General features: G+C 35.7%; 2 protein-coding genes, 1 long non-coding RNA gene and 1 pseudogene across 6 annotated transcripts; 3 read left to right on the top strand and 1 right to left on the bottom strand.

Moving 5' to 3' along the window:
* Window positions 1–39,974: 39,974 nt before the first annotated feature.
* On the top strand, window positions 39,975–69,266 carry PCDH9 (protocadherin 9). 2 transcript variants are annotated; one of them, XM_077158399.1, is made up of 3 exons: window positions 39,975–40,523; window positions 41,737–44,907; window positions 64,086–69,266. In XM_077158399.1, the coding sequence occupies exons 2-3, from the start codon at window positions 41,872–41,874 to the stop codon at window positions 64,182–64,184; spliced, it is 3,135 nt and encodes a 1,044-aa protein (XP_077014514.1). In that variant the 5' UTR covers window positions 39,975–40,523; window positions 41,737–41,871; the 3' UTR covers window positions 64,185–69,266. The 2 variants fall into 2 exon arrangements, with proteins under 2 accessions (XP_077014514.1, XP_077014515.1); XM_077158400.1 differs by lacking the exon at window positions 64,086–69,266 and having other exon boundaries at window positions 41,737–60,026.
* A 311,314-nt stretch (window positions 69,267–380,580) lies between these two features.
* Window positions 380,581–381,660, top strand: LOC143681401 (small ribosomal subunit protein uS2 pseudogene; annotated as a pseudogene).
* Window positions 381,661–408,272: 26,612 nt separating this feature from the next.
* Window positions 408,273–1,024,663, top strand: LOC143681402 (protocadherin-9-like). 3 transcript variants are annotated; one of them, XM_077158401.1, is made up of 4 exons: window positions 408,273–408,493; window positions 606,436–606,515; window positions 661,656–661,857; window positions 1,022,526–1,024,663. In XM_077158401.1, the coding sequence occupies exons 2-4, from the start codon at window positions 606,465–606,467 to the stop codon at window positions 1,022,897–1,022,899; spliced, it is 627 nt and encodes a 208-aa protein (XP_077014516.1). In that variant the 5' UTR covers window positions 408,273–408,493; window positions 606,436–606,464; the 3' UTR covers window positions 1,022,900–1,024,663. The 3 variants fall into 3 exon arrangements, with proteins under 3 accessions (XP_077014516.1, XP_077014518.1, XP_077014517.1); XM_077158403.1 differs by lacking the exons at window positions 408,273–408,493; window positions 606,436–606,515 and adding an exon at window positions 628,833–629,206 and having other exon boundaries at window positions 661,782–661,857; XM_077158402.1 differs by lacking the exons at window positions 408,273–408,493; window positions 606,436–606,515 and adding an exon at window positions 628,833–629,206.
* Window positions 729,708–730,492, bottom strand: LOC143679360 (uncharacterized). Its single transcript, XR_013173685.1, has 3 exons — window positions 730,370–730,492; window positions 730,146–730,185; window positions 729,708–730,050 (listed from the first exon to the last, which is right to left on the bottom strand). It is a non-coding gene; the product is annotated as an uncharacterized LOC143679360 (long non-coding RNA).
* Window positions 1,024,664–1,153,433: the final 128,770 nt, after the last annotated feature.

The following is a 1,153,433-nucleotide window of genomic DNA, read 5'->3' as shown; positions in this document are numbered from 1 at the left end:
ATATCTCTCATCTCTGCAATTCCTGACCCTTGTATACCCTCTACTTACCATGTCTCCCATTCTCTTATTCATATATGGCTTTCTATTCTCCTACCTCATTGTATAATCCAGCTTCATTCCATTTAAAAAGCAACTTCCCTTGCTCTCAGCCCCTCTATAGAACTTTCTATGCTCTAACTGAAACCTGTATTACTCCGAGAAATGACTGCTTTTGCTGCAGTCTCTATGGGTGGAAACTGGTCATTCTCTCTCACCTCACACCACTGACCATGAAGCCAGCAGGTAGTCAGCATTCTTCTAACTATGCTTTCCAAAGCCTGTTGATCACTCTCTCACCCTCACAGATGCCTCCCCTCCTTTCAAATTCACATCTTGTCGCTGCCTTTATCATTAATAAATTGATGGGGCAAAACCCATATTCATGGACTGTTAACCTGAACTCCAGCCTCTTTCACCATCCCCAGTTCTGCCCTAAAACTGACCATTTTGCACATATTTTTGCATAATCCATCAAATGACCGAGTCTGAGCTTTTTTTTATTTTCTTCGTTCAGTGACCTCTATCAGCACTCAATTTCAGCAGCTCACTCCCATGAGTACACCTTAAATTTTATCACTCAAAACTGCTGCAGTTAAAACACCCTGCACATCGTTATCCTAATTTCTTACCACAAACTGTCTATCCTTTCACGACCTTATTTTTTTTGTAGCATGCCTGCTACATACTAGATCGTTTAAAATATTTTATTTTACAATGAGAAAAAGGAGATAAGAAAATTATCTAAAACTTTCAGGAGAATATAAATGCAGCGTAATATTCTTGAAGTTAGAGAGAGAGGGACCTAAGATATAAACAATTAAATTTTCAAAAAGACTTAATAGAGAAGAATAAAATGCCAAAAATATAATTACTTATAATGTCTAATAAAATAAAAATATCACTGCTAGGATTAATCAAGTAAAGCACTGAGAAAGCACGGTTGAAAGAAGATATAGTGCGTAGCGATAGTGGCTCAGTGGCAGAGTTCTCACCTGCCATGCCTAAGACCCAGGTTCGATTCCCAGTGCCTGTCCATGCAAAAAAAAAGACATAATCACACCAAAAAAAGAGTTTTAAAATTAAAATAAGAGAATGCCATAAAACATATACCAATAAATCAAAACTTCAGGCAAAACGGGCAATTGCTTAAAGAATAGAGTTCACCAAAACTGACTCAGGAAGTCAAAGAGAACACAACTAACTCAATAAGTATTATTGAAATTGAATCAATAACTAGAAATATATACCCTAGTCACAAATAAAACTCACTAGGGCGAGATAGTATTTGTTCCTCTATCACGTTGCTGATTTTCAAAATTTAAAATAATATTTCCAAAATAAAATTTGAGGGTTCTATGTTTAGAATATGGTTTTACTTTTCAGTGGGAAATGCCTCAGGGAAAATTAAATCCCCATGGGCCGCAAATGAAGGGCAAAATTAGGTTGGTGAATTGCATGCTCATGAGATGCCAGTCTCTATAACTGTTCCAGTTACTGTGACTGCAAAACAAACTACCCCAGAACTCAGTGGCTTAAAACAACAGCAACATATATTTTGCCCATATATCTGCTACCTGGGAGGAATGTCAAAGAAGTTGCAGGCATTTTTCAAAAGCATCACAGTGACAAATGAGCTGAGTTTTTAAAGGACATAAAGGGATGGAATAAGATGGAGAGTTAGAACTGAGAATTCCCCCAAAGAGACTGAGAAACTAAAAGCATTTAATCCTCAATGAAAGAGTATCTTAAGGAAAGCCAACACATCGGCAGAGAAAGAACACAAGAAACATGTCTGCCTTAGCCAGTATTCTACATTCAAAAACAAGTCACTTTTCTGCCTTCATGACTTCATAACCATTGATCCAACTCTAATAAGTGTTTGGAGTTTGAATCTTGGTGACCTGATTTCACAGTCTAAAATTGCCAAACATACCAAAAAGTTTACCTTGATGGAAATAAGCAGTTATCCCCAAATTTTCCAAAGAAAGAAATAAGTCATTTTTTGTGACTAATATTACACTGATATCAGTGGCAAAGTTTTCTACATGATTTTCTTTCTTCCCTTCCTTCTTATGAACAGAAACTCAAATATGTTGTAGGAAAAAAAGTGCCAAGACATTCTCCAGGCCCCCTTGTAGGTGGCAGTGGACATGTGACTATTTTGGTTTAAGCAGAGGTTATTGAATCAGGATTCTGAGAAGTCTGGAAAGACTTCTTAAAATAGGGCAGACTCAGCTGCACATGCTCTTTTCCCCTTTTCCCTTTTTCTTCTCCCTGTCTGGTCTCCAGATTTCATGACTAGGACTCTCAAAATCATTTTGGGGGCTGAAGGTAAAGTTTGTAATCCATCTACATTATAATATTTCATTTCCTTTTTCTAAGCAATAAGGATTTAGTGTCTTCTCTCCTCTTCTAACTGTTTTCTTTCTTTTCTCTTGTGTTTAGCACCATATAAGAGAAAAGCAGACAAAAAGCCTTGCAGAAGGGATTTCAGCATGCTCTAAGATGTCATCGATGCTTAGGCACCACCTACTTACCAGGCATGCAGACTTTGAAAGGTGGCTTTTATTCAATTACAACATGGCATTTACACTCCCAGCCATCACAATCACATTCCACAAGATAAAAAGGGGAAGGAGGAAGTGTAAAAAATGAGATGGCAGCTAAATCTTTCTCTTTTAATCCAAGGATAAACAGCTTCCCTGATAACCCTACTCAGTATAGCTCCATTTCCAATTCATTGACCTGAAACGTGTCACTCAGGTCACATCAAGATTGGCAGCACAATGTGAAATCGAGTGTCTAGCTGGGCACTTCACTCTCTCAAACAGAATTGGGTTTCTGTTAATAAGAAAAGGATAAAACAAATATTGAACAGGCAACTAGTGCTTTATAGCGTATGTCCCCTCTTTCCCTAATATTCTGTTCTTCTATATGTTTGTTTATTGACAGGTAGAAATCAAAGTCACTGGATTAATGTTTATTTAGCCCAAATTAGTCAAATGGATGTCATTTTAAAGGTAAGAAAATAATTTAAAAACGGACTTTTGATAATCATTTTAATTATTGTCATCTACAGACTATCAGGCCAGTCTTTGAAAAGGATCTCATCAGTGTGAATAGCAGAATTCAACTTATTATACTTACTTAGCATTAAATAACTCTTCTGCCACAATTCAGTAAAAGAAAACTCAGACATCTGTGTCTAACTTTTCAGTAAAAACTTTTGAATACGCTCATATTCATAACACAAATGTCCTTATTATATTTTCTTCAGGCATTTAGCCATTTTGTTATATCTTACAACAGCAATAATTCTTTATTCTATTTTTAAAAAAATGGAATTTTACAAGCAGGACAAACAGTTCCATAAATTAAGAGAAATACCTGCCTATGCTGAAACAACACATTTCTTTCTTATTCACACTTTACTAATGTATTTGTCTTGGAATCACACTCTCATTTTTCTTAAATTTACAGCTTCTTTTTATGAGTTGAAAATCCAGTAAAAAATTGGTTAGCACCTAGAATATCAAGAAGCAAGGCATTTATAAGTAAAGCACATATTTCAGATATAAATGTTTTCACAAAATATATATCTCATTCTAAAATATCTCTGAACGTATTTAATAGTTAGCCATATTTTTCTCCCAACACAAATTCCAGGCTCTTGTGTGTATGTGTGCATGAGTGTACACACATATGAGCCACATGTGCAATTTTGAGTTTTTTTGTTTTCCACATACAAAATTATTTCATTGCCACATTATACTCTTTTCCCTTAAGAGAAAATCTACAAGTATGAATCAAAATCTATGCATGGCTTAAATGTTGAAGGAAACTAATTTGCAGAAACAATTGTATAATACCTATAACTTACACGTATTATAGTTTACATTTTGTGCTGGTCTGAAAGTATCATATACCCCCAGAAAATTCTGATCCAATCTTGTGGAACAGCCATTTCTTTTAATCCTGATTCAATACTGTAGGTTGGAATCTTTGATTAGATCATCTCCATAGAGATGTGGCCCACCCAATTGTGGGTATAACTTTTTGATAAGAGGGAGATGTGACACCCCTTCAAGGTGGGTCTTGATTAGTTTAATAGAGACCTTTAAAAGAGGAAACATTTTGGAAAGAGTTCAGAAATGAGAAAAGCATCAGACCCAATAGAAATTTCAGAGCAGAGCTGACACAGACGCCAAACTTGGAGAATGGAAACACAGATATTTTGGAGAGGTTTCGAACCCAGCAGATGTTGCTGTGAGATGTTAAGCAAGCCAGAACCTGGAAAGAGCCAAGGGAAGCCAAGAGATGAAATCCATCCCCAGAGAAGCAACCCCAGAGAACCACTGGAACAGAGGTTGAAAGCAAAGGAGCCCAGGAGCAAAGGACCAGCAGATGTCAGTCACATGACTGCCCAGCCGGCAGAGGTGTTCCTGACCCATCGGCCTTCCTTGACCTAAGGTATTTTACCCTGGATGCCTTACTTTGGACATTTTTATAGGCTTAGAACTGTAAACTTGTAACTTATTAAATTCCCCTTTTTAAAATCCACCCCAGTTCAGTATATCACATTCTGGCAGTTTGCAAACTAAAATACATTTCAAAGAACGGGCACATTTTACCTGATTTTTTTTCTCCCATGTTTCAAGTGAGGCAGCTGATTTCCCATTTGAATTATTAGTTATTGACAGAATCAGGAATGGAATCCAGGTGCTTTATTCAAACCAGGCACGTCAAGAAGCTGAGCAAATACTATAGAAGTCCATGAAAATATCATTTGCAGAAGTACGGCTTTCTAGCATTTCTCTCCCCACTTATGTCCTTGCCTAATAAATGCCAAGAAAATGTATAAAAATTAAAAAATACTACATTTAAAAAAAGTATTTGAAAACTTTTCAAAAATTAAAAAATGCAAACCAACAATAATTACATATTATATATACTATAATGTACTTTAGAAATGCATGATTTGACTAGAGACTTTTCTTTTTTTTTCTTTTCTGGCATGGGCAGGCTCTGGGAATCAAACCCAGGTCTCCAGCTTGCCAGGCAAGAATTCTTGCCACTAAACCATGACTAGATAATTTTAACTTCAAGATTCTGAAATAGCACTCTTCTAATATTCTGAGAAAATCTCTTTTTTCACAAAAGCCAATGCAAATTTATATATTTAGAGTTCTACGGTTCATATCTCTAACTTTGAATAGTGTCTCTGCAAATGGATCAGACTCAATTCAAAATATACGTATTAACAACTACATGCTTGGCACAGCGTTTATTGAAAAAAAAAAGATTGTCAGTTTAACTAAACTTAGTTAAAAATTTAAAAACTCTAGGTTTGCAGGTAGAAAAAGTTAAAGCTAAAGATCATTGTGCATTTATACCTCCTATGATTTTTTTACATAAATGCTTAATGGTTTATTTCTATTTCATATTAAATACAGATGACTTGAGAGAATGCATAGAAATTCATTCTCGTATTAGAGAATCATGGGTTCTTTCTAGTAGACAAATGTTTTTAAATGTCTACTGGAAAATGTGTGAGGTGCTTAGGCAAAAAATGAAAAAGAACTCTTGTCCTGGCCTCAAGTACTTAGAATCTAGTGGGAACAAATAGTAATTTTACTCCAAGGGTGAACTGCTTGGTGAAATTTTTTGTTATAAATATTCAGAAGAAAGAAAGTACGTGTGCGTTCAGAAGAGGGAGAATGGATTTTCTTTTTGGGACATCAGAAAAGCACTTATGGCAGTGCATTGGTGGCTCAGAGGAAGAGTTCCCGCCTGCCATCTGGAGGCCCGGGTTCGATTTCCGGTGCCTGCCCTTGCAGAAAAAAAATAGAAAAGAAAAAAGAAAAGTACCTTACCTATTTCATCCTCACAATGGACTTTCAAAGGTAAACATCCTTATTCCCATTTGATAGATGAGGAAACACTGAGATATTAAATAGCTTGTAAAGGCTCAATCAACCAGGATCTCTGAGAGACATTGTGGAGCAAAGTACTCTCTCCACTTCCCTGCCATCTTCAACAACCTGCGTTAAACATAAAGTGTTAGCAAGATATATATTTCTGTTGGGTTATGGCACTTAGATTTGAGGGTAATTTGCTACTACAGAACAACCTAGAATATCCTCATCAAAGGCATTCTTCATAGAAGAAACAGTGAAAGTAAATGTTTAAATGAGCACATTAAGTAGGTCTATAAAATGGTGAGGAATTTGGCTAGAGTACACCACTCTTAGGGGTACTAACTGCAATCAGATTGTAAAGGCCAGTTGGATCTATGGTATGGAAGTCCACGAAAGCAAATTGGAAGCATCTATCCTCACTTCTATAGGTAGTCGTATTTAGGTGGCAGGTCAACCCGATCATGGAATCATAATCATCAGCAACACATAGAATAAAAATGTTTGATAAACTAATGAGTCTGTTTTCCTATGTTTTGAAGCTGTTCTCTCTATTCTTAGGATTAGATTTCCTAAGCGGATATAGACAATTCTTCTCTGAAATGGTTTTCGTAAAAGGTGTGCAGTGAAATAAGTCATGAATAATCATTTTAGGATAATGCCATTATTGATGAATATCATAAATATATACATTTGAGATGTATATGTAATAAATATATTTCATGTGTGAGTTATATAATAGATATCCAAATATTATAAATGCCAGCCATTTTTATTAAACTACTAGTTCGCAGTAAGAAATATTAGAAATGTTTATATTATTATATTAAGTTAGTATCTATGTAGTTAACAAATACTTAAAGAAATGCCAAAGGCTACTTTGATTGTTTACCCTTAAATCACTGCTAAGGTTATTGATATACTTTAAATGATGCCTTGCCATAGCTAAGATTCAGTCAGCAGTCCCTGGTTACTATCCGCAGTGTAACAGGTATCTAAAGGCTGGGCTATTACTTAAATTGGAGCCACACATGGGGGTGAATACTGGGCTGTCAGAAACTGACATGACTGCAAATGAAAACTGAAGATGTGGAACCTGGCAGTAAAAGTAGAGAGAGATGGCAGCCTGAGCTTTACGGCAATTGAAAATATCAGTGCAGACTGATGTTCAACCAACAGCAGGAATTCGGAATGAGGGCAATAGGCAGCCAAAGCAGAAAGACATAGGAAGTCCGTAGAGAAGTAACACTGCCCTGCACCCACACCACAACCCCACACCCCTACACATGTGATTATAAACAGAACTCTATGTGGGATAGCTATTAAAAGCAGAAAATAAAGCTCCATCCAGGTCCATGAGGTGATTGGAGAGACTATAAAAGGGACCAGGATAATTTTAAAAGGGACAAGAATAAGGCTTTGGAAAAAAGATAATAGCAGAATTGATTTAAAAATAAATATATGAAGGGTACATTTGAAAGAGTAGTCCGTTGTGATATTGCCTATAAATGCATATTTTTAGGACATGTAATTGGATTTGAAATTAGGCTGAAGGACCGTGAAATTGATATGATAATTTACTAATCTGTTCGTTTTGCTAAACTTGATCCTAAGAAACCCTAGGATCAAAAGATTATTACTCCGGGTGCATGGGTATCTCAGTGGTAGAATGCTCACCTTTCATGTGGGAGACCTGGGTTCGATTCCTGGTCCAGGCACCAAAAAAAAAAAAAGTGTATTAATGCATTTTCTAAGAGCAGAACTTCATTCAAATGTACTTTAGAATTGGTTCATATTCAACTCCTCTCCTGTAGCATCATTACATAATTATGATTTTAAAATTACCAAGGTGCCCCACCATAAAGAAAGGATCATCTTCAACTTGATTTCAGTTAAATAAACATATTTCCCCAGGGGAAGTTTTTGTTTAGTTCTTCTTCAGAAGCAAACCTAGTAACATCCCCCTAAAACCAATTTGGGAAATGTTATTCTAGAATGCTTAAATTAGAGTTTCTCAGCTCTGGCACTGTTGACATTATGGGCCTGCATTTGCTCCCAATGGCTGCATAATACATCACCACAGATTTGGTGACTTTAAACCCAACCATTTATTAGTTCATGGTTCTGCAGGCCAGAAGTCTGATATGGTATGACTGTGTATGAATTATAGAGCCTCATGAATTATATGAGGTTCTCTGCTCAGGCAAAATTGGGATGTTATCTGCTCAGGCTAGCTGCATTCTCATCTAGATTCCCCACGTCTTTTTACAAGTCCACTTGTTTGTTATTGGCAGAATTCAGTTCTTTGCGGCTGTGGAATTGAAGTCCCATGTTCTTGCTGGATGTCAGCTGCGAAGGCTCTTGTCTCCTAAAGGCTGCTCTCAGGTCCTTGCCTTGTGGCCCCCTCCAGCTCAGCAACAAAGAACCTCCCTCACATTGAATCCTTCTCTCTCTGAACCTCTCTGATTTACTCTTCTGGGACCACCAAGAAAAAAAAAAAAACTCTTTATACTTATAAAGGGCACATGATTAGGTCAGGCCTGCCTAAAATAATCTCCCTTATCGTAGGGTCAGTTATACCCCTAAAACAACATAATCGTGGGAGTAAAATCTTATCGTATTCACATTCCAAGGATCGTAAATGAGGTGTAGACAAGGGACGTGGTATAAGGGACAACTTAGAGTCCTACTTATGGGAGAGTGGGGGAATTATTCGTTAGGAAGGCTGCCCCATATACTGTAGTATGCTTAGTATCATCCTTACCTGGCCTCTACCCACTCTATGCCAATAACATCCCCGGATACACAGTGGAGAAGCTAAAATGCCTCCAGACGTTGCCAAAAGTCTTCTGGGGGCAGCATTGCCCCAGGTTGAGAATAGCCAGTTAAAACCCTATTCTATGGTCATTGAAACTCAGTGCCAAATAAAAATATGCATAGCCCTGATATTTTTAAAACCCTAGTCAAATATGTATTGTAGTCAAGTACGATTGTATTGAAAACTTGGTGCTGATTTTTAAGTATATAACTTATTCAATAGCTTAAATCAATGCAATATACATTTCCATTTATATGGACAGCAACTGATTTAGTTTGGCTAGTGGTACAGCAACCATGATTAGAACCTAGTTATAAAAAAGAAGGCATATAGGAATCAGAGTAGGGGAAGTTCAGAAGCTTCAAAGAAATTGGACTCTACTTAAATTATTGAGACACCTTATTAATAAAAGTCATAGCTTACAGCCATATCTGCCTTCAAGTCCTAGTTTCCCTTCAATTTGTTATGGATTTTCCAACTATGAAATTTTCCCTATCCTCTTCGGGTTTATTTATATCTTCAACATCAAGTATTTTCAGGGTTTTAAGTTCTACAGCTTTACAACTAGCTCTGTAAAATAGAAGTGTCTTTTATTAGTTCTAAAAAGTGTCTTTTGTGAGTTTCTGGGGACAGCATCTTCAAATGTTCCGGGACTTGCTGAAAATTTTCATGTCCATCCTCTCATAATATTTTTGAATTTATGGACTTTATAACATTCCTTCTTGACTTTTATCTCTCCAGGTTAAAGAATTCAATTTAAAAAAAAAAATCTCCACTTCATAGAACCTTTTTTGCTCTATAATTCATGAGGCTTTAGCATCTGTGGCAGGGTATAGTTTGTTCTTTTGAAGTCTTACATTGGTAGTGTGGGGCATGTGGGCTGACCCTGCCCATATACACACTAACAAGCTCTGGGACTTTGGACAACTTAAACTTCAATCCTCATGGGCCTTCCTCTAACCAAGGGATTATGTTAACTGCGTTTCAGGATTGTTGAAAATTAACAGCTCACAGAAGGGACTAATGAATTTATTCATTCATTGAAGAATTATGTGTTGAAAACTGGACGGTGATGATGCTGAGCATTTAGGAGTTGAAAACACCCACACACAGGCTGGCCCTGTTCCTCACTGACCTAGTATTTTCCTGCTCATGTGAAGGTAAAGGGGGGGGGGGCAAAAATGCTGATTCTGATGCTCTCACCCCCTGGTGGAACAATTGTTGAGACTTAGGAAGCCACCGCACACCACTTGGCACAAATGACAGTGCCCATTGTTCTGCTTTTCAAACCTCGGTAAGAACTACTACTAAGTAAGAAACTTAGAAGTTTATATTCTAATTATGTTCATTATCTTCTGTGGGGGATTTTACAGAATGCAGATATGCATACCATATCCCAGAGTTATCTGATTCATGAAGTTTCTAGTGTGGAATAAAGACTTGAATTTTCAAATAGGCCCAGGTGAATTTGGTGCATAATTGAAGTCCAGAAATTATGGCCATGAGGGCAACGATGTACAGCTGTGTACAGCAATGCCTCTTAAACAACTGGGGAATACTGCTTTAATCATTTTTGTGAGTTATTAGGGACTTCTTCTCATTGAGATAATTTCTTGCCTGGAGTGCAGTTTCCAGAAATTCATAAGTATTTCAAGTCTGGATTGTAGGATAGTATTTTCTGTTTTATGTTCAACATTCCCCATGAAGAAGTCTCAACCTCCTGGCATATCATGCTGCTATCTTAATGGAAAATATGACAGTAATACTTTCTCCCAGAATATGTCTGATTTATAGAGAATCAAATGAAAAATGAAACAAATTCCCTCTATAGGTATCTATATTTACATGGAAGTTCATGTGTGTGTACTCCTTCAACTCCTATAATCTTTCCTGGTTGTCTTCAGTTTTTGCTACCCATTTGCCACTTCATTCTCCAGAAGATTTAGTGACATCTATACATGTCCTAGAGTAACTAATCACCTTAGGAATATTATAAAAATGGGAGGTGACAGTGATCTCATACACAATTTTTAGAAACCCTTCTCTCCATAGTTTTCCATCATATATTTATGTCTAATCTTTGTTCATTTATTTTAATTTAATTGTTTATCCATAATTAAGGCTTGCTTGCTTCCCCTATTCATTCAGTTCAGCTTTTTAAAATTGTTTGAATGCTGTTAGCCTATGTCAGTTTAATCATTCCCTCTTTGTTCCTAAAAGTAAGCAAACGAGTAATAACAAAGCAAGCAAACAAAATAGAAAAACTCCAATGATTAATCAAGCATGATTTCTGCTTACAAAAGTTTTGTTAGTCTTTCCTTAACATACAGAACTCCATAAATGTCTCCTAATCCTACTTCATATTCTATCCTACTAAATGAAAGATGCATGAAAATGACACTAAATTATCCCAGGAGCCCTTCTCAGGAATAAAATCCAATGGTATTTGTTGGGATTGATTCACGTCCCCCATAAAGACATGTTCACCTCTTAGTCCTATTTCCTGTGGTATGAACCCATTTGTAACTAGGCCCTTTGAAGGTGGTTTATTGTTAAGGTATGATCTCATTTGTGAACAGGATGTACAAAGAACTGATCAGAAGTTCTTCTCATTCTTTGGATGAGAAGAAATTTAATTAGGTTGGACCTTAATCTATATGCTGGGAGGCCTTAATAAGAGAGGAAATTAGGATGTTTCAAAGCAAGCCACAGAAAGAAACCAGACGTCAGCAGAAAGGGAAGAGCAGACATGAGGAAGAGCAGATATAAGGAATGAGGGATTGCCATTTGAGGGGACACAGAGACACAAGCCAAGGAATCCCAAGGATTATAGCAAGCTGGCACCAGAATGCCACAGACTTCAGGGAGAAAGTATGGCCTTGCCAACCCCTTGATTTTGGATGTCTCATCTATGAAACCACAAGACAATAAATTCTTGTTTTTAAGCCAACCAATGTGTGGTATTTGTTATAGCAGGCTTAGCAAACTAAAACAGTATTTTTAGAGGATCTATTTGTTAATAGCATGGCAGCAAATTTTTACAATTTTACCCTTACATTTTTTCACCAAATTTTTGGTAATTGACTATTTAGTTGTCTTTAGTGTTTCCTTACAATGATTAAACTCTTTTTTCTCATGGCTATAAACAATATATATATAATATAATAAAGAATGTCCAGAACAATGGATAATTGGAAACACTACCCCACCCTTACCTCCAAACTTCCCCCAAATATCCTTCGATAATAGTAGCCGCAGCTTGTGGTGTAACCCAATGAAGAAGCTGCAGGAATGAGTGTCACTGAGCTTCTCACTGACCTTGCCAAGTGGACATCCAGAAGTAGATTTGGTTTACTTTGAAAAATAAAGAAATGTCATATTTCTTCCACTTCTGTTCCTGGAGCAATTAATAACCTTTCCAAGTAAAATTAATATTGCTTATGTATACTCTTCTTCATTATTTTCTTATACTGATCCTGAAATATAACAAAATTTTTCTAGAAACAATAGAATAAGCTCTATCACTGAATGGTAAGTGGAGTCATTTAAGCTTTTGGAGTCGTCTAGAACAAATGCATATATGATGCTCATATTACACTGACGATGGAGTCCTCGAAAGTCAAGAATTCTAAGCATAGTGAATTTTTTTTTTAAATGAGAAGAAAAGTAAGGCTGTCTAGCTGTGACTATTTGTCAAAAGCACTAGAAATCATTTATTTTTACAAAGGTTACACAAGGCAAGAATAATTTCGGATTTTCTCTTTTAAATATAAAAAGTATTTCCTGCATTTTCTAGGAGGATGATAAATTGCTTCTAAAAATATGTACTTTAGAAATGAAATGGCTCAGACTTGAGGAAAGCCTAAAGGCAAATGAAGTTTAGATATTTGAATTTACTAAGTTTTATATGCTAACTTACATCATCAACTAATATAAATGTTATGTTAAAAAATGTAAATACTCGTAAAAGATTTTTACTTTCTCACATAGAGGTTTAATCTCTACTCCTAGAAATATTATACTTACTTTCATGCTTAAAAATTAGTACTCATAAAATTAAGTTGACCAGCACAGAAGATAAGACTGGTAAAATTAAAATAGTTTATAGGAATGGGAATCACAAAAATGAGAAGGAAATGCCACTGTGCAAAGATTAAACATTTGCTGAATTATGTCATTAAGCAAAATACAGTAATGACTTCAAGATCTTTTTTAATCTATGTTTTTCTGTGATCTTGCACAGGATACCCTATTTGAACAGCAGACTTAATGAAAACATTGGGAAAGAATAAAAGAGTCATTAAAACTCAGGTAAAAATGGGAACTAGGCCACAAAAATTCATTTAAATATCTGCATTCAGTACTGTGAGTTTCTTTTTTCTGTGGTATTTTTGGTTTATGCAGCTGTTTTCACCTAACACACTTTATCAAATAATAAATATATTTCTTAGGCATAGTTGTAAGAGCTTCAAATATTTTTTTAAATGGACTAATTCAGGAATTTAGCGAAGAACTGACATGTGAACTAAGTATAATATATTGAGTTAATTGCTAAATGTGGAAAGCATTCTTGTCTTAGAGAAGGCATTTGGGCTTTGAAGTGAGTATGAAATGATTTTGAATCCCTGCTATGCCACTAACAAGCTGCATTAATTCATCATGTCACTTAACCTTTCTAAATATGGTTGTTCATCTGCAAAATGAAAATACATTCCTAGAGGCATGGAGATGCTTACCGGAGATGAAATTTGTAAAGAATTTAGTTGAGCACCTAAAACAGTATAGCCATTATTTTCAACAGTGGATAACTTAGCCCAGGAATGAAGGTTGTATGAGAGCATGTTAGGAAGGCTTCGATGAGAAGACATTTTTGGAGCTTAACCCAGGAGGATGGCTTTTATATGCACTCTGTCATTGATAACATTAATTTGCTTTACACTTATACTTGACCTGACCATCTAAACCCATGTAGATATGGGTACAACATAATGAAAATAAAAATCTACCATAAGATTCATTTAGAACTTTAAGTTGTTTAATGGAGATCAAAATATGATAAGAACAGCTTGTCCAAAATACAGAATAGTATTGAATTAACTAATCTCAACATATCAGAGTCCTAGCACCTTTGAACCATACATTATGTCAAATAAACTAACATTGACTTGATGAATTTTGCCAGATTAAAGTGGCCGGAATCAGGAGAACTTCAACCATGTTTTAATAGCTTTCCTGAACATATCCCTTGATATGTCCAATGAGTCGCCAGAAATAAATTACTAAGGTTGAAAAGAGGGAACTGAAATTAATTTCCATGTTGAAATTGGAAAATTAAATTACTTCAATTCTGCCACTTCGAGTACCTATTGGTCTATCAATCTCCAAACCATGCTGAGACTTTGTTATTTTACCCTTTTATATAATGGCATGGGAAGAAACAAAATAAGGAGGAGGTTATTATAGTGATTTTAGAGAGATTGGAAATGGGTGTGAAACTATTAAGAGAAGCTAAAATTAAAAAAAAAAATGTAAAAGAATGATTAATTCCTGATCCTTATCTTTATTTTTCTCTGTAAGTGTTTGATTTTCTTATAAAATATTTTGGGGTGTTTGTATTATTAAAAAAAAAAAAACATTCATCAAACCCATAATTATTAAGTGTCTATTAGGTGCCCAGGACTAAGTCAGGAGCTACAGAGCATCCACAAAGAAAAGGGGAAATGCAGCACACTCTCCTTACCCTTTAGAAACAAGATTCTTGGGTAAAAGCAAATGCATATTACACAATGATAACTATGTGTAGAAGACAATCAATGAGATAGAAAGAGAAACAGAATTACACGAGAGAAAACAGTATATGACCCAAGAAACTGGTGGAGGCTAGTGGTACAAGGGAAAAGGGAATATTAGTGGGAAGCCTGAAAGCTTTCTGGATGGAGTGACGCCTCAGTGAGGTTCTTGCTGTGAAGGAGGTAAGGAAATAAGAAGGGGAAACGGCATTTCATTGAACACTGAACAGACTTAAGTAAATACCTAAGATGTACATTCTTAAACAAGAAAAGACTGATATACTTTTAATTGGAAAATTTTAGTCCTTTCTTCCCTTCAACCCTGTCACTATACATCACTATTCAGTACAGTACAATGGGGGTCAGAAGATCAAATATGGAAAGGAAGACGCCTTTATTTCCTGCTCAACTGATAGTAGTGTGTGAATTTGTGTGGCCATCTCATGGAGTGCAAAGGTTTGGCTCTGTTCCCTTCATAGCCACTCCATCCCTGTAGGTCAACAGTAGTTTACAAGTTGTGATGGTTAGGTTCTGGTGTCAGCTTAGCCAGCAGATGATGACCAGTTGTCTGGCCAGGCAAGCACTGGCCTAAATGTTGCTTCAAGGATATTTCATGGCTGGTTGATAAACTGGAAGCCTGGTTTATTAAGTCACCAGTCAGTTGATTATTGATGTGGCTGATAACCTCTATGAACAACTAAGGGCATGTCTGCACAAAGAGATAATCCAATCAGCTGGAGACTTTTGAGGGTGAAGAGACTTTTCACTGCTTCTTCTGCCAGCAAGCACTCTCCTGTGGAGTTCAAGACCCTTCATCACAGCTGCTAATTTCCCAGTCTGCACTATGGATTTTGGACTCATGCCTTTCCTTGGTTGCATGAGACACCTTTATAAATCTAGTATTTACAGATCTCTCCTTTGGTCCTGTTTCTCTAAGAGAACTCTAACTAATACTTGAGTATTCTGCATTGTTGAAAAGAGAATGTTGTCCACATGGGATATTTCAAATGGGCTGAGCAAAGATTCAGATACAAAACACATCAACACCAATGAACTTTCAGGAATAGATAGGCAGCACTACTGTCAGAGAGGTCCTTACAGGACAGAATTAGATGGACAAATAGATTAGCTCCTTCTCTGTGTGGTTGGAGGTAGTATAGGCAGAACTTAAATATTGCTGCTTCAGTTCCAAACCACCAAATAAAGCTAGCAGGGGAATAAAGCAAGTCATATGAATGTTTTGATTCCCCAGTGCATATAAAATTTATGTTTATACTCTACTGCCATCAATTAAATGTGCAATAGTATTATATCTAAAAAAAAAAAAAAAAAACACTGTACATACCTTAATTAAAAATAATACTTTATTGCTAAAAAATGCTATCCATCATCTAAACCAGCAGCAAATTGTAATCTTTTGCTGGGGGAGGGTGTTGCCTTAATGTGGATGGCTGCTGACTAACAGTGGTAGTTGCTTAAGGTTGGGGTGGCTGTGCCAAATTCTTAAGATAAGACAACAAGGATGTTTGTCACATTGATTGACTCTTCTTTTCATAAAAGATTTCTCTGTAGCATGCAATGCTGTTTGATAGGATTTTACCTATGTTATAACTTTCAAAATTGGAGCATCCTCTCAAACAGTGATGCTGCTTTATCAACTGCATTGATGTAATATTCCAAATCCTTTGTTGTCGGTTCACAGCATCTTCCCCAGGAATAAATTCCATCTCAAGAAATCACTTTCTCTGCCCAGCCATAAGAAGCAACTCCCATCCCATCCCTTCAAATTTTATCAGGAGATTGCAGCAATTCAGACATCATTACAGTCAACTTCTAATTGTAGTGCTCTTGATATTTTTACCACATCCACATTTACTTTCTCCACTGAAGTCTTGAACCACCCCCCAAAATCATCTGTGGGAGTTGGAATCAACTTCCAAACTCCTGTTAATGTAGCTATTTTGACCTCCTCCCATGAGTTACACATATTCTTAATAGTATCTAGAATAGTGAATCCTTTCCAGAAATTTTCAATGTTCTTTGCCCAGATCCAACAGAAGAATTACAATCTATGGCAAATATAGCCTTATGAAATGTGTTTTTTAAATAATGAGACTTGAAGGTCAAAATCACTCCTAGATACATGGGTTGCAGAATGGATGTTTGTGAGCAGGCATGAAAAAAAACATTAATCTTGTATATCTCCATCAGAGTTAATGGATGCACTGTCAAAGCAGTAATATTTTGAAAGAAATCTTTTTTTTTTTTTTTTGAGTAGTAATTCTCAATAGTGGGCTTAAAATAGTCAGTGAACCATGTTGTAAACAGTTGTGCTTAATCTGGCCTTTGTTGTTCCATTTATAGGCACAGGCAGAGTAGACAGCATAATTTTTATGGGCCGTAGGATTTTTGGAATAGTGAGTATTGACTTTAATTTAATGTCATCAGCTGCATTAACCCTTAACAAGAGGGTCAGCCGGTCCTTTAAAGCACTGAAGCCAGGCACTCATATCCCCTCTTCCTGGTAGGGAAAACAGTCAAAACACACACAGCATTTATTAACTGAGTTTGCTGTCTTATATGGGTGTGTTTCACGGCACCCCCCAAACAATTACAACAGTAAGAACAAAGACCACAAATCACAGACTGCCATAACAGATATGATAATGAAAAAGTTTGAAATATTGTGAGAATTAAAAAAATGTGACACCAAGACACAAAGTGAACTCATGCTCTTGGAAAAATCACACCGAAAGATCTGCTTGATGCAGAGTTGCTTCAAACCTTCAATTTGTAAAAGACACATTATCTGCAAAGTAGAATAATATGAAGCACAGTAAACGAGGTATGCCTGTACTCACTCACATAGCAGAAGGATGAGTACTTGCTTGGCTTCTATGCCATCTGGAACCAAGGAGAGGTGGAGCTTGATCACTGAAACTACCAAAGACTTTTCATAAGAGATGGGAAATTTTCAATGGTTATTTTCTCTTTGTCTTTTTCCTTTTCCCTTCTCTTTTCCTTCTGGGACACCTACAACACGTATATTTCTGTGCTTCATGTTGTCATTCAATTCCCTGAGACACTGCTCATATTTTTCCATTCTTCTCCCTATCTTCTCTTTTGTGTGTCAGATTTCAGATGCCCAGTCCTCTAGTTCACTAATCCTTTCTTCTGCCTCTTCAAATCTATTGTTGTCAGTTTTCATTGTTTTTTTTTTCGTCCCTTCTATTGTGCTTTTCATTGTCGTAAGTTCTATAATTAGTTTTTTTCAAATTTTCAAGTTCTTCTTTTACTCACCCAATGTCTTCTTTATATCCTCCCTCAGCTCGTTGATTTGATTTTTGATGAGATGTTCCATGTCTGTTTAAGCAACCTGAATTAGCTGTTTCAACTCCTGCATCTCATTTGAAGTATTGGTTTATTCCCTTGACTGGGAGTATTTCTAGTATGACTTTTTTTTTTTTTTCCTGGAGTCTAAGCATTTGATTTCCTTAATTAGTTTATTCTAGATGTTCTTTTCAATCTTTTACCTAGGATTTTCTTGTTGAGTGGCTTTGCCTGTTATCTATTCTTTGACATTCAGTTCAACTTATTCTAGACTCTAGCATATGTCCTGTTTAACTGATAAGAATTTTTTACTTCTTGTCTTGCCTATATGGAGCTTTTTTTTTTTTTTTTTTTGAGGAGAAGGGTCTCTTCAGATATTACAGACCATAGTCAGATTTTCCCAGCCCAGACAGGTCCATGTATCAGGAGGAAAGAGTAGTCAGCACCAGTTTTCCCTAAGGGTGAGACCCCACATGAGGTGTTTGTCTGCCTGCAGATTCCCAACAGCTTAAAGTGATGTGGTGCCTTTAATTTCAGCAGACACCCCCTTTCAGGAGCATGGTTGAGACAGAGATGAGCCTGTAGGATGGCTTTAATTGCTTCAGTTTTCCAGTCCCTGGGGCCTGAATTCTTTGAAGAAGGGATTCCACTTGAGCTGAGGCCCACTTTTCTCTTGGGGAAGATACACCCTTTAGGGAATTAGCTCCTTTCATCTGACTAGTTACTTTGTCTTTCAGACAGGCTTAATTTCATCCTTGCCTGGGGCAGTGCTGGAGCCTGAGAGTGCTTCCAATTCTATCTAATGAGCTGTTAAGGAGTAAAATAAAAGCAAAAAAAAGTCTTTTCAGAGCCGGACCTCTGCTCCTTGGGTTTGTCAATCAAGAGCTTAAGTTTGTACATGGCTGTATGTCCCCCTTTCCTTGGGTCTAGCTCTTTTCTAATATTTTGTGCTGTCCAACTCAAAAAGCCTCTGTTTGCTCTATTTTCCTCTCAGCCCCACCCCCTTCCTGCTAAGGCAAAAACTCCTAGTAACTTCAGTGCTTATTCCAGATTCATCTGTGCTGGCAGCCTATTTTCATTAGTCAGAACTTGTTAATTAACTCTGCAATTGGAGCTTTGTTTGAGCTAAGCCCTTGCTACTAATAACATCTGCTTCCTTTCCCCTTGGAAAACCAGCCTGCTATGCCTGTGAGGGAGGGTCACTGGCCACCAAGGTTTGGGGACCTAACAGGTCTGTGGGGTGTCAGCTGTTCCACCTGACCCAGGCTGGTGTAAGCTGTGTGTCTGGTCACTGATGTTCCCCCAGCAGTTGTTCTGTACCATTCCTGGTTATTTACTAGATGCTCTGGAAGATGAGCTAAATTCCATACATCACTGTGCCACCATCTTGCCCTACCACCATATACTTTTAAAGGGTGACTCCACTGGAGCTCACATCTAAGACCCAGCAGACTTAGGACTTAACTCTTAAATTCAAGCTCTGGGAACTCAATTTTTGTTTCTCTCAAAACAATGCTTTTGAGATGAAATTTAAAAGTATATTTTGAAATCAAAAGGAAAGCACTTTCTATTTATCTGCAATTTCCCATTATAACTTCCTTTCCCCAGGACAGACAAGGTAGAGGATCAGAATTTCCCAGACAAGAGAATAATCATGTAAATGAATTCACACACATACATATATACATATATAATAAATATATGTTCTTATATAATACACAGCAAATATATGCATTATTTTCTTATCAAACACCATTTCTAATTGCTGCCCCTTGGTAAAAGTGTTCTATCAATAAACAAATTTGGGAAACATTTTGTTTTCTTTTGAGTAAGTCATAATAGATATTAACATATGAAATGTACCTGTAGCTTCTTAATTAGTACATTTTTAAATGATTTGGGAATGAGTAAGTCTCTTGTAGATATGATGTGCAACTTAGAATTTGAAAAGAAAACACATAACAGGTGCATTTGATTTGATTACATTCAAATTTAAAATGTCTCTACTTGAAAATATATCATAAGTAAAGTTGAAAGACAAACAACATACAAAAATAGTTACACTAGAAAACAGTCTCACTATCCAAAATGCATTATTAGTTTCTACATATCAATAAAATATATATATATATATAAGTAATTCATTAGAAAGCAAATGGCAGGAACAGGCAACTACCAAAGAAATACAAAAAAAAAAAAAAGAAATGCATCTTTTTTAAATTAACTAATAATAAAAGAAATGTATTGTTTTTGCCTGGCAGATTGATAAAAGTTTTTTAAAGATTTATTATGCTATGTTAGAGAATATTGGGTATATACCGTTAGTACATCTTTAAGTTGATATCTATTTGGAAGGCAATTTGGAAATATATATCAATATATCTCTGCATTCTCTTTGATCCAACAATCTCTCTTAGATATTCATCATAATGGGAGACAAAGGAAACAAAGACATATGTTTTATGATGGTTAACACAGTATTGATTTTTAGAAAAAAGAAACAAAACTTATGAGAATGGTTAGATTTCTACACTGTTCCCACCACAGCTGGTAAAGTTGATCTCTATGTATTTCTAGATGACAGTATCATTATTTGAAGTAAGCATGGTGGGGATGTGAGAAAGAGCCCTAGAGATTCTGAAATTATTATACACCAATCTATTGATAGTAGAAATGGGATTATCTGGAAAAGATATTATGAGAGGAGACATTTACTCTCTATGTTACACATTTTTTAAGGCTTCCTTTTTCCCTATGGAGCACATATAGCATTTAAAATTTAAGATGGTATTAAATTTGAAAAACATTTCACCATATATGAATACTTCATTTCGGTGGAGTGAAAGAATGTTAAAATATAAAATTAACTTTAAAATAGAATTGAATCACTAATGTGAATAAGTGACAGTTCTTCTGTATCAAACTAAATAAAGTGATCATGTTACCAATCCAGAAATACTAAAATGCTTCTAAAACACTTGCTTGATTCAGTTATATGGAGAAAAAATTCATTTTCAGTCATTGAAAACATTTCTTAGGAGTCTGAATTTAAATACGCAGAGGTCAAATCAAGTAGATTATATAAATTTAACTGAAAAGCAGTAGTTGTAGACATGCAGTCATGTACAGTATCAGAATTGCAAGTAGCAAGCATAATTCATAATGATAGAATATTTTAAAATACAAAAGGACAAGTGAAAATACTAATGAAATAAAAATCAATGAAAATTGATTTTTCATTGTATATATATTGGATATATATTCATTGTATATATTTGATATATATATATGCTCCAATATATAGGAGCATATATAAAGGAGCATAATTTTTCTTTTTTTTTAATTTTTGTTTGTTTGTTTAATTTTTTTTTCATAATTTATTTCTTGAATGCTGTATGGTAGGGTCACATTTCATTATTTTTCTATGTGAGCATCCCGTTATTGCAGAACATTTCTTGAATTTTTGTTTGTTTTTGGTTTGTTTATTTGTTTTGCTTGTCTGTGTTTTTTTTTTTTTTTTGGAGGGAGGAGGTAAGTGCGTGGACCAGGAATCGAACCCGGGTCTCCCACATGGCAGGCAAGAATTCTACCACTGAACTGCCCTTGCACCCCCAGGATCATAATTTTTTAAGAATAAATTATTTGAGATGACAATTTTGTTATGAATCTCATAAACTGCAAATTAATAATAAAGATATGTTAAGGAAAAACATATTCTTTCAAATACACATTATTTTTTAAAAGATTTTCAGAGAAATAGAAAGTATTTTTACAATGGTTGATTTAGAGCTCATTAAAGGTTAACAGAATTCTAAAAATCTAATCACCGAATGTGTTTGTTTCACTGTAGGTTGCTGAGTTTTATTAAGTTTATAATATATCGGTTGCAAGAGAGATGCAGAGAGCACTGAGGCTCCCTGGCTACTGTATGGCAATGTCACATTTCCCTTCGATTGCTGTCCAGCCAGGAACCCTCAGAAAATACTAATAACAGACAGCACAATAGGCATGTACCAATGCTTCCATTGTGAGGAATCTGTCTTCAATCCATCGTGGCCTTTTAGGTTTGTGTTTTAGTTTGCTAAAGCTGCTGGAATGTACTATACCAGAAATGGATCGGCTTTTATAAAGGATATTTATTAAGTTACACGTTTACGGTTCTAAGGCCTTAAAAATGTCCAAATTAAGACATCTGAAGAAAGATACCTCAACTTCAAAGAAAGGGCGATATCTGCCACATGGGAAAGCACATGGCTGGCGTCTGCTGGTCCTTGTCCCTGGTTCCATTGCCTTTAGCTTCCAATTCCAGTGGTTTTCTTTTTAGGCATCTAGGGTCCTGACTTGGGAGCTCCGAGGCAAAACTATGGGTTTTGTCTCTTAGCTTAGCATCTCATGGAAAGGTGTATGGCGACGTCTGCTGGGCTCAGGTTCCTGTGTAGCTTCTGTAAGCTCTCTCAGCTCCTGATTTCCTAGGGCTTCTGTTTTTCCAAATGTCTGCATCTAAACTTTCGCCAAAATGCTCCCCCTTTTAAAGGACTGCAGTAACTAGAGCACTTTGAATGGGTAGAGTCACATTTCCATCTAACTTCAAGGTCTAATTGTAGGTGTATCACATACCCACAGAAATTATCTAATCAGAGTTTCCACCCTAAACACTAGGTCTGCTCCCACAAGATTGGGTTAGGAAAAGCAACAGGGCTTTCCTCTTTTACTAACTTCTTATTTTTTTTTATTTTGAAATAATTTCACACCTACAGGACAGCTGCAAAAACAATAAAAACTCCATACAGAGAACCCCAACATACTCCCATATCCCCCCCAACCTAGACACCTAGATCTACCAAATTGAACATTTTGCCACCTTTGTATTATCATTCTATGTATATATATCTATCTATCGATTGATTGATTGAGATCGATCTGAACATTTGAGAGCAGGTTGTACATATCATGATACTTGAACACAAAATACTTCCATGTACACTTCCTACAAATGAAAATATTCACTCACATAATCACATAATCACCTAAAGTGCAGTTAAGTTCGAGAAATTTAACATTGATATAAAGTTTATATTATGTATTCTCATTTTTCCTTATGTGTCAATGATATTCTTTTTGAGCCTTTTCTCCTCTATTTTTGCATCCCACCTAGTATTATGTATTGCATTTTATTGTCAGTTATCCTGTTTATCTTTCTTTCTTTCTATTTTTAATTGTGGAAATAGATAGCATACATTTTCCTACTGAGCGCCTTCCTATCATACTATTCAGGGGAAGTCATCTCACTCACAATGCTGTGGTACCTCACCACCACCCATTACTAGAACTTTCCGTTCACCCCAAACAGAAACCCTATGCTCACTTTGCATCCATTCCCCATTGCCCTTTCCTCCTGCTCTTGGCAGCCTATATTCTAATTATTGTCTCTATGAGTTTGCATATTCTCTGATGCTTTCTTTATAGTTACCATGGAGCTTAAATTTAACATCCTAAATCTATAACGATCATGTTTGCTTTGATTCCAACTTAACTTCAATAGCATACACAAATTGGGTTCCTACACCCCTGTACCCCATCTCTATGTAGTTCTTGACACAAATTACATGTTTATGCATTATGAATCCAAACCACAGATATGCCATTACATTTCACATATTTGCCTTTTATATCCTGTAGTAAATAAAAAGGGGAGTCACAATTCAAAAATACAATAGTACTGGCATTTACATTTCCCCAAGTCATTGTACTTACCCGAGATCTTCATTTCCTCATGTGGCTTCAGTGAGTTTTCTAGTGCCCTTTCCTTTCAACCTGCAGCACTCCCATTAGCATTTCTTATAGGGCCAGGCTAAAGGTGATGAAGTCCCTCGGTTTTTGTTTGTCTTGGAATGTCTTAATCCATCCCTCATTTCTGAAAGGCAGTTTTGCCAGGCACAGAATTTTTATTGGCATTTTTTTACTTCCAGTACTTAAATATGTCTTCCCATTGCCTTCTCTCCTCCCTGGTTTCCAATGAAAAACAGGCACTTAATCTTATTGATGCTCCCTTGTTTGTGCCTCATTCTTTTCCTTTGCAGCTGTCAGAATTCTCTCTCTTTGGCCTTCAACAGATTGATTTAGAGCATGTCACAGTGGGGGGTTAATAGGGTTTATGCTGTTTGGAGTTTTTTGAATATCTTGGGTGTATATATCCTTGGCTGTTGTTAAATTTGGGAATTTTTTGGCCATTATTTTTCAAATATTTCCTCTTGCTCTTTCTCTGTTTCTTCTCTTCTTAGACTCCTACAGTGTGTTTATTGGTATGCTAGATGGTGTCCTCCCACGTTCTTCAGACTCTGTTCACTTTTCCTCATTTTTTCTTCACAGACTGGATGATTTCAATTGTCCTATCTTCAAATTTACTGATTCTTTCTTCAGCTTGCGCCAATTTTTTTTAGGTTTTGTTATTGTGGTCTTCAGCTCTATTTCATCCCTTTATAGAACTTTCACCTCTCTATTGATTTTCTCATTGTGCTCAGCTATTGTTTTTCTTATCTTCCTTATTTGCCTTATTTTCTTGGGCCATTGCTTCCTATTTCTTGGTATGCTTTATAATCTTTCATGAAACCTGGACATTTTGATATTTTTAGATGTTATTGCTGGAATTTAGACTCTGGAACATCTGTTCCTTCATCTTACATCCAGCTAGTGTTATGGCAGAACTTTCCTTGAGACAACAAAATAATAATAATAATAATAATAATAATAATAATAATAATAATGATGATGATGGAAAAAAACACCCTTCCCAATCTTTGCAGATTGACATTTGAGTGCTGTTCTTCACAGTTTATCGTACAAATAAATTTAAAAAATAGCTCCAGGCCAAAGTGCAGGAGCCTCCCTGATGCCTTCTGTGTACACATCTTATCTTATCTTGGCCAGGCATGTACAGCTCTAGTGATTCCCCTATCCGCAAAGTTCTGAATGTCCCCTCTTCCCTAAGAAACAGTTTCCTCACAATTCTGGACACTGTACTACGTGTTCTACAGCCAGCAATCCTTTGCCCCAAGCAGCACAGCTTGATTCCTCCCCCACAGCATTCTGTAGGAGAGCTCTGCTAACTTGCAGGGCAAGTTCTGGAATTGCAAGTATGTACCCAAGTATGTGCACAAGATTACTCTGCTCCCTCCAGAATCAGGTCCAGGGATTCACAGACTGGAAGTGTATCCCAGGTCTGCCCAGGCCAAAATGGATGTGGGGAGAGGCCAGCCAGAGTGCCATGAGATCCTACTGCTTTTAAGCAGCCTTCTTCTTGAGCCAGTACTCTCCCTGTCACTGTGGTCTTTGCTTTCTGGGGCTTTGAAAACGATGTTTCCAGCACTGGTGGTTCAAAGCTTCTGTGGGGTGACAGCACCCTGAGGATTTCTGCACCACCAATTTGACCAGGGCTCTTTTTGTTTACTTCTTGTAAATTATAGAAAACTGGGTGGGCCAGGGTGGCTCAGCAGGCAGAGTTCATGCCCTCCATGCCAGAGACCCGGGTTCAATTCTCAGTGCCTGCCCATACCTCCCCCCCCCCCCAAAAAGATGCTAAAGTACAGAAAATTGCTGCATTTTTAAAAACTATTATTTCTTGAGTGATTTCATTGTTTTAAAGAAAAAATATGAAAAACAAGCAATCTGAGAAATAAATATGCGATAAATTTAAAAGCGAAATGATAAGACCCTCGAATTAATTTGAAAAGCACGACAGCCCCAATAGAAGCAGGGCCAGCAGTCAACAGGCAGGCAGAAAGCTAGATCTTTTCCATACCTGAGATTTCATCTCAGTTACAGGAAAGTTCCCCAGGAAAAGCAGAGGTGAGTGTAGGGAGGAGTGTGAACAGGGGCAAGACTTACAAATGTCAATATACGAGGAAAATTGACAAATTCAATTCCAATCCAAAGTATCCATAATCTGCCAGGTGAATAATTGGCAGGAATAGCTCTTGACCCTGGAGATGCTTAGAATCAGGCCAATGTCAGTGGAGCTCCCCGGTTGCTCCATGACTTAAAGGTAGCTACGAACAAGGAAATGGTAGTGAGAGGAAGAGATTCCAATACAGCCCTGTCAATCTGCACAGGCTTAGACAAGTGGGGACCAAAAGGACACCCAGAGAGCAGACATAGGACTGAGCAGAAAGAGATGGAAACATAGTGGGAGTCTGGGGCTCCATAGTTATTAACAATTCTCAGGCCCTACCCTGTCACTAATGATACCCATTTAATTCTCAGGTTGGTTGCATACAAGGTAAGGTTTTTCCTGAAAGACTGGGCAGGCAACTCAAAAGCAGAAGGAAGGGATACCGCACCAGCCCATTAGGGGAAATCCAGAGCACTCACCACCATTTAAATCTTTGGGGAAGTTCTTCTGTTTGCTTAGTTTGACTTTTGTTTGTCTTCTTTTTGTTGTTGTGTTTTATTTATATTTGTTTTACACATATGAGCAGTGATTATAGCATTTTTAACAAAAGTGTGGAAGCCTAGCAAATAAGATGGCAGAACAGTGATTTACTTCCTAAGGCTGTTTCTCAAACGGCCGTGCAAAAATAGACACTTTCTCAGCAACGATTTCATTTGTTCAATGACAAAGTGATTTTCTTTCTTACAGCATCTCATTTCTGCTTAAAAGTAAAGCTAGTAAAACTCTTTATTCTTCGATCTTGTGACAGAGAACTTTTTTACCCCTACAAAACAACAAGCTGCACAACACTCTATCCTGGAAAATGGGTTGAAAAGTAGCTGAGGAAAGCAAGCAAGGAGGCATTAAGAGAAATGACATTTTTAAAGTGTTTTCTCTGAACCACATGTTTTACATGCAATAAAAATGACCAAGAAAATGAGATGTTTGTTGAATGTACTGTGTCCTCTCAAGACAGAAAGAATCAGATGGCTGGAAGCTCTAAAGCAACCTTGGGCCTCAGCTATCTTCATAATGCGGATTCCAAATGAAGCCGAATCAAGAAATCTAGGGCACTCAGAAAAGATTTGAGAACATTTTACTTTCATGAAACGAGAACAAGATACTAGGCAAAAGGAACCCAGATAGAACGTTCATTCAAAAGGAACATTTGAAATTTAAAAATAGGATTGCTTTGGGAGTTAGGAAAAAGGCAAAGAGAAGGCAAAAGGAACACTCTTACTGAAGAGTGATGCCTCATAAAAGTAGAAGGGGTGTGAAATGCAGTATAAATTCAGGAACTCAAGAAAGGGTCATCAAAGGATATTAGAATCATTCTGTGACTGAAGTAAGAGAATATTCACAAAGAGCCACACACATCATACACTAATTGAAGAGGGGGGACATTTTAACCAGATTGTGGTTATTTCCTTAATAAAATAGCCATAATTAGCATTAGGAGTAGTGAAGCAATCTGACAAACTATGGGTCTCCTGGTGAAAATGGATATGAAGAAAACATACTTGCCTATGAAAAATTATTGTTCAATAGGTTTGCTTCAATCTAATAAAACTTAAGACCTGTGCTGTCCAATGTGGCAGCCACTAGACACACATAGCTTCTGAGAACTTGAATTGTGACTAGTCCAAGTTAAGATGTGTGGTAAGTATAAAATGCACACTGGATTTCACAGATATGGTACTAAGAAAGAAAAAAAAGAGTAAAATATATTAACAATTTTTTGTGTTGGTTACATGACGGAATGATGTAGTTTTTTTTTTTGTTTGTTTTGTTTTGTATTGTTTTGTTTTTCATCACTCTGGGATTTATCAGGGCATCCAAAATCGCATGTCCTACTCAAGGTTCCATGTACTTATGGTGTTCAATTAAGCTGTCTACATAGGTCATATTAGGAAATGCACTAGTCAAAATATAAATTTTGTACCAAATAAACATTGTTTGCTTTAGTCTCACATTTAAGTTAAAATGTAAAATATGAATTACCATCTATTTTCAGCACCCTGCAGTAATGACATTCCTTTGTTCTTCCTTATGCAAAAACATTTTTTAAATTTTTCCATTTAGTCACTATCATTATACACTCTAGGCATTCCTAAATTATACCATCTCAGTCTTTATCGTCTATCTTCCTTTCTGATTTCATTGATGTAGTTTTGAAATATTGGGTTGAATCATCTATTGTTAAAATTAATTTCACCTTGTTATTTTTTTCTGATTAATTTGAACGTGGCTACTAGAATATTTTAAATTATATAAGTGGTTCAAATTATATCTTTATTGGGCAGAGCTACTTTAGTTTAAACTTCTAGTGCATAAAAATACAGGTCACAGAGAATGAAGTTAATGACTCTCTGATATAGTAATTAAGCAAACCCAGATTGTGACACATTCTATTGCTACCTGTCCTCAACTCATCAAAATTCAAAGTCATAGAAAAATAAATAACTAAAATAAGGAGACTGTTTTAGTCTAAAAGACTAAAGAGATATAATAACAAAGTCATCGTGGACACAGATTGAATTAGGATTTAGAAGGAGAACAAAGTGGCTTAAACTTCATTCTGGGTATAGCTGGAAAATTTTTAATGTATACTAGATTTTAGATGATGTTAGGGAATTATTATTACTTTCTTAATTGTGATGATGATATTGTGGTTATATGGGTGATTGCCCTTATTCTTAGGAGATGCATCTTGAATGATTTTTGTGGTCACATGATATAGCTTATTTTCAAATGTTTGAGTAAAATTATGAGTAAGTTTGACAAAGGAATTTGGGCAAAAACTTAAAAATTGCTTACTTTGGTGGTAGAGGATTGTACTATTCTATCTACATGTCTCTGTGTATAAAATTTTTCCTGTTAAAAAGGCAAGAAGCCAATGTAAGAAGTGGGCAGCAATGCCAGAAATTTTATATTTTCTTTTACTCTGTGGTATTCTATTTGTTTCCGTATGTATTTATGACCTTGATAAAAAGATAATTATAGAATATCAAATAATATAAAAAATCAGTAGTTTCCCCTGGCAAAGGAGCAATTACTCTTATGTATATTGATATTGCTTTAATTTCTTCCTTTCCCATCAGTAATCATTTACAATTGAAACACCAGATGCAATATGATAATAATTATACCAGTTGACATTGCATCACTATCATTAACCCATAATTTTTACTCACATAAATGCAAAACTATCACTGAATAAAAATGGTATTGGACTTTATCATGGACATGCAGTGTAATTAGAAAATCAAATTATGAAAAGAAAAATTACTTTTACACGAACTTGTCTTAGATTTCAATTTTAACTAGGCAACTTGACAATTTTATAACGACTTTGCACAACTACATTTTTTTTAAATTAGAGGTGTTGAGGTTTGCAGAACAATCACACATAAAATACAGGATTCCCATACAGCACTCTGCTATTAACGCTTTGCGTTGGCCTGGCACATTTGTGACAATTGATGAAAGCACAATTTTGTAACTATGCTCTTACTATAGCCCATGGTTTAATTGAGGATTCACTGTTTGGGTAGTGCAGTTCCATGGATTTTTTAAAAAACATTTTGTCCTAGTAACATATATATGACCTAAATTTTTACCTTTTAGCCACATTCAAATGTATGATTCAGTGCTGTTACTTATACTCACATATTTTGTCCTGCCATCACCATCATCTTTTACCAAAACTTTTCAATCCTCTCAAACGCTACATTTTCATGCCATGGGTTTGTCTTACTTGAAAGTCGCCCACTCCCTTTTCTTTCTAATCACAGATTTAAATTCACGATATCTGGAAGGATAAGTGCAGTTCTACTATAAAGAAGATACTAAAATAAATAGACGATAATAAAATAGAATAGAATCCAGTCATCCCCGCAAAACTGCAGGTACACATAACATTGCGTACAAGTGATGCAAAGTAAACCAGGTCTCACTTATTTCATTGTAACCAATTTGGAATTCAGGGGTATATAAAAATAAATTTCATTAAAGCAACATTTCTGTGATTTTACCTATACATGTGTATGTTTAATAGTCTTAGAACTACAAAACTGATGCTATTGATACTTGGAAATCCTATCATATAAAAGATATTCGTATATATTTTTTTATTTACTAATTTATTTGACAATGGAGACTTCCTAAGTGTCAAGGAGCTAGGATTTCTATTTCAATAGGTAACACAGCAAGGTGCCTCTCTTTTTTTATACCTTTTTAGGTCCTGAATATTCCGCGGAGGTATTTCAGCCCCCGTTGATTAATGAGTAACTCTCCAAGACGCAGACCTTGGAAATCAGCACATTGTGTAAGTTAATGAAACAGGACTGAAAAATGTTCACATTGAAACTAACACAAAAGAGGAAAAAAATAAGAACACACAGGCAATTTAGTTGTTTTTTTTAATATAAAAGAAACACTTGTTGCAAAATGTATAAATTATATATTCAGATCATTGTATTTCTGGTTTTTCTAATTATTAATTCTAATTTATCTTTCTCAGGAATCAGATGATAATTATGCCTTATAATTAATATATTAAAATATAAGACAAATTAATCTCTGGCAAAATGAGTAAATAGCTTTAAAATATCCTGGTTAAAAATTGTTACATTCAAATAAGTTATTTGACAATACTAATAAGTATTAGTATTGATACTTGAAATCATAGCAAAAAAAGTACTTAATAGCTTATTGTTGTCATTAAGTTCATTTCATGAAGATATAAAATTTTATTTGTTAGATTTAACAAATAGATTTATAATCTAAAAGTAGAACAAAAATGCATGTTTCACACTTGGAGGCGTTTTAGTTTTGAGATGCATTACACAGAAAGTCCTCTAGATGACAGTGTTTACCACCGTTAGAAATATTTTGCCGCTTAATGTGACAATGAACTGAGCCAAGGTGAAGTTAAAAATCTTTGTCTGATTCGCAAATATTTCTTCAATATTTTTGCTTTGTTCTGAATGAATTTATAACCTAATTCAGCAAGTTTTTGCTCACTTATTGACTTATTGTTGCAATTTAATTTGCAAGTTTCCAGGAACAAGTAAGTTGACCCAAAAACTTTGCATGTAAGCATAAATATAATACGTGAAGTGTATCCTTTGGAGAAATTAAAATAAGTTATTGAGAGTATGGTAACAAAGATAAAAGAAATCTTAGCAACTGACAACATGAATTACTTTCTGTTTTTCAAGCATATATATAATCATAGATTTAATTGGAGCTATGTATGTTTATAGTCTTATAGCCAAGTCTTATAAATAATTTCCTCATCTCCTTTTCAAGGTAATTGTAGTTGTAATCTCTGACCTGATGGCCACCATAAGTGAATCACATATATCTATAGATATATAACAGAATCACAGGCAGTCAAATTTTGAAAGGGAACTTGTGAGAAGGTTAGGTTTTAGTCCATTTTTAACTAGTAAAAATAACAAAAGTATTTTATAAAAATAACTTTTATACTGAATATATTATACACTAGTATAAAACTAATTACAAAGCCTCATATATAATTGAAAACACATTTTCTGAAAGAAACAGAAATGGCCAAGATTAGGCCAGAATGGTTGTTTACAGATTTCCTGTGCCTCCTATAAAGCTAGAAAATTGATCAATAAAGGTTGGCAGAGAGATTTCTTTCTTAAAGTGTCAACTAGTATTTCAGAGGCACACTTTGTAACTTATTTTGTTTGTTTGTCTATACGTCATCAAATAAACTCCAGTGATATTTTACTTTTTCCTTTAGTTATTTGGACTTAATTAGATATAAATTTCTTTAAATCATAATATTTGGCATTTCAAATGCTATTCATCTAAACCAGATTTTTTTCCATTGCCAATTTGAGCCAGACGATCCCTTGCAGGTGGAAGGGGAAGGAGGCTGTCCTGTTCACTGTGGGATATTTAGCATTATCTCTGGCCTCTACCCACTAGGTGCCGGTAGAAACCCCATCCCTGCCCCATGTCCCAGTTGCAACAATCGAAAATGTCTCCAGACATTGTCAGATATCCCTTAAGGGGCAAAACTGTCCACAGTTGAAAACCATTGACCTAAACAGTTCATTTATTTTTCACTTTTCTTATACTCCCTTATAATTATAAAATGTCAGTCAAGTTATTACAGTTCACATTTTAGCTCCTCAGTAGATAAACTAATCAGGAATAGGGTGAAGCAACATTACCAAATTGCTGTGCTTCGTTCCTCTGTTAGGTAGAACTCTTTGCTGCAAGTGTTAGTTATTAAAGAGGGCACAAGTGCAGCTTTTAAGGAAGAGTGGCATGGGTATGAGTAGACATTGATAATAAACTGGAATCAGAGATAGCCATGATCAGGGTTCCTCACCGCTGATTCTTTCTGTGTATCATCTTCACATATCTTATTCTCTCCCCCTCTTTCTCTCTCTCAGCCTTCCTTTGATCTTCTGGTCTTTACAACGAAAACATTGCTTCTAATCCCTCCTGAGTATGGATCACTGCTTGTTCACAGAGCGCTTAGACTGATCTTGGAGTATTTCTGCTACAGTCCCATGGTTGTTTGATGATGAAGGGGATTGTTTGTCCATCTTGCCTCCTCGAGAATACAAGCAAGTGTGTGTTGGCCCCAATCAATTCAAATGTGGTGGGATGAGTCTGCAATGTGTGAAAATAACTGCTTTTCTCAGTACCATGTGGATGGAATAAGAGGAGAGGCATTTCCAAAGGAAGGACTCTTTATGAACCTTGGAGATGATCTGTAGTTACCTACACATGCCTTCGATGACTTCCTTATTAACTGGCGTCATCTACACACATCAGTGGCCTGCTGCCCTAACATCGTTCAGCAAACATCCTATGCTCTCCCGTCCTGGACCGCACAGTCTGCCGTCCCCAGAAAGTGCTAGGCTCCAAGCAGACTTCTTCCTCACTCCCAGCCACAAGTAAAGCTACAATTTAGCTCTTGGTTTCTAACCTCTCAAAAATCTAATCTCTTGAAGAGAAGAAACAATGAAATTAATCTGTGAATACTGTGTAAATCCTTTGAGCAGCACAGGAATATTAGGATCCTCCATGAAATTGGTAGAATATTAGGATCCTCTGGAAAATTGGTAGAATTGCAGAATTATTAGCCCCAATCCAAAACTAATATAGCAGAATCTGTATTTTAATTTAGCAAGTTCTCTTGGTGATTTTTATTCATATTAAAGTTTGAGAAATTGAATCAGGTTAAGTTTATGGTCCTAATAAGTTCTTTAAATCATGAAGAAGTCAACTTTATTATAGAAGTAGACTTACATTCAGTAAACTTAATAAATAGTCTGGATCAATATGAAGATTAAAATTATACTGCTACCATATTTATTTTTATATATTATCAAGCTCTTGCTACCCTGTATTAAACTATTCAGGTTAATGTAACAAGCAAAATTGTTAAAATTCAAAACATAAAGGAGAGATGTGGGAAGTATTAGCAAAGTAAAAAGGACTCTGTGTGTTTGTGAAAAAAGAGAATATGATCAAGAGGTCTCAACTGAATTTCTGAATTGTACTTGAGATCTGTCCACAGGAGCAAGAGAGCACGCGGCCGGGGGCTATCGGAGGTGGGGAGATTGGAAGGGGGGGCGGGGCGGCTGGCGGAGGTGGGGGCGGGGGCAGAGCACATGCCCAGTTTGTCATCCAAACTGATGAATACTGTTGGATAGATTCACAACACTGAAATTGTCCTTTACATGTTCTGTAATTATTTCATGCAATATTCATTTGCCCCTTTTTTCTACTAAATTCTGATATTTACCTCATGCATCACCTGGTCTTTAGGATCTGCTTAGCTTATTTTGCTCTGCCACAAAGCCAGTCTATTTCCGTGGTGAAGAGCAAATATTACCGGAAAGTAATCCTATTATTTCTTTTTGACATAGTCATTAAAGACACTTCCGTTGGTATTAGTTGCTACTAGAAATTAATTAAATAAAACAAGTTTGCAATTAGATCACAGATAGAGTGATGTTGCACTTAAAACATGGGCACTTATTTATCCTCCAAAATTGATACATTGTGTGACTGTTTTTATGACATAAGCAATTTACAATCTTTCCTAAATTATTTAAGTGGAACTGTTTTTTTAAATATTTTACAAGTGAGTGACATTTTTCCAAGGGAAATTTTTGTATCTAGGTTTTCATATACACGCCAGATATCTTGTTTATTGTACTCTTTTAAAATAACCGATCTCTCTTATGGCACATTCTGGCTTACTAAGCACTTTAAAGCACTTTCCCCATTTCATACAGTCAACAAGTTTCTTGGAGGCTTCTTAATCCTTCCTGAAAATATCACAAAACTCACAGGCGCGGGACTGAAGAGCTGCTGTGCATTTTAGGCCCTTTATACGGCCTAAAATAAGAAAAAGTTATTTTAAATAATATATGTGTGCATATACACACACGTGTGTGCACACACACAATTTGTAAGCATTCATAGCATTTAGTATTAACTTAAATCTCCAGATAAGGCATAGCAGCATCTTTTAAACCCCTCTCTATTACTTGGGTGTTATCAGTGATATGGAGTTAAGCCAGGGATGCAGGAGACAACAGAACATACAAGGTCTCCCTGAGTCATTCTAATTCAATTAGAGGAGGGCTGTGGGTCGAATTTGGTTCTTGAGAGGAGACTATTAAGAGAAAAATGAGACTTATCCATCCTGCCCTATATTTGTAAGTCTATTTATGTGCACATAATGTAACAAATTGAGCTCCTAGAAGAATATCATGTAAGGTTTTGTTTTTGGTTTTGTTTAGAAAGAAACCAATGAAAGCTTACAGACTTTAGGAATGGGGGAAATAGAGGATGACAATTCCCCAAAGGGTGTTCTTTCAAGAAATATGAAGTTCTTCTATTTTCTTTAACATACTCTTATTAATGAGAATGCACTGAAAGAGAATAAAGAGAAACTTACTGCATTTTTTATTTGAAAAAAAAGTCCTTATAATTAAGAAAATCATTTTCCCAATTATCTTTGGGCAAATGAGGTTGTGTTCTTGTTTCAAAATTTTTCTCTCTCTATTTGTAAGTGCGAGTAGAAGTGTTTCCAGACAATGTGCACGCTACTTGTGTCTTTGGATTTTTTTCATTTATATTAATGGAAATTGAGTTGGTAATAAATGACATTCTAGTTTAGCAGTTTTCCCTACAAAAAAGAAATATCATACAATCCCAAGAAATAAAAGTATGTTTTATCTCATTTGAAATTACATGACTTTACATTATTAAAGTATAGATTTACCTCTATCCTCTTTTAACTATTTTAAAACCATGTTCTCCAGGTTTTCCTAAATGACTGCTTAAACCTGCTTTAGATGGGGAAAATATTTTTCCTAAAAGCTAAATCTAGTCTATATAATCTGAAATTTAAATTTGATTATTTGGTAATTTATATAGTAATTGTTAGGCAGAACCTCTTCCCCCATAATGGGACCAACTCCTAGCAAATATTCCAAGAAACTTCCCCCACCCCAGGTTATGATTGTCCCCACATCTGCCTTCTGGCAACTGCATTCCCTCAATAACCCTTTTCCCAACATATGCCCTCTTGCAGTTACAATTTTGCTGGATTACAGCAAAATTTAAAATCAGCCAATGAAGAGTTGCCAACTCTCAATTTAGCCCCCTGCTTCCAAAACCAACCAATGGAAACTTCCTACTCCCAAACTAGACAGAGAAAACCTACCACCTCCCTTCTTCCTCTTTCCCATCCTGTAGAACCAGTTCCCCTTCCCTTGTTCAGGGCTGCCTCCAGTTTAGGCATCAGCCTGCCTGTGCATAGCCTCCTAATAAAGCTCCTTGGATCGAGTTTTGGTCTCCGCTCCTCCCTCCCGGTCGACAAACCTATCAGTAACCGTGATAAAACACTGCAAACTGTCAGCTCACATTGTGATAACTGTTAGAACTACAAGCCTGACATCTATAGTGGCCAGTTTTTAAAATATAGCAAATTAAGATAAATTTATTCCATCATTCAGATGGAATGTCGGTCATAATCTGTCCACCTTTGTGACGATACGTTGGACTAGGTTTTCCTTTAAAAAAAAGAAGAAAGAAAGGTTTTAAAAAGCAAAGAGAAAATAGTTAAGCAAAACAATTACTCAAGGAGTTTACTATTCTTTGCCAGTTTGCCCAGCCTTAAAGGGTGTTAATTTTCTTTTTGTGGTGTTAAAATTCTGCATTGTCATTTTCTAAACAGGGATAATACAAATAACCCTTGGTATTTTTAGCAGGATGGTTTTTTTCCCCCTGGAAGTATAGTAGAATAGTTGAGCCTTTTTTGTGAAATGGGGACTATAATACCTGCTGTGACATAAGAGCCCCCGTGATTGATCGATTAATATCTGTTGGACAGAATAAGGCATCTAGATTAAAGGAAATTTAGAAGTACAGGCTACAAAAGTATTATATTTATTTTATTTTAACTTGATTGGAATACTGAACTAGCATATCAGAGTTGAAAACATTAGGGGAGGAAATCCTTGAGGAGGTCATTTTATCATTCTAAATACCACAGTCTCTATCTTTCATATAAAATGTAACATGGAAAAAAAAATTTACAATCTCCCTAAGAAGTGTAATCTTAAAATGCTGAGTCGTAACTAGAAAAATCACAAAGTAAAATCCAATCAACAAACAACTACTTAATAGGTTAGTTTATTAAATGCTATTACAGGGAAATTATTGTTTAAATGCATAAATAGAACAATGTTAAATTTGTGGAATAGAAAATAATTTCATTGGTACCATCTGTTGTGTTTTGTTATAAATCTATAATAGCATTTTTAGACTTTGGTTACCTGGCCGAAGCTGACAAATCACAAATCAAGAATCACATGACTTATATAATCAGCAGAGAACACTACGGCAATTTTACTATAGCCCAGATGGCGTAATTCCTAAAGTACTTATCAGATTTAATATAGGTGAGAACATCATAATTCCTTACTGTAGAAAACAATCATTAGCAGAGATGGATGAGTTAATTAAATAGAGATCTAATTGGATACATATATATATGTTTTATATATATATAAAAATACACACACACTAGAAGGTCTGCATTGGACAATTTATAATTGGAAGTCTAATATTTTAATAAATATACTAAAGAGAAGAAGTTATTAAAGCACAGCATTAAAAACAATAGATGTCCCCATACAAAAACTAAAACTAATGAGTAATATCATTTCCCTAATTCATAATTATGCAGATTTAACTTGTAAAAAATAGTATGAGAGGTGGATTGTGAGCAGCTCTCATTATGCAAATAGTTATATAGTATATTGGGGGCAGTAGCCTCAAGTTATGATAGCGGAGGGTTTAGAATATGACCCTTTATATTTAATTTTCTTTCAGGAATATTAATGAGATCTCTAACACTTTCACTCTTTGAGTTTAGCAGCTGGAATTTAATAGGGAAAATAATAAGCCTCAATTTTAGCTTTAAGAAGTAAAACTGGTATGACTAGTTAAGAATCTCAATAATTTAATTTGTCAGATAAACATCCACATGGCAGAATGTGCTGAGCCAGTAGCTCTATTTCTATATTATGTACATTGTCCTTTGAAGAGTCTTGGCAACTTCATTCTGGGATTCTGACCTGTGGTTTTCCTTAATTGAAGTTTCATGGCCATAGATTTAATCATGTGATGATTATTTTTCTTCCTTAACCTTCATCCTTTGCTCACACTAAGATTTCATTTATGAGCACCGGGTAACAATTGAGTTCTGACCACAAGTAAAAGCTATCCCTTAAACAAATAGAAACAATTCTGCTTAATAATAATGTTAAATACTTATTGCTCAACTTGTGTGTTGCGACTACCTGATTTTGAAATGATTATGGTATGAATGAAATAAGAATGTGATATAACCGTGATGATTATGAAATGAACTGGAAAGTGGCAGTGCTGCTAAGTTTACTGTAAATGTATCACAACTATGGTTCTTTCATTATATTAAAATAGCTCAGGGCATAAAATAGGTGACTGCTGGAACAATGCACTAGCTTTAATTGTAGATTTTGTGAATGGTAAAATGATCATTCACTGGCAAAAGAATCTTCCTTTAACTCACTTTCATTATTGTATGAGACAGTATTTTTCTTTTAATTTTTACTTGGATACTTAAACAGTCCTTCTTAAATTCTGCATATTCTAATCATACACAATTATTATCGTAAGAGTTCTCTGAATACTTAAAAACACAATCCACTTATTGCCTGCAAGAAAACTTTTATATTTCAGGTATTAGTGATTCATGGTTTTCACAATGGGCTTTAATTAGACACCAGGGTTTTACTCTATGTACCTGAGGAAAAGTTTTTATAAAAGAAGAGCTTACATTTTCATAGATGCGGGGATATTCTGATGGCAAATAAATTGATTAATGAAATTATTTGTATAATATATGGGAGATTTGCTTAGTGATTCTTTTTACTTTTAACTTAAATATATAAAACTAATGTTCTCTTTTGAAAGAAAACGATAGTTCAAAAATCCAGAAGTAACCCTGAGCATTCCATCACCCTGCATGAGAATATGAACGGCCGTTATGCAGGCCCAGTATAGAGGAGGGAACACATAGGTTTAGGAATAAATGTCTTTCCTCTTCCTGTTAATTTGAACAAGCTAGTCAGCCATGCAGTAAGACCTTCTCAGACGACCTTTATATGGTATTCAGAGAAAGAACATTTTTGTTCCAAGTGAACTGTTATGATAATGCCTCAAACTTTACTCCCGTATCTGGCATGGTGACTACATCACAATATTCAAACCCTCCTGGCTTACTGATTGTAAAAGATCAATCTTGTGTAAATAGTGCTTTCGGGGGCCAGTGTTTAAGCTATACGGCTAATTCTTTGGGGAGTCAAATCAACCTGGCCTTGCCTGAAAATGAGAAAGGTGTGAGGATGCGCTATGCAGCTGGAATTGAAAAATGAATTGCACGGGAACAGACAAGTATGTCATGTAAAGTTGCAATCAGCAGAAAGTGCAGGGGGAAAAGAGGTGTTCCACAAGCTGGACGGGTCTCCTTCCAGCTTCTCGGATGAAAAGTTTGCAGGTAGATGAAATAGAGGCGAGCTTCCCTGCAATCTCATACCCGGAGAGCTGCTGCGCCCAGATTTCCGCGCAGCGCGGGAGGAAAAGAGCAGGGACAGGCACCATCGCGGCCGCGGCTCGCCCGGCTCCCCGAGACCAGACTTCGCGCCGTACGCCAGGCTGTGGCCAGGGCTGACCAAAGGGGAGTCCAGAGTCTGCCACTTCCTCTTTCTCCCGCAGTTTCCGTGAGCAGAGACGGAGGAAGTGCTCAAATTAATTTTCTTTCCTGGCTCGATTGAGAATCAAAAATCCTCTGCCCGACCTTTTTGCTACAGCCTCCCTCGCCGCCCTTCTTTCCAGGGCTTCAGCCGGCAAAAGCCTCTCCGCAGCGACCGGCGCGTGGTCCGTTCTACCCGCTCCGCGAACATGCTCGCCCGGGCTCCCCTCCGAGAGGCCGCAAGGGGGTCTTACGCCCCGGAGCCCCGAATGACTCTTTCCCATCTTTGCACTCTGTCTGGCCCCTCCATTTAGCAAAGAGAAGTCGAAATGGGCGCCCAGAGTCGCGCCACCTCCGCGTCCCCCGTCTGCCCGCTGCGGCTCCCCGGGCTCCCCGGATCCGCGCCGGCGCGCTCCGCCGACTTCCGCGCCGCCCCCGCGCTCGTGTGAACGCCGGGTCTCGGCCATTCGCCGCCCGCTGCAGCGTGGACCAGCCGCCGGGCCCACTCTAGCCTGTGGCACCCACGTCCGAGCCGGCCTAGGGAGCGTGTCGCTTCCCTCTGGGGACAGAACCTGCTGGGCATGCTCAGTGCGCCTCCTGGAACCCGGTTCTCTCGGGGCTGCAATCCGCTCTCCTGGTTTTCGCGGCTGCCGGGCGAGCGCGGGGGAGGGAAGGCTGGGAGACAGTCAGCGCCTTGTTCTGCGCCCCCTCCCTCGCGCCCGGCTGCGGCCGCCCGCACTGCAAGATGCTGGCCAATCAGGGGGCGGGGGCGTGGCCTGGGCCGTCACGCCCTCCCTCTGGGCTTATTGAGAGTTATATCAAGAAATTCAGTTCAGAGAGAGGAGAGGAGAGGGAGAAGGAGAGAGGGGCAGAGGAGAAGGGAGAGAGGGAGAGCATGCCAGACAGGAAAGAGCACCTTAGAGCTCTGAAGCACGAAAGCGATAACCGATCAGGAATTTTTCGGGCCACAGTCACACTGGAGAGCAGCCAGAGACTCACCATCACCCCAACTCTGACGTCTCCTACAAGAAGTTAGAGACTTAAACAGTATTGATATCGGATAGAGATGGTTTGCTGGATGCTGTGGAAAATACCCCTCAGCTGAAGAAGTGTAACGATGTTTTTCTGTGTGTGTTAAATACCAGAAGAGCCCAGAGCCGATGGGTAATAGAGATGAAATGTGGAGAGAATGACTAACGACAAATCTGTGAATTTGTTCTCCGGAGTTGCTAATTTGCCAGCCCGAAGCAACACATTTTACAAGGAGGAAACGTTTTGCTGCTTCTGATTTCTTCCCAAACTGGTGCTACCAGATGCGCGGCTATCTATGTGTTGGAACAGATCATCCCTAACTGCAGCATACCGGGAAAGAGGAAAGGTTGAGACAACTAAGGTAAGTGTAAAGTTTCACATGCACAATTGTAAATTCTGTGTTTAGATATGTCCTCAGCGTAGGAGAGGAATGTTTGTAATTGGGTAGACGGTTGGGGCAGAGCTCACCTACTCGGCTCCATCTGCATCCCTACCTGCATCACTCTGCCGGAACTAATCGCGGGCATCAGCTACCGTGCAGCCTAATGCAGATAAGATTAGTGACTGGGAACTGACCAGTTCTACTCAAGTAGGTGGCCGCCTGGAGCCTTGCACCCATTTAAATTGCAGTTAGGGGAGCATCTAAGCAGTAGCCTTTTTACCTGCGTTATTAGGGTGCAGTATTTATATGTGGTAGATGTTACTAATATTATAACCAGAGATCCGGATTAAGAAACTGCATTTTTTCCCCCTCTCTTATGCTCAGTAGAAAAATATTGTGCTGTTACATGGGAATAGTAGCTACGTTTCACTTACATCTCAACACTCTATTCCACCTCTAGAATAAGGAATCCTATATGATTGCACATTTTAAAAAGTTTTAATGTATTTATTGATTCTAATGGGGATAATTTGGCAAATATGGAGAAAGGAGAGCAAGGTCTGGGTAAGAAATTGGAAGTCTTGGTATTATGCTTTTAGGCAGTGAGGCTATGAAGTGGCCGGTGACTACTGCTTCTGATGCTGCCGCAGCATGTCCGGATGCTTGTTTCCCAGTAAGACTGTATTGGAGGCAGTTGAGGAACTGGTAGGAAAGAAAAAGAGTCTTTTTAGGAGAAAGAGATGACTCAGTGTGATACAGAAGAAAACACATCGCCTTTGACATGTGACAAAGCAATTAGCAAGAACCATAGCTAAATACTTAGGGTTTTCACTTGCACCTAAAAACACTGAGTGAGGTTGATTAGAAACGGGGAAGCGGGCAAGAAAGGGGGAGGGGAAAGGAGAAGGAGAACGCCTGTTGTGAATTAAATAGTATCCTACAAACAGTGTGGGGGAATACAGGTAAAAATCGCAGCTGTCCTTAATCCAAAAGTAGCCGGTTTCATCTCCTGTGGTCAAATGCAACAAGCAGGGGTTGTTGAATATTTTTAAGCGTAGAGTTAACTTGCAAACAGTAGCAGAGCAAACTGCCATGTTTACTAATAGTGTGGTGGGAAATGTGTTGTGATAGTTCATGACTGTGTGTTTTTATTTATTGGAGAATAATATTGTCTATACGATTGTGTTGACAGTGGCTGTCTCCAAATAAGCGATGAGATGTAATGCATCCTCCAGTCCATGCACGCTTCCTCTTGCAATTTGTGCATCATTCCTCAGTGGAAACCTTTAAACCCTAAAATCCAGGAAAAGAAAATAAATACATTATCATGGACCTGAGGGATTTTTACCTGTTTGCTGCTCTGATTGCCTGTTTAAGGCTGGATTCCGCAATAGCTCAAGAACTTATTTACACTATTAGAGAGGAATTGCCTGAAAATGTGCCCATAGGAAACATACCAAAGGATCTGAACATTTCTCACATCAATGCTGCCACAGGGACCAGCGCAAGCCTTGTCTACAGACTGGTTTCTAAAGCTGGGGATGCCCCTTTGGTGAAAGTATCCAGTAGCACTGGGGAAATCTTCACAACCTCCAATAGAATAGACAGAGAAAAACTCTGTGCTGGAGCCTCATATGCTGAGGAGAATGAGTGTTTCTTTGAACTTGAGGTGGTGATCCTCCCCAATGATTTTTTCAGGCTGATCAAAATAAAAATAATTGTCAAGGATACCAATGACAATGCCCCCATGTTTCCGTCTCCTGTCATCAATATTTCCATTCCAGAAAACACTTTGATCAACAGCCGCTTTCCAATTCCATCAGCCACAGATCCTGACACAGGCTTCAATGGTGTGCAGCATTATGAATTGTTAAATGGGCAGAGTGTTTTTGGACTGGATATCGTGGAAACTCCAGAGGGAGAGAAGTGGCCGCAATTGATTGTTCAGCAAAACTTGGATAGAGAGCAGAAAGATACCTATGTGATGAAAATCAAAGTAGAGGATGGAGGCACGCCACAGAAATCCAGCACAGCCATACTGCAGGTCACAGTAAGTGATGTAAATGACAACAGGCCAGTGTTTAAAGAGGGTCAAGTGGAGGTACACGTTCCAGAGAATGCTCCCGTAGGCACCTCTGTAATTCAGCTCCATGCCACTGATGCAGACATAGGCAGCAATGCAGAAATTCGGTACATTTTTGGTGCCCAGGTCGCCCCTGCAACCAAAAGGCTCTTTGCTTTAAATAATACTACTGGGCTGATTACAGTTCAGAGGTCCTTAGATCGAGAGGAGACAGCCATTCACAAAGTGACAGTGCTGGCTAGTGACGGCAGCTCCACTCCTGCTCGAGCAACGGTTACCATCAATGTCACTGATGTAAATGATAACCCCCCTAACATAGACCTCAGGTACATTATAAGTCCCATCAATGGCACGGTGTACTTATCTGAGAAAGATCCTGTCAATACAAAGATTGCCCTCATTACAGTTTCAGATAAGGACACAGATGTGAATGGCAAGGTGATCTGTTTCATTGAAAGAGAGGTCCCATTTCATTTGAAGGCTGTTTATGACAACCAATATTTGTTAGAGACCTCCTCTTTGTTGGACTATGAGGGCACCAAAGAATTCAGCTTTAAAATTGTTGCCTCTGATTCTGGGAAGCCCAGTTTAAATCAGACTGCCCTGGTAAGGGTTAAGCTTGAGGATGAAAATGACAACCCACCAATTTTCAACCAGCCTGTAATTGAGCTGTCAGTTTCAGAAAACAACCGACGTGGGTTATACTTAACAACTATTAGTGCCACAGATGAAGACAGTGGGAAAAATGCAGACATTGTTTATCAGCTTGGACCGAATGCCTCCTTCTTTGATCTGGACCGAAAGACAGGAGTTTTGACTGCCTCCAGAGTCTTTGACAGAGAAGAGCAAGAGCGGTTCATTTTTACAGTAACTGCCAGGGACAATGGGACCCCTCCCCTCCAAAGCCAAGCGGCCGTGATCGTTACTGTTCTGGATGAGAATGACAACAGCCCCAAGTTTACTCATAATCATTTCCAATTTTTTGTATCTGAGAATCTGCCAAAGTATAGTACTGTGGGGGTGATCACAGTGACAGATGCAGATGCTGGAGAGAATAAAGCTGTGACTCTTTCCATTCTAAATGACAATGAGAATTTTGTTTTGGATCCCTATTCTGGAGTCATAAAGTCAAATGTTTCATTCGACAGAGAGCAGCAGAGCTCCTACACTTTCGATGTCAAGGCCACCGATGGAGGTCAACCGTCTCGCTCCTCTACCGCAAAAGTAACTATCAATGTCATGGATGTCAATGACAATAGCCCAGTTGTCATTTCCCCACCGTCTAACACTTCCTTTAAGTTGGTGCCCCTCTCGGCCATTCCTGGCTCCGTGGTCGCAGAGGTTTTTGCGGTGGATATTGACACTGGAATGAACGCTGAACTTAAGTATACAATTGTGAGTGGGAACAACAAAGGCCTATTTCGGATTGATCCAGTAACAGGTAACATCACTCTGGAGGAAAAACCCACACCTCCAGATGTGGGCTTGCACCGTTTGGTGGTCAACATAAGTGACCTGGGGTACCCTAAGTCTCTGCACACACTCGTGCTTGTTTTCCTGTATGTTAACGACACGGCTGGCAACGCCTCCTACATCTATGACTTGATACGCAGGACTATGGAGACCCCCTTGGACAGGAACATAGGGGACAGCAGCCAGCCCTACCAGAACGAGGACTATCTCACCATCATGATCGCCGTCGTCGCGGGCGCCATGGTGGTCATCGTCGTGATCTTTGTCACGGTGCTGGTGCGCTGCCGCCACGCGTCGCGGTTCAAAGCGGCCCAGAGGAGCAAGCAAGGTGCTGAGTGGATGTCCCCGAACCAGGAGAACAAGCAAAACAAGAAAAAGAAAAGGAAGAAAAGAAAGTCTCCCAAGAGCTCCCTTTTGAACTTTGTGACCATCGAAGAGTCCAAACCCGACGACGCAGTTCACGAACCTATCAATGGGACCATCAGCCTGCCGGCTGAGCTGGAGGAGCAAAGTATAGGAAGGTTTGACTGGGGCCCCGCTCCTCCCACCACCTTCAAGCCGAACAGTCCCGACCTGGCCAAGCACTACAAATCTGCCTCTCCGCAGCCCGCTTTCCATCTCAAGCCAGACACTCCGGTGTCCGTGAAAAAACATCACGTGATTCAGGAGCTCCCTTTGGACAACACCTTTGTCGGGGGCTGTGACACCCTTTCCAAACGCTCTTCCACTAGTTCAGATCACTTCAGTGCCTCAGAGTGCAGTTCCCAAGGAGGCTTCAAGACAAAGGGCCCCTTACACACCAGACAGGTAAACGAGCACTTTTACTGGTCTATAAGTACTGCATACAAGTGCCCGGTCAACCAGTATTAACGTGCCAGTGTGGCTGTGGTTTTGGTCTAATTTTAGCTTAGTTATATTATAAAGAGGGAAAACAAACTAATAAAGGGAAAAAAAAAGAAAAAAGAAAAAAAACTTGACCCCTTTTCTATTCCTCTGGGGCCCAGTCAAGAATTTGTAGAACAGCTTTGAAATTTCTAAGTTCTGAGAATTATTTCACCTCCCAGTTTCCTTCAAATGGCAAAAGATGAAAAGAGGAAATCATTCTAAAATGTCCCAAGATAATGTTTGCTGAAGAAGAAAACGTGTTCTGATATGCCAAATTTGACCCCTGGGGTCTCCAAATTCACTGCTTTGAGGTTAGCACACTACCTTTTTGATCTAAAAAGTCACCTTCAAATCTCAAGTTTTAAGTGACATTTGAAGGTCTGAATGTAATTGTGCTGGAGCTGTGGTTGCTAAAGGGGTTAATTTTTTTTTTTAGTCTCTAACCAAGGTAGTAGTGTATTAAATGTATATCAGCTGTGAAGCACATGATTGTTGATAGATTACAGCTAAGCCATAAGGAAAGTCTTCTCTTTGATTTCAAATTATTTTATTGTAATATAGTACATTGGGTATTTAATGGAAAAGTTTTCAGATTGTCCACAGTGGCCAAAGTACTCTTTTAAAAAAAAAAAAAGGAATGCTTTCTCCCTGATATAGCTGATTTATACAGAAAAGAATGAATCCATTGTAAATATTCTCTCATTTTAGTAATGCATAAGTGATCTGTCATAACTCATTCGAAACTGTGAAATATGCCATATGAAGAGGGATTAAGAGGCTGAGAAACTCATATTTCAACCAAATCCAGAGTGAGTTTTTCTTAGGTCTAATAATTTCTTGTTAATAAAGATTTAAATGCAGCGCTGTCTAATTTATTTCACTGGTGCTTGTCTGTTGCCACAAATTTGAATGTCAATAATAGCCTGTAGATGGCACTACAGTATCATGTCCTTTGTGCTGGCCAGATGCCAATCCCACAGTAGCAGAGGAGGTGGGGAGGAAAGGATCAAGCTGGTAACTACAGCCAAAGACACCTTTTATTTAATGATAGTTGCTCTGGAGCAACTAGTATTTACGTTCCTTTGCTTGCTCTTTTGTGATTAGCTGTCACCACACCAACTTCCTAGGATTTTGTAATCCAATTTCTATCTCTATTCGTACTGAATCTACCTTATGGTGGGGTCCCATCTGAATTTGTGAAAAATAAGGAATACAAAAATTTCAGGAAATCAGGAAAAAGAATTAATTTGCAAGATTGTTTTGACAGCCTTTGATTGCCTTTGAACAATTAGGTGTTTCATTATTTTTTAAAATTTAATTGGCAGGGTGGGGTGCAGTGTAGGGTGCCTCTACTGAAACTCTGTTCCCTTTTCCATCTATCTTTTTATTGCTCCTGGAATGACTTTAAGGTTTGGATTAATATGATATTTACTATTAAAAGTAACTCTGACAGTGAATTACATGGATATTCTTAGAACCTTACAGATAATTCCTGTGACTGTGCATATTAACTCTCCATTTTTTAAAAAGTAAATCTTTAAATTTCTAGAGTGTCTTGAAAGTACAGATTCTTAGAACTAAAAGGCACAGTATGAAAGGACTTAGGATAAATCATTATGGAAGATCTAGAGAAGAATATAAGGTTATTAAGTATAAGTTGCATTGGGTCAGATTATTTTCATGTTAACTTCATCAGTTTCTCCAAAGAGGTTGATGTCTTAGAACTTATAAATAGTTCTAGTGTAGTCAAGATTTTAAGAGGTTGTTAAATAGTTAATTATGGGAAGAAAAACAATTTATGAATCTAAATGTGTTTAAGTTGCTATTTTAATGAACAGAAAGAAAATAGTATAATATACTCATGGTATTATGATTTGCATAGTATCTTGAACGTAGTTAATATGATTTAAAATTTACTACCTAAATCAAAAATTATTTTTCAAAGAAACATGATATTGTACCCACATGACCTTTCCTTTCACATAAGTGTGGAGTTAGCATTGCTGTACACACCAACTTTTCCCTGAAAATTAGAACTATATTAAACTATATGTAGTTTAGCGATGTAAATGCTAAGTGCATTTCAGCAAAATAAGGAAATGACCTTTGGTGGAGGCTTAGTGAGTCGTAAGAATGGTTTTTTTATGATGCACTCTTTCAGATAGGATGCTGAGTAATTCACTAACTGGAATTAAGGTGCATTTTAAACATTCCTTGAGACCATTGCATAACTTTGCTGTTCTCCTTGTAGGCATTTGGATGTTCCAAAGTAGCTATAATTCACTGTTATGGTAAAGAGCTATTAAAATGGCTTTGCTTATAGATTTTAGAAGTTTTCATGCTGAGAAAGAAAAATTGCGACATTGGAGAAAAGGACAAGTGGAAATACGGAGAAGGATGATGTTGGTAGCAATATGCACAATTTTAGCTTAAAAGAGGTACATTTCTATGAAAGAAGGACGTACATCACATACTACCATTGCAATTTTTTTTCCATGGAACTTTATAATTGTTACCTGAACATGTACTAGTTAAGCTGACAAGTAAAAAGTCTTTGAATTTTAGCTCTTTCACTTCAACGGTGCTGTCTATACTAAATGAATTTTTGCAGCTACACAAATTTTGAAACAGCAACTTTTATAGCTACAAAAGCTTCAAAGTAATTTTTAGGCTAACATAATCTAAGAAGTTTTTAAGTTAGGAGGCATGGACTGCTGTTAACAAGAACACCTTTTCAGTTTAGAGTGCTAATTGGCATGGAGATATACTCCGAAATTTTTGTGTAAAAGGTTACCAAATGTAAATGTTGTTCATTTATATTGTCCATTTAGGAAAGGACAATGTCTGACTTTTACTCCAGAGGTTTGTTTGTGACTGTATTTGTTCCTACTCTGCCTGACTTCTTTTTCCTTCTGCTGTTTTCCCTTGTGTCATCCTGCAAAAAAATGTATCAAAGAATTGTAAATCATATTCCTCATTCCCTCTATTTTACTAAGCATTCATTTTTCTTAAATATAACGATCTGTCACTGAATTTTCCTCAAATTATTTTTTATGAATTTTTAGACGTAGCCTTAGCATTCACAGATTGAGTGACATTTCCATTTTTTAGCAAAAGACCATGCATGTCTTGATATATTTCCATAAAAGCAAAGCTTACTGTTAAAGAGTGAAGGATGACAGCATAGTCATTTCCAGTAGGGCTTTAAATGATAAAGTTCATTGGTATATTTTCTCTAAAAGGAAAAAACAGATTCTTAACGGACATGGTTTTAAATATATGGTATTAGTTTAAAAATTGTAGCATGCCTAAGAATCACCTGGAGGGCTTGTTAAAACACAGATTGTTGGGTCCCACCCCCAGAGATTCCCATTTTGTACCGCTAGAGGTAGGGCCTGCAAATTTGGAGTGTTAACAAGCTCCCAGGTGATACTAATGCTGCTAGACCAGGGACTACAGTTTGAGAACCACCATCTTAGCATATTGGAACGAGAAAAGTCAGCCTCTTTCCCTTTCAGGTTATCATTTCCAGAGGACCTGTTTTTGCACAACCCAACGCTCAGCGCGCTTACTGACAGCTGTTTTATTGTAGCGGGAAGCTTTACAGTAAGCTATTTATTGCTTTTTCCCAACCTGGTTGACAGCATTTGGGGAATTAATTTTCTTGGCCCTGGTGTGCGTTTTTGGTATCAATGGAAACATTCAAGAAAAAGATAGTGACCTATTTACATTTGACAACTTCTTTGAGTAATAAAAACAATCTGTGATAGTTGTACTAGTTTTAGTTCTGGGTAAGCAGTCATGTTTAATTTTCTAAATGAAATTACTCAATTTAGAGCTTAAACATCCTGATTTTAACTGTTTGCATCTGACATAGTATTTGTTCATATAAAATTTGTGTATACATTGAAATTACACATTGAATGTGTGTATACATGTTAAATCCAAAATGTAGACATGTATTTTGCAGTGTCAAGGGAGTTGCTTCTATTTGAAACAACGTAGAGACACTGTATTTCATTTATGATTATTTTCCAGTTTTGAATAATCCCACCAAAAACATGAGTGAAATTCTGTTTTGACCTCTAAAATGCACAAGACAGTCATAGAATTGGTATTTGGAACAGTGAGAAGCAAATGGAATTAAAAGCAAAGGAAGCTAATATCATCTAATGTTAAGACTAACAAAAACTTTTAGACATCTTAAACTACTAAATTTTGGAATATATAGATTGTAGTGGTTGAACTGGGATGGCATGTAGAGAAAAACTGCTCGCCAAAATGCAAATTATTTTTAAAGTGTTATTATGGTTTTTATTTCTACTTCTTCCCTTTGGCTTAAGTTCTGTATAGTCATGAGCTCTATTTTCAAACTTAAGAGGTTGAATATATTCAGAAACCTTTGGCTACTGATTCAGAAATCTGAAATGAGGATGGGTCATACATTCAAACTGGCTCCTTATCCTCTCAGATTTATGCAGTAAATATTTGACGATCTGTTTTTTTGTTTGTTTTCAGCGTGAAACTCCTAGGTTATAAAATTTAGGGTACAGAATTCACTGCTCATAACCTTAAGGAGAAGAAAAATGAAAAGTTGCCAATGTATTAAATGCAAAAGATGTCTGCTGATTCTTGAACACATGTTGGCATAGAGAAAATAATTTCTATAATTAAAATATTCTACCCTCTTATTTTTAAAATGTTCCAATTAATTCTAGGTATAGAAACAAGGTAAACTGATATCCTCTTTAGTTTCAGATAAGTCATCCACGTGGTGTTACAATACAAACTTTGGCATCATTAAAACCTTGCAAATTCGCACTTGTAATAATGTGGTGTATATATGCATATTCTTATAAGTTAAAATTAGTGTAAGCTTTGATTTATCTTCTCATAAAAGCAAATTAAATTAGAATATAATATTTGAAATAGTAAAGTAGGGAAAGTTTAGGTTTAATCCAGGACCTCAAATCTAAAATCAGATTTCCTCATAATTAGCTGAGAATTATTTTGACTTTTGAAGTTTCTCTTTCTTATTGCCTTGCCTGAAATGTCTATAAATTACACTCAAGATATTAGAAATGGCATCCTAATGAAATATTTTTTCTTATTATAATGAGGTATGAAAATGACATCTCTAAATTTCATTTTCTCATAAACTCTGTTTCCACAATTATTTTTATCTTTTTATTTAGATTTCTTGCTTTGAAGTTTTTGGAGGGAAATGCAAAAATCCAACAAATGCTGAAAGCTACAACAGTTATATTGACCTGGCCAGTGTGGGTGGTTACAGGATTACGGGATTTCAAGGCCCTGTTGATGCTGTTTTCTGTTCTGTTTGACTTTGTCAGATTTGAACTCTTGGCTTTTGTATATTCAAAAAAAGCAAAAAATAGTGAAATGAGTGGATTGTTTTAACACTTTCACTTAAAATCTTGGGGTAAGCTTTCTTTGAATTTAGGCTGATGTTTTAGAGAGGATCATGGATCAAAACTACAAATTTATCAATTCTTACTAGTATTAATAAAGCAACTAATATCAATTTAACTTAGTTGAAAGCTAAGAAGTATTTAATGTGATTGTTTTTGTTTTCCTTTTCTTATTTTACACCTTACTTTACATTTAACATTCTTTTTCCAGAATGTATGACATATCAGGACTCTAAAATTTATATCGGACTTGTAAAAATCTTACTCTCATCACAGGCCAGGTAATAGTGAGAATTTGGGAACCAAACTGAGGCAGAGGCTTATATTAGAGTTTTCAAAACCTGGAGGCATGGGAGTCTGTCCTTCAATCAGTAATAATGCCAATATCTTATCGCCTTTTTAATAGTCAGCACACCCCCAAATCTGCTTCAGAGTACAGAATTAAATCTGAATGTAGAGGCACAATCTATCATGTAAATAGGAGATATACTCCACTGTTTACGATTTCCTCAGTTGTTATTTCAAAAAGATGTTGAATCTGTCAAACATTTCATTTGAAAAGGAACTCATGTTTTTTGCCTCTGTTTAGTACACACCTATTGGGTTGTCAGTCATCAGAAACATAGGACAAAAAAGATACATTACCATGATTGCTATTTTGGTTTTGATTTATGCTCTTTTTTTTCCCTGAGCCAAGATTCATTAAAATTTGAAATTCATAAATAAGTTAAACTGTCCTGCCTTAACAGTAAAAAGTAATGACAAGAATCAACTAGGAAAACAACCCATGTTTAATTTCTATAGTAATTTCCTATAGACATTAGGTTTATCTCCTATAGACATGAGTTCAAATGAAGTAGCCAAATCAGTAGAATTTTCTGAGCTGAAACAGAACTTTAAAGCATTTGGAACTTGAAGTCATTTCTTATGACTCTGTTTTTTCATAAGTTATCCATTATTTAAATGACATGTGAAAATATTTTCCCTCAATCTTTAACATTTTGATAGATTGCAGCACCATAAGCACATATCATATTGTAAATGATGAACCTGGGACCACCTGTCCAGCTAGAAGCAGTAGAGATATAAGCACAGGGAAGAGCTTTGTGGTATATTTGATTGATTCTTTCTAGTCATTTTACACTAATTATTCCGGAATTCTTTGAGAAAATATATCAAATTAACTTATCTCCTCTTGAAAGGAGTCCACTACAACTTCACCACGCATTAATTTATATGGATTTTTAATTATTGAAACTGCAAGAAAGAGTTGAAGTGGCTCTATTTTGTCATATTTGTATAATATCTTCTATTTTAACATTCCTCCACAGTATGTCTTTTTATCTGACCATCTCTACATCTTAGTATTACACTGCTTTGTTAATATCCAGTCTCTGGCCTTTTTTCTGACTGTTAGCAGTTGATTAAGAAATACTCTAATCCTTTTCAGGATATTGAGAAACTAATGGATTGCAGAGTATTTGGGTCTTTAAGCTTCAATTGTAAATGGTACGAAGAATTGTCATTCAGCTGATATTTGCATATATCTCTTCCAGTGCTAGTTACTTGGCTTCCTTTTTTGTCCTTCTAATCTTCAGCTTTCATTCTGAGAATATTTATTTTAGTCGGAAATAAGTGTGCCAGTGATAGAAATTTGAGATTCACCTCCAAGTGAATGCCATCACAGACAGGGAAGTTTTGGCACATTTTGCATAGATTTGTATGAACACAGTGAACCCTTCATAAGCTCTTAGATTGCAGGGACTCAGTGCTGAAAATTAAGTGGGGTTTTAAGATTTGAAATGTAGAGAGCTTTGTATAAAGCTGGTATTGCAGGTGCCTATTAAATATGAAGTAAAGGCTTTGTAATACGACTAGTGAACACGTTTCCCGCCACATTAGAATGATTTATAACCTAGGGAGTTAGCCTTTCTGTTTTTTTTTTTTTTTCTGATGCAAAAACGTTGTGTGTGTATGAAAGGATAAAATGTTCAAATATGTGTGTGAGAATGGACAGATTGGCTGTTTGATGGGTCTAGTGATGCAGGATAAACAACCTAGCTCTGCTCATGCTGACCTGTGATCCTTCTCATTCCATGATCTGACCTTCACCTCTCCTGAGAAGAAACCTCCTTGTATGTGCAGAGTCTCCTCTGAACATAAATCAGGTGGAAACCCTAGGCATTTACCTAGAATACTCTAGCATTATCATAATGGAAAGGATTGGGTATTGAGTGCCTGGATTCCTCATAGGGATTGCTATTGAGTCATTTCTCAAGCTCTATTTTAGAACTCATCTTTGCTCCATTTGTAAATAGCATGTATAAGTATCGCAGCAGTTCATTCCAAACATACGTGGGTTTCTGGGTTTCAGTGTATTTATTTTCACGACAGTGTTCAGCAAAATGCCTCACCCTTCTTTAATAATTATCTTTCACTGCCCCTGCTAGCTATGAATCTGAAAAGAGCCATGCATATTTTTTAATGATTTCACAAATACTCTATTTTTGCCTATGAGAAAAAGTATATAATCCATTTGCAGTCCACAGTAGGTACAGTGGCTTGCTGAGAATCACGAGAGATGATTGATTTTGAGAACAAAGCATTTTTTTTTTTTGCACAAGACAGTAGCAACCACAATTTAGTAACTGAGGCTTTTTCTCATTAAACAAAGTTCAATAAGGAGAAGAATGAAGCCATGTATTTTATAGGAAGGAAATGTCTTCTGCTCTACTGTACAACTAGAGTAGATCTTTTCTTGAGAAAAAAACTGCTGGTGGTTTTTGGATTCAGAGGATGCAACCAATCTGTGCCTCTGTGTGATAGCAGCTGCATGCTGAGGACTTTCAAATACATGGCAGCGTAGGATTCTGCAGGAACCTTTTTGTAGAAAGCACAAGTGACAAATGTAGACAAAATGGAGTGAGCTCTGAGTTGCGAGTTGATGCCCTCCTGTGTCATATATTAATGTCATTGAACTGATTTTCACATTAGAAGCTGAGAATCACAATAGTCTTCGCTCTGGGTCAGCTGTGAACACACCTGGTTTGGCAACTTTCTTTTTGTTCCATTACCTGTCATGCACTAGGTGGACTATATTCATTTACGCCATGTAATAAGCATCTGCTTTCTTAGTTTCTAGAAAGATTTTTAAATAGCCTAACATTATTTCCAAAAAAGAAAAAAGAATCCAACAAAATATTTCGATAGAGAAACTTAGAATGTATGAAACGAAACATCCATATATGTACCCTTTCTTCCTAAAAATAGCAAAGCCCAATTAATCTGACTTAGGTTACATATGATGCATTTTTCCTTTGCAATTTTTAAATTTGAGTTTTTCTGATGTGTCTTCCATATTAAGAATAAGATTAGGTTTATACAACATAATTTAACAATGTTTCAATGCATTTCCTAGTCATTCAAATTTCCAACAAAAAGAGATGTTAGTGTTCATGAAAATGAATTGTCCTTATTTTTCAAAATTGTTATTAGTGTCAAAATTGCATTAAACACTAGTAAAGTCAAACCATCTCTAGGATATTTTCATTTGGCATGAACTCATTTTCATTCCTGGTCTCGACTGCGAGATCTTCTGCCAAGCAGTGGTGGCAAAATATGTTGAATTCACTGATTGATTTTTAAACATCGTAAAAATTAAGCAGAATAATTTTGACACCTCAAGTCTCTGTTTTAGACAATAAAATTCTGCTTTAGCAAGGGTTATTGATGTCTGGATAATCCTTGGAGCAACATTCCTCAGGGTTTAAACTATTCCTACAGGACCATCTTTTATGGCAGGGCTTGTTCATCCTCTCCAGCTGATGCATTTTCAACCGCAGGCGGATGTTTAGAGTTGTTCAAAACATGGTCCTGTTTCCTGGTGTCCTTTCAGTCTCAAATGGCAGCTCAGTCAGACTAAATGTTGGTATGTCATCAGTTAAAGTATTAAAACTAAGAAAGTTATAAGAAAGCTCCTCAAAGTCAGAGACCACGTCCTATGCACTTTCCATTTCCAAGAGTGAACCTCCAGTGCCTAGAAGAATGAACTGTAGCAGGCATTCCATAAATGTTCAATTAACTTGAAAGACCAAATGATGCAGAAACCATGCTTTGTATAGCTACAGTATTTCTCATTGTAGTTATTGTATTATAACAATATAAAGAAGATAGTATTCTTATTTAATATATGTAGAAACTGAGGGTCAAAAATTTTAAGTGCTTTTCTTCAAGTCACATAGCTAAACTCCTCTGGAAACCTGGCTCTACACTGGGATTTCTTCCTTATAAGTGGCCCAGTTTCATTTTAAAACACCATTTTTAAGCCAGACATGTTTCAAATTCTTTTTTCATTAGTGACATTTTCGTTGATGAGGATTGCTTTCTATTTCTTAAAAAAACATAAGGCAACTCAGTGCACCCAAATTGTTCTTTATGAGTTACCTCCCAGTGAATTATCAGTAGACCATGGGATGACATTAAAATGTGGTCAGCATATGGCACACAAAACTCATTGCAACCCCTTGCTGTGATCGAGGCCAAAGTGAAGAAAATGCATGTAGAGAGAGTTCTGAATGTCTAATTCCAGCTGCTATCTGTATTTTCTTCTGTAACAGCTGGGGCCTGATAGCAAAGTCCTAATTGGGTCTAAGAATTTTTTATGCCTGAGGAGTCCCCCTGCTCTCCAACCTAAGGAAACATGATCTTTCTAGCATCCCTCCATTATTTTATTGATCCTTATCTCTGGAGGTCCAGCACAGAACCATGCTAACCCAACCCAGTCCTGTGAAGAGCAAGTGCAGACAGTATTACTTCCTGACTCAGCATTTCACCATTCTTTCCCCTAAATGATGAAATACAATTAATCCCTCTATATCATTTATCAGTGCCATGACTTACTAATTATTTCTGCATGTAGATCAGGGAGAGAAGAAGAGATTTTGCAAACTGCTGATTCTGATGTACATACATATACTCTTCCATTATGTATACTCAGAGGTATGCATGGTTTCCATTTCTGCCTCATTTCTTAGCCACTATGCCTGTCTATGAGAACCTTAATTTTTTCATACTAGTATATAATGGAAAATGAAGAATTGGGCTAAGAAATGCTAGATACGCAGGATCAGATAGGAACCTTGTCTTCCAAACATCCTCATCTAACTTTTTTCTAATCTTTGAATATTTAGGTTATTGAATGGTCACCTCTAAACATAACAATCAAGAGATTTGCTTTCATATCTGCTTTATAGAGGAAAATATTTTAGAAAAAAAAAGCATCACATTAAACTTCCCTTAATAGACTTTGAACCATCCAGACAATACCCTAGAATCAAATTCTTAAAAAAGAAGCAAAATAATAATTGAATAGTGATTAAGGCAGTGTCTAGCTACTATATTAATTTTAGAAAGATAAATTTGGTGTCTAATAGCACTCATAAAATAGTTTCACATTCTCAAGACTCGAATGGACCTTTGAGATTATTTGGCCTATTTAATTATTTTTCCAGCCAAGAAAACTAAGACTAGGAGAAGGAATTCGGTATTTGGAGTGAGAAAGATGACTTGATGGCCTGCGTCTTAAGGCTATGTGACTTGGTTATACCATTTAAGTGTACCGGTCCTTGTTTCCCCTGTCTATAAAGCTGCTGTAACCACACCTAATGCATACATGAGCAGTGCATGTATCTAGCCTATGGTAAGCAGGCAGTCACGTTCTACTCCTCCAGGATACACAACTTGCCACTGATAGAAGCATCCTACTGCATTTAGTGCATGCTCCCTTTAGTTTTGTTTTTCAGTGGTTTTTGTGAATCTTGAGTTTTATTATATATTTTTAATAGGTAAATCATCCCTGTTCATCTGCCTTTTTTTAAATCCCTTTTTTTCTTAATAGTTATTTCAGAGTTCTAAAAAGCTGGCCTTTGTAATAGCATCAGAATCACAGATATGATGCTATAAATTGTTTTGATCCCTATTCTTTCTTGATTGTGTGATTGCTTCATGTTTCGTTTGGAGTACTTTACAACTTTCATTTGCATGCCATGTTTTAAAATTAGTTTGTTATTAATTTACTACCCCTTCGATTACCCATAGAAACTACACCCATCTGGGGGTTTTCACCTTACACATCACTCCTATAACAAAACAGCATATAAGTGAGTGGATCTGTTTCACAGTCAGCACTTAACACAGCTGGAGTCATTTGAAACCTGCTGGTTCTTGCTTCCAATTATTCCATACTCAGAAAGCATATGTGTTGAAATAATGATATTGCGATGTAACCCAACTGGTTAAAATGCTTTGGAGTATATTGATCGTATTTCTGAGATTCATCACATTTCTGCCAGAAACAAAGTAGCCAATAGTCTTTACTGTGTTTCTCATTTTAAGGTAATATATGCTCATTTATAACATCGTAACATACAGGTTTATAGTTTTTGTATGGGTAAGGTAATAACATGAAGGAACCCCAACTATTAAACATGTAAACAATATGATGGTAACAGAAATAGTTTTTCTTAATATCATGGGGTCAAAATTATCATCTTATGTTAAAACTGCTGATATCAACATGAAGGTACTGATTTGGATCTGGAGCAGAATATAGCAGGGATTTTTTCTAATTCAATCAACTTTGTCAACTAAATAAAAAGTAGGATACAGCCAATTTCCAATTGGCCTCATTGTCACTTAGATGGTAGAAATTACGTTTTGACTTCTTATTGACTTTTTCCATCCTCTCAGTGCAATTAGACTTTTAATTTTGAGGGTGGGGTGGGGGTTGACCTTTTGGCTTAGTGAGTAGGAAGTATTTTAAAGTAAAACCAAACAAAAATTATTGACCAAAACCTTATTCTTTGTGCTTGAGAAAGTTTAAGCAAGCAGATAAAACATGGCAGTGTGGCATAATTTCCTTTAGGCTCTTGCTTATTTTACCCCAAAATGTGACCTCCATCAACAGCACTGGGCTACTGAGCAGGCAGGAACATAACATGAATACGACCTTGGGAATCTGACTTTATGGACTAGTCATAAGAATTAAAGCATGGCATCTCAGATATATTCCATAAACGCTAGTCTTTTTCCTAGTCAAAGGGACAAACTTAAAGACAAGCTGGCAAAATGAGGGTGTTAAATGTTTAATGCCAAGAATCAAGACTTAAGGATTTGTATTCATTGTTTTATATCAAGTATTTAATATTCTCATGGCATCAAATACACATATACTATAGAGCTAAATGTAAATGAAGACATTCATCAATTTAGGTTGTCCATATCAATGATATCTTTGATTAACCCTTATAATGGAAAGCTAATAGTGCATCCAAGGAAATCTATGTGAATTCCAGTTCAAATAATTATCAGATCCTTATTCCATAAAGAGAATTTTATTCCTGAACTGCACTCCTAATATCTTTCCTTGTGTGGATAGATTTCCCTTCATTCTCTCATTTAGAAATGTGAAGGACTTTTTCTGCCTGCTGAACACTTACCTCCTTTAAATGTAAGCCTGACTCCTAGACAATATCCATCAAAACACTAGGCTACTGAACATAAAATGTATATGCATTTATATATCTCTAATGAATGCTAAAGCTTATTCAAGAAGTAAATCCTATAGTTTTTTTTTGTTGTTGTTGTTTTGCATGGGCAGGCACCGGGAATTGAACTCGGGTCTCTGGCATGGCAGGTGAGAACTCTGTCTCTGAGCCACCGTTGCCCGCCCCCTAAAGTTTTACATTTTCATTCTTCTTAAAATTTTCTGATATATAATCAGGAAATCCTTCTCCTGCCGAAGCCCTGTGATATGACCCACTAGTATATGTACAAATTAGATTTATTTTTACTTTTCATTCATTCTGCTATACAGCAGACATTTATTGAGTAAGTGCTGGGGCCAGGGACAGTGTTAGACAATGGGAATGTTTAAAAGAAATTAGTGAGACCTCGTCTTTGCTTTAAAAAATTCTGTGGACTTGAAGCACAATACTTTTTTTTCTTAGAATTCCCTTATTTTTAAAAATATGAAAATTCTCCTGGTTTTAAACTGATGTCATCATTTCCCTGAAATATTTATTTAAAAAATCTTTTTTTTTTAACTGGCGTTGGAAGCTTGATCTTTCAGAAGGGTAATAAAATTCTAAGATCTACTACTCTAATTATAAGAATGCCAGGTTTTAAATTTATCCTTTGGTTAATTTAGAGGGATATGCAATTCTTCATTCTTAAATTCACACTCCTTCTACAGGCAGAGGTGTCAATAAAATAGAGTTGCAAGTAAAACTTCTTTTTGTAACGATGAGATTAGCATAATTGCCATATTAAAATGACTTTAAAAACATGACATAGTTTGATAATGTTGACTTATAACCCAAGTTATAACAGACAGTGTTCTCTAAAAATTGAGTTCCACTTCTATAAGGATCCATTTTGAAAGAGGTATTTTGAGTCATGGTATTCTGCAAAAAAAATTGTTTCAGACTTCAAAAGACATAAGCTTAACATAGACATGGAGCCTATAGACATTAAACCCTGGCTGGAACAAATGTTTGGTTTAATTGGTTTTTACCTCCAGATGGTTGTGATTTTGGCAAGTCCATTTTCTTATGAATATTTATCACAATATTTCAAGGAATCAATGCAATGACACAATAGTTTAAAATAGAGACCTCTATTCACGTAATTTTCTCTTAAACTGAGGAGCATTCATATGCCTAAATTTGGTTTTCTGTAATCATTGAAGAAAATGGCATAATTGGGTTTTATATTTCAGGCAAGACAGACTTTGCCATTTTTAACTTACATAACTATTTCCCAAATGTTAAAGTACATATGGATGATTGTTTACGTGAGCAGGTCATTTCAAAACTTCAACATCATATGCACATAAAAAAAATGCTTTCTTGAAAAATATTGCATATAATGCTTCACCTGCACATTCTTGTGCAAACATATTTTTAAAGATCTTTTCTGCCAGAAAATGTACTATTTTAATTGCAATTAGGCTTCTGTGATAAACCATCAAGCTGGATCCTAACACGAGAAGTATCTCTCCAACTGTGGAAAGCATCTGTGGATGCTTGGGCAACTATCACCAAGTAATTGCTATAACTTAAATGAACTACGTAATTGAAACCTGCTAAAATATGTAGTCCTCAGGAATAAAATGAGTAATTGCCCTTGTTAATTAAGTATATTGATTAAAATATAAATATCACTTTTGGGGATATGACCAATCAAGTAACACTATGCAATTCACTTTTTAATAATGTGAAAGCATGGACAGTTTGATAAATTAATTTAGAACCAAGCAACAGAATAGATTAAGGTTAGCAAGAGGTTATATTTAAATAAAGGTTTATAGAAATTACATGTGTGTTATCCTGTCTGTATTAAGCAATTTCTACTTGAAATTGGAGATGTGCAATCTCACCATTATCACAGTGACAGTTAACCTGATGCTTTTACATAGTGTTAATTCCTTGTTTATTATGAATTTTACAGATGATTGTGATTGCTTTAACAAAGAAAGCAAACAAGTAGTGGTTATTAAAATAAATAAATAAAATATTCCATTCTCAAAATTTCTATACTCTTTCATTTCTTATTTTTGGCTATTGTAATGACCTTTTAAAACCATTTATACTTTGCTAAAATTTCACTTACTGTCTTGAGAATTGTTTTCTCCTCTGAAACTTAGATGATGGGACTCAACTACTTTTTCTTTTCTTTTATTAAAATTTCAGCTATCACTTTTGTTAATTACCTGGGGTAATATCTATCCTTGGCAAACTCTTTCTTGCCACCCAACATCTGTCAGGCCTATTCCTTCCTATCATCAGTTGATGCATGTTCAAACAGTGAAAATCAATGTTAATATTGGCTCAAGGAAAACAGTTACAAAATAAATCACATACTTCAGTCCCTCCCTACAGTGAACTATTTGCAATATTCCCATTGTTTGTATGATCTATGTTATCACTCTCCTGCCTTCATGTTGATAACAGAGCTTGCTTTCATCTTCTTTGAGGCCTCTGTCTGATTAATTTTCCCCTTTTGAACTAGAAAATTAACTTTTTCTTCCTACATCAAAAACCATAAAATGGGAGAAAAGTAAAATCTCTAAGCAGATTAATGATGTTCATAGTCTGATTGGAACACTCTCAGTTTAAAATAGGTGCACAGTTACCACAGTTTTGTAACATTAATATTATTCTAATTGGGTTTGTGTAATTCCTCTTTTTCTGTAGTTATGCATTCAGATGAATTTGGTATTTCAACTTTTGTGACTATTAGAGAACTGCACAAAGTTTTGGCATAGTGTGTATAAATATAATAAAAAAGTCAAACAGTTGTAATTTTGACTGATGGTACCATTTATTATCAGCAAAAGTCTTACAAAGGCTAATGAAATCAGATGATGCTCATCGATTTACAGGAAGCCTATTCATTTAAAGTCAAAATAGAGTTAAGTTGAAGAAATAATCTGAATAATCAGTACTGTCAATCTATTGCTGAGGGAAAAATGTTTGGGATTAAAATGACTGAACTGCAAATTTGGAAATCATTTGCTTTATTTCATTTATTTGGATGTTGTCCATAGATAAACTAATCAAGCAGAAAAAAATTAATTCACTTAAATAGCCTTTAAATATACCCCCTGATTGTCAAATAACAAGTGCTGTTTAGTCATGTAGAAATAAATAAAACCAGGTTATGCAATAGCAGAATTTACCACATTCTCTCCAGAACACTGCATAAACCTGTTTCTGATGGTTCTTACACCTGGACATTGCTGCCTAGGGATTTTACTCTTGTAATATCTCACTGTTTTCTGAATCCCTCAATTTGCTTGCATCTGCCACTACTTACTGCATTGTGCTCTTTCGTATTTTAAAAACTTTAAGGAGACCCAATTCTATTGGTGTTTTTAGTGGAGCTATTGTAAAGGGAATATTCTACACCATATGTTGATAGGTTTTAGGAGCCATTTCCAAGTTTGTGAAGGTGACATATATGGAGAGAAATATCACAGCGTACTTCCACAAATATCATATTTTTGGCCACAAGACCCATTATTTTTTCATATTAAGCAGCCTCTTCTAATGCTCATATCCTGAATGTACACAACAAAGAATATTCCTTAAAACGTTCTCAACACTTCCAATGTGGAGAGATGCTAAAATACAGATGTGGTGAACAGCTCACAAAAAAGGTAAATTCAGACGCAGTTGTTCTTCCTATGTTGTGTTCCTCCAGGCATGCCAGTGATCTATCTTAAGTGGTGCAGAAGTGGGCTACTTAGAACAGTGGCTTAACTTTGAATCTCCAGTACTGGGAATTCCTTCAGTTCAGCTCTTAATAGTGCAATTGGCTTTCTCTACCAAATACTGAGCACACCAGTGTTTTTCAGGGGAAGGCGAGTGTTCACCTAATACAGGGTCTAATGTTAGAGCTCAAAATGAATTGTCTGGAAAGAGAGGAGAGATACTTCAAACCCACAAAATCTTAAGTTTCATTTAAAGTAACATTTAAATAATGTTGGTTTCAAAATCATCTAAGTATTTTGTCTGGCACGACTGTCTTCTACATAAAATCAAAGATGAGGCAGTCTCATCATCACAAACAGTGATAGTTGATAGGGTACTGTTACAAATACATATTTTGTATCCTTTTCCCTTTGCTTATTTCTAAGCCTATTCCTCCGACCACAATTATAAGAAGTCGTAAGTTCTGATAAAGCCTTGAATATTAACAGATCTTGTAAGCTTTTATTGTGATACTCAAGCAGGACCAGCAACAAATGTATCTAAATTTATTTTCAGCCAATTCTTTTTACTTTCTGGTGACTAACAGTAGTAAAGGAAATATGGTAGAAGCTTCTTTGTAGTGCCAAATGATTTAATCAATGTGTGCATCAACCTAATTATTTTACTAACCAGGTGCTTGCATGTATTTTTTGGTCAAAACTTCCTATTATGCATATATTCCTCATATATGGAAAATGGCATAAATATAAACACTAGATTACACAAATATATCATTGGAGGGATAATCATATGGCTCTGTGGACATTACATGCTTTGTAAATATTCGTATTCTGTCCTCAAAGTATTTTTAATATCCATGGGTCATTTGGAGGCTCTTAAATTTAAAACCTTAAAATTATGTAATAATTCTAATAGAGGTGACATCAAAGTATAAAGAATCTAAAAATGTTAAAAATTTTAGGTTAGTGTCAAATGAATAACCAAGGATTTTGCATCAGAGGTACTTTAACTATTTGGGGCAGTAATGTACAGAATGAGATGTAAACAATGCGTGGCAAGGTAAGAAGCTGGACAGGCCAAGAGTTAAAATTTTGAGTTCATGGAGCCTTGTCAGAGTGAGCAATTTTGGGGACAATGCAGTAAATCACAGCTATTTGATTAATCAAATCAGTTCTATATTGTAAAAGTACAAAGAAATGTATGCTGGCATCTGATTTGGAATTGGAGGTTTGTATCTTAATGAACTTGTACAGTCACTGCCTTCCAATGTTTTGCCTGGAAAAGAAATAAATTCATTAGAAATTTGGACAAAAGCAACGTTGGGTAACCATAATAGAATCAGAATAGCCTATGTAGGGAAAAAAAATAAACATTAAGAAGAAAAAAATCATTCATTCTTGAGAGTATACTGAGTTTGAGACTAATTAATTGTTGGGTACATTAACATCAGCAATTATTACTAAAAACATAAACATGCATTTAAACCTATATGAATATTACTAACCAAAATAATTTTCGCAGAAGCGACAGATATTTTGGCCTCTGTAAAGAGAAAATAGCAATATTCACTTTGATACCATCATCTCTTCTCTATTTCTAGAAACCAATTTGCAATGGTTAGAAACTGGATTTCCAACACCAGATAATGGTGTTGATAATGATAATGGCCACCATTAGTTGGGCACTTACTATGTGCCTGTCATTCTTCTCAGCCCTCTACATGTATTAGCACATTAAATATGAAAAACAGCCCTGGCATGCTTATGTTACACTTCTATTAAGGGAAGCATTCGGGACTTCAATCCAAGCAGTTTGGCACCCAAAGCTTTGCTCTGGGCTGCTAAACAATACTGCCTCTATTATTTAACTGCTATTTTTTTTTAAAGTTTTAGTACATTATCAAGAATGAACTGTACCAATAGTAAATTTTTGTGTAAAGGTAAAAAAAAAAAAAAGATAGCTGAAGTCTAAGTTGTTTTGTTGTTAGTTTGGTGTACAGATTTGGTACTGAGCACGTAGTGTGATGATATAACCATACCTAAGGCATATATGGTTCTTTACAGTTTACAATGAACAGCCCCAGACTGTACATAGTAACGGTGGTAATTAATATGTCTATCTTTTAGGCAGTAGGATGCAGGATAATTTGCACAGACCATGCATTTTTGCAATGAATTAAAAGCTTTTTGCTCATTTTAAAATAGAATGCAGTTATGTGATTTTAACATTATATTACTCTTCATATATTAGTATTACTCCTCATAAGAAGGGATTTAGAAAGGGAGGGGGTAACAAATTTTAAAGGCAAAAAAATGGATCTCACTTCTCCGCTAGACTAGAATGATGCTTTCCTTTTTTTTTTTTTTTTTTTTTTTTTTTTTTTTAATTTTTATTCCAGCCCCTGTTCCTGAACGGGTCAGACGTACCAACCACCATCCACCTCTGCAAAAACTTGCCAGCTAAGATCAGCCTGGGCCTTCCCCCAACCTATCTGTAATGCACTGGGAGAACACAGCTTCATGTCTATTTATAAACATGTATATAATAAGTTATTTTATCATTGTTTATACAAGTTTAGCCTTTTTCCTATGGTGGGTTTTCCAGTTTTATGATGCACAATTTAAAAAAATGATCCAGTTATTTTACACATTTTACGAAAAATATATCATATTTATTACTTTCTTCCTAATTACTTCCTTGGTTAAACCTTTAACAATTTTTGGTAAAATTGTCAACCACAGGTTGGACTTTCAAGATCCCCTTAAAACTGAGAACTGGAGAAAATCACTTCAGTTGTACAGTCAGTAAAATTTATTTATCGCGGACTATTATAATGGATGTATTTTGATAAAATTTCTAGATGAAAATCTTACAGTTTTAATTTGATATACATTTGGAGGATAAAATGAGAGTTAACAGGTGCAAAGTTTTTCCTATTCTGTTTGGAAATTGACTCTGGGAATAACATGCTAAGCTCTTAGTCCATCGTGTATAGTGTTTATAGATCCTCGTGTTGCTTTCATGACTACTGTTCTTATTTAGAATGTAAATTCTGTCCCACACCTAGAGATTAGAAAAGGATCTTTTCTTTTAAAAAAGAGTTTCTTGATATAAGAAAAGAGATCAACTAATAATTCCCAAGGCCTAAAGTTTTGTTGCTGGTGTTCCTTACATTTTGATTGTGAGAATTCTGTTTGAGAGCTCGGTGGAAGAACCATTGTAGGGTGACAGCTTTTTCTCGATGGTTTTTACTAATAAGCTTTAATAGGCAGAAAGAATCAAATTATTCTAATTAAAAAGCAGTATTGAACAAGTTGACTGCATGTAGATTTTATGGTGTTAATTAGACAACAAGACGACTGGTAAGGGCACACTTTTAGATTAACCACAGATTTGCAGAAACTAAATTCACCTGTTAATTTGTCGATGAACTAGAACAGCAGAATTTCCTTCATTTAAATCATTAAGATAGGATATTGGAAGAGCATGATTTTTGACATACAGTCATGTTTACTTTGAATCTGATGATACATGCCAAGATAGAAATCAGTTTGTGTTTGAGATGTTGGGGAAGTATTTTTGTCTGTGCATTTGTTTTAAGGAAGTAATTTTTGATGGCGCTCATGTTTTATTAGAGCAAACATAAAAACAAACACTTTCAGTAAATTTTTTTCTCAGATTCAGTTGGGGGAATGTCAGACTGTTTTGATTTCACAATAGGTTACAGTTTTGTGATAGTGATCCCAGTTGGGGTTTGGAAACCAAAATTCTGGCATGCAGACATGAATGCAGTGACGTAGCATAATGTATTGACTTAGCTTTTTGGATTACCTAAAATATAGCCAGAGTTTTCCCTTATCTGGGGATTAAATGGACAAGGCTTAGTAAAAAAACTATTCTGGATGTTGGTGATAATTTGGAGTGACATTATGCCTATTGGTTCTGATTGTGACAGGTGGGCTTGATCCAAATGGACATTACAAGAGCCCAATTTAATAGTCTTTGCATTGGATGAATCTGTCTGGAGGAAAGCAGATGTGTTCGCCATGTACTTTGTTTTCCCCTCCACAATTAAGGATTAATAAACATCAATCCTAGGCAGTTGAGGAATGACATGAGAGGATTGATGAAACTGGGCAAAATTGCACTAGTAGAGTGAAAATTCTATGGTGATTTCTCTGCTGTGATGTGGTACACAAGGCAAAGGGACACCAGCTCCTACCTTTTGCTCTTTCAGGATTTTTATGAAATAGGAAGTGGAAGACAACCATGTGACTGAAGTTTTCACAATGATTTTTTTTCATCAAATACTTAAATCATTTTTCACCAATATCGTAAATTCGTTCAACTGAGTGGCCATTATTATGTGATTTTGTCCATTTAATTACAATTGCTTTTCCTCTTAAAAATATTTGCAGGAAAGGTATGCTTACTGCATAGCTATAGTAGGAAAATTATAATAGATGCAATAAACAGACGCAACAGATCTAATATACAAACTACGCATTTTGCTTTATGAAAGTCTCTAAGGAGAAATGATTTTTCCATACCTTATCAAAAGTCTTAATAAAAAATATTTCAATTCCATTACTTTGAAGACTCCCCAACTCCCAATTGTTTAATTTTCTATGCTACAAAGCTCATAAATTCATATTTAGAAATATGGCAATATTTTCTGTTACTAAGGTTGTGTATTTTTTTCGTTACCTGAGATTTTGAAATAGTCTTTATTGCAAATTGATTGTTTCTACAACAGTGCTTCACTGAAATTACTATTCTTGGACTTATTTTGGGAAGCTCCTGCACATATTTTTACATGGATTTTTTTTTTTTTTTCACGGGCAGGCACTAGGAATTTAACCCGGGTCTCTGGCATGGCAGGCGAGAATTCTGCCACTGAGCCACCATCGCACCACCCTTTTACATATATTTCTGAGAGTGGTGATAAGTTTTAGATTTTTAGTAATGTGATTCCTTGATATTTCCATTCAATGGAAAATGACAACTTCTTTTCATTAATTGCATGCATTCTTGTTTTCTTTTTTACTTTCAACCACAAAATGCATTTGGATGCTATACACAGAATAGCAAGAGTGTATTACAGTAATATTGAAATATCATATGCACTGTCACTTTTATATATCCAAATCAATGAGACAGTGGTAGTCTAGTAATTCATGTTATTTTTAAGAGCTTGGTTTTTAATTACCTCTTAGAATAGTAATATTAAAGCCAAAAGCATCAGGAATATTTCAAATTTAAGGTGTTAATTTGAAAAAGAGAGAAATCACAAATGTGTTACTATATTTGAGGTGATTATAGATGAATCTTGTTATGCAGCATAAGGCCATTAAACAGAATTATGAAGTCTATTAAACATAATGATAAAGGTCAAATACAGGTAAAATGAAGTAATTGTCTTTTAACTTTCAGTAAATTTGTTACATGATTTAGGGATATTTGTAGCTTATGAAACATTAAGATCCATTTAACTTCAAATAAGAAAGAATAAATTAAAGAATATTTGGGTACTGTAGTTTCTAACATCATGTGAGAGTGGCCAAAAGACTGGAAATGTTTTAATTTTTGTGAACATATACATGCTTTGTAGTTAAATGACTATTTGCTTTGCCACTGTTAAAGCGCAGAATGTTAAGAAGACATGAGGATTTGCTTAATTAACTCCTGTTCGTTTTACATGACAAGAAATAAGATTACTCCTTGCCGATCACATATTACTTGAATTATGTTTAATCTTTTTTTATGACCCCAAAACATACCAACACACACAAGCATACACACAAAACCCTAATGCAAATATGGAAAAAAAAAAAAAAAAGATACCTCCCCCATCATCACAAATCAGGGTATTTCTTTCCACTAGCTCTGATGGCATTCCTACCTGAGTGAAAATGAAGCTGCCGTGGTTAGTAAGGCAATGCTCATGTTTTCCAGGGGTATGGCCCATACTAAAATTCCGTATTTGTATGTGTCTTCTACATAGCCTCCCTAATATCAACTGACTCCTTGCAGAAAATATATATGTTTTTCATTCTGACCAATAAAAAGCAACTTGGTGAGTTATAGAGATTGACTGGGTGCTTGACATGTGGTGCTGTTCCCTTAAAACTATGGGAGATTGGTATTGGGGGACATTTAGGATAATTTAATTTGTCTTGCTTGTCTTTAGGTATATTTTTAGATAGGTTTATAGCCTACTATTATAAAAATAGAAAAATGCAACCTCCAGATCCCATACATTAGATTTTCTAATGCTGCTTATTTGGTCTAGATGTTAAAAAAAAAAAAGTGTTCCTAGTCACTCTATAATGTGTTCTGATATTACCCAGCAGATTGTGTAGAAGTAGCCAGATAACCACATTGTTCTATGTTTAAGGGCAAAGTGTATCTTTTCAATCATTATTGCCCAAGTAAATTTTTAGGGAATAATCACTGATTATTTTAGGGAATAATCAGTGGTGTCTCTGCCCACTTCACCAGTGAAAATAGAGTGATGGGTTTGCTTAGTCTCCTTTCTTTCCTGGATTTTCTAAATGAACCATATAAAAGGTAAAACATTTGTTTTCAATTAGAAAAAAAGGAGCTCTTGGTAATTTATATTTAGTTTTATTTCTCCAAAGTAGCCACATTTTTAGATACTCAAAATAAATTGCCATGTGTAATTAATTATATGCTAAAAATGAAATGTGGCTGAAAGGTATCTTCCTTTGCTATAATATATGAATAATTATGAATGTAAAACACTTGATGTCACATTTTCCTATAATACTATTATTCAGTAGTTAGCATATATACTATTGCAATAAATGAAATGAATTCTTGAGATTCATAGTAAGATTCTCCATGAAGCATTACAGGGAAAATTTCCCCTGATTGAAACCTGATAATTAAAGGTATTATTTAAAATAAGTATATTGCAGAGTAGGTATTATTTAACAAGCTCAGTACAGCAATATCTCTCTATTTTGATTTAAATTTTTATATTTATGGGAGGAAATTGGCTCCAGAATAGGCGATATATTTTAGGAATTTCAGAATAGTCAAAATAATGTTACAATGTGTTACATGGATAATTAGCAATTCAATAATTACTGTTAATAATTGGTAGAATTCTTTCTTCCCCGTGCTAGTGATTTAATTTGAATGGGAATTTAGAAACATGTATAGAGATGCATCTTAATATCTATATTTGCTGAACAGTGTTAAACACACAATTAAAATATGTCCTCAGCAAAATGGACCTTTGTATACACTAATTTGAATTGATAATGAATTATTAAAGTATTTTAAAAGTTGTATATCAAAATGTATAACATTCCATTTCTGGCTTTATTTTGTAAAACATTTTTGGTGTGATTCTCACATATGTCAAATCAAGTATTCTATTTATTTAAACAAATATATGCCTAATGTATTTGGAAGCTTATTGCACTCATATAATTGTATATATTGTAGCTTCAAAAGTCTGTACTTATCCTTGCTTTTAAAAAAGTAGTATGTGCATTTCTTTCCAATTTATTTTTAATTAATTATATTAAGGATAACATCCTTTACTAAATGTACCCTAAAATTCACAATAAAGTTTCAGAAATTGTTTTGTACAATGTTGAGGCTTTGTGTTGAATTTGTTTGTGAACATTGTTTTGAAATGATGCTCTTGGTCTTCTAATCAGAATTCCTTAAACTAAACTTATTGATAAAATGATAAATTTGGAGCATGTGGCATGGTAAATAACTGGCCCCTATTTAATTGGGAGGTTGTTCCCCTAAGTGATGAATTGCTCACACCTGTGGAATGTTGGCTAAAAGTGAGCAATTGGACTTTTCCCTCAAATCCCTAGTTCCTCATTATGTACACATTTCAGCATTGCAATGTCAAGCAATTTGCCCTTTAACTGAGTGTTCTAGATTGCGGGGAAGCAATTTTATGGAGGTAATGTGGAGAAAATATATGCAGGTCTGTTAATCAAACCTTTTTATGTTCTATTTACAGAAGCTAAGTAGATAGTTAAAGAGTAAAAGTTTGACATACATTACTTTTTTACATGCCATTGAAAAAACAAGACTAGTCTCTCAAAAACAGTAAATAGAAATATCCATATTTGGTTCAGGTTAACTCCTGAGGGACAGGCCTACTTACTTTGAGAAGGAAATACAGATTTCTGGGTTTAGGATTAGGTTTGTACCATGGTGAATTCAACACGGTATTTAATGTCACCCTATGAAGCCTACTGAGGTACAACCACTTGGCTATTTCCAGAGAGAAGTACATGTACTCTGTAGAAATATATATGCATTTGTTATGTGTTTGGTGTGTTTATTTCCTACAATAAGAAGTAAGAAATTGAATTAAATTTAGATAACGAATAACAATCCAAGTTGCAAATTGATTATTTTATATATATGCTAATGAAAAACAAACAAAAATCATCAATGCCATTTAAAAAAAAACCACATTTCTCGTGAGGAAAGGGTTCTATTTTGCAAAGATATTCATCTGAAATAGCAGAGATGAAAAATTGCAAACCATAATGTGAAATGCGTGTTACAAAATTGCTGTCGGCCTTAAAGTTCTTTTTATCTTAGCCCACAGATATTTAGCCCATTCTGCTCCATTTGCAGTTTCTTTTCTTCATGAAAAACAATAAGTTAGGCAAGTTCATTCAACAAATCTAATTGAATGAAAATATTTTTCAACTTGCATTGAAATTCTTATGCTACGCACAAAGCAGAACACTTTTTTTACTTGCCATGTAATGAAAAATAATTTGAATATTGAAGTAATCAAATGTGAGGACCAGCAGGAGTTGGGCAAGTAGCTTGTTGGTATTTTAAACATTAAATAGATGAGAATAAGAATTAACTTTTTTATAGGTGTAAGAGCGATGATTCCAAATATGTATTTTCCCCTTTCATTCATTCTTTGAAATTGCTTCCAATCTTAATGGTTTCAAGTAGTTCTAGCCAAATTCACTTCTTCCTTGCAAAGATGTTGCCCCATTTTATTTATAAACAGTCGTAGTTTGTCAATATATTGGGCATATTAAGGAATGTATTATCCAAATTATTTTTACCACTTAATATCACTTAAAAGATACATTCTGATATTAACTTGGAGGGTTAAGCAAGTCTTCTTAGTCACATTTTAGAAGAATCATATGATTTTTTTAACTGAGAAAAATTAGGAAAAAAAAGGATCAATTGAATTTTATGCCTACCTGACAGTATGTTCTGATGTATAGTATCCACAAATTTAGTCTACACACTTAATTATTGGATCACTAGAAACAAAGTATATAACCTTAGAAATGTATATGGAGTATTTTCAAATTTATGTATTCATATTACATATATACATATGTTTAGATAGATTGAGAAAGATTGGAATGCTAATTCTTCTTCACCTAAACACCCTGAATTTTTATGTTATTCCTTATATATGGTCAGCTATATATTATACAATCAATTATATAATCAGATTTTAAAACATATTTTTAGGCCAATACTTACTTTTGATATTATTTGAATAATATATCAATTTTCTGGTTTAGGTTTTTGAACGGATATAATCTTTTGAATTATCATCATGATTAATATTTTTATTAGTCTAAGTATTATAGGCTAAGGCCATTAATTTTAACTAAGGCTGCTTTTTTAAAATATATTTCTTTAGTACAGCACAGCATCCATTTAGTATTTGAAAATGTGCTAGTAGCAATTTACTTGTCTGAATAAACAAATTCTGAATTTCAAATTAGTTTGAATGAATATTTATTTTAACTTTAGTCACATTAAATTACTATGACTGTCATAAAAATAAAGGGTGATTCCACACTTTATATCTTTAATAACTATTTGTTGATCACTTGTATCGTGGCATGTGTTTTTGCCAAGTGGATCTTTAAGATAGTTTGATGTGTTTCACGTATTGCACTTACCACCTTCTGAATAGAATATTTGTGAGGTGACAATGATTATTTTGGGGGAGGGAGTGTGTGTGAAACTGGAAGTTGTGTTTACCAGAAGGGATTTAATAAAATTTTGCAAATTCAAAAGAAATTGGTACATATTAGGCAATCAATCAATAAACTGGAAGGTAAATGAATGATGGGTGACTACTGATGATATAGTGTTTAAATATATATATATATATATATGAGCCAGAAAAATTTCTTTTCTTTAAATGAAATTTCAGATAATCTTGTTAGGTGGTAAGATGAGTGCTAGGGTTAATTCCATTATTTTATTTCATTTGTTTTTCCTGGACATAATTTGAAGATGGTATAAAATGTTTTCACTATATAAAAGGGATGATAACACCCCAAATATTTAGTTTTTATTTTGTGTTATAGGCCACATGCTTGATATTTGAGATGTATATTTCTTACAGAAGAATAACCATCAAACCCTTAAACTTTGCCATTTTGAGTATAAATATATATTTAATAAAATATTATTTTTAATACATTGAAAATATTAATACTAACAAACTTTTTGTTTGATTACTATTTTCTTCAGAAAGTTCATGATATAACTTTCCAATATAAAAAACTAAGGTTGTTAGAATTAAGTCATTTATACATCATCACTATTAATTGGTATATTTCAGAGACTATTCTTAAATATATGCATTAAGTGTCTGTTCGTAGAATATTGTGTCTTTTGGCAATTTAATCATTTTGGAAATAGCGCAAAAGCCTTCACCATATAAATAGTTATTAATATCACAGAAATATATTTGTTACTTTAAATATTTTATTTTAAAATGTTCTTAAATATTTTGTGTTTTTGGACTCCTTTGAATATTATTCAAAAGCCATAGGCCTACTCTCCTGAAAATTCATGTACCCGCATATTTTCTTTAATTGCAAATCATTCAAGATTTCAACAGACCCCACAAAACTCATTTAAAACATCTTTCAGGGGCCTATGACCCTGGGTAATAACCAATTCTATTTATAGGTAGGATTCTCAATGAAATTCCTACTAAATATTCTTTGAAAATAAAAGGAATTCAATTTTCTGTTCTATAAAACATGATTTTTTCAGAGAATGGATTTTCTTTGGAACTGGTTTCTCCCATATAATGGCTAAAACCCAGAAACATTCTTGCTTCCTTATCTTGTACAGTAGTAAAATGAGGTATCACATTAAAGACATACATTTTGCCATAGGAATTGATAACATTAATGAAATGTTCTTTACTGTATTTATAATTGATTCTGTTAGAAGGCATGCAAATAAGCAACCAGATATAGCTAACCAAACACCTTTAAATTTAAACTCCCTTTCATATCTGCAACCCTCATTATTAGATTTGATTGTTTGAAATATTTTGTCCGTTCTTTTGCTTCTGTAAGGTACGCAGATAATCCCCATGAAATGACATAACAGAGCTATTATTTCCTGTTAATCATAACATTTCCTACTCAGACACTGTATATTTTCTTTCTTCTTAGAAAGCAAAAGGAATAATTAAGATGATACTTTTTATTTTCTTAGCTGTATATTTTATATTATTTTCACATAAAGTAGTATGTATAAGCCTCACAAAAATGTGTAAATTTAGCTTCCATCCCCATATCTGAGAAAATTAGAGATCAGAATTTAAGCCTTTTCAAGGTCACAAAGCCCCTATGTTACTCAGCTAGGAATTTTTTTTTTTTAATCTTCTAACACTCATCCAGGAATTTGAAAAAAAGAGACAGATTTATGCATTTTAAGACAACCAAATGAAACACTTACAAGCATAATCAAAATGTACCTACCAAGAATTCATTTTCTAAATTAATATTTGAAACTTTGGAAGTTATTTTTAAATAATATTTTAATAGTGTTTGTCATGTATACAGAGATAATTTTCTCAATACATTTTCATTACCTGTAGCTTTCTCTAACTTATAATCAAAGACATTTTAAACCTGGTGAATCAATCAAATGATCTTTTTTGGTGGCTCTTCTGCCAAAATTGAGAGATAAGAGTAGTGTTTCTCAGGGGAAGGCATCTTAGCTGAGAATTTTCACCTATACAAAGTTATCTCTGGGTCCTGAGCTCCATTCTCCATCAGTCCATTTCTTAGAGACATGAGACATGTTTCTTTGTTCTTCCTCTTTAGTTTTGGGTCATCCATATCAGTACGAGTGCATTTTTTATAAAGAAAAATCTGTATTGGTTAAATGCAATCTGAGAAATTAGGCCTCTCTCCTTCTCCAATAAAGGAAATTTACCTTAATCTGTAGTTACAGATAATTGTGTTCTGATTCAGTTTTTCTTCATCTACTTACCTTTTCTTATTCAGTCAAAATAAAAGAAACTAAGCTGGTCCATTTTGAGCTACTTCATCATCAGATTGCAATAGTGTTAATTCCTTTATCTGCAGAATAATACAGTAAATGTGGAAGATAAGGGTGAGCTATTTGTTCCTTATTCTATTCATGGTACCTAATCTTTTATTACTTTTCTTATAACGGGGATGATAAAACTAAATATGTAAGTAGTGAGCCTTGATAGCTTTTAAACTAATATGAATTCAATCATATATAGATTTAATATAGAAATTATACAAACCAATGTCAATAATATGAAAATAGTTTGAATTCCATGTATTTTTGTTTTTATATTTTGCCTAAATATTTCAAGTATCTTCCCTTAACAGATATTCCAGTGTTAGTTTTTGTATGCCTTCCCTCTTCCTAAGTGGCATATTTGGCATATACTGAGCCTCAATAAATAAAATAGCTAATAATTATGCAATAAAAAATATGACAAACACTCTTTTATTCACTAAATATTTTTCTTAGCATTCAAAACTGTTCTGTGAGGTAAATGTTATTCTTATCCTCATTTCAATGTTGTGAAAATAAAATTCCAGAGATAATAAATAATGTATCCAAAGAATTTATTTGAACCTCACAACAGACTATTACAGATTAAGTGGCAAACTATTTCAATTCTGTTCCTCCTTTCAAAGTTAATTATCTTTCTAAGTGTTTTACACCTTCGTGAGGTATAGTTTCCATATCTCATGACTCACCCATTTCATGTATACAATTCAATGTTTAGTAAAGTCACCAAATTGTGCAACCATCACTGTAATTCAGTTTTAGAACATTCTTATCATCCCAATGAGATCCCTTGTGCCCATTTACCATTAATCCCCTTTCCTTCCCTCTGCCCAGCAACCACTAATCTATTTATCTCTATAGATTTGCCTTTTCTGGACATTTCATTTACATAGACTCATACAATAGGTGATCTCTTATACCTTGCTATTTTTAGTGATCATTTTTGACATTGGTTTTAATAAATATGTCTTCAAAAACCATTACAATTATTAATACAGCAAAATGCAATAATGCCCAACTATGTCCCCATTTGCATGAATCATTTTCCCAGCAGCATCTCGAGTTCAACAACAAGCCTTATTTTTCCCAAAAGGGTCAGGTCTGGAAAAATCATGTAACTTGTCACAGGAATAACAAATTATTGTTACTATACCCAAATCTAGTATATCCAACCTTTGTTGCCTATTAAATAATAGATAGGTAGGTTAAGGGATCTTTAACATAAATTGTTTGAAATCTAACAGTATTTAAATATTATTAATTTATCCAGTGAGATGTGTTTTCATAAGCATTTTTGGCAGTGGTCTGGAAGTGGCTCTGATACCCCCCTATTATGGTGATTTCTTGGTTGACATAACTGATCCAGGTATCCATCTCAATCAAACTGGCAATTCTTCCTTGACACATAATGCAACAATTGTTGTAATTCCTCCTGACTGTCTTGGTAGTAATCTTTTATTGAGATCATTAAAAACCAAAACCTGCAAATTTAAAAGGAAAGCTATTCTAATAAGATCAGAAATATGGATATTATAGAAAATAGGAAGCGATATTTATTTTGCAAAATAACCCATCATCTAACTCTGATTTGCCTTTCTCTTAAGACACCAGTCTTGGATTTTGGGTAGCAAAGTGAATTCCCCAGTTGTAATTTTTAGATAATTATTAAAATGATTTTATCTGTGAACAAATAAATATTAAATGTTATGTGAGGAAATGACCAGAATTGGTCAATAACAGACATATATTTCACATAATTCATCATCCTTCTGAAGGGATGGAGTCCCTAAAGATAATGGAGTAGAAAGAGGAGTTACAGTGCTAGTTTTGGTCTTTGGTAGTCATGAGTGGACTTTTTTGTCTATGCCTCTTATGTTTTAATTTGGAGTCAGTGATTTTGTCTCTGAAATTTTTGAAACAGAAATAGTGTTAACATTTCTAAAGTACTTATATGAGTGCAATAATCAATAACTTAATATTTGAAGGAACTTAAAATAGTGCACATAGAAAGCATCATAAAGTGTTTGATGAATAATGTTGATAAAATACCCAAACACAATTCTCTTTTCAATTTAACTTTAAAAATGTTTGTGCATTCACAGTCTTCTGTCCAATCATCTTTTAAAAGGAAAATTCATCTTGAATTCATACAGTAGAAAAAAACAGAAATAATCTCTATGTATAAAATTTGGAAGTTACATTGTTTTTTCTTGTTATGTTTGCATATATAACGTAAATATTAATGACACTGAGGTTAAATGTTAACCCTGTTTGTATAATAAAATCTGATTTAACAGAAATATTTAAAAGTGCTTTCACTTCCACAGAAATATGGATAGAATTAGTAAAAGGTCATTTCCATGGGTATTACAGATTATTATAAAATTGAAAAATTAAGAGAGCCTTTCTTTGAAGCCTCCATAAATTTGCAACTGTAGTCTTTCTCTTTAGTCATTACTTGTAATTAAAGTGTTTTTTTTGCCCTGAAAAGAAAGTGAATTAAGAATATATATATCAATATATATTATGCAGATAATATACAGTAACATATGTATTATACAAAGATTTTTTAAATGGTTTATTTAATTTGAAAAAGCTCCTCTTTAAGAGATTTAAGATATTGTGCTGACTTCTCTCCATTTATTTTATTTTAAATACAATGAAGCCTAAAGAAAGAAAAAGTAGATTAAAAGAACTTGTATAGAAGGATTGTGTGGCTGGAATGAATGAAGTTATAGGGGAAGAGTACCAGAGTTTCCTTCTTCCTTTTCTGCTCCTTCCTTCCTCCCTCTCTCCTTTTCTTTCTTCCTTCCTTCTCCTATAGCACAGCATGAGCCCTAATAAGTAGTTGAACAAGAAGTTAGCCTTAAGGAAAGGGAAGAGTTTATGAAACTAACTTCTTTTGTATGGGATTAACTTGATTTATCAGATATCTTTGATTCACTAGGCTGAAGAAATGTAGTCATGATCTGGCATGCAATTAGGTATATTTGGTTAAAAACAATTGTGATTTTTAGACCAGCACATCAGGGAATAGTAATAATGCCTTGAAGGCTATAATTTGGTTTTCCTGTGCATGTTCCCAGTTTATCTCCAGTTTTTACATAAGCGTTGAGTGATGAGGGATAGAAAAGGGAGCAACTGAAGGAGCTGGCCAGCCACAAGGCAGAGGCACTTCTAGCTAACCACTTTTCCCTTCTGGTTTACGTGAATCTTACACGAACCTTCTTTACAAACCCAAAGAAGTTATGTATAATTCTGTCAATAATTCAAAGGACAGGGTATTTAACCATGATTTTACAAAGGACAATTTTGCACACACAAGTAAAGACAGGACTAGTCCTTCATATATTATCTGTCGTATTTTAATAACATCTCTTGAGGAATCTGGCCCACTCAAAATGAATTCTACTTTCCTGCGTTTCACCACCAGTACATAAAATCATATCACATGGCGTCCTCATTCCCTGAACACAGAACCTAGATCTGAGGGAAGAGAATCTGACTTTCAGCTAAACCAATGAGATCCTCTCCCCTCGGACTTTGACATTTTGTATTAGAGAGAAAAAGAGCCTAGTTTTTTGAGAGAAGGTTAAAGAACTCTCACTGTTGAGTCCTCGGAGGTAATCCAGTGCCTTTTTCTTGGCTCGTCTTTTCTTCCTTCTCATAAGATAGCCTAGTACCCTTCCCATACATTTCTAACACCTCACCCCCTTTAAGAGGACCAGAAAGAATTACAGCCAACAGGAAGCTATTTAAGATTGTAAGCAGCTGAGAGACATGGACAAAGTAGTGCTACACAAAGAAAAGGTCTTTACATTCATTCAAAGACGTATCAAATGGTTATTGAGTGTACTGTACACTAGAATTTTGAGATCACAAAGTGAACAAAGCATCGCTCCTGTTTCTCAAGGAATTTTTATTTTTCCAGGAATTTACAGTCCAGAAAGCAAAACATACTAAACACAAAAAGTAGTCCTAATGTGGCAAGTATATATTCATATTACTTACAGAATTAGGATTTCGCTTGTAGTAAAGTTTAAAAGCTCAGAGAATGAATTATTTTCCTGAAAGAGGACATTTTCATGGCATTCACTTAACAGAGTATTAGTGAATATTCAGGCATCAAAAAATGAATTTCATTGCTTTGAGAGAGTCAGTCTTAAGAGATCACATTATGAGTAGAGCAGAGGTAAAGAACTTCCTGTACGATCGCTTTTTAGTTTTTTTTCAGTAGGGTAGAAATTAGAAATTACCAATTTGACTTTTTTTTCCCCATTGTCTACTTATCTATAAGAAGGTCAAATGAAAGGTTAGCTTTCATTTGACATTTTTAAATATTACTGGGAAGGATCAAGAACTTAAGGAAACTTAAGAGACATGAAATACTAAAAAAGCAATGTGTACTCTATCTGTAAGAGAAAAAAGATTTTGCTATGTTTTTAGAATATAGCATTTAAAGTTAGAGGAAAATATGTTTTAAAAAGCAAAGATATTCATGTTAAGGAAAAGTCCTTGTTGATGAATCTACATTATTTAATATATTTGAGCAATTCTCTTTATCTATACTTTTATTACGAATTTTACATTGACAGATTTTTACAGGATTATGATCACCCAGCATTTTCAAAGTAGAAATCCAAAGTTCTATTTTGCGAAGCACATTGTTGAATTTGCTAGGTCATTTTTCTCAAAATGATCCAATAATTGCTGTTTCCTCTTGATATTGAATTAAATATTGACAAAGTGAAATAAACATTCCCTCTTAATTTAGAGTATCAAAGTTACACTGGCATGTAAGCTCTGAATTGATAAATTTCAGTGTCAAGAATGGTATCGGTATCTCATGTGACTTTGTGACAGTGCTTAAAGTTGTATTACTTTTGATAATTTTAAGAATATTTCTTCATTTTGTTTAAAAGCTATATCTACTACTTATATTTATATAAGTAAGTTAAAATATCACATTTTTCTCTTGAAGCCAAGTTGTGTTTTTCTTGAAGCATTATCTTAGAAAGTCCTTTCTCTCTTGCTAAGTTCCTTCTTTTTGCCTGGAACATTCCTCTTGCAAATTGTCAATTGGCTTCCTTCCCTCACTTATTGTACATTTATTTCTTAATTTTTAACTGTACTCTTTTTTTTTTTTTGCTCGATGCATTTTCTGCCTAATTAGAATTAAGCCTTATGAGGCTGGTTTCTTTATTTACTATAAAGCTGTTTTCCTGCTGTCTAAATTAGTGCTGTCTAATAAAGTAGTCATGAGCCACAAGTGATGATTTAAATTTAGATTATTTAAAAGTAAGTTTAAAATTTAAAATTATTTAAATTTAAGTTAAAAAATGTCCTCAGTCACTCTAGCTATGTTTCAGCTACTCCAGTCACATGTGACTAGGGCTACCTTTTTGAACGTTGTATATGCAGAGCATTTCCATCAGCCCAGGAGTCATATAGGGCAGTACCACAGTGATTGACATACAGTAGGTGCTCCATAAGTAATATTTAATAAGTAAGTAATCAAGTCCAAAACTTTAAAACAAAGCTAATGTATACCTTTTGGTTTAAGATTTATCGTTTTTACTTTCTTAGTTGGTTTCTTCCTATTCAGTGACAGAAACTGTAAAAAGTGCGAAAAAGGTGATGCCTACTAAACGGACTGTTGTTCACAAGTAAAGTCAAAGATTTCCAGGGCAAACCACTAGCATTTTCAACTCTTTTCAAATGTGATTCCAAGCATTTCATTAAAAGAAAAGCTACAATTCTTTATAGCTTAGTATCTATTGAAATTAGCAGAAAATTATCTTCTGTTGGGAAAATAAAATTAGCAATACCATACATAATAACATGAAAAATTGTACCCCCTTGCCAGTTAAAAGAACACTTTAAAATGCTATCTTGATTTCACAAATAACAGCATTCTCAAAATCATAGCTAAGTCCAAAAAAGACTATTTGCCTCACATTTTCAGGCTCAATAAGGGGTTATATAGAGCTTAGATGCTAGGAATTGGGAGGGTTAAGCATTTATGACAGAAAATGGTGTCTCTTTTATAATATTATTATTATTATAGCATTGCTGACACAGAATAAATGACTTACCAATCTCACTAATGTCAGAAATCTCCATAGATGCATAGAAATTTATATGATAAACTTAAGGCACTGGATTTTTTCCTATGTCTGCTTAAAATTCAACTTTATTAGTGAACTATAGCTTACAAACTGCTTTGCTAGTTTTAATGCTGAATATTTCTTATGACATTTTTATACTTAGTTTATACTTTTGGAATTGACTTGCTCATCTGAAAAACATGGGCTTTGAAATCTCTGTGTTGTAGATTTAACTGCATTTTGTCTCAGTCTGCATCAGAAAAATAAAAACAGATGCGATTTCTAAATTTCATTGCAATCAATAGGCATTATACATGTATGAGTATGCTTAAACACACTTATATATACGGTGGTATCAAATCTATGATGAGTGGTACGAAATCAATATGATAATTATTTGATTGAATAGGCTTTAGAAAAATAGAATTTTATAGATGTACCATTACAAAGATGTCAGAGAGTCTTCTGCTGGAAATAGAAACTATATCTAAGAAAACCTATTATTTAATCATCACAGGCTAGAGCAAGCCATACTGTGTAAATCAAATCCATCCACAGACACTTTGGTGCACATTTTTTATACTCTGTTTTCCCTCTATCCCCAGAGGTTCAACCAGACATGAGGAAAGACAGTTATGATTGTTTTTAGCTACTGAAGAAAGCAGCTTTTATATTTACTGGGAGGATCAGAGAGACGTGGGGCATCCTGGAGTGCTCCCTTGGCTCCAGGTTTTAAGTCGTTGGGGTGTGTTTGTTCTTTTGTTTGTCTTTCAGGGCTGCATGGAGCAGCATGGTCATCATGTTCAGCTTGGACGCCCAAGGGGATAGGCTGGATATAAAACACAAAAGAAAGAAAAGCCAGTGCTTGCTGTTTTTGGATTGAAAAGTATAGCGGAAATAAGTCAAAAGTGTTTGGGTCTACCTAAATTAAAACCAACAATATTAGTTGTAGATTGCAGGTCAAATTTCTATAGTTCTCTCTCTATCAATGACATTTTCCATGGGAAATGGCCTTAATCTTTCAATTTTTTCTTTAAGCACCAGTCTCGCATGGAGATTTTAACAGCTGAGCCTTGTAAAGCCCAAGAACTGTCCACCTGTGAAGTTGAATAGGGAGTTAGTGTGTATATTTGTTTTAGGAGTATAGCAAACCAATATAGTAAAAATAAACTAACACATTTGTTAGATTTATTATCTGGTTGATCTTTCACTAATGGGGAATAACTTTTCTTTCACTTTTTATTTCTTTTATCCTAATACTTTCCTCTTGTGATAGATCATTAAATCTTAACTACTTTTATGTAAGGTCTTGCTGCTCAACATACAGGTCATGGGCCAGAGGCATCTGCAGCAATTAAAGAATAATTATTATTCTTTCTAGCATCAGATTTTTTCATATTTGTTGGTACAATATGCTTTACATGAGAACAAGTTTTAGCCTTTGAAAAACTCTTAAATGTTTCTGACAACTATTTCCAGTTAGTTGAAGAGCATCGGTGGTGGAGATTGCCCTGGATACTGAAAGATGCTTTTGAGATTTGGTTCCTTTGGCCCTGGTATCATGTCTTTGAAAAACCCTTAAAAGATAGCAAATATAAAACCTGAGCAATTTAAATATTGCAGATGTCTGATTTTGTTTTATGGATTCCAGGTTATGTTTGGTTTCTGAGTAAAGATTTCTTGTCTATAATGAAGAACATTATTTTAATGAATATTTATTTTATATATTGTGAACACTTATGCCATATATTATAATTTATATATTAGCATGTATTCATACAGGGGACTGGAATCTTAATTTGTGACATCACATCTGTACGTACCATACTTAAGATAGTATCTTTTAATGTATACACATCCTCTTTTCCTAGTTCTAATTTTGGCTATTTTATATGATTTCTGTGAGAAATACTTCCTCCTGTCACTCATAGCTAAAATTTTCTAGTTTGTAGTCATCTATAAAATCATCTCTTTTAAGTCCCAGAGAATAATCTCAAAGAAATACCACTTCAACTCATTTATGAAAAAACCTTATCATTTATTATAAAGCCTAATGCATTTATTAGATATCTTTTTATCTTAACAAATTAGGTTCTTTTTTGGGTCATATACTTATCTACAGCTATACATCTTTATCTACATCTCATGTATCTATACATCTATGTATCTATACATCTTATCTACAGCCATGCGTCTGTAACCATATATCAGAGTTGCATCAGAGATCCAGAGTATAACATAGAATTGCACAAGGATTTTCAGAGCACAAAAAATTCTTATAAATCTATCATGTATATTACACAAAGTTACTCATAAGCCCTGTATTTTCATAAGTTTAATTATGTCTCTACTCATTTAAATTCTAGCTCAATATTAAAAAATTTTATTTTCACATTAAGAAAAGTTACTCATTTTTAAGTATATTAAATCTAATTTTAGTGAAATATAGTCACATACCATACAGTCCATCCAAAGTATACAATCAGAGGTTCATAGAAACATCACATAGTTGTGCATTCATCACTAGGATCATTTTTGAACATTTGCATTACTCCAGAAAAAGAAGTAAGTAGAGAAAAGAAAAACCCCCAAACGTCCAATACCCCTTTCCCCAACCTCTTATTGACCATTAGTATTGAACTCAACCCAATTTTAAGACTTATAATAGATGTAGGTTAACTAAGACTGTGTAGTGTTGTCAAAAATAGGTTGTGCATGTGTGTCATCATCTCACGTCAGTGGAACAAAACAAAACATTCAGAAGTAGACCCACACGAACATGGCAGCCAACTTTGTTTTGGCCAGATAGTTTCACACTCATTATCAAAGACCAGGGCTACTGGATTACAGTTCGACAACGTTGGTTATTTCCTCCTTGCTATTCTGAAACACTAGACCCTAAAAAGAAGTATCTCTATAATAAGTCAGTAGTCAGTTATTTGTTACATCCTAACTTCTCAGTTGCACCTCCCCCTCTCATTTGATCTTCCTCTCAGTCTTCAGGGAAAAACAAACTTACAAAGAAAAAAAAATTATAGAGACTGGAATTTTCAGGAAGGGCCTAAAGCACCCCCTAGGATTTTCAAGAATACTGTTGGTTGGGCCATGACATGCTGTAGTAGTTTGCAATCTCTGGTTGAAGCTCACGTAAAAGTAACCTCCAGAATGACCTCTTGACTCTATTTGAAATCTCTTAGCCACTGTAACCTTTTTTTTGCCTATTTCTTTTCCCTATTTGGTCAGGAAGGCTTTCTCAATCCCACGATGCCAGGGCCAGGGTCCTCTCTGGGAGTCATGCCCACGTTGCCAGTGAGGCTTGTACTTCTGGGAGTCATGTCCCATGTAGAGGGATAAGCAGTAGTGTATTTACAGAATTGGTTTAAGTTGTTTCTTCAATACTGTATTTAGACGTACATATATGATATATTTTCACTATTTCCCACTAAGCAAGTAAAATAGGAAATATCCGAAATTAAGCAATGAGAGGAGAAATCTGTATTGCAGATGCTTTCAAATATTTTTAAAGAAAATATAAAATCTGTTGTCCTTGTTGGTAATTTTTTAATTAAAAATTTTTTTTCTTCTTCCTTTTTTTCTTTCTAAATGAGCTAAAAACCATATACTTAATTGCTAAGCTCTCTGGGGTGTCAAGAATTTAGTACAACAGTCAGTCACTACCCTCAAGGATATTGTTAGATACCAGAGGCAGATGAGTAGACAAGTAATTATCATAGAAGGTAGGATGTGACAGTGCATATATAAGGAAAGTCTTGACTATGTGATGTGGACCTTCTGTGAAATGACTTACTAGAGTCAACTGTGTAGCCCAAAATAGGGTACATTAAAATGAGGTTTGACCAGCTCTGCTGGTAAAATCATTAACCACCCCCCATGCAGGACATGGCATTCAAAGGTGAAAGTCTCCCTCACAACGTAGGACATGACTACCAGGGATAAATCTGGCCCTGGTACAGTGGGATCGCAAGGCCTTCCTGACCAAAAGGGGGGAAAATGTGTAGTAACATAAGGCATCAGTAGCTAAGAGAAATCAAATAGAGTCTAGAGGCTATTCCGGATACTACTCTTCCACAAGCTTCAGTTAGGTAGTGCTAATTGGCATGGTTTGCTAAACCCCAACTAACATCACTCCTGTTAACTCTTTTTTTTTAGAAGATTCATATTTATTTGAGATATCTATTTCATGGAAATTAAAGTCAGAATTAAATGCCATGTTGTGAATTTCTTTATGTATATATATACAAATGAAGAATTGTATACTTTAAAGCTTCATCAAAAGTGTATAGTTCTACAAATCTAGCATTCTAAAATTAGCAGTCATTAGCAAAATATTGGAAAATAAAAAAAGAAGATAAACATAATTCTGTTAACACAATCACCATTAACTCTTTGTTCTTTCCTCACATATTTTTCAAAGTAGATTTTTATATAGTTATAATGAAACTTTGTCTACAATTTTTGGAGGGAGGAGGCAACCGTATTTTTCTGTTAAATTATATTACCAGATACTTACTTACTGTCTTAGCTTAGGGCTGAAGGTGAAGATGGGAAAAGAATGTTCAGTGTGATCTCCAGAATCGACATTAAAGTAGCACAGTAGTTATGTTTACTTTTGAGTAGGTATGTTATATGGTATTCAAATTTGCATAATAACTTAGAGTAGATTTCTTTTTTGGGAGATTCATGGAGACAAACTTGTGTGGGCTGGAAACACATAGATACTCATGGATTTGTCTTTTGCTATAGGAAGCAATTATATAGAAATACAAACTTGATAAATTAAACAATTAAGAAACTCATGAATCCTGCTATTTAGAAGAAGTTGCTTGAGTCCATTGTTCTCTGCGTACTCCTTGCTCAGAGCAGACATTTAGTAAATATTTGCGGAATTAATGTGCAGGGACTGGGTAGGGAGTGAGACAGACAAGTTGAGTGAGGCTCCAATGACAGCTATAAGTTCAATGACAATGGAAGCCAACAGAAAGAGTAATTTACTAAAATATACTTTTCGGTAAAAAAGGGCATATAATATATATGTGTATAATTTTACTCCTATTAACTCTTAAGAATACCAGGGCTCGAACTGAGACTCTGTATAAGTTTCATGCACAAAGTTCGCTGTCTTGGAACCTATAATTTCCAGAGTGGTCCTAGGCCAGATAAATTCTGAAACCAGAGACACAAGCCTCTCCAAGATAATCAACTAATTATATCCCCTTATCCTTTAGTGTCACACCCTTTCTCAACATGAAAAAGTCAGAACAGGCATTGCCTGATGTTCCCTATAGATTGGGAGAGGGTCAAAGAAGGAGGAGGAGTTATAACAGAGAAAATAGAATTTAACGAATGACCATGACTGCTGAATCACTATATTGATATTTTTTCTAGCCTCCAGTGCTTTGAGGCAGCCAAAAGGAAAAATCTGAAATAGTGGAATGGTAACCCATGACAAACTCTGAAACCTATTCTGTAACTACTTGTTGAAATGTATTTTGAAAATTATCACTCTTTCTTTCCTTTTTGTATGTGTTGAATTTTCACAATAAAAAATGTTTTAAAAAATGAGATTGGAAGGATAAATAACCTTTTGATAGGTCAGAAAAGTCATTCAAAAGGAATGAAAAATAGTGAAAACCTGTAGCATGTCTAGTATTTACATAGGGTATAGCTATCATAAGCAATTTATCCGCAGCCTTGTCATGCACATGAATTTGTTATTAAAACCTTGTACTGCTACAAATTCACAGAGATCTGAATGACAATCAAATAAGTATCACATGAACAAAAGGCATATGTTGTTCACAGCCCAGAACCATGGCCTGAAAAGGACTGTGACCCTTCTTTCCTGTACCGTTAGGAGGGATTTGGACACGAACATCCCCAAGGAAGCTTTTATACATTTTCACTGATCAGTTGGTTGTAAAGTAATGACTAAGAAAAGAGGGACTGTTCTCTTCATTGAGCATGAAATAGAAAATTTAGTTACACACACAAGGTATTAGATATTTCAGAAAAAAGGCAAATGAAGCATTAAGGCACTAGTTCTCTGACCATGTATTTAACGAAGAAGAGAATTATCAATTCATCATATAATGATTTGCAAATATGTGTAAAAGGTACTGCAAATCTTTATATTAAATATTAATTTCTAACTACATAAACAATGTTGTTTTTGTATATATACTTAAACAAATGATTGTTTTAAAATGTAACAGTGACATTTCATAAGGGAAGTTAAAATGGGCCAAACTGCTTAAGTTCCACTTCTCCTTTACACTCAGTCTTCCATTATGATATCTTATTCCCATTATGGTATCTTAAAGCCTTTGTTTTAGGATTTTGAAAAACAGGGAAAATGCTGTATAGGAAGTCTTGCCATTAAAACTGCCTGCATCCAGGCCCTTTTGAGGCGCTCCTCTTCAATTATATCCCAGGATTCTAGAGACACCTGGTAAAAATAGCAGTTGAGATATTTGGGGTGAGATTTGGATTCAGAAAAAAAGGAAGGAAATAGACTGTTGGAGAAGGAACTTGTAAGGGAGTGAGTTCGTAGGCAGGTGTTTCCAAAAATATATTACCAACGCTTCCCACAATTCCACTTGATACATTTAACTTTGTATTTTCTCTTAATGCTTGGGAGACCAGGCTTGGTGTCTGGTGGAATTCAAATTAATTCCTGCCACTTTCTTGCTCTCCCTTTTTGGGCAACATTTTAGCCCGTCTGCTCTTTATTTTCGACAATGGACTTCAATGAGGTCTAAATGTACACAAAAGGGATAGGCTTTCAATACATGGTCATTATTATTTTATTATCATCATTGATTGTGACTCTGGTAGGAGTAGTAGTGGTCACAGCAATCATTCAATCAGTAGACAAATTATTTGAAATGGATTAATCTGTCCTAATAACTAGATAACAAAGCTGCATTGAAGAATCGGGAACATTCTTTTTGTTCATTTCCTTTTTCAGAAGATTAAAAGGAGAGTAATTTTAGAATATAAATCCTTCCTATAATGCCACCTTCCAAACATTTCACAAAAGTTAATGAGGAGCTTATAGCATTAGGAGAACACTTAGAGGCTCCCAAATTAAGTGGGGGCTACTTGAATAAATTTCTTCTATCTCCTGATGTTTCCAGGAAAAAGTAGGCAATTTTTTCCTTCAACTGGTGGTTCCTTAGTCTGGAAAATGAAAATCTACTGAGTATATTGAGGGATACTGATGAGTTGAGAGTTAGTGGATGTCAGTTCCTCTAAGGCCCAATTGGTAAGGATTTGAATTTGTATTCTTAGTGGGAAGAGCAGTGACTAAAAGTTTTTAGCAGAGGCATAGCTTGACCTGATGTGTGATTAAAACAAGTAATAATAAAAAATAAAACCATTCCAATTCCTTTGTGGAGTACTGACTTTGGTGGAGAAAGAGTGAAAACAAGAATAGAGATAATAGCAATTTAGACTAGAGTATATCCAAGATGTGGCAAACAATGGTGGCCTGTGGGATATATATTACATGTTTATTAGAAATGATATGTGTTGATGGATTAGATGTGGGAGTATCAAAGAAGGAGAAGTTTTAGGTTTAACCTTTTGACTCCCTGGTTTTTGTCCTGAACAACAGGCTAAATCATGGGGCCCTTTACCAAGACAGGGAATGCTGGAGCTGGAGTAGATTTAGGTGAAAAAATGAGAATCCTGTTCTAGGCAAGCAACGTTTAAGATGCCAATTAGATATTTCATTATAAATTTTAGGGCAGTATTTTAATTTCTAAATTTCAGGAGTGGGGGGAGGTTATGTCTGGGTAAATATATATATTTGGGATCCATTTGCAAGTAAATTTAATACCCCGAAATCAATTTACACTAGGTAGCAAGTGAGAAAAGAGATCCAAGGACAGAACCTACAGACAATCTCATATTCTGAGGCAGGAAAAACAGAACCACCAAAACACATAAAGGAGTAGCCAATAAGTTGAGGAGCAAACTGACAACCGTGGTGTCCTAGAAACCAAGTGAAGAAAGTATTTCTGGAAGGAATGGTGATTAGCTGGTAAAATGCTGCCGAGGGTTCATGACTGTTGAAATACAGAGAGAGAACTGACCCTTGGAAGATAGAGTTAGTTGTAGGCCTTGACAAGCGTGGCTCTAGAATTCCTTTTGTTGTAATTTCTTCATGCCCTGATTTTTCGGTTACTATCATGTCCCCTTAGTGACTTTGGAAGTGACAGCTCCTTTAAAATATCCCTCCTCTTTTCCAAGAGTCACCCCCATAACTGTGATTTCATACCCACACATGGGGCTGACACCACTTTTCGTCTCACCCTTTTGGATATTTATACTGAATGAATAACCATTCAGAATAAATTCAGAATGGTTATTCTCACCCTTTTTAGGATATTTATACTAAATGTTCACTTATACATTGCTCCTGCTATACTGTTGGCTACAGATATTCAAATCGCCATCCCATTTTAAAAACAAGTTTATAAAAAGCATTTCCTTTTAACTTCCTATGCTTCCTTGTTGTCTTCAAAGTTTTCCACAACTGTAATTTGAAGACGAATGATCTATATCCCTTTTACTACCAGTTCCTTTTTATTCTCTCTGTCCCAAATGTCTTGCGGTGTGGATTTGCTTATCGTGTTCACTGACATTGTTCTGCTTAATGACACCCAAGCTTGCCTAAGCTTGGAAACTGGAGGTTTTTTAACGTTTATTCTCTCTATGCAGCTCTTTTAAATAGGAAGTTGAAAGAAAAATTTGCAATATTTGCAAATTTGATTTACCGTGACTTAAATTTCCATATGAAATCCCCAGGAACTCCTCTTTTGACTTAAGCATTTCATACACCCTGCTTTGAAAGCCACTGATCTAGAAAACCAGCATTACGTTAATGGCTTTCATAAAGGACAGCACCTAAGGTAAAGGCCAAGCTGATTGTCCCTGGGTTCCTACACATCTCCCACTGTTAAATTTCACATTAATTTGAAATTGATTTTTAGTAATTAAAATCACAGTTATATTAGCCTCTTGACACAAATTTAAAATGAAGAGCTTTAACTTTATAAACGGTAATGCTTATTGTGGTTGATGGTGCTAAAAGGTAACAGTGCAACTCTGTAAACACATTTGGAGTTGCTATCCCTGAACATGAGCCAGCATCATAATCTGCTTATCAGTGAAAAATGTTCAGGGAGTGTGAAATTCAACAAGACAAGCCAAAGAAAATTAATCCAAACCTGCTTAAGAAATGCCAATTGACCTAATCTTCCTAATCTATTAATTCTGAAGGTAGAAGGAGCAATAGATAGAAAAGCCTAGGGGGTGATTATAATAACACAAGTCTTAGGAGCGACTCACGGAGTCAGCTTCACTCCAGAAGACCAATCAGGGGATTCTGAACAGTTATTTTAAATGGGCATAGGCCATGCAGAGTCGTATAGGTCAAAAGCAAAATCCAAAAATCAATAACAAAAAGTGAATTAGGGAACTTGAAGATATAAATAATATGATGTGCTGACTTAATACAAATGACTCCTGGGGTTAGAGGCATCTTGTAATAATAGCAGAACCATGTCTCCCAGTGAGCCAAATGGGCACCCAGCAGTGAGTTCCCCAAGCAGATATGGAGATAATAAAACTTAGAATCATAATACTGATAAAATGGCTTAACTATACAAAATATTCCTAAAAACAGCTACAAGTTACAGAGCACACAAACTGTGGTTGTGAGTTAAAGTTTTTAGACCTCAAGCCCCATAACTTGTCCTGTCTTTCATTCCCCATTAGAACTAGTGAAGTAGAAAGCCTCTGTATTTAAGGCAATGAAACCATGGTCTCGTAGAAAATTGTATAGATTGTTAAAAAGCATCTCAATTGAGTCACAATCAAATCAAATATTCAGCAGTAATATGTTAGCTATGTATCATTATTACCTGCCCAGGCAATGGAATTTTAAAGAAAAGCTTTTTAAGAAATAATATCAACTGTAGTCTGAGTATTTGAAAGATGTAATTGTTCTTAAATACCATGCCCTGATACATGAATTCTAGTCTGGCGTTTTCTTGGTGTCTGAAATATTTACTATATAAATGACAACCCCAGAAAGACTACTGGGTCTGTTAGCTTTAACTCTGATAGAATATGACAGGCATGATAACTGAATTTTATACCACTAATTATTATAAATTAAATAGAGAGTGGTTAACACTAGAAATCTGTTCTTGCTTAAACTGGTTTGTTAAGATATAGTCCCTGTGGTCATGCTTTGACCTACAGTCTAGTCACTTTAACAACCCACTTCCTACATATTTAGCAGTTACATACTTGACAGACTGCTTGGTCGATAGATTGCTATGGATCAATCACAATCATTGACTCTGTGGCAAACACCTTTACCTACCTAAGCCTCAATGTTTCTATTATAAGAACTAGTTATGCAGATATTTAAATCCAGCAAAACAAATGTCTACGTGGACTTCTCTGCCGGCCAATTGTGGAAGTGAGCATTGACTCTGACAATTATTTCTGGCATGGGACAAAAACTAGATGACCTCTCTAAACCTTAGTTGCTCATCTGTAAAATCATGGCTAACACATGCGAACCCAGGACAGTGCCTGGAACATTGTAATACATTCACTTATGTGCCCATACATTCAACAAATGTTTATTGAACAATTACTAGGTTACACAAACTCTGTTTAATTACGAATACAGGCATAAATGTACATCCTTATATTTAAAGTCTCTGTGGCCATGGACTAAACAGTAGAATTGGGGAGGCGGAAAATTAATCTAATCTTTGTATTGTGCTATCATTGGTATGCATAGGGTGCCGGAGAGTTTTATTGCCAGGGTATCTATCTGTCACTCTATTGGAGCTCAGGAGAATGTCTTCTCCATCATGGGGTTGTTTTGAGGAATTTAAATAAGATGATTTATGTAAATCTTTACTCAGTGTCTGGCACAAAATAAGCATACAATGGATGTTAGGTGTTAGGTATAATTAATATTTTTAAGAGGAGATCTAAAAGGTCTACACTCAGTAGGACTTAACTTCTACTGGCAAAGTGGGAAGGTACATTCAGAAGTATGCAGCTATACATGAAAAAACCTGAAGTGAATGAGAGGGGCACTTAGATGAGCTCAAAGAAATTAGATATAGCTTCTGCATACAGTACAAAGTCTGTCCAAAGGGACAGTTTATTCAGGGATCAGGTTATGAAAGGAATGATTATAAATTAAATTAGGAGCTGTAGACATTATTTTAAGTTGCAGTGGAAAATCACCAAAAATTTATAGTCTGAAGAGTTGGCATACATTTAGAAATAAAAATAATAAGAAACACTTAGAGAGTATTAGAATGCACAGATCTTGTGTGCTCAATCCTTCACATGCAATATCTCACTTAATCCTCCCAACATAAGGCATATATTATTTGCCTCATTTTACAGATGAAAAACTTGAGACATGAAGAAGTTGAGACTTGAAGTCTCAAAATCATACAACTACAATGGTGAAAACAGAATTCTTATCTATCTTTAGTCTAACTTTTAACTTCAATTGTACGTTTTCCCATCTTAGTGATTTTAACAAGCTCTCTCTGAGTGCACAGTGGAGAAAGACTGAAAACAGAGAGGTAAGATAGGAGATGGTGGCAGTAGGAATTCAAGAAATAATAACAACTCGAATAAGGTAATGGCAAATAAAGAGGAAAAAGGATGAGCTTGAGAAATATTTGGAGTGCATAACATTTGGTACCTGACTGTACATTGTGCTTGAGAGAAAGGGATGATTTGAACATGACCTCTAAGTTTCTGGTTTGGGCAGCTGTGCAGATGTTGCTTTCCTTTGTTGAGCTCTGTAACTTATTAATGGGGATTGATTTTAGGGGTGGAGGTTAGAAATCATGAATTCAATTCTGGACTTGTTGAGTTTTACTCACGTGTCCCATATAGTAAAAGATGTCTTCCTGTCTGAAAGCTGAGATTGTGGATCATCAGTGGTAACTGGTAACAAATGGTGCCAAAAGCCTTGCCCTGTGAGAGGTTATAGGAGAGAAAACACAAGAACAAAGGAGAGAAACACTAGCATAAGAGCATAAACATCAAGAATCAAGGGTTATGCACAGAAGCAAGACTGTAGGGTTGTGTATTCAGAGATGGACAAAGGAACGGATTGGGGGGAGGGGAGAACTGAGAATTACAGAGGTCAGTAAACAAAGGACCTGTTAACAGTGTCAAATGCTGCTGTGATACGAAGTTAGTTAAGGACTTGAAAATCCACTGGATTTTGTGAAAGCAGTCACATGAGAGAAATTTCAGCATAGTGATACAATCCAGATGACAGCTGGTAGACTGAACAAGTGGTAGAGAAGAAGCAGAGTGAGTGGAGACAATTTCTTCAAGGGAGTCTGAAAGAGAGGAGAGATATGGAATATTGGAGGGGTGTCAGATATCAGGGGAGTTTATTTAAAGAGAGAAAGTGCTCATTATCTAGTCACTAAAAAAAAGACAGTTATTCTCATTTTTTCATTTTTATAAAAGCAAATTTAAGTCCTGATTGTAGTAGCTGGATTTAGAAACTTTGCGTGAATTATGATTAGACAGAGCAGTAATAAACTCACTTTATTGAATGCTAACTATGGGCTGGGTACATTATTCCTTATTAATAATACGTTCTTTAATTCCTGTAACAACCTCTGAAGAAAGTGTGACTGATCTACATCGTTTACAGATGAATAAATTATGACTTAAGTTAACTCAGTAACTGCACTGTTGGTCTCGTCTGACGGCAAATCCCTGTAGCATATTTTTCCTTAATTTTTTGTTTTGAATTTATGATCACAGGAATAATATATCGTGAAAACAGATAAACATATACTTACATGCTCTTTAAAAAGGGAATGCCTATGTCAGTGCAGGGAAAAGACAACCCCCTACCCACCCCCACTTTTTTCTCTTGACCTAAAAGTACTAGCACTGCAGGAATAAGTAAAGCTAGATAGTGCTGTCAATTATTATGTTTCTTCAATCCTAAAAGAGACTCCTATTTTGGTTTTGTTTATTGTTTTTATTTCTGGAAAGCATTTACAAGATGCTTTAATAATAATGCTTTGGTAGAATGAATTTGGTAAAAAAAAAAAAAAAAAAAAAACTTTAACACCGAACTGAAAGTACCTTTTGGTTGGAGAGCAAATAAATGAAGGGAGTAGGGAAAGATGCATGTGCAAAGACCCAGACAGATCATCTAGTTAAGCATGGGGGATTGAACCTGAAAAGATTTATGGAGCACTGAGCAATTTGCTTTATGCTGGTAATAATTGCAACACCACTTATTCCCTACTTCCCTTATTAACTTTCTCTGCATCGCCGCTCTTTTTGAGTTCATCTATCTTAATGAAATATCCATCTTCTGTCTTTCTTTGCTGCTTTACATTTTAGACCTTATAAAGAATTGAAACTAGTTTTCTCAGCTGAGACACAGTCAGTAGCCAGAGGCTAACTTGGCTTCCAAGTAAGACTCTATGCAATTTCCCCCATTAGGCGTTTACTTCATTGTCTACATGAGAGCAATAAAACTTATCAGCTAGCTCAATCAAACACATCAGCTGGAAGCACGTTCTTGCTGTGAATGAAAAGAAAAAAACAGTTTAAAAAAAGATTTCACTGGATTTTGCTTTTAAAACTGTCTGGATCTGTTGTCTGAACATTAGATTTGGTTTATCTACGTATTCGTGTTTCTAAAATCTACTGCTGGCATTTTATAGAAGTATTATCCTAATTCTATTTACAATTAGTTAAGGCTTGGTTTTGGAGGTATGAGTATTAAGTGAGTTTTGGAAGTTATAGAAATAAGTAATTTATTCAGTCAGTTACCAATTCAAACAACTCCCTCCAACAAGGATTGTTTCCGTTCTGGTTTCCATACTTTTAAAAAAGTGCATTTCTGATGCCTTTTTCAGTACTGATAAAGCTATTTTTTTCTTTTTTTTTTTTTCACATGGGCAGGCACTGGGAAACGAACCCGGGTCTTCAGGCTTGGCAGGCAAGCGTTCTTACCTGCTGAGCCATCGTGGCCCACCTGTCTGATAAAGCTATTTGAACCTCAAATGGGGGTTGACTTGTTGGTGTGGGTCGCTTTGGTGAGCAAATGAGAGATGAGCACTTAGACAGAAATGGAAAGTAGAAATCCAGGTCTCAGCCGAAGCAAACGTCACGATTTACATACGTACACCTGGTGCTCACTAGGGCTTTGTAAGAGCCCCTGTTCCAGCTTCTGCCAAGCTCAATGGTCAGGATGGGTTACGGGCAAGGACTGGTGGGGGAAGTTCAGATCACTTACCACGTCAGGATGACTTACTTATGATAAAGCTTGCAGTGTTGTGGGCAGAAACCAATTAAGACCCCTTTATTTCTAGAGTTATGAAAATTACTTTTCTACCCTACTAGTGATTACTTTTAGTAATTAAAAAGCTAGTTTCTCTGAAGAATATCATAAATCTCTCAGGCATAAACACTGTGTTAATGAAACAGTTCCACTAGTTCAGTCCAAGCTAAGGATTATTGAAACCATGTTGAGTCAAATAACAAAGGGTGTTTGATTCTACCCATATCTGAATAGGTCATGGGAAAAAAGGTTCAGAAGCAAACTTGTCTGCATTATTTCCATTTGTGGATGTGCCGCATTATAAAAGCATTTAGCTTTGATGAGAGCAACATCAATGAATAAGTATACTTATGACACAAAAGATGCTTTAACTTATTTTTCTATTATTAAGAAATTTAGGGTGACTCACAAAACATTAATTTGACATTAAACCAAAATAAATAAATAAAAAATTAATTTAAGATGGAAATATGAAATCTAGGATGGGCACATCAGCCTAGAGTTTAATGCTATAGGATTTCCCCCAATATCCCCACTCCATCCCATCCCAGGCTGACCTTAACGGTAAAGTAACTTAGTTATTGGTGCAATGAATCAATAAATCTACTACCATGAATGTTTATAATCTATACTAAAAATAATACAGCTGTATTAGCTGGGTTTTCCATAGACAGGACCACTGTAATAAACAATAGATTCCCTCCCTTTCGTTCCCTTCCTTCCTTCTTTCCTTCCATCCATGTATCTATCTATTCTATCATCTAAATATCTCTCTATATCATATGGCTACCTGCTATCACTAGTATATTTCAAAATTAATATTTTATACACAAGCACATGGGGACAATTTGCCTGTATCTTTGGCATGTAAGTGTGTACGTGTGTGCGTGTGTGAAAGAGAGTCTTGTTAATTTAATAAAGTCTTGTTAATTTAATCAGTCTTTTAGTCATACAGACAACACATTCTGTGGAAAGCAGGGAGCTCTTAATTTTTCTTCCATCTAAAAATAAAATTCTAATATGAAAATATTAATTGCAAAAGTTAATGTTTATGAATTGTATGAATTGGTACTCTTTGTCCCCTTTAAATGGATGATTTTATTTCAAAGCATGTCATCCAAGTTGTTGAAAAGAGTTAATTTTTGGCTTTGTATAAAGTGATTTTTTTTAAAGCACGAATAAATCATGCATGCGACCCTACAGATCAAGCCTCTTAGAGGAAGTATACAGTTTTATAAGATGGTAGAGGGGTTCTGTTTTATTTTTGTCTTATAGCTAGAGGCATAAAACAGCATTTTCTGCCTCCAAAGAGTACTTAGAATTGGAAATTCAAAACATATTCAGGCACGCTTCTTGCTACCTTACTAACCTATTTTCCAGGGCCATTTTCTTTCAAGTGCAGTTAAAATTTTTCGCTGTCGTATTGAAGTATGTACCAGAGGCTCCTGGGATTTGTGTTCACCATTCTAGACTTTTATCTAGAGCAGGTAGCCTAACTGAATTTTCCATCTTGTGAAACTCCTGTGGTGAGAAAATGGAGCTAAGGACAGACAGATGCTCCATAAGTCCCTCATTGTGCATCAGGGCTGTGGTTGGAAAAAATACATATAATTTGCTGATCATAAAGGGTATATATTTCAAGGGGTAAGCTATTCACCCTACCTTTTCTGCATGAATGGTTTCACAGGAAAATAATCTTCAAAAGCATACTTCTCAGGTGCTGGAGTTTCTAATCCTCCACCCCTGATCCCAATTCCTTTTAAAAGCAAATTGCAAATTCTCTTTACTCAAGGTTAATCATGTAGGAAAACCAAATCTAATCTTCCCTTCCTCTGTTCCAATCTAATTGTCTACTGGCATAAAGCAACCTCAGTGGTCTAAATTTCCCTTCTCTTTAATTTATTCTTTAACAAAAATTCTAAATATTTTTATTTCCTGATGTATAAAGAACAGCATTTCAGAAAGTTGAGTGACTCCTTGTTTTTCAGAGTTTAACTGCTTGTAGCACAAAGGTGTAAATTTCTGTCTGAGGTCAGAATGCAACCCACAGACTTATTCTATTTGGTCTTACAGTGTTTAAATTTGCATTAGCTGCTAAGACTCAAGAAGCATTAGCTTCCCTTGAATGTTTGGATGAACTGGCAACACCACTCCATTTTTGGAAGGTCATAAAATGCCTCTGGAGTTTCATCTCTACTATTCCTACAAAAAGTGTAGGCTCCCTCATATTTGAAGAATCCCTGCCACTGCCTATTGTCTCCATAGTTTGGGACCCAGGTTTCCATTGTCATATTATATCTTGCATTCACCTTCACTGTTTTACTTTAGTTGCGTGTTCACTGAAGTCATTTGAGTTATTGTTCCATTCTGTGGAAAGAGTAGATAGGTTGTAAATTTCCTACCAATTCCCATCAGTTAGTTTGTGCTACCTGGAGTGATGTGTTAAAAATCATGCTGGAGTTCTGTTTGGACTCAGCAGAAGAAAATGCCTTCAAGAATCCCACCATCTGTATATTATGCAGCTGTAAGACAGAATACAGTTGTAAAGTATGTAACAACACGGATGGACCTTAAGGACTTTATGCTGAGTGAGATTAGCCAGGAACAACAGGACAAATACTGTATAATCTCACTGATATGAACTAACATTAATGAATGAACTTGGATAATTTCAGTTAAGAACAGAGGTCATCAGGAGATAGAAATAGGGTAGATATTGGCTAATTAGAACTGAAGGGATACAGATTGTGCAATGAGACTGATTGTAAAAATTCAGAAATGGATGGCACAATACTATCTAACTGTGATACAATAATGTTAGAACCCTGAATGAAGCTGAGTGTGAGAATGATAGAGGGAGGAGGTTTGGGGGGCACAAATGAAATCAGAAGGAAAGAGACATGATAAAGCCTGAGATAGTATAATCTAGGAATGCCTAGAATATATAATGGTAGTGACTAAATGTACAAATTTAAAAATGTTTTGCATGAGGAAGAACAAAAGAATGTCAATAATGCAGGGTATTGAAAATAGATGCTAATTCATATTTTAAAACTTTATGTGTGAGACTAAAGCAAAAAATGTTTATTTGGTACAAAATTTATATTTCAACTAGTGCATTTCCTAATATAACATATGTGGAGAGCGTAATTGAACATAATAAGTACATGGAACCTTGAGTAGGGCATGAGATTTTGTAGGTGTGTCCAGAGTGATGCCTCAATAAATCCCAGAAGGATTTGAACAGTGAATAAAAAAGTATTTGCAAAGTCTCCTTGGGGAACAGTGAGAAAGGGGGAAAATTCAACTTCCCAAAGTAGAGAATTCTTTTTTATTCTCACAACCAGTGGGGACAACCAAAGCAATAGGCTGAGCCCACAATCTTGGGGGTTGTTCATATGAACTTAACCCTGCAAAGGGTAGGCTGAGCCTACTTAAATGTAGGCCTAAGAGTCACCCCCAAGAGAACCTCTTTTGTTGCTCAGATGTGGCCTCTCTCTCTCAGCCAACATGACAAGCAAACTCATGACCCTCCTCCTCTCTATGTGGGACATGATTCCCAGGGGTGTGGAGCTTCCTGGCAACGTAGGACAGAAATCCTAGAATGAGCTGGGACTCAGCACCAAGGGATTGAGAAAACCTTCTTGACCAAAAGGGGGAAGAATGAAATGAGACAAAATAAAGTGTCGATGGCTGAGAGATTCCAAACCGAGTCGAGAGGTTATCCTGGAGGTTATTCTTACACATTAAATAGATAGCACCTTTTTAGGTAAGGCATAATAGATAGCCCGGAAGGAACTACCTGGAAACGTAGAGCTGTGTTCCAGTAGCCATGTTTCTTGAAGATGATTGTATAATGATACAGCTTTCGCAGTGTAACTGTGTTATTGTGAAAACCTTGTGCCTGATGCTTCTTTTATCTATTTTAGGGACAGATGAGTAAAACATATAGATTAAAAATAAATAAATAATAGGGGAAACAGATGTTAAAATAAATTTAGTAGATTGAAATGCTAGTGATGAATGAAAGGGAGGGGTAAGGGGTATGGTATGTATAATTTTTTTTCTATTTTCTTTTTATTTCTTTTTCTGAATTGAAGCAAATGTTCTAAGAAATGATCATGATGATGAATCTACAACTATGTGATATAAAAAAAAGAATGTTCATATTGCATGTTGATTGGTTTTATTAATAAAAATTAAAAAATAAAGAATTCCACCATCTACCAGGGGAAGTTGTGAGAGCAGTCACACTAGACGTAGTTGGCATACATTTGAGATCTGAAGGATGGCAAGGAGGCCTGAAATTGTCCCATGAGAGCAATTGGAAGAGAAGCTAATGCTCACTGAATAGTTTTTGTCAGGTAGATTAACACCTGTTCTTGGATTTATTCTGTAATCATCCTGTTAGCCCCCATTTAGAGATGAAAAGAGACTCAAAGTCTCATCTGATGTGATTAAACTAGTAAGTGGTGGTCTTGAGTTTTGAATGTGGATCTCTGTCTAGTAAATGAGCTGCCTTAGTGTTTTGAAAACATGCACTTTTTCTAGAACAGTAAATGAAATGCAGATATCTTTAGCAGAGACTTCGATGCTAAGAACAAGGCCCTTTAAGGAAATAGATTCTGTTGCTGTCATTCACTGGAGTTTATGTTGTGCCAATTACTGCTAGGGATTTTGCACAGGTTATCTCCTTTACCCCTACAACTTCTCAGTTCCTAGGAGAATATTATAATCGCCACTATATTAAAGAGGAAACTCAGGCTTAATGGTGTCAAGCAATCTATCCAAGAGTCTATGATTATCCAAGATAATTTCTCTAGTTCCTAGCTTCTATGCATTACACCATTAAAGGTTTGGGTTGATGTGCATAATGCAAGTGGAGGTATTACTTTTACCAAGGATACATCACCAGCATCATAATTTTGCCATGATCTGGTTCCCAAGGGTTAGGATGAGATCATAGCTCAATGGCTTGGCTCAAGGTCCTCAGTTTCAGTTCTGACAAGCTATGGAAGATGTATGTCAACCTGAGACAATATTGAATGGAAGTGACCTTCTCAGAGATGGTAAGGAATGGGGGCAATCTATATTCCTAAAGATATCTGCTGTTATAGCAATAAACCTCCAATACTCAGTGTGAACTGGACAAGTCAACTTAATTTTTAAATTTTACCCCAACTTGCAAATATTTATGTTTGCCTTTACTTAACATAGATACCCTATCATCAACCTTATCTTTGAACTATTGTTTCAGTTGAAACTGTTTCAGAAAAATTGTATTGTTTTTTCTTAACACAATTAAGAAAATTATTCCCTATAAAATCTAAATGGAAAGATAAAGTAAAAATGGCCAAAATCTCTTAGAATATCCACCCAGTTCATGTTATTTGATTTTGGTGTGCTGTATCCAATACAAGAGTGTCAAGTTGTTTGGGCCAGGAATTGTCACACCTTATGACATCACTTTCTTTGACAACCCAAGGGATACAATGACCCTAGACCACTCTGAGTCACTTTGCATATGGCATTTTAATTATTCCTATGGTTTTCACTTTTTACTTTTGATAAGTATTTTCTAATATGTATCCCTTTTAAGTTTATTATAAAACTCTAATGTTATACTGTACTTCCAAGGTTTGGTTATTAAGGGAGAGTCTCCTTGCTCTCTCAAATCAAATGTTGTTTCTCACTTTAGATCTCTTTTCTTGTTATGTTTTCTAGAAAAATCACTCTCCATATATGGCATAGAAATAAGTCTTTTGCCATAGAGTTTATCCAATTTTTGAGTAGTTTTTTTTTTAACAAATATGGTTTAACATCTTCTTACATAACATGAAGACTTTTATAATGGAAAATTATTTTTGTCTCTATTCACAAACAGTTATCAATTGTCTACAATAATGTTATATGATTTAGCATTTCTTTGTGATTAGACATTTCTTTATAATTTGAACACATGACTATGTAAGTTCTAAATTGTTAATAAAGTATTAAATTGAAATAAAAATACCAAAATAAGGTTTACAAATACACAAATCAAAGTAAACTGATTATTGTAGAATGCTATAGCATTGATATCTGTAAGTAACATAATTTTTGTCCAAAACCCATATCATCTAGAATTGGAGACCACTGTATAAGTAGGCAGACACCCTATTATATAATGAATACAAATAAGAGGAACAGGATTATAACAGGGTGCTCATGAGCATTTAGGGGTGCACCAAAACTATTCTTGAGATTTTGGGAGGTAGGTTATTGCCAACATTGCAATTCAACATGGAAAGTCAGTGAGAAAAAGTGCCAGAGACTCATGTGAGACTTTCAGCAATAAGCTAATTGGGCAAAAAAGATACAAGGGAAAATAAGGTCTGAAAAGTTTAATTCACTTGCTCAGGATATTATAAGTGGTTAGCAGAAAAAGCTTTTCTTAATCTAATAATAATATGTGTAGCTTTTAAATAATTTGTTAGGAAAATACATACCTACTTTGTTGGATTTTTTTTTCCACCAACCTAGGATTACTAAAATTCCATGTGAGTTAACATTGACAGGACAGTTTCAATAGCACAGAGTAGGTGAAAGTGGTGCTTAACTTACAAAATACCATTTTAGTTAATTGTGGAGCTTTTCAATGGCAGTAATTAAAAAATAAACACTTCAGAAAAGATTCTATTTAAAAGAGGCCAAAGAAGTGTAAACAAGTAATAATTTTAGGAGTTAAATTTATATCAGTGCTTTCCTTTATGATAAAATTGTAAAGACTTTTCTATGGTCGAACATCGGAAATCGTTAATGTCTAAATTCTTAATTTTCTCAATGAAGCATTTAATTTAAAGACAAATACCACAAAGATTTCAAAACCTATATAAATAAATTTGAACTAATGACTTCAGTATGCTGCAGCTTTGATTTCCCGAAAACATGGCTTTTCACTGGTCTTACAGTTCTTGCATTCTTGTTTGCACGTCAAATGCAATCCTCTGTGTTAGGAATGTGACTGTGGTCTCCTTTCATAAACAAACAGTTATTTTCTCCAGCCATGCTGAGGATTGCCAGTATCACCAAAGTGAGATCTTGTGTCTACACTTAAAGAGTTTACAATCTCTTGTGAATGTGTGGAGGGTAGGAAAGAGAGAATAAAACATGTATTAATAACTGCATTTTCACCACACTGTTATTAAGCATTGATAGGAACAGTTGCTTATTCTTAGGAATGCTAAAATGATCCAGACCCACACATAAAATATGCCATGAAAGACATTCAAAAATGCATTACAGGGATTCATAGGAAGTTGAATTCATTCAAGTTAGAAATATCCAAAGCCTAAGATTGAGGTAGCATAGGAAATGAACCTGGAATGATGGTTAACAATTGATAGTCTTTTCGCGTATTATGTTATGTATTTTTAATACACCTCTTTAAAGTCACTGAAGTCCTTTTTAGTGTTCTTTGTATATTTCTTTTTCCATATTTCCTCTTGTTTCTTTTTTATATCCTCATGGTTATGAACATTCTGTATTAGCCTTTTAGAATCAGAGTTCCTGAACTATAGCAATATAAGATGGTGATATGGTACTGAGCTTAACAGATCGTTTATATATTGAAATAATTTCCAAATCATATATTTTACATTAGAAGAAGGCTGCAAGAATAAATGTTTTGTCACAACTTGTCATAGATGTGAATATGGATTGCCCCATGTTTTTGGATAACAAGTGATTTTCTAGAGAAGTTGTCTAAAACATGGTTTCTTTTATCCGACTGCTTTTTTCTCTCTTGGGGTTGTATTTGTCATTTTTAATATGAGCGTTTGTTATCTACTGCTGTAAAGTGAACAGTCTGTTTCTGCATGACATAGTGGGGATGTGACCTCAAGCTCCTGAAGACAGATCTGTTTCTGTTTATCTTTTTCTTCCCTTGGATTTATTATTATTATGTGAAGCATGGTTTCTATATTAGGTAAATATAAGTTCTTCTCTACACTAATCTAAACTAATGCTATTGCTAATATATTGCATTATTAATGTAATTCAAGTCAGGTAATCTCTTTAAGTTTGATCATAGTGCAATAATTACTGACATGAGAAAAAAACAAAGAAACCTAACATTAGGTGGGATGAGGCTTTTCACTTCAGCATAGTTAAAAGGCGATTGGAAACAAAGTAGAAAAAGACAGCCGCTCAAACTGGGCCTTAGTTCTGTTATTTGAAGCAAATGACTCAAAATGTTGATTTTCCTGCCACAAGGGAATGGCAACATTTGCAAAGAAAAAGATATTGACTTAAAGCAAATGAGTTGGAAGACTACATCAAAAGCTTTTCTATGGTTAGGTGAAAACTTGATGAAGAGTGTCTTTATTTTTTATGAAACAGTAAATTTGACTTTATGTATCAGAGTTTTAGTGACAAAGTCAGGTAACATTCTTACTGTTTGTTTACATTAACATCCTGAATCCTCACGATCACACTGTGAATTAAATATAATTGCAATCATCCTCATTTATCATAAAGGGAAACAGAGCCCCCAAGAGTTTAAGTAATTTGCTGAGAGCTGTGCAGTTAAGTATTAGAAGCAGATTAAAATCCAGATAGTCCAGTCCTCGATTCCCTCTGCTCTGAACCGTCTCATTAAGCTGACTGAAGACACACAAAGTCCTCATGAAAGTCAAATTATTTAGCCCAAATATTTCAAACCTGGATCAGACCAAAGATTAAAAGAGACATAATGAATTTTGATGAATTTATTAATGTAAGACAGAATAAGGAAGGGTATTTTTCCAGGCCAAGAAACCAGAAATAATTTGTTTAATTATTAAGGACAGTGCTGTATGCACCTTGATTTTCAGTATTCATTTTTCTAAACTTTTGTGACTATTAATGTCATGCAAGGACCTTCATCCGTGTTAGTTTACTAAAGGAAAGATGTTCTTCAGATAATAAAAATAATGAAAAGGTTGTAGACGTGAAGGCAGACAAATGCAAACATGCATACACAGGGACTTTGACTATTCACTGTAAGGTCATTTTATTCTAACATTATACATTTTTGATTCTGATAAAGGGGAAGGAAATTTATTTCTCCTACTGTCACTATAATAATATACCATAGAATTAGAAAAGGCACAACAAAGCAATCACACGAAAAATCAAAAACACTTAGAAATTCTTATTGACATGCTTCATATGTACATGAGTCTAATAAAATAACTAGGCCATTTCTTTTGACAGAAAATCTCAATGATGTGTCACCATATTCAAACTATGTACTAACTTAATTTATATAAGCTCCTGAAATTGTCATGGTTTAGGTTCACACTCAAATACCCGCATTCTGTTCAAGATGAAACTGAGTTTTCAAAGGGTTTAAGTTCAAGGTTCCACAACGTGGTGAAGCCCAGTTTCCAGGCAAAGGGGTGCCATGCAAGCAGGCCATTCATAGCCATCTATGGTCATCTGCTCTAGGTTACACATCAAGGCTGGGAGACCACACTAACCTAAGCCAGGCCTCCTCCCCATGGCATTACATGTACCTATCAAAAGAAAGAGACAAATAAAATATATGTCAGATGACCATGAAGGTCTTGAAGGAGAATGAAACAGGGTAAAGGACAGAGAATAATGGTAGGTGTGAAAATTATTTTCTATGGTGTGGTCAGCAGAAACTACCCTGAGAAGAAAATCTATCTTGCTAAGAAAAAAGCCAATGCCGAGATCACGTTCTTAAGCATTCATGCAAACTAACTCCCACCCCAGCTTTCCAACTCAAGAAGAAACAGCATCAGAAAGCCCAATGAATCATATTACTTTAAATATGGTTAAACCATTGCCTGCAATAAATATATTAAGTCTGCAAAATGGGTAGAGTTATGTTAGCTTCCAATTCCCAGTGTGTGATAGGTTAAGCTGTCAAGAAGCGCTAATAAAATCAGACAGTCATTCTAATAAAATTTATTACCTAATGAAAAAATACAAATCCTAGTCATTTTGAAAAATTATTCAAACTCACTAGAAACAAAATTACATTAAAAAGATAAAATACTAATTTATGCCTATCCAGCAGTCAAAAATAAAAATTAAAAAGTTCCCAAAATGAACTTAGATTCCAAAAAAGAGACATTTTCATAAAGGGGATGATGGCAATATAAATTGGAAAAATATATATATATATAAAAATTGAAAAAATATATGTAAATATAAACATACACACACACACATACACACACATACATACACACAGATACATATATGAAAGGGAAAAGAGAGAGAGAGAGAGGATGAAAATGTTCTCTTTGTCCTGGCTTCAGTCTTTGTCCTTGCCATTTAATCCCAGGACACTCTCGCCCATTCATAAAGTGGGAGCAATATCAGAGGACTTAAATGACTAAGCAACATAAAATGTTCCATTCAAAGCCTAGTATAGTAAGTTCTCACAAAATATTGGTCATTGCTCTGAAACAAGGTAGATACTGCAGCCATGGAAATTCAACTTTCGAATTTAATAGTGTAGTGAAACTTCTATGTAGGTATATTGAAAATGCAGGTTGCAAAACAATATTCACAGCATACTCGCGCTTCATAAAAAGTAATCATATGTATTTTGTAACATATAAGCATGTTTATATACTACCTACATACCTAGCTCAAAAACTCTTTTTCTTCATTGCTCCAATTAACTTAATGAAAAAAAGTGAAGTTAAAGAAATAAATAACACCTTAAAAATTAACAGTGTTTATGAGTGGTCGGATTATAGGTGATTTTTAATGTTTATTCATTTTTCTTTCATCAATTGTTTATTTGATATGCATTAAGCCATTTTAGATTTTGGGGATACTCAAGTCAATAAGAAGGTCAAGGTCCCTTCCCTGCTGTGGCTTTCATAGAAGCATGTACCCAACGAGTAAATAAATTAATTCATAAGATAATTTCCACAGGGATAAGTGTTATGAGGAAAACTAAGCCAACAAGTAATGGAATACAAAGTAATTGGCTAGGGAGAGAGAGACAGACCCTCCTGCATATACAGGGTAGCCAGGGAAGGTCTAAGGAGTTTAAATAAATAAATAAGCTGAGACCAGGATGACAAGATGAAGCCAGACACGTGAGGAGTGGTTCAGCAGTGCCTGAGATGAGAACAAGCCTGGCCCATCCAATGGATGGGATCTGACCAGAGCAGAGCGTGGGCGGTCTGGAAGGGCTGGGGGTCTGCGAGAACAGACTGAGATGGGAGTCGGAATGTCTGTTCTTCTTAAAACTTGTTCATGTTTGAATTTTCCTAGGCTACTCACATTATGTAATTTCAAATATTTTCCTTAAGATATAGATCTGTGTTATTTAAGAAGGGCAGAGATACCAAATGTTAATAGAGAGCTGAGAAAATAAGCTTGGAGATGCGTTATAATTGCATTATGTGCCTATAAACAAGCATTTGGTAATGAAGATACTAAAAACAGTGAATATGTTAGTCAATTAATTGACTTTTTAAAAATGAAACACTTTGTACTATTTGGTAATTAATATTTACAATAAAATAAAGGAAAATATATTTTACTTTGAAGTATCTTTTCCTTTTCAATATGCCTGGATGTTATCATTATACTTCTTTTTACTGATAAACAAATCTGGATATGTTTATTGAAATTCAATTTTCCTGACCACATTTTTAGAATAAAATGTGTAACTCATTGACAATTACTTTAAAAATTGTACATTTTGGACAACTCAATATTAACTTATACATGATGATATGTATTTGCAAAACATTATGCGGGTTAATTCTGTTTCTTGATCCAGCAAGTCTTAGAATTAAAAGTAAACTTTTCTGTTGGTCTACTTTGGCAGATGAATGACTAGAACCAGAAATTGCAATTACTCCCTGAATGCCTTAATACAAAATAAAATGAAATGGTAAAGTGATTTAAAGTGAGGGATTTTACTGTTTTGATGTGAACCTATTACAGAAAACCTGCACTGGAATTTTAAATGGTTGGAATATAACAACAGCAAAGCAAATTTAAGGTGGAAAAGTTAAAGAACATGCAGATAATTTTAATAACTGTGTTTGGCAAATGAGATTCAAGTGCCTGATTTATCTTCTGAAAACACTGTTCAAGATCCTGAATATTCTTTTCTTTTCAAATATGTATTTATAGATAATTTCTTTAATTTTATATTAGAGATGAGAGTGGGCTGGTTCCTATCTGCTGAGCATTGATTAATTTATGAAAAGTTGGTGCAATTTTAATTGAAATTGACAGGCTTTACTTCTGCATTTTATTTAGTTGGGCTAGGTAAGATCTGTGAGTGCTTCTTTATATTAGATGCCTTTTGATTATCACTCACGCCTATGGGGTTGCTGCAGGGACCAAACATGGTAGTGAAGAGTGGTTACTACTCTGATATTATAAGCCAGACTTGAAAGAGTTAATGATTTATATGGGGAAGCTAATTAATTGTACAGGCTGAAGCAATGGGCCTGATCTGAACGTGGGAGGACATGAGCGAATAGAGGACTGTGATATTACATACATGATTTTGTCCATATTTTCTCTTTATGTTTTCTAAATTTCATGACGAAATTTAGTGAAACAATCCACAAAGATTTTCTCTTTTAGTTGCTTCAACCAAAATGCCGTTTTTTTTTTTTCTTCAGTTCAGAATAGTGGAGGTAGTTGTGTATTCAACAGACGTTATCCTTGTTTCCGAATACATTATCACTTAAATAGTACAGTCTAGGAGGTGTTCCATCAGTTTTCCTTTCTGACTGATGTGGAGAATGGTGTTAAATGCTCTGAGAACCCTTTATCTACTCCACTCACTTGGAGTTTTAGAAGAGGGCATTGAAGTATGGCCAATTTTTATTTTCTGATGCTGACTCCTGCAAGCCAAGAACTAGGTCAAAAACTGCTGACCTTCTACTGTGAACAATTTCTTCTGGTGATCAGATATGAGAGGTTTTTGATGTTTGTTCTGAGTGAGGAATCCAGCAAGTGGAAGTCAACACTGCTTGTGGTATTTGGCATGTGGTATGAGAGATGAACTTTAATAAAATATTTCTTCCCAAAATTTGGCAAGAGAATATATCTAGCCTACTTTAATCAGATGAAATATTTTGAAAATAAATCTCTGCAGTGAATCTTTAGAGGGCCAGATACTCTGAAAGTAAACATGGATTTTTGTAATGCTCGTCATTTAGGAGAAATTTGAAGTGGAATTCGATTCAGGAAAGAGACTAGCATATCTTTCCCACATTTCATTCAAGTAGGCTAATTTGACCTGTTATAATTTAAGGATGTTCATTTTATGCATGCGTACATTATTTAGGATAGCTATCTAGGTCAATAAGCAATAATAAATGGAAGGGATAAAGCCAAGGAAAATTTAGCCTGAATATGAAAAATTAATGACACTAAAATTATTGGCTTTATAATTGCTTCCCAGAAGATGTGGCAAAAAATCCACTCCAAGGGTTTCGACAAAATGCTTAGACCACGGACTGGACAAGCTAATAAGTTTTGTCCCTCTCTAATTCCCAAGCGCTTTTGATTGCGCATAGAATATCATGCAATTATAGCTTCAGTAAGTCCAGAGAAAGGCTATACCCTTTATAATCCTTGGAGGAATTACTCTATTGCCATTATTACCACATGCTCTCTGGTTGTGAGATGAATGAGCAGAGGCGCAAATTACAGACATTTAACAATAGGAAACAGTCTCTTTTCTATTATTCTCTCATATTAACTACAAATTTTCCCCTCTCTCTTCATATAAACTCTGCCTGACAGTGCCTAGAAATTAAAGTGTTGATTAGGTCCCAGCGTTGTACACACAGCCATCGTAAAGAATAACCCTGCATGTGGAATGGTATCCTGCAGAAGGTAACTTACTCCTCTTGGAGTTCCGAGGCCCTTTTGAAGCTTACCCTCAGATAAGCTGCAAGAGCCTGGGGCTGTACGGATAAATTACATTAAGAACAAGAAGGAAGAAAAGAGATTTAGCTGTTCAGAAGAAGCTGGAGTCAGCAGGTACTAAGTCAGGTGTTTCTGTCATTGAAGAGCTGTAAGCATGGAAGTAGCAGTGCAACAGCAAAGCAGACCTACTGAATAATTCATCAGTGCCCTCCACTCTTCTGAGGCCGTAGTCTTATTTATGAACATAGATTATACTGTTATTGATTGCAATCCTCATGGAGGCATTTCATTAACTGGGTGGTTTGTCTGTTTGCATATGCTTTGTTTCCCTGAGAGTTTCCTTACATTTGAACAGAAATTTATAGCCAAAATAAAATTAAAGAGAACTGCCTAATAATCCAGGTTCATTCTGTATATCAGGAAGGGGATTGGAAATGGTTTTTCCAGATACCCAGATTGTTAAATCATTTTATTCCATTAATTATCCCGTGATCTCAAAGTGTGATGAAAAGCACCCTAGAAAAGTATTTTTCCAAAGATCTCTAACTCCCTCATTTACTACCCTTGTTTCAAAATTAATTTTCCCATGATACTTGCATTTCAAGAGATGCTTAAAATATCTAAGTGACTAGGAAAATCATTTGCTCCCCAAACTAGCTACTATTCACATTAATTCAAAGGTGTGAGAAATCAGTGATACTCAGTGCTGTGTGAGTGCTCAGAAAGGAATCCAATATCTGACTCAGTGGAATGAATGGGTCTCTGGTGTCTAACAGCAGAAGTAGCCTCTCTTAAGGGAGATGCTCAATGTTGTTCTTGGCTCATAGTTCTGTAGGAGCTAATTCAAATGAAATGCTTGTTTATATCTGATAAAGACACAGTGGTGTGTAGGGTACCACAGCCTGCATGTTGACTTGAATCATGGAATTTCAAACATAAAGCCCAAAATAACATTAGTGTTGGCTGCATAAGAATTGATTTTTGATCAAAGCTGAAATAGGAAGATAATTTTCTTCTGCAGGAAAGGTAAATCATGAAAACTTTTTGGGTATTTGTTGTTATAGCATTTTGTCATTTTACATCTCCAAGGATGAAGATAAATGAATCACAAAAGTTCAGCAGAGTCACAATTTCCTGGATGGCACTGATGCTTATCTGAGGAAGTGCTTCAGAATGACTCTGAGCTGGGGGTTTTTGAAAGTTCATATCAGGAGTTAATTCAGAAGGATGCCTGAGCCTCCTAAAGTCTGAGCAACTGTAAAAAAATAATAATAATAATATAAAGAAAAAGGGAAACATAAAGAAAGCAGCCAAAGTCACTTTTCTTACAAAAAGAAAATATTTTAGTTGAGTAGTTAATTTGCTTCTTTCTTACAGTGTTGCTTTTTCTTAGCACTCATGGCTAAATTTGTTCAATGTCAGTTTTATCTTCACTGAACTTGCTTCTAAGAGTCAACTACTAAATGCATCAGTTCTCTAAGAAGATATGTTGTCCTTTCTTAGGCAAGAACCTATTTACCACCTGTCCCTTTAGTCATCTTAATGAAACTCTTTAATCAATTGAAAATAAAAAATAATTGCTATTTTTAAAATATCTTAGTTTTTCAAACTTCCGGGGTCAGTCTGGTGTCTCTGACCTCTGTTATTTCCTATCCACAATCTACGATCTCCCCCTATTGCTTTTCCTTTTGTTAATTCCATTTCATTCCAAGAAGCATTTGTGCAGGGCCAAGCAGCCAGTTGTGTGCCAGATGTGACACAGCAAAATGACTTCAAGTCATTTCTATCTTAAAGTACTTTGATGGTTGGCCATTTAGCCTAAAATAAATTCCAAACTTCTCGGAATAGCTTATATGTCTCTAAATTGCCCCACCATCCTGGCTTGCTTGGGACTATTCCAGTTTTAGCACTGAGAGTCCTCCATCTCAGGAAAAATCCTTATTACCAGGAAATTCATAAGAGTGTGTGGCACTGTGTGGCAACAACCTTCTTTACTCACTGCCTCCCATTCAAGGCTCTCACGTCCCCTTACTTGTCTTCAGCTACTCTGGCTTCCTCTCTGGTCCTGGGCTCACAAAGTTCTCACCTGGGACAGGACCTTGCTTTTATTGTTCCTTCTACCTCTAGCTCATTCTTATCATTTAGATGTTAGTTCAAATATTACCTTTTCACACACACCTTCCCTGAAATATAACACATCTCCATTACATTAACCTTCTTGTCATGATTCCTAATACCTGATCCTTACTCATACTGTTAATTTAAATTTCTCTCTCTCTGACTGGTATTTAAGCTTACTGATGAAAATATGTTTCGTACTGCTGCTGCTCTATTGCTATAGGGTCTTAACTTAGTAGGTACTTGTTGAAAGAATGAATGCATGGACAGAAAAAAAGAACGCTAATCTCACCTCTAAAAGTCTCCCTCCCTCCATATCGAGTATAGTTGACATTGAGTCCCTTTAAGACCTTCTCCTTCTCCCCATGAAGACAAGCATAAGCTCAATCACTAGTGTGTAAACAGTGAAGAGAGAGCCATGTGGGCACCTGGTTCATGTCCTGGCTTCAGCAATTTCCAGTTGTATGATGGTGGGAAATCATCTAATTTTGCTGGTTTTCAATTTCTGCATTTGTAATATAGGAATAATAACAATACCTCTTTTCATGATTCTCATGAGGATTAAAAGAAAGTATCACTTTATGGTGTCTGGCTTATTTTGCACTAACAGAATGATTCTGTTTTCTCATTTGGAGTTTGCTATTGCTTTGGAGTGTAGGTGAGTGTCATTTCCTCTTTGATGATAGGGAATAACCTCAAGTAGTGTAATTTCAAAATGGTAGCCTTAACATGCATTGCCCAACTTATTCATTCAGTGTCTGCAGAATTGGGGGGGGGGACAGTAAAAGCACCATGGAAGGCAACTTCTCACTTGATCATATCTCATAGACAGTGATATTATGACAAAAGGCATTTATTTTGTATCCTTGCACCCAATGCCTTTCAGCCATTGGGACAAGAAACACAGAGGGTAAAAGTCAAAACTTCTACTTTCTGCCCTCAATTTGCAAGCTATGTAAAAGATATATGGATTCAAACATTTTTTGTTCTATTAGCTTGTTGTGTAATATAAAATGAGGAAGAAGATATATTTAATTCATTTGGGTTTAAAATAGGCATCAATAGCTATAACCTTACATATCAACACTCAGGTATATTAAGAGGACTAGTGATATCAATTATGTAAAGTATTTAAAATAACTTATAAATGATATACTAAGGAAAGATATTTTAATTATTATCTTGGAAAACAATGCAATATGCTGACATTCACTTACCTTTGTAAGAAGTTTACTTTTAAAATCGCTCCATCTCATTTGGCATCTCAACTCACCACAGATGCTTTATGATTTTCTGTTTTTAATTAATGTCAACCCCCAGGTTGCAGTGAGAATTGTCTTATTTTCCTGCCAAAGGCCAGACTGAGAGAATTATGCAGGCAATGAAGAAATGATGATGCCCATTAAGAATTCAAACTCAAGTTTCAAACTTCCCAAAACCCTACATCTGGCTCGTGTTCAATGTAATGTTGCCTTCTGTTTAAGGCCCTTCTGATCTGCAGAAAAATATCTTCAATAAAAAATTTTGCTAAAAATTGACCACATTCAAAATTATATTGCTAGTTTATTAACTCACAAGTCAATTTACATTTCCTCTCCACTTCCTATTTGTTATGGTTTGCTAAAGCTGCTGAAATGCAACGTATCAGAAATGGGTTTGCTCTTACAATGGGGCTTTATTAGTTTACAAATTACAATTCTAAGGCCATGAGATGTCCAAATTAAGGCATCAATAGGATGATACCTTCTCTGAAGACACGTTGCTGGCATCTGGGTTTCCTCTGTCAGATAGTAAGGCGCATGGCTAACGACTTCCAGACCTTCACTCCTCGGTTTCATTGCTTTCAGCTTTGGGTTCCAAAGTCCTTTTTCTGAGCTTCTGTGGGTCCTCTCTTAGCTTCTTAGGGGCTTTTCTCTTTTTTCAGGCTTTTTCTGTTCTTTATCCTCTCAGAAAGGACTCCGGTAAAAGGATTAAGACCCATCTTGAATGGGGTGGGTCACATCTTAATTGAGATAACCTAACCCTAAGGTCTCACCCACATGCGTCTGCCCCCACTGAATGAACTTAAAGAACATGGCTTTTTCTGGGGTAATAACATTTCAAACCAGAACACTATCTAAGAAAGTCAATTATTTGGAGTTACAGGCATTTACTTTTGCATGATCCAACATAGGTTTAAGAGTTGGCAGCATTCAACCACAGTGGGGTCTGTGCTATGAATATGGCATCTGAGAGTATTTTAGAACACAGAACCTTTTTTAAGTTGCTGGGTAAAAGGTATTTGCTCTTAAACCCTCCATTAATAGCATTTGCATCCATTCATCTAATATTATTCACTTAGCATTTGAATGCATGGGTGATTCAAAAATGAATAAAAGAACACCCCATCTCTCAAGACATTTGTAGTTTAATAGAGGAGATTTCTAAATTATATTAAACCTGGTTGTACTAATTGCCCTAGGTGAGATATACACAAAGTATTGGGGAAGCAAATGTAAAAAAAGGTAAGAGATATGATTCAATTAATATATGTTAATATTAGGATTGTGTCTGTTAATTCCAATTAATATTTATTCAGTACACATCAGGCACTGATTAAGGAACCAAGGATATAGAGAACAACAAGAAAGTGAAGCAACTTATTTACAGGGGATTTAAAGACACTAAGAAGAAAATAGGCAGAGAGAAAATAATGTCAGATAATGTTAAATGTTCTGATGAAATGTGTGAAAGCGCGACAGGCAAGGGGGATATATTAAATAAGCTAGTCTCCTAAAGATTTATTTGAGCTGAGACCTGAAGGATGAAAATTGGCCAGCCATGTGCAAATCAGGGAGGCAAATGTTTTAGGCAGAAAGAAAAGCAGGACAAAAAATCTTGAAGCAGGAATAGGTGTTCTAGCTGTGTCAGTATTTGGGAGGGGTTTTAAGTTATGGATAAGATTTAGACACCTATGCAAAAGGCAGATGAGATTGATATTAATTTTTTTTTATTCTCTCAAAATGATTTCCTTTTGTTGGTTATTTTAGAGAAGGTCAAATGTTCAACTCTTCTTTGTACAGTTCTTGGTGTTCGGGATATTTCCTTTAGGATATCTAGCTTCTGTCAATAGTGAGTAATTCCTCAGTAAATACAGAGGGAAAAGGGATCTTGCCCTTGGGACTTAAAGAAAGGATGACTTAAAATAATAAAATAAAATAAAAAAAGCACTTACTGAAAGATAGCACATACGTAGCATGTGCCCCATTGTTATTAAAAAAAAAAAAAAAAAACACAAGATATTTGTTTCCCAAATGTCTGGCAATTGCTGTTTAAAATTATGATCAAGTTTCAACATAAATTTTGTTTTCAACACTTCTCTTTCCCATTTGAAAATTTTACCATGCTTGTGTATTGGTCTATATCTGATACAGTAATACCGAGTAATTACTAAAACCAAAGTCTCATAACAGATGTAAAAATATCAGAAAAGCCAGAAGCATTTAACTATCTCTGAGCCATTTAGAAATGATTCTGGAATTACTTGAACCTGCTGCTAGCCTATCACATTCTGAACCAGACAGAGATTTAGTGTGATTCTGAAAAATCTCTGACATTAGTTTTAAAGGTAAGTTAGTTGAGAGACTAGTAAATATCTGATAAATTAGAATGGGAACCAAAATACAAAATATAAAATAAAGTCTACAGAAAGTAGAACCCCATTGACCAAAGGCACGCATGATGAAATTTAGGTTAAAAGAAATAATTATAGAACAAAATTTCGTAACACAACAACATTACCAAAGCATGATACTATCTCTTTCTTTTCCATCCTTAACTGGTGGTTGATTATGTTTTACATTTACATTTATGTCTTATATGAGGAAGACTTTTTGGATTTTAAATTTCTGTTTATTTTATCCTCTTCTTCCTTGTTTGTTTTCAATTCAGTGCACCAGTTCTTTTAAAATTAGTTGCATAAAGCATATATGCCTTGAGCAAGGTGCCAAAGTATATGTGTGTATGCATTGCCTGTCTTTTTAATTCTAAGTTCAAAACAAGGCCAAATGAGACTGATATTGCTTTTGTCATTCATACGAAATGACTTCCTTTGGCGATTCCGTTATTTCAGGTTGAACTAAATTTTTCATCAGTGCCTATTATTACTGTAAATGCATTATTTCAACAAAGTCTCCAGTAACTGCGGTTAAAAGCACCATAGAGAAAGAAATCTAGGGGTAAGCAAAAGCTAAGGTTTTTATATATACGTACTTTTTTTTCAAGAAACATACTTAATTGTATGACTTCCATCAGCACATATGGAATGCCTTTAATATTTAAGGCATTTCAAAGGCTACAGAGATGAAAATGACAGTTTTTATAGGTGAGAAGCTCACACTCTTAACAAACAGAAAATATATTTACACAAGTGCCGTAAAAATATTATATATATATATATATATATATATATATATATACACACACACATATATATGTATATTTGTGGCATCTAAATTAGAAGACATTCTGTCAAAGAAGGAAGGTTAAAAAGGGGAGCTTAGACTGGGGTCCTCAGGGCCTCTCAGGGTGACAGGAACAGGGAGAGGGAAGCATGTTTGCGTGGCCCTGAGATGAGAAAGAGCAGAGTAATGTAAGTCCCAGAGGGCCTGAGGGACAGAGTGGGAACTAGGGAAATGGGGGTCTAAGGAAGAGTCATAACTCATTCTCTTAAATAAGAAGAGACAAAAACATACATGCATTTTAGAAAGAAGACATTGTTTCCTTGCGATCTAAGCCTCTTTTGTGGAAATTCCCCTAATTAGCATCTTAGATTTATTCTTCCTAGGTACTTAAAATGTAAAATTTTCTCATCGTCCTCATCCTCATTTCTTGAGTGCAATTTTGAAAAGAAGTTCCTCAAAATAAAACGGGTCTTAACATGGCATCGACAATTGTCTCTTCACATTGACTGATGGAAGCCTATTCTTTTTCTCTTGTTTGAAAAAAAAAATGGTGCTGTATTTGTTTTAAGAATACAAGGACAGACAACATGGTTTTGAACAGAGCTGAATTCCTTTCCTTCCGCAAGGACAGCAATCATTTTGAAGCTGCAGACATTTCTTAGGTCTGCCATGTCTGAAGGATTTTATTTAATCAGAGATTTAGAAATATTCTGTTATCTACCAACAAGATGCTGATTTCAACTGATTTATTGTTGTTGCAAAACTGAAGAATTGTTCAAGATTTGGGTTAAGAAAAAATAAGTTGCTCATATTTTTTTCCTTCATCAATAAGGTAAAATCAGAAGTCCAGCAGTATCAGGCTTTTCACTCTGCAAAGTACCGAGAGGCCCTAGGCACAGGCAGATTTCTGGAAGCAGTAGATTTCATAAATTTGAACTAAATTATATCAGGCATGGAGTGCTGCCAAATTCTAATTCATTAGTTCACTGCTTGGCAGCGTTCCGTTTCCCATCAACAGTAAAACACACAAGTTTCGTTTGGAGGTATAGAATATTTTCACTTGCAAAAGGCAGTTTTTGCTTTTATTTAATGTAAAACTTACAATTCTTAGAACAAATAGAACACAAAAAAGATCTTGTAAAAATTCTTTAGTTAGAAGATGAAATTCGGGGGAATATTTGAAAGGTCATTCCAATTTCTCTCATGTAATTTGGAATGAAGGTTTGAATAGATGGAAAGATGTTACCTAGTAGTGTCTTTTAGTTCACTGACCCGGTGTTGGGACAAAAGAACCATCCCTCTGTAGGTGCGATGATGATACAGGAGTTCTGGTTTGCAAGCTGGCCAGGGCACCTTAGAAATTATTGAAGTACAGAATGGAGTTCTGGGATGTTCCTTGCATCACTGTGATTGTTACTTTCCAAGGCCTTTACAGAGCCTTAAAACTAGGCTTGATGACATTTTTGTCCTTCTGATTATTATTTGCCTCAGGTTTGATTGGTTTAAAGGTCATTTGTTTCATCCTCTTAGTCTTGAGAAAAATGCTCGATTTTGTAAGAGAGAAGTATTCCCCATTGTTACCTGTTGTATGCAGTGAGGTCCTCGGACCAGATGAGATCTTCCAGCAATGGCATATGGCGCTTCTGCTTAGAGTTCCTACCCAGGCAGGGTCATTCCCATTTCTTTCAAGCAAGTAATCCAAGTACTTGTGCCTATCAGTCTCCAGTAGCACCCAACTCTGCTTCGCTTTCATCTCTCAGACACTTATACCCACACCCAGACACACATCGAGTGAAACAGTCAGAGAGGTAGGAAATCAGGTCATGTTCCTTCACTGCACTAAATATTGATCTCTCTTAAGAAGGTGAAATATTATTTTTCCACAAGTACTTTTTGGCCACCGACTGTATACAAGGGGTCCAAGTGCAGTGGAGAGGGTGGGGGGGGGGACATGAAAATAAATAAAGATTCTATATTTATTTACCAGGTGTTTGACTCTAGAAGCAGAAAAAATGCTAAGTAAATGACCTGATTTCAAGACAGTTTGGAGATAAAAGTCACAAATCTGGTAAAAACAGGGAGTAGTACCTATTCATGGACGAATTAGTTTCACTTGGAATGTCCAAGATGACTCTGAAGAAGAGAATGTTATACTGGACTTTGAAAAAGGTGGAGGACTTTCCTAGGTTAGAGAAAAAAGCTGTGTAAAGGGGCAGTCAAATGTAGTGAACGTTGAATTCAGTTTTACCACAGATTCAGTTTTAGTTAGTAGACAAGGGGGTGCCTTTGAAAGTTCTTGGGCCAAGGAGAGATGCAAATACAGTCGTGAGATAAAAAGATTAAACTGGTTGTAGGATACAGGTTGGATTAAAGCAGATTAATTACTAACTCTGCTTGCAAGTAATTTATGTAAATTTGCAGCTAAAAGTAGATTTTTTTTAAAAACTCAAACACTATATGAATTTTTTTTATTATGACTCATACCTAGTTTTAAAGTTAATAATCTTAGAATTTATAGGAAGTATGATCTTTTAAAGTAAGTTTTCTTCGTGGATGAAGAAATTGTAATGTTTCAGTGATCTTAGAGTAACAAACATGAAAAATCAAATGAAAATGTATGGCCTTCAGTACTTATACTTTGATTTTCCCCTTAATGTTACTTTGTTCTGTATGTAACACAGATGTTTGTTCGGGTTTATTTCCTTCCTTTCCTATAAAAATAATGGCAGTAATAACAATAATGAATATTTATCAGTGCTAACAATGTACTGGACACTGTGCTTAAAATGAGATATCCCATTGAATTCTCACCACACCTATAAAGTAGTTACTATTATTATACAAGATTCATAATTAAGAAAAATGAGACATAGAAACATTAAAAATAACATATCCAGCATAGTACAACTAGGGAGTGAAGCAGAATTCCAACTCAGGACTTCAACCTCAGGAGCCCAATCCTTGCTATAATTATGTATGTTGTCTTCATACTAACAGGTAGGTCTTCAAGGATTACAAACTCTAGAAGGACAGATTTCTGTCTTAGCATATTTTCCTGCATAATTATTCATCCCAATATTCCTTCAAAAGACCTAGTAGCATCATTGGCATGTAGACGGTCAATAGATGTTGTTGGAAGTTTATTGATGCTATATGGGAGATCACAGTGGGGACTTAGATGCTCAGGGTTGAAAATGAGACTGAGAGTGAAAACCTCCCCAAATTTTGCCCCATATGTGCCTCACCTGCCCCATCCTAATTGCAGCCTTGTAGTAGGTGCTCAATAAAAGTTTGTTTCATTGGATGCATTCCATACTTCATCAGGGCTGATAAGCTCATACATTGATTTTATAGCATAGGAATGAAGAAAAGAATATAATACATTGTTTAAAAATCAAAGCAACTGGTCTATTTATTATATTCAATCTGAGAATATCTTCAATGGCTTTATTTTTGTAAAAACAAATTATAAACAGCTTAGCATGCAGACTCAAACCTTTAAGAACATAAAACTGGAAGGCCTGGTTCAGTTTTTTCTCCAACTTTTAATGGTTAAGATACATGTCTTTAAAACAAATATAAAGAATGTAGAAAGAAGGATTTCAAAGGACACAGAAGAGAAACATGACGGAAGTAAGAGATGCTAAGTTTTAAATGCAAACGAATATGTTGATCAATTCAGGAAAGCAGTAATGTTAAAGAAAATATTGACTTCTTTTGCCTTAATCTTTTCCCTTAAAATTAAAACTCTCACAGGCATTCTAACTGAATGCTGGTTCTTGCATGTAGCAAGGAGCAACATAATTACTTTTTCTTTTCTCTTTTCTTTCCTGAGCTTTACAGCGCATGTGCAAGCTACTGTTACCTAGGAGAGTAACAAGTGTACATCAGCTGTAAAAATCCAAAGAATATAAGAAATTCCTATAATTGGTCCCTAACTGTCTGGGGAGAGCTGCTTTACACAAAGAAATGGTCTTGAACAAGTCTGATTCAGTCATATGTTTCCTTCAAATCACAAAGGAGAAGAAAAATACAAATTCCTATTAATGTAATTTTGCAGGGAAAGAAAAAGACATGGGAAGTATCCTTAATATCCTAGAAATGCTTATAAATTCTCAGAGCCACTGAGATTTCGTGACTTCTGAGGACTGAAAGTATGTTAAAAAGATAGACTCACATTTAAATGCTGATCTCAACTTTCCACTGGGGACCACTAAAAAGCCTTTCAGGAGAAAAGACTAGGATCAGCAAAACATGAAATCATTATAGCAGCAGACTTTCTAGATCTGCTTTATATTATACTTTTGAAAAGGACATTTGTTTAAGGATATGATAGTTTTACCCTGCATGTAATGCACACCCATTCATTGGGGGAAGTGGGATGGAGATGAGTCTTTTGGCCGTGAGCTCACAGTCCCCAAAGAAGAAGGCGACTGGCACAGACCTCAGCTATGTCTTTGGCAATTCATCTGCGAAAGCATTCTTCTAATACTAATTAGGAGAAGAAAGGAACGGTGGACAGTTTCTTCTTATAAATGTGTCCAGGGAATATAAGGAACTTGTTTTTGGTCACTGGAAAGGTGACAATTGTGGGATAGTCCCCAAATTCCCTCGCCGCCTTTCAGAATCACTCTATCTCACTTATTATTCTTTTTGGTGCAAAAGGACTGGATACGGCACCCTCCTCAAGCCTATTTACGCTGCTGTGCCCATTAGCCAAAGAGGTCACTTTAAAGTAAGGCGAGTGTGCCGTCCCCCCAGGGTCAGGGCAGGCTGCTTGGACAGGAGAGCCAAGGACTTGGGCTTCAAACAGTTGAATGTGACCGCAGCTGGATGTGACCAAATGATATGCAATTGCTCTTCTAGTAGATACACAGTCACAGTTTTATATTTGTGGTGGGGACTTCTCGTTCTTTCCTCTTGCTCCACTCCCATCACTGCCATTAAATATATATAAACCATAGGTAGGCCTAGAAAATTACAAAGATAAAGCCATTTTATTTTTCTAAAAATTATCATTTCTATTCCCCAAATGAAGACCTGATACAAAGTTTATGACTCTCTTTTTGGCTGTTGAAAATAAGATGTCGAATATAACCGAATTAATCTAAAAATAATGGTATAAGAAGCCTTTCTAGATGAACTGTAATTCTTACGGAATAGATAAAATGCTGTGGGCTAGAAGAGGGGAGCAGAAAAACGATCCATTAGAGCATCTTTCCTACATTGTTTATCTACTTTGTATGTATAAAAATGCTCCCACTTGCCTCTGGGCACCTACATAACAAAATTCAAAACCATGAATGACTAACTAAACGTGAAAAAAAAGCCAGAATCCCAGTTGTTCTTTGCCAAACTGGAATCTCTCTTCCTATCAGAAAAGAGAGAAGGAAAAAAAGAAAAGCATCACTGTTTACTTTATGACAAATGGTTATAAAAAACCTGCTCTTATGTGTAAATTTGTTTTGACTGAAGAAGGCTTTTCTGGCAGAGTACTTTTAATAAAAGAGAAAGGAGTTGCCAGCTATCCACAAGCACTGAAAGCATTTCAGAATTGGAACTCCTTCATAAACCTTAATGTAACCACTGCCGCTTCTAAAAGTGAAGAGTCTCAAAGATTCCTGGAAGGATCTATTTTGGATAGGGTCATTTGCTGGCTTCCGATGTTCCATGCACATTTCTGTACACTTTACAAAATGTACTGGGCAGATCATTCTTCAAGATTTCCATTGACACAAATCATGGTAGAAAGCCAAGATGCCCCTCAGAGCACCCCAAGGACAATCATTCTCCTTGGATTGTTTTTTTAGGAATTTAGCTTCAATATTATACCAGTAAATTTCAGTGAGAGGAAAGAATACACAATGTTTGATGCTCTCCACTGTACAATTATAGGTATATGCTAATTTTGCCTTCATTTTATACCTGTTTTATATATATATATATAATCTTAATTTGTAAAGTAAGTGATACTGAGCTTGCAGTGTCATCACATAGAATCTTAGCAAGGGTTTTATTAAATACAGGGCTTTCTGCTTTTTTTTTTTTTCGATATCAAGTATGAAAGAAAGACTGTTTAGCATTAATTTCCTGGAAACATTTGAAGACATTTCAATGTCATTTTATGTTGACTGAAATGGAACGTGGACTATTTCCTCAATTACCTGCCTAAAACATTCAGCAAAAAGAGACCTATTAAATCTGAAGATTAAAGGCAAGCCAGCTTTATAGCAGACAAAATTAATTCTTTAACTTATAGCCTTGCAAGTTAAGAGCAAAAGGCTTTCTGATTATAGATATTAAGACCCTATAATGTCATCCTTCAAAAGCACATGTTAATATAAAATCCTTATAAAATATGATTTTGGTATCATTTTATTGACAGATATATCTTCTCTTCTGAAGTTTGAGGAATGTCATTGAAGTGACTTTCTAAACACTTTGGGAAGACTTTTCATTTATTATACTAGTATTTTTTATATCCTATAAAAGAGTATAGTAACTGTCAAAGAATAATTTGCCTTTGAGCTTGGCTGGCTTGCATTAATTCCCTTTCTAGTTTTTATCCACAAAAGACTCATGTTAATTGTTCCTGGATTCGAAAAATCATGAGCTATATATCTGAGTATAGAGCTGAAGCTAATTATTTTGATATAGTCCACCATTTTTATCTATAGAATTTATAGTGTAAACTACAGTGTGGATAACAATTTACTAGGGTAAGATATTCATACTCAAGGCATGAAAGTTCTCCTTTTTGCTCTTGAGAAATAATGAATTGTCTTAATTAAGACTCTTGAGCTTGAGGGCACTAAATGAGGTGTCTAGAATCCCTCAACATTCCTATCAAGTATATGAAATGAAAAACAAAAAACTTTGACAAGGTAAAAGTAATTATTTCAGAAGACTTGGAAGAAACTTAAAAAGGTTAATAGAGAGATATGTCATTTACAATTATCTTGTTCAGCCCAAATCATGATTTCCTTTTTTTTTTTTTTTTTTAGTAGTATTTAGTAATGTTTAGCATCCTGCTTTGGACAAGTCATCATGTAATACATTCTGAGGTGGATATTGTTAACCTTCTATCAATGCATTGTACTGCAACGTGGAAGAGATGTTCACTTCAAAATCAGCTAGAGGACTAATGAATGTCTCATCTCACAGAAATTTCATTTCCCTGGGGTTTTTGGTTAACCACCAAAGAGGATGGAGAATTTGAAAAATCCATGCAACTCTCCACACACACCACCACCACCCCACCACCAGCCACAGCCCCCCAGTAGTTACACAGATGTAGCTATAAAATAGAACACTTTATGTGACTTAGTGTCCAGAGGAAGTTTTTCTAGGTATTATGGGCATCAACGTGATAGGTAGAATTTGTCATTTATTTATTTATTTTTGCATGGGCAGGCAGGGAATCGAACCCGGGTCTCTGGCATGGCAGGCAAGAACTCAGCCACTGAGCCACCATGACCCTTCCAATAGGTGGAATTTAAATCACTGACAAACACAAGAGGTATTTAATTCAAGAATGTAACTGCTGAGATAGCATTTCGCATTGCATCCTTTTTTTTTTTTTTGTATAAAGGAAAGTTCATGGTGAATTGCAGAACATTTATATGTCCTCTTTGCATGTTTTCCTCCCTAATGGATACCATTCTTATTTTCTATCCACAGCTTTAAGAAATCAAATGGAATGAATCATAAGGAACATTGGATTTGGTATACAAAAGTGTTCTCTGGACACCCTATTAGCATTCTTTAGCAGTGAATGATAGTCACTGTTCACACAGGGATTTAGGATCCTGGACAGTCTTACTCATTCAATGTCAGTTTGGCATCTAGCAAGTGCTTAATGTTTTACACATTTAATACTGTACTTGATCCAAGAACTATAGCTATTTTCTTCTCTGAATATTTCATAAAACGTAGAAATGTTTCACTAATTGACTGAAGTTGTTCAAGATTAATAGACACTGGTTCTTTATTTGGGTTACATTTTCTTTAGATCAGTAATAACATCACTGATAATAAGATATTATATACAGCAAGGCTCTCCTTTTCACAAGAACACTATTAATTAGGATGAAAAACAAGGGTGCAAAACAAAATTATTGTTCCTGAGAGATAATTACCGGCAACCCTTATAAAGTTTTAGCACCCTCTTCCTCTTCATTATAAAACCTTTTCTTCCTCGGATTGTTCCCTGGCAAATAAGATCTCTTAGCCCTATTTGAGCTAATTAAAAATCTGCTTGGGAAATAGTGTGGCAAAACCAGGTGTGGGGATTGTTGCCCTAAAGAGTTCTCTTTGTGCTTCCTCTTTAGACATTTTTACATTAGAAAGCTCTTAAAATGTACCCTTTTATTTTTTCTTAGTCTAAAGGGAATTCCTCTGTGATAGTTAGTGCTCTCCCCAGAGATACATGATCTGTTTCCTCAAGGGGGGAAATGGCAGTGTTTTCCCTGACAGTGATGGTCTCTCAAAATGCGCAGGTGCATCGTGTTTGTGAATCGCCTGATTATCTGAAGGATGTGTTTCTTCTTCAGTTTCCCTTTCATAGTTACTTATCTTTCAGTGGCTTTGACTTTAACCTAGGACTCTAGCTGGACCTCTATTTGAGCAAGGAGGCTACGTATATACATATATGCTCTCTCTCACCCCTGTCATCGGTATGAGAGGGTCTGCTGTGTTGTTCTTTCTGTCCAGCCATGTCCCCTTCCTTTCTAGTAGATCATTTGTGACTTTCCTAAGCCAGAAGCCCAGCAGAGAGGAATACCTTCTCAGAAAGCTATCTTACTACTTTTTTCAATCCCCAAACTACAGATGTATTTTCTCACTAGACCATTTAAGAGGAGATTGTCTGGAGGCCTGAATGTTACTATTCAGTTTATGGATAAAAGTAAAGGAGGGAAGGGGTAGTAACTTCGTACTTGGTCCATGTAACCTCAGACACACCTGCATTTTGGGGCCAGTGTGACTGGAACCATTTTACCTATCACTAGTGGAAAGAACACTAAATAAAATCCAAAAACCTGTGTTCTAGGAGCAGACTGAACATAACCACCAGTTTCTTAATTCTGAGTCCTTCATTTTAAATCTTCTGGCTACCTCATAGGGTTGTTGGCTACCTCAGAGCTTTGTGACAGAAACTGATAGGAAAGTGCTTTATAAGTAGTACTTTATAAATAGAAATTGTATACAGATGAGGTATCAGAACAACTATAACCTAGTACTTTTACTGTCCAAGGTGCTAATGATGTATTTGATAAAAGCATCTTATTTCAATGCATTTAATATATATTTGCAGGAAAATGATTCTTCAATGTCTGTGTTCTCACTTGCTTGTCATAGCCCTAACCAATTATCACTAAATTTTTCAGGGGGTTCAATATGAGAAACACAGCTGTAATAGATCTAGTACTGTTTTTACTTATATCTTCTTTTAATATCTTTTAAAACCATCGTGGGTGGTGCGATGGCAGTTCAGTGACAGAGTCCTCGCCTGCCATGCCGGGGACTGGGTTCCAATCCCAGTGCCTGCCCATGCTAAAAAAAGAAAAAAGATAAACCATTGTACGTTCTTAAACTTTTTATCTTTGTTCACCCTGTAAAATTTTCTTGAGCATGTTAAATAGGCCAAATACTTTTAATTCCTAGGAGGAGAGCCTTGAACCAAGCTGTCACCCTTATTTCATTTAAAATTCCAACACAGGCACTGTTGCAAATTTAAAATCAAGAAATCAAAATAAAATGTCATAATTATTAAAATACCAGATTTTGATATAGAATTAGCTTCAGGGCTTTTCCTAGGTCTTTGAAGCAAAACACCATTACTTCCATATTGAATCAATTTAAAAGATCTTCATGGAGCCATTATTGCTGATGAATAGAATCAGGTAAAAGTTTTTTTAAAACTTACAAAAATATTAGACCATGTGAAAGTTTAATTTTGTTAGATTTTAATAATGGGATTCTATATCCATATTCTGGATCCAAATGAGCATATTATCATGTTTACATGGATCTCCCCAGGCTTTCATATCGGGGAAATTTTTCGTTCTACTTATAGCAACAAGAAATAGCGGTCCCTGACATCACCACCACCTTTTGTTACTGAAAGTGCATTCAGATAGTCTTCTAAAGTGGTTTCATGGATGATTCCAATGGTATAAACCAGGTCTTACAGCCACTGGAAGTACTGGCACTTTGAAAATAAAGAATTGTAGATGCAAAGTGGTCTCCGCATAAAATTAGCGGAAATAAGGACTGATAAGGGCTGTGCACTCTGTTTGTTAGTTGCGGGATCCTGTTGACCCCAGGTCAGCCAATCACAATCAACCATTCTTCGGCCGCGCTTTTCTTTTTCTTCCATGCCCATCTGCTTTACAACTCTTTCTCTTTTTCCCCTCAGATCACTTAGCCCACCATTCCTCTTGCATATCTCGTCCTTTGTCCATCTCAAAGGATTTATGGGACACCAAACAAAATCAATAGAGCCATTCTAATCTTCTTTCTGTAGTGCTCTCTTTGTTATTAATCACATAATTTTCTTCTCTTTTTCTCCATCGTTAGGGATCCAGCTCCTCACCTTTTTTAATGGTGCAACTTGTTCTGCAAAGATAGTTTCCAATAATATATTATCCAGCAAAATCACAAATGTTACACACAGATGAGGAAAAAAATGCAAAATTAAAAAATAAAAAAAGGTAGGGTCATAAAACTGAACTAAAAGAAAAAAAAAATGTTGTCAAGGAGGATGATGCAGGCACCGCCCTTGGTGCTGCTTTTAGGCTTTCCAGTCACCGAGATAGTGGGAGAATGTGTTACAGGTGATCCGCCATGTCCAGCAAATACAGTTTCCTAAATAAGAGCAAACAGCTCCTTATCATAAGAGAAGAGAACATTCCTCCTAATGGTACCAAAAAAAGAGATCAGCATTGAGGGCACATTGTGCTTAACTGGGGAGCTTCCAGGAATAACTGGTGAGAGACTCCTCCCAAATAAGTTAAATCAAAATCTTATGGGTGGAAGACAAAAATTACAATTTTTAAAAAGCACCACAGGTAACATAACATGCGCTTAGGGCTTGAGAACGTCTGACCTAGGGTAGGGGAGGCTGGTTTCTAGTCTTGAAGCAGCTAAAATACCAGAAGAATGTGTTTGTGGATTTCATTTCCTGGGTTTTTCATATTTCTAAATCAAATGGGTTGAATTGGACACCTTAAAGGGAACTTTGAAATGTGAAACGTTTTTTTCCTTATTCTTCCACCAGTGGACTCACTTTTACCTTAGCTCTGATAGTTCTCGGTCTGCATGTTTTCCAGCAAAAGCTGAGATATACGTGGATGGCCACCTGTGGGCAGGATAATTAATGGTCAATTGTGGCAATGCAAGCCAGACACATTGTATGACTAATTTCTCTACCCTGGGAGGTCATTTTAGTCTTTTAGACAATAATTGATGAAAAGTACTCTTGTCAAAAATCAGTAACCATTGATGCCAGCAAGCATTTTATTTTATGATTTAATACTTCCTTAAACCCCGAGAATTTTTTGTAGTTTTGGAAAATAAGGCAATGGGCAGGGATTTGAAGACTGCATTTTTTTGTAGCAGAAGAGAAAGACCATGAAGTTACCTTAAGAAGGGTATACTTTAAAAAAAAAAAATTTCAATACTGCTGTCAAAAATAAATCCAAATAACCAAAAACAATAAAATAAAAAGACTACTTGAAAATCATTCAGATAACTTATGTATTAGCTGTTTATCATTTTTGACCAAATGTCAGCTCCTGGGAACTGCTCTGTAATTAATGAAAGGATAATTACTCAATTCCCCGGGTTCTTATCCAGAGTCAGATTGGGTACTGTGGATCAGATGTGCTATGGTGCATCCTGGACCTATTAAGATTGCCCCTCTACTGGCTGTACAACTCCTAAACTTTGAAAAGGAAAATGGCTGATTGTCGGGATGCTTTTGATTTCAAAGTAATAATAGAAAATCTGGGATATGGTCAAATCCTTGGTGATACTGTGTATCAATAACCACTGTAATTTCAAGAAAGAACAGTTTACAAGTAAGTGATTATGTGATTCATTTTATTCAGAGAGAATTGGGGAAAAAGGAGGTGAAGTCAACGAACTTTGCATTATCACTGTGAGGTTCTCTGGTAACTTCTGTGCTGAAATCAAAAGGGGAAATTTTCTCTGATTGCAATATCCAACTGTGTCATCGACTGAGCATTTAAGACTTGTTAATAGCGGTGAGAGTCAATAGGCTGCTCGCAGACTCCCATGGAAACGTTGAGCAGTCAGAACAAAACCAAATTATTTTAATGGGGCAAATTTGATTCACACATAGTATGACAGCCAATGTCAGAAGAAACTCTTTCCGTTAGTGTTTCAGATGCTTATGCTATTACTTGGATAATTTGACAGAATCCACCGTGGCTTATGCAAAATAGGATATGGCAGATGTCAGGACAGAAGAAGATATATGTGTGATAACATTGACTAGAGTTTTACCCTTGAGAATTTGGGTGGATGGCATTTCCTTCCTGATACAGGTACCATCTTAACACTTTGTATTCTCACTAGGGAAAATTGTTTCCTCATTCACACTGCTACACATACTGTTAATATTGTTCCATATTATTTTACTTTAAACTATAACTGTTTCAGTTTATCTCCTAGGAGAAGTTTGTGTGACTTCACCAAAGCATTTAGTTATACTATTTGCACAGGCTGTTTTCAATAAAATATTAACATATTTACATTAGGATCAGTAGTTTAGATCAACAGGTAGCACAGTTACATAAATAAGACATGGGCAGAGAAAAACCATCATAAGTATATTTTAAATATTTCATGTAATTTACATAACTCTCATAAATAATGAACACCATGTATTGAGTACCTATGATGTGCCAGACATTGTGCTAAACAGCCTAAATATTTCAGTTAATTTGATCTTAACAACTCAATGAAATGGATATGCTATTGCATCATTCTTTAAAGGAGGTTACTGAGGATCAATGATACAGAGTCTCTAGCTCAGAAGCCCTCAGATAAATGGTAAAGGTGGGAAACAAAGACATTTCATATGATAAAGAAGTGCATACATTTTCCTTTGTGCCACACTGGACTTCTTCCCAGCCTGCTAAAAATTCTTACAACTATCAATTTACTAAGAAATGGGCTCCTTTCTCTTTCCCTTACTCATTCACACATTTTCTCCCACACACCTCTCTCTCTCTCTCTCTCTCTCTCTCTCTCTCTCTCTCTCTTTCTCTCTCTCTCTGTCTTTCTCCAATAGAAGGCATTTTCTTTTCTCTATTACATGTTCTGTGCATGGCCTCTGGAACTAAGGCTGGGTTCCTTTCAGCTTCAGATTTTTTAAAGACATTTTATGATATGGAATTGAACACTTTTCCTCTATTTTTTAGACATGTTTTTTTAGTTGTGGTTTTTAGTAAAAGCCAAGTAATCGATAAGGACAAAACAAATCAAATAACCCTTGTGGTTGATGACATTTTTAGGCCAAGCAGCTTCTTGAGTAGCTAGAAGAGACCACCAGTGAAGAAAGAATTCCCTTTTATTCCTGTATATAAATAGCTATAGCAGAATTTGTAACAATAGCAGTACCTCTGACTATTGCAGAGAGAGCTGAAAAAATGTGGATAGGTTAAATGTTCTAAAATGTATTATAAAATTACATGTCACAGCAGCTGAAAGCCAATTTCCATTATAACGTAGCTCCACTGTGCAGAAGTTGAATCATCTCTATTTTGGTAACTGTTCTTTATCACCAAAGATAATGCACAGTATAGTTTCATCCTCATGATGGAAGCAAGAGGATCACCCCAAAGTTTTGACCTGCAAAATTGCACTTGATGAGGCAAGCTGAGGAAATAGTGATAGATATTCCAGTGCTTTCATTAAGCTTACGATTAGAGTTCTCAATAGACAAGATTTAATTTAAATAGATTACCAACCAGTTGTTGTCTTTACATATTTGGATAAAAGCCTGAATATGAGTTGGTTTACATGAATCAATGCCTGGCTCTTCTTAGGAAATGATAAAATACATGCTGAATTAAGTGAGCAAATGAGAAACCCTTCCTTCTCACATTGCTACATAACATTGCAGGTTAAATAAATATAACCATTTTCCATAAGTCATTGTATAAAGCCTTCTCTTCATAAATTCACTGTTTACCAGTTGGGGCTAAAGAACATGGAGTTACGGATATTTTCATGTTGCTCTCTGTTATTACTACCGAAGATTTTTAAAATGTCAGATTAAGGTCCACCTGATTGATTTAGACTGTATTTTAGTCTCCATTTCAAATTGCTAACCACCTAAAACTACAGCATTTATGTAGATAGTTTCATGAGCCTTTGTTTCCAGTGGGTACAGTTAAATATAGTAGGCCAAATTTCAAAGTGTAACTCAAGGCCCCTCCCCTTCCTATTTTTACAACCTTTCTTGCTTTCGTATTCTATGAGGCAGTGATTTCTAAGGACCAACCAGAGGCCTCGGCCAAGATGTCATCTGGAACACTCCCTCTGAGAAACAGGTGCCACAGCAAAGAGCTGATTCAGTCCCCACCCCACCACCCACGCCTTATTGCTTATTCTCAAGAGTGTAAGAAAATTCAGCATGGGTGGAGAGGAAGTTATAACAGTTGAGTAGGCACCCTGGCAGATGTTTCGGGAAGGCCCTTTCTTGCTTTCCAGGAGCAGGAAATATTATGTAAATGAGGGCTTCTGGGAAAGCCTGGAGCCTTGGTTGACTGCAGTCCACACTATCAGTCCTCAATTCTCCCACTGCCCCAAAACAAAGTGTATGACAGAAACCATATGATGGGGAAACATATGCCAACACCTCACTCTGCTTTGCAGATGTGCTATAATTTCTCCCACTTGTTTTTTTCTCCAAATGTTTTGGAAAAAAAAAAAAAAACCTTGACACTTGATAAATTTACTTCTTGCACTTTCAAATTCTTCTTGTCAATTCTCATGCCCCTCAAAATACTGCTGTTTATAAACCACTAATTTGTCGGCTCTTATTAACCCTGCCCACCCGTGTCCTTGTTGTGAAATTACCCTATCTTGTGCAGTACTGACACTTGGTTTGTTGTTCCACCTCAAAGCGTTAAAAAAGGCCTTAAGTTTTACATGAGTCAAAGTAAGCTAGAATGAATTAGGAAAAAAAAAAAAAAAAAGAAAGGGAATGTTTCTTAATATATGACATCTGTGGGAAGAAAATGGAGGGAGACGTAGAGAATATAAGTTGTATACACACAACTCAGGTTTAGATTTTGTTTTTCCCAGTTGTGCTCTGGAGCCAAATGCCCAGCTGAGATGACAATGATAAACCCCCTACCCTGTTCCAAGTCACAGCATTATTAAACAGCAAACAAAATAAGTAGAAAATATTATTGATATATTTTATCAATTCCACGGCACACATTTTGATATTTCTGAAATTATGTTGCGTCTTACAATTGGTAACATCTTAAAATTAATTGACAGCATTTTGAGTGTCACATGAAATAATGGTGCACTGTACAATTGATGGCATCTTAGAAGCAATGAAATTCAAGAAAATTAATAATAATAGTTCATAGTTATCTTCCTGCCCAGGAATAATGTTAATAGGCCTATGAATACCATAGAGGGGACTGGAAAATTCTTATCCCTCACATTTCATTGCTACCTCATAACTATGGTTTCCACTTTCTATGGCAGAAAAATCGAAAAACGCAAGGTTTCCTATGTCATCAGTTACTTGAAAGAGTTTTAAACATAAATTTGGATGGAGCGGAGTTTAAACTGCCTCCATACCCATGCCAGATGCCACTTGTACATTGTTTTAGAAGCTCCTGGAGTGTATTTATAGATGACTTGTTTGCTCTCATGCGTGCTGCTGTGTTTATATTTGTCGCTGTTTGGCAGTATTTTCAGATATACTGTGGCAGGAAGCCACCTTGCAGCTCAGCCTTATATTCCTTAAGAATGTGGTTTTGGGGAGGAAAAAAAAGCACGCTTTTAAATAAAGAGGCATGCATATGTTAGGAGAAAATGCTGCAAAAGAGAATAGGCTGTGGGACCCAAATGCTCAGTGAGTCTGATTCTCCAGGGTCATCTCAAAGCTGCCTGAGCAGCAGGGCTAGTGATTCCAGGTCCCCTTGGGTGGTCATGTATATGAACCATGGTGAATTAGCATGCCAAAGAGAACGGCTTATTCTGGATTATTAAAACAGCTAATTCTGTGATAAAGGGTGATTTATATCACTTATTTTCAGTTTGTGTTTTAATCTAAATGAAATGACCTATATCTAAGAACCTCAGGGAGTGCTTTGAATTTTAAATTTTCCTGAATCCTGATCTATGCTATATTGGAAATGGAAAAAGAAGAGGATACAACCATTAGGGCTTTTTTAATTGGATATTTTTGTCAACATTGGCTTTTGTATTTATATTGAAGCCACTTGGAGGCAAATGCAAAGGATTTTATGAGAATAGTCACTGAAGATGTTAAATTGCTCAACATGGAAACTTAATTATAAGACATAAATAATTTAAAATCATCAAAAAATGCTATCGATGCAAATTCTCAGGAGTGAGAGTCTCCCCAACCTGCTTTTAATACATTATCATTTCTATGCCTTTTAAGAGGCCTGACTATGAATATTCACAGGTATCTTTAATTAGTAGGCTTTCCCATATCATCTTCACTGTGGATATTTAAAAAAAATGCATGAGACTTTCATGTCTTCCTAAATGAAATTAGTCCTTGAAATAGTCATTCTTTGTAGCATTGCTTGTGATTAATTTATTGCTTGAAGAGTTAAACCTTGACTATTAAGATATTTTCTTAGCGGATATCTTTTTATAACCTTTCATTTCTAGATGAGTAACACAAGAAGAGGTAATGCAGTCATTAAGATAAAACACAAACTGTCTGCCAGGGAGCCTGGGTTTGTTCCAAGTCTCCTCTTAGGCCAATCTTTTATCTCCCTTTGATACAGACCAGGGTTTTCTTAGAGCACTAAACTAATGAAAAGGGGTTGTCTTTTTCTCTAATGCTAACATAGAATTTAGAGTTGGAATTATAGAATTCTAGAGTTGAAAGAGGACTTGAAGTTATGTTGTCTATAAGTTTTTAAGCAATGTAAGAATTCTGATTCAAAATTCCTGTGGTCTCTTTCAGCATCTTTGCAAATGTGTCCAAATTTATGAAATGCATCATTTGTGGAGATAGCCTATCTTGCTGTGGGGCTTTAGGCATAAGTAAAAGTAAAATCTACTTCTCTGTTATTTTTATCTATTGTTCCTCTTTTTACTCTCTGAAATAAAAGTGAACAGATAAACTTCACCAATTTAAGACCCTTCAAAAGCTTTAGTCTTATTATGCCTTTTTATTGAAGATGTCACTTTCCAAATTTATTTTTTATTTTATTTTCTCAGTTGTGCATTTCTTGTTTGAAAATCTGATTCTCAGATCTTATATGGACACAGATGGTCCATCTATGGTCTGATGAAAGCAGAGTATAGTTGAAGTCCTATTTCTCATGATTTGAACTATCAATAATCAAGAATAACTTAACGCTATGGAGGAACATCAATGAAATAACTTAAAAGAAGATGACATCTTAAATTCTGTGCATAAAATGAATATTGTGCAACCTCAGAAAATACAACAAGTTGTGAGGGCAGGCTTTCTGGATAGAATCAAATCCAACCAGGTCCTTAAAGAATGCATTGAATTTAACCAGAAGAAAGGTCCAGGATTGTTTTCCTTCTCTGTAGCACAATGTCTTGTATTGAATCCTTGAATTTTATTGACCTTATGATGCATAAAGGTCTAATTCTTTTTGACATATACTTTGTCAAACATATCTGTAGTCATATCTCTAAAGTTATTTTTAAAACATTTTATTTGGAAATACTTTCAAACATACAGGGCGATTAAAAAATAATGCAAATCCCATACAAAGAATTCCAACTCCTACCCTTCAGATACTCATTTCTATCACTTTTAATATTTGCCACATTAACTGCTTCATTCTATATATCATCTGTCTATCTGTCTATTCTATTCTATCTATCTATATCTATCTATCTATTCTATTCTGTTCTATTCTATCTGTCTGTCTAGCTGACTGTCAGTCTATTTTCTGAACATTTGAGTTTGTTGGTTACAAACATCATGCTCTTTGAACATGTAACACAGCCTTGTATATTTCCTAAGAACAAGGGTATTTACTTATGTAACCACCTTAAGTGTAGTTATCAAGTTCAAGAAATTTAACATTGATGCCACTCTTACAGTCTATATTCTAATTTTTCATATGTGTCCCAAATGTCCCTTTGAGCCTTTTCTCCTCACTTTCTAGATCCCATCCATGATCATGTATTGCATTTATTTGTCATCTCTTTAATGCTCATTCTTTCTTTTTTAATTGGAGAGCATATGTTTGACTAAACCGTGCCACCTCAGCCACTCCCAACCATGCTATTCCACAGGCTTAATCACACTCACAACATAGCTGTATCCCTACCACCTTCCATTATTAAATCTTTTCCATCTCCACAAGCAGAAATCCTACACCGTCATGCATGAAATCCCCATTACCCCTGCCCCCGCCCCACAACCTGTACGCTAATATATGTCTCCATGAGCTTGCATATTCTCTGATATTTTCTTTGTTCTTGCCACAGGGCTTAAATTTAACATCCTGATTTGATAACAATCTCATTTGCTCTTCAATTTAACTTCAATAGTATATACAAACTATGTTCCTATATCCCTTTGCTCCCCACTTTATGTAGTTCTTGTCAAAAATTACATGTTTATACATTATGAGTCCCAAGGTACTGATTTATCATTACATTTTAGGCATTTACCTTTTAGCTCCTGTAGGAAGTAAAAAGTGGAGTTATAAATCAAATATACAACAGTGCAGGCATTTATATTTACCCATGTCCTTGTTCTCACCGCAGATCATTATTTCTTCATGGGGCTTTTATCTAGTTTATTGTCCTTTCAACCTGCACATTCTTTTTAGCTTTTCTTGTTGTATTAGTCTAATAGTGGGAACACCCTCACCATTTGTTTATCTGGAAAGATCTTTCTGGCGCCCTCATTTTTGAAAGGTCGTTTCGCAGGATACAGAATTCTTGATTGGCAGTTCTTGGTTTCAGCCCTTAAGATATGCCATCCCACAGCCTTCTTTGCTCCATGGATTCCAATTTAGAATTTGGCACTTAATCTTATTGAGGCTCCTTTGTACCTCAATAAGTACAATGTTACTTATTGTCTCCTCCTGCGGCTTTCAGAATTCTGTCTATCTTTGGCATTTGACAGTTTGAGTATAACGTGATGTGGTATGGGTCTATTTGGATTTATCCCATTTCGTGTTTGTTGAGCATCTTGAAAACATACATTCATATCTTTCATGACATTTTGAAAAGTTTCCAGCCATTATTTCATTGAATATTCCCTCTGCCCCTTTCTCTCTTTCATCTCTTTCTGGGACTCCCACAGTGCATAAATTGGTATGCTTGACCGTATTCCACCCGTCCCTACACATGTGTTCATTTTCAGTCATGCTTTCTTCTGTCTGCTCCTCTGATTGAGTGATTTTAAGTATCTTATCTTCAAGTGCTCTGATTCTTCTGCCAGTTCCAATCTGCTGTTGAACCCGTTTTGCTACTGCGGTCTTCCGTTCTATTTGGTTCCTTTTCATAATTTCCATCTCCCTACTGATATTCTCTTTGTGTTCATCTGTTATTTTCCTGATTTCCTTTAGTTCTATGGCCATGTTTTCCTTTAGCTTTTTGAGCATATTTTGGACCCATTTATTAAAAGATTTTTTTCCTGGCCTGTCCCAGGTCTGAGCCTCCTTATTGATGGTTTATAATGGCATAATCGTCTTCCTTTCCTGGGCCAACACTTCTTGTTTCTTTGTATATTTTTTAACCTTTTGTTGAAACCTTGACACTTTGATATTTCAAGGTGTTATCACTGGAATTTAGACTCTGAGACATCTGTGCCTCAAGCTTATCTCCAGCTAGTGTTATGACAGAGATTTCCTTGCATGACAGAAACTAAGAAAACATAAAAGAAGGAGAAAAAGAAAACACCTTTCCCTGTCTTTGAGATTGACCTGCACAAGTATTCTCCTTCAGGCTTATCCATACAATGAGTTTAGAGAATATCTCCTGGCCAAAATACAGGGGCCACCTTAACACTTTCTACCTTTCATCTTGTCTTGGACATGCATATACAGGCCTGGGAATTCCCCCGTTTACACAGTTTTGTTTTGTTTTGTTTTGTTTTTTAACATGGGCAGACACTAGGAACTGAACCCGGGTCTCGTCTCCGGCGTGGCAGGCAAGAACTCTGCCATTGGCCACCGTGGCCCACCCGACATAGCTCTTAATGATTGCTCTTTCCTAGAAAACAGCTTCCTCATAATCCTGGGCATGGCCCTGTGTGTCCTACAGCCAGCAATCCCTTACCCCAGACAGTGACATGACTGCTCTCCCACAGCATTTTATCAGAGAACTCTGTGAACCACCTTCTATAAGCAGGACAATTCTGGGATAGCGAATTCTTCAGGCCACCACCAGACAAATTGGGCCAAACATACATGCTTGCAGTCTGTGCACGAGGGTTACTCTGCTACCTTTGGAAAAAGGATTTTTTCCAAAGCAGGACAGAGGATTTGCACACTGGGAGTGTGAGCAACTCCACAGAGTTGGCAAAAGTTGGGGGAGGAGGCAGCCAGGGTGTCTTTTTCTAGATTTGGCGCCCACCCTGTTACTGCAGTCTTTTGACCATTTTCTGGAGCTTTGAGAAAGATGTTTCTGCCAGTTCTTGCTAGCTGTTCAAAGCTTCATGGAGAGACAGAGCCCTGAATTGTCTCACTCCACCATCTTGATCAGGCTAAAAGCATCTATTTTTTAAAAGCTATGTTCTATACTTGGCAAGACTTACTATCACCTTTCATCTTGTTGATTTTGATCAACTATAATAGCCTGTCAAAATAATTTTGAAGTTTTTTATCGTCCACCATTGTTGCTATGAGCTTTCTGATACCATCAATTTGACATGCATGCTTTCTACATCTTCATTTAAGCTATCGGTTTAAACATGGTAAAAATGGAAGTTCTTCGAACTCCATGACTCTGCATTTTCTGGTTTGTATGAAAACTCAAAAACAGATTCTGTTGTGAACATGCCTAAGATATTTCTTGCTGGAAAAATCAAGAAAAATTTACTGAATAATAGAAGCTTTTAATTGGGGATTAGAAGATAATAGAGATGGAATCTGGGGAGGATATTTAAAGTGAGTCAATCAAATGCCTAGAGGTGGGAAAATGCAGGAACAAGGATAAATGGAGCATTGGTTACAAATAGAGAGTATTGAAAATTGAAACTGCAATAATATCTATTCCTCCTTGTTTCTACTGATCAGGAAGTCATTTTTCATTTTCTAACTCGCTGTATTTTCATCAACCTTACTAACAGAAACTTCAGTCCCATTTTTGGCCCATAAGGCAACTTAGTAGGTAATTAATCTGGACTAGACACCTGAGTTGCCATCACTTGTGAAAAGAGACCTCCTTCTTGATAATCATTGCAGAAGTTCTAGGTATGAGTCTCACTGATGTGGGTCCCATATCCAAACCTGCACGTGAGTGATGGATGAGTGGGCAGGGAGTGGGTTCTCCATGGGTGGGGATTTTATTCTGTTATTGATATTAGGGATGTGGGTATCCAGGCCATTCAAAGCCTATTGGGACTAGATTCATATTTTATCATATCCATAATTGCTGTCTAGAAGCACTTGTCCCAGTGTCCTGCCAACAGCCCCACGCTGCCCTGCCTGTTGTCTTTGAAAATGTTCATTGAGGTAGACGCCAAGAATAAGATAAGACATGTGCTTTAATTTCCTTGGTTTTTATATATTTCTCAAAATTTTATGAACTTTCTCAAAATTTTTCTACTATATTACCCCTAATTTTTTTTTTTTTTTTTTTTTTTTTTTTTTTTTAAAGGAAAGACAGAGAGAAGGAAGGAAGGATAGAAGGAAGGAAGAGAGGAAGAAAGGGAAACATCTTTTAAACATTTTCTTGTTTTATTGTATTTTGTTTCTCCGTTTTCGTTACATGGGCTGGGGCCGGGAATCGAACCGAGGTCCTCCGGCATAGCAGGCAAGCACTTTGCCCGCTGAGCCACCGCGGCCCGCCCACCCCTAATTTTTATTAATGCTTTCTAATAAGTGATACCAAACAAAACTGTACCCCTGAGATTTCATGAATATAATCTTTTTTTTTTAATCTGACAGTCTAGAAACAGTATACTGTTGAGACCAGCAATCAAGACTTCAAAAAGTTCAGAAATGCTCATATAAAAAATTAATAAGATTTTCTATGCTAAAGCACCTATGTTAGCCCTTTAAGTTTAGGAAAAATGTTTACAAGTGTAACTTTTTTTTCTTTCAAATCAATTCTATTTTCTTTGTGTGATAAACCAGTCATAGAGAAGAAAATATTTCCAGCAACTGGTGGAGATAAATTTATTTTTTACATCCACTGGGAAAGAGGTGGGATGACTGTGATATGGCCATTTTTTTTTACCCTTTCAACAATCCCTTCTTTGTGATAAACAATAACACCTTGGAGACCAAATTATCCAGTTGATAAATTAAAATGTAAGTCTAAATCATATATTTGATTAGAAAATGTATCATGTGGCTCAAACAGTAAAGTAAATAGGCACGAATTTGAATTAAGCATCTAATATCTGATCTTTCTTTTCTTTGTTCTTGTTATTTTTGTATTTGAATCTAGCAGTATTTTATTATTTTTATTAATACCTTACTTTACTCATCATAGAGGGCATCAAAGAATATGAAAACTATTGTAATATCCTTTATACAATATACCATTTTGCATTATTAAATCTATGAAATTTAGATAACTCATACGTTAAAAAAAAGAAGTGCTGTTTACTGCATTTAGAATAAAGAATATATTTGTACTTTATATAGCACGTCTTATAATTTGCACTTTTTTGTTTTGCATTTTCATTTGAAATATTTATTCATATTTGATACGTTTTTTGTTTCGAATAGCGAGATGGTATCAGAGGTACATTGAAATAATCCTTTACTGCAGGGCTAAGTGACTACATCTATCTCCTGTTTCTTTCTTTGTGTATGCAGAAAGTGAAAATGCTCATTCATAATAAGAAAATGTAAGTCTGGTAGGCACCAAGGTTTTAATATTTAATTTTCTACATTATAAAGCAGACTCTTCTCTGCCTTCCCATAAATGCAGAAATGGATAGGATTAATTAAACATTAAACCATTATTCTTCATAAAAGAAAGGTCCATTGCTAGTCACGTCTGATATACTTTATTTCCAAGGTGATCTTTTCCAAGTCTAACTCTCATCCCTTTATAAAATTTTTCAAATAATTATTAACAAAGAATGCAGTCATTTTACTGTCATTTTTCTCCTTTTTTTTTTCTAGCATTATTCTTGAAGTCATTAATATGAATTGCGGATTGATTCCAGAATAGATAATTTATCCGAAATATCAGACCCACCACTTATTTTGTAATAGAACTGACTGGTAGGATACTTTCTTTTTCTAGTTCTTCTAGTTAAAGAGAAAAGTAAATATATATATTTTGGTTCTGGGAAAGAGCAGATGTTTGAGCACTTAGCAGCCAATGGGGTTGCAGTTCATGATTGCACTATTTTAACCAGTAACTCATTCCTATAAACTAATAGCTTCACAAGGTAAAAAAAAAAAAAAAAAAAAGAGTCAAGAGATGTTGGCTGCAAATGTGGAGATGAAATAAGGCCAGAATATTGGTTTGAAACACACACACACACACATATTCTTCAAGCATATAATGGCATTGTTACCTTCTAAAATGTATAAACATAACTCATAATTGCATGCACTTTTTAAAGTATGGGCATAATTACCATGAACATAATTACAGCATTTGTCAGATTCTGCTCATCACAGAGAGGTTTTCTTTTCCTCTCTCCCCTCTTTTGTTAGGAAGGGTTATTAGCTATTCTCACTGTCAGATGATGATATAACTTCTGTACTTTACAACTACATTGAAGCAAAACCATAGAAACATTCAGCATAAAATATAAATATAACAGAATTGCTGATAACTGTTATTAACGGTTATGTTACAACAACTTGTTTTCAGAGGGTTGACAATCTAATACAGAAGCATCAAGTAAAAGAAAATGAGTTGCCATTAGTCAAGTGGTTAGCACAAGGCAGGAGACTAAGCCTGCCTTTGGGGAAAGACGAAATAGTTAAATAGAACAAACTCAAACTTACCTGTGCTTTCCCCATCCCGACCCTTAGTGAGAGAGGGTCAGCTTTTCTCTACATCGTTAAACTCATGGACTGCTGCAAATTCTTTGAACAGGATTGAAGCCCTACCTGCCCCATCCTCCCCTCCAAGGGTACCTTATATTGGAACATAGGTAGGAAACTCAAGATCTCCAAAGGGAATTCAAACAATGGAAATAGAAGTAGCACCCTAGTTTTTCCACAGAAGGCTCACTAGTAAAAGAGACGCCATAGTTTCCTGTCTAAACAGTAGCTGAGGCAAAAGTAGGCAACAAATAATGCAAACTGGGTGTGGGGCGGGGTGGGGGGGCAGTTGTAAAAGGCCAGTGAGAGAGAATAGAAGGGTGGTAATAAACCCACTGAGTGATATGAATTAAAATAAATAAATAAATAGACCTAGGGAAGGCCTTTGTGGTACCCAACTGTCATAATTTTGATTAACCCTGCTGTGTTTCAGCACCAGGTCATGCAACCTCTCAGACACCCTTTCTTTGAGATGTCAGTCACATTTCAATAACTTTTCAGCATGGGCTTGTAAGTCCTGTCTCTTCATTGACTTTGAATGAGGCAGGTTGCTTATGAATGCAGCTTGAAGTGTCACTCAGAGATTCTTGCATTGTGTTACCTCTGATTGGCATGTCTGGAGGTTGTGGGAAAATTCCAACATATCCAGAGATGCTTCTCTAAGCACTGAATATCCTTATATGTGTTTTTTTTTTTTCTGGAGAATTGACTCACACACTGATTATCCTTATATGTGTGTTTTCTTCTGGAGAATCGGCTCACGCACCCTTATGATGATAGTCTATTATTGCAGTGCTCTCTCACTATATATGAGGCATATCCTAAGGGGGACTTGGGAACTTAAACTGGGCTTGCAATTCTGACTCCCACAAGCCTTTGGGGCTACACGTTAACTAACGTATCACATTGACTGCCATATGCAGAGCCTATCTAACAACCTAATTGCTTTGATGAGAATACCTGTGCAATATCCTCCTACTTGGCAAAAGCAAGCAGCAATGAAAAATATCCAAAAATATCTGGTTCATCTGAGGAAAAAAGTCATAAAAGTATTCCCTTCATTCACACATTGCCAGACCTATAAAAAAAAATGGATTCACCAATGATCTTTATGCAGAGATACGCTCCTGTCCCCAGTATTGACTCAAGGCAGTTGGCATGAGCTCTTGGTGTGCACACTAGTGCTATTAAAAAAAGTATGGCTTGATATGAAGAAAGGGGGGCAGTATATATTAAAGACAAAAACAAACGAACTTGAACTGCAGAGGAGAGCTAACTCCTGAGATGCTAAAGCAACTTGACTTCCCCAAAATGTCCTTCCCCACTGCATGACCTTTGTTTAGGTGTAGTGCAAAGAAGATACAAACACACACACTTGCTCCATCCAGTGTATGGTCTTATCAGGAAAGCTCGCAATGTAGGTCCCCCAAACTCTCCTACAAAGCAGTATGTTAGGCGGCATGGCTAGACAAGTCACAACAGCAAAAGCACACCCAGAGGGAGTTCCTCACCCTGAGTGATGCTTGACATATTAGGGACAAAGGGATGGAAAGATCTGGAAACCTGTATAACAGATAGATGTCACATTGATAAGGGGACTTGGAAGGGGAACCTCAGAGTGCAGCTGTGTGTCAGCCCACTCTTATGTTGAACTCAAGGGACTGGCTGAGCCAGTTTTTTGTGGAGTGACCGAAATTGGGGAGAAAATCCCCTCCTGGACCATCTGGATTTGTCTCCTTCATTTAGAGACCAAATTCAATTAATTTACTGTGAATCTTGGGGAAAAAAACATTTTATAACCATTTTATAATACAAATATCTCTGAGCTCATTGGGGGCTGCTGTCATTTATGCATTGTTTTTGTGTTTAATTCCATTTTTTCCCTACCTAACAAATAGTGAAAATGAGTGTACAATGAAATATTCTCGTCTAAGATAACTTGAAGCTACTCAGGGTATTGGGGAAGTATAAAAAGTCCAATTTCAACTATTTAAAAATTTACCTGGATTCGGTCTTATTCCTTCTCAAAACATGAAAAGAAATCTCTATTCTCTTCTCTTCTGACAGGATCCAGGAACGTTAATGCCTTAACTAATGATGAGTTAATTAGTTAATGGATTAAACAGGCCTTTGTGAATTATCCTTGGCATCTAACACCATTTAGAGCACGGTTTCCATGGTTAAATAACTGATCTACAAAAATAATCTTATGAAGATCTTGCTTTTATAAATTGATAGCTGAGCCACACTGATCTGGTTGAGTGATTATTTAAGACAGGTAAAGTTTCACCCTACTTATGAGTATATTTAGCCTTTAGCAGAGAACAAAGCTATTGGTTAATACAGCTAAATTAAAAGTGAAATAGCTGCAGTGCGGTGATCAACCCAGTACAGCATAATGGCCCTGGACTGGCCTAAAGTCAAATTCTGACCCCTACTTATTAAATACGTGTTGCAGATGAGGTTTTCTTTTAGTCATCTGGAGTATGGGGCTATGAGTAGATCTTTAGGAAAATTAAATGATTTGGTATAAGTAACACAGAAACAGTGACTGGCAGATGAAAAGCATGCAATATATGTTAGCTATATTTATTGATAATACTAAGTTAATGATATCTTGATACCATGTATATTTAATACAAACAAACGTTTATTTCATGTTTATTTTATTATGTAAATCCTTTAGTTATTCTTTTTCTGAAAACTCTCCACATTCAAAATACATGAAGGAAAGTGTTTGTTAAAGGGGTTGCTCTGAAATCTTAACTCAAACTACTGACAATGTCGCAGCAATCGGAATTTAGGATACTTAACATGCTACATAGTAATCCCATTGTTCTTGTCAGATTAGTATTATATAAAATTACATATCTGTATTTTTTAAGAACTATATTTTTTAAAGGATCATGTAGAAAACCAATTAAAGGATCAGAAAAACAAGCACCTATTGACAATATCTGCTTATTCTAAGACAAACTAATCTAGGATGGGTGAGAATATACGAGAGACAAGCCAACTAGAATATATGAGAGGGGATAATGGAGCACATATTCTGCATTTTATTGAGTTTGAAACTGAGAAGAAATAAATTCCAACTGCAGCATAGGCTAGATGACAGTGATATTTATTGATAATGAAAGAAATAACTGAAATGGTTTCAGGAATTCCCAGTCCTAATTCACCTCTACTGCTGCATGTATGGCATGTCCACAATTGTGATCTGATTTGTCCATAGCATCATATTTCTCTAGTAAAGGGGAAAGAACAGATTTTTCCTCCCCTCCCATATTTTTTTCCCTCCTGTCCCTTGCCAAGTAAAGCGACAGAGCTTCTGGTTTAAGCTGTGTCTTCTACCTCCATTCAAGGAGGAAAAAGATAAAGGAAAGCAGTTCATTGGTCCTTAATTTTTTTTTTATTTATCCTTCTGTCTTCAAGACTAATGCGCATGTGCTGTGCTCAAGCTCTAGAATCACATGGAGCTTCGCAATATTACACCACAGGTTCAAAATTGTGTCTGCACAAGATCTAGTGGTAAACTGTGGAGGGTGCCAAACTAGGAGCTACGAAGGAAAGGTGGTGAACGCTCCATGAGTGCCTACCACGTGTCAGACACAGACACCTCACAGCCATTGTTCCACTAAGTCCTCATAGACCTCTGAGCATTCCCAACTTTCTCAGATAAGGAACATGGGATACGAAGACTTGGCCAAGGTGAGAATTTTTGTGATCTGCCATAAACAGGATTTGTGCTTGGCACTGACTCCAAACCAGAATCTTTCTACTCCTCCCACGCAACCTGGGTTCTTGGTCCAGGCTTCTCACTCACTCTGTTGACCTAAAGAAGCCACTCTCCCAATGTGTGAATTTAGAGAGCTGTACCAGGACACGTATGGATCTTGGGAATCTCTAAATTAGTAAAACACAATGAGGTGAAGCTAAACACATTCATGTCGTTGGCATAGAAGCACCACTCAGAGGATCACAGAAATCTCTTCCTCGGAACCAGTGAAATGATTCTTGTCCCACAGGGTTAAGGCTAACTGTACAATTTATTCCTCTGCCCGGCCAGCTGAAGTGTACTCTAGAAAGAACACAAGGGGGAAAACAACGTAAAAGCAAGAGAATCAGAAACCTGTCTCCTGTTTGCACTCCTTTAAATTTACAGTGTATTTCTAAAGAAGACTCCCATGTCTCCCGTTTCGCTTCCTCCCGCTTCTTCCTCCTCCCACAATTTAATCAAGGCAAGAGAGAATTACTGCCTTGTCAGGCCAATCATCCACACCACCAGATAAGACCACAGAGAAGGTAGGGGTGATATGCTAGGAGATGTTAGGTTATTGCATTTAATAAAGAATAACATTGCTTGAAAACTGCTTTGGGTTTATCATAAATTAATACTGGGCACTCAACAATGTGTTTATTGTTTTACAGCAAAGAACTCATTAAGAAGCCCCACAGGACCTTATACCTTGTTACAGAATTAATTTTTAACCTGTTTTTCTATTCCACAAGATTGTAAACTGCTTGAGGAGAAATGTGCAGTTATTTCTTTATTCTTCTTCGACCTTCCACCTTTTATATTCTCATGCATATGTTCGGTATTGAGTAAGTGTATAGTAAATTCTGAAAGGTAAATATCTATAGCCACTACTTCTGACAAAGCTTTGCTAGTCATTTAGCAGGTTGTGTTTAGAGTTTTCTTTTGTTTTAATTATTTGTTGTGAATAGCAAAGACCCAAGAGTACTTACAACTCAGTTTGATCTTCTCCGTCCTGAGTGGGTAGCAGAATGGTGTAGTAGAAGTGACACAGCTTAGACAACGTTTAATAGAGTCCATACTCTTTTGAGACTGTGAATTACTTACTAGCCTATAAACATAGCTGTGACTCAGAATAATTGTGTAAATTGCAATGAAAGTCAAGATTCCTTTTTTGTCATGGCTGGGCATAATAGCAAGCATTTTGTCAAATGATCACTTTATTCTTCAGATAAAGCATATTTTGAGAAATAAGATACTTTTTAAGGAAGATTCTTTATTATTGCATGTTTTAGTTATTCATCTGAAATAATGTTGAGCAACGGTACATAAGATACATATAAATAAAAAAACATTTCATACTTTAACATGACAAAATATTTTATGAGGGAAAAGTGCATGAATCCACTTATTTGCAGATCATTTTGTAATCTTTCTTGCAAACTTTTAATTTATTCTTAATATTCTTAAAAAGTTCCTTCTTTGGTACTTTACATTTTCTTTAAGTAAAATAAATAAGAGATGACTGATACTAAGTAAGGTAAGCACCAACTTTCCCCTAATCTTACTTTCATAATTTAATAATCACCCTAACTGTTGTTAATGTCATTAAATTACTTTTAAAGACACATATATGATTAAAAGAAAAATCACAGTAAGACTTAAGCTAATGGTTACAATGAAAGAGATAAAAACATAGGCAATTGGAGCTTTTCTCTCCAAAAAGAGTGTGTTTATAAAGGATGGAGAGCATACCTCTCTGCCTTCAACATGTGAATAGCAGTTATAATGTCAGAGAAAAGTAAAGTCTTGATTTGCTCTAACTGGGTCAGATTAGAACAGGGACGAGAGGAGCTCTGCATAAGTATACATCTCAGCATTCTTGGCAGGAAATATGGTGCCATATATTACATTTGAAAGTAGCAAACTATGGTAGCCTTCATTTATTTGCTTCCTCCTACTGGAAATTCATCTTTCATGAGTCAGTTAAGGCTACAAAATGGAAAGAGAAAAAGGTTCTTCGGTTCAATATATCTGAGAAGGTGATTAGATTTTGTTTTATATTAGAGGGAGGAATAAAGCTAAATTAACAGTAATGTTGTTATTAAGTGAATGAAGGAATGAATACATGGGAAAACCTAAGAGCAAACTTTGGAAATTTGCATATGAATTTTGATTAGTCCTGTGGAGCAACTATTTTTAATGTTTATGTCACTAAGAAAGAAGCAATAATATTGTTACTTTAAAAGAATAAAATTAATTTCATGAATGAAGTAACCTACACATTAATAGCAATCATTTCTCCATGTTCTTGGAAGACTGATATTATGAAGCTATATCAAGTTGAGTAGGATTTCTTGCTTCCTAAGGATTAGTTTTACACTAAGCCTCAGTTTCTTCATCTGTCAAATAGAGATAATAATGCATCCTTTGTAGGATTATTACTAGGAATAAGTGAGAAAATATGTGCAACATGCCAAAGAGGTGAGGGCATACAAGAGATATTTGTCCCCTTTCATAGGCATCTCTACCGTGGAAGGAAAATATCTGCTCCTTACAGTTAGATGCAATATTATATTTATGTAAACTTTCTTTTCCTTTATTGAAGTTCTAATCATCATATCTGTAATTCTTTGTTCATAAATAAGTAAAACAAAAGAAAGCCACAACCAGGAATTCAAACCAAATAATGGGGGTTGTGAGTAGTCACAGTCAATAAATTCAACCTGACCATCTTAACAGAGATGCATGTTCTTTTTAAAGACAACCTTCTGGGTGGGCCACGGTGACTCAGCAGGCAGAATTCTCGCCTACTATGCTGGAGACCTGGGTTCGATTCCCGTTGCCTGCCCATGTAAAAATAAATAAATAAATAAAATAAAGACAATCTTCTTAAAGCTTATTCAGGTATTCCATTAGGTATAGAACAAAACAAGCAAAAAATCCTAGAGCTATTTGAGGAAATGGAGTCCTGGGCAATTATGTGAGTTCTATAGGATCACATTTAGTTATTTAATGCACAGCCCAAATAATGCCAAAGCTCTCACGCCCTCAAGTGCCAACCACTTTCTGCTTTATGACAGAATATTTTTTACAGACATCAGTAACCATTTGATATTGCATCAAGGTAATTCCATTAATTATTGTTATACAAATACTTTTTCTAACAAAAATAATGTGGGGCCAAAAGGAGTATGGGATGTTTGGGGTTTTCTTTTATTTTTGGAATAATGGAAATTTCGAAGATTGATTGTGATGATGAATGCACAATTTTGTGATGATACCTTGAGCCATTGATTGTATTCTTTTGATGGTATGTGTATATATCTTAATAAAATTGCATAAAAATTCTGAAAGACGGATACAGTTGATCTCTTGAGATTGCTGGTAATATGCATAAAAGAAAATATAATAAAGCAACATGGAAAAGGGCAGAGAAAAAAGTCACTCGGTATGGTAGGTAAAATAAAGCTTAAGATACCACAACAAAGACATTGAAAGTTAACATTGCTCCAGGCAGCAATAGTTTGCCATTTTCTGGCAGAACACAGAGCAAAACTTTCCTCAGCCCCAATACAGTAACTTTTGGGACCTGCAAATTCAACACGTTTTTAAGTGACAGCTCCTGTGCAGTGCCTGCTTATGGGATAATTATTCCAATCTTCTAAGAAAAACAAAAAGTAGGATCCTGTATGTCCAAGACTGCACTTAAGGCAAAAATAAATTATATTTACAAATGCTATAATGTATAGAAATCCATATTTTATAATGATTCCTAAATTTTAAAAGATTATTAAGTATGGCTATAAAGGATCACATGAAACAGATGAAAACCATGGTACTATCGCTGGTGTGTGTATCTGTCCCACTACTTGTCCCTGAGTTATTTGAGGGACCAACATTGTCATTTTAATTTGTCTCCAGAATCTTGCAGAGTATATGGTAGGAAATCAATAGTTAAATAGATTAATAAGTAGATAGATTCTGTTAACAATGGAATGTTTTTCTTCTCAATGGAATAGTGCCTCAAGTTCAATTTCCTCTGCAGTGCTTCAAGTAATTTCCTCAAAAGGAGGTGTTTGTTTGTTTTTTTCCTTTGACTACTGGAATACATAGGCTGGCTTTTTATTGCAAAGATCTACATTTTTTCATACTATGTGAAAAATTTGAAAACTGTAAAATATGATATAAATGGGAAAATTATTTTCAAATTATTTTACTAAGTATTTAAAGAGGGCTGAATATGTGACACCAAGGATTTAGTACTGAGTCTTTATCTTTGTCCTATTGAGAGAAGCATTTCTATAACTACATAACTGATACAATGTGCTTGAACTGTGTGTAAAGTACTGTGGAAGCAATCAGAACTATTGAGTTTGCTGTGCAGGAGAATGAGAGTTAGAGATAGAAAGTGATATGTTAACTGGATGTTTCAGACTGAATGGTACAAACACTAAATCAGAAAAACATGCTGTGAGATGGGAGAAGGGCGGGGCAGGTAAAGCCAAGTCGATTCATTTCTAACTTCTAATTCCAGGAGTTAGCGTTGAGGGCTATTGTAGGTTCACACCCATAATGAACTGCACTTACAGGGAAGCCCTCTGTACAAGAAAAATCTATATAAATGTCCGTTTCTGGAAGCATCATCAGCCTTCTTTGGGGCATTTACACAGACCCTTATTATAATCTCTTAATGCATGGGTATGGTCTGCAGTAGCGTTTAGAAGACTTACTCTTAATTCACATACTACATACATCTATATATAGGCTTGGGAAACAATAGAAAGTTTTCTTAACTTCCTCATATATTTTAGACATGTTTTTCTACTGTTCTTTTAGGGATAGTGAGAGATTATTAAAGAAGTGACATATGAAGTTGTAAAATTAGAGTAAGATAAATATATAATTGATATTGTTTCCTGCATGTATTTAAATACTTTCAGAATTAGCATACACATCCAATATTAACATTCAATGGAAGATCTGAGAAGGCAAAACAAAAGCCACTAAGGTGCTTAAAATCCAGTCCCCAACCCCAACCTGCCTGGACTAAGTGGCCAACCATCTCCCTAACCAACCTGTACCTGGCTCTGAGGTCTTGAAGATGTTTACCCAGCTCCATTCTCTATTCCCTGTCTCAGGAATTTAAGAGCCATAGCAAATCACTGCCTAAGCTCTTCTACATCTCCAGGGTTGATGTGTCCATTTGATGCCTGGGCCAAGTGCTCCTCCTGAATCCTGAGGAAACGAATGAGTGTTTCATTTCCCTCTGAAAGCCATCCTATTTCCACATTGCACAACCTGCCCTTGTCTGTTTCATCTTTTCAGTTGTTCATTATTAAGATCTGCCTTCGTCTGTCGTACATGTGTACGATACCTGTGTATTACAGCATAGACAAATCTAAGAATCTGCTTGAAAGATTCTGCAGTTTTAAAAAGGAAGTAAGATTGGTAGAGAAGTGAATCCCTTTTCCTGTTTTAACTAATGTTGAAGGTGGTTTTATGGCAATTAAAATGATGATGTATTGATCCTAATAATTTTAAGCATTCACAGATGATTGCTTATGGAAAATATATATATACATTATCTGACCTTTTATTCCAGGTTAAGGTCTAAGAGATTGAAGTCCAGTTGAAATAATAATAATAATTAATAATAATTAAATAATGATAATGAAATGAGTAAAAAGACAAACTCAAAATTATAAAAGGAAAACACAAAATGAAAAACTTTGAAATCTTGTAAGACTTTAGGCCCATAGTGGATTTTAGGATGTAAGCCTTTCATTTTTCTATCCACTACAGCCTTGCTGAAAGGACATCCTGTTTCTTACTTGATATATTCTAAACATGATCTTACACGGTTTCTGCTTTAATTCACTATTATAAACCACCTGCTACTGCAAAGAAGATGCTTTAAATCCCAAGCACAACTAAATTAATAATCATATGGTACATGCCAGGTCATATAGCTTTTTTCTGATCAAACAAACTAATTTAAATAAGTTGCTTGTTCTATATTTGTATGCTGACCCTTGTAAATTGTGGTGACATTCAAAAAATTACTTGTTAGGGAAAGGTATTTAGGATAAACAGGCTATAGTGTAAAGGTGCAGCAGTGCCATAGATATAAATATTTAGGAACTTGATTAAATTTTGATCCTAATTTCAGGCCAATCTTCAATTGAATATTATCATAATCTCTGGCCCCTTGCTTTGCAAAAAGCTATGGCCCTTTGGATAGTTAATTTAAAGGTATATGTGCATGTTTCACTTTGCTTGGCTTGCAATAAGTCATGTTTGTAATAATAGATCTTTCACAGACAAAGAAGAAATACTGGGAGCTCCCTTAAACGAAACACAGATAAACAAAATCTATTGTGCCATATGGCAATTATGCCATAAGATTGAATTTATTTTTAAATAAAACTGTTAGTTTATGCATTTCCCAGTTTCTACTGTAATATCCAGTGTTTTGTAGAGGTTTTCTGTGGGGTTATTGTACAGAATTCTGAAAAAAACTATTTTTCCTTGTTACAGGAGATGTAAGAAAATGAAATTCAACTACAATAGGGAATAAAATTACAGGATAGCTCTGTCCCAGTCCTGTTACAAGTGCCAAGAGCTGCAATGCTAAGAAGACATTCAATCTAATGAATATAACATTATAATTATTTGGTTATGAATCCACAACAAACTTTTCTGTAGCATGCAATCTTTTTTTTATTCCTAAAGAGAAAAGATATTTTCATACCTTAGTTTACATTGCCCTTATGCACTCTTAATTTCCAGTTAGGCTGCTAAATTCTATTGAGTTCATACAATCTCAGGATTGAACAATGAAAGTCATTTTTCATTTATGGAGTGATGTTATACTTCTCTTAAAATTTCATATACTCTGACCCTGATCATCCAGTCAACTTATTTACTTTCCCCATGCAAATTTTTCTAGTGTACTTGTCTTGGGAGTCACTGAATAGTTCTGGCATTTCATGCTATCTTCAAACGTTCAGATAAGTTATACTTGAGACCTGACATTTTTATGACTCAAAATCCTTTTTAATTTACACCCTTAATTAGGTAACATTAAAGAAAGTGCTTTAAAAAAATCTGATGTATTTATTCATCTATGAAAGTGGGCATTTATATTATTACTTCAGATACTTCTGCAGTTCAGAACCCCTGATGCATTTAACAAGTGTAATTTCATAGCTTGCATACATAGACATTATAAATAACATTTAGTGTAACTTATATTCCTTTGATACATTTATACCATCTTCTTTTTCTTCTCTTACCTTCGCTTCCATGTTTCTCCCCATATTTCTCTTTTTTTATTAGCTGCTTTCCAAATAAACTTAAAATGTGATACTCAGTGAGCCTTATGCTTAGAACCCATCACATTCCCCTCCCCCCTACCACGAACAAAGCTGGATGTGAACCCCCCTCACTTCCAGTTGGATATGCAGTTTGATTTTTTCAATGAAGTTGGCAGAGATCCTTAAGACTGAAAGGGAATCCTTCAAGGAGGACAATAGTGCTTTTCTTTGGCAGTAGGAAAAGATGCAAGAGAACACAATTAATCCCCTACTCGCGCCTTCAATGGCTCAATTCACTTGGGCCCCTTCAACTACATTTTCAGTGATTGGCATGGAAAGGAATACAGAAAAATGGATCTACAGAATTGCTTCTCAACAAAGACAACTCACTTATCTATAACCTGTCAAATTTGCCACCAATTAGTGTCAGTATCATAAATTCGCTACAAATTTGTCAAGACACTTCTTTTTTAAAATTGGTTCTGTTATCAGAACATATTCTTAAAGCTCATCTCCCTCCATTATATAAATTTCTTTTTTTTATTTTATTGGATAATGTAAAAGTATGATAATATAAAGTTGTGAATACTATTTGGCCCAACTCATGTGGAAATGGAAATTCCCTGGGAGGCAACATTAATAATAGGTTGGCACAATAAGTTTGCTAGAACGGGTTTGAAGCCTTGATTGCATTTCCAAGGTGCATTTGTTGTTGCTTTGGGGGAAAGTATATATATTGGGTTCAACAGAGCATAGAATCTTGAGTTAACCTCTTACTTTCCTCATCATAAAACACAATAACTTTAATAGCATCTTCTCTTTTGTTCCCCACATAAAGCTATTTTAAATTTTTATTAAAGAAGTTATAGGTTTACAGAAAAATTGTGCATAGAATACAGAGCTCTCATATACCACCCTGTTATTAACAGCTTGTGTTAGTGTGATCCATTTATTATAGTTGATGAACATTTTTTGAATTTTTTATTAACCATGGTAATAGTATCTTTTTGCTAATTTCCAATAGGTTAAAAAAAAAGTGTTTAAGTTGATCAATATTGCCTGCCTTATTTCAATCAGTTGAGCACAGAGTAAGAAAGTATCAGTGCCCATTCACCTATTAGTTCTGTAGGTAGCTTGACTAAACCTCATTCTCAAGAAGATTTTAAATCAAGTTGAATTCAACAATAATTCCTCCTATTTAGGTCCTACAAGTGTAAAATGAGAATGACTAGCACTTCGTTTAGGGAATATTTCAACTGACCCTGCATTCTTTTTTCTCTGCCTTCTCCTATCTCTATTGGATACATTTTTGAAAACCTGGAGAAATTACCAGTTGTTTTTCAGAAGCTATATCAAACTGTTTCAGGAGCTCCTTGCTATGTAAATATCTCTTTTTTTTTTTTCTTAATGGAGAGATGCAATGAAAGAGTAATTTATAAGAATGAAGATAATTTAATGCTTTCCTATAATTCTGTCTGGCTGTTTCCGGCATTTTCTGGATGATATAGTGATTTATATAAAAGTATCTAGTTTAGGTGTTTTCCATGGGTTTCACATACCAAAAGAAAGAAGAAAATTTTAGATATCTAGTAACTAAGAGAAAAAGAGTGAATAAAAGTATTTATGTTGTTTAATACATACTGGAATCATACATAGTTGTATAATTATTGTTATTTGTATACACAGATACATAATTATATAATTATATCATCATAAATATTATATGAATACATAATTGTATCACTCTTCCCTGCAATTCAGCCTTTTAAAGCATTCTAGAAGAAGGTAAGAAAGAATAAAACCAATATTATGGTGGTCAAAATTAAAGGAAAAAAAGAAATAATAACACAGATACCACCTTAACTCCTGTTGCTACTCCAAGTAGTGCCTAATATTTAGCTCCATATGTTTTTCCAGTCTGAATTCAAGATGTTTATTTTCTCTTTTACTCATCTCCAAATCACATGAGAAAGGAGCTGTTAGTCTTCCCATTTTGCCTTAATAGAAACAAAGACATGTTGATACAAAATTATAATTGTACTTCAGAATGCCTCTCTCAGTTGTGAAGTGGATATTTGGAGAAATTATGTAAGTTAGCCAAGGTCAAAACATGATAACATCTGAATTCTAACCCAGAAAGTCTCATTAGTGCCTTTGGCTCGAACATCTACACTGTACTGCAATCCTTATTTAAGTTTATAAAGGGTACATTTAAAAAGAGGATTTAGTTAGGACTCTCACTGAGATATAAAGTGAAAATATGTCAAAGATTTTACTTCATTCATTAATTAATGAGGGAAGAACTGGAAGAAGTGACACAAACAGACATTTGCACACCAAGCTCATAGCGGCACTATTCACAGTTGCTAAAAGATGGAAGCAATCCAAGTGTCCGTCAACAGACCAGGGGATAAACAAAACTGTGGTAAATATATACAATGGAATATTATACAACAATAAGACAAAATGAGGTCCCGAAGCATATGACAACATGAATGAAACTTGAGGACATGATCTTTAGTGAAATGAGTGGACACAAAAGAATGGATACTGTATAATCTCATTGTTATGACTCTGGTGAAGCTGACAATGTCAAGGCTCAAGTGAGCTGAAGGAGTTGCTCTGAAAAATAGGCCAAGAAGTGATCAGCTCCCGACGGAAAGACAATGCACCTTCCTCTGATATTTTGCTCTAACATGATCTGGATGAAGATTGGGAAATATGGTGCCCTCCTGTCCCTTCTTCTTCCTTTCTCCCTTCTCCTTTTGTCTCTTTCTCTTTTTCTTCCCTCTTTCCTTCTTGAGAAATAAAAAAAAAATTTAAAAAAGAAGCTCAACTTGGCTACAACTTCAAACTGGTTCCTCAACTTTATAAGGTTCCTCACTAAATATATATACGAGGTTGACTGTACCTCAGTGCCTACCTAATCTGGGCAATCAAATCACTTGCCTTCTTTGTGGTTATATTTCAAATAGTCCAACTCCTGTTTTAGGCTTCCAGTGATCATCACCAAACTATTTTGCCTGATTCCCTTGTCTATATTTCTTATGCTGAGACAGTATTTTTAGTTCATGGATAAGCTAGGTATATGATGATGGTAGATGCAAAGACAGACAGACAGACAGACAGATAGGCCGATGGAGTGATTATGGAATTAAAGAAAAAATATGTGAAAGTCATGATCATCAATTCTGTAACTGGTTAGAAGGCCAAAGTTGGTATTTTTTAAATTATTTTCTCCACTATTTCTCCATGTTCTTCTATTCTTAATTTCAGTCCAGTATACTAAAATAATTGAGAGGACCAGTAGGTTATTACAAATGGTCTAAAGAAGAACCCCAAATTCAACATATTTTAATTAGACAAGGAATGCCGAAATCTATTTACAAATAGATGCAAAATTAGCAAAACAAATCCAGATCCAGTAGAAGACAACCAATTGCATTCTGCTGGACACAATTTGCATTTTTACGGACTGGAAATTTTTGCACTGCTTTCTGTGTTAACTAGCATTAGTCACCCTAAGTCTTCCATTGCCAGAAGGATCTAATTGTACAGTTTATCCTCATAAGGCATCTTTATGACAGCAAAGATAAACAACAGCATCAGAAGAAGAAAAAGCACTGCAAAGGGTCCAGAGATATCAGAGCTAGGCTTTTTGTCTTTCCACTGCTGGGTGGCCTCACAGGTCTTTCATTCTCTCCAGGACATTGATGGGGTGCATGCAAAGACCTCTGGGCCAGGAGCCCAGGAAGCTCACTGTCTGTTCAGGTGGGAGGTGAGCAGGTCACACAGGCACGCACATTCTAGCTATGTGACCAGCATTGACAACTGAGACCTTGTCCCAGGTTTCACCAAAACCAAGTGCAGAACATAAATCCAGTTATCACTAAACAGTCTGACCCATTCTATGCCGAAACAATCACAGACTCATGGTTTCAGAGCATCATTTATCCTGAGTTAATCAATTCTACAACATTGGATTAATGGTTAACATGCAGTTTATGTGAACCAGTTTAAATGAGCCCATGCTATACATGATCATTTTTCACAATTTAATTTCTATCTGCACGACATTGTAAATTAACTTAAATGAAGACTATTTGAAAGGTGACGATAACCCAAATGGGTATCAGCACACCAACTCAATTTCAAAGAAGTACACAATTTTTCTGTATGAAGTATACTTAGAAGGAAGGCAATTTCTGGATAATACCAGTCTAATAAGATGAAAGGTAAAAAATCCAGGCAAATGTATCCTTGGTTTTTATCTAGTGACTAAAGATTCTGATAAATGGGCACATTTATTCCTTCCTTCCTTCCTTTCTTTTGTTTTTCCAGAAAGACTATAGTTTACAAAGTTAGAATGCAGAGAAAGGAAATGCTAAGTGGTTCTGCAGTTAATTTAAAGCCCTTCATTTGTAAACATGGTTTAGTTTTCCCATTCTCGTGGAGTAATTATGCAATATTTTGCTTTAAAGATAGTAACGAAAATGTTTCTCTGTTTTTTATTCATTTCATTACATTCACTTAAAATTCTTTCCACGCAAAAACTGTGAAAGCAGGTTAAAATATATAAACTAGTCAATGCTTCACTGAAATTAAATGAAAACATATTTTCTACACAATGAAACATTGAATTTTGTCTACTTTGTGCATTTCCAATAGAGCAACATCACCTCCAAGGAGGCTGAAATCGGTTTTGGAGGCAGGATGATAAAAAATTCTTATTCTTTTTATGTACTATTTTTATGTAGCTATGCATACAGTGTATAAACCAATAGATACTTTATCTGTGGTATTAAATTTTCATGGGGTTGATGATAAAAAATATCTTAAAATGTCTTAAAAGGCTCCTTAGAGGGAAAATGAAAAAAAAGGTTGACAAATAAGTCAACCTGGAGTCTACTGTACTCCAGGGAATAATAAATGACAATAGATGATCAGACGATTTTGTCTACCTTTTGTTTTTACATTTAACCGACCAGTTGTTTCCATTTTAAACAGTCTGAACTAGCCACTCAGACTCTCCCACTGAGGAATAATGATGCTATGTTTTTCCCCCTAATTTAATTAAAAATAAATAAATAAAAATAGCTCACACTGTATGAAGCACATGCCTCTCAGATGTACCGGACTGAACACTTGACTCTTAATTAGCTCTATCTAGCAAAACAGGAACATTTTATTGCCCATCTCAGTGATTGCACTTCTCAATGTGAGCCAGTCATTTGATGGGCAAAGTTTTGGCAGTTACTGCAGCAAAAGAAACGCATACACTAATGTAAGGTGTTCTTGTTACCATATGGAATAAAAGTAATTATTAATTATGGAAGGCAGAGCAGTTTTGTCACGTGCAGTTTGTTGAGGACTAAACCTCATAGCTGGCGGCTTTGTGTTTAAATGTATAAATGTTAAATGTATAAACATGAAACATGGGAATGTATAAAAACCCTACATTAGGATATATAAAATCACCTTTGCCTTCTTCTGGGGACAAATGTGGAAAAAAGTTAGTCCCAAATATTTTGTATATTTTTTGTTTGGACAAAGTTATATTTTTATAGTTACAATTCCATGCTCATTGGACCTCCTTAACTATATCTGGGTATATAATTTAATTCAGATAATGCTGTGAATTCAAAATTAATTTTAATAAAGTTTCAACCTGAAGGCAAAATATTAATAAGGAGATAGAGTCTGAGAGAAAATAAGAGGACACCAATTTCTGTAATATAATTCTAATCTGAAAATTAAATAATATGATGAGATTGGGCTAAAATCACTAGGCAAGAGAGGCCCAAATAGATTCATGACATTATCTTGCAGAGTCCTTACACATTTTTGCATTGTAGTCAAAAGATAAGAAAATGTTATTCAGGTTAATTTTTAAAATTGGCAAATTTGGTATTTTACTTATTCTTTTATTTCTTTGAAAGATACTTTGTTCATATACTCTATTAGGTACTGGAGATCTAGGGCAATTAAGAGAGAAACCTTTCTCTGGAAGAGTCATGATGCTCAAGGGGAAAGAATGCAATGTATATGGAAAGTCAGAATAAAATATGCCTGACGTGGCTAATAGTTTTGCCTCCAAATGCAGCCACACAGGTTTAAAAATGGATCTTCTACTCAATACCTGTTGGACCTTGGACAAACGTGTGTTTGTCCTATTATATGGTAGCCACAATAATTGTGAAATGAAGCCCCTTTGAAGACAAATATATCTTTTGAACATGCTGCATAGGGCAGAGTAAGTGCTCAGTTAATACTAGAAATAATGTATTATTATTATTAATAATAATATTTAATGTATTATAATTAATGTAAGTTATTATGGGGGAATGGTATTATTAATAATAATTGGAAACGTAATGTTGTAAGAAATACTGAGTAGACACACATAGGAGAGTTGGAGCCAAGCTCTACTCCAAGTTCATTATAACCTAAATGCAGAAAATAATACTGGTATCAGATTTCTGGTGTTAAATTGTACAATTAATAGCATGTGCAAAAATAATCTGTTGATGTGGCAAAGAGGACAGTGGCAAATCATATCTAATGGTTGTATATACTAAAATCATGTGTAGATATTATGAAATTTAATTGCAGTATAGGACCATAACACAAAGTTATATAAAAATGAGCATCTTGGGCGGGCCGCGGTGGCTCAGCGGGCAAGGTGCTTGCCTGCTATGCCGGAGGACCTCGGTTCGATTCCCGGCCCCAGCCCATGTAACAAAAACGGAGAAACAGAATACAATAAAACAAGAAAATGTTTAAAAATGTTTCCCTTTCTTCCTTCCTTCCTTCCTTCTATCCTTCCTTCCTTCTCTCTGTCTTTCCTTAAAAAAAAAAAAAAAAAAAAAAAAATGAGCATCTTTGCTATAAATGAATGAATGAATGAATGAGTGAATGTAAAAAACTGTCCTGGGAGATGTGGTAGTTAGAGTCAGTTGTCAACTTGGCCAGGTGAAGGTGTTTAGATCTATTGCTGTGGACATGAGTCAATGGTGTGTGTGTGTGAACCTCGTATGTTGCTCATTACATCTGCATGGCTAAGAGGCATGCCTGCTGCAACAAATGATGTTTGATTTGATTGGCTGGTGCTTAAATGAGAGAGCTCAAGATAGCACAGCCCAAGCAGCTCGGCATTCCTCATCTCAGCACTCGCAGCTCAGCCCAGGCCTTTGGAGATGCAGAAAGGAATCTCCCTGGGGAAAGTTGTTGGAACCCAGAGGCCTGGAGAGAAGGCCAGCAAAGACGATCCTGTGCCTTCCCATGTAAGAAAGAACCTCAGTTGGAAGTTAGCTGCCTTTCCTCTAAAGAACTAATGAAATAAATCCCCTTTTATCAAAAGCCAATCTGTCTCTGGTGTGTTGCATTCCAGCAGCTAGCAAAACAGGAGACTAGCATAAAAAAGTGGCAGTTCTATATAATCCCACATTCTTATTGGGACTATTAATTTAGGTTTCTGTTCCACTGGTCTTATGAAATCCACTTGAAAATAGAAATGGCATGTTAATTTCCAGTGATATTTACCATCTAATGAAACAACTGTGAAAATATGTACGCTCTAAAGAACAAGTGACAAAAAATATACCCTGTTAATTTCATGATAAATAATATTTTAAAGTAATGAAGAAATGAATTTTAAATTTCTCCAGCCTTACCTTTTTTCATCCCTAACTCTTCGGTAGTGGTATTAGGGATTCAATAACTATGTTCATGATGGAGCACTGCCTGCGAGTTGTTATTCTTTTCTTCACAAAAGATTATACATAGCTCAGCCTAAGAGTTGACATTTTGGCCTAGTGCTCACCTTTCCTGAAACCAAGTACAGTTGGTCACTTATATAATACTTTGTATAGCCTGAGGCATTAATTATCTAAAATAATATTGACAAAATTATGAAGTGCTCTCTGAAGTAAAACTGTTATCTCAAATTGATGGTGATGATATCTAAATCCCAAGTATTGCTAGACTCATTACTTCTCTTATTTCATGACCCGGGTCTATGTATTTGATTTAACCTGTTCACAAAAGGGACTTAAAAGATAATATACAGAATCAAAAATTAACTCACTTTGATTAAAAACTTATGCAGAGAAATATTTTTCCAAGAAACCACCTGAAAGAATTGCATACCATACAATGAAAGGGGACATGGGATTCAATTAGTTCAAGCCGTTTATTTAATCAGGTAGTCAGTCAACTAAAATGTATTGAGTGGTCGGTGTTTTCTGAGGATACAGATGAGACGAACTTTTTGGCGTCATGGAATTTACATTCAAACGAGTAAGATTACATGTTAGGGATTGAATCATGTCCCCCACAGAAGGCATGTTCAGATTCCAAACCCTCGTCTTGTGGGAGCAAACCAGTTTGTAAATAGGACCTTTGGAGGTGTTATTTGTTAAGATGTCCCCAAACTGAATGAGGATGACCCTTTGTTCAATATAGTAGAAATCCTTATAAGCAAAGGAAATTGGACACACAGAGAGACACCTTGGTAGAAGCAAGAAACTGGAAGTCAACAGAACCCAGGAGAAAAAGGAGTAGAATCTGTCATGTGTTTTGCCATATGACCCAAATGCAAGAAATCCCAAAATTTGCTGGCTAGCCAGAAGATACCAAATCTGGGAGAAAACAAGCCTTCTGGCCTCTGAAACTATGAGTTAACCAATTCTATGTTGTTAGGCCAATGCATTGTATGGTATTTGTTTTAGCAGCTAGGAAAGTAAAGCACTAAAACTGTGAACAAATACATTGTATAAATTTCAGTTATTATTGCTATAAAGAAAATAAGGCAGGATAATAGGATAAAAGTGAAATGGATGGGAGTGCTTCCTGGTGGATAACAGAAAAACAAGTTCTAGAGCCAAAGAGTTAAAACAGACATGGATATAAATCAAATATTAGCCATTTTCTGAATTTGTAATGTATGCTATTCAGGTTCAATGAAATTCTGTTTCCTTATCTACAAAACAGAGATCACACCAACCTTGCAGAATTGTTGTGAGAATTAAAAATGTTATGTGTGAAATGCCTGGTAGAAACAAATGTACAGTGCATATGAGGGCCTTGATAATTAATTGTCAGTCTAATTAAGAACCATACAATAAAAATCACACAATCCTTCATGTGGTTGTGTCTTGTCTGTAATATCCTTTTTCCTTAGTCACCAAAAACTAAACTCATAGTCATGCATTTGTATTTAACTTTTAATTCGCACTAAAATGGAATAGTTTTTCCATGGCAATTGGTGTTGGCACTGTTGAACATGCGAAGAGAAAGTGGTCATATGCTCATTAGGTATTTTTGGAAATTATTTATATCAGCGAACCTGGTTCAAATGCATCACTACCGGCTTGCACTTCAAGGACCACCTGGCTTATCATCTGCACGGCAACATGCTGTGTGACTTTAAAAGAATCATTTCCATACTTTAATTTTCTATAAATGAACATTTTTTCATAGCAGTTTTCCATATAAGGAGTTTAAACCTAGATTACAAGGACTCTTATAATTTGTACTTCCTTAGATGTTGCTTTGTCAGTCTATTTACTGTTAAATTCTTTCGTGTATGTGTGTGTGTGTGTATGTGTGTGTGTGTGTATGTGTGTGTGTGTGTGTATATGTGTGTCTAAAGCCTCCTCAGGTAAAATAGGCAAGTGCTGGGGATTAAGGACCCATCTATTTCTTTAAAATGCTTTGGAATAAAGTACAAAAATAATGTTATGAACATAGAAGGTGATTACTTCTTAAGGTTAAATATAATTATCTTATATAAAGCTTTTCAAGAGGCTTATTGTTATTTTGCTAGGGATTCATCATGAAAGGTCTGATTTTTTCATTTAATAAATAAGAAAGCAAATCTTCAGAATGCAAAATAGCTTGCCCCAAAACCAGATAGCAAAATACAGTAAATACTTGAACCGGTGTCTTTATTAATCCAAAGAACTATTTTGATCTAAAATAACATATTTCACAATTTCTAAAATAGCATAAATTTAGCCTTAATAGAGATATGAAATAATTCTTGTGTCATTATGATGCTAAGTATTAGAATTTTTAGAGGCTTTTAACCAAATGGTTAGTATAAAAATTGATAACAGGTTATAAAGCATTATACAAATTTTAGAGAAATCTTTTTAAAAAATCAGTAGGGAAGGTTTATGTGTGCTTATGAATAGGGAAGCTGTCCAGAATGGGGTTACTCTTTAAGCACATCAACTGAAGACAGATGCATTTGAAAAATGAAATGTACCAAATTATATGATTAAACTACATTATTGGCTTACTTAGGAAAATCAATCTGATTTACCTAAATCCCACTGGCCAAACAGAACTTCAAAATAAATCAAGACCAGAGCGGGTAAAATAAAGGAGTAAAAATCAGAATACATCCTAACGTTAGGTTTTGAACCTGGATTGGGAAAGGGCTGAGAAAGGGGAGATGAAGGAAAAAAAAAGTTGAACATTAAAGAACCTAATTTCAACAATAGTAAAGATCACTTTAAAATTTTTCTTGTGAGATGTGATTAATCCACAACTCTTAAAATTTCAGTTATATAAGGGGTTGCAGTGGGTTACATGTTATGGAAAGGAAATTTGCAAGATGTATATCTTGTTATAACTTGTACTGTCATTCTCTGGAAACTGGACTGAAACCACTTATCTCATTTCATGTAGACCACATGGTTTCAACTTAGGTTGACCGAATATGACATGGCTTTCAGGGTATTAAACCAAACTCTCACAATTATGCTAATATATTTTGGTGTCTTGATTAATCATTTTGCTTAATAGATCTATATTCCAATATTATTCTTTACAACATTATTAAAATGGAAAATGGTGCATATTTTCTCAAATATGTAATCAGTGGAGTAAACTTAATATATATTTACCCACATTTATTCAAATGTTCACCTCGTCCCCCTCCCCAGCTACTTGATGTAATACCTAGTTTAATTGAAATTGTGAATTTATTTGATAGATGGTGGCTTTCATTTTTATATGTGTGAATTTAATCAGTCCTGTTATATACTTGTTTCTATTTCTTTATTCCCATAATTTAATGTTTGGATGAGGCTATCTGCTATACAATAGTAATAGTACAAGTGTAGATTAGTTTCCCCTAAAAATAGATTTTATTATTGCCCTTAGGCAAGATTGTACTACCTTGAACTTGACAAAATAATTTGTTTATCACTCACTTTGGCCTAGGAGCCTTTTTGTAAGCATCTGCCTCATTCACTTACCTATCATGTTTTAAAACATTATGTAAAAAAAAAAAAATTATGTATTGCTTATTAGGAAATGCTCTTCAGTTCCACCTAACTATGCTATTAGAGCACCAGTAAGAGAACTGTGTGTACTGTTTAATTATTTCTAAAGATTAGGCCCTGAATCAGAATAGCATTACTCTTAATATACCATGTTAAAATTAGAACTGTGCTATGGCCAAATTATCTTTCACCATAAAATGTAAAATCATCACAACTGATGATTAACCTGTTGTTTTTCACTTAACGATGATATAATACCTTGTTAACAGACATTCAGTTAACATAACCATAAATATCTTATATTAATCTTCTATTCTATATAGAACACTTACTCTTTCAACATAGAACACTTGCCATCGACACATGGTAGGAACTCATATATTAGATGAATGAATACATTGATAAACGGCAAACACATATACAACAGGGCCCTAAGAGTTTTTCATAGATTAATCAACTTAATTCTCAAAATTATTCTGAAACAGTCAAGGGTACTTTTAATGACTGCTTTCCATACGCAAAGCATTTTATGTACTTAATCTCTCAATTCTAGCTGCGTTCTCTTCATTTTAATACTGAAGAATGAGAGGTTGGAAATTTTGGTGACTGGGTTAATGAAAGCATTGTCTTATTTGGCTGGGTGAGTGCTGATCAAAAATTTTTTTTCTCAACACCACACATTATTTCAGATTTTTTCTGCATGTATATATATATATATATATATATATATATATATATGTAATTTATTACCTTTAATGATTATGATATATCTGATGCATTAATAGACATATTTGGGGGCTAGTAGTATGTTGTGCACACTTGAGGAACATTTAAGCACTTGTTGAAAAATCGAGCTTTATTACTTAATGAATATTACTCTTAAGAAATGTTTAAATTTGATGACCTAGAAGAAAAGAGAAAACTTCTTTCTATAAATAGAGAATAAACAAGAAAGAAAGAAGGGAGAAAGGAAAGAAAGAGAGAGAGAGAGAAAGGAAGGTAGGAAGGAAGGAAGGAAGGCCAAAGGTAAAAATTGTGCTTCCTGAGTTTTGAGAGATAATGCATCATTCCTCCTCTTAGAGGTACCTTCCAGGGGCTGATCTAAGTTTTTAACCTGAAAAATTAGACCCTTTCTGAAAGAAGGTCATCAAATTTGAATGAAGAAAAATAGCACATTTATTTCACGAATAGGCAAGTTTTATAATGGTTGATTTATGTGCTCCCTTCATCTCTGTATATATTGTATGGCAGAGAATTTGCAGCTATAGCTATTTAAGACTTTCCTGTTAAAATCCATACTTTCCTGATAATCTAGAATGTAATTCCCAAAACCTGAGGGCAAAGAATATGGTGTTTTATAAGTTGAAATAAAGTATTTTGTTTTTTGAATGTGTTTTTATTTCCAAAGTTTAGAATCACTTTGCCCAATAGTCTCATGTTACTTTGCTAAATCAATGGCAGCTAAAATGAGAAAAACTTTTCATTTTAACTAAATTTTTTTCCTTTAGAACATTTTTTTTGTTAAAATATGTAGGCAATTTCACGTAATCTTCTTTCCAAGAAAGAAGGTAGATGTATGTATATTTGTATGTGTGTATATATGTTTGTATGTATGCATAGAAAAGAGATATAGAAGTATTATGAATATATGAAACTCCAAAGTTAAGAGATTTCCATTTTTTTTTGTATGCTGTATAGCAGGGTCATATTTCATTACTCTTCCATCTGAGTATCCCATTATTGCAGCACCATTTGTGGAATTATTGTTCGTTTGTTTTCTTGTTTGTTTTTTGGACCGGGAGCAGAACCCAGGCCTTCCACATGAAGAGGTTTCAACTTTGAAAGAGGAATGAGTGGCAAGATACATGCCTGTAGATAAGCAATGCGAGTAAAGACAGGTTTGAGTTCAAGGTTAAGATCTTGCAAAAGAAAATGTCAAAAGGACATTTTAAGGAAGAAGAAATGGTTTTTATTTCAGAGAAGTTGGAATGATTTAAAAGCGAAATTAAAGATTCTCTTTATGAATCGGTTCCTAAAGTTTAAAATAACCAGATATGGTTTATATGTTTAGTAATCCAAAGGGAGCATTTGTAAAGTGTCATGGTAAGCAAATTTAAAATCTGCTTACAGCCACACATCAAAACCTACATTGTAAATGGGAAAGGAGATAGCTCTGTAGGGGAGGATATCCTAAAGGTCTCTAGTCAGTTAATGCTCTAAATATCTAAGGGATATTAAAATTAAAAATTCCACATGAATTCATTCTTTATCCATTGACTTATGAAACGTTCAAGTTTCTAACAGCTCAATGCATAGACACGGCTAGTTACAAGGAACTGAAGTGATGGAGCTATCCCTCTCTCGTTATCCTCACAGGTAAATCCAGCATAAAGCCAACATGTTCATTTTAAATCTCCAGGGCCTAGACTGTGGCTGTGGTGCTGTCTGATGACTCTTTATTTGGATCCCCTTGGCTTCATGCTCATTCCTTTTAGGAGGCAGCAGAGAGGGAACCACAAAGCTTAAACTATGGCTGCTTCTTATGGAGGCTGATAGCAAGTCCTTACTTTGAAATTCTAATATCAGAACTGTGTACCAGTTAAGTGTACTTGATTGCTTTATAACTTCTGAGGTTACATTCTTATGACCACTGAACTCCACCCACACCACAACTACTGTAATGTGATCACAATTGGCCTCTTTGCAGGAAAGATTCAAAGTCGTTCGCTTAGCCCTGCACAGAACCATCAAGTTGGCTGTGTGAATTCCCTGCTCAAAGAATATCAATGGCTCCCCACTGCCTACTCAATGACACAGAAACTCCTTAGCCAGGCATTAAAGTCCCTGTGCGGCCCAGATCTTAACATACCAGTCCCCAAACAATTCCTCCCCTCTCCTCTGTGTTCTAGGAGTGCAAGCTAAATCATTCTGTTTCTTGTTCATCATACATCATTTCTGTTTAAAAATGATTTTCCTGACTGTGTAAGCCATTTAGGTTTAATGTGAGAGATTAGGAAAACATAGGGAAAAATGAAAATGAAAGCACTTGTTCTTCTACCACTTGAGTAAAATCAATATTCATTGCTAATGTTGTAAGCAAGTTTGAAATCATATCGAGTTTAGATGTTTCTAATCTCCTACTACTGCAAATTGAAGTTGCTGCCTTTGTGTGATGCCATACAACATAAAAATGTTTGTGGGCATCGGATAATTATTTATAAATAAATTCCTTAAGGTGGAACTACTGACTTATTAAGGAATTAGGAAAATTTTAAAGCTTTTAAATGTATGTCAATGCATTCACCTGCACAGGCACATTCATGCTGATTTAGCAACTCACTAGGCAAGTAGCAGGTGCCCGTTTTCCCAACCTTTTTCATTTGGCTTTCTTAATTTATGGCTATTTAGTCATGGCTTTTATTATTTATTTTCTACTTCTATTTTTGAATTTTTATTAATTTTGAAGATTCCAATATGTTCTATGCATGACACTTTTTCATATGTTGTGAAATTTTCTTCAGCTTCTACTTAAAATTTGTTATATTTCATAAACATTAAAAATATTTGTGTAGTGGCATTACCACTTTTCCTTTAGGGTTGTTTCCTTTGCTATAAGTCTTAGAAAAATATTTTAGATAAATATTTACCTACATTTTCAAGTGTATTTAATAACTATTAAGGTGTTATAATAAAGGAACTTTATTTTTGTTTTTGATGGAAGGTAGAAATATAATATTATTGTCCTTAAACAAATTATGAGGTGCCAGGTACTTCGCATCTAATGGTTTGTGTTGTCACTTGAATCATGAACTAAATTCCTGCATATACTAATCTCTTTTTCTATTATTTCCAATCTATTACTTTCATTTGTCAATTATTCTTTCAGCAGCACAGTGATTTATAATATTTTAATAACTAAGAATTCAAGTCTAATCACTATCTATCTCTTCCAGATTGTTTTGCTCATTCTTGCTAATTTAATATTTTTTATGAAATTTAAAATCTCTTTGTCATGTCTCCTCTTCACCTGTAGAGCAAAAAAAGAGTTTGGGTGTTGTTTTATTTACCGACAGATAAATAAAGGTGATAATTTAAATGACCAATATATTTTTTCCTTTTTGTAAGCGTTTTTACTCATCATTATAGAACTCCTTTGGATTCTTGTTATTTTAGATGTCCAAAAACAGATCTTAGAGTACTGTGTCAGTACTGCTAATGTATTTTTAATGTCAGTGTTTTGTACCTCATTCCATTTGGATTATGCTGTGTGTCATAGTATAGTTGGCCTATTTTACAGAAGAGACCACTGAGGTTCAGAAAGATGGCAAGATCACAAAAATACTAATGCAGAAGCTTTGGTTCTGCTGGAGTACAAAGCCTGTAATTATTCCAGTTCATAAAGTGCTAAGCTTCCAGGGATTCTAGCAGTTTCATCATTGCCTGTGCAAGGTCCCTACATCCTTACATTTGATGCATTTGAACAGGAGCACTTGCAATTTCCTGATCTTTTGAGAAGGGACCTCCTTGAGCTTTTATGGTGGAAAGACTTGTTAAACTCACATAAGTATGATAACTATTACAGAAAGAAAATTCTTTACAGAGACTTATTCCTGGGGCTGACATATTAAGGATATTTGGAAATCAATTACTTTGCAGCATTGGCATTCCATTGAGGCATGGGCTCCAGATATGGGGTTATCCATTGTTGTATGTTTTTGCTCTTTTTGTCACTCTTCCCCCTCTTTTTGCCTTTAATGTCACTTGAAATTTACCCTAAAAGAAAATTTGTGTCATAATTGAAGATACTATAATATACACCTATAGTTAAAAATCAATAGACTATTCACCCTGGGATTAAAAGGCTTATTGAGTGACACTCTACAGAAATACTAGTTGGGAAGTGCATAGCAACATTAAAAAAAAACAGCCAAAAATCCTTACCATATTTTTGAGCAACATTCCATTGATCTACAGTTTCAGTTCTGTGGATATACATACTATATATATATACGTACGAATTCACACACACATAAAAATGCACACACACATAAAAATACGGTAGCCTATGACAAACTCTCTGGGATCTGCCCTGTAACCACTTGTTGAAGAGTGCTTTGAAAACTATTGCTTCTTTATTTCTTTGCTTTGTATATATGTTATACTATACAATTTAAAAAGTTAAAAAAAAAAACACATGTATTTAGAGGGTGATAAGTGAATAAGGCATATTCATATCCTACTTCACCAGCAGCTATGCAACATCCTTTTAAAGTTTTTTTAAAGAAATTCTGTTAAATACCCTATTACATTGGATCTCAGAAGAAAAGCTGAAATGGAAAATCCCTGTGTTTTCCTATCACGCATAAAGGTTGGTGCCTTAACTCTTTATTTCCAGCTGTATAGAAGCTGAGTTAGCGAATAAGGACTAAGCGGCAGTACTTCTCAAAAACGTAGTTTTCAGATAACATGTTCTTGCATATAAGCAGATTCCACCTATAGTCTTTTCTGTCTCTCAACATGAATGAAAATGTAAGATTCGGTGTTTGTCTTAAATGGAAACCTCTCTTGCTGGGTGGTAGCGGTAGGGAAAAGGGTGAGGGACATATTGCCTGGGAAACTGACAGGACACTCTGTCTGTCCTTCTGACAGACGGTGCTTTTCCAGTCTGATGGGCATGGTTAGGCACCCACTGACCCTTTCAGGGGTAAATGAGGGATTCCATTTGTGAGGCACTTTGCACTCTAGAGAAAGATACCCATTTTTTGAGTGATTGCATTTCTTTCCCAGCAGTTTTTCTCTCTTAGCTCGCTCTGTATTTTTCACTGCTGTTACTTCTTTAGAGACCTTTTTTTTTGGTAGATTTCCTGTGAACAGCCTGAAGTACAGATGTTCAACCCCAACTAAATAGGTTGAGGAGGAATGAATAGCTTAGAGCAATTTGTAAGCAACCAAGCAAAGAATGAAATTCTCAGAGTGTTTGCTGATATTAGAAGACGGTAGGTGTAAGTGGTAGAAAGGAAAAGACTGTGGAAAATACCTCTGAGGAAGAAAGGAGCAATTAAAGTCATTCTGGAAGAATTTTTGGTAAAGGTGAAGTAAGACAGAAACCACAATGATTACCTTTTTGATATCTATTTCAGCCATTTCTGAGTATTAATTCTTTTGTAAAGTTAATATTGTTCCTTAAAGAAATTCATATGATGCAAGGCGTAAATACTTCCAGCATTTCAGAGGCTTTGCTTTAAAACCATTGAATGGGGAGTGCAAGGGTAGTTAGTTGGTAGAATTCTCGCCTGCCATGCAGGAGACCTGGGTTCAATCCCTGGTCCGTGCACTTCCCAAAAAACAAACAAACCAAAAATTCAACAAATAGTACTGCACTAACAAGGTACTCACATAGAAAATCAATGAAATGTGACCCTTCTATACAGCAGCCAAAAAAAAAAAAATCATTTCCTAGTGCCTGGTACGTGGGAAGGACTTAGTAAGTGAACTTATTATTATATTATTATCACTATGACTATTAGTTCTCAGTCAATAATATGGTAGGGATTAAGAAAAGTCATGTGATTTATTTTCTAATTAATTAATATATTAAAGGTCATCTGGCCCAAGACACATTACTGACAAGGTAGTTTGGATTGTGAAGATGGTGTCAACCGCTTTAGAGACAAGGGCAGAGAGCCATAGACTTAGTGACATGTCTACTCTAATGTTTTCTTTTCTTTTATTTTAAATATAGTTCAGTGATTTAAAATCACTAGTAGGAATGTGTTTGATCTTCTACAGATGTGTAATAGATGTTATACTGTGTCATGGAGCACAGGGACCCATTATTATATTTCATTGTCTCTTTTATTACCTGAGGCTAAGTGCAGGCAATAGAACAAGGTGTCAAATTTACTTTTAACCTTTACTAGAGGAAGAAGCTAGATGAAAGGTTGAAAGGTATTTCTAAGTTATTATCCTTAGAGACTACTCACTCGCTGTCCCTTTGCAGCTACCAAGCATGAATGTTTCCCAGTCTATAATGTCAACCCTTCATACCACGATCTATTTAGTCCTGTTGTGTTCTCCACGGGACCCTTCACCCCGGTGCCTCTGCTTTATGGAATGCATTGTAGATGAGGTTAGCTTTCCCCGCTGTGCATTCTAGTCAGATGAATTGTGCTTAAAAACACAATAAACTCCATTTCTGAATATTCAGAAACTGTTATTTCTCCTCTCTATTTTCTTTAGCCTAGTCCAGATCAGATGTCAAATTTACCGATTGTGGTATACTCTCCTAAGTTAGATATACATGGTGAGATAATGAAAAAATTGATACTGGAAGTCATTGAAGTTTACTTCATTTATTTGAATTTTCACAAATTCAGTGGCACAATGGCACATTGACATTTGACTTACATTAATGGTTTTGTGGGGGCCATATTAGCTGTTTGACATATAGTATATATAAAAGTGGGTAGAGGAAATAGCCATTTAGAAATGTCAAGTGAGAACTATTCAGTGAGTGATCCACTCATCTGTCCTGTGGCAGGAAAGGGAAACCTGAACACCAACCTACAGTCCTAAACACTGACAGATGTCAATCACTGTACTCACAGCATTTCCAGATCGATATAAATTGATTGTACCCTTTAATGTCTTTGGTGTGTTCCATAATTAAATAAAACGGTTGGAATGAGAGAATCATGGAAATAAGAATCCACAGATTTTACTGTAAAAGTCTAGATTCATAAGGTCCAACTTCAGAGAGTTCTTTAGAAAGCATTACCTGATATGAAATTTATTTACTGCAAATGCTTTGTAATTTTTTAAATATCTGTCTCACTTCTCAAAAAACTTGAACAATGATTCCACCCACCTCCAATCAGGAATCGATTCTTTCTATTGTCGCTGTTTTCTTCTTGGCTGTTTAGTCCATAACTTCTTTTTGTTTGTTTGTTTTTCTGAAATATTCATGACCCTTTCCTAACAAATTATTTGAACCATCCATCCCTATAACCCAATAATAATAAATGTACTTCATCTAGTAAGAGCAGATTGTGTAAATACAAATCATTACCATCTCACCTTGCTTTTTTTTTAACACTTTTTTATTGTATAGTGTAACATATATGCAAAGCAAAGAAATAAAAAAGCAATAATTTTCAAAGTACTCTTCAAGAAGTGGTTACAGGACAGATCCCAGAGTTTGTCATGGGCTACCATGCGATCCTCTCCTATTTTCCCTTCTAGCTGTTCCAGAATATAGGAGGCTAGAGGGCTTAAAAACTTTTTTATCATCACAACCGAATTTTTTTCCTTCTGTTTTTGTGAATAATAACATACATACCAAAAAGCTATAAATTTCCAAGCACAGCACCACAATTAGTTGTAGAACATATTTCAGGCTTTGACAAGGGTTACAATTTCCCAATTTTAGGTTTTTACTTCTAGCTGCTCTAAAATACTGGAGACTAAAAGAGATATCGATTTAATGATTCAGCATTCACATTCATTTGTTAAGTCTTATTCATGCATAATTCCCCCATCACCTCTAATCTTTCTATACCTCTCTTTGGGGTTCTTTGGACTATGGCAATTCTAAATTTTTTATATTGGAAAGGTCAGTCAATAATATGGGGTAGGGAGATGGAATTATTTGATGTTCTGTATAGTCTGGGCTAGGTTTCAGGATTTATCTGGACCAGGGATCCATCTGGAGGTTGTAGGTTTCTGGAAAGTTAATCTAATGTCTGGAACCCTTGTGGAATCTTATATATTGCCCTGGGTGTTCTTTAGATTGGCTGGAATGGTCCTGGTTGGGGTTTGGCAGGTTATGATAGTTAGTAAAGTCTACCTGAAGCTTTTGTAAGAAAAACCTCCAGAATAGCCTCTCGAATTTATTTGAACTCTCTCTGCCACTGATATTTTATTATTATTACATTTCTTTTCCCCCTTTTGGTCAGGATGCAATTGTTGATCCCACGGTGCCAGGTCTGGATTCATCCCTGGGAGTCATCTACCGTGTCGCCAGGGAGACTTTCATCCCTGGATGCCATGTCTCACATAAGGGGGAGGGCAATGATTTCACTTGCAGACTTGGGCTTAGAGAGACTGAGGCCACATCTGAGCAACAACAGAGGTCCTCCAGAAGTAACTCTTAGGCATGCCTATAGGTAGTCTAAGTATCTCCACTACCTACAGAAGCTTCACAAGAGTAAGCCTCATGATCGAGGGCATGGCCTATTGATTTGGCTATCCCTAAAGTTTGACACAGCATCAGGGGATTCTCTGATGGTAAGGTTTAATAGTTCCATAGTCTATTAGAAAGACCCCCCTCAGGGGTCTTTGCCAATCCTTTTTGATTATCTGCTTAATATACTCTAGGATGTTTCCAGGCATTACAATAATCTGTACAGGATTAAAGGACCTCTCTCATATTCTGTGCTTCCTGTGTTTCAGTTGTTCAAATGAGCTATACAGATAGATTATGCACTACAGAAAATTTCAGTTCCAAATCAAATAAACCTTTCTTCCATTGGTCTCAAAGAGTATGTGTGGTTCTAAAGAACACTGTCTTCCTTACCCCTATGTTCTGAATTATTTTAACCTCAACCTGTTCAGCTTCATTCTTATCTCTAAATATCAGGTTACATATATATAACAGCCTCTGAAATCACTCTTACTTTTTAAACTATTTCCTTTAAAGGCCACAGTGGCTCAGCAGGCAGAGTTCTCTCCTGCCATGCCGTAGACCCAAGTTCGCTTCCTAGTGCCAGCCCATGTAAAACAAACAAAAAAAAAATCTAAAAATTATTCCCTTTAAATTCATTCATTCTGGCATCTTTTGACATTCTGGCATTTTTAACTCTTGCATACTATGAAAATTCCCATTCTAAAGAAATTTAGTTAGAAACAGAATTTAGTTAAAGAATTTTTAAAATAATGGTGGAAAATAAAATAGACTATGTTTAGGATACTGAAAAAGAACATTAAAAAATAATCAGATTTTTCTTTTAGCAGACTGATTTTTAAGGAAGCATTTCCCTAAGCATTTAAATATTCTTTAATATCATATTCAATAATAGATATAGAATAACAGAGCTGGCAATGCTTTACAGATCACTTAATCTGATCTCTTAAAGATAAAAATGCTTAAGAAATATCAGGGGTTCAGAGAGGATGGAAGTATTTTCATATTCTGCAAATTAATATTTACTTCATATTATTCTATAGTACTCTTCAATTAGTTTTTAGGAGTCATTTGTTTCCCCTGTATTTTTGTTTTTGTTGTTACTAGTTTATTTTTAATCTTTCCAGTGAAACCATTTTTAGTGTTCCAGTGATGAGCTTTGTGCCAGTTTGAAAGGATTATGTGCCCTAGAAAAGCCATTTTTCATCTTAATCCATCTTGTGGAGGCAGCTGTTTCTTTCAATCCCTATTCAATACTGTACGTTGGAAACCTGATTAGGTTATCTCCATGGAGATGTGACACACCTAATTGTGGGTATTAACCTTTGATTAGAGGGAGATGTGATTCCACCCATTGCAGGTGGGTCTTGATTAGCATACTGGAATCCTTTAAAAGAGGAGACATTTTTGGAAAAAGCTTGACAGAGCCTGGAGAACCATGAGAGCCCTGCAGCCAGAGCCCTTTGAAGAAGGAAAGTACCCCTGGGGGAGCTTCGGGAAACAAGAAGCCTAGAAAGAAAGCTAGCTCCCGTTGCCATGTTCACCAGGTGCCTTTCTAGTTGAGGGAGAGAGACCCTGAAATTCATCTTGAGTGAAGGTAACCTCTTATTGGTGCCTTAATTTGGACATTTTTATAGACTTACTGCAATTGGGACATTTTCACAGCCTTAGAACTGTAAACTTGAAACATAAAAGATTCCCCTTTTTAAGAAGCTGTTCTATTTCTGCTGTATTGCATTCTGGCAGCTTGCAAACTAGAACAAGCTTCAAGGTCAGAAATGAATTGTTTGCATAGTGTTTTTGTGTGTGTGATTGTGTGCATTTGTATATGTGTGTACTTAAATCTGTAAGATTGGCCTTTGAAGAACTGCTTTAGACTTTGTAATAGCATAAATAAGAATAACACATCCACATCACGAGGATTTCGTTTGAGATTAAATAATTAAAATGACTTAGCACATCTATATAGTGCTCTGAAAATCTAATCATATAATGTGTCCCAGGACAGTAAATGGTTTAGCTTTTCAGTGATTGTGTTTCTTAGTTCTTTCAGTTATATGTGTTTAGTTTTCCTCCCTATCAAAACTTTACAAATGCTTTTCTTCTCTCATAAATTTGCTCTAGTATGATTCCAGAATGTTAAGGTTAAAATAATATTAAAATCACTTTTTGTTCTTAATGGAAAAAGAGTAACAGTAGATAAAATGGTTATGAAAGCAGAAAGTTCACTTAATTGTACGTTGTAAAAATTTTTCACATGACTTTTGTTCTAAAAGGCCCAGTTACTCTTATAGCCGTAATGAGTCCACTATTTCTAATGGTAAACAGGTAAACAATTAAAGTGGTATTTTTCATTTCTAAATATAACCTATACTTTCCATTATAATTGATGGTTTATTTTCAAATTGTTTGGTGTCTGGAAATATAGTTCATTTATTGTGCAATGCAGATATGATTCCTGAGGCCATAATTTTCACCAAGGTTAAATGAGAAAAAAGCTTAACAGGATAATTTCTAATTAAATCTGCATTTGTATTTGGAAAATATTTCAATTTTAAAATATCTTGAAATATATATTTAAGATGCACCTGACAAACATTTGTAAATGAAAGCAAAATTCAGGGAAAAGATGTAATTTTGACTTTACATAGTTTTTACATTAACTATTAAAAGAGATAGAAACCATATGTTGTGAAATAATCCAGTAACACACAATCTGTAGCATTGCATGTGAACTATGTTTGCTCTGTGCATACTATGATTATCCTAAGCCAGTGATATGAAAGAGAACCTCTGATAAGAGCAGTTGAAGAGATGCAGACAGCACCTAAAATTCTTTTTTTAGCCAACCTGATATAATTCACCTGGATCCCATTGCTTGTGCTACTGAGGATGCTTGTTGCGTTGCTGAGTACTATGGCTACCTAGGGAGACATTATCTAGAGAAAAATAAACTCGTTTTTTCCATCCCTTAAGTAGTGCAATGAGACTATATCCTAGGATGTAGGATACTATATCCTAGGATGTAAGTAAAATGACTATTTTTAGTAAATCTTGAAATAAACCCTTTAGGTCTAGGAAGTAGATTGTTTTTCAAATGATGGGGTTGAATTTTTTGAGTTGTGGCTGTATCATGCTGCTACATGACAATTAAGTTAAAACAGTGACAATACTAGAAACTGATAAAAAGAATTAAAAAGTGCAATGCTGGAAACATCCCTCTTGTATTGCTTTTTATTAATGGCCACTCTATGTAGAAATTAAACAAATGTTTTTCACAAAATAGACAAAATCTTTATTCTGGTTTCTTAAAGTTCTTTCCTGTAGGTTATTGACTATGATTTGGCAAAATAAAACAATGAGTATTATGTGTTTGCTTATTTTTTTACCATTTTAACACGTATACTAAGAAAAATGAGCATTCAGTCCCTCCTTGGCCTTAAGTAAACAGAGTTAAATGCCTCAGCTTTGGCCTGGGGAATCAGATTTGCCTCTTAGTACAAAAGTCGAGTCTCGTTTAACTGTGGCTTTCTTGAGAGTATAAAGATTCGAACGGCCATTATTTTGACTATGAGTTGTTACTAACACATCCAACAGTTCATGACAAATAAGATAGTCTCTGAAATCTTACTTTAGGTTCGTTTAGCCTGTTAAGGGAACTAATCATTTATTTGAGCCTTCCAGGTAGCAAGAACTGTGAAAGGCACTCTGTGTACATTATTTCATTTAATCCTTGCTACAAGGAGCCCATTAGAGGGAACTGAAGAGCAGAACACTAATAGGGTGTCGAGGTTCACACAACTATGAATGGCTTAGGCAGAATTTAGTAAGGTGTATTGCCCTGATGATTAATTTGATAATGTCTCATCTTGACCAAACACATTTCCTCTCTTTACAGAGAGGCTGCCATCGTGAGATATTTTTTTCTGATATTATTTTGCTTTAGTCTAATTTACCCCACATGGACACACTGACCAACTCTAAGTATCTTAAACATATTACCTCTTGTGTTTTGGAAAACAACTTAAAATCTTTTCTGAATTTGGTAATGTGTTTAGATCATCCATGACGTTAGAGTGAATAATCTAGAAACATCATGAGTTCAGATCTAGATTGAAATAGTTAACATGGAATCCAAGTGAATCTTATTGTGGAATAGAGTTTGTTAAGAAAGTTGGAAAAACTACTGCGCACAGCTGTATCCCATGCTGTCTAAGTAATTGGAATGCAAGTAACCCTGTACTGAATCACACAAGCCGAAGACTAATGCCTTCTTCTGTGCTATTCATGCTTCAGTGAAAGTGGCAAAAATGAACCAAATAACTTGGAAGAATATTTGTCTCTGGATTAAAAAAAAAAAAGGAACTGCTCAAGTTTTTAAATCAAAATATATATGTCATAAGGAGCCCCAAATGTTACACTGTTTTCTCATCAGCTGAGGGAGACAACTTGATTTTCAACTATGGGTTGGTTTTCAGCTCTTCAATTATTATTGTTTCTTGATTCTAAGCTGAGATTTTGAACAGATTCTCGGCTAAGAAGACAAATTGATAAATCCACTGAAGAAAATAAACCAATTTTAATTAGAAAGGCAGTGATAGTAACATGATTAGTTTTCCCCAAGAATGGGATTCAGAAAATTCACAAGATTTGGAAATGGGAAGAATCATGATTCAAAAAATTGGCTTGGCATTGTTACCTTTTTGTGTGAAAAAAAAAAATCTTGCCTTTGTGCTGGTTTGAAAATGTTGTGTGCCCCAGAAAAGGCATACTCTTTGATCCTGATTCAATATTGTTTATGCTGGGACCTTCTGATTAGGTTGTTTCCATGGAGATGTGAACCACCCATTGTGGGTGGGACCTTTGATTAGGTGGTTTTCATGGAGATGAGTCTCCAGCCATTCAAGGTGGGTCTTAATCTGCCAACTGGAGTCCTTTAAGAGGGAACAATTTGGGCAATAGAAGATAGAAATGACAGAACCCACCAGAGACCTTTGGAGATGCAGAAAGAAAACGCTCCCGGAGTTGTTGTTTGAAGAAGCTGGGAGAGAAAACTGGCAGACTTTACCATGTGCCTTCCCAGCTGAGAAAGAAAACCCAAACATCAACAGCCCTTTCTTTAATTGAGATATCTTTCCCTGGATGCCTTAGTTTGGTTTTTTCATAGCCTTAGAATTGTAAACTTGCAACTTAATAAATTCCCTCTTTAAAAAGCCAGTCCATTTCTGGTACATTGCATTTTACAGCTTAGTAAACAAAAGACAATTCAGAGAGTATTAAGATGCTTCTGGCCTGGGGGTGGAAATGATGACCTCAGAAAGAAGGGTTTTGTGTTAGAAAATGTCCCAAGTTTTAAGAATGGGAAATTGGAGATGAGAAGTAGGAAGCAGAATAGATATTCTCACTAGTAGATGAGTTGAGTTTATGACCATGATATCTATCAACACCAGTTGGGAAAATCCGATCTCTCCCTGGATACTCAGGAGATGTTTCCCAATTCCCTATGAGTTTATATCCCAGCCATAGATTAAAGGAATATAAGGATTTTTAATTATTTATGCAAAATGTGTTACTTACAGTCACTAGGAATCCATTAAGAAGAAGAGTAGAAAATTATGTCTCTCTTCCTTTTTTTCTTGAGAAATCTACCCATTCCATTTTAGATTCCTTTTCTAGTACCTCATCTTCCAAATTCCCTGAAGTGAAAAAGTTACTTTACCAAGATAAATTATAAAAATAATACTGGAACCAGATAGTGACGCCATCCTACCCTAACTGGATTTAGCCCCAAGCTATACCACCATTCTTTAAAACGTCACTTCCTCCAATTACTTCCCAACCAGTCTAACAGCCATCAGTCCTGTCGGAAGGTCCTGCTATCTCTGTAACCACATGGTACTTTGCAGGCTGGGGTTGAGTGCAGTGGCTAAAATCCCTTCCAATCTGCCATACTTAAATTGGTCTCCTAATGAGGATGGAAATAATTCTCAGGGAAATGATTACAATACTTTTATTTGAAGTAATTCCTCTGCGGTGTGTTTGCTTAGTTCAGAGCCTTGAGTTTATATTTGACCATCTTAATTCGACTCTTGGAAAGACAACTTTGATTGATAGAATTGTATTTTTTATCAAAATTCCTTTATAGCTACTTATTTGGAGTTTCAAATTGTAACACGTAACATTTATTTTTTTGGCGGGTGTGTGCTCATGAACCATTCTTAGCTCAGATCCTATCAGTGTGGCTGATATGAACTATTTATTTTAGAAGTTATTTTGATTTATTTTCCTTTACCTAGTTACCTAGTAGACTAGATCACTAAACAGCTGAAACATCAACCAATAAGTGAATCTCATGACAAGTGGGCCTCAGAAATGCTTAAGCTGGTATGAGAAACTGATTCGCATCGCCCACATTATTATTTTTCTGTAAGAACCCTAATGATGTTATAAAACTGAGTATTGCAGTTGAAAAGTAAAAGCTGCAGCTCCTAGGATATTTCTCATTGTGCTTTTTATGGGAAATAAAATGAAATAACATGGGGCAGAAATCATGTGGTTTAGTGCTGTTGGAATGACAACTTTAGCAAACAAGGTATGCCACCAAAAGGAAGGCCTGAGAGCATTAGGCATTGAAACTGTCTCCTCACTCAGAAGGAATAAACGACAGGGGGAGAGTTATGATAGTGGCAATAGTTCAAATCTCTATGGGCCCTTAAAAGTAAGATTTTTTGCTTTTTTCTCTCAGGTTTTTGCCTGCATTATAATAGCTATACATACATCAGGTACATTGTTATTGAGCCATTTTCTTTACAATTCGGTATGGGTTTAATGGAGGAATTAATAATAAACCATGCTATTGAAGTTTTGACTTTGTTACAGATTGAGTGTTATCAATTCACAGGGTAAGAGGCAAAATACCAACAATAAAAAATCTGCCATAGACAGCTGTTTAGGATTGCTTCACATGTATTATAAGCCAAATAAATAGTAGCTTCTTGATGTGGATATTGAGAAATTTTAAATGCCATAAAATAAATTAAAAATAGCCCAAGTAGATGGATATAGGGCTTTTTGTTACTTTAAATGTTCTTTTGGCATGAAAATAACTTTATATAAAATTCTGATAATTTCAGTGTAGGTGAACAAGTCAGATCACTGGAGAAACTATGCCACTGGGCTTATATGTTCCTTAATCTTAAATTTTGTTTCTGTATTTTAGAAATAAATATAACAATTCCCTTCAAATGATAACCTTGGACACCCACCACAGTACACAACAATTTGAAAACACATGCATTTCAATAAATAATAAAAAATTCTTAATATCATTTCATCTGGAGATGAAAAAGCACTTGATTATACTTATTTCTCAAGAGTTAACTTGTCGGTTGACAATACAAATAATATCAGAAAAAAAGAGAGGCAGTGTCTAGGATCGTAAGCAGTATCAGAACATGAATCATGCCAAAGCATTAGATATTCTATTGGTTTTTATATGTGCATGTTTAATTTCATGTGAGTCTGAATATTTTACTTTTGCAGGTGGGGCAAACGATAAGTTGGGGAGCAGGTTCCAATATGTGTAATGTCGGCATGAATGACCTCATGGTAGCAGTTCAGCGTGTCCTTACAGGAAATGTGAAAATCACAATTGTGTTGGTTTAAAAAGCAGGAATACATGTTCTCCTCTGATATAATGTTGAGAATAATATGCAGAAAAGATAACCATGATGTAGTCACAATTTGCAACTCCTGAGTTCGGGCTACTTCCCTTCAGACATGTGAGCTTTAAGTTTTCTGCCTGTAAAAGGAAATGCTCAAATCGCCTTCTGGTTGATATATGATAGATATATAAGATATGCGTGTTTGTCAATTACCAAATGCATATAGATGTTGATTTTTTAATTGTTTTTATAGCTATTAATTACCTTAGGGAGGCAGAAGTCAGGAGGGGATTCAAAAAAGCAAAGCAATCCAGATGTTTATATCCTATCCTATAGTTTTTCTACTTCCCAAATTATGTCTAAGGACTAGCGAAATGTAGACATTTATCCCTTGAACTGTAGACATTTATCCGTAGTAATCTCATTGATGTTACAAGATTAAAATACAACAGGTCAAAGTGAATACAAACCACTTCAAAGTTTCTGGCTGCTATCACAGGGCCTTGGGTATGTGTGCTATAATCTGTGTGTAACAGGGAGAGGACAACATTGGCAGCGCGTCCTACAACTCATAGCCGTCCACATTCAGTGAAATGTGATGCTATTCATAATTGGAATTTTATAACCTTTAGCTTTTGTAATCTGTGACAATGTGGATTTAAATTTACAAAGTCTACACCATGGACTTTGTATTTTGCATTTTTCATAAAGGTTTCCGCATAAGCTATCGATTTTATTTAGAATTTGTTTTATGTTCATTTATAATATTTAAGCCATTTAAATAAAGAACATATGTGATTAAAAAATGTATTGCACCAAAGGGATACAGAATTCATTTAAATTTATACTTGAGTTCAAACATGTTATGAATTTACAAAGACATTGGAAGAGGAAAAAAGTGAAACATTTTAGGAAGGGTTGAAAGGAGAAAAGAAGAAATTGAAATGGAATCATTTCATGAACACTTCCATTTAATAAATCAAGGAAAAGTACAATGAAATTCTAAAAATGTTAGCAAACTTTGAGGTCTACAGTCCTGCTAATGCTAAATATAGTTTGTGAACATTCTGGAATTGGACTAAATTTGAATACTGGTCTACCAGTTCCCAGCTGTGTGATCAATCTAGATCTACTTGTGATGCCTTCTGTTTGTTTATAAAATTCTCACGGACTTTTAATTTATTTTAATTAACACATGTGAGCATCTCAAATGTGGTTGATTCAAGCCTTTTCTAATGGTAATATGCCCTCAACTAAATAAGCAATCTTCTTTTTCCCATATTTTCTGTCAAGTTTAAATAATTTTCATCATTTTTATACTTTAGCATTTCAGAACTTTGTTGTAATTTTATGTAATCCTTAAAGCTAGTAGTGGTTAATTCAGTAACAATTAATTTTTCCTCTTGATTATTTATAGTGTCCCTTATTCACACTCCAGTGAATTTATAAATTCCTAACATAACCCTGCCTACCATGTGGTAAGCACAAAGAAGCACTCAATAAAAGAAACAAATATCATAATTATTAAGTTCAGTACAATTTTATGCCTGTTTAATCATTTTTTAGTCCAAGTATTGATGACCAGAAAACATGTATTCAATAATGAAATTTTACAGTAGAATATTCTACTATTCAGCGTTATCTGGGGATCAGCGACATTAGTATCACCTGGAAGCTTGTTAAAAATGCAGCCTAGCAGGTCCCAGCCCAGTCGTAATGAACCAGAATCTGTACTCTCACAAATTCCCCAGATGATCCATATGCATATTAAAGTTGGAGAAGGGCTGCCTTTCTCCAGTTGTAGTCTCCATTAGTATCATTTAATCCATTCATTCAATAGTCCTTTATTGTGCCCTGTTTTGGTTTTCTGAGATTCTTCCATTACTAATAGTTCCAGGTTATGGTCAATGCACAGGAACAAAGGTAGATTTGAGGGCAACCCTATGGACTCGGGGTGGTGGGTTGCAGAAACTACTGGAAAAAATGAGGAAAGGCACGGATATCTGAGATGACCATTTCCGGTCACAGTTGCACTGGAAAGCCTGGGCCCAGGATCATGTAGGGTGATAAAGTGACACCAAATGCAAACTTCATACTTTTTGACCAGGGATATCTGGGTAAACACTGGAAGATGGATATTAAAATAATGTTGAAATGCACATAGACCTAGGGGAGAATATTCATGTTCTAGAGGATTCATGATTTGGCCAAAGAGCTCATTTAAAAAAAAATGTATTTATAACATGCAACTAAATCATCATATTTCAGGAGCTGGCTATTCATCACAGTATGATAACTCTTTAGAAAAAAAAATACAAAAATTTCACTGGACTCTATATTGCTTGAAGGCAGAGACCAAGTTTGTTTATCCTTCACATATCCATGCCTAATACAATGTATGGCATTCAGCAAAGGTTCAACAAAAATGAACTGAAGTGAATATGACTGAAACCTTTGGATTCATTCACAAAGAGGCATTTTGCTTCTTCAGATGACTCACTGCTTTTCCACAACAAAGGAAAGACCAGGGAGGTTATAGTCGTAGGTTTCATTAATAAAGTAACAAACTTATTAAAAAGTCAACTAAAATACAATTTTATTTAAACAGGAAATTATATTCCTGTCTTTGTATATAAGGAAAGTAAAAAGAAAAAAAAAAAGAATACAAGTGATACGTGATTCTCTAATAACACCCCACCTCCCACACACACAGTTAATTTCTTCTTTCAACAAAATTTCTGCCTCTGCATGGAGAATTAGGTTTTATAAAATAATGGAGATATTATTAATGATCTTTATCATTCCTTCTTTTGGCCCCTGTAGTCTGAAACAAACCTAAAACTTGACTAGCTGAACAAATTTTGAATGAAGTCTGTGAATATAAAGGCGAAATATAAAAGAAGCTAGAGTGTATTTATTTATATGCTTTTATAGAGTAAATTCTGTCATCTCTTTAGTTATGCTTTCTAATCTTACAGCTACTCTTCTCAGCCTTCTTCATGCCACAAATTAAATATGGTTCTATTAATTTAAGTGTCAAGTACTTGCACTGCAATCATTAGCTTCCTTGTAGCTTTCTTCTCATCAAAATAAAAATAGAATTGTTTTTGAGCTGCTTAGTAAAATTTTTAAAAGCATATCTTTGGTAATGCAATAAATCTCACAGAGATTAGGGAGTCTAGCTCTCAATGCAAAAACTCTGAACTCTGTTATTGTGTTTAATCTATAAGTACATTTTTTTTCTGGTAGACGAAGGGACAATTACACCCTTTGCCTAAGTCTTCCTAAGACTGAATTAAGAATTAGTGATAACTCTTCCTCCTTAAGGAGACAACCAGTTGAGTAGTCTGTCAGAGGTTTAAACTTTGTAGTTGAGATATTTAACCAATTATGAAGGTTTCCTTAGGGACAACCTTCTCCAAAAATCTAAATTATTTTATGTCAACCATGTAAGGAAAAATCTGAGGATTTAAGAGGTAAAAGCCTATTTTGTCACTACTGACTTTGCCAAGCATGATATATCACTGGCACATAATAGATGCTTGATAAAATTTGGGGAATGAATGGATGGCCTGCAGACTCGTCTTGATTTACAGCATCATCTGAAATTGTTTGCATACATCCTCATAGAAGCTGGGTAAAAGTGAACTGCATTTTAAAACGACTTGAGAGCCAGCAGACATGGATTAAGATAATGTATCAAACCACACTCTGACCTCATCCGTAAAGCTAGAGATACATGTCATCCCAAGCCATTCAAGCAGAAATTCTTGTTCTTTAAGCAGCAGCTATGAGAAGAATAAAAATCTATGAAATAGACCCAATTCCCTATCTTACACATTGCAGAGTAACTGCAATTCCTAATAGTGAGGCTCAGCAGCTTTTTGGGCTGATCAGGCTATTTTGGTGCTATATCAAGAGAAAAATTTGACAGTCTTGGCTCACAATTTAACCTCCTTCAGAACTGCTACAATCTGGTGGGGGAATATCCACAGAATACTAAACATTTATCTTGTTTTAAAACCAGCCATTCTCTCATAAATAATAGCTGTATTTCACGCATGATCCTCTTTTTGTTCTGTTTCTACAGTAGCAGCCAACTAGGCAACAGAGGAAGCAAAAGTAAACGAGCATATTCCCAGTTCTCTTGGCATTGCTGATGAAAATGTCTACTATGCTTATGATGATCCAAAAGAAATCAGAAGTAAAAACATGTAGGCTGGTGTTGTATAAGTAAAATGTATCGGGAGGATAGGGCATGGACAGCCCATGTTTACCAATTGAGAAAAACAAAGCTTAGAAGTAACGTTTTATAGCTCCTAAGCATGCCACAGTTCCTGGAGAGTAAGAGATGAACACTTAGAATATTTTTAACCCTCAGAACTTACATGTACCATTTATCTGCTAGTAATGGTTCAATTATTTACTGTATTAAAATTTGTTTCTTAAGTAAGATTAGAAAGTATAAACCTTCCTCTCTGTAGATTAGAATAAAATAAGGTTTGCAACATGTTTGTAAAATTGGTACTAAGAAGATTTATTCTGAATAATCTTTAATCTTTTCTCTCGTGGAGCATTTCAAATACGTTCTAAGGCCTAAATCTCAGGAGTCTCGTGGAGGGGCTTAGCATACCTGACTACTTGAGGGAACAGCAAAATCCTCTCTTTTGAAATACAGGTAGTCCTCGTGTTGCATAGCTTTGCAGTACCATAAAAATAACTCTGCAAGCTGAAACTGTGCAAAGATATCTTAGTAATTAATGGGAAAAATGATCATTGTTCTGTGACCTTTAAAGGTTTTTCCAAAACATTAAAAACTTTCTTATTGACAGCTGTAAAATATAGAGATAGGAGCAAATAATAAAACTGATATTTTCAGTGCCCTCTAATTTAAAACCTTACAAATAGTGAGGATTATAGTGTTTCATTTCTTTGTGAAAAAATTACCACAAGGTATGAACAGTGTTTGCCTTCTCGTTGTATAATTTACAGTACAGAGCACACATCATTTCTGTGGTCCTACTCCTTTAAGTTTAACTCAGCTTCTAACATTTTGTCCTTTGCAGTTTCAATGTTTGAAAGTTTCTCCAAGGGTTCTTTTTTGTGAAATTTCTTGCTGGCCTCACTTCGGCTGGGATATCATCATCCTTTTTTGTCACAAGCGCTCTCCACGTTTATACATTGATAACTGCCTTACTACATCCATCTGATTGCAAATCTAGTCTCTTGAGCTGTGGCAGAGTCGCCATTTCCACCACCAATTATTTCTTCCATAACTCCGTATGTGTTCCACCCAAATTTCGCTGCCAGTGGTATCACTTTTATTTCTTAGATCCACTTTCATCTTTGTTGACCCTCCTTTGATTATCCATTTTTTAAATGTATCATCTGGGTTCATCAGTGGCATAAAAGGAGGCAATACCACTAGATGCTTTACTGTTTGTGCATGAATCACTGGAAGACTTTGAAAGAAATGCTGAGCTTAGCCACTGACCGTGGTGCACAGCTCTCATTTCCATAGAGATTTGTGGGCTGAACAATTAGCAGCAAAGTCTGTGCTGTGTAGCTATACAAACTCTATATTACCAAGAGTTAATATACCATGGAAACTGACTATTGATCTGTATTTTCAGGAGACTGGTGTTATTTAACTGAACTGTAGTAAACCAAATTCCTATATTTGGAGCCATGCAAATAAAGCCTACCTATATTGGTAATGTGTTTACAAAGTACAATATATAAGGTGCTTTCAACCTAAAGAAAAAAATCCTTTTGGATTCTTTATTGAAAGATAAGATATCAAGCAGCCTATGGGGGATATGCAGGTTGTTTTTACTAATAGTTATGTCCGTGTAGCATTTGCCTGAATAGAATGTTGATATTTTTCTTAGTTAAAAAGATGATTATAGAGAAAACTGAAGGCTCTATAAAGCTTGATCTCACAGGCCTGTCTACATAATAGTGGAGTAAATTTTGATATAAGACTTGTTTTTTCACCTTCCAGATTCTGAATTATCAAATCACCCATGTAAGTGATGAGGTTGTGGAGCATTTATTCTTACTAATTAAGCTACCAAAGATATTAATTTATCAAGATTGTATTCACCCACCCCACAAATGTCATTTGCATCTGGTGGTTAGCTTTGGACAAGTTCCTTCAGCCACGAAGATGAAATCATTTAGTGCAATGTTGCTTGTTAGCTTCAAAAATAGAACATATTGAGAGTTTGGTCTCAAAGTAGTTATTCTTCAATTAAATAAGCAGAATCAATAAATTACCTCTCCCTATTTGAGAAATATTTCTCTTTAGATGATGGATGTCTGTTGTTGGAATCAGAGCACTTTATCATCTAGTTTGTGTGAAATATATCTTAACAAACTTTAAGTTTCCAGTATTTATTTGTCCACATTGCTTATGTTACTGAAATTATTTTATAATACTTCCCCTGCAAATATTTGAGGGTTATATTTTATATGACAATACTTTTCTTATATTTGAAAATGCCTAACACAAAGCCAGTGCATACTAAATAGTGCTTCTTCTGTCCTTTTCCTCCCATTAGTTATTTGTTGTTGCTGATATCTTTTTTCCATTGTTGGCATCTAATATTGCTCCTTATAGAGATTTGAAACCTTCTAAGTCTTCTTAGGGCAATATTCTCGGTACAGAGTTCATCAGGAATTAAGCCATTTTAAATTGTGGTTGTAAAGCTTCTTTCATAGAATGAATTATTCCCCTAATTTAAAAAGAAACCTCAGAAAATGAAATTTTCTAAGTTTTCCTCCCTATCAGTGAGGGCATGTATTAACAACACCTGTCGCTTCTAATAACTAGATATATTTCCAAATTTGAGATTAAATGACAACATACACTAGCAACTGTTGGGGCAAATGGTGCAGCCATGGACTTTTAACCCATGTGATATTTTTATAGGAACTTCGTGTGGGCTGGAAAATTGAAACAGACTGAAAATCTCTTTTAAACTGAATTGTTAACCCATTTCAAAATGAATGTTCTCAGACATGCTAATACATTGAGTTATGTCATATTTATATTTGGAATCTCATAAAGGCAGGTTCCAGAACAGTCATCTCTGGTATTTAATGGATGCAGCTCCCAGGTACCTTGGGCCAGCATGCTGTATATTCTGATAAATTCCATTTGAGGAGCCCTCTGTGCCTTGGGCTCATTTTTCTGTTGACCATTCTTTATGAATTTGCTTTCTTATTATTAGGTGAACAAAACTCTTGATAAAAAATACATATATTGAGCTTGTAAGGTCTCATCAGATTACTTAGTATTGAAAAGCTAATTATTTTTCAGAGCTGATTGTTTTCCTATAATTCGGTGTTTTATTCATTGTTATAAACGTTTATATTTCCTTTCCACTGTCAATATTTTAAATTACTATGTAGACCCTCTCCTCTTAATAATGCTGGTGGCACACTTTTATTTTTGTTGCTCTGTCTAATTACTTATTTAAGGCTGAGATGATAATGCTTCCCACTAGACATCACCAAATGCACCTAACCCAGTTATGTTTCCAGACTGACTTTTGTTATTGTAACATGATTAAAATGCCACATTAATTATGCAAAACTCTATAAAATGGAATTCAACAAAGGTAATAAATGCATATTAATAATACATAAGTTATTAATCTGTATATTCCACTGAATAAGATGCAGAATGTATCTTCAATTCATAGAGATTCGCTGTACCTTGTACACAGTTATTTTTCTTTACTCTTATCCAACTATAAAAGCAAAACTTTAGGCTTAAACCAGAACTCAAGATCTTTCTTGAGTCACTCTCAGTCCTTGGAGGGAAGCCACCCAGGGGAAGCAAATCCTCACTAATAAGAGGGGGCCACAGGGGGCTGTGATCAGCTGTGCTCCTGGGGCAGGTGAAGGAGGTCTGAGTGACAAATGTCCATGGACATCACAGCCACCAGGAGTCTTGCTTGGTTAATCATTATAGAATATAATTCATGGAAGAAACTGGGACAACATCATTAGAGATCTGTAAAGTCATTGTGGTAGATTGAATTATATTCTTCAGTCTAGACATCCTCTTAATCTTAATCAGCATCCCTGTGGGTGTGAACCCTTTTGTCAATGGGATCTCTTGAAGATGTTCTTTTAGTTTCAGGTGTGGCCTGACAGAGTGAGGTTGGTCTTAGCTCGAATTCTAGAGGTCTTACAAAGAGAAAGAGACTAGAAACTAGAGTTAAGAGGAAAGTAAAAGGAAGGAGCCATTTTAAGTCAATGACAAGGAAGCGAAGGGAGAGGATGGAAAGGATGTGCCACTGGACCCAAGGCAAGGATATGAGCAGCCAGGAAACCCCAAAGGCTGCCAGGAGCTAACAAAAGAGTGCTATAGACTTTGGGGAGAAAGCATTGCTTTTCAGGTGTCTTGGTTTTGGACTTCCCCTAACCTCAAAACTGTGAGTTGATAAATGCTTGCTGTTTAAGGCAAACCAGCTTGCAGTATTTGTTGTAGCAGCTTTGGAAAACAAATACTTGGAAATTTCTATTTTATCTAATGGAAAGACATTTAAAAATTTAGACTCTTACCTAGAAATTTCATTTAGAAAGAATTATCATTTAGAACTCTTTCTAAGTCCATACACATATGATGAAATTCTTAAAAGTTGGCAAATTGGCCGCACAAACCCACTCAGTATCTATTTTAATAATCCAACTGAAAAATAATGACAACCTCAATTTTAAATAGCAGTAGCTGGACTGGAAAGTCAGAGAAGCATGTTGACATTAGAATCTAAAGAGTTGGTGAGAGATCATAAGTAGATGAAATAATGGGAGAGAAGAGAAGTGATTCCAAGTTTAAATCTAGATTTGTTACAGAGTATCAGAGTACAAATTTTTATTGAGCACTTACCATGTGCCAAATACTATTCTGGACGTTGGGGATATGTCAGAGAACAAAAATCCCTTTCCTCATGGAGTTTACATTTGAGTGGAATAAGACTGAATAAAACAAAAGCAAAATAATATCAAGATAGAGTAAGTTGCATCTGAGCTATAGTTTTTTTGTTTGTTTGTTTGTTTTTGTTTTTTATATATTTTTTGTATTTTTATTTTTTTCTCTATATTATCATTTTATTTCTTTTTCTGTTGTCTTGCTATTTCTTTTTCTAAATCGATGAAAATGTACTAAGAAATGATGATCATACATCTATGTGATGATATTAAGAATCACTGATTGCATATGTAGAATGGAATGATTTCTAAAAAAAATAAAAGTAAGTTTTTGTTTTTTTTTTTAATGCCAATAATTTGAATGGAGGCATGTATAGAAGCAAACCTTACTGTGGACACTAAGAGGTGGGGAGCTCCCCCTACCACTCACCCTCCACCCAGCACCCTCCAGGGGGGAGAGAGTGGGGAGAACTTACAGTCAAAGGACAGAAGAAGACACAACTGTAGGAGGAGAGGGCTATGTTGGTTGGAGTGAATGGACAATTACTTTGAGAAAAAAAGTCTATGTGGGGGTCAAGAGAAGGTAGAGGAAGCAGGGGATGGTGTGGTTCTCTACACAGAGGACAGGAAAGGGGGCCCAGGGGGTGAGAGGTCCCCATGCCTCCAACCTGTCCTTCCCTCCTCTTCTCTCCCCTCATCACAACCAGGTAAAATCCTCTTAAACCACCACGGAGGTGAGGCTGATGAGAGAGGCACTAGAGGTGGGGACATGGACTCTTCACTTCTGCCCCCTGGTCTAGGCCCCTTCCCAGCCCTCCTGGTGGTGTTTTGAGAAAAATAAAGCAGGGGTGGGGGGCAGAGGGAGTAGTTACTCTGAGACCACTTCATTGAGTAGATGACAACTGAAAAAAAACCTGACGTTGGTAAGGAAGCAAAGACCCTGAGATAGGAGCATTCCTGTGTGTTCAACAGACTGAAGCGGGGCCAAGAAGATGGGAGACTTGAGGGTGACAGGGAAAGTAGCAGGAAACAAGGCATAGAATTAATGCGTGGCAGTGAATAGCCAGAAGGTGGGTTGAGGGGAGATAAGGTATCCTTTAAGTCTCCATACAAAATTAAAGGTCTCTGCAGGAGACCCAAGTTTGATTCCTGGACTGTGCACAAAAAAAAAAAAAGTTTAAGGGTCTCCGAGGAGTGAAATGACCAGACTTAACAACTTCATTCTGCTTACTCTCTTGAGAACTGAGGAGAGCAGGTTCAGAAACAGGACAAACAGGGGTGAGGATCTTGTAGTATCAGATGAGAGATGATAGCAGTGAATGTGGTAAGAAGAGGTCAGATTTTGGATAGATTAATCAGACATTACAAACTTCTATCCTGTCATTATTGTGCATATTGACTTCTCAAAGTTTGAAGCAATGGAAATAAACACGTCTTATATTTCTTTGAGTAGGAAAATTAAACTCTATGCTGTGCATATACGGAAAGTAGCTGTCTCTCTCTTGAATAAATAAGATTCACTATCCTTCCTCTTTTGTGGTCTTTGGATAAACAACTTTGTTTCACGAAATTTTATGGTCACTTCCATTAATAGTTTTTATAGAAACTAAAGAGGACTTTGCAGATGCTGCTTTATCTGTTGAAAACTCTATTTTCCCCTATTCATTGTTTAGCTCCCAGGTGGAATATCACTTCGGCTGGGCGCCTCACCTGACCGTAGCTCCACGTTGCAGCCTTGTGCTGCTGCCATGTGATCACATGGCCCACTCCATTTTGCTGTGAGACCATCTATGCTTTGTAGTTCTTGCTGTTTAAACATCTGTCTCCCCCTTACTTGAGTTGCCCTTTCCATTGAATGGGATTTCCTCCTCCTCTTCATTATACATTTACCAATTACTGATACATGCTTATAATTATCTACAGTAGAAAAAGCATAGCTTCTCACAAATTTACTGAACTGCATCCATTTCCACAAATTCAAATGCCCCCCATTATGCTAAATATCCATATATGAACTCTCTCCCAAGACACACATTTGTATTCTAACTCATAGAGGAGATCTGTGACTGAAATCATACATGTAGATTAGACATATGTCTGGCACATAGGCAGTGTCTGGCATATAGGAAGAGTTCAGCATATGCATTGTATTTTCCATACCATTGCTTTGCAGCCATTCACTCTCATTTTTTTTTTTTAAATGGGGGGAAGAATCGGTGGTGTAGGTGGAGTGCTTTAGATGTTAAAATAGCACATATCTGCATATTGTAATTTTTCTTTCTTCTTTAAGCTTTTAATTTTGATTAAAGCTTTTGTACCTGAAAATTAATTTCATGTAATACATTCACAACACTGCCTTGCCAATATTTTGGTCAATGTTCTCCAAATTTTGCCAATTACATGATGGGACTGGCCAATGTTCCAGAGTATGAGATTTTCTTAAAGTTTTGTTGTATTATGGTATGTTATTATTATTTTTGTTCTAGTAAGTACTGTCCTTATTTTATTATTATTTTCCTAGTAAATAAAAAAAAGCTCATTTGAAAATCTAATTACAGTAACTAGATGAAATGCTTTTTCTAGCTAAAAAGGAAAATGCCTATTTCTAAAAAGTTGTTTGCTTTTCAATCTAAAACACTAGAGAATGTATCAGGTTAAGAGAAAAAGTTCAGAACAAAAGGCACAGACATAAATGTATGAAGATTATGTGTTGGAGTAAACTAAGATACGGATTTTTAACTAGATAAGAGAAGAGATGGAAAGATTTTAGCAAACTTTCTGCAATTGCCCATAATAATTAAGGAAGAGACTATTAACAATTCTTACTTTCCTCCAGGATGAATGAATTGTTGTAAGAGAACTGTTAGGACTGGGGACAGCCACAAACAAGTTTGAAAAAGCTTCCACTCCCTTCCTTTGTCAGATCCAGATTTTTAAAAATCAGTTTTCTTTAAAACAATTGGCTGCATTAACTCAAATATACTATATAAGAAAATAATTTAAAAATGGGAAAAGAATATAGAAGAGGATGCTATTGAATTCTTTTGTAACCTATCGAACATTCATAAAAGCTACCTCTGCCGGTATCTTTCATTTTGGGTTGACGTAAAAGCAAAATATTCCCAGATCTTTTCCTCTACTTTTCTGCCTTCTTTCATGTGACCTCAGTATTCTTCCTCTTTATGCACCCACCAGAAGAACAATAATCTTGTTCCCCAAAGAAAATCCTGAAATTACCAAATTTAGGATGACCAAGAAGTTATCAGCAAAACAAACTATTTCAAAAGAAAGAAGTATGTGTTGAAAATGAACCGTAGGTGGATTATATGTCTTGATTTCCGAAAAACTTTACTCATTTGGCTCTCTGCTTCTAAGCATTTTATTTTAAACTGTAAATTGCATTGTTTTTTCTTGTCTATACCACACTAACATGCCAAGGGATTACAGATAGAAATAACCTTGACAAGTGATCCATCTTTCATTGGGACCATGCACAGCACCTAAAATATGTCTACATTTCAGAAGAGTAAATCCTATCTCCATATCTGGTTGACAGCCCAGAGTGTCTGATCAGGTAGCAGGGGATTTTCTTGCTCTCAAGTGTAAGAAAAACCTAATACATTTTGAGAACCACAGTCCCCATTAAAGCATTTTCTTTCAAAGTGCAAAATAAGATATTCATACTAATATTAATAATTTTATACTCATACCTAATTCCTATTTACTCAGAATTTACAAATCATACATTAAAGAGTCATTAGGCTACAATACGTCCTTCAAAACTTTGCTCATTTTACTTGACTTATTTTTTATTTTTGCAGTTGAGTAGAAACATTCTATAGTGCTTTTCTTGAGTTTCTTTCCCCTGGATGATCTTATAAATTTACTGCCTCTAGGTACTTCAAGAAATAAATATCCCCTTGGATGTGTTCCAAGATAAAACTATCTTAGTATCTCGTATTGAATTCTGCTCCATAACGTTGTTATTATAGGGATATACACATTCCAATGGCATAAAATAAATGGTGTGAACCAAAGTTAGTACCAGAAAGGCTGCTGTGAAAAGCTGTATAGGATCTAGAATCTCAAAGTCTCCAATTTTGCCACTAGCAATGAAAAGCTCTTAAAACAACTGAAGTAGTGCAATTTTAATAGACATACTTTAATTTACTGACAATGAAAGATATTTTTATTTTGAAATCCATTGTTTGGGATGCATGCATTATATATAATATATACTATAATATATGTGCTAATACTAATAACTAATGCAATTGAAATGTGTGTATAAATCTAAAAATGGGTTAAGAGACACTGCGCTAGCATAGGAAAAAACTATTTATCTTTTGAAAATCAAAATTAGATAAATCTAGAAAAGATGTTTTATTACAATAAAATAGAGTTGCATACCAGCTTGCTTAAAACTATTGAAATTATAAAGGTTTAGAGTCTGAACAATGCTTGACTGTTTTTTTGCCAACCAAGTTTATCTTTTCAGGATCTTCTGGAATTTGTGTGTCTTAGCTTCACCCAATAGCCATGTTGTTTGTATTCCACTTTCCATCTGAGATATTCCTAATTGTGTCTAATAGCTTTCACCTTTCCCTCCTGTTGCTCATGAAATGCAATGTTTTTCTTGTTTTTCTTTCTGACCTGAGACCCTCTTGAAGGTCTTGAGGAGTATTATAATCAACCACATCATGTCCTTGGTATAAAGCAGGACTATGATTTATTTCTTTGGGGCAACTTCTGCATTAATAGTCTAATGATGCATTAAAATTAATTGGATACGTGCTTTCCTCTAGAAGCAAATATGTAGCTAGTGGCAGTTTTAAACAAAGTAAGCTTTTAGCAATGTGGGGCTTGATATTTACTTTCAGATTATGTAACTCAACATTCACCTGGTGAAAAACTGTTGTCTTTGGCAGATATTTGCCAAAAACTCAACTGATCAATTTTCAACAGCCTCATGTAGGAAATTAACTACTTGGATTACTGTGGGGTATGCCCCATAATCATTACTTTCTAGTGAATCCTATTTGAAAGGAAAAGTTTTGTTATAATATCGTTGGAGATTTACTATATTTGAAAGAGCAACCAGAGCAACTTTAGCAATTTCCTTCTGTTATTATTTGGTGGCTAAAGCCTGAGAACAGCTGCAAAATGATATAGATTTAGGGGTTCAACTTGCCATCTTTAGTGTAAAACCAAACTGTTTTTTTCGAGAAAATTTACAGTTCATTTTTTCATGAATGTAATCAGTATTTCACAAGTTTTCTTTCATTGCAAACACAAAGTTCTCAGCTCCTGACCATCTTTTGTACACATTGTTTTAATGTAAGTATTTACTTGTCAATTATTAAATTATTATGTAATCAAATGCATGCTTCTTACAGAAACTCTATAATGACATCGCCACTAGTATTTGGAATTATATTTTGTACAAAAGCCTCTCTTTGCTTCTTGGCTTCCAGCATGCAGAAACTCACTCTCCAATGGGAAGATTTGGGATTGATATCGCCATCTGTATACAATGCAAAGAAAGAGGTCAGCATTCATTCTTAATGTGCTCAGATGGATATCTCTCAATATCCTAGCATAAACTCTAGGGAAAACAGTACAGCTTTCACTAGGAACTTAATAGCATCAACCATACCATAACTTTTGTAGTATTACTAAGGTTTAGGGGATATCAAGTTATTGAGCCATATGTTTTTTAATATAGTCTCTTACTATTGTATAGTTTGTCTTACTCTTTTTTTGTTGATACAGTTTTAATAAATTTATGTTTTTTTTCTGTAGGAAACATTATTAAAGGTAAGGTTACTGGACAAAAGAGTATGATAATTTTAACTTTGGTATAAATTAGCAAACTACTCTTTTACCACATGTGTGCATTTATAGGCCAACCAAAGTTTTCCCAAGGATAAACATTATTTATCAGTTTAATTTTTAAAAAAATTTTGTCAAACTAAAAGTTGAGCATTACATGACATCATGATTTCCATTGGTTTTTAATAATATTTAGTGAGTTCAGTTATTTATATATTTTTTGTGAATTGGAGGGGTGGTGGCTGTGTATTTGGTTTGTTAAATTTTCTCTCCAAGTGGTTAGGCATGAAACAGGGATTAAATCTATTCAATCCGATTAGTCCATTGTCATTTAATAACTTGGTCCTTCCCATTTTCTCTATTACGCTGTGGGCAGGAAGGATTGATTTTCTTCCTGCGGAAAAATCTCTGGAGAGAAGGTGCTTCTTGTTTGAGGAGTTAGCAGGAATGAATGAGTAAATCTCAGTGTTCAGATTATTGCTTCAATTTGTCAAAATATATGCCAGACTACACAGAGTTTAGTAGAAACACAAATACTGCACACTTACAGAATCAGAAACTCTGGGAGTTGGGGGCTAGGTATTTGCATTTTAGTATGGTCCATATGCAAACTATAATTTGAGTGCCAATGCTTTGGGGAAAAAAGAGAGAACCAATTTATATGTAATTATTAAATTTTGTATTCAAGAGCTAAATTGAACAAATAATTAGAAATACCAAGAGAGAACACAATGATTTTGAAAAAAACAAAAGGGAGAGCGATTATGATGCATAATTTAAAGAGGAAATATCCATGAAAATAGAATATAATGATTCTAAGAAAATAAAATGATGTCCTCGAATAATCTAGTCATTGACAATTTCAGTGTCCAGAGAAGATAGGAAAGGCTCAACATAAAACCACTGGTTTGCATCTCCTAGTAATTACTATAAACAAGCAGAGCAGGTAGAGTCCTGAAACAATTTTGAGTCTGCAAAGGGAGAGTTTAAAAATAGTAAGAGGGCGGGCCATGGTGGCTCAGTGGCAGAGTTCTTGCCTGCCATGCCAGAGACCCTGGTTTGATTCCTGGTGCCTGCACACGTAAAAAAATAGGTATACATAATAATAAAGAGGGGCACTTTAATGAAAAATGTAAGGTGTTAATACTCACCATTGCAAGGCTGCCCATTTCTCTCTACATTCAGTGCTGCTGATTTCAGAAGCTTCATAAAAACCTGTTGACAGATTTAAATGAACTTCTGCTTTTAACCTGTGAAGATGAAATGAGCCCTTTTTCCTCACAGGCATCATGCTTAGCACGTTTAGCATCACACGGAGGCTAAGTCTTACGATTGGAGTCTTTTAACTTTTCTTTATGGGGGTCCAGAATCAAGGGGCAAAGACTTCTTAATTTAGTCCATAATAAAGCAAAGGCTATTTTGTAACCATTAAAAATCTCTACATGGAAAATAACTCTATTTTATTTTAAAATACATACTTTTATATTAATACCTTTGTCCCATCTTATTTAATCTTCATATATGAGATGTTGATAGAAATAAACGTGCTGTTCAGGCTCCCAGATCACAGAATGTCAAAGACAGAGAGCTTAGTGGTCGCCGTCAGAAAGTGATTCTCAGCTTTTTCCTGAATGTGACACCACAGGCAATGGATGGTATTCACACGCACAACATATTCTTATGAATTCCCACTTTTGACAATCCTAGACGTTTTCTGAGAAGCAGAGCAATTAGCACTACAGATTCCTTATCCATTAATCTGGTTAAATCTGTTCCCATGAGTACTATTTATTCTTAGACTCCATAAGGGTAAAAAGACAACAGTTAAATGACGACGACTTCCTCGAAAAAAATAAATATAATGATTACTTTGCCATAAAGAAGTATTGTGGTCTGCAAAAAAAAAAGTGAATTCAGGTAGAAAGGAGATGGCCTGTTTTAGGTTGTGAAAAGCACAAGCCTGAGATCAAATGGCTCATTCTCAGCCGGGACTGGACAATTAACAGGGGGTTAAGAAGGCTTGAAAGTTGCCTGATCTTTCTTAGGCAGGACATAATCCTATTACCCCAGGATTTTTATTGATTTTTTTTTAATTGGTTGGTCATTAATTATAAAATATTTAAGCACAATTTAAAAAAAAAAACAATGAAAAAGCTGGATAATATTTTGTATTTATTTCCTCTTAGGTGTTATTTTTTCCATCATTGAACTCCAATGCATAAAATAGGAGTTGACTTAACAGTCAACACACTTCAGTTTCCTCGGGACATCTGAGGAGTTTGGAGAATGGAAAAAGATAATGCTATCATATATGATACTTTCTTCATAAAAAAAAAATTACCTTCTTTAAGAGAGAGAAAGCAAAAGTATATGTGCAATTGTCCTAGAAACTCATGAGAAAATTATTCCTAATATAATTTAAAGTTTAATGAAAACATAAGCTAAAGGTATTTTATTATATGGCCAAATGTGGAGCAAGTCATTTTATTTAGTGTACAATTTTATATAAACATTTTAAAAACATCCCCAAGTTAAAAATATTAAGAAAGTTTTAAAATGTAAAATAGGAAAATTTCACATGCAACTGAATTTTTTTGCAAACTTCCTAAAGAGATATAATGAACTTTTTAAATTCAAAGACTATTTTGAGTTTAATAATTTGACAAGATTACAAGAAAGTGAAACATGAACACATTCTAATAGGATTAATCCCATCTATCACATTTCACATTTAGGGATAATGTCAGAATCTAAAGTTGTATGTGCTGATTTTACATATACAGGTGATAAGTGAAATGTTTCACTTCAGAAAATGTTTTGAAGAGGGTCATCTCTCCTTTTTTTTTTTTTTCCTGCTTTCAATTTTTTGTTGCATCATTCTAAACTGCAGGAAACACACTATTTGTAAGAATTTGAGCTTTGAGATCAAACACCTTTCTAATGCTGATTTTGCCACTTACTGGTAGAAGCAGGGACACGTTATTTAATTTTCTGAGTTTCAGTTTCCACATGTGTAAAATAGAGATAGTAACATCCAGCTCACAAAGGTATTTTGATTATGTAATAAATATGCAGCATCTACTTTTATACACAGTAAATATTATTTCCCTTTCTCAAATTCCTTTTCCTAAAAGATAGAGACCACATTTCAGGCATCTTTGTACATCTAGCTTTTAGCATGATGCGTTTACCATGTGACATGCAAAGCTAATTTTTGTTGATAACTGTGTTTGAAAAAATAAACTTTCGATAAATAAATTTTACATGAAATCTATTTCAGAAAAGCCTCTTACCTAACGCCTGAAAGATTTTTTTTAATAAAATCTAAATGAGCAGTATGTTATATATTGATTTTAGTAATACTTTTCTTTGTGACAGTGCCACCGTGTATAAGTAGAAAGCATTTAACATTGCTTTGGATGTTTAGATTTGTTTTATGGTGCTTTCTCAGATTATGCAACTGTAAAATTAAAATGTACTACTTAAAGAAGTATTTGGCTAGGAAGCATGAAAACAATGCTATTCCATCACAAATGGTTCTAACCAACTAAAACAGGCAAATAATCATGATTTTTGAATTACATTTTTTGGACTTACCTGAAGACTTTTCTGACGAAGATTTTTATGATCGTTAGACTGAAATCTTGTACAAACCTATATGCTCATCCCTTCCTATCCATAGTGCTAGTTTTCAATTATTAATTAATGTAACTTAAAACTGGCATGAGAGATATTCCCCACTCTTCTCCAGCATTTAAGCTGCTTCTTCTGAGAGCTAAACAGGCCAATTGTTCATTGGCATGCTTCCCTTGCCTAGGTAGTTACTACACTTAGGTTTCTGTTTCATTGCTGTGCTGTTTTGTTTTGTTTTGAGCTTATCTTTGTTTTATTCCTTAAAGTCATTTTCCACACACAAAAAAAAAGCTTTAAAAAATCATATGATTACCTTTCCAGAAACCTACAACCTCTAGATGGGTCCCTGGTCCAGATAGGTCCTGAGATTCTAGCCCAGCCTCTCCAGAACATCAGATGATTCCATCTCCCTACCCTATATTAGTGACAGACACTTCCAATATCAAAAATTTATAATTGCCATAGCCCAAACAGAGAGCCCAAAGAGAGGTATGGAAAGATCAAAGATGATAGGGGAATTATACATAGAAGATAGGACTTAACAAATGAATATGAATGCTGAATCATTAAATTAATATCTCTTTTAGTCTCTAGTACTTTAGAGCAGTTAGAAGTAAAAACCTGAAATTGTGAGATTGTAACCCATGTCAAAGTCTGCAATATTTTCCACAACTAATTGTGGTACTGTGCTTTGAAATTTATAGCTTATTGTTCACAAAAAAAGAAGAAAAAGAAAAGCCAACTGTGATGATAAAAAAAGTATTTAAGCCCTCTAGCCTCATATTCTGGAGCAGCTAGAAGGAAAACCCTGAGAGGATGATATGGTAGTCCATGACAAACTCTGGGATCTGTCCTGTAACCACTTCTTGAAGACTGCTTTGAAAACTATTGCTTTTTTATTTCTTTCCTTTGTATATATGTTACACTATACAATAAAAAAGTTAAAAAAATGAATTCTAGATAAATAAATAAATAAAACATAAATGATGAAAAAAAAAGCAATTGGCCCTAGATGTATCTATTTCTGAACTCATAAAAAAAAAAAAAAAATCTGGCAAAAAAAATTCCTATTAAAATTGTTATCATATGCTGGAAGCTGGTGAAAAGATTTTCTTAATTTTAAAATTTGAAAAACATGTTTGTAAAACAATATAACTAGAATAAATAGAAAGATATGAAAAATCTTGTCAACGATATTTAAAAAAATGTTTGTTTCTACAAAAAAATCATGTGATTACAGAGTGGCTACTTTGGGAAGAAAGATGATTCTTTCACATCTGCTAGGGTAGCAATGAGCCACATTTGGTTACTGAGCACTTGGAATGGGACTTGTCCAGACTGAGATGTGCTGTAAGAGTAAACTACACAATGATTTGAATGAATAATATTGTAAAACATCTCAATAGTGATTTTGTATTGATTACATGTTGAGGTGGTGATATTTTGGACATATTGAGTTAAACAAACTATGTTATTAAAATTAATTTCACCAGTTTATTTTACCTTTTAAACATGGCTGTTAAAATATTTTTTTAATTATGTGCGTGACTCATATACTTCTATTGTGAAGTCCCACTTTAGAGCTTCATTTGCCAATTGTGTTTCTCTACTCAGTAAGGACATTTTCCCCCATCATTAAACTGAAGGAAAATATAAACTAGGATGATTAGAAATATGAATGGAAAGATTACACTGAATCCTTGGTTAAAAAAAAAGAAAGAAAAAATAGCAAGTAAACTTGGTAGGCAAGCCTAGTAGGTTTGAAAGAAGGTTATTTTCTTAAGCCTCAGCTCTTTGTCCCTCTTGAAAACAAGAGTTCAGTACTGCTAGTAGGAAATCATGCTATTGAACATGTAAACTCTTGCATTTAACATTAATAGGTCATGTCTACTCCGAACATTGAAGGTACAGTATAAGTGATGTCCTTAGAATCTGATTGGGGAAATGTTGTAACATTTAACAGTTAAACAAACTGCAGCAAAATTGGGTATATTTAAATTGGGTTCATAGGGAAAATATTACTAGGTGTATACTAATGTAGACAGTTAAGAGGTGGTTTACTTTATTTCATCTTAGTAATATGTTATTTATTCAGCAGGAAACACACTGATAACCAAATCACCAGATTTTCAAAATTGTTTAACACAAAAAGAATAATTTTCTGTAGGAAAGTCTTCACGTAAGATTTTTAAGTTTTTATTCTAGTCATTTCAGATATCCTAAAATGAGGGAGAAAAGAAAAAGAAGGCTTCTGTGTATGTGGTTTCAAATTGAAGCATACATTCTCTTTGAGTTTTAAAAGTGATTGACCTAAATTATATATATATATGTATAATAAAATATTCTATATATAATACGATACATTTCTTAAATAATTTTTCCATAACGAAATGTGATCCTTAGAGCCATATTCTCCTTCAGAAAGTTTGAGTCAGTTGTACTTTTACTAGGAACGTAGGAGACGGCCCCTTTTGTCAAGCCGTGACATCTCTACATTTCAGTCTTTCATAAATGTATACTGATTTTTATTTCACAGGTAACTGCCTAAATATTCCAATTAACACATGCCTTGTATGTTACTTACTTAAAATAAAATAAAAGGACCACCAAAAGAGTGATGAGAGCAAAATTCTAACTTTTATCATTTCCTAGAGGAGGAGTATCAGACTTATGCAGAAGAACCAGCTGCGTCCCTGACAACCACGCAGCTTTACCTCCTTCACGTCAATCATGAGTCAGGTTCCTCACCGCCGCGGTCGAAGCCGCGGTGCTGGCGGTGGTGGTGGGAGGTCATATTTGCCAGACGAATTTCTGAAGATCGATATTTTAAATTTGGGCAAAGGATGTGCAACTATCAACTAAACCATATGATTTGGGGTATTTAGTGGAATTTTTAACTTTCACAGATTCATAGCAAGTATGTGGATATGATTTTAAGCCCCTTCTAAACTGATTTTCTCTCACTCTGTTTTATTGGAGTTGGAGTTCAATTAATATCTTAAGAATAAAATTTTAGGCAATTGAATAGAATTTATGAAAGAATAATTACACCTTTACGTGAAAGAGAACTGCATATTTTCAGGTATTATTTTAAAATTAGACTAATAATTTCTTCGCAATTTAAAATAGCTCAACTTTAATAGTCTTCTTTTGAAAAGTTCTGTTCCATTGAGAAGGTGGAATGGGAAGGGAAAGCACTTGTTTATCTTTTCATTTTGATCTTCTCCCATTTAGAGGGCTTGCAGAAAAGTATGAATGCATGGTAACATCATGTAAGCATGCTTCAACCCATTTCCTGATAAGACACCTAATCCTCTGAGTTTTATATGGGAAGTAATCTCAGGATCCAATGTCAGCATAATTCCCCCAAGAGAGTTTAAATATTTATAATCCCTTTTTTCAAAACATTTTTATTGTGAAATATAACATATATACAAAAAAGCTATACTTTCCTTTTTAAATCAAGTAATCCCTTACGTTGTTTTGAATTCCATTTCTACAGTACACACATTTCTTTATTTCTCTTCCTCCCTTCCTTTTTATTTATCTACCTATCTACCATCTCTCATCTGTTTCTTTACTCAGGTGACACACACGTATACAGACATACCAAAAGACTCTGAAGGAGTTTTGAAATTGGTGACATTTGCTTCTTTTCATAGTACTCTAATGACATACATAAAAAATTTTTGCAAGGTCAACAAATGATATCTTTGAGGAAAGTCTATAAATGAAAAAAAATGTGAGGGCATTTTTTTATCGTAATTTCTATGCTGGAGACTCAGTAGGCTAGGATTATTGTAAGTAAAATTGATTTTTTCCATGATTTGATTTTAATCTAGTTTAGCAGAATCATATTCTACAAGGAACAGATATTTAATTTAATACATTATGATTAAAAGACTTCAGTTCAGAGAAGTTTAATGCATTTGATGCAATAAAAGCACTGATTATTAGGTTTTTAAAATAGTTTTTCCTTGTTATTTTATTAATATTTGAATAGTTTCCTCTGCTCATAATATTTATATTAAATCTAGAAAATATTTTAGGCTCTTGTGCTGGAATTCAGACTGATTGTCTTTGTAAAATGCAGCAATTAGGAAGGAATAAGTAGGATTTAAATTTGCTGCAAAGGTTATTTTTTTCTGAGCTAGAGGTTTTCAGAGAAACCACTTGACACAGAATGAGTTGAAGCTGTCTAGTTACAAGCTACAGTTCTAAACAAGGGTCTATGGAAACCAATCTCCTGTAATTTTCCAGTCTACTGTTTTCCAATATCAGGGAGATAGAACACTTGGCAATTTTGAAGATGCTGCTCAACAGAGGTCTCTAGCACTTAAACAGTTGGGACCAGATGGGATTATTTTCTGAGGTTAACACCGAGGCTGGGAGAACTATCCAAGGAAAGAAAAGAGATGAAGGGGAAAATTCAGAGGGTGGGATATTGTATTTCTTTTTTTCTATTGAATAATTTATGTCAAAATGCTCTTGTTCTCTCACCATTTTTCCTACAGGCTGGCCTCTTGATTCCGTATAAAAATCATGCTAATTCATCATATTCCCGGTAGCTCTGCAGCCTATATGTGTACATTTTTGAGTTGCAATAAATGCAAATAACATCCTCTCTTTTTAAGTTAAGGCTGCTCTTTCCTTTTCTGAGAATATGTGATTAAATCCATTTTTAGCTCTATGCAGTTACATGCTTTACAGACAGTTTACTATATATAAAATTATGAAGTTGAATCTGAATGGCAGTATGCATGCATTTCTTTATTGTTTTTAAGGTGAATAATTAAAAAGTTTGAGGGACCTAACCAGAAAATCAACTATGTGTTCCACAATAAAGGAAGGTAACCAGAGTCAGTTGGAATACAGTAGTAGCAATTTTGCTTTGGAAATCTTCTTTAATTCCCTAAGTCTCAGGTTCCTTACCAAATGGATTCTTAATATTTACCTGCTAGAGTTACTGTGTACATTAAAATGATACGAAGTAGCTAAAGCACCTTCCCAAACTTAGCAAATAGCTGGCCCTTTATGAATGGTAAGCCTCCTTCTGATATCTCTGCTTCCCCGCACCTTTGTGGTTGGGTGGCCCCTTGTGAATGGTACACAATGAATTGTAGGTGGAAGTGAGGTTTATCCCTGCTGGGTTGGAGCATGTAATTGCTTGTGTGAGATTGTCCAGAACTCTATTTTTCCCTCTACCATGGCAACCAGCAATGTTACAGGTTGTAGGTGCTCCATCAACTAAGTCCCCTGAGTAAGAGCCGAACAGAGCCTCCAGCTGACCTGTGATGAACTTGCAACACAAGCAAGGAATAAACGTTTTTTTTTTTTCTGTATTAAACTACTGAAATTTGGGAGCTTTTTACTGCAGTATAATCTAGCCTATCCTGATTTATATAACCATTCGATAGGTATAGTGTATTAGGACACATACAAATTTAATTCCAGTTCTTTGACTATGCTTACCACTTTTTTTTTTAACTTTTTTTATTGTATAGTATAACATAGGTGCAAAGCAAAGAAATAAAAAAGCAATAGCTTTCAAAGCACTCTTCAGTAAGTGGTCACAGGATAGATCCCAGAGTTTGTCATGGGCTACCGTACGATCCTCTCATATTTTTCCTTTTAGCTGCTCCAGAATAAAGGAGGCTAGAGAGCTTAAATATGTTTTGTCATCACAATTGATTTTTTGTCCTTCTTTTTTTGTGAACAATAACAAATATACAAAAAAGCAAAAGTTTCCAAGCACAGCACCACAATTAGTTGTAGAACATAGTTCAGACTTTGACATGGGTTGCAATTTCACAATTTTAGGTTTTTACTTCTAGCTGCTCTAAAATGCTGGAGACTAAAAGAGGTATCAATTTAATGATTCAGCATTCACATTCATTTATTAAATCCTATCTTCTATTATAACTCCACCATCACCTTTGATCTTTCCATACCTCTCTATGGGGTTGTTTGTGCTATGGTAATTCTAAATTTTTGATATTGGAAGGGTCTGTCACTAATATGGGGTAGGTAGATGGAACTATCTGATGTTCTGGAGAAGCTGGACTATGTTTCAGGACTTAACTGGACCAGGGACCCATCTGGAGGTTGTAGGTTTCTGGCAAGTTACTCTAGTGTCTGTAACCCTTGTGGAATTTTATAAATTGCCCTAGGTGTTCTTTAGGATTGGCTGGAATGGTCCTGGTTGGGGGTTGGCAGGTTATGATAGGTAGCAAGGTCTACGTGAAGCTTGCATAAGAGCAACCTCCAGAGTAGCCTCTCGACTCTATTTGAACTCTCTCTGCCACTGATACTCTATTAATTACACTTCTTTCCCCCCATTTGATCAGGATGGAATTGTTGATCCCATGGTGCCAGGTCTGTACTCATCCCTGGGAGTTATCTCCCACGTCTCCAGGGAGACTTTCACCCCTGCATGTCATGTCCCATGTAGGGGGGAGGTCAATGATTTCACTTGCAGAGTTAGGTATGCTTACTACCTTTCGATAGCAGATGCTGACCTTGAGAACTTTAATGCATGCCTCCTAGATTTTTCCTCTTCTCTTTTTTTAGAAAAAGACAATGAATATATCCTGTTGTTCTCAGATACATTTGAAAAGACCAGTCTAATCATCCATTTAATTAAGGTGAAGCATGTTTTTCTAATTCTGCCACAGTTGTTTTAGGACACTGATTCACTCACGATATTTCTGATTTCAGAATGTTTTTATGCTTCTCTAGATGTCTGTATGAGATAAATTTGTATACGATTTTGCAAGTTTTTTTAAGTAGAGCAGTTCTTTAACACCAGTGCTCCAGATGTTATACAGAATGCACAATTGTTCATAGTTCCTGATAATTATCTTCTTCTTCCTTTACAAAACACATCCGTCTACAAATGTGAGCTAACAATATACAATATGCAATATGCAGGCATACAGTGAAATGGCAGGAGATGTGTTTGCCTTCTATATTATCTGAGATGGTTAGCATTGCAAAAGAAATCTTGCTTCCTCTGCAAATTTCTCCCTTACCCATTCTTGGAAACTGCAAAGAAGCCTTTTCGTTTGTCAAATGACTGGCTGGGAACATGCTTGTGCCCAGTCTGAAAAACACTGGTACATTTTCTGCAATATGTTGAGGGATTTGGGATACAGGCCACAAGCTTAAGTGTATTGTGTTTTTCTGTTTTTTAATCCATCTACCTAATCTCTCCAATTTCTTGTCCCTGTTTCACTATCTCTTTGGGACAAATAAGATTGATAGAGGTCCCTTGGTTTCCTGTCACTGGGGACCAGGTGAAGCAGTGTAAGACACATCACCAAAGCTGAAGCAAAGGAACACTCTTTTGGCCCATGCCTTATCAGTAATCTTCAGCTTCCACCAGCTGCAACTGCAAGAGTGCTTCACTTCATCTCCTTCTCCCTCCTCAAGATTCCAGGAGTAATGAGAATTCCCCCGCCTTCCCGCCTGCAAGTCATGAAGTGAGATTACATCAGTTCATTTAGCTGGAGCTTTTCAGGCACTCGTTGGCAGGAATTGATTTCCTTATTTTGGTCTCTTTGCCTTTGGATTCTGCCCAAAAGACTGATTCAGAGGAGCAGATTCTGCCCTTACAAGGTCTGTTTCAAATAATTACCTTAAAATGTTAGAGAATCTAAGGCAGTAGAGAGCTTGTTTTTCTTTATCTGCAAGCCCACTAAAAACATGTCTATGATGTACTTTTTAAAAAGTACATTTATTCTTGGGAGTTTATTAAGGGGAAAGAGATCCAGGGAAATGGGAAGTTAATTGATTTGCCTTTCAAATTGTTTTATTAGACAGTTTCGAAAAAATAGAAGGTTCTGAAATGACAAACAAAATGTAAATATTTAAGAAATTATAATTTATGTATTTTTAAACCAATCCTTTCTTCATTGGTCACGATGTCATTGGATTTCATGCCAGTTTTAAGCCACAACTCTTTGCATTTGAAAATTGCAATTATTTTATAATGTTGTGCTAGGTATATATACAGAGAAATGAGTAAAATGTTGTTCTGCTCTGAAAGACTTGCACTTTATTGCAAGTTAATTTAACAGTCAAATGAGTAGAAACATATAACACCTGTTGATAACTGCTGTGATTGAAGGAAGCCTGGAAAGCTCTGGGGAAGTATCTCTCAATTGCTTGACCCAGGGGAAAGCAAAGCTACTGGAAGAGCTAGAAAAAAAGTTACTTCTTTGAAAGGGAAGGTTTAATGTTTTGTATTGTTTTTTTTGTTTTCTGCTACTGAGCAACACATAACATCTTCATTTTTCATCTGACATAATCTGCCTTCATGTGAGTAAAAAGTCTAATTAAATTATAAAACTGATTTAACTTGCCAGCTATGCAAAATGTAGCTTTATATGGCTCTTTAATTTAAAAAAACCAACAAACTTGAGGACGTATCTGATTTTGCCAAACAAGGTGCTCTTATGTCCTTCCCCACTTTTTTTTTTTTTTTTTTTTTTTGGCTGGGTTCCTCGTTTAAATGATCTTAGAAAAGCCTTTAAAGAGTAGCTGTCAAAAAAGCATTGGATTCTCTGATCCATGAGGAATTGTGGAGGGAAAATGGAATCCTCATCATCTGGGTAATGATTCAGGGATGGATGGAAAAGGATGATATTATTTTTGATGTTCTATTTGGTTTTGAGTCAGTGAATATTGTTCTGAAAGTGATTTAGAGAAGCTAATTTGTGGAGGGAGGTTGAGAATGATTCAGAAAGGCTGATTTGAATGCCATCATATTTCTACTATATGGAGATAATTGTCAGAATTGTGGTGCTGGCAGTGAGAATGAAAGTGAAAGGATTGATAAGAGGCCTTTTAAAGCAAAACAAAAATAATACCAGGTCTTAGAGAGTGATTATATATGACAGGCAGGTGAGAAAAAAAAGAATTGAAAGCATGTATTATTTGTGAAGTGACATGACGGAACAAAAACCAATAACACAAAGAAACAAAAACAAAATGGGAGTGTTTTGGTTGAAGTGGCCCTAGATTGGAAACTTGACTTTCCACTTCTAAGATGTGAAAGCTTGGAGGAAATTATCTAAGTTCTCAGAGCTTCCATTTCCTCATAAATAAAATGGGAGTTAATGATACATGGCGCATAGTGTTGTGAAAATTATAAGGAACAAAGCATGGGAAATGCATAACATGCATGGACTCCTCTGGAGCGCCAAGCAGGCTCAGGCATTTCGTGTACCTACGCTCATGGAATCATCCCAGGAAAACTTGAGGAAGATGTTAGCCTCCCATTAGGATTTATAGTAGTGACGGTTCAGTGAGGTGAGCTACTCCCCGGAGTCCCCAAGGTAAGGAGTATAGCTCACCTGGGATTCATATCCAATTCTCCCTGAATTCAACCATGCTCCCTCCTACCCAGCTGGCCCTCAATACATGGCATTTCTCCTCCTTCCCAACACCCTTCTTCTAGAAAAGTTGTTCTCATGTCTTCTGAGACACATAATGAAAGCAAAGGAACCCTCCTGCCAGGAAAAAACAGAAGCAACACGCTGATGCAGACACACATGTTGGAGTTCTAGATGTTCTAAAGAATCTGCTCTGAGAAGCTGATAGTCACCTTCAAAAGTTCATTTTTATACAAGTTTAAAATGTCGATTAGTAGATAAATGCAGTGCCAAAAGTAAATTTATCCCTTCATTCAAAGTGGCTTCCTCCATTAAGCTTCCTGTGTTATCCTTTTTGATTAGATTAAGGTGTAGTAGCTTTATTAGTGGCTGTAAAGGACATTCCGAATTGCACATTCCCAAAGTAGTCACAGGACTTGCTCCTTTCTGTGATTCAGGTCTCTGGAGCAGTATTTGGGCCCCTCACACTTGGTCAGCAGTCGCTCAGCGCAGGACCCAGCGTCCCCATCCAGCTGCGTTGTCCATCATGATGTCATTTTATTTGTGAATTTGCTTTTCCTGATCTCCCCACTAGAACGGAAGCTTCATGATCCCAAGGGCTCTATCTGTTTTGCCCTTTCTTTGTCCTTGGCACCTAAAGCAATACCGTTAGCCAGTAAGTGGTTAACATTTGCGGCATAACTGAGTGAAAGCGCTGTGGGTAACAGGCAGTTAGCACACACGTGGACAGAAGTGCTTATTGTTGGAGATAAAAGGAGAGGAAAGAACAGGGAATGGAGGGCAGAGCTGTTCCTGAACTTTAGGTACCTGGTGCTTGAGTGACGCGGTGAGAGCGCAGACTCCCTCGGGGAGTAGCTGGTGAGGAGAGGAGAAGAGCAGCAGGAAGTTATGAACAGATAGAATGTCCTCATTTGTGCTGTGGCCATCTACTGCAAGCATCTGTACTCAGTAAATATTGAAAGGGCCTCCCTTAAAAAAAAAATGCAGCTACAAAGTGACTAGAGGATATGTATTTACAATTGTTAGAAAGCCTTCAGATAGCTACTGGCTGGCCTAATCAGATCAGTTCTAGGATATGGGCTTGCTTGCCAGATGATGCCCTGACCTCTAGCTAAAAGCCCTTTCCAAAGGTGTGCTAATGTATAGGAAACTATGAATGCAATAGTCTGCCACCATGGGAGGGTCAGAGGTGAGCCAGTGACAGTGTGTTTCTATTTTATATTGATTATAGGCATGCTGTTATTGGTATTTAAGATTACCCATGGTCTTCAAAGCTTTGAAGTCTGTTCGCTCTCCTTTTAGAGTAATACTTCTGTGGTGGAAGGAAAAGTACGTGGAGCTATAAGTTCAGTGATATCTCCTGTTTATCTGTGACAATATCCTAGGACACTAGGACAGGCCCTGATGAGGGCACTGCAGTGAATAATGAGGATCATGTCACCTATAATGGAAACTGAAAATGAGATGGGATTTAAATTCACAGCTAGGACATGCTCACATGGCACAGGGAGATTTACCATCACTTTAGAGTGATGAGCATTCAGTCATATCCGGTAGCGAAGCTACAACACTGGTTCTGTGCCTCTTGTTTAAATGCCTAGAAGTTTTTATTGGTTGATGCATATGCTTGTATGTGAGTGTTTATGCTTGTATACATATAGGCACATGCAAACACGCAGATATCTGCATAGATGGAACAAATAAGCTTTATTTAAAGACTGAGAAATGAAAGTTTGGTCTTAAAAAATTCCTTTTCCAATAGCATAGCAAAATGTCCTGTTACAATGAATGTTTTGACAAAAGGAGAAAATGCCAGGTCAGGCAAAATATAAAGATTTAGGAATAATGTTTCCTTATGAACTTGGAAGTTATTGTTTAGGCATGCTGCTGTTAGAATTGGTTATATATCATAACTATGTAAATAAAATTCAGTACTTAGGATTTTATTTATGCATTCACAATTACATAGTTTCAGAGAATAATATCACATACCAGAAAAAAGCAGATAATTTAGGCAAGAAAGAGGAAAGTAAAGGAAGAATACCAAAGTTTGTTGGTGAGCTTATATGCCAGTGTAACAATTGGCCGTTTTTTTTGTGTGTGTGTGGTTATACTGTTTACCTTGAGAACTAATATAAAAGCTGAGTATGACCTGTTTTTAGAGGAAAGGAAATACAATTTCTGAGAAGTCAAATTATTTGGTCATAGACAAATTGGTAGTTGTTAGTAGAAGTCACAGTCCATCTTTATTAATTATGGACTTATCCCATTTCCCCCCCTTATTCCGAAGTAATGTCTCCTTCTGTTTTTTTTTTCTTAATATATGAATTATGAAAGGACCTCAAAGAATGAGCCTAATTTAATGCTGGGAATCCATATTAAATAGAAGTCTTTGAAAATCCTTGAGACACGTGGAATACATGGTTAATCAGTCTGGATGCACTGATGCTTTACGACCTGTAAGATAAACATTTTGAATATTTCCAAGAATTCTCATGCTGAGAATTTTGCGTCCTCTCAGTCATTTCCCTATATCGGTAGAGTATGGATAAAATGATGGTTTGCATCAAAGAAAGAGATATTAGAAATGACCGTGCTTCCCCTTGGATTTCTGAAATTATTCATTCATTCACCAGATTCACAGTTAGCCCTAATTGTGAAGACACTGTGCCAGGCATTTTCCTAATCTACATGGAGCTATGGGCTTCTACAAGTACTATGAACCCAAATTTCTAGCAAATTAAGAGACATGCTTGTATAGGATCTGTCTATAATTGCCTAAGAGGCACATGTTACATCTTAAAGGGCATAGCTACTACTCAACAACTGCCAACTATTGCCATGTCATGATACGGAACATCATGCTTGAAATGTTTTTCAAGAGAAGAAAAAAAGATTATAGCTTTAAATACGAAATCACCTGTTGGTTGTTTTAGTTGTTTGTCATGTGACGAACAAACCCATTCAGCCTGTAGCCCAATAATTTGCAATGTGTTTTCTATAGGAATTACGGATTATGTTTTCCACTATACTAAATTGTGAGTTTCTATGGTCTGGGAGCATCTTTGCATATGCATAGTGTAGGACACAGTATACATAAGTAATTGTTGAGTAAATAAGGTAGAGACACCTATTCAGTTGGGAAGCAGTTGGTGGTACCGAAGTAAGCCTCTGATCAAGAGAGAAGACATGCTGAGCACCTACTAGGAGAGCCTGGAAATGATCATGTCATAAAATGATTCAATTCAATGTTGTAGCTAGTATTATCCATTTTGTAAGTTAAGAAGAAAAATGTAATTAAGTTTCAGGAAGTTGCACTCTACAATAAATCATGTTCAAAGTAACTGGAATCTTGAGTCAAATATATCTGACCTCAAATCCAAGTTGTTTCAGACTATGGTCCTGTAAAGACATTGTGCAAGGCATTTAGCAATACTGAGCCTCAATTTTCTCATACAGACGATGGAACATGATAATAGCCACCATAAAGAACTTCTGCAATCTTTAACTGAGATAATATATGATCTTTAAAACCTATGTGACAAATAGTTGGCTTTCAATAAATAGTAGGTAATTTATAGTTGTTAATTTTTTTTTGCGTAAAGACTGTACTCTGTTTAATATACTCCCTCAGGGAAAATGGTTGCCATATTGAATAGCAATGATATTGAATTCCAGAAAGGCAGGCATGTGGATTGTTAACCTTCTGAGCATTTGTTTACTTCTAAGCAACCATGCTAGAGGTTACTGAGCCTAAAGGCCACGTGTCTCTGTGCATGGAGAGTCAACCTTAGCACCTCCCAATAGATCCAAGCTACCCAGTTAATTTCATTCAGCAATGAAGCAGTCACTATTTTAAGGAAAATATATATTGAATCATGGATTTCACCCTGGAGAAGATGTATTCGAATTTCCAGGGTAACTTTCTAACTACATGTATTCCTAATCCCAAGGAGGCATGTCAGAATAGCTATGTCCTTAGTTGAGAACCACTGGCCTTCAAACAGCAATATTACAAAGGGAGTGAGACTCATTTTATGATGATCCTGTGTCTTTTAAACAAAGTACCTACATGGTCATAAGCCTGAGAGTATATGACAAGTAGGATAGTGATAATTACAGAATAAAGAGTTGTTTATCTTGGTATCCCAAATTCCTAGCATAATATATACAAAATAGTGCATTCTTCATTGGTGTTTGCTTAAAAGCTTGAGTGGAATCTGTCCTTTCAATCTTTGTGATAGTGTGGTGGTGATTGTTGATGATGATGATGATAATAAAATAGCCAGTGACATTCATCAAATATCAGGCCCCATAATAAGTTCTGTACCTATCTTATCCTATATAATTCTCACCGTACCTCATGGCAAATGTAGCTATGTTTATCCTTATTTGACAGTGGGGGAAGCAAATATATGGTGAGATTAATTAATCAGGGTTACATGCCAGTTTAGAGTCATGATTTCAACCCAGACAGTCTGACTCCAGCACTTGGGCTCCTAGTTTTGCACTTGGCTGTCCTCTATGAAGAGAAAAGAACTCCAAGGAAAGCTGGGGTTCTTCTTAAGATTTCCCTGAAGCACATTTTTCCTTAGAGACCTACTTTATCATCTGTATTATTGAACCACAGCCCCCTCCTTTAGTGAATATAATTAATAATTGCCAGTGTATCTTGTTGGGAGCAGGAAACAAATCCATAAATAGATATCGAGATACATAGATAGATTATATCTGGTCAGCTAGCAAAATAGAATAGATGCAGCAACCAGACCCAGAAATAATCACATTTTTGTTAATTAGGCCCTTAGTGCTTTTTTTTCCTTTAAGTGCCATCCTTTCCTCTAAACAAATAAGTACTTGTCTGTTCAAATAAGTAAATTGCAGTCCTGGCCTCATTTAGTATATTAACCACCTTAGGAGAATTGATAAGATCTTGTAAAAATACCCAAATATAGTCCCACAGCTTCTCCTTCTTAAGTAACAGCAAACAGATTCCAAACAGTTTCACAAATCTGGGCATTTTTTGCATGTGGTTTCCTAAAATAATTTCTTTGTTCTGCATTGTTTGCACTGTTTGAATTTAAACATATTATTTTTCTTACAATATACCCCTTGCCCCCAGGGATAGGAAGCAGAATTCCATTTGAATCTCACCAAAAATCCAAAAGGGAGTAGTGTGCATTTAACGACACTTAGTAAACACAGATTGGATGGCTACCAATTCTGTCACATGACTTATCCACATATACACATATTTGGTTTAAGATCTTAACAAATGTCCCAGAACTAACAAAAAAAAAAAAGCTGTTTGGTATTTATAAACTTTTTGGAACTTCTCAGTCTTCATTTTCTAAATACTTTTTATTGTGAAATAAAATGTATATACAAAAAATGCAATAAATTTCAAAGTTCATTATAACAAGTGGTTATAGAACAGATTTCAGAATTTGATATTGGGTTTCAGTTCCACAATTTTAGGTTTTTCCTTCTATCTGCTTTAAGACACTGGAGATTAAAAAGAAAAATCAATATAATGATTCATCAGTCATACTCATTTGTTAAATCCTATCTTCTTTGTTATAACTCCTCTTTCTTCTTTGATCTTTCTCCAAACCTTTAGGGGTATTTGGCCTATGTCCCTTTTAACCTTTTTATGTAGAAAAGGAGTGTCGATAATATGGGACATGGGGATAGAACTAGATGATGTTCTTGGAGAGGCTGGTCCCTCTGGATTTCAGGTCTTATCTAGCCTAGGAATTCATCTGGAGGTTGTAGGTTTCTGAAAAGTAATCATAGCACGTGGAACCTTTGTAGAATTTCAGATAGAGCCATAGGTGTTCTTTAGGGTTGACAGGAATGGTTTTGGTTGTGGTTTGGCAAATCATGGTAAATAGCGGTATCTAGTTTAAGCTTGCCTAAAAGTAGCCTCCAGAATAGCCTCTCGATTCTACTTGAACTCTCTCAGCCACTGATACCTAATTTTGTTACATTTCTTTTCCCCCTTTTGGTCAGGAAGGCATTGTTGATCCCAGGGTGCCAGGGCCAGACTTATCCCTGGGAGTTATGCCCCATGTTGCCAAGGCAACTTTCACCCTTGGATGCCATGTCCCTTGTAAGAGGCAGGGTAATAATCTTACTTGCAGAGTTGGGAAAGAGAGATAGAGAGTCCATATCTGAGAACAAAAGAGCTTTTCTGAAAGTAACCCTTAGGCATAACTATAGGTAGGCTTAGCTTCTCCACTATAGAAATAAGTTTCACATGAACAACCCTCAAGATCAAGGGCTTGGCCTATTGACTTGGGAGTCCCTAATGTTAGAGATAGTATCAGGGATTTCCCCAGTGGTCAAGCTTAATATTTCCGTATCTTTTCTCCCGTCCCTCGGGGGACTTGGTCAATACTTTTTAATTATCTGTTCAACATACTCTGGAATATATCTGGGTATTAACATTAAGCTATATAGAATTACAAGCCCTCATTTCCATTCTGGACTCCATGTGTTTGGGTTGTTTAAATGAGCTATCCAGACGGGTTGAGTTAAGATTATGTGCTACAAGAAAATTTAGGTTTTGGACAAAATAAACCTTTCTGTTCTCTTATAGTAGGTGAAGTTCTAAAATGCAGACAATGTCCTCCTTACCCCTATACTCTGATTTGCCTTAGTCCCAACCCGATCGGCCCCATTCTTATCTCTAATTGAAGCCTGATCTCTTTTTCAGTTTCTTTAACAATTGTTGTATGTGGCTCAGAGCTCATTTATACCAGTGCTTCCTATAGCAACTATTAATCTTATATATTTAATATTTTGACAAAGGTAGAGTAGTAACATCAAAAACCTAGCAAATAAGAATAATTTTTAGTAAGTGTGATATTTTCCTCAAAGGAAAAAGAAAACTGGATCAAAATAGTTCAATGGTTTATAAGTGGAAATACTAAAAGGGAAATTGAGTTTCATAATAAGATCAACATAACGGTGAGAACTTAAGTACAACTTCCAGCACGAATTAAACGCCTGAGGAGACATTTAGAATCCCATTGTACTGTGATGGTCTCAGCAAGTAGAAATGTATTTATCCTATAGTTGCCCAAGAAAACAATTCACTTGTATTCACACAAGAATACATACTTTTGAGCTGAATATAATTCCTAGTGCTGTATAGTGTGAGGGATGTGGGGATGGAGAAGTTTCAGACATTAAGATTGTGATTTATTTCTGGATGAATTTCGATGCATTATTTCTACTTTCAATTCTTCAAGTTGTGTTGAATATAACAAGTCTCTTAACATGAAAACATTGCAATGTTTTAATTATTTCCTTCCTGAGGTGTTGAATGTTAACATAACAATGCTGTCAAAAACTTGCATGTATGTACTATCTGTGCATTATAAAGGATAGCTAGGAAAACTCTGAAGAGTTCACTATTTTTAATATTTTAGTTAATTTCTAAGGCTGGTAGTCAGGTTTTTTAGGACTTTCAGATGAATTATTTTGAGACAAAAGCAGGACATACAGCAGAATGGACTGTAACAAATTCAACATCTCTTGAACCACTGTGTGCAAAAGCTTATGTATTCCAAGATGAAATATACAGGGCTCTTTGTCCACTTGTCTGAGCATGTGTAGAAGCATCCATGTAAAGATATTCTACATTTATATGTTCACATTTTCGAATTAAAACGTATGAAAATTAAAACTGAGTCTTTTTTCCTTAATTACGATACAACTTTTAAAAAGTCAATTTTTCTTAATATATTACTCTATAGTGTGCTCAATTAAAATGAACTGTTACTGAATTTCTAAATACATGGTTAGAAATACATATATTTTAATTGTAAATGTTTTGACCCTCGACCTCATTTTTTTCCCTCTACTTGACCTGCCTGTCTTTTAGAAATGGGTTTCTCCCCCACCAGTAGCGTATATCTTCCATTGATGACTATTCAGATGTTTCACAATTTTAGAGCATTTCAGAATAGTTTCCTTCCACTGAAAAGATACTACAGGCAAACCTCAGAGATATTGAAGGTTTGGTTCCAGCACACCGCAATGGAGCAAATATCACAGTAAAGCTAGTCATAGGATTTTTTTTAGTTTTCCAGTACTTGTAAAACTTATGTTTACACTAGATAGCAGTCTATTAAGTGTGCGATAGCATTATGTCTTTAAAAACAATGTATGTACATTAATTAAAATATAACAGGCACAAAGTGAGCAAATGCTGTTGGAAAATGGTGCCAATAGGCTTGCTCGATAAAGGGTTGTTACAAACTTCAATTTGTTAAAAAATAAAATTAAAAAAGCAATATCTGCAAAGCAAGGCATAATAAAACAAAGTCTGCCTTGTAATGAGACCTACCTATAGGTTTACATGAGAATTAAATGAGTTATTGGTTATAAATGACCTAGATCAATACGTGACACATAGTAAGTGTTCATTAAGTGTTGTTTTTGTTGTTTTGTTGCTGTTATTCTAGTAATCATAGAACTTGTTTCAAACATGAGCTTTGATAAGTATTGGAATTCTCCTTACATTGTATGGTCTGTGTGGTTAAATACCTAGCGAAGTGACAATTGATTTAAAAGGTCAATTAGAAATTGAATACATTATTCTATCATTGACTCACAAAGGTATTTCTTGTTTATTTGCTTTGGTTCTCAAATATAGATAAAGATAAGAGATGAATTCAGCATTAGGTCACATTTTGAGATAGCTTATGGTTTGAAGAATATATATATGTGAAAATATATATATATATATATAATCCTAACACCTTTCATGTGTATTTTAGTATCTACCCTGTTCCAATATCTTTCTCTTGTTTTATGCTGTTAACTGAAATTTCCCACCCCAGAGTGCCATACTTTAATGCCTTTATTCTATGACTGGTTTGGTGTTTCTTTTCCTATGTCCTATTTCTTTGTGCTATTTGCAGCTTCCTTGTCCTTATGCCTCTCTACTTCACTCTGGGCTTCCTGGGGGATAGAGCACAAGTGAAGTTCGAAACATATATGCATGGCACTTATTTTTAGACAAATCTTTGCCATGATTGCTCTCTTGATTTTTCCCCATATTTTGCAAAATGAGTTGGAGAACCTCGATGGGACCTTGAAATTCCCATTTTATTCTTCTCACTTGTAAAATGTGTCTAAAGTAAGTTGTACTAAAATGATCTTTATTTCCTCTACCTTGGGATATTTCAAACTCAACATTCTATGCCCTTTGATCCTTCCACCATCTCTCAGGATGTGGGCTTCACACAGCCCTGAAAGAACTATTTATTATCATTGCCATTTGGGCAACAACATATGGATATTTACAGAACCTCAAACTCATCCTATCTAAAATGGGTTAAAATCTATTCTTGCCAGAGTAGGCTTTCTTAGTAGATTGCAAAACTTCTTCCTCAAACCAGAAACCTTGAATTATCCTTGACCTCTCTCCACCTCCTCCATCAGATAAATCACAAGGTGTTCTTATTTCTGCCTAATAAATATCGCATGTGTTTATCCACTTTCTCCTATGCCACATTCACCGTGCCATTTCTACCAGCAGGCTGGCTGAATCTCCCCCAGTGCTGGTTTGAAAGGATGTATATGCCCTAGAAAAGCCATGTTTTAATCCTAATTCCATTTTGTAAAGGCAGCCATTTCTTCTAATCCCTATTCAGTACTGTATGTTTGAATTTGTAATTAGATCATCTCTTTGGAGATGCAACTCAATCAAGAATGGTTGTTAAAATGGATTAGGGGAAATGTGTCTCCACCCATTTGGGTGGGTCTTGATTGGTTTACTGGAGTCCTATAAAAGAGGAAACATTTTGAAGAATGAGAGATTCAGAAAGAGCAGAGAAGAACGACATAGCCATGAGAAGGAGAAAGAACCAGCCAGCGACCTTTGGAGATGAAGAAGGAAAATGCCTTCCAGGGAGCTTCATGAAACAGGAAGCCAGGAGAGAAAGCTAGCAGATGACACCGTGCTCACCACGTGCCCTTCCAGCCAACAGAGAAGCCCTGACTGTGTTCGCCATTTGCCTTCTCACTTGAGAGAGAAACCGTGAACTTCATCAGTCTTCTTGAATCAGGGTAGCTTTCCCTCCATGCCTTTGATGGGACATTTCTATAGACTTGCTTTAATTGAGACATTTTCTCGGCCTTAGAACTGTAAACTAGCAACATGTTAAATTCCTCTTTTAAAAGCCATTCCGTTTCTGGTATAGTGCATTCCAGCAGCTAGCAAACTTGGACATCCTCCCACCGGGGCTTCTTGTGTCCACACTTAACCCATAATCATTTTTGCCCCTTTAAACTGCTGCTTCAGTGATCTTTTATAATGGAAAAATATTTTGTCAAGCAAAATTCCAGTGATTTTTAAAATGTATCCCTCAAGCTTTATCCTTAACAGAGTTTACAAATTAATCGGTGTGCTCTAATCCCTGAAGATCCTGCCCACCTCCTCTGAAGAGCTCCTTTAAATTCTGGAAGCCCACCCACCTCTCATTTGCCTCTTAGCCTGAGAGCAGACATTTTCCCTTGTCCTAAATCATCTTCCCTTTCTTTTCTATAGTCTCTTTTTTACAAGGCTAATTTCTACTTTCACTTCAATGTCATTTTCTCAGGATGTCCCTTTTGACTACCTCCTACTGGATGCCTTGCTATATAAAGATAGTCCCCATTTGTTTACCCTCATCATATATATAGCTATTCATTTTATGTCTCTCTCTTCTGTACTAGATATTTCCTCCTTGAAGTCAAGGATTATGTCTTTGGTGCCCCTTGATATATTCAAGGATATAACAGCACCAAATAACTATATGGGAAATTGAATTTGGAGTCAGAAATATGAGAGTTTAAATCCCCCCAAATCATTAGCTGTGTGACTTTGCATATGCCACTTGTGTTAGTTTGTAAGCTGCCAGAATTAAATGGAATGGCCTTTTAAAAAAAGAAATTCATTAAGTTGCAGGTTTACAGTTCTAAGCTTATAGAAGTGTCCAAATTAAGACATCCAGGAGACACCTTAATTCAAGGAAGGCCCATGGGTCAGGAAGACCTATGTTGGCAGGGAAGTCTGCTGTTCCCGTGCTCCTGGGCTCCGTTACTTTCAGCTTCTGTTCCTGGGGGGGTTCCTTGATTTGCTTCTCCAGGGCTGGCTTTCATCTTTTGGCCTCCCTTGGTTCTCTCCAGGTTCTGGTTTGCTTAACATCTCATGGTGACGTCTGTCAGGCTCCAAGCATCTCCTAACGTCCGTGTCTCTGCTCTTCAAGTGTTGACATCTGTGTAAACTTTAGTCTGAAGTTTCCATGGGCTCAATCCTTTCTGAGGTTTCTCCAAAATGTCTCCCCTTTGAAAGACTCTATTAAACTAATAGAGACCCACCCAGAATGGGTGGTGTTACAGCTCCATCTAATCAAAAGGTCACACCCACAGATGGACATGTTGCATCTCTGTGGAGATAATCTAACAAAAAAGTTTCCACGTATAATGCTGAATAGGACTAAAAGAAATGGCTGCCACCGGAAGATTGCATAAGGATTAAAGCATGACTTCTCTGGGGTACATAATACTTTCAAACCAGCACACAATTTAACTTCTCTGAGTTTATTTTTACATCTATAAAATGTGAATTGTAAGTCTTACGTGGCTGCAATAAGCTTTTGATTTTATTTTTTTGTTAGAGAAGTTGTAGATTGATTGAACTGTCATGCATAAAATATAGGATTCCCATATACCACACTATTATTAACACCTTGCATTGGTATGGAACAATTGTTACAACTGAAGATAGCACATTTTTATAATGGTACTATTAACACTAGGCCATCGTTCAACTTCGGGTACACTGTGTAATGCAATTCCATGGATTTTTTAAAAATTTTATTTTTATACATGCTTACAATCTAACATTTTCCCATTTAATCACATTGATATATATTTTAATGTTGTTAATTGCAGTATTCACAATACTGTGCTACCATCACTACTATCCATTACCGAAACATTTCTATTATTCTAAATAGGAACCCTGTATATTTTAAGCATTAACTTTCCATACCCTATTCCCACCCTCTCCCCTGTAACCTATTTTATGGATTCTGACCTTATGTATTTTCTTATTCTAATTTTTTCAAAGCAGTGAGATCATACAATATTCGTCCTTTTGTGTCTGACTTATTTCATTTGCCATGATGTCTTCAGGGTTCATCCACATTATCAGATGTATCAGGACTTCATTCTTTGTACAGTCAAATAATATTCCATGTATGTATATACCACATTTTATTTATCCTTTCATCAGTTGATGGATACTTCGTTGCTTCCATCTTTTGGCTGTTGTGAATAATGCCTCTATGAAAATCAGTGTGCAAGTATCTGTTTGAGTTTCTACTTTCAATTCTTTTAGCTATATACCTCATAATGGGATTGCCAGGTCTTATAGTAGTTCTGTACTTAGCTTTCTGAGAAATGACCAGACTTCCACAGTGGTTTCACCATTGTACATTGCCACCAGCAATGAGAGTGTTCCTTTTTCTCTGCATCCTCTCCAGCACTTGTAATTTACTGTTTGTTTGTTTCCCCTAATAGCAGTCATTCCTAATGAGTATGAAATGGTATCTCCCCATGGTTTTGATTTACATTTCCCTGGTGGCTAATGACACTGAACATCTTTTCATGTGGTTTCTGGCCATTTGTGTATCTTCTTTGGGGAGATGTCTAGGCAGGCATTACTACCAACCCTGCTGAAATAAAAAGGACCATAAGAGGATACTATGAACGATACTACAAATATGTCAATAAATTAGATAAACTAGATGATATGGACAAATTCTTAGAAACACACAAACTACTTTCATTGTTTCAAGAAGGTCTCAACAAACCAGTCACAAGTAAAGAGATTAGAGTAGTAATCAAAAACCTCCAAATAAAGAAAAGTACAGTAAGTTTTAATACCATATCTAACACAGAGCCTAGAACACTTAAAACATAGCATGAATGATAACTGTTATAATCTGAATATTTTTCAACCTAAAAGTTGCTCACCCTCCAATTAGTTTAGTAGTAAAATATTTTAATCCTACTATCTACCAAAGATGGTACTTAGCAAACAATGTAAAGAGAAAGAGAGGAAAAGTGAAGGCCATATGGCTTCCACCTTCCAAAGTCATAAAAACAAAATGACCAGCTTCCTTTAAGACTTTACTTATTGGTCCTTCTTCACTTTTTGTGGCTGGATCCTGTATTGCTTTTATCTTTTTTATTATACATCAGGCTTTTAAACCTTAATGTAGGAACACCTAATCCTTAATCCATGTTATAAGGTCCCATTTTGTGGGACATTGCAGGTATGAGGAGAGTTAGTAAACCAATGCTAATTTCAACCAGCTTAATGTTTTCTTCCACTTTATTAATTTGTTTCCATTTCATATGTACTTTGGGGGGAAAAGATAGCTTGGCCCAAAGGCTGTAGTAGTACATATTTTCATTGTCAAGGTCAGTCTGGTGGGTAAATATTTGGAACAGGTTGTACTTAAGGAACGTCAAGATGCTCTCTGTTTCTTCATCTGTGCCCTGAGCAGAGTCTGATTCCTAGTGCTGCTGCGTCTTCATTTGTGGCCATTAATACAATTCAAAAAGCAAGTGAAGGAATAAGTTTTCGAATCCCCCAAAGAGCTATAGCTATTGCTTGTTGAGCTTTTAGTTTGTATTTTTTATTACTAACTCTTGACATGTTTGTTTATGCTGAAGATTTCAATTAAAATAGACAGCGGGGTGATATTGAATCAATACTGTTGTTTTTTGTCTAGGGAGAAAAGAAGCAATATGAAATATGGAAATCTGGAAGAATATAAATGCTCCAGGATCTGCTGTGAGACAGACTCTCGAGCTTGTCAGGCAGACATGATTTTTAGAGCAGAGAATTTGCTGGCTTAAAGAAGACAACTTGCCAGTTTCATTAGTTTTGTATCCTATGCTAGACAGAGTCACTGTTCCAATCATTAAAGTTCCCATCCTAAGCTTCCATCCAGTTTGAGCCAAATGGCAGCATATTTTAGAAGTGCTTTGTACAAGAACAATATGTGGCTGCATACTGCTTATAGATGAGTAAGTTTGTGATAACTTTACTATAAACCAGTTTCTGTTCTTTTTCATTCTTGCTTAGGTTTAGTTTCCATGAATTTGCCCAGGACATAATTATTAGTGCTTCTTATAAATGCCGGGTGGAAATCATGTTAAAAGAGAGTCATTCTTTCGAGGAGTGGAAAATTTGCAAATATAAAGTAAAAGTACTTCTGTGGTAGAGACCCAGTGGGCAAGACCATGGCTTTTCATTGTGGTAAAGTCAGGCTTTTTTTCCCCTCTCACCTCAGGGGCATGTGCTGAGTTCAAACAGATTAGATTCCAAAGAGCATTGGATCGCTTAAACACAGTGAAGGAACACTTCAAAATAAATGCTGCCAAAATTAGGATGGGAAATCCACCTGCAAAGAGCAAATCTCATGGAGAAAATCATATGTTTTCATTTGTAAAGCCCAAGCATTTCATCATTTTGGGCCATACTGTGCACCCCACACGGTATCAGCCTGGGATTCAGAAGAACCTGCGGGAAATCTTGTAACAAACATTTAAGGTCAACTAGATAAAGTTTTCATTCTGTATGAATCCCTCTACATTTGTATTGTTCATTCTGAATTCATTGTTCTCTGAAGGCAAGAAGCAGAACAAACACTAACTGTTGGATATCTTGTCTTCCCGTGTATGACTATCTGCGCAATTTATATTTGGCTGCACACAGTTCTAAAGAATAGGATAGAAAAAATATTTATACATCTTGTGCTTTTTCTGAACATGTTATTTTCCTACAGACTCACGAAATTTCTTAAACTACCAATGTACAAGTATTTCCCAAATTGGCAGTTAATTCTTAGGCACGGTAAATATCTCCTTTGTTTGCAACGTTAATTCTGAAGAGAAGATGGGAATGTTTGGCCAGCCACGAGTAAGACCATGGTGTTCCATGAAAAAGCACACTGCTCTTTTCTAGTCATGTGCAGGCAGAGAGTCCTACAAAAGGTGTTAATAAGTTCTTGTTATATGTACATATGCCTCCTGGGCTTTTGTTCTACCAACAGTGAGGAGAGAACGATAATAATCTGTCCCTGGAGAAACCGTTGTTCATTGCTGGGAAGGAGAATCTGATTGTTCTCACATAATGCTTGGAGTATGTTTTATTTCTATTGTTATAGATGTCCAAGTGGGAAACATAGTATAGGAGATAATTTGTTAATTTTCAGCAATTTACAAATCCCGGTGGCTGGCAGCATCCTTTAATGCATCCCTATACACAGTTAATTGGGACTGTGTCAATGATAGGTTCATGATTCTTTTTAATTCAATGCACTGGACCCAGAGAATAGAGTTCTGTCTTGTTCGCTTTTCTTTTTTCTTTTTTAGAGTTATACCCACCTTATATATAGAGTATTGCGTTAAGGAAAACTACTTTCTGTTAAAATAGGAGGTACTAATCAGGAAAGACAACCAGTTTAAGAGAGCAGGTCATTTTGGATTTGAAACCATTATTGGACTCCCATCCAAAAAGTAATTTACCTTTCAAGAGTGACTTAAAGGAGTGACTCAGGCTTTCGGGACGTGTCACCACGGCTAACCCGTAGGTATTTCGGGATTGTAATATCTTCCGATGGTTTTGATTTTCATTCAGTCTATAATGGGTCCCCACATTTGCCTGTCAGTATTACGGACCTATCACAGCAGCAGACTCAAATCTATAGCCATGTTATGAGCACTTGCTGGGTGGAAAAACTGTTGTGAGCCATTGAGCAGGGAACACCTGTAAGGCGGAGGTGCTGGCAGTACACATCCCACAATCAAGCGTGAAAGGTACAGGCTTTATTGAGCTTTTAATGGGAGTCAAATAGCTTCAGAATTGCAAACTCAAAGAAACTGCACTCAGTACACTGCATTTGTTTTACACCAACCCCCTCGCCCACACCTATTTACTCTCATCGCTCCTTTTCCTATGCAGTCTGGCTTCTTTCTTTTGGCCTCCTTCCTCCGAAGCTGAGAATATACATCTGTGTGGGAAGAAATGCCCTGAGTCATTGCACAAACCCATGAAAAACAACCAGAAGGGACAAGCAGCGAGCTGCGCCTTCAGAAGCAGCTGCAGATTCCTCTTCATTCCTGACAGTGTCACTTGAGGCCCCGAGCACACGGGCAAGGCTTGTCTTCACAGCCACTTGTGACACATATATAAAATTTACTGGACCGTTGTAGCAAAATGTGGTGTTTGTGAACCACTTGGGAGTGGGATGGACTTATGGATGGGGGGAAATACACCCAGTAAAGCTATTAAACACTGGTTTCCATGCCATTTTCAGCTGCTAGGTTATGAATGAGGAGCTCCCACACTGGACTATAAAAAGAGCAAGTGTTGAGATCTTTTTGGAAATGAGTGAGTCATCAAGATCTCTTGTAGGGATCAATCCATTCCGTTATCTGTATCTTTTGGGATCGTAGGTTTTTGAAGTCATTGGTCAGGGATAAGGGAGTGAAGAATACGAGTAGTGTAAGAAGTAGCCTTACACTAATTTTCTGTTACTGCAAAGAAACGCAGTATAGGAGATAACTGTTTCTCAAGTAATTAGTCCTTCTGAATTGGTTTCTCAGAGAATCTGGTTCCTTTCTTAATGCTGTGCTTTTGTTGATAGAGAAGCTGGTAATGTGTTCTACAGTGCTTTGGGATGAAAAAACTTAAGTCGCCTAGGTCTTAAAATCAACCTCCCAAGATGGCACTAGCATACCTATCTCACTATGCATGAATGCATGATCATTTTAAAGTCAAAAGAGTTGACTTTAGGCATACGTAGGCAGACATTACAACACAAGAGCTTGGCAGCATGCGATGAAACACTGTTTTACTTGAAATGGTACTGTATATTTTCACCGATATGTTTAATTTTACTAAAAAGCATTGTACTCGTTCCTGTTTCATAGCTCTATCAAGAATGTCTCATGGTGAGACTGTGTACCCAAATTGATAGGACACAGGCTTAAGAAAGACATAGAGCACTCATAGAGATCTTCCATTTATGTCAATTTCCAATGAACAGAAGGAGGGAGAGTCCTTTATATGTAACTGGATATTTTGCATAACTTAACCTTTAAAGTGTTGTGTGATTTATTTATATGTATGAAATCAAAAAGAAAATGCCACTCTTTTCTGTTCCAGATACCATTTTGGGTAGAGTTATAACTGGAAATAAATAGCTTGAGTACTTAGAACATGTTTTCTTTTTACTTGGGTGGAGTTGGGGGAAGGATGAGAATGGAAAATGTACTTCAGCAGGTGCTGTTTACTATGCAAAGTGAAAATTTCATCCCACTGGAGCCTGTGAGCACCACGGCCTTTTGGAAAAGGCATTAGTGTAGGAGTTGCGAAACCTGGAGTTGAACTGGCTTTAGCACTAGTTGTGTAACGAGGATACCACCACCCCACTATGTGGCTTTCCTCTCTTCCTGCTAGCTCTTTGTATGTTGCACACATATTAAGAGTCTACACTCATTGAGTGCTCATTATGCAGGCAGGTGATAGATCTTTCACTTGCATTATGCTATTTGCAGTGTCCTTAGAACATTTACTAGATTATATTGAAGTAACCTTGAGTCTCACTCTCCTGTGTGACAAAACTGTGTCCTATTTGACCTTTTAGATGCTTATCAGTAACATTTGTTAAACAAAATTGAGCCTCTGTTTCTCTCCTTTCTCAGTTGTTTGAACTTATGTTCTGTCAAATGAAAGTGAGAACATTTTTTCTCCTCTTGAGGGTAATGGGGATTGCTTCAGTGTTTTCTCTATTGTTGTTCTGTTGTGGTATAGCATTGTTTTGGTGTACATTTCCTCTGTTTTCATAGATCATTGTTATTTTAATTTTATGTTTATAGTGCAAATGATTCATCAAACACAGCGAACCAAGTACTTTCCCTCAATACATTGTTCTTAGTGATGAAAGAAGTGAAAGCATCGTCTATTCTGTTTCATAAAACCCTGAAAATGTATACTGAAGCCACAGTGTTTGCCAACATGATCTTCACTTTGATCCGTGTGTGTATATCTAAATTGACCTTTGTTCTTTTTTAAAAGTTATGCCTTTGTTTCTTCATTTTTTTTATAAAACTATCAATGTTACTAGCTTTATCACTTTTGTAAATAGAAAAGGTTGATTGATTAACCAGGATTTGTGAGTCTGTCCTATCTTTTCATCAGAAAACATCTTTTAAGAGTTATTTTTTAATAGGGTCTATCTCTTAAAAACTGAGTGAAAATCCATTAGCAGCCCACACTGAGGGCTAATTGCCAGAATGTAATCCTGGCAACGTTTTTTATAACTGCTAGTGAAGCCTGCAGAGTTAAGGGATTACGTTATTTCATAATAATTATATTCTCAAGGGATTTTATTCTTAACATATTATAATAGCATGAATAATACTATAGGCCACTTGCCTAAAATGAAATTATAATCTATTGGGATGAAAATGTTCTATTAGTATAAGCTATGCCTAAAGTATGTTGAGTTTATATTTGGGTAAGTTGTGATGAAATATCTTGAGTTTAAAATTCTTTAATTTTCTCTAACTACCAAATCAATTCAGTGCCATTCAGGAGGAGAAGGGAATAAAGAACAGAGAAAAAGAAAACAACCTCAAAAACAAAAACTGAACAAAATAAACAGCAAAAATAGCCAACAGATAAAATAATAATCAAGGGACAAAAGTACTAAAATTTGATGCAGCTTCCTTCTAGGATGTCCTGGACCACCAAAACAAACTAAGGATTTATTCCTGTTTAAAAAGTAACACCAAAGCATTTGATCATTATCAATTAAACTTTGGTAGTAGGTTTTTTTTTTTTTTGGAGGTACATAGTCCAGGAATCGAACCCAGGTGTCCCACATGAAAGGTGGCCATTCTAACCACTGAACTACCCGTGCACCCTGGTAGTAGGTTTTTAATGCGAACGTTAAAAAAAATTTAATCATTGATACCAAACTGTGATGGGTTTTCAGGGTCATGGCTAAAGAACATAATGACAAAATCCAGATTTCAGCGGCCTTTATGACCATTTGAAATGTTTTTATTTTTGGTCACAGCATGGCCTTTTCTGTTCATTTTCTTGCTGGTCAATTCCACTGCATTATCAAACAAGAAAGGAAGTGATGTAAGGCAGGGATGTGGAGGTGGAGAGAGAGACAAAATTGTTGAATGCCGCCGAGGGACCAGTTATAGTCAGCCAAACACATTAAGACGGGAAGAGTTAGGTAATACAAGTATCATAGACTACGGGGAGAAAAGAACAAACTTGGAAGGAAATCACACGATGTACTCTCTACCTTGGCCTGAACATAGCATTTATGTAAGGAGTGCTGGGGAATAAAATAGGAAAGGAAAGTATGAGTCATGCTGTAGGACACCTCAAATACGGCAAAGAACATTTAGCAGCTCAGTCAGGCTGCGTCTCCCACAATGAAATGATAGGATGCTGGGGAATGGACTGTTTTTTCTAAATGTCATTTTGTCCAGATCTCCACTGAGGCCTCTAAACTCCTTGAAAGTCTGAATAAACTTGCCCTGACTCCCTAATTCTCTATATGCTGTGAATGCCTCAGTCTCTCCCCAGAGTGTCATCTCCATTTCTGCCATCTATGTGTATACACTCTTTATTTCACCCTCTTTCTGGCAGGCCATCATATTCAGCTTCTTTATTTTTCTGTAATATCATCCATCCACAACAAGTGTTTCATTTCTTAAGTAATTTTGCTAAAGATTTGACAGTCCATGCGCCAATGTTTCTTCTTCTCCACTCCCTTCTTCCCTCCCTCCATTTCATTCAGAGTGATGCTCCCCCTTCTCTGAAGCCCTGATACAAAAGGACATCCATAGCCTTAGGGGTCTCTCCCACCACCTCCAAGAATTTGCTCATTTCTTGAATTATTAATGTTCTGTAAGACTCAGTCACAGCATTTTCCTGTCTCTGAAACTGTAGTGTAAAGACAGCTAAAGTCAGCAGCCTTTGGAAGATCCGAGGATATACTTTAACATCTGCCATTCCATTTATGATACTCCATTGAAAGAATTAGAATTGGTTTAAAAAGGATGGCCTGGAGCAAGCTTAGGGCATAATTCTCTTGGGGCTAAAGGAAGGAGTGAATTATTGCGCTCTGTACGTGTGTGTGCATATATTGTGCACAAACACGCTTCTTCATATGTGTAGGAAACGCAATGGGTACTTTTGAGAAGCACTGAGAATTCCATGTGGAGCCTTTTCGGTAGCATTTTGATAATCATATGAAATGTGATGTGACTTTTGATCTCTTATTTCTAGACACTCTAGTAATAAAAGGCTGTTAGGATTCTTTTTCTTACTGTTTTCTGAAACAAAGAATATTTTAAACCTTTCTTTTCGAAATGTTCTTACTGTCTTCCATTTCTTATTTCCCACTGAGCATAGTAGGGCAAAGGAGTTTCAGAAATCAGCCCAGCTTCTCTCCCAAGCTATGTCAACATTTTTGGTTGGCTGCCTAGTGTTTGTGGTCCCACTGCATTTGCCTAAAACATCCTGATTATGTCTGTGTATCTCCCTTGGTTCCAACCCCTGCTCCAGGCTGGAACTTTCTAAAATAAACCAACCTTGCTGATTTAATTCCTTTTGCTCTGGATTAGATTTGGGTTGGATTAAGGAGGTTTGCGCTGATGGGATGAGAGGTTTGGAGTGGTCTACTTGAAGTTTCCATGCATTTAAAGCAGATTATAGAAAGTCAGCAGCACTCTTCTACAGAACATGAACAAGATTCCATAGAATAACTGTGACTTGTTATAATGGAAGCTGTCCTCTCACTGTAGGGGGAACCAAAATTAATGATGGAGGAACAAGAGAGCACAGAAGTATAAAGAAACTGATCATTGAAGGTCATTTTAAACCAGTGGCTCAACCAACCCTGGCACCTATCCTAATTTTGGATTCCTGTCAAGTGAACCAATATTTTTCCGCACTTGTTAAACTATCTCTTCCTTCTTATCAAACTAGCCTAGTGCTTTCTTAATACTTGAACCTATAATTCCAGCTACTGTGCACTTTCACATCAATGTCCCTTTGCTCCTGTAATTTTATCATCCAACTTCCAGTGTTCTATTTCTCCTGTAGTCCTGTATTTAGCATCACAATCCACTTCATCACAGAATCAGAAACCTTAGTTTTTCCTTTCTCTTCCCCTTTACTTCCCTCATTGAACCAGAAGCTAGGTCTTAATGATTCTAACTTCCGTACAACTTTTAAATTCATACTGTCCTTCTAAATGTACTCCAACTGTCTTGCTTCGAGCTTCTATCATCCTTTACATAGATTGTTGTAGATGTTGCCAACCAATCTCTCAGACTTTTGACTCTTCCCCCAATAATCCAATCTACGAATTGCTTCCAGGAATAGCTTTCTGAAATAAAATTTGTAACCAATTTCCTATCCCTTTAGGCTAAAGTCCCAAGATTTTTTTTTTTTGCATGACATTTAAGACATTTTTTTCCTTTTCTATTTTGTACATTCCCTGGTTTATTGCTCTGTGAATCCCATGTTTCAATTATACAGATGTACTTTAAATTCCCTAACTATGACTTAGTTTTTCATACCTTGAGGATTTTTCAAATTCACCTCCATCCTTGTTCCTCCTCTAATTTATACTAATTTAATATGGCAAACTCTTTTTAAATCCCCCCAAACTGTTAGGGATTACCTTTTCTGTACTTTAACACTTCCTACCAAGTATTAGGTCTTTCTTCTCAGGGCTTGCACACAGTGCTCCTACACCTATATAAGAGCGCTTACCAAGGCAAATTCTAATGTTTATTTTCCTGTCTGTTTTCCAACTAAACCCTGAACTCTTGGAGCTAAGCACCATTGGTCATTGTATTACTGGTATTCTCTTTGTGCCTGGTACATAATAGACAACAATTGTTTGTTTTCGAATGAATGCTAAGTGAGAAAGAGAATTGCTAATGTGAAGTCTACAGGCTGTCTGTTTATGACGTCAACCGAACTTATTAAAAAGAAGAATTTCAGTGAGCTAATTGTTTTCGTTTGCAATTATCCTTGTGATAACACATGACCAGTTTTATGCTTCTTCTGGTGTATTATTTTGTTTTCCACTTAGATACTTGAGAATGCTTTGTGGTTTTGTCTTGTGTTTCTGTTCTGGAATGTATTCAATAACAAGAGATAAGGTGGATTTGTCTTAAATAAGAATTGAATCAGTAATCAGGAAAACAGTTTAAATCACAATATAAACCAAAATTATGTAATAATTATTTCATATTGAATGGTTGCATATTTTGTTCGAATTAAGGGAAGATGGTATAGATGGGTGTAGCTCTTCAGAAGGCAAAACAAAAGACAAAAGAAAATATGCCAATACATGTCTACGTGTTCCTTTGGAGTCACCTGTATGCATATATCAGGTGAACTGATGAATTCTCATTTTCCCTTAGCACATAATAAGCCTCAATGTTTTTATACATTTTTCAGAAGTATCAGTTGTAAGGGAAAGAACTACTCCATAATGAATATAGAGTACTTAAATTTTAAAATTTGATGGGAATATAAGTTTTCCTCTGAAATAAGAATAAACCAATACTAAAGTTATACAAATATTTTATTTCATCAATCTTTTTTTCATTTGTATAGATAAATTGTTGTTGTTTCTCTGAAATTTCTAAATATTTTACCTGCAAAATTGAATATTTCTTGCCTCCAACTACCACCCCCATGTATTATATTGTATTTTGCCACCTGAGAAAAGCAATTTTTTATAGAAAAGTGCATTTCTGAGTTTTTAATATGATCTTTATATATATTTTTAAGTATGTCATATATTTGTGAATACTGTTGCTTAAAATGCTTTAATATTATAAAGAATTTTGGATTATTTTACTTGCTTTTTAAAAATATTAGATCTAGGGCCAGCAGTGGTGGCTCAGTGGCAGACTTGTTGCCTGCTATGCTGGAGACTCGGGTTCGTTTCCTGGAGCCTGCCCATGTCTGTATATATATATATATATGTATTAGATTTATAATTTTCATCAGGAAACTGGATGCAGTTTGGTTCAAATCTGGTTACATCCATTTGGGAGCATTTTCCCCACAGTTATATGTATATTTTTTACACAACCCATCACAATATTACTACTATTTGAACAACTATAAAGACACATATTCATACTTTGAGCATTTTGCCAGATTGCCTTTTCCTAAAATCCTAAATTTATATATATATATATATATATATATATATATGCTCATTTAAATTAGTATACCTATTTACAGTAATTATAATCACTTTAATTTTATTCTTTAAGCTTCATATATTATTAAAATCTATTTAAAAAGAGATATAAGCTTTGTGTACTATAAAATATCTCTTTAAAAATGTGAACCAAGTGGCCTTTCAAAATGCAATCAATTTTATAGTATTTTTGACTCCAATAACTCTCAACTTAAATTAAAATTTAATTCAGTTTTTAATAAAAATCCCAAAACAGTTTCTCATAGTGGCAGCCAATATCAGAGGCTTTTTGAATTTTAGATACGTTCTTAATTCCAAGTGGAATTTTGTACAAACTTATTTTAAAGCATTTGTGATTCTTATTTCTGATCTAGCAGCTGTTTTCATCTTTTCCATATGAACTGTTATTTATATTTTTAATGTTAAATTTCTAGGAATTCTTTTCTGTACTGGACTATCTCACTACCATTTCTAATATGTTCAGTTTTCCTTTCACAGCCCACCCTATGATCTCTCCATTTCCATGTCAATGCTCGTTTCACCATTTTTTAATTAAAAAAGGGGGGGGGGTCTCTGTAAGCCAGAATTCTGATATTTTTATTGCTCGGAAAGACTTTTTCTCTTCGCCAAGAATTCAGATTCTTAAAGTGGTAAATAAACTGCTCCATATTCTCAGTCAGGTCTTCTTTAGCAAAAAGCCTAGTTAATTTCGTCTAGCTGAGATACTAAAGCACAGCAGTGATATATTTTCATTTATAAAATGGAAAAGAACCCCGAACCGTGACCCATCCAAGAGTTTCCATCTCTTCTCCCTGTGTTCTAAGAAAGTGTGCCTGGTGCCAGAGTAAAACTTTCAAAATATTTCTGACTCATATGAAAGCCATAGTATAGTTTTCACAGAAATAACTCTCCTTGTATTAGATCAAAACAACATAAGATAGCTTTGTGTACACAATACAAACCTGAAATTTTCCCTAAGATGGTACATCTAGATAAACAATCAAACTCTCAGATTTTGTGTTTATTCATTGTGTTATTTGGAATTGTAACAGTTCATGATGATGGCCACAATCATGAGCAAAGACTTGAAAAATTACATTTTTAGAGTTGATGAATTATCGTGGATTTTTCTATTTGTTTCATAGAATACCTACAGTAAAGCCACAGATGGTTTTAATGTCTCTGGGCTCAGGAACAAAATGCCAGTCAAGAATAAGTCCATTAACCTTTTTTCTGCCAGCCAAGCATGTAATCATAATTTCATGGTTTAATATTGATAGAGTGAGCTTTTTTTTTTTTAAACCTAGTTCCAACACTGCTTAACCTGGAATTGAAAAGGAGTTAAACAAAAATCCAAAACCTCTCCTGAATAGTTTTGAGCTTTTTTCTTTTTCTCCCTGTGAAACTGCAACCAGAAACTAGTGTAGGATTTTGTGGAAAGTTGAAAGGGATGTAATCAGGGATTGAGGGGTACTCCGAAGCTGCTTTGAACTAAATCTGTGGGGTGATCTGAAAACCAGATCCTCCAGTCTAGTGCCAGGGATGTGTTAACCCCCAGCTTTAATTTACAACCTGAAATATAGTCTCCTTGGCAGTGATTCATAAATCTCCATTTCATCTGGACGACTGCTGCATGATAATAGCGCTTTCTCCAGAGCAGCTTCTAACTCACCTAAACCTGCTTCTCAGACTACTAAGGCTTCCACTTAGAGAATGCCACCCAATGCCAACCCGAACAAATGCATGGTCTTACTGAATACGTGCTGGGGCCGCACGTTGTTATGCAAGTCCACGGTCATTAAAATTTTATCATATAAACCCTGCTGGCTGCACAGAAGAGGAATTGGAAATGCTGGCAAGGGATGATCACATATTTTATCAGAATCTTCTAAAAGGGGAAACCAACATGTTTAGAGCAGGAAGGAATCAAACTAATATTCTCTTTAATTTAAATCTTACACAGGGTGGGCCATGGTGGCTCCGTGGCAGAGTTCTCGCCTGCCATGCTGAAGACCTGGGTTCGATCCCAATGCCTGTCTATGCAAAAAAAAAAAAAAAAAAAAAAAAGATTTACCCAATGTCAAAAATTGACATTTATCGGTGACAGTTCATTTTCACATTTCCCTTGAATATCTGTTTCCCAAAGTTGCATGAATTTGAGCCTGTTGTACAAGATATGATTTTCTTATGTTTCTCCTACAAAACTGATATTAATCAAAGGATGCCACTGACACCTGAAGCAAAAGACAGTATGCTATTGATTGCAGTGGTGAATTATCAGAGGGCTGAGAGATTAATGGGTTCAGAGCTTGGTGGAGGAGCAGAGATTTGAATAGCTAGAAAACCTGATTGGGGAATGTACTTTAGCTTATGAAGGCAGATAAAATATAAAACAGTGGGGGTAAAAACAAACCCACAGTATCTGAAATGTTTTGGTTCAGTGCCCATTCATTCCCCCAACAAAATATGCCTCCTAATGGCTGTGGCTAAATGCTTTCAGTTTATTTTGAGATGTGGCATTCTATGTTTTTTCCTTTTTTAGGTTTAGAATAGACTGTGACTTTTCTAGAATACTCCTGTGCTGGTCTACCCATGGTCAAAGGCATAAGTATTCATTGTAAAAAGAGTTTTCAAAATCTCTAGAGTATTTCTTTCTTGCCATATTTTTAACATTTTATTACTTGGCGAATTTTTAGTAATTTATGACCATGTTTTCAAGGTTAAACTCAGAGTATAGGTAAATAACCTGTTAAATGGTGAGAAAATCAAATAGGGATGAATGTTTACATGCCAATATTTTAAGTATTTGTATTATTCTTTGTGTAGCTAAAACAAGAGTCCTCATCACTGGCAAAAATGCTCTGAGTGGCATTCTAGAGGTGGTGAGAGATTTACTCTGATTCATCTCCTGCCCTTCTACCTTCTGAGATTTTTGTAGAACTTCATGGGGAGATTTCCTGGTCCCAAAGCAAAGTTAATTAATTTATGTTCAAATTCGCTGTAGGTGCCTTATCATTATCAGCTTTCCTTTTTTTTTCTATGTGAAAATTTAGTACACATTCATATACACATTTGATTTTTCTTGAAGTCAAATCTCTGAGTTTAATTTTAAAAGGTTTAACTGGTGGGAGAATAATTGGATTTTGATAAGCATTTGCAAAAGTTCACTTAAGAAATTGAAAAATACATGTCAATTCCATAAGCATCATTCAGTCATCACGGAAACTGTGAGTAAAATAAGGTGGAAAAAATTAAAGTGGCAATTGTATCTATTGATATCTTATGTATATGCATATGAATGTTATATATAACCCATCCACCAAAAAAATGAACCTTGTTAAGACATTTTGAAATAAGAGATGTATGCGCTGTACTTGGTTTGCACACCTGGGCCTGTGTTTACTCGCCCGCATACCACTGCAGCTGTGTGCTATGGTGACCCCTGGGCTGAAATCTATTTATTAAACAACTGAGAAAATTTCTTAGCTTGGAATTTCATAAGTGACACAAAGAATTGACACTTACTTGATAATGACTGATTCTACATTCTTTAAGAATTTCATAATACACACAAGTGTACATATATGCATACATGTCTGTGCATGCGTGTATATAACAACCAACAAACTGCCGAATTTCTGGGTCATTATAGTCATGAAGGGATAACAGATTTCTTTCCTGTAGGATGAAATAGTCTAGGATTGACTTGAATATTTAAGCAGGTTCATTCAACTTTCAGCAATGAGACATTCTTGAACTTATGTGCATTAAAATATAAGTGGTTAAAATTTTGAATTGGCAAAATTTTAAGAAATGGAAAAACACTCTTATGTGAAATTTTAGATGCAAACAATGTCATGGTGTGTTTGTAAAAAAAAGTTGCATTTATTACTTCCAAATAGCTAATATCATGTAGTCCCTGCCACCGCATCAAGCAGGTGGCATATAGATCAGTATAACCAGTGTACGTTGGTTTGTGTTTTCATTTCACTCTTCTTCACCTGGGTGTGCTAGAATCTTATTGGTATAATCCCACTTCAACTATAATGGGGTCTTTGATATGAATGTCAAAGGCAGGGTCAGTATAATGAAAAGTTAAAGTATTGGTCTTAGATTTTTACATATATATATATACACACATGTTGTTACTTACATGTCAAATAATATATTTTTACGATATCATTCCCCACTTCATTTATAGAACTTAACAAGTGCCATTATTTGTAGTTTGTAAGTTGTAATGGTGATTTTCTTATAAAATAATTTGAAGGCCTGTATTTCTTCCAACATCAATCATAAGATTGTTTTATATGATTCCCAGTATACAGACTACTCAACCGACAGTTCCTAAGCAGGAAAGACATTAATCATTTTATATCACAGAAACTGGAGAGGTAGGTTCCGGGGTTCAGTGTCTCAGTGATGTCAGTGTATTGGGATGGCGTTTTGGTGATTCTCTTGGTCTCCCCTCAGAGTCCTCAGATGCCTGTCACAGTACCAATTATCACACCCCCATTCCATTATTCCTGGAGAAAGAGGCTTCTTACAGCAATATACCCTTTTGAATAAACCTTTATGTATGACTCCAACAACTATCTTCCCACAGATTAAATAACTAAATTTTCTCCTATCAATATTCGTTTTTGTTTTTTAATCCCTTTTGCCATTCAAGGGAAAAAAAAATCATCACCCATGATACATGAACTCAGTCACTCTCTATCTTTGCAAAAACAGTCCCTTGCCAATGGGTTATTTATTTTACCCCTTCATTTTCACTTTTTTCCTTGCATATTCGGTGCCATGTATCTTCTATGTGAACACCAACTTCCAAAACTACAGTGAACCCACAGCTCTAACTATGGAAACTTTATCATTATCTTGCTTCAATATTTAGCAGAAATATGAAATGCACAATGTTTAGTAGCATAGAGTCACCACAAAAAGAGAGGGAGAGCCTACTTTTCATTGGTACAGGGTTGACTTCTTTGGCCTCCTAGCCTATGCACCTACATAAAAAGAATAGCAGGGAAGGTTGGCAGAAGGTCAGATTGGTGAGTCCAGTTTATATTCTAAAGATTTCCTCAGTCCTCCCAGTCTTTTATTATTTCATTTTTAATTACTCATCCCAATAGTCTATAATCAGCAACTGAAAAAATAAGTCAACAAGCAGACTAAAACCATAGGCCAACATGAGAAGTCAGACTCAGATTTTGCAAACTGTAAAAGCCACACTATTATATCCACAAGTAACAAATATCTGATTGCTTCACACAATAATTGCTGTGCTTAGGAGGCAAGTTCTTCAAATTATGTAACTCAGCTTGCAAAGAACAGTATGAGTCCTGGTACATTTTCAGAACTATCTTCTTCCATTTTATGCCATTTATATACTATGGTGGTGATACTCATGCTTTGCAGCTTCACTTCAAAATTAAAAATAGCCTGGGCATTTGTCAGCACAGTCTCACAATAAGCCTCATTCTGCATTATACCATTGACTTAGAGAGACTTTTTGTCTTTACACTGAAACCTTATGTCAGAGGTTGTTTTTTTTTATTAGAGAAGTTGTGGGTTTATGAAACAATCATGCTTAAAATACAGGATTTAAATATATTAACCTTCCACCAAAGCCTTGGAAAATTTGTTTCAATTAACAATAGCACATTTTTATAATTGCACTATTAATTAAAGTCCATGATTTAATTTAGGGTTCACTTTTTGTGTAATGCTATTCCATGGATTTTTTTTAACATTTTTTATTGTTGCTATATATATATATATATATATATATAGTTGCTATATATGTGTGTGTGTGTATACAACCTAACACTTCCTCCTTTAATCATATTCAGATTTCAGTACTGTTAATTGTGCTCTCAATGTTGTGCTACTGTCACCACAAATCATTACCAAAACATCCCCATCATTCCAAATAGGACCTCTGTACATTTTAAAGCTTAACTTCCCTTTCCTTTTTCCTACATGTCCCTTTGTAACCTATATTCTAGACTCTGACCCTATGTATTTGCTTATTCTTATTATTTCAAAGCAGTGAGTTCATAATTATTTGTCCTTTTGTCTGGCTGATTTCCTTTGATGTGAAGTTTTCAAGGTTCAGCCATGTTGTCTCATGTATCAGAAAATCATTCCTTTTGATGGCTGAATAATATTCCACTGTATGTAATGTATATATCCACATTTTATTTATCCATTCATCAGTTGATGGACACCCAGGTTGCTTCCATCTCTTGGTAATTGTGAAAAATGCTGCTATTAACATAGGTGTGCAAATATCTGTTCAAGTCCATGCTTTCAATTATTTTGGGTGTATACCTAGCAGTGAAGTTGCTGGTCATGTGGTAGCTCCAAACATAGCTTTCTGAGAAACTGGCAAACTGTCTTCCACAGCAGCTGTACCATTTCAGATTTACACCAGCAGTGAAGGAGGGTTCCAATTTCTCTGCATCCTTTCCAACACCTATTTTCTGTTTTTGTTTGTTTGTATTAAAAGCAAACACCCATTCTAGTGGGTATTGAGCATCTCCTATGCTTTCTGGACATTTTTATTTCTTCTTTGGAGAAATGGCTATTTAAGTTGTGCCGTTTTTTTAAATTGGGTTATCTTTTTGTTAAGTTGAAGGATTTCTTTATATATATTAGATACTAATCCTTTTTTGGATATGTGGTTTCCAAATATTTTCTCCTATTATATAGATTTTTTTTTTTTTTTTTTTTTTTTTTACTTTCATGATAAAGACCTCTGAGGAGCAACTTTTTAAAAATTTTTGGTGAGGTCCTATTTATCTATTTTGTTCTTTCATTGCTTGTTCTTTGGGTATAAAGTCCAAAAAAACTTTTGCCAAGCACATGGTCCTGAAGATGCTTCTCTCTGTTTTTTCTAGGAGTTTCTAGTAGTATAAGGTAGGGGGCCCTCCTTCTCACTTTTACAAACAGAGGTTGAGTTTCCCCAGCACCATTTGTTAAGGAGGCTATTCTTTCCCAATTCGGTGGTCTTTACCACCTTGTCATCAAAAAATTGGTTGGCCATAAATGTGAGGACGGATTTCTAATTTCTCAATTCTGTTCCTCTGGTCTAAATATATCTGTCTTTGTGCCAGTATCATGCTGTTTTGATTACTGTAGCTTTAAAATAAATTTTGAACCCTTTTATGCACATACCATATGATCCATCCAAAGTGTGCAATCAATGATTCTTGGTATAATCACATAGTTATGCATTCATCGCCACGATCAATTTGAGAACATTCTCATTGCCCTGGGGGGGGGGAAATTCCTATTGCTGATGCTTAGCTTTGGTATTGTACCTTTGTTGGAACTGATGAAAGAATACTGCAATGTAACTGTTAGCCATAACCCTCAGGTTGTATTAATTGTATTTTTCTCATGTATCACCCTAGTGTTGACACCTTGTAATACTGACATACTTTGTTCTAGTTCATGTAAGAATTTTCTAATATTTTTACAATTAGCCACAGTTATCATCCGCAACATATTCTGGTATGTTTTACAGTTTCATGTTTTATCCTATAGCTTTCCTTCTAGTGACATGCATGACACTAGACTTTTCCTTTCAAACATACTCTCACTTAACACTACTAATTACACTATAATAAGTTTTAAGGTTGGGAAATGTCAGTCCTCCAACTTCGTTCTTCCCTTGTACTTCCATATACATTTGATGATTGGCTTTTCCATTTATGCAAAAAATGTTGGAATTTTGGTTAGGATTCTTTGGGTAGTATTCATATCTGAATGATATTTAGTCTTGCAATCCGTGAATATAAAATAGTCTTCCATTTATTAAGATCTTCTTTAATTTCTTTTAGCACTATTTAGTATTTTCTGTGTACAAGTCCTTTATGTCCTTGGTAAGATTTATTCCTATATATTTGATTATTCTAGTTACCATTGTAAATTAATTTTTTTTTTTTGATTTCTTGATCCAATTGTTCATTGTTTCTGTATAGAAACACTACTGATTTTGTGGAATGTTGGTCTTGTAGCCAGCCAGATTGCTGAAGATATGTATTAGCCCTGGGAGCATTTTTGCAGTATTTTTGGTATATAGGATTATATCATCTTTAAATAGAAAAAGTTCTACTTCTTCCTTTCCAATTTGGATGCCTTTTATTTCTTTTACTCGTCTAATTTCTCTGGCAAGAACTTCCAGTACCATGTTGAATAACAATGGTGTTAGGGGGCATCCTGGTCTTTTTCCTGATTTTAGGGAGAAAACTTTCCATCTTTCAACATTAGGAGGGATGTTAGCATGGGTTTTTCATATATCCCTTTATCATGGTTGAGGAAGTTTCCTTCTATTTCTATTCCTAGTATTCTAGGTATTTTTATCAAGAAAAGGTGCTGTATTTTGTCAAATGCCTTTTCTGTATTGATTGAGGTGATCATTTTTTATCCTTCATTCTGTTAATTTGGGATATTACATTAATTGATATGCTGAAGCACCCTTGCATCCCAGGGTTAAATCCCACTTGGTCATTGTGTACAATTCTTTTAATGTACAGGTAGATTCAATTTCCTAGTACTTTGGTGATAATTTTTGCATCTATACTCATAAGAGATATTGGTTTGTAGTTTTCTTTTCTTGCGGTATATGTACCAGGTTTTGGTGTAAGGTGGGTATTGGCACCAAGGAATGATTTAGGGAGTGTTTCCTCTTCAATTTTGGGGGGAGAGTTTGAGCAGAATTGGAGTGAAGTCCTCATGGAATGTTTGATGAAATTTCCCTCTGGAACTATCTGGTCCTGGGCCTTTTTGATTACGGATTCAATTTCTTTACTAGTAAGTGGTTTGTTGAGATCTTCTGTTCCTCCTTGAGTCAATGTAGGTAGTTTGTGTGTTTCTATGAATTTGCCCATTTCATCTAGATTATCTAATTTACTGACATACTGTTGTTCATAGTATCCATCTACAGTCCTATTTATTTCAGTGGGATTGGTAGCCGTGTCTTCCTTTACATTTCTGATTTCATTACTTGTAACCTCTCTCTTTTTTTCCTTTTTCTCATCAGTCTATTGTGATAAGGTTTGTCTATTGTGTTGATCATGTCAGAGAAACACCTTTTGGTTTTGATTCTTTCTAGCGTTCTGTTTTCAATTTCATTTATATCTGCTGTAATCTTTATTTCCTTTGTTCTGATTACTCTGACTTCTGTCTGCTCTTCTTTTTTTTTAGTTCCTCCTGTTTTGAGGTTAGGTTTGATTTAGAGTCATCTTTCTTTTATTAATATAAGCATTTGGAGCTATAAATTTCCCTTTTGGCACTGCTTTCACTGAAACCCATAAGTTTTGGTATGTTGTATTTTCATTCACCTCAAAATATTTCTTAATTTTGCTTCTAATTTACTCTCTCACCTACTGGTTGTTTAAGGGTATGTTGTTAAATTTCCAACTTGTGAATTTTCTCTTTTTCTCTCTGTTATTAATTTCTAGTTTCCTTCTGTTGTGGTCAGAGAATACACATGATTCGTGTGCACTAAAGAAGCAAATATATTCTGTTTTCTTTGGGTGTAATGTTTTATATATATCTGTTAGGTCTACTTGGTTTAGTGTATCATACAAGTGCTGTACTTCCTTATTCATCTTCTGACTAGATGATCTATCCATTATTGAGAGTGGTGTGTTAAAGATACCTAATATTCATGTAGAACCTTCAGTTTCTCCCTTCATCTCTGTCAGTATTTGCTTCATATAGTTTGGAGCTCTGCTTGTTAGGTGCATATATATTTATAATTATTACATCTTCCTGTTGAATTGTCCTCCTTATTGGTATTTAGTGACCATCTTTGTCCCTCACAACTAGTTTTAATTTAAATTCTGTTTTATCTGATAATCGTATAGCCACCCCAACTCTTTTACTTACTACTTGTGTAGCATATATTTTTTTCAGTCTTTTCACTCTCAACTTACTTGGATCTTAGGATGATCTCGTACAGAAAGCATATAGTTGGGTCGTGCTTTTTTATCCATTCTGCCAATCTCTGTCTTTTGACTGGAGCATTTAACCCATTTACATTTAAAGTCACTTCTGCCATTTTGCTATTTAGCCTTTGTAAGTCTTATACCTTTTAAGTTGCTCCCTTGTGCTAAAGTCTACTATTATATTTAATTGTTTTCTTGTTTTGTGCCATATTGAGTGCCTTTTCACTTCTATCTGGATATATTTTTCATTTGTTTTCCTCGTGACTATCGTAGGGTTAAAATTAACACCCTAAATGTATAACAATCATATTTGGTTTGATAGAAACTGTTTTAGTTTTCTAAAGCTTAAAAAATGTAATATACAAGAAATGGGTGGCTTTTACAGTGGGGATTTATCAGCTTTCAAGTTTACAATTCTGAAGCCATGAAAATATCCAAATCAAGTCATAAACAGGTGATATTTTCTCCCCAAAGACTAGCTACCCGGGATACTCAGCCTCTCTGTCACAAGGCCAGGTATATGGTGATGTCTGCTTGTCCCTTCCTTCTCTCCCAGACTTTGCTCCTTCCAGCTTCTGGCTTCAATGGCATCCTCTCTGTTTTTGTGGTTTCTCTCTGTTTTCTGTATGTCCTTTCTCAGCTTGTCTGGCTTTTCTCTCTTAGCTTTTCTGGAGCTTTTTCCTATCTTCTTTCTGTCTTTTATCTTTTTATAAAGGACTATAGTAAGAGAATTAAGACCCATCCTGAATGAGGTGGGTCACATCTCAAATTCAGATTCTACTCACCAAAAGATGCTACTTACAGTGCATCCACACCCACAAGAATGGATTAGCTTTAAGAACATATTTTCTGGGGTACATACAGCTTCAAACCATCACACCACCTTAATTTCAATAGCATACTCGTATACTTTTCCTTTACCTCTCTGTTCCCCCACCAATATATCTCTGTATATTGTATGTCCAGAAACCTAGATTTATCCTTGTATTTTATGCATTTGCATTTTAGCACCTACAGGAAGAAGCACAGTTATATACCAAACAGTATAATACAATAATCCTGGCATTTATAATTACCCAAATGATTACTTTTACTGAAAGTCTTTATTTCTCCATGCTGTTTTGAACTGAAAGCATCCTTTCATTTCAGTCTGAAGATCTCTTGAGCACTGCTTATTGGGTAGGTACAGTAGTGATGTACTCCCTCAGCTTTTGTTTATCTGAGAATGTCTTAATCTCTCTAATTTTTGAAAGAGTCTCAAAGGATATAAATTACTGACTGGCAGTTGATTTCTTTCAGTACTTTAAGTATTTCAGCCTACTGCCTTCTGGCCCCCATGATTTCTGATGAGAAATCAGCACTAAATCTTATTGGAATTCCCTTGTAAGTAACATGTGTCTTTTCTCTTGCAGCTTTATGAACTCTCACTTTATCTTTCACATTTGATAGTGTGATTAATGTATTTTCTTGATTTTTATCCTGTTTGATTTTTCTTCATGTTAATCCTGGTTGGTGTTGTATGAAATACTTGGATATACATAATCATGTCTTTGTTAAATTTGAGAAGTTCATTGTCGTTATTTCTTTGTCTATTCCTTTTGCCCCTTTCTATTCTGGGACTCCCATAATGTGTACATTTGTGTGCTTGATGTTTGTTCCATAGCTGCCTTAGGCTGTTTACACTTTTAATGTTTCTTTTTTTTTCTTTCCAATTTTCAGCCTTACTCAGTTCATGTGTCTATTCTTCAAGTTCACTGATTCTTTCTTCAGCCAGATCCACTCTGCTCTTCAAACCTGCCTGGGCATTTTTCATTTCAGTTATTGTGGTCTTCAACTCCAGTAGTTCTGTTCCTTTTCAGAAGTTCTATTTCTCTACTTAGACTCTCATATTCTTCATTCATTCTTTCCCTGATATCCTGTAGTTCTTTCTCTGTACTTTCCTTCACCTCCTTAAGCATTTTTAAGAGCATTTTTTAAGGCTTTGTTTGATATGTCCACATTCTTGTTGTCTTCACTGATGTTTTCTGTATTTTCATCCTCTTCCTTTGAATGGGGCCATCATTTCCTATTTCTTTGTTTATCTTGTACTCTTGCCCACTGTATATTTTAATATTTTAAAATGTAAACTTTGCTGTTTGTTTACAGGATGTCTGTTTCCTGATTTTTGTAACTAGCGGGTGATAAGACAGAGATTTTCTTGAGCTTCAGCCCTCTTATCATAATGGTCAGCCCAAGACGATGCACTATGCATGGTTTTCCCTGTCTTACTGGCCCTATGATTTGTCCTGGGTCTTGCTTATTAGTTGTTTTGGAGTCTCCCTATTTACAGCAGTTTGGTTGTCCCCTCCATTTCCCAGGGGAAAAACCTCACTCTCTTGTGTGTCTGAAGCTGACAAGGCTTTGTCCCAGATTGTCTACCTCTATAGATTTTTACTCAGCTTTTGTTGTCTCATCCTGCTTTGTCTGAAGGGTAAATTCTTGGATGTGGGCCTTACACATGGAGGATTTTCCCCATTCACTCTTTTCCAGCAAAACAGGGGCAGAGTCACATGAAGGAAGTACAGACTGGCTCCAAAGTTCTCTGTGGAGGGGGTCAGGAAGGGTGCCAAAAACTTCTCCAATGTTTCCCCAAAACTGATCTTTCCTGGCCTGCCCATCAAGTATACCCATTAGCTAACTGTCCCTTGCAGGCTTGAGGAAGCCCTGAATCTTTCTGTCTCTACTGCCTCCATCCTTGACCCAGGAGGGTTGAAAAACAATGGCTGCTGCCACCTTTTTCAGGGTAAGTTGAAACAATGGCTACACTCAGAGCCAGAACCCAGTGATCCAAATTCAGTAATCAAAAACCATGATCAGTGATTGGCCATACCTGACCCTGTTCTTGGGAAAGAGGATCTTTATGTCCCTTTCTATCAGCAGCAGCTTACCAGAGACTGGACTCTGTGGTGGCCTGCTGCAAGAGTGGGGCATGGAACAAAAGGACAAATGCTGTATGGTCTCACTGATATGAACTGACATTAGCAAATGAACTCAGAGAATTTCAGTTGGTAACAGAGACCATCAGGAGATAGAAATATGGTAGATATTGAGTAATTGGTGCTGAAGGGATACAGATTATGTAACAGGACTGATTGTAAAAATTCAGAAATGGATAGCACAATGTTACCTAACTGTAATACAATAATGTTACAACACTAAATGAAGCTGAATGTGAGAATGATAGAGGGAGGACGCCTGGGGCCACAAAGGAAATCAGAAAGAAAGATAGACAATAAAGACTGAGATGGTAAAAAAAACAAACAAACAAAAAAAAAAAACTGGGGCATGGATGCTGGGAGCCACAGTATAGCAATTTATCATTCTTAATCATTAATATATCAATTTATCAGTATTTTCCTTGGATGCTGTACAGTGTTCTTCTGGCCTTAGGAGTTTCAAAATAGCTGTTTCAGGCAGTTCCTGCCTGTTTATTTGTTGTTTTCATTGAAGGAGTGAGTCCTGGAGCGCCCATTCTGCCATCTTCCCTGGAAATCTCTCTGAGGAACATAATTTTTTTAATATTCAATGGAAGTTTTACATAAGTTCAAACAATCTACACTGCTGTAATTTGAAAATATTGGCTTATTAAATTTTTCTTTTTAGGGCTAGAATTTTAATCCCAAATGCCACTTACCAATTTTTCACATGCCTATAATTTATGAGTGCGAGTTTTTCTAACAAACTCCTCAAGAAGCTCAATGGCTAACTGCAAGATTCTTGTTGGGGCGAGTGTACCTGTCTCCTCTTTGGAATTGTTCCTCTTATTAAAACTCTTTGTGCTTTTTAAAATTATTTTTTTCTCTATCATTGGTGCATGCTTCTAAAGCATCAAATGAAGTTTTGGTAACAGACCAGAAAAGTACTTTCTCTTGTCTCTAACACTGTAACATAAGATCAGAAACAAGATAAACATTTTTAATTCTCTAAAAATGTCACTGCCCAAGCAAATGATTCAGATATAAATGATGAAAAAAATTCAGAATATGCAGGTAATGTAAAATAACATATTTAATAGAATTATATTATAAACATTAATAGACATGATGAAAGAAACAAGATGTTACTTGAATTGTATTTTATAGTTAAGAAAGGGGCTAAAAGTTCTAGAAGAAATTATTACTATAAATTGCAGAAAACATGGATAATTTTAAACTTTATTATATTTACATGTATTTTAATTTTCTGAAGTAAGTTGGATCTTTGTGTGTTTGCTCATTACAAAAATTATAGATGTTCCAAACTTCAGATTACACTGTAGTTTTATTTTTTATTCATTCTTAACACCTGCTTTCAAAGTATTTTATGATTGGAAATAAATGGCAACAACATTATAGCTATCTCAAATCTTTTTATAAATGCTTCCATTTTTTTTTCCATTCATTTATGCTTTGAATGCAACCTTAGTTGTGAGCTGTAATTCTCTTTCTTTATTTTAGCCTCAAAATGTTACTTTTGAAGCCATAATATGTAATTATAGGGCTAGTTATTCTAAGTTTCCTGCATCAATGTTGCTTAGAGTTTGAATAGATTCTTATGAACCACTTGTTAAAAATGCTGGATAAATAAACTAACTGGCTTTAGGAGTTGATGATTATTTTTGATCTTCTTATCGCTACTACTTTTTATTTTATTGTCAAAAAAAATCTAAAATTTATCTTTCAAAGTTGCAAGGTAATAATACCCCATCAGTCAGTGAAGGGGAAAGACAAGCCTTGAATACATGGAATGGGAGACCCTCAACTATCCCCTACTGTCAGGAAAAGTCTCTGAAGAGAAAAGGAGAGTAAATTGTTTTTTAAGTGAAAAATATGTTGGGCAGAGGGCATCAGGATTCTGGCATTGGTGTCCTCTTAGCCTCAGTTAAAGCCCGAGAGGCTGAAGTGTATTATCTGCCACCTGTACTTCTGTTGTTGGTTACCCCGGATAACAAAGAGGCCTGGATCTTGGAGACTTTTGCAAGCATTCTAAATTACTGGAACAAAAAATCGTGTTCTACTATGCCCATCTGTGCCAATCCAAAATGCTTAACTATTAGTTTTAAGCTAGAGGTCTAGAGCAGGCAATGCCTAGGGCATTTCTTCGTCTACTCAAACAAGAAAAATGTAGCTTCTTTTTGATAATGGAAACACGAAAGTCAGAAAGAAAAATGGCTGGCTCAGATATTGCAATGTTGCGGGTGTCTCAAGGCCTCTACTAATTTTTACGTTGGTTTTGACAAGATAAAAGGATCTGACATGTTTCCAAATATTTATCAGACTGAAAGACTTACCTGGAAATAATGAAAAAAAATAATAATAGGGAAACAAATTCAGCCACTTTGATTTGGGGAGCGGAGAGAAGGCGAGCAATGAGCAGTTGCATGACGTGAGTATTATTATTTATGTTGGAACGTTCTTGCCAGAATATTGATGCATTTTCCTGGTTGGGGAAAAAAATGATGAATAAGCATAGTTCCATAATGTATATTGATCATTCAAAGCACACTGCACACTAAAAGGCAAAACAACTTTGTCCATGCTCTTAAAACAAATGCAGGGAATCATGCCAGTAAAGGAAGCTACTTTCTAGGGAACAGAGGGAAATGTCAGCTCATGAACGAAGAGGTTTACCACCAAATAGCTTCTTTAAAAGGGATGAAAAAGCAGAAGCTATTGAAAAGATAGATAGCTCTCCATGATTAGGAAAAGAACCTTATAATAATCTCAAGAACAAAATAATTAGGACAAAAACTTGCAGAAGACTGCGTGACTGTTCCATTTTAGGAAGCTGTTATATTTTTTTCATGCTTCTTACTCCCATATAAATCTTGTCTAAGGACAAATTGGAGGAAGGTGTCATCATCTCCTATTTCTGATTGTTCTTTCTGATAAGAAATGAATTGCAAGAGCTTTTTAAGTATTTTATCAAAATTATTTTTACATCTGTCTTGCCTTGATATTATAAGTTCCTTGACAGCTGATCATTTTTCCCCATTCATTTTCACAAAGCCAGTATTGAAGTCAAAATATTTATTGAATAAATTAAGAAATATATTAAGAGATATATTTAAAATTGCAATTTTTGCATTCTCTTTTAAGAAACTAATTTGATTTCAGGGCAACATGATTTTGCCAGAATTATCTTTCTGTTATAATTCAACTTTGGTAGTCTACTTTACACAAGTTAAGAAAGTGTAAAGCACTTTGAGGATGCCAAATTTTTTTCTAGTTCTTCTATTTAAATTTGTAGTTGAGCCATCAAAATTTGGGTGTCATAGATTCTAGTATCAGTGTGTATATATTATCAATAAATCTATAAGTAACAGTGCTGAGAAGTAATTAATATAGAGGTAAAATGTCTAGAAAAATTATATTCAGAATGAAGTATAAGAAAGAACTTTTAAATTGAAGTCTTGAAGATGATTGGTTAATTTTAATAAATGTCCTTCTGTTTTTCCAAAGGTACACACTTAAAAATGAATTAATTCCATCTAATAGCTTTATCTGCCTTAAAATGTAGAATTACTGTTTATCATGAAAGAAAATATATTATTTTAAAAAGAATATAAGGCCAACAAGGAGAAATTAGAGGAAAAGTAGCTCCAAAATCAGCTACAGAATGATAACCCTAATCCCTTATCGTATATCTTATTATATATCTATTAAATAGAATAGAATTTACTTACCTGTGAACTATCACCACACTCAATATAATAGACATATCCATAATCCCAAAAAGTTTCTTCCGGACGCCTTTTTAACCCTTCCTCCAACCCTTCGCAGTAATTGAATTTACTATTTCAAAAACAGGATTGCATTTAACCAAGCACACAACAGACATTCAACAAATGAAAAGTGAGTAAATCAGGATAAGTTTATGCTCCAAAGCTATTCTGTTTAGAGAGGAAAATTTAGTTAATTTTTGTTGTCAGTTATTTGATACTAATAGATTATATACATTTGAATGTGCCTCTGCAGTCTGATGAGAAAAGAAAGATGAAACAAAGGGGTTTCCCTCAAAAACAATGGGGATTTTGAACATTTAATGAATAGTAAGAAAATACATTCATACTAATTTGTCTTTGGGCAACTCCTGAATTAAACTGGACATGACTTTGTGTTTGATGTTTTATTACATTTGGCCAATATTCTAATAAGGACCTGTAAAGATCACCTGGTTATCACAAGAAAGTGAAGATGAAACATATGAACCATTTTTATTTCTAGAAGAAAAAATTTTTTCAGTGCAGTAAATAAACAACAGCAACTTTCTCTTCCTTGGAAGCATGTATACACACACATATACTAGCATTTCTTATGCATTTTACTGATATAAAGGAAATGTAGTTCACAATTTACAAATGATAAAATGCAGTTTTTTGAATATTGCATATAACCAATTCATTGTTACAGAAACTTTAATTAACTTTAGCCAAACTGTATTTGCAAATTACAAATGACTATTATTTCTGACATGCCTGTTGGTTGATAGATTCATTTATATTACTGAGAAAGACAAAAGAAAAACAGTGAACACTTTTTGGGTGAGAGTGAGAACACCTCACTCATTGATGTGAGCAAGTTCTTTGTTTAATCAGATAATAGCTTTCAAAAACTGGAAGAATATTTCCTCTTTTTTTCCTGCTATTTGTAATTTAACAGCTACAAATGTCATATATCCTAAAGCTTAATCTGCATTATTAATATTTTCTCCACTACTTTGAGTCTGGATAATTTAGAAAACAATAGCTCAAGCCTTGATGGGTACTGTTTGTCAATTTCTATGGTGTAAATTCTTCCATAATGACCAATTTCAAGCTACCAATGTGATGTCACTGAATGTGGAGTTTGGAAGAGATGTGCACAGCGCACCATTATATATACTAATTTAACCATACAGATACAATAGATGGAAATAACCTCAGGAGCACAGATAATAGTTACATTAGTAAAATTTACTTTAATTTATTAAATTGTATGTATAGACACGTTCATTTTTAATAATGGCTGTGTTTAGTAAATTGCTCACAATATTCCTGGAAATTTATCAGGTGCTACCAGCTCAGGCACAGCATTCCCCATAGAGTGCTGCACAATTCAGCAAAGAAACTATGATCTATGGCCATTGAGTATTATGGTAGCCAGTGTGTTCTAATACAACTTTTGCTCCTTAGTAATCATCTACTCTTGTTCTGTCTTTGCAAATGTCAACTTAATTTTTCACCAGATTGTAGAATTACACATCTCTTGATTTAAAGATAAATGATCACATGTTCTCTCGTAGTCCCTTTACATTAGCATATTATTGATCTAAAGGTAAAATACCAAAATCACATTCTTCTAGCTCACTGATAAAGAATTTACGCTAATACATGGGATAATAGTTGCATGCAGATTTCATGGGCAGTCTCTTTTCTGAAGTGCCAAGGCCTGGGAAACAATTATGTCCACTCCTTATTTTTTTCTTCTCCTTCTCTTTCTCCTTGTCTTTGCCCTCCTCCTCCTCCTCCTTTCTTCTTCTCTAGATAGAACACCTTATAACATGGTACATCCATAAATGCAGTCTAATTACATGGTTTAATCCATTTTCCTTGTTTATAGTCCTTCTGAGAAAACTCTTTTTATTAAAATAATGAATTTAAATATGGATGCTTTCTGATCTAAAATTCTTTTACTTTGTTTTTAAATTGTTTAACTGCCTTTCAAAATTAGTTCTAATGCGACTCTACCCTGGTGGCTACTTGTAACTTGGTAAGCTACAGCCTGTGGTTAGCAGCATGAGCCTCTCTCTCCAAGAGCTTGGAAAGGCTGGTCAAATGCCAGAGGTAGGTACTGATTCATACCTTCAAGGATGTCCAGTTAGTTGCCCAGCCTTTGATACAAATTGAGAGCTCTTTGCTCTGTGAGCTTCCCCTCAGGCAAAACAGTCTTCATTTATTTGCTCCAGAGTCTTGCTAGACTATTAGATGCCACTTCAAGGAACTGTTAACATGAAAAGATACATTTCAAAAATGTCTTTATTATGTGCTTTCCTATATCCTGGAAGTTGATATGTTGGCATATATAAGAGGCAGTTTTACTATAGAATTTCTGGTATGTCTTTGAAGTTCTGAAATTGCTTAACAAAGCATGCTAACATGATTGCATTTTTTATGGGTAAAGGAAGGCAAATGGCAGTTGGTGAAGAAGAAAAAAGGGAGTGTGGGTTTTGGAGTGCTAATTTGAAACAGGTGTTGATCATTTTTGCCTAGAATAAGTAGTGTAACAATAAACAAATGGTCTTCTAAAAGAAAGACTCAAAGCTAAAGGCTTTCTGTGACTTTTTCCCAAAAAAGCTTCCCCAAACCCCTCGTTGAAACAAAAATGTTACTGTAAAACAGAAGTTTCCAAGTGGTTAAGTGTGTTTGGTTGGAAATAGGGACTGAAAGAGAAAACTGCATTGCAGTCATTGGTTTGATTTGGTGAATAAATGCTATTTTCAGATTCAATTTGTATCAATAAGCAAAGCTCTGTACACCTGCAGAACCTGTCATGCTCAGTATCGAGGGCTCAGAGGCAGGCATCTTAAACAATCGTTTGCCTCTTGACAATAATTGTTCCCCTATTCCTGATGCCTCAAACTAGAAGGGGAGGCTTCGATATCTATCATCAAGCAACACTGTTTTCTATCTCTAATAGAATGAACACCACAGTTTATAAATTTAGAGAGTATTAGAAAATTCTGCTGCCTCCTTGATTTTAAAATAGCTGAAGATGTACTGCTAGAAAGGTTCATCTTTATTAGATGTGACTGAACGCTGGAAGTGTAAGATACTGTTTTTGTAAAAAAATTACATTTTGGTTATTTACTGTGCTCTGTGTAGCTGGTTGAGTTGAACAGGTATTCATGAAATATACAGCTCGTTCCAGGCTAGGAAGAAAAAGTAGCAAAGTAATTTCACACATTTTTACCCTTGAACAGTGGGGTTTGGGTACAATAATCTATTCTTCCTAGATCCGGATTCAATATTCTGTTCCCTAATTAAAGACCATCTCCTTGTCTGCCCTAATACCTAGGGACTAGAGCATTTTGATGGAATGCAGAACGCTTCCATTTTAAGGCCCTGATACAAACATACTTATTACTTCATAAGTATTTTTCTCCATACTCCACTGGGTAAGTTTTTTTTTTTTTTTTTTTTTTCAAAAAAGCCCAAATGACGTTAAATACGTAACAAAGAACAAAGCATTTACATTTTTTAAAAAATGGCCCCATAGTTAGTATAAACAAAGTGTCACCTCCATCTTCCTTCAGTGCATTCATGGGGTCATATAAACTTTTAAATCCAGAAGTATAAGAGGAAAAACGTGTAATTTATTTCAATGATACTTTTCTAGTATCAAAAACTTTTATGGGTGCTTGAATAAAATAAAGCCATAATACTTATCCTGTAAGTATGCATTCAAGTATTGAATGATTCCTCTTTTTTCTGTTACATTCATTTAATTAAATATTTATCGAGTGTTAGTCTATGGCATGCATTGTGTTAGGTGAGAGAGATGCAATTTATGAATGGTTCTTGTGAATTCCACTTATTCTTCTAAAGAGAGCTTGTAGGTAATATAAGGTATTCCTCCTTGTCTGCTAGTACTTCTATGGTATACCAACACACATCGTGGTGCTTCTTGAGTTTGAAGTTTTGACTAGGTCATATTGAGTGATTTCAGAATGAGCTGTACACAAAATGGCAAGAAATGTAAAAGGAGACAAACTTTGAGAAAGGTATTTGTTTCCTCTGTTTTATATAGAGAAAGGAAAAAAATGATAAAAAAATGCCTAGGTACAGATATTTATATATTAAGAAGTCTACTTTTTATCGCACACTTTGCAATCTCATATTCCAAATTTGAATATAAGAAATCTCATATTCAGATTTGTGGGTTCAAAGTCTTTTCTGCACTAAATAAACATATACCATATTTCCATGGGTTTCAGGCTGACAAATGATGGATACACCATCCAATTAAAAACAGACATATTGTTACTGATAGTATTGTGATTCTCTTCCCATAATGCTACATATGATATATTCTATAATGAGCCAGATTGATTTATTTGACCTCTTGTCAGATATTTATTTAGTGACTGAAATCTACATGGCATTTTTCCCTGTGGGAATTTGGCTAGGATGTAATAGGAACATGCCAACCACATATTTCTCTGTTTTGATTTTTCCAGCTGCTTTCTTGATGGATGGTCTATTCCTGATATTTCTTTTTGGTTTTCAAAGAGTTTGGGGAAATCTGCATTTACTGCATGCTCTCTACCGTGGGGATAATTTCGTAGGGTTCATTCCTCCCTGACTACTACTTGGTCTGCTAAGGAAGGCAGATGGATGCTAATATCACCTGAGTCGCTACGGACCCAATAAAGCCTTGCTTGAGCAGTGAATTCCAAGATAATTTTGACTATCAGTACACTTTGGCTTCCATTTAACTGAAGCTGGTGAGCGGCTGGTGGAAAAAAGGCAGGTGGTTGGAAGCAGTGGCATTAGTCACACATAACACAGTCAAACTTGAACGAGTGAGTATTACAAAGCTAAATAAAAGCCCTTTTTTGTTTATTTTCCCACAAATGGAATCGGCAGTACGTGACTTTTAGAATACAAGAAACATACACTATACACAGAATGAAAAGAAAAAAATAAAAAAGCTTGATACACGTTCATTCTGAAATATAAAATATAACAGAAGATCAAAGGCTTATTGGTTGAAAATTAGCAAAAAGCATTAAATCACGCAAACATAGAAAATGTGTTTGTAGCTAGACAAATCTTTAATTTGTGGATGATTGACAACTGCATGCCAATAAAGCAAATTTTGAGATAAAAGCTACCTTGCCCAATTACCATATACTTCCAGGTACTCTTCTCTCAAAATGTACTGCCGTATTGCCAAAACTATTTGTTCATTTTCCCTGCAGTGTGCCTGGTGCAGCCCTCCTGACCCCTGAAGTTTTTTTTTTCTGCCCACTCCTGGAGTTTTTTGCAGCTTCCTCTCTGCCTTCCTGATAATCCCCTGCCCTATCTTCTATATTCTTTACCTTCTTGGGTATGCCTCAAGAAAATGATGTTCCAGAAACCCACCCCTAGTCAGAGGGGTCAAGTGAGGTTGTGCATATTTGCTATTATTGAGCTAAGCTGGCTCCTAGTTTTTGTTGTCTCTTTTGGGGGACCTGGTGGGGAGAATTTGTTCATTTTAGTCAGTGGCTCATTGTATGATCACCCCTTCTATCAATATATAAAGTCATATTTTTATTTGTTTATATTTCTTTTGAAACGCAATGTCTCTCATTTTAATTAGTTTTACCAATTCATGAGTATTTCTCACTGACATAGAAGTTCATTTAGAGACCATCCACGATGTTGTTTACAAATATAACTTTTGTTATTTCAAGCATAATTTACATATAATTAGCAGTTAGTCATCATGGGCTAGATGGCTTTGTAAGCCGTTTCAGCTCTCACAAGGCAGTGTCCAAGCAAGGATGATAATGCAGGAGAACATATTGTATGTCCGCAATTGGTGAGTCCTGTCAAATCAAATAAAAAATTCTGTAAAGCCAACAAATAAATAGCAACAGCAAATAGTTAACTTCTGCTAAACAAAGGAAAGTCTACAAACGCCTGTGTGCAGATGTTTGTTCAGAAGTCCAGCTGATTGTCTACCTGTGAGTCTTTAAAGTTATTTGCCCCACCTCCACCATTATTTCCAAGCTAATGAGTGTTTTCTGGAGTATCTGTGACATTATCAGGTTTGCAATTTTTCTCTACTTATAGTAAAAATGGAATATTTTAATCTCTACTTACCAATACTGACAATTTCGTGTGCACCATATTATACTCACAAGCTGTTCAAAGCAATTATTTCCTTAAATGCCTGAAGATTTTGTAATTCTTTTTTTATAAGAAGTTGTTAAAAACAGACATTATTTTACATTTCATTATTTTACATTTGGGGTATCTTCAAGCACGAAAACTACTTGAGTACAAGAGTTTTCAATATGCTTTACCCTATGTCCCCTTCATGACTGAAACAGATTTGTAAAAATAGAACTGTCTTCTCGGTAAAGCAGGGATCATGGGCACATCCCCAGCACCGGGGGCACCTCTCCATATGCCCTCCCATGCCCATCTGCCAGACCCCATCTACCTTATTCTTGCAAGCCGAGGTTTTTTTGTGTGTGTGTTTTTTTAACTAAAAGGAATATCGATATCTGTAAATTGCTTAGAGAACAAGATTTATTTAGATCCCCAAAAGTGAGGGCATAATTCACTTGAAGTGAAACTTCATTTATGGTGAAATCGAATGAACATTCAGATGTCTAAAATATATTGTGTTCAAATTGCATTCTTTGGTTTATACGGAGCCACTTTCTTTGGAGCAGAGTTTACTTATGAAACCAAATTGAATTCTACGCCATTTCTGTTCAACACATCACAGCTCTACTTAAATGCAATCATTCTGTTTTTCTAAACAGTGGAAGACAGGGCATGGGCAGCTTTGTCTGGTCTCTGTGTATGACTCACGTTTGCTCATGTATCAGCAGCTGCCTCTTCACAGACTATGGCTATTTCAGCAGCATCCTCATTGAGAGATTCAGAACTATTGGAGGTTGCATTGATTGTATTGCCCTTCTGAGAGTGCTAGAAATGCTCTCAGGAGACCAAAAGCATGTGTGGTAGAAAATATCATTGAGCACTTAATAGGTGCCCTTGGGTCCTATGTAGAGGTGCTATTATTGAAAAAATCCACATTGCAAGAAGTATACTCTTGAAGGCTTATATGGTGAATTCTCATGTAGAACCTGTGCATAAGTATAATATGAAGAGCAAATGCTTTTATAGCAAATCAATATTGTTATATGAGACTATTGCTAAAATGGTAGCCATGAAACAAGTCTGATGGTCTTGTATTCTGATTTTGATGAGTAGTAGCTTCAGTGATGTAATGGGTCCGTGAACTACTGGAGAGCATATGGGGAAAATACAAATACAATTTACTGAATTAAGATCAAGACTCATTTTCAAGAAGTTCTTTTGCTGAGCTCTGTAGGGGACTTGTAAGATTGTAAGACTTGAGGTAAATTGGTAAGATGATTGGAGAAATGACACAATAACTTTCTCTATGCAGGAGGCTTTGAGCCAATCCATTTATTTGTGAATCCGATTTATCAAATTCATCTCTTAAATTGTATAGCCTGGGCGAGCCATAGTGGCTCAGTGGCAGAGCTCTTGCCTGCCATGTTGGAGACCCTAGGTTCAATTTCCGATGCCTGCCCATGCAAAAAGATAAATAGATAAATAGTGTAGCCTGTGTTTACCCAGAAACTCAAATGGTTTTCAGACATTATCTCATTTGTCCTCATAAAGAGATGGGAAGTTACTATTGAATGAATGTTTCATGGAATGAATATGTTAATGAATGGAAATTCAGTATAAGTGTATTTAATTCCTACTATACCACCCACTGGCTTTGTGGCTGTGATAAGTAACTTAACCTCTGTTAGTCTCATTTCTTCACGCATGCCATCGAGTAATATTCACACTTTTCACTTATGAGAATTATTTTAAGAAGTCATGCTGATCTTCTGGAAAATTCTTATAATTTTTCTGAAGAAAAGGCTTGCTTTAAATTTTAATAAAACTAAAGCTACATCAAGGCATGTTTCGCTATAGAATTAAACTCATCAAAAAGCGGGTTATTCTTGTGGTATATTGGGATGATTTTAATTTCTAAAATTGGTTATTCAAATATTTATTGAGTTTTTTCCTATTTCACCTATTTCCCAGAAACTGTGCTGTGGTGGGGCTTCCAACTTATAGAAGTGAACAATATGCTGTCTATCTTAAAGGAACTTCTAACCTGGCAGAAAGAACCCACATTAAGCACTAAATTAAACATACAAAGTTGAACAGTAACTGCTGGCACAGATGGTGACCCAGGAGAGCAGCGATGTAGGAGCAATCATCTGGCCTGGGGGTTAGGGAACAATTGAGCAGGAACAACTCAGAGAAGGAGTTAGGGCCCAAATGTAAGGAATTTGAATAGTAGATGCAGAGCAAATCCTGCTAACAGACCTCTCAAAGTTTTTAAGCAGTTTTAATCCGATCAGTGTATTTAGTCTGCTCTATGTAAGGTAATTGCGGTGGTGGTGGGGAATTAGATTAGAGATGTGTTTGTGGAGGAAAGCAGCACAATGAAGTCAATCTAAAATGTGACTTAATGATTTTAAATTGACTGAGTGGATGCTGATACCATTATCAAAATATCAGAAACATGAAAGGAGAAGCAAGGCTAAGTGGAGGGAAGAGATAACAAAGTATCATTTTATGAATTGAGTTCGATATTCTTCTGAATTCCTACATCTATTCCTATATTTCCATCATCTACCCAAACACCTGCAGATCTTATAATCACTTCCATTTAGATAACAATAGAGCTGTGGGGCCCATGTGCCTTGTTCAAAGAGATCAGGCAAAAAGACCATATAAGAGTGTCAGAACCAAATCTAAAATCCATGTGTGCCAGTTTGAAGCTATGACATACTCTAGAAAAGCCATGCCATTCAATATTGCTCATCAGTATTGCTTGGTGAGATCTTTCTCCTCATTTCCATGGAGATGTGACCCACACAATTGTGGGTAGTAACTTTTGATTATATGGTTTCCATGGAGATGTGTCTCTACCCATTCGAAGTGGGGTTGCTTACTGGAGCCCTTTTAGGAGGGAACCACTTTGGAAAGAGCCACCAGAGCCAACACAGCCCAGCCAGAGATCTTTGGAGCAGAGGGAAAATATCCCCGGGGAAGCCTTATGAAATGAGGAAAGAAAGTTAGGGAACTGTAGCTATGTACCCTCCCAGCTGAGAGAGGAACCCCCAACTTCATTGGCCCTTTCTTTGGAGTTAAGGTATCTTTCCCTCAATGCCTTAATTTGGACATTTTCATAGCCTTAGAAATGTAAGCTTGCAACTTAATATGTTCCCCTTTTTATAAGTCATTCCATTTCAGGTATATTGATTATAGTAGCTTTTAGCAAACTAAAACACCATTTAAAAGGTCATTCCAAGAAGAGATGCCGTTGTAGCTAATAAAAAAATGTTGTAGAGGAAGAACCAGGCATGAGTAACATCAGGTAAGCTCTAGAAGAGAATCTAAACAAATAAATATTCAGTTGATACATGCTTTAGTGAAGCCAAGTAAACATCATTGGGACCAAAACTCATTTTCCCAGACCAAGAATAAACTTTTGGTTTGAGAAATTATAAATTCATTGGTAGAGTGGGAATGAATATTTTTAGTGGATTGATAGAGGGCAATGACTATAGTATGGAAAAAGAAGATAATGGTACATGATTCCAGAAGTTTGGACATTAAGAAAGGGAGAATGAGAGAGGGTTTTCCCATGTAGTCAAAGAAGAGGCGGATAGAGGCAGTGGAAAGTCAGGAGAGAGACTATATCATTCTTAAAGGAAGACCACTGGAGGTTGGGAGAGGTGTGGATCAAGAAAGAGTTCATAACTGATTGGCTCACTTCCTCTGAGGAAACTGTAAAGAAGTAGGTCAGTACTTACCTGACAGAAATCTGTCCCCTGCTGAAGGGTTGGTTGGGGGAAGGGGCAGGTGATTTTTAGCAGGGTGATGAAGGCTCAGAACTTGGTTAACAAAAATGGGGAAGGAAGCTCACTCAATTAAGTGATGAGGTGTTCCCATAGCACTGAAATCACTGAGGTGATATTATCAAAAGAAATCCAGACTTGAGGTAAGTAAAGCAACAGAGGGAATGTTCTGGGTGAAAAAATGAGATCACTTTTTTTCTTAGCAATTGAATAAAAGTTCTAGAGGACAGAGTCAACCTAGAAAGGACATTTTGCAGGGAAAGGGATATTAAAGTACCCAACCTAGGGCTGGGATGGGCTGCCTGTGCAGTTTATAGAGGTAGGAACATCTGTATAAGACAATCTCACCTAGAGGCCAGGCAGAACAGCTGTCTGAGGGCATCATTCTAGCATGGTGGATATGTCGAAAATTAGTCTCACTTTATTGAAAATGATGCTTCTTTTAGTGGGGGTGAATATACTGCCTAGATTCAATGAAGCTAAAGTTGGAGCCAGATTTTTGAATGAGTTGTGGCCTCAACTTGTCTAGTATGACTGGTTTCAAGTTTGGACAAGAAAGTACAATTTGTGATCTGGGATTTAAGGCCTGAAGCATGATGGAAACCAGAATGTTTCTGAGGATCGAGTTAAACAGAGGTCAAATTAGGCTGATGGCCAGATCCCTGTGTCACACACTAAGAGGGAGAATGAGCCACGTGGGATACGGAGAATGTTCCCCTCGTCATGGCGACAGCTTCTGCAGCAGTGTCTGTTGTCCACCGTCCTGGCCTTTCCTCTCTTGGCCTCCTTTCCTTTTTCATAGCTAAAGCTGGTATTCTTATGCTAAACCTGTGTTTCTCCAACTAAGAAACTGCCCTTATGCTGAATCCTTTACTTCCCCAGCTTAAACTCCAATTTTTCCCTTATGTATCAATGAGGGATAGAACTCATCCAAGGGCAGTCAATGGGAGCTAACAGAGTCTAACAACTGAGGAATGATAAATAACCAGGCTCAGAATATGCACGAATCATAAATTGTGTGATTAGCATTTAGGTTTCAAAGATATGTTTAAATGAAACAGTTTGCTATAATTATACCACATAAAATCAAAACCTTGTAGAAGTTATGTCAATGAAAAAAAAATCAGAGATGTGGAGAAAGAATGATGCATACAGTAGTTTACACAGATAGGTGTGTTGTTAATTATATGATATATCCACAGGATGAAATCATAAGTTTTTATTTATCATTTCATGATATGGGAAAATACTCATGAAGTTAACCAAACAAAAAATAGGAGGCAAAGGGATCTACATATTTTTGAGGGAGTAATATAATGTGATGCTTGCATGTGTGTGCATATTGCATGAAAAAGCAAGCGTATGTTTAGAAAAAAAAAATCCTAGGAAAAACAACAATAGGAGTGTAGCACTGGTTATTTCTGCGTGGTATTTTCATGTGTGATTTTACTTTCTCAATACAGCTACCTGCATACACTAAGTTTTATAGTAACCTTGTGTCATTATTCTAATCAAAGAGAAGTTATTAATAAAAATATTTATATGATCACAGCTATAATTTTGTGATGCCACAATTTTTTTATGGCATGCACACACACACACACACACACACTTTGACACACTGGGTCTTAAATGAACACAGCAATTTCACCTAGTAATTGGGCCTAATTATCTCCTGCAGGTCTGGGAAATGTGTTCTTTTTGCTGTGATGTCTAATGCCAGCCAATTTATACTTAGGTTCCCTACAATTGATCTTCTGTGCCTTTTATGATATAACAATGCTTTAGAATGTTTTCTGTTTTATGATTCTTTAATCTTTACATAAAAAAGGAAATCATTGTCTACTATTGATTATTTTGAAGTCAATTTCATTTAGTTGAGGAAGGGGTGTATAGAAAGCTTCACAATTATGGGGGCAGGGTCTGGATGACTCAGAGGCTGTCTCTGCTGTTCAGGAGATGGAAAACAATGTGATTCACTAACCGTTCAATTTACTTGGGCTCTTCTGTTCATTAGTCTATGAATAGTATAATCTGGGTGAAACAATGATTCAGAATCTTATCAGTGTTCATTCAGCAGGAGAAATCTTGAGATCTCATGGTTTGTTTTGCTTTTTCTCTTTCCCTCCTGCATCAATAGTAACTTACAAAAAATAATCAAACACTTGGTAATAACTTGCTACTTGTACCTTGAATGTAACTCATTACAGAAGACTTGATAGCCAGGTTTATTCTCACTTTCTCTTTCATGCACGCAAACACACATTCTGCCAGATATTTAAGCTTTGTTTGGCTGATGTGTCTACAGACATCCTCGCCAAACTCATAGTTGAATATACACAACTATTATTGAAAATAGAGGGAGAAGAATTACTGAGCTCTTAGTATAGGCCATGTGCTGTATTGGCCTATAATAATACTGCGTTATTTGTTATTGATGACATTCAGTGTTCATTTGCTAATACTTACAATGTATAGTTATTTTTTATAATTTCCTAAGTGTTAAATTTACATAATTTCTCATAGCTTAATTATTTCCTTCAACAATTAAAATGGAATCACCATTCTAAAATGTTTTTTAATTATTTTGAGAATGTATTTTGTTTTGTTTGTTTTTTAACTATTTAAGCAGTTGGATGATTTCAGGATTGCAAAAAAAAAAAACAAACAAAAACGATCGTATGCTTTGGATACTCTACCCAAAACCAGGTCTTGAATTTATTCTTAGTTTCAGTTGTTTAGCTGATGATTAAACTGAAATATGTACCTTTTTATAAAACTATAAAGGAAAGTTGTCATGCTGAAAAGAAAGATGAATATCAAAATAGGTACTTTGGTATTCGGGAGTGTAAAGTTGCTCATATCATAGCCACATAGCCATATTTGCAAAGAACAGGAGATCTAAATATGAATATAGCTATCAAATCAGAACATTTTTGCAGGGTAATTTCATGAAGAGCAGCCAACATTATTCAACTCTCCAACCATCATGTGTGGCTCTAAATTATTCAATCTGTTAGTACTGCTAATTTTCAATGTGCATGTTTCATTTTATTTTTTTCATTTCACTAAATGAAAATTAAATGTCTCAGATCTTATTACAATGGATTAGGGATGATTTATATGGGGGACAGTCTCTCACAAGACTGTGATGAGTTGACACTGTACACAAAGATATTTTAATTATTGGCATACCAAAAATAGTTTGTAGTTGTAGAGTCACCACTAAGGTATTTCTCTAACAGATATTTGATGAAAAGTAATTTAGCAAAACCTTCATCTACAAAGGTGGGAATAAAATGCTTTTATTTTTTAACACTAGTAAATTTTTTTTAGTTCATCTCTATTTTGTGAAGTATATAAAAAATAATGATAAACTTTTAGATTAAATATTTTACTAATATTCTGGTTCTGTTGAACTTTAGAATATAAATGCAGATTATGGGTGTAGGATGTAGAAAGCTCTGATTTTTCCATTTCGTCATGACCACATTTACTCTAGTGCTTGCCTAATAAATGTAGTGGATATTATTTAGGTAAGCCTCTATTATCTTATCAAAAGTTGTAAGTTTCTGCCTATGCTTTGACACATGATGTGCACAATGCCTTAACTTCTCTTTACCTTTGTTTGATATAAGAAATTGTTAATTTACCGTCTCTCTAGGTCATATCAACATTATGATGAATGTCACAATGTCTGTGAAATTCTTTTGAATCCATAGGCAAGGGTGACTGCAGGTAGTAAGAACTAAGTATCTGATCTTTTTTGTTCAGGGAAATAGAAGTCAAATAATCCTACATTTGACTTTACACACTAGTTTTTACCTCCTAGCAAAGGTGACTGAGTTTGAATGCTTCCCTTGAAACTGAAAAAGTCCAGTAGAAATGTTAATATGCCCCGAGATGTATCTCTGCCATTTGGGATAAGAAATAGTTGCCTGAGTGAAGAGTTGTCACCTATTGGGCAATGCATACACAACTAAGTAAAAGAATATTGCAAACAGACAGCACAATCTATTAACATGGAATTGAAAGTCTTATAGAACACACTTCAAAATAGGGCCATAATCACAATCAAACTAGTATTTTATTCTGAAAGCTATAAAAGAGACATTTCATATGTTCTTCAGTGCCATTTGCCTGACCTCCAGGTGTACTTTTTCTGTTTGTAAGAGGGGTGGGCTGTTATCAACTGTGCCGTTGTGCTGTGGCTACGTGATGGCAGCTTCCTGACTTGCAGACTTCTGCAAGGAATGGACAAAGAATGATTGAAAGAACCTCCCTTGGCCTAGTAGGCCCCAACAAATTGATTGCAGCCTTTAACATAGCAGATTGAGGGAAGGCTTTAGAATCCTGACCTTTGAGGTTTGAATCCATACTCTATTAGCTGAGGGATGTTACAGTAGTTATTTCATCTCCATGGGCCTCAATTTAACTTAAAAGACCAGCAATAACCATCACTGCAATAACAGTGCAGTATTTAAGGGAAATTTTGAGGTTAAATGAAATAATGTGTGTAAACTTGGCACAGCACCTGTCAGTTAGTAAGGCTTCAATAAGTATCAGTTGCTATTTTCATAGTTGTTGTAAGTAACCTGAGTATTGTGCCCCTCACATTTCCCTAACACAGGCTAGTTAGTGGATAGATAAGTGGCTTGGTGTGCTGGTTTGAAAGGAAGTATGCCCCCTAAGAAAAGCCATGTTTTAATATAAATCCCATTTCATAAAGGTAGAATAATCTCTATTCAATACTGTATGTTTGAAACTGCAATGAGATTATCTCCCTGAATGATAGGATTTAGTCAAGAGTGGTTGTTAAACTGGATTAAGGGACAACATGTCTCCACCCATTTGGGTGGGTCTTCAATGGTTTATTGGAGTCCTATAAAAGAAGAAATATTTTGGAGAATGAGAGATTTGGAGAGAGCAGAGAATGTTGCAGCATCATGAAGCAGAGAGTCCACCAGCCAGTTACCTTTGGAGATGAAGAAGGAAGACACCTCCCGGGGAGCTTCATGAAACTGGAAGCCAGGAGAGAAAGCTAGAAGATGATGCTGTATTCGCCATGTACACTTCCAGCCAAGTGAGAAGCCGTGACTGTGTTCGCCATGTGCCTTTCCAGATGAGAGAGAAACCCTGAACTTCATCGGCCTTCTTGAACGAAGGTATCTTTCCCTGGATGTCTTTGATTGGACATTTTTATAGACTTGTTTTAATTGGGACATTTTCTCGGCCTTAGAACTGTAAACTAGCAACTCATTAAATTCCCCTTGTTTAAAGCCATTCCATCTCTGGTATATTGCATTCCAGCAGCTAGCAAACTAGAACACTTGGCTAAAGTGATAGAATCTTTTCCAAAAGGATTCTGCATTCATTCTCTTTTGGTAGAAGCACAAAAAGAACTAATAGCAGCACAAGATAATTGACAGCCAATAAAATGGAGCTAGATTAAATTCACAAATATAGAAATAATCTTGGTAGTGAGGAATGAGGGGAATTTGCAGTGGGAGAGAAACAAGTGCAGGGTGAGGGGCAGAAGACTTATTAAGTGAAGCTAACGAGATCAGATGTGGTGTGGAAATGAAGTTTCACATACTCATATGTCAATGAAGAAACCTGAGATATCCTGTAACAATGGTGGGTCCAAGCTGTGTGGGGCTTGAAGTGTATACATTTTGAAGGTTCACTTTAAGAAGAATAATGCAAAATTGATCATAACACCTTGGAAGAGTCCTGTGCAAATGAGGGGTCTTGAGCCTTAAGCGTTAATTTCACTATAAATCTATATCTATCTGGCCAGATGGTATTACTAAAAGTAATGAAGTGAATAAGGTGGCCGCTAATTATGGGCAGCTCTGAAGTCCTGGAAGAGGAGTTTAGCACTGTGTATTTCAACAGTGGTTCTCAAAATATGGTCCCATATATCAGCAGCATCAGCCTCATAAAGGAACTTGTTATTAATAGGGTAAATTCTAGGACCCAACTGTGCTGGTTTGAAAGGATGCATGTACCTTAGAAAAGCCATGTTTTAATCCCAATCCCATTTTGTAAAGATAGTCGTCTCTTCTAGTCCCTATTCAGTATCGTATGTTTGAAACTGTAATTAGATCATCTCCCTGGAGATGTGACTTAGGAAGATCTTGATGTTATCTTGATGTGATTTAATCAAGAGTGGTTGTTAAACCGGATTAGGTGGTGACATCTCCACCCATTTGGGTGGGTCTTGATAAATTTCTGGAGTCCTATAAAAGAGGAAACATTTTGGAGAATAAGAGATTCAGAGAGAGAGCAGAATGACATAGCAACACATTTTAGAGAATAAGAGATTCAGAGAGAGAGCAGAACGACATAGCCACAAGAAGTGGAGTCTACCAGCCAGCGACCTTTGGAGATGAAGAAGGAAAATGCCTCCCAGGGAACTTCATGAAGCAGGAAGCCAGGAGAGGAGGCTAGCAGATGACGCTGTGTTCTCCATGTGCCCTTCCAGCTGAGAGAGAAACCCTGACTGTGCTTGCCATGTGCCTTTCCACTTGAGAGAGAAACCCTGAACTTCATCAGCCTTCTTTAACCAAGGTATCTTTCTCTGGATACCTTTGATTGGACATTTCTGTAGACTTGCTGTGATTGGGACATTTTCTCAGCCTCCAACATGAAAAAGTTAGAATGGGCATAGCCCAAATACCCCTAAAGAGTGAGATAGAAAGATCAAAGGTGATGGTGGAGTTATATAGAGAAGGTAGGGTGTAACAAACAAATATGATCTGTGAATCATTAAATTGATATTTCTTTTAGTCTCCACTATCTTAGAGCAGTTAGAAGTAAAAACCTAAATTTGAGGAATTGTAACCTATAACAAACTCTGAAATCTGTTCTACAGCTAATTGTTGTGCTATGCTTTGAAATTTCTTGCTTTTTTGTGTGTTATTTTTCACAAAAGAGGGAAAAAAAAGTCTATTGTGATGGTAAAAATATATTTATTCTTGCCTCTAATGTTCTAGAGCAGCTAGAAGGAAAAATCTGAGTTGATGAAATAGTAGCCCATGGCAAATGCTGGGATATGTTCTATAATTACTTGTTGAACAGTGCTCTGAAAATTATTGCTTTTATCTTTCTTTGTTTTGTTTTTGTGTTATGTTATACAATTTAAAAAGTTAAAAAAAAAAAAAAAGACTATGGGAATTGACTAGATGTGACTTCCTGCATTTCAGATACGTAGGAGAGGATTCTGTCAGGTACTAATGTGGGTTTCCAGGTTCTCCTACACAGCAGCAGCAAAATTCAGGAGCACTGGTTTGGTGGAGGGAGGAAATTGGATTCTTGGGTTGGCAGAAGGGATGGAAAATTCTGTTTTGAACAGCTACTCTGAGATATCAATGAGCTATCTAAGCAAAAGTATCTAGTAGCCAGAGGGGTAGAGAGCACTGGGGTTGCTGGTTGCAAGGACTGGAATAGTAGAGTTAGCAGGTTTCCTGGATACCGATATAATACAAAACAATATGTAATTACACACACCCTTCTTACCCCACAAAAAATAAACCAACAATTTTTTAGATTGCACACTAGCTGATTTCTCCTTGTTCAAATTGTTTATATAGAAAAGAAATGTGATACAGTTCTTTTCCCAGTGGGTGGCCAGTACTTAAAAAGAAAATCTGATGGTTACAGTGCTTTTTGCTTTCCAGTAACTTTGAATAGGGGCTAGCAATTTTAACTGCTATGAGAAATATAAACAGAAACAAAGGATTGCTGCGAGCTTTTCATTATTTTGTTCTGTGTTATTATGGGTTGTTTGATTCTCTTATTCCAAAATCTATATTATGACATCCAATGCTGATTGGGAATTATTCTAACTTTAATAAAACCAGTCTTTTTTATTTGTACTTTTGCAGAACATACATAATAAGAACATTTCCGTTTCATGATGATGCTAATATAAATGTCGAAATAAGTTCCAATTAGAAATCTGCTCTTTGGGTACAATCACGGAGGGCCAGAAGCCTTTCCCACACATCACTTGTTCTCAGGGCAGTGATGTAATTGTATCTCATGCCTTCAATGGTGTAAAAGTGAACGTGCTCATGACTACCTCTACTGTCCCAAACTGACTAATATACCTGCTACGAATGACACCGCAACAAAATGTCAGCCATAGACCCAAGGACACAGAAATATGTAGATCCTGGGATTTGGTCATTCAAATAGCTGATCAGTACTAGCCAAAATAGAGGACCTAGAAACAAAAGGAGTCATCATGCATGTGCTTACATGAAGACTCCTATTCAAATTCCACTGCATGGCCCGAACATGGTACTAGTAGATAGAATTTTGTGCTGAATTAATGAATGGGTTATTTATTCTTCTTCCTCTGTACCCTGTGCTCCCAACTGCATGGAAAATTCAAGGTGAAAATAGTGTTTTAATCATACCACAAATGATGATACTCAAAAAAGGTTTCTAAGTCAAATTAATATGATGTTTCACTCTGTACAGAGAATTTTATTTTTAAAAATTATTTTATTAATGTACTTTCTATGTTGATGATATTAAATTTTTTTAATCCCTCGTAATCCCACTATTTTATCATATTTAATGCTTTACGTCTTTCTTTCTCCCTCCAGGATTTGACAGTCATATTTAAATGTATTTATAGATTTAAAATCTTGATTTATAGAACCCATTCCTTATTCTTATTCAAAAATTGTATTTTTAAGTATTTCCAAGTGTTGCTATATTTTTTACTATTGTTTTGATGGCTGTACAATATTCAGTGTAATAACACTGAATTTATATTCTAAAATATATTTAGCTGTTTCAACTTGTATTAGATATTGCTACTTTAAAAAAAAAAAGAAAAGAATATCTATTTCTGTTGTTTCATACTTAGGAAAATTTCCTAGAAATGAGATTTAAGATTAAATGTTGATGTTCTTTTGTAATGTTTCAATGTAATACATTCACACATTGATCATGATGATCAAAGCATAAATATTTGTAAATATTGTGAGCTTTGACATTGGGGGGCAAATTAGGGGCTTAGATGGATTTTCTCTCTTGAAAAAGTATTTTCCCTCTGAGATTATATAAGGTGAATAGATAGTACTTACAACTTGTTATACTATGTAGTATAACATAGTTATTTATATGGTATTGTATATATACTGTATATATAGTATGTAGTCATAATTTGCACAGAATAGGAGTTGAATAAACAAAAATTGCATCCAAATAAGTGCCCTCAAATAGATGCTATCTAGAATACATTAGTGTAAATTAACTAACAAAGCTAAGCAAACTCTGCTTTTAAATATATCACATCACCAATTTCTTTCTTCTTTTTCTAAGCTTTTGAGTTTCAAATGATGGACCAAAGACCAGCATGGAAGGGGCTGTGCAAGATCCCACTAGGGAGAATGCTAAGAATAATTATTTCCAGATCTCATCAGCCCATTTTTTTAGAGGTTGAGACATGGGAATCAGTGTTTTTAATAAGCTCCCCGGGTAATTCTGACGATTTCAGAAAGGATTTAGAACCAATGACCTAGGTTACCAGAGAGGCTCACACCATTTCTATTCTGGTTTTGAATTCTTGTATCACACCATACATACTTCATCTTCTATGATTCAAATAAGCCCCATTCTCTCAGAGTTTGGACTTCAGGTATAATTTTTATATTTTCCCTTATAGGGTCTTATTTTAATTCTATTATTTAATGATGCCTACCACAGGTTTTTAGTTTTAGCATCCAAACCCAATCTAAAGCTATTCTGGATATAGAATAGGAATACACAAATACCTATGAAATCAGCAAAGTACAGTCTTTCAAGGCATTGAAATACCTTATACAATGTTGCTCTCTCTGACAATGGTCTGTGTGAGAAAGGTGGAAAGAGGGATGAGGAAGGGGGAGTTGATTTAATGAAGTATGAGGACTTCCTTTAGCTTGATAGTTGTGATTAAGCAATCACCTACAATCCTTTCCTGTAGTTTGAAAACTAGAAATGGGTGTATTATCTGTGGAAGCTGTTTTGCAATGCTTGTATTGACAGCATCATGGTTTAATTTAATACAGGTTTCATTTTAGGAGGAATAGTGCACCTGATGAGGTGTTTTGTGGCAGGGAAACAGAATCCCACATTGGGTCTGGAATGCCAACCACAGGGAACGCACACAGAAAGTCGGAGGGAAATGAGAGATATACTCAAAGTATTACGTATGTGTACGGGTGGGGAGCAGTTCTGAAGATTAAGTGATACATGCTACTGAAAAGTTTGCACAGAAAAGAAGGCTTAGCTCCATTTTTGCCTGGTAGCCTAAAAATTTTGTCAAATTCTTAAGACAGGAAACTATTTAAAGTAAACTAAGATAATAAAAGAAAGTTGCCTCACTTCACCAAACCGACTTCCCTCGCTCCTCTTCCTATGTTTTCCTCATAGAGCTCTTTGCTTGGGCGGGTGGGGGGTGGTTGACTCTGCTTCCTAATCAGTGGGGACAGAAAATGGATGTTCCCAAAGCAGGAAAGTCTGTGCAATGCTTTCTTGAGGTTGTCACATCTTCTCTTTTCCCCAATGAGGTCTTTAAAGGGAAGCATTTGCCTCACGATCTCTTCTTCCAACATCAACTTTTCTCCAAAGGTACCACCTTTTTGATGTCAGCCTTATTAGAGAGGATAAAGATCTCACAGATAACTTGGGAAGGAACATTTAATGTTAGGTGAATCACTTCAAAACAGAAGCTTAAAAAAAATTCTTAGCTGTTGACATTTATAGTTAGAGACTTGAAGATTGTTTGGACAATGCTAATTCTTCATCACCATCATAGCTAAGACATCTATTTTTGTCAGGAATGATAAGAGTTTAAATAGAATATCTCATTTAACCACCCCCTAAATCCCATGAATTTATTACTATTACTCTCCCCACTTTATGGTAAGGAAATAGAAGCATCAATATTTCAAGAAACATCTCCAAAGTCACACATTTACCAGGTGAGAAAAGCTGGATTTCAACCTGGCATGTATACAAGCCTACACTATGCTATTTACTGCCAATTAAGTGTTAAACATATTTATATTAAAATATTTCTAAGTAATGATCAAAACAAAATGAAAGGCATAATTTTTTGTAATTTAATAAGCTGCTCAATTATGAAAATATTTTAAAATAATCAAATACATGGTATTGTGGGAAATATTTCAATGCATGATGTGGTTTTTAACAATATGTTTTCCACTAGCAAATATATATATAGATAGATAGATAGAAACAAAAGTTAATTTTTCCCTCTGTGACCTACTCACTTCTACAGAATAAATCAGGGCTCTGATAATACCACACTACAGAAAAAGGACATTTTTCACAGGCATTTTTCTCTTCTCAGTTTCTCAAAGAACTTCATCAAAACTAATGGGACCATAGAGAAGATTTATCAGAGGCTCGGTCAGGTCTGTAAGACCTCCTCTGCACACAGGAAAGGGGCACATCCATCCTCTTTCCCTAGAGACCAGAAGGATAGAGAACTGGTGACAGATATTATGCACTTTAAAGAGACTATTTTTTTTTTTAAATAAGGCTCTTCCTTCCTATGTTATTCTCTAATAATGAGTAGCAATCATTAAAATAGTTCCTGTAAAATGTTATTTAATTTTGTAGATATAACAGATAGACTAGAGAGTGAAATATCTTCAAGAGTGTACCATGACTAATTTTACACTTGGGACAGACTCTTTGGCAGTACATGAAGTAATGTAAGTTCCTGCCTCATATTACATTGGTTCTCTTTTATTTATTTTAATCTTCATTTAAATAATAGGATGCAATGTTTGAAGCATATTCTGAGTCCAGTAATGTTAAGTCTATCTTACGTGCATCCATCCTAGGCTGGTTACGATTAACAAAAACATCTAAGTACCACCACATGGAATAATTTTCAAATATGAAAGTGAACTTCAATTAACAGAGTGCCTTAAAATAATATATTGGTAATGAATGTTAATACTAAACATAATAAAGAATGAGGAGGTAAATACATTGGGTCTGTTTTTTTTTTAACCCATTTCATAAATCCAAAATGCTGTTCAGAGCCCAGTATAAGGGTTTAGAATGTTATTTTTTTTTAATAAAATGTTTTTTTAGAAGTCAGATAAGATCTTGATTGACAAGCGTTTGTTAAGTTGCTTTTGAAATGTAGCTTCATACATCCAGGAGTATATTTGTTCTATATGATGGATTTCTAAATCACATGTATTTACCTAGATTTGTATTGTGTTTACACTTATAATTGTGAGAAAGCTCTATAAATGAACCAAATCAATCAGTTTGATTAGGAGATCATGGAAAATCAGAATATTAAAGTCTAATATCAGGCAGCAAGTGGTTTTAAAAGCAGATGCGTGTCTCTATTTTAAAAAAATTTTTAATGTGGTTTTACATTTAAAGGAAAAAAAAACTAATATCAGGCAGCAAGTGGTTTTAAAAGCAGATGCATGTCTCTATTTAAAAAAATATTTTAATGTGGTTTTACATTTAAAGGAAAAAAAAAGCCACAGGCTCAATCTACACAGAGAAACTACAGAAGGATCCAGAGGTAGATGGCTGACAGTAAAAGAACTAGAGAGACTGATTATGGAGTGATCAATATATTACTTTTCAGTACCATTCATAATCTTGGTAATTGGAGACAAACGAGAACATAATAAACCTGACGGTTAAAAGTTACTGAGATAGCAAATGTATAGGTGAAGGAAGTTCATAAAAAATTAAATTATCTCTAAGGATGGGTAACCATTTCTCAGTGAAAGAGTAAATTTACAAGTAGTTAGATTTAGCACATCACTAGTCCTATTTGGAAACAAAACAGGTATGATCATTTTTCTCTAAATGATGGCATGTTATGATATGATGGTCTAATAGATTTTGAGTGCTTGATTGTCTCTATTTTTTATTGAAGTCAAATTAGGAAGATCAACTGTTTATGAATGTATTATAAGAAGCTTACATTCTTTAGTAAAAACCATTTCTTTTTATAGTGTTTATTGACCTAGTTTATTACTTAAAAACAAATTAGCTGTTTAATAATGAAAATTTTTTTGTGCTTGATATACTGTCCATCTTTTAGCATTTGATAGTGTGATTCTACCTAAAACCAAGTGCCTTAAAGTTTTTACCAATTATTCCCCCTAGGAATTCTGAAGATAGAGATACTCTGTCGGAGAATCTAACTTGTTTACTTTTTGTGTTGAACTGGTTCCATCGTAGCTCTTTCTGGGAACAGGGAGCACCATTTCTTAGCATTATTTCCCATAATAGTTATTCATTTTTCAAATTATATAATCCAGTAGAAACTAGCATTTATTTTGCTAGTTTGAACTTTGAAGCATAAGAAAACTCTTCCTTACAATGACTAATAACAATAGAAATTAAAACTAGGAGAGAAGTAAAAGCATAGCAGGCATAATTGTTTAGACTTATCTGAGTTTTTGGCAGGACTAAGAGTTGTCTCCAGAAGCTTCTTTTCCTTAAGCAGAATGCCTGGAGGTTACTAGACCATGGGGAACACTCTCGTCCCCCTGCCCCACTAGGAGAACCAGGTCCCTATCTGTTCCTCAGACTTGTTAGATCCCCTGTTGTCATCTCTTGCTGTCTTTCAGTCACAGCCAAACAACACTGGTCCTAATTAAACCAAGGGGATTGTCATTCTCTCCAGGGTACTTAGAATGCTGTACCAAGAGCATTCTCAGAACATGCCAGCCAGGGAACAAGCCACTGCTTTTCCCATTTTGGGATTTCTCTATCCTTGTTTTGTTAGCAGCGAGAGACGAACAAAATCTTGCAGTTTTTGCAGCACAGCCTGGCTCCCCATTCCTGCCTTTATATCTGGTGACATAATTACCAACCACATAATTCTTAAATTTACATGCTATAATTTTTAAATGCTGTATACAGTTTTTGGAAATATTTTGCTGTTTTACATTGACCCAAATGGTCAATAAAGACTCAATAGGTAGGCATTTGAATCTTAGTTCAAACATCAAATCCCCAGTTATAGAATGAGTAAAGTGATTATTTTCAAAACTATCTCTATTAGCTGTACAGTTGGAAAATAAGTATTTGAATTAGACAGTGCTATTTCTGCTTATTAGCTTTCTGACTGTGGCAAGATGGTTTGCCTTTCTAAGTCTTAGTTTAATCTTTTATAAAATGTAGGTAACTTTAGTTGCTGCTCTGTACATCATTTTGTATATGAAAAATATTATTTAGAAAAATTATAAGTCTTCAATAAAGGTAAGTCAACGATACTATTAAAATATTTTGTAGAAATGCTTTTAACACTTTGAAAGCATCAGGAAATTATTCTTCTTTAGCTTAAAATTATTTAAAAACATCATGAAAAAAATAAATTGCCTCTAAGTTAAGTCTGAAATCCACTTACTACACTGATAAAGGTAAAAAAATTTTACTTTTCTTCCGTACAAAGAGAGTTTGATTCTATTCTTTGTGAATTTTATTTTCCCAGAAATATGATTGAGGAAAGAAATGGTATCAAGTTATGTATTCTTTAGCAGTTCAGTTTATTTAGTTAAAAAATTCAAAGAATGTGAAAGAAACCTGCAGGTTTGTTCTACATTCTTTGTAGAATGTACATGTAGAGTGTACATTCTACATTCAGGTATAGTATGTACCTAGGAATCTCAAAGGGTTGTTCCTCTCTCTTAACTTCTTTTTCATACACTCTTCTTTTGCTACTCTCATCCATTATCACATTTCATCCATTTCTGCTGGTTCTGAAACCTGTATCTCAGCTCTGCTTGACATTTCAGGCTGAATTAATTGAATTTAAAGATTAAATGACATAAAAATTGGACCTTGAAAGATAGTAGGAATTTGCCAGACTGAGTTCAAAAGAATCAAAGCCGTGGCAGGAGCAAAGGCAGAGAGATAGGAAAGGATCTGATTGTTTGGGCAGCCAGGTGTTCTCAAGGTTGGTTCCTAGAGGAACAGCTACAGTAAAGGACAGAAAGGAGACAGGGTTTGGATTGTGAAGGACTGTTTGAGTCTTTCTGAGGTTATGATTTATATTAGAAGCAATAATGTTTGAAGTTTTTGTTTGCTTTCTTGTTTTTATGTTTAATGGCGACTTGAAAAGATGACTTTCTTTGGCTCTTTAGTTGTATAGAAGCCACACTGACAGTAATGGGGAGACTGGGCTGGAGAGTAACATGGCATAAAGTGAAGAACAACAATTAGGATTTAATTAGAATTTTTGACTGTTTAGAAGTGGACCCCATTAGCTATGAAAGAGAGGGAGGACTCAAGAATAATGAATTGTGTTGCTCTGTTTTACTATGACAATTTTTGGGTAGATGATTGATTTATTTTACCAAATAAATAAAAGAAGTCTAAGTTTAATTTGGGGCTAGTTGATCAAAGTTTCTGTAGTTGAAATCATGGGAGGAAGTAAGAGTATAGGAATTCAGAACTCAGAAGAGTGCACAGAATTGGTGATTAATATTCTAGAGCTGCTAGCTATTGGGGTGTGGGGTAGTAGAAGTTAAAACCCATGCATGTGGTCTCCCAAAGAACAATTCTATTGGTTGGCAAAAGACAATTGGTTAATATTGCTATTAATTTTGTATAATTGCAATGGCTCCTTAAATTAACAATCTCCAAGTCTTCTCCTCCTCCTCTCTCTTTCCATACTTGTCTAAACCCTTTGATTCTCCCCTCAGGCACATTCTCTCCTTGTCTGTAAACACTATTGCTTAACTCTGAATTAGTGCTCAGTCATCCTTAATGCCTTCTCTGGCTATTGGGTAGCCAGTTGATATTACTGCTCATATCACAATTTGTCATGGCACCTTGCACTCTTTGTTTATAGTACCACTAGTCACGATTTGTAGGTATCTCCATAATCTCTCTGTGAGTGCTACGAGAATAAAAACTGTTGTGATATTAACCCTTAGCATAGACTGTAAGCTGACCCAGAATTTTTACTTTTTTCTGTTGTTTTGTCTTCTTCTCCTCCCTTTCCCTTTCTCCTACTCACCCCTCCTTTCCCTCCCCTTCTCCCCTTCCATCTCCCTTTCTCCCTCCCTATCCCTTCCCCTCCTTATTCTTCCTTCCTTCATTCCTTCCTCCCTTTCTTTTTTAATAAAAAGACTCAATGAATGGAAAAGCTTCTTTGGGATATGGCTCAATATTTCAAATCTCAATGTCATAATCCTAAATTAAATCTTTGTTATCTCATATGAGGAATATTTTACAGCCTCTTAATCACCTCCTGTTTTGGTTTCCTTGGTTGCTCAGATAAATACCATGCTATGGGCTTAAACAATGGAAATTCAATGGCTCAGCCTTGAAGTTAGAAAAAGCCCAAATGCAGCCATCCTCAAGGAGCTGCTTTCTCTCAAAGACTGTGGTGTCCTGGAGCTGGCTGCCAGCAATCCTTGGTCCTTAGCTTTTCTTTTACATGGAATGCACGTAGAGGCCTCTTCTGTCTTTTCCCTTCTCTTGATTTCTGCTTCGACTGTTCCCTCCTATGACTTTCTCTCTGAATTCCATTCTGCTTATGAAGGATCCCAGAAATAGGATTAAGGATGATCCTGGTTAAGTTGAACCTCACCTTAAAAAACTGAACAGGGTCAAAGGTTCTACTTACAATGGGTTTACAATCACCCGAATGGATGAAGTTAAAGAACTTGTTTTTCTATGGTACATAGCTCAAAACTTTTGTTTCTTCCCACACCTCCAGTCTCTTTCATACCTAATCTAACTCATCTACTGCTTTAAAGCATAACTTTCATCATACCACCACTCTTCCATTCTCCTTTCCTTTCCACCTTGACAATGATTAAAAATGTAAATAGATACTGAATTTCCTATAAACTCCTTTTCCTTTTAATTCAGAATAAAATCTTGACCTAACTTTTGAGCTTTTTTTTCTACCACGATTCTGCTACAAACATACCACTCTCTGCCTAAAGGACACTACTCACATTTGGATAAGCGGAGTCAATACTTTCATGGCACAATAAGTTTGCTCATTCATTTATTCAGTAAATGTACTTACCATTTGTCAGTGTGGTATTAGACTCTGAGGATAAACATAAAGATACCTTATAATTTTAGTGCTATTTCCTTCCTTAAAATATTATCCCTCACAGACATTGCTTATTAAAACTTTTCAAACCTTTGTTTGGATGTCACTTTCTCAATGAGGCCTAATGTTCTAACATTCCATATAATTTGTTACTTTTACGTCTATTGTATATTGCCTCCATGCTCTAGAATGTAAGCTCCACAGGGGCAGGCACCTTTTCCTGTTCACCAGTGTATCTCTTGAGTGCCTGTATCTGTGAACATTCAGAAAAATGTCCAGCTTAAAGACTTTCTTCATGTAATCTCTGAGGATACAAGCTTCAGTTTACATAGCTGTTTTTTTTTTGGCTTGCCTCTTGGGTGAAACAACATTCTTTTTTGCTTTATCTTCTGAGTACACAGAATCTCTAGGCACCTAGGTGATGTTCACATAGTGTGTAAGCAAATATTTCTTTACTGAAGAGATTGAGTGATTGCAAAAAGTGAATGAGGGATTGTGTAATATACTGCAAATATGTTTGATATGTTTTTTTTCCAAATATTGTCCATTTGAGTCTAAGTAAATCATTTGGCCTCTTTTATTTTGGATTAGGTATATCAAGTGATTTTTTTTTTTTTTAGATAAAAGTAATGCAGAAAATTTGTCCTCTCTGATCTGGTTGGAAATATTTGATATAAACTATTTTCCAATCATTTTATGGAATGAGATTGAGCTCTGCTTGGAAAGAGAAGAGTTCAAGAAGCTGCAGAGTTTGCTGCAGGAACACATAATATAACAGATGTTCTTTTCTTCTATATTGTCAGAAAGAACCTTCTTCATGTTGCAAAATTAAAGGGTAGGATTGATACAAATGTTGAACAAGTCTTCTGACTTGTTTAACCATATAGCCCAACCCCCAGATTTAGAATTAGTTAATTGGTTACAGCTGTTCCTTCCTCTTTCTTAGGTTTTTAATTTTTTACTTTTTCCCCCCTGAGTGGTGGACATTTTATACACCAGCGCTCAAGCAGAGCCTCTGATTGCAGGTGCATTTGCCATTTGGGGAATGTGCTGCCCTTGTTTTGTTAGCCTCAGCATTTCCAAAAACCTCACTCTGCCTGTGGTACTTGTGAATATATCACTGTCCACCTCTTCTGCCTTTTGTATTTACCATTGTCTTATGCTTCAGCATTTCCTATGCCCTTGAGAAGCCATAACCATGCTTTACATTTGAAAGAGTGCCAGCTCATTTAATCAGGCTGAGTTTGAGAGGCATGGATGAATTTATTCTATCTAACATTTAATAAAAAATAAATTAAAAATGTGACTTGTGCTACGACATGCTTAGCATTACACTTCCAGGTTTAAATTGGAGAGTTGTCAGTGCCCTCCCTGGCCTGGAAACTGACATGTTATCAATCTAGTGTGTGGGAGACAAGGCCGCTGAAGTCTTCCCAAGGCTCTCATTTAATAATTAATTTTTCATCGCAGGCATGTTCAATAAATGGATTACAAAACTTAAGCCCATATAAATGGTTTTAGGAATTCATTATTAGTTTTTAGAGATGAACACACAGATTAACTACCCCATGATAGATGAGGCATACTAAATATAGCAAAGTTTTATGTGGTTTTTAGCTTATCCTTATATATGGTATAAAGTTGTATCTAAAGTCAGTGTAGTTTTGAAGACAATGTCAGTGGATTCCAAGTATATGATTCTTTTCAAAGACTAGATGAACAAAATCGTGCTTTTGTACCTTTTGATCTTTTCTCTTGCTCTCAGAATTCCGCCCCCCCCCCCCCCCCCCCCCACCACCACCACTCTTCCCTAGCCCAAGCTTTTCCACAGAATAAGATTATGGTTTAAAATGAAGGAATCTTGTCAGTAATCACATCTTGATTTCCTTGATTTACATTTCAGTACCAGTTGTTAGGCTCTTGACTTTCAGCTCCAAACCCTTAGAGCTGTGTTAGGTTCTGTGATTAGGGAAGGTAGAGGGAGAAGGGAGGGGTCAGCCAGGAGAGAGGGGAAATGTTATTTCCTCCTTTGAGAGCTATCCCTTTCAGAGTCAGCCCATCAATGGCTCTTCACCCAGGCAGCAGCCATTACCACACTGTAGTTCTAGATTCTTTTCATACTCCTAGAACAATCTCATCATATCCCCTCGGAGTGCCAGAAGTAGCTAGGCAGTGTCTCTTTGGAAATCTGTGTCCCAATTCAGAGCACTCCTCTGCCAGCCTTCTAGTTTCTGATCATCCTAAACTCTTAACATTTGTTCTCTCAGCTGTACGAGTGTCAACTCCTTCCTGCAGTTATTCATAACCATTAATTTAGTACCATTTATTTCTTTTCTTCTCTCTTCTCTTCTGTAAACTTGTGGGTTTACAGAAAAATCCTGCCTAAAATACAAGGTTCCCATCTATCGCTCTATCAAACCCTTGCATTGGTGTGGTGTATTTGTTCAACTGATGAAAGCATTTAAAAGAAATTTATTAATAAAATTGATCAACGTACAATGTGAACATTCTTAACGTATGAATATTCCATACTTGGTGTGCAATCATTGGCTCACAATATCATCACATAGTTGTGCATTCATCACCATGATCATTTCTCAGAACATTTACATCACTCCAGAAAAAGAAATAAAAAGAAAAAAGAAAAACTCATACATACCATACCCCTTTCCTCTCCCTCTCATTGACCACTAGTACTTCCCTCTACTCAATTTATTTTAACCTTGGTTCCCCCTATTATTTGTTTATATTTAATCCATGTTTTGCACTCATCTGTCCATACCGTAGATAAAAGGATGAAAGCACATTTTTATAATTGTACTATTAACTATAGTCAGTGGTTTCAAATAGGGTTCCCTGTCCATATCATGTAATCCTTGTTTTATTTTTTTTAATATTTATTCTAGTAACTGATGTACAACCTAAAATTTTCCTTCTTAACCACATTCAAATATACAATTCAGTGCTGTTAATTACATTTACGATGTAATCATTACCTTTAATTATCAAAACTTTTCCATTGTCCTAAATAGGAACTGAATATTCTAATCCTTAACTACCTATTCACTTGCCCCTCACTGTCCCCTGATCAACTATATTCTAGATTCCGATGCTAAGAATTTGCTTATTTTAATTATTTCATTTTGGTTAGCTCATACAATTAGATCATACAATATTTTCCCTTTTGTGTCTGGCTTATTTCACTCAAAATTATGTTTTCAGGGGTTCATCCGTGTTGTCACATATATCAAAATGTCATTCCTTTTTAGAGGTGAATAATAGTCTACTGTGTGTGTGTGTGTGTGTGTATGTGTGTATGTGCCCCAAAAGAGGCAAGAGAGAAATGAGACAAAATAAAGTTTCAGTGGCTAAGAGGTTTCACGTAGAGTTGGGAGGTCATTCTGAAGGTTATCTTGTGTATTATATAGATGGGCTTCTTAGTTTTTAGTGTATTAGAATAGCTAGAAGGAAATACTTGAAACCCCATCAACTGTAATTCAGTAGCCTTGATTCTTGAAGATGAGTGTATAACTATATAGCTTTTATGGTATGGCCATGTGATTGTGAACACCTTGTGACTGATACCCCCTTTATCCAGTGTATGGACAGGTGAGTAAGAAAATAGGACAAAAATAAGTAATAGTGGGAGGTAAGGGGGTATGGGATGTTCTGGGTGTACTTTTTGCTTTTCATTCTTATTCGTAATTTTTTTTTTTTTTTGAGTAATGAAAAGGTTCAAAAATTGAGGTGATGAATGCAAAACTATATGATGATATTGTAAAACCATCAACTGTACACTTTGATTATATGGTTTGTGAATATATGATATATCTCAATAAAATTGCATTAAAAAAAAAGAAGTAACTCTAAGAAAACAAAACATGACCAAAGAATCAGGAAAACAGGACATGATAACACCAAAAGCTGAGATCAAATAATAAGTGACTATGTCTTAGTTTAATTTCAGCCAGAGACTCCCTTCCCCTACCTATAAAAACTCTAACTCACACTCTTACTTTGAACTGGTTTTGGGACAATCCCTCCAGTTCCTTGCCTGTGCATTTGAGATAAAATCACCATCATACTGTGGGGAAAAAAGCAACAACCCTTATTGGATATGCAGTTTCCAATATTTTATCCCATAATATAGATTGTATTTTACTTTCGTGATAAAGTTCTTTGTACAAAAATTTTTAATTTTGATGGGGAAACATTTTTCTATTTTTACTTTTGTTACTCGTGCTTTGGGTGTAAAGTCTAAGAAACCATTGTCCAACACAAAGTCCTGAGGATGCTTTCCTAGTTTTTTTCCTAGGAATTTGATAGTTCTGGATCTTATATTTAGTTCCATTTTGAGTTGAAATTTTGATACAGCGTAAGGTCAGGGTCCATGTTTATTTTCTTGCAAATGGAGAGTCAGGTTTCCTAGTACCAATTGTTGTTGAAGATGCTTTTCTTTTCCAATTGCATAGTTTTCACCCCCTTGTCAAAAATCAGTAGCCCGTAAATCTGATGGATGATTTCTGAGCTCCAAATTGATTAGACTGGTCTATATATCAGTCCTTTACTCATTACTGTGCTGTTTGGATTACTGTGGTGTTCTAATAAGTTTTAACATCAGGAAGTGTAAGTCATCCAACTTCTTCTTTTTCTCAAGATGGTTTTGGTCATTCAGGGTCCCTAACCATCCCATAGAAAGGTGATGGGTGTCTTTTCCATTTCTGAAAAGGAGGTTGTCAAAATTTTGATTGGAATTGCATTGAATCTGTAAATTGCTTTAGGTACAATTGACATCTTATCAATTTTTGGTCTTCCAATCTATGAATACGGAAAATCCTTCCACTTATTTAGCTCTTCTTTGATTTCTTTTAGCAACATTTTGTAGTTTTCTGTGTACAAGTCCCTTATATCATTGGTTTGATTTATGCCTAGATAATTGATTCCTTTGGTTGCTCTTGGAAATGGACATTTCTTTCTTTCTTTCTTCTTTCAATTGTACATTACCAGTGTATAGAAACACTACTGATATTTGGATATTGATCTTGTACCCCACCTCCTTGCTGAATTCATTTATTAACTCAAGGAGCTTTGTTGGGGATTTTTCAAGGCTTTCTGACATAGGATCATGTCATCTCCAAATAGGGAATGTTTTACTTCTTCCTTTCCATCTTGGATGCCTTTTATTTCTTTTTCTTGCTTAGTTGCTCTAGCTAGAACTTTAAGTAAAATGTTGAATAACAGTGGAGACAGGAGCTATCCTTGTCTTTTTCCAGATCTTAGAGTGAAAACTTTCAGTCTTTCACCATTAAGTATGATGTTATATGGACTTATTCATATATGCCCCTTATCATATTGAGAAAGTTTCCTTCTGTTCCTAGTGTTCTTAGCAATGAGGGGTGCTGGATTCTGTCAAATGCCTTTTTTTTTCTGTGTGAATTGAGATGATCAGGTGTTTCTTTCCTTTATTTTGTTAATAATATGTTGTATTATATTAATTTATTTTTATATGTTGAACCACCCTTGCACACGTGGGATAAATTCCACCTGATCACGATATATAAATTGTTTAATGTGCTGTGGTATTCAGTTTGCTAGTATTTTTTGGAGGCTTTTTGCATCTATACTCATGAGATATTGATCTGTAATTTTCTTTTCTTATTTTTATCTGGCTTTGGTATGAGAATGATGTTTGCCTCATAAAATGAATTAGAGAGTGTTCACTTCAATTTTTTGGAAGAGTTTGAGGAGGAGTGATGTTAATTCTCCTTGGCATGTTTGTTAAAATCCCCCTTTGAAGCCATCTGGTTTGGGCTTTTCTTTGATGGGAGATTTTTGATTACCGAGTCAATCTCCTTACTTGTTATGTGTTTCTTGAAGTCTTTTATTTCTTCTTGAGTCAGTGTAGATAGGTTATATGTTTCTAGGAATTTGTTCATTTCATCTTGGTAACTTAATCTGGCATACAATTCATAATGCCCTTTTATAGTCCCTTCTGTTTCAATGGGGGTTGATAGTAATAGTCCCATTTTCATTTCTGACTTCAATTGTTTGTGTCCTCGCTCTTTTCTGCTTTGTCAGTATAGCTAAAGTGTTGTCAGTGTTACCGATATTTTCAAAGAATCAACTTTTGTTGATTCTCCCTATTGTTATTGATTTCTAGCTTCATTCTCTCATGGTTGGAGAAGATATGGTGCATGATTTCAATATTCTGAATTTATTGACACTTGTTCTGGCCTGAGATATGATATATTCTAGAGAATGATCCATGTGTACTCAAGAACAGTCTGTATGAAGTTGTTGAGTGAAGTGTTTTATATATGTGTGTGTGTGTGTGTGTGTGTGTGTGTGTGTGTGTGTGTGTTATATATGTTAGGTCTGGTTGGTTTAGAGTATCATTAAAGTCTTGTATTTCCTTAATAATCTTCTATCTAGATGTTCTATCTATTATTGAAAGTGGTGTATTAAAGTACCCTACTTTTAATGTAGAACCTATTCTCTAATATTCTCTAATATCTATTTCTCTCTTCAGATCTTTCAGTATTTGCTTTATATATTTTGGGCTCTGCTGTTAGATACATGCATATTTATAACTGTTATATCTTTTTTAGAATTGACCCCATTATCAGTTTATAATGACTATCTTAGTTTCTCATAATAGTGTGTGACTTAAAGTTTATGTTTTCTGATTTGTGTATAGTTAAGTTACTACAGCACTTTTGTTGCTATTTGCATGGGGTATTTTTTCCATTCATTCACTTTTTTTACAGGTGAGTCTTCTGTAAATAGCATATAGAAGTCTTCTGTAAATAGCATATATTTGGGTAACACTGTTTTATCCGTTCTTCCAGTCTTTCCTTTTGACTGGAGAGTTTAAGCCATTTATTTTCTTTCTTTTTTTAGTTTGTATATTGACTCCATTAAAAAAAATAATGTTATTGACAAATTTTCACACATATACAGGCCATACATGGTGTACAATCAGTGGCTCACAATATCATCACAGAATTGTGTTTCATCATCATGATCATTTTTTAGAACATTTGCATCACTCTAGAAAAAGAAATAAAAAGAGAAAAGAAAAAACTCATACATCCCATACTCCTTACCTCTTCCTCTCATTGACCACTAGTATTTCCATCTACCCAATTTATTTAACCCTTTATCCCCCCTTGGTTTTTTTCTTAGCCATATACATTTAAAGTCAATACTAATGACGCAGGACTTCCGTCATTTGTAGTTTAGTCTTTGTAAGTCTTATACCTTTATTGTCCTTTCAATTCTTCCATTATTGCCTACTTCATATTTATTTGACTTTTTTGTTTTATACCATATTGCATGACTTTTCATTTCCATCTGGATCTATTTTTCCTATATTTTCCTTGTGGTTACCATGTGGTTAAAATTTAATATCCTAAATATTTAACAATTCTATTTGATTTGATACCAACTTGACTTTAATAGCATATGTATATGCTGTTCCCATACCTCTCTGTCCATCCATCATTTTGTATTTGTTGCAGATTATATCTTTATACATTGTATGACTAGAACCATAGATTTATTATTACGTTTTATGCATTTGCATTTTAGCACCAGCAGGAAGTAAAAAGTGGGGTTACATAACAAAAATACAATAGTGTTGGCATCCATGCTTACCTGAATGGTCACCTTTGCCAGAGGCCTCTGTTTCTTTCTATTCCTTCGAACCAATGTTTAGTGTCCTTTTCTTTCAGCTTGAAGAAAGCTACTAGCAAGGCTCCCTCAGTTTTTGTATTAACCCCCCATTCATTTTTGAAGAAAAGTTTTGCTAGACATAAATTTCTTAGCATTTGTTTTCTTTCTGCACTTAAAGTAATTCAACTCACTGCGTTCTTACTTTCATGGTTTCTAATGAGAAATTAACACTCAATCTAATTGGGACTTCCTTGTACATAACATGTTGCTTTTGTTTTGCAACTCTTGGTATGTGAGTTTGTTAATCCTGTTTGTTTTTCTCTGGGCCTCTTAGATGTGTAAATTCAGGTCTTTTGCTAAGTTTGGGAAGTTTTCTGTCATTATTTCTTTCAATATTCCTTCTGCCCATTTTTTTCTTTCTTCTCTTTCTGGAACTCCTGTAATGTACATATTGGTAAGCTTGATGGTGTCTCAGAGGTCTCTTAGGTTATTTTTGCTTTTTATACTTATTTTTTCTTTCTGTTCCTCAGCCGGACTCATTTCAACTGTCTTTGAGTTTGCTGATTTTTCCTTCTGCCAGCTCCAATCTGTTGTCGAAACCCTCCCGGAAATTCTTCCTTTCAATTATTGTGGTCTACAACTCCAGTAGTTATTTCATTCCTTCTGAACATTTCTGTATTTTTGTGATTCTCATATTGTTCATCCATTATTTTCCTGATATTCTTTAGTTTTTATTTTTCTCTTTATTTTCCTTTGAAGATACTTTTTAAAAGTCTTTACTTGCTATGTCCACAATCTGTTCTTCACTCATGTTTCTAGATATTTTTTCATTTTCCTTTGGATGGACCATTCATGTCCTGTTTCTTTGTCTTGTGATCTTTTGTTGCACACTGTACACTTTAATATTTTAAAATATTAATTCTGGGATTTATTCCCTGAGACATCTATTTGTGAAGTCTGTAACCAGCTGGTGATTTAACAGAAATCTTCTTGAGTGTTAGAAGCTAACAAAACCAAGCATACCCAAGTTAAAAAAAAAACACCTTTCTTGGCATATTGGCTTTGCCTTAGCTCGGGCTGTTGGTCAGGGTTCAGTCCTCCTGTCAGGAAGTCAAGCATAAGGCAAAAGCAAAGTGTAGGGCCCTCCTTGTCTTTTATGAACCAGTCTAGTGCCGGGCTGGTGCTTGCTAGAGGCCTTCTGGGTTCCCTTCTTTGCAGGAGTTGGAATGGCCCTTCTCTTTTCCAGGAAACAGACCTCCTCCCTCTCCAGGGTGTTCCACTGCAGAACTTAAGGCAGATAAGCCTTTGCTCCAGGCAATCTGCCTTCAATGTTTCTTACACTAATTTCCTTGTTTTAGGCTGCTTTTGCCTGAAGGGCAAATTCTAGGAGGGGGTCAGGCTGGTGAGGAGCCCAAAGTCAGACTTTCCCAGCAGGAAGGACTCCAGGACCCACAAAGGGAGCAGCTGCCTGGCTCCAAACTGCACTGGAGAGCTGATGGAGGGGCCGGGAAGGGTGCTAGAAGCATCTTCCATGCTTCCAAAAAATGTGCCTTCTACAGTCAGCACTTGCCCAGAAAGGCAGTCCTTCCACTGTCTTCTGCAGCTTTGGGTGAGGGTACCATCTTTAAATCTTCTGTGCCTTCTTTGTCCAGGGTGGTTGGAACAGTGGCCACCCTCAGCTTGAGGTCCCAGGGATCCCGATGTAGTTAATCGATAGCAATGATCAGCAATGGGCCTGTACCAATACCTCTTCAAGAGGCCCAGAGAAAAACAAACAGGATTAACAAACTCACATACCAAGAGTTGCAAAACAAAAGCAACATGTTATGTACAAGGAAGTCCCAATTAGATTGAGTGTTAATTTCTCATTAGAAACCATGAAAGTAAGAAGGCAGTGAGTTGAATTACTTTAAGTGCAGAAAGAAAACAAATGCTATGAAATTTATGTCTGGCAAAATTTTTCTTCAAAAATGAATGGGGGGTTAATACAAAAACTGAGGGAGCCTTGCTAGTAGCTTTCTTCAGGCTGAAAGAAAAGGACACTAAACATTGGTTCGAAGGAATAGAAAGAAACAGAGGCCTCTGGCAAAGGTGACCATTCAGGTAAGCATGGATGCCAACACTATTGTATTTTTGTTATGTAACCCCACTTTTTACTTCCTGCTGGTGCTAAAATGCAAATGTATTTTACTTATGCATGCCATGAGAATGGGGCAGGGCGATGGTAACTGCTATGAAGAGACAGCACTTGACTGTCATTTACCTTAATTTACCAGCCTCTCTCTCCTCTTTTCTCCTGGGTGCCTGGATGTTGTATAGTGCTGTTCTAGACACTAGAGTTTCAAAATAGTTGATTCAGACAATTTCTTCCTGTTTAATAGCTGTTCTAATAGAGGGACTGATTACCAGAGCTTCCTTCTCTGCCACCTTCTCATAATCCTCTAACTCAGTCCTTCTCATATTTTCTTTTTGTTTGTTTGTTTTCCTTTTTGGTCCTTCATCACCCAATTAACAGTTCCCTATTTTAATTGCCTCTGTTAAATGATGTGCTTTCTGTTTTCCCAACTGAATCTTGAACTGGTACAAATTCCATCATTTCACGTTCTTAACTCCGTACCTTCTCCATTCAGAGTAAATGAGAAATTTTGGGTAAAAATCAGGAAAGCTACCCATTTTCCGTGAATTACTTTCATCATTGTTCTAAAAATTTTCTTTTCTTAAATTAGCCCCTCTTACTCCATAGTGATGCCTCACATTATACCAAACCAAGACTATGTCAGGAATTACTCTAATTTAAATATTTCTCCAAACAGAATTAAACCAGAAAAGGCAGCATTGAGTGTCATGTATAGAAAGTTCGAGTTATTGATGTTGGCATATTTTCTCATACTGAATAAACTTAAAGTAAATATCAGGTAAATTCAGGAAAGTAAGCAAAAACAATTTCCTTGGCTAATCAATTTTCCATTTATTAAATACTCAACGTTTATTTTTTCAATAAATATTCAACAGATGACTGTGTTATATTATGTACTAAACACCGATTCAACATTTTTGAACAGGAAATCCTTTGTGGAATCACTATTACATGAAAACAGAAAATTATTTTATGAAGATTGCAAAGTATTTATTCTCCCCTCTAGGGTTCGTTCAGTAGGAAAACCAAATTTCAATGTTAAAGTTTATATCAATTATTGCCTTTGTGTGGTTTAGACAGATGTGTTTTCTCCTTGGCTGCTATTTTACATTTTAGCTGTAGACCTTTTTAAATATTTTAGGAATCACAGGTTTAAGTGATCAGAAATTTTTATGGCTCTTATTCACATGCTCATAAAGAACTTTGCTAGTTAAGAATAATGCCCCAGAAGATCTTTAAAATGATTCTCATTGGCCAATTTCCTCTTCTGCTCTTTGTTTTGGAGGAGGGGCACGTGTTTCTGTGTGTCCATTCATTTTGTTGGTGTGACTAGGCTGAACTCAACTTTGGCTTCTGGTCCACAATAAGCACTTAATTAGCCAATGTTTTTGTACTACATACTGGGTGTGACTAAGAATGTCTGGAGACTGTCATGGGAAAACTGCTACTGGCTCTGAAATTAAGAGATTCTTTTCCAACGAGTGTGTTGACATCTACATATATGACTATTCAAGAATAAGTGAAATAATATCACAAAGGCAGTACAGTAGTTAAAGAAAGCCCCTATTGCTCAGATGGAGTCAACCTGATGAGTTGCCAAGAAAAACAAACCATGTCTTGACAACTTGGTGTGAATTTCAAGTAGCCTCTCTCCACTTTGGTAGTTGTCTCAATATTTATTATCCCTTTCCTTTTCTTGGAGGCTGGGACAGTAGTTTTCCTTCATTGAACCCTGGCTTATCTCATAGGATGTCAAACACAGGAGGTGTTCAAAAAATGTTTGGTGAGTGAATGTATCTATAGAGGTGATCAAAGCATTTGTTTAGTATGGGAGTGTTTGCCTCTTTTCTCTGAATTCTCACCTTATATCTGCTCACTGCTAGCCAGAAATCATTTAATATTTATTGTAAAGGTTGCTGGTAATCATCCTAATGTACTTCTCTAAAAATTTGAAGGTTTGATCTGGAGCATATTGGAACATTGGGTGAAAACAAAGTTTATATTCTCAAATGCAGATTGAACACTTTCATCAAATTGGAGGGACATTAAGTTTAAAAATACTTAAAAATAATTATCTATAATTTCCTGCCTTCTAAAATATTAAGGCCTCAGACTTCTCTTACTAATCAAGGAGCAGAGCCCAATGATTTTTATGTTATCTACTTTTGCTTGTTTCCATTTATATTTATACTAGTGAAACGTATTCCCACCCTCCATGAAAACTCTTTTTTTTTCACCTCCAGAAAGTATTTCCTTCATGAAAGTACACTTTATTTATGGAATATGGATTTTGGTTTATCTTTTGTTTTGCTTGTTTTCACACCAAACTCATTTTTAATGTTCACCCAAAATTATGTCTCACCACTGAGTTCAGGTAAAAATGTTAATGGGACTAAAAAGCAGTTAGTCAAGTGAGATTACAATGGCTAAATTAAATGTGGGTAAAAGTTAAATAATAAAGATTGGTAAATTTAATAAAGAAAAATAAATAAAAAACATACTTTTTAGAAAAGCAGTGTGAATAGAGAAAGTTATTCTGAAGTCTCTCATGATTTTGATATGCATTGTTTTCTTTCAAAGTTGTACATCCTCTTTCTGCAACATATACAGGAGGCAATTAATTTTTGAAAAGACAATATTAGCCATGAGTTATTGGTCTTGATATTTATGATAAAATATTTCACAAGAGCCACTAGCCTTGTCCATGTTCCCTGTGAAAAGGAAAAGCAGTGTGCCTTGTCCTTTCTTCTCTATGAATAGTTCTTATACACTAATGAATTGGTCTTTCAAAATTGAGCCTGAATCTGTCAATGCCTTGAAGCTCCACCTTGATTCCATCCTATATAGAGATAATTTATGAACAATAGACAGATTCAGGGCACTGTCTCACACCCAAAACAAGAATAAGAAAATATAAACTGTGGTCCAGATGAGATTTATAACTGGCAAACTAGAATCAGGGACATACTAAAATGGAATACTAATGTTAGAAAACTACTCGGATGGGTCTTTTCAAAAGGAAAATTAGCATTAAACAATAATGAGAAAGTCTAACTTGGAGAGATGAGTCCAGGCCCTGTTTTCTTGGATATTATCTGATGCGAACTTTTGTTGACTAGAAAAAGTACTTAGAGAAGAAAATGCATGGAAAAATTTTTATCAAAAATTGGAGGAGTTAGAATTGCAAGATGGAAGTCATATCTGTTATCCAATGAATGATGAAAATATCAAGTATAAATAAGCACAAATCTGAAGTATTTTATTAGAAATCAGTTTAAAGACATTTACCCTCTCCAGAAATGTGAATTCCCTTTGAACACATGTGAAAAATTGCTGTCAATCTTGTTTGCTACTGAATTTATTTTTGGTATTGATTTCTGTTGGTCCTCACACTTGCTTAGCAGTGTTACAAAATACTATATTCTTCTGCAAGAAAGGAGGAGAGATGATGGATTGTGCGACCAAGAACTGTCACTTCACAGTTTTCACCAATCTGGTCACAACTAGTGCTTGGGTTTTATTGGTTGCAATTATTTAGAATACTCTGGGTTGTAAAACGCTATTATATTTTACCCTTATGATACAGGGACATGTATGTCCATTATTTTAAAGGTCATCCAAGTTAGCACTTAAATTAACAGGCCCATTTACTGACCTATTATCAAAGTTTTTTTTTAGGAATTAGAACAGTTGGCAAATAAGTGCAGGAAGACAAAAGAAAACAAACTAATAAGCCCACCATGTCTTCTTCCATCTAAAATAACCAAAATCTTTTTCTAGCTAAAAAAGTGACCGCTACATTTATTATATATTTATGGCTTGAAAACTTACTATTTTTTATCAGTCATTGAAATATGCTCTTACAGAATACTTTGTTTCTTCGAAGAAAATAGTTTAGGCATCTAGCAGAATAGTCCTTCTGGATTGTTCTACGATGCAGGTGGAAATGTTGTCAGTCTGAAAAAGTATTCCTCCTTGTTCAGTCTTTTATTTCCCCATTGTGCTAATGTCTCACCCTGTTCTTTAATATTCTGTGAGAGTCTGAGGAAATGGCTGCTATACCAAGTGCATAGTCAATTAGGCACTCTGTCACATGAAGTGAGAATGTAAATTTTAACAATAATTTAGATATCTAAAATAATTCACAAGTACACAGGATTGTTAGTTCATTATTCATGAATAAAGTGATTTAGAGCTGAAGCTGAGATGAAAGTCTTTCTGGTAAAGAGATGGAGCAAAAAAAAAAGTCTTAGGAGCATGAAGTAATTTCATAAAGTGCTATTTCTACAATCAGGAAGTGACATTCATTACTTGATAAAATTAGTTGAGGAATAGATTTTAGGCTTTCTCTCAAATAATTGTATTTGTAAGATCATAGGAAGTAAACTACTAGGAAGATAAAATTAAATTGTGGTCTGTTAGATGACTGCAGTCACTGTATTAAGGAAGTTGTTTGTGCCAAATAGTTGTTTGACTCTGTCTGACTTCATGGGGTCATCTGAGATTTTAGTGGACCAAATCTGGAAAACATTTCTAGCTAACATAACAAGGGACCTGAAAATCAAGAAGAATGTGACTTTAAAATATCCATATACTAGTTACTCCAAGTATTTTTTACTTCAGTTGGAATCCCTATCACTTCATGATTTGCAATACATGTATAGAATATTTTACAATCAGTGTTTATCCTCCAGGGCTCTGGAGTTGGTGTGAATCTTTAGGAAGGCTCACTGGTACCCCAACCATGTTTGCTGCACAGGCGAATCTGTTTCCTATGTCAGCACCTTTGCACACCACTTATTTGTTCTGAATGCCTCCCCATTGTCTTCTTTGCAATCACACTGGTAATATAGCCCTGGGTAAGGAGTTAAAAGACCTCTTAGGTTCAGATCACCTTCGCACTACATACCTATTATCCTGGGCATCAATTTCCTCATCTGTAAAAAGAAGTGGGAGTAGGTGATTATTCTGTTCTTGCCTAGTTCTTTCATTCACATGGCACATGGGAAGTAGGTAATGTGTTCTTACTTCCCAAGCCATGTTTTAAGTGCTCAGAGCAATGTATACATATCATAACATTGTTTTGTAAGTTATCACATTTTATTTTCATCTTCCATTATAAACAAATTGCCCTGGTCTCAATGAACTTATGAGCATATCTCAATCACCTCTCACTTCTTGGGAAGTACGTTACTTTACTAAGATTTTAGAAATAAAAATTCCATTTAAAAAGTATTTATGAACATATATTTATAGGATGTTATGGAGCACAATCTTAGTGCACTTGGTGCTTTTAAATAAAACATTAAGTTTTAAGTTTTAGAGCCACTTCCCTTGCCTCAAACCATGAGTGTAATGCACAGCCTCTTTATCTGATAATTATTATTTTAAAGATATATATATACACACACACACATACACACATAAGCATGCATACATACCTTGGAGTACCTTTTGTAATCATGAAGCTGTAGCTTCCCAGTTTTGCAATTGTGCATTCTTTGCAATATGAATGCTGCCTAACCATGATTTAGTTGATTAAAAAAATAGAGGTGCATATCATCTGACTTTTCATTTTGTAAATTTATTAGTATAATACACATTATGTAGGTTGTTGAATATAGCGATTCACTGGAAAGGTGCAAAACAAGGTCAAATTGGAATACAGATGAGGTCATAAACTTTTAAAATAGTCAATAAAGCAATTAATGTTTCAACGGTATGTGCTATTAACTAGCAATATAATGACACCTGATCACACCATGGTCCTCTGAGTGTTTATAAACAAGAGGGGAAGCTGGGCTCTGAATACATTTCACGTGGACTCTGCAGAAAAAGACCAATATTAAGCAGTGGAATCATTAAAAGAACTCTATTTTAAATATTTCAAAGAAGCTAAAAATATGCATTTTAAAAGGACACTGTTGAATAAATAAAATGGAAGCATCCAAAATATAAATCAAATTTTTTTTAAGTTAACTTTTTTTTTCCAAATTACAAAAGCAATGCACAGTGTGTGGTAATAAATGTAAGTAAAACTGAAGGTGGAAATTAAAAATCAAAATCTCTGGCCTTTCCAATGGCAGTTATGGAGATAGCCTCTGTTAACGGTTTAACTTGAATCATTCCTTCAGTTTTCTCTGCCTGCTGTATATACAAATATACATGCCTACCACAGAGAGAGGGATTATAATAATGGGATTATGCTATATCTGTTTTTCTGCATGTTTACTTTTTTCTCCACTTTATTCTTTGTTTTTATGTTTACTTTGAACATTTAGACATTAATGAAAATGAAGCAAATCTTCTTGTGGAATAGTATATAGCTTAATAATCTGTGTAATTGTAAACATCTTAATATATATTTTTAGGCTCCCCAAATTATCATAGTTTAATCCCCCTAAAAGTTATTAGAAAATCATCATTGAAGACTACTATAGAAAACATGATAAAATTTTAATAAGATTTTTAGTTTGAACCAGAGTAAAACAAGTAAGCTAAGGGGTTATTTCTCTTCCTTGTCAATTATGTAAATGGACTACCTAGTATTTAGACTTTATTTCCAATACCATATCTTAAATGTAGTCTCAGTTCATTCTGAATTCTATGCCCCAAATGAAAACCAGATTATTCAGTTTGACTTGTTTTTTCATCATCATTCATTCATAAAGATGCAAAAGGACAACCAGGAAATGCTTGTATTTCTGTTTTTGTCTGATGTGATGAAGCGAGACCTAATCAATGAAAAATAGACAGTATGTGAATTTATGAACTTTTAGGCCATATTCATGGCTAAGGGAATAGATGTGGTGGTTATTGATCAAATGAGGATTTATGACTAGGGTTGGCTACCGTTTTCTGCCCAGTATTTGTTTTCTCCCAGAGTGTACAGCATTGCATTTCAATTGAAGAGCATAATACACCCCAACTCCAGCATACAAAAACCCACACAGATACACAGCTGAACATCTATTTTACTAATGTACACACTTTTGCATTAGAGGGTGATATGACATTGCTATTCAGTCACTATTACAGAGCTTGAACAATACAGCAGTTGAGCATCATTCAATAAGTAAATTTTATATCTAGCATGCATATAAACTATGTTGATGCCTGGTTGACATCAGAAAAGAACTATGGCCTGCGAACTTTGATACAGTCCATGATTAAAGAAGAAAACAACTCTGGGCTATAATGCTTTGTGAATATCTGAAATTTCAAATAAACGTTGAGAGAAAAATAAATATGTAAGTGTAACTATAAATATAATGCACTGTCCTAATACAGCTGTTGTTCATAGTTCAAATCATGAAAACGTATAACAAAATCATAAGTTTTAATTTTGGATAGATTTATATTAATAGTTTAATTTTTAGTTAGCTTTTTAAGTCTTATAAATGCCAAAGTGATCACATTTGTATTAATTCAGCTGAATAGGTTGAATCCCTATTGGTCTCCAGGGACTGATTTTGGCACTGTAGTAAAGAAGAAAGAATACGTATTGTTGTCAAGGAAGAGAAAAAGCCAACAAGTAAGAAAATACACAAACAGGATGATTTCATCTTGGAATAAGTAACATGAAAAATATAAACATGAGAAATAATAGCAGAGAATATAATAGATAATAGCTAGAACAATCAGGATCACTTTTGGGAGAATATGAGTGTTGAATTGATACCTGGATGATCCAGGTAAAGAATAATTTGGGGAAATGCTTCAGGCAGAAATGACAAGTGCAGGTAACCTGACTCAAGGACTCTCTTAGCAGGTTGGAAGAATGGAAAGACAGCAATGTGGTTGGATAAGGGGGTGTTAGGTGGAGAATGCCTGTATATAAAGGGTCTTTTTAAAGTCAAACTTTGAGAAAAGTAGAGGACACGATTAAAACATCATTAAAAACTACTATTATTATAGCAATATTGTGTTTTTAAAAGCATTTAGAAGTTGTTTTATCAAAGGAACAAAAGCTATTCAAATTTATATGGAAGAAAATAAATTTTGATGATTCATGTCCATTATAGTTAAATTATTCCTTTGGTGGTTCATTATATGTAGGTGAATTTTCTTTCTATTAATTACTTTGAGTCCAGTCCATGTGTAGTTCCATTTTAGAATGACAATGTTGGAAAAATCTTAGCATTCATCAGATCCAAATGTTTTCTTTCTCTCTTCCCTTTTACAAATAAGGAAAGAGAAGACCAGGTGGTATCAGTGGTTTTTCCTAGGTCAGATAAACAGTGTTAGGAAAGGCTCTAGAAGTAACATCTCACAAGCCCTCAAGCCAATGCTTGTTTTCCTGCTATACCACGTTGCTATGGAAACACTTAAGAGGTGTTGGTTTGAAATGCAGGTTATTGATATCTTAAAAGCATGTGACAGTTTTCATGAGTCCTCGAATGTCTGATTTACATAATTCTGAAAACAACCCTAGAAGATAGCAAATGCTGTTCCAACCTGTTTTAAAGAATAAATGGTAAATGATTTTCTTGTTCTCAGTGTCAGAATAAGTAGTCTGAGGTAACAAGCAGGCTTCCTCAGTCCTAGTCTAATATTTGATAAAAGTACATTTTATGTACATCTGTCTTAATGAAATTTTCGATTTTATTACTTAGTTTGCATATTTATTTATGTAATGTAAATGTACAAGAAGGTAAATTAATAATAATAGCAGGAGATGCAATGTCTATGAGCATTTGTTTCTTGCTTACTATGCCAGTTTGAATCCGTTGTGTACTCCAGAAAAGCCAAGTTCTTTAATCCTCATTCAGTATTTCTGGGTTGGATCTCCTTGTTTCCATGGAGATGTGACCCACTCAATTGTGGGTGGTATGTGTTGATGAGGTAGTTTCCATGGAGATGCATCTCCACTCATTCAAGGTGGGGTTGCTTACTGGAGGCCTTTAAGAGGGAACCATTTTGGAAAAAACTTTAGAGCCAACAGAGCCCACACAGCCAGAGACCTTTGGAGATGCCAAAGAAGGTGCAACCAGGGAAGCCTTATGAAAGGAGGAGAGAAAGCTAGCAGACATCGCCATGTGCATTTCCAGCCGACAGAGAAACCTCCAATGTCATTGACATTCTTGATTCAAGGTATCTTTCCCTGGATGCCTTGGTTTGGACATTTTTATAGCCTTGCCTTAATTTGAACATATCCATGGCCTTAGAATTCTAAACTTGCAACTTAATAAATTTCCCTTTTTAAAAGCCATTGCATTTCTGGTATTTTGCATTCCAGTAGCTTACACACTGCTGGATATTTTAAGATTATAATATTTAGGGTGAGAACTTTTACAAAAGGTAGCTTGTCAATATAATGAAATTCTATATTTCCATTGAATGATATCAGTGAAAGCATAAGTGAGTAAATAAGAGTGAAATTTTATTTCTGTTGCCAGAGTACACAGTAAATTCAAGTTTTAATTTGGGAATATTTTAAAAACCATCTGTTTTGTCTCTAGTAATTCTTTGAATATAATCAGTTGTCAATTACCTTCTCAAAAGAATGATAAAATAAACAGTGAATAATCTAAAGGTTATTTATATTTGACTAATTACCTATCTCCCCTTTCTCTTTATTTTGTTTCTTATAAATTCTCTCATATTTAAACCTAACCTCTCAAACTGTAATGTTTTTCATGTCTTAAAAATGGATCATATTTTCGGTGACTTACCTGTACTGGATAGTGAAAAGGAACAAGTATTCTGTCATTGTGAATGACCTGCAAACTCTATTCTACAACATGATTTATTTTCAAATTTGGTAGTTTTTTTTAACTTTCTTTTTTGTTGTAAAGTATAATATATAATCACAGTAAAGAAATAAAAAAGCAATAGTTTTCAAAGCACTCTTTAAAAAGTGGTTACAGGGGCCACGATGGCTCAGCAGGCAGAGTTCTTGCCTGCCATGCCAGAGACCTGGGTTCGTTTCCCAGTGCCTGCCCATGTAAAATAAAATAAAATAAAAATATATGGAAAAAAAAAGCGGTTACAGGGCAGATCCCAGAATTTATCATGGACTATCATATGATCCTCTCATATTTTTTCTTCTAGCTGTTCCAGAATACAGGAGGCTAGAGGGCTTAAATACTTTTTTACCATCACAATGGTTTTTCCATCACAAATGGCGTTTTTCCTTCTTTTTTTTGTGAACAATAACATATATACAAAAAAGCTACAAATTTCAAAGCACAGCACCACAATTAGTTGTAGAGCATATTTCAGACTTTGCCTTGGGTTATAATTTCACAATTTTAGGTTTTTACTTCTATCTGCTCTAAAATACTGGAGACAAAAAGAGATACTGATTTAATGATTCAGCATTCATATTCAGTTGTTAAGTCCTATCTGCTATTGTAATTTCCTCATCACCTTTGATCTTTCCATACCTCTCTTTAGGGTTGTTTGGGCTGTGGTAATTCTAAATTTTTGTTATTGGAAGGGTCTGTCACTAATATAGGGTAGGGAGATGGAACTATCTGGTTTTCTAGAGAGGCTGGGCTAGATTTCAGGACTCATCTGGACCAGGGACCCATCTGGAGGTTGTAGGTTTCTGGAAAGTTACTCTAGTGCCTGGAACTCTTGTGAATTTTACATATTGTCCATTGGCTGGAATGGTCCTGGTTGGGGTTTGGCAGGTTATGATAGGTAGCAAAGTCTACCTGAAGCTTGCATGAAAGCAACCTCCAGAGTAGCCTCTAGACCTTATTTGAAGTCTCTCTGCCACTGATACCTTATTAATTACACTTCTTTTCCCCCTTTTGGTCAGGATGGAATTGTGATCCCATGGTGCCAGGTCTGTATTCATCCCTGGGAGTCATCTCCCATGTCACCAGGGCAACTTTCACCCCTGGATGTCATGTCCCATGTAGGGGGGAGGGGAATGATTTCACTTGGAGAGTTAGGCTTAGAGAGAGTGAGGCCACATCTGAGCAACACCAGTGGTCCTCCAGAAGTAACTCTTAGGCATGCCTATAGGTAGTCTAAGCATCTCTGCTACCTACATAAGCTTCACAAGAGTAAGCCTCATGATTGAGGGCATGGCCTATTGATTTGGATATCTAAAATTTGATACAGTATCAGGGGATTTCTTGATAGTAAGTTTTAATAGTTCCACAGTCTTTCTCCCCCTCCCTCAGGGGACTTTGCCAATACTTTTTGATTATGTGTTTAATATACTCTAGGATATTTCCAGGCATTACAATAATCTATACAGGATTAAAGGACCTCTTTCTTATTCTGCGCCTCCTGCATCTCAGTTGTTCAAATGAGCTATACAGATAGGTTGAATCAGCTATGCACTACAGAAAATTTCAGTTCCAGATCAAATAAACCTTTCTTCTATTGGTCTCAAAGACCAGAGTAGCCTCTAGACCCTATTTGAACCTAAATAGGGTTCTAAAATATAGACACTGTCTTCCTTACTGTTGGGCTTCGTTCTTATCTCTAAATATCAGGTTACAGATATAAAACAGTTTCTCAAAATCCAGAAATAATAATCGCCACTCCAGACTTAATGTGTCTGCTCTAAAAGCTTACAATCTAGGCCCCTCTTTTCTTATAGTCATTTTCTAAAAATGACCATACCATTGTTGTTGTTGTTTTTTTTTTCTGGCTTATTTTGTCTCACCAAATGTCCCACATGTTCATTCACATTGTTGCATGCCTCACTAATTTTGTAGGTTTTTACTCTAAAGTGGTAACAGCTCTGAGCCGAATGTTTAGTACCTAAGGAAAAGAATAATTTTATGGGAATCAGAAAAAAAATTCTATTTAGAATAAATAGGGTATCTTTTTTTCTCTCCTTTTTAAATACATAACTCACATACCTGAAAGACATTGATCAGGGCTCCTGATCCATTTCTCTGCTATTTTCTGGGTCTTTCTTTCCGTTGTCTTAAGATGTGATTTGTGGCTGGTTTCCCCCATGGTAGCAAAGTTTTACAAAAGTTCTTGACAGCACATATTGCGTACTATCCAGAACTGCCAAGCTGAAGTTCTAGACCTTCATCTGATTGGACCAGCGTGGCTCATTGGCTCACCCTGAAAAGTCACTAGTATCCAGAGAATATCATGTGTGGATTTGTGTGAAAAGTTTAGGAGGTGAAAGGGTGAGAAAGAAAAAAGGTAGACCAGGAAATTTAAAGTGGGCGAGTTTATTTCTGCGCTCCCGGGCAGAGCTCACGGAACCCAAGATGGAGAGAGGTGAGTCCGTGCGTGGGCTTTAGCGCGGGCAGCTTTTAAGGACGGAGGTCAGGTGACATTCGAAAGGGGCAGTTCATTAGTTCCAGAAGTCAGGTTGGGAGGGGTGGCACAGCCTCTGCAGCTCCAGTTGCAGTGCCCTTCCCCGTTCCCCCGACCTAACATTGTGTAGGCTTGGAATTATGTCCTTGTCCCTAAAATAACCACTGTGCAAAATCCTTATGTAAAGGATATGCTTATTTGTAAAGAAGTCAGTGTGTATCCTTAGGCTAGGCATGGGATCAGCCCTGCAGGTCCCCAGCAATGACAAAGAGTAGAAATGTGAACAAACACATGTGAATACGTTCACTGGGTCCTGAATGGTCATCAACATGTATTCTGCTTTCTATAGCATTGCTTTTGCAAAAATACTTAGTTAATGGCAATTTAATAAGTATCCCGCCCCCAAAAAAAAGTCGGCCAGCGTAGCTGGCTATCTCCTTATCTGAAACCCTTCATCCTTTTCCTTATGCTGATAAGCTCCATATTGTAACCTAATGTTTCCTACCTTCAATCTATTCATATCAGTTTTTCCTATTCTAAAATATGCAAGTCTGAGGTTTATTTTGTGAAGTTGTAATCATTTAATATCTGGTTATTATTAGCTGATATAGGTCCTTCAGTATGCTGGTAATAAAAATTATTCAGTATTTTTAAGCAATAATATGGCATATTTTGTGTTGCGAATCTTTTATTTTATTATTATATTCTTCTATGAAGGCACAAGCATATGCCATCAGTTATGGAGCCCTTGATATATTATCAACCAACTGACCTAACATATAAATTTAATTTGTGGCTTCTTTTGAAAGCTAGACCAGTTTGTCTTCCTAAAATTTGCAAATAGATATATTATTGACTCTCTCTTCATCATACATTGCTGTTTTTTTTTTATACTAGCATATGTCTTTACGTTGCTACTTGCCTCACATTCCAAAATACCTTTTTTAAAAGAATGAATAGTTTATATCCATTTAGAATGACAGAAACAGTGCCACAGTGATAACATTTGGAGGGAAAGCCTTAGGAACAAATGAAATACATAATAATGTGTGAAGGAATTTTTCAGAAGTTCAAAACTGAAAGAAAACTTGACATCAGTATAAATGAGAGAAAACATACTAAATGGCCTGATTCCAATTTAAAAAGAGGAAATTAGCCTTTGAAGTCTGATAATATGTGGAGCACAGCAGTACCAAATGCTATAATATATCTCATTACAACAATGAAAAATAAACAGAAATACTTTTATCATGAGAACTAATGTAGGGAATTATTTTTGTTTAGATGAAAATGTCATATAGCTTGCTTCAGAGCATGTATATATATATGTGTGTGTGTGTGTTTGTGTATTTTTATGAAGTGCTTCAATTACCATCAATCCTGTGCTATGTTAATCTTATTGTGAAATTAAAAAAATAAGCTATACTTTCCTTTTTCCTTTGCATTATTTTCACAAAGTAAATGGTTAATGATTATAAATTTTCATTTCTATGTGAATTCATATAATATGAATTAATTAATACTTAATATTATGGTGTATAATAAACATTAATTCTATGGCATATTTGATATTCAGTATTTGTACTGTAGACTATTTAATACTAGACTACAAGAACGTGTGACTTTTCATGGAAGTTTTACAAATTAACAAAGACACCAATAATTATAGTTTACTGAAGGCAGATATATGACATCTCTAAAATTCTGGCTTTGGGTTTATATATTTGGTGGTATTAAGATTTTGGAACTCTTAATGCCACCAGATTTATTAATTCATCAAACAAAAATATATTACCCTTGTCCTATATGCCATATATAGTTCAATAACATTGTGAACAAAGAGGAAAAAGAACCATTTCCTCTTTGACAATAAATAAATAAATGAGCAAATAAATGGCATGTCAAATGTTTTTAAGTTCCCTAAAGAGTAATGAAGTAAGGTAATTGGATGGAGGTGGGGATGTGTCAGGGAGAGCAAATGTAGATGAAGTGGATGAGGAAGGACTTTCTACTACAATGAAATCTGAGCAGATACAAAGATGGGGAGGAAGTAGGCCAAGAAGATACTGGAGTCATGGAAGGATGTCATTCCACTGGAGGGACAGTTTGAGGTTTAGAAGGAAGAGAGCAGTGCAAAGGCCCGAGGCAGGAGGTTGCTTTGTTTATAATTAAGAGAACGGAGAGAGAGAATTAGGGAAATAATTTCAGAGATGAGATCAGAGACAGGAGGGACCAGACTGTGGAGGATCTTGTAGGAGGTAAGTATTCAGACTGTAGAGTTTATTCTGAGTGGAAGACAGTTGCAGAGCTTTAAGCTTAAAAGGGACATGATCTGACCTAGTTTTAAACAATAGGCTATAGGGAAAGTGCTATATCCTTCCTACTCAAACAGGTTTGGCTTTCAATATATCAGTGAGAGTTTTAGCGGTTACATGAATTATCTTATTTATTTCTCACAACAACCCTATGGAATAAATACTGTTTCCCCTCCAATTTACATATTAGCCAGTGAGGCTGGGGGAGGTTGAGAGAACCTGGGCGAAACTTCCGCCTGCGTACCAGCCTGCCCTTGAACACAGTGGGGGCTTTGATCATGTGCCCTTCAGCCCCCACCACACACTGAACCAGGGTTTGGTCAAAAGCCAAGGTTGGTGCAGATTGAATTAAGGAATAGTTTTATTTTGGTAAAGCTTTATGCTTGGGAAAAAGCATTTAAAATAATCAGATCAAGGAAAAGTTATCAATACTAATTATTCTTATTAGTTTAGGATTTTTTTTTTTTGGAACATAGTAGGGAAACTAGAAACTCTTTGTGAGTTAAACTATGCTTCCCTGTAGTTAAAAATCAAAGATAAACATATATTACCCTACAACCATAACCAACATAAAACAATATGTAACACACACACACACACACACACACACACACATATATATGAAGATGGAGTCATGGAAAGGTGGGTGTATGTATATATATATATACCCACATATATAAAATACTTCAAAGTAAGAAATAAGAGAATTATTCAGAGAAAGACAATAAAATATTTTTCATCTCTGTTGCCCTAAATAAATACTCAAATACAATTTTTGGACTGTTATTTAAAGCAACTGTCATAGGCTTTGGTTTTGGTTCCTCTAGAGTGGTTTACTCTTTGTATCACAGGCATGGGAAGAAAAAATACCAGGATGTTCACGCCTGCCCAGCCCTGTTTTCCGTGGAACCATGGATACCTTTTGTGCCAAATCAGGGTTGGTGTTGCAAACTCCTAGTTAATGGTTCTGGTTGAGGGAGTTGGGAAATAGATACATAGAAAGTATCTCCAAACATTTTGTAAATAAACACACACACACACGTATTACAAAATGATGAAGATGTGTGTATAATAGAATAATGGAACAGGTTAAATGACTAGTTTCACTCTAAAAATTTCTTACTAAACATAAAATAGTTTTTTTTTTAATTAGGAAAGTGCTTCATATGAAATTCTTTTAAGTAAAGTTGAAGGGCATATATTATTGCTTTGGAAAAACTGTTTTCATATTTTTAAACGTGTGTTACATACCCTAAAAATTTATTTGGTAATTGAAATGCCACGTGTGACTAAGGTGTTCTAGTCTTTCTGAGTGGACTTGCTGGGTCAGCATTTTCTTCGCCTCTATGGGATGCTGCCAGTAGTAGTTTGTGGTTGGATTTATTTATAGGGAAATTGCTTATATTTAGTATATAGCACCTCTCTCATTCTCTTCTCCCCCCTCCTCTCCATCCCCCTCCCTCTCCTCTCCCTTCTCCTCCCCCTTTCCCTCTCCCTCCTCCTCCCTCCCTCTGCTCCCCAGTCTCTCCTCCCCAAGTCTTCCCTCCCTTCCCCCTTCCCCCTTCCCGCTTCCCCCTCGGCTGTCTATATTGTATGATTTGTCATGTCCTGTAAGGCCACAAGTACCCACTAGATATAAATCCATCTAAAAAGAGGCTTTTCAAAAATCGCCATTTTAATACCAATTAAAAGGTCGAGATGTACGAGATGTGGTAAATGGATTTATATTCTTCTACCAGGCTTCTGGACTAAGTATCAATGGAATATACTGACAGCAAATAAGAGATAGTATACTGACAGCTACAGAGTTAGCACTACATAAGAGAAATAGCAGCTTATGCATGTGTCTAAGATTCTTTCAAACCTCTGTGAGATAGTTATAGGGTAAGCCAGTTTTGATAGATGTTGCAGAAATTATCTCATATTTCTGACGAGGGAGACGTGGCGGGTGGGAGGAGACCGTGAGGTGGTTCTCATTCCAGGAAAGTCTGGGCTCAGGAGCGCAACTTGCACACAACTAACAACTTGAACGAAAGCAGGGAGGAATGCCACTGCCCGTCCTATCCTTAAAACCAAATATTGGATTACAGTGTGGCTTTTATATTCTCATAGGCACCCCATTTCTGTGTATACATGTTTTCTGTAATTCTGGTTTTCGGTATATCTTGGGAGCACGTTCTATAGGAAAATGGGTATCTTATAGGGGCTGGTTAAGGGCTTTGTAATTTTATTTACTTTGTTGTTACAGGTAAATAAGTTAGTAATGAACTAATTTTGTTATAAAATTATTTGTGCTATAAATTTCAGACCAATGTTTTGTTAATTTTCAATTTTTACTGTTTCGGCTTATACTTTTTTGCAGTTAGCACTATGGTAAAGCAGAAAAGTGGCAGACACATGTTCAATAAGTGAACTTACTTATTATTACTTTATAGAATAGCAAAGATTTCATTAATAAGTTAAATAGGACTTTTTCCCCCTTTTTGCAAGTATTGTTAACAATGTCTTTAAAATAATGCAATAAGGCTAATTTGGATGGGAGTTTCAGATAAGTATGGTAATAATAAAGCAAAAATTAAATTTGTTCAAGTATATATATTTTAATTTTTTATTGTATAATAAACATAGATACAAAGCAAGGAAATAAAAAAAGCAATAGTTTTCAGAGCATTCATTCCTCAACAAGTAGTTACAGGAAGATATGAGTTCGTCATGGACTACCGTACCATCATTTCAGATTTTTCCTTCTAGTTGCTCCAGAATATTGGAGGCTAGAAGGAATAAATACTTTTTAATCATCACAATCAATTTTTTTTCTTTTTTTGTGAAAAATAACATATATGCAAAAAAGCAATAAATTTCAAAGCACAGCACAACAGTTTGTTGTAGAACAGATTTCAGAGTTTGGTATGGGTTATAGTTCCACAATTTTAGGTTTTTACTCCTAGCTGCTCTGAGATACTGGAGACTAAGAGAATTATCATTATAATAACTCAGTAGTCACACTCATTTGTTAAACCCTACCCTCTCTGTATAACTCCACCATCGCCTTTGATGTTTCTATTCCACTCTTTAGGGTTATTTGGGCTATGGCCATTCTCACTTTTTTCTGGTTGGAAGGGGCTGTCAGTAACATGTGGTAGGGGGATATTATCTGATGTTCTGGAGAGGCTGAGCTCTCTGGTTTTCAGGACTTATCTGGTCCAGGGACCCATCTGGAGGTTGTAGGTTTCTGGAAAGTTACCCTAGTGCATGGAACCTTTGTAGAATCTTATATATTGCCTTAGGTGTTCTTTAGGATTGGCTGGAAAGGATTTGGTTGGGGTTTGGCAGGTTATGACAGGTAGCAAGTTCTAACTGAAGCTTGCATCAAAGTGACCTCCAGAGTAGCCTCTTGACTTTATTTGAATTCTCTCAGCCACTGATACCTTATTTTTTACACTTCTTTTCCCACTTTTGGTCAAAATGGCATTGTTGATCCCATGCTACCAGGGAGACTTTCACCCCTGGGTGTCATGTCCCACGTAGGAGGGAGGGCAATGATTTCACTTGCAGAGTTGGGCTCAGAGAGAGTGAGGCCACATCTGAGCTCAAAAGGGGTCCTCCAGAAGTAACTCTTAGGCATGCCTATAGGTAGGCTAAGCTTCCCTTCAAGATCAAGGGCTTGGCCTATTGATTGGCCATTGATTGGCCAATGTTTGAAGCTTCCCAAACATTGCCCCTAATGTTTGACACAGTATCAGGGGTTTCTCCAAAGGTAAAGTCTAATAGTTTCTTATTTTTTCTTCCATCCCTCAAGGGACTTTGCCAATACTTTTTGATTATCTGCATAATGTATTCTAGGATGTATCCAGCATTATATTAAGCTATATAGGATTAAAGGCCCTAATTCTTATTCTGGGTTTTTTTTTTTTTTTTTTTTTTTTACATGGGCAGGCACCGGGAATCAAACCCGGGTCCTTGGGCATGGCAGGCAAGCACTCTTAGCTGCTGAGCCACCGTGGCCCACCCTGCTAGGCTGTGCTTTGATTGTTTAAATGAGTGAGCTATCCAGACAGGTTGAGTTAGATTATGTGTTACAGACAATTTAGGTTCCCAACAAAATAAACCTTTCTTCCTTTAATCTCAAAGAGTAGATAAGGTTCTAAAATACAAACAATGTCTTCCTTACCCAGTGTTCTTATCGAATGTATTTTTATAAGTACTTAACTGCTTTTATATTTTTACATCTCAGTCTATTTCATCCTATTCTAGAAATCTCTTTAAGGACAGTACTTTATATATTCTGTTAATAGCTATAACACCTAGAACATAGCACATGTTTAAAATAGACTGTTTATAGCAAACCACATGGAGCTTACTTTAATAAGCATTGTACAAAGGCTAAGTATGTTGGAACAAATATAGCTTTTAAAACAGCTTGGGACCAACATGTGTGTTTTTATGAATTTTTTGTTTATTTTGTTTTATATTTATAATGAAGTTCACCCTTTCTTCATTACTGCAAGGGTGTTGCTAAAAGGTTTGCTCATTTGACAAATACTTAGTAAGTACCTACTGAGTGCTGTTTATTAAGCAAGGAGTTGGATACAAAGTAATGAAAAAAGTAGATATTATATAGAACTTATTTTGTTATTCTTAAAATTATTGACTGAGATGGTTTTAAATAAGTGGGCATGTAGAAGAATATATGATTACACATTTTCATAAAGGAATGGAAAAAGGGAATCTATGAGAAAGCTTAAAAAAGGGGACCTATTTTAGATCAAATTAGGAAAGATGTCTGAATAGGAAATGACATTCACACTGAAATCTGAGGGATGAATGGAAGTTTCCAGAAGACAAGTCAGAGCTTGAAGTGGTTAGAAACCAAAGAAGGGTATGTTAGCCAAGCTAATAAATATTTTATTCTAAATGAGAAAACATTTTAGGGAGAGGAGTATGGGATCCCATTATGTATTTATAAAGTTGCATGGCTGTCTTGTGAGAAATGGACTTGGACTTGACTTGGATTTGGGTAACAGAGTTGGAATGTGTGTGTGTGTGTGCACACGTGTGCATGTGCTGGTATGATCAAGATCGCCCGTTGACATATTGGATGTGCTGGTGAGGGGACAAGGTGGACAGAAGTTTAAAGAATGCCTCTTGATTTGAGAACTTGGGCAACTGAGTAATCAGTATTGTCATTTATTAAGATGGATAAAATGATGTGAGAAACAAGTTGATGGAAAGATAATTGGTTAAGTTTCGTGTGTGTGTGTGTGTGTAAGAGACTTATGTTAGACATACTAATATGGGTATCATTGCTACCTAATGGAATTTAAAGCAGTGGGAATGAAGATATCAGTTTGGGAGAAAATATTACCCAGAGCTGAGCTGAAGTTTTTCAGCATTTAGTAGTTAATAGAGGAGAATTAGATATGAAAGAAAATTGAGGAGAAACAGGCAGAAGGATATGAGGAAAAAAACAGCCGATGGTGGTGTGAGTAGATATAGAGAAACAGGCAGAGACAGAGAGAGAATAAAGTATAATGTGGTCAGTTGTGCAACATGAAGACTGAAATGGGTCTGTGTGATTTGGCAGCCATGGAGGTCATTAGTTGCTTTAGAAATAGAGTTTGTTGAAGTCATAAGGAAGGGAGTTTGATTGAAGGAATTGAGGGGATGAGTTGAAGGTTACAAAATGAAAACAGCATATGTTGACAACTCTTCCAAACATTTTGAATTTGGAGGGAAGAAAAATTAGATGATATTTTCAGAGAGATGTGGGGTAAAAAAAAAAGAAGAATTGATTGGTTTAAAATGTGTGTCACTAGGTTCTCATATGACCCATATTTATGTGTTGTGGAAATTACTTACCACAGAGCAAAGTTGAAGATCTGGGAGGAGTGATGTCTTTGCCAGGCCTGCAGGGACAGGAGAGAGAGGGGACAGGCTTCAGAGCACAAATGACAAGATCAGTCTGCAATGGGAAGTGCGCTGGTTTTGTCACTATTAATATACAAGGTAAAGGGTAAGATACATTCAGGAACATGTAGAATGACATACTTTTTTTTTTTTTAAATTATGAGGTAGTTTCTGTATGATGGCTTTTTATTTTCTCATTAAAATATGATGTAGGATTTTGCCTTTTCATTGGAATCCATACAAGGGACTTCATTTACAAAAGTAAGGAGGTACCTAATTATAAGAGAGTTTGCCTGAGGTCTATCTTTGCATGAATTTCAAGTCCATAACACTCAAGGACAGTGAAAATGCCAAGGTTTGTCCTTTTATTTTTGTGTAGGCTTCAAACCTCTTTGCTCTTGCAAGGACATTTTATGTTGATTCAACAGTTACATCTTCAATACAAAAAAAATTAAATCAAGTCATTCTTTGTTTTGAAAATCCTTTAGGAATTGATTGCCTACTGCCTCTCAAATATAGATATGGACAATAAAAGATGTTTTTGCAAGATTTTTATAAATGAAATGTATGTTTTTGGGGCCCTGGTCATTTAAATAGCCCTCTGTATATTGTCATGGAAGATAATTAATAGTGCTAAATAAAAAAAATATCTGAGTGAATAAGTAAAAGGAAATACAATCAAAGTGTGGGTCTGTGTTCTATAATTCACCTATTTCTGTATGGAATACTAGATGAATGTTTCCTAGATAATGTGGAAAAATAAATTAGGAGCACATGTTAATGTCTCATTATAAAATCTTAATTTTATAAACACATATCCACACAACAGGCACCCCAATACAGCCTATGTCACATCTATTTTGTTGTTGTTGTAGAAATCATACAGACATTAAAATAGCTTTTATTTTGCATGTGGATAATCTTGAAAAAGAAAAAATGTCAGTTTTTAATTTTTTTTTCATATTTGGTTTGTAGAGCAATTTTATCCTAAATACCTTATAAATTCTACTGGAAATTATCATTTAAGTGAACTTCTTCTTTTTTATTTTTATTTTTTTTGCATGGGCTGTAATCAGGAATCGAACCTAGGTCTCCAGCATGGCAGGCAACAACTCTGCCTGCTGAGCCACCATGACTGACTCCATTTAAGGGGACTCTTAAATCTCAGTATCTAAAAGTAACTCCCTGTCCTCTCCTGACCAAAAACAGTAAAAAATGACAACAGAAGTCAAAAGTCCAAGACAAAACCAAAATTTTCAATAACCTAAATTTATACATCTAAAGCACAGTTCCTATACTTGGTAAATTAACCTTTAGTGTGCTTGCTTCATAAAAACATGGATGGCTTTAGGGTTTCTTTCCATCATCTTGAATGGGTGAAACAAGTATAAATAAAGATCTTACTTTAGCGTATTTTCCCTTCATGTTATTTTATATATATTTGGGTTAAGAGCTTCCTTCAGATATCATAATTTTGCTTTTAAAAGTCAGGGTTCTTTTAATTGCATCATAGCCATTTTCTGGTGGAAATCTGGTGGCCTGAAGGATTTCCAGGAGGAGATCCGATTTCCCCAGAAGCACTATTTCCCAGCACTCCTTTTTGGTAGAAGCCGAGTTCCTAGTGAAAGTGATGCTGCTATTAGGATGATCTGAAGTACTCTGGAGAGAGACCTTCTGCTCACTTACCATTCGAGCTGGAACCTGCTATGACAGTTGTCAACGGTGCCCTTTCTGATGTCTCCCAGTTGTGCTCCATTTAGAATAAGTACTTAAAGAGACTCCTGCTAGCAAAGCCAGACTAGAGAAACTGCATGATTCTGGCAAACATATGTAGACAATAATATCCCTTCCCTACCTTGGGCAATGGCTTAATAAAGCCTTTAAGACAACAGAATCTTACATAGTTGTCCTCTTTGTTGTTGATGAGAAGGAGGGTTATGGATACCAGCATTGAAACTTTCTTTCGGCACCCACAGCTGTGATCTGGGCACTGCCATGTTATCCTGCTGCTCTGACTTCCCAGCCATATGCTGCCGTTTAAAGTACAGCCTATGATTCAGGCTGTAACACTCATGAAATTGGCATAAAGGCTTTCCTATCTGTACTCTAAACACCCTGCAAACCAGATTTTTCTTCCTACGAAAATTCAACAAGATTCTCCAAGTTTCAAGCATTTAAGATGGTATATATTCTAAAGATATAGAAGGAGGTATACTGTGGAAAATCATGAAAAGTTATTTATTAAGTATTACTTGGGGTGGTGGTAGTGGAGTGCCAGCATCCCAGAAATTTATTAATAGAATGAGTTATAAAATGTCACAACCCAAAAGGGTTTCCAGTGAATTAGAGAAACTTGATACTCCCCACAAGTCATTTAAATGACTTAGCACTAGATGTTTAGATCCCTGCTGAGAACTGGTCTGCTTCTCAAAAGAAGGAAGTAGTGTATAGATCTTCCTTTCAAGTCCTTATCTCTGCTGTTCAAGTTTGTAATTTGAGAGTTAGGAGAGTTCATGACAATTAAGGAAACAAAAACAACCCAGACATAGCGCATGGTAAATGAAGAGAGATGCACCTGCTGGCTGTTCATATCAAGTTTTGGACTCAGAAGGACTTAAATGTGTAAACTGGATCTCTTCCACTGAATCTCCCTGAGCCTCAGTTTCTCCATCTGTAAGTGCTGTTAATAATGATGACAGAGTGCTTATCTCAGTGTGTGGCACATGATAAGAGCTGATTAACGATGATGGATGTTTGCTTTGTGAGCCGAGGTGGTCTTGGTCTGGGTAGTAGTTTATTTTCCTCTCTATAGATTTCTATTTTTTGAAATATTGTACAATGATTAGGTATTACTCCAATAAAGAAAAATTTAAAAAAAAAAACAACAAACCATCTAAGCATTTAGAAACCAAAAAGCAAAATGAGATTTAAATTTCCAAATTCATGTTTGGTCTTCATGCTCAGGGATTATATAATAAGAGCACGATGTTGCAGATGGTTCTATAATAAAAACAAAGTTAAAAAAAAAATCTCAACTTCCCCCACACATAAGATTTGTCCTTTTTTCTGTTATTTGGTTAAAGACAAAATATATTGAGGGCGTGCAGGTAGTTCAGTGGTTAGAATGCCCGCCTTCCATGCATGGTTCAATTCCCGGACCATGCACCCACAAAAACATATGTATGTATTTAATGTACAGGCTGGATTCAGGTCATAGGATTAAGAAGATGGTTTATAGTTGGTTTTCCCACCTGCAGGACTTTCAACTTAAAAAACTTGGCCACCGGCTGAATTTTTACTTCTGTGTCCTCTATTGGTCTCCAGCTTTGTTGTATTTACTCAATTGCTACTTTCAATAGATTATCATGTGTATGTCTAGATGTGTTTCTCTCCTAGGGGGCATTTAGAGTATGTTCATGAAACCAAAAATAACATTTGACACTCAAGGAATAATTTCATAGCAAATTTCAGGTGTTGAGGATATTCCATGCGGGAGACATTTTTCAACCACTGGCCCTGTATACTCCTCTTCAAATAATACCATATAAGAGTTTCCTAGAGTAACTTTAAATACATTTTTAGTATATGTTGTTTAGATTGACTACTTTAATTGTCCATCAGCAGGTACTATATCTTATATACATTTCTTTCTATTTATTCTTTAAGATAAATTATTTTTGAAATGAATCAGGATTACAGAATTGCTTGTTACTGAAAAGCAAGTTGCAAGTGAGAGAATTTTAGGATGGAAGGCTGTCCGTTGGATTGATAGATTACAGAGGAAGCCGTGGTCTCTTTGCATATTGTTCCTCAAAGGACAGCGGAAACATCTCCACTCTCCCTTTGTACAGGCCTTCCCTTTCTGAAGAGTTATTCTCAATGCCTCTTTACTCTCTTCCAATTTCAGTTCCTCACACTTAAAAAAAAAAAGTAGCAAAAACACATCTCTTAAAGACTGCTTTGTATGATTAACTACATCACCTTGATTGCTGAATTGCTCTTCTGCACAGTTTTACTTGGAAATATATTATTTTCATTCATTGCTTTTGGGGAGGGATGGTATCACGACTCTTGGTGTATAAATATATTGCCTCTTACCACATCTTATTGCAATTATTTCTATTTCCTCTTCTATACTGAGAAGGCTCCAAGGTCAAGTACATTATTTTTGTATTCCTGGCACCTGGTTACCTAGTTCCTGGCACATGTTGTGCATTAGATAAAGAATTGTTGAATGAGAACATTAAAAAATATCGAAAGGACTGTTGAATGATTTTTCAATATCTTTGTCCTCTCTTCCATCTACCTCTCTTTATCACTGCTCTAATTAAAATGTTCAGCATCCAATAGATTCTTTGAACTTCTGAGAAAGTTCATGGCAAGCACGTGTCCTCTTAAGAGTGCCTCATTTCACTGTGTGCACATGGGCAAGTTACTTAATCTCTCTGTGCTTGTTTTCCTGTCTATAAACTGGAGATGATACTTATCTAGCTCATGGGGTGGGTTTCAGATTAAGTAACTTCATACATGCAAAGCACTTAAAACAGTACCTAACAAACACATAGTAAGTGTTGAGTAAACTTTAGCAGTTCTCAACTCTTGCCCTAAAAAAAAGAAATCCATTGAAATAATGTGACAATAGAATGGATCATCTGTTTATCCCCAAAATAATTTATATTTTAATGACATCCCTTCAGCTGAGAAAACTTCATGGTATTAGAAATAAATTCGTTGTTATAGTTCTATGATTTGAGGTAATTTGTATTTTACTTTCCGTAGCATGGGCTATGTCTCTTCAATTCAGAATAATTAAATTCCTCTAGAAAAGACAGCAATGCTTTACAGGCAGTCATCATGTTAGTTCCTGGTGAAGATACGGACTTTTTCATGGAAATTTTAAACCCACAATTTTCTTTTATTAGTTTAGTACAATGATTAATGTTCTCAAAATAAACAAAGGAGTAAAAGCCTAAGCATCTCTAGCATCAGACAGGCTTTTATTAGTGTCATATCAAAAGCCTTTTAACAACTATGTGGTTAAAAATGTCTATTCAAACCAGGTTATGTCATAACACTGCTGTGGATAAGGTGAAGAGTTCACACTGCACTGTTCATTCGTTCATAATTAATCTTCACAACATAAAACTTCACTTTAGAGTTACTTTAGACTTAATTAGTATAAGACCTGAAAATCTGTATATGTGCAATTATTCATTTGTGAATGTGTTTTGTTTCCAAACTGTGCAGTTAAGGTTAATTGTTCAAAACTAGCTAGATGTTTTATAATAGAAACGGTGTATTTTAGAAGGAAGTTTTGTGTAAAAGCTAGCCCACAATTTGCCCGTAAATTATGTCAAGAACCAATTCTGTAGAATGTTTCTAATGTGCAGCAATGATAAATGGAAAATGCTTTTGGAAGCTCAGAACAGGCTGCCGAGACAGTCTCTCCATCAACTCTGAGCCACGATTTCCCTGCTTCCTGTCGAATCTAATTTCTTTACAGTTGTAGTCAGACTTCCTTCAACTCAGGCCTATAGCTTAAAGTAGCAACTTGAGTAAGGAAGGCATGAGTATGACATGAAGAAAGAGGTGTTGTAACTGGACAATGAGGAAAAGGGATGGGGTCGAGTAGGGAGAATAGAATTGAGATTTCCCTTCCCATATTGCCTTGGAGATACTCCGTTTTTCACGTCAGTAGCCTTCAAAGTGGAGTGTACTCCCTAGCGGGTAGGTGAGATGATGCATTTTGGTGCGAGAAGAAAATATTAGACTCTCAATGTATTTTTACTTAAGGATAAATAAAATTCGTTTTTGAATATTTAATGTATGGGTTAGCATTCACCTGTGTCACCAAGGTCAGTGTGGTGACCATTCTTACAACTCAGCTTCATTTCCTTGTCTTATTGATCTTACTATTAAAAAAGAGGGGTGGAAGTAAAAGCAGAACTATGAGTTATAGAGCTCAGGTTTCTATTAGACCTACCAGCGACTCAAGTAAATATTGACACCCTCTGTTTGCCAAAACCGATTTCAGAGTCTCTGAATCAATGTAATGGAGATTAGAACTGTGTCAAAAGATTCATGTGAAAATAAATGAGACAGTGAACCGGGATTTCGGGTGGCTATTTTTGGAAACTGCCATAGATCTCAACCAGGCAGCAGATCAGTGATTTCAGGACTTATTGTAAACGATGCTCTAGTGGTTTGAGAAAACAGATTAGGAAATATAGCACAAATACTTGATGAGGGAAGTGGCAGAAGCCATTTCTTAAGCAGAAGAATGAATGCAAATGTGATTTGCTTGACTTAAGCCATGCTCTCTTTCAGTCTTCTACGCTAGATTATAGTGCAGGGTAAGGAAAGGCCCACCAAAAAAATTAGGTATAGTATGCAGAAAAAAATACTTTCAAAGGAAAATTATTATTTCTGTTTTTTATGGCAATTGTCACTCATCCTCTACTTTCTACTGCTATTTGTGTCTATGATTATTTTATTTTATTTTTTATTTATTTATTAGGGATATGGTCTGGGAATTGAATCTGGGTCTTCTGCATGGAAGGCAAGCATTCTACCACTGAAACATTGGTGCACCCTGATCATTTTATTTTTGATAGGAAACCTCTTAGCATCATTTGGTTTAACACAGAATAGAAACAAAGTTTGAATATCCTTTAGCAACTGTACTTCTAAGAACATTATCTTTTGGGTGAGTAATTTGATTTTTTGTATTGTGGGATGAGTTTGTGTGAGTCTATATTAGCCACACACTTTGTTGGACCTCTCCATAATCAAGTAAGTTTAGGAAATATGTACCTGTGATAGCCTAACTCCATTTTCTTCCTTGGTAGAGAGAATGTTTACACTCAGTGGGGGGTTTATATGTAAAATAAAATTTCTAATTGCATTAATTGTGTTAAATTAATATTTAATGATCTAATTTTATTTTCAGCATAGCACACTTATGTTTAACTGTATTCTGAAGCCTTAAATAAAGGAATTAGAATGACTCTCTTTGAAAATGTGAAAGAGCATAGCGCTGTTTATTTTTATCCCTTTTAACTGAAATATCTGCTGGGCTTCTTAAAATCTGTTGGGTGCATTTTTTTTAAAAGACTTTCTCCCTTTTATTATCCTTGTTTTGTTTCTGCTCTTCATCAGGACGAACACATGTTCAAGGACACATCTGAAGGGTAGAATTTATGGGCTGCCTGTTCCAGTGTGCATTAGATTTGCAGTCATTGAATAGATTAGTTTAAGCAATTAAAAGAGACACCATATAAACCTTACACAAGCATATAATGATGCCAGGAGGCAGTAATGGCCTTGGGAGCATATAAATCAAATAATCAGAATGAGATTATATTGTGGTCCTTTTTCAAAAATGCAAGAGAGAAGCATAAACTTTCCCAGGCATGCATCCTTGATCTTATTTAATGTTTTTAAGAAGACAGGAAAAATGTGGTTTTAAGAAAAGGATTTTTAAGGACACATCAGTAAACATTATTCTGGAGGTTTGTGTTTTGGTTTTGTGTATATTCATTTGCATATTATGGGCTGCTGTTTGCATAATAAGACCACTGTTATTTCTAGTCAGTCCATGGGTGATTACACATATGAATAACACAATCATGTATCCTTTGTATATACATTATTGTAGTCTATGAAAGTATCCTAACAATTCTCTGCGCTGAAGACCAGTGAATCGTGCTGCAGTGTTAGATGACAATTCTACCGTATTCTGCTGCCATTTAAAAGGCAGCAGATTCTGCAAACACACATACAGTGTATCCAAATGTGCGTCAGCTATGCAGTGCTGCAATTAGAAAGCTGAATTCCAGCAGGGCCACAGATCTGGACAACTTGACCTCTTTGATCAATATCCTTGACTGACACGACGACTGTGCAGTGATCTGCATAGATAAGATGACCAAACAATTAAACTGAGTAGGCTGCAGTCTGCCACTGATCATTATAAGCTAGCCATCAGAACTCAATAAGCCCAGCCTTCACTGTTTTTCAAACACAGAGACACCCAAAAAGACCTGTAACCATAATGGGAGTAAAAGGGTGATGTGGAGAATGACATGAACCCCTCTGCCAGGAACCTTGCGGCTGGCTTCTGGATTGGTTTCTTGAGCCAGAAGGAACCCAGAATGAAAACTTAGGGGAAGGAAATTGGGTGTGGGATAAATGGGACCAGGTCTTTCTTTTTTAATATCTTAATTTTTTCCTAAGAACTGCCAAAGAAATGCTTCTTATGCTTGTTATTCTCAGTATGAATAAGGCCCTATGTAATACAACACATTTTTTTATTTTTTTGGTTCTTCTGCAGTGAAAATTATGTGAGAGTAATAATCATCACACTATCCCTAGTTGTTATGCATCTACATTATGTGAAATTCTAATCAGTGTTTCAAGAAGTGCCAACCTCGTATAACTTCTTTAAGGTATGAGATAATCTAGTTTTCCTTTGCAAGAATATCAGAAGTGATGTGGACAGCTTAACTGAACACCATAGTACTCGGTACCTTGCATAGGGCATGAGATTTTGTAGGTTTGTCCAGAGTGATGAGCAGATAAATCCCAGAGCAATTTGAACAGTGAATAGGGAAGTATTTGCAGAATCCCCTAGGGGGAATGGTGAGAAAGGGGGAAAATTCAACTTCCCCAAGTGGAGAATTCTTGATATTCTCACAGGCAATGAGGACAGCCAAAGCAATAGGCCGAGTCTCCAATCTTGAGGTTTATTCCTATGAAATTTAATCCCACAAAGGATAGGCTAAGCTTACTTAAAATTAGGCCTAAGAGTTACCCCCAAGAGAACCTCTTCTGTTGCTCAGATGTGTCCTCTCTCTCTCAGCTGACACAACAAGCAAGCTCACTGCCCTCCCCCTCTCTATGTGGGACATGACTCCCAGGGGTGTGGACCTTCCTGGCAATGTGGGACAGAAATCCTAGAATGAGCTGGGACTCAGCATCAAGGGATTGAGAAAATCTTCCCAACCAAAAGGGGGAAGAGCAAAATGAGACAAAATAAAGTGTTATATGACTGAGAGATTCCAAACAGAGTCAGAGCTTATCCTGGAGGTTAGTCTTAAATAGATATCACCTGTTTAGTTAAGGTGTAATGGAGAGGCTGGAGGGAACTGCCTGAAAATGTGGAGCTGTGCTCTGGTGGCCATTTTTCTTGAAGATAATTGCATGATAATATGGCTATCACAGAGTGACTGTGTAGTTGTGAGAGCCTTGTGTCTGATGCTCCTTTTGTCTACCTTATCAACAGACAAGTAAAACATATGGATTAAAAATAAATAAATAATAGGGGGAACAAATGTTAAAATAAATTTAGTAGATTGAAATGCTGGTGATCAGTGAAGGGGAGGGGTAAGGGGTATTCATGATGATGAATATACAACTATGTGATGATAGTATGAGTTATTGATTATATAACAAGAACGGAATGATTATATGATAAGAATTTTTGTGTTTGTATGTGGATATGTATCATGAATAAAAAATAAGTTAGAAAAAGAATATCTGAAGTAGATCAGTATATAATTATAATTGCAAGACAGAAGAGTTGTGTCTAGAACAATATTTACACATATATACATGCACATACTTTAGACACAGCCAGGAGCTAAAATATAGTTGTTATTAATATTATTTTAATTTTAAGATAGATGATTTTTCCAGGAAGCACTTTGCTACTTTCACTCTCAAAAAATAGAATATAGCTAATTATGCCCCAAGATAGAACAAATTCTGTATTTCAGATTCCTATCCAAAGAAAATGCTAATGGCTGATATTCAGAATAGATTTAGCTTCCATAAATGAGTCTGTGTATATCTGTGACAGTAAAACTTTGAAAAAAGTGTGATTTGTGCTTTAGATCAAAGCACAAATATTTATGAGATTTTGGTAAATAAATGCTCTAAAGTGAATCAGTGTTTGCTATGGAAAAATGATTTGAAGCAGAGTTTATTTAGTTGATGTGCGTAATACTGTTTCATGCAGAAAGTGCTGGGTGAGAGAGGCACGTTTAGATTTCTCAGTCATACCACTGAAGTTTAGGAGAATGGTATTCTTTTACCTGACAGGATCTTGCTATAAACATAATTGCAAGCGCTAAACTGTTCAGATTATTATTTCATAAGCTTCTGAATGAAGTGAGCAGTAAAATGTTGATATAGAAAGTTTCTACATCTATCATTTTCTCTTTTTGGCCTAAATTTCAAAAAAGGTTCAATGATGGATTTTTAAAAAGACTCAAGAACAGTGATGGCCTTACTGCTGCTTTACAGTGCAGAGCAGGTGATGGGCATTAGGTATGTTGCAAACATTCAGGAGAAGAAGTGGAATAATTAGGCAGTACCCATAAGAACACAAATGCCCAAGTTCATTTTTAAGTTTGAAAAAATAAGTTCTGGCTTACTGGAATGTTATAGAAATAAATTAGCAATGCCAGCAAGGCTTTGACATTCTGTATTATTACATATCTGTGCAGAGAATAGATAAATACGTTCTGGGTGTTAGTGCTAAGTGGATCCAATGAGTCAATGTATTATGTGGTAACAGGCAGGCTTTGGAGTGACGTGGTGCCAGTTGGAATTCCTACTCTGGCAACGTCTAGTTAAGCAGTCTTGATGAAATGTTCTGCGTTTTTGGTTTCTTTTTGACATAAAATGGGCATAGTATTTTAAAGGGTTGGTATAGGAATTAAAGATCATATATCTATGGCTCCGAAAACATAATAAGTGACTAATATAAAAGGTAACATGTGGGTATCATTTTTGAAGAATGTTTCTACTGTTGTGTTAATAGGCATTTGCCCTGAGACCATGATTATCAATGATTTTGATGTAGATACATAACTTATGTTTATAATATGTGCACACAATACAAAGTTGAATTGATAGCTAATATATTAGGTGACTGGCAGAATCGGTGCTTAGAAAATATTGACTTATGGAAACAATAACCCCAAAGCATCAGCATGAAATATTATCCTCCATTCACATACAAGAAATCCACTACAAGAACCAAGGACGAAGAAGTCATGATTTGACAACATCTCATCTTAAAGACTCTAAGTCTTTAGTTGATTGTAAGTGGATTATGAGTCATCCCATGATGAGAATGCCAAGAAGAGCTAATGGAATCTTGGGCATCATTAATAGACGTATACATAAAGAGCTATGGAGGTAATTTCCTATAGTTCTCTGCACTGATCAGAACAGTTGGAAGAGAATGTCACATTTTGGACATTGCATTTTGAGAGACATTGAAACATTAGATGAGGACAAAAGGAGTATCCTGGAAATGATGCCTTGTGAGGACAGTTGGTAGGTTATATGTTATGGACAGCTGTGGGTTTCTCAAAGGCTTTTACACGGAAAAAAGAAAGAAACTTCTTTTAAACTTTATCTGATGATAAGTAGGAGTGATGGAAGTTATGTAAGCAGGTAAATTTGGGTTTTCTGTAATGCAGAGACTTATTTCTAACTGAAATGTTAAAAGAAATGCTTTTCCTTATGAGGTGGCAGATCCCTTGCCAATGCAAGTGTTGAAGCAGATGCTGAGTGATCTCCTGTTAGTACTGGATGAGAGGCTCTCCCATTCCACAGAAATGTGCTGAGTGCCTGCTGGATACCAGGGTTGCAACGACAATAAACACAGACTCATAGATGGCTCAGGTTTTAAAATAGCAATCTGTGCCATGATGTAATGAAGAAGCAACTGACCCAACCCGAGACCTCTAATTATCCTGTAAATGTAGAATTCTAAAAGAAGCCTTAACAGATAAAAAGAAAATGATCAAATTAAATTCCTGATGTCAAAGCTCTCAATTTAAAGTTTTTGACTTAATATGTCATTTTCTATGAAGACAAATTGGTCATATTGTCTTAGCTATTATATTATTTTATGTGTATTGCTTGTAGATATTATTGTAGTTGTATACTGGGTTTATCAATGGTTTTAGAAAGTCCTCTCACTTATGAAATATTTATCTGTGCCTCAAACTTTGTGAAAAATATACAATATTAAAGCAGCTGTGTCCAACAGGAAATGTTCCATATCTATGCTGTCCATTATAATAACCATACATAGCCCCTGAGCACTTGAAATGTGGCTGGTGTAACTGTACTACGTTTTTTATTTCAATTAATTTTTTATTAATTTAAATTTGAATAGCTACATCGGGCTAGTGACATTAGACAGTTCAGCTTTAAAGCACGAGATTAATTTGATATCACTACAAACAATTGCATCTATCAATTGCTAAGTATGTATATATAGGACTAAATGGGTTTATTTATTTTCTTTAAAACTATGAAGATTTAGATGCGATACTGGTTTTTTTTTTTTTTTTTTTTTTTTTTGGCATGGGCAGGCTCCGGGAACTGAACCCGAAGATGTGATACTGTTTTTAAGGGAGTTTTCCCTCTAGCACAAGTTGAAAGATGTCTTGTCTTCAACAAAGGACGGTATACTTAGGTCTTTAAAACTTCCTTTTCTAATGTAGGTCAAAACGATCTTGGTATCTTCCTCTTTCCCCATTCCTCTCCTTTTATGCTGGCCTCTTAAGTGTTAGGCATTGATGTGTGCATTTGATTTTCTATATTTGGAGGTTATTCTATGGCATGCATTTAAATTTTCCATTTTGCTTCCTACTTTTGCATTTTATTTGCTCAAGTTTCCTGATTCTAACTTAAGTTAAAATGCCATAAAGATGACTTTCCAGTGTTCTTCTTTACACTCTGTTCCTCATTCTGTCACCTCTTCACTCTGTGGATCGTTTCTGAACGTTCTATTGAATATACCACTACATCTATGAACACTGACATTCCCTCACTCCCTGCAGCAAAAGACATCAGGCACTAAAATTACTGCGAATATGTTGTGCCTCACTCTGAAGTCAGCTGAACAAACTGTTATCTCAAAACGAGAGAATCAGAGGAATTTAGAGTGAAAATGAATTGAAGAATTGCTTGAACCTCTCTACTGCTTTGGAATGAAACTGCTCTCATTCTCACCTGTTTTCTTTCTAGGGACAATGTTTTAATATTTCCTAATTAATGGTGTGATTAAAACTATAATTATTGACAGCAGCCACTAAGTGAATTGCAATATAATCGTGATGGAGGGTATAAGACTGAAAAATTGAAATACGCATCTTCATTTGGCTGTTACAAAGTTTGATATTTTTTGTATTACCCAGATTTTCCCCTACATCACTTGTCTCATTCAAGTCAGCGATTACAGTAGTATAGTAGTTTTGTTTTTAATAAAAATGCTTTTATCTCATCTCATTTGAAACTTAACACAATGTTAATGATAAGTGGGGCAGGCAGGACAGCCATACTATTTTTTTTTTTTTGACATGGGAAGACTCCAGGAATCAAACCTAGGTCTCCAGCTTGGGCAGGCGAGAACTCTGTCACTGAGTCACCTTGCACTGCCCAGTCATGACTATTTGTGTTTGCTAAATGAGACAAGCAAAGTTCAGAAATACAAGGGCCCTACTTAAGAGTTGATGTGTATTAAGATGTAGAAGTAGGAGAAAAATCAGACCTTCTTTTGCTTAATGCATCTTATCTACCATATTCAGTAATAAGATTGACTATGTGAGTATAAGATAAATACTTTTTAAATATGGCATACAAGACTGCATTTTCCCCTTTCAGGGCATAAATAAGTAGTGGGGACACTTTAAAAAGAACTTAGATGACCTGAATTCAGTGTAAAGTATTCTTGAAAAGTAAAGTACTCTTTGACCTTGAATTTTCTGGCTTCTCCTCTTCAATTTTAACTTGATGTTGATTGATTTCTATGTTTTAAAGAAAATATCTAAACTAGGTTTTAGATAAGAATTTGCACTTTATTTTCATGTTTTACCTTCTCTTTAGTGGAATATCTGTAGTTGACATTAAAAATAATCAGCATATTTTACTAATATGTTAATAGCGTTATCACCTTCACTATTTGTTATTGGGACATAATGGGTTGCAGTGATTAAAAATAAAATTGTTCAGTCATAAGCAATGCAATAAATAAATTATGAAACATTCTGTAAATCAATAAATAATAAATTCCCCTTGTAAGCCATTATGGCCCTGGGCAGAAAAGAAATAGAACAATTTAATATGAATAGGAGAAACAGAGATAAAAGGTCACAGTTGGAATGTTTGAGCAGGCTGCTTTTTGGGGGTTTATGGAGGAGGTTGCAATAGCTTGATGAATGTAATCTGGAAGGCTTCCTAAGCATATGGAGTGGTGTGAAAAAATGGAGCAGAAATGCTAGCGAGGAAAGACAAAAATTGGATAAATCAAAGGAAAAGCCTGGGGGAAGGGAAATGCCTGAGAGAAAGAAAGGAGAACAGATGTTGATATGGTCACTGTATTTTTTTTAAATCATGAGATTATCTTGAATATGGAATTTAAAAAAAAATAAGCTCCTATAATAGTTCAATAAGGGCTAAACTGGCAGAAATGGTTAAAGGAGGTTTTACATGGCAGCAATTTCCAGTTTCAGCATATTGACTGAAGTAGAATTTAGAATTAACAACAACCAGCAGTAGGTAAGCAGGAGTTTTTCATTTTATGTATTATATGGTATACTTTTATTTTAGAGTGTTCGTTATTTCCCTTCTGAAAGTAAGGGCATTCTACAATGTCTAGATTTGTACATGCTTAATTTTTCTTTCATTTTTAAAAAGAAGCATTACATTTTTTTCTGAAATATGTAGAAACCTGCTTGTTCTAAATATTTAGTGTATTTTCTTTAGTAAATTAAAAGAAAAATTAGTAGTCCTAGATTTTTAGTTGATAATTGCTAGGCAGATATAAAGGATATAGATGCATAATGTCATTGATTCTATATGCCCCAGAGCTCAAAAAAAAAAAACACATGCATTAATTATCCTTGAAAGTATACTTTTACTTCAAAACAGTTTTTATATGTAGATGCTTATTCTAAATAATTGAAGAAACATTTTGGGAAAGACATCTTGTCTAGCATTCTGGAACTGGGCATATATTTGCCCAAGAAGGGACTCAAGAGATAAAAAAAAAAAAAAAAAAAACCTTAATTGAGGGTCTTTAAGAATCCTGGAGAAATTCTTCATATTTTCCAGGAAAGCATCCCATTCCAATCGATTGAGCCATAAAAAGCGCAGAATAATGCCACATTGTCTTAGAAGAATCAGTTTAAACCAGAGTTGAGATAGAGAATTTGACAATAATCACATAGGCCAAAGCTCTAAGACAGAAAGGAATGATTTATTGGACTCTCATTTCTAAGATGTGCATTCACCACAATGCATTTCCCTTATTAATTACAAGATGTTCCCTAATAACACTAGATTCTTTACCTGTCTGTCTTGCCTCAAAGGAAGCAATACTTAGAACTACAAAAAGAAGTGCTCCATCTAAGGCTAACTCGAAATGCTTCCAATGGCACTGTATTCCTCTGAAATGTTAGGGAACAAGCTTTTGCTCCATGTCTGTATGATGCTTAGCTACTGCTGATAAAAGATATACACGTTACTGCTGGTTTTCTGAGTTCAAGCAGTAGCTGAGTTTGCACTAATAATTCTCCTTGAGGACTCATTTACAGATTCCATTTTTTCATTTGTGTCAGTTTATCCATTAGCAGTTTAGCACCAGGCAATGTCCCTGGCGTTGGGAACACAGTGTTGACCCACATGTGACTTGTGTCTTGCTATCACTGTGCTTGTGGTGTACTGGATGGGCCTTATTTTAGGGTTCTCATCCCCATGTTGCCTAAATAAACACTGAGCTCTCTGCTTGCTTTTAGAACTCCTCTTTAAAATGATATTCCAGAAGAGATTTGCTTTTAACATATGCTTTAAAATGCATCACACTGCTTCCTTTTTTATTTTTTCTTTTGGTCTATTTTAAATTGAATGGTTGTTTAAAGAAATATGAATAGAAATGGTAAAAAAAAATTTGTATTGCAGTCCTGTTAATGTCAATGCCTATTGGTTGAAGGAATGACTGGAATCTCTATACATATATGAATGCCTGTATATCTCTATCTAAATGGAAATCCTACTTTTTAGAGATGGCCAGTAAATACATTGTATAATGTTTTGACTGCTTTACCAACTGATAGTCTATGCAGTCTAACCTTCCATAGAAACCAAGCTTTAGTCATGGTTAAACATGTATGATTTTTGTTTACTTGAAAAATTTTCAACTTTGTTTTTAGAATTTTATAAATTATTTTTTTAGTTAATTGTACATTACTATTAAGAATCATTTTAATGAGCTCATGTCCTTTGAAAAATACTTTTTTCATTCTATATGGTGCTTAAAACTGTAACTGTTGCTTCTGTGCTTTTTTTTAATGCCCAATTATAAATTCTGTCAATCATTGTATCATAAGTGGCTAGAATGCCCTAGTGTTTAGAGAAATGTTCTTTAAATCTTAACCGCTACTCCATATAAAATCCAAAGAAGTAAATAACAATGTGAGAGTGACCTTCATTATTTCTTGGGCAGAATCTAATTGAAAAGAGACCTACTGTTCCAATGAACCTACTGTGGCCCTTTGAAATTATTTGGATTGATTCAACTCCTATCATAAATTGCTTACAGGATTTTCAAATTACTAGAGGAGAGAAAATAGATCAAATAAATCAGATGTGTAACTTAGATGTGTGGTCAACAAAGCACTCGGATTCACATGGGGTCCAATGATATGGCGTTGCATGAAAATATTTAATTATATGTCACTTACTAAAATTGAAATCATTCTTTTGTGATTATTTTCTTTTAAACTGCTTCTGCAAGATGTTTATAGAACACTAACACCTAATTTTGGCTGATGACCAAATGCTCTGAGATTAAATATATTTAAAATAATGAGCATGGGGTCAGCAGAGGTGTTTTGATTTCAGTTCAGTCGCAAAATAAATATAAGGCTGGTCTTTTTTGGCTGTAAGTCAATTCACAAACAAAGCCTTCTGATAATCCTCTGGGACTTTCTGCTTTATCCTTCCTAGTGCCATTTTGCAGATGGTAGACGTTTTTTAAGAGTATTTGAATCACACTAAGGAACCGGTATAAAGGGTTTCAGTAAGATAAATGGGTTCAGAAACCAGGGAAAATTTTTGACATAGAGTCTCAAGCATTTCGGAAAGTTTGATGATTTCTATTTCATTGATTGAGATTAGTAACTTACACAAAAGATGACCAAGCTCATTAGTTCTAGTTATTAGGTCAAAGGATTTTTTTTTTTCTTATTTAAGTCATTTCTTGATTGATATTTTTATTATGGAATTATAAGAGATGGCCAAGTATCTTGAGAATCTCATTCTTATGGAGAGAATTTCCTTGTTGATACTTAACAGTTGTCAGACACCTTCATAGAAAGGAGTGATGAGGGCTTTCATTCTTTTCTTTTTAAATTTTCATCATCATACTTCTTGACCAGCCCCTCCTTTGTTATACATTTGAGACTTTTGGAGTCTGTAAGTACCATCTCGAATGTTGTACGACAAATATTATAATCAAATGTGCTTTTATCATGCTCTTTAAAAAACATCATTTGAAAAATTCCTGAACTGTTTATATATGTATTTAAAAATGCATGTCACATTCATGTCGTTCTCACGTTAAATAATGTAGTAATTTGGAACCTTTGTGAGTGATCATTTAGAACTCAAGTCCTTTTTAATGGAAGAAAAGATAAAGATTGAGTTTAGGACAGGACCATCAGGAAGTTTTCAAAGAAGAAATATAGACAAATAAGATGGAAATATTAATGGGTTTCATTTCTGAGAAAAATGTCTAAGTATAAAACACAGCATGACGAATCTCTGCAGAGAGAACCACCTCCTCTGCAGCGTGGGTATTCTGCTGAGTGACACTTCAATGGAAATGGGGAGTGCTCCTATTTATGTTTAACTTAGCTTAAAAACAGCAGCAAAGTTCTGTGCTTAATATAGAAATGCTTTCAGAAGCGTAGCTTGTTTCATGGAAAAAAAAAAGATAAACTTTCAAAAATAAAAATGCATCAATGAATAGCATGTCCTAGTTGTATTTGTAAGGAGAAAAATGAATGATTATTTTTGCAATGGTGTAATATATGAGGGAAAAAAGGGCTCACTGTGGGTCCTTATGTAGTAACTGCTACATAGTTCATTTCTGTGAGATTAAAGCCACTTAAATCCATGCTCCTGACTCATTATTTCTCTACTCTGCTCATCTTTCCTCCCACAGAACTCAAGACATGCCATGGGAAAAATGAACATTTAATCCACTCCCCTATATCAGTGTTGCTCCTTTACTGTATTTTGTCATCTGTACCTATTTCCTTTGTTTTTATTATTTGTATTCTGTGAAATTAGTCATAAAATTCCTTGTTTTTCATCAAGTCCACCACTTATGTCCTACTTTCTAAACACTGTGGTTCTATTTCTCAGTCTCCAGGATTATTTTCTCCATTGTGAACTTTTATTTCAACCAGTGGCTCTCTTTCAGCTATACTATCCTTCTCCATCGTAATCAGCTTAGTGTTTTAACTGATTTCATCTCTTCTGCCTGCAAACAGGGGTTGTTCTCTTAATTATGAGCACATTTTCACGTGTAGTTCTTCTTCTTTTACACATCAATCATATTTCTCCTTGTTTTGGGAGCTTCAAGTCTTCAGTTAGGTGATGTATAAAAATGCTTCCATTAACTTATGCTAATAAATCCTTATTATGTTAATCCAGCGCAAAAGTGTAATACCGCCTCTCAAGTTTCATTAGTAATTCTCTCTGCTTTTTACTTTACTGCATTGCTGACTGATTTTCCTTTAAGAGAGTCTGTTTTTTACTTCATGGCACCTCACCAATGCATATTCAGTTGCTTTCTCTACTCAAGACTTCAGTAAGGTCCTAGGTTACTAATAAGCATTTCACTCGCAGATTATGTGAAATTTAGAGGTGTAATACTCTGTTAGAAGCTATCTTGCAAACTGGACAAAAGGGTGAAAATAGAGTTCAGTGCAGCCTACCTGCACAAGTATGGCTGGAAGATTATGAGGCTTATCAGCACATGTCAGAAAGATGTTTGGATTTTAGTAGTGGGGAGTCTCAATATTAGTCAATAATGTGATGTGACTGCCAAAGCGCAAATGCAATTTTAGACTCCTTTAGCCAGAATCAGCTTCCAAAAGAAGGTAGATAAACTCTATTCTGTAACTACAAAGTACTGTTACATTAAATTCTGGGTGCTGCATATTCAACAGATATGTATTAGAGTAAATCAAAATCAAGCCTTATGAATGTCCCCTGTGGAAATTGAGAGAATTCAGTCTGAAGAGATACCAACCTGTAAGCTAAGATTTTACATTCCTCATAAATTGGAGTATAATATCACTCCATAATTCACCTATTTTTTACAAAACAGCAGCCTGCTTAAATATATAAACATTTAGAGATAGAAGAATCAAATTTCAACTTGTAAGTTACAACTATTGCTGTCTCACTATCCCGTTACATCAAAATGTTATTTAAACTTAATTCAAGTCTTATCATCATCAGCATCTCAAGTCTTCCCAATGTCACCTTAGGAAGCACCTTACATGTCATCTCCATTACCGAGTTATTTAAAAGATAGCACTTTTTTCTAAGTCAGTGCTGTCAATGGAAATTTTTATTCCAAGCCACAATTATTCATATATTCATTCATTCATTTAGTCGGAAAATGTGTCTTGAGCATCTCCTATCTGTCAGGCACTCTTGTAGATATTAGCAATGACTCAGTGAGCAAGAGACAAAACCCAGCTCTTAATTTGCCCAACAGGAGAACGATTAGTTTTTCCTTCATCCCTTAGGTAAATATTCTTCAGTTCCACAACAGCCACATTTTTTTTCCCATTACTGTTTTTTGAAGTGGCCTTTAAAATGCTTCATTGCAAAGTTATAGAACACTTGCAAATTTTAGATCACCCCTCCAGGCCGTATTAAATGGTGTCTTATTACTTAGACTTGTTTTTTTGTTTTGTTTTGTTTTTTATTAAACAAACAAAAAAAAGGAAATCAACTGATTTTTTATAATCATCCAGGACAGGATCTGATTCATATTCCCAAAGGCAATTGTGTCTTCTCCAAATAGCGCCTGGAACATGGAAGAATCTTTAAGGGATCCAACACAGCATGACGCCTTGTTGTCTGAGGAAGAATTCTGGAAGAAATAAGGCACTTCATGATCCATTAAGAAGGGGCACAATGAATCTGTCTGGTCCCAAGAACTGATGTTTGGAAGGCAAGGATGTATTTCAGTCTATTTTATCCATTTGTATATTATTCTGATAATTATTTCTTAACGTGCCAATAAATGTTAATGTTCTAACAAATGATATCCCTCATTAGGAGCGCAAGCTTGCTATCAGTGGAGATCCTAAGACAGAGCAAGGTGATTTTGTTTGTTTGTAAAGCTTATACTTGAATGTGTTTAATCCCCTCTGGATTCTTATTTGTCATATAATTTTTAAACTATAAAGTCTTTGAAATAATTGGATCATTGATAGTTAAAGACATGCTATTGAGTAAGGAAGGATAGCTGCTCTGAGTTGTGATTGAAACCTTGAACTAAGGAGGATGGTGTTTAGGCCTCCAAGAGGCCCTGGTCTGTTCTGTGAGTTACAGAGGGTTCTGTTGTCACGTCATATTGTGTGCTCAGACTGTGCAAGGGCCCGCGAGCGGAACCAGCAGTATGCAGCTCAGGGATTTCAGCTAAGAGATGGGTGTGGCATCAGCTCCAAGTTCCAAACCCAATTCCCTTTTCTAATGCACCCTAGTGTCCTTGAAATGTCAGTAATCATTCTGGTTACTGTCGTTCTTGCAACAAGTTAGAGACTACTCTTTCCATCGGCTTTGGTCTATTCACTATCTAGGTTAAAATTTCCTAGGTGGCAGTGCAATTTGTGCAGAGCAGTGGGCCTAGGTTCGAATAGTTCTTTCTCCAGTCACCAGCAGGTGTGTCTTTGACAGAGGACTTAATTTCTCTGAATACCAGTTTTATGGATAAAGTAGAAAAAATAGCACTCATCTTGTAGGATTTTTGTGACCTTATAATATATATCCCATCCTTTTATCTATCTATTTATCTATCTGTCATCTATTATCTATCAATCATTTATCTATAGGATCTCCATTTATATATATATCTACTATTGAGAATAATATATGCATGTAACATGTAATATACAGTATTACAGATAGATAGATAGCATGGGGCCTGGCATATACTTGGGTCTAAACAAATGTCTATTTCAGTAATGGAATAGTGTCATAAGGGCTAATAGTTGGAAACATTACAAGGAGAGGATAATTCTGTTATTTCATGGTAGCAAAAGCTCCTGCTACTTGGTAGATGCTACCAACCCCACTCTTCTATCCTACTTGCCCTGTCTAATCACAGGCATCTTCATTTAGTATTGTGTCCCGGACAAATTGAGCTGCAAGTGGTGAGGCATCCAGCCTGACTGGGTCCCTGAAATTTCCGTTGGTTTGCTGACTTCAAATTGGAAGCAAAAGGGAAAGGTGAAGTGAAGAGCACCATTATGTCTTTGTAACTCTGCAGGAAATAGACAGTGCTTTTCTTCATCTTCTATGATTCAATTTCCTCATTTCCTATCTAATGTAATCTCACCAGTAGAATTCTGAACCCATGGAGAAAATGCATATCATAGATACACTAGGTAATAATCACTGTGAGCAAAGCTATTTCAGGCATAGACTGCAGGTTGTGTGTGTTGGAGTGGGGAGGGTAAGTTGTACCGGATGAGCCCAAGGACCCAATGACACTGGCGAAGAGTGGGTGCCTGTAGGGGACTGATCTGCTGGGGAAAGGGCAGGCAGGGAGGGAAGGCGGGGGACATGGAGTTAGTTAGAAATAATCTGCATAATATTTTTGAAATGCCAAGTCTGTACTCTAGAATATTTGTCAGGAATTGGGGAGAAAAAGTTTGTGTTTCTGTACATAAGATATAAAATAAATATTACAAAGATTAGCATTGTGATTAAGAGATTCCTTCAACATTTTCTTTTTAAATCATATGCTGTGTTCCAGGGGTTGTAGTCATTGGGGATGCAGGGCTGAACAATTCCAAGCCGGTTCCTGGCTCGAGAGAGTGTATATAAATAATTACAATAGTGTGGCATATGGCAATGTTAGCATTTTTAAGTAGAAATTTTGACAAAATATATTTTCATGTTTTACCAATGGATCTTTGTAAGGACTAGTGGCTATAATATGGTTTTGTATGTGTATGTGTGTGTGTGCATTTTGGTTTTAACACCTTTTCTCAAAAATTATGACTCTGTTACCCTGTTTTGGTGCTTCCTGTTTGCACACTGGGGAGAGGATTTGTGTCCAAGATATAGTAGCCTATAATTCATCTCCTTAAACTGTGACCTATGTTGAATACTTTCCTCCTATTTTCCCTGCAGGTAAACTGCATCACTCTATTAAGAGGAATATTTGCATCTCAATTGAGATGCATCAGAAAAGAAAATAAACTATAAGGACAGACATTTCTAGATGACGTGCTAGTACGGTTATATATTTGGAACAAACCCTTAACACACTAATCTGGAAAAAAAATAACATGTCTGCAAGGTTGTCAAATAACTTTGGAGTGGGAAATGTCAGTTTGAATAATTAGAACAACGTTGTTGGGTTGCAGGAGGTTGATCATCACTCAATAAATACAGGGAAGCAGGATTTGTGTCAATTACTGCACAAGGTGCCTTCTACATGCATTGTGCTTTTGCTGGAGAAGCGTTTGTATCCTACAGTGCACTGTCAGCACCCTGCTATTTCATGAGGAGAAACTAGCCTGTGCATAACCAGAGGAGATGATCATCTAGAGGAATCTCAGCTTAGAGAATGCAATGCAATTCAGAGAAAGGGTTTGCAAAGTTACCGGGCCTTTAGTAAAGACAGCTTGCTTACCTGAGCACAGATGCTACCACTACTTTAGTTAAAAATCGTCTCTGCTAACAGATGAAAGAAATAATTACAACACACCCCATGTTTATTTTATAGGGAGAAGATTAACATACAAATTAACCTTCTCCTTTGAAATTTTCTTTTAAACAGCTAGAGACCCCACATTCACTTAGAAGATAGAAACTGTATCTACCTATAAAAAGGGAATGAGGAAATGAAAGTTGTTATCAGGGAAGTGTAGAGCCCCAAATTACTCTCTGTTTGAACACAAGCTCTAGAAAGTTCAATGAGGAAAATCTAGATGGCATCATCGATTCTGTCTGTGTTGGGACACACTGCTTCTGTGTTTTGACATCTGTGACATTATGGATACTGATTTTATTAGGGAGTGATGGCACAGGGAGAACATTTTGCTCAGCAACACTCTCATTGCTCTCCTTTCCAGTTCATGCCCTCAGCATTTAAAATGATTATTCGGATTGCTTCTATGAAAGCAGGATCTTTGATGACAATTTCATTTGTGACGACTGCTTATTACTCATTTGAAGTTATGAGTCCAATTATGTCAGCCTTCACTCTTTCTGATGTGAAAGAAAACTCCCTATGGCCCAGAGAAATACACTTTATTTTACTCATCTTTCCCAGACACTTTTCAGCCCAGTGCTTTGGTGTATATTCAGTCACTGCACCCTCGTATGTGTCTCCACATATCTACACCTCATTTGTAATACCATTTGCCATCAACATGAGCAATTGGTATTTATCTTTGATGCAATGAAAAGTAAATAAAAGGAATAAATTAATACTTAAACCCAGATATTTCATCGTCATGAAGCATATTTTTAATTTATTTGTATGCAGTCTGGTTTAGAGGCTTTGCTGAGAAAGTTGAATGCACACTACATCATGCTGTAAGGCAGTTCAGAAAACTTAGAAACAGGGCAGGAAAGGGGCTACAAAAACCTTAGAAACAGGACATAATGGAAAATATTTCACCAGTAAACAATGAGAGAAATAAATAAACGAACTGATGAAATTCAATATTTACCTTGCTTGCAAGCCAAGGGTTAAGTGTGTCTGATAGAAAATTCACATTCAACCAGCTGTCCTTAGTAATGAGAAAAAATAAATACACAATGGGAAAACCTGTCCCTTGCCATATGACAGATGGATGGCTAGCTAGCTTGTGGAAGCAGAGCTGTTGTTAAGTAGACAGTTTTAAGCTCTTCACATGCTTCTAATAGTTTTTTTAAAAAGTCCACATGATCACCTGTCTTGAATGTTTATTTGCCTTGTTAAGGTCCTGACAGTGCTGAGTCAGTACTTCCCAGGAAGCAATTTTCTGCTTATAGAACCTACTGTTCATCTGTTTGGGGGACTTTTCTGTTGTTTTTGTTGTTTTTCAATATTCAGCCACTTACAATTACTAAACATGAAGAGGGAAATTTTTTATTTAGCCAAATATAAACAGTCAACCTAATATATTAAAACACTTCCAAGAACAAAATCTAAGATATTCATTGAGGCAATAATAAGAGTAGAAATGATCATAGACAAACATCCTTTATTGAGAACCTATTATGTTCTCCCATCTTTGATGCTTCACCTAAATTATCTCAAAAATTTTCCCAGAACCTCGTATGGCACAGCATTACAATGTTGATTTTACAGATCAGGAAATTAAAATTCCAAAAGGTTGTATAAATTGCTCCAAATCACACAGAATCTGAATTCAAATCTTGTTTTATCTAATTTTATGCCACTGCTGTATGATGTCACGATACCAGAGGTGGAACCAGTAGATTCTGAGAGGACCAAGGCTTAAATAGGAGCATACATAACCCAGTTTTCAATTACAGCTGAATCTGATTTCCTTCATTAGTTAGGATTTTGTGTCCCTGTATGCATCATCTTAATTGCTATGATTTTGTGTCCCTGTATATATCATCTAATTTAGTGCTTACAAAAATACTTTGGTAGATAGTATTCTTTTGCACTTAAAGGGATAATCTTGCTTACTGAGACTAATTTTCCCACGGTCACCTAAATATAAATAGAGTCACATACGGAACCTACATTGTCAAATTCCAAAGGCATTCCTTCTATTACCTGGATTCTTCTTTGTAAATTAAAGTAGCATTTTTCCCCATAGTGTCCCCAAATGAATTCTATCTTTATTTGGCTCCATCGAATTGTGAGGAAGTATCTCTTAGTTGAGATAGGATCTACTATTTTTTTCCATTTGTTTGTCCCCCCCTTCCCCCATTTGTTTATTAGCAAAGAGGTAGGTTTACAGAAAAATCATACAGAAAGTACAGCATTCCCATATGCCACCCACAGTTTTCCTTACTATTAACATTTTGCATTTTACTTCAGAGTCGAAAGTCTTGCTATTTTCCTTTCTTTAACAGGTACATACCCAGTTTCCCTAGAACTTGCGCCAGGCAAAATTGTGAAACATAGAGGTCCCTGTTTCAGGCTTTCTCTCCTGTCGGTATCCCTTTCCCCCTTATCTTGTTTCTCTATTCATTTTCCCAAAGCCCTTTTCTATCCTTGTTTCAATGCAACTAGTACACTAACATGAGAGTTGATAGAAGATTAAGATTCTGCATCTCCCAGGAGTATTTACATTTTAATGGGGGTCTCTTGCTTATCAAAAAAGTCTCCAACATGCAACAGAATGAATTCTAAAGGTAACAGGCAGAGAGAGATATTTTTAGATGGGAGCATCTGGCTTGCCCCTTTAATCACATCCCATAAGCTGCCTACTCCATTGATTTGTAAGACCTCGGCTTTACCATTTACAGGGAGAAGGTTCCCTGTAATTGCACATACTTTTTCAAAGGTTTGAATCTTGTCTCAGAGATGGTGTGATATTGGTACCTCAGTGTTTATTCTCTCTCCAAGTCCTGCATTTTTGATGAGTGGAACAAATTCTAAAAGGCTTTTTAACGATGATGTAAGGCCTTGAACAAAATGAGAATCTGTTGTTTTAGCATATTTGGAAGAGACTAATTCAGCTGTCACAGGATGAAAGACTTGTCTGGAAATGCCATCTTTCCTTCTCTGTGTTATGTGCACACCTAAAAGGGAAATCCTGTTTTAGCTAAATGCTAGAGTCCTCTTAGCTAAATGTATATTAAAAAAGAAGGCATAATAAAGCACTCAGCAAGCTTTTGTCACTTCACCTGCAGAACGCTCTCTTAAAAGCATATTTAGCCAGGCTAGTACACCTACTTGTTTTATCAACTGAAAGAACTGAAAAGATTGAGTGTTTTTTTTTCTTTCTTCTAAGTGTTGATTTAGCATATGCTAGATTAAATTGGGTGTTCTCCGTGCAAAAATAGCCACCCTACTGTGTAGTTTCCAACCTAAGATGCTGAATATTTTTCAAAAAGACTTAGTAATTAAATGTGATGGTAATGCATAAAAATAGAAAACAGTTAAAAGAAGGTTCTAAACACTTTCTCAGAGTGAAGAAAGTTGGGGAACCATCCTGAAAAATGTGGCCTTCATTTGGTCAGTTAAATAATATCCGTTATTTGACTGCTGAGTGCAGCATTCCTTCTTGACAAAATGTTAACATTTGTCACTCATTTTAGTATTTGGATAAAGTTCTCTAGGTTTTTACCAATTTCCTGCCTTACATTATTCATTTTTCCTCACATTCTGAGGATGCTTATGTAGTATGGGACTTATAATTAAAGATAAGCTGCTTAGTGCCATACCTTTTTATGCATCACTGTACATACTCAAGAATGAAGCAAAAAGAAAGAGGCATATAAATCTGGGTCCTAAATACAAATTCTGCATTTCAACTTCTTTCCCAAGAGCAGGTATGAATAGCTTTGAGCATTACAAGGGCAAGATGTAACCACAATAGCTAATGTAACAATTGCATTTTTGAGAAGCTCCTGACTGTTATTTTGGTTTACTGGGCAATCATGAATCACTAGCAATCCACTGAGTTCTTACTAGGTGCTAACAACTGTGCCATATAAGCTGCCTCTATTTCTAAGTTCAAATAAATATTAACATTTGTATAGTTTTAGGTCTCTGGATAACACTTCCAAATGATTATAGTGAATCAAGCAGCTGTTTCCTCAGAATTCCCAATTTATGCCAACGCCATCATTTTTCTCTGCCATATAACTTCATTTTACAAAAGTAAACTGAAAACTTCTTTAGCCCCCCCACACCCACGTCTGTTACAGAGTCTTCGTGAGTTCCACACCCGTGTAATCTCTCCCATTAATTTTCCCTATTTTTAATCCCTTCTACACTATCATAGTTGCCTCTTAATCCATTCCGTTGACTGAAGAATCACCTTCTGAAAGAGCACCTTTAATTTCGTTATCCTGCTAACCCCATTGCTTTTCAAATACACAATAAATTCGGTAACCTGGCAATGCATGGTCCTGTCCAAGGTCACCCACAGCCTTCCTTTTTAAACTCAGCTCACACATGTTTTCCCTGATCAGAACCTCATTTCAAGCCCAAGCGAATTAATTATTCCTCCCTAAACAAATCCCTTACTTTGCCAGCTCTAATGTGTACTCACATTGATTTTATCCCCTTGTTCCTATCTTCCGATCTTCATTTCTTTCCTTTGCCAGGAAGTCTTTTCCCACCAATATTCCCCTCTACCATGGCCAAAAAAGAAAGTTAAGTTGTATGAAGATGTTGTTCTATAAACTCTTCAGGACTTTATCTTTGTAATGACAGCCTTGTTCTATCTATCTATCTGTATATTTGTCTTTTAACACTTATACACTGGAATATTTTTCATTTTGAGGGGGAGCATGCTGAGGATTGGTGTAGTTTATAGTCCAAAGTGCATAGTATATAGTACTTACCAATAAGAGATCATTAGGCAATTGAATGAAATTCTTATCCTGACAAACAATTCACTGAAACAGGGAGGCTGTAGGAGATCAAAAGCATCCTAGCCCACAGAGAACTAAATGAGAAAATGTATACGAATAACTCTGATGTTCAAGAGTTTTTAAAATAGTCCTTAAAAATGAATGGATGCCGGGTGGGCCATGGTGGCTCAGTGGCAAGAGTTCTCGCCTGTCATGCCAGAGACCTGGATTCAATTCCTGGTGCCTGCCATGTTAAAAAATAAATAAATAAATAAGAATGGATGCCAAGAAGTTGATTTTTCTAATACATTTCAGTGTGGACTGAACTTTAAAAATATATTATTTGTGAGGCAACTCTAATGTTACCAAAAGATCATGGAGCTTGTCGTTCAAATATTTGAGCCATACGTTTTTGTCTCTGCCCCTTATTATCAGGGCTGTCCTCATATTTAAATAAGATGACACTATATGAACATGCTTAGCACAGGTATACTTATTTTACTCATTATAGGGTATCAGAAATGGACATGCATAGGACAAAACAATTCTAAAAAGGTTGCCTGGCCTTGAATATCCCAGCCATCGCCCATTCCCCTGCTGCTGTGCCTGTTGTCTGCCACCAAAGAGATGCTTCATGGCAGGACGAGATTGTAATAGAACACACTTGAATTATATGGATTAAAATTAATCTAGTTAGTATCAGTTCCTTAGCATTTTAGACCCTTATGCTAAAACATGACTTCTGAGCTGTTTATCTGTTTGCTTTAACAGTAAAGAGGATTTTTGCATAAGGAAAAATGATAAATGACAAATATACAATACCTTTATTGAACATCTATTTTGTGTAGGTGTATGGCAGCTTTATTTTGCAGCAAAGCATGGCATTTTTTGAATTATTGTTGAAAGATTCCTATTAACTACATGTTATTCCCTCGGGGCTACTAAAATTTCATTAGGACATTTTTCTGAAAGAGAAATTGTGGTAAGGTCATAATTAGGAGAAAAAATATATTTTTTTGCCCATAAAAAGCATTTACAGTTTTTGAGAAGCGATTATTACATTCTCTAATTTTTTACAAGCTGTTAAAATTTGGGATCTATTTATGGCCCTAGCTATATTCTTTATTCCCATAATTGTTAATAAATACAGAGTGGCATAGTGTGTACTGTTTTCATGGGTCTTATATATGATCTTTTCTCAGATATTAATAAGGCGAAAAAATCAGATATATGTGCCCATTAATGTAGAAAAACTGTATCCTTTATATTTTCATATACCTTTAATATAATTTTATTATACGACTGCTTAATGAATATTTATATTGTTCGTAGTTATTCATCACTCTAATCAAGATCTCTGAGTATTTTACACTTTTTATGCTAAAATGTGATCTCTACATTTTCCATTTGTTTTAAAATTAAGGAGGTGATTGCATTAAAGGAGAAAATGTTTTTGACAAAAGTACAAAACATAATGAAACAAGCATTTTGTGCAAGAAATGGCTCAATTTTTGAAAAGTATTGTGGTTTGAGCCGTTGTTCTTGTATTGCAAATAACCACCACTCAGGTATTACTTTATGATTTTCAAAGTGAATTTATAGCTATTTCAGCATATTCTCTCAATAATCCTAAAACAGAGATGTAGGATAATTATTATTATACTAATCTGCAACTGAGAAAAATAAACAGCTGAGTTTTCAAGATAGGCCTAGAGTCAGGCAGTTTGTATGCAGGAAGGAAAGGACTCAAAGTTGAATCACTCTTTTCTTCAGTTGACATTTTTACCTTGTGTTAACAGATTTTCTGGGCCACATTGATGCCCATCAAAGCAACATAAGCTTTCTTCAGTTTCCTTTTCCTCCACTCTGTCCTCACACACTTTTGCTTAAGATTGTCCCATATTCTAATATTGGCATTAAGAAAAATTGCATAAAGAGATAGTCTTCTCTGAATACAAAGCATGAAGATAGATGTGGATAAGTACATGCACCCTTTGAATATGGAAATAGATCTCTGTCTCTAGGAATCTCCAGAGAAAGCTATAGCTCAGCCCATCTATAGCCAACTTCCAAAAAAGTTTTCAAAACCTTAAAGTAATTGTATTTGAATCTAATGGAACTAATTTTCATGGAATTTCAAAATTTCTAAATTAAATAAACAAAGTTTCAAGGAATTGGGATTACAACTGGAGAAATTATTGGAAATAGTGGCATAGAGAAATATTAGTTCTCTTTATCATTTCTTTAAGCCTTGTTTATCTAGAAAAATCCACAACATCTTTAATAATTGTCATGGTTAGGGATAGGTGTTAACTTGGCCAAGTTGTGGTACCTGTTCATTTGATTGGGCAAGCGCTGGCCTGTCTGTTGCAATGAGGACATTTCATAGGATTAGGTTATGATCACGTCAGCTACATCCACAGCTGATTCCATTTGTAATCAGCCAAAGGGGAGTGTCTTCTGCAATTAGTGATGCTAAATCCAATCATGGGAAGCCTTTTAAGGAGGACTCAGAGGAGACAGGTTGCATTCCTGCTTTGGCTGGTGAGCCTCTCCTGTGGAGTTCATCCAGGCCATCCATTGGAGTCATCAGCTTCGCAGCCTGCCCTGTGGATTTTGGACTCTGCATTCCTAAGGTCACGTGAGACACTTTCATAAATTTTATATTTGCAAGTGTTCCCTGTTGATTCTGTTTCTCTAGAGAACCCTAACTAATACAATAATATTCTTCCATCTTTATTAATATTGTCCTATTTCAAATAGAGAACTTGCATAATCAAAATAGGCCCTATAATTAATTCTACAAGTGCAAAGTGAGGAATGGAGAGTAGGTAAAAGAGTGCATGGCTAGAGAAGTAGCAAAAAAACACACTGATAGAATTACAGACCATCTGTAACATAAACTAATAACCTGTCTTATCATGATTTATATTTTCTGTTTTGCAAATGCACTGAAGGCATGTTTTGATACCTATCCTGATATAAATCAGTACTAGATATGGTATTTAAACTAACACAATTTTTAGAATACATGTGTCAGTATAACATATGTCAAATCAGACTATCAAATATAGTTCATTAAAATCTCTTGTGTGGGGTTTGCAAGGGTGGTTCAGTGGTAGAATTCTCACCTGCCATGTGGGAGACCCAGGTTCAATTCCCAGTCTGTGCATTTCCCCCCCAAAAAACAAACAAGTGAAACAAGCAAAATGAACAAACAAATAAGATTCAACAAATGGTGCTGCAATAATGGGATACTCACATGGAAAAATAATGAAATGTTACCCCGCCATACGGCATACCAAAAAAAAAAAAATCTCGTGTGATTTTCTTCATCTATTTGTGAATTTGATATACTATCAGGAAGAAAATATCAAAGGCCAGGCAGGGAGGGCTTCGAGCTTACTAGCATGTCTGTTCTTCAAGATTTTATCTCCTGGTGTGGTTTATCCAGAACCTTAGAGAGAGAGATTCAGACATTGAACTCCAGCCACTTAGGGATTAAACTAAACAACCAATTCCGCCATTAAAATGAAGAAATTTAGACTCTGTATTATATCTTTGCTAGCTTCTAAATGATTTATTAATAATTAAAATTTCTTACCTCTGTAAAATTTTATGATTTCTGGTATTCTAAATTGATTTGATTTGCATAATGAAGAGTGGTCAAATATTTACAAAGCTTTGTTTTTCTCTAGGTGAATTTGTGAGGGCTCTATTACAAAAGTGGTCCTTTGGTTTAGTAAATTTGCTTTGAAAAGTTTGTGCACTTTGCAAAGGTCTGCATATTTTCTCCTCTTTCTTGACTAAATGGAACATTTAGTTATTAATTGAATGAAGTGCAGTTTGTAATGGTAACTGCCTCTCTCTAGTCCATTTATACTTTTGAGTCCAGTAAATATTACCTCAAATGATTCCAGATTGATTCAGAGACATATATTACTACTAAGTAGCAAAAATATGGTAAGATACTTCAATTGAGTCCACGGATGATGTATCATATATGAATGACAATGTCTCTTCTTAAATATTTTGATACCTCTTACAAATTTTGTTAAGAAAGTGGTAAAGAATTCAAAAAGATTAGATTAATTGAAATAATATAGATAGTATAACATTTGTGGGTACCCACTGTCAAGCAATATTTTAAATACTTTAAACACGATTACAACTTTTGTATGAAGTAGGGGTATCATTAGCCACATTTTTTCGATAAAGAAATTAAAACAAAGTTGAGTAACCACACTGGCAGTCTGTGAACTCAAACATTAAAAAGTGCCTCTATCTATAGTGCAAAGGATTAACAGTTTCTCTCTGAATATATGTCTCAGGATATACTGACTGCATAACATTTTATAAGAACTAAGCAATGGAATACTTTTATTTTAGCATTTCTTCTTTTGAAGTTAATGCACATATTATATTTTTTCCTTTTGTGTATCACAGATTTGTTACCATGAGGCTTTTCTATGGTTTTCTTTTAGATGGCTTATAGTTTAGATTTTATTTATATGTCCACAATAAATTAATTTCTGTGTATGATGTGAAATAGGATTTAGTTTCCTCTTTTGTTTGCATATGGATATCCAACTATTCATATTCAATTAAGAATATTCTAAAATGTATTCAATATAGAAATGCAATTGAATTTTGTGTATTCTGTGTCCTAAAATTTTGCTTAACTCCATATTTCTTCTAGTGGCTTTTTTATATAGTCCGCTAGATTCTCTGTATATACAATACTGTCATTTACAAATACATAAAGTTTTACTTCATCCTTTCCAATTTGGTTGTCTTTTCTTTTTCTTGTTGCGCTGGAGAGAAATTTCAGTATGATGTTACGCAAAAGTAGTAAGGGTGTACGTCTTGCCCTTTCCTGATAAAGAAGAAAGCATTGAGCCTTTCAGTTTTAAGAATGATGTTAGCTATAGGTGTTGTATCACAGTGAGGAAGTTTGTCCTAGAAGCAGAGAACTTTTACCAGAAATGAATGCTGGACTTTGTGTATGTGTTTTTTATTAGAATGTTGAATATTATTGATTAAGGTGACTTTAGGATAAACCTCATTTGGCTATGATGTACTTCCTTATTAATGAAATATCAGATTCAATTTGCTATAATTTAGTTTGGAATTTTGAGATCTATGTTCATGAGGGATATTGGTCTGTGGTTTTCTTTTGTTTTAATTTCCTATTCTTGTTTTGATATTAGAGTAATTCTGGCCGCACACTGTAAGGATTATTCTTGTTTTTAAATTTTCTAGAAGATTCTCTATAGAATTCATATTTCTTCCTTATAAAAGATTGGTAAAATTTTTGAACATTTGGCATAATGTTTTCATAATATTTCCTTGTTATAGTTTTAACATCTGTAGACTCTGTAGTGTTGTCACCTCTACTATGGATAAGGTAATTTAGTTCTTATTTCTTTTATTTTTCTTGATCAGTCAGACTGAATCAGGTTTTCAATTTAATTCACCTTCTCAAAAACCAACTCTTGTTTATCTTCATTTTTTCGTACAGTTTTTCTTTTTTCTATTTTATTTATTTTTTCTTCTCTATATTATTTCCTTTCCTCTGCTTATCTGTGTTTTAATTTGCTATTCTTTTTTCTAGTTAAGGAGGAAACTGTTAGCATTGGTTTGAGAACTTTATTTTTTAAAAAAGCTTATGAATGGAGCTTACAAATGCCCCATAAGTACTACTTTAGTGCCATTCCACAATACAATGTTGTATTTCCCCTGTATTTTAATTTGAAATAATTTCTGATTTCCAATTTGATTTCTTCTTTGACCCATGGTTATATGAAGTGTGATATTTAGTTTGGAAATATTTGGAGATTGTCCAGAAGTCTGCTATTGTTTTCTCATTTAATCCCACTTTGTTCAGAGCACATACTGTTTGAGTTGGAGAATTCTAAGTTTATTGAGACTTGTTTTAAGCCTCAGGGAATGGACTCTCTTTGCTACTATTTTTGGCACACTTAAAAAGAATGCATATTCTGCTTCTGTTAGTGCTGTTCAATACCAGTTCAGGTTAGTTGATTATGTTGTTCAAGTCTTCTATACCCTTACTGATTTTAGGTTTATTTGCAGTTGTACTTGTTTTTACTTCACATATTTTGAAGTTCTGTTAGTTGGTCATGATATTTAGGATTTGTATGTTCTCTTGATAAATATATGTACTGGGTTGAATGATGACTCCCAAAATTCATTTCCACCTAGAACCTCAGAAGTGAATTTATTTGGAGATGGGATCTTTGCAGACGTAATTAGTTAAGATGAGGCCAAAATGGATAGGTGGGCCCTAAATCCAGCATGATTGGTGTCCTTATAATAAGAAGAGTGGACACACAGAGACACACAGAGGGAAGAAGTCCATGTGATCACTGAGACAGAAATGGGACTGCTGTAGCCAGACGATGCCTAGAATTGCCAGGAGCCACTAGAAGCTAAGAGAGGCCTGGGAGGATATTTCCCTAAAGCTTTTGAAGGGATTATGACCCTGTCAACAGCTTCATTTCTGACTTCTAGCCTCCAGAGCTGTGAGAAAGCACATTTTTGTGGTGTTTAGCCACCAGTTGATGGTAATTTGTTATGTCCACCTAGGAAACTATAGTATAGCATATTATTTTGAAATGATCCCCCATATTCCTGTGAATATCTTTCTTCTGAAAACTATATTGTCCATTGTTAATATAGCTGTTCTATCTTTCTTTTGATTGACACTAGTATTATAGATCTATCTTTTCACCTCCAAGCTATCTGTGACTATATACTTAGAGTGCATATCCTGTAGACTACTAGTATATTAGCTGGATGTTGTTTTTTATCTTGTGGCGATCTCTACCTTTGTATTGAGGTGTTGAGACCATTTACACTTAAAATGAATGCTGATAAAGTTAAATTTAATTTTCTGTCCTGCTATTTGCTTTCCATTTGTCCTTTCAGTCTTTGTCCCTTCTTTCCTCTTTTTCATCCTTTTCTTTTGGATTGAGTATTTTTTATGAGTCATTTACATGTCCATTAGTAGACATATTATTTTCCAGTGATATTCGACCTGTTCACATGTATTATAGGAAACTTGTAATGGTATGCTTCTGTATCATAAACTTTTTTTTCTCTCTGCGTGGGTAAGCACCAGGAATCGAACCTGGGTCTCCGGCATGGCAGGCAAGAACTCTGCCTGTGAGCCACCGTGGCCTGCCCTATATCGTAAACTTTTAAAATGTCAATTTTATAGTCAGGAAATCTTGTGAATAAATGTATACTTTATGTTAAATTTTGAGGCAGTGTAGTCACTGGTAGTTAAAGTGTATCTTATAAACACGTTCCATTCACACATATGCCTTATGGATGTGTTTCAATTTGCTAAAGCTGACAAAATGCAGTATATCAGAAATGGACTGGCTTTTAACAATGGGGATTTAGAGGCTTACAAATGTACAATTCTAAAGCTGTGACAGTATCCAAATGAAGATATCCACAGGACGATACCTTCTCTGAAAATTGGTTACTGGAAAGCTTGGGCTCCTCTGTAAGATCGCAAGACTTATGGCGTTTGGCTTCAGTAGCTTTCTCTATCAGCTTCTGTGAGTGGTTTCTTAGCTCCTTTGGGGCATTTCTCTAAACTTCTTTTAATTTCGTTTCTTCGCTTCTGTTTCTGTTTTAACCGCTTATAAAACGACTTTGGTAAGGGGATTAGGACCCCCTTGGAATGAGGTGGGGCACATCTCAATTGAAACAGCTTAATCAAAAGGTCCCACCTATAATAGGTCTGGACCCTTTTAATCCACAGGAATGGATTAAAAGAACATGATCCTTTATGGGGTACAATCAGCTCCAAACTACTATAGGATGAAAATAATATTTTTCCTTAATTTGGTTAGTTTGTTCCCAAGAGTTTTTGTATTCTGAGGAATAAAAGAAATTAAAGTGAAAATAACTCAATGGAATACAAATATTACCTTCTGATTATATATATATATATATATATATTTTTTTTTTTTTGGCATGGGCAGGCACCGGGAATTGAACCCGGGTCTCCAACATGGCAGGCAAGAACTCTGCCAGTGGACCACCATGGCCCACCCTTCTGATAATATTTCAATACAAGAAAATATAGATGAGAAAAACATAACTAAGAAAAAAATAGTCTTTTTGCCAGTTGAACTTTTGGATACTGTATTATGAAATGTATATTATTGTTCCAATGATAATCAATATCTCTCACAGAATATAAACTTAGTTTTGGGTATGTGTTTAGAAATGTTTTGGTACTCTGCAGTTTGACATGCAGACTTTCCAGTCATTACATCCTTTTATTATTTTATGGTATTTTGTTTTTATTCAAAAGCTGAACACAAGCTATATATTATACACATCCACTTGAACAACACCTTATTGATGGTTAAATTATAAATTATTAGAATAATCAGAAATGTGAGAATTCATTTTTTTTAGGATTCAGTTTCATCATGACCTATATGTGCTCTCTATAAACAAAAATATGTCATTTGATCCCTGAAATTATTAACTACACACAATAGAATATTTTTAAACAGTAGAATATTTGAGTGTAGGGGTGATTGTGGCTAGAATGTCAGCTGACACGAGTTTGCTGACTTGATGCACTTTAGAACTAGATGTTAAAAAACTTTTGAATGAGCAGCTTTCTACTGCAGCCTGGATCGATTTAATGTGAGGAACTGTGGATTGAGAGTGGTGCAGGAATTGAAAGAAAAATAGAATTAAAGCTTTTATACAAATCATTTAAGTGTTACAAAGAATGAAACAAGTCAAATTGTAATCATTTTCTTGTCCTTTTTGGTCTTCCTTATAAAGCATATTTATTCTCCATTTCTACCAGTGCATATTTGGCTTCATAAAAAAAAAACAAAAAAACAAAAAACGTAATCATTATTTTAAATCCAAAGAATATAATGGAAAATCTTTTAAAGAATCTTAGAACATTTTTAAAGGATTATAAATCAAATTTAAAACATAAATTCTGTGGAGCAATAAACAAACATCTCTTCCACCTCCGATGATGTGGGTTCGTGTTTGAAAAGAAATACTACCTGATTACATATTAAATGCTACTTGTACACAGAACTTCTATACTCTTATGTCAACCATTTTCATTTCTAATTTTAATATCCAAGTGTTTCAATTTCAATTTATTTAGGTATAAAAATTTGTTGGTTTTACTTTCTTTAGGAATTATTAAAAATAAAAATTACTCTGAGATTCTTGCTTACTGTGTGAAGTAAACACATGTCCAGAACTCATATGCAGTTCAGAAAACTGTTACCTTTTACAGTTATTTAACTGGACTTGATTTCATCCTGGACTCATGATTGGAGAGACTTCATTATTAATAAATAAAATGCTTGTTGATTCAAAATAAATAATATATAGGAAGCATATTTTCAATTAATTATCATGGATTCATTTGCTTTATAAAAAATTGTATGTGTATAAAAATAGCTCTAAGTAAATTTTGAATAACTCAAAGTTAGTATAAGATGGCTTGAGGGAAAAAAAATTGTGTTCAAATGCAAGCAAAATACATCATCTCATAGCAGCTAATGCATCACATGCTATTTGCATGAATAAATCTACCCCCTTTATATAAATTTTCTGATAAAACTCAATAAGACTAGACTGATAAGCATTTCCCAGATTAAATGGAAAAGTAAAAAGAAAATGCAGTTTTTCTAATATTAGAGATACTGTGGTATGCGTGCACATGCAATTCAAATCAAAATGATTTGCATATGTGAAATTTACACACATATATAGATAGACACATTCAAAATATATACATGTTACTCAGAAGTAAAGTTTAAGTGTTAATATTAATCAAACAAAAATAACATTCTGGCCTTTTCCAACTGTGCCTGTGATGTTATGGTGATGGGTTTAAAGTGAAGGAGCGTAAAGAGATGAAAACTAAAAAGGAAAAAAATTTCCCTTTTCTTTGTTTTAAAGGATGATGTCATTGACAGCAGTTTCTGCATGAAGGTAGGGGTACCGAAGAGAACATTCCAAACACTAAACAACCATCACACGTAAAGATTGCTTTTTGATTTGTGGTTGCTGCAGTTGTTTACAGAGTCTGCTCCAGTTTATTTCTTGTATCTGAATTCAGTCAAGAATCTGCCATTCAAAAAGAGTCATGAATCTTAGTTCCTTAAAAGTCCATACATAAAACTCCATGGCTAAATTAATGGATTACTGCATTTGCCAAATTCACCATATTCTAATTCTTTGACATTTTTCACGTCAATGTTTTATTCATTCTGACTTGTTGTATAAGGAGAATTATTCCATTTAAATTTCAACTTTGTAAGTGATCAGTTTTGCCAAGTAGCTGTTGGGGATAGAATCACTTACCCCCAAAAAGGGATATTCAGGTCCGGACAACTGGTCCTATGAGTATGACCTCAGTTGTAAATAAGGCCTTTGAAGATGTTGCTATCTAAGGTGTGCCCACACTGAATGTTGAATCCAGTATGGCTAAAGGCCGTATAAGCAAAGGAAATTGGATATGGAAGGAAAAGTCATGAGGCAACCATGCTGATAATTTCTTTTATTTTTCCTAATGGTTATTAATTATTCCTCTGGGGTACTTGAAGACTGCTGGCTTAACCATCAGTATTCTCTGAGAGTAAATGCCAAAGCTCCTCTAGGTTGGAAGATTGAAATGTCTACCACTTAGAGAGGTAGATAAAAATTCCTTCTCAAACATAGAGAATAAACCACACTCTTGGGGCTTGTATTGTGGGGGAGGTGATGAACACACACTGTTCTACTCCATCAGCAAAGGGATTCATTCACACATTACCCAATTAACGTTGAGATACTACTTACCCAAAGTTCATACCAGGTGAAAAACTAGCAATACATGCCCCACCCTCATGGAGCTTGAGACGGAAGTGCAAGAGGCAGAATGTAGCAAGAAAAAATAAAATATATAACTTCAGATAATGATAAATTCTGTGCAGAAAGGGGAAATTGATCCTGATAGCTTATGGATAACAGCTTCAAATAAAGATAAAGAGCCTGGATTTTAGAATCAGGCAAATTTCTCCAAGTTAACTGAGACTGAACTTCCTCATCTATACAATAGGATGATAAAGCTGACCTCATAAAAACAACTACTATAATGAGCAAATAGGATCATATATAGGAACTGTATCGGCAAATGTCTGGCACATTATAAATATCTTAAAATGATAGTAGTGATTGTTACTACGTGTATCTGACCAATAAAACAATGGTAAAACTGGAAAAATATATTAAGGACCCGTAATGACTGTCACAAATATTTATATCCTTTTCCTTATTGTCTGAGAAAGAAATTTTACACGATCTGAATGGAAATAGCTTGTTCTGTCTTTTCAAATTTTGCACCACACAATTTTGTAAAGTATTTTATACAATTTCATCTATAGGATTTTTAGTCTTTGGCATAGTAATGTGTTAGGAAATATGTCAAACAATAGCAAGAATAATGTCTTAGATTTGCCATTAGGAGGATAAATATTATTATCCTTATTTTACAAATAGAGGTATTAAAGCACAGGGAAGTGAATTGCATTGGTTGAGAACTGTTACAACCGGCAAAATTGCAACTCCAATTCATGTTTTTTAATGCAATGACATGGCTGTTTCTATTATTAAATTAGAAACAAACTCATATATCATTTTAACTTATTTGTTGTGTAGCTAGTTAATGAAAGAGGCTTGATATTAATTTAGGTCTCCTAAGTCCATGTTCAGAGGTTTTTTTTCCCCCACTCACAGTCATACTTTACTTTTCCCCTATCATTTTCCACTTGTCTAGATTACTTTTGAATTTTAAATTTGCTACACAGCATAATTGTATAACACTCTTAAATTTCTTTCCCCAGAAATCTGGTTAAATGTACCTTCTAAAAAGTGAAGACTCTTTCACAAATTGTGTTTAAAATAATTCCCTGTAAAAGTTCAGATACTAGTAATTGTAGCTATAATATTTACTGGATGAGAAAAAACCCCAAAGCTCCGAAAAATAATGCAAATTATACTGTGAGATTGGAAAAAGGTTAAGATCGGAATGCATAATGCTAGATATTAAGCTGTAGTATGCATGCTCTCTAAAAAATATTCCAAATGAGACAGACTGAGCCTGTTAACACCTCACATAGAATGAGCATGAGTTTCTTAGGCATAAAAAGGTATCATTGTAGACCTCCCAAAAGGCCTATCCGTTATTAATTTTACACAATAACAGATTTCATTATAAATACTGCAAAGGACTGAAACCAACTCTAAGAAAATCATTACTGACCATTTATTTTTGTTTTCTTTATTTATTTTGAGCTAAATACTGTTATTTTTCTGCTGTTGCTGTGTTAATACTTATTTTGTAATCAAAATAGTGCCTTTGCAAGTGAGCAACTGTCTTGTGATAATTATCCACAATAAATATTTTGCTTTCCATTATTTCACTGAAGGTAATAGTAATTTTTCACCTTGACAGAGCTTAGTTCTTCATTTTAGTTGTACCATTGGTCGCTATGTTTCTGTTTCACAAGCTACACCTTGGTTATTGTGGTATAAATAAGAAACTTAGAAACCATTGTTTCAACTCCATACCAACTTAAAATTGCCTTGCACAACTTAGACAATTAAAAAACACACACTGACTTAGTGAAGTATGAAAATTCAAACAGATGAAACATGCACAAATATCAAAAGAAAATATTATCATAAATCTTAAGAAAAATCTCCTTAGCATTAGAACTATTCCTTCAGGTTTATCTGCTTTTTGCTCTTAGGCCTTGCTGAGATTTTACATTTTTCTTAGATGGTACAGATTGGTGAACTTCATTATGTAATAGTCAACTGAGTGAAAACGCTGCAATGTTTTATTGTCCTGTCACTCTGCCAAATCAATGTCGTTGAGTTCTTGGGCACTACTGAGGTGGAGTCATTTGTTCAGAAGCAAGGCAGGAGTGAACACTATATTAATCAACCTGGTTCGTATTTATAAAAATTGTGATGTTAAACAAATGGTGACATTAAAAAAATTATTAATTTTGATGGGGATGATAGCATGTGAGTAGCTCTTCTTTGCTTAGTTCTGTTGAAGCCTCATGCCTCTTCAGCCCCATTTTTTTCTGCCTAGCTTAGTTTTATGAAATTACTGTGTTTTAGATATTTCCTATAAAAACAAATGTCATGTTTTGAGCTCCTTAATTAGAGCTGAGGCAAATTAATCCAAATTTTCTAGCTAATATTTACAGAATCCAAGATACTTCAAAGGATGCTAGGATTTGATTGATGGCACTTTTTCTGCTTTGTTTGCCTGACTTTCAAATTGCTGAAGATCTAAACAGACCTGAACATTGTATCTTGACAGGAAAACAACTGAAAATATCTCTTACCCTGGGTAGAGTTAAGTTCTTCTCTATATTTCATCTATGAACCAACTAGTGTACTCTTATTCCTAATTTAGATAGTGGTCATCTAATGAAGTTACTTTTATAGCAGTACCAAACCTTGGAAGTGTTTTTCTCAGTGGGTGCGCTGTATTATTTGGATTATGAAAGAATACCTACTATATGATAATACATATATATACTGTTGACATGCTATCTTAATCTTGTTGAGTTTTACATAAGTTACTTACCTTATTCTACTGAGAATCTGAGAAACCTGTTTTCTCTAAACTGATTGTGTAATACTTTCTTTGTTGACAACGCTGAAAATATACTGATGTAAGAGAGAAAAGACACTTTAGATCACAGATGATTAAGAAAAAAAGTCCTTTATAAAAAGAGGGCAGTTGCTTTCTGACAAAAAGAAAAAAGACTCATATACAGCAAGAAATCATACATATCTCAAGATAGAGAGGACATAGCCTGTAAAGGCTGTGAAAAAGGGTAGTACTGAAGTTCTCTAGGTGATAGAATATAAAGAATGCACAATCTTTCTAAGATTTTTTAAATATAATTTAGATATGCCACTTATACTGCTTCAAGAATAAGCTTCCTAGTAACTCAATAAATTTAATTATTTTAAATGCTTCAAAAATAATTATTTCTAATCAGCTAGCTATATTCTAAATTTTGAAAACTTTTCTGAGTATTAGAGAAATATTTTTTGTGGGATGTGTTTTAGTTGCACATTATGAATTTTTTATTTTATTCTGAGTAGATGATATGTAATTCAAGAGAGCCTTTTAAATCCATTTGAAAGAATCTTAGGGTATTTGCACATTTGAACTTTAGGTGAAAATGAAGTTTTGCCTTTTTTTTTTTTTTTTTTGACTTTCTAAAGGAGATGGTGTGGCTTCTTTTCAAAGAAGTCAGAGGAAAAATGATAGTTAGAAAATGCTACTCTAGAAATTATTTCTTGAAGGACTTCATTTTTTTCCAGTTTTTTATTTTGCTGATGTAGCTTTTGAATATTCTTTTGAATTTACAGGTGTAACAAATATTTTACAAATCACTTTGAAATCAAAGAACTATGAAGGAATTTAAAATAATTTAGGGCTGAATGACAGTTGAAAGGATGTTATTAATAACTCTGAAATTATATAGAGGAAGAAACTCAGATGCAGAAACGCTAAGTGAATTTACTTTAGTATTAAACACATAGCAAGTGGGAAAGCCAAGATTTTTACTCAAGGCTCCAGCATCCTATGAATCAAAAATGCGATGGTGCTCTTTCAAGAAATATGGATCATGACTTATTCTTTACATTCTCCATGAAAAGAGATTCTACAATTTCCTTTTTGTTTTGATAGTAGGTACAAATTTTTGTGTCCATTTGACTAGGAACTTTCCCCCTCAATATCTCCTATACTTTATTCCTAGTATTATAACAATTTTGTTGAAACAAAGGAAAGTAGATACATAGAGCCACATACATCCTTAAATGAGACACATTCTTTTGTACCTCATCTGTGCTTAGTCACTGACAATATAAATTCTTTTAGCTACCCGAAGTACTCTGTGGAGTCAAATGTTTGAGAGAAGGAGGTATGGGATGATGTTAGGTTGGAATTCCATAATTGCTCCTCCTCCCCTAAGTGGGGGAGAAACTCACTAGGTCTAACATAGGTTAGAAATTAGTCTAATGGTCTAATTAATTCTGAAGCCCCCAATTAAGAAAGGAGAGTAACTTGGCAGTATGATTAATACAAAACACATTAGATATGAATCTAGGCTTACCTGGATACTAATCTCAGACTCACCCACTTAAACATCAGTCTCTCTTTCCTCTTCTGTAACTGTGCTTAAGTTATCAGCCCCATAAGTTATCACTAAAAGACAATATAGGTGAACTCTGCTACTGAAGTTTGCTTTCTCTTCTTCCACACAAGAGTCCTTGGCTTCAAAAGGACATTGTACTCAGTATCTACATTATGTCCTCAAATTAGCTAAGGAAATAAAGGTAATTTGCTTCTCTGTTCAAAAGTTCATGTCAATTTGGGGAAGCATATAATGAAAAAATACCAACTCGTTGTGATAAAGCCTACCATATAAAGTGTACCCTGTACAGTGACTACATAGGAAGAACAGCAAATTTTGTAATAGAAATTCTATTTAGATTTTCGGTTTTCTTTATTGATATTACAATCAAAGCACTAAGTTTTGGTAATAAAATTGATTTCCATTTTAGAATAATATGAAGAATAGAATAATTTCTTTTTGTTCTATTCTTTAGAACAATATTAGTTATGAGCTATGAGGGAGTACATGTGTCCCTGAAAGTTATTAGTTTTATTATAAGTTTTAGAACAATAACTTAAAGAGGGGGAAAATGTATTTAAGCTAAAAAGTGGGCACTAGATTTGTGGAAATACTGAAGAACCCTGAAGTTTAACAGGTACATAAATCCATTTTTTTTCAAATCATGACCTACAAATACAAATATTGTGGCTCAAACAATAATATTTATACCTCACTTTCAGTAATGATTGTTTGGTAATTGAATGCAAACCATGTTATTATTATTATTTTTTTTTTACTAGAAATTACCACTGTTATTCCAGTATTATTATTTTAGGTGACCTGGAAAATATTTTATGATTTTTAATAATACATATAGAACAAAAGTCAAAATCAGGTATTTTGGATTAAAATGTTAACATATTTCTCTGAGTGTTGCAAAACCTTAGTAGCAAGCAAGCTTTCAATAAAGAAGCTATTTGTATGTACAAATCTACTTTCCCACCCACCAATATTTTTTCATACGTGTGTGCACACAAACACATAAGAGAAAGCATGAAACTATAATACCTCTAAATGGTCTCCCACCAATCACTAAAAAAAAAAAAAAAAAGTGCCACTAAATGTTAGCACTCTCTGTACAACTTAAACTGCATTAAAAACAAATCTTAGCACATTAACCCCTTCCCAACTTTGTTTTTAGAGTTTCTGTCCCTAAGTAAACCAGTCTCTCTCCTATGAAGTTCAGTCCTTATAACTGAGAATTTTTCTTTCTGCATTAATGTCTATTTTCAACTAGTCTCCACATCTGAAAATTTTGTCATTAAAATATTTAAATCATTTTTAAAATGTTGATTATATAGCTTAAGTGCTAATGGAATAAGAATAATTCTAAAATCCTGCATGAAAGGTGAGCAAAAGAAAATCCATTTAACTAAATATAATACTTTGTCATAAGAAAAATCTCTGATTTTCAAATTAGGGCTTATATTGCAATGTATGCTATCACACACTGTACAGGTTTTAGGATAGGCACTAATGATGAAAGACCAAAACATGTACTAACTTTCCTTAAGTTACAGTTGCAGTACTCCTGGGAACTAATATGCATACTGGAAACCTTTGGTTTAACAATTAGGAGAAGTATAATATTGTGATCTTTAAAAACACTTATTTTAAAAGTGATAATTTATCATGTATCACATTTAAAGCGAGAAATAAGAAATTGGAGTCAACATTTACACAACTTCTACACTTTGTGCCTCTGATGAGGATGGGAAGTTCTCAGGAAGGTCATTGATATGCAAAGACAGGCTCTCAGCTTTGTGGAAGCACACTTATTTTTTTAGTTTATACGCAAATAATCTGGCATTGCAAATCTGACGCTTTCCAAACTCATCAGATACCTCAACAGAAAATCATTTATAATTTTTTTAAAAAAAGAACAGAATTGATAAGTGTATTTGAAAGCTTGTGTTATCGGTGAGCATGTTCCGTCACCTTTGGAAAATCTTCCTAAGAACTGAAATCATTAATGGCATTAAATCAGAACATAATTACTTGGATGGAATCAATGGCTGATGATACCATGTGTTAAGGACTCGATAGGGGAAACCTCTATTCTGAGATTATAGATGCAAAGCAGGGAACTCAGGCCAGCTGCTTCGTGTTTCCTGCTCTTGAAAATACTAGAAATATGATGTATTAGAAATGTAATGAGCTGTGAGTGACAACATTTTTCTCTTTGATTTCCCTTTTTTGTGTGCTTGTCTCCACCTTTCTAATGTATCGTTACCTTCTGAATAAAATGAAATAGGCTAGATTTTTCTTTAATAGCAATCACATTACATTACTGTATCTTTCCTAAAGATACAGCAGAAATCCTTTGATTGGGCTTAAGGCTTTTTTTTTTTTACTTTCTCAAGACTCCTCAGCAGGAGGATGAGATGCTGGATATTTATTATTTCTTATTAGTATTTGTATGTAATGTAGACACACAGAGTCTGAGAATATTTTTAGTTTTTCTATTTCTTTATCACAATGTGTTTAGCTCATCTGTGAGTATTTAATGAACAATGAAGATACGAACTACCCTTTATTAATGGAATTAAGTTATAAAGAAATCTTAAATGCTTAACACTCTGTTTGCAAATAATGTATTATTGCAAACCTCAAATCTGATCTCTTTCTAAATTAAGTTGAGTGGGGATTGGAGTCCAGTGATCTACAGGCAAGTAAAGGAAAACCTAACTTTAGTTGAGGTGGACAGAAAAGATAAGTTTTTCTTTTGAAAATTTTAAAACCCTGAGCACACTCAATGTATGCTGCTACGTAGTGCATTGTTCAAGTATTTCCTGCACATTCAATTTTTATGAGAACTTAAAAGGTTTCTAGTAGACAGTTTAATCACATTTGCTCTCACCACTTGTATATGTGCTCCTTCCATGGAGAGCATTGTCGTAAAAAGGAACTTGTTTGGCTTCACCATGTACCTTTGATTTTGTTTTTGGTAGGAGAGGTGGGGTAGTGGTTGGAGACTATATCAAATATATCAAAGTAGATAAAATTTACAAATGTAAGCCATTGTGATTTTGAATGAAACGTGAGAGCACATACTTGTCTCTAGACTTGGATCGACCAGGACACAAACCTTCTTCCCTGCCCTCCAAAGGAATTAATGACCATGGTCATTTATAGATTAATGACAATAGGGCCGTTAATTAATCATAATTCCTATGATATATGTGTAGTCAGATGAAGTAAAAAATGCCATCGGTAGATTTGCGTGCTCATATTTCCTCAATGGTTTTCATTAAATATTCCACGTTTCCATATCAAAGCCTACAAGGAATGCAAACAGAGCTCTGAATCCAAAAGCCCTGCTGGGTCCCCGTCCAGGTTTCATTTTCTGCTTGTAAATATTCTTTAGTTGAACTGTTAGCTGCTGCTGTCACTGACAGGGCACCGGAAAGTACTAGATCAAAATTGGTCTTCAAGAGAGATATTTTATAACAGGAACAATGGAGGAAATAAATTCTGGTTATTTCAAGAAAGTTACTCAAAATGATGTTTAAGGTCACGAATGATGTTATGGTTTTTGACATATGGTTTAGCCCTGGAATGAGAGCAGAATGCTAAGTAGCATTACTTTTATGTAAAATAGAGATACATAGGTTTGATATACGATTCTCAAAGTCTGAGCAGGGTTAGAGCCTATGGTAGGACTATAATTCAGATAAAAAGACTCATTTCTAGATATCACAAGGCGAATGCTGGTACCTGCCAAATGTCTCAGTTTAACCAGATAACTGTTAACTGGCAATGTGAGAATATAAACAGCACTTTACCACTAGGGCTAGATTATATTCTATTTAGGAGCTTAGTGGAGGACAATACCTCCTTCAGTTTTCCAAATAATTTTACTATTGGGAATTCTAAGGTCTTTACATAGTATATTTTGTGAAAATTCCCTGCCTCAGTATATATTTAGTGTTTCCTATCAATTCCCTTACTCAGTAGGTAGATAAGGTAAAAATAAATGTAAGATATATGAGCTGAAGTATTCCAGAAAGTATGCCACTGTGTTTTATCATAAATGTGTGCATACAAATTATTGTCTATGAGACATTTGAAACTATCAAAAATTATAAAATTTCTAGTTTTTAAAGCTTCATAGAAAAAGTAAAAACTAGAGGTCAAATTGATGTCAGTTATTATTCATTTACAGTAAAGATAGAGATTAATGATTTAATAGAGCAGAAAGACATGATAATATGTTGCAATGAAATAAATCTAGTGACCATGATTTTAAAAGGTTATTACAGTTCTTTGGAGACTAACGAAAATATTTGGTAACTATAATTTTAACTGCATAGTTTCTAAATTTTTGTGTAAAATATTGAAGAGCAAAAAGGAAAAACCGCTAATATTTAGTTAATATAATAGGCTTCAAAAATTACATTTAAAATATCAGAAGTATGTCCTATAATTTACATATGAAACACAAAGCCATTTCTTTCCTGATTGTGCTACTTTGGTCAGTTTCTTCAGTTTTCCAAGCTCTCCATTTCCATATCAAAAAAGTGCAAAGAATAATACGGACCTCGTGCACTGTTGTGAGACCATCAAATTCCATCCACAGAGGATCAGGGTAGAGTGCTGGGGACTTGTGTTGAATACACGGTGTCAATTATCACCGTCTGCATCACGGTCGGGCCCCCACCACCTTGTGAAATAGAGGTGGCATTCATGTGTCCTTCAAGCTGGAGAAACTCCCGAGTATCCCCACCATTTTCAGGGTCCAAAGTGAGTGGCAAACTGGGAAGGAACCCGTGGCTCATGACTTCTAGTCTCGTGTTCTTTCCATAAGACCATAAATGGAGAGAATGAAAATGACTAGACGTTTTGCTTTCCTAACATTTCCACACCTCCGATCTGGGGTGGCAGAGGTGCAGTTGGGAGGATAGGAATTCAAATAGCACCTCGAATTCTTAAGTTTTACTTGATTGATGGGGAGTACTTTAGCTACTTATTTTTGTTTTCTGGGTGAGAAGTATTATGCATTTACTAGGCCCTCTTCTCTAGTCTATATGTTCTGTATTCCAATTATTCTATATATCCTACATGCTATGTATTCTGTGCTCTATATATTCTATATTTGTGTTCTTCTATTTTGTCATATAATCTTTTGAAGTCAGTACTATTATCATCTCCAGTCTATAGATGAAGAAGAAAAGGCAGCATCAAGAAGGAAATCGCTTGTCCAAGGTTGCTCAGTTAGTAAATGGCAGAACCAAAATTCAAAATTAATCAGTCCCATGTTAGGAACATGTCTTCAAATAGAGATTTTATTTTTATTTTTGTTTTCCTTGGATAAAGGGCTCTCTGAGAACCAAGGGAAAACACTGATACCTGGAAATGTCTCATTAGAAAGCCATCTTAACATTATCCTCATAGCCTTCTCTTATGTAGTGTTTTCTTATTCTTTGCATGTCTATCACTCCTAAAAGAATATTAGCATGTGGGAAATAGGGTCTTTTCCCCCAGCACTTAGTACACAAATTGTAGTGTGTACTAAGTAGTAGCAGTGATAAATGCTACTACTTGAATTACATGGAAACTGCTTCATGATGCTGATCTGAGTAACTAGGCTATGTAAATTAACTGCTTTGATGGTGAAAAAGTCTTATAACATGATCTTTTAAACACCCCGATAATTAAAATCTGCTTGGATGGTCTCCAGGAGAGACTACCTCTTGTCAGTGTTATAGTGACATTCAGGAATGGTAATTCTGGTTCTTGGTTGTAAGAAGCATCCTTAGTGCCTAAGCTAGTTAACATAGCAATAAAAATCTTAATCCAGGAAGTTTACCAGTGGAAAACCAATTAGAGAGACCGGGTGGTAATTAAAAGAAAATAAGAAGTTTAGTCCACACTCAAGACACGAGTTTCTATGCGGAGTGTGGGGGAGGGAAAGGTGGGAGGTGGACTGTCCCCACAGGGCATTATGACTCCAAACTATTTCTGCGAGAGGCTGAGGAATTTTTTTTTGATGATATTTTGCATACCTTTCACTCATCTGGAGGAGGAAGGTGCAGCAAAAAAGATGGTTTATTATCATTAATATTATTTTCAGTTAATACACAGTTTTTGAAAAAGGGAACAGAGGAAATTGTATTCCTGGAAAATCAGTTAAAACAGAGCACCTGATACCCCTACTTCTCAGACAAGCCAAACATGGTGCTAAGTCATGTGAGGAAACTGGTTTGCTCTAATAGATGATTATTTTGATTAATGATGTTATTCTGGGAAATATGGTTTGGAAAACAAAATAATCCTTGGAAACAGCAATGTACTTTTAGGTATTACCATTGCTATTTTCTTCAGATGATTATGTGTAGATAATAAATAAATGAAGCCCTGCAAAGGACGAGCTGTGATTAAATTACCATATCCAGAGGCAAAGATTGATTTTAAGTAGCATAGAAAATTGTTAGGAAAAATGTTTTAATGTTATTGTCTGTTTACCTTATTATATGCAATTATATTGTAAGACATTTGCATGTTAAAAATGATTTGATAAAGGGTATATGCATAATTTTAAAATTGACCAGATATTACAAATATGCATTGAATACATAAAGATAAGGAGAGAACATTTAAAATTGACTTACCAAATAAAAGCTTACAACCATGTAAATGAATGAAACTGGAACTCAGAAATGAGCAGGGAATGATGCTTAAAGCCACTGTGGAAAGAAAAACAAATTTTTAAATTATGCTGTGACTTAGTCAAATTTCACTGGTGCATTTTGGCTACACCACAGAGTTCTAAAATCTGAACAAGGTTTACAAATATGAAATTTCATATTTGAAAATTACAGACAAAGGAAGGGAAATGAATAATGCAGAGTTCTCAATATATTAAGTGATCATATACTAGGGAAAACATTTTATGGTCCATATATTATAGTTGCCATAGAGAAGCACATGTGAATGAATAATAGTAGAACATTGAAAATGGGAAAGCAAGTTTTTGGTTTCGTTTTTTTTGCAAAGAAAGCAATTCAATTTATTTAAAATAAAATGAGTTGCATAAAAAATATTTTAAAAACATATTTAATTTCTCAATGACCAATTATTTATCACTAACAGTTTATCTTGTTGTCCATTTAAAACTATTTGAGAATAAAATATTGAACATTGAATCAACCAATGGAAGAATAGACTTGGCATCTAGTTACAGGCTGTTTATGATGTTTATTGTGATTTGTATTCTTCCTATTTCCTACTTGACAATATCAGATCATTTACTGCAATTGCCAATGTTTTTACAAGAAACCATGTTTGTGTATGTGCCACTCATTTATGTATTCAGCCTACATTTGTGAGTGTGGAAATGTATTAAGAGCTTGTGTGCAATATCCCAGTGTGCCTGTTTGCCCTGTGGGATATTTTCTTCTGCTAATCCAAATCCCTACAGACATAATAATAATATTACTCCACTATCCAAATCAAAATTCTTAGACACTGTAATTCTGAGCAGTGACATTTCTCTATTTAGCATACCAATAGATATTACTTTTTGTTTTTCTTCATGTATCTAGGCTTTAGGTATGATCATGCATGTGTTCATAATATAAATGTCAAAACATTTATGAAAATGATTATATTTGTTCCCAGATTACTTTTTGGTTTATTTTATTTTTTCGGTATGTGATACAATTTTGTAAAGGTTTTCTTTGAATAAAACCTTCCCTAGTACAGTTAAATACTGGTAGAATCCCATTTTAATTAGCATTACAGAACATAAAAACTGCTGCCTCACATTTGAGTCTAATTTAAAAAAGGAGTTGATTGAGAATATGTGCAAAGTACAGATACTAAACTTTTATATTTTCTCTTCACTTTAGTATGTGATTAACTGTGTAATATATTGGAAACAATAACATGGTGGGAGGGATTTCTGAAAAATGGGGATATTTTATTATTTCCAAAGCAGTATCACTTGAGAGGGCAAACAATAGAGTGTTTTTTTTTTTTATATCCATCCTGTCCTGTTGTATTTGAGGGCTACGTAAGAGAAAATATAAACAAGTTTCAGAATATAGCCCTAGCAACTTGGTGAGGGCTAAGGAGAGTGATTTACACATTACAGGGTGAGTATTTCAAAGATGTATTTCTGGTGGGAAGCAAGTTTGGGGTATATAGGTTGGTGGCTCCAATAGAGCTCTCACCCAAAAGATTTTCCAGAAGATCTTTAAGTCACACAAATTAAAACACAGTAAGGAGTGTGGTAATACGTAGGCAGTGGTGGGCTTATTTAAGGTTAACATGAAAACTTAAGAATAACTGTCTTCTAGGTTATGGGAATTGGGAGTAGGGGGCCTCTCTATTTCTCTAAGATCTTCCTTTTCTCAATTCTTTTCACAAAGTGTTTTTCTCATGCTTTAATTCTGCACCAATGAGTGTGTGCTTTTGGTATCTGACCTGAGATTGGAAGATCAATGCAGGGAATAGATAATATGGGAGGAATCCTATTTCTCTAAGCATTTTTAAAAGAACTTTTTCTATTGTATAGTATAACATATATGCAGAGCAAAGAAATAAAAAAGCAATAGCTTTCAAAGCACTCTTCAACAAGTGGTTACAGGATAGATCCCAGAGTTTGTCATGGGCTACCATACAATCCTCTCATATTTTTCCTTTTAGCTGCTCCAGAATATAGGAGACTAGAGGGGTTAAATACTTTTTTACCATCACAACCGACTTTCTTTTCCTTCTGTTTTTGTGAACAATAACATATATACAAAAAAGCTATAAATTTCCAAGCACGGCACCACAATTAGTTGTAGAACATATTTCAGACTTTGACAAGGGTTACAATTTCACAATTTTAGGTTTTTACTTCTAGCTGCTTTAAAATAGTGGAGACTAAAAGAGATATCAATTTAATGATTCAGCATTCACATTCATTTGTTAAATCCTATCTTCTATTATAATTCCACCATCACCTTTGATTTTTCCATACCTCTCTTTGGGGTTGTTGGGCTATGGCAATTCTAAATTTTTGATATTGGAAGGGTCTGTCACTAATATGGGGTAGGGAGATGGAACTATCTGATGTTCTGGAGAGGCTGGGCTAGGTTTCAGGACTCATCTGGACCAGGGACCCATCTGGAGGTTATAGGTTTCTGGCAAGTTACTCTAGTGCTTATACATTGCCCTAGGTGTTCTTTAGAATTGGCTGGAATGGTCCTGGTTGGGGGTTGGCAGGTTATGATACCTAGCAAGGTTTACTTGAAGCTTGCATAAGAGTAACCTCCAGAGTAGCCTCTCAACTCTACTTGAACTCTCTCTCTGCCACTGATACTTTATTAATTACATTTCTTTTCCCCCATTTGGTCAGGATGTAATTGTTGATCCCACAGTGCCAGGACTGGTTTCATCCCTGGGAGTCCTTTCCCATGTCACCAGGGAGACTTTCACCCCTGGATGTCATTCCCCACATAGGGGGGTCTAAGCACTTTTTAAACAAAATTATTAGATCTTATCAGTATGCTAAGTACTGTCTACAAAGTACGAATGGGCAATATTTTTGAGAAATAGGTTGAGCACTTTAAAAATGGAAAGAGTCATGGAGATACAGTAATAAATTGTTTTGAATACCTATAATCCACTTCATCCTCATTAATAAAGCAGTAATAGAAAAGTATAATTGTCAACACTTGGGACCTACAACCATGACAGGAAAATTCACATCCAGGCGTTTTAACCAATTAGTCTTGTACTATTGAACCAATTATGTAACTAGTCTATTCCTCGACTTCTTGTCTATAAAATGGGATAATACTTGTCTATGTTTTGTGAGGTACTTTTGAAGATTTAAAAGAAAGGCATATCTGAATTAATTTTAGAACTCTATCTGGCACAAGTAAACAATTAATGTTAGGTATGATTATAGTTTTTTGTTTTTAACTTGGAAATTAAAATAGCTTCAACCATACAGTACTTGATATGTTAATTGTCTTGGATAATATAGTCTTTATGATTCAATTTACAAAATGTTTTGAGTATAAAATTTCAGAAATAAAGCTGTGTTATGAAACAGTTTACATATAATTATGTACACAACTAAAAGATGTGCTGTGTTTTTCCTCATTTCACTTGTTCTCTCTAGTCAAGATTTGGCACATAAAATTGGCCATCAAACGTGCCAATTACACAACTGCTTGTGTGTATTAACCAGTTGTAGCATACCTTAATTCACTGAAATTAATTGCCATGAATCTGAAAATATTGCATGGATTTTGCCATTTCCATCTCTTATTCAAATAGTTGGCATATGATTATTGGAATATCTATTCACCTATGATTTAATTTTTTTCAGATTTGTTCATATTTTTCAGTTATCTGATTCATGATACATTAATCATATTATAGCTTCGTTTTGTGATTTTAACATAAATGCTCTAATCTCTTTCATACTCTGATGGTGCCAGAGAAATATTAGATAAGATATAACTAGAAAATGATAAAAACATATTTCTAATTCTCTTTATTGATAACAATTAATAACATAAAAAGATTTTTAAAGGATGAAATAAATCAATGAGTTAGTAAAACACAGCCACTTCAATAACAGCTTATTATCATTTTCCTAATGAAAATTAATGAGAATGGCAAGGAGATGCATTATTATTGGCTGTCACACCTGAAGAAAAGCCAAACTGTAAAGCAGATAAGGACTGTGAAGTTCCCCATAGAGTGGTGGCAAATTGAAGTTATCTGCAATAGTAGCAATAGAAACAGATTGCATTATGAAGCATCATTTCATTGACAGACAATTACATTCAGAACTTTCCAGGCATGAGGCTGTGGCAGTGTTTGTATATCAACCAAGTTATTTAAGCCAAAAAACACAGCTAGGATGTGAACATAAGGGAGTTACTTTCGGCTGAGTGGTTGGCATTCATTTCTCCATTTACCTTCCTCCCACATGTCTCCTATAGAATCCCAAAAACTAAAGTTGGAGAATGCCTGTTAGCATCTTGAGTCTGCGCTCCTGCCCATTTAGAAGAAATTCAGATATATCATCTTTATCTCTTGCTTAGGTTTGGGGTGGGTGGAAACTGTTAAAAAAGAAGGTAGAGAACTAGGTCTCCTAGAGTTGAAAATAACTGATTAATTATTTTTGCTTTAATTACAGATATAGTACATGCCATAACCAAATACATATTTTTATATATTCTCAAATATTTGTATAAAATATCAGTGAAAATTTTTTTAATAAATTATGTTTACATCCCAATTAATTTCTGTACGATCATTTTATTAGCATATCATCAAACACACGATGGACTATCAGTTTCATTTATGGACATTTTCTGATAATTGAGTGCAATACTTTGAAGAAATGGAATTTTTTCTCTTTATGAAAGGAGCACAAATATTGGTATTATTTATATAACAAACAAATTAATCCAAGAAGTAAGCCATTTCCAGGCACTCTGGATGAAACTTTTTGTGCTGTCAATATTTGGAAATATTTTGGCCTTCCTTGTTTCCGAAATTAGTCACATATCTGAAAAATGCTACCAATGACCTGGAAAAAAACATCAGAACAGTTTAAATGTTCCATTACTGTTCAAATTGTTTTGTATATTTTGCCCGAAGTTTTGCTAACTACAACCTCAGCTGAGGTATGAAAAATAGGAAGCATTCATATTGCATTATACCCTGGATTAAATTACTTTTTGAATACATATGTCTTCCCTTGGGTTCTGAGATTATGGGACATAGATACTATATATTGTCCCAATGAGGTTTGAATATGTGCTTTGCTCTTGCTTTATGTTGTGTGTATGTGTGTGTGAGTGTGCATCTGTGTGGCAAATTTTAGCTCTATTGGTCTTCCACAGAAATTGATTTTGTCTTTACATATTCCTAGTAAAATAAAGGTTGCTTCTCTAATCATAAGAGGGCCAGATGCAATAAATATAACCCTTTACATTGGTTTTTGTCTCCTGGATAAGCTAACACATCCTGTCCAAGAAGATTGGGTTGCCTGACTTGTACAAAGAACTAGTCTCTTGTTGTGGCTGTTGTTTTGTTTTAATTGCATTTTTATTGAGATGTATTTACATACCAAATATTCCATCCAAAGTATACAATCAATGGCTCATAGTGTTCTAGTTTGCTAGCTGCCAGAATGCAATATACCAGAAACTGAATGGCTTTTAAAAGGGGTGATTTAATGAGTTGCTAGTTTACAGTTCTAAGGCCGAGAAAATGTCCCCATTACAACAAGTCTATAGTAATGTCCAATCAAAGGCATCCAGGGAAAGATACCTTGGTTCAAGAAAGCCGATGAAGTTCAGGGTTTCTCTCTCAAGTGAGATGGCGCATGGCAAGCACAGTCAGCGCTTCTCTCTCAGCTGGAAGGGCACATGGCAAATACAGCATCATCTGCTAGCTTTCTCTCCTGGCTTCCTATTTCATGAAGCTCCCCGGGAGGCACTTTCCTTCTTCAACTCCAAAGGTTGCTGGCTCGTGGACTCTGCATCGTGGTGCTACAGCATTCTCTGCTCTCTCTGAGTCTCTCATTCTCTCATTCTCCAAAATATTTCCTCTTTTATAGGACTCCAATAAACCAATCAAGACCCACCCAAATGGGTGGAGACATGCCGTCCCTTAAGGCAAAATTCTCTCCATTTGCTCTGGACCTTTGAAAACTCATAACAAGTTATTTACTGCCAACATATAAAGGAGGAACATTCATAGGATACATATACACATTTCCATAGAGAGGAAGGAACACAGGGGTCACTGGACCCATACAGTTTCGAAAACCTGCAGGGCAAAGTCCATTAGATTTCAAAGTCTGAGGGTCATGTATTCTCAGGGCTTTAGAAAGTGGCAGTCCCACCCTTTCCAAGAACCTAGGCCTGCCTCTCTCTGAATGCAACCTTGGGGAACATTGGGGAGACCACCTTTTTCTCGGCTCCACCCTCCCAAGCATCAGGGCTGTACCTGGGCTTTCTGCCATCTCCGGGGCACACACTCAACCCCTTCATGTGGTGGCAGCCAGGCTCTCCCCAAACCGCAAGGAATGTGCTTCACTCTCTCCAAGGCCTGAGGCGGCATGACTCTTCCACTGTAACCAGGTGGAAGGCCCATTCTCTGCCTTTGGGGCAAAGTCACCCTCTCCATGGGCTTGGGTGGGTCCGCTCTCCTGGTTTGAGGCTTCTTGACTTCAGACCTCAGCCTCCATGAGTTTGCCTCTGAAGTTATCTTTCCTCCAACGTGTCCATTCTCTGAACCCCCCAGTCAGACTGGCAGCACCTCTGTTTATACAGGTCCCACAGCACTCTTGTTGGCTTTCAATGCAGTAGCTTTGGATCATGTCCATTAGACATAAGGAGTTTCCACAAATCCTTCCTGGATAACTCCATGTCCAATCCTGGCTTTCTCTGAAATGGCTGACTGTTTTCACATTTGGCCAAGACCTCATGTGGGGCACTATTCTCTTGGGTCTCCCTTCCTGGAGGCCCAGAATTTTCCAGAACTTCAACTTCTGGTTTCTTTGTACTCAAGAGTTCAGTTCTCAGCTTCTCTCTCTCCTGTCGCATTTCACTATAAGCTGCAAGAAGAAACCAGGCTGCAATTTCCACATTTAATTTGGAGATCTCTTCTGCTAAATATCCAAGTTCATGGCTTTTAAAATCTGCCTTCCAGCCAAAGCCACTAGTCAATTTTGCCAGATTATCTGCCATTTTAAAACAAGGGTTGCCTTCCTTCCAGTTTGCAATAACATGTGCCTCATTTCTGTCTAAGGCCTCATCAGAGGTATCTTTAGAGTCCACATTTCTACCAAAAGTCTCTCCAAAGCATTCTAGGCCTTCTCTATCAAGCTTCTCACAACTCCTCCAGATTGTAAAAGCCGTTCCGTTTCTGGTATATTGCATTCCGGCAGCTAGCAAACTAGAACACATAGTATCACCATATACTTGTGCATTCATCACCACAGTTCTTGAACATTTTCATTACACCAAGAAAAAGTTCATATAAAAATAAAAACGAAAAAGAACACCCTAAGCATCCCATACCCCTTATCCCTGCCTATTATTTATTTATTTTTGTCCTCATTTTTTTACTCATCTTTCCATACACTGATAAAGCAAGTGTCAGCCATAAGGTTTTCACAATCACTCAATCACACTATAAAAGCTATATAGTTATACAGTCATCTTCAAGAATCAAGGCTTTTGGAATATAATTGAACAGATTTAGGAATTTCCTTCTAGCTATGCTAATACAGTAAAATCTAAAGAGGGATATTTATATAGTGCATAAGAATAACCTCCAGAATGACCTCTCAACTCTACTTGAAACCTCCAGATTTCTTAGTTTGTTTCATTTCTCTTTCCCTTTTTGGTCAAGAAGGGTCTCTCATTTCCCCGATGCCAGATCCAGGCTTGTCCGCAGGAGTCATGTCCCATGTTGCCAGGTTGGTTTATTCTTTGGGAGTGATGTCCCACGTAGGGGTGGAGGGCAGTTAGTTTATCTGCTTAGCTGGCTTAGAGAGGCCAGATCTGAGCAACAGGAGTCACTCTGGGGGTGACTTTTAGGCATCCTTATAAGTAGGCTGAACTTCTCCTTTGCAGGAATAAATTTCATAAGGGCAAACCCCAAGATCAAGAGCTCAGCCTATTAAATTTTCCCAGGTGGGGAAGTTTAATATTTCCACATTTTTCCCAGTCCCTAAAGAGGGCTTTGCAAATACTTTTTTTTACTATCTGCTCAAATTACTCTCGGATGTATGGGGGCAGCACATTAACCTGTATAAACCACTAAGATCTCACTCCCTGTTCAAGGCTCCATGAATTATGGTGTTCAAATAAACAGACCAAAACAGTTAAATTGTATGCTACTGAAAATATAAATTTTGCACCAAATAAACATCTCTTCAACAAAGAGCTATTCTTGATCTAACTCTGTTTTTTTTTCTTAACTTTTTTTATTGCATAGCATAACATATATACAAAGCAAAGAAATAAAAAGCAATAGTTTTCAAAGCACTCTTCACAAAGTGGTTGCATAATAGATCCCAGAGTTTATCATGGGCTACTGTATGAGCCTCTCGTATTTTTCCTTCTAGCTGCTCTGGAATATAGGCTAGAGGGTTTAAATACTTTTTTATCATCACAATCAACTCCTTTTTTTTTTTTTTGTGAACAATAACATATATACAAAAAAGCTATAAATTTCCAAGCACAGCACTACAGTTAGTTGTAGAACATAGTTCAGACTTTGACATGGGTTACAATTTCACAATTTTAGGTTTTTACTTCTGGCTACTCTAAAATGCTGAGACTAAAAGAGATATCATTTTAATGATTCAGCATTCATATTCATTTGTTAAGTCCTATCTTCTATGTATAATTCCCCCATCACCTTTGATCTTTCCATACCTCTCATTAGGGTTGTTTGGGCTATGGCAATTCTAAATTTTTGATATTGGAAAGTTCTGTCACTAATATGGGGTGGGGAGATGGAACTCTGATGTTCTGGGGAAGCTGGACGTGTTCCAGGACTCATCTGGACCGGGGACCCATTCGGAGGTTGTAGGTTTCTGGCAAGTTACTCTACTGCTTATAAATTGCCCAAGGTATTCTTTAGGATTGACTGGAATGGTCCTGGTTGGGGGTTGGCAGGTTATGATAGGTAGCAAGGTTTACTTGAAGCTTGCATAAGAGCAACCTCCAGAGTAGCCTCTTGACTGTATTTGAACTCTCTCTGCCGCTGATACTTTATTAGTTACACTTCTTTTCCCCTATTTGGTCAGGATGTAATTGTTGATCCCACAGTGCCAGACTGGATTCTTCCCTGGGAATCCTCTCCCATGTTGCCAGGGAGACTTTCACCCTGGATGTCATGTCCCACAAAGCGGGGAGGGCAATGATTTCATTTGCGGAGTTGGGCTTAAAGAGACTGAGGCCACATCTGTAACTTTGGTTTTGGTATTAAAAAAAAATACTGTTTCTTATGTAAATGTGCTCCTCCTTCCATAGGTATTCTTAAATGCTTATAATTAAAGGTATTTAATAATATAGAACCTATATATTATTGTGAATATATACACTCACTCTCCCAGATTCCTAATTTATTCAGTTGGAGAATGCACCAATTATCTGCAGCATTTTGATTAATTTTTTCTGGTTTGATGGAGAAATTTTTGGCCCAACTATACTAGCTTTCTATGAGTTTCTTTCAGAGTGAGAGATCTTTGCAAGTGCACAAAGAACCTATGCAGTTTGTTGAGTATATATTTTGGGGGTCTTGAGGCATAGTGAAATTCAGTGTTGATCAGCTTTGCTCTCAGAGAGGAAGCCTCTGTTACTGAATTCACAGATTAGCTCTTAGTTTTATATAAAAGATATTCTTGTAGATTCTAAGAATGACCCTGTAATCTGGTTTCACCAGAATTGCTGAAGCATTCATATGAAGTAGCAATTTAAAAAAAAAAACTGATTGAAAATATACAGACATTCATGAGGTTATTGTTTTAGGGTGCCTTTGATTTGGGGAGGGAGTTCTCTTGTGTGCAGAAAATTACAACTCACCGGAAACAGGAATTTATTCAATAGAATTGATTTAGAACACATAATGCTACATAATTTTCAACATATCTGTGTTACGTAAGTGCGGAAAGCTGCATAATTTTACATTACAGGGGTTGAGAATTGGGGATTTGTGTTTTGTTTTGGCTTCAACAGTTGCTTGTAAAAAGATGATGAATTGTGAGGTGGTTACAGGCTTTAATTTTTTGATTGAATGAAGGGCTTGCATTTATAGAAGGTCATTCAGCTCCTGCGGGGAAGGTTATTAATATAAGAAATTATGTGCTGAGGTAAACCACCTCAGTTAGACAGTGAAATTCATCATTCAAAAGCTGTTTAGGGACATGCAAAATACAGTGTAAATTGAGTGTCTCTCTTTCAAGGGGATTAATGGTATGACTCAGGAGTTTTCAGAAAGTTATGATAAAAGCTCCACGAAGTAGTGGCAATCAGAAATGCAGTTAATATTTCCTTATTTACCTGAGAACCAAATCTATTGTAGGTTATCTCCTTGCATTGTGTTCTGCATAGCTAGCTTGGATATTCAGGAAGAAAAAAATGCATATCCCTATTATTTCAGAGCAAAAGTTGAAAGGACATTTCTTAAAATATTTATGTTCATAAAGTCAAATCTTTTCCCAGGCAAAGATTATATAAGAAAATTCAAGATATGTCTAGATATCAAGCATTATGTCCTTCTTAATAATCATGTGACTTCTTGGAATATTCTTGAAAAGGTCACTGACAGCAAATTATTTAGGTTGCACAAGAGGGCTGATCATATTATCAAACCCATATATGCTTAAGAAGTAAGAGACTCTCAAAAACATTGCCCAAATCTGTTGTTTTCATAAACAAACACGGTACAAGTTTAATGATTTAATAAGGAATAATAGGAATGTAAATTTAGTAAAATTCAAAGTTTTAATATAAATTAACAGAACCTGACTTTACATATAGCCTCTTGTATTTTCCAAATTCTTTCACATCTAATTATCTCATTTGAGCCTCCAAGCCACCCTCCAAGGCAGGCTAGAGAGGGATTATTATCTCCATAGGGACATTGAGGCCTAAACAGTTTGCTACTGACTCTTGATTTTACAATGAACACAGTGTTTTCTGCCTGGCCATGCTCTGAGGACTATGCCTCCAAGCAACCTGTTTGAAGGAAACAAATCTCATATACTCAGCACTTCCAATTAGCCATAGCAAATTTTGCAGTTCTGTGAATGGTAATGCCGTGTGCGGTTCTACAGCAGCAGTTAAAATTGGAAATACTGAACATTGCTATTCAAAAATAGTTTTAAGAATCCACTACCTGTTAGACACTGCACTGCACTGGGGACATCAAGGGCAGATAGACATAAAAACACAAATAGTTATTATAGAGAGAAATGAATGGTTAATAAGTTATTTTTGGTATAGGTGCAGTAAATGGATGAGTAATGGGTTAGGAGGGTGGAAGTCAGTGACTTATATTTTGACAACTTGGTTTTGAGATGTCTAAGAAATATCTTAGATGGGATATTTAGCAAACTTTTTTTTTTAACTTTCTTATTGTATAATATAACATATATACAAAGCAAAGAAAGAAAAAAGCAGTTTTCAAAGCACTCTTCAACAAGTGGTTACAGGACAGATACCAGCATTTGTCATGGGCTACCATACCATCATCTCAGATTTTTCTTCCTAGCTGCTCCAGAATATAGGATGCTAGAAGGAATAAATATTTTTTTATCATCACAATCAACTTCTTTTTTAATCAAAAATATCATATATACAAAGAAGCAATGAATTTTAAAGCACAGTGCAACAATTAATTGTAGAACAGATTTCAGAGTTTGGTACGATTAGAATTCCACAAATTTAGGTTTTTACTTCTAGTTGCTCTAAGATATTGGAGACTAAAAGAATTACCAATATAATGGTTCAGCAACCATATTCATTTATTAAACCCTACCTTCTCGGTGTAATTCCACCATCACCTTTGACCTTTCTATCCCACTCGCTGTCAATAATATGGGATAGGGAGATGGAACTAGCTGATGTTCTGGAGGAGCTGGGCCCTCTAGGTTTTAAGACTTACCTGATCTAGGGACCCATCTGGAGGTTGTAGTTTTCTGGAAAGCTCCCTAGTGCATGGAACCTTTGTAGAATTTTACATATTGCCCTAGGTATTCTTTAGGATTGGCTGGAATGGTTTTGTTAGCAAACATTTTAAAATGTGGTATGAAGCATTAGAGACAATGGCCTAAGCAGTAATTTGGCCATCATTACTTATAAGTGTATAGGAGCTGGTTAAAGGTATGATATATCTCATGAAGTGACCCAGAAAAATAAGAAATAGTGCAACATGGGCTAGCCATGAATGTAGACGTTTGAAATATTGCTACAGAAGGTGTTTCCTATGGGAAAGGGACAATCAGGGATACTAAATGAACAGAGATACAGGAAAGGAGAGATTAGCATTAGGAAAGAAAAAGTAAAAGAAAGTGGAGAGATAGCTTTCCAAGATTAACTTTAGAGTTAGGAGTTAGGTGGGACTGGAAAGTTATGAAGTTGCACATACAAGGTATGAGATACTCTTTCCAGTGGACAGTGAGAAAAATATGTGGAAAACAGAGGGTTGAAAATACCTGAGAGTGTGAGATTAATTTTTGGTTAGTTTATATGACCATAATCAAAAACCACCCTTGTAAATTAATTGCAAGTGAATGGCAAAGTTGTATTATTATTTTGATTTAAATGTATTTATTATGTAGTGAATATTTAGTGGTCTTATCCTGATAATAGAGAATCAGGAAATATATTTTATATCTCTGCTTATTTTTTCAGTAGGAGGGAAAACTTTGTGAGACTTGTAACTAAAGCAATTACTACCACCTGTGAAGGTGGTAAAGTAAGATGCATTCTTTTTTCTTTTCATCTTAGTAACAGTGAATTTGAGTCTGCTCACTTCACTTTCTGTGCTCTGCCTTGCTGGAGAAGAAACAAGTGATAAATCCAATGGCGGTTTTAAAAAAATACATCTTAGAAAGTATGCATGCAGTGCAAAAAAGTTAATGATAAAGAGTCTTTGGGTTATGAGATACAGACACTCAAACTATCTGATGTAAATAGAAATCCCCAGGAATCCAAGAGACGATTGGATTGAACTCATGAATACTTATTGCAAGTGGAGCAGAGATGGATAAATGAGATGGACGTTCTCTTTTCCCCCTCCTCCCCCTCCCTCTTCCTCAACCCCTCTATTCCTCACCATCAGTGACTGTGCATTTTCTGAAAATATCTGTTTATTTTCTTTATACTACTTGCCCACAGGTTATACATAGCTTCCTCTGTGTCCCTGTGTATCCCAACTCTTCAACTTCAAATTCAGTCAGCGTATGAGGCATTCTTCTCTCCCTCTTTGTTTAAATTTCCAAAAAAGAATTGGGCGAAGATCAAGTCATCTTTGTGCATAGCCACATGCAGCAATTCCTAACATAACAATCTAGTCATGCCCACTTTTGTTTGCCAGCGGTGCAGAGGCTCACTGTTTTCCTAATCTGTCAGGCCTGCAGGGGAGAGGTGAGGGAGAAAGAGGTGATTATACTTTGTGTGTAGGGATGCGCCTTGAGGGGGTTAGGGAACATGAGATATCTTGGAGGAAGCTGACTTTAGTATATGTAGTGTTAACATGGAGGCATGACGTTTTAAATTCACAGAATTCTTCACATGTATAAAGAGAATCATTATTCTGATGCATTTAAGTAAGGGAACTTTTATGTATCTTTTTACCTGGTAATGCAATTAAATGGGATCATCTGGTAAATTCTGATTCTCATATTTGCTGTTTGTATTGGGTTCTTGTGCAAAGTATTTTGTCACTTCTTTTCCATAAACTTATTTTACACTGAATCACCAATGAGTAACTCTCATAAAAAACAAAGAGCATGTCAACACATTTATTGAACCAGAGCCCTCTTGAGACAATGTCTGAATTTTCATCAAGACTGTAATGATTAGTGTTTCTGATTATGATAATGAAAAAAGTCCTTAGTGGTCATGTTTTAAAAAGAATTAGAACACAAAATTATTCTAGAATATGGTGAGTCATTTGGCTCCGGCTGTTCAAAAATGGGAAACACTGAAAGGAAATTTTCGGCCCTTGATATAAGAAAAATATGTGTAATGCAAGGGTGCCGCTTTTTCACACGCGACACATTTCTGAAGGCTAGTTTCATGGCAGGTCGCTTTAAAGTGGATTCTTGTCTTACATGATAAATACGTTGTTGCTTTATCTAACTTGACATCAACACAGACCATCAAATGAGTGGATAATGTTTTCCACAAATGAAGTGCATATTTAATTAGTTGGTGTTCAGTATAGGAAGTTGGCATTTGAGTAAAGCAAAGTCAGTACTGATTTTACTTTTTAAAGAAAATTCCATTTGTAAGTACTTTCAGTTTAATGAGCATCAGAAAAGAGTGGTTTGTTATCTTTCATGTGTACTTTCTGTAGCTTGTTTAAAAGTTTGTAAATATTTGCTGAGTGTACCCTTTATTAGGTGTATGTGTGTGTATGTGTTTTCCTTCCTTAGGCAAACTTCCCTTGTTTTGTTTAGCTATTTATTTTAATAAGACTAGGAACAAATTTCTATACTTGTCCATGCATTAGAGAGCTCACCAGGGAATAAGAATAGAAAGAATGGTATGTACTTTGTGAAGTTATGGGCAATGTCAATTAGCTTAAAAGCATAAAATAAAAGTTGGTAAAGTTCAGTCAAGCTTTGCTCACCATCAGCCATTAACACAGAAGAGTCCAAGCTATACAGATAAAATTATTTATACAGTTACTATACTTAAACCTACACTTTGGCTATATTCAAATGCATACTTATCTGAGTATTTGGTTTAAACTCAGCAGACCCTCCTGCTAGCTGATGTTCCCGAATAACTGATCAGCCCTTCTGACCCCACAGATACTGAGCTTGGGATATTTTGCGCTGAACTGAGGAAAGAGACGTGTGCTATGAATACGATTAAATATTGAGCTAAACAGATGGTTTCTTAGAATTTGGTTATAAGTTCCTTCCAGGGAGAACGTTTTCCTCGTATTAAATTGAATAGTCCTGGGGATTGCGGGAGCTGGAGGCTCTAACCCCAGCCTTGGTGCCTCTGTGATGAGGCCCTGTGTTGTAGTGATCTGTTGGATTGTGAGAATGTTGATCAGCTGAGTTCAAAGGTCCCTCTAAACTCTATAAATCTATAATTTAAAATATAGTTGAATTTTGTTTTGCTTCAGTTATCTTAAAAATAACTGAGATAATTTCTACTCCATGTCATCTAAATAAAGTAAAATACATCTTCTGTTGGCCTCTGACTCTGTTACTGGTGTCAGTCTCTGCCTTAAATTTTTCATCCATAATAAAGGTTAAGACAGAAACTCTAAAATCCCTTTCATCCCTAATATTCAAGGAGACTATCAAATGCTGAAGTCTTCTGAAGGGAAGGGAATTGCTACAAATCCTTCCTCGCAAGCAGAATTTTCAAGTCTAGATTCTGAGCTGTTAAAAGAGTTTCAGTGCCACAGAGGGGAAGGAAAAGCAGATTTAACAGAACTTAAAAAGAGGAAGGGCTGAAAGAAAGGCAAAAGGAATTCCGGCTGTGGAGCTAGTGTCAGGAGACTGAATCATATTACTCTGACTTCCTGGTTTTCATGTTGAGTCTCAGAAGAGGCTAGATACCGTATATGGCTGCTTCCTTCTTTCTCCCTCCACTACCCTGTTATAAGCTAGAGAAAATAGTTTGTTTTTAAAAGTACTTCCATGTCTGTTTAGATGCTTGCAGGACATTTGGATTGTAAGATCAAACAACATCTTGTTAAAGGTATATAAGAAAAGCAACGTAAATTAACGTGGATGGTCTCATTCTCTGTTTATTTTAGGCCTCTTGATATTCAAAACGGTAAGAAAAATTTATCTTTTGAATAATCTAATGGAATATTTTCTTCTCCTTCATTGAAGGAGAGTAAAAAAGTCCAGTCATTCATATCAGATCTTTATGATTGAAGGCTGACTAAAAAATTCTTCCGTGAAAGTGTTTGAAATTGTAATAGAATGCTAATCCAAGATCATAAAAAGATATGTTTCAATGGCATTGAATTTTAAAGTAAGAAGCAATATTTAGACTTTCAGTATATATTCTATTTTCTCTTTTCCAAAAATTATTTTCCTCAAATTTCATTTTTTTTTTGATATGGAAGTGGATTTTGTTATTGGCAACATTAATATGAAAAGTAATGTTTTATAATGTATTTCTTTTTCTCTCCACTTCCATGTCATAAAACTACCATGAGCTTAAGTATTAATACTTATTCATGTAGAATAAATAGATTTAATTTAATTTTATTGTGGGACTAAATATGTTTTTCTCTCAATAAGAGTTATTCTGTTTTCTTTAGAATGCAGAACACTATGTCGTGAAAATAATCAGAGTGCAAAAATGTCACCATCTACTCTTATTCTCCTGTATGGATTTCATTCTTTCATGCCCCCTCTATTTTGAGCTTTTAAAAATGTTATTTACACATCACTGAATATGTTTGGGAGATGTGGAGAGTTGGTCCAAATTACTGTATTTAATACACTATCAACTTTAAGGACAATGATTATTTCCTATGTGTATTATTTTGACCAAGTCATTAAAGGTATTTGGCATGTGGGGGGGGCATTAAGATATTTCTTTGAATGGAGGAATGAATGAATAAATAAATACATTTATTTTAGGAGAATCTTCCTAAAAGAGACAGCATTTCATATGTTTCTTGATAAGAATATCAAATCATACAACATTTTATCATTTTCCTCCTCAGAGAAGGAATTTTTTTTCCCAGTTATGTTTCATATTTATCAATGTATATTTTCAAAGTAATTTTTTTTTGTATCTGTTTCTGTGATCTAGTTTGGTTTTATTTTCGTACTTCCCTCGCTAAAGGAACAACTTCATAAGGAGAAATCAAAGAGGTGTTAGTGTTTTATACAGTCATTTGACTGTTATGGTTTTGACCTGAGGATTAAAAGATAAATGGCAAGGTGCTTTTTTGTTTTGTTTTGTTTTGCTTTGCTGAAGTTATGTTACTTTGGAGCTTGGAGACAAAGTAATTCAAAATACAGACTCTGTTAGTAGTGAATACCTCTACAGGTATTTATTTATTTTTAAAATAAGTTGCTTCAGGGATTCTTTGCCCACACCTAAAAGATGAAATATATTTGAGAACTTGAAAGTGAGCCTGTTTCCCATTAACTTAGGCTTTATTCCTCAAAAGTCAGAGAACTTAAATTTTTCGAATAGATAAAAATATAGCTTTTCGGACAATCATAGGTAGAGAGAGTACAGACTCAGTAAGGAGTTCCCATCCAACATCACTGTGATTCGTTTCTACAATTTGACCCTAAATATTTGAAAATTTATTTCAAAAGATATTCAAAATATTGTTCTGCTCTGGAAAGAATGTGGAGGCAAAGTCAATGAACATCAGACCTTCTAGAGTGGTGTTTTTATTTTCTTGAACAAAAAATTATGTATGGGACATGATGAAAGTTAGATATTATAAAATGGTTTTAATGCAGTGAGCCAACATTTTCAGTGATCCGTGGAAGACTGGTTATAATTGAAGTAGTGGTAAGATGTCAGCCTTTCCTATCATGCCTTATCAAGTAAATTATTGATACCATTTTGTGAAGAGCTAAAGTTAAAGCCAATTATTTAAAACCCACCTACCTTAAATTTTGGGATAACACATCTCATAATGCCTTACCTACATACTGTGCTTAGACTCAGAGAAGTGGAGGAGATCTTCTAGTTTAGACTTCTCATTTAAAGGCAGTGACCCGAGGCTGGGAAGTGTCATAATCAGGTAATAGCAGAGCTGAGGTTCAAGTCCAAAGTCGCTTATGACAGTCAGGTTTATGTGTCCACTTAGTAAGTTTATGGTGTCCGGTTGTTCTATCAAGTAAGTGCTGGACTGATTGTTACTGTGAGGCTATTTCATTAATTTAAAGCATTAGTCAATTGATTACATCTATGGCTGATTACATCTACAATCAACAATAGAAATTGCCTTTAGCAACCAGAGGAGTCTTGTCCAGTCAGTTGAAGGCATTAAAGGGAGAGCTGCTGATTTCAGTGCTCAGAAACTATTTTTCTCTGCATGTCAGCCAGATAGCTTATTCTGGAAAATTCATCAGAACTTTCTTTATAGTTTAAGTTTGTGGCCTGCCCTGTGGAATTAGCACTTGCCATTCCCAAAAGTTACATGAACTAATTCTTATAACAAATCTCATAATACCTGACTAATATATCTCCAGTCTCCCACCTGCCAACCTGCACTTCCCAGTATACTCTGGAATATTTGTTTTTACCCTAAAACATTAATTAAAGAGTTATTGATTTTCACTCAACTTGAAATATTGCACAATTTGCATACATGCATTTAAAATCAAAATATGAAATACTCAACTTATGAAGATACATTTTAAATTCAAAGTATAGGTCTGTTTGCTCATTAATCATTAGTGTTCTATAAATGCTAAATCTTTCCTATTATAAACATAGCTCCCAGCTTTAGGGGCTGTTTTAGAAAGGTTTATAGTAAGAGAAGCATTAGAAACTACTGAACTTTTTTTTTTAAAGAATTCAGCTTGAAAAGACAATAATCAAATAACTAGTATAGCATTTAATTTTAAATTCACTTTAAAATTCACTCTAGATTTGAATCTCTGAATTTATTACCCAATTTCGTTGTCTGAAGGTTGACTTACACACTGTTGTTTCTATAGATTGGCAAAAAGATTGGCATGTAGATGGCCAAGGTTAATATTGCATTACGAATCTACTTTTGGAATCATTTTTTTCAGAATTTAAGGTCAAGGACTTAATGTTGGAAACAACTCAGATTTAAAAAAAAAATTCTCTCTCTACTGCAGAAATGTCAAAATATAATTATAATTCGTGGTAAAAATAAAATTTTCACAAATATTTAGCACTAATCTGCAGAATGCATTTGTGCTATGTATCATGTATACTGTTTAGTAGAATATATGATTTGTTTATGCTATATTTACAAATTTATTAATAGATTATATTACAGGTAGAAATTTATAAATACTGTGTATTCTGTAATGTTATTTTAGTTACATAGTTTATAATGAAGTTTTCAGCAAGAAACATAGTATCCAATGTAATATCAGTGAAGGTAGTTTTAATGTAGTATAAAAATACTCTTTCCTAGACAAGCACATACAATAAGCTAAATGGAATATGTATGTATAGGCATGGTATGCTGTGTGTGTGCATGCATTAATATAAATGCAATCTGCAAATGGAGGATTCTGCATAGACTGAGAATATTGACTATTTGGAGAGCCCATCACTTTATCTTTGGGCTCACTTCCACCTTAGACTGATATAACTTCTCTGTGCATTTTGACGATAGTTAATAGAGCACATTTTAAACTAATGCTGTTCTTTTCTACTTATTTAATGTTCACGCTATGTTTTGGCAGTTTTCTTAAATCCCTTGGAAATGTTAACCAACTGAAAAAAATTCACTGTTCTTAAGCATTAATCATCTAGGGTGAAGGTGAAACATAACAGTAGAAATAAGCAAAGGCGAGTGATCAGTTTTCCTTCCCAGAAATATTTGGACTCAATGAGGAAACAATAGAAAAACTTTGTCCTCAAATTCTCAGTGAAGATTTCCTAGAACAGGGCCTCTCCCATTGTTTAGAAATTTAAAAATATTTTTCATCAGTCTGTTTTGACTTATTTTGAAGAAATTCTGGTTTAGTTTCTCTTCAAGGTGTAAAAACAGTGAATTTGGTTAATGTAAGGGAAAAATACTCTAACAATAAATAATGAAATAAACATAAACTACAAAACAGTCTTCTCAGATAAAAATATAGTTCAAACAATCCTGGCTATGCCTGCTTATGCTGAAAATGTTTGCTGCTCTGGTTCTTGGAATATATGTGGACAGAAATTAGCATCTCCATGGGTTGGGAAGTTGCAGAAAGGTCTGTAGCGCCTATATCCATTTATTTAAAATGTGGAATTAAGCTGCAATATGCAGAGCAAACTGGAATTAATAGAGCTTTGCCTGAGCAATATAACACATAATACTTTTGTAATTTAAAACCTTTCAATGCATTATTGTTCTTGTGAAATGGCTTTAGAATAAGGTTATAATACAAGGAGAGGACCAATGGAGAAATTGTTAAGTATAGAACATTAGTGTTTGAAGTATACTGTGAGAGGGCTTTTATTTCAATGCATGTCCAGAGCAACTGGGTCAAAGGAGGTATATAAAACTCTAATATAAGATCCACGAACCATTTAAAGAAATGTTGTAATGTGCATTGAAGCAGCTACAATTTGTGGTCCTTATAAAGGCAGTTTTGTGTGCCTCTTCCTTGATGAGGAATGACCTGAAGTAGCCTGCAGTTGTCTATACTAAGGGAGAGAGCTAGGTAGTAACTATGTATGAACGAACTTACAGTTCGGATATGGAAAATATATGAACTTATTAATATATTTTCTTAGCAAAGTTTTGTTCACTCTCATGTGCCCATTACCTTTGCTTTTAGGATTGTTTGGCACACGTAATGTTCACTTCATATAGGCTTCAGCTTTCTTGACTGTTACTGCACATTTAGAGGGACTGTGCTGAGTAACTTGACTTAAATGGATGTTGCCATTTAATTTTTAATTGGATTACTACAAATTCTGCAAGAATACAAGACAATGTTCCCCCTTTCCCCTCCACCCTCATTAAATGTTGTGCTGAAAATATTCAGCCTGATGTAATCCTCCCAAAAGCTGAATGGTTATTTAGTCTGGAGACCCTCTCTCTCTGCCTCCTTACTCTCTCCCAGATGGATGGGTGGATGGATGGATGGGTGGGTGGATGGATGGGTGGGTGGATGGAAGGATGGATGGATAGATATGACTTAGTATTCTATATTTCTGCATTTGTGGACAGTACCTTAGGAAAAGCCTTGGCAGTCACAAAATAAACAGAACACATATTCTCAGGAAATGAACAATATACAGACTTACTAACATTGTATAGTAACTAAGATATTTAGGGTTAAAGATTATTCTGAAATGACACTTAAGCAATAACATATTGATAAAAAGTTATTTCTTGGTTACGTTGGGCACCTAAAAATTTTATTAAATTTTTAAATTTTTTTGGGAAATGCCAGCCAGTCTATGATAGAGACTATTACATTCTGGAGTTGCATATGTAAGGAAATTTCTGAAATAAAAATAAAATTTTAATATTTCAATCTGGTACTCTAGCTTAAACCACTTACTGAATTTTCTCAGATTTTAATTTCATATTCTTTTATTTTTTTTCCCAATCCTCTTTCTACTTATTTGTTAAGATTTTTCCTGCACATGAACTATTCTGTTTAGATCATCTAGGTTTGACCTTAGTGTATCATAAGGTAGTAAATTGGGGTGAATGCTAGCCTAATGCTTCAAAAGTGACCTACTTGCAAAAAATAAAGTACACAATCAGAAATGTAACTTTTTATTTGTTTTTACTTGATTACAAGGAACTATAACTGAAGAAATCCGACTGGTCTATGTAATGGCTTATGCTAAAAAAGACTATAGAAAAACAGCTTTTGTTTTCTCATAAAGCCCTGTGAGATAGCCAACTTTTTGCTGTTCATTGAGCGGTGGTGATTACCTCCATTTGGCTCATTTCTCTGCAAACCTGGGTTAAAAATGGAATGGGTTGTTGAAACAAAGGAGAAAGTCGTTCTGAGGGAGAAAAGAAGAAGGGAAGTGTCTTTGAGACATCAAGAAAGAAGAAGAAAGGAGATGTGAATTAGGGGACCATGGGAAGGATGGAAGAGAATTTAAGCAGAGAAAGTAAGAAGGATTAAAGGTAGATTCTGTGGAATATTTAAGCAGACCCCAGTCAACTCGGTTGTGAGGGCAAAGGGTCTACTGCCCAGGAAGAATCAAGAGGATGGACTGGGCAAAAGCCTCTGGATAAGGAACTGTGGCAGGGTCCAGAAGTTAGATAGGAACTAATGTGTTCCTAGAAATAGTCACAAAATAAGAACTCTTCAGTAACCTGTTAGGTGAGGAAGACTCCCTGCTATGAGTTGCCAATGGTCATGGTGGAGAACCCAGGGAGAATGACAAACCTGTTGTCTTATTTACTATTTTTAATACAGGGTGTGCTGGTTGGAAAGGAGGTATGCCCCCTAAGAAAAGCCATGTTTTAATATAAATCCCATTTCATAAAGGTATAGAATAATCCCTATTGAATACTGTATGTTTGAAAGTGTAATCGATCATCTCCCTGGATGATGTGATTTAGTCAAGAGTGGTTGTTAAATGGGATTAGGTGATAACATGTCTCCACCCATTTGGGTGGGTCTTGATTGGTTTATTGGAGTCCTATAAAAGAGGAAACATTTTGGAGAAAGAGATTCAGAAAGAGCAGTACAGTGTAGCCATGAGATGCAGAGAGTCCATGAGCCAGCAACCTTTGGAGATGAAGAGGGAAAATGCCTCCTGGGGAGCTTCATGAAACCGGAAGCCAGGAGAGGAAGCTGGCAGATGATGCCATGTTCACCATGTGCTCTTCCAGCTGAGAGAGAAACCCTGACTGTGTTCGCCATATGCCTTCTCACTTGAGAGAGAAACCCTGAACTTCATCAGCCTTCTTGAACCAAGGTATCTTTCCCTGGATGCCTTTGATTGGACATTTCTATAGACTTGTTTTAATTGGGACATTTTCTCAGCCTTAAAATGGTAAACTAGCAACTCATTAAATTCCCCTTGTTAAAAGCCATTCCGTTTCTGGTACATTGCATTCCAGCAGCTACAAACTAGAACACAGGGTCTCTCAATCTATGGTGTTAACATATCTTATTTTTTATGATTGCATTTGTGATGCTAAATCAAATTTTCGCAAGGCTAATTTTGTTACAGATACATCTATTGGTGACAATAAAAAAGGCCACATAGAAATTATCACGCAGAGATTCAGAAGCCAAAACAAAAAGTGAAAATAAATCATTGTAAAAATCTTGCCTTTATTCATTTATCCTTTCATTTATTTCACTTAAAAATATTTAAAAAGTAGCTAGTAATTCTGAAGGCATTGTGCTATGTGCTGGAGATAAACTGTCAACAGGATGAGTATGTTCAATCCTGCAGTGAAAATAAAGTCAAAACGACAAAAGGAAGTAGAGAGAACATAAACACATGATAGATCTTTAAGTTAAGGTGTCATAGAAGGAAACCACCAGTGTTTTCTCTCCACTAGCTGTAGGGAAATGTTTTTCACTGAAAAGAAGAGATTTGACCCTTAGCCACATCTTAGAAGGGACTAATACCCATATGGTCTGAGTCTAATAATATAGCCAATGCATTTAGACTGAAGTCACTATTTCAAGTTTTCCTTTTTTTCTTTGCATGGGCAGGCACTGGGAATGGAACCCAGGTCTCCAGCATAGCAGGTGAGAACTCTGCCTGCTGAACCACCATGGCGCACCCTATTTCAAGTTTTCATGGTTTATAAAGCACTTCTAAAACCATTACCAACATTCTTGTGATGTGAATGGAACATATTTTATTAAAACTGTGCTTATTACTATCATATATAGTAACATTACTGTATTACATTTATAATATTATTCTATATGCTTATTTATTGTCAACTATTTCTATATTACATTTATAATATTATTCTATATGCTTATTTATTGTCAACTATTTCAAAAAATAAGTAGAGAGGAATAAGGAAAATACTTATGTCCCCAGTATTCAGAATTAACAAATACTAAATTTGTACTTTGCTCTGCCTTTAAGACAATTTTTTCTTTAAAAATTGAAACAAACAAATATAAAAGAAAAACAAACATTACCCTGTATACTACAAATTCAGTTGACATTCCTTTTGTATCCTTTTCTGTTTCCCTTTTTTCTTCTCATTTCACAGAAGAAATAGAAATGTGTGCTAGCCATCTATATTTCTATGCTTTGATTAGGTATTTATATAACATTTGGTTTGGAAATATATTTTCATTTTGAGTCACAATAAATATTACTCACACTGAATATCTATGTGATTACAATAATCTGATGAATGTTTTAGCTTTGTTTTCCAATCACATTTAAAGGTAAAAGAAAAAAATAAGTCAATGGAAATACATAGCAGACATTAGAGAGAAAGCTGTGGATACAGAGCTCAAGTTTTACTGACTTGAGATAGAGTAGTTTCAGGAATGATAAAGGTCTACACTATGAGTCATTTAGAACACAAATTTTATCAGTTTCTAGAAATTCTCAGGAAATATGTATTTTGTGGCAAGCATACTTAGGAATGTTCTGTGAATCCTTTCTTATCTGCTGCTATGTGGGAAATTGCTCATGTTTGTGAGAACGTATTTTAGATTCTGGAACTTGTGTCGGTGTGGGTATAACTGTCTTACTATTTAATGCCATTGTAGGAAACACTTTCTAGGGATATACTCAGACCTCAGCCTTCCCTAATCTCTTCATTTGAAAAAAAACAAAAACAAAACAGAGGACTGGTGTTTTTTTTTTTTTTCTTTCCATATGCAAAACATAGACTACAAAGATATATACCACACAGCAACAAACAATAAAAGTAAAATAATTCCTGAAAGAGAGTCCAAGAGGCAAGAAGTGTGGTGTCCTGGAAGGCTAGTGACAGCAGAAAAAGAGAGTGATCTGTTTGGTCAACTGAGAATGGCCCTTTAATTACTAGTGTGAAAGTCCCTGGCAATTATGGTAGAGCAGTTTCAGTGGAATGGGGGTGGTGAAAGCTGGATGTAAGTGGGCTCTAAGAAATAAATGGAGAGAAATTGAAGGCTTGATCTATAGAGAGTTCTTTAAAGTAGATCTTTTCTGTAAACGTGAATTTCTTAATAACTTTTAGAACTTTTGCACAAAAGTTTTAAGTATCTTTTATAATTTCTTGTGAAAATAATCCCTCATTCCTTAAAATGAACAGGAGTAACATTTTATGTGGGAGATTTTAACAACTAAAATTGTTACTTAGTGACACCTATAACACAAAACTGTAAGACTACTGCCTCCATAATGATGGCAGACATTTTATAGCAGTTCCAATGAGTTTTAACATATCACCTTGATTTTTTAAGAGAGGTAACAGAATAATAGAGGACATTGCTATTGCATTAGAGTTGGGTGAAAATATTTTTTTTTAAAGAAACCTTAAGACAACAACTATCTTAATTATCATTGTGATTTTTCATAAAACTTTTGTTGCTTTTGCAACTGTTGATTTTTTTCCCCTTTTATTATTATGGTTATGGAGTGCTTTCTTAGGAATTTGTATAAAAATCTGCGTCAAACCTAATGTTAAGGGAAATTTGAGTAGGTATTTCTATGTAGCAAATGAGTTTTTCCAAGAACTAGTATTGGGGTTTGAAAAAGGTAGGATTCATCTACATATTAAAATAGACATTATCAATTGTTGGCCATGGAAAGCATTATATGGGCTGTAAAGTATAGCAGTATTTACAATGATTTCCATTTAATGTTATTGTAGTAATTGAGCTCTGGATTTCTCAAGTGTAATTTACATATGTACCCTGCAATATTAAATCTGATTTAGCAAATCCATCTTAACCATAATTCATTACATAGTTATTCAAAAAAATTTTGACAAACTAAAAATTGTTGATGAGTGAAATCTTGAGACGTTATAATAAATTGGTTTCCATTTCAGGTTGCAAACTATCTCTGAAATAGAATCTTGTTAGGAAGGGTTTGTAGAGATTATATCTTTTTTTCTCTTAAGAAGTCTTTCCTAAACTTCTGGCTATTTATAATACTTGATCTCAAAATAATGTTTATAGTGTTACTTTTTTTTTTTTGCTTTGATTTCTAGATTTGAAGTTCCCAGATGTAATCTTCATAATAACCATCAAAATTTATAAAGCGAAGAAGTCACAGAGGGTTAAACTTTGCCTTTGATGCCACTCACTATTCTATAAACAGGGGTTGTTCCAGAATTAGACACTGGGGAGCTGTAGGCATGAAATCTTGTTGGGATGGAGGGATTTACCTGAGCCTAGAGACATCTCACTATACTCATTTCTCTTATGTTGTGCATTTCTTTGGGGAGGTAGAGAGAAGATGATGGTTGTAGCTCACCTTTGGTTCCACCACTATTTATAAAACACCTATCACATTATTGAATAGTCATCCCTTATATTAAGACCAATTTTATAACTTCTCACCATTGCTTCTACTCCTAAATGTAATACACTAATGACTTATGTCCCTCTACTCAATGCAATCTTTATACTCTCTGTGGTCAAACCATAAGCATTCATGTCTTTGAGCCTTTGTATATGCTGTTCCTTCTGTCTTGAATGCCCTCTCACCATGATTCCCTCATTGGCCCATCTTTCTAGAATCTGCCCATGTATCTAACCCTAGAGTCTAGTCATTTCCTCTTCCCTGTCCCCTAGCAATCTGTACATACATTTTCATATATCATGACAGTTATTTGAAACCATATCATATATGTTTCAATGCTAACCTTGAGAGTATTACAGATATTAACACTTGGTGAGCCAGTAAAATTCTGACCACAGTATGCACACAGTAAATGTCTGTTGATCAACCAGTCAAGAAAATAGAAAGAAGTGAATGAATCAGCAAATGAATGAGTTTCTTAAAGGAGCTATGGCATAGTGGAAATACCCCGAGTCTTGCCACTTAGTAGTGCTTTTGCTGCGTAAATCCTTTCATGGTGACACAGAGTATATTTGAACCTCTTGTCTTTCCGTCTGTTTAAGAAGCATTATATTTTCTATCCCTCTACAAAATTTTCTTGTGGAAGATACATAAAATCTTGTATGGTGACGGTATAATGTATTATGCAAGTATAGGTTATTTTTCAGGTGCAGAAGTGTTATAATACATCCATATAAAAAAATAACGTAGACTTTCTGTGCTACCCAGAGAGGGGTCCATATGGCATTGTCCTTGGTTCCCGTCATAACTTAAAGGGAAATTTAAATGATGTCTGGAGCCCTTGATGTCCTGCAGATGGAGAAGGATGTCCTCAAATTCCTTGCAGCAGGAGCCCATTTAGATGGTGTCAACCTTGACTTCCAAATGGAACAATACATCTACAAAAGGAAAAGTGATGGCATCTACATCATAAATCTGAAGAGGATGTGGAAGAAGCTTCTGCTGGCAGCTCATGCCATTGTTGCCATTGAAAACCCCGCTGATGTCAGTGTTATATCCTCCAGGAACACAGGCCAGTAGGCTGTGCTCAAGTTTGCTGCTGCCACTGGCGCAACTCCTATTGCTGGGCGCTTCACTTCTGGAACTTTCACCAACCAGATTCAGGCAGCCTTTTGAGGGCCACGTCTTCTGGTGGAGACTGATCCCAGGGCTGACCACCAGCCTCTCACAGAGGCATCCTGTGTCAACCTGCCCACCGCTGCGCTGTGTAACACAGATTCTCCTCTGCGCTGTGTGGACATCGCCATCCCATGCAACAACAAGGGATCTCACTCAGTGGGTCTGATCTGGTGGATGCTGGCCCGGGAAGATCTGCGCATGCGTGCATCATCTCCCATGAACACCCTTGGGAAGTCATGCCTGATCTCTACTTCTACAGAGATCTTGAAGAGATTGAAAAGGGAGAGCAGGCTGCTGCTGAAAAAGCTGTAACCAAAGAGGAATTTCAGGGCGAATGGACTGCTCCGGCTCCTGGATTTACTGCTGCTCAACCCGAGCTTGCAGATTGGTCTGAAGGCGTGCAGGTGCCCTCTATGCCTGCTCAGCAGTTCCCTACTGAAGACTGGAGATCTCAGGCTGCAGCTGGAGACTGGGCTGCAGCTCCCACCGCTCAGGCCACTGCGTGAGTAGGAACAACCACTGACTGGTCATAAGCCGTTCTTCCATAGGCTCGTAAATGAAAGTGGAAATAAGGTTGCCGGAAAATAAACAAGTTTCTATAAAAAACAAATAATAATAATGTAATATATAATGGGTTAGATGAGGAATGGTAAGAAGAAATGCAGAAAAGAAAGAGATCAGGTCAAAAGAGGAGTAAAGAGAATAAAAATAAATAATAGGGGGAACAAATGTTAAAATAAATTTAGTGGATTGAAATGCTAGTGATCAATGAAAGGGAGGGGTAAGGGGAATGGTATTATGAATTTTTTCTGTTATCTTTTTATTTCTTTTTCTGAATGATGTAAATGTTCTAAGGAATGATCATAATGATGAATATGCAACTATGTAATGATATGGTGAATTACTGATTATATATGTAGAACGGAATGAACATATGTTAAGAATGTGTTTGTTATATTTTTAAAAATTAATAAAAAAAAAGAAGAGTAAAGATATAATGTGTTAGATGAGGAATAGTGAGAACAAATGCAGAGGAGAAAGAGATCAGGTTAAAAGAGGAGTGAAGCCAAACTTTGCTGTAGAGTCTCGAGGACGAGGCGAAGCAGTTTTAAACTTAACGCAGGGGTTCTAAACACTCTCTACACATTAGAAATATCTGGGTGTTTTAAAAACACTCAGGTCTGAGGTCTAATTTAACCAGCTGGAGGTGACTCAATCATTGATGTTTTTAAAAGCTCCCCCGGGCCATTCTGTTGTACAACCAGGTCAAGAATCACTGCTGGGGCACAGGAATTTAGGAAATGTATCAAAGGAGAAAAACTGCATAATACATGAGAGGTTTTAAAATGATTAATCAGCACGAATAGTTATCAGGAGAGGCTAGGGATAGAAATGGAGTGATTGAAATGTCTAGAAACATTACAAATGAAAATAGGTCTTTTATGGTGTTTTTTGAAATCCAAGGAAACTGCTGAGAAAAAAAATCAAAGATACAATTTCATAATTAATGATGAAATCATTTCGACAAATTTAGGCATGTGCAAACAAATAATGTTGGCAGAATATCATTTCACCAACTACATATAAAAGTGACTTGGGTGTCAAGCATAGGTTAAAATGGCAATTGGCAAATGCTTAGTTAACTTTGAAGAATTCCTAGAGAAAGTATGTTATGAACAGGTTTCAAATAATATTGGTTGAGAAAGGACAGAGATGTAATAATTTTTTTCATGCCAAAAAGGTTTCTAAATATGCTAGCCAGGAGAAACTGACCTTGGGTGGCACCCGCTGGCTTCTGAAACCATAAGCCAATAAGTTTTTGTTGTTAAATACCACTGAATCGTATTTGTTCTAACAGCTATGAAACTAAAACAATATTTGGTACCAGTAGTGGGGTATTGCTATGAACAAATGCCTAAAAATGTGGAAACAGCTTTGGAATTAGGTAATGGGAAAAGGCAAGAAGAATTGTGAGGTGTTTGACAGAAAAAGCCTAATTGCTTTGAAGAGAATATTGCTAGAAATATGAACCTAAAAGTCACAGCTGATAAGGCTTTAAAAGGAAATGATAAATGTATTATTGAAAATAAATTAGAAAAATGGTGATCCAAGTTACATAGTCGCAGAGAATTTAGAAAATTGTATTCTGAAGTTAGATGGAAGGCAGAAGTTGGAAGTGATGAACTTGGACATTTAACTGAGGAGATTTCCAAGCTAAGTGTGGACAATGCAGCCTGGCTTCTTCTTAGAGCTGAGAATTGATTTCTTAAGTACAAAGGAACCAGAAATGAATGGTTTGGAAAATTCTGGGCATAACCAGATAGTGTATGTGCTCTGAGACTAGCACCAGAAGCAGCTCTGTCAGGGACCAACTTAAGCTTTCAGGAAGTGAGTCCTGAAAGACAGAGCTCCAAGTGAGGGTTTAATTGAACAACCCTTTGCTAAAGAAGGTGTGACTGACTGTGGATCTAATCAGCCATTTCAGTGGAAGTCAGAAATGGAAATGCAGTTGTCCTGGAAGGATTTGTGGAAAGTTCAATTGTCTAATGGTTTATACTCCCTGGGGAACTGCATGCATAAGCCAACAAGGTTTTTATGAAATGTGTATAACAGAACTGGTGCCTGAAAGGGACCGAGAAGAGACAAATTGAAATAAGAATGACTTTAAGGGGAGACCCATGGAAGTCAAGATCTGGACTGAAGAGATATTCCTAGACCAAGAGATCAGGCCTACTTGTGTGTGGAAAAAGCAAGTCAACCCATGCCCTTGGGCAGGCCATGCCATCTGCCCCAGCACATAGAGGGGATGGGCCTTGTACCCCATTTTTATGGGAGGGTGCAGTCACCCTAATACTCAGAGATGGTGGAGTCTGTGTCCAGCATTTGTGAAGAGCCTGACTGCTATTCTGATGCTCCGAGAGTATGGTTCCTATACCTCAGTGTTCGAGGAATGCATGGCCACTGCACAAAGGTTTGGGGGGTGGGGGGTGGGGTTATCATTCCATCCATCTTGGAAGACACAGAGTCTCAGACCATTAAATCTAATGAGGTATGCCCTGTTGGGTTTTGGACTTCTTTGGGACCCATTGTTTTCCTGCCAATTTTTCCCTTTGGAATAGGAATGTTCATCCTCTGTCTGTCCCTCTGTCATACATTTGAAGTAGTTAACTTGTTTCCTAAATTTCATGGGTCCATCCAACAGAAGAATTTTGCCCCAGGATGGACCACACCCATAACTTATTTTGATGAGACTTGTACTTAGCATTGTTACTGAAATGACAGTGCTTTTAGGATGATGTGATGAAATGAATATATTTTGCAGGTAGGTAGAACAAGACTTTGTGGGTCCCCGGCTAGACTGTTGTGAATTGAATTATGTCCGGCACAAAAGGCATATCCTCCACAAATGGCATGATCAATTCCTGGTCCTGTACACATGAACACATTTGTAAATAGGAGCTTTAAAGATGATATTAGTTGAGGTTTGCTTAAATTAAATGAGGGTGGCCCTTAATCCAATATAGCTGAAGCCTTTATAAGCAAAGGAATTGGACATAAAAAAAGAAGCTACATGAGAAACCAAAAGCTGGAAGTGAACAGAACCCAGAAAAGAAAGGAGAAGACACCGCCATGAGCATTGTCATGTGACATGAAAGCCAAGAAATCCCAATGTTTGCCAGCCAGCCAGGATATGTAGTCCCAGGTGGAAGCAAGCCTTTAGCCTCTGAACCCATGTACCAGTAAACTCCTGTTGTTAAGCCAACTCTGTGTGGTGTTTGTTTCAGCAGCTAGAAAACTAAAGCAGTAGCATACTAGTTTGGAAAGATATTTTCTTCCCTCCTAATTTCATAAAAACCTGTACATATGTTATAGTCTTATGGAAGAAGAAAGAGTATATGCCAATGATGGATCCTTTTCTTCGCATTGTGTTATCATGTATTTAAATGGAAACTTAGAAACTCCAATGTTATGTTTAATAGATGGCCAAACAGCAATATTTATAATATTCATTGTCTTGAATCTGATGGATTTATAAAAACAGGAAGAAAGAAAGATGAAGGGAATAGTGCCTTTCTTTCATAAAAATAGAAAAACCTTGTGAGGTATATGGAAAGCAGCTTTTTAAATATTTCCCAGATAATATAATTTCACAGAGCCATAATTTAATATATTACAGTTGACTATTCCTATTCATTTCCTAATGAGTTATTTTAGTTAACCTGTTTCTTAAAAAAAAACTACTTTTTCTGTACTGTTGTATTCAGTACAGAAAAAATAAACTAATATTTTATGAGTAAATTTTTGGTTTTTGTTTATTCTCTTAATATAGATGACTATTGATACATCATTTATAAAGGCAGTGCATGTAGTGATTAGGGTATGGGCATGGTCCCAGACAGTATAACATTGGAAAAAAAATTTTTCTATGCCTCTATCTCCTCATCTCTAAGTGGAGATAATAATACTATCTATGTCAGGTTTATATCTGTCAAGTACTTTAATAATAGCTCACACAACTAGTCATACCGTGTAAGTGTTATCTACTAAAATCATAAGTGCAATAAGCAAAGATTGACTAAAAATAGAAAGGGTAAAAATAGAATAACTGCATATTGGATCACTTCAATTTTACTTAAAAATGATTTGATAATTTTTTTCTCCTAGGGAGTTAAAACCATTTTTTTTTATAAAAGCTCAATATTCATGCATGCATCTGTGAGTGTAGCCTTCATTAGCTCAATTGTTGTCCCTTTATTAGGCTCATAGCAAACAGCCATGTCTCTCAGTAGACCCTCTAAATGCGGAGTAGTTTGTCACACTAATTTGGTAATCTCTTTCAGTGTAACTCACACAGCAAAAGTGACAATATTCCTGTCACCCCTCAGAAATGTCCCAGCTCTGCGGGTTACCACATTCAGGAGAATGAAGAAAACCATTATGAGGTATGCCATATCTCTATAGAGATAATGTTAGTACTGAGCAGTTTTTATTATCCTCGTGATTTTAAATATTGTTTGTTAACTATAAATATTTTCTTTACGGGCCTATTTTCTGCTCACATTTTTCTATTAGTGGTTTGGTTAACAACTTTAAGTAAGCAATTTAGAAAAAAAGCAAACAATAATCTTTTCTTTTGGGTAATGTTCATGCCAAAACATAATCTTGGTCATAAACGTAATGTTCTTATCAATGAATGTAAAGTGTTGATTTTTACCTATGTTTGGAGAGAATAATGAGCAACTCTGAGTTAAATGTTCTTAATTGATTCATTTTATTATTAATTGAGCTAAAAGATATGCATAGCTACTTGCTAAAAGATTGGTTGCTTCTTCCCTACCCTCCAGGAAGGTAAAGAAGATAATGTGCTTAATATGAACTGGATAAATTAGAATTTTTATTAATGTTCCCTTTTTTTACTTCCTTTTCCACAATTTGATTCTTTATTTCCCTGCATGTCTGAACTTAAAGTAAGAATCCTTATTCTTGTTTTTTTCTTAATGAGTTCATCCATTGTAAAATGTGTGAGATCCATATTTTAAAGGGACTAGTTTTTAATAGTTAACTCTAATCCTACCGTACTGCTGTTTCACTGTTTTCTATGATTATAGCATATAGAGATTGTAGAAGCATAGGTAGCTAGGAAAGTAGATAGAATGATAGACAATATCTGTATGTGTATTCCTTTCTCGCAGTGAACTTAGTTTTTGTTTTCATTCCCTTAAACGTACTAAAAGTATTTTGATTATTAGCAGTAAAGGGTTTTCACTAAGTCTTTATACTTTGTCAACTAAGGGAATCTACATTCTTAACAGCTGTAGTAGTAAAGTAGATCTGACAAACTACTTCGATTAATAGATATTGATTGAGAAAGCATCTTTTTCCAGAGAAATCATTAGATGGTGGTAAAAAGATAAAGTGATATTTTTTGACAATTTTAGTCCCTAATTCTTCCACATATTTTTTTCTTTTTCTTTCATTTTTGTGGCTATTTAGAAATGCCCTTCTAAATGTCAGCACATATTTTTTCCGCCTCCTTTGCTTTTGTTTTCTTCCTTTAATGTTTCTTCTTTATCCAAAGTCTAAATCACTTGAAAACTGAGGAAAGAATCATAGTTTCTTAACACTTGAATTTTTCACGATTACTGTGTATGTTTCCAGTCTCAGGATACTGGAGATGCTTCCATTTGTTGTCCTTATTGTATCCAATAACCATTCTTAATTTATAATAAAAAATAATTTCTATTCATAAATAAAGATTCATCTGAGTTTACATTTTTTTAAATGCATAGGAACAGTCTCTGATGTTTCCTAAAAAACTTGAAGAGAAAATAGAAGTGATGCCACCTTTGGAATTTTATAAAGCATTCAGAGAGGAAAAGTTTCTGTATAAATCTGAACATCTCTAGCCCAATACAAAGGGAAATAGTTTTAGTGACCACTCTCTAGTTATTAATCTAGTGCGAATTATACTTGAGAATTAATGAAAAATGACTAAAACATGTAAAGTTGATTCCTGCAATATGTGTTTATTTTTTCTTAATATCTAATAATGTGCCAAACCTGGTAAATATATGCATTTCCTTATTTTTTTATATTCCCACAATCTACAGAGCCCCACTTTCATCACCCTAATTAAGTTAAAAGAAGAATGTTTGTCATACTTATTTAACATAGAGAGACATTTAATTTTATAAAACCATTATAGCTCAAGTTAGAAGTCATTCTATGCCACTTAATGCGAATTAATCTGGACAAAGTTATTAAAATGTTGTATGACATTAGGTATAAAATAAATCCAAGCCTGATGTGTCTAGTAAGCTTTTAATCATTCTCTGCTTATTATTCTTAACCCATCTTTCTTGACTTAGATATAGCAATTGTTGCATACTTTTAGAGAAATGCTAAAATCAACTTTTGAGAAATTTTTGTGCTAGGTACTTTTCTAAGCACTTTGTGAATTACCATATTTTACCTAATCTAAAGTAATACCACCGAATAGAAGTATGCTACGATTTTACGGGCCACTAGGGAAAAACATTCTTCCAAACTCTAATCAGTGCTTTTATTATGATAGCTTGTAATATGTATTCTGGTTTTAGAGCTCTTTTAAATATGAAATGTGTTTCCTATTAGAATTGGCAACATATGATAACTCATTTAATCTTGAAAACAACCACTTAGGTACATACTATTGTTATCCCCACTTTATAGATGGGAAAATGAGACAGAGATAAAGTAATTTGCTCAAAGCCACGAAGGTAATAATTAGTAGTGCTGGAATATAGACATGGTGATGTGGCTTCAGAAACTGCTACTGTGTGCACTTGTTTCACTAAGAAAAATAAACAAAAAGCATAGGCTGTTTGCCTGGCCTATGAGATGATATATTCATGTTACTAAAGCATAATCTCACGACAAGAGAGGTGGAGTAATTTACACTAGGTCATTAGAGCTTGCTAGTGAGAGCATTAAGATTAGATCTGGGTTTTTTGAATCATGGAGTCATCTAATGACTTTACCTTGGAGCTATATATAGCATTTCTAAGCAAATGTTAAAGAAAATAGTCCACATTTGAAATTCTTTCTTAAATTGTCAAATAATGTGTGGAGTTTGAAGTATCTGTCATGTTTAGCTTTCTCTTCTGGCCAGATCTGATGTCGTTGGATGCACAGACACCATAACGGTTAAAATAAAATCACAGAAATGAAAATGTGCACATTGTTTTCATACCATAAATGTGTATAAACTTGACTAAGCATCTTCGATCCATAAATTTTATTGTCATTTCCCTTCTATTGCATTCCCTTCCCTTTACCCATGAAACAGTGTGGAATGAGATAGAGCTTTCAGTGTCTGTATTCTGCAATCTGTAGGAAAATGTCTCATGGTTTCTGGAATTCACACAACACTGCCTCTTGGTATGAGTAGCTGTTCCCTGTCACCGTTTTTGAAGCTTGAGCTAAAGTATTTCCACAAAGTGATCCAATGTTCAGTGTATGAATTTTTGAGATAAGACTTTTCCCTTATAGGAATGAAATCCGAAAATCAATGTCAGATGGAAATCTTAGCTCTGAGAGTATGAAGATTGGTAGAAGGGTTTTAAAATGTGTGGATTTTAGCCACCAGGCTCTCTGAGTATGTGGCAGTTATCGAAGGCGTGAAATTCATGGGTACAGATGGTTGATTAAGATATCCCAGGGTGGGCCCCTGCTATTAATCTCCAGACCAAAACTGGAAAAGCCATTTTGATAAGGGGAATTTTTTGACCTTTTACTATTCTGTGTTACACAGAATTGCACTCCAAAATGATCAAGAATTGGAAAAAAATTACAAAAACTTTTATACACCAGCCACTTAATATGAACCTTGCAAATATAGGAAAAGTAGAGACAGCTGCATGCAATAAGATATGGATAATGGATGACAGTCTGGTTCACTGATTAGATAGGACATTACCTTCCCCCAGTCCCCCCTCCCCTCACTCCACTCTTGGGTCATCAAGTGTCTATGTCAGTACCTCAGCGAAAATAATATATATCTTAGGTTTACAGAGTTGTTCAAGTTCTCACTTATACAGCTGGGAAACCTTGAAGGTCTAATATACACATTCACCATTGTATGCAAGATTGGCCTTGCAAACATTTCCTAGACAACCGCAGGATAATTGCTGTTTACCATTCTGTGCAGTATTTAAAACATCTTACAATGGATGGTTGAAACTCTGCTGTATCTCAGAGCAGAGTTTGTCTCATAAACTAGGTTATGCATCTGTCACATGAAATTTGTATCATATAGGGATGCATTTTAAACATCTAATTCATTCAAATATTTGTTAAGCACCTATTATGTGCCAAGCAAACACATATAAAAGAATTTACCAAGAATCCAAAGAACTATATAGACACTACACATTTCTATGTATAATAAGATTTTTAGAACCATGAATTTAGTTTTGTTTCACACTATTCAATTTACGTTTGAAAGATTTAGGAGGCATTAAGAGTGTAGCCAGACATAAAAGTATGCATACGTGATCAACTTTATTACACATAGTTCTGCCTTCTGATGTGGGTTGATTTAATTTTTAAGCTGGGGCCTTATGTCCCCAAGTCGAGTAAATGATGATTAACACCCAATCATCCATCCTTTGTTTTTGTTTTTTCCCCACAAACTTGATATTGGGGCTATTCTTTATAGAGCAAGCAAATTATCCATGTTGCCCTTTTAGGCCTTTTCTATAATTATGTTAAAACCAATCTGTGAGTCATAAATTAGCATTTCTTCCTTCCCTGCCTCTCTCCTTCCTCCTTCTACAATTACCTTCCCAGCAACTGCTATACCAGAGGCAGTTCTAAATTATAAGTACATCATGCTGAACATCAGACGGGGTTCTTTGTGTCTCACAGATTTCAGTCTAAGGGGATACACTTAATTCAATGAGTTACCATAAAGCGTAAGCGGTACTAAAATAAGAGATGTTCAAGTTTTAAGAACAACATGTAACAGGAGTAATTAACTAAGCAGAGGAAAAATGTGATAACATTGCCATGAGACTTGAGGAAATCTCCCAGGTGAATGATGAGGGATGAGGAGCCATGTGGTGGTAGAAAAATGAGAATTTTTCTCAAGCTGACTGCAGGTGTGAAGGCCAGGTGTTAGGAGAAGGCTTCAGAGGCTTGAGGAAAGTTCCCCTGGATAATTCTCTCCTCAATTCTGAGTTCTTTCCTGGCTCAAATGAAAAACTGCATTCTGCTTGGAGATACAGAACTTCAGTGGCTTTCAAACTTTGCATTCTTAGTTAATGTGATTGCTACATGAATTTTTAATTATTAATTATAGCGATACTGTGTTTCTCAATGTATGCTCAATAGAGTTGGCTTTAAAACTTTTAAACACTTAATTATCAACTCAGATATGCGTATTTACAGATATATTCCTATAACAGATTTGGATTTTTAAACAAATTATAATGATAATTGCATAAAACAAATTATAATGATAATATGCAAATATATATTATGATCATTATATATAATAAGTCTAAGTGTAGGATTGAATCTATATAAATATTCTAATCTGTTAGTTATATGTTTAAGGTGTTTGCATGGCGCATGACATATAATATGTACTCAAAAATATGTTAAAAAAGTCATACAAAGATAATATTACATCTAATACAGCAATAGTTTCTTCTCATATTAAAAGTACTCTTGGTGACAATCCTTAATTTGAGAGTGTACATTTGTTTAAAACTGAATTTTAATATTTTTGTGTTTAGTATATGGATGGTAAATGAAACGTCACAATAAAAATAATATACTGAAAAATATATATTCGTAGCCAAGTTTAAACATGATAGTTAAAAGCCCCTTATTAGTAAAGACAGCACCTGGCCTGGTTCCCAAGGCACGCTGGCATTGTCTTTTTCAGAGTATCAATGAATGCTCTTGAAGAGTTTGGGTGGTTTTATGAATTGCTCCATTGGAAGTTCATGCAGAAGTTTTCAGTTGGACTTAACAGATATAATTCATTTAGCACATTTTCCACCAGTTCAATATTTCTTTCAATTACTTAATACTGTGTAGAGAATGGCCCATCACCTTCTTTTACTTTTTATTAAACTCGTCCTGCCAGTTCTTTCTTCACCACAGAGCAAGTGGGCTTCATTTTATTCACAGGAAGAGCCACATTTGACAGTTTTGCTGATGGTGTCAGCAGTGGTCGCAGGCCTGATGGATGGTGCCAAACCTCACAGTGGCCCAACTCCCGCTAATTAGTTGCTTAAAGCCACTCTGGGTGCCATAGGCACACGCTGATCAGCCAAAGGCATCTTTGCCGTTCAGAATGACAGCCGTGATGCAGCTGTTCGTGGGCAGAATGGAGTGTACAAAGAGACGTGGAAGAGCCTTGCAAACAGTTGACAGGATCCTGAAGATATAACAAAGCAACCAAAACATAGAATTCAAAGAGGTGTAAATCAATGCCCGCTGGATCCGCGGGGAGACCACACATGAAACGGCAGTAAACAATAACAAAGTGTCAGAATGAGAGAAAAACAGACCATCCTTACAAAGTACTTTTTAAATCACCTGAAGGCCATGTTCTTGTGGCTAATGCAGGACAAGTATTTGCTTATGGAATTAACTTAGAAGAGTAGCATTTTCAGAAGCTTCTGCACATGTCTGTGGATACTAATGGAGAAGGCTACCAGGAAGCCTCATATATATGAATGAACTCCTCTAGAATTTATGGTCACAAGTGATTTATTGGGATGCTAAATACCTCAAGATTTTGGAGCCACATTGCAAGGAGTAAGAGTAGTAGATGAATATATGGGAAGGGTGTAGAAATGGAAAAAAAAAAAGAAAAAATATGACACAATTCTTCTTTTCTGGAGAAGTGTATTGGACTACTGATAACAAAAATTCCTTTCTGCTCATTGATCATTGTAAACTGCAGGACCCCTTTCTAACTACTATTAAATGATCAGGAAATCTAATAGAAAATCGAAGTTCTTATTGCGAGAAGTTTACATTGACTAGTCAAATATTGTTTTTTCACAGGGGCATTTCATTTTATAAAATCCCTATTGTAATTTCCAAATATCTATCAAGAATAATAGTTTTTACATGAAATACATAATATTTTATTAAAATGTTTTCAATTGTATGTGTATATTATAGGATTTATGAATGTGTACTAAATGATCATTTTGGATATGGAAATCCTGATAGTAAAAGATACTTTAATTTTGAAATAGATTTTTAGAAATTTGTGCTGGGATTTTATGTTTATAAAAGAGAGAAGTTTCTGGACCAAGAACCCCAGAAGATACATATGCAGCAGGTCAGGAATGCAACTTGAAAAGTTTTGAAAAATTTTCAGGTATTATGGAGGAATTAATGAATTTTAGCAGGGTTAAGGGGAATGAAAGAAGAGCTTAAGTGATGATCATTAGGTCATATAGATAAATTAGGGTTTTGCAATATCAGGATCAAGGTCAGCATTTTTTTTTAATGGAATATATGTTATTGTTCACAAAAAAGAAGGAAAAAAAAGTTGATCGTGATGATAAAAAAGTATTGAAGCCCTCTAGCCTCCTATATTCTGGAGCAGCTAGAAGGAAAACTCTGAGAGGATCATATGGTAGCCCATGACAAGCTCTGCTATCTGTCCTGTAACCAGTTTTTGAAGAGTGCTTTGAAAACTATTGCTTTTTATTTCTTTGCTTTGTATATATGTTATATTACACAATAAAAAAGTTTTTTTAAAAAGATTAATAAAAAAGAAAATGTGAGGGTAAACTTGACATCACAGACAATAGAACTCTATTGCATCTTATAGTACAGAAACTAAGATATTATTTCAAGTAGAACGTGATTAGCGGCTAACCAAGTAGTGGCAGGTCCTGAGCAATTTCCAAATACCTTGCACTCAGGTATTTAAAAAAGAAAAAATAGTAAAAAGTATTTTTCCCTAAAAACTTTTTCAGAAATTTAAAAATCCAGATATGATTTTAAAGAAAAAAAAAAGTCATGGCTTATCATAAAGTTAAGTATTATTTCACTTAACTTTTATTTCAGGCATATGTTTTGTATGTTCAGGAGTGGATATACTGTCTCTATTTAAAATGGTGCTTATTGTGGGTCAAAAGTTTGAAAGCCATTGATAAAAGCAACTCACACTTAAAAGGCACTTATCATTTATCAGGTGCTCTTCCAAAGCACTACTTACCTGCCCTGAATTAACATCTCTTTGGGAGTAAAATCTCCTGTGGATTCTAGTTTATAGTTACACAAAAACATAGAGAGGTAAAGTGATTTGCACACAGACAACAAATAAGGGGCCAGGCCAGGATTCAGAAACATACTTTCTAAGTGCATAGCCTCTGTTCCCAGCCACTGCCCCAGTGCTTCTGACGAAGATGGCAGCAGACTGAGGTTTAGAAGCTAACTTCCTGACCCACAGTGCACTACAGCACTCTTTTCTTTCTTTCATTTCCTCTGCTATAAGCAGAAATCCCAGTCCTAGTTCAGAGCTCATTGACGTTTATCCCATGGATCATGTTTCCCATGAGATACACCTTATAAAAAGTATGTCTAGACTGAATAAGTTTGAGAAGTCCTGTCCTCAGTACCTCCTCTTGGTGATTCACAATCTGACTAAAATGTTAATGCACTTAGCAGACTTACAGCAAATGATCATATTTACATTTGTTTAGCCAACCATCTCCTAAAATTATTTGACTATAAACTCAGATTCAAAGAATGCCTAAGATTACATAAAATCATTATGGGGAACACTGGCTTAGATCATGAATAATGCCATACGCTAAAATTGAGTTCATAATCAAGACTCTTGAAATTGAAGTAAAGTAAGTTGTTCTCCATGTTTGAATAAAATGCATGTCAGAAAATAAATGATGAACATGTGCTATCAAAGGGGTGCTTGTGTGTATGTGGTATTTACTATCAAAGAGGTAAAAGCATCTTTAAAAACATCTGGTTTTATGTTGCTTTTTATATCTAATCTTCAGTAGAATAGGTCTAGCCTATTTGTGTTTTTACAAGTGTATATCCATTAAAAAAAAAAAAGGTCAAATACTTCTCATTGAGATTAAGGTCTTAGTGTTTTTGGCATTGGTACTGACTCTAACTTGACTGCTTTTTGTTTTTTTTTAAATGGGATACTTCACACACAAGTATAATGTCTTCACTTTGTTTATTTTTCCCTAATGTTTTGTTAAAATAAGTACAAAATGACATTAATTTTCTACTTTCTGTCCATTTTACAAAATAATAAAACAAGAACACAAAAATATGTTGAAATGATTGCACAAACTCTGCTGAAAAATAAAAGATGACAGAAATGCAGCTAAATTTGGGATGGCAGGCAGCTCTAGCCTCTTTGTCAGATAATGGACAAAACTTTGGAGTTCACACACAATGGAGAGTTAAGGAATGTGGGCATATAAAAAAAAAAAACAACAAAGGCTTATATTGATCAAAAATAGTCTTGTATGAAAGTCAAGTAATATCTATACTCATGAAATATAAGCAGTTTCAGATTTCTGCTAACATTGAACACTGGTCAATTAGGTTTATAGCACAATATACGAATCAAGGGAAAGCTCATTAATACTATCTTGGCATATTTTATTCTTCAATTATTGTACTTCATACTTTTGTGCCTTATAATTGGAATAAAAATGAGAAGACTTAAGAACAGTTAATCATCTTTTTTTTCTAAGAGTCTATTTAGCAGCTGATGTTTTCTAGCGGCAGAGGTAGAAGACCCCTGAAACCCAGCACTCACGCGCTTTCCAACTAATGCCGCTCGGTGCTGCTTACAGACTAACAAGGAGGCAAAAAGACATGATGTGTATAGGATTTATTAAGAATTTTAAAATACTGAAGTTCCCATATTTAAAAAACACTAAATATGGGGCAATATAAAATATTAAAAAGCTTGCTTGAAAGCTGAAGTTTATACTTTTTAAATCGATCTCCTGTTCTGTCTACCATCTAACATTCCCACTCTATTGGCATGTAACTATTTTCATATTTTGACTTGGAAGCCAAGTTGGTCTCAAGTGGTCTTTGAGACCACCAGGTAGATAGTTGGCCATGGTGGACCATGTCTCTTGGCAACTTGGGCCCAATCCTCCTTTGGTGGCTAATGGCATATAGTAATGCCAGAGGAAATAGTGGAGGAAAGCTACATTAACTCTTTCTATTGTCATCCATTTGCTGTTCATTACACTTTCACTATAACCTTGACTCACTAAGAGATATAATTCCTTCTGCTTTCACTGAGTAGAAAAGCTTCTGATATGTAACGTACAAAATACATCAAAACATTGATGCTGCTAGTATCTAGGCCACCCTTTCCCATAGTAAGCCTGCTAGAATTTCCTCTGTTTTTATGCTGATACATGATGATTTTTGTTTGTCTATTTTATTAGAAAATAGTAGATATACAGAGATATCCAAAACCTTCTGACAAAAACTTCTTTTATGTCTAACCCCTGGGAAAATTTTTGCAATTCTTTGATAATTTTCATTAATATTAAGTTTTTCTTAGTTTTCATATCAAATTTATCATAACTAAGATATAATGGAATAAAATATCAAGCTGAAGACCTGAAGAAGAGCCAGTTTATGAGGTATGTGACCTTTCAAATGTCATACAATGAACAAGATCATCCCCCAGCTTTCATCTCTTTAGTAATAATTTACTGCATGATAGTTTATACTTTCTTTATCAATCTCAACTCTAATGCCCAAAGCATGCCATATTTCTTAAGTTTGCCTTGTCTTATACTATTGTATCTTTTTATTACTACCCAACCCATCCACTATTAATAACCCTTGGTTGACAAATGAAATTAAAGCTTAAAATAATATAGAAAAAGAGTATTCCTGTTTCTAATTCTAAGTCCAACACTGCAAATTTTCAAGGATTAGAATTGATTCTTTCGACTAATATAAAGGAAATGAATATCAGGAGTAGCAAAAAAAGGTGGTAAATATAATGCAATGTGCCTGATTTTATCTGGCACATCTACCCCAGAGCATTTGTTATCAACCAGTGGTGGTGATGTCCCCCAGGGCAAACTGGACAATGTGTGAGACCATTTTTGGTTGTCAAATTGAGTGGGGGGTAGGGTGGACGTGGGTGCAGAGGCTTCTGGCACCTGGGAGGCAGAGGCCAGGGAAGCCGTTACACATTCTCAAATGCACAGGACAGTTCTTCCACAACACAGAATTTCCCAATATGTCATGGTGCAGGTTCGAGAAAACCTGCTCTAGAGGGAGCCAACTGGTATAGGGTAAAATGAGGCAACGCCAAACCAAGCCTTAATCTACCCTTCATTACGTGAGTAGTAACATCACTGTGAATATAATGCGAGATTTCTTGGTGGAGTGAGGAAACTGACATATCATAAAACCCATGCCAAATAGTTTAGATACATGTATTATCATACAAAGGCATGAAAATACGAAGTGTCAAAATGGGCATGACCGTATCAATTATGTTGTAATAAAAAGTTAAACAGTAAAATCCCATATTACTAATATAGGATGGAATACTAATATAACTTGATAGAATTTTAATTCTATTTTATAATATAATTTTAATAGTTTAGGGATAACTCTGGTTCAAATTGCAGAAGTATGTTATATAGCTGAAATGATGACGTTTGATAAAACATTAAAGTGGTACCTAATTGCTAATAAAAATGATAGAACAGATTTTGCTTTTGCAAATGAACACATCTCATTTTAAAAATAGCATCAATAAAATTAGCATAATTAACATTATTTGTTTGCAAAGGGATAGTATTAATGAACTTTAAATTGTTTCTGTTAATGTTATATAAGCCTCTGTGATCTTGAAACAAATCCTTTCATTAGAAAAAGTTATAAGATCAATTTTAGTGCCTTCTGGGCTGAATTATCTCAATTTTGACCCAGGCATTTCAGATATAACACCAATATGAACAAATGGATAGTATAAAATTTGGCAAATCCCATATTGATGTCTAAATTTGAGAAATTTCCAGACATTCATTTTTCCAAAATTCTGCAGAAGATTTAAATATGTTTTTCAAAGCAGTAGCTTGTTTGTTTACTCATATTTCTGGCATAATTATATAAGAAGATTACTCCATGTAGAGAAAGAGATATAAGGTGACTGAAGAAACAAGTGGACTCATTGGAACCAAAATGGCCTGAACGTACAGAGACCATTGCCCCAGGTCTGTCCTTCCAATTGAGACCAGAGAGAATCTCAGATCACCTGTGGAAGGAAAAAAGAATCCTTTTGGGTGAGTTTCATCTTGTTTTAGATTGTATCTAAAAAGTGCAAAATGATGAGTAATACCTTTAAAAAGACAAATATTTATAAATAAGGAAAGGCAAAATTATATTCTAAATGTAGATTGGGAAAAACGGATAAGCAATTGTGCATCTATGCAATGGGATAACTATGCATCTGTAAAAAGAAGAAACTGATACATGCAATAACATGAATGAATCTCAACAGTACTATGCTTGGTGGAAAAGGAAAAAAAGAGACACAGAAGGCCATATACTGTACGTCTTCATTTCTGTGACATTATGGAAAAACAAAACTGTAGGGAGAGAAATCAGATTAGTGTTTGCCAGAGGTGTGTCTGAGGGGAGTAAATTAACTACAAAGGAGCACAGGGGACCTTCTTGGCTTGATAAAGAAGTTGTATGACTTGATTGCAGTGCTGGTTCCATCCCTGTATGTGCTTGTCAGGACTCATAGAGCCCTATGTGCCTACGAGGGTGAATTTCACTGTATGCAAATTATACCTAAATAAACATGACATTTAAGAAAATGGAGTTGAGAAATTCTGTTGCATTGGTAGAGAATTAGAGCAGTAGAATCAGATGTCCTGAAAAGAAAGGAAAAGGTGAAATTATAACTTCAGAGGAATGAGTACTTTCCTCTCCCATTTATAGAATGTCTAATGTCTTTCATTAGATAATTCTTAAGCCTAATATATTCACCGCATACTAGGTCTCTGCTCAAAAATGCAAAAATAGAAACACTAGTTGCTACAGATAAAAAAATGCACTCGCTTGCATATCTTTCTGTTTTCTGAATTGTTAAGAAAAGCAAAAAACGTGCACCCAGGAAAACATATTTGGTTAAAATTAATGAACTGATCTACCTGAAAGCTCTCCCCATACTCACTATTCCAGCTTCACAGAATTGGAGCATGGTGCTATTCTTTCCCCAACAATTGCTATACCTGGCTAGGTAAAAAGCATCTCAGCAGGAGTGAACTTTCCTTTGTATCTTGGGTCTTTTTCTCCGAATCCAACAGTATAGCAGCCGAAAAAGAGAGTTCCAATATGTTGACACCGATGCTGCTGAATGTTTCATTTTAATTGCAGACCCCGAGACTGTCTACTCTCCTTGTAGTCGCCATTAAAGGGCAAAGTTCTTATTTTCACCACCGACTAAGTGACAAGCGGCTCAGGCTGCAAGGGACCAGGCTCTCTAGGGAAGAGCCTGCTTTATGCAGCTTGTTAAAGGGATTCACAACTCCCTCCTCGCTCCCCCACTTCAGTCACTTTTTCGAAAAAACAAAACAAAAAAAACCCCAAAGGCTCTTTTAGCAGCACTCATAGACACAAGCATCAGGCAGCCAATCAAACACGGATCCTTCCCCTCTGAGGTTCCCTGGTGACCTTGAGAAGGGTGCCGAAATGATTTAAAGGATGGAGCAGAAAGAAATTTTGCAATAAACCAAAAAATGTGTTCTGCTGCGTGATGAGGAGAACTAAAGTACAAGAGCTCTAGATAAATGTTTAGTTTAACTAAGACCCGATAAATTCTATGACTGCTTTGTGTAGCCTTGGCTCTGGCTCAGAGATACTCAGCCTGCACAGTAATCAGGACTTCCTCAGTAAACCTCAGCCCGTGTCGGTTCTTACCACATTTACTTTCTCAATGCGATAGTACTTTACAGCTATCTCCGCGATTATGACCAGAGTCCCAGCAGTTATTGATACCCATGCCATAGTCTTTATATCGCTTCCAGCTCAGACAGGAGGAAGGCAATCAGAACAGTGCATTTCCTAACCTGGGTATATCTTCCTGAAACGTGAAGATGATGACTCAATTCTACAATTGAGCTTGTGATTCCCACTGTGGCGAAACTTCTTATGTCATTTTTATTTTTAGCTCTTTGGCACGATTATAGAAAATATTGTAGGAAAATCACAGCTTCCATTAGGAGGAGCCCTGACTGCTTTTAAGAGGTTCTAAATGTTGGGAGAACTCATAAATACTGTGCAGTGCGTTTCTTGGTAGGGAAAGGGAGATAAACATCTGTTTACTAAAAGAATGCAGCAAAATTGCAAGATAGGTTCATTTTATCTTTCCTATTCTCACCTCTTTCTTTTGGGACCCTGCCTTCTATTTCCTTTGCCTTAGCTGCTATCAGAAATCCACATTCTTCCAAGGCCTCCCTTTCTCTTCAAAAGTTACCTCTCCATGATTCAAGTGTCCATTTCCAAAGTGCTCAGCAGAGCTAGGTTAGGTGAACATATATTTGATTAGAATGACAATTTTGAGTAGCTAACCTCCCGCCGCCTTCTCACTGGGCTGCAAGTGAGTAAAAATGAATTAGCAGCACAGCCAGCACTGTTTGCAAGCTGAGTTCAGTAAAATCACATCACAGTGCTTTGACAGAGCATGGAGTGACTTTCGAACGACTAAACCTGGAGCCAAAAAATTCAGAGAACCACCTATATGACTCATGCATCATTATTATAATTTTCTTCTTACCATATGATCATTTAATTCTTGGTATATAATCAATAACTCACAATATCATTGCATAGTTGTATATTCATCACCATGATCACTTTTTGGAACATTTGCATCAATTCAGAAAAAGAAATAGAAAAGGAAAAAAACTCATACATACCAGACCCCTTACCCCTCCTTCTCATTGACTGCTAGTATTTCCTTCTACCCAACAGCTCTAATTTTCAGGTACTTCCTTCCATATATATATATATCTCTAATATACCTTAGCTAAAAAGGTGATGTCTCTATAATATGTAAGAATAACCTCCAGGATAACCTCTTGAATCTGTTTGAAATCGCTTAGCCATTGACACTTTATTTTGTCTCATTTCTCTCTTTTCCCTTTGGCTTAAGAACATTTTCTCAATACCTTGATGCTGAGTCCCAGCTCGTTCTAGGAATTTCTGTCCCACATTGCTAGGAAGGTTTACACCCCTGGGAGTCATGTCCCACATAGAGGGTAAGGGCAGTGAGTTTGCTTGTCATGTTGGCTGAAAGAGAGAGTAGCTGCATCTGAGCAACAAAAGAGATTCTCTGGGAGTGACTCTTTGGCCTAATTTTAAGTAGGTTTAGCCTATCCTTTTCCATGTATCATTATTACCAACGTTATCTATATAATTATCGTTTTATTTAAAAGCAAGATTTTGGCTATTAAGTCTCCAACAATGGAATTTTTAGATACTCTGGCTATGTTGAAAAGTAGGGTTTGCATTTTACAATTAGATTTTTTTAGTATTTTTACTAATATGAGTATACTTTTACTTCTAAGTGACTAGTCCATTTAGAATATCAGGGGTGATGTGAATAACCATGCAGTTTTAAGCTCTAGGATATGCTCTGAAACACAACTGCTACACAGTGGTCTGAGTAAAAGACTCTTGAGTCTTTTAGTATATGATTGTATTAGTGCTAATACCACTAGTATCCAAGTATAATAGTAACTAATAGTACTCTAAATAGTTTGATATTATGACTGCTTGTCATTTAAGAGGGGGCACTCTTTACTTACAAATCAATATGTTCCTTATTTGAAAGTTTTAAAATGCCTTTACTAATATCTCCCTTTTATACAAATGTTCTTGTGTTTCCTTTCCTCCTTTGTTTGTTAAAAAGTGTCTGCTGTGGAAAATAGAACATAGCTTTTTTTTTTCTCATGGCAGAATGCACTTCTCTGTTTTTAATGCATGAGCAGGCGTTTTGGTTCATTAAGCTCAGTGGCACCGATAGTAAACTAAAGAGGAACGAAAGGAAGGGGAACTGAAATACCATCATCCCACTAATGATACTGAAACTGCGCAGCTTTATTGGGAAACTGCCCAGACATCCACTAAGAGAAGGCATGGTCCAGGATGTGAACTTGGTGCTGGAGTGCCAAATTTGCAAATCCAGGAAAAAAAAAAAAGCACTGCCTAGACAAATGTCTGAAATAATTTAGGTAATTGTCCAGAATTGTGTGTGTGTGTGTGTGTGTGTGTGTGTGTGTGACTGTGTTCATTGGTGAAATGAGGTAGAGAGAAAGACAGCCTGACAGGATAGAAAAAGGATTTAAAAAATTAAGTGAAGGGGAAATATTCCATTACTGCAAGATGTGTCGAATAAGGATAGCAGTTCTATCTCAGACATACATGTATGTTAGGGTGCATGAATTAGAGATATCCAGGTAGCTTGATGTCACTTGAGGATTTAAAGGAGTTAGTTCTTGAATGTTAAGTAATTTCTGGTAACTGTATTGTCTTAATAAAGGATTAGAATGCATGACTCTTCAGATACCTGTATACTTCCATATCTGTTATGATAATTAACATTATGATTTCTTTTATAAATGAATGTTATTGTTCCCAGCTTACCCTTCTACAAGAGGAATTTTATAGAAATGTGCCCTTTGAAGCCAGAGGGAAGAAAACAGATTCTCTGTTCAAATTGGGCTCATGCCCAGTTTGAACAGAGAATCACTCAGCTGGGGGTGGCAGCTCATGGCCTCTGGCTAACACTAATTCCTCACTGGCATTTCAGTGTCCCTTGGAATCAACTCCCAGTGGGTGCAAAGTGGAAGTCACAGTTACCGACAGAGGGTCACCTGTGTGGACCTAGACACATGCTTGTGGCTTCCTTTTTTATTTCAATTCTGCAAGTGTTTGGTGCAGGAAGTTGGAGGGCATATAGAGAAGGGACAGTTCTCTCACTCAATTTCCCCCTCCTCTTTTAGAAGCCCTCAGAGAGAGAAAACGCATATTAAATGATTTAGGTATATTCTGAAAAACAAAGATCAGAAATTGGGCTTAGTGTCACTTTGCCCTTTAAATAACAGAGCTAAACAGGGGCACCCCTTGTGTACTTTAAATGGTCAAATAAAGGCAAATGAATCAATAGGACAAAAACAGTAAGACGGCCGGGTTTGATAATTGTACTTGGCTTCATGCTGAATATCTAAATGTGGTGTATGAATCAATCTGTGGTTAAAGCTTTTCTTGCTGAATGGTTTCACTAAGGAGAGAAAAAAAAATGCCATATTTATTTTATACTAAGAAGATCCTATAGGGGCAGCCCATGGAACATATGGAAGAAATGGACAAAGTCCAGCAAAGATCCCTTTAAATAGAAATGAGATTTTAGATAAAGATAAGTCTTTTAGGAGAAGGGGAAGTGTAAGTTATTTCTGGGTCCCAGGTGTCCACAATCCAACAGAAATCTCCATTTTCTTTCACAGAATTTAACAAATTGTGGTATCAGAAGTGCTTTGATTATTTCAATATTTATTCTTCATATATTTCCAAATCAGTGTAGATAAGGACAAAAATATTCTTCCTAACTAGGGAACTAAAAGGGCTTTATAGCACTGAAAATGAGCTTGGAGTTGACTAACATAACTGGTGAATTGGAATATTGGCTGGTTTGGCAGTGTAAATGCGTAATACCTATTTTTACTTGAACCCACTCTCCTTTTCTTACCAGTTTCTCATCCATTAAATGCTAAACCCAGGAAATTCATATTTTTAAAAGGTATACAACAAAAGCAAATCTTGAGCTCTAATGAAAGCAAAATCATGTCAATATTATATAATATAAATTGTTAACATAGTGTCATAGCTCAAAAAATGAGCAAATGCATTTAATTTGGATAGCCCAATTAATGAATGCATTATTTTTATGCTTGTGTATTTTATATTAGCATTATTTTTTATTTGGAGAAGTTTTAATCTTATAGAAAAATCATGTAGAAAATATAGCATGCCCATAAATACCCCTCTCCCCACTTACACACCTACTAACACTGCCTTAATGTGATACTTCTGTTACAATTGGTGAAAGAATAATATAATTGTGCTATTAACTATAGTTCATAGTTCACATTAGGGTGTATTTTTCCCATATACCACCCTATCATTAACACCTTGCACTAGTGTGGTACATTTTTCTAATTCATGAAAGAACATTTTTATTGTACTAGTAACTGTAGTCCATAATTTACATTAGGCTTCACTGTGTTGTACTGTCCTGTGTTTTGTCTTTAATTTTTTTCTACTAATATATGTATGACCTAATGTTTCCCCTTTAAACTGCATTCACATATATAATTCAGCACCATTAATTATGGCTCACACTGTTGTGCTACTATCACCACCACCTATTTCCAAAACTACAATCAACTCAAATAAAAATTCTGTAAAATTTAAGCACTGTTTACATAGTGTTGTCACTCAAAAGTGAGCAAATGCATTTAATTTAGAATAACCTAGTTAATGAATGCATTCTTTTAATATTCAGGAAAGCATATATATGCTGCTTATCTACTGTATGCAATATATTTTCCTAGGCACTTAGTGGATATGCATTCTAGCTAGTTCCTTACTTCTAGATCCAAATTTTCTAGAGTTGGAGAAAGATCCTACAAACATATCTATTCTGCAATGTAGTTTGATAATTCTGTGAGCGAGGTGTGTAAGGAGGAAGAAGAGTGGGAGGTGAGAGAGATTTGGACTGAGATACAAAGAAAGGCTCATGGAGTAGGTGAGATCTTGGCAGACCATTGGAGAATAGCAGGAGAACTATTAGGAGAAGAGAGAGTTACTCAGGAAAGAATATTGTGGGGGCAGTGTAGCCTAGACAAACAAGTCCACAAAAGCAAGAAGTTGGAAACATTCAGGATGCATTTTGGTATCTTTCTTATAGAGTACACTCTATCTGATGGAGTACATTTGATAGAGTACACTATTAGAACAGAGAAAATTTTAATCAGTTTTTTTTTTTTGAAATTAGCAACAACGCATTTATATATAAATATGGAGAGTGAGCAGGTTGAGTTCAGCAGCACTAGGATGGGAGCTTCTTTGCAGACGTGGAAAGGCCATTCCGAAAGGAAATCAGACAATCAATGTTCCCGAAGTGAGTTTTGCTTCTACCTTGCCAAGATGCTGTCTCTTGGGCTGAAAGAAATGTCTCCTTGAGACCTGGATAGGTGATGGGGGTTCACAAAGGCGAGGCTGCTTCCTCACTTGCCCATGCAAAGGTCAGTCGTTTCCACCAAAGCCAGCAGCGAAAGGGCCCCCTAGCACAGCTGTGCTGCTGTCTCCTCCCACCGACCCACCTGTAGTTTGGGCAGGTGTCCCCGAGGTCCCTTGGTGGACAGAGGGAACAGAAGGGCCCCCTAGCACAGCTGTCCTGCTGTGTCCGCCCTCTGACCCACCTGTCTTTTGGGCAGGTGGGCCCCAAGACCCTTGATGGGCGGAGGAAACTAAAGCACCCCCATGCACAGCTGTGCTGCTGTGTCCTCCCAGCGAACCACCTGTGTTTTGGGCAGGTGGGCCCCGGGTCCCTTGATGGGCAGAGGGAACTAAAGGGCCTCCTAGCCCAGCAGTGCTGCCATCTCCTACCACTGAACCACCTGAATTTTGGCCAGGTGGACTCCAAAGGGTCCCCGTGCCCATGTTGTGTGCTCTCACCTCCCACTGCTCTTGCACTAGGCATACCCTGGATGGTTGGTGTCTGTGGAACAGAAGTGATGTTGTCTCTACTGCTTGGCCCTTCCCCAAAGTTCAGAGCTCCAGACATGGAACTGGGTCGTGGGGCGGGCACACTGACCCCACAGCCTGTAATTCCCTTCAAGGCTGCAGGTCCTGTAAAGACAAGTGGCCCTCTATCAGTCTTTGCACCCAGTGAGCTGCTATCCCCAGGGCTGGGCATCCCCGTGGCAGTAGCAAAGCCAGGAGTCAGGTTAGTGTCATTGGCGGCAGCACCTGTGTTGTTTCCATAGGCCCTCTTGGTGCCGACAGGGATCCCAAAGTTGAAAGGTGGGGGTGTGAGTCCTGAAAACACTGGTTCTGTCATGCTGCCACTGGGTGGCTGGGCAGCAGGAGAGCTTATGCCTGCAGCTTGTGGTGGTGCTGCCAAGTTTGCCAGAGAGTAAGTGGAGCTAAAGCTGGTGGCTCCCAGCTGCTGCCCGATGGAGACCCCAAACGTGGGCTGAGGAGCAGCTCCTGGGGCAAACGGTAAGGTGTAAGTTGCAGCTGGGGTCCTGGCTGGCTGTGACGTCAAGCCAGTACAGACTTGGCTTCAGGCAGTGCTGACATTCCGCCGTGTGTTTGTAGAAGTAGGAAGGGCATTGAGAAGTGGCAAGATGTTCTTCCAGGAGACAGGAGGAGACTGGTGATGGATGACAGCCTGCAAAGGGAGTGTCCATAGGCTCAGGATCAGATGCAGCCTTGGACGCTGGGTGTGCCAAAATGCTGCCGGCTGGATGGAAGGTGGCCAGAGATGCAGTGATGGGGAAGCCAGCAAAGACAGGAGGACTGCCAAAAGTGGCTCTCAGCAGCTGTCCTGGAGGGGCCCCAAAGATGGGCTGAGGCGTGATTCCTGAGCCAAAAGGAGGGGTGAAGATTGAGGTGGGTGCACTGCCCTTAGATGCATGTGGGCCAATGGAGCCAGGCGCCTTTGCAGAGGGGGTCCATTTCATACTCTGATGGGCATGGGGAAATTGGAGGGAATTCCCAATGGGGCCTGGGGGAGACCTGAAAATGACAGCCAGGGAAGGGGGACTGGTGTCCATAGCCGTTTCCCCCGAATCTGAGGCAGGCTTGGAGGCCCGGTGTGGAAATGGGCTGGCCGTGGTGGTGGTGGAAGAGGCCATGGGAGCAAGGAGGGGCTGGCTGGTGAAGCCAGAGGTGCTGGTGCCAGGGACTGTGGGTGGGGTCAGTAAGATGAAAGGCATGGGGTCTACACACATCGGGGTGGGTGACTGATTTCTGAGGGTGGTAAGATGAAAGGCACGGGTCTACACACATAGGGGTGGGTGACTGATTCTGAGGGTGGTAAGATTAAAGGAACGGGGTCTACGCACATAGGGGCGGGTGACTGATTCTGAGGATGGTGTAATTGGAGAACAGGGTTAAGGGGCTAGGAGGTGTAGGGAGGTGAGACGTCAAAGGCGTCGGAACTGCAAGTGAGGGTGGAGGGCCACTGTTCTCAGGAAGGGGAACCTGAGGGAGGGGATTGAATCTAACGGGAGACAGGGATTGTGTGGGAGCAGCCAGAGGCGAGGTAGGAAGTGGTATTTGGTCAGGACTAGTTGGTGTAGGGGGAGGTACAGGGCTAGACAGGGTTGGGGACCTGGCATGGGGGGTCACTCGAATCAGCTACTGCTGTGGAGGAACTGGCCGGAATCGGCAGGGTGACCGTGGCTTGGGTCAAGGTCCCTGCATTCTGCGCAGCAGGCAGAGAGAAAGAAGGGGCAGGCTCAGCAACACTGCCTTCTGTCGTGCCCTCAATTTCATCCTCCTCCAAGATGGTATTGTCCTGTTTTGGCTCAGTCTTCTTCTTCAAGTCTGTATCTTCGGGGCTGGTTAGCCGAGGAAGCTTCTGAGGTGGGGGCAGTTCACCTCCACCCCACAGCAGTGGCAGTGGCATCACCAGCTTCCTTTTAGAGCGTCTGCATCTGGCAGGTGTGGGAGGAGGAAGAGTGCTGCTTGATGAAATAGCTGCAGGATTTTCTGCCGATGTCTCCTTCCCTGGCTGTGAACCTGGAGAGCTGAGCTGATGGCCTTCATCCAGCTGATGGTGTAGCCCCTTCGGAAGCAGGGGATGGGGTGAGACTGGGCCAGGGAGCCCTGCTGCACCTGGATCACATCTTCCGAGAGACCTTTCCTTAAGAGGATCAGAGCTGCACTGGAAGGAAGGGACCATTCTGTCCATCTCCAGTGGCGTGGATGTGGAGGGTATATCCTCACTGCTCTGGGGTGCCCTTCTCTGCCCTTCCTGCTCTCTGGTTTCTGTGTGATCCTCCTCCTCCATGGCCAACCCTTCGCTGCTGTCTCCTGGGCTCCTCAGTTCGTCCTCCTTTAGGCAGGGATGCAGGAGGTGGCAGGATGGCACTGGCCTACAGGGGACGTCAGCCTGTGCAGGTGGCAAACACGAAAGTCCATCTGTGCCCTGGACGAGGAATCCTCACTGTCCCAGAAGAGGGGCCGGACATCTTGGAATTTCGAGGAGACAAGCGCGACTTCTTCCGAGGATTCTCTCTGAACACAGACGGATGTACCCCGAGAGAAGAGCATTGGCTCAGCTGGATGGGATAGTTCGTCTTCGGGGCGATGTCAAACCCAGACTGAGTTGCGGCGACCCTGGTTGAAGAGCCTGCGCACAGGGCTGGAGAGAGGCGCAGGGGCAGGAGGATGCTCCCGACCTACCACCAGCGGAACACAACGGGAGGGATGAACAGGTGGGCAACCGCTGGGCCCAGGGCAGCGGCTGCATGCCAGGGGGCGTAATAGCTTGGTCAGTGTATTCCCCATGAAGGGCAATTTCGATCGAGGGAGTGGAGTATGAACCACAAGAGCGGTTGCCTAGCGTCCAACTCCTCCAAGGCAAAGACCCAAATGGCACCGTTCAGCCAGAGCCGTGTGACAGCAGCATCACCGGGACACGTAACAATGGGAGGGTGCACGTGACATGGGCAGGGCAGGTGACATGGTGAGTAGGACGCCTGGCAGGGGGAGGGCACTTGACAGCAGGAGGGTGCGTGATGGACAGGGACGGGTGCGAGAGAAGGTGTGGGAGAAAAGATGCTAAAGGGCAACAGTTAAGGCCCAATGGGGCTGCAAAAGGTTCTGCGGAGGACATGCCATCCCTTGACCTGCCCAGATCCTGCACTGCACACAGCATCCTTTCCAGGTACAGATGGATTTATTCACTTCCTTGGACCTCTTCGGTGAAAACACCTCTTCTTGGGTCACACAAATGGCAATGCCCAAAAGAGGAGCTCAGCCAGGCTCTAGAATTTAATCAGTTTTTATTTCTAATCTGAATTTGTAAACCAGAATTAATATCCCGATACTAAAGATTTGAGAGAGGCAGCAGTAGAGTACAAGAGTATCAATGTTTTTAAAATAGTGTTTTTGAGGGAAAGAATATGTGATCAATTTTTTTTTTGTAATCCACAAAACTTATCATAAAGGAATTTTCCCTTTCAGACAGCATTGTTTTGGGAGATGTGAAAGAAGAAGAAATAGAGAAGGTTAAATATTTTCTTATTAATTATATGGATGTGGCATAAATCCTTTATTTTCTTTTTTCCATCTTCAAAGACATCCTTCACATTTGATGACATATAAGCATTGTATACTTGACTGTGTATGAAAACATTTATTTTGTAGATGGTTTGGTCAACCATCCGTAAGGTGTGACCTCAAGTACTGAAAAAAAAAGAGGAATGTAAATACATAATAGATGTAAAATCAGAGGTGTTCAAGTTGTAAAATAAATAATCTGGGAATATTTTCAATCTTTGTTGTAGCTGAAGATTCTTAAAGCAGATGGTACTTGAATAGAGACATAGAGATGATGTAGAGGAAAATAAAGGGCTTTCTAAGCATGAGCACAGCAGGAATCAATGATATAATGAGGAAAGGACAGTCTAGGTTTGGGGGACTTTTCCTTCATGCTCTCTTTCCTTTGACTTTCTTCTCTTCCCAGTGAACATAGCTACTACCAATCTGCTCTCCCAACACACACCACAGAAAATAGTCTAATTCACAGGGTTCCCTCAATACTGCAAATACTTTGCTGGTTTGTATAGGATGCTACATGCACGCAAATTAAGTATTAAAGACAAGCATGAAACAAATGATGATGATGTCATGCCTACTATATTTTAAGTGCTGTGTAAACACGAACAAAGGAACAATTAGATTCAGATACAGGCCAAGTCAGTAAAACCAGAACAATGACATTTGTGCTCTATCATGAGGAAAGACTTAAGGAATTCAGTAAAGGGGGAATTAGAATCAGATACTCTCAAGGCAAAAGGAGCAACTTGAAAAAGGAAGCATTAAGAGGTCAGCATGTGGTTACCTTTCAGACAGAGCTGGATATTGGCAGAGGTTGGACTAGTAGTTACCAAAACATGTTGCATGTTGGTTCTGAGGGAAAAACAATTGCAAAACAAAGCACCTGGTATTACAAAAGAAACAGCCTTCATTCCTGGATGGCTTCTTTGCCATTTAATAAGCTAATATGTTTTTAGACATATATATTCATCAAACAATTATTTCAGGAAGCATCTAATGGGACTATTGTACCATGGAACACAACTTGAAAGGGTGAGTTAGACTTCCTCAGCAAACAACATGTGCCTGTTTTGTCAGAAGGAGATGAAGATATTCAAGATTCATTGGATGCCTGAAACTGGGACAAATGCTTTCGAACAAAATACACCCCCACACACTGATCATAAGCTTGGCAATATACCTACAGTACCATGATCATAATTAAAAGATGAGTAAAACACAGACTAAATTTCAAGTGGCTTACAATTGAGTAAGGAGAGAACAACATACAAAAAAAAAATCCAACAAATTCTGCAAAATAGATGTAGAATCACAGAGGTGTTCAAGTTGTAAAAAAAATTCTAGGAGTATTTTTGATCTTTGTTGTAGCTGAAGATTCATAAAGCAAATGGCTTTTGATTAGAGACTTAGAGATGATGTAGGGGAAATAAAGGGCTTTCTAACTGTGGGAACACCATGAACCAAGTTTCTATCCCATGCTTCAGGGAGTGGTAAGGAATCCTGTCTCAACTAAGTATATGTTGAAAAGTAAAGATGAACAAAATGGTTTAAGCATCCCTCTGATATAGAAGAACCTGGAAGGTCATGATAAGGAGTTTAAACTTCAGTCTCTAGGTAGCGTGAAGCCATTCTAACTTTTTGGACTCAGATGTCGTCATAAGAAGGAATAAACCCTGAGACTCTGAGGACTTCAGGAAGTCAGTGTTATTCATCTTCAGTGAAGACAGCATGGGCAAGAAGAACTTATGCACTGAAGTATTTGAGATATTTTGTTGAAAACAATGTGTGTGTGTGTTGTGTGTGAAAAAGTATATATACTTTCCCATTAAATGATGTCATGGTAAAACAGCACTTGTTGGTACCTCATTTTTAAACCAGTGAATTTACTACCATTGAGTATCTATTGTACTCCAAAATATTTGGGGTCTGTTCTGAGGATATTTTTTTTTTTTTGAGCACATATTTATGAATTTCAAGTCTGATTGGGCAAAGCTGTATCTACATGCCTACCATTTTTTAGGGCAATTTCACCCTTTATTGCATGGAATTAAAATGTAAATGCAACCATTTGGATTATAGAAAGAGAAATTCAGGTTGCCAATCCTTCTGAAAGGAAATGAGAATACTGCAAGTTCTTAACACATGAGGAGAATTTGGAAAGGTAGAGTGGAAGAGTTGAGTTCATCTGGTAGGAGAAAACATGAGCACATCTGTGATACAAAGTTTTTCTTGTGGCATTTGCCTGACATTTGAGTGAAATAGGCAGGATTCCGATGTGACTGAAATAAATATTCAGTTTGTGGAGTAGAAGTACATAAAAGAAATATAAGGCATGTTATGACAACCAAAAGTTACAATTTAGAGAAGAGGGGAATATTTTTAGAATTTTAAAAATATTGGCCAGAGTTTTCTGTGGCATATGAGATGTGTTAGTTTCAGACATGATTAGATTGCCCCCAGGAGAATTTCTGGGAAACCAATGCTCCATTGAGATAGAAAACCATTTGTTTTTTAATTTGGAGATTCGGCTATCTAGCCTGAGTAGTCAATACAGAACTGAGTTATGTTTAGACAAGTGTAAATGTTTCAAGAGTAGGTTGGACTACATACAAATTTAATAGCTTATACATAAAATACTATGTCTATTGAATTTAAGTTTGTACATAAAATACCATGTCTGTTGAATTTAGAACTGGCCATGTACTTTTTTTGGGGGGGGGGTTGCTGGACCAAGACTCAAACCCAGGTCTCCCACACGGAAGGCAAGCATTCAACCACTGAACCACTGGTGCACCCATGGCCATGTATTTTTAAAGTACTGCTTAGCGTTATCTTAGTTAAACCTATACAGTTATCTAGCACTTCCTGTCCATAGTGTTGGGAGAATTTTACCACCTATAATCTACATAGGTGGTTATTTTGCTTCTCTTACCCCATTTCTATGATTATGAATTCGGGAACATACTCAACTTAAATATTTATAAAAGGCATTAGAAGAATTCTAGAATTTGGGGACTAAAATTCTAGAAAACTTTCATTTCTCTATGAATGTACCAAACCCAATTTTGATGTTTATTGTTATTTTGTTTTATGAAATATCCTCAAATAGCATGTTTCAGAATCACATATTTTTATATTTCTCTTAACTAATATAAAAAAACTTCCCTAAATCACAAATCAAAATAAAAAATTACCATATTCTACCGGTAGCTCAGATAATCTGAATTTAATAGATAATGTATCCACTTACATGTAAATGGCCTTCACATATATTATCTTTACATGTGTCATCTCATTTAAACCTTGTTTTTTTTTTTTTTTTACCGAGGTGGTGACTATGGTATAGAAAGGTTTAATGATTGGCCCAAGGTCAGCAGTTGCAACTTGAAACCAGAGGTCAGGCTCCAGATTTCACACTTTTTGCCTCAACCTCTCACTCTCTCTGTTATCGGGAATTTATAAATAATAAGCAATGCATTAAAATGATAAATGTATTGAATAATTATGACAAGTGAAGAAACAACTATGTTGTATGACCATACTTCCCATTACATAGCGTATATGTATTATGTCAATTAAGTACCCTGGGACTTAATTATCCTCCTGCTGCAGGTGTGGATTCTTTTCTCTTTTTTTCCTTGTGTAGATCTGAAAGGCAGTCAGACATTAAGATAGTTTGAGACAATTGAGGATTATTCATATCAGGACTATGAACTATTAGGTACAATAGAGTGTGGAAAGGAGACCTGAATAAAGCTAGATGTTCTACTTTTAAGTTCATGTTACTTTCCTATTCAGCAGCATAATTATTTGTTTACGTACTATTTTTCTAAAGCCCGATGGATTTTGAAATCTTTCTGCTCATAATTGCCAGTTTTCAATTACTGAAAGTGGATCATTCCGTTTGAAAGGGGCATGGCTCATCTCTTGTCAATTCTCCTCTATTTCAAGTTGTTGCTGTCACAAGCGATAAGGTCTGATGTTTGAACTTCATGGGATGATTGCTCCCAGGGGCTTTTCTAGGCAGCTGTGTTTGGTGCTTCATGGACATTAAGATAATGCCCTCCCCATAGCTTCCTAACAAAAGTACTAGACGTATAGTAAGTACTGTGACTCCAACCAGTGTTTTGTCATTAGTGTTCTTTCTTTGATTGACTTTCTCGTACTTCAATAGCACTATATAGCCCATTTCTTGTTTGTTCTATTCACTGCAGTTATGCATTGAGCTGAGTGTTTTGCAGCTATGTTTCCTTCAATAACATCTCCTTTCTCGTCCTGTATCCTGGAGCATTTTTCAGATTTGTTCATATTCCTTCTGTTTGTCCTTTGGTTCCAGGATTTGTTTGCATTCATTTGTACTAAAGTTCATTTTATTTTATTTTTTGTCTTGAAGCCAAGCCACTTACATTATCTAAATGTGTCTGTAAGCTCTAAAAGATGTCCTATTTCATTTCCTGTTCTGCCTTTTAATTTTATTAGTAAAATGTGGAACCTATTGCAAATCTGATCAGAATAATTTGTTATTCAATTAGATGTTTAACATGTTGTCTCACAAATGCCTTTTTGTGATTTCCTTTCATGTTTCCTTCCTATCTCTAGGTCCAGTAAAAGGAGTAGAACCATCTTTTTCAGATACTTTTTACATTAGGCTATTTTAAAAATGAAACAAGTGGGAAAATGGACTTCTTAAATATTCATGCTATTCACTCATAATTAATCCTAAATTGCCATTTCGTATTTGTAAGTGTAATAGTTCTCTTTCTCATGCTACTGTGTCATCTCCAGGGGAGTGTGTATATGTGTGTGATGTGAAGGAAAATAAATGAGTGACAATTGGTGGTAAACCAGTGGGGCTGCAAGGAAAACAAGTGTCTTCCTTCTGTTGGGCTCCCTCGTTTCCAGGCATATTGTTTTTTATTCAACTCTTTTTCAATATAAGAATACATTTTAGAGTGGAGGTTTGTCTATGACTGTTGTCAAAGCAGCTGTAAAAGTAGCTCAAGATTTCTCCTCCTTCACCCTGGAGGAGTCCTCCAGTAGTAAGTTGAATGGTGGGAATTCTTGCTATTCAACCTGATACAATTCTAATTAGCAGAAGCATAATTAATAATTTTGCATTAAATATATATATATATGTCTTTTGATTTGAGAATAAGTCACTGCTCTGTATTCTTTTTAAATTAGCTCATGGGAAATTGTCTAAATATGTATTTTCAAAACACTTAGGTGCATGGCTTTTCACAAATAATAGCCTTTCTATTTCTATAGTGATGCCTTCTGCTTGCTATGCCCAATAACAGGGAATCATGATCTTTGGATATCCACACACATACAAGGAATCCTTTATTTAATTATCTTATTTCCACATGATACACTGAAAATAGAACAACACTGCAGCTATGCTTCCAGTTTTGTTCCTGGAATGACCAAGATTCTTCTATAATCCCAAATTTTTGGTAATCCTTTCTTTGCAAATATCTTTCTGTTTACAAATAGGTTTTCCTCTTAAACTTGTTTATTTTGTTTTATGTTCTAAAATATATAATTTACCAAGCATTCCTCATGCTACTTTTAGGTCCAAAGATGTTAAAATCTTGTTGTTTATTTTGTCTCTCCACCATGCTGCCTAACATCGTAATCCATATAGAAGAAATTAGCCTTTCAAGACCCATTATAAAAAGGTTTTCTTTCTTTTTTTTTTTAATTAATGCTACTGTTCTTACCTTTAGCCCCTTTGTGAATTTAAGATTGCCTTTACAGATCTCACTTTTTTTTTCCCTCGTACATTTTGTACTCACCTCTTTGAAATCAATCCTTATTCTTGTATCTTTCATTATGTATTAAAATATTTCTGAAGTTATTTTAAAATCTTTTAGATTAAAGACTAGTGTGAAATGCTGATCAAAGTAAAAATTAGATTAAAAGTCTGTCCATTTTAATTTTTGATCTGTGTTTAGCAAGTTAAAAGTTAATTTAAGCACCAATTAAGGCGAAAGAACTGGTGGGAGTCCTTGAAGAATGGAAGTGTCCCCTTTCCTTTACTAATTTTAGAAGAATACAGTTCCGGGAAAAGTATTTTAATTCATAGGAGGAGCCCCTACCAGAAAAAGATGCGGGTTCTAGGGAATTGAAGAATAATCTTTTTTCCTTTATGAACATCAAACATCTTGTACTTGAAAGGTGCAGTCCAATGAAGATGTTGTTTTGTGACTAGGTGTTAGTTCAAACATAAAACTAACAGTAAGTTGCCTAGAGGGAGAAACCTCACTAAAAATGGTCTGATTGCTTTCACAAATCTCTGAAGTATGGAATAGGCAGAATGCAGGTATATTTTCCCTGAGGAAACCCTTAAAAGTCTGTTAATTGGAGCTGTGACTCCAAGACTTATTTGAGCTCATTTTCTCTGGTAGTTTGACCAATTTTGACAGGGGATTCTTTCTGAGTTTAAAACCACTCTGGGAGCCTAGCTGAGGTTTAGGTGCAAGGCAAAAGCTACTAGGAGAAAAAAATAATCCAATGGTACTCGCATTTATGGTTCTTTATATCTTGCTTTCTGTCAGTCCTAGTATTATTATTTGCTTATAGCGTACACAGGTCTGATGTTGATTATTTTAAATAGAAATCTAGCTGACTTTTCTGCCTTTCAGCTGATGTCCTAATTTTAAATTTAGCTAGAAATAATTGGAAATCAAGCATTGTTAGGAGCTTTCATATAGTTTTTCTTATTTATTATTACCAATTAAATTTGTAAAGTAGATATTCTCATATTTAGAGTATCAGGTCCTGGAAGGGAGGACTGCAATATCTGACCAGTGACAGCTTGCTAGAATTGGAAAATTCCAAGTAATAAAACTTTTGGAAATCAGAAAATATCACCATCTTAATAAAAATTGTATTTCCAAAGATAATAAATTTTTCTTTTACTTTAAAGTCTTGTTTTATCTGGTTATTTCTACATTTTGCTCTTTAGACTTATTTCCCCCTGATTGATAAACTGATTTCTCTAATATCATAATGCCTCTTTTCATTATTCGGTTTTAGTTTGGCTACTAATAAGGATACAGCCACTTTACTAGACTACAATTGTTCAAGATATCCATTTTCCAAAACAAAAATAAAATTCCAGTTATATCAAACACTGGTTATGCCAGAGACCCGGGTTCGATTCCTGGTGTCTTCCCATGTAAAAAAAAACAACCAAACAAACAAAAAAACCCGCAACAGTGGTTCAATTAAAATTTCTCCTCATTCACTGTTTTAAAAATTAGATTTATTAGTTTCTTTGTTGACATGCTAAATAAGAGGAGAATGCATTTTAATTCAGAAAGAAGAAATTAGACATAAATGAACAATACAAAACTTGATGCATTTTTTTAACTTCATGCTTTTTAAGGCAAAAATTATTTGTTATGCACAGTTTTCATTCTTAATCAGCAATAACTGAATATCTTATCTGTAGTCATGACATGTACAATAACTGAGTGATTTTTTTTTTTTTTAATTTCCACACACTCTGATTCTTGCTGTGCAGTATTTACTTTGATTCAAAGTAGAAAGTTTAATCAGTTTTGGTCATTGGTTTAAGTAAATCCTGGCAAATTTTTAGTGAATAACTTCATCACTACCAAATACTATGGCAATTCACACTAGACATTAATCAATTCATTATCGTTTATGAGGTGTCAAAACAAGAAAGCAAAATTTACAATGGAATTTTTAATGCCTGGATGAACTGTTTTTCTAATTGGCAAATTCTGAATTTTAAGTCTAACTCAATCTTTTATAACAAATTGGCCAAGATTGGAATTGGCTGTTCCTCAAGAGAAAGGTAGGATTTCAGCACCTGGCGTACTGCATATATTTATAATATTTAGGCACTATGAAAGTATATTTTCTCTATAATAATCTATAAATAATCTATAATGTGCTCAGTGGCCCCTGAGAATGTTGTAAGTAGCTATGCATTATTAGTACTAAGATGTTAATTAATTAGAGACAGTTTTTAGAATCAGGTTAGCAAACATATGGTCTTATCTAGAAAATATAGGCTGAAACATGATTCTTATGGTACGTGGGAACTTTCTCTGGATATATGGTTGACATTTAAAAGTATATAGTGTAATTCCTTTCACTGAAATAGATATTGGAATGCAAACTGCCCAAACTCTCTCATGCAGAAAAGTAGAAAAACATTTAAGCATCTTCTTACTCCTGTGCTCTCTGTATCTGCCGTCATATGCACTCAGTGAGGATCCAAATATGTTGATGTTTACTAAACAGCAGGGTGTGTGTTTTCCTACTGCTGCACATAGGGAGACAAGGGTAACATATGCTTGGATATTCCAAATAATTTGTTAGAAGATGCATGTGGATCTATATCTAATTTGAAATTAATTTTTCACGCACACAGAGCTCTGTAACCAGATTTTTACACAGTAGGTTGTGATATTGTAATCTTTCATTCATAAGCCATGTGTTTGAATTATGCTACTTGAATTATCAAAGTCATCTTGCTGTTTGAATGCCGCTGGCATCAACTTTGAAAGAATTTTATAATCAAGTCTAGCTCCTTTAGGGGAGATGTTGATACTGCCCCTGTAGGTGGTACAGTAGATGGCTGTTAGTGGCTTGAAGCTTATTTTTTCATTTCATGTATTTATGAAACACCAATTTTCTGAAAGATACCAGAATTATGATAGATTCTCACTGTCTCCTTTTTTTCTCTCTCACACCTACACAACTACATATAAACACATGTGTACATGTTTACACATGCCATCAATTACTTTCCACCTCATCTCTAATATTCTATTGGGAAAAAAAAAAGTAATTCAATGGGTTTTAAAAGGTTTGAAGTATTTCAGCAGTTTTATAGAGGATTTAATACTTTTAGAAGCCTTCAAGCTGCCTGATGCCTAGTTAAATTAGTCTTATCTAGTTAAAGAGGCTTAATTTAATGTTTTAACCTAGAGAATCATGCCATGTATATTTTACTGAGCACCTATTCTAAGCTAAACATTGCCTTAGTAAATATCTCATTTACTTTTCACAACATTGTAGCATTATAATTATATTTGTTAGCTATGTAAAGAGAAGGGAGTTCTGCATATAATTATCGAACACCTTCTTTCCCCGATTTTAGTTTAGCATAGTCTTATTTTTATTAGGACTTTGATAAAGACCTAGAAGATATTTTTATCATATCTGTATGTAGAATGAAATAAAAACCTCAAGGAAGATGACTGAACCAGGATTTAAAAAAAAACAAAACAAAATACAACTCTAAGTGAATGCGATAACAAAGATAGAAATTGTTTTATATGTGATGTTCCTCATATGAATTGGAACTTAAGAGAAATAGAATTACAAAATGCATTCTAACTTGGTTTCAGTCAATAAAATGATAAAATGTGGGGGATTAAATTGTAAGTAACCCATATAATCCAGCAGGTTTAGATTGCTACTGGATTTAGAGTCAGACCAAATTAAGAAATATTCACAATCTATATTAAGACTTTATATTAGGCTAGTCAGATCGTATCATAATTTCACCTTCAATTCTGGACACACATTTTCCAAGGACACACATTTCCAAGGATGCATAGTTGGAATAGAGTGAATACAAAGGAGGGAAACGGGACAGTGGCTATCTAGACAATGTTGTATGTAGCGAATAGATGCGAGAACCAGGGAAGCTACGTGTTAAAAAAAGACTAAGGGGAAGGGGGGCGGGGGGCCCTGCATGTCTTTCTATGTATTTTCATATATTAAATCATCTTGAGGAAGTGATAATAAGCAGATTCTATGGTTTTCAATGAGGCCAGTACATGGAGGTAGGAGAAAAGCCCAGCACATTAAAAGGAAAATCTTCATAGCAATAAAAATTGTCCTACAGTAGAACAGAATGACTTGATAAGTGATGCATTTCTTGTCCATGAAATTGTATTTCCTATGTTAAAAGATGCATAAATAGTTAAGAACTTATATTTAAAATACAGTATGAAGCAGTGAAAGAGAAAAGAGCTTATATATATTTTAAATATTTCAAAATAAAATGACATTTTTTCTATAATTTAACCTTTATTTCCTTTCACTGTGGCATCTATAAAAAGATATTTCATAGCACTCCAGCATAATATATAACATAGAGTAGACTGACTTAAGAATGTTACTTAAAAATATTTAAAAATCCTACTCAGAGACAGATTAAATTGACTTTGTTTTCTTTTCTTTTACCACGTTTCAGAACAAATTGGCAAAATGGAATTCTTTACATTATCATGTATATTGAAATGTAACATTTTAAAACTATGTCTGTATACATGTTAAGAGATTGGCTGCTAGGACTGAAATCTTAGACTCATAAATTTAAAAATGAGAACTACCTCCTCCCTACAATTATAGGTCAGCAGGGGCATGAGATACCCCTGCAATTAATTATTCTGTATGGCGTCATCATCTCTTCAACTGCTTCCTACCAAGGTCTGCAGAGGCTGTTGCTCAAATTTATCTCTAACTTCTCTAGAACGTATTGTCTTGGCAGGTTGTAGCCAGAGAGAATAGACAAGGTGACATTAGCCCAAATTTTTGACATGTCTTTAATTTTAAAGACTTGCAAGTTGAATGCAACAGAATTTGATCTGCAGCTGTCCTCAGATATCATGCTGGCTTTGTATGTGTTTTTTAATTAGCTTCAGTGGAAAATGTAATATAACAAAAATAAGGAATGTTCTTAAGAGAACGAATGCAGGTAAAAATATTTTATCAGAAACAGGCTTATTGGTTTTATTAAATGCCTTGCCTCTTACGTTCTTATAGTTTCCTTTCTAATTTGCCTGGCTCTTTTATTTTTCAAACCTAGGGTGATGTGGTTTTATGAAGAGTTACGCATACTTAAATCTTCCCCAAATGTTATGGTCATGTTAGATGTATGGTAAAGACAAGGAGGCTTTATTCATCAAAACTAGAATTGAAGAGGGAAGGTCAAAACTCTAAAGAAAAAAAAAAAGAGAATCTTATTTTTCTGCATTAAACCTATGAACATAATTTATTTGTATAGATACTTGTCTAGGTCTAGTAATAAAATTGTTACAGAACATAAATTAGAGTCATATTTCACCTTCTTGAAGTCAACGATATACAATAATAGATCAGCAACATCAGTAATTTGTACTTTCCTCATATTTGGCTCCTACTTTTATCATGTGTTCGTTATACAACATCTTCAATATCTGCCACTGTAGCTAGGTATGTTAAAATAATCAAAACTCAATTTGCTAAATTTATTAGAGGTAGGTGTAAAAAGGGTGTCACTAGCTCTGATGAGGGGACTTGGTGAAGGTATTGAGTGGGGATTAATTTGACTTGAGTCTGGAAGTTTGAATGAAGGTGAGGAAGATTATTTTAGACCAAGTTGATGTCAAATATAGAAATAAAGTGAGATGAAATAGCATGCGCTGGAAGATAGGTTGGTTTATCTTGAAGCAGGTTCAGGAAGATGTCCTAGGGAAGACCCAGATGCACCTCGGGTGACCAACATAAACATTAAAAAATTCAAACCGAGAGCGACCTGGGCACACATGCATGGCAGAAGGCCACCTTTGCAGCAGAACTTACCAGGAGATTAAAGTTTATCTCATCTTCATTCCAAGAGATGAATCAGAAGAGGATGATAGAGATTTGGGTGTGAAGCAACAAGGAACCTAGTGGCCAACAGCTGTAGACCTGGATGGTCATTTTGTTATTCCCGTCCTCTAAGCCCAAGTCTTCCTGTGCATGAAGAGAGATATTAGAGAACTGTCTTTTAACTCAACTCCAGTTCTTCTTCTTTTTTTTTTTTTTTCTGATTGAATCACTCTGGGATTCATTGGGGCATCACTCTGGGCAAACCAACAAAATCTCATGTCCTACCTGAGATTCCAAGTACTTATGGTATTCAATCAAACTATCTACGTAAGTTATATTAGGAAATACACTAGTCAAAATATAAATTTTATAGCAAATAAACATTTTTTATTTTAGTCTCACACATAAGGTGACATTTTAAAATATTAATTACCATCTATTTTCAGCACCCTGCGGTAATGACATTCCTTTGTTCTTCCTCATGCAAAAACGTTTTTAAAATTTGTACATTTAGTCTCTATTATTATACACCCTAGGCATTCCTAGGTTATACCATCTCAATCTTTAACATCTATCTTTCTTTCTGATTTCATTTATGCCCCCAGTTCTTCTATATAGAACCAATCTTACCTTCCCTTACCTTCCTTCTTTGCACCCAAAAATATTTTTTAGTTCCTCCTCTTTCCCTAGTCTTCTAGTTACTAGGTAAGCAGCAGTGAGCCAAGTAAGGAAAGTATAAAAGGTAGACCTGTGTGTGTGTGCGTGTGTGTGTGTACATCTGTGTGTACAGGGGGTTACAAATTCAGGAGGGGTGTTATGCACATACTTGACAGGCAACAAAAAGTCACTGAAATCCATAATAGTTCTTATATAAAAATTAAACATGGAGGCATGAAGAATGCTTCTTTAGCCTTTCACATACCTATTAACATCTTTCAAAAAGCTTTTTTTTCTTTTTTTTTTTTTTTACAGCACAGCATATGGGCATGGTAGGAAAGCAGACAGGATACAAATGGGAAATTCTAGTATTTATATAGTCAAAGAAATCTAGGTTCAAATCCCATTTCCATTGTTTCCTGTCTTTAAAAAGTTGTGAAAATAAAACAAATAATATATAATAACGTAAGCAGCATCTGGCCCATTACAAGCATTCAAAGAAATTAGTTATGACACTGATGGTTATTAAGGTTCCGTTAGGCTAAGGACACCATTAAAATTCTGCGTTATTGTAACTATGATTAATTGTTTAACTCAGCATTTATTTTGTTATCTTAAAATTGCCTCTTCAAACTTTCTCTTTCCATCTTCAGTAAGAGACCATGAACTGGGATGAAGGATATCTTCCTAATTGTGGGCAGCCTTGGGTATGAGCAAAATGTAAGCCAAACCCCCAAAAGGCACAGTATCTATCGTCATCGAGTAAATTCATAAATGAAAATCTTGTATGGTATGCTTGAATCTATAATTCAAGGCAGAATCAGCTAAGCCAGACCTATTTAATCTCTTATTTTATACTCTCACATCATCACATTTTTTGCTTCTATTACTTTATTTTATGCCAGTCTATAATATAGCATTTTCACTGTTTATTTAGCATGCTAGTTTATAACTTCCTAGAAAAGAACCGTATTTTTCTCAGGCTTTAAACCTTCTAATTCCTTATATGATTTCTGGCACATGGTAGGTATGCAGTTAATTCTGGTTCATTAAATTAGATGATGTCATCCATTCGTACAACTTTTTTTTCCCAACTTCACTTTGAAGTGAACAGAATTTGCCATCTAGAGTCAATCAGCTGTTGTCCTACCTTTGTACTACATTCCCTTAATCATTGCACATACCTGCAGTTCATCTCAGAAGCAGAGCTCCTGAATCCAGTATCCATGTTCAGTTATTAGTCACTCTGGGTTCATGTCCTTGATCTTCTTTCCTGACACCGTGACAGAGCAGTAGGAAAAATAACTTCTACAGAGCACGCAACTCATTTCTGTTCCTACAGTTCTTAGTATGTTTATTTTCCTTCCACATGACTGATATTCCTCAAATATTTTTACAAGTTGTAAAAAGAAGGTACATTAGTATACATGTGTAAATACATCTATAAAAGAATATGAAAATCATGGCCAATAATTTTAAATGGTTGTGGTATTCCATATAATTCTATATTATCTTCTGTAAAAAAATTTTGATGATGGCTTGAAAATGATTTATTGTCAGTATTATCGAAATTCATCATGTAAATAAATGTAATTATAAAACTAATTATAGTATTTTGTCATGGTAAAATTACCTAATTTGCCCAGTTGTGCTCTTATCTTCATAGACTAATATTGAATTTGGCCATGCTACATTTGTACTGCATATTACATTTTAGCAGCAGTTTCAGGAACCTATTATTAACTGTCAGATGTCATACTATATCAGTGAAATTTGAATCGCTCATTACATTTTGGCATTTATATTATGACAGGAAAGTCAGTCTAGGAAACCTATTCAGAGATTGGCTTTAATTTCAGCTAATTTAATATTTAAATATCTTATATTTTAGCAATCTATCAATTGTAGTTACGTGACTAGATACCATAAATTTTAATTAATCACTATCAAATTAATTGGAATTTACATTTATTTGTCAATGTAAAAAATACAGAAGTTTTATACTTAATTATAAAAGAAGAAAATGAAAAATAAACTCTAATATTTGGATTTTTTTCAAAAATTTGATAATATACTCTGTAGAGTTGGAAAATATTTATCTCAATTTTCTGTTCCTGAACCCCACAGACTCCTTCACTTTATAATGGTCTTTGAAAGGATTGCTTTTTGGTGATTTCAATTCTCTAAGTCATCAAAGATGATGGACTCATATACATATCATGATAACATTTTTAGGAAGTATTTTTGAACAATATTGCTTAAGAAATTGTTTCCCCTCAACTTTCAAATATGCAACATGCCACATATTTCTAATCTGTTGATTTTATTGTAGCTAGTCTTATGCATGCATGACTATTTTGTCTTTTACGTTTGTATACATGAAATGAAAATATTAAATCATATACTATTCACTAACTCAATATTGTACTCTTCAGTCTCCCTAAAGGGAGGAAATTCTACTTAAAGATAGCAATTAGATATTTTAAATATTTAGATATTCAAATATCATTCTGCAGGCTTAGTCTTATTGAGACAAATTGTTCCCTGGCTCTTCATCCATAAACATCATAGGAGAGAGCATTAATAATCATTAGGTTGATGCCTCAGTAGAAATTGGAGGATAGTTTGATGAGATTTTAAATCGAATGAAGACCAACTGTGGGAACAAGTACTTCTCGGTGAGTCCTCAGGGCCTGACTGTAGGATAAACACTAACAAGAAGATGATGACTTATCTTTTGCTTTCCTCCTTTAACTGTGTGAATTCAAGACTGAAAGCCTCAAAAGGCAAAATGGGGATAGCAGGTAAGCCCTGTTAAATGCTGAATGCTTTGAGTGTTGCCATAAACAGTGTGAGAACCATCCTGTTTTAATACTCATTTTCTTAGGCTAATTGTGCTCTTGCTGTAGGCTTGCCTAATTTCAGAGATGTCAGAAATTTAGAATATCTTTCTATTGGAAAGTGATGGTAACCGTATACATATGAGAGCAAGGATTTATTTTTAACTGATATGTATAATTCTCCAAAAAAGTGACATCTGTAGAAGATGACTATATAGTAAGAGAGTCTCATTCAGCAAATTATGTATGCACAGATTTATTCTTGTCTATTTATTCATGTCCTTGTTTCTCTTTGCTCCCAAAGCTATCACAAAACAGTCTCCATCCTTCCTCATGGTGTTTTATTGTAGTAGTGGAAAAGTGAAATAACAAGCATTAAAAAAATAAAGTGACATTTTTGATTGAAAATTTGTAGTGAACTAAAGAATTTGAAACAATAACAAAATTAAGGGACTGCTCTTAATCCTGCTTTGTCTGTATGCATTTCTGCCTTAAATCATTTTTTCAAAACCGTATACATTTCAAAGGGTAAATTTTTAAGAACCCAACTACTTAATTGATTTATCAGTTATTTTTACAATTGCTATAATTCAACAATTTATTTAGTAAGTAACTTTAAGAAAGTATAGAGTGACAACAATTTCTAGCACACTGAGACAAGGCTTACAATAGAATATTGAGACAGAAATGGACACAGCTTGTACATCTTATGACCCTCCCTCTAATGCTCTTCAAACATCCCCTAAGTGACATGGAAGGTATTTTGTGATGTGCTGTAGCAGGAACCCACTGAAAATTGTCCAATTTAATCTGCATTGTCCAAGCCATCTGACCTATGAAAAAGTCATAGAATTAAAACTGCTCCTATAAACTACTATAATTGATATTGAACACTAAGAGTCTAGATATCATTATCTTAATTATAGCAAAGGCAATCTCTTCAAAAATAAAGTTTCAGTGGCTGAGAGATTACAAACAGAATCCAGAGGTTATCCTGGAGGTTAATCTTATGCATTATAGAGATATCCCTTTTTAGTTTATGGTATATTGGAGTGCCTGGACGGAAGTACCTGAAACTGTTGAGCTGTGTTTTAATAGCCTTGATTCTTGAAGACAATCCCATAACTATATGGTTTTTGTAATGTGATAGTGTGTGATGAAAACTTTGTGGTTGATGCTTCCTTTATCCAAGGTATGGACAAATGAGTAAAAAAGTGACAAATACATAAATAAGTAATAGGGCAGGCAGTAAGGGGTTAAAAAAAAGGGGTAGATTGTAATACCCCTGTGGTCAGTGAGAGGAATGGATAAGGGGTGTGGGGTTTATGGTTTTGGTTTTGTTTCCCTTTTTTCTTGTTATTTCCTTGTCTGGAGTGATGCAAATTAATACCATTACTACGATCATTTTTAGAACATTACATGATGATATTGTGAGCCATTAATTGTATACTTTGGATGGACTATATGGTGTGTGAAGATATCTCAATAAAAATATTTTAAAAAATTTCTCCTATAAAAGAAAAGTGAACAGGGATGGAAAAACCTGCAATGTTTCCCCATAGGGCCTGCATGGGCCCAGGCCGAGTTTGTGCAGAACATGGGCTGGTGCTGCTGCGAGACCAAGAAACACACCAGGCAGAGAAGGAAACATAGATTTATTGAGACTTATGAACAGGAGAGGTTCTCCGATGGCAGCTGATCCAGAGGTTTAGTGCCCCAGAAGAGACAGGGGTGCAAGGGAGGGTAATATGTGATTTTAGAACAAAGATGTTCCATGTAGCATGAGGATATCAGGTCTCAAGTATAACCATTAAATGGGACTAAAACCTGATGTTTTACTAATTTAGTGTTTTAGACTAAACTACAATTAATGCCTTTTTACATGCATAGTTACATTCTTCCCCTTCAGGGAGATGATTTACTTTCTTGACCTTTGTCCTTGGCTAAAGCAAGTCTGTTTGGGGCCATTTAGGAGGGCTCCAATCCCTGGGCTGCCAGAGGTCCTAATTTCCCAAACACCAGTATTTATTAATTTCAGTAATAAAAATCATCACACCAATAATGACTATGTAAAGAAAAGTGTAAAATTGAAGAGAAAAATTTAACTATGTAAAATAATACTAATACAATACAGCAGTTGGTATCCAGTGCTGTATTAGTGTATTTTTAATGTTCTTTTGTGGGACAAATACATCCAGCTACCTGAAATGTCTATTAATCAGCCCTAAAAGATGCCTCAGAAGGTTTGATGTGCCTGTAACATGCCTAAAGGTAAATTATTTTAACCATATTTTAAAATTAACGTTTAGGGCGGGCCACGGTGGCTTAGCAGGCAAGAATGCTTGCCTGCCATGCCGGAGGACCTGGGTTCGATTCCCGGTGCCTGCCCATGTTAAAAAAAAAAAAAATTAACATTTAAATAATTTACTATGGACCCAAACTATTTGGAAAATCATTTTAAAAATCATTTAGCATATTCCCAGATTATTTAGGCAGGGTTTTTTGTTATTGTTGGTTTATTTTTCAGCAAAACTAAAGGAATAAAAGAAAAGTATGAAGATTCTGGTTAGGGTCATGTACTTTTAATTTTTAATATGTTTGCAAACTTCAATCTGAAAAATTTGCTTTTAAGATCTTGGCTCCTTCCTTCAGTTGCATATGTTCTTGTTCTGTAACTCTTGTTCTTCTCCTAACTTCCACAATGAGAAAGTGATTGATAACATGTGTCATGTTTTGTTCCTTGGCACTTTTGTTCAGCAATCATCATTTTTTGGGACTTTCCAGGCAGTTGGTCAGCTTTCAAGTTTATTTGCATTTTTAAAAAAATGACACTCAAATAAAACGTGCTTGGATCTTATTAATGCTCTCAGTTCAGCTTCTGTAACACAAATGAACAAGCAGTATAGGCTAGCCATCTACAAAATGCTAATGGAGTCTCCTGTTTCTTGGAAGAGAGAATTTAGTGAGTAATTTTAGGGGCAGAAAATATATAGGCAGATTTGACTCAAGACAAAGTGAATTTGTTCACAAATTTTTGTTAATGTCAAGTATAAATGAAAGAAATATTCTAAATAACTAAATATTTTTGGATGTGCTTTGATAGTAATATAAGATTTTGAGTATAAATCATCTTTAATCATATTTTTTCTTATATCTCAAATATGAGTAAAGAAAGAAAAAATAAAAGAAACATATAGCTTTGAGAATAAAGTTGATCTTGTTTCAAAGCTCTCAATATCTGCCTTTCTGTTTTTCTCCTACCACTTTTTGTGGAGAGGGATGTGCATGGAATAAGCTTCTAAAACTAAATAGGCTTGACTACAGAGCCTTGGAAATGTTCCCACTGTTACCAAAAAATGAGAAATTCCATACAAATGCTTGTACTATAATTTCCAGTAAACATATAAAATATTTTGTGTATGTTATAATGTCTTATAATGTCCTATAGTGTCACAATTCTCCTGGAAATTTTACATGTCACATGGTTTATATTGTACCATTTTTATTTTCATTTGATGTATTGCGATGAATCAATTTTAGGATGACATTAGCTATAAGCTTTATTTTGAAAAACTGAAACTCAATTTAATTTCCTAGGATTTGCCTTGATGATCATTTCTTATTTACCAGGCACTGTTCTAAGTGTTTGTTCCTTGCATTATTTCAGTTAACCCTCAAAGCAGAATACAGAGGTGGTTACTATTTCACGACTGTTTTATAGATAGGCAAATGGAATCCTAGAGAGGTTAAATAACTTTCTAAAGGTAGCATAACCAGTAAGGACAGCTAGAATTAGAATCTAAGCAGCTTGTTTTCTTTTAACCTTACTCCGGCCCTGTGGTATAACTAAACTAAACTCTGAGTAGGAATATTGACATGTTTAACTAAAAACAACTACTTTTAAAGTAGTTTGAATGATACCAACTCCTTTTAAACAAATAGTATATTGTGATTTTGAAAATGCAACTTTCAGTGTCCCACTGTTAAGAAAAATGAAGAACTATATTGATGCTATTTTTTTTTTTAACCTGTGGTGGGCTATAAAATGCAACCAAAGAGAAAAAAAAAAGGGTTATATTTTCCCAAATTCCCAAAAGTGTAGAATTAATTTTCCCAGTGTTTAGTCATTCCTTCATATTTATGTGTAAATGTTGTTGCTTGCTACCATACTTTACCAGGGAATGCTTGAAGATGACAAAGAGTAGTATATGAATAGTGAACACATATTAATTGAAAACCCTGGACACAGCTGTCATCGAGGCAATGGGTACTTCTGTAATGGAGATGTGTTCATTTCCTGAATCTATTATTGTTCGTGTTATATAGTCATTTCTGTTAGCACATTATTGCATGTATTAAATTGAAAATTATTGACTTCAACTGATTTATGCATTAGTTGGCGAGAAAAAATATGGGGCCATCATTATAATACAAAGTGACAAATGCAATGAAAGCTCCAGGTAGGGAGGATACCCCAATACAAATGAATCAACCCAGGCTGGGGCTTCCTGTAGGTTTCCAGAGAAGGGAAACCCCCAACTGACAGGTAAAGACTTGCAGTGGGAAACAGGAAATGTGCTTCAATTCCTTAACACTTTACATTCTAGATACCTTAAAGAGAGTTAATAAAATAATAAACACCTCATTTCCTCACACTGCTATAATAAGTACTAGTAAAAGTTGAAGGTGCTTTCCAATATTAATTTTCAAGTGTAAGGTCCATATTTAATAGCCATTTGGGTACAGGGTGTTTAAACAGCAAAAGAATATGGAAGTTCCATGACAGGCAATCAGGCGTACCTTTTAGGCCTTCTGCATCTCTATAACTAAGGAAACTGTTGTGTTCAGTTAAGAACGAACTTTTTTTTGTTGCCCACATTTGCTAGAGTTAGTATGCTTTACAGCTTTATGCCTACGCATCATCAATACAGGCCACTGAATAGATGCTTTCGTGCCTTTATGTAGATTTTCAGCAGTTGTTCTTTTTTCCTGCACTCCCTTTTGAGGCAATAGAACACCCACAAGATATGAGAAAACTGCTTAGACAGGCACAATCTCTTTCTTTAAAGATTGTTAGGTATTGGTAATTGAGGTTTACGAACATGCTATTTAAATGCCTACGAAGCTACTATAAAGGTAGTAGAAGAAGGTTGTTAATGCTGTTTAGGGTGAAATCTCTGTGATTAATGATGGCAGACCGTGGTATAGTTGAATGCAAAACAAACAATAGACGTAAGCGCTGGAGTCCACAGTTGTTTGTAGAATCATACTTTCGTTCTCATGTTTGCACTCCTTGTATAAAATGAGAGATTACAAGAGAAGAATGGGGAAGAGACTAAAGCTTAGACCTGAAGGAAAAACCCATGGTTTTTCCCTCATGAGGGCTTTAAATCCTTCAAATACCATACGGACTTGAGTTTCTCTCCTTGTTCTGTGATTTTGTTAATGACTGTGTAATGTCAGCAATAGTACATTTATTTCAAAGCACTGCCATATTATTTACTGAATAGATAAGTAAAGCTCTGGAAATATTAAACTGTTTTTCTAAGGGTTGAAAATAACGGGTGATTTGTACGTAATGGAAGCAATATGGCTCAGTGGAGGCATTTGGTGTCCAGAGTGGAATAGCCTCTGACTGATTAAGTAGGCCGACTTTACTGACTACATTATTAAATATGAAATCTATTAAATTTAAGTACAACCTTTCCCCCCTTCAAATGTTAACATCGGTGCCAGTGTGAGAGTAAAACTCGTGACATTTAGAAAGGAGAGAGAATCAGAGGAGATTTACCCGAAAGAGGATGTATAAATAATTGAATAGGAATGTCTGCAACAATGCAGCTCTTTTAGATAATGCGTGACAAAATATTTTCTGATGGGGAAAAGTTTTTAATAGAGGGCTCAATCAGTTGTTCTTTTGGCATTGCAATCAGGGTAATTTCGGCAGCTTCCTTCCAAGTTCTGATTTATCACCCTCGTATCCCAAGGGCTCTCGTGTGATTGCGTTGGCACTGATATTTATGCCGGATAAACTCAAAAGTGTCGCACTTAACTTGATCTTATCCTTCCTTAGGTCACATGAGGGCTATCTTTTAAGTACATTTGGGTGATTTTCCCATGACCCCATATCTCACCACCACTAGAGGTATCACTTCTTTGCGACTTGGAAGGAGCCCACTAGACCTGTAAATAAAATTCAGCAAGTCTCAGTAAACATTTCTTTTCCCAGCTGGGATGCCAGTCCGCCGAAGAGAAAAGTCAGTGCACTGAAGTGGGATAAATTAGTGCATTGGCTGCTAGTACCAGCTCCGCAGCTGTGTCATGATATCCTTTAGGGGTCTAGGAAAATGTAGCTTTTCATGCCTGATATTTTTTCTATTATTGTTATCTATCCTCTTCAGAGGTGTAAAGAAATGACCTTTCCCCTGGAAATGCCAAACTGCTTCTTTCAGAGAGACTGCTTTTGCTTCTAAAGAGACAGGCCACTGTTTCACTCTTTTGAAGACTCTGCCATTGCAATCACAGGTAAAGTACTTAGAGGGAAGAAGGCAGTGCCATGAGTCTCCAAGGTGAGCTCACTTTCACAACAGGGCACTGGGGTTTGCCACTGCCTCGCCGCCTTAAAGCTGCCAGAGCGCTTCTCGCATGCTGATAGCTTTAGCTAGCAAGACCTTCAGAGTCCTTGTTTACATTCTTAAAGTGAGCCTTTTTTTTTTTCCTTTCTTCTGAGAGTTTGCAAGCTGACAGCTTTAGAATTTGAATTTCCCCTTGTCTTTACAGATCAAGTACAGTAACACTGATAGAAGCTGCTCACACTGCCTCATGTTAGTTTTCTGCAATCTTGGGATAGAGACTGGTGTCAACTCTGCTTACTGGCAAGTTGGATGCAGGGCCAGGGACAGCAGACTTTCCCCAGACGACAAGCCACAGAGGTGGCACGGCACCACAAGCAAATGCCCATCCACCTTTCGACGTGGCGAGGTCTTGTTGACATTGGGTTCCTTGATGTAGCTGAAGCTTACGAGTGAAAAAGTTTTCATCTTAATACTTTGCCATAAATGATGCCAGCTAGGACGTTTATTGCAGATTGGTATAGACATTGGCACTGTCGGAGAACAGAAATCGTTTACTCTGGGAACCTTGGCTCCCTTGCTCTCGTGCCATTTGCATAATGTTCAATGATTGGTCTATGACTTGATTTCCATATATACTTTTCTTTAATCCAATCTACTCTGTACAGGAATAGATTGAGGTCCTAAAATACATCAAGCCTTAGTAAAAGTAGGCTGTGGATGTTTGTACATTTTTAAAATTGGAAATCCATTACATTCAAATGGCTTTGTGCATCTTCAAGTTAAAACAAAGCCATTTTTTTTCCTAGTAGGATTTTATTTCCTTAAAGACCAAAGCTTACAAAGTCATCCTGATTATATTATAATGATACTGGAATGTATTCCCCCATGTGCCTCTTTCCTGGAATATATAGTTGTTTTTATACTGTATTTTCTCAAAATCATTTGGAATTCTGTTTTAGAAATGCTACCACAATCAGGTTATTAATTAACCTAGGAAGAAATTTCTTCATTATGGTTTGATTGCTCTCTACTATTTCACAAGAAACTGTATTATATTTGGCTTTAATCACCAAATTATTTCATTAAGTTGCACTCAAGTGACGTTTTTGTTTCTGCCTAAAAACATAGGAAGATTTTCTGCATCTGAGAGCATTAAGGACTGACTATAAAGTTCAAAAATAGTTTCTATGTGATACTGCAAAGCCTAACTAACCACCTAACCTAAATTTTACCTTTAAATGTTTATTGTTTTTTGTACGTTCAGGCTCTGGGAATCCAACCTGGGTTTGCACCAGTGCACCCCCCTTAAATTGTGTTTTATCCGAACTGTTGGTTAAATATTGATATTTCAAAGGTTCTTTTTGTTTAAATGCAGATATCGGAAATGAAAATTAGGAAGTGCCAACCAAAGAAACAATAAATCAGAGTGCCTCATTACTACTCAAAAAAGAGGAAATGTTAACAATGGAATTGTCCTACACACGCTGCCCGTAGGATGTTTCTGATAAATTAAGCATAGCTATTTTGATGGTTGAATTAGAGATCTGGATAGAAAAGAGCTTTATTTGTATTATTCTCATTTTAAATGCATAAACTAGCATGCAAGTCCTTTGTTGTCTTTTGTAGAAATCATGATTTATCAAGCTCGTGTATACAGAAAGGAAATATTGATAGAGCCATACATGAATGTCTTTGTTTTGAGAAGATTTTTTTCCAAGTATTTGATATTCAAATTCAGTTTTTCCCAAAACTCATCTTCACCGGTAATTACCATAAAACATTAAATAAATCTATGCAATGATTATGCAGACGTAATAAAATTGATAGCAGAGGAAGGAGGAGAGAAAATGGAACGTGCCTTATGAGGCATTAAGTGCCTACTCTGAGCCAGACATTCTCCTAAGCACTGTGAAACAAAAATCAATAGAGGCGTGAGGAGTTGTTACCTAATCAGAGAGGCAGACATGTAAACAAATAATTACAGCATGTGAGCATTTTTAAAATAGAAAGCTGAACACAGAGCTCTGAGAACATCCAGAAAGACATGAGAAATTCTGTGTCATAGAGATTGGGAGCCTGAAGGTGGCAGAGCAGAGAGGAGTCAAGATTTGCGTTGATTCTGGAAAAAAAATAGAAGAAGAGTCAAGCAGAAAAATGAAGGACAATCCAGACAAAGGGAATATAAATGTTCCTAAGTCAGTATGACTGGACCCCATATGCTGTGTACAGATATTGCAAAAGGTGAATTTGGAATGACAAGAGTACAAGAGCAAGCTAGTATGTTAGGCTAAGGTATCTGGACATTTCAACTGTACCATAGGAAAGAAAATGAAACAGTTTATTAAAATGTTTATAAGGATCAAATCTGATTTCCAGAAAAAAGAAGTCACTTTGGCAAATTTTTTGAAGTAACCAGCCTATTCTTTTTTCAGGTTTATGGTTAATTAAGGGCATACCCTACCAAATATACTTTCCTCTAGGAAACAAAAGAGAAAACCAATCAAATGAAAAAAATGAATATGATTACCATGTTTTAAGTTTTAAGAAGAGACAGTGGTGGCCTTTGAAATTTAATAATAATATGTATCCTAGTAAGGATATTATTTTAAAGGAGTATTAACTAATTGGATTGAAAGAAAGATTCCATATATTCTCCAGAGCTTTGCTAGCTTGATGCTCCTTGAGTTATTAGGTGCAAGGTCAGGGACACGCAACTCTATTCTTGCTTGGCCACTCTCTTTGAGGCTCTGGGGCTATATCTGTGAACAGAGCAGCACAGTGCTCTGTGTTTATGAGTTAGGGGAAGAGGTACTGTACTTTGAATGTGTAGGTCACATATCCAAAGAAGCAACCACAGTAGCAAATGGTCTAGAGCTTTAATGCTTGCTGCATGTCTTTTCCATATCAAATAGTAATATCGAATCCAAAATCACTTTGGTGGCAATTGGATGGTTATAAGTTTTCAAAAACAGGAGGTATGAATATGCATACGGCCCAACATGAAGGAGGACTTTGGAACATGGCTAAATTCCTGATGCATAATATATCTTTCCTATGAGATATATTATGAGCAATGTGAATAAAAGTCTGCATTTGTTCCCTACTTATACCCAGAAGTTACAGCTTTTAACAGAAATACAGTTTCCTGCAGTATGCAACTTGAGCAACTGCTTTTTCAGAGGACAGTTTCTGAACCTTTTCCTTTCCCTCTTCTACCTTCCCTCGCCACCCTCCCTCTACCTCTTGCCAGTATTTAAAATGGAAATAAGTTTGACTGCTCAAGTTTACTTCCTGAGAGATTCCAGTAAAACACATGTACCAATGGAATAATGCTTTTTTCCCAAGGTAAAGGAGTTATTTGAACTTCAAAAGTTAAACATAGATTGTGATTTTATGGTAAAGCACAAGTCCCTCAGTAGCCTCTGACCTGTTAAAGGCTTTGTTGTACAATATTGTTTTAACTGTGAGGCCTCAGAATTTAAAGCAGATGTGGAGAATTTAGCATCTAGGCTAAAGAAACCTAACTGATATGGTTAAATTCTTGGAAAAAAAAAAAGAAGAAGCTTAACGTAAAAAAAGACCAAAATACCATAGAATTATTTTTAGTGAAGAGGTAAAAGAATTTATAAGCTATATAGGGGCTTGTAATAGTCCTTATATTCAATTACATGAATGTTTTAAATAGAAAAATTTATTAGTTTTTTGATGAAAAATTAGATGGACTTTTAATGGGATATGCACCCCACTTCCTCCCCAGGTAAGCAAGGATTCACCTGGTTATTAGGGAAAATTATAACTGTGGACATACCATTTTGGCAGAGCACAGAAATATAGAGGAGAGCAGGTAATGAGTATCATATACCTAGTGAAAACATCATTGATATATATGCTTCGATATTTTCTTAATATCCACATATCAAGTAGAAGTCCATCCTCATAACCCCATTGTGGGCTAATTTCACTTACTAACTTGTGTGCCCATGATGGTAGTGCTGGTCAAAATGATGAGATGGGAAGACCGTATATTAGCTAGGGTTCTCATGAGAAACAGAATCAGCAGGAGATATCCATATATATGAAGTTTATAAAATTGTCTTATGTAACTGTGGGAATGTAGAGTCCAGGGTCTGTAGGACAGGCTGCAAGCTGGCAACTCTGATGAAGGTCCTCAGCAAACTCTCGGGAGAGGCTGGCTGGACAACCCCAGGGATGGAAGAGTCCAAAATCCTCAGGACAGGCTGTAAAGTTGGCAGCTCAGATAAAGGGTCTGGATGAACACCACAGGAGAGGCTGGCTGGCTGAAGCAGAAAGAGTCTCTTCTGAATCCTCCATAAAAGCCTTCCAATGTTAGATTAAGCATCACTCATTGTAGAAGACATTCCCCTTAGCTGATTAAAAATGCAAGCAGCTGATTGTTAGGCCAAGATGGCATCGTACTGAGGTATAGGATTTAGTTCATCCTCCAGAGCAGCTACTAAAAACCAAGAACAGTACAGAACAACTACTGGGGCCACGTCAGTGACCAGACACACAGCATACTCTAGTCTGGACCAGCTGGACTGGCTGTAAGCACCTCCAGAACTGGATAGTCCACTGAAGTTAAAGGTACTGCATTATCTTACGCTGGTGGGACCTGCCAGCAGACAAACACCACATACTGGGAAGGATAAGGAAAACAGAGTCCTGAGATTTCACAGGAAAGTCTTTCAACCTGCTGGGTCTCACCCTCAGGAAAAACTGGTGCAGGTGACTCTTTCTTCCTGACAGGAGGCCAGTTTGGTCTGGGAAAATATGGCTTGGGTGTATAATACCTAAGTAGACTCTCCTAAGGGTGGGGGGTGGTGAAGTCACCATACAGGCAGGGCAAGAGACAAGAAAACCAGAACTGAAAGATTCTGCTCTGTTAAACAAAATCTAAGCTAGTGGTCCAGAATAAACTGAACTGAATGTCAAAGAACAGACAGACGACAAATTCATGCAGCAAGAAAACATAGGTAAAAGAATTGAAAACAATCTCCAGAATAAAGTAATTAAGGCAATTAAATGCCTAGATGCCAGCAAAAAACAAACAAACAAAAAAAAAAAAAAACACAAATCACACTAGGAAAGTTGAAGATATGACCCAGTCAAAGGAACAAACCAGCAATTCAAATGAGATACAGGAGTTGAAAAAATTAATTCAGAATGTTCGAACAGATATGGAAAACCTCATAAAAAATCAAATCAATGAATTGAGGGAGGATATAAAGGCAAGGAATGAACAAAAAGAACAAATACAAGTTTGAAAAAATAAATCACAGCCCTTATGGGAATGAAAGTCATAGTAGAAGAAATGAAAAAAACAATGGAAACCTACAATGGTAGATTTCGAGAGTCAGAAGATAGGATTAGTGAACTGGAGGACAGAACATCTGGAATCCGACAAGCAAAAGAAAATATAGAGAAAAGAATGGAAAAATATGAGTAGGAACTCAGGGAATTGAATGACAATATGAAGCACACGAATATACGTGTTGTGGGTATACCAGAAGGAGAAGAGAAGGGAAAAGGAGGAGGAAAAACTAATGGAGGAAATTATCACTGAAAATTTCCTAACTCTTATGAAAGACTTAAAATTACAGATCCAAGAAATGCAGCGTACCCCAAAGAGAATAGATCCAAATAGACGTATTCCAAGACACTTACTGATCAGAATGTCAGAAGTCAAAGCGAGAATTTTGAAAGCAGCAAGAGAAAAGCAGTCCATCACATACAAGGGAAGCCCAATAAGACTATGCATAGATTTCTCAGCAGAAACAATGGAGGTGAGAAGACAGTGGGATGATATATTTAAATTACTAAAAGACAAAAACAGCCAACCAAGAATTCTATATCCAGCAAAATTATCCTTCAAAATGAGGGGGAAATTAAAACATTTTCAGACAAAAAACCACTGAGAGAATTTTTGACCAAGACACTGATCCCGCAAGAAATACTAAAGGGAAGACTAGAGACAGATACAAAAAGACAGAAGAGAGAGGTGTGGAGAAGAGTGTAGAAATGAAGACTATTAGTAAAGGTAAAAAAAAAAAAAAAAAATTAGATATGACATATAAAATCCAAAAGGCAAAATGGTAGAAGAAAGTACTACCCATGCAGTAATAACACTAAATGTGAATAGGTTAAACTCCGCAATCAAAAGATATAGACTGGCAGAATGGATTAAAATACAGGACCCATCTATATGCTGTCTACAGAAAGCACATCTTAGACCCAAGGATAAACACAGGTTGAAAGTGAAAGGTTGGGAAAAGATATTTCATGCAAATAACAATCAGAAAAGAGCAGGAGTAGCTACATCCAACAAATTAGACTTCAAATGTAAAACAGTTAAAAGAGACAAAGAAGGACACTATGTATTAATAAAAGGAGCAATTCAACAAGAAGACATAAAATCATAAATATTGATGCACTGAGCCAGAATGTTCCAAAATACATGAGGCAAACACTGAAAAGAGAAACAGACACATCTACCATAATATTTGGATACTACAATTCCCCCCTCTCATCAATGGACAGAACATCTAGACAGAAGATCAATAAAGAAGCAGAATTTGAATAATACAATAAATGAGCCAGACTTAACAGACATTTATAGAACATTACACCCCACAACAGCAGGATACACCTTTTTCTCAAGTGCTCATGGATCATTTTCATAGATAGACCATATGTTAGATCACAAAACAAGTCTCAGTCAATTTAAAAAAGATTGAAATCATACAAAAATTCAAGCAGATGATGATGCAGCCAATGTGATCATGATTTAAATCCATGAAATGTCCTCATAGCAACAGACAGACCAGCTCTTGCCCGACCAGATAACCGGGTACCACTATCTGGCCAAGTTGACACACAAACAGAACCATGACAGACCTCTTAGTTAAAATTCAAGTGATATTCATGATGTTCCAGAGAAAGGGCAAAGAGATAATATGCCTATCCTGTCTCCAAAGAAACACAGTGAGAAAAGTGTCTTTATATAAGTATTGTAATAGGTTTTAGAAAAATACTTTCCAGGCTTACAGCTATTATTTTCAAGAGATGCGATTATTGCAGTTGATAACCAATTTTCAGGTGATTAGAGAAACTAATTACTACTTTCTTTCATATTTATTCTCTAAGACTAGATGTTTTAAATTTTTTGCACTACCATTGTTTTCATAAGCTACAGTTTACCTCCAATTCTCACACATTTCTCGTAATGTTCAGTGTATTTTACTCTTCAGAACAATGAGATCTGTGTGGGCAACGGTGGCACAGTGGCAGAGTTCTCATCTCCATGCCAGAGACCTACATTCGATTCTCGGTGCTTGCCTATAGCAAAGGAAAAAAAAATGTGGAAGACAATGAGATTGTTAGTTAAATCTTTTCTATCTTTCAAACCTGCTCTAATGTTAAGAAATGATCAAAATTGTATCACTTTTTATGGTTCTATTAATATTTGGTATTGGTAAATTATTTATTGGGGCAGATCAGAGGACTGAAATAAGAAAACCATCTGTTTTTGAATTTGAAAGTAAAACACTGTTTATTCAGCTAAAAACTCATACCTACCATAAGATCAAATGACCCTATTTCCCCATTTGCTCCTCTGTAGAAAGAGACTGGTGAACCATTATCATTCTTTTGAGATTCATAGTTCCATCTCTTTATTTTATGGAATTCTTAACCTTTACCACTTTCAGTTGATCTTAAGCCTATGATCTCTCATTTTTACTCAAGTAGGTAGGTGAATATGAGTGTGCATGTGTGTACATATAAATACACACACATTGTCATTCCCTATAAGGAGAACAGAAAGTTAAATGATTCAGAATACGGGTACATTGATGAGAGATTTGAATTCACAGCTCAATGTCTCTCAAAAGTTAACAAGATATTAAACTTTTCCAAGATTTGCATTTTTTTTTTGTTTGTAAGCTGTGATGATAACAATAATCACACCTAATTCACAGACTTGTCATGAGAATAGAACTCAGGTATTTAACCTGCTTAACTTGGTGTCTGGAATAATAGCTCGATATATTTTAGCCATTATTTTGTTTTCTGTGTCAGTTGAAAAGCTGTTTATATTTATTTGAGGAAAAGCCTAGCGAAACCAGAAAATGACTAAAGGTTACAAAAGCATAATTGTAATCTTTAATAACAGTGATCCCATCACAGCAGATTGGGAGGTTTGCACTTTGTCAGCACTCAGCACATATTAAAGAAACAATCAATCAAGACATTGTTACAACATGGCGATCCCTGCTCCATTATTCATTTCTGAAATACTAGTTGTAAGGCAAAGGTCTGAATCTTGGAGCAGATTTCCCATCTTATCACAAGTTTACCAGTCTGCAGTGAATGAGAGGAGCCACTTTTTTCTCCTGGCCCAAGTCCTGTGACTGCTGAGTACACCAGACCTGGAAGATGTGGTCCCAGGGCACAACCTCATCCTAATCTCCTAGTTCACACTGGCCCCACAATGCCGAGTACACTCTCACTTTTTTTGTAATTATCTCATATTTTTGCTTTATGAAGTTGGAGAAAGAGGAATTTAGTCTGTTCCCTAGATTTTCAAACTCCATGTTTAGTTTTCTGTTGAAAAGGGAATTTAAGCATTTTTATCCTTACTAGGATTAAAATTGCATAGAAATAGTTTATAATAATAATAAGTATTTATTGGCTGAATGTCAGGCACTGAGCTAAGCACTTTATATTCATTTAACAACCATGATGGCAGGGCTATTTTATAGATAAGGAAATAAAGGGTTAAAGAAACAAACCAGGATTCAAACCCAGGTCTGTTTGAATCCACAGACCAAGCTGTTAACCACTGTGTTACACATACTTTATAAGTAGTATCACCCTTAATTATTCATATTTAGTCCAACACTTGTGACTAAGAGAATAGCATGTGCCATTTTAGTGATTCTGTTGGAAAGGGGTGTTGAGCATTTGACCTGGGAGGGCTTACTCTTCTCAGCCCCAGTGCTTAGAAGGGAAAGGGAAAACTGTCCACAGAGATTTTTTTTTTACTATACCTTTCCTTTTTCTTTCATTACTGTAGTTGGGTTATCAAATGCTATACCTTTCATTAGGTTTAAGCAGAACATAAGGAGAGAATTTAAAATCAGAGGAGAAAGGTTGGCAGTGCCTACACCAGCAGGTTGAGAGAGAAAGTAAAAATGCCACGTAGTTGGGTGGCCCTTGGTAGGAGGTTGTCTGTGTGTCAGTGGGTGGTCCTTCCTCCTCATGATCGTAATTGCCTGATGTCACCATACATTGCACTGAGGGCAAGGAGCTTTGATATATTGCTATTCGTCATCTTAGGAACTTTAAAAGAAACTATTATTAATCCTTTGTAATCCAGGAGACTAGAGGTAAAGAAATTATGTAACTTGTACAAGGTCAAATATCCACTCACAGGGAAGGGAGCTAGATATAACTTGGGCAATCTGACCCCAGATCCTAACCCCCTAACTATGAAACCATTTGTACTTCCCATAGATGCATGCAAGTTGACTTCTTAATTTGCATTATGGATATATAACTTCAATATTATACTTTCCTTTTTTTAAAAATCATTTTTCATTTTAAGTAATGTATTTGTGGAGAAGGTTTACAATTCATCACCGTATAAGCCTTCTGTTATCTGTTATTCCTTTGCTGATGGCTGAATTCATATTTTTATTTTAAAGGATTTTGTGAGCCCCTGATGCTAGTCAGAAATTTTGCAATACACTTTGTTTTTTTCCTAATAAGTTGAATATTTCTAAATATACTAATGCTTTTGCAGCAAATTTCAAAGAAAAGTTGTCTAAGGGCAGCATGTATTTTAGAAGAGTTTCTCAAATGCTTTCCTGTCCTTTGCTACACTCTATATTTTTAAAATCTTTGAAAGTAGGTGTAGTGCTTCATGTTCAAAAGATGTTAGAAGAACCTAAACTAGATTTCTATTGTTTAATGAGACAGCTCTTTAAAAGCATGCAAGTTGGCAAAAGTGGAATATCTTCAAGGAGGTCCGATATTTCAGATCAGAAAAGACTGATTTGTGTGCAGATGCACTGTTTCAAAGCATTTAACACATTGCTGTAACTTGAGAAAAACACAGAGCCTCACATAAGATTTCTGAAGAATGAGGGGGGTGCATTTTTCAAACAGAAGAATTTCCTATAAAGGTTGACTCCTTATTTGGATAAGAGTTTCTAATATTTAAACTCAATATAACAGTCGTATCAAGATTTCCAAACCATTACATCTGAAAACGTCAACAGGTATCTGGGCTAGTCAATGGAATATAAATTCAAATCAGAGGAAGGAATCATATGTGCTACCTCCCTTTAGTTAAGTGTCAATAGATTTTCAAGTAAATTCATTTTATAATTACTCCCTCACAAGCACTTTGCTTTAAGAAAATAATATCCATCCCTTGCTATTTATGTCTACTTGTTATCAATTGCTATTTTAAGTTACTCATTAATAGTAGATATTTCTGACCAACCCAAAAATCTAAGTTTCTGTAGTGCTGCCACTGTAATATTCATGAATAATTGCTCAGGATTTATACGCTGTAGCTCTTACGTCACGAGCCGTTGGGGACTGACCCTCTCTTCCCTGAGGAGTGACTCAATGTGGAAGGGAAACTGGTGCTCCTAGGCCTTTTTGAACAGCCTGATCTGACATTCTGTTTGCTGCTAATGGGGATCTCCTTGGTGAGCTGCAGTTTCCAGCAGCTTCTGTTAGTGTAGTGTGGGGTACCTGTTCTTGACTTGGGAGATGCTCAGAGAAGCATCACTTGGTGGCTCCTTATTACCAGAGACTTCCTCCAACCTCATTTCTCATTGGCAGCCATTCCTAGCTGTAATTATGACTGCCAACTCCTATATCTTTGCCTACTCTAGGGACCCCAACAGCATGATGTTCCCTATTCCCTTAAACTGATACAACTTGCCCACCATACTCAGAATAAAAGGCATTACTAGATAAGACATGGACTATCTACCTACCATCTGTCTATATAAGCTATCATCTAGCTTGCTATCATCTATTGATATATCTATTTACACACATATATGGCGTCACCTCACATATTTTATCGGATGGGCCCTGTAGAGCAGTTACATAGAAATAAACCAATTGTACGATTGTGCATCAAATCTGGTATATACTGAAGGCTGTCTTGCGAGCTATATTTCAGCAAAGCCACTATCATTGTCACACATTGCCAGCATTAATTATGTTGTCACATTGAACTGAACAGATAAATGTCGCTGCGTTCTTGTATCTTATTTAGTAATAGTGGTGGTAATAGTTTTGATCAAATCATAATATATTAAAAATATTTCCATGGAAGAAGAATGAGTAATATAACTTCTGGATATCCAATTATTTTCACTCCAACAGATGATGAAAGTAGCTACAAATGTTTAATATAATAAAATGCTAATATAACTTCAAACTCATAGGAGATCACATGGAAACGGATATTTGGTAGTGAAGTGACCATAAACTCTTTATAACAAATGAAAGGAAAATTAATTATCTCCCCTCTCATCTATTCTAGAAGTTATGTTCCCAGGGTGTGCAGTGTTGTCTAAACTGCACATTTATGAAAGGATTCAAACTATAGCATGCTATTTATACTTAGCAGTTAGTGAAAGTGTATGAGCATTTATTAACATTCCCACATTAAGCTAAGTTACATTTTCTAAGATTTGCTGTTATTGCTCTGTAAGGGTACATATTTGATTAATGATGTCTTAGCAAAATATTTAAATGTCATAGAATACAGAATAAAATGTGATTGGCCACTTGAAGAACTTTTGCCTGGATCTGGCAAATGCAGAGTTGAAAAATTCAGCTTAAGATGTTCAAAACTTTGTTAGCTATTTTAAAATTATAAATGTTCTATTTTTATGACTATAGTTTCATTTTATTAAGTTTAGCAGTTTTAATATTAATGAAGCATGATGGTCTAATAAGAAGGGAAATAAAAGCAGTACATCTTTTTATTCTAATGTGACTTGCCTTTTGGGGACTGAATTTGGAGACATGCTGAAATACTTGAGATTTGATTTCCTGACAAACCTCAGGTTGTGAAATATCAGAGATGCTAGAATAACCAAACCAAAAACACAAGCATGGTCACCCACAAAAATACACCTATACATACAAATACACAAAGCAATTTTTAAGCTAAATACATAGAAATATAGTTCATAAAAATCTTTAACCATGGAAGCGTAACTTTAATGTTTACAGAACGCTAATGAAGGGGAAACAGTCGATTATCAAATCAATTTTATTAAAGAAAAAACTTGAATGCTTTAAAAAGATTCAGGCATATGGAAATACACTTACATAGACTTTATTTTGAAGAGTTGTCATCAATGAGTATCTTTTAAAAAGGCAACAACTACTAAAGAGCTTTCATATGTCTAGCCAGAAAATGTGCCCTTAGACATAGACATATTTTTGTACATATGTGGTTTCTAGTATTTGTTTCCTTACCTATTTGAAAGAAATGGTGGAAGGACTCATTAGAATTTTGAAATCTGCTCTTATCAAATTATGTTATTTGCCAGGAAACAACTAGAGGGTAGAGTGTATATGAGAGAGAGAGCCAGGATGAGGGGAGAGATTGGTAGAATTGAAGAGAGCTTCTTTTCTTTTTTCTTTTTTTTTTTTTTTGTATCAGTACTTAATATTTCAGGCTTTACACACAAAGTCAAGGAGGAAAGAAGAATATGTTAAAAAAATTTGGTGATTCTGCTCACTGCTAAGAATGTTGCTCCATTTCCGGTCATATTCACATGTATTTCAGAGGTGGAAATTCAGCTGATATAAAGGGGCTCTGGCTGAGTATAGTGCCCAGTAATTTGATTTATGAAAAACAAGGAAAAAGAAAAAAAAAAAGGAGGAAAGCAAAGATTTAAAAACTAAAAAGAAGAGAGAAAAGAAAAGAAAAAGAAATGAAGCTACTCTCATAGTACAGCCGCTATGAATCATCTTTCTAAAATAAAGTTCAAGGAGATATCCACATTGTTTTAAGTCATAGAGTCATTTTCCATTTTTAGTATTTTAGATGCATAATAATAACATCTTCTTCAATATGTTAGTAGTGAGAAAAGGCATTCTTGCTTCCTATCCATCAGGAAGTCTGCTTTGTTATTTAGCAAAATACTTTAACCAACAGCTAACCACATGTGAGTTTTCCTTGTATATTTAGAGGAAACAAAATTAAATTTTTCTGTTGAAAAGGTCCAATATGTTTAGTGATACTTTTCTCCCAGTTCTTTATAAATAATTTGCTAAATATATACTCATAGTGCTATATTTAGCTCCTGGGAAGCTTTCATAGTCTGCTTATATTCAAGGGTATTTTGCTTTAATTTTTTCCTGCATTATGTATTTATGTTTACATCTTCCACTGCAATGCCTCCAAAGGAAATATTATGATCCTTCTCATTGATAATCCATTTTTTTTAGTCTCCAAACATGTGGATGCCATTATCAACTACCATTGTATTTAAGAAGTACATGTATTTAAGAAGGATCTAAATACATATTTACCAGCTTAATCTGTGTCTTGAAAGGTCCCTATGTATTTATATGGTAACATATAAATAATTTATGTGATAACAGCGGAAACTGACCTTCTGTGCACTCTTATAACTGTTTTTTTCTTAAACTAAGCTGCAAAGCCAAGGAGTATATTTATAATACACATTGAGTTGCAGAACATACAATTTTCCTTCTGGGAAAACGGTTCCACAATCCATGTCAAAAAGATGTTCATGTGTTTGGGGCTGTCTGTGAAGATTTTATAAACATTCTAGAACCAAAAATTTCAAACAAGCTACACCAGCTTTGTGTAAAATTCAAGAAATGCTTTATAGACTTTTTTGGACTGTATTTATTTTCAAAACCATGACTATTTGTGGATGGACAAGGTATCTGTTTCCCATGATGAAAACAGCAATTGGCATAAAGTAAGGTTTTCAGATATTCTGCATCCCACAAAGAATTCCTAACAGACTGGATACATATCACTTAGAGGATGGGATCTTTTAAAGTCTTTTATTCCATTGAGAGTGTTGGGAGTATTTTTTTTTTTCTGTCTTATTTCACTAAATATGTATCTACTGACAAACAAGAAACCAACCTTGTGTTTGCTGTTAGGTACCAGGAATCTGGCCAACATAATTAAATAGTAGTATGCATATTTGTGGATGTTTCCCCTAAATTAATTTGATTGAAACTTATCTTCAAGCAATTACAGGTAATCACTCCCACAACCCATCCTGTACACATGCTCACTTCATCAATTGCCTCTCAGATGTGTGTTCTTTAAGGATGTGTTAGAAAATAAGCATCCATCATGTAATTTAGAATTAAATCTGTTAGTCCCACCATGCTTAGGGCACCATCCATTGGGGATTTAAGTCACAAATGTGCTTTATCTCCCCAAAGGGCATTTGCTGGCATAGCATTCAGTTGCCTTCATTTAAGATCCAAGCAGCGGTACCAGGTGTCTTCTCTCGGTCCCCATTGTTCTAGGTTGTCCCATTGGCACACTCTACCTCATGGGTCCAGAAGCATTGCCTGCTCACGTGGTCACCCACATTCACTTTTCAAGGAGTTCACACACTGGACGTAGTAGCCTCGTTATCTCACCTGGAAAAACTGAGCCACATGCCCATCCTTGAATGAGTGCCTATGTCCAGGAAGATGGAAGATACTGTTTAGAATAGGCATTGCCCCTGAACTTTAGGGACAGGGATTAAATGTGAGGGAGAAATCACCCCCAAGGCAAATTCATAACGCTGTTAACAAAAGAAATGGAAGTGGATTCCAGGATGAAACCAACAACGCATACCCAACACATGTGATGTCTGAGATTTTAATATTTCTAGACTTCAGCGTGTTCACCAGGAAAAACTCCAGTTTAGGTGTGGGTGTGAGAGGTGAATTTTCCTCAAAAAAAGCTGGTCATCTTAAAATGTTCTGTATAAGACAGAGATTTTGGTGGCAATGATAAAAGGTGTATTTTATTTGATTTTTTCTTCTGTCTCTGTCTATATATAGCACACAAGCACTTTCAAAGCAGTATGTAGTAGTATACATTTCAAAGGAATGCAGTAGCATTCATACTTAATAAAGGTTTAGTCAGAATTTTCTTTGCTGAGGGCACACACCTGTTCATAGCTGGCATCTCAAACTGTCTATCTGAAGTTCACTGCCGATAAGTAATTTATTTCCTTCCTTCAGTCAACTTAGCATAGATCAGGAATGAAGTGGTACTTGGCTGCACATGTAATTTCAGCAGCTGTAAATTTGCAGTAGCCTGTCATCCAGAGTCCTTCTTTAACGCTTTTCATAAAGACCAGAAATGTTTCTGAATTTAATTTTGATAAACTGACTGATACTTCACTTGCGTCAGAGTTACGGAGACACCCCACCCCACCATGTGCCAAAAAGAGAACAGTCTCCTTTTGCCATCATCAAATTTATACCTTTCCTTCTTTCCTAAAATTCATGTAATAATTTTATGATATTTCATTACTCTAGCATTAGGAGATACCATTTCATTCTTATTCCCCAAACATTAGGATTAATAAGTGGGTTTTATCATTACCAAACACAAGCATATACAAATTGATCCTATTTTGTCATTTGTGCTCAAATTGGAAGTAGTATTATGCCATACATTGTTCAGAAAAGACATGAGTTCTATTTCTATAACTTGAAGATAAATGATACACAATCCCAGGGGTTACAGCAACTACTTCTGTAACTGGGACCCATACATTTTCTTCTGGAAGTTTCATCCAAAGCCTAGTTACTTAAGAGAAGTGTGGGAACTTAGGGAAAGGGAGAAGAGCTGAGAATTGCCCTTCCTTGATCAATGCAGATTGTTTTAAAGAGCTAGAATTCAAATCATATATTAGAATCCATTCACTATGTGTACATTGAGTGAGGAGTAGGGGAAATAAATTTTCCTTTTTGAAAGTGTTTTTAAAAGAAGTTCAAGACCATTAGTAAATAGTTTTATGGCAGATGTTTTTGTTGGCCATAATGGTAAGTATGTGGAGCTATATTGCATTAAAAAATAATAATAAAATAGAATAGAATAAAATTTAAGGCAAAGCATAATTTCAAATTATGGGTTAAATGAAACTACATTTGATTTGAGGAAAGTATCATCATGTGTGCCCAGAGTTATCCATGATAATAATCATAGCTAAGGAGATAGGATTTTACCGTCATCCTAGGTATCCCTTACTTTCCTCTCAATTGTTCTCTATCTGTAATTCCTACCTTTAAAATGTCATTGCTTTACCCATACATTCCCAGCTAAGTCCCTAATCATCTTTTACCTGAATCAGTACATTAATTTTAATTTTTCCCAAATAAATTGCTTGTGGGAAAATAAAGCAATGGAGATTCATTTTGTCGGGAGTCCGGATAAAACTTCAGTTCAGATCTGTGCTCAACCCTCCAACTTAGATGACACGTATGCGTGATCCACAGGGTAAACCTTGGAGTCTTTCAGTTACGATAATAACCATTGTTATTATCTGTTATTAACCTTAAGCTCAGATACTTGAATTACCAAAAAGGGTGGTTGCGGTGAGTGAGAGGCTAGGCAATTCCAATGGGGCAGGCTCCAAACAAATCCAAAGATCGTTATTGTTGTTTTCTTTATTGTTATGAAAGGTGTTGCTTATGAAAGCTACAGAGAAAATTTGCTATTCTAAACAGCTCTAACATTATGTGTAACCTGTGTTTAATTCTTAACTATATTGCCAGAATCTATCTATGATAGGAAAAAAAATATTTAATTTATTTTCGATAGCATACTATGCTGTTTTAATTTGTACTGCTTATAGTTCATTTAATCATGAAAAACAGGCACATAAGAAAAATCTCATAATTGTCATGCAGTGTACATAGTAGAAGGATGCCTGATTTTTTCCCTAAGAATAAGCTGTTTGTCAAGTGGAAGACTTTTATATGTGCTTCTATTTATGCATACCTTATTTAGGGAGCTGCAGGCTATGGTAAAACTCATTATCATAATTTTCTTCATTTTTTTTTTTTTTTTTACTTTGCTACCTCTTAAAGATACCCTGCTTCTTATGAAATCATTTGGATAGGATCTAAATACCCCAATTTAATTACATGTACTTAAAAATAAGTTTTCTCTAAAAAAGAAAGATACTTTTAGCCTAGAGTTTTCATTTAAGTTCCTCATGAAGCAACAATTAGAATTATTAGAATTCAGACTGAGACAAGTCACTGAGGGACTATTTTCAGCACCCCAAATGGTCTCTATGAAACAGAGCATCTAGGGGTATATTTTCTTTTAACTTGACTTCATTTCTCCCTAATTAGTAGGGTGCAATGTACCATTATGATGCCTGCTTCACCCCCTTGGTTCTTGCCCCTCCCCTTGGGAGTTTCCCAGCTGGTTTGCTCTCCTGTTGTAATTGAAATCTTACTTGTTCCAGCCTGTAATTGATAGTGAACCCAACCATTTTATGTTTGTCATGCAACAGATGTACAACAGAAACACTCAAAGTAGCATATGGAAAAACTGCCCTGCTAGAGTGAAATGTGATCCCATTGCATTCTTTCAAAGTTTTCTGGTTTGCAACTCCTCACAAGCACTTTGTTGCTGCACAAGTCAATCTAAAATCATAATATCCACTTTATATGTGATGATTTTTCTTTATTCCTATTATGTGATTAGGTCTCTATAGCAGGTACAACACAGAGTAAGGAGGTTACTCATCAAGGTAGGGTTCTCTGTTGACTTCTTATGTCAAAGCCAGTCATCAGGCTTAAAGAAAATAACCAACCTTACATGAACAAGTCAGTGCTCATGAATAAATCAAGAGACGTTTGAATTATTGAACAGTTTCTTAAATGCTTTTAAAAAACTCTTTGAAAATGCAAAAGGACCTTCCAACTTTATTATTCTAATTATGATTGCATCTGGATGCAAGAGTTGGTGTCTTTGCTTCCAAAAGAAAGACTACTTTTCCAATGTAATATAAAAGACTTAGATTATTTCATTTTACAGGGTATTTTCTATTCTGAAAAGGTGGTCTTGGAGGATTTGTAATTTTGCTTGGTATATGTTTGTGTATGTCAGGCTCTCAGTTGTTGACTGGTGTGGAAAATGAGAGGATGAAGCAGGACTGAGACTGGGGGACTAGATCACACCATAGGACAGCCATTAATTACCCTTTCCAGGAGGAGGGAGGTGGTGGGATCAGCCAGCAGACCAATTGCAGTGTCGATGGCGCTGAGATTTTCCAGCAAATACCCAAGGAAGTATGTCCCAGAAAGTAAAATATGGAAGTGAACATTTTGGGGTAGTGGTAAATCAGGTAGTACTGCAGATGGCAACTTCATGATTCCAAGTATTCATTTCAGTTTTTAGCAGAAATTTCAGGTAATCTCTGAGAATACAGAGACCAGGTAGAGAAGGGAAAAATAATCGGCAAGTATTTAAGAGGAGGTGGGGGTGGTCAGGAAATTAAGATCCAAATCAGAGCTCTGAGCTCCATGGGAGACTGAAGAACAAGTAAGCTAGTGGGGACGTAGACCTAATGACTGACAGGCATTGGATAGGTCATGTTGAAATATGATTATTGATGTGATAGCAGTAGATTTGAGGAGGGAGAAGAGGAAGCAGGAATGATATCCAAATTGAACAATGCAGTGGTAAAGAACCCAGGAGAACCTCTGAGTGGGAAGACATTTCAGAGGTGACATGACTTGGTGCCATACTCTTTGGAGTGTGAAGGAATGAAAAAATGGGAGAGGACACTGGTATTTTTAGCCAGTCTGGGTGGAAAATGTTTTAACATTGGTAAAAGGGGTAAATACTAGAGAAAACAACAAAACAAAACAGATTTTTGAGATGAGGTAAAGAGAGTTATAATATGATATCTTTCTATATCTAAATGCAGCATAAAGACATTTTTAGAAGCAAGAATCTAGTGACCAAGAAAGAGAGATGTCAGCTTGGACATGGACATTAAGAAGTGATTGTTGCATATTGCCTTGTTAATATAACAATTTAAATATATTTCGGAATCATTGATAAGGGTCATTTTTGAACAAATATTATGCAAAATTAATAATTATGTATTATTTTCAAAGACTTATTTTAATGTCCATTTTTATACTCTCCTGTGAAACAACTAATGGTTATGCAAAATGTATGAGGTAGGAAAATGATTAAATTTTTATATTTTATTACATTTTTCTGTTTACAAAAGCAGAAATTGATAACAATTAAAGCAAGTGAGTTTCTTCCCACTGATTCAAAATTTATTTGCTATGCCTGTTTTTGTTCTGAATTATTTAAATAAGTCGCATTAATATGAAAGTTATTTATCCATTTTGAATAAAAGTCTGTTAATAGAGACAAGAGCATCAGGTTATAAACAGAACAGAGCATGTTTTCCATTTAAGTGAAAAAGAATACAAACAGGATGCTTATATTTGGCTGTTTGTATATAACACGACTATATTATTTTAATTGTAATATTAAAATGCAAACATTCACAAGGTAATTTATGCAATATGATTTTTCGGGTTAGCATGAAAAAGTGTGTTGATATTGGTTCAATTTTAACGAAGTAAGTAGAACAAAAGATTATAAAATATATCAAATATGTTTCAGTTCTTCATGTCAGAGCATGTTCTCTCTATTGAATACCCTGCTAAATTATGCATTATATTAACATGCATATAGATATAAACACATTATTCTGCTTATGATAAAATTAAAAAGTTACTTAGAAAAAAAAACCTGCATCAACATTGAACATTTTAAAGATAATGTGAATATTTTGAAGATTGTATTTTTAAAAATTATAAATGTCAAGTTAAAAATATACGGTACTGCTGAGGTCATTTTACTAGCCTGCATTTCTCAGATAGCTGAAATGTACCTTGAGTAAGCCTTCAGAGAAGAAAATGGAAATGGACTTCCCAGTAGACTGTATGACTTGTCAAGTCTGCAGAAGAGTGGAAAATGTGGAAAAAGAAAAATGTGAAATAAAATATACATTTTGCAACATGTCTATATACTTAGAAATAAAATATAAATTTTGCAACATGACTATATACTTAAAAACATGTTGATAGTAATGAGTACAACACTGGGAAATTTGGCATACCAGATTAATTACATTTTTAATTTTTTATGCTTTAATTTTAATTTTTGATGTCCAATTTTTCTTTTATGTTTCAGTGAAATTTAGTATTCAATTTCATTTACACTATCTTTCTATTACTATTGCATTTCCTGACACTCTTTGAATAAAATAGAAAAGGAAGATGCTCTTGGTTTTAACGTGGGTGGTTATTTGGCAATGTCGTAGTAGACCATGATTATTGCCTGGGGATTGTCTCTATCTTCTTGAAACTTATTTGATGAAAACATTACAAAACTTCATAGCTACACAAAGGTGGCTTGAAAGATTGCTATTTAAAGCGAAAGTCATTTGAGCATAAAAAATTGAAACATGCAATATTTTGTACATATGTTTAGTATTCTTTGGAGCAGGGTAAAATTTGAAACAAGAGAAAGAAAAGGGAGGATTTCTGCCCACTACACAGTTTTGTTCTCTTCCTTTCCTTCCAACTACTTGATTTGGGAAGAGACGCAGAGGAGGGATCAGGAAGAGAGAGCAAAGGAAAGGGAGATGGAACAGACTCATGAATGAAATGGAGTCTAACAAGGGAACAGCCCAGGGAGGGGCAAACAAATGCAGTGGTCCAGGCAGAGGCTTTAGTGCGCATGAGTTAACTTCTCTCCCTCTGTTTCCTACTCTGTGAAATGCAGCTACTAACAGTACCTTGCTTCATGAGGATTAAGCGAACTAATGACCTGCAAAGCATTAAGAAAAGTACCTGGCCTATTGGAAGCTCTGGGTAAATGTTTATTAATTGTTTCACAGTATCTCAAAAAGGGTAGCTGAGGAAGGTAACCTTCATAATTGTAGCATATCCCATGACTTAGCCATCCCACCAATAGATATATATGCTGAGGGAATCGTCACATGGTTCCCACACATGTGGCCCCATACACTAATGATGATGGTGACAAGGAGGTTGTTGATTAATAATACTTACTTACATTTTTTCTTATGGGCTGGATATTTTTGTAGGCAGTTTTCAGGACTTAACATAGTTACCTCTCAAGGCCAAGTAAATGAGATAGATATGAATTTGTGGGTCAAGGGAGATGGCTTGTCTAAGATGAAGCAACTTGTCTACGGGGAATCCAAGATTCAGTCCCAAACACTGGACCCTGGAACCTTGCTTTTACCCACTGTCATGGTTAGGGTCATGTGTCAATGGCCAGGTGGTGGTGTCTGTCTGGTTGGGCCGGTGCTGGCCTGTCTGTTGCTGTGAGGACATTTCACAGAATTAAATCATGATCACATCGGTTACATCCACAGCTGATTCCATTTGTCATCAGCCAAGGGGAGTGTCTTCTGCAATGAGTGATGCTTAATGTAATCAGTGGAAGCTTTTAAGTAGCATTCAGAAGAGACAGGCTTTTTCTTCCTGCTTTGGCCTGTGAGCCTCTCCTGTGGAGTTCATCCAGACCCTCCATCAGAATCGTCAGCTACAGAGCCTGCCCTACAGATTCTGGACTCTACGTTCCCATGGTTATATGAGACACTTTTATAAATTTTATATTTACTAATATTTCCTGTTTTCCTGTTTCTCTAGAGAACCCTAGCTAATACACCCACCAAAGTAAACGGAAAGCTGGAAGCAAGGCAAATCATTCATGGGTTCATTCAGAAGCATTTACTCAAAATCTAAATGCCAGTAACTGTTCTACACACAGGGGAGCTCACTGTTTCTAGAAGGAGTCAGAAATACAAGCAAAAATTACCGTTTAGTGAAATATGTGCTGATAAAGGTGCATAGGGAATAGAATTAACTTCTGTGCTAAAAAGTGATAGATTCTGGGAAAGATACAATAAAGGAAGGAAAATATGAGAGGGATTATTATGAAGGTCAAGAAGAAATTGGATGGACAGGACTAGTTACCAGAATGGCGTTCCAAACAAAAAAGAGTAGTATGTGACATTTAAATCCATATGAAATAGATATTTAAGTACAGAATGTGTGTGATAAAAGGATGAAGGACAATTTGTCATATTTCATAACATACATATTATTGCAACTCTAGTCCTCAAATTTATCATAGGGTTCAGGAGAGAAGAACTCACATCAAATTTTCAATCTTTTATTCTCTAAGAAATTTAGATTTAGCAAAGAGGTGCTAGGGGGATAACAGAAATGGCTTTTCATTTTGAACGTCACCGTTCACTACTGTAGACAATATCAAATTCAAACAAATACAGTTTCTTTCAACTCTGTTTCCCCATGTGATTATATTGTTTTCTCACTTTACTTCCTCTCTGTTTTATACACAGCTGTTGTTTCCTTTGTTTCTGATATTTTGCTTCACTTAATGTTACTTTTATGCTCAGTACTCAGTATTTCTCACACCTGGAAAAAGAAATGCTGGTACTTTTATATTTTAAATTGATATTGCTTTTGATTTTCAATTTTTATCTCGTTAGATGTCTGGGGTCATATCTAAGCTTTACTTTCACTTACTTTTTCATAACTTGAGTAAATCACTGTTGTGAAACTCTTCTTTAATAAATAGATACTGAAATTAATTGGCAAGGACGGCAAATTAAGAGTTATCCTCCCTTTTAATTTTATGAAATAGGATGCCCAGTATTTCCTGTGTGAAAGAAAGTCCATTGATTCTCAAGTTAATTTATTCCAATATTGAAAAGCATATTAGTATAAAATAATTTTTTCTTTGATGCCTGGGAGGAGGGCAAATTTTGTAGCATAACAAGCCCAAAAGAAAAGTTAACCCAGCCCATAGCACAGAGCCAGTGGGAACAAATAGCACTGCAGGTCATCCATCATTTTTGTGTCCTGACCTCTGCTGAATCCACTAGCAAATTCTGCATCATTCAATCACAGTGGCAGACCCAAACACAAATGTCATGACTTCACTGTGTTCCCCGGGTCTTGCTGTATCACCACCACCATTTTATATTCCTTTCCTGGGGCCGCTTTGGAAGATTTAGAGGTGCTGGGCCTAATCTCTCAGGCTTCACATAAACAGCTGGAGCTTTGCCAAGAGCCGACCCCGATGCTGTCAGCAAGATGGCCTAGTCCCCAGTGGAGTGGCAGCTGGGCGTGTGGGCGCGCGGGGAACTACCGTGAATTAGCTTTATGTGCTCCAAGAGGCAATCTCCTACATAAACAAACTTCAAAAGCTGCCAGAGGAAATTGTTTGTTTCCCTTTGGAGGTAGGCCTGGCTGGCGGTTGCCTTTAGCTACTCCGTCGCTTTGGTTGTTAGTCCTGGGGACACACCACAGCTGGCCCTTGGGTTTCGATTTCAAGTTAGAACCAAAACCTAAACGGTCCTGCACATGTCAAAATGCTCCGTCATGACTGCGGAACTGCTGTTCTGCACTCAATTATTTAAGATACTGTTTGAAGTTTCCAAATAAGCAAACCAAATGGATGCTTTGACCCCAACCTAAAGAGGGTTGTTCCTGTAAACTTAAAAGAGTTCATTCTATTAACCATCGCATCCGGATTAAGAGGAGAAGCACAAAGCTCTCTACAGTTCATTAGTCTTTTGCTGAAGTGTTAAATGCAGCAGTAGGAAGCTTCGCTTACAGGTGCACTTAAATATTAGTAGCATTCGCCATAAGGGTTTTTCATTTTGACTCTTTGTTATATTTCTTACTTGCAAAGGGTTCTAGCTTGCTTTTCCTGCAGGGGATCTGGGTCTGATTCCCAGACCATGCGCCTCCCCTTCCCCCCACAGAAAAGGCTATTTGAATGTGAAGAATGCTATTGCAAAAGGAATGAATTTTATAAGAGTTGATGGGTTTTACTCTACCCTAGGTGTTACTTTGTTCCATAGGAGAAGATACTTTGGGAACAGGTTCATCAGCCTTATATATTCATACGTAGTCAACTCTCCAAACAACAAAAAAATGAAATGTCACGCTCAAGTTATTTTTGTCACGAAACATCCGCTGTCCCTATTTTCCTCCACTGTAACATAGGGAAGAATTTATTTAAATTACAAAGTTAGAAAATTGTTTCCTCCTTCCGCTGTAGTTTTCATTTGAAAGCCAGTGGTCATATGCTCATAAAGTGCTAGTTCTGCAAGTGTTATTTGTTATCATGTCATTCTCAAAATTGTGACCTATTTTCCAAATGAAAATTGCTAATGTAAACTCAAAGTTTCGGTAAAAGCAGGGAGATATATAAGGATTAGCATTTATTAAAGTGCCCCCCAATTAAAACTTCGTGTGAATCACACCCCCTATTTAAAATAATCTTCCCGGTCATTGTGGGGAATACAAAGACAAGAAATAGCACCTACCTCTAATGTGACTATACTCCCTAAATAGAAGGTACTGGCCCACCGTAAATGAAAAGTAGAATGTGCTGCTGGCCAAGGAGAGATGCGGAGAAGGTATGAGGAATGCGAGGTTATGATCCCCTCTTCCTTGGGGTGGAGGGAGGATCCGGCAATATGTTATAGAGGAGTTGGCATTTCAGGTTGAAAACCAGCTGAATTTACACCAGCAGAGGCACCTGTAGAGGAAAGGGAGGACACAAGAGATTAGTATGAACCAGGTAAGACCTGGACTCTGGGGACAACTTTCAGTCTGGTTTGTCCACAAAGAAGGAAGAAAGCAAGGAAGTTAGGTCACGTTCCCGAAATGTTGGTGCAAAATCAGCAAGGATGCTAGCTGGAGCAGCAGTTAGAGCAGCACAGCTCTGCTTTGGATAGATTTCTCTGAAACTCATGTGCAGGACTGCTGGGAAGGAACTGGGAGATTACGTTGTAGATAGTTTGGTTTAAAATTGGGTCAGTGAGAATGAAAGAAGAGGAACAATGTGCTACAAAAAGACTTGACAACTGGTTACTTTATGGTGTGAAAAAGAGGCAGGATGGGTAGGTTCTGACCCAGAGGAACAAGGAGGATGTGGTTTCCATCACTAAATATGAGGAGGAGAAGAATACTAAATACTAAATTCCATCACTAAATATGAGAAGGTGCAGTCGAAATAAATTTAATGCAGGGTATGATTAGTGTATCGCTGGTGACTTAGGAGTTGGGTGACAGGTCAGAACCAGAGAAACATTTGGGAATTTTCTGATTTGACATAATGGTTGAAGGTCTTTGAGTTGCTATAATAGCTATTTTATCAGATTCTACTTGTGGATAATATACATGTTAAATGTTATTGGATGGAACATATGAGAAAAGGCATTTAATCTAAATTTAACTAAATGAGATGATCCTAGCCAGAAAAAAACAGAGCAGAGATTGTGAAATTGATAGCCATCACCCATGTCTATATAAACCAGCAGAGGCACCTGTAGAGGAAAGGGAGGACACAAGAGATTATATAAACCCGTTCCTGTATGGTGTATTCTCAATTTAGACATTGAAATACGTGTATGAAAAATGTTTCCATAGAAGATCCAGATTTTCTGTGGACTTGCTTTTGAGTAAATGTCTATGAAAAATATTATTGATTACATTGTGTCATCATTAAAGCTGAAGCTTAGGGGAACAAACAGATGGTAGTACCATGAGTTAAAATGTTTAAATTTCTGCAAACTACTTTATATTGTACCTAAGAGATTCCAGGGATATTCTAATTTATTTCCAGTTATTAATCACCTTTAAATACATCAAACTCAGTTATAGCCAAACTTTGACATGCCATGAGTTTATGATAGGTTCTAGTTCTTGGAAGATAATTGGACATAATACAATCTGCATTTAAAATCTTTAAAGAAAATGTTTTGGTTTCTTGAATTAGATATTGTTTCTCTCTCGACCAGCTGCGCTCTTATAACCTTTGTATATTGTTGTTATCTGTCAAAGAGAATGTTGTTTTTTTTTTTTTTCTCCCATTTTGTTTTAGGTGGTTGAGCAGTTATTGTCATCCTTTAACTCTGTGAAACCTGTGGTGACCTTCTGTGCTTTTATTTGAACTCAGTAACACGTTTAAGCAGCTGTGTGGAAAGGCCATGAATGGAGTTGAAATCTTCCCCATAACTGATACACCCTAAGCGCCTCGAGGAGCACAAGGAGTTATGTGGATTGTTTTGAATTTTTTTCCTCTCTGACGTTTTTGCTGTTGTACTACTCAGTTGCCAAGTATGGTCACTCTGTTTATTAGCAATGTCTGTTCCAGATGGTGAGGGTCAAATCCTTATACTTACATTTCTCCCACTAATTGTGACCCCAATCTATTAATAGGGCAGCTTAGGGCAGAAATCTGAGGCTGAAAGCCACCAACTTGTCATGCCAACAGTTAATATGGTACATTTATTATTCTTTTTTTTTTAGTTTAATATTTTTTTGTGAAATATAACATATACAAAAAAAACACCTCGCTAATTTTCAAAGTATATTTTAACAAGTAGTTGCAGAAGAGATTTCAAAGTTTGGTATGAGCTATGATTCCAGTGTCAGGTTTTTCCCTCTAGCTGCTCCAAAACAGTGGTGGCTAAAAGAAATATCAATATAGTGATTTAGCAGTCAGGCTCAATTGTTAAACCATTGTCTTCTCTATTATAACTCCTTCTCCTTTGATCTTTCTCCTACTCTATAAGTATCTAAGGATTATGCCCATTCTAATTTTTTCCTGTTGGAAAGAGGTGTCGATAATAGAGGGGGATAGAATTACTTGATATTCTTGGAGGGTCTGGCCCCTCTGGGTTTCCACAGTTATCTGGCCTAGAAATCCTCTGGAGCTTATAGGTTTCAGGAAAGTAAACTTAGCGCATGAAACTTCTGTAGTGTCTCAATTGGAGCACTAGGGATTCTTTCAGATTGGGGTTTGGCAAACCATGGCAATTAGCAATGTCTAGCTGAAGCTTGCATAAAAGTAGCCCCCAAAATAGCTTCTCCAATCTATTTGATCTCTCTTAGCCACTGATACCCTGTTTTGTTACATTTCTCTTCCCCTTTTTTGGTCTGGAAGGTATCATACATCCCATGGTATATTCCTGGAAGTTATGTCCTACTTTGTCAGGGAGGCATTCACTCCTGAATGTCATATCCCATATAGTGGGGACATGTAATGATTTTCCTTGCAGAGTTGAGACTTTAAGGTGGAAAACCAAAAAGCGTGTATACATTCCATGACTAAATATTAATTGCATGACATTGTGTATGTACGTATTAGTGAAGCATATTTAATTATTTAACTTTCTTAACTGCATCTGCTTTCTTTTTTCACAGTCTATGAAACTGTATTTTGGAAGGTATTTAGAATTATGCAATTCTTGAATAAACACTTCAAAAATTAAAATTTTGTTAATAATACATGTCCATTTCTAGCTCTCACTTTTAATCTACTACAACAGGTACTTAAGAGCATCATGGAGAGGCAAGTGAAGATTAGGCAGTTCTGCTGTTTAAATGTCCTAAATTTTGCTATGACGCCAATGTGACATCCAGATTTTATATCTGTGTTGCTACTTGTCCTCCCTTCCTGTCTTGGGGAACTTTTCCTCATGTCAACTAACAAACACAAATGGTGATGAAGAATTAGTATGCTTGTCACAGCTGCTATCACTTTGGAATTCCCTTGTAACAACTCAGAATATAAAAGACAGGGGAAACAACGCCTGCTTAGCACATCTTAATCTCCAGGAAAGATTGACATTCTGAAGCCATACCTCATGCTCTACACTGTCAATTTTAAAGAGGCTTTTTCTTGAAACAAAAGTGGTTATAGGGCGGGCCATGGTGGCTCAGTCGCAGAGTTCTTGCCTGCCGTGCCAGAGACCCAAGTTTCATTCCCAGTGCCTGCCCCTGTAAAAAAACAAAACCAGAGGTTATAGGTGTATATATGAAATGCAAAATACTGCATGCCAGTCAATACAAATAATGATACACATTTGAGTTAATAACCTAGTATGCATTAAAGATCTCTAACAGAAAGAGACACCACTGCCCAATAGTAAAGACCCTTGATTGAGAGTGCATGCAGTGACAAAAGATGTCCTATAACTTATGCTCTCCTCTAGCTTCTAAGAGTGTCTGCAACAAGCTGCAATATAAACTCTTATCTTTGTATATTGATCTACCCCAAGGAACTTTACTTTTTGAATAGCTACAGCTGTTTCCATTTTATTTGCTTACTATTAAAGTTTTTACTTTGGTACTTGTGCCTCAGGAGGGCACAAGGTTTGTGAAAGGTACAGTTTTTAAAAGTTGAAATATAATAATTAAATATTCTCTAGCTCTAATGTACATATGTACAGTATGTACATGTATGCTAATCACCTCTAGTGCATTCTCTTCCCACACAAAAAAAAGCAATTTTTAAAAGTTGCTTATGCAATTGTGAAAACTAATCAAATGTATATTTAAGATAGCCTGAGTCCGGTTTATACATCTATTGGCCATGGGTAAATGAAAATATCTAAAATGCATAATTTGGTATTTTGTAACACTGCCCTGACAATTTTACTGGATTGACAACTGCAATTAGGTTGTAGGGCCTTAACTAAAACCTCCACTGGCCTTTTTTTTTTCCATACTATAAGCCTACAAATGGTTCCTTCACATATATATTTATGAATGTTATATTTTGTCTTCACTGTATATTATATTTAATTAAAACATCATTTTTTAACTTTCTGAAATCTGAGATGATGTTTATTGGTGAATATAAATTTAGTGCATGCTGCTTTTTTTTGGGCGGGGAGCAATTAAAAATGAAGGTGTATTAATAATCACTGAGCAACCGGCCATCTTACCTAAGATGAAGGCTGATGCAGTAGGCTATAGTCTTCTACAAAGTCAAGTCGGACTTTAGGTAACAAAAAAGATTTGCTCTATCTGCTTAACCAGCCACTTTTATTTCCCTTCAGATTTTAAGTCCTGCCTCTTTATTTTAAATTAATGTATGCCGCTGGTCACTCAGAAGCCAAGTTCATTTTGCATATTTTTCTCTCTGTCTATAAGGATTTGTTCTTGCTTTATTTGCATTAAGTTTATATAGATGTTTTTGTAATATTTAGAATTCGGCTAGGACAGTTTTGTTGTTCTTTTGGTTTGTTTTCCATCTCAACAAAATCAAAAGCAATGGTAATAAAAATTGGAGCAATTTCCTTTTCTTTTATATAGTTTTTATATGCTTTAGCCTCAGGGTTGAATGTAAATGACTTATTTGTGAAGATAAACGTTGGGTTTCTGAATATAGAGTTGGTAAGTTAAAAATGGGCTGCACACTTATCCACTGTTGGTGGGAATGTTAAATGGTACAACCGCTGTGGAAGGCAGTTTGGTGGTTCCTCAGGAAGCTAAGTATAGAGTTGCCATATGACCTGGCAATACCATTGCTTCAGAGGACATGAAGGCAAAGACACAAACGAACATTTGCACACCAATGTTTATAGCATTATTTACAATTGCCAAGAGATGGAAACAGCCAGAATGTCCATCAACAGATGAGTGACTAAATCAGCTGTGGTATATACATATGATGGAATATTATGAAGCTGTAAACAGAATAAAGTTATGAAGTATGTAACAACATGGATGGATCTTAAGGACATTAGGCTGAGTGAGATTGGCCAGAAACAAAAGGACAAATACTGTATGGTCTCACTGATATGAACTAGCATTAATGAATGACCTTGCATAATTTCAGTTAAGAGCAGAGGTCATCAGGATTTAGAAATAAGGTAGATATTGGGCAATTGGAACTGAAGGGATATAGATTGTGCAGCGGGACTGATTATAAAAATTCAGAAATGGATAGCATGATACTACCTAACTGTAATAACAATAATGTTAGAATACTGAATGAAGCTGAATATGAGAATGATAGAGGGAGGAGGCCTGGGGGCACAAATGAAATCAGAAGGAAAGATAAATGCTAAAGCCTGAGATGGTATACTCTAGGGATGCCTAGAGTGTATAATGATAGTGACTAAATGTACAAATTTAAAAATGTTTTACATGAGGAAGAACAAAGGAATGTCAATAATGCAGGGTGTTGAAAATAGATGGTAATTCACATTTCAAAATCTTAACTTATGTATGAGACTGAAGCAAAAAATGTTTATTTGGTACAAAATTTATATTTTGACTGGTGCATTTCCTATTATAACTTATGTGGACAGCTTAATTGAACACAATAAGTATACGGAACCTTGAGTAGAGCATGAGATTTTGTAGGTTTGTCTAGAGTGATGCTTTGACAAATCCCAGAAGGATTTGAACAGTGAATTAAAAAAGTATTTGCAAAATCCCCTTGTGGGAATGGTGAGAAAGGGGGGAAATTCAACTTCCCCAAGTGGAGAATTCTTTATTCTCACAAGCAGTGGGGACAACCAAAGCAATAGGCTGAGCCCCCAATCTTGGGGTTTGTTCACATGAAACTTAACCCCACAAAGGATAGGCTAAGCTTACTTAAAATTAGGCCTAAGAGTCACCCCCAAGAGAACCTCTTTTGTTGCTCGGATGTGGCATCTCAGCCAACAGGACAAGCAAACTCACTGCCCTCCCCCTCTCTATGTGGGACATGACTCCCAGGGGTGTGGACCTTCCTGGCAATGTGGGACAGAAATCCTAGAATGAGTTGGGACTCAGCACCAAGGGATTGAAAAAAACCCTCTCTACCAAAAGAGGAAAGAGAAAAATGAGACAAAATAAAATGTCAATGTCTGAGAGATTCCAGAGTCGAGAAGTTATCCTGGAGGTTATTCTTACTCATTATATAGATACCACCTTTTTACTTAAGGTGTAACAGAGAGGCCGGAGGGGACTGCCTGAAAATGTACAGCTGTGTTCCAATAGCCATGTTTCTTGAAGATGATGTAGGTTTCACAATGTGACTGTGTGATTGTGAAAACCTTGAGTCTGATGCTTCTTTTATCAACCTTATAGACAAATGATTAAAACAAATGGATTAAAGATAAATAATAGAGGGAACCAATGTCAAAATGAATTTAGTAGATTGAAATGCTAATGATCAATGAATGGGAGGGGTAAAGGGTATGTGATGTATGAATTTTTTTTTCTGTTTTCTTTTTATTTCTTTTTCTGAATTGATCCAAGTGTTCTATGAAATGATCATGATGTTAGATATACAACTATGTGATGAAAAAAAGAATGTTCATATTGTGTATTGATTGGTTTTATTAATTAGAAAAAAGCCAAAGTCTAACCTTAAAAAAAAAAGGGCTGCAACCTTGTGATTTTGAAATAAATTATAGAACCCTAAAATTCTAGAATAAGATGTATATTTTTCAGCATTCCAGAGATATATTTTTCTTTCACTTAAAAAAAAATCAGATTAAATGAGGTATAATTTGCATACAGTAAAATTAACCTTTTTCAATGTGCAGTTACTATGCATTTGATAACTGAATACAGTGCTTTACTTCTGCCATAATGGAGATATGGAGCATTTCCATCATCCCTAATTATTCCCTTCTCTAGAGACCAGTCACTAGTAAACACTGATCTGTTTTCTGTCCTCATAATTTTGCCTTTTCCAGAATGCCATATAAATAGATTTTTATAATATGTAGCCTTTGGAGTCTGGCTTCTATCTTTACTTTTACTTTTGATAATGCCATTATCATTTCCTTTCTTTTATGGCTGTTTATACCATCTAATAGAGATGAGCATCTTTATCAAATGTGGGTGTGGTATAGTAAGAGATATGCTTTTAATTTTATTTACATAGGTGAAAAAGAATATGCTCCCCCCCCTCCACAATTGCCTGTTTGTTTTCTATTTAATTTATGGCTTACTTTGAAATTTAAGGAGCAAGTACTGTGGATCTGCAAGTTACTTTTAATAATTTGCTCAAATTTCTTTTAAACATGCTTTTATTATTCTATATCATCTCCTTGACTCCCTATGAATTCTTTATCACTTTTTCTCAAGATACTGTATTAGTATTTATTAAGTCAAGTGAATGATTTATGTTAATTTAAATTGTTATAGCTTTGATAAACTGTTCTAAAACATTTTCCACCTGATAGTCTTTTAAAAAATAATGCTTTTCTGAGATGATTTGTGATACACTATATTGTTTAAAGACATCCATGGTTTTATCTTGAAAAGTCAATTGGATAACACAATTAAAAGAGATTTACGCGTTGGTCATAAAAGTATGTAATTTTAATAATTGAAGTTAAACTTAGTATTTTGTTCTGTTGCCAGTAATATTGTCATTAGTATTTCATATGGATTTCATTTTGGTAGGCTGAATTTATATTTTGCTTCTGAAATGGCTGCATAATTCAAATTCAGAAATTATTTTGCTTTCTGGATAAAATTGATTTGCAGGTAGAACTTTTGACATCCCAAACTGTGACTTCATTTACTTCTTCCTTCTACAAGTTTTCAGATTTTCACTTATATTTTCTCTTATCCTCAAATAAGCACTATAAATTAATTATTAGTACTTTCATGTTTTGAATTTAGTATTCTATGTGTTTTTTTTTTTCTTTTATTATGTCTGCCAACATTTTCCTCTGCTGTTGGTTTAGATCTAGGCGAATTTAACTTCTAAGTGGATACATTTGCCCTTTGATACCAGATAAACGAATAGAAAGAAGATGAAATCTGTTGTTAAATTCAGTAATACAAAAAGTAATAATAGGTAGCTTTTGTTCTTTAATTGCTGTGTTTTATGAGCATATGCAGTCCCTGGAGAAGGCTTTTTATCTTTTGTTCTTTGTGAAGCACCTCTCCATATTCCCGGGGCATTGGGAGTTTAAAGCACCATCACCTTCATTGCCCCTGGTCATTCTCTTTAGTTGTAGCTCTTCTATTCTTACGATTCTACAATTAAAGTAATGCCATTGTTCATTATCCAACATTGTCAAAATATCATCACTGGAGTCCCTTTTCACCTATCATGGTCATGATCTTTGTGTAGATTTGGCCTTTGACCATCTCCCATAAATTGCACGTAACCAGTCCCAGTTGCTCCAGGTTTTTGAATGTCTGTCTTGCCTTCTTCACAGCACATCCCTACCCATCACAAATCCTGTCAACTCAACCCTCAAAAGACAGCCCAAACTTGATCCCTTTTCTCTACCTCAGCTACAACTACCACCTGAGTCTAACACACCACCATCTGTTGCTTGGACTATCAGCAGAAGCTTTTGACAGAGTTTTTGTTATCAAAGAGTGATATCTTTCTACAGTGCCTCAGACTACCCATTCCCCACCTAACTGCCTGAGTTATCTATGGCAAATTTAACAGCTTAAAAGCAACATGAAGCTTTCTTTTATATATATGGTGACCAGAAGTCCAAAGTCAGTTTTACTGGTCTAAAAACCAAGGTGTCATCAGACTGATTCTTTCTGGAGATTAGGAGAGAATCCCTTTCCTCATCTTTCCTCACTACTGGAGGCTGCCTGCACCCTTGTCTGGTGATCCTTTCCTCCCATCACCCCATTGCTTCACATATATCAGTCTTCTGCAGGCAGTCTTTCTCTGCATCCCTTTTATAAGGACACTTGGGATTACATTTAGAGTCACCCCTATAATCCACGATAAACCCCACGTCAAAGTTTTTAATTTAATCACATCTACAGAGTCCCTTTTCTTAGGAAGCAGCATTCGCAGGACCTAGGAAACTTTTGGAGTCTTTTTCAAGCCTAACGTACCTAACACATCCCTTGACTTGCTTTACTCCAACCAAAGCAATGGTTTCTTAAACTATCCTAGCTTTATATCCTATGGGCTTTTGTGTTAGTCTTTCTGCCCAGGATTTGGGCTTCTCAGTTTTTAGGTCTCAGCTCAAAAGTGATCTTCTTTGACTTTCTCATTCACGCTTTAGCTTTGTATTATTTTCTTTACAGCCAGTATAACTGCCTGAAATTATTTCACTTTTTTGTTGTTGTTGTTTGTTTTTCTTATTGGTTCCACTACAGAAAGGGGAGGTGCTTTATCTGTCTTTCCCTGGAATTACAGCATTGGCAAGAACACAGTAATTTCTTAAATATATGCTGAATGAATGCATAATTATTCCAGTTTTACTGGTGACTAAGCTGAGATTTACAAGTGTTGAGGGAATTGTTTAAGGTCACAGAGTGAATAGCAGCAGAACTGTGATTTCAACTCAGATTTGTCAGACCTCAAAACCTACTTTCTTCACACTTACTTTTTAAAAAAAATGGAATTTAACTTTAATCATGACCTTTATTAGTATGCATCTACATAAGCACAGGAAGAGCCAAAACAAAAAAGATATGTAAGTCCTTGAATATCAAACAATATGATCCCAACATGCAAGTCATCTTTCAATATTCTAAAAATGATAATAGAATATTAAATATAATCACTTTGGGGGTAGTTTTATTGAAATCCTTAGGGCATCTCTAGGTTTCAAATCAACACTAGAAGTAAAATTTTAGAAATATAGTGCTTTCTTTTTACTTATTATTTCAAAAGATAAACATTAATTCCCCACCAAAAGATAGATTAGGGTCATTAGGCAAAAACTTGCTATAACCAAAATGTATATTTTAATAAGAATGTCCTGCTTCTAAAGCAACATAGAGTTTGTGAATTCTTTTGGCACCATTTATTGCCTCAGGCTGCTTTGTCTATCAGCCAAATTCTTGAATCAATGCATTCATGTGGAGTATGAGGGCCTGAAAATAGTGAAATTTCTTCAAGTTGATTTTGTTTTGAAACAGGCAGACATTTATCACTACCTGACAATTTCAATTTAAATAGATAATCTAAAAAAACTTGTATTAACCTTTTTAGATGCTCTTGTAAAATTATGCTTGTCAGTATTAGGGTTCATGCAATAAATTCTAAAACCAATCCTAAATGCAGTCCCAACATGGTAAGAAAAACCATGCAACATGTCCAAAGGAAAGAAGGATGGATATTTGCATTTGTTCCATGCAACAGCTGCCCAAATTGAGTGAGAACACTCTGGAGCCATTTTTCTCTTTCCAATTATTTGAAAATAGTAGTAAATTTAGAATTATTTAAAATTAAAAACCAACAGTCTTATCAATTGATTTTAAACTATGAACATAAATACTTTAAACCCATTGAAATGTTTTATTTTGAAGAGTTTAGCCTCTATTCTCAATTTATTGGCTATGTACAAAGACAGTGACAAAAACCAATCTCCTTATGTGGGTATATTCATTTGGACACATTTAAAACTTTTCATGTGGGTGCTTTCTGGCATATGCTCACACCTTGATCATTTTGTTGAGTTGGAACATGAAATATGATAATCCAATATCTGATAGACTTAAGTTTTTTGAACAATTAACTATTACATAAGAATTCAGGCAAATGAGGGCGGAATTAAAAAAGTAATTCAAGCTATCTTGTGTAAGAAACTAGATAGAGATATATAAGATCTACAAGGATAATGTTATAAACTTTGTTAATTTATGCACACTGTAATATGGCAGTATGTATGAACACTGCTTTTACAGAAAGTTTGAAGTTGCTTTATTAGTGTGAGTCAATTTTTAATAGTGCAAAGAGATTCCAGTTTTTAACTAAAAAACTAAATACATTTTAATAATGTTCTAATCTATTGATTTTGACTGTGTAATGTTCTGAAAGGAATTTTTGGATACAAAACAAGTAAAGCCCCGTAAAAAAGTTGTTCAGTCTCATTCATCCTTGGGATCCACATATGCTTGTTTAAGTAGAATTCTTTATAAATATTTTATATTTAATAAGTTTAAGATGAATAGGTGAAAAATTAGATACATAGTGAAGAAAATCAGAAATGACCTGACATTTTTGGTATGTGGTATGGAGTGGCAGTGAATCATATTTATTCTGTAGAACAAACTATTTTATGGTTTCAAACTAAAATATACCACAAACATCTTGGGCAGTTTTTATGTACACTGTATTAAATAATTTAGAATATTTAATTTTAGGACACAGTTGTTGAAAAGAAGCAGATATATGCTTTGAGGACAGGGCAAGGTTTTAGGCATTACCTCGGTAATATGTCTATGTTCCTGAAAGATTAATACATTATGTTTTGCTAAAACTATATATTAAGATGTACTCTGAAAACTCACTATCTAAAACAATTCATTGGTTTTAGCTTTTCAATATAAAGAAGCCACTTGCAAAATTATTATTTTCATTCTGTACCATAAAATCTTTGTAATCTATAATTTTACCTTTTTATTTCTGATTTATTTATTAAAGTCTGCCTATATCAATAAAAGTGATTATCTTTCTGCTTTATAATATTTGCATAAAGTTGGGCACATATATGTACTGCTGCCTTTGTTTTTAATGGGACATAACTCAGCACTAGGTACATTAGATACATTTTTATGAAGTATAATCATCAAAAGACTTAACCTTTCATGTCAACTTACTACATAATGTAATACTCTTGGGCAACTAAAAATACCTAAACATATACTGAAAGTATACTTTTCCTTTTTTAGCATATAAAAATAAATTCAAATTCTCTTATTTGTACAATTGTTGATATTGTTAAACTGATAATCTAGGGGGAATATGAGATTAAATGTATTTTTGTTTCTCAGTAATTTTCCATATGTTTGCTTATTTTGCACTTGCTTTACTAAATGCTTAGGTAATTATGTATATATATTTTGTTTGTGTGTTTTGTGTTTTTTGGTTAATTAGATAGTAAATTCTCTAAAAGAATCTTACAAATTATTTGAAATACATGTGAAATTTCTAGAATACAGTTCTATATACAATTATACTGGCAATGCCTTTAAGCACATATGTGGTAGCTTATATTGATCCAGAATTCAGGGAATTCAGTTGACATTCTTTAATACATTTCCTTTTAAAGTAATAAAGAAGAACCCATTGCAAGTTAGTGATTTTTAAAAACCCTGGGTTTTAAAAAATCTACTAGTCTATTATTGTTTAGGAAATTGTGGCACTATATAATGAAAACTTCTACCATGATTATGTCATGAATCATGTCAAGAATTGAAAGTTGTGTAAGCTTGATGAGATTAATGTACTAAACCTTTGAATATTGGTAATTCGTGAACCAGGTACATTTTCTCTTTCAACTAAGTAATAAGAAATGTCCGTTTTTGAACAATTATGGATACATTTGAGATTACTGACATGCTGAGTATTTGAGATCTAATGTGAACACTGAGATAAATAAATAAGTAAACCTTATACATTTATATGTATGTAAATAGGAAAATTTTAGTATATATGTGAGTGCTTTAAGTGTACCTCACTATGCCTCACTATGTAGACAGTCATACTTGAAGAATGAAGAGGCAAAGGACTGTTGCTGACTTTATCATCAAGCTGACTTTATACTGATATAGGTTGAATCATAAAATTAAGAAATAAAGCAACTTCCAACTTTCTATAAAAGCAGTGTTCATACGTACTGCCGTATTACAGTGTGTAGTAAATTGACATGAATTCGTGAACACAGACAGTAAGAAATTTTGGAAAAAATGTAGTGGCAAAAAATGACTGTCTAAAGACCAAATTAACATATTTCTTAGCTAAATCTTCCAAACATGTTCCTAATTATTTCCAATAATGTTATTAAGGCACATCGGGAATTGAATGTACTGTGAGAATCGTCACATAAAGATAGCAATTTCATACTGAACAATTAACAGACTTTTTTATTTTTAAGTTGGGGATTCTGGTCTCAGTGGGTACAGAACTGCCTTGAAATTAGGATGCTATCATAGAAAAAAAAGGCCTTGTATCATTTACCATTCCAAATTTATTTCTTCCAGGAAATAAATGATCTGGCTTATTCTCTTAAGGATGCCATTTAAAATGCTGCCTTTTTCTATGAAAACTGACTAAGTACTTGGAAGAAGATATGTTTTGCCCTTGCTAGCAAAGTATGACTCTTATGAATTTGGCTTCCAGAAAGTCTCAGAGGGATATAAAATGGTCCGTTTAGCTTATGTTTATATAAACCCTATTACTCTGTAAGGTTCATAAAGGAATAGCTACTGTATTTCTCAGTTTCAATTTTCCTCTTGTTGCCTATTTCTTTCTGATCCTCTGAAGTATCTTCATTTTTTCCTAATCTAGAGGTCGGAGCAAGATCTGAGTGGGAAAACATGATGGTACTTATTTATCTAGTGTAAAATAGCACTTTGAGTTCAACAGAAAAACAGATGAACATTCTCACCTTTAACTTACAATTATACAATAGAGAATTCAAGGTCACTGTAGATGTAAAAGGATTACAAAATGTAATAACTAAAGAACATAGTTCAATTTGAATTTACGTTGTAATTGGAACCTTGGCATCTATCGTTTATGAATACAGCAATATTATCAAAGGAGAATCCCTTTAATAATCATGGCGGAAAACAGAGGCTAGAAAGTTAGGGGTATTGATAAAAAAACAGCACTAGAGGCAGAACAAATAAATTAAACCTAAGCCATCCTTTTATCTTCCAGTATTGTATAATACAGTGTACAACATGTAATGTGCATTATTTTATTACCATTTGCAAAGCAGATAAGCATTTTAACCTAAATGTTTGCAAAAGAGCTTATTGGATCAAGTTAAATCTTAGCATTTTAAAAATTATTTATAATATTTCCTTCTTATTCTAAAAGTTACTTTAACTTACTTTTTGAATAAGAGTAACAGGTAAACATTTCTTTGGTTATTTCCAAGTACCCATGATTGTCTTTTCTCTTCAAATTTGTTGCCCTTTCTATGGAGTTGAAATGAATAGAAATTACTAAACATATTTTTCAAAATCTATAGCATTCGCTGTCTCTAAGATACTTGCTCTAGTTTTCTAGGCTGCTTAAGTAAATACCATAACATGAGTCTACTAAACAATGGAAATGTATTTGCTCGTGGTTTGAGGCTGGGAGATGTCCAAATCATGGCAACATCAAGGTGAAACATTCTCCCCTAAGATTGTGACACAGTCTGGGCTGGTGATGCTTGGTTCCTGTCACGTGGCAAATGTCCTTTCTTTTCTAGTTCCATTTCAGCTTCTTGCTTCCTGTGGCTTTCTCTCTCTCTCTAAGTCTGCATTGCATTCTCTTATAAAGGACTCTAGGAATAGGATTAGGATCCATCTGGACTGAGGTAGGACACATTTCAACTGAAGTAACCTCATCCTAGGCTTACAACCCTAGGAATGGATGGAATTAAAGGATTTACTTTTCTGGGGTACGTACAGCTTCAAACCACTGCAGTCCTCATTTGTTGTTGCTCTGTTAAAGTGTAGTGACAGGTGTTGTTCCTTAATCAAATAGCAACTACTCATAAAGGACTCTCCATATTTCTAATTGTAATAAAAATCATTGACTTTAGCCTATCTAGACTTCAGAGTTGGTGAGTTACAGAATCCAGAGCCTTTTCTTAAGATCTTTGCAAGGCTGTTAATTTCAATAAAGAAAAAATCATGTTGAAACACCTCTAGAAAGATTTCTTATCCCACTTTATCAACTTTTTGGGAAGGAAACAAGTGGAAAATTTTATGATGGGAAAAAATAAATCATTCAGTGTTTGAGTAGGCAGCTCTGTTAAGATTGGAGCCCCCAATGATATTGGACAAACCAATGGTTCAGGTGCTTTCTCCTTTATTTGTTTTAACTATGGAGTACATAGCCAAGCATGTTGTTTTTCTGATGCTCAATTGGAGGAAATGAAGAGCTAGAACACCTGTTGGCTTGGGCTTGACTAATGAACCCCTTCTTTGTAGGGTATGTGGTAGTTAAATTCAGTTGTCAACCTGGCCAGGTGAAGGCACCTAGTTCTGTTGCTGCAGACATGAGCCAATGGTACGTTAACCTCATCTGTTGCTGATTACATCTGCAGTCGGCTAGGCGGCATGTCTGCTGCAATGAATGACATTTGACTTAATTGGCTGGTGCTTAAATGAGAGAGCGCAACATAGCACAGCCGAAACAGCTCAGCCCAGGCCTTTGGAGATGCAGAAAGGAATCACCCCAGGGAAAGTCATTGGAACCCAAAGGCCTGGAGAGAAGGCCAGCAAAGATCACCCTGAGCCTTCCCACATAAGAAAGAACCTCAGATGAAAGTTGGATGCCTTTCCTCTGAAGAACTAACAAAAATAAATTTCCTTTTATTAAAAGCCCATCCATCACTGGTGTGTTGCATTCCAGCAGCTGGCAAACTAGAACAGGGTACTTTGTTGTAATCATGCATGTTGACACCTGTTTTAGGCTTTTCTTCAAATGATTTAGGTATTCATATGAAATGAATCATCACACCTTTTTGACAGGAAACACTGATTCTCTTACTTCTGCTTATGTTTCAGGCTCTGTCAGCACTTGCAATATGAAGGAGAGTACAATGAGTTATTAATCAGTCTACTGATTTGATATATTCTCAGTTTACTTCTTTTCCATGTCATATTCTGCTGACATTAGGCCACAACAATAGTTGAGACTTTTTCTCCTTTTGTTCAGTATAAATTAAAGTTTTGATTTAGAAAATTCAACATTGATTAAAACTGGAGTAGAGGTAAATACTTCTCTCCTGAGTAACATTATCACATGTGTTTTTAGTTTAAAAGAATGAACAACAAAATTTAAACATCACTGAAATGCAGCAATACAAATATGAAAAATATTCACTTATTAATTCTTAAAGGGGTTTTAAGCTGTGCTTACTTTGGCATATTCCTTAGTCAAAATATATATTTTGTCATTTGCTCAAGCTAGTGAAAACGTCCATGGCTAAGAGAGAGAACATAATCATACAAATAGATATATGGAAATTCTGCCTCTTGCAAGAGCAATATGCTAAAATGAGTCAAGATTTCAACCCTCGATAATGAAAATTTGTCCTGAGATGAAAATGTTATCATTGAAGAAGCTAAATTGAGAGTCATTCTTTCAGGAGGGCAAAGTCTGTGTATTAGATATACAGATCAGTGATTTATTTATATATGTTATTTTGGTCTTGAGTGCTAGAATATGGAATATAATTATTGGGATAAATTATGTATCTAAATAAAAAATGCAAATATATTTAAATACATAATGCCATTGGTATGAAATTGCCCAACTAATTTTCCTCGGAAGTATTAAAATTATTACTGTAATGCCATTCTTTTAAAATAAGAAACAAAATAGAAATTGCTTAGGCATTTAATGTGTTTCTTTATCTCCCATTCATTAGGTAACATTATAAAGCACAATGTAGAATAGTACAAAGATTCACTAGTTGGACAAAGTTTAGCAATATGTATCATTTAACAGCTTGGAACAGGAGAGAGAGAGACACACATTTTATGCAAATGAAACTTCCTTTAATGTATTTGTCTTCTGCAGATTGCCTCTTTCTAGCCCAAATTTAGGAATAGAGAGGAAATATATGCAAGACCCATCCTTAAAGAAGCTAATAAAGTTCTGAAATTTTGTAATCTCATTAACATTTTATCAATGCAAAATGTATTGCTAACCAGTTAACTGAGTCATATTCTAAACATACAATGCCACCAACACACCAATACTCAGAAAGCAATGCCTTGCTTTTCACAAGAAAAAATATATTCTTTTAATTACTCAGAATAGTTGAAAATCTTAGTGAAAGTACACAGAACCTCTTAAAATCCCTACTGGAAACTTCTCCTACTCTCTCTAGACTCCACATAAACCTCAAAAGGAATGCTAATGTTAACTTGAAAGAAAAGAACGAAGATTTAAAATATTGTGATTACAAGTGTGTGTTTACATGTTCTTAGGTGTTAGAGAGTGTGTGTTTGTGTGTTTGCATGTGTGAGCACATGTGTACTTACAGTCTAATGCTGGCTATATTATTTGATCATAATCTTCCTCATCTAGGATTTGTTTAGCTTTACTTGTTTACATTGTAGATATCTTTGCTATCTATAGGCCAGAATATGGTGTCCTAGAAAGAATGGGCATTCTGTCCCCAGATGGGTGTATGTTCCATTCCAGACACTTAATGGTTATGCGAATTTGGAGCAGTTACTTGATTTCTCCACAGTTCAATTTTTCAGTTTGTAAGAAGGGATTACAAATACTAATTTGTAAAATTGTGGGTAACATATATGAATATATATAAACACCTGTCTTAATGATGGCACTCAATGTTTTTCATACTCTTTGAAGTAATATCATGGAAAGTAAGTGTATTTGTATTAGAGAGAGTAACTTGTCATCAGGAGGAGAAACTCATTGTAGTATTTGCTTTACATTTAAAAACTCAATTTATAGATCTAAATTGCTGGTTATTGCCCTGGGAGCCCCATGATGGATATTTGGTATTTGTAAACAGATAAAAGTAAGTAGTTTTGTAAGTGTTCCAAGCCAGCCAGTTTTTCTCCAAGTGCAAGAACTAAAATGCTTATATTATTACCTAATTTGGTAGGTATTTATGTTTGTGAAAATGTAACACAATATAATAGCATAATAATTTAATAAATAGCATTTATATGAATATCTATGGAGACTCTAAGATACAACATTTAGTTTCATATTATGTATCTTATAAACTTAAGTATTTATTAATCAAATCTTGGATTTTTGCTAGGGAAACCTATTTATAAGTGGAAAGGGAAAGGAAACACAAGCTACATAGAGTTACACTTGTTGCGGCTTGAATTTCTATGGCAATTATTGGCAATTACCCTAAGGGAAGCCACTGAGTACATTCTTTACACACCCTTTTAGTTGGAGGGAACTTCCTTCTTAATCATAGGGTGTCTTATTTTCTAATGAACTAAAAAGAGCCTTAAATTCCTACATAAAACACTATGTGTGATTTTTAGAAAACTTATTGTCAGCGTCCACTTTCCCCTGTGACCAGTGGATAAGCTAAAAATTAATGGCATTTGTAGGTTTTACTTGAATGAAACTCTTATGCACTCTTCTGACTGTGTTTTACTAATTAGGACTAATGTGCTGGTAGCTTACTTATCACTTGCTTGCTTCTCTCTGCTGGCATTTTCAAAGCATATGTTTTGGTACTAAGTGCTTTGGCCTTCACCATTTTTCAACTTGACCTCTGCTTTTAATTTAGACTATCTCTTGAAAGAAGCTAGGCTATTATTGAAGCTAGGCTATTATTGAACCTGAATTCCACTGTATTATGTATAGTAAAGTCCTCATCCTTGTTTTCTTGTAAGAACAATTGGAAGGACAGCTTTACACTGTAAATAATGTGGCTAACAACAAAAATCTGCTATACAACAAAGAATAGAATAATAGGGGGATTAGGCTTAGTACTATCTAAAAAAAGCACCAAGAATCCAATGCATTAATGTTCTAAGAAATGATGAATATGCAGCTATGTGATGGATGTTGAGAATTACTGAATATATATGTAGAAAGGAATTATATATTGATGTTTTTGTTTGTTCTTAATTTTTTTAATTAATAAATAAATTTAAAAAAAGAATCCAGTGCATTTTCCAAAATAACACATTTTTTCTTTTCAGATTTAATTTATTATGATAGTCAAAAAAATTTACATTTCTTTTGATACTTTTTTCCCCTCTTCCTTCTTTCTTTTCTTCTACCTTCCTACCTTCCTTCTTCTCTTTTTATGCATAAATTTACTCATTCACCATATATTTGCTATTAACTATGTGCCAGAAGATATGTGAACATAATCTCTTTATTAATACTCTACTTAAGGAATAGGATCAATCTACTTTTCTTTAATGAATGATTCCCTTCCTTACAGTCAAATCAGACACTTTGAGCTCGTTTTTATTGCTTGAGGAATTCTCCGAGTCAGAACGCCTTCAGGTGGTCATCTGTACTCTATAATGCCATGTGCATCAGCCTGTGGTGCGACAATCTTCTCACTTTCTGACAACTGGAGAGAGTTGGGGCTTGTGAAAAATCAATCTTCACTACTGTCACTGCCTCCATTCATCATGCTCCTGTCACAAAGTGGGGAAATGAATGGTTCCATGCGAGCAATCTGCATTTACGGGTGTGAGGAATTACACTGATTGTCTCCTGGAGGGAGAAATTTTCTTTCTTCCAAAGACTATTCCCATTTAGGCAGCTACTGGGAGAATTATATGACCCTAATTAAGTACAGAATTGGGATGGTGTTGGAACAACTTCATGCCTTTGATGGTTACCATTCGAACCACAAATAAAAGGGAGGGGAGATAGCATTCAGGAGATGGCAGCCTTTAAGCATAGGAAATATGACAGAACTTTTAAACTGGTTTTTAATTATTTCCTTAAATAACGTTTTAGATCCTGTAATAATTACTGCGGTAATATGTACATTAGCTTAGTCCTTCTTTTCCCTGTTACTTCTCATGGAAATAACACTCCATACTTAGGACTTAGCTCTTGCACTATTACATTTTATGGTTTTCCATTGCTCTTTTTCTTTCACAGAGTACTTTTAAATCCCCCTAGGCTCCATCAGTGCCTTAGGCTGTGAAATAGGAATAGAAAATGAGTTGCTCCTGGACAAATCAGATACATTTTATATGCAAATAATTTCTTCCTCAGTATCATCAGAGTACATTAATTTGAGTGTTTGACGTAGTGATTTACCAGAGTCTGTAATGTGCCACTTAAATATTAAAGTCATCCTGACACAATATTTTGAAGATTTAGGGTGGACTGGTGGCTAGACCTTTTAATTTTTTTTTCTTTATTCTGTTTCTCCTTAGATGCCTGATTTAGTACTATCCAATTTTATATAATTTATCGTGTCATTGTTTGTTAGGAATTTTTAGCCTGTATTTTATATATTGGCAACTTGTATATTTTGTTTGGAGCTTCCTTCCCCCCAGCTCACTTTAGGGGACAAAAAATCCTTGCAGGCAGTGTGCTTATCCTGGAAAGTTGTACCCAATGAAAGAATAGGCCTTATCCGTAGCCAATTGTATTAAAACTTTCATTAAGCCTATGATTTATTTACCTAGTTTGTCAAGGTATTTGGGGCATAAATTATGGTGCAAACCCTATTATGCTGCAAACTGCATAACCAAGGGGAAGGAAGAAGAAATGGGAGGGAGGAAAGAAGAACTGAAAGGAGTAAGGAAAGGAAACAAAAAAAAAAAAATTTAAAAGAAATCTGAAGAATTTTAGAATTGATGCCAATGAGCAAAAATATTTTCAAGCAGCAACTATTAGTTTAATGACATACTTTAAGCATAGAAAAGCTAGAAATTATTACAGAAGCTGAATGAGAATATTCCAGAACACATCTTTATTGGTTATTCCTGTCTTGATTACAAATCTTCGTGTACCATTTGTGTGATTGTCAAAATGGCCCCACAGGGATCCCATTAGTAGATTTGTTAATACAATGATTTTGGCCCCTGTGTCAACTAGGATTTCTTTGTAATGTGGCAAGAAGACCTAGTTTTCTTCTCTGGTGAACTTATAATTGAAAAATCAGCATCCTTAATATGTAAGTGTTCACTGTTTTTAATATGTTTTTGTTTTTTGAATAAACCAAAATAAAATTTTATTTATAAACAAATGTGAGGCAGAATTTGAAATAGATGTAATTTCTTTTAGACCTAACTGTACTGTGTTTAAAATAATATCCAATGAAATTGCCATCCATTCTAAAAGAGTGCTATTGGAAGGGGCTTCATTTCATTATCAGTGGTTACTTAAGAGAGGTAACCAATGATAAGTATGATGAAATAAAAAATCATATTTTTACTAGCTAAAAAGAAGAATGTCATTATTTATTTTGTTGTATCCTTTTCTTGCAAAATGTAAATGAAAAACAAGTCTACACTTAATAAGGACAGCCTTAATTCAAAAGGATTATTGAAAGGGAGTAAAGGATAGAGGAAGGGAAACTATTGCCACAGGGAAAATGAAGGGTCTTACTTTAAGATCTGCAGGCATCTCAAGGGTTACATGTAAAGGGTTTTTCTTTTATAGAGAGGAATAAACATAGCCAGAAAGAACTGCATGCTGTAAGGAAGTAGGGAAGTGTGATGAAAGGAATGCATGATCAGAGAATGTTGTAGGCTGAGGTTAACCTATTTTCCAGGAGGGCCCTTTAAAGAGATGCTGTATGCTGTTTTGGGCTGAAGGTAGTCTAAAGTTTAGGGGTCTGGGGAAAGGATAAAAATCTTAACCAAAGTTTGCTTAATGAACATTTTGTTCCCATTGCAATTCACGTAATAATTTATGAGCAAAAAAAAAAAGGGAATTTAGAGGATGTATGTCTGTTCTTGTCATAGAGAAAGAAGGGGCACCCTTGAATTTTATCTGTTGTATAGGAAAGGGTATTCCTTTATAATAAGCTGTTTTCCAAAACACCAAGTCTCGGGGGTGGCAGGGGGGGTGGTTGGAGCAGAGGATATTTTTTTTTTTTTTTTTTTTTTTTTTTTTTTAAAGAGAGAGGGAGGAAAGGAAGGAAAGACAGAGAAGGAAGGAAGGGAGGAAGAAAGGGAAACATTTTTAAACATTTTCTTGTTTTATTATATTTTGTTTGTTTTGTTTTGTTTTTACATGGGCTGGGGCCGGGAATCGGGGTCCTCCGGCACGGCAGGCAAGCACTCTTGCCCGCTGAGCCACCGCAGCCCGCCCAGAGGATATTTTTTAACCTTCCCTGTTTGTAGGTTCACAGGGCTTTGGGGAAGTTCAAAATTGTCAAAAAAAAAAAAAAAAAAGCAAATGGTAATAAAAATCTCTTTGTGTACTTGGCAATAGTTTAGCAAAGCTCTCGTTCAGCTTCCAAGACAATGAAACCTTTTTTAAGCCTAAGTATTTCCCAAAAATAATAGCTGCTACTTCAAAATGTTTTTGCTCTTTGACAGTCAGTTTTAAGATTACTCAAATCTCTTGATGTTTTATAGAAGTAGAGTTTGTAGCATGGCATAAGGTCTCTTACAAAGAGAAATAGAAATAAAATGTATTAGTGTTAGAGGTTTAATTTGAGAATACATCGTCATGCACTTAAGTGTCACTATTGTCTGTATAATGTGGTATAAACAATAATAGTCACTGCCGTTTGAACAGTTGCCTCCTCCTGGTACTTTACATTTATTATATTATCCAATAGCATTGCAAGACATGTATTCTTATCCCTTATTCTTAGCAGATGAGGAAACTGAGACAGTAAGACAACTTATTCAATGTCAGGTTGCTAAGAAATGGTAAGACTGAATTTAAATTTCAGTGTGTCTGTTGGAACTCAAAGCTCCTGAACCTTTCTTTTTTGAAACTTTGACTCTAGTAATTTGTTAGTTATTAAACCTGTAATATATAGAGAAAATCCCTTAAAGGAAAAAACAAAACAAAACTGTATTTATACTAATCCTCTTCCTTCAAAAAGAATTTCATCTCCATAAAGAAAGGAACTCAAAACTATTCCGGAACATTTTGGTTAAGTTAATGGGAAAAATAAAAGAGATCATGATATGGGGCTGCTAGAAAATATGAATGCTCAATGGGTTGTTTCCACATGGGTCTATGATAGTAAATAATACAGAAAAGATAACATAGTACCAAAGTCATACAGTCATTTTTGGCTATCATTTGCCTCATTATTTTCCTTTATGTTTAATTCTCTTTTTGGCATCTCATGTTTTTTGTTTTTTTTTTTAGTTGCTGTGTTTTGTGTGTTCTTTGATAGGAAAATTATTCTTATAATTTTGGAAACCTTATTTTGCCACTAGGGCCAAGGACAAAATATGGAATATTCTTGTAAAATTTAAGGAGTCTTTTGATTATATTGATTATGTTGACTATGTTTTCAGCAGTATTCAATAAATAGTCATTAAATCTGTTTTTTGCTTATTTACTTTTGGGCCAAGCACTAACATAGATTATAAAAGCTGATAAAACATGGACCCTGCTTTCAAGAGACTATAAGCAGGAAAAGACAGAAGTGTAAACAAAGCTATGCACCAAAGTTAGGAGGCACCAAATTGGAAGTCTATACAAGGGGGTGCTTAATTGTTATAGTCATGCATCTTTTCTAGAAATACATACACAAAAAGCACCATCTTAAAAATGATACTGAATAGCAGTTTGTCTAAGCCTTAGAGATGTAGAACCTTCCTACCATGTTGACTCCTCTCCAGAGTTTATTTTATTTTGTTGCAGGGGCAGGCTCCAGGAATCGATCCCAGATCTCCTGCTCAACAGGGGAGAATTCTTGCCACTGAGTCACCTTTGCACCTCCCCATAGTTTGCTTTTTTAAAAAAATTCTATGTTGGCCATGAATTTAAGCATTCTTATTTATTGCGCAGTAAATTTTGGGGAAAAAAATCAATTCCACATACTCCATTTATGATAATTATCATTTTGCCTGTTTTCTATTATAGTTAAGTTGAACGAAATTTTCTACAAAACGTAATATGTGTTTAACGTCTTATCTACTTGGTAAATTTTGTACCCAGCTTTGAGGTACTTCCTTAGAAAAAAAATATGGTTTCTTTCAATCTTGATTAAAATACCTCTCAATATATCTTGCATTTGCTATAAATAGAACCTTTCAATCGTAGGAATGCCTTGAGCATTGAGAGGGTTTCTCGAACTGTAATGTGCACACAGATCTCCTGGGGATCCTGAGGAAATGCATATTCACATTCATTAATTGGGTGTCAGGCCTGAGATTCTGCATTTCTAATAAGCTCCTAGGTTTTGATGACGCAGCAGGTTTAGAGAAACAAGGATTTAGACTATCCATGAATAATCTGCATTCCGTTAAGGCTGACAGCATATTTCCGCTCTGTGGTCACCGTGTAGCCTCTAGTGGTTTGTGAGGAATTAGGGGAAGAAGTATTTTAAATAAACTCATATGTAATAAGTTGAGAATGAATAGACTGTTAAGCAAGTATCAGGAACTGGGTCAAATTGCATACCCTCATATCTGCTATCCTTTAGTTAATTGTGTTTGACTTTAGCAGCAAAATAATCTGATCAAGTTATTTTATTACTCTATAATTATCGTATAAATGTTATGATGAATGTAAACATGTATATCTTGGGTTTGCTATAAATAGTAAACTTACGTATTGCTCTTTGCTCTCTATTTTTTATGCTATGTTGATGATACATCATCATGCAAAAGCACATTGATTAAAATCACATTTCCTCTGTCCTGCCTTTCTTCAATATCAAAGAGAAAGGAATCAACATACCCAAATAAAATCTATGTCCTCACAGCTGCCAAGATTTGCTTTGCTGAGTAGAATGGACTACTGGACAATGATGTTAGAACATATTTTGTATTATTTGGTGGTAATGTCTGGCTTTCCCTTCATATCTGACCACTTGCATGACTCTGAATTCAGAAGAGAAAAGAAACTACCTCAGAAGACATGCAGAAAACATCGTGTCTTCCAGTGTGGGCTGTTATAGCAATGATTCCTAATCTTTCCCCAGGCCCTCCCACCTGGCCAGATTTACAAACATCCCCCCATCCAGACTCCCAGAATGCATCAAGAAACCAGCTAGAAGGTTCTCTAAATGCCTCCCGTATCTTTACCATTAAACAGTACCCAGCCAAATGCGAGTGAAGTTGGAAAGGACAGTACTTGAATGTGTAATTCCAGTATACAAAATTTTAGGAAAACCAAACAACTTCTTGAGTTACAGTTTCTAGGTTAAATCTTTTAATTCTTAGTTCCGAAATACATACCTTTTCATAATTATGAACCTTAGTCATGATTACAGACCTTTTGTAATTATGAACATCTCTGCAGAGTAGAGAACACTATGTTTGATTAATGTTTATGAAGACTGTATATGGCTATGAATAACACAAAGGGAATGCAAATTCTCAGGACTGGAAAAATATGTTATTTGTTGAAAATAATACATTACCTTGTCTAATAACTTTATTCCTCTCAAATAATTCTGTATTTTAATAATAATTGCAGATGTTTGTTTAATGCTTTTTTAACCTGTGTATTATGTTTAGCCTCTATATACATTATCTCATTTATGCTCCTTAAAAGAGGAGTTGTAATTCCTATTTCAGGGGAGTGAATTGAAGCCTGAGAACTGAAATAACTCACACTATTGTCAAGTGATAGATATGGCCTAGATCTTTTTTCTGATCCTAAACCCAAATTCTTATATACCATCCTATATTTGTTTTATAGAAATAATGAGATAGATCATGATATTTTTCTGATTTTTCGAGTGGAAAATGTTTGCAAATATTTCCAAATTCACATATAGCTATTTGGTAATTGTAGTAGTTAGGTTCAGGTGTCAACTTGGCCTGGTGATGGTACCCAGTTCTGCTGCTGTGGACTAAAGCCATCAGCATCTGAATTTCACCTATGACTGATTACATCTGTGGTCGGCTAAGGGGAGTGGTTCAGCAATGAGTGAAGTTTAATTTAATTAGCTAGAGGCTTAAAATAAAGAGTTAAAAGAGAGAGAAATAGCTCAGCAGCCCAGCCCAGCTCAGCTTAGAACTCAGAGCTGACACAGACCCAGATGTTTGTAGATGAACAAAGGAAACACTGTGGAAAAAGCTGTCTGAACCCAGACGCAGGGAGAAAAAAACAGCAGATGTTACTATATGCCTTCCCATATGACAACAGGGGAAACCCAGAGGAAAGCCAGCTGCCTTTCTTCTGAGAAACTATAAATTCGTAACTAAATACATCCCCTTTATAAAATCTAATTCATTTATGATGTATTGCATTCTGGCAGCCTTAGTGAACTAAAAAAGCAATCCTTTAAACTTTCAAGCAATGCAATAATATGTGCTTTACCAGATTCTGAAATCTATAGGCTAGAATTGAGTATGATTTTCAAGAAGGAAGTAGTGACTAGAGAATGATTTAACTATAACTTTTAAGCCCATGATATAAAATAAATCCTGGAAGTTACTGTATATTTGTACTTCTCATTTTAGAGGAGGAATGGTTGAAGATGATCTAATTCCATATGGCTAGATTGCTCCATAAATATGGCATTCAATTATGAACTAAACCCTAGACTTGAATGTTAGTGGCATTTGTCTTTATTACAATGAATATTAAAAGTAGAGTGCTGTGCTGGTTTGAAAGGATGTATGGACCCTAGAAAAGCCATATTTTAATCAAAGTCCCATTTTGTAAAGGCAGAATAATACCCATTCAATATTGCATGTTTGAACATAAAATTAGATCATCTCCCTGGAGATGTAACCCAATCAAGCGTGGTTGTTAAGCTGGATTAGGCGAAATGTGTTTTCACCCATTTGGGTAGGTCTTGGTTAGTTTCTGAAGTCCTATAAAAGAGGAGACATTTTGGAGAATGACAGAGATTCAGAGAGAGCAGAAAAGAATGACATAGCAACAAGAAGCAGAGTCCACCAGCCAGTGACCTTTGGAGATGAAGAAGGAAAATGTTCTCTGGGGAGCTTCATGAAACAGGAAGCAGAGGAGAAGAAGCTAGCAGTTGATGCCATGTTCGCCACGTGCCCTTCCAGATGAGAGAGAAACTCTGACTGTATTCACTGTGTGCCTTCTCATTTGAGAAAGAAACCCTGAACTTCATCGGCCTTCCCAAACCAAGGTATCTTTCCCTGGAAGCCTTAGATTGGACATTTCTATAGACTTGTTTTAACTGGAACATTTTCTTGCCTTGGAACTGCAAACTAGCATCTGATTAAATCCTCCTTTTTAAAAGCCGTTCCATTTCTGGTATATTGCATTCCAGCAGCTAGCAAACTAGAACAAATGCCTATGACAATAATTCTCTAATTGAGTTTATAGGTATTTGTGGTGGGGTAGACATAGTTATAATTAAAGAATAGATTTTTTTATTGTAAGAGGATACAAAGAACCCTGTTTTCCTTCTATGAAATGCTTAATAATTTTTAGTTGCCAATATGAAATTAAATGGATTTCTAGGTGAATGCACATGTTCAGGCACTGTTAAATACAGTACTTAATTATTCCACTAAATGCAGCATAGGAAGCAATATATTATTGCCCATTTTTGCATGCAGATCTTGGAGAGATGATGCAATTCACTTAAGGCTACATGGCAAGAAATTGCATACAGCAGAGTAAAATTGCACACCCAGAAATAGTCTTTTTAATCTTCATACTCCTATTAAATTGTGTTAATGAATATCTGTGGGTTGTAGGAACTGTGTGCATACCTGATGAATAACTCTTCACCTCCATAACAACAATGCCAAAGGTACCCTTACATAGCCATGAATACCCTGAGTGAAAATATCTAACAGATGGGCCTGTTCCAACAGAGCAACTAATGTTTGCTTCACATTGGATATTGGCTTGAAAACCTAAGCTTTCAGAAAGAGGTGCTTCCATATACTTCAAGCATCGCCTCTGCTGTGAGTTAGTTAATATTAGGTCATACCACCTGGGCAACCCCATGTTCCCAGAGCTCCTACCTGCTAGCAGTCTGGACACACTGAATCCCCCCATGCTACACAGTCTCCAAAAGGAAATATTAAATGGAATTTTAGCATAACTATTCTAGCTTGAATGTTTATGCACACATGAACACATGCCTATGCTCGCTTACGTATATAAAAATGTGTGTGTGCATGGACAGATTGATAGGCATACACACACACACATTCATACACAGAGTATCTAAAATTTGGCATTTGTTTCCCTGAATTTGAACTATTGAAAATATATTTTGTGTACATAAAAGACATGCTGTCAGCAGCGAGAGTCACTTTGGCAACCCATTGAAGAAGTCCATTGTTTTTCTAGAATTGATTGATGGCTTGCTGAGGAAAAGACACTGGGCTTTGGGAAAAAAAAAAGTCATAAAACAGAAAATAAATATGAACTGTGGTATTTGGCAACCTTTTATCAACTCTGCTAAGCCAAAAGGGCAGTCTGCCAAACCTCAAATGCGATTGCATTGTACCCAAAGTGGATAAAAATACCGTAGCAAAATAAATAAGAACAAAGCAATAGTATCATCTTAAACTGAGGAAAATATGAAGGAATTGGGAGATTGATCATCTTTTATATCAGCAAATCTATTAAGTGGTTGTGGTCCCCCACCCCCACCCCCCCTTTTCATAAATTGTGAAATGATGGGAAGGCAAAGTTCCAGTTCCATCCAGGCAAATGCCTGGTAGGGTGACATTGTTTCTGTTATTTGACTTCAGTAAACCTGATGTCCCTCCAGTGTAACATAAGGAGATTAAAGATTAAAGTAAATCACCACCCACCTCCTTCCAGCAATAAAATTCAATGGTTTTTATTTTATGGGTTAGCATAACATTTTATTTTTATTTTGAGTTAAAAGTTGCATTTTCCTTGAAATTCTCTGTAGGTGTAGAGTTATCACCTCTGGGTTCTCTAAAAAGTATTCAAACCCTGAATTATTGTCTTTGGACCTCTGCTACTGAGTAGAGAGGTCTACTGAATAAGTTTGATTATACAATTAATTCCCTTATTTGATAATTAGCGCCTAAGGGTAATCACCAGAGATATGCTACATGTCCTGTAGGATTTCTGTAATTTGAATAGTTTAGGAAACACTGTAAAATTGATCTTTAAAACCAGAATCTTTTCCTTTAGTTCACAATGAACAAAGTTTGTGCTGGTTAGGACCAATGAATCAAGAATTCTGGGGTCCTAAGAGACATCAAACAGTGGATTAAAAATGTTTATCAGATCTGTGCTGAGATAAGGCAGAATAAACACACGTTCTCCTTGTATTCCTCCCAAGTTATCGCTTCCATGGAAGCACAAAGTTGCCTATAAAAGGCACAAAATGCCTACACATTGCCTATAGGTAGGTTGACATATGTCTGAGTTTGTCTAACATGGGGCTAGCTGTCTCCATAAAACTGATAACAGCACTCACTTTTATTCTCAAAAGTGTTTGAAACTGGGATATTAATTACTTTGTTCCTCTACCTAGAGAAACTGTAGGAAATTCCTACAAACTTTCTAGAGTTGAGCTTCAGGGGATAATTGTCCTACAGTGCTTTGTGGAAACTTTACAGTCTTTATCTCTTATCCTATTCAGGAACCTTAGGTAAAATCATTTAAAATTTATTCTTAAAATTATCTAATGTAGGAATCATCCAAAAATGTCTATTCATTTTGTCTATTCCAAATAACCAGTCAGTGCTTTCTGTTTTTACAAAGGTGGTAACAGTGGGAACACATCCTCAAGATCTAAATGTTGATAATCTTTAGTGATAAAAATAATGACAAGGCTCTTATCCCAGAGATGAGCTTTACAGTTGAACGATCTGAGAGGATCCAAAACAGAATGTAGTAAACCATGACATCTCACCAGGGAGAATAAAAAGCAAGGGTTGGAAGTGCAGAGTGAGATAATACATGTATATATATATATATATATATATATATAGATAGATAGATAGATAGATAGATAGATAGATAGATAGATAGATAGATATAGTAAAATAGAAAAAAAGGCTCCTCACTGATAACAGTAGAGTCAGATGCCCAAATGCTGCTTTTCCTGTAGTATTTTAACAAGGGAAATGGCTGCCTGTATCAAAATCATGTTGTGGCCACTCAGCAATATCTGTCAAGCTGGAGGCTGAGTAGTTTGAGTAGCTCCTGGCACCCAGTGAGCCAGAGACAACCCGCTATTATGAAAGGCAAATCACACAGCTCACTTAGCAGCCTGTCTGTCTCGGTCAGTTGGAAAGTGCCTTTATATTTTGTGGATTATTTCACAAGCCAGCACAGTTATGCCACACATTTTTCCAGACACTACTTAACATAGTTTACTAAGCAAAGGAATATAACTGACAGTGCCCACTCATGGGTCAAGTTGTCTGTAACATTATCCACCCATTTTTGCACTGAGCAGCTTCTAAACCTATTTGCAAAATGCATATGAAAAGAATAATTACTGTAATGAAATTCAGAACACCCAAGAGTAATGGAGAGGAAAAGGAAAATAAAAGGAAAACCTGCTGCTCTGATACCAAAGACAGCCAAAGGAAGAGAGTTGCTGTGTAAACTCGTGGTTCTGTGATTCACTGTGTTGGTGCAGGGCTATGGTGGAGTGGCTGTTAGGGAACAGGTGGTCTCTGCTGCATGCTTCATAGTAGGCATTAAAGGTAACGGTCATTGAGGCTTTCCTGTTCAGAGTATCAGGAAATTATAGTGTTTGAAATTAGAGGGAGTTGAAAGTGGAAACTTGTTTCATTTAGCACTAAAGTGTTACCTTTTGTGCTAGTCAGCCCTGCACAGGCTGCCTGAGTAGCAAAAACGTGCTCTGTTCCTGCATTTGATAACTTTGTAATCTGGCTGTTTATTATATCCCAAATTGCAAGTTCATAGAAAGCAGAGAAGACTAAAAAGAATGCTTGTTGCATGCCCTAGGGCTGAACTAACACCCATTCGCCATGTACCTCCTGGGACAGGATGCCCCCTCTAGAGAGGCTGACATCATAGTGAATTATGCCCATTTGTTTCATGGGAAGGAAATTTCATCTTGACTGTGTGCACAGAGTTGATCACATTTTTAAAACCGAATTCTTCACTTTAATGACCCTAACTCTAAAAGAAATGTCACAAAATTAGTAACAACTTCTGTCCCTTATGATTTGATTTCCAAGGTAAAGAGCATCTGTTAGAGTTCCTGAACCTCTGGATGAATTTAGAAGCAAAATTTCTTGCTAATAATCTGTTAGTACTTTTAGAACGCTGATGCCACCCCCACCCCACCCCATTTAATTAGCAAATCACCTCTTACTTGGAAATAATTGAAAAAATGTTGTAATGAAGTGGTATGATATTTGTAGATGTTGAGATTTTTGGTTGTCTCAATTGTTTTGAAATGCTACACAAGCAAAATATAGAAAAGAAGCAACTTATTTTGTAAATTGTATATTAATGGTTTTTATTACCTAGGAAGCATTTTCAAAGTTAAAAGATTTGTGAGAGAGAAACTTAAGTGCGGATGTTGACTTGTTTTATAACCGATTAAATAGCTATTGAAATTTATAGTGTTTAATAAATATAGTATTCAGTTGAATAAAGTTCTCCATTATCTTAATGAAGTTGTTGATACAAAAGATGTCATTTTAATGAGTTATTATCTCTGTTTTCATAATATTCCCAATGTAAAATGTCAGAATAATCAGAATGTTTTATTTATTAAGGAAAAATTAAGAATGGTATTTATTAAAATGTTCCTTCTTTTAACCACCCTTTAAGAACCAACAGCGTTCTGTGTGGCAGTCTATTCACAATATATTATATTGCAATAGTAGTATGTTAAAAAAGAACTCACTCATTAGAAAAAAATTGTCTGCGTGACTTTTTTCTTTTTGCATGGGCAGGCACCAGAAATCGAATCTGGGTCACCAGCATGGCAGGCGAGAACTCTGCCTGCGGAGCCACTGTGGCCTGCCCTCTCCATGACTTTTTTATTTTATTTTATTTTTTTGCATGGGCAGGCTCTGGGAATTGAATTCGAGTCTCTGGCATGGCAGGCGAGAATTCTGCCACTGAGCCATGGTTGCCCACCCTGTCTCTGTGACTTTTTACGATTTAAATAAGTGGTTAGAATATTTTAGAAACTTTGACTAATTCTAACTGGATTTAATTTTTGAGAGAATATTAGCATAATTAATAAAAAGCTCTTTAAAGAATCTGATTAGAGTTCTCTATATAGATTGGTCTGTTTAGAAATATTACTGCCATCATGTTACTTTTCTTCCCAGTCGTATTCAGAAAAAGCTTCCTAAAAAAAAGGAAACCACTGATTCCTTATGGTATAAAAACTAGCAAGTCAACATTTATTTCAATTTATGTAATTTTTATGCTTATTTGTGTTTTGGTGATTCTTTGGAAAAGTGTTCATTTAAATAAAGTATACAATAAAATTAATATAGTGAGCTTTCGTTAGTTGCAGAAAAACAAACTGTTCTCATTTTATTTAAAAAAAGAAACTGTTCATAAGATTTTAAAAAATCTGCAGCACTCCTTCCCATTTTCTTAAAAAATATATCTTAAAGTGTCTGCAGTTTGAAGAATGAATTTATTGAATTAACATAAATACAAATAAATAATCAAAACCAAGTGGCGATCATGAACATTCAGGAATTATATCCCATTAATTGTGGAAATTTCATCTTGGTTTTTTGAAATGTTTATTTTTTTATTGTGAAATAGATACACAAAAAAGAAGAAAGTAAAAGCAATAATTTTCAAAGTACACTCCAATAGGCAGCTACAGAACAGATTTCATAGTTCGTTATGGGTTACATTCCACAGTTTCAGGTTTTTCCTTCTAACTGTTCCAAAATACTGGAGGCTAAAAGAAATACCAATATAGTTATTTAGCAGCCATACTTATTTGTTAAATCCTATCTTCTCCTTTGATCCTTCTTCCACCTTATAAGGATCTTTGGTCTATGTTCTTTCTAGCTTTTTCATGTTGGAAAGGGATGTTGGTAATATACAATAAGGGGATAGAATGAGTGGATATGCTTGGAAGGGCTGGCCCCTTTGGCTTTTAGGACTTACCTAGCCTAAAGGAACCTTCGGGAGGTAAAAAAGTTTCAGGAAAATAACTTACTGCATGAAACTTATATCGTTTCTCAGTTAGAGCTCTAGGTGTTCTTTCGGTTTAAAAGGCATGACATTGGTTGGGGGTTGGCAAACCATGGCAATTAGCAATATCTAGCTGAAGCTCACATAAAAGTAGCCCCCAAAATAGCCTCTCAACTCTATTTGAATTTTCCTAGCCACTGATATCTTATTTTGTTACCTTTCTTACCCCCCCACCCCGCCTTATTTTTTGGTCCACAAGGCATTATTGATTCCACAGTGCCAGGGCCAGCTCATCCCTAGGAATCATGTCCCACATTGTCAGGAAGACTTTTGTCACTGAATGCCATGGCCCACATAGCGGGGGAGGTTAATGATTTTTCCTTGCAGTGTGGGGCTTAGAGAAAGGGAGGCCACATCTGAGCAAGCAAAGAGTTTTCCTGAAAGTAACTCTTAGGTATAATTACAGGTAGTTTTAGCTTCTCCAATACAGAATAACTCGGCTTGATTTTTAAAAGTACTTTTCCTTGATCCTCAACCAAATAAAATGATAAATTCTGACACTAGGGTAATTTGCATAACAATTGGCCACAAAAAGTAAACCATTAATATTCAGTGAAGTTCTAATTTGCACAATGCCTGCAGCAATATGTAAACTTCATTTTCCTTTAAGATGGAAATTTGTTACAGTGCAAATATCAGTATGTATAATTTTGTTAATCAGTCCCAATGAGCATTTGGTTCTGTGACTTTGACTATGTCTATACTTTTGTCCTAAAACAAGAAAGTGGAAATTAAGATCATACTAGCTTATGCTGGCAGCTAATATATTTTACATATAGTTTTACATTTTCTGTATTAGACACACTACTATTATAAGGGGCCTACATTAGTCAAAGAATGCTGACATTATTGTAAAACTTCACTGAAAAAAATCAGGGTCATTTTCAAATATCTTTTGATTTAGTCAACTAACATTTGTTGAATGTTGTTTTCTAAGCACTGTGTGAGGTGCTTGTGATATATTAGGGAACAAAACAGACCTATTCCCTACTGGAGCTTTCAAACTTTTCCATACCGTAAGGCAGTTAGCAGGGAAACAGAGAGGCAGTTTAGGAAATGCCTGCTGCAGTCTTGCTGACTCACATCAGGATGGTATACTAGGGATGGTGGGACTAGTTCAGATTCAAGAAACATTAAATTGGCTGAGTCTAAAAATTTATGGTGGGCTGTCAGTATATTCTGAAAGTAATTATTGAAAATTATTTGATTTGGGTTGTATTTCTGTTAATTATAACACTTGCATGAATTTTAATAACCCCAATAAGCTTTCTTTAAAACAAAAATACCCACATATTGTGCACAAATTTTTAGATATTAATAGCAAAAATACGAAGCTGTGGTCATGGCAAGTTTAATGTTTTAAAATGACTTTTAGAATCTTATGTTATATTTCTATCATAATTTCTGGGCCCTTCTCCTTTGTTTTTCCTATAGGATTTTGACCTCTTAGTTGTAAATCACCCAGATTGCTAAAAGTTTGAATTTCAAACAGAATCCTAAAATGCTTTTTTTAAAAGCTGCTTTCTGATATTTTGGATTGACATTTAACAGAAAGTAGGGGTTTGCTGTTGGTTCTGAGAGGAGATAATTTAAAATCACTTAATGTTTCTTATTGTAAATGAGTGGCAAAGTGTTTTGTGGCAAAGTAATACAAGTTGGCAAAGTAATACAAGTTGGATTAAAGGGACAGAAGAAGTAGACAATATATAGGCATTCCTTATTCCCTGGGAATAAGATATGAATGAAATCCTGTCCTTTATATTTGTTAGCAGGTAGTTACCCAGCATTGCTGTCTATTCACGAAGAGTAAGTTTAGTTGTATATTAGTACCTTGCTAATAAGGCAGATCCTATGTTCTAAAGGTGACTCACCAGTGAGCTGTTAATAGTGAAATTCCTCAAATGTAGCAAGATTTTTTAAGTGACTCCAATAGTGCATTGTCCATTTTGCCAGCCATCTGCTCCTGGCATAATGTGGGGATGACAGGCCCCTCCCAATAACCTGATAGCCCCTCCTTGTTCAATCAGAGTGCTTGCCTTTTTGAGCATTTGGTTGTCCTTATGTAAGACACTTTCCCACTTAAAAAAAAAGAGCAATATGTGGACTTAAATCGCAGAGTTTCAATATGAGAAGGGTGTTTTTTTTTTTTTTTTTTTTACATGAGCAGACACTGGGAATCAAACCCAGGTCTCTGGCATGGCAGGTGTGAACTTTGCTGAGCCACCGTGGCCCACTGAGAAGGGTTTTAAAGTATTTTAAAAAGTGGTTCTGAAATGTGCTAGAGAAAATGTTGTAAAATATCCTCTTGAAGCAAAGAGGGGCCATCTATAAAGATCACATAGTCAAATAATGTAGACCTCTTTTCTTGCCTCTTATGTTGCATCAGTCATTTCTGATCAAATGTTCTTCAATAAGAAAACATTATGAGTCTGAGACAAATGTGTTTGATATTGGGAAGGGGATACACTGAAATGGATGGAGCAGCCAAGAGGCCTGGGGTTTCTGTTGAGCAGCTGCCCAGCTTAGATTTCCATTTGGCAGAATATTCCTTCAGGATAACCATCTCTAGCGCCAAGACAACAATTCAAGTATTTCACCTTTACACAAATGCAGAGGAAATCACTCTTTCCTTTCCAATTTGATGAAGGAGCTGGACTTCTTTCTCTAGGACATTAATCTTTTGTCTAGCTTCAATGTCTGTATACAGTTAGGCTTGCCATTGGCAATGTTTATACTCTAAAGGAGAAAAGAAAATAAGGGCAAAGAGCTATGGGATTAGAGTCTATCCTAAAACAGCATTTGGTTCTAGGAGAATGGCTGCAAAAAGGTATTTTTCAATCAAGTCCTTCAGGATATTGAATCTTCAATACTTAGTAGAAGTTTGTAGGAAAAAATGTATTTAAAATGGATAGTTTTGAAGAGATGGTTATACATTTCATAGGGTTGTATTTGGGTTAGTAAAGAAGGTAGCAATTATTTAATTTTACATGTACATGTGAAAAAATAAGAAAAACGAAGGAATGTGGTTAACTCACTTCTCCCTCTTTTTTCTCCCATCTTCTTCCTCTTCCTCTTTCCTCCTTTCTCTCCCTCACTTGCTCTCTTTTAATCCCTCTCTCTTCCACCTTTCTTTGCCATATACCCACACACCCAAAAACCCCATTGTTGAATGGTCTCTGTTTGTAGGGTATGAGAATACTATGTTGTATCTAGGAAAGAGTATTAAAGACCATGCCAAGAGCCAAGATCTCTTTTCTGTATACAGTTCTGTCCCTTATTTATAAAAAAAATCCTTCTTGTATGTTCTTGTATATGATGGTCTTTATATAAAATTATCTTTACATAGGCGATTGTGTTGTACAAATGAAAAACATGTCTTTGTATGGTACCGTTTCAATGTTATTTTGTAAGAAACATCGTATATGCTTTATTTACCACAGCATTATACTGGCTTGATCCATTTTCATTTATCAACTATGCAGTTGTTTTAGAAATCATTATTACCATTATTGTCTTGTGTTTGGATTATTTTGCCCCTCTCTTCCTTCAATTTTCCAAAGAAATCCCACTATAGCAGACTGAATAAGTCTTAACCAATCCAAGACCTAACCTAGGATACTGGAAAAATTACACCTGTCCTTATTTTGCAATCTCTTCTTTCATCCTATGGGAGAGAGTCTAAATTTCTTTGCATGGCATTGATCAACCTTCTCATTTATTTCTTTGTCTAATTCTGTAGCTCTTTCTCCTTATTGCAATGTATAAGTAGCTATACTGAACTTCTTGAAATTCCCCTAAGTAGCCATATTATTTCACTTTTTTATGTCTTTGCATCTCTTAGGTTCTTTGTATAGTTTTCTTCCCTACTATCAATGTTTTTAGTTTCCTTCCTTTCTATCACTTTGCCTGACACTCTCCTACATTTCCCAATTTGCTGGTAGTTCCCCTCTTGAGCCATTTCCATGGACCTTGATTATATTAACGCATATTATGTGTTTGCAAGTCTGTCTTTCCAAGACTGTGGGCTTCCTAAGGCAAGGACTATTAATCATTTTTACAAGCAATCTATGGTGGTAGAAGTTCAATGAATATTTGTTGAATGAGTTAATTCTCTAGAGCAAAACTTTATTCTGAATAATACTAAAACTATTTTTATTTGTTCAGTATTTATGCAATTTCATTTGGGGAGCATAACTGTGTTTGCCTTTTCTCAGTTTCATCCAGAACTAAAAAATGGATATATCTGCTTAATTTTTCAAACCAGAGAGACAGGCTTGTTTGAGGAAGCTGCCACTATCTATAAAAGACCGGGACACTACTTAAATGACTGTCACTAATTGAGGAAAGGAGATCAATGGCTACAGCAATCATGAGGACATTACACTGACACTGTCATGTGCCATGGGAGGCTCTCATACCCTATTGACATGAGGCTGCAATGATATTGTTCCCTGGTCTCCATACACATTACCAAAATGCAAAATGCTATATACAAGTGGAGTTAGCTGGGGAAATCAGCTTCCTTCACACATATTAAAAATGTATCAGGAATGGGCATGACATATAAGTGCTAGCCAACTGCAGATGAAAGCCAGAAGTACCTCCTAAACAACTGGCTGATGATAAGGGGAGAAATGCCACCCACAACCCCCAAAGACCATCCTGATAGGTCATGTAAATGCTACATTGACGTAAAAGCCTAAACTATTTGTTTTCTTGATTAAATCACTGATTAACCTGTTAATATTTTCCTATAAAAAGGAGGAGGGAATATGCAGACAGCCATCCTAGAGCATTAACTGGGCAACAGTTACTGCTTCCCAGAGGAAAAAGGAGCTGAATCCTTCCAGAAGCAATGAGCAAGCACACAAACAAATCAATGAGGAAAGCGAAAGGATACAGCAGAATTCGATGTTTATAGTAACAAAGAGATGCTGTTTTATAGCCACAGTAAAACTTCAGTTCTAGAACAAAATGAGAGCAAACATTCCTTTCTTATAATGAGCTGTTTACATTGACAGCATTATCATGTTTTATAATCTTTGCAAAACATTTTTATTAGATTGATTGGCAATGAGTAAATGAGCCCATTTCTTCTTTCTGTCATTTAAATGGAGAATACCTTATATAGAAATAATGAAAGCTGCAAAAACAAAGGAGTTATAAAAATATTGCTTCTAATCAGGAAACAACTCAAAGCACAGATAAAAAGTAAAATAATGGAAGAATAGGAATATATCATATTGTGGTATTTTCCTCCAGTCATATATTGAACAGGAATTATTTGATGAAAGGGTAACTAAACTATTTGCTGAATCATACCTTTCATAAAAGTGTTATCAGTATGAATTTTTAATCAATATATAATATTGATTTAGACATAGTATTATTCATTTTAGACCACAAAGAAAAATAATTAGCATTATATTAAATAAACTCTTAACTTTTGATTAGCCTATATAGGCTATTTCAACGCAGTACCCTCCTTTTGTTTTAATTTCAATCTGGATGTGGGTGTGTATGCTGATTCTATCTGTAGAACTATCTAGTGATTTCAGAAGGGAAATCTAATTATAATTCACAGACCTTAAATTTATTTATTAAAATAATATCAATACAGTTATAGCCCTTTGGTGTTTTGGTGACTTGGAGGTGGACAAAAGGCCAATAAATGCTAATACCCAGTTCAAAGGCTTTTCTGGGGCTTCATTTACTTAATCAAGAACTTTATAGTACAGTATCCATGCAGGATAAAATAAAGAACTAACAGCCTACAATGCAGTATTGACAATAGAATAGGTCAAGCAGAGTTGAGTGGCAATATTACTGCTAGCCATTTTTTCTTGTAGAACTGAACTTTAATCCACAGAGATTGTTAAAGCCTCAGGTGGAGGTTGGGTGATAATGGTGGCTGTTATCCTAAGGAACAGATGGTAGAGTGAGTGACACCTATAAATGTGCAGGCTGTGTTGCTTCAGTGACAAGATGCTAAACCCTCCTGGCACTGAAGTAAAAAGACAGGTGTCTTGACACAAAAAGAAGTACCAAAACTATGCCTCTAGCCATGTATAGCAGTGGAGCCAATTCTTCAAACCTAAGTAACTGAAAATCTAAATTGGGGTGTATTAATAAGGAAAGACTGCTCTTGGATCTTCCCTCCAAGGTTTCTTTTCTCCCTCTCTTTCTCCCTCATTCCGTCCCTATTTTCCTAACCCCCCCTTCACATCCTTCCTCTGCCCTTCTTTTCTCCCTTCTTCCTCTTTTTCTTCCTAATTTGTCCTGATACCTAGCATCAAACAATAAGTTGGAAAATAATCATTCTAGTTTAAATTTCTGATTTTAATGGGCTCATGCATTTATGTGAAAATCTATTACTTATTTGTAAAACAAAATAGCAGAGTTTCCTCTTTGATAGACTTATACATGATGTTGGAGTTCTTCAATTACCTTTACATCTGCTTTAAATGCAGTGTGAAGTTAATCACGTATACATATATCATTTATTATAATTGTAATTAGCAATGTCAGTTGAAGAGATTCATGTGGCCAACAGGGAAACCACAATAGTGTAAAAACCAATTTAACGAATATACTTACTTTAAACTCCATTATCACTTCAACAGATAACTTGTTTTAAAAGGTATTAAAGCTAATAACATTTAATCTACTTGCTTGAATGCAGCAGCATTTTTTTGGAAGCCTATGAATATAAAACTTCAATAATCAAGTACAACAGATGTTAGAGTTTTCAGCGCAATTCTTTCTAGAAGAAATTAGGTTCTAATAGCCGACTCCTCATACCGTCTTTGCTTTCCTTCGGATTTTAAATGATATCATCATATATTTTTCTACAAAGAGAGATAAATATGATGGGGCAATAAACCATTTCATAATGTTCCAATTAAATGCTCTGATATTCATAATGAATAAATAAAGACGTTACAAACGTTGAAAGAAGACATGAGTATTGTTTAGATATATTTCAGTGAAGTGGTAATGCTAGTAAATTGTGCCCCCAGAGTTAATATAGTTGTGATGTTTAGAAGGAATTATTTTGAGAGTTATCCTTCTGCTCACCTATGAAATCAGGGACATATGCTAAAGTAGCAGCAAGGTCTTTCCTTGCTCAATTGTTTTAGACTCTCTCTTCTTAAGGGAAATTGTCTTTTTACCGTCTATACATACAGTGAATTTGCTTCATCCACCCTTTCAATAAATCCAGTATTTGGTGAAAGATTATAACTAATGACATATCACAACAGCCTTGGGCATGCATATCATCAAGGCTAATTGATAGCAATTCTTAATAGAGTCCAGTTTACTGCAGATGAGTGCCTGGTGCAATCAGATGTTTGTTGATTAAATCTAAGCCCGGGTTCCAGGTCTTCTGACCAGATGATAGCAGATTCCAAGGTACCGTGCTGCCCACTCTTCATACATTACATGAGCAGAATTGTAAAAGTGTTAAGTTGGTATGAAAATTTAAATCTTTTTGTTTGTTTTGTTTCAAAAAGGAAAGCATTCTTCATTTTTTGACTGGCTATAATTATTTCTGAATAAAGTCACAGTCATTCTATTGAACCTTTCAAATACTGACATAATGTGTGTAATTACTCTGAAGGATCTAATTTATTTGACATGCTTTGCTTACCTAACCCTAATAATAATTTATGTAGTCATATTATATAATAAAAAATGTCTATACAAGGATATATATAATATCTGTGCATGCACACACATACAAATATGCATAGGAAGAAATTACTGATAAGAATTTTTCAAAGGTGACCTATAGTAATATAACAGATTTTTACATGATTGGGTTCTACAAAGAGCTAAATGTATATGAACTGTTTTCTCCAAAGTTCATAGAATTAAAATGAATGTGTACATTATGTATTTATTTATTTTTTCATCACATAGTTGTATATTCATCATCATGATCATTTCTTAGAACATTTACATCAATTTAGAAAAAAGAAAAAGAAAACAGAAAAAAGTTTATACATATCATACCCCTTAACCCTCCCTTTCATTGCTCACTAGCATTTCAATCTACTAAATTTATTTTAACATTTGTTCCCTATATTATTTATTTATTTTTAATCCTTATGTTTTTCTCATCTGTCCATAAGGCAGATGAAAGAAGCATCAGACACAAAGTTTTTACAATCACAAAGCTATATCATTATACAATCATCTTCAGGAAATATGGCTACTGGAACACAGCTCTACATTTTCAGGCGCTTCCCTCCAGACTCTGTTATACCTTAACTAAAAAGGTGATATCTATTTAATGCATAAGAATAACCTCCAGGATAACCTCTCGACTCTGTTTGGAATCTCTCAGCCACTGACACTTCATTTTGTCTCATTTTTCTCTTCCCACTTTCGGTCGAGAAGGTTTTCTCAATCCCTTGGTGCTGAGTCCCACTTTATTCTAGGTTTTCTGTCCCACATTGCCAGGAAGGTCCACACCCCTGGGAGTCATGTCCCACATAGAGAGGGGGAGGGCAGTGAGTTTGCTTGTCCTGTTGGCCGAGAGAGGCCACATCTGAGCAACAGAAGAGGTTGTCTTGGAGGTGACTCTTGGGCCTAATTTTAAGAAGGCTTAGCCTACCCTTTGTGGGGTTAAGTTTCTTATGAACAAACTCCAAGATTGGGGGCTCAGCCTATTGCTTTGGTTATCCCCACTGCTTGTGAGAATATCAAGAATTCTCCACTTGGGGAAGTTGAATTTTTCCCCTTTCTCACCATTCCCACAAGGGGACTTTGCAAATACTTTTTTAATTCACTGTTCAAATCCTTCTGGGATTTATCGAGGCATCACTCTGGACACACCTACAAAATCTCATGCCCTACTCAAGGTTCCATGTACTTATGGTGTTCAATTACGCTCTCCACATATGTTATAATAGGAAATGCACTAGAAGAAATATAAATTTTGTACCAAATAAACATTTTTTCTTCAGTCTCATACATAAGTTAAGGTTTTAAAATGTGACTTGCCATCTATTTTCAATACCCTGCATTATTGACATTCCTTTGTTCTTCCTCACGTAAAACATTTTTAAATTTGTACATTTAGTCACTATCATTATACACTCTAGGCATCCCTAGACTATACATCTCAGGCTTTAGCATATAACTTTCCTTCTGATTTCATTTGTGTCCCCAGGCCTCCTCCCTCTATCATTCTCACATTCAGCTTCATTCAGTGTTCTAACATTATTGCTATTACAGTTAGGTAGTATCATGCTATCCATTTCTGAATTTTTATAATCAGTCCCATTGCACAATCTGTTTCCCTTCAGTTCCAATGATCCAATATCTACCCTATTTCTAAATCCTGATGACCTCTGTTCTTAACTGAAATTATCCAGGGTCATTCATTAATGTTAGTTCCTATCACTGAGACCATATAGTATTTGCCCTTTTGTTTCTGGCTAATCTCACTCAGCCTAATGTCCTTAAGGTCCATCCATGTTGTTACATATTTCATAACTTTATTCTGTCTTAATATACTACTCCTGCATAATATTCCATTGTATGTACATACCACAGCTTGTTTAGCCACTCAGGTGTTGATTCTGGCTGTTTCCATCTCTTGGCAATTGTAAATAATGCTGCTATAAACATTGGTGTGCAAATGTCCGTTTGTGTCTTTGCCTTCATGTCCTCTGAGTAGATACCTAGCGATGGTATTGCTAAGTCATATGGCAATTCTATACTTAGCTTCCTGAGGACCCATTAAACTGCCTTCCACAGCAGTTGTAGCATTTGAAACTCCCACCAACAGTGGATAAGTGTGCCTCTTTCTCCAAGTCCTCTCCAGCACTTGTCATTTTCTGTTTTATTGATAACGGCCATTTTGGTGGGTGTGAGATAATATCTCATTGTGGTTTTGATTTGCATTTCCCTTATAGCCAAGGAAGTTGAGTTTCTTTTCATGTGCCTTTTGGCCACTTGTATTTCCTCTTCTGAGAAGTTGTCTGTTCAAGTCTTTTGCCCATTTTGTAATTGGATTGGCTGTCTTTTTGTTGTTGAGCTGAACAATCTCTTTATATATTCTGGGTACTAGACCTTTATCTGATATATCGTTTCCAAATATTGTCTCCCATTGTCTAGGCTGTCTTTTTACTTTCTTGAAAAAATTCTTTGATGCTGTTTTGAGCACTGTAGCTTTTTAATAACACCTTAAAGTCAGGTAGTCTGAGAGCTCTGACTTCATTTTTCTTTCTCAGTATACTTTTAGCTATTTGGGACAACCTGCCCTTCCAGTTAAATTTGGTTATTGTTTTTTCTATTTCTGAAAGGTAAGTTTTTGGGATTTTAATTGGTATTGCATTGAATCTATAAATCAATTTAGGTAGACTGACATCTTAACTATATTTAGTCTTCCAGTCCATGGACACGGTGTGCCCTTCCATTTATTTAGGACTTCTGTGATTTCTTTTAACAGTTCCTTGTTTTTTCTCCATATAGGTCTTCTGTCTCTTTAGTTCAATTTATTCCCAAATATTTTATTCTTTTGGTTACAATTGTAAATGGAACTTTTGTCTTGATTTCCCCTTCAGATTGTTCATTAATAGCTTATAGAAACATTACAGATTTTTGGGTGTTAATCTTGTAACCTGCCACTTTGCTGTACTTATTTACTAGCTTTAGTAGTTTTACTGTGGATTTTTTGGGGTTTTACATATAGTATCATATCATCTGCAAGCAGTGAGAGTTTTACTTCTTCGTTTCCAATTTTGATGCATTGTATTTCTTTTTCTTGTCTAATTGCTCTGGCTAGAACTTTCAACACAATGTTGAATAACGGTGGTTATAGTGGACATCCTTGTCTTGTTCCTGATCTTTGGGTGAAAGTTTTCAGTTTTTCCCCATTGATTATGATGTTAGCTGTGCATTTTTCATATATTCCCTTTATCATGTTGAGGAAGTTCCCTTCTGTTCCTGTACTTTGATGTGTTTTCAACAGGAAAGGCTGTTGGATTTTGTCATATGCCTTTTCTGCATCAATCAAGATGATTATGTGTTTTTCTGCTTTGATTTGTTGATATGGTGTATTATATTTATTGATTTTCTTATGTTGAACCATCCTTGCATACCTGGGATGAACTCTATTTGGTCATGGTGTATAATTCTTTTAATGTGCTTCTGGATTCAATTTGTAAGAATTTTGTTGAGGATTTTTGCATCTATATTCATCAGAGAAATTGATCTGTAGTTTTCTTTTTTTGTAATATCTTTGCCTGGTTTTGGTATGAGGGTGATGTTGGCTTCATAGAATTAGGTAGCTTTCCCTCCACTTCAATTTTTTTGAAGAGTTTGAGCAGGGTTGGTACTAATTCTTTCTGGAATGTTTGGTAGAATTCACATGTGAAGCCATCTGGTCCTGGACTTTCCTTTTTGGGGAGCTTCCTAATGACTGATTCAATCTTTACTTGTGATTGGTTTGTTGAGGTTGTCTATTTCTTCTCGAGTCAAAGTTGGTTGTTCATCCTTTCTAGGAAGTTGTCCATTTCATCTACATTGTTGTATTTATTAGCATAAAGGTGTTCATAGTATCCTGTTTTTACCTCCTTTATTTCTGTGGGGTCAGTGGTTATTTCTCCTCTTCCATTTCTGATCTTATTTATTTGCATCCTCTCTCTTCTTCTTTTTGTCACTCTTGCTAAAGGCCCATCAATCTTATTGATTTTCTCATAGAACCAGCTTCTGGTTTTATTGATTTTCTCAATTGTTTTCATGTTCTCAATTTCATTTATTTCTGCTCTGATCTTTGTTATTTCTTTCTTTTTGCTTGCTTTGGGGTTAGTTTGCTGTTCTTTCTCTAGTTCTTCCACATGGCCAGTTAATTCCTCAATTTTTGTTCTTTCTTTTTTTTTTCTTTGCTATAGACATTTAGGGCAATAAGTTTCCCTTTTAGCACTGCTTTTGCTGCATCCCGTAAATTTTGGTATGTTGTGTTTTCATTTTCATTTGCCTCAAAATATTTACTGATTTCCATTCTAATTTCTTCCTTGACCCACTGGTTGTGTAAGAGTGTTTTGCTGATCCTCCATATATTTGTGAATTTTCTGACACTCTGCCTATTATTGAGTTCCAACTTCATTCCTTTATCATCTGAGAAAGTGTTTTGTATAATTTCAATCTTTTTAAATTTATTGAGACTTGCTTTGTGACCCAACATATGGCCTATCCTTGAGAATGACCCATGAGCACTTGAGAAAAATGTATATCATCCTGTTGTGGGGTGTAATCTTCTATAAATGTCTGTGAAGTCTAGCTCATTTATTGTATTATTCAAATTCTGTGTCTTTATTGATCTAGATGTTCTGTCCATTGATGAGAGTGGGGAATTGAAGTCTCCAACTATCATGGTAGATGTGTCTCTTTCTCTTTTCAGTGTTTTCTGTGTTTGCCTCATGTATTTTAAGCATTCTGGCTCAGTGCATAAATATTTATGGTTGCTATGTCTTCTTGTTGAATTGTTCCTTTTATTAATACATAGTGTCTTTCTTTGTCTCTTTTAACGATTTTACATTTGAGGTTCATTTTTTGGATATTAGTATAGCTACTCCTACCCTTTTCTGATTGTTATTTATATGAAATATCTTTTCCCAACCTTTCACTTTCAACCTATGCTTATCCTTGGGTCTAAGATGTGTTTCTGTAGACAGAATATAGATGGGTCCTGCTTTTTAATCCATTCTGCCAGTCTGTGTCTTTTGATTGGGGAGTTTAATCCATTCACATTTAGTGTTATTATTGTAAGGGCTGTACTTTCTTCTACCATTTTGCCTTTTGGAATTTATATTTCATACCTACTTTTCCTTCTTTTTACCTTTACTGATAGTTGTCATTTCTACACTCTTCTCCACACCTCTCTCTTCTGTCTTTTCATATCTGTCTCTAGTGTTCCCTTTAGTATTTCTTGCAGAGCCTGTATCTTGGTCACAAATTCTCTCAGTGATTTTTTTTTACTGAAAATGTTTTAATTTCCCCCTCATTTTTGAAGGACAGTTTTGCTGGATATTGAATTCTTGGTTGGCAGTTTTTGTCTTTTAGTAATTTAAATATATCATCCTACTGTCTTCTTGCCTCCATGGTTTCTACTGAGAATTCTATGCATAGTCTTATTGGGCTTCCCTTGTATGTGATGGATTCCTTTTCTCTTGCTGCTTTCAAGATTCTCTCTTTCTCTTTGACATCTGACATTCTGATTAGTTAGTATCTTGGAGTACATCTATTTGGATCTTTTCTGTTTGGGGTATACAGTACTTCTTGGATCGGAAATTTTAAGTCTTTCATAAGAGTTGGGATACCATTAGTTTTTCTCCTCCTTTTCCCTTCTCTTCTCCTTCTGGGACACCCACAACACATATATTCGTATGATTCATGTTGTCATTCAATTCCCTGACTCCCTGCTCATATTTTTCCATTTTTTCCCCTATATTTTATTTTGCTTGTTGGATTTCAGATGTCCCACTTCCAGTTCACCAATCCTATCTTCTGCCTCTTGAAATCTGACATTGTAGATTTCAATTGCATTTTTCATCTCTTCTGCTGTGCCTTTCATTCCCATAAGTTCTGTAAGTTTTTTTCAGACTTTCGATTTCTTGTTTTTGTTCATTCCTTGCCTTCTTTATATGCTCCCTTAATTCACTGACTTGATTTTTGATGAGGTTTTCCATTGTCTGTTTGAACATTGTGAATTAATTGTTTCAACTCCTGTATCTCACTTGAATTGTTGGTTGTTCCTTTGACTGGGACATATCTTTAATTTTCCTAATATGTTTTGTTATTTTTTGCTGGTGTCTAGGTATTTAATTACATTAATTAGTTTATTTTGGAGACTGTTTTCTAATTTTTTTTTTTTTTTTTTTTACATAGGATTTTCTTGCTAGATGACTTTGTTGTCTATCTGTTCTTTAAAATTCAGTTTAGCTTATTCTGGACCTGTAGCTAAGGTTTTGTTTAATAGATCAGAATTTTTCTGTTCTTGTTTTCCTGTTTCTTGCCCTTCCAGTATGGTGGCGCTCCCTCCCCCCACCCACCAAGGGTCTCATAGACCCCAGCCAGATTTTCCCATTCCAAACTGGCCTTCTGTCAGGAGGAAAGAGTGACCTGCCTCAGTTTTCCCTGAGGATGAGACCCAGCAGATTGAAAGGCTTTCCTATGAAGCCTCTGGGCTCTCCATGTTTCCATCCTGCCCAGTATGTGGCACTTGTCTGTCTTCAGGTCCCACCAGCATAAGGTGATGTGGTACCTTTAACTTCAGCAGATTCTCCCTGCTGGGGGCATGGTGGAGACAGAGGACAGGCTGTGATCTGGTTTTAATTGCTTCCCTTTTCCAGATCCTGAAAAAGGGGTCTGAACTCCTTGAGGGAGGGATTCCACCTGAGCTGGGCCCCACTCCTCTCCTGGGGAAAGTACAGACTCCAGACAAACACTCAAACAAGCTTAATTCTGCCTATGCCTGGGACAATGGAGCCTGAGAAGCCTTGCAGCTGTATCCAAAGAGTAGTCAAGCCATAGAAACACAGCCATCAAAATGAAAAAGAAAAATCCTTTTCAGAGTAGGACTTCTGTTCTTTGGGTTTGCCAATCAAGAGCCTACGTTGGTTCCTTTTTCTGTGTATCTCCAAGTCCTATGTGCCTCCTCCTTTCTTTCAGGGCCTAGACCTTTTCAAATCCATTAAAACCTCTTTTGTTTTGTTTTGTTTTGTTTTGTTTTTTTCCTTTTTCCATCTGCCCTGCCTCCTCTGCACTGGTGCAAAAACAAGTGACCTCCACTTTTACTTGAGGTTCAGCTGAGATGGGTGCCTATGTTTCGTAGTCAGAATTTGTTAATTAATTCCACAATTTGAGCTTTGTTGTGCTGAGCCCCTAATGCTGGTAATGTCCCTTTCCCCTCTGCCTGTGGGGAGGGTGCGCCAGCTGCCATGGTATGGAGAACTCATGCTTCTTGGGGCGAGGCGGGCGGCTTGCAGCTTGTCCAGCTGGTCCAGACTGGGGTATGCTGTGTGTCCAGTCACTGATGTGGCCCTAGCAGTTGTTCTGTACTATTGCTGGCTAATGTTTATTGGCTGCTCTGCACAAATTAAATGCCACACCTCGCTAAGCCGCCATCTTGCCCCCCTTATATTTTTAATAAAAGTTCATGTTGGTATATATTTTAACTGGAATCTCTTTGAAATAATTTATCTTGTATATCAGAAAACAATAATTTTTCTGCTGCTGTGGAGTTCTTCATATGTTCTTGGAATAAATCCTAATAGTGTAAGATTGACCAAAAAAAAAAGGGAGATATTTTCAATAACTGTATTATATGAAATCACATGAATATACCTTAATAGAGTGTTGGAGTTTTGCGATATCAAATTTGCAAAGCCCTCTGGCAAGGCAAAGTAAGCATTCTAAATAGTAAATTATTGATTTCCACTGTAAACTTCATAAGCAAGGTCTTTAAGTGCCTTGGAATAAGTATCTACTGACATTGGGTCAGTAGAACAAATATTTTTTTTTTAGCATAGTTCAATATATTTAGGTGGTAATTGACACACTATAATATTTATACTGTAAAAAAGTCCCCATGAAAGGGCAGGAGTTAGAGAATGTTGTTTATATACATTTACAAAACTATTATCACAAAGTGTATATATGTTGTATACATAGAAATCTTTGCAGTACTTCAAATTTAGTCATTCTAATATTGCTAATAGATTACAGTATTTCACTTAAGGGCTTACCAGCTTAGCCTAGTGATATAATGAGTTCTTTGTAACATATATTTGATCATGTTTATAAAACACTGCCGAAGTTATAATATGTTGGCTGTTAAGAGAACTTCAAAACTAAAATAATCAACAAAGATTGAATCCTCTGTGTTTTATGACTTACCAACTATAATGTTGTTGTCCTGATTTAAAAGATTAATTTCTCATTGTGTTTATGTGCAGAGGATCTCTCTCACATCATTACTGATTAGCAGAGCTATTAGAAAGTAAAGCCACTCCACCTACTTTGGCAATAAATCCAGTGCTTGGTCAAAGGTGATAGCTAACTTCACACAATAGCTTCTGCCTTGTTACAGGCTTGGAGCTGGAGAATTTGCATAACAATGCCAAATTGCCTGTTTAGAAAGTGTCTCCAATTGAGTATTACCATTCCTACATTATATTTGATTGAATATTTATTGAAATTTAACTGTCAGAGTGAGCCGACATTGGCCGGCTAAAATACAATACAATTTAAAAACAGCTCCGGTGATTAGTCTCCTGAGTGACATGAGATTTCATCTTTTATTTTGTATAAAATGTTACAGATTAAAATCATAGCTAAGGATTTCTGGCCATATGGAGGAATTTTTTGGTTGAAATTGTATTTGGGATTGAGCACTTGAAAATGAAGTAAGGATACATGATATATGAGATGTAGCATGGCATATCATTGGGAAATAAAGGATAGAATCTCCAGTATGTATTGATGAGAGTGCTGGTTATTCATTTGCAGGGTGAGGGTCGAAAACATTAAACAGCACTCTGCCTCACATCATACATAAAAATCAATTCCATGAATTGAAAGAACTAAATATGTGAAGCAAAACAAGTAAAATTTTAGAAGATAATATAGAAATGTAACTTTATAGAATAAGAAAGTTAAGAAACAACTTACAAACCATACAGGAAAAGTTTAGTCACTTTAACTACAGCAAATTAAAAACCTCTCTTTATAAAGTCAGCATAAAATGAAGAGTCTAAGTATTTACTAGAAGATATTTGCCACTTATTTCATCTAAGAAGGATTACTATCCAAAATATAGTATAAACTCCTATAAATCAGTAAGAAAAAGACAATGTATTAGAACAAAAATGACAAAATAATTTTAGAGAAGAGAAACTTAAAGACTTATCACTATAGGAAATGATATTCTGCCTTATTAATTACTAGGGAAATGTTAAAACCACAATCAGATATCATTTCTTATTAGATTAACAATTTTTTAATCTGACAATGCAAAGTGATCTACATGTGAATTAGCTGCCATTCTTATTTGAGACAGAAATTGGTATACTCACTTTAAAAATGCCATTTAGTATCACCTAATAAATGCCCTATATTTAGTTTTTCCAGGCCTGCTGTATTGAAGTACAACAGACTGGTTGGAATTGGTCTCACAGTTTTGGGAACCAGAAGTACAAAATCAAGGCGCTGGCAGGATTAGGCTTTCTCTGAAGTCTGCAGTATTCTGGTGGTGACTTGCCAGCCATCCATAACTCGGTCTCTGCATCCATCCCATGGCCATCTCTCTCCCCATCTGTCTCCTGCTGTTTCCAAATCAGCTCTGCCGATAAGGGCTCCAGCCTTATTGGGTTAAGGCCCACCCTGATTGGGTCTGGCCTCACCTTAACTAATAGGATCTTTGAACATATTATTTGTAAATGAGTTAACATCCTCAAGACTGAGGATTAGGATTTAAACATGACTTTAGTGGGGGCCACGATTCAATCGTTAACCCCCTACCAGCAGCTGTTTTACCACTGGATGGGTGCCTGGGGTCAAAGTGTTTCTAACCAAACTTCAGCATTCTGCAAAAGGACACAGTTCTTCACTGAAGAATACGCACATCTTCTTCACTTTTATTTATTCCTTAAATTAGCAGATATTTGGTAAACACCCAGTATGTGCCAGGCATTGCTCTAGATGCTGAAGATACATCAGCAAAACAGGCAACACCTACGAAATAGTTCTGTCCTCATGGAGTTTGCATTTTGGGAAGGAGGCCAGAAATGAACCAAAAATAAGCAAGTAAATTTTATATTGTATGTGATGATAACTGAGAGTCCAGTAAAGCAGGGAGGAGGGATAAAGAGTGCTGGGGTGGTTATGATTTTAAATCTTGTTTTACTGATAGATAATACAGGGCCAGAAAAATTTTAAAGTAAAAGTTTTTCTACCTTTACTTTAGGTAGAAAGTAAAGACAAATTTACTTTCTACCTAAATTTTTAAAAGAGTTGTTTTGGTTTTCTAGAAATACAGGCTAGGTTCTAAGCTGAAACACTTCCTAACTGAAAAAAAAAAAAAGGCTATGTATCGTTTAGTGCAATACTGTACAGGCACTTGATAAGCTAGCAGTAAAATTTTTAAGTTTGCACAGTTGCCAAGGAAAGGCATAATTTCAGTATGCCTAAGGATAGGAGTACTAGTTGAGATAGCCATTTTTGCAATGTTGTGGCCTACCTAATAAAAAAGCAAGCCTACCTTGGAGTGGGAATGTGCTGGTTAAGAGTCTGGGCTCTGGAGTCAAGTAGACGTTCACACATGTCTCGGTGCGGCCAGATGTCACCCAGTTAGACCTGAGCAAGTTCCGCCATGTCTCCAGGCCTGAATAACCCATAATCCACTGACGCCTTGTGAGCATTGAATGGGGCAGTGTATGAACCCGGCTCAGTCAGACCCTGGCAAGCACAAAGTACCTATCGAAGGGAGATGCTTGTTGTAATTGTCGCTTTACAGGTGGGGAGGGCTGAGCCTCCCAAGTGAAGTAGGAGGGAGAAAAGAGCAGAAAGACGTAGGAAGTCCAGTGGATTTGTAGAGAACCAAGGGGATACAGGATGTGCTAATCAGAGTTGAATCCTTATCTCCAGAAAACTGTGGCTGTACCGTGTTGCTAGGAGAGAGGGAAGAACTAAACAGGGGATTGGTGTAGGAAAACAACAGGGCTTAGCTGCTGATTTCTAAAATACAACAGCTATGAGGATAGCAGTAGGATGAGTTTAGTTTGCTGGGATTTTTGTTTTATTTTGTTTTGATTCTTCCCCTGAGCCTTGAAGCTATTGACTCAGAGCCCAGGAAGAAAAGAGAACTGTTTTCTCTTTTTACCCTGGGAAGTGATTGACTGAAATTTCAACCCGAATTTCAGGGAGGAAGTCTGTGAGTCAGCCAGCAGTGCAAGAGCCTATGATTAGAATGGCAGGGAGGTTCTGGCTGACCAGGCATCATGCTAAACACCTTCACATGCAATTTGATGTAATAGTCACATCCCTATTATTATGCCTATATTACAGATGGGGCAAGGGATAGTCAAACAAATTATGTCACTTCGTGAATGTTGAGAGAGAGTAACGGCACAGAGCCTACCTGTATCCATGCTGTTTCTCTAACAGTTTTACATCTAAGAAAAAAAAATTTGAAAAATGAGATTGTTTCCAAGTTTATGTTGTCTTTATCCTTTTTAATATATTGCTTATACATCTTTTCCACTTCATCATTAATTATAATTTATTTTCCCCTCTCCTTAAAATGCACACGAGTCTTCTGTTCTTTTTTCTTTCTTTCTTTCAATAAGACATACTTTTTTATTGAAACCTCATTACAGTGCCACAGGTAACGCAGAGATATATACGCCCCAGTGAATTAAGGAGTGGTAGCACTGGGTCTATAACTGGTTGGACAATACATTTGCCCAGGTGATTTCTGAGGGCCAGCTTCATTTGGGAAACTGAGTTACAGTTCAATGGCATCATTTAATAATAACTAAAATAAAGTAACAAATACAGCTTTAGTATTACCTTTTAAAAGTTTGTGACTCAGAAAAATATGAATAATAATGTATTACATATAAAATGTTCTGTTTTCTCTACTGAGTGTGTGCTGCCCCCAACTTGTGTTTGAGGTATATAATAGCTAAAGACAAGACTTGTACCACACAGCTCTGTGTGTGTCTGTTGTGTGATGGACAGTTGATACTGTTCACGCAGAACAAAACAAACAGGCAAACAAAAAGCTAACATGAACATATTTAATTTACTGCAGTGGCATAATATCACAGATTTGAAATCTGTACTTTATTCTACTTTCTACCTAAATTTTTCAAGGCAAGAATTTTTTTTTTTTTTACTAATCTTTTGTGAGTTTGGGGAAGTTTTGTTAGGAAGTTAGATAAATATTATTTTGATTTTCTTTTGAGAATCTATAGCCATCATCTATGTTGTCTTTATACTTTTTAATGTATTGCTTATGCATCTCTTCTACTTCATCATTAATTATGATTTATTTTCCCCTCACCTTAAAATGCACACGACTCTTCTGTTCTTTTTTTAATTAATTCAGTTCTATATTTTTTCAAATACTAACCACTTTAACTCTTTGTTCATTCTCATTCGTAATTATCAGGATTTCCAATTTAGCGCATTAAGCTATTTGCTACATTTATATCATATATTCCCTAAATGGGATTTGGGATTGCCCCAAATCCCATTACAGGGATGGTTATTGCCTTTGATAGGTCAGTGGTTGAAAGTAGGATAATTTAGGCTGCAAGTTAGCAGAAATCCTGATTCAAACTAGCTTTTTACAGAAGCAAATTTATACTTCCTTCAGTTAGAAATCTTGATGCAATCAGATCCACAGTTCAGTAATGCCACTGAGAACTGAAGAACTTTCTTCCTCTATTTTCTGCCAGCCAGCTTCAACATCATTCCAAATCCTCTTCACAGTGACAGGATGGATGCAAGCGAGATTTCTTTATGAGCAGAAGGAGTCATAAAAGCAGACCTCATTTCCAAGCATGGGGCATATCTTCTCCTTTAGTCCTATTGGACCAGCTTGACATATGGTCTAATTGGGCACCAAGGCAGTGCCACCCGTGTGATTCTAAATGCAGGTTCATGCCTTGCAACTGGCAATTGTGCTGAGCTATCCCTGACGCCTGTGGTTGCATGTAGCAGGGGTGGACACCTCAAATAATACCAGTGATCTATCACAGAAGGCAAGGGCTGAAATAAATATTGGCTGGTCAAACCACTTACCATTACAGCTAACTAGTTGTGTTACTAGGGGAGCGCTAATTAAACTCTCAGAGTAATAATAATTTAGAGATTAATGTTTTGCTTCATCAGAAATTCAAAAATTAAATGAGATAATATTTGTGAAGTAAAATTTAATACATGGAGAGTGCTCTATGTTAAAAAAAATATTATCCAGTTATATTATAAAAGTATTATAAAATTATTTTCCTATTCCTAGTTTTTTAAAGCTCCAGAAGTGACCATTGCTGTCTCTCCTTAGCATCTGTGAGCTGAATAAATAACAGTCCTAAATTGTAAAGTATTATTCAGTAGAAACTACAAAATCTCAGCACTAATCAGTCAGCAAAAGTCAAGATACAGGAGGGTCCAGACATGGTGTGTGTAGTGATGCTCTCCCCAATTGAGGAAAATGATGAAACAACCAGTGAATCAATACTCACATTTTGTTCGCAGCTTTCTAATAGATTACATTAGAGCAGAATGATAGACATGCCGCAATTTCATCTCAGTGCTGCTGCTGTCTTGATATTTATCAATAGAATGAAAATTTCTGAGGCAGAGTAAAACCAATGATTCTTTTCTTGCATAACAGATATTTGCTCTCCAAGATAAATGCTTCTAGGATAACTCTACATCTTTCATATTAAGAACAAACAAACAAAACCCCTTATTAATCAAATGCAAATTAAAATAAAATTATTATTGATAAAAATTTCAAAATTTGGCTAAAAGTTTAGTGAAGTTCCTAAAAATGATACTCTTCCAATAAATCAATTTGAAAATATTCATCACTAGTCTTAAAAACATTCATGCTTTCTGATTCAAAATTTCACTCAATTTTCTGAAGGCATAATCAATGAGGCAGAGATGGATGTATTTATTAGTTATTATGGCTTACCATAGCAAAGCATTAGAAAAATCTAAAATATCCTGTGATAAATCAATGGCTATATATAAAGCATGGTTTAATTCTAGATGGAATATTATTTACTCACTTTTAGAGAATATTTGATGCCATAGCTAATGATCCTTATATATAAAGTAATAAAGTAGGTATAAACAATGTGGTTAGTTTCACCTCTTTTTAAAAAAAAAATAAAAATTGCAACAATTATTAGTATTGTCTCTATTAGAATTAAAAATTTTAATAATTGTGGAAATACTAATGATCATTTCAAAAACAGTAGAGAAGGAACAGGCAGTATTTTAGTTTCTTAGGCGCCTTAAACCAGACACCATGAAATGGGTTGGTTTTAAACAATGGGAATTTATTACCTTACAGTTTGAGGCCATGAGAATGAACAAAACAAGGCAGCTCTTTATTCATGAAGACCAGCTGCCAGTGATTCTTGGCCCCTCTGCCACATGGCAAGGTATATGGGAGCATCTACTGGTCTCTTCCTTCTCTTCTGGGTTCCATCAATTTCAGCTTCTTGCTTTCCTTCTCTATCTCCCTCTGTATTCATCTTGGGTGTAAAGCATTTCTGTAAGAGATTAAGACCCACCCTGATGGAGGTAGGTCACACTTTTACTGAATAGCCTCATCAAGAGATCTTACTTTTTATGGGTCCACACACAGAGGAATGGATTAGATTTAAGAACATGCTTTTCTAGCTGCACAGGTGGTTTAGTGGTTAGAATGCCTGCCTTTCATGTGGGAAACCTGGGTTCGATTCCCGGACCATGTACCCCCCCCCCCCCAAAAAAAAAAAAAAAGATTTGAAGAACATGCTTTTCTGGTATATATTCAGCTTCAACCCACCAAAGTCAATAGGCAGCAGAGCCCTTTAAAGTTTAGAAAATTAAACAGGTGTTTTATTACTTAGAGATTAGCTAGAGTTTTGAAAATATAGGCATGACAATAAAGTATTATGTGGTAGTTAGATTCAGTTGTCAACTTGGGCAGGTGAACGTGCCTAGTTCTGTTGCTGTGGGCGTGAGCCAACGGTACGTGAACTTTATCTGTTGCTGATTACATCTGCAGTCGGCTAGGAGGCGTGCTTGCTGCAATGAATGACGGTTGAGTTAATTGGCTGGCGCTTAAATGAGAGAGCGCAAGGCAGCACAGCCCAAGCAGCTCCGTGTACCTCATCTCAGCGCTCGCAGCTCAGCCCAGACCTTTGGAGATGCAGAAAGAAATCACCCTGAGGAAAGTTGCTGGAACCCAGAGGCCTGGAGAGAAGACCAGCAGAGACCATCCTGTACCTTCCACGTAAGAAAGAACCTCAGTGGAAAGTTAGCTGCCTTTCCTCTGAAAAACCAACAAAATAAATCCCCTTTTATTAAAAGCCGATCTGTCTCTGGTGTGCTGCATTCCAGCAGCTAGCAAACTGGAACAGATTAGTTTCCTCATGGAAATACTAATAAGATGTATTGACTTCAGAAATATGTTTTAACTGACCCATTTTTACAAAAATGCTATTTTCAGTCTAATTGCTTTGTGTTGATAAGGTACGTGCTGACTGCATGCAAGTGTTTTTTTTTTTTTTGCTTGTTTGTTTTTGTTTTACAACATGTATGGAAATGTACTTAGAATAATTTTATACTTCCAACTTTTAGGGGTAAATACCTGTATGAGTTAAAGTAGGAATATTATTTTAATATTAGTAATATTCTATAGCTGCATATAATAGAAAAACACAAAATGAGAGTAGTCACTTAAACCTTATGCAAATTTATTTCTCTGAACATAAGTTAAGCTCTGAGATGGGTGGTCCAGGGTTTGTAGGATTGTTTCATGGTGTGGTTAGATACCAGCTGTATCATCCCAGCACGTGGTTTCCATTCTCAAGGGCATGTTAGATCTTAGAAGATTTTTAGAACTCTACCTTCCCGCATTCCATGTAGTAAAAGCACAAAAGGAGGAAGAAAGGTGAATTCAGTCCTTTTTGTTTGTTTGTTTTGGTATAAGATATGAATTTTATTCGGCTATACAAACAGGAGATTTCCCAGTAGCAGCCAGTCCACAAATGGAAGTTACTATTCAGTAAAGGGGGCAAGGGGAGTGCAAGAACTTATGTTTAAGAAATACGTGTGTGAACAGGGTTTTATCAGGGACTCATAACACAGGGGTATAGAGGTTTGCTATCAACAGTGATAATGGGAGGGGGAGTTTTAATGCATTGTTTATGATACCATCTATACATTTTTTCACTTTTCCCATCTCTTCCCCTCTGGGAGATCTGATGACTTTTAAATTCTGTTCCAGTCTTGTAGGTGGCTACATGCTGTAATTTACTCTCAATATAAAAGGGGGGCCCGGGTCCTGGGTCTCCATCCCCACAACCGGACTATGTTGACCATAGGACAGACAATGCATTCGTATTCCACAACAAAGTATAATAGACAATAGAGACATACACATGACATAGAGATGACAGCCCCACAAAGAGAAGCTTCTATGGCTGAGAAAGGAAATTAAAACTTTTCCCAATTACAAGGAATATGGGGTAAAGGGTTATATAAGGTAGCAGGGACATAGGGCTGTCCCCATGTACAATGTCCTGTAAATGAGAAGATTCTTTTATAGATTTTCTGTTGCATTGAATTCTGCCAGGTCAGCAGGGAATCCCATGCAGTCCAATTTGCAGGGGCCACAGTCGAAGGAAGGCTGGCTAGCCGAGAGCACCAGAAGATGGCAAGTCTGTGCAAACCCAACATTGGCTTTTGTGGTGGGCATCAGTAGCCCACTGTAGGAAGGTGTTTGCTAGGATGCCATAAGAGAAAGGAAAGATATTTATGGGGAACAATGAAGGCTAATTCCTGCTGATCTAACAAAAATATGCTAGCGTTCCATTGATCAACATCATGGTACCTGACAGAGGACATTATGGGAAGGTTTTAAATTCCAGATATTCTCCCCTTGCAGAATTTGAGAGTCCTCTACCATGACATCAATTAGTGTAATCTTAAGAGGGTCCACATAGTGATATATAAGGTTCCCATGGAAATAAGTGACCCCAGATTGGTGATAAAAATTTTAATAGATGATACTTTTTGTGTTGGATTATAATATTTGGGTGACTCCTATTCCCCATGGGCTTAAGATTCCCAACAAAGCACATCTGCATAGGCTGGCACTAAGGCAAATGACTTCCTTTCCCTCTGTTTATATGGTCTGAGGCACAGCAACAATAAATTATTTTTCCTCCTTCTGGGCTGAAAGCATCTGGCCCTTTAATTTGTATTCTCAGAGCCTGCATTTACACTGCTGTTAGCATTTCAGTAGGAGCTGGGACTTCTGCACTGGGTGTTGCATTCAAGCAAGTTGAGATCTGATAGAGATTTTAATCCACTATTGCATGTACCTCTTATCATCTTTTAGCTATTCCTTTAACAAAACATCCATTCTTTCACTAAGGTCTGCTCTTGTGGGATTATAGGGCAGATGGAAGATCCACATGATGTCCTGATCCACATGGCCCAGGATATGGCTATCTGTCCAGTGCAAGGGGTTGTCTGATCACTGTTTATTTGTGTAGACACTCCATACAGGGAATTCACTTTCTCCAAACGTTGGATGGTGGCCCGTCAGTTAACCTTCCCCACTGGGAAAGCTAATAACAGTCCTATAGCCTGTGTCCACAGCTGGAAAAGCATACCTCACCTTCTCCAAGAGCAGAAGGGAACTGATGTAATCCACTTGCCCCCAGGTTACTGGGATTTGTGACCAACCAATGTGTTTCATCTGATTCAGTAGCCTAAGGGGTCGATGCAGGGAGATTGAAGGGTACTCACTAGTGATGTCCCCTGGGTTCTCACATGTTATTTGCAGCTGGAACTTTCATTGTTGGCAGGTGTTGTTGTGTGATAATGCTGCCAAAATGCAATATACCAGAAACTGAATGGCTTTCATAAAGGGGATTTATTAAGTTACGAGATTATGGTTCTCCGGCCTTAAAAATGTCCAAACTAAGGCATCCAGAGAATGATACCTTGGCTCTGAGGAAAGGCTAAATGGTGTCTGGGATTTCTCTGTCAGCTGGGAAGTCATGTAGCTGGGGTTTAAGATTCTTGACCCAAGGTCATTGCTTTGTGCTTCTGATTTCAGTGGCTTCCTGTCTATATGTCTGTGGGTCCTTGCATAGCTTCTCCAGGGCAAAACTCTGTATTCTAGCTTACTTAGTATCTCATGGGAAGGTACTTGGCAACGTCACCTGGGCTTCTTCCCTGGCCTCTGGTTTCAAATGGCTCTTGCGAATCCTGTGGGTCCTTCTTGTGGTTTTCTCTGTACCTCCACATGTCTGTGTCTGAATTTTCTCCAATGTGTTTCTGGTAAGCTAGTTAAGATCCATCTTGAATGGATGGGGTCACACCTCCATTTAATCAAAAGTTTGCACCTCCAATTGGGTACGTTACATCTCCATGGAAACTACCTAATCGTGAGGTTCCACCCTACAATATTGGATCAGGATTAAGAGAACCTGGCTGCCCCCACAAGATTGAATTAGCATGAAAAGAACACGGCTTTTCTGGGGTATCTAACAGTTTCAAACCAGCACAGCAGGCATCATGGATGTCTTTCCACAATTCTTGCCTCCAAAGGAGGTGACTTTGGACTGTTCATTTTTCCTGCATCTACGTTGTCATCGTGGTTGTCAGGTCTTTGAAAACAGCCCAGATGTCAGTGCACATAGCATGTCTTGTGGTTCATGCATTATCACCACCCTTGTCGCTCTTAACTTTGCCTATCAACTGCTTTGCATAGTATCAGTCCTCCGCCATGTAGTGTCAGTACTGGGTTGTAAGGCCAAAGCCATCCATGCGGGAGACTGTCTGCTAAGTGGCCCATCAGTGTACCAGGTAGTCTCAGGAATGATATCCATTCCTTTCTACAGTAGGCATTTCAGCTACTATTTCAGGTACAGCAACTTTGGCTCTTGAATATTCTATATAGACACTGGTCTGAGAACCTCTTGCTGTGATAGGTAGCAAGGTCTACCTGAAGCTTATGTTAGAGCAACCTCCAGAGTGGCCTCTCAACTCTATGTGAACTCTCTCTGCCACTGATACTTTATTAATTTACACTTCTTTTCCCCCTTTTGGTCATATGGAATTGTTGATCTCACAGTGCCAGGTCTGGATTCATCCCTGGGAGTCATCTCTGACATCACCAGGGAGACTTTCACCCTTGGATGTCATGTCCCATATAGGGAGGAGGGCAATGATTTCACTTGCAGAGTTGGACTTACAGAGACTGAGGTCACATCTGAGCAAAAACAGAGGTCCTCCAGAAGTAACTCTTAGGCATGCCTGTAGGTAGTCTCAGCTTTTCCGCTACCTACATAAGCTTCACAAGAGTAAGTCTCATGATCGAGGGCATGGCCTATTGATTTGGGTGTCCCTAAAGTTTGACACAGTATCAGGGGATTCCCTGATGGTAAGGTTTAATAGTTCCTTATTCTTTCTCCCATCCCTCAGGGGACTTCCCCAATACTTTTTGATTATCTGCTTAATATACTCTAGGATGTTTCCAGGCATTACAATAATCTATACAGGATTAAAGGACCTCTTTCTTATTCTGTGCTCCCTGTGTTTCAGTTGTTTAAATGAGCTATACAGATAGGTTGAATAAGATTATGTACTAATTTCATACTTTCAGTTCCAGACCAAATAAAACTTTCTTCCAATGATGTCAAAGAGTATGTGTGGTTCTAAAAATATAGACACTGTCTTCCTTAACCCTATGTTCTGAATCAGTTTAACCCCAACCTGTTCAGCTTCATTCTTATCTCTAAATATCAGGCTATTTATACAAAACAGCCTCTCAAAATCCAGAAATAATAATCACCACTCTGGACTTAATGTGTCTGCTCTAAAAGCTTACAATCTAGGCCGCTGTTTTCTTAAAAGCATTTTCTAAAGGTGACCATACCATTGTTGTTGTTTTGTTTCTGGCTTATTCCATCTCACCAAATGTCCCACATGTTCATTCACTTTGTTGCATGCCTCACAACTTCGTTCCTTTTTGTTACATCACAACCTTCATTCATGAGTATACACCATCGTTCGCCAATCTACTTCTCTGCCAGTTCATCCTTCAGCCACCTGCATTCATCAGGCATCATGTAGAGGGCCCAAGATCCTCAGTCCATCAACATTCCCAATTTTAGATAATTTCATTTTTCCCAAGAGAAAGAAAACCAAAAAACACATGCTTGACAAATAGGAGATCTAAACCTCCTCTTAGCTCTAACGTCATGCATTACTGCTTTCAGAGGGCTAATATTGAAAATGTTCTGCTTTGGCAGGTAGACTTTTCATTTGGTAAGTGTATTCAGTTGGGCTGATCTGTGTCAGTTAACCACCCTTGAATGGGGATGGCCATTTTCAAGGTGACTGAGCATCTTTACGTCAGTCCCTCTACTTGCAGTAAGGCACTATATACAGCTCAAAATCATTTTTCAAGCAGGGTGTGTCTCAATTCTGCCTCTTTCCATAATTGTCACCAAAAGCCAACGGACACTCATTTAGAATGTTGCCTCTGCCAGAGACTGCATCAAAGCTGGTATCATTGCTGGCTGCATCCAGTTGAGACAGTGGGTCTGGATCTTCACCTCCCACCTTGACCCCTACCCAGTACTTGTGTTTGCACTATTGCCCTGTTTGCTTTTACAAAAGCAGCCTGCTGGAGATCCTCCTGTTTCTAAGCATAGACCTTTTCTAATTTGCATATACAAAGGTTTTTAACATTTGGGCTAAAGGAGGAACAAAAAGTTTCCAATACCCCAGTAACCCAAGAAAGTCATCAGTTGTTTTGGTGTATGATTCATAGGAAAACCTCGTAACTTATTAATTACTGCAGAAGGAATAATTTTTGTGTTATCCAACATTACACTGCCCAAAAATTTGACAGGACAGCCAAGGCATTGCAATTTTTCATGATTAATTTCCCGTCCCCTACTGTCAAGGTGAGGCAACAATGAGCCTGAAGCTTCTTTAAGTTCTGAAAGAGTGTTATTGGTTAACATGACATCATCAATATAATAAAATACTTTCTACTTAGCCAAATCCTTTGCCAGGAGACCCTGGCAGATGGTCAGGGCTATGTAAATAGGCTTGTGGGAATTCAGTGAATGTCCTTTGTTCTCCTTCCCATGTGAAGGTGAAAACAGGCTGAGTGGCCTTATTTAACAGAGAATAAAGGAGTAAAGAGGCAAATTTTGGAACTGCTGCATGGAAAGATGGTGTTACTTTATCCTTTGATTCACAAACCTCTTCTAAATGACATGCAGTGGCTTTTGCCACTTGTTCTGCCTTGGTAGCCATTTACAGGGTTCCTAATAGGGGCCATGCTATGACTGCCACTATTTCATGGTCTCCTTTCTTCTTACTCAAATTTCGTTGTCCTGCTATGAGTTGTAAAACAGTTAGCAACCCCATTGGCATTTTTGGAGTTTTCCAGGCATCCCCATACTCTTGCAGTGGTTCCTGTTCATCCAGGTGACAGCCACCCTTCCCCACATGGATGGTAGAGGCCAAGTGGGAATTTCTCCCACTGATTCTCCCTTTCAAGACCTATCTGCTGCAGCTCGCAGCTCATTGGTCTCCCAACTGGCTCATCAATTGTTCCAACCCAGCTCTCAGAGGGCCTGGATCAGGGCAGGCCAAAGACCAAAGGACATATCAGGCATGGAGTGAGATGCAGATTTTATTGGGACTTACAAATAGGAGAAGATTCTTCCTGATGACAGCCACTGGAGAAATGGAAGTTAATGCTCCAGCACAATGCTTGTTAAAGAAGACTTATATAGTGATTCTGCTCTTAGCCCATTGGCCAAAATTTAGGCTCCAGATCGTACTTAGTGGCAAGGATACTTTCAGGTCTAGTCTTTTACCCTGGCAGCAGAGTACCCAGCTAAGGGTCATGGTAATATACTGAAGAGGAAGAGAAAAATAATGGTCAGGGCAGCCAACTAGAAGACTCTGCTGCACGTATAGGAACAGATAAAGTTTGATAATACCGAAGATATTTCAGTATTGCTCCATTGCACCTAAACTACGTCAGAAAATACATAGAGATGAGAGGAATGATTGTGTCCAGGGTAAAAAATAAAAACACTTCATGTTGCTAGGATTGCTAGAACCAAAAACAATATGATTACCTCCTTTATTTTGTTTCTTCATTCATTAATATCCTTGGAGTTTGGGGGGCTTTTATTTTTTAATATACTTGCTTGAGCTGAAATAACCTTTAAAATCTGTTCATTCTTGGTAATCATCAGCAGTTCTTAATTCTGACAATGTTTAAAGCTTAAAATAAATAGAGTAAGTAAAAACAAATATAAGACATAGGGTAACTGCTGCTTAATATTCCTACTACACACGCGCACATACCCTCTCCTCTCCACTGGGAACCCCTGCATTAAGCTTAGATCTTTTACTAAGTTAGCAGGGGAAGTTTTTAAAGGCATTATAACTCAGCCTTTAGCCAACAAGAATTAGCTGTCTAGAGGGCCTTTTATGTTGAATTCATTCATAATGAATTTATTTGTAAGAATGATCATATTCTCATTAGAAGATGTCAGCACATGCAGTCGACATTTTAAATATGGAAATGTTTCTGAAGATGAGGTATTTACTAGTTATTTAATGGCCACTATGAAAAAGTGGGACTCACTGCAGCTTCATTTGAAGATGGCAAATGGGACATTTTGGTAGGGAGTGTTTTTCCAGGTTTCATTTAAGTGCATTTCATTTCTTCCCTTTTTCATGATACACCTGCCTGTGCTTGGCACCTTTAAGGGGAACTATCCTACCCACAGTCTGAACTAAAGGTAAGGGTTAGGTGTCTGTGATTTTCTTTTGTGTTTTATTTTGCCAGGTGACCCTGTTCTTTATGGTTGTACATGGAAAGGTTAGCTGATGCTCACCACTGAGCTATGACAGGGAACAATAAGATGAGCGAGGTCAATCCAATTCCCTCTCTGGGGAATTTGAACAATAAGGTACAAAAGCATCTACTGATAATACTGGGAATTAAAGCAAAGAAATGCCATGCAGAGAAAGGGTAGGGGAGAGCCCTCTGGGGTCACATCATGATCAAAGCTGAAAAAAGAAAAGGAGTAAAACAGTGCAGGTAAGTCAAGAAAACAACTACCAGACAAATAAAACAGGTAGCCTGCAGAGGAGGGGAGAAAAGGTGTGACCCTCGAAGAGTTAAACAGCCTGTGGACCTGCTTAAACTTTAGTTCTAGGTAAGACCCTTCTAAGAAAAAGTTTGTTTTCTTGCAACAGGAAGAACAAAACTAAAATGGACAAATGTGAAATTGTTTAGATTAATTTATGTTAAATGAGCCATTGCTGTATGGTGGATCATTAATTTAGAAATATTAATAATATCCATTACTATTTGACAGGAAAGAAAGTGATTTATCTGGCTGAAGCTGTGTGTAATTACCTCTTACATGACACACTCCCATATTTGAGATATTCTCCCTGAATAAATTCTTGAACAGCACTGTCCAATAAAAATAAAATGTGAGCCATGGTTGCAAGCCACACATGTAACTTTAAATTTTCTAGTCGCCATAGTAAAATAAGAAAAAGAAATGGGAGAAATTAATTTTAAAATATATTTTATTTAATCCATATGTGTAAAACATCTTTTCAACATGTAGTCAATATAAAACTTTCAATGAGATATTTTAAATTCTTCTTGAAATTAAGGTATATTTTATACTTAGAGCACAAGTCAATTTGTACTAAACACATTTCAAGTTCTCTGTAATTGCATGCGGTCAGTGGCTACCTTATTGGACAGGCTGCTTCGAGAAAGTACCATGATTTCATATCATCAGCCTGCCATTCTAGTAAGGAAAAAAAAAAAAAAAAATTCGGCCACCTGACAGCCATTTCTCCTAAACTTTCTCTTACCTTTTTAGTTAATTAGACTAGGAAATGATTTATGATAAGCATTTCAGTATGTTTAAAACTATTCCTAATTCCTAAGAACTCGAAATTTTTCATTTCATAAATAAAAATTTGCAGGTGGTAGAAGGAGTAGGATGCAGGTAGGAGGAAGAGGCAAGAAACCATCAGGGCATGATGTATTTAATTTAACCTCATGTTAAGGAAATTGGGAGAAAAATGCCCCATACTGAATTCACGAAATTTAATAAATTGAGATTTATTTGCCTAGGACAATGAAAACATCTGATCTCTCTAAGTTTTCCATAACAAAATAAACTTGTAATAAGGAACCATAGATATATGGAGCAAATTTTTCTGATAATATCCAGAGGCTATTGATATTTGAGTCCTTGTTCCATTTCGTCCTAATCTGATTATTATGTGATTTATTTTATTTATGTAGTTTAATATTTATCTAAAATAAGCCCATAATTTATGTGCCAGTTTCACAATTGAAGTTTTGCTTTATATTTCCCTAAGCTGAAATTAAAAATAAACCAAACCCTTGAAACACTTTTAAAAATACTTTAAATCATATTTTCTGCTAATTCAATATGCTGTTTAAGTCAATAAGTCCTTATATTTCATATAAGATCTCAGATCATATAAACCTAATGTGTAGTTTTTTATTGTCCCCCAAATGTTTTCTTTTGATGCCAAGGACAAGATAGAAATGCTGAGCTAATAAACTCTTCAGAGACCAAGCCCTTACTAATTATAATTTCCTATGCTGATTTTTAATTCCTTTGTAATATCAGTAACAGCTTTAACACCTTGTCAGGCATTCGGGAACTTCCATCTGTGCAGCACGGTGTATTCGTGAAATAAACCCATCTGTACAGCTGATTAAAAGTTGGATGAAGTCCATGTTTTGACTTTGCCCTGGAAAAGGTGAATTCTAGTGCAACTGTTGCTTTTAAGGGCAAAATGTAGAGTGATTGACATCCCTGGAGGTAATAGAACAAAATGTCATTTTGTTGTTTGACTGGTGATCATTTAATTTGAATTCAATGCTAATTTACATAAAATCAAATAATTGTTAACTGCAAATAAATGTTATAAGTTGACCTAATTAGAGCAGAAGACATCTGGTCATGATGTCCTTTATACTAAAGGACATAGCTATAGAAAGCCCCACCTACTTTTCTGCTAATCACTGTTGGCTGTTTCATGTGCTGAGTTACTTGAAGGGAAATCAGATGCCAAATTTTCTTGAAATGCCTGGCTCCCCCTTCTTTAGCCTGGCCTAATCTGAAACTCTACATTTACAGCTTCATACTACTACATCAATTAGATTTTTTTGGTATTTTTTATGCATATGTTCTGGTGAAAAGTAAAACAAATTTTAAAATTTATTCTTTCAGCTAAAAAATATTTATTGAGTATGTATCATGTGCTAGGCACTGTTATTGGCACTGGGGATGAAGCATGAAAGAAAAATCATTTGCTTTCATCGCATCTGTATTCTATTGTAGGGGCACTTAAGAAATAAAGAAGTAAAACATATAGTGTGTTAGAGTTTCCACAAGTGCTGTATAAAATTATAAGGCTGGGGCATTGCGTAGGGAGTCAGCCTGGAGGAGTTAGTTTTAAATAGCGTGGTCATGATGCATGTCACTGAAAAAATGGTCTTGGGGGTAGATCCCAAAGAATGGCACAGTCTGGTCCTTTGGGTATCTGGGTGAAGGGCATTCGTGCTGGTTTGAAGTTATTATGTACCCCAGAAAAGCCATGTCTTTTAATCCTCATTCAATATTGCTGGGTGGAATCTTTTTCATTGTTTCCATGGTGATATGATCTATACGATTGTAGGTGGTATCTTTTGATTAAATGGCTTCCATGGAGATGTGTCTCCACCCATTCAATGTGGGGCCACTCACTGGCACCCTTTAAGAGGGCACCATTTCGGAAAAGCTTTGGAACCACCAGCACCAACAGAGCCCATACAGCCAGAGACCTTTGGAAATGTGTAAGGAACCCCCAGGGAAGCTGTTAAAGAAGCCTGGACAGAAAGCTAGCAGGCATTGCCATGTGCCTTTCCAGCTGAGAGAGAAACATCATTGGCCTTCTGGAGATAAGGTATCCATCCCTGGTGGCCTTAATTTGGACATTTTTAAGGCCATTGCAGTTTCATGGCCTTCAAACTGTAAACCTTCCAAATTAATACATTTCCCCCTGCCGTTTTATTTATTTACTTATTTTTTTACATGGGCAGGCTCCGGGAATCGAACCCGGGTCTCCAGCATGGCAGGTGAGAACTCTGCCATTGAGCCACCATTATCCCCCCAATTCCCCCTCTTTTAAAAGCCATTCTATTTCTGGTATGTTGCATTCCGGCAGCTTTTTACAAACTCAAACAGCATTCTATGCCAAGGAGACAGTCCCTCTCATAGGTCAGGAAAATAACTGATGCATTTGAGAACAGTATAAGGCTGATGATGCAGGCGGGATTGGAGCCTAGGGGCTGGTAACCAAGGCCCATGTCCTTTCCTACTCTGCACAGCCTCATATGGCCATGACAGCGATAGCAGAGAAGCAGATGCTGGCCCTGGTGGAATAGAAAGCCACAACTTTAGGAAATAAGATTTAAAAAATAAAATTAGATAAAAGATAGATTTGGTCCCATGGACAACCTTTCCAAATTGAAATATTGCTCAAGGAGAATGAAAACAATAAAAATAATGTAATTGTACTGTAGAATTATGAATAATCTCAGTGAGGAAGAGACAAGAAAAAGAGCTAGTGAAATCAAGGTGACTGCATAGGGACCATTCTGATAAACTAATATTTTTCAACTGTGAAATACTGATAGAATAAGCTAGAAGTGAAGCAAAGATAAATACAAACAATAGTTTACTATGTAAGAGTGATGGCCTCAATGCTCAAAGCCTGAATGTACTATAATATGGGAAATATTAAGGAACTAGAAATGATTTATTTAATCTATGTGTAAAATAAGGAGATCAACACAGAGGGCAAGTCTACCATCCCAGGAAGACGGTTAGTGTTCACAGACAAGAGTAGATGGAGTCGATGTATAAAATATACATCTCACCATGCAAATAATGAAACTGATATTAAAAAAAAATTAAATATTTTTCTGAATCAAAGAGCTACTAATTGACCAAGTGGGGATTCAAACTCAGCCTTGTTGGTTTTTATGAAATGCAATAATATAACAGGCACCACCATATTATATTGCAATCAATCTATTCAACTCGGTGAACGCTGTGTTGAGGTGCACCGGGCTGGGCATCATGTTGAGTACAAACTTGGAAAAATGCATCATGAATGAAAATGTGTTAACTAAAGTGAGAGGAAAGTAGTATGGTTCAAACTGGAAGGACAAAGGAAATATTTTCACAGATGTTACCAGTGGTAATGTTGGGAGAAATGAATGTTTGAGTAGGAGCTTAAAGAATGGAGAAGATTTTGAAATGGAGATTAAAAATGACATTTCAGATATTAGGATAAACAGAACAAGTTCCTGAACAATAGGATTCTGCCAGAAGACTTGAGATAAAACCAGAGGTAACATCAGGGCCCTTCTAAACATGGTCTATGAAGGTGCATGCCTTTGACAAATGGAGCCTCTTGTAGCCTTGAAAAACTCAGCTCTCACTTCAGGAAAGGCTTGGGTTGCTATCTTCCCAAGGTTTCTCCTCCATCCGAGAAGAAACTCCCATGAAATATCTAGGGATCCTTAAATCTGAGGTCACCATGTCCTGGATTGCTTGGGACAGTGGTGGTTAATGCCTGTTCTAGCTGAATTATTAACAGAGCCTTATTTCACTCTCAAAAGAGTTCCATTTTTTTGCAATAAATGATAAGGTCACTTTATCCAAATCTGAAAGTAACATGATGTGAATAGAAAATGTAAAGTTATTTACTTTTACTGCACACATGCTCTGCTTCCTGAGACACTGATATAGCTCTTTATTTCACATCTAATTCTTTAAAAGTAATCTTTTTTAAAAAGCAGATGGTTGTTATGCCATTATTGAAAGAAACATTCTGAGTTAGTTCATAATCCATATATCAAATCTACTCAGGTAAAAGGCTCTTCCTTTTGTAAAGCCTTAGCAGTAACTAGCATAAAAAACAGGAACTTCATCATGCAGACAGAATCTGATAGTTATAAAGGATTTCAATGTCATGTACTTTGAAAATAATATCCAGAGTAAATCAGGTTAGGAAAAGTAACAAGCTAACTGGATGGCAAAATGGAAAGTTTTCCCAGGGAGCCAAGTACCCAAACTTGAGTACATAAAACAAAGCTCTCTGATTGAATATGAGTAAATATGAACATTGGCTAAAAGTTAAGAAGACGTGGGTAATTGTAATTATACACAATAGACTTACTGCCCACTGAGTACTGATTTTACTTGAATGTAGGCCACTTTAAGCTTAGGTGATAATAACAATACGTCATTTGGGGTATTGTAAATCACCTTGAGGGATTGATATGAAAACTCCAGGGCTGAACAATACCCAAGTGTTAGTACCTTGATGAAGCACACTAAATACATTGGCTTCTTTTATAGAACAGGTAGGACTAAAATATAAACAGCGTGCGTTATGTTTGGTTTGCCAACTTCAATCTGTCTATTTTACATGCTTTGGAAATTACATGAAGCCTCTCTTAGAATTTGCTGATGAGATTCTCCCCAGAGTAAAAACCTAGTAGATGAGCAGGAAAAAGAAGCGACTCCATCATTTTCTCCTTTTTTCTGCACCAGTTTAAACCATCTGTTCAGGAGCTGCTTTCTTCCTCTCATCACAGAAGCAGACGGTGATTCACGTAGGGACAGTGCAAGCACATTAGGCTTGCAAGATGGCTTTTTATTCCACCAGGTAAAGATTGGGTGAGTCAGACATGGGCTCTCATAATAGCAAGTCTGGCTCCTGTGATGTTCATTCCCTTGGGAGTAAAACTCAAGAGACCCAGGGAGAGTCCTGTCTGTAACTTGATGAAGAGTATTTTGAATATGTTTGGACATATTTCTCTTGTTTCTCAATGCAATAGTTAATTTAAGAAATTTCAGGAATAAGCGCAGGGACAGTTATTCAGAGCCTCCTGTTCTGTAGAATCTGGTAGCCCCTTTGCCACATGTGGCTGTTTAAACATAATATAATTAAAATGAAATGCAATTTTAAACATGTAGTTCCTCAATCCTACTAGGCACAGTTTAAGTGCCCAATAGACTGGGAGGCTGCCATCTTGGACAAAACAGAGAGAGAGCACTTCCGTCACTGACATACGTTCTGTTGGAAAACATTGACTAAGCATCTCATTTTCTTCTTCCTTTGTGTTTGATGTGACCAGTCAGTCAGATGTGGCCAGCACACGAGCTGGCTCACTTAGAATCAGCCATGTGGCTGAAGAGATACTTCACAATCCCACAGAAAAGTGAAATTCAACAATTTATACATAGCTTAATTTATTCAGGTTCGTGTCTAATCAAGCTAAACTTAAGAGGATTGCTGGCATCCTTTTGTAATCAACTAAATTTAAATGACTGAAACTATTTTTGTGAGCCTTTTTTTTTTTTGCCTATCTTACTTTTCACGAATCTGAATCTATGCATAGATTGTGGAGAAGTAACAGGTACTCAGATAGGTGAGGTATAAAAATATTGACAGTCCTATATCAAAGATGATATCAGTGTCCTTTGGAATGATGTGCTAAAGTCATATAACTTGATATTTGTACAGGAAAAAAACATTAAAACACAATATTGACAATTTCTATGATTGTGAAGTTTTCATGGTTTTTTTTTGTTCTTATATCATTGGAATGTTTTCTGTTCTATCTAGACTGATTCCTTTTGTGACATGTAGTTAATATAATGAGATTCCTAAATGTTATGGGTCACTTATATGTTTATTTGGTATAAAATATGGGAGATTAAAAGACTTGGAATGTTTCCACTTAGCATGGTTTTCTCAGGTACAATTTACATAATGACTTCAATAGTAGTGTTTATACTATAAAAGGACAATACACAGCTTTTATTTGTGCTTATAGTTTACCAAATTTGGAAAAAAAAAACAACTCTAAAAAGAATTTTATACCTAGGGAAAGAACAATTTAGGAATGGAACACTTAATGTAAACCAGGCCTGCCACTGAAAAGAAATCATAACTTCACTTTGGATTACAAATTAATACTCAGCTGTAGCCGCAAAGGATGGTAAAGTCTGTGGAAATATAATTTCCTTTCCTGTAGCAAGTGGCACAGAGGATGGTTACAAGAGCAAATATCAGATTTATTCATGGAATATACTATATTAATGAAGCCATTTTATTGCATCTGGCAGGTGGCTTCTTGTTTGTAAGGCGGTATTTCTGAAACTGATATAATACTTTTCCAAATTCCTTCTGCCAGAAACTTGGCTACCTTATGCTTTGTGCTGAGAATTCGATCATTCCGTGTTTTTGTGAATCTTAATTATGGTTAATTTAAATTGTGATAGTCTTCTAAAGATAGAAAAGGTTTGGACTATTTTTTGAGCTTCTTGTTCTTCCTTTTTCCACAAATCTAGGTTTCTATCCATAGTTCAAGATATCTTTGCCTTTCTAGAAATACTGCCGTAATGCCAGCTCTATGTGTCTTTCAGGTTCTCCGTAAGGTGATTTATGTAGCTTTGTCTCATTTAATGCTTGCAACAATCCCACAGGGTAGTTGTGTAAGTACAATTTATAATTGGGAAACAGGTTTGGAGAGGTAAATCAATTCATCTAGTGTTTACAGAAAATAAAAGTTACAGCCTAAAATCTGAATGTACCTAGGACTGATTGCATAGCCAATGCTTTTTTTATCAAAACTCTCTACTGCCTCTTGTGCCTTACGGCAAGCCTAGTATCTGCCAATTTGTTTCTGGTTCTAATGTTAATATAGAAAAAAACAGTATTTGATTTTGTACCTTGTTCTCCTGGCACTTACCATGATTATAATTAAATGGTTAGTATTACAATTAGTGATTTAATATCTGCTTTTTGTCAAAAACAGAATTTTATGAGGTCAGGATTCATGCTTAGTATATATGTATGGAAAGAAAAGAAGGCTGAAAAAGAGACTGAATGGCAAAGACTAAAGACAGAAGGAAAGAATGGAAGTAAATAAGAAAGGAAGGAATGAAGGAAGGAAAGAAAGAAAAAAAGGACGGAAGTAATGATCCATATCCTCCTGAATGTTATACTAAAGTTAAATGAAATATTAAAAGTCAACTGAGGGTGCACGGGTAGTTCAGTGGTTAGAATGCCCACCCTCCATGAGGGAGACCGGGTTCGATTCCCAGACCATGCACCCGTTGGGGAAAAAAAAAGTCAACTGAGTGCTATGAAGAAATACAATAGTACAATAGAGGGAACAAACCTAGACAGAACGTGGCATTTTTTGCTGAATCTTGGGCATTCAGTATGAGGTATTTCAGGTAAAAACTAGGGAGCAGTCAGGGCCTCCTGTGATTTAACTCAGGTTAAAAATTTAGGATCATCAGCTACCTAATTTGCATTTTTGATAGATTTCTTTGGTTTCAATGCTCAGGATATACCTAATGGGACTAAGAGTTGGCGAGGTTGGAGGAGAGAGCCTTTGCTGGAGCAGTAGGAGAAGCACTCTTGCAGGAGCTGTGGCCTTTGATGGTGGGACACAGTGACTGCCAGGGGCAGCCCTGCAATGAGTGAGCGAAGGGAATAGATACCCAGATCTACAGTTTCACTCCACCTCCCACCTTCTACTCATGTCCTGTTGCCTGGACCCAAGCAGAAGGCAGAGGCCCACAGAACCCTGCTGAAGCCATCACTGACAACAAGGCAATTTAAAAAGAGGAAATCTCCAGTATACTAAGTTATGGATTTGTCCACTTGAGAGATGATGGTAGCTTGATGTAAGAATTTTGGATAAAGTTATTTTATCTTCCTAGACACAGCTAATCCTTTTAAGCTGACCTCTTTGCTTACTTGGTACAAGTAGCACCCTCTTTGTCTATAGTAAGAATGGAACGTTTCTTGTTTTTGACTAACAGATTTGAGTATATTCACTGCTAAATGGCATATGCAATCCCGTTTCCCAGTGCAAATGGAGTGTCTTAATTTTCCCACCTCCAAACTTCATCTCTCAAAACGTGTTTTTGAAAATATCATAGGAACACAAAATATTTAGATGAATGCAAATTACTATTGTTGTCTCAGCCATTTTGTAAAATCTATCCCCCGCCACCATGTGCCTTAACCCTTCTTCCTCCTGATAAACACCTAGCTTTGTTCTAGAACTTTCATCCAATTTGTCTTCATGCACATTCTTCAAGTGTAAAAATAGAGGGTTTGACCAGATGAATGATTAATGCGATTTCCTGAGGTTCTAACAATTCTGTGGTTCTGTTCTGGAAGATCACCTCATTGACAGTCAGTGTTTGTTGCAATACATATTTGAGGAGATCATCTTCAGAAAAAAGCAGCTCATTTTAACTTCAATCACAGAGCGATGTGATCTTGTTGAATTTCTAATTGCAAAGCAGCTATATGAGGTCTGTAGGTCAACTTTTAATAGCATAAGTATATTTTGGTTGCTAGAACTGTAACCACACTGTTATCAAAGTAATCAAAGTGGCTCCAAGAAACCTAGAGGATTGCATCTTTGAAAAAAAAAATGTCATTAATGATGCCAGAGAACTTCAGGAAACTGCCTTTCCAAAATTAATTTTTCTATATTATCCCTACTTTCATTATAGTGCTACACCCAATTAAAGCATCAAGCGCTTAACCTATACTTGTGAAAAAAGCAGTTTATGATGGGTGTAATCATATTCCCATAGGTTCAATTATCTCAGTTGGTGCCCAATTAATCCATGGAGTTGTTAGGTCCTCCTTTTAATTAGATCTCTTCCACTCAGAGAACAACTTTTTTTTCTTATTTCACTTTATTATTTCCTTTACTGGAACCCTGCAGAGTGGGAATACTACTTTGAAATGTTCTTGTTTGTTTGATGGCTGGTTGAGACTTAATAAAGATGATATTTTTAGCCAGAGCCTGCTTCTGAATAGAGATATAAATGCAAATCCTTCTCTATGAAAAGTAAATGTAAATATGTACAAAATGAGTCGGTGAATAACTTGTATATTTTTAGTTTAACATTTTTCTCATTAAATCCCACTGGTGTTTTGTATTGAAAATGAAAATCAGCATAGAATTAAGTGTTGTTCTTTGTTTTGTTTGCTATCTGATTTACCAGTTAACTTTATTACCTCTTAAAGACATTAATTTATGTTTTAAATTAAAATGTAATAAAATTTGCTCTAGAAGGAAGACATTTGATCCACAGTGACATTTTGCCTGTTAAATCTCCTCTAGGCCATAAACTACCAAGGATAAAAGGTTGCTTTGTCAGCAAGGGGTTTCTTTTATATTTGCTTCTGCTGGCTGTTACACTCTTGCATTCTCTTTAGAGTTCATCAAGACGTTCTTTGAAATCACAGATTAAAATCTAAAATCGTGTCACTCTTTCCAGCCAACTTTCTAAGCTGTTAAAAATATTGTTTTATTTATGAGTAAAACTTTTTTATCAGATTCAGAATTTTGATAACTTTATAGGCATAGAATTGCCTTTGTCACATTCCGCAAACTCTGCTCACTGGTTTGGAGTGTATTTCTCTGAGAGAGGGAAAGTGAACCGTTTCATCTTTTAATTTATTGACATGATAGGAATTTAAGAAATTGGACTTCATGAAGATTGAATTGCCTCAAAAGCTTTGTTATATATGCTTAGTCTTATGTAAATAAGTATAAATTTAAATTTTTGTTGAGAAAACCTGGCCAACTACAGGAGATATAAGTTTAGTTCAGCTGCCTTCAGTAAGTGCGCCTTTGATTGTATCTACTTTGCCTTAGGGGAAAATTTTTACACATTTAGTAGGGAGCTGTATTTTCACAAGATATTAAGGGATAATAAAAATCATACATATATAATAGACACCTATAGATGAAATAAGTGTAGACTGGGAGCCTTTAGAATGATAAACTGAGGCCTTGACTCTAGAACTTCCTCTCTTTTCCACTGAAGAGTTGCTGTAAATTCCTTATTTTGCGTCCTAGTAGCAATTATCGCACTTTGTTGCTAATGTCCTTTTTCTAGTCTCTCCACTTTACTCAGCTGTATGATGTAGTTCTCAGCTTTAGGAATCTCTGCAGGTCCAGCTCTTTTCAGTGTCTAGATATTTATAAGGCTTTCAATAAATGTTTATGAAAGGAAGGGAGAAGAGAAAGAAGGATCATTCTTTATGTATCTATGTGGTGGGATTCTTCCATTGACAAGAGTACTCACCACAGACATTCTCTCATTACTTCAGGAAGCAAAAAAAAAAAAAAAAAAAAAAGCCCTATTGAATAGATTTCCACAGAACTCACTGGATCCTCAATTCTACACTCTACGCAAGTTTGTTAGAAAGAGATGACAGCGAATAGGGTCCTTTGCTGTTAAGTTGTTCAGCATAACTGACTTTCCGGAAAGGAGCTATCATAGATCCTTTTAATAAAATTCAAAACGGCCAGTGGGTATATAGCCATCAGGGTGGGAGTCAATTTTAGCTTCCAGGTTACAAATGACAAGAATGTATGTAAATCAGAATTCCTGCTGAATAAGCTAAAATGAAAAGTATCTTTTGTTTTTTTTTTTAAACATGGGCAGGCACTGGGAATTGAACTTGGGTCCTCTGGCATTTCAGGCAAGCATTCCTGCCTGCTGAGCCACCATGGCCCACCCAAAATATCTTAATAAACATTGAATTAAGCACTATTCAGGTAGACTTGATTTGCAAATTTTTCTTCCTTGGGAAAGGGAATGAAATGTAAATTGCCAGGAAGTGACTTGGTGATCAAGGAATTCTAACAGAGGGAACTGTTTAAAGGAATTAGGCTCAGGTATTTAAGGCATCTACACTTTCCAGATAAAACTTCCCTTTGGCCTAATGGAAGACCATCTCCCCAGGGTCGTTCCTGGCAAAGTCATATCAATTTGTGATATGAAAAGTGACTCCTTTTCTGAAAGAGCCCCTTTATCAATTACACCCCCTTCAGAATGGTACAGTCTTTCTTTCATAGGTTTCTACTTCAGTTATGAGTTCTGACTCTAGCTTAGTCCCAGGAGCCAGTTTATGCACATTAAACTTCTCTGCTCAAACCATTAGGTGCAGATTATGTGACCTAGCTCAGTTGAAAGCAGTGTTATTGTCCTTCTTTTACATATAGAACCCAACTGTAGCTTCATGTGCCAATTGCACTAGACATTCAGAAAAGCTTATTGAAGGAAACCACTATGTGGTACTCTAACACTGCATTAGGGTGTCTGATACCAGTTAGAGATGCATACTTATTGAGGAAAACAAAACCTCAATTTGTATTTGAGCTTGCCATTTTATGTAGTAAAAACTCAGTAATCTAGCATCATTACGACTGACCCATTGCAAAAACTCAATTTCACAAACTCATGGGAGCTAGTTAATGCCATTATAACCACTGAAACTGTTTTGTTTTCTTCGTCTCTTCCTTCTCCTTCCACTTCTTCCTCCTCTTCCTCTTCTTCTCTCTTCTCCTCCCCTTCTTCATCTTATCTGTCTTGCCCTTTCTCTCTGAAATGTACTTTCCAAACTCAAATCCATAGACTGCACTGTGCTAATAACATCATTAGAATTATCTGCACAATCCAATTTAAAATGTTTATGAAGTTTGTATTTTGCTATGTCTGAGATAAGACTTTGAAATCTTTTCCTTCTAATGCTCAGTTGTATTTGGAAACTGAGTGTATCATATATCTGCGCGTCGAGTGCTGCACAGAGTTCTGTGCTACTTCACTTCCCTGACCACCACCCACTTCTACCTGCATAGGGCCACACAGTCTGGGTGTCTCCGCTTTTTTCTGTGGACTTGCACAAAAGCTTCCGGTGTGGCTGCTGCCATGTGGTCCTGCCACAACGCTCTAATCTCCATCGCTGACCTGCTCACCACTTGCAAACTCCTCCATGGTTTTATTAATTTCAATTCTCTCCACCCCCCCCACCCCCCGCCGTGGGACTCACTTATATTGAGGTCAGACCTCAACAGTCCTACCCGTCAGCATAAGACGAGGAGAGTGACTGTTGTTTTTCACTGTGCATGGAGGAAACAGTCACAGTACTTGGAATATGGTCATTAAGGTCTTCATTTAATTCATTGTTTCTGTGTTTCTATTCTGAGGCTGCATTTAAAACCTGAGATGCTGAGAGACTGACTTGACATAACAGAAGATAAATTGCAAATGTCCGTTAAAAAATCAGATTGACAACGTTACCTAATATTTGTGGGTGGTGTACTCTGTGCCAGCCACTCTTCTAAGAACTTCTCAGAAATAATTTCATTGATATGTTTTCTACAATCCTGAGAGATTTGTGCTGCCATGATTAAATAATAAACCTCAGGTCCCTGAGCAATTCAATGACCAGAAGTTTTAAACATCTATAAATAAGTATTATTGTGTTATATGTAGAAGATATTTGTTTATTTCTTATTTTCAGGTAGGGGACCTTAAAGACAAATATTGAGATTTTTCATGTTCCATAGCTAGACCCCATGATTTCTCACTGACAATTTCATTACATTTCCATTCCTCTGTTATAGCCAATATCTCAGTTTCAGTGCTTCTCACAATTGTGGTTGTTTTAGTCATTTAAACATCTCCGTAGGATGATTTAAATAATTTTTAAATGATAAAATCTGCTTTTATTAATAGACTAAAGAATAAAACCAAATCCCCTTAGTACAACTTTATTCAGAAACTTTTAATGAGCGAGATATATTATGTTCCTAAACTAAGAAAGTTGTTGAGAAGCTAAAAAAGATAATGTGTTAATTCAAAGAATACCAGTCTTTAGTTTCTTTTTAGTCATCGCTTAGAACACTGACCTTTCTCGATCCATTGTTTTACCCTCTGTGATACACCCCAATGGATGAACTCATCCTGTCTACAATTCTTGAAACAGCTCCTACCTCACTCACTTCTCTCTACCTAGGTAAATCATACCTGAGTGAGTGTTCTCAGTGCAGGGGTGCCCGTAAATCTGCTTCAGTGCACTTTTGCAGGGAATCATTCTCATTTTATGGTACTTCATTGTTTCTAACAAATCAGTCTTTATGTGCTTTGCAAATATATGTTCCAATGTTATGCTGCAACACGGAATTTGTGAAACACTAGAGCTCATTGCAGTGAATACCATCTACTTATGGAGGACATCACATGAAAATTAAAATACCCAGCCAGTTAGCTGTTATGAGGCACTTCTGTTCACAAGAGAGCAACTTTTGGCACGAGGTACTTCCATCTTGTAGCCCATCCAAGAATGTTAACAGGAATGAATAAGATTTCCTATATTACAGATACCCAAGGAAAAGAGCTCAGTAAATATTTAGGAATTTGGGGTCCATATGGAAAAGTTATATAGGGAAAAAATGTATTTTGTATAAATTAGGTAGCGCTAATTCATTATTTTCCATTTGACTTTTTTTTTCTCTTTGTACAAATACATTAAGAAACTGATTATGACAAGCTCTGGGGAAAACTTATTTGTTTTTTTGTTTTTAAATTTCATCTTATTGTATTTGCTTTATGCCATTTCAGAGTTCTGGTAACAAATTTTATACATTTATAAGAACCATAAAATATGAAGAAAGCAGTTTCCTTAGTCAAATTCTATTGCATTAACAATGATGTAAAGCTGTAATAGTATTTTTAGCATTGTCCATCACTTTTCTGCTTGCTCCGTTGTTATTTCTAAGTTACACTTCCCTAGAAATCACTGGAATTTGTGCTGTTCTGTTGAACTTGCCCTGCACATGAATTTGATCTCCATTCTACACATCTATTATAGAAAATATAAAATAATTGTTTTGCTCCTTCCTTTTCTTTCTTTTTCTCTTTGGACACCTGACATTTTCAAGTTAAATTATAAAATTATTATGTTATGAGAATTCCTGTCACTTTCTTCAAACTATTTAACCTTTAGCTTAATAGAGGTGTAACTTAATGATCTATGGTTGTTTCAAGGTCTGGAATTGGAACATCTCATATAACCTACATAAAAAGTTTTACGCAAATGTTAATGGCTCTGAACCAAAAGAATTAAAGTCAGCTACCTTCTGTCTGACTCACAAGCTCTTTGTGGCCTGGGTCATATCCCTTAACTGACCTTGACTTTGCTCAACTCAAATAAATTTGTCTCTAAAGTCAAGGCAAAATGAGAATCAAGAGGTTTCGTCTGTTGTAGGGTGTGTGTGTGTGATAGTTTATTGCATTTTTATTTTACACTTACAAACCTTTTCCATATTCCACCATTTAAGAAATGTAATGTATATGGGCCTACATTCAATCGCCCATTTTTTTACTACTGGGTGGATTAAATTCCTGAGACCTACTATTAAACAAAACTTGGGTTCTAGGCCTGAATGCCTTGGCCCAGGAGTCCTCAGAATTGTTTATTGAAATGTCTTGACTGTCTTCTCCGTAGACTCCCTCTAGTCAGCTGTGGCCTGTTTGAAGCTTTTACATGCCCCCAAAAGCTATGTCCTTTCATTCTCATTCAGTGTTGCAGGGTGGGGTCTTTTGGATTATTTTCTTGGAAGTGTGACCCACCCCATTGTGGGTGGTAACTTTTTATTAGATGGTTTCCATGGAGATATCTCTCCACCCATTCAAGGTGGGTTTGCTTACTGGAGCCCTTTAAAGGAAACCATTGAAGAAATAGCTGCAGAGTCACCAGAACAGACAGTGCCAACAGAATGGGCAAACCCAGGGAAGCCATTGGAGAAGCCTCAGAGCTGACAGAAATCTCACAGCAGAGCTTGATACAGATGCAAATCTGTGGAGAACAGAGAGCTGGACATTTGGAGATGCTTGGAGCCAAGTAGACATTGCCATGAGATGTTAAGCACGCCAGAACCTGGAGAGAGACTAGGGAGGCCAAGAGATGAAAGCCAGGCCCAGAAAAGCCAAGTGAGGAACCCCCACAGGAACAGAGGCCGAAAACAGATCCAGGGAACTGGCAGATGCCAGCCTCATGGCTTTCCAGCTGACAGAGGTGTTCCTGATCTCTTGGCCTTTCTCAAATGAAGGCAACTTCTTGTTGGTGCCTTGATTTGGACACTTTCACTTCCTAGACTGTACATTTGTAACTAATTAAATTCCCCTTTTAAAAAGCTATTCCAGTTCTGGCATATCACATTCTGGCAGCTTCCTAACTAAAATGCCAGCCTTAACAATAGCTCACCTCTTCTACTAAATGCCACGCTTTTAATAAAGGATGCTTCTCTACTTTGTTTGACAGTATAATTTTATCTTCTGTTTCTGGAATTCCTTTTGGACATCTCTGGGAAAACTGGGGTGGAGGTGTGGACCGCTAGTATAAAATACTTGCCTATGTCAGCTGAATTTTTAATCCGGAGTTTAAAAATTCTGTTGACCTTGGCGAACCACCATTATCTTAATCCAACCTCATTTTCACCTCCCTTGTACTTACATACTTCTTATCCTTGCAACAAAATACTGCCTTTTTTTTTTTTTTAGCATGGGCAGGCTGTCTTCAAATCCCGACCTCCATCATGGCAGGTGAGAATTCTGCCACTGAACCACCATCACACTGCCCAACACTTCCTTTTGTGTGGCTCTGATTGTGTCCTTCAATACAACTGCTAATTAGTTAAATATGAATTACTCTTTAAAAAAAAAAACAAAACTTTTTTTATTGTTTAGTATAACATATATACAAAGCAAAAAAATAAAAAAGCCATAGTTTTCAAAGCACTCTTCAATGAGTGGTTACAGGATAGATCCCAGAGTTTGCCATGGGCTACCATATGATCCTCTCATATTTTTCCTTCTAGCTGCTTCAGAATATAGGCGGCTAGAGGGTGTAAATGTTCTTTTATCATCACAATCACCTTTTCTTTCCTTCTTTTTTGTGAAAAATAACATATATACAAAAAAGCTATAAATTTCCAAGCACAGCACCACAATTAGTTGCAGAGAATATTTCAGACTTTGACACCGGTTACAATTTCGCAATTTGTGGTTTTTATTTCTAGCTGCTCTAAAGTGCTGGAGACTACAAGAGATTTCAGTTTAATGATTCAGCGTTCATATTCATTTGTTAAATCCTATCTTCTATATATAATTCCCCCATCACCTTTGATCGTTCCATATCTCTCTTTGGGGTTGTTTTGGCTATGGAAATTCGAAATTTTTGATATTGAAAGGGTCTGTCGTTAATCTGGGGTAGGGAGATAGAACTGTCCAATGTTCTGGAGAGGCTGGGCTAGGTTTCAGAGTTGTCTGGACCAGGGACCCATTTGGAGATTGTAGGTTTCTGGACAGTTACTCTAGTGTGTATGGCTTGCTCTTGTTTGCATGTTGCCATATCTGAACTGTGTGTTTATGTTTCATTTTCATGTTTAATTATGTCTTCCTTTACTTAATTATATGTATAAAATTACAGGGAAAATATATGGCTGTTTTATAAAATTTATAAAATAAAATTCACTTATTTGTGTGTACTTACCCACATACACAGGCATTTAGTCTTACTCATTTTGAAAGATGATTTACCATAGATTTATTTAAACAATGATATCTGAATTTAAAGGTGAGCTGATTAATAGTGTATATCTATTGGATATATATATATGTATATATATTTTTTCATTTTTTACTTCCCAAGTGTCCATACCATGACTTTGGATACTCTTATGATGTTGATTGACGCAATGACTTGCCATAATCTGTTTCATAACATCACATAATTCAATTTTAAGATACATGCATTTAAAAAGTCTGCTTATTTTGTGTATTACCTTTCTTTAGTGTGTATTACCTATTTTTAGTTTAGTGTGGTATTATTATATACCAATAACATGTAATTAAGAATTTCCGATGTATTTAAGACATAATTACTGATATTTTAGATCTCTGATTCTTTTGAGAGTACATCAAGGAATTCTGATTTAGCCTTTGAGAACTTCAATTTCCAAATGGAAATATCTTTATTTTTTTCACATGCTCTGAATTAAGTAAAACCTCATTTTCCATACTTCTATTTTTCTTTTTTTTTGTATGCTGTATGGCTAGGTCACATTTCATTATTTTTCCATGTGAGTATCCCATTATTGCAGCACCATTTGTTGAATTTTGTTTCTTTTGCTTGCTTGTTTGTTTTGGGGGAAGTGCATAGACTGGGAATCGAACCTGGGTCTCCCACATGGCAGGCAAGAGTTTTACTACTGAACTACCCTTCACCCCCCCATTTTCTGTACTTTTGTTCCTTCAGTTACACAACAACATTTCATTTTAATTGTTATTGAGATACTTGATACTATAGTTATTGAATAATCACTACTGGGTGTTTGCTTTCTACAGTATTCAGGTAATGTCCTTATTTTGTAGGAAGGGGTCTAATATTTTCCCTCAAATGTGTTATATGTTTGACTCTCAATTGCATATTTCATGATTGAATTCTAATCCTAAGTCCTGAAAAGTAAACTGTCTCATGTTTCTTCTATCATTTTCATATCTCAGAAAGTGTGCATTTTTAATGCATTCACATAGGAATTGATCGATGAATAAATCAATGAAACTCAATATTGGTAATATAGGTAAACCAGGGCCTGAAATCTCAAAGCTATAGTTCTGTCATGTTTAGTTTAAGCCTTAACAAGGGACCTAAAAGTAATTTTATGCCTTAAAAAATAATATAAGAATAAGAATAGAATAAGGAAGTACTTTGAGGTTGCTGTCTAAATCATCTGTACCAGATCAGTGAATGGCTGTGCTCCATGAAGTCATTTAGAGACCTAAGTTAGGGGCAGCTCTGCCATTTTCAAGTGGTGGTTTCCTTTGTCACTCTAGAACCAGCAGAGGGGAAGAACATGGAGAATTGCACATGCAAATTGGCCCAGAAATTAGCCACATGACCAAACCTACCTCCGGGGAGTATGGAAAAATATGATTGCTAAATGGGTAGTAATTCCCAGCTATAACTCCATTATTGCAAATTAAGTACAGAACAGAATTAGGTGGACAATTTAGGTCAGTGCAATGAAACATTTCATATGTAGAGCTTAGAAAATTTGGAAAGAGAGATGGGACAGAAGCAGAGCATGTAATAGGGGCTCATAGTTTGCATTGGTCATGTTAGTGTTCCAGTCAGGCTCTTCTGAGCTAGTTTTCTTATTGGATGCCATTTTCCCATTAATAATCAGTTTAAATGGAAGACCCCTTCAACAAAAATCACATTGGGTGCCTACTCAAAATGTTTTAGGAATACAGAAAGGAAAATATTTAAGACAAAACTCTAGAATATTTACAATTTAGAAAGATGGACAAAATATATAAATGTTCAAAAGATTAGGATACATTTTATATGAAAAAGAAGTCCTAAAAAATGCTGCTGATTTAACCTGTGCATTTAAATCATAATTGAGAACCACCATTTTTCTTTTGAAGACTCCAAAATTTCATCCATCGCACCTCCTTTTTCTTGAAACTCCCTCTAGCTTCAGTTGCCTATTTCATATTTCCATTTGGATATGTCATGTCATAGACATATTGAAATTAACACATCCAAAATTAAGCACGTGATGAAGCCCTGAACTTTGTTCTGTTCCTTGTTTTCTTCATCTCACTCTCAGAGATTTGTTGATCTATATATTGAAGCACAAACCCTGGTTCCTCTTTTCCTCTTAGCCCCCAAATCTAATGCATATTTTGTGTGTAGGTGTTCATTTATTTTAGATCCATCTACCTCTCCCCACTTCAAATGCCAGAAGCATATAATAAGACCACTGCAACACCTTACTCACTTTTCTCCCCAACACCCGTTCTGGCTCTCTGGTTTGTTCTGCAAAGGGGAGTGAGAGGGAACATGTAAACTCACAAATATAATCATGTTTTTCACCCAGTAAAAATGCAATCATTTATTTCCCTTTGCAATTTTAGTAATACCAATGCTTTTCAATAATGTCTGAGACATGACATTTACTAGAGTATACTGATTTCTCCAACCATGGCATGTTCCTTTCCCCTACTCATTCAGTTTCATGTTCTGTGTAAAAAGCTTCTCATTCAGTCTTCGTTCCATGAATAAGCCAATCTGTTTGGGTCTTGCCTTTTGCTGTTCTCCCTGTCATAAATATCCTTTCCTTGCCATGTTTCCTTGATTGTATCTTTCATATAACTCAATTTTTGGCTTAAATGTCACACCCTGCATACGGACTTCTCTGTTGTCCCAATCAGAGTAAATCCTCCCTTATTTCTCTCAATCACAATTTTCTTCTTATTTTTCATTTGAAATATCTTTGTTTAATTCTTTACTTGTGCATTGTTTGTCTTTAGCAAATCATAAGCTCCAAGAGTACAAGAGTGGCTTTTTTTCACTGTATACATGCCTAATGGATTGCTGGTTGTAAGTGTATAATTGGGAGTATATATTCCAGTATGGTAGCCAATAGATACATGATTATTTAAGTTTAATTAATAGAATTAAATAAGATTAAAAGCTTTGTTCCTCAGTCATGCCAGCTACATTTTGACCATTAAAGAGACTCATGAAGTTAGTGGCTACCATGTTGGAAAGTTAAGGGAATATATCCACCATTACATTGAAGAAAGTTCTACTGAAAAATGGAGCTTTGGAATGAATAACATTTCTGTTGTTTGCTTTTGAGAGATCATCCTAGCACTCAACTTAGGCATAATTTTTAGGAGCAAACAGAATTGTACAAATCTTACATTATTGGTGCATGAACACAGCAAGATTTTGTCTTTTAGAATGAGGCAAAGAAATTTTCTTTTACTTGTTTTTGTTTTCCCTGGTCTTTTTTCTTAGTTTTTTAAGAATTGAATTACTGTTGTTTTATGTTTTGACTTTAAATAATTGGATTTATACTTTACAGACTTTGCTCACCTCTCCTAGAGAAAATTTCTCTTTGAAGTTGTTGGGTGATCCAAACAGGCAAAGGAGATAGAAGAATTGTGCCATGGGGCAAAATGTTATTCCTTTTCATGTATCTATAAAATGAAATAAAATATATATAATGAATAGGCAGTCTATTTGCTCTACTTCAGAACTTGCAAGATACCTATATTATTATGAAATATAGGTGCTAAAAAATACTAAGTTCCCTGATGAGAGGATAGACATGTTATTGGAAGGCAGATAGGAGAACATAGCAAAAAAGATAAAGAATTAGAATATGTGGGTTTGTTTTTAGCTGTTTTTGTAAACTAGTGTTACATAGAGAAGTAATGTGCCCTTTGTGTTTCAGAAGCTTAATGTCTGAGGAATGTCTTTTTCATGAATGTGTAGTCACTAAATCTTAGACAAATGCAGTCCATTATACTTACAGAGAAGCAATAAAACAAATCTGGCCTCAAAAGGTTTACATTTTAGTTTGATATTAACATAGCCACTACTGCTTCTGTTTCGCTAAAGTGTTTTTTTTTTTTTTTTTGGTATACATATGCTCATTTTATTTTTATATCTATTCTTAAATTTTATTTCTAAGCTCTTTATGCTTATTTTAGATGAAACATTTTTAGAATAAAAAAAATCAATCCAAGATTATTTTTACTTTTTTTGGTTAATTTAGGCTGACCGTATTTGTCATATTTTGATATATTTTGAAAAATTTATTCGTTAGAATTTTTAACAGTCTTTCATTTGGCATTCTAATATATACTTTTATGGTTTGTATTTTGTTATATGGTTTTTATACAAATGATTTTGGGGGGAGATTGGCTTTTTATTGTCACAGAATCATTACAACTACAGAGACGGGGTTAGGCATAGATAAGGAGAAATTGCGTTTCAAATTTAGGCCTTTTTCAGACAATAAAGAGGTCACCCCACCCACCCACCCTCCTTGTATTAGCAGTGATAAGAAAGATTCCCCTACTTGATTCCTATAACCCCTGTTTGGGGATTTTCTTCCCTGTGTCAGAGAGGCCCCACTTTGACCCCATCACCCTCCTGCTCTGTCTACAGCGTAAACAAAGAGCTTTGGTCTATGTTTAGAAGGCTGTTTCCTTGCTGTTTGAGAGCAGTAGGGCCTCCTTTGATTGAAAAGGGAATGTGCTTTGATTTTTGCTTTGGACTCAGAAAATGAAATCGACCGTGTTGTGTGTTAGCGCCTTGCTGGTAAAGTCTGAGAAAGCTCCCTTACCCCTCTTCTGTAACTGCCTATAAGGAGACAGCCTCCCATGTGACAACATAAAACACAGCTGGAAATGGAGATGATCGCTTTCTCCCCCTTTCCAGGAGACCAGGAGTGGGCCCCCTCCCACTGGCATATGCACAGGTTTTCCCAGAGGTGTGGGATGGGGGAGAGAGAAACCCCAGCTCTACCAGACTAAAGAAGGTAATGAGGTGTCCTGGGATGGAAAATGAGGGAGATAGACACCCCCCACAAACACACTGTTTCCTCTACCCCAAAAGACAGCTGAAGTTTTCTGCTTCTAAGGCACAAGGATCAAGTCCAGGGAAGTCAGTGCAAGGAAGGAGCTCTGCCTGTGCTCCCCAGAACCCAGACCTGGGAAGGAGATCTGATTCACGCTCCTGGGAAACAGGCAAGCTTGCTATGGAAGACAGTGGGCATAGGTGGAGAAAACCCAAAGGGGCTAAAACAGTTGGGTTGAAGTTGCAGAAGGCCATGCAAGAGATTCACCTCTCATTGTTTATGCTGTTTTCCTGTTATCTGAATTATTTAAAATATTGGTTAGCTAATACTTTCCCCACTTCTTTTCATTTGTTTCCCCACTTTATGTTCTAATAAATATGTGAATTCATTTCAGGACTAGCTTCATGCGTGTGTGTGCTCTGTAGTTGGTTTAATGCTCTGGTGTCATTATCTCGAAATTCTCAGTATTTTGGAACAAGGGGCCCTAATTTTCATTTTTTGCAGGACTCTACAAGTTTTCTAGCCAGTCCTCATCAATTTACCTATAACAACATTGATCGGGTTAGTCTTAGAGGCATCTCTCATTTTTTTTTCTTGTTCAAACTCCACATTCTGTCAGTCATCAAGCCTTGTTTATTTACTGAATGTGTGGCCACTCTTCTTTTTGTTCTCTCTGCTTCCACTTCCTTATTTCAATATCAGGTGAACTGTCTCCTGGACCATTGTGTAAGTCTCAAGATTCTTTTTGTTCTCTCTTTATAATTCACCCTTGTCACTAAGACATTTATTGTTTAAAAGAAAAGATGAAGCCGAAATTTCTGCTTATTTAGGAGGTTTTTCACAGCAGACCACTTTTTGAAAAATTATTTTTCTATCCTATATATGTTTCTTGAGTATCTTTTGTTTCATAGATTTAATGTTTTTCTTACTGATTTTAAGCTTACTCATTAAATATAAATTTATTTGTTCTTTTGAAGAATTTCCATCATTTCTCCTTTGTTAGGAATTTCAACGATAATCATTTTATAAGAAGATTCACATGTCTTACCTCTGATTTGTGTGTGTGACTGGGGTGGTGGGGAGACAGAGAGAACGTTTCTCACTGTACTTACGCTAGGCACAGTTTTGTGTGCTTATTTTTCATCCTTCTTTTATCGGCATTTTTGTTATAGAACCTAGAGCTAGGGTACAAATGATGGCGCAGTGGCAGGTCTCTGTCATTATGGAGTAGATCATGTCTCCCAGTTCATCCTATTCCTAACGCAGAACTTAAAATGTAGGGATATGTTGGATAAGGCTGATAAGGGATTGTGCTGGGTTGAAAATGCTGTGTCCCCCAGAAAATCTATGTCCATTATCCTAATACAATATTGTAGAGTGTAAATCTTTGATTAGATAGTTTCCATAGAGATTGACCTACTCAACTGTGGATTTAACCTTTTTATTGATTACTCCATGGAGATGTGCCACACCCAGTTTTGTCTGTGATCTTTTGATTAGATAAGGTGTAAACCCACCCATTCAAGATGGGTCTTGATTAGTTTACTGGAGTTTTTTAGAAGGGGATACATTTTGGAGGAAGCTCAGATACTTGGAGAACAGTTGCTTCAGAGCTGGCAGAGATACAGATATTTGGATATACTTGGAGTGCCAACAGAGAGAGCAGATGCCTAGACACAGATGTTTGGAGATTCAGAAGTCAGCACACGTTGCTATGTGCCTTCCCTTGAAATGCTAAGCAATCCAGAACCCAGAGTTGTGTCCTAGAGAGCTAAGTGAAGGCTTACAGATGCTTACAGAGAGGAAACCACTGGCATCAAAAGTTGAAAGCAACTGAACAGGGAACAAGGACCAGCAGATGTCAGCCATGTACCTTCCCAGATTGGCCACTCTTGAGTCAAGGTATCTTTATCTGGATACCTTAGTTTTGACATTTTTACAGCCTTAGAACACTAAACCTGTAACTTAATAAATTCCCATTTTAAAAGCTGTTCCATTTCTGGTATATTGCATTCTAGCAGCATTTAACACACCAAAACAGGAATCGGTGTCCATTTTCTAGTACAGACCTTAGTCTCAGATTTTCGGCTGTGTGTATTTTCACTGTATTACAGAATCTTTCTAAATTCTTGTGTGAGGTACTGGTAGGAACAGGAAAGACAAATTTCCATTGGGGCTAAGAACACTATTTTAGAATTAAACTGGTCTCCAGTGCTACCAACCCTTCTTAATAGGGTAATGTCCTTGGCTGCTAAACCGGTTTTCTCATGTGCAGACTAAATACTAATGCTCATTTCATAGAGATCTTCTGAGTGTTAAAAGAGATAATTCTTTGGCACATGGCAAGCATGCAGAAAATATCATTTATTGATTATGATGTAGTATTTGCTGCCATTGCCCTCGGGGGGATTCAGGAGGGTACAGTTGGATTTTGATCTTTCTGACTTCGTAGTGCAAGATTGTTGAAAATACTGAAGGAATACAAAGCAGGCACAGCCACTATTGCTTATTGCAGATATTGCCAGAATGCTCCTTGCCCCACATAATATCACTGGTGGATGAGATATAAAATGAAGCACTTTCTCTTGCTAACGAGTCAATGATCGCTCTGTGTATTTCATATAGCTGTGCTTGTGAGTATGTCATTCAGAACTATGTTTTGAAAATGATGACTGGAGTGGGGGTCTGGAATCTGACAAATATTTGGTTACTATTGGTTTATTTTCCTGACCCATCATGTACAACATCTCAAGAATCTGCCTTAAAGACTGTGATGGTAAGGCCGTTGTGTCAACTTGGCAAAATGATTATGCCCTGTTTGGTCAGGCGAGCACTGGCCTGACCATTGCTGCAAAGATATTTCATGGCTGATTGATAAACCTAAAGGCCGGTGAATTAAATCACCATTCAGTTGATTGTGTCTGTGGTTGATTACATTTGCTGTCAGCTAAGGCATGCCTCCCACAAGGTGATAATCCAATCAGATGGAGGCTTTTAAGGAAGAAGAGAAACTTTTTTACTGCCTCCTCAGCCAGCAAACCTCTCCTACGGAGTTCGTTCCATTCCCACAATTGCTTGAGACCCATTTATAAATCTCATATTTACAGATATCTTCTGTTGGTTCTGTTTCTCTAAAGAATCCTGTTTAATACAAATACTCTCCACTTTCCCATGTGATCAAGTAGAGACAGAGTGGCAAAACATTCAAAGCTACAACAATGGAGGATAATCAAGCTTGAAAGCAAATGCACGCCTGCATTTGAAGATACATAGACAATTCTAGAAAATTATTTTAGTGATATTTGAATGCTTTGTTGGGCTTCAGGATGGGGAAAACATCCTGAACCTTTCTTTGTGATTTTTTATGGTTTAACTACTGTGCACTCATCCACTTCAGGAATGTATTTGACTTTTGACAACTACATAAACCTGTCAAGATATACATGAAATAGAGCTTATCTCATTAAAGTTTGCTGACAGTAAAACAGATAATGCTAAACAATATCTCAAAGCATCTAGTTTGCTATTGGGTTAGGTCTCTATAATATGTAACTACTGTTTAAATCATTAATATAGCCTTTTGATGGGATAATCAGTATTCTAAGCTATCCTAACTCTCACATTTACAATGTGCTTTGGGGTATATCAGCAATTCAAGCTTTTCTGCTTGAATGAGTACATTCAGTACCACTGAACCCAAAATATGAAGGTCTAATGAATTGACTTTAATGGCTTCCTTACCTCCTTAAATGTTTTTGGTTTAATTGGCTATACCACACTATATCCTGAACTACACTGAAAAGTTCACAGCACTGATGCTAATGGTCTCCTTCTAATTACTGCATAATGAACAAGGTCTGACAGTGCAGTTTTAGAGGTTAGACACAACAATTAGTAATCATCTTCATATTTTTATGAAGTTGAAATCTTGAGGCCTCAATTATAATGTGAAAATTCTATATACATATGTGTGCTTCAGTGTACATTTGTTTATATGTGTATGTCAATCTTAGAGTAATACCTGGCAAAATGTACATATAGGATATTTCATTTTTAGATAATAGATAATCAAGGTATATGTTTATGCATATATATGTGCATATTTATGTATATATTTTATATATGCATGTGTTTATATCACATGCATGTGTTTATATATAGCATATATATACATATTATATATTCTTTTGAGAAAATAAACACTAATAATTAAATTCTCAAATTATTTTCCAGAAGCTGCATTTCCAGGTTAATGTATCTCTCATAATTATATCTAGCACTTATGGATCATTACTCTGGGCTTGCTTTTAAGCAAAATATTCACCTTGATCACAATTAAAATCCTCTAATGATGAGAGTTATGGTTAAATCATATAGTTATCATATTTAAGCATACTGTTTATCATTATAAATATATGAGTGTATAAAATGTTTATACAGTTGTCATTGCTGTTTGATGTTTAGTGTAAAACAGTGGCACGGAGTCTAACAAAAAATGAAAGAGGAAGAAAATCACCACAGTTAGGAATCCAAAGTAACTTATTATAAAAAGCACTAAACATTGTTATGCGTACTGCTTCTAATACTGGTTCTCCGAACCATTGAATTGTTACTGAGGTGGTGAGAAAAATTTAATATGGCTTTGTTTATGTGCATTTATATTCAATTTGCCTTTAAGGATTAAAAGTGTTACTATTACCGTTCAAAAAGATTGTTGCCAAATTCCCTAAGAAAGAGGAAAAGATGGTATGTTAATTTGAAAGGATTTGTGTTCCCTAGAAAAGCCATATTTTAATCCTTTTCAATCTTGTGGGAGCAATGGTTTCTTCTAATCCCTATTTAGTACTATAGGTTGGAAACTTGATTAGAGCATGTCCATGGAGAGGTGACTCAATCAATTGCGGGTATTAAACTAGATTAGATGGAGACATGTCTCCACCCATTCTATATGAGTCTTGATTAGTTTACTGGAATCCTAAAAGAGAGGAGACATTTTGGAATCAGTGCTCCTTTTGAGAGTGAGGAGAGAGCCACAGAACCACAACAGAAGGATGCGAGAACCACAGAGTCCGCCAGCCAGCAATCTATGGAGATGAAGAAGGAAAATGCCTTCCAGGGAGCTTCATGAAGCAAGAGGCCTGGAGAGAAAGCTAGCAGATGCGGCCATGTTTGCCATGTGCCGTTCCAACTGAGAGAGAAACGCTGATTGTCATTGGCCTTCTTGAACCAAGGTATCTTTCCTGGATGCCTTAGATTGGACATTTTTATAGACTTACTTTAATCTGGAGATTTTCATGGCTTTAGAACTATAAACTTTTAACTTATTAAATTCTCCTTGTTAAGAGCCATTCCACTTCTGGTATATTGCATTCCAGCAGCTAGCAAATTAGAACAGACAGTAAGTTATTTTTTTTGTAAAAGAGCCCCCTAAATCTTCTTTGATTTTTTTTTTCTTTTCTTTTTTTTACTGGCCAGGCACCAGGGATTGAACCCAGGTCTCTGGCATTGCAGGCGAGAACTCTGCCTGCTGAGCCACCATGGCCCACCCCCCCCCGAATCTTTTTTCAAAACATTTTTACTGTGAAATTTAACATATATACAAAAAATGCAATAAATTTCAAAGTACATTGTAACAAGTAATTATAGAACAAATTTCAAAGTTTGGTATGAGTTACAGTTCCATAATTTCAAGTTTTTCCTTCTAGCTGCTCTAGGACACTGGAGACTAAAAGAAATATCACTATAATGATTCTGCCATCTTACACGTTTGTTAAATCTGCTCTTCTCTGTTGTAACTCCTCCTTCTCCTTTGATCCTCTTCCCAGTCTTTAGGGGTATTTGGACTTTGCACATTCTAACCTTTTTCATGTTTGAAAGAGGTGTTGATAGTATGGAATACAGGATAGAACTAGTTGATGTTCTTGAACAGGCTGGCATGGGTTTCAAGACTTATCTGGCCTAGGATCCCATCTGGAGGTTGCAAGTTTTTGGAAAGTACTCTTTGTAAGTGAAACTTTTGTAGAATCCCAAATAGATCCTAGGTATTCTTTAGGAATGGTTTTTGTTGGTATTTGGCAAACCCATGGTAATTAGCAATATCTAGCTAAAACTTGTATAAGAGAAGCCTCCAGTATAGCCTCTAGACTCTGTTTGAAGTCTCTCAGCCACTGATACCTAATTTTGTTACATTCTTTTCCCCCTTTTTGGTCAGGAAGATGTTCTCAATCCCACATGCCAAGGCTAGGTTCATCTCTGGGAATCATGTCTCACGTTGCTAAGAAGACTTTCACCCCTGGATGTCATGTCTATGTAGGGGGAAGGTAATGATTTTACTTGTAGAGTTGGGCTGTGAGAGACAGAGGTCACATCTGACTGACAAAAGATGTCTTCTGGAGGTAACTCTTAGACATAACTATAGGTAGGTTTAGCTTTTCTGATATAGAAGTGAGAATCACAAGAGCAAGTCTCAAGGTCAAGGGCTTGGGCTATTGACCCAGGAGTCCCTAATATTTCACCTAAGTCTCTCTTATAGAAATTAAATTATATTATACATTTCTTCTTTCTCAGGTTTTTTAAAAACTTCAGACTGAATTTTTGTCAGTTAACATTTTTTTACATTTTTAACCATTTTTTATTAATAAAAAAATTACAAGAAAGAAATGCAAACATCTTTAATATATGCTCATTCTGTTCTGCATATATAATCAACAATTCACAATATCATCACTTAGTTGCATATTCATCATCATGATCATTTCTTAGAACATTTCCATCAATTCAGAAAAAGAAATAAAAAGACAACAGAAAAATAAAACAAAAACAGAAAAAGAAAAAAAAAATTATATACCATACCCCTTCCCCTCCCTTTCATTGATCACTAGCATTTCAAACTGAATTTATTTTAACATTTGTTCCCCCTATTATTTATTTTTATTCCATATGTTCCTCTCATCTGTTGACAAGGTAGATAAAAGGAACATCAGACACAAGGTTTTCACAATCACACAGTCACATTGTGAAAGCTATATCATTATACAATCATCTTCAAGAAACATGGTTACTGGAACACAGCTCTACACTTTCAGGTAGTTCCCTCCAGCCTCTCCATTACATCTTGGATAACAAGGTGATATCTACTTAATGCATAAGAATAACCTCCAGGATAACCTCTCGACTCTGTTTGGAAACTCTCAGCCATTGACACTTTGTCTCATTTCACTCTTCTCCTTTTTGGTCGAGAAGGTTTTCTCAATCTCTTTGGGTCTCAGCTCATTCTAGCGTTTTTCTCAATCCCTTGATGCTGAGTCTCAGCTCATTCTAGGATTTCTGTCCCACGTTGCCAGGAAGGTCCACACCCCTGGGAGTCATGTCCCACATAGACAGTGGGAGAGTGGTGAGTTTGCTTGTTGTATTGGCTGGAGACAGAGGCCACATCTGAGCAGCAAAAGAGGTTCTCTTGAGGGTAACTCTTAGGCCTAATTTTAAGTAGGCTTGACCTATCCTTTGTGGGGTTAAGTTTCATGTGAACAAACCCCAAGACTGGGGGCTCAGCCTATAGCTTTGGTTGTCCACACTGCTTGTCAGAATATCAATAATTCAACTTGGGGAGGTTGAATTTTCCCCCATTCTCACCATTCCCCGAAGGGAACTCTGCAAATACTTTTCCACTCACTGATCAAATCACTCTGGGATTCACCAGGGCATCACTCTGGACAAATCCATAAAATCTAATATCCTACCCAAGGTTCCATGTACTTATGTTGTTCAACCAACTATCTACATAAGTTATATTAGGAGATGCACTAGTCAAAATATAAATTTTGTACCAAATAAACATTTTTTTTGATTCAGTCTCACACATAAGTTGAAATTTTAAAATATTAATTACCATCTGTTTTCAGCACCCTGCAGTAATGACATTCCTTTGTTCTTCCTCATGCAAAAAACGTTTTAAAATTTGTACATTTAGTCATTATCATTATACACTCTAGGCATTCCTAGATTATACCATCTCAATCTTTGTCTGTCTTTCTTTGTGATTTCATTTATGCCCCCAGCCCTCCTCCCTCTATCATTCTCACATTCTGCTTCATTCAGTGTTTTAACATAATTGTATTACAGTTAGGTAGTGTTGTGCTGTTCATTTCTGAGTTTTTATATTCAGTCCTGTTGCACAATCTGTATCTCTTCAGCTCCAGTTACCCAATTTCTTACCCTATTTCTATGTCCTGATGGTCTCTGTTACCAGTGAAATATTCCAAGTTTATTCAATAATTGCAGTTCATATCAGTGAGACCATACAGTATTTGCCTTTTTGTTTTTGGCTAATCACACTCATCATAATGTCCTTAAGGTCCATCCATGTTGTTACATACATTTTGGCTGTTTCCATCTCTTGGTAATTGTAAATAATGCTACTATAAACATTGGTGTGCAAATGTCAGTTTGTTTCCTTGCTCTCATGTCCTTTGAGTAGAGACAGCATATAGATGGGTCTTATTTTTTAATCCATTCTGCCCATCTATGTCTTTTGATTGGGGAGTTTAATCCATTAACATTTAGTGTTATTACTGTATGGGTAGTACTTCTACCATTTTGCCTTCTGGATTTTATATGTCATATCTAATTTTCCTTCTTTTTATCTTTACTCATAGTCTTCCTTTCTACACTCTTCTTCTCCACACCTCTCTCTTCTGTCTTCGTATCTGTCTCTAGTGTTTCCTTTAGTATTTCTTGCAGAGCTGGTCTCTTGGTCACAAATTCTCTCAGTGATTTTTTGTCTGAAAATGTTTTAATTTCTCCCTCATTTTTGAAGGACAATTTTGCTGGATATAGAATTCTTGGTTGGCAGTTTTTCTCTTTTAATAATTTAAATATATCATCCCACTGTCTTCTCGCCTCCATGGTTTCTGCTGAGAGATCTATGCATAGTCTTATTGGGCTGCCCTTGTACATGATGGTTTGTTTTTCTCTTGCTGCTTTCAAGATTCTCTCTTTCTCTTTGACCTCTGACATTCTGATTAGTAAATGTCTTGGAGTATGTCTATTTGGATCTATTCTCTTTGGGGTACACTGCACTTCTTGGATCTGTAATTTTAAGTCTTTCATAAGAGTTGGGAAATTTTCAGTGATAATTTCCTCCATTAGTTTTTCTCCTCCTTTTCCCTTCTCTTCTCCTTCAGGGATACCCACAACACGGATATTCATGCGCTTTATATTGTCTTTCAATTCCCTGAGTCCCTGCTCATATTTTTCCATTTTTTTTCCCTATAGTTTCTGTTTCTTGTCGGATTTCAGATGTTCTGTCCTCCAGTTCAGAAATCCTATGTTCTGTCTCTCCAAATCTACCATTATAGGTTTCCATTGTTTTTTTCATCTCTTCTACTGTGTCTTTCATTCCCATAAGTTCTGTGATTTGTTTTTCCAGACTTTCAGTTTCTTCTTTTTGTTCATTCCTTGCCTTCTTTATATCCTCCCTCAATTCATTGATTTGTTTTTTGATGAGGTTTTCCATGTGTGTTCATATATTCTGAATTAAATGTTTCAGCTCCTATATCTCATTTGAATTGTTGGTTTTTTCCTATGACTGGGGCATATCTTCAATTTTCCTAGTGTGATTTGTTATTTTTTGCTGGTGTCTAGGCATTTAACTACCTTAATTAGTTTATTCTGGAGATTTCTTGCACTTCTTTTACCTAGGGTTTTCTTGCTGTCTATCTGTTCTTTGACATTCCGTTCAGCTTTATCTGGACCTCTAGCTTAAGTTTTGTTTAACAGAGGAGAATTTTTCAGTTCTTTTTTTCTTGTTTCTTGCCCTGCCTGTATGGTGCCTTTTCCCCCCACACTTAGGAGGGTCTACATAGGTATTATAGACCACAGCTGGATTTTCCCAGACCAAACTGGCCTCCTATCAGGAGGAAAGAGTTGCCTGCATCGGTTTTCCCTGAGGGTGAGACCAGCAGGTTGAAAGACTTTCCTGTGAAGTCTCTGGACTCTGTTTTTCTTATCCTGCCCAGTATGTGGGACTTGTTTGCCTGCAGGTCCCACCAGCATAAGATGATGCTACACCTTTAACTTTGGCTGGGGGCATGGTGGAGAGAGGGGAGAGGTTGTAGGCTGGTTTTAATGGCTTCAAATTACCAAGCCCTGGTGTCTGAATTCCTTGAGAGAGGGATTCCACTTGAGTTAGGCTTCACCCTTCACCTGGGGAAGACACAGCCTCCAGACAAGCCCCCAAACAAGTTTGTTTCTCCCTATGCCTGGGGCAGTTGCAGCCCGAGGAGCCCTGCCACTGTATCCAAAGGCAGTCAAGCCTTTGTAGAAACATAGCCACAAAAACCTCTGTTTCCTTCTTTTTTGTTCCTTTTTCTGTCAGCCCTGCCCCCTTGGCACCGGGGCAAAAATGAGTGACCTCGGCTTTGACCAGGTTCACCTGAGCTGGGGGCCTATTTTTAGTAGTCAGATTTATTTAATTAATTCCACAATTGCCGTTTAGTTGGGCTCAGCCCCTGCTGTTGGTAAAGTCTCTTTCCTTTCCCCTCTGGGAAGCAGCCTGTGGGGGACAGGTGCCGGGTGCCATGGCTTGGAGAACTGATGGTTGGGGGGGGAGGGTGTCTCACAGCTGGTCCAGCTGGTTCAGACTGAGGTACACTGAGTGTCTGGTCAATGACATGGTCCAGGAGCTGTTCTGTGCTGTTTCTGGTTATTTAGTAGTTGTTCTGGAGGACAAACTAAAATGCGCACATTGTTAAACTGCCATCTTGGCCCCGAACTCCCAAATTGAATTTTTATGTTTATTTTGTTTTGGAGCTATTTCACTAATGAGTGTATTAATCCCATTTTTTATTCCTTCCTCCTTTTATTCCATTTTCTCTAGTATGTGTCTTGAACAATTTGTTGGTTTGTGAGGGAGGACCTAGTATTTCAACAGGAATTTTTTTTTAACTTGACATCTTTTTTCATGTTTCAGATATTTATATATGTGAAGAATATTTTGTTTAATTTGTATAATTAAAGGAAATATTCTGAGTTGGTTTTCATTGATGGCTTTTGCAAATGTTTTATTATTCCTAAAATTAATCCTAGTTGAAATATTTTTTGATATCTGAAAATATTTTGATCTCTTTTTTGCATAACAGTATTTGTAGGTTTTATGAGCAAAGAATACTAAAAAGAAACATTCCCACTACATTGTTTGCAATATAAAGTTACAGAAAGAAAAAATGAAAGTATGTGACAACATACAAAGAATGCCACTTGAATGGGAGAGAATGAAAGTTTTAAAAATTGATTAAAATGAATACATAATGTGTTTTAGGAAAATGAACAGAAATGAATCAGCTAGTGGCAATATTTCTGAGAAGAGAGCAGCTCAATACAAATTGAGGAAACATTTAAATTTTAAACAATAGGTGTCTGGGAGCCAGTGAAAGGATCTGAGGGGTAATAATGTATTTGAGCAAAGTAAAAATGTTCTCCATGTTGGCAAATCCTAATCATTTCTTGCTGTGATAATTAACCAGACAAATAAGCACTAGCCACTCACCTGCTTCAAGACATAAATATTGGTTTATGTGCACCACAAATTATCTGTTCATGTGCATATTATAAAAAGGGTACAGATTCCCCACGAAATGAGAAAAGTGCTAGATATTTGCCTATCTGCCTTTCAGGGAATTATTATCAATTTAAGATTAGCAAACTCTAGACAGTCTGGTAGCATTTCTGTTTTATCTAAACACTGCCATGTGAGGGCAGGAGGCTGTTAGCACATTAGTGGAAGCTTTCCCACTGTTCCTGACAGCTGCCGAAATCACCAACATTTCAATCCTATTAATTCAACAAGAAAAAAATCATTACTTCGTACTGAGGTTTTGGAACCAACCCACTCCTGCTTGGTTGAACTCTGAAGTCAAATTAGGAAACTTCCTGCTTAGAACAAATGTACTATTTGTTAAATAAAGTATATTATTCTGGTCACATTTTGAGATGTTGTTCCTCTTGTTTGCCTTATAAGAAATGATGAATTCGGCTCAAGAATGCAATTGAGTATTAGCAATTTGAGAGGAGGGACTTTTCTGTCACTTAAGAATCTCTTTGCATGTAATACTTAGGAAAAAAACCTCTAGACATTTAAATTAATAAGGCAACATATATAATAGTATTAAAATTAACAATTATTTTATCCTTTCTACATATCAGATTTTCTAATTGCTGAAGATTTATTACCTACTTGGTCCTCACTACATCCTCATGAGTTGCATAATTTAATTCCCATTTTCCAGATGAGAAAGCTGAGGCACAGGAAGAAAAAATAAATTGCCTAAGGTTATACAGCTAATAAGTCTTAGAGCCTGAATTTGAATCCAGGCAGCCTGACCCTGGAATATGAGCTCATTTTATATAGCTGAGGGTAAAAACAAAAGAAAAGACATCAAAAACTTTCCTTACTGAGATATTTTATTCCCAGAGAAGAGCAGGTAGCTAGTCCATGCCTGAACTAGTGTAAATTTGAAATATCAAATTTATGAAAGTTAATATGTCAGTGTCCTACCAGGACTGAATGTCGTATTTCCTTTCAGTCCAGAACTGTCCATTTACCTTTGAAGAATATCATATCAAACAAAGCATGATTGTCTGTATCTGGATTTCTTTCTGCATTTGTGTTGGGTATAATAAGGGACGTTATAGACAATATAATGTAGATTTACCCCATTTTTGCTTAATGTACAACATAACATAATTGCACACTTGACTTTTTTGGTATTTAAGCTAGTTTTGGGGGTTACATTTTCTCACATGAGCATGCATCGGGTAGCATGGATGTTGGAAGCCTAGCACAATAGTAATGTTTTGTACAGGAGATTGTTGCATGCCTTTCTTTTTACTTATGGGCTTCTCAATAAAGAGCAATGCACTGATGTTCCTAATTAAGCTTTATTTCAGAATCATGCTTTAGAGTGTGTTTTCATAGTTTGAGCATTTGCTCTAAGTATATAAAAAGCAGATATATATATTTGGCTCTTACAAGCCTATTTGGTCTTTGTCAGAATCATAGAATGTCTCTCTCCTAGAGAATATTAATTGAATACTATGAAAATAATAAAAAAACATGCCCCAAAAATTGATGACTGCTTAACGAATGATTTATAATTTAGGAAGGTTGGGGCAAGGGTGAGAATTCATTATCTTGACTTGTAGGGACTCTGCGTTCAGTCACAGACCTGGTAGAGGATCACAAATGGTATGGGTAATTCCAATAATCTGGTTTGATACCCTCTGGCTGGCTCTTTGTGCATTCTGTGTCTTTCTCACAATCCCCCCCCCCCCCCTTTATTTTTTGTAGCTCTTCTTTTGTATTTTTTTGTGGACAAGTCTGTTTTTTCCAGTAGGTTTTACCAATTTTAATGGCAGGCAATTTTTTCTTTTACCTCTTGGCTTTACATTTTGTATTTGTTCATTTCCTTACAATATTTTTAAAATTTAATCAATAAAAACATAATCTCAATCTGATTTTTTAAAAAGATAAAATAGTACCTATTGAATAATCCAATCTCAAGAGATGTCTTAAATTATGACTTTTACAAATTTCTGGGTGATCCTTCAAATTATTTCTGCATCATCATGACTGTTTGAGATCCCTGATACATAGGCTCTCAAGCAGTTAGTACGTTTTCCTCAAATAGAACTTTACTCATACTTAATATCGTTTCCTACACACAAAGGGGGGCTTCTAAGTCAGTAACCTATACATACATCACTCTAAGGCAAGAGCCTTCATTGAAGAGGGCATTCATAGATATGAATTTTTAGGATTCTGGGAACTTCCCAGGTTGTTTGCAAAAGTGCGTGTGGCTGATTTTTTTTAACTGAAAGCCTACAGTTTTAGGTCAGGTTCTATAAAAGTTTCTGACGAGGAAACTTCCTGAACCACTGATATATGTGTAAATCCTGGACAACTACCTGCAGGCTAAACCTATCTGTCTTGAATCATTATGCTAATAACATACTAGGAACCCAGACAAACCCAAAATACAAGCGGCTTTGTGTTTTTATAGGAAAAGTCAAAAAAAGAGAAGATCTGAGAATATTTGTTAAACTGTCAGTGAAATCTCTTTAAAAGAAAGGAATAAAAATATTTTTTGTGATGTCTTTTCACTTGTCAACATTTTAAAATTTCATTCATTATTTTAACAGACATTTTCTGCTTATTTTATGTAAAGCCCTCTCCCAATTTTGTGTGAGATACCAAAACGATAACCCCCAGTGGCTTTTACTCTTAGGACTTCATGTTTTACATGACTTCATGAGTAAGGCTAATGGTCCTGAGAAGTTACCACATAAAGAAGATAAGGGTCAAATCAGGGGAACAATTTCTGGGAGATGGTGATTAGGTATAGGGCTAGTTTTCACATGATAGATCACATACAGGTATGAGGAAAGGAAATGTACTTTTTCAGAAAGAGGCACTCGGAGCATGCATAGAAATGCGCTTCTCCTAAGCTTCTTCAGGTAAAGGGAGCGAACATCCCTAGAATCATTATCATTCATGCTCGGAGGCATTGAAAAATATTCTTTGACCAATTTTCAATGTGTATCCGAGCAATCGGACTGTTACTTGTATGTTATCCTGAAAAATTTGTTCCTTAAAATTACTGCATAAGAAGCTAAGACTAAAATCACACAGTGGCAAACCTCAGATTCAAACTCATGAAATTCTGACTCCAAATTTATTGTTACCACTGGTACCCTCATACCTTATTTCTTGTATGTGCCTGTACTAGACGATTTATGGTTCTTTTCAATCTTCTTCAGTTGAGTCCCATATTCTTCTGTGCATGTACACATAGATATTAATAGATAATTTGTACCTGTGTGTAAATGTGTATGAACTGGTATGCCCTTGGACTTGTGCACAAAATACACCCAATCTTTAGTTTGTGAGTCATTTTCTGATATCTCATTAAACCTCTTCCTGTTTTATAATTTGAAACTTTTTCTTATTTTATTAGGATGAATTTAAGTTACACATGATTTTGCAAGTGTTTTAAAGTTCAACTTTTCATTACATCTTGGAGCATCTTGGCTGCATATTGTGTCAAATGAAGGTAGTGGAAATCACCCGAAGATTTCACAACTGCCTTAATGAGCTAATACTCTTTTGGAACTATTGGAACCTTGTGAAGTGGATTGTACAATCGACTGTGCAATGAAAAACTATCTGATATTTGGGGTGTGTTCTAGTTTGCAAGCCACTGCAGTGAAATATGCCAGAACTGGAACAGCTTTTTAAAAGGGGAATTTAGTTGCAAGTTTATAGTTCTGAGCCTGTGAAAATGTTCAAATTAAGGCAAGTCTATAAAAATGTCCAAATTAAGGCACCCAGGGAAACATACTTTTGTTCAAGAAGGCCAGTGATCATCCAGGTGTTTCCTCTCAGCTGGAAAGGCACATGACAATGTCTGCTGGCTTCCTCTCCAGCAGTCCTTGATGGCTTCCCTGGGCTCTCTCCATTCTGTTGGCTCTGTCAGTTCTGGTGGCTCTCACACTTTTTCCAAAATGGTTCTCTCTTAAAGGGCTCCAGTAAGCAACTCCACCTTGAATGGGTAGAAACGCATCTCCATGGAAACCAGCTAATGAAAAGTTATCACCCACAATTGGGTGGGTCACATCTCCATGTAAACAATCAGAAAGATCCCTTCCAGTAATATTAAAGAGAATCAAAGAACTGGGCTTTTCTGTGGTACACAACAGATTCAAACTGGCACAGGGTGCAAGGAATTGTCCACTATATTCTTATAACTAAGCAAAATATTCCTGTATTTTAGCTGATCATGTTACTAAAAATTTGATTTATCTTTTTAGCCATAAGATATTTCATTCTTAATCAGTTCAGTCTCATAATAGATTTGGGAGCTCTGTTAATAGGAGGAGGCTACATTTGATATTGTTCAGGGAGTAAAATTTGAAATGAAACTGGTTTTGAATTCTGGCTTTACCTCATGCTAAGGTGCTAAATCTTGGGCAAGTTATTTATACTTCTTCCTCTTTGGAAATGGACAGAACAATGTTTATTTCATGGGTTGATGTGAGAAGCCAAACATATACTATACCTGCAGTGCCTAGCAGGTAGTGAGTACTCACTACATAGAAGCTACAGGTATTAATTTTACCAGAAATATATTTTAATTATTTTTTTAAATTCATAGCTGACACAGAAGATATTAATATTGATGTCTAGTATAGAATCCTAATATGATAGTAGATTGCAATTGGCAATATTGTCTGAATTTTATAAGCAGGTTGGTTTGTTTTTCTTTTCTTGCATTGTTCATTTATATGAACCTTGTAAAGTGATAAATGAGCTAATACAAAGTGTGAATGTAAATACAGTCTGTTGCTATTGTTGTGAAAATTGTCAGAGTATAATCTCCAATAGTCAGTTGTATAATGGCATTCTTAATGTTATAACAATACCTGAAGCTGGGTTCCCAGTTTTATGACCTTCAGAGGGTTGATGAAATAAAAATCTTTACTTTTATGCATTTCTTCAAATATATAAAAGTTAGTCTTAAAACTAGTACATATCCTATAATGTTTAGAATGTCATATACCTATAGAGATTTTCCAAAGAAAGTTGCTGAGATAGGATTAGCAATTTAAGCTATTTACCTTGGTCATTATTTTATAGCTTAGGAATATATATATATCTTCAATAGAATACATCTGACAGATTGGGGAGTGGATTCCTGGCACCAAGTTGGTTCTTTGTGTGTTTTTCGTTGCAAGATTAATAAACATACTCATTAAAAATGAAGACAATTGAGGAAGGTGATCTAAATAATTAACTGAAGATGATTGAATAGAACTTTTCAAAATTCAAAAATGTGAAAGAAATAACCCGTGGCTAAACCTAAATAGAATAAAAAAGAAGGAATTCTAAATTTCATTGCTATTGACATCATAGTTGAAGGAATATTGTGAGAGTTGTAAATACCCTGTAAAGGATACTTATGTAAATGAATTCACTCCCTGATGACTAAGCTTATAAAATTACATGCAGAGTATTTCCAAGGTTAAATTCAGAGCTATGGATACAAGTCTCAAATCTATGTAGGGATTGTGGTCTACATCGTAGCCTACAGGCTTTTTTTCCCTTCAGAGATATAACCAACGCCTGGTGCTGTGAAGATAGTTGCTAGTGGGCGGGCCATGGGTGCTCAGTGGCAGAATTCTCACCTACCATGTAGGAGACCCAGGTTCGTTTCCCAGTGCCTGCCCATGTTTGAAAAAAAAGAGAGATAGTTGTTAGTAAGCTATAAATATAGATGCTATATTTGCTTAAATTCTAAGTTTCAGTTTTGGGGTCAGATATTAGCATCACATATGTGTATGTCATATATTTCTGCACGTGTATATGTCCAAGTCTCTTTTCTAATTGCTGTGTAGTGATCTGTAAGAACTAAGTAGGAATAGTTGCTGTAATAGACCACATTTCTTTGAGGATTTTGAAATTGTAGGTCATTTAAAAAATCTCAACAGACTAATTTTCATATATTTGCCCATCTGTAAATAAAAATGCCATTTTTCTAATGGGCATATTCTGAACTCAAAACTCAATTGGTTTTCTATTAACATAATATAGAGCCATAGTTAAACAATTTAACTAAAATAAAAAAAAATACTCAGGAAAGGGAAGAGAAACAAAGTAAGTAATGGGGGTACTTGATAGATATTTAGGATTCTACATTTGGCTTTAAAGACTTTGAAAAAAATTTAAGTGCTAAAGTAGTTCCTCTTTGGGATGGTGATATTTGTCTCTTACCTAAAATAGAAGCAAATAGTTGAATAACTTTAAATTATATTCGAAAATTGTCAAAGTTCATATGGACACAAGAAGATATTATTTGAGCCAGGTCAACGTAGACTCAAATTTTATATTGTAGTATAGTTGATATTAATGTGTTGACTTTTTAAAAATATTGCTTGGAAAACTAAGTATAACATTTCACTGTGGTGAGAAAAGCATATCTTCCACGCAAGAAAGAAAATAAATGAGAAAAATTATTTTTTTCAAATGTACATTTGAGTTTTCAAGACAAATCTTTTAGTGCTGATAGCCTTCTGCATATGATGACCTTCTCATGATCCACAAAAATAATATAGGAGCATCAAAGTTTTTAAGAAATAGAGTAGAATCTTTTTATAATGACACAGTATATGAAATTTTGTTTATTATTGATAGAATATTTCAAATTGCTTTTTAAGAAAAAGTATGGAAGAAAAATATATTGATAAATAGGACATATAACTTAATATTACAATAATGCTAGTTTGAGTTTGGGCTACTGCATTTATAATATATCTTCTTTGACTTGGGGTTTTACTGCTTGTGAGTTATTGAAACTTGATTCACTTATGAGATATGTTTATCTCAATTCAGTTCAAAGTGAATTTCCTTTTCTTTCCATGCAAGAACTCATATTGAATGTTCAGTAGGGCAATAATTCATCATGCTGTGGCTTGGGAAACATATTTATAAACTTAGTAGTGTACAGAAAATTTACATTTCTATTGCTTAGGAAACACAAAGTTTTATTTTGTTAGGCTAATGACGCAATATGGAATGTTATCCGAGCATATAATTCAAGAACTCCATAATTGTGCATAGAATAAAATGGGTTAAAATTGTGCGTAGAATAAAATGTATTAAAAATAACTCTAAAAAAATATGCCTTCTATGTTCACTGGTAGCTTTTTCAGACATAGGTTGGATACAAACTGTCTGACTTTAATACCAATCCTTTGTAACCATGATATTTATATAGAATAAATTCCATAACCTTCCTTGGCAGGTTATTGTAATATCTAAAAATTTTCACTGGAAATAAGTTAAACCTTTAACAAGTTTTATTGCTCTTATTGCCACCATTTCCTCTTCAGTAGACCTGGGAAATGATCCATCCCTCTCTTTGAATGATCCATTTCTAAACCTGAAAATTTTTATTAAATCACATTTAACCATTCCTGCTTGGAGTTACATTTATTCATTCTTTCCGCAATGAAAGTGCCTTGTCTGTCCACTCATTATGTTATATACCTTAGAGGTATAGGAAATGCAATGGTGAGATATTGAAGAAGAAGCCAAGCATTCAGGACAGAAGTCTGGTTTGAAGCTATAATATTGGGAGTCATTAACATCTATATGGTATTTAAGTCCTAAGCACTTGTGGAAATAAGCAGCATCCAAATGAGAACAAACAGTTGTCATTTGTTCAGAGCTTACTATTGCAAAGGAGGCAGCAACCATCGCTTGCATTTGACAGACTTTAAGTCAGCCTGTTATGTCTATGAAAAGTTAAATGTGTAGGTCGTGAGCTCAGAAGAGGTGACTAACTGATTACACAAACACATATCACTAGTAAATAAATGACAATTAAAGTATAAGAATTTTAAAAAGCAACTTTGAAAGTATGTGAGAAATATTATTTATTTGTGGCAAACCTACCAATTTAGATCCATAAAAGGAATCAAGAAATACTCAGGGAAGAGAAAAACAGTACATATTGGTGTCCTTGAACTTTTCCTTGTTAAAATATTCCAACTGTAAAGGGTAGGAAAAATAAGGCTAGGAAAGACCAAAGCTATATAAGGAAAAATTATTATTATAAAGGTATGGTTTCTACAATCAGCCAACGGTATTGCTGGTTACTGAATAATTTAAAGCTATCCTTAGTTTGCAAAGCACTAGGAAAGGAATAGAACTGAGAGATTAAAATTAGGTGAATGTGCCAATTTGCCTAACGGTCAATAACAGAAAATATAACTCATTGTTGAAAGGGAGACATGCTTTTAATCTGATATTTCACAATCCCTTAGGAAAGAAAGATGACCTGGCGCCAATCTGGGTTCTCTAAAAATGATAATTGCCGAAATCGCTGTGGCATGAGTAGATTTTACATCAAGGGTTGGATGTCTCATTCTGATATCAGAGAATTCTTGGACATATATTTACTGCCATAGACATCTTATTAAATAGTCAAAAAGTAAATCTAAACATTGGTAAATTATATTTTAAATGACAGAATCAAACTTTACAGAAATTCCAACAGGGCAAATATAAATGACTAAACTTAAGCTTAAAGATTAAATTGTAAAAACTGAGAGTGGACAAGGTTTGGCTTGGAGAGAATTTTGCAAGGTTTAAAACTTTGAGGCTTGAATTTTATATAAGCTATTGACAAAAGAAGAACATTATGGGAAAAGGGGCTGGAGTTGGGAGGAGGAGAGGGGATTGGTGAGAAAGAAACCCTTTGAATTATAAGATGAAGTTTCCCCGAATTGGAACCCCATTGAGAAAACACACCATGTAGATGCTTTTATATTGTATCCAGCTTACATTAAGTACAACATGAAGCAGCATTTTTGGAAGAAAAAGGAAGGTAAGAAGAGGGGAACTAGAGAAAGGAGAATAATTCAGCTTTTTCCTATTTTTTTTAATATATTAGCTACAAAAGCACAATCTATTCTCTTTTACATAGGCGATATAATATTTTATAATAAATTTACTGTTTTTTTCAGTACTAGTATAACGGTTTCAGCAAATCATTTCACAGTTTTATTTTTGGAGAAATTAGAGGGAGAGAAAGACAGTGTTCAGTGAGTATTTAAATTTCATTACTAGGCAGATGGCAAATGAAAAACACTGAACTGGCCTCTTGCCCTGTATATGAAAGGAGGTATGTGTTTAATGCATGAATAATTATCTAAGTAAGGGTTTGATGTTTTAAAAAATAACCCAAATGCTTAAGGAAATGTAAGAAATGAAGAGAGCAAGTAGGGAGAGATGTGAGTACAAACCTCTTGTTGTTAAATAAACTTCTCGTGTTAAGTAATATTTCTGAGGTCCTTAGCAGTCTACACAAATCATTTTGGCTAAATTCGAAAAGCAAATTTATTTATGTCACTTCAGTTCTCTGAACCTTTATTTAACTCATACTACACTCTAGGAACGGTGCCAGGAATTGGACAACATGAATAGTGCAATATTTGGGGTTCTTTATATGGAAGAAAAAATACTGACTCAAGCTATCCCAAGGACGGCAAGATTATTTAAGGGCACTTTTGGGAATACGTGGAGCAGGAACTCCACCAAAGCCCTAGAACAGCTGGCCGCAATGTGAGGGAATTTATTCTGGGAACCAAGAGAGACTCAGGGACTCAGTATGGCTCTAGTGACTTATGTAGCATGCATTCTCAGATCTTCACTCTGTTATGCTTGAAAATGGTTCATTTAGTTTTCCATTTTTCTTACTCTCTGTGTTTCTGTTATTTTACCATCTCATTGCTTTATCTTTTCCTTGATGTTGTGCAGTGTTCTTCAGCCTCACTCAAGGTTCCTTCTGGGTTCAGTTATACTGTATTTCCTGAGTACTGACCATCCGCCTTTTCAGCTTCTCATGGCTTTAACTTGTATTTAATCTTTCTATTTTGCCTATTTCAAATATTCAAGCAAGAAAATCCAAAAACCGCCTTGTAGGCAGGGATGCATATTCTTCCACGCACTGACTGCTTCCTTACTCCTTGATTTCGTCTTTCTTTTGTCAGGAAAAATGGTTAAGCATTTTGACATAAAAGATATTAAAAAAAAAAATGGTTAGTGGATATCCTCTTAGTTCACTAATCTGGATTATTTCTGCTTTATTGTGTGAGCTATTTTGCAACTCTGGAATTTGTAGAACAGTGATAATAATAGAAATGTTCTTTATCCACGAAAGACAAATTAGTTCTAGTAGAATGCAAATGCCCTTTGCACGGTGGATAGTATTGTTCTGTATCTATTTGTAAATTTATTTCCGAATCCCTCATTCCCAGCGTATGACTTTGCTCTTTGAATTCTCCTTGGGACTAGTTTAATAGCTTACTGTTTCCTTCATTAAAGAATGAACTAAATAAATTCTTTAGCACGTGTTCATTTTATATTTGCATGACAGTTAAAATTATATCTCACTTAGAAGTTACCCTTTAACACTTTTTTTAAGTACTAGATGGCTAGGTCCTGACCAGGCTTGAGAGATGTGACTCCTACAGTCCATCAGTTGTGGCTGGGAGATTTTAAATGCAATTTAATCAGATTCTGGATATCTTTTAATGGTCGATCTAGAAGAATTTATGGTTGAAGAAGCTGTAAGTGAGAATGGGATGGGTGAAGAATAATATCAAGGTATTGGGTCTAAGAATTTGAAATGGTGGAGCGTTACAAAAGGATGGGGGACATTTTTGCATGCTTTAGTTTAAAAAGACCTATATTATGAGTATAGATATTGAAGAAGAAGCCAGGCATTCAGGAGAGAAGCCTGGTTTGAAGCTATAATATTGGGAGTCATTAACATCTATATGGTATTTAAGTCCTAAGCACTTGTGGGAATAAATGAACAGCATCCAAATGAGAGCAAACAGTTATCATTTGTTCAGAGCTTACTATTGCAAAGGAGTCAGCAACCATCATTTGCATTTGACAGACCCTAAGTTACTCAGGGGAGTAGAAAAGCTTCAGGAATGTTGACCTTGGGGCAAGGGAAGCTGGAGGTGGGCTTGCCAGGAATGGGACATCTCAGGTGCTTGGTTTAAGGAGGTTTTCTGGCTTCCTCTGTTTGTTCCCAAGTTGGAAGCAGAGTAGCAGGGTGGAAGCGGGAGCAAAAGAGGGGCATTGGCATTAGAAGACCAAGCCTTTCCTGTTCTGAGTTCAATTGCTGCCAAAATTATCGTTTGGCTTCCTGGAATACTTATGTGGGTCAGAGTTCTGTTGTCATGTTTTCTGGCCATTGTCTAATTTAATCCTCATTATTTCATAGTAGATAAGGTGACCGTGGGAGTAAATATGGATAGAAAAGACAATCATGGAAATTTGAAGATTTGCATTCATGCCAATATGTATAGAATTATTTTATAAGTACATTGGAGAGGACAGAAGAATGGTTTTCACGTGTCCCTGTGAAAAATTCAAGTCCTGTGCTTTCCTCTATTTCCCGTAGTGCTTCTGACCCACATTTAACTTGTCTCTGCAAGAACACAGCTAACTTAGATATTATCATTGGCTTGTTTAAATAACACTTGAAATGAACAATAACCATATGAACTGTTTGCTTTTTGTGATTGTTAAATAGTTAAGAGAAGATAACTTAGCTATGAGTCAATGTGGTTTGCAAAGAAACGGAAGCATTTCTAAAGGTAAAAACAAATGTCTGGACACCGTCAACATCACAATTGATTAGCTTTGCCCTTCTTATGATTTTTCTCACTTTTGTCTCTCATCTCGTTTGTTCTTTCATCGCATTCCCTAAAACCTGTGTCCTCCTTTTAAAGTATAACTTCCAAATAAGGAAAGCCATGTCCTTTACATTTTAAAGGCCTCTCTGTGGGGTGAGGATCACTACCAGCCCTCGGCACAACGATACATTTAGAACCTATCCAGTGTTGTGTGGCCTTTTACTGCTGTGCTTTGGCACAGTGATCCCCAGTGCTGCAGCTTTTCATTAGAATTCTGGGCAGGTTGCATCATGTTGGCATCCCTAGACCTCCCTTTGTTACTGTGCCCTTCCTTTTACCCTCTTCGCTTTTGCTTCTGCTTGGATCTTTTGTTACCCACCTTCTTTTACCCTCTATGCCATGCTTCCTTGTCTTCTTTGTTGTCTTCTGTTAAGATTTATGATTTTGCCTGGCTCTTTCCTCTTTCAGGCCATCGCCTTCCAACTGCCTACCTTAAACCACAGTCAGTACTTTGCCTAACAACTTGACTTTATTTGCAAATGAATTTTTAAAGTAGGTCATGGACATAACTCTCATTTATAGTCGAATTAAACACACACAAACCTTGCAGTATAATTGCCTTCTACCACTTCCTTGAATCTGGAAAATCAAGGAATGTTCTCCTTTTGAACTTTACTTTAAAAATTTTACTTTATAAACGATTGTGCATTTCATCAAGAATGGTTCCTTTTCCATAAGATGTCACATATGGGGCGGGCCACGGTGGCTCAGCAGGCAGAGTTCTCACCTGCCATGCCACACACCCAGGTTCGATGCCCGATGCTGCCCATGCAAAAAAAAAAAAAAAAGAAGATGTCGCATATGAATGCTTTTCCTTTTCAGAGACCTAGCAAAGCCCTTTTGAGTTTGTTTGTTTGTTTATTTTGTTTTGTTCTTAAGGGTTAGAGTCAGGTAAGGAGATGTGAAGAGAAGACCTTATGAATAAGGCAAAGAAGCAGAAAGACCTAGAATTCTGGTTTGAAACTCTTTGGTTGCATATAATTTCTAGAAAGCAATGTCAGGTCATGGAAGCCAAAAAATGAAGTTGTGTGTGTGCGGCAGGGGGTGGGGGGATTGATTATGAGAATGCACTGGTACACCTACAACTGAAGAATAGAAAGTAGGAATTTTCAAGGGTCAACCATAGTAACTTTTCACTGTTTCTTATCACATTTGATTTTTTCTTCTATTCTACTTGTCTTTCTCCATAAGGGAGAAAATCACTGCCCTACAAATCCCAAGTCCCAGAAATCTGCAGGCAAGGAGACAGAGATCTCTTACTCTCACAGGAGAATTTGAGGGGAAAGAAACTGCATGACCCAACTAAGCCAACTGCATTTAACTCATTATTGCTGGGAATGGGGAAAGAGATGACACAGCAAAATTAAAATTACAGCTTCCTGGGAATCTCTGGCTCCAAAAGTTACTAATTGTTTAACTTGGAACAATGTACTCAATCTCGTTGAGTTTGAGTTTCCTCAGTGGCAAAATGGGGATAATAGTACCTACCTCATTAAAAAAGATGATTGTGCTTAGGTGCTTTGAGGATCAATAGGAATTGCTGCATAAATTATTATTGCCAAAGGTAATGAATTAAATGCAGTCATTTTCTAACTATTTAATTATTGTGGAGAACATTCTAATTTGATATACTCCTGTGCCTGATATATAGTCTGAGTCTCACAAAAATGAGCACTAAAATACAAGCAACACTTACCCCATAGTATTGCGAGGGCATTCACACATGGGTGTCAGTACTGGCAAATGTCCACCCTAGGTATTTCAGAAATTGGGGACAGTATTCTATCTTCTTTAAAACAAATGTATTTGGAAAATGGCTGAGGAAAAATGATATCCAATTGGGTCTGTGTCCCTAAAGCTTTTCTTGTAGAAAATGATTAGGAACCACAGAGAGGTTACAAATTGGAGGTTTGTGCCATTGAGTGTTCAGGGGGATGGTGCATTGCTAGAACTGGAGGTACAATGAGAGCAGCAAGAGAAGACTAGAATGTCATAAGGAACGGTACATGGTTCAGTGTATTTTTTCAAATATTGGCGCATTTAGTCACTGATGAGGTGTGAATGGTATTGACTAGTTAGATTTCTGGCATGGGTTTCTGAATTCAGAGAATAGGTGTTAATATATCAAGGGAATGTTGCTGAATGAAATGCACTGTGAGGATTTTAAAAATATAAATTGTTCTATAAGTTGCAAGTTTTTAAAATCTGAATCACAATAGGATTGTAGGGGAACATGGGGTCTGTCATATCATGATAAGAACAAGAGGCTAAAATGTCCAAAATCTAAAATAAATACACTCAGAGAATTTTATAATTTTTAAGAATTGTATAATTTTATAATTTCAGCATTTCCCAAAGCATATTCCACAGTCCGTGAGCATTAATAGGCGACACAGAACACACTAGATTAAACAGAGTTAAACCAATACCCTTATTTCAGGACCCTGTATAGACTTTAATAAGCCCGTGTGAACTGTGAGGTCCGAGAGGGGAATATGTAATATGTTGAAATTTTTAAGATGTATTTGACCTGTTTGCAAAACACATGTGAGGCTTGGTATTCTGCAGACCCACTTTCAGTAATGTAATTTTTTATTACGTTGGTTTTCCATATCACATTGTAATCATTCCCAAATTCATAAGATATCATCAACACAGCTTATCCAACAGCAGGGTGGATTCATGCATGACGTCATTAAAAGTGTGCAAATAACTTTTGTATGAAATTCATGCTAATGGTTACAGGTCCATAAAATTTGTAAATTATGTAAAAATTGAATATTTTTTAAATGAATGTCAGTGATTTAAACACTGTGATATAGTTGCATTCTGTGTAGGTGCACAGACATTATGGAACTGCTTCTTGTTACTTATGTCAACAACCATATCACATCTATTTTTCCTCTGTACACCAAAAATTCCATTTGAAGTTTTGGGTCTGGAATATATAATTATGAATTTACTGTTACAGTCTTAGTTCTTATTACCATAAGTTTCTCTCTTGTGTCTTATTGTGTTCCAGAATTTTCTGTTATCCTAATTATACTTTAATCCCTTGAGTCTGTTGTTGTCGATGTTGTTGTTTAAGATGGCAACTTAAAATTAAAACCATATCACGCAATACTTCTGATATTTGATTGCCTACCAGATTTGTCCCATAAGCTCCCTTACCTTTGCATTTTGTAACAGGTTTGTGTGGTATGTGTAGTATTTAATTATGAACCTGATGATTCTGTGAAAGAATACAAGTTCGTGTGTTTGTGTTTTATTCACTTTATAAAAACTGCTGGGACTGTGCCTCAATGATGTTTTCTTTCCTTTATTTTTAAGTTTTCTACTATAAATGCTTTTTTAAAAAAAAAGAAATCTAGTAAATGGCCTCAAATTAAAGTCATTTAACATTTAATATCGATTGTTAACCATTTGTGACTTTGGTCTCCTAAGAGCTGAGACACAGAGGCTGCAGGTCAGGTATGAATTTCTAAGTTGGTGCCAATCTCGAGAAGAGAAGGATACAGTTAGGTCCACAGATTTCTCCTCATTCTGTTGTGCTGCCGTGTTCGCACTTACTTAAACCACTGCTACTTTCATCAGTCCTTGTCCCCTTGTTTGTGGTTAATTATGTTCCTTGGTTGAACAACTTCACTATGTGGCTTAGAAAAAATTCTGGAATCTGTTTCGAGTTATTATGTTAATTACGTTCTGACTCTGAACAACTTCACCATAGTTGTTTAGAGAGAGAGAGGTCTGGAATCTTTCTCAAGTTATTGCTCCAAGCAAAAGTAATATGGATGTTTAGCCATTGCTTTCATAAGTATCATAATAAAAATTTATCATGTTTCAAGCTCATATTTAATCCATAACATTAGCAACTGAAGGCAATCAGGAGACATAGGATATTAATGACTTGTCTGCAACCATCTAGCTACAGAGCAGCTGAGCTGGGATCCAAGCCCAGGTATGGCCACTTCCAGGGCCAAATTGCACTCTGTTGAACCACCTTTCCCTCTACTACCATCTCTAAAATGCAGTATTGAACTCTTCATTATATAAAGGGTTCTGGTTTGAAGATGAGAATTACAAAGTTACACCGTAATAAATAAGTTTGAACATTTAGATATAAACAAAATCTACAGGCAGAAAATAATTCAACAACCTTTTTAACCACCCAGCTAGGCTTGGGGTTTATTTTAGCTAATAAGTAGGTCTGGGCACAGTCCGTATCTGTGACTCTGAGGCAACTGTCCCATGTCTCTAGCTAAGTTCTGCTAAGACTTTGGGAAGATAAAAGCTACATTTGCTCAACAAGTTATTAGGATCATCTTTTAACAGGTGGTGCTTAAATTCATACCTCCTGTTATGAGGTACCTCATGTTACCTTAGGCCATGCATGCTTAAACCTGGTTTTCATTTTGTGGACCAGCACTTCTTTGGGTGCTTTATTTTTATATAGAGTTTGAATCATCAAAACCATTTGTCCATATGGAATAAAAATAAATAATAGGGGGAACAAATGTTAAAATAAATTTAGTAGATTGAAATGCTAGTGATGAATGAATGGGAGGGTAAGGGGAATGGCATGTATGAATTTTTTTCTGTTGTCTTTTTATTTCTTTCTCTGAATTGATGCAAATGTTCTAAGAAATGATCATGATGATGAATATGCAACTATGTGATGATACTGTGAATTACTGATTATATATATAGAACGGAATGATCATGTGTTAAGAATGTTTTTGTTTGTTAGTTATATTTTTAAAAAAATTTAAAAAAAGCAAAAAACCATTTGTGGTTATTTCCTCTATAATTGCTAATCCCCATATCAGTGAATCACATGCTTTCTAGAAATTATTCTCTGGTGACTGATTGCTTTTATGTCTCCTTTTGCCTTGCAGCACTTAGCAATATTTGAGACTCATCATAATGGAAAGAAAATATTTTATTATATCTTAATTCTATTTTTCATAATTTCAAAATATGTATGTTAACACAGAGCCATTTTTCTAGCAATATAGTATAGTGGATTACAGAATACAAGCAGCTCTGGAAGCTTAAAGAAACCATCTACTCAGAAGAGTGGATCATTAGTATGTTTTTCTATGGTTAACACCTCTGAACTTCAATTCGCACACCTACCAAATATACATACTACAGGGTTTCTGTGAAGTGTAAATGACATAATGTATATGACATAAATGAAAATGCTCTCTAAATCATATATAATACCTTCCCTCTTAGTTTGAGTGGTTTTGTGGACAAATAAGCAAAATATGAATTCTATCCCTCACACTTAGCTTTTAATTTTTGTTAAATCTATAAGTCTCAATTTCTCCACCTACAAAATTCAGTTAAAGATATTTACTTCCCATGGTTGTTTTGACCCTGAGCATACTTTGAAGAACCCAATTATTTTCCTTTCTGTCCATTGCTATAACATCATCCAAATTTAGCTGATGGGTGCTACTTCAACGTTTTTTTAATGTGAAAGACAACCTGAGTTATTAAAGTCATTAAATTGTGCAAAGTCAGTGGTAGTGTTTTAAAATGATCTTGATTATTTTCATCCCTGTTTGGAATACCAAAATGATCTCTAACTTGTTCTATTTGTAAAACGTGGATCTGTCTAAAAAATAAATGATTTATTAATTATGTTGGATATCCTAATAGCACATATGAGATTGAGAGTGAGTTTTGTTATGAGAATCGACTCTAGGAAGACTACACATTAATACTGATATGGGCACCTACTCAGAAAATATCATAATAAAGAATATTTAAGTGAGTTGATGTGAAGAGTGATAGAAAGGGTGAATGAGTATAAAACCTTTGCTCCTTTCTAAACGAGTACTTCAGTGTGGCTAGCAAAAATTGGGACCATTTAAAACAGAAGGTGGTAAATAAATTGATGTTGATACAGCTTGTAAGCAAAGTTGCATTCATATGTCAGACATAATTCTGCACTGTGATTTCTAGTTTCATTTTGCTTTTAAAAGTTACCAGGGTGTACTGTGTGCCCATCATCATTGGCCTGTCTCAGAACTCCAATTTCCCTAAACTTTGCATTCTTGGTGAGGCCTCTGTGAAAGTTACAGCCACAGTGATAGAAGCAAGCGGGTCAGGGAAGCCAGCTACTGCGGATGTGTGGACACGACCCATGGACAGGACATGCAGTCAGCTGGGAGGGCTGTGAAGTGTGGCGCCTGAAGTGCTGCAGAGCTGTAGACCAGCCTTCCATTTCCGTTCTGTCTAGAAGAAAGCAGTTTTCTCCTTCGCTTTTCTCCCTATCCCAGTCAGTAGCTACTGAGTTCCACTTCATCTGAGCGAATGGATTAAAACCGAATAGATCAGGGGCTGGCTCCCAGCAGATAGCCAGTGGCTCCGAGCCATGATGCCCCATCCGTGTGGCCAGTCTCAGTTCTTTGTCAGCAGACCTTTACCTCCCCCGTTGTCTGTTAAAGATGTAACTAGGCATCTTAAATAGGAATGATTTCAGGCAAGTGAGAGTGAGTAGAAGAGGAGAACGATTGGATGGGATTTAAGTCAGGAGAATCCTTTTTCATTCAGTTTGCTTAGTTTATATTTAATAATTGGGTATAGTTTGTACCATTTCAGATCTGTACTTCACTTGAAATATTGTGTTTAAAGGTATTTGGGCATTCTATCATTAAATTATTTACCTAATTTGAAAAAATAAAAGTTTCTAAAGGGTAAGAAATTGGGACACACCTTGAAGAGTCTCCTAAGAACTTAAAAATAAGGAGAATAAGATAATTTTGGGACTTAAGCTTTAAGATCAAGATGGACACGTGAAAATTCAATTTATGATGGAATGCCCCCCAGGCTTGGAGAGATAGATTTGACCATAGCCAGTTCTCTGGGGTTGGAAGATTTTACAGTTTGGAAGTCCTTCTTTCAGAGATAAATATCTTACTTTTGAACATTTCATAAAAATATATGGCCATGTGTGCGCCCTGCTCTGGCTCTTCCCCAGACTTTACAGGGGCCTGTAAATGTAAGTTTCTTTAGCTTTGGGTTAATTGTACCACCGAATATTGCTAATTGAATGTGCGAACATATCTGAAAGAACATATCAATAAGAAAAAAGTGGGTTAGCCAAGAAATTGTATACTCAGGAGAGTCCCTGAGATAAATATTGACATTGCCCATTCAAGCACTGCCAGGGAGAAGAATCATTATAAATAGATTTGAGAATTTGAGTTTCATATCGGCAAGACTGCCCATATTATGAGATGGATATGTCTGGTCATTTTTAGACTCTCACCAGATTCTTATTCCTTACTTAGAAAGCCAATGTCAGATTACATCTGCTCCCTCTTCCCTCTTCCCTCTTCCCCACTCCACTCACCCTTAGGCTCCTATGGAATTTGTTTATAGTAATAGAAGGTAGGGCCAAAGGAACCTACCCTTCTGGTCTTGTCTGCAGCTCTTATTGTAAATTAATAAACAGGCCTGCTAGTTAGATACATTAATTTAGATAAACTTGACCATTGATTAATGATCTTTCTGAAGGCACTTGGTAGGAGGTCCACAAGTGGACTAAATAACCTAGAATTTCTGCTTTTACCAAACATACACAGTTATCTTTCTGTAGCATTCTATATACTAGTAGAAATTGCATTCATCTTCCAGACAATAACAAATGTTTTTTCAGAATAAATTAAGAGCTCCCATCACTTGAAATTTGTAAAACAACTACCAGAAATCAAAGAAACAAACCTGTTCTCAATGCTCACAGCCACACTTGATTCTCACTGATGGTATCAAGTGTGTTATTTATTAATCCTATTTTACACGGTACTCATTGACTCCAATTCTTGGAGCAGTTTCTATAACTATTTCAGATAGGAATAATCTACTCTCTCTGTTTTGCTTTATGAAATATTTTAAAGATTCCAAGTGTTCCTTCACAGTGGTATATCTAGTAAAGCAGATGTTGAGAGAAGGAGCAAGGCAAGGTATGAATGTGTAATGGAGCTTTTCTTTAAGTTAAACCATCTCTGAAATGCAGACACTAATGCACATCCATATTGATCTATTGGTCCTTAGTATCTGTTTATTGCTGCATTTATTTGCCTGTGCATTATTTATTGACACCTTTATACTCCGAGGAATCGGATAAAGACTAGACTGTTTTATTATGGGGAAGTAGATTCTTGGGGAAGAGAGAGCACATTATGCACAGGGACATACACAATGATGAATTATATATGTATATCATCTGTACTATAACATTTTACAGTACCATGTAAATTATTGAGTTAATTTATAGGGTAGAAACTCAATTATGAACTATTTATGGCTCAAACATACTATAAATACAATGTGGTGACTGCTAAATTATTCATCCTCTTATTTTCAGGTAAACAGATGTCTCATTATTACAGGTTCTTTTTATTAATCACCTCATTTTTAAGTCATATATCTGGAAAACCCAAGTAAAAACATAATTAGCATTAGTGAAACACCAGCAAAACTCTAACTTTGAGAAGGAAAATATCGATTACTTTGGCGAGGTAGTTTAACACTTGGAATTAAAAAAAAAAGATATTTTCAAGACAGCATAAAATATACATAACATATACTATATAATAGGAAGCAATTTAGAATTTTGGCAGGGGAGGTATTATGAAGGTTGGAGTTCTAAGGATCTCTTATTAGTCTAGAGAAACAGAAAAATACCTAGTGATTGATGATTCAGAGCTGGAGTTAGAAATATGCTTGCTATGATGGGTTTAATCTATACAACTTTTTGTCCTGCTCAAAGGTACTAATTTTTTTCTCCCCACAACCCAGTGATCCTATAAAACTGCAAGTGAATTTATTTTTTATTCATGTTTTCTCTAATACAAATATTTTGACTACTGCTTATTTTATCAACTCAGAATCACTTTCTGATATCTGATCTAGTTTTGCTGGAAAGTCCCCCTAAAATATTGTACTCGGGTTGGGAGGAGTTATTAACAATCAGGTGTTAGAATTTAAACAACTTCAAATAAAATTTTTTAATATCCACTTTCTCCTTGGTTCTTCAGAAATTTAAATTTTAAGGTAAACTCAGAATAAAAGCTGGAGTGACGGGTTATTCTTTATCTTAATTAACTCATTTGAACCGCACAAAAAATGGGAAAATCATGTCTTTATTTTCACATTCAATGTGTATTTGTTAATATAATCTTATTTTAACCCATGGTGGGATAGAAACAGAAATAGAAATGGGATGCCTGAATACTTGGATAATCCAGATGAAGACAGATAGAGAGGGCGAAATATTATCATGTACCCTATGCTGATTGCTCATATTAGTATTTTCATTGCCATTACTAATTGAATTGTTGGACTGTGAAATTGCTCTCCATTCCTATAAAATAATAGTTTTCTTTAAAGCAACTTTGAAATGGAGCATTATTTCCTTTATCAAAATCTGAAAAGATATAATTTCATTTACATTATATAGCATTAGCACTCTTCCCTAGGCATTTCCTAGGAACCTACAATAGCCTTCCAGTGGATATTAGTTTTATCATCTTTTCAAGGAGGAGGAAATGATAAACTAATTGATCCATAATTCATAAACGATAAGGAGGGTTCAGAGGACCAGCAGGAAAAAGAATATTTTGCAGGATCTGCCCCCGACGTCCTTGCATTACACAGAGTTGTGGTGGGCACTGACAGCTTCAAAAATTCTGTGACCTCTAGCCTCACAGAAACATTATTTCCTGCACTGCAACTTCAGTCACACTACTATTTGAAGGAAAACAAAGCTGTTCACACTGATGAAAGAACAACAGTTGAGGTTAAAATAAAATCCAATCAATTTGGAATTCACACAGAATCATGCAGGCAATCTGAAATTCATTCATTCTCAGAAGCTCTCAAATAGCACCCATGTATTCACCAGGTCACCCAGGAGAGCCTGCTATGTACCAAAAACTGTGTTGAGCACTACAGATACCAATGGTACATGAGCTCTCATTCTTTTCTTCTTGTCGTGTATAGCAGTTCATATCTGTGTGCCTACTGGATCATATGTTTAATTTCTGTGGTCTGCCCTATATAGTTACTTACAAGAGATTGGGGTTGTCTCTGAGAACAGTGCAGTGTGGCAACCAGAACTAAACTCAAGGTCAGAGACAGAGTTCCTCCCACGGGGGAGGAAAGGAGGTGTAAGCATGGATTTGGAGGATGAGTCGAAGTTGACTGGATGAGAAGGAAACATGGTGCCCTTCCCCTGTCAATCACACCTCCCTTATACTGAGGAGGAACAGGCTTAGAAAATGTTGAGGGAGTACTTATCAATAGTCATGCTTTAACTCTGCTATGGAAACATATTTAAAGTAATGAGCCATTTGGAATGATATGAAAGATTAATCTAAAATGTTCCAATATTATAATTTATATGCAGTTTATAATTATCAGCACCTTATTACATTTTTGAAGCTTAATTAATTGAACAACAGTTTTAAATTTCTTGCAAAAACGTTGAACAGCAGTAGCATCAGCAAAGGAAACATAAAATTGTTGAAAGAAAGATGGAAGTCACGGGCAGTAAACATAATAAAGAATAAAACTAAATTTCATGTGATTTTTTTACTGGCAATAACTCAGAAAGAAAACAACTTATAGCCAAGTTATTGACCATCAATTATATAAAGTTTGGATTTCATTCAAGTCAGAAATAGTTAATAGTGTACTACTAATGCATTTTTGTGAAATAGTCAGATATAATTTATGGATTACAACTCTAGTAGATGTCATTTCAGACTTTGATCTTAGGATGGGCAGCCAATGAGAAGAAAGGAGACAATACACCTTTGCAAATCATTACTTTTGTAGAAAATGTCAGTTTTATTCCTTTTGAAATATTTCACTTTTGGTCTTCACATAGTTCTTTAGATTTGCAGAAGTGAAAAGTAGAGTAATTAATAGAAAAACATTGATGTTTGCTGGTTCCAAGTTGACCTTGTTTGACTACTCTGTTCTTGTGTTTTTCAAAACAAATTTCACCTTAGAAAAGCCAAGAAATGATTTGAGAGAAATTTATAGCTTAATTAGAAAGTATACATTGATGTCAATATATTGCTCATTGCTTAAAGCCCCTAAGATATTTTCTAATAGAGAAAATGTAATTCATGGTTGATGGGTTCCCAGTCTGGCTCAGGAAACTGATTTTCATTCATTCATTCAACCCTGTCTTTATTAAATGTCACCTCAGTGAGACTGTGGATACCCTGTCTAAAATTTCAAACCCTGCCCCCAGTATTTCACATCTCTGTTTGCTTTACTGTTTATCTCCCTAATGTTTACACTGTGCCACCTGCTATGTATTTTTACTTGTTTATCATATTTCTTGTCTGTCTACCCTAGAATATATATCTCATGAGGGCAGGGTTTTGCCTGTTGTTTGTTTGTTTAATTACTCCACTTCAGTGGTCTAGAATAATACATCCATTTGATGCTCAAAAAATTAAATGATAATATGGATTCTGTGTGTCCTAAAAAAGGAAAATAATGCAACCATACTACAAAAAAATGCTCAAACTTATCATAACTCTGAACATTCACTATTTTGTGCTGAAGTAGAAACCATTGGTTAGAAAATGGACCCATAACTACTGTCAGTAAAATAGACACTATTATAGCCAAGTAATAACGTGAAATCGTTTATCCTCCATTCTATCTCTGAAAAATGATGAGGAAACCGAGGCTCAGGTTTTATAGGTAAAGAGCCGTTGTTCACACAGCTGCAAGAAAAAATGATGGCCTTGGGATTCTAGTTCTGTTTCCAGCCCTCACAATCTTCCTAACGAAATAAACAAATGACCTCCCCTTAAAATTTCTTTCATTCTTGCTATTGGCCTCTTCCACTACTGCTGATCCATTCCTACTGTAAGGTAATGTAGCTTGTAGGGGAAGAATGAGCTTTGAGCATGGAATGGAAAGGATGAAAGGAAGGGAATCACAAGAGGGATGATTGGGAGGGTTGCATCTCTGGTCACTGGTTTGTGTTTGACTTTCCTCAGTTGCTTTTTTTAAAGTAAGGAGAGTACATGAATCAACCTTATTTGAAAACAGTTTGCAAGTGGCATTTTCTTTTTATAGTCTTCTTGATTTGCTAATCATTCCTGTTTGTAGCCCAATTGGGTAATGAAGTACGATTTAATTGACAAGCTTCTTTTTTTAATTTTTAGCAAATTGGCATAATGATTTTTTGAACTTTATCCTCAAAAGACATTCTGTCTGGAATTAGTAGAGACCTCTTTATCTGACCTCTCTTGATAACATAAGAAATACTATTACTGGACCTGCCAATCATGTATATTTATATTTTTTACTTGTAGAAGTCCATTATTACATGAAAACTCATGATTTCTTCTAGTACCAGTGTCATGTAATTGAAAAACATGACCATATGATGTAAGCAGTGTCCTATTGGAAGAATAAATGTCCCTATTTATTATCATTGTCATTTTCCTTCTGAAACCAGAATGATTCAAGTTTGTCTACGTTATTGATGCTAATAATGCATATAACTTGTAGGGTAGCATTAAAACAAATGACCTGTCTTTCTTACAGTATAAACCCATTGAAATTAGATCCCATTTAAAAAGAGGTCAATTCATACTAGTTTTGATTATAAAACATTTCCTTTGACGTACAATGGAAGCATGAGGTATAATTTACCTAATCATGCTGTTGCAGTTTGCTGAAGCTGCCAAAGTGTAATATACCAGACATGGACTGGCTTTTAACAATGAAGATTTATTAACTTAAGAGTTACAATTCTGAGGGTATGAAAATGTCCAAACTAAGGTATCAACAGGAGGACACTTTCTCTGAAGAAAGGCAGCTGGCATATGGGGCACCTCTGTCATATGGGAAGGCACATGACCAGTGTCTACTGTTCCTTCTCTCCTGGATTTCATTGCTTCTAGCTTCTGGCTTCAGTGGCTTCCTCTCTCAGTTTCTTCCAGGGGCTTTTTCTCTATGAACATCTCTTGGTTTCATCTCTCTGCTTCTGTATGTGCTTTATTCTTTTATAAAGATTCTAGTAAAAGAATTGAGACCCACACTGAATGGTGGTTATCTCAATTGAAATAATCTAATCAAAAGGTCTCACCTACAATAGGTCTATACCCACAGGTATGCATTAAAAGAACATGGCCTTTTCTGGGGTAAAGAAATAGCTTCGAAACTACCATACCTGCATATGCAGGGATTCATATTTAATGCACTAACTTTTCTTAAATAAAATTTTAAACTTGTATTGTTATGACATATGCAACTCAAAATTTCCCATTTTAACAACTTTCAAGTGTATAATTCAGTTGTATTAAGTACATTCACAGTATTGGACTGCCAATACCAAGATCCATTACTACCTTTTTCATCATCTCAAAGAAAAGCTATGCGCCATTGAACAATAACTTCACCTTCATCCCCCTTCCTCAGGGAACCTGCAATCTATCTCTGTGATTTTGCTTATTTTAGGTATTTCATATAAGGGGGTTACTACAACATTTGTATTTTGTGTGACTTATTTCACACAACATAATATCTTAAAGGTTCATCAATGTCATAGTATATAAAAGAACTTCATTTCTTTTTCTTGGTGAATAATATTGCTTTGAATATATATCATGTTTTATGTATTCATTTATCTCTTGATAGACATTTAGATTGCTTCCACCTTTTGGCTATATTAAATAATATATGCATAACTTTTCTCTAACCTACTGGAAACATTATAATATATAAAATTTGGAAAAATAAATTCAAATTTTATATATTATATAAAAGGTAAATATATATTATTTTAATATATATTTAATTTGTCTATTTAATTAAATTCCATTCAATGCCTTATGTCTGTTCTACTTGGCCAGGCAGAAAAAACTGTGATGCATCCTTCAAAAATCTAGAAGGGAATATTTTTCCCATAATATTTCCTCATAATATTTAACTTTTATTCTTTACTGGATGAGAATTCTTCTGTTTACATAGGTTTTCAGAATGCCCTTAAATTTATAATAGGAACAATATTTTGAAGGAATTATCTTGGCAAATGTATTTTGAATTAATGCATCAGCAAATTAACTGTTTACAAAAGTGGCATGGGTTATCTTTTTGCATTTGTGAATGGTGATTGCCTTTGAGGGATTTTAACTTTCAGAATGCCTCTGTTCATCAAAAAGAAAAAAAAAAAGGAGGGGGGCCAAGATGGCGGCTTGGTAAGGTGCACGCGTTTTAGTTCATCCTCCAAAGCAACTACTAAGTGACCAGAAACAGTACAGAACATCTCCCGGAGCCATGACAAAGACCGGACACACAGCGTACCCCAGTCTGGACCAGCTGGACCGGCTGTGAGTCTCCGCAGCTCAGTGAGAGCCTTCCAAAGTTAAAGGAGCCACAACATATTTTGCTGGTGGGACCCGCAGACAGACAAGTGCCACATACTGGGCAGGATAAGAAAAACAGAGCCCAGGGACTTCACAGGAAAGTCTTTCAACCTGCTGGGTCCCACACTCAGGGAAAACTGATGGAGGTGATTCCTTCCCCCCAAAAGGAGGCCAGCTTAATCCGGAAAAACCCGGCTGGAGTCTGTAATATCTATGTAGACCCTCCTAAGGGTGGGGAGGGTAAAGGCACCTTACAAGCAGGACAAGAAACAAGAAAATAAGAACTGAAAATTTACCCTCTGTTAAACAAAACTTAAGCTAGAGGCCTAGAAAAAGCTGAACTGAAGGTCAATGAACAGATAGACAACAAACTCATCTAGCGAGAAAACCCTAGGTAAGATAAGTGAAAGCAATCTCCAGAATAAACTAATTAAGGTAATTAAATGTCCAGATGTCAGCAAAAAATAACAACTCACACCAGGAAAATTGAAGATATGGCCCAGTCCAAGGAACAAACCAATAGTTCAAATGAGATACAGGAACTGAGAAAACTAATTCTGAATATATGAACAGAAATGGAAAACCTCTTCAAAAACCAAATCAATAAATTGAGGGAGTACATGAAGAAGGCAAGGAATGAACAAAAAGAAGAAATGGAAAGTCTGAAAAAACAAATCACAGAACTTATAGGAATGAAAGATACAGTAGAAGAAATGAAAAAAAAAAAACCAATGGAAACCTACAATGGTAGATTTCAAGAGACAGAGGTTAGAATTAGTGAACTGGAGGATGGAACATCTGAAATCCAAAAAGAAACAGAAACTGTAGGGAAAAGAATGGAAAAATATGAGCAGGGGCTCAGGGAATTGAATGATAATATGAAGCACACAAATATACGTGTTGTGGGTGTCCCAGAAGGAGAAGAGAAGGGAAAAGGAGGAGAAAAACTAATGGAAGAAATTATCACTGAAAATTTCCCAACTCTTATGAAAGACCTAAAATTTCAGATCCAAGAAGTGCAGCTCACCCCAAAGAGAATAGATTCAAATAGGCGTTCTCCAAGACACTTACTAGTCAGAATGTCAGAGGTCAAAGAGAAAGAGAGGATCTTGAAAGCAGCAAGAGAAAAACAATCCATCACATACAAGGGAAACCCAATAAGACTATGTGTAGATTTCTCAGCAGAAACCATGGAGGCAAGAAGACAGTGGGATGATATATTTAAATTACTAAAAGAGAAAAACTGCCAACCAAGAATTCTATATCCAGCAAAATTGTTCTTCAAAAATGAGGGAGAAATTAAAACATTCTCAGACAAAAAGTCACTGAGAGAATTTGTGACCAAGAGACCAGCTCTGCAAGAAATACTAAAAGGAGCACTAGAGACAGATACGAAAAGACAGAAGAGAGAGGTGTGGAGAAGAGTGTAGAAAGAAGGAAAATTAGATATGATATATATTATACAAAAGGCAAAATGGTAGAGGAAATTATTACCCAAACAGTAATAACACTAAATGTTAATGGACTGAATTCCCCAATCAAAAGACATAGACTGGCAGAATGGATTAAAAAACAGGATCCTTCTATATGCTGTCTATAGGAAACACATCTTAGACCCAAAGATAAACATAGGTTGAAAGTGAAAGGTTGGGAAAAGATATTTCATGCAAATAACAACCAGAAAAAGCAGGAGTAGCTATACTAATATCCAACAAATTAGACTTCAAATGTAAAACAGTTAAAAGAGACAAAGAAGGATACTATCTACTAATAAAAGGAGCAATTAAACAAGAAGACATAACAATCATAAATATTTATGTACCAAACCAGAATGCCCCAAAATATGTGAGGAATACACTGCAAATACTGAAAAGGGAAATAGACACATCTACCATAATAGTTGGAGACTTCAATTCCCCACTCTCATCAATGGACAGAACATCTAGACAGAGGATCAATAAAGAAACAGTGAACTTGAATATTACAATAAATGAGCTGGACTTAACAGACATTTATAGGACATTACACCCCACAACAGCAGGATACACCTTTTTCTCAAGTGCTCATGGATCATTCTCAAAGAAAGACCATATGCTGGGTCACAAAGCAAGTCTCAACAAATTGAAAAAGATTGAAATCATACACAACACTTTCTCAGATCATAAAGGAATGAAGTTGGAAATCAGTAATAGGCAGAGTGCCAGAAAATTCACAAATACATGGAGGCTCAACAACACACTCTTAAACAACCAGTGGGTCAAGGAAGAAATTACCAAAGAAATTAGTAAATATCTTGAGGGGAATGAAAATGAAAACACAGCATATCAAAACCTATGGGAGGCAGCAAAGGCAATGCTAAGAGGGAAATTTATTGCCCTAAATGCCTATATCAAAAAAGAAGAAAGGACAAAAATTCAGGAATTAACTGTACACTTGGAAGAACTGGAGAAAGAACAGCAAACTAACCCCAAAGCAAGCAAAAGGAAAGAAATAACAATGATTAGAGCAGAAATAAATGAAATTGAGAACATGAAAACAATAGAGAAAATCAATAAGACAAGAAGTTGGTTCTATGAGAAAATCAACAAGATTGATGGGCCCTTAGCAAGATTGACAAAAAAAAGAAGAGAGAGGATGCAAATAAACAAGATCAGAAATGGAAGAGGAGACATAACCACTGACCCCACAGAAATAAAAGAGGTAATAACAGGATACTATGAACAACTTTATGCTAATAAATACAACAATGTAGATGAAATGGACAAGTTCCTAGAAAGGCATGAACAACCAACTTTGACTCAAGAAGAAACAGATGACCTCAACAAACCAATCACAAGTAAAGAAAGTGAATCAGTCATTCAAAAGCTTCCCAAAAAGAAAAGTCCAGGACCAGACGGCTTCACATGTGAATTCTACCTAACATTCCAGAAAGAATTAGTACCAACCCTGCTCAAACTCTTCAAAAAAATTGAAGTACAGAGAAAGCTACCTAATTCATTCCATGAAGCCAACATCACCCTCATACCAAAACCAGGCAAAGATATTACAAAAAAAGAAAACTACAGGCCAATCTCTCTAATGAATATAGATGCAAAAATCCTCAACAAAATTCTAGCAAACCGAATCCAGCAACACATTAAAAGAATTATACATCATGACCAAGTAGGATTCATCCCAGATGTACAAGGATGGTTCAACATAAGAAAATCAATTAATGTAATACACCATATCAACAAATCAAAGAAGAAAAATCACATAATCATCTCAATTGATGTGGAGAAGGCATTTGACAAGATTCAACATCCTTTCCTGTTGAAAACACTTCAAAGGATAGGAATACAAGGGAGTTCCCTTAAAATGATAGAGGGAATATATGAAAAACCCACAGCTAATATCATCCTTAATTGGGAAAAATTGAAAACTTTCCCCCTAAGATCAGGAACAAGACAAGGATGTCCACTATCACCACTGTTATTCAACATTGTGTTGCAAGTTCTAGCCAGAGCAATTAGACAAGAAAAAGAAATACAAGGCATCAAAATTGGAAAGGAAGAAGTAAAACTATCACTGTTTGCAGATGATATGATACTATATGTCGAAAACCCTGAAAAATCCACAGCAAAACTACTAGAGCTAATAAACGAGTACAGCAAAGTGGCAGAGTACAAGATCAACATTCAAAAATCGGTACTGTTTCTATACACTAGCAATGAACAAGCTGAGGGGGAAATCAAGAAACAAATTCCATTTACAATTGCAACTAAAAGAATAAAATACTTAGGAATAAATTTAACTAAAGAGACAAAAGACCTACACAAAGAAAACTACAAGAAACTCTTAAAAGAAATCACAGAAGACCTAAATAGATGGAAGGGCATACCATGTTCATGGCTTGGAAGACTAAATATAGTTAAGATGTCAATTCTACCTAAATTGATTTACAGATTCAACGCAATACCAATCAAAATCCCAACAACTTACTTTTCAGAAATAGAAAAACATTCGAGAATAAACTTGGAATATGTCATTGGTAACAGAGACCATCAGGAGATAGAAATAGGGTAAGATAATGGGTAATTGGAGCTGAAGGGATACAGACTGTGCAACAGGACTGGATACAAAAACTCAGAAATGGACAGCACAGTACTACCTAATTGTAATGTAATTATGTTAAAACATTGAATGGAAAAAAGAAAGAAAGAAAGAAAGAAAAAGTGTATTAGAAATATCACTCCTGAAATCTTTTTATAAGACCTCATCAAACAGCTAGGTTGATATCCAGTATTTGTAAATAGTTTCTGTGTTTCTTTTAAAAGCTGATTTCTCAGAAGTTAAAAAGTGATATTTTCAAATGTTTATAGTCAGGCCTGAGATCTGTAGGTTTTGTTAGTACTTGCTATAACCTTCAGCCACTGAATCATTTACTCTCTCTTGCCTTGTTTCTTCACCAGTAAGATGAGTTCTAAAGTTTCTTCCAGCATTAAAGAAAATAAAAAAGATAAGAAGAGTATGAGAGTCTTTCTAAAGCTCTCTCTCTTTAAAATGATTTCCTTTTCCATATATGTGATGATTAATTTCATGTGTCAACTTGGCTAGGTTATGGTATCTAGTTGTTTGGTCAAATGCCGAACTGCTTGTTACTGTGAGATAATTTTGTAGATGAAATTTGCATCTACAGTCAGCTGATTACATCCACAACCCACAAAGGAGATTGCCTCCAACACTGTGAATATTGTTCTCATTCAAGTAGTTGGAGGTCTTAAACGCCAGAACTCAGGGGGTTCAGGAGTGAGCTGAAAAATTTCTACCTCAATTTCAGCATTGGTATTTGCTAGAATTGCCAGCCAGTCAGCTTCTTCTGGTATTTGGACTAAGGACTTCGACTTGTGTTTATCAAAGTTTCCAGCTTGTGGCCTGTCTACAGATTTTGATCTTTCAGTTCACATGAGTATGTGAATGAATTCCTTACAATAAACCATACATTTATATAATCAGAATTATATGGTAGTAATGTTAAAACGTAAACATTAAACAAAACACAAACATTTATTATTTTTTATATATATAATTTAACAAATAAGCAAGTAGAATTCTCCCCACCCACTAGTTTTTGCATTTGTTTTGTTTATTTTATTCTGAAAAAAATATTTTTTGAGACTATTTTGGTAAGGTCACTGTATTTCACATCTGTGCTCCCCTCTGAAAGCAGAGATACTCAGTAGTCAGAGTGCTCAAAATTGACCAGACACTTTTTCTAATAAAAACTTCTTTTTATTCATGCTGTTCAAAAAATTAATGTGCCATTTGGAAACATGATGTTGGGCAGGTAACACCTTCAATGGGACCAACAACAAGCAACCAAATATCAGAACATTTATTGGAAAAATCTGAGCTCAGGTTATTGGATAATCTTAAAAGGACATTTTAATTGGTCTTTTTTGCAAATACCTTCTGAACTAAGCTGCATTTATTTAGTATTGGTCATTTAGGACAAAATTTGGCCATTTATATATATTTAATGTGGTTTATGACTTGCTTTTCGTGTAGAAATTGCCAATCCAAAGGGTAAAGTATTATTAGAATGTATTAGAAAATATACGATGTTTATATAACATCAATAGTCTCACAATTCTTCATTCAGTATTAATAAATTTAGAAAAAAATTTAAATTGTTTGAAGATAATATTTACAATCCAAAACAATTGAAAATATTATGTAAATGACTTCTGTCTTCAAAGATTGGCTTTGTCCATTTCTCTCTCAGATAAAAAAGCTTACTTTACTGCCATGCCAGAGACCCAGGTTCAATTCCCAGAGCCTGCCTATGTAAAAAAAAAAAAAAAAAAAGCTTACTTTACAATTGTAGAAGGAAATTCTTCTGCGCTCAAACGTTTTGTTTTTCCATTTCCTTGTCTCCATTATAATATTCATCCTTGTGGCTAAATGAATGAGAATCATCAGATTTTATGGAAAATAAAAACTCTAAATGCAGGCCTGAGCTTTAACAAGCATCATTAAAATATACCTATCATATTTAAGGTGAGTAGAAAATTAATAAGTACTGGGTTTATGGTTTGTTTCCATTTCTCTTAAATATCGCTTTTATGGAATTATATCATTTTTTTCTTTAATGTAATCTAGCAAATGCATTATATCATATAATTTCCTGTGCATGCATGATGCCTACAATAAGTGAAAAACAAACAATATTCCTCAGTAATACTAAAATACGAGGAAAAAATATAGAAATTAGTTCAGCATATTAACAAAAAAACAAATGAAATATTATTTCCCTTTCGATTTTCCCAGTATCTATCCTTATACCCATTAAAAATTCAGATTCATAAGTAAGGATTTTAGCAGTGTCCTTGCTCTATAACCCATGAAGGAGAACCATAATGAAAGAGAGAGGAAGAGAACTTCATGAGCTGGAAAGGGATCATGCAATGTCATAAACCTGGGAACTGGGAAACAGAGACATAAAGTAAAGTTGCTGTTTTGTGAGTTTGAATCAAATCTCAGCAGTATGTTGCTGTCCAGAGCAGAAGCCAACAAGGACTAAAAAAATCCAGTAAAACTATTGCAACAGATGTTCCTTGAAACGCTGAGCTTACAGCAGACTCCAAAGAGCTCAGGGCTGAGCTTAAATGACTCAGATAATGAGACCAAGGATTATGAGGAGGATACATAATTTGTAGTAAAGAGTGAGCATATTTCAAAAGTGACTCTCACTCCAGTTTTCATTATTACAAGATCATTGACATAACCCAGGATCTACCAATATTGGGTTTTATAATCTTTCATGTTTAACACATCCACATGAAATAGTATTTCTTCTTTTTAAGCAAAATGCAGCTGAATTAAAAAAAAAAAAGCTTTCGCCCCTTTGTGAAGATTCTCAAGGAAAATGCTGAAAAATTATACTTGCGACCATATCACCTTCAACTAACAAATTCTACAATTCGCTTTGCAATTAATCCTGGTACATGGACAACATCATGTTTGAGAACCACACAGTTGCTGACCAGTTTCCAGGCTCCTGGAGAAAGAGAGCCGGCACTGCAGGTCCTTGTAGGGTCATGCACAGACCACAGACATTCCTCTCGTCCTCAGGGCTGACATGGTTGCCCCCTCAGATCAGTACACAGATCAATCTGGAGCTGCTTGAAGATCCAAAAGGTGAGGTTGTTGATGGAATTCCTGCTAAACTTGACCTGAGGTAGGTTGGCTGGATATTTACAGACCTCAGCTCATCAGATATCTAAAAAGTGTATAGTCCAATACAGTAAAAATAAGGACACCCATCTCTTAAGTGCAAAAGAATATATCATTGCAGAAGACTTCCAAAATAAACATCCCAACATACGTCAACTGTTGCCTGATGAACACTTTGCATCCAAGTTTTTTACTTCAGTGGCTACAGCTGGTTCCGGCAACCAGCTCCTTTTTAAAAGTTACCTGTTATCCAGTCAGTACATCATAACGTCCTTAATGAATGCCCATGGCCATACAAAGACACCTCTGAGCTCAGCTACAACAAGGAGTCCAGCAGTGAGCAACAAGTGTCTGATGTGTTCTGTAAAGACGGAGACAAGTTTGGCAACAAATCACCCAGCTGACCCACCTCCTGCCCATGGCTGATCCCAGGCTTCACAATAACTTTCCCCAAAGATCCAGATTACACTTTTGCTAGTTTGCAAAATCCATTTCCTATTGAAAATTGGGGTATCCTGGGTAAGACACAGGATTCATAGTCTGGTCACTTATTTGTTCCAGAATATGTCATCTGTGTTCTTGGTAGTCATCTTGGATTTCCACCTCCTGTGCTTCCTGGTCCCGAAGAAAGTCGTGCCTCTGTAGGATTGCATCAATTTTCTCCTGGAGGCCATGAGGACCAGAAACATGGAGCTCATGCAGACAAGGGAGAAGTCAGAGCAGTGGGTCACCATAAAGCAACTGTACAGTAAGAACCCCTGTCTCTGGTGACCTTGCCCTCACTCTCCCTCTTCCAGTGGCTGTGGAGTTCTGGTACTTTTGTTTATGCCCTAGAATTCCAGCTCAGGGTGTGTAGCAGTGGGCTTCATGGAGAACAGCATAAACACAAATCAAACTTCTCTGGTAGGTTACACTTCTTTTGTCATTAAAGTATTACATACATCCTGTAAGAGTCACACGTTCACGAATATAGCTCTATGGTTTTTATAAAGTTATACACTCAGAAAAAGAAAGTAAAATATCATCATTGTATCTTACTTTTAGAGTAAAATAATCATTTTAAATACATAGTCTGTTCCTATCCATAACAGTCTGTAAATGTTAATAATAGCAGTACAAAAAAATTATGTTATTTTTCCAGTGAACAGGAATAACCTCCTTGCAAGATGTTGTGCAGTAAATCACTTGTCAAGTCGTGTTTTCTACCAGCACATCTCACTATATGCTACAAATGAAAAAGCCTGAAGACTGTCTTATGGCGAAAGCTTTCAATCTCAATTCTGATCTTGTCCCTCAACTGAGGGTTTACTTAGAGTCAGTATGTTTCCCAAAGATATATCAGAGAACACCATAACCAGTATGACACTTTTGGGGTGGTATAATCATCTTCCTAAACCAAACCTTTGAAAATTTGGTTTGGGGCCGAATGAATGATCTCTATCTAAACAACAGCAGAATGTCATGGATTTTTGCTCTTGGGTGTTATTTTTCAGAGTCAGGACTTGTTTTGCCGACATTCTACTTTTGAGCTACAGAGTCTGTGGTTTGATTGCAAATTTGATTCTCCTGTCACTGAAGGCAATGTCCATTATTTGGGTCACATACTTACACTGAAGAAGCCGTGTATTTTCAACTTCTCTGTGTGTTTCTCTTGTGGAAAATAACCTGTGAGATAGTTTCATTCGCAGCCCTTTTTTACACTCTGAAACTGGAATATAAACTTGACTTACTGTCATTAAGGAGACTTCTATATATATCAGTTTGTATTCTTCTACAGCTTTGTCTAGTTTTCCCGAAGACACGTTCACTATGCCTGTGGAAATAGCATCTAAAGGAACATCTGTTGGAATTCCACATGTTTTCTAGCTGTTTTAAATCCAACCAGATAAAAGTAACTTGAATCACCAAGTATACTTCTAAGTTCAAAAGAAGAATTAAAATATAAGGGCTTTCTTGTATATAAGTTGAATATTTCCTTGAAAATAAACAAAATATGGACTCAAAAAAGTAAAGAAGATTCCAGTGAAGAATTTTCTAGTCTCCTGGTGTGAAGATAAACAAGTAAAATAATTTCTAGGATGTACAAACTGTACCTATCCAGGAGGGCATATTAAACCTTATAAATATTTTAACTATTGTACTATTATTACATTGCTTGGAAATCCAATACACTCAGGAATGAGACACTCAGGAAACATTCAATGTTAATTGACTGTGATTAGATTAGTTCCTGCCAGACACCTCCCTGGCACGGCCAAGTTAGGTGACTGACCTGAGTAGAGAGAGTAACATGTATCTTAATAAGATAAGAAGTTGCAAATACTTCACCCTTAAAATTTTCGTAATCTCTATGCATTCTTCCCATTAGTGAATTCATTAATAGATATTGCATGAATTTCATAAAAGAGCCTAAATAATGGCATTTATTCTTGAGTTGACCAGTGCAAACAAATGAAATTGATGAATATGTCTCTCTGTGAAACGGACATAAGAGCTAAGACAAGTTCATTCTAAATTGCTTTATAGCTGATTTGATATGCTTCCTTTTGCATTTGTCACTGGTTTTTTCTAAGTGCTTCATCATTTTGTGTCTCCTCATTCAAAACTATGTAGTAAATCAATAGCAGAGATACTTACAGACCAAGAAACTTAGTCAAAGATGTTCTGTAGTGTTCAAAATGACAAAAGAAGTTAAAATTAACACCCTGAATCTGTCTGAAATGGCAACTGCTTAAGTTCCTAGCCGATGTTATTGCTACATGTTTTCACTGTGGACCAAGTACCATCATGCTAAGTTCACAGCTTTCACATCAGCCATGTATTTCATGTCTGGGAGGAAAAAAAAAATATTTTAAAAAATTAAAACATTTGATGTGGGGGAAAATCTTTAGGGAACTTCATCACATATTACTTTGAAAGTTTACTTATTCAGATTTGGCCTTATCTTTGGCTCAAGACTTTGGTCCTATATTTTGTTTCCTGAAGGTTCAGAACTCGAGTCCAACATCCCCGGACCAATGCCATATAGCTCCAAAATGTCAGAGGTTCAATGACGGAGTCAACTGTCCTCTAGAACCCATTTTTCTGGCTTGATCAGCAGGCAGCCTTCGGAGCCATTTGATAGGCAACTCTCTAAACTTTTCTCTATCAATGAAATTCTCGGTTACTTAGCTCACTCTGCCTCAACTCTGTGTTTCCAAAGTTTTCACTGGGTAAGGAATAAAACCTATGGCTAGCTAGTCTTTCATCTTTCATAGCTTTCCAGCTTTAGCCTTTCAATGATGACTTCTCATCTGCTTTTACTTCATAAAACATCATTTGGTACTTTGCATTTGTTTTATGCCCTGGCTTTCTAGATGTATGTGTATGTGTGTGTGTTTTGGTTGTTTTTAACTAATAATTATTACTACCGCTACCCTGATGACAGCTACTATCAGTTAAGCTTTGCTGTGCATGTAATATTCACCAGTTATTTTACTAATCAATTTATATATCTCAGCAAATGCAGTCTGTCTTTGTTTATCCATACTGCTTTGATAAATACCACAGAGTAATTGGCTTAAACAAAAGGAATTATTGGCTCGCAATTTGGAGACTCGAATTCCAAAATCAAGGTATTAGCTGGCCATGTCTTTTCTGAAATCTGCAGCTTTTCAGTGGTACCATCTGGCAATTGTTCTCTGCCTCCATCACATGGTGATTTCTCTCTCTGTGTCTCCTCCTGTGGCTTGTACTTCTGTGTCCAAATTTCCCTGCCTTATCAGGACTTCAGTCATTCTGGTTTAAGGCCCACTGTGGTTTAATTTTGCCTCATCTTAATAGCATCTTCAGAGGTCACAATTACAAGTGAGTTTGTGCCCACAGGACCTGAGGTTAGCTGTTGAATATATCTTTGTGAGGGACATGATTCGATCTGCCACTAAAAAAAGAGAAAACCTTGTAATCTATTCCTTTCCTTTATATTGTCAAAGACATGAAGTTTCAGAAAGGTTAGGGAAGCTGTCCAATTTTCACAGCTACTACGTTAAAAGCACGACTTTGAACCAAGGTCAAACTTTCTCTTATGTCCTATGAAGACAGGGACGTTGACTTCAGCCTAGCATAGTTGTATGCCTGTAGCCCGATGTAATTCCCTATACCTTGGAATGCTCTTAAAGTTCAACGATGATGATGCTGAACTTTATTTTTTTGCTTTAACTCCCTGGTTCAAAGGCATTTCCATGTTAAATTATTTCTTCTTAAAAGTAGTTCTCTCATTCAAATACATACTCTAATCTCCATATTTTGGCTCAGCTATAATGAATGATTCCTCATTTCCATAATGTTAGCTACCTTTTGGCCCCGCATGTGCTTTTTATTCCTCTCCAAAGTATTGCATTACAGCCACTTGGGTGGTGACCAATAGCTGATGAATAACTTCAAAGGAAATGGGGTAAAATCAGATGCCTACAAGGCCAAGGAAAAGTGTTGTGAGATGAACGAATTTTGCTTTCAATAATGAACAATTGAATATATTTATTACTTGTAATATCAGGTTTTCTATAGTTCTCTTATGTTTATGATTATTTATATGGTTCATTGAATTAAACTCCAGTTAACGTATACATTTCATTTTCATCATTCAGTTTTATTATATATTATTTTCTCCATCATTAGCTTATTGAATTCTTTTAATTCTATATTTAGAAATTACAAAGTTTGCTTTGGAAAAAAAGAGAAGTGGACATTTTATTTTTGTTCTTATTTTGTTGTATAATATATTTTCACACGCCAAAAAGGGGGTTATTTTGTAAAGTTAAAAAATATATATGATTTGGGCAGGCCACAGTGGCTCAGCAGGTAAGAATGCTTGCCTGCCATGCCCAAGGACCCGGGTTCGATCCCTGGTGCCTGCCCATGTAAAAAAAAATATATATATATATATATATATATATATATATATGATTTAAAGTTAGCTATGGAAAGGGCCATAATTGTACTGTTTCTCAGGCACTTATAGGCTTTTCTCTCTAAAATTGATGTGGTTAACTTTATTTAGGTGTGATGGGGGAAGTGGGCAATTTGTGGATTTCTTCTAGTTAACTGTATAATTTAGGGTAACGTCAACCGAAAAGAACAAATAGGTTGAATCAATATATAGTTAAGCTGGAAGAAACGTGCTAGTATTCACATTTGAGTAATACCAGCATGGAGAGCAATCTTTACTACATCACCTATCAACATTATAATAGTGACAGTTTATATGCTACATATTTTGCCTTTGTTCCTCATTGTAGAAGAAAATGATGTCTTGCTATGCACATGTGCTGTAGCTAATACTCCTGTATTATGAAATGCCCCAAGAAACTTTATTTCTTTTCACAAAGAGAAGGAACTGAGTTATCTCTTCCTCAATAGCTCTATTGTGTAAAGCATCACTGTAAATTTAAATCTTTGTAACCATTTCTAGGATATGTTTGTTTACTTAAAGAAAACGTATACATTTTATGGCCCCATGTTTGATGGGCTCTAACATTTAAAAATTAGTATTTTAAATTCACCTAAAATTTATATTTAATCATTTATGAACACATAATTTATAATAATAAATCATTTAGCATTAGCAATATATAATTCAGTGCTGTAATATTTCAATTACAGTGTAGTATCTCACCAAGTGAGGAATATATTTTAAGAGGCTACATATTGAGCAAAAGTGAGCAAATTAGGTGTTTGATACCGCTTGCATTTTCTAAATCAGCACCCAGAGAATTTATTTCTCTTGAGCATTTTTGCATACAACCTATCTACTATGTAGGAAATGTGCGTTTATTTTCCTTTGCTAAAAGTTACACTTACCAGGCTATCTTTTCGTGACAACATTTCCATTGTAATCACTGTGTCTTGTTGCATTCCAATGATTTCCTATAGTTTATAAATGAATTGGAAATTTTTACCCTCTTTCTCCACTGCCTTTTTTATTTACTGTAATTTTCTCAAGTGCCAGAGGCTTGCAATTCCTATCATTTTTGTATTTTACATTTAGGAAAGAATAAATCCAACTCTATATGCTTTTATTTAGATTCTTAATAAAACATGAATTATCTGTGTATGGCAGATATGTTACAGAAAGAAAACACCCTGAGAATTGTCTACTTTTATAGCTCATCTCAGCTTAGCCTCAGGCAACTAAACTGTCACAGATGACACAACGGTTTTTGCTTTAACTAGAATGAAGGCACGTTACAAAAATTGAAACTCTATATATTTTATTCAATGTATAATAATTTTCTTTCATTCATAATTGACCATATTAAATGCACAAGCTTGTTGTTTTAATCAAGGTTAAGCAACTAGTCAAAGTTTTGTTTCTGTAGAAGTCTTACAAGGCTGAGTTCCCGAGAATAAATCTGAAAAGGTGGTTTTTAAACCGTGCATAATGATACATAAAGTATAATGATATATTTTCTTAGTGTTCTTAAGAAAAAAGAATAATCTAAGTTAAACGTGTTTAGTTTTACTACTTTTTATTCTTTATGGACTGAATCAACACTGATTAGTGAGAATACGTGAACACAAAGAAAGTTTTTATTATATAGAATTTTTAAAAAATTTGAATTACTGTATCTGTCCACCAAATGGATACACTATCTTGAGGAAACTAATGACCTCTTCATCCCATCTAACCTCCTGGATTCAGGGGTGAGCATCATCAAAGGAGAATTGAGTATGATTCTTCTAGGGCTGTAACAGAAAGCTTGATCCTTTCCTCATTTATACTATTATTCATGAGGTCAATTATTAAAATCCTGGCACTTTGTACAATTAATTACATAAACAAAGAGGATATAATCCATTCTGTTAATGCAGGGTAACCAGAGTCATTTGTGGAATTGCTTGTGTACATGAGAGAGAGGGAAGGGCAAGGCGGTTCCTCAAAGGAAATAATTGGGTCAAGTGCGTGTTGAATAGAATTATGGCTATTTAACAAAAATTTCAATGATAATAACAATGCATCACATGCTAGTAGTAAGCTGCAATATTAAAATATTGTATACTCTCTACTGGTATTTAAGGACAGTTTCAGTAGGGGTAATAACTTGTTTTAATTTATAACCAATGAGTAATTTCACGTTTATTATAAACTTCTCCTGACATATGTGCATGTATATATATATATATATATATATACACACACTCTTATTTTTGCTTTTTTTTCAAAACTGAATTACTTTTTATCAAAGGGTTTTGTGGCTGCCATGGCATTAGAGGGGGAATTTTTAAGTTAAATACACATGGCATGTATTCTACATTTTAGTTTTCCCTTGGAAAACTGGAGGTCTTCTCTGTGCAAATTTGAATGCTGTTTCATACTCTGTTTTGTCCTAGCGCATTTCATATATTTATTTTCCAAGACAAAATACCTGCATTTTTGAAAGCCTTACCTTTTAAGTTTCCTTTTAAATCTCTTAATGCTTCATAATTTCAACATATCCTTCTTGAAATTTTTTTTCTATTTCTTATGTGAACTCATTTCTTTAAAGAAGCACTAATTCAGGAAATCAGGAAATTTTAACATTCTTTGTATCCTTCAGCTTTGTATGACTCAGCATTGCCTATGCTGCTGTTTGAAAATGAAACATAATACAAGTAAGAGAATAGAAATGAAAATGCATTTTGGACAGCACAGTTTCCGGTTAAGGGCACGTTTTTCAGAATCAGACCTAGGCACCAACTGTGACCTTTTCTAGGCTCCCGACCTTGGGCAGCTCACTCATTCTGTTAAAATTCAGTTTCTTCATTTGTAAAAAGAAAATAAGAATACTTATACCATCACAGGATTAGTCATGATGAGGAAGCGAATTAGAAATCTTCACATGGTATCTAGCAAATAGTGAAACAGCCTTAAATGAAAATGTTTGCCATTTTCTTTATTAAACTATCTTTATTTTATGCCTCAAGACTGAATATCAGAGGGATAAAATTTAGTTTACGAAAACCTAGGAAATTATCTTGTTATTGGTAAAATAAATAAATAAATAAATAATCAGCCAAACGGCAGCAGCAAGGAGACATTAGTTATTGATGAAGACTAAGAGTGGCCTTAGATGAAAGCAGTTTTATCCTGAACATAAATACGTAACTAGGTCAAAAAAGACAATCGTGGTAATTAGGAATTTCATGGTCCCTTAACTTCTCCTCAATTAATCTCAAGTGTCAGGTGGCCTGAGCAATGACAAAACACGAATATACAATATGATATATGATATAATATGATATTATTGTTGAGTGCATTAGTCATGATGCAAAAAAGTAAATGGAGAGAAACATGTAGCACAAGTCTATACAAAAGAGACTCACTGCCTAAAAGGCCTGCTATTCCTTATTTTGAAATATCTGAAGTTTTCAAGTAAATATGTCATTCTGGTGCAGGTTATAGAATGCAAATATATCTTTTTTTTTAACTTTTAATTAGGGTATATTATTATTTGCTTCAGACAAAACCTTTAAAGAAACCAGAGTTCCATCAAAATTCAAAATAAACGAGCGTAGAACAAGAATGTAATTCAATTCCCTATGCCTATGAATAGGAAAAGAAATAAGAGGATAGTAAATTTTACACAAAGATAACTTCAAAACATTGGAAAGGATAGAAAGTGATTTGTCAAGGTGGATTGTTTTATTTTCCTTTACATGCATTTTTAAACATCTTTATGAGAAACTTGCAGTTCATAAGAAAACACTTTCATTGTTGGCGTAGGGCAGCACATTTTGCCAATTCAGCACGTTTCACAGAACAAATAATTTTGCTTTTGAAAGTCTGGCCCTGATTTATAAAGAACACTTAATTTGTTTCCTTTTGTTGAACCTCAGATTAATCAAGCCAGTATTTTCCATCTAGCCTTTGAATGTTCTTCCCTGTTTTTCCTTCAGTTGTAATTACTTACTGGGAATTCTCGTGTTCTTTAGAAAGCTTGTGATAAGACAACTACTCAGAAGTTGTGTAAAATGGATTGAGACTGCTAATGCATTCTAGCTCATCCTTTTCATAACCTTTTGAAAACTGACAATCCCATGTTTTATCAATGGCTCATATAAGTTTTAATCGCAATTATGTCCTTTGAAGCCTTGTAAAATTAACGAAAGAAGGAAAGGGAATGAGTTGGGTCTTTTCTGCGAGACCTCTTGTAGTCTTCTGTCTCATTATGTTAACAATCTGCCAAGAGAATGGAGTCAGATCTCGAGAGCAGACTAGATTGATTTGCTTCACAGGCCTTTCTACCCAGACTAATTATTGCATTACAAATAGCGATTCTTTCACCCAGTGAAGGAGCACTTTGATTAGTATCTGCAATACAGGTGCCGGGGTCTGTTATGGTAAGTGCATGTTAACTAGCCGCCTGCATCATGCGGTTCGAGGGCCCCCCGGCACTGGGACAGGAGCAGATCTGCTGTTTTACATGTGTCTGAAGTCTCTAAATTAACAAGGTTGGCACCGTTGTAGGCAATGCTATGTGATTTTTTAATTGTCAGGTCAAAGTAGACACACCCTATAGCAGGGTACCTTAAAAGAAAATCAGCAGCCTAGATTAGGCTCATATTGCAACGCTATATTGGCAATGTGAGTAAATATTGAAAATCTTATTTTAGATGAGACTGAGTATAGCTTTTCTAATTGCAAACTGTAGTTGCCTTTTGTATTCGTTTTCCATTGCTGCTGTAATAGGTTACCGCAAACCAGGTGGCTTAAACAACAGGAAATTTATTCTCTCACAGTTCTGGAGGCCAGAAATTTAAAACCAAGGTGTCAGCAGGTCTGCACTTTCTCTGGGTGCCAGAGGGGAAATCCACCCTTGCCTCTCGCCTAGCCTCCCGTGGCTGCCATCCTTGGTTTGTGGCTACATCCCTCCAATCTCCACCTCCAACGTCACCTTACCTTCTCCTCTCTGTGTATTTCACTTCTGTGAGTCCATCATAAGGACATGTGTCATTGGATTAAGGGCCCATCCAGAAAATCCAGGATGATCTCTTAGTTACATCTGCACAGAAACCTTATTTCCAAATAAGATCATATACATATATTACAGGGATTAGGAAATCGATAAATCATTTTAGGGACCATCATTCAACTCACTAAATATTTCAACATCCCAGTAGTTCAACGTGCTTAGTGAGCTGTCATATATTGAGTAGCCATTAACAATTATTTCCTGCTGTTCTGATTAAGGACTGATTTTAAAATAGAAATTGTTTCTCAACTAAAATGGACTTGAGAAAAAAGTAGTATTAATCTGTGAAAAAAATAGGGATATGCTATTCTCCTTTATGAGAGAAGTGCTTGAAAAATGAAAGAGGTAGCCCGAGTGCTGTTACTGGACAAAAGTGGTGGATTCTTTTGCCCAGTGAGCTCAAATGACCAATTCCTGAGACACTAGGGTTTGAAAGAGAGAAAAAGTTTATTAAGAGGCACATAGCAGGAAAGCAGATGGTCTGTAACCCCAAAATCCGTCTCTCTGAACTGCACTTGTTCTGATGTTTTATTACAAAAGATGGGCCGGGTTTAGTATAATGAACTCAGTGGCTCCAGAGGATGTAATTCAAAGTGTTCTAATTATTGAGCATGTATAGATGGATTACATGCTTAGTTCCAGCATGTAGGTAGGAAAATAGCAGCCTTAATCTGATGATGACCATGATTTTTAGTATTATAATGAGGTTTAAGTGACATATAGATTAAAGTCTAAGCTACTGCCATGTCAGGTGGGCCCACTTTGATTAGATCCGGTCTTGGTTATTGCAATAACTTTAGACATGGGGTGGGTTAGTTCTGGGCTGACTCAAGACCCTTCATTAATATATATTAGGGGCTGTCTTTAGTGATTACAAAACTCCAAAGTAGAAAAACTGGGTAAATGGATACAAATGAAGGTTAGTCAAGTTTTTACAAGCACAGGGACAGAAGATCAAGGCTATACAGACATTATCAGAGATTAAGGCAGCTGGATTACAATTTAGAGATTTCAGGAATTTCTCTCTGTCTCCTCCAATATACCAGAAAGCAAAAAGGAATATCTATATAATGATTTAGTAATCAAAATCATCCCTTAACTACTAATCTCTCATTTACAGTGCTCTGCGAAATAAAAGTGATTACTTGCTTAAAAACTAAAGAAAATGTAAATACAAATGATGTCTTAAAACAAAGGTTCTCCATCCTGGGCACACCCCTCTCCCCTTGGGGGCATTTAACAATATGTGGAGGCATTTTTGATTGTCATGAATGAGGATGTGGTGCTACTAGCACTGTGCTGTAAACATGCACAGTTCTGTGGTCTCCCCACCTTCCTCCCCCCCAAAAGTGATCTGGCCCAAAATGTCAATAGAGAAACACTGCTTTAAGAAAAAAATCTTAAATTAGGGGTGACCTTGCCATTATTACTTCAGTTCTTCCAAGTATTGTCATAGAGGTTGAGAATATTGCTTTATGTAGCTCTATAGACAATGCTTCAACCCTAGGACATTGCATAATGCAAATGCTCTTTACCTGCCTGTGAGTTCATCCCCTTCCTCCCCTGGTCTTCTACTCTGTGACGCTGGTTTACGTGGTGGGAAGGGAAGGGGATTGCTGTTCACCTTCATTGCTTGACCTCAGGGTTTGGTTTAGTTTAGCAAATTTTGGAAAATGATTTTAGGAAAGCATTCCTGAAGATTATTACTATTAGTGTTTTAAAATTACTGTTAAATTATTGTGCCATCTCCGAGAGCATGGATAAAAACTTCTCATTTTCCTTGGTTTAATGAATATATTTTAAAAGGAGAAACTCATTAGGGCCTTTCAGAACCTTGCAGAACAATTTTTTTCGACCAATAAGTTGAAGAGAGTACTTGATAAAAAAAGAAATAATCTCAAAACTATAGCAGTCATAGAATTTTAGACATAGATGAGACATTAGGTTGTAGAGGGCCCATATGAGCTTGAAATTACTGCATTTCATCCCCAAAATATCTATGTAATTAATGAAGAAACTTGGGCAAGAAGATTAAATAGGTTTCTCAAATCCCACGGTTACTTGTGGGGCCAGGAGGGAAACTCTGCTATCCTTATCGAGAGACCCACCTCTTGTGCTGCCACCTAAAGTCCTTTGGCTCAGTTCTCATCCTACAAATGAGAACCCTCAGACCCAAAGAACATGGCCAATGGAGGAAACATTGCATGGTTTCTTCCTGCAAGAAACCAGGACTAAACCCAGCTTTCCTGCCTTGCAACCTGGTGTATTTTCTACTTACAACCTTTTTTTTGGTCCTGTGACATGAGAGTGTCTGCCCTCTGCCTCTAGATCCTGGCTAGCTGGTAGCTCTCAGCCTGACAAATCCTACCCGCCTGAACAACCAGTAAAGTTGTCCTTCAAAATTAAAAGTGGAGCTTCCATTAGATATTTTGTTCTACAAATCAGAGGTAAAGTAATGTCACAACGACTTGACTGGACAAAAGGAGCATTACACAATATATCCTCAATCAAAATATCTTCCCAGAGCAATCCAGTTTTGCTGTGAGAAAGGCATTTTTTTTGCCCCAACAAAATTGGTGTAGATATAAACTAAGAAATCATAGAAAACCCAGTGAAAGGATGAGCAATAATGCTTTTTCTTCACAGAAAGATTAGAGAATATTTAATTTTACCTGATATTGCTATGAATATGGAAATTATTTTAAGATGATTACCTTATACTGTATCTAAAATAGACGTATTTGCACAAATAAAAAGCACAGGTTGACATTTCAGTTACTGCACTTATAATAAAGTTGCTATAATTATCAGAAAAGCACATCAATGGTTACTGAAATATTGAGATTTTATAAAATAAATGAAGTTTCAGAGATCATTAATTTAACACAATTGAAAATTACTTCTTTTCTTTAGCTTTGTAGTCTCTGAAAAATGAATTTATAAAAACGCCACCAGATTCGCATGTTACCTGTAGCATAATTCTACTTACCAGTGAATTTTAATAAGTATCTAATGGCCTGCTTTTTAATCATTAAAATACATAATTCATGAGTTTTATACAACTTTCAATATAGTGAAGATTTTTAAAATCCAAAATGGATAGCCAACTAAATCTGTTGTGTTTTTCATCATGCCCACATTTTCTGAATCATAATAAATATATGATAATGCAAAGAAAATTGTTATTTTGCACTTAAACAAAAAAAAAACTTGTCTTTAAAGTGCCAGAAGGTAAATAGTTTCAACTTTTTGGGCTGTACTGTCTGTTGCAATTAATCAACTCTGCACTGTAGAGCCAAAGCAGCTGTAAATAATATGTGAACAATTTTGGGTAACAGTGTTTTTCATGTATATGCCTTTTTACTATGATCGTACTTTTGCTTTGTATTTGTTCTACTTTTTCATGCTTTTTTGTTCTTGTCTTTTTATTTGTATTGCTTTTTGTGTGTTTTTTTTTTTGGTTTGGCTTTTTAAAAACCCATTTGATTGAGATAAATTCATATAGTATTCATCCGTCTAAAGCTAATTGCTTTCTAATATCTTTTTCAGAATATAAATCATAATATTGCTTATTTAACTATTTATTGGAAACATTGAATTAGAACATTTTCATTCCAAGTCTAAACACCTCATAATTAAGTTAGTACCATATGGATTACATTTATTCTAATACTGGAGCTCCATTAGGAACATTAAATTTTACCTAAGTATTTAGTCAATTAATTTAAAATAATATTTTTATGAAACTAAAATGAAAAATAAAGTAAAAGACAAGCACCTGTGTCAGGAGTGAGTTAGGAAAACAGAAACCATATTGGTTATTTTAATAGGAAGTATTTAGGATAGAGAAATGTTTAAAGAAAAATTGGAAAACTGAAATAAAAGGGAAACACCAAGAAAGCTTTGAAGTAGCAATTGTTGGAAGTAGCTATCATCTTTAGGTTTGGGCGAGCAAAGGGCAGTGGGTTATCAGAACCTAGAAGCTTGGAAGAGGTGTCCTTTGGAGCTGGAAACCAGAACCCTGAGGAGAGGATTCTGCTCAGGTGGTTAGGATAGCTCAAGAGCTTCTAGGTCAGGTCCCATAGAAAGCGACCTCAAACCTCACAGTTCAGATGAGGGGTCTTCTGGAGTTGTAATTCTAAACAGGTGGTGTTAATGGTATTTCATATGGACCATGGCGGGTCTGGAAGTGTGGAATGAAGCTGGAATCTGAAACTAATAATATAGCTAGAATGCCACACAACCCTGTCATCTGTTGGTTAGACGATGCTGTCAGGAGCAGGGCAGGAACTTTCTTTCCTCAAAGGTAAGGGTCGATCTTCAGGAGCCTTTTTTCCATGGACCATCCAGGCAGCAGGTAAATAGGAAAACACAAGTTCCTTGCCCCCTCCTCCTGCCTCTTCCAGTCTGCTAATGCTGTCTACTGGGGTAAACTTCCCCCAGGAGCTCCCTGGCAAAAAAACAAACATAGTTTACAGAGTTCCAGCATGTAGATACAGAGACCAAAAGAGTAGGTTTGGATGCAAAGACAATAGTTTAATAACCAACATATAATCCAAAGCAGTCTCAAAGCTCTTTTATAGGGTGATTGTAGAATAATGTTACAATGACTTGCAGAATAGCAAATTACAGTCAACTAATTAGTTAGTAAACCTAAAGTAATCACTGAGGGGGAAAGCATGATTTTATATGCTCAAGATACTATCCTATCATCTGAATCATTGTTATTTAAATTTAATTTGAAATATCCCAGTCTGGGGCTGTGGTAGTTAGACATTAGACTGGTTTCATGGCATCTATTTTTGGAGAAACTAAGGATTATGAATAGGTTACATTACCAGATTTAGCAACAGAAACTTGAATGCATGTATTTTGATTCCCAGATCTAAATTTGTTTCAATATAACACATTTAGTGATTAAGATCTTTATATAGCTTATGAGTATGTACCCTTTAAGAAATATTCACACGTTTAAAATTTAATTCAACAAATATTTACGGGACACCTGCAGTGTGCCTGGCATTGTGTAAGTGCTGGATGTGCAAAGGAGAATGAGAAACAATCCCTAATATGGAGAAGTTTTGAAATATGATATCTATTATACTTGGCCATTTAACGTTCATTCAAATATCTTCTAAAATATTTGTTTAAAATAATCAGTTAATATATGACTAAAAAAACATTTACAGTGATTTCTTTCCTTTTATGTGGGCCATTTTTTTCACCTACTGTTGAATTTGTGTGAGAGTAACCACAAATTAACCACCTGAGGGTGTCCCTGATGCAATCAATATAAACCAAAATACTCTCTTGAGGAATGCAACTTCAATTGTGTGATAAGTTTTTTTTTTTTTTCTTTAACTGACCTTATAAATTAACTTGCCTGCAACCCACACAGTTGTTCTCTGATACTTGGCTTATGTTGATCACCAGACAGCCCCTTAGGCCAATGCTGTGCGCAGCCATCATTAGCAAGGTGTTTATGCTTTTGCTAATGCATTTCTTGAAACCACATTTTAGTCGAGATTTTATTACAGGCATCCCTTATAAAATTCAGACGAGATCCCTACAGCTATCAATTGCGATGTCACCCAGAGATGACTTTTTGCATTTTTAGAATATTCTCAACTGATGGGATAAATGCATTTTGAAAACAACAGGATCTTAACTAGATTTCTCAGCTGGGATATCCCTATGGGGATATACTATACTCTTAACAGCAGGACTGCTAAATGCCACTTGAAAATTCCACCTTCATTTCTATTTAATTTCTTGTATACTTCAGTCTTAGAGTTGTGAGCTAATGTGTGGCTGGAGACGTGTCAATGTGTTCCACTGTCTCTTCTGAAACTGTTAACTGGAAGTATGCCTTTTGGCATGTAAACATGTCTTACAGATGGAAGCAGAACTTCTTAGCTACCATTTCTACTTTGCGTTTCTGATATTAGTATTAATTTACTAGTATCCACCTCGTAACAGCTTCATTTTTATCATGCGTATATGTTACTTATTTCTTATTAGGAGGAAAACTATAAAGCCAGCTAAAACAAATTTATTTGTTTCTGTAAAAACAGCTAACCCATTCTAGGGCATTTGAATATATAAACAAACAGCACATTGTCTATAGAGAGGAAGCTATACAAACACCCTGTCATTTTTTATTTAAAAACAAGTGAAAATAATAAAATTGTGAAATATGACTACTTAACATTTTCAGCAAGTATTTATTATGTAATTATTAGTTCAAGTCACAGTGCTACAATAATATATTTATATAGCTCCTTACAAATCCCTTTTAGTTTCTGTTCTTGTCTATGGGTATTTAGGTAGATGAATCTCACCTAAACCTTAAATGAGGTGAATCTCCTTTAAACCTTAAATAAATCCATCACAAATAACTTGATTTCTTTTGCATTCTCATAGTACATATTGATGGTACCGCTCATATTTCTTCTATTGTTTCATTTATAATTCCGATTATTTTTGCCATGTTGTGTATTTTTCCTCAGATAGTTGATTGCTTATATATTTTCATGTGCCCAGTACAGTGTAGTATCGTGTTGATAACTTTCTATTGATTAATCAGTTTACCGTGCTACTCTTGCTGAATAGAGATTGTTTGTAATTTTGTTAGCACATTTCTAAATAATGCCATGATTGGAATATTTAACCACAATATTTGCAAAGTAATTCTAAATGTAACGGAAACATCTGAAATATTTAAATTAAACTGTTAGATCATAATTATGGGTATTTGTGCAAAGTAATGCATATCTTAAGCATTCCATCCTAAGAATGGAAACATAATTTGAAAATGGATAGTTATGTATCAGTATGGGTTTGTGTGTATGTCTTCTAAGACAGTGCATATTTTCAATGACATTTGCTGTTTCCAGATTGTAACTAAATATCTTGAAGAACTGAAATAAAATTTAACAGTGTTCTTTTTCCTAAAATCTATCACTATAGAGTGAATATAATCATATTTCATCTCAGGACTTTTTTTTGAGTATCTTATTCTGGATGAACAATCTTAATTATGTAAAGTTCTCCAATACCAAATATGATATTTCTAATCTGCCCAAATTACAAAGTTTTCCTTTATTTATTTTCATTAATTTGCATTTTATGGTCATGATATGTTTTCTCACTGTAATGTTAACATGTTATGTGTTGATGGTAGAGTTAGTTTAAAGTTTCCTTCAAGGCTAATGATATTTCATTCAGATTTACTATATAGAAGGTAAATTGAAGATTGGGAAAATTTTTCCATGCCATGTGGAGGCTTATAGCAAATGTGATCATATCATGGGCATCCTCGAGTCTACTTGCCATTGATTTATGACCAATGTGTAAAGTTTTAAACAGAAATTCAGAACCACAGTCCTCCATGGCTCAGAGCTTTGGCTATTTGACAATTTCAAATAGAAATTGTCCATGTTACCCAGATTTAAACAGGTGGCACAGAGCACTTTCTTTTCAAGGGAAGCTTTTACCTTCGTTTTGAAATATGTCAATTTCAATTCTCTGAAAGCCCTGGGCTGGGTGGAGGTTGGAGCGCCAGGGCAGAGACAGAGACAGGGCACTGGCAGTGGGGAAGAAAGGTTTATCAGTGCAGGAGCAGCAGAAAGAGTTGACTCACGAATTCAACTCTCGACGGCCTAGATTCAAGTAGGAGGTTTTAAGAGATTTGGGGGTAGAGTTAGGTGGGTTTTTCACAGGTGGGTCCTTGGGAGTTTGGCGTCCTTCTATTGGTGAAAAAACTGCTTTAGTTTTGCAAGGTTGTAGCTGCAGGAGGGGGAATGTTTGGGCAAGGGCGTTGTATCAAAAGAGTGCTGCAAGGTCCTACCTTCCTGAGGGCCGATATTTGTGCACGAGGGTTTGTCACCAGGCCTGAGAACCTCAAAATGTTGATTTTCTGTGGCAGTGTCTTCATCCTTGCTTGTTTCTCCAGTTCAGCGCTCACATTTCAGTATGTATTTTCAAAACTAAGATACAGTGAACATCTGTTTGTAGATAAAGAAATAAAGATACTGACCATGATTTTAAAAATGGTATCTTTAATGTGAAATATGTAAAACATATCATACTTTTAATATTTTATGGCATTCAACACGTTTGCAAATATAATACATTTTTTTTTCTCCCATTCTTGTTTTCTTCTAAAGAATTCTAATTTTGGTGAATGTAGAATATATGGGTTTATTTTCCCAATGGTGATTATAGTGATTAAGTTTATTTTTCCTCTGAGATATAAAGACAGCTATTATGGTAATTTTAAGATGCTAAAGCATGTATATATAAGTTGGTTTACCCCATGAAAAGTTAAAATAAAAAAATCAGATAGAGTTTTGTTTTGTTTCGTTTTTACTCCTTCAGCAACAAAACACAAGAGAACACATATCTTGACAATACACTGGACCAGTGTTATTTCTTAACATATTTTAAGTCCTCCAAAATTATAGCAATTCAGTCCTTCTGTTATATTAGCTATGTCAACAGAAGTTCTCAGCACTTGAAAAGAATTTAAAGGTTGGTAAAAGAGCAATTTTTAAACTTCAAAAAAATGTAGTCAGCCATTTTTAAAACCTTAAGGCAATATGTGTTCAGGACCAAATCCATGTGACTCCTAATATAGTTCATGCACCATGTCTGGGGGCAGTCGTCTGGCTTGCATTCTAGTGTTTGGTTAGACTGTGCTCTTAGGATATTTAATTCCGTTCTGAACAGACATGAATATATCCTTCGTGGGCCAGTGTATTTGTTGCGGAAAGAATTCTGGAAACAAACCATGGGACGCTCATTTCTGACCCTGATTTTGAAACTGTGATATTTTGTCAACTCAGTTTCCACTTCTGTAAAATGATGAGATTTTCCTAGATGACCTTAAAACTTCAGTTTAAGTGACTTTTAAATGGCCTCTACTGACAAACCACCTGCATTGATGATTACCGACTCTTCCTCTGTTCCTGTAACTCTTTCCACTGGGCCCAGGCCTTGGGTGTTCCTGCTTTACATGCTACCTGTAAGCTTCTTGAGAGCTGGGGATGGCTTAGATGATTAATTCTAGTACCAAGGAAATGTGATCATTCACATAGGTGTTTTTGAAGTATTTAGTGAAAGAATAAATGAATGATTGCTCAAGTTTCTTCCTATTCTGGAATTCTATCAGTTCATGCCTGGATTATCTATTAGTTCTTTCTAACTTTAAAATTAGTCTGTTCTATGTTAGCTCGTTCCATGCTCAAGTTTTCTTAAGTGAACTAAGTCACTTACTGTTATATTTTGATGGTGGAGTATTTGAAAAAGAAAATATATATAGTATTACTTGAAAAAAAAGATTGTTTGAATCTTAAATGTTAAATAACTTAGTGTGCTATTTTGATTTAGAAAGGAATAACGCATAGAATTTATTTCTGTAGCATCGTTTTTTAGAATTACATAGCTTTGAATCATTTTTCATAGGCATATCTCTTTTACTATTTATGTAGGCTATATGTAGTCCAATTCTGTAACCAAGCTAGACAGTGCTCATCAAATTTTGTCACTGCTTTTAATTTTCAAAGGATGAATTTTTTTTTTTTAATTGAGACGATAATGCTTAGAATACATCTTGAGGCAATAGGCTTTAAAAGGAAAAAAAAAAATTCAATAAAGCTGAAGTGTGTGCCCTGCTTATTCTCCAGTGGATATAGAACTGTTTTGTCAACAGCTCCATCTGCAGACCAGGGACAGCTTGTGAATCTTCCTTAGCATCAGATTATAAAGAATGAGCTCTCAGCCTGCAGTCGTCTGTTAAAATTTGATTTGAAAGGCAACACCTGAAGACAGCTTTTTGAGGTTAATTTTTAGCAATGTCAGGTTTTATATGGTTCCTGAGAGGATAGCTATAGCTTCTGTCAATGGAAATTCATTGGGATAAAGGGAGGAAAGGAAAAGAAAGCACTAACTATTGCTGAAGGCCCACAATCAAATATAATAAACTCTTCAGTCAACTGTTTAAATAAAAACACAGCAAATTATTTTTAACCTTTTTTTTCCTGCAGGAAATTGATTTATCTGAACATTTTCCCCCATGAAGGCAGTTTCTAAGCTGTCATGTACTCAGCGCTATTTCCGCAGTGATGTGAGTGAGAGCTGTGCGGTTCCCACTGCCAACGCTGTAATTTTGGTAGCTTAAATAATATGTGCTCCCAGCGATAGTATTGTTAGCAGTGACTCCACATTAAAAGATGTGGGTGAGGGGACGAATTTAGCCATGCTTGAAAGTAGTTTGCATCGGGGGTCTTTAGCTTTGGAACACTAGAGGGCTGTATAAGTCTTTATTAGTAACCTGTATGGTGCTAGATTCCCTGAGAAGATGAGGTTCACATTACAGCTAAAATCAAACCTCAATCTTTGGTAATACAAGCAGAATTCATTCATAAGAAGAACATATCCACTACTACCTAGATAAATACTTGTGTTGCCCTTAATACATAGACTTCAAAGCATAATCCGTGGTTTAGAACACCTGTGTTTTGATTCATTTGACCTTCAGTGCAACTTTGCCCTCAATTTGTAAATTTCTATAGATTTCCCCCATCCAATCACTGGAGATAATATCATATCCTGTATAATTGATATGTTTCTAATGGAGCAGATTAGCAATAGCTTGTGAAAATATGTATGTAGTTACAATGAATTTGCTCTAGTGTGTGCCCTATACATAACAACAGGTTATTACGAGGCTGAGAGGAGGCAATAGCTCGAAATTGCTTTGAAAATGTACAAGTGCTATATAGATGGAAGGTGACTATATTTACTGTAATTGATCATTGAAGATACGTGACCATTAAGTTTCCATGGTATACTAATTTTCAATCAGTGGTTTCTGGAACAGTTGTAAACTGAATTAGATTTTAGAAATTTGCATTGTTGGTGAAGCAATTGAGGCAAATCCACCTCACAAATACAGAAAACTCATGTACTTTTTTTGTCTTCAATGCACATCTGTACATATAAACTTTTATTTCTAATCTTATGTGAGCTTTTCACTTTTACCTTCATGCTGAATAGTTATCAACACTTTTTGCACATCTGCAAATAGTGTTAAATAGGATAAAATAGTATTAAATAGTACAAAAGCACTTTTACAGAAGACACCTACACATGTATTTTGAAAGTTTTGTCTTTATTCATAAATAAAACTGAAGAATTCAGAGAGAGATTATTCTTCATATACAAATAATAACTGAGATACATGATAATCTAAATAGTTTATATCCTCATTCCAAACCTCAGATGACATCATTATGGTTGACCAAAGGTTGCGGAATGAAGGCAGTGGGCTCCTGGCCTACATTTCTGAAAAAGATGAAGCAAAACCCACTGAGACAGATGTATAAAATAAGCACACAAATAGTTGTAAAAGAAGGTAGAAGCTGATAAATGTCTTCAAAGAGGAAACATTTACAAGAATGGAATAGTATATCTAGATATGAGCATTAGGCAAGCCTTTACAAGCAGGGTATCCTTTAAATGAGAGACTTGGAATCTTGGTAACATATTGAAAAGTACAGATGGAGAAAGAAAGGTATGGGCAAAGTTTTTGAGGCAGAAAAGAGCATGGCTTAATTCCACAGCATGAACTTTGGACTCAAAATAAGAGATTTGGAACTTTATGCTCCAGGACTTAATGTGGAGATCAGACCAAAAAAAAAAAAAAAAGCAAGACTTTCTGAAGAAAGTAATTTCACAGCACAAAATGAAAGGTCCAAAAGGAAAACTGTTGAAGGCTCTTTACAATATAATTTTGCAACTAGGTTATGAAATAGGCTGTGTCTGTAAATAGGGGAATTAAGTGACAAAACTTAGGGAGTGAGGGGAAAAATGTTTATGGCCTTGAGTTTCCATACTGATTAATTTACTCAAAACATTTATTGTGCAAATCCTAAAATGCTAAAATTAATTAGAATATAGGATTGGGGATGTCTAATAGGTAAGAGGAAATTCAATGTAGAATTTGGAAAAGAAACAAGTCAGGTCTTTAAAATTGGGAGAAATCTATATACAGTAATGAACCTGGAATAAATGAAAAGTCTGAGAACAAGAAAAGACACGATGAAAGAAGAAAACTTCAGGTAATGTATTTTTGCAGAATTTGAACAAAAAACAAATATTATAAAACAAAAAAAAAAGAGGGGATAGATGGAAAACATAGGAAAGTAATAGAAACAATGGGCATCAGTGAAGTCACTTAAGATTTTTAAATATTGAAGAATAGAAAATCCTTATCTCAGAAGATGCAGAGTATGACTAATGGATGTTATTGTCTGTATCTTTTCTAGTATTTTTTTTCTATTTTATTTTTTTCCCCTTTTATTAGGGAAGTTATGGGTTTACAACACAATATGTATAAAGTACATGATACCCATATACTACCCTATTATTAGCACCTGGCACTGGTGTGGAATGTTTGTTATAACTCATGAGAGCACGTTTTTATAATTGTACTGTTAATTGTAGTCCATGGTTTAACTTAGAGATCACTGTTTGTGTGGTGCCTTTCCATGGATTTTAATTTTTTCTGTTACCATTAATGCAACTTTACATTTCTCCTTTTAACCACACTCATATATATATATATATATATATATATATATATATATATATATATGAGTGTTGTTAGTTATGTTCACAATGTTGAGTTACCAGCACCATCCTACTAGTATTTCTAAGTTTAATCCAGCATATTCTTCAGGTTGGCCATATAAACAAACCTGGCTTATTGGGATTCGTGATTACACCACAAGAATAGCTTGTGCTTCTCCTGTAGTAATCCTGTCTCGGGAAGCATCTTTTCATTTAACTTGCAGGTGCCTGGATTCTATTTGAGCCTATTTTGTGGGGAAATCTACATGTTTTTACTCTGAGCCTGATGGCACCCACGTTTTTCTTTTGGAATAGTCTTTTGCAAAAGTTCCGCTTCTCAATATAGAGTCTCTGTCTTAGATTTAAGTTTGAAAGATATAATCAGACTTCAATCAATAAATTCATCTAAGAATTTCTAAAGTGGGTGGCACCCAGTTTGCTAGTCCTGTGACTTGGGAATTCTCCCTCTGGAGGAAAGGATAAGGGCTTGAGAGTCATATAAGCATCTGTTCAAACCTTGGTTCTGCCACTTATTAGCAAATTACTCACTTGTTAGCAAATGGGAGAAAGTGGTAGGAAATAAGCAATGGTTATGCTACCATCTCACACCTTATTCACCCAGACTTGGTAGATAAAATCAGTGCATATTTTCTAGACAATGCAGAATATTTTGCTCACTAATTTTCTGCAGTAAATGGAAAAAATAAGATTAAATTCCTCTTTTAACTGCAAACGTTTCATTGAGCCTACACATTGACCATATTGGATGGCCTTTTGTAAGACTTGAAATATTACTGAATTGATAGGATTTCCATAAGAAAGTAAAGGTGCAGTCATCTCATAATTATTTAATTCTGACTTGATTTCGAAAACGATAGCAAGTTTCCAAGAAGTAAATGCAAGTTGCATTTTAAAAGTAATAAATCTCTATTGAAAAACAAAATATATTTCAAACTCTCATAATTAGAACCATCAGAGTTAGTGCATTGTTTTCTTTACTAAAATATGACATACAGAACAAATACTTTCCTCATTCATACATTGCTAATATTAATCTAAAGAGCCTATATTCACATACGGTGGAAAATTTATATTAGAGAAAACATAAGAAGAATCATTTTTCCTTCTTTATATATTGCCTTTTAGTAAGATCTTGCTTCTTTTAAGAGAAAACAGCACTTGAATCACAAAAAAGCAACTATATAAAAAAAGAAGCAGGTGTTCATAGACAAAGCAGATAATTTATTTCTTGTTTTAAATTTGTATAGAGTAGTCATGAACTTCAAACTTCAAAGGTCTTCCATGCGATAAATAATTTTAATTGCAATGGTTTCCTAAAAATGCCGACCAATGACACAAGTAGATAATGAAAGTATGTATATAACCAGATCACAGTAATTAATGACTAACAGTGAACATTTTAGGTAATAATGTGTAGTGTTATGTTTTATTTCTTCATGACAATTCATCAGAGCTACCTAGGAAAAATGACCGTGAATAGTGATATGGTGATTATAATCGTGACAGTTATTTCTTATAATATTGAGGACTAGAAGTGTAACACTTGTGTAATGCATAACTGAGATTTGGAAATTTAAATTACTTACCAAAGGTCATAACATACAGCTGTGACTTAGTGACCATGATTTCTGACTTCAAGCCTGCCACTTCCTTATTCTTAATTCTAGGTTTAGCTTTCTGTCATTATTATTGGGCAATCACTTATGATTTCTTTCTAAACAGTCATAATTTCTATGACTTTGTTACATTGGCATGTTGATCTGCCTTCAATTGTTGTTTTTTTTTTCTATTAGGATAACAACAGCGAAATCAATGAGTAAACTTTGGAGGAAAGAATGCAGTAATAATTTTGTATTCCTGGGAATTAAAACAACTTAAATCACTGGGTTTGACTACTGCTAGAGGCTCTTCCATCCCTTCTCATGCTCATCTGTCTGTCCTTCCTATATGCTTTAAAATAATTAGGAGCTTTCTATGCTTTGTACAAATAGTTGCAAGTGTTCATTCTTGTGTTGATTAATAAGAGTTTAGCAACAGGTAGTTGAAAACATGGAAATGGCCAATTTTCTGGAACAATCAAGGGGCAAAATTATAATTAAAATACAGGCTGTTAATAATCAGCCTATAGGAATCAAATAAAAACTAGAGCAAGCTGCCACTTGTTTTCTTCAGGTGTATTAGATCTCTGGACATTTCTTAGGTACGACTACGTCATTTTTGTTAAAATTTTATGCTATATGCAAGACAATTTTACTAGTCATTATAAGAAAATATGAGAAGTATGAGAAATAGCCTCTTCTCCCTAAGCCTATGATCCTCTAAGGGGGCATAAGGCATTGACTCTTGAAAAAGTAAACAATAATATGCAGAACACAGGCTCTAAGTCCTTATTTTGAAAATAAATCACATGAATTCCTAAATGTAGAATATCAGTGTGATCTTCAGGTAAGAAAAAGGGCCTCAATTCGAATTTTAGAGATGGTTAAAATTTGTGTAAGTGGAGATGAGAAGGAAGAAAGCCAATTCACTTTAAATTTAGAGATTAAATCCTTGAGGTCTGTATGTAAACTCTCAGACTTGAATCCTGAGATCTACCACTTCCTGGCTATTTATTTTCATGCAAGGACTTTTCCTTCTAGCCTGTTTTTGCACAGCTGTGAAAAAATGAACAATTATACCTACCTCCTATGGCTGGTGTGAGGATAAAGGAGAAGGGGCCCTTGGCATGGTTTCTGGCCACACAGAGAGGGCCAGCTGTGAATATCAAGCTACAGGCTGTGAGTGCATTCACTCATTCACTGGACGGGAGCGGAGGTGTTCAAGCAGAAGCAAAGTGAGATATTAACATCCCTGTGCTTTAGTGTTTGGTGTGAGGAAGGGGAACTAAGAACATTTGGGAATTTCTCTCAATTTTGCTGGAATGAATGCCTTTTTGTTTCTGAAGCCAATGCGGGATAAGACAGTTCCATGGGGGCAACACCTAATGACCCGCAACAAGCATGACTTGTCAGTGAAACCACGTAAATTGATGCTGTGTCTGGGCTAAACTGGAGTTAGGGAGATAGTTTGTGAGTGCCTGCTGGGGAAAAGGCTGGTGGAGAGACAACTTAGACGTGTCTTTTAGACTCAACATCATCATCATTGCAGCTTCCTTGATTGTGGCTTTTATTAGCAGCCCACTTTCTGTGCCATAACAGGCTGTAACATTGCATTTAAATGACAACCGTCACTGCAAGTAGATTTAAGTAGGCGGCAGTCCCTAGAGGCATTATAAAATGTTCCCAGAAAACCCCTGGTATTTGTAACCACTCTGTGGACTAATAAAAGCCAGACAAAACAAGAAATAGGACTGCAATCCCATTCTCTTGGCAGCTGGTCTTGTAAAACAGCGGTTTTCCCTGCACCTGAGATGTTTGACCATAGAGAGTTATTTTTCAAACTGCCTGTGGGAACTCAACAGATCTTATAGTGCCACCAGTAGCTTTTAAAGCTTCAATTCTGATAGCTGCTTTGAAAGTAATTAGATATAGAAAATTAATTCTAGTTGGGAACACATGAAACGTTTCATTTGCAATTGGCATGAATACAATTATAAATTGTAAATATAAATATAAAATATGAAAATATAAATTTACAATACATTTTGACTTTAAATATTTCCATACAAATTAACACGTTGTTAACTCTCGGTAAAGTACTCAACAGCCAGGAGACCAATACAACAAAAAAGAAGGATGCTTTCTTTGTCGATGCTTTTGGGCACTGAGAATGAACTGGAAACAGAAAAAATTCTGCAAAGAGCAATTAAAGCAATGCATCAAAGAGTGCTTAGTTATGCAGCCACTCTCTCTCTTTCTCCCTTTCTCTGTAGAGCAAAACATAGGTAGCTAGCTAACAGGAGAGATAAATAGGGCTAAACATGTAGGTAGAGATGTGCCTAGAGATAGATAGATAAATAGACATAGAGATGGATTACGCATTTTAAATAGGGACAATATCATCCCAATAGGTGAAAATTCAGTACTGGGGGACAAAAAAATCTCTTAGATATTGCACACCTAGTACATAAAGAACTTTATAGTATATATACCCGTGGTATTAAAATGTCATGGTGTGTGGGCTATGTTAGGTAAAAAAAGAAGTCTACAATGACTCTTTAGTGGGGTGATAGTGGAAAAAAAAATGAGAAATACTACCATAGATAAATGGACTTTGAGTCATTGATAATTTACCTTCATCTCATTAAACACAAATACGGAGCAGGGGTCAGCAGGAGCGTGAAAACTAGGAACAAAACCAGAACAAAAATAAACCTGTTTTATGGGTATATATATTATTGATGCATGTAATACCTGTTAAAAATATCTTTAACTTCCTTTTGACTCCACATATTTATAAAGTGCTTACTATGTCCTAAGCAATGTACTTATTCTAAAATAAAGCAATTAAGTTGTCCTTAAAGGAAATATAGGCTAGATGAAAACAGATATCAAAGTACTACTGGCAAGGATGATGTGGGACGAAAGGGGAAATACCCCCCCCATGAAAGCACATAGTGGGGGAGCCCTTGGAAGGGGCTTTGATGGAAAGACTTGGATGATGAATGGAAGACAGCCAGGCAAAGGTGATGGCAGAGAATATTTCAATAAACAGTTCTAGTAAGTCCAAAGGCCCAGATGACAGAGGCAGTTTGTCCTATTCAAAGAAATGAATGGAATCCAAAAGAGCTGAAATTTAGAGACCAGGAAGAGGCTAGTGGAAGCTGGTGAGACTGAAAAAGTAGCTCAGAGATAGATGGAGGCAACATAAGTCCTGTTAGGCATTTTGGAATATATTTCAAAAGAAAAAGGAAAACATATGTATCATTTTAAGGACAGTGATTCACCTGATCAGAATTGTATTACTGAAAGACTGAAGTAGGTCAAATTAATTTTCCAATGCAATGAATGTCTAGCAACAGATTATTTTCATCTAAGTACCAAGGAATACCCTTGCAACCATATGATGCTGTTGTTTAAAATGAAAGCTCTTAATGCTGGTATCGCACTTGGCGCCATGATATCTGAAAATGGAAGAAAAGTAAAGGACTAATATACTGGTTCATTTAATAAAAAAAATATATAAGTAGGGAATAGGACTGTTGTGACAAGGTTTTACAGGATGTGTGGGAGAGTTCAAATTAAGATGCTTGTGACATCTGCCTTATGATTCTGCAGTTAATTCAGCAGTCTATGGTGATGGACTAACTAGAAACAAAGTTTAAATGAGGGTAGGAATATAACTGAGCTGGTATTCCAGCACCAAATAGAATTTCTATTTGTAATAGGCTTACGAAGCGGTCATGTCTCCTACAGGCCCCCATGGCAAGTTGAATATATCCTGTGAGCTGTAATCACTGTACCCCTTGAATACCTGTCTTTTTTAAAAGTAAAATTTAAAAGGATTCAAAGATTTTAAGCTGTTACATTCGCAGTAATACACAATCCGTTAAATGATCCCACTCCCCATTCAATGCCTTTTTTATTTTTTACAAATAGAGTGAGTGAAAATAAAGTTTTATCTAAGACTATTTTCTATAAAAGCAGGGGTAAGATTGTGAAAGTTTAGTAACCAAAGCTTTTCTAAAATTTACATAGGTCACATATGAATATAAAAATCCACTATAATGAAGACATACAAAAAAGGAATATAAACATTAACTTTCTGCTATCGACTTTCTCTCCTGTCAATGCATAACTATTATGTACAAATGTAAATATTTATTTTTAGTATGTTTAATTTTGCTACTCTTTTCTACTTTCTGTTGAATGATATTTGGCTGCAAGGGTATTTATGAAACATTATGTTTAAACCCATATTTCCTTGAATCAATGACTTCTGTACTTCTCTTTTGAGATTTTTTTTTGTGGGGGTGTTTATTCTGGCACTGTGTGTGGTACATTATTGCTCATTGGTAGTGCCCCTGAATGCATTTGGAAAGCTTACAGAGCTTATGAGATGCCATTAATGAAAGCAGAGAATTATAATTGATGATGCAATTTTATTACATGGTGGTAATCTGTGAATGAGAGTATGGCCAGAGAGAACTGTAAGCTTGGCCAGAAACACATCGTGAAATAGCAAAATTCTAGAAAGTGAAAATGTTACTGAGTAAAGGATATGAATACTGTTTTTAATAAACAATGGTAAAAAATTTCAATATAGTGACCCAAATAAGGCTATTAAAATCATTAGAGATAAATTATGCATATTAAGTAAAATGGTGTGCAAAATTAATTAATTGATAGCATTAGAAACTGACATGTTCCCACTAACCTCCATCTCTTTTCAATGAAGAGAAACTTTTAAAATTATGCGTAAGTGGAATGGACCTCAGTTACAAAGTGAGAAAACATTGAATCAACATTTAAATATATGCAACTGTTTTTTTGTGGCTCTCTAACTTGATCAATTTCACAGGATCCCAAGATAATGCAGTATAAAATGGAAATGATTCCTGATGACAGGATGCAGGGCTCAGTCATGAGTATTTCAGTTTCAAAGGTGCTTTGGATATAGTGTACCCTCCATGAATTTTTGCCAAAGAGATGCAAAAGTTGGAAATGTAAATCCAAATTCTTAAACATGTGTGTCGATTCTTGCCAGGAAAATTTTAAAAGACACACAAAAAACAAAACATAAAAACTCGAACATACTTAGGTTATCAGAATTCTTTAGAATAAGATGGTTTTTTTAAAAAAGCATTTTTACTTGTTGGGTAATCCAATAAATCACCTGCCTTTATTTAAGTAAAATTTTCAAAAGATCCTCTAAATAAAGACTTATTCAAGGTCTTACCATGTACCAGGTGAGCTAATTTTCAAAAGCATTTGCATATAAAAATTGCAGAAATGGCTCTTTCAACATTGGAAAATACTCTTCTCATACCACTGAAAGCAGTTATGCATTTATATCCTTAGATAAAGTGTTTAAACAATCTTTTGGGGATTTTCTTTTCAAATTAAATTATTGTAACCTTAACATTGTTGCATTCATACAACAGTGAAGGTTTCAGATATATTAATCTAAACCTCTTCTTCTCTTCCCCTTTCAGAGCAATACAATAATAATTGAGAACAAAGAAATTAAACACATGAGAAGGTTATATTGAGTTGGTAGTATAATGTAATCTTTAGACTAAAAGCTTCAAAAAGCCCATTATTGGATCCAGTTCCTCTGTGCGAAAGTGTGTATGTGTGTGCCTATGAATTTGTGTGTTATTAAAATATTTATAATATAATTGAGTTTTGCCCTTTCAAGTTTTTCAATTCCACGGAGCTGACATAATAATTCTGGTGTTGGCATTAATGCACAAAGGTAGATTATTTTATGAATTTCTATAATTTATAAAGAATTATTAAAAGACCGTACCTAAAAATTTTTAAAATATGAATTATTTAACATATGCAAAATGGTCAAGAATTTTGGCAATGCGTTCATTTGAATGACTTGAGAAAACACGTGAGCAGAGCAATTAGTAAGCTTAAGGTAAAGTTTTGTTCGGACAAATAAGTATTATACATTTATGTATACAATGCATATACTTATCCAAAGTGATCATGGTGGATAGGTTAAGAATAATGAATACATATCTTAAAGTTTTAATTTTGTAATAATTATATACAACCAGTTTCCAAGTTTTTGATACACTGGTAAGGTCTTTCTTTGAATGTGATTGTGTGATTGGAACACTGCTTTTTCTTTCTACAAAAAACAAAGTGCACTGAACATAAATTCTAATTTTGTTTTCAGGAATCTGAGAACAGAATCCTAAAAGAGATTTAGAATATTTCCCTACTTTTTTTTTTTATAGTCAGTCACTCAAATTTCTGTGCATTTTTTTTAGCAATTTCGTCAAGATTTTTGCAAGCATTGATCTCCATAGAAACAATATTAAACATTTTTGCACTAAAATTTCATAATATCTTTGTGAATTACTGATTATATATGTAGAACGGAATGATCAAAATAGGAATATTTGTGTTTAATTGTTTTTTTTGTATTAAAAAATAAATAAATAAAAAGATTTCATGATATCTAATTAAATTACGTAATTGCAGTAAAACTATTAGTGAAATAAATAGATTGGGAACTAAAACCACTGCTAGCAAGTGATACTACCCGCCCGTGGAAATTTACATGTACCAGCAAGTTTACTACAGCAGTGTCCAACTAATGCTGAGTCTTCAACCAGACTGGGGAATCACTCAGTATGGATTATAAAGGATAGCGATATTGATCAATTAATTAGGACTCAGTTAAGTAAGTTTATTGCACTGTTCTTAAATTGTGCAAGGGAAGTTTTTAGATAGACATTCTGACCTTTATACAGAGCCACAAAGAATTATCTTGTAAAGGTCCTAGGGAACCATGTGCACATAAATGTTTGTGTATGTAATTTTAATTATGTTTATATTATATATGTTTATATATCAGATTAATGACCAGCCCAAGGCCCTCAGCAACTGTTAAACATATTAAAAAGATCCACATATTAAATTCCTAATCCTGTTATTTTCCTATTTTCTTGATGAGCATATGTTCTTTCCATTATTAAAGGTTCCTCTATTAAAAAATAATCTGCATGCTTAATAATGAGTAGATCATATGCTTTGGATTGTCAAATCCAATTTTCAATCTTGACTTTGCTGATTAAAGCTATTTGGCTTTGTAATGAATGAATTACCAATTGTATCTGACATACTTAGAACAGTGCCTGGCTCACAATACATGCTATGCAAGTATTAACCACTGTTAACTTATTCAATTGTACTAAAATACAGTTTCTAAATCTGTAAAATGGGTATTTTATGAAAGAAAGGCTATTATGGACCTAGGTGACTCTCTTTTATAAAATACCAAATTTTGGTTCATGAATTTTAAATTAATTCCAAACTGGGAATATTATAGAATATCCGAGTTTTTAAATAACAAGAGATGAAATCTGGATGCTATACTTCCCTGTGTTCCTGAAATTCATTTCTTTAATTGCCCTAATTTTTATACACATGTAAAAGCCCAAGATTAGCCATCATAACAGCTGACTTTAATATTTATTTTACTTTTCATGGACTTTAAAATAAACCACTTGTGAAAAAGAAGTAAAGCTAAAGGAAACAATAGAGTTAGCAAAGGCCTGTAGATGTTTGTAGAGTGACACTGAGAAAAGGTGGGGAGGAAAATGAGAATTGGGAGATAATGATTTTACAAAATAATCAGATCACAATTTTTCAATAATGATGAGTAATCTATTCTAATATTACAGTCAACTCTTCAGAGGATTACTGCTCATGATTGTTGAATTAAATTTAAAGAGAATTTACTGTGGAATACTTTTAACTAAAACTGTAATTTCTTTTTTTTCAAGTGTTTCAAAGTGAAATAGTTGTTTTTCAAGGAATCCAAATCATCGCTGAAGCAGAATAATAACTGATACATATTTTGAATATTTCTCCAATATGTTCTGCCTATTTACTTAAAACCAATCCCTTAAGTAAGCATGTTATATACATTGTAAACTAGCTCGCTTGCCATCCTATAGCTTAAATGACAGAAATGAGTTCTTATTTATATCTTTTTAAAAAAATAATAAAAACATTGTTAAGTGACTTTTTGTAAGTTTGTCTAGCCATGCATTTCTTCTCATTTTAAGATACTTAAAATGAAATTTCACATTGATTTAAATAGCATTTTTAAAAAACTCTATTATCTTCAAGTTGCTGTCTGGGCATTGTGTGTGTGGTTCCTAAATTGCTTTATAAAGAAGTTAATATGGCAGATCACCTGATGGCTGTACGCTCTGTAATGCTTTTCCAACCATGGTCAATCCATTAACCTTCAAGGCATTCCTGTATCACTATCTATATCTTCTTGAGTTTGATCTAAAAGAACTTTTAATCCACATACCTATTTTCAGTGGTTGAATCACGAACCAATATTGGCATGTAAATAGATGCTGATATTTTAATAGTATTATGAAAAAGAAATACATTGTTTTAGTTTTGTGAGCTGTAATATGTATTTTATGGAAAAGGATGCTTCTGTACAACTGAGGGTCCTTAGTAATATTCCCAGCAGTTTGCAGATATATGATATGTACTCTGAAATATACATGCCAAAGTTATAGAAAGAGACCAAGCTGAGCACATTTCAATACAGAAATTTTTTTCCTTTTCCTTATTTAAATGTTATGATGGTTGATAGATGATAGTTAAATATCATGATCCTGAATTATAAAATCAATTGATTATTAAGAAGAATAACATAATAAATAAAAAGAGCCCTGAGGTTTGTAATAACAAACTAAGTGAAGATCCCAGCTTATCAGGTGATCTTGAACAAACTTAGATTCTCACCTAGACTTTCCAAGTTTTAAATATATATCTAAGCCATTAGATATATGTTTAAAATGATAAATTATGGGCACTATAATTGGGCATTCTTGTTAAATTTAAATTTTAATATCTTTGCAATATTTAAAACAAATTTTGGTACTGATACCCTGATTAAAAATAACTAATGTGGGCGGGCCGCGGTGGCTTAGCGGGCAAAGTGCTTGCCTGCCATGCCGGAGGACCTCGGTTCGATTCCCGGCCCCAGCCCATGTAAAAAACAAACAAACAAACAAAATACAATAAAAACAAGAAAATGTTTAAAGATGTTTCCCTTTCTTCCTTCCTTCCTTCCTTCTCTCTGTCTTTCCTTCCCTTCCTCCCTCTAAAAAAAAAAAAAAAAAAAAATAACTAATGTAAAAGCTTGATCTGGTGGAATTGACTTTTGTTACTAGAATAATGTGTTACGTTTCCATCAAACTTCCATGATTTAATAATCTCTTCTGAAAAAGGTGGTTATTCAGTGAATCACTGTAAAATAGCAGGGAAATAGTTCCTCACTGTTTTTTAAAAGTAGCATCGATGAGGTAAGAGTTCACTTGGATTGCCTAGCCAAACAACATGAACTGAAACTTATTGAAATTGTGAATTTCATACTGTGAAGATTGAGATAAAACATGTAAAATAAACAGTACTGAGACTGACAAATGATAGATGCTCCTTAATAAAATCTGGGGCTACAAAACAGCACATATTTGTGAATGTTAAAATTGTCTAGATGCTTTTCAAAGTTGTTTAAAGTGTTGGGAGAAAATTTGAGCAATCTTCCTGTTTTATATTGCTTTGTATAATAGCTGGATATAGAGCAGAATAATAAAAGTAGAGATGAAAATTACAGAATTTATGCGAATGAGAGCAAAGAAGTTAAACCTCTACTGCAAACAGGAAATCTGGTCCAAAGTGGCTGCTTCTCATAAAAGCATGACCTCTTGTTGAAGCAAAGTGTCCTGACATCCATCCTGACCATTGGAAAAAAAAAAAAGGCAAAGGAAGGTTCAGGAAAAGAACTGGCATTCTCTAGATGCCAGTTAGAGAATCTGTACTGTATTAGGTGTTTGACACCACTTAATTATACAATGTACACATCATTACCATCACATTAGACATGGGGCACCTGAGGCTCGATTTGGTTAAGTCTTTTGATGCCTTGACATATGGGTAATTTTGATTCCATGCATGAAGATTTGATCCTGGATCTAAAGTCCACAATTCGATTACTCTACTTTGTGGGAGATATAGCAGCCTTTATAACCGGAAACACGCCATAATTCACAAAACAGTTACAGATCCATTTCCTGCAAAGTCAATTAAATTCACGACTTTGAAAGCCAGACATATTTGCATTTCTTTTACCTATTTAAAAGAATTCAAAATTGCATAAAAGTGGTGTTTATTATTTCGAAACAAGATCTTTTGGATAAAAATCAAATCTTAACCACAGACACAAGCAACAATCTTACGAAAGAACATAATGTACTTTTTCATTCACACTTATTGAATTTTATTCTTTAGCTTAGAGAATTGAAACTCTTTCAAAAATCCACAAAATGCAAATACAGGCTTTTATTCCAAAATCTTCATTCTATTGTACAAATAAGAAATCTGAGGCATCATGAATTTAAAATTTCTTTTTCACAAAATGGGTATATAGTTTTCCAGAAACCAGAAAGGAAAAGAAAACCCAAAACCCTAGATAGAGTAGGTAAGTGGAATCACAAATCACATTAAGTTCAGTGATTATCAGGATTGATTTAGAACTATATATTTGAGGAGATGTTTTAGAGAACAAAAACTTAATAGCCGTTCCTTTTATTGCACTGAAAGGATCAGTTCACCATACTTTCATTCCTAAACTCAATATAGGTTTTAATATCTTCATAACAGAACAATTTATTCTACATTGCTTTCTGTAATATTACAATGTCCAGGAAAAATCAAGTAAAACATAAGTTAAAATGAATTATTTTAAAAGCACACATTTATTCTAAAAGGTGTTTGGCTTGAACTCAAGTATCAGCAATTCTATTGGAATTATTTGAGTAAATACAAAAGGGAAGTGGTTATTGTTCTAATTGTATGCTAATTATATTCCCTTGATAGCCCTGATAATTATTTTAAAAAATTGTATCCTCAATTTTTTAAATATTTAGAAAAAGCGTTACAAATGGTTTGGTTTGTGTGTATGTGTGTATGTGTGCATGCATGCATTGTATTTTTTTTTCTTTAAGTTATAAAATTCTGCATCATAGCACACGGTAACAGTAACATAATGCTTTGCTCTCAGGGCCGGTTATGACAGTGTTAAATTCTACTACTTGTTTTCCATCTACAGTTAGTCATTTATGTAAGAATAAAGTATAAAATGATCATTCTTTCAACATACATACTTTATCTTAATATAGATGATTGGTGGATAGTTCTTCTCATTTATACTATAGAGAGTGAAGCAGAATGTGTATTTTTAAAGTTAGAGCAAAATAGCAGTGATAATTCCTTTGATACATATAGTAGACAGGATGTATTTTAGGATATTCATTCATTGAGGATATTCAGTTAATAAAGATGTAAGTAAATCTTTGTGAATCACTCATAAAATTAGCACCATAATATTTGAAATGTTATATTAACCGCAGTCCTTATTTGAAGGGACTGTTGTTTGATGATGGGAAAATCTGTTGTCTGATTTTTCAAGATCCAAAAATTATTAATAACTCCCCAGTATTTTATGTGAAAATGTATTAATATTTAATTTTATATGCTCTGTGTATAAAATTCAAAATAATATCTCCATAATTTAAGGTTTATTATAATTCCCTAAATACATTGGTAGAAAATGAATGATGACATAAACTTATTTTAGAGCAGGAAAGTAATGCAAGGAATACAAAGTAATTGCAACACTGTAATTATTTAAATAAATGTAAATGAACATAATTGGTTACTTCTAGAGGTATAGATAACTATTGGGCCCAGTAAGTCATACAATAAACTAATTTAAATCTATTGTAGGTCAAGAGGTTAGAAATTGATAGACATCATATAAATTCACTATACAACCAAACTTTTCCAGAAATAGGGAGTGATTAATACATGTGAATGTACAGAACCAGTTAAAATTAAGTAGAATATGCTTTTCTGTTCCAGTTTTTGTCATTTAATTTCCATCTTTCCTTCTGTTTTCTTTACTCTCCTCTGTTAATTGAGTTTCTATTCCCTGGTGTGAGATGTAAACAAACAGAAACTTCATGCCATCATGTTGAAAAAAAGGTTGATCTTTTAAAAGATGTTGGTATAAATTTTTGGATCCTAATTCAGAATGAAGATAATATGTTCATATAGCTGTTATTTCAATTCTGTGTTCTTTTTCTCTTTCAACATGTATTTATTTTATATGACTACTGTATACCACACATTCTATTAGGGAAGTCTCACCACAAATTAATTAGATAAACCCAACAGATAACTTAACTTGCTTATTTTATTTCAAGGCCCCATTCCTTTAATCTTTCAGCAATTATTTATTATTAAGAGTACATTCAACATTGTGTTAGGTACTGGGGAAATAAGACAGATAAAGTCATTCCCTTCATAGAACGTACATTCTAATAATGGGATGAATAAAAAAAAAACACTAAGTACATTTTAGATGGGGTGAGTTATATGAGTTAAATAATGCAGGATGGTGGGGGAATGACTTTGGGGAGAGGCTGAGGATCAAGGCTTCTTTAGACAAATTCATCAGAGAAATACTCAAGTAACTACTGAGGATTCTGATACATATGCTATCTTCTTGCTTTTCTCCGTATTTCCACTCTTATCTTCCATTCATATTTGATTTCCTGAGATACCAGAGTAAAGCTCAGGCTGCTAGTTAGGAAATCTTGCTGTAACGCGTCTAAGACATGGGCTCCATCAAGCTGGCACAATTCACACATCTTCAATTCGCTTCATCATTTATTGTTTTGTAGAAGAGTGACAGGATACTTGACTTTGTTTTAAAAAAAAAAGATAAGAAAGCTGCTCTTGGCTCCAAGGACATTCAATTTACATTAAACAGTTCCAACATAAAACACAATGACTGGTATCTTGAAATTAGTCCTACTCCATGGAAAAGTTAGAGAAGGGACAGGAGGGCAACTGAGGTGGCAGTTTGGGAGTGCAGCTGACCTGGAAGAGCCTTCTGCACCACATGCAGCAGCCTTGGTTGCAGAGAACAAGGAACTGAGAGGCAGAAAGCTGGATGTAGTGCGGAGGCATGGAGCCACAGAGCCCATGTGAGTGCACAGATAGGAACACGGACTAAGAAGTAAGCCAGGCCATGTTCCTTGGGTGCACAACCCTTACCAGTGCAGCCCTGTGACCAGCAACTCACCCCAAACCCCATGCCCCTGAAACCCTTCAGCGGCTCCCATTCGCTGTGCTCCAGGTGCCCCCACCCCACCAGTCCCCAGTGCACCTACCTGCCCCCCACCCCCATCCCAAGTGCAGCCAACCCATCTCTCCTGTACCCCTCCTGAGTACCTGCCCTCTCTGACCTTAGTGCGTCCGTTTATGGCACTTCCAGCCCAATGCATGTGCATGGGTCCCCAATCACGTCATTCAGCTCTGGGAACTGCACTTTCCAGCAGTCCTAGAACTATGCATGTGCATAGCCCTCAGCCATACTTCCCAGCTCTGAGAAAGTGCCAACCTGTGCTCCCAGGTCACATCTGTCCCCAATCTATGAAGGCATAATCCTGGCCTGCTGTCACAGCTCTACGCATGCACACAAAGGACTCCATGCCTTAGACCAGTGCACACCAGGGTTATGCCACACAGACTGGTGCACCTGCACAGCTGCATCCTCTCTGTCTACTGGGCATTCATGTTCATGAGCAACAGCACAATATCCCCAACCTATACCCATATCTGCCCTGAAACAAATCACCATAATGACTGCTCCACCCTATGTCCTGCTCCCTGCTGTACAACCATCCTGCAAACACAAGGCCTTAGACTACTGAAAGAAATCAACAACCAGAGTAAATCAATCAAGATATTTACATGTGGCAAAGACAGCAGAAGATCACTAAGCGTATCACAATGCAGACAGATAAAGCTGTGCCTAATGACCAAACTAAAACTCCAGAGGAGACACAAACATTGGAACAACTAATTCAACTCTATTTAATAAAATAAGTGGGATAGCAAATGACGTAAAGGAGATCAAGAAGGCAGTAGAAGAACATAAAGAGAAATTTGAAAGAATAAATAGAAAAATAGCAGAAATCACAGAGTTTAAAGACTCTGTTGACCAAATAAAAAAACATACTAGAGACACACAACAAAAGATTTGAAGAGACATAAGGAAGAATAAGTGATATAGAGGACAGGATAAGTGACATTGAAGACTCTAAACAGCAAATGGCAAAAAAGATGGAACAAACTGAATGGGAACTCAGGGAAATGATTGAGAAAACAAATATAAGAATCACTGGTGTCCCAGAAGAAGAAGAAGAAGGGAGTCAAGGGCTAAGAAAAGTAATGGAGGATATAATGGGAGAAAACTTCTCAACCCTCATAAAGGACCTAAATATACAAGTCAAAGAAGCCCAAGGAACTCCAAACAGAATAAATCCAAATAAGCCTTCCCCAAGGCACATACTATTCAGTCTGTCAATTGTTGAAGAGAAGCAGAAAATCCTGACAGGGGCAGGAGAAAAGCAATCTGCTGCATACAAGGGAAATGAAATAAGACTGAATTCAGACTACTCAACTAGCACCCTGGAGTCAAGAAGGCAGTGGTATGATGTATTTGAGATCCTGAAAGAGAAAGCCTTCCAGCCAATAATTCTGTAACAAGCCAAATTGTTCTTCAAATTGAGGGAGAGATTAAAATTTTCACAGACAAAGAAGTTCTGACAGAATTTGTCAACAAGAGACTGACCCTACAAGAAATACTAAAAGGAGTTCTGCCAGCTGAAATAATAAGACAGGAAAGGGAGATCTGGAGGAGGGCACTGAATGTAACAGTACCACTAAGGGCAATTTAAAGAATACAAAGAGAAAGAGGGAAAAGAATATATAGATCTGACAAATAAAAAAGATAAGGTGGAATCAAGAAACACCTTTTCAGTAGTAACTTTGAATGTTAATGGACCAAATGTACCAATTAAAAGATACAGATTGGCAGCATGGATTAAGAAACATAATCCAGCTATATGCTGCTTGCAAGAGACCCATCTTTGACACAAGGATGCAAATAGATTGAAAGTGAAAGGATGGAAAAAGATTTTCCACACAAGTTGTAACTATAAGAAAGCAGGAGTAGCTATATTAATATCAGACAAAATAGACTTTAAATGTAAAGACATCATAAGACACAAAAAAAGGACACTATATACTAATTAAAGTGTCAATTCACCAGGAAGATAAAGCAATCACGAATGTTTATGCTTCCAATCAAGGAGCTCCAACGTATATGAGATGGACACTGGCAAAACTGAAGACAGCAGTAAATGTTTCAACAATAGTAGTAGGAGACTTCAGTGTACCACTCTCCTCCATAGATAGAACCAGATAGAAGATCAACAAGGAAATAGAGAAGTTAAATAACTTGATAAATGAATTAGACCTAACAGACATATATAGGTCATTGTACCTCAAAGCACAAGGCTATACATTCTTCTCTAGTGCTCATGAATATACTCTAGGATAGATCACATGCTGGAGCACAAAACAGGTCTTTATAACTTTAAAAATATTGAAATTATTCAAAGCACTTTTTGTGATCACAATTGGATGAAGCTGGATCTCAATAACCACCAAGGAATGAGAACATTCACAAATATATGGAGATATATTTAAACAACCAATGGGTCGAAGAAGAAATGGCTAGAGAAATCAGTAGCTATCTGGAGATGAATGAAAATGAGAATACAACTTATCAGAACTTATGGGATGTTGCAAAGGCTGTGCTGAGAGGGAAATTTATTGCCTTAAATGCCTACGTTAAAAAACAAGAAAGAGTGAACATCAAGGACTTAACAGCAAATGTGGAGGGACTTGAGAAACAACAGCTAGCTAATCCTAAAGCAAATAAGAGAAGAGAAATAACAAAGATTAAAGCAGAGATAAATGAATGGAAGCTCAAAAAAACAACAGAAAGAATCAATAAAACAAAAGATTGTTCTTTGAGAAAATTAATTAAATAGATTGGCCACTAGCAAGACTGACAAAGAAAAAAAGAGAGGGTATGTAAATAAGCAAAATCAGAAATGAGAAGGGGTACATTACCACAGACCCTGAGAAATAAAAGAAATCATAAGAGAATACTATGAACAACCCTAGCCAACAAACTAGACAATTTAGATGAAATGTACAAATTCCTGGAGACACAGAAACAAGCTACACTGACTCAGGAAGAAATGGAAGCTCTCAACAAACCAATCACAACTAAAGAGATTCAGTCATCAAAAATCTTCCTACAAAGAAAAGCCCAGGGCCTGATGGCTTCACAGGGAAATTTTATCAAACATTCCAGAAGAAACTAATACCAATCCTGCTCTACTTCTCAAAAAAATTGAGGAAAAATGAACTTTACCTAACTCATTTTATGAAGCTAATATTTTCATACCAAAACCGGGTAAAGATGATATAAGTTAGGAAAACTGCAAGCTAATCTCTCTGATGAACATAGATGCAAAAATTCTCAGTAAAATATTAGCAAATTGAATCCAACAGTACATTAAAAGAATTATATACCTGACCAAGTTGGATTTATACCAGGAATGCAAGGATAGTTCAACATAAGAAAATCATTTAAAGTAATACAGCACATTAACAAATCAAAAGGGAAAAATCACGTGATCATCTTGATTGATGCTGAAAAAAGTGCTCAACAAAATTAAGCATCCTTTTCTGATAAAAATACTCCAAAAGACTGAACTCAAAGTTAACTACCTCAATACAATAAAGGGAATATGTGAGAAACTGATAGCTAGCATCGTACTCAGTGGAGAGAGAGTGAAAGCCTTCACTCTAAGATCAGGTACAAGACAAGGATGCCCACTGTCACCACTGTTATTCAACATTTTGTTAGAAGTTCTAGCTTAAGCAATCAGGTAGGACAAAGAAATAAAAGGGTTCTAAATTGGAAAGGAAGAAGTAAAACTCTCATTATTTGCAGATGATAGGATACTGTACTTGAAAGATCCTAAGAAATCCACAGCAAAGTTTCTTGAGCTAATAAATTCAGCAAGGTGGTGGGATATAACATTAACATGCAAAAATCAGTAACATTTCTGTACACAAACAATGACCTATGTGAGGAGTCAGTTCAGGAAAAAATTCTATTCAAAATAGCAACTAAAAAGTCACATACTTAGGAATGAACTTAACTAAAGACGTAAAGGACTTGTAGACAGAAAATTACATAACCTTGCTAAGAGAAATCAAAGGGGACCTAAATAGGTGGAAAGACATTCCCTGCTCATGGATAGGGAAGCTAAATACAGTTCAGATGTCAATTCTCCCTGAATTGATCTAAAGAGTAAATACAGTACCAATCAAAATTCCAGTAGCCTATTTTGAACATTTGGAAAAGCTAATTACCAAATTCATCTGGAAGGGGAAAGAGACCCCAAATAGCTAAAAGGATACTAAAGACAAAGAACAAAGTGGAAGGATTAACACTCCCTGACTTTAAAACCTATTATAGGTTGTTTTGACAGTGGTCAAAACAGCATGGTACTGGCACAAATTCAGAAGCATTGACCAATGGAATCGAATTGAGAGTGCAGAAATAGACCACCAAATCTATGGTCATCTGATTTTTGACAAGGCCCCTAAATCCTCTGAACTGGATACAATAGTCTTTTCAATAATTGGGCATGGACGAACTGGATATCAATAGCCAAGAGAATGAAAGAGGACCCCTATCTTACACCCTACACAAAAATTAACTCAAAGTGGATCAAACACCTAAATATAAGAACTAGTACCATAAAGCTTCTAGAAGAAAATGTAGGGAAAACATCTTCAAGACCTAGTAATAAGAGGTAGCTTCCTAAACTTTACATCCAAACCAAAAGCAATAAAAGGAAAAATAGATATATGGGAACTCCTTAAAATCAAATGCTTTTGCACCTCAAAAGACTTTGTCAAAAAGATAAAGAGGCAGCCAACTCAATGGGAGAAAATATTTGGAAACCACATATCAGAGAAAGGTTTGATTTCCCCTATATACAAAGGAACCATGCAACTCAAAACAAAAGAACAAACAATCCAATTGTAAAATAGGCTAAAGATATGAATTGACATTTTTCTTAAGAACAGATACATATGGCTCAAAAGTGCGTGAAGAGATGCTCATTTTTACTGGCTGTAAGGGAAATGCAGATCAAGACTACAATGAGATACCACCTTATACCTATAAGAATGGCTACTATTAAACAACAAGAAACTATAAATGTTGGAGAGGATGTGGAGAAACTGGGACACTTATGCACTGCTGGTGAGAATGTATAATGGTGCAGCCACTATGGAAGACTATTTGGCAGTTTCTTAGGAAACTAAATATCAAGTTGCCCTATGACCCAACAATGGCAGTACTTGGTATATACCCAGAAGAGTTGAAAGCAACACCACAAACAGACATTTGCACACTGATGCTCATAGCAGCATTATTTACAAACGCTTAAAGATGGAAACAAATCAAATGCCCATCAATCATAGGGTGGATCAACAAAATGTGGTATGTACATACGATGGAATATTATGCAACAATAAGATAAATGATGTCCTGATGCACAAGACAGGATGGATGAGCCTTGAGGACATAAAGTTGAGTGAAACTAGCCAGATGCAAAAGGGCAGATACTGTATGATTCCACTTTTATGACCAGTGTAAGGGTATAATCAGAGACTTATAATACAGAATATAGGGACTCAGATGCATAGAAGGTAGAGATGGGTGAACTGTTAGCTAAGGAGGTTGAAATCCAATGTAAGGAAGGGAATAGATAGGAGTGAAGGTGATTCTCTAGTGGGTCTAGAAGTAATATTACCATATTGAAGATGAACAAGATTGAAAGGCGTTGTGTAGTCCAACATGTCCTACTGACTCACACTAGAAATATGAATGCCTTGTCATAAGAATTACTTCAAAGATATGATTTCACATAAAGAGTGTTTAAGTCCAGGGTGCAGGGGCAACACTGTTATTGCATGCTATGAGCTATGTTCAAAAGGAAACCATCAGCACTACCACAGCAACAGAAGAGGTAAATAATAGGGTGAGGGACAAGAGTGAAGAGGAGGTTTAGATTTCGGATTTGGTGAGGGTGTGTTCATCGGTTTTCTGTGTCTTGGGAATAATGAAGTTATGTAAAATTAAGAATGTAGATGGACTGTGGACTTTGGGCTCTCTCCATGATGCCCAGTGAATGCAGGTGGCTGGATGCACTGACAGAGAAGTAAATTGGCAAATGGTGGTGTATACTTATGAATGAAGGTTGCGCTGCTACAAAAAGGAACAATGCCATGAGGTATGTATCAATGTGAATGAACACATGGGATATTCGGTGAGACAAAATGCGTTGGAAACAGAAAAACAACAATGGAATGGTCACCTTTAGAAAATGCGTATAAGAGAACAGGCTTTTAGAGCAGACACATTAAGTCTGGAGTGGTGATTATTATTTCAGGATTTTGAGAGGATTGTAAGCTTTTAGAGCAGACACATTAAGTCCAGAGTGGGGATTATTATTTCTGGATTTTAAGAGGCTGTTTTATATATTTCACCTGATATTTAGAGATAAGAACAAATCCAAACAGGTTGGGGTTAAAGTAATTCAGAACATAGGGGTAAGGAAAACAGTGTCTATATTTTAGAACCACACATACTGTTTGAGACCAATGGAAGAACCTGCCAGCCCCCAACCAGGACTATTCCAGCCAATCCTAAAGAATATGTAGGGCAATATATAAGATTCCTCAAGAGTTGCACGTAATAGAGTAACTTTCCAGAAACCTACAACCTCTAGATGGGTCCCTGATCCAGATAAGTCCTGAAACCTAGCCCAGCCTCTCCAGAATATCAGATAATTCCACCTCTCTACCCCATATTAGTTACGGACTCTTCCAATATAAAAAATTTAGAATTGCCAGAGCCCAAACAACCCCAAAGAGAGTTATGGTTGAATTACACTTAGAAGATAGGACTAAACAAATGAATTTGAAGGCTGAACCATTAATTTGATATCTCTTTTAGTCTCCTGTATTTTAGAGCAGCTAGAAGTAAAAACCAAAAATTGTGAAATTGTAACCTGTGTCAAAAGTCTGAAATATGTTCTATAACTAGTTGTGGTGCTGTGCTTTGAAATTTACATATAGCTTTTTTGTATATATGTTTTTCTTTACAAAAAAAGAAGGAAAATTGTTGAATGTGATAATGAAAAAATATTGAAGCCCTCTAGCCTCCTATATTCTGGAGCAGCTAGAAGGAATAATCTGAGAGGATCATATAGTAGCCCATGACAAACTCTGGGATCTTTCCTATAACCATGCTTTGAAAAGTGCTTTGAAAACTATTACTTTTTTATTTCTTTGTTTTGTATATATGTTATACTATACAGTAAAAAAAAAGTTAAACGAGAAACAAAGAAACAAGCAAAAAACCACAATGACTGAGAACTAGTTCAGTTTCAGGAGTGAAAATCTGAGTTATCATTTCTTATTTGTCGAGGTGGAACACTCACTGTTGAATATTTTTTCAAGGACAAGCAGATTTGGAGAGAGAGAAATGGAGAGATGTGCAATGTTTTCTGTACATTTCAGACTTACTAGATAAATTTCATACCTATTGGTCAAACACTCAAAGCAAATTCCATAATTTTGCCTTATGTGTGCACCCAGAAGCTCTGTATGATAACTTAGGACATTGAAGCAGCTGAAAAACTTTACGGACTCAGGTCCAAAATTAGACTAAATAAATAAATAATAATGAAAAAAGAAGTGGTAATTTGCCTAAAGGGCTTCAAAATGCTGTTTCTGCCAAGTCAGTGATCTGAAAATAGTGGGGACAGAAATGATTAAAAACAAATGTGAGACCATAATGCTACCATGAGTTAGTGAGTCTTGCTAAATACTCTAAAAAAAAAAAAAGTTAGGTCAAAGAATATAAACTGTCTCTTCATTAGCCTTATGCCGATGTATGCAGAGTAGATGATTTTGGAAAGGGAGAGCTGGAAAAAGATTCTTCAAAGTAAGAATGATTGCAAGCATAGGTTGCTCCCCAAACTTTGTCTGCGACAGTAGCTGCCCTGAAAATTCTTGAAAGATTTTCTCTCTCTCATTAGTCCATATTACCATCTATATTTCACCAAAAATTCATATCTCACTATGAATTGCTTTAAAACTCAAACTCTCATGGACTACTTAGATTGCTTATTTTTTAGGGAATGAAGGAAGTTTGGATGACAGAGTTCATGGTAATAGCAGTATTTCTATTTCAATTCCCTTCAATAGGGTAGTTGTGGAAAGGATGCGCACGTGTGAAGATTTATGAACCAAAGGAAAATGTTGAATTTGGGTTCCTAGGAAGTGAGAGTGATGGGTGAGAAAGGAAGTTAGTCAAACTCTCAGAAAAATAAAAAGTTATTGTGATCAATTTTGTTGAAGAGAAGCAGAGCCACACACGCCACCAAAATCACTGGGCCTTTGTTTATAAGCTAAGGTAGACCATGTTTTGATTAAATATTTCTCCCACTTTTCTATCTCCTCAGGATGTTCTAAAAGAAGGAAGCAGAATAAAATAATCATCCTAATATTCTTTACTTCAGTGTGGGCCACTAGGAATTATAACTATAGAACCTACAGAGACAGGGAAACCAATAAATAATTTAATTCCCACCCTCCTGAAACTAACATCTTTTCAAATCATCCAGTGGATTTTATTCATTGTGCTTATTCCACTGTAAAATTAGATGTACAAAGAAAAACATAATTCTTGGTATTTGCTATTGGGTATAAATCTTTGGAATAAACTTCAGCTTAAGTTATTTAAAACTATGCATCATGACCACATTTGCAGTTTTTTTCTCCAATACTTAGTTAATACTACATAGATAGATATTTATTAAGATTCACTTAATTGTGAAGCTATATATAGCCTGCTCTAAGATAATATTAATTAGATATATATTATAATGCTGTGCATGCTCCTAGATGCGTATTTTACTTGTCAGGAATGAATGAAATAGTTTGGTGAATATAATGATGGCCCACGATGGCAACAGGAGGGAGTTTCAATAGACCATTTGTAGGTATAGACAGACTCTAGAACCTTAGAATTCAAAAGGAGGTAAAAATGTTCTTAAGTAATAGAATATTGTCAATTTGGAGTTCTTAACCTCGGATCCAGGAACTTTACCCTGCCCGTAGACGCACACAGTCAGAGTTTCTATAGCCTGATGAGTGGGTATGTGTATATGTACATTTGCCAGAAAGATGTCATTAGATTCCCAGAGTGTACTCAGAAAAAAAAAATGAAGAAATGAAAATTAAGAGATGAATAGACAGCCACCTTATAAAATTTTGTTCCAGTGTATTTGTATATCTTTCATATAGACATTTTATAAAAACCTCCAAATGTTTGGGAATAACAAGACTCTTATAAATAAGGAACCACTACATTTGTGGGGATTTCACAGACAGCGACAAGCTTTCCCATGAACGACTCGCTCCAACTAACCTCCTCCCTTTCCCTTCCACTCTTCTTTCCTCATTCCACTTTCTTAGGCACAGGCAGTTTATTACCGCTGGAAAAAACATTGCACCAGCTTTTCCCTCTCCCTTTCTTTATTCAGTTACCTCCTTGTTCTAAAGCTCAGTGTCTGTAGAAATTATTCAAACCTGGAAGTTAAGGCACGCATAATGCCTTCTTTCACCATGTCCTCCTCCATCTATTATTTGGTTCACGAGTTACCCAAAGTATCTAAGTTTCAGTTTCCTTAATGCTAAAAGAGAAGAAGGGTAATCATTATAATAACTGCCATATAGGTTGGTGTGAAATAGAAAGCTGATCATTTATTTCATATAAAAATAAGGTATTCAAAGATTTTGTCTCAGGTATAGTAAGTCAGTGCAAGCATCCATACAAGTCAGCCACTATTAGGAACTAATTAACGGACTGTTAAAATCCCCTAACTCACAGTTTCGTTTATTTTGAATAGGAAACTCTGATGACCATTAATAGTAACAATAAAGAAATTGGTGTTTTCCTGTGGAGAATCTGACACATTGTGGAACGGTTTTCCTGGAAGCTCATTCTGCAAACTGCCTGGCTACTGCAGTGTCCTTGATCTATTTCCTTGATCTATTTCATTAGAGTACAGAAAGATACATTGTATCCTTCTAGGTATTTTAAAAAGAAAAATCTATTCTTTAACTTACTTCTGGCATTTTCTGTAAATGGGGTCACTTTAGGGAGCTTCTAGAAAAATTGTTTTCTGAGGCTGCTTCAAGAGCATCCAAAAGATAGAAAACCACAGAACATCAGAAGCCAGTTGGAGGAATCTGTGCCTGGGGAGAGCATGGGATCCCGAGCCAGCTGGAGCCCTGAGCAGACACCCAACAGAATTCCATCTGGACTCGGCACAGGAACTTCCCTTGCTGCCTGTACAGCCCCGAGCTGTTCCTGGCTTGGACGTAGCCTGGTTCTTGGGCCCTCACCTTTCTACTCTGACAGGCTGTTCCGCATTTGACCTGCTCTGTTTTCTGGCTCTGACTTCTGGATGTGACCCTGTTGCTATGACAACCAGTCATTGGCTTGACTCAGCTCGATTCTTGGTCACAGCTTCTGCACTTGCAAACACAGCGGGGGCAGGGGGTGGCTCAGTTCCTAGCTTTGGATTCCTTTGCAACCATATTTGTATATTTGCTTTAGGCCTCCTCAATTTTATCCACTAGAATCAGAGGTCTAGGCCTAAGGTCCCAAAAATGGGCCTGAAGGAGAAGTGTTCAGCTGATACTTTAATGCCATTTGAGTCCTAGCCATGTCCCTCTTTGGTGGGTGGCTTTGGGATAGCAGTTCATTACTCATCCTTAGTGAGGAGTGTTTCCCTATCCTGATCTAATAGCTCTTGAAGCCATAAGTAAATCAGCCCTGCCAGGATGCATTTGCTCGTCCATGAATGCTGCAAAATTTAGTTTAAATGAATATATGTCAATAATTCAATGTAAACTTACATTAAGCATGTGTAATGGGAACACACCTTCAGAAGACACAACATCATCATGTAAATAATGGTCTGACTATACCAAGTGTCCTGGAGGTATGTGCTGGTTTGAAAGGATGTATGTCTCCGAGAAAAGCCATGTTTTAATCTAAATCCCATTTCATAAAGGCAGCAGAATCTGTAATTATACTGTATGTTTGAATCTATAATTAGATCATCTCCCTGGAGATGTGATTTAAGCAAGAGTGGTTTTTAAACTGGATTAGGTGACGACATGTCCCCACCCATTTGGGGGGGTCTTCATAAGTTTCTGGAGTCCTATAAAAGATGAAACATTTTGGAGAAAGAGATTCGGAGAGAGCAGAGAATGCTGCAGCACCACAAAGCAGAGAGTCCACCAGTCAGTGACCTTTAAAGATGATGAAGGAAAATGCCTCCCGGGGAGCTTCATGAAACCGGAAGCCAGGAGAGAAAGCTAGCAGATGATGCCGGGTCCGCCATGTGCCCTTCCAGCTGAGAGAGAAGCCCTGACTGTGTTCACCATGTGCCTTCTCACTTGAAAGAGAAACCCTGAACTTCATTGGCCTTCTTGAACTAAGGTATCTTTCCCTGGATGGATGCCTTAGATTGGACATTTCCATAGACTTGTTTTAATTGGGACATTTTCTCAGCCTTAGAACTGTAAACTAGTAACTTATTAAATTCCCCTTTTAAAAAGCCATTCTGTTTCTGGTATATTCCATTCCAGCAGCTAGCAAACTAGAACAAGGTATAACAACAACAACAACAATAATAACAGGGTAAAGGAAGTTCATAAGTGGCAGAAGCGATTTAAGCAGGGAACGTTAAGAAGGTTTTCCTTGTAGAGGTGAAATTTGATATGGGCCTAAGGAAGTAGCAGGGTTTAAGTAGAAAGTCAGGACAATATAAGCGGACGTGATAGGATGAAAAAACAATAATGAAAGAATGGAACATCACCAAGAAAATAGCTGGCAAGAGGATATTGTTGGTTTGGGAAAATAATAGGGAACCAAGGTGACAGGTGACCAGTGTTCTCCATTGAAGGCTCCAAAGCTTAGGTGACAAGGCTACATTTAATTATTAGAGGACTGGCAAGGTATTATATATTTTACCTATGACAGAGGAAGATGTTTTTGTTTTTAATTATTATTTTTGTCGAGAGACTGGATGTGATGTGACAGAGATAAGAGGAAGTTTTGGTAGTATTCCAGGTAAGGAGAGAAAACTGCTGAAACTAAAAGTAGCAAAAGAGAACATAAAAGAAACTGTGGAGATGAAATAGGGTGGGTATATATTAGGGTAAGGTGCATGTAATTATGCCTGCCTTTATAAACATATGATTTTCCTGGGGAATATAGACCATAGTTTAAAGAGGGATGTTCTAGTTTGCTAGCTGCCGGAATGCAACACACCAGAGACGGATTGGCTTTTAATAAAAGGGGATTTATTTTGTTGGTTCTTCACAGGAAAGGCAGCTAACTTTCCACTGAGGTTCTTTCTTATGTGGAAGGCACAGGATGGTCTCTGCTGGTCTTCTCTCCAGGCCCCTGGGTTCCAACAACTTTCCCCGGGGTAATTTCTTTCTCCATCTCCAAGGGCCCGGACTGAGCTGCAAGTGCTGAGATGAGGAATGCCAAGCTGCTAGGCTGTGCTACATTGCATTCTCTCATTTAAGCACCAGCCAATTAAGTCAAATGCCACTCATTGCAGCAGACACGCCTCCTAGCTGACTGCAGATGTAATTAGCAACAGATGAGGTTCACGTACCATTGGCCTGTGTCCACAGCAACAGAACTAGGTATGCTCACCTGGCCAAGTTGACAACTGAATCTAACTAACACAAGGAACATAAGCCACATTTCGCCTTTACTAGAAAGTAAACTTCAACCATGAATTCTTTCCTAAGCTCAAAGTTTTTCGAAATCATAATGCCAGCTAGAGGAGCGTTTCCTAAACTTGATGATGTATGATTTGAACAACTTGTAGATTCTTACTCAAATTCAGTAGTTATTAAGTGAATTGCTTGAATCTTTATTTTGAGTAAAGCAAGCAGCTCTTTGGGAAAGAATCTAGAAAATGCTGACTTTGGAACAAGCGTGTGTCCATGTTCAACCTCCAGCTTTCCCTCCAGTCACAATACACTTATTATGTTCTTTGACCTGATGACATTGCTATAAGTTATTTTAATGGCAACTCAAAAAAAAATGAATTTCTTTTCTGTTAATATCCCAAAGCAGATAAAATTACATCCACCGTAATTGTACAATTGTGTATGTTTACAAGAAAAATATTCAGAAGAGAATTTCAACAAAGTAAACCTTGACTATGTTTGAAAATACTTTTTTCATTTTTATAAAGGAAATTGCTGCTGGCCAATTAGATTATATCATATTTTTTACATAGCTAAGGAGCTGGTGAATCTATCCCACAGTGGTTTGGGTGGATGCTGCAGTGTGTCCTGCTAGTAGCATTATAATCGAAAGTCTGTGGTTCTTTTTTTATCTTGTTCCAAGCTCCATGGTGCTCAGCCAAGCAAGCAGCTCCAATTGCCTTTAAAGGTGGCTCTTCACTCGAACGAGCGCTGTGGGGTGCAGAGTCAGAGGAGAATCTGGCCTGAGCAAGAAGCTTTAACATATACCACATTTTAAATCCACCTCTATTTAAGCACTCAAGATTCTCTGCAAACTTCAAGGCATGGGTACAACTCTCATTCACAATGAGGAATTATGAATTACAGAGTAAACTAGGTGGAACTTATCTTTGCAAGAACCTCAGATATCCAGATATCAAAATTTAAATATTAAGTAATTTTCATGTCTAGAATCTCTCTATGTAGCTGGTTAAGGTGGCAGGAGATAGACTAGTAATTTATGGGTCAGTGTCCCCATGGTGTATGAAGGTAAATGCATATACACATCTATTTATTCTGTGAATAATGGTTTACATTGTTTTAGAATATAGGCCACTTTGCTATGTTAGTCATGTATTTGCATCGTTATGAAAATGTCCATCTTTATTTCTCTAATCTCTTTTTGTCACTGAACTACCAGCAATGATAATATATGCTGTATTCCCCAGGCTTTCTCACGCTGTCCCAATTCAGCATTTTTCTCTCACGCTCTCAGGTTCTGCACAAGATTTTTATTCCTGACATTTTGAAATATCCCACTGCTTTCAGAGTTTTGTTTTGCTTTGCTTTGTATAAATACACACTTTCGTTTAAAATATCCCAGGATGTCAATTAATCTGCCAGGTAATATAGATGAGAAATCTAGTCCTCCAGATTATGAAATGTCATAAGGCAATGTCATTAGATTCTATGACTTGAGCCAGAATAGGACAATATACTGAATTTTTCCTTATCTCTACCAGAGGGAAGAGATAACTGTTACCACTTCCAGGGATAGGGTCTCACAGAATGGCAGGTAGCAAAGAGCATAGCAATGCCTCCCGTCCTAGGGTCCCAACCCACTCCATGGTTTGCAGGTGTCAGTGTTACAACAGAATCACAGCTCGCATCGCTGAATGGAACATTTCCACACATCCTTCACTGGATGGAACATTTCCTCCCAAACAGAAGAGTCAAAGCAAAGCCAGCTGCACTAGTAGGTGTGGTCCCCTCTGGCCCTCAGTCTCAATCTCCTGCCAAAACAGGGAGCTGGTATGTGCACACATCTTGTGTCGTAGTAGAAGACCCTGCTATCTCCCCACCAGGAACAGGTAGTGCAGCGGGTGTGAGCCTGGTGCCAGAAAACTTACTTACTTATGCCAAATAGTCTCCAGAGAATGTTTACATACTTTCAGACAAAAGGTGCAAGAACGTGCTGGTGGCCCAGGATCTGCAAGGGGATGTGTTTTATGTCAAGGGCCCCAAGTGGGAGCCCGTCCACATTCCTTGGCAGGTCCTAGGAGCCAGGCTAGCACATCTGCTCCTGAGCACAGGGCTGATTTGTGGTCATTAGCAACGGTGACAGATTGGTCTGCACCACAACCCCCTTCCCATCGTTTAGGCCATGGTATTAGGATTCTTCTATGGAAATTAGTTTGTCATAGTGCTATCTGGGGAAAAGCCGAAGAAAAGAAATACATGATAATGAATTGCATCATTCAACATTAAATGACTTACACTATTTATTTTTTAAAAAATGGTGAGTAAACTTGATATTTCATCATTATAGCAAAGAGTATGGTCAATTGAAATCTGGGATACAAGGGTTGCAATTAAAGCATAATTGTATGCATATAGATTGCTTAACAGATACAGAGTTTCTGTTTCGGGTGATCAGACGGTTTTGGTAATAGTTAGTGGTCATGGTGGCACAGCATTGTAAATGCAATTAATGCTACTGAATGGTACACTGAAAAATGATTCAAATGAGAAATTGATTGTTATATGTATATTACCACCAATTTAAATATATATGCATCTAAAAAATTAATTGTAGTCCCTGACCTCTAACACATACACACACACACACACACACATACACAAATTCTCCCTCTCTGTTTTCCTTAATAATTCTCACATGTTGCACCATGAATCAAAACTGAATTATTTACACTTAACTTTCTTAGTCTTCTCTCACTTGTTCTTGAGCGATAGTGAGCTGGAGGGGGCTGGACAGGAGCCCTGTAGCAATTCCTTCCATCACCCATGACGTACCACCCATTGGTATGTCACCTGTCCATCCATCCTTTCCCACATGTCTCTTTAAACATGTGTGAGAAATGCTGTGGCCAGTCCCTATGCTGAACATTGAATATACTATATTCTGAATAGTTCATCTAAATAGGCGTTATTGTTTGGGGCTTCGACTTTTAAGTCCAATTTTCCACATTGCACTGAATTATTTTTTAACTAGTTCATCTTTTATATGCTTGATATTTTCTTTCAAACCTGATGGGTGCACTGAAGTGGTAAAAGTTTCTGGAGGCTTTTTTATCCCCATGCTCCAATACACACACACACACACACACACACTCATGCACATGTGTACACAAAAATTTTCCAGCGTGTCACACCATTAACCTAATGTGTGACAGTAAACCTGAGCTATTTTACAGGTTGGCTTTGAGTGATTATATACTAGAGGGGGGACATGTGTTAATTTCCTTTGAACATCAAAAGTGTGTTGATATTATAACCCCAGAAATATAAGATTATAAGTGTGAATGGACCAGAAAATACAGTTCATTTTAGGTCCACTTTTCTTCCTTGAAAATAGGAGAATTGGAAGTCAGTCCTGTGACTCCACTCCCCCCCAGGTAGGCTTTGCATTCCCACCTGAGTGGTTTACCTACCCTTGCATTTATTGGTTTTATAATGAACACAATTATATATGTGTTTGGGTAACAGGGTAAGCAAGTTTTACCAGTTTATTTCCAGCATTTTATTTGAATTAGCACAAATTATGGTCCTATAGTTGTTTCCGCCATGATTTCATGGTGTAACCCACGTAAACAAGGGCAAACCTCAGGGGACTTCTTGGTGGTAAAACAATTTTAATTAGCAAACGATCCTGAAGCTGTACGCTCAAAACAAACTGTTATTCAGGAAACCGTACTGTTGCCATCAGTCAGAGGGTTCTTACTCAAAGCTTGCAAAAAGGCAGGAAGCTTTGGGGAAGAGTTGGTGAGGGGTATTGAGAAGTGTCACTTAAAGTGTTAGTTCCTGGAAGTAAAGATCAGAGTGAAGGCACTAGAATCACATCAAAGTGTCAGATTTCAGAGTTATCTCTACTCTGCAGTTTCAGCAGGGGAAAGGGAAATGCTCAGTAAACTTTCTACAAGTAATACAATTCTTGGTCTTGACGTTCTTAGTCATTAAAGGAAATAGAAGATGGTGGCATAATTACACCAGCATATAACCAAACCATAATCTGCAAAAAAAGTAAAGCTTTATACATGAGTATGAGTTTTCACCATTTTCTTGTAAATGTAAGTTATTCAATTTTGAATTGATTTTTCCCTGATATCCTCATTTCTATGTTCAGGGATTATTTCCTTTTAATACGCTTTATGAATTGTATTTTTGAGTTCAAGTTATTCATAATTAATATAGTATGAATAATAAATTGCTATATGTATTTTCAGAGAGTTGTTGCTAAAATATGTATATTCTACAACCTTAAAACAACTGCTCCAGGTAGAAATAGAAAATTTAAGAAAACCTCATAACCAAAAGATGTATTTCTTGCTTTAAAGAACATGTGCTTATAAATGTTGATATTAGATGGGCACTTGAAGTTATATATATATAATTAGATTGAGCATTATAATCACTTGGATAAGATTTTGGTAATCACTTGGATAAGTCAGTAATCAATATTTGAGCCTACCTCTTCTTTCATGTCCTCAGACCATATTATTTCACGAAGTCTCCTCACTCATATGATGGAGTGATTAATTATAAGGCCAACAATGACAGAAAACAAAACTCAAGTGGAACGAAAAGAAAAAATAAAGATTCCAGCTATAGACTGCATGTAGTCAGGACTGTGCTAGCTTTTCTTGGTGAAGACATTAAATATGAAATAAATGGTCCCACATTTACAAAGAACCCTTTCCAGGCTGGAAGGTTTTTCTTCCTCCAGTATTTTTCTCCCATGTGCCAAGGCCCCACAAGTTCTTTCTGATTTGTTCAACCCTATGGCAAGGTGTGTTATCATTTTGAACATGCAAAGAAATCTGGAGAGCGAGAGGAAGAATTTAGGCATTCTTCTGACTCCCAACTTTGGAATGATTTCGATACTTACCACATTCCAGGCAGGGTAGTTAAGAATCTACTAGCAGGTAAAGCCTTGTTTCAGCCCAGGTGAGGCACGGGCACCTTCATTAGTGCCCTATCACCCTCTGCTGTTATCTGTTATATTCCAGTCTCTCTGGCCACTTGCCCACTTACTATTCCTATACGCATTTACACACCCAGAGTCAACTCACCTTTGAGATAAAAGATAGTATGTTTGGTGGTTCAAAGATTGGAGTTGAGCTTGACAAAAGAAGAAATAGAGGAGGAGGAGAGTAAGATAGGGAAGGGGTGTAGGTAGAAGTAACAGAAGGAACAACAGAAAAGAAATGATAAAAAAAAGGTCTCTGGTAAAATGCACGAGGATGCCTGTGCATCAAAATTGGAGAAAAAAATCAAAGCCTGCCAAAGAATAAGCAAACATCCTTGTCTCTGTCTCTTCTGCCAAGCACACACGCGATGTATACCCTAAATGGAAGGTTAAACCATATTAAGCTGCATCTGATTTAAAATGTTCCAAGGCCTGTTTTAACTTAGGTTGTTTTGCATAAGTTATTCTGTCTTGGAACAATGATCTTTCTTCAGGATGTAAAATGGAGAGGGCTGATTATTCAACCTGGTAGTGGTAGGTGTCTTTTGGGATGACTGGCAGTACACAAAATATCCTTTGAGGATGAAATTCTTTAGCTAAGTCAATACTTACACAGCATTGCTCTAATATTAGTGATATATTTGAAAGGAAAAGAAACATGATCCTTTCTGTATGGTGCTTATTAAATAGTGAGCAAGAGTATCCAATTTGTCCCTGTCTCAGCCATTTTCTATACTTTTGATACTATTTCGTATTTTGTCACTTTTCCCATGATTGCTGGTGATGTATTATTTTTTAATTTAGTTTTTTTGCTTTGTGTTGTTTCCAAATGGGGAGAACACATGAAAATAACAACAAGTGCGAATTTTGTTCCTGACCATACTGCTTCCAAAATATGGTCTGGGGAAAGTGAGTCACTCAAACTCTGAGTCTGCTTCCTCCTTTGCAAAAGGAGGATAATAATTCTCAAGTCAGAGTTTGCTGAATGTAAGTACTAAGCACTTAGTATAGTGTCTGGAAAACAGCAGACACTCAAAATATTAGCCCTGTTCCTTTGCTCCTGTTGGCCATCAGCATGATTTTTCATCAGATCTGAAAAGCCAGAGATAGCAAGTTACAGTGTTATTTTATGTACCATAAAGAAAGGATTGCCAATAATGAAATTACAGCAGAATACTTTCTTAGCACATTGATTATATGATGCACCCTAAATCTTGGAAATATATATGATTCTAAGAAACAATTGTGAGAAAATAAACGGGTGTTTAAATTGTGTTCATCAGACATAATGGTTTTGTGTTTTAAATTTGGTGATAATTCATGTTAATGTTATAGAGAACAGGTAAAGTTAACAAAAATATGTACACATGCACTGAGGAAGGACATGGGAATAAAAAAATAAATTAACCTATAAATGATCATGGTTAAGCAGTAGTATTGCTTTATTCTAGAATTGAAGCAATTATCTAGAACATATTAATAAATATCTTTAGAAACCAATGGTACTTAAGCTGAAACAAATTTGTTTTTATTTCAAATTAGAGTATTAAAATATATAAAAGAAATGCTAGCAAATGAAATACGACTCAGAATAATAGTGTTTCTTGCCATTGTATTCATTATTTGTCAGGTGGGAAATTTTTTCATTCTAATGTATTGAATGATATTAGTATTGTCTAACTCACTTGTGCAATGGTACTTCCCCAAAGAAATGTGATTTTTAAAAACTAACAGGAGAGAGGGGTGCAAGGGTAGTTCAGTGGCAGAATTCTAGCCTGCCATGCAGGAGACCCACGTTCAATTCCCATCCCATGCACTTCCCAAACAAACAAAAGAAGTAAACAAAAACAAACAAACAAAAATTCAACAAATGGAGCTGTAATAACAGGACACTCACATGGGAAAAGAATGAAATGTGACCCCACCATACAGCATACAAAAAAAAACTGGTAGGAGAAAGCTCTAACCACTCAATACCAAACAATACAAATAATCAAAATATAGCAAAGGCAAACTTTTCCTAATAAGAATCTCTGATGTGGAGCCATAGGAACACTAGGCATTTAGCTTATAATAAATGTCATAATGGTGAATTATGTAAGTATTTGATGCTTTGCACTCATAAACATGCCCAGAGGCTTGGGATGCCTGCTCATGCAGCACTGGCAGGAGGAGATATTGAAGCAAATATTCCCATGAATATTTGGAAGATAATTCATGCACACACATACACATATATACTCCATTCAGATCCAGTGGATTCCAAAGAACTGCTTGAATACTGGATTTCCAGTTCCCATAAAAAGCTGCTGAGAGAGTGAGAATTTTGTTTCAAAGTCACATTTGGCATCAGAAAGAGCATAGTTGTTAATCTGGCAAAAGGCATCCTTGTGACGTGATCTGGGCCACCAAGCAACACCTTGCCTGCCAGTCCCTTTCCTGTCTTCCCAATTGGCATCCTTCCTGAGCGGCTTGAGATCGCAGCAATGTGAGAGTCACATATGATTAAGGGACTTAATGTGCAGGTGGCCAGATGCCAGGTGCCTTCAGCCCTTCACCTAGAAACAACAGATGCTGGGGTGACTCGGCAAGAGGTGTTTATAGTAGGAGAAGCTAAAGGAGAGCTCACTGGAAGCAAAACGGATGCAAACAAATGAGTTGACAACTCCATAACTTATTTGGAGCTGGAGGAGAAATTCATGTAATTGGTGTTCATGTTTTAGACTCACTAATCTTTGTATAATTTATTCTGGGTCCTGAGACACCCCCAAAAATTCTAAAGTAGATTGCCTGGTGGCTCAAACAAGCAAGTGTAATTAAAATGCACTGGGTCTTTGCTTGAGGAAGCGTGTTACTGTTGTTTTCTTTGACTCCTTCCTCCTGCTCTGACTTGCTCTACTAGGACAAGAGATAATTCTACTCTATACTCTTTTTTTAAATACTCAGATGCTTTTGTTTCCTTTGGGGCATTTAAGAAAGCCAGAGCAACTGCCTTGGAACTCACCAAGTATATGGCCAAATCTGTCATTCGTTTTCCTGCGTTGAAATAAAGGGAGATCAGTTGTGTACCTAATCATCATTTTAAAAAAAATGAATTTTGAGAACCTTTTACTAACTCAGAATTTAAAAATCATTGCCCTGCTTTTGGTCAGCTGTATGCTCCTGTGAGTGCAAAGCACTTTTACAAGAGTATTGATTCTTCCAGGCTGCCCTGCCAAGGAACAAAGGGGAGGAGCTTTTAGAAATCCCCCCTCCCCTTATCGCACCCTGCCCCATGCTCTTAAGCATTGGATGCCCCATGCCTAGAAGGAAGGACTCACTTTCACAGTAGGAGAATGACATTTATTAAAGGAAGAAAAAAGGAAAATAATCATTAGCTTTTGGAGGAAAGCACAGTGGCTTTTTTTTTTCTCTTTAAGAGAGAACAAAGTACCCAACCAAATTTGTTTTTCAAAGAGTAGCCCCAAAGAAGACTGGAATTAATTCCAGAAACCTCTGATGGTGCCTAACTCTACTGAATATGGAAATTTCAATCCTCCTCTGTTAATTAACTCAGTTCACTAACATCCGTCTGGACAGGCATTCTCATGGCTAAGCAGAGGGTCAGTGGGGTCTCCACCAGGGCGCTTGCCTGTGCAACTGGTTTTGTTCAGTAATAGACAGAGCCAAGTAAATGGCCTGCTGATAAGAATTTCACTTTCGTTTTTGCTTTTCTGTTTCTCTCTTCTTTTTAAAATCTTTCATTTGTTTAGCCAATGTGTCTGCTTTTCTGGCACACCTGCTTTCTTGCTTAGATATTGTTACTTCTCTCAGAATCAATTGGGAGCAGCTTGCAACCAAATGCCTGATTAAAAAGCTAGCAGACCTCGAGTGCAATTACTTTAGCTCTGTAGCACTCAGGCATTAAACCCTGTGTTAATTGTTTCCCATTTTTGTAATGATTCTTATAATAAGATAAAAATACGATTCTTTCTTGTAGTTAAAACAGCAGAAAATAAAGACATTCACTCAGGTTAATAATTTCAATATGAATTAGGCACAATTAGGAGTAAATACATTTTGGATATGTTTTAGTTCAGCAAAAGTTATCATTTCTGCTATGTTAAGATGTATCTACAAATTGTCATTGCAACAGGTTATTCAGCTAAGGAAATGTTAATGTAAAAAAAATAAATTTTAATATAATCCTTTCTCAAGGATTTTATCTTATAGCTGAGCATTATTTATCTTAATTAATGTTTAACATAAATACATATACCCTTGATGGTTTTATAGTCAAAGTGACCTAAAATTTCTTGTACATTACAATTTTTAAAACATTGAACTGTATCTTTAAAATGATTGTCTTTATATAAAAGGGAGCCAAATAAAGAAGAATGCATGAAGAAAAGTTAATGTACCCAAATTGCTTTATTCTAGCACTTCATAATATTGAAGAGTCTGTAAAACTTGGAATTTTATTGTTTGAAATACTAATATTTTAAATATTGCCCCTATGCGAAAATAAAGAATATTTGAAGACACTTGCCTATTTTCTACTTCTTATTCTATGTAGTTATCTTACAGCTATTATTTTTCCCTCTTCCCTGATCAGGAAACTGGACTTCACATTTTGTCAGAGCAGTATTCATTGTACTTAATGGCTGATTTTGATTGTTCAGATTCAGGCTGTGATTCTGTATTTTCTTTCATAGTGCAGGGGTCATCCATGGCCAAGTCTCTGTATCGTAAGTAGTGATACAACTTGTTGAATGGCCTTTGAAATGAAATGGGTGGAAAGATATTCTGAACCAATCAATACTTCCAGAGAGTCCATTTTTAGATGCATTTATATATTTTTTATTGTAAAAATAAAGAAAAAAATACAGAGCGTTTTCTGTTTATCTTTTTTCCCATCTGTCAATTCAACATGTCAGTATAATTTTCTGAACAGATAAGCATTTGATTTTCATGTACAAAGAAAAATTAAGTCAAGCTAGTTCTTTTGAGAGGGTCATTAAGGAAAAGAACGCTTTGTGATTATGTAGATTATTACATATTTTCATTCAAATATATAATGTGTTGGGTGCCTGACATGCATTATCCTAGGTGATAGATAGATAAAGCCAGATAGGACACACACCCTGCCATTGAAAAACATCTAGTTTTAGTGAGGATTGTCATAAGTTTCTTCATACGTAATTTTTTTTCTTTTTGACCTGGGAGTCAAACCCAGATCTTCAGCATGGCAGGTGAGAACTCTGCCTGCTAAGCTTTTCATATATAATTTTGATCCTGGTTTTAGAAAATAAGCTGAAAATACCAGCTATTGTAAGAAATCCTGAAGGAAACAATGTAGAGTATGTCAGCTTACCATTTTTAAGCTCTCAGCCATATTGGGACCTAATAATGAAATCTTGAAAAGGCAAACATAACTACATCCTTATGTATGTTAATGGATCAGGTAGAAGCAAAGGAAATCAGGAAACCTCAGGAGTCTTGAGAAATATGCTTAAATGGCTCTAAACTTTTTTAATGTTAGTTTCATTGTGGGTTATAGATTTCATATTCCACAAAGAGTGCAAACCAAATGAAGAAGAGGTTATTTCTGGGGAGTAATTTCTTTCATGTTTTTGTATGTAGCTACAAACTATTGGGACTACAAATTGCAGCCTCCAAAGTATGCCAAGACAGTCTGTGAAAACATGTACAAACTGCCACATCCTTTAGAGGGAAACTTGCATGGGTGGGTTGTATCCTTCTTTTATATACTTTTGTTGTACCCTGATTTTCTATTTCATTATGCCTATCACATCTGTGAATACTTGGTACAGTTCATTTCACTTACTAGATTATAAGCATTAAGAGTGGAAAGACTGTGCCACTCTCGATCAACAAAGATTCCTCAGTATTGACATAGTCCTTGGCACCTGGGAGACAGTAGATGATTAGTGGTTGTTTTGAGTAGCTTAGTAAAAACACAGCTCTAGGGAATCTCTTGGCTTAAAAAGTATATCAATAAATATAGTTATATTCAAATATATACTGGTATGTATTTATAATATATGCATGTATAATGTGTGTGCTTGTATGAATCAAACCCTATATCTTAGAACATATCCTACATATTTACCAATTTCTCTGTTTTCTAATGTCAAAGAAATTAATTCCATGAGGTTTCATCATTTAGATCTTTTCCTTTTGTTTTCTTTAATAGTTTGAAACACAGTACTGAAATTAGTGAATAAATAAGTTAAAACATGCGTAGCATATATTGCCCATATAAATTTAAATCTCAGATTATTAGTTTTTGATTACTTCTTTTACCATAAGCACTATCAGATTATTAGTTTTTGATTACTTCTTTTACCATAAGCACTATGAGTGCCTTTTTTATTTGTTGCTCTAACACAATTGCCCTCCAGACACTAGGAGAGATTGTGTGTGTGTGCACATGCATGCATGGCCCTGCATGTGTGTGTGTGTGCACATGTGTGCATGGCCGTGCATGTGTGTGTGCACGTGTGCATGTGCGTGTGTGTGTGTATGTGTGTAGGGGTGGTGGTGTACTGACCGTGTATTTGCAGTAAAAGAACTTTATCCTATCTGAGTTTCCCAGAAACTAAAATTATTTAACTGTCATGTCTGATAAGTTATCAACCAAACTGCAGGTCTGATGAAAGTCCCCTAGAATTTCATATCCACAGAAAGGTAACCATGAAACAGATGCGGAACTGCATTCTCCGTGTGCATTGTCAGTCTGTGACACCTAAGATAAGATGCCTTCTATGGACATTAAACTCTATGATTTATTTCAGTAAAAGTAATTCTATAATTCCCAAATTTCCATCATCTATCTTCTTCCATCTGCCAGGAGAGGACATGGGCTAGGTCTGAATTATTTTCTAAAATGATGAATATTTCACTTCGTCTTCATGAAATTAACTCTATGAATTATGTACCTCTAAGTGTTTGGATCGGCTTAAATAAGTGTAAATAGGAATTAAAATGTTCATTTCATAAAGTACCTTTAAAAATATATACTATTTCAAATTTAAAAATTCCAAAGGACAGTTATAAACCACAATCACAAAATTTTGCATCCAGAAATGAATGTTCATATAGTTACATAAATATAGAACCTTTTAATGACTAAATAGACCAATCAGGGCTATGATGATTTATGAATGTTTATATCAACAAAATACACACACACAAATGCACATGCAACATATACAATGGAAATAAAATCAAGCATAATATGTTAGCTTTTAAAGTCCTTGAAAATAACTTGAAACCCCCTTCAGTTTCACTGCAAAAGTTATTTAACTATGTCCTTTCCCTACCTTCTCTTTATTTGTATTCTAGATGCAGAAAATATTCTTTCCAATATTAATTGTACTCCCTTCATGTTATTTAAACATATATGTTTACACAATAGTTGACTACAGTTATTTCAATGAAAAGTCACCAGATAGCAATTTGTCTATCATTTTTGCCATTATGTACATAGGAAGATATATTCCTGATTTTCAAGACGCTAAATATAAAAATAAAATTTAACATTTTTAAAAATCATGCACTGCCTTATTGTTCTTAAATTGTAACACAAGCCAAACTGTACCGTATAGTGAATTAGTTCCTGGTGTGGAAAGTTTTATAAATGTTTTATTCTGAAACCATCCTCCTCTCTCTCTGCCCTAGGCATCAATTAGAAGTCGTATCTGTACAAACTGTTTGGATCTTAGAGCCAAGTAGACTTACTAATATTTACCTTTTTATCTTCAAAAATTATGCTGCTAAGCTTTTTACATTTTTATTCATAGATTGATGTGCCCACATTAGAAATGTAATACTTGAGAGTGTTAACTCTCCCAAAGTGACTAAGATTTTCTGAGTACAGCTCATTATTTTAGGCATGCTACCTAAATCTGCAGGAGAGTTTTATATCTTTACTTGCTGACATATGTTTGAATTTTATGTTTGTATTCAGGGAAAAGAAGTTAGCCCAGTGCACAAATAACTGAGATGGTAACTTGGTAATGGTAATTTTTTTTTTTTATAAAATAGACCAAGAGCCACAGGGCAAGTACTGAATATCACTGACATGTAGGAATGATTTTTATTTCAAATATCAGTCTCAGAGTCACAGTGACTGCCCGCAATAAAGGGTGTATTTTGTTGTTGTTGTCTTTAAGTAAAGTCCAGTCACCTTGACTCTTTAGAAAAAGCCTATTTCAGCCAAGAGAAAAGAGAGACAAAATGTTACTCTTATTTCTTCTAACTGGGTTAGTTTTTCTGTTTTCTTAAAATTATTATAAATTCTCTGATTCTAGCACAGTAGAGTTGGTAGTTATATAGTAAATTTTTCAAAAGAAGAAGGGATTAGAACTCATTTTCCTCTAGCCTATCAAGATAGCAATGCTTCCCATTCAGCAGATTAATGGTTATTAATTCTTTCAAAAATATTTTGATATTATTTCCATTTCCCAGTGTGCCATTTTGTTAAATTTTCTACAACTTTTATGTAGGAAAGTTGTTTCGTAAGTTTTTCCTTGGATATCTGTAATTCAAAACGCCGTAATGACGTCTCTCACTGCTCATCTCATTCTCCCACTATTTTTCTAAATTTATGATCCAAAATGAAAATTCCTGCATGTAAGCTGAGAATAAAATTGAGACAGATATTTATTTAAAGAAGACAAATTATGTACTTAGACATGCACTGTCCTTCAGCTTTTTGCTCCTCTGTATCTCCCTTAAATATTGTCATTATGCAAAATATTTTGGAACTCCTCTTTTGTAATGATCTTCAAAGAGAAGTTTGAAGCCACGGGGAAAATATGTCTTACTACTTTATAATCTCGTCTTCTTTTTAAAATGTTCTCATTCACTACTGCAAATGTCTCTTAGCTGCTTCAAGAAAATAAAATCAGGCCTTAAAATGCAAAGAGCTGGCTCCTTAAAGCTTTGCAAAATAATGTGATGCAAGCTCTGCAAACAATTCAAAACCACATATTTCAAAGTCCTTCATAATTCAGTGCTATCACTACCACAATGCTTAGAATCTTAAGCACTGCTTGTTTTAAAGAATGTGTCTGATTCAATTTCTGTTTATTTAAAAAATATTTTCCCTGCCTCATTACAGTTTTGTACGATGAATTCTACACTTAATGAAATATCATTAATTTTCAAAACAGCTATCTTTCAGGCACCTGATAGGACAATATATGACATGGCACTAAATATGACCATGTCGTGACTGGGGAGTGTAACTTGTGGTATCTGAATTGTTTAGATTAAGTGAGGCTTCCTCCGATTCAATTAATAGAGTTTTGATTTTCAGCATTAATGAATAAATCAAAGATCTCAGATATGATACGTTTGGCAATTTCAATCTAAGAACAGGGCAATTGAATGTTCTAAGATACGTGCTGTGTGTCTGCACTGGTGTTTTTGTGTATAATATACAAGCAGGCAAACTTACATACACACAAATGTACGTGCATGCATTTATGAATAACACATTCAATTTGTTCCTAACATTCCCTGAGAAAAAGAGATACGACTTCAGTATCACACATTCCTAATCCAAATTTTTCATCTGTGATCGATATTTTCATAGATGGCTTTGGGAGAATTTTAAAAAGGGAGTATTAGAACATGCTTAACTTTTATAATACTATTTTCTTTTGCAATATAATTACGAAGAACAGATAAATGAATTTCTTAGTAAACTTTTTCATCTAGTAATTAATACAGATACAGTCTTTCAGTGGATAGATTAGTTATCATTATCTATCTTTATGACTCTATCTAATCAATGTATCTAATTATATCTTTAGCTTGGCAGATCGTTTACTGATGGGACCAGATGAAATCCGAAGGAAGCCAGTTTCTTTGTCCTGTGCTGTATATGGCCAAAGAAACCCTTCCTCCATTCTGGACAAACATTTCTCAAGCATATGTCATGTTTAGAGGAGAGCCTGGGAGAGACAAAGCAATGTTTGACCAATGATGCCGTTGACATATTCTGTGCCTGTACACACTCTTCCCTATCTTGTAGTCTAACTTGGGTCTTTAACTGTGTTTGTAAAATATGCCCAACCATCCATCTTCTCCATGCAAGTTATTCCTTTCCTCTGCCTGCCAGTGAGGACTAGCTATTTGGGTGGCTTCTGAACTAATTAAGGGTCATCTAGCTGTCTCTTCCTCCAACAGCATCATTCCCATTGCCATTTTTCCTTTTTTGGCTGACAAAGACAAGACTAAAGTGTCAATATTAATTGCGACCCATGATCTGTCATGGGTAGATATCCATTACATGTGCCAGGGCTTGTTCAAAGAGCTTCTTACTGCTGCACAGCTTCAAAAAAACAGTTTCTTCTTAAAACTCCACTATAAAAGGCCACAAAGTAAATAAAAAAAACACCCTGCAATGTGTGACAGAAGAGCATTTGAAATAGGTTTTACCATATTTTAAGTGCAAATTAGCAATCCTTCATGAGGTCTTGTAAGCAACCTTATTGTACAGTAATGGTATTTCTTACAGGCTTTATGCAGATTGCTTCTCTTACCCCTCTATTTGTGTTTCATTCTTTAACGTGGAAAAGCATGATCTGTCCTCTCAAGCCTTGAATTACTAGTTTTCATTCTTAGGAGGTAATTATGATCTTGTGCCTGTTCAGCAATACATGAGGAAGTTTAAGTTATGTGCGCGTGTGAGTTTGAGTGTGTGCGTGTTTGTTGAAACTCTTTTCTGAGGCAACTGGCCATGGCCTGAGGTTAATTATAATATACAATTGGGGTTATTTGTAGAAGATACTACCTAACAAAAAAGTGGCATACTTGGGTTTTACGAATCTAATTTCGTTTCGCAAAATAATAAAAGAAGGGACTCCTAGGAAGATTTCCATTACCGCTTTAGCTAATTATGTTTAATGTAGCTAAGACAAATTCTTGATTCCCTATGTCACATATCAAACTTTTTTTCCGTATCAATACAGACAGGTCTGTCACATACTTTTCAGTGATTTATCATTATCTAAAGTAAGCCCCACTTTTGGCAAAAAACCACATCTGGTGTCAGTGAACTCTATGTACCTAAGTATATAACAATGATAATTCAGTGTAATTTCTATTTAAATAATGACAACTCTTATGTATGCTGATTTTTTGAAATATGATAAAGGTAACCTTGCATCTGTTTTTGAAATATCACAAAGGTTACATGCATCTGTTTACGTAGAAAACTGAATTGACGAGAATGCTTTTGTAGTTGTTTCATCCCTATTTCTGTACATATTCTTTATATACGTAAAAATTCTACTTGCAGATTCAGAAGCAGCTGCTCCCATTTAATATAGTCATTTTGTGTTTTGTATGCTCAGATAAAGCACTTTATTCCTACTGGGCAACATTTAAGTGTGAGAAATAGGTTGAGGGTGCTTCTGATAGAGACTAAATAGGAATATAATAAAGAAAATAACCAATGATTCTGACATTTCTTTACCCTCGCGTTTGCCTTGGATCCCAGAGACAGCTGAAGGGTAGAGCAGTGCCCTCATACCAAACAGAATATTTAATTTAAAAAATCTTCTCTTTCTCTACCATCACACAGGGGACAGGATATGGGGAGATGATTCCTGTTTTTTGTTTATTTTTTTAATATTTAAATTCAAACACAAGGGTTATATCCATAGAAAGGATAAAGAGCATACTTTTCCTTTAAGTGTCTTAACGCTACCAATTTCTCTTTATGTGAAGAAAAATGCTACCTAACTTAACCTCATATCATATTGAATTCAAAAGGAAATGAAAAAAATTATATTAGAAATTTCAACATGGCTCATCAGCATGAGTCTTACAAATTTAGGCAGTCCTAAGAGATATTTGATGTTCTGTATAAAGCACAGAAAAACATGTCTTTATTTTAAGGAAGTAATTTCCCAAAAAAAGAAGTTTTTGAAACTAAAGACAACAGAGAAAGGTTAAGTCAAAGTGAGTTTCCCACACACGTTAAAACTAGGCTCCAAAACTAAGCACGCAATTGAGTAGTGAAGTTAGAACAAAAGCTGACAGCTCTATCTTGGAAGGAAGCAGTTGCTTAGCAGCAGATAGCAAACTGGTTAAAAGAGCAGTAAGTAGAGGGGAAAACAGACTCACATTTCCCATTTCCCCTACAAATCCCTCTTAATTTTAAATGCCCAGTGGTCCTCCTTTAAATAATGTACATAGCACTAAGTATCAAGAAATTAATTTTTAAGTTGCTGACACCTTACATTCATCACCTATGATCAGTGAAGTTGTTACACATCTTCCTTAAACACAATCTGAACCTTCCCATTTATCTCCAACTATTCCAAAATGTAAACACTGAAAGAGGAAAGAAGGTACAGGTGGCAGCTAGTGGAATCCTATCATGTTTCATTTTGCTACTTCTAAAACAGGGAGGCTAACCTCCCTGAGTTCTTGCAGAGTAGACAGAGAGCTTTTCCTACAAGAAAGCATCTATGGAGGACGGACAGTAATATTTCACTTCTATTGCATCTCCTTTAGATTTCCTAGTTCAATGCTGGGTAAATCATCATTCAGTGAATATTCATCTATAAAATCTTAAAATATTAAATATGTGTGTTTTTTCTCAGCAAAACTTGCTGCCTTGGATTTCACAAAAAACTTATTTGAGATGAATATTTTTCTAATTGCCGAGAGGAGACAATTGCTCAAGGACATGCAAAGTGAACAATGATTCTGTATTTCAAGGATAGCCTACTTGAACAGCATATATTCACCACCTTCTTTTTCCACCTAGGTTATTGCTGACTGATACAATGAAGGCCTCTCATTCATGTGCTGGCCTTGCCTAACTCTGCATAGTTTGCAAGAATTAGAAGGAAATCACATTACAAAGAAGTGACCCAGCAGCTGGTTAGAAACATTCTTAGAAGTGACAGCGAGTAACAATGAAACTCTAAATTGGAATAGATGAATTTATTTAGACAGCTGTGGGTTATGGTTTCTGTCTTGTTCACCATTATATTCATAGCAGCTAGAATGGTCTCTAGCTCAATAATTAGCTGATAAATGAATGGATGAATGGGTCGTGCTGTTATAGCTTATACTGGAAATCAGAATGTGGGTTTAGGTTCTATCACCACAACCTATAGAGATAGGTAACTTTGCCTTATTTCCTCAGCTGAAAAAAAATAGTTCATGTTGAAATAGAATATCTCTAAATAAATAATTTCCAGCTCAAAAAAAATTAAAAAATTACATTCGCAGAACCGTTTTAACCTGGGTACTTCCAGTAATAGGATAGGAAATTATCTCAATTTTCCAGCTACAAATATTAAAATGGCTCTCTATAAAAGAATTCTGTGCTCAACAGATTTATTTATCACCAGTAGAAAATTCCCTTATAATTTTTTTCCTTCAAAACAATTTCTTTTTCTTGGTAAAAGATGCCTAAGCTACTAGTACATTTCCTAAATCACAAATCCAGAAATAATTTAAGATTTAACACTTTGCTTCTCATCTTTCAAATGTGAATAAAGAGAACGTGTGCATGTTGGTATCAGTTTACTCTTAGATTGAGCCTACATCTACACGGAGACATATCAAATTAAAATATAACCATAAATTACTTTCTAAACCAAATTTACTTATCTTTCTAAACCATGTTGGGTTTGCCTGATTCTGGATTTTATTAAGAAGAAGTATGTGTTTAGGTGGCAAGAAGCTATCCTGGGAATTTAATATAGGGTTGAATTAATTTTGGTAATCAAAAGTGTGTACTTTTGTCTTTTTATGCCCTTTCCCTATTTTTAAATACCAGTCAAGAATGGTATTTAAAAATATTTCAATTGAATTAGGTCCTCTTAGAAAAAAAGAAAGATAAAAGTATCTTTCATTGCTCTTATAAGAAAAATTTTGTATTAAATTGTAGTTTCCAGCTTTTGATTATCCCCCCCATTTCAGGATGGTTTCCTTTGCTACTTTGAGGAGAGATTATATGAAAATATTATTTCCAATAAAAGAAAAACATCTCTTTATTGGATTGAATACTGTGATAAAGCAAACTGAAATTCACATATGGAATGTTAATATTCTTTTGTCTTAGACCTCATTATAAGTAATATCTGATAGATATATGTGTGTATCTGTGTATACTGTTTAGAAATAGATAAATTAGATAAATGATATATTTTTAGCTACATAATGCATATAAAGAGATTGTATTTTATTTCTAAACTTGATTAAAGGAACTAAATGAGAATTAGGAATATTCCTTCAAAAATATACTTAAATAAACATCTACAGATAGAATCTAGTTTAAATGAGTCTAAATTTAAATAGTTTCCTATTTCTACAACACCAATTTATAATTTTCCACAGGATAATTGTAAATGTCAATTATTACTGGAAAATTAGTTTGACTTGTAATAATTGGCTTATTGCTGGATTCCTGTTATTATTTTGTTATTTGAGGAGAATGCAAGGATTAAAAAGGTATGTAAAGAAAGTATAGAAGGGAAGTGAGAAGAACAGATGGGAGAGGACGAATGCTTGGCATTCCTTAGCTCAAGGGAAGGCTCATCTACTGTCTTCTGGAAAGTTCTGTTTTCTTGCTGTGCTCTAATTTTCTATAAATTAGATAATATTTCCTATAAATTACGTACTCTTTTTCTTCAAAACTATTCTTTATTCTTGGTAAAAGATGCCTAAGCTACTAACAGAATATGTTTAATTATTTCAAAGATAATGCATATAAATTTTAGAGTAGCCAAAATAATAATAATAATAACATGAATCCAGCAATGAGCCAATTATTAAAAGCCAATTTTCAATTTTCAAATGCTGTAATTCCAGCACCATATACCACTGCATCTGTTACTTGGTGTATGCACGTTAAGATCATAGGATATGCGTATTCACATGCAGATACAAACCAATATATAATTCTACTCAGCAAAATCTTTATTAACCTAGTTTTACATTTGCAAAAGTTTATAAACATTTCCCATATTGAAAAATATTAACATAATTTCAATTGCTGTGTAACATTCAAATATATGGTATTGCAAATTAAATTAATCACCTATTAGATATTTCACTTTTTTCTACTTTTTACCATTTTATACAAAGACACAATGAACCCTACTACTGAATCTTTGTAAGTGACAATTCCTCTGGATTAATGGGACTAGAATTGTAGGCTTAGTTGTGAATCATTTGGGAAGAATATTCCATACTTGTAAAAAATACACAGGAGAAACAATTATCAGGATTCCTTAGGTGATTCATTTTCTTTTAATTTTTAAAATTTTTATTAATAAAACCAACATACAATATGAACATTCTTTTTTTATCACATAGTTGTATATTCATCATTGTGATCATTTCTTAGAACATTTGCATCAATTCAGAAAAAGGAAATAAAAAGAAAACAGAAAAAATTCATACATACTATACCCCTTACCCCTCCCTTTCATTGATCACTAGCATTTCAATCTACTAAATTTATTTTAACATTTGTTCCTTTATTATTTATTTATTTTTAATCCTTATGTTTTACTAGTCTGTCCATAAGGTAGATAAAAGAAGCAGCAGACACAAGGTTTTCACAGTCACACAGTCATACTGCGAAAGCTGTATCATTATACAATCACCTTCAAGAAACATGACTACTGGAACACAGCTCTACATTTTCAGGCAGTCCCCTCCAGCCTCTCTGTTATGCCTTAACTAAAAACATGATATCTATTTAATGCATAAGAATAACCTCCAGGATAACCTCTGGACTCTGTTTGGAATCTCTCAGCCATGGGCACTTTTATATTGTCTCATTTCTCTCTTCCCCCTTTTGGTCGAGAAGGTTTTCTCAGTCCCTTGGTGCTGAGTCCCAGCTCATTCTAGGATTTCTGTCCCATGTTGCCAGGAAGGTCCACACCCCTGGGAGTCATGTCCCACATAGAAAGGGGGAAGGCCGTGAGTTTGCTTGTCGTGTTGGCTGAGAGATATAGAGGCCACATCTGAGCAACAGAAGAGGTTTTCTTGGGGGTGACTCTTAGGCCTAATATTAAGTAGGCTTAGCCTATCCTTTGTGGGCTATGAACAAACCCCAAGATTGGGGACTCAGCCTATTGCTTTCGTTGTCCCCACTGCTTGTGAGAATATCAAAGATTCTCCATTTGGGGAAGTTAAATTTTCCCCCTTTCTCACCATTCCCCCAAGGGACTTTGCAAATACTACGTGATTTATTGTTTCAGTAACTTTTCAAGAACATTGCCCATTGTGGGAGCGTATATATCTTCCGTGGGCATCTTTGACTTTTTCTTCTCTTTTCCCTTTCAACTAACCTGCAAGAAAAAATGTTAGAAAAGTACTTGATGCTTCTCAAATCCAACCAGTGTTGTACCTTTAGGTGTGCAGGCACCTGCACATACCCATATTGGTATGTATGGCTCTTTATGTTTGTATAGAATGTAGAGTCTTGGATGAAAAGTTCAGCCAGTAAGAATTCCTATCAGCAGCCCTGTCAGAAAATAATTTGAAGCAGCCATAGTAGTTAGTTGTTTCTATCTTACAGCTTCTCAGGGCAGCCGGGACCTGGAAGTAACCTGTCAATGATACATCAGATAAACAAAAGTGACTTTCAAACCATTAACCAGACAGAGCCAATAATAATACTGTTTCCCATGGGGAGAAAAATGGGATGGGTAAGAAATAGATTCAGGACAGGAAATATAAGTGCCCAGGCTCTAGAAAGTCTAAATCGATCCTATGATAACATCTGTTGTCCCAGTTCAGTCAGGCAGTTTGATGACATTCATTACCCAGATTGGACATTTTTCCATGATGATAAGCCAAGAAGCAAAATCCTAGAGGCAGTCAGTAAAAAGTTTTCCCTCTTTTCTCTTCTCTCCCAGATACATTAGCAACTATAGGTTTCTTGTACAGATAATGGGAAAACCTTCACTTTCTTTGAGGAGAAGCCATGTATTCTAGACTATCAATCTTCCCCACCTCATACTCCTACCTAAGGACAGCTTCACCTCAGAGGAGACCCAGAGCTGACATGTCTCCTGTCATATTGCAGAGCACACCGAGGTCTCTGCTTTCAGCATTTCTCTTCTGAATGAGCAATACTTTTTCTGGATTGAAGAATCACATCTTTAAAGCTAACCAAGCAGTGATAGACCCAAAGTTTAGAAAGAAAACATGTTGCTATAGGTTTCAAGAATTACAGCTTTTATTACATACCCACTCTGTTTCATATATTATCTACCAAGAACACTTATTGTTTTATCTGTTTTGAGCCTTACAACAGTCCCCTGGGGGAGACCTTATTTTCTCCATTTTGGAAAGCCTGGTACTTGTTCAAAAAGATAAAGGACTTTGCCTTGGTCAGTCTCTGAAGAGCTAGGGCTGACAGGCTCCTCGTCTGCTGCTAGCTCCTCACCTGGTTCTCTTCAGCTTAACCTTGATGATACCCACAACTAGTTTCTTAATATCTCACTGATCTTCCTCCTGCATTTTAATTTATTCAAATCCTCTCTTTGTATCTACACTGACATTTTTCAGATATTCTTCTATTTGGATCAATCATTATGATGGTAAAGATTTCTTTGCTTGATCATTTTCCTTTATACCACAATATCTGTATTCCAGTTTTGTATTTATCACCCCCTCCCACCCCCTACCAGAGTGATCAATTGTACACAATTTTGACATTTACAACTTAAACATCTTTGAGTCAAATTAATTTTGAAATATTTCCTTAAGCCATAAGTAGTTTCCATAAGTATTTTAAACATTGTATCATTCTAATTTAGTGTCTCTTTACAAATCAATAACACTAAATTTACATCTTGTCTCATTTTCAATTATAAGGTATTAAAAAAATCACAGTGTAGTATATGTGAGATGGGTTCTATTAAGCTGTCTTTGGTTTTGAGAGAAAAATTCTTTTAATAGCATTCCTACAGTAATTATTGTACTAAGTGTATAGTAGATGTTCAATAAATATTTATTCTGGTGACCCTACTCTGAAAAATTGCTGGATTAAGGCATAATTATATTGAGTATTTGGATATTTCTCAGTTGAAATGAAAAGATTTTTTGTAATTAATCCTCATTAATTAGGTTTAGAAGATATCACAGGCACAGATAATTTTCCTTTTTTACTTCTGCTTATGAAACATATATGGCTTATGAGGCTTCTGGAAATGCTTTTATAAAGGCCCTATAATCATCTGTTTCATTGTATTACTTCTATGTCTTGACTTCCTTTTATTCTCCTGAGCTCTAAATGAGAGGTTCCTCTAGAGAAAACACCAAAGATACTTTAATGACTATAATTAAGGGCTTTATTGTTAGACCAGTCACTTTTAAAGACATTCATATGTATAAATTTCTGTTTGACCATTATGTGTAATGGAAAACCATAGCCATTGCCCTTTATACTTTCTTTATCAGAAAAGCATACTAACAAATTGAGGGCATATTGAAACAGAAACCGAAAATATATGTGTTATCAGTTTTCCCCCAAAGAGTTAATTTGACTATAATAACTAAAAGTGATTGAATAATTTTCCTTATATAATGAGGGATACTTATCAAATATTAAAATGCAAGTTCGGCTTGCCTATCGTATAGCACTTACCTAGGCACATTTCAAACCCTATTAAGGCGGAAATGACGCGACTGTGTTACTAGTGCATGAAGGTGAAATGTGCGACAATGGACTCAATTAGTGCCATTTATGATTGCAGTTTATGTGATGCCAGCATCAGTTCATTAAAAACGTACCGAACTATCAAGCAGCTTTACACAGGTCATTGAAAAGTGAAAAAGAGGTATCAGCTCTTCTCCGTTAGGACTCTGAGCTAGATTTATACTAGTGATTCACACAAAATAGGCTATGTTCTATTGTCAGTCTATGAAAATGTATTTATAGAGCAGAAGAATTTTCATTTATGCCCTTTTGTCACATTTGAAATAGATATAATCTATACATCATCTCTTGAGAAATTTAAATATTTGTTCCTATAATACCATTCCATTTTATAGTATATATTCATGTTTTATATATCATATCTGATAGTATATTTATACTTTTTTAGATTGGATAAACTGTTCACATGTGGCATGATTTTTTAGGGGCTTGGGATGTTAAACCAGAAAAAAAACCTAGGCAGCCAGACAGACATATAGCACAAATTTACTACTGTCGTACAATTCACTAGGTCCTAGAACTTCCTACATAGCTGTAAATATTCCCGTATTTCATGAATTATATCAGCTGAAAGGACATTAGGCAAGAGTATTAAACAGCTGTCTGTGCTAAAATGCACAAGTTTATTTTGTTAAAACTCCAAAATTTATTCTAGTACCTGAATACACATTGTGCAACTAAGATGACAAAATCATACTCCAAACTTAGTTCAGCTGGGACTTGTTATAGTCTATGACTGGTAGGCCAGTGAGCAATACTGCATAATGACTTACTAAATTAATTTCTATTATAAAAAGAGTCTTTTCCTCACTTATATCAATAGTAATTGCCTGGAGCTTGATTATCTAAAACAATTTTAATTCATTGCTCGAGCATTGGTTTAAAAACATCCAAATATGTAAGTTGCTCTTTAAACATAACAGGCAATAGTGTAAGAAATTTACTCATTTGCAAAAGTTATCTTAAAACCATCCAGTAAGTAGTGCGTTCCTCATTCAAAAGATACAGAATCTCTCCTTAAATAAGCATTTATTCAGATCTATGTAACAAACATGTTTGCCCATTTCTGCTTATTTATTTATTTTTCTGTAATTTTGTCGACTAATATGTTGTTCTCTCTTTTGTTCTTTTTTTTTTTTTTTTTCAAAGACTTAAAAGTAGTTTTTCTCCTGAAATATACGAGAAGGAGATTCCTTCTGGCATTTTGCTAGTGGGACTTTACACAGTAAATAGCAAATGTATGAAGGTTGTTGCTAGCTTTGGGGGTTTTTGTTTGCTTTGCTTTTACATTGTATCGGTTGTTGAAAGATGTTTGTAGATTTTGCATTCCGCCATGCCTGTTTGACTGGGGGGAGTGTTAATCAGCGTGTCCTGTGGTCTTCTTTGTAGTCGCAGCGGCGCGTTACGTTTCACCTTCCCGACGGCTCCCAGGAAAGCTGCAGTGACAGTGGTCTAGGAGACCACGAGCCGGTGGGTAGTGGAACCCTGATCTCACACCCTCTTCCTCTGGTTCAGCCGCAGGACGAGTTCTACGACCAGGCCTCTCCGGACAAGAGGACTGAGGCAGACGGCAACTCTGACCCCAACTCTGGTGAGTCCCTTCAAAATCTTGACAGTTTGGAGTTGTTCTGGTTTTCTTTTGTGCTTTGAACAGTCATCCTGGGGAGCAAATGAGTAAACCTTTGGTTGTTCCACTGTGGCTGTTGTTTGATCTTTTGCAATAGATTCAATGTAACGTGCTTGATGTGTTCGTTGTTAAATTGTGCAGTGCATCATTATTTATGATTCAAGAGAAGGAAAGTTCTAGAACTATAGTTGAAAGAAGTCGTTTGTTGCAAGGCATCCTGATGTCAAAGCTAAAGATGATAAAATGTGAATGCGCTCGTCTTAGAATTGCCAAAATGCAATTAAAGTGGAGTTTAGTCATTGAAGAATAAGAATATATTTACACATATATATGTGTGTGTGTATATATACATACAAAATTGTTCTGTGGAGTGTAGAAATCGTCCTGTTGCAACTGTTTTTGCTATTTTCCAAGAAACAAAATAAAGATTAAATAATGATTGAAGTATGGGAGAAAGGGGGCGGATAAAGATTTTTTTGTTGTTGTTATTTTTTGTCTTATTTGTCCTATTTCAATTTTGAATGGTTGGTTTGTAACCAGTATATTAAACAGATGGGATGAGTGGGATATAATGGGCAAAATCTTTTATTCTCCTCAGACTCACGCACCACTTTGGAAATCACTGCCCCTTCCATATACACCTTGGCCCTTGAAGGAAATTTTGGAGCAAGCACCAAATCTTTTCTTCTCATGCTTTAAAAAAAAAAAAAAAAATCACTGGCTAGTTCACATCTACTAAAAATGTTTAAATTTTGAGTCAATAATCATTATATCATTGTAGATTAATAACCATAATTTCTATTTTATTTAAGTTAAAAATTTTCCTAACTCATTGTGGACCTCCTTCTGATGGGTTGCCTTTAATGGGAAACAGGCATATGATGCCTTCTTCCTAATTTATGATTGCTTTTATCCTACTGCTCAATCATTAATGTCTCTGACATTCCCAGAGCTGGAATGGGAATGCTGATGTTCCTAGCTAGTCCTGGTGTGATAATTCACAGTTAGTGTGCTCTGATCACCAGTATTTTAAGTTCTTTTTTATTTAGGGTTGTGGGTGCCTTTTTAGGGTTGAGTGTACTTGCCCCAGACTCACCTCCATCTCTGCAGATCTCAGATTGGGGAGTCTCTTCTCATAGACAGGTAGTTTGCATGTGGCATTATATCTGTGTGTTCTTTCTCTGGAGATCTTCCATTCACTACAGGCTATCTTAGAGGCACCATGCAAACAAAGTTCATGCCTTCTGACTCTCCTTCTTGACCTTACATCTTGGCCAAAGGAAAACATATACGCATCTTTTTGACTTCACGTATTCCAGAAAGGCATAACATTTTCCAAGAGTCAGTTTCTCTTCATGTTGAATTTGGTAGACCTGACCAACTAGTTCTTTGACCTTTTGATATCCTAGCTTAATCCATTTAAGGAGCTCTTCCCAAACACTTTTCCCAGTGTCTGACCTTCTCTCTTCCAATTAAACAATATTTCTTATTGGCACTCAGGTAAGTACCTCAAAATTGATTCTTGACTACTTCTCCAAGAATGTGTGAAGTGGAAGTGGTTGGCTTTTCTGGTCTTGGAACTTCAGATATAACAAAGACAGGAAGAACTCCCAATTGAAGATACAGGTACACATTTATGTAGGATTTGTCTATAGAGTTTAACAAAGATATTTTACAGAAATATCTGCCAAGAATTTGTAATATGTATGATTTTATACAATTAGCTTAAAGCAGTGTGTCAGGAATTTTTAGGCAGAATTCTGAGATACTTTAGATGCGTATGGAAAAATGTCAGAGGGTAGTGAAATTATCGGGTGAGCTTCAGAAACTAATGAACACATGGGTGATTTTCTAGTTAATGAATTAAATTAGAGATTTAAAAATATTCAACTAGAAATCAGAGGCACTTTTAGGCTGTAAACCTATATGGCTAAAGAATAGTTATAGATATTCTTTCCTTATGTGATTATACGTCTGTGGTCTACTGGAGCTAATTGAGAAGTATCTGAATATAGAAATATGATAATAAAATCATGTTCATACCTTTACTATCATAGAAACAATTTACTTTATGGTAATTACACATAAATGAAGAATTCATCTGTTGACTCTCTTAAAGAATAACACATTATTAAGCCATATTTAGAGAATAATAAATCTTAGCCTTAGGTGACAAAGTTCATTTAACTATATAGTTTATAAAAGGTATAGCATATGTCATATAGTTTAATTTTTAGAAACAGTAAATTCTAAATTCAAGGCAAATACATGAATGCATTATTGATACTGAATTTTATTTGTTTGCTTGTTCATTGTATCAGGAGAGTCAAGGATACTTTGAATACTGTAATCAGATACCAGACTAACAGTCATTCCCTTTAATGTTCCTAAAGGAAGTATATGTTCAAAGAGAGAAGATGAGAAAAAAAGACAGGGTAAAATTAATATTGTGTTGATGGTTGATGAGTTGACCTCTAGAGCAAGTAGACAAGTAAGTCTTTTTAGGCTAGAGACAATTTTACCAAAATTCCTCTGCTTTCTCCCAAGCTGACACTTGAGAAAGGCTACCTTTGAGTTTCCCAATGATAGAGAAGAAAAAAGAGAGAGAGCATTTTGCCCAATTTTAAGGTTTTCCTTCTCTCGGTTGCCCAATACAATCCTTCTCAGGCCAGAACTATGGCAAGTAGGGTACAACTCTCACCCAGTGACCTCTTACACTTGAGTAGTAGCACTGGACCAGCTGCCAAATGGGAGAAAATAGAAGGATCTCTAAAGTAGAGAAAAAGTCCTTCAAACCTGTTGTAAGCAGCCCCAAAGTTTTCACCAACCCTATCCCATGATACTCAAGGTATGATAATGCATCTTCTCTTTAACATTGAACTCAACACGGTAACTTCCTCCAGGCCAATAATGGCAAGTAAACTGTCTTTAAATCAGAGCAGTCATCCTTGGTAGTGAGTCATTGCAAAGTAAGAAGGAAAGATAAAGAAAGGAGCAGCCCTGGGGGCCTCTAGAGGCTAAGCATTCTGTTGAAATTTAATGGGACTTCGAATTATAACCTCTTTTGTAAATGTCTAGAGCAATTCATTTAAATAGAAATATTAAGAGATTCATAACTAAACGTTCATTTATATTAGGATATTATTGTGATATATTATCATTAAATTTGAAGCCACATTTTTTTGTAATTAACTTTGAGGAATTTATTAAGTGAAATATGATATAATTGAAGAAATAACCTTCACTAGCAAAAATCTTGCTGTTTAGGTCTCAACTGTCTCCTTTGTCTTCAGTGGGGGTTTCTATCAGTAGTCAATAATCCTTGATCATGGTATTGTGATAAGTGATCTACAAATCAAATATCAATGTTATCTGTAGAGTGACTAAGTATTGTGTATTGCACCTACATGGATTCCTGTTTTATACAAATGTAATGCTTCTGATTGAAAAAATATACATTTCATTGCACACTACTAGTAAAATGATAGTAAGATTTTTTATTATGCACTTTTTTCCAAAGAAGTTAATACAGATGGTTTCATGTGAGGAAGTTTTTGAATGTTTAGACTTCAGTATAGGGTATCGCATCTTTTTTTTTTTCATTTTTTATTAATTAAAAAAAATTACAAGAAACAAACATTCCCAACACATACACTCAGCAATTCACAATATCATCACATAGTTGCATATTCATCATCATGATCATTTCCCAGAACATTAGCATCAATTCAGAAAAAGTGATAAAAAGACAACAGAAAAATATAACAAACAGAAAAAAAAAAATTTACGGGCCATACCCCTTACTGATCCCTTTCATTGATCACTAGCATTTCAAACTAAATCTATTTTAATATTTGTTCCCCCTATTATTTATTTTTATTCCATATGTTCCTCTCATCTGTTGACAAGGTAGATAAAAGGAACATCAGACACAAGGTTTTCACAATCACACAGTCACATTGTGAAAGCTTTATCATTATACGACCATCATCAAGAAACATGGTTACTGGAACACAGCTCTACATTTTCAGGCAGTTCCCTCCAGCCTCTCCATTACATTCTGGATAACAAGGTGATATCTATTAATGCATAAGAATAACCTCCAGGATAACCTCTCGACTCTGTTTGGAATCTCTCAGCCATTGGCACTTTGTCTCATTTCACTCTTGCCCCTTTTGGTCGAGAAGATTTTCTCAATCCCTTGATGCTGGGTCTTAGCTCATTCTAGAGTTTTTCTCAATCCCTTGATGCTGAATCTCAGCTCATTCTGGGATTTCTGTCCCACGCTACCAGGAAGATCCACACCCCTGGTAGTCATGTCCCACGTAGACAGGGGGAGGGTGGTGAGTCTGCTTCCTGTGTTGGCTGGAGAGAGAGGCCACATCTGAGCAACAAAAGAGGTTCTCTTGGGGGTGACTCTTAGGCTTAATTTTAAGTAGGCTTGAGCTATGCCCTGTGGAGTTAAGTTTCATATGAACAAACCCCAAGCCTGGAGGCTCAGCCTATAGCTTTGGTTGTCCACACTGCTTGTGAGAATATCAAGAATTCAACTTGGGGAAGTTGAGTTTTCCCCCATTCTCACCATTCCCCGAAGGGGACTTTGCAAATACTTTTCCACTCACTGATCAAATCACTCTGGGATTCATTGGGGCAAACCAACAATCTCATGTCTTACCCAAGGTTCCATGCACTTATGTTGTTCAACCAAGCTATCTACATAAGTTATTTTAGGAAATGCACTAGTCAAAGTATAAATTTGTACCAAATAAACATTTTTTGCTTTAGTCTCACACATTAGTTGAAATTTTAAAATATTAAGTACCATCTATTTTCAGCGCACTGCAGTAATAACATTCTTTTGTTCTTCTTCATGCAAAAACATTTTTTAAATTTGTACATGTAGTCACTATCATTATACACTCTAGGCATTCCTAGGTTACACCATCTCAATCTTTATCATCTATCTTTCTTTGTGATTTCATTTATGCCCCAGCCCTCCTCCCTCTATCATTCTCATATGCAGCTTCATTCAGTGTTTTAACATAATTGTATTACAGTTAGGTAGTGTTGTGCTGTTCATTTCTGAGTTTTTATATTCAGTCCTGTTGCACAATCTGTATCCCTTCAGCTCCAATTACCCAATATCTTACCCTATATCTATCTCCTGATGGTCTCTGTTACCAAGGAAATATTCCAAGTTTATTCACTAATGTCAGTTCATATCAGTGAGGCCATACAGTATTTGTCCTTTTGTTTATGGCTAATCACACTCAGCATAATGACCTTAAGGTCCATTCATGTTGTTATATACTTCATAACTTTATTCTGTCTTCCAGCTGCATAATATTCCATCTTATGTAAATGTCACAGTTTTTTTAGCCACCGGTGCATTGATGGACATTTTGGCTGTTTCCATCTCTTGGTAATTGTTAATAATGCTACTATAAACGTTGGTGTGTAAATGCCCATTTGTGTCCTTGGCCTCATATCCTTTGAGTAGAGACAGCATATAGATGGGTCCTGTTTTTTTAATCCATTCTGCCAGACTATGTCTTTTGATTGGAGAGTTTAATCCATTAACATTCAGTGTTATTACTGCATGGGTAGTACTTTCTTCTACTGTTTTGCCTTCTGGATTTTATATGTCATATCTAATTTTCCTTCTTTTTACCTTTACTCATAGTCTTCCTTTCTACACTCTTCTCCACACCTCTCTCTTCTGTCTTCATATCTGTTTCTAGTGTTCCCTTTAGTATTTCTTGCAGAGCTGGTCTCTTGGTCACAAATTCTCTCAGTGATTTTTTGTCTGAAAATGTTTTAATTTCTCCCTCATTTTTGAAGGACAATTTTGCTGGATATAGAATTCTTGGTTGGCAGTTTTTCTCTTTTAATAATTTAAATATATTATCCCACTGTCTTCTCGCCTCCATGGTTTCTGCTGAGAGATCTGTGCATAGTCATATTGGGTTTCCCTTGTATGTGATGGATTGCTTTTCTCTTGCTGCTTTCAAGATTCTCTCTTTCTCTTTGACCTCTAACATTCTGATTATTAAATATCTATTTGGATCTATTCTCTTTGGGGTACACTGCACTTCTTGGATCTGTAGTTTTAAGTCTTTCATAAGAGTTGGAAAATTTTCAGTGATAATTTCCTCCATTAGTTTTTCTCCTCCTTTTCCCTTCTCTTCTCCTCCTGGACACCCACAACACATATATTTGTGTGCTTCATATTGCCTTTCAATTCTCTGAATCCCTGCTCATATTTTTCCATTTTTTTTCCTATAGTTTCTGTTTCTTGTCGGATTTCAGATGTTCCATCCCCCAGTTCAGAAATCCTATGTTCTGTCTCTCGAAATCTACCATTGTAGGTTTCCAATGTTTTTTTCATCTCTTCTACTATGTCTTTCATTCCCATAAGTTCTGTGATTTGTTTTTTCAGACTTTCAGTTTCTTCTTTTTGTTCTTTCCTTGCCTTCTTTATATCCTCCCTCAATTCATTGATTTGGTTTTTGATGTGGTTTTCCATGTCTGATCGTACATTCTGAATTAATTATTTCAGCTCCTGTATTTCATTTGAATTGTTGGTTTGTTCCTTTGACTGGGCCATATCTTCAATTTTCCTAGTGTGATTTGTTGTTTTTTGCTGGCGTCTAGGCATTTAATTACATTAATTAGTTTTTTCTGGAGATTGCTTTCACTTATCTTCACTTCTTTTTTCTTGCTGGATGAATTTGTTGCTATCTGTTCTTTGACATCCCATTCAGCTGTATCTGGACCTTTAGCTTAAGTTTTGTTTAACAGAGGAGAATTTTTCAGTTCTTGTTTTCTTGTTTCTTGCCCTGCTTGTGTGGTGCCTTTCCCCCACACACACTTAGGAGGGTCTACTTAGAAATTATAGACCCCAGCCAGATTTTCCCAGACCAAACTGGCCTCCTATCAGGAGAAAAAAGTCACCTGTGTCAGTTTTCCCTGAGGGTGAGACCCAGCAGGTTGAAAGACTTTCCTGTGAAGTCTCTGGACTCTGTTTTTCTTATCCTAACCAGTATGTGGCGCTTGTCTGACTGCAGGTCCCACCAGCATAAGATGATGCAGTACCTTTAACTTTGGCAGACTCTCCCTGCTGGGGGCGTGGTGAAGACAGAGGAGAGGTTGTAGGCTGGTTTTAATGGCTTCAAATTACCAAGCCCTGGTGTCTGAATTCCTTGATGGAAGGATTCCACTTGAGTGAGGCTTCACCCCTCCCCTGGGGAAGGCACAAGCTCCAGATAAGCCCCCAAAAGAGCTCACTTCTGCCTATGCCTGGGGTCGTTGCAGCCTGAAAAGTCCTGCCGCTGTATCCAGAGGCAGTCAAGCCTTTGTAGATACACAGCCACAAAAACCTCTGTTTCCTTCTTGTTTTTTTTCTCCTTTTTCTGTCAGTCCTGCCCCCTTTGTGCCGGGGCAAAAATGAGCAACCTCTGCTTTGATCAGGTTCACCTAAGCTGGGGGCCTATTTTTAGTAGTCAAAATTTGTTAATTAGTTCCACAATTGGTGTTTGATTGTGCCCAGTCCCTGCTGCTGGTAAAGTCCTTTCCTTTCCCCTCTGGGAAGCGGCCTGTCAGGGAGGGGCGCTGGCCACCGCAGCTTTGGGAATTCACAGTTCTGGGCATGCTTGCAGCCGGTCCAGCTGGTCCAGACTGGGGTATGCTGTGTGTCTGGTCACTATCGTGGCTCCGGGAGCTATTCTGTACTGTTCTGGTTATTTAGTAGTTGTTCTGGAGGACGAACTAAAATGCACACGTTGTTAAGCTGCCATCTTGACCCGAAAGTCTAGGGTATTGAATCTTAATGCACATGCACACACGTACACACATACAATGTTGTCATTGATCTACATTATTCTTTACATTGTTTCATAGTTTTTCATTATTGAGTGTCATATCAAACTATTGAGTTTTGAAAAAATAAGTCAATGATAAAGGTCTTTATACATAATACAAAAGCAAATGAAATAAACATTACCTATCAAGCAATAATTGATGGTATTTTTACATAATATTAGTAAAATAGAGAGGTGTCTGTAGTATATGAAGGATGCATCTTTTATTCATATTTGTGCAGGAAATAAAACTTTCACTTTTTCTTTACTTTTTCTTTCAAAATCCCTTTTCATTGGTAGGGCAAAAACTTCATTCCATGTGGCTTATATCATGGCGGGAAATTGGGATGCTATGGTCCCTAGGTCATCTGTTTATTTAGATTTCCACTTCATGCCCAGTGTCTCATCTGGTCCCCATGGGTCTTACAGAGATAGCCTTTATTCCAGTTCCCCTGCTGTCCTCCTGAAGGTAATACTGCTGTTACCTCCACAACATGGGAGGGCAAAGGAGTTTCTGTGAGACTGTGTCTGGACTCCTCTGTCTAAATGTGCAGTGCAGCCCAAAATTTTCTGGGATCTTCCTGCTTCCTGGGATTTCTCCTTGGAGTCTAGCCTCAAGGTCTCTTTATTCCTAACCCCCAGGTTCTCTGATTCTGCCCGATAAGCATGATTTAGGCCTCTCCTCTCTATTCCTACCACTTCCATCCCTCGCTATCCTTCCAGAACATGATGATTGAATATTTTACTGTCTGATCTGGGGAATCCCATTATTTTCCTCAGTATTTTCCCTCAAAGACACAATTCCTTTATCATGTTTCATGTGTCAATAATAACCAAAAAAATAATCTCCAAATTAAGATTAGAACTATGAAAAATAACTCAGCGCTTCTTTACTCTTCTACACTCTGGCTCATCTTCCCATATAATGAATACAGTAAAATATTTGCATGCAAAAAATATATTATCAGTATCTCAAAATTATTTGACCAAATAGTCACATGAAATGGCATTTGTGTTTGTTACTAAAGTAATCACACACGGTTCTATCAGTGTGGCATCTATTTTACAGTGGATGGAAACAGAAATGAGAGACAAAGGAATTATTCTTTTTGCAATAACGTGGTTTTGAAAAAACGTGGTAAAACTATTACAGGAAATAGAAGACAAAACTTGATTCTTCTATCAATTTTTAGAGTGATGAGTCTGTGCCCACTAGAAAACTCCATTGGTGATGAAGTTTGTTTCTTTTTGAGTATCATAAAAAAAAGAGTATATCAAAACTGCCTATTTTAATTTATCAATAAAGTCAATAACCATAAACCTCAGCCCACTTTTGCTTGTATGACATCTATAGGAATTTCAAAGTAGAGGATGACACATATCCTTCAAGTAACCAAATAGCTGTGTTGCCACGTCCAAGGCGTTCTGAAGTCCTAGGTCCTGCCTAACCAACTGCCCCACAGGGGATACATACACATTCAATATTTCTTGTACTAGTTCTGTCATATTTCACTGCATGCAAAGATTTATTCGATTTGCAAATAGCAGGAAGTCATATTTCCTCATAAAGTTAACTCATTACCATGATTACATGTTCCATGTACAATTCAAGAAAGCCATTCTAGGAAAATACTGAGGGAATTTTCAGTTTAGGATTGTTCTTGTAACAATTACAGCTAGACTGATGAACGATTTTCACCAAGTTAAAAGGTAACAAAAACAATTGCATGATCAGATCAGGAACAGGTTATTAGCACTAATTCAGAATTCAGTCAGTCTTTTTCCAATTAAGAATCATGAATTGAATTATTTTTTTATCTGCTATTTCTTTTAACTGTTACTTAAAGGATTTAATGCTTTTAATCATGTAAAAAATAACAAGTTATATTTATTTTGTTTAAGCCCTATTTCTTATATGGGTCTAACTATGTATGCTTGGACTGTGTAATTAATCAGTTGGCCAACTTCTCACTCAGGATTGGTTTTATACCAGAAGTAATTATGACTAGTTTTTATCGAGTTCTATCTACAATCCAGGGATTCTAGTAAATATTTTAATATGGCATTTATGACCCGTATACCACTTACTACAAGTTGGATATTGCAATTATGTGGAAATTAAAAAAATTTAAGGGATTTGTCTAAAACCGCACTTAGTTGAGCCAAATCATGAAACCAAGGCCATCTGACTCCACAGCTTTTGAGTTTGCTATTTAGAGAAGATACTTTCAAGGCTTACTTTTTTTTTGCATGTGTAGGCACCGGGAATCAGACCCAGTACTCTGGCATGGCAAGTTAGTTACAACTCTGCCTGCTGAGCCACTGTGGCCCACCCAAGGCCTACATTTTTAAAGGCAGTGTATAACCCAATGCAGTCATCACTGGAATTATCTTTCACATCCCAGGTCACTAATCTTAATTTCTAAGAGGAAGTTTGAGATATTAAATATTTCAAGAATGAGCTGGTTGAATCATTTCTTAGTGAGATTAACATCTGGTGAGAGAACTACTTCACATTTTGTTTTCACCGTTGAAGTAATAGAAATAGAGACAAAAAAAGGAGCATACATATCTTCCAGTATAATACTCTCATGCTATAGAAGGGCATATAAAGAGAAGTACATTCCCTAAGGTTGGATAGTTTATGAGTTGAAACTAAATCTTGACTCCTCTTTCGTGTGCTCTCTTCTTTCCTTGTCATGACTGCTATTTATTTTCTTTAAGGAAAATTTGTATGATTATTTGAATAACAGTTGCCTCCGCCATTAATCTATAAAGATTCTGTTCACTTTCCGATTCCCCATGCGTACGAGTGCCTGATCTGTGGTTGAACATCAGTATATATATATATATAGAGAGAGAGAGAGAGAGAGATATCTTGACCAAATGAGTAAATTAAATTTCACATACCTGTGAAATTACAGTCAAACTGCAAATTTTCTATGAAGACAAAAACCAAACAAAACCAAGGAAATAGAGCATGGCGGTAGCTGTACCTACCTCTAGGTTTGTCTATTAGGGATTTGGGGATTGAATTCCTCTTTGTAGTTGCCTATATTTCCTACCATTTTAGTAGTATATCCAAAATGATAGTGTCATATTGTGAAAAGATAACATGCCATTAAACCCTGATAGAGAGGGAAAAAACTTGGTCCGTAATGGTTTTTTTTTGTACATCAAGTACAAATTTATCCTCGATAAACTATCAGCTTAAAGATGTAGGACACTCGTGCAAAGAATAATTAAGAAAGCTAAAAGATTTGGACATGAAAGACAGGCTGTCATTTCAGAGAAAGAAATCAAGTTAATGAAATAGAAATGATTCCACACCATCCTGGACAAAATTAATTTCCCTAACAATTCCAGTCCTAAAAAAATTGTGCTAAGCTTAACCTGTAGGAAAAATCCCTAATCATTATATGCTTCTGGAATTAAATATGAATTTGATATTTGGCACAGTATTGTCTTAAATGATTTTTGTGAAATGAGTTTCTAGTTTCTATAAGCATTCATGCTTGAGCTAATCATGTAGATTCAAAAAAGATAGAGGTTTTATGTTATCACCTGTTGTGTTTCCTTCCACAAAGCATTTTTGTAATCAATTCAGGGTGATTATACAATAGTGGCTCCTAGTTAATTACTGTACTGTTACTCAGAGAATTATGTATAGACAGAAAACTCAATTTTGTGATTGGAGTTAAGGGGGAAAGTTTTTAAAGATAGCAATTAATAAAAATATACTATCTTTTCTATCCAATGAGACTTTACTTCTATGCTTTATTAATATATTTTTCTAAATCTAAGTCCAAAATTTATCTATTGTTAATTAATTTCACCTCAAACTCACAAAGTGTAGAATGTTGTCTTGATTAAAAAATGTCCAGGTTGTTAACCAGGTTATGTTTGTTTGCCTATCTGTCTCTTAATTATCCATGTCCACCTATTGATTATTTTTCTATTGTCAAAGAACAAATTACTTAGCAGCAAAAACAAACTTAGCCACTTAAAACCGCACACATTTATGATCTCATAGCTTCTGTAGGACATGATTGTAGGGTCTGGGCAGGCTTAGCTGGAATCTCTGTTTACAGTCTCCCAAATCTATGATTGTGGTACCTGTCACACTCATTTGCATGTGGATGTCCACTGGGCAGAAGCTACTTCTAAATTTACTTAGGTTGTTGGAAGAATTCATTTTGTGTTTGTAGATCTGAGGCCCCTGACTTCTTGAGACCTGTTGGTCAGAGACTGTCCTCGACTCCTGTTCACGTGCTCCTCAAATGACCACTTACTTCTTCAAAGCCAAAGAGGGAGACAGAGTCTCTAGAGCAGCTCTGTAGCAAATGGAGTCTTGCAGGCCATAGCATCATCTTGGGGGTGACAGATCCTTGAATTTGTCATGTTCTCTTGCCTAGACTAATGAAGGTCCTGCTGCAGTCAGAGGGAAGGGATTATACACACTCCTGGAAGAAGGGAGCATGAGGGGCCTCTCTAGAGTCTGTCACATTCTATAAAAATGTTATCATGTTGCTATATCCTAGTATTCAAAACTTTTAAGATCCCTTGTGCGTTTGATCTTTCTGCAATTTCCTCATTTCCTCATTCATTCTTCTATGCATGTACAAATATTCCTGTAGAGTTTTCTGTGTGCTAGGTATGATGTTAGGTTCCAAAGACAGACAGAAAAACACAAGATCCTCTAAGCTTAAAAAGCTCACTGATTGGGGCAAAGTTTCTTAATTAGGCTTCCTTGGTCCTCAAGGCCCATGAGTAGGTTTGGGGGAATCTGTGAAGTTGCTGAAATTGTTTTACAATTTTTTTCTCTAAGGGGTATGGTATGAGGATTTTATAAGCCACAAAAGAATTTTAAAATAAAGAAAAAGAAACATGATGTTTTTGTAGAAAAGAAGCATGAGTGAAGTAGAATAAATGCTAAGATGAGAGTATAAATAAGAGAATTTTAGCATAGAATAAATTTTGAATAAAATAATACTTTAAAAAATATTATTGGTAGAACTTATATAAAGCAATAATAAAGTGTGTTTGTGTGCAGTGTAAGCATCTTGGTTTTATGAGAGGATATGATCAGTTGAATAAGCAGTGACAATTTCTTTATCTTTGGATCACACAGAGATATGATTACTGTCATCTCTCAATTTAGTTCTGATTCTTCACCTGTAAAATGGGACTATTAATATGCACACATTATAATAAAAATCACAGTGATGTGCTACAGATAATCACTTAGCACAATGCCTCACACAGACTAAATGCACAATAAATGATTGCTATTTAACAGTTCAAGTAAGCAACAGTAAGTGAAGAGGCATGAACTAGCTGAAATCTCTGTTGAGAGATAGGTTAGAACCAGACTGTGAATTGTGTTCACTCATAGAATATTGGAAGGAGATAGGGTTGATTGTAGCTGGGTGCTGGAGATAAGAGATTCCCAGACTTTTTGAGAATTGTTAGAAAGGTATATCATGAAACATACTAAAGATTACAGGGTAAAAACTCATTTAGAGTGACTTTAAAAAAAAATTAAGTTTGGGCTACTGGAGAAGGTTATTTAGGAATTAGGAATATAATTCTGAGTTGGAGATTGGGAACTGACAATTTGGAAGGTGGACTAATATGGTGATTAAGAGAAGCAAGGAATCCAAGAGAGAATCATGACAAACCTTAACTTTTAGGGCAGGCAAACATGGGGATTGTGCAGGATGCAAGCAAACAACGCAAATGTTAAGAAGGTACAGTTAGAAGATATTTGAAAGTTCCAGGGATATCTGAGTTCTGTGGATAGTTATTAGCAATTTCTTATTGGGGGTGGGGAGATGCAATGAAGAATTATAATTAAGAACAAAGGCTGTATCAAGGGATTGAGAAAACCTTCTCAACCAAAAGGGGAAAGAGTGAAATGAGACAAAGTGTCAATGGCTGAGAGATTCCAAACAGAGTGGAGAGGCTATCCTGGAGGTTATTCTTATGCATTAAGTAGATATCACCCTGTTATCCAAGATGTAATGGAGAGGCTGGAGGGAACTGCCTGAAAATGTAGAGCTGTGTTCCAGTAACCATGTTTCTTGAAGATGATTGTATAATGATATAGCTTTCACAATGTGACTGTGTGATTGTGAAAACCTTGTGTCTGATGCTCCTTTTATCTACCTTGTCAACAGACGAGTAGAACATTTGGAATAAAAATAAATAATAGGGGGAACAAATGTTAAAATAAATTTAGTTTGAAATGCTAGTGATCAATGAAGGGGAGAGGTAATCAATGAAGGGGTATGGTATGTATAATTTTTTTTTCTGCTTTCGTTTTCTTTCTTTTTCTGAATAGATGATGAATATGCAACTATGTGATGATATTGTGAATTACTGATTCTATATGTAGAACGGAATGATCAAAATAGGAATGTTTGCGTGTATTTGGTGTTTTTTTTGGTATTTAAAAAAAAAAAGAACAAAGGCTGTAGAGTCATACTAACTTTGGGACCACTAACTTTTGGCACACGCTGCTGATCATTTGACAGGGATTATTATTGTTTTATTGTCATTGCTTTCAAAACATATTGAAAAGGTGTGAAGGAAGCAAAATATGTCTTTTAAATTACTCACCTAAGGTTTCTAATCAAGTGCTTAAAATTTACCATGGTGAATTCTGGAATGCAAAATCACTGTTATACATTAGAAAAAGCAAAATAATTCTAGAAAAGTGTCTGTTTCAAATTCTAAAAATTTTCTCAATTTTAAATTCCTTTTATCAGACTTAAATTTTCATGTTTAACACATCTAATAGGTGGTTCCAAAACATCACAGTTCTCTAGAAAGTAATAAAAATTATAGTGAGTCAGAATAAATTTAGTAGATTGAAATGCTGGTGAACAGTGAATGGGAGGGGTAGGGGGTATGGTATGTATGAATTTTTTGTGTGTTTTCTTTTTATTTCTTTTTCTGAATTGATGCAAATATTCTAAGAAATCATGATGAATATACAACTATGTGATGAAAAAAAGAATGTTCATATTGTATGTTGATTGGTTTTATTAATAAAAAGATTAAAAGAAAAAATTATATTGAAAAATGATATATTCTTCAGTATCATCATTGTTTATCTTAAAAATAATTCAGCTTACTTTAGCATTTGAAAAATTTTGTAATATTAATTTTTCACAGCACAATTTGTTTAATTACCATTTCATTTTAAAGTGGGAGTTTGTGAGATGATTTTATAAAATATCACTGAATGTAGTTAGGAGATCCCTGTAAAACAGGATACAGAAAAATTCAGATTTCATCAATTGCATGTATGACATTTAATCCAAAAGGAATGTTCCAAGTGTTTATTATAAAAATTAAGACATTGTTGTTAATATTCAGTTGCAAATAGAGCCAATCTTTGGTGTCTTTAAGTTGGGTTTGTATTACAGTAGAAGAATATGCAGGAACAGTATGGCTCCTAGTGTACGGTAAGGGTAGTGCTGACCTTCCCTGGTGTGCGGCAGGGACTCCCAGTCCCATCGCTACACACTGTTATGTGATTCATTCTTCTAAAAGCTGTAGGGGGACTGGCGTGTGTGTGTGATTCTCAGTGGTGGTCTGCCGTGTGGGGGGTGGGTTGGAATGGATTCATCTTTGTGTATCTAGGTTTATAACGATTTGAAAGGGGTAAAAGTCATAAATTAATAGCAGTGCACATCACAGCTATGTAAAAAAATAAGGAGCTTACTGAGTTTAATACTCTTAGAGGTACAAAGTTCAAAGTCTGTTTTTATCTCAAGATAAAGCCATCTGACACACACAAAAAAACTGGAAATCACTACTTATAAAGGACACATATTTATAAAATTAAACTGATATTCTTTATAGTTAAATAATTAAAAGAAATAGTCTAAAGTTGTAAAACTAATTCAAATTTTTTGGAAACTTTAGCTATTTGTGTAAATGTCCCAAATTTACTTTAATGCTATTTTGGCACACATATCTGACCTTTTTTTTTTGATGTAAGTAATTTTTTCCAGCCTAAGTATGTCCAAAATATTGCATGGGACATTGCAATATTGCAATGTTTGGGATGTTCTTATGCTGAAAAATTATTTGTTGTTTATCTGGAATTAAAATTTAGCTGGTTGCCCTGTATTTTAATTTTTGTATGAGTCAGGCAGCTCTACCCTAAAGATATGGCACTCTGCTGAGATGGCATTAGAAAAATAATAAAAATATTAAATTCAAGTATAAAGAAGAAACCTACCAGAGTATTAATTTAATTATAGTCAAAATTCAGTGTAATAAGTATTTTGACTTTTATTGGGGTTGGTCATGTGGCATTGTCCATGCAGAGAGTTTTTTTTTTTCTTTACTGCAAAAAAGCATCAGTTTATGGTAGTTATTACCATAGCTAATAAATAATCACACTTTAACATGAGACGTTCAATGTGTACTTACATTGAACATTGTACATTCATTGCTCCAGCCTGGAATGATGACTTTCATGTTGGCCTTTTAGTGGTTATTGTATTCTGCTGAAGTTTTCAATTCAGGATTTTTTGTTTAATGGTCCTTTCGATTCATCATACTTTTGGATTCTTTATGTATCCATTGATTTCCCATACTTTCTTTGCTTTCTGAATTTAAGCAGTAGGTTACAGAGTCTAACAACTTCCAAAGCAACCAACGTCAATGTGGGTCAAGAAGGGGGTGTGGGGAAGGGACTCCGAGTTTTCAATTATTTTTGAAAGTTTAAATTTCTTTCCAGAATATTTAAGTTTGGGTTGCATATCCTAGTAATATATCTGGCTAGAATACCCAGAATATTGTTCTTAAGTCCTCTCATGAAAGATAGTGTATAGAAATGTATGTAGTGGTTAACTCCTGATGAGCCAGACTGAGTGCAAACCACACTTCTTCCTTTAACCAACTGTGTGACCTTGGGCAGTTACTCTGCCCCAGTTACCTTGTGCGACTTCTATCCTATAAAAGTAAGAAAGCCATTTTTTATGAATGGGTGCAGGAGTTAGCAGTTCTTGCATTGATCTTTCTCCGTGGATAAGAGTTTTTATATTCTGTTTCTAGATTCACAATCTAGTGTTTTGTGTAAACTATATCCGCAATAGTTTACACAAAACTATTGTGTAATAGAAAAGAAAAGAATAGAAACTTCTTTTCTTCATAAAGTTGTTGTATAGTTTGCAATGGATTAACTCTGGATAGCTCTAAGTTCATATTAAGATCTCAATGACCTATTATTGTAATAAGTCATACTATATAATTATCCAAGCAAGCTGTTTTGCTTGAATTCTGTGATTGTAACTAACATGCAAGGAATAAACCTGAGACTAATCATCCCTCAATTTCCATTTCTGGCCGACTAATTCAGGAAAGATAGATATATTTTTCTCAGTGTATCTTGGATCATTAAGGTAATTGTATTAACTCTGAATTTCACATTACTTGCATAGACAGCCAAATTTGATTTTTAAAAATTGTTTGATTTAGTAATAGCATTGCATGAAGGGTTGCATAGATTGAGTCTAAAAAGTACTTTGAAGTAATAGCATGGAGGGAATTTAGTGTTTCCCTCATATAGACCTCTATGATCTGCAAAAATTTTAAATGGTGTTTGGTTAGATATGAGTAATGTGAGTGAAAATTCCATTATATGCTAGACTACTAATCTTTATTTGAATTTTAGACCTTTACAGATATGTTCCTCCTAATTTGCAAGATACCTCTTATTTCTTGGTAATTAATAACCTAACTCAAATTCAGAGCTGCAGACAGGAAAAAATACTGTCCTTTGGATATATTGGCCAGCTAATCCCTGTAAATCAACTGTACAGGTTTTAAAAAATAATTTCTATTTAAATGATCAAAGGAAGGAGGAAATTAACCATAAACTTTCTAAAGTACAGAAACTGATTTCATTGATTTTTGTCACCACGTTTTTGTGTTTTCACATGCAGAGGTATTTTATCATGCCTGAGCATCCAAATGAAAACCCTTCACATTAGTAATAAAATGAGCAAACTTGAACTAGCTTTAAAAATCGCCCATGAATGAAAAAAATAAATTGCTTCAGTCCAGGAATAGAAGAAATTATCTTTTATGTTTCATAAAGAGGCAGTCTTAGACCAAGTATGGTATGACAATTGTCAAAATATATCTAGGGACCAAAAATAGATGTAGGGGCCCCTCAAAAAAGAACCAAACCAAAAAAACAAACAAATACAGTCTTTGGGAAGATACTCTCCTATTATAGAAAGAAAGGTGCCTCACTGTAATATTTTCCCAAGGCCTTTTATTACTAGGGAAATATATTTCTAAATGAAGTAAAAGAGGGTTTTAAATTCAGAAGAGGATATTGAGTTCTGATTTAAGCTGCTTAAGAGGTAGCTGTAGAATATCTAATGGTAATTCACCATAATCTTTCTTAAGACAACTATTGGATGGAAGATTATGATTTAAAATAAGTTTAGGTATTTTGTACCAGTATCCACCATGCTGAAGAAACTTAGTGACAAATGTTGTAAATAAAGAAAGAGGGGGAATTGGCCCATATTCTATCGATTTTATATCATAGTTGCACAATCAGAAGGCTTTTTTGGTGCTTTGGTTCATCTGTTGTACCAAAAAGGTACTAAGCATGTAGGCATGTAATGGTGTGCACTTCCCTAAGAACTTATGTATAGATTCAGGCATATTAAAGTTGACACTACAGCTGGACTTTTTAGTGCTGTGGAGACTCAATTTCTTCTTACTTGATCTCTCTCCCTTTCTTTCTCTTTAAGCTAATAACACAACTATCTTAAGAGAGGATGTTAGAAGACCTAGAATCAATATAAGCAAAATATGTCCTGAATAAAGTCTGGCAGATAATAAGAGTTGAAAAATGCAAGTATTAATGCTATTAAATAGGGAATCAATGTTATCAATGTCCCTAGACCTAGCCTTTCTAATTTGATGCTTCTAATAAAATTTGAGTTGGCAAACTGAGTAGACAAACCTGAGCAAATGGATGATGAAAGACCTGTGGGATATTCCTTGAATTATGTACCAGAGATTTAAAAAATATAATGAGGGATATATAGTTTGGATGTTCAAGTAGAAGTCTAATTTACTTTCATCTTCTTAAAAGGAAATATATATCTTGTTTTTTCAATAATATAAAATCAGGGGAAAGGTATGATACAGGTTTATGCTGGTGTAGTAAGAATTAAGTACAGAGTTTTAAAATTCCCGTGTGATCAGTTATTCAAAATAATATGCCAAGTGTATACAGAAGGTATATATTTTTATAAAGAGTTTCAAAAGTACAAACTGCTACTGTCTTTTAGTATGTTTATCTCCATATGGTAATGATTCATAAATTATTAATTTAAGTTAAAGTAATAGACATTTACATTTTAGTGATAGTAACCTGTAGTGAAATAAAATTGCTATGAAGGGATAATGATGAAGGAAAGTATTCATTTTTATGTCACATGATGCTTTGAAGTTAAATCAAAATATTGTATTTTAATAAATTATTTTATATTGCTCTCAAGGATACAGAACTTAAATTTTCCATTTTCTTTAGAGTATATTTTTCTTATATCTCTGAAGTTTGTTTATATACTTAACCCCAGATTATCTGCAGACAGATGTTCCTGATTCACTGATAGAAAGCTTGAGGCATGAAATTTATTTTCCCGTTTTCTCTGAATTAGATAAACAACTAGAAGAGAGGGTCTGTTCTCCCCTTAGCTACAATATGATCACTCTCAAAAGTTCATTGCCGAGGTACCTGTATACCGAGGTTGGGACTGTTCAGAGCCTGGGCTTCCCAGGTCGTTGCTTATTCACCCACAGGGATAAGAGCTGCCTGGTTGCTGCTACTTTAAGAGGCCCAGACAGACACTTGAAAAAGACCATTTATGCGGACTTCCTGGAAGATGGCGGCTTAGTAAGACGCGCGGATCTTAGTTTCTTCTCCAGGATACCTACTAGGGGAGTAGAAACGATACAGAAAGCGCCCAAAGCCACAACAGAGATAAAAAAGACAGCGTACCCCATCCTGGAACGGCTGGCTGGCTGAGAGAAGCAGCTCAGGTGAGATTGCCGAGGCGCGCGGGCCTTACCGGGCGGGGTGGCAAGCGGCCGGAGTTACTCCCTTCCCCCTTCCTGGGCTGGCTGGGAGAATTGGAGAGGTGGTCCCCTGAAACCAAGGCGACTGGCGCCCACACCACGCGCAGCTCCCGGACCAACTGAGAGAATTGGATCAGAAACCCCCAGGCCGCGGAGAACGGTGACCCCGTGACTCCCGGGGAACGTGCACTCTCTCAGGCGGGCCGCTGCCGCTGGCGCCCTCCCGCCACGCTTGTTGCCCAGGGCCGACTAGGAAATTCGGACGGGCTCTTTCCCTGGCTGCGGCGACCAGCAACCCTCCCTGCGTTCGGACACCCTCCCTGCGTTCGGACCCCGGGCCGGCTCAAGCCGCTTCGGCTAGCGAACCCCCAGGACGGCGAGAGTTTTCCAAAGTTTAAGGTCCCACAGCACCTTTTACTGGTGGGACCCGCAGACAAACGTGTGCCACGAGCGCCACCTACTGGGCAGGATAAGAAAAACAGAACCCAGAGATTTCACAGAAAAATATTACAACCTTGCTGGGTCCAACACCAAGAGAAATCTGAATAAATGCCCAGACGCCAGCAGCAGAAGATAACTGTCCACGCTCAAAAGATTGAGAATATGGCTCAGTCAAAGGAACAAACCAATAGCTCAAATGAGACACAAGAGCTGAGACAACTAATGCTGAATATACGAACAGAAATGGAAAACCTCTTCAAAAATGAAATCGATAAATTGAGGGAGGACATGAAGAGGACATGGGATGAACATAAAGAAGAAATAGAAAAACTGAAAAAACAAATTGCAGAACTTATGGAAGTGAAGGATAAAGTAGCAAACATAGAAAAAATAATGGATAGCTACAATGATAGATTTAAAGAGACAGAAGATAGAATTAGTGATTTGGAGGATGGAACATCTGAATTCCAAAAAGAAACAGAAACTATAGGGAAAAGAATGGAAAAATTTGAACAGGGTATCAGGGAACTCAAGGACAATATGAACCGCACAAATATACATGTTGTGGGTGTCCCAGAAGGAGAAGAGAAGGGAAAAGGAGGAGAAAAACTAATGGAAGAAATTATCACTGAAAATTTCCCAACTCTTATGAAAGACCTAAAATTACAGATCCAAGAAGTGCAGTGCACCCCAAAGAGATTAGACCCAAATAGGCGTTCTCCAAGACACTTACTAGTTAGAATGTCAGAGGTCAAAGAGAAAGAGAAGATCTTGAAAGCAGCAAGAGAAAAACAATCCATTACATACAAGGGAAACCCAATAAGATTTTGTGTAGATTTCTCAGCAGAAACCATGGAAGCTAGAAGACAGTGGGATGATATATTTAAAATACTAAAAGAGAAAAACTGCCAACCAAGACTCCTATATCCAGCAAAATTATCCTTCAAAAATGAGGGAGAAATTAAAACATTCTCAGACAAAAAGTCACTGAAAGAATTTGTGACCAAGAGACCAGCTCTGCAAGAAATACTAAAGGGAGCACTAGAGTCAGATACAAAAAGACAGAAGAGAGAGATATGGAAAAGAGTGTAGAAAGAAGGAAAATCAGATATGATATATATAATACAAAAGGCAAAATGTTAGAGGAAAATATTATCCAAACAGTAATAACACTAAATGTCAATGGACTGAATTCCCCAATCAAAAGACATAGATTGGCAGAATGGATTAAAAAACAGGATCCTTCTATATGCTGTCTACAGGAAACACATCTTAGACCCAAAGATAAACATAGGTTGAAAGTGAAAGGTTGGGAAAAGATATTTCATGCAAATAACAACCAGAAAAGAGCAGGAGTGGCTATACTAATATCCAACAAATTAGACTTCAAATGTAAAACAGTTAAAAGAGACAAAGAAGGACACTATATACTAATAAAAGGAACAATTAAACAAGAAGACATAACAATCATAAATATTTACGCACCGAATCAGAATGCCCCAAAATACGTGAGGAATATACTGCAAACACTGAAAAGGGAAATAGACTCATATACCATAATAGTTGGAGACTTCAACTCACCACTCTCATCAAGGGACAGAACATCTAGACAGAGGATCAACAAAGAAATAGAGAATCTGAATATTACTATAAATGAACTAGACTTAATAGACATTTATAGGACATTACATCCCACAACAGCAGGATACACCTTTTTCTCAAGTGCTCATGGATCATTCTCAAAGATAGACCATATGCTGGGTCACAAAGCAAGTCTTAACAAATTTAAAAAGATTGAAATCTTACACAACACTTTCTCAGACCATAAAGGAATGATGTTGGAAATCAATAATAGGCAGAGTGCCAGAAAATTCACAAATACGTGGAGGCTCAACAACACACTCCTAAACAACGACTGGGTCAAAGAAGAAATTGCAAGAGAAATTAGCAAATACCTCGAGGCGAATGAAAATGAAAACACAACATATCAAAACTTATGGGACGCAGCAAAGGCAGTGCTAAGAGGGAAATTTATTGCTCTAACTGCCTATATCAGAAAAGAAGAAAAGGCAAAAATTCAGGAATTAACTATCCATTTAGAAGAACTGGAGAAAGAACAGCAAGCTAACCCCAAAGCAAGCAAAAGGAAAGAAATAACAAAGATTAGAGCACAAATAAATGAAATTGAAAACATGAAAACAATAGAGAAAATCAATAAGGCCAGAAGTTGGTTCTATGAGAAAATCAATAAGATTGATGGACCCTTAGCAAGATTGACAAAAAGAAGAAGAGAGAGGATGCAAATAAATAAGATCAGAAATGGAAGAGGAGACATAACTACTGACCTCACAGAAATAAAGGAGGTAATAACAGGATACTATGAACAACTTTACGCTAATAAATACAGCAATTTAGAGGAAATGGACGGGTTCCTGGAAAGACATGAACAACCAACTTTGACTCAAGAAGACATAGATGACCTCAACAAACCAATCACAAGTAAAGAAATTGAATTAGTCATTCAAAAGCTTCCTAAAAAGAAAAGTCCAGGACCAGATGGCTTCACATGTGAATTCTACCAAACGTTCCAGAAAGAATTAGTACCAATTCTCTTCAAACTCTTCAAAAAAATTGAAGTGGAGGGAAAACTACCTAATTCATTCTATGAAGCCAACATCACCCTCATACCAAAACCAGGCAAAGATATTACAAAAAAAGAAAACTACAGACCAATCTCTCTAATGAATACAGATGCAAAAATCCCCAATAAAATTCTAGCAAATCGTATCCAACAACACATTAAAAGAATTATACATCATGACCAAGTAGGATTCATCCCAGGTATGCAAGGATGGTTCAACATAAGAAAATCAATCAATGTAATACACCATATCAACAAATCAAAGCAGAAAAATCACATGATCATCTCAATTGATGCAGAGAAGGCATTCGACAAGATTCAACATCCTTTCCTGTTGAAAACACTTCAAAAGATAGGAATACAAGGGAACTTCCTTAAAATGATAGAGGGAATATATGAAAAACCCACAGCTAATATCATCCTCAATGGGGAAAAATTGAAAACTTTCCCCCTAAGATCAGGAACAAGACAAGGATGTCCACTATCACCACTATTATTCAACATTGTGTTGGAGGTTCTAGCCAGAGCAATTAGACAAGAAAAAGAAATACAAGGCATCAAAATTGGAAAGGAAGAAGTAAAACTATCACTGTTTGCAGACGATATGATACTATACGTCGAAAACCCGGAAAAATCCACAACAAAACTACTAGAGCTAATAAATGAGTACAGCAAAGTAGCAGGTTACAAGATCAACATTCAAAAATCTGTAGCATTTCTATACACTAGTAATGAACAAGCTGAGGGGGAAATCAAGAAACGAATCCCATTTGCAATTGCAACTAAAAGAATAAAATACCTAGGAATAAATTTAACTAAAGAGACAAAAAACCTATATAAAGAAAACTACAAAAAACTGCTAAAAGAAATCACAGAAGACCTAAATAGATGGAAGGGCATACCGTGTTCATGGATTGGAAGACTAAATATAGTTAAGATGTCAATCCTACCTAAATTGATTTACAGATTCAATGCAATACCAATCAAAATCCCAACAACTTATTTTTCAGAAATAGAAAAACCAATAAGCAAATTTATCTGGAAGGGCAGGGTGCCCCGAATTGCTAAAAACATCTTGAGGAAAAAAAACGAAGCTGGAGGTCTCGCGCTGCCTGAGTTTAAGGCATATTATGAAGCCACAGTGGTCAAAACAGTATGGTATTGGCATAAAGATAGATATATCGACCAATGGAATCGAATAGAGTGCTCAGATATAGACCCTCTCATCTATGGACATTTGATCTTTGATAAGGCAGTCAAGCCAACTCACCTGGGACAGAGCAGTCTCTTCAATAAATGGTGCCTAGAGAACTGGATATCCATATGCAAAAGAATGAAAGAAGACCCATCTCTCACACCCTATACAAAAGTTAACTCAAAATGGATCAAAGATCTAAACATTAGGTCTAAGACCATAAAACAGTTAGAGGAAAATGTTGGGAGATATCTTATGGATCTTACAACTGGAGGCGGTTTTATGGACCTTAAACCTAAAGCAAGAGCACTGAAGAAGGAAATAAATAAATGGGAACTCCTCAAAATTAAACACTTTTGTGCATCAAAGAACTTCATCAAGAAAGTAGAAAGACAGCCTTCACAATGGGAGACAATATTTGGAAATGATATATCAGATAAAGGTCTAGTATCCAGAATTTATAAAGAGATTGTTCATCTCAACAGCAAAAAGACAGCCAACCCAATTACAAAATGGGAAAAAGACTTGAACAGACACCTCTCAGAAGAGGAAATACGGATGGCAAAGAGGCACATGAAGAGATGCTCAATGTCCCTGGCCATTAGAGAAATGCAAATCAAAACCACAATGAGATATCATCTCACACCCACCAGAATGGCCATTATCAACAAAACAGAAAATGACAAGTGCTGGAGAGGATGCGGAGAAAGAGGCACACTTATCCACTGTTGGTGGGAATGTCAAAGGGTGCAACCACTGTGGAAGGCAGTTTGGCGGTTCCTCAAAAAGCTGAATATAGAACTGCCATACGACCCAGCAATACCATTGCTAGGTATCTACTCAAAGGACTTAAGGGCAAAGACACAAATGGACATTTGCACACCAATGTTTATAGCAGCATTATTTACAATTGCAAAGAGATGGAAACAGCCAAAATCTCCATCAACAGAAGAGTGGCTAAACAAACTGTGGTATATACATACGATGGAATATTATGCAGCTTTAAGACAAGATAAACTTATGAACCATGTAATAACATGGATGGACCTAGAGAATATTATGCTGAGTGAATCCAGCCAAAAACTAAAGGACAAATACTGTATGGTCCCACTGATGTGAACGGACATTCGAGAATAAACTTGAAATATGTCATTGGTAACAGAGTTCAGCAGGAGTTAGAAACAGGGTAAGACAATGGGTAATTGAAGCTGAAGGGATACAGACTGTGCAACAGGACTAGATACAAAAACTCAAAAATGGACAGCACAATAATACCTAATTGTAAAGTAATCATGTTAAAACACTGAATGAAGCTGCATCTGAGCTATAGGTTTTTGTTTTGTTTTGTTTTGTTTTGTTTTGATTTTACTATTATTACTTTTATTTTTTTCTCTATATTAACATTCTATATCTTTTTCGGTTATGTTGCTAGTTCTTCTAAACCAATGCAAATGTACTAAGAAATGATGGTCATGCATCTATGTGATGATGTTAAGAATTAATGATTGCATGTGTAGAATGGTATGATCTCTAAATGTTGGGTTAATTTCTTTTTTTCCGTTAATTAAAAAAAAAAAAAAAGAGAAGGGATAATTGGAGATGAAGGGATACAGACTGTACAACGGGACTGGATATAAAAACTCAGAAATGGACAGCACAATACTACCCAATTGTAATGCAATTATGTTAAAACACTGAATGAAGCTGCATGTGAGGTATAGGTTTTTTGTTTTTGTTTTTTTTGTTTTTTTTTCTTTCTATTATTGTTTTAATTCTTATTCTGTTGTCTTTTTATTTCTTTTTCTAAATCGATGCAAATGTACTAAGAAATGATGAATATGCAACTATGTGATGTTATTAAGAATTACTGATTGTACATGTAGATTGGAATGATTTCTAATTGTTTTGTTAATTCTTTTTTTAATTAATAAAAAAAAAAAAAAAGTTCATTGCCACAGTGAGCACATCACTGACACTATGCGAAGTCTCCTTTAGTGCGAATCAAGTTGGCATCTCCAAGGTATAAAAAGCAAAACTAAGCGAAGTCTTAAGGGGTGCAAGGGTAGTTCAGTGGTAGAATTCTCACCTGCCATGCAGGAGACCTGGGTTTGATTCCTGGCCCATGTACTTGCCGCAACCAATCAAAACAAAAACAAACAAAAATTCAACAAATGGTACAGCAAAAATGGGACATTCACATGGAAAAAAGAATGAAATGTGAACCCGCCATATAGCATCTAAAAAAAAAAAGCGAGAGAGAGACCTTAAGAGGTCCTTTAGCTAATCTCTTGGCTTCAGGTTAAGTTCATATCATCTTAAGATGATTTTCTTTCTATACTGTCAGAAACACATTTCTTCTTCTAATAGTTTGAGATGCTGATTTTGATTCAAACATTTTAAATGCACTTCCTAGGTATTTTAGGAATTGTTGGTCCCTTTTTGCCCTGTGGTGATATGGATGTCAAATGGAGCAGGATGCCTGGAGAATTCCTGGATTTGATTCTCAGTCTGAGTGTTGCTCAGGTTCTCTCTCCTGCTTGGAGGAATTGAACAGAAATATCTTCTATTAGCCTTTAAGGTGAAGTTCAACTCTGTCTATGTCCTTTACCTCTTTCCTCGCACTATTAGTTTGGGGAATTGGAGGTTTGAGTGAATGCTATGAATTCTCTCTTATCTTGAACAAAATATTAACTATAACGATGCCTCTTTGTATCAATAGGGCAAAGCTAAGGTATTTGCTTAACACTCAAAGTTGTTTTTGTTCCCTTGAATGTTTATTCAGAAGATATGTGTGGGACTTAGCCATTACTAAAAAATCATTTTAGTCTCCTTGAAGTTTTAAACCTTAGATAGTTTTTCTTGTGCAATCAAACTAGCTTATAGAAATCACACAACAAACTGAAAGTTTAATTTTAAATTTAATGATACTGTGAAAATGCTTTATAATCAGTTACCATAGGCATCTAACTTCTAAATTTACTGCAATATTTTCATCAGTCTTTACCCAACATATATATCTTATGTTTTCAAGGACAGGTATGCTACAAAAATACACAGTCATAAAATAACCTCTTACCTGAGTTGTTCCCAAACAAACAATTTTTTTCTTTGTAGACTCCAGTCGTTCATTCATCCATGCATTGCCCATTTATTCATTTTGTCATTCTTCCTTTTGGCAAATATTGACTGAATGCTTACTGTACTACGGTGTGTTTGAAGAAGCATTTTTAAAGTATGCAATATTTCATTCACTTCTTTTCACTTAAATGATGCTCCTTGTCTTCATGCTTTCTATCAGAAGGTGATTATTTATAAAATATATTATGCATAATAACAAATATAAAAATGATTAAATCATATAATTAATCAACTGCATCACTGGAAAATTTTCTCTTATTCATATTTGTTCTAACTTAGACATATAATGGTTTGGAAGAATTTATTTCTTTATAGTAGCCAGCAACTTGCATAATATTGCATTTAGCATATGTTTAGATTTGGGATTTATTTTCCTAGTTTAAATCCGATCAAATATGTTTTGACACGGATTCATTGGTATAGTGGGAACACATAAATATAGCTTTCTAAGATGTTAATTGAATATCTTTGTGTGACACAACTAGAACAGGTCAAAAGTTAACACTAACTTTGGGAAAGGGTAATATTTTATGCCTAAGGAGGTTTTAGTTTTGCCTTTAGTATGGGTAGGTCGCTTTGTGGTGCTTCAAAGAATGTTTACTTTCAAGGATTGTGATTACATGTTTAATGAAAGAAAAATAAAAGACTACATAATTTATAGCACAGTTTGGAATTTAATAATATTTATCATTTATTAAGTAATTATGTGCTAGGCCCTGTGATAAGTTCTTTGGCTGAGATCGTTTCATCTTTATGACCACTTCATGAATTATCATTTTCACATGTAAGAATATAAAGGCTCAGATTGACTAATAATTAGCCCAAGGACAGACGGAGACTAGTATAGGTTAAAGCCTTGAATTTAGCTTTTAAATTCTAAATTAACTGGCTCCCCAAAGCACTAACATAACGAATGTTTTATTTTTAATTTTAATATATTTAGCAAATATCCTTTCAGGACTGATCATTATATTTTAAAGAAACTCTGATTTGTAATCTCAGAGTAGCTATTAACCCAATGAGTTATCCTTTAAATCGCAAAATATAAGATGGCCACCAAGATTTTATTATTACCAATGATTTTAACATAACAAATGAAGATTGTTAATAACATTAATACGGGACCTATGCTTTCCTTATACTTTTTGTGACACAACAGGTAGATAATTTTGATATTCGTATTTTTTTTATATGGTGGGGTCACATTTCATTCTTTTCCCATGTGACTGTCCCATTATTGCAGCAACATTTGTTGATTTTTTTGGGGTGGGAGTGGGGGTGTGGGAGTGCATGGTCCAGGAATCGAACCTGGGTCTCCTGCGTAGCAGGTAAGAATTCCGTCACTGAACTACCCTTGCACCCCCAATTTTGATGTTCACTTTACATTTCAAATAAAAGAGAAAGGCTTCTGTTTAGTACTTTTCCTTGGCAGATCAAGAAAAAAGACAACAATTGCCTTGTTTTGGTTGCCAATTTAGCAAATAAAAGTACAGGACACCAAATTCAAACTGAATTTCTTATAAAGAATGGATATTTTTTCGTATGTACCATGAAAGAATTGGGAAATACGCATAGTAAAACAATTATTTATTGTCCTTATGAAATTCAAATTAATGAAATTCGAAGTTTTGAAATTCAAATTTAACTGTATTTTATCTAGCAACCTTACACCTAGTATAAAGCATTAACTTGGTATTGTTGCTATTAATTTTACTGATAATAGTTGAATTCTGCATGGATCTCAGTCACCATTATAATGAGAGCAGAAAGAAGGCCTACTATTAGCTCATCCTACCTTCCTACAGAAGCCCCCAGGTTTCACTGCAGAATTCTAGTACTATTTGCCATATTTTGCTAAAGCACTAACATTTCTATGAGCTTCTCTCATTAGAATGGAAGCTGTGTGAGACGTTTTGTTCGGTTCTGTATTCCCCATGCAAAGGAGAATGCCCAGCACACAGGAGGCATGCAATTAAGATGTAAGGAAGAAATGAATGAATGGATACAAAAAGTGCTCACTACAGCCATGGCCCTATTAGGTATTCAACCTTTATTAAGGAAGAAATGTGTACATTTTTCTTATCAGAGATAAAAGCTCAAAAATGATTGTAGTGACTCTCATTTGTTCTTACTGCCTGTCTTGCTAATTATGATTTTGTGTGGGAAAAATAAGTCAGTGGGTGAGAGCCTTGTTCCTCTGCAAGCTCTAATCCCAAGGACCATTGAGAGATGAAAGGGCTGCTGCAGTTTAAAGAACTGCATGAATGCTCAAGGCAGCCCTTTGATTTCTATTTCACTCTTCCAAACTGCATTTTAAATTCTGCAAATTTTGGCAGAACCTCGAGGAGGTGGGTGCCCCTGTTATCCAGAATAACAAATGTGCTCAAAAGAGTGAGCTCAGCCAATGTTGCTATTGAAGCTAGACAAACATTTCCCTAGCACATGGTAAATGAATCCTTCCTATCCAGCTCTGTAATCATTAGAGCCACACATGGCATTGTATAATGCTGTATCCGCATCATTAAATCTATTAAAATAATGTTTGGAAAATAAGTTGATTCATCTGGTAAAACTGATAAATAAATAAAACTTTTAAATAAATAATCAGAGTACCAGTTCTGCTGAACAGCCTGTCATGCGGGCACTTCATTTACTGTTTAGCTGAAGGCTGACCAGGACAGAGAGCAGAAGCCAAGTAGACATTAAACTTTTAAATATAGATGATGCTTTATTATTAAGCCTAGTTCAATATTTGAAAGGGCTGCTTGTAGAACTCATGTATTGTCCTGTGGAAATAACAGCTATTTTCTCCTTTGTTCTATTCTTTTGTGTCTCTCCTTTCAGAACTTTAATTTACTAATATTTGCTCTTGCTCAAAATTATGTTGCATTTTGTAAACCCATGCAAGGAGCCATCTGTAAACTACAAAAAATTATACATATATTTCTTGTTGAATTTCATTACTATTAAAAGGCAGCTTTTCCATAAATCCAGTAAATTTGGTCTGAGATAACATAACTTGGGTGAATCTTGGTATAAATATTATTTGTTCACTTGGTTGAATATTTGGAAAATATTTTTAAATACTCTAAAAACAACTCCAGTTCATATATTTATAAATACATAGATATTTGTATATATACATATATATATATATATATATATATATATGTATATATACATGTATATATGTGTACTTAAGAGTGCCAGTTACTTTTATACACTGGGTTAACAATTTTAGGAATCAGCAACTCTTCTTTAGATTCATATTAAGTAAGAGAGGTATGTTAACTTTGTATGGAAAACAAATATATACACGTATAATTATACATTTCATTTACCTGAAATCACGAGAGATTTTTAAAAAATGTTTATGTAGTAAAGAAATTAGCTTGGAATAAAATAATTGCTTGTCCCATAATCACAATGAATTGTTCAAAATAAATAGTATTTATATACACATCAAGATTATTTTTAGAATACTTCTGTTCTGCAAAGAATAATTAACAGCAGGAAAAATCATATGCTCAGTCAGGTCAGGTACATTGATAAAAACAGATTCTACCTTCTGCCGTACAGCATATAAAAAAGAAAAAACAACAGATTCCACCTTGAAAAAGGACCTCCTCTTTTGAAACCTGCGGCAAGAGAGCTCTGTATTATAGAGTTGCTGACCCAGACAAAGAAAGATTTAAATGCTAAGTCCCAGGAGAGGGAAGTTTGAAAGTAAGAAAGAATGGGTCCAGGGCTGGGTCCTCACATTTAGAAACTGTATTTTGAAATGGAAATTTGGTAACATAACTGCAATAAAACAAAAGTATTTTTATAGCCAAAGAGAAGAATCAAAATATCTGTCATAAGTGAAGCTGAAATGCATGGTTACATCCAAGTCTAATCAAAGAGAACTTTATCAGAGAAAGTCAGTAGAATTAAAGAGCATGCTAAGGTGTATTTGCACATGCATATTTATTGTGATATGTGATTGTGCTAATGATTAGTTTGGTAGTATGGATTTCTCGGTTGATTTTGGACTGCATAGCTAGACAACACAATCTAAATGTGGGAAATGTCCCCATGTTTTTAAAAAACTCTTATACTTTTAAGTGTCACATTCTAAGCATCAACTATAAAAGTGGTGAAGGAGGGCAAAAGTCAATTTGTAATAATGAAAATACATTCAATTAAAGCTCAAGTAAATCCTCCTTAATCCTCAGAGAATGGATGTCATTGTATAATTTGTAAGTGCATATTAAACTATGTATTTCTATGAAAATTTCTTTGATGTATATTAAATACATTCGACATTTCCTCATGGATACTTAGAATTTTTGAAGGATGATGCTGAGTATGTCCAAGGACTTATACTTTCTTTAATTCCAGTGAATTTTAAGTGAAAACTTTAAACCACTTTATGGTGTTTCATAACTACCTTCCCCAAATTAAAGACTCCTTCCTAAATTAACAAAGTTTTAAAGGATTTTATATATAGTTTGTATATATCATACTTTACAGAGATAATTATTACTTGTAAGAAAGCTTTTAAACTCTAATTTCATTTTTTGAGTTCATGATTATTTTCTTGAGTGTGCTCTTGGAATATTTCTACCTAGTAAAACAATAATTAAAAAACTTCTGAGAAACGTAAGTGCATATAGCATGGCCCATATGTTAATGTATTTGATTTCATTTAATTGTGAAATTAATGATAGCAGAGTATCATGAGAGAGGGTTTGCTATCATAATTAAATTAATTACAGCCCAAATAAGTGTGTGGCATGACTTAACTCTTATTCCCCTATTAATTCAATAATTTCACAGTTATCGAAGCTAATATCTGCATTCATTGTCTACATTAATCAAATTAACTATCTAATTGTACTTGTGACATATTTAAATAGTGTAATTCTCTAGCAAAAATTCTCTTTAGGGGTGTGTGTATGTGTGGTGGAGTGTGTTTGCATGTGTGTTTGTGCATGTGTGTGTACGTGAGTGCTTGTGTGTGTGTTTTAAATAAAAGACCATATGTCTTAAGAAAATCTGTAGAGAACCACCCCAGATCAAGTTGGCAGAGGGAGACACTTCAGGGCTCTCTCCCCCCACAGAAGCTTTAAACAACCAGTAAAAACTGACAGGAACATGGGTCTGAAAGCTGCATAATGCAGGTAAAAGATTGCAGTGATGGGGTAAGCATGAAATCAAGAAAAAGGCTACTTAAAGTGGTAGGATCTCATGGCACTCTGGCTGGCCTTTTCCCACCCCTCTCCAATTCAGCATGGAGTTGACCCATGCTCAGAGTTCAGATTCCTGGCCCTGGTTTTGGAGGACACAGAGGAACTTTTATACACATATTGGGAGCGTGTATGACTGGCCCAACCTGTCTGGTGGTGGCCTGAAGACTCTGTCCAAAAATTAAGCTGCATGTATAAGGCAGTTCACAAAGCTCTCCTTCCGAGTGCCATGAAATAGCAGCCAAATTATGCTACCTGGAGCAAGGAATTGATGGCTGTTGGCCAAACAGTATAGTTCTAGGAACCACGAGGGAACTGTTTCCTAGGGAAGAAGGGATGTTCAGAACTGCATATGGGGGAATTCCTAAAGCCATATGTACATGGATCAGGAGGCCCCAACGCTTTGCCTGGAACTATCCTCTAATTTGCCTGAAAGTATCCTCTAAATTCATAGTAGGGATACACCCAAGGGGGAAAATCTTGCATACATCAATATGCAAAGACTGGGATAGGCATTTTTTTATTTTTCCTCCCTTTGTAATCATTTTTTTTTAAGTCTGCCCCTGGCAGTCAAGGAAAGTTCTGAAATAACTTTAACTAGATAGTCATTGTGGGAGACCCAGAAGGAAAGGGAATAGAGAAGGGACAGAGAGAATTTTCAAAGACATAATGGCTGAAAACTTCCCAAATGTAATAAAAGACATGTTCACTGAACTCAAAACAGGATAAATCGAAAGAGACCCATACTGCAGAACATTATAATCAAACAGTCGTATGCCAAAGAAAAAGAGAATTCTGAATGCCACAAGAGAGAGGCAGCATGGCATGCACAAGGGAGCCTCAATAAGATTAGGTGACAATTTCTAATTGGAAACCATGGAGGAAAGAAGGCAGTGGGAAGACATGTTTAAGTGCTGCATGCAAAAACTTGCCAACTAAGAGTTTTCTTATCTGGCAAATACATCTTTCAAAATTGAAAACGAGATTGTGAAATGCCCAGATGAACAAAAGCTGAGAGAGATCCTTGCCACTCAACCTTCTCTACAAGCAATGCTTAAGAGTGCTCTGCAGGTTGAAAGGAACGAGAAATGGAAAATAAATCAAAGCCACATGAAGAAATAAAGATCGCTGGTGAGGGTAATGACATGGGTAAAAATAAATGCCAGTACTGCTGTATTTTTTTGTTTTATAACTGTACTTTTTACTTACTGTGGGATCCAAAAGGCAATGCATAAGATATAATGAGAAATCAGTGGTTTGGGGATCATAAGGTATAAAAATGTCATTTGTGACCAAAACTTCATAAAGATGGGGTTGGGGCAGAAGTGTACAGGTATTTAGTTGTTTATACTTTTGGAGTTAAGTTGGTATCAAAGTAAATGAGATTATTAGAGATTTAGGATGCTAAATCTAAGCCCCATGGTAACTACAAAGAAAATATGGGGGAATACGCAAGCTCATAGGGGCAGAAATTAGAATACCGGTTCCCAGGAAGAGAGGATAGGGTAATAGTGCATTAATGCACATAGGATATAGTGTTCTGTTTGAGGAGATGAGAACATTTTAATACCGGAAAGTGGTAATAGTGCCAAAATACTGTGAACAGGGTAAACCCATTGAATGATACATTTGAAAGTGGCTCAGATGGGAAAGTTTTTGTTCTTACAATTAAAAATAAAACATAGCAATTAAGGAGATAATGAAAATTAAATGCAATACATGATCCTGAATGGGATCTAGAAAGAGGAGAAAAGGCTCAACTGGACATTATTAAAACATTTGAAAAAATTGGAATATAGACTGAAATTTTCCTTTTAATGTTGAATTTCTTGAACTTCATAAGTGCAAAGGTAGTTACATAAGTGAATATTCCTGTTCTTAGGAAATGTACATGGAAGTCTTAAGTGTTCAAGGAGAATGGTGTTCACAACTTACATCAAGTATTCAGAAATGGATTGATAGACACATAGGTAGATGGATTGATGGATGGATGGATGGGTGGAGAGAATTTGGGCAAATGTGGGAAACATTTTAAATTCGTGAATCTGGGTGTCTGGGGTTTAGGGTGAATTTGAGTTTTCTGTTTTGGGTTTGCATTATTTTTGTAACTCTTCTAGAAGTTTGAAAGCATTTCAGAATAAAAAGTTTAACAGGAAAATGGAGCTCATGTGATAGTTAAGTTAATGTGTCAACTTGGCTAGTTTATGGTGCCCACTGGTTTTGTCAAGCAAGTTCTGGCCTGCTTATTACTTTGAGGATATTTCATAGATTTAAATCATCAGTAAATTGATTGCATCTGTGGCCAATTACATCTACCCTCAACCAAGGAGACTGCCCTCAACAATGAGAGGAGTGGCATCCAATTAGATGGAAACCTTAAAGGGAAAGCTGATGATTTCAGCATTCAGAAGAAAAAAATGTCCAACTCTTAGTTAGTCAGCCAGCTTCTCTTGGAGAATTCATGGAAAACCTTCATTGGAGTTCTCCACTTGAGTCTGCCCTATGGAATTTGGACTTGCTTATCCCCATAGTTACATGAGCAATTCCTATAATGAACCTTATAATATTTATATAGTATGTGTGTGTGTGTGTGTATGTGTGGTGTGTGTTTATGTATCCTGTTGGTTCTGTTTCCCTGGAGAACTTGAACTAACACACCTAACAACAACAAAAAAATACCACAAAGATCTGTGGAGGGTATTTTAAAAAGTTAAAAACCTATCCTTGAAAAATGGAACGAAGGACCCACATCATTTGTTTAAGAGATACTTAATCAAAATACTTTATCTTAGAACTAGAAATAAAATACAGCATTCCTTACCTCTAGTCCAGAGTTAATTTCTAAAGAATATGATTTTCTGGGTGACATTCTTGCTATATGAATAAAATATTGTAAACTGGGTTAAAAACGTGTTTCATATCTAAGGTAATATTTTCTGAGGAATATGACTTCATAGAAGTGGACAAATATGTCTTCCTAGGCATTGCTCTGGAAAATTTCACTTACAAAAACCAAAAGAAATGTAATTACCATTTGTTCACCTGTCTCCCTTGCTGTCTGAACTCTGTCCCTCTCTCAACAAGTATTTTAAAGTACTTAAAAGAAACATGGAAAAAATCTTAAGATTAAGTATGAGTCAGAGTGTTTCCTAGGAATCGAGTGTTTTTTCATTTTTAAGTGCATAAATCTAGGTTTATAAAACAATTGCAACATGATATAAAGTTAGCTTTTGTAAAAAAAAAAAAAAAAAAAGATTTTTTGTCCAAAATGTTATTATGCGTTTGTTTTCTTGAATTTTCAGACATAAAATCTTTTGCCAACCATGATACTGATATCCATAATTACTGTTCATAAAATGTGGAGCACAAAACAGATATGACAATATAATACTCTGCCTTTGTAAAATATGTAACAGGCCCAATTCCTAATTGCTACTATGGGACAATTAAGTATCTATCTTATCATGCACTTACATGAAATGTTAAAGGAAAATGTGTAATTACAGAATTGTTTGAAGTGCTTTAAGTTTGTATTTATCTTTTGTCAGTTCATTAGAATCTTAAGAAAACCAGTCACTGGAAATAATTCCAACAGATTAAAATATGATTTTTTTTTGTTATCTAGAACAAAAAACATAATGAAAAATTGATAATATCAAATGCTAGACATTTTTCCACTAAACTCTCTGCTACTAAAATATTTTACCTTTGAATTGTCTCACAATAATAAATTCTAAAACTATGCTTGTGCTTTGTACTTGACATTGAACATTTCAGAATTCAAATCACTTTTGGGAAGTATATACTATATTTAATAACTCTTAGTTTCGTAAACTCATTGTAGTAGTTAGATGCAAGGAAGCAGTTTAATATCATTTCTGAAATGGATATTCCATTCATTCATTTGTGCTTTAGTTCATTCAAAATTTACTGATGGCTTATAAGTGACTAGGAAGGGAAATGTGAATGAGATATGGTCACAATTTGAAAACTGGTTTTGAAAGGAATGAAGCATTTATAAGCATAGTATCATTTCAGTCAGGAGGTATACCTTTAATAAAAATTGAAATTGAAACCTAATCCTAAACCCCACCTTTGATAAAACTTTAAGGAAATTATTTTAGGAACAAGAGCAGTCATAGACAAATTACGGAACTTAAACTGTGGTTCTGGCACTTCTCTTTGGGAAATAGAGTCTGAATTGAGAGTAATCACATGCTAAAATGATAGTACATGGTTTAGATAATTATAAAGTAATGATATATATAATATATATAAATATTTTTCAAATAGTAAAAGGAGTTGGAAATGTAAACAAAATATTAATATTTCAAGCCATAGTTTCTAATATTTGTCAAACACTATAAAAGTAATCACTTAGGAATATTCTAAGTGATTGTGGTTTTAAATATTTCTGTTTTTTTATTTTTCAGATGCTCCTTAATTACAGCAAATGCATGTTGAATTCTCCAGAGCCCCAAATTTTAAGGGGTGGCGATATCACTGCTTCATAGTCATATCAAGCAGTAAAATTTAAAACTCGATTTACATTATGGACAATTAAGTGGCAATAATTCTAGCTGAAAATAACATACATATATTCTGCATATAAAATAACAATAATTAGAATGTTTCTAAATGTTAAAAAAGCTGGTTTTGCTAAAGAAACTACTCTAAATATTCGATATGATATAATGAGCAAAGTAAATTGCATAGTTTTAAATTGTTAACTCCAAGTAATTGCTAGAACAACTCTGAGGAAAGTTAGGATTCTCCTAATTATATGCTACTTTGATTATCACTGTCTTTCCTTTAGAGCAGTTTTATAGATATACTGTACTAATCAAAGCTATTTCAATTTAGCAATATAAGGTAAATAATTAGAAGCCAAATACATGAACTCATTCTCTTAAGTTCCTGATATGGTTCTTAGGAAACATTTATATCAGATCTAGTAATTGTCCCTTTTCTCCTAAAACACATTTTAAATTTATGAATAAACCCCCTAGTTGTTTAATCTCCATTAATGTGTCATGTGCTAAACAAATTTAAGCAAGCACAAAATTTTGCATGTTTAGGTTAATTAAATCATTAAGCCTGAAGTTGCTATGCTGCAAATATCCATTTGGCCCTGTTGAATTTATTATCTAATATCTGTGGGCACTGATTAGCAGTTTGCTCATTATTAAACTGAAATTGTTACATAAATCAAGGACCTAAAACATTTCTTAGCATGGTTGTTCCCTGAGCCATTTTTAACCTTTCTGACTCAAAAACTTCATTTAGTTTTAAAAAGATAAATATATTAATTTCTTGAGTATAATCCTGAATATGAATCATTACAGTATTTGAACAATTTTCTCTCAACTTGTTAATTGTTTCTATCCTCTACATTTAGTCTTAGGTTTACTATAAAAATAACTTGAAAAAAAAAAGATTTTTAGTCTCTCTTGCATAGATATCTTTAGTCACAGTACAACAGACTTTACCCATACAATTTAAAATAGTCCATTATTATTATTATTACACTTTATAAAATAATTTACTTGGGAAAAAATGAAAGCAAATTTTTTTCCTCTGGCATGGTAATTTAATTTTAGCCAGTATATTTGAGAGTTATATCACATGGATTTCAGATATTGCTGTTGATTTTTAACCATTTTTAAACAATGATTCAGCAATGGAGAACTTTATTTTTACAAAATCTGTGCTGTCATTTAATTAACATAGTCATGTGTAAATTTTCTAAAAGAAAGATTGCTAAGAGCCAAAACTTTGCAAAATGTGTTACATATAGAACAAATGAAAGTGTAATCTGTCTGAAGTGCACATATTTGTGTGTGTAGATAGGTATATAGTTTATGTATATGCATAGATATAAATATGTAATCATGCATGAACAAAACTACCATATTTTAATTTCTGGAATTGTTAATCTCAAGAATTTTTCAGGAAAAAAGGATGGACAATGTTTAATTTCTTAGTGTATTCATTAAAGAATCATTTGTTGGAAAATGAAACAGGGAATAGATCAGTTTAACGAAGGTTATTCTAATAATTTTTCTCCAGTTTGGGCAAGTGGTTATATAATATTAAGCATTTTTTATTGATCATGGGATCAACTTTTACATTTCTTATATATCTTCAATATTGGATCAAAGCAAGGGAATACAATATATTCTTACTTTGTTTGCAGTTAATTGTTGCCTATCATTAATGCATTACTGCATTGATTAAAAATTATTTTTACATGTTAATTAGTACAATATATGGCCTTGCACATTTAATATGATATCAAATCCAATGCAATATTTTAAGTCTTGTTTGCCATTAGATTGTGCTAAATTTTACTTTTCCTTTGGGAGGTCAGTTTTTGTTTGAAGTGAATTAACAATAGTGTTCACATGTTGAGATGATTCTTACACAGTTTTGAGTTAATATTTATCCATTTTTACTCAAAAAAGCAATAATTCCTAGATGTTAGTATACTCATTTAGAGATGTGTTTATCAATGACCATTCATAAATTTATTCTAATTTATGTCACTGATAATAAAAATGAACATATTTCTCTCTGGTGCAAGTAACCACTATTATTTTTTCTAATAGTTTTGTCATCAAAGTGACATTGTTGGTTGAATCCATAATAAATTGTTGTGACCTTAATTTTGGCTATCTTAACCAATTGAATCTGTGCTTTTATATCATGAGCATTTTTTTCCCCTAAGAGCTTTATTTACCCTTGAAATAAGGAATTGGAATTCCTTATTATTTAGCCTTAAAATAAGGAATCGGAGTGGTAGTTTTACATCTCTTTCCTATAAAATTTCTATCTGGATGTTTTTTCAGAGGACTGTATTCTGATATTTATTGCTCCTTGCCTGTGAGTCAGAAGATGATGCTCAAAATGTTAAGACTTACTAAATATTGTTCTCCTGAGAATATTAGAGGCATGTTGCTTCTCTTCTCTCACATCACACATCTGTTGACCATGTTCTTCTGACTTCACAAAATATTTTGCCTTGATGCATCACTTCCAAATTAGTTTAAATTTAGAGAAGTCCTATTTACAAATAGATATTTTGTGCAGTTCTATGCTGTGTTGCATTAAAAAACTTAATTGCTTCACTTGTCATACCATCTGTTGCCCAGACACCATTATCCCTGAATAAAACTCCAATAAAAAGCTTATTAAAATGCTTTAAATATAGTAATAGTCTTAACTTCTCCATGTTCCAAATCCTAATGAGTACTGTGCTGATGTGTAGAAGATTTTGGTGTCATCTAGCAGAAAATTATATTAAAAACATAATAAATTGCAAGTCTATTTCATACTTGGGATGAGTATAGTTTCTCCTTGTTTTCTAAAGCAACTTTAGAATTAAAGTTTTGAGAGTTAAAAACAGAACAAAAGCAAAAGACTTTCCCCTCTCTGAATCTAAAAGAATATTAGCCATGGCTGGTTACAATTGGACTATTTACTAATGCTTCTGGGTATATATACGATAATTTCTCTAGCTATATGAACCATTGTCAAATGATTTTCTCTTGGAAGGTATTTTATTGGTATTTTAATGGTCTTTCAGTGGTAGAAACTATTTTTATATGTGCAGAATAATATAAACTATCATAAAGCATTCTCCTTATAAACATTGTCATCTTTATTCATAGCTTTAGACCACGCTATCTAGATCAAAGCCACTTTCTAGGGTAGGGATATTTCTCAGGCATTCTATTGCACACTCTTTTCCATGAATTTGTTTTTACAAATTCATATTTTGATTTATTATATTCCATGTCTTCCATTGGTCTTATCCTTTCTGTTACAATTCAAGCTCTGGTTGATAAACCACCCTTAAAATTACCTTTTACAATACAAGAAAGAAATATTTGGAGGAAGATGATTTTCATCCATGGGTGTTTTATATAATCTTTGTATGCACATAATAGTTGTTTCTGATAAGGCATCAAAAATGCACTATGCTATTAAAACAGCTTTTAATAAATGCTTCCATATTTAGTTAAGGCCTAGAACCACTGACGTAGATTCGAGGATTGATGTTCTTGAAATAGTCTGTTGCTTGATCCTCTGTGCTGCTGGCCTGGCCATCACACTCAACCTTAAGATAGAGGAGAATGTAAACTGACAAGTAATGTTCATTTGGACATAACATGATGGGAAATCAACGACATTAAAATGTTTTCTTTATCCTTCTTTATTTTCATTTTTCCTCACTCCACTGTTAAATTCTCCTTTTGACACATTTGCTTCACTTTCTAAGTAAACATTTTTATATGCCATAGTCTTCACCCTTACAATAAACACACACTGTCATAACTCCTTTTATTATTCTTGTTTATTTGGTTTTTCATTTGTTTGTTTGTTTTGGGGAAGTGCACGGCCTGGAAATCGAACCCAGGTCTCCCGCATGGCAGGAGAAAATTCTACCACTGAACTACCCTTGCTCCCCCTCTTTGCTAAATTTCTATTGAGGCTGGTTAATCATTTCCTTAAAATTTAGAGAAAATTATGGTCAATTTGCATCACAGTGGACAAAATAGATAAAATGAGAATTTCAAAAAGCAAATTATAGTAAATGCATGTATCTAGAATAAAACAATATAAAATCCTCAGTTCACTGGAATTTCTGTTTTGCATTTGGTTTTAGGAGAAAGAGGAACATCATAGAAAGCAAAGAGAAATTGCGATGTTTTTTTGCAAAGCTCTCTATGGTACTGTTATTAGTGCAGATTTCTCTTCTTTCGATGTCTTGACCGCTCATCTGACACATTTCAGTAGCACTACATTCTAAAAATTTCTAAACCATCAGTTAGTGATTAAATTGAGAAATAGTAAAGCATTTAGTAGAACCTTTTAAATCTTCCATCCCTTCCTCTTCTACTCGCTCTCATTCATTCATGCATTCATTCATTCAATTGAAAGTTTAATATGTTGATCTTTGAATTAATCAGGACATGAGAGTGATCATAAAATTCATGTTCAGAATTCCAGTTAACGCAGTTGTACTCTTTTTTGGTGTTTCTTCTAGAACGTGGTACAATGTTGGGTTGATTAGATCATGCCCTTCCTTAATAGTGAGTTTAGTCAAATTACTGTTCTTCTTTGTACTCCATATATTGAGAGGTACTGCTGTAAATAGACTCACATCAAATTTATACTCCCTGAAGATCTCTCTGGACGATGTACCATTTATGTTTTTCTTCAGTATTTTATATAATTTTACCATCTTGTTTACTGTCCACATGAGCTTTTCCCCCTAATATGTCGCATTAAGATAGCTAAGTCACCAGAATTTAAAATTATTTCAGTATTTTAAAGCATATAATCATCACAGAACTTCTTTTCTGGCTTATTCAAAATTCGCTGTTAGATTTGTTTAATTTTAACAAATTAAAATATGTTCTAGGCCAATTGTAATTCTGTCTAAGTTAACAGAATTCAAGGGAAGACCCTTGAAGTTTAAATGATAGTTTATCATGACTTGCTACATGTTAATTGATTTCTGTTTAATTTGGCTTCTTTCAGTATTGCCATAGAACAAACTAGTCGAAAGATTCCTAAAGTGAAACTTTGTTCTTGCTTCTTCTGTTACGATAGTAACCATACGTGGGAGATAGACTTCTCATACTGCAGTTTCTTCTCATGCGATTTCTCTTGAGGTAAATGCAATACTAGAAAAATCTAGATTTAAATGAATATATCTTAGGCCATATATACCGTTTATTAAATATTGTCATGCAAGAACTGCATAAAGTCTATGGGATTCCGGATAGATCCCTTTATCTTAGGTACAAAACAACAAACACTAAGTATAATTGAGCATAATTAGGAAACTGAAAAATAGATGATAGATTGATGAAAATGCCTCCTGTGAAGTATTAACACATTTTCACAGAATTTCTTATTTGAAGTATAGAAAGAAAATATGTTTGCTTATCATAAATTATACTAAGTTGTAATATTAAATAGTAAAAGCAATTAAGGTGCATTTTATTTTTTTTTAACATCAAATAAAGATTACCTTGTACATTTACCTTAATTTTGTATTTTTGGATTGGTAGTTTGATAGAACCCAATACATGTTTTGGAGGTAATCTGGACACCTGAGATTAAGAAAAACAACAACGTGATTTTTGGATTAAATATTTAATGAAAGAATAAATCTGAGTAAGGAAATAAATTGAAATGTAGAGCTATATGTAAAGAAAATATAATATTTTTAGCTAGAGAGTTAAAGAGGTAAATTTCCACTTTTCAAATTAGGTGAAGAATTTATTTGCGGGAAAATGAAAAATAAAGTTTAAGAAAGCACGTTTTTACCCTAAACTGCAACTATGCAAGGAATAACAAAAGCAAATACTGGAAACCTTTTCATTGAATAGTTGTGTATTTCACTTGATTTAGCATCAACCATCAGTTTGTGAAAGTGGTAGGTGCAGATTAGATTTAGATTTCTTTAAAGGGGTCCTCATTCTCTGTGAGTATGTGGATTTGTTGTCCCCAGAGCTTTATTATTTCATACTTGTAGTCTGATTTTCACTTGCTTGAATAGTCAACCAATTAATTGTTTAATATGACTTTAGATAACCTTGAGAAAGATTGTGTCTTGTGTTCATTTTATTTTAGGTTTTTAAAAAGTAAATTCAAGGAAACATTTTTTTCTTTCTAGCTAGCTAGTCTTTAACTGTTGTGAAATCCGAGTTACATATGCATATCACCACTCTCTAATGTCCAGGTCAAGGATAACAAAGGATTGAAAATATTTTCTGTTCTTTTAGATGTTTTATGGTTAAGTAAGAATTCCTTGCTTAAAATTCCTGGGGTCAAGGGATCTTTAGGCATTCTGAGCAATTTTTCATTAATATCTTCCTAAATCTATCTTTAGAACATTAGTTATAGCTGTCAGTCATATTAAAAGCTTTTCCTGGATTGAAGAATTTCTTCACTGAGCAGCAAATTTGAACATTACCATATGTTAGTTAAGTAATCACTATGCAAAAAAAATATAAGCAATTTTCAATGGTTAGTTCATTGCTTTGAATAATATATGTCTTTATAAAAGTATCAAAAAAGTAAGAAATCTTATAAAATGCAAAACAGATTTTCATGATATCTGTAGAAATAACTGAGAGTTTTTTTTTTTTTTTTTTTCCCATCTGATTGGGTATTTTTATATGGAAAAAAATCGATAAAACTGCTTTTAATCTGCCCTGGAAACCATGAACACCCTTTCTTTTTTTTTTTTTTTTTTTTTTTTTTAAGGAAAGACAGAGAGAAGGAAGGAAGGATAGAAGGAAGGAAGGAAGGAAGAAAGGGAAACATTTTTAAACATTTTCTTGTTTTATTGTATTCTGTTTCTCCGTTTTTGTTACATGGGCTGGGGCCGGGAATCGAACCGAGGTCCTCCGGCATAGCAGGCAAGCACTTTGCCCGCTAAGCCACCGCGGCCCGCCCCACCCTTTCTTGACATGACAAAAAAAAAAGTTTGACTCTCCTTTCTTAAATTGCTATATGAAACTACAGTAGTCACATAATCTCTCCAGATGTAAAATTGTTCATTTTGACTATCATAGATATATTCAAACTTTTTAATTTTTTAAATTATGAAACTTTTCAATCCTGTGCAGCATTACTTGTAATGTGAAAGAGATGCCATAGTTGAAGAGAGGATAAGTGACAGAGCTCAGCCTCTTGCCCTGTCATGAACCACCCCAACCTCTGCATCACCATGGCTACCACCTCCCGAGGGACTCCCAAACACCTCTGAGTTCCCAGGCATCCATGCAGCACCAGCTATTGAACCATGCCATCCTGCAGGGCTATCCCGTACAGTCAATTAACATTTTAATACATTTTCAATTCTGCCCTACAATTTTGTTATAATTGACGTGACTTGTTGGAGTTTATTGTTTTATTTCAAGTATATTTGCTCTGTCTAATCAATGATAAATCAGTAAGCTTGAAAGATATCTAGACACACAAATTAGTTTTAAAAGAACAGAATATATTTAAACCATTTCGAAACTCGGTGAGAGATAGCGAACTACTGAAACATTTCCCGGTTTAGGTAAAAGTGAACATTTAATACAACACACACCTTAAAAAAGAATGAAAGCAAAAAGTATAGGAAACCTTTCAGAAGTATTGATTACTAAATAATTTAAAAGTCAACCTTTGTTCCTGTTCTTTCTTGGTGAAACAATGGAATGGAACATTTTAAATAAAATGTTCTCATAGTAGAAGATTTGTAATCGCCCAGAAAAAGAATCCTTTTTGTGTTGCTTCTTCATTTCAAGGTAAGGCTTACATTAGAACATCAAACCATATGATCATATAAAATAGATCATGCTATCAGCTATACTGAGTTCTGTGATTTTCATTCAAGAAAACAGCTTGTTTAATCAGGTTTTAAAATGCAATCCCAAGGAATTTTATCTTGGATATCTTTCTCTAGTGAACACAGAAAGGAAGGACAAAGTTTGCCAGATTTTAAGGCAAGGAATTGATTCAGAAAGTCTGTGCATAGATTTTCATTAAGAAAAATTCAGCCATGTAAATAAACATATGAAGCGTGTGCATGTGTGTGTGTGTCTGTGTGTGTGTATAATAGAGGTTCTGTCCTTTGAGTGCAAAATAAAATAGAAAAGTAATAACAGTAAAAAGCCGATGGGCAAAAATTGATTCATAAATGAGTTGGTGGCATTCATCTCAACGCACTTATTGGAAACCTAAATCTCAGTAAATTTGTAGCCTAAGGTTACAATGGGCTTAAAGGATTTCTGTCTCTGAAGAAAAATTAGAAGTCCTTTGAGGTAAGGTAAATGGAAAAGGTTGTTTGGGCAAATATGGAGCTCTAGCACTATCAGATGTTAAGCACCGTCAGGGGGTATCTCAGTCATTAACGGGAGTGGCATGCAGGAGATTGTTTCAAAGAGGAGAAAAATTATAGATGGTTATGTGAAGGTGGCCCAATGCCATAGGGAAATTCTGTCAAGCAAGAAATGATTTCTTTTAAAGTTATCATAACAAAAATGTGAAGAGGTTATGGCCTTTTCTTCTTCTTTTCTGCCCTTTCACCCAGAATATCAAAGAACAGAATAGGTGAAAGAGGAAAATAGACAAGAGGGGAGTGAGTCATCACTCAGTGGCAATCAACCAAACTAGAGGTGCAAGAATTCAAGAATCATTGTACCTCTCCAAAATTCAGCTGGTTAGCTTCCTTGATTGTGTTCACAGTGTTTTTTTTTGGGGGGGGAAAGGGGCATTGAAACGTATTTGCATGATTTCAAAATCTCCAGGACATTTTTTATGTGATTGCAAGACAACTTTTGTCATATTGCTGCAACATGCTTCCACGTGGAAGAGATCATGTTGGTGTGGATTAAGGATAGTCTCTGACCTTATTAGAAACCTGAACATCACCTACACTCAGAGTACTGCATTTTCAGGCAGCTGTGTTCACACACTACGGGGCCATCCATCTGCCAAGTCTGGAAAAACACCTTGGGATTCAGAGCTCTGAGTAAAGACATCCATGTTCTCCCAGCTGGAGGTGTGTAGTATTGACAGAGCTACAAGAATTTTATGGGTACTGAAGCCAGTTTACCATTAGCATGCTAATCCAACATTGCCTGAGGATTTCACTTAAAGAATAGCTCAAAGGATGGTAACCAGTGGAGATGATAGATGAGAGTTTCTTTTAATTTAATGTGATCCTCATTTTGTTTGTAGGTTTGTATTTTTTTTATTATGCTTTTTTGAACTCTTTTGGATTTATATCCTATTCTAAGCAAGATAACATTGAATTTATTTTTAATTTTATCTTTAAGTTGTGTTTATAAATCAGGGAATTACTAATGTTACAGTTCAATTATTAAAATCAGTTTGCTTTTCCAAAAATATTGATATGAGATGAATTTTTTTCAACTATTTTTTGGAAACAATAAATTGTATTAACCAGTAACTTTGAACTGATTTAACAGATTAGCCACATAAAATATGTTTGTCTCAAACATATTAAGTATCTTAGGGTAGTTTATTATTATTTTTTTAAGTCCACAATATTCTGCATTTCCTTCCATAAAAGTGGCATATGTTTCTCCATACTTCAGACTTGCAGTGTGAGTTGCTGGGGCCAATGGTCTGCAAGCAGAGGCTTGAAAAGTTTTGCCACGGGGGCTTGCCTTTTCTGGTGCTAGGAACTCTGAGGCTTTGATACAAAGAACAGGGTTAAACTCCTGGGAAATGAGAGGCACAACCATCCCAACCATAGGAGCTGAGCCCAGTCTGCAGCCTGTCTCCCAGATGACTTGTAGCAAAGGCTAAGAGATGTGCATTTAGATCTGCCGTCCTCAAAAATGAACACTTTTTTTATAATGGTTAATTTCTTCCAAAAGGCTTTGAAGTGAATTGAAAATCACAGCCAGTAAAAATGACAATCTATTATTTAATCTCTGAAGTTTAGCTGATCCATCCCTTTTTTTGTGGCTATTACACATATTATCACTTTGACTCTGTTATGATTTCACTTTTTAAACTGTGTTGTCAGTAATCAGTCTAAAGTTTAATCTGTCAGTGCGCCGGTACTTTTCCTACTTCGGGTTCATTTACCTTAATTTCTCCCTGAATATGTTGGAGACTGTCAAATAAAGTGTCAGTGAATGATCTCCAAGATATTTTAAGCAAGTATATGAGCCGATATCAAAAGTGAATGTTTCCTCTCGCTCCTGTCCCCTAGATAGGGAGAGAATTTTGATAAAAGGTCCATGTTTGATGTGGTTTGAACTGGAACACGCTTACATCCCAAAGTTGCAGTGTGCTAACCCGATAGAGTTGATCCAAGATAGATTGCCCACTTAATAGTCTCGGTTTGTGACCCAGAGGGTAGACCACAAAAGAAACAGGACACCTGATAGTCCCTTTGGTCTTAGGTCAGAACTGAAACTAAATTTGTTGGCCATGTGTTCGTGTTCTGAGATCATTTGTTCACCTTTACACCCTGCAATGTAGTTCGATATAATTGTTAGTCCTTTAAAAGGGCAAAAGGGCCAGTGGCATCACATAACAGGCCACGTTCTGACACAATGTGTAAGGTCATTGTCAGTTTCCCTGCCAGATGTCAGTAGCACGGTCCTTTATTTTCATGGCAAAGCAGGTCTTTTTCAAAAAAGATAAAATAATGAATACCAGGGAATGTGTTTAAGGGATCTGATTTCTGAAATACCGTTTTAAGTTTCTAAAAGAAGCTGAAATATTCTCTAAAGTGTCATTTTATTCTAAAAGACAAATTTGTTGGACAAGAAGGAATCTTAATGAATCTTACTTCCTTCCCCTCCCTTCCTTTGGTCAGAAGGACATACGAATCCATGTTTATAAAAGAGGAGATGTACATTTAAATTGGTTTTAGTTAGTTGCACTTGATATTTTGATATGGAACAGTAAGCGTGCTAAATGTAGTCTGAGAACTACCTAACTGGTTTCAACTTCTCACTGATAATCAAGACTTTACACAGTGCAAGCACAATTTAATTTTTATTTTTATCTCCTATTATACACTTTCCCAACATACACCCCCGAAATTGTCCCCGCAAACTCCTATCCTTTCATAATTATATGCCTTTGTACAAACTATTTCCTCTAACTGAAATGACCTACTCATTTTTGCTTATTAACCTGGTTTTACCTATCTTCCATCCAAACTCCACTTTCTCTTCCAAGTGTTCTACCTTGGTTGTCGCTCCTTTCACTTTGTGCATGTATAAAACTGCCTCCTGCTAATTAATTCTCATAGTGTCATCTACTCCTTTTAGTTATGAGCTTCTAGAGGTCAAGGATGATAGTTCATTTCTCCCTCTACCAGCTGCCATGCCGTGTTATATGCTTGGAGTTAAATGAATGCTGTTTGAACTGAACACAATAGTACTTACTTGGCAGCTTTTAAAATGATGAAAATCGCTCTGAAAATATCCAGGAATTCTTTATTGAGTTAGATATGATCTAGAGGCATATTAAGAATAGAGCTGATAATAAATATTATAGCAGCATAATGAATCATTTGAGCTTGGAGTAACTGAAACATTTAAATTAACCACTTACGTAAGGAGTACATTTATTTTGGAAACTGGAAATCTCATATAATCAAAATGGAAAAACCTAAACTGTTTGGCGCAGCAATATTTCCTGGAAGTCTAGGATTTGTGGGCTTTCATGAGAGTCTGGTTATGATGATTATTTCTGTAGTAAAAAGTAATCTTTTTAAGTATATGTTTTATGAGGATTGCCTTAAGTTCTTGTACAAGAATCCAATATGTTCTAGTAAGTTTTATTTAAGATGAGATTTATAAGATGTTCATAAGGTGAGGTTTTGTGTCTTTTCCTTGATGATGAGTTTCCCACTCTAATTAATGACTGGGAATCACAGGATAACCATTTGATTAACCCTTAATTAGTCAGACTTCTTGAATTTTTTTCCATAGTTATGGATAAAATCGACCCAAACACCACCTACTGCTCAACAGTGTTCCCCCAAATAATTAATGCATCTGTATTGCCTTCCAAAGGGCTTTTATTTGTGAGGTATATGTTAGAGGTCATAAAATGAAGAAACAAAAAGACTTTTTACCAAAAAATGTATTTGTTTCCCTTCAGAACTATTTTCCTTAGGGCTTTTAACAGGACATATTTGCTACCTAGATAGTATTGTTTTTTGATAGGTCAGTGAAATGATAGCATGGAGGATGATGACTCTTTGAGAAATCTTAACTCTAAAGAGTTGAGTACATAGTGATGTAAGAAAGTACTATCAAATGACTACAAATGAACAAGATAATATAGGCCCATGCGTATGTCCTTTTCTCTTTTTCTGAACAAGCTGTCCAGAAAATCATATCATCCCAGTGGAACATGTCACAGAATGAACCACTTCAAGAAAAATACCTCTTCACCTACTAACAATTTTGTGTACAATTTCAGGAACATTCTTAAAGCCTGTATTACAGATCTTGTTTAGAGGAGAACGCTAATGAGATGTGAAAAAAGAAAGCCCCGTTTTCAGGAAATAAGGCAGCCCAACATAATGGAAATAAGGGATATGGAACACTATTCTTGGTGGTACCCAAAATAAAGCAGGTGAGAGCTAAGTAGAGGATGTGTGTTTGGCGTAGTAAGAGAGGTTAAGGACATCAAGAACTATCAACAAGAATTGGTGAAAGATTTCTGTCCTTAGAGGAAGTGTGAGGTAGAACCAAGATTTTGCTTCAACCTTTGTAAACATGTTTGCTGCTAGAAATAGATTTTATAATGAATCCCATGAGGTTTAAAGTAGTTTGGGGAGAGGCCAATCAATTTATGATTCAAAATCTGGCTGTCTGTTCATGCCTCTGAACTATTTGAAGAGTTTTGACTATAGTGTTGTAGTTTTGTAGGTCTTTGGCCTTAACTGGATGCTCAGCATTATTTTTTTGAAATATAATTTTAAATAATGATACCAGAGAAGGGAGGTCACATAATGGATGGCTGTCAGTTTGAATTATGAAATATTAAAAGAATGAGGCTCTCTAGAAGTAGCAATTATCTTTGTCAACTCATTAATATTTTATAATTAATATGAGATGAATAGCTTCTTGAGATGAGTGAAATATCAGGATGATTATTTAAATGGCTTAATGACATTTTAACTTCTCCAGATCATTCTTAGCATAGGTGCCATCTAGATAAACTTATCTTCTGATGTGGGATATAACAGTGTGAAATTGCAAAGGTAAGCCAAAATTAAATTTTAAAAAGAAGAGTGCAGAATGCATTTTTTGTCTTCCTTTTATAAAATAAGAGTACTTTTCTATCTCATTTTGTTAGATTAGGTGTGTAATGATATACAGTTTGGTCTCAAGACATTACCTAGAATGACTTGCTGGAGCATTGGCTTCTCACTGGCTTTTGAGAGAAAGATTTGAGTTTGAGACTGACTGAAAGAGAGCATGAAGAGAAATGGATTCGCTGATGGTGTAGCCCATATCTATGTGAATAGTCATTATGCTGCCTAGATGAGGTACATTTTTCAACATCCTAATAGGATGACTGCTGGATAGTGTAAATTTTGTGTTATTATGAGTAGATCTTCAAAGCAGAGCTTTAAGCAGTAGGCATTTGAAACCACAGAGAGACTGAAGATGAAAAAAAATTGTGGAACTGCCATTGATTTGCTGGTTTCATAGCAACACTTGCCACACTTCACTTCTTGGGCACACATGGACTACAATTCAATTTCTGTGTGTGAAACCGAAATCTTTTGAGGAAGACTTCTTGAGGTAATTAAACGATTTGGCTTTATGAAGAAAACTTTTTATTTTTCAGTTTGAAGTAATATATACCCACTTTTTTTTTCCTGCATGTTTCCTTCCAGTGTAGATTTGTTCTCATGAGAAATAGGAATAAATGCTATAATTAAAAGCATCTCTGATGACATTGTTCTTCAGGGAATTCACTTTTGCTGTGCATCTTCTTTGAGACCAAAACCCCACAACAGATGGTGTGCTTAGTGCTTATCTCCTTATTGTTCACCACTCAGGAGTGCAGGAAATTTTACATAGCAGATTATGACCTCGTTTATTAATCGTGCTATCTTGATGCCTATTCCATCATCCTATCCATAGGATGATACTGACTTGGCAGTGGCAGTAAAAGTTTAATTGTTGTTTTGCTTTATTAAGTTTGCTCTAAAAGGCTAAACTATTTTCCAAACCCATATGAGTTGTAGATATTTGGAATGCAAGAATCACAACTGCATAGTTTCTATTTGTAACAAATGTGAGGCATTATTTATTTTATGGTGAAGTTTAGCAACATTATTTTAATGTGGATTAGGGAGTTTAATGTAAGAGTTATGGCATCTTCAATGTAGGAAGAGCTGCAGAAATGAAGGTTTAGAAGCTCGGCCAGTAGGTCAGAGGCGCTGACCACCATTGAAGTCAAACTCCCTTCCACGTGCAGCATTGATTGAGAAAACATCCTCCCCTGTAAATCATTTCCCTTTCCCTTATGTCCTCTTCCTCTCTCCTGGTTCTTCCCAATTATTTTCATTATCTGTACATAGGTATATAAAAAACAAAATTGTCAAAATTGACATTGCAATTATTGAGCTTAGGTCCCTCTCCTCATATTTCCTAGGAGCTTTATGAGATATAAATCTCAAGTCATAAAATGAACCCTTTTAAAGTGCATGATTCAGTGATTTTTAGTATATTCACAAAGTTGTGTAACCATCATCACAGTCAAGTATAGAGCATTTTCATCTTCCCAAAAAGAAATCCAGTACCCATTAGCACTCCTTCCCACCTACCCACATGTCTTAGCATTTGACAATATTTAGCATTTTGCTCAAGGTTTAGTGACCTTTTCCTCACTTGTAGTACCATGTTGACAGACTGTTATTCTTTCATTACCTGTACTTATTTGTTAAAGAAACACTTACTGAATATCTATCAGGCGTCAGATATTCTGGTAGATATTGAGACTAGAAAAATGAATAGGACACTAAAATCTAGTCCTCAGCTTGTAAGCAAGTAATCTAGGAGGAAATAGTGATGTATGCAAATAACTGTACAGGAATGAGAAAAATATTCTAACAAAGATGTTTTAAATTGATACATAACCACAAAGGAAGATTTGGTTAAATTTACCTGAGGGGAGAAGAATATAAAATTTTCATACAGATAATACAGGAAATTATTTATTACCTTTCAATGAAAGCATTCATTGCATCTAGCACCTACAGAGTCTTTCCAGACTTTTGGATCCTAGTGAGCCTGGAAACTTGAGAATTTAAAAATACATTTTAAAGAAAGCTATTTAGCATCTTTTAAAAATCCCTTTATGGGATCTGATTTTTTAAATGCAATTTTATTGAGATATTTTCACACCCCTATATTCCATCCAAAGTATACACTCAGTGGCTCATAGTATCATCCTATAGTTATACATTCATCACCACAGTCGATTTTTACTCTGTTTGAAATCTCTTAGCTGTTCAAACTTTATTTTGTTTCATTTCTTTTCCCTCTTTCAGTCAAGAAGTCTTTTGCAATCCCACAATACAAGGGCCAGGCTCATCCTTGGGAGTCATATCCCGTATTTCCAGGGAGATTTACACTGTGAAATCTAACTTTGACTTTGGAATAATTACCTAGGTGTTTGAAATTATTTCCAGTATCGCCTTATTCAGTGTGCTCCATTGAAGGCATGTTCATGATTTTTTTTTAAAGATAATAGTTAACACGAGTTTGTCATATAATCTTAAATGTTTCTACTCTGTCATTTTTCTTCCTTCCCACCGTTTACCCTTGTTTTTTTCTTTCAAATATTTGAGAGCTTATTGTGTGCCAGGCACTAGTTTACTTCCTGTTTTAGTTTGTCAGAGCCAGTATAACAAAATACAACAAACAAATTGGATGTCTTGAGCAACAGAAATTTATTAGCTCGCAGTTTGGAGGCCAGGATCCAAATCAAGATATCTGCAAGCCATGCTTTCTCTGAAGTCTGTAGCAGTATGCCTGCTTTTGCTGGCAGCCAGTGTCTGCCTCTATCCCATGGAAATGTGTGTCTTTCAGTCTTCTCCTGTGGCTTGTACATCGTGTTCAAATTTCCTTTCCTCATGAGGATTCCAGGCATACTGGATTAACGCTCACCCTGAAAACATGTGGCCTTATCTAAATAGGATCTTTCAAAATCCTACAAATGAGTCAATACCTCCTGGACAGGGAGTTGGGATTCGAACATATCTTTGTGGGAGACATGATTTGATTTATGAGGCCCACTTTGACAGTCTAGCTACTTAAACTGTTTTGTGAAATGAGGTGGGATATTGATATATAAGACCAATCTAACCGGTTGATGTCACCATTTTTTACTGAATTATTTGTTGTACCAACAATTTTGATTGGCAGCAAACTCTTACCTCCTCTCTCCCCATCACACTATTATATCAAATTTCCGTGACATCTGCATAAGGAATCACTTTTTTCTGGGATACTGGAATATATTTCTCATAGCAGTCATTTTCCCATTCATGTTTTGACTTTCAACAAATGAATGTGGCAGGTTTTTTTTTTTTTTTTGGTGATGATTTAACATTGATTGTCCCATTGCAATAGTTTTCAGGTTTTAAGTTGAGCATTTTGGCTGCTGATATGCGTCAGTATATTCATAGGAAGTCATTTTATGAAGTAGATTTTATGATCTCTATCATGGAGCACTTATTATAACATATATTTATATTTTATTTGTAGTTAATGGCTACCTCAGACTGAAACTAATAGGAACATCAATTTTGGAAGCAAGAGTCATTTATTTACTATGTATGTCAAAACTACAGACAAAGCAGTTGAGATACCATGTACCTATAAGGTGGAAGGACTTCCTTTAAATATATAGTTCCTGTGGTTATTAAAAAATAGGAAATTTATCCTCAAGGCCCTAGCCCCTATTGTTGGGTCACTGAGTTTCCTTGACCTATTCTGGAAGGAAAATAAAGGCCCATATTGAGTGTCCCAAGGGAAGGATAAGTGGGCAAATTACAAGTTATCTTGCCTTCTAGATATAATAAAACAGCTCTCAGATCTGCACAGCTTAAATAAACTTCAAAAATTCCTAGAAATTCAAGAGAAGGGCAGTGTGGCAGGTTGGCAGAAAGGAATGTGATCTTGATTGGTTTCCTTAATGTTTACTGAAGTTATTGTTTGTTTCATCTAGATTATAGCATTTTATTATCATTGTTGTTATTTTTAGTTTTGTATTTACAGATCGATAAATTCAGGAAATGGAATTTCAATGGATCAGTCAGAATGTGACTTTCCCTTTCATCTAGGTAACCCATAGAAGCATCAGTATTTTAGAGGCATCAATATAGTTTCAAGTTTTGAACAGTCTTTTCCTTCTTGTAAAATAGGTTAGTCTGAAATTGGTGTATTTGACAGCACTGTTTTAGAAGCTGCTATCATAAGCAAGCTTTCGAATGGTTCCATCCCCTTGAGCCAATACTTATGGCCACTCAGTGAAGGTATTGAGTGCTTTATCCAGGCTAGGTACTCTACCAGCATTTCCTCCTCTCAGCCACCCTGCAGAGAGCCCAGGTGGTAAGTGTTCTTTGTTGATGCTGAAGAATATTCTTACGAATTATCTAAAATGTTACATTTTTCCAATTTATGTAGATTTTAGCAATATTTTTCAATTCAAATATCTTCATGGGTCTTATTAAATGCATTAAAGAAATATGTACATTTATCAAACGTTTAGTTAATTTACAATATCTCTTGATAGATACATAGCATGCATACTTGTTATAAAGAGACAGATATAAACTTTGATCTCGATCAGATCATTGGTTGTGATAAAAATAAAGTACCAGAAATTAGTTTGTGATCACAGTTTTCCCAAATTTCCCTTGGCATCAGCACTTTAAGAAATAGTAAATCTCTGGTGGAAGTTTATCAGCTGAGCTTACAGTTGTGTGTCCTATTTTTCAACTTTTCATGCATCTGTCACCTTTTAGGTTTTAGCAAAGTTTGCAGAGTACATGATTCCTCAGTCAACAAAGTGCTAAAATCCATAGCTCTGAAAAATACTTCTTTTAACCAATAACTAATATACTTCAACTCAAGTGGAAATGCAAAACTTTAGAAAATTTGACACTAGTTCCCAATCAGTGAACCAGGTTGCTTCTATTTTAATATCTTTGGGGATAGAGAAGCAATAAAAATATAGATATGAACTATAGATCTTATGTGGGGTAGTTTAGGGTTACCAGCTAGGGACAACAACAAATTTTTGAAATAGGTATGAGTGCATTCCATGTTTCCTGACAAAAAAAAGTATTTCAAACTCCAAAAATAGAATTCATGTAATATAAATCTCAAAATGTCATTAGTGAAACAGATGATAAAATTTAAAAGTATCTTTGTAATCCATTTTGGGTTCCATTATTTACTTGATAATTCAAATTACCAAAATTCAGGGTGGATTTTGGTTACTGCAAATAAAAATTGTACGTTCAGTAGGAGGCATCCCACTAAAGAATGCATCTTTTTTTTTTTTTGCATTGAAAAATTTATCTCAATTTAGGGGCTATTGGTGCATAGTATACGTGATAATATTTATAATTTTAATTGATGATATATTTATTTATTTATTGACTGGTTCACTGTAAAAACACCACAAGTTATCTTGATCTTCTGTAACAGTAGCAGAGACTTTTGAAATTGAAGTTATAGAGGAACAGGTTATTTCTTGTCAAGATAGTTTGTCAGTTTACTCTGTCCATGAGGTCGTGTGCAGTGTTTTTTTTTTTTTTTTTGCAATTACAACAGCTGTAATGTCTTTGTAACTACAGACATGGTTTAAACACCAATGCTTTTTTGATATAAATTTACATTTACAACAGAAGAAATATACTGCAGTGATAGAAATGTCTTCCTCTGGATATATTCATTGTTTTTATTTTAACTACCCACAGAAACTCTTTCTCAATCCTGTGGCAAAGTACTGCATCTGGTTTTTCTCTGGCTTCTTTCCTCATAGGATTTCATTTCACACAAGAATGGAAAATTGAAAAGGAGCAAGATTGTGGCAAAATAATTGATGTCCATTTAGGTTTTCCCCATGAGAGTGCTACCAGACTAGCTTAAATTCCCCTGATTAAGGTGTCAGAGCTTAATTATGATTCCAAAACAAAACAGATTACTTTGCAGTTACGGTATGGATGCTTCCGTGCTGAACAAAAAAGAAACATTGGCTAAAGGAAGGGAATGTCTCATGAGGAGTTTCTTATTTGGTGAACTACCAAGGTTAGGACTCTGTGAATGTTCTCTTTAACAATGTTAAAAGAGATTCCTCCAGAGACTCTATAATAGCTGTAAAGGATTGAATGTATGACCCTAAATTTCACTCTAAGACTATGAACATTATAAAAACCAATATATGTACACATACAGCACTGTGTATTTGTCTATTGGTATATACAAAGAAATATATGTAAAAATTTAACACCTAAGCACGTAGACTAACGTGCCTCATTTTTAATTATCATTTTTGAATTATATGGTAATCTTGAAGCTCTGAAGAAATGAAACTATTAAAGCAGTGAAAAGTTTATATTTTAATAGTTGATTTGGATTTACAAAATGCTTTTTTTCATGTTGATTTATCTTTACTTTTTTCCCCTGCTCTGATGTTTTATAGTGATTGCTCTTTTTATTTACAGTAAAAAGAATCCAAAATGTTTAGCTGACATATTCAAATTTGATAAAGAAATATTGTATTATACCCATAGTACAAATATATATATAAAATCAATGTATTGTACAGAACTACCCTTAAAACTGTGCTAAGTATTGAGTTATATAAGCTACAATGAATTCAATAAAGAAAAATAACAGGGTGGTTTGGGACTGAATCAAAGAAATTTGATATAGTTTGATGGAGATGGTAGGAAAAGTCACTGAGGAAATGATATCTTAATTAGACCTAAAGGATAAAAAATAATTAAAGGATTAAGAGGATACCAAATGGTGAGAATAAAGAATGCCAAGGTCCAGCTATGTAAGAACAAGGCAACTTGAAGGAATTTAAAGAAGGCCATGTGTTTAGCAGATGCTCAGTGGAGAAGACAGCTGTAAGTAGAGGGAGAGGATGCAGGATCTTGACCTTCTAAGCCTTTTCAGCATTATTCCAAATGCAGTAGAGGACCATTGATCGGTTTTAAGTAAATGTTGATCAGATTGGATGTGAGAAGATGTCAGGGGAAATTTCAGTGAAGGCGTCCAGATTTCCCACTCAAGTGATTGCATGGATTATGGAGCCATATAATGAAGTAGGACCCACTGGAGGAGTGACAAACTTTTGTGAGAAATCCAACAGGATATGTCTGTGTTAGATACCCGGGGGGCTAGTGAGAGAAATATAAGTAATTTCCAAAGACAGATACTTCTGTGGTTGCTAGCTCCCACCTCTTCTAAATGATTTAATGACATTAGGATCGTTTGTAGAATGTGTGTGGATTCTATGAAGCCGTCAAGGACAGAAACTGCACTGGAGTTCATGAAGAGCAGAGAAAGAGGAAATAGCAACTATTAGGATGTGACTTTTTCAGGAACCCTGGGTGGAAAGGAAGAAGAAAAATAATGTGGTAGCTAGACACATTGACTTGAAGAAACCGTTTTTGAATAATTTGAATAATCATGTCGATTTAAACTATTTGAAATATCCACCAGAGTGTGGGAGTTTGAAGAATACAAAAGAGATTTATTTAATAGAATAAGGTCTTGAGAAGGCTGGTGGAATTTGAGATACAGAACCCAGAGTACAGATTAAGTAGTAAGTGGCAGAAAATTTTAAAATCAGGATTTGAAAGAGGATGTATTGGTAGATTTTATATCATCTTTTGGGGGTTATTCTCATCTGAAGTCATTTATTTTCTCTGCTAATTAATAGTTTATTTAGATCATTTGCATGAGGTAGAGAAGTTGGTACAGTAAAGATAAGGAGAAAGAGAACTGAGATTCTAGAAAGAGGGAAGCAGAAAAGAGGTTTGAACAGAGTAAAGCTGGATAGAAATGTGTGGAAAGGATACTTAAGGCTGGTGACCACAAACGTGAAGGTGAACCATCCTGGTTATGTGAAGTGATTTTCTCTGTCAACAGTTGGTAGCCTGAGTGTATGCATGGGGGAATTTATTTGAGTTTATTTAACTCATTTATTTAAATAATATGAGTTTATTTAAAGAGCGTGTTTTCCTGGTTGGGTTTGTCCAGATGACAAGGGCATTTACGCTGTTGACTAAAGTGATTTTGGAGACAGAATTTTAAAACAAAAAGAAGAGAAGAAAAGTAAAACTGGTTGGGACTGATGGAGAGGAAGAAAACAGAAGAGAAAATAGACTAGAAACCCAATAAAGTAAAGGGACTCTATAGTGGAATGGTTCAAGATGATGATGTTCATATGCAAGTAATGCTGCTGAATAATTCGCCTTGCATTGCAGTTTGATTTTGTACCAAAAAAAAAAAAACAAACAAAAATAAATTCAACACTCAGCTAAATACTCTTAATTATATGACTGCCACTTAATAACATTAATTATAAAGCTGTGAATCTATAAATCACGTTTCCATTTATAAAGCACTGCGTATACACTATATCAAATTGTGCCAAATAATATGCTATAATCTAGTGACACAGAGATGAACACGGCATGGTCATTGCCTCCGAGGAACTCATATAAGGCCTGAGGAATTCTAAAGGTCAGATTACAAATGTGAGGTTACCGTTGAATTGGGTGCTAATTGATAACCGGGGAAACTCACAGGAGTTAGATTTACCGAAGTTTATAAGGTTGACAAGAGTCAGAAATAGAAGTGGAATCCACATTTTCTGGCTCTAAATCCTACTGCTTTGTTTTTTCCGTTTAACATACTATCTGCAAAATCATATATATTTGAAAGTTAATGTCACCACAATTTGCTGTAGAGGAAGTAGAGCAAAATGTAGATTTTTATATGTAATCAATCATTCATATTTAATGCCGGCATACACAATGACATATTTATATTCAAGTCCCAGCCAAGAGAACCAGGAACAGAATGTTGGCTTGATAGACTGGGAAAAGAAAAGTGTTATTTTTATGCCAAACATTTAACTATTTTATGACCTCAGAAGAATTATTTTTCCATTCACTACTGAGATTTCTCATTTGTAATTGCATATGCAAAACACTTAGTCTATCTCAAAAGCTTATGAAAAATGACTAATAAGAATAATTATATAAAAATAGCTATCTTTTAGCAGTGAAACTGTCAAGTGATAATGAGGATGGTAGCTGGGAGTATAACTGATACATAGGTCAGGAGAGGACAATTATTTCTCATGGCAACAAGGTAAAAAAGAACATCAATGCCTTTTAATTGCTATTTTTAGCCTAAATAGAGCTTGCTAAATTTTTGATAATGCCCTTCTGTTTTGGCATAATATTCACTCTCTGGTTATTATGATTTTCTGTATTCATTTAGTTGAGCAAGTCATTCTGATAGATCTACAAATATTAGACAAAGGGTCAGTGCTTCAAATTACATGTATTCACTGTTCATAAAGACAATTCCAAATGTATTGTAATGTTGCTTGAGATAAACCATGACAATTCACAATAGATGCCTGGGAGGATGAGAATTGGAACAGAGTATCTGATACCACATGTTAGTGTGCTCTTCGGAAAGTGTAACTTACCACATTGCAATGAATATTCTCTCATTGGAGACACATTTAAAATGTTATTAGACCTCATCTAATATATCTTGACAATGCAAAATATCTTGTTTCTTTGTGCCAGTGATAAGATTTTGAATCTGTTATGCTTCATGATGTTTAAAAACATTACTTCTAATATAAAAATGATATAATTCCTTTAATGAACACTTATTAATAGATATTTATATCATCTGAGCAATTTCATCTTCCCTTTGGTAGAAATATGAAATGGTCCTAAGAACTGTAATTCTAGAATACCCATTGTAGACTTAGGAATTTTCCTCAGATTTTGAGAGCCATCATTTAAATGAGTCCTCTAAGAAATGAAATTAATACCTTTGTATTTTATATCTCTTGGAGAATTTAGCCATCGTGTGTTGATTCTCTTTTCTTCAGTGTCTACAATTCAGTATTCAAAGACCTACTGCTTAAATCCAGCCACTTTATGACCCTCACCACTTGCCTTGTCTTTTTCTAAATTCTCATTTGACCTCATTTTGCATTCATTGTGAATTTTATTCCTCAGCTAATCTTTATCATGCTGTCTCTCATCTAAGAAACCTACAGATTCTCTGAATTCTTTATAAGGAGAATGGTCTTTATAAGGAGAAGCACAACCCAACTAAAAAATAATAAAAATGCCCCAAGAGGGTGATTTGATGATATACCTTTTAGGTATCTATGGAATGAACTGCATGGTATCCTTAAAAATTATATTATCGGAAATTTGATGGCATCAAAATCTCTTCTTGCTATGTCTTTAAGTTGAAAAACTTGACATAATAGTATACATTGTATGTAATTTGTACACAGTAAAACACCAAAATGCTAATTGTGGTTAATTATGTACAATAGCATTATAGATTACTTTGTAATTTATTTTTATTAATCTGCATTTTCTGATTTTTCTTAAATGACGATTTACAAAGAAATAGTTAATAGAGACTTCAAATATACCAATATTTCTTAGTACATATTAATATTTCAGTATCATGACCCAGATGTCCTACATCCAAGCATTATTATGATACGGTCTCCCTTTAGAACTGCTATTAATTTGTACCTTCTCATCCCTGAATTTATATCCTACTTTTCCTTCAGAATGTTAGAGATTTACCTATATATTTTCATAAATACAATTAGCCATTTCCCTATTTTCTTCTATCAAATGTTAAAGGCACAATTACACTTGCCATTTGCCTTTTTTGTTCTATCAAATGTTAAAGGCACAATTACATTTCTCCTATTCTCTCTTCCTTATACGTTACTTGTTCCCAACAAATCGGAGCGGTGTTTGTGTGTTCGTGTGTGTGTGCATGCGTACATGTTTGTGTTTACATGTCTCAAGCTCTTAAATGTGTTGAATCACATGCAGTATGTAGGTTTTTTTATTAACTAATTCTTTAGGCTTTGGCTCCAAACCAGCAATAGTGGACATAAGCCAGAAGCACACGCCTCATTAGAGTGTACTTCTAAGTCAGGCTAGTAAGGATGTGACTGTATGTAGTTCTTATAGCAAGAGCTAAAATTTAATAGCAGAAGCCCTATAAGCACTGTAATTTTTTTCTGTGTTTACAAGGATAATTATTCTTCAGAAAAGCCACTGACTGTAATGGCAATCAAATCTGGCTTTATATTGGTACTTCTGACAGTTTCGCTCTTATAGAAAATATTCTGTTGAGTTGTGGTAGTAAATAGTGACTGTAAATTGGGTTTCACAGAATATTGCTCCAAACATGTCCTTCTGGTCTATTATGCAAAACAAAGTAGTGTAAGGGCTTAAAGAGGGTTGGGCAGTTTCTTTGTTAGGATCAGGAATTTGCATTGTAATATCATTTGTTGAGGTCAAGATTATTGATTTATTATCTGAAGGATGGATTTCTTCAGTGTTGTAAAAATGAAGCGAACCCAAATGATAATTGAAGGTCAGCCAGAGATTGACATTCTGATGTAATGGATGAGAAGGGAAAAGAGGACAATTGTCAAGGGAAAAGGAAGCTGATTAGAAAACAATGTAAAGTAATCTCTTTAAAACCCATAATCTGTGCCACACATTTTTTTAGTCAAGTCTAGTCTTGTGCAGCCATTTATGCAGACTGTTTCTCCCTAACAAGAATATAAAATCCTTGAGAAGGGAACAGTGATACAGATTCCATTGTATTGTGTGTAGCTGCTAGCCTGGTTCTCCTTCCAGGAAATCACTCAGTATAGGTACTACTGAATGGAACTGACTTAAACTGAACACTTAATTGAATAGTTAACACTTTTCCCTAAGGATTGCCTGAGGATTCAATAAACAATAGAATTTTAAGGATATTTTTAAACATAATATAGAATTTTTCTGATTCACTATTTTCATCCATTCATGCAACATTTTTATTTTACCAATATTTTCACCATGATTCCAGTGGACTTCCTGTGATCTTATCATCCTTTCATATATCTTACTAATTGCAGTTTACTCATAGGATTGTAGGATGCCAAAATAGTCTCCAAAACATTTAAAACACTGTGATTTAACCTTTGTATACAATTAAATGAATGCATCAACGGTTTTAGTCTGCTTTTCATGTTAGGATGCTATCTAACAAAATTATAAGTAGATATTTTTTAATAAAGCTAATTCATCTTCAAGATTAGCCATCAATTTGGTTTCTAGGATGTGAAAGATAATTCCATGTCAGAACAACTAAGAACAATCCAAATCACTTTGACAGTCACATAATACGTCCTTGAGAGGCAATATAACTATTAGTAAAATAAGTGCATGCAAAAGGTAGAGTGACTTTGGTATCGTCACTACACCTTCTTTGTTTGGGTTTCATATTATATGCTCTCTTGTAGTAGTCAGGTTCAGGAATCAACTTGGCCAGGTAAAGATACCCAATTTTTCTGTTACTGTGGACTTAAATCATCAGTATGTGAAATTCCTCTATGGCTGATTATGTCTTTGGTCAGCAGGTTGAGGAGGTTGCCATCTGCACTGAGCTGGAGGCTTAGAAAGGGAGGTCAGAAGAGAGTTCACCACCCTGCACATCTCAGTGCAGTGCCGGCTCAGACCCAGATGTGTGGAGATGCAGTAAGCCATTGGAACCCAGAATCCTGGAGAGAGGGCCAGTAGATGTCACCATGTGCCTTCCCAAATTAGTAAATCTGTAGCTAAATAAATCCCCTATGTAAAAGCCTGCCCATTTCTGGTGTATTGCATTCTGGCAGTGTTAGCCGGAACATCTCTTAACTAAACGAAAACATCTCCTAACTTTTCACTGCCTCATTTTTTGTGTGAAGAGAGGGAGACTATCTACTTTGTAACTATTCAGACATTATTGCTGTATCTTTATTAGGTAAGACATTTATACATGGAACAGGGAAATTGTCTTACATGGACATAAAATTAGATCATTTTCCCTAGTTACTGTATGGAAATCCACTGCATAAAAATGTAATGGAAATTTCCAGTGGAATTCCATTCTTGAGGGTGTGTTCTGCTTCCAGGATTTTGCTTCAGTTGCCCACATTTTACTGAATCAGAGTGAAGCACAATTATTTGTTTTCTACCAAAAAAAAAAAAAAAAAAAAAAAGACATGCCTAGAAAGTATTTTTCAATGCAGTAAGCTTTTTGGAATATTCTTGGGTGTGGGGAAATTTGAGAAGTACCTCAAAAGTCATATAACTTCAGCCTATGTAGTACGCTTTCTTATTTTCAAACTTCCATTCAGCGACCTGTCACCCAGGATTGCTGCATGCCCAGCCCTACCCTCATACCTGAGTCTCACTGTATTCATGCCTCTTCTCCAAATTCCTCCTTTCTCTGCTCTTCTTACTCCCTCCCTCCTGGAACAAAACAACAAATACAAACCAAGAATTTCTTCTCCCAGACAGAACAGGCCTCAACCTCTCCCTTTTGGCATGGGCTTTTGTCACATTTCCTGGAGCCCGGCTTTCCCTCCCAAGTAGCTTTCTTCCCTAATGGGAGGCATGGGCCAGCTGTTAAAACGACTCGATTGCCACTTTATATTGATATTCTGATAGACCAACATTCTAGGATGGACTGTATATGAATATCTGTATATTTTCTTAAAAAGGATCCTGGTCCTGGCCAAAAGGTTCTTATAAAGACATATGTGTGCTTCCACAAAATATCATTTTTTAGCACAAAGAAATCTAATAATTGAGTAAAAAAGTGTCAAATGATGGAAGGGCCTAAAGATGAAATCAATCACTAAATGAGAAATAAAAAGCAGGGCGTGAAAGATAAAATGCAGGACAAATGTGAACCTTTTCCTTTTTTGAAATTCACAGCTGTTCTGTCAAAATCTGCCTCACTCCCAGTCTTTGTGAACCCAGGACTGAGAACGTTCATTCAATAAAATTTTGTTCCCTATACTTTCTAGGCTTCTCACACAGTTTTTATCATTCCTGGTGAATCTTGAGGACACATCCTTTCATGAAAATGAAAGCACAAGCTTCATCACAAAACTGGAAAATTATTCTTCAGCACTTAAGTTGTCATCACTGTTTATTTATTTGCAGGTCATTATGTTCCCTGTATAATGGTGAAAACTATGCAACAATATCAGAATCAGAGTATGATTTCAGGATAAAGGGAATTTACCAAAAAAAAGGGATTTATATAGCATCCTAGCACCCATCAAACAGGAATGAATATATGGTTTTCAGATCATACATCTATTGATCTGGAAAGTTAAAGAATATGTTCCAATTTTATGATATGATGTTATATTTGTATTGCTTCCTAAGGGAAGAATATTCTGTACATGGTATCAGAGAGAAAAAAGGTTATATTTGTGTGGGTGGTATAGCCTTTCTATTGATCTATGGACCAAAAAAAAAAAAAAAATCCTCCAAGGTTTCAAAAATTAAGAAAAAGAAGCTACATGTAGTGTATGATGTATCTGAGTGAGTTTAATTTTGAATTTGCATTTCTGAGATGGATGAAAGATGTGGAAAGATCACTTGTGGAAGATAACTCCCTATTGACTATGCATCAGGAAAATATGTTGCTATTTCAGCAGCTAGATAGATATTTTATGGCTAATATACTAATTTCAGAGAAAATACAAATAACTAGAGGAAAGAAAGAAACGGCAATGCTCTTGTTTTTAAATGGTCTTGCATTTTTCAGAGGGCATGATTTCAGTCCATCAGTGACATTGCTTGTAGTAATCCTCTACCAGTGTTATTTTTGTTGTTATATTAAAAAGTAGTGGGGGGTGCAATAGTAGTTTAGTGGTAGAATTCTTGCCTGCCATGTGGGCGGCCCAGGTTCAATTTTAGCCCATGCACTTCCCAAAAACCAAGCAAACAAGCAAAACAAACAAAAATGAACAAACACAAATTCAACAAATGGTGCTGCAAAAATGGGATACTCACATGGAAAAATGAGGAAATGTGACCCCGCCATATAGCATACAAAAAAAAAAAAAGAAAATAGTGTTAAAATACTTGCCAAACTATCGGTAAATGTGTATCACATTTTCCCATAAAAATATTGAAATTTATTGACCTGTTGCCAGCTTTTAATCTGCATTCCTCTAGATTATAGTCATTAATGAAGACATTTCATTCATCCCACAATTGTTCTTAACAATGGACTATGTGCCAGGCACATCTTAATCTCTGGGGGTACAATGGGGAATGAAACCTACAAAGGCACTCACATAGGAATGCAGGGGCAGTGGTAGAATTACTAAACCTTTTAAAGTTTATAAATAGTAATAATTCAGCTGTGAAAAGTGCTTTGATGAAAATATAGCTGTATAATATGATTTTTAATTTTTTTCTTAGACAATTTATAGGCTTACAGAAAAAAATCATGGCTAAAATATAGAGTTCCCATCTACCACACCCTATTATAACACTTTGCATTCGTGTGCCACGTTTGCTCCATACAATTCATGGAATTTTAAAATGTGAGAGGAAACCTTAGATTGATTAGATGAGGAATCACTCTCTAACAGGCAACATAACCAAGCCAAGCCTTGAAAATAGGAAGATGTTAAGGGTGGCAGAATGGTTTGGGCAAAGTGCATTCCAACACAGGGTAAGTGCAAACGCGGTGCGGTGGGGACAGAATGGGACTGTTGAAAATAAGGAAGGGCATTCAGGGCGGGGAGGATGAACACGGTCGACAGAGGTCAGATCATTCCGTGCTTTGTTTTGAAAATAAGGAGCTTAGGTTTTATTTTAAGCACAAGGAGACTCATTGTAAGTTTTAAAGGAGGGGAACAACAAGCTCAGATTTATACTTTTGAAGGATCCCTCTAACTCATGCGTAGAGAATGAATTGTTAGGAGCATCAGGGAAGAAGCAAGGAGGAACAGTCTGCAATAGACAGCAGCCAGCCAGGTAGGGGGTTTTGACTCAAGTAGTGGGAGAGAGAGAGAAATAAGTGGATATACAGAACAGGATCCGTTTCAGAGACAGAACAAACAGGATGTGCTGACGGATTGGCTTTGTCTGTGGGGAAGCAGAAGAAAGACAGAATCAAGGACAACTGCTAGATTTTTAGCCTTACAACTGGGTAAATAGGGATGCTGTTTGGAGAATCGGAAATGAGGGTGGCAGAGTAGGTTTGTACATGAAGTGTTCGAAGGGATCAACAGGAGTTCTACTTTACCTAAGTAAAGATGGATGTACATATGGGACATCAAAGTGAAGATGTTAGTCTAGAATATCTACTTGTTCAACCTGCATAATGTCTAGTATAACCCAGGAAAGTGAAATAAACCTTACAAAAGTTAATTCATTCAAACAGAAGAGAAAGTTCTTAGATTACTTGTTTAATTGAATTTTGTTTAGGGTATTACTACATACAATACACACACACACACACACACACATGTATTTACATTTATACTTCATATACACTGATATTCATACACTTAAATCCCAAAGTTTTAATATAAGCAAGTAGTATAACAATGAATTAGCCTTGTTTTATTCTGTCTCATATGGGATGCCTGTAAGTCCCTGTTGCTCAGTTCTACATCTCTTCCATCTACTTACTCAAGAGAGGCGCCCTTGCTCTGATCACTCATGCATTTAGTACATCTGATTTACTGAGATCTATTTGAGGCTAAACCAAGGAGCTCTTTAAAGGTTTAATGATGTGTGAAACACAGCAATCTACATGCAGCCTAAGAAAAAATATACCAGAAATGGTGATGTCATTGGTATAACAGATTTAAAATTTTACAGTGAATTTGAATATTTTTTCTTTTAAGCGCATTTATGATTAATTGCTATTTCCCATGATATATGCACTTCCCAAGAATTACAACCACTGATCTGGAGAGATGTTGACTAACATTTCTGATTGTAAAGGGGTGACTGGACAGTGGCAGAATTCCTAGTATTTAGACAAAGTGCAGAAGTTAGATATGGTGGCCTTAAATCAGAGGAACATTTTAAGTTACGGTTGGAGGGCAAAGACATTTTGATTTAAATCATCTCATCCAACTCTGCAATCAATTTCTATCTTATCACCAATTCTATTAACTCATCGTTGATTTAAATTCACATAATTACCTGCCACAACACCAGAGCTGAAATGCAACTATTATTTTTAGATCAAATAATCTTGATACGTCCCATTTTTATGTCTATTGCTTTTCTATTTGTAAAATTAAGTTTATTAGCTTTGAATATAAAAATAGTCGAAAAGGCTAATGCCTGTGAGTCCTTGTAACAAAGATGTGCCATGGTCAAGTGGAAAAAGCATGGGTTTTACTTTAGGTGAAACTTAGTTTTGATCTTCATCCACCCTTTTCAGTTATTTAATATCAAATAGTTGCTTGACTTCTATATAGTCCCATTTCCTAATATGATAATAGAGATAATATCTTCCCCACGAGGTTTATAGTATTAAAGGGACAACATACAATGAATTCTTGTCATACAGCAAGCACACCGCCTCTTCTAATACAATGTCAGAGGCAAATTTTCCTAAACGATCTGTACTTAAATATAGTTATGTTTTTTGGTAAATTTAGTAATTTGTAGGTATGGAAAAAGAGTTCAGGGAATATGAGTCGTGTTCAAATTAGGCAAATTTTGTCCTGACCATCAAGGTCTTCTGGTACCAGGAAGGTGAATATATAAAATTTTTAACATGAGAAAAGTTAGTATATAGAATGGTTAGATGTTTTATTCCTTACCTCTGACAATCCTCTTCTGGTTGTAATGGACAGTAGACCTTCCTGGGGGGAAACAACAGATTTCAAAATCATTGCTTAAGAAGAACTAAGTGGAAAGTTTCCAGCTGCAGCCTTTTGATGATTCTTTCTGAACCCACCTCTCAAGTCCTCGAACTTCTGTGCTTGTCAGCTCTGTCACTGAAATACAAATTCAGAACTCAACTATCATCAGATAATTAGGTCTCACTTCACTGACAGAGTCTTCTATTTGGTTTGCAGAATTTTAGTTCCCTTAATTACAACTAACAACAATTCTAGGAACAACTTATAGAATAAGCCATTTGAACCTTTGCCCTAAGGTATCCTGAGGACCAAACTTTACCTTCTGGCTGACTACATCCAGAGTGGTCTGAGGGGAATCCAGCATTTTCCAGACTCAGCCCATCCTTTGCATCAGTGAGCTCTTTTATTGTTAGTGCCTGCCCTCTCTGCTTGAGGCGCTGACTCCAGCAATTGCTCCAGAGGAACCAACTGCGTCGTAGGGCACGTTCTGAAAGTTTCAAGAGAGGTGTTTTGTTTTGTTTTAAATTTCTGTCTGTGCCAAAGAGAGCTTTGGGGGCATTTTCTTCCTCAGCAACTCTTTAAGCCTCCCCTTGTGAAATATCTTTCTGTGTACTTTGCAGAGAAAGGAATCTCACTAGAGGCTGTCTGAAGTGACTTCAGAAATGCAGAGACCAGAGTTGAGTACAGTTTTGCCTCCTTCTAACCTTCTTACAGGGCAACTGCAGGACAGAACTTTTGACCTCTTTTTTGACTATGCTAAGCTTTTCATATCAAAAAAGGCTTTTTGAAAGTGTACATTTGTGTAATAGTATGTAAAATGATTTCCTAAAGCAGAGTCTCTTTTTCTTAAATGGCCTTTCATGTAATAATGTTGCAATTTAGTAATAAAAATGAAAAAAGTAGTGGTATGTCTGGCTAGTGGTTGCTCACTTTTGTTTTTTTTTGTCCATAATTTGATCATACTCCTGGGGTTAATCTTTGTACACAATTCTAACATAATTTTTATGTGTACTCCTTATGTGTATCTTTGTATTTATGAGACAACTTCTTTCTTAGTACATCTCCTCTTTCAAGTATTGGCCATAACTTTAAGTTTAAGACTGAATAAACTCTAGAAACTTAATCAAATGTTTTTCATTTTATAATAGACTGGGTGTCTTTGTTTTTAAGAATGCTTGCCAAATTTATAGGAGAATTCTATTCTCAAGCTAGTGCTTGAGAAAATGAAGTTTCCTGTTACAGTAAGAGAATGACATTATAAATTATTGTGTAACATGTCCGTGGTGATTTCTATATTTGTGGGCAGAGGGGAAGCATATTGTTGAAAATAGTTCTCCAAGTTTTCTAATTTTCTGGGCAAGGAATATCCTTATTAAAAGTGGTTCTAAAATGCAAATGTGTAGAATAGGCTGTAGCTAGTATTACATTTTAAAGGGCTCAGTGAATATAGTATTTCTTAGTGACAATTGTATGTATTTTAAAAATTTGCAATGTTATCTGAATTAACTAGGGAAATTCTTCTACACTTCTAACCATAAATTACATAACTTCTATTTAAGGATAGAAAATTATCAGCTTCTATTACAATGTGAATGGGTCAATTATGTCGGTTGCTTTTTGCATGGTTTATGCAACAAACAAAAATACATTTCTTTTACAAGTCTGTGGGCAGTTTTTTTTTTCTCCTTGCTTGCTTTGCTAATCCATTTGAACTTGAAAGGGTGGACCACTTCCTCAGCAGTGTTTGGGTGTCTCGTCTATAATCTTATTGATGGGCTCCTTTGTAATTTGTAAAGCAAAATTAAAATCGACTTGTAATCTGTTAAAATAGTGCTAAGCACTCACCTCAGCCATTAGCTCTGATAACTCCTTTATCTTTGAGAAGAGGGTAAGGCTCTTCAGTATTGATTTTAAATAACAAAACACAGCTGCCAATCTCATTTTACCTGTCACACACTTAAATTCATGGGTTTTGTTCTTCCTGCTTCTCTGTTCCCCTCTTTGTTATAGAATAATATACTCTTTTACCTTAGCAAAGCATTCTATAAGTTTTTGTTTCCCTACCAAATGTCTGCAGTTTGAGTGTTTGCCATAACAGAGGCAAAAGTAAAACAATATAAAACCAAAATTTAGGATATATTGTCAGTTTTAATTTCAGTTTACATTATTAAATGACGGTGTTCAGGCAAGCATCGTAGTAATAATTTACTAATGCAACTTGGTCAGGGTATTACATTTATGGCATATAAACCATTGATTATGATGACAAAGTAAATCTCACAAAAACGTTCCATTTGGTTCCCTGTATGTCTCAACTCCATTGCTTTTAGGCAGGGTTGTGTGACTAGTCCTGATCAATGTGATGTGTTATATTGTTTCTAGGCTAATGAGAAGCCCAAGTCTAATTCTCCCATCCCTCATTTCCAGCAGAGGTGACCGAGAAAGCCACACATTGCTGACGGAACAGCATATGCCCATGGAGCCTTGGGGTCCCTCAGTGGTTTTGTAAAGAAACACTTGTCAGTCATGGCCATGTAAAATTAGTGAGAAGTACATTTTTCTGTATGTTGCACCAATACAATTGCAGGATATACTTATTGTATCGTGACTTAGACTATCCTATGATAGATTCCTGTAGAGAAACGAGAGTGTAGTCACCTACACTGACATGGCTCATGAAAACCACTGCAAAGCATTCAGAAATAAATTGATCACAACTGCAATCTTTATATTGAATTAGGATTTTTTTTTTTAAAGAATAGCCAATTCAGCCCCTCATATGTTAAATATAGAAATGAGTGAAAAACCAAAAGAGAGTGAAATTGTTCTTTAACACAGAGCATTGGACTTGCCATAATTCATCCTGCCAGAGAAGATTCAAAGTAGAAACATCTCTCAAGTTTTATAAGACATTTTGGCCATTTCCTCCAAGAAGAAGGTTTTAATTCACTTAAGTTCTACTACATTATTTTTATGTTATTTCTCATGTTCCATTGTTGAATATCTTTAAAAGATGTTCAAAATGTGATATTTTCACTGAATTACATGTAATTTGCATCTAATTATCTCAGTCTTAGGTTTTGTATTAAAAATCTCTTTGAAATTCACTAAGGAGTGTGTACACTTTATTTTGTTTGATACAAAAGATGGTGAAAAGTTATATATAAATTGTGTAAAGCTTTTGATCTTATCACGTTGATTTATCTAAAATTCTAATGCTGGTTTGAAATTTCTTAAATATTTAACTACCGCTGAAACAAAAATTGAGTTCCTGCTATTTTCAAATATTGTGATATATTTGAAGATGGGAAAAAGAGATGACATATTAGTTCCTATAAAGAGAATCCATGCAAAAGTAAACTAACCGTTTATACACAGAGAAAGAAACTTTATACCCTACTAGAAGAATGGCAAAGCATTTAAATTATTGGAGTAAAATTTCCCTACTACCAGCATTTTACAGATGTGTTCTGGAGAAAAACAAAACAAAAAAATGTGTGTGTCTATGTGTGTATAGTAATTTGTAGTAGCCGTTATCTATAATTTTCTAAATCACATGGTATATTTTGGGGCTATTTCTGTTGTTAATGAAACTGGTATTGTAGGAGATATTGAACAATTATATTTGAGCACTGTGGTTGTGTTCAGAAAGAGTCTGAATTTAATTTGATTAAACTCACATATATTGCTTTTGATGTTAAAGGCTAAAGAAATAAATATGTCAAGGATCCTAGCTCTAAAATCTATAAATTTAGTGGAGAACATTGATGTATAAATGTCAGATTGCCACACAAGTTGATTATAAATACTATAACATTCAAACTGAGTAATTTAATATGCAAAAGAAGACTAATAGTTTCAGGAGGGGCAATTAAGAGAAATAATATCAATCGCAAGTAGGTCAGCAATAATGGTGAGGAAAAGAGCTTTTGCAGATTTTTTCCCCCTGAATATAACCGCTATTTGAATGAAAGGAATAAAGAAGTTTTAAAATGTTAAGTTTCTAGCATGAATGATCCAGTAGTTTCATTAATTATGTTAGGAGATTTATTAAAAATAAAACAAGCAAAAACACTTGGCGAATCATCTGTTCTAAGGAGCTGAAAAAAGAAAGAATGAGGAAAAAGTGAGCGAAGCCTGAGGAAACTATGGGACACCATCAAACATAGTAATATTCCATTGTGGGAGTCCCAGAAGGAAAAAAAGGAAAGGAGTGGAGAGAATATTCAAAGAAAGATTGGCTGAAAGCTTTCTGAATTTAGTGAAAGATATGAATATACATATCCAAGAAGCTTGTTGAACTCCAAATAGGATAAACCCAAATAGACTCCCACCACACCATGTTACAGTCAAACTGTTGATTACCAAAGATAAAGAGAATTCTGAAAGCCACAAGAGAGAAGCAATGTGTCACATAGAAAGGAGCGTGAGTTAGATTAAATGCCAATTTCTCAATGGGACCAAAATTGGAATCTAGAAAGTAAGCTTTATATCAATGTTAACTTTTTTGAACTCGCTAACTGCACTTAAAGGTGATTACATATGCAAATATCCCCGATCACAGAAATTTTCCTGAAAGTACTATGTATTCAAGGAGTGCGTTGTGTGCAACCTTTTTCTCAAATGTTCAGGAGGAAGGAGGGGCAGGAGAGGAAGAGAGAAGAATAGAATGAAGGAAAAGAAAGAAGGAAAGGGAAGGAAGGAAAGAAGGATGGAAGGAAGGAAAATGTAACAAAATGTTAATTTTGATGGATCTGGGTATTTAGGTTTGCATTATTTTGCAGCTGCCCTGTGAATTTTAAATTATTTCAAAATAAGTTGAAAAAAAAAAACGGTTGATGGAAAATACCTTTTAATTTTAATTTTAGGAATATGTATTCCTTATATCTCCAGAGATAGATTATGGCCTAACCCAGAGTTAGAAAACAAGAAACATGTTTAGAATAGACACACAAAATTATTTCTTTATATGGTTCATTACATTCCACATTCTTTTCTAAGGCCATTATTTAATTTAAACCTGTTATTCCTCATTACTATTTTCTAGTATCCTGTTTGATTTTCCTCTAAATTTCTTATTAATATTATTACTTTGAAACTTTCAAATTTCTTAATACTTTAATACTCTCTAATACTTAGTACTTTTTATTAACTTTGGTTGTAATGAAATCCTATACCTATTCAGTAAAATCCCCTACCTAAGCAATTTTTCTGAAACTTTATAAAAATATCCTAAAGAATAGTTATTTGTGAAGCTTTTTTATATAGCTTACATGTACTTTAATTCATTAATTTTGATTAATAAAAATACTCCATAATCTATTTATATATCTAGGTATCCATTTCATATATATATTTGTTCTTAAAAAAATTCTGAGGTAAATTGGAAATATTTTATTACCTTAATCCTTCAGAAAAGCTATGATTTTAAAATAACTTTCTCAGAAAAGATGTTATTTTATCTTTGGTTATTGAAAATGTTCCCACTATAAAGTTGCAACGGAGAATATGGTATAAATATCAAAACTTGAGTTATAGCTATATATTTAATATCTGAAAAAAATGAATGTGTGGGTTTTTGAAAACTTACTTTTATGGGTTAAATAGAACTTTCTAGGTGGTTAGGAAAAAAATAATTACTATTGATTAGCAATTGGCTCAGCTTCCCTTGAAGGGTTATTAAGGTCCTAAAATACAGAACAGAGTGTTATAAAACATACTGTGCTCTCCCCAGTCTCTCTTGGACAAACCATTTCTTTGTCTGAAATGTCATTTAGACATAGCTTATACATCTCAGGAGCTTTGATATAAGGAGCAATTTACAATGAAAGACTATTTCAGCATTTAAAAGAAAGAATGTTTAGAAGCCCCCACAGAAACCATATAAACTCCAAGTGAGTAGAATGGAATACTTATAGCACCTATTAATAACTCTGCAGTGTATATAAAATTACTTTATGAACCTGAGAATAAATAGTTCCTCTGGATTTACATGATTGTATTAGAAAGATAAAAGTCTCCAAAATGTATGAAAGTGTGTGCCTTGGGTGCACAGGTGGTTCAGTGGTAGAATGCTTGCTGTCCGTGTGGGAGACCCGGGTGCAATTTCCAGACTGTGCACCTAAAAAAAAAGAAAAATTTTAAAAAAAGTGAGTATATTATCAAATTGTAGAGAAAATGAAATTTCTACATCATATAAATATATATATATATATATTCATTAAATATATATATGTTTATATGTTGGAGAAACTTGTTGGCAAGGGATATCTCTTGAGATATTCATACAATTCCAAATAATTGAATAAAGACATGTTTATATAGGCTCCTGACATTTGCCCAAATCATATTTCTACTTAAGGTCAGGTTTTTGTTCCGTGTATATCATCTCAACACAAGTAATCAACTCTTCAGGTTGAAGTGTTTTTTCTCTTTTGGGGCAGTTTTTGCCCTGATTTGAAGCCATGAAAGCAGCTTTACGTCATTTACATTCCTTACATCATTATGTGGTCTTTATTCTGCAGTTTAATGCATATGGTATATATATTTGTATATTTGTAAGAATTTCATATTGTTCTGTTTCACCATTAACTTATACAATATTTTAATTCTCTGTTAAGAACAAGTCAGTAATCAATGCAACAAATACATTTCAGCAGTGTGCTAGGTGGTATTTTAAACTTTGGGGATATAATGATGCACAAGGAGCATTCAACATTTTTGTTGATTCCGCCTTTAATCTTCTTCCTAATTAGTGCAGTGGCTTTTTTTGGATTTGGACTTTCTTCCTGGCTTGTACATTTCCATCTTTCTTCTCTCAGCTACTAGAGAATAGTAAACCTCTAGACTAGTCATCAACATATTGAACACATTAATTCATTTTCATGTGTATGATTTTCTCCCAAAGTACATACAATATCTTACTAATTTCAGTATGTCCAGTACCGGGATAGTACCTTGCATGTAGTAGGTTCTCAGGATACATTTGTAGAATTGAATGGAAGATAATGATGGATATTTCAACAACACAGATGAGCTGGGAGAGCCATAGAGTCTGCTCCTGGACCCAGTAAAGATGTCCAGAGTTATTGTGACTGTGTGTCCAGTTGACACCTGAAAAGGAATGGCAACATCCAAGTTTTGGTCTATTATCATGCAACGCATCTATACGGCGAGTTCGAGTTGAAGCTTCAGGGTGCTCTGAAGATAGGTGATCAAGCAATAGAGAATCAAAGCAGGAGATACACATTCAGGCAGGCAGATATTCAGCCTGGAGACCACAGGAGAATAGCTTGGAGGTTTCACTAGCTGTGAAACTCTGTCACAGAAAAAGACAACCAGGTAGGGTATGCTTAGATGGAGAAACAATTTAATACTTGAGTCGTCACTGGGAAACTTCATCCAAGATCTAGTACTTGGATTAATATAGTTAATACCCAGCCTCCCTGCATCTCTATGGGCTATAGACGGAAAGAGAGGGGAACAAAGATCTGCCCCAATCCCAGGATGGAGTGGAAAGTGGGTGGGGCCAAACTGCTATGGAAACAGTCCACCAATGGGCTGTTGCATCTTTGGTGGACTGTGTAGAGAACTTCAATGGGGGGTTGACATTAACCAGCATTAATATTCTGTATTTTCAGCCTGTTCATTTTATATTTAATATTCAATGATAGGTAATAAAAAAATTAGACATTTCTCTCATTAGGATAAAACCTTTATGTAATTTATGACATTTATTTCTTCATTCACAAAGCATAATTAAGCAAATCTAGGTTATTTGGCCCTTGAAATTACTGTTCTTCTGTGTAGAATTATGTTTTCATCTCATTTTTAGGACTGACAATTGCTCCACTCTACTCGAGATGCAGAAAACAAAAAATTTACATTCTAAAAATGCATAACAATAGTGCATCATAGCCTTGGAATTTAAATTAAACAACCTTTCTTTCTATTTGAGACTGAGCTATACTGAGGAAATTTCTTCTTCTAAATCACTGGAACATCAATGTTTGTAACATTTGCACTATTAGTAAGATGTAATTACATGGAAATTTTTTTTAAAATATTAGTTGTCTCTATGACTGTACTTTAAATACAACATGAGTTCTAGAGCACTTTTGTGTCATCCCCTCCTCCCAATTTTTCCCTATTTTGCCACTTGCTTTATAATACTCTAATGCAAGAGAGAAAGCCAAGAAACAGCACAAGGTTGCCTGATCCCTGGTGCCCTTTCCTCACTTGGAAAGCAGTGCTGAGTTTCTCTGTGTCCTAAACTTCAAAAATGTATATTCTCTACCTTTTATGCATTGGATGCATTGAGCTTCAAGGGTGCATGTATAAAAAAATTACTGACAATGCCTCCTTTGGCAGAGAAGGCTTAAATGAATGAGGTGTCTGAGTTCCAAGGTCTTTTTAATGAGGGTATAAGTCGTAAGTCACTTCAAGTGAAAGCTATGCTTGGCCAACATAAAAAGAAGGATTTGTCACCAGAAAGCTCTGCTTTCCTTGGGAAATGAGGAATTAAAAAAAGAAAATAACTGCGGACACCCTGATCTTGAAACCCTAGCTGACAAAGCTTGTGAAATTAGAAAAGTCACATTTCTGAAAATATTATGAATTACTTTTGCTTTCCCACAATTGATAGTGTCAAGAGGCTAATCAAACAAGTTGTTGTAGAGAAAGCTGGGATATAATGTCGTAAACATTCAGTATAAGATGTCTCTCTGTTGTGTTTGTGAATGACTTAAAAGGTAAAGAATGACTGATCTTTGATAAAAATGCCAGGCTATTTAGTCAGTGTCATCCTTCTTCCCTCCAACAATTCTGTACAAGTTAAGACGAGGTTTGGCAGCAAATGGCAGAAAACCAAAAATTTCTTGTGGCTTAAACAAGGGTAAAAGTCTACTTTTCTCTCATAGAAACATTCAGGCTTTGTACTATCTGAGACACAGGCTGCTTTTTACTTGTTACTTCACCATGTGTTGCCTCAAACTTAAGGGCCAAGATGGCAGCTTCATAATCCAGGCCGCAGGATGGAAGAGGGAAGGAAGAAGACAAAACATCCCCCAGATACTGGTATTTATAGTCCATTGCCCAGTATTTAGCATCAAGGCGAGGTAGAAAACATACTACCGTGTTCAAATGCCTAGCCAAAATGTGTATTTCTCTGGAACAAGAGTGGAAGCAGGTTGGAGTACATTTGTAAAATATTGATACTGTAATTTTTGATAAAACAATTTCCAAGGGGATTTGAGATTCAGTTATTCATTAATAGTCTTATAAACTTTACATGATACTTTATTAGTAGGCAAAGAATATGAATTTGCTCCATAAGTCATTCAACAATTATTGTAAAATTATTAGAAAGCCTACCAAAATGAATCAACCAAAGTAAACAAGTAAGAACATAAATTATGTATGTTTATAGGCATGTATCAGTAAATCAAAATTAATGAATTAGTTTTCTCTGTGTCCTAAACTTCAAAAATGTTATTGAATCATCTGCTGCCTTTATTATTTATTTTGGCTAAATATAGAAGGCAGCTTTTAATTAAAATTTTCCTTTCAATCAATGTTATCAAAACTTTATTTCAACTTAAGACTCTTAAGAAAAAATAATAGTGTTATGTTCATGAATCTTAAGTGGCATTTCCCACAGATTCCTTCTTTCCTTCCTTTCATTAACATCAAATTAGCAGAATGATACTAACATTAGAATAGCAAAAACTTGAATTACCTTAGAGATGACACAGAAGTGTAACCAATAGCCTTCTAATGTCAGTATATTTTATTCCAGTTATGTTCTGTGACAGTGGGTAAGTATGGGACCCCTGACAGCCTTCTTTTCCTCATCTGCGAAATAGGAATAAGAATAGAACCTACTTAATATTGTTACAAGAATTAACTGGCAATATTTATCAAGCACATAGTATAATTTAAGCATTAGAATTTTACATTGTACTAGTCACTTATTTTTATCCTTTTCCATTGTACTAGTCACTTATTTTATTCTTTTCATATAGGGCTAAAAAACTGCCTCATTTATAAGTGCAAAATTTTACATTGTACTACTCACTTTTTTTTTTTGATTTTTAGTTTTTTTATTGTATAGTATAATATATATACAAAGCAAAGAAATAAAAAAGCAATAGTTTTCAAAGCACTCTTCAACAAGCAGTTACAGGACAGATCCCAGAATTTGTCATGGGCTACCATACGATCCTCTCATATTTTCCCTTCTAACTGCTCTAGAATATAGGAGGCTATAGGGCCTAAATATTTTTTTATCATCACATCTGCTTTTTTTTTCCTTCTTTTTTTTGTGAATAATAACATATATACAAAAATACTATAAATTTCAAAGCACAACACCACAATTAGTTGTAAAACATATTTTAGAGTTTGACATGGGTTACAATTTCACAATTTTAGGTTTTTACTTCTAGCTGCTCTAAAATAGTGGAGTGTACTAGTCACTTATTTTTATCCTTTATCCATTGTACTAGTCACTTATTTTTATTCTTTTCATATAGGGCTAAAAAATTGCCTTATTTGTAAGTGTAGAAATATATCTGTATAAATCCATACAGCTTATTCTCTCCCATTTAGCTCTCACTGATATATAAAATAACCAAAAAATTTCAAAGTTATATGTAATATATATTTCAGAGGAAAAACATGTCTTAAATACAGGATAAGACTAATTTTAATGCGTTGAGAAAAGTTTGTCTCTCCTCTTAGTTTGCTGGTATTTTTCCCATAGGTTAAGTGCCCAAAGAAAAGGACCTTTTAAAATTTATTCCCGATTTAGAAAATGTGAATGAAAATTTTCCATGAAAATTAAAACCTATTTTGCCTGAGCTTAGGCCATTTAAAGTGGATGTCACTTTAGTTATTATGATACCAATGAACTTAATTCTAGGGGCAAAATTTCATAAATTATGGAGAGTGATTATAATAAAATTAAAAAGAAAAGCTTAGCATTTTTAATTCTTACAGGAATACAGGAATAGACCTTTAAAAATAGATGATTTGATGAAACCACAATGAGATACCATTTCAGTCCTAGGAGAATGTCTCCTATTTAAAAAATGGAAAATAACATGTGTTGGAGAGGATGTGAAGAAATAAGACCATTTGTTCGTTGTTGGTTGGGAATGCAGAATGGTGAAGGTACTAGGGAGGAGAGTTTGGCTGTTCCTCAAAAATGTATGTATAGAATTACACAGGACCTAGCAATTCCACTACTAGGTATATGCCCAAAACAATTAGAAGCAGCAGTGAGACAGACTTTCGAACAACAATGTTCATAGCAGCGTTATTCATGCTTGCCAATAGGTGAAAGAAACCCAAGTGTCCATCAACAGATGAATAAACAAAATGTAATATATGCATACAATGGAATATTATTTGGCAGCAAAAAGGAATGAAGTTCTGATACACGCTACAATATGAATGAACCTTGAAGACAGAATATTGAGTGTAATAAGCCAGATGCCAAAGGACAAATATTCAGTGATCTCACTTATACAAAATAACCAGAATGGGTAAGTTCACTGTGACAGAAGATTACAGGGTATCAAGGGTGGGGTAGTGAATGAATGAGGAGTTAGTGCTTAATAGGTACTGTTTAGGGTGAAGGAAAAGTTTTTAGCAATGGATAGTGGGGATGGAGGTACACCTTTGAGTATGTAATGAACATGACTGAATTGTGTATTCAAATAGGAAAAAGAAGGGAAGTTTTAGGTTGTATATGAATTACCACACACAAACATAGACATGGAAACCCACAGACTGCATAATACAAAGATAGAATCTTAATATAATCAGTTGTAGCAAATGTATTGCACTAATGCAAATTGTTAATAGGGAAAAATGTGTTCATGGGGTAAGGGGAATATACAGGCACTCTACTTTCTGGATGGGTTTTCTGTAAACCTACAATTATAACATTAAAATAAAGAAAAAAAATAGATGATTTGATTTATAAAACTCAACTTTTGAAAAGTTGAAAATGTTTATTTCAAAAAACATCACTAAGTTTCTTTACACCACATATTATTACCCTATGAAGAGGATAGAATTATTCTGCTCAACATTAAGATAGTAAAGATACAAAACAAAAAAGGTTCTAAAACACATGTACACACACAACATAAATCTTCCTAGAGGTTATGATGTTTTCAAGAGCATAATTTTATAGTTAAATATTATTTGAATAGCTCCACTAGTTAGTTTATGTAAAGGCATATGCATTTAACTCATGAGAATATTTTAAAATGTGTATCCCATCTTACATGCTTAATACTCTTGCTCTATAGGGATGGAGAAATAGAAATCACTTTTAAAAGTATAATACTGGATGGACAAAGTTGGCTCAGTGGCAGAGTTCTCGCCTGCCATACTGGAGACCCGGGCTTGAATCTCGGTGCCTGCCCATGGGGAAAAAAATTATAATGCCCGTAAGAAGGGCTTCCTTTCACAAATAATTATATGTAAACAGCAATAGAGTTGTTCTGTATTTCCCTCTTGGGTAAAATTAATGGGAATACATGTATGGGCATTTTTATTTTTTTATCGGGGTTAAGGGAAATGTCTGTGTCAGCTGAAATGTGGGAAGGTTCTTGACAATACTGGAGGCTATGTGGAATGGGATCACCTTTGTGCCCATAAGAAAATGTATTTATGGTTCATTGGAATGCATGACAATGGTTACTAAAAAGTCAATTTAATGACCCCTAATCTCTCAACAATAGCATAGTATACTCTGTCCATTTGAGCAAGAAAAAAATCCAATTATCAAATGTCAGTTGTAAGAATGCTGTATTGTTTTTTTTTTTCCCACCAGGACACATAATGCCCTCAAATTATCAATAAATGCCCCTAAGGCCCTCTTGGCTCTTGAAAGCCCCACACAGCATATAAAAGCCATAGTTTGATCTAAACAGTGAGTCAAGTGCTTTTTAGCAATTGCCTTTTATATAACAAATAAGAAGTGATTAGTTTAAACATTGACAATTGAATTGCATTTCTATAAACTAGTGTTATGAGTAACTAGGTTGAAGACCGAAGTAATTATAGGATAATAAGCCTATGTAATTTGTAAAATCGCAGAAGCCCTAATTTCATCAGATACAGAAGCAAAACTGATAAACCATCACCTATAATTAAAACAACCCTGATTTTATTACTTTTCTTGGACTGCTCACTCACTAATTTGATGTTTCTATTTTGCACCTATTTGATCCAGAAAATGAAAACCTGGGGATAGGTTAATCAATATCGGAATGCTCCACTTTGGTACACATAGGAGAAAAAAAAAATCTCAAGATTTGTCCATGAAAATAGCTATCAGCTTTGGTTTTTTTGGTTTTTGTTGTTTGATGTTAAGTGTTGAGAAAACAAGCTTAATGAGAATTATCATGCAAATCAAGTAATGGAAATTAAACATACTTTCTCTTTTCTTACTATTCAATGCAATCAATCATATAATCATAGGGTTACATATAATTTAAAGGACATCTAGGCTTGTTTGAATCAGTTTTATATCCAGTCTGTACTTAAAATCAATTATTTGTTCACATTGGTCAGGGCACATTGGATCTGCCCAAATAAATGTAAGAATTGCCTTTTCATACAGATGCACACTTGTATGTGAATGTGTGTGTAAAACCACCCTTACTGAAGTTAATTGATTGCGTTAATGGGAAGTTTATGGAAGAGCTTAGCACATCCCTTACTCACATTGAAAGTGTAAGTCATCCCTCTATTTGTGAAACAGGAATATGCCCATTTCTTAGATTTTTCGGATCTTAGGAATTGTGGTAGAAGATAGAAAATTAATGGTTACCTGTTATTAAAAACAAGGAATTCTAAACACTACATAACAGCTATAAAGCATATGTACCTATATAAATAGGAAAAATTCTTCAGTGTCATTCATTTCTAATTCTATGCCTAAAGAGTAGAATCAAGGTATTTATACATTGAACTTATCTGTATTCAACCTCTGGATTGTAAGGAGCAGCCCAGAGTAAGTGGACTGCACTCTGCCCACTCCAGGCAAGGGTGCAATAGGAGATGAGAGTTGGCGATTTCCCCATTCCCTCATTCTTAACATGCCTCACAGAGTGTGATTCAAAGGTAATTTAGATCTTACTGATTTTTGCTTCATGGTCTGGAGTTAGAGACAAATTTCCTGCAACATAGCACCACTATGCTTCATTTCCATATTTTAATTTTATCATGTCTTCAAATCCCATATTGTTGGGGCAGGGGGTGGGGGAAGTTTTAAAAGGCATTTACTTTGATAGGCTTAATTCAATTAATTTTTTTCCCTTTTTCTTGCTTTAACTAACTTAGAATGTACCTAATGAGTTTTTGTTGCATTTTTTAGACTGAGAAGAATTTCAACATCTGATGAGAGTAAGATTTAGGTGACTTAATCATTTTACTCACCCACTATTTTGACAAAATTTGAGGGGCAAATTACATTTACTGTTGATTATTTCTTTCTGCCTTCTAGAGATCTGAGAGGAGAACTGTCAGTGCTTTTCATAGTCTAATATGCAGTTGATTTTAAATTATTTAACCCCCTTTCTCAAGAAGAGCATTATTTTAATGAGTATATAGAAATGGAATAGAAAAGAAATATAAATGAAACAGTTTAAAGTAAAGATGTTCTGGCCAAGTTTCAATTATAATTATTTTTGCGTTTCTCATAAGTTGAAAGTTACACTTTCTGACTGTATGAGTTTCTACATATACATATTAATCTAAAAATAATAAATATTATAAATTTCCCTATCAATTTCATTGGTAACAACAGCTGGTCAGGGCCTAATTTTTTTAACAACAAACAAACGCAAACATTCTTAACCTATGATCATTCGTTCTACATATATAATCAGTAATTCACAATATCATCACTAGTTGCAGCATATTCATCATCATGATCATTTCTTAGAATATTTGCATCAATTCAGAAAAAGAAATAAAAAGACAACAGAAAAAATTCATACATACCATACCCCTTACCTCTCCCCTTTGTTCATCACTAGCATTTCAATCTAAATTTATTTTAGCATTTGTTCCCCCTATTATTTATTTTTATTCCATATGTTTTACTTGTCTTTGATAAGGTAGATAAAAGGAGCATCAGACGCAAGGTTTTCGCAGTCACATTGTGAAAGCTATATCATTATACAATCATCTTCAAGAAACATGGCTACTAGAACACAGCGCTACGTTTTCAGGCAGTTCCCTCCATCCTCTCCATTTCATCTTGACTAGCAAGGTGATATCTGTTTAATGTGTAAGAATAACCTCCAGGATAACCTCTCGACTCTGTTTGGAATCTCTCATCCATTAACACTTTATTTTGTCTCATTTCACTCTTCCCTGTTTTGGTGGAGAAGGTTTTCTCAATCCCTTGATGTGAGTCTCAGCTCATTCTAGGATTTCTGTCCCACATTGCCAGGAAGGTCCACACTCTTGGGAGTCATGTCCCACATAGACAGGGGGAGGGCAGTGAGTTTGCTTGTTGTGTTGGCTGGAAAGAGAGGTCACATCTAAGCAACAAAAGAGGTTCTCTTGGGGGTGACTCGTAGGCCTAATTTTAAGTAGGCTTGACCTATCCTTTGTGGGATTAAGTTTCATATGAGCAAACCCCAAGATTGGGAGCTCATCCTATTGCTTTGGCTGTCTGCAATGCTTGTGAGAATATCAAGAATTCAACTTAGGGAAGTTGAATTTTCCCCCTTTCTCATCATTCCCCAATGTGGACTTTGCAAATACTTTTTTATTCACTGCTCAAATCACTCTGGGATTTAACAGGGCATCACTCTGGACAAACCAATAAAATCTCATGTGGTCAGGGCCTAATTTAATGTTATAAGCTGATGTCCTTAATAGAAATAGTCTAGTTAATACTTCATACAGTACAGTGCAGCAAGAAGGTATAAATGATATTATTTATAGTGAAGATAATTTTCATCTAAATGCACCCAAAAACTTTCACACCACCTCGTTTAAAATCTTCTCATTTCCTATTTTACTGAGGAGATTTCTCAGAATTTGACTCACTTTAGCTTTCCCTATATGTGGGAGCCTTAAAAATGTAAACATTGCTGGAACTAAAAACTAGAAAGGCACACATATTCCAACCCAGTAATTCAACAGAGAAAGAAAACTCCAGTAAGCTTTTTTGATTCTCTGGTTTAAGGAGATGCATGAGCACATTTCCTGTTTCTTTCTGTATGTTGTCTATAATTAAGTGCTTACTCTTATTTCTGGTAACAATTGGAACTTTCCCCACCTTCTTTGTATTCCAGGAATATGGAAGCTTCCACAGAGAAATTTTAAATGGCTTTTGTTAAATCTAAGTGATTCCTGGGGCTCTGTCTCCCTCTATGGAGAATGCCCATGTGGGATCTTCTCTTCAGGGTCTTAATAGTGGAAAGAACAGTGGAGTGAATTAGATTGCCATTAACAAATGCAGGGAAGAAAGGATTCTTCTTCAATGGGATATGTTTAAATTCCACATTAGTTGAATTGAATTGAATTCAGTTGAATCTAGTCAAACCTCTTGTCCCAAATTACCTTTCCCAGGAAAAAGAACTGCCTAGCAGGTGTGTAGATTTCAGTAAGTTACTTACAGTAGAATTAGAATGAGTAGCCAAGGCTGTCAAAAACATGGCCTTTCTTGGTATGCTGCTCAATTTAGACGCATTCTGCAACCAAAGACACATTAAGCTGATCTAATTAAACAGAAACAATAGCCAGAATAATTAAGAACAAAGTCATGACCTTTAATAATCTCTTGCCTTATCACTGACACAAAATGAAATTTAATTACCCCGAATGGTCTGTTGTATATCTAAGATATGATACAATTATAATGTCCCCAAAGGGAGTCCTCAGTTGCTTTCTTGTACTAGGTACTCTTCTGGGACTGGGTATTAATTACTCTCATACAGAAACAAGTGTGTAAAGTCCTCAGGGCATTTTCTGACAACTGTCAGCATAAGTGTACATAAAATTTTAATTGTGTCCTGGTTGGCATCTAATATAAAACTATCCTTGAGAGCTTTTAGGAAAACTTTAAACTTTAGTTGCCATGTAGAGAAAGCTTAATAACTAATTTTCTGATTATGTTGTCCAGACAGCACACTACACTTAATTTAGTGAATAGACCTGAGAGTTTGATATGTGGTTCAGATCAAATTTAATTTCTTGCTAAAAGTGTTAAGTTTACAAAGTTTGCACTAAAATGTTTGTTTACATGAAACTATTTTTGTTTTTTAATGCTTCCTTCATGGATATGTGTGTAGAAATAGCTCTTGTTTTGTTTGAAAAGAATCATTGTTTTATTGCTCATCTTCATTTAGAAGTCTACTCATTAATCAGTTGTTGATATTATAAAGTTTGGGTCCCATTTAGGATAACTTATAGAAATGAATTTTGGAGAAGCAGCATGACAAAAAACAGGAAATATTAAATTTTTAGTATTCAGAAGAAATTATCTTAGGATATGTATCAGTTATCTATTAAGTAAAAAAAAAAAAAAATAATAGTCAGCTCTTAAAACTGCATGGTTTACCATATGATCCAGCAATCCCATTACTGGGTCTGTACTAGGAAGAACTGAAAGCAGGGACCTGAATGGCTGACCATTGGCATACCAATGTTTATGGCAGCATTATTCATGATTGCCAAAAGATGGAGGTGGCCAGAGGTCTATCAGTTGATGAGTGGATATACAAACTGTGGTCTATACATAGCGATGGAATATTATGCAGCTGTAGGAAGCAGTGAAGTCGTGATGTATGCAACAACATGGATGAACCTTGATGACATTCTGTTGAGCAAAATAAGCCAGAAACAAAAGGGCAAATACTTTGTGGTTTCACAAATATGAACTAAGTCTGGTGAGCAAACTCTGAGCATTAAAGTTGAGAACATAAATTACAGGAGATAGAAAAAGGGTAGAGACTGGGCATTTGATGCTGAAGGAGTACAGAATGTTTAACAAGATTGATTGTAAAGGTTGAGAAATGGATAGCACGATATTATGAAGGTAGCACGATATTGTAAGTATAATGAGCAAAGCTGAGTGTGAATATGTTGAAAGAAGATGGGTGGGGGCATGGATAGCAATAGAAGGAAAGGTTGAGGAGAAAAGCTGGAACTGTGTAACTTAGCAAAACCAAGAGTAGACAATGATGGTTGTTAATTGTATAAATGTAAGAAAGGGTTTTACATGAGCAAGAGCAAATGTGTGTCACTATTACAAGATGTTAAAAAGGGGAGATATATGGAAAAAATACAATTAATGCAAACTAGGGTCTATAGTTAACAGTAACATTTTAATATTCTTTCATTAATTATAACAAAGGCACTACAGCAAAGCTAAATGTCAGTGGGGGTGGGGATATAAGAAAGGGGTATGGGATATTGTTTTTCTTTTCCTTTTTGTTTTTGTAAGAAATGGAAATGTTCCCACATAGATTGTGGTGGTGAATACATAACTATGCGCAAAAAAGCATCTGCCATTGATTGTACACTTAGGATGGGTTGGAGGGTAGATGATAAAAACTGTTTAAAAACTAAACAGAAAAATAAATAAAAAATAAACAGAAAACTACAAGTGCTGTAGAAGAGGGGAAAAAGAGGTATATGTAGTCACTGTTGGTAGGAAAGTAAAATTGTGCAGCCCCTCTGGAGGGCAGTGTGGTGGTTCCGCAGGTGACTAAGAACAGCATTGCCATATGATCCCACAGTCCAGCTACTAGGTATATGCTTGGAAGAACTGAAAGTAGGAACATTAATAGACATTTTTACACTGATGTTTATAGCAGCATTATTCATGATTGCCAACAGATGGAGGCAGCTGAAGTGTCTATAGACTAGGGGCAGAAGGGTGAGCTGTGCTATATACATATGATGGGATATTGTGCAGCCCCCTTCTGTTACTAACAACCTGAGAGATGTTGAGGCAGCATATGTAGAAACAGAAAAGTCCCTACTTTAATTCACTACAACTATGTTCTTGTAAGTTCGCAACATGTCACAAATTTGGTGAGTGGTAGTTTTCCCCAACAATAAAATGAGTTAGGCCTGACTAATCTATGTGCCCAGTCAATTCTGCAATTCTTGCCATCTAACTTCAGTTATCTAGGAAAGCATTTTGCATCTAATCCAGGATTCCTAAATATTGCATTGCAAGCCAACTTGCAAAAGAATTTCTCCATTTATGTATTCATTACAGAAAGCCCTACTCCAATCATTTATTTTCTACTTATAAATCAATTGGTCACTACTAGAAAAATGGAGACTTTGTGCATGAAATTTCGCAAGGTTTAGGTCAATTTATGGTAAGGTTGTTATATTGTCTACATTACAAACTTTCTAAATTTATAAAATTTAGAGCTCAATTTTATTTCAATGCCACATAATTCACATGGGATTTCTAGTAATACAAAAAGTACACAGATTCATGTTTGAGTTATGCCTGAATTATTATGTCTTAATATATCCATTCATTCAGCAAGGAGCAGAGAAGACACACATAACATAATTGGGAATGAAGTTCTTGGCAAGAGTCCCTAGAGGAGGGTTCCATTTGAGCTCATTCTTACTGACTGAAGAGGGGACATCAGCTCAGTGGCTAAGGATGGGCAGCAAGTAGCGAGACAGGAAATAGAAGTAACCCAGTTTGCTCCAAGATGAAATGAGGTATTGGAATGTGCTATGTGAAGCAAAAATGAGGTGAAACTTTGTGTCTGTGCCAGAAGGTTTGGGGTACCAAGTGAAGGGCTGCAGTGATACCCTGTAAATTATTTGAAGTTTTTCCATATATGATAGTGAATTTGTTCAAAAAAGTGAGAAATACTGACTAGAAAGTTTGTGCAGAGGAAAGAGGGGATCTGTAGAATTCTGAGGTGATCCGAATATAAAGAACCTATGAAGGAGATTGAGAAGAAAATGGACTTTGATAAGGAAATGTGGAATATCAAGAAGAAGGAGGCTGTAAAATATACAGACTGAAAAATTCCCATTAGCATTTGGGAGGCCAGTGGTGACTTCAGTGGCGGTAGTTCCAGGAGTTTGTAGTGAGGTGTGGAGAGATGTTGAAGAAATGGAGGCAGTGGGTGTCAACTCTTTATCTGAGAAATCTGGAGGAAAAGAGAGGAGAATTTGATTTTTTTTAATTTTACTATAAACACACTAAATAATTATTTAAATGACTTCATAGAAAGATACATGGATAAATAGATACACACACATAGTGTATGTTTGTGTGTGTGTATGTATATGTAGTTTATTTTAAAGCTTTACCTCTATTTTATACAATGGTTTCACAACCATGAGATACTGTTTTGAAATTTACTTTTAATGAAGAATAATTTTTTGTCTTTTTTTTTTGCTGAATAGAGCCTTGCACACTCTCTAGAGGGATGTGTTCTCCATCCCCAAACCTATATTGGGCTTCATCCATGAGATGTGAATATTGAAATTTAGTTGAAATGTACTTTGTAAAAAAAGCTCCAGTTGGAAAAAAAAAAATTTCCTGAACTTTCCAATTATGAAGTTTGTTCAACCTCTGTACACAGAAAAGTATTGAAAAATATTAAATCATTATCTTCCAGTAAAATTTTCTTTTTGTAGCTGTCTCCTCCGTCCTAATTGTTTTTATATACATATTTGTATGGCTATTCTGTTACCTTTCATTCTATTATTATGAATAACGTATAAAAACCAACAGTACAAAGCACTAATTAATGAAAATATGTGATACATTTTTTATTGTCTGAGCATTAACATGAAAGAGGTTTTAAGAGTGTCTTTGTCACTGAACTAGAAAACTGAGGTAACTGATGAGAAAGGGTAAGGAAGGAAAAAGAACTACTTCCTAGTATACCTGTAGTTCATTTTTGGCCCTTCCAATAGCATAGTATGATATAAAGTAAAAGTGCATTAGCTTTTGCACAGGGACAACTTCCAGTGAATAACTTGGAGGGCTCTCTTGATATTAAAAAAAAAAAAAAATTGCACTGAATAGCTTTAACCTGGGCCTATAACAAAAATACTTAGTTCATTTCGGTTGCTGAACCACCCAAAGGTTTCCTCTTCAGTAACTAAGTTATTCAGTAATCAGATGTGCCCAGGATGAAGATTTATTTTAATTAAAATAACTGTTTGAATGACTTTCGTGTTAATCTTTACAGAGTACACTCCAAAGACTTTTAATAGTCTTCATGGCTCTATGTAAACTGGCCCTTGGCTCTCTTCTCTAACTTGTCTCCTCATACATATCCTCATTTCCTTACGCTCCAGCTCTACCGGCCTCCTATTATTCCTCATATATGCAAAAGAAATTCTTCCGAGGTTGCTGCTCACCTGATATGACCTTGACAAGTTCCCTCATTTTTTTTTTTGAGTCTTTCTGATCATAAAGATCTTCTCAGTGAAGCAGTCCATGCCATATGAAATATCAAGTAATTACTCAGATTCATACATCTTATCCTTTACTTGATGACTTATGTATGTCAAAATATGTATACCAACTGTGCTGGCTTGAAAGGATGTATGGACCCTAGAAAAGCCATGTTTTAATCAAAATCCTATTTCATAAAGGCAGAATAATCCCTATTCAATATTGTATGTTTGAAACTGTAATCAGATCATCTCCCTGGAGATATGATTTAATCAAGAGTGGTCGTTAAGCTGGATTAGGCAGAGGCATGTCTCCACCCATTTGAGTGGGTCTTGATTAGTTTTTGAAGTCCTATAAAAGAGGAAACATTTTGGAAAATGAGAAATTCAGAGAGAGCAGAGCAGAACGACATAGCCATGAGAAGCAGAGTCCACCAACCAGCTACCTTGGGAGATGAAGAAGGAAAATGTCTTCTGGGGAGCTTCATGAAACAGGAAGCCAGGAGAAGAATCTAGCAGATGATGCTGTGTTTGCCATGTGCCCTTCCAGATGAGAGAGAAATTCTGACTGTGTTCTCCATGTGCCTTCTCACTTGAGAGAGAGACCCTCAACTTCATCGGCTGTCTTGAACCAAGGTATCTTTCCCTGGATGCCTTAGATTGGACAGTTCTATAGGCTTGCTTTAATTGGGACATTTTCTTGGCCTTGGAACCGTGAACTAGCAACTGATTAAATTTCCTTTTTTAGAAGCCATTCCATTTCTGGTATATTGCATTCCAGCAGCTAGCAAAACTAAATTGTTGAATGTGAGTGATATACATAGCTTTGGGGTCTACTCCAATCCAAGCTCCATTATACCTACCAAAAGCAATGCACTGCTCAGCACTCATTAGGCAAAATGCCTCAGTGGCTGATAAGTAAGAGTACTGAAGGCTCAGGGCTGCTCATGACCAATATGGTCAATGTGACTAGTGACTCTTCTCAGATCATTAGAAAATACCTGTAGGTCCCAACGCCCCTACAAAATGTATGCTTGATAGAGAAACATGCAATGCTGTGCTTATACTTTCTAAAATTACAAATTTTCCTCTAGAACAATTATGGTGAGAGTTGAGTGAACTAATTAATATTAGACTTGTGACTTTAGCAAATCCAAATTGTACCCCTGAAAGATTTCTAAGAAATTTCTAAGTGGTTTTGCTCCTAAAATTCATTGACCCTGTCAAATGAAACTCATCAGTTAAGTACCATTCTGCAAACTTTTTATTTTAACTTGTCTATTTATCCAGTGATAAAATTAGTTTTGTGTATATTTTTAAATACTTAATGATTTCAACTTTTCAGATTCAACTTACTATTTTGTCCTATTTTCTGTGACAATAAAAAACATGACCAATAACTAATAATTAGTGCTAACATTAATCATCTTCCAAAAAGTATACATATATATGTGTATCCCTATTTCATGTGTTCTATTTATTCTTCTGAAACTTTTGTACAATTCATTAACATTTTTAAGACTTCCAATTATTCTTCATAAATTGATCTTGCATTGTCTACAAATATAAAAATATCAAGACTTTCTTCAATGATACCCAAAGCAGAAACCCTATTGATAATCGGAAAAGACTTCCTTTCCAAGAAACACTGTCTTTTCATCAGTTATTCGAGTATATGTGTACCTTAGAACATTTAATTTACTACCATTTTAAAATTTCACTTCTTTAAAATAAAGAATTCTTTCTGGATAAAGAAACTGCAATTTTCAAAATCTGTGCACAATCATGTAAGATATATAAGTATAAATAAAACTTGGCAGTGTTCAGAAAATATGAGGAAAATATTAAAACTGCTCATTACCTGTTTAACAGTGTTTAAAAAAATAAAAAAAAAATACTTGATGTATTTATTTTTATTTTAAGCTGCCTCAAATCATATTTGGAATTGTATTTCTGGTAATGGTACATAAATTCTCTGTGCTTCAGTTTCCTCTATAAAGGTGGAATATTAATAATTTATTTCCTCATAGAAAGATGAGGATTGAATCTGGTAACAGATGGGAAGCATTTAGAAAATGGTGCCTGTCCTATAATCAGTAAATCAATATTAATTTATTAAAATTCATAATATTCTTAAATCATGCAAATTTATTTTCATATTTAAAGAAATTCTGCTAAATGATTAAAATAATGCCTGGTTATTTTGGTTTATTTTTCTTTGATACCATTACATTCTTATGTACGTGGTATAATAGAAAGAGCACTAGTTAAGGAGTCAGAAAACCTTTATCTGATTTCCAGCATACTTACTTTCTACAGGTATGACCTTGAATATATCACCTAACTTCTTCAAGCTTAATTATAATATAGAAATAATGCTTTTCCTACAACCATATGAGATTTTGAGGATAATCATGTGAGATAATACTTGAAAAATTGTTCTGCAAACTTAAAGGGTTGCAGAGATATGTAACTGTGTGTGTATAATAATATTATTGAAATGAGGTAATCAATGATGAAAGCACATATCAAAGACCCCAAAACTAGAATTCCTCAAAAGTTTTTTTGCCTTTATTGGGGATATTTTGTTTTTTGCTTTGAAACACCCTTTTTTTCTGACTTAACATCATATCCTTCCAAGGGGGATCATGGGGAGGGTGGCTGACAATATTGGTCTCATATGCAGAGCTCCAGAGTCAGCCGATCCTATTGAAATTGGATTTGATTGAATAAAATGGGTTCTTGTGGTTGTTGTTTTTCTGTAACTTTATATTTTGATTGCAGTTAAATCTAAACAGGTTAGGTTATGTGATCAATTAATAAAGGACTTGGCTAATCTGCCATGAAAAATATTTATTGTCTTCTCTCTAGGTTTATGTCTCTTAAAACTAATAGTCAAAACAAATGAAAATACTGTTGTGGTTAAATACATCTTGCAATGAATAAGTAATGCTATTTAATCTACTTAAATTCAGACACATGGGGAATAAATGCATAAGAGTGTAGGATTGGGAGATAATAGTTTTAAAGTAGTATATTTCAGAAGGATTTTTTTTTAGAAGGTAGGTCATAGGAATCATTTATTAAAAGGTAGCCATTGATAATCCAAAATATTTTATAGGTTAACCCATAATTTATGTTCTGTCTGAGGTAGAATAAATACAGTTAGGGATTTTCATGGTGCTCTTTGGAAGTCTGGGTGATATAGACTGAAAATGTCACCAATAACAGTTCCTGCAACAAAGGCTAGATTTTTAAATTTCAGAGGCTAGCTGTAAGGATTATTGAAGTTTTAAAAATATTTTTATTAACAAATCTTTACACACATACAGTCCATACATCTTCAATGGCTCATAATATTATCGTATATGCATATTCAACACTATTATCATTTTTAGAACATTTGCATCATTCCAGAAAAAGAAATAAAAAGAAAAAAATGTGTACATCCCATACCATTAGCCCTCCCTCTCATTGACCACCAGTATTTTAATCTACCCAAATTTTTACCCATTATCCCCCTATTATTTATTTTTTGTCCTTCCTTTTTTACTCATCTGTCAATTATCTGGATAAAAGGAGCATCAGACACAGATACTGTGTTTTCACAGTAACACAGCCACATTGTAAAAACTATATCGTTATATAGATGTCTTCAAGAATCAAGGCGAGTGGAACAAAGTTCAGTAGTCTCAGACACTTCCATCCAGCCACTCCAAAGCACCATAAGCTAAAAAGGGATATCTATATAATGCATAAGAATAGCCTCCAGGGTAACTTCTCTTCTACTCTGAAATCTCTCAGCCACTGAAACTTTATTTTGTCTCATTTCTCTCTGCCCCCTTTTGGTCAAAAAGGCTTTCCCAATCCCGTTATACTGGATCCCAGCTCATCCTGGGAGTCCTGTGTCATGTTGCCAGTAAGATTTATACCCCTGGGAGTCATGTCCCACATAGGAGTGAGGGCAGTTAGTTCATCTGCTGAGTTGTTAGAGAGAGACGTCACATCTGAGCAATAAAAGAGGTTCTCTGGGGGAGGCATAATTATATGTAGGCTTAGCTTCTCCTTTGCAAGAGTAAGTTTCACAGGGGCAACCCCCTAGACCAAGGCTCAATCTGTTGCATCGGTTGTCCCCACTGCTTTGTGAGAATATCAGGCACTCCCCAAATGGGATATTGAATATTTCTTCCTTTCTCACTAATCCCCAAAGGAACAAATTACTGCCCAAATTACTCTGGAATATAACAGGGCATCACACTGTACAAACCAGCAAGATCTCACTCCCTATTCAAGTTTCCATGTATTTATCATGTTCAACAAAACTGACCATATAAGTTAAATTAGGTAATATGCTACCCAAAAAATAAATTTTGCACCAAATAAACATCTCTCCCTGTGTTCTCACACAGAAGTAGATTTCATAAGTACTATGACTGATATGTTTGCAGGAAACAAATGTAAATGCCCACATTTTATATAATTTATTGTTCCATGTTAATTTTTATACTCTGATGCTAGCTACATACAGGAAAATAAAAGAAATAAAGTTTAAAAAATGTTTCCAATAAAGAACTCTAATTCTATGGTACTTTTTATTTCTTTGTTTATTATAGCATGAATTACGTTTTATTTTACCTGGCTTCATAATGATATAATTGTTTTCTTAAAATTATTTTAGAACAGCAAAAAACAAAATTTAAATTCTTGTTTTTAAATATAAGACTTTGTGTTGTAAAACTCTTATAATTAGGCAGTTAAATAATTCAAAACATATTGTTATGGTGTCAGTAAATGTTATGATTAATACAATGAGGGCATTAAATCATTTTTTTAAAAGCACATGAATCTTTTCAATCCAGTGTACTCTTAATCATCTTTGTAGAATAGCGAACAAAAATGATGTTTGTTCATTAAAAGCAAAAGAAATATGTTTACACTCTCTTTTAGGAGGTAAAATTTTGCCTACCTGGTAAATATAAATAAGAATTACTAAGAAGTTATCTATTTTATACACTTACTGTATAGATTCAGTATTTTTACTACATTTGTAATTGTGACATTACCCCCAGTGTGCAAATATATATACTTTTCATTTGTTCTTTTTTTTTCTTTTGTTTTTCATTCTTTTACTTGAGTACCTGCAACTCTCTAGAGAACTGAGAAGTTCCATTCTAAAAACAAAATATATTTTATAACAGCTTAGCAAAAGGAATTTTTTTAAATTAAACTCAGTAGCTACTTATAATCCATATTCAACTTAATTGTCAAATCATTGAAAATACAACTTGTATTTCTTTGCTCCTCAAAGTCTTTACAGTCTTTTAAAAAATATGTTTCTGCTGTTATTACAAATATAATGCATCATTTTGTTTTAAAAAAGGCAAAGAGGGATAAAAAGTCATATCTCCCCCTCTCAGGCTTTTAGGTATCTTACATATATATTTCCAGTGATTATAAATTGATAGAGATGCAGGGTGGGCCATGGTGGCTCAGTGGCAGAGTTCTTGCCTGCCATTCCGGAGACCTGGGTTTGATTCCTGGTGCCTGCCCATGTAAAAAAAAAAGTTAAATTGATAGATGCAGATATAAAAGATATCAAGCTCACTGCATTGTTTACAGCTTTTTTTCTTTGAGCACTATATCTCAGTCAGCTTTCACATGCTATCTATCTATTATGCTGAATTCATTCACAAAGTTGACTACCAATATCTAGAATTAATTGACTAATATCTTAGGATCAACCTAAAAATAAATCTTAAGATTTAGGGAACAATGTGCTTTCTTGTTATTCTTATCTAAAATAACTATTATATTCAAAAGCAAGGGAATTTGATTGTTAATTTAAAATGCATATCCAAGTAATTTTGTACTTTGCATTTATTTTTGCATATCCTCAGTATATAACTAAGAAAAGAACAAACTGTGCAATAGAGCAAGGAATTCAGTGGTTCAATTGTGAGAAAATAGAAAGTGAGTTAAAATTCCAAAACTGAAGAGATTGATCATCTGGAGGATATCCATGTTTGTCTAGAAACAGCTGGTGCTCTTTCACCATGGCTTCATGTAAAGGCTCTGGTTTTATCAATTCTGCCAGAAATAACATCAGCCTGGAAGCCCTGAATCCTCACACCTCAGAACTTCCAAGAGTGGTGCTGAAAGTTAGCACATAAGTGGCTCCCCTATCCCATGGGTAAATGCATGCTAAGACCATAAGAGGACCTTTAACTTCTTAGATGCTTTGAGTTATGCATATGTTGAAGCCACTGCATTTTATTGATAATAAAACCATTTTATAAAAATGGTGAATTCTAATGTTGTCACTTAGTATGAACTCATATTACTCTGCTAAAAGTGCTGAAAGTAGGTAGAAAAGTGAAAGCCAGGGAGAATCGCTATTATGATATGGGAAATAAGTAATCAGAAAATGAAATAAAGTATTTATAATATGAAAATAAAGTCATAAATCTTCAATTCATTTCTAGGAAATTTGCGTTTATAATTTAATCTTTGATTCTCCATTTGCAGTTCATTTTAATTGTTTGTAGTATTAAAAGCCATTAGTCTCTCTGAATTTTATCCAAGCCTTATTTGGACAACATCGATACAACTGACTTCTGGGGCATGCTTAAACAGAGGTTTGATTTAGAGATCGCCACCTTACAAAATAAGTATAGATAACATGTGTTAGGATATAAGGAACAGAGCAATTAGAGATGTATGTTGTAGGTGAGGGAATTGTAGAATTGAAGTCAGTGGTAGCCTGGACCCTAAATCTTGAAGTTCTGTTTTTGTTGTTAGCATTATTTAACCAGAAAATGGAAATCTAATTTTAAGTTCAATGAACGTGTTTGTTTTAGTGCTTCATTTAGTAGAATCTATAAGCAGTATTTAAAAAAATAAATAGTAATTAAAGCCTAGAATTAGATTTTTCCCTTGCTTGTCCAGAAAACTTCTGGCACTTTATAGGTTTAATGAATGACCCACCACTCCGAATGAATCTCAAAACAGAATCAATATTTTTTAGACAGACTATTAAAATTTAGATGAAACCTTTCTTCATTTTGTATAAATTCTTGATAAGAAAGAACCTCAAATGAATAAAAATGATGCATAACATAAGAAGAAGATTGCTTTTTGAGACTTTCATAGTATACTATCTTTTTTTTTTTAACATTATATCTTGATGTCGGTAACAGTGCTTTCAAAAGCCAGATTGAAAACAATGATTTTTAATCAGCTTTCCATATATAACTTTTAATGAGCACATCATGGCAAGCCATTGAGATTAAATGGGGATAAAGACTGTTGTTTTCTGGTACTTAATAGGAATAAAGTGATGCAGCCTCCTAGTCTCAAAATAAATGCAAAAGCGGAGCTATGTATTATCAGCAAGTTCTCATTTGTCTTTTGTTCTTTAGATCAGAGGTCTTTTCACCACCTGAGCCTAGATAGAACCAATATTACAAAGAGAGCAGGGACAAAAGGATCAAAGACAAAAATGTTTAAAACAAAACAAGGTGTATTTTTTTTTTCTTTTCTTTCCAGCACTTCTGAATCATTTAAGGTTATTTTTAAAATCCTTTTTCTTAAGGAACTTCAGCGCTATCTTGCTAATAAGGGAAAAACAATGGCTGATTTTTTTTTTTTTTTTTTTTTAACCCAGGCTGTTTATAGCATCAAGCTTCCTGGCCTGGCCTCAGGAAATAAGAGAAAATAAGTGGTAGAAGTAAGGGAGTTTCACATAAAGTTATGCAAACACTTCAAAAGAGAAAGAGATTAGTAATGTACTTCAGAAAGCAAGTATTAGTCCTAGAAGTAACTTCTCTGAATTATAATGCAACCACATAAGCAAAGGATTTCGTTGTACTATTTAGCTGGATAAAATGCCGTTATTTCCTCACAGTCAAGATACTTGCTGGTGGAAAGAGTGGAAAAAGCTATGTTGGAGATATTAGTCATTTTGCTTTTATGTTTTCATGGATCAGCAAGCACAATGAAATTATGCATTGCTGATATGTCTTGACAATGACCCCAGCTTCCAAATATTAACATGATTTTAATAAGAAACGTCAGGACAAATAACAGGAATATATTTCATTGGCAGTTATTGAGGTACCAAAATACTAAGTGGTACTTACATTGACTTGTAAAGTGACAATTACCTAGCTATAAAGCAAAATTAAGAAAGTGCAAGTAAGAAATTGGGAATAATTTATAACAATGGAGTTAACCATTATTTGAGATATGTTTAGAATAAACAGAGCTTCTTTGAGTGCAAAACCATCCCAGAGGCAGGACTAAACATACCCACAACCACCAAATGTTATCCAATGGTATTCATTGAGCCTCCATTCAGTTAAAGGGCCAGGTAAGATGCTTTAAAAACTTGCTTCAGTTCTCCTCTTATGCGTGCTGTGCACTAATGAGAAACAGATGTTCAAACTACACACAACCAAAAAAAGAAGCAAACACAAATCAACGCAGAACATCTTCATAACTAACTTTTCAAGATGTTAAACAATTAAGAGTTTTCTATAGGTTAGAATCATTCATGCACACATGCAGAAAAAATAGATATGCCCCCTGATTTACTGTCACCTAAAATAGAAGCAATCAAACAAGGTTAATTGAGTCAGAAAACCTAGTACATTAGTCTATATTCTAGTTAAGTAGAGGATCACTTACCAGCAATCTCTCTTTATCTAAAATCAGTTTTATTCACATATCATACAATCCACCCAATGTCTACAATCAATGGCTTTTAGTATCACAGAGTTCTGCATTCATCACCGCAATCAATTTTAGACCACGTTCATTACTGTAAAAAGAAAACCCACATATCCCTCTTAATCCCTCTATCTTTCCTTAGCCTTACATAATCACTAATCTAATTCTCTTCCTTACATTTTTTTATATTCACAAATATTCACAATTTATATCAATGGAATCGTACAATATATAGTCCTCTGTGCCTGGATTCTTTCACTTAGCATATTAAAAAAATTATTGTCATTTTTTTAAATTAGAGAAGTTGAAAGTTTGCAGAAAAGTCATTTAAATAATACTCTGTTCCCATATACACCCCTATTATTGAATTTAATTGGTATGGTACCTTTGTTACAGTTGATGAAAGAATACTAAAATATAGCTATGAACTATAGTCCATAGTTTGCATTAGATATATATTTTTTCCACATACCATCCTATTATTAACACCTTGTAATAGTGGTAATACATTTGTTTTAATTCATGAAAGAACATTCTTTTCTTTGTACTATTAACCACAGTCCATCATCCACAACAGGGCAGCTGTGTTAGTCCCATGTTTTGTCTGCCAACTTTCCTTCTAGCAACATACATTACCCAAAACTTCCCCTTTCAATCACATTCACAAGCATAATTCCTCACTGTCAATTACTCTCACAATAATGAGTGATTATCACCACTATCTATTTCCAAATACTTGCAATCAACCTAAGTAGAAATACTGCACAGATTAAGCATCAGCTCCCTGTTCTCTACCCCATTATATCCCCTGGTAACTGATATAGAAGATTCTCACTCTATGAACATGTTTATTATAATTGGTTCATATCAGTGAGATTATACAATATATGTCCTTTAAGTATGTATTGTATGACATATACAATATATGTCCTTTTATGTCAGGCTTATTTCATTCAACACAATGGCCTCAAGATTCACCCATGTTGTCACATGCATCAGTACTTTGTTCATTCTTAAAGCTAAATAAGGTATATCATAGGTATATGCCACATTTTGTTTATCCATTCATTAGCTGATGGACACTTGGATTGCTTCTATCTTTTGGCAATTTGAATAGCTGCTATGAGCATAGTTGTTTGATTCTCTGCCTTTAGTTCTTCTGGGTATGTACATAGCAGTGGGATTGCTGGATGATATGGCAATTCTATACTGAGCTTCCTGAAGGATTGCCAAACTGGCTTCCACAGCAACTGTAGTATTTTAAATTCCCCTCAGCCATGAATAAGTGTTCTCATTTCTCCACATCATCTCTGACACTTGTAGTTTTCTGGTTGTTTGTTTTTTTTAATAGTGGCCATTCTAGTAGGAGTGAAATAATATCTCATGGTTTTGATTTATGTTCCCTTTATAGTTGTGATGTTGAGCATTTTTTTCATGTGCTTTTTAGCCATTTATATTTCCTCTTTGGAAAAATGTCTGTTCAAGTCTTTTGCCCATTTCTAAAATTGGGTTGATTGTCTTCTTATTGTTGAGTTGTAGGATTTCTTTACATATTCTGGATATTAAACTTATTCAGATAATGTGGTTTCCAAATATGTTCTCCCATTCTGTAGACTGTCTTTCTACTTTCATGATACAGCCCTTTGCACAGAAGTTTTTTTTCCTTAAAAACTATTTTTATTATTCCCATCTATCTGTTTTATCTTTTGTTGCTCATGTTTTGGGTGTAAAGTCTAAAAAAACATTGCCTCCCATAAGGCCCTCAAGATGCTTCCCTAATTTTTTTCCAGAACTTTATAGTTTTAATTTTATATTTAGATCTTTGTGCCATTTTGACTTAAGTTTTGTTTATAGTGTGAGGTAGAGCCCCCTTCATTTGCATGTGGATATCCAGTTTTCCCACCATTTGTTGAAGAAACTAGTCTTTCCCCATTGAACAGATGGCATGCTTCTCAAAAATCAAACAGCCATATATGAGAAGGTTTATTTCTGAACTCTCAATTCAACTCCATTGGTCTGTATGTCTATCCATGTGTCAGTACTACGCTGTTTTGATGAGTATAGCTTTGTAATAAGTTTTAAAACTAGGAAGCATGAAATCTCCAACTTCATTCTACTTTATCAAGAAGATTTTTGCTCTTGAAGGCCCCTTACCCTGCCATATAAATTTTCTACAAAGAAGAATAATAGAATGTTGATTGGGATTTTGTTGAATCCAAAAATTGCTTTGGAAAGATTTATTATCTTAATATTTAGCCTTCTAATCCATTAATATGAATTAATATGGAATAGTTTTTCAAACTACTAAGTCATCCTGATTAATTTTATAATTGTTTTTTAGTTTTCAATGTATGAGTCCTTTACATCCTTGGTTAAATTTTTTCCTATATATTTGATTCTTTTAGTTGCTATTGTAAATGGACTTTTTTTCTTGCTTGATTCTTCAGCTTGTTCATTAAAAGTGTATAGTAACACTTGATTTTTGCATATTGATGTTTAATCCTCACACTTTGCTGAAATCATTTCTTATTTTTGGAAGCTTTGTTGTGGATGTTTGCAGATTTTCTCCATGTTGGATTGTGCCTTCTGCAAATAGGGATAGTTTTGTTACTTTCTTTCAATCTGGATACCTTTTATTTCTTTTCTTGCCTAATTGCTCTGGCGAGAATTTCCCCTGCAATATTGAGTACATTGGTTACCAGTGGCTGTCCTTGTCTTGTTCCAGAGTTTAGAAAGAAAGCATTCAGTCTTTCACTATTGGGTATGATGTTTGTTGTGAGTTTTTCATATATGCTTTTAATGCTTTTATCATATTGAGGAAGTTTCCTTCTATTACTGTTTTTCTAAATATTTTTTACCGAAAAAAGTACTAATTCTGTCATATGCCCTTACTGTGTCAATTGTTATGGTCATGCATATTTTTTCCTTCATTCCATTAATGTAATGTATTATATTCATTAGTTTTATTATGTTGAGCTACCCTTGAATACCTGGGAAAATCACACTTGATCATGGTGTATATTTCTTTTAATATGTTGTTGGATTAGGTTTGCTATTAATTTATGAAGATATTTGTATCTGTATTTGTAAAAGGTTTTTATCTGCAATTTTTTTTCTTTTGTTAATGTTATCTGGATTTGATATTAGGGTAATGTTAACCTCTTGGAATGAGTTAGGAAATGTTCCCTGCTTTTCAATTTTTTGGAAGAGTTTGAGCAAGATTGGTGTTAATTCTTCTTGAAATGTTTGGTAAAATTTACCAGTGAAGCTACCTGCTTCTGTACTTTTCATTGTTGGTAGGTTTTGATGACTGATTCAACTTTTCCTTGTCGTTGGTCTATTGAAATCTTCTATTTAGTCTTGTGTCAATGTAGGTCATTTGGGTGTTTCTAGGGATTTATCCATTTTATCGAAGTTATCTAATTTATTTGGTATACAGTTTTCATAGTATCCTCTTATAATCCTTTTTATTTCTGTGGGTCAGTAATAATGTTCCAGGTTTCATTTCTAATTTTAGTTGTGTCCTCTCTCTTTTTTTCTTCATCAGTCTATCTAAAGGTTTGTTATTTAATTGATCTTTTCAGAAAACCATTTGTTGGTTTCATTGATTCTCTCCATTGCTGCCCTCTCCCCCACCTAGTTCATTAACTACACTTACATTTATTTCCTTCCTTCTGCTAACTTTGAATTTAGTTTGCTCTTCTTTTTCTAAGCTCTATAGTTGTGAGGTTAGATCTCAGTTTGAGATCTTTCTTCTTTTTTCAGAGTAAGCAATCTGAGCTATAAATTTCCCTTTCAGCACTCCTTTTGCTGTATCCTATAAGTTTTGGTATGTTGTGCTTTTGTGTTCATTTGCTTAAAGATGTTTTAAATTTCCCTTGTGATTTCTTCTTTGACATTGGTGGTTTAAGAGTATGTTGTTTAATATCCACATATTTGTTAACTTTCCAGTTATCCCTCTGTTATTGATTTCCAGCTTCACTCTATTGTGGTTGGAAATGAAACTTTCTATGATTTCAATATTTTTGAATTTATTATGCCTAGTTTTGTTACCCAATATGTGCCATCCAGAAGAATGATCTCTGTATACTGGAGATCTATGTATACTAGAGTGTATTATGCTGCTGTTGAGTGAAACATTTTGTGTATGTGTGCGTGCGTGTATCTGTCAGGTGTAGTGGTTTTATAATATCATTCAAATATTCTATTACCTTATTGATCTTATGTCTAGATAGTCTATCCATTATTGAAAGTGATGTATGGAGGTCTCCTACTATTCATATAGTCATGTCTATTTCTCCCTTCAAATGTGTCAATATTTGCTTGTTATATTTTGGATATATATATATATATATATATATATATATATATATATTCTGTGGTTAGATGAATATATATTTATAATCATCATATCTTGTCCCTCATAGCAGTTTAGGACTTAAAGTCTATTTTATTTGATATTAGTATAGGTAAGCCAGTTCTCTTCTGGCAACTATTTTCATGTTATATACTTTTCTTTCTGTACTAGTCAGGATTCTCTAGGGAGACAATATGTATAGGAGATATCTGTAAATATTTTAAGGTTTTTATAAGAATTGTCTCACGTGACTGTGGGAATGGGCATGTCCAAATTCTGTAGGGCAAACCAAGCTGTGAACTCTTAGGAAGATTTTGCTAAATTTCCCAAGAGAAGCTTGGTGGGCTGAAGTAGAGATGGAAATTCTCTCTTCTGATTGCTGAAATCATCATTTCCCCTTTTAAAGTCTTCAACTGATTGCATGAGATTTCTCTCATTGTTGAAAGCATTCTCCTGAATTGATTGTAGATGTAAACAGCCATAGATGATATCAACTTGCTGATGATTTAAGTCCACAAAATATCCTCATTGTAACAATCAGACCAGTGCTTGCTTGAGCAAAGACCTGGCACTATCACTTGGCCAAAGTAAACGCATGAACTTGTCCATCCCATTTTCCTTTTACTTTGAACCTACTTGTCTCTTAGTTGAGTATCTTATAAACACATTTAGGTGCTTCATGCTTTTTTAAAAATCAATTCGGCCAATTTCTGCTTTTTGACTGGAGAATGTAATCTATTTGCATTTAAAATAACTACTGGCAATGCAGGACTTTCTTCTGCAATTTTGCTATTTGGTCTTCTAGGTCTTCTTTTTTCATCCCTCAATTCTTCCATTAATGCCTACTTTCATATACATTTGATTTTTTTGGTAATATACCATTTTGGGATCTCTTCTCATTTCTGTATGTATAATTTTTCATATATTTTCTTTGTGGTTATCATCAGACCTAAATTTGCAACTTAGGTCTATACTAATCACATTTTATTTAATATTGACTTAGCTTCAGTAGCATACACAAACACGATTTCTCTGCCCCTCTATTTTCCACTTTTTTGTTATACTTGTTACAAATTATATTTTTATATGTAATATATCAAAAAACATAGATTTATCAAATCTTTTGATCTGTTTGCATTTTAGAACCCAGAAGAAAAAAAGTGGGGTTATATACCAACAATACAATATTATTGGCATAATATTACCCACGTGGTTTACTTCTACCAGGGGTCTTTATTTCTTTTTACTGTGTCTCTGCAATGTGTAGTGCTCTTTCCTTTCAGGTTGATGAAACTTCTTTAGCATGACTCATAGCACAGGTTTAATGATCATGAATATCCTCAGCTTTGGCTTATCTGGGAATATCTTAATCACTCCCTGTTTTGGTTTGCTAGCTGCCAGAATGCAATACACCAGAGATGGATTGGCTTTTAATAAAATGGGATTTATTTTGTTAGTTCTTCAGAGAAAAGGCAGCTAACTTTCATCTGAGATTCTTTCTTACATGGGAAGGCACAGGATGGTCTCTGCTGGCCTTCTTTCCAGGCCTCTGGGTTCTGACTACTTTCCCCAGGGTGACTTCTTTCTGCATCTTCTAAGGCCTGGGCTGAGCTGCGAGTGCTGAGATGAGGTATTCTGAGCTGCTTCAGCTGTGCTACCTTGAGCTCTCTCATTTAAGCACCAGCCAGTTAAGTCAAACGTCATTCATTGCAGCAGGCACGCCCTCCAGCTGACTGCAGATGTGATTAGCAACAGATGAGGTTCATGTACCATTGGCTCATGTCCACAACAATAGAACTAGGTATGTTCACCTGGCCAAGTTGACAACTGAATCTACCACTCTCCCTCACTTCTGAAAGGCATTTTTACCAGATGTGAAATCCCTGATTTGCAGTTGTTTTCGAACACCACCTTAAATACTTGATTGCACTACCTTCTTGTGACTGGTTTATGATAAGAAAATGGCATTTAATTTTATTAGGACATCTTTGTACATATGGTGCTTTTCTCTTGTAGCTTTTAAAATTTTCTCCTTGTCATTGGCATTTGACAGTATGACTGCTATGTGTCTAGGTATGCTTTTTTGAGTTTTCCCAGTTTGGGGTTTGTTGCAGCTTAGTATTCATATTCTTGAATTTCCTTAAATTTGGAAAGTTTTCTGTCATTATTTATTTGAATATTCCCTCTTCTCCTTTCTTTCATAACTTCTGGGATTCCCTTAATGTATACATTGATATGACTGATGATGTCCCACAGGTCTCTTAGACTCTTTTCATTTTTTTTTCCATTCTTTTTTATTTTCTACTCCTTAGCCTGGATCATTTCAATTATCTTGTCTTCAAGTTCACTGATTCTTTCTTTTGCCAGCACCGATCTGCTGTTGGTTTTGGTCTTCTCCTCTAGGAAATTTTTCATTTCAATTATTGCAGTTTTCAACTCCATTATTTCTGTTTGGTTCCTTTTTAAAATTTATATCTCTTTATTGAGATTCTCATAGTGTTCATTCATCATTTTTCTGATATCCTTTAGTTCTTTTTGCATTTTACTTTATGTCCTTGAGCATATTGTGGATCATTTTTATAAAAATCCTTGTCCTGTATGTACAAAGTCTGGTCTTTTTCATTGATAGCTTCTGGATTTTTACCTTGTTCTTTTGGGTGAGTCATCATTTCCTATTTCTTCGTTCTTCTTGTAATCTTTTTTTGCACATTGTACATATTAATATTTTCAAATATTAGTTCCTCAGCCGTGTTTTCCTTCAGTTTGTATCCAGCTAGTGATATGACAGATTCCCTTCATGTTAGGAGTTAACAAAAAGAAATCAAAGCATAAACACCTTTTATAGTCTTTGAAAATTGGCTATACATCAGTTGGTGGTTTCCTTCTGAGTTTAGCCCTCCTAACAAGATGATAAGCCTGAGGAAATTATGAAGTGCAGGATTCTCTCCCTCTTTTCAGAGTCTGAGTCTTGTCCTTGGCTTGTGCTTGCTGGTAGCCTTTAAAAATTGCCCCATTTACAGAAATTGTAATGCCTTCTCTACATCATATGAAATAGGCTTTCTCCCTCCTAGTACTATTTCATATGACTTAAAGCAGGTACTCCTTGGATCCAGGTCACTTTGACTTAATTGTTTCTTTCACTGTTTTTCTGTCTACACACTGCTTCTGCTTGTAGTGAAAATTCTGGGATGGTGAGGCAGAGATGAGTTTCATGGTTAAGTTTTGTTTCCTCTTTCAGTCATTCAGGCTGCCACCTGCTAGTTTGGCACTGACATACAGGCACATCAGTGTGCACATAGCGTTTACTCTGTTCTCTCTGGCACAGGGCCAAAGACTAGGATGGGAGTTCAGGTTCTCCCCACACCATGCCAGGGAGGGGCTGGAGGAGGGACCAGCGAGGGAGCCATGAGCATTTCCCACCATTATTAAAGCTGCATTTTCTTGATTGATAATGCTCACGGTTACTGCAAACTTTCAACTGTTATCCAGAGTTTTGAGGAAGATAGCTTTGCCAGTTTTTGTGTATTGTTCAAAGATTCTGTAGGGGAATGGCTCCTGGGAGCATCTTATGCCATTGTCTGGTTAAATAGAAACCAACATAGCTTACTTTTATTTAAAAAAGACACTGTAAAATATTAATAGATGATATAGATACATGAATCCCGAAAGTAGAGAAATAACTATGGAGATAATTGACCTTGATGCATAGAATAGATATCAGTAATCACCACAGTGCAGTAAGAGTGATGTAAAATGTTACTAAGTCAATGTTATATCTTCATCTCATTTGAGATGTTTTCTGTAGATAAGCCACACGCTATCTAAAAGCAATGAAGTCCGAAAGGTTGGCCACTGGAAATCATTGCCACAAACATATTTCTTCTGCTCTGACCATATTAATAATTTATTTCCATAGACAAAAAGAACTTCAAAACCCTATGCCTTACCAGAAGGTAGTAGGGAGAATTATAGAATGAATTTAAATTAAAACCCTTCCTTAAATTTGAAATTGTAAGCAGAAAAGTTATTGCTAATTAAATTCCACTAATAGTGATTGATATTATAAACTATCACTATAACTTAACCACGTATGGGGGAGATATGAGTGTGTGTGTGTGTGTGTGTATGTGTGTGTGTATATGACTGTATGGGGGAGATATGAGTGTGTGTGTGTGTATATATATATGACTGTAATTTTTACCAGAAAATTTGTGGATCATTAAGCTCCTGGAACAGGAGGACTTTTTTCCTGAAATAAATGAAGCCCTTTTTTTAAAACAGTACGGTGATATAACTTCTTTCCAGTATGCAATACTCTTCTGTGTTCATGTAGTATCGATCTGTATGAGGAATCCTTTGCTTTATACCTTTGTTCTGTAACTGTTGTATATATCATGTTTTTATGTCACAGATACATCTGGCCACCCTGTAAAAGAGATCTAAGAAAACACAAAACAAATCAATTTATCTCTCAGATACATTTCCAAACAGAAAAATAAAATACTTTAAAGCATATTTCTTATAATAATAATAATAAAATGAACACTATAGTACTCAGTCTATAGTTTCTTCAACATTGTTAAGTCAGATTTTGTTACATTTAAATAAACAATTTAATTGTTAATTTTTGGAACGAATATGATCCTACTGATGTATAAATGAAAGGAAAAAAGAAACAAACTGTTTTTGTCGCTCAAAAAACTTCATACAAATAATAGTAAAAGCCAGCCACTTTTTCCCTCTGAAATAGTTCACTTTAACGCAATAGGTTCTATTTTCTCAGCTGTCAGTACTATTATTGGCATAAAGAATTGGTATATGGCTAGAATTTTCCAATTCCCTTAAGTGGGGAATCAGTTTGTGTCTGAAGAAATGGTGCATTTCAAGTCCTTTTCAACCTGTCAGTATTTGAGAGTTATTAACTTCAGCTTTCTTTCTGCCTTTTGAAATCTGACACTGATTTGTCCCGTATTTCCCAGAGGCCTCTATGTGCAATTAGCCATTGGATTCACCGAGTAATTACTTCATTTTTCATGTAAAATGCACTTGATTTATTATATACTTGGGGAAGAATGGCAGAGATATGTCAACAGCAGTTAGAAGAGATTAAAGGAGATATTCTATTTAACTGGGGAAGCGATCAATTCCCATAAGACTCAGCTAGATAAAGAGTGGGAAGGGTGCCACTCAAAGTTTAACAGTGGCTTTCTAGCTAGGTTTGCCACTGCTTTCAAATTAAATGAGTAATGGATGGTCATTTTTCTATACTTCCTTGCAAACTTATTCAAGTGAGTGGTAGAGTGATGCAGCTGTTAAGACAAAATCAAGAAAAGTAAGCTTTTAATTCTCAGTAAAAGTTTCATATCTTATAAATCATTGAAGTCAGTGCAATTTTACTATTAAAAGAAAAAATAGACTATTGTCATAATCTTTCTGTCCTTCCTTTTAAGAGAATTTTGCTAGCATTTGCAGTGCTAATGTGATACTTTTCTAAATGGATTTTCCCTGTCTATGGCTACGTTTTCCTGACTTAAATAAATGATCCTTTACACAGTAATACAAAAGGTATGACTGTCTCAGAATGAAAAAAGATTGTTTCCTTTTGAATAGGTACATTTTTATGTGTAGTTTGGTAGTTGATATTGTACAGCTGAAAATTACACTTCAGATGCCTGGGAAAACCCATTTTACAAGATGCCAGTGTTTTGTTTCTGTTTGTACAATTGCACTGTCACTAGGAGCTTCCTCAGTAGAGTAGTTTCCTTCTGTGGGGCTGGCATCTGAAGAGAGGATAATTGAGTGACCTTGTATTGCTGAGGAGGAATGCCAAGTCAGTAATGGAAGGCTCCCCTGTGAGGAGAACTGCTGAGAGTTTTCATTGCCCAATATAGCATGGCAGGGGTGGATCTTTCTGAAATTATAAAGCTGGCTCTAAAGGACCAAACTTTCTCTCTCTCTCTGCCATTTCTGATTTTATATTTCTGATTCTAGTTATCTGAGAGATGGTGAAGTTATAGGAGCAAAAAAAAAAAAAAAAAGCTATTTCTTCAGGGTCATCACCCTTTACTTGAACAATATGTTATTGTTGTTCTTACTATTTAGTTGTATTTTATTTTCTATAATGATATTTTCACTCCATTCACTTTAGAGATAATGGCCCAACAGCATTCCTACTTCACTAGCAGTACTGCTGTTCTTTGTGTATTTGATATATATTCCAGGACACACCTGGGCTGTGTTCCTATGTTTGATCAATGTATGCATAATTAGTACCTGTATGAGTCAAGGGTCAAGGGTCTCAAGAAAAGCAGAATGAACAGGGCATATATGTGTGTGTGTGTATTCATATATATGTATATATACATGCATTTGTATATGTATTTATATGTAAATATTGGGAGATTTATTAAAGGGGTTGGCACACAACCCAATGTGGAATTGCAAGCCCAAATTCCATAGGGCAGCTTTCATGTTGGGAATTCAATGGTAATGATGAATTCCCCAGACGAAACTGCAAGTTAACAACTTCAATCATGATGATGTCAAATTTCCCAGGAGAAACTGAGTGGCTGAAATAGAGAAACTCTTTCTCACTGCAGAAATCATCAGTTCTCCCTTTAAGTCCTACAACTGATAGAATGAAGAGACTTCTCTCATTGCTGAAGGCAATTTCCTTATTTGATTGTAGATATAATCAGCTATAGATGCAATCAAGTGAGCAATGATTTAAATCTGCTTATGAAATATCTTTGTAGTAACAGTCAGGTCAGGGCGGTTTGACCAAACAACTGGACGCTATAACCTTGCCAGGTTGAAATGGGAAATTAACCATGGTGTCTTTGATAATGTTTCCTTAGCAAATTATTCATTCTTTTATATTTTCTTCTGTCTTTAACTTTCTTACAGGTTTCTGGCCATTGTGTCAAGGTGATTCAGTTTCCTGGCTGCTAAACCAATACCATGCAATGAATTGGGTTAAACAGTGGAAATTTATTGACTCACAGTTTTGAGGCTAAAGGAAGTCCAAAGTCAAGGCAGCGCTCTTCTCCCAGAAAGCTCTGGTGTGTTAGGGCTGGCTGCCAGAAATCCTTGGTCCTTGGTTTTCCTGTCACAAGGCAATACTTATAGCAGCCTTTCTTGACTTCCTTCTCTTCTGGGTTCCATTGCCTTCGAGCTTCACCTTGTTCCCTCCATCTTTCTCCTCTGATACCTTCCCTATAAGGACTTCATTAATAGGATTAAGACCTAACCCAATTCAGTTAAAAAGAACATGTTTTTCTGGGATACATAGCTCCAAGGCATGACACAAGGTTTGTTTAAAAGTTTAAAAAGAGGAGCAGTTTTCCTTATTGTCAGCCACATTAAACCCTGTCAATATAGTCTTCTATCTAGTCTAATATAGGAAAGAGTAAGTCCCAATGACTGCAATTTCTACTCTGGGATATTGGATCTATGTTCACATAAGGGCTTTAATATTGTCCTCTTTTTCATATAAAATAGAAGGGAAGGGCTGAGATGAATACAGAGAAAGGAAAATCAATCATCTGTAGGTCAGGGTAGTAGGAAAGAATGATATCTAACCACGAAGTAATGGATTCAGAGAGAGAAGAGATACTTCTATCTTCTAATTAAAAAAAATGGCATGGCAATATTTGGTGGTCTAGATTTTTCTTTCTGTTCCGACAGCTGGAATACAACAAAGTGACCAGTTCAATTTCCCCCCGACATTTACTTACAGTAATTTGGGAGTGATTACAACATTAGACAAAAGTAAACAAGGCATGTTTTGCATAATCAGGTATTTTCTCTAAGGAGTGCCCTTAGAGACTGATAATGTTTTCTGAAAAGCATTATAGAGGATTAGCCACAGTTAGTTCTAGTGTTCCGATGAAAAGTAGGCCTAACGCTGAGGAAATCCCAAGAACGTTTACATTCGTGTTTCATCACCACTGTGTGGCCTGGCCTATGTGTTCACATTTGGTTCAGCCAGGCGAAGAATGGGTTTTTCAACTACCATGGAAGTTGTGTGAATTCAGTGGCATGCTTAAAATACTTTTATGCATTTTGCTTGCACCAAGGAGAATCATGTAGGCTTATCATTTATAAGTAATCCAAAAGACAAGGTTTTCTTAACCTACAGAGATTTGGTTAAAAAAAAAAAAAAAACTTTTCCTAACATTTAAAATTTGGCCCACTTTGATATACTCTTACTGTGGGTAAGTCTGTTTTGAAATTCTGTTAATGGGTAATTGATCAGGACATGTTAAGCAAAGAAAAACGAGGATATCAAAAATATCTTGCATGTTCAATTTCAATGCAGTGAGAAATGATCCATTTCTAAGTACATATAAAGTAAAGGAAAATATGGCAAATTAACAAATAATAGCGACCTGGAAAGAATATGTAGTTCCTAACTCTAAATGAGAGAGAGAAAGAGACAGAAGAGAGCCATAGACTGAGAGAATTATAAATATGAGAGACATAAATACAGAGACAGACTGACAAAGGGAGTTTCAAGATTTGTGTAAGTAAGAAAGAAATATACAAAATATAAGACTGCCATAATTTTTAGGCATTTTGTCTTAGCAGAATTTCTGAACTTTGAGGCATGCAGACTTTTCCTCTTCTGGGGAAACTTCACTCTGAAAAAGTTTTTAATCAAAATATTTGTGCAAGCCACAGCACCCTTATTGTTATCTTTTATTAGCACCACAGGATCACAATTCCTTTACACAATATTTGTTGCTCAAACCTCAGGTGTTCTTTCTTCATGCTCATTCAGCTCATAATTAAAATAAATGACATTATTCCTTCTCTAAAAAATGTATGATACAAAGACTCATTTAGTAGAGACTTTCTCACTTTCTTTCCAGAAGTGGAACATTAGATTTACATTTGCAGTTATTATTCATTTTCATTGAGCCCCAACTATGTTCCAAGTCTGCTGCTCAGCCCGTACTATTACCTACATATAATGAATTAATGAGCTTGAGAGAAGGTTTGTTTTTGTTTTGTTTTGCTTTGTTTAAAGGTGGCAGAGATTTGAACGTGTTAAATGTCGATAGGAGAATAGCAGAAATGAAGGAGACACTGAAGAATGAATAAAGGAAGGCTCATTGATCCGTCTTGAAAAGGAAGAGGAAATTGGAGGCAGAACACTTTGGGAGTGCTCAACTGTTGACAAGAGAATGGTCAACATTAATTTTAAATACACAAAACCTGAACGGTTGAGTGAGGAATTGGGGAGATTTTTGGTTTGTGGCAAATTAGAGAACTGACCTCCTGATGACTTCAATGTGCAAGCTGTGAAAGGAGTTTGAAGAGTTAGGGGGAGAGTAGAATGGTGGAGAGGAAGGGTTAAAGACAGAAGAGAAGCTTTAAAAATAGCCACCGTAGAGAACTGGAACAAGATCTGACGATGGAGAACTAGAAGCAGTGTCTGGCGTTACTGATGAACACCCTGTGGCTGCTAGGACCACAAATTAAAAGTGGCACCAAACTGTGAGATTCTGAGTTTCCTCCTATGGCACGCAGGTGTGTGTATGTGTGTGCGCCCGCGCTCACACACACGCACACACACATACAATCACTCAAGCTTTTTAATAGAAAGAGATTTCCCCTGAAAGCCACAAGCTATAATAAAACAGGAATAAAAAAATGGCAAAATTTTCAAGATATTAAATGTACATAATTTCACTGAAGAATAATTTATTAATAGTCTCTTACTTGTATTTCCCCAAATATATCATTATGAACAGGAACATGTTTGTTTTTCTTGTCTTTACTAGGAGTCTTATACAATGACTTAAGTCCTTTTACAATTTAAACAAAAGCTATTTTAACATTAGTGAGGTTCAATAATAAAGGATTCTCTCCCTTTTGGCTGACCTTTTAATAGCTCTGCATTTCTAGATTTCTTAATACTTTTTTGCTAATCCAAGTTATAATTGTTACTAATGTTAATATTCCCCTCCAACTAAAAAGAAGAGAGTTTAAAACAGGCGCTGAAATTTATCAGATTTCAAAGTACTTTCTTTAGAATTTCTTGAACAAAGAGGATGCTGATTACTTGTTCTGGAATTATATGTAAAAGCTCAAGATACACTGTTCACAAAAATAAAATGTCAGTCTTCCATGGCATAAGAAAAACAAAAGGAAGAGTAATGAGGAAAGAAAAAATCTGTTACTTCTGATATGAATGAAATTCTTATAAAAGAAAATTAATAACTTTATATGATGAAATTATGAGGAGATATGATACATAAAACTCTGAAAATATTTTATTACTCTTAATTTATTTTATTTTAACTGAATAATTTGTAATTTTTCCTTGTGACTAAAGATTTTGAAAGCTCACCTTGACAAAAGCAATACGAACTCATTAAAGTGCTTCCCACTTGTCTTCTTTTACTAGAGCTACCATAACAAATTACCACAAAGTGGCTTAAAACAACAGAAATGCATTCTCTCACTGTTGTGTAATTAGAAGTCGGAGATCAAGGTGTTGGTAGAGCCCTGTGGCCTCTAAGAGCTCCAGAGAAGAGTACTTCCTTGCCTGGTCCTAGCTTCGGGTGGTTGCCAGAAAGCTTTGGAGTCCCTTGGTTTGTAGCTGCATCAGTCCAATTCTGGCTCTGTGTCCATATCATCATCTTTCCCTTGTGTGTGTGCCTCCATGTCTTCACCTGGCCTTCTTATAATGACACCAGTCACTGGATTTAGGGTTCACCCTAAATCAAGATGAACTCATTTTAACTAATTACGTATGCAAAGAATCTATTTCTGTGTAAGATAACATTCTGAGGTTCCTGATGGATATGAATTTTGGGGTGTTCACTATTCAGCATAGTACACAAGTGTCATGGCCAGGTTCATGTGTCACCTTGGCCAGGTGATGGTGCCCAGTTGTCTGGTTGGGCAAGTGCTGGCCTATTGCTATGAAGATGTTTCATGGACTTAAATCATGACCATATTGACTGCATCCACAGCTGATTGCATTTGCTAAGGGGAGTGTCTTCTGCAATGAGTGATGCTCAATCTAATCACCAGAAGGGTTTTAAGGAGGACTCAAAAGAGATAATCACTCTTCCTCCTTCAGCCAGCCAGCCTCTCCTGAGAGTTCTTAAGGACTTTCACTGGAGCTGCCAGCTTGTGGCCTGTCTGACAGATCTTGGGCTCTTACATCCCCACAGTGGCCCAGCCAGCCTCTCCTGAGAGGTTGTTGAGGAACTTCGCTGGAGCTGCCAGTTTGCAGTCTGCCCTCCAGACCTTGGACTCTATATTCTCATGGTTACGTGGGATACTTTTATAAATTTTGTATTTATAGATCTCTCCTGCTGATTCTGTTTCTCTAGAGAACCCTAGCTAATACAAGTATTTTTTTTTTTTTCTTTACCTCACTTCCCTATCTGAGGTCTAAATGACCAAGCACATTGGTCATTATTCAGTGTTGCTTCCTAATGGGCAAAACTGGTCTCTGTTACAGGCACAACAGGAGAGACTTCATGGGCATGGACTGAACTTAAAGTGTGTAACCCAACTCAAAATTTTCTGAATTATCTGCTAGGTAAATTCCTTTCTGTCTGCATTTCTTTCAAAGATTGAAATTTCTAAAAGAAACATAACAAAATACTTCTTTCCTAAAATGGATCATTTTTCCCTCTGCGTATGAAAAGAATTCCAGGTTCCTAGAGGGATTCTACAGATGCTACCATTTGATTCAAACATCTTCTAAGTGGTGGAAGTAATATAAGATCATGCTCATTTCATCCCTTCTCTCCCCTCACTAACCTGCCTCTACTCCTATTGCACTGTCTGTATGTGCAATCTTATATACATGTTAAGCTCAACCAAACTCTAATTTGGAGGAACAGTGTGCTCTTAAAAGACACACAATATATGCTAATTGAACAAATGAAATGCTGTCATTATGTGTAACCACATTATGGTAGATAGTTTTGTTTTTTTTTTTCCCTCATATTATCTCCCTTTCTTGACTTCAACTTTGGGCAAGTTAAGCTCTCAGTTTCTCCATTTCTCACCTGCAAAGTGGTAATGATGATAGTAGTACCTGTCTCAAGCTTGCTCTAAGACATCAACAAATTTTCTCCTCTAATGCACTGGTATATGATAAGGGCTATGTAATTGTTAGTAATGACGGCAGAGGAGGAGGCAGAAAGGTAGGCATTACATAGGAAGGTGTTGGTGAAGAAAAGGCAAATGAGAGGATGATTAACTTTCAAGAATACTGTTGATTCTTTCTTGAACAAATTGTAATGACTGCCTCAGGTCATTTTGCTTTAGTCATTTTGAAGGAACAATCCACAAATCTGAAGAGCACAGGACACTATTCTGAGACTATAATTTCAATCTCGTGTACTAAACTGAAGTTCTGTGCTGCCTAATAATAGACAAATAAGAGTTTGATATACCTAGGTTTATGGCAGCTGTGTTTTTGGGAAAAAAAAAAGATTTATTCTCCTTCTTAGTCAGTTTTAAGCTTGCTAATTCCATTTCTTAATTCTGAAAGCTATCCGATCCTCAACTTGAAGTCTTAGTCAAACACTTCCAGATTCTCAGGTAGCTTGAGCTTACATCAGACACCCATTCTCCCTGTGTCAATCACATTGATGGTCTGTGTCACTTATTTTAGCCCCCGATCATGTATTATCTTAAAGCACCTGGTGCTCTTTAAAAAAAAAAAAATCCATGATTTCATCTTGACTCCTGATGTTCTGATTCAGTACAGCTTTGGAGTAGTATCTGATATTGGTTGTTTTTTAAAAGCTCCATAGATATTTAAAGTACAGTTATGGTACAGGAAAATTGTCTGATGCTATAATTCTTAAAAATTTGGTATCAAGTAATTCTTTCAGAATCTAATGAAATACTATGGACTCTCTCCCAGAAAAAATGTGTATATGCACACATGCAAAATAAAGTATGAAAAATGTATATATGAGCCCACATGGCCATAAAAGTTCATTCATAGACATCCTAAGGTTTGAGAGGCTAGATCAAAAATCACCAAATAGGGCGGGCCACAGTGGCTCAGCAGGCAGAATTCTTGCCTGCCACGCCAGAGACCCGGGTTTGATTCCAGGTGCCTGCCCATGCCAAAAAAAAAAAAAAAAAGACTATAAAAATAATCACCAAATAATGAGTTTGTTTTGTGACATAGTTTCCTTTATTTAATTTTTCTAAAGCAAGTTCTACCAACTAAGTTGATTCTTGTTGGAACGATTTTGCATTTTTGAGGAGTCAATCACTTGGTGGCTTAAATTGTGTCCTTCTGTATATTAAAATGTCTCATTGTAGCATATACCACTAGTGGTATCACCCACTGTCCCAAGGTCCCCACCATTTTTTCACTCACTTATGACAATATTGATGCTCCTAGTGAAAAGGTTTCTTCTGACCATTTTTATAGAATTGAAAATCTGTTTAAGTCACTTATGATAGAATCTGTGAGGTTCATAAAAGCAGTTTTCTTGTTCCATCTTCAAAGGTGACTGTTTCTTGAGTGACTGACAGACAGCAAGATTCCACATCATGTGGCAGAAACTTCCGACCTCATCATGGCCCATTTCCTTTCAAATTGCACAAGAAGATAAATGATGAAAAAATGTGAAGGAAATGTTTCAGAAACAGTCTTCCATGTTTCTAACCACATTACGCAACACATGGAAAGACTAATACTGTATTTTATCTCACTTAGTGAAACTCATAGCCATGTTATCAACAGAGGAAAAAAAAAAGGATTTAAATGCAGGTCTTGGGTTTAATTTAGAACTGATTGCTCATTAATCTTTGGAATAGGTATGCAAGCTATCTTCTAAAGGAAGGGGAGGCTCTTGGCTGCTTACTCCAAACCCTACTGTGCTATTTTCAATTTGTTTTTCCGTATGATATTTAGACTTTCATTCAGTGTTTAATACTAAACATTAATTGGGAAAATATTGCTTAATGAGCTGTTGTGTTGGACAGAATGTAGTCAAACACGCCTCCTTTGCAAGAGCTCACCAGCTTGTGCCAGTATTTGGATAATGTCGTTAATCATGAAGTACCTCATTCTATTTCCTGGATGTCAAGAGTTTTCTGACGTAATAGAAACTGGCCATTTAGAATTGGGTATGAATTAAGATATAGGATACATAAGTAAATTCCATCATCTTGTTCAGTAACTATGAGGCAGAAACCATATTTATGGTTCACAGTGTTACTTTTGTGGTTTTCATTAACCTAGGAGAACAAAGTCATGAAATTGGAACCCATCCTCATAATGCACCACATTTTTTTTCCATTTTTAACATGTTTTATTGTGAAATATAACATATATACAAAAAAGTAATACATTTCAAAGTACATTTTAACAAGGAGTTTTAGAACAAATTTCAAAGTGTGGTGTGTGTTACAGTTCCACCATTTCAGGTGTTTCCTTCCAGCTACTTTAAGGCACTGGAGACTAAAAAGAAATACCAATATAATGATTCAATAGTCATATTCATTTATTAAATGCTATCTTCTCTGACACAACTCCTCCTTCTCCTTTGATCCTTCTCCCACTCTAAGGATATTTGGACAATGGCCATTCTAGCTTCTTCATACTGAAAAAGGGTGTCGACATTGTGGGGTAAGGGAATAGAACTGGTTGATGTTCTTAGAGAGACTGGTACCTCTGGGTTTCAGGGCTTACCTGGCCTAGGAACTTTCTAGAGGTTATAGATTTCTGGAAAATAAACCTAATGAATGAAACTTTTCTATAGTCTCAGATAGAGCCCTTGGCATTCTTTAGGGTTCGCAGCAATACTGTTAGTTCGAGCTTGGCATACCATGGAAATTGGCAATATCTAGCTGAAGTTAGCATAAGAGTAACCCCCAGAGCCTCTCAACTCTATTTGAAATCTCTTAGCCATTGATACTTTGTTACATTTCTTTCCCCCCTTCTGGTCAGATAGACATCGTTGATCCCATGGATTGCACCACGTTTGAAGACTTTGCCACTAGAAAAAGGGATGAGTTAAATATTCAGATACTTGATGGAGCAATAATAAATGCAACAGATATTAAAGTAAGCCTATGTACTCTGAGGATCCTGCTTTGCTTTTTACATAGCTTTTTTATGTAGCTTTGGACCTACAAGTTGATCTGTAGGACAAATGTAGGAAAGCACAGCAAAGGATAATATACAGCAATATCTGATCTGATCATATCTCCAGCACAATATTTTGAAAAAGAAAAAATTAAGTGTATTTGTTCACTTCAGGTTGCCACTTTCTTCTATTAACAGAAAAGAACTCTTACAAATTCCAAATTAAATAGGAGAAAAAAATCATTATGTATGGATCGAAGACAAATTTATAAAGTTCTATTGTCACTGCCATTTTATTGCATAGTACAGAATATTTACAAAGTGCAAAAAAAAGTTGCTAAAATAGATATGGCTTTGAAAGCGTAGGGATAGGATATGAGAGGGCTTAATCCACAAACACCCCTGAAGCGCACAGCTGGTACAGAGGCACAGAGCTTCCTGTCGTCGGCAGTGACAGCGGGGGGGAGGAGACAAGCCCTCCTCTCCTTTTCATCATGAACTTATTTGGTTTGCTGCTTTGGCAGCTAAAGGACAATCTGAGTGATAGGAAATACATGTCAATCAAAAAAGTTTTATTTAGTGTAATCCCTTGTCAGTAAAATGCAGAAGTGTAGATTCCATTTTAATAGGACTGCCACTGATAAGTCAAGTTAAAAGAGAAGCTCATAATCTGTAAATGTTAGTCATCTGGGCTTTCCACAAGATTTTACTGCATCCTAAAGCTGGGTCAATCTGCAAAATCAGGAAAATACTTCGCAAAGTTTGCAGCATTGAGAATGTTATTGTGTTGTACAAATGTGGATTAAAATGCTCTTTAGTCATATCAGGATCATAACCTCTCATAGGGAAGCAGACTAGCGTGTATTCTGTCTGATTCTTCCATGGTGCCTAGCAAAGGACAGAATATATGATACATATGAAGAAGATTCACAGTCTCACAGAATCTTAGAGCTGAAAGGACCTTAGGGATCCTCTAGGCTAATGTATTTATTTTTCAGGTGTGGAAATGAAGATTTAAAAGCTCTAAATGCTTTACCCAGGGACCTACTGCTTCTTTCTACCCAGTTAGAATCAAGCCTGAGATGATAAAAAGTGTTCTCTGTCTCCATCTCTGTGGATGGTCAGTTTGATCTTCAGAGACTTTTTGCCCATTTTTTTATTACCTGTTACATATGTAACCAAATTAATGGTAAAACCATCTTGATAATAATGGGCAAATGTGCTGATTGGCTATAATAACAAACAGTCTCTCATATAGGGTGTTTTAGTTGCTAAGCTGCCAGAATGTGACATACCAGAAACAGAAAACGGCTTCTGAAAAGGGGAATTTATTAAGTTGCAAATTTCAGTTCTAAGGCCATGCAAATGTCCAAATTAAGGCAGCCAGGGAAAGATACCTTGATTTAAGAAGGCTGATGATGTTCAAGATTTCTCTTTGGGCTGAAAAGGCACGTGGTGATAGCTGCGCGCTTTCTCTCCAGGCTTCTTCAATGGCTTCTCTAGGGCTCTGTCCATGCTGTTGAACTCTGTCCATACTGGTGGCTTTAAAGCTTTTTCCAAAACGGTTCCCTGTCACAGGGATCCAGTCAGCACTGCCACCTTGAATGGGTGGAGACATGTCTCCATGGAAACTGTCTAATCAAAAGTTACTACCCACAATTCTTAGGTCACATTTCCATGGAAACAATCAGAAAGATCCCACCCAGGAATATTGAATGAGGATTAAAGGACACGGCTTTTCTGGGGTACAAAATAGCTTGAAACGGACACACATGGCTTACGAAATTTCTAATTTTTAAAGGGATTTACACTTATATGCTTATTTAATCCTTACAGGACCCTGTGAGGAATGTACTGTTAGCACCACCATTTCTTAGAATGGTGTAACATGGTTCCTATGCTCAGCCAACTTTTCCAAAGCAGTTTTATTTTGGTGTGGCCAGGTCCACAGAGATTCCCAGTCTCAAGCAGGAGCACTGCCTAGAAACTGGCATTTCCCCATGAACCCTTAGGAAATTCTAAGTCTTGGGTCACCAACCTAGACTTCCTTCCTTTTAAGTCATTTTACTTCAGAGTGCTTGTTGCTATTCCATCCCTATTCTGCCCTGTGGCCTTCATTGGAAGCACTGTATTCCAAAACAGCTATTTGCCCTGGTTTCAAATCATTGCTTAGGATTTTGATTCCTCCTAGCCTAACAGTTTAAAAATTTCTTGTAAAAATTGATCTTCCTCCCTTGAATTTCCTAGTTCCTCCTTGCCCCCTGTTCTAGTTTGCTAGCTGCTGGAATGCAACACACCAGAGATGGATTGGCTTTTAATAAAAGGGGATTTATTTTGTTAGTTCTTCAGAGGAAAGGCAGCTAACTTTCCAGTGAGGTTCTTTCTTATGTGGGAAGGCACAGGATGGTCTCTGCTGGCCTTCTCTCCAGGCCTCTGGGTTCCAACAACTTTCCCTCGGGTGACTTCTTTCTGCACCTCCAAAGGCCTGGGCTGAGCTGCAAGTGCTGAGATGAGGAATGCTGAGGTGCTTGGGCTCTCTCATTTAAGCACCAGCCAATTAAGTCAAGCATCATTCATTGCAGCAGGCATGCCTCCCAGCCAACTGCAGATGTAACTAGCAACAGATGAGGTTCACGTACCATTGGCTCATGTCCACAGCAACAGAACTAGGGTGCCTTCAGTTGGCCAAGTTGACAACTGAATCAAACTACCACACCACCTCCCACCTATGACATGAAGCAGGGACTTGAGTGTAGCAGGTCAAAAATTCTATTACTGTTTCCTCCCCCATACATTCAAAGTAAGTTCATATTTTCTCTAAATTTGTAACACAGAATTCTCAGATATTTCCTCACAGTGCACATCTGCTTTGACATTTCTCCTCCATTCCTATGAGGTGAACAGGCTGACATTTTTTGGGGGGGAGGGGGGGGTGCATGGTCCAGAAATCAAATCTGGGTCTCCAGCACGGAAGGTGGGTGTTCTAAGCACTGAACTACCCGTGCACCCTGACATACTTTTTTAATCATCTTTTTATTCCCTGCATAAGAGCCCCTGTCTTGTACATATAAAGATGTATTTCCATAATATCATTTAAATCCAGTTTTCATTTGGGAGAAGGAGTTCATAATTTAGGATTGAAAATGAGCTAATGTTTCTAAAATTCGCTATAGCAACTTAAAAAAAAACAACAACAGTGCCCTCTTGTTTCTTGCTTTGATGGTGCAGAAAAATAGGGTTGGAGAGAAAGTACCAGTTTGTATATCTACGGATTTAATAATGGCTGCAACAATGTGGAACGTATTCATCCATTCACTTGATCATTTATTTTTTATTTATTTATTTTTTTTATTTATTTTTTTTTTTAGGGAGGAAGGGAAGGAAAGACAGAGAAGGAAGGAAGGATAGAAGGAAGGAAGGGAGGAAGAAAGGGAAACATTTTCAAACATTTTCTTGTTTTTTATTATATTTTGTTTGTCCGTTTGTTCTTTACATGGGCTGGGGCCGGGAATCGAACCGGGGTCCTCCGGCACGGCAGGCAAGCACTCTTGCCCGCTGAGCCACCGCGGCCCGCCTTGATCATTTATTTATTCAGTCACACATTTATTCATTATTTTTCATCATGCTTCCTTTCAAATGATTTTATTACAGCCGAAGTTCATAAAAGTTATAAAATAATTCGAAGGAAAACCGCCCACAGAAATTACATAATAAAATGGCATGCAGAAATGTTGAGTGTATGACCAGGAGGGGATGATATTTATACCTGAAATTTAAGATAAGCTACAAAGATTGAACTTCAGTCTCTGCTCTGGGTCTCCTGAAGGCCAATTTTAAAAGGGGGAAGCAGTGGATTGGGTAGCTGTCATTGTCTAATAAAGGGAGACACACAAGTTAATTAGGAAATGAACACACATTCTTGTTCATTGCCAAATTCTGGGAGGAAATTCATTTAAGCCTTTAAGAGGAGCTTTAAAGAACAGAGTGAATGTTGTCCTTCATAGAAATTTTTTAAATTATGGAGACTTCTAAAAATAAAAGTTTCACTGGAAAAACTAAGAGCATAATTATTGTCACAGATTCTCATAACTATCTTTCATGCCCAATTATGTAGTATTCTGGTGGCCTCACCAGACAAAGGAATCAAGCTTAGAGGAAATGTAGCTTATATCATAATTGAATTTCTTGCTCTTTAATAACTTAATAAATCAATTAAGGTATCAAGTGTTCAATATGTATCCTGAGCAGTGTGAAGTGCTTGAGGTCATACTCAAAATATATGTTTTTGTGTGTTTTAAAAATTATTCTTGATTTCAAGAATATCAAATTTTATTTGGAAAAGTATGCACACATTATATAAAGACTATTGTAAATATACGATTTATCTTAGTTTCCCGGTTGCTATGAAAAAATGGGTTGGCTTAACAACAGGAATTTATTAGCTCATGGATTCAAAGTCTAGAAGGCTTGCTGCCAGTCGTTAGGTTCCTTTCACATGGTAACGTCCTCTCCTTTCTCTTCCTGGTTCCCCTGACATCCAGCTTCTGTCTCCTCCTTATGGTTTTCATTCTCTTTTTCTGAATTTCTTCCACTTATATGTGTCTACAGTAATAAAATTTAAGACCCAACCTCATTCAATTAGGTCACCCCTAAACTAAAAATAAAAACTTCAAATGTTCCTTTTTGTAATGAGTTCACAAACACAGGAATAGATTAAGAATGCAATTTTATTCTTGGTAAATAATTCGATTTGTCAGTCAGTTTGTTTTAGTTTGTTAAAGATGCTGGAATAAAATGTACCAGAAACAGACTAGCTTTTAACAATGGGATTTATTAGTTTACAAGTTACAGTTCTAAGGCCATGAGGTGTCAACAGGAGGATGCCTTTTCTGAAGAAAGGCTGCTGGGAACACCTCTGTCACATGGGAAGTTACCTGGCTGGCGTCTGCTGGTCTCTCTCTCCCTGGTTTCATTGCTTTCAGCTTGTGGCTTCAGTGTACTCTCTCTCATCAACTCTGGGAGCTTTTTCTGCATGAGCTTCTCTTGGTTTCATTTCCCCTCCTTTTTTATGTTTCATGCTCTCATAAAGGACCCTAGGAAAAGGATTATAATGCACGTTGAGTGACTGGGTCACATCTCAGTTGAAATAGCCTACCCAAAAGTTCCCAGCCATAACAGGTATGAACCCACAGGAATGGATTAAAAGAACATGGCCTTTTTCAGCCCCAAGCTACCACATGGTTCAATCTTTTCTATGTTATGTTCTATATTATAAAACAGGGGTTGGCAAACTTTTTCTGTGAAGGGCCAAATGGTAAATATTTTAGGCTTTGAAGGTCATCGGGTCTCTGTCACAGCCACTCAATTCTGCCATTTTAGGAGGAAAATCAGTCATAAAAAATGCTGAGGAAAAAGTGGCCAGAAAATTGAAAACATGAAAACAATAGAGAAAATCAATAAGACCAGAAGTTGGTTCTATGAGAAAATCAATAAGATTGATGGGCCCTTAGTAAGACTGACAAAAAGAAGAAGAGAGAGGATGCAAATAAATAAGATCAGAAATGGAAGAGGAGACATAACCACTGACCTCACAGAAATAAAGGAGGTAATAACAGGATACTATGAACAACTTTATGCTAATAAATACAACAATTTAGATGAAATGGACGGGTACCTGGAAAGACATGAACAACCAGCTTTGACTCAAGAAGACATAGATGACCTCAACAAACCAATCACAAGTAAAGAAATTGAATCAGTCATTCAAAAGCTTCCTAAAAAGAAAAGTCCAGGACCAGACGGCTTCACATGTGAACTTTATCAAACATTCCAGAAAGAATTAGTACTAACTCTCCTCAAACTCTTCAAAAAAATCGAAGTAGAGGGAAAGCTACCTAATTCATTCTATGAAGCCAACATCACCCTCATACCAAAACCAGGCAAAGATATTACAAAAAAAGAAAACTACAGGCCAATCTCTCTAATGAATATAGATGCAAAAATCCTCAACAAAATTCTAGCAAATCGAATCCAACAACACATTAAAAGAATTATACATCATGACCAAGTAGGATTCATCCCAGGTATGCAAGGATGGTTCAGCATAAGAAAATCAATTAATGTAATACACCATATCAACAAATCAAAGCAGAAAAATCACATGATCATCTCAATTGATGCAGAGAAGGCATTTGACAAGATTCAACATCCTTTCCTGTTGAAAACACTTCAAAAGATAGGAATACAAGGGAACTTCCTTAAAATGATAGAGGGAATATATGAAAAACCCACAGCTAATATCATCCTCAATGGGGAAAAATTGAAAACTTTCCCCCTAAGATCAGGAACAAGACAAGGATGTCCATTATCACCACTATTATTCAACATCATGTTGGAGGTTCTAGCCAGAGCAATTAGACAAGAAAAAGAAATACAAGGCATCAAAATTGGAAAGGAAGAAGTAAAACTATCACTGTTTGCAGACGATATTATACTATACGTCGAAAACCCGGAAAAATCCACAACAAAACTACTAGAGCTAATAAATGAGTACAGCAAAGTAGCAGGTTACAAGATCAACATTCAAAAATCTGTAGCATTTCTATACACTAGTAATGAACAAGCTGAGGGGGAAATCAAGAAACGAATCCCATTTACAATTGCAACTAAAAGAATAAAATACCTAGGAATAAATTTAACTAAAGAGACAAAAAACCTATATAGAGAAAACTACAAAAAACTGTTAAAAGAAATCACAGAAGACCTAAATAGATGGAAGGACATACCGTGTTCATGGATTGGAAGACTAAATATAGTTAAGATGTCAATCCTACCTAAACTGATTTATAGATTCAATGCAATACCAATCAAAATCCCAACAACTTATTTTTCAGAAATAGAAAAACCAATAAGCAAATTTATCTGGAAGGGCAGGGTGCCCTGAATTGCTAAAAACATCTTGAGGAAAAAAAACGAAGCTGGAGGTCTCACGCTGCCGGACTTTAAGGCATATTATGAAGCCACAGTGGTCAAAACAGCATGGTATTGGCATAAAGATAGCTATATCGACCAATGGAATTGAATAGAGTGCTCAGATATAGACCCTCTCATCTACGGACATTTGATCTTTGATAAGGCAGTCAAGCCAACTCACCTGGGACAGAACAGTCTCTTCAATAAATGGTGCCTAGAGAACTGGATATCCATATGCAAAAGAATGAAAGAAGACCCGTATCTCACACCTTATACAAAAGTTAACTCAAAATGGATCAAAGATCTAATCATTAGGTCTAAGACCATAAAACAGTTAGAGGAAAATGTAGGGAGATATCTTCTGAAACTTATAATTGGAGGCGGTTTTATGGACCTTAAACCTAAAGCAAGAGCACTGAAGAAGGAAATAAATAAATGGGAGTTCCTCAAAATTAAACACTTTTGTGCATCAAAGAACTTCATCAAGAAAGTAGAAAGACAGCCTACACAATGGGAGACAATATTTGGAAACGACATATCAGATAAAGGTCTAGTATCCAGAATTTATAAAGAGATTGTCCAACTCAACAACAAAAAGACAGCCAACCCAATTACAAAATGGGAAAAAGACTTGAACAAACACGTATCAGAAGAGGAAATACAAATGGCCAAAAGGCACATGAAGAGATGCTCAATGTCCCTGGCCATTAGAGAAATGCAAATCAAAACCACAATGAGATATCATCTCACACCCACCAGAATGGCCATTATCAACAAAACAGAAAATGACAAGTGCTGGAGAGGATGCGGAGAAAGAGGCACACTTATCCACTGTTGGTGGGAATGTCAAATGGTGCAACCACTGTGGAAGGCAGTTTGGCAGTCCCTCAAAAAACTGAATATAGAATTTCCATACGACCCAGCAATACCATTGCTAGGTATCTACTCAAAGGACTTAAGGGCAAAGACACAAATGGACATTTGCACACCAATGTTTATAGCAGCGTTATTTACAATTGCAAAGAGATGGAAACAGCCAAAATGTCCATCAACAGACGAGTGGCTAAACAAACTGTGGTATATACATACAATGGAATATTATGCAGCTTTAAGACAGAATAAACTTATGAAGCATGTAATAACATGGCTGGACCTAGAGAACATTATGCTGAGTGAGTCTAGCCAAAAACTAAAGGACAAATACTGTATGGTCCCACTGATGTGAACCGACATTCGAGAATAAACTTGGAATATGTCACTGGTAACAGAGACCAACAGGACTTAGAAACAGGGTAAGATAATGGGTAATTGGAGCTGAAGGGATACAGACTGTGTAACAGGACTAGATACAAAAACTCAGAAATGGACAGCACAATAATACCTAATTGTAAAGTAATCATGTTAAAACAGTGGATGAAGCTGCATCTGAGCTATAGATTATTTTTTGTTTGTCTGTTTGTCTTTTTTTTTACAATTAATTTTATTTTTTTCTCTGTATTAACTTTCTATATCTTTTTCTGTTGTTTTGCTAGTTCTTTTCCTAAATCGATGCAAATGTACTAAGAAATGATGATCATGCATCTATGTGATGATGTTAAGAATTACTGATTGCATATGTAGAATGGCATGATTTCTAAATGTTGTGTTAATTTCTTTTTTCTTTAATTAATAAAAAAAAAAGAACCCTCATAAAACATCTAGACCTTCAATAGTTAAAAGAAAAAAAAAATGGCTAGATCTGGTCTGCTAGAAGTAGTTGTTTACCCCTATTATAGAAAATAGTATTTAAGTGTATTCTAAACCAGGTGGCACTACTTGTAAATGCATCAAGTGTTTAACTGAAGAGACATCCTAAGGTAAAAAAAAGCAGTTGGTAAAGTCTTTAAAGAGGAAGATGAATGTAAACTTGTCCTGACTAGTTAAAATGTAACACACACCCGTGCACACACATGAAGAAAGGTTTGTTGGGCATAGAAGAGCTTTTAGATGGGTGGTGGCTTGTAGGTGTCTGAACAACTATGTAAAGATAAAGTATTGAATTGGATATTCTCTGAACAATAAATGTATCCATTACTCAAAATGCTGAATTACTCACAAACAGTATATGGCAAAATGATAACCAATGCTATAATTTCTTTCTTTCTTTTTTTTTTTTCCATGAGCAAGCACCTGGAATCGAACCCATGTCTCGGGCCTGGCAGGCAAGAATTCTGCCTGCTAAGCCACTGTGACACCGCCCTATAATTTCTTATTATTTTAGTTTCATAGACATGTTTTCCTTCGTAGCTTTTCTAATTTGGCACATATTTTAGAATTTTTTTAATTTAATTATAAATACTTCAGTTTAAATATCAAAGGCCAAAAACAGCATGTTGGCTTTTCTGTCTTAATTGAATGGCATAGAAAAATATAAAAATAGACATGTATCTTCTAGGATTATTTTCAATAGTATTATAACATTAGTGATAAGTAGTCTTTGTTGAAGGCCTCATGATTATTAAACCATCTTAAGCTCCTAAATATGTGTCTTAGTCTTAATATTACTGACATTGGTATTCATTGAGTTTTATATGTGTTCTGTAGACCCTTGCTTTATAGCATTAATTCATGCTTCATTTATTGAATTGCACTATTAAGGACAATGAAATTCCTTTTGAATTATTGCACTATTTCCAGGTATATGATAATTAATAAGGAAAAAAAATTGTTAATGCAAAGTTACTTTCCATTAAATGTGAAGTAATTTAAATAATGTTCAGAAGAAACTAAAAAGAAATTTGATTTGTAAATAGAGTGATATCAGTGGTTATAGAGGGAAGATATACCTTTGTCACACTGATAAATCTAGTTTGTCATTCTCCAGTTACTGAAAACACAAAAATCAATGCAGTTTTATGAAAATTTGAAATTGAAGGCTAACTCAACGGTAAAAATACACAGATTCTATAGTTTAACTTTATGTGAATTGATTCAAAAAGAATCAAAAGACACAGAAAAATCTTCTCTTTTTATCCCCTGATTCCATCTTCTCAAATAAACTTATTGTTTACAAGTTTAAATTTGTTGGCTTTGAAAGAATTCTAAATTATTTTCTAAAGATTTGGGGAAAATGAAAACCAATAAATTTGCATCTTGTGCTGGTTTGAAAGGAAGTATGCCCCCTAAGAAAAGCCACGTTTTAATATACATCCCATTTCTTAAAGGTAGAATGGTCCCTATTCAACACTGTATATTTGAAACTGTAATGAGATCATCTCCCTGGTTGATGTGATTTAGTTAAGAATGGTTGTTAAACTGGATTAGGGGATGACATGTCTCCACCCGTTTGAGTGAGTCTTGATTAATTTCTGAAGTCCTATAAAAGAGGAAACATTTTGGAGAATGAAGGATTCAGAGAGATTCAGAGAGAGCAACACTACAAAGCAGAGAGTCCACCAGCCAACGACCTTTGGAGATGAAGAAGGAAGACACCTCCTGGGGAGCTTCATGAAATAGGAAGCCAGGAGAGAAAGCTAGCAGATGACGCTGTGTTCGCCATGTGTCCTTCCAGCTGAGAGAGAAACCCTGACTGTGTTCGCCATGTGCCTTCTCACTTGAGAGAGAAACCCTGAACTTCATTAGCCTTCTTGAACCAAGGTGTCTTTCCCTGGATGACTTTGATTAGACATTTCTATAGACTTGTTTTAATTGGGACATTTTCTCAGCCTCAGAACTGTAAACTAGCAACTCATTAAATTCCCCTTGTTAAAAGCCATTCTGTTTCTGGTATATTGCATTCCATCAGCTGGCAAACTAGAACATATCTGTACAAAGTTTTATAGAATTCTTCTACATAATGATTCATAATTTTATATAAATCATCTACATGAGCTCATTTGTTTTTGTTAAATGTTTATTTGCAATATGAAAGATTCCTAATATAAAAAAGGAATTCTGCCAATGTACTCACCTTAAGATATTAATAGTTTTACATTGCTTCAGATAGCTTAATGATTTAATGAGAGAAATAAAACATTATTGATACAGTACTCTCCTTCCTTATTCCTTCCCAACGGTATATTTCCAGATATATTTTTTGATTTTCTTTCATAGATATGTACTCCCCAAATAATATTTGTTATTATTTTCTTGCTTAAGTTCTACATAAATTATACCATATATCTAAAAATCCCTGAGAATACTGCTTGTTTTTCTTGTTCTTTTCTCTATCTATTCTTCTGGCTGTATGACTTAGATTGTCGTGTCTTCTAGTTCACTGATTCTTTCTTCTGCCTGTTCAAATCTGCTATTGTGTGCCTCCAGTGTATTTGTAATCCCTGCAATTGCTCCTTTTGCCTCTATAAATTGTTGTTCTTTTTATGCTTTAAATTTCTTCTTTATGCTTACACATTGACTTGATAATATCCTTATCTTGTTATATGTATTTTCATTTTAGAAGGTTTGTTTGACTTTTCCAAATTCGGTCTCCTCTGAAGTTTTATTTTGCTCTCTTGATTGATCCATATCTTCCTGTTTCTCAGTGTGACTTGTAATTAATGTTTTGCTGCAGTCTAGACATTTGATTATCTTGATGAGTTAACTCTGAATGTCTGTTTCTCCCTATTATCTAGGATTTTATTTTTGACTGGCTCTGTGTTATGGCTCTTCTTTGATGCTTGGGGTGAGTTTAATTGATTAGATTTTCTAATCTTCAAACAAATGTTCTTGTTTACAATGAGTTTGCTAACATAGGAATGGATTAAGAGTGTGAGTTTTTTTCAAATAAGTGTACACATAGTTGTAATTGTTTCACCTCCAGGAGAAACTTTCCTTTCCTTTGTTGCTTCTCTGGGAATCTCTATCTGTTCTGTTTGTTTTTTGCAAAGGTTTCTCCCCCACTCCTATGACTTCTTAAAATTCTCTCCCTTACTCAATGCCCTATTTTCCTTAAACTTCTCAATTCTGGGGCCCTCCTACTTTGCAGCAGCTCAGTTTAACACCCCCTTTCCCTTTTTACTCTATGAGAAATTTCTGCCTCTGCTTTCTTCCCTGTATGGTATTCAACCCCAAGGAGCCAGATAGGGTTAAGCCAGAAAAGTGGGTGACTCCAGAAAATTCTGTCTTGTACTTAGATGATCCTGTGACAGTAACTGGATTGAGTGAGCACACTGCTGGCAGCTGCCATGCTACCATAGTCTCTCTCTTCTTTCCCTGCTGGGGGCTCACTTGTATGTGCCACTCCTCAGCAGCTTCTTTTCTGCCCTGGGTCTCTGTGGACTTGGGTCCCTGATCCTGCATTTGTGGGGGATTCTAACTCACTACTATGAATGGCTTTAGAGTCTGTGTCCCTCATCCGGGGTAGGAGTGACCTGGGCCACTGCCTCTGAGCAATTCCCAAACTGCAGGGGACTGAGTGAGGGGAAGGGAAGAGGAGAGGACCAGCAGTCCCGGATGGAAATTTTCTAGGAAATAAATATTTTTATTTTTATTTGATTCAGCATTTGTGGAGTCCTTCTCCAGTTTCAACTATTCTCCAGAGTTCTATGCAAGTGGAATTTATCCTTTTATTTGGTGAATATCTTGGAGGTTTTTTTAGAGAATGTCTTACATTGCCAAGTTGATGACATCACCCGTTAAATATATTTGATTTCTTTTTCAAATATACTATGCAGTGTTTATGTGAGCAAGACTTGGTTAATGCGAGTAACTTGGCCACAGATATAAATAACATTATTTATACAAAACTGGACATAATTCAGTATCTATAGGGAAACTCTTGGCAAGTCCTTTCAGAAACTTCTCTCATTCATTCTGTAACTGTGTTATTTATTTTAGAGTGTGTGTGGGGCAGGTACTAAAGGAAAAGGAATGAGATTGGTGGCTCTCTTATAGGACTTGCCGAATTCTAGGTATCATCAGGGAGCTAATATGGTTTTATGATTATGAAAAGACCATACTTATAAAAAAGAATGGAAAAAAGCAGATGTTTGGGCCCTGAATTTAAAGTGAAACAAATGTCACTGTATGAAATGGACTATTATGGGTTTATCTTCAATTCATTTCAGAAATGCACTACAGTAGACCAGTGGACCAGATAATCACATATAGTTGAAAGCGTGAGCGATGCAGTATAGCCATTCATTGCTTTTACATTATGTAGCAGGCAGAAAATTGGTAAGAATTCAAAATGCCTGTAAACAGCAACCTCTTCTTAAAAGAGGTTTCCAGAAAGCTTACTAAATAAGACAATGGAAGCTTTGCTAAATTAACTGGTTTTCTCATGTCAGCCACAGAAGCATACCTGAAGAATAAACTTTTTTGGCAATGTATTTCTAAATTCTGTATCATATACTTAATTTTTTTTTTTAAGATGAGCTTTCATCTAAGGCATCTTCTACTTACTCTCAGCAGCCTGTTTTGCATCTCTCTCTTTTTTTTTTTTCATTATTCAATTCAGTTTTCCATTCATTAATTTTTTAATTCCAGTGTTTATTCTTTGGGCTCCTCACCACTCTGTTTCTATATAAGGACATGTCCCTGCCCCATGTCTCAATCTCACTACTAAGTGAATTTTATATTATACAATCCAGGTCTAGGTCTTTTAAACAAGGTGAATGTCCCAATAATTGTGTGTAGTTCAAGTCCAAAAAAACAGATTTTGTTGAATCACATTAGGGACTTGGGATGTGCTAGGTAGCAAAGTCTTAGCAAAATTGAATTAGAAAATTTGATTAAGTACACAGTACTGTGTATGCCTAATCAAACTTTATTTCACTCAGACCTATTTAGCCAGGTTTGCAAATATAGAATCCAGATTTTGAAGAGATAAATCGCCACACGTTCGGATTCCACCAAATGATTACCAGCTGCTTATTTTACTTCCTAATACGTGGCTGTGGGTTCGGGGTCACTGAATGGAATTTACTGAAGAGTTGTTGATTCAGCTAAAACAAAAATGCCATGTCAAACCTCCTTTTGCACTTAGTGCTAGTCACTGCCAGGAAATAGCTTTTTGAAACTGAGTTCTTAAATTTAATCTCCACTTGATTGAATTAAATACACGTATCTGAAAGGAGAGAAAGAGAAAAAAGTTATCTCATTGCCAGACTGCTAGAAAAAAAGAATGGCTGGACCTTTTGAGGGAAAAATATCCTGACATCACCTTATTTCAAGGGCATTTGCAGGGCGTAGTTTCAGTATCTTTTTTTTTTTTTTTAAGTTAAGAAAGGTTACACATTTGTATTCTGACAGCCATTCTATTGTTTTCATTAAAGACTAAAGAATGAAAGACTGTGAGAATATTCAGCTGCACCTGATAAGAATTTTTTTTTTTTCTTTAAAGATGACCCCAACCTGTAGAAGATGATTTATGAAATCATGGTTTTCATTATTGGACTTGGTGCTGACTGTGTTGGCTTTGATTGATGGGCCGGCAATTTGCGTATTCTTTTGTCTCCAGCAGGGAACAAGGGCATAAGAACACTGCTGGTAGATGAAATTATGCAAAGGGTGGCAATATTTAGGGACAAGTAGTTAAAGAAATGTAATGCAAAGTATTAAAATAGCTTGGACATATCATAAAGCGTGAAGCTTTATTGAATGTTTTTTAAAATAGATGATTTATTGTTTGTAATGAAGACTGCATGAACTATGCAAGCAATTTGTGTGAATATTCATTTGCTACTGAAGAAAATCATGCTAAAAGGCAAACTAAGGGACATTTGTGTTTTTTTTATAATTTAAAGTACATGTGTTGTGTATATCTGAAAATGTGTGTGTGTTTTCTTTAAAACTTCTCAAAATAATATAGGGAAGCTTGCAGAGTAGTAGGAATAGACTTTCACAGTACAGACTAGAACAAATCTGCAGACAGTAAGTTCCACTAGGAATTCACTGAGTGGGGAACAACTTCACCCTCCACCTTCGAAGTACTTCCTAGTAACTATCAGAATCTATTCTCATTTAATTTTTAGTTCTTTCCAATTTTCTCAAAGAGAAATTTTAAATTTCTGCATAAAATTGTTTAAAAGTCACTTATATTTTATAGAATAGAATTCTATATATCACGATCGATGCAACCCATTTATTTATGACTAATAGCAGTCATCTATTATGAATTTATGTTGTATCCTTATAATCACTCCTGCATCCATATATGCATCCCTTGTTGGATATATCAAATTGCTTTATGGTTCTCCATATGCTCATTAGTTAGAAAAATAGGAAAGCTGGACCCAAATCCATGAGGCCTGTCTGTGATTAAAGTTGTGGGACCTTTTTAAAGAAAAGAACCAACATGAATACAAACAATACAAAGAGGTAAATATTTATTTTGAAGAGATCTGTGCAAGTGAGAATCCCTATAAGTTCAGCTTAATTAACTTCATGATAAACCTATCTTTGCATTTCTTTTAAAAATGCAGTGAATAAAAGAAAATTATGAAACAGCTAAAACATATCAGTTAGGACGCCCTAACCTATCAATACCTCCCTTTGTCCTCCTCCTTATCATCCTCATCATTTATTGAGCATTTGCAACATGCCAGGCACCGTATAAGGGATTTACATGATCTCTTTTAATTCTCTCAGCCACTCTAGGAAATACAGTATCTTCTTATCTGCGTTTGAGAGATAAGGCCATTAAGACCTGAGGAGTTTAAATAACATCCCCCTGAGAACTATTAAGGGCAGAAGGAAGAATCACAACCCGTGCTTACAGGATCTGGGATTGAACCAAATGAAATGGGATGCTATACTACAATGAAAAACAACCAGCACAAGACAAGACTAATGCACATATTTTCATATTCACTCAGAGCAATACCCAAATTTATGGTGATTGTATGTTTCATAAATGCATCAGGATTTTTGATGTGACAGATTAAACATCAGAATCTTTCTGGATATTAGTACTGAGGAGCAGTGGAAACGTCAAAGCTCATCTCAGCATCGCGCCTCATTGACATCATTTATCCTGTGTGTTTATGGAAAGAGTGGTTTTCTTTAAGGAACAAAGGAAGAATTGCTACAACAAATTTCTTGGTTTCAAAGTTTCACCTAGTTGTTTATAGCTAACCAAACTTTAACAGCAGTTCAGTGAGAAACGTCAGGGGTTGTCTAAAATGGTCTAGGATTGCATGCACTTCATCCCCTTAAAAATTTAAACATATCTATTCTGTAAATAGAGGATATAGTACAAAGAAATTAAAAATATTTTTTAACCAAAATGTAGAATCCAAATCTTGACTGCCTTAAAAATGAAAAACTGAAATTATTAAATCCTTTAGCAGTTAGTAATGCATTATTTTAAAAATGAGACACATTATAATGCTAAACACTCAATAATTTGATTAAATAAAAGTGCTTTTATGAAGATCTGAAATAAAATATATTAAAAATTTATAGCTTAGTCTAATTGTTAGGTCCTGGCTCCACTACTTATACACCTGAAAGCTATTTTGAAATGGTGCTTTTCAAAAGTTGTTGCAGAAATGTCCCCAGGGAGAAAAGAATAACACCAAAAATCAGTGGGTGCCTTTATTTTAGAAGGCATCAAAATCTTTTTACCTTAAAATACATGTGAACATTGACTTCTACCACATGATATATGTTTGTTTTAATATAAAAATGTTTTAAGTGCCCGATTAAGTTGCACTTTTCTCTCCACATATTTATGTAAAATGAATGCCCCAGGACGCCATCACTGGGGTTTTATATGAGCTCAGCCACAATAAACATCTAATCCAGTTTGAGAGGTGTCCATTTATCTACTTCAACATACCTTTGCTTGTTTACATCTAATATTATATGATAATTTTTTCAGCAGGTACATTATGTACTTATTAAGGGCACACAGAATTCAAAACCCATTATACTCTATTACTTTCCCAAGAGTTCTCCAAAGAAAGTGGTTTCTAGGTTCTTCACTGCAAACTTGAATATGCTTTCATAAAATAGGTGGGTTATCACTACCTCTGGTACTCCATCCTACCATACTGTGCAAGAGAGTGGGAATGAATAATATGATAATCCATTAGGCTGAGATGGTGGATGATACTGAGTAACTGTATTTGTTGTGGGCTTTTTGTGCATATCCCTGGGATGCCAAGTTTCCCTGTCTAATGGTGGTGATAGGGCTTGCGAAAGTTGATCAATTGACTGCAGAGTCCTTAATGTTTTTTGTAGTGACCCAACATCATCTGTATTTCAAAGTACTTGTCCATACTTCCATTTTATGATTGTTAATGAGCAGCCGAAAAGTGAAAAGTTCAATATTTGTTATCTATCACAGTTTTCAATGAAGTATTCAATTAGAAGAAGGAATATAGGAAAGAGAGAAAGCTAACTTGCCTCTCCCAGGCCTGTGAGGTACCCACATGTGGTACATTTGAAGACGATGGGGGAGATCTGACATTGTGTAAAAATCTTTTATTGCTCTAATATTCAAAATCTTTCTTTTTGATAATGACAACGTACACTTTCAGAAGGAAGGGTAAAGTAACTCCTTGCAGATATTTCCAGACCCAGCTAACCAATGGATTCTCAGTCTAAACCTAACTTTCATAACCCTAGCTCTTTTAACATCACCTGAGGACCTTTTGTCAATACAGACATCTCGTGTTCTCCCTAGAGATTCTGGTGCAATTGAGCTTGGTAGGTTTGGGTTCCAACAGGCTTTGAAAGCTCCTCATGTGTTCCTAATATTCAGGCAGACTTGGGGTCCACTTTCTATACACTTATTGTTCAGGAACAGCAAGCAAACAAACCAAGCATTATATCACATCAGGGCTACCAGGGTACAGCCAGCAGTTTGCCTTTCTGTTCAAAATTGTAATCTTGTAAACATTCCAGGTATTGCTGAAAGTAAACCATCTCATTAAATATCATGCTATTTTTTCAAAACACACAGTAAATAAGACAGTCCTGGGAAGAAACCAAAGGAGAGTTTTCTTGATCTTGCCCAGGTTCATGCAGCCAACACATGGTGGAGTCAGGTTTAATCCCACTTACTCTGACTCGTCTGCACACTTTCCTCTACGAAATCCCAAGTCTCCCTCGAAGACCTACACACAGCTATGCTTTCATTGAAAACTTAGATGCTTTCTGACTTGATTAATGCTAGAACATGACATGTACAAAAAGCAGTCAACAGCAGCCGCAAACACAATAGAGGTTTCCTGACAAAGGCGATAAATAAGGTAGGCCCAAAACAGTACAGAGGTGGAGGAAGGAGAAGGAAAGCCCAACCCTCACCTCATGTAAAATTCAAAATAAATTATTATTTTGCAATTTGTCTACCCATGACAGACATTCTGAATTTTTGCTGCATAAAAATGAAGAAAATATGTGTTTTAACTTAAATACATTTTGCCTTAAGGAGCTTCAGACAGTTTGAACTTGAAATGCAGCCCGGGAATGAATATTTAATTTCACTTTCCTTATAAGTGAAGTTGAATCACTTTTGCAAGTCTGAGGGTGACAGTTTCAAATTTCAGCTCAGGCAGGCAATCAACAGAGAATAATATTACAGCAGGGGGAAAGTTGGTGATTCAGTAATGACATTTTAATGTTACAGAACAGAGTATTGGTATAGAAATTTTCAATCCCTTGTGATAGCTTTCTGTTGACTTAACAATCGATACCGTCATAACAATAAAAATATGCAAGTCCCTAGCTATAGGCAATGCCTAAGAATGAGAACTTGTCCATCATTTGTTACAACTTTCCAGGTTTCTTTACACAACAAAGTATTTTCGGGTGCATTTAATCTGGTGTTACAAGGCAAGGCATAGACATTAAAAGATATTGAAAAACTATTTCTTCCTTTTGGCTATAATTTATTAAAGCAAAGGTGGTTTTAAGGAACCCATTTTAGGTTAGCTTCTAAAAGTAATCTGCATTTTATTTTCAATTCAAATAGCTTTAAATGCGATAGATGGTATCTTATCATCATTAAGCATTTATTAAACTTTCTCATTGCTTGGCGCCATAATCACAACTTAAAACAGACATGGTCTCTGTCCATTAGAGCAGGACGGTCTGTAACCTGCTCAGTAACCACAGAATGGACTCCAACTCACTCAGTGTCTTTACTTACTGAGTTAAAGAATAATGACTGTAACGGTCTGGTCTTTTCCATTAATGACGTTTATAAATTGATCTTTCTTATCATGATCCATGAGGATTTTCTCAATTCTGATGTGCTTTTCTGGGTTTCTAGGGAACCCTGAGATAGCCTGTTATTAAGTCCATCTTCAGGGGTGGGAGGAAAACATGAGAAATAGAGCAGCTTACAGTTTTTCATAACGTGAGATAGGGAAATACGATCATAGAAATTATCCAGTCTTGTTTTGTGGGGTGATTTAACTCTTCTACAATCAAAGCATGTGTAAACTTTCATGCTTACAAAAGGCAATATTAAAATTGTGTTGCTCTCCCCACCAAACAATTCTCCCACCACTATTTGTTTACTTCACAAAGGTTTATAGTGAGTCTCCATTTGCCAAGAATAGGGAAGAAAATGAAGCGTGATGCCCACACCTCAAGGAACACATAGCCTAGCACAAGAGATAAGTAAGCAGTATTAAAAACTTACTGTAGGTGGTCAAGAGTAACTCAACGTTAGAATTCTCGCCTGTCATGCGGGAGACCCAGGTTTGATTCCCAGAGACTGCACATGCTGAAAAAAAAATACACTTTACTGTGAGACCATAGTAGGAGATGGACTCTATGTATATGCAAAAGTGGTGTGGGAGCATGGATTACTTTTCTTTGTGAATGAATAAATCTCATCAGAGATGTAGCCACAAGAGGTTTTACGTGATGAATAGGATTATCCTAGCCTGAGAAAGGTAGGAAGGACACTCTAGAGAGATGGAATAGCAGTAGTAGAGGTACATCACCCTCAATAATTGCAGTGTGTCTGGGAATTATACATAAGATGATGTTATGGTTAATTTATATGTCAGCTTGTTCAAGCTAGTAACCAGTTATTTAATCAAATTCTAACATAGATTTTGCTGTGAAGGTATTATGTAGATATGTTTAACATCTATAATCAGTTGACATTAAGTAAAGGAGATTATCCTTGGTAATGGAGGTGAGCCTCATGTAATCATTTGAAGAATTTATGGGAAGAAAAACCCTAAGATTTCCTGGAAAAGAAGAACCTGTCTTTGCTTCAGGACTGTAGTATCAACTAGTACATGAATTTCCAGCCTACCAGCCAGATTTAAGAATTTTAGACTTTGCCAGCTACAGAATGGTGTGAGCCAATTCCTTATAATCAATCCATCATTTATTTATTATTCCTTAAAATAAATAATATATTATGTGTGTATATGGGTGTGTGTGTGTGTATGCGGGGTGTGGGTGTGGGTGTATTCTCCTATTGATTCTGTTTCTCTGGAGAGCATGTTAGTAATGGGAAGCGGAGTGCTGTTGCAACAAATGCCTAAACATATAGAAGGACGTGTCTTTGGAAATGTTTAATTCACATAGTGGAAAAAGCTGAGACCTCCTTGAAGGAATAGCTGGAAGAACATGGACATTAAAGGCCATTCTACTGAGGGCTTATATGGATGTGAGGAGCCTGGTAGGCAAAGCTTCTGTTGTCCTAGAGAATACATTTTGTCATGAAAAGAATGTTAGTAGAAATATGAATGTGAAAGGTGCTCTTGGTGAGGTCTCATTAGGAAATGAGAAACATGTTATTGTAAACTGGAAGAGAGGCAATCTTTTTTATAAAGTAGCAGAAAACTTGGCTGAATCATGATCTCTTGGGTAGAAAGTGCAACTTGCAAGCAGTACATTTGGATATTTAGCTGAAGAAATTTCCAGGCAAAAGGTTGAAGGTGAGGCCTGGTTTCTCCTTCCTACTTCAAGTAAAATGCAAGAGGAAAGAAGAAGATCGAGGATGGAACTGTCAAGCTAAGGGGGACTAGAACTTGAGGATTTGGACAGTTTATGTGAAAGATGCTAACACATGCTCTGGACAGAATTTTGCTTGAGAGATTAGATATGTGACTCATAGGCCAAATCAACCATCTACCCACAAATCTTATGTCTGATGGTATGAATTCCCTTCATATCACGGAAATCTGGCAAGGTTTTTTGAGAATGTCATGTGTAGTAGTTAGGTTCAGGTGTCAACTTGGCCAGGTGACGATGCCCTGTTTGTAGACTTAAATCATCAATATGTGAAATTCATCTATGGCTGATTACATCTGTGGTCAGCTAAGCAGAGTGCATTCCGCAATGAGTGAGGCTTAAAAAAAGAGGTTAGAAGAGAACTCAACAGCTCAGCAGAACTCAGAGCAGCTCAGACACTTCAGCTTAGTACTCAGAGCCAACTCAGACCCAGATTTTGGAGATGCTAAAAGAAAATGCCCCAGGAAAGTTGTTTGAACCTAGAAGCTAAGAGAAAGGGCCAGCAGACATGGCTATATGACTTCCTCTGTGACAGAGAAACCCAGATGAAAGCTAGATGCTTTTCCTCTGAGGAACTGTAAATTTATAACGCAATAAATCCCCCGTATGAAAACCAATGCATATCTGTGGTATTGCATTCCAGCAGTCTTGGCAAACTAAAATATTGTATCAACTGAAACATAGGATCAAAAGGGCAAAGCAATGGATGCTGATGCGAGAGAGAGTGGGATTGTCGCCTGGGGCCTAGAGGGCAGAATATCAAACTATAAAGGATTATTCTTAGGCCTTGAAACCTAATGAAATTTTCTGCTAGGCTTTGGACTTTCTTGGAATCCAGGACTCCTTTTCTCCTTTAGGTTCTAACTTCTGGTCCGATCTATGGCTGTCACACCATTGCATTTTAGAAGTGCATGGTTTGTTCTAGTTTCACAGGGCTAGAGGGATTTTGCCTCAGGATGGGCCAGACCTTAATTTCACCCATTCCTGATTTAGATGATTTAGAAAATGAGATTTGGGACTTTTAGCATTGAGTATACTTAGAGGAGATTTTGGACTTAGAGTTGATATTGGAATGGGTTAAAATTTTGGAGATGTTAGGATGGGGTGATTTTGGGGAGCTTGTGGATCAGACTTGAATTTGGAGTGGGGCAGAAGGTGCACTATACTGAATTGAATAGTGTCCCCCTCCCCAAATTTATGTATAGCAGGAACTTCCAAATGTAACCTAGTCATAGATAAATTAGTTATTTCAAGATGAAGTTATATTGAATTACAGTGGACCCTAAGTCCAATCACTGGTTTCTTTATAAGAGGAGACACAGTGGTCCAGAAGAGACACCCACACACCTATACATGCAGATGAGAATGCCATGTGAAGATGGTGATGATGTGTCTGCAAGTCAAGAAATGCCAAGTATTGCCAGCAATCATAAGTAGCTAGGAGAGACATGGAATAGATTCTCCCACAAAGTCCCCAGAAGGAACCAACCTGATGACACCTTGATTTCAGACTTCTTGGCTCCACAACTATGTGATAATAAATTTCAGTTGTTTTAAGCCACCCCTGGTTGTAGTAGCTTGTTACAGCAGTCCTAGGAAACTAAATATATCTGATATTGCTCAAATGTAGGATGTGTAATGATAAAATTTCTGAATATAAAGCTAGAAAGGAATCCAGATATCATTTTTTAAAGGAAAATGTTTGCCCCGCAAAGTTGTTTAAATTTAGCATTATGCAATTGGCAAACTATGTAGGGCAATTATTTGTTAAGATTATTTTGGGGAAGATAACCATGAGAGTAGTTTTTACTCAGAGAGTATTTTGCCTCATAAACATTACTCATCTGCATCAGAGTCTATGTCACTAATCCTATCCCTGGCACGTAAAATGTATTAATCAACTCTTCAATTCAGTCACCTCTTTCACACATACTTATTGAGTCGCCCTTATACTTGCCATAGTTCTTGGCTCTGGGGGTACAGGGAAGGATTATGTTGACATGGTCTTGTGCTTGTAGAGGCTCAATCTATTGAGGATGTATGAATTATCCACTGCCACATAACAAGTCACACAAAACTCAGAGGTTTAAGACAACACCATTCTATTTGTCACAATTCTGTGGGTTGACTGGGCAGTATTCTACTGGTCTCATCTGGCCTCACTCTTGGGACTACATTCAGCTGGCAAGTCCGCCAACTTGGTGGGCTATGACAGTGTTACGCATAAGTCTGGGTCCTGAGATATGGCTTGACCCGTCTCTGCATGTCTGGGCTTCTTCACATGATGTAGACGCATTCCAAGAGGACGTGCTTTCAGCGTCCCAGTTCAGAAGACAAGCAATATTACTTTCATCACACTCTGTGGGTCAAAGTAGGTCAGAAGGTCCACCCAGATTCTAAGAGTGGAGAGATAGACTCCACCCCTTAAGGAGAGAAGCTGTAAAGAAGAATGGCCATACTGAACATACCATGGGCGGGGAGGGGGCGGTGAAGATTCAAAATAAATAATTGCAAGTATCAGCAAATGTTTTGAAAGAAAAAGACAGTCATGAGATAGAGTTCAGAAGACCATTTCAGAAAGAGTGATCAGCTTAGACCTTTCTAAGAAGGTGATATTTATCTGCAACCCCAAAGACAAAATAAGCCATCAGTGTGATGGCTTAACTTGAAGAGGGAGGAAAGAAAGTTTTTGCATTTGAGAAACAGAAATGAGATTAGTATGTCTGAAGAGTAGTGAACCAAAGGCCAAGTGGCATGAAACGAAGTTGGATTTGTAGTTGGGATCGATTTCTAACCTCTAAATTTGGGGATTATGGTAAGAAGTTTAAACATCTGTTTTGTTATTTCTCATACATCCTCTGTCCTCTCAGTTGATTTGCCAGTGTTCTAGGGATGTGATAATGTCTTATATCCACTATATAAGAAAGGCCTCCCTATGGTTTGCACATACAGGTGCTTAATGAATGCTTGCAATATGAATGAAAAAGGCAAGGGAAGATAAAGATACCAAAAACAAGTATGAAAATATTGCAGTTTAAATCAGCCACTGAAATAGGTGCGTGGTTTTTGGAGGGCTTTGAATTTATCATCTTTTGGATTTTATAAAGATTTTGTGAAATTGATGAGATCAATGTTTTTCTTCCTCCTTTTGTAAAGAAGAAAATGAAACTTAAATTAATTAATGACTTGCTCAGATTTACCTAGAAATTTTTGGATAATTAGATCTTATCCAACACACTACATCTTCTTTCATCCTCTTTCTTTCATAAAAGAAAAAAAAATAGGTTTGGAGGGGGAGAATATATCACTAAAAGAGGGAGAAATTATACAACAGTATATTTTCTTAAAATAATATTTCTGAAGTATTATCTAGGCATACTATAGAAGGGTGTCATCTGGTGTGTTTGGGAAAATGCAAGTTCTTAAACTAGACCCACAAAATTAAACAGTCCCCAGAAGGAGTCTGGAAATATGCCTTTTGCCCTTCCTTTCCCTCCCCCACCTTTCCAGACACATAGTGATTAATATAGACTACATTTTCAAAAACAATGTCTTAATGCTTCTTTATAGTATAAGGATATTTATTATGAAAACTTTGGTCGCATATGATATTCCATTGCTGAAGAATGTGTGATCATGCACTTTCATCCTGGTATATAATAAGCATTTTGTGGAAGGCATTGAGTGGTTTTTAAAGGAATATTTCACTGTGGGATTTTTAACTTACTAATATTTTCAACAATTCAACTTCCACATTTGCTGTTATTTTATTAAAAGTTTTGCTCTTCATGAGGATAACTCCCATTTAGCTGTCTAGACATCTCTCATAAACATTTGTACTTCCAAAGTCTTCACATCCCTTTATAATACAGGAGGAAAGAAAATTGTTTAATATTTTGGCCAATAAAATTGCTGACCTGAGATCATTAATTGTTTCTTAATATGCTCTATATAGTTTTACTTGTTACAAAAATAACATTTCTTTTGTTTTAAGAAATCTAATAAATTGTTAAAGAAGAACTATCTCTGTCATAAAAATAGACAAAATTTTAAAAGTAGTTTTTTTTATATAGATCAGTGCTGTTCAATAGAAGTATGTGCATTGCATATGTAATTTAAAATTCTCTGGTAGCCATGTGTGGTAGATGCAATTCTCTGGTAGCCATGTATGGTAGATGCTCCAATTTAGACATATTCTCAGTCTTAATCCACATTCATGTGGGTATGAACGCATTGTGTTAAAATAACCTCTTGAGGGTGTTATTTTAAATTAAAGTGTTGCCAACTGAATGAGGTGAACCTTAATCTGGATTACTGGAGACTTTATAAAGAGGAAGAAACTGGAAGTCAGAGTCAGAGAAAGCTACAGGGGGAAGCCAAAGCCAGGAAGTCAGCAGGAACCTGAATGAAAAAAGAAGACTTCACCACATCCATGTGACTTGATGTAGCTGAAAAATGTAAACCAAGGAATGCCAAGGACTGCAGCAAGTGAATGTCCAATGCTACTGTCTGTGGGAAAAAGCAAGACTTGAAGTCTCCGAAACAGTCAGAAAATACATACTACCATCATTTAAGCCAAACCATTATTTGATACCATGTTACACAAAAAAGTAAAATACACATGCACTACAATATCTTACGCAGTGCGATAAGGTGAAATGATGTCCAACTAAAACAATAAAGTTGAATTTAAGGGAAAAATATTTTGCTCTGCTTTAATTTTTAAATTTAGATTTGAATTAATTAAATTTAGCCACTAGGCACATTTCAAATGCCCGATAGTCCCATTACTCTACCATTTTGGATAGTGCAGAGAAAATGCCAAAGCTGGCCATGGGCAAAATGGCAAAATGGAAAAAAAAAAAAGTTAGCTGTTTCTCACCTGGTATATTAATTAGGCCTTTATAATTCTTATATCACTGACTAACTCCAGATCAGAAGATCATTGTAAATTTCCCAGATTTTCTGAATTTTCTTGCATCTCTGTCTTTTCTTTAGATGACAATGCTGTATCAGAAAAACTAAATTTGTCTCGTTTCTTTATCCTATCCAGAGAGCATAATTCACAGATTAAGTAAAATGCATTCACCTCACTAAAAGCGTCCTCAGAAGTGATTTTGCAGTTGGCTGGTGGAGAGATTTTTTTTTGGTCAGTGTTCTTTTTCAGTTTTTTGGGGATATATATTACTACTATGATTGATATTATCTGGGATTTTCATTTTACTGATTATGCACTGTGCCTGTTAGAATTCACTGTTATGATTATCATTGCTTAATATGGAGAAAGTGACTTTTTATTTCTTGCTAAATGTCACTTAAATAGATCAACCTGAAATTGTGAAAGAAGTATAGTTGTTGAGAGAAATGGGATGAGAAAATATTTTAAAAGCACATGATAAACAGAGGAAATTTTCCTAAAATCACTCTGCTCTTTTATCCTCAGTTATTAAGGAAATACTTTATGATACAAGAGAATATTTTACATTTGAGAGTCAGCAAAATGTTTAATGATGACTTGCAGAGTGATGGAAACTTGAGGCTAAGACCGCTGCTTTCCTCTGTGAGCTGTAACATGTTTAACTCTCCTAGTAAAGAAGATATTGCTGTCATAAGAAATCAGAACAGAACCTCCACGAGCAAAATAAGTATTAATTTCAAAAGAAATACTCTTCAGGAATATGCAGATTTAATTTTTAAATTGAAGATTTTATTATTGCCAATTCTTTAGTTGGGCCCTCATGTTGAACTGTCTGCCTGCCTAATGACATGTAGTGGAGAATGTTTATGGCTTGTGTTGAATTTGAAAGTTCCTGTTGATTATTTTCCTATGGATATATCACAGCTAATCAGTTAATTCCGCTATTAGAAATATAGTTAAATTTAATATAGTTCTTGCAGAAATGAATTCTCATTTCAGATATGAGCTGTCGTTTATTTTATTTTTAATCTCATCCAAGTAAAAAAATGCTGTATAGAAACAGATAAAGAGAGCAAGAAACTTCCCTGTCATCCAAGGAATATATGTTTTTAGCATTGAAAATAGCAATATTAAACTGTTCATTTTGGTATCAGTGATATGTGGACTAAATAAATAAATTAGAAGCTATGAGGAGGGTACATACATGAAAATCCATACAGGGAAAGTATAAGGTGCTGTTTCTCATAAGTGGATTAACCCTTCCAGGTAACTGATATACAATAAATTGTTAAAGTTATAATTTTCATTATGTGAAATTCTTGTTTCAGATTTTGGATAATAACAATAAAAGCAACAGTAATAAGTATTTTATTTTTTCAGTTCTTCCTAGAAGCCAGGTACCCTAATAATGTTTTACATACATTATCTCATTAAAAATTTACCCTGTGAGAGAGTTTTATTTTGTTTATCCTGCGTACTTTTTTTAAAGAAATGAAAAGGAAACCCCTGCGACATAAAAAACGAATTACAAGTAGGAATAACAATTATTATAACGATCAAATTATTCTCTTTTTGCATCATATGTTAAAAAATTTATCAAACCTACATAATAGAATTAGACAAGAAGTGGGTAGCCTCAGTGGGTAGCCTATTTTTTATTCGTCAGTACCGTATTCACATAGTCAACATGTTCTTGACAGTACTATCGAACTCAATAAGTTTCAAAAGGAATTATTAATAACTGTTCTGGCCCAGTCCCTACCTCCAATGGCGAAGTTGCTTGAAATGGTCTCCTGCAGATTTCCGTATCCACCTCCAGCAACACTTCCCCTGTCAACAACTTGATTATGACAAATTCTAGCTGAGTCACAGAGGTGTAAGGTCCCATAGCTAGTTAATTGGTACAACACTGTTTTTTAAATCCCACCACACTATTTTAGCAGATTTTAAATATGAATTTATGTGCATCATATTCTTTCATCATTGTTCAAATAACTCTTAGAAATTGATTTCTTCACATATGGTTCTCTTGAACAGTTTCAAATATTAAATATAAAGGAAGGAATAAGTAAAAGAAAATATAATAAATCCTTTATACATTACCTTTCCTTTTTTCCACTCAAATATTGCCTTTGTTTCTTTCAATTTATAATATTATGCTTTCATATGCACTAAAATATATATAACATAAAGAATTTTCTAGCTCCAAATCTATAAACCCTTTGTCCCTTCCTTCTATGTTTGCTTTCAGCATTCAGTTCTGACATATCCATCAGAATACAGGTAAACAATAATGAAAAGTAAAATGTTCCTTCAACATTTCATTCTGTTTATTGTTCTTTAAGTGAACTATTGCCATGTGACATTTGAGAATGACATCTTAGATGTTTAAATCTAAAAATTGCTCTGGTCTTGTATTTTGAGTCTACTGATTTGAAGCAATTTATAGGGTACGTGCCCACAAACTTAAGAGCTAAACTCAAGGCTCAACTCTAAGAACTAATTTATCCGAAGACAAGATCTCAGATATCTCTCTGTAGTTTTAATCAATTTATTTGTTATTTTTCCTTCCATATCAATGGGATATGGTATCAGCATTTATCTCATTATATTCTTTTTATTTATTTATTTATATTGTTATAAAAGTTATCCTATATTGTGGAGATATTTCTTTGATTAAATCATGTCATGTTTTACTTGAAATGTTGAATATTTGAGAGAGTTGAGAATGAGGTACGACATAAAGAAACCTCAGTAGAAGACAAGTTCTAAAATTATACGTTCCTTTTCAGATCACAGAGCCATTGAGGGAGTGTGTGGGTTACGGGGCAATGAGAAGAGGCTTCCCCACAAATACGTTTTCTTTATATTATTTCAACTTGGGAAAGAGGACATTAGGCTAGGTACACTGGGTTGCAGTTTAGGGAGGTTTTAGTGTCAGAAACAATAAGACTGTCGATAGCAGTTTTTCTTCACTCTATTTGCACACTTTTAAACTATTGATTCCAGTAGTCACAAGATACATGTTGGTGCTATGTATGCAACACTATGAGCTTATGAGCTCAAAAACTTAAATGTTCAACTCATCTGTGCTGTTTGAAAGTAGTATGTACCCCAGAAAAGCCATGTTTTAATCCTCATCCAATCTTGTGTGAGAAGCCCTTACTTTTAATGCTGAGTCAATATTGTAGGGTGGAAATTTTTCATTAGATTATCTCCAAGGAGAAGTGACATGCCCAATTGTGGGTGTGAATTTTTGATTAAATGGAGATGTGACTCCACCCATACAAGTTGGGTCTTGATTAGTTAATTGGAATCCTTTAAAAGAGGAAACATTTTGGAGCAAGCTCAGAGCTGACAAGCAGAACAGATGCGGACACTTGGAGGGCTGTTGCTTCAGAGCTGATATAGATGCTCACACTTGGAGAACAGAGACACGGATGTTTGGAGCACAGCTGATGTTGCCATGTGCTTTTTCATGAGATCTTAAGAGAACCAGCACCTGGAGAGAGCCGAGGGAAGCCAAGAGATGAAAGCCAGCCCTGGAAAGGTAAAGTGAGGAAACCCCACAGGGACATAGATGGAAAATAATGGAGCCCAGAGGCAATGGATATGAGATGCCAGCCATGTGACTGCCAGTTGACAGAGCTGTTCCGGACAGTATCAGCCTTTTCTGAGTGAAGGTAATCTCTTGTTGGTGCCTTAGTTTGGATACTTTCACATCCTTAGAACTGTAAACTTGCAACTTATTAAATTCCCTTTTTAAAAGCCATTCCATTTCTGGTATATTGCATTCTAGCAGCTTGACAAGCTAATACACCTTCCTGCTACCAGCTAGTAATGCTGAAATGGCTCCTAACTTATTTTGGTCTCAAATTTCTCATTGATAATACACGGCATCTGAAACATGATTTCTAACATCCCTCTAAAGTTGCAAAAATAACACCTGGAGAAAAAAGGGAGGAGAGATGTTTGCTTTTGGAGGATAAATTCAGATTTATGTTGACTTTGCCTCTTTGGCAAATGAGAAATTCAATTTTATATCAAATCAAGCGAAGTGAGCAGGATTTGACAGAATGCAAAACAAAGCATAACATTAAATATAGATGGTTTATATGTATCACCCATTTATTGATACGGTCTGGTATCTTTATTGAAAATAAGCAGAAACTTTAAAAATCTATTGCAAACATAAAGATATCTTGAACCAAAAGGCTGATTTATGGTTTTCAGGTGTCAGGAGGAAGATAATCAAAGATAATGCATGAATTATGCAGCCTGGTAAAGTCAGATAAATGATCACTGTCAGTATGCCAAAATTATAAGAGCCTTAAAAAGAAAATCATAGACAAATAATCCCTCACTGCCTTGGGATTTTAATAATTTACAGAGTCTCTTTTTCTCTTTTTTGGCTTATATTTGGCTCTTGCCACTAATTGCACTATTAAGAACCTAATTGCTTGTGATATGAGGCCGTGTTCACTATTAAATAAGGGACAAGTAGCTAATTGTTGGTAAAAGTGTCTGACTGTAGCTCAGTGTCGAATTATTGATGCTATCCTCTGTGTTCTTTCCAAATTACTAACTTCTATAAACCTGTAAATGCCATAGAAAGACAGATGTTTACAATAGATAACTGATATAGAGAACATTTATTCTTTGGACCACTATTTTTTGAATGACTTATGAATTCATAGCATTGAGAGAGCTATCATATATTTTCATGTTTGGAATAATTGCTGGTACTGTGGTCTTGGTAGAGGCAGTGAGAGGAGGTAAATGAATGTACTGATGCAAGAAACATTTGGAGAATGGAAAAATGAAACTTCAGGACAGTTATTATCGGCAAGAAAATGTTTGGGGATTTGGGGAATAGATAATGTAAAAAGACCTGGTTATGCAGTACAGATAATAGTATAGAATATAGATTAGTTTGGATATAGAATAAAATATAGAATAGACTACAGAATGGTTTGTATGTAGTGGGCAAAGATTGACATGGGTTAAAGGATCTTAAGCTTTCACTTAATTTACTGGACAAATGTGGCTTTTTCAAAACCATGACCTAGTTTATGTAGCAGGGGGAAGAAATTATTTTTAATATGTTCAGCATGAGTCAACTGAGGGAGAACTTCTCTTAATCAGGAAATAACACTGACTTGAGTGAAGACAGGACTGGAGACAGGTATTTGGGCATTAACAGCATGAAATACAAGGATGACGATAAGAATAATAATAAATGTCAAGCTTGTGTATGTGCCTACTATGGGTCAAGCACAATCTTAAGCACTTTAAACATGTGAAGCCATTTAATCCTTCAGCAACCCAATGTTGGTCAGTATCCTCGTTATCCCTTATAGTATATCACTTATATTATCCCTTATATTATGCTTTATAGAAGAGGAAACTAAGTCACAGAGAAGTGATTTGCCCAGGAGTATGTGACTGAGCCAGGATTGGAATCCCGGCAGTCTGATTGCAGACCCTGTGCTCTTCTACCGCCATGACTGGTACCGAGAAGTACACGGTGGGTCCTCAGAGATCAAGGCTGAGCTGTGGTGGTGAGCCTGGTTTGGGGTTGGGAGATGGAACTGCAGCCAATAGAGGAGGAGAAGGAATCATCAGTGCCTTCTCTAGCCAGTAGCAAATTAAATAATAATGCTCCATTCCACGAAGGAAGGTTTTAGACTGATCAATGGATGCAGAGTTTTTGTCTGTAACCGAACATTAATTGGGTGCCTACTGTTACCAAAGCTTAATGTGAATCAGACGCTAAACAAGAAAAGACTGGCTCTTGACTTAATTAGGGCTAACTCTCTCCCACTCCCCATCTGGCCTCGATGGGACACCGCTGACTAGAATAACAGCTAAAAGTACTTAGCAGATTTGAATACTTTATCATTCCAGATGGAACAATCTAATTCTTTTTTTAGAGTTTTTCAAAGTGTATCTGCTGACCACCTATATGAAAAGGACTTGAGGTGTTTGTAAAATGTAGTTTCCTGGGCTTGTAAGTTCAGGATCCCAGAAGGCTGAAGATTAGAATCCTGATAGGAAACATACATGAATTTCCAATTTTTTTGTCAGAAAAAATTTTTTTGCTTTGTTTTTGTTTACTCTTTTTTTCTTTATTGAAGAAGTTGTGGGTTTAGAGAACAATGGTGCATAAAACTCAGGATTCCTATATACCACCTCACCACCCACACCTTGCATTGATGTGGAACATTTGTTCCAATTGATGATAGCACATTTTTATAATTATACTATTAATTAAAGTCATGGTTTAACTCAGAGTTCATTGTTTTGCGTCCCTTGGATTTTTTAAAAAATATTTTTATTTTACCATATACAAGCTAGCATTTCACCTTTTAATCATATTCAGATATATGTCTATTTCAGAGCTGTTGTGTTCATAATATTGTGCTACTCCTCCTACCAGCCATTACCAAAACATTTCCATCATTCTAAACAGGAATTTTAAGGCTTAATTTCCCATTTTCTATCCCTATTCCATCCCCTGGCAACCTATATTCTAGATTCTGACTCTGTGAATTTGCTTATTCTAATTGTTTCAAATCATTGAGATCATACAACATTTGGCTTAATTTTACTCAACAAGATATCTTCAAGGTTCATCCTTGTCAATGCATCAAGACTTCATTCCTTTTTTATGACTGAGCAGTAGTCCACTGTCTGTATATACCACATTTTATTTATCCATTCATCAATTGTCACTCGGTTTGTTTCCATCTTTTGGTAACTGTGAATAATGCCACTATGAATATCACTGTGAAAATATCTGTTCAAGTCTCTGCTTTGAAACCTTTGGGATGTATGCCTAGTTATGGGGTTGTCCAATCATGTGGTAATTCTATACGTAGTTTTCTGAGGAACCATCAAATTGTCCAAAGTGGCTACACCATTTTGCATTACCACCAGCAATGAGTGAGTGTTCTTGTTTTTCTGTAAACTCTTCAATGCCTTTTATTTTCTGTTTTTCTTGTTTTTAAATAGCAGCCATTCTAATTGTGGTTTTGATTAGCATGCCCCTGATAGCTAATGATGGTGAACAGCCTTTCATGTGCTTTCTAGCCATTTGTAGATCTTCTTTGGAGAGATATTTATTCACTTCTTTTGTGCATTTTTTTAATTGAGTTGTTTGTCTTTCTGTTAAGTTGAAGGATTTCTTTATGTATTCTGCTGTTCAACATTTGTCGTGGTTAGGGACAGGTGTCAACTTGGCCAAGTTGTGGTACCTGTTTATCTGATTGGGCAAGCGCTGGCCTGTCTGTTGCAATGAGGACATTTCATAGGATTAGGTCATGAGCACCTCAGCTACATCCACAGCTGATTCCATTTGTAATCAGCCAAAGGGGAGTGTCTTCTGCAATTAGTGATGCTAAATGTAATCATGGGAAGCCTTTTAAGGAGGACTCAGAGGAGACAGGTTCCATTCCTGCTTTGGCTGGTGAGCCTCTCCTGTGGAGTTCATCCAGGCCATCCATTGGAGTCATTGGCTTCGCAGCCTGCCCTGTGGATTTTGGACTCTGCATTCCTACGGTCACATGAGACACTTTCATAAATTTTATATTTGCAAGTGTTCCCTGTTGATTCTGTTTCTCTAGAGAACCCTAACTAATACAACATTTATCAGATATTTAGTTTCCAAATGTTTAGTCACAAAGTAGAGAGAATTGTATAATGAACCTCCATATATTCACCTACTGAGTTCATCTAATATAATTATCCCAGTTTTGCCATATTTCTCATCTATGTATTTGTTCTTCCCTCACTTCCTTCCTATTTCTTTTTCCCTTTTTCTTTCTTTCAAAGCATTTAAAGGTAAATCCTAGACCTCATGCCATTTCACTTACACACTTTGCTGTGCATGATTAAAAATGTGAACGTTTTCTTATATAACCCGATGCCATTATTACGCCTAACAAAATTAACAATAATTCTTTGCTATCATCCATATTCAAATATCCAAAATTGTCTCAATAAGCATTTCCTTACTGTTGGTTTGTTCTAATGAAGGATAAAACAAGATTTACACATTGCATGTGGTTGTTATGTATCATAAGTCTCTTTCAGTCTAAAGCAATCTCCCACTTTTAAATATTTTTCATGCATTGGACTTATTGAAGAAACCAGGTCAAGTGTCCTGTAGAATGTCCCACAATCTGGATTTTTATCACACATTTATCTTTTTTTACATATACTCATTATAAAGAAGTTTAAAATATACATCCTCAATGCTGCACACCCCCAGAATTTATGGTATCTGACTCATTTTTTTTGGCAGGGGTAGAGGGGTAGCATAAAGGTCTAAATATAGATACACAGACAGATAGATGTCTGTACAAACACACACAACACACATTAATCTCACGTAGTTCTATGTGCAGTCAGGATCTATTTATTCTCTCCAACTTGTGACAAATTGGAGACAGCTGCTTCAATCATTTAATGGTTTATTTACAAAATCAAAGACCATCACCACTGGGTTTGCATTTCATTTGTTTGTTAAAAGAATTTTAGCTGGCCTTGGTGGTTTGTTGTTCATAAAGCTTTCTGTGTTCCTAGTTTATTTCATACAGTAAAGGAATGTCTCAGTATCTTGTCAATTATTATCAGTATAATTTCATGCCCTGCTAGATGAGAGCTTATAGTTTTCTGAAGGTTTGGCATCTTAAAAGCTGGCAAGTCTCTCTTTACGAAAGTTCCTGGATAAATAGTTTTGTTGACTTTGTTCTTTAGCCACCCAGATTCATTTTCTAGTAATGTTCCACATGTCTGCATTCTCATAGAATGTTTGCTTTCCATTCCCTTTTATTTATTACAATTCCTTTCCTCACAGAAAAATTAACATTAATTATTTTCTAATTCGTACATCTTAAAAATGAATGCCAGGGTGCACAGGTGGTTCAGTGGTAGAATGCTCACCCTTCATGCGGGAGACCTGGGTTTGATCCCCGGACCATGCACCCCCCCAAAAGAAAGCTAAAAAGAAAATGAATGCAGCCAATTAGTCATAGTCATTGTTATCATTTTTGTTTCTGACCCATCATATCATTACGATTATTTTCCTCTAATATTAAAAAATGGTATTCACCTTCTTAAGCATTGCAATAATCATTAATAATGAGAAGCTTAGTCATGTGATATACTAGTGAAAATATAAGAAAAACACAGGAATTGTTGACAACATGAGCTAGTTTAATCAGTTGCTTTAAGCTTTGCTTACTATATCAGTGCCTAGTGCAGAGTACGAGTTTAATTAATACTTGCTGAATGAATGAGTGCATGGCTTTGATGATAAAACAATTTTAAAAATATATATTTGGCATTTAGGAACCTAAATTTCCAATTCCTTGGTAAACAGATAATTATGCAGTTTGGTTATTTGCATTTGATAAGTCTGGAAGTAAGCTGCTTTTTATGGCCTATCACCCTTGGGACTTTTTAATACTTTTTATGATGCTCAATTAAATTACCAAGGTTATATGAAACCTGAGTTGATTACTTTTATTTTACCTGTTTAAAAATGAAGCCATTTGGATGATGATTTGCTGAACAATGTCAAATCATGCAGAGATATGTGCTAAGTTTATTAATACAACTGTCATTGCAATGGAATATTTGACTCTCAGAAGAGGAACAGTGAAAACAATCTGGTATAACTTTTGAAGTTTAAGTTCGGAACAAAATTTGTGGCTTTGTCTTACAAAGGAAGATTTTATAGCGAAAATTCAAATCTTAGGAATGTATTAGCCAGACTAATATTATAAAATATAATTGCAAGTTTTCCTCCCTGTGAACACTGGCTAAAGAGTAGATTTACTTCAAGTCTGCAAAAAAGATATAATGGGAGAATTTCTATATGTGGTTTTCCTGAAAATATTTTGCTTCCCTTTGAAATAGGCTCTAATAACTTTGTAATCACTTAGGAGACATATTTATCATTTTTAGAATTTATTTGAAAGTATTCAAGTCTAGATAGCTGTTTAAGGTCACCCTGTATGCGGTAAGAACTCACGCTTAGGATATTTTTAATGAGGCAGGATTTTCGCTTCATTAATAAAACACTTACTAGAACTGAGTTCTGGGATCAGACTTAGTTCCAGCCTGTTCACCTTTTCTTTGCCAACAATGTACCTAATTTGTTGTATTAATTTGTATATATTTCATGTATTTGCCAGAGAAATTCATTTAATTTGATCATGACCTTATTATTCAAAGCTTAAATGTGAAACCTAACCTTTCCTCCTCAAGTGGTGTCACAAAAGGTCATATCTTGGCTGTGCAGCAGATCAATGACTGCCATGCAGAATGAGACTTTCACCTGCTCTGACTGGCACCTGGTGGTTATTTATAGCATGGCCAGCAAAGCCATCTATCTTTTCTGACAGCTCGCACTGTTACTAACCCAGCATTATGTTTTCCCCTAATACTACTTGCAAAACATCCACCCATCTATCCATCATTCGTTGAACCCATTTATATATTTTTTGAATACCTATTCTATGCCAATGATAGAATGATTAACAAGATATCTTCCTACCTCCCTACCCTCAGGGAGCTTTGTATGTTCTCCTTATTGACTGGAGAAAATTTTAATGGTATAAAGAGATGTCACTTTATAGCACAAGGCTCCTGCACCCAAGGCAAAAAAGGAATATAAATCATGAAAGCAAATAACTACAAATCAAGGAAGATTATAATAGGAAAGACAGAGAAGGAAGTATCGCTCAGAAGATCTGTGCAGTAGTCTCTTCCTCATCTCACTGACCCAGTTGGATCATATAGGCTCATTGGAAAATCAAACTTTGTGGCCAGGAAAAATGCAATACATGAGTGGCTTAGATCTGGGTTACCTAAATCAATCACTTTGACAAGAGCTGTATAGACGAGAGAATTGGAGCTATTACTACAAGCTCGTGTAATGCGGAAGCAGCTTAACCTAAAGCACGTGAGCTACATTGGGAAGGCACGGATGGCAGAACATTTTTCTATAGGAAGTAGAGAGAGGGAAATGGATACTGGGTAAGTAATCATCAATTGTCTAAAACATACCATATTCAAAGTCTGCTTGTCGTTATGTGAAAAGTACATTATAAAGCAAGCATTTTTATTGTTAAAATTAACTGAGAAAATTATGTGACAAAATGAGTTGCCTCCACATGGTCTAGGACGTGTGTTAAGCCCTCACATATCCAGGCATTAAGCAGAATAATTCAAACCAGTGTCAGTCTCTCAAGGAGAAATAGCATTCCTTGTAATATCTTACTGTATTAGAAGTGTCCCATCTAAGGAGGAAATAATTAATCAACTTTCCAAGTATTGAACTTGGAAACCAACATGTCACTGAACTCGCTAATGTATCACATTTAGGAGATCTTATCTGGTCCTGGATCAAAATGTTTGTGTTCTCTACTGGATCAGCATAGGTTCTCATGAGATATTTGCTGATTGCCTGAGCAAGTGTGCATGCACACACACCCCCACACACCATGTTCACCCACACACCATTTCTTTGGCCCGAGCCGGTTTAATTCTAGCAGCAAGATTTCCCTGAGAGTGTCAAAAAAAAAAAACAAGGTTCTTGTTAAATTTCCCTATTGTGTTTTAAGTCAAATTACTCTTCACCAGAGTCTAAAAAAATAAAAAAGAATTATAATCAAACATCCCATTTGGCTGGTCCTGTTTGCTTTCATTAAACAAAGAGACAAACAAATCTATGGAAGTGTCCATTTTGTAAGGGGCAGTAAAAATGTTTAGTGAGCTTTAGTTTCAGTTTTAAGTAGATAGTAAGGAAAAGCTGTGAAGAAGCCTGTAAAATTAATACCTCCAAAGTGAATGAATAGCTCAGTTATATAAACTGAGGACTTAATTAGCTAAAAGAAAAGTTAACTCGCTTTAAGACAAGCTGTGATTCTCTACATGGTAGCCTGAAGCAGAGACAGACATGCTGGGCAGAGAAAAGCCACAGAAGGTTCTGACAAAAAAAAAAAATTATTCAGATTTAGCTTTTATATAATGAGAGGGAAAAAACTTTAAGCTTAGTTAGATCAGATGCCTGGGAATTAATTGTACCAGCTCTGCTCATTTTTCTTTGCTTCAGGTAAATTGTTCAGCGTTTTACATGCTTGGGTTTGACTAATAAGAACTCCTTAAGCAAGTTTTAGATTTACACAATCGCCATCTCTCTTCCTTAAAACATTGCATCAGGCTATACCACCTCACCTATTAAAACAGTTTAACACCACAGTTTATAAACAAACAGCAACCAAAACAACCATAAACCACAGAAATAGCTGTAATAGATGTAAACAAACTTGTGCTAAATCTCAGAAACTGTACCCACAAATGATCCTCTCATTTCTCATCAGCTTAGTTATTTGGATTTAAAGTCCATAAAAGGTCAAAGAAGCACAGTAGGGGATAGAGGTGTGGCTACAGGAGGACACAGAGAGCGCTGCACCCAATAAGACTTCCTGCAGAGGGCGCTCCAGGATCTAGCACGTGTATAGTGAGAGCAAGTCACACAAACTTACCCAGAAGAGCTCGGGAAGCCATTATGGTGGTGATGTCCTTTGATAATGGACAGTTTCTATCCCTAATGAGGGCTAAAATGGGTTATCCATTATATTCAACATGGTCTGCTTAAGATGTCAGGAATGAGTATAAAAGATGGTAGAAAGGTTCCACCCAGGGTTTGAGTTTTTATATTTAGGGAAGAATCAGGAAATTACAGTTGCTAAGAGTTCTGCAATTGAAATAGTTTTCCTGTTTGAGGTCAATAAGGACTGAACAAATTTAAGGCTAGCTCTTTATGTTCGTGTCATAACAGCAACCAGTTGTACTTGACGCTAGAAAAAATGTAAGCATGCAATTGATGAGGATCCTTCGCTGATTTTCTCTCTATATATGAGTTCAATGGGATCAACAAAATTGTGCTAAGCACTGGGCATGAAAAGACTGTTTTCTTCAGATGATTTACAGTGGAGGAGTTAGATATATAAAAAAGACAGTAGCCACATAACTGTATACTACTAAAAAAATATTATACTTGGGTGCTATTGGAAGAAGCAATGGGATTTTGGCAAAAATCCCAAAGTAGGAAATGCTGATTTGGGGAGTAGATAGACAGTGATTTTTCAATGCAATTACATATGTAGTACATGGCGTTGGGTGGCAATCGTGCAAAAAATAGGAAGAATCATTATGGTTAGTTCAGAAGAACAAGCAAGTCAAAAAGCCATTTATTTTAGTTTGAAAAATAGCTACCTGTGTGATAATCCTGAAAATTACAGACTTTGAAAGTTGCTAAGATAGTATAATCACAAAACAAATACCAGACAAAGAATTTACAGTACCACCACACACACACACATACACACAAACACAAATACTTCAGTTTAATATATTTTAAATTTTATATATTTCGTGTGTTCTGGTGCAATTACCTGTGGAAGCTAATTAATAAAACTTATTGTTGGTTGATTGGTTTTATTTGTGTTTAATCCATCTGAAATACATTTATTCAGATGGATTAAACACAAATAAAATGCCTTCTAGTAAATAATTGAATTTCCTCACTTAGGGTTGAATTACCACCAATATCATACATTAAATTCACAAATATCTATATACATACACATGTATACATATGTGCATACATATGTGTGTGTATATACACACATACACATATTATGTTCTCTATTTTGTTCCTGTAAATTAATCATCAATACCGTATTAATGACATTACAGAGGTTTGATGGTTAGATTTATGTGTCAGCTTGGAGAGGCTTTTTATCAAGGGCTAATCTAGGGTAGCCATGGAAGTATTTTGTAGATTGGTTAGCACCTATAATCAGGTGATTTGACTTAGAGGAGATTACCCTCCGCAGTGTGGACAGGCCTCATCCACTCAGTTGAAGGGCCTGAAGAGCAAAAACTGAGGTTTCCTGGATCAGAAATTCTGTTTCAAGATACGGCATCAACTCCTGTCTGAGTTTCTAGCCTGCCATCCTGCAGATTTCAGGCTTGCCGACCCCTACAATCGCATGAGCCGATTCCTTCATATAAATTTTTAATATATTCATACACACGTATGTGTATATTTATGTCTATGTCTACATATATGCATGCATGAATGCATGTTCTGGTTTTTTTTTTTTTTTTGAGAATCCTTACTGATACAAGTGGTTTTATAGAATTTTCTGACATCCATTAAAGAAACTTCTCACAGTTCTTTTCTTTCACTGTTTTTGGTTATTCTAGAGTATTTCTTTTTCCATCTAAACTATTAGGTTTTTATATTTGTGCCATAGAATTACTCCTAAAATTTTATCTTTTCCTCATAATTTATCACTTTTTAAAAACAATATTTGCTTTGTGCTCTATGATATATCTTGCATTTGATCTTCTAGAATACTCAACTGTGCTCATCCTTACTTTCATTCGCATTGAGTCATGAATTGGGAAATCAGATGTTTTAGTACCAGAATTCTCTTTGGTGTTGTATTTGGATCTCCTTAGGACATCTCCTCTTGAGCAGCTCTGTTTCACTGGGTCTGCTTTCTTTCTCTAGACGATTTCCCTGCAGATAGCACAATACTTTAGATTTAGGTTGTTTTTTTTTTTTGGCATGAGCACGCACTGAAAATCGAACCCAGGCCTCTGGCATGGATTTCCTTTTATTTTTCATTGTGGGCTCCTCGTGGTGCAGGACTGGCTGTTGGGGTTCCCAAGTGTCGGCAGTGTGGTAGCAGTATAGAGAGAGCAGTCCTACCACCTTAGTGGATTTAAAAACACATTATCAGTTCTCACTCATGAAATCTGTGGGAGTTTGCTCTCAGAATAGTTGTAGCTATACTCAACGTCTCATCATTTGAGGACCCAGCCCTGATGTTGACCTTTCTAAAACACAAACTTCTACCAGCAAAGCTCTTCTAAGAAGTCCTTTTTTTCTCCCTCACTTAGCAGATCCTTAATTTTCATCCAGAAGCTCTCCCAGTTACATTGCCTTTATATTCCCTAGTATCACCTTGACTCAGGAGAAGCAAAAACTAGAGTCGGTAATAGAGGGAAAGGAAAAAAATTTTCAGGTCACTATGTTCCTAGAATTTGCCTTGTAAAACTATCTTTGATATAGTTTTGAAATGGTCACTCATTTTTCATGGGGCATAACATCTTAATGATTATTCATAAAATCGAGCCATTTCAATATCTTTATATGTATTTCTAAATATTTTATTATGCGTACATTTTATAATGTGTACATTGACAAAGCCAGTTAGGCAAATGATGGAAAAGCATGTTACTGTGTCAATAACATAAATATTTGGAATTCTTATAAAAAAATCTCTAAAAGGAGGAAATTTAGTGAGAGACGTATCTAATTTTAGTAACTCAATAATTTATAAACTAAACTAAGCCTCACTATATAAGTGGAAATTGTCCTTTTTTCTAGAAAATATATGACGAAATATGTACAGCCTTAGACAGTGCTGCAAGAAATAATTGCCCATCACAAATATATTTTGCTCACTGTTGTTTATGCAACAACATCAATCATATGAATCATCAATAAAATTGATGAAATCATCTTGTAGTTTATGCAGTGACTTAGATCATATGCTGAGAGTCTAAAACTGATCACTGAAAGTTCAAAGTACAATTTGATCCCAGAGGAAATCTCTAGGATCACATCCTGGCAAAACAAGAGAATATTTGTCATAACTTGCAAATATGTTATATCTCTAGGGTTCACCTGATAAATTGCTATAAAAAGTGAATAAGATGGTAATGGGTTCAATATTCTATTTAAAAATGTGTAATAAACATATTGTCTCAATTATTAAATCCATCGGTGTCGTGAAAATGTTTACATATATGCACACCATTTCTGATTTTGTAAATTTGTTTTGATGAAACATTTTAGGGTCAGGCATATACTTTCTAAATCATTTCAGAAATTGCAGTAAAAGCTAAGAATCCACTGGTGCATTACGTGCAATGTCTGGCCACAGTGCCCACCTTATCTGATTGATTTAAACCTCTAACCTGGTTAATCAAAGTTAATCTTTGGTACAACAATAGAACATTCAGTGTGGCACCCTAAATTCAGACCATTAAAGATGTTCAATTATTAAATCTTTCAGGACATGTATATCATCTCTCTAATCCTAAATCAATACTGACACACAATTGGAAACTTTTAACTTAGTTCTATGAATATTGATCCAAATAACATTCATTAGTCTAGAGAATTTGATGTTTTAAAACTGGACAGGATTTGTATCATGTACATTGTGTATGTTAACGTATATTTTAATATACAGTACTTAGGGAAAGGTTTAGTAGTTTTAGTAGTTAAAATGAATTTCTAACAATTTGTGGATTTCCATTGTCCCCTCTTTTATACATGTTAGTTGATAGATAGATAGGTAGATAGATAAATTGTATCCTTCCCTTTCTGTTTTTTCTTCTAGTTTATGAACTCTTGAGTATGGTCATCAAGTATTATTCGAGATTGTTAAATCTGAATTCAGACCACACTGGCTGATGTATGTATATGTTTGATGAATGAAGAAATTTATTAATTCATTGTAAACCATCAGCATGCTGTTTTTTAAACTTAATACTTCATAATCTCAGAATAAGTCATTACTGCGTGAGAATAATTATAAACATCAGGAAATAATATATAAGCCTTTAGAGATAAATTTTGTACTGATTAGCATATGAAGAAATTGTGCCTGGAGTTAGTCTTGATGAGGTTATTTCTTTAGCTTTATACATGTTTCCACGTCTGTTGTGTACCCCAGAAAAGGCATGTTCATCAAGCAATTCAGTATTGCTTGACGGGATCTTTTTTATTGTTTCCGTGGAGATGTGACCCACCCAATGGTGGGTGGTAGCTTTTGATTAGGTGGCTTCCATGGAGATGTGTCTCTGTCCATTCAAGGTGGGTGACTTACTAGAGTCCTTTAAGAGGGAATCATTTTTGGAGAAAGCTTCTGAGCCCACATAACTAGGGACATTTGGAGATTCAGAAGGAAAATGCCCCCAGGGAAGCCATTTTTAAAAGCTGGTGGAGAGAGCTAGCAGATGTTGACGCCTTCCCGACTGAAAGAGCTGCCCGGAAACCAAAGACCCCAGCAGATGCCGGACACATGACTTCCCAGCTGACAGAGATGTTCTGAATGACATCAGCCTTTCTTGAGTAAAGGTAACTGCTTGTTGGTGCCTTAATTTAGACATTTTCACCGCCTTAGAACTGCAATTTAATAAATTCCCCTTTTAAAGCCATTCCATTTCTGGTATATTGCATTTAACAAACTAAAACACCATGGCATAATGTTCTACTTTTTTTTTTTTTTTATAGAAACAAACAGAATACCAAAATCATTTAAAATTTTCCCCAAACCATACTTCAAGTTTTCAAAAATACTATTTAATTGTCAGGATGGAGTATCTTAGAATTCAGCATACGTCTTCTATTTCACTCCCCTGCAGAATGGGATATCTACGTGACAGATATCAGTGTTTTAAAATTGATTTTGGTGCACATAAAGTAGCCCAAATTGCAGGTGAATTTTGTTTTTAATACTAGAGGAGAACTTGAAAGGCTACATGTGTATATCTATATTCCTTTATCAAATACATAATAAATGCTTGTAGAGCACATCTCGTTTTTACAGAGTACTTTTACATGTTTTATTTCATTTGATTCCTACAATTAGTCAGGGAGATACATAATTTTATCCTTGCTTTACAGATAAGGTAACTAGTGCTCTCTCACTCTACATACATATTCACGTGGTTATAATAGCTTTCTGGTAATGAACAGATTTCTTCATTAGGTGTCTACCTGAGAGATTCCTGATAGAAATAGCAGGAAGGTGAGGAAATAATCATAAAATCTATTTAAATGCTGGGCATAGTGCCAGGCACTGTCCAGAAATATACTTCTAGATATTTTCAAGAATTTGTTCTCCATCTCCAATTTAAGGTATATTATGAGGAGAACACTGGGTAAAAATAATATCCTGTATTGACATTTCCTATTAGAAGCATAGATAACAAGGTTACTTTTAGAACAGGAATTTAAAAAACTGGAATGGGTTTTTCTTTGCTTTTGCATGTGTGCATTCACTTCACGTTCCTTCCAAGCTGATGGTGACACACCTGATATTACCTTCACCACAGATTTCATGAAACTACAGTTTTGGCACAGCTATGGTACTGCTAAATTTGACTCATTGGCCTTCCTACTCCAGTTGTCTCTTTAAATAAAGGTACTGACACAAATATCCCTCCCTCTGGCCCTCATACATTTGAATCTGTAATCCCTGTGTGGGTACATACTTATTTGCATAACCACAAAAATGCAAATTGAGGCTGAAAGAGACAATACTCCTTTGTATTTTTGAGCATTTTCTCATCAGAGACAGTCCTAAGCACTTTCAGTGCTAACATTCAGATATAATTGTCCATCTATTCTGTACAATTCAAATGCATTAACAATTTCCAAAATAGATTGTAGACTTTAGAACATGAGTCACAAAGAGCACTTTTTCTAGCATCACTCATCTAGTTGACATTCTTCCCCTAAAGCAAAAAATCCCTGCAGGGTCCACAAATTCCAGAGCAAAACACAGTGGGGCTTAGTTTGGGTGGGCGGAACTGGGCACTGAGGGCCAGAGGAAGTGCAAAAGCCAGAAGGTTCCTAGAAAAATGTGCGTATAGAAACATGCTCGCCTTGTTAATGTCATTAGAAGAAGTTGAACCTCATACTATTTACATCACTGATACAAGTTGGATTTTTAGATTGACTTGTCTTCACCAAGAAAAGAAAAATTTGCAAGGAATTAAATCTAATATGGGAGAGATTAAAAATAGAAGAAAAACAAGGCAGTAGAAAATTCTGTCATTGTAATGAAAATGATGCTGATGCTGAGGGTGAAAACTATTTGTTGCATAACCGTGTAGTTGTCCAACCATTATCCATCCCTCCCACTACATCCTTCTCATCCTTGCTTTCAGAACCAAATTCTGTTTGGGAGAGCAGGATGCTCAGCATTCTGTGATTAATCACGATACGTCTAAACCAGTCATGAAAATCTGATTCAACTTTTTTTTTTTTAGTTTTTTAAATTGATTTTTAAAGTTTTTTAAAAAAATGTAACAACCAACACAAACATTCTTAACTTATGATCATTCCATTCTACATATATAAATCAGTAATTCACAATATCATCACATAGTTGCATATTCATCATCATGATCATTTCTTAGAACATTTCCATCAATTCAGAAAAAGAAAAAGACAACAGAAAAAATTCATACCTACCATACCCCTTACCCATCCCTTTCATTGATCACTAGCATTTCAATCTAAATTTACTTTAACATTTGTTCCCCCTATTATTTATTTTTATTCCGTATGTTTTACTCATCTGTTGATAAGGTAGATAAAAGGAGCATCAGACACAAGGTTTTCACAATCATACAGTCACATTGTGAAAGCTGTATTTATTATACAGTCATCTTCAAGAAAATGGCTACTGGAACACAGCTCTACGTTTTTAGGTCGTTCCCTCCAGCCTCTCCATTACATCTTGACTAACAAGGTGATATCTATTTAATGCATAAGAATAACCTACAGGATAACCTATCGACTCTTTTTGGAATCTCTCAGCCCATTGACACTTTATTTTGTCTCATTTTGCTCTTTCCCCCTTCGGTCGAGAAGATTTTCTCAATCCCTTGATGCTGAGGCCCAGCTCATTGTAGGATTTCTGTCCCATGTTGCTAGGAATGTCCACACCCCTGTGAGTCATGTTCCCACGTAGACAGGGGGAGAGTGATAAGTTGCTTGTTCTGTTGGCTGAGAGAGGCCACATCTGAGCAACAAAAGAGGTTCTCTTGGGGGTGACTCTTAGGCCTGATTTTAAGAAGGCCTGACCTATCATTTGTGGGGTTAAGTTTCATATGAACAAATCCCAAGATTTGGGGCTCAGCCTATTGCTTTGGTTGTCCCCACTGCTTGTGAGAATATCAAGAATTCTCTACTTGGGGAAGTTGAATTTTCCCCCTTTCTCACCATTCCCCCAAGGGGACTTTGCAAAAACTTTTTTATTCACTGTTCAAATCAGTCTGGGATTTATAGGGGCATCATGATTCAATTGTATCTGTCACTTAATTTCTCAGCCTTGCAGCAGCCATGGGTGGCAGATTGACCCACTTCTGCCAAATAAGAAGTTAGGGGAATTCTTCTGGGGGGTTGAGGGTGAGGGTGGCACATCTGGGAAAGTGTGCTTTCTTGGAACAAGAGGCAATAGTGGCAGAGGCTGACCCACCTGCTTCCAGATGTTACTCCTGGAGCTGCAGTAGCTCTGTTGGGACACTGAAGTGACAAACATAGGTCCAAAGACAACCACCAAAAGTATCAGAGAAAAAGGTATTAAGGGACAACTCCTTGTGAGCATTGTTGGAGCACAGCTGCATCATTGATTTTTCCCATCTACAGCCAACTTTTTATGAGGGATTTTAATTACTTGGTAGTTTAGGCCACAGCTCGGTCTTGCAGCTGAGAATATTCCAAACTATTAAAATCTGATACCATCTATAAGTAGAGGCACAATGTCCAACGGTAGAGTTTTTGGCTCACACACTGAATCAATGCATTTCTCTTTAGAATGCTGTACTTGTGTTTTGTGTTATTTGTGTGTTCACGTGTACATGCATACATATGCATTTTGATCTATATCTGTGTTCCTCTAAATAATTTGAGATGTTTTTGTAATATTTCCTGAAATGTCTTTGTTAATGACTTTTGTTTTGGATACCTGTCAAACCTCTTAAAGAAGTGGAGATTTTAGATTTTGTTTAATTAAAGAAATTGGGTAGGAGGAGGTCGATTATGATTGTTAATTACTTTTTCAGAGAGGGAACATTTGCAATTAGATCTACGATTAACTTTGACTAATTCAACATTGCACTGCACTGTTTAAACTGATTTAACAAAACAGATGTTTTAAGTGACAATATACAGTTGCTCATAACAACCCCTTTGGAGAGCCTCATGATCATGTAAGATCATGCTAGAGAGAATTATGGGATTACATGAAATAAGCCAGGTTTTTGCAGTTTAAGAGGATAGAGGTTTTTTTTATAACCTTATCCTTTCTTGAGCTAATTAAATCGTTTTGTCTAGTGAAATGTAGCTTCAGATATGTTTTGCATATGATTTTTATTAAAATAATAACACAGCAACTTTTATGGAACACTTCTTATATGGCAGGTACTATATAAAGGATTGAACATTTGAATTCTTATAATCTTCACAAACATCTGTAGAGGTAGCTGGTGTTTTGAGCCCTGCTTTTCAAATGGGTAAACCCAGGCACAGAAAGGTAAAGCAATTTGCTGAGCGTCTTACAGCCGTTGAACATGAGAAACAACTCAAATCCAAGATAGCTGTGGGAATACTAGCCTCTGATATATCGGCAGTTTTCTCACAATCCATGTCAAATTTCGTGTATTTCAGGTCACCATAAATTCCTGTGAAAATCAGATAATAATCATGGCTAATAATGATATCTATATATGTGACATTCATGCTAAGTGTTTGAATGTACGTGATCCCATTTGCATTCACAGTATTTCTGTAAATTAGGTAGTATTTAAATTCCATTTTATGGGCGAGCAAACTGAGTTCCAAAAAATATGCTGTCTAAGCCATATTGTAGCGCGAAAACCAGGAATGAGGCCGCAGGCCTCCAGGAACGTTCCGCGAAGTTAGAACAGGCTGAGACTAAGGATCCGTAGTTTCTGGAAGCAGGTTTTATTTGCTATGGCCATAGGGCTCAGTGAGTAACCTCTGCAAGTCTGAGCCTCGAACAAAAGGCAACCTTAGCTTTTATAGACTCTTTGACATGTTAAAGACAAGGTACACAATTGGCTGATTTAAGTTGAGAATGGCCCAGAGCTGAACCATTGAGGGACCCCCACCCCAGGAATGTCTTCTTTTGCCTATGTGCATTTTTACCAGTTCCTGAAGGCTAGGGGAGGGGGTTTCTATACCAGGACAGGTGCCTTATCTCGCTTGCCTGCAAGGAGAGGGGGTTTGGAGATTTTTTACAGAGAGCACAGCTAAACCAGAAAGAGGGGAAGGCCTGCCTGCTATAATATAGCTAATAAGTAAATGAAGTCCAGAGTTCTTATGTGTGTCTGATGACAGAGTTCACACTCTTAGCCATATTTTGCCTAATGTATCTTATATTCTCTGATTTCTTTCTCTCACACACTCACACACATGAATTGAGTCACCCTCTTTGCTCATGTCAAAATTCATTCTCTGCCTTCCTCCTAGTGACTAAAATAAGCAAAATAGATTTAATTAAGTAAAATGATTGCTGGATTATTCATTTTGTAGTTCATTCTATCATTGAATAATGAACAACTTTTAGAAAAGTTAACAAAAAAGAATTCTGAAAAAAAAAGTTAACAAAAATGAAATATGATAGCTCACCTTCTTATTTAAATAGGTATGGCCCAGGGATCCTTGCATCCTGAGAAGTGATGTTTTTGGCAGAATTCTTTATTTGATGAGCTGAGTGCTGAGTTATGCCAGTGTCCTCAAATTAGTGTTCTATCTTCCTTCCTGACAATAGCTTCTCAGGTTACTAGTCTCCTGAGGACCCTCCTAGTATGTGAAAATAAAAGCAACCTCATCAACTCTTAAGATTTTTGCCTTGTGGCGTGATGGAGAGGAGAGGCAAGTGTCCCATCTGTGGGCTTTAAAGCTTTTAAACTTATCAGGTGTAGACATCAAATCCACTTTGCCATAGAAATGTGGTTATTGAAATTCTTCAAACTACTGGAAATATAACTCATCTCTGCTGTTGACAATTTATACTCATCCTTTTCATTTATTTATATTTATAATCATGTTTTAGTTAACCTGAAAATATAGTTTAATATCATTGCAACAAATGAGGATTACAAATCGTCAAAGGCAATAAGATTTGAACACTTCGTGAATATGTATCGTAATCTGACAATTCTTTTTACAAGAAAAATAGTATTTTATCTCCATGTAATAAACTTTAGTAATTTGTGTAATCCTGGTATTATATAATATTTTACTTTTGGGTGAAGGGAGTAAACCATAACAAGATTTTACATTTGTACCTTATGGTGGGCAGAAACAAACTCCCAAGCCCTATCAGGAAAATGTGAACAATGGACCGATTATTTTGCTTTTTAAAGGTATGTAGATGTTATAATTGAGGTCAAGGTATGAACGTAGAGCATTTGTCTTAGGGGAAAGGTTTGTGGAGATTTTTAAAGATGGAGAATCCAGTTTTCAGAAAAGAAAGGGCACAGCGAAGAGGGCAAAAGGTAGAAAGGGTAGAAGCAACCTTAAACTTAAAAGGGTGAGAAAACAGTTAACTTGGAGAACAATAAAAACTAAAGGACGAGGGAAGAGCGAGGAGACAGACGGGGCTCAGCCCGGGGAGAGACTTGGCGGTGAATGCGGATCGAATTGAGAAAGGGCGGGGAGAGTGGGAAGAGGCGTAATGAAAGGCATCTGCTTGCTAATGCTTTGTGATAATATTCAAGTTGAGCAAATGTTTGCAATTCATTAGTGACAAAGCAGGTCTTAAACCTCCCTTTCCTGGCATCAGTCTGTATATAGCTTCATTGTTGATCTGAATAGTTCTCTCTCCTGATAGGAGACCATTTTGAGGGTACAGTATTAAATAGGACACAGGCAAAATGTATATTCACTGCATTCTCTTTCATCTACTTGGTGTGGACAGAAGAAGAATAAAGATGAGGAAAACTAGTTGAAGGAAGGAGAGGGAAGACAACTGAGGAAAGGAATGTATTCGTGCACGGAAAATCAGAAAGGTGCTGTACTGGTAGGCTAAATCCACATGGGGGACACAGAATGGAATGATTTAGGCACTATAAATGAGGGTTTAAAAGTTAGCTATTGTTTATAAATTGAATATTATGTAGTAAAATATGATAAAAACCCTTGTAAGGAAACATATTTTCTGCAAAGCTATTTTGAAGGCACAGTGACAGCAGGAGTGTAAGATGGTAACTAACATATTTTGTTCATCTACCATGTGCCAGCAAGTGTGCTTTATACATATGGTCTCTTTTAGCAAAACCGCCAGCTATTTGCTAATCTTGTATATAGATAGTCTCTACAACAAACAACAAATGCTTTTCTCTGTGTTCTAAGCGTGTAGCACTTGTATAATGAAAAAGCATGTCATTAAATTCGGTGATCTCTTTTCCTTAGAAATCTCAAAAACTGAATTCTCCCACCCATCTGGAAGTCTTTATACATCACCAAATTTGACTGGTTATATTTTGTGCATCTTTGTTGTGAAATAGTGTCCCAAGATGACATTTCCCTGTGGAAAAAAAAATGTGGATGTTGACTCAGTCTCCCTTATTCTTCAGGATGACAATAAACTCGGGATTATATTCTGTTCCACTTCAGAATTCATTAGGACTAAGGACAGAAACCATAGGGATATAAGAACTCAAGGATTTTAGCTTTTAGATTAAAAAAACAGAGGGTGGATGGTAGAGATCTCCAGTCTAAGAAGCGTATGCTGAGTCACTAAGAAGAGCGTGTTTCAACACAATTTACCCTTTAACTCCAGCCATTATAATAATTTCATTAAAATAAAATTCTTCATGTTAAATAAGTAAGCTTTATTGTAAGTTTTAAAAATCATAATACACCATGAAGATAAAAATCCTATTTCATTACCATTATTAATATATATTTATGTTTTGAAGTATTTATACTTTTTTTTATATATGTTTTTCTCTTGCTCATCATTTTCTTGTATGTATAGTAAAGGCCCATCCACCTAAACACTGACTACATATAGTTTCCAAAAATACAGTTCTTCATATGTTTGTTGGATGCCACCTGAGTCTCATACTCTTTGTCTACAGCTCAGGCTATTGCATACCACTCTAGATTAGTGTATTGAATGAAAGATGTGAACCTCTTAAATCCTCCTTTTACCTACTGAGATTCTGTCTTTGAAACAGTTATCAAATGTATATATACAGAAAAATAAGACACATGTTACTCCTTGGGGACTAGCTTTACATTCTAGGTGTCATGAAATTGTGTTACCACACACTGTGACTTGCCCATGGAGATAGAAAAGCCGAAATAAGAAATGGGTATGAACCATTTGGGGGATTAAATCTGGTGAAGATCCCAAAGATTTCCATAGGTTATCTATGTTTAGTTTTATATTAATATATTGAATATATATGTGGTCATTTCTTTACTTTCCCTCATATATTGATGCTCAGCAAAGCTAAGTGAATGGATGTTATAATTTGATCTCTGAAGTTTTTTGATGGTCATTAAGTATTCATGATTGGTATGAGCTTATCGAGGTTAAAGAGTTAATGATTTGCATATCTTTTCTTAAGACAGTTGTTAAAAAAGTAAAAGCAAACTTATATAAGCAAATGGCGATCTACTTATCCATAGCAGATAGAGAATTTGATATGCTTCTTTTGTGGATATTATGTGAATCAAAAATTTGCTTTACTCTTGGCAGTGTTATGGAAGGAGCCTTACTAGTCCCCAAGGGAAAGTCAAAATCTGCATTTAAATAAAGATATTAATAACCTGAGCTAGAACTCTCTTTAGAAAGCGTTAAGTGGTTTAAGATATTTTGTGTAGGTAAGGATGTGATGTGAATTGCTAATGACACATACAGAATGATTTTAAGTGTGCATCTTTTGTCATTTATCACATTGTGTGCAGCAAATTAATAGTTGCATTGCAACATGAATCCTAATAAATGGATTATTCACAAGTTATTTATAAAATTTTAATAGGTATATGCTAATTTAGTTTCAGTATGCATCTATGAATAGTATCATTGTAATGATTCGAACTCATACTACTGAATGTATTTTGTCATATATGTACATATATGTGCATGTATCCACGTGTAGATATACATGTGCATATACATGTGCTCCATTTAGCAGTATGGTATAAAATGTATGTATATAGGATATATATATTTAGGTTTTTCGGGAGTAACTTTTACTGCATAATCTTGTTTCTTTTTTTCTTTTATTAAAGAAGTTGTGGGTTAAGAGAACAGTCATGTATAATCTCATTTCTTATTACTTGTTGTAGAATTATACATTCATTATTTCCAGATCACATCACAATCCTACATTGTTCACAATTCATATTCAAAGTTGTGTATTCTTTGCTGAATGTTGTATTAAGGGTTCTTTTGGAGTTTTTTTTTTTTAACCCTTATTTCTAAGTCTGAGTTTTCTGATGTGAAATCCAGCACTTTGACTTTAAAGTTGTTTTCTCCTCAGAATATTAATGCTGATTAAGAAGTAACTGATCCTTCATTCATGACACTGAGAGTGTTTTAAAAATGTCACTCCTCATATATTCCACAAGTGTTGCTAAATGAATAAATAATTTCTCATGAAATATCATTGAATAACTTCTCCAGCATGAATTATCTGGCACTCCTGCAAAAAGTTTCATCCTCATAGTTAAGACTCTTTCTCTTATTTCCTCTTTATTTAAATTTAAAAATATAAATAAAAACCAGTTGAAATGAAAGAAAAGAGCATAGAATACTTAAAATGTTTCAATTTATCATTTATCTTCATATTCATCAGATAACTGGAAGCAACAATAACAAATGTTAACACTTTTGTTCATATTCCCTGAAAATTTATTTCCAGTTGTTTGTGTTTGTCTTGGCTTTCTATTAAAATCTCCACCAAGATAATCTTCAAAATTTTCCATACAGATAACAATCACTTAAAATATCATTTCTTGTCTCAGACTTTGTATCTCTGTCAAGTTTAAATGAAGCTTACATAAATTACTAAAGTTTAAGGTCTGAAATTATATGCACAACTACAATTATCAATAAGGTATGTATTGCAAATATACTGGAAAAACAAAAACCAACCCCCACCCACAGAACTGTATATAATATTCTAAGAAGGTTTTGTCATGTTTGTAATCACATACTAGTATTCAAATGGAATCTATATACCTAGAAATAATAAAGTATCAAATCTATTAGCAAACAGTAATATGCTGAGTTTTCAATTCTTTTGGGAAATGATTCCATACTTAGTGATTAACAATTAGTATGATTCTTTAAAAGAGTGTATAAATGATTAACCCTCACATCCATTAGAGCTATCTGAGTTTGTGAAGATTCTAAAAATAAGACAGGCTTGTGTGCTCAAACCATAAAAATCAGTTAGAAAGTTCTCGAGGGGAAAAGAAAAAAAAAAGATTCTCAATGTTGAGAGTAGCAATCATTTCCAGTATTGAGATTTGGCATGTCCATAGTCACTGATTCAAAACATATTATGGCATTGATACATTTTTTTTTTCTTTCTGGATGAAAATGAACATTTCTATTTCAAAGAAGTAAAAATAACTTTATAAAGATAAAATTTTGGGAAAGCACAAAATAACCCAATTTTTGACCCAACACACTTTTCCTTCTTTTGTTACTATACAGATTCATCTACAAATAAAAGGGTAGTTTTGAGGACACACAGGAAACTATTTTACCAGGGTTTAAGTTCCAACTTAGCTGTTACGTATATCTGGGTAAGCTACTGTTGTTTCAATTTTCTCAGCTATGAAAAGTGAGTAACAGTACCTTTGCATAGGGTTATTCTAAAGATTAAATATGCTAATCTTAAGGAAATTGTTTAGTATAGTGTCTGGCAAATAGAATATGCATATATGCTAGCTATTACAACGTTAAAGTAAAAATATATCAATGTTTCAGTCATACCAAGAATTAACATATACACAAATTGGTAGAATTGAGATCTATCAAAATGAAATTAAAACTAATCCCAACTTTGATTTTTTCAGATTCCTCTAGTAAATTTCTGCAGCAATAATTTAAAAAAAAAAGACAACAGCTCTATCAGATCAATTAAATGGAAATTGTTTTAGCTAAACTTGCAGGAAATGAGTAACTGCTAAGAGTGTCTTTTTGCTTTCTTCACATTAGGTCTCTTTGTTGTCAAGGTAACTATTTAACAATCACCTTTCCTCACTGCCTCTCTTCTCCCTGAAAAAAGGCCTGCTCAAACTGATCAGTCCTATTAAAACTGTAACTAAAAATATGAAATAAAAACCAAAGATTGATTTTATGTGCAAGCAACTCTTTTTGAGCCCTAGGCAGAGCTTTATGGGGGGTCTGGTTTACAAGAAAAGGAAGCATTTCCTCCAGGTGCTCAGTAGAAGGACTTTGGTCAAACCAAGTATTAATAACTAAACGACATTGAAAAACATTACTGAATACATACTATTTGCCACTCACTGTGTTTTATACACTTCAGATACATTTATTTAAAAATTAATCCTCCCCTAAGCCTTAAGGGTCTGATATTGTATTGTTGCCATTTTATAGCTGTGAAGGTTTAGACTCAGAGAGATTAAACAATTGATTAACCCCCCAGTCCTTAATGTTAATTCCTAGATGAGCTTCCAAAAGCCTTTTTGAGTTTCGAGCTGGTACCTGTACAAAGCCACAGGCGCACTCTTGCCCCCGTCTTTCTCCCCCTCAGCCCTCTCTGTAGGTGTTTATAAGGGTTCACATCTTCCATTCTCTGTACCTCATGACGGAGGCCAGTGAGAACCTGTGTAGGTGAACTTTTCTTCACAGTCAGACTGACCCAGATTCTTGTAAGTCACAAATTACTCTTCAAGAATATTGTACTTTCAGGAGATGCATTAGCCCTTTCAGATTTTCCAAGTATTGTAGTGACTATTGGTAACATCCTTAGGCAACTGAGTTAATGCATTATATTAAAATGCCTATGTTTTAGGGAGTAAGCACTGCATAAATATGGTAAGCCATGTGTTGGCTATGCGTACATGCTAAAACTCAATAGAAGGATATATACGATTTTGGATATGAAAGCATTTTAATTCACACTATGTCTCCTGACTTTTCTTTCTTATCCGTATATTTACGTAAATACAGATGTCACAAGTCAAACCAGTAAGGGATAGTCATGTTGTAGTCTATTAGCTATCCATCATCTCATAGAATTTTAATTTTATCAAGTTACATTTATTTATAGGGATGGCATTGATCAGCTTTTGCCTAAACACTTATAGAAAACAAACATTCCTGTGAAATTAAAACAAAGCAATAAAAAACAGAGAGAAGAGGGAGAGAAAGATAAAGCTGGCGTTATAGTCAAGGATTCACCAGAGATCTCTGCAGAAGTGGACAAGGCTCAGAAACACAGGCAGGCAGTGTAATTCAGTGTCACTACCTGCCGTTAGCTCTGAGCGATGATTAAAGTGCCCCTGCCCATGAAATGCTGTGGCTTTCTTTATCAGTTACAGACTCAGGAGATAAAATGTCTGCGATAGAAGAATAAAAAAAAGAGAAGAGGTGAAACCAAAAAGGAAAAAAAGTGAAATAGAAACTAAAAAGGAAAAGTAATGAAATAGAAAATAGAGAGGAAAAACAGTGAAATAGCAAATCATTAAATCTTGAGAAGCACGCAGAAGGTAGCGATACACATAAGAATAAAAAGGGATCTAAGATACTAGAGTTTCCATATTTCCAGAGCATTTATCACTCCTTGAGTGAATATTTTATAATTTTGAGAGTTGAATAGAATAAAGATGTTTGGTGACATACAAAGAGTTCTAGCAATACCTTCTTGGTCACTGTACTTGTAAGATAAGAAAGGAAATGAATCCAGTTTGAAATATTTGATTGCAGTATAAGAAGCCGGCCTTCCTTTCCCATTCCTCTGTCCCTCCCTGTGTCCCTCCCTGTGTCTCTCCCTCTCTCACTTTCTTTATTTCTCTCTCTCTCTCCTTCCTTCCTACCCTCCTTCCCTCTTTCCTTCCTTCCTAAATTGCTACTTTCTGTGAATCGCTTTTCATCTATATATTTAAGATGGTAACTGATAAGACAACATAATGTGGTTTTGTCATAGCAAATTCTTTTTTTTGTGCAAACAGGTATGTTACTACCCTCATTAAAACAAATTAAACTGTCAACTGTAACTCTATATCTAATTATTTAATTTATAAGCATTTTTGAAGGAATGTGAAAAGAAATTATAACTGGATTTAAATAAAAAGAAATACAGTGCAATTTTAATTAATAAAGAGGATAAAGAAGACATTAGCCTAACAACAGAGATACTTTTGACTCAATTTCTTTTTTTAGGCCCTATAAACACACACATAAAACACACATATACACATACTTAAATATATTGCACGAGTCTTACAGAAAACATCGCAGCTTACATTTCCAGAAAAATGTTTTTGCCTATGTGTTTCTTAACCAAGTCTCTTAGGTACTGTATAGGCATGCTTTTATTTATTTATTTTTTTGGGAATTACATTATAGGGTCACATTTTAATTTCTGTTATTTTACAGTTCAGCATTAATATCACCACATGTATACATATGGTGTAAAACAAGTACGGTGGTATTTTTAATACAAATTAAACATATATTTTATACTTAATGTCTACACAGGCAAGCCCATCATTTCCAAGCAGTAGCCAAATGAAAATTAACTACAAAATCTACAAAACGGGAAACTGTTTCAGTTTAAGATATTCCAGGAAAAATGAACCCATTAACACATTACAAGGGTGATCTAAAGACTGTAACTAGAATTACTATCTTTAGCTTTTCTTTTTCTCAATAAATTAAATTGTAGTTTGGGGATATTTTTCTCACTTCGGCATGATCTCAGATCATAGATGAATAAAACTAACGTTGCAATATTTACGGTTAACCTGCTGTTCTAAGAGTAAAACCTCAACTGTTTGCCTCAATTTATTATTTTAAATTCATTTAAATACATGGAATGTGCTTTTACTCTTAAAAGAAGCTAAAAAGCATCTTTCATATTATACCCTTGTTATCGAAAAGCTTCGTGTGCTACATTGGGCATGCTTTTAACATGATATATTTACCCTTTTTAGGATACACCTACAAGAAAGCTTGGAAAATTTCTCTTTAGAAGGGGTTCATTTGCAGCTTTGTTCCCCTCGTTTGTTACCAATGTAAAAGACTTGTCAACATGGATACAACGTCTATGTCCTTACTTTTATATATCCTTTTTTTTTTTTACATGGGCAGACACCAGGGACCGAACCCAGGTCTCTGGCATGGCAGGCAAGAACTCTGCCTGCTGAGCCACCATGGTCTGCCCTTGCCCTTCCTTTTAACACAATACAAATCTGAGGTGCACAAGCCCTTTTGTAAGGATTGTTTGATAATCTGTGAATAAACCCATTCATATGACTGGTAATGTGCTTTGTATGTGGGAGAAATTTAATAGGGAGTATTACTAATTTCACTGTACTGACAGCAGCTTTAATATGTTGCCTCGACTGTCACAAAGTGTAAGGGATAAAGAAATTTCTTTTTAAGAAATGAGAGTGGTTCAAAAAACCAACTAGATGATGGGAGCATATTGATTACTAGGTGAGTCAGGGAGGTGACAGTTACTTCCCTGACATTTCTGAAAAGCTCACACTATTTGTGGGTTGAGAATAAACTGTGGTGGGGGCTGGGCAGAGGTGTGGGTGACTTAGACCAAGGTGGTGGCGGTGGCGAGGTCAAGCAGTGGACTGTTCTCCATTCGTGTAAGGAGGAAGTTTGCTGACAGATGGGAGGTAAGCTGTGAGAAAAAAAGCCAAGGATGATCCCCAAGTTTTGATCCTTTGTCTCGGAAAGAGCATAATGGTGCCTTTTCCTAGAAGAAGAGAATGCAGGACTGGCAGGATTAGGTTTAGAGAAGGAGGTAATAGAACAATTTTGCACATGTTAGCCTTAAGAAACCTATTGGGAGTCCAACTGCAGATATGGAGGAAGCAGTTGGATACACAGCTCTGGAGAGGAGAGGATGGTGACGCAGATTTTGGAGATGTCAGAGAAGAGAGGCAGAGAAGAAAGTGTGGTTAGGACTGAGAATTGACTATGAAGTTAAGTAACAGGAAGATCAGTTTTCATAGATAAGAGAAGTTTCAAGTGAGAGATAGCATGAAACCTTATTGGAATAGGTTCACCAGGAATAAAAAGAGGTGAAGAAAAGACACAAGTTTGAGCAACTCTTGAGAATTTTTACGATAAAGAAAACAGAAATGTGGTGGTAACTGGGGGTCAAGATAGTTTTGTTTGTATTGATTTGATTTATATTGTTCTTTCTTTTTCTTTTTCTGATTGATATGATCCATTGAGAAAAAACTTTGGATGATACTGAAGAGAGGACTAATTGCTGGAGCAATGTTCTTGAGTTGGTGAGAGGGGGCAGAATCTAAAGCCCAAGGGGAGATGCCCCTTAGATAGGGGCAGAGGCAGTTTGGTCTTAGAAACAAGGGGGAAAACCGAGGATATGGACACAGATGTGAGTTGGCTGATAGATGTGGGGAGTTTCTGATTTCTCAGTGAAATAGAAAACAAAGTCTCATCCAAGACTGGGGTTGGAAGAAAAGTTTGAGGAGAGAAGAGATACCCAATATTTAATGACTAGATTTGGGTAATTATGTGTAGATTATACAAGAATCCAGGGGCAGTGGTTGCCTTTGTAAGAACTAGTGAGAATGGAAGTTGGGGTTGAGGAAAACCGGCATTTCATTCTCTTAAATTTACTCTTTTCATACTGTTTGAATTGCTCTTTCCACGTGTAGATATTAAAATGTATGTAAAAGATAAAAGAAAAAAAAGCAGCTCAAGTATTACCTCCTTTGTGAAGCTTTTTGTTCCTCACATATAATTAACTGTTTCACATGCTGCCTTCGAGTATTACATTTTATACTAATTACTTAAAAAAAAATCTCTACTTCTCCATGAAATTGGGAATTCTTCCAGGTTAGGGAACATTTTTTATTAAACTTTTTTGCCACAAGCTCTAAAGTTGGTAACAATTGAGGGGAGAACAAGTGAGTGAGTGATTTCCTTTGTTGGGCAGTGGTGCTTTTTACATACATCTCAAGGACATTAAAATTTAAACAGAACTATGAGTAATTTCAATCATTCTTATCCACGTTGTACCTTTGGTTTTAATGCAGTTTTCTTATTGGGTTTTGCCAAACTCCATGTATTAGAATCACCTGAGATCCTTGGTGAAGATTGTACTCTGATAACTCCAGATTTATTAAATTATCATCTCCTCCAGTGATTTATATGCTAATTCTAAATTTTGAAACCTATATTTTGTAGATAATAGGAGCTACTGAAGGATATTAATTTCAAGAGTGATGTGACCACAAATCTTTTTAGAAAGATGACCCTTGAAATAATGTAGAGAATAAACTCACACCAAGGGATTGGGACTCTTTAGAGGTTACTTTACCGTAGTGTTAGGTTCTGAGCCAAGGATAGGCAATCGGAAGAGAAAACTCAAGATCTGTGAACTCCTTAGAAGGATTTAGACAGTACAGGACATAGGAATTTAACGACATTTGAATGTGGGACTTTAAAATCTCATTTACCAGTTTGAAGGAAAACTGATAGCTTAAACCAAGGTAAGGGATTTGTGACGAATAGCAGAGTTATTGGTGAGATGGAGGGAAATGGGGTTTATGAAGGGAATTAGAATCAGGAATAGATTTGTTGAACGAGAAGTAGTATATAGAGTATGATATTTTAAAAATATAACCTCCTTTTTTTTTTTCTTTCTTGTTTTTCTCTTATCCATGGTGTAGGAGAGGGCAGAGAAGAGGAAGGAAGTAGGAGAAGAGGGAGAGGGAGAGAGAGGGAAAGAGGGAGGGAGAAAGAAAGAGATAAAATAAGTTAGAAAAGCATATTTTATGGAATTGAACTAAATTAAAAAATGTGTCATGAGATAATGCTGTACTTCTTTGTGTAAAAAAAAAAAGGAGAAAAATTCACTGATGTTTGAAAAAAGTAATCTAGAATGTAGGTTCTATATTTTCTATTACTAGAATTATTTCCTTCTCTTGATGAACTTGGCACTCCTTGAAGAACATATTGAGGATATTAGAACTTGACTTAAGATCACCTTTCTTTACTTACCAAATTGTAAAGTTACTGCATAGGATATTAATACTATTTTTTTTCCTTTAGCTTAAGTGAGAGCTTGTTGAATTAACCTTATTAATGCATTTTAATAAACCGTATATTGGCTAATAGAGAAGCGTGCTTGCTTAAAAGCACATACATCTATTTTATTAAAATAAGCCAAGGCATTTAATTTCTTTGGGATTATTTAGACAATAAAGGGAAATTCAATGCTTTCATTAATAATTTTACAAATGAGGAAATTTGAGACACAATAGGACTAAACAGCTTTTCCAATATTAGAGTAAGTGGGCAAGCCTAGTTCATTGTGTTTATTCTTCTTTAATGCTTTGGTTACTTTAAGCTAACTGAAGTATGTGCAAGTTTTTTGGTATGAATAAAACTATATGGTGCACTGCCTAACTTAATAGAATAATTATTTAGAAGAATAAATAAATCATACTAATTGAGCTGTTACATATACTCACATTTTACTAAAATTAATGTTATATGTGTTTAACTGGCAATTCAGCTGTAATCCAAAGCCCAACTACTTAGTCTAAATCACCACAAATACTGCTAAATTTAGATTATTTCAAGATTTAAATGATTCCTGGTGCATTTTTTTCACCATCAAAATTCCTGGATTTATTTAAAAAACATTGCTGGCTCGTCTAAAATGTTTTTCACAATTTAAATTCTGGTAATGTCAAGACTTTATTAATATTTTCCAAGGTTACGATCCTAATACTTCTATTTTCACTGGCTGTTGTTTTGTTGATGCTGCAATGTAAATCACTGCTCTTTGCTATTAAATCACACGTCACATTTCCCTAAAGATGGTGCAGATGTATAAATTGCCACTGCTGAAACTTCACTTTTTGCCAGATGTTCAAGAAAGGCTAATATGCTTCACCCTAAATATGGCTTCGTTGTTCCCTTTCTATAGAAAATAAGAGTTATTAGATATAGCAAGATGATATTCTTAATGATGAAATTTTCATTTCTCCTCTGTAGCAGAGGAGAGAAGAATGAAAAATTGACTTCCATATAGTAGATATATCCTTTGCAACTGTTTCATATGAAATCGAAGTTCAAACTTTCGAAAGCAAGAATCAAACTTTTAGAGGACAGACTGGCATTAAGATACCCCTTTTTAAATTCTCCTTTCCTAGGAGCATTATCCCCCTCAAAATCTGATCCCATATTTAGGAAGATGAGCAAGCGCTTTCTTCCCAAAAGTCCGCTTGCTATCCCCTATCTGAAGTAAATGGAAAAGTACCAGATTTGCTCCTTTAAGCATGCGCAAGCCTTTGATTATGTCTATTACGGCACAGTCCCTCTATCTGGCTATTAAGTTGCACAATTTTCCTTCATCTTAGAGTAAGGCACTTCCGGTTGAGCACACTGTACTCTGTCTTCTAATTCCTGTAAAGTCAATTATATAAACTCTTTTGCTTTTACCCAATGCTCTTTAGCACACTAGTTCCCTCATAGCAGGCAGAGCCAAGCAAAAGAGAATTGTGGAACCTTTTCAGGTATAGCTGTGTTCTCCTCAGCAGGTACATTTATTACTAATGGGTAAAATAGTCTCCTTTTTTAGCTACATAATGCTTCTGAAGCCTTCCATTTTCTGGTTTTGATAGACCTTCCGGTTACACTGAGAGAGAAAGGTGAATGCCATTGATCTCAGCGTGAAGCTGCCGCAGGAGAACTTTTTTATCATTTGCTCTGCTTCATAAGTCAGCACTGCATTTGTCTTAATGGACTGCTTTGCATTGTATACTGGGGTCTTCCTCCGCTTCAGTCTTTGAATCTGCTTCCTGATCTGTGCAAATACTTATAATGAGAGGAAACTCCAAAATTTTGATTTCATATTTACAAAATAAATGCTTGAACAGACAGGATGCCGTTGATCTCTTTGGTTCATATAGTGTGAAACAGACATGCTGTATAATTCTAGCATCAATTAAAAGTTTAAATTCTTAATGCTGATGGATTATTTTGCCTTTTTTCCCCCCTAGGTATCTACTCACACATTAATAAGTAATACAGAATCATTTTTGCATTCATGGATAGCTCAAGCTAGTGCCTGGAAAAATATCCCTTGCTAACAATAATTAATTGTGTGGTTGAGGAAAGCCTGATGATTTTGGTGGGGTGGAGTGAGGATAGTCTCCTTTTTTGGTATTTGATACTTTGGCAGCTGAGCACAGCCTTTCCTTGAAGCTCATAAGGATATGAAGGGAGTGAATCCAATAGATCCAACAAACTGTTTATTCTGACTATTTATAATCTTGCAATTCTAGGTGACTTCCCTGGGCCAGCAGGTAGAATAGCTTCAGCATTACTGGGAAGCTTGCTTGTGAAAAGGCAGAATCCCAGGCCCCCTCAGGCCTGCTGAATCAGAACGTGTGTTTTAAAAGCATGTGAGATGTAGGAAAGCCCAAGTTGGCAGACTCTGCTTTTGTTTGCTCTTTTTTTTTTGGTTTAGAGTAAAGCACAAGTGCATGAGGCAGAGCTTGACTGGGGTAGAAAGGGCATCAGGGATTTTGCCAGCAGGAACATTTTCTATAACCTGTTCTAAGTTCCACTTTGCTACCTTGAAAAGCCAGGAATTCTGTCTGCCATTTGGAAGAAGAAGGGATGAAAGAGGTTTTTGTTTTCCCTTTGTCTCCTAAGAGAAAGCATTCTTGTACTCTTACCAATGCAAAGGAGAGAATCAACCTGATTGTTCATCATCTTAATGAATTCTCCCTTTGGGAGAACGTAGACCTAAGGAGGTAGTTCTTTTCCACACAGAAAAATATGTCACTTAGGAGTTGATTAAGAGTCTTCATAGTCCTTGCTGCTTCTCCTACCATAGTTGAAACAGGAATGATATAAAGAAAGAGTATTATATTTGATAAGGTAGAAATACATCATGCAGTGAATAAGGCATTTTTATTTTGGATCATTTGTAAAAGTGGTGACAACACATCTTTATATTGAGAACTAGCTTTTTTCTTATAATTCCCCAACTACCAATGTTAAAATTCTTTGAGTAGTGGGGATTCACTTTAACAAATTCCTTTTATGTAATAAGAAAAATGTTTCCCATATCATTCTAATTTGTAAACAATTTGGGGAACCATTATCTTAGTCAAGAATGTGATCATAGATGTAGCAGGCAGGCCTCCCCCTCTTTCTGGTTTAGCTGTGCTCTCTGTAGAAAATCCCTAAACCCCCTCTGCTTGCAGGCAAGCGAGATAAGACACGTTCCTGGGATAGAAATCCCCTCCCCTAGTCTTCAGGAACTGGTGAAGATGCGGTAGGCAAGATAAGACATTCCTGGGGTGGGGGTCCCTCAACAGTTCAGCTCTGGGCCATTCTCAACTTAAATCAGCCAATTGTTTACCTTGTCTTTAACATATCATACAGTCTATAAAAGCTAAATTTGCCTTTTGTTTAGGGCTCAGACTTTCAGAGGCTACTCAACTGAGCCCTATGGCCACAGAAAATAAAACCTGCTTCCCAAAACTATGGTTCCTTAGTCTCAGCCTGGTCTAACTTCACTAAACATTCCTGGAGGTCTGCGGCCTTGTTCCTGGTTTTCACGCTACACGGATGGTTTGAAATCTCTGAGAGTTTGCTCTTCTGATCTTTTCATTGGATTTCATCCTGAAACAAGAATTCCCAAGTGACTGTCCCTTCCTGGTGTCACTATTTCTGATAAGACACTTCAATTTCCGAAACCATAAAATTTTAAGCTCCCAAAATTACCCTTGGCTCTTGCTCTTTTCCATTTTTAAGCTTTTTTGTGTGTGCTATCTCCAATATAATCCTTTCAACTGTGTTTAAGAACTGGATTTATTCTTAATTATCATTTTTTTGTAAGTGTTCTTTATACAGTGTTTACTACATAATTAGAGTAGTCTGCCAGCAAAGGAGTTGGAGGGGGTGGGAGAAACTATGATGTGTACACTTTGCTCAATCCCATAGGGTAAATACTTCCACTATGGCTGATTTCTTGCTAACAAAGGCTCACTCAATCGGCATAACCTGTCCCCAGCACACTGGGGCCACAGGTACTCAAAATAAACAAGTTCTTAAATAGTGTCATTGAATTAGGAAAGCTTGAATGAGGGCTCTGATTACACATGCATCTTGATCTTAGTGCTAGTTCACTTGTATGATAAATTATTTAAATTTATGATCCAATACAGTCTTGTATTTAATAAATAAAGAAAACATAGCATTTGGTATTGTCGATATCTTCTACACAATTTACCAGACTATCCCATATCGCTCAATGCAACTGATACTTATCTAAAGCAACTATTTATTAATTCTTGTGGCACTTTATGAGAACATGTCTCTGAAAAGCAAAGAAGGCCCTTTGCATACACAGAAAACAACAGACTTCTAAAATGAAGAACTCACATTTTGTTTATATTCCTTTAATTTCATGATGTATGCTGCAAGTAAAAGCAGGGTCACAATCTGTGTTATGCATAATATTCCATTTTTTTGCATAGCTGATTGGACAGTTTTTTTATAGACTAAAAAGATGTATGTCTTAAAAGTGTAAGTTAGTTGAACTAAAACTATAATTTTGCTCATTTGTGTTTACAAGATCAATATTATTTCTAAGCAATTTCCTGCATTCAACACAAAACCCTCATTTTAATTCAGGCAAGTCTGAGAAGAATAGAAATGAACAATATCCCAGAGGAACTGGAAGATTAAATAGTATTTTTGGCTAAAGATGATTTATTTAGTTTTGATATAACTGAAACTAGGCAGAGGGAGCCTTTCTAAAGTGTAACAAAATATAATTTGCGGTTTTAAATTCCATATGAATGAATAGCCTATGCAATATATGAGTCAGGCATAGTATTTTAAGAAGGCTGAATGTGGTAATGACATCTTAGGCAATGGCTCCTGATGAGTTTATTTTAACATTTTGAAGACAGTGTCTTGGGGCTTTTCTTTAGTGATGGGTGGGGAGGTCACAGCCCATCTAAACTGTTTACCGCCTTCCTTGTTGTAGCACCTAACAATTTGTTTGAACAGACCTGAAAAACCATTGGCCAATTTCCTCATGGTGTTCTTTTCATAAATGTTATTCCTACAACCTGTATTATTTTTAAAAGTGAAGAAACAACCAGTGTGTAGGCAGAAGCTTCCAGTATTGTCACCTCTGCTGAGATTCGGTAATGATGCTAGGACAGGATGTCACCAGCGAAAGGTTTACATGCTGGAACAGTTTAGGCAGTTCTGCAGGTATTGAGTGAGAGAAAGAGGCTGCACTGTCTCTGTCACTCAGCAGCTATACTTGTCTCCCACTGCCTCATCTACATAACCTTGGAAAAAAGTCACTTAAATCTCCAGGTATCTTTACTCCACTGCCTTGAAAACAGGTTAATGAGTTAAATTTAACTGTCTCACAATGAACTGATACAATATCCATTCAACCCTGTGCAGTCCCTATGAGGAAAGACTCAGTCTTTTTATAACTTTTTATTAGATGTTGGCTATGTTCTTCCTTTTGAAATTTGAATTTCACCGAACTTGGCAGAGTTTCCTCATATACACCATTTCTCAACAATTATTGACATCCTAATGTCACCACATTGAAAATTCTTGTCAAGTAAGCCACATTGGACTGGTGGGAAGTTCATTCCCTCACTGTTTCCTGTTTCTTGTTAAAGTAGCTTCAGGCTGATACAGTTCTCCAGCTTTCCCCCCAAATTAGAATAGGTGGCAGCACTGGATTTAGGTGTTTGTTTTCTATTCATAAATTACAGAATCGCTTACTTCTGTCTTCCTGGTGTGACTCTCATATCACTTAAGTCTGTATTTCAGCATAGTCTTAATTAACAGTGGCATGCTAACTTCCACTGTATATTTTAAACAATATACACAATGTTTCTACTTCATGTCTCTAGATGGATCTTTACCTGTCACAAAATCTATGAAAATTAGTATAAGATAAATATAAGAAAACGGCACTAATGATTTCACAAATGATACAATACACATTTTTTTATTCGTTTTGTGGTTGCTGTTCCCCACTTCTTTTATCTAGAACACAGATGCTCCTTAAATACACAGAGTATAGCTGTAAACTGGAGATCAGCTTAAATAATGATATTCCCAATGAGAAAAGCAGTTGTACACCTGCTCACCATATTTCCTTGTGCTGTTTAAGATTTACATAAACTGTATAAATGTTGCAGGTTTGAAAAGCTAGCCCAGAGCTCACTGGATTGAAAGGAGAATCTGAGTTGACATGCAGATACTATCTAGAAGCTACAATACTAAACACCAATGCATGGCTTTAAGCACGATGATGAAGTTTGCCTTCACGTTCATTAGGAAAGTAGCTTCAAATCAGCGGGATGCTGACGTGATCGTCTTCTCGCTGACTTTTTAGTACTCCTCTAAGTGAAAACTCTTTTTTTTTTTCAGAATTAATGTTTGATAGTTTTCCTTTGTTTATTTATTTTGCATCTGAAGGCCTCCAGATATTTTTGTCAATGAATATGGCTTCAATATAAGCCAAACTCAAAAGCTATTGAACTCTCAAAAAGTTCTCATTCAAAAGTGAAACCTCATGTCACTGCAATCAGTATCTTCAATTTGGAAGACAGAAATTAGCATCCATCTATTTTTCGTACCCAGAGATCGTTCCTAATGTCACAAGTGCTGTCAGTTCTCCATTCCTCTGCACTATGGCACGAGGTGACAGCTGTGGTTTAGGAGCTAAACTTTCTAACACAGTAAACAGCCCTGAAGCAGAACTCTGAATATACATGTTTCTGTGACTCAGCTGGTTGGATCCTTTTCCTCTGGGTCAACCACCTCTCCACACAGGCAACCACTTAGAAAAGGTTTAATGTCTTCCACCTGAAACATCAGTACCCTGAAAGTTGTTTGCCTACGGTTTCAACTGTAAATAGGCAGTTGAATTGCAAGTACTTGTTTTCTGTAGCCAGAAAACCCCTTCACCCCAGCTCCCTCGAAATACCACTGCTGTGATTTCATGTAATACCTGTGATGGATTTGTCACTTAGTCACTTGCTCTGGATTTTTCTACCACATTAACATTTCTGTCATATTAGGGGAGAGAATTAATAAGGCAATGCAGAGTTGCTATAATTTTAATTCGTTATTAATTTTTAAAATAAGCAGTTAGGTCCCCTTTATTATAACAATCTTATAGTACATTTTTTTTCTCATGGGAAGAATTTTGGAAAGTCACGACTGTTAGAGCACAAAGTGATTTTGTGCTCTTTGAATGTCACCATTTGTCTTCTAGGTTGTAACACAAATGGTCGTAAATAAGATTTTGGATAGGATCAAGGTGCTGTCCTGTTGTACTTGTGATGTGTGTAACCTGATTACATTCCTCCACACTTCCAATTAAATTAACTATAGAGAAGTTAGGTACTTGATGTTACCTTCCCTTTAGAAGTGATGAAATAAGTCAGAGAGAGTGAGAAGGTAAAGAAAATTTAAGCAGTAGAACAAGCAAAATGTGGGCAAAAGAAAAACATGATGTGTTCATTCTTTTTGTATTCTCACTTCAGCTATAGGTGTGTGGCTTCCTAAGGGTAAGTTGAATTCAATGTATTATTATTTTTTTTTCGGTACTGGAGATAATTCCCTGTTTAAAAAAAAAGGTAATAAAGTATCCTTTTGAACATAGATTGTTGGTTCAAGACCTAGTACTATGTAGTTCCTATTTCATTTAGATATGATTATATTTATGTTACTAAAAATGAGATTATGATCTGAAATAAGATAAGCAAAAACTATTTAAATAACTACATATAATGTGTAGGTTGAATAAAATCAAAGTCTAAAAATAAAACAGCCTAGCTATTACATAGTATTTAAGAGACTTGTTACTGAATTTTAGGGAGCTACAGTTTTTATTCTATCCAAGGTATCATTATTAGAAAAACTTATCAATAGCGTAAGTGTAACCCTTTTTTTAAAATAAAATTGATCAGAAGAGTTATTATCTCTTTGTATAAACAAAAGCCTTCTATATTCATAGCCTTTCTTAATTGTGCACAAATGTAAATATATCTTTTATTTTTAAATTGTAAATGTTCTCTCTCTCTCCTTAGATTGAAAAAGCACTCAGATATTTATATTGTCAACAATTGATAGATGCAGTTATTGAAATTATAACTGTTAAAAATGACAAACTGAAATCTCTCATTAATGATTAATATCAAAATAATTTGTATTGGAAAAGGAACACTCAAGAAACATTCATGCAGTATGACATCCTTTGTAGAAAGTTTTATAAGGTAAAATATTTTTGTATGAATATGTAATAAACTAGAAAATCACAAATAGGCATAACAGTCATTAAATTCAGGAGAGATTGCTGCTGGAAATTATGAAAAGGAATGGGATTAGGGAGAAGTACACAGGTATTATGCTTCCTCTCTTTAAAAAGTATCCTGATCAAATATTGAAGAATGATACCTTTGGACAAAGCTGCTGATAGTACACATGTGTTTGTTATATTATTCTTTGTAGTTTGTTGTATGACTAAGATATTTCATAGCAAAAATGAAAGAGTTTTTTTCAATTCCATTTGTATTCAAACTACAGAAGAAGGCATTTAGTTATAATATGTTTCAGTTTCCTAGGCTACTGAGGCAAATATCATGAAATGCATGGTGTTAAAAAATGTGAATTTGTTAGCTCATAGTTTGCGGCTGGGAAAAAGTCCAAATCAGGGCAGTACTTTCTTCCTGAAAACCGGTGTTCTGGGGCTGGCTGCTGGAGAGTCTTTTTCCTTAGCTTGTCACATGGCAAAGCACATGGCAGCATCTCCTGGTCTCTACCTTCTCTTCCTGGTGCCATTGATGTTCAGCTTCTTATTTCCTGTGGCCTTCCCTCATTCCTTCTGAATTTTATTCTTCTTCTAAAGGATTCTGGTATAGGATTAAGATCCATCCCTGTTGGGCTGGGCCACAACTGAACTGAAGTATCCTTGTCCAAAGGTCCTACTTATAACACGTTCACACCCACCAGGAAGGAATTAAATTTTTTTAAAAACTTTTTTATTGTATAATATAACATATATACAACAAGAAAGAAAAAAGCAATAAATTTCAAAGCACAGCAGAACAATTAGTTGTAGAACAAATTTCAGAGTTTGGCATGTGGTACCATTACGTCTAGCTGCTCTAAGATACTAGAGACTAAAAGAGATATCAATTTAATGATTCGGCATTCATATTCATTTGTCAAATCCTATCTTCTCTGTATAACTCTACCATCACTTTTGCTCTTTCTATCCCACTCTTTAGGGGTATTTGGGCTCTAGGCATTCTAACTTTTTCATGTTCAAAGGGGTTGTCAATATTAAGGGGTAGGGAGATGGAACTAACTAATGTTCTGGGAAGGCTGGGCCTTCTAGGTTTCAGGACTTTTATCTGAATCAGGGACAGGAATGGATTAAATTTCAGAACATGATTTTTTGGGGTACATGCAGTTACAAACCACCGTCGGATACTTGAAAAAGAAAATTAGCAAGTTGAGAAAGAACAAAAGTAGAACTCAGAAGTAGTTTTAATACAATAAAACTGAACCAAGAGGAAATGCAATAGAAAAAATTTGAGCTCCAAATTTATCCAGCACTTTATCAGCAAGAGCTTAGATAACTTAATGTAAATGTAAAATACTCAGAGTATTTTATAATTGAATTATTAAAGTTCATAAGTGAATTAGCTAGGCTATGATTTTATATTTGCCATTTTGTGTAACTATAGAGACATATGAAAAGAAAAAGCAAACATCTAAAAATATAAAAATATGAAGGGAATAAACTCAAAGAATTGCTATCCTAAAGTACTTATGGAATAAAAAAATTCCTCTCTTTACATTTAAAATAAATTCACTCATATGAAACTAGAAACCTGATCATTTTTACAAACATAGAAGGGATCAACTAATAAGTTCTTAGGTAGGATTAATTTATATTCATAAATTTCTTTTCCCTACATTTTGCCAAAAATGATATATGAAGATTATATTTTCCACAAAGAAAGAAAACTTTACCAGTAATGCCCCAATCTTTGCCCCCTCTCCCAAAAGAGGAAATATTTTGGGTCCTGTTTGGCCCTTCAAGTTCGTCATAATTTTAGGTAATGTGTCTTTATAGTATAAAGAGAACAGCCTCCAAATGTCTCTCACAGGCCCTCCCCTTGGCCAGTAAGGAGGGGATGGCTCCTGCCCTCAGCACAACTTCTTAAGCTCATCCCACATCCTTTAAGAAGTCAAATTTGGTTTTTGTGCTGGATAAATAGAGAAACAAGGTCCCTAGGACATGTTTATTACTGTCAGGTGTTTTACATGTTCAGTGCATGTATAAAGATTCTTAAATATTATAGGTACTAATTTAATATCTGATACTGGCGAAATTCAGGTTTGCTAATTCCCCCTTCATTGTAATCCATTTCATTTGCTAAGATACAAACTTTTGTGCATCTGTAAGAAAAAGGTTTAAAAAGAAACTACCATGTAGACACATGTTATTTTTAGGAACATAATGTATTCCTTTAAAAAAAGAATTCTTTTTCTGGACACTTTTTCTCCCTCCAGACCAGTGGCTGTACTTTGGTTCAGAATGAAATTATGATAACATCTGTATCAGAAAGGACCAAAATATGCAAAAAATAAAAAGAAAGAAAATAAGGTATTGGAAGATTTTTATATCCAAAGTTCTACATTTAGTGAAACCAATTATCATTTATTCTATAAACAATCATGATCATTATTTCAAACATAAATAAGAAATATTCCCTCAATTTTAAGAACATTTATGATTTCCTTTTGGTTGACAATGAGTTGAATTGCAGTAAAATATTTATTTTTGTTACTAAGTTACTAAAAATGAGGTATGCAAATCTTACTCATTGCATAGTACTTTGGAAACATGGGAATAAAGAACTTGTTATTGATTTAAAAAATTAGAGATCATCCCTGGATTCTCTGCTTTAGCTGGTAGCTCTCAGACATGTGATCCTTTTCTGTTCCAGAAACAACTTTACCTGCCAAATGTTTAACATAATATCATTTTCTCTTAATTGGTAATATCTATGAGTTCAAGGAGAAATCATTGAAGTGTAGCTTAATACCGTGATTACTGTTATGTTTATAGAATTATATAGCTATAGGTTCATATATATTATGTCATAATTTTCTCTGAAGTGTGCAAAAAAATTATATGCAAGTATGTACAAAGCATTTTGAAGATCAAAACAGCTAGGTAAAGCAATAATTAAAAATCTCTATTAAAAAATCTACATGAAATTAGCCCTTAAATGCATAGAAAGTCTTGGGCAATCATTATATAGTTTCAACTACAAAATCCTTAGTGCAGTAAAAAATTACATAATCCTATTAATAATGATAATATCTTTGAAGTGCTAGTCTAGTGAGGTTTGAACTTATGCATTTTTTTTAATAATTTTGAACTGCCCGTGACATGGCAGCTGCTGGTAAAATGAATCACCTTACTCTACAGAGGTAAAAAGCTATAGAAGTTTAGTACTAAATTTTAAATATGTTTTTTGATGTTTGCATCACTAGTTTACCAAATTCAGTTCTTAGACCCTGCAAACATATTGGAGAAAATGGTTCTGACTACTCTGAAGTATTAAAAATTAAAAGGCTTTGGTGATGTGACTGTGGCTCAGTGGTAGAATTCTTGACTGCCATGCCAGAGATCTGGGTTCGATTCCGGGTGCCTGCCCATGCAAAAGAAAAAAAAAAAAATTGAAAGTCTCATATTAAGCTGATTTAAAGAAAGTAGAAAATTATATTAAAAATAAAATGTATTTAGAAATACATTCTCATGCTGCCCCTGCAGTGTGGTTTCTCACGTCTTTCACCAAAACATCATTCGATGTTAGCACTGGCCAAGGCCAGTTCAACTCCCAAGACGTTCAAGGAAAATTAAAATACCACTACCACCAACAAAATGTGAGCACCAGGGAGTGGGACTAGAGGCAAAAGAAATGTGCTGACCTTAACAGACACATGTCTTCCAGCCTGCTGGCTGTTCTGTATTACCAGTTTCCCATGTTCTTACCATTGGAGACATGATTGACAGGAGCCCTAGGAACTAAAAAAAAAAAAAAAAAATGGCATTTGATTATGATATTCAGTTACATTGTGAGAGATAGTGGTCTTAGGTATTTGTCATAAATTAATTAAGGAATTTTAATTGCAAATAATAGAAACCAAGTTAAGCGAAAGCAAAATAAACCAAAAGAAAAAAAAAACTTAGATATACTTCACACTGATGTGAATATGTCCCACAAAATGAAGATGAACCTCAGAGATTGAATGGTAAGAGCAATCACAACTTTTTTTCTTTTTGCTGCTCTCGAAGTACTTTGCTCTCATTTTATTTCACCACACATATCTACTTCATTCACTTTCTTACCTCTCCCTCCCTGCCAACCAGTTTCTCTCCTGCTCTGTCATTATGCTTGAAGATAACATTGACAGCTGCAGTTCCTTTTTTTGTCACAAAATCCAGTTCAGACCAAATGGAATCCATTGTTATCCTAATTCCAACTTCTCAGAAGGTATCTGATTAGCCCAGCTTGGGCCCAATGCCACTACAGAAATATGGCTGCAAGGGGCCTCCAAAATGACATTTGCCACAGATGTCCCTGTGGGGGCCCACAATGGTTGGAGGATTATTGGGAAGAGGAGCTGATTTAATTAACTTTAAGAGTGTTTAGTTTAGCACAATAAAAAGTAATTCATCGTTGGACTAGAATCTGGGGGGAATAAAGAAATGAACCTGAATCTGCATTTGAACTAGTTTGTGATTTCCTGGGGACACATTATAGTCCTGGAGACATGGGACTTGTAAAAGGAATTTTACAGAACAGTGTGACATAGACTATCAGTATGTGGAAAAATGCACGTGGCAGCCAATGGGAAAAGAAGCTCTCAAGGTCAGCTCACTTTTTTGGGGAAAGCTTTATGTAAGAAGTTAGATTTGAGACTATTTTGGAATGAAGGAGTGGAATCAGATTGAAAAAAAAGAAAAGATTTTACATAAGCACAGAAAAGAGAGAAGAAAATGCTAAGATTTATGTTGGGTGTCGCTTCCTTCTTTTCTTAACTCTTGCACGCTATTAAGCCCTTCCAGCTTATCACATAACACATTCTACCATAATCTACACTGCCATGTAATTAGGTAAATTTTATCTCCCAACTTGACCAGGACCATGTTTTGCTCTGTATTTCTAATGTTCCACAATTCTATTTATGGAGCTTCTCAGAGGCCAGTCACATGAATTTGTACCTAATTCAAGAAGCTGTGAGAAAATCACTGAGGGCTCTTAGAAAAGTGGTATCATGACAATGGCAGCTCCTGTGCACTCAGAGACCGGTAGAATGTTGCATTGAGTAGTGAAGTCATGGACCAAATATGGTCAGTGAGAATGTGGCAGTGTAGACAAGTCCTAGAACACTTAAAAGATAGGATCCTCAAGAATTGGATGTATATTAGAGATGGGGGTGGAGAAGGAACAATAAAAAAATCCATCCAAAGTTTTGAGTTTGGGCCATGGAAAAATGTTAAAATTTTGGCCTAATTGAAAATTTTTAAAAAGGACTTTATTTGCAGAGAGGTAATTAATAATATGCTTTGGCTCTGTCAAGCATAGTATACAATATGATATATATTAAATAATATGATTGAATAGTAGTGAGGTCCTTAACAAAAGCCAATTCTGGGCCATGCTATTAGAATAGTTAAGGTGTCCTTAACTATTCTTTCCAGAAAGCATCCTTTTCTCCCACGGTGTCTATCTATGTGCCTCTCCTCAGCAGTCTTGCTGTCAGCTAAAGAATTAAGTAACTTACTCTCAGATGTGAGTGATAGAGAATGATTTATTCATTACAGTAATATGATCCCTCCTTATAAAGGCTCACCAAAGACGCAAGAGTAATCAAGATCCAAAAGACTGTTTCAGAATTAATGGCTATATGACAGGCAAAACCCTTGCCCAAGCTTAAAGACAAATAAATAAAAAAAGATGCTAAGGAAATATTGTCAGCATTATTAGAATTATTGTAAAGGGTACTTATCATTATTACTGTCTTTACTCTGTGTGAAATTTCATTCTTAGTTGCTAATTAGTCTAGCAAGGAGGAAATATAATGGGATCTCTGCTTTATAGCTCCAGATGACTTCCATGTATGGTAGTGTGTGTTATATGTATTATTTTTTATAGAGTACTTGCTGGAGAATATATATAATATTTTTTATAGAGCACTTGCTAGATAGCTAGATATAAAAAATGTGGATTTTAATCTTTCATGCCTCACTTCTAGATTTTTGACTTTGGGAAATTCATGTAATCTTTTTGAACCTTAGATTTCTCATTTGTAAACATATGTGGTTATGAAAGTGACTGGAATATAAAATGCACTAAGTGATGTGCTGCTTTGAAATGTGTATGTACCCTAGAAAAATCATGTTTTAATCCTAATCCCATTTTGTAAAGGCAGCTGTTTCTTCTAATCCCTATTCAGTACTGTATGTTTGAAACTGTAATTAGATCATCTCCCTGGAGATATGATTTAATCAAGAGTGGTTGTTGAACTGGATTAGGTAGAGGCATGTCTCCACTCATTTGGGTGAGTGTTGATAAGTTTCTGAAGTCCTATAAAAGATGAAACATTTTAGAGAACTGAAGATTCAGAGAGAGAGCAGAGCAGAAGACATAGCCATGAGAAGCAGAGTCCACTGGCTGATGACCTTTGGAGATGAAGAAGGAAAATGCCTCCTGGGGAGCTTCATGAAACAGGAAGCCAGGAGAAAAAGCTAGCAGATGATGCCGTGTTCGCCATGTGCCCTTCCAGATGAGAGAGGAACCCTGACCGTGTTCACCATGTGCCTTTCCAGATGAGAGAGGAACCCTGACCATGTTCGCCATGTGCCCTTCCAGATGAGAGAGGAACCCTGTCCATGTTCACCATGTGCCTTTCCAGATGAGAGAGAAACTCTGACCATGTTCACCATGTGCCTTTCCGATGATAGAGAAACTGTTCGCCATGTGCCTTTCCACTTGAGAGAGAGACCCTGAACTTCATTGACCTTCTTGAATCAAGGTATCTTTCCCCGGGTGCCTTGGATTGGACATTTCTGTAGACTTGTTTTAATTGGGACATTTTCTCAGCCTTGGAACTGTAAACTAACAACTGGTTAAGTTCCCCATTTTGAAAGTCATTCTGTTTGTGGTGTATTGCATTCTGGCAACTAGCAAAGAAGAACAGTGAGTAAAAAAGTTTCTAGTATTACTCTATATAAATAATTATAAAGAAAAATTTCTTAAACTAATTAGTAATAGCATTAAAATGTGAAGTAAATACTAATTTAGGAGATAAAGGCATATTAAAATTAAAGTTATTCTTATGCTTAGGTTCATATTAAAATTCTACCATAGTAGCTGCTTGTATATGTTAACATGAAAGAATGGAGCCTCATTATTACTTCACAAACCCAGTTCAGGTAAATTATATCAAAGCACACTCTGTTGAGACAATGCTGCAAAATATTTTTTTAAACCAGCAGGCTCTAAATTAGATGTATAGGTTTCCTGAATTTTATTGTAGAGAAGTAAGTCATTTGATTCATTTTGTGCAGTTTAGACCTGGCATTAGAAATACAGAGTTTCTGAGTGAATTTTAATACCAATTACTTTCCTAAGCTATCAAAAACTGTAGCATATAAATTAACTAAAATATAGATTACTATGAAATATTTGCAATGTCACAACTCTGCTTGAAAATACCAGCAAACACTATTTATATTCTTTAAGATGCTCTTGTGTGTTCTAACTCTTGTTCATTCTTTCCTCCCTACGGCTTCTCAGTCTCATCCAATTGAAATATTATAGATCTTTCTAGGCTCTCCAAGTGCCCAGTCCTCTTCTCAATGCTTCTGCAGTATCCTCCCACCATTGGATAAGTGTTTCCATTCTTGGGACTCCGCAGCGATCTTTGGGCATTGGTCTCTAGATAGCATCCTATCTAATTACCATTATTAAGGTGCTTGTTTTCTCAAATTCATAAGAATGAAACTTTTTTTTTAAGAATGAAACATTTTTAAAAGCAGACAGTCTTTCTTACTGATCTTTAGATATGAAACATTTTTAAAAGCAGACAGTCTTTCTTACTGATCTTTAGATTTTACAGCATATAATCTAATACCTTACAGATAATAGGTACACCATAAGTATCTTTTATTAAATTATTGTAAGCTGGCAATTAATTTGCATATTTTGTCATTGACTAGATTGCACAAAATCTAGATTTTGTACAGTTTTGAAAGATTATGGGTAAAATAAACTGAGCTACTGAAAATTGCTTGGAACAAATTTGGTTGTCTACATTTTTCATTGTTTTTATTCTTTGAAAAAATACACTCTTTCGAAGTGAATGATTAGAAAGATTGAAGAGGACTCTTCCACTGTCTTCCCTTTATTTTATAATGGTAGTTTCCAAAATAGTATTTCTATCTATTGTGTATATTAGAAAAAGTTCATGAAGTACAGTTAGAATAGTCAACTGTTTTATATTCTAGGACTCACAAATGTTACTTATATAAAATTAATGCAATTAGTGCATATAGGAAAACTTTCTCTTAAATAGAATCATTTTCAGATGCCTGATACTCATATTTGGTAAAACAATATTGTAGATAGTATGCCTTCACTTATGTACAATTGTGATGTATTAGTTTGGGAAAGATTTACAAAAGCATTATGTATATAATTAAATATATCTGCTTCAATTATTTCACTCTTTTGGAAAACCCTGCCAGACCAGCCCTTGATCTATTTTATTTATTTTAATAAAAAAAGTTCTATTCAAGCTTACCCTGTATTTGTAATGTGTGATTTTCATAACCTCCTATGACATAGCCTAGGGAAGTATTCGTATCTCCATTATATCCTAAACACAGGGGAAGAAGACAGAGCACAGGTGACAAGCTCAAAGTCCTACAACTAAGCATGGCAGAACAGAAAACCAGATGCAGATCACTGTTTTCTCTCAAAATTAATCTGTATTCTTAACTGAATATAGTTTAAAAAAAATAGGGAAGAAGGCAGACAGGAAGAAATAATAACGAGAAATAAAAAGGAAGATGAAAGAACCACTTTGAACTTAACCTTGTCATTGAATGGCAAACAATCATGAAATGATATTCAATTTCACTTTTTAATTTGCCTGTTTGTATGGAACATTCCAAAGACCTTCTCCTAGTTAGGTGTTCAGATATCAATGACTAATTGGACATTTAATATTAAAGCACCTTAGATATAGTTTCTTCCCCCTCTGTTTCAATTCAAGTCAGTTTTATATAGAAGATTGTATGAGCCTCAGTGGGAGGAGTGGATGATTTTATCCTTTTGTCCCTTGCTGAGCCGCATTAAGAGAACTGTCTGCACTATTTAATTTCTTTATATTCAAAGGCTTCTCACCTCTGCTGGGGGCTGAAGAGTTGATTGAAACTAAAAAAGAATTGGACTATTAAGGGAACTGAAAGTACCAAAATGAAACTGATAAGGTTCCATGCTGGACATTTGTTCAGTAAGAATTGGTTTCTGCTTTCAAGGAAGATCTTACAACATATGTTAATTGATTTCCTCAAACAAATCTAATAACTTGATTGTATGGCTGCAAGAAATTATGTAAAACTCAATAATAGTAGGCAGTAATATTTAATTTCTGTTTGTTAAAAGTAAATGGATTTCCCTGCCTGCTGTACTTCGACATGCTTTCCTTTCATTAATGTGCTACCTTTAATATGTGGTCTAATTTAGTTTATCACACGATTAAATATCTTTCCCAGTTTGTTGGACGTAATATTATCAAAATTGTATGTTATTTTATACATATTAACAAGACAGTTCTGCACATGGAATTTCAAATGTGTGTGTGTGTGTGTATATATATATATTTTTTTTTTCTTTTTTTACATGAAGGCTTAACCTGCCCTCATAACTCAGTTTCTTTAATCCTAGGGTTAACCTAGCTAAAATTCTCTGAATCTTTTCCTTAAAGCGTTGCAATGTCCTTTTGCTATGTAGTGAAAAGAACTAATACAGAACTCCAATTAGGATCTGACCCTTACAATGTGAAATGCAGCATTCGCTTAGTTTATCTCCCACATGCACGTGGAGTGCATGCACACACTCACTGCACACAATGAATGGCTGTTTCTCTGCAGATGTCATCAGAGTTCTGTGGGTCTGAACCATCAAAAATAAAGTGCTATAGCCACTTCTCACAAAAGTTTGCAAATTTCCTGCATTAAGTCCTCCATAAATATTATATAATAGAGGCTTTTTACATCCCAAATCCACCATTTTCTTGGATTTAATTTGTGTCTATTTTGGCCTAAAACTCCTTTCCAAATAGCCAGTAACTAAATTCCCCACTAGCTTTTTATTTTCTTTTTCCTGGATAACAAGAGAAAACAAAGGAACTTTTTCAGTCCAGTATTACCCAATTAGGACCTAATTACAGCGCGATGACTAAATGATTAAGGCATAAATGACTATGGTGAGGTTCACTTTAATGAGAAAGAGGTAGCATTTTGTAGTTCCCCGAACTGATAGAATGACTCAGATGCACTGTCAGTACATGGTAGTTTTCAGTATTTGAAAAGACGCTGAGCCAAATTAGCGATATGTTAAACATATACTCAAAATCAGGATCTAAGCTTTTATTTTGTCCTTGCAGTTTTTACAAATTATACAACCAAGCTTTAACTTGTTTAATTCCAAGTATCACTTGTTCAAATTATTCTAACAAGCACCTGAGTTTTATCCTAGATAACCACATTTTTTGTTTTTGTTTTCAAGTTACAAAATCTTTTATGTATTTGGCATTCTTTAAAGAACTACAATAAGTGGCAGACTGATAAAATGAACTTAATCCTGGTCACTACATAAAGAACAAATTGGGCACAAAATATTAAAACCTTAAGTAGAAATTTTTGCAAAATAAGACAGTATTTGCAAAGAGGAAACAAAATGACACAAATAAATTTGGGAAAATTGGTATGAGCATGGGCAGATTTCTCTGGCTTAGAATAATAATATGTGCTAATTATTCCCAGTTCTGTTAAAGTGTCGATGTTTTGTTATGAACACGGTGCAATTTATAAGCCTAATATTAGCCTCAAATATCCCAGTTATATTATTGCCGAATACATGTGTTCAAATTATGAAATGATAAAAGATGTCTGTTTTGCAACTTAAAAACTGTATTAGAGAATTTCCAACAATTTTAAGGGCCTCAAAAAGAATACTGCATAAAATTTATCAAATATTTATGATCTTAAATAGATGAGCATTTGTTTTATTCCCCTAATTTTTGGAAAAAAAGAAATTACTCCCAGATTGTGAGGAAAAACCATCCTTTAATCACTTGATCATTGTCAGGCTCACAGACTTATGAGTATGAACAACCTAAAATGTCTAGAAGAAAATGTTAACTTAATAATTAAAAAGCCCAAATCGCCAGTTAAATTTTAGATAATCTTTTGTTTTGTATCTCCACAGCTGGTTTATTAATAGAAGGTGTTACTGACATAGAAATCCATTTCATCCTTTTTAATTTTACTTTAATAATTTTGTCAGATAGTAGAATAAAACTGAAAGAATTATATGTATTTTAGAGCCTATTGTTTCACTAGATGGAAGGGTTCCAATATTTAACTGACACTATAATTTTTAGGTTTTCAGCATGATAGACACATAAATGTCCTTTCATTTAATATGAACATATGATTCCTTGATCTTCAGTCATTGCCCAAGAGAAGAAAAATGAAATTACATCCACCTGCCTCATTTTAGGTCTAGTGTGTGTTTTAACCTGCAGAACAGAGTGCTAGGGTCTTTCTTTTCCTATGTGGCATGGATCTGTTAATATCCCTTATAAATCCTAGCTTTTAGCTTCTTGACAATGCTAGTTTCTACTTGGAGTACTCAAGCTTTAGAAATTCCAGGTAACACTCATTTTTACATGAATTGCTGTATTTTGGAATGAACTTACAAAATCTTAATGCTTCTTTTATATCATAATTTCTGACTGAGTTATTTTCCTTTTTTTTTAAATTTCCAAGAGTGCATTTTGCCTTAATATAAGGATTAAATGCTGAGCTGGCAAGTTTATCAAATGCTGGAGACTATTTTTCTAGGGTTACTAGCTGGACAATGGAGTAAAGCTTTGCGGGGCTTCCTGTCCCAAACATAAAAGGATGCATGTATTTTCACCTAAAATGCACATACAAATACACACACACCTGATATCTTGAGCATTTTTCTTTTAATGTTTGTTTAAATGTCACAATTCTTTCTAACTATGTAGTTATTTCTAAAGTTTAAGCCCTCCAGGATTATATCATTTTTTTCTATCAGAACAATAAACTTTCAGTGAAATTTTCTTCGCTTTTGGCTCAAGTTCTCATAAAAAAATCCTTTTCAAAGTATCTCTTCCCTAATGCGTAACATTCCTGGCAGGAAAGAAAAAAGGTCTTATTGAAGAAGGTGAAATAATTTCTTTCCATGTGGAAGCTTTCTAACAGTTAAAAATCATAACTTCATTTCCTGTGCCTCTGAGCTCTGCTGTGTAGAAGTCAATCTTGGTAAGTTATAATTAGACATGTAGATAATTCTAATGATGTCTTACAACTGATGAAATCAGTCTCAGGCCTGTCTACCACCTGATTACCATGGAAACCACTGCTGGCCAACTGAGTAGTTCTGATCAAAAGGAATTATTATTAATCCTCCTAGTATAGTTTGGATAGGAATTTGCACGGCTTTTGTTAAAGTTTCTTGTGGAGGCTAAAAGGTCCAGTAAGGGTAAATATTAATTCTTAATGTGCTGGAGAGTAAGAATGACCACATCTCTGCGGGGGCACAACAGCTCTCAGTTAATCAGATAATAACAGATTAGGGGATCAGCCTCGCACCACTCAGGGATTAGAGATAAACAGGTGAATTGGGAGCGGAGGAAAATAATTTGTAAAGCTGACTTTAACCAGTCTTTGCCTTGTTAAATTGAAATTTAAACAAGAAAGAGCAAATGTTCAAAGGATTTGAAATTTGTTAAACAGTGTTTACTGTAATTTCCAAGAAATCAGGGGATAATATGACCAATAATTTTCTACCTTTGCAAATGTGTAAATGTGACGTGGAGAGTGACGGATAAGACTCTATAAGGAGAGGCATAATGTTACTTAAGGATTTTTGTTTATGTGTCTGGAGCTATATATTTACCCAAGATACTGTTTAAACATTTTTTTTAAAAATCATAAAATCAAACTTGACATAAATATACCAAGAAATCTCTTAATTAAAAGAATCAGCATGTAAAATCTTGCCATGTATAGTTGTAAAAAGTCCATAAATGTTTTTGAAATTTGCAGTTTACATTCTAAGATAAAGAATACATGAAAATCAGCAGTATTCATTATGTTGGCATTTTGTCACTGTTAATCATGAACATTTAAAAATTCCTCCCACTTGTTAATTTATTGGAATGTAGAAGCTCAAGATTAACAGTAGCAGGAAATAATTCATTCAGACCAAAAGAAACTTAAAACTGAACAGTGTCACACATTTCTAAAGATTATGTGAGAATTAAAAATTTACGACCTCTGTGATCAAAGAAACTCCATTATTAATGAAAGTTAAAAATAGTTTCATCCATTGGCCAAGGGATGAATGATAGTTTGTATTTGTGTTCACTGAGTTTGCAGCCTTCTCTTGAATCTCTTGACTTTAGGAAAGATAAACAACAACCAACATATTTTGAATTATTTCCTTTTCACGCTGACCTTACATGTTACTTATCTTTCTTATCTGTTTTAGTCTTCTGTTGAGTATGGTTAGTTCCTTGATGTGCTTTCAGAAAGAGCCAGAGGGTTGAATTGGCATTTGTGCCATGTATTTTTGGCTTGCCCTAATGAAATGTGTTAGTTCCTGCAGCTGTATAAACTGAAAAAGGAAATATCATGGAGCTATGCTGGAATTAGGAACTACCATTTACACATTTTGTGAACATAATACATGTAATCATGAAGGTAAATTATGCATTTAATATGTATTATTATTATTTATTTTTGGTCAGTGGTTAAATCTCCAGCCTGAAAGCAAGTAACGCAATGATGAGCAAACATTGTACCACTATGTGGCATGGTAGTTCAAATAGCTTAAATTCGAATTTGTATATATATATATGTTTTTGCTTGGGCCAGCACCAGTAATCGAACTTGGGTCTCCAGCATGGCAGGAATGAACTCTGCCTGCTGAGCCACGATAGCCGGCCCTGAATTAATATTTTATATTACTAATATCATCTGAAAAGATGCATTAGTTCAGGTATGACTGAAAAAACAACAAACTAAAGGCAAATTTGTTCTTTGAGGTCAATAGAATATTAGTCTGGAGTACGGAATTTATTTATTTAGAGAGTTCAAAAAAATAATTTACTACATACTTTGGATGAGTTCATCTATTTGTTCATTATCATATATTTATTCCATCATATCCCCATTACTTTGGAAAGAATGCTGGTCCATAGACCAATGACAAAGGAAAAAACATTTTTTTGAACACTTCAACTCATTAATTAAAGACCTGACCTAAAAAATAACCTTTAACTGGAAACATCTGTGGCTTTATATAGAAGAGAAGAATGTGTATTTTCTCCTTAAAAGTCTAGAATTTACTATGGTATCCCTTCTCTCCCATTCTTCCTTAGGGGTCTACTCATGTACTCTGGATATTATCCAGGGACTTTTGTAGTCATCTCTAACATTTTGCTTATTTATTTTTCCATGCAGCTTTTTCAAGGTACTCACAGGAGAGGCTAAGCCAGTCGCTATGTATAGTAGCAGCCAGTCCTGACAGTCATATATTGTTCACTAGGCAAGAAACCTTGTAGAAGCAGGAGGTAGAATCCTTCCTCTTCCCATTTTAAGTTTGGGAAATAGAAGATGTAAACTTGTGAGGTGGACATGATCAGATACAATTGTCTAAAAGTCACTTGCTTGGATTAAGAACCCAAATAGATGACTCTTCTAGACTAATGGGATTCTAACTTGCTATTTGCATATACAACTAGCAGCTAGGTATAATTTTAGGGTATGTGATAGTTTTAAGTTTTATAATGTAGAAACCCAGAAACTTTATAGTAGAGAAAAAATGTAGTACTGAAAAATCACAAAACATGTACTTTAAAATTTTTATAGACATTTTTTACTACTTTTCATTATTCCCTATTACTCTTTTCCTTTCTTAATTCATTAAAATAAAAACTATATAAGTTCAAAATAATGGAATTTAAAATAAAAAACCAGCTAAATGATGGTTTCTCTTCCAAAAAAGTATTATTGTTAAGTTTCTCTATTATCTTTCGAAGCTCTATTTTTGCGTTCAGCAATATCAAAATAAACCACTGAAGTTAAAACATGGCAAGTATGCATTTTTGAAATACCTTTTCAATAATAGTTTATGAGAATCTAATTCTGTTAAAATAGCAGAATTTATTTAAAACTTATCTAGCTTTGCAACTTAGATACTATGAATTCTTTAAAGATAATTTTTCCTTCAATTTATTCTTAGATGGTTTTCCTATTTATCATCTTCTCCTTCAAGAGGTAGAAAAAAAATAAAAAACAAAAAGCCCACATTAGTCTCTTGAATTTTTTACAGCTTTGGGAATACAGAACTTGCCTTTAAGCTTTGGTGGATAATTCGTGAAAACTGGTGAGATTCAGACTTATTACTGCTGCTTGTGTACTCTTGCCTATAGAGAAAGCTCTCTGTCAGCCAGAGCTCTTGCAGATAACACACTTCACTTGCTGGAGAAGTAACATCCAAAGAGTGCATTTAATGTACTAGAGATGTAAATGGAGTGTATGGTAGAATGGCAATAAAAAAGCAATTTCATTTAGGAAAACTTATTTCTTAGTGTCTATCCTGTGAAGGGATATTGTTTGATTAAAATAAAAGACATTAAAATTCAATAAAGACAGAATGATCACGGTTGAAGAAAGTTGAGTCATTTTAAAGTTAATTATGCTTGTGGCTGATCTTGTGGCTCTGTAGCTGATATATGTAATGCAAAATCTGTATGTTTCAATGAAACCATACTCCGAAAAGGAGATGAATAAAATCTTTTCGTTGTGTGCACTGGAGGAATATGATGGCAAGAAGAAAAACTGAAAGAGAGGCACATAAAAAATGAGGGCTTTCTAATATAAAAAAATTAAATAATGGTCTCTTAGATACATTTGTCAAACAGTTGGATTACGGAAAGAAGAATTACAATATGGCGTGTTACACAGGTTGTAGAAGACCCTGTTTGGCTGAGTCCCAACTCATCCCATTAATTAGCTAAGTGACTTTAGAGTTGATTTTGCACCTTTCTAAACTAACCTCATCTATAAATCTGTCCTAGATATGTCATATTGCAACTACTGCAGAAACATTATATACACCGAAACATTATATACACTGTAAAATTCATATTATTTCACAGTTATTATATACAGTTATTTATAAATATAATACTCATTACTGAAATTTATCTCAAAGTCTTCAGCCAAAATCTAAAAGCATTTTCCAACATTAAACCCAAGAAGTTAACAATAAATGGAGCAAATGGCCTAATTTCTTTTGGCAATGGTTTAGGAATATTGTCCTATAAAGGAATGAGGTAATGACTTCAGGGTTGGCATGCATGTCTCCTGCATTGAATGAATGAGTGAATGTCTATGGGCAATTCTGAGTCTTTTTTTAAAATTAAACTTCAGAATTTCTCTGAATTTTTTACAGTTGTTACCGCATTGGCTCAACTTGGCATGCTTACAGCAGATGAAGGCACATATTTATACCAACTGTATAAATCTCAAATCCTTTCTCACCCACCTTGACTGCTCACAATGCTTTTGCTTATAGAGTTGATTTCAGTATTAGTCAGAGTTGGCTAACTGCTGTAACGCCCACAAACATCAGTGGCTAAACTCAGTAGCCATTTCTTTCTTCTGGCATCACTATTCACAGTGGGTCAGAGTAGAGGTTCCTTATTACTGCATCATTTGCTAGGTTTCAGCCTTCTTCCCATGATTCTTTGAATTAGCAAGAGAGAAGAGGAGGTACTTTGTGGGTTTGTTGAATATGGAGGTAGTGTACATTGCCAATGCCCATCGTTCCCTTGCAGAATCAGTCACATGCCTGTCAGGCACCAAACATGGGAACACGGGATATATTTTCTTGATATATGTTCAGAAGAAATGGTGAAATTGGTGAATGATTAACCACCTCTGACATTTTGCTCTAGTGCTGTGTACCGATTCCTAGTAGGCTATTGACAGTTATTTACAAAAAGGTTTGCACTTCCCTAACTGGGGTCTAAAGATATATGATATGTGGTTAGAAGTTTAATGCCCAATTTGTTAAGATAAAATAGTATTAAGGAGTGGCTAGTAAGCTTTTTTTTTTTAATTAAACAAATTTTCATTAAAATATAATATGGCTGTAGAAAAGTACATATATCCTAAGGGTAATGTGCAATTGAATTTTCACAAAACCAACACAACCATATTGATAAAACCTGTTCAAGAAACACCTCAGAATTCCTCTCAGAATCCCTTATTGTCACTTTTTAGTCCATGTCTCTTGGTGAACATATGTATGTAATTTGTTGCATATATATTTAGTGGAACTGTAGGTCATAGGATATCTATTTATTCAGCTTTAGCAGATACTATGAAGCCAAATAATGTTACAAAGTAGTTATACCAATTTATACTCCCTCCAACTGGGTAGGAGACTTCTGCTTTCACCACAACTGCAACAATTGTTCACAGCTTCTGTCCTTTTCATTTTAGCCATTCTGGTATCATGTAAACCATTTCATTGTGATTTGATTTGCAGCTTTGATGATTAATGATATTGAACATCTTTTCAGCCACAAAACATTTTGATTTATATGATAAGAATCCCACCCCTGTTTTACTTTTCCTATATTTATTTTCAAAATATAGCTTGAAATTTTAGAAATTAACTTCATTTTTTAAAAATTTCTCCTTGTTTTCAACAAGGTGAAACTGTAGAAGTTATCCATAATGGTGAGACCTACATCCTAGATTTCAACTCTGTCATGATGGCAGAAAGTGAAAATTGGACCTTGAACTTCCTAATCATAATTATTTCACTATATACCAAAGATGGTCACCTCAGCCTCTTAGCCAAATTTGGCTGGGAAGTATTTTTATTATGATTTTTAAGTCTCTGAGTTCTTTATTATGAGTTTTTTGCCATTACTAAAATTTGTAGCTTCTGAATAAATATTATGAAGTAATCAGTAAGAAAAATTTAGCATAATATTGAATGGGAATTGCTTATGAAACTTTCTCATATTTCTCCCTTGGCTTCAGAGAGATTGTAACTACATATGACTTTAAGCAATCTGAATCTAAGGAGCTTATGCCTATATTATCTTTATGCAAAAATTATGACAATTTTACCTGAAAAATTAAGGCACAATCTAGTTTCCAAAGTCAGTTCACTAAGGTTAAAAAGGAATCTGAGGTAAAGTTCATAAACTATGCTTTGTTCACAAATGGAGATCAGGAGAGGTAGAAATGAATAATCCATAAGCAAAGTCAAGAAAACTAGAGTAATTTTTAGAGCCAGAGAGAAAAAAAAAAAACCTTTATAAATCCTCTAAAACTAAAGAGATTATGATGATCCTCTCCAGATTTAATTTAAGTTAAAACAATAGTGAACTATAAAGCAAGGATTTTTAACAAGTCCAATAAAATGAGATTTATCTTTATGGTTAGTGGGCAGTGGTTTCTGGTTAATATAAAACTATTTTGAAAAATAATGCCTTTGCTTAGCTGACTTCCCAGCACTGCCAACATGTGCAGCATCAGGGCAAAGAATGAAGGTACCAAGGTAGAGCAATAGAGAAAACCATTTCTTCCTCCAGACCCTGTTTCCCAATGCAATCTTCGAGCACAGAGCCTGCTTGTAACTGCGGGATCCTAATACAAGGTTACTTCTCTTATCTGTGTAGTTATTGTGAATATCTGTAGATTTAAAAACAGAAACATTTAATAGTCCACTGTTTTAAAAAGCAATTTGTTATTGTCAGGGAATATATAATACCTTTTATTCTCCACTTTGTCTTAATGAGTTCAATTTTAATGACTATTATATGAAAAAGTGCTTTGCTATATATAATCTTAAAGCCTTAGCTTGTGAGTGAATATGAAATGAGCTAATCTTGTGAAAGTGTTATCACCACGTTATGACTTTCATACACCAGGTTGGTTCATGTGATAAGAAAGCAATTAGCATGGTACCAATGAAAATGTTATGATAAGGCCTTTATACTGAATTATTGGCTTTGATAAAACCCTGGTAGTTCCCATTTAATAAGTGATTTATATGCTCTAGATAATGCACTAATACCCACTATGGATGTGACATTTAGGCAACTGTATATCCTCTCCTGCCTTTTCCAAATTGAATTTCCACTTTAAAGGAGCAAGCTATGGGCAGAGTTACTTGTCAAAGGCACAGTAATCTCTATTCTTACTCAATTCTTCAATCTCAAATAATGACACATCTTACTAACAACTGTCCCAGCATCAGTTGCTGCCATTCCCCACCAATATACCCTATATTACAACTTACTGAAATAAAAATAGCAGTTTCCTGAGACATAAAATGGATTCCTTTGCACTTTCTGCATTATCCCTGGAATGACTCCCTTTTGTGATTTCCACAAATTCCGATTTATCCTTCCATTCTTAAGACCTCATGCCCATCGTAGCCTATTCTGATTTCCAGGCAAAAATAGGCATTTCCTTTGTTAGGATCTTCTAGCACCCTTCTCCACTGTCCATTATAAAATATTTCCATTATTATTTCATTATTTTTATGCCTCTCTCTTCTCAGACTCATCACAACTCACAAATTCCTTGCATTGTGGCTAGTATATCATAGAAACATGCAAAAATGTTTTGATGAATGAATGAAAGAATGGTTTAAAATTTAGCATTTGAAATGAGCTTACAAATGAACTGAAAAGGTTTGTACATCATCTTCAGTAAACATGCATGCCATTTTTAAGCCTACATGTATTCAAAGTTTATGTGAAATGGTTTTTGTTAAAGTATTTGATGAATATTCTTGCTACTGTAGTTCTATTTTCTTGGCCCTGCTCATACTTCATCTGCTTAACAAGCATTGATCAGCATCACATGCTAAATACTGTACTGTACTTATAATGCACAGTCTGCTTAATTCAGTTGAAAGGATGATTCATTTGAAGTTAGTTCTTTTCTACATACCAAATTCAGCTAAGAATAAGGACAATTACCTGATATGTTGCCTTTTCTGCACAGAATTCAGAATGTTTCTAGATGTTCAAATGTCCAAGTATTTGTTGGTATGATAAAGAGAATTGGAGAAATTTATGTGAACATGATGTCATAAAACCTAACTGTAGCATCTATAATCACATTGTTTCCTTAGAGATTTTCAAATAGTTCTTGAACATTTCAGCCATTTTCCCAAACTATCTTAATAATTTTATATTTTATATATTTATATTTTTCATATCATCTTTAAATTAATGTGCCATTCGGTCCATCTCTATAACATTATCATATTTAATTCTTATGTCTAAAAAATTATCATTTCTTGACCCTGCATATTTCTCTGACTACTCTGTTTCAACAAAGTTGTTCACATAAAAGCCAGTTGAAATCATTCAAATAAAGATCTAGTTGTGAATGTGTAATTAACATTTTTCCTCACTATTTCCCAGGGAAAAGCTTATTTGATCAGCACTATAGTGTAATATTACATTTACAAAAGAAGATTTCTAATTTGAGAATTATAAAGAACAACAAAGTGAATTTTACCTAACTTAAATATTGACAAGCATGAATGGAACTAATGTTAAAACTGGATTTTTAATATCTGACATAGGACTGCATAGAATAAGATACTTAATATCAGGGTGTAAGAATTATAACATTGTATGAGATTGTAGCTCAGGTCCTCAACTACTATAAAAGCCAATTAAGAGAAAGACTTTACTAGGAATGTATACAGGTGTTTAAATTGATGTATTACATCCAGAAGTTGTATTAACTGTAGAATCCATTCCTGCAGCATATGAATTATTCATATTAGCACGCAGGCATTATTCTCTAGACTTGTTTATGAAATAGATAAATAGCTTGAAAAATCAGGAAGGTTTTCATTAGTTCTCAATTACGTGTTAATTAAAGATAATTTTCATGAGAGTATTTTGTATGTTAAGGTTAGATTTTTATAATTGCTGAAAATATAAGCATGGTGGCTTCGAGCCAAAATGTGTTCTTGTGAATGTGAATCCATTGCAAATAGGGCCTTTTGATGAAGGTACTCCAGTTAAGGTATGGCCCAACTGAATTAGGATGGGTGTTTACTATCAAAGATCTTATAGAGAATGCCACAAAGAGAGAGAACCGCTGGTGGGGGCAACCGGAAGCCAGAATTCCATGAACTCAGAAGAAGGTGGAGATGCTGCCAGGTGCATTCATTGCCATATGGCAGAAAAAGCCGAGGAGTGAAGACCACCAGCACCCAGCCCCAGAACACCACCGACTTCTGGGAGGAAGCAAGGCCTAGCTGATGCCTTGATTTGGATTTCTCATAGCCTCAAAACCATGAGCAATAAAGTATTTGTGCTTTAAGCCAACCTGTTGCATGGATATTTGCTTTAGCAGCTGTGGTAGTTAGATTCAGTTGTCAGCTTGGCCAGGTGAAAGCACCTAGTTCTGTTGCTGTGGTCATGAGCCAATGGTAGGTGAATCTCATCTGTTGCTAATTACATCTGCAGTCGGCTAGGAGGCGTGTCTGCTGTAATGAGTGACGTTTGACTTAATTGGCTTGTGCTTAAATGAGAGAACGCAATGTAGCACAGTCTAAGCAGCTTGGCATTCCTCATCTCAGCACTTGCAGCTCAGCCCAGGCCTTTGGAGAAGTCACCCCGGGGAAAGTTGTTGGAACCCAGGGGCCTGGAGAGAAGACCAGCAGAGACCATCCTGTGCCTTCCACGTAAGAAAGAACCTCAGTGGAAAGTTAGCTGCCTTTCCTCTGAAGAACCAACAAAATAAATCCCCTTTTATTAAAAGCCAATCCATCTCTGGTGTGTTGCATTCTGGCAGCTAGCAAACTAGAACAGCAGCCAAAAAACTAAAACAATAAGGGAAGATGATTGCTTAGCGATCATAAATATAAAATTTTGAAAGCTGTACAGGTACTAAAATGAAACAAATAATTAGTATTTATTTTTTGAATGGGCATCTGGACAGCTTGTTTTGGCAAGTTAGCCTGAAGAAATTTAGTTTATGAAAATCTGAATTGACATTTAATAAGTGTGTTCATTAAAGTATGTGTTTGTCTTCCATTTCAATGGACAGGTACTTCAAGACCCATGTCATTTCACAGATTATTAGTAATCAAATTTTAATATTCCTCTGGCTCTGGACTGCCATTTATATGACATATATTTAGTTGTATGGGATTTTCTCAAATTATAACTTATTTCCTTATAGTAAATTGAACACATTCATAAGCCCATTGAACCACATTTTCTTGGAGTGCACAGTCTATGCCCTGGGAGTAATTGAAGAATATTGGGGACCGACGTGAACTGTACAGGCCAGTAGGATTCTATTTAGTAAATAATCACATACAGTAAATAGCATTCATTGTTTTTTTCCCCTTATTTTAAACATGTTAACATTTCTATTATACAATTTTGCCTTCTTGCTTTCTCCCATTTTTCTCTTGTGTGTTCATTTAGTGATTGCGGCATGAATTGACCCAGACAGTTTTATCAGCGGGAGGGTCCTAACAACTAGATGGAAGGGATCCCATCTAGGCATTTCTTATTTCTCCTTTCATCCCATTCAACTTTATTTTCCTCCCTCTGGCCTGTTCTTTTCCCTTTCCTGATTTTTTGTAAGGACCAATGAAAAACTAGAGTATCGCTATCTCACGTGGACATTTCCTCTGTAGTCTTCATTTTCCTTCCTACTCCATCATCATGTATAATGAGACCTCTGTCCAACTTTACCTTTCATAACAAGACTTTAATTCCTCTAATTTTGCCAAATCTGGGAAAAAATTAAATAGTCTAATAGTTTTCATGGAAAGGACTTTCATTTAAGGACATTGAACATTTTATTGGGTTTTCAGTGAAAATTGCAGAGAGTTCATTATTGCTTTGAAAGTACCTATACTCTATTTGTCTAAGGTAAACTAGTTCAAATCTCAGACATCATGTCATAAATTTAAGTAGCCTTTTTCTCTCCTGTTCTTCTTTTGGGCCTGTTAGATTGTTGTATTCACTGAATATTTTAAACTTTTCCATGCCATAACATTCTACTTGATTATAGGGTTCCATGTAGATAAGATTTACCAAAATATAACATTTGCATAATAAATATGATCTACTTTATTTCCTTATATTTTCTTTCACTATAATAAATAAGCAGGAAAACACGTTTACGTTTACTTTTGCCTAAATAAATGAAAAGCAGATTTTACACAGAAGAAAATGTATCTCACTGGTATCAATAAAAACACAAAAGACCTTTTTGAGGCTCTTCCTAGAAACTATTTATAAATATTAAATCGAATACCATAACTAGTGCTGATACTAAAAACTGTTAGTAATCTGTACATTGATTAAATCTACTTGCCATTCTGCTTGTCTTGTTTCAATAGTCTTCGATAATCTATGCAGCCATAACAGAGAATGATGAGACTCAAGCCCTAATGAATCTCAGAAGTCATTAAAATGCAATCATCCATGTTCTCAGAAAGCTTTTCTTTTTTACAACCTCTTTCCATATTGCCAATGCTTTTGATATAATCACTTAATGTGTTTGTGGGTGTCTTGATTTTGAAATATAAGAGTTCCAAAAGAAAGCCTTCCACTTCTACTTTGAATTTGATCAAAGACTGAGTCAACACATATTATTAAACTCTTGTATGTTCATGTTACACAGTACAAAACTGATATTTGAGTAGAAATGTAGTAAGAGCCTTAAAGATCTGTTAATATTAGATATGATGCATTTCCTCTGTGGAGTTACAATTCTACACAAACTATATTGTTGAAAAATCCAAGTTGATACTGTACAGTTTAAATAAGGCTGTGGAGCATAGTAGAATAAAAACCGATTCTCTGAGTCTCAGTCTCATCTCTGCCATATACTAGCTTTGTGATCTTGATCAATTTATTTAAAATGTTTGTATGTCAGTTTCCTGTTTTGTAAAATTGAGAGATTAATGCTTTGCTCATACCATTGATAAACCAATTAATTAACTAGTGTATTAGCATTCTCCAGGGAAATAGAACCAATGGGATTTATATACATGCACATATGTGTGTGTGTGTATTTATGTGTACATATATAATGTAAATATATGTGATTTACTATATGAATTAGCACATGTGACTGTGGTGTGTGCAGATCTGAATTACATAGTGCAGGTCACAAGCTGGGAACTCCAGTGAAAGTTTGTGATGAATTCCAGAGGAGTGGCTGGCCAGCTGAAGTAGAGACAGAAATTTTTCTTTCTGGCTACTGAGATCATCAGTTCTGCCTTTCAGGACTTCAGCTGATTCGATGAGATACCTCTCATTGTTGAAGGCAACCTCCTTAGTTGAGTGTGGATGTAATCAGCCATAGATTACATGAAATAGTCTCACAATAACAATCAACCCAGTGCTTGCTTGACCAAACCGCTGGACACTATGACCTAGTCGACACATGAATTTAACGATCACGTAGAGTTCTTTGTACAACATCTTACATAGAAAAGATGCTTTTTTAGGATATTTTAACTTGTCTTATTATTGAATCAGTAATAAATTCAAAATTTTCTACTGTGAATAGAATGTATACTAATAGGAATGTATGAACTATTGTAGGCAGTTTGCACTGGATGCCAAATTGTCTTCCCTTCTCCTGTGACCTACTTACACGTGGCTACCATCAAATCTCTTGAAAACGGGCCATAGGTCGGTAAAACCTGATAGCTCAGTTTTCTTGAACAAAGTGTTCAAAGGTTTTGATGAACTGATCAATATCCAAGATATGACTCATGACTAAACAGTAGATTTATAAATTAATTTTTGAAGGTATGAATCACTGCATGTAATCTCCTTGTGTTTGGGGAATTAACTTATTTGAAATGTATCTCCAACTATGGTGAGGTTTTTTCAATCCACATAGCAGACCCTTTGTGCTGCTGTTGCACTTTGAAATTATCCCTGTTGGAATACTTACTACACTGCATTTTAAATGATCACTTACGTGCCTCACTTTTATTCCATCCTGTTTAGCCACATGCCAGGACTCTGCTTTGTGTTAGTGATAAAAATAAATAAAAGATGTTTACTGCTCTTCTAGAGTCAATAGTGGGGTGAGGGAACATAGAAAAATTCTTGACGGCCAGGCTTTGTCACACAGTGTTGGTGGCCCTAAGAGGCTTAAAGCAGGGCCAACACCAAATAGCCACTGCAGACATGTTTGCTGAATGAACACACAAATTTTATACTAGTTTATTGCCTCACTGGAAGGCTTTAGCAACATCTTTAAAAATGTATCCTCCACTGTCCCTAACGCACTACCCAGAGCCAAGATTTGCAGCTGTGAGGAGAGTGGCAGAGCTTGTTTTTCTCAATCTGATACCACTTTTTAGCTAAGCCTATTCTGATTCTGACCTAAATATATTATATTTATTGATATGGAAATATGCCCTTGATATTTAAGTGAAAGAATTAGGCTAAAGTGTAATGTGTTGTTTGGTTCTATTTTTCAAAAATGTACAAGTGTGTCTGTGTTTAGTAAAAAATATAGGTGAAGATAAAAACATTTATATTAAATCCCTTTGCATGGTTGATTAAGAGTAATCTTTATTTCTCTGAATGTTTGCAGTAATCTTGTATTACTTCTAGAACTAGGAGAAAAAATGCTTTATTTTCAAAATGGAGAATTAAGTTTGACCAGAGGTGGAATGTAAAATGGTCACAAAGTCTGGGTTTGAGTCCATCTATCGGGGAAAAAAATAAACAAACCAAAACTCTTTTGGCTTGTTAAGGAATGGTTCTCAGGAAGATTACTCCCTGGTAAACTTAGCTCATTTGTCAATGGAGATGATTCCATGAAGATATACTTGCTGTGTCTCACTATCATTTCCATTCCAGTTATGCAATTAGAGCATGTTCCCCATAAAGATATGTTTGAGTCATAGCCCTGGTCCTATGGATATGCACCCATTTATCAATACAATCCTTGAAGATATCATTAGTTAAGGTGACACCAACTGAATCAGGGGGACTTTAATCCACTATGATTGGTGTCCTTATATGCAGAGGAAATATGGACACAACCAGGAGGAGATAGTTAGGGAGAGATGGTCATACTGCAGAGGCAGAGATTGAATTATCGATTGCTGGTAAGCTACCACCAAACCCACTTCACAGAAAGTATGGCCCTGAGACAATAATTTCCTCTTGTTTCAGCCAACTCATTTGTGGAACTTCATTCAATAGCCACCCTGTCAAACCAAGACAAGTCGCACTAATAGCCTCTAATGCTAAGGGTGATTGAGATCTCGTTTTCACCAGTTTCACCATTGGTGCTAATACCTTTAACAAATCGTCCTTGACTATCAACAGCAATCACTGCTGTGCCCTTGCCTGCTAGTGTTTCAAACCAGTTGACCTTAGTCTTAAGAACTTTTAAAATAACCAGCAAAAGTTTTTTTCCCGCTTCTTTAGCTGCAGGCCATTGTTCTGCATCCTTGTGTCTCCTGACATTATGAATGATGTCCATCCCTTAGTTGCCCGGTTACCTTGAAGATATTTATAGTCCAGGTTCAGATCCCTCTGAGGGAGCTTTTCCGTTTGGACTCTTCAAGCTCAGCATCTCATATCCTCCAAACCTCATTTTCTAACATATCTATTCTGTTCTGTATTCTGAGACATTTTTTGTATATCCTTTTTACCCACTGAGCTTGTAAAAAATAAATAAGCGAAAAAAAGAGGAAGAATAAAAAAAAAATCAAGCACACCAAGGAGCTTTTGTTGTTCATAAAGTCACCATTTACATGGTATTTCTTCCCTCTCTCATCTACATTGTTTCTTCTTCAGGACATAACATCGGCTTGTTTTTTTTTAGTACACTGAATTCTTTTTGTGTACTTTCTTATTGATCCCCCCTTGCTTTCTCAGACATGTCATTCTTTAAAGGTTTTATCTAGCTGCAGTCTGAAGTATGGCCTTATATTTTGCTAAATTGCAGCCAGCATCAAAGTGAATTTCACTGTATGAATATATTTTGCCACAAAGCAAATAGAAATTGGTGTGTGTTCTTTCTTATTTCAAGTCACGATTGTAAAATGGCGTGCGAAATAAAACACTTCCTCAGTCTCTCTCTTCAGCTCTTTTTTTTAATACTAAAAGACTTTTGTAAAATTTGAAAATATTACCATCAATCCACTAAATGTTTAGTTATTTATAGATTTATATTATTTTATAAAACTTAACTTTCTTAATGTGGAGGCATATCATCTTTTTAAAGTTTTTTTTTTTTAATTAGGGAAGTTAATAGGCTTATTCTTCTGCATGAAAAATCATGCAGACTTTACAAAGTTCCCATATACCCCTTTCACATACACAGTTTTCCCAATTATTGCCACTTTGCATTAGTGCTAGTTTTGCTACAACTGATGAAAATTATCATTAAATTACACTTTAGCTGTAGTGCATATTTTCTATTATTGTTTACTGTCTTGCACCGTCCAATGTTTGAGTGTGTGGGTATGTTTATTCTAGTAACCCTATAAATGATTTAAAATTTCCCCCTTTTAATTTCATTGAAATGTATGACTCAGTGACGTTAATTATATTTGCAATGCTGTGCTCCTATCACCACTATCCACTACAAAAGCTATTCCATCACTGCAAACAGAAACTCTCTACGAATTAATCATTATCTCCCCATTCCCTACCGTACCCCAGCCATTAGTAACTTGTGTTCTACTTTCTAATTGCTTATTCTAGTTATTTCATCATTGAGCTCATGCAAGATTTACCCTTTGTTTCTGACTTATTTCACTCAACATGATATATTCAAGGTTCGTCATGTTGTTGTATATATCCAGATCTCATTCCATCCCATGGCTGAACAGTGTTCTATTGTACGTATATACCAGACTTTGTTTATCCATTCATCTGATAGAAATAGGGGCTTCTTCCATCTTTTCGTAATTGTGAATAATACTGCTATGAACATCAGTTTGCAAATATCTGCTTAAAATCCTGCTTTCAATTATTGGGATATTTGCCTAAAAGTGGGATTGTTGATCATATGCTAACTCTATACTTAACTTTCTGAGGAACTGCAGATCTGTTTTCCACAATAGCTGCAACATTTTACCATCCCACCAACAGTGAATGTGTGTTTATATTTTTCCACATCCTCCCCAATGCTTGTTTATTTATATATATAAATTATATATATATATATTTAAAGTAGCCATTCTACTGGGTGTAAAACGGTATCTCACTGTGGTGTTGATTTTCATTTCCATAGTGACTAATGATTTTGAGCATCTTTTTACATCCTTTTTGGCCCTTTAGTTTTTGGAAAAACATCTATTCAAATCTTTTGCCTATTTTTAATTGTCTTGTCTTTTTTGTTGCTGGGTTGTAGATTTATTTATTCTGAATATTAAATCCTTTTCAGATATGTGGTTTCCAAATATTTTCTCCCATTCTGTGGGTTATCTTTTTACTTTCATAATAAAGCCCTTCCGTGCTTAAAAGTTTTAAATTTTGATGAAGTCCCATGCATCTGTTTTTTTTTTTTTCTTTTGTTGTTTGTGTGCTTTTACTGGAATTTGTGGAATCACTGCCTAACACAAGGGCCTAAAGATGCTTTCCTATGTTTTTTTTTCTAGGAAGAAATTTCTTCTTCTAAAAAAAAATTAAGTTTTAATTCTGAAATTTAGATCTTTGATCCATTTGATTCATTTTGAGTTAATTTTTGGATATGGTGTGAAATAGGGTATCTACCTTCATTCTGTTTGCATATGGATATCCAGTTTTCTTGGCATCATTTTTGAAGACATTATTCTTATCTCAGAGAGTGGATTTGGCATCTTTGTCAAATATCAGTTAGTCACAGATGTAAGGATTTAATTCTGAACTCTGTTTCATTCCATTCCATTGGTCTGTATGCCTGTTCTTGTGCCAGCTATGCATCCACTTTGATTACATAGCCTTGCGATAACTTTAAAATGGGGAAGTGTGAATCCTTCAAATGTTTTCTTCTTTTGCCAAATGATTTTGACTCTTTGGGGTCACTTACCTTTGCATATAAATTTGATGATGGGGTTTTGTATTTCTGCAAAGAAAGTTGTTGGAATCATGATTGGGATAGTGCTGGATCTGTAAATTGATTTGGATAGAATTGCTATCTAAACAATAATTTGTCTTCCATATACACAGTGTCCTTTCATTTACTTAAGGTTGTTTTATTTTTAAATTTCTTTTAGCAGTGCTTTGTAGTTTTCCACACAGAAGTCATTTATATCATTCTATTTATTCCTAGAAATTCAATTCTTTTAGTTGCCATTGCAAATGGAATTTTTTCTTAATTTCTTCTTCAGATTGTTCACTTTATTAGCATGGGATGGTTTGAAGTTGTATGTATGCTATATAAATATATTTTTAAATTCAATCCATTTTTGTGGGTGTAATTGTTAAATAGGACCCTTTGATAAGGCTATTTCAGTTAAGGTGTGCCCCACCTCATTCGGGTGGGTCCTCCTGAGCAGGACTGAAATCCTTCATAAAGCCTTAGTGAAGTTAACTTAATAATTAACTGTAATTAATTATTACAGTTACTGTAATAATTACTGTAATTAATTATTACTTGATCCCCTAAAAACATGAAATGCTAGTTCTTGGGTGTATTATTTATGATTTTGCATTTGTTTTATCAAGCTCGGTTTGTTTTCTTTTATCATTGTCAGCATGAAACATTTTCAACATGAGAGTTATTTCCTTTTGTGATGACTGAGACCACCATGAACAAGAGGTGTAAGATGCAATACCTGAAGCCAAAGTCTGGAAACCTTGGTTAATGCAACTACCTGGGGTTTCTCCACCAGACCATTTTAGCCTTCATTTAATCCTGATGAACCACATCTAGAAAAGTACAAGACAGGGGTGGGTGCCTAGAACATTTTTATTTTCTGTTCTGAAAATTTGCCTTAAAAAAAGGAAGCCATGCTGAGAATATTCAGTCCAGATAGAAATGGGACAATTGCCAGGATTTTATTCTTGGGATCCTGACTTCCATTTATAACTATGATGAGAAAAAACTTTCATAGTTTTAACTAATACAAACATGTGTCTAAGCAAATCATTGGGCTCAACAGTTCCTCTCCATAAGAAATGGTTAACTATTTGAAAGGTTATTCATTCCTGTAAGAATAATTGAAAGCAATGAAAAGATGGGGAGATGTTTTATTAATCAGTAAACCTACTCATCAGTCTTCTGTTCATTCTGTCAATGAATGTGGAGACAAGATGTGTTGTAAGTAATTGGGAATCACATAATTAGGACTTGACTGTTTATGGTTGTAATTTAACTTTGTAATCAGAGGTATTAAGCAGATACATTAGATTATTATTCCTCACAGTTTCATGATACACTTTAGAGCTACCAGTTCTATTTGTATCGATTTTTACAAAATGAGTATTTGGGGAGACTTTGGATCTTGTTTTATTCATGTAGAAAAATTATATTAGAATCTGTTAGGCAGAGATGTCAAATTTTATGATGCTAGCACTGTAGCTAAAACCTGTTCCTTCTTTGTTTTGCCATGTGTTAATATGTCATAAAATGATAGCATATACCTGTAATGATTTCAAATTTGATACATAAAGTCAGATCTTATAAAATAGATATACTAGACAGTAATAATCATTAATAAATGTTACTACCAAATGATCTAATTGCAAGTTCTGGTAAAAAATCACTATTAATGTGGAGCTCCACTTGTGAATTTATTGCACAAAAAAAAGAATATATATCTATTTCAATATATATTTGAGGAGTAATTAATAGTCAAGGATATATTTAAAGTATACAGTAAACTTTTATTAAGGCAATAGCAAAAAAATACAGAAAAACTAGGTAAGATGTTGGCCTTTAGTAAATGTCAGATGATCTGAACTCAATTAATTAAATTTAGTACCGTGAATTTCCAATTAACTCTTTGCTATAAAGGTATTACATTTTATATACACTTTTTTCTGAATAATAAGATTTCTGAATTTTCGCTTACTTAGAAGTAGAATCATAAGAAATGTAAATTTGCATTGTTCAAAGGTCAAGTGATAATCTGGAAAATGAAATATTGTACTAAAATTGATGCTCCAGTAAATTAACTTTTTATTGTATAGTATAACATATATACAAAGCAAAGAAACAAAAAAAGCAATAGTTTTCAAAGCACTCTTCAACAAGCAATTACAGGACAGATCCTAAAGTCTGTCACGGGCTACCATACGATCCTCTCAGATTTTTCCTTCTAGTTGCTCCAGAATATAGGTTGCTAGGAGGCTTAAATATTTTTTTATCATCACAATCAGCTTTTTTCCTTCTTTTTTTGTGAAAAATAACATATATACAAAAAAGCAATACATTTCAAAGCACAGCAACAAATTAGTTGTAGAACATATTTCAGAGTTTGACATGGTTACAATTCTACAATTTTAGGTTTTTACTTCTAGCTGCCCTAAGCTACTGGACACTGAAAGGGATATCAATTTAACGATTCAGTATTCATATTCATTTGTTAAATCCTATCTTCACTGTATAATTCCACCATCACCTTTGATCTTTCCATCCCTCTCTTTAGGGGTGTTTGGGCTATGGCCATTCTGACTTTTTCATCTTAGAAGGGTCACTACTATGGTAGGGAGATGGAACTATCTGATGTTCTGGAGAGGCTGGGTCCTCTAGGTTTCAAGACTTATCAGGATGAGGGACCCATCTGGGGGTGGTAGGTTTCTGGAAAGTTACTCTAGTTCATGAAACCCTTGTGGAATCTTATATATTGCCCTAGGTGTCCTTTAAGATTGGCTGGAATGGTCCTGGTTGGGGTTGACAGGTTATGATAGGTAGCAAGTTCTTACTGAAGCTTCCTAAGAGCAACCTCCAGAGTAGCCTCTCAACTCTATCTGAACTCTCTCTGCCACTGATACTTTATTAGTTGCACTTCTTTTCCCCCTTTTGGTCAGATGCGCCAGTGAATTAAAAGGTCATCTGAGACCTTTAGCCATTTCAGTGAAGGCCCTCCCTCAAGATGTGGGTCAAGTTCAGAGAATAGGCTTCACATATTCTATGGCTGACAAAAGAATAGAACTATGGATATACTACTCTCAGACTGAATGAAGATTTATTAGTCCTAGATGTGATCAGTTCAATAGAAAGAAAGAATCATTTGCCTACTGCCCATCAGTTAGGAAAGTGTCCGTGGGCCCAATCTGATCACTTTCGTCTACAATCACTATTGTGAGCAAACCAAGAAAATTTTTACTCTTAACTCTCTTTTTCCTGTCTTTCCTGTCACTCTATAAGCTCCTATCATCACAACATTACTTGATGATAGACTTGTTATAATTAGTCTTTCATTATTTACATTTTACATGGATGTCTTCCTTTGGAGACCTGAAGGGAGCATTCTTAGAATCCTTAATGGAATTTAGGAGTCATCCTTGTTTCATCATTAGCAGATTACCCGACGTTTCTTAAAATGCTAGTTTTTTTTTTTTTTTTTTTACTGGTAAATTATCCACAGATATCTAAATTCATCCAACTTTTATCACATAGTCATTATCCCAGTCAGAATGATTGTTTATAAAAACTATTTACCCACAAGTTTGAACTATACATATACATTGTACATCACTGTGGTAGAGAATCCTGGTGACTTGATCATCTGCCCATCCAGCTGCGTCCTTCATTCTTTTTTTTTTTTGCATGGGCAGGCACTGGGAATCAAACCCGGGTCTCCAGCATGGCAGGTGAGAATTCTGTCACTGATTCATGGTTGTACTGCCCCAGATTTTCTGGAAGAAGTATAAACTCTTTGGGGCGGATCATCTTTCAAATAAAGGTCTCTGATGAGATCAGAACATTAAAAAAAAAAAAACAGCCCATAATTTATTGGCTTTTTAAAGTTGTATTCTTGCTTTTATTATTGGAAAGCCATGGGAACCTGATGAGGTCACTGAGTCCATCTAAATACTATGTTTGCTGCATCATTAAATGTTATGACTTCAGAAGGTATTGAAAATAAGAAAGTTGGCCGCAACCAAAGCTGTCAAAGCTTAATGGTCTCTATCTGTCCTGTCTTTCACAAAGCTCTCTAGGGAGGAAGGGAGACCAAATTGTTTGATGGTGGAATATATTTAAGCATGATATGTGGTGCAGTATGCATCATTCTTTTGTGACTAATAGCAAGTGTCATAATAGAATTCTAGATTTTCAAATTATGGAAAATAGGTGTTGTGCCCTATAATGTTAGCATTTCATTTGTTATGTTTTGACTATCTTGCGCTACAAACACTTTTCTTTTGTAAATTAACTGTGACTGTATGTGTTGCATAATTGCAGTGGTCACTGATGAAGTTTCCAAGTATCTATTTGTATTTTTTAATATAATATAATGAATCAAAGATTAGCCGGCATATTCCCAGGAAGATTAAAAGTTTGAAGAAAATTATACATAGATTTAACCCTGTGTCCATTACCTGCAAGCTCTGGAGAATGTACTCAAAGGAAAATTGTATAAATGATTGAATTTAATAATCTCATGACCCCTTTCATTCTTTTTTCTTCTTTCTGTCTGTATGGATTTCTTTCTTTCTGTCTGTCTCTTTCTTTCTGGGTTTCTTTCTGTCTACCTGTCTGTCTTTATCTTTCTGTCTCAGTTTTGGTAATATGATGAACCTTTGGTCAGTGTGCAAGGAATGTGCAAATAGGAACTCCTCAGGATGACTATGACCACCTCTGAGGCTGTGAAAAAGGCAGTGATGTCACTAGCATAACAGACTGTGCCAGTCTGAATCTGTGGTGGACCCCAGAAAAGCCACGCCCTTTGATCCTCGATCAATACTGCTGGGTAGAAGCATTTTGATTGTTTCCATGAAGATGTGACCTACCCAATTGTGGGTGGTAACTTTTGATTGGATGATGTCCATGGAGGTGTGTCTCCACCCACTGAAGGTGGAGTTGCTTGCTGGAATCCTTTAAAAGAGGAAACATTTTGGAGAGAGTCCTTTTGGGTAGAGTCATGAGAAAGCCAGCAGATGCTGCCACATTCGCCATGTGCCCTTCCAGCTGAGAGAGAAACGTTGAATGTCGTCGGCCCTTTTGAACCAAGGTATCTTTCCCCAGATGCCTTGGATTGGACATTTCTATAGACTTGTTTTAATTGGGACGTTTTCTCAGCCTTAGAACTGTAAACTAGCAACTCATTAAATTCCCCTTGTTAAAAGCCACTCCGTTTCTGGCATATTGTGTTCTGGCAGCTAGCAAACTAGGACACAGACTCTCTCTAAATTCCTACTAGATCTACATTTTCTGGCACTCACAGCTTAACACAGTAATCCCAGGGGTCTCTAACCATTGCACAGAAGAAGCCAGACTATCAGCTTCATTGCTGGAGATAAAATTCTGAATGTGAAGCTTACAACTCTGTTTATCACAAGCTTTGAACATGCATATAGAGGCCTGTCACCTCCAGCCATCCAGGCCACAGGGCTATTGGACTTTTGTTTTCTGGTTCTCTATGGACAGGCCCACCGTGACTACCTACTGCAAAGCCGTCCTTGTCAAAGCACGTAAATTAATACAGAGTCAGGGCAATGTGCACTCTGAATCTCATTTCTAAAACCAGTGTCCTACTTTGGGTTATTAGTTACTCTGATTTTATACATTTATAAAAATATTAAGTTAGATATTTGGTAGAAGGTGGGATATAACATCTTAGAGTCTCCTGCCCCTTCATAGCCATTTAGGGTCCTGGACATGATCTAAAGCAGAATCTAGAGGACATTTTTGTGGTTGCATTATCTGCTTAGGGTGCACGAACCACCAGTAACAGGCAGATTTTATCTCCTTTTAATTTTGAATCTTGACCGTGACGGGGACGAAGGTTTCGGGATTCCTGGGTCATACTGCTTTGAAATATCCAGAAAAACATGAACGTACACAAGGTTACATTCCATACCCTATTGTAATTCATAAAAAATTCCTTCCCGCCTCCAGCACCAATAGCAATGTGTATGGAAACAGCTTGGAGCGCATTGCAGCAACAGCGCTGAGGATTTAGTCATGAGGCACTCCTCTGGCTTCACATCTGTTAACGTTTTGCTGTACTCCAAGATTTGAAGAGAAATGACTAAAGAAAGATTCCTGCCAGTAATCAGGAAATATTCTGAAGAGCTAATGTATTACTCTTATAAACCTTAATTGTAAAAAAGAGGAAATACTCTGCAATCTCATGATTTATTTTACAATCTCCCAGTATATAAACCTATACTATTTTTACATTATTCATCTTTTAAATCCAAGGGGTTAGGCCCGTGTGATGCTTCTTTAACTTCCTTTAATTTTTTCCTATTATTTTATTCCACTTTTGATTTACATGTTTCTATTCCCTTTTCTTAGCATTATTACTTACCTGTTTTTGAGATGATAATGCTTCATTCTTCAGAGTTGAATGGAGGTAGGAGTAAAGTGGAAAGTGGCTTCCCAAGAAAGACAGAGAAGGCTAAAAGAAGGTAAGATTGCTGTCATCAGCAAAGGGTAGAACAGTCTGTAGAGAAACAAGCTGATTATACATCGTCTGGATGCTACTTTGCCAATTAATGTAAACTTTATTCTTGGGGTAAGAAATGAAGTGCAGTGGATTCCACCTGTGAAGAGATGGCTTTTATCATAATGTGGAAATAGTTGGAAGTGTGGCAATATAGAGAAGGTGGTCAGTGAATTTGAAATATTTCCTGGAACAGAAGGATTTTTAGGAGGCATTTGGCAGATACTGTTTCCATTATAGACTTTGTGTTTTTAGCCATAACACAACTATTTTCATTTGAATAAGAAAAGCATAGTAATAGGGTGTGAGGGTAAGAGTTGATGGGTAAGAATAACATTCAAAGGGGAACTGAGTTTGGTGTAATATTTAAAGATAGCTTTAATTATAATTCTATTTGTTTTTAGCCGTACATCATATTGATGTTTTCAGACATACAATTTTGTCCTATTTTCCTAAGTCTGTTCATTCACAAAGGAAAGTGGGTTATGAATTTGGCTTTGTTCATGCATCCATAATATTTCAACTGTTTTGAAATTCAAATCTGTTTATTTTTCTGGGGGGCAAAATAAAAAATGACATAATAGTTTTCAGGTTGAAATATCACATTTCCAAAGCTGGTAACAAATTATAGTGAAAAGAATTGTACTAGCAGTTTGATCACACAGGCAAGTCTTATCTCTAAGATATAACATAAGTTCCACATTTTCAACAATATTGAATGACATTCTGCAAAACCTCTATGCTTTTAAACTTATCTCCTGGACTTTATTAGACATTTTCATAGGCCATACAAATTTAAGTACATAAAGCAAATATGTTCATGTTTCCATACAGTTAACTGAGAATAGCCACCTCAAGATCATAAATTAATTCTCACCTGCTAGTAGCCCTGTTTACTAAGCCAAGTGTCTCTAGTAAGTTAAGGGACAGCTAGCAAGTAGCTGCAAACAGCTACTTACTCTCCTTTATATCCATTAGGGAGTTTATTGATGTGAGGCCTAATGTAACCTAAAGAGTCTTATGTAAGATTTGAATAAACCAGATACTACTTTATAAGGACAGTGTGACATATGGCCGAAGTAAGTAACAGTCACAGTTAAGTCAGCATTGTAGAAAACCAAACCCATTTGTTTATTTTCATTGCAGTTAAAAAAAACAGTGAGACATGATAGCAAGTTGGTCAAATCTGTTCCAAATTGCAGAGTGAAATTTAAAGTGTTAGGAAAAAGATGAAAATAAATGAGCTACATAAAATACCTCTAGTTTTATATATATATTTAAGATAGTCTTTTAATCTTTTAAATTAAAAATGTGATTTTTTCCCCCCAGTTTTCAGGTACTTGAACGGAGTGGAGTCCGTATTCTATCTGTTAATATAGACAGTAATTTTATATTAGAAAGAAAAAAATGCATTTTAAGATTAGAAACCAATGGGACCATTTTAAAATTTAGAATTAAGTGCTTGAAGTTCCATCAGGAGATTCTTTGATCATACAGTTTGGAAGGCCATTTGTTTTAGCTGATTTGCCCCATATTATATGGTACTAATTAATTTAGGCATAAAAATTATCTTTTTCCTCCCCAATTTACTACAGCTCAATCTGAACAAAGATTATGCAAATAAAACATATTCAAGAGAGAGAAGACTCTTAGACAATTTTATCTGAATAGACTATTAATATTATTTGTTTATATATTAAATGTATGGTATGTAGGTATTTGGAAATACATAGAACATGCATTTAAGTAAGTGAGCTCATAAGTATGAGCCCCTTCAAATTGCAGTGATTTAATTTTATAGTTTAACTACAGCTTAAGTATTTGAAAATCATGAAAATTTATCCTTGAGATAATAAATAGGATGGAGATATGGAAAAATGGTAAGCTATGGAAAGAAGGAGAATGAATTAGAAGCATTAGCATTTTTTTCCTTGTAAGATTCCTTATTTTGGGACAGTTTGCAAATTGTATAGGTGTCAACTTGCAGAACAATGTACTTGGAATTAGCCACATGATACTTGTTAACATAACAAGGTTTGTTAATCCAAATCTCTGCAGACCCTGCTGAAAATATCTTTTCGTGCATAGATGCAGCAAATAATGAACATATTCCCTGTGTGTGTTTTGTTTAGCACAAGCAGTGTCTTCAATTTTCCCTATAAAACCCTTTGGATATCTAGGGTGATTTACCACATCCATCCTCCAAAACACCCAATGGTCATGCCAGATTAGCAGAAGGACAAAAATTGGGTAGGGGCCAAATGCAAGCAACTAAAATGCTAAAAAATTAATATGCATTCAAAGGCTAAGGTTGATATGGAAAGTTTGTAAGCCTGAGAAAAAAAGAATATGGCTCAATAGCGTTGTTGAAACTGGATTCAGTTTCCCCATTATCCTCACTGAAGAGAAAAAATGGTATTGACATTAAAGAAGAGATCATTTAATGTATACTTCAGTAAAGGATGGCTATAAGGCACTCTATGTCAAATGTAGAAAACAAAAAAGTTGTCTTTCCGAAGAATGGAAGAAAAATCTTCCTGTTTTCCTTGCCTTACATTTACAGTAAGAAGCAGTCCTGTTAGTGGCATCATTCTTAAAATACCCAAACTTTGAGTTTTGAATGTAACCTGTACAAAGTTCCAACTATTAATATCTTTTGTCAAACAGGCTTGATATTCTATATATAGGTTCGCTAAGGAAAACTTTTTTCAGTAGCAGAGAATTATTTGATCTATGTTCTTATTTTCTCTATTTAGATCAGGGAATTTGTTATTTTTAAGGGAGAGGTTATTGCTTCAAAATACTTCGTGGGATGATAATGTTATGTACTTTTCTGTGGGAGCTACCCCAAATCCAGTGATTAATGTTGGATTTTGGTGTCCATTGGCACATTCTTAAGTAGCTATCTAGATGAACAGTTTAGTTATTAGAGCCACTTTCAGGGCCAGATGAGCTTCTGATATCCGAAAACAAATACCTTGCGACTTCAGTAATACGATTCTATTTTTTGTATTTTCCCTTTTATATATACAGATAAAAATAAAGGCTACTTTTCTCATACTTGTTAGATAGAATTTATTACTTTATATCCAAGTTAAAAATCTAAAATTGATTGCCTGTGTGAAGTGAGCTTTAGACCACCATCTGCTCAAGCGAGGGGAAAGGCCGACAAAGCTCATTCTTTCCTGCTGCTGCTTCTTGCTGCTGTAGGATGGCTACTGGGAACTTTAAAATAGGATTGCCAGGTTTCACTTTTCAGAATATGGAGTAGGCATATGAGTCTACAAGGGATTTGGGGCAGAGGAGGGTTGTACTGAGACCAGTGGGACTAACTGAGTTGTTACATACCAATGTTGTTGGACGCCATAATGGAAGCACAGATGTCAAAACAACTACATCCCGCTTCCAATTTCACATTCGTGATTCATCAATAAAAAATGGTATAGTTTTGAATATATGGAGCACCTGGGAACCTATGTCTAGACACAAATGCTATTGCAATAACTGGATTTCTTTCTGTGGTAGATTTCAGTTGTCAGAGCCCGTATATTAGAGAAACCTCCCATTTTGTGCTGATTGCAAATTACAGAAAGCTCTAGGGACAGCTAGAAACTCTGAAGCCAGAGTGATTTGTTGAGAATGTTAACATATTGACAATGTTGAAAACTTGATGCTGTTATGGTAAACTTACTTGTGGAAAAGTATTTTGGCATTAAAGAGTTTGCTAGTTTGCCATTGCAATTTCTGCCTTAATAGAACAAAGCAATAATAATTAGTGTGTTATCAAAAAAATCTATATTTGATTCTGATATTTGAAGCTAGATTTTGAAGTACAGAAAATACTTAAATCATGTTTTAAAAAAACATGAGATCTGTAGTAACTCAATATAATGTTAAAGGTGTTTTCCATTGAACTCAAAAGAAAGTTTTATCCTAAGCCCTGCATTTATTCTCTCATATTAATGGATGTTTTCTAGGTTTCCTGGGTCCCCTTTCTTTGTTTATGGAAGTTTGTGTGGTTTTCGAGCATTAAATGTCTTTGTGTCTACCCAACCCAGACACACACATACTCATCCCCATTTAAATCTCTTCCTCCCTCTCTTTCCCCTCCCACCCTATTCCTTTCTGTCTTCCATTATATTACTTAACCCTTACATAGAAAAAATTTCTATACTATCTGCTTTACTTCACAGTCTTTTAAATATGTTTCCATAACTTTATAGGTGGGAAGAGTTTCTCCCTCATATGTCAGTGGAGATTTTTTTTCTTCCAGAAAACCTTAGAAACTAAAATTTCTCCAATGAAGCAGAAATGACAATGCTAACCAGGAAAATTGTTGCTATTTAATGCCGTTAAACTCAATTCTCTTCTACCTACATGACCACCTTAATTACTGTTTTTTAAACAGAAAGGAAAGAAAGAAGAGAAGGAAGGGGGGAAGGACAGGGAGGAAGGGAGAAGAGAGGAAAAACAGAAATGTACGCATTTGTATTTTCATAGTCGAGAACACAGAGCAATTAGATGTTCAGAAGGATCTACCTAAATGCTTGAAGTAGGTTCTATGAAATAACTAAATGAAAACTAGGTATGCAATTATGTTTCTCTCCTTCCAGAGTTTTAAAAAATTATAAGGAAAAAGTGCACCATTGTACTTTCTCATTATCCTACTTGAACTGTCCGCTGCGTGTTCCAGCTTTACTGCTATGTATCATTTAACATTCTGTAGCTCCCTACCAAGGAAACAGTGAATTTGGACAGTTCTCAACTAGTCGCAGCCTGGTTCCTGCTTCAAAAAAGCCCCTTACCAATAAAGATTCTGTTTCAATTCTGGATATTTTCACTTAAACTTTGTTAAAACCTGAATTGTCTGTCTCAATTATACAATTCATGGTGGTCTAGTGAGCCTGACTTTATTTTCTGTTTAAAATACTGAAATATGATAGATTAAATAGAACTTCATTAAATAAATACGTGAAATTTAAGGCTGTTTAGAGAGCCATCTGTGGTGCTTTTTGTTTCAGTGGCTAATAATAAGCATTCTGTTTTATTTTGAATTGTCAGGACTCTCAGGAATACCAAAATGAGAATGCAATTCTTCATGTTAAATTCTCAGCATATTAAACTTTAATGTTAAGAATTAGTGATGACTGTAGGGTCTACATTCTATTACTTTGGAGTAAGATAAAATAAAAACAAATAATTTCCTATAAATTTTGTAGATGCTACAATGAAACATTTAAGATGTGATGTATATTACTGTGCACCTGTAAAGTTTATTAGCAATAAGATAGAAAATCGAGCATGTTTATACCATAATTTTGTAGGAAAAAAACGAATCTGCTCAGTTCCATATTTCATCCATGAAAAAATTGCAGTATGGGCAATCTCAAGGAATAAATAAAACCATTTAAAAAAAAAAAGATGTGATGCATTGAAATGTTCTGAATTATGTTTTAGCAACACGAAAATCACACTTACAGCAAAGCCATGGCTAAAATTAGGTGATTGCTGCTTAAGGATAGGCTGCACAATTGGCTTCTCTATGCTACAGTCCTATAGAATATATTTAGAATGAGAAAAATGTCTCTCCATTAGTCCAAACCTGGGTCCCTTTTTGAACACAATTTTTAGCATGCGAAAGTAAACCTAGAGTAGGAGAAAGAGATTCGAGCATTCTCAAGGAACTTCCTTGGAAGTCTTTTTTTTTTTTTTTTTTTTTTTTCCACTCTCAGATATGTCTATGCTGGAGCATATTGCTTTTTTCATATTACTAGCACTTTAAACTTTGAGAAGTTTCCCATCTCTGTGGAGAAATGAAGAAAGTCATTTCATGGTAGGTCATTGCCCCAGTGGAAAGGTTTTACCTTCTAATGCTTTTTAAGTGTGTCTGTTGGGCTATAAGTGAAATGTGTGCCTTGTTTCTGAGATGAGCAAATAAACTCTGCTTTGGTAAAGCATTGCTTTTCTGTAGCCATCTCTTGGGTGCCTCTTTCTAAACCACTGTGTATCATTTTGCTGAATCATGGAAAAGAAATTTTTTTGTAGCCCAATTCACTTACAGGCATTTAAAGCAGAAACTGGCAATATTAGATGAATAAATACAATGCGGACTCTATAATCACTTGGCATTTATAGAAAAGAAATAATATTTATGTATTCCACTATCATTTATGCTTAAATCATTAGATTTGCCATGTTCCAGGAACTGGCGGTACAGTGGTGGATAAAACTACATGGTTCTTCTCTTCTTTTTTTTTTTTTTTTATAACATGGGCAGGCACCAGGAATCAAACTTGGGTCCTCGGGCATGGCAGGCAAGCACTCTTACCTGCTGAGCCACCGTGGCCCGCCCTGGTTCTTCTCTTTAGAGATTTTTATATTCTAAGTAATTGGAGATTAAGAGTATACACTTTGGACCTGAACTATGATCCTAACTTACTAGCCCTGAGAAAAAGTATATGTGTCATAAATTCTCTGAGTCACAATTTTCTCTTGGGCAAACAACAGATAATAATCATTCTTTTGAAAATTACTTTATGTAAGGAGTTTAAACAGGACTTACTCTCCAGGAGGAATGCAAAAAATATTATTAGTCTTAGTTTTTGACGGTGCCTAGAGCTGAAGAGTAATAGGAGCAGTTTGTACATTGACTACATGCATGACAAATATTGTCTGCAAACATTGCAACAAGCTTATAAAAGTGTGTCTAGTCCTCCTGTTTTACAGCTGAAGAATCTGGAGCTTCAGGCAAAAGCCTAATTAAAGCTCGCCCAAGTCTCACAGCTGCTGTGCATCAGGGCCAAGATTTGAGCCATGTTCATGTGTTGCCAGAACCCATGAATTTCTAGTTCATTCATCTGCTGCTTAGTCCGAAGGTTGTACTGCTTGGACCAGTCATTCTTCTATTTTTTTCTATTTGGAAGAGGGACAGTTTATACTTTCACCTTTCACTCTCCCAAGCATGTATTCTGAAAGCAGTTAGCTAGTTTCCTCATGAAAACTAGCCTTAGGCTGCATGATCTTGGAGTAGATTTTGGCCATGCCTTGTTAAAATAATCTCTCACAAACATCCTCCCTCCCCAATTGGTTCCATTTCAAGTCCATCCCTTATACATAAGTTTATTATTAATTATACATGTAATTTATTTTTTAAACTGGGACAATTTTCAGAGTACAATGGGGAATCAGTTCTGTCCTGGGATGGTCAACCTACAGATAAAACTCTGCAGTTTAGGGCAGTGCAAGGATAGTTCAGTGGCAGAATTTTCACCTGCCATGCGGGAGACCCACGTTCTAGTCTCATACCATGCACCTCCCCCACCCCCCCATAAACAAACAAACAAAAACAACTCTGAGGTTTAAAAGAAACTGAGATTTAAATTATGGTTTAGATTAGTAAGTACTTAGCATAAGAGAGAGAAATATTCTTTGTCCCTCTCTTTGGACACTTAATCATTTACCCCTCAAGGGCAAAGTTAAATAGCGACTTTATAAATATAGGCTTCAGTCCATGCTCAGCGACCTTCTTGGCCGTGTAAAAACACAACCACACCTGTCCTTACTCCTTCAGACCAAGGGGGAAGGAATAACTCACACCTTCTCCTTAGAACATTTCAATAATCGATTTTATGTTCTGGGCATATATGAATGAAAACATTTTATTTCTGCTTCAAGTACTCTGGCCAGTGTCCATGTGGCTAAGCTATGTATTTGTGAGAAAATGTGCTGTGTGAAATGGTTTGTTCAATCATAGCCAAGTATTTCTGCAAAGGAAGCTGCATTTGTAAACTATAATGCAAATTTTGCTATCACGGCAACCATGGTTTCTTATTGCAACCAACATCTTGAAACTGACTGCTAGGCTAAATCTTTTATGTAGGAATAATAAAAAGAAGGAAAAGAAAGACAAACAGTGCTCAGTAGGGTTATAGAATTCAGAGTGGATAAAAGAAAGGAAAAAAGTGCAAATACAATTAATTTACAAAGTAGTCACTGTGATTTACTTCAGATTTTACTGGGTTTTATGATCCTGTTAGGATCAGTGCATTTGCTGATTACGTTGCCCATCTTTACCAGATATCTGTGATGAAAGAAATATTGATTTCCTTAAGATCAATGTTCTTGTATAGGAATAATATTTAAAGGACATGCAAAGCACAAATAAGGGAGGATAGACTATAAATCTGATTTTGCAGTATTGTAGTTGTTACAAGAAGAAACGTTTCAATGATTTACCTTAAAGTCATATAAAACTCAGAAGTGACAGCAAATATATCTTAATGTTACAGAAAGTTAAAGCAACACAAAGTAGAAAGACAAATAGGTGACTGAAGATGATGATGCTTGATGCAAGTAAAAATAGCGAGTGTTATAACATCATAAACAAATTAGGAAGTTTACAATTACATATTTAAGAATTTCAATGACATATTTAAAGTAAATGGTTTGTTCCTTGACCCATAATTGTGCTTACTTTCTTTTCCTTCCCTCATATTTTCCTGTCTTGATTCCTTTGTTTATTTCATTCTATTTACTCACATATTCTGAGACTGTAAATCTCCTTGTGAACCTAGGTTCTTTAGAAGATTATCCCTTTTCTTTTCTTTATTAGTTTTATACATGTGTATGCTACTAGAGTTCCATTTAGACCCCTCCCCCACTCATCCCTTATTAGTCATACTTTTTAGGATTCAGGGCGATAAAACCTTAACTTCCTATTCTTGGAACTGTTGAGCCCTATTCACTTAAAATTTCTCCCTATCATTTCTTGTTTTATTATTTCAAATATGAGACATTCACATCTTCCAAGGGTTCCTATCATGTATTCATAAAAAAGCACTAGTTTCTCCTTAATTATTAGAATTTAAGTCAGGAGTAAACAGTGTCTCTGTCTCTATTTTCTGAGAGTTTTTTTCGCTTCAAGGCAAGTCTAAATTTTATCAGATAGCCCACTTTTAGATAATTGCATGGTCTGGCCGATTTCCTGATAAATAATGTATCCAAGAACACTGTCAGCTTTCATCTGAATTAGAAAACCTTTGTCCTTGCTGCAAGTTTTTCTGTAGAATTTCTTTCTCTCTTCCTGCAATCAGCAATTTTTCTCTTTGTACACTTACCTGACAAGTTACATACCTTGCAGCAACTTTGGTCTATTTATTTTGCTCCAAGTTTTTCCTCATATTACTATGGTTCATTGATTCTCAAAGTAAAGGCTGGAGCCCCTGGGAGTTTGGGAAGTCAAAACTATATTCACAATAATACTAAGACTTTTTCGGTGTGTGCCTTTTCCACTTCTGTTCTTTCACCTGTGGAGAGGAGGGTTGCAAAGGTCACATGATATGTTAGGCTCTCATTGCTCCCATCACTAATGACGCATGTCCTTGGTATTCCCATGTTATAAGAATCTGCCTTAATTTCTAAAATTGTAAATATACACAGATGTTACCCAAATAAACAAAGGCTCTTTATGGGCCTCCGTATTTTTAACAGTCCCTGATACCAAAATGTTTGAGAACTTCTGAGATGGTTCAGTCATGGGTAATATTTTACTAAATCTCAGTGATAATGCTAAAATACATCCTTTGTTTAAAGTTGCAAGCTCATTTTGCCTATTATCTTATCTGGGATGAAATTATAAACTTACATATTAGCTGTAGACAGTGTTACCAACCTCTCTCTTCTCTGATAGTTTCTTTCTTAGTTTGGCTGGCTGCTATGACAAATTCCGCATACTGGGTAGGCTTAAAAACAGGTATTTGTTATGAGGCTAGTAGAAGTCCAAATTCAAGATAACAGCAAGACTTGTTTTCTCCTTAGAAATTTTAGCATTCTGGTGCTAATTGCTGGCAATCCTTGGAGTATTTCCGCCACAGAGCTACATTCTCTCCTTTCTAATTGTGTGTCTTCCCAGTTCTCTTTTAAAGACCTCCAGTAATCCAGATTGATGTCACATCAATGTGGCCTGGGCCACATCGGAACTAAAAGGAACATTTCCAAGAGGTCCTAATTAAAGTGGACTCACACTCACAGAAATGTGGGTTAAGATTAAGAATTTTTTTCTGAGATACACAACTTAATCTACCATAGTTTCTCTTAAGAATCATCAGTATTTCTCTTGTATTTTTCTTCTATCTCTGATATGCCTAGTATACCTTTAGAAGCCTTTGATGCCTGAGGAAAATGCGCTTTGCTTGTTAAACAGCATTTAGAGAAGGAGGGAGACATTTATGTTTATTTCATTAAAGGATATTAGTATGGTTAGATTTTAGGCAAGTACCATGACTTTTTAGATGAAATTAAATAACTGACATTTGGAAAGTTAATTTAAAGCACGTAAGGATGTAATATAGATTATTATCTCTGTCATTATTCTATCTATGTATTAAACAACTTTTATTTGTTTTATTTTTTTTCTATTATGTGAAGTAAATTTTGCATAGCTATGCCAAAAGCCAACATTATTTCAGTTTAAAATGCTGAGAAACAGAAGTTTTCAACAGAGGTATTTAACACATTACACCTTTATATGGCATGCCAGTATTAATAAGAATTTGAATTTATAACACAACAGTGACATCTGTGCTGCATCCATTAATGTGATTTAATAAATCAGAGATGGAGGTCAATCAACAATCAGATTGCAATCATCATAATTTCAAAGACGATGGGTATAAACCTTTACTCTAATTCATACTGACATTTGCTTTATATAACCCAGGAATACTATATTTTAATACTAATATAATATTTGGTATATTAGCGAACAAATTTCTTTCGTAACTTTTAAATTCAGTGACTCTCCTGTTAAAGAACTATGTGAAAAAAATAATAAATCAGACTTTTCTGAACCATAAAGACACTTATTCTTTATTTAACAAGAGTTCTGGCCATACTTTGCTTCAGAATTCATTTCACAGCAATTTAATGATGTTATCAAAGGCTGAAGTATTTTCTATTCCTCTTCTCCATGTTATTTTTTATCTAGTTGCTGCTTGGTTTCAATAATACTATGGTCAGGCCAAATATCACAGACAAACTTGTGCTCAGAGTCACAAAACAGGATGTGAGAAAGAGGAGCAATTTATTAATTGTTGTATTGTTCATTTTTAAATCAGGTAGGAGAGACTTCCTCAGAAACCCTCCAACAGACTTCTCTTGTCTCCGAGTGCACAAATGGTTCACATGGTTGTCCCTTAGTGCCAGGGGAGGTGACAAGGTGAATATTACCTGTCATTTCATTTGAAGAAGACTTGACTATTTGGTGTAAGCCTGTGATCCAGCTTCTGGGTGCCCTATAGATGCTCAGAAAAATTCTAGTTCTTTTAGAAAGGAGAGTGGGATTCCAGTTGAATGGGAAACCAACAGCTTTTGTTGCAAGTGATAAGTGCTAAAAACAAAGGGATGCACAGATGCCCATAAGCCCAGAGTGCCTCAGCAAAGTTTATCTGAGCAAGGATGGAAGGGCCCTCTTGAAGGGATGATAGATACAGTTTGCACAGGTAAAGACATATGGGAAGACAATCAGAAAGATATGTATCCAGGGCTTTAAGTGGCATAGAAATGTAAGGCAATCTTAATAATAAAAGCCAATTTTTGTTAGATAAAGATATTTGTTAGGAGGCAATTGCTATGCATTTCTTCTCACCCTTACATATGTAGGCTTCGGGACTCAAACAGTGCTAAGATTAAACCGGCAGGAAGTATGTCCTCATACTTTCGTCCTTGCGCTAGGTCAGTGAAGAGCTTTTACCCTGTTATGATTTCAGTACACATTTTAAATGCTGCAAGAAATCCATTTCATTCTTTTTCTGTTAGTTCTATCGGGAAGCAGGAGTCCTCACTGCATTCTGTTAGATGACATCATTGATCCCTGGTGGGAGTCCTCTTATCTTCTGGAACACAAAGAAGAATTGAAATCGCTGACTAAAGTCTTGGGACTTACTGACTTTTTTCCTCCCCCCCCCCAGAAGCTACACCATCAAGCTAAGCAGTTGAAATCAAACGTCTTTCTTTGTATCATATTTGCTGTACAATCAGTATAAAGACTGCATTTTTCCACACACATTTACTGAGGAATTGATCAATGATTTGTTAAATCCTTGAGCAGCCTTGTAGTCACATTAGATTAGCCCATGCCTGCTTGTAGAATAGCTCCAGTGAGTGTTCTTCTAGTGAGGTGAAAACCCGGTAGTGATGACTGGGCTATGTCTGTCACTCCTGCTCATCATTACTGCAAATGCAAATTTACAAAATCATTAAGAAATATTATGGCTCTTTTCAATAGAGAAAGCCATAATTGGAGAGCAACTGTGGATTAGGGAAAAATGATGATCACATATATTTAGCCTTAGGGATTTATTATATAGATACAATTTATTAAGCATTGTCAGTTATTTAGATTTTTTTTTTTTTTTTTTTGCATAGGCAGGCTCTGGGTATTGAACCCGAGTCTCCAGCATGGCAGGCGAGAATTCTGCCACTGAGCCCCTGCTGCACCGCCCTATTTAGAATCATTTTTTAGCTTTTTTTTCCTTTTAAATTTTATAGTATAACATATATACAAAGCAAAGAAATAAAAAAGCAATAGTTTTCAAAGCACTCTTCAACAGGTGGTTACAAGAGTTTGTCATGGGCTACCATATGATCCTCTCATATTTTTCCTTCTAGCTGCTCTAGAATGTAGGAGGCTAGAGGGCTTAAAATGTTTTTTTATCATCACAATCAACTTTTTTTTTTTGAAAAATAACGTATAAACAAAAAAGCTATAAATTTAAAAGCCCAGCACCAGAATTAGTTGTAGAACATATTTCAGAGTTTAACATGGGTTACAATTTCACAATTTTAGGTTTCACTTCTAGCTGTTTTTAGAACTATTTTTAAGGACATAAAATAAAATTTGACTCCTCAAGTAATTGTGCTGCCTTGCTTATGAATGATAGTCACTATGTATATCAGCAATGACATTCATAAGCTGAAGTCTATCAAGAGACTATAATCTTTAGCATGTTATTAGAAATAAGTACATATATAGACTCGATGACAAAAACACTTTGGAGGTAGAATAATAATTTCTCTAAATCTGACTTTTGCTTAGATGACCTATGGCAGCTGGTATTTCTTGCAGTGATAGGATAAAACAGGCCTCAAAGCCTGAGTAAGTATGTGACTGCAAGGCCTGAGCAAGTATGGAATCCCTGGAGCTGTTATAAATTAAAAGTGCCTGTAAAGTACATGGGAAATAGCTTGTTTAATGAATCCCAGCTTTCTGCTCTTTCTCCTCTTGAATTGAATTTGGAAATTCAGAAAATAAATATATACAACTCTAAATTATAACTTAAGGTCAGATGCTCACTTTAACCCCTCTTCACTAAACTATTAATTTAACAATTTTGTATATGTGTGTGTATGTGTGAACAGATATTTCTTTTTAATTTGCTTTGGGTGATAGTAAGCCCAACTTGGTTACTTTTCTGTTTGTTTTTTGTAGTTGTTTATTTCTGTTTTTTGCACATTTCTTTTTCATTTTAACAAAAAAGCCATTTTCTAGAATAGATACGTAAGAAGTGAAATTCCATTTTGTTTTAAAATTAAAAGGTTTTATTACTATTCCTCAAAAGAGAAAAAGGTTAAGTGACCTGTAAGCTTATCTACTGTGGTAGTTAAATTCAGGTGTCAACTTGGCTAGGTGAAGGAGCTTAGTTCTATTCCTGTGGACATGAGCCAATGGCATGTGAACCTCATATGTTGTTGATTACATGTGCAGTCGGCTAGGAGGTATGCCTGATGCAGTGAATGATGTTTGATTTAATTGGTTGGAAGCTTCAATGAGAGACTCAATGTAGCACAGCCCAAGCAGCTCATCATACCTCATCTCAGCACTTGCAGCTCAGCCCAGGCCTTTGGAGATGCAGAAAGAAATCACCCCAGGGAAAGTTGTCAGAACCCAGAGGCCTGGAGAGAAGGCCAGCAGAGACGATCCTGTGCCTTCTCATATAAGAACGAACCTCAGGGAGCCGCCCGCCGTCCTTCTCCCCTCTCTTTCTCCGCCGGCCCGCCGCGCGGCGCCCGCGCCCCGCGGCAGCCGAGCCGCCCGCCATCCTTCTCCCCTCTCTTTCTCCGCCGGCCCGCCGCGCGGCGCCCCGCAGCAGCCGAGCTGCCCGCCATCCTTCTCCCCCTTCCTCCCCCTCCTGCTCCGGCTGCTCTCCAACCACCACAGTGCCCTCTTCCCCCGCCTTCACCGTGCTCCTCCGCTACCAGCCTTGACAGCCTTGCCACCCTCACATTTCCTCCTCCAGAACAGCTACTGGGGGAGTGGAGATAATACAGAGCAGCTCCCGGAGCCACGAGGGAGATCAAAGGGACAGCGTACCCCATCCTGGAACGGCTGACTATCTGGGAGAACCAGCTCCGGTGAGATCACCAAGGGGCACGGGCTTTCCTGGGTGGGACGGCAAGCGACCGGAGTCCCTCCCTTCCACCTTCCCGGGCCAGCTGGTAGAATTGGACAGTCGGTCCCCTTAGGCCACGGCGGCTGGTGCCCCCACCACACGAGGCCCCCCGGAACAACTGAGATAGTTGGGTCGGAAATCCCCAGACTGCGGAGAACAGTGACCGGGGGATCCCTTCCAAACACGTGACTCCCCCGTCGGCTGGGAACAGTGCACTCTCCCGGGCTGCGACAGCTGGCGCCCTCCCGCCACGCTTGGTGCCCCGGGCCGACTGGCTAATTTGGCCAGACGCTCTCCTGTGCTGCGACGGCCGGCGACCCTCCCCGCGTTTGGAACCCCGGGCCGGCTGGCATTCTTCCAAGACGCTTCGGCTGCCGAACCTCCCCTACGGCGAGAGTTTTCCAGAGTTGAGGGACCCACAGCAACTTTCGCTGGTGGAACCCACAGACAGGCGTGTGCCACGAGCGCCACCTACTGGGCAGGATAGGAAGAACAGAACCCAGAGATTGCACAGAAAAATCTTTCAACCTGTGGGGTCGAACACCCGGGGAAATCTGACTAAATGCCCAGACGCCAGCAGAAGATAACGGATCACGCTCAGAAAACTGAACATATGGCCCAGTCAAACGAAGAAACCAATAGTTCAAATGAGATACAGGAGCTGAAACAACTAATGCTGAATATACGAACAGAAATGGAAAACCTCTTCAAAAACGAAATCGATAAATTGAGGGAGGACATGAAGAAGACATGGGCTGAACATAAAGAAGAAATAGAAAAACTGAAAAAACAAATCACAGAACTTATGGAAGTGAAAGATAAAGTAGAAAAGATGGAAAAAACAATGGATACCTACAATGACAGATTTAAAGAAACAGAAGATAGAATTAGTGATTTGGAGGATGAAACATCTGAATTCCAAAAAGAAACAGAAACTATCCGGAAAAGAATGGAAAAATTTGAACAAGGTATCAGGGAACTCAAGGACAATGTGAACCGTACAAATATACGTGTAGTGGGTATCCCAGAAGGAGAAGAGAAGGGAAAAGGAGGAGAAAAACTAATGGAAGAAATTATCACTGAAAATTTCCCAACTCTTATGAAAGACCTAAAATTACAGATCCAAGAAGTGCAGCGCACCCCAAAGAGATTAGACACAAATAGGCGTTCCCCAAGACACTTACTAGTTAGAATGTCAGAGGTCAAAGAGAAAGAGAGGATCTTGAAGGCAGCGAGAGAAAAACAATCCGTCACATACAAGGGAAACCCAATAAGACTATGTGTAGATTTCTCAGCAGAAACCATGGAAGCTAGAAGACAGTGGGATGATATATTTAAGTTACTAAAAGAGAAAAACTGCCAGCCAAGACTCCTATATCCAGCAAAATTGTCCTTCAAAAATGAGGGAGAAATTAAAACATTCTCAGACAAAAACTCACTAAGAGAATTTGTGACCAAGAGACCAGCTCTGCAAGAAATACTAAAGGAAGCACTAGAGTCAGATACAAAAAGACAGAAGAGAGAGACATGGAGAAAAGTGTAGAAAGAAGGAAAGTCAGATATGATATATATAATACAAAAGGCAAAATGGTAGAGGAAAATATTATCCAAACAGTAATAACTCTAAATGTCAATGGACTGAATTCCCCAATTAAAAGACATAGACTGGCAGAATGGATTAAAAAACAGGATCCTTCTATATGCTGTCTACAGGAAACACATCTTAGACCCAAAGATAAATATAGGTTGAAAGTGAAAGGTTGGGAAAAGATATTTCATGCAAACAACAACCAGAAAAGAGCAGGAGTGGCTATACTAATATCCAACAAATTAGACTTCAAATGTAAAACAGTTAAAAGAGACAAAGAAGGACACTATATACTATTAAAAGGAACAATTAAGCAAGAAGACATAACAATCATAAATATTTACGCACCGAACCAGAATGCCCCAAAATACGTGAGGAATACACTGCAAACACTGAAGAGGGAAATAGACACATATACCATAATAGTTGGAGACTTCAATTCACCACTCTCATCAATGGACAGAACATCTACACAGAGGATCAATAAAGAAATAGAGAACCTGAATATTACTATAAATGAACTTGACTTAACAGACATTTATAGGACATTACATCCCACAACAGCAGGATACACCTTTTTCTCAAGTGCTCATGGATCATTCTCAAAGATAGACCATATGCTGGGTCACAAAGCAAGTCTTAACAAATTTAAAAAGATTGAAATCATACACAACACTTTCTTGGATCATAAAGGAATGAAGTTGGAAATCAATAATAGGCGGAGGGCCAGAAAATTCATAAATACATGGAGGCTCAACAACACACTCTTAAACAACAAGTGGGTCAAAGAAGAAATTGCAAGAGAAATTAGTAAATACCTAGAGGCAAATGAAAATGAAGATACAACATATCAAAACTTATGGGACGCAGCAAAGGCAGTGCTAAGAGGGAAATTTATTGCCCTAAATGCCTTTATCAGAAAAGAAGAAAAGGCAAAAATGCAGGAATTAACTGTCCACTTGGAAGAACTGGAGAAAGAACAGCAAACTAATCCCAAAGCAAGCAAAAGGAAAGAAATAACAAAGGTTAGAGCAGAAATAAATGAAATTGAAAACATGAAAACAATAGAGAAAATCAATAAGACCAGAAGTTGGTTCTATGAGAAAATCAACAAGATTGATGGGCCCTTAGCAAGATTGACAAAAAGAAGAAGAGAGAGGATGCAAATAAATAAGATTAGAAATGAAAGAGGAGACATAACTACTGACCTCACAGAAATAAAGGAGGTAATAACAGGATACTATGAACAACTTTACGCTAATAAATACAACAATTTAGAAGAAATGGACAGGTTCCTGGAAAGACATGAACAACCAATTTTGACTCAAGAAGAAATAGACGACCTCAACAAACCAATCACAAGTAAAGAGATTGAATTAGTTATTCAAAAGCTCCCTAAAAAGAAAAGTCCAGGACCAGACGGCTTCACATGTGAATTCTATCAAACATTCCAGAAAGAATTAGTACCTACTCTCCTCAAACTCTTCAACATAATCGAAGTGGAGGGAAAACTACCTAATTCATTCTATGAAGCCAACATCACCCTCATACCAAAACCAGGCAAAGATATTACAAAAAAAGAAAACTACAGACCAATCTCTCTAATGAATACAGATGCAAAAATCCTCAATAAAATTCTAGCAAATCGTATCCAACAACACATTAAAAGAATTATACATCATGACCAAGTAGGATTCATCCCAGGTATGCAAGGATGGTTCAACATAAGAAAATCAATTAATGTAATACACCATATCAACAAATCAAAGCAGAAAAATCACATGATCATCTCAATTGATGCAGAGAAGGCATTTGACAAGATTCAACATCCTTTCCTGCTGAAAACACTTCAAAAGATAGGAATACAAGGGAACTTCCTTAAAATGATAGAGGGAATATATGAAAAACCCACAGCTAATATCATCCTCAATGGGGAAAAATTGAAAACTTTCCCCCTAAGATCAGGAACAAGACAAGGATGTCCACTATCACCACTATTATTCAACATTGTGTTGGAAGTTCTAGCCAGAGCAATTAGGCAAGAAAAAGAAATACAAGGCATCAAAATAGGAAAGGAAGAAGTAAAACTATCACTGTTTGCAGACGATATGATACTATATGTAGAAAACCCAGAAAAATCCACAACAAAATTAATAGAGCTAATAAATGAGTACAGCAAAGTAGCAGGCTACAAGATCAACATTCAAAAATCTGTAGCTTTTCTATACACTAGTAATGAACAAGCTGAGGCGGAAATCAAGAAACGAATCCCATTTACAATCGCAACTAAAAGGATAAAATACCTAGGAATAAATTTAACCAAAGAGACAAAAAACCTATATAAAGAAAACTACAAAAAACTGTTAAAAGAAATCACAGAAGACCTAAATAGATGGAAGGGCATACCGTGTTCATGGATTGGAAGACTAAATATAGTTAAGATGTCAATCCTACCTAAATTGATTTACAGATTCATTGCAATACCAATCAAAATCCCAACAACTTATTTTTCAGAAATAGAAAAACCAATAAGCAAATTTATCTGGAAGGGCAGGGTGCCCCGAATTGCTAAAAACATCTTGAGGAAAAAAAACGAAGCTGGAGGTCTCGCGCTGCCTGACTTTAAGGCATATTATGAAGCCACAGTGGTCAAAACAGCATGGTATTGGCATAAAGATAGATATATCGACCAATGGAATCGAATAGAGTGCTCAGATATAGACCCTCTCATCTATGGACATTTGATCTTTGATAAGGCAGTCAAGCCAACTCACCTGGGACAGAACAGTCTCTTCAATAAATGGTGCCTAGAGAACTGGATATCCATATGCAAAAGAATGAAAGAAGACCCATCTCTCACACCCTATACAAAAGTTAACTCAAAATGGACCAAAGATCTAAACATTAGGTCTAAGACCATAAAACAGTTAGAGGAAAATGTTGGGAGATATCTTAAGGATCTTACAACTGGAGGTGGTTTTATGGACCTTAAACCTAAAGCAAGAACACTGAAGAAGGAAATAAATAAATGGGAGCTCCTCAAAATTAAACACTTCTGTGCATCAAAGAACTTCATCAAGAAAGTAGAAAGACAGCCTACACAATGGGAGACAATATTTGGAAACGACATATCAGATAAAGGTCTAGTATCCAGAATTTATAAAGAGATTGTTCAACTCAACAACAAAAAGACAACCAACCCAGTTACAAAATGGGAAAAAGACTTAAACAGACACCTACCAGAAGAAGAAATACGGATGGCCAAGAGGCACATGATAGATGCTCAATGTCCCTGGCCATTAGAGAAATGCAAATCAAAACCACAATGAGATATCATCTCACACCCACCAGAATGGCCATTATCAACAAAACAGAAAATGACAAGTGCTGGAGAGGATGCGGAGAAAGAGGCACACTTATCCACTGTTGGTGGGAATGTCAAAGGGTGCAACCACTGTGGAAGGCAGTTTGGCGGTTCCTCAAAAAGCTGAATATAGAATTGCCATACGACCCAGCAATACCATTGCTAGGTATCTACTCAAAGGACTTAAGGGCAAAGACACAAACGGACATTTGCACACCAATGTTTATAGCAGCGTTGTTTACAATTTCAAAGAGATGGAAGCAGCCAAAATCTCCATCAACAGAAGAGTGGCTAAACAAACTGTGGTATATACATACAATGGAATATTATGCAGCTTTAAGACAAGATAAACTTATGAACCATGTAATAACATGGATGGACCTAGAGAATATTATGCTGAGTGAATCCAGCCAAAAACTAAAGGACAAATACTGTATGGTCCCACTGATGTGAACGGACATTCGAGAATAAACTTGAAATATGTCATTGGTAACAGAGTTCAGCAGGAGTTAGAAACAGGGTAAGACAATGGGTAACTGAAGCTGAAGGGATACAGACTGTGCAACAGGACTAGATACAAAAACTCAAAAATGGACAGCACAATAATACCTAATTGTAAAGTAATCATGTTAAAATACTGAATGAAGCTGCATCTGAGCTATAGGGTTTTTTTTGTTTTTGTTTGCTTGTTGGTTTGCTTGTTGTTGTTGTTTTTTACTATTATTACTACTTTTATTTCTTTTCTTTATATTAACATTTTATATCTTTTTCTGTTGTGTTGCTAGTTCCTCTAAACCGATGCAAATGTACTAAGAAACAATGATTATGCATCTATGTGATGATGTTAAGAATTACTGAGTGCATATGTAGAATGGTATGATTTCTAAATGTTGTGTTAATTTCTTTTTTTTTTCTTTCCGTTAATTAAAAAAAAAAAAAAAAAAAAAAAAAAAGAACGAACCTCAGTTGAAAGTTAGCTGCCTTTCCTCTGAAGAACTATACACTTTTAACTAAATAAATCCTCTTTTATTAAAAGCCAATCCGTCTCTGGTGTGTTGCATTCCAGAAGCTAGCAAACTAGAACAGGTACACATCTTATCTTAGGGGAATAATCAAATGCATTTTAATTTTACTTACTCTTATATTTCGTTTCCCAAATGAGTATTAGTTACATCCTTTAATCTCTTTTCCCAGCTTCCTATTTTAAACAACACCAAAAAAAAAAAAAAAGAAAAAAGAAAAAGAAATCTTCACTCATGCGGAAGCTTTTGAAGATCAAAAATAAGCTTCTGCCAAGATATAGAAAGATGTAGGCCAACTCCAGGCATGATACACACATTTTAAAAGATCCCTCTAGCACAGGAAATGGCACAGACCCATCTTGGGTGAACTTATAGACATGTCTGGCTCAGATTCAGTGGAATATAATAATAAGAGATCAAGCTGAGTATTCAGCAGAGAAAAATAAGGGACGGTTATAGGAGCCTCCAAATACATGCTTATTTATACACTACTGAAGCTTTTCAGGGTAGGAAGTATGTTTTCCAATATTTGTAAATGAAATGAAACAAACCAAACAAACATGAAGCTCCGAAAGGCATAATAAACTACCCAAAGTTGTATGTGATAGTAATAGGATTCAGTTGCAAGTGTAACTAATTCCAAGTACCAAGGTTTCCCCACTGTCCCACACTTCGAAGTCTTAATGTGTAATGGGATTCAATGCTGCTTAACCCTTTGGTTTCATAGTCAACAAAAATCACAGCACTCAATTAAAAATTATTTTGTGCAGATGTTTGCTATCTATGAACTATGCAGCTCCTTTCTTGATTTTTTTTGAGATTTTTCTCATGTTTCATGAGCTCAGTGGCTGAAATAGTGTACTTCCTTTTGCAATAAATATTGCTCAGTGTCAATAAATATTAGCCATCCTGATTATCATGGTTAATGTTCTTTCTATAGTTTTGAGTTTTCATGTAAGGACTAAAATATTATTTCTTACCTGTTTAAAAGTAGATGTAATTCTAGAATTCAGTTGAAAATTCACTTAAATGTTATCTATAAACTTCTGTTTTTTCTGTTCTGTTTCTTTCTGGCATTTAATGAAAAACTAAAAACATTTTTTTTTTTTTGCATTTAGTGAAAAACTCCAATTTTATGTATCTGGAAGAATGTACAAAGGATAGAATAAGGAAAGTCTAATGTGGGGTATAGATTTTTAAAATAGTCACATCCCAGACATTGAATAAATTAAAATGCCCCTCAGTAGACTCTTGTGCTCTTCACTGATGTAAACCTAATCCCAAAGAATATTATTTACAAAATGAAATGGTAATCATCCAATAGCTGAATTTCTAAATACATTCTTTGAATTTGTTTACAATAATTCAGAAAATATCAACCAAGAATGTTAATGAGGTCTACACTCTGCACTGAATAATTTATCTTTTAATTTGCACATATCTAATCTTACACAGTTATTTTCTTACTGCACTTTCCCACTCCAGATTTTACTTAAAGAATGGGATATGGTGGTCTCATTTCTTCCACTCCCAACTCTGCCTGCCATGTATTTATAGCTTGGACAATCACATAACCTTCTGGAATTTCAATGTTCTTTGCTGTAAAATGAAGGGTTTAAACCAAAATATTTTCTAGTTCTGAATAATTAGCATTATATGAAATGAAATATATATTCCTATTATTAATTCTATATGGAGTATTTCTCAGTTTTCTTTTATTTGGAAAATCCTGAATATTTCACACAGACAAAAATAATTGCATAGGTGGCTGTAAGCAGTAACAGTTACTTTCCACTTATGATTTTTTTTTGAGATACATTGTTATAAGTGGCTTCTTGACCAGATATCTTCTTCTTCCACTGAGGGTAAAAGAAAATGCTTAGAGAAAAGAAAAAAATCTTTTATTTATTAGTTCAGAACTATTTGAAGTCAATGATAACAAGGAAGCATATGGAACAAACTTTCAGAAGACATTTAAAACTAAAATAGTTTGGCGCTATACTGTGTTTTTAAACAAGGCTGAATACTCCTTTAATACCATCAATCAATGGTAAATGATACAAAGCACTGACAGGTGCTTGGCATAGATACTCTGCCTGAGTTCAAAGTATGTTCAGAATTCTGGAGGTGTGTGCATTAATTTTGCCAGTATGTGAAATTATTGACTCATGATCTTAGTTTTAACATTAGATAGAAAATCCACAAGAAAATTGTCATTTACATGAATCTCTGCTTTCAGTCATATTTGCTTTTTTGAAGCAGAATTGGCAATGTTTATCATAGAATGATATTAATGCTTCTTTCTTATGTATTTTTTTCTCCTGCTGGGCCTTATATCACTTCCATCGCTTTTTTGATTTCCAAATGCAGAATCTATAACCATCTATTCATCTAAAACTGAATAGCTTGTAGGTGCCAGACTCTTTGATAAGCAACCCCAAGTACATTATTTTATATATTACTTAAAACAATCATGTAAATAGAGATGTCACTATCCACATCTCAGAATTCTGTAAGTGACAAGGAGAGGTATTAAAATGAACTCTTTACTCCAAAATCCAATGTCTCTTCCACTACAACTGATCTGTCACCAGACACAGATCTTTCTTTCCTCCCTCACTCTCCCTTTCTTTTCCTTCTCCCCTTCTCTGTTGTCTCTCCCTCTCTCCCTCCCTCCCTTCCTCCTTCCTTCCGACTTTCATTTTTGATCATGGATAGGAATCAGTATAAACTTTGGAGGTTGCAATGACCATGCTGATGATCTTTTCAGCTTGTGAGATCAGTGTTAGAGGTACAATGAATGTTAGTTGATGGTTTTTGTGAAGTAAACATCAAATCAGGTCTCTAGCACTGTGCCAGTTTGAAAAGTTTAATGTACCCTCGAAAAGCCATGTTTTAATCCTAAGCAACCTCGTGGGAACAATGATTTCTTCTAATCCCTATTCAGCATTATAGGTTGGAAACTTGATTATGTTATCTCCAAGGAGATGTGACTCAGTGAATTGTGGGTATTAAACTTGATTAGGTGGAGATGTGTCTCCACCCGTTCTATGTGATGCTTGATTGGTATGCTGCCACCCGGGAAAAGAGGAGACATTGTTTTGGAGAGAATGCCTGTTGAGAACTAGGAGAAAGCCACAGAACCACAAAGCAGAGAATCCACCAGCCAGAGACTTTTGGAGATGAAGGAAAATGCCTCCCAGGAAGCTGGAGAGAAAGCTGGTAGATGATGCTGTGTTCACCATGTGCCTTTCCAGATAAGAGAGAAATGCTGACCGTGTTCACCCTATGCCTTTCCACTTGAGAGAGTAACTCTGAACTTCACTGGCCTTCTTGAATCAAGGTGTCTTTCCTTGGATGCCTTAGATTGGAAATTTCTGTAGACTTGCTTTAATTGGAACATTTTCATGGCCTTCGAACTGGAAACTTGCAACTTATTAAATTCCCTTTTTAAAAGCCATTCCATTTCTGGTATATTGCATTCCAGCAGCTAGCAAACTAGAACAAGCAAGGAGCAGGTCAGCTCATCACATATTCTAGAGAAACTTCTGTGCCTTTGGCAGCTGTTAGGCTCTTGGGAATAAAAATGAAAATAAGGCAAACTTTGTGCCCTCAAGGAACTTATATTTCAGTAAAATAGTTCTTAATATGGGGGGAGTTGAAAGTTCTGACAATTACTGCCATTGTTCCCTTGAAAATCCCCTATTTTTCTGATATTCCGTGAGAGACAGATGTATCAGGTATGTGTACTTTGCTTAATTTCCCAAGTTAATTCTGATTCTTAATACCTCTATCCTTAAACCTTAGCCTCCATTATACAGTTTTAAACTTCTAAACTATATACTGTATACAAATTCAGTGCTCCTACCTGTTCTTCCCAGGGGATTTTAATTTTTAATCTACTTTCCACAATAGGTTAAACTTTGAGAAGTCTCATTTATTTTGTGTCATTCTTCCTCAATCAATTCGCGAGTCATACTTTCCTATTTCTTAGAAAGATTATTTGTTTTACTCAGTGAGAACTTAAAAATATTTGATAAGTAAATAATGAATAATGTAATCAGACTTGAGAGTTAATATTAATATACACAAAAGATAAGAGTATTTTATAGTTTTTGAATGTACAAATTTTTACCCTTTAATTTCCAAATGCATAATAACTTTCTGTTTTAAGATAAACCAGCAAAAAGAAGCAGAGTATTTTGCTAATGTGAAATAATTTGCTTAAATATATAAATATGTTCGTTGGGTACTATATGAGCTCAGTTCCATGCACTTCAAATATTTCACAGATATTTGATTGAAGGCATTCTTTAGGGAAATATTAGATTACTGAGTTCATCAATAGTCCCTAAAAAAAGATCTATTAATTATGTATTGAATGGAAAGACTGAAGGAGTTTCCTTCATCTTTCTCTATCCCTTGGGGCTAAAGTATGAAAATTTAGAGCTTTCCTAAATGGTTCACTGGTATTTGAAATTTTTGTCATATATAAGGCATAATATCATGTTTCTCTTTCCCAAGATGAAGCACTGTACAAACAACATGGACATTGTATATGACTAATGCTGTTTTGTGAGAATATTCCCTTGAACCCTGCCTCATTTGGTATTTTCCTCCTATTACAAGACCAGCATAATTTATTTAAATATATGTACTCAGATCTGATTGTTTTAAGAACTACACAACTATTTGTTTTCATTATATTGAATTCAGCACAGAATAGTCTCCTTTCATTTTTTGGTTGTGAAGCAGATGTATTTATTTAAAATTCACTATGTTATATCCTCTACTGTGTGTAATTATACTTAATCCATTTTTCAAGTGGTGCACGTTCATCAAAGATACATCCTTGTCTATTCCATTGCTTTTTTTGGCTCATTTTCTTAAAGTTGTATATGAATTAGTGCATTTTATATTTAAATAAAACTTCAAATTAGAAATAGGGCAGCTGACATTGGAAAGATGATGATTCTTTACTATATTTTAAATGAGACGATTGAAAATTCTCAGTTTTTTTTCATGATTTGCAAAGAAAATGTTTATGCAAACTATGCTCAAGCTACCCATAAATAAGCCTATTTTAAATTCTGATGTAGATACGAGGTTATATCTTATAGATTTTTATGTAATTGTTTCTGGTTATCTCTCTTTAAGAAAAGACCACAAAATATGAAAATGTTTACATGTTCCAATCTTTTAATCAGCCTTTCTCTTGCCCTTTTCCAAGCAAATGGGTAGATGTATAAGTATACTATAATACAATTAAATATTAATTCCTTTCTGGAAATGTTAGTAGAAAAAGATACAGACACATAAATTCTACTAAAAGGAAATCTATGTGCTGATATTTTTTTAACTGAGGCAACCACCTTTGTACTTGACTGAACAAGACCTGTTTCACTGAATGCTATGGAAAGTACATTTTTTGGTTTATCACTTCAGCCAGTGATCCTGAAAATCTGAGAAAGTTTTCTGCTGCCATTCAGTGATCAGATCTTCGTGTTCTTGCCCAGGTAATCATAGTAGTTTTCTGGCTAGGCTTTCTGCTGCCAAATTCTAGCCCACTGTCACATCTTCAGCATCCCCACCAGAGTGATGTTGCTAAAACGTGAAATAGTATTTTATTCCTAAGCTTCACAGCCCTGTGTTTCTCTTATCATCCACAGTCCAGTGTCAGATGCCTTGGCATTGCCTGCAAGTTAGGCCCTGACAAGCTTTCAGCTTCTTTTCTTGCCTTGCCCCTGCCCCTCTCAAATATGTATTCAATAAAAATTTCATAAGTAACCAGGGTGGGCCACGGTGGCTCAGCAGGCAGGAATGCTTGCCTGCAATGCCAAAGGACCCGGGTTCCATTCCCGGTGCCTGTCCATGTTAAAAAAAGAAAAAAATCATAAGTATCCAGTAGGTGCCAAGTATTGACTGACATACCAGGGATAAAATGAACCTCAGTTCTCCAGGGATAAAATGAACCTCAGTCTTGTCATCAACAGTTCGCAATGTACTCTGCATTGAAAAGACAATTCAGGGGCCTAGAAGCATGTTCTTATCTTCAGTTAACCTTGATCCTTCCTTCCTCCTACTTCACTCTACCCTCAGTTCATAGTTCTAGAATATTTAAGGCAAATTTCTTTTATCTCTGTGATTCTCATGTATAATATAACATTAAGTTTATTCATTCATTCAATATTTATTCAACATTAATTATATTTTAATGGATTACCCTTGTCAAAAGCATCTTTCAATTCCTGCCATGGCATGAATCCCCCACTCCTGTCATTGTACCCATATATTGCATTCTTTTTAAAGTTGTTGGGTTTCTGTTGCCCAGCCAGGTATTAGCTTTCTCTATACCATGTGGGCTCTTATTCCCATAGAGCTTTGATGATTCTGCTTCAACTCAACTCTTTACATAAAAGGAGTTAGCAGCGGGTTCTGTGCCTAGGGATATGTTTATAGGTCTCCCTTTTATTGTTTTCCCCTGTTCTTCCAACATAAATCATTACTTGTCTTGGCTGAGTGGGCAAGTAGCTATTTGCAGACCTGAAAAACCATCTGTCTGCTGACTTTTCTATCATCGGTGTACTGCGATTTTTATTTTTTCGAAGAATGTATACTTTTCTTAGATCCAGGATTTTGATACCAACAAGTAAGTATTGTATAATTTAAGGCTAGAAAGAAATGTACACGTGGGACAATCAATTCCAGATCCTTCTAAGATGTCTACCTAGGTCACACAAGTCAGTAAAATATTCAGAAAACAGTAAATATGAAGATATGGGGTATGATTTTAATGTCCATTTTTTTTTTTAAATTTACAGAGCTATCAATGCTTCCAAAGAACTCAATCAATTATTCTTGTTCCATTGGGTTTTTTAAGTCTTATCTTAAGAAAGAAGCACTGTCTATATTTTGTCTCTATTTTGTTTCTTTGAAAATTGGAGCAATGCCTTGTTTGGAGAAATAGGGAGCTTCTTAGCTCAGTCATTATGGGACAATGCAGAAAAGTAAAAATGCTACTCTAATAGCCTTTTTTTTTTTAACAGTCGAACCTGAAGTGGGGTTGGATACTTTGTCTATGTAAGAATTGAAAGTATGTGATTCATGCCAGAAGGGTAGATTGCCCAGAATTTAACCCTCTGACCTAAATGAACACACCATTTTGTGCTTTACATATATTAAAGCTTCCAGTTCCAGAGGCATACAATGCTTTAAAATTTAAGGAATAACAGAAATTGTACTGCAAACAAATTGAGAAGCAACAGCTTGAGGAATAAATATTTCATTTTGAGGAGAAAATCATATGCAATACATATTTTTTTTAATTCAGTGAGTGAGTACAATGTGGTTGGGATTTCTTATAAATGTCTGACTTTAATTACATATCCAACTACATGAATATTTCCAGAGTTAATTTAATAAATATTTTTGAAAATTAAATCTATTTAAATTTTGAAAAATTCATGAATAATATTCTTTTGTACTCTTTTGCTACTTCCTTCTGTTACTAAAATACATGTTTTTAATACCCTCATCTAAGATGTATGTCTACTTTGGTCATCACAAATTAATAAACTGAAATAATTTTTTTTAGCTTGGAAAAACATGTTTTTCTCCCATGACTTCCTAATCTTGGCATTGCGAGTCTGTTTTATTTGAAAACTTTACATTTGATACCTACCATATATCATGTGCACAGTTTATACAGATTAATAAGACAAAACCCCTGCTCCTCAAAGTTTTTCTGATTCCTAGCTTTGAGGAAGTTTTATGTCATTTACTATATTGTTTTCTCTTAGCAGAATTTACCCCATAAACTAAAAATATATATATACAGAAAGAAGAGATTGAGTGCATTTTAAGTTTAAATGTACATGAGATTTATTTTTGGCCAATCTGGTTACAAATCAGGTAAGGCTGGGCATGGACCGCTTTCATGGCTGCCATAAACTGAGCCTGAGTCCTTTAGACTGAATGTGTGATAAACTCCTTCCCTGAGACTTCTGCAGAATAAGCTACCTTTAAATTGTTCATCCATTTATGAAGGTTTAGGTTTGGTTCTCTGAATTGGGGGGGGGGGAGGGAATTGAAATTCATGATACCAATAAATGAGCATAGCCTTCTTGTCATGCAACATTGAATTTGTGAATCTAACCTGAATACATAATGTGAGTTCCCTAAATTCATTGGCAAGTTCCTCTTTTATGAAATCACTGAAGCTCAAGGCTCTATTAGATACACTTGTTGACACTTGGGTGACTTAAAAATGTACCTGTTCACTGAAGAAAATGATAAAACAGACAGAGCATTTGTAGAGTTTAACAGTATTTGGAACCTCCTAGTTACATTGTACAGCTTTCATTAGGAACTTTCAAAGCATTGGCATGAAGAATGTATTCATAGCTTGTGAGCAGACAGTACATATGTAGGACCTAAAATCATAAATAGGTTCACTTGCAATTCAACACAATTCTTGCTCTAAAATCAGTGGTTGTTGTTAGATTGTTTTTTTGCCACTTTACTGATGACAGTTTATTTTATGTTTTAGCCTTACATTGAAATAAGGTTCAAAAAGAAAATTAATGAATTATAGACTACTGCTAAAATAAGAGACAGTACCAGTAATTTAGTATGTGGCAACTGCTTTATAATTACTAGGTTAGAGAAACTTAAAGCTGTCATTTAAGGTTATTTCCTCTAAATTGTAGTTGCTTTTCTATTTGGTGTATTTCTCGTGGTAGGATGCCAGGTTGGGCTAGAGAATAGAACTAGGGAAAATCCTCAGTGCACTCCATCTGCCATTTAATAGAGATGAAAACTGGTTTAAGGATTAGCATGGGAAGCATTGAAAGGAAAAGCAAAGAAAAAAAATATAAAGGCATCCCAAGTTACAAGATATATGGAGGTATGAACTGATTGATGACCTGGGAAGCTAGCCCCGATTCTCCATAATAACAGTATTCGTACTCATCACATTGACTCCATCCATTTCTTAGCAGGTGAAATTGGGAGACTCTAAGAGTCACATTCTGTGAAGCAATGCAGTGGGTTTTTTTTGCAATGTTTTTGCCCAGGTGTTAGACAATCCTACATGTCCTATTTGTTTCTGACTTTTTTATCTATGAGAATTCTTATTTATTTAGGAGATCTGAAGGAACTAGTCTAATCTTAAAGTCAAGGGTAAATTCTATTTTGGGAGTCAGTAGTAAAAAACATGGAGAATCCAGGGACCAAAAGGCCATATTGATCTCTGATATCAAAGCTAACTTAAGTTTAGTCTACCCTGTTTACCACTGTCCTACAGTGCTGAAGGGGAAAGGCTTCATTTATCCCATTAGGGAAATATATCATCTTTTAGTTCATTATTTTGAAAACTAGATATGTTTATTTTGATTGTTCATTGAATATTAGGATTTTTTTTTTTAATTTAAAGTGACTAGACATATACTTAGTTGTGGTCAGATGTTTGGAAGTAAGCTTTCTTTGTCTCTCTTTCTCTTCCTCTGTCTCTCTCTCTCTGAGTAAGAAAAGTCTCTGAATATGAGAAGAAAAAGATATTTTGGTGTGTGTGTATGTGAGAGAGAGAGAGAGAGAGACACCATTTTGTTCCCCAGAAAGGACATCATGAAAGGGAAAACAGTTTAACTTTAATAGCTAGGTATGTTTATATAAAATGTTAATGAAAGCTTTATACTTTTTTTTTTTTGATTTGGATGAAGATCAGTCTGTGAAAGAAGAACTTTCATGACTAAAATCATTGTCAGTTTTTTTGAGTTTGCATGCCTCTGGAAGATTAGCTTTTGGGAAGCAGCAGCAGATCAGTATGGCTCTGTTTATCTGACATTACATTTAGCCCCCCTCTAACTAGTCAAGGGAATTAAAGTCCCTTTACCAGCTAAGTTTGAGCCACATGAGAACAAACATAAACATCCATTTTTAAGCCTATATTGGACTCTGTCTTCATAGGCGAGGTAGATGCTGTTGAAATGAATTTTATATAACTGCTCTAATTTTTGCATATATCTCAAAGCTGTTTGGTTAAAATTCTTTCTTTGAAGTTCCTGCAAAATTACACAATTTTTTTTTTGAGATTTATTGTAGTTCAAATGGTAACCCTTAATCTTGATTAAGAGCTCGAGTTACTTGCAATGGTAGAACACATTTGTCGTTGTGAATATAGAAATCACAGTTCATACACAGTTCCTATCTATAGCTCATACAAGAGCACAGGCCATATTTTCTCAAAGATCTTTCACGCTGAATCCAACCATTTTGAACCAGAGCTTGAGAAAAGGGAGTATATTATTGTTAGGAAATACGAGATGGTAAATGGGCTCTCTGAAGATACTTTAAAATGCATTATGGTATAGAGATTAGGATTTACTTGCAAGATTAGAAATGGCTAATTTCTTAATCCTGTGATTTTATTCATAATTTAAGGAGGGTTTACCCTTGCATGGATTTCCATGCAAGGTTTAAAACTTTTACAAATGCCTGTTTTCAGAGTCTGAAGAAGAGATAATTAAGAAAAACACATGGGCAGAAGAAACAAGATTGTTTGCATACACAATTTACGGGAAAATTGTACATCATAATCTATTTTGAAATAATTGAAGATATAATAAAGATATGGTTAATTCAATAGAGAATATTGATCTTGGTTGTTACTGATTTTGCATTTTAGAAATGTGACTTGAATATATTGTTAGGCTCTACTTTCTGAAAGGCTAAATCTTTACATATTTATAAGGAACAGCCTTTTTTCCCAAAAGAGCTGCGTAATCACATGTTTGTGAAAATATAGGTCAGATAACAGGATTTTGAAACAAATATTCATGATACCCAGTAATATAAATAGCAGTCCTATAAAATGGACATTTTCTGCCCTCATATTTCAAAGAACTTTTGTAACTTTGTTTAATGACATTAATGAGTATTAATTCCCATTACTGGAAGAATTGTGCCTTTCCTAAGACATGAGTATTTTTATTTTAATTACTAAAAGACAATTTTTTTAAACAGTAAACTATGACGCTTCTTACAGTCAAAAAGCAAACCTGCAAATCTTCAAAGTCACATGCAATTATTAAATGTTACTGAAAAATCCTTTGAAGTGTTCAGAGAGTGAAGTAGGAATGTAAAAACTTTGATAAAATCATAAATACCCCATTGACTATCTTTGAACCCCTGGCAACAGTCACTGTGAAATCTATATTAATCCAGTAAATGAATAAAACTGAAATCAGTTCACTGAAGGTAAAATCATTATCCAATATAGACTAATCCTATTTCCAGTGAGTAGGGAATATAATTTTATGAGTATAAACATAGTCATACATCTCCCAAGTTCATAAATATAAATGATATATCCCCATTCCTTTTGGTCCACAGGAGTTGATTCTATTAAGGAAGCACAATTATTTAAGGGAAATAGATCTTTACTTTGAGTGGCCTTGGATACAAAATTGAGACAGTTATAAATTAATGAAATCCTCTGGTAGAAGTCTCTTTGAAAATAAGTTTGCAGTCATCACCCTCTCCTTAGATATGTATTCCAGGGGATTTGAATGGCATCCACATAATAGCAGGCTGATTTAAAAAAAATACTGCCCAATATTATCTTGGGGGAAGGAGTCCTATTTGTATCTATTTAATTCATTAAATTATTTATTCATCAAATAATAGGCGAAACCACGCACCAGGCACATAGTAGGCTCTAGAGACAGAGAACTAAATGGAACAGATTCCTACATTTGAGGAGCAACCAGCCCAAATCACAAGGGTGGTAATTTCAGGAAAGGAGGTTTGTCAATAAATCTACACAGGGAGCTCAGAGGTGGACGCAGTAAACATTTTGTGATTTTGTGGAGGAAAGTTCTCACTGGAAGTAACTTTTGAGGTGCATTTGAAGGATGAATAGGAATCACTCAAATGGTGGGGATTTTTGTTGCTTAATTGGTTGGCCTGAGAGCATTTGATAATTGGTAATAGTATACAGCTCTAAGAAAAACACGATAAAATAATGCCTTGTGCCTAAGATTTTTATTGCTCTTTTATTTGTTTTTGTTAGAGGGATGTACCCTTGAAGGCCAGTTCTCCAAAATAGTGCATTTTCTTTAGAGAGCAGAATATAAATGATTATATCACTACTGAGTATGAACTACAGTCTTGATTTCTGAGACTCAGGGCCCATTAAAGTGATAAGCTGTGATTTCTTGGTAGAAAGTCAAACATTTGAGAATTGTTTAAAAAACACATGGATAACTATCTTGCAAATACTACAAGTTGAAGAGCTGAGACACTATTACATCATGTAGTAATGTTGATGTTCAATGATAATAACTTGGCCTATTTGGCAAGTATCTGCTGTTCTATTCCCAATAAATTAATCTTACCTTAATAGTTGATATTTCTATAAGACATACACGAAGCAATTGGAAAGCACCATGTTTTGTCATTAATTCAGAATTAAGAAGTAAGTGGAAGTCTCTCAGCTTCTTCCAGGATTCCTACAACACCAGAACTTGTGAATCCATTTGCATAGTAGAGATTATAGTATAATTAATTTATAACAAAACAACTTAAGCTGGTTAATAAGTGATTACAAATATTTTGCACCTACTAATGAGTCTATGCTATATGAATACAGTGAAATAAATCATTATATTTAAAGTTACATTTAGTAAACACTTCCTTTATTCTCTGATGTATAAAACATTCATCTAATTTAAACTTAATTATTAAGTTTCTCAAAAAATATTAAGGCCTATTCATTTTATGTTAGTCAGAAGTTTAGAGAATATAAAGTGGAGTGGAGATGGGAATGCAAAAAAAAAGAAGTTAAAGAAATAGTATCTGACTTCAAAAACCAACTACATCTAACAGTTAGTAATGGAGAATGGAACTCAATTCACAAGATTTGCTATTAAGATGGAATATTTAATGTAAGTTTCATAAAATTGTGTGTTATAATGTTAAGAAACATAACAATGTGGTATTAATTCTTGACAAGTACAGGCACAATGCTGTGCTTCCCACTATTGAAATTGAATTATATTCAACATTGTTGCAAAAATATTTCATTTGTATGTGTATAGATTTGAACATGTATAAGAGAAGTTTCTTATGGACCGATAAACTGATGCATTGCCAACATTTTTTTATTCCAGAAAAAGGGTATCTTTTTTTTCAGTCTTTTTTCCTTACCAGTTATGTTTCTTAGACCAAAATAGAAAATAGAGTTATAACAGTCTTTCATTTGCTACATTAAACACATTTAAGTGCCTGTCCACAAAAGACTTTGAAATTCCATGATTTCTCTCCTGATTGACTCATAGTATTCCCTGAATTTGGGTTTATATTAAAATCTACCAGACAAGAAATATTTGAAAGCACTGTTAGAATTAAAATGCAACTGGACCCATTTAATTCTTATTGCAATGAAATCTGACTGCCTTCTTGGAATCTAACTCTTAGAATTTTCAAAAAATCCATAACCATTTTTCTGCAAGAAATAAACTTAAAGCATTTGTATAATGAAAAAAAAGAAGAAAGATCTGAGAGGCTGTTGATCATATCATCATAAATCTGATTAATTAAGTCGACAATTTCCATCAAAAATTATTTAAATAATTTGAAGCATTCTCTGATTAATTTGTGGGAGTAGAATGGGGTAAAAACAAGCATTTCTTTGATATGTCAATGATTTGATTAGTGGGTTTTAAAAGATTGTTGGAGAGGGTGGAGGTGGAAGTGGTTTTGAAGAAAAATTTTGAAATGGATACACTGTATTTTACCTTTCCTGATAACCTAGTGTACATATACTCCATATTTTCCTGCCTACCAAATACATCTCAACTCTGTTTCTTTGCACCATTAATAGGTGTACACAGTTTAACATTTGATTTCATGATATTTTAAAGCAGTATACTTTAATAATAAAAGTATATATGTATGCTAAAAACAAAGATCAAATCTGCATGAGCAATTAGAAATTCATTATTTACATGTTAATAGATTATATGTTTCATGTTGTCAAAATTATACTTTCATCAGAAGTCATTTCTACTTGAATCCAGCCAGTTGGTTTAAATTTGTTGAGAGAAATTTAAGACCTAAGAAACATGAACAGCAGGTATATTTAATAATGGTCACAAAATTACCCTACAGTAACATATTAGCTTGCGTTGGAAATTGAATATTAATTACTTTTATTTGGAAGTTTTTTGCAATTGTTTCTCTGAGGTGACATTAATATTGTATTGCCTACGGGGAAAAATGAGAATTTGGGAAATCAAGATGATTGTTAGAAATTCCAGGAAGTGAAAAGACTGGCTTTAGGTAATAATGAAACTCTGGCACAAACAAGATATATATGTTCTTTTCTTCATATTGAAAACCACAGTGACACTGTTTTTTTTGTTGTTAACTGCTAATACCTGGATGCAGAATGATCAGGCTTGCTTCCCCTAGAGTTGCTGTCGTTGTAACTAGGAAGCATTGTAGTTCCTGGAAAACGACTGAAACCGATTAGCCATTTGACTTTGATGTGTAACATCCTTGAAAATGACATTGCACCTCCCCTTTGGAGAGATGGTGTTTCTGAGCATTTCAAATGAAACAAGAACACCAAGGACTCAAATTTTCTTAGAAAAAAAACTGGGATACAGAGTTCTTAGACCAACCTTATGTGGGCAAAATGAACTTGGAGGCAAAATATTCTCCTTAACAATTTAGCAAAGTACACATACAGAGGCGTTCCTTTTTTATGCTCATTGCATCTCATTTTCTTCATCAGTTAAAATGTCTATAATGTAATTTCCCTTCTATTCTGACAGGCTGGTTGTCAACAGAATATAATGCCTGATAACATTTGATGTCAACTATATTGTGCTTTGTGAATGTAAGGTACATTTTCCTCCAAATAGGAAATAATGAGGATATTTTGTTATCTTTAGATTAAAGTCATTTAGTGATGCAGAAATCACAAATCCTCATTCTTAAACTGCAGCTCTCTAATAAATGTCTATTTCAACCCTGAAAATAGTCTTTCTCCTAAAAAATAGTTTACCAAATGTTTAAGATGAATAAATTCATAAATCATTCAAACAACATCATAATTTATAGTAATGGTATGGGTACTTGCCTCTATTAAGTTTTTTAGTAGCTAGGACTCTAGCAATCGATAATTTCATTTTTATTTCAGGCAGGACACTTTTTCCACTTAACTGAACAATTATATTGTTTTAGTAGCCACCTTACCCTCTCATTCTTAACATTAATATCATCCCCACTTTTAGATCTCATCAGATATCTTCCGTTACCCATAGGCTAGGTGTCATGTTCTTGCTAATTAGATCATGTCAAAGAATTTGACTTACCGGTACCCACTGGATTTGAATTAGGGTCAGTTTCAAAATGTACATTCATTTGTTTTCACAGTGAATTTAGAAGATGAAAAGTTTAACAATTAATAGAATTCCTGGGTGAGAGTTCACTTTCAAGTACAGCCGAAAAAGGAAAGGTTGTCATATTTTTCTTGCTTTCGCCCACCCTTTCTCATCTTATATAGCAGCTTCTTTTAAGAAGTTATTGGAATACCTAACCTGCACCCGTTATACAGGATTCTGTGCCAAGTCACAGGTTTTCTTTTCTTTTTATTCCTTTTAATAATTCTACTCTTATACACCCCTTATCATATTGAGTTTGCCCTTGGTATAAATGCAAAAGTGAGGATTTAATTATAGACATTTAGAGACAACTTTAAAAATCCTGTCTAATTTACTGCAGTTCTAAAGTACTGTCTGGATCAGAGTTTGAAACTTTTAAAACTACTATTAGATAATATGCATGCAGGGAAGGGTGAACAGTTTAGAAACCTCAAGGAGAAATGAAATTCACGTGACCAGGGCTGGTTTGGAATTTAACTCCTTTATTTGTGCCTTAGAATCTCATTGCTTAATTGGCTGGCATTATGCATATATTTTCAGAGATGGCCTTGTAAGAGCTTTTTGCTATACTCCTGAATCTGACTTAGGACAAACGTTTTATGTTTTTTTTTTCCTGAGAAGACTGCTTTAAATCATAAAAATTCAATGTTATTTAATTTCATTACTAAAAAGAAATCTTACAGTGTTTGACTAGAAGTTATTTTGTTTTGAATTATTTTTAACCCACAGAGAAGTTAATTCAACTACATATGATCGGTTTTATATACCTGAGTTTCCTCTTATTGTTTGTAGCATGCATATAAAATATAATAATATATATATATATATTTAGAGGTGAATCCATTTTTTTAATAAGTTGGACTTTATTGAAATAAAAACTCTTGCTCTGTCACACGACTAAAGGGAATACAGGGAAACCACAAACACGTAGAAAACATTTATGAAACACAGATGTGATAAAAAGCTTATATGGGAAATATGCAAAAAAAAATTAAATCTCAAGCATAACAGAACACCCAATTAAAAACTGGGTAGATAAGGGTGGGTTGAAAGGAGGGCATTCAGGCTCAAGGAGCAGGTGAGGCGGGAGAAGCTTCAGGGAGGGAGGTGGTAGCTGGAGCATGCGCAGTCCCGGCCCTTTTCCTACTCTCCAGGGAGCCTCTGTTTGCAGGTCCCCAGAGCCGCCTGCTGCCCCTGCCTCTTCTCACTTAGCTCGCTGTGCACCGCCCAGGCCCGCACAGTGTGCTCCTCTGTCAGGACCATGGATAGTAGCCATCATTAACAGACCTTTTTTTTTTTAAAAACTTTTTTTATTGTGTAGAATAACATATATACAAAGCAAAGAAATAAAAAAGCAATAGTTTTCAAAGCACTCTTCAACAGGTAGTTACAGGGAAGATCCCAGAATTTGTATTGGGCTTCCATACGATCCTCTCATATTTTTTCTTCTAGCTGTTCCAGAATAAAGGAGGCTCGAGGGCTTGAATATTTTTTATCATCACAATCCACTTTTTTACCTTCTGTTTTTGTGAAAAATAACATATATACAAAAAAAAAGCTATAAATTTCAAAGCACAGCACCACAATTAGTTGTAGACCAGATTTCAGAGTTTGACATGGTTACAATATCACAATTTTAGATTTTATTTCTAGCTGACTGATTTCTCTAGCAATTTCTTCTTTGACCCACTGACTGTTTAAGAGTGTGTTATTTAATCTCCATATATTTGCGAACGTTCTCATTCTTTGATGGTTTCTGAGATCCAGCTTCATCCCATTGTGATCAGAGAAAGTGCTTTGAATAATTTCAATGTTTTTAAATTTATAAAGACCTGTTTTTGCCCCAGCATATGATCTATCCTGGAGAATGTTCAATTCTTCCTAGAGAAGAATGTATAATCTTGCGCTTTGGGGTGCAGTGACCTATATAAGTCTGCTAGGTCTAATTCATTTATCAAGTTATTTAACTTCTCTATTTCCTTGTTGATCTTCAGTCTGGTTGTTCTATCCATAGAGGAAAGTGGTGTATTGAAGTCTCCTATTATTGTTGAAACATCTGTCGCTCCCTTCAGTTTTGCCAATGTCTGTCTCATGTACTTTGGAGCTCCTTGATTGGGAGCATAAACATTTATGATTGTTATATCTTCTTTGTGAATTGACCCTTTAATTAGTATATAATGTCCTTCTTTGTCTCTTATGATGTATTTACATTTAAAGTCTGTTTTGTCCGATATTAGTATAGCCATTCCTGCTTTCTTCTGGATACAACTTACTTGAAAAATCTTTTTCCATTCTTTCACTTTCAGTTTATTTGTATCCTTGTGTCACTTATAAGCACCATATAGCTGGATTATGTTTCTTAATCTATTCTGCTGATGTGTATATTTTAATTGGTAAGTTTAGTTTGTTAACATTCAAAGTTATGACTGAAAATGCATTTCTTGATTCCACCATCTTATCTTTTTTATTTATTTTTTGTCAGATCTATATATTCTTTTCCCTCTTTCTTTTTGTATTCTTTAAATTACCCTTAGTGGTACTCTTTAATTCTGTGCCCTCCTCCAGACCTCCCTCTCCTGTCTTTTTTTTTTTTTTTTCAGCCGGCAGAATTCCTTTTAGTATTTCTTTTCGGGTTGGTCTCTTGTTGACAAATTCTTTCAGGACATCTTTGTCTGTAAAAACTTTAATCGCCCCCTCAATTTTGAAGGACAATTTGGGTGGGTACAGAATTCTTGGCTGGAAGTCCTTCTCTTTCAGGATCTTGAATATATCATACCACTGCCTTCTTGGCTCCAGGGTGCTAGTTGAGTAGCCTGAACTCAGTCTTATGTGGTTTCCTTTGTATATAGTAGATTGTTTTTCTCTTACCACTTTCAGGATTTTCTGCTTCTCTTCAACGTTTGACAGACTCATTAGTATGTGCCTTGGGGAAGGCCTATTTGGATTTCATCTGCTTAGAGTCTGTTGGGCTTCTTTGACTTATATATTTATATCCTTTATGAGGGTTGGGAAGTTTTCCCCCATTATATCCTCAGCTATTCCTCCTAGCCCTTACCTCTTTTCTTCTCCCTCTGGGACACCAATGCTTCTTATATTTATGCAGTTTGTTTTGTCTATCATTTCCCTGAGCTTCAATTCAATTTTTTCCATTTTTTTTCTCATTTGCTGTTTTTAATCTTCAAAATCAATTACCCTGTCCTCTATATCACTTATCCTTTCTTCTGCCTCTTCGTATCTGGTGCTGTGTGCCTCTAGTATGTTTTTTATTTGGTCAACAGTGTCTTTAATCTCTGTGATATTTGCTATTTTTCTATTTATTCTTTCAAACTCCTCTTTATGCTCTTCTACTACCTTCTTGATCTCCTTTATGTCATTTACTATCCCACTTATTTTATTAAGTAGAGTTGTATGAACATCTTTGATTAGTTGTTCCAACATCTTTGTCGCCTCTGGTGTTTTAATTCGATCACTAGACAGGGCTATATCTGCCTACATTGTGATATGCTTAGTGATCTTCTGCTGTCTTTGTGACATGTAAATATCTTGATTAATTTACTTTGGGAGTTGATTTCTTTCAATAGTGTCAGGCCTTGTGTTTGCAGGATGGTTGTTCAGCAGGGAGCAGGGCACGGGGTGGAGCACTCAGTGTGGTGGTTTGATTCAGGGAGGTATGGGTGCAGGTTGGTGATGCTATGCTGATGTTTGTGACTGTGGGTGCCCAGCGGCCAGGGAGGCTGTAGCTGTGCGGGGGCACCGGTCTGTGGTGCATAACCCTGGTGTGCACTGGTCTAAGGCACAGGGCCCTTGGTGCACATGCATAGAGCTGTGGCAGCAGGTCATTATGCCTTCATGGATTGGGGACAGATGTGACCTGTTGCACAGGTTGGCACTTTCTCAGAGCTGGGAAGTGTGGCTGAGTGCTATGTGCATGCTTAGTTCTATGACTGCTGTAATGTATGATTCCCAGAGCTGAATGACATGATTGGTAGTCTATGTGCATGCATGGTCTTAAGAGTGTCATAAACGGATGCAGTTGCACAGAGCTCAGGATGCAGAATGAAGCTGTGCAACGCTATGGGCAGGGGTGTAGTAGTAGCGTAGGTATGGAGGTCAGTGCCCACAACCTTTGTGTACTGGCAACAACCTGCAGGGAACAGGGAGTGGGAGGTAGTGCCTGGGAGAGGTGCAAGAGAGGTGGGTTGGGCAGCACTTGGGGTGGAGATGTAGGGCGGGTATGTGCACTGGGGGCTGGTGGGGTGGGGGCACCAGGAGCGCGGGAAATGGGAATGGGTGAAGGAGTTCAGGTGTGTGGGATGTGTTGCCAGGCACGGGGCGGTGCTGGAGAGGGTAGCGCACCCAAGGAACGCGGCCTGGCTTAGTTCCTAGTCCCGTGTTCCTGTCCGTGCACTCCTGCAGGCTCCACAGCTCTGCGCCTACGCACCAGGCTCCAGCTTTCTGCCTCTCAGCTCCTTGGCCTCTGCAACCAGGGCTGTCCCATGTGGTGCAGAAGGCTCTCCGCAGGTCAGCTGCACTCCCGCATCGCCACCTCATTTGCCCTCCTGTCCCTTCTCTAACCTTTCCGTGGGAGCAGGGCTATTCTCAAGCTACTCAAGGCAGCCATCTTTCCAGAAGTCTCCATTAACAGACTTTTTACCATGACAGCTCTCCTACAGGGTACACCGACGGGAATTAAAGGATGTTAAAAGGAATTAGACCTCCCTGTTTGCCTTCCTGGTATTCTTCATCTTCACCAAATTCCAAGTGATGTCACTGAAGCAGAGGTGGTATCATTAGGTCTACTATTTGGCAAAGTAACTAATCTTTTGGTGTTGAAAGGAAGAAGTCAGGCTTTCTTAGACTTGGATTCTGAGGGAGTTGCTGTTACTATGGTGAATTATTATACTCCCTGTCTTCCCTCACCTTTGAAGCCAACTTGTTTATATTTAGTACTCCAATTGCAGAGAACTCAAGACTGACAATCTGCTATCCAGTCAGAAAGCCTGGCCCTTACAGGACTCCTGCCAACGAAGGCACAATCCCTGTGTAGGCAATGCCCTGGGAGAGCAGCCATATATTTTAATGAAATATTTAAGGCTGCTGTAAAACAAAGAAATAGATACCCCGAATATTTGCCCCAGCGTGTTGTTTTCTTTACTGTCAAGTGCTGAAGCCCTGTTCTCTCCCATAATGAATTCTAACCCTCTGTAAATTCTAAGATGCAAATTTGTCTCTGGAAGAAATTTGCCTGAGTGAGTTAAGGAATAAAAAGCATATCCCTAAGTAAGAGGCTATTGCCAAAAGAACAGTATTTAGAAAGAGAAAGACTTTCGATTCTTATTTTTAAGAATATAATTTCATACTCTCTTCCTCAAAGAAACAGAACTTGAACAGTTCTCTGCTTTCTTTTTTTTTGCAGGAGTGTGAAGGGAATAAATAGTTTTGTAAGCATTGTGTACGCTTATAGAGATGCTTCCTTGTATTTCTCTTACTGAAGTTTGACATGAATATTTTTTTCCACCTGAATCAGGGTTAAATTTCCAGGTTCCAGTGGAAAACAGATCAAATCATATCTTATAAACCTTGGGGCAAAATGTGATTTCTCTCTTTAAACAACCAAAATCCATTCTCCATCTCTTTTTTTTTTTTCCCTGCAACATGTGCCATCTCCTATACTTATTACAATGTCACTTCTCTGTGGAGGTTTCTATTGCTGTTGTCTTATCAATTCTCAAGTTCCTAAGATTGTTTATGGTTGTGTCAGTGTACAGTTTAATGAAATCTCTGAAATCAGAGAATATGTAACATTTTTAGATGACATTGAATGGACTTGATCTTTGAAGTTTTTCCTACAAATAACAAGCATAGTATTTAACCTAGTTTAAATCTGTTTTATTATCTCAGCATTAGCAAGATATTTATCATAGTTCCATTAGTGCATGAAACCCAGTATTTTTCAGGGTATTGTATGTATGTGTGCATTTTCCACTGTACTGTCCCTATCTATTCCTTAGGATTAAAATTTATATGGGTACTGCCAAATTATTTATTACAAAGAGCCAATCATTACATATATATGCCATGCTATATTTACTCGGAAAGAAATTATGTTTGCTATTTTTTTTTTGCTAACTGCTATGTATTATTCCCTGATTCCAACTGTATGTTTCAATGAATTTTGATTCTACTAGATTTACATATATTCTAAGTCTATTTCTTTTTGGCTGATCTTTTTCTTCTTTTCTACCTGGGATGCAACAGCCTGTATGTTTTGTTGTTGGCTTTTGCTTTTAAGGCACAGATCAATTCCTCCAACCCTTCAGAATCTTTTTCTTATCAAACCAGCAAAAAGTAGTTTCTACTTTTTAAGAAATGTCTCTGGAAAGCTGATTGCCTGTGTCAGCTTTATTTATACATATGAGTATAATTATAATATAGAGATGCCATATATATATTACTTGTTTTAAGGAAAGATTATTTTTATGCTTTGATGTAGTTTCATAGGTTAACTTTTAGAAATACAAACAAATCTTTCCTTTGGGTAGTAATTTTTTTTAATTCTATTTTCATAAGTAACTGTGGCCCACAGTAAGTGACGCCCTGCCCTGTACCTACGTACAGTACTCTCATTCCCAGGGACAGATTTCAGCTCTGCTATGGCCTGTGGTAGCAGTTCCCTGCTGAATCTATCATCCAAACCCTGCCTCTCCATCCCCCTTCCCTGTGTACTATTGAATAATTGGACCCTATAATCATTCAACACAGAATTATTAGTCAAGTTATGTGTTCTAGAAATGGCATTTCCCGTACCCTGCAACATTGGCTTTACAAGTAAGAATTAGTTAATGTGACATCTGAACCATGTTAAAAAGGAGTTGCTAGAGAAAATGCTCAGCCACACATGGACTGTACCACCAATTTAACACGTGTTCAAGTATGCAGCTGTTCTCACACTTAACATCTCTGTCATCTGCAGGGCTTGAGATTGTTTGGCCCCAACTCCAGAGTTTTTGATTCAGTGGAACTGGGGTGAGGCCTGAGATTCAGCATTTCTAACAGGCTCCCAGGTGATGCTGATACTTCTGGTTCTGGGGTTCTTTCTCTGAGAGCCACAAAATTGCAGGTTTTTCCCAACATCTGTCTCACTTTTTCTGCTTAACCCTATAAGGGTTCTGATGCAAGGGATCAGCATGGAGATGTGGTCAGGCAAGTAGGTGGGAAAGGATTTTTCAGAGTGCTCCAAATACAGTGGACTGCTGAATTGTGACTTGATTCAAACTAATACAAGGATAATGCAGCAATTTGGTACTTCTTTGGCTCAGAGCTTTGTTAGCATTATCTTGGTGCGTGATATCCTGTGGCCACCCCTCTCAGCCTGTTTCATCCATATACCCCTAATGGGCGTCATGCACAAGAACTTACAGGTACAGTCTTGCATCTCAGCTCTAACTCTGCATCTTTCTTCCATACACCTCAGCTGTGACTATGCATCTTTCTCTGCCACTCAAGAAAGAACATCATAATGCAGTGAGGGAGAATAAGGGATTATTTGAGGCAAATTTATAAAAATATGTAATTCTTAAAACTTTTGCAACTTTAAGTGACCTTAGTAATCCATTCCTTGCAGTTTAATAAAAACTGTGACTGTAGTGTCACACTGCTGCTGAAAGCCTTTATGCTGCCTCTCTGTAAAATTTATTTCTAGATTACACTCAGCTGTCTACCCTTCTTATATCCTCTGGTGATGTGTGGCACACATGGTGGGACAGATGGCCAGAGAGAGGTGTGCTATGGAAGCTCATGCAGCAGTTTCGCTCTGCAACTCTGCCATTAGCATATGACTCCTCTGCCCTTATCCCCTCATATGCTTGTGTAGAATGAGGTAGTCACATCTGCCGGACAAATTGTTGGGATCCTTGCTGCTAAACAATTATGTAGGGATTGCCTAGACAGTTGGAAAATTCTACGTGCCTATTTCTATGTGGTTTCCCTTGAGAAGTAAAGGTCATATATTGACAGCTTGAAGGTGACTTGCCTGTTGAACTTTTGACATCTTTCTAATTCAGCAGTAAATTGCAAGATCACAGGACTGAATGACCTATCCTCTTCCTTAGTTAGTGGACTTGTAAAAACCCTAACCTTACATATTAGCCTCAGCTATGAATGAGATAAAAAGCCTAATCCTCTTATGTGAAAAAACATTTAACTGGTTAGTACAAGGATAGGTACAGCAATTTCTAAAAGCTACAAAAATTATTCTTCCCAAATCTTGCTTCTTTAATAGCATTTACAAAATATTCATTCCTTTGAGGACAATGGAGTTACAAAACAGCATACCTGTGGGTGCACAGGTGGTGCAATGGTAGAATCCCTGCCTTTCATGCAGGAGACCTGGTTTGATTCCTGGGCCATGCACCCCCCCAAAAAATAAATAAATAAATAACATTCCTAACCACAAGAGGTTTTGAATTTAGTTGAAGAAATGAAAACCAATAGCTTCTTTGAAGTCTATCCTATGCCTAAGGTGCTGGTTGTTGGTAGAAGTGGCTATCTTTTTACTTATCTGATAAAAATTTATACTTTTCAAATATGAGCACTTTAGGGTAATACTGTGCATTATGATACTTTTGTCTTTGTATAACATGATATTAAAACGTGAATTAGGTTTTAATGCCCTACTGTAATTGCATTTGCTGATCACATTAAAATCCAGGACATACGGAGTTTACTCAAAATTCTGTTGAAGACCAATTTTAATTTTATATTTAATAAAAATAATATCAAGGCTTAGCTTTCCATTATGTTTATTTAAAGCCTAAATCAGTGATTATTTTTATTTATATTTTTCAGATGCCCATAACAAGTCTCATGTGTCCATTTTGTATCTAGAGCTACAAAGTCAGTTTTTATTAAAAATGGTTGCATTCTAGAATTACAGTTCTTTGGTGCAGCCCCAAACAACTGGACCTCTTATTGTAGTCAGGCATTTTATTTGGATTTGAAACCACTCCCCCACCCCATCACCATGACTGATGGCATTTTCTCATGGAGCCAGTGTGGAAATGTATAGTATAAAAATAATAATAAAAAAGCACAAAGTTTATTCATTATTTCAACCTCTATTACTATTACTATTACTATTACTATTACTATTACTATTTTGAAGAGATCTTATCTGCAGATACAAGACAAACACTTAGCCATCTCCAGTTAAGGAGCTAACAACTGTAAAATGAACTCAGGATGAATTCTTTTCAGAAAAAAACTGAGCTCATGCAGGATGGTATAAAATATTGTTACATTTTTGAAATGTTGGGCAAAAATAATTCCAGTGCAGTTCATGTGATTGAATCTATTTTCATTTAGGCACACAGTGTGCAGTCTTTTTCATCCACAGGCCTTTTAGCAAAGTTATTTCTATAATCAATCCTTTGAAGAGGAATAGAAAGTGTAACCCAGCATCTCTCTGAGAATGAGTTATCCTTTCTCTCCTAAATTTAAATTTCTTTGAAAAATGATTTCAAAACAAATTTTAGTCTCTTACCTTAATGAACAGCAGTGTACTTTTAGGATCATCTTCCAGAATAATTTGATCTTTTATTGAAATATTGACTTTAAAAACCTCATTTGTGATAGTGATTACATCTAGAAATACAGAGAATAAAATATTAGGAAGAGAAAAAAAGAATACCAGGCAAAAGGAATGATGGGAATAAAGATATGAGAATGTAAACAGAAATAATTGACTTCTCACTAAATTGTGTAATTGAAATCTATGAAATGACTTATACAGATATAACTATTTCAATCTGCTTTTAAAATATTTCCTAGCATGTACAAAGTCACATTTGTTTGTGTACACAAATGGTCTATCACCCTGCCTAATTGTTCTAGAAAGAGAAGATTTTCTGGCTAATTCCTCCAAAATCCTTTCCTATTATTGACACAGGTAGACCTTGGGATAGCAGTAGATAACCAATGGGTTGATTTCTATATAAAATTATGTATATGATATGATTTGAATACACTTTCAGCCTATCTGCCTTATTAAATTCCAAATTTCTCTAGAGTAAAACTATTTTGATGTTTAGAATATACCTAAAATACTAGTTAAAATTTGACCCGTGGATCAGTATACCTGGTAACTTGTTAGAAATGGAACTTCTAGAGCTCCACCTGAGACGTCCCATGTTAGAAACTCAGCAGTTTAGGTTGTAACAAACTCTCCAGGTAATTCAAATGCTTCCAAGATTTGAGAATCACTGAATTAAAACAAGCATACTTCACAATCATCTGTACAGAGTGTCCACAAAATATAATATAATTGTTCTACTTTAGTCCTTGTGCATAGAAAGCTAACAATTTGTCCTCAATTATATTCTATTCAGTCATGATGATTGCTTACAAATGAGAAGATGACCACAGCAAAACACAACATCCTGTGGAGGGCATCTGGATTAAAACTGGTTTCTTTTGTTGTTTCAGTGGAGCTATTTTTCACTCTTTTGCTACTACTTATAATTTAGTATATAGAAGTTCTCATAGCTGATATTTTTGGCCCAGGCATGGAGTGATTATGTAAATAAGAAGTTTAAAGTAGGGATAATTTTAAAAAAAGCTTTTGGTATTAGGCTTTTTAATAGAATTGCATTTTGTTCTATCTCATATATTTTTGTAATCTTTAAAGTAGACCTGGAATTTAAAGATGCATGTAAAGAAAGTAGTTTTAATACAGACTCCTTCTTGATTTTTATGATATTTTCCTTCAACTTTCACATATTTTACCTGCAAATAATTCAGTATTTCTCTTGGTTTTGTTTGAGTAACTTGGCTTCATTTAGTCTTTCTAGAGAAACTGCAATCAGTTTCCTGGAAAAAAAAAAACCTTCTGTTTTACACTTAAATTTTGATGATGTATAAAATTACATGATTACAAGAAGAACATTTGCATTTAAAAGATCATATTAATTAAATTAGAGAATTTCAAAAATAAGAACAGTTACAATATTGAGATCACATTGAAAATCATCTGAAGTTAACTCTTATCAAGCAGGCTTCTCAGTAGGTAGAAGCTGAAGTCCAGGAGCCAGCAAAGAAGAGAATAGCCCACTTAGTTTCAGCATTCAGCACATGACAGGTTCCAGTCATTAGGCATTAGACAAGAACAGACAAATTCCTTTTACCTGGTGTGTTGGTTAAGAGGTGGGCTGGGAGGGATTTCCGGGGGAGATGGCAGAGTAGGGAGCCACAGGACTCACTCCTCCTCCAAAACCACTGGTAGACAGGCGGAGCTGTCTAAAACAAGTGTTTTGGGACTCCAGAGGCCGAGGGAGCTCTGTACAGCACCCAGGGAAGTGAAGGAGGAGAAGCTGATAGATTGTGGTGAAGAAATGTGAGTAGCCCCACCACTGCTGGTGCCCATCCCCCACTCTCAAGGCAGGCTGTCTTGGGCTCTGATCCCTGGCTGGCTGTTGCAAATGGAGAGGGACATGGAAGTCCTCTTCCCCAAAAACGGGAGTAAGGGGGTATAGCCTAGCACCAGTCATGGCTTTTAATCAGCAAATTTGGATTGCTGGGTCCTGGATCTGAGCTGCTCTTTCAGGCTGTGATGTCCATGGCTCCATTGTTTCAACCCTGCCTCTGACAGGGGTAGAGGTGGTGGAGGTTTATATACCTAGTTTCTCCTTAGGGCTGTGAGGAAGTTTGCTGAAGAGCACCATTAAAAAGGGGTTCTGTCGGCTTTCCTGATCCTCTCCCCAGAGCTCTTTGGATCTAGCCTGTAACCCAGCTGGTCCCTGGCCCTGTGTTGGCTGGAAAATAATGACTTGGGAAAATCCTCTTCAGGGTGACCCTCTTCCCAGAATTTACCCTCCAGGTAAAAGTAGCTAGAGGCAATAAAAGGAGTATAAAACAAAACAAAACCAAAAAACAAACAAACAAACAAAAACTGGAGGGATAAAACAAAACTAACAGAACAGATCAAGATTTCTGGAAAAGGAAAAGAGAAAAGGGAGCTTTCTCCTGACGGTGAAACAATAGCACAAATAGTGCAACCTTAAAAATTGTACCGCATATCCAGATCAAGAATCAGATGATGAAGAGCTGGAAAAACCTGAGCAGTTGAACACTGGGAATTCTAAAAGCCTAGAATCAATTGAAATAAATGTCAAAGAAGAGAACTGACACAAAGCCAACCAACAATACAGCCCTAGAAAGAGAGAGAAACTTGCCTTCAGAAAAAGTCATCAAGATAATCAGATGGCTAGATATCACCAAAAATCACAAGCCATACTAAGAAACAGGAAGATATGGCCCAGTCAAAGCAAAAATTAAAACTTGAGAGGAGACCCAGAATTCAAACAACTTCTCAATGATGGTCAAACAAATCTTCTAAGTCAATTTGAAGAGAAGAAAGAAAATATGTATAAAGAGATAAGGGATATTAAGAAGTTCTGGGTGACAATAAAGAAGAATTTGAAAACATAAAATGAAGCAGATATTATGGAATGAAAGGAATAATAAAAGAAATAAATACATTAGAGGCCTACAACAGCAGATTTGAACAGATAGAATAAAGAGCCAGCAGGCTAGAAGACAGGGCAACTGAAATCTTACACATAGATGAACAGATAGAGAAAAGAATGGAAACATTTGAACAGGGTATCAAGGATTTGAATCACAGCACAAAGTGCCCAGACATATGCATCATGGATACCCCAGCAGGATGAAGAGAAAGGTAAAGGGGCAGATAGAATATCTGAGGAAATAATGGCTGAAAAATTCCCAAGTGTTAGCAAAGTCATAAATTTACAAATATACATAGTCCAAACAGAATAAATACAATAGACCTACTCTAAGACACATACTAATCAGAATGTCAAATGCCAAAGACAAAGAAGGAATTCTGAAAAGAACAAGAGAAAAGTGACGTGTCACATACAAGGGATCCACAATAAGACTAAGTACCAATTCCTCATCAGAAACCATGGCCATGATAAGGCAGTGGTGAATTTTTAGAAGGCAGTGGTATTGAAAGAGAAAAACTGTCAGCCAATAATTCTTTATCTGGAAAACTGTACTTCAAGAATGAGGGAGAGCTTAAAATATACACAGATAAACAGAAACAGAGTTCATCAATAGGAGAATGGCCTTATAAGAAATACTAAAGGGATTTCTGCAGGTTGAAAGAGAGAGGAGAAGGAGAGAGAGAGGCTTTCAGTGGAGTGTAGAAATCAAGATTATCAATAAGTGTAACTAAAAGAATACAAAGACAAAAATAATTTTTGACATATTAAAAGAATAAGATGGTTGAAGTAAATACTACCTTTAGAATAATAGCATTGAGCATTAATGGAATAACTTTCCATTAGCAGAATGGATAAAAAAGCATGATCCAACTATATATTGTCAAAAAGAGACTTGCTTTAGACCCAAAGACACAAATAGATTGAAACCGAAAGGCTGAACAAAGGTATTCCACACAAACCATAACCAAAAAAAAATAAAAAATCAAAAAAGAGCTGGGATTGCTATACCAAATTAGACAAAGTAAACTTTAAATGCAAAATTCTTATTTAAGACACAAAAGAACACTATATATTAAAAAAGGGGTACTCCACCAAGAAGAAATAACAATAATAAACAGTTATGCACCTAATCATGGTGCCGCAAAGCACATGAGGAAAACTGGCAAAACTGAAGGGAGAGATATGCATCTCTAATAATGGAGACTTCAACACACACACTCTCATCTATTGATAGAATATCTTAACAGAGGTTAAATAAAAGAAGAGAACTTGAATAGCATGATAAATGAACTAGACCTAACAGACATATATAGAATATTGCACCCCAAAACAACAGCATATTCATTCTTCTCAAGTGCTCATGGATCATTCTCCAGGATAGAGCACATATTGGGTCATAAAACATGTCTCAATAAATTTAAATCATTTGAAATTATATAAAGCACTTTCTCTAACCATAATGGAATGAAACTGAAAATCAGTATTAATCAGAGAACAGAAAAATCCACAAATACATGAAAGTTAAACGACACACCCTTAGCAATGGATTGAAGAAGAAATAGCAGGAAAAATCAGTAAATATCTCAATACAAATGAAAATGAGAACACAATATATCAAACTTATGGGATGCAGTGAAGGCAAAGTGCCAACAGGAAAATTTATACCCCTTAATAACTACATTAAAAAAGAAGAAAGAGTTAAAATCCAAGACCTAACTACAAACCATGGAGAACCAGAAAAAGGACAGAAACCAATCCCAAAGCAAGCAGAAGGAAAGAAATGACAGAGATTAGAGTGCAAATAAATGAAATTGAGAAGAAAACAAAAGAGAGAATTAAAAAAACCTAAAGTTGATCCTTTGAAAAGACCAATAAAATAAACCTTATCTAGAGTGAAAAAAAGAGAGAAAATTTGCGAATGAAAATAGAAATGAAGGGGGAACACTATAATGACCCCACAGAAATAAGGAAGGATTATAGGTGGATACTATGACCAACTGCCAACAAATTAGACAAACTAGATGAAACAGACAAATTCCTAAAATAAAGGAAGAACCTGTTGAGGAAGACCTCAATAGACCAATTACAAGTAAAGAGCTTGAATCACTCATCAAAAACCTACCAACAAAGAAAAGCGAAGGACCAGATGGCTTCACAGGTGAATTCTACCAACCACTCTAAGAAGAATTAAAACCATTCCTTCTCAAACTCTTCCGTAAACTTGAATAGGAGGGAACACTACCTATATCATTCTCTGACACAAAACTCGCCCTAACACCAAATAGAAAAAAAGATACTACAAGAAAAGAAAACTACCAACTAATTTCTCTTATGAATATAGATGTAAAAATCCTCAACATGATACTTGTAACCCAAATCCAATGGCACATTAAAAGAATAATACACCATGATCAAATGGGTTTTATCCCAAGTGTGCAAGGGTGTTTCAACACCAGAGAGTCAATTAATGTAACGCACCACCTTAACAAAACAAAAGAGAAAAACCAAATGATCATCCCAATTGATGAAGAAAAGGCATTTGACAAAATCCAGTATCCTTTCTTGATAAAAACATTTTGAAAGATAGGAACAGAAGGAAGCTTCCTCAACATGATGAAGGGCATACATGAATTAAAAAAAAAAAAACCAGTTAACATCCTATTTAATGGGGAAAGACTGAAAGCTTTTCCTCTAAGATCTTGAACAAGAAGAGGACGTCAATGTCACCGCTTTGTTATTCACATTGTGCTAGAAGTTCTACTTTGAGCAGTTAGGCAAGAAAAAAAAAATAATAAAGGACTTCCAAATTGGAAAGAAAGAAGTACAACTTTCACTGTTTGCAGATTACATGATCCTATATAGAGAAAATCCTGAAAAATCTACAACAACACTACCAGAACTAATAAACACATTCAGCAAAGTGGTGGGATATAAGATCAACATGCAAAAATCAGTGGTGTTTCTATACACTGGTAATGAGCAATCTGAGGAGGAAACCAAGAAAAAAAATCCATTTAAAATAGCAATGGAAAAAATCTAATATCTAGGAATAAATTTAACCAAGTATAGAGTGACTCATACACAGAAAACTACAAAACATTGCTAAACACAAAGAGTGCATAAATAAATGGAAGAACATTTCGTGTTCATGGATTGGCCAACTTAATTTTATTAAGAGGTCAGTTCTACCCAAAACGATTTACAGATTCAATGCAATCCCATTCAAAATTCCAACAGCCTAGTTGCAGAAATAAAACACCAGGGTTCTGAATAGTCAAAAATGTCTTGAAAAAGAAGAATGAAGTTGGAGGACTCACACTTCCAGGTTACAAAGCAATGGTGGTCAAAACAGCAAGGTACTGACTTGGAGATAGATCAATGGAATTGAATTGAGAATTCAGAAATACCCTCTTTCGTCTATGGCCAGTTGATTTTTGACAAGAATCCCAAGTCCACCCAACTGAGACAGAACAGTCTCTTCAACAAATGGTGTGAGAACTGGATCTTCCTATGCAAGAGAATGAAAGAGGATCTCTATCTATCTCACATTTTATACAAAACATTAGATCAAAATGGATAAAGAAAACTAAATATAAGATTCAGGACCATAAAATTCTAGAGAAATTATACGGAAGTGTTGGTGGTGGGGCGGTATATGGGGAGCCTGAATTTCATGCTTGATTGCTCTGTAAACCCACAATTTCTGTAATAAAAAAAAATTAAAAATATCTTGTGGTAGGTAATGGTTTCTTAGATTTTATACCTAAAGCACAACAAAAGAAAAAAAGTAGATAAATGGGGCCTCCTCAAAATTAAAAACTTTTATGCTTCGAACGAATTTGTCAAGAAGGAAAAAGTTCACCTATAAAATGAGAGAAAATATTTGGAGACCACAAATCAGATAAAGGTTTAATGTCCAGAATATATAAAGAAATCCTACAACTCAACAATAAAAAGACAGGAAACCCAATTAAAAAGTGAGGAAAACACTCAAATAGACATTTTTCCAAAGGAAAAATAGAAATGGCCCCAAAGCACAGGAAAAGATGATCAACATTACTAACTGTAAGGGAAATGCAAATCAAAACCACAGTGAGATATCATTTCACACTTACTAGAATGGTCACTGTTATAAAAACAGAAAACTACAAGTGTTGGAGAGGATGTAGAGAAATAGCAATATTCATTCACTCTAGTGAGAACATAAAGTGGTGCAGCCGCTGTGGAAGACAGTTTGGTAATTTCTCAGGAAACTAAGTAAAAAATTGGCATATAATCCAGCAATCCTTTTACTAGCATATACCCAGAAGAACAGAAAGCAGGAAGTTGAAGACATTTGCACACTGATATTCTTAACAACATTATTCCCAATTGCTAAAAGATGGAAACAACCCAGATGTCCATCAACTGACGAATGGGTAAACAATATGTGTCATATACAGTCTATGGAGTATTATTTAGATATTAGAAGAAATGAAGTCCTGATACAAGCAACATCATAGATTAACCTTGAGGACATTATGTTGAATGAAGTAATCCAGACACAAAAGGACAAATATTGTATGGTCGCACTGATAGGAACTAATTATAATAAGCACACTTACAGACTTAGAATCTAGAATATAAGTTGCTAGTGGATAGAATGGGGGTAGAGAATGGGGACCTGATGCCCCATTTATGCAGAATTTCTATTTAGCTTGATTGTAAATATTTGGAAATGGATAGTGGTGATGATACCTCAGTATTGTGAGTGTAATTAACAATATTGAATTATGTTTGTGCATATGATTGAAAGGGAAAATTTTGGGTCATGTATGTAACTACAAGGAAAGTTAGAAGATAAAACGTGCCAGTATGACACAGTGAATCAGTTGTGAACGATGGGCTGTGGTTAATAGTACAAATAAAAGAATGTTCTTTCATGAACAAATGTATGACACTGTTATGGGATGTTAATAACAGGCTGATATTTGGAGAAAACATACCTAATATAAACTATGGGCTATAGATAACAGTAATATTTTAATATTTTTTTCATCAATTGTAATATAGGTACCTCACTAATGCAGTGTCAACAATAAGGGGCCATATGAGAACGTTTCATTTTAAATGTGTTTTCTTTAAACCTACCATTAATTTTTTTATTTAATAAGAATATTAGCATAATCTTTAAAAAGACTTATTTTAAGTGACAGAAACCACACACGAAGTACTACATATTGTATGATTCCATTTATATAAAATGTAAATACAAATACATGTATAGAGGAGAAATAGATTAGTGATTATTTAGGGCTGGGGAGGATGGAGGGATTAGGAGGTGACTACTAAGGGATATGGGGTTTTTCTTTATGGGGTAATGAAAATGTTCTAAAATTGATTGTGGTGATGAATGCACAACTCTGTGATTATACTAAAAGCCATTAATTGCACACTTTGGATGGATTGCATGGTATGTGAATATATCTCAATAAAACTGCTTTAAAAATAAAGGATGAGCTGGTAAATTATTCTCTACTGAACTAGGACATAGGCGAATGTACTGGGTTCTCTGGCTCAATTAATCTTGTTTAATTTCCTCTATTTTAGGTGGGAGCATGTCAATTTTTTTCTGCATATGTGCATGAAGTATTCTAATCTATAGAAAACTCTTAATTGTTTAACCTCTTGAAAAGATAGTTGTGGAAGATGCTCTATGTTGCATCTTCTTTTTTGGTCTTTGTTTCTTTTTTTTTGGTTGTGTATAGTTTGAACATTTGTTTCTCATTATGTACACAGCACTCACAACAGGAGAAGTGCAGTATGTTTTTTAAAGCATGTCACGTGGCCCATTACCTTTATGGAAGCTCACTGAATACTATTGGATAATGGGGTGGTGTTAGTGGATATAGTCCGGCCTCAGGAGTGGTTTTGCACTGTAAGATATTATATTTATTCTACCATATATAGCTTAAATAATGGTTAACTCCATTGCACTTATATAAACTATCCTCAATTTACCTGCACTTTCTGAATTCTGCTTTCTAGCTGGGTTATAATTACTTTACAAGTCAATAAGAATCATTACAAGTGCATTTTAAGTTGGTTAAGTAACACTAAGTACCAAATAAACATTTTTCTGTTACTTGTCCTTATGTTTCTTGTTAAAATCTACAGGAATTACCTGCAATGAATGAGAATGGAAAAGCAAATATGATGCACATTTTTTCTTGTCATTTTGGTCAAACTGTTCGTCAAATATTAGCTTAGTTTAGGGGTGAGTTAAAGAAGTCTGGAATTAGAAGAATAATATCAGCAAAATCTGTCGTTCATTCAAAGCTAGGAGCTAAAAATGCCAGGAAGAGGTACGAACCGAGTTATAGTGATAATACGTGGTAGTGTGGGGTAGGTTTTAAGAAATGTGGCAATAATGTTAAGAATCCCATTAGGAATAGGAATGGGTGATAAATATGAAATTACAAAAGGGAAGTCTACTCCATCTGGTGAATACTTCTGATAATGTAACTATGTTGTAGGCAATACATTTTATTGTCTTTCATTTAAATATTAGATGTTTTAATAGAGTTAATCATGAATTAGAAAGTACTCTATTAAAACCTGTCAGGCTTTAGAATCTTAGTTATTAATATTCAGCAACTTTAATCTATTTATCTAAATTAGTCAATGTTCTGTAACCCAGGAGCTTCGTGTATGGAAACAGTACAAACTGGTTGAGTCCCTTTGAAGATATTTTATTATTTTTCTGGATCTTATTATCCTTGATGAGAACCTTAGCTGCATATCCTTTTCTACTCTAAAATAATCTGACCTATCCTGATGGAGGAAAGATATTTTGTTGCTCAAAATATATGATATTTTGTAGTCATATGCCCTCCACTTAGAGACATTTTAGACTTTGAAGATGGACTGCAACTGAGTCTGAGAGATTTTTCGTGTCATATGAGTGCATTTTGAGAGGTGGGAGTTTGGTTGAATGGTATTTGGGAAATGTCTGGGCACAGGAGCTAGAGAGAATTGACTCGAATTCCACCTGCCATTAACTACTTGTGCGAATTGGGGCAAATTATTTGCAGTGTCCTAATATAAAAAATGAGGATAAAAGCCTATCTTCTAGAATTTTTGTGGAAATTGAATAAAATGACATGTGTAAAGTGCCAGGCTCAGTGATGGAAACTGCTGTTCCCTTTCTCCCCAGCTTCCTCTCAGCTGCAATCTAAGTGAATGAGAATTCCCTAAACAGATTTCTGAAAGTATTACTATTCCGTTACTTTTAGTTCTTCCATAAGGCTCAGTATTTCCTATCTCCTTTTCATATTCTGTCAAATTCATATAGATACCCCATTTCCTTGCTTGGAAGAACTTATCAATTGCTTGTATTTAAGTAAATTATATTAATTTAAATATACCGGTCCGGTAATTGAGTCCAAACTTTTAAACCTAAATTATCTAATTCTCAGCATTGATCCCAGTGTCCTCTGATGTGAGTAGCTATTAATGGTCTTTGCCTCCTTTACATGGTTTCTGGCAGTTTTCTCTGTAGCAATTAGCCTAGAAATTGTTATCATTGTTTACACAAAACCCATTCAGAAAGTCAGATGATAAGAACATTTGTCCTTCTTATATACAAAACACTAATAAATCCACTATTTCAATATCATAATAATACCACAAGATAATCAGGTATTATTATTTATGTTTTATCTTAATTGCATCATTAAGTGAGTTTCCCAAGGTCGTATAAATAGAAAATGCTAGAAGCCAAGATTGGAATTTAAGCCTCCTATTTCATTGTTCTCATACCCACATAGTGCTGACTCTGAAAACCTTTCCTTGACAGGATCCCATAATTAATTTCATCCATCAGTTAAGATGGTACCACCTCTCTTACATAGACCAATTTGTTTCTGTCTTAGCCGTGTTGTCCTTAAATTGATACTGGTAATTATTAAAGACTACTTCTGTTTGATTCTCTGTTTCCACTATGGTATTATGTTGAAGAGATAATTCAGATGAAATATGTGTATGTGTTTCTTTGCTGACTCTCAATCTCAATCGTTCTGTCTCACTCTCCTTCTCTCTCCCCCCCCCCCTTTCCTTCCTCCCTCTTTTTCTCTATTTCTTCATTTTAAAAGAACAGACACAAACTATTTATAAGATTTCCCAGGGACCAGGCAAACATTGCAATCTAGGACTATCTGCTCAGTCCTGTTCCTCACATCCCATTACTGATCATGTTTTATATATTCTACCTCTATTTTATACCCTAATGCTATCACATGTACGGCCTGAATCACTTCCAACCCGATAATTGCAATTACCTCCTTAGAGGCTTCTCTTGCCAATGGTCATGTCCTACACCCAATATCTTTTTAAACTCCTGCCAGATAATCTTTCTAGAGCACAGCTCTATTGCTGTCATTCCCCTGATTGATATTTAAATGCCTCCCCTTTCATTGGCTACTATATAAAATAAAAACTGTTAAGTCTGGTATGACAATCAAGATTTGCTATAATTTTGACTTTTTTTTTCCAATCTAGCTTCCACTATGTCTCTTTATGCTGCCTGAGTTCTAGCCAGCTTGAATTGGTTACAGACATGTTTTCTACATTTTCTCTTTCTGATCTTCTTGTATCTTTTCATATGCAGTTCCACCATCTAGGATGTTTTTACACACATGTAGTCCTCCTTCCATGCAAAGCCTTCATGTCTTTCAAGTTGCAGCAAAACTTCTGAAACCATCCCTTGCTTTCTGGTTTTTACAACCTCTCTGAACGAAGAAAGCTGGTAGCACTTGACTGATTTCTCTTCTGAGGCACTTATCACTTGTTATCATGTACTATAGTTATTTATATATCTTAAATTCCATGCAAGATTAAACTTCCAAACCACGACTTGAGGGCAGTGTGTGCGTCTTTGTGTTTTATCTTTTTACCTTCTCAGTACCTAACTGAATCCTTTGTATAACAGACAATCAATACATATGTTTTGGGGGGATGAATCAACAAGTAAATTAGCACAAAGTAATTGTGGAGTGGCATTGAGTTAGCCTAGTTTCTAAAGATGGTGATAGGTTTGTATTTGCTAAGCAGAAAAGATGCAGGAAGAGAGGGACTCAAAGGGGGTTTGCATGTGAGCCTAGAAACCACAGATTACTTGTAACTTTTCGGCGTATTCATAAGATCTATGAGGAAACAAACATAACATAACATTTTGGCATCTGAAAATATATCTTTTAGGAAACATCACAAGTAATATTAGTAGGATTTTGCTTGTTAGGGGAAAGTAGTGTTTTATTTAGTGGTTAGCATCCTGCTTTATATTTTTCTTTTTGTGAGCCTGGAATTTAAAACTTAGCTCAATTTAAAATTAACTTAGGAGGTACTTCAATCTATTAGGCATTTCGAGCTATATCTCCATTTTATCTCAGGAAGATTAAAATTTAAGGAAAAGTATTTTAAGGAGTTTGGTGGAAGCAGTAAGTGGAAAAGGATACATCAGTTTGAAGACACATAAATTTCGCCCTAGAACGTTACAAAATATATATCAGTCCCATCCTTCTCACAAAGGGCAATGCTTTAATTAATTGAAACAAAAATCTTTCCTTTGCATTATAGGCAATTTTTTTTCCCTAAACATTCAGAGTTTACACAAAGTGTAGTAGATATTCCAGTAAATTGTTTCTGGGCTTGAATAATGAGAATGTGTGATCATCCAGCATCCACTCAAATCTCAAAAGCATGTTGTGCTGACAAATTAACTAAAAGTCGCTTAACTAATTACCTCATTGTCTCCATGTTGATTGATTTTATTTCTGTGAGATGGTTCTTTAAACTTAACGCCTCGAAAAAATTTGGGAAAAATATGATTTATGAATGATTTTCTTAAATATAAAGAACAGTTTTTGTCATTGTCAGTGCCATTTTTGAACTCACAATATTCCTTTTCAAAAATCATCTTATATCTTCTGGAATAATAGTCTTATAATCAAAAGAAATAATTTATGATTGTCTTCAAAGCTCATTAAAGCTTATTCAATGAAGTCTGTGTCATTTCACTTCCATTCTTTCTAGTAAATGCAGCAAAATACTATTTTTTGAATTTATTCAAATCCAGAAGTTCAAAAGTTATAGTTGAATAAGTTGATCCTAATGATTAAATTCTAAGAAATAGTAGCAGTGAACACTTACATTTTAGGACTGTTAGCGACCTATCAAATATTTCATTTTATTTTTCTTGCTTCTCTTTTCACTAAAGTAAAACTGATCCAATATGTGTCAGAAATTCTTTCCAATAAAGATACTTTCACTGCTCTCTGGGGGAAAGTGCATTTCCAATACTTTTGATGAATAAAATGTCATCTCCAAAAGGTTAGAAATAGACAATTTTTAGGCTGTTTTGTCAACAATTTCTGAATGCCAGTTCAAGTAACTCTACTTTCTATTGAAAGTATTTCTGTGCTGAATCACCCAACTCTCACCACTACTGCTGCCATTATGTACCGTATTTCACTTACTCGCTAATGCAGAAAGAGTCCTACTCACAGCCAATTGTTTCTCATGCCCCACAATTAAAGAGTGTCCCTGTGTTCTTTGACTCATTTTATTTTATTGATTTATTTTTGTATGCTGTATGGCGGGGTCACATTTCATTCTTTTTCCATGTGAGTATCCTGTTATTGCAGCAACATTTGTTGAATTTTGGTTGCGTGTTTGTTTTGTTGGTTTCTTTGCTTGTTTGGGAGGTGCATGGGCTGGGAATCTAACCCGGGTCTTCTGCATGGCAGGCGATGTTTGACCGATTTTAGAATAACTTAATATAATAAGGTATATACAAAATGCCTTATTTTTCAGAAAATAAAGACATAATTTTATAGATAACATGTTATTTTAAAACTGAAGAGATTACCAAAGAGTGCAAGAATGTAGGGAACTCTGTTCTCTACCTCTAGAAACTGTCATTCTACTAAAGAAAAGAGAAATGGTGAAGGAGATCATAAGTTTCCTTCTCACCAACTCCAAATTCCAATTAAAAATTGATCCGATTCTAATTTTATGTTTTAGAATTATTGTAGAAGATGAAATTATGCAAGTGTAAAGTGGTACTGCAAAGCGCAACAGAAAAGCCTTTAAATATTCCCGATTTATACTAAATAAAGTTAATTAGCAAATAGGTACAATGTACAAATTTAACCACAATTCCTCTCAGATTACCATTTAAGGATCTACATAGTTGTAGGAAAGGGCACAGATGTTCATCCTAAAAAAATCCGTAATGAAGACACATTTATGCTCTGCAGATGCAGCCATTTCTAACGGCGATCAAGTACTCATGGGAGCCACACCTACACCAAAGAAGACACATTTGAACTTTCTTAGTTGTATGTTAAGAAGAAAGACAAAACATGAGTCTTAGTTCGTACAGCTGTGACCGTTTGATTAGTCTAACATTAGTTCTCCAGCCATATATATTTTACAGAATAAAAGAATATATAATACATTGTTTATTAAACATAAATGGATAAATTTTAATAAATGTTTTTTTCTAGACACTGTTTATGGAATTTACCAGGAAGATTTATGTCATTCTTAGGTAATATAAAATTGGAAGTATCACTGATTTTGGTAAACCCACCCAATACAATCAATATTTGAACACTAAAAAGAATTAAATACCTATTGATGGAATGAGATTACCTTAAATTTTTGCTTTTATAATATATTAAATAGCTTGAGCATATATTTTGATTGAAGTTTACATTGAAAATGCTGGAAAAACAATTCTGGATACATTCGTGAGTGAAAAGAAGATAAACTCATACACTTTTCAAATTAAAATTTCCATTAAAATTTTAACTGATTAGTAAACAAAAACATTTAGAAAGAGTTCACTATCTGCTCTAGAAAAGTTAAATTTAATTGTTACCTTAAAGCAAACAGTTCATTGTCTGTCTTCTTTTTAACCTAAAATTTGTACACTTACTCGGTATATTTTTGCTTCAAATATTTAATTTTTCATTTAAATTTCTTAATTTAACTGCTGTATTTGTGTTTAAAAATTATATTTATATATTGCTATCTTGATTACACTTTAAGCAATGTAGAATTTTACGATAACTTCTTTGAATTACATGAAAGTTGTGCACAAACAGATCTTGCTATTTGGGTTATATTCTGAAGTCATCATTTCTGTCCATTCTAGGCTTTACTTAGTTCCCAGAATTTACTTTCCAAAACACAAATTTCATTACATCTTCTTTTTAAATCTTTCAATGGCTGCTCCTTACTATGCTTCTCAAGTCCAAACTCCTGACCAATAAATAAAAGCCCCCCACATATAGCCACATTTTACTTTCCTAATATGTCAGGTAATTTTTTAAAAAAATGAATCAATCTATTAGTTACTTTTGTAACTTTGTTTGCTGAGAATGCATACACATTAGAGAAACAAAATATATTGGAGTAGGTGAAGAAAGCAAAACAAAATGGCTTGACCTAAGTTTTATTTGTTTAATGTTCTTTTGGTTTCGATTAGATACATGGAGGATATTGAGATAAAAATGTTGCCGAGCATAAAATGTGAAAATAGTGATGTTATACATTATGACTGGTGTCAATATATTATAAAAGCAAAAATTTAAGGTAATTTCCAGAATTGATTAGTGTTGAACCTTGTTAAATCTAAACACAGATGATAAATGCTGCTCAGGGTCAATGGGCATATAATAATTGGGTTACATTTTCTTAGGCATTTATAAGTTGCATTATTTTTACTATATACTTGTAAGAATAACTCAAAAAAGATGCACAGGGCTAATTTAATTATAATTGCCTACATCATTCAAATATATTGAATTGCAATGAAATCTACTGAGCTGCTATTCTTAGCAGCTAATATTTGATGGATACTAACTATGTGTTTAGGAGGTTTGTACACATTTAATCTAAGAACGATGCAGTGTTCTGTGCGAAATCATTAAAAGTAAGACACCTTCAGTTCCCTCTAAGTACATGCAATTTAATTAGGTAAATAATATATATACTTAAATAATCTTGAAAATAGTGGAGAATATAATAGAACTCATATAGCTCATTACTAGTATTACAAACAATAAATTTTACTAGGGTAGGATCCTTATGAATCATCTAGGTTCAATTTGAGGTACAAAGAAGAAATACTGATTTTTTTCCTATGGTTTATCATCTCGTTTTGTTGAATCATATTAATGTAACTTGGTAGAGAGAAACTCTTACTGCATATATTAAGGTATTTTGACACATAATAAATTTTGGAAAACTAGTTTTATGCTACTGTCCCACTTATTACTATTACAGATATATGAATTCTCTAATTATATGAATTTTATGATAATTCATTGAATCATAGATTTATTTGGTAAACATTTCCTAGGCCCTTACTATGCATCAAGCCGTTTGTTAGGCGGTGGAGATCCAAAGATAAAATTTGTTAGTGCAAAGAGATAAAACACAGAATATGTAATTTTCTAATTGAAATAGAGTATAAATAATTTGTATGTGCCATCCACATGTCTAATGAAATACCGTTCGATACTTTTTCTCTTATTTTTTAACTTACAGGGGCCATTTACTCTCAATCATGTCTTCCCAGGTGAATGACAAAGTAAATATACATAACTGATTTTCAGTGCTGTGTCACGCATTCAGGGCTTTGCCTCATGACCCTAGATTGTACTTTTAAAGGAATAAAAATAACACCTATTCTGAAGGAGTCTATTTTTGTTTCTCTTTCTAGTACTCTCTGTCTTACTTGAATCGGAAGTTAGATTTTTCACAGCTACTCAGCTTTTCTTGATTTGATGTAACTGGTGACAAGGTGCCAGTTAAAACATCATCTGCACATGTTGACGAGTGTCCAAGGGAGAGAACCAACTGTTTCCAATGCACCACGATGACAAGAGTATAACTGTCAGATGACCGTGTTCCCCACAGGTAGCACATCACTAGGAGTCCAAGAGCCATTAGATGCCATTTCTCCAAGAGGAAACCTTGTTGTTACGCTCCCGGCTCGCCGTAGGGGCTTCATTTTTGCCACTGATGGGCCAGAAAAAGAAGGAAATAAGTGTAAGAGAGCACTGAATTTTAACTCCAACTATGTCCAGTTTACAACAAAATAAATTACATCAGTATGTGTTATTCCCTTTTATGACAAAGGAATGGCTGTTGCCTCAAAAGAACAGTCGTGATAATAAAGCATTTCTGAGGATTCTTTCTGAAATGCAGAGGTACAGACTAAGGAAATGGAAGACTTTGTGATAAATACTTCCTGAGTCATTTCCTGGTTTTGAATTTGTTAGCGTCAGAGCCTCTATTTGACTCAAATCTTCAGCTCATGTTGGCAGTTGTACCATTATGTTCTCTCCTGTTTTCAGAATAATCTGTGCATAAACTGCAGAAAATTCAAGAAAATCAATCTGTGACTCATATTTGAAGGATGCAGCAGTATCTAGCTATTTTCTCTCGCTAGCATTTTCTTTTTATGTAAGGATCTTTTTTTTTTTCTTCCTTAATCTGCAGTGAGGTTTCACTCTATTTCATTCCATTTTCTATGTACACCGGTAAAGTAATTCTAGCTGTCAGAAAATCAGGCAATTTAATGTAGGGGGTAGAAGAGGAGATACTCTTAATTATTTTCCCATATATCCTAAGCATATTAGTTCTGCAAGGAGGTTAAATTAAAAAAAAATAATAATAAACTTACTGCTGGGTAAGATGATACTTCATCCAACAGTTAAAATGAGATCATCTGTTCTGTATAAAGGTTTTAAACATTCACCAGTTACCACCAGTATTAAAGTTCCAATGAGGAAACACTTTTGCTGAGGTTTTAAATTGTAATATTGTCTACCACATTGAAGATTTAGGGTCGTCTCTTCCCTCCAGCTCCATGGATAAAGGTATCTGGATATTTATAGACAATCAAATCAAGGGTATTTATCACACAACTCAGCAGATGAATATGTGTTTGTGTATATATACTTTAAAATAAATGCAAAAGTAAAAAAGAAATGAGAAAACTTTGTTTCTATAGAAACTGCAAAAGTAGTAGGCCCAACATTGTTATGCCAAGCCTCGATATGTGTTCATGGAGATACATACACACTCTGACATGGGTAAAGGAATGCATTATGCATGAATAGAATATGTTCACATGTACAAATATAGTCATTCATGTTTATGTGTATTTTCTCATATAAAATTCAGTAAAAATTGATCTCTTCCCATCTGGATTTTACATATTTTAGTTATAGAATTTACTGTGGAGGTGGTCTTGAATTTATAAAATAGGCAAGAAGAACTTGGAATAGTCTTCATAATTTTCCCTCAGATTTTGAGAGTGTATATTTTTGGTGAATCAAAATGATATTTATCTTACTGTCACATTTTTATTTTATATCTATTATAATTTCAGGCTATGACAGTCACCATGAAATTATGAAACCTAATGTACAAATAGTTCACAAGTGAATTTTGGTTAATGCTTAATCTGGATATTGTAGTGGACAATCTTAATCTTGATCCCAAGATTCGAAAGATAAAAGAAAACATACTGTATTTTTAATTTTGCCAATAGAGAAAAATCAAAAGATCTGATAACACAATATAGAATGGAATATGTCTAGAAGAAGTTTGCATTGTTTGGCCAAACAGAGAATTACAAAAAATAGGTATATTTATCCAGTCATCTCTCTTTAATAGAGGAAGGGGGATGTAACTTGAATAAAATATGTGACTTGTATAAAATGTTTCTCATAGGCAAGGGCTACCATCTGATTTGTGGGTCTTTTATTATACTTCCTGCCTCAGCAGGCCAGTCTTGATGAGTTTCCAAGACCACGAATACATGAACATGCAGAAACACATGTGTGCAAACCCCTCAGTCTCATGCAGAGGCCAACCTACCCAGGAAATTGAGCATGGGGGAGAAGCAAGAAGGGGATGAGAGAGAGGAAGAGAAACTTGTATACAGGTCCCTCAGCTCTGGGGACCTATTAGCAGTAATCAGTTTATCTCATACAACGAAAGTGTTCAGTAGGACATGCCCATGGCTGGAGGCTTTTCACAATGGACAGATGTTTGCACAAGCATAGTTTCTCAGCAAGGACTTTTTTTTTTTTGCATGGGCAGGCTCTGGGATTTGAACGCGGGTCTCCGGCATGGCAGGCGAGAACTCTACCACTGAGCCACCATTGCCCGACCCTCTTAGAAATTACTTTTATTCCCAGAATCCCAGCTAGACACAGAATATTGGGATCTTCCCAAAATAATAATTTCAAAAACAGCTCCCTGATGGTAGGGTCCAAGATTTGGCTAATGCTTAAGCTGGGTATTCTGATGATTTTGTGAAATGTAGCTCTCCTGCAGGTTTACTATTGTAGCAAACAGGCTTTGCAGCCAGGCAGGCCTCTCCCCACCTTCTTTTTCTTGTTAGGCTGCCTCCTCTGTGGAAAATCCCCAGACCCCCTAGCCTGACCTGCAGGAACGGGTGACCCTGCAGGCAGATGAGATAAGACACATCTCTGGGATGGAGGCCCTTCCCCCAACAGCTCATCTGCTTTTGTAACCGGGTTTCAGGCCTTAAACTAACCAATTGTTTTTCCTTTAACATTGCCAGTTGCCATATTAAGCTTACCTTATCTATTGCTTGTAATATCGTCTATAAAAGCTAAGGTTGCCTTTTGTTCGGGGCCCAGACTTTCGAGGGACCCAGACTTTCGAGGTGACTCGGCTGAGCCCTGTGTCCACAAGCTAATAAATCACTTGCTTCCCAAAACTGCGGACCCTTGGTCTCGGCCTGTTCTAATTTCACAAAACGTTCCTGGAGGCCTCCAGCCTTGTCCCTGGTTTTCGCGCAATACTATATGCAACAGTTTTCACTAAAAGATTTTAGTTATGTATACACATTTTTGGAAAATATAAAATTGGCCTTGATTTGGTAGACTGATTTTTAAACTACTCGTAAAAGATGGAAAAATATAGATGAAAAACAGCGCGGGTACACCTACCCATTTAAAATACTTTTAATACATTTAAAAGTATTACTGATTTACAGTTTTGAAAGATAAAGACTAAATGGAGACCATGTTGATGGTATATTCTAATGACATTTACTATGCTAGCAATCCTAATAGGAATCAGTTAATTTTTTCCAAAATGATGGCAGAATAAGATAAATTTAAATTTCTGACTAGGGAAATTGAAATGAAATTTTAACTAACACAGAAATCTTTTCAATTTAAAAAAGTTGATAGGCAAAATTATGAATTTTTCCAAAATTAAAAAAAAATGTTGATTTTTAACATAAGCCAAGGGAAGGTGTAACATTAACTAGGTAAGTAATGAATTTTGAATAGCTGTTCAGATACTAATTAAGGCAGTGGTTTCCACTGCATGTAAACCTTCACATTTTAAAAATTAGCTTGTTCTATAACCTATACTATTTTTTAAAAAATCTAATATCTTGAGACATTAAATGTTGACACTTATTTAACCTTAAAATATAGCCTCTAGTGATGGGCAAATAATATAATTTGAATTTATATGGTGGATATATTTTACTCCCTTTTTGTTAGCAAAGCAACTATTCTGAAATATATGTCTTTAAATTTATTTGAAAAGCCCAGTTTTGATACTTGTGATATCATATGTCTGACCCCTGGAAAAGAGAGTCTGCTGTTCTAAGAAAAATTAATGGCATAAAGGGTGAAATGTACTTATTACTACATTTTCACCTGTTTACAGCTCCATGTGAATACTATGCCTGCATTTTTGGGCTACATTTCCTTTAAAATGATTAATATGAATTAATAATCATTTAGAGACAATCAGCCCACATAACAAACACGAATAATTAGAGCAGTGCAGTTTAACTCATTTAATAGGAGATTTACGTGGAATGATCCTCATTTCACCGCCAACAGACAAAATTTGAATTGTATGGAGGAGCAAAGGGGTATAATTATGAGATTAGTGTACAACTCTCCCCATCAGATGAGTCAAGTCATTGTGGGTCTGTAGATCCAGTCTGCTTAATAGAAGCTGGTGGTGCTTATGCATATAGATAATGCCCCATTGACTTAATAGAAGCACATGGGTGATTTGTTATTATGCAGATTACCTCATCAGCCATCCAAAGCTGGACTATATGAGAGCACTTGAGGAAACAGTGGCAGTCCCACTTCATTTGCTCTTAGTGACCTATTGTTCTCAACGGTATTTCATCAAACATTAGCTGAGCTAGGAGAGCAAGGGCTTTAGAGATTATTAGGTACTCAAACAAATACCTAGTGCCAGATAATTGTTTGAGATTCAGTTCTTGTTGGTTGTCTGTCCAAATAAAAAAAATTGATGTATTAGAAAGGTATTGATGGGTTAAAAGAACCTTCATTTAACATTTATTTCATTTCACCTTGAATTCCACTACTGCTTTAATGCAATCAATCACTGAGACTCTGGAACATGAATTATAGCAATTTTCAGAAAACCTAATACCACTTTCAATTTTTAATGTACGATTGATCCAAGCCACATTCATTACTTATAAAGTAGAAAATTTGAATACTGGCATAAAAGGAAGGCAACTTTCTAATACTGTCAAATAAAAGCTCTCTAAATAGTTGCTCAAACTATCTGATGTCTCATTCAATTAAAATTATTAAACATATAAGAAAGAAAACCTCAGAGTTGTAAGTTTAAATTAAAAAATCAAGCTGTTTTTAGTGGAAGGTAGGCATATTGCATGCTGAAATACCCTTGGAGAATCACAGTTAAGGCTTAATAAACACCCTCCCCATTTCCCCTGCTGGTGTGAGAATTTCATTTTGCATATGCTGACCTTGGTTTAGGATATGGAAAGTTTATTAAACTTACACCCTGCCATCAATGTGGGCATCATCTTCTACAAAATGACCCTTATCCATTTATTTCTCATTTTAGCAGCATTCTTTTCAGCTACCATGCTGATATCAAGGGAATCTAACAAGGACGTATGCAAAACAGGACTGTTCCTGAGTAGACGAGGCTCTAAGATGTAGTAGGCCTTCTCTACAGGACTTTGTAGAATTCTCCTCAAATATCCTATCAGCTCTGGATATCTCTCCTGCAGAACAAATGTCCTTTAACTTGAGACAAAAGCACCTTTGCTTAGAGCTAGTCAAATAAACCTCAAACTTATTTTTCTGTTACACCTGAAGATATCTGGAAGATATATAAATAGTTGCTTTCACATAACTCAATTTGCTTATTGTATATTAAAAGCATAGCTACTTAAACCTTTAATACATGTAATTATGCATTTGTCTTGGTGAGCTCAGAGGCTAACACAGAGATTCTGAAAACTGAAAAGCCCAACAATGCCTGAATGTGTGAACTGAGGTGCTTAGTGAGATAATTTCCAAAGATGGGCCTTTGTTTTCCTTTAATTCATCGTTTCATGTGCTGAATAACTTCAACTCAAGACACAGAAGAAATAGTTGGTGCTTTGTCCTCCCTGTAGTAGACTTAACACTATGTTACCTAACAGTCTCAGTGTTTTCCTCCTAGAATGTGATTCATCTTCATTGTTTCTGTGCCGACAGGATGAAACCTGCTTACAAATTTTACAGCGAGCAATACTTTTTACTGGTATTCTGAAAGGGCTCCTGAGGGCTTTCTCTTTTATTTTTAGGAACATTCTGAATTTTTCCCCCTTTTACTATAGTTTTCACTATTATGAATGACGACCCTTGAATACTGGGAAGGAAGAAAACAATCAATGTCCCCCAAACTCTGTAACTGTCATCAATTTTAATGCGGTATTCTAGTACTTTGATTTATTGCATGTGCTCCATTTTAACTATGTTATAGCTAATGAAGAAAATCAACAGCCCTTGAGAAATACTGATATTCCTTCAAACTAAGAAACCTGTAGGATGGCTCAAAAGTCTTTTAGAAAAAAAAAATACAAGGAATGTAAATTTTTTTTGTGCATCGAATTTAAAATGTCAGGCATCTAAAATGTAATCAGTTTTATGATGCAACAATGAAATTATATCACTCAACATCAACTATAATACATTACAGTATTTGATTTTGCACTTTTGATCCTCAGGCTTAATCATTCCTGAAAATAGCAAAAAAAAAGAAGAGCCCAAGATGCCAATATAATATGAAGTCACCATTTTAATGTCTTTTGCCTAAAATTTAAGACTTTTAAAATATGACTTCAGAGAAAAAATTTTGTGTATTGGAAAGCAATGGGGAAGGAAACTTTATGAAAAAATTAGTTTGGTGACATTTAAAATGAAAATGTATATGAATATGGCATGTTAACATTTTATGGATTTCTGTCTAAAAATTGCCTTGGGAGAGATCATTTGCCCTCATATGAAAAGAGCACAGGCAAACAAACACCTGGACACTGATGGTCTAATGATTAGGTTGAAGGTGGAAGTAGCCCATCGTGTACGAAATATTTATTTTGTCTTAGAGGAGAACAATTTGCTCTTTATACTCTTGCATTATCAAGTATTACACAAATATTCGAAATCCAGTTTATAAAAAATAAATTCTAATCAATACTATGCACATCCTGAAAAAATGCATCTCATATATATGTATTATTACTTTTAAATTGAGAGTTTAGAGTTGTCCAGTATAGAAAAGTGAATTTACGTCCTTTGTAAATCATTTTTAAATTTATGTGGAACTATTCCTACCACGCAAGCTGCACCAAATTGTATATATTTATGCACATATGTGTGAGTATATGCACATGGAGATTTTTTTGCTTATTTTATGTAGCAATAGCTATATCAAATCCTGTTAATTACTTCTAATATTTTGAGTAGTTTATTTCTAGAAAAAAGATATTAACATACAGAAAATAAAGGCCAGAGGTGCCAACTAGAAATACAAATGACTATACTTTTAATGTTTGATAAAACTAATATATTTTCCTTTAATTAGTAGTATTGTTTAAATTAAAATGATCAATTTACTGTATATTTGGCTGGAGGAAAGGTAAAATTAAGTAAAGGTGTTGCTATTCTATAATCATCAACCTAAACTGAACTTTGATAATCAATTTAATTATATTACTTATATAGTATCAAATGTTAATTAAAATTATAATTCACATTTGATTGCTTGGAGTGTATTACTGATTATTATTTTTATGCTACTTATAGAAGCAATACATTTATTCTGTTCACAATGACAATATAATTAAAAATCTTGTAAGCTCTCTGCATTAATAAACTTATTGAAGAATATCATGAATAACCTTAAAAGTATATAATACAGATTATATTTGAGGAACTCTTTGCACTAAATACCGAAACAAAAGGTATATATCCCACACTGAAGTTGTTTATGGTTATCTAAGTTTTGTTTTTATTTTGCAGAAAACTTGTTGTGAGAACACACAAATGACTTTTAACCAAACTATATCCTTGGTGATCTGATAAATACAGGTCAGGAGATAATTTATATTTTTCATGGTTTTACAGTGTAGGGAATGGGTTTCTGGGAGGAATTGATCTTGTGAGGTTGACTCTTTGGATGCAATTTAGCAACTAGAAATTTTAGCACATGGTTAGATATGCTATATTATTTATCTGCTTCCTTCCATGAAGACTCTGAGTGGTTATGAAGAATTTGAGATAGAACCCATTTGAATTATTCAAATAACTAATTAATACTTTGTTTCATTCATTTTGGCATTTGGGTTAATCTCTGTTAGAGTAGATAATATATCTAATATATCCCCTACCTTCACCTGGTAAATGCATAGTTTCCCAAAGAAGTCACGTTTCAAAGTTTGTCTCCCTAAATAATGTTGCCTTGCAAGCTATCCTCTGATTCAGAAAATCTGATTTTACCATTGTCCGTATTCAAACCGTTTATTTTCCTATTCTTGTTAGCTTTTATTTTCCTATTTGCTGTTTTTCTCTCCAGTCCCAGTAGAAATGCCATTGATACCCAGTCACCAAGGCCCGTCTTGATATAACTTTCTTTAAGACAGTTTGGGTGGTTCATTTACATTTAACTCTTTTAATTCATCTGAAATCTTGATCACATTTGTCTTGTCATATGTTGGGCTTTTCTTCTTTCCTCTGACAAGCTGCAAGCTTGGTAGTGACAGAGACTAGCATTTACTCATCTTCCCTTCTGTTCTTTCTTTTCCTTATTTATTTAGTTTTTTTTTTTTTCTGAACACAGGGACAGAGTAGAAAGGTGGGTCTTGGAGCCCACTGTCAAATTTGCTTTCTAGTTTTACAGTATACTAACTGACTGAACAAATTGCCCAATCTCTGTGTGTCAGTCTCTTCAGTTGTAAATAGCAAGATTATTCAACAAAGGAATCTTGTGAGAATTAAATGAAATATTTAATTCATACAGCGAGCTTTACCATTCTTAATAGGGGTTTAGCATAGATTTATTGAATAGGTCAGCAATTTGGCTTACTATCATTTAAACTAACTTGGTAACGCAGAACTTTTTTCTGAATTTTATTCTTTGGATTTTGTAAGTCTTATACCTTTTCTCTCCCTCAATTCTTCCGTGACTGCCTATTATTACTTTTATTCATTTGCATTTTAGATCCTGCAGGAAGTAAAAAGTGAGGTTGTAAACCAAAACTGCACAAATACTGGCATTTATATTTACCTATTTTGCTACCTTTGTTATTGATATTTTTTCCTCCAAATTGGATCTATTGTTGAGTGTTTTTTTTTTTTTTACTGTGAAAAAGAATGTGAATACAAGAAAGCAATGCATTTCAAAGTACATCACAATAATTAGTCATAGGACAGATTTCAGAAGTTGGTATGGGTTACAATTCTATACTTTTAGCTGCTCTAAGACACTGGAAACTAAAAGAACTATCAATATAATGATTCAGCAATCTTACTAATTTGTTAAACCCTGCCTTTTCTGTATAACTCCTCTATCTCCTTTGATCTTTCTCCCAATCTTTAGGATCATTTGGGCTATACCTATTCTAACTTTTTCATGTTGGAAGGGGCTGTCGATAATATGGGATAGGGGAATGGAGCTAGTTGATCCTTTTCAAAGGCTGGCCACTCTGCATTTCAGGACTTACCTGACCTAGGAACCTATCTAGAGGTTGTAGGTTTCTGGAAAGTGATCAAAGTGAACGGAACCTTTGTAGAATCTCAGATAAAGCCCTAAATATCCTTTAGGGGTGGCTGAAATGGTTTTGGTTGGTGTTTGGCAAACTATGACAGGCAGCAATGTCTAGCTGAAGTTTGCATAAGAGTGACCTCCAGAGTAGCCTCTGGACCACCGATACCTTATTTGTTACACTTCTTTTCTCCATTTTGGTCAGGATGTCATTGTCAATCCCACGTTGCCTAGGAAACTTTCATTCCTGAATGTCATGTCCCACATCAGGGCAGGGGTGGTAAAGGTAACGATTTTACTTGCAGAGTTGGGCTTAGAGAGAGAAACTGCATCTGAGCAACAAAAGAAGTCCTCTGGAATTAACTCTTGGGCATTATAATAGATAGGCTAAGCTTCTCTGCTACATAAATAAGCTTCACAAGAGCAAGAATTAAAATCAAGGGCTTGGCCTATTGATTTGGGAATCCCTAATGTTTGAGACAGTATCAGGGGGTTCCCCAATGGTAAAGTTAAATAGTTTCATATTTTTTCTTCAATTCCCTCAAGGGACTTTGCCAATACGTTTTGATTATCTGTATAACATACTCTGGGATGTATCTGGGCATTACATTACTATGCAGAATTATAAGTGTTCATTCTTATTCTGGGTTCCCTGTGTTTGAGTTATTTAAGTTTTTATCTAGACAGTGAGTTAGATTGTGTGCTACAGAAAATTTAGGTTCTTGACAAAATAAACCTCTCTCCCTTTGGTTTCTAGAGTAGGTGAAGTTCTAAAATGCAGATAGTGTCTTCCTTACCCCTGTATTCAGAATTACCTTAATCTCAACCTGATCAGCTTCATTCTTATCTCTAATTAAAGCCTTATCTCTTTTTCAATTTCTTTAACAGTTATTATATTTTGGCTGACCTTCAAAACTGCAAAACTTCAAATCTGAGTCTTAGGTGTCACAAAGTTATCAAAAATTCCAGGGAAATACTTGGTTATACATATATAGCACATCCTCTCAAAATCTAGAAATAGCAATTATCACTCCAGATTAAATGTAACTGCTATACAAGCTTACCATCTAGGCCCCAATTTATTATAAGTATCTTCTAAATGAGACCATACCATATTTGCTCTTTTGTTTCTGGCTTGTTTTGCATCACAAAATATCCCCCAGGCTCATTCACAACATTGCATGCCTCACAATTTTGTATAATATTCTATCATATGTTTACACCACTGTTCACTATTCTACTTCTCATGGAATTCTTCAGCCACCTCCATCCATTGGGCATCATGTATAATGTCCAAAGACAATAGTCCATCAGCATTTTCAATTTTATACAATTTCATTGTTCCCAAGAGAAAAACAACTGATAAACACAATCATCAAATAGGAAATCCAAACCTGCCCTTAAGTCTTTTCCTTCACCCTTGAATTATTTACCTCTGGTATTGCTTTGGTACTGTTGATGCCTTCCTGTTAAACATAGACCATAGCATCCAATGGCAATTTTCTCGCGGTGCCCCAAGATTATACACTCTTTGTACAAGATTCATAGCTTTGAAGCAGTTCATTTAAGAACTTATTTATATTTGCAATGTTAATCTGTGGGATACCTGGGTCTATACAACCCTTTCCAATCATGTTCACTCTCAATATGGCAATGTTACTTATAGACCCACTAATGAACTCCTTCACTTCTATCTATTCCCTTACATTTAAGTTCAACCTCATTAGCTAACCATTCACCCATCTCTAGCTTCCGTGTATCTCTAGGTCTCCTATATTCTGTATTATAACCCTCTGAGTTTACTTTTACTATGGTCATAAAAGCAAAATCATACAGTATCTATCCTTCTGTGACTGGCTTATTTCACTCAGCATTATGTCCTCAAGGCTTATCCATCTTGTCATGTGCTTCATGATTTTTGTCTTTTTAACTGCTGCATAATATTCCATCATATGTATATACCACATTTTGTTAATCCACTCATCTGTTGGTAGGCATTTTGGAATGTTTCCATCTTTTGGTGATTGTCAGTAATGCTGCTATGAACATTGGTGTGCAAATGTCTGTTTGTGTTACTGCTTTCAGCTCTTCTGAGTATATACTGAGTAGTGCTATTACCAGGTCCTAGGGCAACTTGATATTTAATTTTCTGAGGCAACACCAGATGTCTTTCATAGTGGTTGTACCATTTTACATTCCTACCAGCAGTGTGTAAGTGTCCCAATTTCTCCACATCATCTCCAACATTTGTAGTTTCCTGTTTGTGTAATAGCAGCCATTATTATTTGAAGTGTGAGGTGGTATCTCATTGTAGTCTTCATCTGCATTTCCCTTATAACGAACAAAAATGAACATCTCTTCCTGTACTTTTTAGCCACCTGTATTTGCTCTTTGGAAAAATGCCTATTCATATCTTTAGCCCCATTTTATAATTCAGGTGTTTGTTCCTTTGTTGTTGAGTTGAATATTTTCTTTATGTATACAGGACATCAAACCTTTATCCAGTACATTATTTCCAAATATTTTCTCCCATTGAGCAGGCTGCTCTTCACCTTTTTGACAAATTCTCCTGAGGCACAAAAACATTTGATTTTTAGGAGTTCCTTTTTATCTATTTTTTTCTTTCACTGCCTGTGCTTTGGGTGTAAAGTTTAAGATGCTATCTTCTATTACTAGGTCTTGAAGATGTTTCCCTATGTTGTCTGCTAGAAGTTTTATGATACTGGATCTTATATTTAGTTGTTGATCCACTTTGAGTTAATTTTTGTATAGGGTGCAAGATTAGGGTTCTCTTTCATTCTTTTGGCTATTGATATTCAGTTCTCCCATGCCCATTTATTGAAAAGACTATTTTGTCCCAGTTCAGTGGATTTGAAGGTCTTGTCAAAGAAGAGTTGACCATAGCTGTGGTGGTCTTTACCTGCACTCTCAATTCGATTCCTTTGGTCAGTCTTTGTGCTGGTACCATGCTGTTTTGACCAGGATGACTTTATAATAAGCTTTGAAATCAAGAAATATTAATTCTCCCACTTCTTTCTTTGTAAGGCTTTTTTTTTTTTTTTTTTTTTTTTTTTTTTTTTTTTAGCTATTTGAGTCTTGTTCCTCCCAGGTGAATTTGATAACTAGCTTTTCCAAGTCTTCAAAGTAGGTTGCTGGAATTTTGATTGGTACTATGTTGAATCTGTAGATCAGTTTGATAAGAATTGACATCTTCACTACATTTAACCTACCTATCCATGAGCAGGGGATGCCTTTCCACCTATTTAGATCTTCTTTGATTTCTTTTAGTAATGTTATGTAGTTTCTGTGTACAGTTCCTTTACATCTCTAGTTCAATTCATCAATTCATTCCTAAGTGCTTGATTATTTTAGTTGCTATTTGAATGGAATTTTTTTGCCTTAATTGACTCCTCAGTTAGGTCATTTCTTGTATATAGAAACATTACCGATTTTGCACGTTAGTCTTGTATTCTTCTCCCTTGCTGAATTTGTTTATTAACTCAAATAAGTTTGTCACAGATTTCTCAGGGTTTTCCAATTATAGTATCTTGTCATCTGCAAGTAGTGAAAGTTTTACTTTTTCTTTTCCAATTTGGATGCCTTTTATTTATTTTCCCTGCCTGATTGCTCTAATGAAAACTTCTAGTACAATGTTGAATAATTATAGTGGTGACAGAGGGGGTCCTTGTCTCATTCCTGATCTTAGAGGGAAAGCTTTCAGGCTCTCATAATTGCGTAAATGCTGGCTATGAGTTTTTCATGTATGCCCTTTATCATATTGAGGAAGATACCTTTTATTCCTACCTTTTAAAGTGTTTTTATCAGAAAGGGATGTTGAATTTTGTCAAATGCTTTTTCAGCATCAGTAGAGATGATCATGTGATTTTTCCCTTCTGATTTGTTAATGTGCTGTATTACATTAATTGATTTTCTTGTCTTGAATCACCCTTGCATTCCTAGTATAAACCCCACTTGGCCGTGGTGTGTAATTCTTTTAATGTGGTGTTGGATTTGATTTGCTAGTATTTTGTTGAGAATTTTTGCATCTATATTCATTAGGCAGATTGGCCTATAGTTTTCCTTTCTTGTAGTATCTTTAACCAGTTTTGCTATTAAAATGATATTAGCTTAATAAAATGAGTTAGGTAGTCTTCCTTTTCCTCAATTGTTTTAGAAAAGTTTGAGCAGAATTGGTGTTAGTTCTTTCTGGAATGTTTGATAAAATTCCCCTGTGAAGCCATCTGGCCCTAGGCTTTTCTTTGTAGGAATATTTTTGATGACTGATTGAATGTTTTTACTTGTGATTAGTTTGTTGAGATCTTCTATTTCTTCCAGTGTAAGTTATTCATGTGTTTCTAGGAATTTGTCCATTTCATCTAAATTGTCTAGTTTTTTAGTGTATAGTTCATAATATCTCATGATTTTTTTTTCCTTTGGGGTCCGTGATAACAATTCCCCTCTCATTTCTTATTTTGCTTATTTGCATCCTCTCTCTTTTATTCTTTTTCAGTCTTTCTAGGGGTCCATCAATTTTTATTGATTTTCTCAAAGAACCAACTTGCGGTTTTATTGATTTTTTCTATTGTTCTTTTGTTCTCCAATTCATTTAATTCTGCTTTAACCTTGGTTATTTCTCTTCTTATATTAGCTTTTGGATCAGTTTGCTGTTCTTTCTCTAGTTTCTCCAGGTGAAAATTAAGTCCTCGATTTTTGCTTGCTTTTCTGTTTTATTATAGGCATTTAGGGCAATAAGTTTCCCTCTCAGCACTGCCTTTGCAGCATCCCATAAGTTCTGATATGTGGTTCTCATTTTCATTCATCTCCAGACAGTTATAATTTCTATAGCAATTTCTTCTTTTGCCAACTGGTTGTTTAAGGCTGCTTTATTTTATCTCCATATATTTGTGAAATGTCTGATTATTTGGTCATTATTGAGTTCCAGCTTCATTCTATTGTGATCAGAGAAAGTGGTTTGAATAATTTCAATCTTTTCAAGTTCATAAAGACCCATTTTGTGCCACAGCATGTGCTCTATCTTGAAGACCATTCCATGAACACTAGAGAAGAATGTATATCCTGATGTTTTGGGGTGTAACAACTATATATGTCTGTTTTAGGTCTAATTCATTTATCAAATTGTTTAAGCACTTTATTTGCTTGTTGATATTCTGTCTGGTTGTTCTATCTATAGAGGAGAGTAGTGTATTAAAGTCTCCTACTATTGTTACTGAAATGTCTCTTGTTACCTTTAGTTTGCCAATGTTTGCCTCATGTATCTTGGAGCTTTTTGATCAGGAGAATAAACATTTATGATTCTTATTTCTTCTTGGTGAATTGTCCCTTTTATGAATATGTAGTGTCCTTCTTTGTCTCTTATGTCTTCACATTAAAAGTCTATTTTGTCTGATAGAAGTATAGCATTTACATTTAAAGTCTGTTTTGTCTGATAGAAATATTCCCTCTTTCTCTTTCTAGCCTTTAAGTTACTCTTATTTGTACTCTTCAATTCTCTGCCTTTCCCCAGACCTCCCTCTCCTTTTAGTGTTTCTTGTAGAGTTTGTTTGGTCTCTTGTTGACACATTCTCTCAGCATTTGTTTGTCTGTGAAAATTTTAATCTCCCCCTCACTTTTGAAGGGAGCAGCCTTTTCTTTCACCCTGCAGAATATCCTTCAGCCTTTCTCATGGGCTGGACTGGTGGTGATTAGCTCCTTCAATTTTGTTTATTTGGGAATGTGAATCTCTCCATCAGTTTTGAAAGACAGTTTGTCAGATATCGAATTCTTGGCTGGCAGTTGTTTCCTTTAAGCACTTAAATTATGTCATCTCACTTCCTACTTGCATCATCAGAAATGAGAAATCAGAATTTCTGATGAGAAACTGGCACTTACTCATATTGAGGTTCCCTGGTACATGTCATTGCTTCTCTCATGGCTTTTAGAATTCTCTGCTTTTGGTAGTTTTATTATAATATGTCTCAGTGTTTGCCCACTTGAGTGTATCCTGTGTGGAGTTGGTTGAGCTTCTCAGACATGCATATGTATTCATATCTTTTGTTTAATTTTGTAAGTATTCAGCCGTTATTTTTTATTATTATCATTCTGTCCCTGTCACTCTTTTCTTTCTGGGACTTGCACAAAGTGCACATTCATACACCTGATGGTGTCTCATGGGCTCTGCATACTTTTCTTCATTCTTTTCTCTTTCTGCTCCTCAGACTGAATAATTTCAATTTTCTTATCTTCAAGTTCACAGGTTATTTCTTCTTCCAGCTTCACTCTGCTGTTTAACCTCTCTAGGGATTTTTTTTTTTTTTTTTAACTTGCTATTGTGCTCTTCATCTTCAGCTCAGTTTTCTTCCTTTTCATAATTTCTATCTCTTTATTGATATTCTGTTTGCATCAATCTATTATTTTCCTAATGTTCTTTCATTCTTTGTTACTATTTTCCTTTACCTCTCTGGACATTTTTAAGACCATTTTCTTAAATGAAAATTTTACAGAGATATATTCACATACCATATAATCCATCCAAGGTATACATTCAGTGTCTCACAGTGTCATCACCTAGTTGAGCAATCATCATCACATTCAATTTTAAACCATCTTCATTGCTCCAAAACCAAAAATAATAGACAAAATCAAAGTACACAAGAAAAGCCCCAACCCCCCCCCCCCCCCATTACCGACCCCTAGTATTGGCACGGTACACTTGTTACTGTTGATGAAATGATATGAAGCTATTGCGTTTACTATAGACTGTAGCTTGCAATAGGTTCTTTTGTTCTATGTACCAATTATTAAGTCTTTGTACAAGTGTTATACATTTGTTCTAATTCATGAAAGCACTTATTTATATTTGTAGTGTTAATCTTAGACAATGTCCACCTCCAGGTTCACTGCATTATGGCAATCCCACATTTAAACTTCTCGCTTTCCTTCCGGTGACATACATGACTCCAAACAACCCCTTTCAATCAAAATCACATTCAATTCACCACTATTCCCTCTAATCCCAATAATGGGTTACCTTCACCTATATCCATTTCCAAACATTTCAGTTAAACTGCATTAAAAATTCTGTACATAATAGGCAACCACTCCCTATTCTCTAGCTTCACTGTAGCTCTTGGAACCTATAGTCTATGTTTTATGACTGTGAGTTTACGTATTTTGGTTAGTTCATATTAGTGAAATCATATGATATTTGTCCTTTTGTGCCTGACTTATTTCATTCTGCATTATGTCCTCCATGTTTTTACATCTTCAAGGGTTCTTTCCTTCTTACTGCTGAGTAATATTCCACTGTATGTATATACTTTATGTTGTTTATCTATTCATTGGTTGATGCACACTTGGATTTTTTCCATCTTTTGGCAATTTTGAATAATGCTGCCATGAACGTCAGTTTGCAAATATCTTCCCGTGTTCCTGGTTTCAGATCTTCTGGGTATATACTTAGGAGTGGAATTACCCAGTTATAGGGCCACTCCTTATTAAGTTTTCTGAGGAATCTCTTAACTGTCTTCCATCGCGGCTGTGTCATTTTACATTCAGTAATGAATAAGTCTTCCTATTCCTCCACATCCTCTCCAACACTTGCAGTTTCCTGCTTGCTTAATAGTAGCCATTCTTATAGCTGTGAGATATCTCATTGTGGTTTAGATTTGCATTCCCCTAATAGCTAATGAGGTTTGCATCCAGCTGGTGCTACAAAAGAGCGTTCCTTACTTGTCAGGAGCTAACCAAAAAAAGGAAAAAGAGGAAAACCTTTTCCCCATCTTTGCAGATTGGCCTTCACAAATGCTTTCCTTCAGAGTGTAGCCCTACAATAAATTTAAGGAGATTCTGGGGCAATAGTAGAAGGACTCCTTGGTCTTTCTTCTCTATGCATGTATCTTGTCCTGGGCATATGCTGATAACCCCAGGGATTTCCTTATTTACAACGGTAGGAATATCCTCACTCCCCTAGCAAACAGTGCTTCCTTACAATCCCAGGAGCTACACTCTTATGTCCTACAACTAGTACTCCTTTGCCCCAGGAAGATGCAATTGGCAGTTCTCCTACAGTGTTCTGTACAAGAGCTAGGAGAGCTGTCTTTAAAGACAGGGCAAGTTCTAGAATGCGGAAACTGTGAGGTGTATTCTCATTCAGTCCTTCAGGCTGTGCCCAGCCAGATTGGCACAGACATATATGTACCTAACATGTGCACAAAGGTTTCTCTGTTCCCTCCAGAACTGGGACCAGGAACCAGCACTGAGAGGGAAAGCTAGCTCTGCACCAAGCTTTTTAGGGAATGGGGGCAGGGCCAGTAAGTTGTCAGGACATCCTACCATTTTTAAGTTGTCTTTTTCTTGGCTTAGCACTTGACCTATTACTGAAATCCTTTAAATGATTTCTCAAGCTTTGAGAAATATGTTTCTGCTAGTTCTACATGTTGCTTAAAGCTGCTGTGGGAAAATGGAGCCCTAGAGTATCTCACTCTGCCATCATGATTGGGCAGGATCCTCCCAATATCTACATTATCGTCACTGATATAACAATGGATTTTAAAACTCTTCATTTCTTTGGAAACAAAGTACTGACAAGAAAGAAAATATTCATGGGAGAGGCAAATTAAGGCTGTTAAAGGTGTATGGCAATATTATGAAACTGTATTGGTGATATCTCAATGAGATTTGAAGATAACAGAGAGACTTATGTTTATTAAAGCTAGGAGTTAGAAGAGAATGCATGTTTTAGGAATTGATGATCTTGGCAAATGCCTGAAAAGGCAGATTCATTTAAAAGAGTGGTTTTCAAGATAACCTTTAAAATTCTAGGCTTCTATGAAGGTGCTTCAAGGAGTCTGTAAAGGTTTAATTGACATTTCAGTTTTAAGTGTTTTGTATGGTTTTACAGCTGTACTTTTAAAACTACCCATGCATACAAACATTTCTAAATTGTATTTCCAAATTGTTAATTCACTGGTGCCCTCCAATATATAACTTTTGTTCTGATGAATTGACATTATATAAGTAAATGTTTTAATATTTAGTTTATAGAATACATTTATTCTAAAAATATTCGCTATTCACTTTTGCCTATAGTATATGTTTGTTTCCACCCATTTTTCAATTTAATAAACTATTTTTACTTCCTAGACATAGTTTTAAAACATCTGCTTCCAGAGTTGGTTGAAGTGGACACCCAACAGTGAATATTTCTAGCTAGAGGGCATATCAATTTGGAATGTTTCCATTGAAATTTTCTCATGAGTACAGTCCAGAAGGTACTTGCTTTCCAATCAAGGCCTGGGGGTTAAACAGACCATCCACTTGTCTTGAGGTGGTTTCTAAGATGAGAAGCACATATGTGCATTTAAGCAAAGTTGCATTTTGACTATGCCAAATGATTGAATTGTGAGAACTTACCTTCAGTGTGCACTCTAGCCATATCACTTCAAGTGTGTCCATGGACCTGAGGATTGGGCATCACCTGGAAGCATGTTAGAATTGCAGACTCTTAGGCCCCAACCCTGAATTACCAAATCAGAACCTGCATTTTAAGATGTGCATGTGCATTAAGTTTTAAATAGCACAAGTCATGAATTGCAATGAGTTAAACTCTGATCTGTATAATGGTGATGATGTTTGCTTTGTCTATCCAGGCAAAATCAAATGAGACAAGTCTATATGAAAATTTTAGGGGAGGTCTTAACTGCTAGGGAAATGTGGAGAGGAAATCAGTGTTCCTGTATTTTTTTGTTACATAACTAAGGCAGCTTTGTCCAAAGGAAAAAAAAATCACTTTTGATCTTGCTTTACAAGTATGATTTGCTTAAAATTCATTTTTCTGGCACTTGCAATGCCATACACTCTTTTCAATTCTTTCTTTTTACTTTTATCCCCATTCTAAAGTGTTTCCTTCTGCTATTACTTATTTTAGTTGCTTAAAAAAAAAAAAAGAGAAACGTGTCTATTTTATATTTTCTAAGAAGAAGCTTTGCAATGGATTGGTGAAATTGGAGGTAAAAATACCACTTCCGAGAGCTTTTGAGCATATAATTCTTCTCATTAAAAACAAAACAATGCAAAAAAGGAAAATTTTCATCTGAATCTAAAGAGTAGGAAATGGCCACCCTGAAGTTTCTGTAATGGATTGCTGTATAAAGAAAGGCCTTCATATTTTATTTCTACCTTACTTTTTTTTTAAACAATCAAAAGATATTTTGCATACTTAAATATGCCAAAGAAACTTTTAACTCTAGAACAAATCCTGGGAAAATTAGAGGGAATCTGAGGCTAAAGCTTTCATTTCCCAGCCCTCCTTCAGGTAAAGAGTTAAAAAAAAAAAATTCAAATCAAATATAAAATGTAGTTATAAAAGCAAAAGAAAAGAGTAAAACAAGAAAGTAAAGTCATTGCAACACAATAAAAAGCAGATTTTGGGTTTCACATCAATATAGAGCGCTCATGTTCTACTGGATTCTAACAAGAGGCTTTCCCGTTGGCCAGTTGTTTCCATTCACAGTATTTAGCTACCTAGTGACTGATTTGTGCCAGGTGGGATTTTTCCAAGCCTGTGATATTTACAAATCTCTATTTACTAGTTCCTGGAGACAGATAAAAATACAATAGCAAATAGTTCTATCTCCAGATAGACTGTACATGAAACTCTGAGAATCGAATTCAGAGCCCAGAATTTTTTCACCTACAGAAAATATGTTATTACAAAAATGGAAGAAATCTTTGTATTATGTAAGCATAGAAGAATTTATATTATGAACTAAAAATGTTGAAATGTTACCAGTTATATAGATAAAGGGAAGTTGTTCATAAAAACCAAAAGCGGTACAAAATACATAATAAAATATATGTAAATTTACTTCCTGAGCACCTGTAGCCCTTTGAAGGAATAATCTGAACTTGCATAAAAGTCAAGAAGTTGAATAAAGAGTGATATGAACAGAGTCCAGCAGGAGTTAGAAACAGGGTAAGATAATGGATAATTGGAGCTGAAGGGATGCAGACTGTGCAACAGGACTAGATACAAAAACTCAAAAATGGACAGCACAATAATACCTAATTGTAAAGTAATGATGTTAAAACACTGAATGAAGCTGCATCTGAGCTATAGGGTTTTTTTTTTTTTTTACTATTATTACTGCTTTTATTTCTTTTCTCTATATTAACATTTTATATCTTTTTCTGTTGTGTTGCTAGTTCCTCTAAACCGATGCAAATGTACTAAGAAATGATGATCATGCATCTATGTGATGATGTTAAGAATTACTGAGTGCATATGTAGAACGATATGATTTCTAAATGTTGTGTTAATTTCTTTCTTTTTTTTCTTTCTTTCCGTTAATAAAAAAATAAAAAATAAATTAAAAAAAAGTGATATGTAAATACATCATTAACAATATAATCCTTAAATTGGTTAATTTTCAATACCACAGATACACCATGGGTGTCTAAATTAATATATGAACTATATACTTCAACTTCCAGGAAGCAATGGGCATCTCTTAAATTCTACTTTTAAAATATGGTATTGAAGTTTAAGCATTAATATTTTTATTTTTCATCCTTTTCATGCCTTCAAGGTTTTTAATATTATTGATTTAAGTGCCAGCGAATCATTATGTCTTTTGAGGACCACTTGCTTTCTACCAGTCTGTAAGTGCAGCTGCTGGAAAAATGTATTTAAAGACACCATACTTAGATCACAAGAAAAATCAAAAGAGGGGAAGGTAAAGGAAGGTATTTCATTGAATCTTGAATCAATAGTATTTGACCTTATCCAGCATTTAATTGATTGGCTCTTCAAATCTGTAAAATGTAAGATTACCTTCCCTGGTTAGAAAGGCTGTTTTACAGCCACTCTGTACATTTGTATTGATCATGGCTGTGCATTAGGTTGTGGTTATCATTTAATGGATAGATCAGAATGGAAGAATTCATTTGTGTTTTACAATGCTGTGATCCACCTGTAAGTTACTATGTGTTCGTGATGATCAGTGTCAACTAGCAGTTTTATTTTGTAATTGCAACTTCCTGGAAACACTGTCAGCTAATGTTTATAAAGCATGTTATACAGGACCAATGACAAGATGGGTTATGTAATATGTATAAAAGAACAGGAACATGCATTGCTTCAGTTGCTAAAAAAATACCATACAATGAGTTTACTTAAACTGAAACATGGTTTCAGAGACAAAAAACACTTGCTTCCTCCTGGAGCAGGTTTCTCTTGGGTAGCTGGCAATCTTTGAGGTTCTTTGGCTTTTCTGAAACAAGGCCATGCACATGGGCAGTGTCTTCTCCCTTCTCTCCTGGGTTTCATTGACTTGCAGCTTCTGGCTGCTCCCTATGGTTTCTCTTTCCATATCCAATTTCCTTTGCTTATAAGGACTTCAGCCATATTGGATTAAGACCCACACTTATTCAGTTTGAGCACACTTTCACTGATAACATCTGCAAAGGACCTATTTACAAGTAAGTTCCCACTCATAGGACCAGTAGTTGAAACCTCAACATGCCTTTTGTAGGGAGCATGAATTCCACTCCCAACATATACTGATGAGTATAAGTTTCCATTTTTGTTTTCTCCCAGGTAGACTGAACATTTATTGATGGGAAAGAAAATGGCTTATCAGTTTTCTTATCTCCTCACAGAGCTAGGCCATAGCGATGCTCTCAGAGTGATGTTGATTGTTAATTAAAATTCTTCTTCATTCTCCTACTGTTTTGCTTTATAATCTTGGGTCTGCCAGCTAATCTCTTTAAAAGGCAGCTTCTTAAAAAAAAAAAAAAGGCAGTTTCTTCATGTGTTGAATCTGAATAATACCCCATGTGGTTATTGTGATGGTTAAATGAAGTAATAGTAATTAACTTAGTTCAGTGCTTGACACCTCCTAGGTACTTAATAAATATTTTAGGATTTGGAATATTATTCCTATTGTCCATTATTTCATGAATATTGACCTAGGTAAAGAAATCCCAGATTTCTTTCTTTTTTTTTTTTCCCCATGAAAGACAACTACAAAACAAACAGCTATCTCCTTCCATATATTTCCTTCCTCTGCTATACAATACTGAACCAAAGGACTGGAGAAATCCTATTACTGGTAGCTTTTGATATTGTTAGCAGTAGGAGACCCCAGGTATGACAAATATAAAATGGATCAAGTCACCTTTCCATTATTAGCTCCTATTATTATCCCATTATCCTTAAATGAACTTGACCAAGATACACATAACAGAGTTGAGCTCATCTACCAATGCTTGCCTCCTCTGTCAATGAAGGATAATCTTGTTAACTAAATATTGGCATTATGAAAAGTTTAGCTGAGAGAATACATTTAAGGGATTTACTATGGTGCTTGGCATAGAGCAAGTACTTATTAAGTGACTATTGCTATACAATTATTAATTTCTATCATTATATTACCATATTTTTTATACTATGGGTTATACTGCCCATCATTTTGGTAAGGTACAGTTGGTCCCACATTACTTGAAACAATGTAAATGAGAAAAACAGCAATAAAGTAAGAAGGCAAATAGCATGTTGCTCCATAATACTGTTTATAAATCAGTTAAATAACAGACATTTGTAGCTATCCAGTGATTTAAATGAGATAGCTTATAGGAGAATTTTAACTAGAGGAATGATATAATCTGACATCAATTAAAAAATATCATTCCACTTCTGTCTGTAGAATAGATACAGAAAACAGGAAGTGGGAAGACCATTTAGGAGTTAATTACAATAATGCAGGCAGGAAATGATGGCAATGTAGACAAGGGTGCTAGAAGTGGAAGTGGTGAGAAGTGGGTTTATTGTGAAGGTCTACAGCATATATATAATTGTGTATGGAATGTGGGGCAGAGTAAAAAAAAGGTAGTCATATAAACTAACCACAAGATTTTGTCTTGAGATACCAGAAGAAGTGAATTTTTATTGACTGAGAGCCTGAGAAGGGAAAACAGACTAGATGAGACTACCTCTGCAATGAATGTAGAGACAAGATCTGAGAACCAAGAACCGAGCCATGGAACACTCTAATGCTTAGTAATTGTAACAAAGGAATCTGAGGACTGGTCAGTGATGTTGGAGAACTCCAAGAGAGTGTTTTTTCAAAGCCAATGTATATGTATATATATATATATATATATATATATATATATATATATATGCATACATACAGTATTTTAAGGAGGAGTAAGTGATCAACTGTCCTATAAGCTTGAAATCTTCAAGATTTCAAACTTAATGATTGGGAAAGGAATATTATTTTTCCTATTCATTGGGGAGTCAAGAAGAGGTAAAGGACAAAAGTTAATGTGTTGACTTAGGACAAGTTGAATTCATGGTATAGGTGAGATATCAAGTCAGATATATTCGACTTGAAATATGAGGCTGAAGCTCAAAACTAGATCAAGACTGGAAGCTATACATCAAGTACCATGTGAGTGGTCGTTATGGTGACACTGTGAAGCTATATGGTATCAATGAGCATGTAGACTGGGAAGTGACCTATGGAAGTATCCTGAGAATGGCTACATTTAAGGATGGGATAATGAGGATTAAAAGGCAGATTTGGTGGGGAGGGGGTGGATGGGGGGATTCTCGAGAGCACCAAGAATACATAATTTAATTCAAGTCCAGGATTTATTTTGACTATACAAATCAGTGACTAAAAATGTAATCATGTTAGTATTAGAAGCCAGTGGTTCCAACTTTGTAAGACATACAGCTTCTGTGGACTCCCTTCTCTCAGTTTGTAGCTTCTGGCTGCAGCCCTACTCTATTTATTCAGTTGGCAAAACCTCCCCACCCACTAAGCCAGGTGAAGGTAACAGCCCTGCTCTTAGAAATTGCTATCAGCAATTCTATATGTCCCCTGTGTTCCAAAAGCCACTGGTACTCTCATCAACTACTGCTGAAGATGGTGGCATTTGGAGCCACTGGCACATTGGATGCCAGGAGCCCAGTCAGGACTGTGGGCACTGCTGCCCAGCAAAGAGCCCTGGGTGTACTAAAACTATGATGTGTTTTTGGTCTCCTCCAAAATAAAAAGCTACATTCTGATCCAAAGTAAGAAGAAACCTCTTCCTACCTTCTATACATTCATTACAAACATTTCTTCTCTGTGTCCCAAATATCTAAAAACAATAACTTGTTATTCATGAGTTAATGGAAGCTGAGCCAGAATACCAAACAGACTGGAAAGTACAGGTTATATTTGAAAGCATCCCTCCCCTTCAGTAACCAAAGCATACATTCATAAATCCATCGTTTATTGAGAGCGTAATATGTGCCAAGCATCATTCTCTCCCCCTACATGTGCCTGACAGGCACCCTATGATGAATTGTCTTCCAAATGCAGCCAAGTATCTGGCAAGCCCATCCCCAGCAGGCCTCTGGATCCATGCTTACCAAAATCTTTGTAATTCAGAATCACACATCTGGAGGTTCTGATTTAGCAAGTGTGGTATGAGCCAAGGAATCTATTTTTTAGGTTGTTCTGATGTGCAGGTATGCTTGATTACTCCTTTGGCCAACTCTGTTTACATCTGAATCATATGTGTGTAAACAACTTAAACCTCAGTCTGAAACTCCTTGTACACCAGGAAAGAGCAAGCTTACAAGTGCGATAGGCAGTGTGAGTGCCATAGAGAGGAAGCAGAATGTGGCTGTCAGAAAATGAAGCATAATTGGTTGATATGGAAGTCAAATGTGACCCAGAAAAAGTAATTTTGGTCAGGAGGAGGTTGCTGATTGCAAGGATATAAAGGGTGATGAGAAAGTGGAATCAATTAAGGATTAGGCTATTAATCATTGGAGAAATTTGGTAGCAAAAATAAAGGCAAATTTGAACTATATGAGCACTTGAGAGATATAACAGCAGAGTTAGGGAAAAGTGGTTTTTGTTGAATTGTGTTTCATTTTTGAAATGGGGGAGTTATTCGTGTCCACAAGGGAAGGAACAGGCCGACAGAGTACGTTGAATAGAACTGGGGAAGGGTCATCATTGAGCAAGATCCAGTTCTTGGGCTGGTAAGCCAACAGACCCTAGATGTGACAGAAAGGGGGTCAAAGAAAAAAAGTAAAAGATTAGCGTTGACAGTGCAGGGGATAGTTTATTGCTCTGATAGATTAATAAAGAAGAGCAATGAGTGTAAAGGAGAAGAAATGAAGAAAATTAGGGCTTTCATAGGCTCAGTTAAGTAATGGGTGGTGTCATTTGTTAGAAATGAGGTGTTTAGGCTTGAGCTAAGACCTGAGGAAAAGCTACACTACTGAATTCTCCGAGTCAAGAAGTGATGACTAGAGGAATGGTTGAACAACAGTGTGGGTTGAATTGAGGTTGAACAGCACAGATTTGTAGAAGAACCTGTCAACACTAGTTCATGTGTTTCTCTAGCACTAGCTGGCAGCTGAGGAGAGAAGCAGAGAAAGTTGATGGGGTGAAGCTTTTACAGGGAGGAGAATTAAGAAGATGGGCACAGCTGAAGGGTATATGGAGTGAGGTATATGGAGTGAGGCTTTCCACGGTTTTTGCAGGAGCATTTGGAATGGATGACTGTGGGATAAGGCTGGTTAGGAGGGTGGAAGAGGCCAAAAAGGGCTTAATAAACCAAGGAATAGGAAGTGGTAGAGAGAGTGTAGATCTCAGGATAAAGAATACAGTCAGTAGGTCCAAGAAAGAAGATAAGACACTAGGTGAATTTTTGCTTGTAGACAATTTTAGAAAGTTTCTGGGAGTGGTGCAGTTTCTGAATGATAGAATTTATTTTTTTTATTTTTTTTTTTTATACATGGGCAGGCACCAGGAATCGAACCCGGGTCCTTGGGCATGGCAGGCAAGCATTCTTGCCTGCTGAGCCACCATGGCCCGCCCTGGATGATAGAATTTTTTTTGGGCCTATTTTGACATTTGTTTGGGTTTCTTATTTGTAGCCTCAATCATAGCCTAAGGCCTGAAATATTTAAACATTTTAAGTATACTGAAGGATAAGGGAATTGTAACTGTTAAAGATATATACATTTTCCCCATATAAATAGAGTATCTCAGTAAAACTATTCAAATTCAAGATGTACATGTAATATACTACTGCATTCTGTTTGTGTATTACGTATGTTCAGAAGCATGAATACATTAAAATGCACTTGGTATGCAATTGAACGGGAGCTTTAATACATTTTTCTTTGGAAACATTCTTAAATTTTCCATGCCAGGTGCACTTTATATCACTGAATAAAATGTATATAGCTAGCTATAACTATAATTGTAATACACAGTACATGTGTAGTTATAAAAATGTGTTCTTTTGACACAAAACACCCAGGGCCTGAAAGAGTTAATGTATCCCCCATAATACTAAATTTAATGTAATGAATGTGACTTTATTTGGGGGGAAATTAGCATTTTTATTTTCACTATTATCGCTGGCTTTTGTTATGGGTTTTTCTGACTCTTATTAATCTAAAATTAATTATTTATTTAGAATTACTAAAAATATTTCCTGGTGTGTTTGTGATTCATATATTCCTTGAGGTGGGAGGTGCCATTCATCTAGGTTAATTCCTCATTTTAAGGCTGTGAAAAGCTGCATCTATATAGGTTACCTAGCCCAGAGTCTATTGGGGGAAGAGCAGGAACTGAACACAAGGGCTCCTAGTTGGTGCTTTCTCTCCTGTGCTGGTTTGATGAAACTATTATGTACCTCAGAAAAGCCATGTTTTTTATCTTGATCCAATCTTTTGGGGCTAGGCCTATTGTTTAGAGTGGGAAACTTTGATTGGGTTGTTTCCATGGAGATGTCGTGTGACCTTTTGGTTAGATGGAGATATGACTCCATCCATTCAACGTGGGTCTTGATAAGTTTACTGGTGTCTTTAAAAGAGGAAATATTCTGGAGAAACCTCAAATGCAGACTCTTGGAAAACAGTTGCTTCAGAGCTGACAGAGTCAACTGGAGACCCTGACATTTGGAGGTGCAGGGCTCAGCAGATGTCACCATGTGCCTTCCCATGAGATGCTAAGCAAGCCAGAACCTGGAGAGAGCCAAGGGAAGGCAAGTAAGGAACCCCCACAGGAAACAGTGGCTGAAAGCAATGGAGCCATGGAGCAAGGGACCAGCAATGCCAGCCACGTGCCTTCCTAGCTGACAGAGGTGTTCTTGATGGCACAGCTTTCTTTAAGTAAAGGTATCCTCTTGTTGGTGCCTTAATTTGGACATTTTCATGTCTTTAGAACTGTAACTCACAACAATAAATTCCCTTTATAAAAGCTGTACCATTTCTGGTGTATTGCGTTCTGGCAGCTTTAGCAAACCAATACATCTGCTGTGTACTTGATGTACTCTATCTCCCTGATGAAGGGACTTTAGAATTAGATCTCCCTATTCCAGCATTTGCACAAGCACCTTTCTGGAAACTCAGGTTGTTCTACCAAACTGGGCAGAGTGTGAGGCACTGCTATTATTTCCACACTGTGATGGATGGATTTATATTGTAATGTCAAACCCTGGTATTGACTCCAAAGTTTTTACCTCTCACAAAATAAGCCTCTTCACCTTGCTTTCAAAACTGAGGTGGGTAGGGATAGGCCAAGCTTTTTTTTCACATGGGCAGGCACCGGGAATTGAACCCAGGTCCTCTGGCATGGCAGGCAAGCATTCTTGCCTGCTGAGCCACCATGGCCCACCCTCGGCCAAGCTTTTATACCAAAAGGTTATTTCAGCCACCATGTTTTCCTAAGCTCTGTGCATGTGTGCACACACAGTGTGGAGAGTTCAACTCTCTGTATGCACAAAAATTCTTGTCAAGAATAAATGTTTAGTGGCTGTGTGCTCATCATGGAAGATAACCAAAGGTGAATATTAACAAGAGGCTTCTTATAATTCTTGCTGTATTGGATGTTTGAGAGCAATCAAGGAATGCTTGCTGTTTTGTTCCTGTTTCAAGAAAAGGAAAATACTCCATATTAATTGAATGCATTTGGCTCAGTAGTATAAGTGTGACAAATAGAGATGTGCCAAACTGCCTGAAAATAATTTGGGTCATCAGAAAATCACTGTGCCTGCCAGTTTGCAGACAATTCGTAGTCCTCATGGAATGTCACATCTCTTTTCCATTAGCTATTTACCATCTGATGAGTGAGAGAGTACACTAATTTATTTCTTGAGAAAAGATATCCCATTTTATTTACGGTTTTCTCCCTACGAGCTTATTGTCTTACAGTGTACACTCCAATATCTTTGCAAATTGCTCACCTGGGGTCTTTTCCAAAAGCAGGGAGTCTTACAGTAAGAGGTAGGAAATATATATATATTTTTAAGTCTGCCTTTTCTCTTTAGCATGATGAAATGACAATTGTTTTTAAATGAGCTCATTCTCAGGGCATGCTTCAAGACACCTGAAGGAGTAATTATGGTAGTGGACATAGCTCATCTCTGTGGATTGTACAGAAGGCAGCTTTCTTGCTCTGTGAACACGGTCCAAATCAGCCTTATGCTCCTTGGTTTACAGGAAATTCAGGGTAAACCTTTTATTTACAAACAGGGAATAGTTGCCAAGATGGGATAAAAAGGCAACTGATTAATCAGCATGCAGCCTTCATCTTTGAAGGGCCTCGCTGCCTGGCCCTTTTGAACGTTCAGGAGATTGGCCTTGTGTGAGACGGATGTCGTGTGGAAATGCCTTTGATAGCTCAGTGATTGAGTCGATCATGCTTTGGAAAGGGACAGGATGAAGTTTAAACAGCCCTTCCTGATACAGCGCAGAGTGTGCATGGCTGGAAAAAAAATTACCTCATTATAGCTCAGTGCTGTTGCACTTTGGAGTAAAATGAGAGGAAAGCTTGCTCTGGTACTTCTGCTGATAAAATTCACTTTCTGGAACACAACCAAATCCCAGCATATATCATCGTAGAGAAATAAAGCAGTCAAAAAATTGTATTCCTAAATAGGCTTGGAACATCTTGGCAACTGCGAAAGCAACACAAATAAGGAACAGTGCCCTACTAGCTCGACCCTTAAATTATGCAGCTGTTCATTACCCGAATTATACATCTCAGGCTGCCCTTTGGAAAAAGGCATGGAGCACAGAGCTGGAACAATCCCTGAATTATAGTACAATAAGAAAGGCCTCCTAACGTGTCACAAGCATGTAGTGGAAGATAAGAAAGGCCAGCTTAAGTTCTTGGCATTTTAAAGAAGGCAATCAAGAAAGGCTTTGAATTCGTAGTTTTCCTTCCCTGCAATTCATTTGCATTTGTATGTTAGTTAGACAAAGCATCCCATTCATGTGTCAGTGGTCCTGTGTCAGTCTTCTCCTCTGGAGACGTGCATGTGTGTTTTGGTTTGAACAGCGCCGTATTTACAGATGGGGCCATTGAGTAGCATTAATAACGGCAGTGGCAGGCCTACCATATTTATAGAATTAGCAATGACAATATTTAGTGTCTCTGAAAATAAAGACATCATGAAAACAAAGGCACCATGAAGCTTAAGGGCAGGACACTAAAATTCATTTTGCCTGCTCTAATGGGTTTTACATTTCTGCAATAAGTGAAATATATTGCACTAGTTAGCTGGAGACTTGAACAGCACAGCTGGCTCATTCTGTTGTGATAAGATTCACATTCCTTCACTAAGCTCTACTGGCAATGCTTACATGTGCAGTGACTTGGTTATACTCATGTGTGGGTGCACTTTTAGAACACTCTCAGGTTGAGAACTACAAGATTTTATTTCTTTTAATCTTCCGTATTTTCGTACAAAATTTAGTGCTGACACTGTCACTTCATATCAGATCTTTTACTTAATTACATGAGTCAAGCAACTTTTTACAACTCCCACTTTGATGACTGCTTTGGCAGAAGTTTTATGGTAAGGCATTTGCCTGCATAATGAAATAATTAAGGACTATTCATCATGGGGTAAGTATTATATTAGACAAAATCTGAGGTGTATGCACAGTTTATTTTCGGTGCCCTCATCTAAGCTTTTGGACTTTCTTACTCTCTTCCCTTTCCAAACCCAGAGTTGTAGCTGAAGAACCCTCCAAAGACATTTGTGTCGTAATCCCTGGACTCTTACCTGGCATAAGGGACTTTGTAGATGCAATTAAATTTAGGAAAAGTAAAATAAGGGTTATCCTAGATCATGCTGTGGTCGGCCCAGTCTAATCATATGAGGCCTTAAAAGCAAAGAATTTTCTCTGGCTGGAGATATTCAAAGTGGGAGAAGGATTCAGTGTGTTGGTGCTGATTTTGAAGATAGAGGGGGCAATGCGACAAGGAATGCAGGTGGCCTCAAATAGCTGAGTGAGACACTCAGCAGCCAGACAGCAAGGAAACAGGGACTTCGGCTCCAGAACTGTAGGAAATGGAAATTGATCAACAACTTGAATGAGCTTGGATGCAGATTCATCCCAAGAGCCTCCAGAGACGTGACACTGACACCTTGATTTTTTTTTTGTATGCTATATGGCAGGGGTCACATTTCATTATATTTCCATGTGAGTATCCTGTTACTGCAGTACTATTTGTTGAACTTTTTGTTTGTTTGGGAAGTGCAAGGACTGGGAATTGAACCTGGGTCTCCCTCATGGAAGGCAAGAATTCTACCACTGAACTACCCTTGCACTCCTTTGATTCTGGTTTTGTGAGACTCTCAGAAGACCTAAAATGTGCCCAGACTTCTGACCTACAGAACTGTGAGACCATAAATAGGTGTTGTCTTAAGCCACTAAATGTGTTAAAGTGGCCAAAGAAATTAATACACCTGGCTTCTGATATTCTCTCTATCCTTCCTGGAAATAGCTGTAGTTAATGACTTTTATTTATGGAATCAATTACAGGTATCAACAGAGGTATTGTGGTTTGTTTGCTTGCTTGCTCATTTGGGGAGTGTGAAGGAAGAAAGAATCCTGAACACCAAAAATATAAGTCAGGCAGTGATATTAAGTAGTTATTGATTGTTCATCATTGAAGGAATGGACCCTGGAGCTATAGTAAAAGGGTTTGAATACTGGCTCCATTGCTTACTAGTTGTGCAAACTTGGGCAGCTTCCTTAACCTCTCTGTGCCTCAGTTTCTCTATCTGTAAAAGGAAAAATAATAATAATACATACCTTCTTACGAGGAGTGAATGAGTTAATGTAAACTCAAGTACATATTTAAGTGCTTTATAAATAGTGGTTTTGATGATAATTACAGTTGTCCACCTTTATAGTGATAAAATGTTTTTAGCTATTTCTATAGGAAGTCTTTATTTGAAATGAAAAATGTCACATTTCATTAATTCTCTAGCCTGTTTTAAATATAATCGTAATAGGCACTGCCCTTAACATTTTGAGGCAGATTGATACTTCTTTTAAAATTGAAACATGTCCTTAAGTGATGTTGAGTCAACCTTAATGTGGGAACTGCTCCATGGTGTGTATATTTAATGATCTGTATGTGCAGATTAATTTTAATTCCTTTGAGGTATGAGTGAACAGTTTTAATAAAATTACTTTCTACCATTTAAGAAGAATAATTTCCAGTTTCTCCCTTTGAATTTGTGAAGACATTAATAATGAGCCCTCAGTCTCCACCCAGACCAGAGCAGAAGAGGCCAGAGTCCTCTTCTCTGATTTTTCAGTTTTACTGAGACTTCAGTCTCCCTGAAGTGGGCACTTGTCCTGTTACAGCTCGCAGCCTACACAGCTGCTGGCAAAGTGTATGTAAACACACACTTCAACTGTGCATATTTATGTCTCACTGGAGCACAGTGGAGCCACCAGCTCACCTCCATTCTGCCCTGACCATGCCCTTGTTCCAGGGATTTATGGTAGGAGAGCACTGTGTCCTGAGTGTAGGGGTGGTTCCTACAAACCAGTTCAGTGTGAGCGGCCACCTTGCACCTCAGGACACACAGATATATAAGATGTTTCTGTTTCTCTTTGGGTCGCTTGTGTAATGAAAATTCAACAGTCTTGAAGTAGAGCAATGCTTTTGCAAACTCTAATGTGCATAGGAACCACCTGTGTGGAGTTGTTCAAAATGCTGGTTCAGATTAGGGAGACCCAAAGTGGGATGTGAGATTCAGCATTTTTAAGGAGCCCTCAGGTGATGCTACAGCAGCCACTCCTTGAACCACACTTTGCATAGCAAAGATTTAGAGCATCATTTAAACCAAGTCATCTCATCTAGGAATAAATGACAGTGTGTTTGAATTTGCATTCTACCTCTTACAAATTTCAAGCTACTTGCATTTTACCATAGGAATATAGATTTGGTATCTGCACTTATGTAAAGCCAACTGTAATCAAGATAAAGGCTTCTGTGTAAACTTAATTTCCCTTGAAATAAAAATATAAACCTCACAGGGATTTAAGATTTTGATTTTAGTATTGACACATGAAGAAACGTTAGTAATAAGACATAGTCTAGCAATTCATATTTTCTAAACGAATAAAGGACTGTTAACCTATGAGCGAGTTGGCTAAATAACACAGGATTTGGAGTCCTTAAGTCGGGAGTTGAACCCTGGCTCTATCAATCACAGCTGATCTTGCACAGGCCATCTGAACTCTTTACAAATGGGAACAGGAGTGCCTGTTACTAGAATATTGATAAATACAAATCACTTAGGAGGAATGTAGAGGTTGAACGAATAAACTCTTTTCAAGAAATTCAGCTGGTATGAAATGCATGTATCTGGCAAATCTTTATTAAGAACATCTTTAGGAGAAAGTTTAGCTGACACTAGAGTCACATCTAAGGGCATAGCTAAAATTTTGAAGGAATTAAATTTCATTTGTCTTCAAAAGTTAAGATCTAGCCTCGCCAGTGTTTCATATCACTCATACTTATTCTAAGCTGACAATATTTTATTGAATTTGTCATTTTTCTTACAAATATTAACATCTCTATATAGCAGATTTTTATCTCAGTAGCTAACTGTAATATTGTTTCACTTGTAAACTAGAAGTGCGAGTGAATTTAGGCAGGGAGCCTTAATTTTCCTTCATGGTGCTCTAATCTTGTTCACAGAACAAATCCCTCCATGTGGGATTTTGGAGGTGACTTGCGAACACCTGGGCAATCTGTTGGAAATTTGAGTGTCAGCTGACCAGTAGTAAAATGCCATGCCACTGGGAAAAATATGAGGCGGTGGACTTGGCAGGACATTGTTGAATTGCACCTGTGGATTTGGTGGAGGACTTTTTGTGCAGGAAAGGGAGGCATTAACTAAGGTTTCTAGACTATGGGATGGAAACACAGGTAATTGTGGCTCTTATTAGTGAAATAGGTAAGATATCATCGAAAGCCTTGTGGGTGAAACACAAGAATTCCTTTGAAACATAAATTAACAGTGAACATAAAATATCAGTGGATGGATGGAAGGTTACCAGGTGGGCTTTGGCCTAAATGAATCTGCAGCTAAGAGCATGTTTTTGGGATTGAGATATAAGACAGGAATCTAGGAATACCTGAAGAAGGAAAGTCCATAAGAAGGCAAAGGTAGATGTATTCCAGAACACAAGTGGGCAAATTGGTCTTGAAGAAGAAAAGAGAAGCATCATCCTTTATAAAAGGAAAAAAAAAAGAAGATGGATACAATATGGTGGTGGTAGGATGATAAAGAAATATGACCATATATAAAGCCTATGAAGCACCAACCAAATGTGTGGCGTTCTGTTCTTATGGTTGATTAAGTCCATCCAAATGTAAATATTATGGCTACTTATACTATATGGATTTGAGAACTTAAAAGCAAAGACACCATTTGAGAGCAATGAAATCACACTGTGTATAAATCAAAGGAGCTACTCTGAGCAATATTTTATGACTTCTCCAGCATTTGCCTTTGTTCTTTTGCATCGCCAGTTCCTTTTCCTTATTTGATCCTCTGCATGAATACATACATGTGCTCTCATGCTGAGGTTGGAAGACTATGGCCCGTGAGCCAAATTCGGTTCCTGGCCTGCTTTTGTACACCCTGCAAGGATAACTCTTACATTTTTAAAAGGTGGTTATAAGACACTGTCAACAACAAACAAAGAAAAGTATGGAACAGAGGCTTTGTGGCCTAGAATGCCTGAAATATTTTACCCTTTGGTCCTTTAACTGAAAAAGTTTGCCAATGCCCCTGCTCTACTGTTGGCCATCAAAACCCAGAAACAAAGATAAAAATTCTCCATGATCCCACATTACCCTCTAACTATCACCCTATTTCTCTGTTCTTTTTCACAGATTCTCAAAAGAGCTATAAACACTAGTCAAGAAGCTATGAATAGGTTTTTCTGTACAAAAGTGTGTAATGGTCATAAAGTCGAGAAATGCTTTGTCATACAAACTTAAATTTCTTGAAGACAAGAGTTTTCAGAGTTTCTAATATGTTAATTTACATTATGAATCATCAAGAGCCAGCATATATGCATCATTTTTCAAGCATATTTGACCATAAATCTTTCTTTTTTTTTTTCCTTTTTAGAAGCATCTATTGAAACTACTGTCACAAAGCTACAGTTTAGAAAATGCTCACCTGGATCTTTTCTCAGGCAGTTGCTTTTTATCTCTGAACTCAGCAGGCTTTATCACTCCTCTCTTGCATGCTGCAATTTTGTATTTTGTGCTATGTTGGTGCAACTTTGCTTCTCTTTCTATTCCCTTTGTGAGATGAAGGCTGCAGCTGCTCCCTAAGCAAGATGTTTTCTTTAAACACCCTTTCTCTGCCTTTTCAATCTATTATGGGATTTTACGCTAACCTCCTAACCTTCTTGTTCCTGTCTTCTTTGCTTTCTGATCCTGCAGAATACTTCTGAACAGACCATGCTAACCAATGGCTATCCGAACAAGTGGGACCTCACCACCCTAAGGTCCATCTCTCACAATGGACTGGGGCTCTTTTCTCTTTTGGGACTCTGATTCTGCTCTGGCCAATAGAGAAGTAGCCCATTGATTCGGGTAGGAGAAAGAAGTCAGATCATGGAAGAAAAGTATGATTGTGAAAACTATTACCTTCAGACAAAATACAGACTATTTCATGTCTCCCAAACCTAACTTTCACCTAGCTGAGAACATTTGTCAGAATCAAACTAGTTGAGAGCAAAGAGAAAAAAGCTCCTCGGGATTTTTAAACTATGAGCTGCTTCTTGTCAAATGCATTTGACACATACAAAAGTGTTTAACTTGATATATGTGTAAATAATATTGGTGTCGTCCTGTTATTTATTCACCTGGGTAATAGGAAATTTGTCACTGCTGCTGATGCTTTTCATTGAGGAAAATAATAAATAAGCTCTGGTTTAAGAAAGCTGGTCTCCCCTCACCTCTTCCCTCAAGTGTAATTACATACACTGGTGAAGAAGGAATCTATGCTAATAGGTTACCAAGCCTAAGGAACAATAGATTTTTGAGGGTATTGAGGGAATCAGCTTCAAAGAGAATGAAAATTATGTGCCTAGAGAAATTAAAAAAAAAAAAAAAAAAACGAATAAAGAGCATTTTTGATGTGACAGAAGAGGTTAAGAAAACTAAAGAAATGAACTTGAAAAAGCCACAGGTTGCTATATTATTCCCTTTTTCAAAAAGATCCTCTAAAGTATGGTTTAGAGCTCCCTTTCCCCAAGTTTGCTATTTGAGCCAACCACATTTGCATGTTTGAAAGGATTAAAATTAAAGGAAAGAAGAACAAATACATTTTGTTTTCTCCCTAATGGTTGTAAAGAAAGTAATGCATAGCCTGAACAGCAAAAAAATAAAATCATCATATGGTGTATTTGTTCATCATCTTTTTTTCTGGATATCTCATTATGCTTTAGATAGATTACTTAAATAATTTTCAATGTGTGTTTGGGTTGTAGGAGGAAAGTAAAAAGTATCTTTTTTTGTAAAAAGAAACTAATTACTAATGCAACCGGGAAACCAGGGGACTGAGATCATCTCTAAAAGTTAGGTTCATCAAAGAGGAGTTGAAAGAGTTCCTTTAGGTGGTCCTTGTCCTTTCCTGTTCTCCTTCCTTTACACTAAAGGAAATTTGCAATAATACTTTACTGGGTCTCTTTCAGCTCACCTGTGATGGTAAAGGCACTAACTGTGGCAGTACTCAGCCGAGGTCATGTTTTCTCTCTTCTGGTCTACCACTCTTTTAGACTGTTGCCAATGTGAAAAACTCAAGTTTCCTGAAACTAAAAGATGTGCGTGTTGGTGGTAAAAGTTTTCATTAATAACCTCAAATCATATGCTGCCAAGGATCTGCGACTGTTTCAAGTTATGGCTATTTGGAGTCCGTGTGTTTTTCTGCCAATGTGAAAATTGGTTTTGTGGATTGTTTATTGCTGCATCTTTACTGCATTCCCTGCTTCCCCCCGCCAGGAGAATACTTCTGCTCTGCAGAAGCAATGGAAGGCTAAAAGGATAGAATGCTTTCATGTCAGAAAAATTAAAGTCATAAGGGGGATAGATTTCCAGAATCAAATTAGAATTGAACAAGTCAGTTATGTGTACATCCATCAGGCCGGTGGTCAGGATCTCATTTCCACTGGAGCAAACTTAGCTAGAGGGCAGATAGAATTTCTAACACAGAGAAACCCTCCACACCTCCAACAGCATATTATGTTGAGAAAATAAAGCACTCACATGCCAGTGAGTAATATCTTAAAATGACATTCGACTTTTCAAGAATGCTGTTAATTATCTGTACAAATTATTTTACATAAATATGATGCCAAATATAAAAAAGAATTTCAAGATAGATACAGTTACTCTGTGGTACCCACACTATAACTTGGCTGCTATTATATCCATTTCTTTCTATATTAAAATCATCTAAATGGCTTATTTTGATTTAGATAGCAAAACAGTGAAATTAATATTCAGTATGATACAAGATAATGTTTCTGCCAATAACATTTTTAATAGGCCAGGTATACATTCCAATTTATATGAGTCATAAGGATTGTTAGAGCTCTGCTCAACAAATGGGTGGCATAAGAAAGCAAAATAGCAGGGAGGGAGGAAAAGAGGAAGAAAGTAAGAGTGGAGATATCTTGACTGGGTACCTACTATGTTCTTTGTACTGGACTATGTGATTATACTTATGTGTTTTTATTATCTTGACAATGATTTTCAGAGGAAGACATTACCGTCCCCAAATGTTACAGAATTGAAAACTGAAATTGTGCCTGCCTAAACGATTTGTCCAAAAGCACAAGGCTAACAAGTGGAAGGTACCATCTCTCTGGGGCTGGGGCTGTCAGACTGCAATGCAGAGGAGAACATCAGTCATGTATTGTGGGCATTCCCTTTGTTATCCGATGACTCCTTTGTCACCTGCTTAAAGAGATTTTGATTTTCACAAATCAGGAGCAAAAATTTCCATTCCCAAGTCAGGCTAAAGACTTATTTAATTAGACTTCCTTTTCATTTGAAATAGCTATTTCTCTAGTAAATTAGATATATCATTGGCCTTTTACTGGCTTTTTGCAGTGATGGCTAAAACCATAGAGACTCATACAACACAAGCATTGGACCCCAATATAAACTATGGGCTAATTTAATAGTATAAGTATAGTATTGTTTCACCAATTGTAACCAAGGTATCAAACTAATTCAGTGTTAACACAGGGAAAGCAATGTGCAAGCGAGGTATATGGGAACTCTACTTTCCGCAAGATTTTTCTATAAACTAACAACTTCTCTGATAATTATTTTTGTTTAAGTGATGGCTGCTATGAATACAACCTCAAAAGCACCTTTTGTAGTGTAAAATGTTCCCAAATGATTTGAGTGATCCTGGGCTAAACTCAGAAATTAAAGCCATTATCAGACATAAAAGTGTAGTACTCTGGATTGTGTGTTCATTTAAGAACTGACAGGTGATAGGGATGATTGGAAATACCAAAGCACAGCATTGGAATCCAATACTTTAAGTTTTACAATGAATCAAAGTTTAAAAATAGGCCAAGATGGGTGCGACAGTGACCCAGTGGCAGAGTTCTCGCCTGCCATGCTGGAGACCTGGGTTTGATTCCCAGTCTTACCCATGTGAAAAAAAAGAGGCCAGGACAGCTCTAACTGCCAGGGATGCTGGCCTCATCTCTCAATTCCCGAGGGCCTTCTAGAATGGCAATCTTTACCTATACAGGAGTCGATACTGGTCTCTTTAATGAAATTCCCTAGTTTTTTCCAAGAATAGTTGCGCTTTCTTTGCATTTGAATTTCTCACCAGAGACTGCATCAGATTATCAGAAATAATTTTCAGGAATCAGAAATAATTTTTAGGACAATGTTAAGCTACTAAATTTATGTAAACATGAATGGAAAATCTTTCTTATTATTGAGCCTAATTTCAAACTCATATTTTTAGTCTTTTTTTTTTGTAATGTCCTTTAGAATCTGAATTAGGAAAAAAATACTTTATTTTTATTGCATTCTGTTGAAAGATTTTATATGCATAGTCATTAACTCTTCTATTTAGCATTTAATGTTGATTTATGTTCAAATAATCTCCAAACTTGATTTTATAGAAAATAGTATTGCCTAAGTAAACACTTTACAAGAAATAAACTGCAATACAGTATCTTTGGTAGTTGCAAAAGGATTATATTATTTATTCTTAAAAGTTTTTGTTTTTTATTTGAAATTTATTTTAGTTGTTTGCATATATATTTTTAGATATGTTGCATGTAAAATAATTTATTTAATCAAGTCTGTCTATACCTAGTTGCTAAAAGATCTGTAGTACTTGGGATTAGGAAGAAACTGATTTTTTAGAAACTCAAGGAAAATATCCTGGGCTGATGTTGACAGATTGAAAAAAAAAGAATCTATTCTGACTCACATTGTTAGGATAAAAGAAAACATAATGTTTCAGTTGAATCTTTCTTTTACCTTCAAAGACTTGGCAAAGAGGCACTTATTATCACTAGTCATTTGGCCATTTACAACTTACAAAATATATATATATATATTTAAAAATTTATCTTCAGTCTGTGCTCAAATAGCAAACCTCATTTGTTTTCCTTTGGGTATTTGACAAATATTATTTGGTATTTTTAAAAGAATCTACAGGGCCAGTTTGTATTAGTCTATTTCTCATTATTGTATTAATTTTTATTAAATTCTTATTTGGTATTTTCTATCATCAAAATGAATGAGATAGTTTGCTTTTATCTGAGTGTTACACCATCCCCCTTTCTCAGACTGGTCAGCTCCAAAATGGTGAGCACCAGCCATATCAGGTTTTGAGGTGTGATTCCGCATTTCTACACCAAATCTTCCCCCATGGCTGGCAATCCAAACATGCATTGGCATTTGGTATAATACTATAAATTTTGTAAACAAAAAACTTCCTATAACTAAAAGTCTTTGGGTAGAGTATTTATGTATAAGAAAAATTGTCCCGTGTATATATTTTTAACTGGTACTTTAAATTGGCAATGCTAATAACGTCTCAAGCAGTAGTCTCACTCCTGTGAGTAGGGATGGAGTCCTAGAACTCTTAGCTGGGGCCTTTCGTATGTATGTATGTCTGGAAAGATTCTACTTCCATTATGCACCCATTACCACACATGACTGCTTAGCCGTAGAAGGGGCACAGCCCTGAGGATGTCGGACAATGGAACTGCACAGTGTTCTTTTAGGACTTGCCAGCACATGCTTTGTCGAAGGCCAGGGCATTGCAGATTCAGTCTTGTGTAGCAAACCTTAATATGCCATGCTTTCAAATGCCATAGGAGCTTCTTTGTACTTTTTACCAAGACTCTATTGGTTTATGAAGAGGAAACTCAAGTTCCTTTTGTTTATTGTTGAGAATCATCAAAATCATCTAGAAGAAATGATATAGGGTCACGCCACATCCCATAGCTGTAGGACCTTTGGTCCTGCCCACCACGGTGACTCGGAGCCCAAAGTCTGGAATCAGACATTCCTGGGTTTAAATCCTGGCTTGGACACTTAAAAGCTTGGGTCTTCTGTGCCAATTAATGCCTCAGACTTTTACTTTCTTCATTGCTAATTTAAGAATAAAAAGATGTACCTCACGAGATTATTAAGGATTAAATTAGATAATGCTAGCAGGCACTTGGCATGATGCCTGGCACATAAGTAACTCAAATAGTGTTAGAGTTTTGAGTTTGCTCATTTAATGTGTTTTATTCTGGCAGTGGTTGTTATTGTTGTTAATATAATTATCTGAACATTCCACCGAACTAGGAAATACATAAATATTAGGTGGATCAAATACATACAAAGGATCAGCACAGACTCTGTGTTAAGAGAAAATAGGAGATAAGGAAATTCTCAAATATCAGAGAGCAGGAAAGAATTAGCATCCAAAAAGGTAGTGCTCTGAAGTAGGCAGATGTGAGGTTGCCCACTGGGTAGGGGTGTTCACCTAATGCTTTCATTCATACACCCTGCTGGGCTAACAGGTAACAGCAGCCTGAAGGCAAATAGCAAAGCTTTCCAGAGGGTTGCTTTTGACTTAGGGTATTGTGATATGATGGATAAAACAAGAGCTTGGAGACTACTGAGGTGAATATTAGCCCTGTGTTGGTTTCAAGCTGTTATGTTAACCCGAGAAAAGCAATCTTCTTTTAATCCAGTCTTGGGGGTGCAGATGTATTGTGGGTGGAATTCTTTGATTATACTATTTCCATGGAGATGTGACCTCACCCCATTCAAAGTAAATCTTAATTAGTTTACTTGAGTCCTTAAAAGATCGAAAACAGAGAGTAGAGAGAGGAAACCAAACTCAGATGCTTGGAGACAGACAGAAGCTCAAAGAAGAGACCACTGGAACCAGGAGCTGAAAGCAGTGAAGCCTAGGAACAAAGGGCCAGCAGATGTCACCATGTGACAGAGAACCTTGGACATGATGGGCCTCTCTTGGATAAAGATATCCTCTTGTTGATGCCTTAATTTGGACACATCCATGGCCTTAGAAGTGTAACCTAATAAATCCCTTTTATAAAAGCCAATCCATTTCTGGTATATTGCATTCAGGCAGCATTTGCAAACTGAAACAAACTCTTACTCTGCTACAGTTTTTATATCCTTGAATATGTTTAGGATATTTGGATGATCTGTCTTGGTGGAATAGGACAAGGGCTCAATAAATATTTTTCTTCTGCCCTTCTGTCACTTAATAATGTGGAGCTTTGGGCAAGACTCATCCTCATTCATCATCTATTCAATAAGGGTAGAAATGCCTGTATCATAAGGTATTGTGTGAAATAATGATATCGATGGAAATAAATGTCTTATAAAACTTTAAATTGTTATTTAGGGGAATTGCTAGAATTATAGGGATATCCTTACATTATAGAATTATAGCTTCAAGAGTAAAGACTATGCCTTTTATAAAACACGAATCAAAAGAGTTCATTTTTCTATCAATAATATAAGTTTGGCCTCTGAACACCATCATTCCAGTAAGTTCACATCAAAAGTAAATCAGAAAGAAACTTTAGTTTTATACTGATAACTTGATGAAGAGATTTTTTAATAGAGAATACTTAAGTGGGTTTTATGTATTTTCTTTTTCAGAATTGAATCTAAATCATTTGGTTATATGTACAGCTCCCATAAATAAGTATTCAAAGCACCAGAGTCAAACCTGCCTTAGCAAACTTTTCCTTGATAGACATTCTAGTCAACAAAAATAATCCTTCAAAAATCTGCTTCTGAACAAAATCTATTTAAGATTTCTATTCCCATTTTACACCTGAAATTTTGATAGCAAAAAAAGGAAACAAAACCAAAAATAAAGGCCTTTCTTCTTAGGTCATTCCATTTTTAAATTTTCTATCCAAAGTAATTTTTCTCCTTCATAGAAGTACCAGGCCCTCTGGGACCCCACTGTTTCCTTCATGACAGAACAAGAAAGAACATTGCAAAAGGGCCAGCTGCTGGTAGCTGTTGTGTGAGGAACATGGCACCCCTGCTGACCTGGCCTTCGTGGGGTGGGGGTGCCTAGTCCGTCATTTCTACCTCGATGCTACATTGGTATGGCAAAGGGCATTTCACATCTCACATGTCTCCTGCGGTTAAATGGTTGGAACCAGGTTAAAAATAAAGTCTCCATCTTCTCCACTGACAAATATTCTGAGAGTATTACAATCTTGTGACTAAAAACTCACATGCACAACACGCTGCTTTCTTTTACCTACAGTAACAGTTCCTGATTCTTGTCTTTTTTATTTGTTTTACCTTCTACTTGGTATTTGAAGTGAAAATGTGTGCTAGTAAGAAAGTCCTTGTAGTAACGGGAATCTTGTGTGTTTTCAACTCTATCATAATTAAGAATCTTTGCAGTTGAAAATGCCACCTTTAGGTTAAATATAAACCAAGCATCTGTCAGCATCAATGTAAGAGAGCAAATAATGCCTTTGATGCTGGGAGAGTAAAACTCTAACTGCATTGAAATGAGCTTGTCATCTCAGTGAATGGTGACAAACATATCCCTATTTAGTTCTGTCAAAGAGCAGACTTAATAAGTACATATATATTTACATAAAGTGATATGTATATATGAACCTTTCTTTACAGTTGAGCTGAACATGTGACTTTCCAATGCAAGTTGTTCTTCCCCCTCCTTCTGGCTCCTCTTGACGAAATTGCCCTTTACATGGAAGTTTCCTTCGACTACCTGCGGTGGTTTGAAGCTGTATGTACTCGGGAAAAACATGTTCTTAAATCTAATCCATTCCTGTGGGTGTGAACCTTTTGTAAGTAGGACATTTTGATGAGGCTGCTTCAGTTTGTATGTGACCCACCTCAGTGAGAATGGTCTTAGTCCTATTAGTGGAGTCTTTTATGAGAGAACAAAGTTCAGAGAGAGAGAGAGTGCCTTGGAGACAAGAAGCTGAAATCAATGAAACCCGAATGAGAAAGGAGAGACCAGCAGACAACACCATGTGCCTTGCTAAGGATCACCAGTAACCAGCTCCTGAACACCACGGTGGTCCAGGAGAAAGCTTTGCCTTGACTGGACATTCTCCCAGCCTCAAAACCATGAGTGAATAAATTCCCATTGTTTAAGCTGAACCACTTCACGGTATTTGCTTGAGCAGCCCGGGGAACTAAAACACCACCCTTCTGCTGGGTGCCAGGCATCCAGACCCCCATTCCACATAGCATATACTTCCGTTAACTTTTATGTCTCACCCATGAGAACGTGTGTCCCTTAAAACCAGGAACTGCATTCTTTTGGTCTTTGTTTCCCTAACATCAGTATTTGTTGAGTGAGTGAATACATGATCAGTAATAAATCAGTAAATAACTGGTGAGCTGATATTGGTTCAAAAATTATGGCAGAACTCTGCAGATTCTGTTAATAAAAGCTCCTGGCAACATTCTCTTTTGACAAAATGAAGATAGCCTTGGACAAGCCTTCCAAAAGTGTTTCAAGAGTTGGCCGAAGGTCTCATTGCTGACGTGGTACATTCTCCCTCTCAAACAACTTAGTCCTTTTGTTTCTGTTCTCCTCTGACTCTCTCGAATGGGCACAACAACAGCATTCCATAGTGGAGAGTTACTTAGCACTCCTGAATGGCTCAGCAGTTTGGAAGGCACATCTCTCCTCGGTGAGCCCAGGAGGGATGTACAGTCTTTGATCCTCATCTTTTAGTAGGACCATTGAGAGCAGCCTTCTCTTTGCTTTTTAGAAAATACCTGCTGGCAACTTCGATTCTCTGTGATTCTCTCTCACAAACACTGTTCCTTTGCTTTATAGCATTTATCACAGGCTGTAATTATTTTAAGTGTTTGGTTATTTCACTGCAGTGCCAAGAGGCAATATAGAGTCCTCCCTTTTACATCCCCTTTCAATTTCATTAAACCCTTCTAAAGCCTAATGCTGTCCCCTATCCATTAAAACAGAAATGCAATAAATACAATGTGCTTCAGGAGAAGTCCCTTATCTTCCTTTCCAACCATCTTGCTGCTCTTAAGTTCCCAGATAGAGCAAGACTGGCTTGTTTATTAATTTATTGCCATTAAACTATAAAACTTTGGGGGATATACTGTACTTAGCAGAGTATCTGAAACAACTGAGTGATCCATAAAGTTTTGCCGAATGAATAAATCTCCTACCAATTCATTTGGGTTGGCCACTAGTTTAAATTAGTTTTTCAATTATACATAAAATATTTTAAACCATTTTATGTCACTTGATAAATGTATTTCATCAAATCCTCTGAGAATTTTGAATCACTTATATGGGAGTGTCTTTGTGCATGAAGACATACCTAATGAGAATTCCAGCAAGTATTAAACCCAATGAAGAGATTTATTGTACTATCTACTTCTCCTCTGGCACACATAGAGTTTGGGGCCAGAGAGCTCCCATAAGAGTATTTCAATATGTGTTGGCCAAGCTTCATCCCCTTCATTAATGGATTTGCCAACGCTGGACTTTTCTCTGTGGCAATCAGAGAGAACGCTAATTTAAAAAGTCTCCGAAGTGGCATGGAAATCATAATATGCTTATCCTATGTTTACATGCAGTACATGGGCTTGTTTTAAATAACTGCATATGTTCCAGGAAACACATACACATACACACACGCACACACACACATGCACGTTTCTCTTCAAGGCACAGATGAAAGTTTGTATTCCTCATTTTCTGGGACTTTTCAACCAATTCCTAATCCCGATCCTTCCAACTATAATTTTACCTTAAAACAGAGAAATACGTTTGTGCAACCTTACCTCAGACATATATAAATGTCCCACAACTCTCATTTATTCTCCGTGAATTGCATATCCTCTATATGTGAGTTTAATTTTTTCTAAATGCTTATTTCTTTGCTTAAAATATGGTAGTCAGTTCAGGAACTATCATATGCTTCAGCCAGATGTGATGAATAGGCCATTTATACTTGAGCATATAACATACCGAAGGCATTTGTTTTATACAAAATTGTATGGTTATGTGCACAATTTTATTTTTCAAGCCAAAAAGAAGGCTTGCAGTCCTTTGAGATTTAACTCTAATATACTAGAAGAATCTTACAGAAATTTTTTGCAAGTTATTTTTGGCTTGTGCTTTCTTTAAGGCAGAGGTTTTTTTGTTTTTTTGTATTTCCCTCTTTTTGCCTTAGAAGGAATAGGGTAGAAAACAAACTAGCACTGACAACAAATCCATCCAGTAGGCTACAGCAGAAGCACAGTAGGCGTTGGCAGAAAGAAAGTGTCTGAAACATGGTAAATATGCAGCACGGACAAGCGCTTCTGGTGGGTGCTGGATTTTGCCTCAGGACATGCTGAAGCAGACACTTGTATAGACAACTGCTTCTAAATGTGTCACTGTATCAGCAGGAAGTAGAAGAGCTCCCCACTTGTATTTTTCAATTCTGAAAATGGGACCTATGAGCAATTACTTGGTGAATTAGCAAGCGCAAAGAACCAGTGCCAAGCGATTGGACTGTAGAGGATGTTAAACAGCAAAGAAAAACAGGAAGAAAATATCAAAAGGAGCCCTGAACAGACTTTGATATGATTCATGCCGTGTGCAAGTGCCGTGCAGGGGAATGACGTGATGGAGTGTAAGGTTTCTCAGGCAGTCCTGCTATCGAGCACTTACGAAGTGTTTTTAATCCTCTAATTGGGTTAAATTCATTTAATTAGCACTGAAAAGATGCAGTTTAAGTGTTTAATAAAAAGTTTATATTCAGAACACCTAGCAGATGTTTTTCATTATGGATGTGAATTTATGCATTTTTTTTCTAGAAACAGAATGGTGTCATATAATAAGAAATACCTGTTTTGCTTCAGTGACTTTTGGCTAAGCTCAGAAAAGAAAATTCATGTTTATGGTGTTGAGAACTTTATCTACTATCGATTCTGAAAGTTCTCTGTTTCTATTCTCTCTTTGCAGCAAACCTGTGTCCACTTAACAGTGACACACGTATCCTCTACAGCACACATGCACACACACACACACACACACACACATTTCTGTATTAAGACCTGAGAAACAGCAAGTCTTCCTTTGGTTGACAAGGGTTAAAAAGCATTCCCTGAACATTTTATTAAAAGCCCATTCCATGTATTAGCTGCAGGGAAAGACATTAGAGAGCATCATGAATCATGGGGACACTGAGGACACTCTCTTTAGTGTGCTGTACTTTCTTAAGAAAAAAGGATCCTGAAAGACGTGGAACGTGGATTCCTTTGGCCCATAGTTTTAAGAGATAGGAGGTATTCAGTGGAGAGGGGAGGGAGGATGATTAGTTGAAACTATATACTGGGGGAGAATCTGCATATTCAGTGATACACATCTCCTAGAATCACCAGACAGTAACCTAACTTCTTTTTCAATCTCTTTAATATAGTTTCTCTACATGACAGTACAAGTCAGAATAATTATTGAGTATTCAGAATCTGTCAATTGCACAGTCATGTGGGCAACAATGGTTGTGGGTTTTGACTCAGCCATAATTATAAATTCTGAAATTTCACAGATTTACTGTGTAGTAGGACTTATCTAGGTAAAATGATATATGCTTTATGTGACATACTAACTATTCTTTGTCTTTCATTATCACTTTACACATTTATAAACCCCTCTAAATAACAAAGAAAAAAATAGAATTGTCTCGAAAAAGAAAATTGTTTTTAAGCATATTATACTAAAAAATATGAAAGGAATGTTTGTTGAAAAATGACATTTTCTGAATGACTAACTGAAATCTGATAAATTAAGATATGAACTAATCTTTTATAGTTCAGGGACAAAAGCAGAGTTTAAAAACTCCTTCTTTATGATATGTTCCAGTTTTAAAATGAGCATTCAACTTGTAGGGTTATTCTCTGAGAAAATATGCTTTGACATTTCTTTGAAGCTCAATTCAATACCTTTGTCTAAGGAAAAAAATATCATATCTTGATTGTAGAAATCATATTGAGACCCTGAAGTGCTTACTTGTGCTGCAGCTGTCAGTCATACTCATCACACTCAGCAACTGTCTTCAATCCAGCATTCTCAGTTAACATGGATCAATTGGAAAGAATATAAACCACTCTAGTGCCCTTAAGATATACAGACATCAACTCTCACACAGGTTATTTGAGTGCTCAATAGAAATGGAGTGGAGCCCAGGAATGTTTCTGATAGATGAGAAGGTTTGCTCATCAGACCATGTGGTCCATTTTCTCTATATTATTTGAAAAATAAAGTAATTGAAAAGAGATATCATATTAATACCTTACCTTTACTATTGTTCCATTTGGTATAAACAGCAATGTCATACTTCTAAGGCACTTATTTTCATAACATTTTTCTTCTGATGCTGTCTGAGAGTTTAAATGTCGTGAACCCACTGAATCATAAACAGACCTGAGCCAATATTATTTATTTCTGAAAATAGGCTTAACTTGGTTTCTGAAATTATGAAACCAGAAGAGAAAAGTAATAAAAGATGATAATTTGGTAAAAAAATGTTTTTTAGTGACTCAAAAAATATTTCGGAGGGTTAATGTACTTCTGGCTTTGATGAGAATAAACATAAGAAGGTTAAAAACTGACTGATGAATTTTTATCCAACTAATTATAAAGTATCCTACATCCATTTTTGATACCTAGTGGGATCTTGAAGAGTCAGTGATATTTTATTTATGTTTTCATCATTGGTCTTTAATAAGTAACTAAAGGCTTATTAATTAGATGTCAGACGATGCAATCAGTTCCACACATTGGGGAAAAGTACAAATACTTCTAGACTGATTAAATTCACAGATAGGAATACAAAAAATTTAAGTGCATTCTAGGTTTCACAGCTGGGGAAGATAGAATACAAGAATTTAGATACACTGGTTGCATATGTTTCATTTATTTGTATAATACCTGAGCACAACTGTCACTTAATATGTTTATCCAATGGACTCTGATGTTCACAATAGCCTCAAAATGAATCTAGCATTATGTTCCACAAGAGAAGGTAGATAAGGCCTCCAACATCCGCTTTCTATGATAGCACATGTGTTTGAACCTGTGTGCTCAGATGCCAGCCCAGTGCTCTTTAGCCTGCACCGTACCACCTCTCCTGAGAATATGTTAAATTTTTTAGATAACATAGTGTTCTTATTTACTCCTAGGTTAATATTTCTAAAGGAGTGACTCATTTGCTATATTTTGAAAAGGTAAAGACTTCTGACAATAATACTCCAGGATAAAAGAAATATCTGTGCTTCTGAAAGTTCTGCCCCAGTGGTTTATGGGAAATTTATTCATAGTGATGACTTTTTAAAACCAATGCAAATAATAGAAAACTTAAAGTTTTATTAGTTTGCTACCATTCTTTGCTATTATATGGAATCATGTATATATGAAGTCCAAGTGCGCCGACTTTATGGTATAGCATGAGGGACTGTGATTAGCAAAAGTATCAAAAGGAGGGCAGGCCATGGTGGCTTAGCAGGCAGATTTCTTACCTGCCATGCCTGAGACCCAGGTTTGATTTCTTGTGTCTGCCCATGCAAAAAAAAAAAAAAAACAAGAAGCGTCAAAAGGACCACTGATATCAGAAGTTTGAGGCATAGCATCAGTATGGTTACAGGGAGATGCAGAGGTTTTTCCTAAGCATACTAAACAAAGCAATACCCATGCCATTCTTAGACGTGTGACTTGTTGTGACTATTTCAGAGTTTGGTAAGACTGTTTTCAAGGCTACATTGCATAGGGAAGATTGATTTAATCTTTAGAAAAATAATCATATTTAGAAAGGTAATTATGACTGCCTTAGAGAGTGTGCTGGTTTGGAGTTAGATACCCCTAGAACTTATGTTCTTAAAGTTAATCCATTTCTATGGGTATGAACCCTTTTAAACAGGGCATTTTGATGAAGTTACTTCAGATAAGGTGTGGCCAAAGATAGCTCTTAATCCCTGGCTTTATAGGAAAGGTCATAGAGAAAACGAAATTCATGCAGACAGAGAAAGCACATGTGAAGAAAGAAGTCAAAAGTCACTGGGACCTGGAAGAGAAAACAGAAGACACCACCATGTGTAGGCAACAGAAAAGCCAAGGACCAAGGATCACCAACAGCCAGCACCAGAACATCTATATTTGGGAAGAAAGCATTGCCTTATTGATAACATCAATTTTGGACTTCTCCTAGCCTCAAATTTTGAGCCAATTAAATCCCATTGTTTAGTCCAACTCATTGCATGGATTTGCTTTAGCAACAAAGAAACTAAAATAAAGGAAAAATATAAAAGGAAGGAAGTGTCTATTTGGACAGGAAGTATCTTTACCCAGTCTAAATGGCAGATCTTAAGGCATTGCATATATATTGGGGTAAGGGAGGGTAGACCTTTTGTTTGATAACTTTAAAAGCTTATTTACACTTAAATCCAATATTTTCTCACATGTAAATTTTAAAAATTAAATGAATTTCCATATCTTTGTCACTCATTTCACCTATAGGAGCATAATTGTCATGAGTTAGAATACATTAGGCATCTATGGAATTGCCCTAGTATCTATAGCTGTTTATAAAATGATGTTGAAGTTATGACTGCAAGTGATTTATAATTGGGAAAGGTGGAAGATCAGCTTATGCACAACCAAGAGAACACCCAGGGGGTCAAAATTTGCAGAATGGAAAAGGATTGGTAATTATTTGCTTCAATTTTATCCATCAGTTTGCCCTGGTTTGAACCCTATGAAGATGTAGTCATGGTGGTATGTGAAAAATACAAGTTTGTGTCATGGTATTTAGAGCAGATAACAGAAAATGTGAGAAGCCAGAGGCTGGTAAAAATAAGGCTATTAAAGTTTTCTGGATGTGAAACAACAGAAACTAGGCAGAGGTTTGATAGAATAATGAGAGAAATAATGTACCTGAGGCATATTATAAGAAAAAATAAGCCCCATTTCCTGTCAGTTTTCTGAATAAGAGGTGGGAATGGTCAGCCAATTTTGCTTCATTATGATTGCAATGAACCTCTGCTTCAAAGCTATTTCATTCTAATTCAGTCAAACTCCATGCACACAAGATCACATAGTTAAGCTGATTCTTTCACTATTTTTTTTAGTATCTTTTGAATGTATTTGTATTCGTTAATAGCAACCAGAACCATTAGCTTTAACAATTGTGAATAAAATAAGAATAACTTCCCATTGATACTTTCTCAGAATAAATATGCGTGACAAGAGCAATGATCCTATAGAAAATATATACAGTATGTAAATGTAGGTGCATAATGCTCATTCTTAAGTACTATGTTCCTAAGAGAATTCTGAAATGAAAAAAAAATTAATAAAGGAAAGACATCCTTGTGTCTCTTTAAATGCCAGCTTAGTCCTCAATAAAAGAAAATCAGAAATTTAACCTTGTCAGCTCTAATTGTAGAATAGACTGTCATAGTTTAACCCCACACAAATGTAATCTCTGTCCTTAAAAAAATATTTAGCTTTTGGGAACTTTTTCCATTTCATGGACTAATGACAACCCATCACAAATCCCAGAGACGCCATAAGTACATTTTAACCTTAACCCATGGAAGTGGAAAGCAATCTGTCACAAGTTTGAAGACCAAGTTCATACTCCTCTTCTAATAGGCTAACTCTTTGAAAACTAATCTCCCACAGCTAAGACCACCATACTCATCCCTGAATTGGAAGGGCAAATATGATCTATATAGACCTGTGTTTAGCTAAGAAACGCATTATAAAAACATGCATGAAGTTTGCATTATAGAGCCCCTACCTTTTGGTTTTCCAGAATTTTGTAAGGTAGTAGATTGCTAGTAAAAGTTAGTGTGTGTATTTGTGCTTTTTAATTAAGAAAGGTTATTTTTATGAGTTATGCTAAAGTCTCAATATTTGTAATTTAATCAAAGTGGAGATTTTGATACCCAGTACCCCAGAAGGGGATTGCAAGATCACAGATGCTGCAAGTTTGTATGTGTGCTAAAAATTAGTAAATGTTAGCATGGGTAAGTTTTTAAGGTTCTGATAACCAATACAAAAATATTGGTAACAGATAGAACTCAGCTGTGAAACTGTCACTTGCAGTTACTTGGTGAATTATATTTTCTAAATATTATGAATAATTCCAGTCTATAGATCACATTTTTTAACTTTTTTATTGTATAGTATAACATATAAATAAAGCAAAGAAATTAAAAAATAATAGTAACAAAGTACTCTTTGTTACAGGACAAATCCCAGAGTTTGTCCTGGGACAGCTATACGATCCTCTCATATTTTTCCTTCTAGCTGCTCCAGAATATAGGAGGCTAGAGGGCTTAAATACTTTTTTATCATCACAATAGACTTTTTTTCCTTTTTTGAGGGGGGAACAGTAACATATATACAAAAAGCTATAAATTTCCAAGAGCAGCACCGCAATTAGTTGTAGAACATATTTCAGACTTTGACATAGGTTACAATTTCACAATTTTAGGTTTTTACTTCTAGCTGCTCTAAACTATTGGAGCCTAAAAGAGATATCAATTTAATGATTCACCATTCATATTCATTTGTTGTCATTTGTTGTGTCCTATCTTCTATGTATAATTCCACCATCACCTTTGATCTTTCCATACCTCTCTTTGGGGTTGTTTGGGCTATGGCAATTCTAAATTTTTGATATCAGAAGAGTCTGTCACTCTACCCCTAATATGGGGTAGGGAGATGGAACTATCCCATGTTCTGGAGAGGCTGGGCTAGGTTTCAGGACTTATCTGGACCATCTGGAGGTTGTAGGTTTCTGGAAAGTTACTCTAGTGCCTGGAACCCTTGTGGAATCTTATATATTGTCCTAGGTGTTCTTTAGGATTGGCTGGAATGGTCCTGGTTGGGGATTGGCAGGTTATGATACGTAACAAGGTCTACCTGAAGCTTGCATAAGAGCAACCTCCAGAGTAGTCTTTCGACTCTATTTGACCTCTCTCTGCCACTGATACTTTATTAATTTACACTTCTTTTCCCCCTTTTGATCAGGATGAAATTGTCAATCCCCCGGTAGATCATATAGTTTTGCATTTATATAGTTACTTTGATTGTTCTGCTTGCTTATGAAATGAAACTTTTTTCATTTCTCAAGTTTTGTTTTTTTTTTTTTTTTTTTAATTCGTAGAATGAACAATGGCTGCATGGCCAATTTAGAGTACCCTATATATAATTTCATTTCATTCTGGTTACATTTGCTTTAAGTACCATTATTAGCATTAAATAAATTTCCTCTTCCAACAACCCAGCAGCCTAATTTTGGAACTAGAAGCTCTGAATCCTGGCCCATTTTTAAGTAGCTGTGCAAAAAATTGGGCAAAGTACTTCATCTTCCTGAAGCCATCTTACCTAGTGAAAATGTTGATGTTGAGAGAGCTGCTCTGTAATGTCTGTCATACACAGTTCTAAAGCATCAAGACTAGTCTGCAATATTCACCAACCTATCTGCCTACTTCCATCTTGTAAAGGGGAGAACACAGCAGGACAGTGGAGACAGATGGTGCATACCCCTCACCAGTGGTGTTCTCTCAGAACCAGGGGTCTTTCACAGCTCACTATACTCTTGCAAAGCACTCTGCTCACTTTCTTTATGTCCTCTGCCTTCCCAGCTCTTCTTTAGGGCAAGTGAGAAGAAGGGAGAATAAATAAAGTATCAGTGGCTAAGAGAGTTCAAGTAGAGTTGAAAGGCTACTTTGCAGGCTACTGTTACTCAAGGTTTAGCTAGAAATTGCTATCTATTATGGTTTTCCAGACCCCAACCAAAATTATTCCTGCTAACCCTAAAGAACACCTAGGGCTTTATCTGAGAGTTTACAAAGATTCCATACACTAGGATTAGTTTCCAGAAACCTACAACCTCTGGCTGGGTTCCTAGGCTAGATAAGTCCTGAAACCCAGAGGGGCCAACCTCTCCAGAAAATCAACTAGTTCCATCCCTCTATTCTGTGTTGCCAACAGCCTTGTTCAACATGAAAATGTTAGAATGGGCAGAGCCCAAAGACCCCTAAAGAATTGAAAGAAAGATCGAAGGAGAAGGAGGACTTATAAACAGAGAAGATAGGATTTAACAAATGAGTATGACTGCTGAATCATTATATTGAAATTTCTCTTAGTCTCCAGTGTCTTGGAGCAGCTAGAAGAAAAAACCTGAAATTGTGGAACAGCAACCCATACCAGTTATCAACTGTTCTATAACTAATTATTGTGGTGTGCTTTGAAATTTGTTGCTTTTTTGCATATGTGTTATTTTTCACAATAAAGAAAAAGAAGGGAGGGTGGAGCTAGGGCAGAAATATGGCCAAAAAATAACTACACTTTTATAGAACAAAGTTACATCGTATGTCTATAGTTGCATTTCATTGATACAACTTGAACTATATTTGAGAGTGAGAGAGAAAAAGAGAGAGGAGGTAAGAGAGAAGAGATGCATACTTAAAATAGGAGATACTGCTGGTCATTTCAACAAGGGAAAATGAGTGATGTTCCTGACATGAATGTGTGTCCCCTCAGGTCCTGCTGCTTTTAATTTGAACATTCTGATATGGTGAGTGAGTGTCGAGGGTGATTTTTGACTCTACCTGAGTTTTGTTTTAAGCACTCACTTTAAAACTTACTTAATACATGATGCCACTATGGGTTTAAAAAATATAAGCTTGAAAGCCAAGCACAACTAACTAAAATAAGACAAAATAAAAATCAGTTTATCATTAAAGAATGTCGTCACTGCCCATAAAATCTGTCCTTTAGAAGTAATAGATTCAAATTCAAGAGAGAAGCCAAACAAAATCAAACCTCTTTAATTCATTAAAATGAAGCCAAGCAATTCTATTTCTTTAATGATACATTTTATTATTATTATCATTATCATTATTGAACTGGGAGACACACACGTGTGCGTGCACATGTATTTCCAATTGTCTGCTCTTGTCTCTAACTCACAACTCTGAAATTATTTTCTAATAATTTAATTGACTAAGTACAAGTATATGTATTTGGCTTAAATACAACTGCAGATTCCCTCCTAAAGAAAACTTTGTAAGAGTTCCTTTCCTTAAGTTAATTTTGAAGTAAAGTAAGCTTTTCCAGGAAGGTATTTGGGGATCATTGAGAAGCAGTCATTTAAAATGATGATTGAGATCCACTTCTCTGTCCTCCTATCTAAGTCAATCATCTGACCAACAGAGGACCAGAGGGGGCAAAGACCATGGATGCTAAGTGTCTTGACGAAGCATTCTGTATATTATAATTAACATCTGCACTGCTATTCTTGTCAGGAAAAGGAAACACTGAATATGTTAACACTTGGAAATGCAGTAATTCTTTCCTTCCTGATCTTACTTAATAGTTCTGTTAAAACCATACTTTTGCTTTTAAAATTGGAAACTCATAATGTATCATTATTCATAGTGGAAATACTTTCCTGTTAAGCATGACTTGAAGAGTTGAAAAAGAGAGCCAGAGAGCTTTACTAAGCCCAAAGATTCATTATCCATTTGGACATGAAATATATGGGTTATTCCATACATGTAATTTTGTTGGCATAGCATAAACATATGTGCATACAAAATGTCCTATGTCCACTTAACTAATTATTAAATCACTCTACCTACTCCAGTCAGTTTCATGTTGTTTGTTCCTAGTGTAAATAATGTCCTAAATTCATATAGCACACTTTCCTATTTGAAAATGGAACTTCTTGAATTTATGAAGATTTATGCACATAGTCACCACCAAGGATTCTGCTAAATAGAGGAAATGTGGCCTCTGCCTCATTCTCTAATGATATAAAGAAGCAGATGGCTTGAAAAAAGATGCTTCAGTGCAAGGTGTTAAATCATAAACAGGGAAAGATTGCCATCTTACCTCAAGTCCACCCTGTTTTCTAGTCACTCAACTAAGTGCTGCCACTCAAGTTGAACTTAATTGCATCAGAGTGTTGATTAATGCATTTAAACACTCAGCCACATCTCTGTGTGACAGGCTGAGCTGTGGCAGGAACTATGGCCATTTCACAATCAGTGTTGGTCATCCCAGCCAAAATGATCATAGGTTGATTTGTATCTCTCACCGAGATGATCAGAGAGAATGGGACAGCCTGGCTGCTCTCCATCATTTGTTTCATCGTGAATACATCTTCATGGGGCAGGAGAGGGGAATTAGGGAAGCAGAATGTTATTCAGGAAAACAGCAAAAATATTGTGACACAAAGTTAGCCTCAATTCCAAATAATAAGCACAACATTCCTGTTTCCTCAACTATGCAATGTTAATGTAACTTTGGCCATTTTATCAGTGTCACTTCTGACTTGTTTAATGTTTGGTGAGGCAGAGTCATGTCCAAGTTCTAGAATATTGCTAGACCATTGACAATAGATCCTGTGGTGTTTAACTAGAATAAATAAGGAGAAAGATAACATTTACCTTATGGTGAGCTACAGTGGGATAAAAACAGCCTAGAAAAATACTAAAAAATGATCTCACACCTCACAGGAATTCAGAAAACACAAGTAAATGTTGATAAACTAAGCATATAGTAATTACGATAAGTACTTTAGAGATGGTCCATATGTTTACAAATACAACCTGTTCATCTATAGCGATTATTTTAGTTAGACAAAGAAATAAAAACAGGTTCAAATTTCATGTGATCAAATTGACCATCTTAGGGACTCAAAAGGCTCTGGGGTAAGACAACTAGCCACAACACACTTCCAAACAGCATTAATTACTATAAATAGTAGTGATGCCCATTAATAAAAAAAATACATAAGATTTTTGCAGCACATCGAACTGAGAAGAGAATACATTTTAGTGGCTACCACAAAGGAGCAATGACTTTGATTTAGCAAAAATCACTATGAAAAGAAAAGGAACTTTGTCCAGTAGCATCGCTTAAAGGGACATCATCCAAGCTATGTGTGGTGATCTTCAGTCATCTATTTAATGCAGTGACAACATTTTATCTTCTAGTAAAATGTTTGTCATCTTTTAGCAAAACCTTTTTATCTTATTTAGGACACATATAACAAAGTTGTATTAGCTAAAATATAATGCCGCTATTAACCTGATACTGCTAAGATAGACAGACATATATTCTCCAAGTAATTTATCAGTTATAATATAGTTGTAAAATGTGCTGCTTACTGGAGATGTATTTACATTCCATGCTGACAGGAAGAACATTTTGGGGTAGTTCAGCTAGATAAAAAAAATACACTTAGTGATTGATTTTGAACCAAAGCCATACTAGTTGTTCTAGATGACAGCTTAACTTTATAAATCTTGCCAAAGGTACACAGATCTCAGAACCTTTGACTGTCATTTAGATTAAAAAGTAAAGAAGGTTCACCATGCAGTTCACTTCTATTAGAGAGAAACAAACTGACGTCCTAAGCAGTATAGAAATTTGGCAAGATCCAGTTGTTGAGGGATTTCACTGATGTGATTAACTGAGGCACAGAGGCCAATTCAAGAACCCAAAAAAAGAATCAAGTGCTTAACCGTACTTCTTGGCATGAAGATTAAAAAAAAAGGATGCAGAAACCATGATTTATAAATTTGCTAATAATTTTTACTTCCAGTGAAGATAAGCCCAGGTTAATTAAGGTTATGATCAAGTTAACTATTATATGGTGACTATACTAAGCACAGCATGTCAAGAATATTTGCTAAAATGTTAAAAGGACAGTGGATTCACTCATTTTACTAATGATCTTTTCATCAACTCACAAAAGATGATTTGAATTTTCAGTGATTTTTTATTCTGCCTTATTATCCTAATTGGCTTACATATAATGCAAACTTATTAAGCAGTAAATGTTTTCAAACTGACTCACACCTGTCTGGATTAATGGTAGATGGCCCTGAAGGAATTTGAAGTTAGCTGAGTTTAGACAAGTGAAGACTTCAAAGTTTGTATTCCAATTGGAGGCATCTCTTAAAGTATATTTAATAGCCTGATACCTGGTAATTTCCAAAAACAAAACCAAAAAATTTCCCATACTTTCTCTTATCTTTTCCCAAACAAATTATTTTACCTCTTCACCCTCTGGCTTCTGTGAGAATTCTTCCAAAACTTGTACAGCTGTCTCTAGGTTTCAGGAACATTTCCCCTCCTTTCCTTTCCCCTTCAGAGGTAGGTGTAGCAATATTTCCCTACTTTTTCAATCCTTGATTTCCTTACTACTTCTAATTGATTCACTTTTCTTCTGCAAAGAATCCTTTCATTAAATTCTCTTAAATTAATACCTTAAATATCATCTCTTTCAAGGCAGAACCCCAAATGAAACCCAAGCTATGCCCGCTCACAGAGAGGTATGCTTTCACATTGTGATTTGGTGGAGACCTGAAAGCCTTCTCTATCTCAATATCTCATTCACCCACCATATGCCTGAAACATTCTCGTATTTGGATTGAAGCAGGTCCACAGATGCACTGGAGTATAGACAGTCTTCAATGGATAATGGCATTTTGACCAGTAACATTAATGAGTTTATCAAAGTAGTCAGCCACCAATTAGGCCTAAGAGACAGGCTACTGCCATGAGAAAGAGGGGAAGATGATAAAAGCATATTTAATTTCAAAGGGAGAACAGAACTAGGTAGGAAGCAAACATGAATAGCCAAGGCTCCTCAAAGAAGTTTTTGAAATAACCCAGTGAGAGAGAAAAGGTGACTTAAGGAGACAAGATCAAATATTGCTTACTAAGAATTTTTATCCTGGATATAGAGCTTTATGGCAGTTTATTTTTCCTATTTTGTTTTCTAACGTTTACTAAGAAATTTTGTTCTGTGGGTAATATTGTTTTTCCTAAAATTCTGCATACAAAGCAGTTTTGTCTTCAGAGATTTTTAAAGATTTTCAATTAAATGTTAAAATATATTGACATCTCAACAGAAATATTTCATCTCAGAAAAATACATGGTTCATGTCTTTTAGTATAGACTTAGTAATGCAATTAATGATTTTCCTAGGATAAAAATGGCAACATTATGTCTATTGAATACTTATGGTTAATGTTCAAACTACCAATAAAACAACTTAATGCTAGAGAGGTTTAACTTCTCTTTCATCATTAGAAAATGATAGTCTATGATTATAAATAGGCAGAGCAGATAATATTCTAGGACATCTCAGCCAGATTTATAGAGATGTTATAAATTTCACATGTAATGCTTATTAAGAGAGAAACTTATCTTGCAAAGACTAGTAGTAATGAAAGTAATTCCTCTGGATTTGCAAGGTGCTCTCAAAGATAAACACATATTGTAGATCGGAATAGGCAATTCTATCCATCACTTGGAGAAGGTTAGATTACTCTCTATAATATTCTGTTATACAGGCCATTTCCAATAACAGGAACAATGGCATTTTCAACAGTTCCCTTAGGAGATTCTTTCAAAAAATAGTATTTTACTTCTCCCCACTTTTAGAGTATTTGTCCTTATGTACAAATAAGATGAAGCCATGAATTTGACCATGATATTCTATATGTAATCTGTTGAAATCTGTCATGTGAAATGTTTTTAAATCAATTTCGCTTAAAATTTATGAAATCCCTTATAGTTGTAAGCCATTAAATTTTTAGAGCATTTCAACTACTTTTAAGAGTCCTTCCTATCCATTCCCTAATCAACTTATTTTTCCAAATATATTCCCATGTGCCTGGACCAAAGTGTTAAATTCTACACAGTTATCGGCATCTCATTAGAACTCTACCCCAAAATAATTACTATTAATTAGTTTAGTGTCTTCAGGCTTTAAAGCATTGTTGTATTATGCGTGAATCTGGATGTCTAAAGGCATCTAAAGAGTTTTGTTGGTTAAAGGAATTATGAACTGTCTGGTATGATTAAGTGGTTCAGTGGGACATAGGGAGCAATCTAATTATGTTTTACTTTGGGGCCTTCACAGCTGCTTCAACTTCAAAATAGGGTAGCACATAAATGCTTTTTAATGCAGCTATTTTCTCCTTATTAATCCTATTTAGCCACCCCAAAATTATCTTAGCGAATTTTTAAGTTATGAATTCTTAATGGTGTTTCTTATGTACAACTAAGAAATATCTGATTAGTGACTTTTTTATGCAAATTATTTGCTACATAATGTTTTGGATATTTTATGTTAGTTCACTGATTTGAGGGTTAGCACAAAGTTCATTTATTCATTCTTGCAAAATATGTCTTGTAATTATCTACAATGTATCAGGCCATGGTATCTGAGGTTGAAGATACAGTTATCAAAAAGAAAATGCCTGGCTTCTGGTGCTTATATTCTAGTGTGAGAGATAGACAATTAATAAATATATCATGAAAGGTAGTGATGTGTGCTAACAAGACAAAGTTGGGTAAGGAAGGGATTAGAGTGTGACCGAGTAGAGAACATTACTTGAAAAAAAAAGGTAGGGGCCATGGTGGCTCAGCAGGCAGAGTTCTCGCCTGCCATGCCGGAGACCTGGGTTCGTTTTCCAGTGCCTGCCCATGCAAAAAAAGAACGTGGTAGGAAATACCTCTATGAAGAATTCACCTTTGAAGAGGCGTTTACATGAAGTGGAGTAAGTTACTCTAAGGCCAATAAGAAGGATATTCCAAACATCGATGATAGCAAACCTAAAGTCCATGAGAGAGACTAAGCTTGATGTGGTTGAGGCAGGACATGAGATCAGAGAGATGGACAGGGCTCAGATCATGTAAGTCTTTCCAGGCCATAGAAAGAAGCTTGGCCTTTACTTTGAATGAGATGGAGAACTAGGGGGTGAGGCATTCTTCTCTATTATTTAGTGTTAAGCTAAATAATGCCTTCCCCAATATATCCACATTCTAGATCCCAGGCCGTGTAAATACCTTACCTTACAGGGCAAAGGGGATTTCCCAGATGCCATTAACATAAGGATCTTGAAAAGGGAGTGTATCCTGGGTTACCCATGTAGGTCCATGTCACCACAATGGACTTATAAGAGGGAGGCAGTCTCTCTCTGAGCCAACTGGGCAGGTGAACTCACTGCCCTTCCTCCCACATAGGCCCTGACTCCCAGGCAATGTGGGACAGGATTCCTGGAATGAACCAGGACCTGGCATCATGGGATTGAGAAAGCCATTTGACCAATAGGGGGAAGAGAGAAATGAGATAAAATACAGTTTCAGTGGCCAAGAGATTTTAAACAGAATTCAGAGGTTAACCTGGAGGTTATTCTTTGCATTATATAGTTATCCCTTTTTAGTTTAGGATGTTTTGGAGTGACTAGAGGGAAGTACCTGAAACTGATGAACTGTGTTCCAGCAGTTCATCTGGAACTTTTTGATTCTTGAAGACTTTGTGTAATTCTACAGCTTTTACAATGTGACCATGTGATTGAGAAAACCTGTGTTTGATGCTCCATTTATCCAAGGTATGTACAGATGAGTATAAAAAATAAGGATGAAGTATAAATAAATAATAGTTGGTGGTAAATGATATAAAATTAGGTAGATTGAAATACCGGTGGTCAGTGAGAGGGAGGTGTTAGGTTTATGGGATGTATCAGGTTCTTTATTCTCTTTATTACTTTTTCTAGAGTGATGCAAATGTTCTAAAAATGATCATGGTGATGAACGCACAACTATGTGACAATATTGTGAGCCATTGATTGTATAATTTGGATGGACTCTATGTGTGTAAGATTTATCAATAAAATTATTTTTTAAAAAAGAGGGAGACAGGAGAGTCAGAAGGGAAGGTGAAGGAGCAGTGATTGGAACAATGTGTTTGGAAGATGTAGGAAGAGGATGCAAGCCAAGGAGGACAAATGGCCTCTAGGAGCTGAGGAAGGCAAGGAGACAGATTTTCCCCTTGCAGCCTCCAGAATAAACCAGCCCCACAGACACCTTGACTTTAGGTCAGCATAAGTGACTTGGGGCTTCTGATCTCCCCAAGAATAAAAGATTAAATTTTCATTGTTTTAAGCCACTAAATTGTGGTAATTTGTTATAGCAGCAATGAAAAACTAATACACATGTGATGCCTCTAGTTGGAGACTGATGAAAAGAAAGTAGAAAGTGGGGAAAAAGAGAATCCTGTTAGGAAAGGATAGTGGCTTGGGCTCTTGAATTATCAGGTAAGTAGACAGATTAAAGATAGCCTTACTAAGTGAGTGGCTGTGTTATTTGAATTAAGAACAAACATATTGCTGAGTAGTAAATAACCACAAATTTAGTGGCTTAAAACAAAACACATTTTTATCTCAGTTTCCATGGGTCAGGTGTCCAGGGGGGGTTGACATGGTTCCCTTTTTAGGGGCTCACAAGTATGAAAGCAAGATGTCAGCTGGGCTGGGCTTTTATTAAGATGCTCTGAGGAAAAATCCACTTTCATTCAGGTTGATAGCCAAATCCACTTTCTTGTAATATAGGACTGAGGCCCCTGTTGTCTTGTCACTGTTCAACAGGAGTTGTGCTCAGCTACATATCTTTTCCATATGGCCCCTTCTATCTTCAAAGTCAGCAACGGCATGTTGAATCTTTCTTCTGCTTTGAATTGCTCAGACATCCCCTCTGATTCTCAACTGGAGTAAACTATTACTCTTCAAAAGCTTGTGTGATTAGATCAGATCCACCTGGATAATCTCTCTTTTGTGTATCTAAAAATCAACTGATTAGTGACCTTAATTACATCTGGCAAATCTTTTTTGCAATATCATGGGAGTTCTATCTCATTGTATTTATACTCCTAGGGATATTAGGGTGGAAAAAATTGAGGTTGAGTGGGAGAGTTTATAGATTCCTGCCTAACAGGTGTGTCAAGGATGATGCCTGTTTATTTGGGGAAGAAGGGTATTTGATCATCTGGGTGAACATGTACCACACAAAAGGAGGGGAAATGCAGGGAGAGTAGATTTGGAGGAAGAAGAAGAAAAAAATGCAAGGTATGTAACTTGGAAATGCCAATTAGAAATCTGAATGATGCTGATGAGTAGATAGCAAGAGAGATACTGACATAGCCCTCAGGAGAAAGGTAAGTGAGGGGACATGAAAATTAGGAAATAATCAGCATAGGATATATAAGGTCGAATAATTGTTTGAGCTCATTTAGGGTGAGTGTAAATAAAGAAGATTAGAAGGTAGAAATTGGAGCACTGAACATTCCAATATTTAATGGTCTGGGAAAGTCTGTAGTGCCAGCCAAGGAGTCTGACACAGAGACACTACTGATGGAGGGGAGGGATGAGACAATGGCAGGGGACATAGAGAGAAATTTCACCCCAAACTACTCATTCAGAATTCAGAATTCCTGGGTGGGACCAAGCAATTTATGTATTAATAAGTCCCTTGATTAATTCTGACAAATGTTGAAGTTTGAGAACTTTAAATTATTTAGACCACAGAGGAAGGACAGAATGGAGATAGGTAAATTGCCAAAAACTTTGTAACTCAAAGTACAGTATTAGGATATGGGAAACAGTGGACATTGAGTAAAGGCAAATTAATTCTCAATGATGTGTGCTGCTAGCCTGGTTTTACAAAAGCAACTGAGTCTGTTTTTAGGGTACAGAAGATTATGGAAGTTATTTCTTCATCTTAAACTTGGATTTCAGTCTGAACTTCATCTCTAAAGCGTTCTTAGTAGATCTAAGATGTTAAGGAAATTCTTCAACACTTGTTTTCACATGAAATTTGTACCATGAAATTTCTCAAAAGATATTTTGAGAGACAATGCAAATTGCAAGAAATGGAGAGTAATTCAGGAAATATCAGTGTATTGGTGAATTCTAAAAATGGAAGACCTCAAATATGATTAAAAGAAAAAGAGGACTATAGAAAGTAAATATTTACAATAATGTAAATAGCATTTTGCAGCAAGCAGTCTGGTCAAGATTTGAAAATTAATTTAAATAATCAGTGAAGGTTCACCTTATTGGACAGTTTGTCATTCATTAGCATCATCAGATACTAGTGGTGAATAAATAAAAGTATCAGATAATTTTCTTTTCAATAATTAGCTTTAGCAGATGAGAAAGGCAGCTGATATTCATGTCATGTAGAAGAAGGGTAAAGATTTATGAGAAAATTCTCACCATTCTTTGTGAGCTATAAAGTCTGTTCAAATAACAATATCCTCTCAGGCAGAGAATCTGCTGCTTGGGCTGGCCATGTGTTATTGTATTTGGAATGTCTCCATCTGCAAATGTTGACTTTTCATCTGTGACCGAGGAATAAAATCTGTATGAGGAACATGTAAAACATTTAATCCTTGTTTACTTGTTAACCAAAGGTTTTGTCAAATCCTGCTGGTATGAGTTTTGTTTGTTTGTTTCTCAAGGTGACTGTTGATGCATTTACAATGTTTTGCTTAAATCTGAGATTTAAGCTAAATCTCTGATTAAAACCATTAGGATTTTATGTAGATTTAGAAATACAAATAATTCTTCTAAATATAATTTCAAATTCTGAAACCCAAATCTGGCCTGTTAAGAGTAATTTACCAGGAACAATTATAATTTCTTGGTCCTGTCTTGGGCTTTCCATTAGTTAAATGAAAATAACCTTGAAAAAGTTTAGCCTGTTATGTTGGCGACACTCACCATAATAGCAAATATAGGAATACGAAAATGCATAGAGGTGATATCTAAAAATCCAGTCTATTTCTTTCAATTTATAGATGAGAGACTACTTGGGATCTAAAAATTAGTTTCTCAAAGCTCACATGAATTCACCATGGTACTGTGTCTAGAACCAGGTTCTCAATTGGCTCTAGTTATAATGACCTTGTGCCTTGAGGTTTCTGGGATGGTTTTGATTCCAGATATCTCATGCAATGATCCCTTGAACCTAACATAAGCCCAATCAAAAAATATTGAATGAATGAATCAATGAGAAAAATTTTCCCATAGATATATTAATATTTGCCAGACCCATTTCTGGAGTTTAGACTGTCCACATAACTGTAATTTGCTACTTCATATAAAAATCTGAGTTATTTTGGCAATCAACTTTACACCTCTGATTTTTTTTTTCTGAATTATAACAGAGCAATGACTAATATTTTTTCCCATGTGACATTGTTTTAGAAATATTGATTGGGCATAATATAATATCGATTGGGCACAGTATGCAAGTGGCCCTGGATACAAATAATGTATCCAAAGGAAATGTTAGCGATGCTGAACAATTCCCTCTGTTTCTCACATGAACCTTCATATTTCAAATTAATTTTTGTTACCATATTTAGACTGGAAGTCTGATTTAACTGATTTTGGTTTATAATAATGACTATTAGATAAACACAGGAAAAGATGATAGACTAGTGGCTATTAGAGATCTCTACCAAGTGATTTTGCCATTGACATTTTTTTTCCCAAGTCCCTCCTGATATCAACATTTAGCTTTACCTTTTCATTCAAGATAATTAACAAAAATAAGAAATGGTTATGTTTACACACTGTCTCAAAAACCAGTAGAATAGAAATAAACTTAGAGTGAAAATAAGTAAAAATACTAAATTTTGCTGTATTAAACTTTTAGAGATACCAAAAATAATTTAAAATTTAATTGGGGGAGATTAGCTTATTTCTCTAAATATTATTATAGGAAGATTAATTAAGGCAAGGGACAGCATGAGGATTAAGACTTTTTTCTCAGTTTATTAATAGCAAGAAGGACGATAGCAAATTTTTTAAAACTAGTAAAGAAAACTTATCACTGTGCCTAAAGGTTAGGGATACTGCTTCAGCAAATTCAAATCACTGGAAGCATCTTTCTCTTCAAGATGTCTAATGATGCAAACGTTGTTTTTTTTTTTTTCATATTACCCTTTCATGTTAGTGTAATATCTTGGGGAAACAGAAAATTGGAGCTTAGGAGCAAATGTTTTGCATAAAAATACTCATATGTTCTTATCACAAAGGACTGTTAAAAAATAACAATCAGATATGTATTGCGTCAAAAAGAGAAATTTTTATTTAACAGAAATTGAATAAAGCAAAAAATTGAATTGCTTGAGGATGGAATAGGGAATAGAGAGTTAAGGCTTAAAATGTACAGAGTTCCTATTTGGAATGATGGAAATATATTCGTAATGGATGGTAGTGATGGTAGCACAGCACTGTGAACATAATTAACTGAACTGAAATATATATTTATGTGAATATGATTGAAAGGGGGGAAATGTTAGATTATATATATGGTAATTTAATAAAATATTTTTATAAAATATTAACCCATGGAACTGCAAACAGTGAACCCTAAGCTAAACCATGGTCTAAAGTTAATAGTACAATTATTAAAAAGTGCTTTCATCAATTGTAACAAATATTCTACCCCCACATCAAGTTTTAATATTAGGGTGATATAGGGGAATCCTGTATTTGATGCATGACTTTTCTGTACATGTACAACTTCTTTAATTAGAAAAAAAAGAGAAACAAAATGAATGTGCTTGATATAAAGTGATATAAAAATGACATCTATTTAAAATTCAAGTTTTTCAGTCTGTTTAGTCTTATTTTACCCAATAGTAAAAATTCTGAGCAAAATGTGTCCACATAAAAGTCCCAAATGTCATTCACTATGACAACTAGCCAGGAAATGTGAGGTATTGTGACTCTTTTTTTAAGTACTTGTTTCTAGTTTTTGAATTAAAGAATTTCAAGTAATTGGGTTGAAACAGCTGATCAACAGGCCAAGAAACTACTTGTTAATTGCATCTTTGAGAGTTAGTCAATGAAATAACAGTTTTGCTTCCAGGTATAATAAAATGAGATCAAGTACCACTCAAGTATCCTTCCATTTATGTAGAACTGGTGTTCCATCAGCTTGGATTGCTTCACGTTTTAAACCTATGTTTGTAAAAGTCAACATTTCAGACAGCTCTCTGATCTGAAAGCTGTTAACGTTTAAATCATAGGAAAATAATTTTGTATGGTTTTGAGTGAGAAGATGAGTCCTGGGAAGATGGGGAGAGAAATACATGGAGATCTGATATGAATTTTTAACTGAGGCAATTTTCAAAAGGCTTTATGTTATGTGCTTTTGTTTTTTGCTTTCAGAAAGTTAAATACAGAGACAGATGGCCTGCATAGTTATATCAGCACTTGTGTCTTTATACTGTCAAAAACCAAGACCACTAAGAAACTCATAGATTGCAGATCGGGAAAGGGAACAAGGTGAATTTTTTTAAAAAAATCAATAAATGTTTCAGTGTTTAGAAAATCATGATGGAGGATTTTAATTCCTTTATTTAAGAAAAAGGAAACAAATAGCATAATGATGATATTATAGGAAGCATTTGTAAGCAGATGAGAATCCTGATCAGGATTCTGAACAGATATTGTATGATTTAGACACAATTAGGACATCATAAAATATATGAAACAATGGAAGAAACAGTGAAAGCACACATACACACATAACCTCAAGACACTTTTTTAAGAATTCAAAAACATCATGTTGTGTGAAATAAGCCATACACAATAGGATAAATATTGTATGATTACATCAATATCAAATACACAGAAAGTACAATTCATCCAGAGAGAAAGGAGGTTACAGGTTTCTCTTGGGGAGAAGGAGGGAATGGGAGGTTATTGTCAATGGGTGGGCCATGGTGGCTCAGCAGGCAAGAATGCTCGCCTGCCATGCCAGAGGACCCGGGTTCGATTCCTCCCCATGTAAAAAAAATAAAAATAAAAAAATAAAAAAAAAAAAAAAAAACCTTGGGCTTTTTTGCAATGGATTTGCCAGCATCATCTCCCCAGGTTTCTCTTGGGGAGAAGGAGGGAATGGGAGGTTATTGTCAATGGGTACAGAATTTCTGTCTGTAGTGATGAAAATATTTCAGTAATGTATGGTGATAAAGGTAGCACAACATTGTGAAAGTAATTAATGCCACTGATCTGTACCCTTCAATGTGGTTAAAAGAGAATTTTGAGTTTCTATGTGTTGCCAACATAGTGTCTGGGATATGTTGGTGTTCAATAAATACTTGTTGAAGGAATTAGTGAAAAGTAAATATAATTGTTTATCAATTAAAAATGATTTTAGTAACATTCAAAAATAATTATGTCGAAGATAAAGAATACTATTTCAGTAGACGTAATTTTGGTAGTGTTAGCAAAAATGTCCTGAAGTTTTTAAATGCAATATATTTGATAAAGAATCATAGATTATTTTCAGTCATATTTTGGAAAATATCAATATCAATATCATTTTTATAAAAGCATGCTTTCCTCCTCTTCAAGAGTATCAAAATTCTAAAAGATGAAATACATGAATTAGAAAATAATCAATAGTTTCCATCAGATTTTAAACTTGTAAAGGACAGGGACTCTCTTAGGGAAGCAACAGAACAACTGTGTTCCCTTTCATAAACAATGCTTATTCATCAAATTAAAAAAAAAAGGTTATCTTTTTTCTTACCAATTTGTGGTATAGACTTTATGGACGAGAACTCAGAAGATCTGTCATTTCCCAAAATAAAATTAGTTTTTCTTTCCCCCTTTTAGAAATGTAGGGCAACTGCTGGTTGCCTATCGTTTATATAGACTCAAATAAAAAAAGTAATTTTTTCTACTAAATGTTATCTCAAAGTACCTCAAAGTAAAAACTGTCGAAGCATAAAACAAAGTATATTTTCTAACAATGCAGCTCATACTATCAAATACATAAATAAATCGGCCATCTAAGAGATATCCCTATATCTGCAAAACTTACATAAATATATTTACAGTTTGTAACAAAATTCTTTGCATTTATTTATAAGAATAATTCACAGGAATTACACAATACTCACAGAATGATTATATCATTAAACAGAAAAAACCCTTATTTTTTGCAAGTTTTTGTATAATACACTCACAGTCTAACACTGTAAATGAACACTGTGTCTTAAATTGTTAATTTTCTGGACGAATTTTCAGGAAATGGTAGAAATGATATTACTTGGGAAAAGGCTACTTATGACCTTGTGAAAACACATTGCTTTTGATCTTTGAGTAATAGTCCTTAAAATATTGGGAAAGATGGTACTGTGTATTAGATAAGGTTATTTAAAAAAACTTGGGCTTTTTTGCAATGGATTTTCCAGCATCATGCAGGTGTCATGAAAATTATTACAAAATGGGAAAGAATAAGACTCATATCAACATTGTTTTCACTGGACACATAGATTTGGGCAAATCCATCACTGCTGGCCACCTGATCTATAAAGGTGGTAGACTGAACCAAAGAACCACTGACAAATTTAAGAAGGAGGCTGCTGAGACAGGAAAGCATTCCTTCAAGTATGCCTGGGTCTCAGACAAACTGAAAGCTGAAGATATCCAAAATGATATCTTCCTGGACACCTACAACACATATATTTGTGCCCTTCATATTATCATTCAATTCCCTGAGTTCCTCCTCATATTTTTCCATTTTTTCCCTATAGTTTGTTTCTTGTCAGATTTCAGATGTTCCGTCCTCCAGTTCACTAATCCTAACCTCTGTCTCTTGAAATATACTATTGTAGGTTTCCATTGTTTTTTTCAGCTCTTCTACTGTACCTTTCATTCCCGTAAGTTTTGTGATTTGTTTTTTCAGACTTGCCATTTCTTCTTTTTGTTCATTCCTTGCCTTCTTCATATCTTCCCTCAATTCATTGATTTGGTTTTTGATGAGGTTTTCCATGTCTGTTCGTATATTCTGAATTAATTGTTTCAGCTCCTGTATCTCATTTGAACTATTGGTTTGTTCCTTTGACTGGGCCATATCTTCAATTTTCCTGGTGCGATTTGTTATTTTTTGCTGACGTCTAGACATTTAATTACCTTAATTAGTTTATTCTGGAGATTGCTTTCACTTATCTTACCTAGGGTTTTTTTGCTAGATGAGTTTGTTGTCTATCTGTTCTTTGACCTTTAGTTCAGCTTTTTCTGGACCTCTAGCTTAGGTTTTGTTTAACAGAGGATAATTTTTCAGTTCTTGTTTTCTTGTTTCTTGCCCTGCTTGTATGGTGTCTTTTCCCTCCCCACCCTTAGGAGGGTCTATGTAGGTATTATAGACTCCAGCTGGGTTTTCCCAGACTAAACTGGACTCCTATCAGGGGGAAGGAGTCACCTGCATCAGTTTTCCCTGAGGGTGAGACCCAGCAGGTTAAAAGACTTTCCTGTGAAGTCTCTGGGCTGTTTTTCTTATCCTGCCCAGTATGTGGCGCTTGTTTGCCTGTGGGTCCCACCAGCAAAAGATGTTGTGCCACCTTTAACTTTGGAAGGCTCTCCCTGCTGGGGGCATGGTGGAGACAGAGGAGAGGTTGTAGGCTGGTTTTAATGACTTCAGATTGCCAAGCCCTGGGTTCTGAATTCCTTGAGGGAGGGATTCCACCTGAATTGGGCTTCACCCCTCCCCTGGGGAAGGCACAGGTGGGAGACAGCCCTGAAAGCAGCCCGTTTCTGCCTATGCCTGGGGTAGTTGCAGCCCGAGTAGTCCCGACACTGAATCCAGAGGCAGCCAAGTCTCTGTAGAAACACAGCCACAAAATCCTCCATTTCCTCCCCTTTCCTCTTTTTCTGTTAGCCCAATAAGTGACCTCCACCTTGACCAAGTTTGCCTGAGTTGGGGGCCTATTTTTAGTAGTCAGAATTTGTTAATTAATGCCACAATTGGTGTTTGGTTGGACTCAACCCCTGCTGCTGTTAGAGTCTCTTTCCTTTCCCTCTGGGAAGCCACCTGTGGGGGAGGGGCACCGGGCATCAGCCACCGCGGCTTGGGGAACTCATGGTTCTGGGGAGGCTCACAGCCGGTCCAGCTGGTCCAGACTGGGGTATGCTGTGTGTCCAGTTACTGATGTGACTCCGGGAGCTGTTCTCTACTGTTTCTGGTTATTTAGTAGTTGTTATGCAGGACGAACTAAAATGTGCACATTGCTAAGCCGCCATCTTGGCCCCCAAAATAATATCTTCCTGTAGACATTAGAGACCAGCAAATATTATGTGACCAACACTGACGCTCTAGAGCACAGACACTTTATCAAAAACCTGATTACAGGTAGAACTCAGGCTGACTATGCTGTTCTGATTGTTGCTGCTGGTGTTAGTGAATTTGAAGATGGTTTCTCTGATAAGGGGCAGACCTGTGAGCATACCCTTCCAGTTTACACACTGAGTATGATACAACTAATTGCTGGTATTAACAAAATGGATTCATTGAACCCCCTATAGTCAGGAAGTGAGGAAATCATTAAGGAAGTCAGTATGTAAAACGCAAAGAAAATTGGCTGCAATGACACAATAGTATTTGTGCCAGTTTCTGGTTGGAGAGGCAACAACTTGGCTTTGGTAAAGCCAAATTCTAACCCTGTCTTGGTTCAAGGGATGGAAAGTCACCAGGATAGGTAGAATTATCATGGAAGCATGGTACATAAAGCTCTGGATGACCCCTTGCCACTTACTCATACAACTTCAAGCCTTTGCATCTGCCCCCCCCCAGGATGTCTATACAATTGGTGGTATTGGTGCAGCCCCTGTGGGCTGGGTGGAGACTGGTATTCTCACACTGGGCATCATGGTCACCTTTACTTCAGTCAACATTACAATTGAAGTAAAGTCTATTGAAATGTGCCATAAGGCTGTGAGGGATGTTCTTGCTGAGGACAAAGTGTGTATCAATGTCAAGAATGTGTCTGTAAAGTGTATACGTTGTGGGAATGTGTCTGATGACAGCAAAAATGACGCACCAGTGGCAGCCTCTGGCTTCACTGCTCAGATGGCATCCCTGAAGAAGCCAGGCCAACTTAGTAGATTGGCCTACAGCTCACATTGCTTCCAAGTTTGCTGAGCTGAAGGAGAGTGAACACTGTTCTGATAATAAGCTAGAATGTGCCCCCAAATTCTTGAAATCTCGTGATACTCACTTCAATGAAATGATTTCTGGTAACCTCATGTGTGTTGAGACTTTATTGACTATCTTCCTCTGAGTCATTTTGGTGTTTGTGATATGAGACAGACAGTTACTGCGGGTAGACAAGAAGGCTTCTGGAGCTGGCAAGGTCACCAAGTCTCCTTAGAAAGCTCAGAAGGCTAAATTAATATTACCCATAACATCTGCCAGCCCAGCCATAATCAGTGGTGAAGAGTGCTTTCAGAACTGTTCATCTCAATTGGCCACTTAAGTTTTATAGTAAAAGACCAGTAAAGATAGTACATCATAAAACCTTCAGAAGGAATGTTTTGTGGACCATTTGTTTCTTTTGTGTGCCAGTTTTATTCATTTTTAAAATCAGTGCCTTTTAATTTGAGCAAAAGTTAGTCACAGAATTTTGAGACCCATTAAAATAAAATTTATAACCATTGATCAACACGGTTGAGCATTAACATTAGACATGACCTGTCTTATGTACCATGGACGATTCTCTTCCCTTCCCCTCACTTGGTCCCGTGCAGCTTGGAAAGTGCTCAGACACAGCAGCCTGGATCCCTCCCACCTCCCACTGGGGACACAGACTATGGAGTCACTCACAGTAGTGTGTTAGAATCCCACACAAATCCAAGACACGGGGACTCAGGTCCAGAGATCCAGGGCAGAACACAGAAACCCCAGGGTACTATGAACAGACCCTGGGGATACTATTGTAGGGAAACATATTAGACAACCTTGATTAAATGGAAAAATTCTTAGAAACAAACAAACAACCTACATTGACTCGAGAAGAAATAGAAGACCTCAACAAACCAATCAGAAATGAAGAACGTGAATCAGTCTTCAAAAACATTCGAAGAAAAAGCCCAGGACCACTTGGGTTCACAGGGGAATTCTACCAAATATTCCAGGAAGACTTAACACCATACATGTTCAAATTCTCCCAAAAATATTGAAGCGGGAACACTAGCTAACTCATTCTCTGAAGCTAACATCACCCTATACTGAAGCCTGATAAAGACACATAAAAATCAGTAGTATTTCTGTATAATTGTAATGAGCTATCTGAAGAGGAAATTTTTAAAATTCCATTTAAAATAGCAAGTGAAAGAATCAAATATCTAGGAATAAATTTAACCAAGGACGTAAAGGATGTGTACTCAGAAAACTACAACATTGGTAAAAAAAAAAATCAAAGACCTAAATAAATGGAGAGATATTCTGTGTTCATGGAATAGAAGGCTAAATGTTAAAGATGTCAATTATGCCCAAGTTGATCTACAGATTCAATGCAATGCCACTCAAAATTCCAACAGCCTACTTTGCTGAAATGGAGAAGCTGATTACCAACTTTATTTGGAAGGTAAAGGGGCTTACAATGGAAAAACATCTTGAAAATGAACACTGAAGAGGGAGGACTCATGCTTTCTGACTTCAAACATATTTTAAAGCCACAGTGGTCAAAATAGCATGATACTTGCTAAAGAATATCAACATATTGGTGAATGGAATCAAATCAAGAGTTCAAAAATAGACCCTTAGATCTATGGTCAATTGATTTTTGATGATTTTTCCAAGTCCACTCCCTGAAATAGAACAGTCTACAATAAATGGTGCTAGGAGAACTGGATATTCATAACCAAAAGAATGAAAGAGGACTCCTATTTCACATTATATATAAAAATTAACTCAAAATGTATCAAATTCCTAAATATAAGAACCAGCACTGTAAAACTCCTAAAAGAAAATGTAGTGAAATGTCTTCCAAATCTAGTGATAGATGGCAGCTTCTTAAACCTTACACCCAAAACACAAGCAACAAAACAAAAACTAAATGGAACCTACTCAAAATCAAATGCTTCAGTGCATCAAAGGACTTTATCAAAAGGTTGAAAAAGCGGCAAACTCAATGCAGAAAATATTTGGAAACCACATATCTGATAAGGGTTCAGTATATACAATATATAAAGAAAGTCAACAATTCAATAAAAACACAAACAGCCCAATTAAAAAATGAGCAATAGACATGAATAGACATTTTTCCAAAGAGGGAGAGCAAATGCATAAAAAGCACACAAGAAGATTGCTCATCTTTACTAGCTATTAGGGAAATGTAAATCCAAACCACCATGAGATATTATTTCATACCTAAGCAAACAGGAAACTACAATTGTTAGAGAGGATGTGGAGAAATAGGAATACCTATTCAATGTTGGTAGGAATGTAAAACAGTGCAGCTGCCATGAAGGATGGTTTGACACTTTCTCAGAAAGCTAAAAAGAGGGCTACCACATGCTCTATCTATTCCTGTGCTGGTTATATACCCCAAAGAACTGAAAGCAGGGACACAAACAGACGTTTGCATACTGATGGTCATAGCAGCATTATTCACAATTGCCAAAATATGGAAATAACCAAAAGTCCATCAGCCAATGAATGGATAAAAAAATGTGGTGTATACATACAAGGGAATATTATTCAGCAGTGAGAAGTAATGAAGTCCTGAAACACACAGCAACATGGATGAACTTTGAGGACATGATATCAAGTGAAATAAATCAGACACAAAAGGACAGATATGGTCTGATTTCACTAATTACTAATGAACTAATTAAAATATGTAAACTCATAGAGATAAAATGTAGAATATATAGGTTATCAGGAGTTAGAATGAGGCTAGAAAATGGTTGGTGATTACTTATGTGGATAATTTTTCACTAGGTTGAATTTATATTTAGAAATGAATACAGGTGATGGTAGCATATTATAGTGAGTGTAATTAACAGCACTGAGTTATGTGTGTAATTGTGGTTGAAAGGTGGAAGCTTAGGGCCATGGATGTCACCAGAAGGAAATCTAGCTGTTAAAATATGGGACTGGGGTGGGCCACAGTGGCTCAGCAGGCAAGAATGCTTGCCTGCCATGCCAGAGGACCCGGGTTCGATTTCTGGTTCCTGCCCATGTTAAAAAAAATATATATATATGGGACTGTATAGCCCAAGCAGTGTGAATCTTGTGGTGGAAGATGACTGTTTGACAGTAGGAATATAAGAAGTTCTTTCATGAACTAGACAAGCATGCATCAATATTACAAGAGTTGATAATAATGGTATATGGAAAAATGCAGCTATTGCAGGCTATAAACTATAGTTAACAGGAATATTTTAATATTCCTTTTTTAACAGTAGTGAATGTACCACACCAATGCTAATAATAGGAGTTGATAAAGGATATGGGATGTTTTGGGTTTAATTTTTATTTTATGATTTTTTGGGGGAGGGAGTAATGAAAATGTTCCCAAATTGATTATGGCGATGAATACACAGCTGAGTGATGATATGATGAGCCACTGATTACATACTTTGGATGGATTGTATGGTATATGAATATATCTCAGAATTGCATTAAAAAAGAAAAACAAAAGAAAAAAGTTTAATGAGAAAAATATAACCTTGCATATTCTCTCTTTTCTATGAGCTTGAGGAAAGCCCAATTCTGTTGATATTTCTGAGGCAATTGATTGTCATAGCTAGCTTGGTTCAGGTGTCAACTTGGCCTAGTGTTGGTGCCTAAGTGGTCTGTTGCTTTGGACTTAAATCATCACCATGTGAATTTCATCATGCCTGATTATATCTGTGGTTGCCTAAGGAGAGTGCCTTCCCTAATGAGTTACATTTAATTTAATCAGTTGGAGGTATAAAAGTAAGATTCAGAAAAGAGAAAAGCAGCAGCTCAGCATAGCTTAGCTCAGCACTCAGAGCTGACATAGACCCAGACAGTTGAAGCTGCAAAGAGGAAAAGCCCTTGGGAAATCTATTTGAAACCAGAAGCCAGGAGAGAAGTCCAGCAGACATCACTCTGTGACAGATGAACCAAGATGAAAGACTTTGCTCTGAAGAACTGTAAATTTTTAATTAAATAAATCCTTTTATAAAAGACCAATCCATTTCTGGTATATTGCATTGAATAATACAATGAGCCATTGATTGTATACTTTGGATGGATTATATGGTATATGAATATATCTCAATAAAACTGTATCAAAAAAGAAAAACAAAAAAAGTTTAATGAGAAAAATAACCTTTCATATTCTCTTTTGATGAACTTGAGAAAATCCCAATTCTGTTGATATTTCTAGGTAGGTGAAAAACAAATTTGAATTTGTATAAATGAATGTATTTGAGCACATTTTTTCCCACCTCTCTAGTTTCCATTCTGAGGTGGCTTATAGTTTGTCTCAGGTCTTTGCCATCACCTGTTGCCTAATTCAATAGGAACTTTTTCACATGCAAAAATTTAGTCCATGGACCTTACCACCTTAGAATATTATGAAGGCAAATGCATGATAATAAAAAAGCCCACAGTGTATTGGTCATCTGAAATGTTGATAGCGCTAACTTGAATTTTAGTAAAAAGCTACATTCCAACTGCTTAGTTATTTTAATTATTAAGTAAGCAAACCTGAAGACATGTTTTCTACATTTTTATTCTGATGACTCTGCTTTTTAAAATACTTTATGCCGCAGGCATTCTTACCTATCCAACTTAACCTCATTTGTAAAATCAATTCCTATTTCTAAGCTACAACTTAATCACTTACTTGACTGTTTAATCAAGGGAAACAAAACCCCACTACCACCAAAATACCTCTTTCCTTCACCATTTGGCTGTTGGTTTTTGGTAAAGGGCTGGTTTCCTCCTTATACAATCAGAAGAAAAAGTTTACTTTTGAAATCCTGGTTAAAAATGTATGTTTTGTATTTCTTGCTAATGAAAACTATAAAAGAGAAATACTGTGATGACTTTTTACCTCCTGAATGCTCTACCTCCATGTGATCCGATTTACAATTTTGCCTCAGTTTTATACATGTAGAAATCTAGAAAATAAGTTAGATTTGGAAGGAACAAAATGCGGTTTTTGAATGCAAATGGCTTCATTACTGACTTGGATTTCAGAATGCTTGCAATTGACCAGCTCTTTCTTCAGTAATATACTATCATTAAAATATTCTTTAAAGTGAATATTTAATTTCTTTTAAACGTTGCAAAATTATTTCCATGTGATTTCATATCTGAAAAAAGTGCTTATTTATGAAAAACAATATTTGTTATGTCACCGCTTCGAGTGTTCTTTTTAATGGTGTTTTGTTTTATGGTACTTTTAAACCTTGTTTTCTTGGAGTTTTTGTCATTTACATACTATTCAATTCTGAATATCAAAATTGTCCTACTTTCATAGTTTCTCATAAATAAGAACTTTTTGCTGAAAATTCCTAGAACATAAATCACTGATAATTGATCTGCCGTGGACGAGTTGATCAGAAATGATACCTTGAGGTTCCATTTACCCATACCTATTTTTATCAATTTACCTACCTACCTATCTATCCATCCTTCTATCATCTATTTCTCTATCTGTGTTTCTGGGTATAAATCAACACTTAAAGAAGAAATGTTTCTCTAAGGAAATAATCTCAAATGATGACTAACCATTGTCTTTTCCTATTTTCTCTCTTTTTTTTGTTTCTCTGCAGATGGACCTCTGGGCCCCAGAGGATTAGCTGAAGCGACAGAGATGTGCACCCAAGAGTGCTTGGTTCTGGGCCACTCTGATAATTGTTGGATGCCTCCTGGCTTGGGTCCATATCAACACCCTAAATCTCCCCTCTCAACCTTTGCACCCCAGAAAGAATGGGTCAAGAAGGACAAGCTGGTGAATGGGCACACGCTGACCAGAGCCTGGAAAGAAGATAGCAACAGGAATCAGTTCAATGACCGTAAGCACTATGGCTCCAACGAAGGCCATTTCAACAATGGCAGCCACATGACAGACATTCCTCTGGCAAATCTGAAGTCTTATAAGCAAGCAGGAGGTGCTATTGAGAGTCCTAAAGAGCACCAACTCTAAGAAAAGACTATATTGGACCTAATGACTTTAATCTAAATAGACATGCTAATACCGTGTGTGTCAGAGCTTTATGTATTCAATAGATCTGTACAACTATACCCCTTATAGCAGGGATATGCATAACTTTGTGTTAGCACAATGGAAGATATAATGTTCTATAAAGTGAGAGAGAAAATAGTTCTGCTAGCCATGTGGTCTTGTTTACTAGAATTGATTACACTCTCCAGAGATCTTTCCATTGTGCAAATATCCTATTATTATTGTTATTATTATTGCATTTTGTTTTTGACCCTGGACTGCTGCTATGATAATAGAATATGCATTTGGAGCGTAAGAAAGTTCCATGGATCAGAGTGACTGACAAACATAACCAGTTAGGAAATTGTGCTTTTTTTTTTGTCATTGATTTGTGCTGGGACCTCTATACTTGACATTATACTTCAGACACAACGTAAAAAGATAAAGCATTAAACCTATCGTGCTGTTAACAACGTTAGTGGACACTTGTAAGTCAATCAGTGTTAAAGTATTTGTAAATAGAAGCAAGTTATTATTAACAACTTTTGTGTACCTATAACAGTCACCTAAAAATGTAACATTATTCTGTGTTTTATTATTGCTTTTCTTTCTTCTTCTTTCATTGGCCTTTTTGTCCTTATTTTTGTTGTTTCTTTCAATGATGGTGTTTCTGCATTAGTAGTCTGTCTGACACACCTTGTTCAAAGGATCTGAAACACTTGTGTTTCTAAAAGGTTCTAGAATCTTGCTTGTGTGATAGCTTATGTTGCTGGAATTCTGTACAATATAAAGATGAAAGAAAAAAATGAAAACTTTAAGCAAAATTTAAAAAGGGGGGGGCTTTTGCCAAAGCTTGAAATTCAGAACCTGTTTTTGACATCCTTCTTTTCAAAGTAGGGAAAAGCAAAATCACTTAATTAGTAGTATTAAGTGAGAATAATGGGAAGGAAATGTTATCCTTCAGAAAGTGATATAATATCCTGTACTTGTCACTCATGCAAAACAAATGTATTAAAATTAGCATATATTGAAGAAATATCACTATTCAAAAATAGTTTCAATTGGGAAAAATGTGTGTCTGCAACTTTGTTGAAATGGCAGAGTTTGTGTTGATCCTCATATACAATAACGTTGTTGTAACACAAGTGTTATTAGATCATAGCCACAAAATATTTAATGTGTTGTGCCTTCATGATGTAACAGAACATTCTCCAGGTAGGCTAGTTGGGGGAAAAAAAGGGATAAATCTCTAATTATTGCTGTTTAACTGTTTGTTATCATAGTTGGTCAATGCCTGGCAGGTACCAGCATCTTGTCACTTAGGTCAAACCAACAGAGTGACAACTAATGTTAATAAGATCTCAGTTGCACGTGCAAACAAGTCCAATTTTGAACATTCTTAGGAGGTTTTTGTTAAGGCATGACAGATGATTTAAACAAATAAATAGCATGCAACAAAATGTCTTTATTGAAAGAAGTGAAAGTTATCTTAATGCCACGGTTCAACATCAGTTTAAAAGTAAAAAAAAAAATTAAAAATTAAAAAAGGTTTGCTAATCTGATAGTTGATTTGTTCTTACCAAAAATAAAATTACTTTGTAAATAGCAGTTCACTTTTTTTCCACAGTATAGTGGAAAATAATGGGTAGGGGTGCATTGCTTATTGCAGTACATTTTTGTCGGTTTGTGAGGGGTGTTTGATGACTTTGAAAGAATAAATATCTAAACAATTATCCTTGTTACTGCTTTGCCAGTTCTACGTTATTTACAGTTATTCAGCTCTTGCAATAAATGTTCTGAATTCCTGATTGCAGTGTGTTAATTTTTGGTCAACCTCCAAAGTGATTCTTTCTACGCTGATTGCCGGATAAATATATGTTGATAAAATTTAACTTTTAATTAGATCTCAGGATGGATTTGATAGTGGTTTAAATAACTGTGCTCTAAAAGTATGGTGCCAAGTTAGAGTTGTATGCCCCTAACAGTTTGCAAAATTATTTTCTAGGGAAATTCATGGACAAATAGCTACATTAGTCTAGTTCAAGACAAGAGTCTTGCATGTTTCATCAAAGTGAAATCCCGAGTCTGAAACTGGGCAGGTAGTACTGCCCAGTTAATACTGCTAAATTCTTGATTCCTTAATCTTTTAATAAAATTTCATTTAACAAATTATCTCTTACTTCAGGATTGGATAAAATAGAAGATCTTTCTGGGATGGGGCCCTGAAAACAGAGCCAAAGCTTCCTCTTTTTTTTTATTGTTTTTTTTTTTTAAGATTAAGAAAATAGACAAAGAAAGCTGTCAAAGAGAGTAAGACATACTCAGAGATGTGCCATGTTTTATAATCATCACAGAGCATCCGGATAAGTATTCACCCATGCTGGGGTTTTAGGGAAGATAAGCTTGACTCTTTCTCTAGAACTTATTGAATAGTTGGGAAATAAGACTCAGGAATCAGACGTGGAGGTGAAAATAGTGGCTGGCTGACATGGCCTACACTTTCATCCCTGAAAAAGAAACAAAAAAAAACCCAACAGACTACCCATTTAGTCTCAGGCACATATGTAGCAATGCCACTTTTACCATACAGAGGCAGAGCCTGCCCCAGGACACAGAGGGGGAATGAAGTGAATTAATCCTGATATTCGGCTACTCTGAGGGGGCCGGGAGGAACCCCTGAATGCCCAGTTCCTTTGTTCCTTGTTTACTCAACAAGCTAAGAGCAAACAGTAAAAGAAACTAAAATAGTTTCCCACGTAGTTTTCTTCCACATAAAGAGTGGAGTAGAAATGCCCATCTATCTTTGAACAAATGGAAGGTTGGAAACAAAATTCCCTTTCTGCACCATGTGTCTTCGAATAAATATTCCAATAGCTCCTCTTTTCCTGACGTTTTGTTATATGCTGTGTGACATTTTAAGATTAATAACATCACAAACCAAGCTGAAGAATGGACTTGTAGAGTAAATAAGATAATACATTAATAACGTCTATGATTTTAATATCATTTATATCGTTTTACTGTGTAGATATTGAATATTAAAAAACAATTTACTTGGAAATAAAAGACACATAAATGACCTAGGGAAGCACATACAGATGAAAGTTATAAAACTGATGACTTCCAGGACAAGTTTCAAACATTACAATGCTGTATATGAACATATTTTCTGAAGCGAGTATAGAAATAAACTTTATAAAGCTGAATATGTCTTTGAATGAACTTCCTTGCATATACTGTAATATGAGATATATATTTAAATGGTTATTAATAGGCAATTGAGTAGTTATTTTGCCACATTGATGCTATTCACCAAATTTCTTTCAGCTTCGAGTGGTGTTCTATCTCCCTTCCCCGCCCCCTACTATCCTTCTATAGCTAAAGCTAGAAATGCAGCTGAGGCCCAGGATTTATTAAACTCTCTTGTATAAGAGCCAAGAATGCTTAATTATTATTAGTGAGCAGTTTTGGCAGTGAAGGATGAAAGGGATGCCTTGTTGGTCTCAGTTCTAATGTAGATGCCAGGGTGTTATGTGTAAAAGGGCACACTAAACTATAAAGGGGAGGAGTGAGGCTGTGAGGCTGAAAATGATTCATCGTTCTGCTTTGTTTTAAGCAAAGCTAATCGTCCCTCCCTAAAGGAGGCTCTTTTATTGGTTCTTGTATGGAAGAACCAATGTTCTTAAAGACACCTTGTTCACATAATGAATTCTCTATATACTATACTTCCCCTTTCCCAAATACCAATCTTTGCACTACTAAAAAATTAAATTTTCATAATGAAATATCCTTACAAGGTGTTGACAAGGCAAGCATAATGATATTTCATTCCTTTTCAGTTCAAAGTATACATTAATGGATAGTCCAAAGATGTCAATTTTTTTTTTTTACATGGGCAGGCACTGGGAACCGAACCTGGGTCCTCTGGCATGGCAGGCAAGCATTCTTGCTTGCTGAGCCACTGTGGCCCTTTTATTATTATCTTGATGCTACCAGCAACCTTTTAAAAACAAGTTACATAAGGACTATTATTTTTCACTTCTGTCTATATATTTTGTTTATTTTCTTTTACTTAGGATTCTTAAGTGTTGTACCAAATTGAAACGAGTATTGTGCATTGTCATCCTAAAGTACTACATTATCTGTGAAGGTTTATGGTAAAATTTTCTTTTCTATGTTGAAGTTTTTCTTCTTTTTTTTAATCCATTTTCCTTTTTCATGTCCTAGGATTGTATCTGAATTACCGCATATTTTACATAATTATTAATGGACTCCCTCAATGCCCAACATATCTACATATTTGCACATATGTTCAACTATGGTGGCTTTTCAAATGTTAAGTTCTATTTTAATGCAACTGTTTTTTTATGGATTTTTGTGGCTCTTCTATGTTAATAAGTGTTATTTTTATTAACCTGGTGATGAATTCACCTCCAAATTCATCATTAATTTTATTATAATTTACATAATCCTGAATATTCAACAACTACAAAAAAAAGTACCATGAGACTCTAACACAATCCATGTTCCTCCAATGTAAGTGATTTAAAATCACAATATTAAGTGATTTTAAGTAAATGTATACTATTTTAATATTTGATGACTTTACAATTATTGTATTTAATTAATGGTTCACATAAATATCTGTGGTGCAAATTATTTTGAATGAGAAGCACTTTTGCTTCATTGCAGAAAAAAATATGAAAAGGTAGAATTGAATGTACACATTACATTCATACATGCATAAACATACTTCGGTGTCATTTGAGTACATATGAATGTTACTGCAATTTCAGTGTGAGGATTGGGCAAACTTCTCAACTACAGATATACAGTTGGGCACTCCATCCTCCTGGGAAGACTTTTTTCTTCTATCTTCCTAGGAACTGTCATCTTTAAGTTTTTTCTTACCTCACTGGTCACTTCTTCTCAGACTGTTAGTCTCTCCTTTGTTTGGTGACCTTTTAATGCATTGTAAGGGCCCAGCTTCAGTCTTCAACACCCTTTTGTACTTGTGCTCTCAGCAACCTCATCTAATATCATAGCTTTAAATACCTACTAAATGAATGCAAATTTATACTTTCATTCTGGACCTCTCCTAAACTTCAGAACTACTAATCAAAATTCCTATTCAAAATCCCTACTGGGATATTTCATAGATTTCTGAAGATCAGTATGTCCAACAGAACTTGTCATCTCCCCTCTACAAGCACAAACAGGCGTGCGTGCACACACACAACTACTGTACCCAACTAACTTCTCAGTTAATGGCATATCCATCCAGTTACTCAGACCAGAATAGTTGGAGTTATCCTTGTCTCTTCTTTTTCATGATTTTGGAACAACATTTACTTTCTAAATTCAAAGTTCTTCCAGAATCCAACCATTTCTCAATAACTCCTCTGTTATCACTTGGGGCTACATTGCATCACCTGTTGACCAGATTATTCTATGTGCTCTCTCTAACTTGTCTTCTTTCAAATCTTAGCTCATATTAATTAGTTCTAAGCAAGAATGAGTAATCCAATTAAGATCCACATAAGTCAGATAATAACTCCTTTCCTCACAACACACTAGGGCTCCCCCATTTTTCTCAGAATAAAAGCCAAGCACTTAGAATGTCCTATAGGACATAAAAGTTCTGGAGGCGCCTCTTCTCTCTGGTCTCATTTCCTGGTCTAGTCCTCCTTGCTCATTCAATTCGAGCCCTCTTGCTCCTTCCTGATCTGCAAGCATCTGGACATGCTCCAGACTCATGGAGGCTTTATATCAGCTTTGACTCTGCTTCAAATATGCTTCCCATATACCTACAAAGCACTTCTTCCTCACCTTCAGATCTTGGCTTAAATATTACTGCTTCATAAGGCCTACCCTGACTAGCCCCTTTTAAAATTGACCCTTGACCCCAACACTCCCAATCTCATACTTTTTTTTCTCTATAGCACTGAATCCCTTCTAACATAGCTTTATTTACTTAATTTGCATATTGTTCATTATATCTCTCCCCACCAGAAAGTAAGCTCTACAAGCACAAAGATTTTGAACTCTTTTGTTCACTGATGTATTCCCAGCCATGAGAATAGTATCTGGCACAAAGTAGACGCTAAATGAATGTTTGATGAGTGAATGAATGAATGACCACCCCATATCTCCACCTTCACATTTCTACAGCTTGTATGGAATAAGAAGAAACTGAAGCTACTTGAGCATCAGCTCAGCTCTCAGATGTGTAACAAGGTCCTAATAGTGATAAATATAGCCTAGTAGTTTTTTAGATTACTTGATGGGGTATGGGAGCAAAATATATTATTTGTAAACAAACAAAACAATCCACTGTCCACACTTCTTCCCTCTTCTATTCCCTTCTATCTACTTGCGAGATTTTTTTCTTTATTATTTTCAGTGTAATTATAGACTTTTGTCATAAGTTTCCAGAGGAAAACTTATATTTCCAGGAATTTGCTGCCCTGGCAGAAAATACTTAGCAATAATTTTCATTTTAGCCTGTGCCTTTTCTTCATGAAACCCATTTCTCCACTCTATTCCTTGAAATCTACAAGCTCCATTCATTGTATTATGTAACTGCCACTTTTACAGGCTGTTGTTTCTTCCTTGGAACTTCATGACTTGAGCTTACCACAGCAGCCACCTTGACACACAGTTTCAATCATTCACTGTCCATTTCTGCCCTAGCACTGAGCATCCCACCAAGGAATGCTCTTTTGGTCACTGACCCTAAGGACAAGGCTTAGTTAGGTGTTAGCAGCTGCCTTTTTGTTTTTTTTAAACCACAAATAGGTTTTCAATTGCTTTTTTTTTTCAAAACCTTGAAAAATAAAAATAACTGAGAAAATTGAGGCAAAGAAAAAAAAATGTATGCGTGTGTGTGTATGTGTTTGTGTGTATATAAACTCATGTTATCAGTTATGCACACTCTCCAGGGGTAGACCACACATTTGACACAGATTATTGAAAATTAAAGCAAAACAAACAAAAACAAAATATTATCTATTTTTGAATAAAATATGTTTAAATTTCAGTAGCTCACATGCCACCTTTAAAAGTATCCCCAGAACCTGATAAAAATATTAGTTAACAATGGTCTTTTTTTTCCAGTTTTAGCATTGATTTAAGTAATAGTTTGTATAAAAAACTTGAACTTCCATATATATATACAATATGAAATGCTATATAAAGTATTTTTACTTCATTTAAACAATTTTATTTAAAAATTCTAACTTATATACCACTTGGGTAGTCTTGCTTCTAAGCCTCACCTTTTGGGAAGCATTATAATAATGGCATCTGTGTTGATCTCCAGGCCATACAAATCACCACATCCCCTAATACTGTCTTTCTAATTCTCCTCTCTGCCCTGTGTAAAGGATTCTTTCCCCTAGGGAAGCTTAGAGTTTCAAAGGGGGGGAATAATTTCCTTGGCTGTTATAGCCAGGAGGACCCCATAAAACAAAACAGATACAGTTTCAATGATGTTTTCTCAATCTCTCTTGTTAAACTCCCTGCTGAAGTTCTTCTTAGGATCTGAAGAATCAAGGCCCTTGAGGACAGCAGAGAGTTGCAAAAGATTGTTAAATTCTTTATTACCCATTCTATGTGGGTTAGGTGGTCTTCTATGTCTCATAATATAAAAGGTGATGCGTAGTGTATTTAAAAATTGAAATATTATTTACTTTTGGTTGGGATTGTCCCAAACAGCAGCAGGATGAGTGGGAGCCTCATCAGGGACCAGGAAGTTTCATTGTAAATGACAGATAGGCCTGACAAACACACCATGAGACAGAATACAATTTCTGGGGAACTCCTATCTAGCCTCACAATTGTCAGACTCAAACTTGAATATGTTAGAAACCCATTTGCTGCCACTTATTTTTCTATAGCATATACATTTCATTTATGAGCTTTTATCTTATTGATTCATTAATAATTATTATGGTAAACACTTACATAGCACTCAGTCTATACTCAGCACACATTAAGGATTTACATATGAACTTTATTAGTCCACTCATGTAAAGTTAAAAAAGTTTTAAAAAAAAACCTTTTTTTTAAGTTATGTGCCATTTGTGTCCCCATTTTTAATAAGAATGAACTGAGATACTGGGAGAATAAATTAATCTACTCAAGATCCAGAGGTAGGTAAGTGCAGGACAAGCCTGGTGTTTTGGTTGAAGATCCTAGAATATCAACCACCATGCAATAGTGCTTTTGTAGGAAACATGAAGCAAATTTTGATTCTAGGACTAAATGACAAATTGCTATGTTTTTAAATACCAAAAAATAACATTAGCTATTTCTGAAATAAATATTCCTCTTTCATTTAGAGTTTGGTTCACAACGTGGATGACAGATTTATTTGTTGATTTAAACATGTTCTTTATTAAATGTGTAACAACTGTGCTCGTCAGCCTTGGGACAGAAACACACAGTCTAACATGCCAGAAGTTTAAAGTGAATATAGCCTACGTTGTTACTGGGAAACCTAACTAAAGTCTCTGCTACTGAATAAAAATGCTGAATTCCTTTTACGTGTCCTCCGTGTATCTATTCACAGCTCACATTTTCTGCATGTATCTGCAGCCTTCTATTCCAGGTGGGGGGAAAAGTGAGCCTTCCATTGCCAATAAACAGGCATTAAAATGAGACCAAAATCAGTCTGATAATTAACTTTAGCAAGCCTATTTTCTTCTCGTCACGGAAATGCAGCTCCCATCGACATCAAGGGGAGCTATGTGCTTTCATGGAGAGGAGAATGGACTCCCCAAGCATCGCAGAGAAAGCTATATCTTAAGCTTCAAAGCATAAAGCCCTTTCTTACCGCAACACCAATTTTATTTGGCTGATTTTACATCTACAATTTGATTTATTTTCCAAAAGAAGAAGTATCTCCTAATTTGTTAAACAATAATCCAAGACAATAGATATGAAACAAATCATTTATAATGTCAAAATCATACCATGTAGTAGTATACTGCTTCAATAGTGCTCCCCTCCCCCGGAAAAACTGGCCACACCTTTTAAAAATCAAACTCCCCCTGCAGTTTTCAGTCTCTGGTGCACTCTTTTGTAAGACAGTGTGATAATAAATGGCATAAAGTATTAAATATAAATAGTCAATGGATATTAGCTTAATCATATCACAATAATCACCCAAGAAGCTATTTGTTCCATTAAGCCACTTACAAAGGATAGCTCATTTCCTTTTTATATTTTGATCTTTAATTATTTGCCATGACAAATTGCTGATGTAAGTAATTGCACATCAGTTGCACAGGAAATCCCTGCCTCTCTATGTGCACATGGTAATCTATATGAAATAAACAATTTAATATTAAAAACTGTTTGAGCAAGAAAAAGATATATGGACATTTCCTTTAAAATGTTCACATGGGATTCTTTGAATGTTTTATCACTGATATTTATAGTTTTACACTCCAGTGTGTGTTTTTTAGTATTTCTTCCTAATAACTTATGTCATTTTGAGTGTTAGTTTGGTATTGCTTAAACAATTCCAGAAGTCTAGCTAAAGAGATCATCTAGTAAAAATGCCCATTTCTTGGTGGAATGGAATTTAAACTACTCAGTGCGGACAAAACTAGAAAAAGGATTGCTTTGGTTATGCATTCTAAGGGATCATGAATTAATTTAAACTTAGATGGTTCAAAGTGAAATGCTTAACTATTTAGTTCATGTTTGATGCCTTTAGCAATATCTAGTAGAGTTCCTTATAATATTTCAATGTTTATTAAAATTAATAATGGAAGGAGGATAAGGAGATTTAGCTTAGAAATCCTACTTAGAAAAATGTGAAGGAGATAATGGCTCTGAATCTCATCAAATTGAGAAATAGTCACTTTGCAATACAAAACCTAGCATTTTATATAATTGACACAATCATCTATTAATGAAGTAAAATGGAAAGAATAAAGATATTCACTTCTTAGGCTTGTTGTGAAGATTAAATGGGGTAATTCATTTAAAGAACTTAGAGTAGTGCTCGAGATATCATGAGTTCCATAATGCATTTATTAGAGTAGTACTAGTGATAGTTTTCCTAAATCACTTCTAATTATAAAAAATAATTAAAACATAATTATACAGAATATCACAAGGCATATTCCTTCAGTAACTTTTTCTTAGATTTCATTACTGCAATACAATGTTAGTGTCCTATACAAAATGAAGTGTTTTGAAACCTTCCAAGTGCTATCATCAAAATTTTCATTTATGAACTACCCTATACTCTCAGAGAAGACCTGGTCCTGACTTGTGAGAGCAAGAGATACCATTAGACAAGAATGCCTTCAACATCTGACCCAAACATGTGGAAATGTAGCTGTGTCCATAGGTTTCTGTTGTTTTTCACTCTTGTTAAAAATTCTTCAACGTTTTTAGATGCGTATATCTTAGTTCTTTCAGACTTATTCTATAATGATTCTACTGTTATTTTATAGTTTGGACTTGACAATTTCAAATGCTTTTACAGGCCAGACCAATACAGAAAAATGAATTGGGTAGGAAACCACACTGCCTTCCTTTGAAAGAGATAGAATAGTCCAGTGCTGACAAATCTTCAGAATTTTCAAGTAAAACTAAATTCTATAATGACATGTGAAACTTGTCTTGCTTTAAAATACATTATGGCCTTAAAACAAACTATCAGTCACATCAATCTGTAGGCCAAACATGGTCCAGGGTAGCTGGCTCATTAACCTGATGGAAATTAACTCGTCTCTTTTTGTAACTTCAACCTCTTTTTACTTCATCATTTCATAAGCAATTAAGAATGCTCAAGACTCTAATTCTAAAAAAAAAAAAAAAGGAGAATATAAACAAAAAAATAGAAACCGTTCCTTCTACCAGCTCTTTCTACTGACTCAACTGCTTCAACCACTGTAAAATCATCCTGAGAGCGCTTTTTGTACTTCAAAGATGTGGAACAAAACTTCTCTTGCTAAATTTCCAATGCCACATTAATTCCTGTATCTAAAAGCCACTCTAAGATGTCACTTTGCTCAATCTCTTACCAGTATTGCACAACTTTTTTTGTGTGTTCTATTTTTATATTTTTGAAATGAGAACCCTATTGGGTTTTCTTTGATATCCTCATGACATACCTTCTTGTCCTTTGCAAAACCCTCTTCTTTTTCAGGTTTCCAATATTGGTTTCCCCAAGGTTCTGTCTTCTCTCAGTCTGCATACTCTGGCTGTCCTACTCATCCCAATGTTTCAAGGGCAACAAATGTTCCAAATCAACACTGTCCAGCAGTTCCTCCTAAACACCAGAACCATGTAAACAAACTGACTGCTGAAATACCATAGAATCATGTCAAACTCCTCCCTGCAGCTGCTAGGGAAGCCAGATCTCACCCTTTGTATCTCCTGAATTCTCTGAAGCCAGAAGTGGAGAAGAAGCCAGAGCTTCCAGGTGCCTGATGAGGCTGGGCATGGGCATTAGAGCTGTTCGTGGATCCCGCTGAAACTGGGAGGATGGATATAGGCCAAAGAAACCCTCACAAGGGGGGCCGGAATAGCAGGTTGTGGTAGTTGATGCAGGGGACGGGAAAGCCAGTGCTTTCCACTGCATTAACCATTAACGCCACTGAGGACCGGGGAGTTCACTGGAGCTGAGTACACTGGAGGCAATGCTTAAACTAGATCTGATACATCGATAGGGAGAGAGCGAAGAGGAGTAAATTCTAACATCTACTCACCCACTTCTTGTCTTGAAATCCTGAAAATCTATTCTCCACAAGGAGCTAGGGTGCTAGGGTGTTTTGTCTAAAATGTAACCTGACAGTCTCACTCTGGGTTAAAACTGTTCAATGTTTCTCTATTATCCTCAGTCACAAAGTCCACGTCCATGTCTTAAAACGGCCTGAAGTCTGTAACATGTTTAGTTCTCCAATTATTTGTCCATCCTCTTCTCAAGCTACATCCCAACTTGGATCTGTGATGATCCAGCTAAAGTGAACTCCTTTAAGTTATTTGAAAATACCAATGCTCTTTTTTTGGGGGTTGGGGGTTGGGACTCTGCAGGTGTTGCTTTGCTCTGATGACATATTTTTTCTTTTTCCTTTTCTCTCTTTGGATAGCTCACTCCTTCTCACTCTTCAGGTCAGAAACCAGAAAGCCTTGTCTGACTGCTCCCAAGTGACCAGATACTGCTACCCTTGTCAAAGCACTTATGGTGCATTTTAATTGTCTTTTTACTTATCAGTATCCCTCACCGGACTCTAAACCCCTTGAGAAGAGGTATTATGTCTGTTATTCACCATTGTGTTCATTGAGCCAATTGACATAGTGGGAATTCATTAAATGTCTGTGGAATCAATAAATGCTTGTATAATCAATTCAAGACTATAATCTAATTGTAGTGTCCTGTGCAAAGTGAAGTGTTCTAAGTCCTAGCAAGTGCACATTTTTACTGAAAGTACTTGGAAGATAATCTGAACACTTGTTACTGAAGTATTACAAGGTGTTATAAAATACTGAAGATTAACCTTTAAGAGGAACTGTTCTTTCTTCTTCCTTGATATCTTCTGTGCTTTACTATTATTTTTTTATTTTATTTTTTTCCCCTCTTCTCAGTCTGGGAAAAAGTAGGTCTACTTTTTTTTTTTTTTTTTTGCCAGAAGCTGACTTCCCTACCTTTCCCAGGCTGGAGCTGACACCAAAAGGCAGAAGCAAAAGTGATCACTCCTTCTATAGGCAGCTGTCATACAGAGAGAAACTGTTTTCCCCTAAGACAGATTCCTGGTGTATGTTTCTATGTGGTTCTTTATCAAAGCATTATTGTGTAAAACTGTAATTGTTAATTGAGTCGTCCTACCCCCACTGGCTGGGAACTACAAGGGAATGGAGACTGACTCTTCACCTCTGTGGAATGATCATCTGGCACAGGACTTACAGCATGGCAGGCGTTTAATAAATGCACAATGTGAAATATTTAATAAAACTCCTCTGCTTCTAGAAATAGTAAGCTATGCTTGCTATAAGTATATGACTACTTGTCAGAATTTTTAAAGGAGACATATACATCATGTGCGAGTTTGATTAATTGACCTTTAAGAATCATTTCTTCCAACTTTGATGTTCTACAGCACTTTGTAACATGATAAGTAGGATATTTTTATAGATAGGATATCATGTGGGGGAATAAAATGCTGTAATTCAAAACAGAGAATTTAGACCCAGAGTTTAATCTGTTTCTTATAAATGTAATTATTTCTTCGAAGTTTTCATTTTAAACATGGTAATAAAGCAGACATTAGATGAGCTAGACATTAGAAAATCTCATGCTCAAAGTACATTTTTCCCTTGAATTTTTTATATTCAACTTTATGTTATAGTATAAATAATTCAAAAATATTTTAAAATTTTCAAATTCAAATATAAAGTACTCTAGAAGTAGGTAGCAATTGTTACATGGCACTTATGAAATAAAACGGTTAGGCTGTGAATATGGAAACAAACAAAAAAACATACCCAGATACAATTGTTCAAAGTTAGATGCATTAAATACTGAATTTTGAATTAATTAGTCAGTCACTCTTAAAGAGTACATTTCACTTTATGTACTGAAAGCCATTCCATAAGAGATAGCAATTTGCACTTAATCTTTCAATATATAGAAGCAGTAGTATGTATGCAGCAGGAATAAACTGCTATTTTAAATTTACCAAGAGTCTCATATTATTCAAAGTGGAATATGGATTTAAAAGTTACCAAGCTGGCAAAATGGCTAATTTTCAGTTCTTAAACAGAATCCGAATTTTAGGTTGGTTGTTGTAATTCGTGATTGGAAAATACTTGTCCCTGATCTGGCAGGTCCACCAGAGTGCAACATAGGAGAACTGAATCATGCAGATGGGAGGCAATGAACCAGCAATGACGCTGAGATGAAGATAATCAGGTTTTGTTTAGGGGCTCTGTTAGAGCTTGAGGAGTTCACAGTAACATTTATACATCCCCTTCCCTTCCTCCCACCTCTGATTAGGGACAAAGAGAGTGAGAATTTGATTCCAAGAATGAAAACAGAAGTCAAGACCAGGAAAAATGGTTGAAGAAAATACATTCCTGAAAGTGAAAAGGCAGCATACTAGGACTTTATTATCTGTACAGGTTTTGAAGATTTCCCTTACTGCATTATAGTTCTTTAGGTTATAATCAAATCTTTACTAAATTGTATTACATACTGCAACTGATATTAGTTGGGCTCTGAAGGAAATACTATAGAATCACTGCCTTGTCTGGAAATGGCAACATCTGGAGAAGCACTTGTGAGACAAGTGGTACAAAGAGAATCTTGGAATGTCACTGCTAGAGATTTTTTTTTTTTTAATTTTTATTGATGCAACATGCAAGTATATACATTTTTTACATAAACATTCCATACATGGTATACAATCCTTGACTCACAATATCATCACATAGCTGTATATTCTTTACCATGATCATTTTTTAGAACATTTGCATCACTCTTGAAAAAAATAAAAAGAAAAAAACTCTTCATACCATGCCCCTTACCTCTCCCTCTCATTTACCACTAGTATTTCTATCTATCCAATATATAGATAGAAATTTCTATCTATTTCTATTTCTATTTCTATCATTTCTTCCCCCTGTTATTTAGTTACAAGAGCTTTTTTAATATTAATAAAATCAATCAATATACAATATTAACATTCCTTTTTTATCACATAGTTGTATATTTATCATCATGATCATTTCTTAGAACATTTGCATCAATTCAGAAGAAATAAAAAAAAAACAGAAAAAAGATTCATATATACCACACCCCATACCCCTCTCCTTCATTGATCACTAGCATTTCAATCTACTAAATCTGTTTAGACATTTGTTCTCCCTATCATTTATTTATGTTTAATCCATAGGTTTTACTCATTTGTCCATAAGGTAGATAAAAGAATCATCAGACACAGGTTTTCACAAACACACAGTCACATTGGGAAAGCTATATCATTATACAATCATCTTCAAGAAACATGGCTACTGGAACACAGCTCTACATTTTCAGGCAGTTCCCTCCAGCCTCTCTGTTATACCTTAACCAAGAAGGTGATATCTATTTAATGCATAAGAATAACCTCCAGGATAACCTCTGGACTCTGTTTGGAATCTTTCACAGACACTTTATTTTGTTTCATTTCTCTCTTCCCTCTTTTGGTCAAGAAGGTTTTCTCAATCCCTTGGTGCTGAGTCCCAGCTCATTCTAGGACTTCTGTCCCATGTTGCCAGGAAGGTCCACACCCCTGGGAGTCTTGTCCCACTTAGAGAGGGGGAGGACAGTGAGTTTGCTTGTAGTGTTGGCTGAGAGAGAGAGGCCACATCTGAGCAACAAAAGAGGTTCTCTTGGGGGGTAACTCTTAAGCCTAATTTTAAGTAGGCTTAGCCTATCCTTTGTGGACTATGAACAAACTCCAACATTAGGGGCTCAGCCTATTGCTTTGGTTGTTCCCACTGCTTGTGAGAATATCAAGGATTCTCCACTTGGGGAAGTTGAATTTTCCCCCTTTTTCATCATTCCCCCAAGGGGACTTTGCAAATACTTTTTTTTTTAATTTAAATTTTTAGCTTTTTTATTCACTGTTCAAATCCTTCTGGGATTTATCAGGGCATCACTCTGGACAAATCTACAAAATCTCATGCCCTACTCTAGGTTCCATGTATGCATGGTGTTCAATTAAGCTGTCCACATAAGTTATAATGGAAAATGCACTAGTCAAAATATAAACTTGCTACAAGAGATTTTAAGAGGAATCCAGGATCCAGTTGTTGAACCATTAGAAGCAGTACCTGAGAATCTTCAGATATAATAAGGAAGGTAAACCAATGAAAGACTCACATTTTCTGCAAAAATATGGAATTAGGGGGCTTGAAGTATGTTATTTTGGTATTAATGGGAGTTCTTCAGCTGAAGAACTTGGGAAGTGAAAGCAATGGACTTATAAATAGTAACTTTCAGCTAATTTATATAATTCAACATTCATACACTTTTAAATAGGATGTACTGAAAAAGTTTACTTGGATATTGAATGTCAGAAAGCTAGATAATTTTTCTTGAGGAGAGAGAATATTGATAGTCAGATGCTTAATATATGTGGAGTAGTTTGAAGCTGTTACCCCACAAAGTCATGTCCTTAAATTTAGTCTATTCCTGTGGGTGCAGACCTATTGTGGGTGGGACCTTTAGGTTATGTTGTTTCAATTAAGATATGACCCACTTCATTCAAGGTGAGCCTTGAACCCTTTACTGGAGTCCTTTATAAGAGGATAAAACACATACAGAAGCTAAGAGATGACATTGAGAAACACAGAAAAAGATACAGAAGATGAGAAAGGAAACCATAGACAGAGAAGCAATAAAATCTGGAGTGAAAGACCAGCAGATGTGCCTTGCTCTCTGACAGAGAAGTCCAGATTGCCAGCAACCTTTCTTCAGAGAAGGTATTGTTCTGTTGATGCCTTAAATTGGACAATTTCATGGCCTTAGAACTGCATATTGTAAGCTAATAAATCCCCATTGTTAAAAGCCAATCCATTTCTGGTATCTTGCATTTAGGCAGCTTTAGCAAACCTAAACAGTATACCTCAAGAACCTCTTTAACTGTTTGTTTTTGTGCTAGCCTTCAATCTATATTACCTATAAATGTAGCTGATAATAATTCTATATCATAGTAGTTATCTTTGATATTGTATATCATATTCATTAAATTATAGTCCATGATTCCATACAACGCTTACTGATTCAACATAAATTGAAGCACAACCTTAACTGCAGACCATTTGCTCTTTTGAATTTGAAGACTTTGGTGCTAGAAAGAATAGGAATACACTCTTTCCTATGGCTAACTCATACCACATCAAATATCTCCCCCTGCCCTTTTTATTCTTTTTTTAAAATATTCTCTCTGCCTCTTTCTCACTTAATTTTCCTCTTTGGCCTCTCATAATACCTATATTGGCATGTTTGCTGGTATCCCACGTGTTCCTCAGGAAGCTGTTCAGTTTTCTTCTTTCTGCTCCTTGGACAGAATGCCACCTTCGAGTTCAATGAGTCTTTCTTCTTCTAGTTCAAATGTGCTGTTGTACCCCTCTGGGGAATTTTAAATTTCTGTTATTGTGGTCTTCAGCTCTGTTTGGTTCCTTTTCACTGATATTCTTTGTGTTCATCTCTCATTTTCCTGATTTCCTTTAGTGTTTTTGTACACATTTTCCTTTAGCTTTCGAGCATATTTAGAACCCTTTTTTAGAAGTGGCTGCCCGGTATGTTCCAGGTCTGGTCCTCCTCATCAAGGGATGTTAATGCTTTCATTTCCTCCTTTGCCTGGGCCATTACTTCCTGTTTCTTTGTATGTTTTATAATCTTTTGTTGAAACCTAGACATTTTGATATTTTTGTGTCATTGCTAGAATTGAGACCCCAAGATATCTATTCCATAAGATAGCTAGTATTACGGTAGACCTTTTCTTGAATGCCAGAAGCTAACCATGCCAAAAAAGAAAAGAAAAAAAAAAAGGAAATAAAAAAATCACCTTTCCCAGTATTTGCAGATGGATCTGTGGGATTATCCACACAATGAGTTTAGAGAATAGCTCCAGGCCAAAACCTAGGGGCCTCCCTGATCCTTCCTGTGCCTGCCTCTTGTCTCAGGCATGCCCATGTGGCCCAAGGAATCCCCCTCTTTTTACTGTTCCAAATGTCACCTCTTCCTCATGATCCAGGCACTACACTATATGCCTCAGGTGGCACAACCTGACTGTTCTCCTACAACCCTCTGTAGGAGAGTTCTGTGAAATGCCTTTTATATGCAAGGCAACTCCTGAATGGTGTTACCTTGCCATCAGGCCATCACCATACATGTAAAGCCAGACATACATGCTCCCAGTATGTGCAAGTGAGTTACTCCATGCCTTCTGGCAATGGAACAAGGGATTTGCACCGGGAACATGGGCCAGATATGTGCTGAGCCAGTGAGGGGTCAGGGAGAAGCTAGCCAGGGTAACTTGAAATGCTACCACTTTGAAATAGTCTTTTTTTTTTCTTGATTTGGCACTTACTCTGTTACTGCTGTCCTTTACTTCTTTACTGTAGCTTTGAGAAAGATGTGTGACACTTCTGGTGGGTTGTTCAAAGCTTTGGGAAGGGCGGGGAACGTTGAAAGCCCTGAAGTGTCTCACTTCACCCTATCAATCAAGATGCCACCCCCATCCTCCTTTTCTTAAACCTAGATTTTGTCTAAGAAAATACAAAATGATGATTTCCTGCCACTGGTGGAAATTTGAACATCAAGAGCAGCATATACAGCAGACCTTGCAGTTGCTTTGCTAATCATGAAAAGCAGGGAGTTAAAGATGTTTTCCTGGGGCTGACTGACCAATCCATTAGCAATAGTGGGGATAAGGCAGAAAAGCCACCACACAGGACTGTCCCTGGGCCATGATAAGGAGGAGAGACGGTGAATAGAAGGGCAGTCTTAGGCTGTAGCCAAGGCAAGGGAATGGAAGAGAAGGCATTAAAGAGAGCAATTCTAAGCATTAGCTCTGATGGTATCTAGAGGATTCTAAGAAGCTATTCTTATCACTTATCCAAAGACTAAGCTTTCCTCTTTTAGCAAGATACATTTATTAGAGCAGTGATTTTAATGCCTGTTTAGCACCCACTGAGGTGATAAAGCTTTCCCCAACAATGTGAATTGATTAATCACAGTTTTTTTTTCCAAATGAAAGTTCCCATTTTTAAAATTATTATTAGAAAACATTTTAGTACACCAACAAAAAATACACTCATTAACTTAGACTTGTAGGATTAATATTCTTTGGAAAATCAGTACTTTATCTCACATCTGTGATAGTGATTATTTAAATGTCCATTGCAGTTCACCTATGTCACACTTGTTCCTTTTAAGTGTAATCTTACTTTGATGTACAGCTGTACATAAAATATTAAAAAGATCATCTGCAATTACTGACCACTTTGTGGCTTTAAGTCTCTGAAAACAAATAAAAAATAAGAGGCAAATCATGTAAAGATTTTTTTAAGTCAAATTAAAATGCTCAGTAATACAAATTAAAGGAAAAGTTCAGCTACCTAACATGATAGCTATAAATGCAGCTAAAAGTAATTCTGCATTATAGTAGTTATCTTATAGTTCATCTGTTATAATCATTAAATTATAATCAATAAATGTATTCTGCATATGTTTGGACTTGTTAACTTTAAATGTTGACATTTTAAACATTTATACCACAAAAATCCTAATAAACTGAGACTGATAATTTCTTTAAAGTCCATTTTCCTTTTTATTTTAAATAATTGTGCTCTTTCTATTCATAAGGTTCAACTGAAAATACCAGTTTGATAAATTATAGTTTATCAAAATCTAGACCAAACTTGGGTATTTTTCTTTTGGTGTAAGACATGCTTCATAGTGGTAATATGTTCATTTTAAAAGATGGACTTCATATATCTTGACAAACACAGTCCTTGTTTCCTAAGTTCGAACAAGCCAATGTCTTGTCATCACTAGGTATAGACATGTACCTTTTGTTACCAAAATATTTTCATAATATTTTTGTTAAATCAATTGCAAAGATGCATGTTTTATTACTTTTGCTGACTTTTTGAATTGTTTGCCGAGCAATAGAATCATGCCAAGATTCTATAATATTATAAATTAAATTGAATTGAAGTACTTATAAGTCCCAGTAATAGAAACTCTTTTTTTCAGTTTAAGGATATGTGCCAGATTTTACAATATTTTAGCCATGAAACAAGTTCTATCATAATGAACGTTTGCTTTCTACTTCTGTTTTTAACATGACTTAAGAACTGATTAATTTCTATCAGTCACCACGCTTTGAAAATAGAGTTTCACAGGTAGTCCTGTTTTGGTTTGTTTACAAGAGCTGTTTCTGAACATTTTCTTTGCTGCTAGAAACCTGATTCTGTTCAGAAATGGAACAGGTACTCTTTAATCTTGCTGAAGTTGAAACTAGTTCCACATAAAAGCAGATATGCAACCAACACCTAGCCCATACACAGAAAGGGAACTTCTGAGAATGTTTATTTCTCTTTTGTTTAATAAAACAAATGCAGCTTTCTTATCATAATGAGGAGAAGGCCAGGGAACCATCGAGATATTGATGGTTTCAATACAGAAACCACCAACCTTGAGTCTTCTTATTAAGTGAAAACTGTCTTTACAGTTTAAGTCACTGTCGTATAAGGCTTTGGTTGATTATAGCAGAAAGCAACACTTATGGGCACATAGATACAGTCTCAATTCTGACAGTTGGTACAGTTTAAAAACAACCAACCAAGCAAAACTAATGTGATAAGAATAAAGTGGGTGATTTTTTAAACTACAGAAGAAGCTCAATGAAAATGGAATATGCCCTATGGGTGCTAGGAATATTAGGTACCTCTATCATTACATTTAACTTTCACACTGTGATAATCCTAGCCTAGGACAATTTCATTGCTGTCAAGTGAGAAATTGGGAAGACAGTATGATTTGGCAGAAAGAAGATGGAATGAAAACCAAAACACTAGAGATGTGGTATTGGTTCTGATTTTTCAGAAGCAAGATTATCAATACAAGATGATTAAATCTATATTGGCAAAAACAATAGACATATTGTTATCGGGGAGTTAATCATATCCCCCATAAAGACACGTTCAGGTATTAATCTGTGCTCCTGTGGGTATGAACCCATTTGTAAGAAGGAGCCTTTAAAAATGTTACTATTAACAACAAACGAACAAACATTCTTAACATATGATCAATTTTTGGATGCTCTGCCGTAGGTTTTTGCGGAGCAGTTAAAAAAAAAATGTTACTATTAGTTAAGGTGTTTAATAGGGGTTTCCATACATAGTTTTTTATTATGGGAATTGCCCCATGTAACTGTTAGGATTGGCAAGTCCAAATTCCAAAGGGCAAGCCACAAGTTGGAAACTCTGATGAAGATTTTGATGGATTCCCCCAGAACAAGCTGGCTGGCTGAAATAGAGATTGAAATTGTTCTTTCTGACTGTTGAAATCATCAGTTCTTACTTTAAGGACTTCAACTGATTAGGAGAGTATCCTCTCTACTGAAGGTAATCTCCTTTATTAATTGTAAACATAATCAGCCATAATGCAATCAGCTGACTAATGATTTAAATCTATGAAATGATCTCACAATAACAAACTGGCCAGTGCTTTCTTGACCAAGCAACCTGACACCATCAACTATAGAAGTTCAAATTGACATCAAATTAATCATCAGAGATGTAGACTCATTTGTACTTAGAACATTTGCAGATCCTTTTTAGATGAGACCAAATTGGATCAGGGTGGGCTTTGATCCATATGACTGGTGTCCTAATAAGGCAGAGGAAGTTCAGATTCAGTTAGTCAAGTTACAGGAAGAGACCCAGGAGTCAGTTTGCCATGGGACAAGAACGAGATGCAAGTGAAGGAGCCCTAGGGATTGCTGGCAGCTATCACCAGAGCGCTGCAGTCTCTGAGAGAAAGCATGACCTATCGAGAACCTTGCTGTGGACTTCAAGTTTCCAAAACCCTAAGCCAATATCCCTGTTGTTTAAACCAACCTATGGTGTGTTATTTCTCATAGCAGCATGGCAAACAAAGACATTGGTTATTTAATCTCTCTGAGCCTGTTTTCTCATCTGTAAAATAAAAGTATTTATTTCATAGATAGGGATAATGAAAAAATGTATATGAAAGCTTCTAGCTGGATAGTCAGTGGAATTTAAATCCCATTAGATTACAAAAAAAAAAAAAAGAAAAGAAAAAATAGACAAGGAATCAATAATTGGACAAGGAACCAAAATTTTATATTTCTTTTAAATTGGATGTTCTCCTCAAGAATAGACTTCATAATGTTTGATGTCTTTATTTTGTTTATTGTTTTATCCTGATACCATTCAGTGTCCACCATATTGCCATTCAGTAAACATTTATTGAATTCATAGAGAATTTTCTTTGTTTACCTGATTACCAAAGAGAAACTTTAGCTGCAAACTGTAATGGATATCACTGGGGAAATAAATTACAATTTACATTCAGTGAAAGGACATGCATGAGAAGTGCGACATAGTAGAGAGCTACAGGCTCTGAACGTTCAAAAAAATATGTTCAAACTTGAACCTGCTATCTATCATTCACAAAGTATTCAGCACTTTTGGATCTCCATTTGTGAGCCTCTATAGTGGAGATGATTAAAGTATCTATATTATGGGGTTTCTGTTAACACATTTGAGCATGTTGCAGTCTTTACACAGTAAGGGGGCTGGAATTATTTAGGATGTAGAACTATAAATTTCCAACAAAATAAAAATGTTTAGATTTGGAGGAGAAATTTGAGACACCTCTTCAAACTTCCAAGACAGGTTCTAATACCAAGAGCTCAAAGTTGGTAAGGTATAAGATTCCTCACACATAGTTTTTACTCTTTTCACTTTACCAAACTCTCTTGTATTCATCTTTTCCTCCCATCATTGCAATGTCTGAAACATTCCCTGCAAACTGTTTTCTGTGCTATCCCTATAGTTTATATTGGGGGGTGAGTACGAAGAGCAGAATAACAGAACACTGGCACGTTTGGTTGTGTTTGGTTGGCTTTGTGAAGGTTTAAGAGCTCTCTCTTCTCAATTTAACCAACAGTCAGAGAAACTGTACATTTAATTTTAGTAAACACTGTCAAGAAAAAAGGATCTCTACTCAGAGAAGCCTCTTGTAGTTGTGTTTGCAGTTTTAAAGTAAAGTTCAGAAGGAACAGAGAGGAAGCAATTTTATTTATGTAATCTCCAAAGTACCTATGTATAAGAACATACATGAATGTCTTACAGTTTTTAGGATTATTGCTAAAAGTGATTGTTATCACCAGTGTAGTTCTATAGTCTGTGTTTAAGTGTGTTTATAAATGTATAAAGTCCATGCTCTCATGGATTTTAGTATTTACATAACAACTTTTTCCTTAAATGACACAAGGCTCAAAATGTGTTACCTCATTAATCCTCATGATTTCACTGGGAAGTCAGGATGTGAAGATGGAAGAATTAAGCAAATAGCAAAGTATTCAGCATTTCCTATCTGCCAGGTACTAAGTGGCTTACTTCTACTAATTTGTTGAATTCTCAGAGCAACCTTTACATAAGAAACATGAGGCTAAGAGAATGTAAATAATTTTGTTCAGCATCACACAAAAAGTAAGCTATGAATGCAACAGACTAGTTCAAAGAAATAAAATCATTTACTTAATGTCAGCTAGTAATATTTAATCTAGAAATAAAAATTACTTTTTTGTTCAATAGATTCCTCTACATATCCTGTTAGCAAGTTATACGAATGTAGGTTCTTGAAGTTACTTTTTCTAAGCAGGAAAGCAAGGTCCAAAAGAGTGAAGTGTGTGCAATGATACTTTCATTCTGTGAAAGAACAGAAGATGGAATTGTCAATCTCTTCTATTATTCCAGTGGCTTTTATGGCTTTACCCAGTTCTTGGAGCTATATTGTTAACTGTGAGTTGAGTCTTCTGATTTTATCTCATTGGAGTTTTAAAACTCTTTATTTTCTAACTTTTTAAAAATAGAGTAATTCTAATTCCGTATTGTGGTGATTGTTTGTAGAGATTAGTTTAGCTGTAGACAATAGAAATGTCTTTCATAAAAAGTGTCATTTTATTAAGCTGAAGGTGGGCTTTGTTCTTTTGATAACTTTTTGACATTGAGACTGCCAAAAGAAGATGGATTTGTATTTTAAATGCTTTGAAGTTGGGACAATTTAAATGAGGGAAATTTCAAATGTCTCATTGAGACACAGTAAATTCCTTCATTGCCTGAAGCAGATAACAGAAAAAAAACATTCTGACTCATTTGAGTTCTTCTTTTAAAGCTGTTTTAAAATTGTAATGATGGAATGTTTATATGTGTTAGGAGTTTTGAGGCTTGGTGACATGATTAACTGAAAATGAATAACTATTTACTGAGAATATCAACATTTTATTTGGGTTCTATTTGAACAGTACCTATAAGTTGGAGTTTTAGAAAATAAGGCTTGGAAAGATATTTTATTTGACAGCATAATCCCTAGAGAGGTACATATTAAAAAGGAATCTTGTTTCCCTTATTTCTCTTCCAATTTTTCATACAAGTAAGATGAAATAAAAAGTAACATTCATAGAACAATTGAATAAAGAAAAACATCATAAGATGTAACATAAAAGAGAATTGGAAAGGGATGGGGTCATTATTTCCCCACTCCCATTCCTAGACCAGTTAATATCCAACTTTTTTTTACCCTAACCCACAATAAGAAATGCCTAAGATATTGTGACTCAGCATACATATCCAAATGCAAAACCAAAATAAAATTTTCATGGAATACTGAATGTGATGCTGTCTATTTGCTACTCCTTTTTGTTAAATTCCCTACATTTCATTTCATTTGAAACAAAGTATTGGCCATCACCACTAACTGAATTCCATGACCCATTGCTTAAGTTCCTGAAGTTTGGGAGAGAAGATTGATCTTCCTATTTTCCTTTATGCCCAGCCTATACATTATTAACCATCTTTTTAGCTGGGAGAAAGCCAGAACTGTAATTTTTACCCATTCAGTAGTTGTGTTTTTAGATTATCTATTTGCCATTGGCCTGAATTTAATGGATAAAAACTTACAGTGCCCTTCTTTCTCAAATATTTTTCCTATGCATTTAAAGTGATGGCATTTTGAATGCTGAGAACAATCCATTGATTTAGATACCTTTGCTGATAAGCACAACGATTTTCAGTAGTTGTAAGGCATATCTAGCTGCAGTTGTTGAAGGGAAATTTTCTTTCTACAAGGGTAATTTTCCAGAAAATATTTATGTTAAAGATTTGCCTGTGAATGCAACACTTGTTACATTTACTAAGAGATGGGCTAAACTACTTGCTCTCATTTCTCTAAAAAATCATTTCACCTTTAGGGATCGACTGTAATCTTTTCAAATTGGGTGAAGCTTACTGAGGTCTTGTTACTGCAAAGATGTAGAGAACAGCTGCAAATTTGCAGATTTGTTACCTGCAACCAAATGCTGATCATTTTCCTGTCTGAATTCTACAGCATTGTAAGACAGCCTTTGTACCTTCTTCCGAACGCATGCACATCTGTATGCATGCGCGCATGCGCACATGCACATATATATATATATATATATATATATATATATATATATATACACACACACACACACACACACACACACACACACACACACACCCTTCCCAGGATGCTATTGTGGAGTCTGTTTAATTCGATTATGCTTAAACTGCATTTCATTTGGTTTTCAACATTTGTATTCAGTTATGTTACCCCAATAGCTATTATGTTTCAATGTATGGCTCTACCTTGTCACCTGCCAGTGAGCAGTCACTGGACAGCACCTAGTTGAGTTGTGATATTTGATACATGTTGCAGTCATTTCTTGTTTACCTAGTTTGCACACTTCCTGCCTTAAAAAAACAAACAAACAAAAAAACTACAGTACATGTATTGGCTGGACTTCTGTCTCATCTTCTCCCTTATGTTTTCTCCCATTTTCAATTCTTCTGTATGAATTGTCAACTAATCAACTTATTTTGTAGCAGTTGGCCATAAAGTAAATTTCAGGAAAGCAAATCACAACTTTTCTTTGAGTTATATTTAAGATGAATAGCTGTGTACCTTTGGAGAAGGCTCTAAGCTAAAACCTTATTTAATCATCTTAATGAAATACTAGAAATTATAGTATAAAACTATGTATACCTATTGGATAATCTTGTAAATCTATACTCCTGTCTCCCAGACAATTTTACTCTGTCTGCTTGGATTGAAGTTTCCACTGTTCAGCTGACCAAATCAGCTTTCCTTGAAGTGATACATTCTAACAAATCTTTAGTACTATTGAGCAAGCCTCTTAGTTTTAAGTATTCAACGAATACAAAATAAAGACATGTCAAATTTTATCTAATTTTACAATTCTATCAGTAAAAGAGCTTATTTAAAGAATGAGCATATACAGTGCTGAGAACTTCCAATGTGCATCAATTTTTTTCTCTCCTACATTCCTAACAGGCAACATAAGGCCTGCACTTAATATATAGTTGTCAAATTAATGAAATAAACTAATGCTCATATCCTCAATTCAAATATCATAAGTACAACAGACTTAAGGACAGTTTGTCAGTGCGGGTAGAGAAATTAATAATATTTTGCACAATAAAGTAGAATGCTCTCAATAAAAAAAAAAAGAAAGTAATGAAGGGAGAAAAAAAAAAAAAAGAGATTTCAGTAGACTAATGTAATACTTGCTAAGTAATGCTAAAGCTTCCCTTGACTGTTTTAGCTTATTTTCCCTTAGAGTTTTAAGTGTTAGGAAAGATATTGATATGCATCGTTCTAAAGCAAAACTTCATTTTTATTCCACAAATGCAGGATGCGTCCATGAACACAAAATGGAACACTTCAAAAAATATTTATGTTAATCTATAGGTACTTTGAAGCACATTCAGACCTGTCAGCCCTTTAGATTTAGGGGGTAAAGAGCCTGCATGCTCCACTCCACCTTCCCTCTCCACCACTATTTTGAAACAGTTTCTTTGAAACACCGCAAGTGCTCTATTGTATCATATCCTTGTGAACTGTGGGAAGCCTATAAGCCAGCTTTCAGAAGAAGATGGGCAACCCCTCGTGACTAGGTCTGTCTTCTCCATCAGGGGTCACTGTGGTGGAATAACAATCACAGCGTGAGAGTTAACACAGGGAAAACAGTTTGTAAAAGTATGAAGCAATGGACTCTGGTGCTAAGGACAGGCTCCACTTTTTTCCATGTAAGTCTTCCTCCAGGAGTCTGAACAGCTTCTCCCTCAAACAACATGCCATGCAGCCAGATGCTGGGTGAGGTAGCGTGTAGCACCTCATGACAAGGTAAAGAAACAAGTTCTTTGGAAACAGCGCTTGGGTTGAATGTATTTTTGGTGTCGAACTGTGAGTGGCCCGAGCATGCTTGCATGACAGAATCTCAAGGCAATGCTTCTGACGAAAGGAAATTGTAAGGCTGCTCCCACTGACAGTCACACAGAGAGACTCTGCAGGCAAGATTCTGGACTAACTCCAGTCATTACACATTTGGAAAGGGTTTCACACAAAGGCATTTTGTGCATGAATGGTCTAGAGGAATAGGTTTCTGGACCAACTGGTGTGTAGCTAATTTTAAAAAGTCAGTTTACCATAACAATTATTTTATGGGCTGTAGAGCAGATCTCATTAAAGAAGGGAGGGAATCGTAAATTAGAGGTGAAGCAAACACTTTTATATGCTTAATACTACCCCTCTTAACAGGAACATTACAAATAGGATTAAGAATACAACTTTATCTTATCTTTCTTTTCTTATTAAGGAAAAAAAAAAGAATGTTTAGTAAAGATTTCCGGATACCTGTCTCTGAAGTTCTTTATTTGGGTTCTTGTGAAAATTTACAGAATATCTTCCTGGTTGTTCAAAATCCTCTCAAATGGTGCCTTTATTTTATTAGTTTAATTAATCACAGTAGCCTCTTGTTTTGTAGAAATATTTTGAAATCCCTATGTATTAGTATTTTGTTTCTCTAGTGCCCACCCACTTTCCTCTAAAATCTGTTTTGAAATTAAGAGTAAATTCCTTAAGGGTGTTCTTGATAGCTATTAGAGAAAATAAAATATGTATGACCCATCACATCTTTTGCAGAAAATGCTCAATATTTTCAGTCTTAGTTGTTTCATTAAAAAAATACAGGTTTCTATGTGTACACTCTTTGGACTAAGAGTGGTTGAAATAGCCATTCTTCTCTTTTATTTTTCCTTTCTCCTCTCACAAACTTTCCAGACATTAAGATATATTTTCACATGTCCTTTTTGGTACCTATTACATATACGCAAACAGAGGGACATTAGAAAGATGTTTTTCTTCCCCAATTTATAGGGATATTTCTGAGGTCTGTTCTTATAAATCCTACCATTCTATCCCTTTTTATTCATTCATTAATCTCACAAATATCAATTTAACATCTATATCTTAGGCAATGATGGATTGCAGTTTGTAGGAGCCTGAGTTTATGTTAGAATGTATCATTAATAAGAGAATACAGAATGACAAATTTTACAAAAATATATGATCTCTTAGTACATTATTTGGTGCCTGTCCCAGGGCCTTCCAAGGGAACCTCTAGTTTCCAGTACCATGATCAGTGCTAGGAATAAAGAAGTGGAAAAAGATGCATTATTGCCACATTCATGAAGCTTATAGTCTAAGATTGAAATACTGACTTCAAGCAAATCTCATATCCATGTACAACTATGGGATGATCTACTTATCCAGCCTTATCCATCTCTTCCCCTTGCCACTTTTAGGGACTATGACCTGGTAGCCAGCTCAGTACGTTCCAATATCCCTACTTTTTCTATCATGTCGCTTGTCATTCATTCCAACTTCAGTCTCAGTCAGAACCTAGCTTAATCCATGATCATCTCTGTGCTTTTGGGTAATTTATTATCCCTTTGTGTATTACAGGGTCTTGAGAAACTGAACTGTCAATATGTTTCCAAATTCAAAGCTACTTAAAACAAGTCTTTCTAAGTGCTGAAGTCACACCTGATAGGAGGAAATATTTTTAGTCATAAGTCAGAATTTACCCTTCCAGAATTCCACACACTGTCAAATTCCTCCAAAGGACCTTCAAGCATATGTAACAGAAATCCTCTCCAGACTAACCTCTAGGCTTCTCTGATAGCTCCTCTCACAGTTATGGACTGTGATTATGTCTATGCTCATTGCCTCACTGTGGTTATCAAAGCTTTCCTACCAGGTGCCACCATAGCTGCTGGTGCTTGAACAAGTCTACACTGATGTTGCAATGCTCAAGGTCAAGGAAGCTAAGCACTGAGCCAAATAAAATGTTCAGTGTTTAAACCAAACAGCTGGAAAGTTTTCCAGTTATGCAGAGATTTAAGCACTAATGCAGTATTGCCAAGAGTTGACAATGACCCACAAAGTCTATGGTGGAATGAACAAGAAAACAAAGAAATATCCCAAGTAAAACTCAATCTTCATAGTTTTCTTTCTTTTAACATTTTATAAGAAGATTTTCAAACATACAGAAAAGTTGAAAGAATTTTTAGTGAACACCATAAATATTACTTGGATGCTGCTGTTAATATTTTACTGTGTCTTCTTAGACACATACCCATTCTCTCCATATATCCATCAGTCCACCTTGTTTGTTTTGTTCATTTCAATGTACACTTTTCCTTAAATACTTCAGCAGGGATACCATTTACTATAGATAGTACATGTGTTTTGGGTGGTAAGGACTATTGAAACAGCAACTCTTCTATTATTTTTTGTCAATAAAATCTACAACTGCTAAATATGTATTTGCTGAGTTTTGACACATACATACACCCACCTGAATCCCTTTCCAGACAAGAATTTTGTCATTGCTTCAGAAAGTAACTGTGTGATACTTTCAGTCATTTCTCATCCCATGTCCACTGGCAATCACTGTTCTAATTTTTTTCCCATTAAATAGTTTAGCTTATTCTAGAATTTCTTGTAAATGGACTCTTACGGAATATACTTCTTCTGGTAAGAATAATTTAATTGAGAATAATGACTTTAATATTCATCCATTTTATTGAGTATATTAGCATCTCACACTTTGTTTTTGTGTGTAAGTGCTTTTAATATACTTTATTTTTTAGACCTGTTTTAGGCTTACAGACAAAATGTACAGAAGTACAGTGACTCTTCATATATTCCTCCTCCCTCCACATACTGTTCACTTTGTTATTTACCCTCTGCTTTAATGTGGTACATTAATTTCAAGTGTTGAACCAATATTAAAATATTATGAATCAAGTCCATGGCTTACATCAGTATTCACTTTGTGTTGTATAGTTCTATGAGTTTTGACAAATGCATAACACCATGTATCCACCATTACAGCATCATACAGAGTAAATTCATGACCCTAAAAGTTCTCTGTGCTCCATTTTTCTCTCTATCCTTCTTCCCCACTTTCCCTGTTAACCAGTGATATTTTTAATCTCTCTTGCTTTTTCCAGAATATCATATAATTATAATCATATGGTATGTATATACCCTTTTCTGTTGGGCTTTTTCACTTAGCAATGTACATTTAAGCAATGTACATGCAATGTACATGTTTTTTCTTGGCTTGACATTTCATTTCTTTTTATCACTGAAAAAGAGTCTATTATATGGATGTGTATATCTGTTCACTTATTCAAGGGTTGCTTCCAGTTTGGGGCAATTCTGAGTAAAGTTACTGCAAACATTTGTCTAAAGGCTTTTGTGTGTGCTGTTAAATTTTCAACTAATTTGAACTGTGTAGGTAAATGTGTAGGAGTATGATTGCTGGATTGCACAGTAAGCCTATGTTAATGAAAGGAGTGTTAAAAACACAGAAAGACCAAAAAAAAAAAAAAATAGTTCAACATTCCAGGAGGAGAAAGGGGGAAAAGCAAGCTTTTTTTCTCCTGGAAGATGAACAATTGCACAAATAGGGCAATCTCAAAAGTCATACAATATATACAGGGCAAGAATCAGGTAAATAAGAGCTAAAAAAAATCTGATCAGTTAACGTGAGCTACTCTAGAGGTCTAGAGTAAGTTGAACCATGTCAAAAAAGTTATAGCACAAATCCAATCAACATGAAAACCCTAGACAAAAGAGAGAAAAGGGCCTCCTGAATAAACTCAGCAAGAAAATCAGATGCCTAACTCCAGGAAAAAAAATCATAAGCAGCACTAAGAATCACGAAGATGTGGCCCAATCAAAGGAACAAAACTAAAACTTCAGATGAGATACAGGAATTGAAATAACTAAAGACGTTCAAGCAAATCTAAATCAGCGTGCATCTCCTAAGTCAGCGTGAATCTCCTAAGTCAGCACGAATCTCCTAAGTCAGCACGAATCTCCTAAGTCAGCGTGAACAAGGAAGTGATGGCAAAAAGAAATGAAAGATATAGAGAAGACACTGGGTGAATATAAAGAAGAATTTGAAAGCATGCAAAAAAAAAAAAATCAAAGCAAAACAAAACAGAACTTATGGGAGTGAAAGGCAAAACAGAAAAAAAAAACTCAATGGAGACATACAACAGCAAATTTGAAAGTACAGAAGAAAGGATTAGCAAACTAGAGTATAGGACATCCAAAATCATATACATACAAAGGCGCACACACATACATATACACACACTGGGAAAAGAGTGGAAAAATTTGATCAGGGTCTTAGAGTATTTGAATGACAGCACAAAGCACAGGAATATACACATCATATGTGTCCCAGAAAGGGAGAAGGTAAAGAATGTTTGAGAAAATAAAAATTGAAAAATTTACCCACTCTTATGAAAGACATCAATATACAGGTCCAAGAAGTACAATATACTCCAAACAGAAAAAAACCCAAATAGATCTACTCCAAGGTATTTGCTAATAAGACTGTCAAATGCCAAAGACAAAGAGAATTCTGAAAGCAGTAAAAGAAAAGTGACTCACCCCATATAAGAGAAGCTTGAAAAAAGTAAACACACATTTCCTCATCAGAAACCATAGAGGTGAGAAGTCAGTGGTATGATATATTAAGATATTGATGGTGAAAACTTCCAGGAAAGAATTCTATATCCAAGAAAACTTTCCTACAAAATTGAGGGAGAGTTTAAAATATTCACAGATAAACAGAAACAGAGAGTTTGTTAAAAAGATACCTGGCCTACAAGAAATACTAAAGAGACAGCTAGAGGTAATAAGAAAAGACAGGAGTGAGAGAGATTAGGAAAAGAGTATAGAAATGGACACTAGTAAGGGAAACTAAAAGACCAAAAAGAAAGAAAAGTAAGATATTTTTAATATAAGGATAAAATAATTGAAGTGAGTACTGCCTTTATAGTAATAACACTGTTAAAGAATTTGTGATGGTCAGTTTTGTGTGTCAACTTAGCCAGACGATGGTGCCTAGCTGTCTGGTCAACCAAGCACTGGCCTGTCTGTTGCTGTGAGGACATTTCATGGACTTAAATAGAGAGCACACTGGTTTGCATTCATGGCTGATAACATCTGCAGTCAGCTAAGGGGAGCTTCTTCTGCAATGAGTGGTGCTTAATCTAATCACCTGAAGGCTTTTAAGGAAAATTCAGAAGAGAGAGACTCTTTCTGATTCAGCCAGCCAGCCTCTCCTGGGAAGTTCATTGAGGAGCTTCACTGGATGTGTCAGCTTGTAGCCTGCCCTTCAGATTTTGGACTTTTACATCCCCATGATTGTGTGAGATACTTTTATAAATCTCGTATTTATAGATATCTCCATTGGTTCTGTTTCTCTAGCGAACCTGACTAATACTGCTGGACACCAGGAGTGGTTCTTGAGAAATAGAATCTTAAAAGTGGATTTTTACAATTGGTTTCCTACTCTGACTAGAATCAGAGACACTAATGACTCTGTTTCCAACAATCAAGATGGCACTGACAGTTCATGGGTGAGTTGGCAAGAGAGATACACAAAATTTCACCATTTGATTCTGCTAATTGTACACTTCTATGAGGCAAGGTTCTGGGTGAGAGTGTTTTTGACACTTTAGAGTTTTGTGGAGTTAAAAGTTATAATGATGTTGGCTGGTTGTTCCTAGATAAGCTGGATACAATTTTAAAAGAAAGGAATGAGCTGAAGGCTTCAAATTTGCATCTTAAGTGTCATATGAAAGATATAAATGTTTCTGTAAGCGTCCTAAATGAAATCTTATTTCATGTAGCTGCACACTTGAGATATCTGAAAAGCAGACCCATATTCACATTGTTAGAGTAGCAGATTTAAAATGCAAACTGAAATCTCAACCTTGTAGGGTGTCTGCTGTTAAAGTGAGGGTATTGATTGGAAAGTAGTGGGATCCTGAAAATTGGGATGGTGACATATAGATTAACGGCTGTGGAGACACTGAAACTCTAGGTTCTGCTGAGTCTCTTCTAGGTAAGACCATAATGGTTTTCCCTAAGAGCAGAGCTGTCCACCTCCAGACTACCCCAAGGAAAGAGCTGCCAGAGGTCCAGACTGCCTTGAGGAAATGGCTTCCAGACCTCCAGTCCACCCTGAGGAGTTGGCCATCCAACACCCATCTGAAGAGATTAATCCTTCAGTGCCTACAGGGCATGTAACTACTTCCCCTGGAGAAATAGCTCTTGCTCCTCTGTCTAGAGAGAGATTAATCTTGGTTCACCAGATAAAACTGAGGTAATTTCAGGCCTGAGGAAATTGGCTTGAAAGACACCTCTATTTCTTTTCATGATTCACCCCCACCACCCCTCTTTTCTTTCATACCTATAACTAGACTAATGTTCCAATAGGCCCCAAAAGGTGAGGTACAAAGTGTGGCCCATGAGGAGGTATACTATACTCATGAAGTTTAGAAGAACTGCATGAATTTTCCAATTTATACAGATAGAAATCAGGGGAGTATGTGTGAGAAAGGATATTAAGTATGTGGGATCATGGTGGAAGTAGTATAAAGCTGGATCAGGTGGATTTATTGATATGAGCCTATTAAGCAGAGATTCTCCATTCAGTGTTGTAGCTGGAGGGGTTAGAAAGGGCATTAACAATTTGTTTGGGTGGTTGGCTGGAACATGGATCAAAAGATGACCGACATTACCTGAGGTTGAAATGCCAGAACTGCCCTGGTATAATGTAGATGAGAGAATACAAAGGCTTAAGGGAATTGGAGTGTTAGAGTGGACTTATTGTGGAAGGCCTGCTCACACACCCCAGGAATGTACGCAGGACACATCTTTTACTAGAACCATGAGAAATAAAATTGTGAGACTAGCTCTATCGTACCTGAAGAGCCCTGTAGTCACCCTTCTCGGTAGGTCAGATATTGCTGTGCAAATAGAGATGCTGTCTGGAACCTTTGGTAGGCTCCCACAGGAGAACCACAATTCAGGCTCTTAGGATTTTGGAGTAAAACCTAACCATCCACTGCAGATAATTACTCTCCTTTTGAGAAATAGCTGGAATCCTTAAACACAATAGGAATGATTGGATGATGGTATTTCATCACCCAAGACAAGGTGGGCCTGGCTTTCATAATGGACAGCATACTCATAGCAGGAATCAAAACACTCTGATTTCTAGAGACCTATGGCATTGGCTAGTAGATCATGAGATACCTAGAAATACAATAGATGGGCAGTCTATTGCATTCTTCTTTGTACTATATAAGCAGAAGGATTCTAAGTCAAGTGAACAGAAGTCTAACTTGAATTACAGAAACAGAGAGTCTCAGCTGCTTAATCAATTCCCAGACTTGAGGTAGTTCATGGATCCAGAGTCCCTTGAATGAAGAGAAGGTCAGGACCCTTAGGGGAAGAACCCTTTAACACTGCCACAAATTCATACTGTTAATCTTCCTTCTAGCCTTCCCCAAGGAGACCTCAGCCTTTTACCAGGGTAACTGTGCATTGGAGAAAAGGAAATGATCAGATATTTTGGGGATTGTTAGACATTGGCTCAGAAATGACATTAATTCCAGGGGACCCAAAATGTTACTCTGGTTCACCAGTATGAGTGGGGGTTTATGGAGGTCAGGTGATTGATAGAGTTTTAGCTCAGGTCCATCTCACCCACTGGACCCATTCTGTAGTTATTTCTCCAGTTCCAGAATGCATAATTGGAACAGACATCCTGAGCAACTGGCAGAATTCCCACGTTGGCCCTTTGACTCATGAAGTGAGGGCCATTATGGTAGGAAAGGCCAAGAGGAAGCCACCAGGACTTCCCCTAGTTAGTAAAATAGTAAATCAGAAGCAGTACCAGATTCCTGGAGGGATTACAGAGATTAGTGCCACTTTTAAGGACTTGAAGGATGCAGGGGTGGTAATTTCCACCACATTTCCCCTTTTAAATATCCTATTTGGCCTGTGTAGAAAACAGATGGGTCTTGGAGGACAGTAGATATTGTAAACTCAACCAGGTGATGACTCCAATTGCAGCTGCTGTTCTGGATGTGCTATCAGTGTTTGAGCAAATCAACACATCCCCTTGTGCCTGGTATTTAGCTATTGATCTGGCAAGTGCTTTTTTCTCAATAACCATTAATAAGGACCAGCAGATCAGTTTGCTTCCAGCTGGGAAGGCCAGCAATATTCTCTTATTATTCAACCTCAGGGGTATATCACCTTTCTAACCCTATCTCACAAATTTGTCTGTAGGGAACTTGATCATTTCTCCTTCCCATAAGACATCACACTGGCCCATCATATTGACAATATTATGTTGATTGGACCTAGTGATCAAGAAGTAGCAACTATTCTAGACTCATTGGTAAGGCATTTGTGTGACGGGGATGGGAGATAAATCCAACTAAAATACAGGGGTCTCAAACCTCAGTGAAATTCCTATGTGTCCAGTGGTATATGGCATGTTGAGATACCCTCTCTAAGGTGGAGGATACACTTTTGTATCTGGCTTCTCCTGTGGTCAACAAAGATACACAATACCTAGTTGGTCTCTTTGGATTTTGGAGGCAACATATGCCCAATTTGGGTACGCTACTCCAGCCCATTTACAGAGTGACCAGAAAAACAGTTAATTTTGAATGGGGACCTGAACAAGAGGAGGCTCTGTGACAGGTTCAGGATGCTGTACAACCTGCTATGCCACTTGGACCATATGATCCAGCAGATTCAATGGTGCAGGAAGTATCAATGGCAAATAGAGATGCTTTCTGGAACCTTTGGTAGGCTCTCACAGGAGAACCACAATGCAGGCTCTTAGGATTTTGGAGTAAAACCTAACCATCCACTGTAGATAATTACTCTCCTTTTGAGAAATAGCTTTTAGCTGCTACTGAGACTTAGTAGTGACTGGCACTTAACCATTGTCACCAAGTTACCATGAGACCTGAGTTGCCTATCATGAGCTGGGTGTTGTCTGACCCATCAATAAAGTTGGATGGACACAGCAGCACTCCATCATAAAATAGAAATGGTATATAAGAGATAGGGGCCAGAGCATGTCCTGAAGGCACCAGTAAGTTACATGAGCAAGGGGGCCCCACAACCGCCACGTTACCTTCCCTTTCCCAAACCAGAGTTATGGCCTCTCGGGGAGTTCCTTATAATCAGTTGGCTGAGGAAGAAAAAACTCAGGCCTGGTTTATAGGTAATTCTGCACATTAAGCAGGTCCCACCTGAAAGTGGACAGCTGCAGCACTGCAACCCCTTTCTGGGATGTTCCTGAAGGACAGTGATGAGAGTAAATCCTCCCAGCAGGTAGAACTTTGAGCAGTGCACCTGGTTGTTCATTTTGCTTGGAAGGAAAACTGATAGGAGGTTCATTTGTATACTGACTCATGGGCTGCTGCTATTGGTTTAGCCAGATGATCAGGGACTTGGAGTGACCATGATGAGAAGATTGGTGGCAAAGAGGTCTGGGGAAGAACTATGTAGATAAAACTTTCTGAGTGGGGGGAAAAAACAAGAAGAAATTTGTATCCCATGTGAATGTGCACTAGAAGGTGACTTCAGCAGAAGAAGGTTTTAACAACCAAATGGGTAAGATAACCCTTTCTATAAATATCAGTCAGTCTCTTTCCCCAGCAATTCCTGTCATTGCCCAATGGGTTTGTGAATGGGGTGGTTATGGTTGTAGGATTGGAGGTTATGCATGGGCTCAGCAACATGGACTTCCACTTGCCAAGACTGACTTAACTACAGTCACTGCTGAGTGCCCAATCTGCCAGCAGCAGAGACCACACTTATCCCCTGATATGGCACTATTCCCCAAATTGATCAGTCTCCTACATGGTGGCAAGCTGAGTATGTTGGGGTACTTCCATCATGGAAGGGGCGATGATTTGTTCTAACTGAAAAAGACACATACTCTAGATATGGATTTACCTTCCTTGCATGCAATGCTTCTGCCAAAACTATCATCTGTGGACTTACAGAATGTCTTATCCACCATCATGGCATCTCACACAGCATTGTTTCTAATCAAGGACCCACTTCACAGCAAATGTAGTGTGGGAATAGACACATGCTTGTGGAATTATCTGATCTTATCACATATCAGCTGGATACATAGAACAGCTGTATTGATAGAATAGTGGAATGGTCTTTTGAAGACCCAATTACAATGCCAACTAACAGGACTGGGAAAATGTTCTCCAGGAGGCTATGTATGTTCTGAATCAGAATCCACTCTATGGTGCTGTTTCTCCCATAGCCAGGATTCAGAGATCCAGGAATCAAGGGGTAGAAATGGGAGTGACACCACCAACTATTACCCCTTGTGATTCTCTAGGGAAATTTTGCTCCCTGTCCCTGCAAACATGAGCTCTGCTGGTCTACAGGTTTTAGTTCCAAAGGAAGAGTGCTTCAACCAGGAGATACAATAGTGTTTCGACTGAACTGGTAGCTAAGACTGCCATCTGGTCACTTTGGGCTACTCATGTCCCTGGATCAACAGCCAAAGAAGGAGTTTACTGGCTGAGGGTGATTAACCCTGACTATCAAGGAGAAATAGGACTGCAATTATGTAATGGAGGTAAAGAAGAGTTTTCCTGGAATACAGGAGATCCCCTAGGGCTTCTCTCAGAACTACTATGCCCTCTGATCAAAGTCCACAGAAAACTGCAACAGCCCAGTCCAAGCAGGACCAATAGGTCAGAAACTCCAGGAATGAAAGTTTGGGTCACCCCACCAGGCAAAGAACTATAGCCAGTTGAGGTGCTTGCTGAGGGTAAAGGGAACATGGAATGGGTAGTCCTATGAGGACATTTCATGGACTTAAATCATGAGTACATTGTTTGCATCCATGGCTAATTATATCTGCAGTCAGCTAAGGGAGTGTCTTCTTCAATGAGTGACATTTAATCTAATCACCCAAAGCCTTTTAAGGAGAATTCAGAAGAAATAATCTCCATCTCTACTTCAGCCAGCCAGCCTCTCCTGGGGAGTTTATGAAGGACCGTCATTGGAACTGCCAGCTTGCAGACTGCCCTACATATTTTGGACCCTTATGCCCCACGGTTGTGTGTGACACTTTTATAAATTTCATATGTATAGATATCTCCTGTTGGTTCTGTTTCTCTAGAGAACTCTCACTATCATAGAATTAAACTCCCCAAAAGACATAAACTGGCAGGATGGATAAAAAACCTGAACCATCTATAGGCTGTCCATAAAAGATTCACTTTAGACCCAAGGACACAAAGAAGTTGAAAGTGAAAGGTTGAAATAGATATTCCACACAAAGAGTAACCAGAAGAGAACAGGGGTAACTATACTAATATCAGACAAGAGAGATTTTAAATGTAAAACTGTTTAATGAGACAAAGAATGACACTATTTATTATTAAAAGGTGCAATCCACCAAGAAGAAATATCAATCAAACATTTATGCACTTAGCCTGAGTTCCCCAAAATACGTGAGGCAAACACTGGGAACACTGAAGGGAGAAACATCTATACAATAATTGTTAGAAACTTAAATATACCACTCTCATCAATAGATAAAACATCTAGACAGAGGATCAATAAGGAAAAAGAGTAGTTGAATAGTATGATAAATGAACTAGATTTAATAGATATTTATAGAACATTGTACCCCACAGCAGCAGTATATACATTCTTCTCTAGTGTTCATGGATCATCCTCCATGATATACTATATGTTGGGTCATCAGTCAGGTCCCAATAAATTTAAGAAGATCAAAATCATATAAAGCACTTTATCTGATTATAACAGAATGAAGCTGGAAATCAATGGGCAGAAAACTGGAAAATTCACAAATTTATGGAAGTTACACAACATACTCTTAAGCAATCAGCATTAGATGCAGCAAAGGCAGTGCTGAGAGGGAAATTTATTGCCCTAAAATGTCTGTATTAAAAAAGAAGGCACTAAAGTCTAAGACTTAACTGCACACCTGGAGGTGGAGGAACTAGAAGAACAGCAACTGAACCCCAACGCAAACAGAAGAAATAAAGATTAGAGCAGATAAAAATGAAATTAACAAAAAAAAAATAGAGAGAATCAACAAAATCAGAAGTTGGTTTTTGAGGTCAATAAAATTGAGAAAAGAGGAGAGAAGATGCAAGTAAATAAAATAAAAAATGATAAAAAGTACATTACTACTGAACCTAGAGAAATAAAAGATCATAAGAGGATACCATGAAATCTGTATGCCAACCAGCCAGGTAATTTAGCTACCTAACTCATTCTATGGGGCCAATATGAGGCTGATACCAAAGTCTGACAAAGATAACACAAGAAAATATGGACCAATTTCTCGAATTAATACAGATGCAAACACCCTCAATAAAATACTTCCAAACTGAATCCAGCAGCATATTAAAATAATAATATACCATGATCACTCTCTCTAAGCCCAAATCTGCAAGTGAAATCATTGCCCTCTGCTCTATGTGGACATGATGTCCAGGGGTGAAAGTCTCCCTGGCTGCATGGTAGATGAATCCCAGGGATTAATCTGGCCCTGGCAACATGGGATCAACAATTCCATCCTGACCAAAATGGGGAAAAGAAGTGTAATTAATAAAGTATCAGTGGCAGAGAGATTTCAAATAGAGTTGAGAAGCTATTCTGGAGGTTGCTCTTACCCAAGTGTCAGTTAGACATTGTTACTTATCATAACCTGCCAAACTCCAACAAGGACCATTCCAGCCAATCCTAAAGAACACCTAAGACAATATATAAGATTCCACAAGGGTTCTGTGTGCTAGGGTAACTTACCAGAAGTTACAAGTTACAACCTTCAGATGGGTCCCAGGACCAGATAAATCCTGAAACCTAGAGGGCCCAGCCTCTCCAGAACATCAGCTAGTTTCATCTCCCCACCCCATATTATTGACTGACCCTTTCAACATGAGAATGGCCATAGCTCAAATACCCCTAAAGAGAGGAATAGAAAGATCAAAGGTGATGGTGGAGTTATACAGAGAAGATGGGATTTAATAAATGAGTATGATTGCCAAACCATTAAATTGATATTTCTTTTAGTCTCTAGTATCTTTGAACAGCTAGAAATAAAAACTTAAAATTGTGGAACTGTAACCCATACCAAACTCTGAAACCTGTTCTACAACTAACTGTAATGCTGTGCTTTGAAATTTATTGCTTTTTTTGTATATATGTTTTCACAAAGAAGAAAAAAAAGTGAATTGTGATGATAAAAAAAAATTTGTGCCTTCCAACTTCCTATATTCTGGAGCAGCTAGTAGGAAAAATCTAAGAGGATCATTTGGTAGCTCATAACAAACTCTGGGATCTGTTCTGTTGTTGAGTGTTTTGAAAACTATTGCTTTTTATTTTTTATTTTTGCTTTATACAATAAAAAAATTCAAAAAATAAAATACCATGATCAAGTGGGTTTTATCCCAAGTATACAAGGGTGGTTAAACACAGGAAAATTAATGTAATACATCACCTTAACAAATCAAAGAGGAAAACTACATGCTCATCTTCATTGATGCAAAAAATACAATATTTTTCTTGATATAAACACTTCAAAAGACAGGAAAAGAAGAAAACTTCCTCAGCATGCTAAAGAACATATTTGAAAAAATCCATAGCTAATATCATACTCCATGGGGAAAGACTGCAAGCAAGTCTTCCCTCTACGATCTGGAACAAGACAAGAATGCCCACTATTATTCAGCATTATGCTGGAAGTTCAAGTTAGAGCAATTAGGCCAAAAATAAAATAGAATAAAATGAAAATTTCTCAAATTGGAAAGAAAGGAAGAAGTCCAACTTTCACTGTTTGCAGATGACATGATCATATATGTAGAAAGTCATAACCCCCTGCCCCAAAATCAACAACAAAGATATGAAAGCTAAGAAATAAATTCAGTTGTGGGATACAAGATCAATATGCAAAAATCAGTAATAATTCTATGCATATGTAAGGAGCAATCTGAGGAGGAAATCAAGGAAAAAATTCCATTTATGATATCAACCAAAAGAATCAAATACCTAGGAATAAATTTAGCCAAGGATGTAAAAGACCTACAGAAAACTACAAAACATTTCTAAAGGAAATCAAGGAAGGGCTAAATAGATGGAAGGACATACCATATTCATGAATTGGAAGACTAAATATAGTTAAGATGTCAATTCTACCCAAATTGACTACAAATTCCACTCAATATCAATCAAAATTGCAATAGCTTACTTTGCAGAAATAGGAAAATGGATATTCAAGTATATTTGGAAGTGCAATTTGCCCTGAAGAGCCAAAAACATCTTGAGAAAGAAAATAAGTTAGAGGTCTCACATTTCCTGACTTTAAATCGTATTATAAGTTACCATGGTCAAAACAGCACAGCACTGGCATTAGATAGATATATTGACCAATAAACTCAAGTTGAGAGCTCAAAAAGAGATCCTCTCATCTAAGGCCAATTGATTTTTTGATGAAGCAACCAAATCCACTCAATTGGGACAGATCAATTTTTTCAGGATCTGGTGATGGGAGAACTGGATATCCATACCCGAAAGAATGAAAGAGGACCCAATTGTCACACCTTTTACAAAAACTAACTCAAAATGGCTCAAAGAGGAAAAAAAAAAAAGAGAGATTGGTACGACAGTGCCTCAGTACCAGAATTCTAGCCTGCCATGCTGGAGACCTGAATTCAATTCCCGGTGCCTGCCCATGTAAAACAAAGCAAACAAACAAACAAACAAACAAAATAGCTCAAAGACCTAGGCATTAGAGCTAACCATAGAACTCCTGGAAGAAAACATAGGAAAACATCACAAAGATCTTTTTTTAGGACCTTATACCTAAAACAAAAGCAAGGAAAGAAGAAATAGATAAATGGTCTCTCTTTAAGATAGAATACTTTGTGCTTCAAAGAATCTTGTCAAGAAAGTAAAATAGTAGTCTATAAGAAAATATTTGGAAACCACGCATCTAATAAGGGTCAAATATCCAGAATATATAAAGAAATCCTACAACTCAATAATAAAAAGACAAACAACTCAACTTTAAAATGGTCAAAAGACATGGAAAGACACTATTCCAAAGAAGAAATGAAAATGGCTCAAAAACATATGAAAAGATGTTAGGGAATGCAAAATAAAACCACAATGAGATACCATTTCACATTCACCAGAATGGCCATCAACCCCCCCCCCCCCCCACACACACACACACAAGCAAAACAGAAAACTATATGTGTTACAGAGGATGTGGAGAAAAAGAAACACCTATTCAGAGCTGGTGGGAATGAAGTATGGTGCAACCGCTCCAAAAGACAGTTTGGTGGTTCCTTAGGAAGCTAAGTATAGTACTACCATTTGATACAGCAATTCCATTCCTAGATAGATGGTTGAAAGAACTGAAAACAGGGACACAAATCAACATTTGCACAGTGATGCCTATGGTAGTATTATTCACAATTGCCAATAGGTGGATACAACCCAAGTGTCCATCAACTGATAACTGTATAAATAAACTGCAATATATACATATGATGGAATATTAAGCAGCTGTAAGAAGCAATGAAGTCATGATGCATGCAACAACATGAAAAAACCTTGAAGATATTATGTTGGGTGAAATAAGCCAGAAACAAAAGGACAAGTGTTATATGGTCTCTCTAATATGAGCTAATTATAATGAGCAACCATTAGGAGATAGAGTAGAGAATGGGCAGATGATGCTTATAGTATACAGATTTTTTAATAAGATTGATCGTATAAGTTTGGAAATGAAAAAAACAATACTATATGATAGTAGCACAATACTGTAAGTGTAATTAATAATCCTGAGTATGAGTAGGGTTAAAAGGGGAATTTCAGGGCCACTAGAAGGAAAGCTAGAGGAGAAAACCTGGGACTGTATAACATAGTGAAAACTGTAGTGGACAATGACTGTGGTTAATTGTGCAAATAGAAGAAAGTTTTTATATTTTCACGAACTAGAACAAATGTACATCAATATTATAAGGTGTTAATAGGTGGTACATGGGGAAATACAATTAATGCAAATTAATTCATTCATTAATTATAACAAAGGCACTATACTAAAGCTAAGCATCAATAATAGGGGGGTATAAGAAGTGTGGGATTTTATATTGGAAGAAATGAAAACAATATCATATTGATTGTGGTGATGAATGCACAACTATGTGATTATACCAGGAGCCACTGATTGTACACTTAGGATGGATTATTTGGTACATGAATAAAACAATTAAACACATGTAAGTTTATAAAATAATCTAAAATGTATTCATAAAAATCAAAGATAACTTTCTCTAAATTTTCTACTGATAGCCAAAGATATCATACATTCATTTCCACTTGGTATGTGTATTCAGTAGACATAAATATAGAAGTAAGGCATTTCTCTATGCTTTGTAATTATTTTGTAGCTAAGCAATCTTTTTATGAGTTTGAGACAGGAGGAGAACTCACTTCCGACAGACTGTCCCATACTGGGAGAACTGAAACGAAGGGAAACAGGGTGTGTGTGGAAGAAAATAAAATATATAATCACATTTTTATAATTTTCACTCCTCAGCACCCATAGTCATTTTCATATGAATGAGGGTAGAATGTGCTTTTGTGGAGTTAATGTGTGCATTAACTTCTAGTTAGGCTGATAATTTAATATTGTTTCTTCTCTTACGTCAAATGGGTGTTAAATAATAGGTTAAAAATGTGAATTTGGATATATATTTATACACATACAACATAAACACACAGTTTGTATATGTGCACATACACACACAAATATTTAGAATGAAAAGAGGGATATAGATTGTTTATATAACATATATATGTCTGTATGTGCATCTCTATAAATAATTTCTAAGTGTTTCCATTGAGAGTTCAAGCACTCTTCTTGGAATGCAAACAGTTAAAGATAAAATAATTAGCTCTCATTTTTATCATCATGGTAAAGAATGACAGTGAGTGCCAGTGATGCTGAGAATAGTCAAAGGAAAAAGTCTGATTGCCTTTACTGGTGAGTTTAGAACAACTTCTATCCTTCAAGGAAGTAATGACCATTTGGTAGGGAAGTCTACAGTGATAGTTAGGGACATGAGTCACTTGCTAGGTTTTGTGTCTAGTTGTTCAGTCAAACAAGCACTGGCCTGACTGCTACTGTGAAGGTATTTCATGGATTTCAATCATTAGAAAGTTGATTACATCTATGGTTGATTACACCTACAATCAACTAAGGAGATTGCTTCCAGCAATGAGAGAAGTCCTTAAAGGGAGAACTGATGATTTCAGCAGTCAGAAAAAGAATTCCTTTCTCTACTTCAACCAGTCAGCTTCTCCTGGGAAAATTCATCAAAACCTTCCTTGGAGTTCCCAATTAGCAGTCTGCCCTGCTGAACGTGGACTTGTCAGTCCCCACAGTCACTTAACCTGGATGCAGAATTGCTTGAAAGAATTGGTAACCAAGTGCCAGATGTCAGCCACAGAGAGACATGGGAAATTATGTAAAATGTGGGAGGCTCATTTTAGAACTTCCCAGTCCTGAGGTGAGCAGGGCTTAATCTATCCAGCAGCCCCAAAAGGGTATGCACCACTACTGTGCCTCTAATCCCTCTTCCAAGAACAGAACACACACCATAAAATGCCACACAGATTCATATGTAAACCACACCATCAGGTTTCCAAGAAGGTCACATGAAATGCACCTAAGACTCTAGATGTGTGTCTTACTTATGCTTTTATGTTGCACAGAGAGAGATCATGTTTGATAATGAATTGAATGATCAAAAATGACTCCTCTGGTCCAACAATTGAGTTAAATTCTCCCTTGAAGCCTTTTTAAATAAATATTTTAATTGAGAAATCTTCACACACATAGAATCCATACATGGTGTACAACCAATGGCTCACAATACTATCATGTAATTGTGTATTTATCACCATGAGCATTTTTAGAACATTTACATCACTCCAGAAAAAGAAATAAAAAAAGAAAAACTCATACATCCCATATATGTTACCCCTCCCTCTCATTGAGCACTAGTACTTCAATCTACCCAAACTTTTACCCTTTATCCTCACCCCATTATTTATTTTATCCTTATTTTTTTACTCATCTCCCATACCCCAGATAAAAGGAACAACAGACACATGGTTTTCACAATCACACAGTCATACTGTAAAAGCTATATCATTATACAATCATCTTCAAGAATCAAGGCTGCTGGAACATGGCCCAACAGTTTCAGGTACTTCCCTCCAGACACTCCAATACACTATAGACTAAAAAGGGGTATCTCCATAATGCATAAAAATGATCTCCAGGATAATCTCTTGACTCTGAAATCTCTCAGCCACTGAAACTTTATTTTGCCTCAGTTTTCTCTTACCCCTTTTGGTCAAGAAGGCTATTTTAATCCCACAATACCAGGTCCCAGCTAATCCTGGGAATTGTGCCCCACATTTCCAGGGAGATTTACACCCCTGGGAGTCATGTCCTTGTACTCATTCATTAGCTCTCGGAGCTTTGTTGTATATATATTTTTTGGGATTTGACATATAGTATCATGTCATCTGCAAATGAGAGTTTTACTTTTTCCTTTCCAATTTGATGCCTTTTATTTCTTTCTCTTGTCTAATTACTCTGACTAGAACTTCCAGCAGAACGTTGAACAGCGATGGTAGCAATGGGCATCCTTGTCTTGTTCCTGGTTTTGGAGGGAAAGCTTTCAGTCTTTCCCCATTGAGGGGGATATTAGCTGTGGGTTTTTCATATATTCTCTTTATCACATTGAGGAAATTCACTTCTATTCCTATCCTTTGAAATGTTTTCATCAAGAGAAGATGCTGAATTGTCAAATACCTTTTCTGCATCAATCAAGTTGATCATGTGGTCTTTCCACTTTGATTTACTGATAAGGTATATTACATTAATTGATTTTCTTATGTGGAACCAACCTTGCACACTTGGTATATCCCACTTGGTAATGATGTATAGTTATTTTAATGTTCTGCTGGATTCCATCTGCAAGTATTTTGTTGAGGATTTTGCTTCTATATTCATTAAAGTGATTGGTCTATAATTTTCTTTTCAGGTAGTATCTTTGTTTGGCTTTAGTATTAGGGTGATGTTGGCATCATAGAATGCGTTATGTAGATTTCCTACCTCTTTATTATTTTTTTTTTTGCAGAGTTTGAAGCAGGATTGGTACTAATTAGTTCTTGAATGATTGATAAAATTCATATGTGAAGCCATCTAGTCCTAGACTTTTCTTTTTGGGGAACTTCTTGATGATTGATTCAATCTCTTTATTTGTGATTGGTTTGCTGAGGTCATCTATTTCTTCTCAAGTCAATGTTGGTTATTCATGCCTTTCTAGGAAGTTGTGTATTTCATCTACATTGCCTAATTTATTAGCATATGGGTGCTCATAGTATCCTCTCATTACCTCCTTTATTTCTGTGGGGTCATTGGTTTTGGTTTGGGGCTAGTTTGCTGTCTTTCTATATAGCTTTTCCAAGTGAACAGTTAAACCCTCAATTTTTGCTCTTTATTCTTTTTTATTTATAGGCATTTAAGGCCATAAATTTGCCTCTCAACACTGCTTTTGCTGCATCCAGTAATTATATGTTGTGTTCTCATTTTCATTTGCCTCAAAATATTTACTGATTTCTCTTTTAATTTCTTCCTTGACCCATAGGTTGTTTAGAAGTGCATTGTTTAGCCTCTATATATTTTTGAATTTTCTGGCCCTCTTCCTGTTATCAATTTCCAACTTCATTCCATTATGATCTGAGATTGTGTTTGTACGATTTAAATCATCTTAAATTCATTGGTTTGTGACCCAGCATATGGTCTATCCTTGAGAATGATCCATAAACCCTTGATAAAAATGTATATCCTGCTGTTGTGGGGTATTGTTTTATAAATGTCTATCAGCTAGTTCATTCATCATATTACACAAAATCTGTTTCCTTATTGATCCTGTGTCTAGATGTTCTATGCATGGATGAGAATGGGGAATTGAAGTCTCAAACTATTATAGTAGAGGTGTCTACTTCTCTCTTCAGTGTTGTCAATATTTACCTCATGTACCTTGGAGCACTTTGGCTTGGGGCATAAGTATTTATGAAGTCATGTCTTCTTGTTGAATTGCTCCTTTTATTAATACATAGTGTCCTTCTTTGTCTCTTTTTATTTTACATTTGAAATCTAATTTGTCAGATATTAGTATAGCTACCCCTGCTCTTTTCTGGTTGTTGTTTGTATGAAATATCTTTTACCAATCTTTCACTTTCAACCTATTTTTGGTCCTTGAGTTTAAAGTAACTCTCCTGTAGACAGCATATAGATGGGTTCATTTAATCTTTTCTGCAAGTATAGGTCTTTTGATTGGGGAGTTTAATCCATTAACATTAATGTTATTACTGTAAAAGAAGTACTTTCTTCTACTATTTTGTTTTTTGGATTTTATATATCATATTAATTTTTTTCCTCTTTTTACCTTACTGATAGTCTCTATTTCTACACTCGCTCTAGACCTCTTTCTCTTATTTCTTCCTATCTGCCTATAGTGCTCCCTTTATTATTACTTATAGAGCCAGTCACAAATACTCTCAGTGATTACTTATCTGAAATATTTTAATATTCCCCTTGTTTCTGAAAAGCTGTTTTCCTGGGTATAGATTTCTTGGTTGGCAGTTTTTCCCTTTCAGAATCTTAAGCGTATCATATCACTGCCTTCTTGCCTCCATGGTTTTTGTTGAGAAATCCACACAGTCTCATCAAGCTTCCCTTATATGTAATGGATTGCTTTTCTCTCACTATTTTCAAAATTCACCTTGTCTTTGACATTTGACAATCTGATTAGTGAGTATCTTGGAGTATGTCTATTTGGATCTGTTCTGTTTGAGGTACACTGCACTTCTTGGATATATAATTTTATGACTCTCATAAGAGATGGCAAATTTTCAGTGATTATTTCCTCAGTCTTTGAGCTCCTTTTCCTTTGCTGCTTCTTCTGTGATACCCAGAACATGTCTATTCATGTGCTTCATGTTGTCATTCAATTCCCTGAGACCCTGCTCATATTTTCTCCATTCTTTACTCTATATTTCTTTTGCATGTTGCATTTCAGGTGTCTGGTCCTCTAGTTCACTAATTTTTTCTTCTACCTCTTCAAATCTACTGTTGTAGGTTTCCATTGTTTTTCATCTCTTCTATTTTGCCTTTCATTCCCATATGTTCTGTGATTTGTTTTTTCAAGCTTTTGAATTCTTTGTATTCACCCAGTGTCTACTCTATATCTTCCTTCAATTCATTGGTTTGATTTTTTGATGAGATTTTGCATCTCAATTCAAACATCCTGAATTAGCTGTTTCAACTTCTATATCTCATTTGAACTGTTGGTTTGTTTCTTTGACTAGACCAAATCTTTGATTTTCCTAATATGGCTTGTTATTTTATGCTGCCATATAGGTATTAGATTTCCTTAATTAGTTCATTCTTGAGGTTTTTTTCAGTCTTTCACCTAGGATTTTTTTTGCTGGATTGCTCTGCTCTCTATTTGTTCTTTGACATTCAGTTCAACTTCTTCTAGAGCTCTAGTGTAGGTTCTGTTTAACTGATCAGAATTTTTCAGTTCTTGCTTTTCTGTTTCTTGCCCTGCCTATATGGAACTTTTTTTTTTTTTGAGGAACGTCTCCTCAGATTTTTTTTTTTTTTTTTACCCAGTCAGGTTTTCCCCACACTAAACAGGCCTACATCACAGGAATATGGAGTAGCCATATCTGTTTTTTCTCAACCTGAGGGTAAAACCCAGCAGGTTGTCAGACTTTTCTATGAAGCCTCTAGTCTCTGTGCCTTCTCTATCCTGCCCAGCATGTGGCACTTGTCTGCCTGTGGTTTCCTACTAATGTAAAATGATGAAGTGCCTTGAATTTCAGCAAACTTTCCCTGCCAGGGCCATGGTTGAAACAGAGGCTGAAGTCACAGAAAAGCTTTAATTGCTTGTTTTCTAGTCCCTTGGGTCTTGAATTCCCTGAAGAAAGGCCTCCACTTATCTGGACTCTGCCTCCCTTTTCCTGGGGAAGATAAACCCTTTAGGGCATTAACCCCTTTCACCTGCCTACTTTGTTTTTCAGATACGTCTTAGTTCTACCCTCGCCTTGGACCATTCTGGAGCCTCAGAGTGCTTGTAGTTCTAGCCAATGAGCTGTTAAGAGGTAAAAAACAGACAATAAAACAAAAAGCCTTTTCACACCTGGACCAGTGCTCCCTGGGTCTACCAATCAAGACCTTGAGTGGCTCTATGTATCTCTAGCCTCCATGAAGCCCTTTTCTTTGGGTCTAACTTTGTTCTAGTATTTTATGCTGTCCACCTGGAAAAGCCTCTTTTTTTCCTTTTTTTTTTATAGCCCCATTCCTTCTCTGCCAGGGCAAAAACTCCTGGTTCCTTCAGTGCTTACTCCATGTTTGTCTGTGCTCAGGACCTGTTTTCAGTAGTCAGAATTTGTTGTTTCTGCAATCGGAGCTTGGTTGAGCTAAGCACTTGCTACTAGTAAAGTCTGTTTCCTTTCCCCTCAGGGAACCAGCTTACTGTGCCTGTGGGGTAGGGGCACCAGCCTCTCTAGCTGATGAAATTCACAGTTCTGTATGGGACCTCAGGTGTTCCACCCTTCCAGACTGTGCATCCTACCAATTATGTCCCCTCAGCAGTTGTTCCATACAGCTCCTGGTTATTTAATAGCTGTTTTGGGAGATGAACTAAATTATATACCACACTATTCCACCATCTTGCTCCACCTCCCCTTGAAGTTTTATCTAACTATTCCAACCAATGGGAAATTCCACTATCTCTAAACCACAGCATGTATACATAATGACATTATGTAGCATACAACTTACATAATGGTTCTCATCTTGGAGCAGTTAGATTATCTTCCTGATAAAATCGATGTCTTTAAGGGCTAAAACTACTTCATATTCCACTTTTCTTCTATAAGGCTTCATGCAATGGTCATGGAAGATGGGATCAATAGAGTCAGAAACTAGAATATAGGTTAGCAGGGGCCAGGGTAGTAGAGAACGGGGAGGTTATTCTTAAATTGTATAGTTTCTATTTGGAGTGACAGAAGAGTTTTGGCAATGAATAGTAGTGATGGTAACACAACACTGAGTATAATTAACAGCTCTGAATTATATATTTGAATCTAGTTAAAAGGGAATATATTAGGTTGTACATGTGTTACTGGAATAAAAAAATAGGATTACACAACACAGTGAATTCTAATGTAAACATGAACCTTAGTTAATAGAAAAATTATAAAAATGTTCTTTCATCAATTGTAGCAAATGTATCACATTAAGAGAAGGTGTTAATAATAGGGTGGTAATGGGAACTCTGCATTTTATTCAAGATTTTTCTGTAAACTTCTCCAGTGTAAAATGGTATTGCTTCTTCCTATCCACAGAGCATCTCTTCATTTATATAGATCTTCAATTATCTTTTTTCATCAGTTTTGTTATTTTCCTATATGGTTCTTGTACCATATAGGAATTTTCCTATATGCTTCTTGTATTTGTGATATTTACACCTAAGAATATTCAATTTTTGGTGGTAATATAGATGGTGTTGTGTTTATTTCAGATTCAGATTGTTCATTGCTTGCATATAGGTAGACAATAGGCTCTGCATATTAAGCACATATCCCACAACCTTGCTATAATTGCTTATTAGTTCCAGGAGGATTTTTTATTGATTCTTTGTCATTTTTTATAGACAATTATATCATCTGTTAACAGAGTCAGTTTTATCTCTTCCTTCCCAATCTGTACACCTTAAATTTCCTTTTCTTATTGTATTAGCTAAGACTTCTACTATAATGTCAAATAGGATTTGGGAGACAGGACATTCTTGTCCTATTCCCAGTCTTAGAAGAAAAAGATCTAGTTTCTCATTAAGTGTTATGGTAGCTGTAACCCCTCAATAGATGTTGTTTATGAAGTTGAGGAAGTTTCCTTCTATTCCTAGTTCATTGAGAGTTCTATCATGAATGGGGCTGCCTGCCCCCCTTTTTAATTCATCTGTTGGCCTTTTTATTAGTGAGTTGTAAAAGACATTTATTTTAAAACCAGTCTTTGGTTAAATGTCTGTTTTACAAACAATTTATCCTGGTCTCTCACTTATTTATTTCTTAATGGCATATTTTGATAAGCAGAATTTTAAAAATTGGGCAAAATCTAATTTATCTTTTTTTAAAAAATGTTTATTGCTTTCTTTTTTCCTTCTAAGAAAGCTTTGTTATACCTTTCTGTTCCTATCTTTCATTATATATCTTCAAATTCACATTGCTTCCCACAGTTCATGAAAGGACTTGGTGACCTAATTCACAGTCTACAATTTCACTTCAGTGTTTGCTGTTATGAGGAACTCCAATATACATAAACAACATATTTTCATAGATGCAACTCAGAACATACCATAACCTGGAACCAACTTGTGAGTTTTGGGGGATGCAATTCTCCATCTCATTTTTCCATGTGTTGGATTATTTTTCAAAGATTTTTAAATACCATCCAGTCTTGAAAGCTAGAGATACTCTATCCTTCTTAGTGGGAGGACTGATTTGTTTCCTAATGAGTAAAATATAGAGAACACTCCTTCCCTGGACACATTCCATTATAGTAAAGTTTACTTCCTTTTCCTAGAGGTAATGTGCCTACATACCAGGGTAGTAAGTTAAAGATACCCTTGAAACAAAGATTGGGCAGGGTTTCTAGAAGGCCTTTAAAGTTTCGGGTTTTCCCGTACTCAGCGGTCCTCAGTTGTGATACAGACCTACGGTGTTATCCTCTACCTGTGCCCATTCTGTACCACCTCCAGGCATGGAATTTGAAGGGAAAGGAGAACTGATGGGAACACAAAGCACCTGATGCCTCTGTGCCATGTGCTTATGTCCATTTAGACAAAGCTTATTGTTTCTTTACTGATTGAATTATGATAGTATGGCAGACTTGCGTAGCAGCTACACTGCTGCTTAAGGATTTCTTGAGTGCCTGACTTAACATAAATCATATCTCATTCTCTTCTCCCAGCATGCTATTCTACTAGGTTCTTTTATTCACACCAGGTTTTTTTAACATTTAAAGAATATAACTTTACCTGGGTCATTATTCTGACCAGCAATTCTTTTTTGTTGTTATTATTGCTTCAATTCATTTTCTCTCTCATTTCCCATGTAATCTATAGCACCCATGAATGCTTTCCAATGGCTTTCAAGACAAAATTCAGACTTCTTATAATGGTTAAATTTCTGCATGATCTGATTCCAGAGTGCAATTCTAATCAAACTGCATCCACAAACAACTTTCAGATTATAGAATCTGATGTTCTCTTATGCCTTCAGATTTTGAAAATACCTTTCTCTATCTAGAATATATTTTTCCTCATTTTTCTCCCAGTAGAGTCCTACTGATGCCCCCAAATTGGATCGAGCATCACTAACACTTTAGACTTTTCAGAAGGTATGGGAATTAAGAAGAACATGGCTTTGGAAATAGACCAACTAGGATTCAAATCTTTATATAGCTCAGACATCCCACTCAAGATCTATGAATCTTGAATTCATATAAATTGGAAATAGTTAAACTTTAAGTTTGTTGTGTGTGCCAGTTTGAAACTATTATGTTCTCCAGAAAAACCATGTTTTAATCCTGATACAATTTTATGGGGCCAGACCTACTGTTTAGGGTGGAAACCTTTGATTAGATTGTTTCCATGGTGATTGACCCACTCAACTGTGGTTGTGACTTTTTAATTTAATTAATTCCATAGAGATGTGATACACCCTATATGGGTGTGGCTTTTGATTAGTTAGAGATAAAACTCCTCCCAGTAAAAGTGGGCTTTGATTAGTTTACTGGATCAGTGAACAGTTACTTTGATTAGTTTACTTTGGAGTGAGTCCTTTAAAAGGGGATACATTTTGTGAAGCTCAGAGTCAGCACAAGACCCAGCCACTTGGAGATGCAGAAAGAAAATGCCCCTGGGGAAGCTGTTTGAAACCAGAAGCCAAAGGACCAGCAGATGCCAGCCATGTGCCTTCCCAGCTGACAAAGTTGTTCTGGACCCATCAGCCTTTCTTGAGTCAAAGTATATTTCCCTGGATGCCTTAGTTTGTACATTTTTACGGCATTAGAAATGTAGATTTGTAATTTAATAAATTTCGTTTATAAGAGCAAACCCATTTCTGGTATATTGCCTTCTGGCAGCTTTAACAAACCAATACATTGTACAAGAGAAAAAAAGAGTTGAGCTTCCCATGACTTCATTGCATACTTTACCTTAATCCATGTCAATTCAGTTCACAAGAAAATGCACTTCTGTACTTTCAATTAATATAATCTTCACACTAGTCTATACAGGCAACAGTAGGTTCACTAGCACTGATTCTCTATATGCAATACTCTTTAAAGCTAAAATTAAAGATTTTTTGTGTGTGACTCAATATTCATGAAATATGTTTCATTACATGAATTTCTTATGGAATTTAGGGCCATGAAACTATTTTTGCCCCTTAAAAATTGGTATGTTTCCATCATTACATAAAATGATTTATATTACTCTGGAATGTCAAAAAGCACAGAACTAGAAGCAAAGTTTGTGTATAATGATGATAATTACATTCCTTTCCCAGACAGTTTTTTCTTTCTTTTTTACATTGCTTTGATTTTTCTTTTTATTTTAATCACCCTTTATTTCAATCCTCAATGTTTTAAAAAGTAGGTAGATATTCACAAACAAATAAAAAGGAAATAACTAGTTACACTGAAGCTACAATACATATCTTCAAGCAATTTGTTATTTAAAATATTCAAAATCATCTTAGATTAAAAATGAATAGAATAGAAACACTGAACTTGATAATAGCATTTCAAAAAAATAAAGGATGACTTTGATGAAAAGCTCTATTATTTAAAATTCTACTGAAAAAAATCTGAGTTGCTTAGAGTATGCTTTCAAATATATCATTTTATTTGAGCCTTAAAACACCCAAGTGAGAGAAATAATGATAGGACCCCACCGCATGGTTCCATAGATTTTACCAGAGCCTTCAAAACTCCCAGGCTCTTGAGGCTTTGACCAATATCCATTTGAGAAAAAAAAAAGAAGTAAATTGCTTGATCTCTGGGCTTGGCTTCAAATTCTTACTCAGTAATTTGCTTAGGAACTTATGGAAAGTTGCTTAACCTCTAAGGACCTCAGTTTCTCTATATGTAAAATAGAGATAATAAAATACCTACCTAACATCGCAATTATAATAAGTAAATAAGATAACACAACTATGGTAAATTAAGTTGGGATACATAATTCAAATAAATACATTTCTAGTCTTGATTCACATCTAAAATTTGTCCCAGTTAAGACAGTAGACTCTCTAACTATAAAGTTTTTAAATGTTTTGAAACCTACCCACCTGTCTGTCCCTATCTTTTGTCACTTCTGTCCTAGTCCTATACTCTATGTGTTCTAGCCCCACAGAACTTTGTAATAGTCTCAAGACTGTTCTGACCTCAAAACCTTTTGCTTGTTATTCCCTCTGATAGCTGTGCCTTGCCCAGTTATTACATAGCTACTGTTTCTCTCTTTATTTAACTCTCAGATCAATTATCACCTATAGAGATGCCATTCTTCCCCACGTTAGCTAAATTATGCTATCCTATACTTCCGTTGCTCTAGTTTGCTTTATTTGTGATGCTTAGTGTAATCAGAGTATACATATTTCTGTTCATCCATTTATTCATGTATGTATTCACTGTCCATCCCATGCTGTCTTTTTTGTTCACTTTAACTTAATTGACTTCTATTTCATAGGGATATTAGCTCCACCCTTGCCTTCCTACACAAACCTGCAGCCAGCTATCAGACATCTCCCACTAAACAAACTGCTCCTTCTTCAGAGGTACAAGACTCGAGGAGACAGAGCTATAACAGTGGAATATTATTTTGATACCCATAGGTTTTCCTTTGTATTTTTTCTTTTCTAATCTTATTTGGGGGTGGGACATCCAAAGAATGTATGAGAAAATCTGGTAGGAGTCTGGTAAAAATTAAATGTGCATTAAAGGGAAATGATGAGATAAGGCTACAATTTAAGAAATGCTTTTAGAAATGGATAGATAAATACTGTGTGAGATTATTTATAACGTGGCTGCAATGAAGCCCTGATGTAATAATTGAACTGGCAGTTTAGCCGAGACCTCTGAGTTGATTAGGAAGACATTTCAGGGAGATCTGTAAGTGATTCTTATCGAGTTTTAAAAAGGAGATGAAAAGCTTAAAATAGGTATGTTAGGCAGAATAATGGCTCCTAAAAGTGCTCACATCAAAATCCCTGGAACTTGTGACTATGTTACATTACATGGTAAAAGGGCTTTTGCAGATTGATTAAACTAAGGACCTTGAGATGGTATTCTGGATTATACAGGTGGACTCAATCTAATCCCATGAATCCTTCAGAGCAGGGAAACTCTCCAGGTTGTAGTCAGTCAGAGAGAAGTCTGACTATAAAGAATGATCAGAAGAGAGTAACATTGCTGGCTTTGAAGACAAAAGGAGGAGGCCAGGAGCCAAGAAATGTGCATACCCTCTGGAAGCTGGAAAACAAGGAAACAGGTTCTCCCCTAAAGCTTCCAAAAAGAAGCACATACTTGCCAACATCTTAACTTTAGCTCAATATTGGGCTTCTAACCCACAGAAGTTTAATAAACTTGTGCTGCTTCAAGCAACTAAATTTCTGTAATTTGTTAAAAAACAATAGAGACATAATGCAATGGTGGTGGTGGGGGGAATGAAAGAATTGTAATTTGACCTTTTTTCTGTCATTGAGAATATGAGACACAAGTAGAACTTCAACTTCTTAAGGACAGTGACTGTTACAGTCACAACTCTGTCCCCAGACCCTAGAATGTGGCTTTGGCCACTTGTGGATCAAAGTGTCTGAGATTCAGATGCCCAGGCTCCATCCCTGAGTAGCCAGAAAAGCATCACTGATGACTGATTTAGAGACCTGGGAGTCCCTGAGGAGACCAGGAGTTGTGCTGGGCCAGATATTTGACCCTAGTGCAGGCTCTGGGTTCTGCTGGTGAAAAAATGATACTCAGGATCTAATCTCTGGTCATTCATCCAGAAGACCCAGCTTGCCATTCAACTAAGGTCACATGCATAGGTTTTAATGTCCTACTAGGGATTTGAGTCTCCACACCAGCCCTTGTCTACTCCATCAAACAGTCCCTATAGAACCCAGGGACACTTAGAAGTCCTAAGGGATCCACTGTATCAGTGCACACTCAAAAATTAGATGCACCCTGCTTTGTCTGGGGGGACTTGCTGAGAGGCATAACAGAATACTCCAAGGTAAGGATAAGGAGAGTAGACACTCCTGGAAGAAATGATTACATGAGGAATTTCCAACAAAAGTCAAGCAATAAAATATGATTTTAAAAACATATAATATATATTAGTGTCTTTTTTTCTGAGAAAAAAAAGTTTTAATTTTTTTTTTTACTTTTTAAAAACCTAGACCTTCGATAAAAAGTTGTGAGAAGAAGACCTAAAGGTTGAACACTTTGGAATTAACCAATTTTCTACTTTTCCATCACTCCCTTCTTTTAGCTTTACTTTATCACATTAAAGTTAAAACAGGTGATGAGAGACTCCTGCTATAAGAAAAAAATCTTTTGAGTGATAAAATTGCATAGAATAAAGAGAAGTTTAATAAAGATGCTTTCTTTTTTAAAAAATAGTCAAGCAATCACATGAATAACATTTCTTCCTCTGTTTTCTTTGGACATTTTTGAAGTCATTCCTTGACCAGATAGATACATATTGTACCTGTATCTGTCACTCTTCAGGAAGCCCAATCAATCTTTCTCTGCTGCTAAGCCCTCTTGAATGAAAGACAATGTCTCCCTCATTTAGCTTTTTCTTTTTCTTGGTAAGGTTGTGGGGGAGGGAGGCTGATTTATACTTATTAATGTTCAACAGAAAGACTTTTCTGGCCTTCTCTCAATGTTAAGATTTTCTACAGGTTTTACCGGCAATATATCCAGTAATCTAAGAAATTTCTTGAAGGCCATTTTTAAATTTAATTTCTTCTATTTGTTGATTTTTGTACAGAAATATACCAAGATGCTCATATTTCCCGTTTAAATAATGAGCAGAATTAGTACTCTTCCCTAAATTCAATCACATCAAAACTTATGAGGAAACCAATTTTTGTCAGTATGCAATGACTATGTCAGTTCAGTCTTTCTTGAGTTCCCAGTTAATTACCTTCATGGAATATTGCTTTTCTTAGTATATCTTCCACCTTTTACACATCACTTCCTCTGTTCCCCCCCCAAAAGTCAGTATTTTTTTTGGAGTAGCTGAGAGATTTTCTAAGTATAATCTACCCAAATTCTTGTTAACACTTTTTCTAGAAGGTATTGGGGGATTGGAGTTGTTAACAGAAAATAAATAAAACAAATATTAAGCCAACAAACTGTGAGTTAATTTTTCCAAAACAATTAAATTGCATTCTACAGATTGTCTTTCACTGTGCCCCAGTAAATGAAGAGTGAGGGTTCTTCAGTTAATGTTCTTTCTGGCTTCTGATGCTTGCAAAAGGAATGGCGCAGCTGGGGCTAACTTGAATGAAAAGGCAACACCTGAGAGCTTGTTACAAAAGCGCTTGTTACAACACCCAAACCTACTGAATCAAAAGCTGCATTTGAATAAGAACTTCCGGTTATACATAAGAACATTTAAGAAACTGCTTTAGAATGCAACCAACTCAAACCATTAGGAGCAGTAGGAATTTTTGGAAACACTCAGGCCATCACAGCGGTCATTTCAGTTATCCTCCCTGCCAAATAAGTAGCCAAGCGCCACCTCCAGGAAGCAATTTCTCTTCTCCCTTCTCTCGAATTCCTGCCCACACTGTTTTGTCTTTTTCTTTTGAATGACCCATCCCTGCTCCCTTGTCTCTCTACCTTTTCCACTGGCACCTGGTCAAACCAGTAAATATCATTATAAAAACTACAATGATAACATATGATTATAGAATGCTTCTTCCAATCTCTGTGACTTAAAAAACACTCTGCCAATCCCACAAAGAACCAACTGTCCTGAAGCCATCACAAGAGATCACCAATTCCACCCTACCCTGTATACGTCAAGATTTTGAGAATAGGTCAGCTACTTTTTGCTCTAAGAAACAGCTTTCAGTCTTGCAATCTCACAGAAAAGGCCATGTTCTTTGAGGTTTATGATATCAGGCTATTCGAATAATCAACCCTTCTCCCCTGCATTATGGTTACTTTTTTGTTCTCTATAACTCCTTTAAAACTTTGTAATCCAAAATGTCTGTACCACAGCTCAAATTCTGTCACCCACATGATTCAGAATTAGCATTGTTTGACCTCAATTTCAATGATTTTTTTCTCCATACTTTTTAATCCTTGTTTCATGAACATAACTGTACCTTGACATTATCTAAAATCACTATATCATAGAGGTCAGTATGGTTTTTAAAGAAATTACTCCATTATGTTAGAAAAATCATGCAAATGCCACACTTAATCCTGCTCAATCTCCAAAGTCCATCATTATCATTTCCATGACAATACTTTTAACTCTCTGATCCTCTCTCTATCAGACATGCCTTAAGATCCCAATCCTGCTTAACCAACTTTGAGCCTTCTCAACAGCTACATCGAAACAACAGAATATTGCTGGGGAAAAATTACAGCAGGCTACTGGGTTCATTTAAAATTCATCACCATGAACTTCAGAGCACTCAATTGCTTTAAAATTCTATACGTTTTTTCACTCTCTTAGGAATCGTTTTTTTTTGCTTCTGCTCTGCTCAATATTCCAACATTATCCCACCACTTCACTAGCAGCTGATGACCTTACCTCAGATAACAATGATGTTCTGGACCAAAAGTGAGTCCTCACCCGATGTGCAGCCAATCAGTAAACTGGAGGACACTTCTACATCTTGCTCCTCAAAATGCAGGAGCAAAGTATTATATTGGCATTGGTTGGGAAGGGGCAGGTGAGATGAGGGTGATGCAGCTGAAAGGCTTCTCATGGGTCTGATAAATATTGGCACATGCACAGTTTCTAAAGGAAAGGGAGAATGATTAAATAAATGCTCTTGCGGGTGTGACCTTTACTATTACAATTAGGCAACGCTCATTCTTAAGTTAGGCTTTTCTTGACTACACAGGCACCCAAAGCCTTAATAAAGGTTTTTTGAATATGGAGAAAAGGGGATCTTATGGTTAGTCATTAAGTTTGCTCCTGAGAAGACTCACAAAGCAGGGGTTTTTGGTTAGGGCTCTGGGGGCTGGGCAAGGGATAGTATCAGGTGTCTTAATTGAGATAGGGAGGGGTGTTGGGTGTTGGCTTACAGGTGGCTACAGTGAGACAATAGATGACTTCAGAAAATATTTCTGTATCAAAGCACCCCAAGTTGGAAAAAGAATAGAGTGACTGACCACTGTGGTGTGCCTACAAGTTCCTGTATCATTTCGTTTTATCCTTAAAACAACCCTTTCAGGTGCTCTTTTATTTTTGAAGAGACAAAACTGAGGAAGAGGGAGGTTAAATAACTTGCTCAGGTCACACTGGAACCTGGCGTCAAACTCAGCTGGTCTAATTATAGAGCCCAGGCTTCCATCACTCTACTTATTTTGCTTCCAAATTATAAACTGCTGTGTGCAGGCTTGTTTTATTGTGGTTACCCTTTCAGAAACTACTATGGGTTAGGCCATGTTGTTTGGTGTTGTGGGTAATAATAATTATATGAGAAATTATGTACTAGAAATTAATTATTATTATTAACATGGTTTTGTTCAACAGGCACTGGACTCTGTCAGGAACAGAAGTGACGTTATGCCACTTGCTTTGCCCTAGAGCGCTCACACTTGGGTCCCAAGTTCCCATGTCAGAACTTTGACTACTCTTTTGGAAAACAAATAGAGATGCCCTGGGGACTGAGGGTGTTTGCTACTACAGATGCCAATTCTATTCATGGGCTGAAACTGCCAATTTTGCTTTCCTGCACTAATCAACTGGAAAGAGAGAGAGAGAGAGAGAGAGAGAGAGAGAACAAAAAAGACAAACAATTAGAAAAAAGTGAGTGGGTGACCTTGACCTTCTGTCACTGAGCAAGTGTTCACTGTCCACTGCACATAGAGGCCAATATTATAACATTGGGATTTTGAGAAAAGAATTTTATTATGAGGTCAACCAGCAAGGAGAGAGGAAGCAAAACTCAAATCTACTTCTCTGATCTCAGAATTAAAGGAAGTTTTATGGGAATTGGAGATGAGAGGTGGGGACAGAAGGGGGGAGATTTGACTTGACATTGTCAATTTGGTTAATTGTCTACTTGTCCATATGTGATAGAGTGGACTTCAAGCTGGGTCTTCCTCTTGAAAGACTCTGATATCCTTCTGATACCTACTTGTTCTTGTAGTCCTGGTTCCGAGGGAGGCAATCTTTGTTCCTGGTGTTTCAAAGGTCATCTAAAGGATAGGGCTGTGTTTCTGCACTTGCTCAGGGTATATGGCCTGCATTTAAGCATGGCTGCCGCAAAACCAGCTCAGAAAGAAAAGTTACAGACAAAGGAAGTCACGAAAACCCAGTTTAACCTGCCCATGGTTTCACTCCCATTTCAGAGAAAAAACGGTTGCTTCTGAAAATGGAGTGTCAGATTTTCAATGTCTGTACATGGGCTAGCCCAATTAAAAGAATCTTGAAATAAGAGCAAGTAAGAAACAGAGGTATTGAATGAAGGTGCTGGTAGAGCCAAACCCAGGCCTCAAAATTAGTAACTTCTTTTAAAAAGCTGGCCAGGAATAAGGTTTAGTACATGCTGAAACAATATAATCAATGTCCGTTTTCCTCTGTTCTTTCTCTAGTCATCAAACAATTTCATTACCTTGGGAAGTAAACTTTCCTCTGGTGGGAGAGGCCTGAATTTGAGAATATGTCTAGACTTCACTTAAGGATTAATGATAATTAAATTGATTTTATTCAGTAGCAATAAACAAAAGGAATATTTCATATAGAATGAGTGTAATAATCATGAAGTTAACTCTTTTTAGTCGTAATACAATTTTCTTGTCAGTGAATGCCTGAGGTTCAGAGAATAGTAATGCAAAGTGAGAATTGATATAATATTTTTAAACATGTTGATAAGCCATCTAGGTTGGATAGTTTTTGCTCTTCCTGATACACCACCCACCTGTCTTGTATCAGATTCCCTATTACCTTTTTTTAAAGTTGATTTATTTAACTATCAAAGCCAAAATCCATAGTTTAAAAGAAAAGTAACCCAGGAAAATTTGAGGTCACTGCTGTACTTACTCCCCAACATTCCAAGCATAAAGAGATCTCCTGCTTCCTAGGTATGCTACATATCTATTTTCACCTGAAGAAAAGCTGAGTTTATCCTATCTCGCTTTGCGGTTTGGTCTTCCACTTCTATGACAAGTGCTATCCTAGCTCCAGCATTGTTCTGGACAATCCTCAAGAGATGTTTTAAACAGTGCATGGTGTTGAGATGCTAGATCTTCTGCAGTATTATAAAAATCAGTTCTATTGAGTTTCTCTGATACCTTCATTAGATTAGAAACCACTATACATTGTATTTCAGTAGGTACTCAATTCAGTTGACAATTTTGTTTTAGGCCAGGCCGCCTCCTTTAGGACTAGTCCCTTTGCTCAGCTGATCCCCCTGTTACCATTTGAAAATTGTCCCTTGCTTATCCATGTGTCCCAGACCTAACTGGTTTTCTTGGTGATCTTCTCCTTGTCCTTCACAAGGGTGAACATCCATTTGTTGCATGCTGGCTAGTCCAAGTATTCCATTCCTTTGGTCCAAGTGTTTAACTTAGAGACCAAAATTAGACTATCAGACTTTTCTTAAGGGGTAATTTTTGGGTCCTAGTAGAGAGTATCCTCTTCCCTGAGAATATAAGTTTTAGGAAACTGCAAGCTATTGTCACAAGGAAGAAGCTTTTTTGAAGAATGATGCCACCTGCTAAAGAGAGTAGAGGCAGAGAAGAAAGAGAAAGAAAAGATCAAGAATGCCATTCTTGTACTCTGCCTCGCATCTCCTCTGTCCATTTTTTTACTTTAGGTATTGTTGTGGTAACCAGATTCATGCAGATGTATTGTGATGGAAGTTTATCTCAGGTATATTATATATCTCTCATGTTCTGCCAAAGTGTCTCAAACCATTGCATGGTGCACCCATGGGAACGTATCCTGCATTCACATATGAACAACTGGAACGCCAAAAGGAGTTTTTTATCCATGAACAATGGTGGGTAGGAGCCAGCAGATAGATTCTCCCCTTTTCCAGTTCTCATTCTACATATCTCCTCAGAAGGCCTTGGAGGGATTGAGGCCTAGCAGCCCACAGACTGAACAATGTAAGATCACACACTTGTCCTACACTACTACTGAAAGAAGCCTGTTTCACTAGCCTTCTTTTACTAGACCTCCAGATCTGGTCCCTTGGATTTCTTCCCGCGCCAAAAATAAGTAAATAAAGCAGAAGCAGTAGCAGAAGCAGAAGCAGAAGCAGAAGCAGAAGCAGAAGCAGAAGCAGAAGAAGAAGAAGAAGAAGAAGAAGAAGAAGAAGAAAAAAAACTAGCCCTTTTCTTAGGCCTTGACTTCTAAGGTAAACCCAAAGTAATAGAGATACTTTCCCCTGAGATTTTTCCATTTCACAATATGTTTACCTGGTCTATTTGAATTTGTTTGATTCATGTTGATGAATCATGATTTTGGCCAAATAGCCTGAATAATGCAGCACAAGATTGTGGTAAGACACTATTTAAGTTTGTGATACACTTAAAAATGGAAAGCATTTGCAGAATATATAAAGTATTTATAACATTAGCATGCATTTTCAGGATTTAAATCAATGCAAATGTCTCTAAGTTTTATCCTTTGTGGTCATCATGGGTATCTGAACTGTGAGACTGGATGAAACACAAGTTTGCACTGAAGTGGAGATCTGGCAAGACAAGTTCTATGTAGGTGTATCTGTTAGGGTTCAGACAGGAAAGCAGAATCACCGTGAGAGTCATGAGATAGGGGAATTATTGTACAGTGAGAACTTTAAGGAGTTGGGGAAGTGGAGGTCTTTAAGGGGGACGGGGAAGGATCAGGAAAATCATTAGTGGCCTGTCCACCTGAAGCTCTGGTGTGGGTGGACCAGCTGGCTCTTGCCAGGAATCTCAAAAGTCCAAAACATCTGATTGCTGAAGTTAGACTATGAAGAGGTTGCTCCTAGAGAGATTTAGGGTAATTACCTCCTCTGAAGATGTAATTTCCTCTCCCGAGGTGCCACCGAAAAATGTTGGGTAAGCTTGGAGCTGGCTGCTCTGATCAGCAGATTCAATAGTTGGGAAGAGCAGTTGAGAGAGCAAAGACCCTCTGAGGCCCTCTGGCAACTTCTGCCTGTGTGATTGTGGGAACCTTCTGAGAAAATCACTTCTGTTTTCTGTTCACCTTCCAAATCTCTCAAGATGCCTCTTTTGGCTAATTCTAACCAAGTCTCTTACAGAGAATGGAATACTTGGGAAGTATTTCCCAGCCTTAGCCCAGCAGATGTAACACAATCCCTCACAGTAGATCCTGAACCATTTAGGTGGGCAAAGAAAACCAATTATTTTCTGCCTGAAAAACATAACCACTTCAGGACCTTCTCCTCACTCCCATCCTAAACATCATGGCAAAAGGTAGAAAGTGAAGAATTGTTTAAAAAAATATGATACTTTATTGGTAGAAGGAAGTTATTTTAAGGTGTATGAAAAGGCCCAGGAGACACTTCAAATTTTGTAAATATAATAAAGTCAAGTCTTTTCATACAGGCATAAACATTTAACATAGATATACATGGAATTTTGACCCCTCTACAGCACTGTGAATTTAATTTATTCAGTTTGATGTAAAGGACCTTCTTTTGACCTCATTCAGCTACTAAGTCAGACTGTCCATTGAGTCAATCAGAACTGTTGGTGATCCTCTCTTTTTCTGCCCCTCTGGGATAAGGCAGTTCCTTATCTTCAATTTCTCCACTACAGGGTGTGGGATTTTCATGTATCTATTCTACCCTATCTTTAGAGAGTGTAAATCTTCCTAAAGGAACTAGAATCGTCATTTAAAGCCTTGCACTAAGCTACAGAATGATTCAAGCACAGACAGTAAGTCCCTTACCAGTGATCTTTAATTTTGACTTACAGATTTTTGGCTCTATAGGAGACATTAGTGCGTCTGTGTTCAGACAGTCCCAGGCTTCCCTGATGAGACTGATAGAAAAGGCATTGACTTGCATCAATTGTGATGATAGGTTTTATGACTGGACTGAGATCAGAAATTCATTTTACAGACCACTGAACAATTGCTAAATGCCTGCTCACCTCAGTTTCTAACCATCCACTAATAATTTTAGTCCGAGGGTTGGATTTTATGAATGTGAGTCAAATGCCACAAGAGTGAAAATTTGAATTCTTGGGGAAAAAAAAGGATGATTGTGCTTTAATATGTGACCGCATTGCCCTCTATATTTCTTTTTCAATTAGTTTTTTGTGTAATCTCTTTTTAATTGCCAAGCAACTGATTTTGCTTAACACTCTCATTGCCATTTTAAATTTGTAAAGGGAATTTATAATGGATTGAAAGAAAATTGAAATAAAAATTCATTTACATTCATCTTATATTGTTTCTGGTTTCTACTTTTTGTGTGTTCAGATTGTTAAAAAGCAAACCATCCATACCAGCAAGTATTTAGTAGATTTTAACTATAATATATATTAAAAACTAGTTGTAGAGGTACATAGCATCAAAATACAACTCTCAATTCCCACACCAAATTCAAGTGTTTAGAATGAAAGAAAGTTGTTTTTTCCTTGAGTAACCATCTAGAGTAGGTGTTTCAGGTCTAGTCCATGCAACCTTCATAACCCAGGCTGAATGAAGCTGCCACATTCAACATGTGACTTACAAGACATTGCCATTCCAATCAGCTGAAGAGAGAAAAAAGTAAGAGTGAATATCTTTGGAAAGATGTGAAGACATTTTAGAGGAAAGAAAGGGGTTAAGCACAAGAGATTCACAGATGGAAGAAGATCTATCTCAGAGGCTTTGTTTTCTGGACCCTTGAATTCAAAATGGTAAACTGAGGAAAGGGAAGGTGTTCATTTGTAGATCTAAAATTTCTAGGGACATACCAGCTTTAGATATGGCTAAATGCAGGTACTCAGAGGGTATCACCATGCCTCATTCTTGCTCTTCCATTGGGTCCTGCTTTCCTCTCTGTTTGCTTTCCTCTTAGACTCTTGTATCAGTTTCCTAGGACTTCGACAATAAATTATCACAAAATGGGTGCCTTAAAACCAAATAAATTTACTCTCTCACAGTTCTAGAGGCTAAAGGTCTGAAATCAAGGTATTGGTAGGGCCATAATCCCCCCAAAGCTCTAGAGAAGAATCCTTCCTTGCCTCTTCCTAGCTTCCAGCAACTCCTAGCAATCCTTAATGTTTCATAGCTTGTAGCTGCACTATTCCATCTTCCTGCGGCTGTCTTTTCTGTGTCTGCTTCTCTGTGTCCCCTCCTTTTAAGGATACTAGTCACTGGATTTAGGGTCCACTCTAATCCAGTATGACTTCATTAACTAATTACATCTGTAAGACCCTATTTTCAAATAAAGTCATAGTCTGAAGTTCTAGGTGGGCATGGAGTTTGACATTTATCTCTTCATAGTTGTTGTGCCAGTTTGAAACTGTTGTGTACCTCAGAAAAGCCATGTTCTTTAATCCTCATTCAATATTGCTGGGCAAGATCTTTTTATTATTTCCATAGAGATCTGACCCACCCAATTGTGGGTGGTCTCTTTTGATTAAGTGGTTTCTATGGAAATGTGTCTCTACCCATTCAAGGTGGGATTGCTTACAGGAGTCCACTAAGAGAGAACCATTTTGGAAAAAGTTTCAGAGCCAACATGAGGCCCAGATGTTCAGAGATGAAGAAGAAAAATGCCTCCAGGGAAGCTGTTTGAAATAAGGAGCCAAAGACCCCAGAGAGATGTGAGTCATATGCCTTCCCAGCGACACAGGCATTCTGGAACCATTGGCCTTTCCTGAGCCAAGGTATCTTTCCCTGGATGTCTTTAACTGGAAATTTTTCATGGCCTTAGAACTGTTAACTTGCAACTTAATAAGTGCCCCTTTTTAAAGTTGTTTTGTTTCTAGTATATTGCATTCCAGCAGCTTTAGCAAACTAAAATAGTTGTCTACAACAGTGTCAATGATATATTCTAACAATTTCAAGGACAATATGCAAAGAACATTCATTCCTTTTTCACCATCATTCCAAAAAAAGCCTTAATTTTTAGTGTCTTTAGCTCTCATAGACTACGTCTGGGTCACATATCCATCCCTGCAATCAGGGTATATATTTAATTCCATTAGAACCACCTGGACAGAGAATGAGAGAGAGAGAGATTTCTCAAAAATTGTGGTGCTTTTATCTTATGAACACGTGTCATGCAGGCATAATCATCAAATGTCCACTGCATTGGAGGAAAAATTCATATTTTCATGATACTATACTAATTCTTTAAATAAAAAGTTATTCTTTCTGAACTTTAAATTTTCTTCAGGGCAATTAAATGTGATGTTTATGAAAGCATGTATTTCCTTGACCCTGAACATAGCAGCCTCTTTGTGTTTCAAGATCAAATGCTGAAATTCCTAAATGGGGTTTGGAATTCTGTGCTGGTTTGAATATGTTATGTACCCTATAAGGTTGTTTCCATGAAGATGTGACACACCCAATACAACGTAACTCTTAATCCTCTTACTGGAGTCTGCTATGAAAGGATAAAAGACAGTAAAAGCTGAGAGGGTCCAGAGATGTTTAGAAAGAGAAAAGAAATGTCCAGAGACATTTTGGAGTGAGCTGATACAGTACCCAGAGGGAGAAACTCCCCAGAGATGCTAAGAATGGACCTGTAGGACACAGAAAACTCAGAGAGGTGCCCCTGCAGATGCAAGCAAGGACGCACAGAAGCTCAGAGAGAAAGTCACTGGAATCAGAAGCTGAAAGCAATGCTATCTGGGAAGGAAGAACTAGCATATGCCAGCCATGTGCCTTGCCATGTGACAGAAGAACCTCAGATACCATTGTTTTTTCTTCAGAGTTAAGCTATCTTTATCTGGATGACTTAATTTAGACATTTTCATGACCTTAGGACTGTAAATTTATAATTTGGTAAATCCCCTTTGTAAAAGTCAATCCATTTCTGGAACGTTCCATTCTGACAGCTTTAGGAAAGTGAAACAGATATCCTGAAGTCAACCCCTAATTTAGGACTTTACTATTGAAGGTACCTTAATTTTCTAGAGCTGCCATACAAAATTACCACAAACTGGATGGCTTAAAACAACAGAAACTTATTCTTTCTGTTGCAAATAGGTCATTTTTCTTTCTGTTGAAAATAGGAGGCTAGAAATCTAAACCAAAGTAATCACTGGGCCCTGCTCTCTTGATGGCTCTAGGGAAGAATTCTTGCTTGTCCTTCCCTAGCTTTTAGTGGTGACTGGAAATCCTTGGCATTTCAATGCTTCTAGTTCTGAATTCCAGTCTCTACTTCCATTTTCACATGGCCTTCCCATTGTGTGTCTCTGTCTCTTTGTCTCTTTTCTTATTATAAGGACAGCAGTCATATTGGGTTAAGAATCTACCTTATTCCATTATGACCTCGATTTAACCCCATGTATAATGACCCTATTCCAAATAGTTTCATGTTTTGAGTCACTGTAGATTAAGACTTTGCCATATCTTTTTTGGGGGATACAATTTAATCCATAGATGAAGATAAGGGCCAGAGGTCTTCATTTAAATGCTTTAAGTTCTATTTGAGTATAGTAAGCTTGTTAGTGATTGTCTCAAACTGGAGAATTCATGGCTGATGAAGGAGACAGCCATTGCTTAACTCCAGCTATTCCTTCTCATGTAAGAATGAGAGCTCAGGTGCTAGACCTTTCAATTTCTCAAAAGAATCCTAAAATCTAGATTTTGACATGAAATTACCCATTTTTTTAAACATAGCTTAGGCCATATAAAACATCTCTGTGGGTTTATTTTGCTCTCTTTGGCTACCAGTTTGCATACTCTGACATAAACCCATCAAGGAGAAAGGTTAGAAATTACCCCTAGAATGGGAAGTGCTGAAGGTTGGTGGTTTGTTAAAAGTGTAAAGTTTCCTCCATTTGAGAGGAAAAAGAATACTGGTTCCTCAACGTGGAAAGAGTCACATCATACTGGCTACATTTTATTAAGATATTGAAGGAACTTATATATGGATCGTGGTGAATACCTGTGAAGATTTGGATCCCAACAGCAATGATCTTGGGATAGTCGGTGTCTTAGTTTAACAAGGCTTCTATGAAGAATATCACACACTAGTTGGCTTAAACAACTAGAATTTATTTCTCATGAATTTGGAGGCTAGAAATCCAAAATCAAGTTCTCGACAGACCATGCTTCTCCCTGGAGTCTGTGGTATTCTGGTACTAGCATTTCACAATCCATGTGGTTTTTTGACTTGCATCTCTGGCACTGTCACACGGTGATCTGATTCTTTGGTTTCTCTATTGTGGCTTTCTCTGACTTTTGGCTTCTCTGTTTTCTGGCTTCTCTGCCTGTGTCTGAATTTCCTCTCTTTAGAAGGCCCCCAGTAATACACATTAAGAACCACCTTGACTCAATTTGACCACACCTTATCTCACATCTCCAAGTTGACCTATTTACAAATAGATTCACACCCACAGTAACATGGATTAAGAAAAAGAACATATTTTTTGTGGGGTACATGATTCATTCCCCAATGCTGAACAAAGTCCCTGTGGCAAAACTTCACGCAGATGTTGTGAAGGCTTCTCCCTACTAAGGCAGAACCAACTGCACTTCTATATGTGGGTCTGGTCAAAAGGCATTAGCAAAAGAGACTGCTATTAACTGAGAGCCAGTAAACTCTTCATTTTCCCGGACTGTGGCAGCCACAACGTTGTGGTATTACATAAGGGAAAGAGAGGAGATCATGAAAAATATTTAATACTGGACCTTGTACTAGTCAGGGTTCTCTAGAGAAACAGAACCAATAAGAGATATCTGTAAATACAACATTTATAAAAGTGTCTCACACAACCATGGGAATGGAAGAGTCCAAAATCTGTAGTGCAGGCTGTGAAGCTGGCAGATCCGATGCAGGGTCTCGACGAACTCTATAGGCGAGGCTTGTTGACTGAAGAAGCAGTGAAAAAGTCATTTTCCTTAACAGTCTTCAGCTGATTGGATTATTTCATTTGTAAGAGACACACCCTTAGTTGATCACAGATGTAATCAGCCGCAGATGCAATCAACTGACTGATGGTTTAATAAACCTGCCCTCTGGTTTATCAAAAATCCATGAAATATCCTTGCAGCAATGATCAAGCCAGTGCTTGCCTGACCTGACAACTGGGCACATCACCTGGCCAAGTTGACACTAGAACCTAATCATCACAGACCTCATGTCAACATTGGTGAATAGAAAGGATTAACCAAGTTTTAAAAAAATAATGTGGCATTTATTATACCTTAGAAATCATAGAAGATCCATACCTATTGCATCAGCAGAGCTGAGAGATCTAAGGATGGCACACTGACAGATCAGGTACCATTCCAGTGCTCAGTGCTAATGGCACCAGGTAAGGAAAAGAAAGAATGATGCCCAATTGTAAAAGATGGAACTGAAGAAAGCATGAAGTGAAGTATCAACTCACAGCTGTGATGAGATAGCCAATGTACCAGACAAATTTAAAAAATGACAATTGAGGATTGGGAAGTCATACTAATGCTAAAAATTGAATAAAATTTAAAAAGTAAGATGAGTATCCGTTACATTATCCTTAAACAAACCACTTAATATAGATGGTGTCTGAGATGAGTGGCATTGCCCAGAGACAGATTGGTCTCTTCTGCTAATGAGGAGCTTGATTCCATTGTTTTTGAAAGGCATTTTATTTCATCTCTTTGGAATTACCCAGGGCAAAGGTGCTATAAACACAGTCAAATCACCATTGCACTCTAGTTAATGACACTTCTTCCTGATACAGACCTGTGTCCTTGACCTTATCTTCCTTTTATATCAGGAGAAATGAAGATCATTATGGCTATATTCTTTCAGCTGCCTTAAACCTTCACTGAGTGATAGATGTTATGTTCACAGGGGATGAAAGAGGCGTGGGTGTGGGTGTAAAGAAGTGGGTTTACATCTGCAGTTTAATCTTCTAGTTTTAAAGTCATTCACAAAGAACATAGGTATGCTGTTTCATTTTCTTTTTCTATCACTTTTCTCTCATTCACATTCAAAACAAAAGAATTTTGTGCATTGTTTACATCTTTATAGTTACATGAAAGAAAAGGAAACAATATTGACTATATACTTGAAGGGCATTTCTTTAAGCCTTGATAAAAGGAAATAAAGTGAAAAGAAATGCTGATATAAAGAGTATTCTAGAATGCTAAAATATATGCATTGGAAAATATAAAAATATTTGCATGTCATTTATATTATCTTGCAAAACTGGGATAAGATCTATGCATACTATTTAAATTGAAAATTTATGTGGGAATTAATATTGAAAGTATCAAATTATATTTTGCCTTTATGTATTTTTATTTTCAAATTTATTTTGCCACACAATTTAATTTTTTTTTTTTTTTTTTGCCATGGGCAGGCACTGAAAATGGAACCCAGGTCTCCGGCTATCAGGCAAGAGTTCTGCCACTGAGCCACCATCGCACCATCCAACACAATTTAATTTTAATAATTTTATTTAATGATAAAGTAACTTTCAATTTGTGCAGGGTTGAATGGAAGTATGCCCCCTAGAAAAGTCATGTTTTGGTCAAAATCCCATTTCATAAAGGTAGAATGGTCTCTGCTCAATATATATGTTTGCAACTGTGATTGGATCATCTCCCTGGATGATGCGATTTAGTCAAGAGTGGTTGTTAAACGGGATTAGGTGATGACATGTCTCCACCCATTTGAGGGGGTCTTGATTGGTTTATCGGAGTCCTATAAAAGAGGAAACAAATTAGAGAATGAGAGATTCAGAGAGAGCAACACTATGAAGCAGAGAGCCCACCAGCCAGGGACCTTTGGCGATGAAGAAGGAAAATGCCTCCTGGGGAGCTTCTTGAAACTGGAAGCCAGGAGAGAAAGCTATCAGATGACACTGTACTCGCCATGTGCCCTTCCAGCCAAGAGAGAAGCCCTGACTGTGTTCGCCATGTGTTTTCTCACTTGAGAGAGAAACCCTGAACTTCATTGGCCTTCTTGAACCAAGGTATCTTTCCCTGGATGCCTTCAATTGGACATTTCTATAGACTTGTTTTAATTGGGACATTTTCTCGGCCTTAGAACTGTAAACTAGCAACTTATTAAATTCCCCTTGTTAGAAGCCGTTCCATTTCTGGTATATTGCATTCTGGCAGCTAGCAAACTAGGACACAATTCATGCTATGCTTTCTGGAATAACGGTTTATAGAGTTGTTTTTATTTTTATTTTTTTGCATGGGCAGGCACCACGAATTGAATGTGAGTCTCTAGCATGGCAGCCAAGAATTCAGCCACTGAGCCACCACATTACCGTCTGAACTTATTTTTTATTTATTTATTCATTTTTGCATGGGCAGGCACTGGAAATCAAACTCGGGTCTCCAGCATGACAGGTGATAACTCTGCCAATGAGCCATTGTGGCCCGCCCACCCCCATAGAATTTTAAATAAGGAAACAGTCCAACTATTTAAGGCAATAATTTTAGTATATGTGGTTTTGCACTCATGGAAAAGCATATTTTTCACATAGTCAGAAGATTCGAGTAATAGTTACCTGATATAAAACATAATGCATTTTTAAAACCATTTTATTGTTATACAGTCACATATTATAAAATCCAACAAGTGTACAATCAATGGCTTTCAGCATATTCTCAGAGTTGTGCATATATAACCACAATCAATTTTAGAACATTTTTATTACTCCAAAATGAAAAACTTGCATATCCCTTAGCAGTCTTCTCTCAATCCCTCTATCCTTCTCTATATAACCACTGTGCTGGTTTGAAAGGATGTATGTCCCTTAGAAAAGCCATGTTTTCATCAAAATCCTATTTTGTAAAGGCAGAATAATCCCTATTCAATACTGTATGTTTGTAATCAGATCATCTCCCTGGAGATGTGATTTAATCAAGAGTGGTTGCTAAACTGGATTAGGCGGTGACATGTCTCCACCCATTTGGGTGCATCTTTATAAGTTTCTGGAGTCCTATAAAAGAGGGAACATTTTGGAGAATGAAGGAGATTAGATAGAGCAGAGCAGAACCGCATAGCCATGAGAAACAGAAGTCCGCCAGCCAGTGACCTTTGGAGATGAAGAAGGAATGTGCCTCCTGGGAGCTTCATGAAACAGGAAGCCAGGAGAAGAAGCTAGCAGATGATGCCATGTTCACCATATGCCTTTCCAGATAAGAGAGGAACCCTGACCGTGTTCACCATGTGCCTTTCCAGATAGGAGGGAAACTGTGACTGTGTTCGCCATGTATCTTCCATTTGAGAAAGGAGCCCTAAACTTCATTGGCCTTCTTGAACCAAGGAATCTTTCCCTGGATGCCTTAGATTGGACATTTCTATAGACCTGCTTTAATTGGGACATTTTCTCAGCCTTAGAACTGTAAACTAGCAACTTATTAAATTCCCCCTTTTAAAAGCCATTCTGTTTCTGGTATGTTGCATTCCAGCAGCTAGTAAACTAGAACAACCACCATCAATTTAAATCTCTATAGTTTTGTTTTTTATTTTTGTTTGCATGGGCAGGCACCAGGAATCAAACCTGGGCCTCCAATCCAAACTTCCCTTTTCAACCACATTCAAACACATGGCATTTTTCTCATATAAATTGAATTTTTGTTAGTTGGTTTGTTAGTTGGTTACTCTATCTGTCTGTCTGTCTATCTATCTATCTATCTATCTATCTATCTACCTATATCTCTCTATCTATCTAATGTTTAACAATATAACCACATGTCAAATAAAAATAAACCTAGGCTTAGTAAGGAGAGACTTTATTTGGAAGGATTATTGGAAGGGTCAGGAGGAAGACTATTTCAGTTGAAGGAGGGGACTATTCCAATAGGAAGGTAACTCTGACCATAAATGCTGCAATACCCTCAAAGATGAGACAAAAAGCTTTCATTTAGACAGAGGAGTCAGCAGAGATAGAAATAATTAGGTGTGGAGAAGTGAGATGAAAGCCTCCCAAGATTGGTTAGAAGATCAGAGAATTTTACCCTGAGATCACGGTATTTTACCCATGCTCAGGAGGGGTGTATGAAGGCTCAGGCTGAAGAAGGGACAAAATTCAGCAGCCCAGGGGCAAGGAGAGAGGCTTAACAAAAATTTGATTGACAAATATTTTGTTCTGATTGATCCGTGGGGATAAGCCCTTTGGCTAATCATTTATGAGGCAAACAATGGGAATTTGGAGGGTCTGCGTCTGGCCTTGTCTTAGGTAGACAAGGGAGGCAATTGTGAGTCTCGTCTATATCATATGGGGAAGGATATTTTGGGCAGTGAGTTTCCTGGAACACAAAGGGTCAGGGGTTTAACTGACACTATATTCCAGGTGCACAGGGCTCTGGTAAATTTCCACATCAAAACTAAACTCAAGTGTGTATAGTAGTAAGTGTGTATAGTAGTTGACTTTATTTCTTTGAGAAGTAAATTGCCTTTGGGCAAGGAACTCTGGTATTCATTGAGTGTTTACAAATCCTCTACCTAAGGGTTTCAGCAGGTCACCTGCAGGCAGGCTCAGTAAATGGCACTATCATGGACATGGCCCCTTCCCTTCTCCTGTCCCTTCCTAGAAAACCCTGAAATGAAAGTCTAAAATCATTGAAAAATTATGTCAATTTTAGTGATGGCTCCTGAGAAAACAGAAGAGGACACTTACATTGAGCTACTGCAAACTTTGAAAAACAGATTCCCTGAAAACCTTCTGCTCTTTTCCCTAATTGCCTCACTTTTCCTCCTGTTTCTCTATAAACTCTCAGCTCCCCAGGCCTCCTGTCTTCAGCAGTTTCCTCAACTTTCCTTCCCAATTTTCAGGAGATTTGGTAACCTGCTCAGCAAGAACAAAAGCTTGGCAAACCCAACACAAGAAGCCCCATCTCCTCACATACACACCCGGAGGGATGACATCAGTTGGCAAATAGAATTTGTATAATTTCAGGTTATGTAATGCAGTGTACTCATTCTCAAGTTTTCTGAGATGCAAAGATTACTTTATATAAATATTTCCAAAGCTATTTTATTATCATTAAATAAAATTCATAGATACAATCACCAATTTTAAAAGGTTTTAAATATCACCAGCAATTAAAAAAGATGCTATAACTACAATATAAGAGAAAAATAAAATGAAAGTAATTTAAATTAGCATACTAGGTATTGAAAAATGGAACTATATAGACACGAATTTACTGGAAGTCAAAATGTAGTAAATGCGATTCTAGCATCTGTATATAGAATCACCCAGAATGGGATAGCTACAAAAAGCAGTTTTAAACAGCTGTGTCTTTCGTGAGTCAAAATCAGTGAACAGTATGGCCTTTACTGACATGATTTTCTGTAATGATAACTCTTCTTTATGCTTCAAAACAAACAAACAAACAACAAACAATTTTTACTCAATTTGCAAATTAGTTGCATTCCTGGAAAATCTGTTTCTATTAAAGCCACGAGAAAATATTCTGTGTCCATATGTCAATAGAGTTTTGGTTGCCAGGGTCACATAAAATTAAACAAGTATTTTACCCACAGAAAAGTGGGAGGTGGGGCAATTTTTTCCTGTGCACTTTGCAATAGATCCAGCACATTGTGTCTTTGCCCAGTCTAGGTCAGTAGCATTTCTCAATTACAGTGTAAACAGAATTTTCCACTTTATCTTTCCCTCTGAGAATAGTACCACTCCCAGGAGAGCCTCTGATATAATTTTAAATATCTCAGTCATAAGGTCTAGAGTTTGCAACCTGTTTCTACCACTTTTTGGTATGTTGCCCTGAGAAAAGTATTTCAGTTCTTTAAGATTCAGTTTCCTTCTCTGTAAAAATATAAATAATTGTATCCACCCTTTATAAAACGGAACCAAACGTGCTTTGAACTAGAACTTTACAAGTAACTTAAACGAATGCCAGCATGCTAGTTTTCAACTTATCTATAGGCAACTACATTTGGGAGAGAGAGGAGGTTGAGACTATTCAGACACTGGCTAAAAGCAGATGCTTATAGATTTCCTGGACCTCCTGGAGAAAGCTATTGGAGAATTAATTAAGGGCCAAAGAAAACATTGCCTAAGAAAGAGTTAGATGTAGCAGGAAGACAAAGACAAAACAATAAACAGAGAAAGATTGGACACTTGGTAATTTTACAGAAGAATCCTAAGCAATGAAACACTTGAATTCATTGATTTCTGAACATAACCCCTCCAAGTAATTTTATTTAAAATATATTGGTAAACATATTTTGCATTTAATCATGCTTGCATCTATTTAGGGTTGCATGAACAAAAATAGGTTTACTGCACTTGTGAATGAGTTAAGAGATTTTCAAGAATAATTTGAAAAATTGCTCCTAAAAATTTTGCAATTTTCCTGCATTCTGTGACTTTAGACTCAAACACTTCCAGGCAATACATGACTCCTTTGTATAATGGTAAAGAGTTCACTGAAAATGGGTTATTTGTAAGGTAATGTGCTCAACTCTTTCTATGCAATAATTCATCTAAACTCCACAATTCTTTGATATCTATTCTCCAGATGAGAAAACTCCAGCACAGGGAACATAAGTAATCTGTCTGAGAAAGTAGTGAAGCTGGAATCCATACCTAAGCAGTCAGATTTCAGAGCTGGTGCTTGTAATTATTGCACTCTACTTCCTCTGCAAGCACATGAACACATATATTTGATGTGGTGGGTTGAACTACATACCCGAATTTAGACTTGTCCTAGGTTTTGAGCCACATTCCTGTGATTGTGAATCCATTGTAAATAGCATCTCTTAAAGATGCTACTTTGGGTTTAGTTTGGGCCAGTTGAATGAGGTTGGGCCTTAACATGGATCACTGGAGAAGAAATTCAGACATAGAGGAAAAAAAAACCTTGGGGAGGAGCTGGAAGCTGGAAGTCAGTGGGAACCCAGAAAGAAAAGAAATTATATCACCATATGAGGCTGGGAAGCAGGAATATAAATTTAGGAATCCCGAGGCCTGCCAGCCAGCCAGAATGCTACCAGCCCAGCATGAGCAATCTTTCAAGCTAGCACCTAGATTTGAATTTCTGGTTTCTGAAATGGTGAGCTAATAAATTCCCAATCTTTAATACCATTGTGTAGTGTTTGTGATAGCTTGCTTTTAAGACATTTGATAATCTCAACTCACCTCAAAAAGTTTCAGAAGGTATTTACTGATAGAGCACAAGGAATAAATATCAACAGAGCTACTTTCAGAGCATATAGTTGGGAGGAAAGAGAGACAAGGCAGTACAAAGTCAAGTCCATAGAAATAAGAGAGAGATAAAATCTTATATAGCACATTCAAAACCATGGAAAGGAAAAATGGCTCCTGGTTGGGGTTGTCGTTGTGGCTTTTCAGCATGGAGGATGGGATCTGGATACGTTACATTAGCTATTGAAGGTACAGAAGGAGGAAAGGTGTTTAAATTGCACTGGTTTTGTGATCAGAAAATGTAGCTTCCAGGACAAAGAATTCACTTAAAGTCCTTTGCGCTCCAATTTTTTTTCAACTGTTCAAATAGATATAAAATAAAGCCTGGATTTGGATGCAGGGCTGTGTTAAACCGGTAGGTGCCAGATTATTGTACTGGTTGCTTATGACAGAGTTTGTTCTGATGTTCTCGGCCTCCATTCTAATTGATCAGCATGTACACACACACACTGTACCAATTGTTAACTAATTTGAATATCACCCTTACAGGTATCATACAATTTTTGTGAAGACACAAGGATACTTTATTTCAAAGCATTATAAAAGATTATATAAATGAAATGGTCATGTTTGTTCACAAAACAGTTTGTCAGTCTATAATTTAAAGTGGCTTTGACATGTGAAATGTAAATTTACAATCTGAAAGGCTTGCATGCGCGCTTTATGGGATCAAATCCCTGTCGTACTCTTCTTTGTGTCCCGGTGCCTGGCATGTCTACACTATACTGTGAGAGTCTGTATTTTATGACCCCATCAGACTTGGTCTCAGTTGATTCCAAAGGGGTAGATAAATAACCTAAGGGCAGAAATCCATTAACTAACTGTTCAGGGATTTGTGACTTGTGTCATGGCCTGGGAAATGATTTGCATAAATCAGATTCCTGTTTTTGACAATTCGAACAAAGAGTATCTGAAGGAATTCTCAAGTTGGCAGAGAAACAGAAAAGAAAACCAAACAATGACTAAAAATAAAATAATCCAGACTTCTGTCATGTACTTAGTCACTCTCAAGGTCAGGGACTGAAATGAAAGTCAACACATAATCCTAAGGTCCCCAGGGTGAACTTGAGTCTGGACATCAATAGCTTGATCTTCAGTAAGCCACAGCCTCTTCAACAGGTTTAGTCCTTCACCTGCGCAGATGGTTTCTTACCACCTCTAACAATGAGCTCCCTTTATTTGATCTATTTTGAGTGAATCTTTTATCCTTAAAGCAAAATTACCCTAATTAAAATAAATGACTTACCCACTTTTGTATGCCAGTGTCTAGCAAAGTGCTTTGCACACAATAGCCAATCAATGAATCTCTAAAAAGAGACTACCTATACCCAAAATTAAAAAAAATAAAATCCCACTTATTCCATGAGTTCTTGTTTGAATTATCAATACTGCTATTTATTATATATGTAATTGAAGAAAAGTAAACGTATGAAATAGGATAGAAACTTAAAACTTCACATTAAAATAAAAATATCCATGTTTCAAAATGTTTTTCAGTGACATAATTTCCCCAAAAGAATATCAGTTGACCTAAAAACTTCTATTTTTTACTCGTTTAATATACACACCATAAATTGCCCTTAGACAGCATTTGTATTCCTGTTTGAGTTGATAAAAACCTTTGTAGTTCACTGCCATCTTCATTATGCATGAAATGTGACTATGCGGAATACACTGTGACTCTCGGAGTGATAATGTATTACCTTGAGGCTCACATAGATCAAACTCTGATGGTTAGATTGAGAGAGAATAAAATACAGATTGAGCAAACTTATTTTAGTTGAGGTTTCTTGACAGAAAAAGTTTTCTATGACTATGAGTTCTCTTCTACACTGAGTATCACGCATTATTTGAGAAGACAGACATCAACGTAGTCCACTGCTGGCTCTAATGAATGTTCATCTCTTTCCATCTCCCAAGATAGCTTTTCATCATTTTAAAATTCCTTCTTTATTATAATCTTCCTAATCATGTTTTTATCATCATAATACTTCCTACAATGTCTTGTTCCTAACTTATTTCAAAATATATTTGTGCAAAAATTCATATTCCAGTCCTGGTAATAGCCCAGGGAATGTAAATTATGAATGAAGTAATTTAAAGAGAAAGTTACAGAATTAATTATGCATCAGCAATTAAAACTATGCTTATATAGATTTACTATTTATTCCTGAGCTAGGTTATTTTCTACCATGATCAATCATCCCTCTTTGCTTTGAGTAGAATTTCTGAGTTTTAACTAGGCAAAAGTGTTCCCAGCACTTTACATTTCCTAGTCTCTTTTAAAGGGAATGAGAGTTGGAAGGAGACTTTTTGCCCTTCTCACCTATTCCTGAGATACAGACATGATAAGAGCTGGAGCCCTTTCCTCAGATCCAGAAGTTGGAAGGTGCTCATTGAAAATGACAGCTGCCTTGCGTGCCATATACTGCCTTAACAATACTAAGAAAGAGAAATATATGGCTTTTTAAAGCTTCTGTAATTTTTGGTCTCTTTGTTACAGCAGCTCAGACTATACCCTAACAGTATGCTAACACTAAAAAATTCAATTTCCATTTTTTACTTTCTTTCATTTGTTCCTGTATTTTTCCCCACTTTAAGAGTCTATTCCCCTTTATCCAGTCAAAGAAGCCTGAGTTATTCTTCTAGTCTTGCACCCATATCACCTTCCTTCACTGCCTTTGGACTCATTTCTGTGTTTACTGAGCACTATGGTCCCTCCACTTTCTGCAGTAATTTATCATCATTTATAAATCATCCCATGACTCTTACTAATTTTTACATTTTTTAGAAGCCAGAAACTTTATCTAATATTCATATCTTCATCCCCATCCCTTAGCACATTTCTTGGCACACACTATGATTCAAGAAATGTCTTGGGTGGATGAAAACAAAAGGCTTATAAAATGGAACCCAAAACAGAGAAGAGTAGCTTGGGGATGGGGAGGGAGGGGCTGCCTCACACTAGCCTTCCATAAGGACTGAAGAGTAAGGAGGAAACCAGGAATTGAAGGCTTATTGTTATGTGTGTGCACCTCAGGGTTTTCTTTTTTTCTTCTTAATTTAAATTTTAATTTTTTAGTGCCAGCTGGCAAAGCCCACTCCTCCCCTGCCAGCTGCCAGCTTGAGCTGCTGGCCAGCTGCCGGCAACTGTGACAGTGGAAAGAGGGCTCCCCCAGATAGCCAAGGCAGGCCACTGAATATCTGTTCTTTAAATTTTTCTTGTTAACTTCTGTTTTGAGCATCTAATCTTTAAAGGCAGTTATTTATTTATTTATTTATTTTACATGGGCAGGGACCGGGAAAGGGTAGTTACCTTTTGTATAGTCAACTTTCTTCAAGAATTAAAGAGAGTACAAGTTCTGTGAAGAAACATTTAGTTCATGTCACCTTTATTTTCATGGCCTTATTTATGTATTCTGTTCATACTTTAGATTCTTGTTTGTTAATCTCAAGTGTGCAAAGGTGCTCCAAGACAATGAAAATTAAATATCATAATAGAGATAGATACTTCAGGTGAGTGATTGCTTATTTATCATGTCCTTCCTGACAGGTGAGATAGTTCAAGAAGCTTTTTCCTTTTATTCATTTATTTATTTTTTGGTTTCAGGTTTGAATTCCATAGAGGCTGCCCCTTCAGTATATTGGAGGTTCATTAAGAGAGATTTTTGCACTGAGATTGACTACAGTATATTTATTTTAACAAGTTTTCTTATTTTAAATGAGACATGGTAAATGTCTATTGCAAATTGTATTGACATTTAATTTCTAAATAACCTCCTCTATCTGTTTATAATTTACTTAGGATATATGTATACTTTTAATCTGTTGAAATATTGATTCTGATTTATGATTTACTGAGTTAAGGAATGACTGCCTATTAAAATGCATAAATGACTCACAATATCTTACATTTATATTGCTTCTTAGAGTTCCACAAAATCCTTTCATAAATCTGGTCTGTGAGCATGTTGTAGTTAGAATATATTTAATTCATCTTTAAATTCTTAGCATCTAACCCAACACCAGGGCATGAATGCTACATAAACAATTTGAAATGAACATAAACTCATTTGAGGCACTTACTATGTTAAAGAGGAACACGGATGTGATAACCTTAAAACATGCCCAGGAATTCCTTTACCCTCCTTATATTAGTTTCCTATTGTGGCTCTAACAACAAAAACTTATTATCTTAAAACTCTGAAGGTCAGAAGTGCAAAATTGGTCAAAAATCAAGGTGTCAGCATGTTGCATTACTTTTGGAGAGTCTAGGTGAAGATCTGTTTTCCTTGTCTTTTCCAGTTTCTAGGTATCTAGAAATGCCTTTTCCACATTTCTTGGTTTATGGTACCACATCACTCTGACCTCTGCACATCATAACATTTCCTTCTCTATCTCTGATCCTCATGCTTCTCTCTTATAAGGACCTGTGTAATCACACAGGAACTACCTGGATAACCTAGAATAAGCAACACTTCATCTCAAAACCTCAAAGTAATCATATCTGTAAAGACCCATTTGCCATGTATGGTAATATGTACACACTGGTTTCTGGGATTAGGACACAAACATCTTTCAGGGGCCATTATTCAGCCTATCATAATCTAAAGAGTTGGAGTCTAATTTCAGCTTCCTTGAACATGACTGTGCCAGTTTGAAAAGTTTTATGTACCCTAGAAAAGCCTGTTTTAATCCTGATCAATCTTGAGGAAGCAGTGGTTTCTTCTAATCTCTATTTAGTGTTGTATGTTGGAAACTTTAATTAGCTTATCTCCATGGAGATGTGACTCAATAAAGTGTGAGTATTAAACTTGGTTAGGTGGAGATGTGTCTTGATTGGTTTTACAGGAATCCTTTAAAAGAAGAAGCACTTTGGAAAAAACTAGAGAATAACAAAAGAGAGCGCCAGATGATTCTGTGAGAGCAGAGAATGCCACAGAACCATGAAGCAGAGAGTCCACCAGACAGCAACTTTTGGAGATGAAGAAGGAAAACACCTCCCAGGTGAAAGGTTTAGGAGGTGAAAGGGTGAGAAAGAAGAAAAGTAGACCAGGAAATTTAAAGTGAGGGTGGTATTTCTGCGCTCCCGGGCAGGACTCACCAAACCCAAGATGGAGGGAGGTGAGTGCGCGTGTGGGCTTTGGAGCAGGCAGATTTTAAAGATGGAGGTCAAGTGACATCCTGAAGGGGCAGTTCATTAGTTCTGGAAGTCAGGTTGGGAGGGGCAACACAGCTTCCGCAGCTCCAGTTGCAGTGCCCTTCCCCATTCCCCCGACCTAACACTCCAGCCTTTTTGTGATAATAGGGCACCAAGATCTTTCTGGCTACTTCCTGCTGTAATGGGGAAGTGTGGGGTTATAGGCTGGAACTATCATGGCCATGGGAGTGGGGAGGCTGGCTGTAGGAATTTGGTGAGGAAGGAAGGTGATGATAATGATGCAGGAGCATTTGGTTGACTGCTACCTGGGATAGTTCCTTTATGCATCCCTGAAGGAAGTTGAGGAGCCAGGGAGCTAGGAGGAAAAAGAGACAGATTAGGATAACTGGTCCTAGTAGCAGGAGAAGCCATGTCACCAGAGGAGAAGAAAACCAGCTTAAGGCAGAGTTGGTTCCTTGTTTTCTGTGGTAGAGATCATCTCTTAGTTTGTTTAGGGTTTGAATATTTTGTTCCACCAGACCTAACTCATTGATGTAATAGCAGCATTCCTCTTGGAGGAATATATATGTTCCTCCTTTTTTCAGCCATCAGCAGGTCTAAGGCCCACTGATTTTGAAGAGTTAACTGGGCTAGTGAGGTGAGTTGGCATTGGAGAGAGGAGAGGGATTCTGATGTTGATTCCAGGGCTACCTGTAGTTGAGTTTCAAAGTTTTGAGAGGTTAAAGTATTGTGTCCCAGTGTCCCTCCCACTGTGGCTGAGGCTGTGACCAAAGCAGTTAGGCTGATGCCTACTAGGATAGGAAGAAAGGCAGCCCTTCTTGAGCAAGGAAGGGGCAGTAGCCAAGTTAGTTCGGACTCCCCATAGAGGGTCAATTGAGGAACAATAGTTACCAGGAAGCATGGTCCTGGGGCAGTGGAGTTAAGGCACTTGGTAAGAGTTCCATTTACCAGGAATATTGTCCTTTGGGAGCATGGGTGGTGTTGTGGATAGTGACGTTAGTCTGGCACTTGTTATGAAGTTTTGTTTGAGGGTTTTTTATCCAGTGTAGTGAGGCTCTTAATTTGGCAAGAAGATCTTGCCCCATTAGTGGGCTGGGGCAAGAAAGCATTACTAAGAAAGAATGTGTAATGGGGTACCCTTTTATTAAACATGTAAGTGGTCCAGTAGTTAAGGGGCACAAAGGACAGACGGCCATCTATGCCCATAACCATGACCTGGGAAGGAAGGAGTTGACCTGAGTAAGAGGGGAGGACAGAAAAGGTAGCCCCTGTGTCCACTAAAAAGGAGGTGAACTTACCCGTCACCTTGATTGTTACCCTGGGCTCAATGAGGGTGACTGGGGTCACTGAGGCCGGGTGTCATCAGTCATCGGTGGCCAGGCCCAGGACTGCTAGTGGTAGGTTAGGGGTTGGAAGGATGGCCCCTCCATGGCCAGGCACTGAGGGGCAGTCACTTTTCCAGTGTCTCTTTGTACCACAGAGAGGGCAGGGTCCCTTGGGCAGTCAAGGATTGGGGCACTGGCGGGACCAGTGTCGGTTGAGGCCACATTTGAAGCACTTTCCTGGTGGTGGATTAGTTGTAGCCAGCTTCTTCTCCATTGAAGTGAGTTGCAGAGCTGCAATCAGGGATTGGGTTTGTAAAATTGCCTTTTGGTGGTCCCAGGATTCCTTTTCTGCCCTCTCTAGTTTATCATGGGTATTAAAAATTTTAAAGGCGTGTTTACCAGGTCACAGATAGGGGCCTGAGGACCGTCCTCAATTTTTCTAAGTTTACGCCTTATATCTGGAACTGATTGGGATATAAAGTGTGTGGCTAAAACAGTTTTACTGGCCTCTGAGTCAGAATCTAGGCGGGTATATTGGGAGAGGGCTTCTGTGAGCTGGTGTAGAAAAGTGGCTGGGTTTTCATCAGGACCCTGGGTAATTTCCCTTGGTAATTAGCTTATGGAAGTTTATTACTTTATGTGAAGCTTTCTGCATGCCGGCTATGAGGCATGCAAGCATTTTGTCCCATCTAGTTCACCCATTCCTCCCCGCTGGAGTGTCAACCTGATATTCCCTCCCTGGCTTTTGGTCTGGCACAGCCTCGGCCCCTAACGGCATAGTGTGGTTGGTTATATGCACTCGGTTATCAGGAGCCCTGACTGCATTGAAAATGCAGTCCATTTCATCTGTAGTGAGGGAAGAAGAGCAGATTACATGAATGACATGCCAGGTGAGGTCGTAAGCATTAGCTAGATACTAGAATTCTTTAGTATAGGCAGTTGGGTCATTGGAGAAGGAGGAAGAGAAAGGCAAGATGGTGGCAGGAGTGCCGCCGGTGCGGAAGGGGAGAGAGGAGGGCAAGATGGTGACTGGGATGTCACCAGAACAGAAGGAGGAAGAGAAGGAGAAGATGGCAACTGAGATGCTGCCGAAGCAGAAGAGGGAGATAAAGGCAAGATGGTGGCTGGAGCGCCACTGGAGGAAGAGGAGGAAACAAAGGGAGGGGTGGGAGTGCAGAAGGAAAAGCCTGGACATAAGGAAATTCGGCCCATTTGTTGTTCCTCTGGCAAAAGTTGTGGAGGTTCATAAGGATATTAAAATTGAAAGTCCTATTCTCAGGCCAATGGGAGAGGATCTATTGCCCATACTGACAGGTCTGAAAGGAGAAAGGACTGGTCCAAGGGGTGTCAGCCTCCCAAAGCCCTGAGAGAGTCCTCGGAGCTCTTACGAGCGGGGGCTTATCTCCCCAGGGGACGTCTCACCCTGATTTGAAGCCCTATTAGGTCCTGGACCTGAATTTGGGAGGGAAATGAGAAGTGGGGCATCCCCACAGCTTTTTGAGTCCCAGTAAAAGGGTATGAGGCTTGTGGGCATCCCCGTTCACCTCAGCCCTCGGAAGAGAACCTGATGTGAATTCATGATTTTTGGAGAGTAATTAACAGACAGGCTCTTGGAACGGTGAGACCCAGCAGCAGGGCTAGGAGGGAAGGGACTTACCCAATCTGTGGTGGATGTAGCGGTGGGCTGAAGGGTCCCTTGTCACTGGCCATGTGGAGGAAGGAGGAGAGAGGAAGCTGGGGCACCTCTGGCCAGGCAGGCGGCACCCGCACTCCTCTCCCATGTTTCAGCACTAGATGAAAGGTTTAGGATGTGAAAGGGTGAGAAAGAAGAAAAGTAGACCAGGAAATTTGAAGTGGGGGGGGGGGATTTCTGCGCTCCTGGGCAGAACTCACCAAACCCAAGATAGAGGGAGGTAAGTGCGTGCACGGGCTTTGGCACAGGCAGCTTTTAAAGATGGAGGTCAGGTGACGTCCTGAAGGGGCGGTTCTTTAGTTCTGGAAGTCAAGTTGGGAGGGGCAACACAGCTTCTGCAGTTCCAGTTGCAGTGCCCTTCCCAGTTCCCCCGACCTAATACCAGGTAGTTGGAGAGGAAGCTAGCAGATAACACTGTGTTTGCCATGTGCCTTTCCAGATGAGAGAAAAACCATGACCATTATTTGCCATGTGCCTTTTCACATGAGAGAGAAACCTGAACTTCATCAGCCTTCTTGAATCAAGGTATCTTTCCCTGGATGCCTTAGATTGGACATTTTTATAGACTTGCTTTAATTGGGACATGTCCAGGGCCTAAAATCTGTTCCTGGATGCCTTAGATTGGACATTTTTATAGACTTGCTTTAATTGGGACATGTCCAGGGCCTAAAATCTGTTAACTTGCAACTTTTTAAATTCCCTCTTTTAAAAGCCATTCTGTTTCTGGTATATTCATTCTGGCAGCTAGCAAACAAGAATGATTGCTGACATTGGATATTTATCTAAAGAATAGGATGTGATGGAAGCAGTACTGCCTGGTTTTCCAGTCTAGGTTATATGAGGCAATATAGCTTCCACTTGGCTCCTTCTCTCTCAGGAAATGAAATTTTGTAACTCAGAGCTGTAGTGTAAAATGTCTGGTTACATTGAGGCTGCCTTGTTAGACTATATGGAAACCACATATCTATGGAGAGACCACACACAGTGATGGCTGAGAAATTTCTGCTATTTCCTATCCCCAGTTGTTTGAGTTTTCCTCTGCCCAGGCACCAGATGTGTGAGTAATTAAGTGATGAAGCCTTTGAGGTGACCCCAGCTAGTCACTATCTGGCTACAACTCTGTGAGAAAACTGAATATGATGGCCTGAGTCTAGAAAATCCCCAGATACATGAGCAAAATTAAAGTTACTGTTTTAAGCCACTGCTTTGATATAGTTTTATACATCACAATATGTAATCTGAACAATAGTGTATTAGGGTTCCATAGAGAAACAGAACCAACAGGAAAGATCTTTAAATATGAGATTTATAAAGGTGTCTCACACAACTGTGGGAATGGAAGAGTCTAAAATTGGTAGGGAAGACAGTGACACTGGCAAGTTTAATGAAGGGTCTCAGTGAACTACACAAGAGAGGCTTTCTGGCTGAAGTAGCAGTGAAATTTCTCTCTTCTTACTTAATATCTTTAACCAGTTGAATCAAACCAAATTGATGGGATTATCTCTTTGCAGGAGGCCAGTGCTTGCCTGACTAGACAACTGAGCATCATTGCCTGACCAATTAGACACCAGAAACTAGCCATCACAGTCCACCCCTTGTCAACTTGGCAGTTGTACACATCACCTTAAAACATGCTTATTTTTCTAAATAGAACACAATAACAGATACATGTTTCTCCTAACAATGCTCAATTGCCCTGCATACAACCAAAAATGCATTCAATCTCTTCAGAATAGGGTGCAAGTCCTTAGTAACATTCACTCTTAAACGTCATATCCTATAACTGAAATACTATAATATGAAAAATACAACTTCTGACATGATAAAGAAAAACAAGATATTTGCTTTATGTACAAATACAAACATAGCCATAACAAAACAGGAAGAAAACATTCATACTATCACAAATAGGAGGTAATTTAAAAATTTTAGAGGTGAGAAAACGGAAGTTAAAGCATGGCAAAGAGCAAACAGAAATATTCATGTGAAAACCCAACCTGGAGAAGAGGTAGAGTAGCACCGAGACATTTGAGCAGAATCTGGGCCAGATGTCTGAGGCCCAGGCTTTATCACTTGCTTTGGTATGAGCCTTAATACCTCTATGTCTCAATTTGCTCATCTGTTGAATAGGTACAATAATAGTATATTCTTTCTGGGGATGTCCTGAGGATTAAATGATATGATATGGATAAAAATACACTAGTGCCTGCCATTAGTAAGCCCATCATAAATGAAAGCAATTATTTGTTATTTGGGTTAAAAATCAGTGTCTTTCTCAGCTGTACCAAATTTCCTGTGTAAATAACCACTAAACTCATGAACTCATGAATGTTTAAGGATATTTTATAAAGTGAGCTCTAGTCCCCCATCAGAAATTAAAAAGAAAATCCTCTCATATGCATGATACTTTTGTATCTGATAGCAACTCTCTAACTTGAAAGTTTGTAGGAGCAAGACTTAAAGAAGTTCTAGAAAATATTACTAAAGTCCACACTCATACTCTCTTATCTGAAATCAATTTTCTACCACCATTGTACTTGATCCTCATCATCTTGCAAAACTCCAAACATCTATCACTACGATCATTCGCCATCTTAGCTTCTACACTTAAACTGCTTAAGCGTTCTAGAGGAAATTGGCACAACCAGATTGGTGGCACTTCACATTTATGGAATCCTATGTTAGCTGTGTCATCAACACTGATGAGCATACCTACTGCATATCCCTGGTTTGTTTTACCTCCTACTTTACTAAGCCTTTATTTCAATATTTCAATTTTTGTTCAGCCCCTATCAGGTCCATTGCTTTTCCTTTTCTCTAACAAATGACTTTGTCAGTTTAATCACAGAAATATATACAGGTGATGAACACTTCAACAATTTCCTTTCCCACCTACAAACTTACCTGCATTGTTGGCAGGCACATTCAATGTTAAATCCTACTGGCATCTTTTAAGTCAGTTTCAAACTCATCACTCTCTAGTGGTTTTAGCTATTGTTAAGAAAAATTTAACATTCTCTGTGTTTTTTTAATCTATTATTTGAACTCCTTCAGGAAGGCCCACAGTTACAGAAATAAAAAGGGCATCCAGTCAGAGATTCTTCCATTTTGTTTTCTCTCTGCTTGTCTTCTTTATTTACAATCTCATTACTTCTGAACCCAAGGGCACACACTTAGCAAATAGTCATTTCCCCCACTTTTATGGAGCTCAAGATTCTGCTCCAGATGAAAGCAGCCATCTCTTTGTACAAGGAAGGGAGCTCTCATTCATGGGGATAAATATCTCTCTCTGAGGTGCATTTTCTTACTTTCAATAGTCTGATAAGCATTCCTTCTGTCACTAGATTCTTCAGCAGGTATTTTGATTTGAATTGTATCCCCCAGAAAGATGTTGAAGTACTAACCCCAAGTTCCTGTGCAGTGGTCTTATTTGGAAATAGGGTCATTGTGGATAGAATTAGTTAAGCTAAATGAGGTCATAGCAGAGGAGGGTGAGTGCCTAATTCAATATTTTGTATTCTTATAACAAGGGGAGATGAGACAGACATAGGAAAAGGACACCATGTGAAAATGGAGACAAGAAAGAAAGCCATGTGGTGATGGAGGCAGAGAGTAGAATGATGTAAAGGCAAGCCAAGGAATTCCAAGGGAAGTTGGCCCACACCAGAAGCTAAAAGAAGGAAGGAAAGGTTTCAGAGGGAGTTTGGCCCTGCCCATACCTTGATTTCAGATTTCTTGCCTTCAGAACTGTGAGACAGTAAATTCCCGTTGCTTCCAGCCAATAATTCACTGTACTTTGCTATGGCAACCCTAGGAAAATAAGACAGTAGCAATTTAAATCATCAGATGACCTTGGATTAACTCTCTTAACTTCAATTAGATACTCCATTATCAAGAAAAATCCAAGTTGGTAGGAAAGCAATGCCCTCCTAAGAATTTGAACTGGCTAGATTTAAGAATGAACAAAATGTTTTCAAAACTTTATGCCATTCTTTATATTGCTAAGTGTAGAGACCTAGAGGAAATAAAACTTTTGGTTTAGTAAAATGCTGTAATAAGTTTTAGATCTTCCTTCATACTCCTAGAATCAGTGATGACATGGAAATTTAGAATGGAATTGTGTTAATAAATAAATAATAGGATGCCTCCTCTTCTCTGAATTCAGCTTTAAAGAAAGGTTTTAGAACCTTGGAATGGTAAAGCCAGAGAGGGATATGGGAAGATTCCTTTAAGAGAGAAAAAACAGCCTAAGGTATTCAAGGACAGATTAAGGCCTGAAAAGAAACCAAACTATGAGAAAATTTTGAGCAGTAATATTGATTTCTAAATTTGGTTCTCTTTTATGTTGTGGTATGATTATTCTCATTTATTAAATATAGTTATGAAAAGTTGATATACACCATAGACCTTTTTTAGTGAAACTTTGGGAAATTGAGAAAAGGGTAAGGAATCCACATGAGGCCAAGTGACACAGGGGAAGGGCAGTTTCTGCAAAAAGTGAGATGAATGCATATTAATAATGCAATTTGGAGACAAAATTTGTGGGAAAACTTAAATGTAGGAAATAACTTCTTTGGGAAACCTCAGCAAATTTTGGAAAGATTTTTGACTTTTATAATTATAGGGATTGGAATCTCTTGCCTTCTATTTGGATATTAAAGGAAACATTAATTTCAGAAGCTTGAAAGAATGTGGCTGTTTTCCCAAGTTTCTATCCCAGGGTAGACCTCCAAAGCTTAAGGTCACTGAAAATCAGAAACCTCCAAAACTCAATGCCTTTTCCCTTCTTTACCCATTTTCTCCTGTATAACCTATCCTTGTGAACAGCACCTGCAGATATCCAGAAGGCATCTTCACCCTTCCCTTCTCATTTCCCACATTCAACTAACTGGATATCATGCTCTGTAGAATCTAATCTATTTGATTCTGTCAAATCCCTCTCCAATACTTTGTGCCCCCACCCTAACTCAGTAACTTTAATTTTTATTAGGTTACTACAACAGCCCCTAGGTCTTCTTAACATCTTTCCTCTTGCCCTTTCTGAGTAATTTTCTATCTTGATTTTAAAATGGGTCGGGTTTTTTCATAGCTAGTGACTCAATTTATTGAGTTTTCACTATGTGGCAGTCCCAATGCCTGACCCTTTACTCAAATAAATTAATTTAATTTTGACAAAGCTATGAGGTAGAGATTACTATTACAATTTTATAAATAAGCACACAGAAGGAAAAAAATGAAAATTTCTCAAGGTTACACAAAATTATATGCAGTGCAATTAATATTAAAACCCAGGATTTCCTGAAACAGTGTTCATAGTTGTAACTCTGAGAAGTAATACCCTACATTAAGCAACACTGTCTTTTGCTGGATCTCATATATCTTAAAAATATGCCCCTTTAATCAATAGGCCATGCCCTCAATCATGAGGCTTACTCTTGTGAAGCTTATGTAGGTAGCATACAAGCTTAGATTACCTATAGGCATGCCTAAGGGTTACTTCTGTGGACCTCTGTTGTTGCTCAGATGTGGCCTCAATCTCTCTAAGCCCAGCTCTGCAAGTGAAATCATTGCCCTCCCTCCTACGTAGGGACATGACATCCAGGGGTGAAAGTCTCCCTGGCGACATGGGAGAGGACTCTCAGGGATGAATCCAGACCTGACACCATGAGATCAACAATTCCATCCTGACCAAATGGGGGAAAAGAAGTGTAATTAATAAAGTATCAGTGGAAGAGAGAGTTCAAATAGAGTTGAGAGGCTACTCTGGAGGTTGCTCTTATGCAAACTTCAGTTAGACATTGCTACCTATCATAACTTGCCAACCCCCAACCAGGGCCACTCCAGCCAATCCTAAAGAACACCTAGGTTAATTTATAAGATTCCACAAGGGTTCCAGGTACTAGAGTAACTTTCCAGAAACCTACAACCTCCAGATGGGTCCCTGGTTCAGATAAGTCCTGAAACCTAGTCCAGCCTCTCCAGAACATCAGCTAGTTCCATCTCCCTACCCCATATTAGTGACAGACTCTTCCAATATCAAAAATTTAGAATTGCCATAGCCCAAACAACCCAAGGAGAGGTATGGAAAGATCAAAGGTGATGGTAGAATTATACATAGAAGATAGGGCTTAACAAATGAATATGAATGCTGAGTCATTAAATTGATATCTCTTTTAGGCTCCAGTATTTCAGAGCAGCTACAAGTAAAACCTAAATTTGTGAAATTGTAACCCATGTCAAAGTCTGAAATATGTTCTACAACTAATTGTGGTGCTGTGCTTGGAAATGTATAGCTTTTTTGTATATATGTTATTTTTCACAAAAGGAAAAAAAGTTGATTGTGTTGATAAAAAGTATTTCAGCCTCCTAGCTTCCTATATTCTTGAGCAGCTAGAAGGAAAAGTATGAGAGGATCATATGGCAGCTCATGACAAACTCTGGAATCTGTCCTGTAACCATTTTTTGAAGAGTGCTTTGAAAACTATTGCTTTTTAGGTTTTTTGCTTTGTATAATGTTATACTATACAATTAAAAAAGGTAAAAAAAAATGCCCCTTTATAATTTGTACCATTCACTACATGCCTTTTCTCTTTACCACCACCTTACAGATCACCATATTATTGATGCATTTGTGTTTTTGCACATATTACTCTGTGATCAATTTGCTACCCAATCCATAAATCTCATCATATATTGTCACCTTCTATAAGCAACCAATACTTATCTACTCCCCCACCTCACCCTACATACCTTGTCTGGGATAAATCCTTTCTGATGGACTTCCATAGTACCCATTATCTTTGACCACATGGTATTGTCATTGTTTCTCTGCTATAGTTTGTGAGCTCTTCAGTTCTGTGACTTGGCTTTTCACTTTAGCATCTAGCACAGGACCTAACACATTCTAGAGTTACTATTCTAGTTTGCTAGCTGCCAGAATGCAATGTACCAGAAATGGGACAGCTTTTAAAAAGGGGGAATTTAACAAGTTGCTAGTTTATAGTTCTAAGGCTGTGAAATTGTCCAAATCAAAACAAGTCTATATAAATGTCCAATCTAAGGCATGAGGGAGAGATACCTTGGTTTAAGAAGGCCAATAACATCAGGGTTTCTCTCTCAGCTGGAAGGGCACATGGCAATGTCTGCTAGCTTTCTCTTCCAGTTTATTGTTTCATGAAGCTACCCCAGAGGTGGTGTGGACCTAAGCTCTTGCCATTTTCTGCTCTCTCAGAATCTCCAAAGTTTCCTGGCTGGTAGACTCTGTGATTCTCTCAGCCTTGTGGGTCTTCTCAGCTCTGCTGTGGCTTTCTCATCATTTTCAAAAGGGCATTCTCTCCAAAAAATATCTCCTCTTTTATATGATCCCGGTAAACTAATCAAGACCCAAATAGAATGGGCAGAGACACGTCCCCATCCGATCAAGTTTAATACCCATAATTGATTGTGTCACATCTCCATGGAGATAACTTAATCATGTTTCCAATCTATAGTATTGAGTAGGGATTAGAAGAAAGTGTTGCTCCCATAAGACTGATTAGGATTAAAACATGGCTTTTCTAGGGTACAAAAATTCTTTCAAACCAGCACAGTTACCACAAAAGTTTTGTTGAATTGATCCCCTAAAGGTCTGTCTGGTAAGAAATGGTCATTCCTTCCTAGTAGTAGAAGCTGCAGTCTTGTAATCTATCAGTTCACAGCTACCATGATGACTGGGAACTTCAGTGTTCTGAACCATTTTTTGGTACCAAAGAAGTGATAGATCTCTGTATAGACTTAGAAATGCTTTTGAATTTTAACTAACAGTGCTTATTCTTTTGGAACATACTTTGCCTAAGCCTTATGACTTGAGAATGTCAAACTTAGAGAAAATTTCTTTCCACTATTAAACTTTGAAATGTAATTTTTAAAGTGCAAACAGAACCCAGGAGTTATATTTAGTTTCTAAATTGGCATTTAGTTGGAACATAGTATTGAAAATTGTCTTTCAATTTTCTGTTAGCTTGTCAGCTGGTATATTGTTCAATGACTAAAGATATAATATCTGCTACCATAGTAGCCTAAGTATCTTAAAATTGATTTCTGATTAGTTGAGTTAAATTTTGTATAGAACAGGTGTTTTTTAAAGTAATGATATAAAATTTTCTTTTGTATCAAGAATATGTCAAGAAAAAAATCATGAATTATTTTTTCATTTATAAAGGAAGAAAGTGCTTAACAAAACAGGCTTTTAGAGTTGTGGAGTATTAACAGATAGCAATATATGCATTTTCTTTATCTGAATAATTATTACCTATTTTATGAGTTCAATCATCATCCTAGGAAAACACATTCAATAGCTAATATCTGGAATCATGTACTTTTCATTTTGCATTAATGAAATCATACCATGCACAATAGAGGTGCTAAGATAAAGAAACTTTTCAGCTGTTAAAATTCATATTTGCTTTTCAAAGAGAAGACACTTCAGAGTTTCTTAAGCTGCTGCTTATCATTTTAATTATAAAGACCAAATGTCAAGTTGTCTTTATAGCAATGTATAACAAAGCAAGTTTTAAAAAGTTTGCATGTCATACTGTCTATTTATACCACAATATTTTGGCATAGATTTTAGGATGAAAGCATCTTGTTCTCTTAATGTTATGCTTTATTGTTAAAGTAAACACTTTGGGGATATAATAAATATGGCTATAATTTTCTTTTTCTAATTTTGGTGTAATACCCTCAGATTAGTTTTCTGTGAGACACAGAACAGAACTGATGTGTGTCAAGGTTAAATATAAAAAGAAGAAAAAAATTAAAAAAAAACAAACACCACCACCATTAATAAGGAAAGATTTAAGGGTCATCTATAAAGCTATTTTTCAGAAATAACTATAACATCAACAGTTATTTTTTTCCTTTCATTCTTCAAAGGATGAGAAACCTGTTAAGTTTTTTCTAATATAAACATTTCATTGGGCAGTATCAGTAGATTAACAAAAGCCATGTGATCTTTTCCCCCTTTATGTTTTGTATTTAAATCCTTTTCATATAAAGAAGATTTGGGAGATCTGTGGGCATCTATCTTGAAAAAGTTACTGTGGTTTTCTTATTCCAGGGGTATGTAGTTTTGACTTATTATGTATAATAGATCTCACTTAATGAAGACTATATAAATAAATCAGGTTTATTGGGATATGAACTACTTTTATGGAATTGTGTCTTTTCTTGTAATTTCTAGATAGTGTTTATGCATTTAAAATTGTATTTATTAAGGCCAGCACATGAGATTAGCTTTTTACTTTTGCCTAACATGATAGAAGGGAAAAGAAGAAACAATTCAATGTGACTATTGCTTAGAATGATATCTTTAAGGAGAATATATATCTGAAAGAACAGAGTAGTAGAACTGTAAATGAAATACTTTCCTCATACAGGGTCTCTAAATATAAATCTAAATGCTATCAAATTGTTTAAAACTAATTTCCCAGAAAAGTGAGGAAAACCTATAAAAGAATGAGATTTCTTTTCAATGAAATAGAAAATGTAATAGACTGTTTTAAAAACCTATAATATGTTCACTGTGCAGCAAGTTTAAATTTGGGTTATTATAAATTATATGATTGTCTATTTACTCAATGATTGAATTAAATATCTCCATCAAAACTGATGGCAATAGTTGGTTCATTCAAAGAGACTATCCATGTAAAATGGTACAAATGTTAAATTTGTAGCATTAACTCAGTGTGAAACAGCATATTATAAAGTGGCATCATGCAGTGCTTATAAAACACAAATGCAACTTAGTGTTTGACCTACCTGCCACGACTAGACAAAGGCACCCTATTGTTCTTTCTTTCCAACCCTGTCAAGGGATTGCAGAAACATCATGATTTCAGATACTATTGCATTTACATTATATTTTTTGTCTCCACTACCCAGATCTCTAGGTGTTCACATCAATGGTATCATTATAAGTCATTTTCTTTTTAAGGAGACCTATGATTTTCTGATAAGATATTGTTCTTGTTAGAGCTACTGAACACTTACCACTTGATAGGAATCAGTGATATAGGCAAGTTAAAGGGAAATCTCTTGCCCTGAAGTTAGTGAGATGTACTCATAGAGACAGATGGGGAGCAATGCAAAATCAGGTTAAGCAATCCAAGATTATGAACTGTAGTGAGGAAAGAGAGTAAAGAATAAAAACCACAAACTTGTGTATAAAGCTAGAATCAAGCAAAGACAGGAGCGCATGATTGAAGGATGGGAATTTGAGGAAATGGGCATGTGAAACAATTTCTGAGCAAAAAATGAGCAAATGCAAGGGTCTGACTTGAACATTAATGATAGAATTGGGGAGTAGAGATGGCGGTCTCTACAAACAGGGAGAGTATATTGCCTGTAGTGAAAATTTGCTGAGAAATAGTTACATTTTAGAGGCAGATAGAGAAAGAAATTACAAAGATAACATTCAAAAATGAGGAGGGAAAGCAAGAGAGAGTTTCTTGGAAGCAGAAAGGGAAGGTTAAAAAATGGAGGGAGAATTCAAGATTGCTGTGTAATGTACAATGCAGGACAGTTTTTTTAGGTGCCTTTCAGTTATGAGTTATAGTTCAAATCATTTTAAACAATAAATGACTGAACAACTTCTTTTTTCACGTTAATGGGTAGTCCAGGTACTGACTGACTGGAACAGTCAGGAATTTAAAACATTTTGTCAAGAATTAGACTTTATCTCTACCTTTCTTTTTGGCTATTCTTGGCTCACTTTTCATCCCAGTGGGGTAATAATTAAACATGACTTTCTCTTCCCCAGCATCCCTACCAATTTTGGAAAAGCACTCTGGTTGACTCTGTGGATCACATGACTATTCCTGTACCTCTGTGTCCAGGAGGATGAAATACTTTATCCAGCCTGGGTCATGTGCCAGAAAAGGAGAAAAGCCTAAACAACTGAAGAGTCCCAAGGGAAAGGAGAAGACACCAACTACACAATAAAATAACAAATATCCACTACTGCATAGGCTGACCAGCATAGTATGGCTTTTGGTTCAGATCCAGCTCCTTATAGAAGTAAATGCCAAGATAAAAAGGGAATCAAAAGTTATTCCTAGCTCTCCACCTGAAATAACCACCATTAGACTGAAGCAAGAGAGACTTGATCCCAGTCTGCTGCTTTTGAGAGTCCCAACCTGTCCCTCTCTAGCTGTCCATACACCCTCCCTAGTGGGGTAGGAAGTTGTCATGGATCAGAGGCCATACACTGATTAATAGATTCTACACTGGACTCCAAATTCCTGTCCAAGATGTCCAAAAACAACTTCAAGACTTGCATAGGCCTCTTCCCTACACTGATCTTTCAGAAATAAGACCACCTCACAGGTGTGCACAACCCTATGCCCCATGATGACTCTTTACTGTGTGGGACTAGGTGAAGAATGTAGACATGTGAAGTAAAAAAAAAATTAAAAAGTTTATGGTAGAATGGCAGCACAGTGAAGTGTGGAATTTAGTTCATCCTCCAGAATGTAGTAAATAGTCCAAAATGGTATCAAACAACTGCTGGGGAAATATCAGTGACCAGACACACAGCATACACAAGTTTGGACCAGGTGGAATGGCTGAGGTCCCACACAGAACTATAAGTCCCCCAAGCTGCAGAGACCGGTGTACCTCCCCCATGGGCACAACAGGCTGGCTTCTTGAGGGGAAAGGAAACAAACTTAACTTGTAGAAAGAGCTGGACTCAACTGAGCTCCAATTGTGTAATCATTTAACGCATTCTGGCCACTGGAAGCACATATATACCTGCATTCCCACTAATGGAAATAGGAATTTTTGTCCTGGCAGAACAGGGTAAGGGCTGATGGGAGAAAAAAAATCACAGAGGTTTTTTGACTTGGACATCACAAAATATTAGAAAAGGGCTGGACCCCAAGAAAAGAGGGCACATAAAGCCTGGAGATATATAGAACCACATACCAACTCAAGCTCTTGAATGACAAACACAAGGAGCAGCTTTCTGGCTCTGAAAAGCCTTTTTTGCTTTCTTTTTACTTCTTAACAGCTCATTAGATAGAACTGGAAGCAATTTCAGGCTGCAGTACTATCCCAGGTAGGGGCATAACTGAAGCTCATTTGACAGACAAAGTAATTAGTCATGTGAAAAAGGTTAATTCCCTAAAGGATGTAAATTCCACAAGAAAAGGGGGGTGGGACCCAACTCCAGTGGAATGCTTCCTTTAAAGAACTCAGGCCCCAGGGTCTGGAAAACAGAAGCTATCAAAGCCATCATATTACTTCACCTGTCTTAATCATGCCCCTAGTAGAGAAATTCTGCTGAAATTAAAGGCACCACATCACTTTAAGCTGGTGACAAGCCATGGGCCAACAAGCACCACATGCTAGGCTGGATGGGAAAAACACAGAGTCTAGAGGCTTCATAGGAAAGTCTGACACCTTCTGAGTCTCACCCTCAAGGAAAACTGATGTGGGCTACTCTTTACTCCTGAGACATGGGTCTGTCTGGTCTGGGAAAACTTGACTGGGTTCTATAATATCCTAGGAGACCCTTCTCAAAAAAAAAAAAAAAAAAAAAAAAAAAAGGCTCCATATAGGCAGGGCAAATATATATATATATATATATATATATATATAAAGGAACTGAAAAAACCTGATCAGTTAAACAAAACCTATGCAAGAGGTCTAGAATAAGTTTAACTCAATGTCAAAGAGCAGATAGAGAACAAAGCCATCCAGCAAGAAAATCCTAGATAAAAGAGTGAAAACAACCTACTAAATAAACTAATTAAGGAAATCAAATGCCTAGACACCAGCAGAAAATAATGAGTCATGCTAGGAAAATTAAAGATATGGCCCAGTTAAAGGAACAAACCAACACTTCAAATGAGATGCAGAAGTTGAACAACTAAATCAAGATGTTCAAACAGACATGTAAAATCTGATCAAAACTCAAGTTAACAGCTGAGGGAGAATATACAGAAGACACTGGGCAAACAAAAAGAAGAACTCAAAAGTTTGAAAAAGCAAATCAAGCAAATCATAGAACTCATGGGAATGAAAAGCACAATAAAAGAGATAAAAAAAATGGAAACTTACAACAAAAGATTGGAAGAGGCAGAAGAAAGGACTTGTTCTAGAGGACTGGACATCTGAAATCTAACACACAAAAGAAAGGATAGGGGAAAGAATGGAAAATGTGAGCAAGGTTTCAGAGAATTAAATGAACACATGAAGAGCATGAATAAACATGTTGTGGGTGTCTCAGAAGAAGAAGAGGCAGGAATAAGGAGGAGAAAGAGTAATGGAAGAAATAATCACTGAAAATTTCCCATCTCTACTGAAAGACATAAAATTACAGATCCAAGAAGTACAGCATAACCTAAACAGAATTGATCCAAATAGATGTACTTCAAGATACTTAATAAGATGTTCAAGGGCAAAGAAAGAGTTTTGAAAGCAGCAAGAGAAAAGCAATCCATCACATTCAAGGGAAGCTCAGTAAGACTTTTTGTGGCTTTCTCAGCAGAAACCATGGAGGTGAGAAGGCTGTGGTATGATATATTTAAGATTCGGAAAGGGAAAAGCTGCCAACTAAGAATTCTACACAGCAAAACTGTCCATTAAAAATAAGTTAGGAAAATGAGGAGGAGATTAAAATATTTTCAGACAAACAATCACTGAGAGAATTTGTGGTTCTGTAAGAAATACTAAAGGGACCACTATAGGGAGGTAGGAAGAGACAGGAGAGAGAGAGGTACGGCGAAGAGTGTAGAAAGGAAGACTATCAGTAAGTGTAAAAAGAGAAAACAAATAGATGTGGCATATAAAATCCAAAAGAATAAAATGGTAGAAGAAAGTACTGCCTTTACAACAATAACATTAAATATTAATGGATTAAACACCCAATCAAAAGACCTAGACTGGCAGAATAGATTAAAAAACAGGACCCATCTATATGCTGTCTACAGAAGACTCATTTTAGACCCAAGACAAAAATAGCTTGAAAGTGAAAGGTTGGGAAAACATATTTCGTGAAACAACAGTCAGAAAAGAGCAGGAGTAGCTATACTAATATCCAATAAATTAAACTTCATATATAAAACAAGTAAAAGAATCAAAGAAGAACAGTATATATTAATAAAAGTAACAATTCAACAAGAAAACATCACAATCACAAATATTTTTGCATCAAGCCAATGTGCTCCAAAATACATGAGGCAAGCATTGACAACACTGAAGGGAGAAGTAGACACTTCTACCATAATAGTTGGAGAATTTCAATTCCCTGCTCTCATCAATGGATAGAACAAGGATAGAGTATCTAGAAAGAGGATTAATAGGAACAGAAATTTTGAGTAATATGATAATTGAACTAGACTTGACAGATATTTACAGAACATTACACCCTACAAGAGCAGGATACACATTTTTCCCAAGTACTCATGGATCATTCTTGAGGATAGACCATATGCTGGGCCACAAAGCAAGTTTCAATAAATTTTAAAAGATTGAAATTTTACTAAACACTTTCTCAGATCATAATGGAATAAAGTAGGAAATCTATAACATGCAAAGGGCCAGAAAATTCACAAATACATGGAGGATAAACAAAACACTCTTAAACAACCAGTGGATCAAGGAAGCAATTGCAAGAGAAATCAGTAAATATCCTGAGGCAAATAAAAATGAAATCACAACATATCAAAATTTTTGGTATAGGGTGGTGCAACAGTGGCTCAGTGGCAGAATTCTTTCCTGCCATGCTGGAGACCTGGGTTCAATTCTTGGTGCCTGCCCATGCAAAACAAAAAAAAGATGCAGCCAAGGTAGCGCTGAGAGGGAAATTTATTGCCATAAATGTCTGTATTAAAAAGAAGAAAGAGCAAAAATCAAGGCCTTAACTGTTCACTTGCAAGAACTAGAGAAAGAACAAAAACTAACCCCAAAGCAAGTAAAGGAAAGAAATAATGTAGATTAGAACAGACATAAATGAAGTTGAGAATATGAAAAACAAGCAAGAAAAATCAACAAAACCAGAAGTTAATCTTTTGAGAAAAATCAATAAAATCGATGGACCCTTAACTAGGTTGACAAAGAAAATGAGAGAAAGGATGCAAATAAATAAAATCAGAAATGAAAGAGGAGACATAACCACTGACCCTGCAGAAATAAAGGAGGTAACAACAGGATACTATGAATAACTATATGCTAATAAACTAGATAACATAGATGAAATAGACAACTTCCTAGAAAGGCATGAAGAACCAACATTGATTTAAGAAGAAATAACAACCTACACAAAACAATCACAAGTAAAGAGATTGAATCATTCACCAAGAAGCTCCCATAAACAAAAAGTCCATGACCAGATGGCTTCACAGGTCAATCCTCCCAGGCATACAAGAAAAAATTAGTACCAATCCTGCTCAAACTCTTCAAAAAAATGAAGAGGAGGGAAAGCTACCTAATTCTTTCTCTGAAGCCAGCACTGTCCTAATACCAAAGCAAGACAGATACTCTAAGAAAACTACAGACCAGTCTCTTTAATGAATATACATGCAAAATCCTCAATAAAATACTTGCAAATCAAATCCATCAACACACTGAAATAATTAAACACCATGACCAAGTGGGATTTATTCCAGGTATGCAAGGCTGGTTGAACATAAGAAAATAAATTAATGTAATACACCATATCAACAAATCAAAGCAGAAAAACCACATGATCATCTCCATTGATGCAGAGAAGGCATTTGACAAAATTCAACATCCAATCTTGATGAAAACACTTCAAAAATAGAAATAGAGGGGAACTTCCTCAACATGATAAAGTGAATATATGAAAAACCCACAGCTAACATCAACCTCAATGTAGAAGACGATAAAGTGAATATATGAAAAGCCCACAGCTACCATCAACCTCAATGTAGAAGACTGAAAGCTTTCCCTCTCAGATCAGGAGCAAAACAAGAATGCCTACTGTTCATTGTTATTCAGAATTGTGCTGGAAGTTGTAGCTGGAGCAATTAGATAAGAAAAAGAAATAAAAGGCATCCAAATTGGAAAGGAAGAAGTAAAACTCTCACTGTTTGTAGATGACATAATACCATATATTGAAAAATCCTGAAAAATATATAGCAAGGCTACTAGAGCTAATAAATGGGTATGGCAAAGGGGAAGGATAAAACATCAATATCTAAAAATTGATAGTGTTTCTATAGACTAGTGATGAGCAATCTGAGGAGGAAATCAAGAAAAAAATTCCATTTACAATAGCAACCAAAAGAATAAAATATTTAGGAATAAAATTAACTAAGGATACAAAAAGCCTATATACAGGAAACAAGAAGAAATTGCTAAAAGAAATCATGGAAGACCTAAATAAATAGAAGGGCATACTGTTTTCATGAATTGGAAGACTGAATATAGTTAAGATGTCAGTTCTACCCATGTTGTTTTATAGGTTCAATGCAGTACCAATTAAAATCCCAACAACCTGCTTGGCAGAAATAGAAAAACCAATAAATAAATTTAGTTGGAAGGGCAGGATGCCTTGAATAGCAAAAATATCTCAAGAAAGAAAATTGAACTGGGAGATCTCACATTACCTCATTTTAAAGCATATTATGAAGTTGCAGTATCAAAATAGAATGTTACTGGTGTAAAAATAGCTATAATGATGAATGGAATTGAGTAAAGTGTTCAGAAATAGACCCTCTCAACTATGGACAATTAATCTTTGATAAAGTAGTCAAGTCGACCCACCTGGGACAGAGCAGCCTCTTCAATAAATGGTGTTTGAAGAACTGGATATTCATATGCAGCAGAATGAACGAGGAGCCAATCTCATAACCTATACAAAAATTAACTCAAGATGGATCAATACTTAAACATGAGAGCTAAGGAAATAAAACTTTTAGAAGTAAATGTTGGAAATATCTTATAAATCTTATAAGGCAGTTTCCTAGACCTTCCACCCAAAGTGTAAGCATTATAAAAAGAAATAGATAAATGGGATCTCCTCAAAATCAAATGCTATTTTTAATCAAAGAACTTTGCCAGGAAAGTAAAAAGGCAGGCTACTAAATGAGAGACAGGTTTTGGAAATCCATGTATCAGATAAGGGTTTAATATCCAGAATACATAAAAAGATTCTTCAATTCAACAACAAAAAAGACAACTCAATTTAAAGATGAGCAAAGGATATGAATAGATGCTTCTCAGAAGAAGAAATAAAAATGGCCAAAAAGCACATGAAAAGATGCTTAACATTACTGGTTCTTAAGGAAATAAAAATTAAAGTGATAATGAGATATCTTCTCACACACATTAGAATTGCTAATATAAAAAAAAAAAAACAGAAAATGACCAGTGCTGGAGAGGATGGTTGGATAAAGGCACATTTATTCACTGTTGGTGGGAATGTAAAATGTTACTGCCACTCTGGAAGGCAGTTTGGTGGTTCCTCAGGAAGGCAAGAAAAGAAATGATATATGAATTATCAATCCCATTACTAGGTGTATATTTAGAGGAACTGAAAGCAAGAACACAAATGGATGTTTGCACACTGATGTTTATAGCAGCATTATTTATGATTGTCAAGGGATGAAAACAGCTGAAATATCCCATAACAGATGAGTGGCTAAATAAGCTGTAGAATATACACACAATGAAAAACTATGCAGCTGTAATACACAATAGTCATGAGGCATGTAATAACACAGATGAAACTTGAGGTCTTTATCCTGAATAAAATTAGCCAGAAACAAAAGGACAAATACTGCATAGTCTATATAATATAAACTGACATTTATGAGTGAATTTTGAGAATTGAAGTTAAGAACTCAGGTTAGCAGGAGATAGAAATAGCGTAGAATTTCGGCATTTGGTGCTGAAGGAATACAGACTGTGCATTAGAACTGACTGCAAAAATTCAGAAATTGATAACACAATACTATCTGATTGTAGCATAATAATATAAGTACACTGAATGAAGCTATATATGAATATGATGGATGGAGAAGGGCTAGAGGCAGAAAGAAACCAGAAGGAAAGATAGAAGATAAAAACTGAGATGGTATAACTTAAGAATACCTAGAGTGGACAATGATGGTGAGTATATATAAAAATATAAAAACATTTTTGAATGAGGAAGAACAAATAAATGTCAGCATTGCAAGGTGTTGAAAATGTACTGTATACAGGAAAAAGTACAATCAACACAATCTAGGGTCTCTAATCAACAGTAACATTGTGATTATACTTCCATGAATATAACAAAGGAATTATGGACAAACTAAATATCAACAGGCAGGGATTCTTTGTGGAGGAAAAGGAAATGTCTTCACGTAGATTATGGTGGTGTTGGATTTCATGAAGTGCAAATAAAACTGCTTACAAATGAGCAGAGAGAAAGTGCTAGAGAAAACATGGAGACTGAGATGGACCTATTCACGACAGTAAGGAAACTGAGAGTTGCAGCCCCTTGGAGGGTAGTGTGGTGATTCCACAGAAGGCTAAGGGTGGGGTTGCCATATGATCCTGCAACCTCATTGCTCGGTATATACCTGGAGGAACTGAATGTGGAATAATGAATGGACATTTGCACACTAGTATTTATGATGGCAGTGTTTGTGATTCACAATGGATGTTGGTGGTCTAAGGGTATAACAGCTGGGGAAAAGTGGAACTGTGGTGCATATAAATAATGGACTACTGAGTGGCCTCAAGAAGGAATGAAGTTGTGAGGCAGGCAACTAGGTGCATGAAACTTAACAACTATGTGTTGAATGAAATATCAGAAACAAAAAGACAAATACTTTCATGCCTCACTCACATCAACTAATTATAATACAAAATCTCAATGAATTGAAGTTGAGAACCCATCAGGTTGGGGTCTATTGTAAAGGGTTCTAGATTGTAAGTTCTTATGGCAAACACATATATTCCATAATTGTAACTGTTATCTCTAAACTCTGAATACTGAGTTGTTTGTATATAACTTGGTCATTCCCCAAAACTGTGGGTATTTATATGACACCCAAGACTCAGAGTTAGAGCTATGAAGCTATGAAATTAGGCACTGTGCCATACAGGAACTGTCTAAAAGTTGAAAAAGGTAGAAGACTTTGACTAGAGATATGGATGAAGCTGATCTGGAAAGGAATAATGTAGATCAGAATATTGGGTCAAGGATGATAGCTTCTGTCCTAGTTTACTAGCTACCAGAATACAATATACCAGAAACAGAATGGCTTTTAAAAGGGAAAATTTATTAAGTTGCAAATCCACAATTCTAAGGCTGTGAAAATGTCCCAACTAAAGCAAGGATATAGAAATGTCCAATCTAAGGCATCCAGGGAAAGATGCCTTAGTTCAAGAAGGCTGATGGAATTCAGGGATTCTCTCTCAACTGGAAAGGCACATGGTAAACATGGTGGTGTCTGCTAGCTTTCTTCCCAGCTTCTTGTTTCATGAAGCTCCCCCAGGGGCATTTTCTTTCTTTATCTCCAAAGTTCTCTGGCTGCACAGACTCTGTAGCTCTTTCCAAAATGGGTCCCTCCCAAAAGTGCTCCCGTAAGCAACCCTATACCTTGAATGGGTGGAGATATACTCCATGGAAATCATCTAATCAAAAGTTACTACTCACATTTGGGTGGGTCACATCTTCATGGATAATTAAAAAAACTCCCACCCAGCAATACTGAATAAAGATTAAAGGACATGGCTTTTCTGGGGTCCACAAGTTCAAACCAGAACAGTATCCATATTTTAAAACCTCAACTTCTCTATGAGCCCAAAGGAAAAGATGTTTATTTGTGCAAAATTTATATTTTGGGTAGTGCATTACCTAATTTAACTTGTATGTTCACTTCAGTTAAACACCATAAGTACATGGAATCTTGAATAAGCCATGATATCCTGTTGATTTTTTCCAGTATAGTGTGATGCCCCAATATATCCCAGAGTAATTTGGCAGTGAATAAAGAAATATTTGTAACATCCCCTTTGGAGACTGGGAAGAAAGGAGGAAATATTCAACCCTTCCATCTGGAGAATCCCTGATATTCTCATAAGCAGTGAGGTCAACCAACTAAATAGTCTGAGCCCTTGATCTTGAGGTTTGCCCCTGTGAAACTCATTCCTGCAAAGGCTAGGTTAAGCATGCATATAATTTTGCCTGAGTCACCCCCAGAGAACTTCTTGGGTTGCTCAGATGTGGACTCTGTTTCTAAGCCAATTCAGCAGGTGAACTCACTTCCCTTCCCCCTACATAGGACATTATTCCCAGGGGTGTAAATCTCCCTAGTAATGTGGGACACAACTCATAAGATGAGTCAGGACCCAGCATCATGGGATTGAGAAAGCCTTCTTGATCAAAAAGAAGAAGGGAGAAATGAGACAAAATAAAAAGTCAGTGGCAGAGAGATTTCAAACAGTCAAAAGGTTATCTTGGAGGTTATTCTTATGTATTATACAGATATCCTTTTTTAGTTTATGGTGTATTATAGAGGCTGGAGGAAAGTATTAGAAACTGTTGAACTTGATTTTTGAAGAAAACTGTATAATGATATAGCTTTAACAATGTGACTGTGTGATTGTGAAAATCTTGTATCTCTTGCTCCTTTTATCCAGGGGATAGACAGATGTGTAAAAAATATGGATAAAAAAATAAATAATATGGGGATAAGAGGCAATATAAATTGGATCAATTGAAATACTAGTGGTCAATGAGAGAGAGGAGTAAGGGGTATGGGATGTATGAGTCTTTTATTTTTATTTCTTCTTCTGGAGTGATGCAAATGTTCTAAAACTGACCATGGTAATGACTATACAATTATGTGGTATTATTGTGAATCATTGATTGTACACCATGCATGGACTGTATGTGTGTGAAGATTTGTCAATAAAAATATTAATATATATATGTATATGTATATACATAAATGTATAAATGACGTGAAGGTTTTTCCAGGAATCAAGTTGAGGTTAGGTCTGGGGCTAGCTCTCCTTAGTTCCCACATTCTAGTAAGAAATTCCAAGGAGCTAAAAAAGTTAATTTGAACTTGACTTTCCAGACCTTTATGAACACTATTTGTCAGAGTAAGAGACTAGTCTCTATTTTATTTGACAATTCATTACCTTAATCTGCAACTTTTAAACAACTATACATATGATAAATAAACCATTTGTATTCTGACCATGTACTCCACAGCTACTAGGGAAATATTGCATACATGGTGGGAAAAGGAGAAAATGTAATGTAATTCTGGCTAGTTAGTTTTTCAAAAACCCATATGAGCTTTCAGATAGAAGTGGGCAACTTTTCTGGTAATTCTTGAGGACTACCTGTACAGCACTGGCAGGTGACATTTCCATTTACACTCCATGCTATAAAGTTATGTTCTGTGTTCTGGTGGTTTTTTAGCAAAAAAATGGACACAATTTTACCTCTACTTATTCATACTCTTGGCTAATTCACTTCCTCACTGATTCTGGCATTAGCTATGTGACTTGCTTTGGCCAATGGATGAAAATTAATGTAACATAGGTACAGACAGAGAGTGCTTGTGTGACAGCATACCCTTTTGTCCCATGGATCTGTCTTTTGCTTCAACAGTGTTTGAAAAGAACAGACATGGGGACTATTAAACTCATTCCTCCTCCCTCTACAGCTTTGTGCTACCCCCCAACTTCCTCTCCAATTGCAACCTCCAGGACCTTCTTCTTTGCCATCCCTTTCTTCTGGAATTAGCTAACACCATTTTCCTGTGGTTAGGTCCTCATCCTCAATCAACTATGAGCTCCTAGATCCAGTAAAATTATTCCTCCAAAGTGTAGCCTTCCAGCAACTGCCTGGTCATCCTGCATTTGTAGGCCTCCCACACATACCTCCCTCAGAGTTCTATTTTGACCACAAAGATAGGTCTCTAAAGGGCATGGATCACTTCTGGGGGTTGGAAAATGACAACGAGCCTCTTTTGAAGATGCAAAACAAGGTGGTAACCATGCCCTATTCCTGGATAGGCAGAAGCTGTTCCAAGTTGAGTAGGGTAAAAATTGGGCTCCATGGAAGCTGCCATGACCTTGGAGAACAACTTGAACCAGGATCTTTGGATATACATGGCCTAGGTTCTGCCAACACAAACCATATCTCTGACTTTCTGGAGAGCCATTTTCTAGATGAGGAGATGAAATTCATGAAGAAGTTGGGTGACCACCTGACCAACCTCTGCAAGCTGCTCAACCCATAGGCCAATCTAGCTGAGCATCTCTCCAAAGGCTCATCCTCAAGTTTGACTAGGAGCTTCTGGAATCCAGAAGTCTTTGCAGGGATGCTTTGCATTACCCTTGCAGCCAGACTTCTGCAGAGCTTCTCCCTCAGCCAAGAGATACCTTTTTAATCAACCATCATGCAGTCCTCTAACAAGCTGTAAGCCAAATGTAAACAATAAAGCTTTTTGAAATGAAAAAGGAGATGGAGGAAGTGGTAGAGGAGGGGAGAAGGAGGAGGAAGAAGAAAGAGAATAAGGAGAATGGAAGGAAGGAGAAGCAGTAGCAGAAGAAAAGTGTATGTGCACTGGGCTTGTATTCTCTTCATAATCTGGATAGTAAGTACATCCCTTACTGGATAGTAAGAATCCCCTTACCCTAGCTGCCATAGAGCTTCCCATCAGAAATATGCATGAGGCCATGAAGCCCAGCTGAATGGAGGTGACTTAGCACAAATCAGCTGATTTAGACAAGATCAGAACAGTTCAACTGACACAATAAAACAGAAAAATAAGCATTTGTTGCCTTAAACAAATAAGTTTTGGGGTGGTTTGTTACACTATACACTTATTTGTTATGCTAAAACACTGCACTAGAATTTTTAAACTTCATATAAGACTCTCTAATATTTGTCCATGTATGCCTCTTTACCGCTATCTCTTTATCTTCCCCATCCATAACCCTTGTACCCCAACTTAATGCTCTTTACAACTGCTTGTAAGTCTACAAATATTCCAAATCACAAATGTTTTTACCTGTCTTTCTGCCTAAAGTGCTTTTCTACTCCATATTTTGATTTTATTCACTGGGTAAATATCTGCCATTTTTTTCAAGGCACATTTTCTCTTTTAAAATTTTTCTGATCCACTGACAGAGCAATACATTTTTATCTTTTCCCCATCACACTACAACATTTAATTGTACCCTTTTATTTACATTTATGGCTCTATTTCTATGACATAGGTGAGACAGACTATTCACAGCATGAACTACTACCTATTTGTGTCTGCATCCTCATCTCTAATAGAATTGATGATATGCAGTATTGTTGAATGACAGAGAAAGGAAGAGGGGAGGGGAAAATGGACAGAGAAGACAATGTAGAAAGACTACTCTTTTTTTTTTTTAGGAACAGGGCTGAAATGAAAGGGAGACAATGATTCACCTCAGGGGAAATATTTTTGTTTTGTTTTTGCTGTTGTTTTAAAATTTTTCTTGAGAGGTTCTCCTAAAGCATGTTTTTAAATCAAGATAAAAAGGAGGCAGGAGGATTAGGATTGGGTATTGGGGATTAATTGAGGAAGACACAGGATGAATTAGACTCTCTGGCAGTCCACCTGGAAGCATACTTTTATTTTTCTCTGATATAAGACTTAAGGATATCGGAAGCTAAGTGTACATATGTCTCTGTGTGTAAGGAAGTAGGGACATAGGAATTTGAGTGAGTTCTCTACTACATTGTCTCTTTTACTCCATCAAGTTAGGCAAACAGGACAGATCTTCTGGTGAATGTGGAGCAGCAGAAAAGAAGTGAGAGGACGGAGGAGTCCACGGATGTTCTGGGACAGCCAATAAGTTAACCTTGAGAGGGAGTGGAGCAAAGATATTTAAAATAAACTCAGGCACCATGTTTTCTTTCTATTATCTTCTTAATAAACCCATAAATAGTGCTTTTTTTTTCTATTGTTGGTTTTGATCAGTGCTCTCCTGGTCAATCATCCCATCCTATTTCAGATTTTTTTCTTTTTGCTTCCTTTTTAATTTACTTAAAGCATGCAAGAATGTCAGAGTAATATTTAATCTTTATTTGGATAAAAATGTTTTTATAGCTGTAAAATTTTTTGCTTTTAGATATTATATCCCAACTTCCTGTTATTATTTCAATTTTAGTACTTCTATCCATTTCATGAAAGACTCAACAGTGAAGGAGATTTATTCAGCCTGAGTTATTTAGCATCTGCATGCATTAAGTTGACAGAGTTATTGTGATAGAATTAATGTTCTCTTTATTCCTGGTATGGAAAGGCTATGAATTACTTCAAGTTTGACCCTCATCACTCCCCTTCACCACACACATGTTGTGGCTTCTCAAGTAAAGACTCACTTGTTTTAGAAGTAGAGCCATGCCCTCTTCAGAGAATGGTTATGTTAATACACAGTGCTATTCTTAAATACTTCGGTGAAAAAAAAAAGTTTTGCAAAATATTTCAGTGTAATGAAAGGAGCCCAAATATTTGGAGTCAGAGTAAAGGTTTAAATTCTGGCTTTGCTTCTTATTAACTTTGCAACAAGAAACAAGTTTCTTATTCTCTCTCAGCCGTAGTTTCTGCATTCGTATAATGAGATTGTTGTTCATGTTAACTGAAATAACACTTCTAAAGTGGCAAACACAATGTATGGCATATACTACATTCTGAATAAAGGATTGACTCTTTCTCCCTTCACTCCTCCCATTAGCATAAAAACAAAAATCTTAGAAATACATGGTCTTTTTGATGACTAGATACCTCTTCATGAAGAAACAGAAGTTTGCATGAGTTGTATCACATGTTTAACTTTATAAATGATATATAACACAATAAGTGTTAATATTAAAAATGCCAAATGTCTTTAAAACTACTTTAGAGTTATTGATTTTTTAAAAATTTTTATTAATAAAAACAATCAACATACAATATGAACATTTGAACATTCTTTTATCTTTTTTCCATCACATAACTGAATATTCATCATCATGATAATTTCTTAGAACATTTGCATCAATTCAGAAAAGGAAATAAAAAGAAAACAGAAAAAATCCATACATACCATACCACTTACCCCTCCCTTTCATTGATCACTAGCATTTCAATCTACTAAATTTATTTTAACATTTGTTCCCCCTATTATTTATTTATTTTTAATCCATATGTTTTATTCATCTGTCCATAAGGTAGATAAAAGAAGCATCAGACACAAGGTTTTCACAATCATACAGTCACATTGCGAAAGCTATATCATTATACAATCATCTTCAAGAAACATGGCTACTGGAACACAGCTCTACATTTTCAGGCAGTCCCCTCCAACCTCTCTGTTACGCCTTAACTAAAAAGGTGATATCTGCTTAATGTATAAGAATAACCTCCAGGATGACCTCTCCACTGTTTGGAATCTCTCAGCCATTGACACTTTATTTTGCCTCATTTCTCTCTTCCCCCTTTTTGTTGAGAAAGTTTTCTCAATCCCTTGGTCCTGAGTTTCAGCTCATTCTAGGATTTCTGTCCCATGTTGCAGGAAGGTCCACACTCCTGGGAGTCATGTCCCACTTAGAGAAGGGAGGGCAGTGAGTTTGCTTGTCATGTTGGCTGAGATGAGAGGCCACATCTGAGAAACAAAAGAAGTTCTCTTGGGGGTGACTCTTAGGCCTAAATTTAAGTAGGCTTAGCCTATCCTTTGCAGGATTAAGTTTCATATGAACAAATCCCAAGATTAGGGGCTCAGCCTATTGCTTTGGTTGTCCCCACTGCTTGTGAGAATATTAAGAATTCTCCACTTGAGGAAGTTGAATTTTCCCCCTTTCTCATCATTCCCCCAAGGGGACTTTGCAAATACTTTTCACTAATTTTTTTTTTAATTTCCAAGTACAAAAAAAGTATTTCTTTTTTTCTTTTTTTTTATTTTTTAAATACCAAAAAACACAAAGCAAATGCAAACATTCCCATTTTGATCATTCAGTTCTACATGTATAATCAGTAATTCACAATATCATCACATAATTGCATATTCATCATGGTAATTATTGCTTGGAACATTTGCATCTATTCCAAAAAAAATAAATAAATAAAATGAAAACAGAAAAACAAAATTATACATCCCCTACCCCTTACCCCTCCCTTTCATTGATCACTAGCATTTCAAACTAAATTTATTTTAACATTTGTTCCCCCTATTATTTATTTTTACTCCATGTGTTCTACTCATCTGTTAAGGTAGATAAAAGGAGCATCAGACACAAGGTTTTCACAATCACACAGTCAAATTGTGACAGCTATATCATTATTCAATCATCATCAAGAAACATGGCTACTGGAACACAGCTCTACATTTTCAGGCAGTTGCCTCCAGCCTCTCCATTACATCTTGAATAACAAGGTGATATCTACTTAATGTGCAAGAATAACCTCCAGGATAACCTCTCGACTCTGTTTGGAATTTCTCAGCCATTGACACTGTGTCTCATTTCACTCTTCCCCCTTTTGGTCAAAAACGTTTTCTCAAATCCCTTGATGCTAAGTTTCAGCTCATTCTAGGATTTCTGTCCCACATTGCCAGGAAGGTCTGCACCCCTGGGAGTCAGGTCCCACGTAGGCAGGGGGAGGGTGGTGAGTTTGCTTGTTGTGTTGGCTGGAGACAGAGGCAACATCTGAGCAACAAAAGAGACTCTCTTGGAGGTGACTCTAAGCCTTATTTTAAGTAAGCTTGACCTATCCTTTGTGGGGTTAAATTTCGTATGAACAAACCCCAAGACTGGGGGCTCAGCCTATAGCTTTGGTTATCCACACTGTTTGTGAGAATATCAAGAATTCAACTTGGGGAAGTTGAATTTCTCCCCATTCTTACCATCCCCCTAAGGGGACTTTGCAAATACTTTTCCACTCACTGAACAAATCACTCTGGTATTCACTAGGGCATCACTCTGGACAAACCAACAAAGTTTCATGTCCTACCCAAGGTTCCAAGTACTTATGGTGTTCAACCAAGCTATCTATATAAGTTATACTAGGAAATGCACTAGTCAAAATATAAATTTTGTACCAAATAAACATTTTTTGCTTTAGTCTCACACATAAGTTGAGATTTTAAAATATTAATTACCATCTATTTTCAGCACCCTGCAGTAATGACATTCCTTTGTTCTTCCTCATGCAAAAACATTTTTAAAATTTGTACATTTAGTCACCATCATTATACACTCTAGGCATTCCTAGATTATAACATCTCAGTCTTTATCATCTATCTTTCTTTCTGATTTCAATTATGCCCCCAGCCCTCCTCCCTCTATGATTCTCACATTCAGCTTCATTCAGTGTTTTAACATAATTGTATTACAGGTAGGTAGTATTGTGCTGTCCATTTCTGAGTTTTTATATTCAGTCCTGTTGCACAATCTGTACCCCTTCAGCTTCAATTACCCAATATCTTACCGTATTTATATCTCCTGATGGCCTCTGTTACCAATGAAATATTCCAAGTTTATTCAGTAATGTCAGTTCATATCAGTGAGACCATACAGTATTGGTCCCCCTGTTTTTGGCTAATCTCATTAAGCATAATGTCCTCAAGGTCTATCCATGTTGTTACATACTTCATAAGTTTATTCTGTCTTACAGCTGCACAATATTCCATCACATGTGTGTTTAGCTACTCATCTGTTGATGGACATTTTGACTGTTTCCATCTCTTTGCAATTGTAAATAATGGTGCTATAATATTGGTGTGCAAATGTCCATTTGTGTCCTTGCCCTTATGTCCTTTGAGTAGATACCTAGCAATGGTATTGCCAGGTCATATGGCAATTCTATATTTAGCTTTTGAGGAACCACCAAACTGCCTTTCACAGCTGTTGCACCATTTGACATTCCTACCAGCAGTGGATAAGTGAGCCTCTTTCTCCACATGCTCTCCAGCACTTATCATTTTCTGTTTTATTGATAATGGCCATTCTGGTGGGTGTGAGATGATATCTCATTGTGGTTTTGATTTGCATTTCTCTAATGGCCAGGGAAGTTGAGCATCTCTTCATGTGCCTTTTGGCCATTTATATTTCCTCTTCTGAGAAGTGTCTGTTCAAATCTTTTTCCTATTTTGTAATTTAATTGGCTGCTTTTTGTTGTTGAGTTGAACAATCTCTTTATAAATTTTGGATACTAGACCTTTATCTGATATGTCATTTCCAAATATTGTCTCCCATTGTGTAGGCTGTTTTCTTACTTTCTTGATGAAGTTCTTTGATGCGCAAAAGTGTTTAATTTTGAGGAGTTCCCATTTACTTATCTCTTTCTTCAGTGCTCTTGCTTTGGGTGTTAGGTCTATAAAACTGCCTCCAAGTATAAGATTTATAAGATATTTCCCTACATTTTCTTCTAACTGTTTTATGGTCTTAGGCCTAGTGTTTAGGTCTTTGATCCATTTTTAGTTAACTTTTGTATAGGGTGTAAGATATGGGTCCTCTTTCACTCTTTTGCATATGGATATCCAGTTCTATAGACACCATTTATTGAAGAGACTGTTCTGTCCCAGTTGAGTTGGCTTAACTGTCTTATCAAAGATCAATTGTCCATAGATGAGAGGGTCTATATCTGAACACTCTATTTGATTCCATTGGTCAGTATATCTATCTTTATGCCAGTACCATGCTGTTTTGACCACTGTAGCTTCATAATATGCCTTAAAGTCAGGTAGTCTGAGACCTTATGACTTCATTTTTTTTTTTCCTCAGGATACTTTTATCTCTTCAGGCCACCCTGCCCTTCCAGATAAATTTGGTTATTGGGTTTTCTATTTCTGAAAAGTAAGTTTTTGGGATTTTGATTGGTATTGCATTGAATCTGTAAATCAATTTAGGTAGAATTGACATCTTAACTATATTTAGTCTTCCATTCCATGAACACAGTATGCCCTTCCATCTATTTAGGTCTCCTGTGATTTCTTTTAACAATTTCTTGTAGTTTTCTTTGTATAGGTCTTTTATCTCTTTAGTCAAATTTATTCCTAAATATTTTATTCTTTTGGTTGCAATTGTAAATGGAATTCATTTCTTGATTTCCCCCTCAGGTTGTTCATTACTAGTGTATAGAAACACTACAGATTTTTGAGTGTTGATCTTGTAACGTGCCACTTTGCTGTACTCATTTATTAGCTCTAGCAGTTTTGCTGTGGATTTTTCAGGGTTTTCAACGTATAGTACCGTATCATCTGCAAACAGTGAGAGTTTTGCTTCTTCCTTCCCAATTTTGATGCCTTGCATTTCTTTTTCTTGTCTAATTGCTCTGGCTAGAACTTCCAACACAATGTTGAATAACAGTAGTGATAGTGGACATCCTTGTCTTGTTCTTGATCTTAGGGGGAAAGTTTTCAGTTTTTCCTTATTGAGGATAATATTAGTGGGTTTTTCATATATTCCCTTATCATTTTAAGGAAGTTCCCTTCTATTCCTATCCTTCGAAGTGTTTTCAACAGGAAAGGATGTTGAATTTTGCCAAATGCCCTCTGTGCATAAATCAAGCTGATCATGTGATTTTTCTGCTTTGATTTGTTGATATGGTGTATTAAATTAATTGATTTTCTTGTGTTGAACCATCCTTGCATACCTGGGATGAATCCTACTTGGTCATGATGTGTAATTCTTTCAATGTGCTGCTGGATTCGATTTCCTAGAATTTTGTTGAGGATTTTTGCATCTATATTCATTAGAGAAATTGGCCTGTAGTTTTCTCTTTTGGTAATATCTTTGTCTGGCTTTGGTATTAGGGTGATGTTGGCTTTGTAGAATGAGTTAGGTAGCTTTGCCTCCTCTTCAATTTTTTTTGAAGAGTTTGAGCAGGATTGGTACAAATTCTTCTGGAATGTTTGGTAGAATTCACATGTGTAGCCATCTGGTCCTGGACTTTTGTTTTTGGGGCACTTCTTAATGACTGATTCAATTTCGTTACTTGTGATTGGTTTGTTAAAGTTGTCTAGTTTTTCTCAAGTCAGAGTTGGTTTTTCATGTCTTTCTAGGAAGTTGTCCATTTCATCTACATTGTTGTATTTATTAGCATAAAGTTGTTCATAATATCCTGTCATTACTTCCTTTATTTCTGTGGGGTCAGTGGTTATGTCTCCTCTTCCATTTCTGATCTTATTTATTTGCATCCTCTCTTCTTCTTTTTGTCAATCTTGCTAAGCATCCATCAATCTTATTGATTTTCTCATAGAACCAGCTTCTGGTTTTATTGATTTTCTCAATTGTTTTCATGTTCTCAATTTCATTTATTTCTGCTCTAATCTTTGTTATTTCTTTCCTTTTGCTTGCTTCAGGATTAGTTTGCTGTTCTTTCTCTAGTTCTTCCAAGTGGACATTTAATTCCTTGATTTTTGCCCTTTCTTCTTTTTTGATATAGACCTTTAGGGCAATAAATTTCCCTCTTAGCACTGCCTTTGCTGTGTCCCATATGTTTTGATATGTTGTGTTTTCATTTTCATTTGCTTCGAGATATTTACTGATTTGTCTTGTAATTTCTTCCTTGACCCACTGGTTGTTTAAGAGTGTGTTGTTGAGCCTCCACATATTTGTGATTTTTCTGGCACTTTCCCTATTATTGATTTCCAGCTTCATTCCTTTGTGATCTGAGAAAATGTTTTGTATGATTTCAATCTTTTTAAATTTTTGAGACTTGCTCTGTGACCCACCATATGGTCTATCTTTGAGAATGGATCCATGAGCACTTGAGAAAAAGGTGTATCCTGCTGTTCTGGGGTATAATGTTCTATAAATGTCTGTTAAGTCTGGCCCATTTATTGTATTATTCAAATTCTCTGTTTCTTTATTGATCCTCTGTCTAGATGGTTTGTCCATTGATAAGAGTGGGGAGTTGAAGTCTCCAACTATTATGGTAGATGTCTCTATTTCTCTTTTCACTGTTTCCAGTGTTTGCCACATGTTTTTTGGAGCATTCTGGTTTGGTGCATAAATATTTATGATTGTTATGTTTTTGTGCTGAATTGTTCCTTTTATTAATGCATAGTATCCTTCTTTGTCTCTTTTAACTGTTTTACATTTGAAGTCTAATTTGTTGCATATTAGTATAGCTACTCTGCTGTTTTCTGATTTTTATTTGCATGAAATATCTTTTCCCAACCTTTCACTTTCAACCTATGTTTATCTTTGTGTCTAAGATGTGTTTCCTGTAGATAGCATATAGATGGGTCCTGTTTTTTAATCCATTGTGACAATCTATGTCTTTTGATTGGGGAGTTTAATCCATTAACATTTAGTATTATTACTGTACAGGTGTTAATTTCTTCAACCATTTTGCCTTTTGGATTTTATATGTCATATCTAATTTTCCTTCTTTTTACCTTTATTCATAGTCTTCCTTTCTACACTCTTCTCCACACCTCTCTCTTCTGTGTTTTCATATCTGTCTCTAGTGCTCCCTTTAGTATTTCTTGCAGAGCTGGCCTCTTGGTCACAAATTCTCTCAGTGATTTTTTGTCTGAAAATGTTTTAATTTCCCCCTCAGTTTTGAAGGACAATTTTGCTGGAGATAGAATTCTTCGTTGGCAGTTTTTCTCTTTTAATAATTTAAATATATCATCCCACTGTCTTCTTGCCTCTATGATTTCTTTTGAGAAATCTATACATAGTCTTATTGGGCTTCCCTTGCAGGTGATGGATTGCTTTTCTCTTGCTGCTTTCAAGATTCTCTCTTTCTCTTTGACCTCTGACATTCTGATTAGTAAGTGTCTTGGAGTACATCTATTTGGATCTATTCTCTTTGGGGTATGCCACACTTCTTGGATCTGTAATTTTAAGTCTTTTATAAGAGTTGGGAAATTTTCAGTAATAATTTTCTCTATTAGCTTTTCTCTTCCTTTTCCCTTCTCTTCTCCTTCTGGGACACCCAGAACATGTATATTTGTGCACTTCACATTATCATTCAATTCCCTGAGTCCCTGTTCATATTTTTCCATTTTTCCCTATATTTTCTTTTCCTTGTCAGATTTCAGATGTTACATCTTCCAGCTCACTAATCCTACCTTCTGCTTCTCAAAATCTACCATTGAAGGTTTCCATTGCTTTTTTCATCTCTTCTACTGTGGCTTTCATTCCCATAAGTTCTGTGATTTGTTTTTTCAGACTTTTGATTTCTTCTTTTTGTTCTTTCCTTGCTTTCTTTATATCTTCCCTCAATTCATTGATTTGGTTTTTGTTGAGGTTTTCCATGTCTGTTTGTACATTCTGAATTAATCATTTCAGCTCCTGTATCTCATTTGAATTGTTGGTTTGTTCCTTTGACTGGGCCATATCTTCACTTTTCCTACTGTGATTTGTTAGTTTTTGCTGACATTGAGGCATTTAATTACCTTAATTAGTTTATTCTGGAGATTGCTTTCACTTCTTTTACCTAGGGTTTTCTTGCTGGATGAATTTCTTGTCTATCTGTTCTTTGACATTCAGCTCAGACCTCTAGCTTAGGTTTTGTTTAACAGAGGAGAATTTTTCAGTTCTTGTTTCCTGGTTTCTATCCCTGCTTGTATGGTGCCTTCCCCCCCCCCCAAACACCCTTAGGAGGGTCTATGTAGGTATTATAGACCCCAGCCAGATTTTCCCAGACCAAAGTGGTCTCCTATCAGGAAGAAAGAGTCACTTGCATTGGTTTTCCCTGAGGGTGAGACCCAGAAGATTGAAAGACTTTCCTGTGTAGTCTCTGGACTCTGTTTTTCTTATCCTGCCCAGTGTGTGGCACTTGTCTGCCTGCAGGTCCCACCAGCAGACTCTCCCTGCTGGGGGTGTGGTGGAGACAAAGAAGAGGTTGCAAGCTGGTTTTAATGGCTTCAAATCACTAATCCCTGTTGTCTGAATTCCTTGAGGGAGGGATTCCACCTGAGTTGGGCTTCACCCCTCCCCTGGGGAAGGCACAGGCTCCAGACAAGTTCTGAAATGAGCTTGTTTCTGCCTATGCCTGGGGCAGTTGCAGCCTGAGAAGCTCTGCCACTGTATCCAAAGGCAATCAAGCCTTTATAGAAATACAGCCACAAAAACCTCTGTTTCTTTTTTTTTTTTCTTTTTCCATCAGCCCTGCCCCCTTGGCGCCAGGGCAGAAATGAGCGACCTCTGCTTTGACCAGGTTCACCTGAGCTGGGGGCCTATTTTTAGTTGTCAGAATTTGTTAATTAATTCCATAATTGGTGTTTGGTTGAGCTCAGCACCTGCTGCTGTTAAAGTCTCTTTCCTTTCCTCTCTGGGAAGCAGACTGTGGGGGAGGGGTACCGGTCACTGCAGCATGGGGAACTCACAGTTCTTGGGGCATTCGCAACCAGTCCAGCTGGACCAGACTAGGGTACGCTGTGTGTCTCGTCACTGACATGGCCCAAGGAGCTGTTCTGTACTGTTTTTGGTTATTTAGTAGTTGTTCTGAAGGACAAACTAAAATGTGCACATTGCTAAGCTGCCATCTTGGCTCCTCTCTCTCTATTTACTCTAGAGTTATTTATTTTATAGAACTAGTTTACTTTTCTGTTTATATCCTAGTAAAATCATGACAGGTGGTTGGAATCTAGTTGAGGAGGCAATATATCCCAAAGCTATTTAAATTTCTGCACACACGTCAAAATTACTCTGTTAAAAGAAATTAGTAGTTTGTATAGTTGGCCAGGGCATTTTTATGACAAAATCATTATATATATATATATATATATATATATATATATATATATATATATATATATATATATATATATATAATGATACTATTACCAATATCTCATATATATATGTATATATTTTTTTGTTTTGTTTTGTTTTGTTTTTACCTGAAAAACAATTGGGAATGTTTGGTTTGTTGTGCCCCCCCAGTTCAAGTTCCCAGTTCAAGTTGGGTATATGCAAAAGACCAGAGCGACAGAGAGAGAGACAGACAGAGGAAGGAAGGACTTAATCATCAAGATTGAATCATGTTTTTGAAGTCTTTCTAATATTTTCCCCTTACACTTCCTTCCAGTGCCATTCAACATAATGCCTATTTCTTCTCTGAAGACGTGGATAAAGAAAGTGTCATATCAGTATCAAGGGGACTTCTTTAAGAATAGAGAATATGAACAGACCTTTCAGGTAAGTTTGGAATGTGTCAGCATAAAAGACAGTGGAGAACCTCAGGGAACAGAGCAACTCATCCTTCCCTAACTCATGGAAACACCACTACATTCATGCTGTATTCATTTTTCAGACATCAATTCTAGAACCCTAAGCTACTGTACAGAATTGTCTGGACTCAATATCAACAGCAAAAAAATTGTTATTGCATGCCTATTATGGACTGGTGAAAACAGGAAAGAAGGTAAAAAAGGTCCAACACATAGGAATTTAGAATCTAGTGAGTGAGAGATGGAAAACCAAGTAAATGTATTAACAAATTAAAAATAAGAGCTATGAAGGAAATGGGATATTCAAATATAAAATAATGGTACATCTCTATTTCTAATGCCTAAATTTTCCCTTTATCTTGGCTAAGAATTACTTAAAATTTGAATCCTTTTTTTACATGCTTGACCTGTGAATGCACATATGTTCCTAAAGAAACTCATTTTGGTGGCTGCGGAGGGAAGGAGATTCACAGGCTTGGATAAAGGTCAAATTCTATAGTAGCAAGGATGAAGCTCAGTCTTTGTATGAATAATTGCCTCTCTGTGTATATTTGAGCAAACATAGAAAGCAGCAACTATTTTGAATATGCTACAATTAATTTGGAGAGAAAATTTAGGGAAAATAAATGGTGTATGACCAAAGATTTCAAGAGTTCCAAAGCCTGTGTTTTTGCTCCACCTCTGCCACTTACAGGCTAGAAATTTTTGAAATGTGACTAAGATTTGCTAATCCCCACTGCCCACAACTGTTAAAATGAGAATTATAATAGTACCTATTCTGTAGGGTTGAAAGCTAAATAAGGTGCCCACATAAAAAGCCTAGCACAATGTATGTTCCATTAATATTAGCTATTTTTACTAAAGGAAAATTTACTAAAGGATAAATCCCAGAGTTTGTCATGTGCTATCATATGATCCTCTCATATTTTCCCTTCTAACTGCTCCAGAATATAGGAGGGTAGAGGGCTTAAATACTGTTTTATCATCACAATCAACTTTTTTTTTCCTTCTTTTTTTGGGGAACAGTAACATATATACAAAAAGCTATAAATTTCCAAGAACAGCACCATAATTAGTTGTAGAACATATTTCAGACTTTTGGCATGCATTACAATTTCACAATTTTAGGTTTTTACTTCTAGCTGCTCTAAAATACTGGAGACTAAAAGAGATATCAATTTAATGACTCAGCATTCATATTCATTTGTTAAATTTCTGTGTATGATTCCACCATCACCTTTGATCTTTCCAAACCTCTCTTTAGGGTTCTTTGGGCTCTGGTAATTCTAAACTTTTGATATTGGAAGGGTCTGTCACTCATATGGGGTAGGGAGATGGAACAATCTGGTGTTCTAGAGAGGCTGGGCTAGGTTTCAGGACTTATCTGGATAAGGGACCCATCTGGACGTTATAGATATCTGGAAAGTTACTCTAGTGCCTGGAACACTTGTGGGATCTTATATATTGTTCTTTATGCTTGGCTGGAATGGTCCTGCTTGGGGTTGGCAGATTATGATAGGTAGCAAGGTTTGCATAAGAGCAACCTCCAGAGTAGCATCTAGACTCTACTTGAACTCTCTCTGCCACTGATATATTATTAATTATACTTCTTATCCTCCTTTTGGTTAGGATGGAATTGTTGATCTCATGGTGCCAGGTCTGGATTCATCCCTGGGAGTCATCTCCCATGTCACCAGAGAGACTTTCACCCTTGGATGTCATGTCCCACATAGTGGGGAGGGCAATGATTTCACTTCCAGAGTTGGGCTTAGAGAGACTGAGGCCACATCTGAGCAACAATAGAGGTCCTTCAGAAGTAACTCTTAGGCATACCTATAGGTAGTCTAAGCTTCTCTGCTACCTACATATGCTTCACAAGAGTAAGCTTCATGATTGAGGGCATGGCCTACTGATTTGGGTATCCCTAAGTTTGACACAGTATCAGGGGATTCCCTGATGGTAAGGTTTAATAGTTCCATAGTCTTTCTCCGCTCCCTCAGGGGACTTAGCCAATACTTTTTGATCATCTGCTTGATATACTCTAGGATGTTTCTAGTATTAAATAGTCTATACAGGATTAAAGGACCTCTTTCTTATACTGTGCTCCCTGTGTTTCAGTTGTTCAAATGAGCTATACAGATAGGTTGTACTAGATTATGCAGTATAGAAAATTTCAGTTCCAGGTCAAATAGAATTTTCTTCCATTGGTCTCAAAGAATATGTATGATTCTGAAATACAGACACTGTCTTCCTTACTGTTATTCTCTGAATTACTTTAACCCCAACCTGTTTGGTTTCTTTCTTATCTCTAAATACCAGATTATATATATAAAAGAGTCCCTCAAAATCCAGAAATACTAATCCCCACTCTGGACTTAATGTGTCTGCTCTACAAGCTTACAGTATAGGCCCCTGTTTTCTTATAAGCATTTTCTAAATGTGACCATACCATTGTTTTTTTTTGTTTGTTTCTGACCTATTTTGTCTCACCAACTGTCCCACATGTTCATTTACATCATTGCATGCCTCACAATATTGTTCCTTTTTGTAACAGCACAACCTTCATTCATAAATATACACCATTGTTCAATAATCTGCTTCTCTGTCAGTGCATCTGTGGTAGTTAGATTCAGTTGTCAACTTGGCCAGGTGAAGGCACCTAGTTCTGATGCTGTGGACATGAGTCAATGGTAGGTGAACCTCATCTGTTGCTGATTACATCTGCAGTTGGCTAGGAGGCATGCTTGCTGTGATGAATGATGTTTGACTTAATTGGCTGGTGCTTAAATGAGAGAGCATAACGTAACACAGCCCAAGCAGCTCAGCATACCTCATCTCAGCTCTTGCAGCTCAGCCCAGGCCTTTGGAGATGCAGAAAGGAATCACCCTGGGGAAAGTTGTTGGAACCCAGAGGCCTGGAGAGAAGGCCAGCAGAGATTACCCTGAGCCTTCCCATGTAAGAAAGAACCTCAGATGAAAGTTGGATGCCTTTCCTCTGAAGAACTAATGAAATAAATCCCCTTTTATTAAAAGCCAATCTGTCTCTGGTGTGTTGCATTCTGGCAGCTAGCAAACTAGAACAGCATCTTTCAGTCAGCTGCATTCATTGGGCATCATGGAGAGGGCCCAAAGTCCACAGTCCTTCAATATTCTGAATTTTAGATGATGTCATTATTCCCAAGAGACAGAAAACCAATAAACACACCCTCACCAGATAGGAAATCTAAACCTCCTCTTAATTCTTGTCTCTGACTCCATTATTTACCTCTGCTATTGCTGTGGTAGTGCTGATGGTCTCCTTTAGAGCATACCTCATAGCATGCAATAGCAGTTATCCCCCTGTACACTGGACTTAAACACTATACAAGAATCATATTTTTGAAGTAATTCTTACAAGAATTCATTCATATTTCTAGTGTGAGTCAGTGGGACACATAGATCTATACAACCCCCTTCAATCTTGTTCATCTTCATTACAGTAATATTACTTCTAGAACCACTAGAGAATCACCTATCTATTTCCTTACATTGGAGTTCAACCTCATTAGCTAATGGTTCACCTGTCTCTAGCTTCTATGTATCTTCTAAGTCCCCTATATTCTGTATTATAAGCCTCTGATTATACCTTTATGCTGGTCATAAAAGTGGAATCATACAATATCTGTCCTTTTGTGGCTGGTTACTTTCACTCAGCATTATGTCCTCAAGCCTCATCAATCTTGCCATGTACTTCAGGACATCATTTTGTCTTATTGCTGCATAATATTCCATCATATGTATATACCAAATTTTGTTGATCCACTCGTCTGTTGATGGGCATTTGGTTTGTTTATATCTTTTGGTGATTGTGCATAATGCTGCTATGAACATTGGTGTTTAAATCTCTGTTTGTGTCATTGCTTTCAGCAATTCTGAGTATATACCAAGTAGTGCTGTTACTGGGTCATAGGGCAACTTAATATTTAGTTTCCTAAGGAAATGCCAAACAGTTTTCCAAGGTGACTGCACCATTATGCATTCCCACTGGCAGTGCATAAGTGTCCCAATTTCTCCACATCCTCTCCAACATTTATAGTTTCCTCTTTGTTTAATAGCAGTCATTCTTATAGGTGTGAGGTGGTATCTCATTATAGTCTTGATCTGTATTTCCCTTATAGTCAGTGAAAATGAGCATCTCTTCATGTGCTTTTGACCCATTTGTATTCGCTTTTCAGAAAAATGCCTATTCATAGCTTTAGCCCACTTTATACTTGGACAGTTTGTTCTTTTGTTGTTGAGTTGTATGATTTCTTTGTATATATAAGAAATCAAACCTTTGTCGATATGTGATTTCCAAATATTTTCTCCCATTGAGTTGCCTGACTCTTAACCTTTTTGACAAAGTCTTTTGAGGTGCAGAAGTATTTGAGTTTGAGGCATTCTCATTTATCTGTCTTCTTTTGTTGCTTGTGCTTTGGGTGTAAAGTTTAGGAAGCTAACTCCTATTACTAGGTCTTGAAGCTGTTTCCCTACATTTTCTTCTAGAAGCTTTATGGTACTAGTTCTTATATTTAGGTATTTGATCCACTTTGAGTTAATTTTTGCATAGGGTGTAAGATAGGGGTCCTCTTTAATTCTCTTGGCTATTGATCCAGTTCTTCCATGCCCGATTATTGAAAAGACTATTTTGTCCTAGTTCAGAGGATTTGAAGATCCTGTCAAAAATTAGTTGACCATAGATTTAGTGGTCTATTTTTGCACTCTCAATTTGATTCCATTGGTCAGTGCTTCTGTATTTGTGCCAGTACCATGCTATTTTTTTTATTAATTAACGGAAAAAAAGAAATTAACCCAACATTTAGAAATCATACCATTCTACATGTGCAATCAGTAATTCTTAACATCATCACATAGATGCATGATCATCGTTTCTTAGTACATTTGCATCGGTTTAGAAGAACTAGCAACACAACAGAAAAAGACATAGAATGTTAATATAGAGAAAAAAATAAAAGTAATAATAATAGTAAAAAAACAAACAAACAAACAAAAACCCTATAGCTCAGATGCAGCTTCATTCAGTGTTTTAACATGATTACTTTACAATTAGGTATTATTGTGCTGTCCATTTTTGAGTTTTTGTATCTAGTCTTGTTGCACAGTCTGTATCCCTTCAGCTCCAATTACCCATTATCTTACCCTGTTTCAAACTCCTGCTGGACTCTGTTACCAATGACATATTCCAAGTTTATTGTCAAATGTCGGTTCACATCAGTGGGACCGTACAGTATTTGTCCTTTAGTTTTTGGCTAGTCTCACTCAGCATAATGTTCTCTAGGTCCATCCATGTTATTACATGCTTCATAAGTTTATCCTGTCTTAAAGCTGCATAATATTCCATCGTATGTATATACCACAGTTTGTTTAGCCACTCGTCTGTTGATGAGCATTTTGGTTGTTTCCATCTCTTTGCAAATGTAAATAACGCTACTACAAACATTGGTGTGCAAATGTCCGTTTGTGTCTTTGCCCTTAAGTCCTCTGAGTAGATACCTAGCAATGGTATTGCTGGGTCGTATGGCAATTCTATATTCAGCTTTTTGAGGAACCGCCAAACTGCCTTCCACAGTGGTTGTACCATTTGACATTCCCACCAACAGTGGACAAGTGTGTCTCTTTCTCCACATCCTCTCCAGCACTTGTCATTTTCTGTTTTGTTGATAATGGCCATTCTGGTGGGTGTGAGATGATATCTCATTGTGGTTTTGATTTGCATTTCTCTAATGGCCAGGGACATTGAGCATCTCTTCATGTGCCTTTTGGCCATTTGTATTTCCTCTTCTGAGAGGTGTCTGTTCAAGTTTTTTTCCCATTTTGTAATTGGGTTGGCTTTCTTTTTGTTGTTGTTGAGTTGAACAATCTCTTTATAAATTCTGGATACTAGACCTTTATCTGATATGTCATTTCCAAATATTGTCTCCCATTGTGTAGGCTGTCTTTCTACTTTCTTGATGAAGTTCTTTGATGCACAAAAGTGTTTAATTTTGAGGAGCTCCCATTTATTTATTTCCTCCTTCAGTGCTCTTGCTTTAGGTTTAAGGTCCATAAAACCGCCTCCAATTGTAAGTTTCATAAGATATCTCCCTACATTTTCCTCTAACTGTTTTATGGTCTTAGACCTAATGTTTAGATCTTTGATCCATTTTGAGTTAACTTTTGTATAGGGTGTGAGATATGGGTCTTCTTTCATTCTTTTGCATATGGATATCCAGTTCTCTAGGCACCATTTATTGAAGAGACTGTTCTGTCCCAGGTGAATTGGTTTGACTGCCTTATCAAAGTCAAATGTCCATAGATGAGAGGGTCTATATCTCAGCACTCTATTCGATTCCATTGGTCAATATATCTATCTTTATGCCAGTACCATGCTGTTTTGACCACTGTGGCTTCATAATATGCCTTAAAGTCTGGCAGCGTGAGACCTCCAGCTTCGTTTTTTTTCCTCAAGTTGTTTTTAGCAATTCGGGGCACCCTGCCCTTCCAGGTAAATTTGCTTATTGGTTTTTTTATTTCTGAAAAATCAGTTGTTGGGATTTTGATTGGTATTGCATTGAATCTGTAAATCAATTTAGGTAGGATTGACATCTTAACTATATTTAGTCTTCCAATCCATGAACACGGTATGCCCTTCCATCTATTTAGGTCTTCTGTGATTTCTTTTAACAGTTTTTTGTAGTTTTCTTTATATAGGTTTTTTGTCTCTTTAGTTAAATTTATTCCTAGGTATTTTATTGTTTTAGTTGCAATTGTAATTGGGATTCGTTTCTTGATTTCCCTCTCAGCTTGTTCACTACTAGTGTATAGAAATGCTACAGATTTTTGAATGTTGATCTTGTAACTTGCCACTTTGCTTTACTCATTTATTAGCTCTAGTAGTTTTGTTGTGGATTTTTCCGGGTTTTCAACATATAGTATCATATCATCTGCAAACAGTGACAGTTTTACTTCTTCCTTTCCAATTTTGATGCCTTGTATTTCTTTTTCTTGTCTAATTGCTCTGGCTAGAACCTCCAACACAATGTTGAATAATAGTGGTGATAGTGGACATCCTTGTCTTGTTCCTGATCTTAGGGGGAAAGTTTTCAATTTTTCCCCATTGAGGATGATATTAGCTGTGGGTTTTCATATATTCCCTCTATCATTTTAAGGAAGTTCCGTTGTACTCCTATCTTTTGAAGTGTTTTCAACAGGAAAGGATGTCGAATCTTGTCAAATGCCTTCTCTGCATCAATTATGTAGATGAGATGATCATTTGATTTTTCTGCTTTGATTTGTTGATATGGTGTATTACATTAATTGATTTTCTTATGTTGAACCATCCTTGCATACCTGGGATGAATCCTACTTGGTCATGATGTATAATTCTTTTAATGTGTTGTTGGATACGATTTGCTAGAATTTTATTGAGGATTTTTGCATCTATATTCATTAGAGAGATTGGTCTGTAGTTTTCTTTTTTTGTAATATCTTTGCCTGGTTTTGGTATGAGGGTGATGTTGGCTTCATAGAATAAATTAGGTAGTTTTCCCTCCACTTTGATTTTTTTGAAGAGTTTGAGGAGAGTTGGTACTAATTCTTTCTGGAATGTTCGATAGAATTCACATGTGAAGCCGTTTGGTCCTGGACGTTTCTTTTTAGGAAGTTCTTGAATCACTAATTCAATTTCTTTACTTGTGATTGGTTTGTTGAGCTCATCTATTTCTTCTTGAGTCAAAGTTGGTTGTTCATGTCTTTCCAGGAACCCGTCCATTTCATCTAAATTGTTGTATTTATTAGCGTAAAGTTGTTCATAGTAACCTGTTATTACCTTCTTTATTTCTGTGAGGTCAGTAGTTATGTCTCCTCTTCCATTTCTGATCTTATTTGTTTGCATCCTCTCTCTTCTTCTTTTTGTCAATCTTGATAAGGGCCCATCAATCTTATTGATTTTCTCACAGAACCAACTTCTGGTCTTATTGATTTTCTCTATTGTTTTCATGTTTTCAATTTCATTTATTTCTGCTCTAATCTTTGTTATTTCTTTCCTTGTGCTTGCTTTGGGATTAGTTTGCTGTTCTTTCTCCAGTTCTTCCAAGTGGACAGTTAATTCCTGCATTTTTGCCTTTTCTTCTTTTCTGATATAGGCATTTAGGGCAATAAATTTCCCTCTTAGCACTGCCTTTGCTGCATCCCATAAGTTTTGATATGTTGTGTTTTCATTTTCATTCGCCTCGAGGTATTTACTAATTTCTCTTGCAATTTCTTCTTTGACCCACTCGTTGTTTAAGAGTGTGTTGTTGAGCCTCCACGTATTTGTGAATTTTCTGGCACTCTGCCTATTATTGATTTCCAACTTCATTCCTTTATGATCCAAGAAAGTGTTGTGTATGATTTCATTCTTTTTAAATTTGTTAAGACTTGCTTTGTGACCCAACATATGGTCTATCTTTGAGAATGATCCATGAGCACTTGAGAAAAAGGTGTATCCTACTGTTGTGGGATGTAATGTCCTATAAATGTCTGTTAAGTCTAGCTCATTTATAGTAATATTCAGATTCTCTATTTCTTTATTGATCCTCTGTGTAGATGTTCTGTCCTTTGATGAGAGTGGTGAATTGAAGTCTCCAACTATTATGGTATATGTGTCTATTTCCCTTTTCAGTGTTTGCAGTGTATTCCTCATGTATTTTGGGGCATTCTGGTTCAGTGCGTAAATATTTATGATTGTTATGTCTTCTTGTTTAATTGTTCCTTTTATTAGTATATAGTGTCCTTCTTTGTCTCTTTTAACTGTTTTACATTTGAAGTCTAATTTGTTGGATATTAGTATAGCCACTCCTGCTCTTTTCTGGTTGTTATTTGCATGAAATATCTTTTCCAAACCTTTCACTTTCAACCTATGTTTATCTTTGGGTCTAAGATGTGTTTCCTGTAGACAGCATATGGAAGGATCCTGTTTTTGAATCCATTCTGCCAGTCTATATCTTTTGATTGGGGAATTCAGTCCATTAACATTTAGTGTTATTACTGTTTGGATAATATTTTCCTCTGCCATTTTGCCTTTTGTATTATATATATATCATATCTGACTTTCCTTCTTTCTACACTCTTCTCCATACCTCTCTCTTCTGTCTTTTTGGTTCTGACTCTAGTGCTCCCTTTAGTATTTCTTGCAGAGCTGGTCTCTTGGTCACAAATTCTCTCAGTGACTTTTTGTCTGAAAATGTTTTAATTTCTCCCTCATTTTTGAAGGACAATTTTGCTGGATATAGGAGTCTTGGTTGGCAGTTTTTCTCTTTTAGTATTTTAAATATATCATCCCACTGTCTTCTAGCTTCCATGGTTTCTGCTGAGAAATCTACACATAGTCTTATTGGGTTTCCCTTGTATGTGATGGATTGTTTTTCTCTTGTTGCTTTCAAGATCCTCTCTTTCTCTTTGACCTCTGACATTCTAACTAGTAAGTGTCTTGGAGAACGCCTATTTGGGTCTAATCTCTTTGGGGTGCGCTGCACTTCTTGGATCTGTAACTTTAGATCTTTCATAAGATTTGGAAAGCTTTCAGTGATAATTTCTTCCATTAGTTTTTCTCCTCCTTTTCCCTTCTCTTCTCCTTCTTGGACACCCACAACATGTATATTTGTGCAGTTCATATTGTCCTTGAGTTCCCTGATCCCCTGCTCAAATTTTTCCATTCTTTTCCCGATAGTTTCTGTTTCTTTTTGGAATTCAGATGTTCCATCCTCCAAATCACTAATTCCGTCTTCTGTCTCTTTAAATCTATCATTGTAGGTATCCATTGTTTTTTCCATCTTTTCTACTTTTTCCTTCACTTCCATAAGTTCTGTGATTTGTTTTTTCAGTTTTTATATTTCTTCTTTTTGTTCAGCCCATGTCTTCTTCATGTTCTCCCTCAATTTATCGATTTCGTTTTTGAATAGGTTTTCCATTTCTGTTCATATATTCAGCATTAGTTGTCTCAGCTCCTGTATCTCATTTGAAGTATTGGTTTGTTCCTTTGAATGGGCCATATTTTCAATTTTCTGAGCATGATCCATTATCTTCTGCTGGCGTCTGGACATTTAGTCACATTTCCCTGGGTGTTGGACCCAACAGGTTGAAAGATTTTTCTGTGAAATCTCTGGGTTCTGTTTTTCTTTTCCTGCCCAGTAGATGGCGCTCATGGCACACGTTTTTCTGCGGGTCCCACCAGTTAAAGGTGCTGTGGGTCCTTTAACTTTGGAAAACTCTTGCCATGGGGGAGGTTCGCCAGCCGAAGCAGCTTGGAAGAGTGCCAGCCGGCCCGGGGGTCCAAACGTGGGGAGGGTCGCCGGCCGCCGCAGCCCGTGAGAGCACCCGTCCGAATTTCCTAGTCGGCCCGGGGCGCCAAGCGTGGCAGGAGGGCGCCAGCCGCCACAGCCCGGGAGAGTGCACCGTTCCCAGCCGGACCTGGGAGTCATGTGTTTGGAAGGGACCCCCCCGGTCACCGTTCTCCACGGCCTGGGGATTTCCGATCCAATTCTCTCAGCTGGTCCGGGGGTCCGCGCGTGGTGGGGGCGCCAGCCACCACTGCTTGAGGGGACCGCCTGCCAAATTCTGCCAGCTGGCTTGGGAAGGAGGAAGGGAGGAACTCTGGCTGCTTGCTGCCCCACCCGGGGAAGCCCGCACCCCTCGGCGATCTCACCAGAGAAGGTTCTCTCAGCCAGTCAGCCTTTCCAGGATGGGGTATGCTGTCTTTTTGATCTCTGTCATGGCTCTGCGAGCTGTTCAGTATCGTTTCTACTCCCCTAGTAGCTGTTCTGGAGGAGGAACTAAGATCCGCGTGTCTTACTAAGCCGCCATCTTCTCCCTCTAGTTCAGAAGTCCACAATAACTCTGTGATCAAATCAAATGACGATTTAAAAAAAATGCTTCTAGTTTCTCTTTCCTCTTTCCATGGTAAGTCAAAGAAAACTCGGACCCGCGGAGGCAAAGGGCCGGTACCATGCTATTTTGACCACTGTGGCTTTATAATAGGTTTTAAAGTCAGGGAGTGTTAATCTTCCCACTTTGTTCTTCTTTTGTAGGATGCTTTTAGCTATTCAGGGTCTCTTTCCCTTCCAGATGAATTTGGTGGTTAGCTTTTTCATACCTTCAATGTAGGTTGTTAGAAATTTGATTGGTACTGTGCTGAATCTGTAGATGAATTTGGGAAGAATTGACATCTTAACTATATTAGGCTTCCTATCCATAGCAGGGAATATCTTTCCACTTATTTAGATCTCCTTTGATTTCTCTTAGTAATGCTATGTAGTTTTCTGTGTACAAGTCCTTTATGTTCCTAGTTAAGTTCATTCCTAAGTATTTGATTCTTTTAGCTGCTATTTTG

Source organism: Tamandua tetradactyla, chromosome 4, assembly GCF_023851605.1.
Source record: "Tamandua tetradactyla isolate mTamTet1 chromosome 4, mTamTet1.pri, whole genome shotgun sequence".
In the NCBI taxonomy this organism is placed as follows: domain Eukaryota; kingdom Metazoa; phylum Chordata; class Mammalia; order Pilosa; family Myrmecophagidae; genus Tamandua; species Tamandua tetradactyla.
The sequence above is the reverse complement of the archived record's forward strand: the minus strand, read 5'-3'. Positions and strand labels throughout refer to the sequence as shown.

What these genes read in the sequence shown, in the direction of transcription:
- PCDH9 (XM_077158399.1), top strand. Translation starts at nt 41,872, where the DNA reads ATGGACCTGAGGGATTTTTACCTGTTTGCTGCTCTGATTGCCTGTTTA. An exon ending in GCCCCTTACACACCAGACAG is followed by an intron (nt 44,908 to 64,085) that starts GTAAACGAGCAC and finishes TTTTTATTCCAG; the next exon opens with CCCCTGTTCCTGAACGGGTC.
- LOC143681402 (XM_077158401.1), top strand. Translation starts at nt 606,465, where the DNA reads ATGAAGGCAGTTTCTAAGCTGTCATGTACTCAGCGCTATTTCCGCAGT. An exon ending in AGCGCTATTTCCGCAGTGAT is followed by an intron (nt 606,516 to 661,655) that starts GTGAGTGAGAGC and finishes TCTTCTTTGTAG; the next exon opens with TCGCAGCGGCGCGTTACGTT. An exon ending in CAACTCTGACCCCAACTCTG is followed by an intron (nt 661,858 to 1,022,525) that starts GTGAGTCCCTTC and finishes GTTTCTCTGCAG; the next exon opens with ATGGACCTCTGGGCCCCAGA.